At 48.5% G+C, this 906,924-nt stretch overlaps 361 non-coding genes across 361 annotated transcripts; all 361 read right to left on the bottom strand.

Moving 5' to 3' along the window:
* Positions 1-14,220: 14,220 nt before the first annotated feature.
* Positions 14,221-14,292, bottom strand: TRNAP-CGG (transfer RNA proline (anticodon CGG)). The gene has a single exon. It is a non-coding gene; the product is annotated as a tRNA-Pro (tRNA).
* Positions 14,293-24,897: 10,605 nt separating this feature from the next.
* Positions 24,898-24,969, bottom strand: TRNAP-CGG (transfer RNA proline (anticodon CGG)). Its single transcript has one exon. It is a non-coding gene; the product is annotated as a tRNA-Pro (tRNA).
* Positions 24,970-28,416: 3,447 nt separating this feature from the next.
* Positions 28,417-28,488, bottom strand: TRNAR-CCG (transfer RNA arginine (anticodon CCG)). Its single transcript has one exon. It is a non-coding gene; the product is annotated as a tRNA-Arg (tRNA).
* A 3,513-nt stretch (positions 28,489-32,001) lies between these two features.
* TRNAP-CGG (transfer RNA proline (anticodon CGG)) lies at positions 32,002-32,073 on the bottom strand. Its single transcript has one exon. It is a non-coding gene; the product is annotated as a tRNA-Pro (tRNA).
* A 3,502-nt stretch (positions 32,074-35,575) lies between these two features.
* Positions 35,576-35,647, bottom strand: TRNAP-CGG (transfer RNA proline (anticodon CGG)). Its single transcript has one exon. It is a non-coding gene; the product is annotated as a tRNA-Pro (tRNA).
* A 3,503-nt stretch (positions 35,648-39,150) lies between these two features.
* Positions 39,151-39,222, bottom strand: TRNAP-CGG (transfer RNA proline (anticodon CGG)). Its single transcript has one exon. It is a non-coding gene; the product is annotated as a tRNA-Pro (tRNA).
* A 3,510-nt stretch (positions 39,223-42,732) lies between these two features.
* Positions 42,733-42,804, bottom strand: TRNAP-CGG (transfer RNA proline (anticodon CGG)). The gene has a single exon. It is a non-coding gene; the product is annotated as a tRNA-Pro (tRNA).
* Positions 42,805-46,303: 3,499 nt separating this feature from the next.
* On the bottom strand, positions 46,304-46,375 carry TRNAP-CGG (transfer RNA proline (anticodon CGG)). The gene has a single exon. It is a non-coding gene; the product is annotated as a tRNA-Pro (tRNA).
* A 3,501-nt stretch (positions 46,376-49,876) lies between these two features.
* Positions 49,877-49,948, bottom strand: TRNAP-UGG (transfer RNA proline (anticodon UGG)). Its single transcript has one exon. It is a non-coding gene; the product is annotated as a tRNA-Pro (tRNA).
* Positions 49,949-53,449: 3,501 nt separating this feature from the next.
* Positions 53,450-53,521, bottom strand: TRNAT-CGU (transfer RNA threonine (anticodon CGU)). The gene has a single exon. It is a non-coding gene; the product is annotated as a tRNA-Thr (tRNA).
* Positions 53,522-57,022: 3,501 nt separating this feature from the next.
* On the bottom strand, positions 57,023-57,094 carry TRNAS-CGA (transfer RNA serine (anticodon CGA)). The gene has a single exon. It is a non-coding gene; the product is annotated as a tRNA-Ser (tRNA).
* Positions 57,095-70,227: 13,133 nt separating this feature from the next.
* Positions 70,228-70,299, bottom strand: TRNAP-CGG (transfer RNA proline (anticodon CGG)). The gene has a single exon. It is a non-coding gene; the product is annotated as a tRNA-Pro (tRNA).
* Positions 70,300-80,960: 10,661 nt separating this feature from the next.
* On the bottom strand, positions 80,961-81,032 carry TRNAS-CGA (transfer RNA serine (anticodon CGA)). Its single transcript has one exon. It is a non-coding gene; the product is annotated as a tRNA-Ser (tRNA).
* Positions 81,033-94,165: 13,133 nt separating this feature from the next.
* Positions 94,166-94,237, bottom strand: TRNAP-CGG (transfer RNA proline (anticodon CGG)). Its single transcript has one exon. It is a non-coding gene; the product is annotated as a tRNA-Pro (tRNA).
* A 15,157-nt stretch (positions 94,238-109,394) lies between these two features.
* TRNAP-UGG (transfer RNA proline (anticodon UGG)) lies at positions 109,395-109,466 on the bottom strand. Its single transcript has one exon. It is a non-coding gene; the product is annotated as a tRNA-Pro (tRNA).
* A 4,429-nt stretch (positions 109,467-113,895) lies between these two features.
* TRNAP-CGG (transfer RNA proline (anticodon CGG)) lies at positions 113,896-113,967 on the bottom strand. The gene has a single exon. It is a non-coding gene; the product is annotated as a tRNA-Pro (tRNA).
* A 6,288-nt stretch (positions 113,968-120,255) lies between these two features.
* On the bottom strand, positions 120,256-120,327 carry TRNAP-UGG (transfer RNA proline (anticodon UGG)). Its single transcript has one exon. It is a non-coding gene; the product is annotated as a tRNA-Pro (tRNA).
* Positions 120,328-123,828: 3,501 nt separating this feature from the next.
* TRNAP-UGG (transfer RNA proline (anticodon UGG)) lies at positions 123,829-123,900 on the bottom strand. Its single transcript has one exon. It is a non-coding gene; the product is annotated as a tRNA-Pro (tRNA).
* Positions 123,901-127,401: 3,501 nt separating this feature from the next.
* TRNAP-UGG (transfer RNA proline (anticodon UGG)) lies at positions 127,402-127,473 on the bottom strand. The gene has a single exon. It is a non-coding gene; the product is annotated as a tRNA-Pro (tRNA).
* A 3,499-nt stretch (positions 127,474-130,972) lies between these two features.
* TRNAP-UGG (transfer RNA proline (anticodon UGG)) lies at positions 130,973-131,044 on the bottom strand. The gene has a single exon. It is a non-coding gene; the product is annotated as a tRNA-Pro (tRNA).
* A 3,501-nt stretch (positions 131,045-134,545) lies between these two features.
* Positions 134,546-134,617, bottom strand: TRNAP-UGG (transfer RNA proline (anticodon UGG)). Its single transcript has one exon. It is a non-coding gene; the product is annotated as a tRNA-Pro (tRNA).
* Positions 134,618-138,108: 3,491 nt separating this feature from the next.
* Positions 138,109-138,180, bottom strand: TRNAP-UGG (transfer RNA proline (anticodon UGG)). The gene has a single exon. It is a non-coding gene; the product is annotated as a tRNA-Pro (tRNA).
* Positions 138,181-143,507: 5,327 nt separating this feature from the next.
* On the bottom strand, positions 143,508-143,619 carry TRNAL-CAA (transfer RNA leucine (anticodon CAA)). The gene is made up of 2 exons: positions 143,582-143,619; positions 143,508-143,553 (listed from the first exon to the last, which is right to left on the bottom strand). It is a non-coding gene; the product is annotated as a tRNA-Leu (tRNA).
* Positions 143,620-143,926: 307 nt separating this feature from the next.
* On the bottom strand, positions 143,927-143,999 carry TRNAV-CAC (transfer RNA valine (anticodon CAC)). The gene has a single exon. It is a non-coding gene; the product is annotated as a tRNA-Val (tRNA).
* A 385-nt stretch (positions 144,000-144,384) lies between these two features.
* On the bottom strand, positions 144,385-144,456 carry TRNAP-UGG (transfer RNA proline (anticodon UGG)). Its single transcript has one exon. It is a non-coding gene; the product is annotated as a tRNA-Pro (tRNA).
* Positions 144,457-150,192: 5,736 nt separating this feature from the next.
* On the bottom strand, positions 150,193-150,265 carry TRNAV-CAC (transfer RNA valine (anticodon CAC)). The gene has a single exon. It is a non-coding gene; the product is annotated as a tRNA-Val (tRNA).
* Positions 150,266-153,346: 3,081 nt separating this feature from the next.
* Positions 153,347-153,458, bottom strand: TRNAL-CAA (transfer RNA leucine (anticodon CAA)). Its single transcript has 2 exons — positions 153,421-153,458; positions 153,347-153,392 (listed from the first exon to the last, which is right to left on the bottom strand). It is a non-coding gene; the product is annotated as a tRNA-Leu (tRNA).
* Positions 153,459-153,765: 307 nt separating this feature from the next.
* Positions 153,766-153,838, bottom strand: TRNAV-CAC (transfer RNA valine (anticodon CAC)). Its single transcript has one exon. It is a non-coding gene; the product is annotated as a tRNA-Val (tRNA).
* A 388-nt stretch (positions 153,839-154,226) lies between these two features.
* Positions 154,227-154,298, bottom strand: TRNAL-AAG (transfer RNA leucine (anticodon AAG)). Its single transcript has one exon. It is a non-coding gene; the product is annotated as a tRNA-Leu (tRNA).
* Positions 154,299-157,339: 3,041 nt separating this feature from the next.
* On the bottom strand, positions 157,340-157,412 carry TRNAV-CAC (transfer RNA valine (anticodon CAC)). Its single transcript has one exon. It is a non-coding gene; the product is annotated as a tRNA-Val (tRNA).
* Positions 157,413-161,373: 3,961 nt separating this feature from the next.
* TRNAP-AGG (transfer RNA proline (anticodon AGG)) lies at positions 161,374-161,445 on the bottom strand. The gene has a single exon. It is a non-coding gene; the product is annotated as a tRNA-Pro (tRNA).
* Positions 161,446-169,504: 8,059 nt separating this feature from the next.
* Positions 169,505-169,577, bottom strand: TRNAV-CAC (transfer RNA valine (anticodon CAC)). Its single transcript has one exon. It is a non-coding gene; the product is annotated as a tRNA-Val (tRNA).
* Positions 169,578-169,965: 388 nt separating this feature from the next.
* TRNAP-AGG (transfer RNA proline (anticodon AGG)) lies at positions 169,966-170,037 on the bottom strand. Its single transcript has one exon. It is a non-coding gene; the product is annotated as a tRNA-Pro (tRNA).
* A 2,621-nt stretch (positions 170,038-172,658) lies between these two features.
* On the bottom strand, positions 172,659-172,770 carry TRNAL-CAA (transfer RNA leucine (anticodon CAA)). The gene is made up of 2 exons: positions 172,733-172,770; positions 172,659-172,704 (listed from the first exon to the last, which is right to left on the bottom strand). It is a non-coding gene; the product is annotated as a tRNA-Leu (tRNA).
* Positions 172,771-173,077: 307 nt separating this feature from the next.
* Positions 173,078-173,150, bottom strand: TRNAV-CAC (transfer RNA valine (anticodon CAC)). Its single transcript has one exon. It is a non-coding gene; the product is annotated as a tRNA-Val (tRNA).
* Positions 173,151-176,231: 3,081 nt separating this feature from the next.
* On the bottom strand, positions 176,232-176,343 carry TRNAL-CAA (transfer RNA leucine (anticodon CAA)). The gene is made up of 2 exons: positions 176,306-176,343; positions 176,232-176,277 (listed from the first exon to the last, which is right to left on the bottom strand). It is a non-coding gene; the product is annotated as a tRNA-Leu (tRNA).
* A 307-nt stretch (positions 176,344-176,650) lies between these two features.
* TRNAV-CAC (transfer RNA valine (anticodon CAC)) lies at positions 176,651-176,723 on the bottom strand. The gene has a single exon. It is a non-coding gene; the product is annotated as a tRNA-Val (tRNA).
* A 3,500-nt stretch (positions 176,724-180,223) lies between these two features.
* Positions 180,224-180,296, bottom strand: TRNAV-CAC (transfer RNA valine (anticodon CAC)). Its single transcript has one exon. It is a non-coding gene; the product is annotated as a tRNA-Val (tRNA).
* A 388-nt stretch (positions 180,297-180,684) lies between these two features.
* TRNAP-AGG (transfer RNA proline (anticodon AGG)) lies at positions 180,685-180,756 on the bottom strand. Its single transcript has one exon. It is a non-coding gene; the product is annotated as a tRNA-Pro (tRNA).
* A 3,040-nt stretch (positions 180,757-183,796) lies between these two features.
* Positions 183,797-183,869, bottom strand: TRNAV-CAC (transfer RNA valine (anticodon CAC)). Its single transcript has one exon. It is a non-coding gene; the product is annotated as a tRNA-Val (tRNA).
* A 388-nt stretch (positions 183,870-184,257) lies between these two features.
* TRNAP-AGG (transfer RNA proline (anticodon AGG)) lies at positions 184,258-184,329 on the bottom strand. The gene has a single exon. It is a non-coding gene; the product is annotated as a tRNA-Pro (tRNA).
* A 3,036-nt stretch (positions 184,330-187,365) lies between these two features.
* On the bottom strand, positions 187,366-187,438 carry TRNAV-CAC (transfer RNA valine (anticodon CAC)). The gene has a single exon. It is a non-coding gene; the product is annotated as a tRNA-Val (tRNA).
* Positions 187,439-187,826: 388 nt separating this feature from the next.
* On the bottom strand, positions 187,827-187,898 carry TRNAP-AGG (transfer RNA proline (anticodon AGG)). The gene has a single exon. It is a non-coding gene; the product is annotated as a tRNA-Pro (tRNA).
* Positions 187,899-190,518: 2,620 nt separating this feature from the next.
* Positions 190,519-190,630, bottom strand: TRNAL-CAA (transfer RNA leucine (anticodon CAA)). The gene is made up of 2 exons: positions 190,593-190,630; positions 190,519-190,564 (listed from the first exon to the last, which is right to left on the bottom strand). It is a non-coding gene; the product is annotated as a tRNA-Leu (tRNA).
* Positions 190,631-190,937: 307 nt separating this feature from the next.
* TRNAV-CAC (transfer RNA valine (anticodon CAC)) lies at positions 190,938-191,010 on the bottom strand. Its single transcript has one exon. It is a non-coding gene; the product is annotated as a tRNA-Val (tRNA).
* A 388-nt stretch (positions 191,011-191,398) lies between these two features.
* Positions 191,399-191,470, bottom strand: TRNAP-AGG (transfer RNA proline (anticodon AGG)). The gene has a single exon. It is a non-coding gene; the product is annotated as a tRNA-Pro (tRNA).
* Positions 191,471-194,509: 3,039 nt separating this feature from the next.
* On the bottom strand, positions 194,510-194,582 carry TRNAV-CAC (transfer RNA valine (anticodon CAC)). The gene has a single exon. It is a non-coding gene; the product is annotated as a tRNA-Val (tRNA).
* Positions 194,583-197,663: 3,081 nt separating this feature from the next.
* On the bottom strand, positions 197,664-197,775 carry TRNAL-CAA (transfer RNA leucine (anticodon CAA)). The gene is made up of 2 exons: positions 197,738-197,775; positions 197,664-197,709 (listed from the first exon to the last, which is right to left on the bottom strand). It is a non-coding gene; the product is annotated as a tRNA-Leu (tRNA).
* A 307-nt stretch (positions 197,776-198,082) lies between these two features.
* TRNAV-CAC (transfer RNA valine (anticodon CAC)) lies at positions 198,083-198,155 on the bottom strand. The gene has a single exon. It is a non-coding gene; the product is annotated as a tRNA-Val (tRNA).
* Positions 198,156-201,653: 3,498 nt separating this feature from the next.
* On the bottom strand, positions 201,654-201,726 carry TRNAV-CAC (transfer RNA valine (anticodon CAC)). Its single transcript has one exon. It is a non-coding gene; the product is annotated as a tRNA-Val (tRNA).
* A 387-nt stretch (positions 201,727-202,113) lies between these two features.
* TRNAP-AGG (transfer RNA proline (anticodon AGG)) lies at positions 202,114-202,186 on the bottom strand. The gene has a single exon. It is a non-coding gene; the product is annotated as a tRNA-Pro (tRNA).
* Positions 202,187-205,226: 3,040 nt separating this feature from the next.
* Positions 205,227-205,299, bottom strand: TRNAV-CAC (transfer RNA valine (anticodon CAC)). The gene has a single exon. It is a non-coding gene; the product is annotated as a tRNA-Val (tRNA).
* A 3,081-nt stretch (positions 205,300-208,380) lies between these two features.
* Positions 208,381-208,492, bottom strand: TRNAL-CAA (transfer RNA leucine (anticodon CAA)). Its single transcript has 2 exons — positions 208,455-208,492; positions 208,381-208,426 (listed from the first exon to the last, which is right to left on the bottom strand). It is a non-coding gene; the product is annotated as a tRNA-Leu (tRNA).
* A 307-nt stretch (positions 208,493-208,799) lies between these two features.
* TRNAV-CAC (transfer RNA valine (anticodon CAC)) lies at positions 208,800-208,872 on the bottom strand. The gene has a single exon. It is a non-coding gene; the product is annotated as a tRNA-Val (tRNA).
* A 6,654-nt stretch (positions 208,873-215,526) lies between these two features.
* TRNAL-CAA (transfer RNA leucine (anticodon CAA)) lies at positions 215,527-215,638 on the bottom strand. Its single transcript has 2 exons — positions 215,601-215,638; positions 215,527-215,572 (listed from the first exon to the last, which is right to left on the bottom strand). It is a non-coding gene; the product is annotated as a tRNA-Leu (tRNA).
* Positions 215,639-215,945: 307 nt separating this feature from the next.
* Positions 215,946-216,018, bottom strand: TRNAV-CAC (transfer RNA valine (anticodon CAC)). The gene has a single exon. It is a non-coding gene; the product is annotated as a tRNA-Val (tRNA).
* Positions 216,019-219,099: 3,081 nt separating this feature from the next.
* Positions 219,100-219,211, bottom strand: TRNAL-CAA (transfer RNA leucine (anticodon CAA)). The gene is made up of 2 exons: positions 219,174-219,211; positions 219,100-219,145 (listed from the first exon to the last, which is right to left on the bottom strand). It is a non-coding gene; the product is annotated as a tRNA-Leu (tRNA).
* A 3,462-nt stretch (positions 219,212-222,673) lies between these two features.
* TRNAL-CAA (transfer RNA leucine (anticodon CAA)) lies at positions 222,674-222,785 on the bottom strand. Its single transcript has 2 exons — positions 222,748-222,785; positions 222,674-222,719 (listed from the first exon to the last, which is right to left on the bottom strand). It is a non-coding gene; the product is annotated as a tRNA-Leu (tRNA).
* Positions 222,786-223,091: 306 nt separating this feature from the next.
* TRNAV-CAC (transfer RNA valine (anticodon CAC)) lies at positions 223,092-223,164 on the bottom strand. Its single transcript has one exon. It is a non-coding gene; the product is annotated as a tRNA-Val (tRNA).
* A 388-nt stretch (positions 223,165-223,552) lies between these two features.
* TRNAP-AGG (transfer RNA proline (anticodon AGG)) lies at positions 223,553-223,624 on the bottom strand. Its single transcript has one exon. It is a non-coding gene; the product is annotated as a tRNA-Pro (tRNA).
* A 2,621-nt stretch (positions 223,625-226,245) lies between these two features.
* Positions 226,246-226,357, bottom strand: TRNAL-CAA (transfer RNA leucine (anticodon CAA)). Its single transcript has 2 exons — positions 226,320-226,357; positions 226,246-226,291 (listed from the first exon to the last, which is right to left on the bottom strand). It is a non-coding gene; the product is annotated as a tRNA-Leu (tRNA).
* A 307-nt stretch (positions 226,358-226,664) lies between these two features.
* On the bottom strand, positions 226,665-226,737 carry TRNAV-CAC (transfer RNA valine (anticodon CAC)). The gene has a single exon. It is a non-coding gene; the product is annotated as a tRNA-Val (tRNA).
* A 6,675-nt stretch (positions 226,738-233,412) lies between these two features.
* Positions 233,413-233,524, bottom strand: TRNAL-CAA (transfer RNA leucine (anticodon CAA)). Its single transcript has 2 exons — positions 233,487-233,524; positions 233,413-233,458 (listed from the first exon to the last, which is right to left on the bottom strand). It is a non-coding gene; the product is annotated as a tRNA-Leu (tRNA).
* A 307-nt stretch (positions 233,525-233,831) lies between these two features.
* On the bottom strand, positions 233,832-233,904 carry TRNAV-CAC (transfer RNA valine (anticodon CAC)). The gene has a single exon. It is a non-coding gene; the product is annotated as a tRNA-Val (tRNA).
* A 3,141-nt stretch (positions 233,905-237,045) lies between these two features.
* On the bottom strand, positions 237,046-237,157 carry TRNAL-CAA (transfer RNA leucine (anticodon CAA)). The gene is made up of 2 exons: positions 237,120-237,157; positions 237,046-237,091 (listed from the first exon to the last, which is right to left on the bottom strand). It is a non-coding gene; the product is annotated as a tRNA-Leu (tRNA).
* Positions 237,158-237,464: 307 nt separating this feature from the next.
* Positions 237,465-237,537, bottom strand: TRNAV-CAC (transfer RNA valine (anticodon CAC)). The gene has a single exon. It is a non-coding gene; the product is annotated as a tRNA-Val (tRNA).
* A 3,091-nt stretch (positions 237,538-240,628) lies between these two features.
* Positions 240,629-240,740, bottom strand: TRNAL-CAA (transfer RNA leucine (anticodon CAA)). The gene is made up of 2 exons: positions 240,703-240,740; positions 240,629-240,674 (listed from the first exon to the last, which is right to left on the bottom strand). It is a non-coding gene; the product is annotated as a tRNA-Leu (tRNA).
* A 768-nt stretch (positions 240,741-241,508) lies between these two features.
* Positions 241,509-241,580, bottom strand: TRNAP-AGG (transfer RNA proline (anticodon AGG)). Its single transcript has one exon. It is a non-coding gene; the product is annotated as a tRNA-Pro (tRNA).
* A 3,501-nt stretch (positions 241,581-245,081) lies between these two features.
* On the bottom strand, positions 245,082-245,153 carry TRNAP-AGG (transfer RNA proline (anticodon AGG)). The gene has a single exon. It is a non-coding gene; the product is annotated as a tRNA-Pro (tRNA).
* Positions 245,154-247,784: 2,631 nt separating this feature from the next.
* TRNAL-CAA (transfer RNA leucine (anticodon CAA)) lies at positions 247,785-247,896 on the bottom strand. The gene is made up of 2 exons: positions 247,859-247,896; positions 247,785-247,830 (listed from the first exon to the last, which is right to left on the bottom strand). It is a non-coding gene; the product is annotated as a tRNA-Leu (tRNA).
* Positions 247,897-248,203: 307 nt separating this feature from the next.
* On the bottom strand, positions 248,204-248,276 carry TRNAV-CAC (transfer RNA valine (anticodon CAC)). The gene has a single exon. It is a non-coding gene; the product is annotated as a tRNA-Val (tRNA).
* A 388-nt stretch (positions 248,277-248,664) lies between these two features.
* Positions 248,665-248,736, bottom strand: TRNAP-AGG (transfer RNA proline (anticodon AGG)). The gene has a single exon. It is a non-coding gene; the product is annotated as a tRNA-Pro (tRNA).
* A 2,621-nt stretch (positions 248,737-251,357) lies between these two features.
* Positions 251,358-251,469, bottom strand: TRNAL-CAA (transfer RNA leucine (anticodon CAA)). The gene is made up of 2 exons: positions 251,432-251,469; positions 251,358-251,403 (listed from the first exon to the last, which is right to left on the bottom strand). It is a non-coding gene; the product is annotated as a tRNA-Leu (tRNA).
* A 307-nt stretch (positions 251,470-251,776) lies between these two features.
* On the bottom strand, positions 251,777-251,849 carry TRNAV-CAC (transfer RNA valine (anticodon CAC)). Its single transcript has one exon. It is a non-coding gene; the product is annotated as a tRNA-Val (tRNA).
* A 3,081-nt stretch (positions 251,850-254,930) lies between these two features.
* Positions 254,931-255,042, bottom strand: TRNAL-CAA (transfer RNA leucine (anticodon CAA)). Its single transcript has 2 exons — positions 255,005-255,042; positions 254,931-254,976 (listed from the first exon to the last, which is right to left on the bottom strand). It is a non-coding gene; the product is annotated as a tRNA-Leu (tRNA).
* Positions 255,043-255,349: 307 nt separating this feature from the next.
* Positions 255,350-255,422, bottom strand: TRNAV-CAC (transfer RNA valine (anticodon CAC)). The gene has a single exon. It is a non-coding gene; the product is annotated as a tRNA-Val (tRNA).
* Positions 255,423-258,514: 3,092 nt separating this feature from the next.
* On the bottom strand, positions 258,515-258,626 carry TRNAL-CAA (transfer RNA leucine (anticodon CAA)). The gene is made up of 2 exons: positions 258,589-258,626; positions 258,515-258,560 (listed from the first exon to the last, which is right to left on the bottom strand). It is a non-coding gene; the product is annotated as a tRNA-Leu (tRNA).
* A 307-nt stretch (positions 258,627-258,933) lies between these two features.
* TRNAV-CAC (transfer RNA valine (anticodon CAC)) lies at positions 258,934-259,006 on the bottom strand. The gene has a single exon. It is a non-coding gene; the product is annotated as a tRNA-Val (tRNA).
* A 3,081-nt stretch (positions 259,007-262,087) lies between these two features.
* On the bottom strand, positions 262,088-262,199 carry TRNAL-CAA (transfer RNA leucine (anticodon CAA)). Its single transcript has 2 exons — positions 262,162-262,199; positions 262,088-262,133 (listed from the first exon to the last, which is right to left on the bottom strand). It is a non-coding gene; the product is annotated as a tRNA-Leu (tRNA).
* Positions 262,200-262,967: 768 nt separating this feature from the next.
* Positions 262,968-263,039, bottom strand: TRNAP-AGG (transfer RNA proline (anticodon AGG)). Its single transcript has one exon. It is a non-coding gene; the product is annotated as a tRNA-Pro (tRNA).
* Positions 263,040-273,234: 10,195 nt separating this feature from the next.
* On the bottom strand, positions 273,235-273,307 carry TRNAV-CAC (transfer RNA valine (anticodon CAC)). The gene has a single exon. It is a non-coding gene; the product is annotated as a tRNA-Val (tRNA).
* A 3,081-nt stretch (positions 273,308-276,388) lies between these two features.
* TRNAL-CAA (transfer RNA leucine (anticodon CAA)) lies at positions 276,389-276,500 on the bottom strand. The gene is made up of 2 exons: positions 276,463-276,500; positions 276,389-276,434 (listed from the first exon to the last, which is right to left on the bottom strand). It is a non-coding gene; the product is annotated as a tRNA-Leu (tRNA).
* A 768-nt stretch (positions 276,501-277,268) lies between these two features.
* Positions 277,269-277,340, bottom strand: TRNAP-AGG (transfer RNA proline (anticodon AGG)). Its single transcript has one exon. It is a non-coding gene; the product is annotated as a tRNA-Pro (tRNA).
* Positions 277,341-283,555: 6,215 nt separating this feature from the next.
* TRNAL-CAA (transfer RNA leucine (anticodon CAA)) lies at positions 283,556-283,667 on the bottom strand. Its single transcript has 2 exons — positions 283,630-283,667; positions 283,556-283,601 (listed from the first exon to the last, which is right to left on the bottom strand). It is a non-coding gene; the product is annotated as a tRNA-Leu (tRNA).
* A 3,471-nt stretch (positions 283,668-287,138) lies between these two features.
* Positions 287,139-287,250, bottom strand: TRNAL-CAA (transfer RNA leucine (anticodon CAA)). The gene is made up of 2 exons: positions 287,213-287,250; positions 287,139-287,184 (listed from the first exon to the last, which is right to left on the bottom strand). It is a non-coding gene; the product is annotated as a tRNA-Leu (tRNA).
* Positions 287,251-287,557: 307 nt separating this feature from the next.
* Positions 287,558-287,630, bottom strand: TRNAV-CAC (transfer RNA valine (anticodon CAC)). The gene has a single exon. It is a non-coding gene; the product is annotated as a tRNA-Val (tRNA).
* A 3,500-nt stretch (positions 287,631-291,130) lies between these two features.
* TRNAV-CAC (transfer RNA valine (anticodon CAC)) lies at positions 291,131-291,203 on the bottom strand. The gene has a single exon. It is a non-coding gene; the product is annotated as a tRNA-Val (tRNA).
* A 388-nt stretch (positions 291,204-291,591) lies between these two features.
* On the bottom strand, positions 291,592-291,663 carry TRNAR-ACG (transfer RNA arginine (anticodon ACG)). Its single transcript has one exon. It is a non-coding gene; the product is annotated as a tRNA-Arg (tRNA).
* Positions 291,664-294,703: 3,040 nt separating this feature from the next.
* TRNAV-CAC (transfer RNA valine (anticodon CAC)) lies at positions 294,704-294,776 on the bottom strand. Its single transcript has one exon. It is a non-coding gene; the product is annotated as a tRNA-Val (tRNA).
* A 388-nt stretch (positions 294,777-295,164) lies between these two features.
* Positions 295,165-295,236, bottom strand: TRNAP-AGG (transfer RNA proline (anticodon AGG)). Its single transcript has one exon. It is a non-coding gene; the product is annotated as a tRNA-Pro (tRNA).
* A 3,514-nt stretch (positions 295,237-298,750) lies between these two features.
* Positions 298,751-298,822, bottom strand: TRNAP-AGG (transfer RNA proline (anticodon AGG)). Its single transcript has one exon. It is a non-coding gene; the product is annotated as a tRNA-Pro (tRNA).
* A 2,621-nt stretch (positions 298,823-301,443) lies between these two features.
* Positions 301,444-301,555, bottom strand: TRNAL-CAA (transfer RNA leucine (anticodon CAA)). Its single transcript has 2 exons — positions 301,518-301,555; positions 301,444-301,489 (listed from the first exon to the last, which is right to left on the bottom strand). It is a non-coding gene; the product is annotated as a tRNA-Leu (tRNA).
* A 307-nt stretch (positions 301,556-301,862) lies between these two features.
* On the bottom strand, positions 301,863-301,935 carry TRNAV-CAC (transfer RNA valine (anticodon CAC)). The gene has a single exon. It is a non-coding gene; the product is annotated as a tRNA-Val (tRNA).
* Positions 301,936-302,323: 388 nt separating this feature from the next.
* Positions 302,324-302,395, bottom strand: TRNAP-AGG (transfer RNA proline (anticodon AGG)). Its single transcript has one exon. It is a non-coding gene; the product is annotated as a tRNA-Pro (tRNA).
* Positions 302,396-305,026: 2,631 nt separating this feature from the next.
* TRNAL-CAA (transfer RNA leucine (anticodon CAA)) lies at positions 305,027-305,138 on the bottom strand. The gene is made up of 2 exons: positions 305,101-305,138; positions 305,027-305,072 (listed from the first exon to the last, which is right to left on the bottom strand). It is a non-coding gene; the product is annotated as a tRNA-Leu (tRNA).
* A 767-nt stretch (positions 305,139-305,905) lies between these two features.
* Positions 305,906-305,977, bottom strand: TRNAP-AGG (transfer RNA proline (anticodon AGG)). The gene has a single exon. It is a non-coding gene; the product is annotated as a tRNA-Pro (tRNA).
* Positions 305,978-309,479: 3,502 nt separating this feature from the next.
* TRNAP-AGG (transfer RNA proline (anticodon AGG)) lies at positions 309,480-309,551 on the bottom strand. The gene has a single exon. It is a non-coding gene; the product is annotated as a tRNA-Pro (tRNA).
* A 2,623-nt stretch (positions 309,552-312,174) lies between these two features.
* On the bottom strand, positions 312,175-312,286 carry TRNAL-CAA (transfer RNA leucine (anticodon CAA)). Its single transcript has 2 exons — positions 312,249-312,286; positions 312,175-312,220 (listed from the first exon to the last, which is right to left on the bottom strand). It is a non-coding gene; the product is annotated as a tRNA-Leu (tRNA).
* A 2,702-nt stretch (positions 312,287-314,988) lies between these two features.
* TRNAV-CAC (transfer RNA valine (anticodon CAC)) lies at positions 314,989-315,061 on the bottom strand. Its single transcript has one exon. It is a non-coding gene; the product is annotated as a tRNA-Val (tRNA).
* A 388-nt stretch (positions 315,062-315,449) lies between these two features.
* On the bottom strand, positions 315,450-315,521 carry TRNAP-AGG (transfer RNA proline (anticodon AGG)). The gene has a single exon. It is a non-coding gene; the product is annotated as a tRNA-Pro (tRNA).
* A 3,501-nt stretch (positions 315,522-319,022) lies between these two features.
* TRNAP-AGG (transfer RNA proline (anticodon AGG)) lies at positions 319,023-319,094 on the bottom strand. Its single transcript has one exon. It is a non-coding gene; the product is annotated as a tRNA-Pro (tRNA).
* A 3,501-nt stretch (positions 319,095-322,595) lies between these two features.
* TRNAP-AGG (transfer RNA proline (anticodon AGG)) lies at positions 322,596-322,667 on the bottom strand. Its single transcript has one exon. It is a non-coding gene; the product is annotated as a tRNA-Pro (tRNA).
* A 2,631-nt stretch (positions 322,668-325,298) lies between these two features.
* Positions 325,299-325,410, bottom strand: TRNAL-CAA (transfer RNA leucine (anticodon CAA)). The gene is made up of 2 exons: positions 325,373-325,410; positions 325,299-325,344 (listed from the first exon to the last, which is right to left on the bottom strand). It is a non-coding gene; the product is annotated as a tRNA-Leu (tRNA).
* A 3,471-nt stretch (positions 325,411-328,881) lies between these two features.
* On the bottom strand, positions 328,882-328,993 carry TRNAL-CAA (transfer RNA leucine (anticodon CAA)). Its single transcript has 2 exons — positions 328,956-328,993; positions 328,882-328,927 (listed from the first exon to the last, which is right to left on the bottom strand). It is a non-coding gene; the product is annotated as a tRNA-Leu (tRNA).
* Positions 328,994-339,633: 10,640 nt separating this feature from the next.
* Positions 339,634-339,745, bottom strand: TRNAL-CAA (transfer RNA leucine (anticodon CAA)). Its single transcript has 2 exons — positions 339,708-339,745; positions 339,634-339,679 (listed from the first exon to the last, which is right to left on the bottom strand). It is a non-coding gene; the product is annotated as a tRNA-Leu (tRNA).
* A 3,473-nt stretch (positions 339,746-343,218) lies between these two features.
* On the bottom strand, positions 343,219-343,330 carry TRNAL-CAA (transfer RNA leucine (anticodon CAA)). The gene is made up of 2 exons: positions 343,293-343,330; positions 343,219-343,264 (listed from the first exon to the last, which is right to left on the bottom strand). It is a non-coding gene; the product is annotated as a tRNA-Leu (tRNA).
* Positions 343,331-344,098: 768 nt separating this feature from the next.
* On the bottom strand, positions 344,099-344,170 carry TRNAP-AGG (transfer RNA proline (anticodon AGG)). The gene has a single exon. It is a non-coding gene; the product is annotated as a tRNA-Pro (tRNA).
* Positions 344,171-346,803: 2,633 nt separating this feature from the next.
* Positions 346,804-346,915, bottom strand: TRNAL-CAA (transfer RNA leucine (anticodon CAA)). The gene is made up of 2 exons: positions 346,878-346,915; positions 346,804-346,849 (listed from the first exon to the last, which is right to left on the bottom strand). It is a non-coding gene; the product is annotated as a tRNA-Leu (tRNA).
* A 307-nt stretch (positions 346,916-347,222) lies between these two features.
* TRNAV-CAC (transfer RNA valine (anticodon CAC)) lies at positions 347,223-347,295 on the bottom strand. Its single transcript has one exon. It is a non-coding gene; the product is annotated as a tRNA-Val (tRNA).
* Positions 347,296-347,683: 388 nt separating this feature from the next.
* On the bottom strand, positions 347,684-347,755 carry TRNAP-AGG (transfer RNA proline (anticodon AGG)). The gene has a single exon. It is a non-coding gene; the product is annotated as a tRNA-Pro (tRNA).
* A 2,633-nt stretch (positions 347,756-350,388) lies between these two features.
* TRNAL-CAA (transfer RNA leucine (anticodon CAA)) lies at positions 350,389-350,500 on the bottom strand. Its single transcript has 2 exons — positions 350,463-350,500; positions 350,389-350,434 (listed from the first exon to the last, which is right to left on the bottom strand). It is a non-coding gene; the product is annotated as a tRNA-Leu (tRNA).
* A 768-nt stretch (positions 350,501-351,268) lies between these two features.
* TRNAP-AGG (transfer RNA proline (anticodon AGG)) lies at positions 351,269-351,340 on the bottom strand. Its single transcript has one exon. It is a non-coding gene; the product is annotated as a tRNA-Pro (tRNA).
* Positions 351,341-354,853: 3,513 nt separating this feature from the next.
* TRNAP-AGG (transfer RNA proline (anticodon AGG)) lies at positions 354,854-354,925 on the bottom strand. The gene has a single exon. It is a non-coding gene; the product is annotated as a tRNA-Pro (tRNA).
* A 2,633-nt stretch (positions 354,926-357,558) lies between these two features.
* On the bottom strand, positions 357,559-357,670 carry TRNAL-CAA (transfer RNA leucine (anticodon CAA)). Its single transcript has 2 exons — positions 357,633-357,670; positions 357,559-357,604 (listed from the first exon to the last, which is right to left on the bottom strand). It is a non-coding gene; the product is annotated as a tRNA-Leu (tRNA).
* A 768-nt stretch (positions 357,671-358,438) lies between these two features.
* On the bottom strand, positions 358,439-358,510 carry TRNAP-AGG (transfer RNA proline (anticodon AGG)). Its single transcript has one exon. It is a non-coding gene; the product is annotated as a tRNA-Pro (tRNA).
* Positions 358,511-361,143: 2,633 nt separating this feature from the next.
* TRNAL-CAA (transfer RNA leucine (anticodon CAA)) lies at positions 361,144-361,255 on the bottom strand. The gene is made up of 2 exons: positions 361,218-361,255; positions 361,144-361,189 (listed from the first exon to the last, which is right to left on the bottom strand). It is a non-coding gene; the product is annotated as a tRNA-Leu (tRNA).
* A 307-nt stretch (positions 361,256-361,562) lies between these two features.
* Positions 361,563-361,635, bottom strand: TRNAV-CAC (transfer RNA valine (anticodon CAC)). Its single transcript has one exon. It is a non-coding gene; the product is annotated as a tRNA-Val (tRNA).
* Positions 361,636-362,023: 388 nt separating this feature from the next.
* TRNAP-AGG (transfer RNA proline (anticodon AGG)) lies at positions 362,024-362,095 on the bottom strand. The gene has a single exon. It is a non-coding gene; the product is annotated as a tRNA-Pro (tRNA).
* A 2,633-nt stretch (positions 362,096-364,728) lies between these two features.
* TRNAL-CAA (transfer RNA leucine (anticodon CAA)) lies at positions 364,729-364,840 on the bottom strand. The gene is made up of 2 exons: positions 364,803-364,840; positions 364,729-364,774 (listed from the first exon to the last, which is right to left on the bottom strand). It is a non-coding gene; the product is annotated as a tRNA-Leu (tRNA).
* Positions 364,841-365,608: 768 nt separating this feature from the next.
* Positions 365,609-365,680, bottom strand: TRNAP-AGG (transfer RNA proline (anticodon AGG)). Its single transcript has one exon. It is a non-coding gene; the product is annotated as a tRNA-Pro (tRNA).
* A 3,513-nt stretch (positions 365,681-369,193) lies between these two features.
* Positions 369,194-369,265, bottom strand: TRNAP-AGG (transfer RNA proline (anticodon AGG)). Its single transcript has one exon. It is a non-coding gene; the product is annotated as a tRNA-Pro (tRNA).
* Positions 369,266-371,898: 2,633 nt separating this feature from the next.
* TRNAL-CAA (transfer RNA leucine (anticodon CAA)) lies at positions 371,899-372,010 on the bottom strand. Its single transcript has 2 exons — positions 371,973-372,010; positions 371,899-371,944 (listed from the first exon to the last, which is right to left on the bottom strand). It is a non-coding gene; the product is annotated as a tRNA-Leu (tRNA).
* A 768-nt stretch (positions 372,011-372,778) lies between these two features.
* Positions 372,779-372,850, bottom strand: TRNAP-AGG (transfer RNA proline (anticodon AGG)). The gene has a single exon. It is a non-coding gene; the product is annotated as a tRNA-Pro (tRNA).
* A 3,513-nt stretch (positions 372,851-376,363) lies between these two features.
* On the bottom strand, positions 376,364-376,435 carry TRNAP-AGG (transfer RNA proline (anticodon AGG)). Its single transcript has one exon. It is a non-coding gene; the product is annotated as a tRNA-Pro (tRNA).
* Positions 376,436-379,068: 2,633 nt separating this feature from the next.
* Positions 379,069-379,180, bottom strand: TRNAL-CAA (transfer RNA leucine (anticodon CAA)). The gene is made up of 2 exons: positions 379,143-379,180; positions 379,069-379,114 (listed from the first exon to the last, which is right to left on the bottom strand). It is a non-coding gene; the product is annotated as a tRNA-Leu (tRNA).
* A 768-nt stretch (positions 379,181-379,948) lies between these two features.
* Positions 379,949-380,020, bottom strand: TRNAP-AGG (transfer RNA proline (anticodon AGG)). Its single transcript has one exon. It is a non-coding gene; the product is annotated as a tRNA-Pro (tRNA).
* Positions 380,021-382,653: 2,633 nt separating this feature from the next.
* TRNAL-CAA (transfer RNA leucine (anticodon CAA)) lies at positions 382,654-382,765 on the bottom strand. The gene is made up of 2 exons: positions 382,728-382,765; positions 382,654-382,699 (listed from the first exon to the last, which is right to left on the bottom strand). It is a non-coding gene; the product is annotated as a tRNA-Leu (tRNA).
* Positions 382,766-383,533: 768 nt separating this feature from the next.
* Positions 383,534-383,605, bottom strand: TRNAP-AGG (transfer RNA proline (anticodon AGG)). The gene has a single exon. It is a non-coding gene; the product is annotated as a tRNA-Pro (tRNA).
* Positions 383,606-386,238: 2,633 nt separating this feature from the next.
* TRNAL-CAA (transfer RNA leucine (anticodon CAA)) lies at positions 386,239-386,350 on the bottom strand. Its single transcript has 2 exons — positions 386,313-386,350; positions 386,239-386,284 (listed from the first exon to the last, which is right to left on the bottom strand). It is a non-coding gene; the product is annotated as a tRNA-Leu (tRNA).
* A 768-nt stretch (positions 386,351-387,118) lies between these two features.
* On the bottom strand, positions 387,119-387,190 carry TRNAP-AGG (transfer RNA proline (anticodon AGG)). The gene has a single exon. It is a non-coding gene; the product is annotated as a tRNA-Pro (tRNA).
* Positions 387,191-389,823: 2,633 nt separating this feature from the next.
* On the bottom strand, positions 389,824-389,935 carry TRNAL-CAA (transfer RNA leucine (anticodon CAA)). The gene is made up of 2 exons: positions 389,898-389,935; positions 389,824-389,869 (listed from the first exon to the last, which is right to left on the bottom strand). It is a non-coding gene; the product is annotated as a tRNA-Leu (tRNA).
* A 768-nt stretch (positions 389,936-390,703) lies between these two features.
* TRNAP-AGG (transfer RNA proline (anticodon AGG)) lies at positions 390,704-390,775 on the bottom strand. The gene has a single exon. It is a non-coding gene; the product is annotated as a tRNA-Pro (tRNA).
* A 2,633-nt stretch (positions 390,776-393,408) lies between these two features.
* TRNAL-CAA (transfer RNA leucine (anticodon CAA)) lies at positions 393,409-393,520 on the bottom strand. The gene is made up of 2 exons: positions 393,483-393,520; positions 393,409-393,454 (listed from the first exon to the last, which is right to left on the bottom strand). It is a non-coding gene; the product is annotated as a tRNA-Leu (tRNA).
* A 768-nt stretch (positions 393,521-394,288) lies between these two features.
* Positions 394,289-394,360, bottom strand: TRNAP-AGG (transfer RNA proline (anticodon AGG)). Its single transcript has one exon. It is a non-coding gene; the product is annotated as a tRNA-Pro (tRNA).
* A 2,633-nt stretch (positions 394,361-396,993) lies between these two features.
* Positions 396,994-397,105, bottom strand: TRNAL-CAA (transfer RNA leucine (anticodon CAA)). Its single transcript has 2 exons — positions 397,068-397,105; positions 396,994-397,039 (listed from the first exon to the last, which is right to left on the bottom strand). It is a non-coding gene; the product is annotated as a tRNA-Leu (tRNA).
* Positions 397,106-400,578: 3,473 nt separating this feature from the next.
* On the bottom strand, positions 400,579-400,690 carry TRNAL-CAA (transfer RNA leucine (anticodon CAA)). The gene is made up of 2 exons: positions 400,653-400,690; positions 400,579-400,624 (listed from the first exon to the last, which is right to left on the bottom strand). It is a non-coding gene; the product is annotated as a tRNA-Leu (tRNA).
* A 3,473-nt stretch (positions 400,691-404,163) lies between these two features.
* Positions 404,164-404,275, bottom strand: TRNAL-CAA (transfer RNA leucine (anticodon CAA)). Its single transcript has 2 exons — positions 404,238-404,275; positions 404,164-404,209 (listed from the first exon to the last, which is right to left on the bottom strand). It is a non-coding gene; the product is annotated as a tRNA-Leu (tRNA).
* Positions 404,276-407,745: 3,470 nt separating this feature from the next.
* On the bottom strand, positions 407,746-407,857 carry TRNAL-CAA (transfer RNA leucine (anticodon CAA)). Its single transcript has 2 exons — positions 407,820-407,857; positions 407,746-407,791 (listed from the first exon to the last, which is right to left on the bottom strand). It is a non-coding gene; the product is annotated as a tRNA-Leu (tRNA).
* A 3,470-nt stretch (positions 407,858-411,327) lies between these two features.
* Positions 411,328-411,439, bottom strand: TRNAL-CAA (transfer RNA leucine (anticodon CAA)). The gene is made up of 2 exons: positions 411,402-411,439; positions 411,328-411,373 (listed from the first exon to the last, which is right to left on the bottom strand). It is a non-coding gene; the product is annotated as a tRNA-Leu (tRNA).
* A 768-nt stretch (positions 411,440-412,207) lies between these two features.
* TRNAP-AGG (transfer RNA proline (anticodon AGG)) lies at positions 412,208-412,279 on the bottom strand. The gene has a single exon. It is a non-coding gene; the product is annotated as a tRNA-Pro (tRNA).
* Positions 412,280-414,912: 2,633 nt separating this feature from the next.
* Positions 414,913-415,024, bottom strand: TRNAL-CAG (transfer RNA leucine (anticodon CAG)). The gene is made up of 2 exons: positions 414,987-415,024; positions 414,913-414,958 (listed from the first exon to the last, which is right to left on the bottom strand). It is a non-coding gene; the product is annotated as a tRNA-Leu (tRNA).
* Positions 415,025-415,792: 768 nt separating this feature from the next.
* On the bottom strand, positions 415,793-415,864 carry TRNAP-AGG (transfer RNA proline (anticodon AGG)). The gene has a single exon. It is a non-coding gene; the product is annotated as a tRNA-Pro (tRNA).
* A 2,633-nt stretch (positions 415,865-418,497) lies between these two features.
* On the bottom strand, positions 418,498-418,609 carry TRNAL-CAG (transfer RNA leucine (anticodon CAG)). Its single transcript has 2 exons — positions 418,572-418,609; positions 418,498-418,543 (listed from the first exon to the last, which is right to left on the bottom strand). It is a non-coding gene; the product is annotated as a tRNA-Leu (tRNA).
* A 768-nt stretch (positions 418,610-419,377) lies between these two features.
* Positions 419,378-419,449, bottom strand: TRNAP-AGG (transfer RNA proline (anticodon AGG)). Its single transcript has one exon. It is a non-coding gene; the product is annotated as a tRNA-Pro (tRNA).
* A 2,633-nt stretch (positions 419,450-422,082) lies between these two features.
* On the bottom strand, positions 422,083-422,194 carry TRNAL-CAA (transfer RNA leucine (anticodon CAA)). The gene is made up of 2 exons: positions 422,157-422,194; positions 422,083-422,128 (listed from the first exon to the last, which is right to left on the bottom strand). It is a non-coding gene; the product is annotated as a tRNA-Leu (tRNA).
* Positions 422,195-422,962: 768 nt separating this feature from the next.
* Positions 422,963-423,034, bottom strand: TRNAP-AGG (transfer RNA proline (anticodon AGG)). The gene has a single exon. It is a non-coding gene; the product is annotated as a tRNA-Pro (tRNA).
* Positions 423,035-425,667: 2,633 nt separating this feature from the next.
* On the bottom strand, positions 425,668-425,779 carry TRNAL-CAA (transfer RNA leucine (anticodon CAA)). The gene is made up of 2 exons: positions 425,742-425,779; positions 425,668-425,713 (listed from the first exon to the last, which is right to left on the bottom strand). It is a non-coding gene; the product is annotated as a tRNA-Leu (tRNA).
* Positions 425,780-426,547: 768 nt separating this feature from the next.
* On the bottom strand, positions 426,548-426,619 carry TRNAP-AGG (transfer RNA proline (anticodon AGG)). Its single transcript has one exon. It is a non-coding gene; the product is annotated as a tRNA-Pro (tRNA).
* A 2,631-nt stretch (positions 426,620-429,250) lies between these two features.
* TRNAL-CAA (transfer RNA leucine (anticodon CAA)) lies at positions 429,251-429,362 on the bottom strand. Its single transcript has 2 exons — positions 429,325-429,362; positions 429,251-429,296 (listed from the first exon to the last, which is right to left on the bottom strand). It is a non-coding gene; the product is annotated as a tRNA-Leu (tRNA).
* A 768-nt stretch (positions 429,363-430,130) lies between these two features.
* TRNAP-AGG (transfer RNA proline (anticodon AGG)) lies at positions 430,131-430,202 on the bottom strand. The gene has a single exon. It is a non-coding gene; the product is annotated as a tRNA-Pro (tRNA).
* A 2,631-nt stretch (positions 430,203-432,833) lies between these two features.
* Positions 432,834-432,945, bottom strand: TRNAL-CAA (transfer RNA leucine (anticodon CAA)). The gene is made up of 2 exons: positions 432,908-432,945; positions 432,834-432,879 (listed from the first exon to the last, which is right to left on the bottom strand). It is a non-coding gene; the product is annotated as a tRNA-Leu (tRNA).
* A 768-nt stretch (positions 432,946-433,713) lies between these two features.
* Positions 433,714-433,785, bottom strand: TRNAP-AGG (transfer RNA proline (anticodon AGG)). Its single transcript has one exon. It is a non-coding gene; the product is annotated as a tRNA-Pro (tRNA).
* A 2,631-nt stretch (positions 433,786-436,416) lies between these two features.
* TRNAL-CAA (transfer RNA leucine (anticodon CAA)) lies at positions 436,417-436,528 on the bottom strand. The gene is made up of 2 exons: positions 436,491-436,528; positions 436,417-436,462 (listed from the first exon to the last, which is right to left on the bottom strand). It is a non-coding gene; the product is annotated as a tRNA-Leu (tRNA).
* Positions 436,529-437,296: 768 nt separating this feature from the next.
* On the bottom strand, positions 437,297-437,368 carry TRNAP-AGG (transfer RNA proline (anticodon AGG)). Its single transcript has one exon. It is a non-coding gene; the product is annotated as a tRNA-Pro (tRNA).
* A 2,631-nt stretch (positions 437,369-439,999) lies between these two features.
* TRNAL-CAA (transfer RNA leucine (anticodon CAA)) lies at positions 440,000-440,111 on the bottom strand. The gene is made up of 2 exons: positions 440,074-440,111; positions 440,000-440,045 (listed from the first exon to the last, which is right to left on the bottom strand). It is a non-coding gene; the product is annotated as a tRNA-Leu (tRNA).
* Positions 440,112-440,879: 768 nt separating this feature from the next.
* Positions 440,880-440,951, bottom strand: TRNAP-AGG (transfer RNA proline (anticodon AGG)). Its single transcript has one exon. It is a non-coding gene; the product is annotated as a tRNA-Pro (tRNA).
* A 3,511-nt stretch (positions 440,952-444,462) lies between these two features.
* TRNAP-AGG (transfer RNA proline (anticodon AGG)) lies at positions 444,463-444,534 on the bottom strand. The gene has a single exon. It is a non-coding gene; the product is annotated as a tRNA-Pro (tRNA).
* Positions 444,535-447,167: 2,633 nt separating this feature from the next.
* TRNAL-CAA (transfer RNA leucine (anticodon CAA)) lies at positions 447,168-447,279 on the bottom strand. Its single transcript has 2 exons — positions 447,242-447,279; positions 447,168-447,213 (listed from the first exon to the last, which is right to left on the bottom strand). It is a non-coding gene; the product is annotated as a tRNA-Leu (tRNA).
* A 768-nt stretch (positions 447,280-448,047) lies between these two features.
* On the bottom strand, positions 448,048-448,119 carry TRNAP-AGG (transfer RNA proline (anticodon AGG)). Its single transcript has one exon. It is a non-coding gene; the product is annotated as a tRNA-Pro (tRNA).
* Positions 448,120-450,752: 2,633 nt separating this feature from the next.
* TRNAL-CAA (transfer RNA leucine (anticodon CAA)) lies at positions 450,753-450,864 on the bottom strand. Its single transcript has 2 exons — positions 450,827-450,864; positions 450,753-450,798 (listed from the first exon to the last, which is right to left on the bottom strand). It is a non-coding gene; the product is annotated as a tRNA-Leu (tRNA).
* A 768-nt stretch (positions 450,865-451,632) lies between these two features.
* Positions 451,633-451,704, bottom strand: TRNAP-AGG (transfer RNA proline (anticodon AGG)). The gene has a single exon. It is a non-coding gene; the product is annotated as a tRNA-Pro (tRNA).
* A 2,633-nt stretch (positions 451,705-454,337) lies between these two features.
* On the bottom strand, positions 454,338-454,449 carry TRNAL-CAA (transfer RNA leucine (anticodon CAA)). Its single transcript has 2 exons — positions 454,412-454,449; positions 454,338-454,383 (listed from the first exon to the last, which is right to left on the bottom strand). It is a non-coding gene; the product is annotated as a tRNA-Leu (tRNA).
* Positions 454,450-455,216: 767 nt separating this feature from the next.
* On the bottom strand, positions 455,217-455,288 carry TRNAP-AGG (transfer RNA proline (anticodon AGG)). Its single transcript has one exon. It is a non-coding gene; the product is annotated as a tRNA-Pro (tRNA).
* Positions 455,289-457,921: 2,633 nt separating this feature from the next.
* On the bottom strand, positions 457,922-458,033 carry TRNAL-CAA (transfer RNA leucine (anticodon CAA)). Its single transcript has 2 exons — positions 457,996-458,033; positions 457,922-457,967 (listed from the first exon to the last, which is right to left on the bottom strand). It is a non-coding gene; the product is annotated as a tRNA-Leu (tRNA).
* Positions 458,034-458,801: 768 nt separating this feature from the next.
* On the bottom strand, positions 458,802-458,873 carry TRNAP-AGG (transfer RNA proline (anticodon AGG)). The gene has a single exon. It is a non-coding gene; the product is annotated as a tRNA-Pro (tRNA).
* A 2,633-nt stretch (positions 458,874-461,506) lies between these two features.
* TRNAL-CAA (transfer RNA leucine (anticodon CAA)) lies at positions 461,507-461,618 on the bottom strand. Its single transcript has 2 exons — positions 461,581-461,618; positions 461,507-461,552 (listed from the first exon to the last, which is right to left on the bottom strand). It is a non-coding gene; the product is annotated as a tRNA-Leu (tRNA).
* A 767-nt stretch (positions 461,619-462,385) lies between these two features.
* TRNAP-AGG (transfer RNA proline (anticodon AGG)) lies at positions 462,386-462,457 on the bottom strand. The gene has a single exon. It is a non-coding gene; the product is annotated as a tRNA-Pro (tRNA).
* Positions 462,458-465,090: 2,633 nt separating this feature from the next.
* TRNAL-CAA (transfer RNA leucine (anticodon CAA)) lies at positions 465,091-465,202 on the bottom strand. The gene is made up of 2 exons: positions 465,165-465,202; positions 465,091-465,136 (listed from the first exon to the last, which is right to left on the bottom strand). It is a non-coding gene; the product is annotated as a tRNA-Leu (tRNA).
* A 768-nt stretch (positions 465,203-465,970) lies between these two features.
* On the bottom strand, positions 465,971-466,042 carry TRNAP-AGG (transfer RNA proline (anticodon AGG)). Its single transcript has one exon. It is a non-coding gene; the product is annotated as a tRNA-Pro (tRNA).
* Positions 466,043-469,555: 3,513 nt separating this feature from the next.
* TRNAP-AGG (transfer RNA proline (anticodon AGG)) lies at positions 469,556-469,627 on the bottom strand. The gene has a single exon. It is a non-coding gene; the product is annotated as a tRNA-Pro (tRNA).
* Positions 469,628-472,260: 2,633 nt separating this feature from the next.
* On the bottom strand, positions 472,261-472,372 carry TRNAL-CAA (transfer RNA leucine (anticodon CAA)). The gene is made up of 2 exons: positions 472,335-472,372; positions 472,261-472,306 (listed from the first exon to the last, which is right to left on the bottom strand). It is a non-coding gene; the product is annotated as a tRNA-Leu (tRNA).
* Positions 472,373-479,430: 7,058 nt separating this feature from the next.
* Positions 479,431-479,542, bottom strand: TRNAL-CAA (transfer RNA leucine (anticodon CAA)). The gene is made up of 2 exons: positions 479,505-479,542; positions 479,431-479,476 (listed from the first exon to the last, which is right to left on the bottom strand). It is a non-coding gene; the product is annotated as a tRNA-Leu (tRNA).
* Positions 479,543-480,310: 768 nt separating this feature from the next.
* TRNAP-AGG (transfer RNA proline (anticodon AGG)) lies at positions 480,311-480,382 on the bottom strand. Its single transcript has one exon. It is a non-coding gene; the product is annotated as a tRNA-Pro (tRNA).
* A 2,633-nt stretch (positions 480,383-483,015) lies between these two features.
* Positions 483,016-483,127, bottom strand: TRNAL-CAA (transfer RNA leucine (anticodon CAA)). The gene is made up of 2 exons: positions 483,090-483,127; positions 483,016-483,061 (listed from the first exon to the last, which is right to left on the bottom strand). It is a non-coding gene; the product is annotated as a tRNA-Leu (tRNA).
* Positions 483,128-483,895: 768 nt separating this feature from the next.
* On the bottom strand, positions 483,896-483,967 carry TRNAP-AGG (transfer RNA proline (anticodon AGG)). Its single transcript has one exon. It is a non-coding gene; the product is annotated as a tRNA-Pro (tRNA).
* A 2,633-nt stretch (positions 483,968-486,600) lies between these two features.
* On the bottom strand, positions 486,601-486,712 carry TRNAL-CAA (transfer RNA leucine (anticodon CAA)). Its single transcript has 2 exons — positions 486,675-486,712; positions 486,601-486,646 (listed from the first exon to the last, which is right to left on the bottom strand). It is a non-coding gene; the product is annotated as a tRNA-Leu (tRNA).
* Positions 486,713-487,480: 768 nt separating this feature from the next.
* On the bottom strand, positions 487,481-487,552 carry TRNAP-AGG (transfer RNA proline (anticodon AGG)). The gene has a single exon. It is a non-coding gene; the product is annotated as a tRNA-Pro (tRNA).
* A 3,502-nt stretch (positions 487,553-491,054) lies between these two features.
* On the bottom strand, positions 491,055-491,126 carry TRNAP-AGG (transfer RNA proline (anticodon AGG)). The gene has a single exon. It is a non-coding gene; the product is annotated as a tRNA-Pro (tRNA).
* A 3,513-nt stretch (positions 491,127-494,639) lies between these two features.
* TRNAP-AGG (transfer RNA proline (anticodon AGG)) lies at positions 494,640-494,711 on the bottom strand. Its single transcript has one exon. It is a non-coding gene; the product is annotated as a tRNA-Pro (tRNA).
* Positions 494,712-497,344: 2,633 nt separating this feature from the next.
* Positions 497,345-497,456, bottom strand: TRNAL-CAA (transfer RNA leucine (anticodon CAA)). The gene is made up of 2 exons: positions 497,419-497,456; positions 497,345-497,390 (listed from the first exon to the last, which is right to left on the bottom strand). It is a non-coding gene; the product is annotated as a tRNA-Leu (tRNA).
* A 768-nt stretch (positions 497,457-498,224) lies between these two features.
* On the bottom strand, positions 498,225-498,296 carry TRNAP-AGG (transfer RNA proline (anticodon AGG)). Its single transcript has one exon. It is a non-coding gene; the product is annotated as a tRNA-Pro (tRNA).
* A 2,663-nt stretch (positions 498,297-500,959) lies between these two features.
* TRNAL-CAA (transfer RNA leucine (anticodon CAA)) lies at positions 500,960-501,071 on the bottom strand. The gene is made up of 2 exons: positions 501,034-501,071; positions 500,960-501,005 (listed from the first exon to the last, which is right to left on the bottom strand). It is a non-coding gene; the product is annotated as a tRNA-Leu (tRNA).
* A 768-nt stretch (positions 501,072-501,839) lies between these two features.
* TRNAP-AGG (transfer RNA proline (anticodon AGG)) lies at positions 501,840-501,911 on the bottom strand. Its single transcript has one exon. It is a non-coding gene; the product is annotated as a tRNA-Pro (tRNA).
* A 2,631-nt stretch (positions 501,912-504,542) lies between these two features.
* TRNAL-CAA (transfer RNA leucine (anticodon CAA)) lies at positions 504,543-504,654 on the bottom strand. The gene is made up of 2 exons: positions 504,617-504,654; positions 504,543-504,588 (listed from the first exon to the last, which is right to left on the bottom strand). It is a non-coding gene; the product is annotated as a tRNA-Leu (tRNA).
* Positions 504,655-505,422: 768 nt separating this feature from the next.
* On the bottom strand, positions 505,423-505,494 carry TRNAP-AGG (transfer RNA proline (anticodon AGG)). Its single transcript has one exon. It is a non-coding gene; the product is annotated as a tRNA-Pro (tRNA).
* Positions 505,495-508,125: 2,631 nt separating this feature from the next.
* TRNAL-CAA (transfer RNA leucine (anticodon CAA)) lies at positions 508,126-508,237 on the bottom strand. The gene is made up of 2 exons: positions 508,200-508,237; positions 508,126-508,171 (listed from the first exon to the last, which is right to left on the bottom strand). It is a non-coding gene; the product is annotated as a tRNA-Leu (tRNA).
* Positions 508,238-509,004: 767 nt separating this feature from the next.
* TRNAP-AGG (transfer RNA proline (anticodon AGG)) lies at positions 509,005-509,076 on the bottom strand. The gene has a single exon. It is a non-coding gene; the product is annotated as a tRNA-Pro (tRNA).
* Positions 509,077-511,707: 2,631 nt separating this feature from the next.
* On the bottom strand, positions 511,708-511,819 carry TRNAL-CAA (transfer RNA leucine (anticodon CAA)). Its single transcript has 2 exons — positions 511,782-511,819; positions 511,708-511,753 (listed from the first exon to the last, which is right to left on the bottom strand). It is a non-coding gene; the product is annotated as a tRNA-Leu (tRNA).
* Positions 511,820-512,587: 768 nt separating this feature from the next.
* Positions 512,588-512,659, bottom strand: TRNAP-AGG (transfer RNA proline (anticodon AGG)). The gene has a single exon. It is a non-coding gene; the product is annotated as a tRNA-Pro (tRNA).
* Positions 512,660-515,290: 2,631 nt separating this feature from the next.
* On the bottom strand, positions 515,291-515,402 carry TRNAL-CAA (transfer RNA leucine (anticodon CAA)). The gene is made up of 2 exons: positions 515,365-515,402; positions 515,291-515,336 (listed from the first exon to the last, which is right to left on the bottom strand). It is a non-coding gene; the product is annotated as a tRNA-Leu (tRNA).
* A 768-nt stretch (positions 515,403-516,170) lies between these two features.
* Positions 516,171-516,242, bottom strand: TRNAP-AGG (transfer RNA proline (anticodon AGG)). The gene has a single exon. It is a non-coding gene; the product is annotated as a tRNA-Pro (tRNA).
* A 3,502-nt stretch (positions 516,243-519,744) lies between these two features.
* TRNAP-AGG (transfer RNA proline (anticodon AGG)) lies at positions 519,745-519,816 on the bottom strand. The gene has a single exon. It is a non-coding gene; the product is annotated as a tRNA-Pro (tRNA).
* A 3,531-nt stretch (positions 519,817-523,347) lies between these two features.
* On the bottom strand, positions 523,348-523,419 carry TRNAP-AGG (transfer RNA proline (anticodon AGG)). The gene has a single exon. It is a non-coding gene; the product is annotated as a tRNA-Pro (tRNA).
* Positions 523,420-529,623: 6,204 nt separating this feature from the next.
* TRNAL-CAA (transfer RNA leucine (anticodon CAA)) lies at positions 529,624-529,735 on the bottom strand. Its single transcript has 2 exons — positions 529,698-529,735; positions 529,624-529,669 (listed from the first exon to the last, which is right to left on the bottom strand). It is a non-coding gene; the product is annotated as a tRNA-Leu (tRNA).
* Positions 529,736-530,503: 768 nt separating this feature from the next.
* Positions 530,504-530,575, bottom strand: TRNAP-AGG (transfer RNA proline (anticodon AGG)). The gene has a single exon. It is a non-coding gene; the product is annotated as a tRNA-Pro (tRNA).
* Positions 530,576-533,197: 2,622 nt separating this feature from the next.
* On the bottom strand, positions 533,198-533,309 carry TRNAL-CAA (transfer RNA leucine (anticodon CAA)). Its single transcript has 2 exons — positions 533,272-533,309; positions 533,198-533,243 (listed from the first exon to the last, which is right to left on the bottom strand). It is a non-coding gene; the product is annotated as a tRNA-Leu (tRNA).
* Positions 533,310-534,077: 768 nt separating this feature from the next.
* Positions 534,078-534,149, bottom strand: TRNAP-AGG (transfer RNA proline (anticodon AGG)). The gene has a single exon. It is a non-coding gene; the product is annotated as a tRNA-Pro (tRNA).
* A 2,644-nt stretch (positions 534,150-536,793) lies between these two features.
* TRNAL-CAA (transfer RNA leucine (anticodon CAA)) lies at positions 536,794-536,905 on the bottom strand. Its single transcript has 2 exons — positions 536,868-536,905; positions 536,794-536,839 (listed from the first exon to the last, which is right to left on the bottom strand). It is a non-coding gene; the product is annotated as a tRNA-Leu (tRNA).
* A 768-nt stretch (positions 536,906-537,673) lies between these two features.
* On the bottom strand, positions 537,674-537,745 carry TRNAP-AGG (transfer RNA proline (anticodon AGG)). The gene has a single exon. It is a non-coding gene; the product is annotated as a tRNA-Pro (tRNA).
* Positions 537,746-540,366: 2,621 nt separating this feature from the next.
* TRNAL-CAA (transfer RNA leucine (anticodon CAA)) lies at positions 540,367-540,478 on the bottom strand. Its single transcript has 2 exons — positions 540,441-540,478; positions 540,367-540,412 (listed from the first exon to the last, which is right to left on the bottom strand). It is a non-coding gene; the product is annotated as a tRNA-Leu (tRNA).
* A 768-nt stretch (positions 540,479-541,246) lies between these two features.
* On the bottom strand, positions 541,247-541,318 carry TRNAP-AGG (transfer RNA proline (anticodon AGG)). The gene has a single exon. It is a non-coding gene; the product is annotated as a tRNA-Pro (tRNA).
* Positions 541,319-543,939: 2,621 nt separating this feature from the next.
* TRNAL-CAA (transfer RNA leucine (anticodon CAA)) lies at positions 543,940-544,051 on the bottom strand. The gene is made up of 2 exons: positions 544,014-544,051; positions 543,940-543,985 (listed from the first exon to the last, which is right to left on the bottom strand). It is a non-coding gene; the product is annotated as a tRNA-Leu (tRNA).
* Positions 544,052-544,818: 767 nt separating this feature from the next.
* Positions 544,819-544,890, bottom strand: TRNAP-AGG (transfer RNA proline (anticodon AGG)). The gene has a single exon. It is a non-coding gene; the product is annotated as a tRNA-Pro (tRNA).
* A 2,633-nt stretch (positions 544,891-547,523) lies between these two features.
* On the bottom strand, positions 547,524-547,635 carry TRNAL-CAA (transfer RNA leucine (anticodon CAA)). The gene is made up of 2 exons: positions 547,598-547,635; positions 547,524-547,569 (listed from the first exon to the last, which is right to left on the bottom strand). It is a non-coding gene; the product is annotated as a tRNA-Leu (tRNA).
* Positions 547,636-548,403: 768 nt separating this feature from the next.
* Positions 548,404-548,475, bottom strand: TRNAP-AGG (transfer RNA proline (anticodon AGG)). The gene has a single exon. It is a non-coding gene; the product is annotated as a tRNA-Pro (tRNA).
* Positions 548,476-551,096: 2,621 nt separating this feature from the next.
* TRNAM-CAU (transfer RNA methionine (anticodon CAU)) lies at positions 551,097-551,208 on the bottom strand. Its single transcript has 2 exons — positions 551,171-551,208; positions 551,097-551,142 (listed from the first exon to the last, which is right to left on the bottom strand). It is a non-coding gene; the product is annotated as a tRNA-Met (tRNA).
* A 768-nt stretch (positions 551,209-551,976) lies between these two features.
* Positions 551,977-552,048, bottom strand: TRNAP-AGG (transfer RNA proline (anticodon AGG)). The gene has a single exon. It is a non-coding gene; the product is annotated as a tRNA-Pro (tRNA).
* Positions 552,049-554,691: 2,643 nt separating this feature from the next.
* TRNAL-CAA (transfer RNA leucine (anticodon CAA)) lies at positions 554,692-554,803 on the bottom strand. The gene is made up of 2 exons: positions 554,766-554,803; positions 554,692-554,737 (listed from the first exon to the last, which is right to left on the bottom strand). It is a non-coding gene; the product is annotated as a tRNA-Leu (tRNA).
* A 768-nt stretch (positions 554,804-555,571) lies between these two features.
* Positions 555,572-555,643, bottom strand: TRNAP-AGG (transfer RNA proline (anticodon AGG)). The gene has a single exon. It is a non-coding gene; the product is annotated as a tRNA-Pro (tRNA).
* Positions 555,644-558,274: 2,631 nt separating this feature from the next.
* On the bottom strand, positions 558,275-558,386 carry TRNAL-CAA (transfer RNA leucine (anticodon CAA)). Its single transcript has 2 exons — positions 558,349-558,386; positions 558,275-558,320 (listed from the first exon to the last, which is right to left on the bottom strand). It is a non-coding gene; the product is annotated as a tRNA-Leu (tRNA).
* Positions 558,387-561,848: 3,462 nt separating this feature from the next.
* On the bottom strand, positions 561,849-561,960 carry TRNAL-CAA (transfer RNA leucine (anticodon CAA)). Its single transcript has 2 exons — positions 561,923-561,960; positions 561,849-561,894 (listed from the first exon to the last, which is right to left on the bottom strand). It is a non-coding gene; the product is annotated as a tRNA-Leu (tRNA).
* A 768-nt stretch (positions 561,961-562,728) lies between these two features.
* TRNAP-AGG (transfer RNA proline (anticodon AGG)) lies at positions 562,729-562,800 on the bottom strand. Its single transcript has one exon. It is a non-coding gene; the product is annotated as a tRNA-Pro (tRNA).
* Positions 562,801-565,432: 2,632 nt separating this feature from the next.
* TRNAL-CAA (transfer RNA leucine (anticodon CAA)) lies at positions 565,433-565,544 on the bottom strand. Its single transcript has 2 exons — positions 565,507-565,544; positions 565,433-565,478 (listed from the first exon to the last, which is right to left on the bottom strand). It is a non-coding gene; the product is annotated as a tRNA-Leu (tRNA).
* Positions 565,545-566,312: 768 nt separating this feature from the next.
* TRNAP-AGG (transfer RNA proline (anticodon AGG)) lies at positions 566,313-566,384 on the bottom strand. The gene has a single exon. It is a non-coding gene; the product is annotated as a tRNA-Pro (tRNA).
* Positions 566,385-568,995: 2,611 nt separating this feature from the next.
* On the bottom strand, positions 568,996-569,107 carry TRNAL-CAA (transfer RNA leucine (anticodon CAA)). Its single transcript has 2 exons — positions 569,070-569,107; positions 568,996-569,041 (listed from the first exon to the last, which is right to left on the bottom strand). It is a non-coding gene; the product is annotated as a tRNA-Leu (tRNA).
* Positions 569,108-569,875: 768 nt separating this feature from the next.
* On the bottom strand, positions 569,876-569,947 carry TRNAP-AGG (transfer RNA proline (anticodon AGG)). Its single transcript has one exon. It is a non-coding gene; the product is annotated as a tRNA-Pro (tRNA).
* Positions 569,948-572,579: 2,632 nt separating this feature from the next.
* On the bottom strand, positions 572,580-572,691 carry TRNAL-CAA (transfer RNA leucine (anticodon CAA)). Its single transcript has 2 exons — positions 572,654-572,691; positions 572,580-572,625 (listed from the first exon to the last, which is right to left on the bottom strand). It is a non-coding gene; the product is annotated as a tRNA-Leu (tRNA).
* A 768-nt stretch (positions 572,692-573,459) lies between these two features.
* On the bottom strand, positions 573,460-573,531 carry TRNAP-AGG (transfer RNA proline (anticodon AGG)). The gene has a single exon. It is a non-coding gene; the product is annotated as a tRNA-Pro (tRNA).
* Positions 573,532-576,151: 2,620 nt separating this feature from the next.
* Positions 576,152-576,263, bottom strand: TRNAL-CAA (transfer RNA leucine (anticodon CAA)). Its single transcript has 2 exons — positions 576,226-576,263; positions 576,152-576,197 (listed from the first exon to the last, which is right to left on the bottom strand). It is a non-coding gene; the product is annotated as a tRNA-Leu (tRNA).
* Positions 576,264-579,735: 3,472 nt separating this feature from the next.
* TRNAL-CAA (transfer RNA leucine (anticodon CAA)) lies at positions 579,736-579,847 on the bottom strand. Its single transcript has 2 exons — positions 579,810-579,847; positions 579,736-579,781 (listed from the first exon to the last, which is right to left on the bottom strand). It is a non-coding gene; the product is annotated as a tRNA-Leu (tRNA).
* Positions 579,848-586,902: 7,055 nt separating this feature from the next.
* Positions 586,903-587,014, bottom strand: TRNAL-CAA (transfer RNA leucine (anticodon CAA)). Its single transcript has 2 exons — positions 586,977-587,014; positions 586,903-586,948 (listed from the first exon to the last, which is right to left on the bottom strand). It is a non-coding gene; the product is annotated as a tRNA-Leu (tRNA).
* Positions 587,015-590,475: 3,461 nt separating this feature from the next.
* On the bottom strand, positions 590,476-590,587 carry TRNAL-CAA (transfer RNA leucine (anticodon CAA)). The gene is made up of 2 exons: positions 590,550-590,587; positions 590,476-590,521 (listed from the first exon to the last, which is right to left on the bottom strand). It is a non-coding gene; the product is annotated as a tRNA-Leu (tRNA).
* Positions 590,588-594,048: 3,461 nt separating this feature from the next.
* TRNAL-CAA (transfer RNA leucine (anticodon CAA)) lies at positions 594,049-594,160 on the bottom strand. Its single transcript has 2 exons — positions 594,123-594,160; positions 594,049-594,094 (listed from the first exon to the last, which is right to left on the bottom strand). It is a non-coding gene; the product is annotated as a tRNA-Leu (tRNA).
* Positions 594,161-597,631: 3,471 nt separating this feature from the next.
* On the bottom strand, positions 597,632-597,743 carry TRNAL-CAA (transfer RNA leucine (anticodon CAA)). The gene is made up of 2 exons: positions 597,706-597,743; positions 597,632-597,677 (listed from the first exon to the last, which is right to left on the bottom strand). It is a non-coding gene; the product is annotated as a tRNA-Leu (tRNA).
* A 3,461-nt stretch (positions 597,744-601,204) lies between these two features.
* Positions 601,205-601,316, bottom strand: TRNAL-CAA (transfer RNA leucine (anticodon CAA)). Its single transcript has 2 exons — positions 601,279-601,316; positions 601,205-601,250 (listed from the first exon to the last, which is right to left on the bottom strand). It is a non-coding gene; the product is annotated as a tRNA-Leu (tRNA).
* A 3,461-nt stretch (positions 601,317-604,777) lies between these two features.
* TRNAL-CAA (transfer RNA leucine (anticodon CAA)) lies at positions 604,778-604,889 on the bottom strand. The gene is made up of 2 exons: positions 604,852-604,889; positions 604,778-604,823 (listed from the first exon to the last, which is right to left on the bottom strand). It is a non-coding gene; the product is annotated as a tRNA-Leu (tRNA).
* Positions 604,890-608,350: 3,461 nt separating this feature from the next.
* TRNAL-CAA (transfer RNA leucine (anticodon CAA)) lies at positions 608,351-608,462 on the bottom strand. Its single transcript has 2 exons — positions 608,425-608,462; positions 608,351-608,396 (listed from the first exon to the last, which is right to left on the bottom strand). It is a non-coding gene; the product is annotated as a tRNA-Leu (tRNA).
* Positions 608,463-611,933: 3,471 nt separating this feature from the next.
* TRNAL-CAA (transfer RNA leucine (anticodon CAA)) lies at positions 611,934-612,045 on the bottom strand. The gene is made up of 2 exons: positions 612,008-612,045; positions 611,934-611,979 (listed from the first exon to the last, which is right to left on the bottom strand). It is a non-coding gene; the product is annotated as a tRNA-Leu (tRNA).
* A 3,471-nt stretch (positions 612,046-615,516) lies between these two features.
* TRNAL-CAA (transfer RNA leucine (anticodon CAA)) lies at positions 615,517-615,628 on the bottom strand. Its single transcript has 2 exons — positions 615,591-615,628; positions 615,517-615,562 (listed from the first exon to the last, which is right to left on the bottom strand). It is a non-coding gene; the product is annotated as a tRNA-Leu (tRNA).
* Positions 615,629-622,683: 7,055 nt separating this feature from the next.
* On the bottom strand, positions 622,684-622,795 carry TRNAL-CAA (transfer RNA leucine (anticodon CAA)). The gene is made up of 2 exons: positions 622,758-622,795; positions 622,684-622,729 (listed from the first exon to the last, which is right to left on the bottom strand). It is a non-coding gene; the product is annotated as a tRNA-Leu (tRNA).
* A 7,055-nt stretch (positions 622,796-629,850) lies between these two features.
* On the bottom strand, positions 629,851-629,962 carry TRNAL-CAA (transfer RNA leucine (anticodon CAA)). The gene is made up of 2 exons: positions 629,925-629,962; positions 629,851-629,896 (listed from the first exon to the last, which is right to left on the bottom strand). It is a non-coding gene; the product is annotated as a tRNA-Leu (tRNA).
* A 3,471-nt stretch (positions 629,963-633,433) lies between these two features.
* On the bottom strand, positions 633,434-633,545 carry TRNAL-CAA (transfer RNA leucine (anticodon CAA)). The gene is made up of 2 exons: positions 633,508-633,545; positions 633,434-633,479 (listed from the first exon to the last, which is right to left on the bottom strand). It is a non-coding gene; the product is annotated as a tRNA-Leu (tRNA).
* Positions 633,546-637,896: 4,351 nt separating this feature from the next.
* TRNAP-AGG (transfer RNA proline (anticodon AGG)) lies at positions 637,897-637,968 on the bottom strand. The gene has a single exon. It is a non-coding gene; the product is annotated as a tRNA-Pro (tRNA).
* A 2,631-nt stretch (positions 637,969-640,599) lies between these two features.
* TRNAL-CAA (transfer RNA leucine (anticodon CAA)) lies at positions 640,600-640,711 on the bottom strand. Its single transcript has 2 exons — positions 640,674-640,711; positions 640,600-640,645 (listed from the first exon to the last, which is right to left on the bottom strand). It is a non-coding gene; the product is annotated as a tRNA-Leu (tRNA).
* A 768-nt stretch (positions 640,712-641,479) lies between these two features.
* Positions 641,480-641,551, bottom strand: TRNAP-AGG (transfer RNA proline (anticodon AGG)). Its single transcript has one exon. It is a non-coding gene; the product is annotated as a tRNA-Pro (tRNA).
* Positions 641,552-644,182: 2,631 nt separating this feature from the next.
* Positions 644,183-644,294, bottom strand: TRNAL-CAA (transfer RNA leucine (anticodon CAA)). The gene is made up of 2 exons: positions 644,257-644,294; positions 644,183-644,228 (listed from the first exon to the last, which is right to left on the bottom strand). It is a non-coding gene; the product is annotated as a tRNA-Leu (tRNA).
* Positions 644,295-648,645: 4,351 nt separating this feature from the next.
* On the bottom strand, positions 648,646-648,717 carry TRNAP-AGG (transfer RNA proline (anticodon AGG)). Its single transcript has one exon. It is a non-coding gene; the product is annotated as a tRNA-Pro (tRNA).
* A 2,621-nt stretch (positions 648,718-651,338) lies between these two features.
* TRNAL-CAA (transfer RNA leucine (anticodon CAA)) lies at positions 651,339-651,450 on the bottom strand. The gene is made up of 2 exons: positions 651,413-651,450; positions 651,339-651,384 (listed from the first exon to the last, which is right to left on the bottom strand). It is a non-coding gene; the product is annotated as a tRNA-Leu (tRNA).
* A 768-nt stretch (positions 651,451-652,218) lies between these two features.
* TRNAP-AGG (transfer RNA proline (anticodon AGG)) lies at positions 652,219-652,290 on the bottom strand. Its single transcript has one exon. It is a non-coding gene; the product is annotated as a tRNA-Pro (tRNA).
* Positions 652,291-654,923: 2,633 nt separating this feature from the next.
* Positions 654,924-655,035, bottom strand: TRNAL-CAA (transfer RNA leucine (anticodon CAA)). Its single transcript has 2 exons — positions 654,998-655,035; positions 654,924-654,969 (listed from the first exon to the last, which is right to left on the bottom strand). It is a non-coding gene; the product is annotated as a tRNA-Leu (tRNA).
* Positions 655,036-655,803: 768 nt separating this feature from the next.
* TRNAP-AGG (transfer RNA proline (anticodon AGG)) lies at positions 655,804-655,875 on the bottom strand. Its single transcript has one exon. It is a non-coding gene; the product is annotated as a tRNA-Pro (tRNA).
* A 2,633-nt stretch (positions 655,876-658,508) lies between these two features.
* On the bottom strand, positions 658,509-658,620 carry TRNAL-CAA (transfer RNA leucine (anticodon CAA)). Its single transcript has 2 exons — positions 658,583-658,620; positions 658,509-658,554 (listed from the first exon to the last, which is right to left on the bottom strand). It is a non-coding gene; the product is annotated as a tRNA-Leu (tRNA).
* Positions 658,621-659,388: 768 nt separating this feature from the next.
* On the bottom strand, positions 659,389-659,460 carry TRNAP-AGG (transfer RNA proline (anticodon AGG)). The gene has a single exon. It is a non-coding gene; the product is annotated as a tRNA-Pro (tRNA).
* A 2,631-nt stretch (positions 659,461-662,091) lies between these two features.
* TRNAL-CAA (transfer RNA leucine (anticodon CAA)) lies at positions 662,092-662,203 on the bottom strand. The gene is made up of 2 exons: positions 662,166-662,203; positions 662,092-662,137 (listed from the first exon to the last, which is right to left on the bottom strand). It is a non-coding gene; the product is annotated as a tRNA-Leu (tRNA).
* A 768-nt stretch (positions 662,204-662,971) lies between these two features.
* TRNAP-AGG (transfer RNA proline (anticodon AGG)) lies at positions 662,972-663,043 on the bottom strand. The gene has a single exon. It is a non-coding gene; the product is annotated as a tRNA-Pro (tRNA).
* A 2,631-nt stretch (positions 663,044-665,674) lies between these two features.
* Positions 665,675-665,786, bottom strand: TRNAL-CAA (transfer RNA leucine (anticodon CAA)). Its single transcript has 2 exons — positions 665,749-665,786; positions 665,675-665,720 (listed from the first exon to the last, which is right to left on the bottom strand). It is a non-coding gene; the product is annotated as a tRNA-Leu (tRNA).
* A 768-nt stretch (positions 665,787-666,554) lies between these two features.
* TRNAP-AGG (transfer RNA proline (anticodon AGG)) lies at positions 666,555-666,626 on the bottom strand. The gene has a single exon. It is a non-coding gene; the product is annotated as a tRNA-Pro (tRNA).
* Positions 666,627-669,259: 2,633 nt separating this feature from the next.
* Positions 669,260-669,371, bottom strand: TRNAL-CAA (transfer RNA leucine (anticodon CAA)). Its single transcript has 2 exons — positions 669,334-669,371; positions 669,260-669,305 (listed from the first exon to the last, which is right to left on the bottom strand). It is a non-coding gene; the product is annotated as a tRNA-Leu (tRNA).
* Positions 669,372-670,139: 768 nt separating this feature from the next.
* On the bottom strand, positions 670,140-670,211 carry TRNAP-AGG (transfer RNA proline (anticodon AGG)). Its single transcript has one exon. It is a non-coding gene; the product is annotated as a tRNA-Pro (tRNA).
* Positions 670,212-672,842: 2,631 nt separating this feature from the next.
* On the bottom strand, positions 672,843-672,954 carry TRNAL-CAA (transfer RNA leucine (anticodon CAA)). Its single transcript has 2 exons — positions 672,917-672,954; positions 672,843-672,888 (listed from the first exon to the last, which is right to left on the bottom strand). It is a non-coding gene; the product is annotated as a tRNA-Leu (tRNA).
* A 768-nt stretch (positions 672,955-673,722) lies between these two features.
* On the bottom strand, positions 673,723-673,794 carry TRNAP-AGG (transfer RNA proline (anticodon AGG)). Its single transcript has one exon. It is a non-coding gene; the product is annotated as a tRNA-Pro (tRNA).
* Positions 673,795-676,425: 2,631 nt separating this feature from the next.
* On the bottom strand, positions 676,426-676,537 carry TRNAL-CAA (transfer RNA leucine (anticodon CAA)). Its single transcript has 2 exons — positions 676,500-676,537; positions 676,426-676,471 (listed from the first exon to the last, which is right to left on the bottom strand). It is a non-coding gene; the product is annotated as a tRNA-Leu (tRNA).
* A 768-nt stretch (positions 676,538-677,305) lies between these two features.
* TRNAP-AGG (transfer RNA proline (anticodon AGG)) lies at positions 677,306-677,377 on the bottom strand. The gene has a single exon. It is a non-coding gene; the product is annotated as a tRNA-Pro (tRNA).
* A 2,631-nt stretch (positions 677,378-680,008) lies between these two features.
* On the bottom strand, positions 680,009-680,120 carry TRNAL-CAA (transfer RNA leucine (anticodon CAA)). Its single transcript has 2 exons — positions 680,083-680,120; positions 680,009-680,054 (listed from the first exon to the last, which is right to left on the bottom strand). It is a non-coding gene; the product is annotated as a tRNA-Leu (tRNA).
* Positions 680,121-680,888: 768 nt separating this feature from the next.
* TRNAP-AGG (transfer RNA proline (anticodon AGG)) lies at positions 680,889-680,960 on the bottom strand. Its single transcript has one exon. It is a non-coding gene; the product is annotated as a tRNA-Pro (tRNA).
* A 2,633-nt stretch (positions 680,961-683,593) lies between these two features.
* On the bottom strand, positions 683,594-683,705 carry TRNAL-CAA (transfer RNA leucine (anticodon CAA)). The gene is made up of 2 exons: positions 683,668-683,705; positions 683,594-683,639 (listed from the first exon to the last, which is right to left on the bottom strand). It is a non-coding gene; the product is annotated as a tRNA-Leu (tRNA).
* Positions 683,706-684,473: 768 nt separating this feature from the next.
* TRNAP-AGG (transfer RNA proline (anticodon AGG)) lies at positions 684,474-684,545 on the bottom strand. Its single transcript has one exon. It is a non-coding gene; the product is annotated as a tRNA-Pro (tRNA).
* Positions 684,546-687,178: 2,633 nt separating this feature from the next.
* TRNAL-CAA (transfer RNA leucine (anticodon CAA)) lies at positions 687,179-687,290 on the bottom strand. The gene is made up of 2 exons: positions 687,253-687,290; positions 687,179-687,224 (listed from the first exon to the last, which is right to left on the bottom strand). It is a non-coding gene; the product is annotated as a tRNA-Leu (tRNA).
* A 768-nt stretch (positions 687,291-688,058) lies between these two features.
* Positions 688,059-688,130, bottom strand: TRNAP-AGG (transfer RNA proline (anticodon AGG)). Its single transcript has one exon. It is a non-coding gene; the product is annotated as a tRNA-Pro (tRNA).
* A 2,632-nt stretch (positions 688,131-690,762) lies between these two features.
* TRNAL-CAA (transfer RNA leucine (anticodon CAA)) lies at positions 690,763-690,874 on the bottom strand. Its single transcript has 2 exons — positions 690,837-690,874; positions 690,763-690,808 (listed from the first exon to the last, which is right to left on the bottom strand). It is a non-coding gene; the product is annotated as a tRNA-Leu (tRNA).
* Positions 690,875-691,642: 768 nt separating this feature from the next.
* TRNAP-AGG (transfer RNA proline (anticodon AGG)) lies at positions 691,643-691,714 on the bottom strand. The gene has a single exon. It is a non-coding gene; the product is annotated as a tRNA-Pro (tRNA).
* Positions 691,715-694,347: 2,633 nt separating this feature from the next.
* Positions 694,348-694,459, bottom strand: TRNAL-CAA (transfer RNA leucine (anticodon CAA)). Its single transcript has 2 exons — positions 694,422-694,459; positions 694,348-694,393 (listed from the first exon to the last, which is right to left on the bottom strand). It is a non-coding gene; the product is annotated as a tRNA-Leu (tRNA).
* A 3,472-nt stretch (positions 694,460-697,931) lies between these two features.
* On the bottom strand, positions 697,932-698,043 carry TRNAL-CAA (transfer RNA leucine (anticodon CAA)). The gene is made up of 2 exons: positions 698,006-698,043; positions 697,932-697,977 (listed from the first exon to the last, which is right to left on the bottom strand). It is a non-coding gene; the product is annotated as a tRNA-Leu (tRNA).
* Positions 698,044-698,811: 768 nt separating this feature from the next.
* On the bottom strand, positions 698,812-698,883 carry TRNAP-AGG (transfer RNA proline (anticodon AGG)). Its single transcript has one exon. It is a non-coding gene; the product is annotated as a tRNA-Pro (tRNA).
* A 2,631-nt stretch (positions 698,884-701,514) lies between these two features.
* Positions 701,515-701,626, bottom strand: TRNAL-CAA (transfer RNA leucine (anticodon CAA)). The gene is made up of 2 exons: positions 701,589-701,626; positions 701,515-701,560 (listed from the first exon to the last, which is right to left on the bottom strand). It is a non-coding gene; the product is annotated as a tRNA-Leu (tRNA).
* A 768-nt stretch (positions 701,627-702,394) lies between these two features.
* TRNAP-AGG (transfer RNA proline (anticodon AGG)) lies at positions 702,395-702,466 on the bottom strand. The gene has a single exon. It is a non-coding gene; the product is annotated as a tRNA-Pro (tRNA).
* Positions 702,467-705,120: 2,654 nt separating this feature from the next.
* Positions 705,121-705,232, bottom strand: TRNAL-CAA (transfer RNA leucine (anticodon CAA)). Its single transcript has 2 exons — positions 705,195-705,232; positions 705,121-705,166 (listed from the first exon to the last, which is right to left on the bottom strand). It is a non-coding gene; the product is annotated as a tRNA-Leu (tRNA).
* Positions 705,233-706,000: 768 nt separating this feature from the next.
* TRNAP-AGG (transfer RNA proline (anticodon AGG)) lies at positions 706,001-706,072 on the bottom strand. Its single transcript has one exon. It is a non-coding gene; the product is annotated as a tRNA-Pro (tRNA).
* Positions 706,073-709,585: 3,513 nt separating this feature from the next.
* Positions 709,586-709,657, bottom strand: TRNAP-AGG (transfer RNA proline (anticodon AGG)). Its single transcript has one exon. It is a non-coding gene; the product is annotated as a tRNA-Pro (tRNA).
* A 2,633-nt stretch (positions 709,658-712,290) lies between these two features.
* On the bottom strand, positions 712,291-712,402 carry TRNAL-CAA (transfer RNA leucine (anticodon CAA)). Its single transcript has 2 exons — positions 712,365-712,402; positions 712,291-712,336 (listed from the first exon to the last, which is right to left on the bottom strand). It is a non-coding gene; the product is annotated as a tRNA-Leu (tRNA).
* Positions 712,403-713,170: 768 nt separating this feature from the next.
* TRNAP-AGG (transfer RNA proline (anticodon AGG)) lies at positions 713,171-713,242 on the bottom strand. The gene has a single exon. It is a non-coding gene; the product is annotated as a tRNA-Pro (tRNA).
* A 2,633-nt stretch (positions 713,243-715,875) lies between these two features.
* TRNAL-CAA (transfer RNA leucine (anticodon CAA)) lies at positions 715,876-715,987 on the bottom strand. The gene is made up of 2 exons: positions 715,950-715,987; positions 715,876-715,921 (listed from the first exon to the last, which is right to left on the bottom strand). It is a non-coding gene; the product is annotated as a tRNA-Leu (tRNA).
* Positions 715,988-716,755: 768 nt separating this feature from the next.
* On the bottom strand, positions 716,756-716,827 carry TRNAP-AGG (transfer RNA proline (anticodon AGG)). Its single transcript has one exon. It is a non-coding gene; the product is annotated as a tRNA-Pro (tRNA).
* Positions 716,828-719,471: 2,644 nt separating this feature from the next.
* TRNAL-CAA (transfer RNA leucine (anticodon CAA)) lies at positions 719,472-719,583 on the bottom strand. Its single transcript has 2 exons — positions 719,546-719,583; positions 719,472-719,517 (listed from the first exon to the last, which is right to left on the bottom strand). It is a non-coding gene; the product is annotated as a tRNA-Leu (tRNA).
* A 768-nt stretch (positions 719,584-720,351) lies between these two features.
* TRNAP-AGG (transfer RNA proline (anticodon AGG)) lies at positions 720,352-720,423 on the bottom strand. The gene has a single exon. It is a non-coding gene; the product is annotated as a tRNA-Pro (tRNA).
* A 2,640-nt stretch (positions 720,424-723,063) lies between these two features.
* Positions 723,064-723,175, bottom strand: TRNAL-CAA (transfer RNA leucine (anticodon CAA)). Its single transcript has 2 exons — positions 723,138-723,175; positions 723,064-723,109 (listed from the first exon to the last, which is right to left on the bottom strand). It is a non-coding gene; the product is annotated as a tRNA-Leu (tRNA).
* Positions 723,176-723,943: 768 nt separating this feature from the next.
* On the bottom strand, positions 723,944-724,015 carry TRNAP-AGG (transfer RNA proline (anticodon AGG)). Its single transcript has one exon. It is a non-coding gene; the product is annotated as a tRNA-Pro (tRNA).
* Positions 724,016-726,648: 2,633 nt separating this feature from the next.
* TRNAL-CAA (transfer RNA leucine (anticodon CAA)) lies at positions 726,649-726,760 on the bottom strand. Its single transcript has 2 exons — positions 726,723-726,760; positions 726,649-726,694 (listed from the first exon to the last, which is right to left on the bottom strand). It is a non-coding gene; the product is annotated as a tRNA-Leu (tRNA).
* Positions 726,761-727,528: 768 nt separating this feature from the next.
* TRNAP-AGG (transfer RNA proline (anticodon AGG)) lies at positions 727,529-727,600 on the bottom strand. The gene has a single exon. It is a non-coding gene; the product is annotated as a tRNA-Pro (tRNA).
* Positions 727,601-730,233: 2,633 nt separating this feature from the next.
* Positions 730,234-730,345, bottom strand: TRNAL-CAA (transfer RNA leucine (anticodon CAA)). Its single transcript has 2 exons — positions 730,308-730,345; positions 730,234-730,279 (listed from the first exon to the last, which is right to left on the bottom strand). It is a non-coding gene; the product is annotated as a tRNA-Leu (tRNA).
* A 768-nt stretch (positions 730,346-731,113) lies between these two features.
* TRNAP-AGG (transfer RNA proline (anticodon AGG)) lies at positions 731,114-731,185 on the bottom strand. Its single transcript has one exon. It is a non-coding gene; the product is annotated as a tRNA-Pro (tRNA).
* A 2,644-nt stretch (positions 731,186-733,829) lies between these two features.
* On the bottom strand, positions 733,830-733,941 carry TRNAL-CAA (transfer RNA leucine (anticodon CAA)). The gene is made up of 2 exons: positions 733,904-733,941; positions 733,830-733,875 (listed from the first exon to the last, which is right to left on the bottom strand). It is a non-coding gene; the product is annotated as a tRNA-Leu (tRNA).
* A 768-nt stretch (positions 733,942-734,709) lies between these two features.
* Positions 734,710-734,781, bottom strand: TRNAP-AGG (transfer RNA proline (anticodon AGG)). Its single transcript has one exon. It is a non-coding gene; the product is annotated as a tRNA-Pro (tRNA).
* Positions 734,782-737,414: 2,633 nt separating this feature from the next.
* On the bottom strand, positions 737,415-737,526 carry TRNAL-CAA (transfer RNA leucine (anticodon CAA)). Its single transcript has 2 exons — positions 737,489-737,526; positions 737,415-737,460 (listed from the first exon to the last, which is right to left on the bottom strand). It is a non-coding gene; the product is annotated as a tRNA-Leu (tRNA).
* Positions 737,527-738,294: 768 nt separating this feature from the next.
* Positions 738,295-738,366, bottom strand: TRNAP-AGG (transfer RNA proline (anticodon AGG)). The gene has a single exon. It is a non-coding gene; the product is annotated as a tRNA-Pro (tRNA).
* A 2,654-nt stretch (positions 738,367-741,020) lies between these two features.
* On the bottom strand, positions 741,021-741,132 carry TRNAL-CAA (transfer RNA leucine (anticodon CAA)). Its single transcript has 2 exons — positions 741,095-741,132; positions 741,021-741,066 (listed from the first exon to the last, which is right to left on the bottom strand). It is a non-coding gene; the product is annotated as a tRNA-Leu (tRNA).
* A 768-nt stretch (positions 741,133-741,900) lies between these two features.
* Positions 741,901-741,972, bottom strand: TRNAP-AGG (transfer RNA proline (anticodon AGG)). Its single transcript has one exon. It is a non-coding gene; the product is annotated as a tRNA-Pro (tRNA).
* Positions 741,973-744,605: 2,633 nt separating this feature from the next.
* TRNAL-CAA (transfer RNA leucine (anticodon CAA)) lies at positions 744,606-744,717 on the bottom strand. The gene is made up of 2 exons: positions 744,680-744,717; positions 744,606-744,651 (listed from the first exon to the last, which is right to left on the bottom strand). It is a non-coding gene; the product is annotated as a tRNA-Leu (tRNA).
* Positions 744,718-745,485: 768 nt separating this feature from the next.
* Positions 745,486-745,557, bottom strand: TRNAP-AGG (transfer RNA proline (anticodon AGG)). The gene has a single exon. It is a non-coding gene; the product is annotated as a tRNA-Pro (tRNA).
* A 7,087-nt stretch (positions 745,558-752,644) lies between these two features.
* On the bottom strand, positions 752,645-752,716 carry TRNAP-AGG (transfer RNA proline (anticodon AGG)). Its single transcript has one exon. It is a non-coding gene; the product is annotated as a tRNA-Pro (tRNA).
* Positions 752,717-755,339: 2,623 nt separating this feature from the next.
* On the bottom strand, positions 755,340-755,451 carry TRNAL-CAA (transfer RNA leucine (anticodon CAA)). The gene is made up of 2 exons: positions 755,414-755,451; positions 755,340-755,385 (listed from the first exon to the last, which is right to left on the bottom strand). It is a non-coding gene; the product is annotated as a tRNA-Leu (tRNA).
* A 768-nt stretch (positions 755,452-756,219) lies between these two features.
* TRNAP-AGG (transfer RNA proline (anticodon AGG)) lies at positions 756,220-756,291 on the bottom strand. Its single transcript has one exon. It is a non-coding gene; the product is annotated as a tRNA-Pro (tRNA).
* Positions 756,292-763,389: 7,098 nt separating this feature from the next.
* On the bottom strand, positions 763,390-763,461 carry TRNAP-AGG (transfer RNA proline (anticodon AGG)). Its single transcript has one exon. It is a non-coding gene; the product is annotated as a tRNA-Pro (tRNA).
* Positions 763,462-766,094: 2,633 nt separating this feature from the next.
* TRNAL-CAA (transfer RNA leucine (anticodon CAA)) lies at positions 766,095-766,206 on the bottom strand. Its single transcript has 2 exons — positions 766,169-766,206; positions 766,095-766,140 (listed from the first exon to the last, which is right to left on the bottom strand). It is a non-coding gene; the product is annotated as a tRNA-Leu (tRNA).
* A 767-nt stretch (positions 766,207-766,973) lies between these two features.
* TRNAP-AGG (transfer RNA proline (anticodon AGG)) lies at positions 766,974-767,045 on the bottom strand. Its single transcript has one exon. It is a non-coding gene; the product is annotated as a tRNA-Pro (tRNA).
* A 2,631-nt stretch (positions 767,046-769,676) lies between these two features.
* On the bottom strand, positions 769,677-769,788 carry TRNAL-CAA (transfer RNA leucine (anticodon CAA)). The gene is made up of 2 exons: positions 769,751-769,788; positions 769,677-769,722 (listed from the first exon to the last, which is right to left on the bottom strand). It is a non-coding gene; the product is annotated as a tRNA-Leu (tRNA).
* A 768-nt stretch (positions 769,789-770,556) lies between these two features.
* Positions 770,557-770,628, bottom strand: TRNAP-AGG (transfer RNA proline (anticodon AGG)). Its single transcript has one exon. It is a non-coding gene; the product is annotated as a tRNA-Pro (tRNA).
* A 3,511-nt stretch (positions 770,629-774,139) lies between these two features.
* Positions 774,140-774,211, bottom strand: TRNAP-AGG (transfer RNA proline (anticodon AGG)). Its single transcript has one exon. It is a non-coding gene; the product is annotated as a tRNA-Pro (tRNA).
* Positions 774,212-777,722: 3,511 nt separating this feature from the next.
* On the bottom strand, positions 777,723-777,794 carry TRNAP-AGG (transfer RNA proline (anticodon AGG)). The gene has a single exon. It is a non-coding gene; the product is annotated as a tRNA-Pro (tRNA).
* Positions 777,795-780,425: 2,631 nt separating this feature from the next.
* Positions 780,426-780,537, bottom strand: TRNAL-CAA (transfer RNA leucine (anticodon CAA)). The gene is made up of 2 exons: positions 780,500-780,537; positions 780,426-780,471 (listed from the first exon to the last, which is right to left on the bottom strand). It is a non-coding gene; the product is annotated as a tRNA-Leu (tRNA).
* A 768-nt stretch (positions 780,538-781,305) lies between these two features.
* TRNAP-AGG (transfer RNA proline (anticodon AGG)) lies at positions 781,306-781,377 on the bottom strand. Its single transcript has one exon. It is a non-coding gene; the product is annotated as a tRNA-Pro (tRNA).
* Positions 781,378-787,604: 6,227 nt separating this feature from the next.
* On the bottom strand, positions 787,605-787,716 carry TRNAL-CAA (transfer RNA leucine (anticodon CAA)). The gene is made up of 2 exons: positions 787,679-787,716; positions 787,605-787,650 (listed from the first exon to the last, which is right to left on the bottom strand). It is a non-coding gene; the product is annotated as a tRNA-Leu (tRNA).
* Positions 787,717-788,484: 768 nt separating this feature from the next.
* On the bottom strand, positions 788,485-788,556 carry TRNAP-AGG (transfer RNA proline (anticodon AGG)). The gene has a single exon. It is a non-coding gene; the product is annotated as a tRNA-Pro (tRNA).
* Positions 788,557-791,199: 2,643 nt separating this feature from the next.
* On the bottom strand, positions 791,200-791,311 carry TRNAL-CAA (transfer RNA leucine (anticodon CAA)). The gene is made up of 2 exons: positions 791,274-791,311; positions 791,200-791,245 (listed from the first exon to the last, which is right to left on the bottom strand). It is a non-coding gene; the product is annotated as a tRNA-Leu (tRNA).
* Positions 791,312-792,079: 768 nt separating this feature from the next.
* TRNAP-AGG (transfer RNA proline (anticodon AGG)) lies at positions 792,080-792,151 on the bottom strand. The gene has a single exon. It is a non-coding gene; the product is annotated as a tRNA-Pro (tRNA).
* Positions 792,152-794,784: 2,633 nt separating this feature from the next.
* TRNAL-CAA (transfer RNA leucine (anticodon CAA)) lies at positions 794,785-794,896 on the bottom strand. Its single transcript has 2 exons — positions 794,859-794,896; positions 794,785-794,830 (listed from the first exon to the last, which is right to left on the bottom strand). It is a non-coding gene; the product is annotated as a tRNA-Leu (tRNA).
* Positions 794,897-795,664: 768 nt separating this feature from the next.
* On the bottom strand, positions 795,665-795,736 carry TRNAP-AGG (transfer RNA proline (anticodon AGG)). Its single transcript has one exon. It is a non-coding gene; the product is annotated as a tRNA-Pro (tRNA).
* Positions 795,737-798,380: 2,644 nt separating this feature from the next.
* TRNAL-CAA (transfer RNA leucine (anticodon CAA)) lies at positions 798,381-798,492 on the bottom strand. The gene is made up of 2 exons: positions 798,455-798,492; positions 798,381-798,426 (listed from the first exon to the last, which is right to left on the bottom strand). It is a non-coding gene; the product is annotated as a tRNA-Leu (tRNA).
* A 768-nt stretch (positions 798,493-799,260) lies between these two features.
* TRNAP-AGG (transfer RNA proline (anticodon AGG)) lies at positions 799,261-799,332 on the bottom strand. The gene has a single exon. It is a non-coding gene; the product is annotated as a tRNA-Pro (tRNA).
* A 2,623-nt stretch (positions 799,333-801,955) lies between these two features.
* On the bottom strand, positions 801,956-802,067 carry TRNAL-CAA (transfer RNA leucine (anticodon CAA)). The gene is made up of 2 exons: positions 802,030-802,067; positions 801,956-802,001 (listed from the first exon to the last, which is right to left on the bottom strand). It is a non-coding gene; the product is annotated as a tRNA-Leu (tRNA).
* Positions 802,068-805,540: 3,473 nt separating this feature from the next.
* TRNAL-CAA (transfer RNA leucine (anticodon CAA)) lies at positions 805,541-805,652 on the bottom strand. The gene is made up of 2 exons: positions 805,615-805,652; positions 805,541-805,586 (listed from the first exon to the last, which is right to left on the bottom strand). It is a non-coding gene; the product is annotated as a tRNA-Leu (tRNA).
* Positions 805,653-806,420: 768 nt separating this feature from the next.
* TRNAP-AGG (transfer RNA proline (anticodon AGG)) lies at positions 806,421-806,492 on the bottom strand. The gene has a single exon. It is a non-coding gene; the product is annotated as a tRNA-Pro (tRNA).
* A 2,633-nt stretch (positions 806,493-809,125) lies between these two features.
* TRNAL-CAA (transfer RNA leucine (anticodon CAA)) lies at positions 809,126-809,237 on the bottom strand. Its single transcript has 2 exons — positions 809,200-809,237; positions 809,126-809,171 (listed from the first exon to the last, which is right to left on the bottom strand). It is a non-coding gene; the product is annotated as a tRNA-Leu (tRNA).
* A 768-nt stretch (positions 809,238-810,005) lies between these two features.
* Positions 810,006-810,077, bottom strand: TRNAP-AGG (transfer RNA proline (anticodon AGG)). The gene has a single exon. It is a non-coding gene; the product is annotated as a tRNA-Pro (tRNA).
* A 2,633-nt stretch (positions 810,078-812,710) lies between these two features.
* TRNAL-CAA (transfer RNA leucine (anticodon CAA)) lies at positions 812,711-812,822 on the bottom strand. Its single transcript has 2 exons — positions 812,785-812,822; positions 812,711-812,756 (listed from the first exon to the last, which is right to left on the bottom strand). It is a non-coding gene; the product is annotated as a tRNA-Leu (tRNA).
* Positions 812,823-813,590: 768 nt separating this feature from the next.
* TRNAP-AGG (transfer RNA proline (anticodon AGG)) lies at positions 813,591-813,662 on the bottom strand. Its single transcript has one exon. It is a non-coding gene; the product is annotated as a tRNA-Pro (tRNA).
* Positions 813,663-816,295: 2,633 nt separating this feature from the next.
* On the bottom strand, positions 816,296-816,407 carry TRNAL-CAA (transfer RNA leucine (anticodon CAA)). The gene is made up of 2 exons: positions 816,370-816,407; positions 816,296-816,341 (listed from the first exon to the last, which is right to left on the bottom strand). It is a non-coding gene; the product is annotated as a tRNA-Leu (tRNA).
* Positions 816,408-817,175: 768 nt separating this feature from the next.
* TRNAP-AGG (transfer RNA proline (anticodon AGG)) lies at positions 817,176-817,247 on the bottom strand. Its single transcript has one exon. It is a non-coding gene; the product is annotated as a tRNA-Pro (tRNA).
* A 2,633-nt stretch (positions 817,248-819,880) lies between these two features.
* TRNAL-CAA (transfer RNA leucine (anticodon CAA)) lies at positions 819,881-819,992 on the bottom strand. Its single transcript has 2 exons — positions 819,955-819,992; positions 819,881-819,926 (listed from the first exon to the last, which is right to left on the bottom strand). It is a non-coding gene; the product is annotated as a tRNA-Leu (tRNA).
* Positions 819,993-820,760: 768 nt separating this feature from the next.
* TRNAP-AGG (transfer RNA proline (anticodon AGG)) lies at positions 820,761-820,832 on the bottom strand. Its single transcript has one exon. It is a non-coding gene; the product is annotated as a tRNA-Pro (tRNA).
* A 2,633-nt stretch (positions 820,833-823,465) lies between these two features.
* TRNAL-CAA (transfer RNA leucine (anticodon CAA)) lies at positions 823,466-823,577 on the bottom strand. Its single transcript has 2 exons — positions 823,540-823,577; positions 823,466-823,511 (listed from the first exon to the last, which is right to left on the bottom strand). It is a non-coding gene; the product is annotated as a tRNA-Leu (tRNA).
* A 768-nt stretch (positions 823,578-824,345) lies between these two features.
* On the bottom strand, positions 824,346-824,417 carry TRNAP-AGG (transfer RNA proline (anticodon AGG)). The gene has a single exon. It is a non-coding gene; the product is annotated as a tRNA-Pro (tRNA).
* A 2,633-nt stretch (positions 824,418-827,050) lies between these two features.
* TRNAL-CAA (transfer RNA leucine (anticodon CAA)) lies at positions 827,051-827,162 on the bottom strand. The gene is made up of 2 exons: positions 827,125-827,162; positions 827,051-827,096 (listed from the first exon to the last, which is right to left on the bottom strand). It is a non-coding gene; the product is annotated as a tRNA-Leu (tRNA).
* Positions 827,163-827,930: 768 nt separating this feature from the next.
* On the bottom strand, positions 827,931-828,002 carry TRNAP-AGG (transfer RNA proline (anticodon AGG)). Its single transcript has one exon. It is a non-coding gene; the product is annotated as a tRNA-Pro (tRNA).
* Positions 828,003-830,635: 2,633 nt separating this feature from the next.
* TRNAL-CAA (transfer RNA leucine (anticodon CAA)) lies at positions 830,636-830,747 on the bottom strand. The gene is made up of 2 exons: positions 830,710-830,747; positions 830,636-830,681 (listed from the first exon to the last, which is right to left on the bottom strand). It is a non-coding gene; the product is annotated as a tRNA-Leu (tRNA).
* A 768-nt stretch (positions 830,748-831,515) lies between these two features.
* TRNAP-AGG (transfer RNA proline (anticodon AGG)) lies at positions 831,516-831,587 on the bottom strand. Its single transcript has one exon. It is a non-coding gene; the product is annotated as a tRNA-Pro (tRNA).
* A 2,643-nt stretch (positions 831,588-834,230) lies between these two features.
* On the bottom strand, positions 834,231-834,342 carry TRNAL-CAA (transfer RNA leucine (anticodon CAA)). Its single transcript has 2 exons — positions 834,305-834,342; positions 834,231-834,276 (listed from the first exon to the last, which is right to left on the bottom strand). It is a non-coding gene; the product is annotated as a tRNA-Leu (tRNA).
* A 768-nt stretch (positions 834,343-835,110) lies between these two features.
* On the bottom strand, positions 835,111-835,182 carry TRNAP-AGG (transfer RNA proline (anticodon AGG)). Its single transcript has one exon. It is a non-coding gene; the product is annotated as a tRNA-Pro (tRNA).
* A 3,503-nt stretch (positions 835,183-838,685) lies between these two features.
* Positions 838,686-838,757, bottom strand: TRNAP-AGG (transfer RNA proline (anticodon AGG)). The gene has a single exon. It is a non-coding gene; the product is annotated as a tRNA-Pro (tRNA).
* A 2,646-nt stretch (positions 838,758-841,403) lies between these two features.
* TRNAL-CAA (transfer RNA leucine (anticodon CAA)) lies at positions 841,404-841,515 on the bottom strand. Its single transcript has 2 exons — positions 841,478-841,515; positions 841,404-841,449 (listed from the first exon to the last, which is right to left on the bottom strand). It is a non-coding gene; the product is annotated as a tRNA-Leu (tRNA).
* Positions 841,516-842,283: 768 nt separating this feature from the next.
* Positions 842,284-842,355, bottom strand: TRNAP-AGG (transfer RNA proline (anticodon AGG)). The gene has a single exon. It is a non-coding gene; the product is annotated as a tRNA-Pro (tRNA).
* A 2,624-nt stretch (positions 842,356-844,979) lies between these two features.
* TRNAL-CAA (transfer RNA leucine (anticodon CAA)) lies at positions 844,980-845,091 on the bottom strand. Its single transcript has 2 exons — positions 845,054-845,091; positions 844,980-845,025 (listed from the first exon to the last, which is right to left on the bottom strand). It is a non-coding gene; the product is annotated as a tRNA-Leu (tRNA).
* Positions 845,092-845,859: 768 nt separating this feature from the next.
* TRNAP-AGG (transfer RNA proline (anticodon AGG)) lies at positions 845,860-845,931 on the bottom strand. Its single transcript has one exon. It is a non-coding gene; the product is annotated as a tRNA-Pro (tRNA).
* A 2,621-nt stretch (positions 845,932-848,552) lies between these two features.
* On the bottom strand, positions 848,553-848,664 carry TRNAL-CAA (transfer RNA leucine (anticodon CAA)). Its single transcript has 2 exons — positions 848,627-848,664; positions 848,553-848,598 (listed from the first exon to the last, which is right to left on the bottom strand). It is a non-coding gene; the product is annotated as a tRNA-Leu (tRNA).
* Positions 848,665-852,126: 3,462 nt separating this feature from the next.
* Positions 852,127-852,238, bottom strand: TRNAL-CAA (transfer RNA leucine (anticodon CAA)). Its single transcript has 2 exons — positions 852,201-852,238; positions 852,127-852,172 (listed from the first exon to the last, which is right to left on the bottom strand). It is a non-coding gene; the product is annotated as a tRNA-Leu (tRNA).
* Positions 852,239-853,006: 768 nt separating this feature from the next.
* TRNAP-AGG (transfer RNA proline (anticodon AGG)) lies at positions 853,007-853,078 on the bottom strand. The gene has a single exon. It is a non-coding gene; the product is annotated as a tRNA-Pro (tRNA).
* Positions 853,079-855,701: 2,623 nt separating this feature from the next.
* Positions 855,702-855,813, bottom strand: TRNAL-CAA (transfer RNA leucine (anticodon CAA)). The gene is made up of 2 exons: positions 855,776-855,813; positions 855,702-855,747 (listed from the first exon to the last, which is right to left on the bottom strand). It is a non-coding gene; the product is annotated as a tRNA-Leu (tRNA).
* A 768-nt stretch (positions 855,814-856,581) lies between these two features.
* TRNAP-AGG (transfer RNA proline (anticodon AGG)) lies at positions 856,582-856,653 on the bottom strand. The gene has a single exon. It is a non-coding gene; the product is annotated as a tRNA-Pro (tRNA).
* A 2,643-nt stretch (positions 856,654-859,296) lies between these two features.
* On the bottom strand, positions 859,297-859,408 carry TRNAL-CAA (transfer RNA leucine (anticodon CAA)). The gene is made up of 2 exons: positions 859,371-859,408; positions 859,297-859,342 (listed from the first exon to the last, which is right to left on the bottom strand). It is a non-coding gene; the product is annotated as a tRNA-Leu (tRNA).
* A 3,461-nt stretch (positions 859,409-862,869) lies between these two features.
* Positions 862,870-862,981, bottom strand: TRNAL-CAA (transfer RNA leucine (anticodon CAA)). The gene is made up of 2 exons: positions 862,944-862,981; positions 862,870-862,915 (listed from the first exon to the last, which is right to left on the bottom strand). It is a non-coding gene; the product is annotated as a tRNA-Leu (tRNA).
* A 768-nt stretch (positions 862,982-863,749) lies between these two features.
* TRNAP-AGG (transfer RNA proline (anticodon AGG)) lies at positions 863,750-863,821 on the bottom strand. Its single transcript has one exon. It is a non-coding gene; the product is annotated as a tRNA-Pro (tRNA).
* A 2,633-nt stretch (positions 863,822-866,454) lies between these two features.
* Positions 866,455-866,566, bottom strand: TRNAL-CAA (transfer RNA leucine (anticodon CAA)). The gene is made up of 2 exons: positions 866,529-866,566; positions 866,455-866,500 (listed from the first exon to the last, which is right to left on the bottom strand). It is a non-coding gene; the product is annotated as a tRNA-Leu (tRNA).
* Positions 866,567-867,334: 768 nt separating this feature from the next.
* On the bottom strand, positions 867,335-867,406 carry TRNAP-AGG (transfer RNA proline (anticodon AGG)). The gene has a single exon. It is a non-coding gene; the product is annotated as a tRNA-Pro (tRNA).
* A 2,633-nt stretch (positions 867,407-870,039) lies between these two features.
* Positions 870,040-870,151, bottom strand: TRNAL-CAA (transfer RNA leucine (anticodon CAA)). The gene is made up of 2 exons: positions 870,114-870,151; positions 870,040-870,085 (listed from the first exon to the last, which is right to left on the bottom strand). It is a non-coding gene; the product is annotated as a tRNA-Leu (tRNA).
* Positions 870,152-870,919: 768 nt separating this feature from the next.
* On the bottom strand, positions 870,920-870,991 carry TRNAP-AGG (transfer RNA proline (anticodon AGG)). Its single transcript has one exon. It is a non-coding gene; the product is annotated as a tRNA-Pro (tRNA).
* A 2,622-nt stretch (positions 870,992-873,613) lies between these two features.
* Positions 873,614-873,725, bottom strand: TRNAL-CAA (transfer RNA leucine (anticodon CAA)). Its single transcript has 2 exons — positions 873,688-873,725; positions 873,614-873,659 (listed from the first exon to the last, which is right to left on the bottom strand). It is a non-coding gene; the product is annotated as a tRNA-Leu (tRNA).
* Positions 873,726-874,493: 768 nt separating this feature from the next.
* Positions 874,494-874,565, bottom strand: TRNAP-AGG (transfer RNA proline (anticodon AGG)). Its single transcript has one exon. It is a non-coding gene; the product is annotated as a tRNA-Pro (tRNA).
* Positions 874,566-877,187: 2,622 nt separating this feature from the next.
* Positions 877,188-877,299, bottom strand: TRNAL-CAA (transfer RNA leucine (anticodon CAA)). The gene is made up of 2 exons: positions 877,262-877,299; positions 877,188-877,233 (listed from the first exon to the last, which is right to left on the bottom strand). It is a non-coding gene; the product is annotated as a tRNA-Leu (tRNA).
* Positions 877,300-878,067: 768 nt separating this feature from the next.
* TRNAP-AGG (transfer RNA proline (anticodon AGG)) lies at positions 878,068-878,139 on the bottom strand. The gene has a single exon. It is a non-coding gene; the product is annotated as a tRNA-Pro (tRNA).
* A 2,631-nt stretch (positions 878,140-880,770) lies between these two features.
* Positions 880,771-880,882, bottom strand: TRNAL-CAA (transfer RNA leucine (anticodon CAA)). Its single transcript has 2 exons — positions 880,845-880,882; positions 880,771-880,816 (listed from the first exon to the last, which is right to left on the bottom strand). It is a non-coding gene; the product is annotated as a tRNA-Leu (tRNA).
* A 767-nt stretch (positions 880,883-881,649) lies between these two features.
* On the bottom strand, positions 881,650-881,721 carry TRNAP-AGG (transfer RNA proline (anticodon AGG)). Its single transcript has one exon. It is a non-coding gene; the product is annotated as a tRNA-Pro (tRNA).
* Positions 881,722-884,342: 2,621 nt separating this feature from the next.
* Positions 884,343-884,454, bottom strand: TRNAL-CAA (transfer RNA leucine (anticodon CAA)). Its single transcript has 2 exons — positions 884,417-884,454; positions 884,343-884,388 (listed from the first exon to the last, which is right to left on the bottom strand). It is a non-coding gene; the product is annotated as a tRNA-Leu (tRNA).
* Positions 884,455-885,222: 768 nt separating this feature from the next.
* On the bottom strand, positions 885,223-885,294 carry TRNAP-AGG (transfer RNA proline (anticodon AGG)). The gene has a single exon. It is a non-coding gene; the product is annotated as a tRNA-Pro (tRNA).
* A 2,631-nt stretch (positions 885,295-887,925) lies between these two features.
* TRNAL-CAA (transfer RNA leucine (anticodon CAA)) lies at positions 887,926-888,037 on the bottom strand. The gene is made up of 2 exons: positions 888,000-888,037; positions 887,926-887,971 (listed from the first exon to the last, which is right to left on the bottom strand). It is a non-coding gene; the product is annotated as a tRNA-Leu (tRNA).
* A 767-nt stretch (positions 888,038-888,804) lies between these two features.
* TRNAP-AGG (transfer RNA proline (anticodon AGG)) lies at positions 888,805-888,876 on the bottom strand. The gene has a single exon. It is a non-coding gene; the product is annotated as a tRNA-Pro (tRNA).
* A 2,631-nt stretch (positions 888,877-891,507) lies between these two features.
* On the bottom strand, positions 891,508-891,619 carry TRNAL-CAA (transfer RNA leucine (anticodon CAA)). Its single transcript has 2 exons — positions 891,582-891,619; positions 891,508-891,553 (listed from the first exon to the last, which is right to left on the bottom strand). It is a non-coding gene; the product is annotated as a tRNA-Leu (tRNA).
* Positions 891,620-895,090: 3,471 nt separating this feature from the next.
* TRNAL-CAA (transfer RNA leucine (anticodon CAA)) lies at positions 895,091-895,202 on the bottom strand. Its single transcript has 2 exons — positions 895,165-895,202; positions 895,091-895,136 (listed from the first exon to the last, which is right to left on the bottom strand). It is a non-coding gene; the product is annotated as a tRNA-Leu (tRNA).
* A 3,461-nt stretch (positions 895,203-898,663) lies between these two features.
* Positions 898,664-898,775, bottom strand: TRNAL-CAA (transfer RNA leucine (anticodon CAA)). The gene is made up of 2 exons: positions 898,738-898,775; positions 898,664-898,709 (listed from the first exon to the last, which is right to left on the bottom strand). It is a non-coding gene; the product is annotated as a tRNA-Leu (tRNA).
* Positions 898,776-899,542: 767 nt separating this feature from the next.
* Positions 899,543-899,614, bottom strand: TRNAP-AGG (transfer RNA proline (anticodon AGG)). The gene has a single exon. It is a non-coding gene; the product is annotated as a tRNA-Pro (tRNA).
* A 2,631-nt stretch (positions 899,615-902,245) lies between these two features.
* On the bottom strand, positions 902,246-902,357 carry TRNAL-CAA (transfer RNA leucine (anticodon CAA)). Its single transcript has 2 exons — positions 902,320-902,357; positions 902,246-902,291 (listed from the first exon to the last, which is right to left on the bottom strand). It is a non-coding gene; the product is annotated as a tRNA-Leu (tRNA).
* A 3,471-nt stretch (positions 902,358-905,828) lies between these two features.
* TRNAL-CAA (transfer RNA leucine (anticodon CAA)) lies at positions 905,829-905,940 on the bottom strand. The gene is made up of 2 exons: positions 905,903-905,940; positions 905,829-905,874 (listed from the first exon to the last, which is right to left on the bottom strand). It is a non-coding gene; the product is annotated as a tRNA-Leu (tRNA).
* Between the last annotated feature and the right edge of the window lie 984 nt (positions 905,941-906,924).

The raw sequence follows: 906,924 nt of genomic DNA on the forward strand, positions 1-906,924 counted from the left end.
GAATAAACAATGTATGGGAGAGTGAAAGTTCAGATGAGGAGGGAAATTGTGTGCTTGCAGCATCCTTGGAAGTTGATCAAAAGGGTCCATATGTGGAGGGAAGAGTTATGGGTCATCGTGTTTCATTCTTGGTTGACACAGGAGCCACACGTTCAACTGTTAGGAGCATTGAAGTACCAAATTTGCCACTCTCAGGGAGAACAGTTCAAGTAGTGGGAGTAGCAAACAGGCACCTGACGAACCCAATCACAGATCCAGTACAAGTCAGAATTGGTAACTATCAAGGGTTACATAAATTTGTGGTATGTGACTCAAGCCCGATAGCACTGTTAGGGAGAGACCTATTGTGCAAATTGGGATGTTCGATTATGTGTTCGAACGATGGAATTAGAATTCAGACGAGCAGTGATGGGGAAGAAGAGGACAGTGTAGAAGGGGATGAGATGGAAACTGTCGATGAAGAATATCCTCTGATTAACCTTTTTCCGATGATAACTGAAGAAGATATTCCAGCTGAATTACGGGAAACAGTCGGAAAGGAAGTGTGGGATGTGACAGGAAAAGAGGTGGGATTGGTGAAAGGAGTGGAACCAGTGAAAGTGACCGTAAAACCCAATGTAACCTTTCCCCAGACCCCACAATACCACATGGCACAAGACACCCTCATGAAAGTCGCCCAACTCATTGACGAGTTTGTAAAACAGGGAGTACTGAAAGAAGTGTTAAGCAGTCCATGTAATTCACCAATCATGGGACTAATAAAGCCGAGTGGAAAGGTCCGAATCGTGCAGGACTTGAGGAAAATAAATGACATCATAATTAAATGCTGCCCTGTAGTACCGAATCCAGCTGTGATAATGTTTCAAGTCCCTTGCGATGCCGAGTGGTTCTCAGTCATTGACTTGTCACAAGCATTCTTTTCGGTGCCTCTTCATGAGGACAGCCAATTTCTCTTTTGTTTCAAATTCTTAGACAGAGTTTACAGTTGGTGTCGAATTCCTCAAGGGTTTTCGGAGTCACCGTCAATTTTCAATCAGATTCTAAAGAAAGACTTGGAAGCGTTAGAATTGCCATTCGAGTCAACCCTAGTACAGTACATCGATGACTTACTGATTGCATCTAAGACAGAAAGTGGCTGCACAGCCGACACCATTGCTCTACTGAACCATTTGGGAAGGAATGGACACAAGGTGTCTCCTTCAAAGTTGCAGTTCTGTCAGAAGAAAGTAAAATACTTGGGTCATCAAATAGAGAAAGGGTCACGGAGAATAATGAAGGAAAGAATAACAAGAGTACTTCAAATGAGTCCACCAAAGACGAGGAGGGAGGTGAGGAAGTTTTTGGGGATGGTGAGCTACTGTCGCCAGTGGATTCCCAACTTTTCAACTCTAGCAAAGCCTTTACTGAAACTGACCCAGAAGGATGCCTTGGATGAAATTGAGCTGAAAGGAGATGAGATGGATGCTTTTATTGAATTGAAAGAATGCATGTGCAGGGCTCCAGCTTTAGGTATGCCTGATTACACAAAGCCTTTCACATTGTTTTGTCATGAACGTGATGCATGTTCTTTGTCTGTCTTGACCCAAGCCCATGGTGGCATAAACAGACCAGTAGCGTATTTTTCAGCTACTTTGGATCCGGTCGCAGCAGCACTGCCAGGGTGTTTGCGCGCCGTAGCAGCAGTTGGTATCAGCCTCACTCAGAGTGAAGGAATAGTGATGGGACACCCATTAACAGTCATGGTCCCTCACTCAGTTGAGATACTTTTGACCCGCTCCCGAAAGGAACACATGACTGGAGCAAGACTCACAAGGTATGAAACAATAATTCTGGGCTCACCGAATGTGCAGCTGAAAAGGTGCACTACGTTGAATCCAGCAACCTTGCTTCCCGGTGAAAATGCTGAAATTGAGAACGCTGAAGACGTCGAGCACGACTGCCTTCAGGTGACTGAATTTTGCACAAAACCCCGACCTGATATTAGGGATACTAAGCTTGATGAAAATGACCATATTATTTTTGTTGATGGTTCATGTCTAAGAGATGGGTTGGGAATTTTGAAAGCAGGATATGCTGTATGTACTGTAACAGGTGTCTTGGAAGCATCCTGGCTTCAAGGAGTCTATTCCGCACAAGTAGCAGAGCTTGTAGCCCTTACAAGAGCATGCCAACTGTCTACATTGATGAAGGTTACCATTTACACTGACAGTCAGTACGGGTTTGGAATTGTGCACGACTTTGGGCAACTATGGTCACAGAGAGGTTTCCTGACCTCTTCAGGGTCCCCAGTGAAAAACGGGGAGAGAATAAGGGAATTGTTACACGCCATTCAGATGCCAGCCGAAATTGCAGTGGTAAAGTGTAGTGCTCATACAAAAGGACAGGACTATGTTTCTCTGGGAAATACATATGCGGATCAAGTCGCAAGATTTTGTGCCTTGAACTGTATATTGCTCAGGGATGAATGGAATTTGATAAGTGAACCAGAACTCGAACCAGCTGAAGCATTTGCCTTGAAGGTCGTGGATACAATGGATGAACTAAAAGCATTACAGAATAGCGTCAGGGAGGATGAAAGAGCTTCCTGGATTAAGTCACAATGTACAAGGAGACCAGATGAGTTATGGGTTTCAAATGAGGGAAAATTTGTTTTACCAAATAGTCTCTTATCGCAGCTAGCGCGGTTCTATCATGGGCAGGCCCACCTAGGGAGAGATGCCATGATAAGATTGTTCAAAACTGATTGGTTTAACCCCAGATTCCGTCAAGTTGCAGAAGCAGTTTGCCATCGTTGTGTCATTTGTCAGCAGATGAACCCAGGCAAGGGAACGGTTGTGAACGTGAGCCACATTGGCAGGGCGGGTGGCCCGTTCAGCAGAATGCAGATGGACTTTATTGAGATGCCTGTGCATGGGGGTCTGAAGTATGTGTTGGTGATTGTGTGCATTTTTAGTCACTGGATTGAAGCATACCCCACACGTAGAAATGACAGCCTTACAGTTGCAAAACTATTGTTGAGGGAGTTGATACCACGTTTCGGATTCCCGATCTCTTTAGAATCAGATAGAGGAAGTCACTTCAATAACGAGGTGATAAAGTTACTTTGCGCAGCGCTGAACATTGAGCAAAAACTGCATTGTAGCTATCGCCCTGAAGCCTCAGGACTGGTGGAACAGATGAATGGTACACTGAAATCAAGAATGGCGAAAATATGTGCATCGACAAATTTGAAATGGCCTGACGCATTGCCTTTGGTGTTAATGTCAATGAGAAACACCCCTGACAGAAAGACTGGATTGTCCCCGCACGAAATTCTCATGGGCAGGGCCATGAGACTTCCTGCAGTTCCCGCAAACGCGCTTTTGAATATTACAGATGATATGGTGTTAGACTACTGCAAAGGTCTGGCTGACGTGGTTCGCTCTTTCTCTAACCAGGTGGAAGCAACCACCTTGTCACCGATCCAAGGTCCAGGACACACACTGAAAGCAGGTGACTGGGTCGTGATAAAGAAGCACGTGAGGAAGTCGTGTCTGGAACCCCGTTGGAAAGGCCCTTTCCAAGTGATCCTGACGAACACTACCGCTGTGAAGTGTGCGGGAGTTCCCAACTGGATTCACGCCAGTCATACAAAGAAGGTGTTGTGTCCCACAGATGAGGAAGTTGAAGCACTGAAACTGCCAGTACCTGATAACAAAGTGCCGAGCGCTGAGACAGAGCAAAACAGAACTAGAAGCGAACAGGCAGAAATAGAAGAGAGAGAAATATTCTCTGAGGACGAAACAACCGATTCACTTGGGGAAGACCAAGGAGAAACCTCAGACAGCGACGAAGCAGCTGAAGGTAGCAAAGAGCCTGAAGCAGCTGAAGGTAACAAAGAGCCTGAAGCAGCTGAAGGTAACAAAGAGCCTGAAGAAAGTAACGGTGACAAAGGGCTCGAAAGAGGTGAAGAAGCAGGAGAGCCTGATCAGAGGAGGGCTTTCCCAGAAGCAGACGGTACAGAAAAAGAAAAGAAAAACCTGATTGACTCCCCAGAAGGAGGGGACAAGGCAGAACAGAACAAAACTGTTCAAACTTCCTTAGAAGAGATCGCAGGTCCATCAAGTGGACACAGTGCAAAGAGAAGACCAAATATATCACCAGTAAAACTAAGAACTAGAGAAACGTTGAACGACAGTGAAGGGCCAAGAGTGAAAGAGAAAAGAAAGGAAGTGTCTGTCGTGGTACCAACATCAAGTGAAGAAAAAGACTTGGCCAAAGAGGAAAGTACCAGTGAGGCAGAATCGAAGAGAGATGCAAAATTGAAAAGGAAAAGGATACCAAACAGGAGATATTCCGGTCCAGAATGGGCATATGTAGTCAATGACGATTGGACCGACGAATTTGTATCTCTTAGCCTCGAGAACGAAGAAGAAGAGATACCAATAGAAAAGAAAAGTTTTATGGACACTATTGATTGAAAGGGTGATAAATGACATTGCTTGCTATAATCTAACGTGATACAACCAGCTGAGACATTGCTAAACCGGATGAGACATTTGCTAACTTGATAAGACTTTGATAACCTGATTGACTCTTAAACCCGATTTGAGACAACGTTGCTAACTGATAAAAGACTGAGTTATTGCCGAATTGAGACAAATGCTGCTAACCGATAAGTGACTGGGCTCCTGAAGAAAACTGTGTGAACATTGCGCTCGTTCAGCTTTGTAACTAATTGCTAAATCGTTTCTTTATAAGTGCTTCTAGCTCTCTGATTCTATACAGATCATGACTAAGTACGCTACACAAAACAGTAGAGTGAAATATTGTAAATATGCGTGTATAGGCTTGATAACTGCATGTGTACTAATAATAATGGCAATAGTGCTTGCAACGCGTGGTAAGGGTGAGAATGAGAAAATTGATGCTTCTACTTCTGCTCCTGTTATTGTCACTGAACTAACCGCATTGAAAAGACTAGAATTAGATGAGATACACTTGCATGATAAGAAGGAACTTTCGTATAATGTTTTCTATCGCCTACTAACAGAATATGTTGAGACTATGGATGCGAAAGATTGTTATGTGTGTACACAGATACCGACATCGGTAACGGAAGGGGTGACTTATCACCACATGCCTCTTACATATGGGATTACATGTAGTTTAGTAACTTCTAGATTTTATGGTCAAACTAACATACAGTATTTTTATTCAAATTATGATGTTACCTTTGCATATGTTCCTATAATAACGCAACTAAGCCAGATTGCTAAAGATTGGGATGCTAAAATAATGAGGGAATTTTTCGAGCCAATGCAACCTTTTGAAACAGCTCACGCTCATAGGGAAAACCTTACCTGCTCGCTCTCTGCAGTAGAAATAAGCTTTTTAGATCGCACAGATGATAGAAGGGCACAAATGAATGCGAAATTAGAAAAAGAGCTAAGTAAGAGGACTTCAGTAGATAATTATGCTTTTGCCGCAATAAAAACACAAGGAAAAATAGCTTTAGACGCTTGGCATGTAGGGAAATTTTGTATATATCGTGGTGAATCTTATTATGATAACATTTTCGTGGGAGCGAGTGAATGTAAACATACGTTTATCTTTAAGGCCAAATGGACATTCATGCTGAACGGACTTGACCCTGTCATACCTGGTGTATATTACATTTGTGGGCATAATGCCTATTATCGTCTTCCAAAGGGATGGTGGGGGAGATGTTATTTGGGTACAGTGTTCCCAAAGGTTTATCAACTGGATGACCTATCGGTGATTCCAAAGACGACTGGATCTCATCGTATCCAGAAAAGAGAGACCGCAGCTGCTGTGGTAGGAGATATATTTGGAGCCATGATTCCTTCATTGGGAGTTGTGTTGAATTCCATCAAAATAAGAAAGTTGTCTACTATAGTGGATAACATGTTGACAAAGTTTTCAGGTGCTATAATCCTGATGGATGCTGAACTTGCAGCAGAAAGAGCTATGACTCTTCAAAACAGGCTTGCCCTAGACATTCTTTTTGCAAAGGATGGCGGCGTTTGCAAAATGCTTGGTGCGCGTCACTGTTGCACGTATATACCAGACAACAGTGTGAAGATTAAAACAATGCTTGCAAATCTAACAAAAGAGAGTGCAGACTTGAAGGAATTGAAAGAACCAGGAGTTTGGGAGAAGGTTGGAAAGGGAGTTGCTTCAGTGGGAAATTGGCTTGGTGGCATTTGGAATGGAATATTACTAAAAATAATACAGGGAATACTAATAGTACTAATTTGCATCTTTGGGATTTGGGGAATAAAGAAGGGAATACTAATGATCATGGCAAGAATTAAGAGAAGGAAGGAAGAGAAAATGATGAAAAGAATGGCAGAAGAATACAAGGCAAGAACAAGGGGAACTAAAAGGCAAAGAGAACTGACAGAATTTTAATGGAATAAAATTTGTGGGAATAGTTTTGTGTGATGACAAATAGTCATCAGAGGAGGGATTGATGACGCAGAAATGAAGGTTTTACATTTATTAGCGCATAAACGTAGTGCCGCAATAATCAAGTGTGAGTTTAACCGAACTAATAATGATTGTACGGGGACAAATGTGCCCTCAGAGTAGTTCGCCAACATTTATAAGCGTGCTTTATATAACGTGATGTATTAGAATTGTACTAATCTGGCATAACCGTAAACGTGTGCCATGATTTGCTTGTTTGAAATGTTTTAACTTAGCATAACTTTAGTGGAGGCTTCGGCCTAGTTGCCTTGTCTCACGGTTTAGATGCTCGTGTTTTTCTAATGTGCTAATAAAACGTGTATTCCTGCTTGAAGCTGTACTTTTCCAGTGAGATCGGTTCACATGCTTATCTTTAAGGTTTCGTGCCAGCCTGGCATCTTCTTCTTTGCTCCAAGGTCAATCTGCAGGTGCAGACAATGGAAGCTCTGAAAGTGAGTTAATTGGTAAAATATGTTGCAACTTACGTTCCCGACTCCAAGGATAATGTATGCCTAGGTAGAAGCTTGTGAATTGTTGTTTTTGATTGGACAATTTGAAGCCAACCTATGAACCCTCCAATGGAAGACCCTACTGGACTTGAACTGTTGTTTATTTAAACCCGGTGCACAAGAAGAAAGCAGCCATTAGCCATTAGCCATCGGACATTAGCCATTCCATTGCAGCCATTATGGCCCATCTTGCCGACCTCGTCATTTTGCCATCTTCTACGATGCCAATTGATGTTCGACGCCATTTTGAATGAGACTTTGATGCTTTCTCTAATCGAGAGAAAGAGACTTTAAGTAATTCTCGCCCTAGAGACTTTAACTTTGATCTGCCCCTTTGCATAAAGTAGTAGTTTTGTCCTTTTATCTTGCCGCTGTGAGGCAATTGCCCCGTCCACCCTGCCCCCTTTGCCCCGTCCCATGCAGATCGAAACCGGTACCTGTGAGACGAAGACTTCCTTGAATGCTGATTGAATTTGGTAAATATGAAAGGAAAATGTACAATTGCATTGTGTTTCTTTTTAGGTAACCAACTGCTGATTTTTGATAAGAGCCCTAGTTAGGAGTTTTCCAAATCAATGTTGCTAAATTGTTTTTGCATGAAGTCCCACATGCAGATGCTAATTTGAGGTTAGATGAGGATTCATTTGTTGCACGATGCAATTTGAGACCTTGTTATGCTGACTAATGTATGCAATTAGCTCATTACAGATTATAGTTTTAGTGGTTTGCGTTGCTATTATCGAATGCATTGTTATTCAAATGCTGCATAGATTGCATCTTTTCCGCCGTTATGGACAGCTATTAATGTTCATTTACATATATCATTTGGTGTTGAGACACATTTATATTGTGCTAGCTTTGTTAATATAGGGAAATAAATTCATTAACTTTGAATGAACTGGTGTGGTTATTCATGGCCGAAAGGTCATGGTTCGCCGAAATGTTTTCTGGATTAATTGTGAAGTGTTATGTTGATCAGGGCATTGCTTATGTTCGTTATTGATTATTGATTAGATTAAATTGACTAATCTCGGGTGAAGAGAGCCCCACTTGGTCAAAAGATTCATCGACCCAAGAGCGTCCAAATACAGGTAATTTATTAGTACGGAACGCTCTATCACAACTGACTGACGTAAGCTGGCGCAACTCCTCTTGGTGAGCTGTGACAGATGCCCCAGGAGCGTAGTACCTCACGATGGTGAGGGATAGACACAGTCTCTTTTATCTCAGCTTGCCTGTCAGCTGAGTCAGGAACTGCAAATACTGGGAAAAAGCCCAGCGACTTGCTGTTTTTGCTTGGCTTCGAACCAGGGACCTTTTGCATGTGAGGTGCGCATGATAACCACTACACTACACAAACAGACACACTTGCCGGTTTGCTTCATGTGGCTATGCATTGTACTGGAACCACCACTCTATGGAAACAGACACACCTGCTTGTTTTATGTGGCTCTGCATTGGACTGGGATGCAAGGACTGAGGGCCAATGTTCATGACGCTCAAAGCTGAGCCTTCCGGAACACGATCTCTTGCCTTGGAAGAAAGGAACTGGTATCACTTTCATTCCAAGAGGTGATTTCAGAACTGGACCCGAAATTACCATGGAGAAGCACTGTGCATTTAATGTTCCTATGAGCACTGCTGCTCCAGCACAGAAAAGCAGTTGCAAAGAAATCTCGCATACCTTCATGATGCTGAACCGTCTCAACGCAGGTATAAAGCATGTATTGCATTGCAACATGACATCTTACAAGAGTGAAAGGCAGAAATACTCATGTTTAAAACACAGACTGAAACTATAAAGGTAAGGGTTTGTCTGGGATTTGAACCAAGGTCCTCTCACACCCGAAGCGAGAATCATACCCCTACACCAACTAGACTGCTGCTGTAGAGGCATTTGAAACATCTTCTGAAGCGTCTTTCAGGAAAGCAGGGCCATTTGGAGGCTCTCTTTCTAAGCGTGCCATAGCAATTGATGTTTTCTGTCAAGGATTTTTTGTTAGTCTCTAGCAAGGAAAGAGGTAGTCAAGATGCCCTGTGCCAGTGAGCTGAACTAGGGCACTGATGTGAAAAGCAGACCCTTTCTGGTAGTTGTAACCCTCTGCAAGTCCTGGACCCTTGCACCTTAGACTTCCAGACCAGAAGCACTGAAGGGCCTGCTAGCTCTTGAGCCAGAGAAGCATGCCTCTTGGATTCAAGCACACTTGCTTGCTCAGCGCTCAATCAGGCGAGATTTATAGTAGTGGCTCATAGGCCTGAAACACTCACCTGGGAGACGCGGGTGGCTGATTTCCCAGAATGGCCCTTGATGGGGAAATCACCTCCTTTCCCCCGCCTCATTTCAGAATTGTGTGCAAGTCGCAAGACAGTGTTCAGGGGTTCATGGGTACTGCCTACTCCCAGCTGCCTCTCTGTCTTCTTCATGTAAATTGCAAGTCACGAGGAGGCACCATTGCAATATATGCTCCGCCCACCTAACCAAGAAACCCAGTTTGAGCTTGTCTGCCTGTGTTGTTGCAGGGGCAGTGTCTTCTTTGCCCAAAAGGTGGCAGGAGAGACTCACTTCAAACGATAGAATCAACTGCTTAAGTAGAAACCAGCATGGTAGTTACTGTCATAAAGTGCAGCTCTAACAGAAGGTGTGCCTGAGATGCCCCTTCCAGTAATACACAGAATTTTGATTGAGGGGCCAGCCGATGGGTTGGTGGATTTCTCCTCACATGCCACAGCAGCTTCGAAAGATAGTGGTGTGAGGAGCTGGCTGTGCAAGCAGAGCAAGATTTAAGGGAAGAAAACACACCTCTTAGGAGTGGGATTTGAACCCACGCCTCCATGAAGAGGCCAGAAGGCTCAGCTTCACTGAAGATCAAGCTCTCTTGAGTCTGGCACCTTAGACCACTCGGCCATCCTGACAGCCAAAACATTGTGCAGGTCTGACTCTTCAGTCTGCACTTGTTGATGCTGCCGCTTGCAATGTTCCTATCAAAGTCACAGCTTTAAAGGCCCCACAATATAACATGGCCAAGAAAAAAAAAAAAAACAGAACAAGAAACAAGGCACATGCACGACCACCGAGGGATGCAGATAACTTTTTATCGTCCTGCAATAGTAAAGCACATTTTATACAGGTAACAAGTTTTTAAAGGTAATTTCTGTCTAAGTGTGCGTTGAGAGAGACTGAGGTTTTAGTGAGCAAACACAAAAGCTACTGCTGCCCAGTGTCGAACCGGGGACCTTTTGCGTGTGAGGCAAATGTGATAACCACTAGACTAGAGAAACAAGCTTGCTGGCTTGACTGAAGGAGCACAGTTCCCCTCATATGTTTGCCCGATTTCCTCTATACTTGATCAGCAGTTGCTCAGAATGCGAGGGGTAAGTGTGAAAATTGCAGCGGTGTCAGCCAGCATGCATACACTCAGACGTCCTGAAAAGTCACAGCTGCGGGCAGAGACAGACAAATATCTGATGCCTAAATGCCAGGAACGCAAGCCTGTGAAATCATCACACAGGGCGCACTGAGAGCAAGCAGGAAGGAAGCCAAGGCATTGTAATCCATTTTTCGCCTGAGGCAAAAAATATGTTTTGCGCAACAATGCTTCGAGTGGAATGAGAAATGTTGAGGGGTTGTGTATTTTGAGCAGGATTTGATTGTTTTCCGCTAAAATGGGCTCGTTGGGGATTTGAACCAGGGACCTCTCGCACCCAAAGCGAGAATCATACCCCTAGACCAACGAGCCTGGGCACAGAAGCACTACGGCTCAAACCCTGCTCCGAGGGTTGGTGGCAGAGAGTGGGAGACTACATCCCAAAGCAAGAAACTCCACATGGTGCTCTCTTCTGCAGTATGACTAGAGTCATTTGCATGGTCGTCATCGAACATGACATAAAAAGCCTCTATCCTTTAGACATTTTGTCCCAGATTTACAAGAAAATGACTGAGCGCGACGCTGTGCCAAATTTGCAAGCCCTACGCTCCGTCATTTTCAAAATGCAGGGAAGTGTCGTATTTAGTAGAATACAGCGCACCCCTGTGCTTCCCCCTGCGCCAGCTCTAAATTAGATGCTGAGCGCCAACGCAGCCGTTCTTGCACCATGGTACAAGGATGACTGCGTTGAGGGGGAAATTGTTTTTGTGCAGGACGGGACACCTTCCTGGCCAAAAGAAAAATCTTCAATGGTGATTTGCTCTTACTTCTATGTGTGCTGCAGAATGCAGCACACATAGAAAGAGAAAAAACGAGGAGAAATGAAAACATTTCTCCTCAGTGCGCCACTCTAACGATACCCCTGGGATGGCGTTGGATTTTGGCGCTGACGCAGATTTACGACAACTCCTAAATCTGGAGCAGCATCAAAATGCTATGGTGTTGCTGTGGCACACTAACAGCAACACCCATTGCACGCCCCTTCCAGGGAAAGCGCTGAATGCTAAGGTGCCGTATTTACAAGGTGGTGTTAAGCCACAAAAGGTGGCTGAACGCCATCTTGTAAATACCGCGCAGTGCATAGTGCCACCGGGGCGTCACTAAAAGTGATGCTCCGTTGGCGATTGGGCCTTGTAAGTCTGGCACCTTATTTGCTCAAGGTGTGTGTTCTTGGTGAGGGCAGGAAAGCTATTTTCGCTCTCATACCTTCCTTCCTTGGCTGGCTTGAATGCGGTAGGCTCAGGCTTCAATGCAAAGGTCAAACAGTGAGCAACTGACTGACGTAAGCTGGCGCAACTCCTCTTGGTGAGCTGTGACAGATGCCCCAGGAGCGTAGTACCTCACGATGGTGAGGGATAGACACAGTCTCTTTTATCTCAGCTTGCCTGTCAGCTGAGTCAGGAAATGCAAATACTGGGAAAAAGACCAGCGACTTGCTGTTTTTGCTTGGCTTTGAACCAGGGACCTTTTGCATGTGAGGTGCGCATGATAACCACTACACTACACAAACAGACACACTTGCCGGTTTGCTTCATGTGGCTATGCATTGTACTGGAACCACCACACTATGGAAACAGACACACCTGCTTGCTTTATGTGGCTCTGCATTGGACTGGGATGCAAGGACTGAGGGCCAATGTTCATGACGCTCAAAGCTGAGCCTTCCGGAACACGATCTCTTGCCTTGGAAGAAAGGAACTGGCATCACTTTCATTCCAAGAGGTGATTTCAGAACTGGACCCGAAATTACCATGGAGAAGCACTGTGCATTTAATGTTCCTATGAGCACTGCTGCTCCAGCACAGAAAAGCAGTTGCAAAGAAATCTCGCATACCTTCATGATGCTGAACCGTCTCAACGCAGGTATAAAGCATGTATTGCATTGCAACATGACATCTTACAAGAGTGAAAAGCAGAAATACTCCTGTTTAAAACACAGACTGAACCTATAAAGGTAAGGGTTTGTCAGGGATTTGAACCAATGTCCTCTCACACCCGAAGCGAGAATCATACCCCTACACCAACTAGACTGCTGCTGCAGAGGCATTTGAAACATCTTCTGAAGCATCTTTCAGGAAAGCAGGGCCATTTGGAGGCTCTCTCTCTAAGCGTGCCATAGCAATTGATGTTTTCTGTCAAGGATTTTTTGTTTGTCTCTAGCAAGGAAAGAGGTAGTCAAGATGCCCTGTGCCAGTGAGCTGAACTAGGGCACTGATGTGAAAAGCAGACCCTTTCTGGTAGTTGTAACCCTCTGCAAGTCCTGGACCCTTGCACCTTAGACTTCCAGACCAGAAGCACTGAAGGGCCTGCTAGCTCTTGAGCAAGAGAAGCATGCCTCTTGGATTCAAGCACACTTGCTCGCTCAGCGCTCGATCAGGCGAGATTTATAGTAGTGGCTCATAGGCCTGAAACACTCACCTGGGAGACGCGGGGTGTCTGATTTCCCGGAATGGCCCTTGATGGGGAAATCACCTCCTTTCCCCCGCCTCATTTCAGAATTGTGTGCAAGTCGCAAGACAGTGTTCAGGGGTTCATGGGTACTGCCTACTCCCAGCTGCCTCTCTGTCTTCTTCATGTAAATTGCAAGTCACGAGGAGGCACCATTGCCAATATGCTCCGCAAGCCTAACCAAGAAACCCAGTTTGAGCTTGTCTGCCTGTGTTGTTGCAGGGGCAGTGTCTTCTTTGCCCAAAAGGTGGCAGGAGAGACTCACTTCAAACGATAGAATCAACTGCTTAAGTAGAAACCAGCATGGTAGTTACTGTCATAAAGTGCAGCTCTAACAGAAGGTGTGCCTGAGATGCCCCTTCCAGTAATACACAGAATTTTGATTGAGGGCCCAGCCGATGGGTTGGTGGATTTCTCCTCACATGCCACAGCAGCTTCCAAAGATAGTGGTGTGAGGAGCTGGCTCTGCAAGCAGAGCAAGATTTAAGGGAAGAAAATACACCTGTCAGAAGTGGGATTTGAACCCACGCCTCCATGAAGAGACCAGAAGGCTCAGCTTCACTGAAGATCAAGCTCTCTTGAGTCTGGCACCTTAGACCACTCGGCCATCCTGACAGCTAATACATTGTGCAGGTCTGACTCTTCAGTCTGCACTTGTTGATGCTGCCGCTTGCAATGTTCCTATCTAAGTCACAGCTTTAAAGGCCCCACAATATAACATGGCCAAGAAAAAAAAAAAAAACAGAACAAGAAACAAGGCTCATGCACGACCACCGAGGGATGCAGATAACTTTTTATCGTCCTGCAATAGTAAAGCACATTTTACACAGGTCACAAGTTTTTAAAGGTCATTTCTGTCTAAGTGTGCATTGAGAGAGACTGAGGTTTTAGTGAGCAAACACGAAAGCTACTGCTGCCCAGTGTCGAACCGGGGACCTTTTGCGTGTGAGGCAAATGTGATAACCACTACACTACAGAAACAAGCTTGCTGGCTTGACTGAAGGAGCACAGTTCCCCTCATATGTTTGCCCGATTTCCTCTATACTTGATCAGCAGTTGCTCAGAATGCGAGGGGTAAGTGTGAAAATTGCAGCGGTGTCAGCCAGCATGCATACACTCAGACGTCCTGAAAAGTCACAGCTGCGGGCAGAGACAGACAAATATCTGATGCCTAAATGCCAGGAACGCAAGCCTGTGAAATCATCACACAGGGCGCACTGAGAGCAAGCAGGAAGGAAGCCAAGGCATTGTAATCCATTTTTCGCCTGAGGCAAAAAATATGTTTTGCGCAACAATGCTTCGAGTGGAATGAGAAATGTTGAGGGGTTGTGTATTTTGAGCAGGATTTGATTGTTTTCCGCTAAAATGGGCTCGTCCGGGATCTGAACCCGGGACCTCTCGCACCCGAAGCGAGAATCATACCCCTAGACCAACGAGCCGGGGCACAGAAGCGCTACGGATCCCACCCTGCTCCGAGGGTTGGTGGCAGAGAGTGGGAGACTACATCCCAAAGCAAGAAACACCACATGGTGCTCTCTTCTGCAGTATGACTAGAGTCATTTGCATGGTCGTCATCGAACATGACATAAAAAGCCTCTATCCTTTAGACATTTTGTCCCAGATTTACAAGAAAATGACTGAGCGCTACGCTGTGCCAAATTTGCAAGCCCCACGCTCCGTCATTTTCAAAATGCAGGGAAGCATCGTATTTAGTAGAATGCAGCGCACCCCTGTGCTTCCCCCTGCGCCAGCTCTAAATTAGCTGCTGAGCGCCAACGCAGCCGTTCTTGCACCATGGTACAAGGATGACTGCGTTGAGGGGGAAATTGTTTTTGTGCAGGAAGGGACACCTTCCTGGCCAAAAGAAAAATCTTCAATGGTGATTTGCTCTTACTTCTATGTTTGCTGCAGAAATGAAAACATTTCTCCTCAGTGCGCCACTCTAACGATACCCCTGGGATGGCGTTGGATTTTGGCACTGACGCAGATTTAAGACAACTCCTAAATCTCGAGCAGCATCAAAATGCTATGGTGTTGCTGTGGCACCCTCACAGCAACACCCATTGCACGCCCCTTCCAGGGAAAGCGCTGAATGCTAAGGTGCCGTATTTACAAGGTGGTGTTAAGCCACAAAAAGTGGCTGAACGCCATCTTGTAAATACCGCGCAGTGCATAGTGCCACCGGGGCGTCACTAAAAGTGATGCTCCGTTGGCGATTGGGCCTTGTAAGTCTGGCACCTTATTTGCTCAAGGTGTGTATTCTTGGTGAGGGCAGGAAAGCTATTTTTGCTCTCATACCTTCCTTCCTTGGCTGGCTTGAATGCGGTAGGCTCAGGCTTCAATGCAAAGGTCAAACAGTGAGCAACTGACTGACGTAAGCTGGCGCAACTCCTCTTGGTGAGCTGTGACAGATACCCCAGGAGCGTAGTACCTCACGATGGTGAGGGATAGACACAGTCTCTTTTATCTCAGCTTGCCTGTCAGCTGAGTCAGGAAATGCAAATACTGGGAAAAAGCACAGCGACTTGCTGTTTTTGCTTGGCTTCGAACCAGGGACCTTTTGCATGTGAGGTGCGCATGATAACTACTACACTACACAAACAGACACACTTGCTGGCTTGCTTCATGTGGCTATGCATTGTACTGGAACCACCACACTATGGAAACAGACACACCTGCTTGCTTTATGTGGCTCTGCATTGGACTGGGATGCAAGGACTGAGGGCCAATGTTCATGACGCCCAAAGCTGAGCCTTCCGGAACACGATCTCTTGCCTTGGAAGAAAGGAACTGGCATCACTTTCATTCCAAGAGGTGATTTCAGAACTGGACCCGAAATTACCATGGAGAAGCACTGTGCATTTAATGTTCCTATGAGCACTGCTGCTCCAGCACAGAAAAGCAGTTGCAAAGAAATCTCGCATACCTTCATGATGCTGAACCGTCTCAACGCAGGTATAAAGCATGTATTGCATTGCAACATGACATCTTACAAGAGTGAAAAGCAGAAATACTCCTGTTTAAAACACAGACTGAACCTATAAAGGTAAGGGTTTGTCTGGGATTTGAACCAAGGTCCTCTCACACCCGAAGCGAGAATCATACCCCTATACCAACTAGACTGCTGCTGCAGAGGCATTTGAAACATCTTCTGAAGCGTCTTTCAGAAAAGCAGGGCCATTCGGAGGCTCTCTCTCTAAGCGTGCCATAGCAATTGATGTTTTCTGTCAAGGATTTTTTGTTTGTCTCTAGCAAGGAAAGAGGTAGTCAAGATGCCCTGTGCCAGTGAGCTGAACTGGGGCACTGATGTGAAAAGCAGACCCTTTCTGGTAGTTGTAACCCTCTGCAAGTCCTGGACCCTTGCACCTTAGACTTCCAGACCAGAAGCACTGAAGGGCCTGCTAGCTCTTGAGCCAGAGAAGCATGCCTCTTGGATTCAAGCACACTTGCTCGCTCAGCGCTCGATCAGGCGAGATTTATAGGAGTGGCTCATAGGCCTGAAACACTCACCTGGGAGACGCGGGGTGGATGATTTCCCGGAATGGCCCTTGATGGGGAAATCACCTCCTTTCCCCCGCCTCATTTCAGAATTGTGTGCAAGTCGCAAGACAGTGTTCAGGGGTTCATGGGTACTGCCTACTCCCAGCTGCCTCTCTGTCTTCTTCATGTAAATTGCAAGTCACGAGGAGGCACCATTGCCAATATGCTCCGCCCACCTAACCAAGAAACCCAGTTTGAGCTTGTCTGCCTGTGTTGTTGCAGGGGCAGTGTCTTCTTTGCCCAAAAGGTGGCAGGAGAGACTCACTTCAAACGATAGAATCAACTGCTTAAGTAGAAACCAGCATGGTAGTTACTGTCATAAAGTGAAGCTCTAACAGAAGGTGTGCCTGAGATGCCCCTTCCAGTAATACACAGAATTTTGATTGAGGGCCCAGCCGATGGGTTGGTGGATTTCTCCTCACATGCCACAGCAGCTTCCAAAGATAGTGGTGTGAGGAGCTGGCTGTTCAAGCAGAGCAAGATTTAAGGTAAGAAAACACACCTGTTAGGAGTGGGATTTGAACCCACGCCTCCATGAAGAGACCAGAAGGCTCAGCTTCACTGAAGATCAAGCTCTCTTGAGTCTGGCACCTTAGACCACTCGGCCATCCTGACAGCCAAAACATTGTGCAGGTCTGACTCTTCAGTCTGCACTTGTTGATGCTGCCGCTTGCAATGTTCCTATCAAAGTCACAGCTTTAAAGGCCCCACAATATAACATGGCCAAGAAAAAAAAAAAAACAGAACAAGAAACAAGGCACATGCACGACCACCGAGGGATGCAGATAACTTTTTATCGTTCTGCAATAGTAAAGCACATTTTACACAGGTCACAAGTTTTTAAAGGTCATTTCTGTCTCAGTGTGCATTGAGAGAAACTGAGGTTTTAGTGAGCAAACACAAAAGCTACTGCTGCCCAGTGTCGAACCGGGGACCTTTTGCGTGTGAGGCAAATGTGATAACCACTACACTACAGAAACAAGCTTGCTGGCTTGACTGAAGGAGCACAGTTCCCCTCATATGTTTGCCCGATTTCCTCTATACTTGATCAGCAGTTGCTCAGAATGCGAGGGGTAAGCGTGAAAATTGCAGCGGTGTCAGCCAGCATGCATACACTCAGACGTCCTGAAAAGTCACAGCTGCGGGCAGAGACAGACAAATATCTGATGCCTAAATGCCAGGAACGCAAGCCTGTGAAATCATCACACAGGGCGCACTGAGAGCAAGCAGGAAGGAAGCCAAGGCATTGTAATCCATTTTTCGCCTGAGGCAAAAAATATGTTTTGCGCAACAATGCTTCGAGTGGAATGAGAAATGTTGAGGGGTTGTGTATTTTGAGCAGGATTTGATTGTTTCCCGCTAAAATGGGCTTGTCCGCGATTTGAACCCGGGACCTCTCGCACCTGAAGCGAGAATCATACCCCTAGACCAACGAGCCTGGGCACAGAAGCGCTATGGCTCCCACCCTGCTCCGAGGGTTGGTGGCAGAGAGTGGGAGACTACATCCCAAAGCAAGAAACGCCACATGGTGCTCTCTTCTGCAGTATGACTAGAGTCATTTGCATGGTCGTCATCGAACATGACATAAAAAGCCTCTATCCTTTAGACATTTTGTCCCAGATTTACAAGAAAATGACTGAGCGCGGCGCTGTGCCAAATTTGCAAGCCCCACGCTCCGTCATTTTCAAAATGCAGGGAAGCGCCGTATTTAGTAGAATACAGCGCACCCCTGTGCTTCCCCCTCCGCCAGCTCTAAATTAGCTGCTGAGCGCCAACGCAGCCGTTCTTGCACCATAGTACAAGGATGACTGCGTTGAGGGGGAAATTGTTTTTGTGCAGGAAGGGACACCTTCCTGGCCAAAAGAAAAATCTTCAATGGTGATTTGCTCTTACTTCTATGTGTGCTGCAGAATTCAGCACACATTGAAAGAGAAAAAACGAGGAGAAATGAAAACATTTCTCCTCAGTGCGCCACTCTAACGATACCCCTGGGATGGCGTTGGATTTTGGCGCTGACGCAGATTTACGACAACTCCTAAATCTGGAGCAGCATTAAAATGCTATGGTGTTGCTGTGGCACACTCACAGCAACACCCATTGCACGCCCCTTCCAGGGAAAGCGCTGAATGCTAAGGTGCCGTATTTACAAGGTGGTGTTAAGCCACAAAAAGTGGCTGAACGCCATCTTGTAAATACCGCGCAGTGCATAGTGCCACCGGGGCGTCACTAAAAGTGATGCTCCGTTGGCGATTGGGCCTTGTAAGTCTGGCACCTTATTTGCTCAAGGTGTGTGTTCTTGGTGAGGGCAGGAAAGCTATTTTCGCTCTCATACCTTCCTTCCTTGGCTGGCTTGAATGCGGTAGGCTCAGGCTTCAATGCAAAGGTCAAACAGTGAGCAACTGACTGACGTAAGCTGGCGCAACTCCTCTTGGTGAGCTGTGACAGATGCCCCAGGAGCGTAGTACCTCACAATGGTGAGTGATAGACACAGTCTCTTTTATCTCAGCTTGCCTGTCAGCTGAGTCAGGAAATGCAAATACTGGGAAAAAGCCCAGCGACTTGCTGTATTTGCTTGGCTTTGAACCAGGGACCTTTTGCATGTGAGGTGCGCATGATAACCACTACACTACACAAACAGACACACTTGCCGGCTTGCTTCATGTGGCTATGCATTGTACTGGAACCACCACACTATGGAAACAGACACACCTACTTGCTTTATGTGGCTCTGCATTGGACTGGGATGCAAGGACTGAGGGCTAATGTTCATGACGCTCAAAGCTGAGCCTTCCGGAACACGATCTCTTGCCTTGGAAGAAAGGAACTGGCATCACTTTCATTCCAAGAGGTGATTTCAGAACTGGACCCGAAATTACCATGGAGAAGCACTGTGCATTTAATGTTCCTATGAGCACTGCTACTCCAGCACAGAAAAGCAGTTGCAAAGAAATCTCGCATACCTTCATGATGCTGAACCGTCTCAACGCAGGTATAAAGCATGTATTGCATTGCAACATGACATCTTACAAGAGTGAAAAGCAGAAATACTCCTGTTTAAAACACAGACTGAACCTATAAAGGTAAGGGTTTGTCTGGGATTTGAACCAAGGTCCTCTCACACCCGAAGCGAGAATCATACCCCTATACCAACTAGACAGCTGCTGCAGAGGCATTTGAAACATCTTCTGAAGCGTCTTTCAGAAAAGCAGGGCCATTCGGAGGCTCTCTCTCTAAGCGTGCCAAAGCAATTGATGTTTTCTGTCAAGGATTTTTTGTTTGTCTCTAGCAAGGAAAGAGGTAGTCAAGATGCCCTGTGCCAGTGAGCTGAACTAGGGTACTGATGTGAAAAGCAGACCCTTTCTGGTAGTTGTAACCCTCTGCAAGTCCTGGACGCTTGCAACTTAGACTTTCAGACCAGAAGCACTGAAGGGCCTGCTAGCTCTTGAGCCAGAGAAGCATGCCTCTTGGATTCAAGCACACTTGCTCGATCAGGCGAGATTTATAGTAGTGGCTCATAGGCCTGAATCACTCACCTGGGAGACGCGGGGTGGCTGATTTCCCGGAATGGCCCTTGATGGGGAAATCACCTCCTTTCCCCCGCCTCATTTCAGAATTGTGTGCAAGTCGCAAGACAGTGTTCAGGGGTTCATGGGTACTGCCTACTCCCAGCTGCCTCTCTGTCTTCTTCATGTAAATTGCAAGTCACGAGGAGGCACCATTGCCAATATGCTCCGCCCACCTAACCAAGAAACCCAGTTTGAGCTTGTCTGCCTGTGTTGTTGCAGGGGCAGTGTCTTCTTTGCCCAAAAGGTGGCAGGAGAGACTCACTTCAAACGATAGAATCAACTGCTTAAGTAGAAACCAGCATGGTAGTTACTGTCATAAAGTGCAGCTCTAACAGAAGGTGTGCCTGAGATGCCCCTTCCAGTAATACACAGAATTTTGATTGAGGGCCCAGCCGATGGGTTGGTGGATTTCTCCTCACATGCCACAGCAGCTTCCAAAGATAGTGGTGTGAGGAGCTGGCTGTGCAAGCAGAGCAAGATTTAAGGGAAGAAAACACACCTGTTAGGAGTGGGATTTGAAACCACGCCTCCATGAAGAGACCAGAAGGCTCAGCTTCACTGAAGATCAAGCTCTCTTGAGTCTGGCACCTTAGACCACTCGGCCATCCTGACAGCCAAAACATTGTGCAGGTCTGACTCTTCAGTCTGCACTTGTTGATGCTGCCGCTTGCAATGTTCCTATCAAAGTCACAGCTTTAAAGGCCCCACAATATAACATGGCCAAGAAAAAAAAAAAAAACAGAACAAGAAACAAGGCACATGCACGACCACCGAGGGATGCAGATAACTTTTTATCGTCCTGCAATAGTAAAGCACATTTTACACAGGTCACAAGTTTTTAAAGGTCATTTCTGTCTAAGTGTGCATTGAGAGAGACTGAGGTTTTAGTGAGCAAACACAAAAGCTACTGCTGCCCAGTGTCGAACCGGGGACCTTTTGCGTGTGAGGCAAATGTGATAACCACTACACTACAGAAACAAGCTTGTTGGCTTGACTGAAGGAGCACAGTTCCCCTCATATGTTTGCCCGATTTCCTCTATACTTGATCAGCAGTTACTCAGAATGCGAGGGGTAAGGGTGAAAATTGCAGCGGTGTCAGCCAGCATGCATACACTCAGACGTCCTGAAAAGTCACAGCTGCGGGCAGAGACAGACAAATATCTGATGCCTAAATGCCAGGAACGCAAGCCTGTGAAATCATCACACAGGGCGCACTGAGAGCAAGCAGGAAGGAAGCCAAAGCATTGTAATCCATTTTTCGCCTGAGGCAAAAAATATGTTTTGCGCAACAATGCTTCGAGTGGAATGAGAAATGTTGAGGGGTTGTGTATTTTGAGCAGGATTTGATTGTTTTCCGCTAAAATGGGCTCTTCTGGGATTTGAACCCGGGACCTCTCGCACCTGAAGCGAGAATCATACCCCTAGACCAACGAGCCTGGGGACAGAAGCGCTACGGCTCCCACCCTGCTCCGAGGGTTGGTGGCAGAGAGTGGGAGACTACATCCCAAAGCAAGAAACGCCACATGGTGCTCTCTTCTGCAGTATGACTAGAGTCATTTGCATGGTCGTCATCGAACATGACATAAAAAGCCTCTATCCTTTAGACATTTTGTCCCAGATTTACAAGAAAATGACTGAGCGCGACGCTGTGCCAAATTTGCAAGCCCCACGCTCCGTCATTTTCAAAATGCAGGGAAGCGCCGTATTTAGTAGAATACAGCGCACCCTTGTGCTTCCACCTGCGCCAGCTCTAAATTAGCTTCTGAGCGCCAACGCAGCCGTTCTTGCACCATGGTACAAGGATGACTGCGTTGAGGGGGAAATTGTTTTTGTGCAGGAAGGGACACCTTCCTGGCCAAAAGAAAAATCTTCAATGGTGATTTGCTCTTACTTCTATGTGTGCTGCAGAATGCAGCACACATAGAAAGAGAAAAAACGAGGAGAAATGAAAACATTTCTCCTCAGTGCGCCACTCTAACGATACCCCTGGGATGGCGTTGGATTTTGGCGCTGACGCAGATTTACGACAACTCCTAAATTTGGAGCAGTATTAAAATGCTATGGTGTTGCTGTGGCACACTCACAGCAACACCCATTGCATGCCCCTTCCAGGGAAAGCGCTGAATGCTAAGGTGCCGTATTTACAAGGTGGTGTTAAGCTACAAAAAGTGGCTGAACGCCATCTTGTAAATACCGCGCAGTGCATAGTGCCACCGGGGCGTCACTAAAAGTGATGCTCCGTTGGCGATTGGGCCTTGTAAGTCTGGCACCTTATTTGCTCAAGGTGTGTGTTCTTGGTGAGGGCAGGAAAGCTATTTTCCCTCTCATACCTTCCTTCCTTGGCTGGTTTGAATGCGGTAGGCTCAGGTTTCAATGCAAAGGTCAAACAGTGAGCAACTGACTGACGTAAGCTGGCGCAACTCCTCTTGGTGAGCTGTGACAGATGCCCCAGGAGCGTAGTACCTCACGATGGTGAGGGATAGACACAGTCTCTTTTATCTCAGCTTGCCTGTCAGCTGAGTCAGGAAATGCAAATACTGGGAAAAAGCCCAGTGACTTGCTGTATTTGCTTGGCTTCGAACCAGGGACCTTTCGCATGTGAGGTGCGCATGATAACCACTACACTACACAAACAGACACACTTGCCAGCTTGCTTCATGTGGCTATGCATTGTACTGGAACCACCACACTATGGAAACAGACACACCTGCTTGCTTTATGTGGCTCTGCATTGGACTGGGATGCAAGGACTGAGGGCCAATGTTCATGACGCTCAAAGCTGAGCCTTCCGGAACACGATCTCTTGCCTTGGAAGAAAGGAACTGGCATCACTTTCATTCCAAGAGGTGATTTCAGAACTGGACCCGAAATTACCATGGAGAAGCACTGTGCATTTAATGTTCCTATGAGCACTGCTGCTCCAGCACAGAAAAGCAGTTGCAAAGAAATCTCGCATACCTTCATGATGCTGAACCGTCTCAACGCAGGTATAAAGCATGTATTGCATTGCAACATGACAACTTACAAGAGTGAAAAGCAGAAATACTCCTGTTTAAAACACAGACTGAACATATAAAGGTAAGGGTTTGTCTGGGATTTGAACCAAGGTCCTCTCACACCCGAAGCAAGAATCATACCCCTATACCAACTAGACTGCTGCTGCAGAGGCATTTGAAACATCTTCTGAAGCGTCTTTCAGAAAAGCAGGTTCATTCAGAGGCTCTCTCTCTAAGCGTGCCATAGCAATTGATGTTTTCTGTCAAGGATTTTTTGTTTGTCTCTAGCAAGGAAAGAGGTAGTCAAGATGCCCTGTGCCAGTGAGATGAACTAGGGCACTGATGTGAAAAGCAGACCCTTTCTGGTAGTTGTAACCCTCTGCAAGTCCTGGACCCTTGCACCTTAGACTTCCAGACCAGAAGCACTGAAGGGCCTGCTAGCTCTTGAGCCAGAGAAGCATGCCTCTTGGATTCAAGCACACTTGCTCGCTCAGCGCTCGATCAGGCGAGATTTATAGTAGTGGCTCATAGGCCTGAAACACTCACCTGGGAGACGTGGGTGGCTGATTTCCCGGAATGGCCCTTGATGGGGAAATCACCTCCTTTCCCCCGCCTCATTTCAGAATTGTGTGCAAGTCGCAAGACAGTGTTCAGGGGTTCATGGGTACTGCCTTCTCCCAGCTGCCTCTCTGTCTTCTTCATGTAAATTGCAAGTTACGAGGAGGCACCATTGCGAATATAATCCGCCCACCTAACCAAGAAACCCAGTTTGAGCTTGTCTGCCTGTGTTGTTGCAGGGGCAGTGTCTTCTTTGCCCAAAAGGTGGCAGGAGAGACTCACTTCAAACGATAGAATCAACTGCTTAAGTAGAAACCAGCATGGTAGTTACTGTCATAAAGTGCAGCTCTAACAGAAGGTGTGCCTGAGATGCCCCTTCCAGTAATACTCAGAATTTTGATTGAGGGCCCAGCCGATGGGTTGGTGGATTTCTCCTCACATGCCACAGCACCTTCCAAAGATAGTGGTGTGAGGAGCTGGCTGTGCAAGCAGAGCAAGATTTAAGGTAAGAAAACACACCTGTTAGGAGTGGGATTTGAACCCACGCCTCCATGAAGAGACCAGAAGGCTCAGCTTCACTGAAGATCAAGCTCTCTTGAGTCTGGCACCTTAGACCACTCGGCCATCCTGACAGCTAAAACATTGTGCAGGTCTGACTCTTCAGTCTGCACTTGTTGATGCTGCCGCTTGCAATGTTCCTATCAAAGTCACAGCTTTAAAGGCCCCACAATATAACATGGCCAAGAAAAAAAAAAAAAAAAGAACAAGAAACAAGGCACATGCACGACCACCGAGGGATGCAGATAACTTTTTATCGTCCTGCAATAGTAAAGCACATTTTACACAGGTCACAAGTTTTTAAAGGTCATTTCTGTCTAAGTGTGCATTGAGAGAGACTGAAGTATTAGTGAGCAAACACAAAAGGTACTGCTGCCCAGTGTCATACCGGGGACCTTTTGTGTGTGAGGCAAATGTGATAACCACTACACTACAGAAACAAGCTTGCTGGCTTGACTGAAGGAGCACAGTTCCCCTCATATGTTTGCCCGATTTCCTCTATACTTGATCAGCAGTTGCTCAGAATGCGAGGGGTAAGTGTGAAAATTGCAGCGGTGTCAGCCAGCATGCATACACTCAGACGTCCTGAAAAGTCACAGCTGCGGGCAGAGACAGACAAATATCTGATGCCTAAATGCCAGGAACGTAAGCCTGTGAAATCATCACACAGGGCGCACTGAGAGAAAGCAGGAAGGAAGCCAAGGCATTGTAATCCATTTTTCGCCTGAGGCAAAAAATATGTTTTGCGCAACAATGCTTCGAGTGGAATGAGAAATGTTGAGGGGTTGTGTATTTTGAGCAGGATTTGATTGTTTTCCGCTAAAATGGGCTCATCCGGGATTAGAACCCGGGACCTCTCGCACCCGAAGCGAGAATCATACCCCTAGACCAACGAGCCTGGGCACAGAAGCGCTACGGCTCCCACCCTGCTCCGAGGGTTGGTGGCAGAGAGTGGGAGACTACATCCCAAAGCAAGAAACGCCACATGGTGCTCTCTTAGACATTTTGTCCCAGATTTACAAGAAAATGAATGAGCGCGACGCTGTGCCAAATTTGCAAGCCCCACGCTCCGTCATTTTCAAAATGCAGGGAAGCGCCGTATTTAGTAGAATACAGCGCACCCCAGTGCTTCCCCCTGCGCCAGCTCTAAATTAGCTGCTGAGCGCCAACGCAGCCGTTCTTGCACCATGGTACAAGGATGACTGCGTTGAGGGGGAAATTGTTTTTGTGCAGGAAGGGACACCTTCCTGGCCAAAAGAAAAATCTTCAATGGTGATTTGCTCTTACTTCTATGTGTGCTGCAGAATGCAGCACACATAGAAAGAGAAAAAACGAGGAGAAATGAAAACATTTCTCCTCAGTGCGCCACTCTAACGATACCCCTGGGATGGCGTTGGATTTTGGCGCTGACGCAGATTTGCGACAACTCCTAAATCTGGAGCAGCATCAAAATGCTATGGTGTTGCTGTGGCACACTCACAGCAACACCCATTGAACGCCCCTTCCAGGGAAAGCGCTGCATGCTAAGGTGCCGTATTTACAAGGTGGTGTTAAGCCACAAAAAGTGGCTGAACGCCATCTTGTAAATACCGCGCAGTGCATAGTGCCACCGGGGCGTCACTAAAAGTGATGCTCCGTTGGCGATTGGGCCTTGTAAGTCTGGCACCTTATTTGCTCAAGGTGTGTGTTCTTGGTGAGGGCAGGAAAGCTTTTTTCGCTCTCATACCTTCCTTCCTTGGCTGGCTTGAATGCGGTAGGCTCAGGCTTCAATGCAAAGGTCAAACAGTGAGCAACTGACTGACATAAACTGGCGCAACTCCTCTTGGTGAGCTGTGACAGATGCCCCAGGAGCGTAGTATCTCATAATGGTGAGGGATAGACACAGTCTCTTTTATCTCAGCTTGCCTGTCAGCTGAGTCAGGAAATGCAAATACTGGGAAAAAGCCCAGCGACTTGCTGTTTTTGCTTGGCTTCGAACCAGGGACCTTTCGCATGTGAGGTGCGCATGATAACCACTACACTACACAAACAGAAACACTTGCCGGCTTGCTTCATGTGGCTATGCATTGTACTGGAACCACCACACTATGGAAACAGACACACCTGCTTGCTTTATGTGGCTCTGCATTGGACTGGGATGCAAGGACTGAGGGCCAATGTTCATGACGCTCAAAGCTGAGCCTTCCGGAACACGATCTCTTGCCTTGGAAGAAAGGAACTGGCATCACTTTCATTCCAAGAGGTGATTTCAGAACTGGACCCGAAATTACCATGGAGAAGCACTGTGCATTTAATGTTCCTATGAGCACTGCTGCTCCAGCACAGAAAAGCAGTTGCAAAGAAATCTCGCATACCTTCATGATGCTGAACCGTCTCAACGCAGGTATAAAGCATGTATTGCATTGCAACATGACAACTTACAAGATTGAAAAGCAGAAATACTCCTGTTTAAAACACAGACTGAACCTATAAAGGTAAGGGTTTGTCTGGGATTTGAACTAAGGTCATCTCACACCCGAAGCGAGAATCATACCCCTATACCAACTAGACTGCTGCTGCAGAGGCATTTGAAACATCTTCTGAAGCGTCTTTCAGAAAAGCAGGGCCATTCGGAGGCTCTCTCTCTAAGCGTGCCATAGCAATTGATGTTTTCTGTCAAGGATTTTTTGTTTGTCTCTAGCAAGGAAAGAGGTAGTCAAGATGCCCTGTGCCAGTGAGCTGAACTAGGGCACTGATGTGAAAAGCAGACCCTTTCTGGTAGTTGTAACCCTCTGCAAGTCCTGGACCCTTGCACCTTAGACTTCCAGACCAGAAGCACTGAAGGGCCTGCTAGCTCTTGAGCCAGAGAAGCATGCCTCTTGGATTCAAGCACACTTGCTCGCTCAGCGCTCGATCAGGCTTGATCAGGCGAGATTTATAGTAGTGGCTCATAGGCCTGAAACACTCACCTGGGAGACGCGGGGTGGCTGATTTCCCGGAATGGCCCTTGATGGGGAAATCACCTCCTTTCCCCCGCCTCATTTCAGAATTGTGTGCAAGTCGCAAGACAGTGTTCAGGGGTTCATGGGTACTGCCTACTCCCAGCTGCCTCTCTGTCTTCTTCATGTAAATTGCAAGTCACGAGGAGGCACCATTGCCAATATGCTCCGCCCACCTAACCAAGAAACCCAGTTTGAGCTTGTCTGCCTGTGTTGTTGCAGGGGCAGTGTCTTCTTTGCCCAAAAGGTGGCAGGAGAGACTCACTTCAAACTATAGAATCAACTGCTTAAGTAGAAACCAGCATGGTAGTTACTGTCATAAAGTGCAGCTCTAACAGAAGGTGTGCCTGAGATGCCCCTTCCAGTAATACACAGAATTTTGATTGAGGGCCCAGCTGATGGGATGGTGGATTTCTCCTCACATGCCACAGCAGCTTCCAAAGATAGTGGTGTGAGGAGCTGGCTGTGCAAGCAGAGCAAGATTTAAGGGAAGAAAACACACCTGTTAGGAGTGGGATTTGAACCCACGCCTCCATGAAGAAACCAGAAGGCTCAGCTTCACTGAAGATCAAGCTCTCTTGAGTCTGGCACCTTAGACCACTCGGCCATCCTGACAGCCGAAACATTATGCAGGTCTGACTCTTCAGTCTGCACTTGTTGATGCTGCCGCTTGCAATGTTCCTATCAAAGTCACAGCTTTAAAGGCCCCACAATATAACATGGGCAAGAAAAAAAAAAAAAACAGAACAAGAAACAAGGCACATGCACGACCACCGAGGGATGCAGATAACTTTTTATCGTCCTGCAATAGTAAAGCACATTTTACACAGGTCACAAGTTTTTAAAGGTCATTTCTGTCTAAGTGTGCATTGAGAGAGACTGAGGTTTTAGTGAGCAAACACAAAAGCTACTGCTGCCCAGTGTCGAACCGGGGACCTTTTGCGTGTGAGGCAAATGTGATAACCACCACACTACAGAAACAAGCTTGCTGGCATGACTGAAGGAGCACAGTTCCCCTCATATGTTTGCCCGATTTCCTCTATACTTGATCAGCAGTTGCTCAGAATGCGAGGGGTAAGTGTGAAAATTGCAGCGGTGTCAGCCAGCATGCATACACTCAGACGTCCTGAAAAGTCACAGCTGCGGGCAGAGACAGACAAATATCTGATGCCTAAATGCCAGGAACGCAAGCCTGTGAAATCATCACACAGGGCGCACTGAGAGCAAGCAGGAAGGAAGCCAAGGCATTGTAATCCATTTTTCGCCTGAGGCAAAAAATATGTTTTGCGCAACAATGCTTCGAGTGGAATGAGAAATGTTGAGGGGTTGTGTATTTTGAGCAGGATTTGATTGTTTTCCGCTAAAATGGGCTCGTCCGGGATTTGAACCCGGGACCTCTCGCACCGGAAGCGAGAATCATACCCCTAGACCAACAAGCCTGTGCACAGAAGGGCTACGGCTCCCACCCTGCTCCGAGGGTTGGTGGCAGAGAGTGGGAGACTACATCCCAAAGCAAGAAACGCCACATGGTGCTCTCTTCTGCAGTATGACTAGAGTCATTTGCATGGTCGTCATCGAACATGACATAAAAAGCCTCTATCCTTTAGACATTTTGTCCCAGATGTACAAGAAAATGACTGAGCGCGACGCTGTGCCAAATTTGCAAGCCCCACGCTCCGTCATTTTCAAAATGCAGGGAAGCGCCGTATTTAGTAGAATACAGCGCACCCCTTTGCTTCCCCCTGCACCAGCTCTAAATTAGCTGCTGAGCGCCAACGCAGCCGTTCTTGCACCAGGGTACAAGGATGACTGCGTTGAGGGGGAAATTGTTTTTGTGCAGGAAGGGACACCTTCCTGGCCAAAAGAAAAATCTTCAATGGTGATTTGCTCTTACTTCTATGTGTGCTGCAGAATGCAGAACACATAGAAAGAGAAAAAACGAGGAGAAATGAAAACCTTTCTCCTCAGTGCGCCACTCTAACGATACCCCTGGGATGGCGTTGGATTTTGGCGCTGACGCAGATTTACGACAACTCCTAAATCTGGAGCAGCATCAAAATGCTATGGTGTTGCTGTGGCACACTCACAGCAACACCCATTGCACGCCCCTTCCAGGGAAAGCGCTGAATGCTAAGGTGCCGTATTTACAAGGTGGTGTTAAGCCACAAAAAGTGGCTGAACGCCATCTTGTAAATACCGCGCAGTGCATAGTGCCACCGGGGCGTCACTAAAAGTGATGCTCCGTTGGCGATTGGGCCTTGTAAGTCTGGCACCTTATTTGCTCAAGGTGTGTGTTCTTGGTGAGGGCAGGAAAGCTATTTTCGCTCTCATACCTTCCTTCCTTGGCTGGCTTGAATGCAGTAGGCTCAGGCTTCAATGCAAAGGTCAAACAGTGAGCAACTGACTGACGTGAGCTGGCGCAACTCCTCTTGGTGAGATGTGACAGATGCCCCAGGAGCGTAGTACCTCACGATGGTGAGGGATAGACACAGTCTCTTTTATCTCAGCTTGCCTGTCAGCTGAGTCAGGAAATGCAAATACTGGGAAAAAGCCCAGCGACTTGCTGTTTTTGCTTGGCTTCGAACCAGGGACCTTTCGCATGTGAGGTGCGCATGATAACCACTACACTACACAAACAGACACACTTGCCGGCTTGCTTCATGTGGCTATGCATTGTACTGGAACCACCACACTATGGAAACAGACACACCTGCTTGCTTTATGTGGCTCTGCATTGGACTGGGATGCAAGGACTGAGGGCCAATGTTCATGACGCTCAAAGTTGAGCCTTCCGGAACACGATCTCTTGCCTTGGAAGAAAGGAACTGGCATCACTTTCATTCCAAGAGGTGATTTCAGAACTGGACCCGAAATTACCATGGAGAAGCACTGTGCATTTAATGTTCCTATGAGCACTGCTGATCCAGCACAGAAAAGCAGTTGCAAAGAAATCTCGCATACCTTCATGATGCTGAACCGTCTCAACGCAGGTATAAAGCATGTATTGCATTGCAACATGACAACTTACAAGAGTGAAAAGCAGAAATACTCCTGTTTAAAACACAGACTGAACCTATAAAGGTAAGGGTTTGTCTGGGATTTGAACCAAGGTCCTCTCACACCCGAAGCGAGAATCATACCCCTATACCAACTAGACTGCTGCTGCAGAGGCATTTGAAACATCTTCTGAAGCGTCTTTCAGAAAAGCAGGGCCATTCGGAGGCTCTCTCTCTAAGCGTGCCATAGCAATTGATGTTTTCTGTCAAGGATTTTTTGTTTGTCTCTAGCAAGGAAAGAGGTAGTCAAGATGCCCTGTGCCAGTGAGCTGAACTAGGGCACTGATGTGAAAAGCAGACCCTTTCTGGTAGTTGTAACCCTCTGCAAGTCCTGGACCCTTGCACCTTAGACTTCCAGACCAGAAGCACTGAAGGGCCTGCTAGCTCTTGAGCCAAAGAAGCATGCCTCTTGGATTCAAGCACACTTGCTCGCTCAGCGCTCGATCAGGCTCGAACAGGCGAGATTTATAGTAGTGGCTCATAGGCCTGAAACACTCACCTGGGAGACGCGGGGTGGCTGATTTCCCGGAATGGCCCTTGATGGGGAAATCACCTCCTTTCCCCCGCCTCATTTCAGAATTGTGTGCAAGTCGCAAGACAGTGTTCAGGGGTTCATGGGTACTACCTACTCCCAGCTGCCTCTCTGTCTTCTTCATGTAAATTGCAAGTCACGAGGAGGCACCATTGCCAATATGCTCCGCCCACCTAACCAAGAAACCCAGTTTGAGCTTGTCTGCCTGTGTTGTTGCAGGGGCAGTGTCTTCTTTGCCCAAAAGGTGGCAGGAGAGACTCACTTCAAACGATAGAATCAACTGCTTAAGTAGAAACCAGCATGGTAGTTACTGTCATAAAGTGCAGCTCTAACAGAAGGTGTGCCTGAGATGCCCCTTCTAGTAATACACAGAATTTTGATTGAGGGCCCAGCCGATGGGTTAGTGGATTTCTCTTCACATGCTACAGCAGCTTCCAAAGATAGTGGTGTGAGGAGCTGGCTGTGCAAGCAGAGCAAGATTAAAGGTAAGAAAACACACCTGTTAGGAGTGGGATTTGAACCCACGCCTCCATGAAGAAACCAGAAGGCTCAGCTTCACTGAAGATCAAGCTCTCTTGAGTCTGGCACCTTAGACCACTCGGCCATCCTGACAGCCAAAACATTATGCAGGTCTGACTCTTCAGTCTGCACTTGTTGATGCTGCCGCTTGCAATGTTCCTATCAAAGTCACAGCTTTAAAGGCCCCACAATATAACATGGCCAAGAAAAAAAAAAAAAACAGAACAAGAAACAAGGCACATGCACGACCACCGAGGGATGCAGATAACTTTTTATCGTCCTGCAATAGTAAAGCACATTTTACACAGGTCACAAGTTTTTAAAGGTCATTTCTGTCTAAGTGTGCATTGAGAGAGACTGAGGTTTTAGTGAGCAAACACAAAAGCTACTGCTGTCCAGTGTCGAACCGGGGACCTTTTGCGTGTGAGGCAAATGCGATAACCACTACACTACAGAAACAAGCTTGCTGGATTGACTGAAGGAGCACAGTTCCCCTCATATGTTTGCCCGATTTCCTCTATACTTGATCAGCAGTTGCTCAGAATGCGAGGGGTAAGTGTGAAAATTGCAGCGGTGTCAGCCAGCATGCATACACTCAGACGTCCTGAAAAGTCACAGCTGCGGGCAGAGACAGACAAATATCTGATGCCTAAATGCCAGGAACGCAAGCCTGTGAAATCATCACACAGGGCGCACTGAGAGCAAGCAGGAAGGAAGCCAAGGCATTGTAATCCATTTTTCGCCTGAGGCAAAAAATATGTTTTGCGCAACAATGCTTCGAGTGGAATGAGAAATGTTGAGGGGTTGTGTATTTTGAGCAGGATTTGATTGTTTTCCGCTAAAATGGGCTCGTCCGGGATTTGAACCCGGGACCTCTCGCACCCGAAGCGAGAATCATACCCCTAGACCAACGAGCCTGGGCACAGCAGCGCTATGGCTCCCACCCTGCTCCGAGGGTTGGTGGCAGAGAGTGGGAGACTACATCCCAAAGCAAGAAACGCCACATGGTGCTCTCTTCTTCAGTATGACTAGAGTCATTTGCATGGTCGTCATCGAACATGACATAAAAAGCCTCTATCCTTTAGACATTTTGTCCCAGATTTACAAGAAAATGACTGAGCGCGACGCTGTGCCAAATTTGCAAGCCCCACGCTCCGTCATTTTCAAAATGCAGGGAAGCGCTGTATTTAGTAGAATACAGCGCACCCCTGTGCTTCCCCCTGCGCCAGCTCTAAATTAGCTGCTGAGCGCCAACGCAGCCGTTCTTGCACCATGGTACAAGGATGACTGCGTTGAGGGGGAAATTGTTTTTGTGCAGGAAGGGACACCTTCCTGGCCAAAAGAAAAATCTTCAATGGTGATTTGCTCTTACTTCTATGTGTGCTGCAGAATGCAGCACACATAGAAAGAGAAAAAACGAGGAGAAATGAAAACATTTCTCCTCAGTGCGCCACTCTAACGATACCCCTGGGATGGCGTTGGATTTTGGCGCTGACGCAGATTTACGACAACTCCTAAATCTGGAGCAGCATCAAAATGCTATGGTGTTGCTGTGGCACACTCACAGCAACACCCATTGCACGCCCCTTCCAGGGAAAGCGCTGAATGCTAAGGTGCCGTATTTACAAGGTGGTGTTAAGCCACAAAAAGTGGCTGAACGCCATCTTGTAAATACCGCGCAGTGCATAGTGCCACCGGGGCGTCACTAAAAGTGATGCTCCGTTGGCGATTGGGCCTTGTAAGTCTGGTACCTTATTTGCTCAAGGTGTGTGTTCTTGGTGAGGGCAGGAAAGCTATTTTCGCTCTCATACCTTCCTTCCTTGGCTGGCTTGAATGCAGTAGGCTCAGGCTTCAATGCAAAGGTCAAACAGTGAGCAACTGACTGACGTAAGCTGGCGCAACTCCTCTTGGTGAGATGTGACAGATGCCCCAGGAGCGTAGTACCTCACGATGGTGAGGGATAGACACAGTCTCTTTTATCTCAGCTTGCCTGTCAGCTGAGTCAGGAAATGCAAATACTGGGAAAAAGCCCAGCGACTTGCTGTTTTTGCTTGGCTTCGAACCAGGGACCTTTCGCATGTGAGGTGCACATGATAACCACTACACTACACAAACAGACACACTTGCCGGCTTGCTTCATGTGGCTATGCATTGTACTGGAACCACCACACTATGGAAACAGACACACCTGCTTGCTTTATGTGGCTCTGCATTGGACTGGGATGCAAGGACTGAGGGCCAATGTTCATGACGCTCAAAGCTGAGCCTTCCAGAACACGATCTCTTGCCTTGGAAGAAAGGAACTGGCATCACTTTCATTCCAAGAGGTGATTTCAGAACTGGACCCGAAATTACCATGGAGAAGCACTGTGCATTTAATGTTCCTATGAGCACTGCTGCTCCAGCACAGAAAAGCAGTTGCAAAGAAATGTCGCATACCTTCATGATGCTGAACCGTCTCAACGCAGGTATAAAGCATGTATTGCATTGCAACATGACAACTTACAAGAGTGAAAAGCAGATATACTCCTGTTTAAAACACAGACTGAACCTATAAAGGTAAGGGTTTGTCTGAGATTTGAACCAAGGTCCTCTCACACCCGAAGCGAGAATCATACCCCTATACCAACTAGACTGCTGCTGCAGAGGCATTTGAAACATCTTCTGAAGCGTCTTTCAGAAAAGCAGGGCCATTCGGAGGCTCTCTCTCTAAGCGTGCCATAGCAATTGATGTTTTCTGTCAAGGATTTTTTGTTTGTCTCTAGCAAGGAAAGAGGTAGTCAAGATGCCCTGTGCCAGTGAGCTGAACTAGGGCACTGATGTGAAAAGCAGACCCTTTCTGGTAGTTGTAACCCTCTGCAAGTCCTGGACCCTTGCACCTTAGACTGCCAGACCAGAAGCACTGAAGGGCCTGCTAGCTCTTGAGCCAGAAAAGCATGCCTCTTGGATTCAAGCACACTTGCTCGCTCAGGCGAGATCAGGCGAGATTTATAGTAGTGGCTCATAGGCCTGAAACACTCACCTGGGAGACGCGGGGTGGCTGATTTCCCGGAATGGCCCTTGATGGGGAAATCACCTCCTTTCCCCCGCCTCATTTCAGAATTGTGTGCAAGTCGCAAGACAGTGTTCAGGGGTTCATGGGTACTGCCTACTCCCAGCTGCCTCTCTGTCTTCTTCATGTAAATTGCAAGTCACGAGGAGGCACCATTGCCAATATGCTCCGCCCACCTAACCAAGAAACCCAGTTTGAGCTTGTCTGCCTGTGTTGTTGCAGGGGCAGTGTCTTCTTTGCCCAAAAGGTGGCAGGAGAGACTCACTTCAAACGATAGAATCAACTGCTTAAGTAGAAACCAGCATGGTAGTTACTGTCATAAAGTGCAGCTCTAACAGAAGGTGTGCCTGAGATGCCCCTTCCAGTAATACACAGAATTTTGATTGAGGGCCCAGCCGATGGGTTGGTGGATTTCTCCTCACATGCCACAGCAGCTTCCAAAGATAGTGGTGTGAGGAGCTGGCTGTGCAAGCAGAGCAAGATTTAAGGGAAGAAAACACACCTGTTAGGAGTGGGATTTGAACCCACACCTCCATGAAGAAACCAGAAGGCTCAGCTTCACTGAAGATCAAGCTCTCTTGAGTCTGGCACCTTAGACCACTCGGCCATCCTGACAGCCAAAACATTATGCAGGTCTGACTCTTCAGTCTGCACTTGTTGATGCTGCCGCTTGCAATGTTCCTATCAAAGTCACAGCTTTAAAGGCCCCACAATATAACATGGCCAAGAAAAAAAAAAAAAACAGAACAAGAAACAAGGCACATGCACGACCACCGAGGGATGCAGATAACTTTTTATCGTCCTGCAATAGTAAAGCACATTTTACACAGGTCACAAGTTTTTAAAGGTCATTTCTGTCTAAGTGTGCATTGAGAGAGACTGAGGTTTTAGTGAGCAAACACAAAAGCTACTGCTGCCCAGTGTCGAACAGGGGACCTTTTGCGTGTGAGGCAAATGTGATAACCACTACACTACAGAAACAAGCTTGCTGGCTTGACTGAAGGAGCACAGTTCCACTCATATGTTTGCCCGATTTCCTCTATACTTGATCAGCAGTTGCTCAGAATGCGAGGGGTAAGTGTGAAAATTGCAGCGGTGTCAGCCAGCATGCATACACTCAGACGTCCTGAAAAGTCACAGCTGCGGGCAGAGACAGACAAATATCTGATGCCTAAATGCCAGGAACGCAAGCCTGTGAAATCATCACACAGGGCGCACTGAGAGCAAGCAGGAAGGAAGCCAAGGCATTGTAATCCATTTTTCGCCTGAGGCAAAAAATATGTTTTGCGCAACAATGCTTCGAGTGGAATGAGAAATGTTGAGGGGTTGTGTATTTTGAGCAGGATTTGATTGTTTTCCGCTAAAATGGGCTCGTCTGGGATTTGAACCCGGGACCTCTCGCACCCGAAGCGAGAATCATACCCCTAGACCAACGAGCCTGGGCACAGCAGCGCTATGGCTCCCACCCTGCTCCGAGGGTTGGTGGCAGAGAGTGGGAGACTACATCCCAAAGCAAGAAACGCCACATGGTGCTCTCTTCTTCAGTATGACTAGAGTCATTTGCATGGTCGTCATCGAACATGACATAAAAAGCCTCTATCCTTTAGACATTTTGTCCCAGATTTACAAGAAAATGACTGAGCGCGAAGCTGTGCCAAATTTGCAAGCCCCACGCTCCGTCATTTTCAAAATGCAGGGAAGCGCCGTATTTAGTAGAATACAGCGCACCCCTGTGCTTCACCCTGCGCCAGCTCTAAATTAGCTGCTGAGCGCCAACACAGCCGTTCTTGCACCATGGTACAAGGATGACTGCGTTGAGGGGGAAATTGTTTTTGTGCAGGAAGGGACACCTTCCTGGCCAAAAGAAAAATCTTCAATGGTGATTTGCTCTTACTTCTATGTGTGCTGCAGAATGCAGCACACATAGAAAGAGAAAAAACTAGGAGAAATGAAAACATTTCTCCTCAGTGCGCCACTCTAACGATACCCCTGGGATGGCGTTGGATTTTGGCGCTGACGCAGATTTACGACAACTCCTAAATCTGGAGCAGCATCAAAATGCTATGGTGTTGCTGTGGCACACTCACAGCAACACCCATTGCACGCCCCTTCCAGGGAAAGCGCTGCGTGCTAAGGTGCCGTATTTACAAGGTGGTGGTAAGCCACAAAAAGTGGCTGAACGCCATCTTGTAAATACCGCGCAGTGCATAGTGCCACCGGGGCGTCACTAAAAGTGATGCTCCGTTGGCGATTGGGCCTTGTAAGTCTGGCACCTTATTTGCTCAAGGTGTGTGTTCTTGGTAAGGGCACGAAAGCTTTTTTCGCTCTCATACCTTCCTTCCTTGGCTGGCTTGAATGCGGTAGGCTCAGGCTTCAATGCAAAGGTCAAACAGTGAGCAACTGACTGACATAAACTGGCGCAACTCCTCTTGGTGACCTGTGACCGATGCCCCAGGAGCGTAGTAGCTCACAATGGTGAGGGATAGACACAGTCTCTTTTATCTCAGCTTGCCTGTCAGCTGAGTCAGGAAATGCAAATACTGGGAAAAAGCCCAGCGACTTGCTGTCTTTGCTTGGCTTTGAACCAGGGACCTTTCGCATGTGAGGTGCGCATGATAACCACTACACTACACAAACAGACACACTTGCCGGCTTGCTTCATGTGGCTATGCATTGTAGTGGAACCACCACACTATGGAAACAGACACACCTGCTTGCTTTATGTGGCTCTGCAATGGACTGGGATGCAAGGACTGAGGGCCAATGTTCATGACGCTCAAAGCTGAGCCTTCCGGAACACGATCTCTTGCCTTGGAAGAAAGGAACTGGCATCACTTTCATTCCAAGAGGTGATTTCAGAACTGGACCCGAAATTACCATGGAGAAGCACTGTGCATTTAATGTTCCTATGAGCACTGCTGCTCCAGCACAGAAAAGCAGTTGCAAAGAAATCTCGCATACCTTCATGATGCTGAACCGTCTCAACGCAGGTATAAAGCATGTATTGCATTGCAACATGACAACTTACAAGAGTGAAAAGCAGAAATACTCCTGTTTAAAACACAGACTGAACCTATAAAGGTAAGGGTTTGTCTGGGATTTGAACCAAGGTCCTCTCACACCCGAAGCGAGAATCATAACCCTATACCAACTAGACTGCTGCTGCAGAGGCATTTGAAACATCTTCTGAAGCGTCTTTCAGAAAAGCAGGGCCATTCGGAGGCTCTCTCTCTAAGCGTGCCATAGCAATTGATGTTTTCTGTCAAGGATTTTTTGTTTGTCTCTAGCAAGGAAAGAGGTAGTCAAGATGCCCTGTGCCAGTGAGCTGAACTAGGGCACTGATGTGAAAAGCAGATCCTTTCTGGTAGTTGTAACCCTCTGCAAGTCCTGGACCCTTGCACCTTAGACTTCCAGACCAGAAGCACTGAAGGGCCTGCTAGCTCTTGAGCCAAAGAAGCATGCCTCTTGGATTCAAGCACACTTGCTCGCTCAGCGCTCGATCAGGCAAGATTTATAGTAGTGGCTCATAGGCCTGAAACACTCACCTGGGAGACGCGGGGTGGCTGATTTCCCGGAATGGCCCTTGATGGGGAAATCACCTCCTTTCCCCCGCCTCATTTCAGAATTGTGTGCAAGTCGCAAGACAGTGTTCAGGGGTTCATGGGTACTGCCTACTCCCAGCTGCCTCTCTGTCTTCTTCATGTAAATTAAAAGTCACGAGGAAGCACCATTGCCAATATGCTCCGCCCACCTAACCAAGAAACCCAGTTTGAGCTTGTCTCCCTGTGTTGTTGCAAGGTCAGTGTCTTCTTTGCCCAAAAGGTGGCAGGAGAGACTCACTTCAAACGATAGAATCAACTGCTTAAGTAGAAACCAGCATGGTAGTTACTGTCATAAAGTGCAGCTCTAACAGAAGGTGTGCCTGAGATGCCCCTTCCCGTAATACACAGAATTTTGATTGAGGGCCCAGCCGATGGGTTGGTGGATTTCTCCTCACATGCCACAGCAGCTTCCAAAGATAGTGGTGTGAGGAGCTGGCTGTGCAAGCAGAGCAAGATTTAAGGGAAGAAAACACACCTGTTAGGAGTGGGATTTGAACCCACGCCTCCATGAAGAGACCAGAAGGCTCAGCTTCACTGAAGATCAAGCTCTCTTGAGTCTGGCACCTTAGACCACTCGGCCATCCTGACAGCCAAAACATTGTGCAGGTCTAACTCTTCAGTCTGCACTTGTTGATGCTGCCGCTTGCAATGTTCCTATCAAAGTCACAGCTTTAAAGGCCCCACAATATAACATGGCCAAGAAAAAAAAAAAAAACAGAACAAGAAACAAGGCACATGCACGACCACCGAGGGATGCAGATAACTTTTTATCGTCCTGCAATAGTAAAGCACATTTTACACAGGTCACACGTTTTTAAAGGTCATTTCGGTCTAAGTGTGCATTGAGAGAGACTGAGGTTTTAGTGAGCAAACACAAAAGCTACTGCTGTCCAGTGTCGAACCGGGGACCTTCTGCGTGTGAGGCAAATGTGATAACCACTACACTACAGAAACAAGCTTGCTGGCTTGACTGAAGGAGCACAGTTCCCCTCATATGTTTGCCCGATTTCCTCTATACTTGATCAGCAGTTGCTCAGAATGCGAGGGGTAAGTGTGAAAATTGCAGCGTTGTCAGCCAGCATGCATACACTCAGATGTCCTGAAAAGTCACAGCTGCGGGCAGAGACAGACAAATATCTGATGCCTAAATGCCAGGAACGCAAGCCTGTGAAATCATCACACAGGGCGCACTGAGAGCAAGCAGGAAGGAAGCCAAGGCATTGTAATCCATTTTTCGCCTGAGGCAAAAAATATGTTTTGCGCAACAATGCTTCGAGTGGAATGAGAAATGTTGAGGGGTTGTGTATTTTGAGCAGGATTTGATTGTTTTCCGCTAAAATGGGCTCGTCCGGGATTTGAACCCGGGACCTCTCACTCCCGAAGCAAGAATCATACCCCTAGACCAACAAACCTGGGCACAGAAACGCTACGGCTCCCACCCTGCTCCGAGGGTTGGTGGCAGAGAGTGGGAGACTACATCCCAAAGCAAGAAACGCCACATTGTGCTCTCTTCTGCAGTATGACTAGAGTCATTTGCATGGTCGTCATCGAACATGACATAAAAAGCCTCTATCCTTTAGACATTTTGTCCCAGATTTACAAGAAAATGACTGAGCGCGACGCTGTGCCAAATTTGCAAGCCCCACGCTCCGTCATTTTCAAAATGCAGGGAAGCGCCGTATTTTGTAGAATACAACGCACCCCTGTGCTTCCCCCTGCGCCAGCTCTAAATTAGCTGCTGAGCGCCAACGCAGCCGTTCTTGCACCATAGTACAAGGATGACTGCGTTGAGGGGGAAATTGTTTTTGTGCAGGAAGGGACACCTTCCTGGCCAAAAGAAAAATCTTCAATGGTGATTTGCTCTTACTTCTATGTGTGCTGCAGAATGCAGCACACATAGAAAGAGAAAAAACGAGGAGAAATGAAAACATTTCTCCTCAGTGCGCCACTCTAACGATACCCCTGGGATGGCGTTGGATTTTGGCGCTGACACAGATTTACGTCAACTCCTAAATATGGAGCAGCATCAAAATGCTATGGTGTTGCTGTGGCACACTCACAGCAACACCCATTGTACGCCCATTCCAGGGAAAGCGCTGAATGCTAAGGTGCCGTATTTACAAGGTGGTGTTAAGCCACAAAAAGTGGCTGAACGCCATCTTGTAAATACCGCGCAGTGCATAGTGCCACCGGGGCGTCACTAAAAGTGATGCTCCATTGGCGATTGGGCCTTGTAAGTCTGGCACCTTATTTGCTCAAGGTGTGTGTTCTTGGTGAGGGCAGGAAAGCTATTTTCGCTCTCATACCTTCCTTCCTTGGCTGGCTTGAATGCGGTAGGCTCAGGCTTCAATACAAAGGTCAACAGTGAGCAACTGACTGACGTAAGCTGGCGCAACTCCTCTTGGTGAGCTGTGACAGATGCCCCAGGAGCGTAGTACCTCACGATGGTGAGGGATAGACACAGTCTCTTTTATCTCAGCTTGCCTGTCAGCTGAGTCAGGAAATGCAAATACTGGGAAAAAGCCCAGCGATTTTCTGTATTTGCTTGGCTTCGAACCAGGGACCTTTTGCATGTGAGGTGCGCATGATAATCACTACACTACACAAACAGACACACTTGCCGGCTTGCTTCATGTGGCTATGCTTTGTACTGGAACCACCACACTATGGAAACAGACACACCTGCTTGCTTTATGTGGCTCTGCATTGGACTGGGATGCAAGGACTGAGGGCCAATGTTCATGACGCTTAAAACTGAGCCTTCCGGAACACGATCTCTTGCCTTGGAAGAAAGGAACTGGCATCACTTTCATTCCAAGAGGTGATTTCAGAACTGGACCCGAAATTACCATGGAGAAGCACTGTGCATTTAATGTTCCTATGAGCACTGCTGCTCCAGCACAGAAAAGCAGTTGCAAAGAAATCTCGCATACCTTCATGACGCTGAACCGTCTCAACGCAGGTATAAAGCATGTATTGCATTGCAACATGACATCTTACAAGAGTGAAAAGCAGAAATACTCCTGTTTAAAACACAGACTGAACCTATAAAGGTAAAGGTTTGTCTGGGATTTGAACCAAGGTCCTCTCACACCCGAAGCGAGAATCATACCCCTATACCAACTAGACTGCTGCTGCAGAGGCATTTGAAACATCTTCTGAAGCGTCTTTCAGAAAAGCAGGGCCATTCGGAGGCTCTCTCTCTAAGCGTGCCATAGCAATTGATGTTTTCTGTCAAGGATTTTTTGTTTGTCTCTAGCAAGGAAAGAGGTAGTCAAGATTCTGTGTGCCAGTGAGCTGAACTAGGGCACTGATGTGAAAAGCAGACCCTTTCTGGTAGTTGTAACCCTCTGCAAGTCCTGGACCCTTGCACCTTAGACTTCCAGACCAGAAGCACTGAAGGGCCTGCTAGCTCTTGAGCCAGAGAAGCATGCCTCTTGGATTCAAGCACACTTGCTCCCTCAGCGCTCGATCAGGCTCAATCAGGCGAGATTTATAGTAGTGGCTCATAGGCCTGAAACACTCACCTGGGAGACGGGGGTGGCTGATTTCCCGGAATGGCCCTTGATGGGGAAATCACCTCCTTTCCCCCGCCTCATTTCAGAATTGTGTGCAAGTCGCAAGACAGTGTTCAGGGGTTCATGGGTACTGCCTAATCCCAGCTGCCTCTCTGTCTTCTTCATGTAAATTGCAAGTCACGAGGAGGCACCATTGCCAATATGCTCCGCCCACCTAACCAAGAAACCCAGTTTGAGCTTGTCTGCCTGTGTTGTTGCAGGGGCAGTGTCTTCTTTGCCCAAAAGGAGGCAGGAGAGACTCACTTCAAATGATAGAATCAACTGCTTAAGTAGAAACCAGCATGGTAGTTACTGTCATAAAGTGCAGCTCTAACAGAAGGTGTGCCTGAGATGCCCCTTGCAGTAATACACAGAATTTTGATTGAGGGCCCAGCCGATGGGTTGGTGGATTTCTGCTCACATGCCACAGCAGCTTCCAAAGATAGTGGTGTGAGGAGCTGGCTCTGCAAGCAGAGCAAGATTTAAGGGAAGAAAACACACCTGTTAGGAGTGGGATTTGAACCCACACCTACATGAAGAGACCAGAAGGCTCAGCTACACTGAAGATCAAGCTCTCTTGAGTCTGGCACCTTAGACCACTCGGCCATCCTGACAGCCAAAACATTATGCAGGTCTGACTCTTCAGTCTGCACTTGTTGATGCTGCCGCTTGCAATGTTCCTATCAAAGTCACAGCTTTAAAGGCCCCACAATATAACATGGCCAAGAAAAAAAAAAAAACAGAACAAGAAACAAGGCACATGCACGACCACCGAGGGATGCAGATAACTTTTTATCGTCCTGCAATAGTAAAGCACATTTTACACAGGTCACAAGTTTTTAAAGGTCATTTCTGTCTAAGTGTGCATTGAGAGAGACTCAGGTTTTAGTGAGCAAAAACAAAAGCTACTGCTGCCCATTGTCGAATCGGGGACCTTTTGCGTGTGAGGCAAACGTGATAACCACGACACTACAGAAACAAGCTTGCTGGCTTGACTGAAGGAGCACAGTTCCCCTCATATGTTTGCCCGATTTCCTCTATACTTGATCAGCAGTTGCTCAGAATGCAAGGGGTAAGTGTGAAAATTGCAGCGGTGTCAGCCAGCATGCATACACTCAGACGTCCTGAAAAGTCACAGCTGCGGGCAGAGACAGACAAATATCTGATGCCTAAATGCCAGGAACGCAAGCCTGTGAAATCATCACACAGGGCGCACTGAGAGCAAGCAGGAAGGAAGCCAAGGCATTGTAATCAATTTTTCGCCTGAGGCAAAAAATATGTTTTGCGCAACAATGCTTTGAGTGGAATGAGAAATGTTGAGGGGTTGTGTATTTTGAGCAGGATTTGATTGTTTTCCGCTAGAATGGGCTCGTCAGGGATTTGAACCCAGGACCTCTCGCTCCCGAAGCGAGAATCATACCCCTAGACCAACGAGCCTGGGCACAGAAGCGCTACGGCTCCCACCCTGCTCCGAGGGTTGGTGGCAGAGAGTGGGAGACTACATCCCAAAGCAAGAAACGCCACATGGTGCTCTCTTCTGCAGTATGACTAGAGTCATTTGCATGGTCGTCATCGAACATGACATAAAAAGCCTCTATCCTTTAGACATTTTGTCCCAGATTTACAAGAAAATGACTGAGCGCGAGGCTGTGACAAATTTGCAAGCCCTACGCTCCGTCATTTTCAAAATGCAGGGAAGCGCCGTATTTAGTAGAATACAGCGCACCCCTGTGCTTCCCCCTGCGCCAGCTCTAAATTAGCTGCTGAGCGCCAACGCAGCCGTTCTTGCACCATGGTACAAGGATGACTGCGTTGAGGGGGAAATTGTTTTTGTGCAGGAAGGGACACCTTCCTGGCCAAAAGAAAAATCTTCAATGGTGATTTGCTCTTACTTCTATGTGTGCTGCAGAATGCAGCACACATAGAAAGAGAAAAAACGAGGGGAAATGAAAACATTTCTCCTCAGTGCGCCACTCTAACTATACCCCTGGGATGGTGTTGGATTTTGGCGCTGACACAGATTTACGACAACTCCTAAATCTGGAGCAGCATCAAAATGCTATGGTGTTGCTGTGGCACACTCACAGCAACACCCATTGCACGCCCCTTCCAGGGAAAGTGCTGAATGCTAAGGTGCCGTATTTACAAGGTGGTGTTAAGCCACAAAAAGTGGCTGAACGCCATCTTGTAAATACCGCGCAGTGCATAGTGCCACCGGGGCGTCACTAAAAGTGATGCTCTGTTGTCGATTGGGCCTTGTAAGTCTGGCACCTTATTTGCTCAAGGTGTGTGTTCTTGGTGAGGGCAGGAAAGCTATTTTCGCTCTCATTCCTTCCTTCCTTGGCTGGCTTGAATGCGGTAGGCTCAGGCTTCAATGCAAAGGTCAAACAGTGAGCAACTGATTGACGTAAGCTGGCGCAACTCCTCTTGGTGAGCTGTGACAGATGCCCCCGGAGCGTAGTACCTCACGATGGTGAGGGATAGACACAGTCTCTTTTATCTCAGCTTGCCTGTCAGCTGAGTCAGGAAATGCAAATACTGGGAAAAAGCCCAGCGACTTGCTGTATTTGCTTGGCTTCGAACCAGGGACCTTTTGCATGTGAGGTGCGCATGATAACTACTACACTACACAAACAGACACACTTGCTGGCTTGCTTCATGTGGCTATGCATTGTACTGGAACCACCACACTATGGAAACAGACACACCTGCTTGCTTTATGTGGCTCTGCATTGGACTGGGATGCAAGGACTGAGGGCCAATGTTCATGACGCCCAAAGCTGAGCCTTCCGGAACACGATCTCTTGCCTTGGAAGAAAGGAACTGGCATCACTTTCATTCCAAGAGGTGATTTCAGAACTGGACCCGAAATTACCATGGAGAAGCACTGTGCATTTAATGTTCCTATGAGCACTGCTGCTCCAGCACAGAAAAGCAGTTGCAAAGAAATCTTGCATACCTTCATGATGCTGAACCGTCTCAACGCAGGTATAAAGCATGTATTGCATTGCAACATGACATCTTACAAGAGTGAAAAGCAGAAATACTCCTGTTTAAAACACAGACTGAACCTATAAAGGTAAGGGCTTGTCTGGGATTTGAACCAAGGTCCTCTCACACCCGAAGCGAGAATCATACCCCTATACCAACTAGACTGCTGCTGCAGAGGCATTTGAAACATCTTCTGAAGCGTCTTTCAGAAAAGCAGGGCCATTTGGAGGCTCTCTCTCTAAGCGTGCCATAGCAATTGATGTTTTCTGTCAAGGATTTTTTGTTTGTCTCTAGCAAGGAAATAGGTAGTCAAGATTCCGTGTGCCAGTGAGCTGAACTAGGGAACTGATGTGAAAAGCAGACCCTTCTGGTAGTTGTAACACTCTGCAAGTCCTGGACCCTTGCACCTTAGACTTCCAGACCAGAAGCACTGAAGGGCCTGCTAGCTCTTGAGCCAGAGAAGCATGCATCTTGGATTCAAGAACACTTGCTCGATCAGGCTCGATCAGGCGAGATTTATAGTAGTGGCTCATAGGCCTGAAACACTCACCTGGGAGACGCGGGTGGCCGATTTCCCGGAATGGCCCTTGATGGGGAAATCACCTCCTTTCCCCCGCCTCATTTCAGAATTGTGTGCAAGTCGCAAGACAGTGTTCAGGGGTTCATGGGTACTGCCTACTCCCAGCTGCCTCTCTGTCTTCTTCATGTAAATTGCAAGTCACGAGGAGGCACCATTGCCAATATGCTCCGCCCACCTAACCAAGAAACCCAGTTTGAGCTTGTCTGCCTGTGTTGTTGCAAGGGCAGTGTCTTCTTTGCCCAAAAGGTGGCAGGAGAGACTCACTTCTAACGATAGAATCAACTGCTTAAGTAGAAACCAGCATGGTAGTTACTGTCATAAAGTGCAGCTCTAACAGAAGGTGTGCCTGAGATGCCCCTTCCAGTAATACACAGAAATTTGATTGAGGGCCCAGCCGATGGGTTGGTGGATTTCTCCTCACATGCCACAGCAGCTTCCAAAGATAGTGGTGTGAGGAGCTGGCTGTGCAAGCAGAGCAAGATTTAAGGAAAGAAAACACACCTGTTAGGAGTGGGATTTGAAACCACGCCTCCATGAAGAGACCAGAAGGCTCAGCTTCACTGAAGATCAAGCTCTCTTGAGTCTGGCACCTTAGACCACTCGGCCACCCTGACAGCCAAAACATTGTGTAGGTCTGACTCTTCATTCTGCACTTGTTGATGCTGCCGCTTGCAATGTTCCTATCAAAGTCACAGCTTTAAAGGCCCCACAATATAACATGGCCAAGAAAAAAAAAAAAACAGAACAAGAAACAAGGCACATGCACGACCACCGAGGGATGCAGATAACTTTTTATCGTCCTGCAATAGTAAAGCACATTTTACACAGGTCACAAGTTTTTAAAAGTCATTTCTGTCTAAGTGTGCATTGAGAGAGACTGAGGTTTTAGTGAGCAAACACAAAAGCTGCTGCTGTCCAGTGTCGAACCAGGGACCTTTTGCGTGTGAGGCAAATGTGATAACCACTACACTACAGAAACAAGCTTGCTGGCTTGACTGAAGGAGCACAGTTCCCCTCATATGTTTGCCCGATTTCCTCTATACTTGATCAGCAGTTGCTCAGAATGCGAGGGGTAAGTGTGAAAATTGCAGCGGTGTCAGCCAGCATGCATACACTCAGACGTCCTGAAAAGTCACAGCTGCGGGCAGAGACAGACAAATATCTGATGCCTAAATGCCAGGAACGCAAGCCTGTGAAATCATCACACAGGGCGCACTGAGAGCAAGCAGGAAGGAAGCCAAGGCATTGTAATCCATTTTTCGCCTGAGGCAAAAAATATGTTTTGCGCAACAATGCTTCGAGTGGAATGAGAAATGTTGAGGGGTTGTGTATTTTGAGCAGGATTTGATTGTTTTCCGCTAAAATGGGCTCGTCCGGGATTTGAACCCGGGACCTCTCGCACCCGAAGCAAGAATCATACCCCTAGACAAACGAGCCTGGGCACAGAAGCGATACGGCTCCCACCCTGCTCCGAGGGTTGGTGGCAGAGAGTGGGAGACTACATCCCAAAGCAAGAAACGCCACATGGTGCTCTCTTCTGCAGTATGACTAGAGTCATTTGCATGGTCGTCATCGAACATGACATAAAAAGCCTCTATCCTTTAGACATTTTGTCCCAGATTTACAAGAAAATGACTGAGCGCGACGCTGTGCCAAATTTGCAAGCCCCACGCTCCGTCATTTTCAAAATGCAGGGAAGCGCCGTATTTAGTAGAATACAGCGCACCCCTGTGCTTCCCCCTGCGCCAGCTCTAAATTAGCTGCTGAGCGCCAACGCAGCCGTTCTTGCACCATGGTACAAGGATGACTGCGTTGAGGGGGAAATTGTTTTTGTGCAGGAAGGGACACCTTCCTGGCCAAAAGAAAAATCTTCAATGGTGATTTGCTCTTACTTCTATGTGTGCTGCAGAATGCAGTACACAATGAAAGAGAAAAAACGAGGAGAAATGAAAACATTTCTCCTCAGTGCGCCACTCTAACGATACCCCTGGGATGGCGTTGGATTTTGGCGCTGACACAGATTTACGACAACTCCTAAATATGGAGCAGCATCGAAATGCTATGGTGTTGCTGTGGCACACTCACAGCAACACCCATTGCACGCCCCTTCCAGGGAAAGCGCTGAATGCTAAGGTGCCGTATTTACAAGGTGGTGTTAAGCCACAAAAAGTGGCTGAACGCCATCTTGTAAATACCGCGCAGTGCATAGTGCCACCGGGGCGTCACTAAAAGTGATGCTCCATTGGCGATTGGGCCTTGTAAGTCTGGCACCTTATTTGCTCAAGGTGTGTGTTCTTGGTGAGGGCAGGCAAGCTATTTTCGCTCTCATACCTTCCTTCCTTGGCTGGCTTGAATGCGGTAGGCTCAGGCTTCAATGCAAAGGTCAACAGTGAGCAACTGACTGACGTAAGCTGGCGCAACTCCTCTTGGTGAGCTGTGACAGATGCCCCAGGAGCGTAGTACCTCACGATGGTGAGGGATAGACACAGTCTCTTTTATCTCAGCTTGCCTGTCAGCTGAGTCAGGAAATGCAAATACTGGGAAAAAGCCCAGCGACTTGCTGTATTTGCTTGGCATCGAACCAGGGACCTTTTGCATGTGAGGTGCGCATGATAATCACTACAGTACACAAACAGACACACTTGCCGGCTTGCTTCATGTGGCTATGCATTGTACTGGAACCACCACACTATGGAAACAGACACACCTGCTTGCTTTATGTGGCTCTGCATTGGACTGGGATGCAAGGACTGAGGGCCAATGTTCATGACGCTCAAAGCTGAGCCTTCCGGAACACGATCTCTTGCCTTGGAAGAAAGGAACTGGCATCACTTTCATTCCAAGAGGTGATTTCAGAACTGGACCCGAAATTACCATGGAGAAGCACTGTGCATTTAATGTTCCTATGAGCACTGATGTTCCAGCACAGAAAAGCAGTTGCAAAGAAATCTCGCATACCTTCATGATGCTGAACCGTCTCAACGCAGGTATAAAGCATGTATTGCATTGCAACATGACATCTTACAAGAGTGAAAAGCAGAAATACTCCTGTTTAAAACACAGACTGAACCTATAAAGGTAAGGGTTTGTCTGGGATTTGAACCAAGGTCCTCTCACACCCGAAGCGAGAATCATACCCCTATACCAACTAGACTGCTGCTGCAGAGGCATTTGAAACATCTTCTGAAGCGTCTTTCAGAAAAGCAGGGCCATTTGGAGGCTCTCTCTCTAAGCGTGCCATAGCAATTGATGTTTTCTGTCAAGGATTTTTTGTTTGTCTCTAGCAAGGAAAGAGGTAGTCAAGATTCCGTGTGCCAGTGAGCTGAACTAGGGCACTGATGTGAAAAGCAGTCCCTTTCTGGTAGTTGTAACCCTCTGCAAGTCCTGGACCCTTGCACCTTAGACTTCCAGACCAGAAGCACTGAAGGGCCTGCTAGCTCTTGAGCCAGAGAAGCATGCCTCTTGGATTCAAGCACACTTGCTCGCTCAGCGCTCGATCAGGCGAGATTTATAGTAGTGGCTCATAGGCCTGAAACACTCACCTGGGAGACGCGGGGTGGCTGATTTCCCGGAATGGCCCTTGATGGGGAAATCACCTCCTTTCCCCCGCCTCATTTCAGAATTGTGTGCAAGTCGCAAGACAGTGTTCAGGGGTTCATGGGTACTGCCTAATCCCAGCTGCCTCTCTGTCTTCTTCATGTAAATTGCAAGTCACGAGGAGGCACCATTGCCAATATGCTCCGCCCACCTAACCAAGAAACCCAGTTTGAGCTTGTCTGCCTGTGTTGCTGCAGGGGCAGTGTCTTCTTTGCCCAAAAGGTGGCAGGAGAGACTCACTTCAAACGATAGAATCAACTGCTTAAGTAGAAACCAGCATGGTAGTTACTGTCATAAAGTGCAGCTCTAACAGAAGGTGTGCCTGAGATGCCCCTTCCAGTAATACACAGAATTTTGATTGAGGGCCCAGCCGATGGGTTGGTGGATTTCTCCTCACATGCCACAGCAGCTTCCAAAGATAGTGGTGTGAGGAGCTGGCTCTGCAAGCAGAGCAAGATTTAAGGGAAGAAAACACACCTGTTAGGAGTGGGATTTGAACCCACGCATCCATGAAGAGACCAGAAGGCTCAGCTTCACTGAAGATCAAGCTCTCTTGAGTCTGGCACCTTCGACCACTCGGCCATCCTGACAGCCAAAACATTATGCAGGTCTGACTCTTCAGTCTGCACTTGTTGATGCTGCCGCTTGCAATGTTCCTATCAAAGTCACAGCTTTAAAGGCCCCACAATATAACATGGCCAAGAAAAAAAAAAAAACAGAACAAGAAACAAGGCACATGCACGACCACCGAGGGATACAGATAACTTTTTATCGTCCTGCAATAGTAAAGCACATTTTACACAGGTCACAAGTTTTTAAAGGTCATTTCTGTCTAAGTGTGCATTGAGAGAGACTGAGGTTTTAGTGAGCAAACACAAAAGCTACTGCTGCCCAGTGTCGAACAAGGGACCTTTTGCTTGTGAGGCAAATGTGATAACAACTACACTACAGAAACAAGCTTGCTGGCTTGACTGAAGGAGCACAGTTCCCCTCATATGTTTGCCTGATTTCCTCTATACTTGATCAGCAGTTTCTCAGAATGCGAGGGGTAAGTGTGAAAATTGCAGCGGTGTCAGCCAGCATGCATACACTCAGACGTCCTGAAAAGTCACAGCTGCGGGCAGAGACAGACAAATATCTGATGCCTAAATGCCAGGAACGCAAGCCTGTGAAATTATTACACAGGGCGCACTGAGAGCAAGCAGGAAGGAAGCCAAGACATTGTAATCCATTTTTCGCCTGAGGCAAAAAATATGTTTTGCGCAACAATGCTTCGAGTGGAATGAGAAATGTTGCGGGGTTGTGTATTTTGAGCAGGATTTGATTGTTTTCCGCTAAAATGGGCTCGTCCGGGATTTGAACCCGGGACCTCTCGCACCCAAAGCGAGAATCATACCCCTAGACCAACGAGCCTGGGCGCAGAAGCGCTACGGCTCCCACCCTGCTACGAGGGTTGGTGGCAGAGAGTGGGAGACTACATCCCAAAGCAAGAAACGCCACATGGTGCTCTCATCTGCAGTATGACTAGAGTCATTTGCATGGTCGTCATCGAACATGACATAAAAAGCCTCTATCCTTTAGACATTTTGTCCCAGATTTACAAGAAAATGACTGAGCGCGACGCTGTGCCAAATTTGCAAGCCCCTCGCTCCGTCATTTTCAAAATGCAGGGAAGCGCCGTATTTAGTAGAATACAGCGCACCCCTGTGCTTCCCCCTGCGCCAGCTCTAAATTAGCTGCTGAGCGCCAACGCAGCCGTTCTTGCACCATGGTACAAGGATGACTGCGTTGAGGGGGAAATTGTTTTTGTGCAGGAAGGGACACCTTCCTGGCCAAAAGAAAAATCTTCAATGGTGATTTGTTCTTACTTCTATGTGTGCTGCAGAATGCAGCACACATAGAAAGAGAAAAAACGAGGAGAAATGAAAACATTTCTCCTCAGTGCGCCACTCTAACGATACCCCTGGGATGGCGTTGGATTTTGGCGCTGACGCAGATTTACGACAACTCCTAAATCTGGAGCAGCATCAAAATGCTATGGTGTTGCTGTGGCACACTCACAGCAACACCCATTGCACGCCCCTTCCAGGGAAAGCGCTGAATGCTAAGGTGCCGTATTTACAGGATGGTGTTAAGCCACAAAAAGTGGCTGAACGCCATCTTGTAAATACCGCGCAGTGCATAGTGCCACCGGGGCGTCACTAAAAGTGAAGCTCCGTTGGCGATTGGGCCTTGTAAGTCTGGCACCTTATTTGCTCAAGATGTGTGTTCTTGGTGAGGGCAGGAAAGCTATTTTCGCTCTCATACCTTCCTTCCTTGGCTGGCTTGAATGCGGTAGGCTCAGGCTTCAATGCAAAGGTCAAACAGTGAGCAACTGACTGACGTAAGCTGGCGCAACTCCTCTTGGTGAGCTGTGACAGATGCCCCAGGAGCGTAGTACCTCACGATGGTGAGGGATAGACACAGTCTCTTTTATCTCAGCCTGCCTGTCAGCTGAGTCAGGAAATGCAAATACTGGGAAAAAGCCCAGCGACTTGCTGTATTTGCTTGGCTTCGAACCAGGGACCTTTTGCATGTGAGGTGCGCATGATAACCACTACACTACACAAACAGACAAACTTGCCAGCTTGCTTCATGTGGCTATGCATTGTACTGGAACCACCACACTATGGAAACAGACACACCTGCTTGCTTTATGTGGCTCTGCATTGGACTGGGATGCAAGGACTGAGGGCCAATGTTCATGACGCTCAAAGCTGAGCCTTCCGGAACACGATCTCTTGCCTTGGAAGAAAGGAACTGGCATCACTTTCATTCCAAGAGGTGATTTCAGAACTGGACCCGAAATTACCATGGAGAAGCACTGTGCATTTAATGTTCCTATGAGCACTGCTGCTCCAGCACAGAAAAGCAGTTGCAAAGAAATCTCGCATACCTTCATGATGCTGAACCGTCTCAACGCAGGTATAAAGCATGTATTGCATTGCAACATGACATCTTACAAGAGTGAAAAGCAGAAATACTCCTGTTTAAAACACAGACTGAACCTATAAAGGTAAGGGTTTGTCTGGGATTTGAACCAAGGTCCTCTCACACCCGAAGCGAGAATCATACCCCTATACCAACTAGACTGCTGCTGCAGAGGCATTTGAAACATCTTCTGAAGCGTCTTTCAGAAAAGCAGGGCCATTTGGAGGCTCTATCTCTAAGCGTGCCATAGCAATTGATGTTTTCTGTCAAGGATTTTTTGTTTGTCTCTAGCAAGGAAAGAGGCAGTCAAGATGCCCTGTGCCAGTGAGCTGAACTAGGGCACTGATGTGAAAAGCAGACCCTTTCTGGTAGTTGTAACCCTCTGCAAGTCCTGGACCCTTGCATCTTAGACTTCCAGACCAGAAGCACTGAAGGGCCTGCTAGCTCTTGAGCCAGAGAAGCATGCCTCTTGGATTCAAGCACACTTGCTTGCTCAGGGCTCGATCAGGCGAGATTTATAGTAGTGGCTCATAGGCCTGAAACACTCACCTGGGAGACGCGGGGTGGCTGATTTCGCGGAATGGCCCTTGATGGGTAAATCACCTCCTTTCCCCGCCTCATTTCAGAAATGTGTGCAAGTCGCAAGACAGTGTTCAGGGGTTCATGGGTACTGCCTAATCCCAGCTGCCTCTCTGTCTTCTTCATGTAAATTGCAAGTCACGAGGAGGCACCATTGCCAATATGCTCCGCCCACCTAACCAAGAAACCCAGTTTGAGCTTGTCTGCCTATGTTGTTGCAAGGGCAGTGTCTTCTTTGCCCAAAAGGTGGCAGGAGAGACTCACTTCAAATGATAGAATCAACTGCTTAAGTAGAAACCAGCATGGTAGTTACTGTCATAAAGTGCAGCTCTAACAGAAGGTGTGCCTGAGATGCCCCTTCCAGTAATACACAGAATTTTGATTGAGGGCCCAGCCGATGGGTTGGTGGATTTCTCCTCACATGCCACAGCAGCTTCCAAAGATAGTGGTGTGAGGAGCTGGCTGTGCAAGCAGAGGAAGATTTAAGGGAAGAAAACACACCTGTTAGGAGTGGGATTTGAACCCACGGCTCCATGAAGAGACCAGAAGGCTCAGCTTCACTGAAGATCAAGCTCCCTTGAGTCTGGCACCTTAGACCACTCGGCCATCCTGACAGCCAAAACATTGTGCAGGTCTGACTCTTCAGTCTGCACTTGTTGATGCTGCCGCTTGCAATGTTCCTATCAAAGTCACAGCTTTAAAGACCCACAATATAACATGGCCAAGAAAAAAAAAAAAAACAGAACAAGAAACAAGGCACATGCACGACCACCGAGGGATGCAGATAACTTTTTATCGTCCTGCAATAGTAAAGCACATTTTACACAGGTCACAAGTTTTTAAAGGTCATTTCTGTCTAAGTGTGCATTGAGAGAGACTGAGGTTTTAGTGAGCAAACACAAAAGCTACTGCTGCCCAGTGTCGAACCGGGGACCTTTTGCGTGTAAGGCAAATGTGATAACCACTACACTACAGAAACAAGCTTGCTGGCTTGACTGAAGGAGCACAGTTCCCCTCATATGTTTGCCCGATTTCCTCTGTACTTGATCAGCAGTTGCTCAGAATGCGAGGGGTAAGTGTGAAAATTGCAGCGGTGTCAGCCAGAATGCATACACTCAGACGTCCTGAAAAGTCACAGCTGCGGGCAGAGACAGACAAATATCTGATGCCTAAATGCCAGGAACGCAAGCCTGTGAAATCATCACACATGGCGCACTGAGAGCAAGCAGGAAGGAAGCCAAGGCATTGTAATCCATTTTTCGCCTGAGGCAAAAAATATGTTTTGCGCAACAATGCTTCGAGTGGAATGAGAAATGTTGAGGGGTTGTGTATTTTGAGCAGGATTTGATTGTTTTCCGCTAAAATGGGCTCGTCCGGGATTTGAACCCGGGACATCTCGCTCACGAAGCGAGAATCATACCCCTAGACCAACGAGCCTGGGCACAGAAGTACTACGGCTCCCACCCTGCTCCGAGCGTTGGTGGCAGAGAGTGGGAGACTACATCCCAAAGCAAGAAACACCACATGGTGCTCTCTTCTGCAGTATGACTAGAGTCATTTGCATGGTCGTCATCGAACATGACATAAAAAGCCTCTATCCTTTAGACATTTTGTCCCAGATTTACAAGAAAATGACTGAGCGCGACGCTGTGCCAAATTTGCAAGCCCCACGCTCCGTCATTTTCAAAATGCAGGGAAGCGCCGTATTTAGTAGAATACAGCGCACCCCTGTGCTTCCCCCTGCGCCAGCTCTAAATTAGCTGCTGAGCGCCAACGCAGCCGTTATTGCACCATGGTACAAGGATGACTGCGTTGAGGGGGAAATTGTTTTTGTGCAGGAAGGGACACCTTCCTGGCCAAAAGAAAAATCTTCAATGGTGATTTGCTCTTACTTCTATGTGTGCTGCAGAATGCAGCACACATAGAAAGAGAAAAAACGAGGAGAAATGAAAACATTTCTCCTCAGTGCGCCACTCTAACGATACCCCTGGGATGGCGTTGGATTTTGCCGCTGACACAGATTTACGACATCTCCTAAATCTGGAGCAGCATCAAAATGCTATGGTGTTGCTGTGGCACACTCACAGCAACACCCATTGCACGCCCCTTCCAGGGAAAGCGCTGAATGCTAAGGTGCCGTATTTACAAGGTGGTGTTAAGCCACAAAAAGTGGCTGAACGCCATCTTGTAAATACCGCGCAGTGCATAGTGCCACCGGGGCGTCACTAAAAGTGATGCTCCGTTGGCGATTGGGCCTTGTAAGTCTGGCACCTTATTTGCTCAAGATGTTTGTTCTTGGTGAGGGCAGGAAAGCTATTTTCGCTCTCATACCTTCCTTCCTTGGCTGGCTTGAATGCGGTTGGCTCAGGCTTCAATGCAAAGGTCAAACAGTGAGCAACTGACTGACGTAAGCTGGCGCAACTCCTCTTGGTGAGCTGTGACAGATGCCCCAGGAGCGTAGTACCTCACGATGGTGAGGGATAGACACAGTCTCTTTTATCTCAGCTTGCCTGTCAGCTGAGTCAGGAAATGCAAATACTGGGAAAAAGCCCAGCGACTTGCTGTATTTGCTTGGCTTCGAACCAGGGACCTTTTGCATGTGAGGTGCGCATGATAACCACTACACTACACAAACAGACACACTTGCTGGCTTGCTTCATGTGGCTATGCATTGTACTGGAACCACCACACTATGGAAACAGACACACCTGCTTGCTTTATGTGGCTCGGCATTGGACTGGGATGCAAGGACTGAGGGCCAATGTTCATGACGCTCAAAGCTGAGCCTTCTGTAACACGATCTCTTGCCTTGGAAGAAAGGAACTGGCATCGCTTTCATTCCAAGAGGTGATTTCAGAACTGGACCCGAAATTACCATGGAGAAGCACTGTGCATTTAATGTTCCTATGAGCACTGCTGCTCCAGCACAGAAAAGCAGTTGCAAAGAAATCTCGCATACCTTCATGATGCTGAACCGTCTCAACGCAGGTATAAAGCATGTATTGCATTGCAACATGACATCTTACAAGAGTGAAAAGCAGAAATACTCCTGTTTAAAACACAGACTGAACCTATAAAGGTAAGGGTTTGTCTGGGATTTGAACCAAGGTCCTCTCACACCCGAAGCGAGAATCATACCCCTATACCAACTAGACTGCTGCTGCAGAGGCATTTGAAACATCTTCTGAAGCGTCTTTCAGAAAAGCAGGGCCATTTGGAGGCTCTCTCTCTAAGCGTGCCATAGCAATTGATGTTTTCTGTCAAGGATTTTTTGTTTGTCTCTAGCAAGGAAAGAGGCAGTCAAGATGCCCTGTGCCAGTGAGCTGAACTAGGGCACTGATGTGAAAAGCAGACCCTTTCTGGTAGTTGTAACCCTCTGCAAGTCCTGGACCCTTGCACCTTAGACTTCCAGACCAGAAGCACTGAAGGGCCTACTAGCTCTTGAGCCAGAGAAGCATGCCTCTTGGATTCAAGCACACTTGCTCGCTCAGGGCTCGATCAGGCGAGATTTATAGTAGTGGCTCATAGGCCTGAAACACTCACCTGGGAGACGCGGGTGGCTGATTTCCCGGAATGGCCCTTGATGGGGAAATCACCTCCTTTCCCCCGCCTCATTTCAGAATTGTGTGCAAGTCGCAAGACAGTGTTCAGGGGTTCATGGGGACTGCCTAATCCCAGCTGCCTCTCTGTCTTCTTCATGTAAATTGCAAGTCACGAGGAGGCACCATTGCCAATATGCTCCGCCCACCTAACCAAGAAACCCAGTTTGAGCTTGTCTGCCTGTGTTGTTGCAGGGGCAGTGTCTTCTTTGCCCAAAAGGTGGCAGGAGAGACTCACTTCAAACGATAGAATCAACTGCTTAAGTAGAAACCAGCATGGTAGTTACTGTCATAAAGTGCAGCTCTAACAGAAGGTGTGCCTGAGATGCCCCTTCCAGTAATACACAGAATTTTGATTGAGGGCCCAGCCGATGGGTTGGTGGATTTCTCCTCACATGCCACAGCAGCTTCCAAAGATAGTGGTGTGAGGAGCTGGCTGTGCAAGCAGAGCAAGATTTAAGGGAAGAAAACACACCTGTTAGGAGTGGGATTTGAACCCACGTCTCCATGAAGAGACCAGAAGGCTCAGCTTCACTGAAGATCAAGCTCTCTTGAGTCTGGCACCTTCGACCACTCGGCCATCCTGACAGCCAAAACATTATGCAGGTCTGACTCTTCAGTCTGCACTTGTTGATGCTGCCGCTTGCAATGTTCCTATCAAAGTCACAGCTTTAAAGGCCCCACAATATAACATGGCCAAGAAAAAAAAAAAAACAGAACAAGAAACAAGGCACATGCACGACCACCGAGGGATGCAGATAACTTTTTATCGTTCTGCAATAGTAAAGCACATTTTACACAGGTCACAAGTTTTTAAAGGTCATTTCTGTCTAAGTGTGCATTGAGAGAGACTGAGGTTTTAGTGAGCAAACACAAAAGCTACTGCTGCCCAGTGTCGAACCAGGGACCTTTTGCGTGTGAGGCAAATGTGATAACCACTACACTACAGAAACAAGCTTGCTGGCTTGACTGAAGGAGCACAGTTCCCCTCATATGTTTGCCTGATTTCCTCTATACTTGATCAGCAGTTGCTCAGAATGCGAGGGGTAAGTGTGAAAATTGCAGCGGTGTCAGCCAGCATGCATACACTCAGACGTCCTGAAAAGTCACAGCTGCGGGCAGAGACAGACAAATATCTGATGCCTAAATGCCAGGAACGCAAGCCTGTGAAATCATCACACAGGGCGCACTGAGAGCAAGCAGGAAGGAAGCCAAGGCATTGTAATCCATTTTTCGCCTGAGGCAAAAAATATGTTTTGCGCAACAATGCTTCGAGTGGAATGAGAAATGTTGAGGGGTTGTGTATTTTGAGCAGGATTTGATTGTTTTCCGCTAAAATGGGCTCGTCCGGGATTTGAACCTGGGACCTCTCGCACTCGAAGTGAGAATCATACCCCTAGACCAACGAGCCTGGGCACAGAAGCGCTACGGCTCCCACCCTGCTCCGAGGGTTGGTGGCAGAGAGTGGGAGACTACATCCCAAAGCAAGAAACGCCACATGGTGCTCTCTTCTGCAGTATGACTAGAGTCATTTGCATGGTCGTCATCGAACATGACATAAAAGACCTCTATCCTTTAGACATTTTGTCCCAGATTTACAAGAAAATGACTGAGCGCGACACTGTGCCAAATTTGCAAGCCCCACGCTCCGTCATTTTCAAAATGCAGGGAAGCGCCGTATTTAGTAGAATACAGCGCACCCCTGTGCTTCCCCCTGCGCCAGCTCTAAATTAGCTGCTGAGCGCCAACGCAGCCGTTCTTGCACCATGGTACAAGGATGACTGCGTTGAGGGGGAAATTGTTTTTGTGCAGGAAGGGACACCTTCCTGGCCAAAAGAAAAATCTTCAATGGTGATTTGCTCTTACTTCTATGTGTGCTGCAGAATGCAGCACACATAGAAAGAGAAAAAACGAGGAGAAATGAAAACATTTCTCCTCAGTGCGCCACTCTAACGATACCCCTGGGATGGCGTTGGATTTTGGCGCTGACGCAGATTTACGACAACTCCTAAATCTGGAGCAGCATCAAAATGCTATGGTGTTGCTGTGGCACACTCACAGCAACACCCATTGCACGCCCCTTCCAGGGAAAGCGCTGAATGCTAAGGTGCTGTATTTACAAGGTGGTGTTAAGCCACAAAAAGTGGCTGAACGCCATCTTGTAAATACCGCGCAGTGCATAGTGCCACCGGGGCGTCACTAAAAGTGATGCTCCATTGGCGATTGGGCCTTGTAAGTCTGGCACCTTATTTGCTCAAGGTGTGTGTTCTTGGTGAGGGCAAGAAAGCTATTTTCGCTCTCATACCTTCCTTCCTTGGCTGGCTTGAATGCAGTAGGCTCAGGCTTCAATGCAAAGGTCAAACAGTGAGCAACTGACTGACGTAAGCTGGCGCAACTCCTCTTGGTGAGATGTGACAGATGCCCCAGGAGCATAGTACCTAACGATGGTGAGGGATAGACACAGTCTCTTTTATCTCAGCTTGCCTGTCAGCTGAGTCAGGAAATGCAAATACTGGGAAAAAGCCCAGCGACTTGCTGTTTTTGCTTGGCTTCGAACCAGGTACCTTTCGCATGTGAGGTGCACATGATAACCACTACACTACACAAACAGACACACTTGCCGGCTTGCTTCATGTGGCTATGCATTGTACTGGAACCACCACACTATGGAAACAGACACACCTGCTTGCTTTATGTGGCTCTGCATTGGACTGGGATGCAAGGACTGAGGGCCAATGTTCATGACGCTCAAAGCTGAGCCTTCCGGAACACGATCACTTGCCTTGGAAGAAAGGAACTGGCATCACTTTCATTCCAAGAGGTGATTTCAGAACTGGACCCGAAATTACCATGGAGAAGCACTGTGCATTTAATGTTCCTATGAGCACTGCTGCTCCAGCACAGAAAAGCAGTTGCAAAGAAATCTTGCATACCTTCATGATGCTGAACCGTCTCAACGCAGGTATAAAGCATGTATTGCATTGCAACATGACATCTTACAAGAGTGAAAAGCAGAAATACTCCTGTTTAAAACACAGACTGAAGCTATAAAGGTAAGGGTTTGTCTGGGATTTGAAACAAGGTCCTCTCACACCCGAAGCGAGAATCATACCCCTATACCAACTAGACTGCTGCTGCAGAGGCATTTGAAACATCTTCTGAAGCGTCTTTCAGAAAAGCAGGGCCATTTGGAGGCTCTCTCTCTAAGCGTGCCATAGCAATTGATGTTTTCTGTCAAGGATTTTTTGTTTGTCTCTAGCAAGGAAAGAGGTAGTCAAGATGCCCTGTGCCAGTGAGCTGAACTAGGGCACTGATGTGAAAAGCAGACCCTTTCTGGTAGCTGTAACCCTCTGCAAGTCCTGGACCCTTGCACCTTAGACTTCCAGACCAGAAGCACTGAAGGGCCTACTAGCTCTTGAGCCAGAGAAGCATGCCTCTTGGATTCAAGCACACTTGCTCGCTCAGCGCTCGATCAGGTTCGATCAGGCGAGATTTATAGTAGTGGCTCATAGGCCTGAAACACTCACCTGGGAGACGCGGGGTGGCTGATTTCCCGGAATGGCCCTTGATGGGGAAATCACCTCCTTTCCCCCGCCTCATTTCAGAATTGTGTGCAAGTCGCAAGACAGTGTTCAGGGGTTCATGGGTACTGCCTACTCCCAGCTGCCTCTCTGTCTTCTTCATGTAAATTGCAAGTCACGAGGAGGCACCATTGCCAATATGCTCCGCCCACCTAACCAAGAAACCCAGTTTGAGCTTGTCTGCCTGTGTTGTTGCAGGGGCAGTGTCTTCTTTGCCCAAAAGGTGGCAGGAGAGCCTCACTTCAAACGATAGAATCAACTGCTTAAGTAGAAACCAGCATGGTAGTTACTGTCATAAAGTGCAGCTCTAACAGAAGGTGTGCCTGAGATGCCCCTTCCAGTAATACACAGAATTTTGATTGAGGGCCCAGCCGATGGGTTGGTGGATTTCTCCTCACATGCCACAGCAGCTTCCAAAGATAGTGGTGTGAGGAGCTGGCTGTGCAAGCAGAGCAAGCTTTAAGGTAAGAAAACACACCTGTTAGGAGTGGGATTTGAACCCACGCCTCCATGAAGAGACCAGAAGGCTCAGCTTCACTGAAGATCAAGCTCTCTTGAGTCTGGCACCTTAGACCACTCGGCCATCCTGACAGCCAAAACATTGTGCAGGTCTGACTCTTCAGTCTGCACTTGTTGATGCTGCCGCTTGCAATGTTCCTATCAAAGTCACAGCTTTAAAGGCCCCACAATATAACATGGCCAAGTAAAAAAAAAAAAACAGAACAAGAAACAAGGCACATGCACGACCACCGAGGGATGCAGATAACTTTTTATCGTCCTGCAATAGTAAAGCACATTTTACACAGGTCACAAGTTTTTAAAGGTAATTTCTGTCTAAGTGTGCATTGAGAGAGACTGAGGTTTTAGTGAGCAAACACAAAAGCTACTGCTGCCCAGTGTCGAACCGGGGACCTTTTGCGTGTGAGGCAAATGTGATAACCACTACTCTACAGAAACAAGCTTGCTGGCTTGACTGAAGGAGCACAGTTACCCTCATATGTTTGCCCGATTTCCTCTATACTTGATCAGCAGTTGCTCAGAATGCGAGGGGTAAGTGTGAAAATTGCAGCGGTGTCAGCCAGCATGCATACACTCAGACGTCCTGAAAAGTCACAGCTGCGGGCAGAGACAGACAAATATCTGATGCCTAAATGCCAGGAACGCAAGCCTGTGAAATCATCACACAGGGCGCACTGAGAGCAAGCAGGAAGGAAGCCAAGGCATTGTAATCCATTTTTCGCCTGAGGCAAAAAATATGTTTTGCGCAACAATGCTTCGAGTGGAATGAGAAATGTTGAGGGGTTGTGTATTTTGAGCAGGATTTGATTGTTTTCCACTAAAATGGGCTCGTCCGGGATTTGAACACCGGGACCTCTCGCACCTGAAGTGAGAATCACACCCCTAGACCAACGAGCCTGGGCACAGAAGCACTACGGCTTCCACCCTGCTCCGAGGGTTGGTGGCAGAGAGTGGGAGACTACATCCCAAAGCAAGAAACGCCACATGGTGCTCTCTTCTGCAGTATGACTAGAGTCATTTGCATGGTCGTCATCGCGCATGACATAAAAAGCCTCTATCCTTTAGACATTTTGTCCCAGATTTACAAGAAAATGACTGAGCGCGACGCTGTGCCAAATTTGCAAGCCCCACGCTCTGTCATTTTCAAAATGCAGGGAAGCGCCGTATTTAGTAGAATACAGCGCACCCCTGTGCTTCCCCCTGCGCCAGCTCTAAATTAGCTGCTGAGCGCCAACGCAGCCGTTCTTGCACCATGGTACAAGGATGACTGCGTTGAGGTGGAAATTGTTTTTGTGCAAGAAGGGACACCTTCCTGGCCAAAAGAAAAATCTTCAATGGTGATTTGCTCTTACTTCTATGTGTGCTGCAGAATGCAGCACACATAGAAAGAGAAAAAACGAAGGGAACTGAAAACATTTCTCCTCAGTGCGCCACTCTAAAGATACCCCTGGGATGGCGTTGGATTTTGGCGCTGACGCAGATTTACGACAACTCCTAAATCTGGAGCAGCATCAAAATGCTATGGTGTTGCTGTGGCACACTCACAGCAACACCCATTGCACGCCCCTTCCAGGGAAAGCGCTGAATGCTACGGTGCCGTATTTACAAGGTGGTGTTAAGCCACAAAAAGTGGCTGAACGCCATCTTGTAAATACCGCGCAGTGCATAGTGCCACCGGGGCGTCACTAAAAGTGATGCTCCGTTGGCGATTGGGCCTTGTAAGTCTGGCACCTTATTTGCTCAAGGTGTGTGTTCTTGGTGAGGGCAGGAAAGCTATTTTCGCTCTCATACCTTCCTTCCTTGGCTGGCTTGAATGCGGTAGGCTCAGGCTTCAATGCAAAGGTCAAACAGTGAGCAACTGACTGACGTAAGCTGGGGCAACTCCTCTTGGTGAGCTGTGACAGATGCCCCACGAGCGTAGTACCTCACGATGGTGAGGGATAGACACAGTCTCTTTTATCTCAGCTTGCCTGTCAGCTGAGTCAGGAAATGCAAATACTGGGAAAAAGCCCAGCGACTTGCTGTTTTTGCTTGGCTTCGAACCAGGGACCTTTTGCATGTGAGGTGCGCATGATAACCACTACACTACACAAACAGACACACTTGCTGGTTTGCTTCATGTGGCTATGCATTGTACTGGAACCACCACACTATGGAAACAGACACACCTGCTTGCTTTATGTGGCTCTGCATTGGACTGGGATGCAAGGACTGAGGGCCAATGTTCATGACGCTCAAAGCTGAGCCTTCCGGAACACGATCTCTTGCCTTGGAAGAAAGGAACTGGCATCACTTTCATTCCAAGAGGTGATTTCAGAACTGGACCCGAAATTACCATGGAGAAGCACTGTGCATTTAATGTTCCTATGAGCACTGCTGCTCCAGCACAGAAAAGCAGTTGCAAAGAAATCTCGCATACCTTCATGATGCTGAACCGTCTCAACGCAGGTATAAAGCATGTATTGCATTACAACATGACATCTTACAAGAGTGAAAAGCAGAAATACTCTGGTTTAAAACACAGACTGAACCTATAAAGGTAAGGGTTTGTCTGGGATTTGAACCAAGGTCCTCTCACACCCGAAGCGAGAATCATACCCCTATACCAACTAGACTGCTGCTGCAGAGGCATTTGAAACATCTTCTGAAGCGTCTTTCAGAAAAGCAGGGCCATTTGTTGGAAAATGGGTTATTGGTAGGGCAGGTAGGTACCTACACCTAGCAACAAGCCACTAACCTCCACAAAGGTACAGTTAGGTCTCAGTAAATTAATCCCAGCTCAACCCTTGGTAGCTTGGCAACGAGCGTCAAGGCTTAATTTAGGAGACAAAGTGTAAAGCATTCAAATATCACAAAACAGTAATTAAATAAAACACAGGAAACAGTTTAAAAATCCAAAACCAATTTATAAAAATAGTTTATATTTTTATCTTTAAAATGATACAAAAACGATTAAAATCGGTTCAGGGGAACCGGAGATATGAATTTTTAAAGAATTATTACTTTTCTAGCGCTTAGAAACAAAAAGCGCCAATCGGGTCATCTGGTTGCACCTCGACCGGGGCAAAGTCAAACTTTCAGGCCGACCGCGATGGAGCCCTGCTCGGCTACAGGTCGCGGGAGGCCTCGGTTAAAAAGTTACCTTCTGACTTAGTCTTTATTTTGAAGTTTTTCTTCACCGGGACGAACCTGCCAGTTGAATCCGACCTCCTGGAGCCCTTGTCCGGATACACGATGTGGGTTTCCTCGGTGGAGACTTTTACCTTCGGACTTAGTCGTTTTTTCGAGATGAAAATCCTTCGACCGGGGTAAACCTGGATCTTGATCCGACGTCCATGGAGCCCTTCTCGGATACGATGGCTGGGAGGTCCCGGTCAACTTTTTACGTTCGGACTTAGTCTCTTTTTTGGATGTTTTTCTTTACCGGGACGAACCACGAAGTCAGGCCGGGTCGCGGTTGAGGCAAGCCGGCTAGAATTTCCGCGGCGGGTCGGTCCCTCTCTGGAGCTTTTTTCCAAAAATTCTCAAATCTTTTCCAAACTTCTGGGGCTTCACCCAGATGTTCTTTTAAGGTTCTTTTGGGGTCCACAGCTCACCCCAAGGGTCCAGAAGTTCTGTGATGGTCCTTGGGGGGTGCGGACTTCAACTCCCAGAATGCACCTGGCGCAAACTCCTTTTTGGCCACTGGACAGTGGTCAGCTGGTCGCTTTCTTCAGGAGTTGGTGCAGGGGACTCTGGTTTAGCAATTTGTCACCTGTAGCAAACAGGGAGTCCCTCCTTGAATCAGTTGAAGCCAGGCAAAGTCCTTCTTGTGGTGAAGCCCAAGTGTGCAGCTGGTGCAGTCCTTCTGAGTGCAGGGTCCAGGTGCAGGCCAGGGGTCCAGCAGGGCAGTCCTTCTTCTTCTTTAGTTCCTTTCTTGTTGAATTCTGGAGGGGATCTGAGGCGTGGGTGCAGGTCTGCCAGTTTTATCCTTGCTCCTGGGTGAAAAGCAGGGGGGCCCTGGTTCTCCAATCAGGGACAGGGTCGTCCCCCTGTGATGACCACTTCCTGGGAAGTGTGGCAAAAATCCATCCCAGAAGGCAACAGTCTCTAAAAATCCAACATGGATGAATCTGATTTTTGGAGGTTACATCTGGCTGAGCCCACCCACTGGTGTGGCTAAAAATCATAACCACACCCCTCTCCTGCCCTCTCCTAATCTAATCAAGGGGGCACCTAGTTGTCTGGGGTTGCAGGATGTGGGGATGTTGCTGGGTGCTGCAAATGTCCTTCTCTGCCTTTGAAGACCAGTTTGGCAGCCCTCCCCCTTCCTGCCTCACCATCTGCTGAGGGGAGATTCTCTCCCCCAAGCACATTCCTTTGTGTGAAGCCTGGCCACTTCACACCTCATCAAGGCAGCCTGGCAGAAGCTGCTGCAGGCTGGCCAATCAGAGCACAGCAGCAAAAACAATGCAGAGCTGAAATTGGCAACTTTTTAGGTAAAGTCTAAACTTTTTACCTGGACAAGTTATATTAAATCCAACAACTGGAAGTTGTGGGATTTATTACAACAATCAATTTGATACCAAATTCTTGGTATGTAACATTTAAGGAGACTTTAAAATTTAAAATAAAGTCTGCCCATTCTAGCCTATGAAGGCCATTTACTTCAATGAGGGAAAAACGAATGTGGCTGTTTTTACCTCACCAGGGCTTATAAATCTATTTTTATAAAGTCCCTGCTTATAGTTACATGGCACCCAGCCCTAGGGGCACATAGGGCACACCTTAGGGGTGACTTATATGTAAAAATAAGGTAGTTTAAGACTTTGGAAGTACCTTTAATTCCAAAGTCGAATTTGCATATAACTTTAATTTAAAAGCAGCCAGCAAGGCAGGCTTGCTTTTAAAATGACACTGGGCACCTCAGCAATGCACCTAGGTGTGCACCACCTATGCTGTGGTCCCTAAACCTACATGCCCTACCATATACTAGGGACTTATAGGTAGGTTAACTTAGCCAATTATAATTAGCCTAATTTGCATATCCATTTTACTCAGAGCACAGGCCCTGGGACTGGTTAGCAGTACCCAGGGCACCATCAAAGTCAGGAAAACACCAGCATAAAGTGGAAAATGGGGGCAAAAAGTTAGGGGGCCTCTGCAATCAGCCCTGTTTTCCCACAGAGGCTCTCTCTCTAAGCGTGCCATAGCAATTGATGTTTTCTGTCAAGGATTTTTTGTTTGTCTCTAGCAAGGAAAGAGGTAGTCAAGATGCCCTGTGCCAGTGAGCTGAACTAGGGCACTGATGTGAAAAGCAGACCCTTTCTGGTAGTTGTAACCCTCTGCAAGTCCTGGACCCTTGCACCTTAGACTTCCAGACCAGAAGCACTGAAGGGCCTGCTAGCTCTTGAGCCAGAGAAGCATGCCTCTTGGATTCAAGCACACTTGCTCACTCAGCGCTCGATCAGGCGAGATTTATAGTAGTGGCTCATAGGCCTGAAACACTCACCTGGGAGACGCGGGTGGCTGATTTCCCGGAATGGCCCTTGATGGGGAAATCACCTCCTTTCCCCCGCCTCATTTCAGAATTGTGTGCAAGTCGCAAGACAGTGTTCAGGGGTTCATGGGTACTGCCTACTCCCAGCTGCCCCTCTGTCTTCTTCATGTAAATTGCAAGTCACGAGGAGGCACCATTGCCAATATGCTCCGCCCACCTAACCAAGAAACCCAGTTTGAGCTTGTCTGCCTGTGTTGTTGCAGGGGCAGTGTCTTCTTTGCCCAAAAGGTGGCAGGAGAGACTCACTTCAAACGATAGAATCAACTGCTTAAGTAGAAACCAGCATGGTAGTTACTGTCATAAAGTGCAGCTCTAACAGAAGGTGTGCCTGAGATGCCCCTTCCAGTAATACACAGAATTTTGATTGAGGGCCCAGCCGATGGGTTGGTGGATTTCTCCTCACATGCCACAGCAGCTTCCAAAGATAGTGGTGTGAGGAGCTGGCTGTGCAAGCAGAGCAAGATTTAAGGTAAGAAAACACACCTGTTAGGAGTGGGATTTGAACCCACGCCTCCATGAAGAGACCAGAAGACTTAGCTTCACTGAAGATCAAGCGCTCTTGAGTCTGGCACCTTAGACCACTCGGCCATCCTGACAGCCAAAACATTGTGCAGGTCTGACTCTTCAGTCTGCACTTGTTGATGCTGCCGCTTGCAATGTTCCTATCAAAGTCGCAGCTTTAAAGGCCCCACAATATAACATGGCCAAGAAAAAGAGAAAAAAAACAGAACAAGAAACAAGGCACATGCACGACCACCGAGGGATGCAGATAACTTTTTATCGTCCTGCAATAGTAAAGCACATTTTACACAGGTCACAAGTTTTTAAAGGTCATTTCTGTCTAAGTGTGCATTGAGAGAGACTGAGGTTTTAGTGAGCAAACACAAAATCTACTGCTGCCCAGTGTCGAACCGGGAACCTTTTGCGTGTGAGGCAAATGTGATAACCACTACACTACAGAAACAAGCTTGCTGGCTTGACTGATGGAGCACAGTTCCCCTCATATGTTTGCCCGATTTCCTCTATACTTGATCAGCAGTTGCTCAGAATGCGAGGGGTAAGTGTGAAAATTGCAGCGGTGTCAGCCAGCATGCATACACTCAGACGTCCTGAAAAGTCACAGCTGCGGGCAGAGACAGACAAATATCTGATGCCTAAATGCCAGGAACGCAAGCCTGTGAAATCATCACACAGGGCGCACTGAGAGCAAGCAGGAAGGAAGCCAAGGCATTGTAATCCATTTTTCGCCTGAGGCAAAAAATATGTTTTGCGCAACAATGCTTCGAGTGGAATGAGAAATGTTGAGGGGTTGTGTATTTTGAGCAGGATTTGATTGTTTTCCGCTAAAATGGGCTTGTCCGGGATTTGAACCCGGGACCTCTCGCACCCAAAGTGAGAATCATACCCCTAGACCAACGAGCCTGGGCACAGAAGTGCTACGGCTCCCACCCTGCTCCGAGGGTTGGTGGCAGAGAGTGGGAGACTACATCCCAAAGCAAGAAACGCCACATGGTGCTCTCTTCTGCAGTATGACTAGAGTCATTTGCATGGTCGTCATCGAACATGACATAAAAAGCCTCTATCCTTTAGACATTTTGTCCCAGATTTACAAGAAAATCACTGAGCGCGACGCTGTGCAAAATTTGCAAGCCCCACGCTCCGTCATTTTCAAAATGCAGGGAAGCGCCGTATTTAGTAGAATACAGCGCACCCCTGTGCTTCCCCCTGCACCAGCTCTAAATTAGCTGCTGAGCGCCAACGCAGCCGTTCTTGCACCATGGTACAAGGATGACTGCGTTGAGGGGGAAATTGTTTTTGTGCAGGAAGGGACACCTTCCTGGCCAAAAGAAAAATCTTCAATGGTGATTTGCTCTTACTTCTATGTGTGCTACATAATGCAGCACACATAGAAAGAGAAAAAACAAGGTGAAATGAAAACATTACCCCTGGGATGGCATTGGATTTTGGCGCTGACGCAGATTTACGACAACTCCTAAATCTGGAGCAGCATCAAAATGCTATGGTGTTGCTGTGGCACACTCACAGCAACACCCATTGCACGCCCCTTCCAGGGAAAGCGCTGAATGCTAAGGTGCCGTATTTACAAGGTGGTGTTAAGCCACAAAAAGTGGCTGAACGCCATCTTGTAAATACCGCGCAGTGCATAGTGCCACTGGGGCGTCACTAAAAGTGATGCTCCGTTGGCGATTGGGCCTTGTAAGTCTGGCACCTTATTTGCTCAAGGTGTGTGTTCTTGGTGAGGGCAGGAAAGCTATTTTCGCTCTCATACCTTCCTTCCTTGGCTGGCTTGAATGCGGTAGGCTCAGGCTTCAATGCAAAGGTCAAACAGTGAGCAACTGACTGACGTAAGCTGGCGCAACTCCTCTTGGTGAGCTGTGACAGATGCCCCAGGAGCGTAGTACCTCACGATGGTGAGGGATAGACACAGTCTCTTTTATCTCAGCTTGCCTGTCAGCTGAGTCAGGAAATGCAAATACTTGGAAAAAGCCCAGCGACTTGCTGTTTTTGCTTGGCTTCAAACCAGGGACCTTTTGCATGTGAGGGGTACATGATAACCACTACACTACACAAACTCACTTGCCGGTTTGCTTCATGTGGCTATGCATTGTACTGGAACCACCACACTATGGAAACAGACACACCTGCTTGCTTTATGTGGCTCTGCATTGGACTGGGATGCAAGGACTGAGGGCCAATATTCATGACGCTCAAAGCTGAGCCTTCCGGAACACGATCTCTTGCCTTGGAAGAAAGGAACTGGCATCACTTTCATTCCAAGAGGTGATTTCAGAACTGGACCCGAAATTACCATGGAGAAGCACTGTGCATTTAATGTTCCTATGAGCACTGCTGCTCCAGCACAGAAAAGCAGTTGCAAAGAAATCTTGCATACCTTCATGATGCTGAACCGTCTCAACGCAGGTATAAAGCATGTATTGCATTGCAACATGACATCTTACAAGAGTGAAAAGCAGAAATACTCCTGTTTAAAACACAGACTGAACCTATAAAGGTAAGGGTTTGTCTGGGATTTGAACCAAGGTCCTCTCACACCCGAAGCGAGAATGATACCCCTACACCAACTAGACTGCTGCTGCAGAGTCATTTGAAACATCTTCTGAAGCGTCTTTCAGGAAAGCAGGGCAATTTGGAGGCTCTCTCTCTAAGCGTGCCATAGCAATTGATGTTTTCTGTCAAGGATTTTTTGTTTGTCTTTAGCAAGGAAAGAGGTAGTCAAGATGCCCTGTGCCAGTGAGCTGAACTAGGGCACTGATGTGAAAAGCAGACCCTTTCTGGTAGTTGTAACCCTCTGCAAGTCCTGGACCCTTGCACCTTAGACTTCCAGACCAGAAGCACTGAAGGGCCTGCTAGCTCTTGAGCCAGAGAAGCATGCCTCTTGGATTCAAGCACACTTGCTCGCTCAGCGCTCAATCAGGCTCGATCAGGCGAGATTTATAGTAGTGGCTCATAGGCCTGAAACACTCACCTGGGAGACGCGGGGTGGCTGATTTCCCGGAATGGCCCTTGATGGGGAAATCACCTCCTTTCCCCCGCCTCATTTCAGAATTGTGTGCAAGTCGCAAGACAGTGTTCAGGGGTTCATGGGTACTGCCTACTCCCAGCTGCCTCTCTGTCTTCTTCATGTAAATTGCAAGTCACGAGGAGGCACCATTGCCAATATGCTCCGCCCACCTAACCAAGAAACCCAGTTTGAGCTTTTCTGCCTGTGTTGTTGCAGGGGCAGTGTCTTCTTTGCCCAAAAGGTGGCAGGAGAGAATCACTTCAAACGATAGAATCAACTGCTTCAGTAGAAACCAGCATGGTAGTTACTGTCATAAAGTGCAGCTCTAACAGAAGGTGTGCCTGAGATGCCCCTTCCAGTAATACACAGAATTTTGATTGAGGGCCCAGCCGATGGGTTGGTGGATTTCTCCTCACATGCCACAGCAGCTTCCAAAGATAGTGGTGTGAGGAGCTGGCTGTGCAAGCAGAGCAAGATTTAAGGTAAGAAAACACACCTGTTAGGAGTGGGATTTGAACCAACTCCCCCATGAAGAGACCAGAAGGCTCAGCTTCACTGAAGATCAAGCTCTCTTGAGTCTGACACCTTAGACCACTCGGCCATCCTGACAGCCGAAACGTTGTGCAGGTCTGACTCTTCAGTCTGCACTTGTTGATGCTGCCGCTTGCAATGTTCCTATCAAAGTCACAGCTTTAAAGGCCCCACAATATAACATGGCCAAGAAAAAAAAAAAAAACAGAACAAGAAACAAGGCACATGCACGACCACCGAGGGATGCAGATAACTTTTTATCGTCCTGCAATAGTAAAGCACATTTTACACAGGTCACAAGTTTTTAAAGGTCATTTCTGTCTAAGTGTGCATTGAGAGAGACTGAGGTTTTAGTGAGCAAACACAAAAGCTACTGCTGCCCAGTGTCGAACCGGGGACCTTTTGCGTGTGAGCCAAATGTGATAACCACTACACTACAGAAACAAGCTTGCTGGCTTGACTGAAGGAGCACAGTTCCCCTCATATGTTTGCCCGATTTCCTCTATACTTGATCACAAGTTGCTCAGAATGCGAGGGGTAAGTGTGAAAATTGCAGCGGTGTCAGCCAGCATGCATACACTCAGACGTCCTGAAAAGTCACAGCTGCGGGCAGAGACAGACAAATATCTGATGCCTAAATGCCAGGAACGCAAGCCTGTGAAATCATCACACAGGGCGCACTGAGAGCAAGCAGGAAGGAAGCCAAGGCATTGTAATCCATTTTTCGCCTGAGGCAAAAAATATGTTTTGCGCAACAATGCTTCGAGTGGAATTAGAAATGTTGAGGGGTTGTGTATTTTGAGCAGGATTTGATTGTTTTCCGCTAAAATGGGCTCGTCCGGGATTTGAACCTGGGACCTCTTGCACCCGAAGCGAGAATCATACCCCTAGACCAACGAGCCTGGGCGCAGAAGCGCTACGGCTCCCACCCTGCTCCGAGGGTTGGTGGCAGAGAGTGGGAGACTACATCCCAAAGCAAGAAACGCCACATGGTGCTCTCTTCTGCAGTATGACTAGAGTCATTTGCATGGTCGTCATCGAACATGACATAAAAAGCCTCTATCCTTTAGACATTTTGTCCCAGATTTACAAGAAAATGACTGAGCGCGACGCTGTGCCAAATTTGCAAGCCCCACGCTCCGTCATTTTCAAAATGCAGGGAAGCGCCGTATTTAGTAGAATACAGCGCACCCCTGTGCTTCCCCCTGCGCCAGCTCTAAATTAGCTGCTGAGCGCCAACGCAGCCGTTCTTGCTCCATGGTACAAGGATGACTGCGTTGAGGGGGAAATTGTTTTTGTGCAGGAAGGGACACCTTCCTGGCCAAAAGAAAAATCTTCAATGGTGATTTGCTCTTACTTCTATGTGTGCTGCAGAATGCAGCACACATAGAAAGAGAAAAAACGAGGAGAAATGAAAACATTTCTCCTCAGTGCGCCACTCTAACGATACCCCTGGGATGGCGTTGGATTTTGGCGCTGACGCAGATTTACGACAACTCCTAAATCTGGAGCAGCATCAAAATGCTATGGTGTTGCTGTGGCACACTCACAGCAACACCCATTGCACGCCCCTTCCAGGGAAAGTGCTGAATGCTAAGGTGCCGTATTTACAAGGTGGTGTTAAGCCACAAAAAGTGGCTGAACGCCATCTTGCAAATACCGCGCAGTGCATAGTGCCACCGGGGCGTCACTAAAAGTGAGGCTCCGTTGGCGATTGGGCCTTGTAAGTCTGGCACCTTATTTGCTCAAGGTGTGTGTTCTTGGTGAGGGCAGGAAAGCTATTTTCGCTCTCATACCTTCCTTCCTTGGCTGGCTTGAATGCGGTAGACTCAGGCTTCAATGCAAAGGTCAAACAGTGAGCAACTGACTGACGTAAGCTGGCGCAACTCCTCTTGGTGAGCTGTGACAGATGCCCCAGGAGCGTAGTACCTCACGATGGTGAGGGGTAGACACAGTCTCTTTTATCTCAGCTTGCCTGTCAGCTGAGTCAGGAAATGCAAATACTGGGAAAAAGCCCAGCGACTTGCTGTTTTTGCTTGGCTTCGAACCAGGGACCTTCTGCATGTGAGGTGCGCATTATAACCACTACACTACACAAACAGAAACACTCGCCGGTTTTCTTCATGTGGCTATGCATTGTACTGGAACCACCACACTATGGAAACAGACACACCTGCTTGCTTTATGTGGCTCTGCATTGGACTGGGATGCAAGGACTGAGGGCCAATGTTCATGACGCTCAAAGCTGAGCCTTCCGGAACACGATCTCTTGCCTTGGAAGAAAGGAACTGGCATCACTTTCATTACAAGAGGTGATTTCAGATCTGGACCCGAAATTACCATGGAGAAGCACTGTGCATTTAATGTTCCTATGAGCACTGCTGCTCCAGCACAGAAAAGCAATTGCAAAGAAATCTCGCATACCTTCATGATGCTGAAACGTATCAATGCAGGTATAAAGCATGTATTGCATTGCAACATGACATCTTACAAGAGTGAAAAGCAGAAATACTCCTGTTTAAAACACAGAATGAACCTATAAAGGTAAGGGTTTGTCTGGGATTTGAACCAAGGTCCTCTCACACCCGAAGCGAGAATCATACCCCTATACCAACTAGACTGCTGCTGGAGAGGCATTTGAAACATCTTCTGAAGCGTCTTTCAGAAAAGCAGGGCCATTCGGAGGCTCTCTCTCTAAGCGTGCCATAGCAATTGATGTTTTCTGTCAAGGATTTTTTGTTTGTCTCTAGCAAGGAAAGAGGTAGTCAAGATGCCCTGTGCCAGTGAGCTGAACTAGGGCACTGATGTGAAAAGCAGACCCTTTCTGGTAGTTGTAACCCTCTGCAAGTCCTGGACCCTTGCACCTTAGACTTCCAGACCAGAAGCACTGAAGGGCCTGCTAGCTCTTGAGCCAGAGAAGCATGCCTCTTGGATTCAAGCACACTTGCTCACTCAGCGCTCGATCAGGCGAGATTTATAGTAGTGGCTCATAGGCTTGAAACACTCACCTGGGAGACGTGGGGTGGCTGATTTCCCGGAATGGCCCTTGATGGGGAAATCACCTCCTCTCCCCCGCCTCGTTTCAGAATTGTGTGCAAGTCGCAAGACAGTGTTCAGGGGTTCATGGGTACTGCCTACTCCCAGCTGCCTCTCTGTCTTCTTCATGTAAATTGCAAGTCACGAGGAGGCACCATTGCCAATATGCTCTGCCCACCTAACCAAGAAACCCAGTTTGAGCTTGTCTGCCTCTGTTGTTGCAGGGGCAGTGTCTTCTTTGCCCAAAAGGTGGCAGGAGAGACTCACTTCAAACGATAGAATCAACTGCTTAAGTAGAAACCAGCATGGTAGTTACTGTCATAAAGTGCAGCTCTAACAGAAGGTGTGCCTGAGATGCCCCTTCCAGTAATACACAGAATTTTGATTGAGGGCCCAGCCGATGGGTTGGTGGATTTCTCCTCACATGCCACAGCAGCTTCCAAAGATAGTGGTGTGAGGAGCTGGCTGTGCAAACAGAGCAAGATTTAAGGGAAGAAAATACACCTGTTAGGAGTGGGATTTGAACCCACGCCTCCATGAAGAGACTAGAAGGCTCAGCTTCACTGAAGATCAAGCTCTCTTGAGTCTGGCACCTTAGACCACTCGGCCATCCTGACAGCCAAAACATTGTGCAGGTCTGACTCTTCAGTCTGCACTTGTTGATGCTGCCTCTTGCAATGTTCCTATCAAAGTCACAGCTTTAAAGGCCCCACAATATAACATGGCCAAGAAAAAAAAAAAAAACAGAACAAGAAACAAGGCACATGCACGACCACCGAGGGATGCAGATAACTTTTTATCGTCCTGCAATAGTAAAGCACATTTTACACAGGTCACAAGTTTTTAAAGGTCATTTCTGTCTAAGTGTGCATTGAGAGAGACTGAGGTTTTAGTGAGCAAACACAAAAGCTACTGCTGCCCAGTGTCGAACCGGGGACTTTTTGCGTGTGAGGCAAATGTGATAACCACTACACTACAGAAACAAGCTTGCTGGCTTGACTGAAGGAGCACAGTTCCCCTCATATGTTTGCCCGATTTCCTCTATACTTGATCAGCAGTTGCTCAGAATGCGAGGGGTAAGTGTGAAAATTGCAGCAGTGTCAGCCAGCATGCATACACTCAGACGTCCTGAAAAGTCACAGCTGCGGGCAGAGACAGACAAATATCTGATGCCTAAATGCCAGGAACGCAAGCCTGTGAAATCATCACACAGGGCGCACTGAGAGCAAGCAGGAAGGAAGCCAAGGCATTGTAATCCATTTTTCGCCTGAGGCAAAAAATATGTTTTGCGCAACAATGCTTCGAGTGGAATGAGAAATGTTGAGGGGTTGTGTATTTTGAGCAGGATTTGATTGTTTTCCGCTAAAATGGGCTTGTCCGGGATTTGAACCCGGGACTTCTCGCACCCGAAGAGAGAATCATACCCCTAGACCAACGAGCCTGGGCACAGAAGCGCTACGGCTCCCACCCTGCTCCGAGGGTTGGTGGCAGAGAGTGGGAGACTACATCCCAAAGCAAGAAACGCCACATGGTGCTCTCTTCTGCAGTATGACTAGAGTCATTTGCATGGCCGTCATCGAACATGACATAAAAAGCCTCTATCCTTTAGACATTTTGTCCCAGATTTACAAGAAAATGACTGAGCGCGACGCTGTGCCAAATTTGCAAGCCCCACGCTCCGTCATTTTCAAAATGCAGGGAAGCGCCGTATTTAGTAGAATACAGCGCACCCCTGTGCTTCCCCCTGCGCCAGCTCTAAATTAGCTGCTGAGCGCCAACGCAGCCGTTCTTGCACCATGGTACAAGGATGACTGCGTTGAGGGGGAAATTGTTTTTGTGCAGGAAGGGACACCTTCCTGGCCAAAAGAAAAATCTTCAATGGTGATTTGCTCTTACTTCTATGTGTGCTGCATAATGCAGCACACATAGAAAGAGAAAAAACGAGGAGAAATGAAAACATTTCTCCTCAGTGCGCTACTCTAACGATACCCCTGGGATGGCATTGGATTTTGGCGCTGACGCAGATTTACGACAACTCCTAAATCTGGAGCAGCATCAAAATGCTATGGTGTTGCTGTGGCACACTCACAGCAACACCCATTGCACGCCCCTTCCAGGGAAAGCGCTGAATGCTAAGGTGCCGTATTTACAAGGTGGTGTTAAGCCACAAAAAGTGGCTGAACGCCATCTTGTAAATACCGCGCAGTGCATAGTGCCACCGGGGCGTCACTAAAAGTGATGCTCCGTTGGCGATTGGGCCTTGTAAGTCTGGCACCTTATTTGCTCAAGGTGTGTGTTCTTGGTGAGGGCAGGAAAGCTATTTTCGCTCTCATACCTTCCTTCCTTGTCTGGCTTGAATGCGGTAGGCTCAGGCTTCAATGCAAAGGTCAAACAGTGAGCAACTGACTGACGTAAGCTGGCGCAACTCCTCTTGGTGAGCTGTGACAGATGCCCCAGGAGCGTAGTACCTCACGATGGTGAGGGATAGACACAGTCTCTTTTATCTCAGCTTGCCTGTCAGCTGAGTCAGGAAATGCAAATACTGGGAAAAAGCCCAGCGACTTGCTGTTTTTGCTTGGCTTCGAACCAGGCACCTTTTGCATGTGAGGTGCGCATGATAACCACTACACTACACAAACAGACACACTTGCCGGTTTGCTTCATGTGGCTATGCATTGTACTGGAACCACCACACTATGGAAACAGACACACCTGCTTGCTTTATGTGGCTCTGCATTGGACTGGGATGCAAGGACTGAGGGCCAATGTTCATGACGCTTTAAGCTGAGCCTTCCGGAACACGATCTCTTGCCTTGGAAGAAAGGAACTGGCATCACTTTCATTCCAAGAGGTGATTTCAGAACTGGACCCGAAATTACCATGGAGAAGCACTGTGCATTTAATGTTCCTATGAGCACTGCTGCTCCAGCACAGAAAAGCAGTTGCAAAGAAATCTCGCATACCTTCATGATGCTGAACCGTCTCAACGCAGGTATAAAGCATGTATTGCATTGCAACATGACATCTTACAAGAGTGAAAAGCAGAAATACTCCTGTTTAAAACACAGACTGAACCTATAAAGGTAAGGGTTTGTCTAGGATTTGAACCAAGGTCCTCTCACACCCGAAGCGAGAATCATACCCCTACACCAACTAGACTGCTGCTGCAGAGGCATTTGAAACATCTTCGGAAGCGTCTTTCAGGAAAGCAGGGCCATTTGGAGTCTCTCTCTCTAAGCGTGCCATAGCAATTGATGTTTTCTGTCAAGGATTTTTTGTTTGTCTCTAGCAAGGAAAGAGGTAGTCAAGATGCCCTGTGCCAGTGAGCTGAACTAGGGCACTGATGTGAAAAGCAGACCCTTTCTGGTAGTTGTAACCCTCTGCAAGTCCTGGATCCTTGCACCTTAGACTTCCAGACCAGAAGCACTGAAGGGCCTGCTAGCTCTTGAGCCAGAGAAGCATGCCTCTTGGATTCAAGCACACTTGCTCGCTCAGCACTCAATCAGGCTCGATCAGGCGAGATTTATAGTAGTGGCTCATAGGCCTGAAACACTCACCTGGGAGACGCGGGGTGGCTGATTTCCCGGAATGGCCCTTGATGGGGAAATAACCTCCTTTCCCCTGCCTCATTTCAGAATTGTGTGCAAGTCGCAAGACAGTGTTCAGGGGTTCATGGGTACTGCCTACTCCCAGCTGCCTCTCTGTCTTCTTCATGTAAATTGCAAGTCACGAGGAGGCACCATTGCCAATATGCTCTGCCCACCTAACCAAGAAACCCAGTTTGAGCTTGTCTGCCTGTGTTGTTGCCGGGGCAGTGTCTTCTTTGCCCAAAAGTTGGCAGGAGAGACTCACTTCAAACGATAGAATCAACTGCTTAAGTAGAAACCAGCATGGTAGTTACTGTCATAAAGTGCAGCTCTAACAGAAGGTGTGACTGAGATGCCCCTTCCAGTAATACACAGAATTTTGATTGAGGGCCCAGCCGATGGGTTGGTGGATTTCTCCTCACATGCCACAGCAGCTTCCAAAGATAGTGGTGTGAGGAGCTGGCTGTGCAAACAGAGCAAGATTTAAGGTAAGAAAACACACCTGTTAGGAGTGGGATTTGAACCCACGCCTCCATGAAGAGACCAGAAGGCTCAGCTTCACTGAAGATCAAGCTCTCTTGAGTCTGGCACCTTAGACCACTCGGCCATCCTGACAGCCAAAACATTGTGCAGGTCTGACTCGTCAGTCTGCACTTGTTGATGCTGCCGCTTGCAATGTTCCTATCAAAGTCACAGCTTTAAAGGCCCCACAATATAACATGGCCAAGAAAAAAAAAAAAAACAGAACAAGAAACAAGGCACAAGCACGACCACCGAGAGATGCATATAACTTTTTATCGTCCTGCAATAGTAAAGCACATTTTACACACGTCACAAGTTTTTAAAGGTCATTTCTGTCTAAGTGTGCATTGAGAGAGACTGAGGTTTTAGTGAGCAAACACAAAAGCTACTGCTGCCCAGTGTCGAACCGGGGACCTTTTGCATGTGAGGCAAATGTGATAACCACTACACTACAGAAACAAGCTTGCTGGCTTGACTGAAGGAGCACAGTTCCCCTCATATGTTTGCCCGATTTCCTCTATACTTGATCAGCAGTTGCTCAGAATGCGAGGGGTAAGTGTGAAAATTGCAGCGGTGTCAGCCAGCATGCATACACTCAGACGTCCTGAAAAGTCACAGCTGCGGGCAGAGACAGACAAATATCTGATGCCTAAATGGCAGGAACGCAAGCCTGTGAAATCATCACACAGGGCGCACTAAGAGCAAGCAGGAAGGAAGCCAAGGCATTGTAATCCATTTTTCGCCTGAGGCAAAAAATATGTTTTGCGCAACAATGCTTCGAGTGGAATGAGAAATGTTGAGGGGTTGTGTATTTTGAGCAGGATTTGATTGTTTTCCGCTAAAATGGGCTCGGCTGGGATTTGAACCCGGGACCTCTCGCACCCAAAACGAGAATCATACCCCTAGACCAACCAGCCTGGGGACAGAAACGCTACGGCTCCCACCCTGCTCCGAGGGTTGGTGGCAGAGAGTGGGAGACTACATCCCAAAGCAAGAAACGCCACATGGTGCTCTCTTCTGCAGTATGACTAGAGTCATTCGCATGGTCGTCATCGAACATGACATAAAAAGCCTCTATCCTTTAGACATTTTGTCCCAGATTTACAAGAAAATGACTGAGCGCGACGCTGTGCCAAATTTGCAAGCCCCACGCTCCGTCATTTTCAAAATGCAGGGAAGCGCCGTATTTAGTAGAATACAGCGCACCCCTGTGCTTCCCCCTGCGCCAGCTCTAAATTAGCTGCTGAGCGCCAACGCAGCCGTTCTTGCACCATGGTACAAGGATGACTGCGTTGAGGGGGAAATTGTTTTTGTGCAGGAAGGGACACCTTCCTGGCCAAAAGAAAAATCTTCAATGGTGATTTGCTCTTACTTCTATGTGTGCTTCATAATGCAGCACACATAGAAAGAGAAAAAACGAGGAGAAATGAAAACATTTCTCCTCAGTGCGCCACTCTAACGATACCCCTGGGATGGCGTTGGATTTTGGCGCTGACGCAGATTTACGACAACTCCTAAATCTGGAGCAGCATTAAAATGCTATGGTGTTGCTGTGGCACACTCACAGCAACACCCATTGCACGCCCCTTCCAGGGAAAGCGCTGAATGCTAAGGTGCCGTATTTACAAGATGGTGTTAAGCCACAAAAAGTGGCTGAACGCCATCTTGTAAATACCGCGCAGTGCATAGTGCCACCGGGGCGTCACTAAAAGTGATGCTCCGTTGGCGATTGGGCCTCGTAAGTCTGGCACCTTATTTGCTCAAGGTGTGTGTTCTTGGTGAGGGCAGGAAAGCTATTTTCGCTCTCATACCTTCCTTCCTTGGCTGGCTTGAATGCGGTAGGCTCAGGCTTCAATGCAAAGGTCAAACAGTGAGCAACTGACTGACGTAAGCTGGCGCAACTCCTCTTGATGAGCTGTGACAGATGCCCCAGGAGCGTAGTACCTCACGATGGTGAGGGATAGACACAGTCTCTTTTATCTCAGCTTGCCTGTCAGCTGAGTCAGGAAATGCAAATACTGGGAAAAAGCCCAGCGACTTGCTGTATTTGCTTGGCTTCGAACCAGGGACCTTTTGCATGTGAGGTGCGCATGATAACCACTACACTACACAAACAGACACACTTGCCGGCTTGCTTCATGTGGCTATGCATTGTACTGGAACCACCACACTATGGAAACAGACACACCTGCTTGCTTTATGTGGCTCTGCATTGGACTGGGATGCAAGGACTGAGGGCTAATGTTCATGACGCTCAAAGCTGAGCCTTCCGGAACACGATCTCTTGCCTAGGAAGAAAGGAACTGGCATCACTTTCATTCCAAGAGGTGATTTCAGAACTGGACCCGAAATTACCATGGAGAAGCACTGTGCATTTAATGTTCCTATGAGCACTGCTGCTCCAGCACAGAAAAGCAGTTGCAAAGAAATCTCGCATACCTTCATGATGCTGAACCGTCTCAACGCAGGTATAAAGCATGTATTGCATTGCAACATGACATCTTACAAGAGTGAAAAGCAGAAATACTCCTGTTTAAAACACAGACTGAACCTATAAAGGTAAGGGTTTGTCTGGGATTTGAACCAAGGTCCTCTCACACCCGAAGCGAGAATCATACCCCTATACCAACTAGACTGCTGCTGCAGAGGCATTTGAAACATCTTCTGAAGCGTCTTTCAGAAAAGCAGGGCCATTTGGAGGCTCTCTCTCTAAGCGTGCCATAGCAATTGATGTTTTCTGTCAAGGATTTTTTGTTTGTCTCTAGCAAGGAAAGAGGCAGTCAAGATGCCCTGTGCCAGTGAGCTGAACTAGGGCACTGATGTGAAAAGCAGACCCTTTCTGGTAGTTGTAACCCTCTGCAAGTCCTGGACCCTTGCACCTTAGACTTCCAGACCAGAAGCACTGAAGGGCCTACTAGCTCTTGAGCCAGAGAAGCATGCCTCTTGGATTCAAGCACACTTGCTCGCTCAGGGCTCGATCAGGCGAGATTTATAGTAGTGGCTCATAGGCCTGAAACACTCACCTGGGAGACGCGGGTGGCTGATTTCCCGGAATGGCCCTTGATGGGGAAATCACCTCCTTTCCCCCGCCTCATTTCAGAATTGTGTGCAAGTCGCAAGACAGTGTTCAGGGGTTCATGGGGACTGCCTAATCCCAGCTGCCTCTCTGTCTTCTTCATGTAAATTGCAAGTCACGAGGAGGCACCATTGCCAATATGCTCCGCCCACCTAACCAAGAAACCCAGTTTGAGCTTGTCTGCCTGTGTTGTTGCAGGGGCAGTGTCTTCTTTGCCCAAAAGGTGGCAGGAGAGACTCACTTCAAACGATAGAATCAACTGCTTAAGTAGAAACCAGCATGGTAGTTACTGTCATAAAGTGCAGCTCTAACAGAAGGTGTGCCTGAGATGCCCCTTCCAGTAATACACAGAATTTTGATTGAGGGCCCAGCCGATGGGTTGGTGGATTTCTCCTCACATGCCACAGCAGCTTCCAAAGATAGTGGTGTGAGGAGCTGGCTGTGCAAGCAGAGCAAGATTTAAGGGAAGAAAACACACCTGTTAGGAGTGGGATTTGAACCCACGTCTCCATGAAGAGACCAGAAGGCTCAGCTTCACTGAAGATCAAGCTCTCTTGAGTCTGGCACCTTCGACCACTCGGCCATCCTGACAGCCAAAACATTATGCAGGTCTGACTCTTCAGTCTGCACTTGTTGATGCTGCCGCTTGCAATGTTCCTATCAAAGTCACAGCTTTAAAGGCCCCACAATATAACATGGCCAAGAAAAAAAAAAAAACAGAACAAGAAACAAGGCACATGCACGACCACCGAGGGATGCAGATAACTTTTTATCGTTCTGCAATAGTAAAGCACATTTTACACAGGTCACAAGTTTTTAAAGGTCATTTCTGTCTAAGTGTGCATTGAGAGAGACTGAGGTTTTAGTGAGCAAACACAAAAGCTACTGCTGCCCAGTGTCGAACCAGGGACCTTTTGCGTGTGAGGCAAATGTGATAACCACTACACTACAGAAACAAGCTTGCTGGCTTGACTGAAGGAGCACAGTTCCCCTCATATGTTTGCCTGATTTCCTCTATACTTGATCAGCAGTTGCTCAGAATGCGAGGGGTAAGTGTGAAAATTGCAGCGGTGTCAGCCAGCATGCATACACTCAGACGTCCTGAAAAGTCACAGCTGCGGGCAGAGACAGACAAATATCTGATGCCTAAATGCCAGGAACGCAAGCCTGTGAAATCATCACACAGGGCGCACTGAGAGCAAGCAGGAAGGAAGCCAAGGCATTGTAATCCATTTTTCGCCTGAGGCAAAAAATATGTTTTGCGCAACAATGCTTCGAGTGGAATGAGAAATGTTGAGGGGTTGTGTATTTTGAGCAGGATTTGATTGTTTTCCGCTAAAATGGGCTCGTCCGGGATTTGAACCTGGGACCTCTCGCACTCGAAGTGAGAATCATACCCCTAGACCAACGAGCCTGGGCACAGAAGCGCTACGGCTCCCACCCTGCTCCGAGGGTTGGTGGCAGAGAGTGGGAGACTACATCCCAAAGCAAGAAACGCCACATGGTGCTCTCTTCTGCAGTATGACTAGAGTCATTTGCATGGTCGTCATCGAACATGACATAAAAGACCTCTATCCTTTAGACATTTTGTCCCAGATTTACAAGAAAATGACTGAGCGCGACACTGTGCCAAATTTGCAAGCCCCACGCTCCGTCATTTTCAAAATGCAGGGAAGCGCCGTATTTAGTAGAATACAGCGCACCCCTGTGCTTCCCCCTGCGCCAGCTCTAAATTAGCTGCTGAGCGCCAACGCAGCCGTTCTTGCACCATGGTACAAGGATGACTGCGTTGAGGGGGAAATTGTTTTTGTGCAGGAAGGGACACCTTCCTGGCCAAAAGAAAAATCTTCAATGGTGATTTGCTCTTACTTCTATGTGTGCTGCAGAATGCAGCACACATAGAAAGAGAAAAAACGAGGAGAAATGAAAACATTTCTCCTCAGTGCGCCACTCTAACGATACCCCTGGGATGGCGTTGGATTTTGGCGCTGACGCAGATTTACGACAACTCCTAAATCTGGAGCAGCATCAAAATGCTATGGTGTTGCTGTGGCACACTCACAGCAACACCCATTGCACGCCCCTTCCAGGGAAAGCGCTGAATGCTAAGGTGCTGTATTTACAAGGTGGTGTTAAGCCACAAAAAGTGGCTGAACGCCATCTTGTAAATACCGCGCAGTGCATAGTGCCACCGGGGCGTCACTAAAAGTGATGCTCCATTGGCGATTGGGCCTTGTAAGTCTGGCACCTTATTTGCTCAAGGTGTGTGTTCTTGGTGAGGGCAGGAAAGCTATTTTCGCTCTCATACCTTCCTTCCTTGGCTGGCTTGAATGCAGTAGGCTCAGGCTTCAATGCAAAGGTCAAACAGTGAGCAACTGACTGACGTAAGCTGGCGCAACTCCTCTTGGTGAGATGTGACAGATGCCCCAGGAGCATAGTACCTAACGATGGTGAGGGATAGACACAGTCTCTTTTATCTCAGCTTGCCTGTCAGCTGAGTCAGGAAATGCAAATACTGGGAAAAAGCCCAGCGACTTGCTGTTTTTGCTTGGCTTCGAACCAGGTACCTTTCGCATGTGAGGTGCACATGATAACCACTACACTACACAAACAGACACACTTGCCGGCTTGCTTCATGTGGCTATGCATTGTACTGGAACCACCACACTATGGAAACAGACACACCTGCTTGCTTTATGTGGCTCTGCATTGGACTGGGATGCAAGGACTGAGGGCCAATGTTCATGACGCTCAAAGCTGAGCCTTCCGGAACACGATCACTTGCCTTGGAAGAAAGGAACTGGCATCACTTTCATTCCAAGAGGTGATTTCAGAACTGGACCCGAAATTACCATGGAGAAGCACTGTGCATTTAATGTTCCTATGAGCACTGCTGCTCCAGCACAGAAAAGCAGTTGCAAAGAAATCTTGCATACCTTCATGATGCTGAACCGTCTCAACGCAGGTATAAAGCATGTATTGCATTGCAACATGACATCTTACAAGAGTGAAAAGCAGAAATACTCCTGTTTAAAACACAGACTGAAGCTATAAAGGTAAGGGTTTGTCTGGGATTTGAAACAAGGTCCTCTCACACCCGAAGCGAGAATCATACCCCTATACCAACTAGACTGCTGCTGCAGAGGCATTTGAAACATCTTCTGAAGCGTCTTTCAGAAAAGCAGGGCCATTTGGAGGCTCTCTCTCTAAGCGTGCCATAGCAATTGATGTTTTCTGTCAAGGATTTTTTGTTTGTCTCTAGCAAGGAAAGAGGTAGTCAAGATGCCCTGTGCCAGTGAGCTGAACTAGGGCACTGATGTGAAAAGCAGACCCTTTCTGGTAGCTGTAACCCTCTGCAAGTCCTGGACCCTTGCACCTTAGACTTCCAGACCAGAAGCACTGAAGGGCCTACTAGCTCTTGAGCCAGAGAAGCATGCCTCTTGGATTCAAGCACACTTGCTCGCTCAGCGCTCGATCAGGTTCGATCAGGCGAGATTTATAGTAGTGGCTCATAGGCCTGAAACACTCACCTGGGAGACGCGGGGTGGCTGATTTCCCGGAATGGCCCTTGATGGGGAAATCACCTCCTTTCCCCCGCCTCATTTCAGAATTGTGTGCAAGTCGCAAGACAGTGTTCAGGGGTTCATGGGTACTGCCTACTCCCAGCTGCCTCTCTGTCTTCTTCATGTAAATTGCAAGTCACGAGGAGGCACCATTGCCAATATGCTCCGCCCACCTAACCAAGAAACCCAGTTTGAGCTTGTCTGCCTGTGTTGTTGCAGGGGCAGTGTCTTCTTTGCCCAAAAGGTGGCAGGAGAGCCTCACTTCAAACGATAGAATCAACTGCTTAAGTAGAAACCAGCATGGTAGTTACTGTCATAAAGTGCAGCTCTAACAGAAGGTGTGCCTGAGATGCCCCTTCCAGTAATACACAGAATTTTGATTGAGGGCCCAGCCGATGGGTTGGTGGATTTCTCCTCACATGCCACAGCAGCTTCCAAAGATAGTGGTGTGAGGAGCTGGCTGTGCAAGCAGAGCAAGCTTTAAGGTAAGAAAACACACCTGTTAGGAGTGGGATTTGAACCCACGCCTCCATGAAGAGACCAGAAGGCTCAGCTTCACTGAAGATCAAGCTCTCTTGAGTCTGGCACCTTAGACCACTCGGCCATCCTGACAGCCAAAACATTGTGCAGGTCTGACTCTTCAGTCTGCACTTGTTGATGCTGCCGCTTGCAATGTTCCTATCAAAGTCACAGCTTTAAAGGCCCCACAATATAACATGGCCAAGTAAAAAAAAAAAAACAGAACAAGAAACAAGGCACATGCACGACCACCGAGGGATGCAGATAACTTTTTATCGTCCTGCAATAGTAAAGCACATTTTACACAGGTCACAAGTTTTTAAAGGTAATTTCTGTCTAAGTGTGCATTGAGAGAGACTGAGGTTTTAGTGAGCAAACACAAAAGCTACTGCTGCCCAGTGTCGAACCGGGGACCTTTTGCGTGTGAGGCAAATGTGATAACCACTACTCTACAGAAACAAGCTTGCTGGCTTGACTGAAGGAGCACAGTTACCCTCATATGTTTGCCCGATTTCCTCTATACTTGATCAGCAGTTGCTCAGAATGCGAGGGGTAAGTGTGAAAATTGCAGCGGTGTCAGCCAGCATGCATACACTCAGACGTCCTGAAAAGTCACAGCTGCGGGCAGAGACAGACAAATATCTGATGCCTAAATGCCAGGAACGCAAGCCTGTGAAATCATCACACAGGGCGCACTGAGAGCAAGCAGGAAGGAAGCCAAGGCATTGTAATCCATTTTTCGCCTGAGGCAAAAAATATGTTTTGCGCAACAATGCTTCGAGTGGAATGAGAAATGTTGAGGGGTTGTGTATTTTGAGCAGGATTTGATTGTTTTCCACTAAAATGGGCTCGTCCGGGATTTGAACACCGGGACCTCTCGCACCTGAAGTGAGAATCACACCCCTAGACCAACGAGCCTGGGCACAGAAGCACTACGGCTTCCACCCTGCTCCGAGGGTTGGTGGCAGAGAGTGGGAGACTACATCCCAAAGCAAGAAACGCCACATGGTGCTCTCTTCTGCAGTATGACTAGAGTCATTTGCATGGTCGTCATCGCGCATGACATAAAAAGCCTCTATCCTTTAGACATTTTGTCCCAGATTTACAAGAAAATGACTGAGCGCGACGCTGTGCCAAATTTGCAAGCCCCACGCTCTGTCATTTTCAAAATGCAGGGAAGCGCCGTATTTAGTAGAATACAGCGCACCCCTGTGCTTCCCCCTGCGCCAGCTCTAAATTAGCTGCTGAGCGCCAACGCAGCCGTTCTTGCACCATGGTACAAGGATGACTGCGTTGAGGTGGAAATTGTTTTTGTGCAAGAAGGGACACCTTCCTGGCCAAAAGAAAAATCTTCAATGGTGATTTGCTCTTACTTCTATGTGTGCTGCAGAATGCAGCACACATAGAAAGAGAAAAAACGAAGGGAACTGAAAACATTTCTCCTCAGTGCGCCACTCTAAAGATACCCCTGGGATGGCGTTGGATTTTGGCGCTGACGCAGATTTACGACAACTCCTAAATCTGGAGCAGCATCAAAATGCTATGGTGTTGCTGTGGCACACTCACAGCAACACCCATTGCACGCCCCTTCCAGGGAAAGCGCTGAATGCTACGGTGCCGTATTTACAAGGTGGTGTTAAGCCACAAAAAGTGGCTGAACGCCATCTTGTAAATACCGCGCAGTGCATAGTGCCACCGGGGCGTCACTAAAAGTGATGCTCCGTTGGCGATTGGGCCTTGTAAGTCTGGCACCTTATTTGCTCAAGGTGTGTGTTCTTGGTGAGGGCAGGAAAGCTATTTTCGCTCTCATACCTTCCTTCCTTGGCTGGCTTGAATGCGGTAGGCTCAGGCTTCAATGCAAAGGTCAAACAGTGAGCAACTGACTGACGTAAGCTGGGGCAACTCCTCTTGGTGAGCTGTGACAGATGCCCCACGAGCGTAGTACCTCACGATGGTGAGGGATAGACACAGTCTCTTTTATCTCAGCTTGCCTGTCAGCTGAGTCAGGAAATGCAAATACTGGGAAAAAGCCCAGCGACTTGCTGTTTTTGCTTGGCTTCGAACCAGGGACCTTTTGCATGTGAGGTGCGCATGATAACCACTACACTACACAAACAGACACACTTGCTGGTTTGCTTCATGTGGCTATGCATTGTACTGGAACCACCACACTATGGAAACAGACACACCTGCTTGCTTTATGTGGCTCTGCATTGGACTGGGATGCAAGGACTGAGGGCCAATGTTCATGACGCTCAAAGCTGAGCCTTCCGGAACACGATCTCTTGCCTTGGAAGAAAGGAACTGGCATCACTTTCATTCCAAGAGGTGATTTCAGAACTGGACCCGAAATTACCATGGAGAAGCACTGTGCATTTAATGTTCCTATGAGCACTGCTGCTCCAGCACAGAAAAGCAGTTGCAAAGAAATCTCGCATACCTTCATGATGCTGAACCGTCTCAACGCAGGTATAAAGCATGTATTGCATTACAACATGACATCTTACAAGAGTGAAAAGCAGAAATACTCTGGTTTAAAACACAGACTGAACCTATAAAGGTAAGGGTTTGTCTGGGATTTGAACCAAGGTCCTCTCACACCCGAAGCGAGAATCATACCCCTATACCAACTAGACTGCTGCTGCAGAGGCATTTGAAACATCTTCTGAAGCGTCTTTCAGAAAAGCAGGGCCATTTGTTGGAAAATGGGTTATTGGTAGGGCAGGTAGGTACCTACACCTAGCAACAAGCCACTAACCTCCACAAAGGTACAGTTAGGTCTCAGTAAATTAATCCCAGCTCAACCCTTGGTAGCTTGGCAACGAGCGTCAAGGCTTAATTTAGGAGACAAAGTGTAAAGCATTCAAATATCACAAAACAGTAATTAAATAAAACACAGGAAACAGTTTAAAAATCCAAAACCAATTTATAAAAATAGTTTATATTTTTATCTTTAAAATGATACAAAAACGATTAAAATCGGTTCAGGGGAACCGGAGATATGAATTTTTAAAGAATTATTACTTTTCTAGCGCTTAGAAACAAAAAGCGCCAATCGGGTCATCTGGTTGCACCTCGACCGGGGCAAAGTCAAACTTTCAGGCCGACCGCGATGGAGCCCTGCTCGGCTACAGGTCGCGGGAGGCCTCGGTTAAAAAGTTACCTTCTGACTTAGTCTTTATTTTGAAGTTTTTCTTCACCGGGACGAACCTGCCAGTTGAATCCGACCTCCTGGAGCCCTTGTCCGGATACACGATGTGGGTTTCCTCGGTGGAGACTTTTACCTTCGGACTTAGTCGTTTTTTCGAGATGAAAATCCTTCGACCGGGGTAAACCTGGATCTTGATCCGACGTCCATGGAGCCCTTCTCGGATACGATGGCTGGGAGGTCCCGGTCAACTTTTTACGTTCGGACTTAGTCTCTTTTTTGGATGTTTTTCTTTACCGGGACGAACCACGAAGTCAGGCCGGGTCGCGGTTGAGGCAAGCCGGCTAGAATTTCCGCGGCGGGTCGGTCCCTCTCTGGAGCTTTTTTCCAAAAATTCTCAAATCTTTTCCAAACTTCTGGGGCTTCACCCAGATGTTCTTTTAAGGTTCTTTTGGGGTCCACAGCTCACCCCAAGGGTCCAGAAGTTCTGTGATGGTCCTTGGGGGGTGCGGACTTCAACTCCCAGAATGCACCTGGCGCAAACTCCTTTTTGGCCACTGGACAGTGGTCAGCTGGTCGCTTTCTTCAGGAGTTGGTGCAGGGGACTCTGGTTTAGCAATTTGTCACCTGTAGCAAACAGGGAGTCCCTCCTTGAATCAGTTGAAGCCAGGCAAAGTCCTTCTTGTGGTGAAGCCCAAGTGTGCAGCTGGTGCAGTCCTTCTGAGTGCAGGGTCCAGGTGCAGGCCAGGGGTCCAGCAGGGCAGTCCTTCTTCTTCTTTAGTTCCTTTCTTGTTGAATTCTGGAGGGGATCTGAGGCGTGGGTGCAGGTCTGCCAGTTTTATCCTTGCTCCTGGGTGAAAAGCAGGGGGGCCCTGGTTCTCCAATCAGGGACAGGGTCGTCCCCCTGTGATGACCACTTCCTGGGAAGTGTGGCAAAAATCCATCCCAGAAGGCAACAGTCTCTAAAAATCCAACATGGATGAATCTGATTTTTGGAGGTTACATCTGGCTGAGCCCACCCACTGGTGTGGCTAAAAATCATAACCACACCCCTCTCCTGCCCTCTCCTAATCTAATCAAGGGGGCACCTAGTTGTCTGGGGTTGCAGGATGTGGGGATGTTGCTGGGTGCTGCAAATGTCCTTCTCTGCCTTTGAAGACCAGTTTGGCAGCCCTCCCCCTTCCTGCCTCACCATCTGCTGAGGGGAGATTCTCTCCCCCAAGCACATTCCTTTGTGTGAAGCCTGGCCACTTCACACCTCATCAAGGCAGCCTGGCAGAAGCTGCTGCAGGCTGGCCAATCAGAGCACAGCAGCAAAAACAATGCAGAGCTGAAATTGGCAACTTTTTAGGTAAAGTCTAAACTTTTTACCTGGACAAGTTATATTAAATCCAACAACTGGAAGTTGTGGGATTTATTACAACAATCAATTTGATACCAAATTCTTGGTATGTAACATTTAAGGAGACTTTAAAATTTAAAATAAAGTCTGCCCATTCTAGCCTATGAAGGCCATTTACTTCAATGAGGGAAAAACGAATGTGGCTGTTTTTACCTCACCAGGGCTTATAAATCTATTTTTATAAAGTCCCTGCTTATAGTTACATGGCACCCAGCCCTAGGGGCACATAGGGCACACCTTAGGGGTGACTTATATGTAAAAATAAGGTAGTTTAAGACTTTGGAAGTACCTTTAATTCCAAAGTCGAATTTGCATATAACTTTAATTTAAAAGCAGCCAGCAAGGCAGGCTTGCTTTTAAAATGACACTGGGCACCTCAGCAATGCACCTAGGTGTGCACCACCTATGCTGTGGTCCCTAAACCTACATGCCCTACCATATACTAGGGACTTATAGGTAGGTTAACTTAGCCAATTATAATTAGCCTAATTTGCATATCCATTTTACTCAGAGCACAGGCCCTGGGACTGGTTAGCAGTACCCAGGGCACCATCAAAGTCAGGAAAACACCAGCATAAAGTGGAAAATGGGGGCAAAAAGTTAGGGGGCCTCTGCAATCAGCCCTGTTTTCCCACAGAGGCTCTCTCTCTAAGCGTGCCATAGCAATTGATGTTTTCTGTCAAGGATTTTTTGTTTGTCTCTAGCAAGGAAAGAGGTAGTCAAGATGCCCTGTGCCAGTGAGCTGAACTAGGGCACTGATGTGAAAAGCAGACCCTTTCTGGTAGTTGTAACCCTCTGCAAGTCCTGGACCCTTGCACCTTAGACTTCCAGACCAGAAGCACTGAAGGGCCTGCTAGCTCTTGAGCCAGAGAAGCATGCCTCTTGGATTCAAGCACACTTGCTCACTCAGCGCTCGATCAGGCGAGATTTATAGTAGTGGCTCATAGGCCTGAAACACTCACCTGGGAGACGCGGGTGGCTGATTTCCCGGAATGGCCCTTGATGGGGAAATCACCTCCTTTCCCCCGCCTCATTTCAGAATTGTGTGCAAGTCGCAAGACAGTGTTCAGGGGTTCATGGGTACTGCCTACTCCCAGCTGCCCCTCTGTCTTCTTCATGTAAATTGCAAGTCACGAGGAGGCACCATTGCCAATATGCTCCGCCCACCTAACCAAGAAACCCAGTTTGAGCTTGTCTGCCTGTGTTGTTGCAGGGGCAGTGTCTTCTTTGCCCAAAAGGTGGCAGGAGAGACTCACTTCAAACGATAGAATCAACTGCTTAAGTAGAAACCAGCATGGTAGTTACTGTCATAAAGTGCAGCTCTAACAGAAGGTGTGCCTGAGATGCCCCTTCCAGTAATACACAGAATTTTGATTGAGGGCCCAGCCGATGGGTTGGTGGATTTCTCCTCACATGCCACAGCAGCTTCCAAAGATAGTGGTGTGAGGAGCTGGCTGTGCAAGCAGAGCAAGATTTAAGGTAAGAAAACACACCTGTTAGGAGTGGGATTTGAACCCACGCCTCCATGAAGAGACCAGAAGACTTAGCTTCACTGAAGATCAAGCGCTCTTGAGTCTGGCACCTTAGACCACTCGGCCATCCTGACAGCCAAAACATTGTGCAGGTCTGACTCTTCAGTCTGCACTTGTTGATGCTGCCGCTTGCAATGTTCCTATCAAAGTCGCAGCTTTAAAGGCCCCACAATATAACATGGCCAAGAAAAAGAGAAAAAAAACAGAACAAGAAACAAGGCACATGCACGACCACCGAGGGATGCAGATAACTTTTTATCGTCCTGCAATAGTAAAGCACATTTTACACAGGTCACAAGTTTTTAAAGGTCATTTCTGTCTAAGTGTGCATTGAGAGAGACTGAGGTTTTAGTGAGCAAACACAAAATCTACTGCTGCCCAGTGTCGAACCGGGAACCTTTTGCGTGTGAGGCAAATGTGATAACCACTACACTACAGAAACAAGCTTGCTGGCTTGACTGATGGAGCACAGTTCCCCTCATATGTTTGCCCGATTTCCTCTATACTTGATCAGCAGTTGCTCAGAATGCGAGGGGTAAGTGTGAAAATTGCAGCGGTGTCAGCCAGCATGCATACACTCAGACGTCCTGAAAAGTCACAGCTGCGGGCAGAGACAGACAAATATCTGATGCCTAAATGCCAGGAACGCAAGCCTGTGAAATCATCACACAGGGCGCACTGAGAGCAAGCAGGAAGGAAGCCAAGGCATTGTAATCCATTTTTCGCCTGAGGCAAAAAATATGTTTTGCGCAACAATGCTTCGAGTGGAATGAGAAATGTTGAGGGGTTGTGTATTTTGAGCAGGATTTGATTGTTTTCCGCTAAAATGGGCTTGTCCGGGATTTGAACCCGGGACCTCTCGCACCCAAAGTGAGAATCATACCCCTAGACCAACGAGCCTGGGCACAGAAGTGCTACGGCTCCCACCCTGCTCCGAGGGTTGGTGGCAGAGAGTGGGAGACTACATCCCAAAGCAAGAAACGCCACATGGTGCTCTCTTCTGCAGTATGACTAGAGTCATTTGCATGGTCGTCATCGAACATGACATAAAAAGCCTCTATCCTTTAGACATTTTGTCCCAGATTTACAAGAAAATCACTGAGCGCGACGCTGTGCAAAATTTGCAAGCCCCACGCTCCGTCATTTTCAAAATGCAGGGAAGCGCCGTATTTAGTAGAATACAGCGCACCCCTGTGCTTCCCCCTGCACCAGCTCTAAATTAGCTGCTGAGCGCCAACGCAGCCGTTCTTGCACCATGGTACAAGGATGACTGCGTTGAGGGGGAAATTGTTTTTGTGCAGGAAGGGACACCTTCCTGGCCAAAAGAAAAATCTTCAATGGTGATTTGCTCTTACTTCTATGTGTGCTACATAATGCAGCACACATAGAAAGAGAAAAAACAAGGTGAAATGAAAACATTACCCCTGGGATGGCATTGGATTTTGGCGCTGACGCAGATTTACGACAACTCCTAAATCTGGAGCAGCATCAAAATGCTATGGTGTTGCTGTGGCACACTCACAGCAACACCCATTGCACGCCCCTTCCAGGGAAAGCGCTGAATGCTAAGGTGCCGTATTTACAAGGTGGTGTTAAGCCACAAAAAGTGGCTGAACGCCATCTTGTAAATACCGCGCAGTGCATAGTGCCACTGGGGCGTCACTAAAAGTGATGCTCCGTTGGCGATTGGGCCTTGTAAGTCTGGCACCTTATTTGCTCAAGGTGTGTGTTCTTGGTGAGGGCAGGAAAGCTATTTTCGCTCTCATACCTTCCTTCCTTGGCTGGCTTGAATGCGGTAGGCTCAGGCTTCAATGCAAAGGTCAAACAGTGAGCAACTGACTGACGTAAGCTGGCGCAACTCCTCTTGGTGAGCTGTGACAGATGCCCCAGGAGCGTAGTACCTCACGATGGTGAGGGATAGACACAGTCTCTTTTATCTCAGCTTGCCTGTCAGCTGAGTCAGGAAATGCAAATACTTGGAAAAAGCCCAGCGACTTGCTGTTTTTGCTTGGCTTCAAACCAGGGACCTTTTGCATGTGAGGGGTACATGATAACCACTACACTACACAAACTCACTTGCCGGTTTGCTTCATGTGGCTATGCATTGTACTGGAACCACCACACTATGGAAACAGACACACCTGCTTGCTTTATGTGGCTCTGCATTGGACTGGGATGCAAGGACTGAGGGCCAATATTCATGACGCTCAAAGCTGAGCCTTCCGGAACACGATCTCTTGCCTTGGAAGAAAGGAACTGGCATCACTTTCATTCCAAGAGGTGATTTCAGAACTGGACCCGAAATTACCATGGAGAAGCACTGTGCATTTAATGTTCCTATGAGCACTGCTGCTCCAGCACAGAAAAGCAGTTGCAAAGAAATCTTGCATACCTTCATGATGCTGAACCGTCTCAACGCAGGTATAAAGCATGTATTGCATTGCAACATGACATCTTACAAGAGTGAAAAGCAGAAATACTCCTGTTTAAAACACAGACTGAACCTATAAAGGTAAGGGTTTGTCTGGGATTTGAACCAAGGTCCTCTCACACCCGAAGCGAGAATGATACCCCTACACCAACTAGACTGCTGCTGCAGAGTCATTTGAAACATCTTCTGAAGCGTCTTTCAGGAAAGCAGGGCAATTTGGAGGCTCTCTCTCTAAGCGTGCCATAGCAATTGATGTTTTCTGTCAAGGATTTTTTGTTTGTCTTTAGCAAGGAAAGAGGTAGTCAAGATGCCCTGTGCCAGTGAGCTGAACTAGGGCACTGATGTGAAAAGCAGACCCTTTCTGGTAGTTGTAACCCTCTGCAAGTCCTGGACCCTTGCACCTTAGACTTCCAGACCAGAAGCACTGAAGGGCCTGCTAGCTCTTGAGCCAGAGAAGCATGCCTCTTGGATTCAAGCACACTTGCTCGCTCAGCGCTCAATCAGGCTCGATCAGGCGAGATTTATAGTAGTGGCTCATAGGCCTGAAACACTCACCTGGGAGACGCGGGGTGGCTGATTTCCCGGAATGGCCCTTGATGGGGAAATCACCTCCTTTCCCCCGCCTCATTTCAGAATTGTGTGCAAGTCGCAAGACAGTGTTCAGGGGTTCATGGGTACTGCCTACTCCCAGCTGCCTCTCTGTCTTCTTCATGTAAATTGCAAGTCACGAGGAGGCACCATTGCCAATATGCTCCGCCCACCTAACCAAGAAACCCAGTTTGAGCTTTTCTGCCTGTGTTGTTGCAGGGGCAGTGTCTTCTTTGCCCAAAAGGTGGCAGGAGAGAATCACTTCAAACGATAGAATCAACTGCTTCAGTAGAAACCAGCATGGTAGTTACTGTCATAAAGTGCAGCTCTAACAGAAGGTGTGCCTGAGATGCCCCTTCCAGTAATACACAGAATTTTGATTGAGGGCCCAGCCGATGGGTTGGTGGATTTCTCCTCACATGCCACAGCAGCTTCCAAAGATAGTGGTGTGAGGAGCTGGCTGTGCAAGCAGAGCAAGATTTAAGGTAAGAAAACACACCTGTTAGGAGTGGGATTTGAACCAACTCCCCCATGAAGAGACCAGAAGGCTCAGCTTCACTGAAGATCAAGCTCTCTTGAGTCTGACACCTTAGACCACTCGGCCATCCTGACAGCCGAAACGTTGTGCAGGTCTGACTCTTCAGTCTGCACTTGTTGATGCTGCCGCTTGCAATGTTCCTATCAAAGTCACAGCTTTAAAGGCCCCACAATATAACATGGCCAAGAAAAAAAAAAAAAACAGAACAAGAAACAAGGCACATGCACGACCACCGAGGGATGCAGATAACTTTTTATCGTCCTGCAATAGTAAAGCACATTTTACACAGGTCACAAGTTTTTAAAGGTCATTTCTGTCTAAGTGTGCATTGAGAGAGACTGAGGTTTTAGTGAGCAAACACAAAAGCTACTGCTGCCCAGTGTCGAACCGGGGACCTTTTGCGTGTGAGCCAAATGTGATAACCACTACACTACAGAAACAAGCTTGCTGGCTTGACTGAAGGAGCACAGTTCCCCTCATATGTTTGCCCGATTTCCTCTATACTTGATCACAAGTTGCTCAGAATGCGAGGGGTAAGTGTGAAAATTGCAGCGGTGTCAGCCAGCATGCATACACTCAGACGTCCTGAAAAGTCACAGCTGCGGGCAGAGACAGACAAATATCTGATGCCTAAATGCCAGGAACGCAAGCCTGTGAAATCATCACACAGGGCGCACTGAGAGCAAGCAGGAAGGAAGCCAAGGCATTGTAATCCATTTTTCGCCTGAGGCAAAAAATATGTTTTGCGCAACAATGCTTCGAGTGGAATTAGAAATGTTGAGGGGTTGTGTATTTTGAGCAGGATTTGATTGTTTTCCGCTAAAATGGGCTCGTCCGGGATTTGAACCTGGGACCTCTTGCACCCGAAGCGAGAATCATACCCCTAGACCAACGAGCCTGGGCGCAGAAGCGCTACGGCTCCCACCCTGCTCCGAGGGTTGGTGGCAGAGAGTGGGAGACTACATCCCAAAGCAAGAAACGCCACATGGTGCTCTCTTCTGCAGTATGACTAGAGTCATTTGCATGGTCGTCATCGAACATGACATAAAAAGCCTCTATCCTTTAGACATTTTGTCCCAGATTTACAAGAAAATGACTGAGCGCGACGCTGTGCCAAATTTGCAAGCCCCACGCTCCGTCATTTTCAAAATGCAGGGAAGCGCCGTATTTAGTAGAATACAGCGCACCCCTGTGCTTCCCCCTGCGCCAGCTCTAAATTAGCTGCTGAGCGCCAACGCAGCCGTTCTTGCTCCATGGTACAAGGATGACTGCGTTGAGGGGGAAATTGTTTTTGTGCAGGAAGGGACACCTTCCTGGCCAAAAGAAAAATCTTCAATGGTGATTTGCTCTTACTTCTATGTGTGCTGCAGAATGCAGCACACATAGAAAGAGAAAAAACGAGGAGAAATGAAAACATTTCTCCTCAGTGCGCCACTCTAACGATACCCCTGGGATGGCGTTGGATTTTGGCGCTGACGCAGATTTACGACAACTCCTAAATCTGGAGCAGCATCAAAATGCTATGGTGTTGCTGTGGCACACTCACAGCAACACCCATTGCACGCCCCTTCCAGGGAAAGTGCTGAATGCTAAGGTGCCGTATTTACAAGGTGGTGTTAAGCCACAAAAAGTGGCTGAACGCCATCTTGCAAATACCGCGCAGTGCATAGTGCCACCGGGGCGTCACTAAAAGTGAGGCTCCGTTGGCGATTGGGCCTTGTAAGTCTGGCACCTTATTTGCTCAAGGTGTGTGTTCTTGGTGAGGGCAGGAAAGCTATTTTCGCTCTCATACCTTCCTTCCTTGGCTGGCTTGAATGCGGTAGACTCAGGCTTCAATGCAAAGGTCAAACAGTGAGCAACTGACTGACGTAAGCTGGCGCAACTCCTCTTGGTGAGCTGTGACAGATGCCCCAGGAGCGTAGTACCTCACGATGGTGAGGGGTAGACACAGTCTCTTTTATCTCAGCTTGCCTGTCAGCTGAGTCAGGAAATGCAAATACTGGGAAAAAGCCCAGCGACTTGCTGTTTTTGCTTGGCTTCGAACCAGGGACCTTCTGCATGTGAGGTGCGCATTATAACCACTACACTACACAAACAGAAACACTCGCCGGTTTTCTTCATGTGGCTATGCATTGTACTGGAACCACCACACTATGGAAACAGACACACCTGCTTGCTTTATGTGGCTCTGCATTGGACTGGGATGCAAGGACTGAGGGCCAATGTTCATGACGCTCAAAGCTGAGCCTTCCGGAACACGATCTCTTGCCTTGGAAGAAAGGAACTGGCATCACTTTCATTACAAGAGGTGATTTCAGATCTGGACCCGAAATTACCATGGAGAAGCACTGTGCATTTAATGTTCCTATGAGCACTGCTGCTCCAGCACAGAAAAGCAATTGCAAAGAAATCTCGCATACCTTCATGATGCTGAAACGTATCAATGCAGGTATAAAGCATGTATTGCATTGCAACATGACATCTTACAAGAGTGAAAAGCAGAAATACTCCTGTTTAAAACACAGAATGAACCTATAAAGGTAAGGGTTTGTCTGGGATTTGAACCAAGGTCCTCTCACACCCGAAGCGAGAATCATACCCCTATACCAACTAGACTGCTGCTGGAGAGGCATTTGAAACATCTTCTGAAGCGTCTTTCAGAAAAGCAGGGCCATTCGGAGGCTCTCTCTCTAAGCGTGCCATAGCAATTGATGTTTTCTGTCAAGGATTTTTTGTTTGTCTCTAGCAAGGAAAGAGGTAGTCAAGATGCCCTGTGCCAGTGAGCTGAACTAGGGCACTGATGTGAAAAGCAGACCCTTTCTGGTAGTTGTAACCCTCTGCAAGTCCTGGACCCTTGCACCTTAGACTTCCAGACCAGAAGCACTGAAGGGCCTGCTAGCTCTTGAGCCAGAGAAGCATGCCTCTTGGATTCAAGCACACTTGCTCACTCAGCGCTCGATCAGGCGAGATTTATAGTAGTGGCTCATAGGCTTGAAACACTCACCTGGGAGACGTGGGGTGGCTGATTTCCCGGAATGGCCCTTGATGGGGAAATCACCTCCTCTCCCCCGCCTCGTTTCAGAATTGTGTGCAAGTCGCAAGACAGTGTTCAGGGGTTCATGGGTACTGCCTACTCCCAGCTGCCTCTCTGTCTTCTTCATGTAAATTGCAAGTCACGAGGAGGCACCATTGCCAATATGCTCTGCCCACCTAACCAAGAAACCCAGTTTGAGCTTGTCTGCCTCTGTTGTTGCAGGGGCAGTGTCTTCTTTGCCCAAAAGGTGGCAGGAGAGACTCACTTCAAACGATAGAATCAACTGCTTAAGTAGAAACCAGCATGGTAGTTACTGTCATAAAGTGCAGCTCTAACAGAAGGTGTGCCTGAGATGCCCCTTCCAGTAATACACAGAATTTTGATTGAGGGCCCAGCCGATGGGTTGGTGGATTTCTCCTCACATGCCACAGCAGCTTCCAAAGATAGTGGTGTGAGGAGCTGGCTGTGCAAACAGAGCAAGATTTAAGGGAAGAAAATACACCTGTTAGGAGTGGGATTTGAACCCACGCCTCCATGAAGAGACTAGAAGGCTCAGCTTCACTGAAGATCAAGCTCTCTTGAGTCTGGCACCTTAGACCACTCGGCCATCCTGACAGCCAAAACATTGTGCAGGTCTGACTCTTCAGTCTGCACTTGTTGATGCTGCCTCTTGCAATGTTCCTATCAAAGTCACAGCTTTAAAGGCCCCACAATATAACATGGCCAAGAAAAAAAAAAAAAACAGAACAAGAAACAAGGCACATGCACGACCACCGAGGGATGCAGATAACTTTTTATCGTCCTGCAATAGTAAAGCACATTTTACACAGGTCACAAGTTTTTAAAGGTCATTTCTGTCTAAGTGTGCATTGAGAGAGACTGAGGTTTTAGTGAGCAAACACAAAAGCTACTGCTGCCCAGTGTCGAACCGGGGACTTTTTGCGTGTGAGGCAAATGTGATAACCACTACACTACAGAAACAAGCTTGCTGGCTTGACTGAAGGAGCACAGTTCCCCTCATATGTTTGCCCGATTTCCTCTATACTTGATCAGCAGTTGCTCAGAATGCGAGGGGTAAGTGTGAAAATTGCAGCAGTGTCAGCCAGCATGCATACACTCAGACGTCCTGAAAAGTCACAGCTGCGGGCAGAGACAGACAAATATCTGATGCCTAAATGCCAGGAACGCAAGCCTGTGAAATCATCACACAGGGCGCACTGAGAGCAAGCAGGAAGGAAGCCAAGGCATTGTAATCCATTTTTCGCCTGAGGCAAAAAATATGTTTTGCGCAACAATGCTTCGAGTGGAATGAGAAATGTTGAGGGGTTGTGTATTTTGAGCAGGATTTGATTGTTTTCCGCTAAAATGGGCTTGTCCGGGATTTGAACCCGGGACTTCTCGCACCCGAAGAGAGAATCATACCCCTAGACCAACGAGCCTGGGCACAGAAGCGCTACGGCTCCCACCCTGCTCCGAGGGTTGGTGGCAGAGAGTGGGAGACTACATCCCAAAGCAAGAAACGCCACATGGTGCTCTCTTCTGCAGTATGACTAGAGTCATTTGCATGGCCGTCATCGAACATGACATAAAAAGCCTCTATCCTTTAGACATTTTGTCCCAGATTTACAAGAAAATGACTGAGCGCGACGCTGTGCCAAATTTGCAAGCCCCACGCTCCGTCATTTTCAAAATGCAGGGAAGCGCCGTATTTAGTAGAATACAGCGCACCCCTGTGCTTCCCCCTGCGCCAGCTCTAAATTAGCTGCTGAGCGCCAACGCAGCCGTTCTTGCACCATGGTACAAGGATGACTGCGTTGAGGGGGAAATTGTTTTTGTGCAGGAAGGGACACCTTCCTGGCCAAAAGAAAAATCTTCAATGGTGATTTGCTCTTACTTCTATGTGTGCTGCATAATGCAGCACACATAGAAAGAGAAAAAACGAGGAGAAATGAAAACATTTCTCCTCAGTGCGCTACTCTAACGATACCCCTGGGATGGCATTGGATTTTGGCGCTGACGCAGATTTACGACAACTCCTAAATCTGGAGCAGCATCAAAATGCTATGGTGTTGCTGTGGCACACTCACAGCAACACCCATTGCACGCCCCTTCCAGGGAAAGCGCTGAATGCTAAGGTGCCGTATTTACAAGGTGGTGTTAAGCCACAAAAAGTGGCTGAACGCCATCTTGTAAATACCGCGCAGTGCATAGTGCCACCGGGGCGTCACTAAAAGTGATGCTCCGTTGGCGATTGGGCCTTGTAAGTCTGGCACCTTATTTGCTCAAGGTGTGTGTTCTTGGTGAGGGCAGGAAAGCTATTTTCGCTCTCATACCTTCCTTCCTTGTCTGGCTTGAATGCGGTAGGCTCAGGCTTCAATGCAAAGGTCAAACAGTGAGCAACTGACTGACGTAAGCTGGCGCAACTCCTCTTGGTGAGCTGTGACAGATGCCCCAGGAGCGTAGTACCTCACGATGGTGAGGGATAGACACAGTCTCTTTTATCTCAGCTTGCCTGTCAGCTGAGTCAGGAAATGCAAATACTGGGAAAAAGCCCAGCGACTTGCTGTTTTTGCTTGGCTTCGAACCAGGCACCTTTTGCATGTGAGGTGCGCATGATAACCACTACACTACACAAACAGACACACTTGCCGGTTTGCTTCATGTGGCTATGCATTGTACTGGAACCACCACACTATGGAAACAGACACACCTGCTTGCTTTATGTGGCTCTGCATTGGACTGGGATGCAAGGACTGAGGGCCAATGTTCATGACGCTTTAAGCTGAGCCTTCCGGAACACGATCTCTTGCCTTGGAAGAAAGGAACTGGCATCACTTTCATTCCAAGAGGTGATTTCAGAACTGGACCCGAAATTACCATGGAGAAGCACTGTGCATTTAATGTTCCTATGAGCACTGCTGCTCCAGCACAGAAAAGCAGTTGCAAAGAAATCTCGCATACCTTCATGATGCTGAACCGTCTCAACGCAGGTATAAAGCATGTATTGCATTGCAACATGACATCTTACAAGAGTGAAAAGCAGAAATACTCCTGTTTAAAACACAGACTGAACCTATAAAGGTAAGGGTTTGTCTAGGATTTGAACCAAGGTCCTCTCACACCCGAAGCGAGAATCATACCCCTACACCAACTAGACTGCTGCTGCAGAGGCATTTGAAACATCTTCGGAAGCGTCTTTCAGGAAAGCAGGGCCATTTGGAGTCTCTCTCTCTAAGCGTGCCATAGCAATTGATGTTTTCTGTCAAGGATTTTTTGTTTGTCTCTAGCAAGGAAAGAGGTAGTCAAGATGCCCTGTGCCAGTGAGCTGAACTAGGGCACTGATGTGAAAAGCAGACCCTTTCTGGTAGTTGTAACCCTCTGCAAGTCCTGGATCCTTGCACCTTAGACTTCCAGACCAGAAGCACTGAAGGGCCTGCTAGCTCTTGAGCCAGAGAAGCATGCCTCTTGGATTCAAGCACACTTGCTCGCTCAGCACTCAATCAGGCTCGATCAGGCGAGATTTATAGTAGTGGCTCATAGGCCTGAAACACTCACCTGGGAGACGCGGGGTGGCTGATTTCCCGGAATGGCCCTTGATGGGGAAATAACCTCCTTTCCCCTGCCTCATTTCAGAATTGTGTGCAAGTCGCAAGACAGTGTTCAGGGGTTCATGGGTACTGCCTACTCCCAGCTGCCTCTCTGTCTTCTTCATGTAAATTGCAAGTCACGAGGAGGCACCATTGCCAATATGCTCTGCCCACCTAACCAAGAAACCCAGTTTGAGCTTGTCTGCCTGTGTTGTTGCCGGGGCAGTGTCTTCTTTGCCCAAAAGTTGGCAGGAGAGACTCACTTCAAACGATAGAATCAACTGCTTAAGTAGAAACCAGCATGGTAGTTACTGTCATAAAGTGCAGCTCTAACAGAAGGTGTGACTGAGATGCCCCTTCCAGTAATACACAGAATTTTGATTGAGGGCCCAGCCGATGGGTTGGTGGATTTCTCCTCACATGCCACAGCAGCTTCCAAAGATAGTGGTGTGAGGAGCTGGCTGTGCAAACAGAGCAAGATTTAAGGTAAGAAAACACACCTGTTAGGAGTGGGATTTGAACCCACGCCTCCATGAAGAGACCAGAAGGCTCAGCTTCACTGAAGATCAAGCTCTCTTGAGTCTGGCACCTTAGACCACTCGGCCATCCTGACAGCCAAAACATTGTGCAGGTCTGACTCGTCAGTCTGCACTTGTTGATGCTGCCGCTTGCAATGTTCCTATCAAAGTCACAGCTTTAAAGGCCCCACAATATAACATGGCCAAGAAAAAAAAAAAAAACAGAACAAGAAACAAGGCACAAGCACGACCACCGAGAGATGCATATAACTTTTTATCGTCCTGCAATAGTAAAGCACATTTTACACACGTCACAAGTTTTTAAAGGTCATTTCTGTCTAAGTGTGCATTGAGAGAGACTGAGGTTTTAGTGAGCAAACACAAAAGCTACTGCTGCCCAGTGTCGAACCGGGGACCTTTTGCATGTGAGGCAAATGTGATAACCACTACACTACAGAAACAAGCTTGCTGGCTTGACTGAAGGAGCACAGTTCCCCTCATATGTTTGCCCGATTTCCTCTATACTTGATCAGCAGTTGCTCAGAATGCGAGGGGTAAGTGTGAAAATTGCAGCGGTGTCAGCCAGCATGCATACACTCAGACGTCCTGAAAAGTCACAGCTGCGGGCAGAGACAGACAAATATCTGATGCCTAAATGGCAGGAACGCAAGCCTGTGAAATCATCACACAGGGCGCACTAAGAGCAAGCAGGAAGGAAGCCAAGGCATTGTAATCCATTTTTCGCCTGAGGCAAAAAATATGTTTTGCGCAACAATGCTTCGAGTGGAATGAGAAATGTTGAGGGGTTGTGTATTTTGAGCAGGATTTGATTGTTTTCCGCTAAAATGGGCTCGGCTGGGATTTGAACCCGGGACCTCTCGCACCCAAAACGAGAATCATACCCCTAGACCAACCAGCCTGGGGACAGAAACGCTACGGCTCCCACCCTGCTCCGAGGGTTGGTGGCAGAGAGTGGGAGACTACATCCCAAAGCAAGAAACGCCACATGGTGCTCTCTTCTGCAGTATGACTAGAGTCATTCGCATGGTCGTCATCGAACATGACATAAAAAGCCTCTATCCTTTAGACATTTTGTCCCAGATTTACAAGAAAATGACTGAGCGCGACGCTGTGCCAAATTTGCAAGCCCCACGCTCCGTCATTTTCAAAATGCAGGGAAGCGCCGTATTTAGTAGAATACAGCGCACCCCTGTGCTTCCCCCTGCGCCAGCTCTAAATTAGCTGCTGAGCGCCAACGCAGCCGTTCTTGCACCATGGTACAAGGATGACTGCGTTGAGGGGGAAATTGTTTTTGTGCAGGAAGGGACACCTTCCTGGCCAAAAGAAAAATCTTCAATGGTGATTTGCTCTTACTTCTATGTGTGCTTCATAATGCAGCACACATAGAAAGAGAAAAAACGAGGAGAAATGAAAACATTTCTCCTCAGTGCGCCACTCTAACGATACCCCTGGGATGGCGTTGGATTTTGGCGCTGACGCAGATTTACGACAACTCCTAAATCTGGAGCAGCATTAAAATGCTATGGTGTTGCTGTGGCACACTCACAGCAACACCCATTGCACGCCCCTTCCAGGGAAAGCGCTGAATGCTAAGGTGCCGTATTTACAAGATGGTGTTAAGCCACAAAAAGTGGCTGAACGCCATCTTGTAAATACCGCGCAGTGCATAGTGCCACCGGGGCGTCACTAAAAGTGATGCTCCGTTGGCGATTGGGCCTCGTAAGTCTGGCACCTTATTTGCTCAAGGTGTGTGTTCTTGGTGAGGGCAGGAAAGCTATTTTCGCTCTCATACCTTCCTTCCTTGGCTGGCTTGAATGCGGTAGGCTCAGGCTTCAATGCAAAGGTCAAACAGTGAGCAACTGACTGACGTAAGCTGGCGCAACTCCTCTTGATGAGCTGTGACAGATGCCCCAGGAGCGTAGTACCTCACGATGGTGAGGGATAGACACAGTCTCTTTTATCTCAGCTTGCCTGTCAGCTGAGTCAGGAAATGCAAATACTGGGAAAAAGCCCAGCGACTTGCTGTATTTGCTTGGCTTCGAACCAGGGACCTTTTGCATGTGAGGTGCGCATGATAACCACTACACTACACAAACAGACACACTTGCCGGCTTGCTTCATGTGGCTATGCATTGTACTGGAACCACCACACTATGGAAACAGACACACCTGCTTGCTTTATGTGGCTCTGCATTGGACTGGGATGCAAGGACTGAGGGCTAATGTTCATGACGCTCAAAGCTGAGCCTTCCGGAACACGATCTCTTGCCTAGGAAGAAAGGAACTGGCATCACTTTCATTCCAAGAGGTGATTTCAGAACTGGACCCGAAATTACCATGGAGAAGCACTGTGCATTTAATGTTCCTATGAGCACTGCTGCTCCAGCACAGAAAAGCAGTTGCAAAGAAATCTCGCATACCTTCATGATGCTGAACCGTCTCAACGCAGGTATAAAGCATGTATTGCATTGCAACATGACATCTTACAAGAGTGAAAAGCAGAAATACTCCTGTTTAAAACACAGACTGAACCTATAAAGGTAAGGGTTTGTCTGGGATTTGAACCAAGGTCCTCTCACACCCGAAGCGAGAATCATACCCCTATACCAACTAGACAGCTGCTGCAGAGGCATTTGAAACATCTTCTGAAGCGTCTTTCAGAAAAGCAGGGCCATTCGGAGGCTCTCTCTCTAAGCGTGCCATAGCAATTGATGTTTTCTGTCATGGATTTTTTGTTTGTCTCTAGCAAGGAAAGAGGTAGTCAAGATGCCCTGTGCCAGTGAGCTGAACTAGGGCACTGATGTGAAAAACAGACCCTTTCTGGTAGTTGTAACCCTCTGCAAGTCCTGGACCCTTGCACCTTAGACTTCCAGACCAGAAGCACTGAAGGGCCTGCTAGCTCTTGAGCCAGAGAAACATGCCTCTTGGATTCAAGCACACTTGCTGGATCAGGCTCGATCAGGCGAGATTTATAGTAGTGGCTCATAGGCCTGAAACACTCACATGGGAGACGCGGGTGGCTGATTTCCCGGAATGGCCCTTGATGGGGAAATCACCTCCTTTCCCCCGCCTCATTTCAGAATTGTGTGCAAGTCGCAAGACAGTGTTCAGGGGTTCATGGGTACTGCCTACTCCCAGCTGCCTCTCTGTCTTCTTCATGTAAATTGCAAGTCACGAGGAGGCACCATTGCCAATATGCTCCGCCCACCTAACCAAGAAACCCAGTTTGAGCTTGTCTGCCTGTGTTGTTCCAGGGGCAGTGTCTTCTTTGCCCAAAAGGTGGCAGGAGAGACTCACTTCAAACGATAGAATCAACTGCTTAAGTAGAAACCAGCATGGTAGTTACTGTCATAAAGTGCAGCTCTAACAGAAGGTGTGCCTGAGATGCCCCTTCCAGTAATACACAGAATTTTGATTGAGGGCCCAGCCGATGGGTTGGTGGATTTCTCCTCACATGCCACAGCAGCTTCCAAAGATAGTGGTGTGAGGAGCTGGCTGTGCAAGCAGAGCAAGATTTAAGGGAAGAAAACACACCTGTTAGGAGTGGGATTTGAACCCACGCCTCCATGAAGAGACCAGAAGTCTCAGCTTCACTGAAGATCAAGCTCTCTTGAGTCTGGCACCTTAGACCACTCGGCCATCCTGACAGCCAAAACATTGTGCAGGTCTGACTCTTCAGTCTGCACTTGTTGATGCTGCCGCTTGCAATGTTCCTATCAAAGTCACAGCTTTAAAGGCCCCACAATATAACATGGCCAAGAAAAAAAAAAAAACAGAACAAGAAACAAGGCACATGCACGACCACCGAGGGATGTAGATAACTTTTTATCGTCCTGCAATAGTAAAGCACATTTTACACAGGTCACAAGTTTTTAAAGGTCATTTCTGTCTAAGTGTGCATTGAGAGAGACTGAGGTTTTAGTGAGCAAACACAAAAGCTACTGCTGCCCAGTGTCGAACCGGGGACCTTTTGCGTGTGAGGCAAATGTGATAACCACTACACTACAGAAACAAGCTTGCTGGCTTGACTGAAGGAGCACAGTTCCTCTCATATGTTTGCCCGATTTCCTCTATACTTGATCAGCAGTTGCTCAGAATGCGAGCGGTAAGTGTGAAAATTGCAGCGGTGTCAGCCAGCATGCATACACTCAGACGTCCTGAAAAGTCACAGCTGCGGGCAGAGACAGACAAATATCTAATGCCTAAATGCCAGGAACGCAAGCCTGTGAAATCATCACACAGGGCGCACTGAGAGCAAGCAGGAAGGAAGCCAAGGCATTGTAATCCATTTTTCGCCTGAGGCAAAAAATATGTTTTGCGCAACAATGCTTCGAGTGGAATGAGAAATGTTGAGGGGTTGTGTATTTTGAGCAGGATTTGATTGTTTTCCGCTAAAATGGGCTCGTCTGGGACTTGAACCCGGGACCTCTCTCACCCAAAGCGAGAATCATACCCCTAGACCAACCAGCCTGGGGACAGAAGCGCTACGGCTCCCACCCTGCTCCGAGGGTTGGTGGCAGAGAGTGGGAGACTACATCCCAAAGCAAGAAACGCCACATGGTGCTCTCTTCTGCAGTATGACTAGAGTCATTTGCATGGTCGTCATCGAACATGACATAAAAAGCCTCTATCCTTTAGACATTTTGTCCCAGATTTACAAGAAAATGACTGAGCGCGACGCTCTGCCAAATTTGCAAGCCCCACGCTCCGTCATTTTCAAAATGCAGGGAAGCGCCGTATTTAGTAGAATACAGCGCACCCCTGTGCTTCCCCCTGCGCCAGCTCTAAATTAGCTGCTGAGCGCCAACGCAGCCGTTCTTGCACCATGGTACAAGGATGACTGCGTTGAGGGGGAAATTGTTTTTGTGCAGGAAGGGACACCTTCCAGGCCAAAAGAAAAATCTTCAATGGTGATTTGCTCTTACTTCTATGTGTGCTGCAGAATGCAGCACACATAGAAAGAGAAAAAACGAGGAGAAATGAAAACATTTCTCCTCAGTGCGCCACTCTAACGATACCCCTGGGATGGCGTTGGATTTTGGCGCTGACGCAGATTTACGACAACTCCTAAATCTGGAGCAGCATTAAAATGCTATGGTGTTGCTGTGGCACACTCACAGCAACACCCATTGCACGCCCCTTCCAGGGAAAGCGCTGAATGCTAAGGTGCCGTATTTACAAGATGGTGTTAAGCCACAAAAAGAGGCTGAACGCCATCTTGTAAATACTGCGCAGTGCATAGTGCCACCGGGGCGTCACTAAAAGTGATGCTCCGTTGGCGATTGGGCCTTGTAAGTCTGGCACCTTATTTGCTCAAGGTGTGTGTTCTTGGTGAGGGCAGGAAAGCTATTTTCGCTCTCATACCTTCCTTCCTTGGCTGGCTTGAATGCGGTAGGCTCAGGCTTCAATGCAAATGTCAAACAGTGAGCAACTGACTGACGTAAGCTGGCGCAATTCCTCTTGGTGAGCTGTGACAGATGCCCCAGGAGCGTAGTACCTCACGATGGTGAGGGATAGACACAGTCTCTTTTATCTCAGCTTGCCTGTCAGCTGAGTCAGGAAATGCAAATACTGGGAAAAAGCCCAGCGACTTGCTGTATTTGCTTGGCTTCGAACCAGCGACCTTTTGCATGTGAGGTGCGCATGTTAACCACTACACTACACAAACAGACACATTTGCCGGCTTGCTTCATGTGGCTATGCATTGTACTGGAACCACCACACTATGGAAACAGACACACCTGCTTGCTTTATGTGGCTCTGCATTGGACTGGGATGCAAGGACTGAGGGCCAATGTTCATGACGCTCAAAGCTGAGCCTTCCGGAACACGATCTCTTGCCTTGGAAGAAAGGAACTGGCATCACTTTCATTCCAAGAGGTGATTTCAGAACTGGACCCGAAATTACCATGGAGAAGCACTGTGCATTTAATGTTCCTATGAGCACTGCTGCTCCAGCACAGAAAAGCAGTTGCAAAGAAATCTCGCATACCTTCATGATGCTGAACCGTCTCAACGCAGGTATAAAGCATGTATTGCATTGCAACATGACATCTTACAAGAGTGAAAAGCAGAAATACTCCTGTTTAAAACACAGACTGAACCTATAAAGGTAAGGGTTTGTCTGGGATTTGAACCAAGGTCCTCTCACACCCGAAGCGAGAATCATACCCCTATACCAACTAGACTGCTGCTGCAGAGGCATTTGAAACATCTTCTGAAGCGTCTTTCAGAAAAGCAGGGCCATTCGGAGGCTCTCTCTCTAAGCGTGCCATAGCAATTGATGTTTTCTGTCAAGGATTTTTTGTTTGTCTCTAGCAAGGAAAGAGGTAGTCAAGATGCCCTGTGCCAGTGAGCTGAACTAGGGCACTGATGTGAAAAGCAGACCCTTTCTGGTAGTTGTAACCCTCTGCAAGTCCTGGACCCTTGCAACTTAGAATTTCAGACCAGAAGCACTGAAGGGCCTGCTAGCTCTTGAGCCAGAGAAGCATGCCTCTTGGATTCAAGCACACTTGCTCGCACAGCGCTCAATCAGGCTCGATCAGGCGAGATTTATAGTAGTGGCTCATAGGCCTGAAACACTCACCTGGGAGACGCGGGGTGGCTGATTTCCCGGAATGGCCCTTGATGGGGAAATCACCTCCTTTCCCCCGCCTCATTTCAGAATTGTGTGCAAGTCGCAAGACAGTGTTCAGGGGTTCATGGGTACTGCCTACTCCAAGCTGCCTCTCTGTCTTCTTCATGTAAATTGCAAGTCACGAGGAGGCACCATTGCCAATATGCTCCGCCCACCTAACCAAGAAACCCAGGCCCGTATTTATACTTTTTGACGCTAAACTGCGCTAACGCAGTTTAGCGTCAAAAAATTTTGCGCCGGCTAACGTCATTCTGAAGCGCCATGCGGGCGCCGTATTTATTGAATGGCGTTAGCCGGCGCAAGCAGACCGGCGCTGCCTGGTGTGCGTGGAAAAAAACCACGTACACCAGGCAGCGCCGGCGTTGGGAAAAATGGCGCTAGGGCGTCTTAAAAATGGTGCAAGTCAGGTTGACGCAAAAAATCGCCTCCACTCGATTTGCGCCATTTTTAACGACGCCCAGACGCCATTGAAATGACTCCTGTCTTAGTAAAGACAGGAGTCTTGCCCCCTTGCCCCCTGACTTATGTCCCCTGGGCATGGTCATTGGGCATTGTGGCATGTAGGGGGGCACAAATCAGGCCCCCCTATGCCAAAAAAAAAATATAATTTTTTTTTTTTTTATACTTACCTGAACTTACCTGAATGTCCCTTGGGTGGGTCCCTCCATCCTTGGGTGTCCTCCTGGGGTGGGCAAGGGTGGCAGGGGGGGTCCCTGGGGGCATGGGAGGGCAGCTGTGGGCTCATTTTGAGCCCACAGGTCCCTTAACGCCTGCCCTGACCCAGGCGTTAAAAAGAGGCGCAAATGCGGGGTTTTTTGACCCGACCACTCCCGGGCGTGATTTTTGCCCGGGAGTATAAATACGACGCATTTGCGTCGCAGACATTTTTTTGGACGGGAACGCCTACCTTGCATCTCATTAACGCAAGGAAGGCGTTCACGCAAAAAAATGACGCTCTTTACTCCTACTTTGGCGCTAGACGCGTCTAACGCCAAAGTATAAATATGGCGTTAGTTTTGCGCCGAATTTGCGTCGAAAAAAACGACGCTTATTCGGCGCAAACGGAGTATAAATATGCCCCCCAGTTTGAGCTTGTCTGCCTGTGTTGTTGCAGGGGCAGTGTCTTCTTTGCCCAAAAGGTGGCAGGAGAGACTCACTTCAAACGATACAATCAACTGCTTAAGTAGAAACCAGCATGGTAGTTACTGTCATAAAGTGAAGCTCTAACAGAAGGTGTGCCTGAGATGCCCCTTCCAGTAATACACAGAATTTTGATTGAGGGCCCAGCCGATGGGTTGGTGGATTTCTCCTCACATGCCACAGCAGCTTCCAAAGATAGTGGTGTGAGGAGCTGGATGTGCAAGCAGAGCAAGATTTAAGGGAAGAAAACACACCTGTTAAGAGTGGGATTTGAACCCACGCCTCCATGAAGAGACCAGAAGGCTCAGCTTCACTGAAGATCAAGCTCTCTTGAGTCTGGCACCTTAGACCACTCGGCCATCCTGACAGCCAAAACATTGTGCAGGTCTGACTCTTCAGTCTGCACTTGTTGATGCTGCCACTTGCAATGTTCCTATCAAAGTCACAGCTTTAAAGGCCCCACAATATAACATGGCCAAGAAAAAAAAAAAAACAGAACAAGAAACAAGGCACATGCACGACCACCGAGGGATGCAGATAACTTTTTATCGTCCTGCAATAGTAAAGCACATTTTACACAGGTCACAAGTTTTTAAAGGTCATTTCTGTCTAGGTGTGCATTGAGAGAGACTGAGGTTTTAGTGAGCAAACACAAAAGCTACTGCTGCCCAGTGTCGAACCGGGGACCTTTTGCGTGTGAGGCAAATGTGATAACCACTACACTACAGAAACAAGCTTGCTGGCTTGACTGAAGGAGCACAGTTCCTCTCATATGTTTGCCCGATTTCCTCTATACTTGATCAGCAGTTGCTCAGAATGCGAGGGGTAAGTGTGAAAATGGCAGTGGTGTCAGCCAGCATGCATACACTCAGACGTCCTGAAAAGTCACAGCTGCGGGCAGAGACAGACAAATATCTGATGCCTAAATGCCAGGAACGCAAGCCTGTGAAATCATCACACAGGGCGCACTGAGAGCAAGCAGGAAGGAAGCCAAGGCATTGTAATCCATTTTTCGCCTGAGGCAAAAAATATGTTTTGCGCAACAATGCTTCGAGTGGAATGAGAAATGTTGAGGGGTTGTGTATTTTGAGCAGGATTTGATTGTTTTCCGCTAAAATGGGCTCGTCCGGGATTTGAACCCGGGACCTCTCGCACCCAAAGCGAGAATCATACCCCTAGACCAACCAGCCTGGGGACAGAAACGCTACGGCTCCCACACTGCTCCGAGGGTTGGTGGCAGAGAGTGGGCGACTACATCCCAAAGCAAGAAACGCCACATGGTGCTCTCTTCTGCAGTATGACTAGAGTCATTTGCATGGTCGTCATCGAACATGACATAAAAAGCCTCTATCCTTTAGACATTTTGTCCCAGATTTACAAGAAAATGACTGAGCGAGACGCTGTGCCAAATTTGCAAGCCCCACGCTCCGTCATTTTCAAAATGCAGGGAAGCGCCGTATTTAGTAGAATACAGCGCATCCCTGTGCTTCCCCCTGCGCCAGCTCTAAATTAGCTGCTGAGCGCCAACGCAGCCGTTCTTGCACCATGGTACAAGGATGACTGCGTTGAGGGGGAAATTGTTTTTGTGCAGGAAGGGACACCTTCCTGGCCAAAAGAAAAATCTTCAATGGTGATTTGCTCTTACTTCTATGTGTGCTGCAGAATGCAGCACACATCGAAAGAGAAAAAACGAGGAGAAATGAAAACATTTCTCCTCAGTGCGCCACTCTAACGATACCCCTGGGATGGCGTTGGATTTTGGCGCTGACGCAGATTTACGACAACTCCTAAATCTGGAGCAGCATTAAAATGCTATGGTGTTGCTGTGGCACAATCACAGCAACACCCATTGCACGCCCCTTCCAGGGAAAGCGCTGAATGCTAAGGTGCCGTATTTACAAGATGGTGTTAAGCCACAAAAAGTGGCTGAACGCCATCTTGTAAATATCGTGCAGTGCATAGTGCCACCGGGGCGTCACTAAAAGTGATGCTCCGTTGGCGATTGGGCCTTGTAAGTCTGGCACCTTATTTGCTCAAGGTGTGTGTTCTTGGTGAGGGCAGGAAAGCTATTTTCGCTCTCATACCTTCCTTCCTTGGCTGGCTTGAATGCGGTAGGCTCAGGCTTCAATGCAAAGGTCAAACAATGAGCAACTGACTGACGTAAGCTGGCGCAACTCCTCTTGGTGAGCTGTGACAGATGCCCCAGGAGCGTAGTACCTCACGATGGTGAGGGATAGACACAGTCTCTTTTATCTCAGCTTGCCTGTCAGCTGAGTCAGGAAATGCAAATACTGGGAAAAAGCCCAGCGACTTGCTGTATTTGCTTGGCTTCGAACCAAGGACCTTTTGCATGTTAGGTGCGCATGATAACCACTACACTACACAAACAGACACACTTGCCGGCTTGCTTCATGTGGCTATGCATTGTACTGGAACCACCACACTATGGAAACAGACACACCTGCTTGCTTTATGTGGCTCTGCATTGGACTGGGATGCAAGGACTGAGGGCCAATGTTCATGACGCTCAAAGCTGAGCCTTCCGGAACACGATCTCTTGCCTTGGAAGAAAGGAACTGGCATCACTTTCATTCCAAGAGGTGATTTCAGAACTGGACCCGAAATTACCATGGAGAAGCACTGTGTATTTAATGTTCCTATGAGCACTGCTGCTCCAGCACAGAAAAGCAGTTGCAAAGAAATCTCGCATACCTTCATGATGCTGAACCGTCTCAACGCAGGTTTAAAGCATGTATTGCATTGCAACATGACATCTTACAAGAGTGAAAAGCAGAAATACTCCTGTTTAAAACACAGACTGAACCTATAAAGGTAAGGGTTTGTCTGGGATTTGAACCAAGGTCCTCTCACACCCGAAGCGAGAATCATACCCCTATACCAACTAGACTGCTGCTGCAGAGGCATTTGAAACATCTTCTGAAGCGTCTTTCAGAAAAGCAGGGCCATTCGGAGGCTCTCTCTCTAAGCGTGCCATAGCAATTGATGTTTTCTGTCAAGGATTTTTTGTTTGTCTCTAGCAAGGAAAGAGGTAGTCAAGATGCCCTGTGCCAGTGAGCTGAACTAGGGCACTGATGTGAAAAGCAGACCCTTTCTGGTAGTTGTAACCCTCTGCAAGTCCTGGACCCTTGCAACTTAGAATTTCAGACCAGAAGCACTGAAGGGCCTGCAAGCTCTTGAGCCAGAGAAGAATGCCTCTTGGATTCAAGCACACTTGCTCGCTCAGCGCTCGATCAGGCTCGATTTATAGTAGTGGCTCATAGCCCTGAAACACTCACCTGTTAGACGCGGGGTGGCTGATTTCCCGGAATGGACCTTGATGGGGAAATCACCTCCTTTCCCCCGCCTCATTTCCAAATTGTGTGCAAGTCACAAGACAGTGTTCAGGGGTTCATGGGTACTGCCTACTCCCAGCTGCCTCTCTGTCTTCTTCATGTAAATTGCAAGTCACGAGGAGGCACCATTGCCAATATGCTCCGCCCACCTAACCAAGAAACCCAGGCCCGTATTTATACTTTTTGACGCTAAACTGCGCTAACGCAGTTTAGCGTCAAAAAATTTTGCGCCGGCTAACGTCATTCTGAAGCGCCATGCGGGCGCCGTATTTATTGAATGGCGTTAGCCGGCGCAAGCAGACCGGCGCTGCCTGGTGTGCGTGGAAAAAAACCACGTACACCAGGCAGCGCCGGCGTTGGGAAAAATGGCGCTAGGGCGTCTTAAAAATGGTGCAAGTCAGGTTGACGCAAAAAATCGCCTCCACTCGATTTGCGCCATTTTTAACGACGCCCAGACGCCATTGAAATGACTCCTGTCTTAGTAAAGACAGGAGTCATGCCCCCTTGCCCAATGGCCATGCCCAGGGGACTTATGTCCCCTGGGAATGGTCATTGGGCATTGTGGAATGTAGGGGGGCACAAATCAGGCCCCCCTATGCCAAAAAAAAAATATTTTAAAAAAAATGTTATACTTACCTGAACTTACCTGAATGTCCCTGGGGTGGGTCCCTCCATCCTTGGGTGTCCTCCTGGGGTGGGCAAGGGTGGCCGGGGGGGTCCCTGGGGGCATGGGAGGGCAGCTGTGGGCTCATTTTGAGCCCACAGGTCCCTTAACGCCTGCCCTGACCCTGGCGTTAAAAAGAGGCGCAAATGCGAGGTTTTTTGACCCGACCACTCCCGGGCGTGATTTTTGCCCGGGAGTATAAATACGACGCATTTGCGTCGCAGACATTTTTTTGGACGGGAACGCCTACCTTGCATCTCATTAACGCAAGGAAGGCGTTCACGCAAAAAAATGACGCTCTTTACTCCTACTTTGGCGCTAGACGCGTCTAACGCCAAAGTATAAATATGGCGTTAGTTTTGCGCCGAATTTGCGTCGAAAAAAACAACGCTTATTCGGCGCAAACGGAGTATAAATATGCCCCCCAGTTTGAGCTTGTCTGCCTGTGTTGTTGCAGGGGCAGTGTCTTCTTTGCCCAAAAGGTGGCAGGAGAGACTCACTTCAAACGATAGAATCAACTGCTTAAGTAGAAACCAGCATGGTAGTTACTGTCATAAAGTGCAGCTCTAACAGAAGGTGTGCCTGAGATGCCCCTTCCAGTAATACACAGAATTTTGATTGAGGGCCCAGCCGATGGGTTGGTGGATTTCTCCTCACATGCCACAGCAGCTTCCAAAGATAGTGGTGTGAGGAGCTGGCTGTGCAAGCAGAGCAAGCTTTAAGGGATGAAAACACACCTGTTAGGAGTGGGATTTGAAACCACGCCTCCATGAAGAGACCAGAAGGCTCAGCTTCACTGAAGATCAAGCTCTCTTGAGTCTGGCACCTTAGACCACTCGGCCATCCTGACAGCCAAAACATTGTGCAGGTCTGACTCTTCAGTCTGCACTTGTTGATGCTGCCGTTTGCAATGTTCCTATCAAAGTCACAGCTTTAAAGGCCCCACAATATAACATGGCCAAGAAAAAAAAAAAAAAAAGAACAAGAAACAAGGCACATGCACGACCACCGAGGGATGCAGATAACTTTTTATCGTCCTGCAATAGTAAAGCACATTTTACACAGGTCACAAGTTTTTAAAGGTCACTTCTGTCTAAGTGTGCATTGAGAGAGACTGAGGTTTTAGTGAGCAAACACAAAAGCTACTGCTGCCCAGTGTCGAACCGGGGACCTTTTGCGTGTGAGGAAAATGTGATAACCACTACACTACAGAAACAAGCTTGTTGGCTTGACTGAAGGAGCACAGTTCCCCTCATATGTTTGCCCGATTTCCACTATACTTGATCAGCAGTTGCTCAGAATGCGAGGGGTAAGTGTGAAAATTGCAGTGGTGTCAGCCAGCATGCATACACTCAGACGTCCTGAAAAGTCACAGCTGCGGGCAGAGACAGACAAATATCTGATGCCTAAATGCCAGGAACGCAAGCCTGTGAAATCATCACACAGGGCGCACTGAGAGCAAGCAGGAAGGAAGCCAAAGCATTGTAATCCATTTTTCGCCTGAGGCAAAAAATATGTTTTGCGCAACAATGCTTCGAGTGGAATGAGAAATGTTGAGGGGTTGTGTATTTTGAGCAGGATTTGATTGTTTTCCGCTAAAATGGGCTCGTCCGGGATTTGAACCCGGGACCTCTCGCACCCGAAGCGAGAATCATACCCCTAGTCCAACGAGCCTGGGCACAGAAGTGCTACGGCTCCCACCCTGCTCCGAGGGTTGGTGGCAGAGAGTGGGAGACTACATCCCAAACCAAGAAACGCCACCTGGTGCTCTCTTCTGCAGTATGACCAGAGTCATTTGCATGGTCGTCATCGAACATGACGTAAAAAGCCTCTATCCTTTAGACATTTTGTCCCAGATTTACAAGAAAATGACTGAGCGCGGCGCTGTGCCAAATTTGCAAGCCCCACGCTCCGTCATTTTCAAAATGCAGGGAAGCGCCGTATTTAGTAGAATACAGCGCACCCCTGTGCTTCCCCCTGCGCCACCTCTAAATTAGCTGCTGAGCGCCAATGCAGCCGTTCTTGCACCATGGTACAAGGATGACTGCGTTGAGGGGGAAATTGTTTTTGTGCAGGAAGGGACACCTTCCTGGCCAAAAGAAAAATCTTCAATGGTGATTTGCTCTTACTTCTATGTGTGCTGCAGAATGCAGCACACATTGAAAGAGAAAAAACGAGGAGAAATGAAAAAATTTCTCCTCAGTGCGCCACTCTAACGATACCCCTGGGATGACGTTGGATTTTGGCGCTGACGCAGATTTACGACAACTCCTAAATCTGGAGCAGCATTAAAATGCTATGGTGTTGCTGTGGCACACTCACAGCAACACCCATTGCACGCCCCTTCCAGGGAAAGCGCTGAATGCTAAGGTGCCGTATTTACAAGGTGGTGTTAAGCCACAAAAAGTGGCTGAACGCCATCTTGTAAATACCGCGCAGTGCATAGTGCCACCGGGGCGTCACTAAACGTGATGCTCCATTGGCGATTGGGCCTTGTAAGTCTGGCACCTTATTTGCTCAAGGTGTGTGTTCTTGGTGAGGGCAGGAAAGCTATTTTCGCTCTCATACCTTCCTTCCTTGGCTGGCTTGAATGCTGTAGGCTCAGGCTTCAATGCAAAGGTCAAACAGTGAGCAACTGACTGACGTAAGCTGGCGCAACTCCTCTTGGTGAGCTGTGACAGATGCCCCAGGAGCCTAGTACCTCACGATGGTGAGGGATAGACACAGTCTCTTTTATCTTAGCTTGCCTGTCAGCTGAGTCAGGAAATGCAAATACTGGGAAAAAGCCCAGCGACTTGCTGTATTTGCTTGGCTTCGAACCAGGGACCTTTTGCATGTGAGGTGCGCATGATAACCTCTACACTACACAAACAGACACACTTGCCGGCTTGCTTCATGTGGCTATGCATTGTACTGGAACCACCACACTATGGAAACAGACACACCTGCTTGCTTTATGTGGCTCTGCATTGGACTGGGATGCAAGGACTGAGGGCTAATGTTCATGACGCTCAAAGCTGAGCCTTCCGGAACACGATCTCTTGCCTTGGAAGAAAGGAACTGGCATCACTTTCATTCCAAGAGGTGATTTCAGAACTGGACCCGAAATTACCATGTAGAAGCACTGTGCATTTAGGCCCATATTTATACTTTTTGACGCTAAACTGCGCTAACGCAGTTTAGCGTCAAAAAATTTAGCGCCGTCTAACGCCATTCTGAAGCGCCATGCGGGCGCCGTATTTATGGAATGGCGTTAGCCGGCGCAAGCAGACCGGCGCTGCCTGGTGTGCGTGGAAAAAAACCACGTAGACCAGGCAGCGCCGGCGTAGGGGGAAAATGGCGTTAGGGCGTCTTAAAATGGGGCAAGTAAGGTTGAGGCAAAAAAATCGCCTCAACCCGATTTGCGCCATTATTTTCGACGCCCAGACGCCATTTAAATGACTCCTGTCTTAGTAAAGACAGGAGTCATGCCCCCTTGCCCAATGGCCATGCCCAGGGGACTTATGTCCCCTGGGCATGGTCATTGGGCATAGTGGCATGTAGGGGGGCACAAATAAGGCCCCCCTATGCCACACAAAAAAAATTAAAAAATATAAAAAATTATACTTACCTGAACTTACCTGAATGTCCCTGGGGTGGGTCCCTCCATCCTTGGGTGTCCTCCTGGGGTGGGCAGGGGGGGTCCCTGGGGGCAGGGGAGGGCACCTGTGGGCTCATTTTGAGCCCACAGGCCCCTTAACGCCTACCCTGACCCAGGCGTTAAATAGTGGCGCAAATGCAGGGTTTTTTGACCCGCCACCTCCCGGGCGTGATTTTTGCCCGGGAGTATAAATACGACGCATTTGCGTTGCCGTCATTTTTTTAGACGGGAACGCCTTCCTTGCATCTCATTAACGCAAGGAAGGCGTTCACGCAAAAAAATGACGCTCTTTACTCATACTTTGGCGCTAGACGCGTCTAACGCCAAAGTATAAATATGGCGTTAGTTTTGCGCCGAATTTGCGTCGAAAAAAACTACGCTAATTCGGCTCAAACGGAGTATAAATATGCCCCTTAGGCCCATATTTATACTTTTTGACGCTAAACTGCGCTAACGCAGTTTAGCGTCAAAAAATTTAGCGCCGTCTAACGCCATTCTGAAGCGCCATGCGGGCGCCGTATTTATGGAATGGCGTTAGCCGGCGCTAGCAGACCGGCGCTGCCTGGTGTGCGTGGAAAAAAACCACGTACACCAGGCAGCGCCGGCGTAGGGGGAAAATGGCGTTAGGGCGTCTTAAAATGGGGCAAGTCAGGTTGAGGCAAAAAAATCGCCTCAACCCGATTTGCGCCATTTTTTCGACGCCCAGACGCCATTTAAATGACTCCTGTCTTAGTAAAGACAGGAGTCATGCCCCCTTGCCCAATGGCCATGCCCAGGGGACTTATGTCCCCTGGGCATGGTCATTGGGCATAGTGGCATGTAGGGGGGCACAAATAAGGCCCCCCTATGCCACCAAAAGAAATAAAAAAAAATAAAAAATTATACTTACCTGAACTTACCTGAATGTCCCTCGGATGGGTCCCTCCATCCTTGGGTGTCCTCCTGGGGTGGGCAAGGGTGGCAGGGGGGTCCCTGGGGGCATGGGAGGGCACCTGTGGGCTCATTTTGAGCCCACAGCCCCCTTAACGCCTACCCTGACCCAGGCGTTAAAAAGTGTCGCAAATGCGGGGTTTTTTGCCCCGCCCACTCCCGGGCGTGATTTTTGCCCGGGAGTATAAATACGACGCATTTGCGTCGCCGTCATTTTTTTAGACGGGAACGCCTTCCTTGCATCTCATTAACGCAAGGAAGGCGTTCACGCAAAAAAATGACGCTCTTTACTCATACTTTGGCGCTAGACGCGTCTAACGCCAAAGTATAAATATGGCGTTAGTTTTGCGCCGAATTTGTGTCGAAAAAAACTACGCTAATTCGGCGCAAACGGAGTATAAATATGCCCCTTAGGCCCATATTTATACTTTTTGACGCTAAACTGCGCTAACGCAGTTTAGCGTCAAAAAATTTAGCGCCGTCTAACGCCATTCTGAAGCGCCATGCGGGCGCCGTATTTATGGAATGGCGTTAGCCGGCGCTAGCAGACCGGCGCTGCCTGGTGTGCGTGGAAAAAAACCACGTACACCAGGCAGCGCCGGCGTAGGGGGAAAATGGCGTTAGGGCGTCTTAAAATGGGGCAAGTCAGGTTGAGGCAAAAAAATCGCCTCAACCCGATTTGCGCCATTTTTTCGACGCCCAGACGCCATTTAAATGACTCCTGTCTTAGTAAAGACAGGAGTCATGCCCCCTTGCCCAATGGCCATGCCCAGGGGACTTATGTCCCCTGGGCATGGTCATTGGGCATAGTGGCATGTAGGGGGGCACAAATAAGGCCCCCCTATGCCACCAAAAGAAATAAAAAAAAAAAAAAAATTATACTTACCTGAACTTACCTGAATGTCCCTCGGATGGGTCCCTCCATCCTTGGGTGTCCTCCTGGGGTGGGCAAGGGTGGCAGGGGGGGTCCCTGGGGGCATGGGAGGGCACCTGTGGGCTCATTTTGAGCCCACAGCCCCCTTAACGCCTACCCTGACCCAGGCGTTAAAAAGTGTCGCAAATGCGGGGTTTTTTGCCCCGCCCACTCCCGGGCGTGATTTTTGCCCGGGAGTATAAATACGACGCATTTGCGTCGCCGTCATTTTTTTAGACGGGAACGCCTTCCTTGCATCTCATTAGCGCAAGGAAGGCGTTCACGTAAAAAAATGACGCTATTTGCCCATACTTTGGCGCTAAACGCGTCTAACGCCAAAGTATAAATATGGCGTTAGTTTTGCGCCGAATTTGCGTCGAAAAAAACGACGCTAATTCGGCGCAAACGGAGTATAAATACGGGCCTTAATGTTCCTATGAGCACTGCTGCTCCAGCACAAAAAAGCAGTTGCAAAGAAATCTCGCATACCTTCATGATGCTGAACCGTCTCAACGCAGGTATAAAGCATGTATTGCATTGCAACATGACATCTTACAAGAGTGAAAAGCAGAAATACTCCTGTTTACAACACAGACTGAACCTATAAAGGTAAGGGTTTGTCTGGGATTTGAACCAAGGTCCTCTCACACCCGAAGCGAGAATCATACCCCTATACCAACTAGACTGCTGCTGCAGAGGCATTTGAAACATCTTCTGAAGCGTCTTTCAGAAAAGCAGGGCCATTCGGAGGCTCTCTCTCTAAGTGTGCCATAGCAATTGATGTTTTCTGTCAAGGATTTCTTGTTTGTCTCTAGCAAGGAAAGAGGTAGTCAAGATGCCCTGTGCCAGTGAGCTGAACTAGAGCACTGATGTGAAAAGCAGACCCTTTCTGGTAGTTGTAACCCTCTGCAAGTCCTGGACCCTTGCAACTTAGACTTTCAGACCAGAAGCACTGAAGGGCCTGCTAGCTCTTGAGCCAGAGAAGCATGCCTCTTGGATTCAAGCACACTTGCTCGCTCAGGGCTCGATCAGGCGAGATCAGGCAAGATTTATAGTAGTGGCTCATAGGCCTGAAACACTCACCTGGGAGACGCGGGGTGGCTGATTTCCCGGAATGGCCCTTGATGGGGAAATCACCTCCTTTCCCACGCCTCATTTCAGAATTGTATGCAAGTCGCAAGACAGTGTTCAGGGGTTCATGGGTACTGCCTACTCCCAGCTGCCTCTCTGTCTTCTTCATGTAAATTGCAAGTCACGAGGAGGCACCATTGCCAATATGCTCCGCCCACCTAACCAAGAAACCCAGTTTGAGCTTGTCTGCCTGTGTTGTTGCAGGGGCAGTGTCTTCTTTGCCCAAAAGGTGGCAGGAGAGACTCACTTCAAACGATAGTATCAACTGCTTAAGTAGAAACCAGCATGGTAGTTACTGTCATAAAGTGCAGCTCTAACAGAAGGTGTGCCTGAGATGCCCCTTCCAGTAATACACAGAATTTTGATTGAGGGCCCAGCCGATGGGTTGGTGAATTTCTCCTCACATGCCACAGCAGCTTCCAAAGATAGTGGTGTGAGGAGCTGGCTGTGCAAGCAGAGCAAGATTTAAGGGAAGAAAACACACGTGTTAGGAGTGGGATTTGAACCCACGCCTCCATGAAGAGACCAGAAGGCTCAGCTTCACTGAAGATCAAGCTCTCTTGAGTCTGGCACCTTAGACCACTCAGCCATCCTGACAGCCAAAACATTGTGCAGGTCTGACTCTTCAGTCTGCACTTGTTGATGCTGCCGCTTGCAAAGTTCCTATCAAAGTCACAGCTTTAAAGGCCCCACAATATAACATGGCCAAGAAAAAAAAAAAAAAAAGAACAAGAAACAAGGCACATTCACGACCACCGAGGGATGCAGATAACTTTTTATCGTCCTGCAATAGTAAAGCACAATTTACACAGGTCACAAGTTTTTAAAGGTCATTTCTGTCTAAGTGTGCATTGAGAGAGACTGAGGTTTTAGTGAGCAAACACAAAAGCTACTGCTGCCCAGTGTCGAACGGGGACCTTTTGCGTGTGAGGCAAATGTGATAACCACTACACTACAGAAACAAGCTTGCTGGCTTGACTGAAGGAGCACATTTCCTCTCATATGTTTGCCCGATTTCCTCTATACTTGATCAGCAGTTGCTCAGAATGCGAGGGGTAAGTGTGAAAATTGCAGCGGTGTCAGCCAGCATGCATACACTCAGACGTCCTGAAAAGTCACAGCTGCGGGCAGAGACAGACAAATATCTGATGCCTAAATGCCAGGAACGCAAGCCTGTGAAATCATCACACAGGGCGCACTGAGAGCAAGCAGGAAGGAAGCCAAGGCATTGTAATCCATTTTTCGCCTGAGGCAAAAAATATGTTTTGCGCAACAATGCTTCGAGTGGAATGAGAAATGTTGAGGGGTTGTGTATTTTGAGCAGGATTTGATTGTTTTCCGCTAAAATGGGCTCGTCCGGGATTTGAACCCGGGACCTCTCGCACCCAAAGCGAGAATCATACCCCTAGACCAACGAGCCTGGGGACAGAGGCGCTACGGCTCCCACCCTGCTCCGAGGGTTGGTGGCAGAGAGTGGGAGACTACATCCCAAAGCAAGAAACGCCACATGGTGCTCTCTTCTGCAGTATGACTAGAGTCATTTGCATGGTCGTCATCGAACATGACATAAAAAGCCTCTATCCTTTAGACATTTTGTCCCAGATTTACAAGAAAATGACTGAGCGCGACACTGTGCCAAATTTGCAAGCCCCACGCTCCGTCATTTTCAAAATGCAGGGAAGCGCCGTATTTAGTAGAATACAGCGCACCCCTGTGCTTCCCCCTGCGCCAGCTCTAAATTAGCTGATGAGCGCCAACGCAGCCGTTCTTGCACCATGGTACAAGGATGACTGCGTTGAGGTGGAAATTGTTTTTGTGCAAGAAGGGACACCTTCCTGGCCAAAAGAAAAATCTTCAATGGTGATTTGCTCTTACTTCTATGTGTGCTGCAGAATGCAGCACACATAGAAAGAGAAAAAACGAGGACAAATGAAAACATTTCTCCTCAGTGCGCCACTCTAACGATACCCCTGGGATGGCGTTGGATTTTGGCGCTGACGCAGATTTACGACAACTCCTAAATCTGGAGCAGCATTAAAATGCTATGGTGTTGCTGTGGCACACTCACAGCAACACCCATTGCACGCCCCTTCCAGGGAAAGCGCTGAATGCTAAGGTGCCGTATTTACAAGGTGGTGTTAAGCCACAAAAAGTGGCTGAACGCCATCTTGTAAATACCACGCAGTGCATAGTGCCACCGGGGCGTCACTAAAAGTGATGCTCCGTTGGCGATTGGGCCTTGTAAGTCTGGCACCTTATTTGCTCAAGGTGTGTGTTCTTGGTGAGGGCAGGAAAGCTATTTTCGCTCTCATACCTTCCTTCCTTGGCTGGCTTGAATGCGGTAGGCTCAGGCTTCAATGCAAAGGTCAAACAGTGAGCAACTGACTGACGTAAGCTGGCGCAACTCCTCTTGGTGAGCTGGGACAGATGCCCCAGGAGCGTAGTACCTCACGATGGTGAGGGATAGACACAGTCTCTTTTATCTCAGCTTGCCTGTCAGCTGAGTCAGGAAATGCAAATACTGGGAAAAAGCCCAGCGACTTGCTGTATTTGCTTGGTTTCGAACCAGGGACCTTTTGCATGTGAGGTGCGCATGATAACCACTACACTACACAAACAGACACACTTGCCGGCTTGCTTCATGTGGCTATGCATTGTACTGGAACCACCACACTATGGAAACAGACACACCTGCTTGCTTTATGTGGCTCTGCATTGGACTGGGATGCAAGGACTGAGGGCTAATGTTCATGACGCTCAAAGCTGAGCCTTCCGGAACACGATCTCTTGCCTTGGAAGAAAGGAACTGGCATCACTTTCATTCCAAGAGGTGATTTCAGAACTGGACCCGAAATTACCATGGAGAAGCACTGTGCATTTAATGTTCCTATGAGCACTGCTGCTCCAGCACAGAAAAGCAGTTGCAAAGAAATCTTGCATACCTTCATGATGCTGAACCGTCTCAACGCAGGTATAAAGCATGTATTGCATTGCAACATGACATCTTACAAGAGTGAAAAGCAGAAATACTCCTGTTTAAAACACAGACTGAACCTTTAAAGGTAAGGGTTTGTCTGGGATTTGAACCAAGGTCCTCTCACACCGAAGCGAGAATCATACCCCTATACCAACTAGACAGCTGCTGCAGAGGCATTTGAAACATCTTCTGAAGCGTCTTTCAGAAAAGCAGGGCCATTCGGAGGCTCTCTCTCTAAGCGTGCCATAGCAATTGATGTTTTCTGTCAAGGATTTTTTGTTTGTCTCTAGCAAGGAAAGAGGTAGTCAAGATGCCCTGTGCCAGTGAGCTGAACTAGGGCACTGATGTGAAAAGCAGACCCTTTCTGGTAGTTGTAACCCTCTGCAAGTCCTGGACCGTTGCAACTTAGACTTTCAGACCAGAAGCACTGAAGGGCCTGCTAGCTCTTGAGCCAGAGAAGCATGCCTCTTGGATTCAAGCACACTTGCTCGCTCAGCGCTCGATCAGGCGAGATTTATAGTAGTGGCTCATAGGCCTGAAACACTCACCTGGGAGACGCGGGGTGGCTGATTTCCCGGAATGGCCCTTGATGGGGAAATCACCTCCTTTCCCCCGCCTCATTTCAGAATTGTGTGCAAGTCGCAAGACAGTGTTCAGGGGTTCATGGGTACTGCCTACTCCCAGCTGCCTCTCTGTCTTCTTCATGTAAATTGCAAGTCACGAGGAGGCACCATTGCCAATATGCTCCGCCCACCTAACCAAGAAACCCAGTTTGAGCTTGTCTGCCTGTGTTGTTGCAGGGGCAGTGTCTTCTTTGCCCAAAAGGTGGCAGGAGAGACTCACTTCAAACGATAGTATCAACTGCTTAAGTAGAAACCAGCATGGTAGTTACTGTCATAAAGTGCAGCTCTAACAGAAGGTGTGCCTGAGATGCCCCTTCCAGTAATACACAGAATTTTGATTGAGGGCCCAGCCGATGGGTTGGTGAATTTCTCCTCACATGCCACAGCAGCTTCCAAAGATAGTGGTGTGAGGAGCTGGCTGTGCAAGCAGAGCAAGATTTAAGGGAAGAAAACACACGTGTTAGGAGTGGGATTTGAACCCACGCCTCCATGAAGAGACCAGAAGGCTCAGCTTCACTGAAGATCAAGCTCTCTTGAGTCTGGCACCTTAGACCACTCAGCCATCCTGACAGCCAAAACATTGTGCAGGTCTGACTCTTCAGTCTGCACTTGTTGATGCTGCCGCTTGCAAAGTTCCTATCAAAGTCACAGCTTTAAAGGCCCCACAATATAACATGGCCAAGAAAAAAAAAAAAAAAAGAACAAGAAACAAGGCACATGCACGACCACCGAGGGATGCAGATAACTTTTTATCGTCCTGCAATAGTAAAGCACAATTTACACAGGTCACAAGTTTTTAAAGGTCATTTCTGTCTAAGTGTGCATTGAGAGAGACTGAGGTTTTAGTGAGCAAACACAAAAGCTACTGCTGCCCTGTGTCGAACGGGGACCTTTTGCGTGTGAGGCAAATGTGATAACCACTACACTACAGAAACAAGCTTGCTGGCTTGACTGAAGGAGCACAGTTCCTCTCATATGTTTGCCCGATTTCCTCTATACTTGATCAGCAGTTGCTCAGAATGCGAGGGGTAAGTGTGAAAATTGCAGCGGTGTCAGCCAGCATGCATACACTCAGACGTCCTGAAAAGTCACAGCTGCGGGCAGAGACAGACAAATATCTGATGCCTAAATGCCAGGAACGCAAGCCTGTGAAATCATCACACAGGGCGCACTGAGAGCAAGCAGGAAGGAAGCCAAGGCATTGTAATCCATTTTTCGCCTGAGGCAAAAAATATGTTTTGCGCAACAATGCTTCGAGTGGAATGAGAAATGTTGAGGGGTTGTGTATTTTGAGCAGGATTTGATTGTTTTCCGCTAAAATGGGCTCGTCCGGGATTTGAACCCGGGACCTCTCGCACCCAAAGCGAGAATCATACCCCTAGACCAACGAGCCTGGGGACAGAAGCGCTACGGCTCCCACCCTGCTCCGAGGGTTGGTGGCAGAGAGTGGGAGACTACATCCCAAAGCAAGAAACGCCACATGGTGCTCTCTTCTGCAGTATGACTAGAGTCATTTGCATGGTCGTCATCGAACATGACATAAAAAGCCTCTATCCTTTAGACATTTTGTCCCAGATTTACAAGAAAATGACTGAGCGCGACACTGTGCCAAATTTGCAAGCCCCACGCTCCGTCATTTTCAAAATGCAGGGAAGCGCCGTATTTAGTAGAATACAGCGCACCCCTGTGCTTCCCCCTGCGCCAGCTCTAAATTAGCTGATGAGCGCCAACGCAGCCGTTCTTGCACCATGGTACAAGGATGACTGCGTTGAGGTGGAAATTGTTTTTGTGCAAGAAGGGACACCTTCCTGGCCAAAAGAAAAATCTTCAATGGTGATTTGCTCTTACTTCTATGTGTGCTGCAGAATGCAGCACACATAGAAAGAGAAAAAACGAGGACAAATGAAAACATTTCTCCTCAGTGCGCCACTCTAACGATACCCCTGGGATGGCGTTGGATTTTGGCGCTGACGCAGATTTACGACAACTCCTAAATCTGGAGCAGCATTAAAATGCTATGGTGTTGCTGTGGCACACTCACAGCAACACCCATTGCACGCCCCTTCCAGGGAAAGCGCTGAATGCTAAGGTGCCGTATTTACAAGGTGGTGTTAAGCCACAAAAAGTGGCTGAACGCCATCTTGTAAATACCACGCAGTGCATAGTGCCACCGGGGCGTCACTAAAAGTGATGCTCCGTTGGCGATTGGGCCTTGTAAGTCTGGCACCTTATTTGCTCAAGGTGTGTGTTCTTGGTGAGGGCAGGAAAGCTATTTTCGCTCTCATACCTTCCTTCCTTGGCTGGCTTGAATGCGGTAGGCTCAGGCTTCAATGCAAAGGTCAAACAGTGAGCAACTGACTGACGTAAGCTGGCGCAACTCCTCTTGGTGAGCTGGGACAGATGCCCCAGGAGCGTAGTACCTCACGATGGTGAGGGATAGACACAGTCTCTTTTATCTCAGCTTGCCTGTCAGCTGAGTCAGGAAATGCAAATACTGGGAAAAAGCCCAGCGACTTGCTGTATTTGCTTGGTTTCGAACCAGGGACCTTTTGCATGTGAGGTGCGCATGATAACCACTACACTACACAAACAGACACACTTGCCGGCTTGCTTCATGTGGCTATGCATTGTACTGGAACCACCACACTATGGAAACAGACACACCTGCTTGCTTTATGTGGCTCTGCATTGGACTGGGATGCAAGGACTGAGGGCTAATGTTCATGACGCTCAAAGCTGAGCCTTCCGGAACACGATCTCTTGCCTTGGAAGAAAGGAACTGGCATCACTTTCATTCCAAGAGGTGATTTCAGAACTGGACCCGAAATTACCATGGAGAAGCACTGTGCATTTAATGTTCCTATGAGCACTGCTGCTCCAGCACAGAAAAGCAGTTGCAAAGAAATCTTGCATACCTTCATGATGCTGAACCGTCTCAACGCAGGTATAAAGCATGTATTGCATTGCAACATGACATCTTACAAGAGTGAAAAGCAGAAATACTCCTGTTTAAAACACAGACTGAACCTTTAAAGGTAAGGGTTTGTCTGGGATTTGAACCAAGGTCCTCTCACACCGAAGCGAGAATCATACCCCTATACCAACTAGACAGCTGCTGCAGAGGCATTTGAAACATCTTCTGAAGCGTCTTTCAGAAAAGCAGGGCCATTCGGAGGCTCTCTCTCTAAGCGTGCCATAGCAATTGATGTTTTCTGTCAAGGATTTTTTGTTTGTCTCTAGCAAGGAAAGAGGTAGTCAAGATGCCCTGTGCCAGTGAGCTGAACTAGGGCACTGATGTGAAAAGCAGACCCTTTCTGGTAGTTGTAACCCTCTGCAAGTCCTGGACCGTTGCAACTTAGACTTTCAGACCAGAAGCACTGAAGGGCCTGCTAGCTCTTGAGCCAGAGAAGCATGCCTCTTGGATTCAAGCACACTTGCTCGCTCAGCGCTCGATCAGGCGAGATTTATAGTAGTGGCTCATAGGCCTGAAACACTCACCTGGGAGACGCGGGGTGGCTGATTTCCCGGAATGGCCCTTGATGGGGAAATCACCTCCTTTCCCCCGCCTCATTTCAGAATTGTGTGCAAGTCGCAAGACAGTGTTCAGGGGTTCATGGGTACTGCCTACTCCCAGCTGCCTCTCTGTCTTCTTCATGTAAATTGCAAGTCACGAGGAGGCACCATTGCCAATATGCTCCGCCCACCTAACCAAGAAACCCAGTTTGAGCTTGTCTGCCTGTGTTGTTGCAGGGGCAGTGTCTTCTTTGCCCAAAAGGTGGCAGGAGAGACTCACTTCAAACGATAGTATCAACTGCTTAAGTAGAAACCAGCATGGTAGTTACTGTCATAAAGTGCAGCTCTAACAGAAGGTGTGCCTGAGATGCCCCTTCCAGTAATACACAGAATTTTGATTGAGGGCCCAGCCGATGGGTTGGTGAATTTCTCCTCACATGCCACAGCAGCTTCCAAAGATAGTGGTGTGAGGAGCTGGCTGTGCAAGCAGAGCAAGATTTAAGGGAAGAAAACACACGTGTTAGGAGTGGGATTTGAACCCACGCCTCCATGAAGAGACCAGAAGGCTCAGCTTCACTGAAGATCAAGCTCTCTTGAGTCTGGCACCTTAGACCACTCAGCCATCCTGACAGCCAAAACATTGTGCAGGTCTGACTCTTCAGTCTGCACTTGTTGATGCTGCCGCTTGCAAAGTTCCTATCAAAGTCACAGCTTTAAAGGCCCCACAATATAACATGGCCAAGAAAAAAAAAAAAAAAAGAACAAGAAACAAGGCACATGCACGACCACCGAGGGATGCAGATAACTTTTTATCGTCCTGCAATAGTAAAGCACAATTTACACAGGTCACAAGTTTTTAAAGGTCATTTCTGTCTAAGTGTGCATTGAGAGAGACTGAGGTTTTAGTGAGCAAACACAAAAGCTACTGCTGCCCTGTGTCGAACGGGGACCTTTTGCGTGTGAGGCAAATGTGATAACCACTACACTACAGAAACAAGCTTGCTGGCTTGACTGAAGGAGCACAGTTCCTCTCATATGTTTGCCCGATTTCCTCTATACTTGATCAGCAGTTGCTCAGAATGCGAGGGGTAAGTGTGAAAATTGCAGCGGTGTCAGCCAGCATGCATACACTCAGACGTCCTGAAAAGTCACAGCTGCGGGCAGAGACAGACAAATATCTGATGCCTAAATGCCAGGAACGCAAGCCTGTGAAATCATCACACAGGGCGCACTGAGAGCAAGCAGGAAGGAAGCCAAGGCATTGTAATCCATTTTTCGCCTGAGGCAAAAAATATGTTTTGCGCAACAATGCTTCGAGTGGAATGAGAAATGTTGAGGGGTTGTGTATTTTGAGCAGGATTTGATTGTTTTCCGCTAAAATGGGCTCGTCCGGGATTTGAACCCGGGACCTCTCGCACCCAAAGCGAGAATCATACCCCTAGACCAACGAGCCTGGGGACAGAAGCGCTACGGCTCCCACCCTGCTCCGAGGGTTGGTGGCAGAGAGTGGGAGACTACATCCCAAAGCAAGAAACGCCACATGGTGCTCTCTTCTGCAGTATGACTAGAGTCATTTGCATGGTCGTCATCGAACATGACATAAAAAGCCTCTATCCTTTAGACATTTTGTCCCAGATTTACAAGAAAATGACTGAGCGCGACACTGTGCCAAATTTGCAAGCCCCACGCTCCGTCATTTTCAAAATGCAGGGAAGCGCCGTATTTAGTAGAATACAGCGCACCCCTGTGCTTCCCCCTGCGCCAGCTCTAAATTAGCTGATGAGCGCCAACGCAGCCGTTCTTGCACCATGGTACAAGGATGACTGCGTTGAGGTGGAAATTGTTTTTGTGCAAGAAGGGACACCTTCCTGGCCAAAAGAAAAATCTTCAATGGTGATTTGCTCTTACTTCTATGTGTGCTGCAGAATGCAGCACACATAGAAAGAGAAAAAACGAGGAGAAATGAAAACATTTCTCCTCAGTGCGCCACTCTAACGATACCCCTGGGATGGCGTTGGATTTTGGCGCTGACGCAGATTTACGACAACTCCTAAATCTGGAGCAGCATTAAAATGCTATGGTGTTGCTGTGGCACACTCACAGCAACACCCATTGCACGCCCCTTCCAGGGAAAGCGCTGAATGCTAAGGTGCTGTATTTACAAGGTGGTGTTAAGCCACAAAAAGTGGCTGAACGCCATCTTGTAAATACCACGCAGTGCATAGTGCCACCGGGGCGTCACTAAAAGTGATGCTCCGTTGGCGATTGGGCCTTGTAAGTCTGGCACCTTATTTGCTCAAGGTGTGTGTTCTTGGTGAGGGCAGGAAAGCTATTTTCGCTCTCATACCTTCCTTCCTTGGCTGGCTTGAATGCGGTAGGCTCAGGCTTCAATGCAAAGGTCAAACAGTGAGCAACTGACTGACGTAAGCTGGCGCAACTCCTCTTGGTGAGCTGGGACAGATGCCCCAGGAGCGTAGTACCTCACGATGGTGAGGGATAGACACAGTCTCTTTTATCTCAGCTTGCCTGTCAGCTGAGTCAGGAAATGCAAATACTGGGAAAAAGCCCAGCGACTTGCTGTATTTGCTTGGTTTCGAACCAGGGACCTTTTGCATGTGAGGTGCGCATGATAACCACTACACTACACAAACAGACACACTTGCCGGCTTGCTTCATGTGGCTATGCATTGTACTGGAACCACCACACTATGGAAACAGACACACCTGCTTGCTTTATGTGGCTCTGCATTGGACTGGGATGCAAGGACTGAGGGCTAATGTTCATGACGCTCAAAGCTGAGCCTTCCGGAACACGATCTCTTGCCTTGGAAGAAAGGAACTGGCATCACTTTCATTCCAAGAGGTGATTTCAGAACTGGACCCGAAATTACCATGGAGAAGCACTGTGCATTTAATGTTCCTATGAGCACTGCTGCTCCAGCACAGAAAAGCAGTTGCAAAGAAATCTTGCATACCTTCATGATGCTGAACCGTCTCAACGCAGGTATAAAGCATGTATTGCATTGCAACATGACATCTTACAAGAGTGAAAAGCAGAAATACTCCTGTTTAAAACACAGACTGAACCTTTAAAGGTAAGGGTTTGTCTGGGATTTGAACCAAGGTCCTCTCACACCGAAGCGAGAATCATACCCCTATACCAACTAGACAGCTGCTGCAGAGGCATTTGAAACATCTTCTGAAGCGTCTTTCAGAAAAGCAGGGCCATTCGGAGGCTCTCTCTCTAAGCGTGCCATAGCAATTGATGTTTTCTGTCAAGGATTTTTTGTTTGTCTCTAGCAAGGAAAGAGGTAGTCAAGATGCCCTGTGCCAGTGAGCTGAACTAGGGCACTGATGTGAAAAGCAGACCCTTTCTGGTAGTTGTAACCCTCTGCAAGTCCTGGACCGTTGCAACTTAGACTTTCAGACCAGAAGCACTGAAGGGCCTACTAGCTCTTGAGCCAGAGAAGCATGCCTCTTGGATTCAAGCACACTTGCTCGCTCAGCGCTCGATCAGGCGAGATTTATAGTAGTGGCTCATACGCCTGAAACACTCACCTGGGAGACGCGGGTGGCTGATTTCCCGGAATGGCCCTTGATGGGGAAATCACCTCCTTTCCCCCGCCTCATTTCAGAATTGTGTGCAAGTCGCAAGACAGTGTTCAGGGGTTCATGGGTACTGCCTACTCCCAGCTGCCTCTCTGTCTTCTTCATGTAAATTGCAAGTCACGAGGAGGCACCATTGCCAATATGCTCCGCCCACCTAACCAAGAAACCCAGTTTGAGCTTGTCTGCCTGTGTTGTTGCAGGGGCAGTGTCTTCTTTGCCCAAAAGGTGGCAGGAGAGACTCACTTCAAACGATAGAATCAGCTGCTTAAGTAGAAACCAGCATGGTAGTTACTGTCATAAAGTGCAGCTCTAACAGAAGGTGTGCCTGAGATGCCCCTTCCAGTAATACACAGAATTTTGATTGAGGGCCCAGCCGATGGGTTGGTGGATTTCTCCTCACATGCCACAGCAGCTTCCAAAGATAGTGGTGTGAGGAGCTGGCTGTGCAAGCAGAGCAAGATTTAAGGGAAGAAAACACACCTGTTAGGAGTGGGATTTGAACCCACGCCTCCATGAAGAGACCCGAAGGCTCAGCTTCACTGAAGATCAAGCTCTCTTGAGTCTGGCACCTTAGACCACTCAGCCATCCTGACAGCCAAAACATTGTGCAGGTCTGACTCTTCAGTCTGCACTTGTTGATGCTGCCGCTTGCAAAGTTCCTATCAAAGTCACAGCTTTAAAGGCCCCACAATATAACATGGCCAAGAAAAAAAAAAAAAAAGAACAAGAAACAAGGCACATGCACGACCACCGAGGGATGCAGATAACTTTTTATCGTCCTGCAATAGTAAAGCACATTTTACACAGGTCACAAGTTTTTAAAGGTCATTTCTGTCTAAGTGTGCATTGAGAGAGACTGAGGTTTTAGTGAGCAAACACAAAAGCTACTGCTGCCCTGTGTCGAACGGGGACCTTTTGCGTGTGAGGCAAATGTGATAACCACTACACTACAGAAACAAGCTTGCTGGCTTGACTGAAGGAGCACAGTTCCTCTCATATGTTGGCCCGATTTCCTCTATACTTGATCAGCAGTTGCTCAGAATGCGAGGGGTAAGTGTGAAAATTGCAGCGGTGTCAGCCAGCATGCATACACTCAGACGTCCTGAAAAGTCACAGCTGAGGGCAGAGACAGACAAATATCTGATGCCTAAATGCCAGGAACGCAAGCCTGTGAAATCATCACACAGGGCGCACTGAGAGCAAGCAGGAAGGAAGCCAAGGCATTGTAATCCATTTTTCGCCTGAGGCAAAAAATATGTTTTGCGCAACAATGCTTCGAGTGGAATGAGAAATGTTGAGGGGTTGTGTATTTTGAGCAGGATTTGATTGTTTTCCGCTAAAACGGGCTCGTCCGGGATTTGAACCCGGGACCTCTCGCACCCAAAGCGAGAATCATACCCCTAGACCAACGAGCCTGGGGACAGAAGCGCTACGGCTCCCACCCTGCTCCGAGGGTTGGTGGCAGAGAGTGGGAGACTACATCCCAAAGCAAGAAACGCCACATGGTGCTCTCTTCTGCAGTATGACTAGAGTCATTTGCATGGTCGTCATCGAACATGACATAAAAAGCCTCTATCCTTTAGACATTTTGTCCCAGATTTACAAGAAAATGACTGAGCGCGACGCTGTGCCAAATTTGCAAGCCCCACGCTCCGTCATTTTCAAAATGCAGGGAAGCGCCGTATTTAGTAGAATACAGCGCACCCCTGTGCTTCCCCCTGCGCCAGCTCTAAATTAGCTGATGAGCGCCAACGCAGCCGTTCTTGCACCATGGTACAAGGATGACTGCGTTGAGGTGGAAATTGTTTTTGTGCAAGAAGGGACACCTTCCTGGCCAAAAGAAAAATCTTCAATGGTGATTTGCTCTTACTTCTATGTGTGCTGCAGAATGCAGCACACATAGAAAGAGAAAAAACGAGGAGAAATGAAAACATTTCTCCTCAGTGCGCCACTCTAACGATACCCCTGGGATGGCGTTGGATTTTGGCGCTGACGCAGATTTACGACAACTCCTAAATCTGGAGCAGCATTAAAATGCTATGGTGTTGCTGTGGCACACTCACAGCAACACCCATTGCACGCCCCTTCCAGGGAAAGCGCTGAATGCTAAGGTGCCGTATTTACAAGGTGGTGTTAAGCCACAAAAAGTGGCTGAACGCCATCTTGTAAATACCACGCAGTGCATAGTGCCACCGGGGCGTCACTAAAAGTGATGCTCCATTGGCGATTGGGCCTTGTAAGTCTGGCACCTTATTTGCTCAAGGTGTGTGTTCTTGGTGAGGGCAGGAAAGCTATTTTCGCTCTCATACCTTCCTTCCTTGGCTGGCTTGAATGCGGTAGGCTCAGGCTTCAATGCAAAGGTCAAACAGTGAGCAACTGACTGACGTAAGCTGGCGCAACTCCTCTTGGTGAGCTGGGACAGATGCCCCAGGAGCGTAGTACCTCACGATGGTGAGGGATAGACACAGTCTCTTTTATCTCAGCTTGCCTGTCAGCTGAGTCAGGAAATGCAAATACTGGGAAAAAGCCCAGCGACTTGCTGTATTTGCTTGGTTTCGAACCAGGGACCTTTTGCATGTGAGGTGCGCATGATAACCACTACACTACACAAACAGACACACTTGCCGGCTTGCTTCATGTGGCTATGCATTGTACTGGAACCACCACACTATGGAAACAGACACACCTGCTTGCTTTATGTGGCTCTGCATTGGACTGGGATGCAAGGACTGAGGGCTAATGTTCATGACGCTCAAAGCTGAGCCTTCCGGAACACGATCTCTTGCCTTGGAAGAAAGGAACTGGCATCACTTTCATTCCAAGAGGTGATTTCAGAACTGGACCCGAAATTACCATGGAGAAGCACTGTGCATTTAATGTTCCTATGAGGACTGCTGCTCCAGCACAGAAAAGCAGTTGCAAAGAAATCTTGCATACCTTCATGATACTGAACCGTCTCAACGCAGGTATAAAGCATGTATTGCATTGCAACATGACATCTTACAAGAGTGAAAAGCAGAAATACTCCTGTTTAAAACACAGACTGAACCTATAAAGGTAAGGGTTTGTCTGGGATTTGAACCAAGGTCCTCTCACACCCGAAGCGAGAATCATACCCCTATACCAACTAGACTGCTGCTGCAGAGGCATTTGAAACATCTTCTGAAGCGTCTTTCAGAAAAGCAGGGCCATTCGGAGGCTCTCTCTCTAAGCGTGCCATAGCAATTGATGTTTTCTGTCAAGGATTTTTTGTTTGTCTCTAGCAAGGAAAGAGGTAGTCAAGATGCCCTGTGCCAGTGAGCTGAACTAGGGCACTGATGTGAAAAACAGACCCTTTCTGGTAGTTGTAACCCTCTGCAAGTCCTGGACCCTTGCACCTTAGACTTCCAGACCAGAAGCACTGCAGGGCCTGCTAGCTCTTGAGCCAGAAAAACATGCCTCTTGGTTTCAAGCACACTTGCTCAATCAGGCTCGATCAGGCGAGATTTATAGTAGTGGCTCATAGGCCTGAAACACTCACCTGGGAGACGCGGGGTGGCTGATTTCCCGGAATGGCCCTTGATGGGGAAATCACCTCCTTTCCCCCGCCTCATTTCAGAATTGTGTGCAAGTCGCAAGACAGTGTTCAGGGGTTCATGGGTACTGCCTACTCCCAGCTGCCTCTCTGTCTTCTTCATGTAAATTGCAAGTCACGAGGAGGCACCATTGCCAATATGCTCCGCCCACCTAACCAAGAAACCCAGTTTGAGCTTGTCTGCCTGTGTTGTTGCAGGGGCAGTGTCTTCTTTGCCCAAAAGGTGGCAGGAGAGACTCACTTCAAACGATAGAATCAACTGCTTAAGTAGAAACCAGCATGGTAGTTACTGTCATAAAGTGCAGCTCTAACAGAAGGTGTGCCTGAGATGCCCCTTCCAGTAATACACAGAATTTTGATTGAGGGCCCAGCCGATGGGTTGGTGGAATTCTCCTCACATGCCACAGCAGCTTCCAAAGATAGTGGTGTGAGGAGCTGGCTGTGCAAGCAGAGCAAGATTTAAGGGAAGAAAACACACCTGTTAGGAGTGGGATTTGAACCCACGCCTCCATGAAGAGACCAGAAGGCTCAGCTTCACTGAAGATCAAGCTCTCTTGAGTCTGGCACCTTAGACCACTCGGCCATCCTGACAGCCAAAACATTGTGCAGGTCTGACTCTTCAGTCTGCACTTGTTGATGCTGCCGCTTGCAAAGTTCCTATCAAAGTCACAGCTTTAAAGGCCCCACAATATAACATGGCCAAGAAAAAAAAAAAAAAAAGAACAAGAAACAAGGCACATGCACGACCACCGAGGGATGCAGATAACTTTTTATCGTCCTGCAATAGTAAAGCACATTTTACACAGGTCACAAGTTTTTAAAGGTCATTTCTGTCTAAGTGTGCATTGAGAGAGACTGAGGTTTTAGTGAGCAAACACAAAAGCTACTGCTGCCCTGTGTCGAACGGGGACCTTTTGCGTGTGAGGCAAATGTGATAACCACTACACTACAGAAACAAGCTTGCTGGCTTGACTGAAGGAGCACAGTTCCTCTCATATGTTTGCCCGATTTCCTCTATACTTGATCAGCAGTTGCTCAGAATGCGAGGGGTAAGTGTGAAAATTGCAGCGGTGTCAGACAGCATGCATACACTCAGACGTCCTGAAAAGTCACAGCTGCGGGAAGAGACAGACAAATATCTGATGCCTAAATGCCAGGAACGCAAGCCTGTGAAATCATCACACAGGGCGCACTGAGAGCAAGCAGGAAGGAAGCCAAGGCATTGTAATCCATTTTTCGCCTGAGGCAAAAAATATGTTTTGCGCAACAATGCTTCGAGTGGAATGAGAAATGTTGAGGGGTTGTGTATTTTGAGCAGGATTTGATTGTTTTCCGCTAAAATGGGCTTGTCCGGGATTTGAACCCGGGACCTCTCACACCCAAAGCGAGAATCATACCCCTAGACCAACGAGCCTGGGGACAGAAGCGCTACTGCTCCCACCCTGCTCCGAGGGTTGGTGGCAGAGAGTGGGAGACTACATCCCAAAGCAAGAAACGCCACATGGTGCTCTCTTCTGCAGTATGACTAGAGTCATTTGCATGGTCGTCATCGAACATGACATAAAAAGCCTCTATCCTTTAGACATTTTGTCCCAGATTTACAAGAAAATGACTGAGCGCGACGCTGTGCCAAATTTGCAAGCCCCACGCTCCGTCATTTTCAAAATGCAGGGAAGCGCCGTATTTAGTAGAATACAGCGCACCCCTGTGCTTCCCCCTGCGCCAGCTCTAAATTAGCTGCTGAGCGCCAACGCAGCCGTTCTTGCACCATGGTACAAGGATGACTGCGTTGAGGTGGAAATTGTTTTTGTGCAAGAAGGGACACCTTCCTGGCCAAAAGAAAAATCTTCAATGGTGATTTGCTCTTACTTCTATGTGTGCTGCAGAATGCAGCACACATAGAAAGAGAAAAAACGAGGAGAAATGAAAACATTTCTCCTCAGTGCGCCACTCTAACGATACCCCTGGGATGGCGTTGGATTTTGGCGCTGACGCAGATTTACGACAACTCCTAAATCTGGAGCAGCATTAAAATGCTATGGTGTTGCTGTGGCACACTCACAGCAACACCCATTGCACGCCCCTTCCAGGGAAAGCGCTGAATGCTAAGGTGCCGTATTTACAAGGTGGTGTTAGGCCACAAAAAGTGGCTGAACGCCATCTTGTAAATACCACGCAGTGCATAGTGCCACCGGGGCGTCACTAAAAGTGATGCTCCGTTGGCAATTGGGCCTTGTAAGTCTGGCACCTTATTTGCTCAAGGTGTGTGTTCTTGGTGAGGGCAGGAAAGCTATTTTCGCTCTCATACCTTCCTTCCTTGGCTGGCTTGAATACGGTAGGCTCAGGCTTCAATGCAAAGGTCAAACAGTGAGCAACTGACTGACGTAAGCTGGCGCAACTCCTCTTGGTGAGCTGGGACAGATGCCCCAGGAGCGTAGTACCTCACGATGGTGAGGGATAGACACAGTCTCTTTTATCTCAGCTTGCCTGTCAGCTGAGTCAGGAAATGCAAATACTGGGAAAAAGCCCAGCGACTTGCTGTATTTGCTTGGCTTCGAACCAGGGACCTTTTGCATGTGAGGTGCGCATGATAACCACTACACTACACAAACAGACACACTTGCCGGCTTGCTTCATGTGGCTATGCATTGTACTGGAACCACCACACTATGGAAACAGACACACCTGCTTGCTTTATGTGGCTCTGCATTGGACTGGGATGCAAGGACTGAGGGCTAATGTTCATGACGCTCAAAGCTGAGCCTTCCGGAACACGATCTCTTGCCTTGGAAGAAAGGAACTGGCATCACTTTCATTCCAAGAGGTGATTTCAGAACTGGACCCGAAATTACCATGGAGAAGCACTGTGCATTTAATGTTCCTATGAGCACTGCTGCTCCAGCACAGAAAAGCAGTTGCAAAGAAATCTCGCATACCTTCATGATGCTGAACCGTCTCAACGCAGGTATAAAGCATGTATTGCATTGCAACATGACATCTTACAAGAGTGAAAAGCAGAAATACTCCTGTTTAAAACACAGACTGAACCTATAAAGGTAAGGGTTTGTCTGGGATTTGAACCAAGGTCCTCTCACACCCGAAGCGAGAATCATACCCCTATACCAACTAGACTGCTGCTACAGAGGCATTTGATACATCTTCTGAAGCGTCTTTCAGAAAAGCAGGGCCATTCGGAGGCTCTCTCTCTAAGCGTGCCATAGCAATTGATGTTTTCTGTCAAGGATTTTTTGTTTGTCTCTAGCAAGGAAAGAGGTAGTCAAGATGCCCTGTGCCAGTGAGGTGAACTAGGGCACTGATGTGAAAAACAGACCCTTTCTGGTAGTTGTAACCCTCTGCAAGTCCTGGACCCTTGCACCTTTGACTTCCAGACCAGAAGCACTGAAGGGCCTGCTAGCTCTTGAGCCAGAGAAACATGCCTCTTGGTTTCAAGCACACTTGCTCGATCAGGCGAGATTTATAGTAGTGGCTCATAGGCCTGAAACACTCACATGGGAGACGCGGGGTGGCTGATTTCCCGGAATGGCCCTTGATGGGGAAATCACCTCCTTTCCCCCGCCTCATTTCAGAATTGTGTGCAAGTCGCAAGACAGTGTTCAGGGGTTCATGGGTACTGCCTACTCCCAGCTGCCTCTCTGTCTTCTTCATGTAAATTGCAAGTCACGAGGAGGCACCATTGCCAATATGCTCCGCCCACCTAACCAAGAAACCCAGTTTGAGCTTGTCTGCCTGTGTTGTTGCAGGGGCAGTGTCTTCTTTGCCCAAAAGGTGGCAGGAGAGACTCACTTCAAACGATAGAATCAACTGCTTAAGTAGAAACCAGCATGGTAGTTACTGTCATAAAGTGCAGCTCTAACAGAAGGTGTGCCTGAGATGCCCCTTCCAGTAATACACAGAATTTTGATTGAGGGCCCAGCCGATGGGTTGGTGGATTTCTCCTCACATGCCACAGCAGCTTCCAAAGATAGTGGTGTGAGGAGCTGGCTGTGCAAGCAGAGCAAGATTTAAGGGAAGAAAACACACCTGTTAGGAGTGGGATTTGAACCCACGCCTCCATGAAGAAACCAGAAGGCTCAGCTTCACTGAAGATCAAGCTCTCTTGAGTCTGGCACCTTAGACCACTCGGCCATCCTGACAGCCAAAACATTGTGCAGGTCTGACTCTTCAGTCTGCACTTGTTGATGCTGCTGCTTGCAATGTTCCTATCAAAGTCACAGCTTTAAAGGCCCCACAATATAACATGGCCAAGAAAAAAAACAAAAACAGAACAAGAAACAAGGCACATGCACGACCACCGAGGGATGCAGATAACTTTTTATCGTCCTGCAATAGTAAAGCACATTTTACACAGGTCACAAGTTTTTAAAGGTCATTTCTGTCTAAGTGTGCATTGAGAGAGACTGAGGTTTTAGTGAGCAAACACAAAAGCTACTGCTGCCCTGTGTCGAACGGGGACCTTTTGCGTGTGAGGCAAATGTGATAACCACTACACTACAGAAACAAGCTTGCTGGCTTGACTGAAGGAGCACAGTTCCTCTCATATGTTTGCCCGATTTCCTCTATACTTGATCAGCAGTTGCTCAGAATGCGAGGGGTAAGTGTGAAAATTGCAGCGGTGTCAGCCAGCATGCATACACTCAGACGTCCTGAAAAGTCACAGCTGCGGGCAGAGACAGACAAATATCTGATGCCTAAATGCCAGGAACGCAAGCCTGTGAAATCATCACACAGGGCGCACTGAGAGCAAGCAGGAAGGAAGCCAAGGCATTGTAATCCATTTTTCGCCTGAGGCAAAAAATATGTTTTGCGCAACAATGCTTCAAGTGGAATGAGAAATGTTGAGGGGTTGTGTATTTTGAGCAGGATTTGATTGTTTTCCGCTAAAATGGGCTCGTCCGGGATTTGAACCCGGGACCTCTCGCACCCAAAGCGAGAATCATACCCCTAGACCAACGAGCCTGGGGACAGATGCGCTACGGCTCCCACCCTGCTCCGAGGGTTGGTGGCAGAGAGTGGGAGACTACATCCCAAAGCAAGAAACGCCACATGGTGCTCTCTTCTGCAGTATGACTAGAGTCATTTGCATGGTCGTCATCGAACATGACATAAAAAGCCTCTATCCTTTAGACATTTTGTCCCAGATTTACAAGAAAATGACTGAGCGCGACGCTCTGCCAAATTTGCAAGCCCCACGCTCCGTCATTTTCAAAATGCAGGGAAGCGCCGTATTTAGTAGAATACAGCGCACCCCTGTGCTTCCCCCTGCGCCAGCTCTAAATTAGCTGCTGAGCGCCAACGCAGCCGTTCTTGCACCATGGTACAAGGATGACTGCGTTGAGGTGGAAATTGTTTTTGTGCAAGAAGGGACACCTTCCTGGCCAAAAGAAAAATCTTCAATGGTGATTTGCTCTTACTTCTATGTGTGCTGCAGAATGCAGCACACATAGAAAGAGAAAAAACGAGGAGAAATGAAAACATTTCTCCTCAGTGCGCCACTCTAACGATACCCCTGGGATGGCGTTGGATTTTGGCGCTGACGCAGATTTACGACAACTCCTAAATCTGGAGCAGCATTAAAATGCTATGGTGTTGCTGTGGCACACTCACAGCAACACCCATTGCACGCCCCTTCCAGGGAAAGCGCTGAATGCTAAGGTGCCGTATTTACAAGGTGGTGTTAAGCCACAAAAAGTGGCTGAACGCCATCTTGTAAATACCACGCAGTGCATAGTGCCACCGGGGCGTCACTAAAAGTGATGCTCCGTTGGCGATTGGGCCTTGTAAGTCTGGCACCTTATTTGCTCAAGGTGTGTGTTCTTGGTGAGGGCAGGAAAGCTATTTTCGCTCTCATACCTTCCTTCCTTGGCTGGCTTGAATGCGGTAGGCTCAAATCAAATCAAATCAAATCATTAACATTTATAAAGCGCGCTACTCACCCGTGCGGGTCTCAAGGCGCTAGGGGGGAAAGGGGGGTTATCGCTGCTCGAACAGCCAAGTCTTTAGGAGTCTCCGGAAAGCGGAGTGGTCCTGGGTGGTCCTGAGGCTGGTGGGGAGGGAGTTCCAGGTCTTGGCTGCCAGGAAGGAGAAAGATCTCCCACCCGCCGTGGAGCGGCGGGTGCGAGGGACGGCAGCAAGTGCGAGGCCAGCGGAGCGGAGGGGGCGGGTGGGGACGTAGAAGCTGAGGCGTCTGTTGAGGTATTCCGGTCCCTTGTTGTGGAGGGCTTTGTGTGCGTGGGTGAGAAGACCGAAGGTGATCCTTTTGCTGACTGGGAGCCAATGCAGGTGTCTCAGGTGTGCGGAGATGTGGCTGTTGCGGGGTACGTCGAGGATGAGGCGGGCCGAGGCGTTTTGGATGCGTTGCAGGTGGTTTTGGAGTTTGGCGGTGGTCCCGGCGTAGAGGGTGTTGCCGTAGTCCAGGCGACTCGTGACAAGGGCGTGGGTCACGGTTTTTCTGGTGTCGGCGGGGATCCAGCGGAAGATCTTGCGGAGCATGCGGAGAGTGAGGAAGCAGGCGGAGGACACGGCGTTGACTTGCTTGGTCATGGTGAGAAGAGGGTCCAAGATGAAGCCGAGGTTGCGGGCGTGGTCTGCGGGGGTCGGTGCGGAGCCGAGGGCCATGGGCCACCAGGAGTCGTCCCAGGCGGACGGGGTGTTGCCGAGGATGAGGACTTCCGTTTTTTCAGAGTTCAGCTTTAGGCGGCTGAGCCTCATCCAATCTGCGACGTCCTTCATACCCTCTTGTAGGTTGGTCTTGGCGCTGGCGGGGTCCTTGGTGAGGGAGAGTACAAGTTGGGTGTCGTCGGCGTAGGAGGTGATGATGATGTCGTGCTTGCGTACGATGTCGGCGAGGGGGCTCATGTAGACATTGAAGAGTGTCGGGCTGAGCGATGAGCCTTGAGGTACGCCGCAGATGATCTTGGTGGGTTCTGAGCGAAACGGAGGGAGGTAAACTCTTTGGGAGCGGTTAGCGAGGAAGGAGGCGATCCAGTCCAGGGCCTGGCCTTGGATCCCGGTGGAGCGTAGGCGGGTGATTAGGGTGTGGTGACAGACGGTGTCAAAGGCAGCCGAGAGGTCGAGGAGAATGAGGGCGACTGTTTCACCGTTGTCCATCAGGGTTCTGATGTCGTCTGTGACTGAGATGAGGGTGGTTTCCGTGCTGTGGTTGGTTCGGAATCCGGTTTGTGAAGGGTCAAGCAGGTTGTTGTCTTCCAGGAAGGTGGTCAGCTGTTTGTTGACGGTCTTTTCTATTACCTTGGCTGGGAAAGGTAGAAGAGAGATGGGGCGGAAGTTTTTCAGGTCGCTTGGGTCAGCCGTAGGTTTCTTTAGTAGGGCGTTGACTTCAGCGTGCTTCCAGCATTCGGGGAAGGTAGCAGAAGAAAAAAAAGAGTTGATGACGGTCTGGAGGTGCGGGGCGATGATGTCGTCGGCTTTGTTAAAGATGAAGTGCGGGCAGGGGTCCGAAGGGGCGCCGGAGTGGATAGAGTTCATGATGGATTTGGTTTCTTCCGTGTTGATGTGGGTCCAGTTGTTGAGGGTGATGTCCGGGGAAGCGGGTTCAGTGGTGTATGGTTGGGTCTGGTGTCCGAAGCTGTCGTGGAGGTCGCTGATCTTGCGATGGAAGAAAGTGGCGAGGGATTCGCACAAATCCTGTGAGGGCGTGACGGCGTTGGCGCTGGCGCTGGGGTTGGAGAACTCTTTGACGATGCTGAAGAGTTCTCTGCTGTTGTGGCTGTTTTTGTCTAGTCTGTCGGTGAAAAAGTTCCTTTTGGCAGTGCGGATCAGGTGGTGGTGTTCGCGTGTAGCGTTCTTGAGGGCGGTCATGTTGTCCGCGGTGTGGTCCTTGCGCCAGGCCTTCTCAAGGGCACGACAAGTTTTCTTTGATTCTTTGAGGGTGTCAGAGAACCAGAGAGGTTTTTTGGTGTTGGTCTGTCGATGCGTGCGTTTGAGGGGAGCAAGGTTGTCAGCGCAGTTGGAGATCCAGTTTGTGAGGTTGAGAGCTGCGTCGTTGGGGTCGGTGGTGAGGGTGGGTTGGTTGGCGGCGAGAGCGGAGAAGAGTTGCTCTTCAGGGATCTTGTTCCACTGTCTACGAGGGGTGGGTTGAGTGCGGAGGTGGGAGGTCTCGCGTCGGAATGTGAAGTGGACGCAGCTGTGGTCGGTCCAGTGTAGGGCAGAGGTGTGGCTGAAGAAGACGTGTTTGCTGGCGGAGAAGATAGGGTCGAGCGTGTGTCCGGCGATGTGGGTGCCGGTGTTCACCAGTTGTTTGAGGCCGAGGTTGGCGAGGTTGTCGAGCAGGGTGGTGGTGTTGGGGTCGTTGTTTTGTTCCTGATGGAAGTTGAGGTCGCCTAGGAGGATGTAGTCCGGTGAGGCGAGGGCGTGCGGGGAGATGAAGTCGGCGATGGCGTCGCTGAAAGAGGCGCGAGGTCCGGGAGGACGGTAGACGAGGGATCCTCTGAGGGTGGTCCTTGGGTCGGTGCGAATCTGAAAATGCAGGTGTTCAGCGGCGAGGGGGGGGTCTTCGGTGGAGGTGGTGACGCTGATGGAGTCTTTGAAGATGATGGCGACATCAGGCTTCAATGCAAAGGTCAAACAGTGAGCAACTGACTGACGTAAGCTGGCGCAACTCCTCTTGGTGAGCTGTGACAGATGCCCCAGGAGCGTAGTACCTCACGATGGTGAGGGATAGACACAGTCTCTTTTATCTCAGCTTGCCTGTCAGCTGAGTCAGGAAATGCAAATACTGGGAAAAAGCCCAGCGACTTGCTGTATTTGCTTGGCTTCGAACCAGGGACCTTTTGCATGTGAGGTGCGCATGATAACCACTACACTACACAAACAGACACACTTGCCGGCTTGCTTCATGTGGCTATGCATTGTACTGGAACCACCACACTATGGAAACAGACACACCTGCTTGCTTTATGTGGCTATGCATTGGACTGGGATGCAAGGATGAGGGCCAATGTTCATGACGCTCAAAGCTGAGCCTTCCGGAACACGATCTCTTCCCTTGGAAGAAAGGAACTGGGATCACTTTCATTCCAAGAGGAGATTTCAGAACTGGACCCGAAATTACCATGGAGAAGCACTGTGCATTTAATGTTCCTACGAGCACTGCTGCTCCAGCACAGAAAAGCAGTTGCAAAGAAATCTCGCATACCTTCATGATGCTGAACCGTCTCGACGCCAGTATAAAGCATGTATTGCATTGCAACATGACATCTTACAAGAGTGAAAAGCAGAAATACTCCTGTTTAAAACACAGACTGAACCTATAAAGGTAGGGGTTTGTCTGGGATTTGAACCGAGGTCCTCTCACACCCGAAGCGAGAATCATACCCCTATACCAACTAGACTGCCGCTGCATAGTCATTTGAAACATCTTCTGAAGCGTCTTTCCGAAAAGCAGGGCCATTTGGAGGGTCTCTCTCTCTAAGCGTGCCATAGCAATTGATGTTTTCTGTCAAGGATTTTTTGTTTGTCTCTAGCAAGGCAAGAGGTAGTCAAAATGCCCTGTGCCAGTGAGCGGAACTAGGGCACTGATGTGAAAAGCAGACCCTTTCTGGTAGTTGTAACCCGCTGCAAGTCATGAACCCTTGCACCTTAGACTTCCCAACCAGAAGCACTGAAGGGCCTGCTAGCTCTTTAGCCAGAGGAGCATGCCTCTTGGATTCAAGCACACTTGCTCGATCAGCGCTCGATCAGGCTTGATCAGGCGAGATTTATATTAGTGGCTCATAGGCCTGAAACACTCACCTGGGAGACGCAGGGTGGCTGATTTCCCGGAATGGCCCTTGATGGGGAAATCACCTCCTTTCCCCCGCCTCATTTCAGAATTGTGTGCTAGTCGCAAGACAGTGTTCAGGGGTTCATGGGTACTGCCTACTCCCAGCTGCCTCTCTGTCTTCTTCATGTAAATTGCAAGTCACAAGGAGGCACCATTGCCAATATGCTCCGCCCACTTAACCAAGAAACCTAGTTTGAGCTTGTCTGCCTGTGTTGTTGCAGGGGCAGTGTCTTCTTTGCCCAAAAGGTGGCAGGAGAGCCTCACTTCAAACAATAGAATCAACTGCTTAAGTAGAAACCAGCATGGTAGTTACTGTCATAAAGTGCAGCTCTAACAGAAGGTGTGCCTGAGACGCCCCTTCCAGTAATACACAGAATTTTGATTGAGGGCCCAGCCGATGGGTTGGTGGATTTCTCCTCACATGCCACAGCAGCTTCCAAAGATAGTGGTGTGAGGAGCTGGCTCTGCAAGCAGAGCAAGATTTAAGGGAAGAAAATACACCTGTCAGAAGTGGGATTTGAACCCACGCCTCCATGAAGAGACCAGAAGGCTCAGCTTCACTGAAGATCAAGCTCTCTTGAGTCTGGCGCCTTAGACCACTCGGCCATCCTGACAGCCAAAACAGTGTGCAGGTCGGACTCTTCAGTCTGCACTTGTTGATTTTGCCGCATGCAATGTTCCTATCAAAGTCACAGCTTTAAAGGCCCCACAATATAACATGGCCAAGAAAAAAAAAAAAAAACAGAACAAGAAACAATGCACATGCACGACCACCGAGGGATGCAGATAACTTTTTAGCGTCCTGCAATAGTAAAGCACGTTTTACACAGGTCACAAGTTTTTAAAGGTCATTTCTGTCTAAGTGTGCATTGAGAGAGACTGAGGTTTTAGGGAGCAAACACAAAAGCTGCTGCTGCCAAGTGTTTCTGCCCGGTCTCGAACCGGGGACCTTTCGCGTGTGAGACGAACGTGATAACCACTACACTACAGAAACAAGCTTGCTGGTTTGACTGAAGGAGCACAGTCCCCTCATATGTTTGCACGATTTCCTCTATACTTTATCAGCAGTTGCTCGGAATGCGAGGGGTAAGTGTGAAAATTGCAGCGGTGTCAGCCAGCATGCATACACTCAGACGTCCTGAAAAGTCACAGCTGCGGGCAGAGACAGACAAATATCTGATGCCTAAATGCCAGGAACGCAAGCCTGTGAAATCATCACACAGGGCGCACTGAGAGCAAGCAGGAAGGAAGCCAAGGCATTGTAATCCATTTTTCGCCTGAGGCAAAAAATATGTTTTGCGCAACAATGCTTCAAGTGGAATGAGAAATGTTGAGGGGTTGTGTATTTTGAGCAGGATTTGATTGTTTTCCGCTAAAATGGGCTCGTCCGGGATTTGAACCCGGGACCTCTCGCACCCAAAGCGAGAATCATACCCCTAGACCAACGAGCCTGGGGACAGATGCGCTACGGCTCCCACCCTGCTCCGAGGGTTGGTGGCAGAGAGTGGGAGACTACATCCCAAAGCAAGAAACGCCACATGGTGCTCTCTTCTGCAGTATGACTAGAGTCATTTGCATGGTCGTCATCGAACATGACATAAAAAGCCTCTATCCTTTAGACATTTTGTCCCAGATTTACAAGAAAATGACTGAGCGCGACGCTCTGCCAAATTTGCAAGCCCCACGCTCCGTCATTTTCAAAATGCAGGGAAGCGCCGTATTTAGTAGAATACAGCGCACCCCTGTGCTTCCCCCTGCGCCAGCTCTAAATTAGCTGCTGAGCGCCAACGCAGCCGTTCTTGCACCATGGTACAAGGATGACTGCGTTGAGGTGGAAATTGTTTTTGTGCAAGAAGGGACACCTTCCTGGCCAAAAGAAAAATCTTCAATGGTGATTTGCTCTTACTTCTATGTGTGCTGCAGAATGCAGCACACATAGAAAGAGAAAAAACGAGGAGAAATGAAAACATTTCTCCTCAGTGCGCCACTCTAACGATACCCCTGGGATGGCGTTGGATTTTGGCGCTGACGCAGATTTACGACAACTCCTAAATCTGGAGCAGCATTAAAATGCTATGGTGTTGCTGTGGCACACTCACAGCAACACCCATTGCACGCCCCTTCCAGGGAAAGCGCTGAATGCTAAGGTGCCGTATTTACAAGGTGGTGTTAAGCCACAAAAAGTGGCTGAACGCCATCTTGTAAATACCACGCAGTGCATAGTGCCACCGGGGCGTCACTAAAAGTGATGCTCCGTTGGCGATTGGGCCTTGTAAGTCTGGCACCTTATTTGCTCAAGGTGTGTGTTCTTGGTGAGGGCAGGAAAGCTATTTTCGCTCTCATACCTTCCTTCCTTGGCTGGCTTGAATGCGGTAGGCTCAAATCAAATCAAATCAAATCATTAACATTTATAAAGCGCGCTACTCACCCGTGCGGGTCTCAAGGCGCTAGGGGGGAAAGGGGGGTTATCGCTGCTCGAACAGCCAAGTCTTTAGGAGTCTCCGGAAAGCGGAGTGGTCCTGGGTGGTCCTGAGGCTGGTGGGGAGGGAGTTCCAGGTCTTGGCTGCCAGGAAGGAGAAAGATCTCCCACCCGCCGTGGAGCGGCGGGTGCGAGGGACGGCAGCAAGTGCGAGGCCAGCGGAGCGGAGGGGGCGGGTGGGGACGTAGAAGCTGAGGCGTCTGTTGAGGTATTCCGGTCCCTTGTTGTGGAGGGCTTTGTGTGCGTGGGTGAGAAGACCGAAGGTGATCCTTTTGCTGACTGGGAGCCAATGCAGGTGTCTCAGGTGTGCGGAGATGTGGCTGTTGCGGGGTACGTCGAGGATGAGGCGGGCCGAGGCGTTTTGGATGCGTTGCAGGTGGTTTTGGAGTTTGGCGGTGGTCCCGGCGTAGAGGGTGTTGCCGTAGTCCAGGCGACTCGTGACAAGGGCGTGGGTCACGGTTTTTCTGGTGTCGGCGGGGATCCAGCGGAAGATCTTGCGGAGCATGCGGAGAGTGAGGAAGCAGGCGGAGGACACGGCGTTGACTTGCTTGGTCATGGTGAGAAGAGGGTCCAAGATGAAGCCGAGGTTGCGGGCGTGGTCTGCGGGGGTCGGTGCGGAGCCGAGGGCCATGGGCCACCAGGAGTCGTCCCAGGCGGACGGGGTGTTGCCGAGGATGAGGACTTCCGTTTTTTCAGAGTTCAGCTTTAGGCGGCTGAGCCTCATCCAATCTGCGACGTCCTTCATACCCTCTTGTAGGTTGGTCTTGGCGCTGGCGGGGTCCTTGGTGAGGGAGAGTACAAGTTGGGTGTCGTCGGCGTAGGAGGTGATGATGATGTCGTGCTTGCGTACGATGTCGGCGAGGGGGCTCATGTAGACATTGAAGAGTGTCGGGCTGAGCGATGAGCCTTGAGGTACGCCGCAGATGATCTTGGTGGGTTCTGAGCGAAACGGAGGGAGGTAAACTCTTTGGGAGCGGTTAGCGAGGAAGGAGGCGATCCAGTCCAGGGCCTGGCCTTGGATCCCGGTGGAGCGTAGGCGGGTGATTAGGGTGTGGTGACAGACGGTGTCAAAGGCAGCCGAGAGGTCGAGGAGAATGAGGGCGACTGTTTCACCGTTGTCCATCAGGGTTCTGATGTCGTCTGTGACTGAGATGAGGGTGGTTTCCGTGCTGTGGTTGGTTCGGAATCCGGTTTGTGAAGGGTCAAGCAGGTTGTTGTCTTCCAGGAAGGTGGTCAGCTGTTTGTTGACGGTCTTTTCTATTACCTTGGCTGGGAAAGGTAGAAGAGAGATGGGGCGGAAGTTTTTCAGGTCGCTTGGGTCAGCCGTAGGTTTCTTTAGTAGGGCGTTGACTTCAGCGTGCTTCCAGCATTCGGGGAAGGTAGCAGAAGAAAAAAAAGAGTTGATGACGGTCTGGAGGTGCGGGGCGATGATGTCGTCGGCTTTGTTAAAGATGAAGTGCGGGCAGGGGTCCGAAGGGGCGCCGGAGTGGATAGAGTTCATGATGGATTTGGTTTCTTCCGTGTTGATGTGGGTCCAGTTGTTGAGGGTGATGTCCGGGGAAGCGGGTTCAGTGGTGTATGGTTGGGTCTGGTGTCCGAAGCTGTCGTGGAGGTCGCTGATCTTGCGATGGAAGAAAGTGGCGAGGGATTCGCACAAATCCTGTGAGGGCGTGACGGCGTTGGCGCTGGCGCTGGGGTTGGAGAACTCTTTGACGATGCTGAAGAGTTCTCTGCTGTTGTGGCTGTTTTTGTCTAGTCTGTCGGTGAAAAAGTTCCTTTTGGCAGTGCGGATCAGGTGGTGGTGTTCGCGTGTAGCGTTCTTGAGGGCGGTCATGTTGTCCGCGGTGTGGTCCTTGCGCCAGGCCTTCTCAAGGGCACGACAAGTTTTCTTTGATTCTTTGAGGGTGTCAGAGAACCAGAGAGGTTTTTTGGTGTTGGTCTGTCGATGCGTGCGTTTGAGGGGAGCAAGGTTGTCAGCGCAGTTGGAGATCCAGTTTGTGAGGTTGAGAGCTGCGTCGTTGGGGTCGGTGGTGAGGGTGGGTTGGTTGGCGGCGAGAGCGGAGAAGAGTTGCTCTTCAGGGATCTTGTTCCACTGTCTACGAGGGGTGGGTTGAGTGCGGAGGTGGGAGGTCTCGCGTCGGAATGTGAAGTGGACGCAGCTGTGGTCGGTCCAGTGTAGGGCAGAGGTGTGGCTGAAGAAGACGTGTTTGCTGGCGGAGAAGATAGGGTCGAGCGTGTGTCCGGCGATGTGGGTGCCGGTGTTCACCAGTTGTTTGAGGCCGAGGTTGGCGAGGTTGTCGAGCAGGGTGGTGGTGTTGGGGTCGTTGTTTTGTTCCTGATGGAAGTTGAGGTCGCCTAGGAGGATGTAGTCCGGTGAGGCGAGGGCGTGCGGGGAGATGAAGTCGGCGATGGCGTCGCTGAAAGAGGCGCGAGGTCCGGGAGGACGGTAGACGAGGGATCCTCTGAGGGTGGTCCTTGGGTCGGTGCGAATCTGAAAATGCAGGTGTTCAGCGGCGAGGGGGGGGTCTTCGGTGGAGGTGGTGACGCTGATGGAGTCTTTGAAGATGATGGCGACATCAGGCTTCAATGCAAAGGTCAAACAGTGAGCAACTGACTGACGTAAGCTGGCGCAACTCCTCTTGGTGAGCTGTGACAGATGCCCCAGGAGCGTAGTACCTCACGATGGTGAGGGATAGACACAGTCTCTTTTATCTCAGCTTGCCTGTCAGCTGAGTCAGGAAATGCAAATACTGGGAAAAAGCCCAGCGACTTGCTGTATTTGCTTGGCTTCGAACCAGGGACCTTTTGCATGTGAGGTGCGCATGATAACCACTACACTACACAAACAGACACACTTGCCGGCTTGCTTCATGTGGCTATGCATTGTACTGGAACCACCACACTATGGAAACAGACACACCTGCTTGCTTTATGTGGCTATGCATTGGACTGGGATGCAAGGATGAGGGCCAATGTTCATGACGCTCAAAGCTGAGCCTTCCGGAACACGATCTCTTCCCTTGGAAGAAAGGAACTGGGATCACTTTCATTCCAAGAGGTGATTTCAGAACTGGACCCAAAATTACCATGGAGAAGCACTGTGCATTTAATGTTCCTACGAGCACTGCTGCTCCAGCACAGAAAAGCAGTTGCAAAGAAATCTCGCATACCTTCATGATGCTGAACCGTCTCGACGCCAGTATAAAGCATGTATTGCATTGCAACATGACATCTTACAAGAGTGAAAAGCATAAATACTCCTGTTTAAAACACAGACTGAACCTATAAAGGTAGGGGCTTGTCTGGGATTTGAACCGAGGTCCTCTCACACCCGAAGCGAGAATCATACCCCTATACCAACTAGACTGCCGCTGCATAGTCATTTGAAACATCTTCTGAAGCGTCTTTCCGAAAAGCAGGGCCATTTGGAGGCTCTCTCTCTCTAAGCGTGCCATAGCAATTGATGTTTTCTGTCAAGGATTTTTTGTTTGTCTCTAGCAAGGCAAGAGGTAGTCAAAATGCCCTGTGCCAGTGAGCTGAACTAGGGCACTGATGTGAAAAGCAGACCCTTTCTGGTAGTTGTAACCCGCTGCAAGTCATGGACCCTTGCACCTTAGACTTCCCAACCAGAAGCACTGAAGGGCCTGCTAGCTCTTGAGCCAGAGGAGCATGCCTCTTGGATTCAAGCACACTTGCTCGATCAGCGCTCGATCAGGCGAGATTTATATTAGTGGCTCATAGGCCTGAAACACTCACCTGGGAGACGCAGGGTGGCTGATTTCCCGGAATGGCCCTTGATGGGGAAATCACCTCCTTTCCCCCGCCTCATTTCAGAATTGTGTGCTAGTCGCAAGACAGTGTTCAGGGGTTCATGGGTACTGCCTACTCCCAGCTGCCTCTCTGTCTTCTTCATGTAAATTGCAAGTCACGAGGAGGCACCATTGCCAATATGCTCCGCCCACCTAACCAAGAAACCTAGTTTGAGCTTGTCTGCCTGTGTTGTTGCAGGGGCAGTGTCTTCTTTGCCCAAAAGGTGGCAGGAGAGCCTCACTTCAAACGATAGAATCAACTGCTTAAGTAGAAACCAGCATGGTAGTTACTGTCATAAAGTGCAGCTCTAACAGAAGGTGTGCCTGAGACGCCCCTTCCAGTAATACACAGAATTTTGATTGAGGGCCCAGCCGATGGGTTGGTGGATTTCTCCTCACATGCCACAGCAGCTTCCAAAGATAGTGGTGTGAGGAGCTGGCTCTGCAAGCAGAGCAAGATTTAAGGGAAGAAAACACACCTGTCAGAAGTGGGATTTGAACCCACGCCTCCATGAAGAGACCAGAAAGCTCAGCTTCACTGAAGATAAAGCTCTCTTGAGTCTGGCGCCTTAGACCACACGGCCATCCTGACAGCCAAAACAGTGTGCAGGTCGGACTCTTCAGTCTGCACTTGTTGATTTTGCCGCTTGCAATGTTCCTATCAAAGTCACAGCTTTAAAGGCCCCACAATATAACATGGCCAAGAAAAAAAAAAAAAAACAGAACAAGAAACAATGCACATGCACGACCACCGAGGGATGCAGATAACTTTTTAGCGTCCTGCAATAGTAAAGCAAGTTTTACACAGGTCACAAGTTTTTAAAGGTCATTTCTGTCTAAGTGTGCATTGAGAGAGACTGAGGTTTTAGGGAGCAAACACAAAAGCTGCTGCTGCAAAGTGTTTCTGCCCCGTCTCGAACCGGGGACCTTTCGCGTGTGAGGCGAACGTGATAACCACTACACTACAGAAACAAGCTTGCTGGTTTGACTGAAGGAGCACAGTTCCCCTCATATGTTTGCACGATTTCCTCTATACTTTATCAGCAGTTGCTCGGAATGCGAGGGGTAAGTGTGAAAATTGCAGCGGTGTCAGCCAGCATGCATACACTCAGACGTCCTGAAAAATCCCACAGCTGCGGGCAGAGACAGACAAATATCTGATGCCTAAATGCCAGGAAGGAGAGCCTGTGAAATCATCACACAGGGCGCACTGAGAGCAAGCAGGAAGGAAGCCAAGGCATTGTAATCCATTTTTCGCCTGAGGCAAAAAATATGTTTTGCGCAACAATGCTTCGAGTGGAATGAGAAATGTTGAGGGGTTGTGTATTTTGAGCAGGATTTGATTGTTTTCCGCTAAAATGGGCTCGTCCGGGATTTGAACCCGGTACGTCTCGCACCCTAAGCGAGAATCATACCCCTAGACCAACGAGCCTGGGCACAGAAATGCAACGGCTCCAACCCTGCTCGGAGGGTTGGTGACAGAGAGTGGGAGACTACATCCCAAAGCAAGAAACTGCACATGGTGCTCTCTTCTGCAGTACGACTAGAGTCATTTGCATGGTCTTCATTGAACATGACATAAAAAGCCTCTATCCTTTAGACATTTTGGCCCAGATTTACAAGAAAATGACTAAGCGCGACGCTGTGCCAAATTTGCAAGCCCCACGCGCCGTCATTTTCAAAATGCAGGGAAGCGCCGTATTTAGTAGAATACAGCGCACCCCTGTGCTTCCCCCTGCGGCAGCTCTAAATTAGCTGCTGAGCGCCAACGCAGCCGTTCTTGCACCATGGTACAAGGATGACTGCGTTGAGGGGGAAATTGTTTTTGTGCAGGAAGGGACACCTTCCTGCCCAAAAAAAAAATCTTCAATGGTGATTTGCTCTTACTTCTATGTGTGCTGCAGAATGCATCACATATAGAAAGAGAAAAAACAAGGAGAAATGAAAACATTTCTCCTCAGTGCGCCACTCTAACGACACCCCTGGGATGGCGTTGGATTTTGGTGCTGACGCAGATTTACGCCAACTCCTAAATCTGGAGCAGCATCAAAATGCTATGGTGTTGCTGTGGCACACTCCCAACAACACCCATTGCACGCCCCTTCCAGGGAACGCGCTGCGTGCTAAGGGGCCGTATTTACAAGGTGGTGTTAAGCCACAAAAAGTGGCTGAACGCCATCTTGTAAATACCGCGCAGTGCATAGTGCCACCGGGGCGTCACTAAAAGTGATGCTCCGGTGGCGATAGGGCCTTGTAAGTCTGGCACTTTATTTGCTCAAGGTGTGTGTTCTTGGTGAGGGCAGGAAAGCTATTTTCGCTCTCGTACCTTCCTTCCTTGGCTGGCTTGAATGCTGTAGGCTCAGGCTTCATTGCAAAGGTCAAACAGTGAGCAACTGACTGCCGTAAGCTGGCGCAACTCCTCTTGGTGAGCTGTGACAGATTCACCAGGAGCGTAGTACCTCACGATGGTGAGGGATAGACACAGTCTCTTTTATCTCAGCTTGCCTGTCAGGTGAGGCAGGAAATGCAAATACTGTGAAAAAGCCCAGCGACTCGAACCAGGGACCTTTCGCATGTGAGGTGCGCATGATAACCACTACACTACACAAACAGACACACTTGCCGGCTTGCTTCATGTGGCTATGCATTGTACTGGAACCACCACACTATGGAAACAGACACACCTGCTTGCTTTATGTGGCTATGCATTGGACTGGGATGCAAGGATGAGGGCCAATGTTCATGACGCTCAAAGCTGAGCCTTCCGGAACACGATCTCTTCCCTTGGAAGAAAGGAACTGGGATCACTTTCATTCCAAGAGGTGATTTCAGAACTGGACCCGAAATTACCATGGAGAAGCACTGTGCATTTAATGTTCCTACGAGCACTGCTGCTCCAGCACAGAAAAGCAGTTGCAAAGAAATCTCGCATACCTTCATGATGCTGAACCGTCTCGACGCCAGTATAAAGCATGTATTGCATTGGAACATGACATCTTACAAGAGTGAAAAGCAGAAATACTCCTGTTTAAAACACAGACTGAACCTATAAAGGTAGGGGTTTGTCTGGGATTTGAACCGAGGTCCTCTCACACCCGAAGCGAGAATCATACCCCTATACCAACTAGATTGCCGCTGCATAGTCATTTGAAACATCTTCTGAAGCGTCTTTCCGAAAAGCAGGGCCATTTGGAGGCTCTCTCTCTCTATGCGTGCCATAGCAATTGATGTTTTCTGTCAAGGATTTTTTGTTTGTCTCTAGCAAGGCAAGAGGTAGTCAAAATGCCCTGTGCCAGTGAGCTGAACTAGGGCACTGATGTGAAAAGCAGACCCTTTCTGGTAGTTGTAACCTGCTTCAAGTCATGGACCCTTGCACCTTAGACTTCCCAACCAGAAGCACTGAAGGGCCTACTAGCTCTTGAGCCAGAGGAGCATGCCTCTTGGATTCAAGCACACTTGCTCGATCAGCGCTCGATCAGGCGAGATTTATATTAGTGGCTCATAGGCCTGAAACACTCACCTGGGAGACGCAGGGTGGCTGATTTCCCGGAATGGCCCTTGACGGGGAAATCACCTCCTTTCCCCCGCCTCATTTCAGAATTGTGTGCTAGTCGCAAGACAGTGTTCAGGGGTTCATGGGTACTGCCTACTCCCAGCTGCCTCTCTGTCTTCTTCATGTAAATTGCAAGTCACGAGGAGGCACCATTGCCAATATGCTCCGCCCACCTAACCAAGAAACCCAGTTTGAGCTTGTCTGCCTGTGTTGTTGCAGGGGCAGTGTCTTCTTTGCCCAAAAGGTGGCAGGAGAGCCTCACTTCAAACGATAGAATCAACTGCTTAAGTAGAAACCAGCATGGTAGTTACTGTCATAAAGTGCAGCTCTAACAGAAGGTGTGCCTGAGACGCCCCTTCCAGTAATACACAGAATTTTGATTGAGGGCCCAGCCGATGGGTTGGTGGATTTCTCCTCACATGCCACAGCAGCTTCCAAAGATAGTGGTGTGAGGAGCTGGCTCTGCAAGCAGAGCAAGATTTAAGGGAAGAAAATACACCTGTCAGAAGTGGGATTTGAACCCACGCCTCCATGAAGAGACCAGAAGGCTCAGCTTTACTGAAGATCAAGCTCTCTTGAGTCTGGCGCCTTAGACCACTCGGCCATCCTGACAGCCAAAACAGTGTGCAGGTCGGACTCTTCAGTCTGCATTTGTTGATTTTGCCGCTTGCAATGTTCCTATCAAAGTCACAGCTTTAAAGGCCCCACAATATAACATGGCCAAGAAAAAAAAAAAAATACAGAACAAGAAACAATGAACATGCACGACCACCGAGGGATGCAGATAACTTTTTAGCATCCTGCAATAGTAAAGCACGTTTTACACAGGTCACACGTTTTTAAAGGTCATTTCTGTCTAAGTGTGCATTGAGAGAGACTGAGGTTTTAGGGAGCAAACACAAAAGCTGCTGCTGGCAAGTGTTTCTGCCCGGTCTCGAACCGGGGACCTTTCGCGTGTGAGGCAAACGTGATAACCACTACACTACAGAAACAAGCTTGCTGGTTTGACTGAAGGAGCACAGTTCCCCTCATATGTTTGCACGATTTCCTCTATACTTTATCAGCAGTTGCTCGGAATGCGAGGGGTAAGTGTGAAAATTGCAGCGGTGTCAGCCAGCATGCATACACTCAGACGTCCTGAAAAATCCCACAGCTGCGGGCAGAGACAGACAAATATCTGATGCCTAATTGCCAGGAAGGAGAGCCTGTGAAATCATCACACAGGGCGCACTGAGAGCAAGCAGGAAGGAAGCCAAGGCATTGTAATCCATTTTTCGCCTGAGGCAAAAAATATGTTTTGCGCAACAATGCTTCGAGTGGAATGAGAAATGTTGAGGGGTTTTGTATTTTGAGCAGGATTTGATTGTTTTCCACTAAAATGGGCTCGTCCGGGATTTGAACCCGGGACCTCTCGCACCTTAAGCGAGAATCATACCCCTAGACCAACGAGCCTGGGCACAGAAATGCAACGGCTCCGACCCTGCTCGGAGGGTTGGTGACAGAGAGTGGGAGACTACATCCCAAAGCAAGAAACTGCACATGGTGCTCTCTTCTGCAGTACGACTAGAGTCATTTGCATGGTCTTCATCGAACATGACATAAAAAGCCTCTATCCTTTAGACATTTTGGCCCAGATTTACAAGAAAATGACTAAGCGCGACGCTGTGCCAAATTTGCAAGCCCCACGCGCCGTCATTTTCAAAATGCAGGGAAGCGCCGTATTTAGTAGAATACAGCGCACCCCTGTGCTTCCCCCTGCGCCAGCTCTAAATTAGCTGCTGAGCGCCAACGCAGCCGTTCTTGCACCATGGTACAAGGATGACTGCGTTGAGGGGGAAATTGTTTTTGTGCAGGAAGGGACACCTTCCTGCCCAAAAAAAAAATCTTCAATGGTGATTTGCTCTTACTTCTATGTGTGCTGCAGAATGCATCACACATAGAAAGAGCAAAAACAAGGAGAAATGAAAACATTTCTCCTCAGTGCACCACTCTAACGACATCCCTGGGATGGCGTTGGATTTTGGTGCTGACGCAGATTTACGCCAACTCCTAAATCTGGAGCAGCATCAAAATGCTATGGTGTTGCTGTGGCACACTCCCAACAACACCCATTGCACTCCCCTTCCAGGGAACGCGCTGCGTGCTAAGGGGCCGTATTTACAAGGTGGTGTTAAGCCACAAAAAGTGGCTGAACGCCATCTTGTAAATACCGCGCAGTGCATAGTGCCACCGGGGCGTCACTAAAAGTGATGCTCCGGTGGCGATAGGGCCTTGTAAGTCTGGCACTTTATTTGCTCAAGGTGTGTGTTCTTGGTGAGGGCAGGAAAGCTATTTTCGCTCTCGTACCTTCCTTCCTTGGCTGGCTTGAATGCTGTAGGCTCAGGCTTCATTGCAAAGGTCAAACAGTGAGCAACTGACTGCCGTAAGCTGGCGCAACTCCTCTTGGTGAGCTGTGACAGATGCCCCAGGAGCGTAGTACCTCACGATGGTGAGGGATAGACACAGTCTCTTTTATCTCAGCTTGCCTGTCAGGTGAGGCAGGAAATGCAAATACTGTGAAAAAGCCCAGCGACTCGAACCAGGGACCTTTCGCATGTGAGGTGCGCATGATAACCACTACACTACACAAACAGACACACTTGCCGGCTTGCTTCATGTGGCTATGCATTGTACTGGAACCACCACACTATGGAAACAGACACACCTGCTTGCTTTATGTGGCTATGCATTGGACTGGGATGCAAGGATGAGGGCCAATGTTCATGACGCTCAAAGCTGAGCCTTCCGGAACACGATCTCTTCCCTTGGAAGAAAGGAACTGGGATCACTTTCATTCCAAGAGGTGATTTCAGAACTGGACCCGAAATTACCATGGAGAAGCACTGTGCATTTAATGTTCCTACGAGCACTGCTGCTCCAGCACAGAAAAGCAGTTGCAAAGAAATCTCGCATACCTTCATGATGCTGAACCGTCTCGACGCCAGTATAAAGCATGTATTGCATTGCAACATGACATCTTACAAGAGTGAAAAGCAGAAATACTCCTGTTTAAAACACAGACTGAACCTATAAAGGTAGGGGTTTGTCTGGGATTTGAACCGAGGTCCTCTCACACCCGAAACGAGAATCATACCCCTATACCAACTAGACTGCCGCTGCATAGTCATTTGAAACATCTTCTGAAGCGTCTTTCCGAAAAGCAGGGCCATTTGGAGGCTCTCTCTCTCTAAGCGTGACATAGCAATTGATGTTTTCTGTCAAGGAGTTTTTGTTTGTCTCTAGCAAGGCAAGAGGTAGTCAAAATGCCCTGTGCCAGTGAGCTGAACTAGGGCACTGATGTGAAAAGCAGACCCTTTCTGGTAGTTGTAACCCGCTGCAAGTCATGGACCCTTGCACCTTAGACTTCCCAACCAGAAGCACTGAAGGGCCTTCTAGCTCTTGAACCAGAGGAGCATGCCTCTTGGATTCAAGCACACTTGCTCGATCAGCGCTCGATCAGGCGAGATTTATATTAGTGGCTCTTAGGCCTGAAACACTCACCTGGGAGACGCAGGGTGGCTGATTTCCCGGAATGGCCCTTGATGGTGAAATCACCTCCTTTCCCCCGCCTCATTTCAGAATTGTGTGCTAGTCGCAAGACAGTGTTCAGGGGTTCATGGGTACTGCCACTCCCAGCTGCCTCTCTGTCTTCTTCATGTAAATTGCAAGTCACGAGGAGGCACCATTGCCAATATGCTCCGCCCACCTAACCAAGAAACCCAGTTTGAGCTTGTCTGCCTGTGTTGTTGCAGGGGCAGTGTCTTCTTTGCCCAAAAGGTGGCAGGAGAGCCTCACTTCAAACGATAGAATCAACTGCTTAAGTAGAAACCAGCATGGTAGTTACTGTCATAAAGTGCAGCTCTAACAGAAGGTGTGCCTGAGACGCCTCTTCCAGTAATATACAGAATTTTTATTGAGGGCCCAGCCGATGGGTTGGTGAATTTCTCCTCACATGCCACAGCAGCTTCCAAAGATAGTGGTGTGAGGAGCTGGCTCTGCAAGCAGAGCAACATTTAAGGGAAGAAAATACACCTGTCAGAAGTGGGATTTGAACCCACGCCTCCATGAAGAGACCAGAAGGCTCAGCTTCATTGAAGATCAAGCTCTCTTGAGTCTGGCGCCTTAGACCACACAGCCATCCTGACAGCCAAAACAGTGTGTTTTGTCGGACTCTTCAGTCTGCACTTGTTGATTTTGCCGCTTGCAATGTTCCTATCAAAGTCACAGCTTTAAAGGCCCCACAATATAACATGGCCAAGAAAAAGAAAAAAAAAACAGAACAAGAAACAATGCACATGCACCACCACCGAGGGATGCAGATAACTTTTTAGCGTCCTGCAATAGTAAAGCACGTTTTACACAGGTCACAAGTTTTTAAAGGTCATTTCTGTCTAAGTGTGCATTGAGAGAGACTGAGGTATTAGGGAGCAAACACAAAAGCTGCTGCTGCCAAGTGTTTCTGCCCGGTCTCGAACCGTGGACCTTTCGCGTGTGAGGCGAACGTGATAACCACTACACTACAGAAACAAGCTTGCTGGTTTGACTGAAGGAGCACAGTTCCCCTCATATGTTTGCACGATTTCCTCTATACTTTATCAGCAGTTGCTCGGAATGCGAGGGGTAAGTGTGAAAATTGCAGCGGTGTCAGCCAGCATGCATACACTCAGACGTCCTGAAAAATCCCACAGCTGCGGGCAGAGACAGACAAATATCTGATGCCTAATTGCCAGGAAGGAGAGCCTGTGAAATCATCACACAGGGCGCACTGAGAGCAAGCAGGAAGGAAGCCAAGGCATTGTAATCCATTTTTCGCCTGAGACAAAAAATATGTTTTGCGCAACAATGCTTCGAGTGGAATGAGAAATGTTGAGGGGTTGTGTATTTTGAGCAGGATTTGATTGTTTTCCGCTAAAATGGGCTCGTCCGGGATTTGAATCCGGGACCTCTCGCACCCTAAGCGAGAATCATACCCCTAGACTAACGAGCCTCTGCACAGAAATGCAACGGCTCCGACCCTGCTCGGAGGGTTGGTGACAGAGAGTGGGAGACTACATCCCAAAGCAAGAAACTGCACATGGTGCTCTCTTCTGCAGTACGACTAGAGTCATTTGCATGGTCTTCATCGAACATGACATAAAAAGCCTCTATCCTTTAGACATTTTGGCCCAGATTTACAAGAAAATGACTAAGCGCGACGCTGTGCCAAATTTGCAAGCCCCACGCGCCGTCATTTCCAAAATGCAGGGATGCGCCGTATTTAGTAGAATACAGCGCACCCCTGTGCTTCCCCCTGCGCCAGCTCTAAATTAGCTGCTGAGCGCCAACGCAGCCGTTCTTGCACCATGGTACAAGGATGACTGCGTTGAGGGGGAAATTGTTTTTGTGCAGGAAGGGACACCTTCCTGCCCAAAAAAAAAATCTTCAATGGTGATTTGCTCTTACTTCTATGTGTGCTGCAGAATGCATCACACATAGAAAGAGCAAAAACAAGGAGAAATGAAAACATTTCTCCTTAATGCGCCACTCTAACGACACCCCTGGGATGGCGTTGGATTTTGGCGCTGACGCAGATTTACGCCAACTCCTAAATCTGGAGCAGCATCAAAATGCTATGGTGTTGCTGTGGCACACTCCCAACAACACCCATTGCACGCCCCTTCCAGGGAACGCGCTGCGTGCTAAGGGGCCGTATTTACAAGGTGGTGTTAAGCCACAAAAAGTGGCTGGACGCCATCTTGTAAATACCGCGCAGTGCATAGTGCCACCGGGGCGTCACTAAAAGTGATGCTCCGGTGGCGATAGGGCCTTGTAAGTCTGGCACTTTATTTGCTCAAGGTGTGTGTTCTTGGTGAGGGCTGGAAAGCTATTTTCGCTCTCGTACCTTCCTTCCTTGGCTGGCTTGAATGCTGTAGGCTCAGGCTTCATTGCAAAGGTCAAACAGTGAGCAACTGACTGCCGTAAGCTGGCGCAACTCCTCTTGGTGAGCTGTGACAGATGCCCCAGGAGCGTAGTACCTCACGATGGTGAGGGATAGACACAGTCTCTTTTATCTCAGCTTGCCTGTCAGGTGAGGCAGGAAATGCAAATACTGTGAAAAAGCCCAGCGACTCGAACCAGGGACCTTTCGCATGTGAGGTGCGCATGATAACCACTACACTACACAAACAGACACACTTGCTGGCTTGCTTCATGTGGCTATGCATTGTACTGGAACCACCACACTATGGAAACAGACACACCTGCTTGCTTTATGTGGCTATGCATTGGACTGGGATGCAAGGATGAGGGCCAATGTTCATGACGCTCAAAGCTGAGCCTTCTGGGACACGATCTCTTCCCTTGGAAGAAAGGAACTGGGATCACTTTCATTCCAAGAGGTGATTTCAGAACTGGACCCGAAATTACCATGGAGAAGCACTGTGCATTTAATGTTCCTACGAGCACTGCTGATCCAGCACAGAAAAGCAGTTGCAAAGAAATCTCGCATACCTTCATGATGCTGAACCGTCTCGACGCCAGTATAAAGCATGTATTGCATTGCAACATGACATCTTACAAGAGTGAAAAGCAGAAATACTCCTGTTTAAAACACAGACTGAACCTATAAAGGTAGGGGTTTGTCTGGGATTTGAACCGAGGTCCTCTCACACCCGAAGCGAGAATCATACCCCTATACCAACTAGACTGCCGCTGCATATTCATTTGAAACATCTTCTGAAGCGTCTTTCCGAAAAGCAGGGCCATTTGGAGGCTCTCTCTCTCTAAGCGTGCCATAGCAATTGATGTTTTCTGTCAAGGATTTTTTGTTTGTCTCTAGCAAGGCAAGAGGTAGTCAAAATGCCCTGTGCCAGTGAGCTGAACTAGGGCACTGATGTGAAAAGCAGACCCTTTCTGGTAGTTGTAACCCGCTTCAAGTCATGGACCCTTGCACCTTAGACTTCCCAACCAGAAGCACTGAGGGGCCTGCTAGCTCTTGAGCCAGAGGAGCATGCCTCTTGGATTCAAGCACACTTGCTCGATCAGCGCTCGATCAGGCGAGATTTATATTAGTGGCTCATAGGCCTGAAACACTCACCTGGGAGACGCAGGGTGGCTGATTTCCCGGAATGGCCCTTGATGGGGAAATCACCTCCTTTCCCCCGCCTCATTTCAGAATTGTGTGCTAGTCGCAAGACAGTGTTCAGGGGTTCATGGGTACTGCCTACTCCCAGCTGCCTCTCTGTCTTCTTCATGTAAATTGCAAGTCACGAGGAGGCACCATTGCCAATATGCTCCGCCCACCTAACCAAGAAACCTAGTTTGAGCTTGTCTGCCTGTGTTGTTGCAGGGGCAGTGTCTTCTTTGCCCAAAAGGTGGCAGGAGAGCCTCACTTCAAACGATAGAATCAACTGCTTAAGTAGAAACCAGCATGGTAGTTACTGTTATAAAGTGCAGCTCTAACAGAAGGTGTGCCTGAGACGCCCCTTCCAGTAATACACAGAATTTTGATTGAGGGCCCAGCCGATGGGTTGGTGGATTTCTCCTCACATGCCACAGCAGCTTCCAAAGATAGTGGTGTGAGGAGCTGGCTCTGCAAGCAGAGCAAGATTTAAGGGAAGAAAATACACCTGTCAGAAGTGGGATTTGAACCCACGCCTCCATGAAGAGACCAGAAGGCTCAGCTTCACTGAAGATCAAGCTCTCTTGAGTCAGGCACCTTAGAGAACTTGGCCATCCTGACAGCCAAAACAGTGTGCAGGTCGGACTCTTCAGTCTGCACTTGTTGATTTTGCCGCTTGCAATGTTCCTATCAAAGTCACAGCTTTAAAGGCCCCACAATATAACATGGCCAAGAAAAAAAAAAAAAAACAGAACAAGAAACAATGCACATGCACGACCACCGAGGGATGCAGATATCTTTTTAGCGTCCTGCAATAGTAAAGCACGTTTTACACAGGTCACAAGTTTTTAAAGGTCATTTTTGTCTAAGTGTGCATTGAGAGAGACTGAGGTTTTAGGGAGCAAACACAAAAGCTGCTGCTGCCAAGTGTTTCTGCCCGGTCTCGAAACGGGGACCTTTCGCGTGTGAGGCAAACGTGGTAACCACTACACTACAGAAACAAGCTTGCTGGTTTGACTGAAGGAGCACAGTTCCCCTCATATGTTTGCACGATTTCCTCTATACTTTATCAGCAGTTGCTCGGAATGCGAGGGGTAAGTGTGAAAATTGCAGCGGTGTCAGCCAGCATGCATACACTCAGACGTCCTGAAAAATCCCACAGCTGCGGGCAGAGACAGACAAATATCTGATGCCTAAATGCCAGGAAGGAGAGCCTGTGAAATCATCACACAGGGCGCACTGAGAGCAAGCAGGAAGGAAGCCAAGGCATTGTAATCCATTTTTCGCCTGAGGCAAAAAATATTTTTTGCGCAACAATGCTTCGAGTGGAATGAGAAATGTTGAGGGGTTGTGTATTTTGAGCAGGATTTGATTGTTTTCCGCTAAAATGGGCTCGTCCGGGATTTGAACCCAGGACCTCTCGCACCCTAAGCGAGAATCATACCCCTAGACCAACGAGCCTGCGCACAGAAAAGCAACGGCTCCGACCCTGCTCGGAGGGTTGGTGACAGAGAGTGGGAGACTACATCCCAAAGCAAGAAACTGCACATGGTGCTCTCTTCTGCAGTACGACTAGAGTCATTTGCATGGTCTTCATCGAACATGACATAAAAAGCCTCTATCCTTTAGGCATTTTGGCCCAGATTTACAAGAAAATGACTAAGCGCGACGCTGTGCCAAATTTGCAAGCCCCACACGCCGTCATTTTCAAAATGCAGGGAAGCGCCGTATTTAGTAGAATACAGCGCACCCCTGTGCTTCCCCCTGCGTCAGCTCTAAATTAGCTGCTGAGCGCCAACGCAGCCGTTCTTGCACCATGGTACAAGGATGACTGCGTTGAGGGGGAAATTGTTTTTGTGCAGGAAGGGACACCTTCCTGCCCAAAAAAAAAATCTTCAATGGTGATTTGCTCTTACTTCTATGTGTGCTGCAGAATGCATCACACATAGAAAGAGCAAAAACAAGGAGAAATGAAAACATTTCTCCTCAGTGCGCCACTCTAACGACACCCCTGGGATGGCGTTGGATTTTGGTGCTGACGCAGATTTACGCCAACTCCTAAATCTGGAGCAGCATCAAAATGCTATGGTGTTGCTGTGGCACACTCCCAACAACACCCATTGCACGCCCCTTCCAGGGAACGCGCTGCGTGCTAAGGGGCCGTATTTACAAGGTGGTGTTAAGCCACAAAAAGTGGCTGAACGCCATCTTGTAAATACCGCGCAGTGCATAGTGCCACCGGGGCGTCACTAAAAGTGATGCTCCGGTGGCGATAGGGCCTTGTAAGTCTGGCACTTTATTTGCTCAAGGTGTGTGTTCTTGGTGAGGGCAGGAAAGCTATTTTCGCTCTCGTACCTTCCTTCCTTGGCTGGCTTGAATGCTGTAGGCTCAGGCTTCATTGCAAAGGTCAAACAGTGAGCAACTGACTGCCGTAAGCTGGCGCAACTCCTCTTGGTGAGCTGTGACAGATGCCCCAGGAGCGTAGTACCTCACGATGGTGAGGGATAGACACAGTCTCTTTTATCTCAGCTTGCCTGTCAGGTGAGGCAGGAAATGCAAATACTGTGAAAAAGCCCAGCGACTCGAACCAGGGACCTTTCGCATGTGAGGTGTGATAGAGCGGAACGTGGTAACAATTTACCTGCGTTCGGATGCTCTTTTAGGTCGATGAATCTTTTGACTAAGTGGGAACTCTCTGTACTCTTAATCGATCAATCACCTTATATCGATAATCAATAACGAACATAAGCAACACCTTGAACAACATAACACTTAACAATTAATCCAGAATACATTTCGGCGAACCCTGACCTTTCAGCCAGGAATAACCGCACCAGTTTATTGCAAAGTTAGTGAATTTATTTCCCTATATCAACAAAGCTAGCACGATATAGATGTGTCTCAACACCAAATGATAAACATAAATGAACATTAATAGCTGTCCATATCGTCGGAACAAGTGTAATCTATGTAGCATTTGAATCACAAGGCATTCGATAGTGGCAATACAAAGCACTAATACGATAATCTGCAATGGGCTAATTGCGTACATTTAGTCAGCATAACAAGATCTCAAATTGCATCGTGCGACATATGGAATCCTCGTCTAACCTCAAATTAGCATCAGCATGTGGGACTTCATGCAAAAACAATTTAGCAACATTAATTTAGAAAACTCCTAGCTAGGGTCCTTATCAAAATCAGCAGTTGGTTACCTAAAAGGAACACAATGCAATTTTACAATTTCCTTTCATAATTACCAATTCCGATCAGCAATCAATGAAGTCTTCGTCTCACAGGTACCGTTTCTCGATCAGCATGGGCCAGGACAAAGGGGCAGGGGTGAACAGGGCAATTGCCTCACGGCGGCAAGATAAGATTACTACTTCATGCAAAGGGGCAAATCAAAGTTAAAGTCTCTAGGGCAAGAATCATTAAAGTCTCTTTCTCTCGACTAGAGAAAGCATCAAAGTCTCTCAAAATGGCGTCGCAGCAAAATGGGTCATAATAGCTATGAAGTCAAAATGGCGGGATGTCCGAAGAGAGAGAGAGAGCTCCCCTCTCGTGCACCTGGGTTTTATAGACAACAGTTCAAGTCCTGTAGGGTCTCCATTGGTGGGTTCATAGGTTAGCTTCAAATTGACCAATCAAAAACGACAGTTCTCAAGCTTTTACTTAAGCATACATTATCCTTGGAGATGGGTACGTAATTTGCAACATTGTCTCTCGATTAGCTTACTCTCAGAGCCTCCATTGTCCGCACCTGCAAGCCGCCCTTGAATTTAAGAGAAAATATGCCATGCTGGCACCAACTTTAAGATAAGCATGTGAGCAGTTTCTGTGGAAAAATACAGCTTCAAGCAGAAATACACGTTTAATAGCACAGTGAAAAAATACGAATATTTAAACCGTGAGACCAGGCAACTAGGCCAAAGCCTCCGCTAAAGTAATGCTAAGCTAAGGCATTTCAAATAAGCAAAATCGTAGCACATGTTTATGATTATGTCGGATTAGTGCAATTCTAATACACCACGTTATATAAAGCACGCGTATAAATGTCGGCAAACTACTCTGAGGGCACATTTTGTCCCCGTACAATCTTTATTAGTTCGGTTAATGTCACACATGATTATTTCAGCACTACGTTTATGCGTTAATAAATCAAAACCTTCATTTTCTGCTTCATCAATCCCTCCTCTGATGACTACTTGTCATCACACAAATTTAGCCCACAAATTTTATCCCATTAAAATTCTGTCAGCTCCCTTTTCCTTTTAGTTCCCCTAGTTTGCGCTTTGTATTCTTCTGCCATTCTTTTCATAATTTTCTCCTCCTTTCTTCTTTTAATTCTCTCCATAATCATTATTATTCCCCTTTTTATTCCCCAAATTCCAAATACACAAATTATCACTATTAATATTCCCTCTATTATTTTCAATAATATTCCATTCCAAATTCCCCCAATCCAATGTCCCACTGAAGCAAGTCCCTTTCCAACCTTCTCCCACACTCCGGGTTCTTTCAGTTCTTTCAAATCTGCACTTTCTTTTGTTAGATTAGCAAGCATAGTTTTTATTTTCACACTATTATCAGGTATATAGGTGCAGCAGTGACGTGCACCAATCATTTTGCAAACGCCTCCATCCTTTGCTAAAAGAATGTCTAAAGCAAGCCTATTTTGAAGAGTCATAGCTCTTTCCGCTGCAAGTTCAGCATCCATCAGGATTATAGCACCTGAAAATTTTGTCAACATGTTATCCACTATAGTAGACAACTTTCTTATTTTGATGGAATTCAGCACAACTCCCAATGAAGGAATCATGGCTCCAAATATATCACCTACCACAGCAGCTGCGGTCTCTCTTTTCTGGATACGATGGGATCCAGGTGTCTTTTCAATCATCGATATGTCATCCCGTTGATAAACCTTTGGAAACACTATACCCAAATAACATCTTCCCCACCATCCCTTTGGAAGACGATAATAGGCATTATGCCCACAAATGTAATACACCCCTGGAATGACAGGGTCAAGTCCGTCCATCATGAATGTCCATTTGGCCTTAAAGATAAACGTATGTTTGCATTCACTCGCTCCTACAAAAATATTGTCATAGTAAGATTCACCTCGATATATACAAAATTTCCCTACATGCCAAGCATCTAAAGCAATTTTCCCTTGTGTCTTTATAGCAGCAAAGTCATAGTTATCTACTGAAGTCCTCTTATGTAACTCCTTTTCTAATTTCGCATTCATTTGTGCCCTTCTATCATCTGTGCGATCTAAAAAGCGTATTTCTACAGCAGAGACGGAGCAAGTAAGGTTCTCCCTATGAGCATGAGCCGTTTCAAAGGGTTGCATTGGCTCGAAAAAATCCCTCATAATTTTGTAATCCCAATATTTTGCAGTCTCGCTTAGCTGCGCTATTATAGGAACATAAGCAAAGGTAACATCATAATTTGAGAAAAAATACTGTATATTAGATTGACCATAAAACCTAGACATTACTATACTACATGTAATCCCATATGTAAGAGGCATGTGGTGATAAGTCACCCCTTCCTTTACCGATGTCGGTATCTGTGTACACACATAACAATCCTTCGCATCCATAGTCTCAACATACTCTGTTAGTAAGCGATAGAAAACGTTATACGAAAGCTCTTTCTTATCATGCAAGAGCCTCTCATCCATTGCTAGTCTTTTCAATGGTGTTAGTTCAGTGACAGTAACAGGAGCAATAGTGGAGCAGCAATAGTTTCCTTCTCACCTTTCCCATGTATTCCAAACACAATTGCCATTATTATTAGTACACATGTTAGTACCAAGCCTATACACACGTATTTACAATATTTCTTTCTATTATTCTGCATAGCGTACCCAGGCATGATCTGTATAGAATCAGAAAGCTAGAAGCACTTATAAATGAAACCACTTAGCAATTCAGTTACAAAGCTTGAACAAGCACAATGTTCACACCGTCTTCTTCAAAAGGCCAGTCACTTATCGGTTAGCAGCATTTGTCTCAATTCGGATTAGCAATGTCTCAGCTGGTTGTTTATCTCACGTTAGATTGCAGCAAGCAATACCATTTACTACCTTTTCAATCAACACAGTCTATGAAACTTTTCTTTTCTATTGGTATCTCTTCTTCTTCTTCGTTCTCGATGCTTAGAGATACAAACTCATCAGTCCAATCATCATTGACTGCATATGCCCATTCAGGACCGGAATACCTCTTGTTTGGTATCCTTTTCCTTTTCAATTTTGCTTCTCTCTTTGATTCTGCTTCGCTGGCACTCTCCTCCTTCGCCAAGTCCTTTTCCTCACTTGACGATTGTTCCACGACAATCACTTCCTTTCTTTACTCTTTCACTTTCGGCCTTCCTCCTTCGTTCAAACCTTCTTTACCCTTTTCTTTTATGGGTGAGATACTTAGTCTTCTTTTTGCACCGTGTCCGTTTGATGGACCTGCGATCCTTTCTGTAGAGGTTTGAGCTCTTTCGTTCTGCTCTTCTTTGTCCCCACCTTCAGGGGAATCAGTCACGTTTTCCTTTTCTTTTTCTGTATCGTCTGTTTCTGGGAAAGCCCCTTCTGCTCAGGCTCTCCTGCCTTCTCACTCTCTTCGAGCCCTTCGTCACCGTTACTTTCTTCAGGCTCTGTATCACTTTCAGCTGCTTCAGGTTCCTTGTCACCTTCGGCTGCTTCAGGCTTTTTGCTACCCTCAGCTGCCTCAAGTTCTTTGTCACCTGCAGCTTCGTCGTCGCTGTCTGAACTTTCTCCTTGGTCTTCCCCAAGTGAGTCGGACTCTTCGTTCTCCAATAATATCTCCTTTTCTTCTGCTGTTGCTTGTTCGCTTTCAGTTCGCTTTTGTTCTGTCTCAGCACTCGGCACCGTTTTATCAGGCACTGGTAATTTCAGTGCTTCAACTTCCTCATCTGTGGGACACAGCACCTTCTTTGTATGACTGGCGTGAATCCAGTTGGGAACCCCCGCACACTTCACAGCGGTAGTTGTCGTCAGGATCACTTGGAAAGGGCCTTTCCAACGGGGTTCCAGACACGACTTCCTCACGTGCTTCTTTATCACGACCCAGTCACCTGCTTTCAGTGCGTGTCCTGGACCTTGGATCGGTGGCAAGGTGGTCGCTTCCACCTGGTGAGAGAAAGAGCGAACCACGTCAGCCAGACCTTTGCAGTAGTCTAACACCATATCATCTGTAATATTCAAAAGCATGTTTGCGGGGACTGCAGGAAGTCTCATAGCCCTGCCCATGAGAATTTCGTGCGGAGACAGTCCAGTTTTTCTATCAGGAGTGTTTCTCATTGACATTAGCACTAAGGGCAATGCGTCAGGCCATTTCAAATTTGTTGATGCACATATTTTCGCCATTCTTGATTTCAGCGTACCATTCATCTGCTCCACCAGTCCTGATGCCTCAGGGCGATAGCTACAGTGCAGCTTTTGCTCAATGTTCAGTGCTTCGCAAAGTAACTTCATCACCTCGTTATTGAAGTGACTTCCCCTATCTGATTCTAAAGAGATCGGGAATCCGAAACGTGGTATTAACTCCCTCAATAATAGCTTGGCAACTGTAAGACTGTCATTTCTACGTGTGGGGTATGCCTCAATCCAATGACTAAAAATGCACACAATCACCAACACATATCTTAAACCTCCATGCACAGGCATCTCAATGAAGTCCATCTGCATACGACTAAAAGGACACACCTGCTTGCTTTATGTGGCTATGCATTGGACTGGGATGCAAGGATGAGGGCCAATGTTCATGACGCTCAAAGCTGAGCCTTCTGGAACACGATCTCTTCCCTTGGAAGAAAGGAACTGGGATCACTTTCATTCCAAGAGGTGATTTCAGAACTGGACCCGAAATTACCATGGAGAAGCACTGTGCATTTAATGTTCCTACGAGCACTGCTGCTCCAGCACAGAAAAGCAGTTGCAAAGAAATCTCGCATACCTTCATGATGCTGAACCGTCTCGACGCCAGTATAAAGCATGTATTGCATTGCAACATGACATCTTACAAGAGTGAAAAGCAGAAATACTCCTGTTTAAAACACAGACTGAACCTATAAAGGCAGGGGTTTGTCTGGGATTTGAACCGAGGTCCTCTCACACCCGAAGCGAGAATCATACCCCTATACCAACTAGACTGCCGCTGCATATTCATTTGAAACATCTTCTGAAGCGTCTTTCCGAAAAGCAGGGCCATTTGGAGGCTCTCTCTCTCTAAGCGTGCCATAGCAATTGATGTTTTCTGTCAAGGATTTTTTGTTTGTCTCTAGCAAGGCAAGAGGTAGTCAAAATGCCCTGTGCCAGTGAGCTGAACTAGGGCACTGATGTGAAAAGCAGACCCTTTCTGGTAGTTGTAACCCGCTTCAAGTCATGGACCCTTGCACCTTAGACTTCCCAACCAGAAGCACTGAGGGGCCTGCTAGCTCTTGAGCCAGAGGAGCATGCCTCTTGGATTCAAGCACACTTGCTCGATCAGCGCTCGATCAGGCGAGATTTATATTAGTGGCTCATAGGCCTGAAACACTCACCTGGGAGACGCAGGGTGGCTGATTTCCCGGAATGGCCCTTGATGGGGAAATCACCTCCTTTCCCCCGCCTCATTTCAGAATTGTGTGCTAGTCGTAAGACAGTGTTCAGGGGTTCATGGGTACTGCCTACTCCCAGCTGCCTCTCTGTCTTCTTCATGTAAATTGCAAGTCACGAGGAGGCACCATTGCCAATATGCTCCGCCCACCTAACCAAGAAACCTAGTTTGAGCTTGTCTGCCTGTGTTGTTGCAGGGGCAGTGTCTTCTTTGCCCAAAAGGTGGCAGGAGAGCCTCACTTCAAACGATAGAATCAACTGCTTAAGTAGAAACCAGCATGGTAGTTACTGTCATAAAGTGCAGCTCTAACAGAAGGTGTGCCTGAGACGCCCCTTCCAGTAATACACAGAATTTTGATTGAGGGCCCAGCCGATGGGTTGGTGGATTTCTCCTCACATGCCACAGCAGCTTCCAAAGATAGTGGTGTGAGGAGCTGGCTCTGCAAGCAGAGCAAGATTTAAGGGAAGAAAATACACCTGTCAGAAGTGGGATTTGAACCCACGCCTCCATGAAGAGACCAGAAGGCTCAGCTTCACTGAAAATCAAGCTCTCTTGAGTCTGGCACCTTAGACCACTCGGCCATCCTGACAGCCAAAACAGTGTGCAGGTCGGACTCTTCAGTCTGCACTTGTTGATTTTGCCGCTTGCAATGTTCCTATCAAAGTCACAGCTTTAAAGGCCCCACAATATAACATGGCCAAGAAAAAAAAAAAAAAACAGAACAAGAAACAATGCACATGCACGACCACCGAGGGATGCAGATAACTTTTTAGCGTCCTGCAATAGTAAAGCACGTTTTACACAGGTCACAAGTTTTTAAAGGTCATTTCTGTCTAAGTGTGCATTGAGAGAGACTGAGGTTTTAGGGAGCAAACACAAAAGCTGCTGCTGCCAAGTGTTTCTGCCCGGTCTCGAACCGGGGACCTTTCGCGTGTGAGGCGAACGTGATAACCACTACACTACAGAAACAAGCTTGCTGGTTTGACTGAAGGAGCACAGTTCCCCTCATATGTTTGCACGATTTCCTCTATACTTTATCAGCAGTTGCTCGGAATGCGAGGGGTAAGTGTGAAAATTGCAGCGGTGTCAGCCAGCATGCATACACTCAGACGTCCTGAAAAATCCCACAGCTGCGGGCAGAGAAAGACAAATATCTGATGCCTAATTGCCAGGAAGGAGAGCCTGTGAAATCATCACACAGGGCGCACTGAGAGCAAGCAGGAAGGAAGCCAAGGCATTGTAATCCATTTTTCGCCTGAGGCAAAAAATATGTTTTGCGCAACAATGCTTCGAGTGGAATGAGAAATGTTGAGGGGTTTTGTATTTTGAGCAGGATTTGATTGTTTTCCGCTAAAATGGGCTCGTCCGGGATTTGAACCCGGGACCTCTCGCACCCTAAGCGAGAATCATACCCCTAGACCAACGAGCCTGGGCACAGAAATGCAACGGCTCCGACCCTGCTCGGAGGGTTGGTGACAGAGAGTGGGAGACTACATCCCAAAGCAAGAAACTGCACATGGTGCTCTCTTCTGCAGTACGACTAGAGTCATTTGCATGGTCTTCATCGAACATGACATAAAAAGCCTCTATCCTTTAGACATTTTGGCCCAGATTTACAAGAAAATGACTAAGCGCGACGCTGTGCCAAATTTGCAAGCCCCACGCGCCGTCATTTTCAAAATGCAGGGAAGCGCCGTATTTAGTAGAATACAGCGCACCCCTGTGCTTCCCCCTGCGCCAGCTCTAAATTAGCTGCTGAGCGCCAACGCAGCCGTTCTTGCACCATGGTACAAGGATGACTGCGTTGAGGGGGAAATTGTTTTTGTGCAGGAAGGGACACCTTCCTGCCCAAAAAAAAAATCTTCAATGGTGATTTGCTCTTACTTCTATGTGTGCTGCAGAATGCATCACACATAGAAAGAGCAAAAACAAGGAGAAATGAAAACATTTCTCCTCAGTGCGCCACTCTAACGACACCCCTGGGATGGCGTTGGATTTTGGTGCTGACGCAGATTTACGCCAACTCCTAAATCTGGAGCAGCATCAAAATGCTATGGTGTTGCTGTGGCACACTCCCAACAACACCCATTGCACGCCCCTTCCAGGGAACGCGCTGCGTGCTAAGGGGCCGTATTTACAAGGTGGTGTTAAGCCACAAAAAGTGGCTGAACGCCATCTTGTAAATACCGCGCAGTGCATAGTGCCACCGGGGCGTCACTAAAAGTGATGCTCCGGTGGCGATAGGGCCTTGTAAGTCTGGCACTTTATTTGCTCAAGGTGTGTGTTCTTGGTGAGGGCAGGAAAGCTATTTTCGCTCTCGTACCTTCCTTCCTTGGCTGGCTTGAATGCTGTAGGCTCAGGCTTCATTGCAAAGGTCAAACAGTGAGCAACTGACTGCCGTAAGCTGGCGCAACTCCTCTTGGTGAGCTGTGACAGATGCCCCAGGAGCGTAGTACCTCACGATGGTGAGGGATAGACACAGTCTCTTTTATCTCAGCTTGTCTGTCAGGTGAGGCAGGAAATGCAAATACTGTGAAAAAGCCCAGCGACTCGAACCAGGGACCTTTCGCATGTGAGGTGCGCATGATAACCACTACACTACACAAACAGACACACTTGCCGGCTTGCTTCATGTGGCTATGCATTGTACTGGAACCACCACACTATGGAAACAGACACACCTGCTTGCTTTATGTGGCTATGCATTGGACTGGGATGCAAGGATGAGGGCCAATGTTCATGACGCTCAAAGCTGAGCCTTCCGGAACACGATCTCTTCCCTTGGAAGAAAGGAACTGGGATCACTTTCATTCCAAGAGGTGATTTCAGAACTGGACCCGAAATTACCATGGAGAAGCACTGTGCATTTAATGTTCCTACGAGCACTGCTGCTCCAGCACAGAAAAGCAGTTGCAAAGAAATCTCGCATACCTTCATGATGCTGAACCGTCTCGACGCCAGTATAAAGCATGTATTGCATTGCAACATGACATCTTACAAGAGTGAAAAGCATAAATACTCCTGTTTAAAACACAGACTGAAGCTATAAAGGTAGGGGTTTGTCTGGGATTTGAACCGAGGTCCTCTCACACCCGAAGCTAGAATCATACCCCTATACCAACTAGACTGCCGCTGCATAGTCATTTGAAACATCTTCTGAAGCGTCTTTCCGAAAAGCAGGGCCATTTGGAGGCTCTCTCTCTCTAAGCATGCCATAGCAATTGATGTTTTCTGTCAAGGATTTTTTGTTTGTCTCTAGCAAGGCAAGAGGTAGTCAAAATGCCCTGTGCCAGTGAGCTGAACTAGGGCACTGATGTGAAAAGTAGACCCTTTCTGGTAGTTGTAACCCGCTGCAAGTCATGGACCCTTGCACCTTAGACTTCCCAACCAGAAGAACTGAAGGGCCTGCTAGCTCTTGAGCCAGAGGAGCATGCCTCTTGGATTCAAGCACACTTGCTCGATCAGCGCTTGATCAGGCGAGATTTATATTAGTGGCTCATAGGCCTGAAACACTCACCTGGGAGACGCAGGGTGGCTGATTTCCCGGAATGGCCCTTGATGGGGAAATCACCTCCTTTCCCCCGCCTCATTTCAGAATTGTGTGCTAGTCGCAAGACAGTGTTCAGGGGTTCAGGGGTACTGCCTACTCCCAGCTGCCTCTCTGTCTTCTTCATGTAAATTGCAAGTCACGAGGAGGCACCATTGCCAATATGCTCCGCCCACCTAACCAAGAAACCTAGTTTGAGCTTGTCTGCCTGTGTTGTTGCAGGGGCAGTGTCTTCTTTGCCCAAAAGGTGGCAGGAGAGCCTCACTTCAAACGATAGAATCAACTGCTTAAGTAGAAACCAGCATGGTAGTTACTGTCATAAAGTGCAGCTCTAACAGAAGGTGTGCCTGAGACGCCCCTTCCAGTAATACACAGAATTTTGATTGAGGGCCCAGCCGATGGGTTGGTGGATTTCTCCTCACATGCCACAGCAGCTTCCAAAGATAGTGGTGTGAGGAGCTGGCTCTGCAAGCAGAGCAAGATTTAAGGGAAGAAAATACACCTGTCAGAAGTGGGATTTGAACCCACGCCTCCATGAAGAGACCAGAAGGCTCAGCTTCACTGAAGATCAAGCTCTCTTGAGTCTGGCGCCTTAGACCACTCGGCCATCCTGACAGCCAAAACAGTGTGCAGGTCGGACTCTTCAGTCTGCACTTGTTGATTTTGCCGCTTGCAATGTTCCTATCAAAGTCACAGCTTTAAAGGCCCCACAATATAACATGGCCAAGAAAAAAAAAAAAAAACAGAACAAGAAACAATGCACATGCACGACCACCGAGGGATGCAGATAACTTTTTAGCGTCCTGCAATAGTAAAGCACGTTTTACACAGGTCACAAGTTTTTAAAGGTCATTTCTGTCTAAGTGTGCATTGAGAGAGACTGAGGTTTTAGGGAGCAAACACAAAAGCTGCTGCTGCCAAGTGTTTCTGCCCGGTCTCGAACCGGGGACCTTTCGCTTGTGAGGCGAACGTGATAACCACTACACTACAGAAACAAGCTTGCTGGTTTGACTGAAGGAGCACAGTTCCCCTCATATGTTTGCACGATTTCCTCTATACTTTATCAGCAGTTGCTCGGAATGCGAGGGGTAAGTGTGAAAATTGCAGCGGTGTCAGCCAGCATGCATACACTCAGACGTCCTGAAAAATCCCACAGCTGCGGGCAGAGACAGACAAATATCTGATGCCTAATTGCCAGGAAGGAGAGCCTGTGAAATGATCACACAGGGCGCACTGAGAGCAAGCAGGAAGGAAGCCAAGGCATTGTAATCCATTTTTCGCCTGAGGCAAAAAATATGTTTTGCGCAACAATGCTTCGAGTGGAATGAGAAATGTTGAGGGGTTTTGTATTTTGAGCAGGATTTGATTGTTTTCCGCTAAAATGGGCTCGTCCGGAATTTGAACCCGGGACCTCTCGCACCCTAAGCAAGAATCATACCCCTAGACCAACGAGCCTGGGCACAGAAATGCAACGGCTCCGACCCTGCTCGGAGGGTTGGTGACAGAGAGTGGGAGACTACATCCCAAAGCAAGAAACTGCACATGGTGCTCTCTTCTGCAGTACGACTAGAGTCATTTGCATGGTCTTCATCGAACATGACATAAAAAGCCTCTATCCTTTAGACATTTTGGCCCAGATTTACAAGAAAATGACTAAGCGCGACGCTGTGCCAAATTTGCAAGCCCCACGCGCCGTCATTTTCAAAATGCAGGGAAGCGCCGTATTTAGTAGAATACAGCGCACCCCTGTGCTTCCCCCTGCGCCAGCTCTAAATTAGCTGCTGAGCGCCAACGCAGCCATTCTTGCACCATGGTACAAGGATGACTGCGTTGAGGGGGAAATTGTTTTTGTGCAGGAAGGGACACCTTCCTGCCCAAAAAAAAAATCTTCAATGGTGATTTGCTCTTACTTCTATGTGTGCTGCAGAATGCATCACACATAGAAAGAGCAAAAACAAGGAGAAATGAAAACATTTCTCCTCAGTGCGCCACTCTAACGACACCCCTGGGATGGCGTTGGATTTTGGTGCTGACGCAGATTTACGCCAACTCCTAAATCTGGAGCAGTATCAAAATGCTATGGTGTTGCTGTGGCACACTCCCAACAACACCCATTGCACGCCCCTTCCAGGGAACGCGCTGCGTGCTAAGAGGCCGTATTTACAAGGTGGTGTTAAGCCACAAAAAGTGGCTGAACGCCATCTTGTAAATACCGCGCAGTGCATAGTGCCACCAGGGCGTCACTAAAAGTGATGCTCCGGTGGCGATAGTGCCTTGTAAGTCTGGCACTTTATTTGCTCAAGGTGTGTGTTCTTGGTGAGGGCAGGAAAGCTATTTTCGCTCTCGTACCTTCCTTCCTTGGCTGGCTTGAATGCTGTAGGCTCAGGCTTCATTGCAAAGGTCAAACAGTGAGCAACTGACTGCCGTAAGCTGGCGCAACTCCTCTTGGTGAGCTGTGACAGATGCCCCAGGAGCGTAGTACCTCACGATGGTGAGGGATAGACACAGTCTCTTTTATCTCAGCTTGCCTGTCAGGTGAGGCAGGAAATGCAAATACTGTGAAAAAGCCCAGCGACTCGAACCAGGGACTTTTCGCATGTGAGATGCGCATGATAACCACTACACTACACAAACAGACACACTTGCCGGCTTGCTTCATGTGGCTATGCATTGTACTGGAACCACCACACTATGGAAACAGACACACCTGCTTGCTTTATGTGGCTATGCATTGGACTGGGATGCAAGGATGAGGGCCAATGTTCATGACGCTCAAAGCTGAGCCTTCCGGAACACGATCTCTTCCCTTGGAAGAAAGGAACTGGGATCACTTTCATTCCAAGAGGTGATTTCAGAACTGGACCCGAAATTACCATGGAGAAGCACTGTGCATTTAATGTTCCTACGAGCACTGCTGCTCCAGCACAGAAAAGCAGTTGCAAAGAAATCTCGCATACCTTCATGATGCTGAACCGTCTCGACGCCAGTATAAAGCATGTATTGCATTGCAACATGACATCTTACAAGAGTGAAAAGCATAAATACTCCTGTTTAAAACACAGACTGAAGCTATAAAGGTAGGGGTTTGTCTGGGATTTGAACCGAGGTCCTCTCACACCCGAAGCTAGAATCATACCCCTATACCAACTAGACTGCCGCTGCATAGTCATTTGAAACATCTTCTGAAGCGTCTTTCCGAAAAGCAGGGCCATTTGGAGGCTCTCTCTCTCTAAGCATGCCATAGCAATTGATGTTTTCTGTCAAGGATTTTTTGTTTGTCTCTAGCAAGGCAAGAGGTAGTCAAAATGCCCTGTGCCAGTGAGCTGAACTAGGGCACTGATGTGAAAAGTAGACCCTTTCTGGTAGTTGTAACCCGCTGCAAGTCATGGACCCTTGCACCTTAGACTTCCCAACCAGAAGAACTGAAGGGCCTGCTAGCTCTTGAGCCAGAGGAGCATGCCTCTTGGATTCAAGCACACTTGCTCGATCAGCGCTTGATCAGGCGAGATTTATATTAGTGGCTCATAGGCCTGAAACACTCACCTGGGAGACGCAGGGTGGCTGATTTCCCGGAATGGCCCTTGATGGGGAAATCACCTCCTTTCCCCCGCCTCATTTCAGAATTGTGTGCTAGTCGCAAGACAGTGTTCAGGGGTTCAGGGGTACTGCCTACTCCCAGCTGCCTCTCTGTCTTCTTCATGTAAATTGCAAGTCACGAGGAGGCACCATTGCCAATATGCTCCGCCCACCTAACCAAGAAACCTAGTTTGAGCTTGTCTGCCTGTGTTGTTGCAGGGGCAGTGTCTTCTTTGCCCAAAAGGTGGCAGGAGAGCCTCACTTCAAACGATAGAATCAACTGCTTAAGTAGAAACCAGCATGGTAGTTACTGTCATAAAGTGCAGCTCTAACAGAAGGTGTGCCTGAGACGCCCCTTCCAGTAATACACAGAATTTTGATTGAGGGCCCAGCCGATGGGTTGGTGGATTTCTCCTCACATGCCACAGCAGCTTCCAAAGATAGTGGTGTGAGGAGCTGGCTCTGCAAGCAGAGCAAGATTTAAGGGAAGAAAACACACCTGTCAGAAGTGGGATTTGAACCCACGCCTCCATGAAGAGACCAGAAGGCTCAGCTTCACTGAAGATCAAGCTCTCTTGAGTCTGGCGCCTTAGACCACTCGGCCATCCTGACAGCCAAAACAGTGTGCAGGTCGGACTCTTCAGTCTGCACTTGTTGATTTTGCCGCTTGCAATGTTCCTATCAAAGTCACAGCTTTAAAGGCCCCACAATATAACATGGCCAAGAAAAAAAAAAAAAAACAGAACAAGAAACAATGCACATGCACGACCACCGAGGGATGCAGATAACTTTTTAGCGTCCTGCAATAGTAAAGCACGTTTTACACAGGTCACAAGTTTTTAAAGGTCATTTCTGTCTAAGTGTGCATTGAGAGAGACTGAGGTTTTAGGGAGCAAACACAAAAGCTGCTGCTGCCAAGTGTTTCTGCCCGGTCTCGAACCGGGGACCTTTCGCTTGTGAGGCGAACGTGATAACCACTACACTACAGAAACAAGCTTGCTGGTTTGACTGAAGGAGCACAGTTCCCCTCATATGTTTGCACGATTTCCTCTATACTTTATCAGCAGTTGCTCGGAATGCGAGGGGTAAGTGTGAAAATTGCAGCGGTGTCAGCCAGCATGCATACACTCAGACGTCCTGAAAAATCCCACAGCTGCGGGCAGAGACAGACAAATATCTGATGCCTAATTGCCAGGAAGGAGAGCCTGTGAAATGATCACACAGGGCGCACTGAGAGCAAGCAGGAAGGAAGCCAAGGCATTGTAATCCATTTTTCGCCTGAGGCAAAAAATATGTTTTGCGCAACAATGCTTCGAGTGGAATGAGAAATGTTGAGGGGTTTTGTATTTTGAGCAGGATTTGATTGTTTTCCGCTAAAATGGGCTCGTCCGGAATTTGAACCCGGGACCTCTCGCACCCTAAGCAAGAATCATACCCCTAGACCAACGAGCCTGGGCACAGAAATGCAACGGCTCCGACCCTGCTCGGAGGGTTGGTGACAGAGAGTGGGAGACTACATCCCAAAGCAAGAAACTGCACATGGTGCTCTCTTCTGCAGTACGACTAGAGTCATTTGCATGGTCTTCATCGAACATGACATAAAAAGCCTCTATCCTTTAGACATTTTGGCCCAGATTTACAAGAAAATGACTAAGCGCGACGCTGTGCCAAATTTGCAAGCCCCACGCGCCGTCATTTTCAAAATGCAGGGAAGCGCCGTATTTAGTAGAATACAGCGCACCCCTGTGCTTCCCCCTGCGCCAGCTCTAAATTAGCTGCTGAGCGCCAACGCAGCCATTCTTGCACCATGGTACAAGGATGACTGCGTTGAGGGGGAAATTGTTTTTGTGCAGGAAGGGACACCTTCCTGCCCAAAAAAAAAATCTTCAATGGTGATTTGCTCTTACTTCTATGTGTGCTGCAGAATGCATCACACATAGAAAGAGCAAAAACAAGGAGAAATGAAAACATTTCTCCTCAGTGCGCCACTCTAACGACACCCCTGGGATGGCGTTGGATTTTGGTGCTGACGCAGATTTACGCCAACTCCTAAATCTGGAGCAGTATCAAAATGCTATGGTGTTGCTGTGGCACACTCCCAACAACACCCATTGCACGCCCCTTCCAGGGAACGCGCTGCGTGCTAAGAGGCCGTATTTACAAGGTGGTGTTAAGCCACAAAAAGTGGCTGAACGCCATCTTGTAAATACCGCGCAGTGCATAGTGCCACCAGGGCGTCACTAAAAGTGATGCTCCGGTGGCGATAGTGCCTTGTAAGTCTGGCACTTTATTTGCTCAAGGTGTGTGTTCTTGGTGAGGGCAGGAAAGCTATTTTCGCTCTCGTACCTTCCTTCCTTGGCTGGCTTGAATGCTGTAGGCTCAGGCTTCATTGCAAAGGTCAAACAGTGAGCAACTGACTGCCGTAAGCTGGCGCAACTCCTCTTGGTGAGCTGTGACAGATGCCCCAGGAGCGTAGTACCTCACGATGGTGAGGGATAGACACAGTCTCTTTTATCTCAGCTTGCCTGTCAGGTGAGGCAGGAAATGCAAATACTGTGAAAAAGCCCAGCGACTCGAACCAGGGACTTTTCGCATGTGAGATGCGCATGATAACCACTACACTACACAAACAGACACACTTGCCGGCTTGCTTCATGTGGCTATGCATTGTACTGGAACCACCACACTATGGAAACAGACACACCTGCTTGCTTTATGTGGCTATGCATTGGACTGGGATGCAAGGATGAGGGCCAATGTTCATGACGCTCAAAGCTGAGCCTTCCGGAACACGATCTCTTCCCTTGGAAGAAAGGAACTGGGATCACTTTCATTCCAAGAGGTGATTTCAGAACTGGACCCGAAATTACCATGGAGAAGCACTGTGCATTTAATGTTCCTACGAGCACTGCTGCTCCAGCACAGAAAAGCAGTTGCAAAGAAATCTCGCATACCTTCATGATGCTGAACCGTCTCGACGCCAGTATAAAGCATGTATTGCATTGCAACATGACATCTTACAAGAGTGAAAAGCAGAAATACTCCTGTTTAAAACACAGACTGAACCTTTAAAGGTAGGGGTTTGTCTGGGATTTGAACCGAGGTCCTCTCACACCCGAAGCGAGAATCATACCCCTATACCAACTAGACTGCCGCTGCAGAGTCATTTGAAACATCTTCTGAAGCGTCTTTCCGAAAAGCAGGGCCATTTGGAGGCTCTCTCTCTCTAAGCGTGCCATAGCAATTGATGTTTTCTGTCAAGGATTTTTTGTTTGTCTCTAGCAAGGCAAGAGGTAGTCAAACTGCCCTGTGCCAGTGAGCTGAACTAGGGCACTGATGTGAAAAGCAGACCCTTTCTGGTAGTTGTAACCCGCTGCAAGTCATGGACCCTTGCACCTTAGACTTCCCAACCAGAAGCACTGAAGGGCCTGCTAGCTCTTGAGCCAGAGGAGCATGCCTCTTGGATTCAAGCACACTTGCTCGATCAGCGCTCGATCAGGCGAGATTTATATTAGTGGCTCATAGGCCTGAAACACTCACCTGGGAGACGCAGGGTGGCTGATTTCCCGGAATGACCCTTGATGGGGAAATCACCTCCTTTCCCCCGCCTCATTTCAGAATTGTGTGCTAGTCGCAAGACAGTGTTCAGGGGTTCATGGGTACTGCCTACTCCCAGCTGCCTCTCTGTCTTCTTCATGTAAATTGCAAGTCACGAGGAGGCACCATTGCCAATATGCTCCGCCCACCTAACCAAGAAACTTAGTTTGAGCTTGTCTGCCTGTGTTGTTGCAGGGGCAGTGTCTTCTTTGCCCAAAAGGTGGCAGGAGAGCCTCACTTCAAACGATAGAATCAACTGCTTAAGTAGAAACCAGCATGGTAGTTACTGTCATAAAGTGCAGCTCTAACAGAAGGTGTGCCTGAGACGCCCCTTCCAGTAATACACAGAATTTTGATTGAGGGCCCAGCCGATGGGTTGGTGGATTTCTCCTCACATGCCACAGCAGCTTCCAAAGATAGTGGTGTGAGGAGCTGGCTCTGCAAGCAGAGCAAGATTTAAGGGAAGAAAATACACCTGTCAGAAGTGGGATTTGAACCCACGCCTCCGTGAAGAGACCAGAAGGCTCAGCTTCACTGAAGATCAAGCTCTCTTGAGTCAGGCGCCTTAGACCACTCGGCCATCCTGACAGCCAAAACAGTGTGCAGGTCGGACTCTTCAGTCTGCACTTGTTGATTTTGCCGCTTGCAATGTTCCTATCAAAGTCACAGCTTTAAAGGCCCCACAATATAACATGGCCAAGAAAAAAAAAAAAAAACAGAACAAGAAACAATGCACATGCACGACCACCGAGGGATGCAGATAACTTTTTAGCGTCCTGCAATAGTAAAGCACGTTTTACACAGGTCACAAGTTTTTAAAGGTCATTTCTGTCTAAGTGTGCATTGAGAGAGACTGAGGTTTTAGGGAGCAAACACAAAAGCTGCTGCTGCCAAGTGTTTCTGCCCGGTCTCGAACCAGGGACCTTTCGCGTGTGAGGCGAACGTGATAACCACTACACTACAGAAACAAGCTTGCTGGTTTGACTGAAGGAGCACAGTTCCCCTCATATGTTTGCACGATTTCCTCTATACTTTATCAGCAGTTGCTCGGAATGCGAGGGGTAAGTGTGAAAATTGCAGCGGTGTCAGCCAGCATGCATACACTCAGACGTCCTGAAAAATCCCACAGCTGCGGGCAGAGACAGACAAATATCTGATGCCTAATTGCCAGGAAGGAAAGCCTGTGAAATCATCACACAGGGCGCACTGAGAGCAAGCAGGAAGGAAGCCAAGGCATTGTAATCCATTTTTCGCCTGAGGCAAAAAATATGTTTTGCGCAACAATGCTTCGAGTAGAATGAGAAATGTTGAGGGGTTTTGTATTTTGAGCAGGATTTGATTGTTTTCCGCTAAAATGGGCTCGTCCGGGATTTGAACCCGGGACCTCTCACACCCTAAGCGAGAATCATACCCCTAGACCAACGAGCCTGGGCACAGAAATGCAACGGCTCCGACCCTGCTCGGAGGGCTGGTGACAGAGAGTGGGAGACTACATCCCAAAGCAAGAAACTGCACATGGTGCTCTCTTCTGCAGTACGACTAGAGTCATTTGCATGGTCTTCATCGAACATGACATAAAAAGCCTCTATCCTTTAGACATTTTGGCCCAGATTTACAAGAAAATGACTAAGCGCGACGCTGTGCCAAATTTGCAAGCCCCACGCGCCGTCATTTTCAAAATGCAGGGAAGCGCCGTATTTAGTAGAATACAGCGCACCCCTGTGCTTCCCCCTGCGCCAGCTCTAAATTAGCTGCTGAGCGCCAACGCAGCCGTTCTTGCACCATGGTACAAGGATGACTGCGTTGAGGGGGAAATTGATTTTGTGGAGGAAGGGACACCTTCCTGCCCAAAAAAAAAATCTTCAATGGTGATTTGCTCTTACTTCTATGTGTGCTGCAGAATGCATCACACATAGAAAGAGCAAAAACAAGGAGAAATGAAAACATTTCTCCTCAGTGCGCCACTCTAACGACACCCCTGGGATGGCGTTGGATTTTGGTGCTGACGCAGATTTACGCCAACTCCTAAATCTGGAGCAGCATCAAAATGCTATGGTGTTGCTGTGGCACACTCCCAACAACACCCATTGCACGCCCCTTCCAGGGAACGCGCTGCGTGCTAAGGGGCCGTATTTACAAGGTGGTGTTAAGCCACAAAAAGTGGCTGAACGCCATCTTGTAAATACCGCGCAGTGCATAGTGCCTCCGGGGCGTCACTAAAAGTGATGCTCCGGTGGCGATAGGGCCTTGTAAGTCTGGCACTTTATTTGCTCAAGGTGTGTGTTCTTGGTGAGGGCAGGAAAGCTATTTTCGCTCTCGTACCTTCCTTCCTTGGCTGGCTTGAATGCTGTAGGCTCAGGCTTCATTGCAAAGGTCAAACAGTGAGCAACTGACTGCCGTAAGCTGGCGCAACTCCTCTTGGTGAGCTGTGACAGATGCCCCAGGAGCGTAGTACCTCACGATGGTGAGGGATAGACACAGTCTCTTTTATCTCAGCTTGCCTGTCAGGTGAGGCAGGAAATGCAAATACTGTGAAAAAGCCCAGCGACTCGAACCAGGGACCTTTCGCATGTGAGGTGCGCATGATAACCACTACACTACACAAACAGACACACTTGCCGGCTTGCTTCATGTGGCTATGCATTGTACTGGAACCACCACACTATGGAAACAGACACACCTGCTTGCTTTATGTGGCTATGCATTGGACTGGGATGCAAGGATGAGGGCCAATGTTCATGACGCTCAAAGCTGAGCCTTCCGGAACACGATCTCTTCCCTTGGAAGAAATGAACTGGGATCACTTTCATTCCAAGAGGTGATTTCAGAACTGGACCCGAAATTACCATGGAGAAGCACTGTGCATTTAATGTTCCTACGAGCACTGCTGCTCCAGCACAGAAAAGCAGTTGCAAAGAAATCTCGCATACCTTCATGATGCTGAACCGTCTCAACGCCAGTATAAAGCATGTATTGCATTGCAACATGACATCTTACAAGAGTGAAAAGCAGAAATACTCCTGTTTAAAACACAGACTGAACCTATAAAGGTAGGGGTTTGTCTGGGATTTGAACCGAGGTCCTCTCACTCCCGAAGCGAGAATCATACCCCTATACCAACTAGACTGCCGCTGCATAGTCATTTGAAACATCTTCTGAAGCGTCTTTCCGAAAAGCAGGGCCATTTGGAGGCTCTCTCTCTCTAAGCGTGCCATAGCAATTGATGTTTTCTGTCAAGGATTTTTTGTTTGTCTCTAGCAAGGCAAGATGTAGTCAAAATGCCCTGTGCCAGTGAGCTGAACTAGGGCACTGATGTGAAAAGCAGACCCTTTCTGGCAGTTGTAACCCGCTGCAAGTCATGGACCCTTGCACCTTAGACTTCCCAACCAGAAGCACTGAAGGGCCTGCTAGCTCTTGAGCCAGAGGAGCATGCCTCTTGGATTCAAGCACACTTGCTCGATCAGCGCTCGATCAGGCAAGATTTATATTAGTGGCTCATAGGCCTGAAACACTCACCTGGGAGACGCAGGGTGGCTGATTTCCCGGAATGGCCCTTGATGGGGAAATCACCTCCTTTCCCCCGCCTCATTTCAGAATTGTGTGCTAGTCGCAAGACAGTGTTCAGGGGTTCATGGGTACTGCCTACTCCCAGCTGCCTCTCTGTCTTCTTCATGTAAATTGCAAGTCACAAGGAGGCACCATTGCCAATATGCTCCGCCCACCTAACCAAGAAACCTAGTTTGAGCTTGTCTGCCTGTGTTGTTGCAGGGGCAGTGTCTTCTTTGCCCAAAAGGTGGCAGGAGAGCCTCACTTCAAACGATAGAATCAACTGCTTAAGTAGAAACCAGCATGGTAGTTACTGTCATAAAGTGCAGCTCTAACAGAAGGTGTGCCTGAGACGCCCCTTCCAGTAATACACAGAATTTTGATTGAGGGCCCAGCCGATGGGTTGGTGGATTTCTCCTCACATGCCACAGCAGCTTCCAAAGATAGTGGTGTGAGGAGCTGGCTCTGCAAGCAGAGCAAGATTTAAGGGAAGAAAATACACCTGTCAGAAGTGGGACTTGAACCCACGCCTCCATGAAGAGACCAGAAGGCTCAGCTTCACTGAAGATCAAGCTCTCTTGAGTCTGGCGCCTTAGACCACTCGGCCATCCTGACAGCCAAAACAGTGTGCAGGTCGGACTCTTCAGTCTGCACTTGTTGATTTTGCCGCTTGCAATGTTCCTATCAAAGTCACAGCTTTAAAGGCCCCACAATATAACATGGCCAAGAAAAAAAAAAAAAAACAGAACAAGAAACAATGCACATGCACGACCACCGAGGGATGCAGATAACTTTTTAGCGTCCTGCAATAGTAAAGCACGTTTTACACAGGTCACAAGTTTTTAAAGGTCATTTCTGTCTAAGTGTGCATTGAGAGAGACTGAGGTTTTAGGGAGCAAACACAAAAGCTGCTGCTGCCAAGTGTTTCTGCCCGGTCTCGAACCAGGGACCTTTCGCGTGTGAGGCGAACGTGAAAACCACTACACTACAGAAACAAGCTTGCTGGTTTGACTGAAGGAGCACAGTTCCCCTCATATGTTTGCACGATTTCCTCTATACTTTATCAGCAGTTGCTCGGAATGCGAGGGGTAAGTGTGAAAATTGCAGCGGTGTTAGCCAGCATGCATACACTCAGACGTCCTGAAAAATCCCACAGCTGCGGGCAGAGACAGACAAATATCTGATGCCTAAATGCCAGGAAGGAGAGCCTGTGAAATCATCACACAGGGCGCACTGAGAGCAAGCAGGAAGGAAGCCAAGGCATTGTAATCCATTTTTCGCCTGAGGCAAAAAATATGTTTTGCGCAACAATGCTTCGAGTGGAATGAGAAATCTTGAGGGGTTGTGTATTTTGAGCAGGATTTGATTTTTTTCAGCTAAAATGGGCTCGTCCGGGATTTGAACCCGGGACCTCTCGCACCCTAAGCGAGAATCATACCCCCAGACCAACGAGCCTGGGCACAGAAATGCAACGGCTCCGACCCTGCTCGGAGGGTTGGTGACAGAGAGTGGGAGACTACATCCCAAAGCAAGAAACTGCACATGGTGCTCTCTTCTGCAGTACGACTAGAGTCATTTGCATGGTCTTCATCGAACATGACATAAAAAGCCTCTATCCTTTAGACATTTTGGCCCAGATTTACAAGAAAATGACTAAGCGCGACGCTGTGCCAAATTTGCAAGCCCCACGCGCCGTCATTTTCAAAATGCAGGGAAGCGCCGTATTTAGTAGAATACAGCGCACCCCTGTGCTTCCCCCTGCGCCAGCTCTAAATTAGCTGCTGAGCGCCAACGCAGCCGTTCTTGCACCATGGTACAAGGATGACTGCGTTGAGGGGGAAATTGTTTTTGTGCAGGAAGGGACACCTTCCTGCCCAAAAAAAAAATCTTCAATGGTGATTTGCTCTTACTTCTATGTGTACTGCAGAATGCATCACACATAGAAAGAGCAAAAACAAGGAGAAATGAAAACATTTCTCCTCAGTGCGCCACTCTAACGACACCCCTGGGATGGCGTTGGATTTTGGTGCTGACGCAGATTTACGCCAACTCCTAAATCTGGAGCAGCATCAAAATGCTATGGTGTTGCTGTGGCACACTCCCAACAACACCCATTGCACGCCCCTTCCAGGGAACGCGCTGCGTGCTAAGAGGCCGTATTTACAAGGTGGTGTTAAGCCACAAAAAGTGGCTGAACGCCATCTTGTAAATACCGCGCAGTGCATAGTGCCACCGGGGCGTCACTAAAAGTGATGCTCCGGTGGCGATAGGGCCTTGTAAGTCTGGCACTTTATTTGCTCAAGGTGTGTGTTCTTGGTGAGGGCAGGAAAGCTATTTTCGCTCTCGTACCTTCCTTCCTTGGCTGGCTTGAATGCTGTAGGCTCAGGCTTCATTGCAAAGGTCAAACAGTGAGCAACTGACTGCCGTAAGCTGGCGCAACTCCTCTTGGTGAGCTGTGACAGATGCCCCAGGAGCGTAGTACCTCACGATGGTGAGGGATAGACACAGTCTCTTTTATCTCAGCTTGCCTGTCAGGTGAGGCAGGAAATGCAAATACTGTGAAAAAGCCCAGCAACTCGAACCAGGGACTTTTCGCATGTGAGGTGCGCATGATAACCACTACACTACACAAACAGACACAATTGCCGGCTTGCTTCATGTGGCTATGCATTGTACTGGAACCACCACACTATGGAAACAGACACACCTGCTTGCTTTATGTGGCTATGCATTGGACTGGGATGCAAGGATGAGGGCCAATGTTCATGACGCTCAAAGCTGAGCCTTCCGGAACACGATCTCTTCCCTTGGAAGAAAGGAACTGGGATCACTTTCATTCCAAGAGGTGATTTCAGAACTGGACCCGAAATTACCATGGAGAAGCACTGTGCATTTAATGTTCCTACGAGCACTGCTGCTCCAGCACAGAAAAGCAGTTGCAAAGAAATCTCGCATACCTTCATGATGCTGAACCGTCTCGACGCCAGTATAAAGCATGTATTGCATTGCAACATGACATCTTACAAGAGTGAAAAGCAGAAATACTCCTGTTTAAAACACAGACTGAACCTATAAAGGTAGGGGTTTGTCTGGGATTTGAACCGAGGTCCTCTCACACCCGAAGCGAGAATCATACCCCTATACCAACTAGACTGCCGCTGCAGAGTCATTTGAAACATCTTCTGAAGCGTCTTTCCGAAAAGCAGGGCCATTTGGAGGCTCTCTCTCTCTAAGCGTGCCATAGCAATTGATGTTTTCTGTCAAGGATTTTTTGTTTGTCTCTAGCAAGGCAAGAGGTAGTCAAAATGCCCTGTGCCAGTGAGCTGAACTAGGGCACTGATGTGAAAAGCAGACCCTTTCTGGTAGTTGTAACCCGCTGCAAGTCATGGACCCTTGCACCTTAGACTTCCCAACCAGAAGCACTGAAGGGCCTGCTAGCTCTTGAGCCAGAGGAGCATGCCTCTTGGATTCAAGCACACTTGCTCGATCAGCGCTCGATCAGGCGAGATTTATATTAGTGGCTCATAGGCCTGAAACACTCACCTGGGAGACGCAGGGTGGCTGATTTCCCGGAATGACCCTTGATGGGGAAATCACCTCCTTTCCCCCGCCTCATTTCAGAATTGTGTGCTAGTCGCAAGACAGTGTTCAGGGGTTCATGGGTACTGCCTACTGCTGCCTCTCTGTCTTCTTCATGTAAATTGCAAGTCACGAGGAGGCACCATTGCCAATATGCTCCGCCCACCTAACCAAGAAACCTAGTTTGAGCTTGTCTGCCTGTGTTGTTGCAGGGGCAGTGTCTTCTTTGCCCAAAAGGTGGCAGGAGAGCCTCACTTCAAACGATAGAATCAACTGCTTAAGTAGAAACCAGCATGGTAGTTACTGTCATAAAGTGCAGCTCTAACAGAAGGTGTGCCTGAGACGCCCCTTCCAGTAATACACAGAATTTTGATTGAGGGCCCAGCCGATGGGTTGGTGGATTTCTCCTCACATGCCACAGCAGCTTCCAAAGATAGTGGTGTGAGGAGCTGGCTCTGCAAGCAGAGCAAGATTTAAGGGAAGAAAATACACCTGTCAGAAGTGGGATTTGAACCCACGCCTCCATGAAGAGACCAGAAGGCTCAGCTTCACTGAAGATCAAGCTCTGTTGAGTCAGGCGCCTTAGACCACTCGGCCATCCTGACAGCCAAAACAGTGTGCAGGTCGGACTCTTCAGTCTGTACTTGTTGATTTTGCCGCTTGCAATGTTCCTATCAAAGTCACAGCTTTAAAGGCCCCACAATATAACATGGCCAAGAAAAAAAAAAAAAAACAGAACAAGAAACAATGCACATGCACGACCACCGAGGGATGCAGATAACTTTTTAGCGTCCTGCAATAGTAAAGCACGTTTTACACAGGTCACAAGTTTTTAAAGGTCATTTCTGTCTAAGTGTGCATTGAGAGAGACTGAGGTTTTAGGGAGCAAACACAAAAGCTGCTGCTGCCAAGTGTTTCTGCCCGGTCTCGAACCGGGGACCTTTCGCGTGTGAGGCGAACGTGATAACCACTACACTACAGAAACAAGCTTGCTGGTTTGACTGAAGGAGCACAGTTCCCCTCATATGTTTGCACGATTTCCTCTATACTTTATCAGCAGTTGCTCGGAATGCGAGGGGTAAGTGTGAAAATTGCAGCGGTGTCAGCCAGCATGCATACACTCAGACGTCCTGAAAAATCCCACAGCTGCGGGCAGAGACAGACAAATATCTGATGCCTAATTGCCAGGAAGGAAAGCCTGTGAAATCATCACACAGGGCGCACTGAGAGCAAGCAGGAAGGAAGCCAAGGCATTGTAATCCATTTTTCGCCTGAGGCAAAAAATATGTTTTGCGCAACAATGCTTCGAGTGGAATGAGAAATGTTGAGGGGTTTTGTATTTTGAGCAGGATTTGATTGTTTTCCGCTAAAATGGGCTCGTCCGGGATTTGAACCCGGGACCTCTCGCACCCTAAGCGAGAATCATACCCCTAGACCAACGAGCCTGGGCACAGAAATGCAACGGCTCCAACCCTGCTCGGAGGGTTGGTGACAGAGAGTGGGAGACTACATCCCAAAGCAAGAAACTGCACATGGTGCTCTCTTCTGCAGTACGACTAGAGTCATTTGCATGGTCTTCATCGAACATGACATAAAAAGCCTCTATCCTTTAGACATTTTGGCCCAGATTTACAAGAAAATGACTAAGCGCGACGCTGTGCCAAATTTGCAAGCCCCACGCGCCGTCATTTTCAAAATGCAGGGAAGCGCCGTATTTAGTAGAATACAGCGCACCCCTGTGCTTCCCCCTGCGCCAGCTCTAAATTAGCTGCTGAGCGCCAACGCAGCCGTTCTTGCACCATGGTACAAGGATGACTGCGTTGAGGGGGAAATTGTTTTTGTGCAGGAAGGGACACCTTCCTGCCCAAAAAAAAAATCTTCAATGGTGATTTGCTCTTACTTCTATGTGTGCTGCAGAATGCATCACACATAGAAAGAGCAAAAACAAGGAGAAATGAAAACATTTCTCCTCAGTGCGCCACTCTAACGACACCCCTGGGATGGCGTTGGATTTTGGCGCTGACGCAGATTTACGCCAACTCCTAAATCTGGAGCAGCATCAAAATGCTATGGTGTTGCTGTGGCACACTCCCAACAACAACCATTGCACGCCCCTTCCAGGGAACGCGCTGCGTGCTAAGGGGCCGTATTTACAAGGTGGTGTTAAGCCACAAAAAGTGGCTGAACGCCATCTTGTAAATACCGCGCAGTGCATAGTGCCTCCGGGGCGTCACTAAAAGTGATGCTCCGGTGGCGATAGGGCCTTGTAAGTCTGGCACTTTATTTGCTCAAGGTGTGTGTTCTTGGTGAGGGCAGGAAAGCTATTTTCGCTCTCGTACCTTCCTTCCTTGGCTGGCTTGAATGCTGTAGGCTCAGGCTTCATTGCAAAGGTCAAACAGTGAGCAACTGACTGCCGTAAGCTGGCGCAACTCCTCTTGGTGAGCTGTGACAGATGCCCCAGGAGCGTAGTACCTCACGATGGTGAGGGATAGACACAGTCTCTTTTATCTCAGCTTGCCTGTCAGGTGAGGCAGGAAATGCAAATACTGTGAAAAAGCCCAGCGACTCGAACCAGGGACCTTTCGCATGTGAGGTGCGCATGATAACCACTACACTACACAAACAGACACACTTGCGGCTTGCTTCATGTGGCTATGCATTGTACTGGAACCACCACACTATGGAAACAGACACACCTGCTTGCTTTATGTGGCTATGCGTTGGACTGGGATGCAAGGATGAGGGCCAATGTTCATGACGCTCAAAGCTGAGCCTTCCGGAACACGATCTCTTCCCTTGGAAGAAAGGAACTGGGATCACTTTCATTCCAAGAGGTGATTTCAGAACTGGACCCGAAATTACCATGGAGAAGCACTGTGCATTTAATGTTCCTACGAGCACTGCTGCTCCAGCACAGAAAAGCAGTTGCAAAGAAATCTCGCATACCTTCATGATGCTGAACCGTCTCAACGCCAGTATAAAGCATGTATTGCATTGCAACATGACATCTTACAAGAGTGAAAAGCAGAAATACTCCTGTTTAAAACACAGACTGAACCTTTAAAGGTAGGGGTTTGTCTGGGATTTGAACCGAGGTCCTCTCACACCCGAAGCGAGAATCATACCCCTATACCAACTAGACTGCCGCTGCAGAGTCATTTGAAACATCTTCTGAAGCGTCTTTCCGAAAAGCAGGGCCATTTGGAGGCTCTCTCTCTCTAAGCGTGCCATAGCAATTGATGTTTTCTGTCAAGGATTTTTTGTTTGTCTCTAGCAAGGCAAGATGTAGTCAAAATGCCCTGTGCCAGTGAGCTGAACTAGGGCACTGATGTGAAAAGCAGACCCTTTCTGGCAGTTGTAACCCGCTGCAAGTCATGGACCCTTGCACCTTAGACTTCCCAACCAGAAGCACTGAAGGGCCTGCTAGCTCTTGAGCCAGAGGAGCATGCCTCTTGGATTCAAGCACACTTGCTCGATCAGCGCTCGATAAGGCGAGATTTATATTAGTGGCTCATAGGCCTGAAACACTCACCTGGGAGACGCAGGGTGGCTGATTTCCCGGAATGGCCCTTGATGGGGAAATCACCTCCTTTCCCCCGCCTCATTTCAGAATTGTGTGCTAGTCGCAAGACAGTGTTCAGGGGTTCATGGGTACTGCCTACTCCCAGCTGCCTCTCTGTCTTCTTCATGTAAATTGCAAGTCACGAGGAGGCACCATTGCCAATATGCTCCGCCCACCTAACCAAGAAACCTAGTTTGAGCTTGTCTGCCTGTGTTGTTGCAGGGGCAGTGTCTTCTTTGCCCAAAAGGTGGCAGGAGAGCCTCACTTCAAACAGTAGAATCAACTGCTTAAGTAGAAACCAGCATGGTAGTTACTGTCTAAAAGTGCAGCTCTAACAGAAGGTGTCCCTGAGACGCCCCTTCCAGTAATACACAGAATTTTGATTGAGGGCCCAGCCGATGGGTTGGTGGATTTCTCCTCACATGCCACAGCAGCTTCCAAAGATAGTGGTGTGAGGAGCTGGCTCTGCAAGCAGAGCAAGATTTAAGGGAAGAAAATACACCTGTCAGAAGTGGGATTTGAACCCACGCCTCCATGAAGAGACCAGAAGGCTCAGCTTCACTGATAATCAAGCTCTCTTGAGTCTGGCGCCTTAGACCACTCGGCCATCCTGACAGCCAAAACAGTGTGCAGGTCGGACTCTTCAGTCTGCACTTGTTGATTTTGCCGCTTGCAATGTTCCTATCAAAGTCACAGCTTTAAAGGCCCCACAATATAACATGGCCAAGAAAAAAAAAAAAAAACAGAACAAGAAACAATGCACATGCACGACCACCGAGGGATGCAGATAACTTTTTAGCGTCCTGCAATAGTAAAGCACGTTTTACACAGGTCACAAGTTTTTAAAGGTCATTTCTGTCTAAGTGTGCATTGAGAGAGACTGAGGTTTTAGGGAGCAAACACTAAAGCTGCTGCTGCCAAGTGTTTCTGCCCTGTCTCGAACCAGGGACCTTTCGCGTGTGAGGCGAACGTGATAACCACTACACTACAGAAACAAGCTTGCTGGTTTGACTGAAGGAGCACAGTTCCCCTCATATGTTTGCACGATTTCCTCTATACTTTATCAGCAGTTGCTCGGAATGCGAGGGGTAAGTGTGAAAATTGCAGCGGTGTCAGCCAGCATGCATACACTCAGACGTCCTGAAAAATCCCACAGCTGCGGGCAGAGACAGACAAATATCTGATGCCTAATTGCCAGGAAGGAAAGCCTGTGAAATCATCACACAGGGCGCACTGAGAGCAAGCAGGAAGGAAGCCAAGGCATTGTAATCCATTTTTCGCCTGAGGCAAAAAATATGTTTTGCGCAACAATGCTTCGAGTGGAATGAGAAATGTTGAGGCGTTGTGTATTTTGAGCAGGATTTGATTGGTTTCCGCTAAAATGGGCTCGTCCGGGATTTGAACCCGGGACCTCTCGCACCCTAAGCGAGAATCATACCCCTAGACCAACGAGCCTGGGCACAGAAACGCAACGGCTCCGACCCTGCTCGGAGGGTTGGTGACAGAGAGTGGGAGACTACATCCCAAAGCAAGAAACTGCACATGGTGCTCTCTTCTGCAGTACGACTAGAGTCATTTGCATGGTCTTCATCGAACATGACATAAAAAGCCTCTATCCTTTAGACATTTTGGCCCAGATTTACAAGAAAATGACTAAGCGCGACGCTGTGCCAAATTTGCAAGCCCCACGCGCCGTCATTTTCAAAATGCAGGGAAGCGCCGTATTTAGTAGAATACAGCGCACCCCTGTGCTTCCCCCTGCGCCAGCTCTAAATTAGCTGCTGAGCGCCAACGCAGCCGTTCTTGCACCATGGTACAAGGATGACTGCGTTGAGGGGGAAATTGTTTTTGTGCAGGAAGGGACACCTTCCTGCCCAAAAAAAAAATCTTCAATGGGGATTTGCTCTTACTTCTATGTGTGCTGCAGAATGCATCACACATAGAAAGAGCAAAAACAAGGAGAAATGAAAACATTTCTCCTCAGTGTGCCACTCTAACGACACCCCTGGGATGGCCTTGGATTTTGGCGCTGACGCAGATTTACGCCAACTCCTAAATCTGGAGCAGCATCTAAAAGCTATGGTGTTGCTGTGGCACACTCCCAACAACACCCATTGCACGCCCCTTCCAGGGAACGCGCTGCGTGCTAAGGGGCCGTATTTACAAGGTGGTGTTAAGCCACAAAAAGTGGCTGAACGCCATCTTGTAAATACCGCGCAGTGCATAGTGCCACTGGGGCGTCACTAAAAGTGATGCTCCGGTGGCGATAGGGCCTTGTAAGTCTGGCACTTTATTTGCTCAAGGTGTGTGTTCTTGGTGAGGGCAGGAAAGCTATTTTCGCTCTCGTACCTTCCTTCCTTGGCTGGTTTGAATGCTGTAGGCTCAGGCTTCATTGCAAAGGTCAAACAGTGAGCAACTGACTGCCGTAAGCTGGCGCAACTCCTCTTGGTGAGCTGTGACAGATGCCCCAGGAGCGTAGTACCTCACGATGGTGAGGGATAGACACAGTCTCTTTTATCTCAGCTTGCCTGTCAGGTGAGGCAGGAAATGCAAATACTGTGAAAAAGCCCAGCGACTCGAACCAGGGACCTTTCGCATGTGAGGTGCGCATGATAACCACTACACTAGACAAACAGACACACTTGCCGGCTTGCTTCATGTGGCTATGCATTGTACTGGAACCACCACACTATGGAAACAGACACACCTGCTTGCTTTATGTGGCTATGCATTGGACTGGGATGCAAGGATGGGTGCCAATGTTCATGACGCTCAAAGCTGAGCCTTCCGGAACACGATCTCTTCCCTTGGAAGAAAGGAACTGGGATCACTTTCATTCCAAGAGGTGATTTCAGAACTGGACCCGAAATTACCATGGAGAAGCACTGTGCATTTAATGTTCCTACGAGCACTGCTGCTCCAGCACAGAAAAGCAGTTGCAAAGAAATCTCGCATACCTTCATGATGCTGAACCGTCTCGACGCCAGTATAAAGCATGTATTGCATTGCAACATGACATCTTACAAGAGTGAAAAGCATAAATACTCCTGTTTAAAACACAGACTGAACCTATAAAGGTAGGGGTTTGTCTGGGATTTGAACCGAGGTCCTCTCACACCCGAAGCGAGAATCATACCCCTATACCAACTAGACTGCCGCTGCACAGTCATTTGAAACATCTTCTGAAGCGTCTTTCCGAAAAGCAGGACCATTTGGAGGCTCTCTCTCTCTAAGCGTGCCATAGCAATTGATGTTTTCTGTCAAGGATTTTTTGTTTGTCTCTAGCAAGGCAAGAGGTAGTCAAAATGCCCTGTGCCAGTGAGCTGAACTAGGGTACTGATGTGAAAAGCAGACCCTTTCTGGTAGTTGTAACCCGCTGCAAGTCATGGACCCTTGCACCTTAGACTTCCCAACCAGAAGCACTGAAGGGCCTGCTAGCTCTTGAGCCAGAGGAGCATGCCTCTTGGATTCAAGCACACTTGCTCGATCAGCGCTCGATCAGGCGAAATTTATATTAGTGGCTCATAGGCCTGAAACACTCACCTGGGAGACGCAGGGTGGCTGATTTCCCGGAATGGCCCTTGATGGGGAAATCACCTCCTTTCCCCCGCCTCATTTCAGAATTGTGTGCTAGTCGCAAGAGAGTGTTCAGGGGTTCATGGGTACTGCCTACTCCCAGCTGCCTCTCTGTCTTCTTCATGTAAATTGCAAGTCACGAGGAGGCACCATTGCCAATATGCTCCGCCCACCTAACCAAGAAACCTAGTTTGAGCTTGTCTGCCTGTGTTGTTGCAGGGGCAGTGTCTTCTTTGCCCAAAAGGTGGCAGGAGAGCCTCACTTCAAACGATAGAATCAACTGCTTAAGTAGAAACCAGCATGGTAGTTACTGTCATAAAGTGCAGCTCTAACAGAAGGTGTGTCTGAGACGCCCCTTCCAGTAATACACAGAATTTTGATTGAGGGCCCAGCCGATGGGTTGGTGGATTTCTCCTCACATGCCACAGCAGCTTCCAAAGATAGTGGTGTGAGGAGCTGGCTCTGCAAGCAGAGCAAGATTTAAGGGAAGAAAATACACCTGTCAGAAGTGGGATTTGAACCCACGCCTCCATGAAGAGACCAGAAGGCTCAGCTTCACTGAAGATCAAGCTCTCTTGAGTCTGGCACCTTAGACCACTCGGTCATCCTGACAGCCAAAACAGTGTGCAGGTCGGACTCTTCAGTCTGCACTTGTTGATTTTGCCGCTTGCAATGTTCCTATCAAAGTCACAGCTTTAAAGGCCCCACAATATAACATGGCCAAGAAAAAAAAAAAAAACAGAACAAGAAACAATGCACATGCACGACCACCGAGGGATGCAGATAACTTTTTAGCGTCCTGCAATAGTAAAGCACGTTTTACACAGGTCACAAGTTTTTAAAGGTCATTTCTGTCTAAGTGTGCATTGAGAGAGACTGAGGTTTTAGGGAGCAAACACAAAAGCTGCTGCTGCCAAGTGTTTCTGCCCGGTATCGAACCGGGGACCTTTCGCGTGTGAGGCGAACGTGAAAACCACTACACTACAGAAACAAGCTTGCTGGTTTGACTGAAGGAGCACAGTTCCCCTCATATGTATGCACAATTTCCTCTATACTTTATCAGCAGTTGCTCGGAATGCGAGGAGTAAGTGTGAAAATTGCAGCGGTGTCAGCCAGCATGCATACACTCAGACGTCCTGAAAAATCCCACAGCTGCGGGCAGAGACAGACAAATATCTGATGCCTAAATGCCAGGAAGGAGAGCCTGTGAAATCATCACACAGGGCGCACTGAGAGCAAGCAGGAAGGAAGCCAAGGCATTGTAATCCATTTTTCGCCTGAGGCAAAAAATATGTTTTGCGCAACAATGCTTCGAGTGGAATGAGAAATGTTGAGGGGTTTTGTATTTTGAGCAGGATTTGATTGTTTTCCGCTAAAATGGGCTCGTCCGGGATTTGAACCCGGGACCTCTCGCACCCTAAGCGACAATCATACCCCTAGACCAACGAGTCTGGGCACAGAAATGCAACGGCTCCGACCCTGCTCGGAGGGTTGGTGACAGAGAGTGGGAGACTACATCCCAAAGCAAGAAACTGCACATGGTGCTCTCTTCTGCAGTACGACTAGAGTCATTTGCATGGTCTTCATCGAACATGACATAAAAAGCCTCTATCCTTTAGACATTTTGGCCCAGATTTACAAGAAAATGACTAAGCGCGACGCTGTGCCAAATTTGCAAGCCCCACGCGCCGTCATTTTCAAAATGCAGGGAAGCGCCGCATTTAGTAGAATACAGCGCACCCCTGTGCTTCCCCCTGCGCCAGCTCTAAATTAGCTGCTGAGCGCCAACGCAGCCGTTCTTGCACCATGGTACAAGGATGACTGCGTTGAGGGGGAAATTGTTTTTGTGCAGGAAGGGACACCTTCCTGCCCAAAAAAAAAATCTTCAATGGTGATTTGCTCTTACTTCTATGTGTGCTGCAGAATGCATCACACATAGAAAGAGCAAAAACAAGGAGAAATGAAAACATTTCTCCTCAGTGTGCCACTCTAACAACACCCCTGGGATGGCGTTGGATTTTGGCGCTGACGCAGATTTACGCCAACTCCTAAATCTGGAGCAGCATCAAAATGCTATGGTGTTGCTGTGGCACACTCCCAACAACACCCATTGCACGCCCCTTCCAGGGAACGCGCTGCGTGCTAAGGGGCCGTATTTACAAGGTGGTGTTAAGCCACAAAAAGTGGCTGAACGCCATCTTGTAAATACCGCGCAGTGCATAGTGCCACCGGGGCGTCACTAAAAGTGATGCTCCGGTGGCGATAGGGCCTTGTAAGTCTGGCACTTTATTTGCTCAAGGTGTGTGTTCTTGGTGAGGGCAGGAAAGCTATTTTCGCTCTCGTACCTTCCTTCCTTGGCTGGTTTGAATGCTGTAGGCTCAGGCTTCATTGCAAAGGTCAAACAGTGAGCAACTGACTGCCGTAAGCTGGCGCAACTCCTCTTGGTGAGCTGTGACAGATGCCCCAGGAGCGTAGTACCTCACGATGGTGAGGGATAGACACAGTCTCTTTTATCTCAGCTTGCCTGTCAGGTGAGGCAGGAAATGCAAATACTGTGAAAAAGCCCAGCGACTCGAACCAGGGACCTTTCGCATGTGAGGTGCGCATGATAACCACTACACTACACAAACAGACACACTTGCCGGCTTGCTTCATGTGGCTATGCATTGTACTGGAACCACCACACTATGGAAACAGACACACCTGCTTGCTTTATGTGGCTATGCATTGGACTGGGATGCAAGGATGAGGGCCAATGTTCATGACGCTCAAAGCTGAGCCTTCCGGAACACGATCTCTTCCCTTGGAAGAAAGGAACTGGGATCACTTTCATTCCAAGAGGTGATTTCAGAACTGGACCCGAAATTACCATGGAGAAGCACTGTGCATTTAATGTTCCTACGAGCACTGCTGCTCCAGCACAGAAAAGCAGTTGCAAAGAAATCTCGCATACCTTCATGATGCTGAACCGTCTCGACGGCAGTATAAAGCATGTATTGCATTGCAACATGACATCTTACAAGAGTGAAAAGCATAAATACTCCTGTTTAAAACACAGACTGAACCTATAAAGGTAGGGGCTTGTCTGGGATTTGAACCGAGGTCCTCTCACACCCGAAGCGAGAATCATACCCCTATACCAACTAGACTGCCGCTGCATAGTCATTTGAAACATCTTCTGAAGCGTCTTTCCGAAAAGCAGGGCCATTTGGAGGCTCTCTCTCTCTAAGCGTGCCATAGCAATTGATGTTTTCTGTCAAGGATTTTTTGTTTGTCTCTAGCAAGGCAAGAGGTAGTCAAAATGCCCTGTGCCAGTGAGCTGAACTAGGGCACTGATGTGAAAAGCAGACCCTTTCTGGTAGTTGTAACCCGCTGCAAGTCATGGACCCTTGCACCTTAGACTTCCCAACCAGAAGCACTGAAGGGCCTGCTAGCTCTTGAGCCAGAGGAGCATGCCTCTTGGATTCAAGCACACTTGCTCGATCAGCGCTCGATCAGGCGAGATTTATATTAGTGGCTCATAGGCCTGAAACACTCACCTGGGAGACGCAGGGTGGCTGATTTCCCGGAATGGCCCTTGATGGGGAAATCACCTCCTTTCCCCCGCCTCATTTCAGAATTGTGTGCTAGTCGCAAGACAGTGTTCAGGGGTTCATGGGTACTGCCTACTCCCAGCTGCCTCTCTGTCTTCTTCATGTAAATTGCAAGTCACGAGGAGGCACCATTGCCAATATGCTCCGCCCACCTAACCAAGAAACCTAGTTTGAGCTTGTCTGCCTGTGTTGTTGCAGGGGCAGTGTCTTCTTTGCCCAAAAGGTGGCAGGAGAGCCTCACTTCAAACGATAGAATCAACTGCTTAAGTAGAAACCAGCATGGTAGTTACTGTCATAAAGTGCAGCTCTAACAGAAGGTGTGCCTGAGACGCCCCTTCCAGTAATACACAGAATTTTGATTGAGGGCCCAGCCGATGGGTTGGTGGATTTCTCCTCACATGCCACAGCAGCTTCCAAAGATAGTGGTGTGAGGAGCTGGCTCTGCAAGCAGAGCAAGATTTAAGGGAAGAAAATACACCTGTCAGAAGTGGGATTTGAACCCACGCCTCCATGAAGAGACCAGAAGGCTCAGCTTCACTGAAGATGAAGCTCTCTTGAGTCTGGCGCCTTAGACCACTCGGCCATCCTGACAGCCAAAACAGTGTGCAGGTCGGACTCTTCAGTCTGCACTTGTTGATTTTGCCGCTTGCAATGTTCCTATCAAAGTCACAGCTTTAAAGGCCCCACAATATAACATGGCCAAGAAAAAAAAAAAAAAACAGAACAAGAAACAATGCACATGCACGACCACCGAGGGATGCAGATAACTTTTTAGCGTCCTGCAATAGTAAAGCACGTTTTACACAGGTCACAAGTTTTTAAAGGTCATTTCTGTCTAAGTGTGCATTGAGAGAGACTGAGGTTTTAGGGAGCAAACACAAAAGCTGCTCCTGCCAAGTGTTTCTGCCCGGTCTCGAACCGGGGACCTTTTGCGTGTGAGGCGAACGTGATAACCACTACACTACAGAAACAAGCTTGCTGGTTTGACTGAAGGAGCACAGTTCCCCTCATATGTTTGCACGATTTCCTCTATACTTTATCAGCAGTTGCTCGGAATGCGAGGGGTAAGTGTGAAAATTGCAGCGGTGTCAGCCAGCATGCATACACTCAGACGTCCTGAAAAATCCCACAGCTGCGGGCAGAGACAGACAAATATCTGATGCCTAAATGCCAGGAAGGAGAGCCTGTGAAATCATCACACAGGGCGCACTGAGAGCAAGCAGGAAGGAAGCCAAGGCATTGTAATCCATTTTTCGCCTGAGGCAAAAAATATGTTTTGCGCAACAATGCTTCGAGTGGAATGAGAAATGTTGAGGGGTTGTGTATTTTGAGCAGGATTTGATTGTTTTCCGCTAAAATGGGCTCGTCTGGGATTTGAACCTGGGACCTCTCGCACCCTAAGCGAGAATCATACCCCTAGACCAACAAGCCTGGGCACAGAAATGCAACGGCTCCAACCCTGCTCGGAGGGTTGGTGACAGAGAGTGGGAGACTACATCCCAAAGCAAGAAACTGCACATGGTGCTCTCTTCTGCAGTACGACTAGAGTCATTTGCATGGTCTTCATCGAACATGACATAAAAAGCCTCTATCCTTTAGACATTTTGGCCCAGATTTACAAGAAAATGAGTAAGCGCGACGCTGTGCCAAATTTGCAAGCCCCACGCGCCGTCATTTTCAAAATGCAGGGAAGCGCCGTATTTAGTAGAATACAGCGCACCCCTGTGCTTCCCCCTGCGCCAGCTCTAAATTAGCTGCTGAGCGCCAACGCAGCCGTTCTTGCACCATGGTACAAGGATGACTGCGTTGAGGGGGAAATTGTTTTTGTGCAGGAAGGGACACCTTCCTGCCCAAAAAAAAAATCTTCAATGGTGATTTGCTCTTACTTCTATGTGTGCTGCAGAATGCATCACACATAGAAAGAGCAAAAACAAGGAGAAATGAAAACATTTCTCCTCAGTGTGCCACTCTAACGACACCCCTGGGATGGCGTTGGATTTTGGCGCTGACGCAGATTTACGCCAACTCCTAAATCTGGAGCAGCATCAAAATGCTATGGTGTTGCTGTGGCACACTCCCAACAACACCCATTGCACGCCCCTTCCAGGGAACGCGCTGCGTGCTAAGGGGCCGTATTTACAAGGTGGTGTTAAGCCACAAAAAGTGGCTGAACGCCATCTTGTAAATACCGCGCAGTGCATAGTGCCACCGGGGCGTCACTAAAAGTGATGCTCCGGTGGCGATAGGGCCTTGTAAGTCTGGCACTTTATTTGCTCAAGGTGTGTGTTCTTGGTGAGGGCAGGAAAGCTATTTTCGCTCTCGTACCTTCCTTCCTTGGCTGGTTTGAATGCTGTAGGCTCAGGCTTCATTGCAAAGGTCAAACAGTGAGCAACTGACTGCCGTAAGCTGGCGCAACTCCTCTTGGTGAGCTGTGACAGATGCCCCAGGAGCGTAGTACCTCACGATGGTGAGGGATAGACACAGTCTTTTTTATCTCAGCTTGCCTGTCAGGTGAGGCAGGAAATGCAAATACTGTGAAAAAGCCCAGCGACTCGAACCAGTGACCTTTCGCATGTGAGGTGCGCATGATAACCACTACACTACACAAACAGACACACTTGCCGGCTTGCTTCATGTGGCTATGCATTGTACTGGAACCACCACACTATGGAAACAGACACACCTGCTTGCTTTATGTGGCTATGCATTGGACTGGGATGCAAGGATGAGGGCCAATGTTCATGACGCTCAAAGCTGAGCCTTCCGGAACACGATCTCTTCCCTTGGAAGAAAGGAACTGGGATCACTTTCATTCCAAGAGGTGATTTCAGAACTGGACCCGAAATTACCATGGAGAAGCACTGTGCATTTAATGTTCCTACGAGCACTGCTGCTCCAGCACAGAAAAGCAGTTGCAAAGAAATCTCGCATACCTTCATGATGCTGAACCGTCTCGACGCCAGTATAAAGCATGTATTGCATTGCAACATGACATCTTACAAGAGTGAAAAGCATAAATACTCCTGTTTAAAACACAGACTGAACCTATAAAGGTAGGGGTTTGTCTGGGATTTAAACCGAGGTCCTCTCACACCCGAAGCGAGAATCATACCCCTATACCAACTAGACTGCCGCTGCATAGTCATTTGAAACATCTTCTGAAGCGTCTTTCCGAAAAGCAGGGCCATTTGGAGGCTCTCTCTCTCTAAGCGTGCCATAGCAATTGATGTTTTCTGTCAAGGATTTTTTGTTTGTCTCTAGCAAGGCAAGAGGTAGTCAAAATGCCCTGTGCCAGTGAGCTGAACTAGGGCACTGATGTGAAAAGCAGACCCTTTCTGGTAGTTGTAACCCGCTGCAAGTCATGGACCCTTGCACCTTAGACTTCCCAACCAGAAGCACTGAAGGGCCTGCTAGCTCTTGAGCCAGAGGAGCATGCCTCTTGGATTCAAGCACACTTGCTCGATCAGCGCTCGATCAGGCGAGATTTATATTAGTGGCTCTTGGCCTGAAACACTCACCTGGGAGACGCAGGGTGGCTGATTTCCCGGAATGGCCCTTGATGGGGAAATCACCTCCTTTCCCCCGCCTCATTTCAGAATTGTGTGCTAGTCGCAAGACAGTGTTCAGGGGTTCATGGGTACTGCCTACTCCCAGCTGCCTCTCTGTCTTCTTCATGTAAATTGCAAGTCACGAGGAGGCACCATTGCCAATATGCTCCGCCCACCTAACCAAGAAACCTAGTTTGAGCTTGTCTGCCTGTGTTGTTGCAGGGGCAGTGTCTTCTTTGCCCAAAAGGTGGCAGGAGAGCCTCACTTCAAACGATAGAATCAACTGCTTAAGTAGAAACCAGCATGGTAGTTACTGTCATAAAGTGCAGCTCTAACAGAAGGTGTGTCTGAGACGCCCCTTCCAGTAATACACAGAATTTTGATTGAGGGCCCAGCCGATGGGTTGGTGGATTTCTCCTCACAAGCCACAGCAGCTTCCAAAGATAGTGGTGTGAGGAGCTGGCTCTGCAAGCAGAGCAAGATTTAAGGGAAGAAAATACACCTGTCAGAAGTGGGATTTGAACCCACGCCTCCATGAAGAGACCAGAAGGCTCAGCTTCACTGAAGATCAAGCTCTCTTGAGTGTGGCACCTTAGACCACTCGGCCATCCTGACAGCCAAAACAGTGTGCAGGTCGGACTCTTCAGTCTGCACTTGTTGATTTTGCCGCTTGCAATGTTCCTATCAAAGTCACAGCTTTAAAGGCCCCACAATATAACATGGCCAAGAAAAAAAAAAAAAACAGAACAAGAAACAATGCACATGCACGACCACCGAGGGATGCAGATAACTTTTTAGCGTCCTGCAATAGTAAAGCACGTTTTACACAGGTCACAAGTTTTTAAAGGTCATTTCTGTCTAAGTGTGCATTGAGAGAGACTGAGGTTTTAGGGAGCAAACACAAAAGCTGCTGCTGCCAAGTGTTTCTGCCCGGTATCGAACCGGGGACCTTTCGCGTGTGAGGCGAACGTGAAAACCACTACACTACAGAAACAAGCTTGCTGGTTTGACTGAAGGAGCACAGTTCCCCTCATATGTTTGCACGATTTCCTCTATACTTTATCAGCAGTTGCTCGGAATGCGAGGGGTAAGTGTGAAAATTGCAGCGGTGTCAGCCAGCATGCATACACTCAGACGTCCTGAAAAATCCCACAGCTGCGGGCAGAGACAGACAAATATCTGATGCCTAAATGCCAGGAAGGAGAGCCTGTGAAATCATCACACAGGGCGCACTGAGAGCAAGCAGGAAGGAAGCCAAGGCATTGTAATCCATTTTTCGCCTGAGGCAAAAAATATGTTTTGCGCAACAATGCTTCGAGTGGAATGAGAAATGTTGAGGGGTTTTGTATTTTGAGCAGGATTTGATTGTTTTCCGCTAAAATGGGCTCGTCCGGGATTTGAACCCGGGACCTCTCGCACCCTAAGCGAGAATCATACCCCTAGACCAACGAGTCTGGGCACAGAAATGCAACGGCTCCGACCCTGCTCGGAGGGTTGGTGACAGAGAGTGGGAGACTACATCCCAAAGCAAGAAACTGCACATGGTGCTCTCTTCTGCAGTACGACTAGAGTCATTTGCATGGTCTTCATCGAACATGACATAAAAAGCCTCTATCCTTTAGACATTTAGGCCCAGATTTACAAGAAAATGACTAAGCGCGACGCTGTGCCAAATTTGCAAGCCCCACGCGCCGTCATTTTCAAAATTCAGGGAAGCGCCGTATTTAGTAGAATACAGCGCACCCCTGTGCTTCCCCCTGCGCCAGCTCTAAATTAGCTGCTGAGCGCCAACGCAGCCGTTCTTGCACCATGGTACAAGGATGACTGCGTTGAGGGGGAAATTGTTTTTGTGCAGGAAGGGACACCTTCCTGCCCAAAAAAAAAATCTTCAATGGTGATTTGCTCTTACTTCTATGTGTGCTGCAGAATGCATCACACATAGAAAGAGCAAAAACAAGGAGAAATGAAAACATTTCTCCTCAGTGTGCCACTCTAACAACACCCCTGGGATGGCGTTGGATTTTGGCGCTGACGCAGATTTACGCCAACTCCTAAATCTGGAGCAGCATCAAAATGCTATGGTGTTGCTGTGGCACACTCCCAACAACACCCATTGCACGCCCCTTCCAGGGAACGCGCTGCGTGCTAAGGGGCCGTATTTACAAGGTGGTGTTAAGCCACAAAAAGTGGCTGAACGCCATCTTGTAAATACCGCGCAGTGCATAGTGCCACCGGGGCGTCACTAAAAGTGATGCTCCGGTGGCGATAGGGCCTTGTAAGTCTGGCACTTTATTTGCTCAAGGTGTGTGTTCTTGGTGAGGGCAGGAAAGCTATTTTCGCTCTCGTACCTTCCTTCCTTGGCTGGTTTGAATGCTGTAGGCTCAGGCTTCATTGCAAAGGTCAAACAGTGAGCAACTGACTGCCGTAAGCTGGCGCAACTCCTCTTGGTGAGCTGTGACAGATGCCCCAGGAGCGTAGTACCTCACGATGGTGAGGGATAGACACAGTCTCTTTTATCTCAGCTTGCCTGTCAGGTGAGGCAGGAAATGCAAATACTGTGAAAAAGCCCAGCGACTCGAACCAGGGACCTTTCGCATGTGAGGTGCGCATGATAACCACTACACTACACAAACAGACACACTTTCCGGCTTGCTTCATGTGGCTATGCATTGTACTGGAACCACCACACTATGGAAACAGACACACCTGCTTGCTTTATGTGGCAATGCATTGGACTGGGATGCAAGGATGAGGGCCAATGTTCATGACGCTCAAAGCTGAGCCTTCCGGAACACGATCTCTTCCCTTGGAAGAAAGGAACTGGGATCACTTTCATTCCAAGAGGTGATTTCAGAACTGGACCCGAAATTACCATGGAGAAGCACTGTGCATTTAATGTTCCTACGAGCACTGCTGCTCCAGCACAGAAAAGCAGTTGCAAAGAAATCTCGCATACCTTCATGATGCTGAACCGTCTCGACGGCAGTATAAAGCATGTATTGCATTGCAACATGACATCTTACAAGAGTGAAAAGCATAAATACTCCTGTTTAAAACACAGACTGAACCTATAAAGGTAGGGGCTTGTCTGGGATTTGAACCGAGGTCCTCTCACACCCGAAGCGAGAATCATACCCCTATACCAACTAGACTGCCGCTGCATAGTCATTTGAAACATCTTCTGAAGCGTCTTTCCGAAAAGCAGGGCCATTTGGAGGCTCTCTCTCTCTAAGCGTGCCATAGCAATTGATGTTTTCTGTCAAGGATTTTTTGTTTGTCTCTAGCAAGGCAAGAGGTAGTCAAAATGCCCTGTGCCAGTGAGCTGAACTAGGGCACTGATGTGAAAAGCAGACCCTTTCTGGTAGTTGTAACCCGCTGCAAGTCAAGGACCCTTGCACCTTAGACTTCCCAACCAGAAGCACTGAAGGGCCTGCTAGCTCTTGAGCCAGAGGAGCATGCCTCTTGGATTCAAGCACACTTGCTCGATCAGCGCTCGATCAGGCGAGATTTATATTAGTGGCTCATAGGCCTGAAACACTCACCTGGGAGACGCAGGGTGGCTGATTTCCCGGAATGGCCCTTGATGGGGAAATCACCTCCTTTCCCCCGCCTCATTTCAGAATTGTGTGCTAGTCGCAAGACAGTGTTCAGGGGTTCATGGGTACTGCCTACTCCCAGCTGCCTCTCTGTCTTCTTCATGTAAATTGCAAGTCACGAGGAGGCACCATTGCCAATATGCTCCGCCCACCTAACCAAGAAACCTAGTTTGAGCTTGTCTGCCTGTGTTGTTGCAGGGGCAGTGTCTTCTTTGCCCAAAAGGTGGCAGGAGAGCCTCACTTCAAACGATAGAATCAACTGCTTAAGTAGAAACCAGCATGGTAGTTACTGTCATAAAGTGCAGCTCTAACAGAAGGTGTGCCTGAGACGCCCCTTCCAGTAATACACAGAATTTTGATTGAGGGCCCAGCCGATGGGTTGGTGGATTTCTCCTCACATGCCACAGCAGCTTCCAAAGATAGTGGTGTGAGGAGCTGGCTCTGCAAGCAGAGCAAGATTTAAGGGAAGAAAATACACCTGTCAGAAGTGGGATTTGAACCCACGCCTCCATGAAGAGACCAGAAGGATCAGCTTCACTGAAGATCAAGCTCTCTTGAGTCTGGCCCCTTAGACCACTCGGCCATCCTGACAGCCAAAACAGTGTGCAGGTCGGACTCTTCAGTCTGCACTTGTTGATTTTGCCGCTTGCAATGTTCCTATCAAAGTCACAGCTTTAAAGGCCCCACAATATAACATGGCCAAGAAAAAAAAAAAAAAACAGAACAAGAAACAATGCACATGCACGACCACCGAGGGATGCAGATAACTTTTTAGCGTCCTGCAATAGTAAAGCACGTTTTACACAGGTCACAAGTTTTTAAAGGTCATTTCTGTCTAAGTGTGCATTGAGAGAGACTGAGGTTTTAGGGAGCAAACACAAAAGCTGCTCCTGCCAAGTGTTTCTGCCCGGTCTCGAACCGGGGACCTTTCGCGTGTGAGGCGAACGTGATAACCACTACACTACAGAAACAAGCTTGCTGGTTTGACTGAAGGAGCACAGTTCCCCTCATATGTTTGCACGATTTCCTCTATACTTTATCAGCAGTTGCTCGGAATGCGAGGGGTAAGTGTGAAAATTGCAGCGGTGTCAGCCAGCATGCATACACTCAGACGTCCTGAAAAATCCCACAGCTGCGGGCAGAGACAGACAAATATCTGATGCCTAAATGCCAGGAAGGAGAGCCTGTGAAATCATCACACAGGGCGCACTGAGAGCAAGCAGGAAGGAAGCCAAGGCATTGTAATCCATTTTTCGCCTGAGGCAAAAAATATGTTTTGCGCAACAATGCTTCGAGTGGAATGAGAAATGTTGAGGGGTTGTGTATTTTGAGCAGGATTTGATTGTTTTCCGCTAAAATGGGCTCGTCCGGGATTTGAACCTGGGACCTCTCGCACCCTAAGCGAGAATCATACCCCTAGACCAACGAGCCTGGGCATAGAAATGCAACGGCTCCAACCCTGCTCGGAGGGTTGGTGACAGAGAGTGGGAGACTACATCCCAAAGCAAGAAACTGCACATGGTGCTCTCTTCTGCAGTACGACTAGAGTCATTTGCATGGTCTTCATCGAACATGACATAAAAAGCCTCTATCCTTTAGACATTTTGGCCCAGATTTACAAGAAAATGAGTAAGCGCGACGCTGTGCCAAATTTGCAAGCCCCACGCGCCGTCATTTTCAAAATGCAGGGAAGCGCCGTATTTAGTAGAATACAGCGCACCCCTGTGCTTCCCCCTGCGCCAGCTCTAAATTAGCTGCTGAGCGCCAACGCAGCCGTTCTTGCACCATGGTACAAGGATGACTGCGTTGAGGGGGAAATTGTTTTTGTGCAGGAAGGGACACCTTCCTGCCCAAAAAAAAAATCTTCAATGGTGATTTGCTCTTACTTCTATGTGTGCTGCAGAATGCATCACACATAGAAAGAGCAAAAACAAGGAGAAATGAAAACATTTCTCCTCAGTGTGCCACTCTAACGACACCCCTGGGATGGCGTTGGATTTTGGCGCTGACGCAGATTTACGCCAACTCCTAAATCTGGAGCAGCATCAAAATGCTATGGTGTTGCTGTGGCACACTCCCAACAACACCCATTGCACGCCCCTTCCAGGGAACGCGCTGCGTGCTAAGGGGCCGTATTTACAAGGTGGTGTTAAGCCACAAAAAGTGGCTGAACGCCATCTTGTAAATACCGCGCAGTGCATAGTGCCACCGGGGCGTCACTAAAAGTGATGCTCCGGTGGCGATAGGGCCTTGTAAGTCTGGCACTTTATTTGCTCAAGGTGTGTGTTCTTGGTGAGGGCAGGAAAGCTATTTTCGCTCTCGTACCTTCCTTCCTTGGCTGGTTTGAATGCTGTAGGCTCAGGCTTCATTGCAAAGGTCAAACAGTGAGCAACTGACTGCCGTAAGCTGGCGCAACTCCTCTTGGTGAGCTGTGACAGATGCCCCAGGAGCATAGTACCTCACGATGGTGAGGGATAGACACAGTCTCTTTTATCTCAGCTTGCCTGTCAGGTGAGGCAGGAAATGCAAATACTGTGAAAAAGCCCAGCGACTCGAACCAGGGACCTTTCGCATGTGAGGTGCGCATGATAACCACTACACTACACAAACAGACACACTTGCCGGCTTGCTTCTTGTGGCTATGCATTGTACTGGAACCACCACACTATGGAAACAGACACACCTGCTTGCTTTATGTGGCTATGCATTGGACTGGGATGCAAGGCTGAGGGCCAATGTTCATGACGCTCAAAGCTGAGCCTTCCGGAACACGATCTCTTCCCTTGGAAGAAAGGAACTGGGATCACTTTCATTCCAAGAGGTGATTTCAGAACTGGACCCGAAATTACCATGGAGAAGCACTGTGCATTTAATTTTCCTACGAGAACTGCTGCTCCAGCACAGAAAAGCAGTTGCAAAGAAATCTCGCATACCTTCATGATGCTGAACCGTCTCGACGCCAGTATAAAGCATGTATTGCATTGCAACATGACATCTTACAAGAGTGAAAAGCATAAATACTCCTGTTTAAAACACAGACTGAACCTATAAAGGTAGGGGTTTGTCTGGGATTTGAACCGAGGTCCTCTCACACCCGAAGCGAGAATCATACCCCTATACCAACTAGACTGCCGCTGCATAGTCATTTGAAACATCTTCTGAAGCGTCTTTCCGAAAAGCAGGGCCATTTGGAGGCTCTCTCTCTCTAAGCGTGCCATAGCAATTGATGTTTTCTGTCAAGGATTTTTTGTTTGTCTCTAGCAAGGCAAGAGGTAGTCAAAATGCCCTGTGCCAGTGAGCTGAACTAGGGCACTGATGTGAAAAGCAGACCCTTTCTGGTAGTTGTAACCCGCTGCAAGTCATGGACCCTTGCACCTTAGACTTCCCAACCAGAAGCACTGAAGGGCCTGCTAGCTCTTGAGCCAGAGGAGCATGCCTCTTGGATTCAAGCACACTTGCTCGATCAGCGCTCGATCAGGCGAGATTTATATTAGTGGCTCATAGGCCTGAAACACTCACCTGGGAGACGCAGGGTGGCTGATTTCCCGGAATGGCCCTTGATGGGGAAATCACCTCCTTTCCCCCGCCTCATTTCAGAATTGTGTGCTAGTCGCAAGACAGTGTTCAGGGGTTCATGGGTACTGCCTACTCCCAGCTGCCTCTCTGTCTTCTTCATGTAAATTGCAAGTCACGAGGAGGCACCATTGCCAATATGCTCCGCCCACCTAACCAAGAAACCTAGTTTGAGCTTGTCTGCCTGTGTTGTTGCAGGGGCAGTGTCTTCTTTGCCCAAAAGGTGGCAGGAGAGCCTCACTTCAAACGATAGAATCAACTGCTTAAGTAGAAACCAGCATGGTAGTTACTGTCATAAAGTGCAGCTCTAACAGAAGGTGTGCCTGAGACGCCCCTTCCAGTAATACATAGAATTTTGATTGAGGGCCCAGCCGATGGGTTGGTGGATTTCTCCTCACATGCCACAGCAGCTTCCAAAGATAGTGGTGTGAGGAGCTGGCTCTGCAAGCAGAGCAAGATTTAAGGGAAGAAAATACACCTGTCAGAAGTGGGATTTGAACCCACGCCTCCATGAAGAGACCAGAAGGCTCAGCTTCACTGAAGATCAAGCTCTCTTGAGTCTGGCGCCTTAGACCACTCGGCCATCCTGACAGGCAAAACAGTGTGCAGGTCGGACTCTTCAGTCTGCACTTGTTGATTTTGCCGCTTGCAATGTTCCTATCAAAGTCACAGCTTTAAAGGCCCCACAATATAACATGGCCAAGAAAAAAAAAAAAAAACAGAACAAGAAACAATGCACATGCACGACCACCGAGGGATGCAGATAACTTTTTAGCGTCCTGCAATAGTAAAGCACGTTTTACACAGGTCACAAGTTTTTAAAGGTCATTTCTGTCTAAGTGTGCATTGAGAGAGACTGAGGTTTTAGGGAGCAAACACAAAAGCTGCTCCTGCCAAGTGTTTCTGCCCGGTCTCGAACCGGGGATCTTTCGCGTGTGAGGCAAACGTGATAACCACTACACTACAGAAACAAGCTTGCTGGTTTGACTGAAGGAGCACAGTTCCCCTCATATGTTTGCACGATTTCCTCTATACTTTATCAGCAGTTGCTCGGAATGCGAGGGGTAAGTGTGAAAATTGCAGCGGTGTCAGCCAGCATGCATACACTCAGACGTCCTGAAAAATCCCACAGCTGCGGGCAGAGACAGACAAATATCTGATGCCTAAATGCCAGGAAGGAGAGCCTGTGAAATCATCACACAGGGCGCACTGAGAGCAAGCAGGAAGGAAGCCAAGGCATTGTAATCCATTTTTCGCCTGAGGCAAAAAATATGTTTTGCGCAACAATGCTTCGAGTGGAATGAGAAATGTTGAGGGGTTGTGTATTTTGAGCAGGATTTGATTGTTTTCCGCTAAAATGGGCTCGTCCGGGATTTGAACCTGGGACCTCTCCCACCCTAAGCGAGAATCATACCCCTAGACCAACGAGCCTGGGCACAGAAATGCAACGGCTCCAACCCTGCTCGGAGGGTTGGTGACAGAGAGTGGGAGACTACATCCCAAAGCAAGAAACTGCACATGGTGCTCTCTTCTGCAGTACGACTAGAGTCATTTGCATGGTCTTCATCGAACATGACATAAAAAGCCTCTATCCTTTAGACATTTTGGCCCAGATTTACAAGAAAATGAGTAAGCGCGACGCTGTGCCAAATTTGCAAGCCCCACGCGCCGTCATTTTCAAAATGCAGGGAAGCGCCGTATTTAGTAGAATACAGCGCACCCCTGTGCTTCCCCCTGCGCCAGCTCTAAATTAGCTGCTGAGCGCCAACGCAGCCGTTCTTGCACCATGGTACAAGGATGACTGCGTTGAGGGGGAAATTGTTTTTGTGCAGGAAGGGACACCTTCCTGCCCAAAAAAAAAATCTTCAATGGTGATTTGCTCTTACTTCTATGTGTGCTGCAGAATGCATCACACATAGAAAGAGCAAAAACAAGGAGAAATGAAAACATTTCTCCTCAGTGTGCCACTCTAACGACACCCCTGGGATGGCGTTGGATTTTGGCGCTGACGCAGATTTACGCCAACTCCTAAATCTGGAGCAGCATCAAAATGCTATGGTGTTGCTGTGGCACACTCCCAACAACACCCATTGCACGCCCCTTCCAGGGAACGCGCTGCGTGCTAAGGGGCCGTATTTACAAGGTGGTGTTAAGCCACAAAAAGTGGCTGAACGCCATCTTGTAAATACCACGCAGTGCATAGTGCCACCGGGGCGTCACTAAAAGTGATGCTCCGGTGGCGATAGGGCCTTGTAAGTCTGGCACTTTATTTGCTCAAGGTGTGTGTTCTTGGTGAGGGCAGGAAAGCTATTTTCGCTCTCGTAGCTTCCTTCCTTGGCTGGTTTGAATGCTGTAGGCTCAGGCTTCATTGCAAAGGTCAAACAGTGAGCAACTGACTGCCGTAAGCTGGCGCAACTCCTCTTGGTGAGCTGTGACAGATGCCCCAGGAGCGTAGTACCTCACGATGGTGAGGGATAGACACAGTCTCTTTTATCTCAGCTTGCCTGTCAGGTGAGGCAGGAAACGCAAATACTGTGAAAAAGCCCAGCGACTCGAACCAGGGACCTTTCGCATGTGAGGTGCGCATGATAACCACTACACTAGACAAACAGACACACTTGCCGGCTTGCCTCATGTGGCTATGCATTGTACTGGAACCACCACACTATGGAAACAGACACACCTGCTTGCTTTATGTGGCTATGCATTGGACTGGGATGCAAGGATGAGGGCCAATGTTCATGACGCTCAAAGCTGAGCCTTCCGGAACACGATCTCTTCCCTTGGAAGAAAGGAACTGGGATCACTTTCATTCCAAGAGGTGATTTCAGAACTGGACCCGAAATTACCATGGAGAAGCACTGTGCATTTAATGTTCCTACGAGCACTGCTGCTCCAGCACAGAAAAGCAGTTGCAAAGAAATCTCGCATACCTTCATGATGCTGAACCGTCTCGACGCCAGTATAAAGCATGTATTGCATTGCAACATGACATCTTACAAGAGTGAAAAGCATAAATACTCCTGTTTAAAAGACAGACTGAACCTATAAAGGTAGGGGTTTGTCTGGGATTTGAACCGAGGTCCTCTCACACCCGAAGCGAGAATCATACCCCTATACCAACTAGGCTGCCGCTGCATAGTCATTTGAAACATCTTCTGAAGCGTCTTTCCGAAAAGCAGGGCCATTTGGAGGCTCTCTCTCTCTAAGCGTGCCATAGCAATTGATGTTTTCTGTCAAGGATTTTTTGTTTGTCTCTAGCAAGGCAAGAGGTAGTCAAAATGCCCTGTGCCAGTGAGCTGAACTAGGGCACTGATGTGAAAAGCAGACCCTTTCTGGTAGTTGTAACCCGCTGCAAGTCATGGACCCTTGCACCTTAGACTTCCCAACCAGAAGCACTGAAGGGCCTGCTAGCTCTTGAGCCAGAGGAGCATGCCTCTTGGATTCAAGCACACTTGCTCGATCAGCGCTCGATCAGGCGAGATTTATGTTAGTGGCTCATAGGCCTGAAACACTCACCTGGAAGACGCAGGGTGGCTGATTTCCCGGAATGGCCCTTGATGGGGAAATCACCTCCTTTCCCCCGCCTCATTTCAGAATTGTGTGCTAGTCGCAAGACAGTGTTCAGGGGTTCATGGGTACTGCCTACTCCCAGCTGCCTCTCTGTCTTCTTCATGTAAATTGCAAGTCACGAGGAGGCACCATTGCCAATATGCTCCGCCCACCTAACCAAGAAACCTAGTTTGAGCTTGTCTGCCTGTATTGTTGCAGGGGCAGTGTCTTCTTTGCCCAAAAGGTGGCAGGAGAGCCTCACTTCAAACGATAGAATCAACTGCTTAAGTAGAAACCAGCATGGTAGTTACTGTCATAAAGTGCAGCTCTAACAGAAGGTGTGCCTGAGACGCCCCTTCCAGTAATACACAGAATTTTGATTGAGGGCCCAGCCGATGGGTTGGTGGATTTCTCCTCACATGCCACAGCAGCTTCCAAAGATAGTGGTGTGAGGAGCTGGCTCTGCAAGCAGAGCAAGATTTAAGGGAAGAAAATACACCTGTTAGAAGTGGGATTTGAACCCACGCCTCCATGAGGAGACCAGAAGGCTCAGCTTCACTGAAGATCAAGCTCTCTTGAGTCTGGTGCCTTAGACCACTCGGCCATCCTGACAGCCAAAACAGTGTGCAGGTCGGACTCTTCAGTCTGCACTTGTTGATTTTGCCGCTTGCAATGTTCCTATCAAAGTCACAGCTTTAAAGGCCCCACAATATAACATGGCCAAGAAAAAAAAAAAAAAACAGAACAAGAAACAATGCACATGCACGACCACCGAGGGATGCAGATAACTTTTTAGCGTCCTGCAATAGTAAAGCACGTTTTACACAGGTCACAAGTTTTTAAAGGTCATTTCTGTCTAAGTGTGCATTGAGAGAGACTGAGGTTTTAGGGAGCAAACACAAAAGCTGCTGCTGCCAAGTGTTTCTGCCCGGTCTCGAACCGGGGACCTTTAGCGTGTGAGGCAAACGTGACAACCACTACACTACAGAAACAAGCTTGCTGGTTTGACTGAAGGAGCACAGTTCCCCTCATATGTTTGCACGATTTCCTCTATACTTTATCAGCAGTTGCTCGGAATGCGAGGGGTAAGTGTGAAAATTGCAGCGGTGTCAGCCAGCATGCATACACTCAGACGTCCTGAAAAATCCCACAGCTGCGGGCAGAGACAGACAAATATCTGATGCCTAAATGCCAGGAAGGAGAGCCTGTGAAATCATCACACAGGGCGCACTGAGAGCAAGCAGGAAGGAAGCCAAGGCATTGTAATCCATTTTTCGCCTGAGGCAAAAAATATGTTTTGCGCAACAATGCTTCGAGTGGAATGAGAAATGTTGAGGGGTTGTGTATTTTGAGCAGGATTTGATTGTTTTCCGCTAAAATGGGCTTGTCCGGGATTTGAACCTGGGACCTCTCGCACCCTAAGCGAGAATCATACCCCTAGACCAACGAGCCTGGGCACAGAAATGCAACGGCTCCAACCCTGCTCGGAGGGTTGGTGACAGAGAGTGGGAGACTACATCCCAAAGCAAGAAACTGCACATGGTGCTCTCTTCTGCAGTACGACTAGAGTCATTTGCATGGTCTCATCGAACATGACATAAAAAGCCTCTATCCTTTAGACATTTTGGCCCAGATTTACAAGAAAATGACTAAGCGCGACGCTGTGCCAAATTTGCAAGCCCCACGCGCCGTCATTTTCAAAATGCAGGGAAGCGCCGTATTTAGTAGAATACAGCGCACCCCTGTGCTTCCCCCTGCGCCAGCTCTAAATTAGCTGCTGAGCGCCAACGCAGCCGTTCTTGCACCATGGTACAAGGATGACTGCATTGAGGGGGAAATTGTTTTTGTGCAGGAAGGGACACCTTCCTGCCCAAAAAAAAAAATCTTCAATAGTGATTTGCTCTTACTTCTATGTGTGCTGCAGAATGCATCACACATAGAAAGAGCAAAAACAAGGAGAAATGAAAACATTTCTCCTCAGTGCGCCACTCTAACGACACTCCTGGGATGGCGTTGGATTTTGGTGCTGACGCAGATTTACGCCAACTCCTAAATCTGGAGCAGCATCAAAATGCTATGGTGTTGCTGTGGCACACTCCCAACAACACCCATTGCACGCCCCTTCCAGGGAACGCGCTGCGTGCTAAGGGGCCGTATTTACAAGGTGGTGTTAAGCCACAAAAAGTGGCTGAACGCCATCTTGTAAATACCGCGCAGTGCATAGTGCCACCGGGGCGTCACTAAAAGTGATGCTCCGGTGGCGATAGGGCCTTGTAAGTCTGGCACTTTATTTGCTCAAGGTGTGTGTTCTTGGTGAGGGCAGGAAAGCTATTTTCGCTCTCGTACCTTCCTTCCTTGGCTGGCTTGAATGCTGTAGGCTCAGGCTTCATTGCAAAGGTCAAACAGTGAGCAACTGACTGCCGTAAGCTGGCGCAACTCCTCTTGGTGAGCTGTGACAGATGCCCCAGGAGCGTAGTACCTCACGATGGTGAGGGATAGACACAGTCTCTTTTATCTCAGCTTGCCTGTCAGGTGAGGCAGGAAATGCAAATACTGTGAAAAAGCCCAGCGACTCGAACCAGGGACCTTTCGCATGTGAGGTGCGCATGATAACCACTACACTACACAAACAGACACACTTGCCGGCTTGCTTCATGTGGCTATGCATTGTACTGGAACCACCACACTATGGAAACAGACACACCTGCTTGCTTTATGTGGCTATGCATTGGACTGGGATGCAAGGATGAGGGCCAATGTTCATCACGCTCAAAGCTGAGCCTTCCGGAACACGATCTCTTCCCTTGGAAGAAAGGAACTGGGATCACTTTCATTCCAAGAGGTGATTTCAGAACTGGACCCGAAATTACCATGGAGAAGCACTGTGCATTTAATGTTCCTACGAGCACTGCTGCTCCAGCACAGTAAAGCAGTTGCAAAGAAATCTCGCATACCTTCATGATGCTGAACCGTCTCGACGCCAGTATAAAGCATGTATTGCATTGCAACATGACATCTTACAAGAGTGAAAAGCAGAAATACTCCTGTTTAAAACACAGACTGAACCTATAAAGGTAGGGGTTTGTCTGGGATTTGAACCGAGGTCCTCTCACACCCGAAGCGAGAATCATACCCCTATACCAACTAGACTGCCGCTGCATAGTCATTTGAAACATCTTCTGAAGCGTCTTTCCGAAAAGCAGGGCCATTTGGAGGCTCTCTCTCTCTAAGCGTGCCATAGCAATTGATGTTTTCTGTCAAGGACTTTTTGTTTGTCTCTAGCAAGGCAAGAGGTAGTCAAAATGCCCTGTGCCAGTGAGCTGAACTAGGGCACTGATGTGAAAAGCAGACCCTTTCTGGTAGTTGTAACCCGCTGCAAGTCATGGACCCTTGCACCTTAGACTTCCCAACCAGAAGCACTGAAGGGCCTGCTAGCTTTTGAGCCAGAGGAGCATGCCTCTTGGATTCAAGCACACTTGCTCGATCAGCGCTCGATCAGGTGAGATTTATATTAGTGGCTCATAGGCCTGAAACACTCACCTGGGAGACGCAGGGTGGCTTATTTCCCGGAATGGCCCTTGATGGGGAAATCACCTCCTTTCCCCCGCCTCATTTCAGAATTGTGTGCTAGTCGCAAGACAGTGTTCAGGGGTTCATGGGTACTGCCTACTCCCAGCTGCCTCTCTGTCTTCTTCATGTAAATTGCAAGTCACGAGGAGGCACCATTGCCAATATGCTCCGCCCACCTAACCAAGAAACCTAGTTTGAGCTTGTCTGCCTGTGTTGTTGCAGGGGCAGTGTCTTCTTTGCCCAAAAGGTGGCAGGAGAGCCTCACTTCAAACGATAGAATCAACTGCTTAAGTAAAAACCAGCATGGTAGTTACTGTCTAAAAGTGCAGCTCTAACAGAAGGTGTGCCTGAGACGCCCCTTCCAGTAATACACAGAATTTTGATTGAGGGCCCAGCCGATGGGTTGGTGGATTTCTCCTCACATGCCACAGCAGCTTCCAAAGATAGTGGTGTGAGGAGCTGGCTCTGCAAGCAGAGCAAGATTTAAGGGAAGAAAATACACCTGTCAGAAGTGGGATTTGAACCCACGCCTCCATGAAGAGACCAGAAGGCTCAGCTTCACTGAAGATCAAGCTCTCTTGAGTCTGGCGCCTTAGACCACTCGGCCATCCTGACAGCCAAAACAGTGTGCAGGTCAGACTCTTCAGTCTGCACTTGTTGATTTTGCCGCTTGCAATGTTCCTATCAAAGTCACAGCTTTAAAGGCCCCACAATATAACATGGCCAAGAAAAAAAAAAAAAAACAGAACAAGAAACAATGCACATGCACGACCACCGAGGGATGCAGATAACTTTTTAGCGTCCTGCAATAGTAAAGCACGTTTTACACAGGTCACAAGTTTTTAAAGGTCATTTCTGTCTAAGTGTGCATTGAGAGAGACTGAGGTTTTAGGGAGCAAACACAAAAGCTGCTGCTGCCAAGTGTTTCTGCCCGGTCTCGAACCGGGGACCTTTCGCGTGTGAGGCGAACGTGATAACCACTACACTACAGAAACAAGCTTGCTGGTTTGACTGAAGGAGCACAGTTCCCCTCATATGTTTGCAGGATTTCCTCTATACTTTATCAGCAGTTGCTCGGAATGCGAGGGGTAAGTGTGAAAATTGCAGCGGTGTCAGCCAGCATGCATACACTCAGACGTCCTGAAAAATCCCACAGCTGCGGGCAGAGACAGACAAATATCTGATGCCTAAATGCCAGGAAGGAGAGCCTGTGAAATCATCACACAGGGCGCACTGAGAGCAAGCAGGAAGGAAGCCAAGGCATTGTAATCCATTTTTCGCCTGAGGCAAAAAATATGTTTTGCGCAACAATGCTTCGAGTGGAATGAGAAATGTTGAGGGGTTGTGTATTTTGAGCAGGATTTGATTGTTTTCCGCTAAAATGGGCTTGTCTGGGATTTGAACCCGGGACCTCTCGCACCCTAAGCGAGAATCATACCACTAGACCAACGAGCCTGGACACAGAAACGCAACAGCTCCGACCCTGCTCGGAGGGTTGGTGACAGAGAGTGGGAGACTACATCCCAAAGCAAGAAACTGCACATGGTGCTCTCTTCTGCAGTACGACTAGAGTCATTTGCATGGTCTTCATCGAACATGACATAAAAAGCCTCTATCCTTTAGACATTTTGGCCCAGATTTACAAGAAAATGACTAAGCGCGACGCTGTGCCAAATTTGCAAGCCCCACGCGCCGTCATTTTCAAAATGCAGGGAAGCGCCGTATTTAGTAGAATACAGCGCACCCCTGTGCTTCCCCCTGCGCCAGCTCTAAATTAGCTGCTGAGCGCCAACGCAGCCGTTCTTGCACCATGGTACAAGGATGACTGCGTTGAGGGGGAAATTGTTTTTGTGCAGGAAGGGACACCTTCCTGCCCAAAAAAAAAATCTTCAATGGTGATTTGCTCTTACTTCTATGTGTGCTGCAGAATGCATCACACATAGAAAGAGCAAAAACAAGGAGAAATGAAAACATTTCTCCTCAGTGTGCCACTCTAACGACACCCCTGGGATGGCGTTGGATTTTGGCGCTGACGCAGATTTACGCCAACTCCTAAATCTGGAGCAGCATCAAAATGCTATGGTGTTGCTGTGGCACACTCCCAACAACACCCATTGCATGCCCCTTCCAGGGAACGCGCTGCGTGCTAAGGGGCCGTATTTACAAGGTGGTGTTAAGCCACAAAAAGTGGCTGAACGCCATCTTGTAAATACCGCGCAGTGCATAGTGCCACCGGGGCGTCACTAAAAGTGATGCTCCGGTGGCGATAGGGCCTTGTAAGTCTGGCACTTTATTTGCTCAAGGTGTGTGTTCTTGGTGAGGGCAGGAAAGCTATTTTCGCTCTCGCACCTTCCTTCCTTGGCTGGTTTGAATGCTGTAGGCTCAGGCTTCATTGCAAAGGTCAAACAGTGAGCAACTGACTGCCGTAAGCTGGCGCAACTCCTCTTGGTGAGCTGTGACAGATGCCCCAGGAGCGTAGTACCTCACGATGGTGAGGGATAGACACAGTCTCTTTTATCTCAGCTTGCCTGTCAGGTGAGGCAGGAAATGCAAATACTGTGAAAAAGCCCAGCGACTCGAACCAGGGACCTTTCGCATGTGAGGTGCGCATGATAACCACTACACTAGACAAACAGACACACTTGCCGGCTTGCTTCATGTGGCTATGCATTGTACTGGAACCACCACACTATGGAAACAGACACACCTGCTTGCTTTATGTGGCTATGCATTGGACTGGGATGCAAGGATGAGGGCCAATGTTCATGACGCTCAAAGCTGAGCCTTCCGGAACACGATCTCTTCCCTTGGAAGAAAGGAACTGGGATCACTTTCATTCCAAGAGGTGATTTCAGAACTGGACCCGAAATTACCATGGAGAAGCACTGTGCATTTAATGTTCCTACGAGCACTGCTGCTCCAGCACAGAAAAGCAGTTGCAAAGAAATCTCGCATACCTTCATGATGCTGAACCGTCTCGACGCCAGTATAAAGCATGTATTGCATTGCAACATGACATCTTACAAGAGTGAAAAGCAGAAATACTCCTGTTTAAAACACAGACTGAACCTATAAAGGTAGGGGTTTGTCTGGGATTTGAACCGAGGTCCTCTCACACCCGAAGCGAGAATCATACCCCTATACCAACTAGACTGCCGCTGCATAGTCATTTGAAACATCTTCTGAAGCGTCTTTCCGAAAAGCAGGGCCATTTGGAGGCTCTCTCTCTCTAAGCGTGCCATAGCAATTGATGTTTTCTGTCAAGGATTTTTTGTTTGTCTCTAGCAAGGCAAGAGGTAGTCAAAATGCCCTGTGCCAGTGAGCTGAACTAGGGCACTGATGTGAAAAGCAGACCCTTTCTGGTAGTTGTAACCCGCTGCAAGTCATGGACCCTTGCACCTTAGACTTCCCAACCAGAAGCACTGAAGGGCCTGCTAGCTCTTGAGCCAGAGGAGCATGCCTCTTGGATTCAAGCACACTTGCTCGATCAGCGCTCGATCAGGCGAGATTTATGTTAGTGGCTCATAGGCCTGAAACACTCACCTGGAAGACGCAGGGTGGCTGATTTCCCGGAATGGCCCTTGATGGGGAAATCACCTCCTTTCCCCCGCCTCATTTCAGAATTGTGTGCTAGTCGCAAGACAGTGTTCAGGGGTTCATGGGTACTGCCTACTCCCAGCTGCCTCTCTGTCTTCTTCATTTAAATTGCAAGTCACGAGGAGGCACCATTGCCAATATGCTCCGCCCACCTAACCAAGAAACCTAGTTTGAGCTTGTCTGCCTGTATTGTTGCAGGGGCAGTGTCTTCTTTGCCCAAAAGGTGGCAGGAGAGCCTCACTTCAAACGATAGAATCAACTGCTTAAGTAGAAACCAGCATGGTAGTTACTGTCATAAAGTGCAGCTCTAACAGAAGGTGTGCCTGAGACGCCCCTTCCAGTAATACACAGAATTTTGATTGAGGGCCCAGCCGATGGGTTGGTGGATTTCTCCTCACATGCCACAGCAGCTTCCAAAGATAGTGGTGTGAGGAGCTGGCTCTGCAAGCAGAGCAAGATTTAAGGGAAGAAAAAACACCTGTCAGAAGTGGGATTTGAACCCACGCCTCCATGAGGAGACCAGAAGGCTCAGCTTCACTGAAGATCAAGCTCTCTTGAGTCTGGTGCCTTAGACCACTCGGCCATCCTGACAGCCAAAACAGTGTGCAGGTCGGACTCTTCAGTCTGCACTTGTTGATTTTGCCGCTTGCAATGTTCCTATCAAAGTCACAGCTTTAAAGGCCCCACAATATAACATGGCCAAGAAAAAAAAAAAAAAACAGAACAAGAAACAATGCACATGCACGACCACCGAGGGATGCAGATAACTTTTTAGCGTCCTGCAATAGTAAAGCACGTTTTACACAGGTCACAAGTTTTTAAAGGTCATTTCTGTCTAAGTGTGCATTGAGAGAGACTGAGGTTTTAGGGAGCAAACACAAAAGCTGCTGCTGCCAAGTGTATCTGCCCGGTCTCGAACCGGGGACCTTTAGCGTGTGAGGCGAACGTGACAACCACTACACTACAGAAACAAGCTTGCTGGTTTGACTGAAGGAGCACAGTTCCCCTCATATGTTTGCACGATTTCCTCTATACTTTATCAGCAGTTGCTCGGAATGCGAGGGGTAAGTGTGAAAATTGCAGCGGTGTCAGCCAGCATGCATACACTCAGACGTCCTGAAAAATCCCACAGCTGCGGGCAGAGACAGACAAATATCTGATGCCTAAATGCCAGGAAGGAGAGCCTGTGAAATCATCACACAGGGCGCACTGAGAGCAAGCAGGAAGGAAGCCAAGGCATTGTAATCCATTTTTCGCCTGAGGCAAAAAATATGTTTTGCGCAACAATGCTTCGAGTGGAATGAGAAATGTTGAGGGGTTGTGTATTTTGAGCAGGATTTGATTGTTTTCCGCTAAAATGGGCTCATCCGGGATTTGAACCTGGGACCTCTCGCACCCTAAGCGAGAATCATACCCCTAGACCAACGAGCCTGGGCACAGAAATGCAACGGCTCCAACCCTGCTCGGAGGGTTGGTGACAGAGAGTGGGAGACTACATCCCAAAGCAAGAAACTGCACATGGTGCTCTCTTCTGCAGTACGACTAGAGTCATTTGCATGGTCTTCATCGAACATGACATAAAAAGCCTCTATCCTTTAGACATTTTGGCCCAGATTTACAAGAAAATGACTAAGCGCGACGCTGTGCCAAATTTGCAAGCCCCACGCGCCGTCATTTTCAAAATGCAGGGAAGCGCCGTATTTAGTAGAATACAGCGCACCCCTGTGCTTCCCCCTGCGCCAGCTCTAAATTAGCTGCTGAGCGCCAACGCAGCCGTTCTTGCACCATGGTACAAGGATGACTGCGTTGAGGGGGAAATTGTTTTTGTGCAGGAAGGGACACCTTCCTGCCCAAAAAAAAAAATCTTCAATAGTGATTTGCTCTTACTTCTATGTGTGCTGCAGAATGCATCACACATAGAAAGAGCAAAAACAAGGAGAAATGAAAACATTTCTCCTCAGTGCGCCACTCTAACGACACCCCTGGGATGGCGTTGGATTTTGGTGCTGACGCAGATTTACGCCAACTCCTAAATCTGGAGCAGCATCAAAATGCTATGGTGTTGCTGTGGCACACTCCCAACAACACCCATTGCACGCCCCTTCCAGGGAACGCGCTGCGTGCTAAGGGGCCGTATTTACAAGGTGGTGTTAAGCCACAAAAAGTGGCTGAACGCCATCTTGTAAATACCGCGCAGTGCATAGTGCCACCGGGGCGTCACTAAAAGTGATGCTCCGGTGGCGATAGGGCCTTGTAAGTCTGGCACTTTATTTGCTCAAGGTGTGTGTTCTTGGTGAGGGCAGGAAAGCTATTTTCGCTCTCGTACCTTCCTTCCTTGGCTGGCTTGAATGCTGTAGGCTCAGGCTTCATTGCAAAGGTCAAAAAGTGAGCAACTGACTGCCGTAAGCTGGCGCAACTCCTCTTGGTGAGCTGTGACAGATGCCCCAGGAGCGTAGTATCTCACGATGGTGAGGGATAGACACAGTCTCTTTTATCTCAGCTTGCCTGTCAGGTGAGGCAGGAAATGCAAATACTGTGAAAAAGCCCAGCGACTCGAACCAGGGACCTTTCGCATGTGAGGTGCGCATGATAACCACTACACTACACAAACAGACACACTTGCCGGCTTGCTTCATGTGGCTATGCATTGTACTGGAACCACCACACTATGGAAACAGACACACCTGCTTGCTTTATGTGGCTATGCATTGGACTGGGATGCAAGGATGAGGGCCAATGTTCATGACGCTCAAAGCTGAGCCTTCCGGAACACGATCTCTTCCCTTGGAAGAAAGGAACTGGGATCACTTTCATTCCAAGAGGTGATTTCAGAACTGGACCCGAAATTACCATGGAGAAGCACTGTGCATTTAATGTTCCTACGAGCACTGCCGCTCCAGCACAGAAAAGCAGTTGCAAAGAAATCTCGCATACCTTCATGATGCTGAACCGTCTCGACGCCAGTATAAAGCATGTATTGCATTGCAACATGACATCTTACAAGAGTGAAAAGCAGAAATACTCCTGTTTAAAACACAGACTGAACCTATAAAGGTAGGGGTTTGTCTGGGATTTGAACCGAGGTCCTCTCACACCCGAAGCGAGAATCATACCCCTATACCAACTAGACTGCCGCTGCATAGTCATTTGAAACATCTTCTGAAGCGTCTTTCCGAAAAGCAGGGCCATTTGGAGGCTCTCTCTCTCTAAGCGTGCCATAGCAATTGATGTTTTCTGTCAAGGATTTTTTGTTTGTCTCTAGCAAGGCAAGAGGTAGTCAAAATGCCCTGTGCCAGTGAGCTGAACTAGGGCACTGATGTGAAAAGCAGACCCTTTTTGGTAGTTGTAACCCGCTGCAAGTCATGGACCCTTGCACCTTAGACTTCCCAACCAGAAGCACTGAAGGGCCTGCTAGCTCTTGAGCCAGAGGAGCATGCCTCTTGGATTCAAGCACACTTGCTCGATCAGCGCTCGATCAGGCGAGATTTATATTAGTGGCTCATAGGCCAGAAACACTCACCTGGGAGACGCAGGGTGGCTGATTTCCCGGAATGGCCCTTGATGGGGAAATCACCTCCTTTCCCCCGCCTCATTTCAGAATTGTGTGGTAGTCGCAAGACAGTGTTCAGGGGTTCATGGGTACTGCCTACTCCCAGCTGCCTCTCTGTCTTCTTCATGTAAATTGCAAGTCACGAGGAGGCACCATTGCCAATATGCTCCGCCCACCTAACCAAGAAACCTAGTTTGAGCTTGTCTGCCTGTGTTGTTGCAGGGGCAGTGTCTTCTTTGCCCAAAAGGTGGCAGAAGAGCCTCACTTCAAACGATAGAATCAACTGCTTAAGTAGAAACCAGCATGGTAGTTACTGTCATAAAGTGCAGCTCTAACAGAAGGTGTGCCTGAGACGCCCCTTCCAGTAATACACAGAATTTTGATTGAGGGCCCAGCCGATGGGTTGGTGGATTTCTCCTCACATGCCACAGCAGCTTCCAAAGATAGTGGTGTGAGGAGCTGGCTCTGCAAGCAGAGCAAGATTTAAGGGAAGAAAATACACCTGTCAGAAGTGGGATTTGAACCCACGCCTCCATGAAGAGACCAGAAGGCTCAGCTTCACTGAAGATCAAGCTCTCTTGAGTCTGGCGCCTTAGACCACTCGGCCATCCTGACAGCCAAAACAATGTGCAGGTCGGACTCTTCAGTCTGCACTTGTTGATTTTGCCGCTTGCAATGTTCCTATCAAAGTCACAGCTTTAAAGGCCCCACAATATAACATGGGCAAGAAAATAAAAAAAAACAGAACAAGAAACAATGCACATGCACGACCACCGAGGGATGCAGATAACTTTTTAGCGTCCTGCAATAGTAAAGCACGTTTTACACAGGTCACAAGTTTTTAAAGGTCATTTCTGTCTAAGTGTGCATTGAGAGAGACTGAGGTTTTAGGGAGCAAACACAAAAGCTGCTGCTGCCAAGTGTTTCTGCCCAGTCTCGAACCGGGGACCTTTCGCGTGTGAGGCGAACGTGATAACCACTACACTACAGAAACAAGCTTGCTGGTTTGACTGAAGGAGCACAGTTCTCCTCATATGTTTGCTCGATTTCCTCTATACTTTATCAGCAGTTGCTCGGAATGCGAGGGGTAAGTGTGAAAATTGCAGCGGTGTCGGCCAGCATGCATACACTCAGACGTCCTGAAAAATCCCACAGCTGCGGGCAGAGACAGACAAATATCTGATGCCTAAATGCCAGGAAGGAGAGCCTGTGAAATCATCACACAGGGCGCACTGAGAGCAAGGAGGAAGGAAGCCAAGGCATTGTAATCCATTTTTCGCCTGAGGCAAAAAATATGTTTTGCGCAACAATGCTTCGAGTGGAATGAGAAATGTTGAGGGGTTGTGTATTTTGAGCAGGATTTGATTGTTTTCCGCTAAAATGGGCTCGTCCGGGAATTGAACCCGGGACCTCTCGCACCCTAAGCGAGAATCATACCCCTAGACCAACGAGCCTGGGCACAGAAATGCAACGGCTCCGACCCTGCTCGGAGGGTTGGTGACAGAGAGTGGGAGACTACATCCCAAAGCAAGAAACTGCACATGGTGCTCTCTTCTGCAGTACGACTAGAGTCATTTGCATGGTCTTCATCGAACATGACATAAAAAGCCTCTATCCTTTAGACATTTTGGCCCAGATTTACAAGAAAATGACTAAGCGCGACGCTGTGCCAAATTTGCAAGCCCCACGCGCCGTCATTTTCAAAATGCAGGAAAGCGCCGTATTTAGTAGAATACAGCGCACCCCTGTGCTTCCCCCTGCGCCAGCTCTAAATTAGCTGCTGAGCGCCAACGCAGCCGTTCTTGCACCATGGTACAAGGATGACTGCGTTGAGGGGGAAATTGTTTTTGTGCAGGAAGGGACACCTTCCTGCCCAAAAAAAAAATCTTCAATGGTGATTTGCTCTTACTTCTATGTGTGCTGCAGAATGCATCACACATAGAAAGAGCAAAAACAAGGAGAAATGAAAACATTTCTCCTCAGTGTGCCACTCTAACGACACCCCTGGGATGGCGTTGGATTTTGGCGCTGACGCAGATTTACGCCAACTCCTAAATCTGGAGCAGCATCAAAATGCTATGGTGTTGCTGTGGCACACTCCCAACAACACCCATTGCACGCCCCTTCCAGGGAACGCGCTGCGTGCTAAGGGGCCGTATTTACAAGGTGGTGTTAAGCCACAAAAAGTGGCTGAACGCCATCTTGTAAATACCGCGCAGTGCATAGTGCCACCGGGGCGTCACTAAAAGTGATGCTCCGGTGGCGATAGGGCCTTGTAAGTCTGGCACTTTATTTGCTCAAGGTGTGTGTTCTTGGTGAGGGCAGGAAAGCTATTTTCGCTCTCGTACCTTCCTTCCTTGGCTGGCTTGAATGCTGTAGGCTCAGGCTTCATTGCAAAGGTCAAACAGTGAGCAACTGACTGCCGTAAGCTGGCGCGACTCCTCTTGGTGAGCTGTGACAGATGCCCCAGGAGCGTAGTACCTCACGATGGTGAGGGATAGACACAGTCTCTTTTATCTCAGCTTGCCTGTCAGGTGAGGCAGGAAATGCAAATACTGTGAAAAAGCCCAGCGACTCGAACCAGGGACCTTTCGCATGTGAGGTGCGCATGATAACCACTACACTACACAAACAGACACACTTGCCGGCTTGCTTCATGTGGCTATGCATTGTACTGGAACCACCACACTATGGAAACAGACACACCTGCTTGCTTTATGTGGCTATGCATTGGACTGGGATGCAAGGATGAGGGCCAATGTTCATGACGCTCAAAGCTGAGCCTTCCGGAACACGATCTCTTCCCTTGGAAGAAAGGAACTGGGATCACTTTCATTCCAAGAGGTGATTTCAGACCTGGACCCGAAATTACCATGGAGAAGCACTGTGCATTTAATGTTCCTACGAGCACTGCTGCTCCAGCACAGAAAAGCAGTTGCAAAGAAATCTCGCATACCTTCATGATGCTGAACCGTCTCGACGCCAGTATAAAGCATGTATTGCATTGCAACATGACATCTTACAAGAGTGAAAAGCATAAATACTCCTGTTTAAAACACAGACTGAACCTATAAAGGTAGGGGTTTGTCTGGCATTTGAACCGAGGTCCTCTCACACCTGAAGCAAGAATCATACCCCTATACCAACTAGACTGCCGCTGCATAGTCATTTGAAACATCTTCTGAAGCGTCTTTCCGAAAAGCAGGGCCATTTGGAGGCTCTCTCTCTCTAAGCGTGCCATAGCAATTGATGTTTTCTGTCAAGGATTTTTTGTTTGTCTCTAGCAATGCAAGAGGTAGTCAAAATGCCCTGTGCCAGTGAGCTGAACTAGAGCACTGATGTGAAAAGCAGACCCTTTCTGGTAGTTGTAACCCGCTGCAAGTCATGGACCCTTGCACCTTAGACTTCCCAACCAGAAGCACTGAAGGGCCTGCTAGCTCTTGAGCCAGAGGAGCATGCCTCTTGGATTCAAGCACACTTGCTGGATCAGTGCTCGATCAGGCAAGATTTATATTAGTGGCTCATAGGCCTGAAACACTCACCTGGGAGACGCAGGGTGGCTGATTTCCCGGAATGGCCCTTGATGGGGAAATCACCTCCTTTCCCCCGCCTCATTTCAGAATTGTGTGCTAGTCGCAAGACAGTGTTCAGGGATTCATGGGTACTGCCTACTCCCAGCTGCCTCTCTGTCTTCTTCATGTAAATTGCAAGTCACGAGGAGGCACCATTGCCAAGATGCTCCGCCCACCTAACCAAGAAACCTAGTTTGAGCTTGTCTGCCTGTGTTGTTGCAGGGGCAGTGTCTTCTTTGCCCAAAAGGTGGCAGGAGAGCCCCACTTCAAACGATAGAATAAACTGCTTAAGTAGAAACCAGCATGGTAGTTACTGTCATAAAGTGCAGCTCTAACAGAAGGTGTGCCTGAGACGCCCCTTCCAGTAATACACAGAATTTTGATTGAGGGCCCAGCCGATGGGTTGGTGGATTTTTCCTCACATGCCACAGCAGCTTCCAAAGATAGTGGTGTGAGGAGCTGGCTCTGCAAGCAGAGCAAGATTTAAGGGAAGAAAATACACCTGTCAGAAGTGGGATTTGAACCCACGCCTCCATGAAGAGACCAGAAGGCTCAGCTTCACTGAAGATCAAGCTCTCTTGAGTCTGGCGCCTTAGACCACTCGGCCATCCTGACAGCCAAAACAGTGTGCAGGTCGGACTCTTCAGTCTGCACTTGTTGATTTTGCCGCTTGCAATGTTCCTATCAAAGTCACAGCTTTAAAGGCCCCACAATATAACATGGCCAAGAAAAAAAAAAAAAAACAGAACAAGAAACAATGCACATGCACGACCACCGAGGGATGCAGATAACTTTTTAGCGTCCTGCAATAGTAAAGCACGTTTTACACAGGTCACAAGTTTTTAAAGGTCATTTCTGTCTAAGTGTGTATTGAGAGAGACTGAGGTTTTAGGGAGCAAACACAAAAGCTGCTGCTGCCAAGTGTTTCTGCCCGGTCTCGAACCGGGGACCTTTCGCGTGTGAGGCGAACGTGATAACCACTACACTACAGAAACAAGCTTGCTGGTTTGACTGAAGGAGCACAGTTCCCCTCATATGTTTGCACGATTTCCTCTATACTTTATCAGCAGTTGCTCGGAATGCGAGGGGTAAGTGTGAAAATTGCAGCGGTGTCAGCCAGCATGCATACACTCAGACGTCCTGAAAAATCCCACAGCTGCGGGCAGAGACAGACAAATATCTGATGCCTAAATGCCAGGAAGGAGAGCCTGTGAAATCATCACACAGGGCGCACTGAGAGCAAGCAGGAAGGAAGCCAAGGCATTGTAATCCATTTTTCGCCTGAGGCAAAAAATATGTTTTGCGCAACAATGCTTCGAGTGGAATGAGAAATGTTGAGGGGTTGTGTATTTTGAGCAGGATTTGATTGTTTTCCGCTAAAATGGGCTCGTCCGGGATTTGAACCTGGGACCTCTCGCACCCTAAGCGAGAATCATACCCCTAGACCAACGAGCCTGGGCACAGAAATGCAAAGGCTCCAACCCTGCTCGGAGGGTTGGTGACAGAGAGTGGGAGACTACATCCCAAAGCAAGAAACTGCACATGGTGCTCTCTTCTGCAGTACGACTAGAGTCATTTGCATGGTCTTCATCGAACATGACATAAAAAGCCTCTATCCTTTAGACATTTTGGCCCAGATTTACAAGAAAATGACTAAGCGCGACGCTGTGCCAAATTTGCAAGCCCCACGCGCCGTCATTTTCAAAATGCAGGGAAGCACCGTATTTAGTAGAATACAGCGCACCCCTGTGCTTCCCCCTGCGCCAGCTCTAAATTAGCTGCTGAGCGCCAACGCAGCCGTTCTTGCACCATGGTACAAGGATGACTGCGTTGAGGGGGAAATTGTTTTTGTGCAGGAAGGGACACCTTCCTGCCCAAAAAAAAAATCTTCAATGGTGATTTGCTCTTACTTCTATGTGTGCTGCAGAATGCATCACACATAGAAAGAGCAAAAACAAGGAGAAATGAAAACATTTCTCCTCAGTGCGCCACTCTAACGACACCCCTGGGATGGCGTTGGATTTTGGTGCTGACGCAGATTTACGCCAACTCCTAAATCTGGAGCAGCATCAAAATGCTATGGTGTTGCTGTGGCACACTCCCAACAACACCCATTGCACGCCCCTTCCAGGGAACGCGCTGCGTGCTAAGGGGCCGTATTTACAAGGTGGTGTTAAGCCACAAAAAGTGGCTGAACGCCATCTTGTAAATACCGCGCAGTGCATAGTGCCACCGGGGCGTCACTAAAAGTGATGCTCCGGTGGCGATAGGGCCTTGTAAGTCTGGCACTTTATTTGCTCAAGGTGTGTGTTCTTGGTGAGGGCAGGAAAGCTATTTTCGCTCTCGTACCTTCCTTCCTTGGCTGGCTTGAATGCTGTAGGCTCAGGCTTCATTGCAAAGGTCAAACAGTGAGCAACTGACTGCCGTAAGCTGGCGCAACTCCTCTTGGTGAGCTGTGACAGATGCCCCAGGAGCGTAGTACCTCACGATGGTGAGGGATAGACACAGTCTCTTTTATCTCAGCTTGCCTGTCAGGTGAGGCAGGAAATGCAAATACTGTGAAAAAGCCCAGCGACTCGAACCAGGGACCTTTCGCATGTGAGGTGCGCATGATAACCACTACACTACACAAACAGACACACTTGCCGGCTTGCTTCATGTGGCTATGCATTGTACTGGAACCACCACACTATGGAAACAGACACACCTGCTTGCTTTATGTGGCTATGCATTGGACTGGGATGCAAGGATGAGGGCCAATGTTCATGATGCTCAAAGCTGAGCCTTCCGGAACACGATCTCTTCCCTTGGAAGAAAGGAACTGGGATCACTTTCATTCCAAGAGGTGATTTCAGAACTGGACCCGAAATTACCATGGAGAAGCACTGTGCATTTAATGTTCCTACGAGCACTGCTGCTCCAGCACAGAAAAGCAGTTGCAAAGAAATCTCGCATACCTTCATGATGCTGAACCGTCTCGACGCCAGTATAAAGCATGTATTGCATTGCAACATGACATCTTACAAGAGTGAAAAGCAGAAATACTCCTGTTTAAAACACAGACTGAACCTATAAAGGTAGGGGTTTGTCTGGGATTTGAACCGAGGTCCTCTCACACCCGAAGCGAGAATCATACCCCTATACCAACTAGACTGCCGCTGCATAGTCATTTGAAACATCTTCTGAAGCATCTTTCCGAAAAGCAGGGCCATTTGGAGGCTCTCTCTCTCTAAGCGTGCCATAGCAATTGATGTTTTCTGTCAAGGATTTTTTGTTTGTCTCTAGCAAGGCAAGAGGTAGTCAAAATGCCATGTGCCAGTGAGCTGAACTAGAGCACTGATGTGAAAAGCAGACCCTTTCTGGTAGTTGTAACCCGCTGCAAGTCATGGACCCTTGCACCTTAGACTTCCCAACCAGAAGCACTGAAGGGCCTGCTAGCTCTTGAGCCAGAGGAGCATGCCTCTTGGATTCAAGCACACTTGCTCGATCAGCGCTCGATCAGGCGAGATTTATATTAGTGGCTCATAGGCCTGAAACACTCACCTGGGAGACGCAGGGTGGCTGATTTCCCGGAATGGCCCTTGATGGGGAAATCACCTCCTTTCCCCCGCCTCATTTCAGAATTGTGTGCTAGTCGCAAGACAGTGTTCAGGGATTCATGGGTACTGCCTACTCCCAGCTGCCTCTCTGTCTTCTTCATGTAAATTGCAAGTCACAAGGAGGCACCATTGCCAATATGCTCCGCCCACCTAACCAAGAAACCTAGTTTGAGCTTGTCTGCCTGTGTTGTTGCAGGGGCAGTGTCTTCTTTGCCCAAAAGGTGGCAGGAGAGCCTCACTTCAAACGATAGAATAAACTGCTTAAGTAGAAACCAGCATGGTAGTTACTGTCATAAAGTGCAGCTCTAACAGAAGGTGTGCCTGAGACGCCACTTCCAGTAATACACAGAATTTTGATTGAGGGCCCAGCCGATGGGTTGGTGGATTTTTCCTCACATGCCACAGCAGCTTCCAAAGATAGTGGTGTGAGGAGCTGGCTCTGCAAGCAGAGCAAGATTTAAGGGAAGAAAATACACCTGTCAGAAGTGGGATTTGAACCCACACCTCCATGAAGAGACCAGAAGGCTCAGCTTCACTGAAGATGAAGCTCTCTTGAGTCTGGCGCCTTAGACCACTCGGCCATCCTGACAGCCAAAACAGTGTGCAGGTCGGACTCTTCAGTCTGCACTTGTTGATTTTGCCGCTTGCAATGTTCCTATCAAAGTCACAGCTTTAAAGGCCCCATAATATAACATGGCCAAGAAAAAAAAAAAAAAACAGAACAAGAAACAATGCACATGCACGACCACCGAGGGATGCAGATAACTTTTTAGCGTCCTGCAATAGTAAAGCACGTTTTACACAGGTCACAAGTTTTTAAAGGTCATTTCTGTCTAAGTGTGCATTGAGAGAGACTGAGGTTTTAGGGAGCAAACACAAAAGCTGCTGCTGCCAAGTGTTTCTGCCCAGTCTCGAACCGGGGACCTTTTGCGTGTGAGGCGAACGTGATATCCACTACACTACAGAAACAAGCTTGCTAGTTTGACTGAAGGAGCACAGTTCCCCTCATATGTTTGCACGATTTCCTCTATACTTTATCAGCAGTTGCTCGGAATGCGAGGGGTAAGTGTGAAAATTGCAGCGGTGTCAGCCAGCATGCATACACTCAGACGTCCTGAAAAATCCCACAGCTGCGGGCAGAGATAGACAAATATCTGATGCCTAAATGCCAGGAAGGAGAGCCTGTGAAATCATCACACAGGGCGCACTGAGAGCAAGCAGGAAGGAAGCCAAGGCATTGTAATCCATTTTTCGCCTGAGGCAAAAAATATGTTTTGCGCAACAATGCTTCGAGTGGAATGAGAAATGTTGAGGGGTTGTGTATTTTAAGGAGGATTTGATTGTTTTCCGCTAAAATGGGCTCGTCCGGGATTTGAACCTGGGACCTCTCGCACCCTAAGCGAGAATCATACCCATAGACCAACGAGCCTGGGCACAGAAATGCAACGGCTCCGACCCTGCTCGGAGGGTTGGTGACAGAGAGTGGGAGACTACATCCCAAAGCAAGAAACTGCACATGGTGCTCTCTTCTGCAGTACGACTAGAGTCATTTGCATGGTCTTCATCGAACATGACATAAAAAGCCTCTATCCTTTAGACATTTTGGCCCAGATTTACAAGAAAATGACTAAGCGCGACGCTGTGCCAAATTTGCAAGCCCCACGCGCCGTCATTTTCAAAATGCAGGAAAGCGCCGTATTTAGTAGAATACAGCGCACCCCTGTGCTTCCCCCTGCGCCAGCTCTAAATTAGCTGCTGAGCGCCAACGCAGCCGTTCTTGCACCATGGTACAAGGATGACTGCGTTGAGGGGGAAATTGTTTTTGTGCAGGAAGGGACACCTTCCTGCCCAAAAAAAAAATCTTCAATGGTGATTTGCTCTTACTTCTATGTGTGCTGCAGAATGCATCACACATAGAAAGAGCAAAAACAAGGAGAAATGAAAACATTTCTCCTCAGTGCGCCACTCTAACGACACCCCTGGGATGGCGTTGGATTTTGGCGCTGACGCAGATTTACGCCAACTCCTAAATCTGGAGCAGCATCAAAATGCTATGGTGTTGCTGTGGCACACTCCCAACAACACCCATTCACGCCCCTTCCAGGGAACGCGCTGCGTGCTAAGTGGCCGTATTTACAAGGTGGTGTTAAGCCACAAAAAGTGGCTGAACGCCATCTTGTAAATACCGCGCAGTGCATAGTGCCACCGGGGCGTCACTAAAAGTGATGCTCCGGTGGCGATAGGGCCTTGTAAGTCTGGCACTTTATTTGCTCAAGGTGTGTGTTCTTGGTGAGGGCAGGAAAGCTATTTTCGCTCTCGTACCTTCCTTCCTTGGCTGGCTTGAATGCTGTAGGCTCAGGCTTCATTGCAAAGGTCAAACAGTGAGCAACTGACTGCCGTAAGCTGGCGCAACTCCTCTTGGTGAGCTGTGACAGATGCCCCAGGAGAGTAGTACCTCACGATGGTGAGGGATAGACACAGTCTCTTTTATCTCAGCTTGCCTGTCAGGTGAGGCAGGAAATGCAAATACTGTGAAAAAGCCCAGCGACTCGAACCAGGGACCTTTCGCATGTGAGGTGCGCATGATAACCACTACACTACACAAACAGACACACTTGCCGGCTTGCTTCATGTGGCTATGCATTGTACTGGAACCACCACACTATGGAAACAGACACACCTGCTTGCTTTATGTGGCTATGCATTGGACTGGGATGCAAGGATGAGGGCCAATGTTCATGACGCTCAAAGCTGAGCCTTCCGGAACACGATCTCTTCCCTTGGAAGAAAGGAACTGGGATCACTTTCATTCCAAGAGGTGATTTCAGAACTGGACCCGAAATTACCATGGAGAAGCACTGTGCATTTAATGTTCCTACGAGCACTGCTGCTCCAGCACAGAAAAGCAGTTGCAAAGAAATCTTGCATACCTTCATGATGCTGAATCGTCTCGACGCCAGTATAAAGCATGTATTGCATTGCAACATGACATCTTACAAGAGTGAAAAGCAGAAATACTCCTGTTTAAAACACAGACTGAACCTATAAAGGTAGGGGTTTGTCTGGGATTTGAACCGAGGTCCTCTCACACCCGAAGCGAGAATCATACCCCTATACCAACTAGACTGCCGCTGCATAGTCATTTGAAACATCTTCTGAAGCGTCTTTCCTGAAAAGCAGGGCCATTTGGAGGCTCTCTCTCTCTAAGCGTGCCATAGCAATTGATGTTTTCTGTCAAGGATTTTTTGTTTGTCTCTAGCAAGGCAAGAGGTAGTCAAAATGCCCTGTGCCAGTGAGCTGAACTAGGGCACTGATGTGAAAAGCAGACCCTTTCTGGTAGTTGTAACCCGCTGCAAGTCATGGACCCTTGCACCTTAGACTTCCCAACCAAAAGCACTGAAGGACCTGCTAGCTCTTGAGCCAGAGGAGCATGCCTCTTGGATTCAAGCACACTTGCTCGATACTTGCTCGATCAGTGCTCGATCAGGCTTGATCAGGCGAGATTTATATTAGTGGCTCATAGGCCTGAAACACTCACCTGGGAGACGCAGGGTGGCTGATTTCCCAGAATGGCCCTTGATGGGGAAATCACGTCCTTTCCCCCGCCTCATTTCAGAATTGTGTGCTAGTCGCAAGACAGTGTTCAGGGGTTCATGGGTACTGCCTACTCCCAGCTGCCTCTCTGTCTTCTTCATGTAAATTGCAAGTCACAAGGAGGCACCATTGCCAATATGCTCCGCCCACCTAACCAAGAAACCTATTTTGAGCTTGTCTGCCTGTGTTGTTGCAGGGGCAGTGTCTTCTTTGCCCAAAAGGTGGCAGGAGAGCCTCACTTCAAACGATAGAATCAACTGCTTAAGTAGAAACCAGCATGGTAGTTACTGTCATAAAGTGCAGCTCTAACAGAAGGTGTGCCTGAGACGCCCCTTCCAGTAATACACAGAATTTTGATTGAGGGCCCAGCCGATGGGTTGGTGGATTTCTCCTCACATGCCACAGCAGCTTCCAAAGATAGTGGTCTGAGGAGCTGGCTCTGCAAGCAGAGCAAGATTTAAGGGAAGAAAATACACCTGTCAGAAGTGGGATTTGAACCCACGCCTCCATGAAGAGACCAGAAGGCTCAGCTTCACTGAAGATCAAGCTCTCTTGAGTCTGGCGCCTTAGACCACTCGGCCATCCTGACAGCCAAAACAGTGTGCAGGTCGGACTCTTCAGTCTGCACTTGTTGATTTTGCCGCTTGCAATGTTCCTATCAAAGTCACAGCTTTAAAGGCCCCACAATATAACATGGCCAAGAAAAAAAAAAAAAAACAGAACAAGAAACAATGCACATGCACGACCACCGAGGGATGCAGATAACTTTTTAGCGTCCTGCAATAGTAAAGCACGTTTTACACAGGTCACAAGTTTTTAAAGGTAATTTCTGTCTAAGTGTGCATTGAGAGAGACTGAGGTTTTAGGGAGCAAACACAAAAGCTGCTGCTGCCAAGTGTTTCTGCCCGGTCTCAAACCGGGGACCTTTCGCGTGTGAGGCAAACGTGATAACCACTACACTACAGAAACAAGCTTGCTGGTTTGACTGAAGGAGCACAGTTCCCCTCATATGTTTGCACGATTTCCTCTATACTTTATCAGCAGTTGCTCGGAATGCGAGGGGTAAGTGTGAAAATTGCAGCGGTGTCAGCCAGCATGCATACACTCAGACGTCCTGAAAAATCCCACAGCTGCGGGCAGAGACAGACAAATATCTGATGCCTAAATGCCAGGAAGGAGAGCCTGTGAAATCATCACACAGGGCGCACTGAGAGCAAGCAGGAAGGAAGCCAAGGCATTGTAATCCATTTTTCGCCTGAGGCAAAAAATATGTTTTGCGCAACAATGCTTCGAGTGGAATGAGAAATGTTGAGGGGTTGTGTATTTTGAGCAGGATTTTATTGTTTTCCGCTAAAATGGGCTCGTCTGGGATTGGAACCCGGGACCTCTCGCACCCTAAGCGAGAATCATACCCCTAGACCAACGAGCCTGGGCACAGAAATGCAACGGCTCCGACCCTGCTCGGAGGGTTGGTGACAGAGAGTGGGAGACTACATCCCAAAGCAAGAAACTGCACATGGTGCTCTCTTCTGCAGTACGACTAGAGTCATTTGCATGGTCTTCATCGAACATGACATAAAAAGCCTCTATCCTTTAGACATTTTGGCCCGGATTTACAAGAAAATGACTAAGCGCGACGCTGTGCCAAATTTGCAAGCCCCACGCGCCAACATTTTCAAAATGCAGGGAAGAGCCGTATTTAGTAGAATACAGCGCACCCCTGTGCTTCCCCCTGCGCCAGCTCTAAATTAGCTGCTGAGCGCCAACGCAGCCGTTCTTGCACCATGGTACAAGGATGACTGCGTTGAGGGGGAAATTGTTTTTGTGCAGGAAGGGACAACTTCCTGCCCCCAAAAAAAATCTTCAATGGTGATTTGCTCTTACTTCTATGTGTGCTGCAGAATGCATCACACATAGAAAGAGCAAAAACAAGGAGAAATGAAAACATTTCTCCTCAGTGCGCCACTCTAACGACACCCCTGGGATGGCGTTGGATTTTGGCGCTGACGCAGATTTACGCCAACTCCTAAATCTGGAGCAGCATCAAAATGCTATGGTGTTGCTGTGGCACACTCCCAACAACACCCATTGCACGCCCCTTCCAGGGAACGCGCTGCGTGCTAAGGGGCCGTATTTACAAGGTGGTGTTAAGCCACAAAAAGTGGCAGAACGCCATCTTGTAAATACCGCGCAGTGCATAGTGCCACCGGGGCGTCACTAAAAGTGATGCTTCGGTGGCGATAGGGCCTTGTAAGTCTGGCACTTTATTTGCTCAAGGTGTGTGTTCTTGGTGAGGGCAGGAAAGCTATTTTCGCTCTCGTACCTTCCTTCCTTGGCTGACTTGAATGCTGTAGGCTCAGGCTTCATTGCAAAGGTCAAACAGTGAGCAACTGACTGCCGTAAGCTGGCACAACTCCTCTTGGTGAGCTGTGACAGATGCCCCAGGAGCGTAGTACCTCACGATGGTGAGGGATAGACACAGTCTCTTTCATCTCAGCTGCCTGTCAGGTGAGGCAGGAAATGCAAATACTGTGAAAAAGCCCAGCGACTCGAACCAGGGACCTTTCGCATGTGAGGTGCGCATGATAACCACTACACTACACAAACAGACACACTTGCCGGCTTGCTTCATGTGGCTATGCATTGTACTGGAACCACCACACTATGGAAACAGACACACCTGCTTGCTTTATGTGGCTATGCATTGTACTGGAACCACCACACTATGGAAACAGACACACCTGCTTGCTTTATGTGGCTATGCATTGGACTGGGATGCAAGGATGAGGGCCAATGTTCATGACGCTCAAAGCTGAGCCTTCCGGAACACGATCTCTTCCCTTGGAAGAAAGGAACTGGGATCACTTTCATTCCAAGAGGTGATTTCAGAACTGGACCCGAAATTACCATGGAGAAGCACTGTGCATTTAATGTTCCTACGAGCACTGCTGCTCCAGCACAGAAAAGCAGTTGCAAAGAAATCTCGCATACCTTCATGATGCTGAACCGTCTCGACGCCAGTATAAAGCATGTATTGCATTGCAACATGACATCTTACAAGAGTGAAAAGCATAAATACTCCTGTTTAAAACACAGACTGAACCTATAAAGGTAGGGGTTTGTCTGGGATTTGAACCGAGGTCCTCTCACACCCGAAGCGAGAATCATACCCCTATACCAACTAGACTGCCGCTGCATAGTCATTTGAAACATCTTCTGAAGCATCTTTCCGAAAAGCAGGGCCATTTGGAGGCTCTCTCTCTCTAAGCGTGCCATAGCAATTGATGTTTTCTGTCAAGGATTTTTTCTTTGTCTCTAGCAAGGCAAGAGGTAGTCAAAATGCCCTGTGCCAGTGAGCTGAACTAGGGCACTGATGTGAAAAGCAGACCCTTTCTGGTAGTTGTAACCCGCTGCAAGTCATGGACCCTTGCACCTTAGACTTCCCAACCAGAAGCACTGAAGGGCCTGCTAGCTCTTGAGCCAGAGGAGCATGCCTCTTGGATTCAAGCACACTTGCTCGATCAGCGCTCAATCAGGCGAGATTTATATTAGTGGCTCATAGGCCTGAAACACTCACCTGGGAGACGCAGGGTGGCTGATTTCCCGGAATGGCCCTTGATGGGGAAATCACCTCCTTTCCCCCGCCTCATTTCAGAATTGTGTGCTAGTCGCAAGACAGTGTTCAGGGGTTCATGGGTACTGCCTACTCCCAGCTGCCTCTCTGTCTTCTTCATGTAAATTGCAAGTCACAAGGAGGCACCATTGCCAATATGCTCCGCCCACCTAACCAAGAAACCTAGTTTGAGCTTGTCTGCCTGTGTTGTTGCAGGTGCAGTGTCTTCTTTGCCCAAAAGGTGGCAGGAGAGCCTCACTTCAAACGATAGAATCAACTGCTTAAGTAGAAACCAGCATGGTAGTTACTGTCATAAAGTGCAGCTCTAACAGAAGGTGTGCCTGAGACGCCCCTTCCAGTAATACACAGAATTGTGATTGAGGGCCCAGCCGATGGGTTGGTGGATTTCTCCTCACATGCCACAGCAGCTTCCAAAGATAGTGGTGTGAGGAGCTGGCTCTGCAAGCAGAGCAAGATTTAAGGGAAGAAAATACACCTGTCAGAAGTGGGATTTGAACCCACGCCTCCATGAAGAGACCAGAAGGCTCAGCTTCACTGAAGATGAAGCTCTCTTGAGTCTGGCGCCTTAGACCACTCGGCCATCCTGACAGCCAAAACAGTGTGCAGGTCGGACTCTTCAGTCTGCACTTGTTGATTTTGCCGCTTGCAATGTTCCTATCAAAGTCACAGCTTTAAAGGCCCCACAATATAACATGGCCAAGAAAAAAAAAAAAAAACAGAACAAGAAACAATGCACATGCACGACCACCGAGGGATGCAGATAACTTTTTAGCGTCCTGCAATAGTAAAGCATGTTTTACACAGGTCACAAGTTTTTAAAGGTCATTTCTGTCTAAGTGTGCATTGAGAGAGACTGAGGTTTTAGGGAGCAAACACAAAAGCTGCTGCTGCCAAGTGTTTCTGCCCGGTCTCAAACCGGGGACTTTTCGCGTGTGAGGCGAACGTGATAACCACTACACTACAGAAACAAGCTTGCTGATTTGACTGAAGGAGCACAGTTCCCCTCATATGTTTGCACGATTTCCTCTATACTTTATCAGCAGTTGCTCGGAATGCGAGGGGTAAGTGTGAAAATTGCAGCGGTGTCGGCCAGCATGCATACACTCAGACGTCCTGAAAAATCCCACAGCTGCAGGCAGAGACAGACAAATATCTGATGCCTAAATGCCAGGAAGGAGAGCCTGTGAAATCATCACACAGGGCGCACTGAGAGCAAGCAGGAAGGAAGCCAAGGCATTGTAATCCATTTTTCGCCTGAGGCAAAAAATATGTTTTGCGCAACAATGCTTCGAGTGGAATGAGAAATGTTGAGGGGTTGTGTATTTTGAGCAGGATTTGATTGTTTTCCGCTAAAATGGGCTCGTACGGGATTTGAACCCGGGACCTCTTGCACCCTAAGCGAGAATCATACCCTTAGACCAACAAGCCTGGGCACAGAATTGCAACGGCTCCGACCCTGCTCGGAGGGTTGGTGACAGAGAGTGGGAGACTACATCCCAAAGCAAGAAACTGCACATGGTGCTCTCTTCTGCAGTACGACTAGAGTCATTTGCATGGTCTTCATCGAACATGACATAAAAAGCCTCTATCCTTTAGACATTTTGGCCCAGATTTACAAGAAAATGACTAAGCGCGACGCTGTGCCAAATTTGCAAGCCCCACGCGCCGTCATTTTCAAAATGCAGGAAAGCGCCGTATTTAGTAGAATACAGCGCACCCCTGTGCTTCCCCCTGCGCCAGCTCTAAATTAGCTGCTGAGCGCCAACGCAGCCGTTCTTGCACCATGGTACAAGGATGACTGCGTTGAGGGGGAAATTGTTTTTGTGCAGGAAGGGACACCTTCCTGCCCAAAAAAAAAATCTTCAATGGTGATTTGCTCTTACTTCTATGTGTGCTGCAGAATGCATCACACATAGAAAGAGCAAAAACAAGGAGAAATGAAAACATTTCTCCTCAGTGCGCCACTCTAACGACACCCCTGGGATGGCGTTGGATTTTGGCGCTGACGCAGATTTACGCCAACTCCTAAATCTGGAGCAGCATCAAAATGCTATGGTGTTGCTGTGGCACACTCCCAACAACACCCATTGCACGCCCCTTCCAGGGAACGCGGTGCGTGCTAAGGGGCCGTATTTACAAGGTGGTGTTAAGCCACAAAAAGTGGCTGAACGCCATCTTGTAAATACCGCGCAGTGCATAGTGCCACCGGGGCGTCAATAAAAGTGATGCTCCGGTGGCGATAGGGCCTTGTAAGTCTGGCACTTTATTTGCTCAAGGTGTGTGTTCTTGGTGAGGGCAGGAAAGCTATTTTCGCTCTCGTACCTTCCTTCCTTGGCTGGCTTGAATGCTGTAGGCTCAGGCTTCATTGCAAAGGTCAAACAGTGAGCAACTGACTGCCGTAAGCTGGCGCAACTCCTCTTGGTGAGCTGTGACAGATGCCCCAGGAGCGTAGTACCTCACGATGGTGAGGGATAGACACAGTCTCTTTTATCTCAGCTTGCCTGTCAGGTGAGGCAGGAAATGCAAATACTGTGAAAAAGCCCAGCGACTCGAATCAGGGACCTTTCGCATGTGAGGTGCGCATGATAACCACTACACTACACAAGCAGACACACTTGCCGGCTTGCTTCATGTGGCTATGCATTGTACTGGAACCACCACACTATGGAAACAGACACACCTGCTTGCTTTATGTGGCTATGCATTGGACTGGGATGCAAGGATGAGGGCCAATGTTCATGACGCTCAAAGCTGAGCCTTCCGGAACACGATCTCTTCCCTTGGAAGAAAGGAACTGGGATCACTTTCATTCCAAGAGGTGATTTCAGAACTGGACCCGAAATTACCATGGAGAAGCACTGTGCATTTAATGTTCCTCCGAGCACTGCTGCTCCAGCACAGAAAAGCAGTTGCAAAGAAATCTCGCATACCTTGATGATGCTGAACCGTCTCGATGCCAGTATAAAGCACGTATTGCATTGCAACATGACATCTTACAAGAGTGAAAAGCAGAAATATTCCTGTTTAAAACACAGACTGAACCTATGAAGGTAGGGGTTTGTCTGGGATTTGAACCGAGGTCCTCTCACACCCGAAGCGAGAATCATACCCCTATACCAACTAGAATGCCGCTGCATAGTCATTTGAAACATCTTCTGAAGCGTCTTTCAGAAAAGCAGGGCCATTTGGAGGCTCTCTCTCTCTAAGCGTGCCATAGCAATTGATGTTTTCTGTCAAGGATTTTTTGTTTGTCTCTAGCAAGGCAAGAGGTAGTCAAAATGCCCTGTGCCAGTGAGCTGAACTAGGGGACTGATGTGAAAAGCAGACCCTTTCTGGTAGTTGTAACCCGCTGCAAGTCATGGACCCTTGCACCTTAGACTTCCCAACCAGAAGCACTGAAGGGCCTGCTAGCTCTTGAGCCAGAGGAGCATGCCTCTTGGATTCAAGCACACTTGCTCGATCAGCGCTCGATCAGGCTTGATCAGGCGAGATTTATATTAATGGCTCATAGGCCTGAAACACTCACCTGGGAGACGCAGGGTGGCTGATTTCCCGGAATGGCCCTTGATGGGGAAATCACCTCCTTTCCCCCGCCTCATTTCAGAATTGTGTGCTAGTCGCAAGACAGTGTTCAGGGGTTCATGGGTACTGCCTACTCCCAGCTGCCTCTCTGTCTTCTTCATGTAAATTGCAAGTCACGAGGAGGCACCATTGCCAATATGCTCCGCCCACTTAACCAAGAAATCTAGTTTGAGCTTGTCTGCCTGTGTTTTTGCAGGGGCAGTGTCTTCTTTGCCCAAAAGGTGGCAGGAGAGCCTCACTTCAAACGATAGAATCAACTGCTTAAGTAGAAACCAGCATGGTAGTTACTGTCATAAAGTGCAGCTCTAACAGAAGGTGTGCCTGAGACGCCCCTTCCAGTAATACACAGAATTTTGATTGAGGGCCCAGCCGATGGGTTGGTGGATTTCTCCTCACATGCCACAGCAGCTTCCAAAGATAGTGGTGTGAGGAGCTGGCTCTGCAAGCAGAGCAAGATTTAAGGGAAGAAAATACACCTGTCAGAAGTGGGATTTGAACCCACGCCTCCATGAAGAGACCAGAAGGCTCAGCTTCACTGAAGATCAAGCTCTCTTGAGTCTGGCGCCTTAGACCACTCGGCCATCCTGACAGCCAAAACAGTGTGCAGGTCGGACTCTTCAGTCTGCACTTGTTGATTTTGCCGCTTGCAATGTTCCTATCAAAGTCACAGCTTTAAAGGCCCCACAATATAACATGGCCAAGAAAAAAAAAAAAAAACAGAACAAGAAACAATGCACATGCACGACCACCGAGGGATGCAGATAACTTTTTAGCGTCCTGCAATAGTAAAGCACGTTTTACACAGGTCACAAGTTTTTAAAGGTCATTTCTGTCTAAGTGTGCATTGAGAGAGACTGAGGTTTTAGGGAGCAAACACAAAAGCTGCTGCTGCCAAGTGTTTCTGCCCGGTCTCAAACAGGGGACTTTTCGCATGTGAGGCGAACGTGATAACCACTACACTACAGATACAAGCTTGCTGATTTGACTGAAGGAGCACAGTTCCCCTCATATGTTTGCACGATTTCCTCTATACTTTATCAGCAGTTGCTCGGAATGCGAGGGGTAAGTGTGAAAATTGCAGCGGTGTCGGCCAGCATGCATACACTCAGACGTCCTGAAAAATCCCACAGCTGCGGGCAGAGACAGACAAATATCTGATGCCTAAATGCCAGGAAGGAGAGCCTGTGAAATCATCACACAGGGCGCACTGAGAGCAAGCAGGAAGGAAGCCAAGGCATTGTAATCCATTTTTCGCCTGAGGCAAAAAATATGTTTTGCGCAACAATGCTTCGAGTGGAATGAGAAATGTTGAGGGGTTGTGTATTTTGAGCAGGATTTGATTGTTTTCCGCTAAAATGGGCTCGTCCGGGATTTGAACCCGGGACTTCTCGCACCCTAAGCGAGAATCATACCCCTAGACCAACGAGCCTGGGGACAGGAATGCAACGGCTCCGACCCTGCTCGGAGGATTGGTGACAGAGAGTGGGAGACTACATCCCAAAGCAAGAAACTGCACATGGTGCTCTCTTCTGCAGTACGACTAGAGTCATTTGCATGGTCTTCATCGAACATGACATAAAAAGCCTCTATCCTTTAGACATTTTGGCCCAGATTTACAAGAAAATGACTAAGCGCGACGCTGTGCCAAATTTGCAAGCCCCACGTGCCGTCATTTTCAAAATGCAGGAAAGCGCCGTATTTAGTAGAATACAGCGCACCCCTGTGCTTCCCCCTGCGCCAGCTCTAAATTAGCTGCTGAGCGCCAACGCAGCCGTTCTTGCACCATGGTACAAGGATGACTGCGTTGAGGGGGAAATTGTTTTTGTGCAGGAAGGGACACCTTCCTGCCCCCAAAAAAAATCTTCAATGGTGATTTGCTCTTACTTCTATGTGTGCTGCAGAATGCATCACACATAGAAAGAGCAAAAACAAGGAGAAATGAAAACATTTCTCCTCAGTGCGCCACTCTAACGACACCCCTGGGATGGCGTTGGATTTTGGCGCTGACGCAGATTTACGCCAACTCCTAAATCTGGAGCAGCATAAAAATGCTATGGTGTTGCTGTGGCCCACTCCCAACAACACCCATTGCACGCCCCTTCCAGGGAACGCGCTGCGTGCTAAGGGGCCGTATTTACAAGGTGGTGTTAAGCCACAAAAAGTGGCTGAACGCCATCTTGTAAATACCGCGCAGTGCATACTGCCACCGGGGCGTCACTAAAAGTGATGCTCCGGTGGCGATAGGGCCTTGTAAGTCTGGCACTTTATTTGCTCAAGGTGTGTGTTCTTGGTGAGGGCAGGAAAGCTATTTTCGCTCTCGTACCTTCCTTTCTTGGCTGGCTTGAATGCTGTAGGCTCAGGCTTCATTGCAAAGGTCAAATAGTGAGCAACTGACTGCCGTAAGCTGGCGCAACTCCTCTTGGTGAGCTGTGACAGATGCCCCAGGAGCGTAGTACCTCACGATGGTGAGGGATAGACACAGTCTCTTTTATCTCAGCTTGCCTGTCAGGTGAGGCAGGAAATGCAAATACTGTGAAAAAGCCCAGCGACTCGAACCAGGGACCTTTCGTATGTGAGGTGCGCATGATAACCACTACACTACACAAACAGACACACTTGCCGGCTTGCTTCATGTGGCTATGCATTGTACTGGAACCACCACACTATGGAAACAGACACACCAGCTTGCTTTATGTGGCTATGCATTGGACTGGGATCCAAGGATGAGGGCCAATGTTCATGACGCTCAAAGCTGAGCCTTCCGGAACACGATCTCTTCCCTTGGAAGAAAGGAACTGGGATCTCTTTCATTCCAAGAGGTGATTTCAGAACTGGACCCGAAATTACCATGGAGAAGCACTGTGCATTTAATGTTCCTACGAGCACTGCTGCTCCAGCACAGAAAAGCAGTTGCAAAGAAATCTCGCATACCTTCATGATGCTGAACCGTCTCGACGCCAGTATAAAGCATGTATTGCATTGCAACATGACATCTTACAAGAGTGAAAAGCAGAAATACTCCTGTTTAAAACACAGACTGAACCTATAAAGGTAGGGGTTTGTCTGGGATTTGAACCGAGGTTCTCTCACACCCGAAGCGAGAATCATACCCCTATACCAACTAGACTGCCGCTGCATAGTCATTTGAAACATCTTCTGAAGCGTCTTTCAGAAAAGCAGGGCCATTTGGAGGCTCTCTCTCTCTAAGCGTGCCATAGCAATTGATGTTTTCTGTCAAGGATTTTTTGTTTGTCTCTAGCAAGGCAAGAGGTAGTCAAAATGCCCTGTGCCAGTGAGCTGAACTAGGGCACTGATGTGAAAAGCAGACCCTTTCTGGTAGTTGTAACCCGCTGCAAGTCATGGACCCTTGCACCTTAGACTTCCCAACCAGAAGCACTGAAGGGCCTGCTAGCTCTTGAGCCAGAGGAGCATGCCTCTTGGATTCAAGCACACTTGCTCGATCAGCTCTCGATCAGGCGAGATTTATATTAGTGGCTCATAGGCCTGAAACACTCACCTGGGAGACGCAGGGTGGCTGATTTCCCGGAATGGCCCTTGATGGGGAAATCACCTCCTTTCCCCCGCCTCATTTCAGAATTGTGTGCTAGTCGCAAGACAGTGTTCAGGGGTTCATGGGTACTGCCTACTCCCAGCTGCCTCTCTGTCTTCTTCATGTAAATTGCAAGTCACGAGGAGGCACCATTGCCAATATGCTCCGCCCACCTAACCAAGAAACCTAGTTTGAGCTTGTCTGCCTGTGTTGTTGCAGGGGCAGAGTCTTCTTTGCCCAAAAGGTGGCAGGAGAGCCTCACTTCAAACGATAGAATCAACTGCTTAAGTAGAAACCAGCATGGTAGTTACTGTCATAAAGTGCAGCTCTAACAGAAGGTGTGCCTGAGACGCCCCTTCCAGTAATACACAGAATTTTGATTGAGGGCCCAGCCGATGGGTTGGTGGATTTCTCCTCACATGCCACAGCAGCTTCCAAAGATAGTGGTGTGAGGAGCTGGCTCTGCAAGCAGAGCAAGATTTAAGGGAAGAAAATACACCTGTCAGAAGTGGGATTTGAACCCACGCCTCCATGAAGAGACCAGAAGGCTCAGCTTCACTGAAGATCAAGCTCTCTTGAGTCTGGCACCTTAGACCACTCGGCCATCCTGACAGCCAAAACAGTGTGCAGGTCGGACTCTTCAGTCTGCACTTGTTGATTTTGCCGCTTGCAATGTTCCTATCAAAGTCACAGCTTTAAAGGCCCCATAATATAACATGGCCAAGAAAAAAAAAAAAAAACAGAACAAGAAACAATGCACATGCACGACCACCGAGGGATGCAGATAACTTTTTAGCGTCCTGCAATAGTAAAGCACGTTTTACACAGGTCACAAGTTTTTAAAGGTCATTTCTGTCTAAGTGTGCATTGAGAGAGACTGAGGTTTTAGGGAGCAAACACAAAAGCTGCTGCTGCCAAGTGTTTCTGCCCGGTCTCAAACCGGGGACTTTTAGCGTGTGAGGCGAACGTGATAACCACTACACTACAGAAACAAGCTTGCTGATTTGACTGAAGGAGCACAGTTCTCCTCATATGTTTGCACAATTTCCTCTATACTTTATCAGCAGTTGCTCGGAATGCGAGGGGTAAGTGTGAAAATTGCAGCGGTGTCGGCCAGCATGCATACACTCAGACGTCCTGAAAAATCCCACAGCTGCGGGCAGAGACAGACAAATATCTGATGCCTAAATGCCAGGAAGGAGAGCCTGAGAAATCATCACACAGGGCGCACTGAGAGCAAGCAGGAAGGAAGCCAAGGCATTGTAATCCATTTTTCGCCTGAGGCAAAAAATATGTTTTGCACAACAATGCTTCGAGTGGAATGAGAAATGTTGAGGGGTTGTGTATTTTGAGCAGGATTTGATTGTTTTCCGCTAAAATGGGCTCGTACGGGATTTGAACCCGGGACCTCTCGCACCCTAAGCGAGAATCATACCCCTAGACCAACGAGCCTGGGCACAGAAATGCAACGGCTCCGACCCTGCTCGGAGGGTTGGTGACAGAGAGTGGGAGACTACATCCCAAAGCAAGAAACTGCACATGGTGCTCTCTTCTGCAGTACGACTAGAGTCATTTGCATGGTCTTCATCGAACATGACATAAAAAGCCTCTATCCTTTAGACATTTTGGCCCAGATTTACAAGAAAATGACTAAGCGCGACGCTGTGCCAAATTTGCAAGCCCCACGCGCCGTCATTTTCAAAATGCAGGAAAGCGCCGTATTTAGTAGAATACAGCGCACCCCTGTGCTTCCCCCTGCGCCAGCTCTAAATTAGCTGCTGAGCGCCAACGCAGCCGTTCTTGCACCATGGTACAAGGATGACTGCGTTGAGGGGGAAATTGTTTTTGTGCAGGAAGGGACACCTTCCTGCCCAAAAAAAAAATCTTCAATGGTGATTTGCTCTTACTTCTATGTGTGCTGCAGAATGCATCACACATAGAAAGAGCAAAAACAAGGAGAAATTAAAACATTTCTCCTCAGTGCGCCACTCTAACGACACCCCTGGGATGGCGTTGGATTTTGGCGCTGACGCAGATTTACGCCAACTCCTAAATCTGGAGCAGCATCAAAATGCTATGGTGTTGCTGTGGCACACTCCCAACAACACCCATTGCACGCCCCTTCCAGGGAACGCGCTGCGTGCTAAGGGGCCGTATTTACAAGGTGGTGTTAAGCCACAAAAAGTGGCTGAACGCCATCTTGTAAATACCGCGCAGTGCATAGTGCCACCGGGGCGTCAATAAAAGTGATGCTCCGGTGGCGATAGGGCCTTGTAAGTCTGGCACTTTATTTGCTCAAGGTGTGTGTTCTTGGTGAGGGCAGGAAAGCTATTTTCGCTCTCGTACCTTCCTTCCTTGGCTGGCTTGAATGCTGTAGGCTCAGGCTTCATTGCAAAGGTCAAACAGTGAGCAACTGACTGCCGTAAGCTGGCGCAACTCCTCTTGGTGAGCTGTGACAGATGCCCCAGGAGCGTAGTACCTCACGATGGTGAGGGATAGACACAGTCTCTTTTATCTCAGCTTGCCTGTCAGGTGAGGCAGGAAATGCAAATACTGTGAAAAAGCCCAGCGACTCGAATCAGGGACCTTTCGCATGTGAGGTGTGCATGATAACCACTACACTACACAAGCAGACACACTTGCCGGCTTGCTTCATGTGGCTATGCATTGTACTGGAACCACCACACTATGGAAACAGACACACCTGCTTGCTTTATGTGGCTATGCATTGGACTGGGATGCAAGGATGAGGGCCAATGTTCATGACGCTCAAAGCTGAGCCTTCCGGAACACGATCTCTTCCCTTGGAAGAAAGGAACTGGGATCACTTTCATTTCAAGAGGTGATTTCAGAACTGGACCCGAAATTACCATGGAGAAGCACTGTGCATTTAATGTTCCTACGAGCACTGCTGCTCCAGCACAGAAAAGCAGTTGCAAAGAAATCTCGCATACCTTGATGATGCTGAACCGTCTTGACGCCAGTATAAAGCATGTATTGCATTGCAACATGACATCTTACAAGAGTGAAAAGCAGAAATACTCCTGTTTAAAACACAGACTGAACCTATAAAGGTAGGGGTTTGTCTGGGATTTGAACCAAGGTCCTCTCACACCCGAAGCGAGAATCATACCCCTATACCAACTAGACTGCCGCTGCATAGTCATTTGAAACATCTTCTGAAGCGTCTTTCAGAAAAGCAGGGCCATTTGGAGGCTCTCTCTCTCTAAGCGTGCCATAGCAATTGATGTTTTCTGTCAAGGATTTTTTGTTTGTCTCTAGCAAGGCAAGAGGTAGTCAAAATGCCCTGTGCCAGTGAGCTGAACTAGGGGACTGATGTGAAAAGCAGACCCTTTCTTGTAGTTGTAACCCGCTGCTAGTCATGGACCCTTGCACCTTAGACTTCCCAACCAGAAGCACTGAAGGGCCTGCTAGCTCTTGAGCCAGAGGAGCATGCCTCTTGGATTCAAGCACACTTGCTCGATCAGCGCTCGATTAGGCTCGATCAGGCGAGATTCATATTAGTGGCTCATAGGCCTGAAACACTCACCTGGGAGACGCAGGGTGGCTGATTTCCCGGAATGGCCCTTGATGGGGAAATCACCTCCTTTCCCCCGCCTCATTTCAGAATTGTGTGCTAGTCGCAAGACAGTGTTCAGGGGTTCATGGGTACTGCCTACTCCCAGCTGCCTCTCTGTCTTCTTCATGTAAATTGCAAGTCACGAGGAGGCACCATTGCCAATATGCTCCGCCCACTTAAACAAGAAACCTAGTTTGAGCTTGTCTGCCTGTGTTGTTGCAGGGGCAGTGTCTTCTTTGCCCAAAAGGTGGCAGGAGAGCCTCACTTCAAACGATAGAATCAACTGCTTAAGTAGAAACCAGCATGGTAGTTACTGTCATAAAGTGCAGCTCTAACAGAAGGTGTGCCTGAGACGCCCCTTCCAGTAATACACAGAATTTTGATTGAGGGCCCAGCCGATGGGTTGGTGGATTTCTCCTCACATGCCACAGCAGCTTCCAAAGATAGTGGTGTGAGGAGCTGGCTCTGCAAGCAGAGCAAGATTTAAGGGAAGAAAATACACCTGTCAGAAGTGGGATTTGAACCCACGCCTCCATGAAGAGACCAGAAGGCTCAGCTTCACTGAAGATCAAGCTCTCTTGAGTCTGGCGCCTTAGACCACTCGGCCATCCTGACAGCCAAAACAGTGTGCAGGTCGGACTCTTCAGTCTGCACTTGTTGATTTTGCCGCTTGCAATGTTCCTATCAAAGTCACAGCTTTAAAGGCCCCACAATATAACATGGCCAAGAAAAAAAAAAAAAAACAGAACAAGAAACAATGCACATGCACGACCACCGAGGGATGCAGATAACTTTTTAGCGTCCTGCAATAGTAAAGCACGTTTTACACAGGTCACAAGTTTTTAAAGGTAATTTCTGTCTAAGTGTGCATTGAGAGAGACTGAGGTTTTAGGGAGCAAACACAAAAGCTGCTGCTGCCAAGTGTTTCTGCCCGGTCTCAAACCGGGGACTTTTCGCGTGTGAGGCGAACGTGATAACCACTACACTACAGAAACAAGCTTGCTGATTTGACTGAAGGAGCACAGTTCCCCTCATATGTTTGCACGATTTCCTCTATACTTTATCAGCAGTTGCTCGGAATGCGAGGGGTAAGTGTGAAAATTGCAGCGGTGTCGGCCAGCATGCATACACTCAGACGTCCTGAAAAATCCCACAGCTGCGGGCAGAGACAGACAAATATCTGATGCCTAAATGCCAGGAAGGAGAGCCTGTAAAATCATAACACAGGGCGCACTGAGAGCAAGCAGGAAGGAAGCCAAGGCATTGTAATCCATTTTTCGCCTGAGGCAAAAAATATGTTTTGCGCAACAATGCTTCGAGTGGAATGAGAAATGTTGAGGGGTTGTGTATTTTGAGCAGGATTTGATTGTTTTCCGCTAAAATGGGCTCGTCCGGGATTTGAACCCGGGACCTCTCGCACCCTAAGCAAGAATCATACCCCTAGACCAACGAGCCTGGGCACAGGAATGCAACGGCTCCGACCCTGCTCGGAGGATTGGTGACAGAGAGTGGGAGACTACATCCCAAAGCAAGAAACTGCACATGGTGCTCTCTTCTGCAGTACGACTAGAGTCATTTGCATGGTCTTCATCGAACATGACATAAAAAGCCTCTATCCTTTAGACATTTTGGCCCAGATTTACAAGAAAATGACTAAGCGCGACGCTGTGCCAAATTTGCAAGCCCCACGTGCCGTCATTTTCAAAATGCAGGAAAGCGCCGTATTTAGTAGAATACAGCGCACCCCTGTGCTTCCCCCTGCGCCAGCTCTAAATTAGCTGCTGAGCGCCAACGCAGCCGTTCTTGCACCATGGTACAAGGATGACTGCGTTGAGGGGGAAATTGTTTTTGTGCAGGAAGGGACACCTTCCTGTCCAAAAAAAAAATCTTCAATGGTGATTTGCTCTTACTTCTATGTGTGCTGCAGAATGCATCACACATAGAAAGAGCAAAAACAAGGAGAAATGAAAACATTTCTCCTCAGTGCGCCACTCTAACGACACCCCTGGGATGGCGTTGGATTTTGGCGCTGACGCAGATTTACGCCAACTCCTAAATCTGGAGCAGCATGAAAATGCTATGGTGTTGCTGTGGCACACTCCCAACAACACCCATTGCACGCCCCTTCCAGGGAACGCGCTACGTGCTAAGGGGTCGTATTTACAAGGTGGTGTTAAGCCACAAAAAGTGGCTGAACGCCATCTTGTAAATACCGCGCAGTGCATAGTGCCACCGGGGCGTCACTAAAAGTGATGCTCCGGTGGCGATAGGGCCTTGTAAGTCTGGCACTTTATTTGCTCAAGGTGTGTGTTCTTGGTGAGGGCAGGAAAGCTATTTTCGCTCTCGTACCTTCCTTCCTTGGCTGGCTTGAATGCTGTAGGCTCAGGCTTCATTGCAAAGGTCAAACAGTGAGCAACTGACTGCCGTAAGCTGGCGCAACTCCTCTTGGTGAGCTGTGACAGATGCCCCAGGAGCGTAGTACCTCACGATGGTGAGGGATAGACACAGTCTCTTTTATCTCAGCTTGCCTGTCAGGTGAGGCAGGAAATGCAAATACTGTGAAAAAGCCCAGCGACTCGAACCAGGAACCTTTCGCATGTGAGGTGCGCATGATAACCACTACACTACACAAGCAGACACACTTGCCGGCTTGCTTCATGTGGCTATGCATTGTACTGGAACCACCACACTATGGAAACAGACACACCTGCTTGCTTTATGTGGCTATGCATTGGACTGGGATGCAAGGATGAGGGCCAATGTTCATGACGCTCAAAGCTGAGCCTTCCGGAACACGATCTCTTCCCTTGGAAGAAAGGAACTGGGATCACTTTCATTCCAAGAGGTGATTTCAGTACTGGACCCGAAATTACCATGGAGAAGCACTGTGCATTTAATGTTCCTACGAGCACTGCTGCTCCAGCACAGAAAAGCAGTTGCAAAGAAATCTTGCATACCTTCATGATGCTGAACCGTCTCGACGCCAGTATAAAGCATGTATTGCATTGCAACATGACATCTTACAAGAGTGAAAAGCAGAAATACTCCTGTTTAAAACACAGACTGAACCTATAAAGGTAGGGGTTTGTCTGGGATTTGAACCGAGGTCCTCTCACACCCGAAGCGAGAATCATACCCCTATACCAACTAGACTGCCGCTGCATAGTCATTTGAAACATCTTCTGAAGCGTCTTTCAGAAAAGCAGGGCCATTTGGAGGCTCTCTCTCTCTAAGCGTGCCATAGCAATTGATGTTTTCTGTCAAGGATTTTTTGTTTGTCTCTAGCAAGGCAAGAGGTAGTCAAAATGCCCTGTGCCAGTGAGCTGAACTAGGGCACTGATGTGAAAAGCAGACCCTTTCTGGTAGTTGTAACCCGCTGCAAGTCATGGACCCTTGCACCTTAGACTTCCCAACCAGAAGCACTGAAGGGCCTGCTAGCTCTTGAGCCAGAGGAGCATGCCTCTTGGATTCAAGCACACTTGCTCGATCAGCGCTCGATCAGGCGAGATTTATATTAGTGGCTCATAGGCCTGAAACACTCACCTGGGAGACGCAGGGTGGCTTATTTCCCGGAATGGCCCTTGATGGGGAAATCACCTCCTTTCCCCCGCCTCATTTCAGAATTGTGTGCTAGTCGCAAGACAGTGTTCAGGGGTTCATGGGTACTGCCTACTCCCAGCTGCCTCTCTGTCTTCTTCATGTAAATTGCAAGTCACGAGGAGGCACCATTGCCAATATGCTCCGCCCACCTAACCAAGAAACCTAGTTTGAGCTTGTCTGCCTGTGTTGTTGCAGGGGCAGAGTCTTCTTTGCCCAAAAGGTGGCAGGAGATCCTCACTTCAAACGATAGAATCAACTGCTTAAGTAGAAACCAGCATGGTAGTTACTGTCATAAAGTGCAGCTCTAACAGAAGGTGTGCCTGAGACGCCCCTTCCAGTAATACACAGAATTTTGATTGAGGGCCCAGCCGATGGGTTGGTGGATTTCTCCTCACATGCCACAGCAGCTTCCAAAGATAGTGGTGTGAGGAGCTGGCTCTGCAAGCAGAGCAAGATTTAAGGGAAGAAAATACACATGTCAGAAGTGGGATTTGAACCCACGCCTCCATGAAGAGACCAGAAGGCTCAGCTTCACTGAAGATCAAGCTCTCTTGAGTCTGGCGCCTTAGACCACTCGGCCATCCTGACAGCCAAAACAGTGTGCAGGTCGGACTCTTCAGTCTGCACTTGTTGATTTTGCCGCTTGCAATGTTCCTATCAAAGTCACAGCTTTAAAGGCCCCACAATATAACATGGCCAAGAAAAAAAAAAAAAAACAGAACAAGAAACAATGCACATGCACGACCACCGAGGGATGCAGATAACTTTTTAGCGTCCTGCAATAGTAAAGCACGTTTAACACAGGTCACAAGTTTTTAAAGGTAATTTCTGTCTAAGTGTGCATTGAGAGAGACTGAGGTTTTAGGGAGCAAACACAAAAGCTGCTGCTGCCAAGTGTTTCTGCCCGGTCTCAAACCGGGGGCTTTTCGCGTGTGAGGCGAACGTGATAACCACTACACTACAGAAACAAGCTTGCTGATTTGACTGAAGGAGCACAGTTCCCCTCATATGTTTGCACGATTTCCTCTATACTTTATCAGCAGTTGCTCGGAATGCGAGGGGTAAGTGTGAAAATTGCAGCGGTGTCGGCCAGCATGCATACACTCAGACGTCCTGAAAAATCCCACAGCTGCGGGCAGAGACAGACAAATATCTGATGCCTAAATGCCAGGAAGGAGAGCCTGTGAAATCATCACACAGGGCGCACTGAGAGCAAGCAGGAAGGAAGCCAAGGCATTGTAATCCATTTTTCGCCTGAGGCAAAAAATATGTTTTGCGCAACAATGCTTCGAGTGGAATGAGAAATGTTGAGGGGTTGTGTATTTTGAGCAGGATTTGATTGTTTTCCGCTAAAATGGGCTCGTCCATGATTTGAACCCAGGACCTCTCGCACCCTAAGCAAGAATCATACCCCTAGACCAACGAGCCTGGGCACAAAAATGCAACGGCTCCGACCCTGCTCGGAGGGTTGGTGACAGAGAGTGGGAGACTACATCCCAAAGCAAGAAACTGCACATGGTGCTCTCTTCTGCAGTACGACTAGAGTCATTTGCATGGTCTTCATCGAACATGACATAAAAAGCCTCTATCCTTTAGACATTTTGGCCCAGATTTACAAGAAAATGACTAAGCGCGACGCTGTGCCAAATTTGCAAGCCCCACGCGCCGTCATTTTCAAAATGCAGGAAAGCGCCGTATTTAGTAGAATACAGCGCACCCCTGTGCTTCCCCCTGCGCCAGCTCTAAATTAGCTGCTGAGCGCCAACGCAGCCGTTCTTGCACCATGGTACAAGGATGATTGCGTTGAGGGGGAAATTGTTTTTGTGCAGGAAGGGACACCTTCCTGCCCAAAAAAAAAATCTTCAATGGTGATTTGCTCTTACTTCTATGTGTGCTGCAGAATGCATCACACATAGAAAGAGCAAAAACAAGGAGAAATGAAAACATTTCTCCTCAGTGCGCCACTCTAACGACACCCCTGGGATGGCGTTGGATTTTGGCGCTGACGCAGTTTTACGCCAACTCCTAAATCTGGAGCAGCATCAAAATGCTATGGTGTTGCTGTGGCACACTCCCAACAACACCCATTGCACGCCCCTTCCAGGGAACGCGCTGCGTGCTAAGGGGCCGTATTTACAAGGTGGTGTTAAGCCACAAAAAGTGGCTGAACGCCATCTTGTAAATACCGCGCAGTGCATAGTGCCACCGGGGCGTCACTAAAAGTGATGCTCCGGTGGCGATAGGGCCTTGTAAGTCTGGCACTTTATTTGCTCAAGGTGTGTGTTCTTGGTGAGGGCAGGAAAGCTATTTTCGCTCTCGTACCTTCCTTCCTTGGCTGGCTTGAATGCTGTAGGCTCAGGCTTCATTGCAAAGGTCAAACAGTGAGCAACTGACTGCCGTAAGCTGGCGCAACTCCTCTTGGTGAGCTGTGACAGATGCCCCAGGAGCGTAGTACCTCACGATGGTGAGGGATAGACACAGTCTCTTTTATCTCAGCTTGCCTGTCAGGTGAGGCAGGAAATGCAAATACTGTGAAAAAGCCCAGCGACTCGAACCAGGGACCTTTCGCATGTGAGGTGCGCATGATAACCACTACACTACACAAGCAGACACACTTGCCGGCTTGCTTCATGTGGCTAAGCATTGTACTGGAACCACCACACTATGGAAACAGACACACCTGCTTGCTTTATGTGGCTATGCATTGGACTGGGATGCAAGGATGAGGGCCAATGTTCATGACGCTCAAAGCTGAGCCTTCCGGAACACGATCTCTTCCCTTGGAAGAAAGGAACTGGGATCACTTTCATTCCAAGAGGTGATTTCAGAACTGGACCCGAAATGACCATGGAGAAGCACTGTGCATTTAATGTTCCTACGAGCACTGCTGCTCCAGCACAGAAAAGCAGTTGCAAAGAAATCTCGCATACCTTCATGATGCTGAACCGTCTTGACGCCAGTATAAAGCATGTATTGCATTGCAACATGACATCTTACAAGAGTGAAAAGCAGAAATACTCCTGTTTAAAACACAGACTGAAGCTATAAAGGTAGGGGTTTGTCTGGGATTTGAACCGAGGTCCTCTCACACCCGAAGCGAGAATCATACCCCTATACCAACTAGACTGCCGCTGCATAGTCATTTGAAACATCTTCTGAAGCGTCTTTCAGAAAAGCAGGGCCATTTGGAGGCTCTCTCTCTCTAAGCGTGCCATAGCAATTGATGTTTTCTGTCAAGGATTTTTTGTTTGTCTCTAGCAAGGCAAGAGGTAGTCAAAATGCCCTGTGCCAGTGAGCTGAACTAGGGGACTGATGTGAAAAGCAGACCCTTTCTGGTAGTTGTAACCCGCTGCTAGTCATGGACCCTTGCACCTTAGACTTCCCAACCAGAAGCACTGAAGGGCCTGCTAGCTCTTGAGCCAGAGGAGCATGCCTCTTGGATTCAAGCACACTTGCTCAATCAGCGCTCGATCAGGCGAGATTTATATTAGCGGCTCATAGGCCTGAAACACTCACCTGGGAGACGCAGGGTGGCTGATTTCCCGGAATGGCCCTTGATGGGGAAATCACTTCCTTTCCCCCGCCTCATTTCAGAATTGTGTGCTAGTCGCAAGACAGTGTTCAGGGGTTCATGGGTACTGCCTACTCCCAGCTGCCTCTCTGTCTTCTTCATGTAAATTGCAAGTCACGAGGAGGCACCATTGCCAATATGCTCCGCCCACCTAACCAAGAAATCTAGTTTGAGCTTGTCTGCCTGTGTTGTTGCAGGGGCAGAGTCTTCTTTGCCCAAAAGGTGGCAGGAGAGCCTCACTTCAAACGATAGAATCAACTGCTTAAGTAGAAACCAGCATGGTAGTTACTGTCATAAAGTGCAGCTCTAACAGAAGGTGTGCCTGAGACGCCCCTTCCAGTAATACACAGAATTTTGATTGAGGGCCCAGCCGATGGGTTGGTGGATTTCTCCTCACATGCCACAGCAGCTTCCAAAGATAGTGGTGTGAGGAGCTGGCTCTGCAAGCAGAGCAAGATTTAAGGGAAGAAAATACACCTGTCAGAAGTGGGATTTGAACCCACGCCTCCATGAAGAGACCAGAAGGCTCAGCTTCACTGAAGATCAAGCTCTCTTGAGTCTGGCGCCTTAGACCACTCGGCCATCCTGACAGCCAAAACAGTGTGCAGGTCGGACTCTTCAGTCTGCACTTGTTGATTTTGCCGCTTGCAATGTTCCTATCAAAGTCACAGCTTTAAAGGCCCCACAATATAACATGGCCAAGAAAAAAAAAAAAAAACAGAACAAGAAACAATGCACATGCACGACCACCGAGGGATGCAGATAACTTTTTAGCGTCCTGCAATAGTAAAGCACGTTTTACACAGGTCACAAGTTTTTAAAGGTCATTTCTGTCTAAGTGTGCATTGAGAGAGACTGAGGTTTTAGGGAGCAAACACAAAAGCTGCTGCTGCCAAGTGTTTCTGCCCGGTCTCAAACCGGGGGCTTTTCGCGTGTGAGGCGAACGTGATAACCACTACACTACAGAAACAAGCTTGCTGATTTGACTGAAGGAGCACAGTTCCCCTCATATGTTTGCACGATTTCCTCTATACTTTATCAGCAGTTGCTCGGAATGCGAGGGGTAAGTGTGAAAATTGCAGCGGTGTCGGCCAGCATGCATACACTCAGACGTCCTGAAAAATCCCACAGCTGCGGGCAGAGACAGACAAATATCTGATGCCTAAATGCCAGGAAGGAGAGCCTGTGAAATCATCACACAGGGCGCACTGAGAGCAAGCAGGAAGGAAGCCAAGGCATTGTAATCCATTTTTCGCCTGAGGCAAAAAATATGTTTTGCGCAACAATGCTTCGAGTGGAATGAGAAATGTTGAGGGGTTGTGTATTTTGAGCAGGATTTGATTGTTTTCCGCTAAAATGGGCTCGTCCGTGATTTGAACCCGGGACCTCTCGCACCCTAAGCAAGAATCATACCCCTAGACCAACGAGCCTGGGCACAAAAATGCAACGGCTCCGACCCTGCTCGGAGGGTTGGTGACAGAGAGTGGGAGACTACATCCCAAAGCAAGAAACTGCACATGGTGCTCTCTTCTGCAGTACGACTAGAGTCATTTGCATGGTCTTCATCGAACATGACATAAAAAGCCTCTATCCTTTAGACATTTTGGCCCAGATTTACAAGAAAATGACTAAGCGCGACGCTGTGCCAAATTTGCAAGCCCCACGCGCCGTCATTTTCAAAATGCAGGAAAGCGCCGTATTTAGTAGAATACAGCGCACCCCTGTGCTTCCCCCTGCGCCAGCTCTAAATTAGCTGCTGAGCGCCAACGCAGCCGTTCTTGCACCATGGTACAAGGATGATTGCGTTGAGGGGGAAATTGTTTTTGTGCAGGAAGGGACACCTTCCTGCCCCAAAAAAAAATCTTCAATGGTGATTTGCTCTTACTTCTATGTGTGCTGCAGAATGCATCACACATAGAAAGAGCAAAAACAAGGAGAAATGAAAACATTTCTCCTCAGTGCGCCACTCTAACGACACCCCTGGGATGGCGTTGGATTTTGGCGCTGACGCAGATTTACGCCAACTCCTAAATCTGGAGCAGCATCAAAATGCTATGGTGTTGCTGTGGCACACTCCCAACAACACCCATTGCATGCCCCTTCCAGGGAACGCGCTGCGTGCTAAGGGGCCGTATTTACAAGGTGGTGTTAAGCCACAAAAAGTGGCTGAACGCCATCTTGTAAATACCGCGCAGTGCATAGTGCCACCGGGGCGTCACTAAAAGTGATGCTCCGGTGGCGATAGGGCCTTGTAAGTCTGGCACTTTATTTGCTCAAGGTGTGTGTTCTTGGTGAGGGCAGGAAAGCTATTTTCGCTCTCGTACCTTCCTTCCTTGGCTGGCTTGAATGCTGTAGGCTCAGGCTTCATTGCAAAGGTCAAACAGTGAGCAACTGACTGCCGTAAGCTGGCGCAACTCCTCTTGGTGAGCTGTGACAGATGCCCCAGGAGCGTAGTACCTCACGATGGTGAGGGATAGACACAGTCTCTTTTATCTCAGCTTGCCTCTCAGGTGAGGCAGGAAATGCAAATACTGTGAAAAAGCCCAGCGACTCGAACCAGGGACCTTTCGCATGTGAGGTGCGCATGATAACCACTACACTACACAAGCAGACACACTTGCCGGCTTGCTTCATGTGGCTAAGCATTGTACTGGAACCACCACACTATGGAAACAGACACACCTGCTTGCTTTATGTGGCTATGCATTGGACTGGGATGCAAGGATGAGGGCCAATGTTCATGACGCTCAAAGCTGAGCCTTCCGGAACACGATCTCTTCCCTTGGAAGAAAGGAACTGGGATCACTTTCATTCCAAGAGGTGATTTCAGAACTGGACCCGAAATGACCATGGAGAAGCACTGTGCATTTAATGTTCCTACGAGCACTGCTGCTCCAGCACAGAAAAGCAGTTGCAAAGAAATCTCGCATACCTTCATGATGCTGAACCGTCTTGACGCCAGTATAAAGCATGTATTGCATTGCAACATGACATCTTACAAGAGTGAAAAGCAGAAATACTCCTGTTTAAAACACAGACTGAACCTATAAAGGTAGGGGTTTGTCTGGGATTTGAACCGAGGTCCTCTCACACCCGAAGCGAGAATCATACCCCTATACCAACTAGACTGCCGCTGGATAGTCATTTGAAACATCTTCTGAAGCGTCTTCCCAGAAAAGCAGGGCCATTTGGAGGCTCTCTCTCTCTAAGCGTGCCATAGCAATTGATGTTTTCTGTCAAGGATTTTTTGTTTGTCTCTAGCAAGGCAAGAGGTAGTCAAAATGCCCTGTGCCAGTGAGCTGAACTAGGGGACTGATGTGAAAAGCAGACCCTTTCTGGTAGTTGTAACCCGCTGCTAGTCATGGACCCTTGCACCTTAGACTTCCCAACCAGAAGCACTGAAGGGCCTGCTAGCTCTTGAGCCAGAGGAGCATGCCTCTTGGATTCAAGCACACTTGCTCGATCAGCGCTCGATCAGGCTTGATCAGGCGAGATTTATATTAGTGGCTCATAGGCCTGAAACACTCACCTGGGAGACGCAGGGTGGCTGATTTCCCGGAATGGCCCTTGATGGGGAAATCACCTCCTTTCCCCCGCCTCATTTCAGAATTGTGTGCTAGTCGCAAGACAGTGTTCAGGGGTTCATGGGTACTGCCTACTCCCAGCTGCCTCTCTGTCTTCTTCATGTAAATTGCAAGTCACGAGGAGGCACCATTGCCAATATGCTCCGCCCACCTAACCAAGAAACCTAGTTTGAGCTTGTCTGCCTGTGTTGTTGCAGGGGCAGTGTCTTCTTTGCCCAAAAGGTGGCAGGAGAGCCTCACTTCAAACGATAGAATCAACTGCTTAAGTAGAAACCAGCATGGTAGTTACTGTCATAAAGTGCAGCTCTAACAGAAGGTGTGCCTGAGACGCCCCTTCCAGTAATACACAGAATTGTGATTGAGGGCCCAGCCGATGGGTTGGTGGATTTCTCCTCACATGCCACAGCAGCTTCCAAAGATAGTGGTGTGAGGAGCTGGCTCTGCAAGCAGAGCAAGATTTAAGGGAAGAAAATACACCTGTCAGAAGTGGGATTTGAACCCACGCCTCCATGAAGAGACCAGAAGGCTCAGCTTCACTGAAGATCAAGCTCTCTTGAGTCTGGCGCCTTAGACCACTCGGCCATCCTGACAGCCAAAACAGTGTGCAGGTCGGACTCTTCAGTCTGCACTTGTTGATTTTGCCGCTTGCAATGTTCCTATCAAAGTCACAGCTTTAAAGGCCCCACAATATAACATGGCCAAGAAAAAAAAAAAAAAACAGAACAAGAAACAATGCACATGCACGACCACCGAGGGATGCAGATAACTTTTTAGCGTCCTGCAATAGTAAAGCACGTTTTACACAGGTCACAAGTTTTTAAAGGTCATTTCTGTCTAAGTGTGCATTGAGAGAGACTGAGGTTTTAGGGAGCAAACACAAAAGCTGCTGCTGCCAAGTGTTTCTGCCCGGTCTCAAACCGGGGGCTTTTCGCGTGTGAGGCGAACGTGATAACCACTACACTACAGAAACAAGCTTGCTGATTTGACTGAAGGAGCACAGTTCCCCTCATATGTTTGCACGATTTCCTCTATACTTTATCAGCAGTTGCTCGGAATGCGAGGGGTAAGTGTGAAAATTGCAGCGGTGTCGGCCAGCATGCATACACTCAGACGTCCTGAAAAATCCCACAGCTGCGGGCAGAGACAGACAAATATCTGATGCCTAAATGCCAGGAAGGAGAGCCTGTGAAATCATCACACAGGGCGCACTGAGAGCAAGCAGGAAGGAAGCCAAGGCATTGTAATCCATTTTTCGCCTGAGGCAAAAAATATGTTTTGCGCAACAATGCTTCGAGTGGAATGAGAAATGTTGAGGGGTTGTGTATTTTGAGCAGGATTTGATTGTTTTCCGCTAAAATGGGCTCGTCCGTGATTTGAACCCGGGACCTCTCGCACCCTAAGCAAGAATCATACCCCTAGACCAACGAGCCTGGGCACAAAAATGCAACGGCTCCGACCCTGCTCGGAGGGTTGGTGACAGAGAGTGGGAGACTACATCCCAAAGCAAGAAACTGCACATGGTGCTCTCTTCTGCAGTACGACTAGAGTCATTTGCATGGTCTTCATCGAACATGACATAAAAAGCCTCTATCCTTTAGACATTTTGGCCCAGATTTACAAGAAAATGACTAAGCGCGACGCTGTGCCAAATTTGCAAGCCCCACGCGCCGTCATTTTCAAAATGCAGGAAAGCGCCGTATTTAGTAGAATACAGCGCACCCCTGTGCTTCCCCCTGCGCCAGCTCTAAATTAGCTGCTGAGCGCCAACGCAGCCGTTCTTGCACCATGGTACAAGGATGATTGCGTTGAGGGGGAAATTGTTTTTGTGCAGGAAGGGACACCTTCCTGCCCAAAAAAAAAATCTTCAATGGTGATTTGCTCTTACTTCTATGTGTGCTGCAGAATGCATCACACATAGAAAGAGCAAAAACAAGGAGAAATGAAAACATTTCTCCTCAGTGCGCCACTCTAACGACACCCCTGGGATGGCGTTGGATTTTGGCGCTGACGCAGTTTTACGCCAACTCCTAAATCTGGAGCAGCATCAAAATGCTATGGTGTTGCTGTGGCACACTCCCAACAACACCCATTGCACGCCCCTTCCAGGGAACGCGCTGCGTGCTAAGGGGCCGTATTTACAAGGTGGTGTTAAGCCACAAAAAGTGGCTGAACGCCATCTTGTAAATACCGCGCAGTGCATAGTGCCACCGGGGCGTCACTAAAAGTGATGCTCCGGTGGCGATAGGGCCTTGTAAGTCTGGCACTTTATTTGCTCAAGGTGTGTGTTCTTGGTGAGGGCAGGAAAGCTATTTTCGCTCTCGTACCTTCCTTCCTTGGCTGGCTTGAATGCTGTAGGCTCAGGCTTCATTGCAAAGGTCAAACAGTGAGCAACTGACTGCCGTAAGCTGGCGCAACTCCTCTTGGTGAGCTGTGACAGATGCCCCAGGAGCGTAGTACCTCACGATGGTGAGGGATAGACACAGTCTCTTTTATCTCAGCTTGCCTGTCAGGTGAGGCAGGAAATGCAAATACTGTGAAAAAGCCCAGCGACTCGAACCAGGGACCTTTCGCATGTGAGGTGCGCATGATAACCACTACACTACACAAGCAGACACACTTGCCGGCTTGCTTCATGTGGCTAAGCATTGTACTGGAACCACCACACTATGGAAACAGACACACCTGCTTGCTTTATGTGGCTATGCATTGGACTGGGATGCAAGGATGAGGGCCAATGTTCATGACGCTCAAAGCTGAGCCTTCCGGAACACGATCTCTTCCCTTGGAAGAAAGGAACTGGGATCACTTTCATTCCAAGAGGTGATTTCAGAACTGGACCCGAAATGACCATGGAGAAGCACTGTGCATTTAATGTTCCTACGAGCACTGCTGCTCCAGCACAGAAAAGCAGTTGCAAAGAAATCTCGCATACCTTCATGATGCTGAACCGTCTTGACGCCAGTATAAAGCATGTATTGCATTGCAACATGACATCTTACAAGAGTGAAAAGCAGAAATACTCCTGTTTAAAACACAGACTGAAGCTATAAAGGTAGGGGTTTGTCTGGGATTTGAACCGAGGTCCTCTCACACCCGAAGCGAGAATCATACCCCTATACCAACTAGACTGCCGCTGCATAGTCATTTGAAACATCTTCTGAAGCGTCTTTCAGAAAAGCAGGGCCATTTGGAGGCTCTCTCTCTCTAAGCGTGCCATAGCAATTGATGTTTTCTGTCAAGGATTTTTTGTTTGTCTCTAGCAAGGCAAGAGGTAGTCAAAATGCCCTGTGCCAGTGAGCTGAACTAGGGGACTGATGTGAAAAGCAGACCCTTTCTGGTAGTTGTAACCCGCTGCTAGTCATGGACCCTTGCACCTTAGACTTCCCAACCAGAAGCACTGAAGGGCCTGCTAGCTCTTGAGCCAGAGGAGCATGCCTCTTGGATTCAAGCACACTTGCTCAATCAGCGCTCGATCAGGCGAGATTTATATTAGCGGCTCATAGGCCTGAAACACTCACCTGGGAGACGCAGGGTGGCTGATTTCCCGGAATGGCCCTTGATGGGGAAATCACCTCCTTTTCCCCGCCTCATTTCAGAATTGTGTGCTAGTCGCAAGACAGTGTTCAGGGGTTCATGGGTACTGCCTACTCCCAGCTGCCTCTCTGTCTTCTTCATGTAAATTGCAAGTCACGAGGAGGCACCATTGCCAATATGCTCCGCCCACCTAACCAAGAAACCTAGTTTGAGCTTGTCTGCCTGTGTTGTTGCAGGGGCAGAGTCTTCTTTGCCCAAAAGGTGGCAGGAGAGCCTCACTTCAAACGATAGAATCAACTGCTTAAGTAGAAACCAGCATGGTAGTTACTGTCATAAAGTGCAGCTCTAACAGAAGGTGTGCCTGAGACGCCCCTTCCAGTAATACACAGAATTTTGATTGAGGGCCCAGCCGATGGGTTGGTGGATTTCTCCTCACATGCCACAGCAGCTTCCAAAGATAGTGGTGTGAGGAGCTGGCTCTGCAAGCAGAGCAAGATTTAAGGGAAGAAAATACACCTGTCAGAAGTGGGATTTGAACCCACGCCTCCATGAAGAGACCAGAAGGCTCAGCTTCACTGAAGATCAAGCTCTCTTGAGTCTGGCGCCTTAGACCACTCGGCCATCCTGACAGCCAAAACAGTGTGCAGGTCGGACTCTTCAGTCTGCACTTGTTGATTTTGCCGCTTGCAATGTTCCTATCAAAGTCACAGCTTTAAAGGCCCCACAATATAACATGGCCAAGAAAAAAAAAAAAAAACAGAACAAGAAACAATGCACATGCACGACCACCGAGGGATGCAGATAACTTTTTAGCGTCCTGCAATAGTAAAGCACGTTTTACACAGGTCACAAGTTTTTAAAGGTCATTTCTGTCTAAGTGTGCATTGAGAGAGACTGAGGTTTTAGGGAGCAAACACAAAAGCTGCTGCTGCCAAGTGTTTCTGCCCGGTCTCAAACCGGGGACTTTTCGCGTGTGAGGCAAACGTGATAACCACTACACTACAGAAACAAGCTTGCTGATTTGACTGAAGGAGCACAGTTCCCCTCATATGTTTGCACGATTTCCTCTATACTTTATCAGCAGTTGCTCGGAATGCGAGGGGTAAGTGTGAAAATTGCAGCGGTGTCGGCCAGCATGCATACACTCAGACGTCCTGAAAAATCCCACAGCTGCGGGCAGAGACAGACAAATATCTGATGCCTAAATGCCAGGAAGGAGAGCCTGTGAAATCATCACACAGGGCGCACTGAGAGCAAGCAGGAAGGAAGCCAAGGCATTGTAATCCATTTTTCGCCTGAGGCAAAAAATATGTTTTGCGCAACAATGCTTCGAGTGGAATGAGAAATGTTGAGGGATAGTGTATTTTGAGCAGGATTTGATTGTTTTCTGCTAAAATGGGCTCGTCCGGGATTTGAACCCGGAACCTCTCGCACCCTAAGCGAGAATCATACCCCTAGACCAACGAGCCTGGGCACAGAAATGCAACGGCTCCGACCCTGCTCGGAGGATTGGTGACACAGAGTGGGAGACTACATCCCAAAGCAAGAAACTGCACATGGTGCTCTCTTCTGCAGTACGACTATAGTCATTTACATGGTCTTCATCGAACATGACATAAAAAGCCTCTATCCTTTAGACATTTTGGCCCAGATTTACAAGAAAATGACTAAGCGCGACGCTGTGCCAAATTTGCAAGCCCCACGTGCCGTCATTTTCAAAATGCAGGAAAGCGCCGTATTTAGTAGAATACAGCGCACCCCTGTGCTTCCCCCTGCGCCAGCTCTAAATTAGCTGCTGAGCGCCAACTCAGCCGTTCTTGCACCATGGTACAAGGATGACTGCGTTGAGGGGGAAATTGTTTTTGTGCAGGAAGGGACACCTTCCTGCCCAAAAAAAAAATCTTCAATGGTGATTTGCTCTTACTTCTATGTGTGCTGCAGAATGCATCACACATAGAAAGAGCAAAAACAAGGAGAAATGAAAACATTTCTCCTCAGTGCGCCACTCTAACGACACCCCTGGGATGGCGTTGGATTTTGGCGCTGACGCAGATTTACGCCAACTCCTAAATCTGGAGCAGCATCAAAATGCTATGGTGTTGCTGTGGCACACTCCCAACAACACCCATTGCACGCCCCTTCCAGGGAACGCGCTGCGTGCTAAGGGGCCGTATTTACAAGGTGGTGTTAAGCCACAAAAAGTGGCTGAACGCCATCTTGTAAATACCGCGCAGTGCATAGTGCCACCGGGGCGTCACTAAAAGTGATGCTCCGGTGGCGATAGGGCCTTGTAAGTCTGGCACTTTATTTGCTCAAGGTGTGTGTTCTTGGTGAGGGCAGGAAAGCTATTTTCGCTCTCGTACCTTCCTTCCTTGGCAGGCTTGAATGCTGTAGGCTCAGGCTTCATTGCAAAGGTCAAACAGTGAGCAACTGACTGCCGTAAGCTGGCGCAACTCCTCTTGGTGAGCTGTGACAGATGCACCAGGAGCGTAGTACCTCACGATGGTGAGGGATAGACACAGTCTCTTTTATCTCAGCTTGCCTGTCAGGTGAGGCAGGAAATGCAAATACTGTGAAAAAGCCCAGCGACTCGAACCAGGGACCTTTCGCATGTGAGGTGCGCATGATAACCACTACACTACACAAGCAGACACACTTGCCGGCTTGCTTCATGTGGCTATGCATTGTACTGGAACCACCACACTATGGAAACAGACACACCTGCTTGCTTTATGTGGCTATGCATTGGACTGGGATGCAAGGATGAGGGCCAATGTTCATGACGCTCAAAGCTGAGCCTTCCGGAACACGATCTCTTCCCTTGGAAGAAAGGAACTGGGATCACTTTCATTCCAAGAGGTGATTTCAGAACTGGACCCGAAATTACCATGGAGAAGCACTGTGCATTTAATGTTCCTACGAGCACTGCTGCTCCAGCACAGAAAAGCAGTTGCAAAGAAATCTCGCATACCTTCATGATGCTGAACCGTCTTGACGCCAGTATAAAGCATGTATTGCATTGCAACATGACATCTTACAAGAGTGAAAAGCAGAAATACTCCTGTTTAAAACACAGACTGAACCTATAAAGGTAGGGGTTTGTCTGGGATTTGAACCGAGGTCCTCTCACACCCGAAGCGAGAATCATACCCCTATACCAACTAGACTGCCGCTGGATAGTCATTTGAAACATCTTCTGAAGCGTCTTCCCAGAAAAGCAGGGCCATTTGGAGGCTCTCTCTCTCTAAGCGTGCCATAGCAATTGATGTTTTCTGTCAAGGATTTTTTGTTTGTCTCTAGCAAGGCAAGAGGTAGTCAAAATGCCCTGTGCCAGTGAGCTGAACTAGGGGACTGATGTGAAAAGCAGACCCTTTCTGGTAGTTGTAACCCACTGCTAGTCATGGACCCTTGCACCTTAGACTTCCCAACCAGAAGCACTGAAGGGCCTGCTAGCTCTTGAGCCAGAGGAGCATGCCTCTTGGATTCAAGCACACTTGCTCGATCAGCGCTCGATCAGGCTTGATCAGGCGAGATTTATATTAGTGGCTCATAGGCCTGAAACACTCACCTGGGAGACGCAGGGTGGCTGATTTCCCGGAATGGCCCTTGATGGGGAAATCACCTCCTTTCCCCCGCCTCATTTCAGAATTGTGTGCTAGTCGCAAGACAGTGTTCAGGGGTTCATGGGTACTGCCTACTCCCAGCTGCCTCTCTGTCTTCTTCATGTAAATTGCAAGTCACGAGGAGGCACCATTGCCAATATGCTCCGCCCACCTAACCAAGAAACCTAGTTTGAGCTTGTCTGCCTGTGTTGTTGCAGGGGCAGAGTCTTCTTTGCCCAAAAGGTGGCAGGAGAGCCTCACTTCAAACGATAGAATCAACTGCTTAAGTAGAAACCAGCATGGTAGTTACTGTCATAAAGTGCAGCTCTAACAGAAGGTGTGCCTGAGACGCCCCTTCCAGTAATACACAGAATTTTGATTGAGGGCCCAGCCGGTGGGTTGGTGGATTTCTCCTCACATGCCACAGCAGCTTCCAAAGATAGTGGTGTGAGGAGCTGGCTCTGCAAGCAGAGAAAGATTTAAGGGAAGAAAATACACCTGTCAGAAGTGGGATTTGAACCCACGCCTCCATGAAGAGACCAGAAGGCTCAGCTTCACTGAAGATCAAGCTCTCTTGAGTCTGGCACCTTAGACCACTCGGCCATCCTGACAGCCAAAACAGTGAGCAGGTCGGACTCTTCAGTCTGCACTTGTTGATTTTGCCGCTTGCAATGTTCCTATCAAAGTCACAGCTTTAAAGGCCCCACAATATAACATAGCCAAGAAAAAAAAAAAAAAACAGAACAAGAAACAATGCACATGCACGACCACCGAGGGATGCAGATAACTTTTTAGCGTCCTGCAATAGTAAAGCACGTTTTACACAGGTCACAAGTTTTTAAAGGTCATTTCTGTCTAAGTGTGCATTGAGAGAGACTGAGGTTTTAGGGAGCAAACACAAAAGCTGCTGCTGCCAAGTGTTTCTGCCCGGTCTCAAACCGGGGACTTTTCGCGTGTGAGGCAAACGTGATAACCACTATTGTACAGAAACAAGCTTGCTGATTTGACTGAAGGAGCACAGTTCCCCTCATATGTTTGCACGATCTCCTCTATACTTTATCAGCAGTTGCTCGGAATGCGAGGGGTAAGTGTGAAAATTGCAGCGGTGTCGGCCAGCATGCATACACTCAGACGTCCTGAAAAATCCCACAGCTGCGGGCAGAGACAGACAAATATCTGATGCCTAAATGACAGGAAGGAGAGCCTGTGAAATCATCACACAGGGCGCACTGAGAGCAGGCAGGAAGGAAGCCAAGGCATTGTAATCCATTTTTCGCCTGAGGCAAAAAATATGTTTTGCGCAACAATGCTTCGAGTGGAATGAGAAATGTTGAGGGGTTGTGTATTTTGAGCAGGATTTGATTGTTTTCCGCTAAAATGGGCTCGTCGGGATTTGAACCCGGGACCTCTCGCACCCTAAGCGAGAATCATACCCCTAGAACAACAAGCCTGGGCACAGAAATGCAACTGCTCCGACCCTGCTCGGAGGATTGGTGACACAGAGTGGGAGACTACATCCCAAAGCAAGAAACTGCACATGGTGCTCTCTTCTGCAGTACGACTAGAGTCATTTGCATGGTCTTCATCGAACATGACATAAAAAGCCTCTATCCTTTAGACATTTTGGCCCAGATTTACAAGAAAATGACTAAGCGCGACGCTGTGCCAAATTTGCAAGCCCCACGTGCCGTCATTTTCAAAATGCAGGAAAGCGCCGTATTTAGTAGAATACAGCGCACCCCTGTGCTTCCCCCTGCGCCAGCTCTAAATTAGCTGCTGAGCGCCAACGCAGCCGTTCTTGCACCATGGTACAAGGATGACTGCGTTGAGGGGGAAATTGTTTTTGTGCAGGAAGGGACACCTTCCTGCCCAAAAAAAAAATCTTCAATGGTGATTTGCTCTTACTTCTATGTGTGCTGCAGAATGCATCACACATAGAAAGAGCAAAAACAAGGAGAAATGAAAACATTTCTCCTCAGTGCGCCACTCTAACGACACCCCTGGGATGGCGTTGGATTTTGGCGCTGACGCAGATTTACGCCAACTCCTAAATCTGGAGCAGCATCAAAATGCTATGGTGTTGCTGTGGCACACTCCCAACAACACCCATTGCACGCCCCTTCCAGGGAACACGCTGCGTGCTAAGGGGCCGTATTTACAAGGTGGTGTTAAGCCACAAAAAGTGGCTGAACGCCATCTTGTAAATACCGCGCAGTGCATAGTGCCACCGGGGCGTCACTAAAAGTGATGCTCCGGTGGCGATAGGGCCTTGTAAGTCTGGCACTTTATTTGCTCAAGGTGTGTGTTCTTGGTGAGGGCAGGAAAGCTATTTTCGCTCTCGTACCTTCCTTCCTTGGCTGGCTTGAATGCTGTAGGCTCAGGCTTCATTGCAAAGGTCAAACAGTGAGCAACTGACTGCCGTAAGCTGGCGCAACTCCTCTTGGTGAGCTGTGACAGATGCCCCAGGAGCGTAGTACCTCACGATGGTGAGGGATAGACACAGTCTCTTTTATCTCAGTTTGCCTGTCAGGTGAGGCAGGAAATGCAAATACTGTGAAAAAGCCCAGCAACTCGAACCAGGGACCTTTCGCATGTGAGGTGCGCATGATAACCACTACACTACACAAACAGACACACTTGCCGGCTTGCTTCATGTGGCTATGCATTGTACTGGAACCACCACACTATGGAAACAGACACACCTGCTTGCTTTATGTGGCTATGCATTGGACTGGGATGCAAGGATGAGGGCCAATGTTCATGACGCTCAAAGCTGAGCCTTCCGGAACACGATCTCTTCCCTTGGAAGAAAGGAACTGGGATCACTTTCATTCCAAGAGGTGATTTCAGAACTGGACCCGAAATTACCATGGAGAAGCACTGTGCATTTAATGTTCCTACGAGCACTGCTGCTCCAGCACAGAAAAGCAGTTGCAAAGAAATCTCGCATACCTTCATGATGCTGAACCGTCTCGACGCCAGTATAAAGCATGTATTGCATTGCAACATGACATCTTACAAGAGTGAAAAGCAGAAACACTCCTGTTTAAAACACAGACTGAACCTATAAAGGTAGGGGTTTGTCTGGGATTTGAACCGAGGCCCTCTCACACCCGAAGCGAGAATCATACCCCTATTCCAACTAGACTGCTGCTGCATAGTCATTTGAAACATCTTCTGAAGCGTCTTTCAGAAAAGCAGGGCCATTTGGAGGCTCTCTCTCTCTAAGCGTGCCATAGCAATTGATGTTTTCTGTCAAGGATTTTTTGTTTGTCTCTAGCAAGGCAAGAGGTAGTCAAAATGCCCTGTGCCAGTGAGCTGAACTAGGGGACTGATGTGAAAAGCAGACCCTTTCTGGTAGTTGTAACGCGCTGCTAGTCATGGACCCTTGCACCTTAGACTTCCCAACAAGAAGCACTGAAGGGCCTGCTAGCTCTTGAGCCAGAGGAGCATGCCTCTTGGATTCAAGCACACTTGCTCGATCAGCGCCCGATCAGGCGAGATTTATATTAGTGGCTCATAGGCCTGAAACACTCACCTGGGAGACGCAGGGTGGCTGATTTCCCGGAATGGCCCTTGATGGGGAAATCACCTCCTTTCCCCCGCCTCATTTCAGAATTGTGTGCTAGTCGCAAGACAGTGTTGAGGCGTTCATGGGTACTGCCTACTCCCAGCTGCCTCTCTGTCTACTTCATGTAAATTGCAAGTCACGAGGAGGCACCATTGCCAATATGCTCCGCCCACCTAACCAAGAAACCTAGTTTGAGCTTGTCTGCCTGTGTTGTTGCAGGGGCAGAGTCTTCTTTGCCCAAAAGGTGGCAGGAGAGCCTCACTTCAAACGATAGAATCAACTGCTTAAGTAGAAACCAGCATGGTAGTTACTGTCATAAAGTGCAGCTCTAACAGAAGGTGTGCCTGAGACGCCCCTTCCAGTAATACACAGAATTTTGATTGAGGGCCCAGCCGATGGGTTGGTGGATTTCTCCTCACATGCCACAGCAGCTTCCAAAGATAGTGGTGTGAGGAGCTGGCTCTGCAAGCAGAGCAAGATTTAAGGGAAGAAAATACACCTGTCAGAAGTGGGATTTGAACCCACGCCTCCATGAAGAGACCGGAAGGCTCAGCTTCACTGAAGATCAAGCTCTTTTGAGTCTGGCGCCTTAGACCACTCGGCCATCCTGACAGCCAAAACAGTGTGCAGGTCGGACTCTTCAGTCTGCACTTGTTGATTTTGCCGCTTGCAATGTTCCTATCAAAGTCACAGCTTTAAAGGCCCCACAATATAACATGGCCAAGAAAAAAAAAAAAAAACAGAACAAGAAACAATGCACATGCACGACCACCGAGGGATGCAGATAACTTTTTAGCGTCCTGCAATAGTAAAGCACGTTTTACACAGGTCACAAGTTTTTAAAGGTAATTTCTGTCTAAGTGTGCATTGAGAGAGACTGAGGTTTTAGGGAGCAAACACAAAAGCTGCTGCTGCCAAGTGTTTCTGCCCAGTCTCAAACCGGGGGCTTTTCGCGTGTGAGGCGAATGTGATAACCACTACACTACAGAAACAAGCTTGCTGATTTGACTGAAGGAGCACAGTTCCCCTCATATGTTTGCACGATTTCCTCTATACTTTATCAGCAGTTGCTCGGAATGCGAGGGGTAAGTGTGAAAATTGCAGCGGTGTCGGCCAGCATGCATACACTCAGACGTCCTGAAAAATCCCACAGCTGCGGGCAGAGACAGACAAATATCTGATGCCTAAATGCCAGGAAGGAGAGCCTGTGAAATCATCACACAGGGCGCACTGAGAGCAAGCAGGAAGGAAGCCAAGGCATTGTAATCCATTTTTCGCCTGAGGCAAAAAATATGTTTTGCGCAACAATGCTTCGAGTGGAATGAGAAATGTTGAGGGGTTGTGTATTTTGAGCAGGATTTGATTGTTTTCCGCTAAAATGGGCTCGTCCGTGATTTGAACCCGGGACCTCTCGCACCCTAAGCAAGAATCATACCCCTAGACCAACGAGCCTGGGCACAAAAATGCAACGGCTCCGACCCTGCTCGGAGGGTTGGTGACAGAGAGTGGGAGACTACATCCCAAAGCAAGAAACTGCACATGGTGCTCTCTTCTGCAGTACGACTAGAGTCATTTGCATGGTCTTCATCGAACATGACATAAAAAGCCTCTATCCTTTAGACATTTTGGCCCAGATTTACAAGAAAATGACTAAGCGCGACGCTGTGCCAAATTTGCAAGCCCCACGCGCCGTCATTTTCAAAATGCAGGAAAGCGCCGTATTTAGTAGAATACAGCGCACCCCTGTGCTTCCCCCTGCGCCAGCTCTAAATTAGCTGCTGAGCGCCAACGCAGCCGTTCTTGCACCATGGTACAAGGATGATTGCGTTGAGGGGGAAATTGTTTTTGTGCAGGAAGGGACACCTTCCTGCCCAAAAAAAAAATCTTCAATGGTGATTTGCTCTTACTTCTATGTGTGCTGCAGAATGCATCACACATAGAAAGAGCAAAAACAAGGAGAAATGAAAACATTTCTCCTCAGTGCGCCACTCTAACGACACCCCTGGGATGGCGTTGGATTTTGGCGCTGACGCAGATTTACGCCAACTCCTAAATCTGGAGCAGCATCAAAATGCTATGATGTTGCTGTGGCACACTCCCAACAACACCCATTGCACGCCCCTTCCAGGGAACGCGCTGCGTGCTAAGGGGCCGTATTTACAAGGTGGTGTTAAGCCACAAAAAGTGGCTGAACGCCATCTTGTAAATACCGCGCAGTGCATAGTGCCACCGGGGCGTCACTAAAAGTGATGCTCCGGTGGCGATAGGGCCTTGTAAGTCTGGCACTTTATTTGCTCAAGGTGTGTGTTCTTGGTGAGGGCAGGAAAGCTATTTTCGCTCTCGTACCTTCCTTCCTTGGCTGGCTTGAATGCTGTAGGCTCAGGCTTCATTGCAAAGGTCAAACAGTGAGCAACTGACTGCCGTAAGCTGGCGCAACTCCTCTTGGTGAGCTGTGACAGATGCCCCAGGAGCGTAGTACCTCACGATGGTGAGGGATAGACACAGTCTCTTTTATCTCAGCTTGCCTGTCAGGTGAGGCAGGAAATGGAAATACTGTGAAAAAGCCCAGCGACTCGAACCAGGGACCTTTCGCATGTGAGGTGCGCATGATAACCACTACACTACACAAGCAGACACACTTGCTGGCTTGCTTCATGTGGCTAAGCATTGTACTGGAACCACCACACTATGGAAACAGACACACCTGCTTGCTTTATGTGGCTATGCATTGGACTGGGATGCAAGGATGAGGGCCAATGTTCATGACGCTCAAAGCTGAGCCTTCCGGAACACGATCTCTTCCCTTGGAAGAAAGGAACTGGGATCACTTTCATTCCAAGAGGTGATTTCAGAACTGGACCCGAAATGACCATGGAGAAGCACTGTGCATTTAATGTTCCTACGAGCACTGCTGCTCCAGCACAGAAAAGCAGTTGCAAAGAAATCTCGCATACCTTCATGATGCTGAACCGTCTTGACGCCAGTATAAAGCATGTATTGCATTGCAACATGACATCTTACAAGAGTGAAAAGCAGAAATACTCCTGTTTAAAACACAGACTGAAGCTATAAAGGTAGGGGTTTGTCTGGGATTTGAACCGAGGTCCTCTCACACGCGAAGCGAGAATCATACCCCTATACCAACTAGACTGCCGCTGCATAGTCATTTGAAACATCTTCTGAAGCGTCTTTCAGAAAAGCAGGGCCATTTGGAGGCTCTCTCTCTCTAAGCGTGCCATAGCAATTGATGTTTTCTGTCAAGGATTTTTTGTTTGTCTCTAGCAAGGCAAGAGGTAGTCAAAATGCCCTGTGCCAGTGAGCTGAACTAGGGGACTGATGTGAAAAGCAGACCCTTTCTGGTAGTTGTAACCCGCTGCTAGTCATGGACCCTTGCACCTTAGACTTCCCAACCAGAAGCACTGAAGGGCCTGCTAGCTCTTGAGCCAGAGGAGCATGCCTCTTGGATTCAAGCACACTTGCTCAATCAGCGCTCGATCAGGCGAGATTTATATTAGCGGCTCATAGGCCTGAAACACTCACCTGGGAGACGCAGGGTGGCTGATTTCCCGGAATGGCCCTTGATGGGGAAATCACCTCCTTTCCCCCGCCTCATTTCAGAATTGTGTGCTAGTCGCAAGACAGTGTTCAGGGGTTCATGGGTACTGCCTACTCCCAGCTGCCTCTCTGTCTTCTTCATGTAAATTGCAAGTCACGAGGAGGCACCATTGCCAATATGCTCCGCCCACCTAACCAAGAAACCTAGTTTGAGCTTGTCTGCCTGTGTTGTTGCAGGGGCAGAGTCTTCTTTGCCCAAAAGGTGGCAGGAGAGCCTCACTTCAAACGATAGAAAAAACTGCTTAAGTAGAAACCAGCATGGTAGTTACTGTCATAAAGTGCAGCTCTAACAGAAGGTGTGCCTGAGACGCCCCTTCCAGTAATACACAGAATTTTGATTGAGGGCCCAGCCGATGGGTTGGTGGATTTCTCCTCACATGCCACAGCAGCTTCCAAAGATAGTGGTGTGAGGAGCTGGCTCTGCAAGCAGAGCAAGATTTAAGGGAAGAAAATACACCTGTCAGAAGTGGGATTTGAACCCACGCCTCCATGAAGAGACCAGAAGGCTCAGCTTCACTGAAGATCAAGCTCTCTTGAGTCTGGCACCTTAGACCACTCGGCCATCCTGACAGCCAAAACAGTGTGCAGGTCGGACTCTTCAGTCTGCACTTGTTGATTTTGCCGCTTGCAATGTTCCTATCAAAGTCACAGCTTTAAAGGCCCCACAATATAACATGGCCAAGAAAAAAAAAAAAAACAGAACAAGAAACAATGCACATGCACGACCACCGAGGGATGCAGATAACTTTTTAGCGTCCTGCAATAGTAAAGCACGTTTTACACAGGTCACAAGTTTTTAAAGGTCATTTCTGTCTAAGTGTGCATTGAGAGAGACTGAGGTTTTAGGGAGCAAACACAAAAGCTGCTGCTGCCAAGTGTTTCTGCCCGGTCTCAAACCGGGGTCTTTTCGCGTGTGAGGCGAACGTGATAACCACTACACTACAGAAACAAGCTTGCTGATTTGACTGAAGGAGCACAGTTCCCCTCATATGTTTGCACGATTTCCTCTATACTTTATCAGCAGTTGCTCGGAATGCGAGGGGTAAGTGTGAAAATTGCAGCGGTGTCGGCCAGCATGCATACACTCAGACGTCCTGAAAAATCCCACAGCTGCGGGCAGAGACAGACAAATATCTGATGCCTAAATGCCAGGAAGGAGAGCCTGTGAAATCATCACACAGGGCGCACTGAGAGCAAGCAGGAAGGAAGCCAAGGCATTGTAATCCATTTTTCGCCTGAGGCAAAAAATATGTTTTGCGCAACAATGCTTCGAGTGGAATGAGAAATGTTGAGGGGTTGTGTATTTTGAGCAGGATTTGATTGTTTTCCGCTAAAATGGGCTCGTCCGTGATTTGAACCCGGGACCTCTCGCACCCTAAGCAAGAATCATACCCCTAGACCAACGAGCCTGGGCACAAAAATGCAACGGCTCCGACCCTGCTCGGAGGGTTGGTGACAGAGAGTGGGAGACTACATCCCAAAGCAAGAAACTGCACATGGTGCTCTCTTCTGCAGTACGACTAGAGTCATTTGCATGGTCTTCATCGAACATGACATAAAAAGCCTCTATCCTTTAGACATTTTGGCCCAGATTTACAAGAAAATGACTAAGCGCGACGCTGTGCCAAATTTGCAAGCCCCACGCGCCGTCATTTTCAAAATGCAGGAAAGCGCCGTATTTAGTAGAATACAGCGCACCCCTGTGCTTCCCCCTGCGCCAGCTCTAAATTAGCTGCTGAGCGCCAACGCAGCCGTTCTTGCACCATGGTACAAGGATGATTGCGTTGAGGGGGAAATTGTTTTTGTGCAGGAAGGGACACCTTCCTGCCCAAAAAAAAAATCTTCAATGGGGATTTGCTCTTACTTCTATGTGTGCTGCAGAATGCATCACACATAGAAAGAGCAAAAACAAGGAGAAATGAAAACATTTCTCCTCAGTGCGCCACTCTAACGACACCCCTGGGATGGCGTTGGATTTTGGCGCTGACGCAGATTTACGCCAACTCCTAAATCTGGAGCAGCATCAAAATGCTATGGTGTTGCTGTGGCACACTCCCAACAACACCCATTGCACGCCCCTTCCAGGGAACGCGCTGCGTGCTAAGGGGCCGTATTTACAAGGTGGTGTTAAGCCACAAAAAGTGGCTGAACGCCATCTTGTAAATACCGCGCAGTGCATAGTGCCACCGGGGCGTCACTAAAAGTGATGCTCCGGTGGCGATAGGGCCTTGTAAGTCTGGCACTTTATTTGCTCAAGGTGTGTGTTCTTGGTGAGGGCAGGAAAGCTATTTTCGCTCTCGTACCTTCCTTCCTTGGCTGGCTTGAATGCTGTAGGCTCAGGCTTCATTGCAAAGGTCAAACAGTGAGCAACTGACTGCCGTAAGCTGGCGCAACTCCTCTTGGTGAGCTGTGACAGATGCCCCAGGAGCGTAGTACCTCACGATGGTGAGGGATAGACACAGTCTCTTTTATCTCAGCTTGCCTGTCAGGTGAGGCAGGAAATGGAAATACTGTGAAAAAGCCCAGCGACTCGAACCAGGGACCTTTCGCATGTGAGGTGCGCATGATAACCACTACACTACACAAGCAGACACACTTGCCGGCTTGCTTCATGTGGCTAAGCATTGTACTGGAACCACCACACTATGGAAACAGACACACCTGCTTGCTTTATGTGGCTATGCATTGGACTGGGATGCAAGGATGAGGGCCAATGTTCATGACGCTCAAAGCTGAGCCTTCCGGAACACGATCTCTTCCCTTGGAAGAAAGGAACTGGGATCACTTTCATTCCAAGAGGTGATTTCAGAACTGGACCCGAAATGACCATGGAGAAGCACTGTGCATTTAATGTTCCTACGAGCACTGCTGCTCCAGCACAGAAAAGCAGTTGCAAAGAAATCTCGCATACCTTCATGATGCTGAACCGTCTTGACGCCAGTATAAAGCATGTATTGCATTGCAACATGACATCTTACAAGAGTGAAAAGCAGAAATACTCCTGTTTAAAACACAGACTGAAGCTATAAAGGTAGGGGTTTGTCTGGGATTTGAACCGAGGTCCTCTCACACCCGAAGCGAGAATCATACCCCTATACCAACTAGACTGCCGCTGCATAGTCATTTGAAACATCTTCTGAAGCGTCTTTCAGAAAAGCAGGGCCATTTGGAGGCTCTCTCTCTCTAAGCGTGCCATAGCAATTGATGTTTTCTGTCAAGGATTTTTTGTTTGTCTCTAGCAAGGCAAGAGGTAGTCAAAATGCCCTGTGCCAGTGAGCTGAACTAGGGGACTGATGTGAAAAGCAGACCCTTTCTGGTAGTTGTAACCCGCTGCTAGTCATGGACCCTTGCACCTTAGACTTCCCAACCAGAAGCACTGAAGGGCCTGCTAGCTCTTGAGCCAGAGGAGCATGCCTCTTGGATTCAAGCACACTTGCTCAATCAGCGCTCGATCAGGCGAGATTTATATTAGCGGCTCATAGGCCTGAAACACTCACCTGGGAGACGCAGGGTGGCTGATTTCCCGGAATGGCCCTTGATGGGGAAATCACCTCCTTTCCCCCGCCTCATTTCAGAATTGTGTGCTAGTCGCAAGACAGTGTTCAGGGGTTCATGGGTACTGCCTACTCCCAGCTGCCTCTCTGTCTTCTTCATGTAAATTGCAAGTCACGAGGAGGCACCATTGCCAATATGCTCCGCCCACCTAACCAAGAAACCTAGTTTGAGCTTGTCTGCCTGTGTTGTTGCAGGGGCAGAGTCTTCTTTGCCCAAAAGGTGGCAGGAGAGCCTCACTTCAAACGATAGAATCAACTGCTTAAGTAGAAACCAGCATGGTAGTTACTGTCATAAAGTGCAGCTCTAACAGAAGGTGTGCCTGAGACGCCCCTTCCAGTAATACACAGAATTTTGATTGAGGGCCCAGCCGATGGGTTGGTGGATTTCTCCTCACATGCCACAGCAGCTTCCAAAGATAGTGGTGTGAGGAGCTGGCTCTGCAAGCAGAGCAAGATTTAAGGGAAGAAAATACACCTGTCAGAAGTGGGATTTGAACCCACGCCTCCATGAAGAGACCAGAAGGCTCAGCTTCACTGAAGATCAAGCTCTCTTGAGTCTGGCGCCTTAGACCACTCGGCCATCCTGACAGCCAAAACAGTGTGCAGGTCGGACTCTTCAGTCTGCACTTGTTGATTTTGCCGCTTGCAATGTTCTTATCAAAGTCACAGCTTTAAAGGCCCCACAATATAACATGGCCAAGAAAAAAAAAAAAAAACAGAACAAGAAACAATGCACATGCACGACCACCGAGGGATGCAGATAACTTTTTAGCGTCCTGCAATAGTAAAGCACGTTTTACACAGGTCACAAGTTTTTAAAGGTCATTTCTGTCTAAGTGTGCATTGAGAGAGACTGAGGTTTTAGGGAGCAAACACAAAAGCTGCTGCTGCCAAGTGTTTCTGCCCGGTCTCAAACCGGGGACTTTTCGCGTGTGAGGCAAACGTGATAACCACTACACTACAGAAACAAGCTTGCTGATTTGACTGAAGGAGCACAGTTCCCCTCATATGTTTGCACGATTTCCTCTATACTTTATCAGCAGTTGCTCGGAATGCGAGGGGTAAGTGTGAAAATTGCAGCGGTGTCGGCCAGCATGCATACACTCAGACGTCCTGAAAAATCCCACAGCTGCGGGCAGAGACAGACAAATATCTGATGCCTAAATGCCAGGAAGGAGAGCCTGTGAAATCATCACACAGGGCGCACTGAGAGCAAGCAGGAAGGAAGCCAAGGCATTGTAATCTATTTTTCGCCTGAGGCAAAAAATATGTTTTGCGCAACAATGCTTCGAGTGGAATGAGAAATGTTGAGGGATAGTGTATTTTGAGCAGGATTTGATTGTTTTCTGCTAAAATGGGCTCGTCCGGGATTTGAACCCGGGACCTCTCGCACCCTAAGCGAGAATCATACCCCTAGACCAACGAGCCTGGGCACAGAAATGCAACGGCTCCGACCCTGCTCGGAGGATTGGTGACACAGAGTGGGAGACTACATCCCAAAGCAAGAAACTGCACATGGTGCTCTCTTCTGCAGTACGACTAGAGTCATTTACATGGTCTTCATCGAACATGACATAAAAAGCCTCTATCCTTTAGACATTTTGGCCCAGATTTACAAGAAAATGACTAAGCGCGACGCTGTGCCAAATTTGCAAGCCCCACGTGCCGTCATTTTCAAAATGCAGGAAAGCGCCGTATTTAGTAGAATACAGCGCACCCCTGTGCTTCCCCCTGCGCCAGCTCTAAATTAGCTGCTGAGCGCCATCTCAGCCGTTCTTGCACCATGGTACAAGGATGACTGCGTTGAGGGGGAAATTGTTTTTGTGCAGGAAGGGACACCTTCCTGCCCAAAAAAAAAATCTTCAATGGTGATTTGCTCTTACTTCTATGTGTGCTGCAGAATGCATCACACATAGAAAGAGCAAAAACAAGGAGAAATGAAAACATTTCTCCTCAGTGCGCCACTCTAACGACACCCCTGGGATGGCGTTGGATTTTGGCGCTGACGCAGATTTACGCCAACTCCTAAATCTGGAGCAGCATCAAAATGCTATGGTGTTGCTGTGGCACACTCCCAACAACACCCATTGCACGCCCCTTCCAGGGAACGCGCTGCGTGCTAAGGGGCCGTATTTACAAGGTGGTGTTAAGCCACAAAAAGTGGCTGAACGCCATCTTGTAAATACCGCGCAGTGCATAGTGCCACCGGGGCGTCACTAAAAGTGATGCTCCGGTGGCGATAGGGCCTTGTAAGTCTGGCACTTTATTTGCTCAAGGTGTGTGTTCTTGGTGAGGGCAGGAAAGCTATTTTCGCTCTCGCACCTTCCTTCCTTGGCTGGCTTGAATGCTGTAGGCTCAGGCTTCATTGCAAAGGTCAAACAGTGAGCAACTGACTGCCGTAAGCTGGCGCAACTCCTCTTGGTGAGCTGTGACAGATGCCCCAGGAGCGTAGTACCTCACGATGGTGAGGGATAGACACAGTCTCTTTTATCTCAGCTTGCCTGTCAGGTGAGGCAGGAAATGCAAATACTGTGAAAAAGCCCAGCGACTCGAACCAGGGACCTTTCGCATGTGAGGTGCGTATGATAACCACTACACTACACAAGCAGACACACTTGCCGGCTTGCTTCATGTGGCTATGCATTGTACTGGAACCACCACACTATGGAAACAGACACACCTGCTTGCTTTATGTGGCTATGCATTGGACTGGGATGCAAGGATGAGGGCCAATGTTCATGACGCTCAAAGCTGAGCCTTCCGGAACACGATCTCTTCCCTTGGAAGAAAGGAACTGGGATCACTTTCATTCCAAGAGGTGATTTCAGAACTGGACCCGAAATTACCATGGAGAAGCACTGTGCATTTAATGTTCCTACGAGCACTGCTGCTCCAGCACAGAAAAGCAGTTGCAAAGAAATCTCGCATACCTTCATGATGCTGAACCGTCTTGACGCCAGTATAAAGCATGTATTGCATTGCAACATGACATCTTACAAGAGTGAAAAGCAGAAATACTCCTGTTTAAAACACAGACTGAACCTATAAAGGTAGGGGCTTGTCTGGGATTTGAACCGAGGTCCTCTCACACCCGAAGCGAGAATCATACCCCTATACCAACTAGACTGCCGCTGGATAGTCATTTGAAACATCTTCTGAAGCGTCTTCCCAGAAAAGCAGGGCCATTTGGAGGCTCTCTCTCTCTAAGCGTGCCATAGCAATTGATGTTTTCTGTCAAGGATTTTTTGTTTGTCTCTAGCAAGGCAAGAGGTAGTCAAAATGCCCTGTGCCAGTGAGCTGAACTAGGGGACTGATGTGAAAAGCAGACCCTTTCTGGTAGTTGTAACCCGCTGCTAGTCATGGACCCTTGCACCTTAGACTTCCCAACCAGAAGCACTGAAGGGCCTGCTAGCTCTTGAGCCAGAGGAGCATGCCTCTTGGATTCAAGCACACTTGCTCGATCAGCGCTCGATCAGGCTTGATCAGGCGAGATTTATATTAGTGGCTCATAGGCCTGAAACACTCACCTGGGAGACGCAGGGTGGCTGATTTCCCGGAATGGCCCTTGATGGGGAAATCACCTCCTTTCCCCCGCCTCATTTCAGAATTGTGTGCTAATCGCAAGACAGTGTTCAGGGGTTCATGGGTACTGCCTACTCCCAGCTGCCTCTCTGTCTTCTTCATGTAAATTGCAAGTCACGAGGAGGCACCATTGCCAATATGCTCCGCCCACCTAACCAAGAAACCTAGTTTGAGCTTGTCTGCCTGTGTTGTTGCAGGGGCAGAGTCTTCTTTGCCCAAAAGGTGGCAGGAGAGCCTCACTTCAAACGATAGAATCAACTGCTTAAGTAGAAACCAGCATGGTAGTTACTGTCATAAAGTGCAGCTCTAACAGAAGGTGTGCCTGAGACGCCCCTTCCAGTAATACACAGAATTTTGATTGAGGGCCCAGCCGGTGGGTTGGTGGATTTCTCCTCACATGCCACAGCAGCTTCCAAAGATAGTGGTGTGAGGAGCTGGCTCTGCAAGCAGAGAAAGATTTAAGGGAAGAAAATACACCTGTCAGAAGTGGGATTTGAACCCACGCCTCCATGAAGAGACCAGAAGGCTCAGCTTCACTGAAGATCAAGCTCTCTTGAGTCTGGCACCTTAGACCACTCGGCCATCCTGACAGCCAAAACAGTGTGCAGGTCGGACTCTTCAGTCTGCACTTGTTGATTTTGCCGCTTGCAATGTTCCTATCAAAGTCACAGCTTTAAAGGCCCCACAATATAACATAGCCAAGAAAAAAAAAAAAAAACAGAACAAGAAACAATGCACATGCACGACCACCGAGGGATGCAGATAACTTTTTAGCGTCCTGCAATAGTAAAGCACGTTTTACACAGGTCACAAGTTTTTAAAGGTCATTTCTGTCTAAGTGTGCATTGAGAGAGACTGAGGTTTTAGGGAGCAAACACAAAAGCTGCTGCTGCCAAGTGTTTCTGCCCGGTCTCAAACCGGGGACTTTTCGCGTGTGAGGCAAACGTGATAACCACTATTGTACAGAAACAAGCTTGCTGATTTGACTGAAGGAGCACAGTTCCCCTCATATGTTTGCACGATCTCCTCTATACTTTATCAGCAGTTGCTCGGAATGCGAGGGGTAAGTGTGAAAATTGCAGCGGTGTCGGCCAGCATGCATACACTCAGACGTCCTGAAAAATCCCACAGCTGCGGGCAGAGACAGACAAATATCTGATGCCTAAATGACAGGAAGGAGAGCCTGTGAAATCATCACACAGGGCGCACTGAGAGCAAGCAGGAAGGAAGCCAAGGCATTGTAATCCATTTTTCGCCTGAGGCAAAAAATATGTTTTGCGCAACAATGCTTCGAGTGGAATGAGAAATGTTGAGGGGTTGTGTATTTTGAGCAGGATTTGATTGTTTTCCGCTAAAATGGGCTCGTCGGGATTTGAACCCGGGACCTCTCGCACCCTAAGCGAGAATCATACCCCTAGAACAACGAGCCTGGGCACAGAAATGCAACTGCTCCGACCCTGCTCGGAGGATTGGTGACACAGAGTGGGAGACTACATCCCAAAGCAAGAAACTGCACATGGTGCTCTCTTCTGCAGTACGACTAGAGTCATTTGCATGGTCTTCATCGAACATGACATAAAAAGCCTCTATCCTTTAGACATTTTGGCCCAGATTTACAAGAAAATGACTAAGCGCGACGCTGTGCCAAATTTGCAAGCCCCACGTGCCGTCATTTTCAAAATGCAGGAAAGCGCCGTATTTAGTAGAATACAGCGCACCCCTGTGCTTCCCCCTGCGCCAGCTCTAAATTAGCTGCTGAGCGCCAACGCAGCCGTTCTTGCACCATGGTACAAGGATGACTGCGTTGAGGGGGAAATTGTTTTTGTGCAGGAAGGGACACCTTCCTGCCCAAAAAAAAAATCTTCAATGGTGATTTGCTCTTACTTCTATGTGTGCTGCAGAATGCATCACACATAGAAAGAGCAAAAACAAGGAGAAATGAAAACATTTCTCCTCAGTGCGCCACTCTAACGACACCCCTGGGATGGCGTTGGATTTTGGCGCTGACGCAGATTTACGCCAACTCCTAAATCTGGAGCAGCATCAAAATGCTATGGTGTTGCTGTGCCACACTCCCAACAACACCCATTGCACGCCCCTTCCAGGGAACGCGCTGCGTGCTAAGGGGCCGTATTTACAAGGTGGTGTTAAGCCACAAAAAGTGGCTGAACGCCATCTTGTAAATACCGCGCAGTGCATAGTGCCACCGGGGCGTCACTAAAAGTGATGCTCCGGTGGCGATAGGGCCTTGTAAGTCTGGCACTTTATTTGCTCAAGGTGTGTGTTCTTGGTGAGGGCAGGAAAGCTATTTTCGCTCTCGTACCTTCCTTCCTTGGCTGGCTTGAATGCTGTAGGCTCAGGCTTCATTGCAAAGGTCAAACAGTGAGCAACTGACTGCCGTAAGCTGGCGCAACTCCTCTTGGTGAGCTGTGACAGATGCCCCAGGAGCGTAGTACCTCACGATGGTGAGGGATAGACACAGTCTCTTTTATCTCAGCTTGCCTGTCAGGTGAGGCAGGAAATGCAAATACTGTGAAAAAGCCCAGCAACTCGAACCAGGGACCTTTCGCATGTGAGGTGCGCATGATAACCACTACACTACACAAACAGACACACTTGCCGGCTTGCTTCATGTGGCTATGCATTGTACTGGAACCACCACACTATGGAAACAGACACACCTGCTTGCTTTATGTGGCTATGCATTGGACTGGGATGCAAGGATGAGGGCCAATGTTCATGACGCTCAAAGCTGAGCCTTCCGGAACACGATCTCTTCCCTTGGAAGAAAGGAACTGGGATCACTTTCATTCCAAGAGGTGATTTCAGAACTGGACCCGAAATTACCATGGAGAAGCACTGTGCATTTAATGTTCCTACGAGCACTGCTGCTCCAGCACAGAAAAGCAGTTGCAAAGAAATCTCGCATACCTTCATGATGCTGAACCGTCTCGACGCCAGTATAAAGCATGTATTGCATTGCAACATGACATCTTACAAGAGTGAAAAGCAGAAACACTCCTGTTTAAAACACAGACTGAACCTATAAAGGTAGGGGTTTGTCTGGGATTTGAACCGAGGCCCTCTCACACCCGAAGCGAGAATCATACCCCTATTCCAACTAGACTGCTGCTGCATAGTCATTTGAAACATCTTCTGAAGCGTCTTTCAGAAAAGCAGGGCCATTTGGAGGCTCTCTCTCTCTAAGCGTGCCATAGCAATTGATGTTTTCTGTCAAGGATTTTTTGTTTGTCTCTAGCAAGGCAAGAGGTAGTCAAAATGCCCTGTGCCAGTGAGCTGAACTAGGGGACTGATGTGAAAAGCAGACCCTTTCTGGTAGTTGTAACCCGCTGCTAGTCATGGACCCTTGCACCTTAGACTTCCCAACAAGAAGCACTGAAGGGCCTGCTAGCTCTTGAGCCAGAGGAGCATGCCTCTTGGATTCAAGCACACTTGCTCGATCAGCGCTCGATCAGGCTTGATCAGGCGAGATTTATATTAGTGGCTCATAGGCCTGAAACACTCACCTGGGAGACGCAAGGTGGCTGATTTCCCGGAATGGTCCCTTGATGGGGAAATCACCTCCTTTCCCCCGCCTCATTTCAGAATTGTGTGCTAGTCGCAAGACAGTGTTCAGGGGTTCATGGGTACTGCCTACTCCCAGCTGCCTCTCTGTCTTCTTCATGTAAATTGCAAGTCACGAGGAGGCACCATTGCCAATATGCTCCGCCCACCTAACCAAGAAACCTAGTTTGAGCTTGTCTGCCTGTGTTGTTGCAGGGGCAGAGTCTTCTTTGCCCAAAAGGTGGCAGGAGAGCCTCACTTCAAACGATAGAATCAACTGCTTAAGTAGAAACCAGCATGGTAGTTACTGTCATAAAGTGCAGCTCTAACAGAAGGTGTGCCTGAGACTCCCCTTCCAGTAATACACAGAATTTTGATTGAGGGCCCAGCCGGTGGGTTGGTGGATTTCTCCTCACATGCCACAGCAGCTTCCAAAGATAGTGGTGTGAGGAGCTGGCTCTGCAAGCAGAGCAAGATTTAAGGGAAGAAAATACACCTGTCAGAAGTGGGATTTGAACCCACGCCTCCATGAAGAGACCAGAAGGCTCAGCTTCACTGAAGATCAAGCTCTCTTGAGTCTGGCGCCTTAGACCACTCGGCCATCCTGACAGGCAAAACAGTGTGCAGGTCGGACTCTTCAGTCTGCACTTGTTGATTTTGCCGCTTGCAATGTTCCTATCAAAGTCACAGCTTTAAAGGCCCCACAATATAACATAGCCAAGAAAAAAAAAAAAAAACAGAACAAGAAACAATGCACATGCACGACCACCGAGGGATGCAGATAACTTTTTAGCGTCCTGCAATAGTAAAGCACGTTTTACACAGGTCACAAGTTTTTAAAGGTCATTTCTGTCTAAGTGTGCATTGAGAGAGACTGAGGTTTTAGGGAGCAAACACAAAAGCTGCTGCTGCCAAGTGTTTCTGCCCGGTCTCAAACCGGGGACTTTTCGCGTGTGAGTCGAACGTGATAACCACTACACTACAGAAACAAGCTTGCTGATTTGACTGAAGGAGCACAGTTCCCCTCATATGTTTGCACGATTTCCTCTATACTTTATCAGCAGTTGCTCGGAATGCGAGGGGTAAGTGTGAAAATTGCAGCGGTGTCGGCCAGCATGCATACACTCAGACGTCCTGAAAAATCCCACAGCTGCGGGCAGAGACAGACAAATATCTGATGCCTAAATGCCAGGAAGGAGAGCCTGTGAAATCATCACACAGGGCGCACTGAGAGCAAGCAGGAAGGAAGCCAAGGCATTGTAATCCATTTTTCGCCTGAGGCAAAAAATATCTTTTGCGCAACAATGCTTCGAGTGGAATGAGAAATGTTGAGGGGTTGTGTATTTTGAGCAGGATTTGATTGTTTTCCGCTAAAATGGGCTCGTCCGGGATTTGAACCCGGGACCTCTCGCACCCTAAGCGAGAATCATACCCCTAGAACAACGAGCCTGGGCACAGAAATGCAACGGCTCCGACCCTGCTCGGAGGATTGGTGACACAGAGTGGGAGACTACATCCCAAAGCAAGAAACTGCACATGGTGCTCTCTTCTGCAGTACGACTAGAGTCATTTGCATGGTCTTCATCGAACATGACATAAAAAGCCTCTATCCTTTAGACATTTTGGCCCAGATTTACAAGAAAATGACTAAGCGCGACGCTGTGCCAAATTTGCAAGCCCCACGTGCCGTCATTTTCAAAATGCAGGAAAGCGCCGTATTTAGTAGAATACAGCGCACCCCTGTGCTTCCCCCTGCGCCAGCTCTAAATTAGCTGCTGAGCGCCAACGCAGCCGTTCTTGCACCATGGTACAAGGATGACTGCGTTGAGGGGGAAATTGTTTTTGTGCAGGAAGGGACACCTTCCTGCCCAAAAAAAAAATCTTCAATGGTGATTTGCTCTTACTTCTATGTGTGCTGCAGAATGCATCACACATAGAAAGAGCAAAAACAAGGAGAAATGAAAACATTTCTCCTCAGTGCGCCACTCTAACGACACCCCTGGGATGGCGTTGGATTTTGGCGCTGACGCAGATTTACGCCAACTCCTAAATCTGGAGCAGCATCAAAATGCTATGGTGTTGCTGTGCCACACTCCCAACAACACCCATTGCACGCCCCTTCCAGGGAACGCGCTGCGTGCTAAGGGGCCGTATTTACAAGGTGGTGTTAAGCCACAAAAAGTGGCTGAACGCCATCTTGTAAATACCGCGCAGTGCATAGTGCCACCGGGGCGTCACTAAAAGTGATGCTCCGGTGGCGATAGGGCCTTGTAAGTCTGGCACTTTATTTGCTCAAGGTGTGTGTTCTTGGTGAGGGCAGGAAAGCTATTTTCGCTCTCGTACCTTCCTTCCTTGGCTGGCTTGAATGCTGTAAGCTCAGGCTTCATTGCAAAGGTCAAACAGTGAGCAACTGACTGCCGTAAGCTGGCGCAACTCCTCTTGGTGAGCTGTGACAGATGCCCCAGGAGCGTAGTACCTCACGATGGTGAGGGATAGACACAGTCTCTTTTATCTCAGCTTGCCTGTCAGGTGAGGCAGGAAATGCAAATACTGTGAAAAAGCCCAGCAACTCGAACCAGGGACCTTTCGCATGTGAGGTGCGCATGATAACCACTACACTACACAAACAGACACACTTGCCGGCTTGCTTCATGTGGCTATGCATTGTACTGGAACCACCACACTATGGAAACAGACACACCTGCTTGCTTTATGTGGCTATGCATTGGACTGGGATGCAAGGATGAGGGCCAATGTTCATGACGCTCAAAGCTGAGCCTTCCGGAACACGATCTCTTCCCTTGGAAGAAAGGAACTGGGATCACTTTCATTCCAAGAGGTGATTTCAGAACTGGACCCGAAATTACCATGGAGAAGCACTGTGCATTTAATGTTCCTACGAGCACTGCTGCTCCAGCACAGAAAAGCAGTTGCAAAGAAATCTCGCATACCTTCATGATGCTGAACCGTCTCGACGCCAGTATAAAGCATGTATTGCATTGCAACATGACATCTTACAAGAGTGAAAAGCAGAAACACTCCTGTTTAAAACACAGACTGAACCTATAAAGGTAGGGGTTTGTCTGGGATTTGAACCGAGGTCCTCTCACACCCGAAGCGAGAATCATACCCCTATACCAACTAGACTGCCGCTGCATAGTCATTTGAAACATCTTCTGAAGCGTCTTTCAGAAAAGCAGGGCCATTTGGAGGCTCTCTCTCTCTAAGCGTGCCATAGCAATTGATGTTTTCTGTTAAGGATTTTTTGTTTGTCTCTAGCAAGGCAAGAGGTAGTCAAAATGCCCTGTGCCAGTGAGCTGAACTAGGGGACTGATGTGAAAAGCAGACCCTTTCTGGTAGTTGTAACCCGCTGCTAGTCATGGACCCTTGCACCTTAGACTTCCCAACCAGAAGCACTGAAGGGCCTGCTAGCTCTTGAGCCAGAGGAGCATGCCTCTTGGATTCAAGCACACTTGCTCGATCAGCGCCCGATGAGGCTCGATCAGGCGAGATTTATATTAGTGGCTCATAGGCCTGAAACACTCACCTGGGAGACGCAGGGTGGCTGATTTCCCGGAATGGCCCTTGATGGGGAAATCACCTCCTTTCCCCCGCCTCATTTCAGAATTGTGTGCTAGTCGCAAGACAGTGTTCAGGCGTTCATGGGTACTGCCAACTCCCAGCTGCCTCTCTGTCTTCTTCATGTAAATTGCAAGTCACGAGGAGGCACCATTGCCAATATGCTCCGCCCACCTAACCAAGAAACCTAGTTTGAGCTTGTCTGCCTGTGTTGTTGCAGGGGCAGAGTCTTCTTTGCCCAAAAGGTGGCAGGAGAGCCTCACTTCAAACAATAGAATCAACTGCTTAAGTAGAAACCAGCATGGTAGTTACTGTCATAAAGTGCAGCTCTAACAGAAGGTGTGCCTGAGACGCCCCTTCCAGTAATACACAGAATTTTGATTGAGGGCCCAGCCGATGGGTTGGTGGATTTCTCCTCACATGCCACAGCAGCTTCCAAAGATAGTGGTGTGAGGAGCTGGCTCTGCAAGCAGAGCAAGATTTAAGGGAAGAAAATACACCTGTCAGAAGTGGGATTTGAACCCACGCCTCCATGAAGAGACCAGAAGGCTCAGCTTCACTGAAGATCAAGCTCTCTTGAGTCTGGCGCCTTAGACCACTCGGCCATCCTGACAGCCAAAACAGTGTGCAGGTCGGACTCTTCAGTCTGCACTTGTTGATTTTGCCGCTTGCAATGTTCCTATCAAAGTCACAGCTTTAAAGGCTCCACAATATAACATGGCCAAGAAAAAAAAAAAAAAACAGAACAAGAAACAATGCACATGCACGACCACCGAGGGATGCAGATAACTTTTTAGCGTCCTGCAATAGTAAAGCACGTTTTACACAGGTCACAAGTTTTTAAAGGTCATTTCTGTCTAAGTGTGCATTGAGAGAGACTGAGGTTTTAGGGAGCAAACACAAAAGCTGCTGCTGCCAAGTGTTTCTGCCCGGTCTCAAACCGGGGACTTTTCGCGTGTGAGGCGAACGTGATAACCACTACACTACAGAAACAAGCTTGCTGATTTGACTGAAGGAGCACAGTTCCCCTCATATGTTTGCACGATTTCCTCTATACTTTATCAGCAGTTGCTCGGAATGCGAGGGGTAAGTGTGAAAATTGCAGCGGTGTCGGCCAGCATGCATACACTCAGACGTCCTGAAAAATCCCACAGCTGCGGGCAGAGACAGACAAATATCTGATGCCTAAATGCCAGGAAGGAGAGCCTGTGAAATCATCACACAGGGCGCACTGAGAGCAAGCAGGAAGGAAGCCAAGGCATTGTAATCCATTTTTCGCCTGAGGCAAAAAATATGTTTTGCGCAACAATGCTTCGAGTAAAATGAGAAATGTTGAGGGTTTGTGTCTTTTGAGCAGGATTTGATTGTTTTCCGCTAAAATGGGCTCGTCCGGGATTTGAACCCGGGACCTCTCGCACCCTAAGCGAGAATCATACCCCTAGACCAACGAGAGTGGGCACAGAAATGCAACGGCTCCGACCCTGCTCGGAGGATTGGTGACAGAGAGTGGGAGACTACATCCCAAAGCAAGAAACTGCACATGGTGCTCTCTTTTGCAGTACGACTAGAATCATTTGCATGGTCTTCATCGAACATGACATAAAAAGCCTCTATCCTTTAGACATTTTGGCCCAGATTTACAAGAAAATGACTAAGCGCGACGCTGTGCCACATTTGCAAGCCCCACGTGCCGTCATTTTCAAAATGCAGGAAAGCGCCGTATTTAGTAGAATACAGCGCACCCCTGTGCTTCCCCCTGCGCCAGCTCTAAATTAGCTGCTGAGCGCCAACGCAGCCGTTCTTGCACCATGGTACAAGGATGACTGCGTTGAGGGGGAAATTGTTTTTGTGCAGGAAGGGACACCTTCCTGCCCAAAAAAAAAATCTTCAATGGTGATTTGCTCTTACTTCTATGTGTGCTGCAGAATGCATCACACATAGAAAGAGCAAAAACAAGGAGAAATGAAAACATTTCTCCTCAGTGCGCCACTCTAACGACACCCCTGGGATGGCGTTGGATTTTGGCGCTGACGCAGATTTACGCCAACTCCTAAATCTGGAGCAGCATCAAAATGCTATGGTGTTGCTGTGGCACACTCCCAACAACACCCATTGCACGCCCCTTCCAGGGAACGCGCTGCGTGCTAAGGGGCCGTATTTACAAGGTGGTGTTAAGCCACAAAAAGTGGCTGAACGCCATCTTGTAAATACCGCGCAGTGCATAGTGCCACCGGGGCGTCACTAAAAGTGATGCTCCGGTGGCGATAGGGCCTTGTAAGTCTGGCACTTTATTTGCTCAAGGTGTGTGTTCTTGGTGAGGGCAGGAAAGCTATTTTCGCTCTCGTACCTTCCTTCCTTGGCTGGCTTGAATGCTGTAGGCTCAGGCTTCATTGCAAAGGTCAAACAGTGAGCAACTGACTGCCGTAAGCTGGCGCAACTCCTCTTGGTGAGCTGTGACAGATGCCCCAGGAGCGTAGTACCTCACGATGGTGAGGGATAGACACAGTCTCTTTTATCTCAGCTTGCCTGTCAGGTGAGGCAGGAAATGCAAATACTGTGAAAAAACCCAGCAACTCGAACCAGGGACCTTTCGCATGTGAGGTGCGCATGATAACCACTACACTACACAAACAGACACACTTGCCGGCTTGCTTCATGTGGCTATGCATTGTACTGGAACCACCACACTATGGAAACAGACAAACCTGCTTGCTTTATGTGGCTATGCATTGGACTGGGATGCAAGGATGAGGGCCAATGTTCATGACGCTCAAAGCTGAGCCTTCCGGAACACGATCTCTTCCCTTGGAAGAAAGGAACTGGGATCACTTTCATTCCAAGAGGTGATTTCAGAACTGGACCCGAAATTACCATGGAGAAGCACTGTGCATTTAATGTTCCTACGAGCACTGCTGCTACAGCACAGAAAAGCAGTTGCAAAGAAATCTCGCATACCTTCATGATGCTGAACCGTCTCGACGCCAGTATAAAGCATGTATTGCATTGCAACATGACATCTTACAAGAGTGAAAAGCAGAAACACTCCTGTTTAAAACACAGACTGAACCTATAAAGGTAGGGGTTTGTCTGGGATTTGAACCGAGGTCCTCTCACACCCGAAGCGAGAATCATACCCCTATACCAACTAGACTGCCGCTGCATAGTCATTTGAAACATCTTCTGAAGCGTCTTTCAGAAAAGCAGGGGCATTTGGAGGCTCTCTCTCTCTAAGCGTGCCATAGCAATTGATGTTTTCTGTCAAGGATTTTTTGTTTGTCTCTAGCAAGGCAAGAGGTAGTCAAAATGCCCTGTGCCAGTGAGCTGAACTAGGGGACTGATGTGAAAAGCAGACCCTTTCTGGTAGTTGTAACCCGCTGCTAGTCATGGACCCTTGCACCTTAGACTTCCCAACCAGAAGCACTGAAGGGCCTGCTAGCTCTTGAGCCAGAGGAGCATGCCTCTTGGATTCAAGCACACTTGCTCGATCAGCGCTCGATCAGGCAAGATTTATATTAGTGGCTCATAGGCCTGAAACACTCACCTGGGAGACGCAGGGTGGCTGATTTCCCGGAATGGCCCTTGATGGGGAAATCACCTCCTTTCCCCCGCCTCATTTCAGAATTGTGTGCTAGTCGCAAGACAGTGTTCAGGCGTTCATGGGTACTGCCAACTCCCAGCTGCCTCTCTGTCTTCTTCATGTAAATTGCAAGTCACGAGGAGGCACCATTGCCAATATGCTCCGCCCACCTAACCAAGAAACCTAGTTTGAGCTTGTCTGCCTGTGTTGTTGCAGGGGCAGAGTCTTCTTTGCCCAAAAGGTGGCAGGAGAGCCTCACTTCAAACAATAGAATCAACTGCTTAAGTAGAAACCAGCATGGTAGTTACTGTCATAAAGTGCAGCTCTAACAGAAGGTGTGCCTGAGACGCCCCTTCCAGTAATACACAGAATTTTGATTGAGGGCCCAGCCGATGGGTTGGTGGATTTCTCCTCACATGCCACAGCAGCTTCCAAAGATAGTGGTGTGAGGAGCTGGCTCTGCAAGCAGAGCAAGATTTAAGGGAAGAAAATACACCTGTCCGAACTGGGATTTGAACCCACGCCTCCATGAAGAGACCAGAAGGCTCAGCTTCACTGAAGATCAAGCTCTCTTGAGTCTGGCGCCTTAGACCACTCAGCCATCCTGACAGCCAAAACAGTGTGCAGGTCGGACTCTTCAGTCTGCACTTGTTGATTTTGCCGCTTGCAATGTTCCTATCAAAGTCACAGCTTTAAAGGCTCCACAATATAACATGGCCAAGAAAAAAAAAAAAAAACAGAACAAGAAACAATGCACATGCACGACCACCGAGGGATGCAGATAACTTTTTAGCGTCCTGCAATAGTAAAGCACGTTTTACACAGGTCACAAGTTTTTAAAGGTCATTTCTGTCTAAGTGTGCATTGAGAGAGACTGAGGTTTTAGGGAGCAAACACAAAAGCTGCTGCTGCCAAGTGTTTCTGCCCGGTCTCAAACCGGGGACTTTTCGCGTGTGAGGCGAACGTGATAACCACTACACTACAGAAACAAGCTTGCTGATTTGACTGAAGGAGCACAGTTCCCCTCATATGTTTGCACGATTTCCTCTATACTTTATCAGCAGTTGCTCGGAATGCGAGGGGTAAGTGTGAAAATTGCAGCGGTGTCGGCCAGCATGCATACACTCAGACGTCCTGAAAAATCCCACAGCTGCGGGCAGAGACAGACAAATATCTGATGCCTAAATGCCAGGAAGGAGAGCCTGTGAAATCATCACACAGGGCGCACTGAGAGCAAGCAGGAAGGAAGCCAAGGCATTGTAATCCATTTTTCGCCTGAGGCAAAAAATATGTTTTGCGCAACAATGCTTCGAGTAAAATGAGAAATGTTGAGGGGTTGTGTATTTTGAGCAGGATTTGATTGTTTTCCGCTAAAATGGGCTCGTCCGGGATTTGAACCCGGGACCTCTCGCACCGTAAGCGAGAATCATACCCCTAGACCAACGAGCCTGGGCACAGAAATGCAACGGCTCCGACCCTGCTCGGAGGATTGGTGACAGAGAGTGGGAGACTACATCCCAAAGCAAGAAACTGCACATGGTGCTCTCTTTTGCAGTACTACTAGAGTCATTTGCATGGTCTTCATCGAACATGACATAAAAAGCCTCTATCCTTTAGACATTTTGGCCCAGATTTACAAGAAAATGACTAAGCGCGACGCTGTGCCAAATTTGCAAGCCCCACGTGCCGTCATTTTCAAAATGCAGGAAAGCGCCGTATTTAGTAGAATACAGCGCACCCCTGTGCTTCCCCCTGCGCCAGCTCTAAATTAGCTGCTGAGCGCCAACGCAGCCGTTCTTGCACCATGGTACAAGGATGACTGCGTTGAGGGGGAAATTGTTTTTGTGCAGGAAGGGACACCTTCCTGCCCAAAAAAAAAATCTTCAATGGTGATTTGCTCTTACTTCTATGTGTGCTGCAGAATGCATCACACATAGAAAGAGCAAAAACAAGGAGAAATGAAAACATTTCTCCTCAGTGCGCCACTCTAACGACACCCCTGGGATGGCGTTGGATTTTGGCGCTGACGCAGATTTACGCCAACTCCTAAATCTGGAGCAGCATCAAAATGCTATGGTGTTGCTGTGGCACACTCCCAACAACACCCATTGCACGCCCCTTCCAGGGAACGCGCTGCGTGCTAAGGGGCCGTATTTACAAGGTGGTGTTAAGCCACAAAAAGTGGCTGAACGACATCTTGTAAATACCGCGCAGTGCATAGTGCCACCGGGGCGTCACTAAAAGTGATGCTCCGGTGGCGATAGGGCCTTGTAAGTCTGGCACTTTATTTGCTCAAGGTGTGTGTTCTTGGTGAGGGCAGGAAAGCTATTTTCGCTCTCGTACCTTCCTTCCTTGGCTGGTTTGAATGCTGTAGGCTCAGGCTTCACTGCAAAGGTCAAACAGTGAGCAAATGACTGCCGTAAGCTGGCGCAACTCCTCTTGGTGAGCTGTGACAGATGCCCCAGGAGTGTAGTACCTCACGATGGTGAGGGATAGACACAGTCTCTTTTATCTCAGCTTGCCTGTCAGGTGAGGCAGGAAATGCAAATACTGTGAAAAAGCCCAGCAACTCGAACCAGGGACCTTTCGCATGTGAGGTGCGCATGATAACCACTACACTACACAAGCAGACACACTTGGCGGCTTGCTTCATGTGGCTATGCATTGTACTGGAACCACCACACTATGGAAACAGACACACCTGCTTGCTTTATGTGGCTATGCATTGGACTGGGATGCAAGGATGAGGGCCAATGTTCATGACGCTCAAAGCTGAGCCTTCCGGAACACAATCTCTTCCCTTGGAAGAAAGGAACTGGGATCACTTTCATTCCAAGAGGTGATTTCAGAACTGGACCCGAAATTACCATGGAGAAGCACTGTGCATTTAATGTTCCTACGAGCACTGCTGCTCCAGCACAGAAAAGCAGTTGCAAAGAAATCTCGCATACCTTCATGATGCTGAACCGTCTCGACGCCAGTATAAAGCATGTATTGCATTGCAACATGACATCTTACAAGAGTGAAAAGCAGAAATACTCCTGTTTAAAACACAGACTGAACCTATAAAGGTAGGGGTTTGTCTGGGATTTGAACCGAGGTCCTCTCACACCCGAAGCGAGAATCATACCCCTATACCAACTAGACTGCCGCTGCATAGTCATTTGAAACATCTTCTGAAGCGTCTTTCAGAAAAGCAGGGCCATTTGGAGGCTCTCTCTCTCTAAGCGTGCCATAGCAATTGATGTTTTCTGTCAAGGATTTTTTGTTTGTCTCTAGCAAGGCAAGAGGTAGTCAAAATGCCCTGTGCCAGTGAGCTGAACTAGGGGACTGATGTGAAAAGCAGACCCTTTCTGGTAGTTGTAACCCGCTGCAAGTCATGGACCCTTGCACCTTAGACTTCCCAACCAGAAGCACTGAAGGGCCTGCTAGCTCTTGAGCCAGAGGAGCATGCCTCTTGGATTCAAGCACACTTGCTCGATCAGCGCTCGATCAGGCGAGATTTATATTAGTGGCTCATAGGCCTGAAACACTCACCTGGGAGACGCAGGGTGGCTTATTTCCCGGAATGGCCCTTGATGGGGAAATCACCTCCTTTCCCCCGCCTCATTTCAGAATTGTGTGCTAGTCGCAAGACAGTGTTCAGGGGTTCATGGGTACTGCCTACTCCCAGCTGCCTCTCTGTCTTCTTCATGTAAATTGCAAGTCACGAGGAGGCACCATTGCCAATATGCTCCGCCCACCTAACCAAGAAACCTAGTTTGAGCTTGTCTGCCTGTGTTGTTGCAGGGGCAGAGTCTTCTTTGCCCAAAAGGTGGCAGGAGAGCCTCACTTCAAACGATAGAATCAACTGCTTAAGTAGAAACCAGCATGGTAGTTACTGTCATAAAGTGCAGCTCTAACAGAAGGTGTGCCTGAGACTCCCCTTCCAGTAATACACAGAATTTTGATTGAGGGCCCAGCCGATGGGTTGGTGGATTTCTCCTCACATGCCACAGCAGCTTCCAAAGATAGTGGTGTGAGGAGCTGGCTCTGCAAGCAGAGCAAGATTTAAGGGAAGAAAATACACCTGTCAGAAGTGGGATTTGAACCCACGCCTCCATGAAGAGACCAGAAGGCTCAGCTTCACTGAAGATCCAGCTCTCTTGAGTCTGGCACCTTAGACCACTCGGCCATCCTGACAGCCAAAACAGTGCGCAGGTCGGACTCTTCAGTCTGCACTTGTTGATTTTGCCACTTGCAATGTTCCTATCAAAGTCACAGCTTTAAAGGCCCCACAATATAACATGGCCAAGAAAAAAAAAAAAAAACAGAACAAGTAACAATGCACATGCACGACCACCGAGGGATGCAGATAACTTTTTAGCGTCCTGCAATAGTAAAGCACGTTTTACACAGGTCACAAGTTTTTAAAGGTCATTTCTGTCTAAGTGTGCATTGAGAGAGACTGAGGTTTTAGGGAGCAAACACAAAAGCTGCTGCTGCCAAGTGTTTCTGCCCGGTCTCAAACCGGGGACTTTTCGCGTGTGAGGCGAACGTGATAACCACTACACTACAGAAACAAGCTTGCTGATTTGACTGAAGGAGCACAGTTCCCCTCATATGTTTGCACGATTTCCTCTATACTTTATCAGCAGTTGCTCGGAATGCGAGGGGTAAGTGTGAAAATTGCAGCGGTGTCGGCCAGCATGCATACACTCAGACGTCCTGAAAAATCCCACAGCTGCGGGCAGAGACAGACAAATATCTGATGCCTAAATGCCAGGAAGGAGAGCCTGTGAAATCATCACACAGGGCGCACTGAGAGCAAGCAGGAAGGAAGCCAAGGCATTGTAATCCATTTTTCGTCTGAGGCAAAAAATATGTTTTGCGCAACAATGCTTCGAGTGGAATGAGAAATGTTGAGGGGTTGTGTATTTTGAGCAGGATTTGATTGTTTTCCGCTAAAATGGGCTCGTCCGGGATTTGAACCCGGGACCTCTCGCACCCTAAGCGAGAATCATACCCCTAGACCAACGAGCCTGGGCACAGAAATGCAACGGCTCCGACCCTGCTCGGAGGATTGGTGACACAGAGTGGGAGACTACATCCCAAAGCAAGAAACTGCACATGGTGCTCTCTTCTGCAGTACGACTAGAGTCATTTGCATGGTTTCATCGAACATGACATAAAAAGCCTCTATCCTTTAGACATTTTGGCCCAGATTTACAAGAAAATGACTAAGCGCGACGCTGTGCCAAATTTGCAAGCCCCACGTGCCGTCATTTTCAAAATGCAGGAAAGCGCCGTATTTAGTAGAATACAGCGCACCCCTGTGCTTCCCCCTGCGCCAGCTCTAAATTAGCTGCTGAGCGCCAACGCAGCCGTTCTTGCACCATGGTACAAGGATGACTGCGTTGAGGGGAAATTGTTTTTGTGCAGGAAGGGACACCTTCCTGCCCCAAAAAAAAATCTTCAATGGTGATTTGCTCTTACTTCTATGTGTGCTGCAGAATGCATCACACATAGAAAGAGCAAAAACAAGGAGAAATGAAAACATTTCTCCTCAGTGCGCCACTCTAACGACACCCCTGGGATGGCGTTGGATTTTGGCGCTGACGCAGATTTACGCCAACTCCTAAATCTGGAGCAGCATCAAAATGCTATGGTGTTGCTGTGGCACACTCCCAACAACACCCATTGCACGCCCCTTCCAGGGAACGCGCTGCGTGCTAAGGGGCCGTATTTACAAGGTGGTGTTAAGCCACAAAAAGTGGCTGAACGCCATCTTGTAAATACCGCGCAGTGCATAGTGCCACCGGGGCGTCACTAAAAGTGATGCTCCGGTGGCGATAGGGCCTTGTAAGTCTGGCACTTTATTTGCTCAAGGTGTGTATTCTTGGTGAGGGCAGGAAAGCTATTTTCGCTCTCCTACCTTCTTTCCTTGGCTGGCTTGAATGCTGTAGGCTCAGGCTTCATTGCAAAGGTCAAACAGTGAGCAACTGACTGCCGTAAGCTGGCGCAACTCCTCTTGGTGAGCTGTGACAGATGCCCCAGGAGCGTAGTACCTCACGATGGTGAGGGATAGACACAGTCTCTTTTATCTCAGCTTGCCTGTCAGGTGAGGCAGGAAATGCAAATACTGTGAAAAAGCCCAGCAACTCGAACCAGGGACCTTTCGCATGTGAGGTGCGCATGATAACCACTACACTACACAAACAGACACACTTGCCGGCTTGCTTCATGTGGCTATGCATTGTACTGGAACCACCACACTATGGAAACAGACACACCTGCTTGCTTTATGTGGCTATGCATTGGACTGGGATGCAAGGATGAGGGCCAATGTTCATGACGCTCAAAGCTGAGCCTTCCGGAACACGATCTCTTCCCTTGGAAGAAAGGAACTGGGATCACTTTCATTCCAAGAGGTGATTTCAGAACTGGACCCGAAATTACCATGGAGAAGCACTGTGCATTTACTGTAATGTTCCTACGAGCACTGCTGCTCCAGCACAGAAAAGCAGTTGCAAAGAAATCTCGCATACCTTCATGATGCTGAACCGTCTCGACGCCAGTATAAAGCATGTATTGCATTGCAACATGACATCTTACAAGAGTGAAAAGCAGAAATACTCCTGTTTAAAACACAGACTGAACCTATAAAGGTAGGGGTTTGCCCGGGATTTGAACCGAGGTCCTCTCACACCCGAAGCGAGAATCATACCCCTATACCAACTAGACTGCCGCTGCATAGTCATTTGAAACATCTTCTGAAGCATCTTTCCGAAAAGCAGGGCCATTTGGAGGCTCTCTCTCTCTAAGCGTGCCATAGCAATTGATGTTTTCTGTCAAGGATTATTTGTTTGTCTCTAGCAAGGCAAGAGGTAGTCAAAATGCCCTGTGCCAGTGAGCTGAACTAGGGCACTGATGTGAAAAGCAGACCCTTTCTGGTAGTTGTAACCCGCTGCAAGTCATGGACCCTTGCACCTTAGACTTCCCAACCAGAAGCACTGAAGGGCCTGCTAGCTCTTGAGCCAGAGGAGCATGCCTCTTGGATTCAAGCACACTTGCTCAATCAGCGCTCGATCACGCTCGATCAGGCGAGATTTATATTAGTGGCTCATAGGCCTGAAACACTCACCTGGGAGACGCAGGGTGGCTGATTTCCCGGAATGGCCCTTGATGGGGAAATCACCTCCTTTCCCCCGCCTCATTTCAGAATTGTGTGCTAGTCGCAAGACAGTGTTCAGGGGTTCATGGGTACTGCCTACTCCCAGCTGCCTCTCTGTCTTCTTCATGTAAATTGCAAGTCACGAGGAGGCACCATTGCCAATATGCTCCGCCCACCTAACCAAGAAACCTAGTTTGAGCTTGTCTGCCTGTGTTGTTGCAGGGGCAGAGTCTTCTTTGCCCAAAAGGTGGCAGGAGAGCCTCACTTCAAACGATAGAATCAACTGCTTAAGTAGAAACCAGCATGGTAGTTACTGTCATAAAGTGCAGCTCTAACAGAAGGTGTGCCTGAGACGCCCCTTCCAGTAATACACAGAATTTTGATTGAGGGCCCAGCCGATGGGTTGGTGGATTTCTCCTCACATGCCACAGCAGCTTCCAAAGATAGTGGTGTGAGGAGCTGGCTCTGCAAGCAGAGCAAGATTTAAGGGAAGAAAATACACCTGTCAGAAGTGGGATTTGAACCCACGCCTCCATGAAGAGACCAGAAGGCTCAGCTTCACTGAAGATCAAGCTCTCTTGAGTCTGGCACCTTAGACCACTCGGCCATCCTGACAGCCAAAATAGTGCGCAGGTCGGACTCTTCAGTCTGCACTTGTTGATTTTGCCACTTGCAATGTTCCTATCAAAGTCACAGCTTTAAAGGCCCCACAATATAACATGGCCAAGAAAAAAAAAAAAAAACAGAACAAGTATTAATGCACATGCACGACCACCGAGGGATGCAGATAACTTTTTAGCGTCCTGCAATAGTAAAGCACGTTTTACACAGGTCACAAGTTTTTAAAGGTCATTTCTGTCTAAGTGTGCATTGAGAGAGACTGAGGTTTTAGGGAGCAAACACAAAAGCTGCTGCTGCCAAGTGTTTCTGCCCTGTCTCAAACCGGGGACTTTTCGCGTGTGAGGCGAACGTGATAACCACTACACTACAGAAACAAGCTTGCTGATGTGACTGAAGGAGCACAGTTCCCCTCATATGTTTGCACGATTTCCTCTATACTTTATCAGCAGTTGCTCGGAATGCGAGGGGTAAGTGTGAAAATTGCAGCGGTGTCGGCCAGCATGCATACACTCAGACGTCCTGAAAAATCCCACAGCTGCGGGCAGAGACAGACAAATATCTGATGCCTAAATGCCAGGAAGGAGAGCCTGTGAAATCATCACACAGGGCGCACTGAGAGCAAGCAGGAAGGAAGCCAAGGCATTGTAATCCATTTTTCGCCTGAGGCAAAAAATATGTTTTGCGCAACAATGCTTCGAGTGGAATGAGAAATGTTGAGGGGTTGTGTATTTTGAGCAGGATTTGATTGTTTTCCGCTAAAATGGGCTCGTCCGGGATTTGAACCCGGGACCTCTCGCACCCTAAGCGAGAATCATACCCCTAGACCAACGAGCCTGGGCACAGAAATGCAACGGCTCCGACCCTGCTCGGAGGATTGGTGACACAGAGTGGGAGACTACATCCCAAAGGAAGAAACTGCACATGGTGCTCTCTTCTGCAGTACGACTAGAGTCATTTGCATGGTCTTCATCGAACATGACATAAAAAGCCTCTATCCTTTAGACATTTTGGCCCAGATTTACAAGAAAATGACTAAGCGCGACGCTGTGCCAAATTTGCAAGCCCCACGTGCCGTCATTTTCAAAATGCAGGAAAGCGCCGTATTTAGTAGAATACAGCGCACCCCTGTGCTTCCCCCTGCGCCAGCTCTAAATTAGCTGCTGAGCGCCAACGCAGCCGTTCTTGCACCATGGTACAAGGATGACTGCGTTGAGGGGGAAATTGTTTTTGTGCAGGAAGGGACACCTTCCTGCCCCCAAAAAAAATCTTCAATGGTGATTTGCTCTTACTTCTATGTGTGCTGCAGAATGCATCACACATAGAAAGAGCAAAAACAAGGAGAAATGAAAACATTTCTCCTCAGTGCGCCACTCTAACGACACCCCTGGGATGGCGTTGGATTTTGGCGCTGACGCAGATTTACGCCAACTCCTAAATCTGGAGCAGCATCAAAATGCTATGGTGTTGCTGTGGCACACTCCCAACAACACCCATTGCACGCCCCTTCCAGGGAACGCGCTGCGTGCTAAGGGGCCGTATTTACAAGGTGGTGTTAAGCCACAAAAAGTGGCTGAACGCCATCTTGTAAATACCGCGCAGTGCATAGTGCCACCGGGGCGTCACTAAAAGTGATGCTCCGGTGGCGATAGGGCCTTGTAAGTCTGGCACTTTATTTGCTCAAGGTGTGTGTTCTTGGTGAGGGCAGGAAAGCTATTTTCGCTCTCGTACCTTCTTTCCTTGGCTGGCTTGAATGCTGTAGGCACAGGCTTCATTGCAAAGGTCAAACAGTGAGCAACTGACTGCCGTAAGCTGGCGCAACTCCTCTTGGTGAGCTGTGACAGATGCCCCAGGAGCGTAGTACCTCACGATGGTGAGGGATAGACACAGTCTCTTTTATCTCAGCTTGCCTGTCAGGTGAGGCAGGAAATGCAAATACTGTGAAAAAGCCCAGCGACTCGAACCAGGGACCTTTCGCATGTGAGGTGCGCATGATAACCACTACACTACACAAACAGACACACTTGCCGGCTTGCTTCATGTGGCTATGCATTGTACTGGAACCACCACACTATGGAAACAGACACACCTGCTTGCTTTATGTGGCTATGCATTGGACTGGGATGCAAGGATGAGGGCCAATGTTCATGACGCTCAAAGCTGAGCCTTCCGGAACACGATCTCTTCCCTTGGAAGAAAGGAACTGGGATCACTTTCATTCCAAGAGGTGATTTCAGAACTGGACCCGAAATTACCATGGAGAAGCACTGTGCATTTAATGTTCCTACGAGCACTGCTGCTCCAGCACAGAAAAGCAGTTGCAAAGAAATCTCGCATACCTTCATGATGCTGAACCGTCTCGACGCCAGTATAAAGCATGTATTTCATTGCAACATGACATCTTACAAGAGTGAAAAGCAGAAACACTCCTGTTTAAAACACAGACTGAACCTATAAAGGTAGGGGTTTGTCTGGGATTTGAACCGAGGTCCTCTCACACCCGAAGCGAGAATCATACCCCTATACCAACTAGACTGCCGCTGCATAGTCATTTGAAACATCTTCTGAAGCGTCTTTCAGAAAAGCAGGGCCATTTGGAGGCTCTCTCTCTCTAAGCGTGCCATAGCAATTGATGTTTTCTGTCAAGGATTTTTTGTTTGTCTCTAGCAAGGCAAGAGGTAGTCAAAATGCCCTGTGCCAGTGAGCTGAACTAGGGGACTGATGTTAAAAGCAGACCCTTTCTGGTAGTTGTAACCCGCTGCTAGTCATGGACCCTTGCACCTTAGACTTCCCAACCAGAAGCACTGAAGGGCCTGCTAGCTCTTGAGCCAGAGGAGCATGCCTCTTGGATTCAAGCACACTTGCTCGATCAGCGCTCGATCAGGCGAGATTTATATTAGTGGCTCATAGGCCTGAAACACTCACCTGGGAGACGCAGGGTGGCTGATTTCCCGGAATGGCCCTTGATGGGGAAATCACCTCCTTTCCCCCGCCTCATTTCAGAATTGTGTGCTAGTCGCAAGACAGTGTTCAGGGGTTCATGGGTACTGCCTACTCCCAGCTGCCTCTCTGTCTTCTTCATGTAAATTGCAAGTCACGAGGAGGCACCATTGCCAATATGCTCCGCCCACCTAACCAAGAAACCTAGTTTGAGCTTGTCTGCCTGTGTTGTTGCAGGGGCAGAGTCTTCTTTGCCCAAAAGGTGGCAGGAGAGCCTCACTTCAAACGATAGAATCAACTGCTTAAGTAGAAACCAGCATGGTAGTTACTGTCATAAAGTGCAGCTCTAACAGAAGGTGTGCCTGAGACGCCCCTTCCAGTAATACACAGAATTTTGATTGAGGGCCCAGCCGATGGGTTGGTGGATTTCTCTTCACATGCCACAGCAGCTTCCAAAGATAGTGGTGTGAGGAGCTGGCTCTGCAAGCAGAGCAAGATTTAAGGGAAGAAAATACACCTGTCAGAAGTGGGATTTGAACCCACGCCTCCATGAAGAGACCAGAAGGCTCAGCTTCACTGAAGATCAAGCTCTCTTGAGTCTGGCGCCTTAGACCACTCGGCCATCCTGACAGCCAAAACTGTGTGCAGGTCGGACTCTTCAGTCTGCACTTGTTGATTTTGCCGCTTGCAATGTTCCTATCAAAGTCACAGCTTTAAAGGCCCCACAATATAACATGGTCAAGAAAAAAAAAAAAAAACAGAACAAGAAACAATGCACATGCACGACCACCGAGGGATGCAGATAACTTTTTAGCGTCCTGCAATAGTAAAGCACGTTTTACACAGGTCACAAGTTTTTAAAGGTCATTTCTGTCTAAGTGTGCATTGAGAGAGACTGAGGTTTTAGGGAGCAAACACAAAAGCTGCTGCTGCCAAGTGTTTCTGCCCGGTCTCAAACCGGGGACTTTTCGCGTGTGAGGCGAACGTGATAACCACTACACTACAGAAACAAGCTTGCTGATTTGACTGAAGGAGCACAGTTCCCCTCATATGTTTGCACGATTTCCTCTATACTTTATCAGCAGTTGCTCGGAATGCGAGGGGTAAGTGTGAAAATTGCAGCGGTGTCGGCCAGCATGCATACACTCAGACGTCCTGAAAAATCCCACAGCTGCGGGCAGAGACAGACAAATATCTGATGACTAAATGCCAGGAAGGAGAGCCTGTGAAATCATCACACAGGGCGCACTGAGAGCAAGCAGGAAGGAAGCCAAGGCATTGTAATCCATTTTTCGCCTGAGGCATAAAATATGTTTTGCGCAACAATGCTTCAAGTGGAATGAGAAATGTTGAGGGGTTGTGTATTTTGAGCAGGATTTGATTGTTTTCCGCTAAAATGGGCTCGTCCGGGATTTGAACCCGGGACCTCTCGCACCCTAAGCGAGAATCATACCCCTAGACCAACGAGCCTGGGCACAGAAATGCAACGGCTCCGACCCTGCTCGGAGGATTGGTGACAGAGAGTGGGAGACTACATCCCAAAGCAAGAAACTGCACATGGTGCTCTCTTCTGCAGTACGACTAGAGTCATTTGCATGGTCTTCATCGAACATGACATAAAAAGCCTCTATCCTTTAGACATTTTGGCCCAGATTTACAAGAAAATGACTAAGCGCGACGCTGTGCCAAATTTGCAAGCCCCGCGCGCCGTCATTTTCAAAATGCAGGAAAGCGCCGTATTTAGTAGAATACAGCGCACCCCTGTGCTTCCCCCTGCGCCAGCTCTAAATTAGCTGCTGAGCGCCAACGCAGCCGTTCTTGCACCATGGTACAAGGATGACTGCGTTGAGGGGGAAATTGTTTTTGTGCAGGAAGGGACACCTTCCTGCCCAAAAAAAAAATCTTCAATGGTGATTTGCTCTTACTTCTATGTGTGCTGCAGAATGCATCACACATAGAAAGAGCAAAAACAAGGAGAAATGAAAACATTTCTCCTCAGTGCGCCACTCAAACGACACCCCTGGGATGGCGTTGGATTTTGGCGCTGACGCAGATTTACGCCAACTCCTAAATCTGGAGCAGCATCAAAATGCTATGGTGTTGCTGTGGCACACTCCCAACAACACCCATTGCACGCCCCTTCCAGGGAACGCGCTGTGTGCTAAGGGGCCGTATTTACAAGGTGGTGTTAAGCCACAAAAAGTGGCTGAACGCCATCTTGTAAATACCGCGCAGTGCATAGTGCCACCGGGGCGTCACTAAAAGTGATGCTCCGGTGGCGATAGGGCCTTGTAAGTCTGGCACTTTATTTGCTCAAGGTGTGTGTTCTTGGTGAGGGCAGGAAAGCTATTTTCGCTCTCGTACCTTCCTTCCTTGGCTGGCTTGAATGCTGTAGGCTCAGGCTTCATTGCAAAGGTCAAACAGTGAGCAACTGACTGCCGTAAGCTGGCGCAACTCCTCTTGGTGAGCTGTGACAGATGCCCCAGGAGCGTAGTACCTCACGATAGTGAGGGATAGACACAGTCTCTTTTATCTCAGCTTGCCTGTCGGGTGAGGCAGGAAATGCAAATACTGTGAAAAAGCCCAGCGACTCGAACCAGGGACCTTTCGCATGTGAGGTGCGCATGATAACCACTACACTACACAAGCAGACACACTTGGCGGCTTGCTTCATGTGGCTATGCATTGTACTGGAACCACCACACTATGGAAACAGACACACCTGCTTGCTTTATGTGGCTATGCATTGGACTGGGATGCAAGGATGAGGGCCAATGTTCATGACGCTCAAAGCTGAGCCTTCCGGAACACGATCTCTTCCCTTGGAAGAAAGGAACTGGGATCACTTTCATTCCAAGAGGTGATTTCAGAACTGGACCCGAAATTACCATGGAGAAGCACTGTGCATTTAATGTTCCTACGAGCACTGCTGCTCCAGCACAGAAAAGCAGTTGCAAAGAAATCTCGCATACCTTGATGATGCTGAACCGTCTCGACGCCAGTATAAAGCATGTATTGCATTGCAACATGACATCTTACAAGAGTGAAAAGCAGAAACACTCCTGTTTAAAACACAGACTGAACCTATAAAGGTAGGGGTTTGTCTGGGATTTGAACCGAGGTCCTCTCACACCCGAAGCGAGAATCATACCCCTATACCAACTAGACTGCCGCTGCATAGTCATTTGAAACATCTTCTGAAGCGTCTTTCAGAAAAGCAGGGGCATTTGGAGGCTCTCTCTCTCTAAGCGTGCCATAGCAATTGATGTTTTCTGTCAAGGATTTTTTGTTTGTCTCTAGCAAGGCAAGAGGTAGTCAAAATGCCCTGTGCCAGTGAGCTGAACTAGGGGACTGATGTGAAAAGCAGACCCTTTCTGGTAGTTGTAACCCGCTGCTAGTCATGGACCCTTGCACCTTAGACTTCCCAACCAGAAGCACTGAAGGGCCTGCTAGCTCTTGAGCCAGAGGAGCATGCCTCTTGGATTCAAGCACACTTGCTCGATCAGCGCTCGATCAGGCTCGATCAGGCAAGATTTATATTAGTGGCTCATAGGCCTGAAACACTCACCTGGGAGACGCAGGGTGGCTGATTTCCCGGAATGGCCCTTGATGGGGAAATCACCTCCTTTCCCCCGCCTCATTTCAGAATTGTGTGCTAGTCGCAAGATAGTGTTCAGGCGTTCATGGGTACTGCCAACTCCCAGCTGCCTCTCTGTCTTCTTCATGTAAATTGCAAGTCACGAGGAGGCACCATTGCCAGTATGCTCCGCCCACCTAACCAAGAAACCTAGTTTGAGCTTGTCTGCCTGTGTTGTTGCAGGGGCAGAGTCTTCTTTGCCCAAAAGGTGGCAGGAGAGCCTCACTTCAAACGATAGAATCAACTGCTTAAGTAGAAACCAGCATGGTAGTTACTGTCATAAAGTGCAGCTCTAACAGAAGGTGTGCCTGAGACGCCCCTTCCAGTAATACACAGAATTTTGATTGAGGGCCCAGCCGATGGGTTGGTGGATTTCTCCTCACATGCCACAGCAGCTTCCAAAGATAGTGGTGTGAGGAGCTGGCTCTGCAAGCAGAGCAAGATTTAAGGGAAGAAAATACACCTGTCAGAAGTGGGATTTGAACCCACGCCTCCATGAAGAGACCAGAAGGCTCAGCTTCACTGACAATCAAGCTCTCTTGAGTCTGGCGCCTTAGACCACTCGGCCATCCTGACAGCCAAAACAGTGTGCAGGTCGGACTCTTCAGTCTGCACTTGTTGATTTTGCCGCTTGCAATGTTCCTATCAAAGTCACAGCTTTAAAGGCTCCACAATATAACATGGCCAAGAAAAAAAAAAAAAACAGAACAAGAAACAATGCACATGCACGACCACCGAGGGATGCAGATAACTTTTTAGCGTCCTGCAATAGTAAAGCACGTTTTACACAGGTCACAAGTTTTTAAAGGTCATTTCTGTCTAAGTGTGCATTGAGAGAGACTGAGGTTTTAGGGAGCAAACACAAAAGCTGCTGCTGCCAAGTGTTTCTGCCCAGTCTCAAACCGGGGACTTTTCGCGTGTGAGGCGAACGTGATAACCACTACACTACAGAAACAAGCTTGCTGATTTGACTGAAGGAGCACAGTTCCCCTCATATGTTTGCACGATTTCCTCTATACTTTATCAGCAGTTGCTCGGAATGCGAGGGGTAAGTGTGAAAATTGCAGCGGTGTCGGCCAGCATGCATACACTCAGACGTCCTGAAAAATCCCACAGCTGCGGGCAGAGACAGACAAATATCTGATGCCTAAATGCCAGGAAGGAGAGCCTGTGAAATCATCACACAGGGCGCACTGAGAGCAAGCAGGAAGGAAGCCAAGACATTCTAATCCATTTTTCGCCTGAAGCAAAAAATATGTTTTGCGCAACAATGCTTCGAGTAAAATGAGAAATGTTGAGGGGTTGTGTATTTTGAGCAGGATTTGATTGTTTTCCGCTAAAATGGGCTCGTCCGGGATTTGAACCCGGGACCTCTCGCACCCTAAGCGAGAATCATACCCCTAGACCAACGAGCCTGGGCACAGAAATGCAACGGCTCCGACCCTGCTCGGAGGATTGGTGACAGAGAGTGGGAGACTACATCCCAAAGCAAGAAACTGCACATGGTGCTCTCTTTTGCAGTACGACTAGAGTCATTTGCATGGTCTTCATCGAACATGACATAAAAAGCCTCTATCCTTTAGACATTTTGGCCCAGATTTACAAGAAAATGACTAAGCGCGACGCTGTGCCAAATTTGCAAGCCCCACGTGCCGTCATTTTCAAAATGCAGGAAAGCGCCGTATTTAGTAGAATACAGCGCACCCCTGTGCTTCCCCCTGCGCCAGCTCTAAATTAGCTGCTGAGCGCCAACGCAGCCGTTCTTGCACCATGGTACAAGGATGACTGCGTTGAGGGGGAAATTGTTTTTGTGCAGGAAGGGACACCTTCCTGCCCAAAAAAAAAATCTTCAATGGTGATTTGCTCTTACTTCTATGTGTGCTGCAGAATGCATCACACATAGAAAGAGCAAAAACAAGGAGAAATGAAAACATTTCTCCTCAGTGCGCCACTCTAACGACACCCCTGGGATGGCGTTGGATTTTGGCGCTGACGCAGATTTACGCCAACTCCTAAATCTGGAGCAGCATCAAAATGCTATGGTGTTGCTGTTGCACACTCCCAACAACACCCATTGCACGCCCCTTCCAGGGAACGCGCTGCGTGCTAAGGGGCCGTATTTACAAGGTGGTGTTAAGCCACAAAAAGTGGCTGAACGCCATCTTGTAAATACCGCGCAGTGCATAGTGCCACCGGGGCGTCACTAAAAGTGATGCTCCGGTGGCGATAGGGCCTTGTAAGTCTGGCACTTTATTTGCTCAAGGTGTGTGTTCTTGGTGAGGGCAGGAAAGCTATTTTCGCTCTCGTACCTTCCTTCCTTGGCTGGCTTGAATGCTGTAGGCTCAGGCTTCATTGCAAAGGTCAAACAGTGAGCAACTGACTGCCGTATGCTGGCGCAACTCCTCTTGGTGAGCTGTGACAGATGCCCCAGGAGCGTAGTACCTCACGATGGTGAGGGATAGACACAGTCTCTTTTATCTCAGCTTGCCTGTCAGGTGAGGCAGGAAATGCAAATACTGTGAAAAAGCCCAGCAACTCGAACCAGGGACCTTTCGCATGTGAGGTGCGCATGATAACCACTACACTACACAAGCAGACACACTTGCCGGCTTGCTTCATGTGGCTATGCATTGTACTGGAACCACCACACTATGGAAACAGACACACCTGCTTGCTTTATGTGGCTATGCATTGGACTGGGATGCAAGGATGAGGGCCAATGTTCATGACGCTCAAAGCTGAGCCTTCCGGAACACAATCTCTTCCCTTGGAAGAAAGGAACTGGGATCACTTTCATTCCAAGAGGTGATTTCAGAACTGGACCCGAAATTACCATGGAGAAGCACTGTGCATTTAATGTTCCTACGAGCACTGCTGCTCCAGCACAGAAAAGCAGTTGCAAAGAAATCTCGCATACCTTCATGATGCTGAACCGTCTCGACGCCAGTATAAAGCATGTATTGCATTGCAACATGACATCTTACAAGAGTGAAAAGCAGAAATACTCCTGTTTAAAACACAGACTGAACCTATAAAGGTAGGGGTTTGTCTGGGATTTGAACCGAGGTCCTCTCACACCCGAAGCGAGAATCATACCCCTATACCAACTAGACTGCCGCTGCATAGTCATTTGAAACATCTTCTGAAGCGTCTTTCAGAAAAGCAGGGCCATTTGGAGGCTCTCTCTCTCTAAGCGTGCCATAGCAATTGATGTTTTCTGTCAAGGATTTTTTGTTTGTCTCTAGCAAGGCAAGAGGTAGTCAAAATGCCCTGTGCCAGTGAGCTGAACTAGGGGACTGATGTGAAAAGCAGACCCTTTCTGGTAGTTGTAACCCGCTGCTAGTCATGGACCCTTGCACCTTAGATTTCCCACCCAGAAGCACTGAAGGGCCTGCTAGCTCTTGAGCCAGAGGAGCATGCCTCTTGGATTCAAGCACACTTGCTCGGTCAGCGCTCGATCAGGCGAGATTTATATTAGTGGCTCATAGGCCTGAAACACTCACCTGGGAGACGCAGGGTGGCTGATTTCCCGGAATGGCCCTTGATGGGGAAATCACCTCCTTTCCCCCGCCTCATTTCAGAATTGTGTGCTAGTCGCAAGACAGTGTTCAGGGGTTCATGGGTACTGCCTACTCCCAGCTGCCTCTCTGTCTTCTTCATGTAAATTGCAAGTCACGAGGAGGCACCATTGCCAATATGCTCCGCCCACCTAACCAAGAAACCTAGTTTGAGCTTGTCTGCCTGTGTTGTTGCAGGGGCAGAGTCTTCTTTGCCCAAAAGGTGGCAGGAGAGCCTCACTTCAAACGATAGAATCAACTGCTTAAGTAGAAACCAGCATGGTAGTTACTGTCATAAAGTGCAGCTCTAACAGAAGGTGTGCCTGAGACGCCCCTTCCAGTAATACACAGAATTTTGATTGAGGGCCCAGCCGATGGGTTGGTGGATTTCTCCTCACATGCCACAGCAGCTTCCAAAGATAGTGGTGTGAGGAGCTGGCTCTGCAAGCAGAGCAAGATTTAAGGGAAGAAAATATTCCTGTCAGAAGTGGGATTTGAACCCACGCCTCCATGAAAAGACCAGAAGGCTCAGCTTCACTGAAGATCAAGCTCTCTTGAGTCTGGCGCCTTAGACCACTCTGCCATCCTGACAGCCAAAACAGTGTGCAGGTCGGACTCTTCAGTCTGCACTTGTTGATTTTGCCGCTTGCAATGTTCCTATCAAAGTCACAGCTTTAAAGGCCCCACAATATAACATGGGCAAGAAAAAAAAATAAAAAACAGAACAAGAAACAATGCACATGCACGACCACCGAGGGATGCAGATAACTTTTTAGCGTCCTGCAATAGTAAAGCACGTTTTACACAGGTCACAAGTTTTTAAAGGTCATTTCTGTCTAAGTGTGCATTGAGAGAGACTGAGGTTTTAGGGAGCAAACACAAAAGCTGCTGCTGCCAAGTGTTGCTGCCCGGTCTCAAACCGGGGACTTTTCGCGTGTGAGGCGAACGTGATAACCACTACACTACAGAAACAAGCTTGCTGATTTGACTGAAGGAGCACAGTTCCCCTCATATGTTTGCACGATTTCCTCTATACTTTATCAGCAGTTGCTCGGAATGCGAGGGGTAAGTGTGAAAATTGCAGCGGTGTCGGCCAGCATGCATACACTCAGACGTCCTGAAAAATCCCACAGCTGCGGGCAGAGACAGACAAATATCTGATGCCTAAATGCCAGGAAGGAGAGCCTGTGAAATCATCACACAGGGCGCACTGAGAGCAAGCAGGAAGGAAGCCAAGGCATTGTAATCCATTTTTCGCCTGAGGCAAAAAATATGTTTTGCGCAACAATGCTTCGAGTAAAATGAGAAATGTTGAGGGGTTGTGTATTTTGAGCAGGATTTGATTGTTTTCCGCTAAAATGGGCTCGTCCGGGATTTGAACCCGGGACCTCTCGCACCCTAAGCGAGAATCATACCCCTAGACCAACGAGCCTGGGCACAGAAATGCAACGGCTCCGACCCTGCTCGGAGGATTGGTGACAGAGAGTGGGAGACTACATCCCAAAGCAAGAAACTGCACATGGTGCTCTCTTTTGCAGTACGACTAGAGTCATTTGCATGGTCTTCATCGAACATGACATAAAAAGCCTCTATCCTTTAGACATTTTGGCCCAGATTTACAAGAAAATGACTAAGCGCGACGCTGTGCCAAATTTGCAAGCCCCACGTGCCGTCATTTTCAAAATGCAGGAAAGCGCCGTATTTAGTAGAATACAGCGCACCCCTGTGCTTCCCCCTGCGCCAGCTCTAAATTAGCTGCTGAGCGCCAACGCAGCCGTTCTTGCACCATGGTACAAGGATGACTGCGTTGAGGGGGAAATTGTTTTTGTGCAGGAAGGGACACCTTCCTGCCCAAAAAAAAAATCTTCAATGGTGATTTGCTCTTACTTCTATGTGTGCTGCAGAATGCATCACACATAGAAAGAGCAAAAACAAGGAGAAATGAAAACATTTCTCCTCAGTGCGCCACTCTAACGACACCCCTGGGATGGCGTTGGATTTTGGCGCTGACGCAGATTTACGCCAACTCCTAAATCTGGAGCAGCATCAAAATGCTATGGTGTTGCTGTGGCACACTCCCAACAACACCCATTGCACGCCCCTTCCAGGGAACGCGCTGCGTGCTAAGGGGCCGTATTTACAAGGTGGTGTTAAGCCACAAAAAGTGGCTGAACGCCATCTTCTAAATACCGCGCAGTGCATAGTGCCACCGGGGCGTCACTAAAAGTGATGCTCCGGTGGCGATAGGGCCTTGTAAGTCTGGCACTTTATTTGCTCAAGGTGTGTGTTCTTGGTGAGGGCAGGAAAGCTATTTTCGCTCTCGTACCTTCTTTCCTTGGCTGGCTTGAATGCTGTAGGCTCAGGCTTCATTGCAAAGGTCAAACAGTGAGCAACTGACTGCCGTAAGCTGGCGCAACTCCTCTTGGGGAGCTGTGACAGATGCCCCAGGAGCGTAGTACCTCACGATGGTGAGGGATAGACACAGTCTCTTTTATCTCAGCTTGCCTGTCAGGTGAGGCAGGAAATGCAAATACTGTGAAAAAGCCCAGCAACTCGAACCAGGGACCTTTCGCATGTGAGGTGCGCATGATAACCACTACACTACACAAACAGACACACTTGCCGGCTTGCTTCATGTGGCTATGCATTGTACTGGAACCACCACACTATGGAAACAGACACACCTGCTTGCTTTATGTGGCTATGCATTGGACTGGGATGCAAGGATGAGGGCCAATGTTTATGACGCTCAAAGCTGAGCCTTCCGGAACACGATCTCTTCCCTTGGAAGAAAGGAACTGGGATCACTTTCATTCCAAGAGGTGATTTCAGAACTGGACCCGAAATTACCATGGAGAAGCACTGTGCATTTAATGTTCCTACGAGCACTGCTGCTACAGCACAGAAAAGCAGTTGCAAAGAAATCTCACATGATGCTGAACCGTCTCGACGCCAGTATAAAGCATGTATTGCATTGCAACATGACATCTTACAAGAGTGAAAAGCAGAAACACTCCTGTTTAAAACACAGACTGAACCTATAAAGGTAGGGGTTTGTCTGGGATTTGAACCGAGGTCCTCTCACACCCGAAGCGAGAATCATACCCCTATACCAACTAGACTGCCGCTGCATAGTCATTTGAAACATCTTCTGAAGCGTCTTTCAGAAAAGCAGGGCCATTTGGAGGCTCTCTCTCTCTAAGCGTGCCATAGCAATTGATGTTTTCTGTCAAGGATTTTTTGTTTGTCTCTAGCAAGGCAAGAGGTAGTCAAAATGCCCTGTGCCAGTGAGCTGAACTAGGGGACTGATGTGAAAAGCAGACCCTTTCTGGTAGTTGTAACCGGCTGCTAGTCATGGACCCTTGCACCTTAGACTTCCCAACCAGAAGCACTGAAGGGCCTGCTAGCTCTTGAGCCAGAGGAGCATGCCTCTTGGATTCAAGCACACTTGCTCGATCAGCGCTCGATCAGGCTCGATCAGGCAAGATTTATATTAGTGGCTCATAGGCCTGAAACACTCACCTGGGAGACGCAGGGTGGCTGATTTCCCGGAATGGCCCTTGATGGGGAAATCACCTCCTTTCCCCCGCCTCATTTCAGAATTGTGTGCTAGTCGCAAGACAGTGTTCAGGCGTTCATGGGTACTGCCAACTCCCAGCTGCCTCTCTGTCTTCTTCATGTAAATTGCAAGTCACGAGGAGGCACCATTGCCAATATGCTCCGCCCACCTAACCAAGAAACCTAGTTTGAGCTTGTCTGCCTGTGTTGTTGCAGGGGCAGAGTCTTCTTTGCCCAAAAGGTGGCAGGAGAGCCTCACTTCAAACGATAGAATCAACTGCTTAAGTAGAAACCAGCATGGTAGTTACTGTCATAAAGTGCAGCTCTAACAGAAGGTGTGCCTGAGACGCCCCTTCCAGTAATACACAGAATTTTGATTGAGGGCCCAGCCGATGGGTTGGTGGATTTCTCCTCACATGCCACAGCAGCTTCCAAAGATAGTGGTGTGAGGAGCTGGCTCTGCAAGCAGAGCTAGATTTAAGGGAAGAAAATACACCTGTCAGAAGTGGGATTTGAACCCACGCCTCCATGAAGAGACCAGAAGGCTCAGCTTCACTGACGATCAAGCTCTCTTGAGTCTGGCGCCTTAGACCACTCGGCCATCCTGACAGCCAAAACAGTGTGCAGGTCGGACTCTTCAGTCTGCACTTGTTGATTTTGCCGCTTGCAATGTTCCTATCAAAGTCACAGCTTTAAAGGCCCCACAATATAACATGGCCAAGAAAAAAAAAAAAAAACAGAACAAGAAACAATGCACATGCACGACCACCGAGGGATGCAGATAACTTTTTAGCGTCCTGCAATAGTAAAGCACGTTTTACACAGGTCACAAGTTTTTAAAGGTCATTTCTGTCTAAGTGTGCATTGAGAGAGACTGAGGTTTTAGGGAGCAAACACAAAAGCTGCTGCTGCCAAGTGTTGCTGCCCGGTCTCAAACCGGGGACTTTTCGCGTGTGAGGCGAACGTGATAACCACTACACTACAGAAACAAGCTTGCTGATTTGACTGAAGGAGCACAGTTCCCCTCATATGTTTGCACGATTTCCTCTATACTTTATCAGCAGTTGCTCGGAATGCGAGGGGTAAGTGTGAAAATTGCAGCGGTGTCGGCCAGCATGCATACACTCAGACGTCCTGAAAAATCCCACAGCTGCGGGCAGAGACAGACAAATATCTGATGCCTAAATGCCAGGAAGGAGAGCCTGTGAAATCATCACACAGGGCGCACTGAGAGCAAGCAGGAAGGAAGCCAAGGCATTGTAATCCATTTTTCGCCTGAGGCAAAAAATATGTTTTGCGCAACAATGCTTCGAGTAAAATGAGAAATGTTGAGGGGTTGTGTATTTTGAGCAGGATTTGATTGTTTTCCGCTAAAATGGGCTCGTCCGGGATTTGAAACCTGGACCTCTCGCATGTGAGGTGCGCATGATAACCACTACACTACACAAACAGACACACTTGCTGGCTTGCTTCATGTGGCTATGCATTGTACTGGAACCACCACACTATGGAAACAGACACACCTGCTTGCTTTATGTGGCTATGCATTGGACTGGGATGCAAGGATGAGGGCCAATGTTCATGACGCTCAAAGCTGAGCCTTCCGGAACACGATCTCTTCCCTTGGAAGAAAGGAACTGGGATCACTTTCATTCCAAGAGGTGATTTCAGAACTGGACCCGAAATTACCATGGAGAAGCACTGTGCATTTAATGTTCCTACGAGCACTGCTGCTCCAGCACAGAAAAGCAGTTGCAAAGAAATCTCGCATACCTTGATGATGCTGAACCGTCTCGACGCCAGTATAAAGCATGTATTGCATTGCAACATGACATCTTACAAGAGTGAAAAGCAGAAATACTCCTGTTTAAAACACAGACTGAACCTATAAAGGTAGGGGTTTGTCTGGGATTTGAACCGAGGTCCTCTCACACCCGAAGCGAGAATCATACCCCTATACCAACTAGACTGCCGCTGCATAGTCATTTGAAACATCTTCTGAAGCGTCTTTCAGAAAAGCAGGGCCATTTGGAGGCTCTCTCTCTCTAAGCGTGCCATAGCAATTGATGTTTTCTGTCAAGGATTTTTTGTTTGTCTCTAGCAAGGCAAGAGGTAGTCAAAATGCCCTGTGCCAGTGAGCTGAACTAGGGGACTGATGTGAAAAGCAGACCCTTTCTGGTAGTTGTAACCCGCTGCTAGTCATGGACCCTTCCTCCTTAGATTTCCCAACCAGAAGCACTGAAGGGCCTGCTAGCTCTTGAGCCAGAGGAGCATGCCTCTTGGATTCAAGCACACTTGCTCGGTCAGCGCTCGATCAGGCGAGATTTATATTAGTGGCTCATAGGCCTGAAACACTCACCTGGGAGACGCAGGGTGGCTGATTTCCCGGAATGGCCCTTGATGGGGAAATCACCTCCTTTCCCCCGCCTCATTTTAGAATTGTGTGCTAGTCGCATGACAGTGTTCAGGGGTTCATGGGTACTGCCTACTCCCAGCTGCCTCTCTGTCTTCTTCATGTAAATTGCAAGTCACGAGGAGGCACCATTGCCAATATGCTCCGCCCACCTAACCAAGAAACCTAGTTTGAGCTTGTCTGCCTGTGTTGTTGCAGGGGCAGAGTCTTCTTTGCCCAAAAGGTGGCAGGAGAGCCTCACTTCAAACGATAGAATCAACTGCTTAAGTAGAAACCAGCATGGTAGTTACTGTCATAAAGTGCAGCTCTAACAGAAGGTGTGCCTGAGACGCCCCTTCCAGTAATACACAGAATTTTGATTGAGGGCCCAGCCGATGGGTTGGTGGATTTCTCCTCACATGCCACAGCAGCTTCCAAAGATAGTGGTGTGAGGAGCAGGCTCTGCAAGCAGAGCAAGATTTAAGGGAAGAAAATACACCTGTCTGAAGTGGGATTTGAACCCACGCCTCCATGAAGAGACCAGAAGGCTCAGCTTCACTGAAGATCAAGCTCTCTTGAGTCTGGCGCCTTAGACCACTCGGCCATCCTGACAGCCAAAACAGTGTGCAGGTCGGACTCTTCAGTCTGCACTTGTTGATTTTGCCGCTTGCAATGTTCCTATCAAAGTCACAGCTTTAAAGGCCCCACAATATAACATGGTCAAGAAAAAAAAAAAAAAACAGAACAAGAAACAATGCACATGCACGACCACCGAGGGATGCAGATAACTTTTTAGCGTCCTGCAATAGTAAAGCACGTTTTACATAGGTCACAAGTTTTTAAAGGTCATTTCTGTCTAAGTGTGCATTGAGAGAGACTGAGGTTTTAGGGAGCAAACACAAAAGCTGCTGCTGCCAAGTGTTTCTGCCCGGTCTCAAACCGGGGACTTTTCGCGTGTGAGGCGAACGTGATAACCACTACACTACAGAAACAAGCTTGCTGATTTGACTGAAGGAGCACAGTTCCCCTCATATGTTTGCACGATTTCCTCTATACTTTATCAGCAGTTGCTCGGAATGCGAGGGGTAAGTGTGAAAATTGCAGCGGTGTCGGCCAGCATGCATACACTCAGACGTCCTGAAAAATCCCACAGCTGCGGGCAGAGACAGACAAATATCTGATGCCTAAATGCCAGGAAGGAGAGCCTGTGAAATCATCACACAGGGCGCACTGAGAGCAAGCAGGAAGGAAGCCAAGGCATTGTAATCCATTTTTCGCCTGAGGCAAAAAATATGTTTTGCGCAACAATGCTTCAAGTGGAATGAGAAATGTTGAGGGGTTGTGTATTTTGAGCAGGATTTGATTGTTTTCCGCTAAAATGGGCTCGTCTGGGATTTGAACCCGGGACCTCTCGCACCCTAAGCGAGAATCATACCCCTAGACCAACGAGCCTGGGCACAGAAATGCAACGGCTCCGACCCTGCTCGGAGGATTGGTGACAGAGAGTGGGAGACTACATCCCAAAGCAAGAAACTGCACATGGTGCTCTCTTCTGCAGTACGACTAGAGTCATTTGCATGGTCTTCATCGAACATGACATAAAAAGCCTCTATCCTTTAGACATTTTGGCCCAGATTTACAAGAAAATGACTAAGCGCGACGCTGTGCCAAATTTGCAAGCCCCACGCGCCGTCATTTTCAAAATGCAGGAAAGCGCCGTATTTAGTAGAATACAGCGCACCCCTGTGCTTCCCCCTGCGCCAGCTCTAAATTAGCTGCTGAGCGCCAACGCAGCCGTTCTTGCACCATGGTACAAGGATGACTGCGTTGAGGGGGAAATTGTTTTTGTGCAGGAAGGGACACCTTCCTGCCCAAAAAAAAAATCTTCAATGGTGATTTGCTCTTACTTCTATGTGTGCTGCAGAATGCATCACACATAAAAAGAGCAAAAACAAGGAGAAATGAAAACATTTCTCCTCAGTGCGCCACTCTAACGACACCCCTGGGATGGCGTTGGATTTTGGCGCTGACGCAGATTTACGCCAACTCCTAAATCTGGAGCAGCATCAAAATGCTATGGTGTTGCTGTGGCACACTCCCAACAACACCCATTGCACGCCCCTTCCAGGGAACGCGCTGCGTGCTAAGGGGCCGTATTTACAAGGTGGTGTTAAGCCACAAAAAGTGGCTGAACGCCATCTTGTAAATACCGCGCAGTGCATAGTGTCACCGGGGCGTCACTAAAAGTGATGCTCCGGTGGCGATAGGGCCTTGTAAGTCTGGCACTTTATTTGCTCAAGGTGTGTGTTCTTGGTGAGGGCAGGAAAGCTATTTTCGCTCTCGTACCTTCCTTCCTTGGCTGGCTTGAATGCTGTAGGCTCAGGCTTCATTGCAAAGGTCAAACAGTGAGCAACTGACTGCCGTAAGCTGGCGCAACTCCTCTTGGTGAGCTGTGACAGATGCCCCAGGAGCGTAGTACCTCACGATGGTGAGGGATAGACACAGTCTCTTTTATCTCAGCTTGCCTGTCAGGTGAGGCAGGAAATGCAAATACTGTCAATAAGCCCAGCGACTCGAACCAGGGACCTTTCGCATGTGAGGTGCGCATGATAACCACTACACTACACAAGCAGACACACTTGGCGGCTTGCTTCATGTGGCTATGCATTGTACTGGAACCACCACACTATGGAAACAGACACACCTGCTTGCTTTATGTGGCTATGCATTGGACTGGGATGCAAGGATGAGGGCCAATGTTCATGACGCTCAAAGCTGAGCCTTCCGGAACACGATCTCTTCCCTTGGAAGAAAGGAACTGGGATCACTTTCATTCCAAGAGGTGATTTCAGAACTGGACCCGAAATTACCATGGAGAAGCACTGTGCATTTAATGTTCCTACGAGCACTGCTGCTCCAGCACAGAAAAGCAGTTGCAAAGAAATCTCGCATACCTTGATGATGCTGAACCGTCTCGACGCCAGTATAAAGCATGTATTGCATTGCAACATGACATCTTACAAGAGTGAAAAGCAGAAATACTCCTGTTTAAAACACAGACTGAACCTATAAAGGTAGGGGTTTGTCTGGGATTTGAACCGAGGTCCTCTCACACCCGAAGCGAGAATCATACCCCTATACCAACTAGACTGCCGCTGCTTAGTCATTTGAAACATCTTCTGAAGCGTCTTTCAGAAAAGCAGGGCCATTTGGAGGCTCTCTCTCTCTAAGCGTGCCATAGCAATTGATGTTTTCTGTCAAGGATTTTTTGTTTGTCTCTAGCAAGGCAAGAGGTAGTCCAAATGCCCTGTGCCAGTGAGCTGAACTAGGGGACTGATGTGAAAAGCAGACCCTTTCTGGTAGTTGTAACCCGCTGCTAGTCATGGACCCTTCCTCCTTAGATTTCCCAACCAGAAGCACTGAAGGGCCTGCTAGCTCTTGAGCCAGAGGAGCATGCCTCTTGGATTCAAGCACACTTGCTCGGTCAGCGCTCGATCAGGCGAGATTTATATTAGTGGCTCATAGGCCTGAAACACTCACCTGGGAGACGCAGGGTGGCTGATTTCCCGGAATGGCCCTTGATGAGGAAATCACCTCCTTTCCCCCGCCTCATTTCAGAATTGTGTGCTAGTCGCAAGACAGTGTTCATGGGTTCATGGGTACTGCCTACTCCCAGCTGCCTCTCTGTCTTCTTCATGTAAATTGCAAGTCACGAGGAGGCACCATTGCCAATATGCTCCGCCCACCTAACCAAGAAACCTAGTTTGAGCTTGTCTGCCTGTGTTGTTGCAGGGGCAGAGTCTTCTTTGCCCAAAAGGTGGCAGGAGAGCCTCACTTCAAACGATAGAATCAACTGCTTAAGTAGAAACCAGCATGGTAGTTACTGTCATAAAGTGCAGCTCTAACAGAAGGTGTGCCTGAGACGCCCCTTCCAGTAATACACAGAATTTTGATTGAGGGCCCAGCCGATGGGTTGGTGGATTTCTCCTCACATGCCACAGCAGCTTCCAAAGATAGTGGTGTGAGGAGCTGGCTCTGCAAGCAGAGCAAGATTTAAGGGAAGAAAATACACCTGTCTGAAGTGGGATTTGAACCCACGCCTCCATGAAGAGACCAGAAGGCTCAGCTTCACTGAAGATCAAGCTCTCTTGAGTCTGGCGCCTTAGACCACTCGGCCATCCTGACAGCCAAAACAGTGTACAGGTCGGACTCTTCAGTCTGCACTTGTTGATTTTGCCGCTTGCAATGTTCCTATCAAAGTCACAGCTTTAAAGGCCCCACAATATAACATGGTCAAGAAAAAAAAAAAAAAACAGAACAAGAAACAATGCACATGCACGACCACCGAGGGATGCAGATAACTTTTTAGCGTCCTGCAATAGTAAAGCACGTTTTACATAGGTCACAAGTTTTTAAAGGTCATTTCTGTCTAAGTGTGCATTGAGAGAGACTGAGGTTTTAGGGAGCAAACACAAAAGCTGCTGCTGCCAAGTGTTTCTGCCCGGTCTCAAACCGGGCACTTTTCGCGTGTGAGGCGAACGTGATAACCACTACACTACAGAAACAAGCTTGCTGATTTGACTGAAGGAGCACAGTTCCCCTCATATGTTTGCACGATTTCCTCTATACTTTATCAGCAGTTGCTCGGAATGCGAGGGGTAAGTGTGAAAATTGCAGCGGTGTCGGCCAGCATGCATACACTCAGACGTCCTGAAAAATCCCACAGCTGCGGGCAGAGACAGACAAATATCTGATGCCTAAATGCCAGGAAGGAGAGCCTGTGAAATCATCACACAGGGCGCACTGAGAGCAAGCAGGAAGGAAGCCAAGGCATTGTAATCCATTTTTCGCCTGAGGCAAAAAATATGTTTTGCGCAACAATGCTTCAAGTGGAATGAGAAATGTTGAGGGGTTGTGTATTTTGAGCAGGATTTGATTGTTTTCCGCTAAAATGGGCTCGTCCGGGATTTGAACCCGGGACCTCTCGCACCCTAAGCGAGAATCATACCCCTAGACCAACGAGCCTGGGCACAGAAATGCAACGGCTCCGACCCTGCTCGGAGGATTGGTGACAGAGAGTGGGAGACTACATCCCAAAGCAAGAAACTGCACATGGTGCTCTCTTCTGCAGTACGACTAGAGTCATTTGCATGGTCTTCATCGAACATGACATAAAAAGCCTCTATCCTTTAGACATTTTGGCCCAGATTTACAAGAAAATGACTAAGCGCGACGCTGTGCCAAATTTGCAAGCCCCACGCGCCGTCATTTTCAAAATGCAGGAAAGCGCCGTATTTAGTAGAATACAGCGCACCCCTGTGCTTCCCCCTGCGCCAGTTCTAAATTAGCTGCTGAGCGCCAACGCAGCCGTTCTTGCACCATGGTACAAGGATGACTGCGTTGAGGGGGAAATTGTTTTTGTGCAGGAAGGGACACCTTCCTGCCCAAAAAAAAAATCTTCAATGGTGATTTGCTCTTACTTCTATGTGTGCTGCAGAATGCATCACACATAGAAAGAGCAAAAACAAGGAGAAATGAAAACATTTCTCCTCAGTGCGCCACTCTAACGACACCCCTGGGATGGCGTTGGATTTTGGCGCTGACGCAGATTTACGCCAACTCCTAAATCTGGAGCAGCATCAAAATGCTATGGTGTTGCTGTGGCACACTCCCAACAACACCCATTGCACGTCCCTTCCAGGGAACGCGCTGCGTGCTAAGGGGCCGTATTTACAAGGTGGTGTTAAGCCACAAAAAGTGGCTGAACGCCATCTTGTAAATACCGCGCAGTGCATAGTGTCACCGGGGCGTCACTAAAAGTGATGCTCCGGTGGCGATAGGGCCTTGTAAGTCTGGCACTTTATTTGCTCAAGGTGTGTGTTCTTGGTGAGGGCAGGAAAGCTATTTTCGCTCTCGTACCTTCCTTCCTTGGCTGGCTTGAATGCTGTAGGCTCAGGCTTCATTGCAAAGGTCAAACAGTGAGCAACTGACTGCCGTAAGCTGGCGCAACTCCTCTTGGTGAGCTGTGACAGATGCCCCAGGAGCGTAGTACCTCACGATGGTGAGGGATAGACACAGTCTCTTTTATCTCAGCTTGCCTGTCAGGTGAGGCAGGAAATGCAAATACTGTGAATAAGCCCAGCGACTCGAACCAGGGACCTTTCGCATGTGAGGTGCGCATGATAACCACTACACTACACAAGCAGACACACTTGGCGGCTTGCTTCATGTGGCTATGCATTGTACTGGAACCACCACACTATGGAAACAGACACACCTGCTTGCTTTATGTGGCTATGCATTGGACTGGGATGCAAGGATGAGGGCCAATGTTCATGACGCTCAAAGCTGAGCCTTCCGGAACACGATCTCTTCCCTTGGAAGAAAGGAACTGGGATCACTTTCATTCCAAGAGGTGATTTCAGAACTGGACCCGAAATTACCATGGAGAAGCACTGTGCATTTAATGTTCCTACGAGCACTGCTGCTCCAGCACAGAAAAGCAGTTGCAAAGAAATCTCGCATACCTTGATGATGCTGAACCGTCTCGACGCCAGTATAAAGCATGTATTGCATTGCAACATGACATCTTACAAGAGTGAAAAGCAGAAATACTCCTGTTTAAAACACAGACTGAACCTATAAAGGTAGGGGTTTGTCTGGGATTTGAACCGAGGTCCTCTCACACCCGAAGCGAGAATCATACCCCTATACCAACTAGACTGCCGCTGCATAGTCATTTGAAACATCTTCTGAAGCGTCTTTCAGAAAAGCAGGGCCATTTGGAGGCTCTCTCTCTCTAAGCGTGCCATAGCAATTGATGTTTTCTGTCAAAGATTTTTTGTTTGTCTCTAGCAAGGCAAGAGGTAGTCAAAATGCCCTGTGCCAGTGAGCTGAACTAGGGGACTGATGTGAAAAGCAGACCCTTTCTGGTAGTTGTAACCCGCTGCTAGTCATGGACCCTTCCTCCTTAGATTTCCCAACCAGAAGCACTGAAGGGCCTGCTAGCTCTTGAGCCAGAGGAGCATGCCTCTTGGATTCAAGCACACTTGCTCGGTCAGCGCTCGATCAGGCGAGATTTATATTAGTGGCTCATAGGCCTGAAACACTCACCTGGGAGACGCAGGGTGGCTGATTTCCCGGAATGGCCCTTGATGGGGAAATCACCTCCTTTCCCCCGCCTCATTTCAGAATTGTGTGCTAGTCGCAAGACAGTGTTCAGGGGTTCATGGGTACTGCCTACTCCCAGCTGCCTCTCTGTCTTCTTCATGTAAATTGCAAGTCACGAGGAGGCACCATTGCCAATATGCTCCGCCCACCTAACCAAGAAACCTAGTTTGAGCTTGTCTGCCTGTGTTGTTGCAGGGGCAGAGTCTTCTTTGCCCAAAAGGTGGCAGGAGAGCCTCACTTCAAACGATAGAATCAACTGCTTAAGTAGAAACCAGCATGGTAGTTACTGTCATAAAGTGCAGCTCTAGCAGAAGGTGTGCCTGAGACGCCCCTTCCAGTAATACACAGAATTTTGATTGAGGGCCCAGCCGATGGGTTGGTGGATTTCTCCTCACATGCCACAGCAGCTTCCAAAGATAGTGGTGTGAGAAGCTGGCTCTGCAAGCAGAGCAAGATTTAAGGGAAGAAAATACACCTGTCTGAAGTGGGATTTGAACCCACGCCTCCATGAAGAGACCAGAAGGCTCAGCTTCACTGAAGATCAAGCTCTCTTGAGTCTGGCGCCTTAGACCACTCGGCCATCCTGACAGCCAAAACAGTGTACAGGTCGTACTCTTCAGTCTGCACTTGTTGATTTTGCCGCTTGCAATGTTCCTATCAAAGTCACAGCTTTAAAGGCCCCACAATATAACATGGTCAAGAAAAAAAAAAAAAAACAGAACAAGAAACAATGCACATGCACGACCACCGAGGGATGCAGATAACTTTTTAGCGTCCTGCAATAGTAAAGCACGTTTTACATAGGTCACAAGTTTTTAAAGGTCATTTCTGTCTAAGTGTGCATTGAGAGAGACTGAGGTTTTAGGGAGCAAACACAAAAGCTGCTGCTGCCAAGTGTTTCTGCCCGGTCTCAAACCGGGCACTTTTCGCGTGTGAGGCGAACGTGATAACCACTACACTACAGAAACAAGCTTGCTGATTTGACTGAAGGAGCACAGTTCCCCTCATATGTTTGCACGATTTCCTCTATACTTTATCAGCAGTTGCTCGGAATGCGAGGGGTAAGTGTGAAAATTGCAGCGGTGTCGGCCAGCATGCATACACTCAGACGTCCTGAAAAATCCCACAGCTGCGGGCAGAGACAGACAAATATCTGATGCCTAAATGCCAGGAAGGAGAGCCTGTGAAATCATCACACAGGGCGCACTGAGAGCAAGCAGGAAGGAAGCCAAGGCATTGTAATCCATTTTTCGCCTGAGGCAAAAAATATGTTTTGCGCAACAATGCTTCAAGTGGAATGAGAAATGTTGAGGGGTTGTGTATTTTGAGCAGGATTTGATTGTTTTCCGCTAAAATGGGCTCGTCCGGGATTTGAACCCGGGACCTCTCGCACCCTAAGCGAGAATCATACCCCTAGACCAACGAGCCTGGGCACAGAAATGCAACGGCTCCGACCCTGCTCGGAGGATTGGTGACAGAGAGTGGGAGACTACATCCCAAAGCAAGAAACTGCACATGGTGCTCTCTTTTGCAGTACGACTAGAGTCATTTGCATGGTCTTCATCGAACATGACATAAAAAGCCTCTATCCTTTAGACATTTTGGCCCAGATTTACAAGAAAATGACTAAGCGCGACGCTGTGCCAAATTTGCAAGCCCCACGTGCCGTCATTTTCAAAATGCAGGAAAGCGCCGTATTTAGTAGAATACAGCGCACCCCTGTGCTTCCCCCTGCGCCAGCTCTAAATTAGCTGCTGAGCGCCAACGCAGCCGTTCTTGCACCATGGTACAAGGATGACTGCGTTGAGGGGGAAATAGTTTTTGTGCAGGAAGGGACACCTTCCTGCCCAAAAAAAAAATCTTCAATGGTGATTTGCTCTTACTTCTATGTGTGCTGCAGAATGCATCACACATAGAAAGAGCAAAAACAAGGAGAAATGAAAACATTTCTCCTCAGTGCGCCACTCTAACGACACCCCTGGGATGGCGTTGGATTTTGGCGCTGACGCAGATTTACGCCAACTCCTAAATCTGGAGCAGCATCAAAATGCTATGGTGTTGCTGTGGCACACTCCCAACAACACCCATTGCACGCCCCTTCCAGGGAACGCGCTGCGTGCTAAGGGGCCGTATTTACAAGGTGGTGTTAAGCCACAAAAAGTGGCTGAACGCCATCTTGTAAATACCGCGCAGTGCATAGTGCCACCGGGGCGTCACTAAAAGTGATGCTCCGGTGGCGATAGGGCCTTGTAAGTCTGGCACTTTATTTGCTCAAGGTGTGTGTTCTTGGTGAGGGCAGGAAAGCTATTTTCGCTCTCGTACCTTCCTTCCTTGGCTGGCTTGAATGCTGTAGGCTCAGGCTTCATTGCAAAGGTCAAACAGTGAGCAACTGACTGCCGTAAGCTGGCGCAACTCCTCTTGGTGAGCTGTGACAGATGCCCCAGGAGCGTAGTACCTCACGATGGTGAGGGATAGACACAGTCTCTTTTATCTCAGCTTGCCTGTCAGGTGAGGCAGGAAATGCAAATACTGTGAAAAAGCCCAGCAACTCGAACCAGGGACCTTTCGCATGTGAGGTGCGCATGATAACCACTACACTACACAAACAGACACACTTGCCGGCTTGCTTCATGTGGCTATGCATTGTACTGGAACCACCACACTATGGAAACAGACAAACCTGCTTGCTTTATGTGGCTATGCATTGGACTGGGATGCAAGGATGAGGGCCAATGTTCATGACGCTCAAAGCTGAGCCTTCCGGAACACGATCTCTTTCCTTGGAAGAAAGGAACTGGGATCACTTTCATTCCAAGAGGTGATTTCAGAACTGGACCCGAAATTACCATGGAGAAGCACTGTGCATTTAATGTTCCTACGAGCACTGCTGCTACAGCACAGAAAAGCAGTTGCAAAGAAATCTCGCATACCTTCATGATGCTGAACCGTCTCGACGCCAGTATAAAGCATGTATTGCATTGCAACATGACATCTTACAAGAGTGAAAAGCAGAAACACTCCTGTTTAAAACACAGACTGAACCTATAAAGGTAGGGGTTTGTCTGGGATTTGAACCGAGGTCCTCTCACACCCGAAGCGAGAATCATACACCAATACCAACTAGACTGCCGCTGCATAGTCATTTGAAACATCTTCTGAAGCGTCTTTCAGAAAAGCAGGGCCATTTGGAGGCTCTCTCTCTCTAAGCGTGCCATAGCAATTGATGTTTTCTGTCAAGGATTTTTTGTTTGTCTCTAGCAAGGCAAGAGGTAGTCAAAATGCCCTGTGCCAGTGAGCTGAACTAGGGGACTGATGTGAAAAGCAGACCCTTTCTGGTAGTTGTAACCCGCTGCTAGTCATGGACGCTTGCACCTTAGACTTCCCAACCAGAAGCACTGAAGGGCCTGCTAGCTCTTGAGCCAGAGGAGCATGCCTCTTGGATTCAAGCACACTTGCTCAATCAGCGCTCGATCAGGCTCGATCAGGCAAGATTTATATTAGTGGCTCATAGGCCTGAAACACTCACCTGGGAGACGCAGGGTGGCTGATTTCCAGGAATGGCCCTTGATGGGGAATTCACCGCCTTTCCCCCGCCTCATTTCAGAATTGTGTGCTAGTCGCAAGACAGTGTTCAGGCGTTCATGGGTACTGCCAACTCCCAGCTGCCTCTCTGTCTTCTTCATGTAAATTGCAAGTCACGAGGAGGCACCATTGCCAATATGCTCCGCCCACCTAACCAAGAAACCTAGTTTGAGCTTGTCTGCCTGTGTTGTTGCAGGGGCAGAGTCTTCTTTGCCCAAAAGGTGGCAGGAGAGCCTCACTTCAAACGATAGAATCAACTGCTTAAGTAGAAACCAGCATGGTAGTTACTGTCATAAAGTGCAGCTCTAACAGAAGGTGTGCCTGAGACGCCCCTTCCAGTAATACACAGAATTTTGATTGAGGGCCCAGCCGATGGGTTGGTGGATTTCTCCTCACATGCCACAGCAGCTTCCAAAGATAGTGGTCTGAGGAGCTGGCTCTGCAAGCAGAGCAAGATTTAAGGGAAGAAAATACACCTGTCAGAAGTGGGATTTGAACCCACGCCTCCATGAAGAGACCAGAAGGCTCAGCTTCACTGAAGATCAAGCTCTCTTGAGTCTGGCGCCTTAGACCACTCGGCCATCCTGACAGCCAAAACAGTGTGCAGGTCGGACTCTTCAGTCTGCACTTGTTGATTTTGCCGCTTGCAATGTTCCTATCAAAGTCACAGCTTTAAAGGCCCCACAATATAACATGGCCAAGAAAAAAAAAAAAAAACAGAACAAGAAACAATGCACATGCACGACCACCGAGGGATGCAGATAACTTTTTAGCGTCCTGCAATAGTAAAGCACGTTTTACACAGGTCACAAGTTTTTAAAGGTCATTTCTGTCTAAGTGTGCATTGAGAGAGACTGAGGTTTTAGGGAGCAAACACAAAAGCTGCTGCTGCCAAGTGTTTCTGCCCGGTCTCAAACCGGGGACTTTTCGCGTGTGAGGCGAACGTGATAACCACTACACTACAGAAACAAGCTTGCTGATTTGACTGAAGGAGCACAGTTCCCCTCATATGTTTGCACGATTTCCTCTATACTTTATCAGCAGTTGCTCGGAATGCGAGGGGTAAGTGTGAAAATTGCAGCGGTGTCGGCCAGCATGCATACACTCAGACGTCCTGAAAAATCCCATAGCTACGGGCAGAGACAGACAAATATCTGATGCCTAAATGCCAGGAAGGAGAGCCTGTGAAATCATCACACAGGGCGCACTGAGAGCAAGCAGGAAGGAAGCCAAGGCATTGTAATCCATTTTTCGCCTTAGGCAAAAAATATGTTTTGCGCAACAATGCTTCGAGTAAAATGAGAAATGTTGAGGGGTTGTGTATTTTGAGCAGGATTTGATTGTTTTCCGCTAAAATGGGCTCGTCCGGGATTTGAAACCGGGACCTCTCGCTCCCTAAGTGAGAATCATACCCCTAGACCAACGAGCCTGGGCACAGAAATGCAACGGCTCCGACCCTGCTCGGAGGATTGGTGACAGAGAGTGGGAGACTACATCCCAAAGCAAGAAACTGCACATGGTGCTCTCTTTTGCAGTACGACTAGAGTCATTTGCATGGTCTTCATCGAACATGACATAAAAAGCCTCTATCCTTTAGGCATTTTGGCCCAGATTTACAAGAAAATGACTAAGCGCGACGCTGTGCCAAATTTGCAAGCCCCATGTGCCGTCATTTTCAAAATGCAGGAAAGCGCTGTATTTAGTAGAATACAGCGCACCCCTGTGCTTCCCCCTGCGCCAGCTCTAAATTAGCTGCTGAGCGCCAACGCAGCCATTCTTGCACCATGGTACAAGGATGACTGCGTTGAGGGGGAAATTGTTTTTGTGCAGGAAGGGACACCTTCCTGCCCAAAAAAAAAATCTTCAATGGTGATTTGCTCTTACTTCTATGTGTGCTGCAGAATGCATCACACATAGCAAGAGCAAAAACAAGGAGAAATGAAAACATTTCTCCTCAGTGCGCCACTCTAACGACACCCCTGGGATGGCGTTGGATTTTGGCGCTGACGCAGATTTACGCCAACTCCTAAATCTGGAGCAGCATCAAAATGCTATGGTGTTGCTGTGGCACACTCCCAACAACACCCATTGCACGCCCCTTCCAGGGAATGCGCTGCGTGCTAAGGGGCCGTATTTACAAGGTGGTGTTAAGCCACAAAAAGTGGCTGAACGCCATCTTGTAAATACCGCGCAGTGCATAGTGCCACCGGGGCGTCACTAAAAGTGATGCTCCGGTGGCGTTAGGGCCTTGTAAGTCTGGCACTTTATTTGCTCAAGGTGTGTGTTCTTGGTGAGGGCAGGAAAGCTATTTTCGCTCTCGTACCTTCCTTCCTTGGCTGGCTTGAATGCTGTAGGCTCAGGCTTCATTGCAAAGGTCAAACAGTGAGCAACTGACTGCCGTAAGCTGGCGCAACTCCTCTTGGTGAGCTGTGACAGATGCCCCAGGAGCGTAGTACCTCACGATGGTGAGGGATAGACACAGTCTCCTTTATCTCAGCTTGCCTGTCAGGTGAGGCAGGAAATGCAAATACTGTGAAAAAGCCCAGCGACTCGAACCAGGGACCTTTCGCATGTGAGGTGCGCATGATAACCACTACACTACACAAGCAGACACACTTGCCGGCTTGCTTCATGTGGCTATGCATTGTACTGGAACCACCACACTATGGAAACAGACACACCTGCTTGCTTTATGTGGCTATGCATTGGACTGGGATGCAAGGATGAGGGCCAATGTTCATGACGCTCAAAGCTGAGCCTTCCGGAACACAATCTCTTCCCTTGGAAGAAAGGAACTGGGATCACTTTCATTCCAAGAGGTGATTTCAGAACTGGACCCGAAATTACCATGGAGAAGCACTGTGCATTTAATGTTCCTACGAGCACTGCTGCTCCAGCACAGAAAAGCAGTTGCAAAGAAATCTCGCATACCTTCATGATGCTGAACCGTCTCGACGCCAGTATAAAGCATGTATTGCATTGCAACATGACATCTTACAAGAGTGAAAAGCAGAAACACTCCTGTTTAAAACACAGACTGAACCTATAAAGGTAGGGGTTTGTCTGGGATTTGAACCGAGGTCCTCTCACACCCGAAGCGAGAATCATACACCAATACCAACTAGACTGCCGCTGCATAGTCATTTGAAACATCTTCTGAAGCGTCTTTCAGAAAAGCAGGGCCATTTGGAGGCTCTCTCTCTCTAAGCGTGCCATAGCAATTGATGTTTTCTGTCAAGGATTTTTTGTTTGTCTCTAGCAAGGCAAGAGGTAGTCAAAATGCCCTGTGCCAGTGAGCTGAACTAGGGGACTGATGTGAAAAGCAGACCCTTTCTGGTAGTTGTAACCCGCTGCTAGTCATGGACGCTTGCACCTTAGACTTCCCAACCAGAAGCACTGAAGGGCCTGCTAGCTCTTGAGCCAGAGGAGCATGCCTCTTGGATTCAAGCACACTTGCTCAATCAGCGCTCGATCAGGCTCGATCAGGCAAGATTTATATTAGTGGCTCATAGGCCTGAAACACTCACCTGGGAGACGCAGGGTGGCTGATTTCCAGGAATGGCCCTTGATGGGGAATTCACCGCCTTTCCCCCGCCTCATTTCAGAATTGTGTGCTAGTCGCAAGACAGTGTTCAGGCGTTCATGGGTACTGCCAACTCCCAGCTGCCTCTCTGTCTTCTTCATGTAAATTGCAAGTCACGAGGAGGCACCATTGCCAATATGCTCCGCCCACCTAACCAAGAAACCTAGTTTGAGCTTGTCTGCCTGTGTTGTTGCAGGGGCAGAGTCTTCTTTGCCCAAAAGGTGGCAGGAGAGCCTCACTTCAAACGATAGAATCAACTGCTTAAGTAGAAACCAGCATGGTAGTTACTGTCATAAAGTGCAGCTCTAACAGAAGGTGTGCCTGAGACGCCCCTTCCAGTAATACACAGAATTTTGATTGAGGGCCCAGCCGATGGGTTGGTGGATTTCTCCTCACATGCCACAGCAGCTTCCAAAGATAGTGGTCTGAGGAGCTGGCTCTGCAAGCAGAGCAAGATTTAAGGGAAGAAAATACACCTGTCAGAAGTGGGATTTGAACCCACGCCTCCATGAAGAGACCAGAAGGCTCAGCTTCACTGAAGATCAAGCTCTCTTGAGTCTGGCGCCTTAGACCACTCGGCCATCCTGACAGCCAAAACAGTGTGCAGGTCGGACTCTTCAGTCTGCACTTGTTGATTTTGCCGCTTGCAATGTTCCTATCAAAGTCACAGCTTTAAAGGCCCCACAATATAACATGGCCAAGAAAAAAAAAAAAAAACAGAACAAGAAACAATGCACATGCACGACCACCGAGGGATGCAGATAACTTTTTAGCGTCCTGCAATAGTAAAGCACGTTTTACACAGGTCACAAGTTTTTAAAGGTCATTTCTGTCTAAGTGTGCATTGAGAGAGACTGAGGTTTTAGGGAGCAAACACAAAAGCTGCTGCTGCCAAGTGTTTCTGCCCGGTCTCAAACCGGGGGCTTTTCGCGTGTGAGGCGAACGTGATAACCACTACACTACAGAAACAAGCTTGCTGATTTGACTGAAGGAGCACAGTTCCCCTCATATGTTTGCACGATTTCCTCTATACTTTATCAGCAGTTGCTCGGAATGCGAGGGGTAAGTGTGAAAATTGCAGCGGTGTCGGCCAGCATGCATACACTCAGACGTCCTGAAAAATCCCATAGCTACGGGCAGAGACAGACAAATATCTGATGCCTAAATGCCAGGAAGGAGAGCCTGTGAAATCATCACACAGGGCGCACTGAGAGCAAGCAGGAAGGAAGCCAAGGCATTGTAATCCATTTTTCGCCTTAGGCAAAAAATATGTTTTGCGCAACAATGCTTCGAGTAAAATGAGAAATGTTGAGGGGTTGTGTATTTTGAGCAGGATTTGATTGTTTTCCGCTAAAATGGGCTCGTCCGGGATTTGAAACCGGGACCTCTCGCACCCTAAGCGAGAATCATACCCCTAGACCAACGAACCTGGGCACAGAAATGCAACGGCTCCGACCCTGCTCGGAGGATTGGTGACAGAGAGTGGGAGACTACATCCCAAAGCAAGAAACTGCACATGGTGCTCTCTTTTGCAGTACGACTAGAGTCATTTGCATGGTCTTCATCGAACATGACATAAAAAGCCTCTATCCTTTAGGCATTTTGGCCCAGATTTACAAGAAAATGACTAAGCGCGACGCTGTGCCAAATTTGCAAGCCCCATGTGCCGTCATTTTCAAAATGCAGGAAAGCGCCGTATTTAGTAGAATACAGCGCACCCCTGTGCTTCCCCCTGCGCCAGCTCTAAATTAGCTGCTGAGCGCCAACGCAGCCATTCTTGCACCATGGTACAAGGATGACTGCGTTGAGGGGGAAATTGTTTTTGTGCAGGAAGGGACACCTTCCTGCCCAAAAAAAAAATCTTCAATGGTGATTTGCTCTTACTTCTATGTGTGCTGCAGAATGCATCACACATAGCAAGAGCAAAAACAAGGAGAAATGAAAACATTTCTCCTCAGTGCGCCACTCTAACGACACCCCTGGGATGGCGTTGGATTTTGGCGCTGACGCAGATTTACGCCAACTCCTAAATCTGGAGCAGCATCAAAATGCTATGGTGTTGCTGTGGCACACTCCCAACAACACCCATTGCACGCCCCTTCCAGGGAATGCGCTGCGTGCTAAGGGGCCGTATTTACAAGGTGGTGTTAAGCCACAAAAAGTGGCTGAACGCCATCTTGTAAATACCGCGCAGTGCATAGTGCCACCGGGGCGTCACTAAAAGTGATGCTCCGGTGGCGTTAGGGCCTTGTAAGTCTGGCACTTTATTTGCTCAAGGTGTGTGTTCTTGGTGAGGGCAGGAAAGCTATTTTCGCTCTCGTACCTTCCTTCCTTGGCTGGCTTGAATGCTGTAGGCTCAGGCTTCATTGCAAAGGTCAAACAGTGAGCAACTGACTGCCGTAAGCTGGCACAACTCCTCTTGGTGAGCTGTGACAGATGCCCCAGGAGCGTAGTACCTCACGATGGTGAGGGATAGACACAGTCTCCTTTATCTCAGCTTGCCTGTCAGGTGAGGCAGGAAATGCAAATACTGTGAAAAAGCCCAGCGACTCGAACCAGGGACCTTTCGCATGTGAGGTGCGCATGATAACCACTACACTACACAAGCAGACACACTTGCCGGCTTGCTTCATGTGGCTATGCATTGTACTGGAACCACCACACTATGGAAACAGACACACCTGCTTGCTTTATGTGGCTATGCATTGGACTGGGATGCAAGGATGAGGGCCAATGTTCATGACGCTCAAAGCTGAGCCTTCCGGAACACAATCTCTTCCCTTGGAAGAAAGGAACTGGGATCACTTTCATTCCAAGAGGTGATTTCAGAACTGGACCCGAAATTACCATGGAGAAGCACTGTGCATTTAATGTTCCTACGAGCACTGCTGCTCCAGCACAGAAAAGCAGTTGCAAAGAAATCTCGCATACCTTCATGATGCTGAACCGTCTCGACGCCAGTATAAAGCATGTATTGCATTGCAACATGACATCTTACAAGAGTGAAAAGCAGAAACACTCCTGTTTAAAACACAGACTGAACCTATAAAGGTAGGGGTTTGTCTGGGATTTGAACCGAGGTCCTCTCACACCCGAAGCGAGAATCATACACCAATACCAACTAGACTGCCGCTGCATAGTCATTTGAAACATCTTCTGAAGCGTCTTTCAGAAAAGCAGGGCCATTTGGAGGCTCTCTCTCTCTAAGCGTGCCATAGCAATTGATGTTTTCTGTCAAGGATTTTTTGTTTGTCTCTAGCAAGGCAAGAGGTAGTCAAAATGCCCTGTGCCAGTGAGCTGAACTAGGGGACTGATGTGAAAAGCAGACCCTTTCTGGTAGTTGTAACCCGCTGCTAGTCATGGACGCTTGCACCTTAGATTTCCCAACCAGAAGCACTGAAGGGCCTGCTAGCTCTTGAGCCAGAGGAGCATGCCTCTTGGATTCAAGCACACTTGCTCGGTCAGCGCTTGATCAGGCTCGATCAGGCGAGATTTATATTAGTGGCTCATAGGCCTGAAACACTCACCTGGGAGACGCAGGGTGGCTGATTTCCCGGAATGGCCCTTGATGGGGAAATCACCTCCTTTCCCCCGCCTCATTTCAGAATTGTGTGCTAGTCGCAAGACAGTGTTCAGGGGTTCATGGGTACTGCCTACTCCCAGCTGCCTCTCTGTCTTCTTCATGTAAATTGCAAGTCACGAGGAGGCACCATTGCCAATATGCTCCGCCCACCTAACCAAGAAACCTAGTTTGAGCTTGTCTGCCTGTGTTGTTGCAGGGGCAGAGTCTTCTTTGCCCAAAAGGTGGCAGGAGAGCCTCACTTCAAACGATAGAATCAACTGCTTAAGTAGAAACCAGCATGGTAGTTACTGTCATAAAGTGCAGCTCTAACAGAAGGTGTGCCTGAGACGCCCCTTCCAGTAATACACAGAATTTTGATTGAGGGCCCAGCCGATGGGTTGGTGGATTTCTCCTCACATGCCACAGCAGCTTCCAAAGATAGTGGTCTGAGGAGCTGGCTCTGCAAGCAGAGCAAGATTTAAGGGAAGAAAATACACCTGTCAGAAGTGGGATTTGAACCCACGCCTCCATGAAGAGACCAGAAGGCTCAGCTTCACTGAAGATCAAGCTCTCTTGAGTCTGGCGCCTTAGACCACTCGGCCATCCTGATAGCCAAAACAGTGTGCAGGTCGGACTCTTCAGTCTGCACTTGTTGATTTTGCCGCTTGCAATGTTCCTATCAAAGTCACAGCTTTAAAGGCCCCACAATATAACATGGCCAAGAAAAAAAAAAAAAAACAGAACAAGAAACAATGCACATGCACGACCACCGAGGGATGCAGATAACTTTTTAGCGTCCTGCAATAGTAAAGCACGTTTTACACAGGTCACAAGTTTTTAAAGGTCATTTCTGTCTAAGTGTGCATTGAGAGAGACTGAGGTTTTAGGGAGCAAACACAAAAGCTGCTGCTGCCAAGTGTTTCTGCCCGGTCTCAAACCGTGGACTTTTCGCGTGTGAGGCGAATGTGATAACCACTACACTACAGAAACAAGCTTGCTGATTTGACTGAAGGAGCATAGTTCCCCTCATATGTTTGCACGATTTCCTCTATACTTTATCAGCAGTTGCTCGGAATGCGAGGGGTAAGTGTGAAAATTGCAGCGGTGTCGGCCAGCATGCATACACTCAGACGTCCTGAAAAATCCCATAGCTGCGGGCAGAGACAGACAAATATCTGATGCCTAAATGCCAGGAAGGAGAGCCTGTGAAATCATCACACAGGGCGCACTGAGAGCAAGCAGGAAGGAAGCCAAGGCATTGTAATCCATTTTTCGCCTGAGGCAAAAAATATGTTTTGCGCAACAATGCTTCGAGTAAAATGAGAAATGTTGAGGGGTTGTGTATTTTGAGCAGGATTTGATTGTTTTCCGCTAAAATGGGCTCGTCCGCGATTTGAACCCGGGACCTCTCGCACCCTAAGCGAGAATCATACCCCTAGACCAACGAGCCTGGGCACAGAAATGCAACGGCTCCGACCCTGCTCGGAGGATTGGTGACAGAGAGTGGGAGACTACATCCCAAAGCAAGAAACTGCACATGGTGCTCTCTTTTGCAGTACGACTAGAGTCATTTGCATGGTCTTCATCGAACATGACATAAAAAGCCTCTATCCTTTAGACATTTTGGCCCAGATTTACAAGAAAATGACTAAGCGCGACGCTGTGCCAAATTTGCAAGCCCCACGTGCCGTCATTTTCAAAATGCAGGAAAGCGCCGTATTTAGTAGAATACAGCGCACCCCTGTGCTTCCCCCTGCGCCAGCTCTAATTTAGCTGCTGAGCGCCAACGCAGCCGTTCTTGCACCATGGTACAAGGATGACTGCGTTGAGGGGGAAATTGTTTTTGTGCAGGAAGGGAAACCTTCCTGCCCCAAAAAAAAATCTTCAATGGTGATTTGCTCTTACTTCTATGTGTGCTGCAGAATGCATCACACATAGAAAGAGCAAAAACAAGGAGAAATGAAAACATTTCTCCTCAGTGCGCCACTCTAACGACACCCCTGGGATGGCGTTGGATTTTGGCGCTGACGCAGATTTACGCCAACTCCTAAATCTGGAGCAGCATCAAAATGCTATGGTGTTGCTGTGGCACACTCCCAACAACACCCATTGCACGCCCCTTCCAGGGAACGCGCTGTGTGCTAAGGGGCTGTATTTACAAGGTGGTGTTAAGCCACAAAAAGTGGCTGAACGCCATCTTGTAAATACCGCGCAGTGCATAGTGCCACCGGAGGCGTCACTAAAAGTGATGCTCCGGTGGCGATAGGGCCTTGTAAGTCTGGCACTTTATTTGCTCAAGGTGTGTGTTCTTGGTGAGGGCAGGAAAGCTATTTTCGCTCTCGTACCTTCCTTCCTTGGCTGGCTTGAATGCTGTAGGCTCAGGCTTCATTGCAAAGGTCAAACAGTGAGCAACTGACTGCCGTAAGCTGGCGCAACTCCTCTTGGTGAGCTGTGACAGATGCCCCAGGAGCGTAGTACCTCACGATGGTGAGGGATAGACACAGTCTCTTTTATCTCAGCTTGCCTGTCAGGTGAGGCAGGAAATGCAAATACTGTGAAAAAGCCCAGCGACTCGAACCAGGGACCTTTCGCATGTGAGGTGCGCATGATAACCACTACACTACACAAGCAGACACACTTGCCGGCTTGCTTCATGTGGCTATGCATTGTACTGGAACCACCACACTATGGAAACAGACACACCTGCTTGCTTTATGTGGCTATGCATTGGACTGGGATGCAAGGATGAGGGCCAATGTTCATGACGCTCAAAGCTGAGCCTTCCGGAACACAATCTCTTCCCTTGGAAGAAAGGAACTGGGATCACTTTCATTCCAAGAGGTGATTTCAGAACTGGACCCGAAATTACCATGGAGAAGCACTGTGCATTTAATGTTCCTACGAGCACTGCTGCTCCAGCACAGAAAAGCAGTTGCAAAGAAATCTCGCATACCTTCATGATGCTGAACCGTCTCGACGCCAGTATAAAGCATGTATTGCATTGCAACATGACATCTTACAAGAGTGAAAAGCAGAAATACTCCTGTTTAAAACACAGACTGAACCTATAAAGGTAGGGGTTTGTCTGGGATTTGAACCGAGGTCCTCTCACACCCGAAGCGAGAATCATACCCCTATACCAACTAGACTGCCGCTGCATAGTCATTTGAAACATCTTCTGAAGCGTCTTTCAGAAAAGCAGGGCCATTTGGAGGCTCTCTCTCTCTAAGCGTGCCATAGCAATTGATGTTTTCTGTCAAGGATTTTTTGTTTGTCTCTAGCAAGGCAAGAGGTAGTCAAAATGCCCTGTGCCAGTGAGCTGAACTAGGGGACTGATGTGAAAAGCAGACCCTTTCTGGTAGTTGTAACCCGCTGCTAGTCATGGACCCTTGCACCTTAGATTTCCCAACCAGAAGCACTGAAGGGCCTGCTAGCTCTTGAGCCAGAGGAGCATGCCTCTTGGATTCAAGCACACTTGCTCGGTCAGCGCTTGATCAGGCTCGATCAGGCGAGATTTATATTAGTGGCTCATAGGCCTGAAACACTCACCTGGGAGACGCAGGGTGGCTGATTTCCCGGAATGGCCCTTGATGGGGAAATCACCTCCTTTCCCCCGCCTCATTTCAGAATTGTGTGCTAGTCGCAAGACAGTGTTCAGGGGTTCATGGGTACTGCCTACTCCCAGCTGCCTCTCTGTCTTCTTCATGTAAATTGCAAGTCACGAGGAGGCACCATTGCCAATATGCTCCGCCCACCTAACCAAGAAACCTAGTTTGAGCTTGTCTGCCTGTGTTGTTGCAGGGGCAGAGTCTTCTTTGCCCAAAAGGTGGCAGGAGAGCCTCACTTCAAACGATAGAATCAACTGCTTAAGTAGAAACCAGCATGGTAGTTACTGTCATAAAGTGCAGCTCTAACAGAAGGTGTGCCTGAGACGCCCCTTCCAGTAATACACAGAATTTTGATTGAGGGCCCAGCCGATGGGTTGGTGGATTTCTCCTCACATGCCACAGCAGCTTCCAAAGATAGTGGTCTGAGGAGCTGGCTCTGCAAGCAGAGCAAGATTTAAGGGAAGAAAATACACCTGTCAGAAGTGGGATTTGAACCCACGCCTCCATGAAGAGACCAGAAGGCTCAGCTTCACTGAAGATCAAGCTCTCTTGAGTCTGGCGCCTTAGACCACTCGGCCATCCTGATAGCCAAAACAGTGTGCAGGTCGGACTCTTCAGTCTGCACTTGTTGATTTTGCCGCTTGCAATGTTCCTATCAAAGTCACAGCTTTAAAGGCCCCACAATATAACATGGCCAAGAAAAAAAAAAAAAAACAGAACAAGAAACAATGCACATGCACGACCACCGAGGGATGCAGATAACTTTTTAGCGTCCTGCAATAGTAAAGCACGTTTTACACAGGTCACAAGTTTTTAAAGGTCATTTCTGTCTAAGTGTGCATTGAGAGAGACTGAGGTTTTAGGGAGCAAACACAAAAGCTGCTGCTGCCAAGTGTTTCTGCCCGGTCTCAAACCGTGGACTTTTCGCGTGTGAGGCGAATGTGATAACCACTACACTACAGAAACAAGCTTGCTGATTTGACTGAAGGAGCACAGTTCCCCTCATATGTTTGCACGATTTCCTCTATACTTTATCAGCAGTTGCTCGGAATGCGAGGGGTAAGTGTGAAAATTGCAGCGGTGTCGGCCAGCATGCATACACTCAGACGTCCTGAAAAATCCCATAGCTGCGGGCAGAGACAGACAAATATCTGATGCCTAAATGCCAGGAAGGAGAGCCTGTGAAATCATCACACAGGGCGCACTGAGAGCAAGCAGGAAGGAAGCCAAGGCATTGTAATCCATTTTTCGCCTGAGGCAAAAAATATGTTTTGCGCAACAATGCTTCGAGTAAAATGAGAAATGTTGAGGGGTTGTGTATTTTGAGCAGGATTTGATTGTTTTCCGCTAAAATGGGCTCGTCCGCGATTTGAACCCGGGACCTCTCGCACCCTAAGCGAGAATCATACCCCTAGACCAACGAGCCTGGGGACAGAAATGCAACGGCTCCGACCCTGCTCGGAGGATTGGTGACAGAGAGTGGGAGACTACATCCCAAAGCAAGAAACTGCACATGGTGCTCTCTTTTGCAGTACGACTAGAGTCATTTGCATGGTCTTCATCGAACATGACATAAAAAGCCTCTATCCTTTAGACATTTTGGCCCAGATTTACAAGAAAATGACTAAGCGCGACGCTGTGCCAAATTTGCAAGCCCCACGTGCCGTCATTTTCAAAATGCAGGAAAGCGCCGTATTTAGTAGAATACAGCGCACCCCTGTGCTTCCCCCTGCGCCAGCTCTAAATTAGCTGCTGAGCGCCAACGCAGCCGTTCTTGCACCATGGTACAAGGATGACTGCGTTGAGGGGGAAATTGTTTTTGTGCAGGAAGGGAAACCTTCCTGCCCCAAAAAAAAATCTTCAATGGTGATTTGCTCTTACTTCTATGTGTGCTGCAGAATGCATCACACATAGAAAGAGCAAAAACAAGGAGAAATGAAAACATTTCTCCTCAGTGTGCCACTCTAACGACACCCCTGGGATGGCGTTGGATTTTGGCGCTGACGCAGATTTACGCCAACTCCTAAATCTGGAGCAGCATCAAAATGCTATGGTGTTGCTGTGGCACACTCCCAACAACACCCATTGCACGCCCCTTCCAGGGAACGCGCTGTGTGCTAAGGGGCCGTATTTACAAGGTGGTGTTAAGCCACAAAAAGTGGCTGAACGCCATCTTGTAAATACCGCGCAGTGCATAGTGCCACCGGAGGCGTCACTAAAAGTGATGCTCCGGTGGCGATAGGGCCTTGTAAGTCTGGCACTTTATTTGCTCAAGGTGTGTGTTCTTGGTGAGGGCAGGAAAGCTATTTTCGCTCTCGTACCTTCCTTCCTTGGCTGGCTTGAATGCTGTAGGCTCAGGCTTCATTGCAAAGGTCAAACAGTGAGCAACTGACTGCCGTAAGCTGGCGCAACTCCTCTTGGTGAGCTGTGACAGATGCCCCAGGAGCGTAGTACCTCACGATGGTGAGGGATAGACACAGTCTCTTTTATCTCAGCTTGCCTGTCAGGTGAGGCAGGAAATGCAAATACTGTGAAAAAGCCCAGCGACTCGAACCAGGGACCTTTCGCATGTGAGGTGCGCATGATAACCACTACACTACACAAGCAGACACACTTGCCGGCTTGCTTCATGTGGCTATGCATTGTACTGGAACCACCACACTATGGAAACAGACACACCTGCTTGCTTTATGTGGCTATGCATTGGACTGGGATGCAAGGATGAGGGCCAATGTTCATGACGCTCAAAGCTGAGCCTTCCGGAACACAATCTCTTCCCTTGGAAGAAAGGAACTGGGATCACTTTCATTCCAAGAGGTGATTTCAGAACTGGACCCGAAATTACCATGGAGAAGCACTGTGCATTTAATGTTCCTACGAGCACTGCTGCTCCAGCACAGAAAAGCAGTTGCAAAGAAATCTTGCATACCTTCATGATGCTGAACCGTCTCGACGCCAGTATAAAGCATGTATTGCATTGCAACATGACATCTTACAAGAGTGAAAAGCAGAAATACTCCTGTTTAAAACACAGACTGAACCTATAAAGGTAGGGGTTTGTCTGGGATTTGAACCGAGGTCCTCTCATACCCGAAGCGAGAATCATACCCCTATACCAACTAGACTGCCGCTGCATAGTCATTTGAAACATCTTCTGAAGCGTCTTTCAGAAAAGCAGGGCCATTTGGAGGCTCTCTCTCTCTCTAAGCGTGCCATAGCAATTAATGTTTTCTGTCAAGGATTTTTTGTTTGTCTCTAGCAAGGCAAGAGGTAGTCAAAATGCCCTGTGCCAGTGAGCTGAACTAGGGGACTGATGTGAAAAGCAGACCCTTTCTGGTAGTTGTAACCCGCTGCTAGTCATGGACCCTTGCACCTTAGATTTCCCAACCAGAAGCACTGAAGGGCCTGCTAGCTCTTGAGCCAGAGGAGCATGCCTCTTGGATTCAAGCACACTTGCTCGGTCAGCGCTCGATCAGGCTCGATCAGGCGAGATTTATATTAGTGGCTCATAGGCCTGAAACACTCACCTGGGAGACGCAGGGTGGCTGATTTCCCGGAATGGCCCTTGATGGGGAAATCACCTCCTTTCCCCCGCCTCATTTCAGAATTGTGTGCTAGTCGCAAGACAGTGTTCAGGGGTTCATGGGTACTGCCTACTCCCAGCTGCCTCTCTGTCTTCTTCATGTAAATTGCAAGTCACGAGGAGGCACCATTGCCAATATGCTCCGCCCACCTAACCAAGAAACCTAGTTTGAGCTTGTCTGCCTGTGTTGTTGCAGGGGCAGAGTCTTCTTTGCCCAAAAGGTGCAGGAGAGCCTCACTTCAAACGATAGAATCAACTGCTTAAGTAGAAACCAGCATGGTAGTTACTGTCATAAAGTGCAGCTCTAACAGAAGGTGTGCCTGAGACGCCCCTTCCAGTAATACACAGAATTTTGATTGAGGGCCCAGCCGATGGGTTGGTGGATTTCTCCTCACATGCCACAGCAGCTTCCAAAGATAGTGGTCTGAGGAGCTGGCTCTGCAAGCAGAGCAAGATTTAAGGGAAGAAAATACACCTGTCAGAAGTGGGATTTGAACCCACGCCTCCATGAAGAGACCAGAAGGCTCAGCTTCACTGAAGATCAAGCTCTCTTGAGTCTGGCGCCTTAGACCACTCGGCCATCCTGACAGCCAAAACAGTGTGCAGGTCGGACTCTTCAGTCTGCACTTGTTGATTTTGCCGCTTGCAATGTTCCTATCAAAGTCACAGCTTTAAAGGCCCCACAATATAACATGGCCAAGAAAAAAAAAAAAAAACAGAACAAGAAACAATGCACATGCACGACCACCGAGGGATGCAGATAACTTTTTAGCGTCCTGCAATAGTAAAGCACGTTTTACACAGGTCACAAGTTTTTAAAGGTCATTTCTGTCTAAGTGTGCATTGAGAGAGACTGAGGTTTTAGGGAGCAAACACAAAAGCTGCTGCTGCCAAGTGTTTCTGCCCGGTCTCAAACAGGGGACTTTTCGCGTGTGAGGCGAACGTGATAACCACTACACTACAGAAACAAGCTTGCTGATTTGACTGAAGGAGCACAGTTCCCCTCATATGTTTGCACGATTTCCTCTATACTTTATCAGCAGTTGCTCGGAATGCGAGGGGTAAGTGTGAAAATTGCAGCGGTGTCGGCCAGCATGCATACACTCAGACGTCCTGAAAAATCCCATAGCTACGGGCAGAGACAGACAAATATCTGATGCCTAAATGCCAGGAAGGAGAGCCTGTGAAATCATCACACAGGGCGCACTGAGAGCAAGCAGGAAGGAAGCCAAGGCATTGTAATCCATTTTTCGCCTTAGGCAAAAAATATGTTTTGCGCAACAATGCTTCGAGTAAAATGAGAAATGTTGAGGGGTTGTGTATTTTGAGCAGGATTTGATTGTTTTCCGCTAAAATGGGCTCGTCCTTGATTTGAACCCGGGACCTCTCGCACCCTAAGCGAGAATCATACCCCTAGACCAACGAGCCTGGGCACAGAAATGCAACGGCTCCGACCCTGCTCGGAGGATTGGTGACAGAGAGTGGGAGACTACATCCCAAAGCAAGAAACTGCACATGGTGCTCTCTTTTGCAGTACGACTAGAGTCATTTGCATGGTCTTCATCGAACATGACATAAAAAGCCTCTATCCTTTAGACATTTTGGCCCAGATTTACAAGAAAATGACTAAGCGCGACGCTGTGCCAAATTTGCAAGCCCCACGTGCCGTCATTTTCAAAATGCAGGAAAGCGCCGTATTTAGTAGAATACAGCGCACCCCTGTGCTTCCCCCTGCGCCAGCTCTAAATTAGCTGCTGAGCGCCAACGCAGCCGTTCTTGCACCATGGTACAAGGATGACTGCGTTGAGGGGGAAATTGTTTTTGTGCAGGAAGGGACACCTTCCTGCCCAAAAAAAAAATCTTCAATGGTGATTTGCTCTTACTTCTATGTGTGCTGCAGAATGCATCACACATAGCAAGAGCAAAAACAAGGAGAAATGAAAACATTTCTCCTCAGTGCGCCACTCTAACGACACCCCTGGGATGGCGTTGGATTTTGGCGCTGACGCAGATTTACGCCAACTCCTAAATCTGGAGCAGCATCAAAATGCTATGGTGTTGCTGTGGCACACTCCCAACAACACCCATTGCACGCCCCTTCCAGGGAACGCGCTGCGTGCTAAGGGGCCGTATTTACAAGGTGGTGTTAAGCCACAAAATGTGGCTGAACGCCATCTTGTAAATACCGCGCAGTGCATAGTGCCACCGGGGCGTCACTAAAAGTGATGCTCCGGTGGCGATAGGGCCTTGTAAGTCTGGCACTTTATTTGCTCAAGGTGTGTGTTCTTGGTGAGGGCAGGAAAGCTATTTTCGCTCTCGTACCTTCCTTCCTTGGCTGGCTTGAATGCTGTAGGCTCAGGCTTCATTGCAAAGGTCAAACAGTGAGCAACTGACTGCCGTAAGCTGGCGCAACTCCTCTTGGTGAGCTGTGACAGATGCCCCAGGAGCGTAGTACCTCACGATGGTGAGGGATAGACACAGTCTCTTTTATCTCAGCTTGCCTGTCAGGTGAGGCAGGAAATGCAAATACTGTGAAAAAGCCCAGCGACTCGAACCAGGGACCTTTCGCATGTGAGGTGCGCATGATAACCACTACACTACACAAGCAGACACACTTGCCGGCATGCTTCATGTGGCTATGCATTGTACTGGAACCACCACACTATGGAAACAGACACACCTGCTTGCTTTATGTGGCTATGCATTGGACTGGGATGCAAGGATGAGGGCCAATGTTCATGACGCTCAAAGCTGAGCCTTCCGGAACACAATCTCTTCCCTTGGAAGAAAGGAACTGGGATCACTTTCATTCCAAGAGGTGATTTCAGAACTGGACCCGAAATTACCATGGAGAAGCACTGTGCATTTAATGTTCCTACGAGCACTGCTGCTCCAGCACAGAAAAGCAGTTGCAAAGAAATCTCGCATACCTTCATGATGCTGGACCGTCTCGACGCCAGTATAAAGCATGTATTGCATTGCAACATGACATCTTACAAGAGTGAAAAGCAGAAATACTCCTGTTTAAAACACAGACTGAACCTATAAAGGTAGGGGTTTGTCTGGGATTTGAACCGAGGTCCTCTCACACCCGAAGCGAGAATCATACCCCTATACCAACTAGACTGCCGCTGCATAGTCATTTGAAACATCTTCTGAAGCGTCTTTCAGAAAAGCAGGGCCATTTGGAGGCTCTCTCTCTCTCTAAGCGTGCCATAGCAATTAATGTTTTCTGTCAAGGATTTTTTGTTTGTCTCTAGCAAGGCAAGAGGTAGCCAAAATGCCCTGTGCCAGTGAGCTGAACTAGGGGACTGATGTGAAAAGCAGACCCTTTCTGGTAGTTGTAACCCGCTGCTAGTCATGGACCCTTGCACCTTAGATTTCCCAACCAGAAGCACTGAAGGGCCTGCTAGCTCTTGAGCCAGAGGAGCATGCCTCTTGGATTCAAGCACACTTGCTCGGTCAGCGCTCGATCAGGCTCGATCAGGCGAGATTCATATTAGTGGCTCATAGGCCTGAAACACTCACCTGGGAGACGCAGGGTGGCTGATTTCCCGGAATGGCCCTTGATGGGGAAATCACCTCCTTTCCCCCGCCTCATTTCAGAATTGTGTGCTAGTCGCAAGACAGTGTTCAGGGGTTCATGGGTACTGCCTACTCCCAGCTGCCTCTCTGTCTTCTTCATGTAAATTGCAAGTCACGAGGAGGCACCATTGCCAATATGCTCCGCCCACCTAACCAAGAAACCTAGTTTGAGCTTGTCTGCCTGTGTTGTTGCAGGGGCAGAGTCTTCTTTGCCCAAAAGGTGGCAGGAGAGCCTCACTTCAAACGATAGAATCAACTGCTTAAGTAGAAACCAGCATGGTAGTTACTGTCATAAAGTGCAGCTCTAACAGAAGGTGTGCCTGAGACGCCCCTTCCAGTAATACACAGAATTTTGATTGAGGGCCCAGCCGATGGGTTGGTGGATTTCTCCTCACATGCCACAGCAGCTTCCAAAGATAGTGGTCTGAGGAGCTGGCTCTGCAAGCAGAGCAAGATTTAAGGGAAGAAAATACACCTGTCAGAAGTGGGATTTGAACCCACGCCTCCATGAAGAGACCAGAAGGCTCAGCTTCACTGAAGATCAAGCTCTCTTGAGTCTGGCGCCTTAGACCACTCGGCCATCCTGACAGCCAAAACAGTGTGCAGGTCGGACTCTTCAGTCTGCACTTGTTGATTTTGCCGCTTGCAATGTTCCTATCAAAGTCACAGCTTTAAAGGCCCCACAATATAACATGGCCAAGAAAAAAAAAAAAAAACAGAACAAGAAACAATGCACATGCACGACCACCGAGGGATGCAGATAACTTTTTAGCGTCCTGCAATAGTAAAGCACGTTTTACACAGGTCACAAGTTTTTAAAGGTCATTTCTGTCTAAGTGTGCATTGAGAGAGACTGAGGTTTTAGGGAGCAAACACAAAAGCTGCTGCTGCCAAGTGTTTCTGCCCGGTCTCAAACTGGGGACTTTTCGCGTGTGAGGCGAACGTGATAACCACTACACTACAGAAACAAGCTTGCTGATTTGACTGAAGGAGCACAGTTCCCCTCATATGTTTGCACGATTTCCTCTATACTTTATCAGCAGTTGCTCGGAATGCGAGGGGTAAGTGTGAAAATTGCAGCGGTGTCGGCCAGCATGCATACACTCAGACGTCCTGAAAAATCCCATAGCTACGGGCAGAGACAGACAAATATCTGATGCCTAAATGCCAGGAAGGAGAGCCTGTGAAATCATCACACAGGGCGCACTGAGAGCAAGCAGGAAGGAAGCCAAGGCATTGTAATCCATTTTTCGCCTTAGGCAAAAAATATGTTTTGCGCAACAATGCTTCGAGTAAAATGAGAAATGTTGAGGGGTTGTGTATTTTGAGCAGGATTTGATTGTTTTCCGCTAAAATGGGCTCGTCCGGGATTTGAACCCGGGACCTCTCGCACCCTAAGCGAGAATCATACCCCTAGACCAACGAGCCTGGGCACAGAAATGCAACGGCTCCGACCCTGCTCGGAGGATTGGTGACAGAGAGTGGGAGACTACATCCCAAAGCAAGAAACTGCACATGGTGCTCTCTTTTGCAGTACGACTAGAGTCATTTGCATGGTCTTCATCGAACATGACATAAAAAGCCTCTATCCTTTAGACATTTTGGCCCAGATTTACAAGAAAATGACTAAGCGCGACGCTGTGCCAAATTTGCAAGCCCCACGTGCCGTCATTTTCAAAATGCAGGAAAGCGCCGTATTTAGTAGAATACAGCGCACCCCTGTGCTTCCCCCTGCGCCAGCTCTAAATTAGCTGCTGAGCGCCAACGCAGCCGTTCTTGCACCATGGTACAAGGATGACTGCGTTGAGGGGGAAATTGTTTTTGTGCAGGAAGGGACACCTTCCTGCCCAAAAAAAAAATCTTCAATGGTGATTTGCTCTTACTTCTATGTGTGCTGCAGAATGCATCACACATAGCAAGAGCAAAAACAAGGAGAAATGAAAACATTTCTCCTCAGTGCGCCACTCTAACGACACCCCTGGGATGGCGTTGGATTTTGGCGCTGACGCAGATTTACGCCAACTCCTAAATCTGGAGCAGCATCAAAATGCTATGGTGTTGCTGTGGCACACTCCCAACAACACCCATTGCACGCCCCTTCCAGGGAACGCGCTGCGTGCTAAGGGGCCGTATTTACAAGGTGGTGTTAAGCCACAAAATGTGGCTGAACGCCATCTTGTAAATACCGCGCAGTGCATAGTGCCACCGGGGCGTCACTAAAAGTGATGCTCCGGTGGCGATAGGGCCTTGTAAGTCTGGCACTTTATTTGCTCAAGGTGTGTGTTCTTGGTGAGGGCAGGAAAGCTATTTTCGCTCTCGTACCTTCCTTCCTTGGCTGGCTTGAATGCTGTAGGCTCAGGCTTCATTGCAAAGGTCAAACAGTGAGCAACTGACTGCCGTAAGCTGGCGCAACTCCTCTTGGTGAGCTGTGACAGATGCCCCAGGAGCGTAGTACCTCACGATGGTGAGGGATAGACACAGTCTCTTTTATCTCAGCTTGCCTGTCAGGTGAGGCAGGAAATGCAAATACTGTGAAAAAGCCCAGCGACTCGAACCAGGGACCTTTCGCATGTGAGGTGCGCATGATAACCACTACACTACACAAGCAGACACACTTGCCGGCATGCTTCATGTGGCTATGCATTGTACTGGAACCACCACACTATGGAAACAGACACACCTGCTTGCTTTATGTGGCTATGCATTGGACTGGGATGCAAGGATGAGGGCCAATGTTCATGACGCTCAAAGCTGAGCCTTCCGGAACACAATCTCTTCCCTTGGAAGAAAGGAACTGGGATCACTTTCATTCCAAGAGGTGATTTCAGAACTGGACCCGAAATTACCATGGAGAAGCACTGTGCATTTAATGTTCCTACGAGCACTGCTGCTCCAGCACAGAAAAGCAGTTGCAAAGAAATCTCGCATACCTTCATGATGCTGGACCGTCTCGACGCCAGTATAAAGCATGTATTGCATTGCAACATGACATCTTACAAGAGTGAAAAGCAGAAATACTCCTGTTTAAAACACAGACTGAACCTATAAAGGTAGGGGTTTGTCTGGGATTTGAACCGAGGTCCTCTCACACCCGAAGCGAGAATCATACCCCTATACCAACTAGACTGCCGCTGCATAGTCATTTGAAACATCTTCTGAAGCGTCTTTCAGAAAAGCAGGGCCATTTGGAGGCTCTCTCTCTCTCTAAGCGTGCCATAGCAATTAATGTTTTCTGTCAAGGATTTTTTGTTTGTCTCTAGCAAGGCAAGAGGTAGTCAAAATGCCCTGTGCCAGTGAGCTGAACTAGGGGACTGATGTGAAAAGCAGACCCTTTCTGGTAGTTGTAACCCGCTGCTAGTCATGGACCCTTGCACCTTAGATTTCCCAACCAGAAGCACTGAAGGGCCTGCTAGCTCTTGAGCCAGAGGAGCATGCCTCTTGGATTCAAGCACACTTGCTCGGTCAGCGCTCGATCAGGCTCGATCAGGCGAGATTTATATTAGTGGCTCATAGGCCTGAAACACTCACCTGGGAGACGCAGGGTGGCTGATTTCCCGGAATGGCCCTTGATGGGGAAATCACCTCCTTTCCCCTGCCTCATTTCAGAATTGTGTGCTAGTCGCAAGACAGTGTTCAGGGGTTCATGGGTACTGCCTACTCCCAGCTGCCTCTCTGTCTTCTTCATGTAAATTGCAAGTCACGAGGAGGCACCATTGCCAATATGCTCCGCCCACCTAACCAAGAAACCTAGTTTGAGCTTGTCTGCCTGTGTTGTTGCAGGGGCAGAGTCTTCTTTGCCCAAAAGGTGGCAGGAGAGCCTCACTTCAAACGATAGAATCAACTGCTTAAGTAGAAACCAGCATGGTAGTTACTGTCATAAAGTGCAGCTCTAACAGAAGGTGTGCCTGAGACGCCCCTTCCAGTAATACACAGAATTTTGATTGAGGGCCCAGCCGATGGGTTGGTGGATTTCTCCTCACATGCCACAGCAGCTTCCAAAGATAGTGGTCTGAGGAGCTGGCTCTGCAAGCAGAGCAAGATTTAAGGGAAGAAAATACACCTGTCAGAAGTGGGATTTGAACCCACGCCTCCATGAAGAGACCAGAAGGCTCAGCTTCACTGAAGATCAAGCTCTCTTGAGTCTGGCGCCTTAGACCACTCGGCCATCCTGACAGCCAAAACAGTGTGCAGGTCGGACTCTTCAGTCTGCACTTGTTGATTTTGCCGCTTGCAATGTTCCTATCAAAGTCACAGCTTTAAAGGCCCCACAATATAACATGGCCAAGAAAAAAAAAAAAAAACAGAACAAGAAACAATGCACATGCACGACCACCGAGGGATGCAGATAACTTTTTAGCGTCCTGCAATAGTAAAGCACGTTTTACACAGGTCACAAGTTTTTAAAGGTCATTTCTGTCTAAGTGTGCATTGAGAGAGACTGAGGTTTTAGGGAGCAAACACAAAAGCTGCTGCTGCCAAGTGTTTCTGCCCGGTCTCAAACCGGGGACTTTTCGCGTGTGAGGCGAACGTGATAACCACTACACCACAGAAACAAGCTTGCTGATTTGACTGAAGGAGCACAGTTCCCCTCATATGTTTGCACGATTTCCTCTATACTTTATCAGCAGTTGCTCGGAATGCGAGGGGTAAGTGTGAAAATTGCAGCGGTGTCGGCCAGCATGCATACACTCAGACGTCCTGAAAAATCCCATAGCTACGGGCAGAGACAGACAAATATCTGATGCCTAAATGCCAGGAAGGAGAGCCTGTGAAATCATCACACAGGGCGCACTGAGAGCAAGCAGGAAGGAAGCCAAGGCATTGTAATCCATTTTTCGCCTTAGGCAAAAAATATGTTTTGCGCAACAATGCTTCGAGTAAAATGAGAAATGTTGAGGGGTTGTGTATTTTGAGCAGGATTTGATTGTTTTCCGCTAAAATGGGCTCGTCCGGGATTTGAACCCGGGACCTCTCGCACCCTAAGCGAGAATCATACCCCTAGACCAACGAGCCTGGGCACAGAAATGCAACGGCTCCGACCCTGCTCGGAGGATTGGTGACAGAGAGTGGGAGACTACATCCCAAAGCAAGAAACTGCACATGGTGCTCTCTTTTGCAGTACGACTAGAGTCATTTGCATGGTCTTCATCGAACATGACATAAAAAGCCTCTATCCTTTAGACATTTTGGCCCAGATTTACAAGAAAATGACTAAGCGCGACGCTGTGCCAAATTTGCAAGCCCCACGTGCCGTCATTTTCAAAATGCAGGAAAGCGCCGTATTTAGTAGAATACAGCGCACCCCTGTGCTTCCCCCTGCGCCAGCTCTAAATTAGCTGCTGAGCGCCAACGCAGCCGTTCTTGCACCATGGTACAAGGATGACTGCGTTGAGGGGGAAATTGTTTTTGTGCAGGAAGGGACACCTTCCTGCCCAAAAAAAAAATCTTCAATGGTGATTTGCTCTTACTTCTATGTGTGCTGCAGAATGCATCACACATAGCAAGAGCAAAAACAAGGAGAAATGAAAACATTTCTCCTCAGTGCGCCACTCTAACGACACCCCTGGGATGGCGTTGGATTTTGGCGCTGACGCAGATTTACGCCAACTCCTAAATCTGGAGCAGCATCAAAATGCTATGGTGTTGCTGTGGCACACTCCCAACAACACCCATTGCACGCCCCTTCCAGGGAACGCGCTGCGTGCTAAGGGGCCGTATTTACAAGGTGGTGTTAAGCCACAAAATGTGGCTGAACGCCATCTTGTAAATACCGCGCAGTGCATAGTGCCACCGGGGCGTCACTAAAAGTGATGCTCCGGTGGCGATAGGGCCTTGTAAGTCTGGCACTTTATTTGCTCAAGGTGTGTGTTCTTGGTGAGGGCAGGAAAGCTATTTTCGCTCTCGTACCTTCCTTCCTTGGCTGGCTTGAATGCTGTAGGCTCAGGCTTCATTGCAAAGGTCAAACAGTGAGCAACTGACTGCCGTAAGCTGGCGCAACTCCTCTTGGTGAGCTGTGACAGATGCCCCAGGAGCGTAGTACCTCACGATGGTGAGGGATAGACACAGTCTCTTTTATCTCAGCTTGCCTGTCAGGTGAGGCAGGAAATGCAAATACTGTGAAAAAGCCCAGCGACTCGAACCAGGGACCTTTCGCATGTGAGGTGCGCATGATAACCACTACACTACACAAGCAGACACACTTGCCGGCATGCTTCATGTGGCTATGCATTGTACTGGAACCACCACACTATGGAAACAGACACACCTGCTTGCTTTATGTGGCTATGCATTGGACTGGGATGCAAGGATGAGGGCCAATGTTCATGACGCTCAAAGCTGAGCCTTCCGGAACACAATCTCTTCCCTTGGAAGAAAGGAACTGGGATCACTTTCATTCCAAGAGGTGATTTCAGAACTGGACCCGAAATTACCATGGAGAAGCACTGTGCATTTAATGTTCCTACGAGCACTGCTGCTCCAGCACAGAAAAGCAGTTGCAAAGAAATCTCGCATACCTTCATGATGCTGGACCGTCTCGACGCCAGTATAAAGCATGTATTGCATTGCAACATGACATCTTACAAGAGTGAAAAGCAGAAATACTCCTGTTTAAAACACAGACTGAACCTATAAAGGTAGGGGTTTGTCTGGGATTTGAACCGAGGTCCTCTCACACCCGAAGCGAGAATCATACCCCTATACCAACTAGACTGCCGCTGCATAGTCATTTGAAACATCTTCTGAAGCGTCTTTCAGAAAAGCAGGGCCATTTGGAGGCTCTCTCTCTCTCTAAGCGTGCCATAGCAATTAATGTTTTCTGTCAAGGATTTTTTGTTTGTCTCTAGCAAGGCAAGAGGTAGTCAAAATGCCCTGTGCCAGTGAGCTGAACTAGGGGACTGATGTGAAAAGCAGACCCTTTCTGGTAGTTGTAACCCGCTGCTAGTCATGGACCCTTGCACCTTAGATTTCCCAACCAGAAGCACTGAAGGGCCTGCTAGCTCTTGAGCCAGAGGAGCATGCCTCTTGGATTCAAGCACACTTGCTCGGTCAGCGCTCGATCAGGCTCGATCAGGCGAGATTCATATTAGTGGCTCATAGGCCTGAAACACTCACCTGGGAGACGCAGGGTGGCTGATTTCCCGGAATGGCCCTTGATGGGGAAATCACCTCCTTTCCCCCGCCTCATTTCAGAATTGTGTGCTAGTCGCAAGACAGTGTTCAGGGGTTCATGGGTACTGCCCACTCCCAGCTGCCTCTCTGTCTTCTTCATGTAAATTGCAAGTCACGAGGAGGCACCATTGCCAATATGCTCCGCCCACCTAACCAAGAAACCTAGTTTGAGCTTGTCTGCCTGTGTTGTTGCAGGGGCAGAGTCTTCTTTGCCCAAAAGGTGGCAGGAGAGCCTCACTTCAAACGATAGAATCAACTGCTTAAGTAGAAACCAGCATGGTAGTTACTGTCATAAAGTGCAGCTCTAACAGAAGGTGTGCCTGAGACGCCCCTTCCAGTAATACACAGAATTTTGATTGAGGGCCCAGCCGATGGGTTGGTGGATTTCTCCTCACATGCCACAGCAGCTTCCAAAGATAGTGGTCTGAGGAGCTGGCTCTGCAAGCAGAGCAAGATTTAAGGGAAGAAAATACACCTGTCAGAAGTGGGATTTGAACCCACGCCTCCATGAAGAGACCAGAAGGCTCAGCTTCACTGAAGATCAAGCTCTCTTGAGTCTGGCGCCTTAGACCACTCGGCCATCCTGACAGCCAAAACAGTGTGCAGGTCGGACTCTTCAGTCTGCACTTGTTGATTTTGCCGCTTGCAATGTTCCTATCAAAGTCACAGCTTTAAAGGCCCCACAATATAACATGGCCAAGAAAAAAAAAAAAAAACAGAACAAGAAACAATGCACATGCACGACCACCGAGGGATGCAGATAACTTTTTAGCGTCCTGCAATAGTAAAGCACGTTTTACACAGGTCACAAGTTTTTAAAGGTCATTTCTGTCTAAGTGTGCATTGAGAGAGACTGAGGTTTTAGGGAGCAAACACAAAAGCTGCTGCTGCCAAGTGTTTCTGCCCGGTCTCAAACCGGGGACTTTTCGCGTGTGAGGCGAACGTGATAACCACTACACTACAGAAACAAGCTTGCTGATTTGACTGAAGGAGCACAGTTCCCCTCATATGTTTGCACGATTTCCTCTATACTTTATCAGCAGTTGCTCGGAATGCGAGGGGTAAGTGTGAAAATTGCAGCGGTGTCGGCCAGCATGCATACACTCAGACGTCCTGAAAAATCCCATAGCTACGGGCAGAGACAGACAAATATCTGATGCCTAAATGCCAGGAAGGAGAGCCTGTGAAATCATCACACAGGGCGCACTGAGAGCAAGCAGGAAGGAAGCCAAGGCATTGTAATCCATTTTTCGCCTTAGGCAAAAAATATGTTTTGCGCAACAATGCTTCGAGTAAAATGAGAAATGTTGAGGGGTTGTGTATTTTGAGCAGGATTTGATTGTTTTCCGCTAAAATGGGCTCGTCCGGGATTTGAACCCGGGACCTCTCGTACCCTAAGCGAGAATCATACCCCTAGACCAACGAGCCTGGGCACAGAAATGCAACGGCTCCGACCCTGCTCGGAGGATTGGTGACAGAGAGTGGGAGACTACATCCCAAAGCAAGAAACTGCACATGGTGCTCTCTTTTGCAGTACGACTAGAGTCATTTGCATGGTCTTCATCGAACATGACATAAAAAGCCTCTATCCTTTAGACATTTTGGCCCAGATTTACAAGAAAATGACTAAGCGCGACGCTGTGCCAAATTTGCAAGCCCCACGTGCCGTCATTTTCAAAATGCAGGAAAGCGCCGTATTTAGTAGAATACAGCGCACCCCTGTGCTTCCCCCTGCGCCAGCTCTAAATTAGCTGCTGAGCGCCAACGCAGCCGTTCTTGCACCATGGTACAAGGATGACTGCGTTGAGGGGGAAATTGTTTTTGTGCAGGAAGGGACACCTTCCTGCCCAAAAAAAAAATCTTCAATGGTGATTTGCTCTTACTTCTATGTGTGCTGCAGAATGCATCACACATAGCAAGAGCAAAAACAAGGAGAAATGAAAACATTTCTCCTCAGTGCGCCACTCTAACGACACCCCTGGGATGGCGTTGGATTTTGGCGCTGACGCAGATTTACGCCAACTCCTAAATCTGGAGCAGCATCAAAATGCTATGGTGTTGCTGTGGCACACTCCCAACAACACCCATTGCACGCCCCTTCCAGGGAACGCGCTGCGTGCTAAGGGGCCGTATTTACAAGGTGGTGTTAAGCCACAAAATGTGGCTGAACGCCATCTTGTAAATACCGCGCAGTGCATAGTGCCACCGGGGCGTCACTAAAAGTGATGCTCCGGTGGCGATAGGGCCTTGTAAGTCTGGCACTTTATTTGCTCAAGGTGTGTGTTCTTGGTGAGGGCAGGAAAGCTATTTTCGCTCTCGTACCTTCCTTCCTTGGCTGGCTTGAATGCTGTAGGCTCAGGCTTCATTGCAAAGGTCAAACAGTGAGCAACTGACTGCCGTAAGCTGGCGCAACTCCTCTTGGTGAGCTGTGACAGATGCCCCAGGAGCGTAGTACCTCACGATGGTGAGGGATAGACACAGTCTCTTTTATCTCAGCTTGCCTGTCAGGTGAGGCAGGAAATGCAAATACTGTGAAAAAGCCCAGCGACTCGAACCAGGGACCTTTCGCATGTGAGGTGCGCATGATAACCACTACACTACACAAGCAGACACACTTGCCGGCTTGCTTCATGTGGCTATGCATTGTACTGGAACCACCACACTATGGAAACAGACACACCTGCTTGCTTTATGTGGCTATGCATTGGACTGGGATGCAAGGATGAGGGCCAATGTTCATGACGCTCAAAGCTGAGCCTTCCGGAACACAATCTCTTCCCTTGGAAGAAAGGAACTGGGATCACTTTCATTCCAAGAGGTGATTTCAGAACTGGACCCGAAATTACCATGGAGAAGCACTGTGCATTTAATGTTCCTACGAGCACTGCTGCTCCAGCACAGAAAAGCAGTTGCAAAGAAATCTCGCATACCTTCATGATGCTGGACCGTCTCGACGCCAGTATAAAGCATGTATTGCATTGCAACATGACATCTTACAAGAGTGAAAAGCAGAAATACTCCTGTTTAAAACACAGACTGAACCTATAAAGGTAGGGGTTTGTCTGGGATTTGAACCGAGGTCCTCTCACACTCGAAGCGAGAATCATACCCCTATACCAACTAGACTGCCGCTGCATAGTCATTTGAAACATCTTCTGAAGCGTCTTTCAGAAAAGCAGGGCCATTTGGAGGCTCTCTCTCTCTCTAAGCGTGCCATAGCAATTAATGTTTTCTGTCAAGGATTTTTTGTTTGTCTCTAGCAAGGCAAGAGGTAGTCAAAATGCCCTGTGCCAGTGAGCTGAACTAGGGGACTGATGTGAAAAGCAGACCCTTTCTGGTAGTTGTAACCCGCTGCTAGTCATGGACCCTTGCACCTTAGATTTCCCAACCAGAAGCACTGAAGGGCCTGCTATCTCTTGAGCCAGAGGAGCATGCCTCTTGGATTCAAGCACACTTGCTCGGTCAGCGCTCGATCAGGCTCGATCAGGCGAGATTTATATTAGTGGCTCATAGGCCTGAAACACTCACCTGGGAGACGCAGGGTGGCTGATTTCCCGGAATGGCCCTTGATGGGGAAATCACCTCCTTTCCCCCGCCTCATTTCAGAATTGTGTGCTAGTCGCAAGACAGTGTTCAGGGGTTCATGGGTACTGCCTACTCCCAGCTGCCTCTCTGTCTTCTTCATGTAAATTGCAAGTCACGAGGAGGCACCATTGCCAATATGCTCCGCCCACCTAACCAAGAAACCTAGTTTGAGCTTGTCTGCCTGTGTTGTTGCAGGGGCAGAGTCTTCTTTGCCCAAAAGGTGGCAGGAGAGCCTCACTTCAAACGATAGAATCAACTGCTTAAGTAGAAACCAGCATGGTAGTTACTGTCATAAAGTGCAGCTCTAACAGAAGGTGTGCCTGAGACGCCCCTTCCAGTAATACACAGAATTTTGATTGAGGGCCCAGCCGATGGGTTGGTGGATTTCTCCTCACATGCCACAGCAGCTTCCAAAGATAGTGGTCTGAGGAGCTGGCTCTGCAAGCAGAGCAAGATTTAAGGGAAGAAAATACACCTGTCAGAAGTAGGATTTGAACCCACGCCTCCATGAAGAGACCAGAAGGCTCAGCTTCACTGAAGATCAAGCTCTCTTGAGTCTGGCGCCTTAGACCACTCGGCCATCCTGACAGCCAAAACAGTGTGCAGGTCGGACTCTTCAGTCTGCACTTGTTGATTTTGCCGCTTGCAATGTTCCTATCAAAGTCACAGCTTTAAAGGCCCCACAATATAACATGGCCAAGAAAAAAAAAAAAAAACAGAACAAGAAACAATGCACATGCACGACCACCGAGGGATGCAGATAACTTTTTAGCGTCCTGCAATAGTAAAGCACGTTTTACACAGGTCACAAGTTTTTAAAGGTCATTTCTGTCTAAGTGTGCATTGAGAGTGACTGAGGTTTTAGGGAGCAAACACAAAAGCTGCTGCTGCCAAGTGTTTCTGCCCGGTCTCAAATCGGGGACTTTTCGCGTGTGAGGCGAACATGATAACCACTACACTACAGAAACAAGCTTGCTGATTTGACTGAAGGAGCACAGTTCCCCTCATATGTTTGCACGATTTCCTCTATACTTTATCAGCAGTTGCTCGGAATGCGAGGGGTAAGTGTGAAAATTGCAGCGGTGTCGGCCAGCATGCATACACTCAGACGTCCTGAAAAATCCCATAGCTACGGGCAGAGACAGACAAATATCTGATGCCTAAATGCCAGGAAGGAGAGCCTGTGAAATCATCACACAGGGCGCACTGAGAGCAAGCAGGAAGGAAGCCAAGGCATTGTAATCCATTTTTCGCCTTAGGCAAAAAATATGTTTTGCGCAACAGTGCTTCGAGTAAAATGAGAAATGTTGAGGGGTTGTGTATTTTGAGCAGGATTTGATTGTTTTCCGCTAAAATGGGCTCGTCCGGGATTTGAACCCGGGACCTCTCGCACCCTAAGCGAGAATCATACCCCTAGACCAACGAGCCTGGGCACAGAAATGCAACGGCTCCGACCCTGCTCGGAGGATTGGTGACAGAGAGTGGGAGACTACATCCCAAAGCAAGAAACTGCACATGGTGCTCTCTTTTGCAGTACGACTAGAGTCATTTGCATGGTCTTCATCGAACATGACATAAAAAGCCTCTATCCTTTAGACATTTTGGCCCAGATTTACAAGAAAATGACTAAGCGCGACGCTGTGCCAAATTTGCAAGCCCCACGTGCCGTCATTTTCAAAATGCAGGAAAGCGCCGTATTTAGTAGAATACAGCGCACCCCTGTGCTTCCCCCTGCGCCAGCTCTAAATTAGCTGCTGAGCGCCAACGCAGCCGTTCTTGCACCATGGTACAAGGATGACTGCGTTGAGGGGGAAATTGTTTTTGTGCAGGAAGGGACACCTTCCTGCCCAAAAAAAAAATCTTCAATGGTGATTTGCTCTTACTTCTATGTGTGCTGCAGAATGCATCACACATAGCAAGAGCAAAAACAAGGAGAAATGAAAACATTTCTCCTCAGTGCGCCACTCTAACGACACCCCTGGGATGGCGTTGGATTTTGGCGCTGACGCAGATTTACGCCAACTCCTAAATCTGGAGCAGCATCAAAATGCTATGGTGTTGCTGTGGCACACTCCCAACAACACCCATTGCACGCCCCTTCCAGGGAACGCGCTGCGTGCTAAGGGGCCGTATTTACAAGGTGGTGTTAAGCCACAAAATGTGGCTGAACGCCATCTTGTAAATACCGCGCAGTGCATAGTGCCACCGGGGCGTCACTAAAAGTGATGCTCCGGTGGCGATAGGGCCTTGTAAGTCTGGCACTTTATTTGCTCAAGGTGTGTGTTCTTGGTGAGGGCAGGAAAGCTATTTTCTCTCTCGTACCGTCCTTCCTTGGCTGGCTTGAATGCTGTAGGCTCAGGCTTCATTGCAAAGGTCAAACAGTGAGCAACTGACTGCCGTAAGCTGGCGCAACTCCTCTTGGTGAGCTGTGACAGATGCCCCAGGAGCGTAGTACCTCACGATGGTGAGGGATAGACACAGTCTCTTTTATCTCAGCTTGCCTGTCAGGTGAGGCAGGAAATGCAAATACTGTGAAAAAGCCCAGCGACTCGAACCAGGGACCTTTCGCATGTGAGGTGCGCATGATAACCACTACACTACACAAGCAGACACACTTGCCGGCATGCTTCATGTGGCTATGCATTGTACTGGAACCACCACACTATGGAAACAGACACACCTGCTTGCTTTATGTGGCTATGCATTGGACTGGGATGCAAGGATGAGGGCCAATGTTCATGACGCTCAAAGCTGAGCCTTCCGGAACACAATCTCTTCCCTTGGAAGAAAGGAACTGGGATCACTTTCATTCCAAGAGGTGATTTCAGAACTGGACCCGAAATTACCATGGAGAAGCACTGTGCATTTAATGTTCCTACGAGCACTGCTGCTCCAGCACAGAAAAGCAGTTGCAAAGAAATCTCGCATACCTTCATGATGCTGGACCGTCTCGACGCCAGTATAAAGCATGTATTGCATTGCAACATGACATCTTACAAGAGTGAAAAGCAGAAATACTCCTGTTTAAAACACAGACTGAACCTATAAAGGTAGGGGTTTGTCTGGGATTTGAACCGAGGTCCTCTCACACCCGAAGCGAGAATCATACCCCTATACCAACTAGACTGCCGCTGCATAGTCATTTGAAACATCTTCTGAAGCGTCTTTCAGAAAAGCAGGGCCATTTGGAGGCTCTCTCTCTCTCTAAGCGTGCCATAGCAATTAATGTTTTCTGTCAAGGATTTTTTGTTTGTCTCTAGCAAGGCAAGAGGTAGCCAAAATGCCCTGTGCCAGTGAGCTGAACTAGGGGACTGATGTGAAAAGCAGACCCTTTCTGGTAGTTGTAACCCGCTGCTAGTCATGGACCCTTGCACCTTAGATTTCCCAACCAGAAGCACTGAAGGGCCTGCTAGCTCTTGAGCCAGAGGAGCATGCCTCTTGGATTCAAGCACACTTGCTCGGTCAGCGCTCGATCAGGCTCGATCAGGCGAGATTCATATTAGTGGCTCATAGGCCTGAAACACTCACCTGGGAGACGCAGGGTGGCTGATTTCCCGGAATGGCCCTTGATGGGGAAATCACCTCCTTTCCCCCGCCTCATTTCAGAATTGTGTGCTAGTCGCAAGACAGTGTTCAGGGGTTCATGGGTACTGCCTACTCCCAGCTGCCTCTCTGTCTTCTTCATGTAAATTGCAAGTCACGAGGAGGCACCATTGCCAATATGCTCCGCCCACCTAACCAAGAAACCTAGTTTGAGCTTGTCTGCCTGTGTTGTTGCAGGGGCAGAGTCTTCTTTGCCCAAAAGGTGGCAGGAGAGCCTCACTTCAAACGATAGAATCAACTGCTTAAGTAGAAACCAGCATGGTAGTTACTGTCATAAAGTGCAGCTCTAACAGAAGGTGTGCCTGAGACGCCCCTTCCAGTAATACACAGAATTTTGATTGAGGGCCCAGCCGATGGGTTGGTGGATTTCTCCTCACATGCCACAGCAGCTTCCAAAGATAGTGGTCTGAGGAGCTGGCTCTGCAAGCAGAGCAAGATTTAAGGGAAGAAAATACACCTGTCAGAAGTGGGATTTGAACCCACGCCTCCATGAAGAGACCAGAAGGCTCAGCTTCACTGAAGATCAAGCTCTCTTGAGTCTGGCGCCTTAGACCACTCGGCCATCCTGACAGCCAAAACAGTGTGCAGGTCGGACTCTTCAGTCTGCACTTGTTGATTTTGCCGCTTGCAATGTTCCTATCAAAGTCACAGCTTTAAAGGCCCCACAATATAACATGGCCAAGAAAAAAAAAAAAAAACAGAACAAGAAACAATGCACATGCACGACCACCGAGGGATGCAGATAACTTTTTAGCGTCCTGCAATAGTAAAGCACGTTTTACACAGGTCACAAGTTTTTAAAGGTCATTTCTGTCTAAGTGTGCATTGAGAGAGACTGAGGTTTTAGGGAGCAAACACAAAAGCTGCTGCTGCCAAGTGTTTCTGCCCGGTCTCAAACTGGGGACTTTTCGCGTGTGAGGCGAACGTGATAACCACTACACTACAGAAACAAGCTTGCTGATTTGACTGAAGGAGCACAGTTCCCCTCATATGTTTGCACGATTTCCTCTATACTTTATCAGCAGTTGCTCGGAATGCGAGGGGTAAGTGTGAAAATTGCAGCGGTGTCGGCCAGCATGCATACACTCAGACGTCCTGAAAAATCCCATAGCTACGGGCAGAGACAGACAAATATCTGATGCCTAAATGCCAGGAAGGAGAGCCTGTGAAATCATCACACAGGGCGCACTGAGAGCAAGCAGGAAGGAAGCCAAGGCATTGTAATCCATTTTTCGCCTTAGGCAAAAAATATGTTTTGCGCAACAATGCTTCGAGTAAAATGAGAAATGTTGAGGGGTTGTGTATTTTGAGCAGGATTTGATTGTTTTCCGCTAAAATGGGCTCGTCCGGGATTTGAACCCGGGACCTCTCGCACCCTAAGCGAGAATCATACCCCTAGACCAACGAGCCTGGGCACAGAAATGCAACGGCTCCGACCCTGCTCGGAGGATTGGTGACAGAGAGTGGGAGACTACATCCCAAAGCAAGAAACTGCACATGGTGCTCTCTTTTGCAGTACGACTAGAGTCATTTGCATGGTCTTCATCGAACATGACATAAAAAGCCTCTATCCTTTAGACATTTTGGCCCAGATTTACAAGAAAATGACTAAGCGCGACGCTGTGCCAAATTTGCAAGCCCCACGTGCCGTCATTTTCAAAATGCAGGAAAGCGCCGTATTTAGTAGAATACAGCGCACCCCTGTGCTTCCCCCTGCGCCAGCTCTAAATTAGCTGCTGAGCGCCAACGCAGCCGTTCTTGCACCATGGTACAAGGATGACTGCGTTGAGGGGGAAATTGTTTTTGTGCAGGAAGGGACACCTTCCTGCCCAAAAAAAAAATCTTCAATGGTGATTTGCTCTTACTTCTATGTGTGCTGCAGAATGCATCACACATAGCAAGAGCAAAAACAAGGAGAAATGAAAACATTTCTCCTCAGTGCGCCACTCTAACGACACCCCTGGGATGGCGTTGGATTTTGGCGCTGACGCAGATTTACGCCAACTCCTAAATCTGGAGCAGCATCAAAATGCTATGGTGTTGCTGTGGCACACTCCCAACAACACCCATTGCACGCCCCTTCCAGGGAACGCGCTGCGTGCTAAGGGGCCGTATTTACAAGGTGGTGTTAAGCCACAAAATGTGGCTGAACGCCATCTTGTAAATACCGCGCAGTGCATAGTGCCACCGGGGCGTCACTAAAAGTGATGCTCCGGTGGCGATAGGGCCTTGTAAGTCTGGCACTTTATTTGCTCAAGGTGTGTGTTCTTGGTGAGGGCAGGAAAGCTATTTTCGCTCTCGTACCTTCCTTCCTTGGCTGGCTTGAATGCTGTAGGCTCAGGCTTCATTGCAAAGGTCAAACAGTGAGCAACTGACTGCCGTAAGCTGGCGCAACTCCTCTTGGTGAGCTGTGACAGATGCCCCAGGAGCGTAGTACCTCACGATGGTGAGGGATAGACACAGTCTCTTTTATCTCAGCTTGCCTGTCAGGTGAGGCAGGAAATGCAAATACTGTGAAAAAGCCCAGCGACTCGAACCAGGGACCTTTCGCATGTGAGGTGCGCATGATAACCACTACACTACACAAGCAGACACACTTGCCGGCATGCTTCATGTGGCTATGCATTGTACTGGAACCACCACACTATGGAAACAGACACACCTGCTTGCTTTATGTGGCTATGCATTGGACTGGGATGCAAGGATGAGGGCCAATGTTCATGACGCTCAAAGCTGAGCCTTCCGGAACACAATCTCTTCCCTTGGAAGAAAGGAACTGGGATCACTTTCATTCCAAGAGGTGATTTCAGAACTGGACCCGAAATTACCATGGAGAAGCACTGTGCATTTAATGTTCCTACGAGCACTGCTGCTCCAGCACAGAAAAGCAGTTGCAAAGAAATCTCGCATACCTTCATGATGCTGGACCGTCTCGACGCCAGTATAAAGCATGTATTGCATTGCAACATGACATCTTACAAGAGTGAAAAGCAGAAATACTCCTGTTTAAAACACAGACTGAACCTATAAAGGTAGGGGTTTGTCTGGGATTTGAACCGAGGTCCTCTCACACCCGAAGCGAGAATCATACCCCTATACCAACTAGACTGCCGCTGCATAGTCATTTGAAACATCTTCTGAAGCGTCTTTCAGAAAAGCAGGGCCATTTGGAGGCTCTCTCTCTCTCTAAGCGTGCCATAGCAATTAATGTTTTCTGTCAAGGATTTTTTGTTTGTCTCTAGCAAGGCAAGAGGTAGTCAAAATGCCCTGTGCCAGTGAGCTGAACTAGGGGACTGATGTGAAAAGCAGACCCTTTCTGGTAGTTGTAACCCGCTGCTAGTCATGGACCCTTGCACCTTAGATTTCCCAACCAGAAGCACTGAAGGGCCTGCTAGCTCTTGAGCCAGAGGAGCATGCCTCTTGGATTCAAGCACACTTGCTCGGTCAGCGCTCGATCAGGCTCGATCAGGCGAGATTTATATTAGTGGCTCATAGGCCTGAAACACTCACCTGGGAGACGCAGGGTGGCTGATTTCCCGGAATGGCCCTTGATGGGGAAATCACCTCCTTTCCCCTGCCTCATTTCAGAATTGTGTGCTAGTCGCAAGACAGTGTTCAGGGGTTCATGGGTACTGCCTACTCCCAGCTGCCTCTCTGTCTTCTTCATGTAAATTGCAAGTCACGAGGAGGCACCATTGCCAATATGCTCCGCCCACCTAACCAAGAAACCTAGTTTGAGCTTGTCTGCCTGTGTTGTTGCAGGGGCAGAGTCTTCTTTGCCCAAAAGGTGGCAGGAGAGCCTCACTTCAAACGATAGAATCAACTGCTTAAGTAGAAACCAGCATGGTAGTTACTGTCATAAAGTGCAGCTCTAACAGAAGGTGTGCCTGAGACGCCCCTTCCAGTAATACACAGAATTTTGATTGAGGGCCCAGCCGATGGGTTGGTGGATTTCTCCTCACATGCCACAGCAGCTTCCAAAGATAGTGGTCTGAGGAGCTGGCTCTGCAAGCAGAGCAAGATTTAAGGGAAGAAAATACACCTGTCAGAAGTGGGATTTGAACCCACGCCTCCATGAAGAGACCAGAAGGCTCAGCTTCACTGAAGATCAAGCTCTCTTGAGTCTGGCGCCTTAGACCACTCGGCCATCCTGACAGCCAAAACAGTGTGCAGGTCGGACTCTTCAGTCTGCACTTGTTGATTTTGCCGCTTGCAATGTTCCTATCAAAGTCACAGCTTTAAAGGCCCCACAATATAACATGGCCAAGAAAAAAAAAAAAAAACAGAACAAGAAACAATGCACATGCACGACCACCGAGGGATGCAGATAACTTTTTAGCGTCCTGCAATAGTAAAGCACGTTTTACACAGGTCACAAGTTTTTAAAGGTCATTTCTGTCTAAGTGTGCATTGAGAGAGACTGAGGTTTTAGGGAGCAAACACAAAAGCTGCTGCTGCCAAGTGTTTCTGCCCGGTCTCAAACCGGGGACTTTTCGCGTGTGAGGCGAACGTGATAACCACTACACCACAGAAACAAGCTTGCTGATTTGACTGAAGGAGCACAGTTCCCCTCATATGTTTGCACGATTTCCTCTATACTTTATCAGCAGTTGCTCGGAATGCGAGGGGTAAGTGTGAAAATTGCAGCGGTGTCGGCCAGCATGCATACACTCAGACGTCCTGAAAAATCCCATAGCTACGGGCAGAGACAGACAAATATCTGATGCCTAAATGCCAGGAAGGAGAGCCTGTGAAATCATCACACAGGGCGCACTGAGAGCAAGCAGGAAGGAAGCCAAGGCATTGTAATCCATTTTTCGCCTTAGGCAAAAAATATGTTTTGCGCAACAATGCTTCGAGTAAAATGAGAAATGTTGAGGGGTTGTGTATTTTGAGCAGGATTTGATTGTTTTCCGCTAAAATGGGCTCGTCCGGGATTTGAACCCGGGACCTCTCGCACCCTAAGCGAGAATCATACCCCTAGACCAACGAGCCTGGGCACAGAAATGCAACGGCTCCGACCCTGCTCGGAGGATTGGTGACAGAGAGTGGGAGACTACATCCCAAAGCAAGAAACTGCACATGGTGCTCTCTTTTGCAGTACGACTAGAGTCATTTGCATGGTCTTCATCGAACATGACATAAAAAGCCTCTATCCTTTAGACATTTTGGCCCAGATTTACAAGAAAATGACTAAGCGCGACGCTGTGCCAAATTTGCAAGCCCCACGTGCCGTCATTTTCAAAATGCAGGAAAGCGCCGTATTTAGTAGAATACAGCGCACCCCTGTGCTTCCCCCTGCGCCAGCTCTAAATTAGCTGCTGAGCGCCAACGCAGCCGTTCTTGCACCATGGTACAAGGATGACTGCGTTGAGGGGGAAATTGTTTTTGTGCAGGAAGGGACACCTTCCTGCCCAAAAAAAAAATCTTCAATGGTGATTTGCTCTTACTTCTATGTGTGCTGCAGAATGCATCACACATAGCAAGAGCAAAAACAAGGAGAAATGAAAACATTTCTCCTCAGTGCGCCACTCTAACGACACCCCTGGGATGGCGTTGGATTTTGGCGCTGACGCAGATTTACGCCAACTCCTAAATCTGGAGCAGCATCAAAATGCTATGGTGTTGCTGTGGCACACTCCCAACAACACCCATTGCACGCCCCTTCCAGGGAACGCGCTGCGTGCTAAGGGGCCGTATTTACAAGGTGGTGTTAAGCCACAAAATGTGGCTGAACGCCATCTTGTAAATACCGCGCAGTGCATAGTGCCACCGGGGCGTCACTAAAAGTGATGCTCCGGTGGCGATAGGGCCTTGTAAGTCTGGCACTTTATTTGCTCAAGGTGTGTGTTCTTGGTGAGGGCAGGAAAGCTATTTTCGCTCTCGTACCTTCCTTCCTTGGCTGGCTTGAATGCTGTAGGCTCAGGCTTCATTGCAAAGGTCAAACAGTGAGCAACTGACTGCCGTAAGCTGGCGCAACTCCTCTTGGTGAGCTGTGACAGATGCCCCAGGAGCGTAGTACCTCACGATGGTGAGGGATAGACACAGTCTCTTTTATCTCAGCTTGCCTGTCAGGTGAGGCAGGAAATGCAAATACTGTGAAAAAGCCCAGCGACTCGAACCAGGGACCTTTCGCATGTGAGGTGCGCATGATAACCACTACACTACACAAGCAGACACACTTGCCGGCATGCTTCATGTGGCTATGCATTGTACTGGAACCACCACACTATGGAAACAGACACACCTGCTTGCTTTATGTGGCTATGCATTGGACTGGGATGCAAGGATGAGGGCCAATGTTCATGACGCTCAAAGCTGAGCCTTCCGGAACACAATCTCTTCCCTTGGAAGAAAGGAACTGGGATCACTTTCATTCCAAGAGGTGATTTCAGAACTGGACCCGAAATTACCATGGAGAAGCACTGTGCATTTAATGTTCCTACGAGCACTGCTGCTCCAGCACAGAAAAGCAGTTGCAAAGAAATCTCGCATACCTTCATGATGCTGGACCGTCTCGACGCCAGTATAAAGCATGTATTGCATTGCAACATGACATCTTACAAGAGTGAAAAGCAGAAATACTCCTGTTTAAAACACAGACTGAACCTATAAAGGTAGGGGTTTGTCTGGGATTTGAACCGAGGTCCTCTCACACCCGAAGCGAGAATCATACCCCTATACCAACTAGACTGCCGCTGCATAGTCATTTGAAACATCTTCTGAAGCGTCTTTCAGAAAAGCAGGGCCATTTGGAGGCTCTCTCTCTCTCTAAGCGTGCCATAGCAATTAATGTTTTCTGTCAAGGATTTTTTGTTTGTCTCTAGCAAGGCAAGAGGTAGTCAAAATGCCCTGTGCCAGTGAGCTGAACTAGGGGACTGATGTGAAAAGCAGACCCTTTCTGGTAGTTGTAACCCGCTGCTAGTCATGGACCCTTGCACCTTAGATTTCCCAACCAGAAGCACTGAAGGGCCTGCTAGCTCTTGAGCCAGAGGAGCATGCCTCTTGGATTCAAGCACACTTGCTCGGTCAGCGCTCGATCAGGCTCGATCAGGCGAGATTCATATTAGTGGCTCATAGGCCTGAAACACTCACCTGGGAGACGCAGGGTGGCTGATTTCCCGGAATGGCCCTTGATGGGGAAATCACCTCCTTTCCCCCGCCTCATTTCAGAATTGTGTGCTAGTCGCAAGACAGTGTTCAGGGGTTCATGGGTACTGCCCACTCCCAGCTGCCTCTCTGTCTTCTTCATGTAAATTGCAAGTCACGAGGAGGCACCATTGCCAATATGCTCCGCCCACCTAACCAAGAAACCTAGTTTGAGCTTGTCTGCCTGTGTTGTTGCAGGGGCAGAGTCTTCTTTGCCCAAAAGGTGGCAGGAGAGCCTCACTTCAAACGATAGAATCAACTGCTTAAGTAGAAACCAGCATGGTAGTTACTGTCATAAAGTGCAGCTCTAACAGAAGGTGTGCCTGAGACGCCCCTTCCAGTAATACACAGAATTTTGATTGAGGGCCCAGCCGATGGGTTGGTGGATTTCTCCTCACATGCCACAGCAGCTTCCAAAGATAGTGGTCTGAGGAGCTGGCTCTGCAAGCAGAGCAAGATTTAAGGGAAGAAAATACACCTGTCAGAAGTGGGATTTGAACCCACGCCTCCATGAAGAGACCAGAAGGCTCAGCTTCACTGAAGATCAAGCTCTCTTGAGTCTGGCGCCTTAGACCACTCGGCCATCCTGACAGCCAAAACAGTGTGCAGGTCGGACTCTTCAGTCTGCACTTGTTGATTTTGCCGCTTGCAATGTTCCTATCAAAGTCACAGCTTTAAAGGCCCCACAATATAACATGGCCAAGAAAAAAAAAAAAAAACAGAACAAGAAACAATGCACATGCACGACCACCGAGGGATGCAGATAACTTTTTAGCGTCCTGCAATAGTAAAGCACGTTTTACACAGGTCACAAGTTTTTAAAGGTCATTTCTGTCTAAGTGTGCATTGAGAGAGACTGAGGTTTTAGGGAGCAAACACAAAAGCTGCTGCTGCCAAGTGTTTCTGCCCGGTCTCAAACCGGGGACTTTTCGCGTGTGAGGCGAACGTGATAACCACTACACTACAGAAACAAGCTTGCTGATTTGACTGAAGGAGCACAGTTCCCCTCATATGTTTGCACGATTTCCTCTATACTTTATCAGCAGTTGCTCGGAATGCGAGGGGTAAGTGTGAAAATTGCAGCGGTGTCGGCCAGCATGCATACACTCAGACGTCCTGAAAAATCCCATAGCTACGGGCAGAGACAGACAAATATCTGATGCCTAAATGCCAGGAAGGAGAGCCTGTGAAATCATCACACAGGGCGCACTGAGAGCAAGCAGGAAGGAAGCCAAGGCATTGTAATCCATTTTTCGCCTTAGGCAAAAAATATGTTTTGCGCAACAATGCTTCGAGTAAAATGAGAAATGTTGAGGGGTTGTGTATTTTGAGCAGGATTTGATTGTTTTCCGCTAAAATGGGCTCGTCCGGGATTTGAACCCGGGACCTCTCGTACCCTAAGCGAGAATCATACCCCTAGACCAACGAGCCTGGGCACAGAAATGCAACGGCTCCGACCCTGCTCGGAGGATTGGTGACAGAGAGTGGGAGACTACATCCCAAAGCAAGAAACTGCACATGGTGCTCTCTTTTGCAGTACGACTAGAGTCATTTGCATGGTCTTCATCGAACATGACATAAAAAGCCTCTATCCTTTAGACATTTTGGCCCAGATTTACAAGAAAATGACTAAGCGCGACGCTGTGCCAAATTTGCAAGCCCCACGTGCCGTCATTTTCAAAATGCAGGAAAGCGCCGTATTTAGTAGAATACAGCGCACCCCTGTGCTTCCCCCTGCGCCAGCTCTAAATTAGCTGCTGAGCGCCAACGCAGCCGTTCTTGCACCATGGTACAAGGATGACTGCGTTGAGGGGGAAATTGTTTTTGTGCAGGAAGGGACACCTTCCTGCCCAAAAAAAAAATCTTCAATGGTGATTTGCTCTTACTTCTATGTGTGCTGCAGAATGCATCACACATAGCAAGAGCAAAAACAAGGAGAAATGAAAACATTTCTCCTCAGTGCGCCACTCTAACGACACCCCTGGGATGGCGTTGGATTTTGGCGCTGACGCAGATTTACGCCAACTCCTAAATCTGGAGCAGCATCAAAATGCTATGGTGTTGCTGTGGCACACTCCCAACAACACCCATTGCACGCCCCTTCCAGGGAACGCGCTGCGTGCTAAGGGGCCGTATTTACAAGGTGGTGTTAAGCCACAAAATGTGGCTGAACGCCATCTTGTAAATACCGCGCAGTGCATAGTGCCACCGGGGCGTCACTAAAAGTGATGCTCCGGTGGCGATAGGGCCTTGTAAGTCTGGCACTTTATTTGCTCAAGGTGTGTGTTCTTGGTGAGGGCAGGAAAGCTATTTTCGCTCTCGTACCTTCCTTCCTTGGCTGGCTTGAATGCTGTAGGCTCAGGCTTCATTGCAAAGGTCAAACAGTGAGCAACTGACTGCCGTAAGCTGGCGCAACTCCTCTTGGTGAGCTGTGACAGATGCCCCAGGAGCGTAGTACCTCACGATGGTGAGGGATAGACACAGTCTCTTTTATCTCAGCTTGCCTGTCAGGTGAGGCAGGAAATGCAAATACTGTGAAAAAGCCCAGCGACTCGAACCAGGGACCTTTCGCATGTGAGGTGCGCATGATAACCACTACACTACACAAGCAGACACACTTGCCGGCTTGCTTCATGTGGCTATGCATTGTACTGGAACCACCACACTATGGAAACAGACACACCTGCTTGCTTTATGTGGCTATGCATTGGACTGGGATGCAAGGATGAGGGCCAATGTTCATGACGCTCAAAGCTGAGCCTTCCGGAACACAATCTCTTCCCTTGGAAGAAAGGAACTGGGATCACTTTCATTCCAAGAGGTGATTTCAGAACTGGACCCGAAATTACCATGGAGAAGCACTGTGCATTTAATGTTCCTACGAGCACTGCTGCTCCAGCACAGAAAAGCAGTTGCAAAGAAATCTCGCATACCTTCATGATGCTGGACCGTCTCGACGCCAGTATAAAGCATGTATTGCATTGCAACATGACATCTTACAAGAGTGAAAAGCAGAAATACTCCTGTTTAAAACACAGACTGAACCTATAAAGGTAGGGGTTTGTCTGGGATTTGAACCGAGGTCCTCTCACACTCGAAGCGAGAATCATACCCCTATACCAACTAGACTGCCGCTGCATAGTCATTTGAAACATCTTCTGAAGCGTCTTTCAGAAAAGCAGGGCCATTTGGAGGCTCTCTCTCTCTCTAAGCGTGCCATAGCAATTAATGTTTTCTGTCAAGGATTTTTTGTTTGTCTCTAGCAAGGCAAGAGGTAGTCAAAATGCCCTGTGCCAGTGAGCTGAACTAGGGGACTGATGTGAAAAGCAGACCCTTTCTGGTAGTTGTAACCCGCTGCTAGTCATGGACCCTTGCACCTTAGATTTCCCAACCAGAAGCACTGAAGGGCCTGCTATCTCTTGAGCCAGAGGAGCATGCCTCTTGGATTCAAGCACACTTGCTCGGTCAGCGCTCGATCAGGCTCGATCAGGCGAGATTTATATTAGTGGCTCATAGGCCTGAAACACTCACCTGGGAGACGCAGGGTGGCTGATTTCCCGGAATGGCCCTTGATGGGGAAATCACCTCCTTTCCCCCGCCTCATTTCAGAATTGTGTGCTAGTCGCAAGACAGTGTTCAGGGGTTCATGGGTACTGCCTACTCCCAGCTGCCTCTCTGTCTTCTTCATGTAAATTGCAAGTCACGAGGAGGCACCATTGCCAATATGCTCCGCCCACCTAACCAAGAAACCTAGTTTGAGCTTGTCTGCCTGTGTTGTTGCAGGGGCAGAGTCTTCTTTGCCCAAAAGGTGGCAGGAGAGCCTCACTTCAAACGATAGAATCAACTGCTTAAGTAGAAACCAGCATGGTAGTTACTGTCATAAAGTGCAGCTCTAACAGAAGGTGTGCCTGAGACGCCCCTTCCAGTAATACACAGAATTTTGATTGAGGGCCCAGCCGATGGGTTGGTGGATTTCTCCTCACATGCCACAGCAGCTTCCAAAGATAGTGGTCTGAGGAGCTGGCTCTGCAAGCAGAGCAAGATTTAAGGGAAGAAAATACACCTGTCAGAAGTAGGATTTGAACCCACGCCTCCATGAAGAGACCAGAAGGCTCAGCTTCACTGAAGATCAAGCTCTCTTGAGTCTGGCGCCTTAGACCACTCGGCCATCCTGACAGCCAAAACAGTGTGCAGGTCGGACTCTTCAGTCTGCACTTGTTGATTTTGCCGCTTGCAATGTTCCTATCAAAGTCACAGCTTTAAAGGCCCCACAATATAACATGGCCAAGAAAAAAAAAAAAAAACAGAACAAGAAACAATGCACATGCACGACCACCGAGGGATGCAGATAACTTTTTAGCGTCCTGCAATAGTAAAGCACGTTTTACACAGGTCACAAGTTTTTAAAGGTCATTTCTGTCTAAGTGTGCATTGAGAGTGACTGAGGTTTTAGGGAGCAAACACAAAAGCTGCTGCTGCCAAGTGTTTCTGCCCGGTCTCAAATCGGGGACTTTTCGCGTGTGAGGCGAACATGATAACCACTACACTACAGAAACAAGCTTGCTGATTTGACTGAAGGAGCACAGTTCCCCTCATATGTTTGCACGATTTCCTCTATACTTTATCAGCAGTTGCTCGGAATGCGAGGGGTAAGTGTGAAAATTGCAGCGGTGTCGGCCAGCATGCATACACTCAGACGTCCTGAAAAATCCCATAGCTACGGGCAGAGACAGACAAATATCTGATGCCTAAATGCCAGGAAGGAGAGCCTGTGAAATCATCACACAGGGCGCACTGAGAGCAAGCAGGAAGGAAGCCAAGGCATTGTAATCCATTTTTCGCCTTAGGCAAAAAATATGTTTTGCGCAACAGTGCTTCGAGTAAAATGAGAAATGTTGAGGGGTTGTGTATTTTGAGCAGGATTTGATTGTTTTCCGCTAAAATGGGCTCGTCCGGGATTTGAACCCGGGACCTCTCGCACCCTAAGCGAGAATCATACCCCTAGACCAACGAGCCTGGGCACAGAAATGCAACGGCTCCGACCCTGCTCGGAGGATTGGTGACAGAGAGTGGGAGACTACATCCCAAAGCAAGAAACTGCACATGGTGCTCTCTTTTGCAGTACGACTAGAGTCATTTGCATGGTCTTCATCGAACATGACATAAAAAGCCTCTATCCTTTAGACATTTTGGCCCAGATTTACAAGAAAATGACTAAGCGCGACGCTGTGCCAAATTTGCAAGCCCCACGTGCCGTCATTTTCAAAATGCAGGAAAGCGCCGTATTTAGTAGAATACAGCGCACCCCTGTGCTTCCCCCTGCGCCAGCTCTAAATTAGCTGCTGAGCGCCAACGCAGCCGTTCTTGCACCATGGTACAAGGATGACTGCGTTGAGGGGGAAATTGTTTTTGTGCAGGAAGGGACACCTTCCTGCCCAAAAAAAAAATCTTCAATGGTGATTTGCTCTTACTTCTATGTGTGCTGCAGAATGCATCACACATAGCAAGAGCAAAAACAAGGAGAAATGAAAACATTTCTCCTCAGTGCGCCACTCTAACGACACCCCTGGGATGGCGTTGGATTTTGGCGCTGACGCAGATTTACGCCAACTCCTAAATCTGGAGCAGCATCAAAATGCTATGGTGTTGCTGTGGCACACTCCCAACAACACCCATTGCACGCCCCTTCCAGGGAACGCGCTGCGTGCTAAGGGGCCGTATTTACAAGGTGGTGTTAAGCCACAAAATGTGGCTGAACGCCATCTTGTAAATACCGCGCAGTGCATAGTGCCACCGGGGCGTCACTAAAAGTGATGCTCCGGTGGCGATAGGGCCTTGTAAGTCTGGCACTTTATTTGCTCAAGGTGTGTGTTCTTGGTGAGGGCAGGAAAGCTATTTTCTCTCTCGTACCGTCCTTCCTTGGCTGGCTTGAATGCTGTAGGCTCAGGCTTCATTGCAAAGGTCAAACAGTGAGCAACTGACTGCCGTAAGCTGGCGCAACTCCTCTTGGTGAGCTGTGACAGATGCCCCAGGAGCGTAGTACCTCACGATGGTGAGGGATAGACACAGTCTCTTTTATCTCAGCTTGCCTGTCAGGTGAGGCAGGAAATGCAAATACTGTGAAAAAGCCCAGCGACTCGAACCAGGGACCTTTCGCATGTGAGGTGCGCATGATAACCACTACACTACACAAGCAGACACACTTGCCGGCTTGCTTCATGTGGCTATGCATTGTACTGGAACCACCACACTATGGAAACAGACACACCTGCTTGCTTTATGTGGCTATGCATTGGACTGGGATGCAAGGATGAGGGCCAATGTTCATGACGCTCAAAGCTGAGCCTTCCGGAACACAATCTCTTCCCTTGGAAGAAAGGAACTGGGATCACTTTCATTCCAAGAGGTGATTTCAGAACTGGACCCGAAATTACCATGGAGAAGCACTGTGCATTTAATGTTCCTACGAGCACTGCTGCTCCAGCACAGAAAAGCAGTTGCAAAGAAATCTCGCATACCTTCATGATGCTGGACCGTCTCGACGCCAGTATAAAGCATGTATTGCATTGCAACATGACATCTTACAAGAGTGAAAAGCAGAAATACTCCTGTTTAAAACACAGACTGAACCTATAAAGGTAGGGGTTTGTCTGGGATTTGAACCGAGGTCCTCTCACACCCGAAGCGAGAATCATACCCCTATACCAACTAGACTGCCGCTGCATAGTCATTTGAAACATCTTCTGAAGCGTCTTTCAGAAAAGCAGGGCCATTTGGAGGCTCTCTCTCTCTCTAAGCGTGCCATAGCAATTAATGTTTTCTGTCAAGGATTTTTTGTTTGTCTCTAGCAAGGCAAGAGGTAGTCAAAATGCCCTGTGCCAGTGAGCTGAACTAGGGGACTGATGTGAAAAGCAGACCCTTTCTGGTAGTTGTAACCCGCTGCTAGTCATGGACCCTTGCACCTTAGATTTCCCAACCAGAAGCACTGAAGGGCCTGCTAGCTCTTGAGCCAGAGGAGCATGCCTCTTGGATTCAAGCACACTTGCTCGGTCAGCGCTCGATCAGGCTCGATCAGGCGAGATTTATATTAGTGGCTCATAGGCCTGAAACACTCACCTGGGAGACGCAGGGTGGCTGATTTCCCGGAATGGCCCTTGATGGGGAAATCACCTCCTTTCCCCCGCCTCATTTCAGAATTGTGTGCTAGTCGCAAGACAGTGTTCAGGGGTTCATGGGTACTGCCTACTCCCAGCTGCCTCTCTGTCTTCTTCATGTAAATTGCAAGTCACGAGGAGGCACCATTGCCAATATGCTCCGCCCACCTAACCAAGAAACCTAGTTTGAGCTTGTCTGCCTGTGTTGTTGCAGGGGCAGAGTCTTCTTTGCCCAAAAGGTGGCAGGAGAGCCTCACTTCAAACGATAGAATCAACTGCTTAAGTAGAAACCAGCATGGTAGTTACTGTCATAAAGTGCAGCTCTAACAGAAGGTGTGCCTGAGACGCCCCTTCCAGTAATACACAGAATTTTGATTGAGGGCCCAGCCGATGGGTTGGTGGATTTCTCCTCACATGCCACAGCAGCTTCCAAAGATAGTGGTCTGAGGAGCTGGCTCTGCAAGCAGAGCAAGATTTAAGGGAAGAAAATACACCTGTCAGAAGTGGGATTTGAACCCACGCCTCCATGAAGAGACCAGAAGGCTCAGCTTCACTGAAGATCAAGCTCTCTTGAGTCTGGCGCCTTAGACCACTCGGCCATCCTGACAGCCAAAACAGTGTGCAGGTCGGACTCTTCAGTCTGCACTTGTTGATTTTGCCGCTTGCAATGTTCCTATCAAAGTCACAGCTTTAAAGGCCCCACAATATAACATGGCCAAGAAAAAAAAAAAAAAACAGAACAAGAAACAATGCACATGCACGACCACCGAGGGATGCAGATAACTTTTTAGCGTCCTGCAATAGTAAAGCACGCTTTACACAGGTCACAAGTTTTTAAAGGTCATTTCTGTCTAAGTGTGCATTGAGAGAGACTGAGGTTTTAGGGAGCAAACACAAAAGCTGCTGCTGCCAAGTGTTTCTGCCCGGTCTCAAACCGGGGACTTTTCGCGTGTGAGGCGAACGTGATAACCACTACACTACAGAAACAAGCTTGCTGATTTGACTGAAGGAGCACAGTTCCCCTCATATGTTTGCACGATTTCCTCTATACTTTATCAGCAGTTGCTCGGAATGCGAGGGGTAAGTGTGAAAATTGCAGCGGTGTCGGCCAGCATGCATACACTCAGACGTCCTGAAAAATCCCATAGCTACGGGCAGAGACAGACAAATATCTGATGCCTAAATGCCAGGAAGGAGAGCCTGTGAAATCATCACACAGGGCGCACTGAGAGCAAGCAGGAAGGAAGCCAAGGCATTGTAATCCATTTTTCGCCTTAGGCAAAAAATATGTTTTGCGCAACAATGCTTCGAGTAAAATGAGAAATGTTGAGGGGTTGTGTATTTTGAGCAGGATTTGATTGTTTTCCGCTAAAATGGGCTCGTGCGGGATTTGAACCCGGGACCTCTCGCACCCTAAGCGAGAATCATACCCCTAGACCAACGAGCCTGGGCACAGAAATGCAACGGCTCCGACCCTGCTCGGAGGATTGGTGACAGAGAGTGGGAGACTACATCCCAAAGCAAGAAACTGCACATGGTGCTCTCTTTTGCAGTACGACTAGAGTCATTTGCATGGTCTTCATCGAACATGACATAAAAAGCCTCTATCCTTTAGACATTTTGGCCCAGATTTACAAGAAAATGACTAAGCGCGACGCTGTGCCAAATTTGCAAGCCCCACGTGCCGTCATTTTCAAAATGCAGGAAAGCGCCGTATTTAGTAGAATACAGCGCACCCCTGTGCTTCCCCCTGCGCCAGCTCTAAATTAGCTGCTGAGCGCCAACGCAGCCGTTCTTGCACCATGGTACAAGGATGACTGCGTTGAGGGGGAAATTGTTTTTGTGCAGGAAGGGACACCTTCCTGCCCAAAAAAAAAATCTTCAATGGTGATTTGCTCTTACTTCTATGTGTGCTGCAGAATGCATCACACATAGCAAGAGCAAAAACAAGGAGAAATGAAAACATTTCTCCTCAGTGCGCCACTCTAACGACACCCCTGGGATGGCGTTGGATTTTGGCGCTGACGCAGATTTACGCCAACTCCTAAATCTGGAGCAGCATCAAAATGCTATGGTGTTGCTGTGGCACACTCCCAACAACACCCATTGCACGCCCCTTCCAGGGAACGCGCTGCGTGCTAAGGGGCCGTATTTACAAGGTGGTGTTAAGCCACAAAATGTGGCTGAACGCCATCTTGTAAATACCGCGCAGTGCATAGTGCCACCGGGGCGTCACTAAAAGTGATGCTCCGGTGGCGATAGGGCCTTGTAAGTCTGGCACTTTATTTGCTCAAGGTGTGTGTTCTTGGTGAGGGCAGGAAAGCTATTTTCGCTCTCGTACCTTCCTTCCTTGGCTGGCTTGAATGCTGTAGGCTCAGGCTTCATTGCAAAGGTCAAACAGTGAGCAACTGACTGCCGTAAGCTGGCGCAACTCCTCTTGGTGAGCTGTGACAGATGCCCCAGGAGCGTAGTACCTCACGATGGTGAGGGATAGACACAGTCTCTTTTATCTCAGCTTGCCTGTCAGGTGAGGCAGGAAATGCAAATACTGTGAAAAAGCCCAGCGACTCGAACCAGGGACCTTTCGCATGTGAGGTGCGCATGATAACCACTACACTACACAAGCAGACACACTTGCCGGCTTGCTTCATGTGGCTATGCATTGTACTGGAACCACCACACTATGGAAACAGACACACCTGCTTGCTTTATGTGGCTATGCATTGGACTGGGATGCAAGGATGAGGGCCAATGTTCATGACGCTCAAAGCTGAGCCTTCCGGAACACAATCTCTTCCCTTGGAAGAAAGGAACTGGGATCACTTTCATTCCAAGAGGTGATTTCAGAACTGGACCCGAAATTACCATGGAGAAGCACTGTGCATTTAATGTTCCTACGAGCACTGCTGCTCCAGCACAGAAAAGCAGTTGCAAAGAAATCTCGCATACCTTCATGATGCTGGACCGTCTCGACGCCAGTATAAAGCATGTATTGCATTGCAACATGACATCTTACAAGAGTGAAAAGCAGAAATACTCCTGTTTAAAACACAGACTGAACCTATAAAGGTAGGGGTTTGTCTGGGATTTGAACCGAGGTCCTCTCACACCCGAAGCGAGAATCATACCCCTATACCAACTAGACTGCCGCTGCATAGTCATTTGAAACATCTTCTGAAGCGTCTTTCAGAAAAGCAGGGCCATTTGGAGGCTCTCTCTCTCTCTAAGCGTGCCATAGCAATTAATGTTTTCTGTCAAGGATTTTTTGTTTGTCTCTAGCAAGGCAAGAGGTAGTCAAAATGCCCTGTGCCAGTGAGCTGAACTAGGGGACTGATGTGAAAAGCAGACCCTTTCTGGTAGTTGTAACCCGCTGCTAGTCATGGACCCTTGCACCTTAGATTTCCCAACCAGAAGCACTGAAGGGCCTGCTATCTCTTGAGCCAGAGGAGCATGCCTCTTGGATTCAAGCACACTTGCTCGGTCAGCGCTCGATCAGGCTCGATCAGGCGAGATTTATATTAGTGGCTCATAGGCCTGAAACACTCACCTGGGAGACGCAGGGTGGCTGATTTCCCGGAATGGCCCTTGATGGGGAAATCACCTCCTTTCCCCCGCCTCATTTCAGAATTGTGTGCTAGTCGCAAGACAGTGTTCAGGGGTTCATGGGTACTGCCTACTCCCAGCTGCCTCTCTGTCTTCTTCATGTAAATTGCAAGTCACGAGGAGGCACCATTGCCAATATGCTCCGCCCACCTAACCAAGAAACCTAGTTTGAGCTTGTCTGCCTGTGTTGTTGCAGGGGCAGAGTCTTCTTTGCCCAAAAGGTGGCAGGAGAGCCTCACTTCAAACGATAGAATCAACTGCTTAAGTAGAAACCAGCATGGTAGTTACTGTCATAAAGTGCAGCTCTAACAGAAGGTGTGCCTGAGACGCCCCTTCCAGTAATACACAGAATTTTGATTGAGGGCCCAGCCGATGGGTTGGTGGATTTCTCCTCACATGCCACAGCAGCTTCCAAAGATAGTGGTCTGAGGAGCTGGCTCTGCAAGCAGAGCAAGATTTAAGGGAAGAAAATACACCTGTCAGAAGTAGGATTTGAACCCACGCCTCCATGAAGAGACCAGAAGGCTCAGCTTCACTGAAGATCAAGCTCTCTTGAGTCTGGCGCCTTAGACCACTCGGCCATCCTGACAGCCAAAACAGTGTGCAGGTCGGACTCTTCAGTCTGCACTTGTTGATTTTGCCGCTTGCAATGTTCCTATCAAAGTCACAGCTTTAAAGGCCCCACAATATAACATGGCCAAGAAAAAAAAAAAAAAACAGAACAAGAAACAATGCACATGCACGACCACCGAGGGATGCAGATAACTTTTTAGCGTCCTGCAATAGTAAAGCACGTTTTACACAGGTCACAAGTTTTTAAAGGTCATTTCTGTCTAAGTGTGCATTGAGAGTGACTGAGGTTTTAGGGAGCAAACACAAAAGCTGCTGCTGCCAAGTGTTTCTGCCCGGTCTCAAATCGGGGACTTTTCGCGTGTGAGGCGAACATGATAACCACTACACTACAGAAACAAGCTTGCTGATTTGACTGAAGGAGCACAGTTCCCCTCATATGTTTGCACGATTTCCTCTATACTTTATCAGCAGTTGCTCGGAATGCGAGGGGTAAGTGTGAAAATTGCAGCGGTGTCGGCCAGCATGCATACACTCAGACGTCCTGAAAAATCCCATAGCTACGGGCAGAGACAGACAAATATCTGATGCCTAAATGCCAGGAAGGAGAGCCTGTGAAATCATCACACAGGGCGCACTGAGAGCAAGCAGGAAGGAAGCCAAGGCATTGTAATCCATTTTTCGCCTTAGGCAAAAAATATGTTTTGCGCAACAGTGCTTCGAGTAAAATGAGAAATGTTGAGGGGTTGTGTATTTTGAGCAGGATTTGATTGTTTTCCGCTAAAATGGGCTCGTCCGGGATTTGAACCCGGGACCTCTCGCACCCTAAGCGAGAATCATACCCCTAGACCAACGAGCCTGGGCACAGAAATGCAACGGCTCCGACCCTGCTCGGAGGATTGGTGACAGAGAGTGGGAGACTACATCCCAAAGCAAGAAACTGCACATGGTGCTCTCTTTTGCAGTACGACTAGAGTCATTTGCATGGTCTTCATCGAACATGACATAAAAAGCCTCTATCCTTTAGACATTTTGGCCCAGATTTACAAGAAAATGACTAAGCGCGACGCTGTGCCAAATTTGCAAGCCCCACGTGCCGTCATTTTCAAAATGCAGGAAAGCGCCGTATTTAGTAGAATACAGCGCACCCCTGTGCTTCCCCCTGCGCCAGCTCTAAATTAGCTGCTGAGCGCCAACGCAGCCGTTCTTGCACCATGGTACAAGGATGACTGCGTTGAGGGGGAAATTGTTTTTGTGCAGGAAGGGACACCTTCCTGCCCAAAAAAAAAATCTTCAATGGTGATTTGCTCTTACTTCTATGTGTGCTGCAGAATGCATCACACATAGCAAGAGCAAAAACAAGGAGAAATGAAAACATTTCTCCTCAGTGCGCCACTCTAACGACACCCCTGGGATGGCGTTGGATTTTGGCGCTGACGCAGATTTACGCCAACTCCTAAATCTGGAGCAGCATCAAAATGCTATGGTGTTGCTGTGGCACACTCCCAACAACACCCATTGCACGCCCCTTCCAGGGAACGCGCTGCGTGCTAAGGGGCCGTATTTACAAGGTGGTGTTAAGCCACAAAATGTGGCTGAACGCCATCTTGTAAATACCGCGCAGTGCATAGTGCCACCGGGGCGTCACTAAAAGTGATGCTCCGGTGGCGATAGGGCCTTGTAAGTCTGGCACTTTATTTGCTCAAGGTGTGTGTTCTTGGTGAGGGCAGGAAAGCTATTTTCTCTCTCGTACCGTCCTTCCTTGGCTGGCTTGAATGCTGTAGGCTCAGGCTTCATTGCAAAGGTCAAACAGTGAGCAACTGACTGCCGTAAGCTGGCGCAACTCCTCTTGGTGAGCTGTGACAGATGCCCCAGGAGCGTAGTACCTCACGATGGTGAGGGATAGACACAGTCTCTTTTATCTCAGCTTGCCTGTCAGGTGAGGCAGGAAATGCAAATACTGTGAAAAAGCCCAGCGACTCGAACCAGGGACCTTTCGCATGTGAGGTGCGCATGATAACCACTACACTACACAAGCAGACACACTTGCCGGCTTGCTTCATGTGGCTATGCATTGTACTGGAACCACCACACTATGGAAACAGACACACCTGCTTGCTTTATGTGGCTATGCATTGGACTGGGATGCAAGGATGAGGGCCAATGTTCATGACGCTCAAAGCTGAGCCTTCCGGAACACAATCTCTTCCCTTGGAAGAAAGGAACTGGGATCACTTTCATTCCAAGAGGTGATTTCAGAACTGGACCCGAAATTACCATGGAGAAGCACTGTGCATTTAATGTTCCTACGAGCACTGCTGCTCCAGCACAGAAAAGCAGTTGCAAAGAAATCTCGCATACCTTCATGATGCTGGACCGTCTCGACGCCAGTATAAAGCATGTATTGCATTGCAACATGACATCTTACAAGAGTGAAAAGCAGAAATACTCCTGTTTAAAACACAGACTGAACCTATAAAGGTAGGGGTTTGTCTGGGATTTGAACCGAGGTCCTCTCACACCCGAAGCGAGAATCATACCCCTATACCAACTAGACTGCCGCTGCATAGTCATTTGAAACATCTTCTGAAGCGTCTTTCAGAAAAGCAGGGCCATTTGGAGGCTCTCTCTCTCTCTAAGCGTGCCATAGCAATTAATGTTTTCTGTCAAGGATTTTTTGTTTGTCTCTAGCAAGGCAAGAGGTAGTCAAAATGCCCTGTGCCAGTGAGCTGAACTAGGGGACTGATGTGAAAAGCAGACCCTTTCTGGTAGTTGTAACCCGCTGCTAGTCATGGACCCTTGCACCTTAGATTTCCCAACCAGAAGCACTGAAGGGCCTGCTAGCTCTTGAGCCAGAGGAGCATGCCTCTTGGATTCAAGCACACTTGCTCGGTCAGCGCTCGATCAGGCTCGATCAGGCGAGATTTATATTAGTGGCTCATAGGCCTGAAACACTCACCTGGGAGACGCAGGGTGGCTGATTTCCCGGAATGGCCCTTGATGGGGAAATCACCTCCTTTCCCCCGCCTCATTTCAGAATTGTGTGCTAGTCGCAAGACAGTGTTCAGGGGTTCATGGGTACTGCCTACTCCCAGCTGCCTCTCTGTCTTCTTCATGTAAATTGCAAGTCACGAGGAGGCACCATTGCCAATATGCTCCGCCCACCTAACCAAGAAACCTAGTTTGAGCTTGTCTGCCTGTGTTGTTGCAGGGGCAGAGTCTTCTTTGCCCAAAAGGTGGCAGGAGAGCCTCACTTCAAACGATAGAATCAACTGCTTAAGTAGAAACCAGCATGGTAGTTACTGTCATAAAGTGCAGCTCTAACAGAAGGTGTGCCTGAGACGCCCCTTCCAGTAATACACAGAATTTTGATTGAGGGCCCAGCCGATGGGTTGGTGGATTTCTCCTCACATGCCACAGCAGCTTCCAAAGATAGTGGTCTGAGGAGCTGGCTCTGCAAGCAGAGCAAGATTTAAGGGAAGAAAATACACCTGTCAGAAGTGGGATTTGAACCCACGCCTCCATGAAGAGACCAGAAGGCTCAGCTTCACTGAAGATCAAGCTCTCTTGAGTCTGGCGCCTTAGACCACTCGGCCATCCTGACAGCCAAAACAGTGTGCAGGTCGGACTCTTCAGTCTGCACTTGTTGATTTTGCCGCTTGCAATGTTCCTATCAAAGTCACAGCTTTAAAGGCCCCACAATATAACATGGCCAAGAAAAAAAAAAAAAAACAGAACAAGAAACAATGCACATGCACGACCACCGAGGGATGCAGATAACTTTTTAGCGTCCTGCAATAGTAAAGCACGCTTTACACAGGTCACAAGTTTTTAAAGGTCATTTCTGTCTAAGTGTGCATTGAGAGAGACTGAGGTTTTAGGGAGCAAACACAAAAGCTGCTGCTGCCAAGTGTTTCTGCCCGGTCTCAAACCGGGGACTTTTCGCGTGTGAGGCGAACGTGATAACCACTACACTACAGAAACAAGCTTGCTGATTTGACTGAAGGAGCACAGTTCCCCTCATATGTTTGCACGATTTCCTCTATACTTTATCAGCAGTTGCTCGGAATGCGAGGGGTAAGTGTGAAAATTGCAGCGGTGTCGGCCAGCATGCATACACTCAGACGTCCTGAAAAATCCCATAGCTACGGGCAGAGACAGACAAATATCTGATGCCTAAATGCCAGGAAGGAGAGCCTGTGAAATCATCACACAGGGCGCACTGAGAGCAAGCAGGAAGGAAGCCAAGGCATTGTAATCCATTTTTCGCCTTAGGCAAAAAATATGTTTTGCGCAACAATGCTTCGAGTAAAATGAGAAATGTTGAGGGGTTGTGTATTTTGAGCAGGATTTGATTGTTTTCCGCTAAAATGGGCTCGTGCGGGATTTGAACCCGGGACCTCTCGCACCCTAAGCGAGAATCATACCCCTAGACCAACGAGCCTGGGCACAGAAATGCAACGGCTCCGACCCTGCTCGGAGGATTGGTGACAGAGAGTGGGAGACTACATCCCAAAGCAAGAAACTGCACATGGTGCTCTCTTTTGCAGTACGACTAGAGTCATTTGCATGGTCTTCATCGAACATGACATAAAAAGCCTCTATCCTTTAGACATTTTGGCCCAGATTTACAAGAAAATGACTAAGCGCGACGCTGTGCCAAATTTGCAAGCCCCACGTGCCGTCATTTTCAAAATGCAGGAAAGCGCCGTATTTAGTAGAATACAGCGCACCCCTGTGCTTCCCCCTGCGCCAGCTCTAAATTAGCTGCTGAGCGCCAACGCAGCCGTTCTTGCACCATGGTACAAGGATGACTGCGTTGAGGGGGAAATTGTTTTTGTGCAGGAAGGGACACCTTCCTGCCCAAAAAAAAAATCTTCAATGGTGATTTGCTCTTACTTCTATGTGTGCTGCAGAATGCATCACACATAGCAAGAGCAAAAACAAGGAGAAATGAAAACATTTCTCCTCAGTGCGCCACTCTAACGACACCCCTGGGATGGCGTTGGATTTTGGCGCTGACGCAGATTTACGCCAACTCCTAAATCTGGAGCAGCATCAAAATGCTATGGTGTTGCTGTGGCACACTCCCAACAACACCCATTGCACGCCCCTTCCAGGGAACGCGCTGCGTGCTAAGGGGCCGTATTTACAAGGTGGTGTTAAGCCACAAAATGTGGCTGAACGCCATCTTGTAAATACCGCGCAGTGCATAGTGCCACCGGGGCGTCACTAAAAGTGATGCTCCGGTGGCGATAGGGCCTTGTAAGTCTGGCACTTTATTTGCTCAAGGTGTGTGTTCTTGGTGAGGGCAGGAAAGCTATTTTCGCTCTCGTACCTTCCTTCCTTGGCTGGCTTGAATGCTGTAGGCTCAGGCTTCATTGCAAAGGTCAAACAGTGAGCAACTGACTGCCGTAAGCTGGCGCAACTCCTCTTGGTGAGCTGTGACAGATGCCCCAGGAGCGTAGTACCTCACGATGGTGAGGGATAGACACAGTCTCTTTTATCTCAGCTTGCCTGTCAGGTGAGGCAGGAAATGCAAATACTGTGAAAAAGCCCAGCGACTCGAACCAGGGACCTTTCGCATGTGAGGTGCGCATGATAACCACTACACTACACAAGCAGACACACTTGCCGGCTTGCTTCATGTGGCTATGCATTGTACTGGAACCACCACACTATGGAAACAGACACACCTGCTTGCTTTATGTGGCTATGCATTGGACTGGGATGCAAGGATGAGGGCCAATGTTCATGACGCTCAAAGCTGAGCCTTCCGGAACACAATCTCTTCCCTTGGAAGAAAGGAACTGGGATCACTTTCATTCCAAGAGGTGATTTCAGAACTGGACCCGAAATTACCATGGAGAAGCACTGTGCATTTAATGTTCCTACGAGCACTGCTGCTCCAGCACAGAAAAGCAGTTGCAAAGAAATCTCGCATACCTTCATGATGCTGGACCGTCTCGACGCCAGTATAAAGCATGTATTGCATTGCAACATGACATCTTACAAGAGTGAAAAGCAGAAATACTCCTGTTTAAAACACAGACTGAACCTATAAAGGTAGGGGTTTGTCTGGGATTTGAACCGAGGTCCTCTCACACCCGAAGCGAGAATCATACCCCTATACCAACTAGACTGCCGCTGCATAGTCATTTGAAACATCTTCTGAAGCGTCTTTCAGAAAAGCAGGGCCATTTGGAGGCTCTCTCTCTCTCTAAGCGTGCCATAGCAATTAATGTTTTCTGTCAAGGATTTTTTGTTTGTCTCTAGCAAGGCAAGAGGTAGTCAAAATGCCCTGTGCCAGTGAGCTGAACTAGGGGACTGATGTGAAAAGCAGACCCTTTCTGGTAGTTGTAACCCGCTGCTAGTCATGGACCCTTGCACCTTAGATTTCCCAACCAGAAGCACTGAAGGGCCTGCTAGCTCTTGAGCCAGAGGAGCATGCCTCTTGGATTCAAGCACACTTGCTCGGTCAGCGCTCGATCAGGCTCGATCAGGCGAGATTTATATTAGTGGCTCATAGGCCTGAAACACTCACCTGGGAGACGCAGGGTGGCTGATTTCCCGGAATGGCCCTTGATGGGGAAATCACCTCCTTTCCCCCGCCTCATTTCAGAATTGTGTGCTAGTCGCAAGACAGTGTTCAGGGGTTCATGGGTACTGCCTACTCCCAGCTGCCTCTCTGTCTTCTTCATGTAAATTGCAAGTCACGAGGAGGCACCATTGCCAATATGCTCCGCCCACCTAACCAAGAAACCTAGTTTGAGCTTGTCTGCCTGTGTTGTTGCAGGGGCAGAGTCTTCTTTGCCCAAAAGGTGGCAGGAGAGCCTCACTTCAAACGATAGAATCAACTGCTTAAGTAGAAACCAGCATGGTAGTTACTGTCATAAAGTGCAGCTCTAACAGAAGGTGTGCCTGAGACGCCCCTTCCAGTAATACACAGAATTTTGATTGAGGGCCCAGCCGATGGGTTGGTGGATTTCTCCTCACATGCCACAGCAGCTTCCAAAGATAGTGGTCTGAGGAGCTGGCTCTGCAAGCAGAGCAAGATTTAAGGGAAGAAAATACACCTGTCAGAAGTGGGATTTGAACCCACGCCTCCATGAAGAGACCAGAAGGCTCAGCTTCACTGAAGATCAAGCTCTCTTGAGTCTGGCGCCTTAGACCACTCGGCCATCCTGACAGCCAAAACAGTGTGCAGGTCGGACTCTTCAGTCTGCACTTGTTGATTTTGCCGCTTGCAATGTTCCTATCAAAGTCACAGCTTTAAAGGCCCCACAATATAACATGGCCAAGAAAAAAAAAAAAAAACAGAACAAGAAACAATGCACATGCACGACCACCGAGGGATGCAGATAACTTTTTAGCGTCCTGCAATAGTAAAGCACGTTTTACACAGGTCACAAGTTTTTAAAGGTAATTTCTGTCTAAGTGTGCATTGAGAGAGACTGAGGTTTTAGGGAGCAAACACAAAAGCTGCTGCTGCCAAGTGTTTCTGCCCGGTCTCAAACCGGGGACTTTTCGCGTGTGAGGCGAACGTGATAACCACTACACTACAGAAACAAGCTTGCTGATTTGACTGAAGGAGCACAGTTCCCCTCATATGTTTGCACGATTTCCTCTATACTTTATCAGCAGTTGCTCGGAATGCGAGGGGTAAGTGTGAAAATTGCAGCGGTGTCGGCCAGCATGCATACACTCAGACGTCCTGAAAAATCCCATAGCTGCGGGCAGAGACAGACAAATATCTGATGCCTAAATGCCAGGAAGGAGAGCCTGTGAAATCATCACACAGGGCGCACTGAGAGCAAGCAGGAAGGAAGCCAAGGCATTGTAATCCATTTTTCGCCTGAGGCAAAAAATATGTTTTGCGCAACAATGCTTCGAGTAAAATGAGAAATGTTGAGGGGTTGTGTATTTTGAGCAGGATTTGATTGTTTTCCGCTAAAATGGGCTCGTCCGGGATTTGAACCCGGGACCTCTCGCACCCTAAGCGAGAATCATACCCCTAGACCAACGAGCCTGGGCACAGAAATGCAACGGCTCCGACCCTGCTCGGAGGATTGGTGACAGAGAGTGGGAGACTACATCCCAAAGCAAGAAACTGCACATGGTGCTCTCTTTTGCAGTACGACTAGAGTCATTTGCATGGTCTTCATCGAACATGACATAAAAAGCCTCTATCCTTTAGACATTTTGGCCCAGATTTACAAGAAAATGACTAAGCGCGACGCTGTGCCAAATTTGCAAGCCCCACGTGCCGTCATTTTCAAAATGCAGGAAAGCGCCGTATTTAGTAGAATACAGCGCACCCCTGTGCTTCCCCCTGCGCCAGCTCTAAATTAGCTGCTGAGCGCCAACGCAGCCGTTCTTGCACCATGGTACAAGGATGACTGCGTTGAGGGGGAAATTGTTTTTGTGCAGGAAGGGACACCTTCCTGCCCAAAAAAAAAATCTTCAATGGTGATTTGCTCTTACTTCTATGTGTGCTGCAGAATGCATCACACATAGCAAGAGCAAAAACAAGGAGAAATGAAAACATTTCTCCTCAGTGCGCCACTCTAACGACACCCCTGGGATGGCGTTGGATTTTGGCGCTGACGCAGATTTACGCCAACTCCTAAATCTGGAGCAGCATCAAAATGCTATGGTGTTGCTGTGGCACACTCCCAACAACACCCATTGCACGCCCCTTCCAGGGAACGCGCTGCGTGCTAAGGGGCCGTATTTACAAGGTGGTGTTAAGCCACAAAATGTGGCTGAACGCCATCTTGTAAATACCGCGCAGTGCATAGTGCCACCGGGGCGTCACTAAAAGTGATGCTCCGGTGGCGATAGGGCCTTGTAAGTCTGGCACTTTATTTGCTCAAGGTGTGTGTTCTTGGTGAGGGCAGGAAAGCTATTTTCGCTCTCGTACCTTCCTTCCTTGGCTGGCTTGAATGCTGTAGACTCAGGCTTCATTGCAAAGGTCAAACAGTGAGCAACTGACTGCCGTAAGCTGGCGCAACTCCTCTTGGTGAGCTGTGACAGATGCCCCAGGAGCGTAGTACCTCACGATGGTGAGGGATAGACACAGTCTCTTTTATCTCAGCTTGCCTGTCAGGTGAGGCAGGAAATGCAAATACTGTGAAAAAGCCCAGCGACTCGAACCAGGGACCTTTCGCATGTGAGGTGCGCATGATAACCACTACACTACACAAGCAGACACACTTGCCGGCTTGCTTCATGTGGCTATGCATTGTACTGGAACCACCACACTATGGAAACAGACACACCTGCTTGCTTTATGTGGCTATGCATTGGACTGGGATGCAAGGATGAGGGCCAATGTTCATGACGCTCAAAGCTGAGCCTTCCGGAACACAATCTCTTCCCTTGGAAGAAAGGAACTGGGATCACTTTCATTCCAAGAGGTGATTTCAGAACTGGACCCGAAATTACCATGGAGAAGCACTGTGCATTTAATGTTCCTACGAGCACTGCTGCTCCAGCACAGAAAAGCAGTTGCAAAGAAATCTCGCATACCTTCATGATGCTGGACCGTCTCGACGCCAGTATAAAGCATGTATTGCATTGCAACATGACATCTTACAAGAGTGAAAAGCAGAAATACTCCTGTTTAAAACACAGACTGAACCTATAAAGGTAGGGGTTTGTCTGGGATTTGAACCGAGGTCCTCTCACACCCGAAGCGAGAATCATACCCCTATACCAACTAGACTGCCGCTGCATAGTCATTTGAAACATCTTCTGAAGCGTCTTTCAGAAAAGCAGGGCCATTTGGAGGCTCTCTCTCTCTCTAAGCGTGCCATAGCAATTAATGTTTTCTGTCAAGGATTTTTTGTTTGTCTCTAGCAAGGCAAGAGGTAGTCAAAATGCCCTGTGCCAGTGAGCTGAACTAGGGGACTGATGTGAAAAGCAGACCCTTTCTGGTAGTTGTAACCCGCTGCTAGTCATGGACCCTTGCACCTTAGATTTCCCAACCAGAAGCACTGAAGGGCCTGCTAGCTCTTGAGCCAGAGGAGCATGCCTCTTGGATTCAAGCACACTTGCTCGGTCAGCGCTCGATTAGGCTCGATCAGGCGAGATTCATATTAGTGGCTCATAGGCCTGAAACACTCACCTGGGAGACGCAGGGTGGCTGATTTCCCGGAATGGCCCTTGATGGGGAAATCACCTCCTTTCCCCCGCCTCATTTCAGAATTGTGTGCTAGTCGCAAGACAGTGTTCAGGGGTTCATGGGTACTGCCTACTCCCAGCTGCCTCTCTGTCTTCTTCATGTAAATTGCAAGTCACGAGGAGGCACCATTGCCAATATGCTCCGCCCACCTAACCAAGAAACCTAGTTTGAGCTTGTCTGCCTGTGTTGTTGCAGGGGCAGAGTCTTCTTTGCCCAAAAGGTGGCAGGAGAGCCTCACTTCAAACGATAGAATCAACTGCTTAAGTAGAAACCAGCATGGTAGTTACTGTCATAAAGTGCAGCTCTAACAGAAGGTGTGCCTGAGACGCCCCTTCCAGTAATACACAGAATTTTGATTGAGGGCCCAGCCGATGGGTTGGTGGATTTCTCCTCACATGCCACAGCAGCTTCCAAAGATAGTGGTCTGAGGAGCTGGCTCTGCAAGCAGAGCAAGATTTAAGGGAAGAAAATACACCTGTCAGAAGTGGGATTTGAACCCACGCCTCCATGAAGAGACCAGAAGGCTCAGCTTCACTGAAGATCAAGCTCTCTTGAGTCTGGCGCCTTAGACCACTCGGCCATCCTGACAGCCAAAACAGTGTGCAGGTCGGACTCTTCAGTCTGCACTTGTTGATTTTGCCGCTTGCAATGTTCCTATCAAAGTCACAGCTTTAAAGGCCCCACAATATAACATGGCCAAGAAAAAAAAAAAAAAACAGAACAAGAAACAATGCACATGCACGACCACCGAGGGATGCAGATAACTTTTTAGCGTCCTGCAATAGTAAAGCACGTTTTACACAGGTCACAAGTTTTTAAAGGTCATTTCTGTCTAAGTGTGCATTGAGAGAGACTGAGGTTTTAGGGAGCAAACACAAAAGCTGCTGCTGCCAAGTGTTTCTGCCCGGTCTCAAACCGGGGACTTTTCGCGTGTGAGGCGAACGTGATAACCACTACACTACAGAAACAAGCTTGCTGATTTGACTGAAGGAGCACAGTTCCCCTCATATGTTTGCACGATTTCCTCTATACTTTATCAGCAGTTGCTCGGAATGCGAGGGGTAAGTGTGAAAATTGCAGCGGTGTCGGCCAGCATGCATACACTCAGACGTCCTGAAAAATCCCATAGCTGCGGGCAGAGACAGACAAATATCTGATGCCTAAATGCCAGGAAGGAGAGCCTGTGAAATCATCACACAGGGCGCACTGAGAGCAAGCAGGAAGGAAGCCAAGGCATTGTAATCCATTTTTCGCCTGAGGCAAAAAATATGTTTTGCGCAACAATGCTTCGAGTAAAATGAGAAATGTTGAGGGGTTGTGTATTTTGAGCAGGATTTGATTGTTTTCCGCTAAAATGGGCTCGTCCGGGATTTGAACCCGGGACCTCTCGCACCCTAAGCGAGAATCATACCCCTAGACCAACGAGCCTGGGCACAGAAATGCAACGGCTCCGACCCTGCTCGGAGGATTGGTGACAGAGAGTGGGAGACTACATCCCAAAGCAAGAAACGGCACATGGTGCTCTCTTTTGCAGTACGACTAGAGTCATTTGCATGGTCTTCATCGAACATGACATAAAAAGCCTCTATCCTTTAGACATTTTGGCCCAGATTTACAAGAAAATGACTAAGCGCGACGCTGTGCCAAATTTGCAAGCCCCACGTGCCGTCATTTTCAAAATGCAGGAAAGCGCCGTATTTAGTAGAATACAGCGCACCCCTGTGCTTCCCCCTGCGCCAGCTCTAAATTAGCTGCTGAGCGCCAACGCAGCCGTTCTTGCACCATGGTACAAGGATGACTGCGTTGAGGGGGAAATTGTTTTTGTGCAGGAAGGGACACCTTCCTGCCCAAAAAAAAAATCTTCAATGGTGATTTGCTCTTACTTCTATGTGTGCTGCAGAATGCATCACACATAGCAAGAGCAAAAACAAGGAGAAATGAAAACATTTCTCCTCAGTGCGCCACTCTAACGACACCCCTGGGATGGCGTTGGATTTTGGCGCTGACGCAGATTTACGCCAACTCCTAAATCTGGAGCAGCATCAAAATGCTATGGTGTTGCTGTGGCACACTCCCAACAACACCCATTGCACGCCCCTTCCAGGGAACGCGCTGCGTGCTAAGGGGCCGTATTTACAAGGTGGTGTTAAGCCACAAAAAGTGGCTGAACGCCATCTTGTAAATACCGCGCAGTGCATAGTGCCACCGGGGCGTCACTAAAAGTGATGCTCCGGTGGCGATAGGGCCTTGTAAGTCTGGCACTTTATTTGCTCAAGGTGTGTGTTCTTGGTGAGGGCAGGAAAGCTATTTTCGCTCTCGTACCTTCCTTCCTTGGCTGGCTTGAATGCTGTAGGCTCAGGCTTCATTGCAAAGGTCAAACAGTGAGCAACTGACTGCCGTAAGCTGGCGCAACTCCTCTTGGTGAGCTGTGACAGATGCCCCAGGAGCGTAGTACCTCACGATGGTGAGGGATAGACACAGTCTCTTTTATCTCAGCTTGCCTGTCAGGTGAGGCAGGAAATGCAAATACTGTGAAAAAGCCCAGCGACTCGAACCAGGGACCTTTCGCATGTGAGGTGCGCATGATAACCACTACACTACACAAGCAGACACACTTGCCGGCTTGCTTCATGTGGCTATGCATTGTACTGGAACCACCACACTATGGAAACAGACACACCTGCTTGCTTTATGTGGCTATGCATTGGACTGGGATGCAAGGATGAGGGCCAATGTTCATGACGCTCAAAGCTGAGCCTTCCGGAACACAATCTCTTCCCTTGGAAGAAAGGAACTGGGATCACTTTCATTCCAAGAGGTGATTTCAGAACTGGACCCGAAATTACCATGGAGAAGCACTGTGCATTTAATGTTCCTACGAGCACTGCTGCTCCAGCACAGAAAAGCAGTTGCAAAGAAATCTCGCATACCTTCATGATGCTGGACCGTCTCGACGCCAGTATAAAGCATGTATTGCATTGCAACATGACATCTTACAAGAGTGAAAAGCAGAAATACTCCTGTTTAAAACACAGACTGAACCTATAAAGGTAGGGGTTTGTCTGGGATTTGAACCGAGGTCCTCTCACACCCGAAGCGAGAATCATACCCCTATACCAACTAGACTGCCGCTGCATAGTCATTTGAAACATCTTCTGAAGCGTCTTTCAGAAAAGCAGGGCCATTTGGAGGCTCTCTCTCTCTCTAAGCGTGCCATAGCAATTAATGTTTTCTGTCAAGGATTTTTTGTTTGTCTCTAGCAAGGCAAGAGGTAGTCAAAATGCCCTGTGCCAGTGAGCTGAACTAGGGGACTGATGTGAAAAGCAGACCCTTTCTGGTAGTTGTAACCCGCTGCTAGTCATGGACCCTTGCACCTTAGATTTCCCAACCAGAAGCACGGAAGGGCCTGCTAGCTCTTGAGCCAGAGGAGCATGCCTCTTGGATTCAAGCACACTTGCTCGGTCAGCGCTCGATCAGGCTCGATCAGGCTCGATTCATATTAGTGGCTCATAGGCCTGAAACACTCACCTGGGAGACGCAGGGTGGCTGATTTCCCGGAATGGCCCTTGATGGGGAAATCACCTCCTTTCCCCCGCCTCATTTCAGAATTGTGTGCTAGTCGCAAGACAGTGTTCAGGGGTTCATGGGTACTGCCTACTCCCAGCTGCCTCTCTGTCTTCTTCATGTAAATTGCAAGTCACGAGGAGGCACCATTGCCAATATGCTCCGCCCACCTAACCAAGAAACCTAGTTTGAGCTTGTCTGCCTGTGTTGTTGCAGGGGCAGAGTCTTCTTTGCCCAAAAGGTGGCAGGAGAGCCTCACTTCAAACGATAGAATCAACTGCTTAAGTAGAAACCAGCATGGTAGTTACTGTCATAAAGTGCAGCTCTAACAGAAGGTGTGCCTGAGACGCCCCTTCCAGTAATACACAGAATTTTGATTGAGGGCCCAGCCGATGGGTTGGTGGATTTCTCCTCACATGCCACAGCAGCTTCCAAAGATAGTGGTCTGAGGAGCTGGCTCTGCAAGCAGAGCAAGATTTAAGGGAAGAAAATACACCTGTCAGAAGTGGGATTTGAACCCACGCCTCCATGAAGAGACCAGAAAGCTCAGCTTCACTGAAGATCAAGCTCTCTTGAGTCTGGCGCCTTAGACCACTCGGCCATCCTGACAGCCAAAACAGTGTGCAGGTCGGACTCTTCAGTCTGCACTTGTTGATTTTGCCGCTTGCAATGTTCCTATCAAAGTCACAGCTTTAAAGGCCCCACAATATAACATGGCCAAGAAAAAAAAAAAAAAACAGAACAAGAAACAATGCACATGCACGACCACCGAGGGATGCAGATAACTTTTTAGCGTCCTGCAATAGTAAAGCACGTTTTACACAGGTCACAAGTTTTTAAAGGTCATTTCTGTCTAAGTGTGCATTGAGAGAGACTGAGGTTTTAGGGAGCAAACACAAAAGCTGCTGCTGCCAAGTGTTTCTGCCCGGTCTCAAACCGGGGACTTTTCGCGTGTGAGGCGAACGTGATAACCACTACACTACAGAAACAAGCTTGCTGATTTGACTGAAGGAGCACAGTTCCCCTCATATGTTTGCACGATTTCCTCTATACTTTATCAGCAGTTGCTCGGAATGCGAGGGGTAAGTGTGAAAATTGCAGCGGTGTCGGCCAGCATGCATACACTCAGACGTCCTGAAAAATCCCATAGCTGCGGGCAGAGACAGACAAATATCTGATGCCTAAATGCCAGGAAGGAGAGCCTGTGAAATCATCACACAGGGCGCACTGAGAGCAAGCAGGAAGGAAGCCAAGGCATTGTAATCCATTTTTCGCCTGAGGCAAAAAATATGTTTTGCGCAACAATGCTTCGAGTAAAATGAGAAATGTTGAGGGGTTGTGTATTTTGAGCAGGATTTGATTGTTTTCCGCTAAAATGGGCTCGTCCGGGATTTGAACCCGGGACCTCTCGCACCCTAAGCGAGAATCATACCCCTAGACCAACGAGCCTGGGCACAGAAATGCAACGGCTCCGACCCTGCTCGGAGGATTGGTGACAGAGAGTGGGAGACTACATCCCAAAGCAAGAAACTGCACATGGTGCTCTCTTTTGCAGTACGACTAGAGTCATTTGCATGGTCTTCATCGAACATGACATAAAAAGCCTCTATCCTTTAGACATTTTGGCCCAGATTTACAAGAAAATGACTAAGCGCGACGCTGTGCCAAATTTGCAAGCCCCACGTGCCGTCATTTTCAAAATGCAGGAAAGCGCCGTATTTAGTAGAATACAGCGCACCCCTGTGCTTCCCCCTGCGCCAGCTCTAAATTAGCTGCTGAGCGCCAACGCAGCCGTTCTTGCACCATGGTACAAGGATGACTGCGTTGAGGGGGAAATTGTTTTTGTGCAGGAAGGGACACCTTCCTGCCCAAAAAAAAAATCTTCAATGGTGATTTGCTCTTACTTCTATGTGTGCTGCAGAATGCATCACACATAGCAAGAGCAAAAACAAGGAGAAATGAAAATATTTCTCCTCAGTGCGCCACTCTAACGACACCCCTGGGATGGCGTTGGATTTTGGCGCTGACGCAGATTTACGCCAACTCCTAAATCTGGAGCAGCATCAAAATGCTATGGTGTTGATGTGGCACACTCCCAACAACACCCATTGCACGCCCCTTCCAGGGAACGCGCTGCGTGCTAAGGGGCCGTATTTACAAGGTGGTGTTAAGCCACAAAAAGTGGCTGAACGCCATCTTGTAAATACCGCGCAGTGCATAGTGCCACCGGGGCGTCACTAAAAGTGATGCTCCGGTGGCGATAGGGCCTTGTAAGTCTGGCACTTTATTTGCTCAAGGTGTGTGTTCTTGGTGAGGGCAGGAAAGCTATTTTCGCTCTCGTACCTTCCTTCCTTGGCTGGCTTGAATGCTGTAGGCTCAGGCTTCATTGCAAAGGTCAAACAGTGAGCAACTGACTGCCGTAAGCTGGCGCAACTCCTCTTGGTGAGCTGTGACAGATGCCCCAGGAGCGTAGTACCTCACGATGGTGAGGGATATACACAGTCTCTTTTATCTCAGCTTGCCTGTCAGGTGAGGCAGGAAATGCAAATACTGTGAAAAAGCCCAGCGACTCGAACCAGGGACCTTTCGCATGTGAGGTGCGCATGATAACCACTACACTACACAAGCAGACACACTTGCCGGCTTGCTTCATGTGGCTATGCATTGTACTGGAACCACCACACTATGGAAACAGACACACCTGCTTGCTTTATGTGGCTATGCATTGGACTGGGATGCAAGGATGAGGGCCAATGTTCATGACGCTCAAAGCTGAGCCTTCCGGAACACAATCTCTTCCCTTGGAAGAAAGGAACTGGGATCACTTTCATTCCAAGAGGTGATTTCAGAACTGGACCCGAAATTACCATGGAGAAGCACTGTGCATTTAATGTTCCTACGAGCACTGCTGCTCCAGCACAGAAAAGCAGTTGCAAAGAAATCTCGCATACCTTCATGATGCTGGACCGTCTCGACGCCAGTATAAAGCATGTATTGCATTGCAACATGACATCTTACAAGAGTGAAAAGCAGAAATACTCCTGTTTAAAACACAGACTGAACCTATAAAGGTAGGGGTTTGTCTGGGATTTGAACCGAGGTCCTCTCACACCCGAAGCGAGAATCATACCCCTATACCAACTAGACTGCCGCTGCATAGTCATTTGAAACATCTTCTGAAGCGTCTTTCAGAAAAGCAGGGCCATTTGGAGGCTCTCTCTCTCTCTAAGCGTGCCATAGCAATTAATGTTTTCTGTCAAGGATTTTTTGTTTGTCTCTAGCAAGGCAAGAGGTAGTCAAAATGCCCTGTGCCAGTGAGCTGAACTAGGGGACTGATGTGAAAAGCAGACCCTTTCTGGTAGTTGTAACCCGCTGCTAGTCATGGACCCTTGCACCTTAGATTTCCCAACCAGAAGCACTGAAGGGTCTGCTAGCTCTTGAGCCAGAGGAGCATGCCTCTTGGATTCAAGCACACTTGCTCGGTCAGCGCTCGATTAGGCTCGATCAGGCGAGATTCGTATTAGTGGCTCATAGGCCTGAAACACTCACCTGGGAGACGCAGGGTGGCTGATTTCCCGGAATGGCCCTTGATGGGGAAATCACCTCCTTTCCCCCGCCTCATTTCAGAATTGTGTGCTAGTCGCAAGACAGTGTTCAGGGGTTCATGGGTACTGCCTACTCCCAGCTGCCTCTCTGTCTTCTTCATGTAAATTGCAAGTCACGAGGAGGCACCATTGCCAATATGCTCCGCCCACCTAACCAAGAAACCTAGTTTGAGCTTGTCTGCCTGTGTTGTTGCAGGGGCAGAGTCTTCTTTGCCCAAAAGGTGGCAGGAGAGCCTCACTTCAAACGATAGAATCAACTGCTTAAGTAGAAACCAGCATGGTAGTTACTGTCATAAAGTGCAGCTCTAACAGAAGGTGTGCCTGAGACGCCCCTTCCAGTAATACACAGAATTTTGATTGAGGGCCCAGCCGATGGGTTGGTGGATTTCTCCTCACATGCCACAGCAGCTTCCAAAGATAGTGGTCTGAGGAGCTGGCTCTGCAAGCAGAGCAAGATTTAAGGGAAGAAAATACACCTGTCAGAAGTGGGATTTGAACCCACGCCTCCATGAAGAGACCAGAAGGCTCAGCTTCACTGAAGATCAAGCTCTCTTGAGTCTGGCGCCTTAGACCACTCGGCCATCCTGACAGCCAAAACAGTGTGCAGGTCGGACTCTTCAGTCTGCACTTGTTGATTTTGCCGCTTGCAATGTTCCTATCAAAGTCACAGCTTTAAAGGCCCCACAATATAACATGGCCAAGAAAAAAAAAAAAAAACAGAACAAGAAACAATGCACATGCACGACCACCGAGGGATGCAGATAACTTTTTAGCGTCCTGCAATAGTAAAGCACGTTTTACACAGGTCACAAGTTTTTAAAGGTCATTTCTGTCTAAGTGTGCATTGAGAGAGACTGAGGTTTTAGGGAGCAAACACAAAAGCTGCTGCTGCCAAGTGTTTCTGCCCGGTCTCAAACCGGGGACTTTTCGCGTGTGAGGCGAACGTGATAACCACTACACTACAGAAACAAGCTTGCTGATTTGACTGAAGGAGCACAGTTCCCCTCATATGTTTGCACGATTTCCTCTATACTTTATCAGCAGTTGCTCGGAATGCGAGGGGTAAGTGTGAAAATTGCAGCGGTGTCGGCCAGCATGCATACACTCAGACGTCCTGAAAAATCCCATAGCTGCGGGCAGAGACAGACAAATATCTGATGCCTAAATGCCAGGAAGGAGAGCCTGTGAAATCATCACACAGGGCGCACTGAGAGCAAGCAGGAAGGAAGCCAAGGCATTGTAATCCATTTTTCGCCTGAGGCAAAAAATATGTTTTGCGCAACAATGCTTCGAGTAAAATGAGAAATGTTGAGGGGTTGTGTATTTTGAGCAGGATTTGATTGTTTTCCGCTAAAATGGGCTCGTCCAGGATTTGAACCCGGGACCTCTCGCACCCTAAGCGAGAATCATACCCCTAGACCAACGAGCCTGGGCACAGAAATGCAACGGCTCCGACCCTGCTCGGAGGATTGGTGACAGAGAGTGGGAGACTACATCCCAAAGCAAGAAACGGCACATGGTGCTCTCTTTTGCAGTACGACTAGAGTCATTTGCATGGTCTTCATCGAACATGACATAAAAAGCCTCTATCCTTTAGACATTTTGGCCCAGATTTACAAGAAAATGACTAAGCGCGACGCTGTGCCAAATTTGCAAGCCCCACGTGCCGTCATTTTCAAAATGCAGGAAAGCGCCGTATTTAGTAGAATACAGCGCACCCCTGTGCTTCCCCCTGCGCCAGCTCTAAATTAGCTGCTGAGCGCCAACGCAGCCGTTCTTGCACCATGGTACAAGGATGACTGCGTTGAGGGGGAAATTGTTTTTGTGCAGGAAGGGACACCTTCCTGCCCAAAAAAAAAATCTTCAATGGTGATTTGCTCTTACTTCTATGTGTGCTGCAGAATGCATCACACATAGCAAGAGCAAAAACAAGGAGAAATGAAAATATTTCTCCTCAGTGCGCCACTCTAACGACACCCCTGGGATGGCGTTGGATTTTGGCGCTGACGCAGATTTACGCCAACTCCTAAATCTGGAGCAGCATCAAAATGCTATGGTGTTGCTGTGGCACACTCCCAACAACACCCATTGCACGCCCCTTCCAGGGAACGCGCTGCGTGCTAAGGGGCCGTATTTACAAGGTGGTGTTAAGCCACAAAAAGTGGCTGAACGCCATCTTGTAAATACCGCGCAGTGCATAGTGCCACCGGGGCGTCACTAAAAGTGATGCTCCGGTGGCGATAGGGCCTTGTAAGTCTGGCACTTTATTTGCTCAAGGTGTGTGTTCTTGGTGAGGGCAGGAAAGCTATTTTCGCTCTCGTACCTTCCTTCCTTGGCTGGCTTGAATGCTGTAGGCTCAGGCTTCATTGCAAAGGTCAAACAGTGAGCAACTGACTGCCGTAAGCTGGCGCAACTCCTCTTGGTGAGCTGTGACAGATGCCCCAGGAGCGTAGTACCTCACGATGGTGAGGGATAGACACAGTCTCTTTTATCTCAGCTTGCCTGTCAGGTGAGGCAGGAAATGCAAATACTGTGAAAAAGCCCAGCGACTCGAACCAGGGACCTTTCGCATGTGAGGTGCGCATGATAACCACTACACTACACAAGCAGACACACTTGCCGGCTTGCTTCATGTGGCTATGCATTGTACTGGAACCACCACACTATGGAAACAGACACACCTGCTTGCTTTATGTGGCTATGCATTGGACTGGGATGCAAGGATGAGGGCCAATGTTCATGACGCTCAAAGCTGAGCCTTCCGGAACACAATCTCTTCCCTTGGAAGAAAGGAACTGGGATCACTTTCATTCCAAGAGGTGATTTCAGAACTGGACCCGAAATTACCATGGAGAAGCACTGTGCATTTAATGTTCCTACGAGCACTGCTGCTCCAGCACAGAAAAGCAGTTGCAAAGAAATCTCGCATACCTTCATGATGCTGGACCGTCTCGACGCCAGTATAAAGCATGTATTGCATTGCAACATGACATCTTACAAGAGTGAAAAGCAGAAATACTCCTGTTTAAAACACAGACTGAACCTATAAAGGTAGGGGTTTGTCTGGGATTTGAACCGAGGTCCTCTCACACCCGAAGCGAGAATCATACCCCTATACCAACTAGACTGCCGCTGCATAGTCATTTGAAACATCTTCTGAAGCGTCTTTCAGAAAAGCAGGGCCATTTGGAGGCTCTCTCTCTCTCTAAGCGTGCCATAGCAATTAATGTTTTCTGTCAAGGATTTTTTGTTTGTCTCTAGCAAGGCAAGAGGTAGTCAAAATGCCCTGTGCCAGTGAGCTGAACTAGGGGACTGATGTGAAAAGCAGACCCTTTCTGGTAGTTGTAACCCGCTGCTAGTCATGGACCCTTGCACCTTAGATTTCCCAACCAGAAGCACTGAAGGGCCTGCTAGCTCTTGAGCCAGAGGAGCATGCCTCTTGGATTCAAGCACACTTGCTCGGTCAGCGCTCGATCAGGCTCGATCAGGCTCGATTTATATTAGTGGCTCATAGGCCTGAAACACTCACCTGGGAGACGCAGGGTGGCTGATTTCCCGGAATGGCCCTTGATGGGGAAATCACCTCCTTTCCCCCGCCTCATTTCAGAATTGTGTGCTAGTCGCAAGACAGTGTTCAGGGGTTCATGGGTACTGCCTACTCCCAGCTGCCTCTCTGTCTTCTTCATGTAAATTGCAAGTCACGAGGAGGCACCATTGCCAATATGCTCCGCCCACCTAACCAAGAAACCTAGTTTGAGCTTGTCTGCCTGTGTTGTTGCAGGGGCAGAGTCTTCTTTGCCCAAAAGGTGGCAGGAGAGCCTCACTTCAAACGATAGAATCAACTGCTTAAGTAGAAACCAGCATGGTAGTTACTGTCATAAAGTGCAGCTCTAACAGAAGGTGTGCCTGAGACGCCCCTTCCAGTAATACACAGAATTTTGATTGAGGGCCCAGCCGATGGGTTGGTGGATTTCTCCTCACATGCCACAGCAGCTTCCAAAGATAGTGGTCTGAGGAGCTGGCTCTGCAAGCAGAGCAAGATTTAAGGGAAGAAAATACACCTGTCAGAAGTGGGATTTGAACCCACGCCTCCATGAAGAGACCAGAAGGCTCAGCTTCACTGAAGATCAAGCTCTCTTGAGTCTGGCGCCTTAGACCACTCGGCCATCCTGACAGCCAAAACAGTGTGCAGGTCGGACTCTTCAGTCTGCACTTGTTGATTTTGCCGCTTGCAATGTTCCTATCAAAGTCACAGCTTTAAAGGCCCCACAATATAACATGGGCAAGAAAAAAAAAAAAAAACAGAACAAGAAACAATGCACATGCACGACCACCGAGGGATGCAGATAACTTTTTAGCGTCCTGCAATAGTAAAGCACGTTTTACACAGGTCACAAGTTTTTAAAGGTCATTTCTGTCTAAGTGTGCATTGAGAGAGACTGAGGTTTTAGGGAGCAAACACAAAAGCTGCTGCTGCCAAGTGTTTCTGCCCGGTCTCAAACCGGGGACTTTTCGCGTGTGAGGCGAACGTGATAACCACTACACTACAGAAACAAGCTTGCTGATTTGACTGAAGGAGCACAGTTCCCCTCATATGTTTGCACGATTTCCTCTATACTTTATCAGCAGTTGCTCGGAATGCGAGGGGTAAGTGTGAAAATTGCAGCGGTGTCGGCCAGCATGCATACACTCAGACGTCCTGAAAAATCCCATAGCTGCGGGCAGAGACAGACAAATATCTGATGCCTAAATGCCAGGAAGGAGAGCCTGTGAAATCATCACACAGGGCGCACTGAGAGCAAGCAGGAAGGAAGCCAAGGCATTGTAATCCATTTTTCGCCTGAGGCAAAAAATATGTTTTGCGCAACAATGCTTCGAGTAAAATGAGAAATGTTGAGGGGTTGTGTATTTTGAGCAGGATTTGATTGTTTTCCGCTAAAATGGGCTCGTCGGGGATTTGAACCCGGGACCTCTCGCACCCTAAGCGAGAATCATACCCCTAGACCAACGAGCCTGGGCACAGAAATGCAACGGCTCCGACCCTGCTCGGAGGATTGGTGACAGAGAGTGGGAGACTACATCCCAAAGCAAGAAACTGCACATGGTGCTCTCTTTTGCAGTACGACTAGAGTCATTTGCATGGTCTTCATCGAACATGACATAAAAAGCCTCTATCCTTTAGACATTTTGGCCCAGATTTACAAGAAAATGACTAAGCGCGACGCTGTGCCAAATTTGCAAGCCCCACGTGCCGTCATTTTCAAAATGCAGGAAAGCGCCGTATTTAGTAGAATACAGCGCACCCCTGTGCTTCCCCCTGCGCCAGCTCTAAATTAGCTGCTGAGCGCCAACGCAGCCGTTCTTGCACCATGGTACAAGGATGACTGCGTTGAGGGGGAAATTGTTTTTGTGCAGGAAGGGACACCTTCCTGCCCAAAAAAAAAATCTTCAATGGTAATTTGCTCTTACTTCTATGTGTGCTCCAGAATGCATCACACATAGCAAGAGCAAAAACAAGGAGAAATGAAAACATTTCTCCTCAGTGCGCCACTCTAACGACACCCCTGGGATGGCGTTTGATTTTGGCGCTGACGCAGATTTACGCCAACTCCTAAATCTGGAGCAGCATCAAAATGCTATGGTGTTGCTGTGGCACACTCCCAACAACACCCATTGCACGCCCCTTCCAGGGAACGCGCTGCGTGCTAAGGGGCCGTATTTACAAGGTGGTGTTAAGCCACAAAATGTGGCTGAACGCCATCTTGTAAATACCGCGCAGTGCATAGTGCCACCGGGGCGTCACTAAAAGTGATGCTCCGGTGGCGATAGGGCCTTGTAAGTCTGGCACTTTATTTGCTCAAGGTGTGTGTTCTTGGTGAGGGCAGGAAAGCTATTTTCGCTCTCGTACCTTCCTTCCTTGGCTGGCTTGAATGCTGTAGGCTCAGGCTTCATTGCAAAGGTCAAACAGTGAGCAACTGACTGCCGTAAGCTGGCGCAACTCCTCTTGGTGAGCTGTGACAGATGCCCCAGGAGCGTAGTACCTCACGATGGTGAGGGATAGACACAGTCTCTTTTATCTCAGCTTGCCTGTCAGGTGAGGCAGGAAATGCAAATACTGTGAAAAAGCCCAGCGACTCGAACCAGGGACCTTTCGCATGTGAGGTGCGCATGATAACCACTACACTACACAAGCAGACACACTTGCCGGCTTGCTTCATGTGGCTATGCATTGTACTGGAACCACCACACTATGGAAACAGACACACCTGCTTGCTTTATGTGGCTATGCATTGGACTGGGATGCAAGGATGAGGGCCAATGTTCATGACGCTCAAAGCTGAGCCTTCCGGAACACAATCTCTTCCCTTGGAAGAAAGGAACTGGGATCACTTTCATTCCAAGAGGTGATTTCAGAACTGGACCCGAAATTACCATGGAGAAGCACTGTGCATTTAATGTTCCTACGAGCACTGCTGCTCCAGCACAGAAAAGCAGTTGCAAAGAAATCTCGCATACCTTCATGATGCTGGACCGTCTCGACGCCAGTATAAAGCATGTATTGCATTGCAACATGACATCTTACAAGAGTGAAAAGCAGAAATACTCCTGTTTAAAACACAGACTGAACCTATAAAGGTAGGGGTTTGTCTGGGATTTGAACCGAGGTCCTCTCACACCCGAAGCGAGAATCATACCCCTATACCAACTAGACTGCCGCTGCATAGTCATTTGAAACATCTTCTGAAGCGTCTTTCAGAAAAGCAGGGCCATTTGGAGGCTCTCTCTCTCTCTAAGCGTGCCATAGCAATTAATGTTTTCTGTCAAGGATTTTTTGTTTGTCTCTAGCAAGGCAAGAGGTAGTCAAAATGCCCTGTGCCAGTGAGCTGAACTAGGGGACTGATGTGAAAAGCAGACCCTTTCTGGTAGTTGTAACCCGCTGCTAGTCATGGACCCTTGCACCTTAGATTTCCCAACCAGAAGCACTGAAGGGCCTGCTAGCTCTTGAGCCAGAGGAGCATGCCTCTTGGATTCAAGCACACTTGCTCGGTCAGCGCTCGATCAGGCTCGATCAGGCGAGATTTATATTAGTGGCTCATAGGCCTGAAACACTCACCTGGGAGACGCAGGGTGGCTGATTTCCCGGAATGGCCCTTGATGGGGAAATCACCTCCTTTCCCCCGCCTCATTTCAGAATTGTGTGCTAGTCGCAAGACAGTGTTCAGGGGTTCATGGGTACTGCCTACTCCCAGCTGCCTCTCTGTCTTCTTCATGTAAATTGCAAGTCACGAGGAGGCACCATTGCCAATATGCTCCGCCCACCTAACCAAGAAACCTAGTTTGAGCTTGTCTGCCTGTGTTGTTGCAGGGGCAGAGTCTTCTTTGCCCAAAAGGTGGCAGGAGAGCCTCACTTCAAACGATAGAATCAACTGCTTAAGTAGAAACCAGCATGGTAGTTACTGTCATAAAGTGCAGCTCTAACAGAAGGTGTGCCTGAGACGCCCCTTCCAGTAATACACAGAATTTTGATTGAGGGCCCAGCCGATGGGTTGGTGGATTTCTCCTCACATGCCACAGCAGCTTCCAAAGATAGTGGTCTGAGGAGCTGGCTCTGCAAGCAGAGCAAGATTTAAGGGAAGAAAATACACCTGTCAGAAGTGGGATTTGAACCCACGCCTCCATGAAGAGACCAGAAGGCTCAGCTTCACTGAAGATCAAGCTCTCTTGAGTCTGGCGCCTTAGACCACTCGGCCATCCTGACAGCCAAAACAGTGTGCAGGTCGGACTCTTCAGTCTGCACTTGTTGATTTTGCCGCTTGCAATGTTCCTATCAAAGTCACAGCTTTAAAGGCCCCACAATATAACATGGGCAAGAAAAAAAAAAAAAAACAGAACAAGAAACAATGCACATGCACGACCACCGAGGGATGCAGATAACTTTTTAGCGTCCTGCAATAGTAAAGCACGTTTTACACAGGTCACAAGTTTTTAAAGGTCATTTCTGTCTAAGTGTGCATTGAGAGAGACTGAGGTTTTAGGGAGCAAACACAAAAGCTGCTGCTGCCAAGTGTTTCTGCCCGGTCTCAAACCGGGGACTTTTCGCGTGTGAGGCGAACGTGATAACCACTACACTACAGAAACAAGCTTGCTGATTTGACTGAAGGAGCACAGTTCCCCTCATATGTTTGCACGATTTCCTCTATACTTTATCAGCAGTTGCTCGGAATGCGAGGGGTAAGTGTGAAAATTGCAGCGGTGTCGGCCAGCATGCATACACTCAGACGTCCTGAAAAATCCCATAGCTGCGGGCAGAGACAGACAAATATCTGATGCCTAAATGCCAGGAAGGAGAGCCTGTGAAATCATCACACAGGGCGCACTGAGAGCAAGCAGGAAGGAAGCCAAGGCATTGTAATCCATTTTTCGCCTGAGGCAAAAAATATGTTTTGCGCAACAATGCTTCGAGTAAAATGAGAAATGTTGAGGGGTTGTGTATTTTGAGCAGGATTTGATTGTTTTCCGCTAAAATGGGCTCGTCGGGGATTTGAACCCGGGACCTCTCGCACCCTAAGCGAGAATCATACCCCTAGACCAACGAGCCTGGGCACAGAAATGCAACGGCTCCGACCCTGCTCGGAGGATTGGTGACAGAGAGTGGGAGACTACATCCCAAAGCAAGAAACTGCACATGGTGCTCTCTTTTGCAGTACGACTAGAGTCATTTGCATGGTCTTCATCGAACATGACATAAAAAGCCTCTATCCTTTAGACATTTTGGCCCAGATTTACAAGAAAATGACTAAGCGCGACGCTGTGCCAAATTTGCAAGCCCCACGTGCCGTCATTTTCAAAATGCAGGAAAGCGCCGTATTTAGTAGAATACAGCGCACCCCTGTGCTTCCCCCTGCGCCAGCTCTAAATTAGCTGCTGAGCGCCAACGCAGCCGTTCTTGCACCATGGTACAAGGATGACTGCGTTGAGGGGGAAATTGTTTTTGTGCAGGAAGGGACACCTTCCTGCCCAAAAAAAAAATCTTCAATGGTAATTTGCTCTTACTTCTATGTGTGCTCCAGAATGCATCACACATAGCAAGAGCAAAAACAAGGAGAAATGAAAACATTTCTCCTCAGTGCGCCACTCTAACGACACCCCTGGGATGGCGTTTGATTTTGGCGCTGACGCAGATTTACGCCAACTCCTAAATCTGGAGCAGCATCAAAATGCTATGGTGTTGCTGTGGCACACTCCCAACAACACCCATTGCACGCCCCTTCCAGGGAACGCGCTGCGTGCTAAGGGGCCGTATTTACAAGGTGGTGTTAAGCCACAAAATGTGGCTGAACGCCATCTTGTAAATACCGCGCAGTGCATAGTGCCACCGGGGCGTCACTAAAAGTGATGCTCCGGTGGCGATAGGGCCTTGTAAGTCTGGCACTTTATTTGCTCAAGGTGTGTGTTCTTGGTGAGGGCAGGAAAGCTATTTTCGCTCTCGTACCTTCCTTCCTTGGCTGGCTTGAATGCTGTAGGCTCAGGCTTCATTGCAAAGGTCAAACAGTGAGCAACTGACTGCCGTAAGCTGGCGCAACTCCTCTTGGTGAGCTGTGACAGATGCCCCAGGAGCGTAGTACCTCACGATGGTGAGGGATAGACACAGTCTCTTTTATCTCAGCTTGCCTGTCAGGTGAGGCAGGAAATGCAAATACTGTGAAAAAGCCCAGCGACTCGAACCAGGGACCTTTCGCATGTGAGGTGCGCATGATAACCACTACACTACACAAGCAGACACACTTGCCGGCTTGCTTCATGTGGCTATGCATTGTACTGGAACCACCACACTATGGAAACAGACACACCTGCTTGCTTTATGTGGCTATGCATTGGACTGGGATGCAAGGATGAGGGCCAATGTTCATGACGCTCAAAGCTGAGCCTTCCGGAACACAATCTCTTCCCTTGGAAGAAAGGAACTGGGATCACTTTCATTCCAAGAGGTGATTTCAGAACTGGACCCGAAATTACCATGGAGAAGCACTGTGCATTTAATGTTCCTACGAGCACTGCTGCTCCAGCACAGAAAAGCAGTTGCAAAGAAATCTCGCATACCTTCATGATGCTGGACCGTCTCGACGCCAGTATAAAGCATGTATTGCATTGCAACATGACATCTTACAAGAGTGAAAAGCAGAAATACTCCTGTTTAAAACACAGACTGAACCTATAAAGGTAGGGGTTTGTCTGGGATTTGAACCGAGGTCCTCTCACACCCGAAGCGAGAATCATACCCCTATACCAACTAGACTGCCGCTGCATAGTCATTTGAAACATCTTCTGAAGCGTCTTTCAGAAAAGCAGGGCCATTTGGAGGCTCTCTCTCTCTCTAAGCGTGCCATAGCAATTAATGTTTTCTGTCAAGGATTTTTTGTTTGTCTCTAGCAAGGCAAGAGGTAGTCAAAATGCCCTGTGCCAGTGAGCTGAACTAGGGGACTGATGTGAAAAGCAGACCCTTTCTGGTAGTTGTAACCCGCTGCTAGTCATGGACCCTTGCACCTTAGATTTCCCAACCAGAAGCACTGAAGGGCCTGCTAGCTCTTGAGCCAGAGGAGCATGCCTCTTGGATTCAAGCACACTTGCTCGGTCAGCGCTCGATCAGGCTCGATCAGGCGAGATTTATATTAGTGGCTCATAGGCCTGAAACACTCACCTGGGAGACGCAGGGTGGCTGATTTCCCGGAATGGCCCTTGATGGGGAAATCACCTCCTTTCCCCCGCCTCATTTCAGAATTGTGTGCTAGTCGCAAGACAGTGTTCAGGGGTTCATGGGTACTGCCTACTCCCAGCTGCCTCTCTGTCTTCTTCATGTAAATTGCAAGTCACGAGGAGGCACCATTGCCAATATGCTCCGCCCACCTAACCAAGAAACCTAGTTTGAGCTTGTCTGCCTGTGTTGTTGCAGGGGCAGAGTCTTCTTTGCCCAAAAGGTGGCAGGAGAGCCTCACTTCAAACGATAGAATCAACTGCTTAAGTAGAAACCAGCATGGTAGTTACTGTCATAAAGTGCAGCTCTAACAGAAGGTGTGCCTGAGACGCCCCTTCCAGTAATACACAGAATTTTGATTGAGGGCCCAGCCGATGGGTTGGTGGATTTCTCCTCACATGCCACAGCAGCTTCCAAAGATAGTGGTCTGAGGAGCTGGCTCTGCAAGCAGAGCAAGATTTAAGGGAAGAAAATACACCTGTCAGAAGTGGGATTTGAACCCACGCCTCCATGAAGAGACCAGAAGGCTCAGCTTCACTGAAGATCAAGCTCTCTTGAGTCTGGCGCCTTAGACCACTCGGCCATCCTGACAGCCAAAACAGTGTGCAGGTCGGACTCTTCAGTCTGCACTTGTTGATTTTGCCGCTTGCAATGTTCCTATCAAAGTCACAGCTTTAAAGGCCCCACAATATAACATGGCCAAGAAAAAAAAAAAAAACAGAACAAGAAACAATGCACATGCACGACCACCGAGGGATGCAGATAACTTTTTAGCGTCCTGCAATAGTAAAGCACGTTTTACACAGGTCACAAGTTTTTAAAGGTCATTTCTGTCTAAGTGTGCATTGAGAGAGACTGAGGTTTTAGGGAGCAAACACAAAAGCTGCTGCTGCCAAGTGTTTCTGCCCGGTCTCAAACCGGGGACTTTTCGCGTGTGAGGCGAACGTGATAACCACTACACTACAGAAACAAGCTTGCTGATTTGACTGAAGGAGCACAGTTCCCCTCATATGTTTGCACGATTTCCTCTATACTTTATCAGCAGTTGCTCGGAATGCGAGGGGTAAGTGTGAAAATTGCAGCGGTGTCGGCCAGCATGCATACACTCAGACGTCCTGAAAAATCCCATAGCTGCGGGCAGAGACAGACAAATATCTGATGCCTAAATGCCAGGAAGGAGAGCCTGTGAAATCATCACACAGGGCGCACTGAGAGCAAGCAGGAAGGAAGCCAAGGCATTGTAATCCATTTTTCGCCTGAGGCAAAAAATATGTTTTGCGCAACAATGCTTCGAGTAAAATGAGAAATGTTGAGGGGTTGTGTATTTTGAGCAGGATTTGATTGTTTTCCGCTAAAATGGGCTCGTCGGGGATTTGAACCCGGGACCTCTCGCACCCTAAGCGAGAATCATACCCCTAGACCAACGAGCCTGGGCACAGAAATGCAACGGCTCCGACCCTGCTCGGAGGATTGGTGACAGAGAGTGGGAGACTACATCCCAAAGCAAGAAACTGCACATGGTGCTCTCTTTTGCAGTACGACTAGAGTCATTTGCATGGTCTTCATCGAACATGACATAAAAAGCCTCTATCCTTTAGACATTTTGGCCCAGATTTACAAGAAAATGACTAAGCGCGACGCTGTGCCAAATTTGCAAGCCCCACGTGCCGTCATTTTCAAAATGCAGGAAAGCGCCGTATTTAGTAGAATACAGCGCACCCCTGTGCTTCCCCCTGCGCCAGCTCTAAATTAGCTGCTGAGCGCCAACGCAGCCGTTCTTGCACCATGGTACAAGGATGACTGCGTTGAGGGGGAAATTGTTTTTGTGCAGGAAGGGACACCTTCCTGCCCAAAAAAAAAATCTTCAATGGTGATTTGCTCTTACTTCTATGTGTGCTCCAGAATGCATCACACATAGCAAGAGCAAAAACAAGGAGAAATGAAAACATTTCTCCTCAGTGCGCCACTCTAATGACACCCCTGGGATGGCGTTTGATTTTGGCGCTGACGCAGATTTACGCCAACTCCTAAATCTGGAGCAGCATCAAAATGCTATGGTGTTGCTGTGGCACACTCCCAACAACACCCATTGCACGCCCCTTCCAGGGAACGCGCTGCGTGCTAAGGGGCCGTATTTACAAGGTGGTGTTAAGCCACAAAAAGTGGCTGAACGCCATCTTGTAAATACCGCGCAGTGCATAGTGCCACCGGGGCGTCACTAAAAGTGATGCTCCGGTGGCGATAGGGCCTTGTAAGTCTGGCACTTTATTTGCTCAAGGTGTGTGTTCTTGGTGAGGGCAGGAAAGCTATTTTCGCTCTCGTACCTTCCTTCCTTGGCTGGCTTGAATGCTGTAGGCTCAGGCTTCATTGCAAAGGTCAAACAGTGAGCAACTGACTGCCGTAAGCTGGCGCAACTCCTCTTGGTGAGCTGTGACAGATGCCCCAGGAGCGTAGTACCTCACGATGGTGAGGGATAGACACAGTCTCTTTTATCTCAGCTTGCCTGTCAGGTGAGGCAGGAAATGCAAATACTGTGAAAAAGCCCAGCGACTCGAACCAGGGACCTTTCGCATGTGAGGTGCGCATGATAACCACTACACTACACAAGCAGACACACTTGCCGGCTTGCTTCATGTGGCTATGCATTGTACTGGAACCACCACACTATGGAAACAGACACACCTGCTTGCTTTATGTGGCTATGCATTGGACTGGGATGCAAGGATGAGGGCCAATGTTCATGACGCTCAAAGCTGAGCCTTCCGGAACACAATCTCTTCCCTTGGAAGAAAGGAACTGGGATCACTTTCATTCCAAGAGGTGATTTCAGAACTGGACCCGAAATTACCATGGAGAAGCACTGTGCATTTAATGTTCCTACGAGCACTGCTGCTCCAGCACAGAAAAGCAGTTGCAAAGAAATCTCGCATACCTTCATGATGCTGAACCGTCTCGACGCCAGTATAAAGCATGTATTGCATTGCAACATGACATCTTACAAGAGTGAAAAGCAGAAATACTCCTGTTTAAAACACAGACTGAACCTATAAAGGTAGGGGTTTGTCTGGGATTTGAACCGAGGTCCTCTCACACCCGAAGCGAGAATCATACCCCTATACCAACTAGACTGCCGCTGCATAGTCATTTGAAACATCTTCTGAAGCGTCTTTCAGAAAAGCAGGGCCATTTGGAGGCTCTCTCTCTCTAAGCGTGCCATAGCAATTGATGTTTTCTGTCAAGGATTTTTTGTTTGTCTCTAGCAAGGAAAGAGGTAGTCAAAATGCCCTGTGCCAGTGAGCTGAACTAGGGGACTTATGTGAAAAGCAGACCCTTTCTGGTAGTTGTAACCCGCTGCTAGTCATGGACCCTTGCACCTTAGATTTCCCAACCAGAAGCACTGAAGGGCCTGCTAGCTCTTGAGCCAGAGGAGCATGCCTCTTGGATTCAAGCACACTTGCTCGGTCAGCGCTCGATCAGGCTCGATCAGGCTCGATTCATATTAGTGGCTCATAGGCCTGAAACACTCACCTGGGAGACGCAGGGTGGCTGATTTCCCGGAATGGCCCTTGATGGGGAAATCACCTCCTTTCCCCCGCCTCATTTCAGAATTGTGTGCTAGTCGCAAGACAGTGTTCAGGGGTTCATGGGTACTGCCTACTCCCAGCTGCCTCTCTGTCTTCTTCATGTAAATTGCAAGTCACGAGGAGGCACCATTGCCAATATGCTCCGCCCACCTAACCAAGAAACCTAGTTTGAGCTTGTCTGCCTGTGTTGTTGCAGGGGCAGAGTCTTCTTTGCCCAAAAGGTGGCAGGAGAGCCTCACTTCAAACGATAGAATCAACTGCTTAAGTAGAAACCAGCATGGTAGTTACTGTCATAAAGTGCAGCTCTAACAGAAGGTGTGCCTGAGACGCCCCTTCCAGTAATACACAGAATTTTGATTGAGGGCCCAGCCGATGGGTTGGTGGATTTCTCCTCACATGCCACAGCAGCTTCCAAAGATAGTGGTCTGAGGAGCTGGCTCTGCAAGCAGAGCAAGATTTAAGGGAAGAAAATACACCTGTCAGAAGTGGGATTTGAACCCACGCCTCCATGAAGAGACCAGAAGGCTCAGCTTCACTGAAGATCAAGCTCTCTTGAGTCTGGCGCCTTAGACCACTCGGCCATCCTGACAGCCAAAACAGTGTGCAGGTCGGACTCTTCAGTCTGCACTTGTTGATTTTGCCGCTTGCAATGTTCCTATCAAAGTCACAGCTTTAAAGGCCCCACAATATAACATGGCCAAGAAAAAAAAAAAAAACAGAACAAGAAACAATGCACATGCACGACCACCGAGGGATGCAGATAACTTTTTAGCGTCCTGCAATAGTAAAGCACGTTTTACACAGGTCACAAGTTTTTAAAGGTCATTTCTGTCTAAGTGTGCATTGAGAGAGACTGAGGTTTTAGGGAGCAAACACAAAAGCTGCTGCTGCCAAGTGTTTCTGCCCGGTCTCAAACCGGGGACTTTTCGCGTGTGAGGCGAACGTGATAACCACTACACTACAGAAACAAGCTTGCTGATTTGACTGAAGGAGCACAGTTCCCCTCATATGTTTGCACGATTTCCTCTATACTTTATCAGCAGTTGCTCGGAATGCGAGGGGTAAGTGTGAAAATTGCAGCGGTGTCGGCCAGCATGCATACACTCAGACGTCCTGAAAAATCCCATAGCTGCGGGCAGAGACAGACAAATATCTGATGCCTAAATGCCAGGAAGGAGAGCCTGTGAAATCATCACACAGGGCGCACTGAGAGCAAGCAGGAAGGAAGCCAAGGCATTGTAATCCATTTTTCGCCTGAGGCAAAAAATATGTTTTGCGCAACAATGCTTCGAGTAAAATGAGAAATGTTGAGGGGTTGTGTATTTTGAGCAGGATTTGATTGTTTTCCGCTAAAATGGGCTCGTCGGGGATTTGAACCCGGGACCTCTCGCACCCTAAGCGAGAATCATACCCCTAGACCAACGAGCCTGGGCACAGAAATGCAACGGCTCCGACCCTGCTCGGAGGATTGGTGACAGAGAGTGGGAGACTACATCCCAAAGCAAGAAACTGCACATGGTGCTCTCTTTTGCAGTACGACTAGAGTCATTTGCATGGTCTTCATCGAACATGACATAAAAAGCCTCTATCCTTTAGACATTTTGGCCCAGATTTACAAGAAAATGACTAAGCGCGACGCTGTGCCAAATTTGCAAGCCCCACGTGCCGTCATTTTCAAAATGCAGGAAAGCGCCGTATTTAGTAGAATACAGCGCACCCCTGTGCTTCCCCCTGCGCCAGCTCTAAATTAGCTGCTGAGCGCCAACGCAGCCGTTCTTGCACCATGGTACAAGGATGACTGCGTTGAGGGGGAAATTGTTTTTGTGCAGGAAGGGACACCTTCCTGCCCAAAAAAAAAATCTTCAATGGTGATTTGCTCTTACTTCTATGTGTGCTCCAGAATGCATCACACATAGCAAGAGCAAAAACAAGGAGAAATGAAAACATTTCTCCTCAGTGCGCCACTCTAATGACACCCCTGGGATGGCGTTTGATTTTGGCGCTGACGCAGATTTACGCCAACTCCTAAATCTGGAGCAGCATCAAAATGCTATGGTGTTGCTGTGGCACACTCCCAACAACACCCATTGCACGCCCCTTCCAGGGAACGCGCTGCGTGCTAAGGGGCCGTATTTACAAGGTGGTGTTAAGCCACAAAAAGTGGCTGAACGCCATCTTGTAAATACCGCGCAGTGCATAGTGCCACCGGGGCGTCACTAAAAGTGATGCTCCGGTGGCGATAGGGCCTTGTAAGTCTGGCACTTTATTTGCTCAAGGTGTGTGTTCTTGGTGAGGGCAGGAAAGCTATTTTCGCTCTCGTACCTTCCTTCCTTGGCTGGCTTGAATGCTGTAGGCTCAGGCTTCATTGCAAAGGTCAAACAGTGAGCAACTGACTGCCGTAAGCTGGCGCAACTCCTCTTGGTGAGCTGTGACAGATGCCCCAGGAGCGTAGTACCTCACGATGGTGAGGGATAGACACAGTCTCTTTTATCTCAGCTTGCCTGTCAGGTGAGGCAGGAAATGCAAATACTGTGAAAAAGCCCAGCGACTCGAACCAGGGACCTTTCGCATGTGAGGTGCGCATGATAACCACTACACTACACAAGCAGACACACTTGCCGGCTTGCTTCATGTGGCTATGCATTGTACTGGAACCACCACACTATGGAAACAGACACACCTGCTTGCTTTATGTGGCTATGCATTGGACTGGGATGCAAGGATGAGGGCCAATGTTCATGACGCTCAAAGCTGAGCCTTCCGGAACACAATCTCTTCCCTTGGAAGAAAGGAACTGGGATCACTTTCATTCCAAGAGGTGATTTCAGAACTGGACCCGAAATTACCATGGAGAAGCACTGTGCATTTAATGTTCCTACGAGCACTGCTGCTCCAGCACAGAAAAGCAGTTGCAAAGAAATCTCGCATACCTTCATGATGCTGAACCGTCTCGACGCCAGTATAAAGCATGTATTGCATTGCAACATGACATCTTACAAGAGTGAAAAGCAGAAATACTCCTGTTTAAAACACAGACTGAACCTATAAAGGTAGGGGTTTGTCTGGGATTTGAACCGAGGTCCTCTCACACCCGAAGCGAGAATCATACCCCTATACCAACTAGACTGCCGCTGCATAGTCATTTGAAACATCTTCTGAAGCGTCTTTCAGAAAAGCAGGGCCATTTGGAGGCTCTCTCTCTCTAAGCGTGCCATAGCAATTGATGTTTTCTGTCAAGGATTTTTTGTTTGTCTCTAGCAAGGAAAGAGGTAGTCAAAATGCCCTGTGCCAGTGAGCTGAACTAGGGGACTTATGTGAAAAGCAGACCCTTTCTGGTAGTTGTAACCCGCTGCTAGTCATGGACCCTTGCACCTTAGATTTCCCAACCAGAAGCACTGAAGGGCCTGCTAGCTCTTGAGCCAGAGGAGCATGCCTCTTGGATTCAAGCACACTTGCTCGGTCAGCGCTCGATCAGGCTCGATCAGGCTCGATTCATATTAGTGGCTCATAGGCCTGAAACACTCACCTGGGAGACGCAGGGTGGCTGATTTCCCGGAATGGCCCTTGATGGGGAAATCACCTCCTTTCCCCCGCCTCATTTCAGAATTGTGTGCTAGTCGCAAGACAGTGTTCAGGGGTTCATGGGTACTGCCTACTCCCAGCTGCCTCTCTGTCTTCTTCATGTAAATTGCAAGTCACGAGGAGGCACCATTGCCAATATGCTCCGCCCACCTAACCAAGAAACCTAGTTTGAGCTTGTCTGCCTGTGTTGTTGCAGGGGCAGAGTCTTCTTTGCCCAAAAGGTGGCAGGAGAGCCTCACTTCAAACGATAGAATCAACTGCTTAAGTAGAAACCAGCATGGTAGTTACTGTCATAAAGTGCAGCTCTAACAGAAGGTGTGCCTGAGACGCCCCTTCCAGTAATACACAGAATTTTGATTGAGGGCCCAGCCGATGGGTTGGTGGATTTCTCCTCACATGCCACAGCAGCTTCCAAAGATAGTGGTCTGAGGAGCTGGCTCTGCAAGCAGAGCAAGATTTAAGGGAAGAAAATACACCTGTCAGAAGTGGGATTTGAACCCACGCCTCCATGAAGAGACCAGAAGGCTCAGCTTCACTGAAGATCAAGCTCTCTTGAGTCTGGCGCCTTAGACCACTCGGCCATCCTGACAGCCAAAACAGTGTGCAGGTCGGACTCTTCAGTCTGCACTTGTTGATTTTGCCGCTTGCAATGTTCCTATCAAAGTCACAGCTTTAAAGGCCCCACAATATAACATGGCCAAGAAAAAAAAAAAAAAACAGAACAAGAAACAATGCACATGCACGACCACCGAGGGATGCAGATAACTTTTTAGCGTCCTGCAATAGTAAAGCACGTTTTACACAGGTCACAAGTTTTTAAAGGTCATTTCTGTCTAAGTGTGCATTGAGAGAGACTGAGATTTTAGGGAGCAAACACAAAAGCTGCTGCTGCCAAGTGTTTCTGCCCGGTCTCAAACCGGGGACTTTTCGCGTGTGAGGCGAACGTGATAACCACTACACTACAGAAACAAGCTTGCTGATTTGACTGAAGGAGCACAGTTCCCCTCATATGTTTGCACGATTTCCTCTATACTTTATCAGCAGTTGCTCGGAATGCGAGGGGTAAGTGTGAAAATTGCAGCGGTGTCGGCCAGCATGCATACACTCAGACGTCCTGAAAAATCCCATAGCTGCGGGCAGAGACAGACAAATATCTGATGCCTAAATGCCAGGAAGGAGAGCCTGTGAAATCATCACACAGGGCGCACTGAGAGCAAGCAGGAAGGAAGCCAAGGCATTGTAATCCATTTTTCGCCTGAGGCAAAAAATATGTTTTGCGCAACAATGCTTCGAGTAAAATGAGAAATGTTGAGGGGTTGTGTATTTTGAGCAGGATTTGATTGTTTTCCGCTAAAATGGGCTCGTCCGGGATTTGAACCCGGGACCTCTCGCACCCTAAGCGAGAATCATACCCCTAGACCAACGAGCCTGGGCACCGAAATGCAACGGCTCCGACCCTGCTCGGAGGATTGGTGTCAGAGAGTGGGAGACTACATCCCAAAGCAAGAAACTGCACATGGTGCTCTCTTTTGCAGTACGACTAGAGTCATTTGCATGGTCTTCATCGAACATGACATAAAAAGCCTCTATCCTTTAGACATTTTGGCCCAGATTTACAAGAAAATGACTAAGCGCGACGCTGTGCCAAATTTGCAAGCCCCACGTGCCGTCATTTTCAAAATGCAGGAAAGCGCCGTATTGAGTAGAATACAGCGCACCCCTGTGCTTCCCCCTGCGCCAGCTCTAAATTAGCTGCTGAGCGCCAACGCAGCCGTTCTTGCACCATGGTACAAGGATGACTGCGTTGAGGGGGAAATTGTTTTTGTGCAGGAAGGGAAACCTTCCTGCCCCAAAAAAAAATCTTCAATGGTGATTTGCTCTTACTTCTATGTGTGCTGCAGAATGCATCACACATAGAAAGAGCAAAAACAAGGAGAAATGAAAACATTTCTCCTCAGTGCGCCACTCTAACGACACCCCTGGGATGGCGTTGGATTTTGGCGCTGACGCAGATTTACGCCAACTCCTAAATCTGGAGCAGCATCAAAATGCTATGGTGTTGCTGTGGCACACTCCCAACAACACCCATTGCACGCCCCTTCCAGGGAACGCGCTGCGTGCTAAGGGGCCGTATTTACAAGGTGGTGTTAAGCCACAAAATGTGGCTGAACGCCATCTTGTAAATACCGCGCAGTGCATAGTGCCACCGGGGCGTCACTAAAAGTGATGCTCCGGTGGCGATAGGGCCTTGTAAGTCTGGCACTTTATTTGCTCAAGGTGTGTGTTCTTGGTGAGGGCAGGAAAGCTATTTTCGCTCTCGTACCTTCCTTCCTTGGCTGGCTTGAATGCTGTAGGCTCAGGCTTCATTGCAAAGGTCAAACAGTGAGCAACTGACTGCCGTAAGCTGGCGCAACTCCTCTTGGTGAGCTGTGACAGATGCCCCAGGAGCGTAGTACCTCACGATGGTGAGGGATAGACACAGTCTCTTTTATCTCAGCTTGCCTGTCAGGTGAGGCAGGAAATGCAAATACTGTGAAAAAGCCCAGCGACTCGAACCAGGGACCTTTCGCATGTGAGGTGCGCATGATAACCACTACACTACACAAGCAGACACACTTGCCGGCTTGCTTCATGTGGCTATGCATTGTACTGGAACCACCACACTATGGAAACAGACACACCTGCTTGCTTTATGTGGCTATGCATTGGACTGGGATGCAAGGATGAGGGCCAATGTTCATGACGCTCAAAGCTGAGCCTTCCGGAACACAATCTCTTCCCTTGGAAGAAAGGAACTGGGATCACTTTCATTCCAAGAGGTGATTTCAGAACTGGACCCGAAATTACCATGGAGAAGCACTGTGCATTTAATGTTCCTACGAGCACTGCTGCTCCAGCACAGAAAAGCAGTTGCAAAGAAATCTCGCATACCTTCATGATGCTGGACCGTCTCGACGCCAGTATAAAGCATGTATTGCATTGCAACATGACATCTTACAAGAGTGAAAAGCAGAAATACTCCTGTTTAAAACACAGACTGAACCTATAAAGGTAGGGGTTTGTCTGGGATTTGAACCGAGGTCCTCTCACACCCGAAGCGAGAATCATACCCCTATACCAACTAGACTGCCGCTGCATAGTCATTTGAAACATCTTCTGAAGCGTCTTTCAGAAAAGCAGGGCCATTTGGAGGCTCTCTCTCTCTCTAAGCGTGCCATAGCAATTAATGTTTTCTGTCAAGGATTTTTTGTTTGTCTCTAGCAAGGCAAGAGGTAGTCAAAATGCCCTGTGCCAGTGAGCTGAACTAGGGGACTGATGTGAAAAGCAGACCCTTTCTGGTAGTTGTAACCCGCTGCTAGTCATGGACCCTTGCACCTTAGATTTCCCAACCAGAAGCACTGAAGGGCCTGCTAGCTCTTGAGCCAGAGGAGCATGCCTCTTGGATTCAAGCACACTTGCTCGGTCAGCGCTCGATCAGGCTCGATCAGGCGAGATTTATATTAGTGGCTCATAGGCCTGAAACACTCACCTGGGAGACGCAGGGTGGCTGATTTCCCGGAATGGCCCTTGATGGGGAAATCACCTCCTTTCCCCCGCCTCATTTCAGAATTGTGTGCTAGTCGCAAGACAGTGTTCAGGGGTTCATGGGTACTGCCTACTCCCAGCTGCCTCTCTGTCTTCTTCATGTAAATTGCAAGTCACGAGGAGGCACCATTGCCAATATGCTCCGCCCACCTAACCAAGAAACCTAGTTTGAGCTTGTCTGCCTGTGTTGTTGCAGGGGCAGAGTCTTCTTTGCCCAAAAGGTGGCAGGAGAGCCTCACTTCAAACGATAGAATCAACTGCTTAAGTAGAAACCAGCATGGTAGTTACTGTCATAAAGTGCAGCTCTAACAGAAGGTGTGCCTGAGACGCCCCTTCCAGTAATACACAGAATTTTGATTGAGGGCCCAGCCGATGGGTTGGTGGATTTCTCCTCACATGCCACAGCAGCTATCAAAGATAGTGGTCTGAGGAGCTGGCTCTGCAAGCAGAGCAAGATTTAAGGGAAGAAAATACACCTGTCAGAAGTGGGATTTGAACCCACGCCTCCATGAAGAGACCAGAAGGCTCAGCTTCACTGAAGATCAAGCTCTCCTGAGTCTGGCGCCTTAGACCACTCGGCCATCCTGACAGCCAAAACAGTGTGCAGGTCGGACTCTTCAGTCTGCACTTGTTGATTTTGCCGCTTGCAATGTTCCTATCAAAGTCACAGCTTTAAAGGCCCCACAATATAACATGGCCAAGAATAAAAAAAAAAAACAGAACAAGAAACAATGCACATGCACGACCACCGAGGGATGCAGATAACTTTTTAGCATCCTGCAATAGTAAAGCACGTTTTACACAGGTCACAAGTTTTTAAAGGTCATTTCTGTCTAAGTGTGCATTGAGAGAGACTGAGGTTTTAGGGAGCAAACACAAAAGCTGCTGCTGCCAAGTGTTTCTGCCCGGTCTCAAACCGGGGACTTTTCGCGTGTGAGGCGAACGTGATAACCACTACACTACAGAAACAAGCTTGCTGATTTGACTGAAGGAGCACAGTTCCCCTCATATGTTTGCACGATTTCCTCTATACTTTATCAGCAGTTGCTCGGAATGCGAGGGGTAAGTGTGAAAATGGCAGCGGTGTCGGCCAGCATGCATACACTCAGACGTCCTGAAAAATCCCATAGCTGCGGGCAGAGACAGACAAATATCTGATGCCTAAATGCCAGGAAGGAGAGCCTGTGAAATCATCACACAGGGCGCACTGAGAGCAAGCAGGAAGGAAGCCAAGGCATTGAAATCCATTTTTCGCCTGAGGCAAAAAATATGTTTTGCGCAACAATGCTTCGAGTAAAATGAGAAATGTTGAGGGGTTGTGTATTTTGAGCAGGATTTGATTGTTTTCCGCTAAAATGGGCTCGTCCGGGATTTGAACCCGGGACCTCTCGCACCCTAAGCGAGAATCATACCCCTAGACCAACGAGCCTGGGCACAGAAATGCAACGGCTCCGACCCTGCTCGGAGGATTGGTGACAGAGAGTGGGAGACTACATCCCAAAGCAAGAAACTGCACATGGTGCTCTCTTTTGCAGTACGACTAGAGTCATTTGCATGGTCTTCATCGAACATGACATAAAAAGCCTCTATCCTTTAGACATTTTGGCCCAGATTTACAAGAAAATGACTAAGCGCGACGCTGTGCCAAATTTGCAAGCCCCACGTGCCGTCATTTTCAAAATGCAGGAAAGCGCCGTATTTAGTAGAATACAGCGCACCCCTGTGCTTCCCCCTGCGTCAGCTCTAAATTAGCTGCTGAGCGCCAACGCAGCCGTTCTTGCACCATGGTACAAGGATGACTGCGTTGAGGGGGAAATTGTTTTTGTGCAGGAAGGGACACCTTCCTGCCCAAAAAAAAAATCTTCAATGGTGATTTGCTCTTACTTCTATGTGTGCTCCAGAATGCATCACACATAGCAAGAGCAAAAACAAGGAGAAATGAAAACATTTCTCCTCAGTGCGCCACTCTAACGACACCCCTGGGATGGCGTTTGATTTTGGCGCTGACGCAGATTTACGCCAACTCCTAAATCTGGAGCAGCATCAAAATGCTATGGTGTTGCTGTGGCACACTCCCAACAACACCCATTGCACGCCCCTTCCAGGGAACGCGCTGCGTGCTAAGGGGCCATATTTACAAGGTGGTGTTAAGCCACAAAAAGTGGCTGAACGCCATCTTGTAAATACCGCGCAGTGCATAGTGCCACCGGGGCGTCACTAAAAGTGATGCTCCGGTGGCGATAGGGCCTTGTAAGTCTGGCACTTTATTTGCTCAAGGTGTGTGTTCTTGGTGAGGGCAGGAAAGGTATTTTCGCTCTCGTACCTTCCTTCCTTGGCTGGCTTGAATGCTGTAGGCTCAGGCTTCATTGCAAAGGTCAAACAGTGAGCAACTGACTGCCGTAAGCTGGCGCAACTCCTCTTGGTGAGCTGTGACAGATGCCACAGGAGCGTAGTACCTCACGATGGTGAGGGATAGACACAGTCTCTTTTATCTCAGCTTGCCTGTCAGGTGAGGCAGGAAATGCAAATACTGTGAAAAAGCCCAGTGACTCGAACCAGGGACCTTTCGCATGTGAGGTGCGCATGATAACCACTACACTACACAAGCAGACACACTTGCCGGCTTGCTTCATGTGGCTATGCATTGTACTGGAACCACCACACTATGGAAACAGACACACCTGCTTGCTTTATGTGGCTATGCATTGGACTGGGATGCAAGGATGAGGGCCAATGTTCATGACGCTCAAAGCTGAGCCTTCCGGAACACAATCTCTTCCCTTGGAAGAAAGGAACTGGGATCACTTTCATTCCAAGAGGTGATTTCAGAACTGGACCCGAAATTACCATGGAGAAGCACTGTGCATTTAATGTTCCTACGAGCACTGCTGCTCCAGCACTGAAAAGCAGTTGCAAAGAAATCTCGCATACCTTCATGATGCTGGACCGTCTCGACGCCAGTATAAAGCATGTATTGCATTGCAACATGACATCTTACAAGAGTGAAAAGCAGAAATACTCCTGTTTAAAACACAGACTGAACCTATAAAGGTAGGGGTTTGTCTGGGATTTGAACCGAGGTCCTCTCACACCCGAAGCGAGAATCATACCCCTATACCAACTAGACTGCCGCTGCATAGTCATTTGAAACATCTTCTGAAGCGTCTTTCAGAAAAGCAGGGCCATTTGGAGGCTCTCTCTCTCTCTAAGCGTGCCATAGCAATTAATGTTTTCTGTCAAGGATTTTTTGTTTGTCTCTAGCAAGGCAAGAGGTAGTCAAAATGCCCTGTGCCAGTGAGCTGAACTAGGGGACTGATGTGAAAAGCAGTCCCTTTCTGGTAGTTGTAACCCGCTGCTAGTCATGGACCCTTGCACCTTAGATTTCCCAACCAGAAGCACTGAAGGGCCTGCTAGCTCTTGAGCCAGAGGAGCATGCCTCTTGGATTCAAGCACACTTGCTCGGTCAGCGCTTGATCAGGCTCGATCAGGCGAGATTCATATTAGTGGCTCATAGGCCTGAAACACTCACCTGGGAGACGCAGGGTGGCTGATTTCCCGGAATGGCCCTTGATGGGGAAATCACCTCCTTTCCCCCGCCTCATTTCAGAATTGTGTGCTAGTCGCAAGACAGTGTTCAGGGGTTCATGGGTACTGCCTACTCCCAGCTGCCTCTCTGTCTTCTTCATGTAAATTGCAAGTCACGAGGAGGCACCATTGCCAATATGCTCCGTCCACCTAACCAAGAAACCTAGTTTGAGCTTGTCTGCCTGTGTTGTTGCAGGGGCAGAGTCTTCTTTGCCCAAAAGGTGGCAGGAGAGCCTCACTTCAAACGATAGAATCAACTGCTTAAGTAGAAACCAGCATGGTAGTTACTGTCATAAAGTGCAGCTCTAACAGAAGGTGTGCCTGAGACGCCCCTTCCAGTAATACACAGAATTTTGATTGAGGGCCCAGCCGATGGGTTGGTGGATTTCTCCTCACATGCCACAGCAGCTATCAAAGATAGTGGTCTGAGGAGCTGGCTCTGCAAGCAGAGCAAGATTTAAGGGAAGAAAATACACCTGTCAGAAGTGGGATTTGAACCCACGCCTCCATGAAGAGACCAGAAGGCTCAGCTTCACTGAAGATCAAGCTCTCCTGAGTCTGGCGCCTTAGACCACTCGGCCATCCTGACAGCCAAAACAGTGTGCAGGTCGGACTCTTCAGTCTGCACTTGTTGATTTTGCCGCTTGCAATGTTCCTATCAAAGTCACAGCTTTAAAGGCCCCACAATATAACATGGCCAAGAATAAAAAAAAAAAACAGAACAAGAAACAATGCACATGCACGACCACCGAGGGATGCAGATAACTTTTTAGCATCCTGCAATAGTAAAGCACGTTTTACACAGGTCACAAGTTTTTAAAGGTCATTTCTGTCTAAGTGTGCATTGAGAGAGACTGAGGTTTTAGGGAGCAAACACAAAAGCTGCTGCTGCCAAGTGTTTCTGCCCGGTCTCAAACCGGGGACTTTTCGCGTGTGAGGCGAACGTGATAACCACTACACTACAGAAACAAGCTTGCTGATTTGACTGAAGGAGCACAGTTCCCCTCATATGTTTGCACGATTTCCTCTATACTTTATCAGCAGTTGCTCGGAATGCGAGGGGTAAGTGTGAAAATGGCAGCGGTGTCGGCCAGCATGCATACACTCAGACGTCCTGAAAAATCCCATAGCTGCGGGCAGAGACAGACAAATATCTGATGCCTAAATGCCAGGAAGGAGAGCCTGTGAAATCATCACACAGGGCGCACTGAGAGCAAGCAGGAAGGAAGCCAAGGCATTGAAATCCATTTTTCGCCTGAGGCAAAAAATATGTTTTGCGCAACAATGCTTCGAGTAAAATGAGAAATGTTGAGGGGTTGTGTATTTTGAGCAGGATTTGATTGTTTTCCGCTAAAATGGGCTCGTCCGGGATTTGAACCCGGGACCTCTCGCACCCTAAGCGAGAATCATACCCCTAGACCAACGAGCCTGGGCACAGAAATGCAACGGCTCCGACCCTGCTCGGAGGATTGGTGACAGAGAGTGGGAGACTACATCCCAAAGCAAGAAACTGCACATGGTGCTCTCTTTTGCAGTACGACTAGAGTCATTTGCATGGTCTTCATCGAACATGACATAAAAAGCCTCTATCCTTTAGACATTTTGGCCCAGATTTACAAGAAAATGACTAAGCGCGACGCTGTGCCAAATTTGCAAGCCCCACGTGCCGTCATTTTCAAAATGCAGGAAAGCGCCGTATTTAGTAGAATACAGCGCACCCCTGTGCTTCCCCCTGCGTCAGCTCTAAATTAGCTGCTGAGCGCCAACGCAGCCGTTCTTGCACCATGGTACAAGGATGACTGCGTTGAGGGGGAAATTGTTTTTGTGCAGGAAGGGACACCTTCCTGCCCAAAAAAAAAATCTTCAATGGTGATTTGCTCTTACTTCTATGTGTGCTCCAGAATGCATCACACATAGCAAGAGCAAAAACAAGGAGAAATGAAAACATTTCTCCTCAGTGCGCCACTCTAACGACACCCCTGGGATGGCGTTTGATTTTGGCGCTGACGCAGATTTACGCCAACTCCTAAATCTGGAGCAGCATCAAAATGCTATGGTGTTGCTGTGGCACACTCCCAACAACACCCATTGCACGCCCCTTCCAGGGAACGCGCTGCGTGCTAAGGGGCCATATTTACAAGGTGGTGTTAAGCCACAAAAAGTGGCTGAACGCCATCTTGTAAATACCGCGCAGTGCATAGTGCCACCGGGGCGTCACTAAAAGTGATGCTCCGGTGGCGATAGGGCCTTGTAAGTCTGGCACTTTATTTGCTCAAGGTGTGTGTTCTTGGTGAGGGCAGGAAAGGTATTTTCGCTCTCGTACCTTCCTTCCTTGGCTGGCTTGAATGCTGTAGGCTCAGGCTTCATTGCAAAGGTCAAACAGTGAGCAACTGACTGCCGTAAGCTGGCGCAACTCCTCTTGGTGAGCTGTGACAGATGCCACAGGAGCGTAGTACCTCACGATGGTGAGGGATAGACACAGTCTCTTTTATCTCAGCTTGCCTGTCAGGTGAGGCAGGAAATGCAAATACTGTGAAAAAGCCCAGTGACTCGAACCAGGGACCTTTCGCATGTGAGGTGCGCATGATAACCACTACACTACACAAGCAGACACACTTGCCGGCTTGCTTCATGTGGCTATGCATTGTACTGGAACCACCACACTATGGAAACAGACACACCTGCTTGCTTTATGTGGCTATGCATTGGACTGGGATGCAAGGATGAGGGCCAATGTTCATGACGCTCAAAGCTGAGCCTTCCGGAACACAATCTCTTCCCTTGGAAGAAAGGAACTGGGATCACTTTCATTCCAAGAGGTGATTTCAGAACTGGACCCGAAATTACCATGGAGAAGCACTGTGCATTTAATGTTCCTACGAGCACTGCTGCTCCAGCACTGAAAAGCAGTTGCAAAGAAATCTCGCATACCTTCATGATGCTGGACCGTCTCGACGCCAGTATAAAGCATGTATTGCATTGCAACATGACATCTTACAAGAGTGAAAAGCAGAAATACTCCTGTTTAAAACACAGACTGAACCTATAAAGGTAGGGGTTTGTCTGGGATTTGAACCGAGGTCCTCTCACACCCGAAGCGAGAATCATACCCCTATACCAACTAGACTGCCGCTGCATAGTCATTTGAAACATCTTCTGAAGCGTCTTTCAGAAAAGCAGGGCCATTTGGAGGCTCTCTCTCTCTCTAAGCGTGCCATAGCAATTAATGTTTTCTGTCAAGGATTTTTTGTTTGTCTCTAGCAAGGCAAGAGGTAGTCAAAATGCCCTGTGCCAGTGAGCTGAACTAGGGGACTGATGTGAAAAGCAGTCCCTTTCTGGTAGTTGTAACCCGCTGCTAGTCATGGACCCTTGCACCTTAGATTTCCCAACCAGAAGCACTGAAGGGCCTGCTAGCTCTTGAGCCAGAGGAGCATGCCTCTTGGATTCAAGCACACTTGCTCGGTCAGCGCTTGATCAGGCTCGATCAGGCGAGATTCATATTAGTGGCTCATAGGCCTGAAACACTCACCTGGGAGACGCAGGGTGGCTGATTTCCCGGAATGGCCCTTGATGGGGAAATCACCTCCTTTCCCCCGCCTCATTTCAGAATTGTGTGCTAGTCGCAAGACAGTGTTCAGGGGTTCATGGGTACTGCCTACTCCCAGCTGCCTCTCTGTCTTCTTCATGTAAATTGCAAGTCACGAGGAGGCACCATTGCCAATATGCTCCGTCCACCTAACCAAGAAACCTAGTTTGAGCTTGTCTGCCTGTGTTGTTGCAGGGGCAGAGTCTTCTTTGCCCAAAAGGTGGCAGGAGAGCCTCACTTCAAACGATAGAATCAACTGCTTAAGTAGAAACCAGCATGGTAGTTACTGTCATAAAGTGCAGCTCTAACAGAAGGTGTGCCTGAGACGCCCCTTCCAGTAATACACAGAATTTTGATTGAGGGCCCAGCCGATGGGTTGGTGGATTTCTCCTCACATGCCACAGCAGCTTCCAAAGATAGTGGTCTGAGGAGCTGGCTCTGCAAGCAGAGCAAGATTTAAGGGAAGAAAATACACCTGTCAGAAGTGGGATTTGAACCCACGCCTCCATGAAGAGACCAGAAGGCTCAGCTTCACTGAAGATCAAGCTCTCTTGAGTCTGGCGCCTTAGACCACTCGGCCATCCTGACAGCCAAAACAGTGTGCAGGTCGGACTCTTCAGTCTGCACTTGTTGATTTTGCCGCTTGCAATGTTCCTATCAAAGTCACAGCTTTAAAGGCCCCACAATATAACATGGGCAAGAAAAAAAAAAAAAAACAGAACAAGAAACAATGCACATGCACGACCACCGAGGGATGCAGATAACTTTTTAGCGTCCTGCAATAGTAAAGCACGTTTTACACAGGTCACAAGTTTTTAAAGGTCATTTCTGTCTAAGTGTGCATTGAGAGAGACTGAGGTTTTAGGGAGCAAACACAAAAGCTGCTGCTGCCAAGTGTTTCTGCCCGGTCTCAAACCGGGGACTTTTCGCGTGTGAGGCGAACGTGATAACCACTACACTACAGAAACAAGCTTGCTGATTTGACTGAAGGAGCACAGTTCCCCTCATATGTTTGCACGATTTCCTCTATACTTTATCAGCAGTTGCTCGGAATGCGAGGGGTAAGTGTGAAAATTGCAGCGGTGTCGGCCAGCATGCATACACTCAGACGTCCTGAAAAATCCCATAGCTGCGGGCAGAGACAGACAAATATCTGATGCCTAAATGCCAGGAAGGAGAGCCTGTGAAATCATCACACAGGGCGCACTGAGAGCAAGCAGGAAGGAAGCCAAGGCATTGTAATCCATTTTTCGCCTGAGGCAAAAAATATGTTTTGCGCAACAATGCTTCGAGTAAAATGAGAAATGTTGAGGGGTTGTGTATTTTGAGCAGGATTTGATTGTTTTCCGCTAAAATGGGCTCATCCGGGATTTGAACCCGGGACCTCTCGCACCCTAAGCGAGAATCATACCCCTAGACCAACGAGCCTGGGCACAGAAATGCAACGGCTCCGACCCTGCTCGGAGGATTGGTGACAGAGAGTGGGAGACTACATCCCAAAGCAAGAAACTGCACATGGTGCTCTCTTTTGCAGTACGACTAGAGTCATTTGCATGGTCTTCATCGAACATGACATAAAAAGCCTCTATCCTTTAGACATTTTGGCCCAGATTTACAAGAAAATGACTAAGCGCGACGCTGTGCCAAATTTGCAAGCCCCACGTGCCGTCATTTTCAAAATGCAGGAAAGCGCCGTATTTAGTAGAATACAGCGCACCCCTGTGCTTCCCCCTGCGCCAGCTCTAAATTAGCTGCTGAGCGCCAACGCAGCCGTTCTTGCACCATGGTACAAGGATGACTGCGTTGAGGGGGAAATTGTTTTTGTGCAGGAAGGGACACCTTCCTGCCCAAAAAAAAAATCTTCAATGGTGATTTGCTCTTACTTCTATGTGTGCTCCAGAATGCATCACACATAGCAAGAGCAAAAACAAGGAGAAATGAAAACATTTCTCCTCAGTGCGCCACTCTAACGACACCCCTGGGATGGCGTTTGATTTTGGCGCTGACGCAGATTTACGCCAACTCCTAAATCTGGAGCAGCATCAAAATGCTATGGTGTTGCTGTGGCACACTCCCAACAACACCCATTGCACGCCCCTTCCAGGGAACGCGCTGCGTGCTAAGGGGCCGTATTTACAAGGTGGTGTTAAGACACAAAAAGTGGCTGAACGCCATCTTGTAAATACCGCGCAGTGCATAGTGCCACCGGGGCGTCACTAAAAGTGATGCTCCGGTGGCGATAGGGCCTTGTAAGTCTGGCACTTTATTTGCTCAAGGTGTGTGTTCTTGGTGAGGGCAGGAAAGCTATTTTCGCTCTCGTACCTTCCTTCCTTGGCTGGCTTGAATGCTGTAGGCTCAGGCTTCATTGCAAAGGTCAAACAGTGAGCAACTGACTGCCGTAAGCTGGCGCAACTCCTCTTGGTGAGCTGTGACAGATGCCCCAGGAGCGTAGTACCTCACGATGGTGAGGGATAGACACAGTCTCTTTTATCTCAGCTTGCCTGTCAGGTGAGGCAGGAAATGCAAATACTGTGAAAAAGCCCAGCGACTCGAACCAGGGACCTTTCGCATGTGAGGTGCGCATGATAACCACTACACTACACAAGCAGACACACTTGCCGGCTTGCTTCATGTGGCTATGCATTGTACTGGAACCACCACACTATGGAAACAGACACACCTGCTTGGTTTATGTGGCTATGCATTGGACTGGGATGCAAGGATGAGGGCCAATGTTCATGACGCTCAAAGCTGAGCCTTCCGGAACACAATCTCTTCCCTTGGAAGAAAGGAACTGGGATCACTTTCATTCCAAGAGGTGATTTCAGAACTGGACCCGAAATTACCATGGAGAAGCACTGTGCATTTAATGTTCCTACGAGCACTGCTGCTCCAGCACAGAAAAGCAGTTGCAAAGAAATCTCGCATACCTTCATGATGCTGGACCGTCTCGACGCCAGTATAAAGCATGTATTGCATTGCAACATGACATCTTACAAGAGTGAAAAGCAGAAATACTCCTGTTTAAAACACAGACTGAACCTATAAAGGTAGGGGTTTGTCTGGGATTTGAACCGAGGTCCTCTCACACCCGAAGCGAGAATCATACCCCTATACCAACTAGACTGCCGCTGCATAGTCATTTGAAACATCTTCTGAAGCGTCTTTCAGAAAAGCAGGGCCATTTGGAGGCTCTCTCTCTCTCTAAGCGTGCCATAGCAATTAATGTTTTCTGTCAAGGATTTTTTGTTTGTCTCTAGCAAGGCAAGAGGTAGTCAAAATGCCCTGTGCCAGTGAGCTGAACTAGGGGACTGATGTGAAAAGCAGACCCTTTCTGGTAGTTGTAACCCGCTGCTAGTCATGGACCCTTGCACCTTAGATTTCCCAACCAGAAGCACTGAAGGGCCTGCTAGCTCTTGAGCCAGAGGAGCATGCCTCTTGGATTCAAGCACACTTGCTCGGTCAGCGCTTGATCAGGCTCGATCAGGCGAGATTCATATTAGTGGCTCATAGGCCTGAAACACTCACCTGGGAGACGCAGGGTGGCTGATTTCCCGGAATGGCCCTTGATGGGGAAATCACCTCCTTTCCCCCGCCTCATTTCAGAATTGTGTGCTAGTCGCAAGACAGTGTTCAGGGGTTCATGGGTACTGCCTACTCCCAGCTGCCTCTCTGTCTTCTTCATGTAAATTGCAAGTCACGAGGAGGCACCATTGCCAATATGCTCCGCCCACCTAACCAAGAAACCTAGTTTGAGCTTGTCTGCCTGTGTTGTTGCAGGGGCAGAGTCTTCTTTGCCCAAAAGGTGGCAGGAGAGCCTCACTTCAAACGATAGAATCAACTGCTTAAGTAGAAACCAGCATGGTAGTTACTGTCATAAAGTGCAGCTCTAACAGAAGGTGTGCCTGAGACGCCCCTTCCAGTAATACACAGAATTTTGATTGAGGGCCCAGCCGATGGGTTGGTGGATTTCTCCTCACATGCCACAGCAGCTTCCAAAGATAGTGGTCTGAGGAGCTGGCTCTGCAAGCAGAGCAAGATTTAAGGGAAGAAAATACACCTGTCAGAAGTGGGATTTGAACCCACGCCTCCATGAAGAGACCAGAAGGCTCAGCTTCACTGAAGATCAAGCTCTCTTGAGTCTGGCGCCTTAGACCACTCGGCCATCCTGACAGCCAAAACAGTGTGCAGGTCGGACTCTTCAGTCTGCACTTGTTGATTTTGCCGCTTGCAATGTTCCTATCAAAGTCACAGCTTTAAAGGCCCCACAATATAACATGGCCAAGAAAAAAAAAAAAAAACAGAACAAGAAACAATGCACATGCACGACCACCGAGGGATGCAGATAACTTTTTAGCGTCCTGCAATAGTAAAGCACGTTTTACACAGGTCACAAGTTTTTAAAGGTCATTTCTGTCTAAGTGTGCATTGAGAGAGACTGAGGTTTTAGGGAGCAAACACAAAAGCTGCTGCTGCCAAGTGTTTCTGCCCGGTCTCAAACCGGGGACTTTTCGCGTGTGAGGCGAACGTGATAACCACTACACTACAGAAACAAGCTTGCTGATTTGACTGAAGGAGCACAGTTCCCCTCATATGTTTGCACGATTTCCTCTATACTTTATCAGCAGTTGCTCGGAATGCGAGGGGTAAGTGTGAAAATTGCAGCGGTGTCGGCCAGCATGCATACACTCAGACGTCCTGAAAAATCCCATAGCTGCGGGCAGAGACAGACAAATATCTGATGCCTAAATGCCAGGAAGGAGAGCCTGTGAAATCATCACACAGGGCGCACTGAGAGCAAGCAGGAAGGAAGCCAAGGCATTGTAATCCATTTTTCGCCTTAGGCAAAAAATATGTTTTGCGCAACAATGCTTCGAGTAAAATGAGAAATGTTGAGGGGTTGTGTATTTTGAGCAGGATTTGATTGTTTTCCGCTAAAATGGGCTCGTCCGGGATTTGAACCCGGGACCTCTCGCACCCTAAGCGAGAATCATACCCCTAGACCAACGAGCCTGGGCACAGAAATGCAACGGCTCCGACCCTGCTCGGAGGATTGGTGACAGAGAGTGGGAGACTACATCCCAAAGCAAGAAACTGCACATGGTGCTCTCTTTTGCAGTACGACTAGAGTCATTTGCATGGTCTTCATCGAACATGACATAAAAAGCCTCTATCCTTTAGACATTTTGGCCCAGATTTACAAGAAAATGACTAAGCGCGACGCTGTGCCAAATTTGCAAGCCCCACGTGCCGTCATTTTCAAAATGCAGGAAAGCGCCGTATTTAGTAGAATACAGCGCACCCCTGTGCTTCCCCCTGCGCCAGCTCTAAATTAGCTGCTGAGCGCCAACGCAGCCGTTCTTGCACCATGGTACAAGGATGACTGCGTTGAGGGGGAAATTGTTTTTGTGCAGGAAGGGAAACCTTCCTGCCCCAAAAAAAAATCTTCAATGGTGATTTGCTCTTACTTCTATGTGTGCTGCAGAATGCATCACACATAGAAAGAGCAAAAACAAGGAGAAATGAAAACATTTCTCCTCAGTGCGCCACTCTAACGACACCCCTGGGATGGCGTTGGATTTTGGCGCTGACGCAGATTTACGCCAACTCCTAAATCTGGAGCAGCATCAAAATGCTATGGTGTTGCTGTGGCACACTCCCAACAACACCCATTGCACGCCCCTTCCAGGGAACGCGCTGCGTGCTAAGGGGCCGTATTTACAAGGTGGTGTTAAGCCACAAAATGTGGCTGAACGCCATCTTGTAAATACCGCGCAGTGCATAGTGCCACCGGGGCGTCACTAAAAGTGATGCTCCGGTGGCGATAGGGCCTTGTAAGTCTGGCACTTTATTTGCTCAAGGTGTGTGTTCTTGGTGAGGGCAGGAAAGCTATTTTCGCTCTCGTACCTTCCTTCCTTGGCTGGCTTGAATTCTGTAGGCTCAGGCTTCATTGCAAAGGTCAAACAGTGAGCAACTGACTGCCGTAAGCTGGCGCAACTCCTCTTGGTGAGCTGTGACAGATGCCCCAGGAGCGTAGTACCTCACGATGGTGAGGGATAGACACAGTCTCTTTTATTTCAGCTTGCCTGTCAGGTGAGGCAGGAAATGCAAATACTGTGAAAAAGCCCAGCGAATCGAACCAGGGACCTTTCGCATGTGAGGTGCGCATGATAACCACTACACTACACAAGCAGACACACTTGCCGGCTTGCTTCATGTGGCTATGCATTGTACTGGAACCACCACACTATGGAAACAGACACACCTGCTTGCTTTATGTGGCTATGCATTGGACTGGGATGCAAGGATGAGGGCCAATGTTCATGACGCTCAAAGCTGAGCCTTCCGGAACACAATCTCTTCCCTTGGAAGAAAGGAACTGGGATCACTTTCATTCCAAGAGGTGATTTCAGAACTGGACCCGAAATTACCATGGAGAAGCACTGTGCATTTAATGTTCCTACGAGCACTGCTGCTCCAGCACAGAAAAGCAGTTGCAAAGAAATCTCGCATACCTTCATGATGCTGGACCGTCTCGACGCCAGTATAAAGCATGTATTGCATTGCAACATGACATCTTACAAGAGTGAAAAGCAGAAATACTCCTGTTTAAAACACAGACTGAACCTATAAAGGTAGGTGTTTGTCTGGGATTTGAACCGAGGTCCTCTCACACCCGAAGCGAGAATCATACCCCTATACCAACTAGACTGCCGCTGCATAGTCATTTGAAACATCTTCTGAAGCGTCTTTCAGAAAAGCAGGGCCATTTGGAGGCTCTCTCTCTCTAAGCGTGCCATAGCAATTGATGTTTTCTGTCAAGGATTTTTTGTTTGTCTCTAGCAAGGCAAGAGGTAGTCAAAATGCCCTGTGCCAGTGAGCTGAACTAGGGGACTGATGTGAAAAGCAGACCCTTTCTGGTAGTTGTAACCCGCTGCTAGTCATGGACCCTTGCACCTTAGATTTCCCAACCAGAAGCACTGAAGGGCCTGCTAGCTCTTGAGCCAGAGGAGCATGCCTCTTGGATTCAAGCACACTTGCTCGGTCAGCGCTCGATCAGGCTCGATCAGGCTCGATTCATATTAGTGGCTCATAGGCCTGAAACACTCACCTGGGAGACGCAGGGTGGCTGATTTCCCGGAATGGCCCTTGATGGGGAAATCACCTCCTTTCCCCCGCCTCATTTCAGAATTGTGTGCTAGTCGCAAGACAGTGTTCAGGGGTTCATGGGTACTGCCTACTCCCAGCTGCCTCTCTGTCTTCTTCATGTAAATTGCAAGTCACGAGGAGGCACCATTGCCAATATGCTCCGCCCACCTAACCAAGAAACCTAGTTTGAGCTTGTCTGCCTGTGTTGTTGCAGGGGCAGAGTCTTCTTTGCCCAAAAGGTGGCAGGAGAGCCTCACTTCAAACGATAGAATCAACTGCTTAAGTAGAAACCAGCATGGTAGTTACTTTCATAAAGTGCAGCTCTAACAGAAGGTGTGCCTGAGACGCCCCTTCCAGTAATACACAGAATTTTGATTGAGGGCCCAGCCGATGGGTTGGTGGATTTCTCCTCACATGCCACAGCAGCTTCCAAAGATAGTGGTCTGAGGAGCTGGCTCTGCAAGCAGAGCAAGATTTAAGGGAAGAAAATACACCTGTCAGAAGTGGGATTTGAACCCACGCCTCCATGAAGAGACCAGAAGGCTCAGCTTCACTGAAGATCAAGCTCTCTTGAGTCTGGCGCCTTAGACCACTCGGCCATCCTGACAGCCAAAACAGTGTGCAGGTCGGACTCTTCAGTCTGCACTTGTTGATTTTGCCGCTTGCAATGTTCCTATCAAAGTCACAGCTTTAAAGGCCCCACAATATAACATGGCCAAGAAAAAAAAAAAAAAACGGAACAAGAAACAATGCACATGCACGACCACCGAGGGATGCAGATAACTTTTTAGCGTCCTGCAATAGTAAAGCACGTTTTACACAGGTCACAAGTTTTTAAAGGTCATTTCTGTCTAAGTGTGCATTGAGAGAGACTGAGGTTTTAGGGAGCAAACACAAAAGCTGCTGCTGCCAAGTGTTTCTGCCCGGTCTCAAACCGGGGACTTTTCGCGTGTGAGGCGAACGTGATAACCACTACACTACAGAAACAAGCTTGCTGATTTGACTGAAGGAGCACAGTTCCCCTCATATGTTTGCACGATTTCCTCTATACTTTATCAGCAGTTGCTCGGAATGCGAGGGGTAAGTGTGAAAATTGCAGCGGTGTCGGCCAGCATGCATACACTCAGACGTCCTGAAAAATCCCATAGCTGCGGGCAGAGACAGACAAATATCTGATGCCTAAATGCCAGGAAGGAGAGCCTGTGAAATCATCACACAGGGCGCACTGAGAGCAAGCAGGAAGGAAGCCAAGGCATTGTAATCCATTTTTCGCCTGAGGCAAAAAATATGTTTTGCGCAACAATGCTTCGAGTAAAATGAGAAATGTTGAGGGGTTGTGTATTTTGAGCAGGATTTGATTGTTTTCCACTAAAATGGGCTCGTCCGGGATTTGAACCCGGGACCTCTCGCACCCTAAGCGAGAATCATACCCCTAGACCAACGAGCCTGGGCACAGAAATGCAACGGCTCCGACCCTGCTCGGAGGATTGGTGACAGAGAGTGGGAGACTACATCCCAAAGCAAGAAACTGCACATGGTGCTCTCTTTTGCAGTACGACTAGAGTCATTTGCATGGTCTTCATCGAACATGACATAAAAAGCCTCTATCCTTTAGACATTTTGGCCCAGATTTACAAGAAAATGACTAAGCGCGACGCTGTGCCAAATTTGCAAGCCCCACGTGCCGTCATTTTCAAAATGCAGGAAAGCGCCGTATTTAGTAGAATACAGCGCACCCCTGTGCTTCCCCCTGCGCCAGCTCTAAATTAGCTGCTGAGCGCCAACGCAGCCGTTCTTGCACCATGGTACAAGGATGACTGCGTTGAGGGGGAAATTGTTTTTGTGCAGGAAGGGACACCTTCCTGCCCAAAAAAAAAATCTTCAATGGTGATTTGCTCTTACTTCTATGTGTGCTCCAGAATGCATCACACATAGCAAGAGCAAAAACAAGGAGAAATGAAAACATTTCTCCTCAGTGCGCCACTCTAACGACACCCCTGGGATGGCGTTTGATTTTGGCGCTGACGCAGATTTACGCCAACTCCTAAATCTGGAGCAGCATCAAAATGCTATGGTGTTGCTGTGGCACACTCCCAACAACACCCATTGCACGCCCCTTCCAGGGAACGCGCTGCGTGCTAAGGGGCCGTATTTACAAGGTGGTGTTAAGCCACAAAAAGTGGCTGAACGCCATCTTGTAAATACCGCGCAGTGCATAGTGCCACCGGGGCGTCACTAAAAGTGATGCTCCGGTGGCGATAGGGCCTTGTAAGTCTGGCACTTTATTTGCTCAAGGTGTGTGTTCTTGGTGAGGGCAGGAAAGATATTTTCGCTCTCGTACCTTCCTTCCTTGGCTGGCTTGAATGCTGTAGGCTCAGGCTTCATTGCAAAGGTCAAACAGTGAGCAACTGACTGCCGTAAGCTGGCGCAACTCCTCTTGGTGAGCTGTGACAGATGCCCCAGGAGCGTAGTACCTCACGATGGTGAGGGATAGACACAGTCTCTTTTATCTCAGCTTGCCTGTCAGGTGAGGCAGGAAATGCAAATACTGTGAAAAAGCCCAGCGACTCGAACCAGGGACCTTTCGCATGTGAGGTGCGCATGATAACCACTACACTACACAAGCAGACAGACTTGCCGGCTTGCTTCATGTGGCTATGCATTGTACTGGAACCACCACACTATGGAAACAGACACACCTGCTTGCTTTATGTGGCTATGCATTGGACTGGGATGCAAGGATGAGGGCCAATGTTCATGACGCTCAAAGCTGAGCCTTCCGGAACACAATCTCTTCCCTTGGAAGAAAGGAACTGGGATCACTTTCATTCCAAGAGGTGATTTCAGAACTGGACCCGAAATTACCATGGAGAAGCACTGTGCATTTAATGTTCCTACGAGCACTGCTGCTCCAGCACAGAAAAGCAGTTGCAAAGAAATCTCGCATACCTTCATGATGCTGGACCGTCTCGACGCCAGTATAAAGCATGTATTGCATTGCAACATGACATCTTACAAGAGTGAAAAGCAGAAATACTCCTGTTTAAAACACAGACTGAACCTATAAAGGTAGGGGTTTGTCTGGGATTTGAACCGAGGTCCTCTCACACCCGAAGCGAGAATCATACCCCTATACCAACTAGACTGCCGCTGCATAGTCATTTGAAACATCTTCTGAAGCGTCTTTCAGAAAAGCAGGGCCATTTGGAGGCTCTCTCTCTCTAAGCGTGCCATAGCAATTGATGTTTTCTGTCAAGGATTTTTTGTTTGTCTCTAGCAAGGCAAGAGGTAGTCAAAATGCCCTGTGCCAGTGAGCTGAACTAGGGGACTGATGTGAAAAGCAGACCCTTTCTGGTAGTTGTAACCCGCTGCTAGTCATGGACCCTTGCACCTTAGATTTCCCAACCAGAAGCACTGAAGGGCCTGCTAGCTCTTGAGCCAGAGGAGCATGCCTCTTGGATTCAAGCACACTTGCTCGGTCAGCGCTTGATCAGGCTCGATCAGGCGAGATTCATATTAGTGGCTCATAGGCCTGAAACACTCACCTGGGAGACGCAGGGTGGCTGATTTCCCGGAATGGCCCTTGATGGGGAAATCACCTCCTTTCCCCCGCCTCATTTCAGAATTGTGTGCTAGTCGCAAGACAGTGTTCAGGGGTTCATGGGTACTGCCTACTCCCAGCTGCCTCTCTGTCTTCTTCATGTAAATTGCAAGTCACGAGGAGGCACCATTGCCAATATGCTCCGCCCACCTAACCAAGAAACCTAGTTTGAGCTTGTCTGCCTGTGTTGTTGCAGGGGCAGAGTCTTCTTTGCCCAAAAGGTGGCAGGAGAGCCTCACTTCAAACGATAGAATCAACTGCTTAAGTAGAAACCAGCATGGTAGTTACTGTCATAAAGTGCAGCTCTAACAGAAGGTGTGCCTGAGACGCCCCTTCCAGTAATACACAGAATTTTGATTGAGGGCCCAGCCGATGGGTTGGTGGATTTCTCCTCACATGCCACAGCAGCTTCCAAAGATAGTGGTCTGAGGAGCTGGCTCTGCAAGCAGAGCAAGATTTAAGGGAAGAAAATACACCTGTCAGAAGTGGGATTTGAACCCACGCCTCCATGAAGAGACCAGAAGGCTCAGCTTCACTGAAGATCAAGCTCTCTTGAGTCTGGCGCCTTAGACCACTCGGCCATCCTGACAGCCAAAACAGTGTGCAGGTCGGACTCTTCAGTCTGCACTTGTTGATTTTGCCGCTTGCAATGTTCCTATCAAAGTCACAGCTTTAAAGGCCCCACAATATAACATGGCCAAGAAAAAAAAAAAAAAACAGAACAAGAAACAATGCACATGCACGACCACCGAGGGATGCAGATAACTTTTTAGCGTCCTGCAATAGTAAAGCACGTTTTACACAGGTCACAAGTTTTTAAAGGTCATTTCTGTCTAAGTGTGCATTGAGAGAGACTGAGGTTTTAGGGAGCAAACACAAAAGCTGCTGCTGCCAAGTGTTTCTGCCCGGTCTCAAACCGGGGACTTTTCGCGTGTGAGGCGAACGTGATAACCACTACACTACAGAAACAAGCTTGCTGATTTGACTGAAGGAGCACAGTTCCCCTCATATGTTTGCACGATTTCCTCTATACTTTATCAGCAGTTGCTCGGAATGCGAGGGGTAAGTGTGAAAATTGCAGCGGTGTCGGCCAGCATGCATACACTCAGACGTCCTGAAAAATCCCATAGCTGCGGGCAGAGACAGACAAATATCTGATGCCTAAATGCCAGGAAGGAGAGCCTGTGAAATCATCACACAGGGCGCACTGAGAGCAAGCAGGAAGGAAGCCAAGGCATTGTAATCCATTTTTCGCCTGAGGCAAAAAATATGTTTTGCGCAACAATGCTTCGAGTAAAATGAGAAATGTTGAGGGGTTGTGTATTTTGAGCAGGATTTGATTGTTTTCCGCTAAAATGGGCTCGTCCGGGATTTGAACCCGGGACCTCTCGCACCCTAAGCGAGAATCATACCCCTAGACCAACGAGCCTGGGCACAGAAATGCAACGGCTCCGACCCTGCTCGGAGGATTGGTGTCAGAGAGTGGGAGACTACATCCCAAAGCAAGAAACTGCACATGGTGCTCTCTTTTGCAGTACGACTAGAGTCATTTGCATGGTCTTCATCGAACATGACATAAAAAGCCTCTATCCTTTAGACATTTTGGCCCAGATTTACAAGAAAATGACTAAGCGCGACGCTGTGCCAAATTTGCAAGCCCCACGTGCCGTCATTTTCAAAATGCAGGAAAGCGCCGTATTTAGTAGAATACAGCGCACCCCTGTGCTTCCCCCTGCGCCAGCTCTAAATTAGCTGCTGAGCGCCAACGCAGCCGTTCTTGCACCATGGTACAAGGATGACTGCGTTGAGGGGGAAATTGTTTTTGTGCAGGAAGGGAAACCTTCCTGCCCCAAAAAAAAATCTTCAATGGTGATTTGCTCTTACTTCTATGTGTGCTGCAGAATGCATCACACATAGAAAGAGCAAAAACAAGGAGAAATGAAAACATTTCTCCTCAGTGCGCCACTCTAACGACACCCCTGGGATGGCGTTGGATTTTGGCGCTGACGCAGATTTACGCCAACTCCTAAATCTGGAGCAGCATCAAAATGCTATGGTGTTGCTGTGGCACACTCCCAACAACACCCATTGCACGCCCCTTCCAGGGAACGCGCTGCGTGCTAAGGGGCCGTATTTACAAGGTGGTGTTAAGCCACAAAATGTGGCTGAACGCCATCTTGTAAATACCGCGCAGTGCATAGTGCCACCGGGGCGTCACTAAAAGTGATGCTCCGGTGGCGATAGGGCCTTGTAAGTCTGGCACTTTATTTGCTCAAGGTGTGTGTTCTTGGTGAGGGCAGGAAAGCTATTTTCGCTCTCGTACCTTCCTTCCTTGGCTGGCTTGAATGCTGTAGGCTCAGGCTTCATTGCAAAGGTCAAACAGTGAGCAACTGACTGCCGTAAGCTGGCGCAACTCCTCTTGGTGAGCTGTGACAGATGCCCCAGGAGCGTAGTACCTCACGATGGTGAGGGATAGACACAGTCTCTTTTATCTCAGCTTGCCTGTCAGGTGAGGCAGGAAATGCAAATACTGTGAAAAAGCCCAGCGACTCGAACCAGGGACCTTTCGCATGTGAGGTGCGCATGATAACCACTACACTACACAAGCAGACACACTTGCCGGCTTGCTTCATGTGGCTATGCATTGTACTGGAACCACCACACTATGGAAACAGACACACCTGCTTGCTTTATGTGGCTATGCATTGGACTGGGATGCAAGGATGAGGGCCAATGTTCATGACGCTCAAAGCTGAGCCTTCCGGAACACAATCTCTTCCCTTGGAAGAAAGGAACTGGGATCACTTTCATTCCAAGAGGTGATTTCAGAACTGGACCCGAAATTACCATGGAGAAGCACTGTGCATTTAATGTTCCTACGAGCACTGCTGCTCCAGCACAGAAAAGCAGTTGCAAAGAAATCTCGCATACCTTCATGATGCTGGACCGTCTCGACGCCAGTATAAAGCATGTATTGCATTGCAACATGACATCTTACAAGAGTGAAAAGCAGAAATACTCCTGTTTAAAACACAGACTGAACCTATAAAGGTAGGGGTTTGTCTGGGATTTGAACCGAGGTCCTCTCACACCCGAAGCGAGAATCATACCCCTATACCAACTAGACTGCCGCTGCATAGTCATTTGAAACATCTTCTGAAGCGTCTTTCAGAAAAGCAGGGCCATTTGGAGGCTCTCTCTCTCTAAGCGTGCCATAGCAATTGATGTTTTCTGTCAAGGATTTTTTGTTTGTCTCTAGCAAGGCAAGAGGTAGTCAAAATGCCCTGTGCCAGTGAGCTGAACTAGGGGACTGATGTGAAAAGCAGACCCTTTCTGGTAGTTGTAACCCGCTGCTAGTCATGGACCCTTGCACCTTAGATTTCCCAACCAGAAGCACTGAAGGGCCTGCTAGCTCTTGAGCCAGAGGAGCATGCCTCTTGGATTCAAGCACACTTGCTCGGTCAGCGCTCGATCAGGCTCGATCAGGCTCGATTCATATTAGTGGCTCATAGGCCTGAAACACTCACCTGGGAGACGCAGGGTGGCTGATTTCCCGGAATGGCCCTTGATGGGGAAATCACCTCCTTTCCCCCGCCTCATTTCAGAATTGTGTGCTAGTCGCAAGACAGTGTTCAGGGGTTCATGGGTACTGCCTACTCCCAGCTGCCTCTCTGTCTTCTTCATGTAAATTGCAAGTCACGAGGAGGCACCATTGCCAATATGCTCCGCCCACCTAACCAAGAAACCTAGTTTGAGCTTGTCTGCCTGTGTTGTTGCAGGGGCAGAGTCTTCTTTGCCCAAAAGGTGGCAGGAGAGCCTCACTTCAAACGATAGAATCAACTGCTTAAGTAGAAACCAGCATGGTAGTTACTTTCATAAAGTGCAGCTCTAACAGAAGGTGTGCCTGAGACGCCCCTTCCAGTAATACACAGAATTTTGATTGAGGGCCCAGCCGATGGGTTGGTGGATTTCTCCTCACATGCCACAGCAGCTTCCAAAGATAGTGGTCTGAGGAGCTGGCTCTGCAAGCAGAGCAAGATTTAAGGGAAGAAAATACACCTGTCAGAAGTGGGATTTGAACCCACGCCTCCATGAAGAGACCAGAAGGCTCAGCTTCACTGAAGATCAAGCTCTCTTGAGTCTGGCGCCTTAGACCACTCGGCCATCCTGACAGCCAAAACAGTGTGCAGGTCGGACTCTTCAGTCTGCACTTGTTGATTTTGCCGCTTGCAATGTTCCTATCAAAGTCACAGCTTTAAAGGCCCCACAATATAACATGGCCAAGAAAAAAAAAAAAAAACGGAACAAGAAACAATGCACATGCACGACCACCGAGGGATGCAGATAACTTTTTAGCGTCCTGCAATAGTAAAGCACGTTTTACACAGGTCACAAGTTTTTAAAGGTCATTTCTGTCTAAGTGTGCATTGAGAGAGACTGAGGTTTTAGGGAGCAAACACAAAAGCTGCTGCTGCCAAGTGTTTCTGCCCGGTCTCAAACCGGGGACTTTTCGCGTGTGAGGCGAACGTGATAACCACTACACTACAGAAACAAGCTTGCTGATTTGACTGAAGGAGCACAGTTCCCCTCATATGTTTGCACGATTTCCTCTATACTTTATCAGCAGTTGCTCGGAATGCGAGGGGTAAGTGTGAAAATTGCAGCGGTGTCGGCCAGCATGCATACACTCAGACGTCCTGAAAAATCCCATAGCTGCGGGCAGAGACAGACAAATATCTGATGCCTAAATGCCAGGAAGGAGAGCCTGTGAAATCATCACACAGGGCGCACTGAGAGCAAGCAGGAAGGAAGCCAAGGCATTGTAATCCATTTTTCGCCTGAGGCAAAAAATATGTTTTGCGCAACAATGCTTCGAGTAAAATGAGAAATGTTGAGGGGTTGTGTATTTTGAGCAGGATTTGATTGTTTTCCACTAAAATGGGCTCGTCCGGGATTTGAACCCGGGACCTCTCGCACCCTAAGCGAGAATCATACCCCTAGACCAACGAGCCTGGGCACAGAAATGCAACGGCTCCGACCCTGCTCGGAGGATTGGTGACAGAGAGTGGGAGACTACATCCCAAAGCAAGAAACTGCACATGGTGCTCTCTTTTGCAGTACGACTAGAGTCATTTGCATGGTCTTCATCGAACATGACATAAAAAGCCTCTATCCTTTAGACATTTTGGCCCAGATTTACAAGAAAATGACTAAGCGCGACGCTGTGCCAAATTTGCAAGCCCCACGTGCCGTCATTTTCAAAATGCAGGAAAGCGCCGTATTTAGTAGAATACAGCGCACCCCTGTGCTTCCCCCTGCGCCAGCTCTAAATTAGCTGCTGAGCGCCAACGCAGCCGTTCTTGCACCATGGTACAAGGATGACTGCGTTGAGGGGGAAATTGTTTTTGTGCAGGAAGGGACACCTTCCTGCCCAAAAAAAAAATCTTCAATGGTGATTTGCTCTTACTTCTATGTGTGCTCCAGAATGCATCACACATAGCAAGAGCAAAAACAAGGAGAAATGAAAACATTTCTCCTCAGTGCGCCACTCTAACGACACCCCTGGGATGGCGTTTGATTTTGGCGCTGACGCAGATTTACGCCAACTCCTAAATCTGGAGCAGCATCAAAATGCTATGGTGTTGCTGTGGCACACTCCCAACAACACCCATTGCACGCCCCTTCCAGGGAACGCGCTGCGTGCTAAGGGGCCGTATTTACAAGGTGGTGTTAAGCCACAAAAAGTGGCTGAACGCCATCTTGTAAATACCGCGCAGTGCATAGTGCCACCGGGGCGTCACTAAAAGTGATGCTCCGGTGGCGATAGGGCCTTGTAAGTCTGGCACTTTATTTGCTCAAGGTGTGTGTTCTTGGTGAGGGCAGGAAAGATATTTTCGCTCTCGTACCTTCCTTCCTTGGCTGGCTTGAATGCTGTAGGCTCAGGCTTCATTGCAAAGGTCAAACAGTGAGCAACTGACTGCCGTAAGCTGGCGCAACTCCTCTTGGTGAGCTGTGACAGATGCCCCAGGAGCGTAGTACCTCACGATGGTGAGGGATAGACACAGTCTCTTTTATCTCAGCTTGCCTGTCAGGTGAGGCAGGAAATGCAAATACTGTGAAAAAGCCCAGCGACTCGAACCAGGGACCTTTCGCATGTGAGGTGCGCATGATAACCACTACACTACACAAGCAGACAGACTTGCCGGCTTGCTTCATGTGGCTATGCATTGTACTGGAACCACCACACTATGGAAACAGACACACCTGCTTGCTTTATGTGGCTATGCATTGGACTGGGATGCAAGGATGAGGGCCAATGTTCATGACGCTCAAAGCTGAGCCTTCCGGAACACAATCTCTTCCCTTGGAAGAAAGGAACTGGGATCACTTTCATTCCAAGAGGTGATTTCAGAACTGGACCCGAAATTACCATGGAGAAGCACTGTGCATTTAATGTTCCTACGAGCACTGCTGCTCCAGCACAGAAAAGCAGTTGCAAAGAAATCTCGCATACCTTCATGATGCTGGACCGTCTCGACGCCAGTATAAAGCATGTATTGCATTGCAACATGACATCTTACAAGAGTGAAAAGCAGAAATACTCCTGTTTAAAACACAGACTGAACCTATAAAGGTAGGGGTTTGTCTGGGATTTGAACCGAGGTCCTCTCACACCCGAAGCGAGAATCATACCCCTATACCAACTAGACTGCCGCTGCATAGTCATTTGAAACATCTTCTGAAGCGTCTTTCAGAAAAGCAGGGCCATTTGGAGGCTCTCTCTCTCTAAGCGTGCCATAGCAATTGATGTTTTCTGTCAAGGATTTTTTGTTTGTCTCTAGCAAGGCAAGAGGTAGTCAAAATGCCCTGTGCCAGTGAGCTGAACTAGGGGACTGATGTGAAAAGCAGACCCTTTCTGGTAGTTGTAACCCGCTGCTAGTCATGGACCCTTGCACCTTAGATTTCCCAACCAGAAGCACTGAAGGGCCTGCTAGCTCTTGAGCCAGAGGAGCATGCCTCTTGGATTCAAGCACACTTGCTCGGTCAGCGCTTGATCAGGCTCGATCAGGCGAGATTCATATTAGTGGCTCATAGGCCTGAAACACTCACCTGGGAGACGCAGGGTGGCTGATTTCCCGGAATGGCCCTTGATGGGGAAATCACCTCCTTTCCCCCGCCTCATTTCAGAATTGTGTGCTAGTCGCAAGACAGTGTTCAGGGGTTCATGGGTACTGCCTACTCCCAGCTGCCTCTCTGTCTTCTTCATGTAAATTGCAAGTCACGAGGAGGCACCATTGCCAATATGCTCCGCCCACCTAACCAAGAAACCTAGTTTGAGCTTGTCTGCCTGTGTTGTTGCAGGGGCAGAGTCTTCTTTGCCCAAAAGGTGGCAGGAGAGCCTCACTTCAAACGATAGAATCAACTGCTTAAGTAGAAACCAGCATGGTAGTTACTGTCATAAAGTGCAGCTCTAACAGAAGGTGTGCCTGAGACGCCCCTTCCAGTAATACACAGAATTTTGATTGAGGGCCCAGCCGATGGGTTGGTGGATTTCTCCTCACATGCCACAGCAGCTTCCAAAGATAGTGGTCTGAGGAGCTGGCTCTGCAAGCAGAGCAAGATTTAAGGGAAGAAAATACACCTGTCAGAAGTGGGATTTGAACCCACGCCTCCATGAAGAGACCAGAAGGCTCAGCTTCACTGAAGATCAAGCTCTCTTGAGTCTGGCGCCTTAGACCACTCGGCCATCCTGACAGCCAAAACAGTGTGCAGGTCGGACTCTTCAGTCTGCACTTGTTGATTTTGCCGCTTGCAATGTTCCTATCAAAGTCACAGCTTTAAAGGCCCCACAATATAACATGGCCAAGAAAAAAAAAAAAAAACAGAACAAGAAACAATGCACATGCACGACCACCGAGGGATGCAGATAACTTTTTAGCGTCCTGCAATAGTAAAGCACGTTTTACACAGGTCACAAGTTTTTAAAGGTCATTTCTGTCTAAGTGTGCATTGAGAGAGACTGAGGTTTTAGGGAGCAAACACAAAAGCTGCTGCTGCCAAGTGTTTCTGCCCGGTCTCAAACCGGGGACTTTTCGCGTGTGAGGCGAACGTGATAACCACTACACTACAGAAACAAGCTTGCTGATTTGACTGAAGGAGCACAGTTCCCCTCATATGTTTGCACGATTTCCTCTATACTTTATCAGCAGTTGCTCGGAATGCGAGGGGTAAGTGTGAAAATTGCAGCGGTGTCGGCCAGCATGCATACACTCAGACGTCCTGAAAAATCCCATAGCTGCGGGCAGAGACAGACAAATATCTGATGCCTAAATGCCAGGAAGGAGAGCCTGTGAAATCATCACACAGGGCGCACTGAGAGCAAGCAGGAAGGAAGCCAAGGCATTGTAATCCATTTTTCGCCTGAGGCAAAAAATATGTTTTGCGCAACAATGCTTCGAGTAAAATGAGAAATGTTGAGGGGTTGTGTATTTTGAGCAGGATTTGATTGTTTTCCGCTAAAATGGGCTCGTCCGGGATTTGAACCCGGGACCTCTCGCACCCTAAGCGAGAATCATACCCCTAGACCAACGAGCCTGGGCACAGAAATGCAACGGCTCCGACCCTGCTCGGAGGATTGGTGTCAGAGAGTGGGAGACTACATCCCAAAGCAAGAAACTGCACATGGTGCTCTCTTTTGCAGTACGACTAGAGTCATTTGCATGGTCTTCATCGAACATGACATAAAAAGCCTCTATCCTTTAGACATTTTGGCCCAGATTTACAAGAAAATGACTAAGCGCGACGCTGTGCCAAATTTGCAAGCCCCACGTGCCGTCATTTTCAAAATGCAGGAAAGCGCCGTATTTAGTAGAATACAGCGCACCCCTGTGCTTCCCCCTGCGCCAGCTCTAAATTAGCTGCTGAGCGCCAACGCAGCCGTTCTTGCACCATGGTACAAGGATGACTGCGTTGAGGGGGAAATTGTTTTTGTGCAGGAAGGGAAACCTTCCTGCCCCAAAAAAAAATCTTCAATGGTGATTTGCTCTTACTTCTATGTGTGCTGCAGAATGCATCACACATAGAAAGAGCAAAAACAAGGAGAAATGAAAACATTTCTCCTCAGTGCGCCACTCTAACGACACCCCTGGGATGGCGTTGGATTTTGGCGCTGACGCAGATTTACGCCAACTCCTAAATCTGGAGCAGCATCAAAATGCTATGGTGTTGCTGTGGCACACTCCCAACAACACCCATTGCACGCCCCTTCCAGGGAACGCGCTGCGTGCTAAGGGGCCGTATTTACAAGGTGGTGTTAAGCCACAAAATGTGGCTGAACGCCATCTTGTAAATACCGCGCAGTGCATAGTGCCACCGGGGCGTCACTAAAAGTGATGCTCCGGTGGCGATAGGGCCTTGTAAGTCTGGCACTTTATTTGCTCAAGGTGTGTGTTCTTGGTGAGGGCAGGAAAGCTATTTTCGCTCTCGTACCTTCCTTCCTTGGCTGGCTTGAATGCTGTAGGCTCAGGCTTCATTGCAAAGGTCAAACAGTGAGCAACTGACTGCCGTAAGCTGGCGCAACTCCTCTTGGTGAGCTGTGACAGATGCCCCAGGAGCGTAGTACCTCACGATGGTGAGGGATAGACACAGTCTCTTTTATCTCAGCTTGCCTGTCAGGTGAGGCAGGAAATGCAAATACTGTGAAAAAGCCCAGCGACTCGAACCAGGGACCTTTCGCATGTGAGGTGCGCATGATAACCACTACACTACACAAGCAGACACACTTGCCGGCTTGCTTCATGTGGCTATGCATTGTACTGGAACCACCACACTATGGAAACAGACACACCTGCTTGCTTTATGTGGCTATGCATTGGACTGGGATGCAAGGATGAGGGCCAATGTTCATGACGCTCAAAGCTGAGCCTTCCGGAACACAATCTCTTCCCTTGGAAGAAAGGAACTGGGATCACTTTCATTCCAAGAGGTGATTTCAGAACTGGACCCGAAATTACCATGGAGAAGCACTGTGCATTTAATGTTCCTACGAGCACTGCTGCTCCAGCACAGAAAAGCAGTTGCAAAGAAATCTCGCATACCTTCATGATGCTGGACCGTCTCGACGCCAGTATAAAGCATGTATTGCATTGCAACATGACATCTTACAAGAGTGAAAAGCAGAAATACTCCTGTTTAAAACACAGACTGAACCTATAAAGGTAGGGGTTTGTCTGGGATTTGAACCGAGGTCCTCTCACACCCGAAGCGAGAATCATACCCCTATACCAACTAGACTGCCGCTGCATAGTCATTTGAAACATCTTCTGAAGCGTCTTTCAGAAAAGCAGGGCCATTTGGAGGCTCTCTCTCTCTAAGCGTGCCATAGCAATTGATGTTTTCTGTCAAGGATTTTTTGTTTGTCTCTAGCAAGGCAAGAGGTAGTCAAAATGCCCTGTGCCAGTGAGCTGAACTAGGGGACTGATGTGAAAAGCAGACCCTTTCTGGTAGTTGTAACCCGCTGCTAGTCATGGACCCTTGCACCTTAGATTTCCCAACCAGAAGCACTGAAGGGCCTGCTAGCTCTTGAGCCAGAGGAGCATGCCTCTTGGATTCAAGCACACTTGCTCGGTCAGCGCTCGATCAGGCTCGATCAGGCGAGATTTATATTAGTGGCTCATAGGCCTGAAACACTCACCTGGGAGACGCAGGGTGGCTGATTTCCCGGAATGGCCCTTGATGGGGAAATCACCTCCTTTCCCCCGCCTCATTTCAGAATTGTGTGCTAGTCGCAAGACAGTGTTCAGGGGTTCATGGGTACTGCCTACTCCCAGCTGCCTCTCTGTCTTCTTCATGTAAATTGCAAGTCACGAGGAGGCACCATTGCCAATATGCTCCGCCCACCTAACCAAGAAACCTAGTTTGAGCTTGTCTGCCTGTGTTGTTGCAGGGGCAGAGTCTTCTTTGCCCAAAAGGTGGCAGGAGAGCCTCACTTCAAACGATAGAATCAACTGCTTAAGTAGAAACCAGCATGGTAGTTACTGTCATAAAGTGCAGCTCTAACAGAAGGTGTGCCTGAGACGCCCCTTCCAGTAATACACAGAATTTTGATTGAGGGCCCAGCCGATGGGTTGGTGGATTTCTCCTCACATGCCACAGCAGCTTCCAAAGATAGTGGTCTGAGGAGCTGGCTCTGCAAGCAGAGCAAGATTTAAGGGAAGAAAATACACCTGTCAGAAGTGGGATTTGAACCCATGCCTCCTTGAAGAGACCAGAAGGCTCAGCTTCACTGAAGATCAAGCTCTCTTGAGTCTGGCGCCTTAGACCACTCGGCCATCCTGACAGCCAAAACAGTGTGCAGGTCGGACTCTTCAGTCTGCACTTGTTGATTTTGCCGCTTGCAATGTTCCTATCAAAGTCACAGCTTTAAAGGCCCCACAATATAACATGGCCAAGAAAAAAAAAAAAAAACAGAACAAGAAACAATGCACATGCACGACCACCGAGGGATGCAGATAACTTTTTAGCGTCCTGCAATAGTAAAGCACGTTTTACACAGGTCACAAGTTTTTAAAGGTCATTTCTGTCTAAGTGTGCATTGAGAGAGACTGAGGTTTTAGGGAGCAAACACAAAAGCTGCTGCTGCCAAGTGTTTCTGCCCGGTCTCAAACCGGGGACTTTTCGCGTGTGAGGCGAACGTGATAACCACTACACTACAGAAACAAGCTTGCTGATTTGACTGAAGGAGCACAGTTCCCCTCATATGTTTGCACGATTTCCTCTATACTTTATCAGCAGTTGCTCGGAATGCGAGGGGTAAGTGTGAAAATTGCAGCGGTGTCGGCCAGCATGCATACACTCAGACGTCCTGAAAAATCCCATAGCTACGGGCAGAGACAGACAAATATCTGATGCCTAAATGCCAGGAAGGAGAGCCTGTGAAATCATCACACAGGGCGCACTGAGAGCAAGCAGGAAGGAAGCCAAGGCATTGTAATCCATTTTTCGCCTTAGGCAAAAAATATGTTTTGCGCAACAATGCTTCGAGTAAAATGAGAAATGTTGAGGGGTTGTGTATTTTGAGCAGGATTTGATTGTTTTCTGCTAAAATGGGCTCGTCCGGGATTTGAACCCGGGACCTCTCGCACCCTAAGCGAGAATCATACCCCTAGACCAACGAGCCTGGGCACAGAAATGCAACGGCTCCGACCCTGCTCGGAGGATTGGTGACAGAGAGTGGGAGACTACATCCCAAAGCAAGAAACTGCACATGGTGCTCTCTTTTGCAGTACGACTAGAGTCATTTGCATGGTCTTCATCGAACATGACATAAAAAGCCTCTATCCTTTAGACATTTTGGCCCAGATTTACAAGAAAATGACTAAGCGCGACGCTGTGCCAAATTTGCAAGCCCCACGTGCCGTCATTTTCAAAATGCAGGAAAGCGCCGTATTTAGTAGAATACAGCGCACCCCTGTGCTTCCCCCTGCGCCAGCTCTAAATTAGCTGCTGAGCGCCAACGCAGCCGTTCTTGCACCATGGTACAAGGATGACTGCGTTGAGGGGGAAATTGTTTTTGTGCAGGAAGGGACACCTTCCTGCCCAAAAAAAAAATCTTCAATGGTGATTTGCTCTTACTTCTATGTGTGCTGCAGAATGCATCACACATAGCAAGAGCAAAAACAAGGAGAAATGAAAACATTTCTCCTCAGTGCGCCACTCTAACGACACCCCTGGGATGGCGTTGGATTTTGGCGCTGACGCAGATTTACGCCAACTCCTAAATCTGGAGCAGCATCAAAATGCTATGGTGTTGCTGTGGCACACTCCCAACAACACCCATTGCACGCCCCTTCCAGGGAACGCGCTGCGTGCTAAGGGGCCGTATTTACAAGGTGGTGTTAAGCCACAAAATGTGGCTGAACGCCATCTTGTAAATACCGCGCAGTGCATAGTGCCACCGGGGCGTCACTAAAAGTGATGCTCCGGTGGCGATAGGGCCTTGTAAGTCTGGCACTTTATTTGCTCAAGGTGTGTGTTCTTGGTGAGGGCAGGAAAGCTATTTTCGCTCTCGTACCTTCCTTCCTTGGCTGGCTTGAATGCTGTAGGCTCAGGCTTCATTGCAAAGGTCAAACAGTGAGCAACTGACTGCCGTAAGCTGGCGCAACTCCTCTTGGTGAGCTGTGACAGATGCCCCAGGAGCGTAGTACCTCACGATGGTGAGGGATAGACACAGTCTCTTTTATCTCAGCTTGCCTGTCAGGTGAGGCAGGAAATGCAAATACTGTGAAAAAGCCCAGCGACTCGAACCAGGGACCTTTCGCATGTGAGGTGCGCATGATAACCACTACACTACACAAGCAGACAGACTTGCCGGCTTGCTTCATGTGGCTATGCATTGTACTGGAACCACCACACTATGGAAACAGACACACCTGCTTGCTTTATGTGGCTATGCATTGGACTGGGATGCAAGGATGAGGGCCAATGTTCATGACGCTCAAAGCTGAGCCTTCCGGAACACAATCTCTTCCCTTGGAAGAAAGGAACTGGGATCACTTTCATTCCAAGAGGTGATTTCAGAACTGGACCCGAAATTACCATGGAGAAGCACTGTGCATTTAATGTTCCTACGAGCACTGCTGCTCCAGCACAGAAAAGCAGTTGCAAAGAAATCTCGCATACCTTCATGATGCTGGACCGTCTCGACGCCAGTATAAAGCATGTATTGCATTGCAACATGACATCTTACAAGAGTGAAAAGCAGAAATACTCCTGTTTAAAACACAGACTGAACCTATAAAGGTAGGGGTTTGTCTGGGATTTGAACCGAGGTCCTCTCACACCCGAAGCGAGAATCATACCCCTATACCAACTAGACTGCCGCTGCATAGTCATTTGAAACATCTTCTGAAGCGTCTTTCAGAAAAGCAGGGCCATTTGGAGGCTCTCTCTCTCTCTAAGCGTGCCATAGCAATTAATGTTTTCTGTCAAGGATTTTTTGTTTGTCTCTAGCAAGGCAAGAGGTAGTCAAAATGCCCTGTGCCAGTGAGCTGAACTAGGGGACTGATGTGAAAAGCAGACCCTTTCTGGTAGTTGTAACCCGCTGCTAGTCATGGACCCTTGCACCTTAGATTTCCCAACCAGAAGCACTGAAGGGCCTGCTAGCTCTTGAGCCAGAGGAGCATGCCTCTTGGATTCAAGCACACTTGCTCGGTCAGCGCTCAATCAGGCTCGATCAGGCGAGATTTATATTAGTGGCTCATAGGCCTGAAACACTCACCTGGGAGACGCAGGGTGGCTGATTTCCCGGAATGGCCCTTGATGGGGAAATCACCTCCTTTCCCCCGCCTCATTTCAGAATTGTGTGCTAGTCGCAAGACAGTGTTCAGGGGTTCATGGGTACTGCCTACTCCCAGCTGCCTCTCTGTCTTCTTCATGTAAATTGCAAGTCACGAGGAGGCACCATTGCCAATATGCTCCGCCCACCTAACCAAGAAACCTAGTTTGAGCTTGTCTGCCTGTGTTGTTGCAGGGGCAGAGTCTTCTTTGCCCAAAAGGTGGCAGGAGAGCCTCACTTCAAACGATAGAATCAACTGCTTAAGTAGAAACCAGCATGGTAGTTACTGTCATAAAGTGCAGCTCTAACAGAAGGTGTGCCTGAGATGCCCCTTCCAGTAATACACAGAATTTTGATTGAGGGCCCAGCCGATGGGTTGGTGGATTTCTCCTCACATGCCACAGCAGCTTCCAAAGATAGTGGTCTGAGGAGCTGGCTCTGCAAGCAGAGCAAGATTTAAGGGAAGAAAATACACCTGTCAGAAGTGGGATTTGAACCCACGCCTCCATGAAGAGACCAGAAGGCTCAGCTTCACTGAAGATCAAGCTCTCTTGAGTCTGGCGCCTTAGACCACTCGGCCATCCTGACAGCCAAAACAGTGTGCAGGTCGGACTCTTCAGTCTGCACTTGTTGATTTTGCCGCTTGCAATGTTCCTATCAAAGTCACAGCTTTAAAGGCCCCACAATATAACATGGCCAAGAAAAAAAAAAAAAAACAGAACAAGAAACAATGCACATGCACGACCACCGAGGGATGCAGATAACTTTTTAGCGTCCTGCAATAGTAAAGCACGTTTTACACAGGTCACAAGTTTTTAAAGGTCATTTCTGACTAAGTGTGCATTGAGAGAGACTGAGGTTTTAGGGAGCAAACACAAAAGCTGCTGCTGCCAAGTGTTTCTGCCCGGTCTCAAACCGGGGACTTTTCGCGTGTGAGGCGAACGTGATAACCACTACACTACAGAAACAAGCTTGCTGATTTGACTGAAGGAGCACAGTTCCCCTCATATGTTTGCACGATTTCCTCTATACTTTATCAGCAGTTGCTCGGAATGCGAGGGGTAAGTGTGAAAATTGCAGCGGTGTCGGCCAGCATGCATACACTCAGACGTCCTGAAAAATCCCATAGCTACGGGCAGAGACAGACAAATATCTGATGCCTAAATGCCAGGAAGGAGAGCCTGTGAAATCATCACACAGGGCGCACTGAGAGCAAGCAGGAAGGAAGCCAAGGCATTGTAATCCATTTTTCGCCTTAGGCAAAAAATATGTTTTGCGCAACAATGCTTCGAGTAAAATGAGAAATGTTGAGGGGTTGTGTATTTTGAGCAGGATTTGATTGTTTTCTGCTAAAATGGGCTCGTCCGGGATTTGAACCCGGGACCTCTCGCACCCTAAGCGAGAATCATACCCCTAGACCAACGAGCCTGGGCACAGAAATGCAACGGCTCCGACCCTGCTCGGAGGATTGGTGACAGAGAGTGGGAGACTACATCCCAAAGCAAGAAACTGCACATGGTGCTCTCTTTTGCAGTACGACTAGAGTCATTTGCATGGTCTTCATCGAACATGACATAAAAAGCCTCTATCCTTTAGACATTTTGGCCCAGATTTACAAGAAAATGACTAAGCGCGACGCTGTGCCAAATTTGCAAGCCCCACGTGCCGTCATTTTCAAAATGCAGGAAAGCGCCGTATTTAGTAGAATACAGCGCACCCCTGTGCTTCCCCCTGCGCCAGCTCTAAATTAGCTGCTGAGCGCCAACGCAGCCGTTCTTGCACCATGGTACAAGGATGACTGCGTTGAGGGGGAAATTGTTTTTGTGCAGGAAGGGACACCTTCCTGCCCAAAAAAAAAATCTTCAATGGTGATTTGCTCTTACTTCTATGTGTGCTGCAGAATGCATCACACATAGCAAGAGCAAAAACAAGGAGAAATGAAAACATTTCTCCTCAGTGCGCCACTCTAACGACACCCCTGGGATGGCGTTGGATTTTGGCGCTGACGCAGATTTACGCCAACTCCTAAATCTGGAGCAGCATCAAAATGCTATGGTGTTGCTGTGGCACACTCCCAACAACACCCATTGCACGCCCCTTCCAGGGAACGCGCTGCGTGCTAAGGGGCCGTATTTACAAGGTGGTGTTAAGCCACAAAATGTGGCTGAACGCCATCTTGTAAATACCGCGCAGTGCATAGTGCCACCGGGGCGTCACTAAAAGTGATGCTCCGGTGGCGATAGGGCCTTGTAAGTCTGGCACTTTATTTGCTCAAGGTGTGTGTTCTTGGTGAGGGCAGGAAAGCTATTTTCGCTCTCGTACCTTCCTTCCTTGGCTGGCTTGAATGCTGTAGGCTCAGGCTTCATTGCAAAGGTCAAACAGTGAGCAACTGACTGCCGTAAGCTGGCGCAACTCCTCTTGGTGAGCTGTGACAGATGCCCCAGGAGCGTAGTACCTCACGATGGTGAGGGATAGACACAGTCTCTTTTATCTCAGCTTGCCTGTCAGGTGAGGCAGGAAATGCAAATACTGTGAAAAAGCCCAGCGACTCGAACCAGGGACCTTTCGCATGTGAGGTGCGCATGATAACCACTACACTACACAAGCAGACACACTTGCCGGCTTGCTTCATGTGGCTATGCATTGTACTGGAACCACCACACTATGGAAACAGACACACCTGCTTGCTTTATGTGGCTATGCATTGGACTGGGATGCAAGGATGAGGGCCAATGTTCATGACGCTCAAAGCTGAGTCTTCCGGAACACAATCTCTTCCCTTGGAAGAAAGGAACTGGGATCACTTTCATTCCAAGAGGTGATTTCAGAACTGGACCCGAAATTACCATGGAGAAGCACTGTGCATTTAATGTTCCTACGAGCACTGCTGCTCCAGCACAGAAAAGCAGTTGCAAAGAAATCTCGCATACCTTCATGATGCTGGACCGTCTCGACGCCAGTATAAAGCATGTATTGCATTGCAACATGACATCTTACAAGAGTGAAAAGCAGAAATACTCCTGTTTAAAACACAGACTGAACCTATAAAGGTAGGGGTTTGTCTGGGATTTGAACCGAGGTCCTCTCACACCCGAAGCGAGAATCATACCCCTATACCAACTAGACTGCCGCTGCATAGTCATTTGAAACATCTTCTGAAGCGTCTTTCAGAAAAGCAGGGCCATTTGGAGGCTCTCTCTCTCTCTAAGCGTGCCATAGCAATTAATGTTTTCTGTCAAGGATTTTTTGTTTGTCTCTAGCAAGGCAAGAGGTAGTCAAAATGCCCTGTGCCAGTGAGCTGAACTAGGGGACTGATGTGAAAAGCAGACCCTTTCTGGTAGTTGTAACCCGCTGCTAGTCATGGACCCTTGCACCTTAGATTTCCCAACCAGAAGCACTGAAGGGCCTGCTAGCTCTTGAGCCAGAGGAGCATGCCTCTTGGATTCAAGCACACTTGCTCGGTCAGCGCTCAATCAGGCTCGATCAGGCGAGATTTATATTAGTGGCTCATAGGCCTGAAACACTCACCTGGGAGACGCAGGGTGGCTGATTTCCCGGAATGGCCCTTGATGGGGAAATCACCTCCTTTCCCCCGCCTCATTTCAGAATTGTGTGCTAGTCGCAAGACAGTGTTCAGGGGTTCATGGGTACTGCCTACTCCCAGCTGCCTCTCTGTCTTCTTCATGTAAATTGCAAGTCACGAGGAGGCACCATTGCCAATATGCTCCGCCCACCTAACCAAGAAACCTAGTTTGAGCTTGTCTGCCTGTGTTGTTGCAGGGGCAGAGTCTTCTTTGCCCAAAAGGTGGCAGGAGAGCCTCACTTCAAACGATAGAATCAACTGCTTAAGTAGAAACCAGCATTGTAGTTACTGTCATAAAGTGCAGCTCTAACAGAAGGTGTGCCTGAGACGCCCCTTCCAGTAATACACAGAATTTTGATTGAGGGCCCAGCCGATGGGTTGGTGGATTTCTCCTCACATGCCACAGCAGCTTCCAAAGATAGTGGTCTGAGGAGCTGGCTCTGCAAGCAGAGCAAGATTTAAGGGAAGAAAATACACCTGTCAGAAGTGGGATTTGAACCCACGCCTCCATGAAGAGACCAGAAGGCTCAGCTTCACTGAAGATCAAGCTCTCTTGAGTCTGGCGCCTTAGACCACTCGGCCATCCTGACAGCCAAAACAGTGTGCAGGTCGGACTCTTCAGTCTGCACTTGTTGATTTTGCCGCTTGCAATGTTCCTATCAAAGTCACAGCTTTAAAGGCCCCACAATATAACATGGCCAAGAAAAAAAAAAAAAAACAGAACAAGAAACAATGCACATGCACGACCACCGAGGGATGCAGATAACTTTTTAGCGTCCTGCAATAGTAAAGCACGTTTTACACAGGTCACAAGTTTTTAAAGGTCATTTCTGTCTAAGTGTGCATTGAGAGAGACTGAGGTTTTAGGCAGCAAACACAAAAGCTGCTGCTGCCAAGTGTTTCTGCCCGGTCTCAAACCGGGGACTTTTCGCGTGTGAGGCGAACGTGATAACCACTACACTACAGAAACAAGCTTGCTGATTTGACTGAAGGAGCACAGTTCCCCTCATATGTTTGCACGATTTCCTCTATACTTTATCAGCAGTTGCTCGGAATGCGAGGGGTAAGTGTGAAAATTGCAGCGGTGTCGGCCAGCATGCATACACTCAGACGTCCTGAAAAATCCCATAGCTACGGGCAGAGACAGACAAATATCTGATGCCTAAATGCCAGGAAGGAGAGCCTGTGAAATCATCACACAGGGCGCACTGAGAGCAAGCAGGAAGGAAGCCAAGGCATTGTAATCCATTTTTCGCCTTAGGCAAAAAATATGTTTTGCGCAACAATGCTTCGAGTAAAATGAGAAATGTTGAGGGGTTGTGTATTTTGAGCAGGATTTGATTGTTTTCCGCTAAAATGGGCTCGTCCGGGATTTGAACCCGGGACCTCTCGCACCCTAAGCGAGAATCATACCCCTAGACCAACGAGCCTGGGCACAGAAATGCAACGGCTCCGACCCTGCTCGGAGGATTGGTGACAGAGAGTGGGAGACTACATCCCAAAGCAAGAAACTGCACATGGTGCTCTCTTTTGCAGTACGACTAGAGTCATTTGCATGGTCTTCATCGAACATGACATAAAAAGCCTCTATCCTTTAGACATTTTGGCCCAGATTTACAAGAAAATGACTAAGCGCGACGCTGTGCCAAATTTGCAAGCCCCACGTGCCGTCATTTTCAAAATGCAGGAAAGCGCCGTATTTAGTAGAATACAGCGCACCCCTGTGCTTCCCCCTGCGCCAGCTCTAAATTAGCTGCTGAGCGCCAACGCAGCCGTTCTTGCACCATGGTACAAGGATGACTGCGTTGAGGGGGAAATTGTTTTTGTGCAGGAAGGGACACCTTCCTGCCCAAAAAAAAAATCTTCAATGGTGATTTGCTCTTACTTCTATGTGTGCTGCAGAATGCATCACACATAGCAAGAGCAAAAACAAGGAGAAATGAAAACATTTCTCCTCAGTGCGCCACTCTAACGACACCCCTGGGATGGCGTTGGATTTTGGCGCTGACGCAGATTTACGCCAACTCCTAAATCTGGAGCAGCATCAAAATGCTATGGTGTTGCTGTGGCACACTCCCAACAACACCCATTGCACGCCCCTTCCAGGGAACGCGCTGCGTGCTAAGGGGCCGTATTTACAAGGTGGTGTTAAGCCACAAAATGTGGCTGAACGCCATCTTGTAAATACCGCGCAGTGCATAGTGCCACCGGGGCGTCACTAAAAGTGATGCTCCGGTGGCGATAGGGCCTTGTAAGTCTGGCACTTTATTTGCTCAAGGTGTGTGTTCTTGGTGAGGGCAGGAAAGCTATTTTCGCTCTCGTACCTTCCTTCCTTGGCTGGCTTGAATGCTGTAGGCTCAGGCTTCATTGCAAAGGTCAAACAGTGAGCAACTGACTGCCGTAAGCTGGCGCAACTCCTCTTGGTGAGCTGTGACAGATGCCCCAGGAGCGTAGTACCTCACGATGGTGAGGGATAGACACAGTCTCTTTTATCTCAGCTTGCCTGTCAGGTGAGGCAGGAAATGCAAATACTGTGAAAAAGCCCAGCGACTCGAACCAGGGACCTTTCGCATGTGAGGTGCGCATGATAACCACTACACTACACAAGCAGACACACTTGCCGGCTTGCTTCATGTGGCTATGCATTGTACTGGAACCACCACACTATGGAAACAGACACACCTGCTTGCTTTATGTGGCTATGCATTGGACTGGGATGCAAGGATGAGGGCCAATGTTCATGACGCTCAAAGCTGAGCCTTCCGGAACACAATCTCTTCCCTTGGAAGAAAGGAACTGGGATCACTTTCATTCCAAGAGGTGATTTCAGAACTGGACCCGAAATTACCATGGAGAAGCACTGTGCATTTAATGTTCCTACGAGCACTGCTGCTCCAGCACAGAAAAGCAGTTGCAAAGAAATCTCGCATACCTTCATGATGCTGGACCGTCTCGACGCCAGTATAAAGCATGTATTGCATTGCAACATGACATCTTACAAGAGTGAAAAGCAGAAATACTCCTGTTTAAAACACAGACTGAACCTATAAAGGTAGGGGTTTGTCTGGGATTTGAACCGAGGTCCTCTCACACCCGAAGCGAGAATCATACCCCTATACCAACTAGACTGCCGCTGCATAGTCATTTGAAACATCTTCTGAAGCGTCTTTCAGAAAAGCAGGGCCATTTGGAGGCTCTCTCTCTCTCTAAGCGTGCCATAGCAATTAATGTTTTCTGTCAAGGATTTTTTGTTTGTCTCTAGCAAGGCAAGAGGTAGTCAAAATGCCCTGTGCCAGTGAGCTGAACTAGGGGACTGATGTGAAAAGCAGACCCTTTCTGGTAGTTGTAACCCGCTGCTAGTCATGGACCCTTGCACCTTAGATTTCCCAACCAGAAGCACTGAAGGGCCTGCTAGCTCTTGAGCCAGAGGAGCATGCCTCTTGGATTCAAGCACACTTGCTCGGTCAGCGCTCAATCAGGCTCGATCAGGCAAGATTTATATTAGTGGCTCATAGGCCTGAAACACTCACCTGGGAGACGCAGGGTGGCTGATTTCCCGGAATGGCCCTTGATGGGGAAATCACCTCCTTTCCCCCGCCTCATTTCAGAATTGTGTGCTAGTCGCAAGACAGTGTTCAGGGGTTCATGGGTACTGCCTACTCCCAGCTGCCTCTCTGTCTTCTTCATGTAAATTGCAAGTCACGAGGAGGCACCATTGCCAATATGCTCCGCCCACCTAACCAAGAAACCTAGTTTGAGCTTGTCTGCCTGTGTTGTTGCAGGGGCAGAGTCTTCTTTGCCCAAAAGGTGGCAGGAGAGCCTCACTTCAAACGATAGAATCAACTGCTTAAGTAGAAACCAGCATGGTAGTTACTGTCATAAAGTGCAGCTCTAACAGAAGGTGTGCCTGAGACGCCCCTTCCAGTAATACACAGAATTTTGATTGAGGGCCCAGCCGATGGGTTGGTGGATTTCTCCTCACATGCCACAGCAGCTTCCAAAGATAGTGGTCTGAGGAGCTGGCTCTGCAAGCAGAGCAAGATTTAAGGGAAGAAAATACACCTGTCAGAAGTGGGATTTGAACCCACGCCTCCATGAAGAGACCAGAAGGCTCAGCTTCACTGAAGATCAAGCTCTCTTGAGTCTGGCGCCTTAGACCACTCGGCCATCCTGACAGCCAAAACAGTGTGCAGGTCGGACTCTTCAGTCTGCACTTGTTGATTTTGCCGCTTGCAATGTTCCTATCAAAGTCACAGCTTTAAAGGCCCCACAATATAACATGGCCAAGAAAAAAAAAAAAAACAGAACAAGAAACAATGCACATGCACGACCACCGAGGGATGCAGATAACTTTTTAGTGTCCTGCAATAGTAAAGCACGTTTTACACAGGTCACAAGTTTTTAAAGGTCATTTCTGTCTAAGTGTGCATTGAGAGAGACTGAGGTTTTAGGGAGCAAACACAAAAGCTGCTGCTGCCATGTGTTTCTGCCCGGTCTCAAACCGGGGACTTTTCGCGTGTGAGGCGAACGTGATAACCACTACACTACAGAAACAAGCTTGCTGATTTGACTGAAGGAGCACAGTTCCCCTCATATGTTTGCACGATTTCCTCTATACTTTATCAGCAGTTGCTCGGAATGCGAGGGGTAAGTGTGAAAATTGCAGCGGTGTCGGCCAGCATGCATACACTCAGACGTCCTGAAAAATCCCATAGCTACGGGCAGAGACAGACAAATATCTGATGCCTAAATGCCAGGAAGGAGAGCCTGTGAAATCATCACACAGGGCGCACTGAGAGCAAGCAGGAAGGAAGCCAAGGCATTGTAATCCATTTTTCGCCTTAGGCAAAAAATATGTTTTGCGCAACAATGCTTCGAGTAAAATGAGAAATGTTGAGGGGTTGTGTATTTTGAGCAGGATTTGATTGTTTTCCGCTAAAATGGGCTCGTCCGGGATTTGAACCCGGGACCTCTCGCACCCTAAGCGAGAATCATACCCCTAGACCAACGAGCCTGGGCACAGAAATGCAATGGCTCCGACCCTGCTCGGAGGATTGGTGACAGAGAGTGGGAGACTACATCCCAAAGCAAGAAACTGCACATGGTGCTCTCTTTTGCAGTACGACTAGAGTCATTTGCATGGTCTTCATCGAACATGACATAAAAAGCCTCTATCCTTTAGACATTTTGGCCCAGATTTACAAGAAAATGACTAAGCGCGACGCTGTGCCAAATTTGCAAGCCCCACGTGCCGTCATTTTCAAAATGCAGGAAAGCGCCGTATTTAGTAGAATACAGCGCACCCCTGTGCTTCCCCCTGCGCCAGCTCTAAATTAGCTGCTGAGCGCCAACGCAGCCGTTCTTGCACCATGGTACAAGGATGACTGCGTTGAGGGGGAAATTGTTTTTGTGCAGGAAGGGACACCTTCCTGCCCAAAAAAAAAATCTTCAATGGTGATTTGCTCTTACTTCTATGTGTGCTGCAGAATGCATCACACATAGCAAGAGCAAAAACAAGGAGAAATGAAAACATTTCTCCTCAGTGCGCCACTCTAACGACACCCCTGGGATGGCGTTGGATTTTGGCGCTGACGCAGATTTACGCCAACTCCTAAATCTGGAGCAGCATCAAAATGCTATGGTGTTGCTGTGGCACACTCCCAACAACACCCATTGCACGCCCCTTCCAGGGAACGCGCTGCGTGCTAAGGGGCCGTATTTACAAGGTGGTGTTAAGCCACAAAATGTGGCTGAACGCCATCTTGTAAATACCGCGCAGTGCATAGTGCCACCGGGGCGTCACTAAAAGTGATGCTCCGGTGGCGATAGGGCCTTGTAAGTCTGGCACTTTATTTGCTCAAGGTGTGTGTTCTTGGTGAGGGCAGGAAAGCTATTTTCGCTCTCGTACCTTCCTTCCTTGGCTGGCTTGAATGCTGTAGGCTCAGGCTTCATTGCAAAGGTCAAACAGTGAGCAACTGACTGCCGTAAGCTGGCGCAACTCCTCTTGGTGAGCTGTGACAGATGCCCCAGGAGCGTAGTACCTCACGATGGTGAGGGATAGACACAGTCTCTTTTATCTCAGCTTGCCTGTCAGGTGAGGCAGGAAATGCAAATACTGTGAAAAAGCCCAGCGACTCGAACCAGGGACCTTTCGCATGTGAGGTGCGCATGATAACCACTACACTACACAAGCAGACACACTTGCCGGCTTGCTTCATGTGGCTATGCATTGTACTGGAACCACCACACTATGGAAACAGACACACCTGCTTGCTTTATGTGGCTATGCATTGGACTGGGATGCAAGGATGAGGGCCAATGTTCATGACGCTCAAAGCTGAGCCTTCCGGAACACAATCTCTTCCCTTGGAAGAAAGGAACTGGGATCACTTTCATTCCAAGAGGTGATTTCAGAACTGGACCCGAAATTACCATGGAGAAGCACTGTGCATTTAATGTTCCTACGAGCACTGCTGCTCCAGCACAGAAAAGCAGTTGCAAAGAAATCTCGCATACCTTCATGATGCTGAACCGTCTCGACGCCAGTATAAAGCATGTATTGCATTGCAACATGACATCTTACAAGAGTGAAAAGCAGAAATACTCCTGTTTAAAACACAGACTGAACCTATAAAGGTAGGGGTTTGTCTGGGATTTGAACCGAGGTCCTCTCACACCCGAAGCGAGAATCATACCCCTATACCAACTAGACTGCCGCTGCATAGTCATTTGAAACATCTTCTGAAGTGTCTTTCAGAAAAGCAGGGCCATTTGGAGGCTCTCTCTCTCTCTAAGCGTGCCATAGCAATTAATGTTTTCTGTCAAGGATTTTTTGTTTGTCTCTAGCAAGGCAAGAGGTAGTCAAAATGCCCTGTGCCAGTGAGCTGAACTAGGGGACTGATGTGAAAAGCAGACCCTTTCTGGTAGTTGTAACCCGCTGCTAGTCATGGACCCTTGCACCTTAGATTTCCCAACCAGAAGCACTGAAGGGCCTGCTAGCTCTTGAGCCAGAGGAGCATGCCTCTTGGATTCAAGCACACTTGCTCGGTCAGCGCTCAATCAGGCTCGATCAGGCGAGATTTATATTAGTGGCTCATAGGCCTGAAACACTCACCTGGGAGACGCAGGGTGGCTGATTTCCCGGAATGGCCCTTGATGGGGAAATCACCTCCTTTCCCCCGCCTCATTTCAGAATTGTGTGCTAGTCGCAAGACAGTGTTCAGGGGTTCATGGGTACTGCCTACTCCCAGCTGCCTCTCTGTCTTCTTCATGTAAATTGCAAGTCACGAGGAGGCACCATTGCCAATATGCTCCGCCCACCTAACCAAGAAACCTAGTTTGAGCTTGTCTGCCTGTGTTGTTGCAGGGGCAGAGTCTTCTTTGCCCAAAAGGTGGCAGGAGAGCCTCACTTCAAACGATAGAATCAACTGCTTAAGTAGAAACCAGCATTGTAGTTACTGTCATAAAGTGCAGCTCTAACAGAAGGTGTGCCTGAGACGCCCCTTCCAGTAATACACAGAATTTTGATTGAGGGCCCAGCCGATGGGTTGGTGGATTTCTCCTCACATGCCACAGCAGCTTCCAAAGATAGTGGTCTGAGGAGCTGGCTCTGCAAGCAGAGCAAGATTTAAGGGAAGAAAATACACCTGTCAGAAGTGGGATTTGAACCCACGCCTCCATGAAGAGACCAGAAGGCTCAGCTTCACTGAAGATCAAGCTCTCTTGAGTCTGGCGCCTTAGACCACTCGGCCATCCTGACAGCCAAAACAGTGTGCAGGTCGGACTCTTCAGTCTGCACTTGTTGATTTTGCCGCTTGCAATGTTCCTATCAAAGTCACAGCTTTAAAGGCCCCACAATATAACATGGCCAAGAAAAAAAAAAAAAAACAGAACAAGAAACAATGCACATGCACGACCACCGAGGGATGCAGATAACTTTTTAGCGTCCTGCAATAGTAAAGCACGTTTTACAAAGGTCACAAGTTTTTAAAGGTCATTTCTGTCTAAGTGTGCATTGAGAGAGACTGAGGTTTTAGGCAGCAAACACAAAAGCTGCTGCTGCCAAGTGTTTCTGCCCGGTCTCAAACCGGGGACTTTTCGCGTGTGAGGCGAACGTGATAACCACTACACTACAGAAACAAGCTTGCTGATTTGACTGAAGGAGCACAGTTCCCCTCATATGTTTGCACGATTTCCTCTATACTTTATCAGCAGTTGCTCGGAATGCGAGGGGTAAGTGTGAAAATTGCAGCGGTGTCGGCCAGCATGCATACACTCAGACGTCCTGAAAAATCCCATAGCTACGGGCAGAGACAGACAAATATCTGATGCCTAAATGCCAGGAAGGAGAGCCTGTGAAATCATCACACAGGGCGCACTGAGAGCAAGCAGGAAGGAAGCCAAGGCATTGTAATCCATTTTTCGCCTTAGGCAAAAAATATGTTTTGCGCAACAATGCTTCGAGTAAAATGAGAAATGTTGAGGGGTTGTGTATTTTGAGCAGGATTTGATTGTTTTCCGCTAAAATGGGCTCGTCCGGGATTTGAACCCGGGACCTCTCGCACCCTAAGCGAGAATCATACCCCTAGACCAACGAGCCTGGGCACAGAAATGCAACGGCTCCGACCCTGCTCGGAGGATTGGTGACAGAGAGTGGGAGACTACATCCCAAAGCAAGAAACTGCACATGGTGCTCTCTTTTGCAGTACGACTAGAGTCATTTGCATGGTCTTCATCGAACATGACATAAAAAGCCTCTATCCTTTAGACATTTTGGCCCAGATTTACAAGAAAATGACTAAGCGCGACGCTGTGCCAAATTTGCAAGCCCCACGTGCCGTCATTTTCAAAATGCAGGAAAGCGCCGTATTTAGTAGAATACAGCGCACCCCTGTGCTTCCCCCTGCGCCAGCTCTAAATTAGCTGCTGAGCGCCAACGCAGCCGTTCTTGCACCATGGTACAAGGATGACTGCGTTGAGGGGGAAATTGTTTTTGTGCAGGAAGGGACACCTTCCTGCCCAAAAAAAAAATCTTCAATGGTGATTTGCTCTTACTTCTATGTGTGCTGCAGAATGCATCACACATAGCAAGAGCAAAAACAAGGAGAAATGAAAACATTTCTCCTCAGTGCGCCACTCTAACGACACCCCTGGGATGGCGTTGGATTTTGGCGCTGACGCAGATTTACGCCAACTCCTAAATCTGGAGCAGCATCAAAATGCTATGGTGTTGCTGTGGCACACTCCCAACAACACCCATTGCACGCCCCTTCCAGGGAACGCGCTGCGTGCTAAGGGGCCGTATTTACAAGGTGGTGTTAAGCCACAAAATGTGGCTGAACGCCATCTTGTAAATACCGCGCAGTGCATAGTGCCACCGGGGCGTCACTAAAAGTGATGCTCCGGTGGCGATAGGGCCTTGTAAGTCTGGCACTTTATTTGCTCAAGGTGTGTGTTCTTGGTGAGGGCAGGAAAGCTATTTTCGCTCTCGTACCTTCCTTCCTTGGCTGGCTTGAATGCTGTAGGCTCAGGCTTCATTGCAAAGGTCAAACAGTGAGCAACTGACTGCCGTAAGCTGGCGCAACTCCTCTTGGTGAGCTGTGACAGATGCCCCAGGAGCGTAGTACCTCACGATGGTGAGGGATAGACACAGTCTCTTTTATCTCAGCTTGCCTGTCAGGTGAGGCAGGAAATGCAAATACTGTGAAAAAGCCCAGCGACTCGAACCAGGGACCTTTCGCATGTGAGGTGCGCATGATAACCACTACACTACACAAGCAGACACACTTGCCGGCTTGCTTCATGTGGCTATGCATTGTACTGGAACCACCACACTATGGAAACAGACACACCTGCTTGCTTTATGTGGCTATGCATTGGACTGGGATGCAAGGATGAGGGCCAATGTTCATGACGCTCAAAGCTGAGCCTTCCGGAACACAATCTCTTCCCTTGGAAGAAAGGAACTGGGATCACTTTCATTCCAAGAGGTGATTTCAGAACTGGACCCGAAATTACCATGGAGAAGCACTGTGCATTTAATGTTCCTACGAGCACTGCTGCTCCAGCACAGAAAAGCAGTTGCAAAGAAATCTCGCATACCTTCATGATGCTGGACCGTCTCGACGCCAGTATAAAGCATGTATTGCATTGCAACATGACATCTTACAAGAGTGAAAAGCAGAAATACTCCTGTTTAAAACACAGACTGAACCTATAAAGGTAGGGGTTTGTCTGGGATTTGAACCGAGGTCCTCTCACACCCGAAGCGAGAATCATACCCCTATACCAACTAGACTGCCGCTGCATAGTCATTTGAAACATCTTCTGAAGCGTCTTTCAGAAAAGCAGGGCCATTTGGAGGCTCTCTCTCTCTCTAAGCGTGCCATAGCAATTAATGTTTTCTGTCAAGGATTTTTTGTTTGTCTCTAGCAAGGCAAGAGGTAGTCAAAATGCCCTGTGCCAGTGAGCTGAACTAGGGGACTGATGTGAAAAGCAGACCCTTTCTGGTAGTTGTAACCCGCTGCTAGTCATGGACCCTTGCACCTTAGATTTCCCAACCAGAAGCACTGAAGGGCCTGCTAGCTCTTGAGCCAGAGGAGCATGCCTCTTGGATTCAAGCACACTTGCTCGGTCAGCGCTCAATCAGGCTCGATCAGGCAAGATTTATATTAGTGGCTCATAGGCCTGAAACACTCACCTGGGAGACGCAGGGTGGCTGATTTCCCGGAATGGCCCTTGATGGGGAAATCACCTCCTTTCCCCCGCCTCATTTCAGAATTGTGTGCTAGTCGCAAGACAGTGTTCAGGGGTTCATGGGTACTGCCTACTCCCAGCTGCCTCTCTGTCTTCTTCATGTAAATTGCAAGTCACGAGGAGGCACCATTGCCAATATGCTCCGCCCACCTAACCAAGAAACCTAGTTTGAGCTTGTCTGCCTGTGTTGTTGCAGGGGCAGAGTCTTCTTTGCCCAAAAGGTGGCAGGAGAGCCTCACTTCAAACGATAGAATCAACTGCTTAAGTAGAAACCAGCATGGTAGTTACTGTCATAAAGTGCAGCTCTAACAGAAGGTGTGCCTGAGACGCCCCTTCCAGTAATACACAGAATTTTGATTGAGGGCCCAGCCGATGGGTTGGTGGATTTCTCCTCACATGCCACAGCAGCTTCCAAAGATAGTGGTCTGAGGAGCTGGCTCTGCAAGCAGAGCAAGATTTAAGGGAAGAAAATACACCTGTCAGAAGTGGGATTTGAACCCACGCCTCCATGAAGAGACCAGAAGGCTCAGCTTCACTGAAGATCAAGCTCTCTTGAGTCTGGCGCCTTAGACCACTCGGCCATCCTGACAGCCAAAACAGTGTGCAGGTCGGACTCTTCAGTCTGCACTTGTTGATTTTGCCGCTTGCAATGTTCCTATCAAAGTCACAGCTTTAAAGGCCCCACAATATAACATGGCCAAGAAAAAAAAAAAAAACAGAACAAGAAACAATGCACATGCACGACCACCGAGGGATGCAGATAACTTTTTAGTGTCCTGCAATAGTAAAGCACGTTTTACACAGGTCACAAGTTTTTAAAGGTCATTTCTGTCTAAGTGTGCATTGAGAGAGACTGAGGTTTTAGGGAGCAAACACAAAAGCTGCTGCTGCCATGTGTTTCTGCCCGGTCTCAAACCGGGGACTTTTCGCGTGTGAGGCGAACGTGATAACCACTACACTACAGAAACAAGCTTGCTGATTTGACTGAAGGAGCACAGTTCCCCTCATATGTTTGCACGATTTCCTCTATACTTTATCAGCAGTTGCTCGGAATGCGAGGGGTAAGTGTGAAAATTGCAGCGGTGTCGGCCAGCATGCATACACTCAGACGTCCTGAAAAATCCCATAGCTACGGGCAGAGACAGACAAATATCTGATGCCTAAATGCCAGGAAGGAGAGCCTGTGAAATCATCACACAGGGCGCACTGAGAGCAAGCAGGAAGGAAGCCAAGGCATTGTAATCCATTTTTCGCCTTAGGCAAAAAATATGTTTTGCGCAACAATGCTTCGAGTAAAATGAGAAATGTTGAGGGGTTGTGTATTTTGAGCAGGATTTGATTGTTTTCCGCTAAAATGGGCTCGTCCGGGATTTGAACCCGGGACCTCTCGCACCCTAAGCGAGAATCATACCCCTAGACCAACGAGCCTGGGCACAGAAATGCAATGGCTCCGACCCTGCTCGGAGGATTGGTGACAGAGAGTGGGAGACTACATCCCAAAGCAAGAAACTGCACATGGTGCTCTCTTTTGCAGTACGACTAGAGTCATTTGCATGGTCTTCATCGAACATGACATAAAAAGCCTCTATCCTTTAGACATTTTGGCCCAGATTTACAAGAAAATGACTAAGCGCGACGCTGTGCCAAATTTGCAAGCCCCACGTGCCGTCATTTTCAAAATGCAGGAAAGCGCCGTATTTAGTAGAATACAGCGCACCCCTGTGCTTCCCCCTGCGCCAGCTCTAAATTAGCTGCTGAGCGCCAACGCAGCCGTTCTTGCACCATGGTACAAGGATGACTGCGTTGAGGGGGAAATTGTTTTTGTGCAGGAAGGGACACCTTCCTGCCCAAAAAAAAAATCTTCAATGGTGATTTGCTCTTACTTCTATGTGTGCTGCAGAATGCATCACACATAGCAAGAGCAAAAACAAGGAGAAATGAAAACATTTCTCCTCAGTGCGCCACTCTAACGACACCCCTGGGATGGCGTTGGATTTTGGCGCTGACGCAGATTTACGCCAACTCCTAAATCTGGAGCAGCATCAAAATGCTATGGTGTTGCTGTGGCACACTCCCAACAACACCCATTGCACGCCCCTTCCAGGGAACGCGCTGCGTGCTAAGGGGCCGTATTTACAAGGTGGTGTTAAGCCACAAAATGTGGCTGAACGCCATCTTGTAAATACCGCGCAGTGCATAGTGCCACCGGGGCGTCACTAAAAGTGATGCTCCGGTGGCGATAGGGCCTTGTAAGTCTGGCACTTTATTTGCTCAAGGTGTGTGTTCTTGGTGAGGGCAGGAAAGCTATTTTCGCTCTCGTACCTTCCTTCCTTGGCTGGCTTGAATGCTGTAGGCTCAGGCTTCATTGCAAAGGTCAAACAGTGAGCAACTGACTGCCGTAAGCTGGCGCAACTCCTCTTGGTGAGCTGTGACAGATGCCCCAGGAGCGTAGTACCTCACGATGGTGAGGGATAGACACAGTCTCTTTTATCTCAGCTTGCCTGTCAGGTGAGGCAGGAAATGCAAATACTGTGAAAAAGCCCAGCGACTCGAACCAGGGACCTTTCGCATGTGAGGTGCGCATGATAACCACTACACTACACAAGCAGACACACTTGCCGGCTTGCTTCATGTGGCTATGCATTGTACTGGAACCACCACACTATGGAAACAGACACACCTGCTTGCTTTATGTGGCTATGCATTGGACTGGGATGCAAGGATGAGGGCCAATGTTCATGACGCTCAAAGCTGAGCCTTCCGGAACACAATCTCTTCCCTTGGAAGAAAGGAACTGGGATCACTTTCATTCCAAGAGGTGATTTCAGAACTGGACCCGAAATTACCATGGAGAAGCACTGTGCATTTAATGTTCCTACGAGCACTGCTGCTCCAGCACAGAAAAGCAGTTGCAAAGAAATCTCGCATACCTTCATGATGCTGAACCGTCTCGACGCCAGTATAAAGCATGTATTGCATTGCAACATGACATCTTACAAGAGTGAAAAGCAGAAATACTCCTGTTTAAAACACAGACTGAACCTATAAAGGTAGGGGTTTGTCTGGGATTTGAACCGAGGTCCTCTCACACCCGAAGCGAGAATCATACCCCTATACCAACTAGACTGCCGCTGCATAGTCATTTGAAACATCTTCTGAAGTGTCTTTCAGAAAAGCAGGGCCATTTGGAGGCTCTCTCTCTCTCTAAGCGTGCCATAGCAATTAATGTTTTCTGTCAAGGATTTTTTGTTTGTCTCTAGCAAGGCAAGAGGTAGTCAAAATGCCCTGTGCCAGTGAGCTGAACTAGGGGACTGATGTGAAAAGCAGACCCTTTCTGGTAGTTGTAACCCGCTGCTAGTCATGGACCCTTGCACCTTAGATTTCCCAACCAGAAGCACTGAAGGGCCTGCTAGCTCTTGAGCCAGAGGAGCATGCCTCTTGGATTCAAGCACACTTGCTCGGTCAGCGCTCGATCAGGCTCGATCAGGCGAGATTTATATTAGTGGCTCATAGGCCTGAAACACTCACCTGGGAGACGCAGGGTGGCTGATTTCCCGGAATGGCCCTTGATGGGGAAATCACCTCCTTTCCCCCGCCTCATTTCAGAATTGTGTGCTAGTCGCAAGACAGTGTTCAGGGGTTCATGGGTACTGCCTACTCCCAGCTGCCTCTCTGTCTTCTTCATGTAAATTGCAAGTCACGAGGAGGCACCATTGCCAATATGCTCCGCCCACCTAACCAAGAAACCTAGTTTGAGCTTGTCTGCCTGTGTTGTTGCAGGGGCAGAGTCTTCTTTGCCCAAAAGGTGGCAGGAGAGCCTCACTTCAAACGATAGAATCAACTGCTTAAGTAGAAACCAGCATGGTAGTTACTGTCATAAAGTGCAGCTCTAACAGAAGGTGTGCCTGAGACGCCCCTTCCAGTAATACACAGAATTTTGATTGAGGGCCCAGCCGATGGGTTGGTGGATTTCTCCTCACATGCCACAGCAGCTTCCAAAGATAGTGGTCTGAGGAGCTGGCTCTGCAAGCAGAGCAAGATTTAAGGGAAGAAAATACACCTGTCAGAAGTGGGATTTGAACCCACGCCTCCATGAAGAGACCAGAAGGCTCAGCTTCACTGAAGATCAAGCTCTCTTGAGTCTGGCGCCTTAGACCACTCGGCCATCCTGACAGCCAAAACAGTGTGCAGGTCGGACTCTTCAGTCTGCACTTGTTGATTTTGCCGCTTGCAATGTTCCTATCAAAGTCACAGCTTTAAAGGCCCCACAATATAACATGGCCAAGAAAAAAAAAAAAAAACAGAACAAGAAACAATGCACATGCACGACCACCGAGGGATGCAGATAACTTTTTAGCGTCCTGCAATAGTAAAGCACGTTTTACACAGGTCACAAGTTTTTAAAGGTCATTTCTGTCTAAGTGTGCATTGAGAGAGACTGAGGTTTTAGGGAGCAAACACAAAAGCTGCTGCTGCCAAGTGTTTCTGCCTGGTCTCAAACCGGGGACTTTTCGCGTGTGAGGCGAACGTGATAACCACTACACTACAGAAACAAGCTTGCTGATTTGACTGAAGGAGCACAGTTCCCCTCATATGTTTGCACGATTTCCTCTATACTTTATCAGCAGTTGCTCGGAATGCGAGGGGTAAGTGTGAAAATTGCAGCGGTGTCGGCCAGCATGCATACACTCAGACGTCCTGAAAAATCCCATAGCTACGGGCAGAGACAGACAAATATCTGATGCCTAAATGCCAGGAAGGAGAGCCTGTGAAATCATCACACAGGGCGCACTGAGAGCAAGCAGGAAGGAAGCCAAGGCATTGTAATCCATTTTTCGCCTTAGGCAAAAAATATGTTTTGCGCAACAATGCTTCGAGTAAAATGAGAAATGTTGAGGGGTTGTGTATTTTGAGCAGGATTTGATTGTTTTCCGCTAAAATGGGCTCGTCCGGGATTTGAACCCGGGACCTCTCGCACCCTAAGCGAGAATCATACCCCTAGACCAACGAGCCTGGGCACAGAAATGCAACGGCTCCGACCCTGCTCGGAGGATTGGTGACAGAGAGTGGGAGACTACATCCCAAAGCAAGAAACTGCACATGGTGCTCTCTTTTGCAGTACGACTAGAGTCATTTGCATGGTCTTCATCGAACATGACATAAAAAGCCTCTATCCTTTAGACATTTTGGCCCAGATTTACAAGAAAATGACTAAGCGCGACGCTGTGCCAAATTTGCAAGCCCCACGTGCCGTCATTTTCAAAATGCAGGAAAGCGCCGTATTTAGTAGAATACAGCGCACCCCTGTGCTTCCCCCTGCGCCAGCTCTAAATTAGCTGCTGAGCGCCAACGCAGCCGTTCTTGCACCATGGTACAAGGATGACTGCGTTGAGGGGGAAATTGTTTTTGTGCAGGAAGGGACACCTTCCTGCCCAAAAAAAAAATCTTCAATGGTGATTTGCTCTTACTTCTATGTGTGCTGCAGAATGCATCACACATAGCAAGAGCAAAAACAAGGAGAAATGAAAACATTTCTCCTCAGTGCGCCACTCTAACGACACCCCTGGGATGGCGTTGGATTTTGGCGCTGACGCAGATTTACGCCAACTCCTAAATCTGGAGCAGCATCAAAATGCTATGGTGTTGCTGTGGCACACTCCCAACAACACCCATTGCACGCCCCTTCCAGGGAACGCGCTGCGTGCTAAGGGGCCGTATTTACAAGGTGGTGTTAAGCCACAAAATGTGGCTGAACGCCATCTTGTAAATACCGCGCAGTGCATAGTGCCACCGGGGCGTCACTAAAAGTGATGCTCCGGTGGCGATAGGGCCTTGTAAGTCTGGCACTTTATTTGCTCAAGGTGTGTGTTCTTGGTGAGGGCAGGAAAGCTATTTTCGCTCTCGTACCTTCCTTCCTTGGCTGGCTTGAATGCTGTAGGCTCAGGCTTCATTGCAAAGGTCAAACAGTGAGCAACTGACTGCCGTAAGCTGGCGCAACTCCTCTTGGTGAGCTGTGACAGATGCCCCAGGAGCGTAGTACCTCACGATGGTGAGGGATAGACACAGTCTCTTTTATCTCAGCTTGCCTGTCAGGTGAGGCAGGAAATGCAAATACTGTGAAAAAGCCCAGCGACTCGAACCAGGGACCTTTCGCATGTGAGGTGCGCATGATAACCACTACACTACACAAGCAGACACACTTGCCGGCTTGCTTCATGTGGCTATGCATTGTACTGGAACCACCACACTATGGAAACAGACACACCTGCTTGCTTTATGTGGCTATGCATTGGACTGGGATGCAAGGATGAGGGCCAATGTTCATGACGCTCAAAGCTGAGCCTTCCGGAACACAATCTCTTCCCTTGGAAGAAAGGAACTGGGATCACTTTCATTCCAAGAGGTGATTTCAGAACTGGACCCGAAATTACCATGGAGAAGCACTGTGCATTTAATGTTCCTACGAGCACTGCTGCTCCAGCACAGAAAAGCAGTTGCAAAGAAATCTCGCATACCTTCATGATGCTGGACCGTCTCGACGCCAGTATAAAGCATGTATTGCATTGCAACATGACATCTTACAAGAGTGAAAAGCAGAAATACTCCTGTTTAAAACACAGACTGAACCTATAAAGGTAGGGGTTTGTCTGGGATTTGAACCGAGGTCCTCTCACACCCGAAGCGAGAATCATACCCCTATACCAACTAGACTGCCGCTGCATAGTCATTTGAAACATCTTCTGAAGCGTCTTTCAGAAAAGCAGGGCCATTTGGAGGCTCTCTCTCTCTCTAAGCGTGCCATAGCAATTAATGTTTTCTGTCAAGGATTTTTTGTTTGTCTCTAGCAAGGCAAGAGGTAGTCAAAATGCCCTGTGCCAGTGAGCTGAACTAGGGGACTGATGTGAAAAGCAGACCCTTTCTGGTAGTTGTAACCCGCTGCTAGTCATGGACCCTTGCACCTTAGATTTCCCAACCAGAAGCACTGAAGGGCCTGCTAGCTCTTGAGCCAGAGGAGCATGCCTCTTGGATTCAAGCACACTTGCTCGGTCAGCGCTCAATCAGGCTCGATCAGGCGAGATTTATATTAGTGGCTCATAGGCCTGAAACACTCACCTGGGAGACGCAGGGTGGCTGATTTCCCGGAATGGCCCTTGATGGGGAAATCACCTCCTTTCCCCCGCCTCATTTCAGAATTGTGTGCTAGTCGCAAGACAGTGTTCAGGGGTTCATGGGTACTGCCTACTCCCAGCTGCCTCTCTGTCTTCTTCATGTAAATTGCAAGTCACGAGGAGGCACCATTGCCAATATGCTCCGCCCACCTAACCAAGAAACCTAGTTTGAGCTTGTCTGCCTGTGTTGTTGCAGGGGCAGAGTCTTCTTTGCCCAAAAGGTGGCAGGAGAGCCTCACTTCAAACGATAGAATCAACTGCTTAAGTAGAAACCAGCATGGTAGTTACTGTCATAAAGTGCAGCTCTAACAGAAGGTGTGCCTGAGACGCCCCTTCCAGTAATACACAGAATTTTGATTGAGGGCCCAGCCGATGGGTTGGTGGATTTCTCCTCACATGCCACAGCAGCTTCCAAAGATAGTGGTCTGAGGAGCTGGCTCTGCAAGCAGAGCAAGATTTAAGGGAAGAAAATACACCTGTCAGAAGTGGGATTTGAACCCACGCCTCCATGAAGAGACCAGAAGGCTCAGCTTCACTGAAGATCAAGCTCTCTTGAGTCTGGCACCTTAGACCACTCGGCCATCCTGACAGCCAAAACAGTGTGCAGGTCGGACTCTTCAGTCTGCACTTGTTGATTTTGCCGCTTGCAATGTTCCTATCAAAGTCACAGCTTTAAAGGCCCCACAATATAACATGGCCAAGAAAAAAAAAAAAAAACAGAACAAGAAACAATGCACATGCACGACCACCGAGGGATGCAGATAACTTTTTAGCGTCCTGCAATAGTAAAGCACGTTTTACACAGGTCACAAGTTTTTAAAGGTCATTTCTGTCTAAGTGTGCATTGAGAGAGACTGAGGTTTTAGAGAGCAAACACAAAAGCTGCTGCTGCCAAGTGTTTCTGCCCGGTCTCAAACCGGTGACTTTTCGCGTGTGAGGCGAACGTGATAACCACTACACTACAGAAACAAGCTTGCTGATTTGACTGAAGGAGCACAGTTCCCCTCATATGTTTGCACGATTTCCTCTATACTTTATCAGCAGTTGCTCGGAATGCGAGGGGTAAGTGTGAAAATTGCAGCGGTGTCGGCCAGCATGCATACACTCAGACGTCCTGAAAAATCCCATAGCTACGGGCAGAGACAGACAAATATCTGATGCCTAAATGCCAGGAAGGAGAGCCTGTGAAATCATCACACAGGGCGCACTGAGAGCAAGCAGGAAGGAAGCCAAGGCATTGTAATCAATTTTTCGCCTTAGGCAAAAAATATGTTTTGCGCAACAATGCTTCGAGTAAAATGAGAAATGTTGAGGGGTTGTGTATTTTGAGCAGGATTTGATTGTTTTCCGCTAAAATGGGCTCGTCCGGGATTTGAACCCGGGACCTCTCGCACCCTAAGCAAGAATCATACCCCTAGACCAACGAGCCTGGGCACAGAAATGCAACGGCTCCGACCCTGCTCGGAGGATTGGTGACAGAGAGTGGGAGACTACATCCCAAAGCAAGAAACTGCACATGGTGCTCTCTTTTGCAGTACGACTAGAGTCATTTGCATGGTCTTCATCGAACATGACATAAAAAGCCTCTATCCTTTAGACATTTTGGCCCAGATTTACAAGAAAATGACTAAGCGCGACGCTGTGCCAAATTTGCAAGCCCCACGTGCCGTCATTTTCAAAATGCAGGAAAGCGCCGTATTTAGTAGAATACAGCGCACCCCTGTGCTTCCCCCTGCGCCAGCTCTAAATTAGCTGCTGAGCGCCAACGCAGCCGTTCTTGCACCATGGTACAAGGATGACTGCGTTGAGGGGGAAATTGTTTTTGTGCAGGAAGGGACACCTTCCTGCCCAAAAAAAAAATCTTCAATGGTGATTTGCTCTTACTTCTATGTGTGCTGCAGAATGCATCACACATAGCAAGAGCAAAAACAAGGAGAAATGAAAACATTTCTCCTCAGTGCGCCACTCTAACGACACCCCTGGGATGGCGTTGGATTTTGGCGCTGACGCAGATTTACGCCAACTCCTAAATCTGGAGCAGCATCAAAATGCTATGGTGTTGCTGTGGCACACTCCCAACAACACCCATTGCACGCCCCTTCCAGGGAACGCGCTGCGTGCTAAGGGGCCGTATTTACAAGGTGGTGTTAAGCCACAAAATGTGGCTGAACGCCATCTTGTAAATACCGCGCAGTGCATAGTGCCACCGGGGCGTCACTAAAAGTGATGCTCCGGTGGCGATAGGGCCTTGTAAGTCTGGCACTTTATTTGCTCAAGGTGTGTGTTCTTGGTGAGGGCAGGAAAGCTATTTTCGCTCTCGTACCTTCCTTCCTTGGCTGGCTTGAATGCTGTAGGCTCAGGCTTCATTGCAAAGGTCAAACAGTGAGCAACTGACTGCCGTAAGCTGGCGCAACTCCTCTTGGTGAGCTGTGACAGATGCCCCAGGAGCGTAGTACCTCACGATGGTGAGGGATAGACACAGTCTCTTTTATCTCAGCTTGCCTGTCAGGTGAGGCAGGAAATGCAAATACTGTGAAAAAGCCCAGCGACTCGAACCAGGGACCTTTCGCATGTGAGGTGCGCATGATAACCACTACACTACACAAGCAGACACACTTGCCGGCTTGCTTCATGTGGCTATGCATTGTACTGGAACCACCACACTATGGAAACAGACACACCTGCTTGCTTTATGTGGCTATGCATTGGACTGGGATGCAAGGATGAGGGCCAATGTTCATGACGCTCAAAGCTGAGCCTTCCGGAACACAATCTCTTCCCTTGGAAGAAAGGAACTGGGATCACTTTCATTCCAAGAGGTGATTTCAGAACTGGACCCGAAATTACCATGGAGAAGCACTGTGCATTTAATGTTCCTACGAGCACTGCTGCTCCAGCACAGAAAAGCAGTTGCAAAGAAATCTCGCATACCTTCATGATGCTGGACCGTCTCGACGCCAGTATAAAGCATGTATTGCATTGCAACATGACATCTTACAAGAGTGAAAAGCAGAAATACTCCTGTTTAAAACACAGACTGAACCTATAAAGGTAGGGGTTTGTCTGGGATTTGAACCGAGGTCCTCTCACACCCGAAGCGAGAATCATACCCCTATACCAACTAGACTGCCGCTGCATAGTCATTTGAAACATCTTCTGAAGCGTCTTTCAGAAAAGCAGGGCCATTTGGAGGCTCTCTCTCTCTCTAAGCGTGCCATAGCAATTAATGTTTTCTGTCAAGGATTTTTTGTTTGTCTCTAGCAAGGCAAGAGGTAGTCAAAATGCCCTGTGCCAGTGAGCTGAACTAGGGGACTGATGTGAAAAGCAGACCCTTTCAGGTAGTTGTAACCCGCTGCTAGTCATGGACCCTTGCACCTTAGATTTCCCAACCAGAAGCACTGAAGGGCCTGCTAGCTCTTGAGCCAGAGGAGCATGCCTCTTGGATTCAAGCACACTTGCTCGGTCAGCGCTCGATCAGGCTCGATCAGGTGAGATTCATATTAGTGGCTCATAGGCCTGAAACACTCACCTGGGAGACGCAGGGTGGCTGATTTCCCGGAATGGCCCTTGATGGGGAAATCACCTCCTTTCCCCCGCCTCATTTCAGAATTGTGTGCTAGTCGCAAGACAGTGTTCAGGGGTTCATGGGTACTGCCTACTCCCAGCTGCCTCTCTGTCTTCTTCATGTAAATTGCAAGTCACGAGGAGGCACCATTGCCAATATGCTCCGCCCACCTAACCAAGAAACCTAGTTTGAGCTTGTCTGCCTGTGTTGTTGCAGGGGCAGAGTCTTCTTTGCCCAAAAGGTGGCAGGAGAGCCTCACTTCAAACGATAGAATCAACTGCTTAAGTAGAAACCAGCATGGTAGTTACTGTCATAAAGTGCAGCTCTAACAGAAGGTGTGCCTGAGACGCCCCTTCCAGTAATACACAGAATTTTGATTGAGGGCCCAGCCGATGGGTTGGTGGATTTCTCCTCACATGCCACAGCAGCTTCCAAAGATAGTGGTGTGAGGAGCTGGCTCTGCAAGCAGAGCAAGATTTAAGGGAAGAAAATACACCTGTCAGAAGTGGGATTTGAACCCACGCCTCCATGAAGAGACCAGAAGGCTCAGCTTCACTGAAGATCAAGCTCTCTTGAGTCTGGCGCCTTAGACCACTCGGCCATCCTGACAGCCAAAACAGTGTGCAGGTCGGACTCTTCAGTCTGCACTTGTTGATTTTGCCGCTTGCAATGTTCCTATCAAAGTCACAGCTTTAAAGGCCCCACAATATAACATGGCCAAGAAAAAAAAAAAAAAACAGAACAAGAAACAATGCACATGCACGACCACCGAGGGATGCAGATAACTTTTTAGCGTCCTGCAATAGTAAAGCACGTTTTACACAGGTCACAAGTTTTTAAAGGTCATTTCTGTCTAAGTGTGCATTGAGAGAGACTGAGGTTTTAGGGAGCAAACACAAAAGCTGCTGCTGCCAAGTGTTTCTGCCCGGTCTCAAACCGGGGACTTTTCGCGTGTGAGGCGAACGTGATAACCACTACACTACAGAAACAAGCTTGCTGATTTGACTGAAGGAGCACAGTTCCCCTCATATGTTTGCACGGTTTCCTCTATACTTTATCAGCAGTTGCTCGGAATGCGAGGGGTAAGTGTGAAAATTGCAGCGGTGTCGGCCAGCATGCATACACTCAGACGTCCTGAAAAATCCCATAGCTGCGGGCAGAGACAGACAAATATCTGATGCCTAAATGCCAGGAAGGAGAGCCTGTGAAATCATCACACAGGGCGCACTGAGAGCAAGCAGGAAGGAAGCCAAGGCATTGTAATCCATTTTTCGCCTGAGGCAAAAAATATGTTTTGCGCAACAATGCTTCGAGTAAAATGAGAAATGTTGAGGGGTTGTGTATTTTGAGCAGGATTTGATTGTTTTCCGCTAAAATGGGCTCGTCCGGGATTTGAACGCGGGACCTCTCGCACCCTAAGCGAGAATCATACCCCTAGACCAACAAGCCTGGGCACAGAAATGCAACGGCTCCGACCCTGCTCGGAGGATTGGTGACAGAGAGTGGGAGACTACATCCCAAAGCAAGAAACTGCACATGGTGCTCTCTTTTGCAGTACGACTAGAGTCATTTGCATGGTCTTCATCGAACATGACATAAGAAGCCTCTATCCTTTAGACATTTTGGCCCAGATTTACAAGAAAATGACTAAGCGCGACGCTGTGCCAAATTTGCAAGCCCCACGTGCCGTCATTTTCAAAATGCAGGAAAGCGCCGTATTTAGTAGAATACAGCGCACCCCTGTGCTTCCCCCTGCGCCAGCTCTAAATTAGCTGCTGAGCGCCAACGCAGCCGTTCTTGCACCATGGTACAAGGATGACTGCGTTGAGGGGGAAATTGTTTTTGTGCAGGAAGGGACACCTTCCTGCCCAAAAAAAAAATCTTCAATGGTGATTTGCTCTTACTTCTATGTGTGCTGCAGAATGCATCACACATAGCAAGAGCAAAAACAAGGAGAAATGAAAACATTTCTCCTCAGTGCGCCACTCTAACGACACCCCTGGGATGGCGTTGGATTTTGGCGCTGACGCAGATTTACGCCAACTCCTAAATCTGGAGCAGCATCAAAATGCTATGGTGTTGCTGTGGCACACTCCCAACAACACCCATTGCACGCCCCTTCCAGGGAACGCGCTGCGTGCTAAGGGGCCGTATTTACAAGGTGGTGTTAAGCCACAAAATGTGGCTGAACGCCATCTTGTAAATACCGCGCAGTGCATAGTGCCACCGGGGCGTCACTAAAAGTGATGCTCCGGTGGCGATAGGGCCTTGTAAGTCTGGCACTTTATTTGCTCAAGGTGTGTGTTCTTGGTGAGGGCAGGAAAGCTATTTTCGCTCTCGTACCTTCCTTCCTTGGCTGGCTTGAATGCTGTAGGCTCAGGCTTCATTGCAAAGGTCAAACAGTGAGCAACTGACTGCCGTAAGCTGGCGCAACTCCTCTTGGTGAGCTGTGACAGATGCCCCAGGAGCGTAGTACCTCACGATGGTGAGGGATAGACACAGTCTCTTTTATCTCAGCTTGCCTGTCAGGTGAGGCAGGAAATGCAAATACTGTGAAAAAGCCCAGCGACTCGAACCAGGGACCTTTCGCATGTGAGGTGCGCATGATAACCACTACACTACACAAGCAGACACACTTGCCGGCTTGCTTCATGTGGCTATGCATTGTACTGGAACCACCACACTATGGAAACAGACACACCTGCTTGCTTTATGTGGCTATGCATTGGACTGGGATGCAAGGATGAGGGCCAATGTTCATGACGCTCAAAGCTGAGCCTTCCGGAACACAATCTCTTCCCTTGGAAGAAAGGAACTGGGATCACTTTCATTCCAAGAGGTGATTTCAGAACTGGACCCGAAATTACCATGGAGAAGCACTGTGCATTTAATGTTCCTACGAGCACTGCTGCTCCAGCACAGAAAAGCAGTTGCAAAGAAATCTCGCATACCTTCATGATGCTGGACCGTCTCGACGCCAGTATAAAGCATGTATTGCATTGCAACATGACATCTTACAAGAGTGAAAAGCAGAAATACTCCTGTTTAAAACACAGACTGAACCTATAAAGGTAGGGGTTTGTCTGGGATTTGAACCGAGGTCCTCTCACACCCGAAGCGAGAATCATACCCCTATACCAACTAGACTGCCGCTGCATAGTCATTTGAAACATCTTCTGAAGCGTCTTTCAGAAAAGCAGGGCCATTTGGAGGCTCTCTCTCTCTCTAAGCGTGCCATAGCAATTAATGTTTTCTGTCAAGGATTTTTTGTTTGTCTCTAGCAAGGCAAGAGGTAGTCAAAATGCCCTGTGCCAGTGAGCTGAACTAGGGGACTGATGTGAAAAGCAGACCCTTTCTGGTAGTTGTAACCCGCTGCTAGTCATGGACCCTTGCACCTTAGATTTCCCAACCAGAAGCACTGAAGGGCCTGCTAGCTCTTGAGCCAGAGGAGCATGCCTCTTGGATTCAAGCACACTTGCTCGGTCAGCGCTCGATCAGGCTCGATCAGGCGAGATTTATATTAGTGGCTCATAGGCCTGAAACACTCACCTGGGAGACGCAGGGTGGCTGATTTCCCGGAATGGCCCTTGATGGGGAAATCACCTCCTTTCCCCCGCCTCATTTCAGAATTGTGTGCTAGTCGCAAGACAGTGTTCAGGGGTTCATGGGTACTGCCTACTCCCAGCTGCCTCTCTGTCTTCTTCATGTAAATTGCAAGTCACGAGGAGGCACCATTGCCAATATGCTCCGCCCACCTAACCAAGAAACCTAGTTTGAGCTTGTCTGCCTGTGTTGTTGCAGGGGCAGAGTCTTCTTTGCCCAAAAGGTGGCAGGAGAGCCTCACTTCAAACGATAGAATCAACTGCTTAAGTAGAAACCAGCATGGTAGTTACTGTCATAAAGTGCAGCTCTAACAGAAGGTGTGCCTGAGACGCCCCTTCCAGTAATACACAGAATTTTGATTGAGGGCCCAGCCGATGGGTTGGTGGATTTCTCCTCACATGCCACAGCAGCTTCCAAAGATAGTGGTCTGAGGAGCTGGCTCTGCAAGCAGAGCAAGATTTAAGGGAAGAAAATACACCTGTCAGAAGTGGGATTTGAACCCACGCCTCCATGAAGAGACCAGAAGGCTCAGCTTCACTGAAGATCAAGCTCTCTTGAGTCTGGCTTCTTAGACCACTCGGCCATCCTGACAGCCAAAACAGTGTGCAGGTCGGACTCTTCAGTCTGCACTTGTTGATTTTGCCGCTTGCAATGTTCCTATCAAAGTCACAGCTTTAAAGGCCCCACAATATAACATGGCCAAGAAAAAAAAAAAAAAACAGAACAAGAAACAATGCACATGCACGACCACCGAGGGATGCAGATAACTTTTTAGCGTCCTGCAATAGTAAAGCACGTTTTACACAGGTCACAAGTTTTTAAAGGTCATTTCTGTCTAAGTGTGCATTGAGAGAGACTGAGGTTTTAGGGAGCAAACACAAAAGCTGCTGCTGCCAAGTGTTTCTGCCCGGTCTCAAACCGGGGACTTTTCGCGTGTGAGGCGAACGTGATAACCACTACACTACAGAAACAAGCTTGCTGATTTGACTGAAGGAGCACAGTTCCCCTCATATGTTTGCACGATTTCCTCTATACTTTATCAGCAGTTGCTCGGAATGCGAGGGGTAAGTGTGAAAATTGCAGCGGTGTCGGCCAGCATGCATACACTCAGACGTCCTGAAAAATCCCATAGCTACGGGCAGAGACAGACAAATATCTGATGCCTAAATGCCAGGAAGGAGAGCCTGTGAAATCATCACACAGGGCGCACTGAGAGCAAGCAGGAAGGAAGCCAAGGCATTGTAATCCATTTTTCGCCTTAGGCAAAAAATATGTTTTGCGCAACAATGCTTCGAGTAAAATGAGAAATGTTGAGGGGTTGTGTATTTTGAGCAGGATTTGATTGTTTTCCGCTAAAATGGGCTCGTCAGGGATTTGAACCCGGGACCTCTCGCACCCTAAGCGAGAATCATACCCCTAGACCAACGAGCCTGGGCACAGAAATGCAACAGCTCCGACCCTGCTCGGAGGATTAGTGACAGAGAGTGGGAGACTACATCCCAAAGCAAGAAACTGCACATGGTGCTCTCTTTTGCAGTACGACTAGAGTCATTTGCATGGTCTTCATCGAACATGACATAAAAAGCCTCTATCCTTTAGACATTTTGGCCCAGATTTACAAGAAAATGACTAAGCGCGACGCTGTGCCAAATTTGCAAGCCCCACGTGCCGTCATTTTCAAAATGCAGGAAAGCGCCGTATTTAGTAGAATACAGCGCACCCCTGTGCTTCCCCCTGCGCCAGCTCTAAATTAGCTGCTGAGCGCCAACGCAGCCGTTCTTGCACCATGGTACAAGGATGACTGCGTTGAGGGGGAAATTGTTTTTGTGCAGGAAGGGACACCTTCCTGCCCAAAAAAAAAATCTTCAATGGTGATTTGCTCTTACTTCTATGTGTGCTGCAGAATGCATCACACATAGCAAGAGCAAAAACAAGGAGAAATGAAAACATTTCTCCTCAGTGCGCCACTCTAACGACACCCCTGGGATGGCGTTGGATTTTGGCGCTGACGCAGATTTACGCCAACTCCTAAATCTGGAGCAGCATCAAAATGCTATGGTGTTGCTGTGGCACACTCCCAACAACACCCATTGCACGCCCCTTCCAGGGAACGCGCTGCGTGCTAAGGGGCCGTATTTACAAGGTGGTGTTAAGCCACAAAATGTGGCTGAACGCCATCTTGTAAATACCGCGCAGTGCATAGTGCCACCGGGGCGTCACTAAAAGTGATGCTCCGGTGGCGATAGGGCCTTGTAAGTCTGGCACTTTATTTGCTCAAGGTGTGTGTTCTTGGTGAGGGCAGGAAAGCTATTTTCGCTCTCGTACCTTCCTTCCTTGGCTGGCTTGAATGCTGTAGGCTCAGGCTTCATTGCAAAGGTCAAACAGTGAGCAACTGACTGCCGTAAGCTGGCGCAACTCCTCTTGGTGAGCTGTGACAGATGCCCCAGGAGCGTAGTACCTCACGATGGTGAGGGATAGACACAGTCTCTTTTATCTCAGCTTGCCTGTCAGGTGAGGCAGGAAATGCAAATACTGTGAAAAAGCCCAGCGACTCGAACCAGGGACCTTTCGCATGTGAGGTGCGCATGATAACCACTACACTACACAAGCAGACACACTTGCCGGCTTGCTTCATGTGGCTATGCATTGTACTGGAACCACCACACTATGGAAACAGACACACCTGCTTGCTTTATGTGGCTATGCATTGGACTGGGATGCAAGGATGAGGGCCAATGTTCATGACGCTCAAAGCTGAGCCTTCCGGAACACAATCTCTTCCCTTGGAAGAAAGGAACTGGGATCACTTTCATTCCAAGAGGTGATTTCAGAACTGGACCCGAAATTACCATGGAGAAGCACTGTGCATTTAATGTTCCTACGAGCACTGCTGCTCCAGCACAGAAAAGCAGTTGCAAAGAAATCTCGCATACCTTCATGATGCTGGACCGTCTCGACGCCAGTATAAAGCATGTATTGCATTGCAACATGACATCTTACAAGAGTGAAAAGCAGAAATACTCCTGTTTAAAACACAGACTGAACCTATAAAGGTAGGGGTTTGTCTGGGATTTGAACCGAGGTCCTCTCACACCCGAAGCGAGAATCATACCCCTATACCAACTAGACTGCCGCTGCATAGTCATTTGAAACATCTTCTGAAGCGTCTTTCAGAAAAGCAGGGCCATTTGGAGGCTCTCTCTCTCTCTAAGCGTGCCATAGCAATTAATGTTTTCTGTCAAGGATTTTTTGTTTGTCTCTAGCAAGGCAAGAGGTAGTCAAAATGCCCTGTGCCAGTGAGCTGAACTAGGGGACTGATGTGAAAAGCAGACCCTTTCTGGTAGTTGTAACCCGCTGCTAGTCATGGACCCTTGCACCTTAGATTTCCCAACCAGAAGCACTGAAGGGCCTGCTAGCTCTTGAGCCAGAGGAGCATGCCTCTTGGATTCAAGCACACTTGCTCGGTCAGCGCTCAATCAGGCTCGATCAGGCGAGATTTATATTAGTGGCTCATAGGCCTGAAACACTCACCTGGGAAACGCAGGGTGGCTGATTTCCCGGAATGGCCCTTGATGGGGAAATCACCTCCTTTCCCCCGCCTCATTTCAGAATTGTGTGCTAGTCGCAAGACAGTGTTCAGGGGTTCATGGGTACTGCCTACTCCCAGCTGCCTCTCTGTCTTCTTCATGTAAATTGCAAGTCACGAGGAGGCACCATTGCCAATATGCTCCGCCCACCTAACCAAGAAACCTAGTTTGAGCTTGTCTGCCTGTGTTGTTGCAGGGGCAGAGTCTTCTTTGCCCAAAAGGTGGCAGGAGAGCCTCACTTCAAACGATAGAATCAACTGCTTAAGTAGAAACCAGCATGGTAGTTACTGTCATAATGTGCAGCTCTAACAGAAGGTGTGCCTGAGACGCCCCTTCCAGTAATACACAGAATTTTGATTGAGGGCCCAGCCGATGGGTTGGTGGATTTCTCCTCACATGCCACAGCAGCTTCCAAAGATAGTGGTCTGAGGAGCTGGCTCTGCAAGCAGAGCAAGATTTAAGGGAAGAAAATACACCTGTCAGAAGTGGGATTTGAACCCACGCCTCCATGAAGAGACCAGAAGGCTCAGCTTCACTGAAGATCAAGCTCTCTTGAGTCTGGCGCCTTAGACCACTCGGCCATCCTGACAGCCAAAACAGTGTGCAGGTCGGACTCTTCAGTCTGCACTTGTTGATTTTGCCGCTTGCAATGTTCCTATCAAAGTCACAGCTTTAAAGGCCCCACAATATAACATGGCCAAGAAAAAAAAAAAAAAACAGAACAAGAAACAATGCACATGCACGACCACCGAGGGATGCAGATAACTTTTTAGCGTCCTGCAATAGTAAAGCACGTTTTACACAGGTCACAAGTTTTTAAAGGTCATTTCTGTCTAAGTGTGCATTGAGAGAGACTGAGGTTTTAGGGAGCAAACACAAAAGCTGCTGCTGCCAAGTGTTTCTGCCCGGTCTCAAACCAGGGACTTTTCGCGTGTGAGGCGAACGTGATAACCACTACACTACAGAAACAAGCTTGCTGATTTGACTGAAGGAGCACAGTTCCCCTCATATGTTTGCACGATTTCCTCTATACTTTATCAGCAGTTGCTCGGAATGCGAGGGGTAAGTGTGAAAATTGCAGCGGTGTCGGCCAGCATGCATACACTCAGACGTCCTGAAAAATCCCATAGCTACGGGCAGAGACAGACAAATATCTGATGCCTAAATGCCAGGAAGGAGAGCCTGTGAAATCATCACACAGGGCGCACTGAGAGCAAGCAGGAAGGAAGCCAAGGCATTGTAATCCATTTTTCGCCTTAGGCAAAAAATATGTTTTGCGCAACAATGCTTCGAGTAAAATGAGAAATGTTGAGGGGTTGTGTATTTTGAGCAGGATTTGATTGTTTTCCGCTAAAATGGGCTCGTCCGGGATTTGAACCCGGGACCTCTCGCACCCTAAGCGAGAATCATACCCCTAGACCAACGAGCCTGGGCACAGAAATGCAACGGCTCCGACCCTGCTCGGAGGATTAGTGACAGAGAGTGGGAGACTACATCCCAAAGCAAGAAACTGCACATGGTGCTCTCTTTTGCAGTACGACTAGAGTCATTTGCATGGTCTTCATCGAACATGACATAAAAAGCCTCTATCCTTTAGACATTTTGGCCCAGATTTACAAGAAAATGACTAAGCGCGACGCTGTGCCAAATTTGCAAGCCCCACGTGCCGTCATTTTCAAAATGCAGGAAAGCGCCGTATTTAGTAGAATACAGCGCACCCCTGTGCTTCCCCCTGCGCCAGCTCTAAATTAGCTGCTGAGCGCCAACGCAGCCGTTCTTGCACCATGGTACAAGGATGACTGCGTTGAGGGGGAAATTGTTTTTGTGCAGGAAGGGACACCTTCCTGCCCAAAAAAAAAATCTTCAATGGTGATTTGCTCTTACTTCTATGTGTGCTGCAGAATGCATCACACATAGCAAGAGCAAAAACAAGGAGAAATGAAAACATTTCTCCTCAGTGCGCCACTCTAACGACACCCCTGGGATGGCGTTGGATTTTGGCGCTGACGCAGATTTACGCCAACTCCTAAATCTGGAGCAGCATCAAAATGCTATGGTGTTGCTGTGGCACACTCCCAACAACACCCATTGCACGCCCCTTCCAGGGAACGCGCTGCGTGCTAAGGGGCCGTATTTACAAGGTGGTGTTAAGCCACAAAATGTGGCTGAACGCCATCTTGTAAATACCGCGCAGTGCATAGTGCCACCGGGGCGTCACTAAAAGTGATGCTCCGGTGGCGATAGGGCCTTGTAAGTCTGGCACTTTATTTGCTCAAGGTGTGTGTTCTTGGTGAGGGCAGGAAAGCTATTTTCGCTCTCGTACCTTCCTTCCTTGGCTGGCTTGAATGCTGTAGGCTCAGGCTTCATTGCAAAGGTCAAACAGTGAGCAACTGACTGCCGTAAGCTGGCGCAACTCCTCTTGGTGAGCTGTGACAGATGCCCCAGGAGCGTAGTACCTCACGATGGTGAGGGATAGACACAGTCTCTTTTATCTCAGCTTGCCTGTCAGGTGAGGCAGGAAATGCAAATACTGTGAAAAAGCCCAGCGACTCGAACCAGGGACCTTTCGCATGTGAGGTGCGCATGATAACCACTACACTACACAAGCAGACACACTTGCCGGCTTGCTTCATGTGGCTATGCATTGTACTGGAACCACCACACTATGGAAACAGACACACCTGCTTGCTTTATGTGGCTATGCATTGGACTGGGATGCAAGGATGAGGGCCAATGTTCATGACGCTCAAAGCTGAGCCTTCCGGAACACAATCTCTTCCCTTGGAAGAAAGGAACTGGGATCACTTTCATTCCAAGAGGTGATTTCAGAACTGGACCCGAAATTACCATGGAGAAGCACTGTGCATTTAATGTTCCTACGAGCACTGCTGCTCCAGCACAGAAAAGCAGTTGCAAAGAAATCTCGCATACCTTCATGATGCTGGACCGTCTCGACGCCAGTATAAAGCATGTATTGCATTGCAACATGACATCTTACAAGAGTGAAAAGCAGAAATACTCCTGTTTAAAACACAGACTGAACCTATAAAGGTAGGGGTTTGTCTGGGATTTGAACCGAGGTCCTCTCACACCCGAAGCGAGAATCATACCCCTATACCAACTAGACTGCCGCTGCATAGTCATTTGAAACATCTTCTGAAGCGTCTTTCAGAAAAGCAGGGCCATTTGGAGGCTCTCTCTCTCTCTAAGCGTGCCATAGCAATTAATGTTTTCTGTCAAGGATTTTTTGTTTGTCTCTAGCAAGGCAAGAGGTAGTCAAAATGCCCTGTGCCAGTGAGCTGAACTAGGGGACTGATGTGAAAAGCAGACCCTTTCTGGTAGTTGTAACCCGCTGCTAGTCATGGACCCTTGCACCTTAGATTTCCCAACCAGAAGCACTGAAGGGCCTGCTAGCTCTTGAGCCAGAGGAGCATGCCTCTTGGATTCAAGCACACTTGCTCGGTCAGCGCTCAATCAGGCTCGATCAGGCGAGATTTATATTAGTGGCTCATAGGCCTGAAACACTCACCTGGGAGACGCAGGGTGGCTGATTTCCCGGAATGGCCCTTGATGGGGAAATCACCTCCTTTCCCCCGCCTCATTTCAGAATTGTGTGCTAGTCGCAAGACAGTGTTCAGGGGTTCATGGGTACTGCCTACTCCCAGCTGCCTCTCTGTCTTCTTCATGTAAATTGCAAGTCACGAGGAGGCACCATTGCCAATATGCTCCGCCCACCTAACCAAGAAACCTAGTTTGAGCTTGTCTGCCTGTGTTGTTGCAGGGGCAGAGTCTTCTTTGCCCAAAAGGTGGCAGGAGAGCCTCACTTCAAACGATAGAATCAACTGCTTAAGTAGAAACCAGCATGGTAGTTACTGTCATAAAGTGCAGCTCTAACAGAAGGTGTGCCTGAGACGCCCCTTCCAGTAATACACAGAATTTTGATTGAGGGCCCAGCCGATGGGTTGGTGGATTTCTCCTCACATGCCACAGCAGCTTCCAAAGATAGTGGTCTGAGGAGCTGGCTCTGCAAGCAGAGCAAGATTTAAGGGAAGAAAATACACCTGTCAGAAGTGGGATTTGAACCCACGCCTCCATGAAGAGACCAGAAGGCTCAGCTTCACTGAAGATCAAGCTCTCTTGAGTCTGGCGCCTTAGACCACTCGGCCATCCTGACAGCCAAAACAGTGTGCAGGTCGGACTCTTCAGTCTGCACTTGTTGATTTTGCCGCTTGCAATGTTCCTATCAAAGTCACAGCTTTAAAGGCCCCACAATATAACATGGCCAAGAAAAAAAAAAAAAAACAGAACAAGAAACAATGCACATGCACGACCACCGAGGGATGCAGATAACTTTTTAGCGTCCTGCAATAGTAAAGCACGTTTTACACAGGTCACAAGTTTTTAAAGGTCATTTCTGTCTAAGTGTGCATTGAGAGAGACTGAGGTTTTAGGGAGCAAACACAAAAGCTGCTGCTGCCAAGTGTTTCTGCCCGGTCTCAAACCGGGGACTTTTCGCGTGTGAGGCGAACGTGATAACCACTACACTACAGAAAGAAGCTTGCTGATTTGACTGAAGGAGCACAGTTCCCCTCATATGTTTGCACGATTTCCTCTATACTTTATCAGCAGTTGCTCGGAATGCGAGGGGTAAGTGTGAAAATTGCAGCGGTGTCGGCCAGCATGCATACACTCAGACGTCCTGAAAAATCCCATAGCTACGGGCAGAGACAGACAAATATCTGATGCCTAAATGCCAGGAAGGAGAGCCTGTGAAATCATCACACAGGGCGCACTGAGAGCAAGCAGGAAGGAAGCCAAGGCATTGTAATCCATTTTTCGCCTTAGGCAAAAAATATGTTTTGCGCAACAATGCTTCGAGTAAAATGAGAAATGTTGAGGGGTTGTGTATTTTGAGCAGGATTTGATTGTTTTCCGCTAAAATGGGCTCGTCCGGGATTTGAACCCGGGACCTCTCGCACCCTAAGCGAGAATCATACCCCTAGACCAACGAGCCTGGGCACAGAAATGCAACGGCTCCGACCCTGCTCGGAGGATTGGTGACAGAGAGTGGGAGACTACATCCCAAAGCAAGAAACTGCACATGGTGCTCTCTTTTGCAGTACGACTAGAGTCATTTGCATGGTCTTCATCGAACATGACATAAAAAGCCTCTATCCTTTAGACATTTTGGCCCAGATTTACAAGAAAATGACTAAGCGCGACGCTGTGCCAAATTTGCAAGCCCCACGTGCCGTCATTTTCAAAATGCAGGAAAGCGCTGTATTTAGTAGAATACAGCGCACCCCTGTGCTTCCCCCTGCGCCAGCTCTAAATTAGCTGCTGAGCGCCAACGCAGCCGTTCTTGCACCATGGTACAAGGATGACTGCGTTGAGGGGGAAATTGTTTTTGTGCAGGAAGGGACACCTTCCTGCCCAAAAAAAAAATCTTCAATGGTGATTTGCTCTTACTTCTATGTGTGCTGCAGAATGCATCACACATAGCAAGAGCAAAAACAAGGAGAAATGAAAACATTTCTCCTCAGTGCGCCACTCTAACGACACCCCTGGGATGGCGTTGGATTTTGGCGCTGACGCAGATTTACGCCAACTCCTAAATCTGGAGCAGCATCAAAATGCTATGGTGTTGCTGTGGCACACTCCCAACAACACCCATTGCACGCCCCTTCCAGGGAACGCGCTGCGTGCTAAGGGGCCGTATTTACAAGGTGGTGTTAAGCCACAAAATGTGGCTGAACGCCATCTTGTAAATACCGCGCAGTGCATAGTGCCACCGGGGCGTCACTAAAAGTGATGCTCCGGTGGCGATAGGGCCTTGTAAGTCTGGCACTTTATTTGCTCAAGGTGTGTGTTCTTGGTGAGGGCAGGAAAGCTATTTTCACTCTCGTACCTTCCTTCCTTGGCTGGCTTGAATGCTGTAGGCTCAGGCTTCATTGCAAAGGTCAAACAGTGAGCAACTGACTGCCGTAAGCTGGCGCAACTCCTCTTGGTGAGCTGTGACAGATGCCCCAGGAGCGTAGTACCTCACGATGGTGAGGGATAGACACAGTCTCTTTTATCTCAGCTTGCCTGTCAGGTGAGGCAGGAAATGCAAATACTGTGAAAAAGCCCAGCGACTCGAACCAGGGACCTTTCGCATGTGAGGTGCGCATGATAACCACTACACTACACAAGCAGACACACTTGCCGGCTTGCTTCATGTGGCTATGCATTGTACTGGAACCACCACACTATGGAAACAGACACACCTGCTTGCTTTATGTGGCTATGCATTGGACTGGGATGCAAGGATGAGGGCCAATGTTCATGACGCTCAAAGCTGAGCCTTCCGGAACACAATCTCTTCCCTTGGAAGAAAGGAACTGGGATCACTTTCATTCCAAGAGGTGATTTCAGAACTGGACCCGAAATTACCATGGAGAAGCACTGTGCATTTAATGTTCCTACGAGCACTGCTGCTCCAGCACAGAAAAGCAGTTGCAAAGAAATCTCGCATACCTTCATGATGCTGGACCGTCTCGACGCCAGTATAAAGCATGTATTGCATTGCAACATGACATCTTACAAGAGTGAAAAGCAGAAATACTCCTGTTTAAAACACAGACTGAACCTATAAAGGTAGGGGTTTGTCTGGGATTTGAACCGAGGTCCTCTCACACCCGAAGCGAGAATCATACCCCTATACCAACTAGACTGCCGCTGCATAGTCATTTGAAACATCTTCTGAAGCGTCTTTCAGAAAAGCAGGGCCATTTGGAGGCTCTCTCTCTCTCTAAGCGTGCCATAGCAATTAATGTTTTCTGTCAAGGATTTTTTGTTTGTCTCTAGCAAGGCAATAGGTAGTCAAAATGCCCTGTGCCAGTGAGCTGAACTAGGGGACTGATGTGAAAAGCAGACCCTTTCTGGTAGTTGTAACCCGCTGCTAGTCATGGACCCTTGCACCTTAGATTTCCCAACCAGAAGCACTGAAGGGCCTGCTAGCTCTTGAGCCAGAGGAGCATGCCTCTTGGATTCAAGCACACTTGCTCGGTCAGCGCTCGATCAGGCTCGATCAGGCGAGATTCATATTAGTGGCTCATAGGCCTGAAACACTCACCTGGGAGACGCAGGGTGGCTGATTTCCCGGAATGGCCCTTGATGGGGAAATCACCTCCTTTCCCCCGCCTCATTTCAGAATTGTGTGCTAGTCGCAAGACAGTGTTCAGGGGTTCATGGGTACTGCCTACTCCCAGCTGCCTCTCTGTCTTCTTCATGTAAATTGCAAGTCACGAGGAGGCACCATTGCCAATATGCTCCGCCCACCTAACCAAGAAACCTAGTTTGAGCTTGTCTGCCTGTGTTGTTGCAGGGGCAGAGTCTTCTTTGCCCAAAAGGTGGCAGGAGAGCCTCACTTCAAACGATAGAATCAACTGCTTAAGTAGAAACCAGCATGGTAGTTACTGTCATAAAGTGCAGCTCTAACAGAAGGTGTGCCTGAGACGCCCCTTCCAGTAATACACAGAATTTTGATTGAGGGCCCAGCCGATGGGTTGGTGGATTTCTCCTCACATGCCACAGCAGCTTCCAAAGATAGTGGTCTGAGGAGCTGGCTCTGCAAGCAGAGCAAGATTTAAGGGAAGAAAATACACCTGTCAGAAGTGGGATTTGAACCCACGCCTCCATGAAGAGACCAGAAGGCTCAGCTTCACTGAAGATCAAGCTCTCTTGAGTCTGGCGCCTTAGACCACTCGGCCATCCTGACAGCCAAAACAGTGTGCAGGTCGGACTCTTCAGTCTGCACTTGTTGATTTTGCCGCTTGCAATGTTCCTATCAAAGTCACAGCTTTAAAGGCCCCACAATATAACATGGCCAAGAAAAAAAAAAAAAAACAGAACAAGAAACAATGCACATGCACGACCACCGAGGGATGCAGATAACTTTTTAGCGTCCTGCAATAGTAAAGCACGTTTTACACAGGTCACAAGTTTTTAAAGGTCATTTCTGTCTAAGTGTGCATTGAGAGAGACTGAGGTTTTAGGGAGCAAACACAAAAGCTGCTGCTGCCAAGTGTTTCTGCCCGGTCTCAAACCGGGGACTTTTCGCGTGTGAGGCGAACGTGATAACCACTACACTACAGAAACAAGCTTGCTGATTTGACTGAAGGAGCACAGTTCCCCTCATATGTTTGCACGATTTCCTCTATACTTTATCAGCAGTTGCTCGGAATGCGAGGGGTAAGTGTGAAAATTGCAGCGGTGTCGGCCAGCATGCATACACTCAGACGTCCTGAAAAATCCCATAGCTGCGGGCAGAGACAGACAAATATCTGATGCCTAAATGCCAGGAAGGAGAGCCTGTGAAATCATCACACAGGGCGCACTGAGAGCAAGCAGGAAGGAAGCCAAGGCATTGTAATCCATTTTTCGCCTGAGGCAAAAAATATGTTTTGCGCAACAATGCTTCGAGTAAAATGAGAAATGTTGAGGGGTTGTGTATTTTGAGCAGGATTTGATTGTTTTCCGCTAAAATGGGCTCGTCCGGGATTTGAACCCGGGACCTCTCGCACCCTAAGCGAGAATCATACCCCTAGACCAACGAGCCTGGGCACAGAAATGCAACGGCTCCGACCCTGCTCGGAGGATTGGTGACAGAGAGTGGGAGACTACATCCCAAAGCAAGAAACTGCACATGGTGCTCTCTTTTGCAGTACGACTAGAGTCATTTGCATGGTCTTCATCGAACATGACATAAAAAGCCTCTATCCTTTAGACATTTTGGCCCAGATTTACAAGAAAATGACTAAGCGCGACGCTGTGCCAAATTTGCAAGCCCCACGTGCCGTCATTTTCAAAATGCAGGAAAGCGCCGTATTTAGTAGAATACAGCGCACCCCTGTGCTTCCCCCTGCGCCAGCTCTAAATTAGCTGCTGAGCGCCAACGCAGCCGTTCTTGCACCATGGTACAAGGATGACTGCGTTGAGGGGGAAATTGTTTTTGTGCAGGAAGGGACACCTTCCTGCCCAAAAAAAAAATCTTCAATGGTGATTTGCTCTTACTTCTATGTGTGCTGCAGAATGCATCACACATAGCAAGAGCAAAAACAAGGAGAAATGAAAACATTTCTCCTCAGTGCGCCACTCTAACGACACCCCTGGGATGGCGTTGGATTTTGGCGCTGACGCAGATTTACGCCAACTCCTAAATCTGGAGCAGCATCAAAATGCTATGGTGTTGCTGTGGCACACTCCCAACAACACCCATTGCACGCCCCTTCCAGGGAACGTGCTGCGTGCTAAGGGGCCGTATTTACAAGGTGGTGTTAAGCCACAAAAAGTGGCTGAACGCCATCTTGTAAATACCGCGCAGTGCATAGTGCCACCGGGGCGTCACTAAAAGTGATGCTCCGGTGGCGATAGGGCCTTGTAAGTCTGGCATTTTATTTGCTCAAGGTGTGTGTTCTTGGTGAGGGCAGGAAAGCTATTTTCGCTCTCGTACCTTCCTTCCTTGGCTGGCTTGAATGCTGTAGGCTCAGGCTTCATTGCAAAGGTCAAACAGTGAGCAACTGACTGCCGTAACTCCTCTTGGTGAGCTGTGACAGATGCCCCAGGAGCGTAGTACCTCACGATGGTGAGGGATAGACACAGTCTCTTTAATCTCAGCTTGCCTGTCAGGTGAGGCAGGAAATGCAAATACTGTGAAAAAGCCCAGCGACTCGAACCAGGGACCTTTCGCATGTGAGGTGCGCATGATAACCACTACACTACACAAGCAGACACACTTGCCGGCTTGCTTCATGTGGCTATGCATTGTACTGGAACCACCACACTATGGAAACAGACACACCTGCTTGCTTTATGTGGCTATGCATTGGACTGGGATGCAAGGATGAGGGCCAATGTTCATGACGCTCAAAGCTGAGCCTTCCGGAACACAATCTCTTCCCTTGGAAGAAAGGAACTGGGATCACTTTCATTCCAAGAGGTGATTTCAGAACTGGACCCGAAATTACCATGGAGAAGCACTGTGCATTTAATGTTCCTACGAGCACTGCTGCTCCAGCACAGAAAAGCAGTTGCAAAGAAATCTCGCATACCTTCATGATGCTGAACCGTCTCGACGCCAGTATAAAGCATGTATTGCATTGCAACATGACATCTTACAAGAGTGAAAAGCAGAAATACTCCTGTTTAAAACACAGACTGAACCTATAAAGGTAGGGGTTTGTCTGGGATTTGAACCGAGGTCCTCTCACACCCGAAGCGAGAATCATACCCCTATACCAACTAGACTGCCGCTGCATAGTCATTTGAAACATCTTCTGAAGCGTCTTTCAGAAAAGCAGGGCCATTTGGAGGCTCTCTCTCTCTCTAAGCGTGCCATAGCAATTAATGTTTTCTGTCAAGGATTTTTTGTTTGTCTCTAGCAAGGCAAGAGGTAGTCAAAATGCCCTGTGCCAGTGAGCTGAACTAGGGGACTGATGTGAAAAGCAGACCCTTTCTGGTAGTTGTAACCCGCTGCTAGTCATGGACCCTTGCACCTTAGATTTCCCAACCAGAAGCACTGAAGGGCCTGCTAGCTCTTGAGCCAGAGGAGCATGCCTCTTGGATTCAAGCACACTTGCTCGGTCAGCGCTCAATCAGGCTCGATCAGGCGAGATTTATATTAGTGGCTCATAGGCCTGAAACACTCACCTGGGAGACGCAGGGTGGCTGATTTCCCGGAATGGCCCTTGATGGGGAAATCACCTCCTTTCCCCCGCCTCATTTCAGAATTGTGTGCTAGTCGCAAGACAGTGTTCAGGGGTTCATGGGTACTGCCTACTCCCAGCTGCCTCTCTGTCTTCTTCATGTAAATTGCAAGTCACGAGGAGGCACCATTGCCAATATGCTCCGCCCACCTAACCAAGAAACCTAGTTTGAGCTTGTCTGCCTGTGTTGTTGCAGGGGCAGAGTCTTCTTTGCCCAAAAGGTGGCAGGAGAGCCTCACTTCAAACGATAGAATCAACTGCTTAAGTAGAAACCAGCATGGTAGTTACTGTCATAAAGTGCAGCTCTAACAGAAGGTGTGCCTGAGACGCCCCTTCCAGTAATACACAGAATTTTGATTGAGGGCCCAGCCGATGGGTTGGTGGATTTCTCCTCACATGCCACAGCAGCTTCCAACGATAGTGGTCTGAGGAGCTGGCTCTGCAAGCAGAGCAAGATTTAAGGGAAGAAAATACACCTGTCAGAAGTGGGATTTGAACCCACGCCTCCATGAAGAGACCAGAAGGCTCAGCTTCACTGAAGATCAAGCTCTCTTGAGTCTGGCGCCTTAGACCACTCGGCCATCCTAACAGCCAAAACAGTGTGCAGGTCGGACTCTTCAGTCTGCACTTGTTGATTTTGCCGCTTGCAATGTTCCTATCAAAGTCACAGCTTTAAAGGCCCCACAATATAACATGGCCAAGAAAAAAAAAAAAAAACAGAACAAGAAACAATGCACATGCACGACCACCGAGGGATGCAGATAACTTTTTAGCGTCCTGCAATAGTAAAGCACGTTTTACACAGGTCACAAGTTTTTAAAGGTCATTTCTGTCTAAGTGTGCATTGAGAGAGACTGAGGTTTTAGGGAGCAAACACAAAAGCTGCTGCTGCCAAGTGTTTCTGCCCGGTCTCAAACCGGGGACTTTTCGCGTGTGAGGCGAACGTGATAACCACTACACTACAGAAACAAGCTTGCTGATTTGACTGAAGGAGCACAGTTCCCCTCATATGTTTGCACGATTTCCTCTATACTTTATCAGCAGTTGCTCGGAATGCGAGGGGTAAGTGTGAAAATTGCAGCGGTGTCGGCCAGCATGCATACACTCAGACGTCCTGAAAAATCCCATAGCTACGGGCAGAGACAGACAAATATCTGATGCCTAAATGCCAGGAAGGAGAGCCTGTGAAATCATCACACAGGGCGCACTGAGAGCAAGCAGGAAGGAAGCCAAGGCATTGTAATCCATTTTTCGCCTTAGGCAAAAAATATGTTTTGCGCAACAATGCTTCGAGTAAAATGAAAATGTTGAGGGGTTGTGTATTTTGAGCAGGATTTGATTGTTTTCCGCTAAAATGGGCTCGTCCGGGATTTGAACCCGGGACCTCTCGCACCCTAAGCGAGAATCATACCCCTAGACCAACGAGCCTGGGCACAGAAATGCAACGGCTCCGACCCTGCTCGGAGGATTGGTGACAGAGAGTGGGAGACTACATCCCAAAGCAAGAAACTGCACATGGTGCTCTCTTTTGCAGTACGACTAGAGTCATTTGCATGGTCTTCATCGAACATGACATAAAAAGCCTCTATCCTTTAGACATTTTGGCCCAGATTTACAAGAAAATGACTAAGCGCGACGCTGTGCCAAATTTGCAAGCCCCACGTGCCGTCATTTTCAAAATGCAGGAAAGCGCCGTATTTAGTAGAATACAGCGCACCCCTGTGCTTCCCCCTGCGCCAGCTCTAAATTAGCTGCTGAGCGCCAACGCAGCCGTTCTTGCACCATGGTACAAGGATGACTGCGTTGAGGGGGAAATTGTTTTTGTGCAGGAAGGGACACCTTCCTGCCCAAAAAAAAAATCTTCAATGGTGATTTGCTCTTACTTCTATGTGTGCTGCAGAATGCATCACACATAGCAAGAGCAAAAACAAGGAGAAATGAAAACATTTCTCCTCAGTGCGCCACTCTAACGACACCCCTGGGATGGCGTTGGATTTTGGCGCTGACGCAGATTTACGCCAACTCCTAAATCTGGAGCAGCATCAAAATGCTATGGTGTTGCTGTGGCACACTCCCAACAACACCCATTGCACGCCCCTTCCAGGGAACGCGCTGCGTGCTAAGGGGCCGTATTTACAAGGTGGTGTTAAGCCACAAAATGTGGCTGAACGCCATCTTGTAAATACCGCGCAGTGCATAGTGCCACCGGGGCGTCACTAAAAGTGATGCTCCGGTGGCGATAGGGCCTTGTAAGTCTGGCACTTTATTTGCTCAAGGTGTGTGTTCTTGGTGAGGGCAGGAAAGCTATTTTCGCTCTCGTACCTTCCTTCCTTGGCTGGCTTGAATGCTGTAGGCTCAGGCTTCATTGCAAAGGTCAAACAGTGAGCAACTGACTGCCGTAAGCTGGCGCAACTCCTCTTGGTGAGCTGTGACAGATGCCCCAGGAGCGTAGTACCTCACGATGGTGAGGGATAGACACAGTCTCTTTTATCTCAGCTTGCCTGTCAGGTGAGGCAGGAAATGCAAATACTGTGAAAAAGCCCAGCGACTCGAACCAGGGACCTTTCGCATGTGAGGTGCGCATGATAACCACTACACTACACAAGCAGACACACTTGCCGGCTTGCTTCATGTGGCTATGCATTGTACTGGAACCACCACACTATGGAAACAGACACACCTGCTTGCTTTATGTGGCTATGCATTGGACTGGGATGCAAGGATGAGGGCCAATGTTCATGACGCTCAAAGCTGAGCCTTCCGGAACACAATCTCTTCCCTTGGAAGAAAGGAACTGGGATCACTTTCATTCCAAGAGGTGATTTCAGAACTGGACCCGAAATTACCATGGAGAAGCACTGTGCATTTAATGTTCCTACGAGCACTGCTGCTCCAGCACAGAAAAGCAGTTGCAAAGAAATCTCGCATACCTTCATGATGCTGGACCGTCTCGACGCCAGTATAAAGCATGTATTGCATTGCAACATGACATCTTACAAGAGTGAAAAGCAGAAATACTCCTGTTTAAAACACAGACTGAACCTATAAAGGTAGGGGTTTGTCTGGGATTTGAACCGAGGTCCTCTCACACCCGAAGCGAGAATCATACCCCTATACCAACTAGACTGCCGCTGCATAGTCATTTGAAACATCTTCTGAAGCGTCTTTCAGAAAAGCAGGGCCATTTGGAGGCTCTCTCTCTCTCTAAGCGTGCCATAGCAATTAATGTTTTCTGTCAAGGATTTTTTGTTTGTCTCTAGCAAGGCAAGAGGTAGTCAAAATGCCCTGTGCCAGTGAGCTGAACTAGGGGACTGATGTGAAAAGCAGACCCTTTCTGGTAGTTGTAACCCGCTGCTAGTCATGGACCCTTGCACCTTAGATTTCCCAACCAGAAGCACTGAAGGGCCTGCTAGCTCTTGAGCCAGAGGAGCATGCCTCTTGGATTCAAGCACACTTGCTCGGTCAGCGCTCAATCAGGCTCGATCAGGTGAGATTTATATTAGTGGCTCATAGGCCTGAAACACTCACCTGGGAGACGCAGGGTGGCTGATTTCCCGGAATGGCCCTTGATGGGGAAATCACCTCCTTTCCCCCGCCTCATTTCAGAATTGTGTGCTAGTCGCAAGACAGTGTTCAGGGGTTCATGGGTACTGCCTACTCCCAGCTGCCTCTCTGTCTTCTTCATGTAAATTGCAAGTCACGAGGAGGCACCATTGCCAATATGCTCCGCCCACCTAACCAAGAAACCTAGTTTGAGCTTGTCTGCCTGTGTTGTTGCAGGGGCAGAGTCTTCTTTGCCCAAAAGGTGGCAGGAGAGCCTCACTTCAAACGATAGAATCAACTGCTTAAGTAGAAACCAGCATGGTAGTTACTGTCATAAAGTGCAGCTCTAACAGAAGGTGTGCCTGAGACGCCCCTTCCAGTAATACACAGAATTTTGATTGAGGGCCCAGCCGATGGGTTGGTGGATTTCTCCTCACATGCCACAGCAGCTTCCAAAGATAGTGGTCTGAGGAGCTGGCTCTGCAAGCAGAGCAAGATTTAAGGGAAGAAAATACACCTGTCAGAAGTGGGATTTGAACCCACGCCTCCATGAAGAGACCAGAAGGCTCAGCTTCACTGAAGATCAAGCTCTCTTGAGTCTGGCTTCTTAGACCACTCGGCCATCCTGACAGCCAAAACAGTGTGCAGGTCGGACTCTTCAGTCTGCACTTGTTGATTTTGCCGCTTGCAATGTTCCTATCAAAGTCACAGCTTTAAAGGCCCCACAATATAACATGGCCAAGAAAAAAAAAAAAAAACAGAACAAGAAACAATGCACATGCACGACCACCGAGGGATGCAGATAACTTTTTAGCGTCCTGCAATAGTAAAGCACGTTTTACACAGGTCACAAGTTTTTAAAGGTCATTTCTGTCTAAGTGTGCATTGAGAGAGACTGAGGTTTTAGGGAGCAAACACAAAAGCTGCTGCTGCCAAGTGTTTCTGCCCGGTCTCAAACCGGGGACTTTTCGCGTGTGAGGCGAACGTGATAACCACTACACTACAGAAACAAGCTTGCTGATTTGACTGAAGGAGCACAGTTCCCCTCATATGTTTGCACGATTTCCTCTATACTTTATCAGCAGTTGCTCGGAATGCGAGGGGTAAGTGTGAAAATTGCAGCGGTGTCGGCCAGCATGCATACACTCAGACGTCCTGAAAAATCCCATAGCTACGGGCAGAGACAGACAAATATCTGATGCCTAAATGCCAGGAAGGAGAGCCTGTGAAATCATCACACAGGGCGCACTGAGAGCAAGCAGGAAGGAAGCCAAGGCATTGTAATCCATTTTTCGCCTTAGGCAAAAAATATGTTTTGCGCAACAATGCTTCGAGTAAAATGAGAAATGTTGAGGGGTTGTGTATTTTGAGCAGGATTTGATTGTTTTCCGCTAAAATGGGCTCGTCCGGGATTTGAACCCGGGACCTCTCGCACCCTAAGCGAGAATCATACCCCTAGACCAACGAGCCTGGGCACAGAAATGCAACGGCTCCGACCCTGCTCGGAGGATTGGTGACAGAGAGTGGGAGACTACATCCCAAAGCAAGAAACTGCACATGGTGCTCTCTTTTGCAGTACGACTAGAGTCATTTGCATGGTCTTCATCGAACATGACATAAAAAGCCTCTATCCTTTAGACATTTTGGCCCAGATTTACAAGAAAATGACTAAGCGCGACGCTGTGCCAAATTTGCAAGCCCCACGTGCCGTCATTTTCAAAATGCAGGAAAGCGCCGTATTTAGTAGAATACAGCGCACCCCTGTGCTTCCCCCTGCGCCAGCTCTAAATTAGCTGCTGAGCGCCAACGCAGCCGTTCTTGCACCATGGTACAAGGATGACTGCGTTGAGGGGGAAATTGTTTTTGTGCAGGAAGGGACACCTTCCTGCCCAAAAAAAAAATCTTCAATGGTGATTTGCTCTTACTTCTATGTGTGCTGCAGAATGCATCACACATAGCAAGAGCAAAAACAAGGAGAAATGAAAACATTTCTCCTCAGTGCGCCACTCTAACGACACCCCTGGGATGGCGTTGGATTTTGGCGCTGACGCAGATTTACGCCAACTCCTAAATCTGGAGCAGCATCAAAATGCTATGGTGTTGCTGTGGCACACTCCCAACAACACCCATTGCACGCCCCTTCCAGGGAACGCGCTGCGTGCTAAGGGGCCGTATTTACAAGGTGGTGTTAAGCCACAAAATGTGGCTGAACGCCATCTTGTAAATACCGCGCAGTGCATAGTGCCACCGGGGCGTCACTAAAAGTGATGCTCCGGTGGCGATAGGGCCTTGTAAGTCTGGCACTTTATTTGCTCAAGGTGTGTGTTCTTGGTGAGGGCAGGAAAGCTATTTTCGCTCTCGTACCTTCCTTCCTTGGCTGGCTTGAATGCTGTAGGCTCAGGCTTCATTGCAAAGGTCAAACAGTGAGCAACTGACTGCCGTAAGCTGGCGCAACTCCTCTTGGTGAGCTGTGACAGATGCCCCAGGAGCGTAGTACCTCACGATGGTGAGGGATAGACACAGTCTCTTTTATCTCAGCTTGCCTGTCAGGTGAGGCAGGAAATGCAAATACTGTGAAAAAGCCCAGTGACTCGAACCAGGGACCTTTCGCATGTGAGGTGCGCATGATAACCACTACACTACACAAGCAGACACACTTGCCGGCTTGCTTCATGTGGCTATGCATTGTACTGGAACCACCACACTATGGAAACAGACACACCTGCTTGCTTTATGTGGCTATGCATTGGACTGGGATGCAAGGATGAGGGCCAATGTTCATGACGCTCAAAGCTGAGCCTTCCGGAACACAATCTCTTCCCTTGGAAGAAAGGAACTGGGATCACTTTCATTCCAAGAGGTGATTTCAGAACTGGACCCGAAATTACCATGGAGAAGCACTGTGCATTTAATGTTCCTACGAGCACTGCTGCTCCAGCACAGAAAAGCAGTTGCAAAGAAATCTCGCATACCTTCATGATGCTGGACCGTCTCGACGCCAGTATAAAGCATGTATTGCATTGCAACATGACATCTTACAAGAGTGAAAAGCAGAAATACTCCTGTTTAAAACACAGACTGAACCTATAAAGGTAGGGGTTTGTCTGGGATTTGAACCGAGGTCCTCTCACACCCGAAGCGAGAATCATACCCCTATACCAACTAGACTGCCGCTGCATAGTCATTTGAAACATCTTCTGAAGCGTCTTTCAGAAAAGCAGGGCCATTTGGAGGCTCTCTCTCTCTCTAAGCGTGCCATAGCAATTAATGTTTTCTGTCAAGGATTTTTTGTTTGTCTCTAGCAAGGCAAGAGGTAGTCAAAATGCCCTGTGCCAGTGAGCTGAACTAGGGGACTGATGTGAAAAGCAGACCCTTTCTGGTAGTTGTAACCCGCTGCTAGTCATGGACCCTTGCACCATAGATTTCCCAACCAGAAGCACTGAAGGGCCTGCTAGCTCTTGAGCCAGAGGAGCATGCCTCTTGGATTCAAGCACACTTGCTCGGTCAGCGCTCAATCAGGCTCGATCAGGCGAGATTTATATTAGTGGCTCATAGGCCTGAAACACTCACCTGGGAGACGCAGGGTGGCTGATTTCCCGGAATGGCCCTTGATGGGGAAATCACCTCCTTTCCCCCGCCTCATTTCAGAATTGTGTGCTAGTCGCAAGACAGTGTTCAGGGGTTCATGGGTACTGCCTACTCCCAGCTGCCTCTCTGTCTTCTTCATGTAAATTGCAAGTCACGAGGAGGCACCATTGCCAATATGCTCCGCCCACCTAACCAAGAAACCTAGTTTGAGCTTGTCTGCCTGTGTTGTTGCAGGGGCAGAGTCTTCTTTGCCCAAAAGGTGGCAGGAGAGCCTCACTTCAAACGATAGAATCAACTGCTTAAGTAGAAACCAGCATGGTAGTTACTGTCATAAAGTGCAGCTCTAACAGAAGGTGTGCCTGAGACGCCCCTTCCAGTAATACACAGAATTTTGATTGAGGGCCCAGCCGATGGGTTGGTGGATTTCTCCTCACATGCCACAGCAGCTTCCAAAGATAGTGGTCTGAGGAGCTGGCTCTGCAAGCAGAGCAAGATTTAAGGGAAGAAAATACACCTGTCAGAAGTGGGATTTGAACCCACGCCTCCATGAAGAGACCAGAAGGCTCAGCTTCACTGAAGATCAAGCTCTCTTGAGTCTGGCGCCTTAGACCACTCGGCCATCCTGACAGCCAAAACAGTGTGCAGGTCGGACTCTTCAGTCTGCACTTGTTGATTTTGCCGCTTGCAATGTTCCTATCAAAGTCACAGCTTTAAAGGCCCCACAATATAACATGGCCAAGAAAAAAAAAAAAAAACAGAACAAGAAACAATGCACATGCACGACCACCGAGGGATGCAGATAACTTTTTAGCGTCCTGCAATAGTAAAGCACGTTTTACACAGGTCACAAGTTTTTAAAGGTCATTTCTGTCTAAGTGTGCATTGAGAGAGACTGAGGTTTTAGGGAGCAAACACAAAAGCTGCTGCTGCCAAGTGTTTCTGCCCGGTCTCAAACCGGGGACTTTTCGCGTGTGAGGCGAACGTGATAACCACTACACTACAGAAACAAGCTTGCTGATTTGACTGAAGGAGCACAGTTCCCCTCATATGTTTGCACGATTTCCTCTATACTTTATCAGCAGTTGCTCGGAATGCGAGGGGTAAGTGTGAAAATTGCAGCGGTGTCGGCCAGCATGCATACACTCAGACGTCCTGAAAAATCCCATAGCTACGGGCAGAGACAGACAAATATCTGATGCCTAAATGCCAGGAAGGAGAGCCTGTGAAATCATCACACAGGGCGCACTGAGAGCAAGCAGGAAGGAAGCCAAGGCATTATAATCCATTTTTCGCCTTAGGCAAAAAATATGTTTTGCGCAACAATGCTTTGAGTAAAATGAGAAATGTTGAGGGGTTGTGTATTTTGAGCAGGATTTGATTGTTTTCCGCTAAAATGGGCTCGTCCGGGATTTGAACCCGGGACCTCTCGCACCCTAAGCGAGAATCATACCCCTAGACCAACGAGCCTGGGCACAGAAATGCAACGGCTCCGACCCTGCTCGGAGGATTGGTGACAGAGAGTGGGAGACTACATCCCAAAGCAAGAAACTGCACATGGTGCTCTCTTTTGCAGTACGACTAGAGTCATTTGCATGGTCTTCATCGAACATGACATAAAAAGCCTCTATCCTTTAGACATTTTGGCCCAGATTTACAAGAAAATGACTAAGCGCGACGCTGTGCCAAATTTGCAAGCCCCACGTGCCGTCATTTTCAAAATGCAGGAAAGCGCCGTATTTAGTAGAATACAGCGCACCCCTGTGCTTCCCCCTGCGCCAGCTCTAAATTAGCTGCTGAGCGCCAACGCAGCCGTTCTTGCACCATGGTACAAGGATGACTGCGTTGAGGGGGAAATTGTTTTTGTGCAGGAAGGGACACCTTCCTGCCCCAAAAAAAAATCTTCAATGGTGATTTGCTCTTACTTCTATGTGTGCTGCAGAATGCATCACACATAGCAAGAGCAAAAACAAGGAGAAATGAAAACATTTCTCCTCAGTGCGCCACTCTAACGACACCCCTGGGATGGCGTTGGATTTTGGCGCTGACGCAGATTTACGCCAACTCCTAAATCTGGAGCAGCATCAAAATGCTATGGTGTTGCTGTGGCACACTCCCAACAACACCCATTGCACGCCCCTTCCAGGGAACGCGCTGCGTGCTAAGGGGCCGTATTTACAAGGTGGTGTTAAGCCACAAAATGTGGCTGAACGCCATCTTGTAAATACCGCGCAGTGCATAGTGCCACCGGGGCGTCACTAAAAGTGATGCTCCGGTGGCGATAGGGCCTTGTAAGTCTGGCACTTTATTTGCTCAAGGTGTGTGTTCTTGGTGAGGGCAGGAAAGCTATTTTCGCTCTCGTACCTTCCTTCCTTGGCTGGCTTGAATGCTGTAGGCTCAGGCTTCATTGCAAAGGTCAAACAGTGAGCAACTGACTGCCGTAAGCTGGCGCAACTCCTCTTGGTGAGCTGTGACAGATGCCCCAGGAGCGTAGTACCTCACGATGGTGAGGGATAGACACAGTCTCTTTTATCTCAGCTTGCCTGTCAGGTGAGGCAGGAAATGCAAATACTGTGAAAAAGCCCAGCGACTCGAACCAGGGACCTTTCGCATGTGAGGTGCGCATGATAACCACTACACTACACAAGCAGACACACTTGCCGGCTTGCTTCATGTGGCTATGCATTGTACTGGAACCACCACACTATGGAAACAGACACACCTGCTTGCTTTATGTGGCTATGCATTGGACTGGGATGCAAGGATGAGGGCCAATGTTCATGACGCTCAAAGCTGAGCCTTCCGGAACACAATCTCTTCCCTTGGAAGAAAGGAACTGGGATCACTTTCATTCCAAGAGGTGATTTCAGAACTGGACCCGAAATTACCATGGAGAAGCACTGTGCATTTAATGTTCCTACGAGCACTGCTGCTCCAGCACAGAAAAGCAGTTGCAAAGAAATCTCGCATACCTTCATGATGCTGGACCGTCTCGACGCCAGTATAAAGCATGTATTGCATTGCAACATGACATCTTACAAGAGTGAAAAGCAGAAATACTCCTGTTTAAAACACAGACTGAACCTATAAAGGTAGGGGTTTGTCTGGGATTTGAACCGAGGTCCTCTCACACCCGAAGCGAGAATCATACCCTTATACCAACTAGACTGCCGCTGCATAGTCATTTGAAACATCTTCTGAAGCGTCTTTCAGAAAAGCAGGGCCATTTGGAGGCTCTCTCTCTCTCTAAGCGTGCCATAGCAATTAATGTTTTCTGTCAAGGATTTTTTGTTTGTCTCTAGCAAGGCAAGAGGTAGTCAAAATGCCCTGTGCCAGTGAGCTGAACTAGGGGACTGATGTGAAAAGCAGACCCTTTCTGGTAGTTGTAACCCGCTGCTAGTCATGGACCCTTGCACCTTAGATTTCCCAACCAGAAGCACTGAAGGGCCTGCTAGCTCTTGAGCCAGAGGAGCATGCCTCTTGGATTCAAGCACACTTGCTCGGTCAGCGCTCGATCAGGCTCGATCAGGCTCGATCAGGCTCGATCAGGCTTGATCAGGCGAGATTCATATTAGTGGCTCATAGGCCTGAAACACTCACCTGGGAGACGCAGGGTGGCTGATTTCCCGGAATGGCCCTTGATGGGGAAATCACCTCCTTTCCCCCGCCTCATTTCAGAATTGTGTGCTAGTCGCAAGACAGTGTTCAGGGGTTCATGGGTACTGCCTACTCCCAGCTGCCTCTCTGTCTTCTTCATGTAAATTGCAAGTCACGAGGAGGCACCATTGCCAATATGCTCCGCCCACCTAACCAAGAAACCTAGTTTGAGCTTGTCTGCCTGTGTTGTTGCAGGGGCAGAGTCTTCTTTGCCCAAAAGGTGGCAGGAGAGCCTCACTTCAAACGATAGAATCAACTGCTTAAGTAGAAACCAGCATGGTAGTTACTGTCATAAAGTGCAGCTCTAACAGAAGGTGTGCCTGAGACGCCCCTTCCAGTAATACACAGAATTTTGATTGAGGGCCCAGCCGATGGGTTGGTGGATTTCTCCTCACATGCCACAGCAGCTTCCAAAGATAGTGGTCTGAGGAGCTGGCTCTGCAAGCAGAGCAAGATTTAAGGGAAGAAAATACACCTGTCAGAAGTGGGATTTGAACCCACGCCTCCATGAAGAGACCAGAAGGCTCAGCTTCACTGAAGATCAAGCTCTCTTGAGTCTGGCGCCTTAGACCACTCGGCCATCCTGACAGCCAAAACAGTGTGCAGGTCGGACTCTTCAGTCTGCACTTGTTGATTTTGCCGCTTGCAATGTTCCTATCAAAGTCACAGCTTTAAAGGCCCCACAATATAACATGGCCAAGAAAAAAAAAAAAAAACAGAACAAGAAACAATGCACATGCACTACCACCGAGGGATGCAGATAACTTTTTAGCGTCCTGCAATAGTAAAGCACGTTTTACACAGGTCACAAGTTTTTAAAGGTCATTTCTGTCTAAGTGTGCATTGAGAGAGACTGAGGTTTTAGGGAGCAAACACAAAAGCTGCTGCTGCCAAGTGTTTCTGCCCGGTCTCAAACCGGGGACTTTTCGCGTGTGAGGCGAACGTGATAACCACTACACTACAGAAACAAGCTTGCTGATTTGACTGAAGGAGCACAGTTCCCCTCATATGTTTGCACGATTTCCTCTATACTTTATCAGCAGTTGCTCGGAATGCGAGGGGTAAGTGTGAAAATTGCAGCGGTGTCGGCCAGCATGCATACACTCAGACGTCCTGAAAAATCCCATAGCTGCGGGCAGAGACAGACAAATATCTGATGCCTAAATGCCAGGAAGGAGAGCCTGTGAAATCATCACACAGGGCGCACTGAGAGCAAGCAGGAAGGAAGCCAAGGCATTGTAATCCATTTTTCGCCTGAGGCAAAAAATATGTTTTGCGCAACAATGCTTCGAGTAAAATGAGAAATGTTGAGGGGTTGTGTATTTTGAGCAGGATTTGATTGTTTTCCGCTAAAATGGGCTCGTCCGGGATTTGAACCCGGGACCTCTCGCACCCTAAGCGAGAATCATACCCCTAGACCAACGAGCCTGGGCACAGAAATGCAACGGCTCCGACCCTGCTCGGAGGATTGGTGACAGAGAGTGGGAGACTACATCCCAAAGCAAGAAACTGCACATGGTGCTCTCTTTTGCAGTACGACTAGAGTCATTTGCATGGTCTTCATCGAACATGACATAAAAAGCCTCTATCCTTTAGACATTTTGGCCCAGATTTACAAGAAAATGACTAAGCGCGACGCTGTGCCAAATTTGCAAGCCCCACGTGCCGTCATTTTCAAAATGCAGGAAAGCGCCGTATTTAGTAGAATACAGCGCACCCCTGTGCTTCCCCCTGCGCCAGCTCTAAATTAGCTGCTGAGCGCCAACGCAGCCGTTCTTGCACCATGGTACAAGGATGACTGCGTTGAGGGGGAAATTGTTTTTGTGCAGGAAGGGACACCTTCCTGCCCAAAAAAAAAATCTTCAATGGTGATTTGCTCTTACTTCTATGTGTGCTGCAGAATGCATCACACATAGCAAGAGCAAAAACAAGGAGAAATGAAAACATTTCTCCTCAGTGCGCCACTCTAACGACACCCCTGGGATGGCGTTGGATTTTGGCGCTGACGCAGATTTACGCCAACTCCTAAATCTGGAGCAGCATCAAAATGCTATGGTGTTGCTGTGGCACACTCCCAACAACACCCATTGCACGCCCCTTCCAGGGAACGTGCTGCGTGCTAAGGGGCCGTATTTACAAGGTGGTGTTAAGCCACAAAAAGTGGCTGAACGCCATCTTGTAAATACCGCGCAGTGCATAGTGCCACCGGGGCGTCACTAAAAGTGATGCTCCGGTGGCGATAGGGCCTTGTAAGTCTGGCATTTTATTTGCTCAAGGTGTGTGTTCTTGGTGAGGGCAGGAAAGCTATTTTCGCTCTCGTACCTTCCTTCCTTGGCTGGCTTGAATGCTGTAGGCTCAGGCTTCATTGCAAAGGTCAAACAGTGAGCAACTGACTGCCGTAAGCTGGCGCAACTCCTCTTGGTGAGCTGTGACAGATGCCCCAGGAGCGTAGTACCTCACGATGGTGAGGGATAGACACAGTCTCTTTTATCTCAGCTTGCCTGTCAGGTGAGGCAGGAAATGCAAATACTGTGAAAAAGCCCAGCGACTCGAACCAGGGACCTTTCGCATGTGAGGTGCGCATGATAACCACTACACTACACAAGCAGACACACTTGCCGGCTTGCTTCATGTGGCTATGCATTGTACTGGAACCACCACACTATGGAAACAGACACACCTGCTTGCTTTATGTGGCTATGCATTGGACTGGGATGCAAGGATGAGGGCCAATGTTCATGACGCTCAAAGCTGAGCCTTCCGGAACACAATCTCTTCCCTTGGAAGAAAGGAACTGGGATCACTTTCATTCCAAGAGGTGATTTCAGAACTGGACCCGAAATTACCATGGAGAAGCACTGTGCATTTAATGTTCCTACGAGCACTGCTGCTCCAGCACAGAAAAGCAGTTGCAAAGAAATCTCGCATACCTTCATGATGCTGAACCGTCTCGACGCCAGTATAAAGCATGTATTGCATTGCAACATGACATCTTACAAGAGTGAAAAGCAGAAATACTCCTGTTTAAAACACAGACTGAACCTATAAAGGTAGGGGTTTGTCTGGGATTTGAACCGAGGTCCTCTCACACCCGAAGCGAGAATCATACCCCTATACCAACTAGACTGCCGCTGCATAGTCATTTGAAACATCTTCTGAAGCGTCTTTCAGAAAAGCAGGGCCATTTGGAGGCTCTCTCTCTCTAAGCGTGCCATAGCAATTGATGTTTTCTGTCAAGGATTTTTTGTTTGTCTCTAGCAAGGCAAGAGGTAGTCAAAATGCCCTGTGCCAGTGAGCTGAACTAGGGGACTGATGTGAAAAGCAGACCCTTTCTGGTAGTTGTAACCCGCTGCTAGTCATGGACCCTTGCACCTTAGATTTCCCAACCAGAAGCACTGAAGGGCCTGCTAGCTCTTGAGCCAGAGGAGCATGCCTCTTGGATTCAAGCACACTTGCTCGGTCAGCGCTCGATCAGGCTCGATCAGGAGAGATTTATATTAGTGGCTCATAGGCCTGAAACACTCACCTGGGAGACGCAGGGTGGCTGATTTCCCGGAATGGCCCTTGATGGGGAAATCACCTCCTTTCCCCCGCCTCATTTCAGAATTGTGTGCTAGTCGCAAGACAGTGTTCAGGGGTTCATGGGTACTGCCTACTCCCAGCTGCCTCTCTGTCTTCTTCATGTAAATTGCAAGTCACGAGGAGGCACCATTGCCAATATGCTCCGCCCACCTAACCAAGAAACCTAGTTTGAGCTTGTCTGCCTGTGTTGTTGCAGGGGCAGAGTCTTCTTTGCCCAAAAGGTGGCAGGAGAGCCTCACTTCAAACGATAGAATCAACTGCTTAAGTAGAAACCAGCATGGTAGTTACTGTCATAAAGTGCAGCTCTAACAGAAGGTGTGCCTGAGACGCCCCTTCCAGTAATACACAGAATTTTGATTGAGGGCCCAGCCGATGGGTTGGTGGATTTCTCCTCACATGCCACAGCAGCTTCCTAAGATAGTGGTCTGAGGAGCTGGCTCTGCAAGCAGAGCAAGATTTAAGGGAAGAAAATACACCTGTCAGAAGTGGGATTTGAACCCACGCCTCCATGAAGAGACCAGAAGGCTCAGCTTCACTGAAGATCAAGCTCTCTTGAGTCTGGCGCCTTAGACCACTCGGCCATCCTGACAGCCAAAACAGTGTGCAGGTCGGACTCTTCAGTCTGCACTTGTTGATTTTGCCGCTTGCAATGTTCCTATCAAAGTCACAGCTTTAAAGGCCCCACAATATAACATGGCCAAGAAAAAAAAAAAAAAACAGAACAAGAAACAATGCACATGCACGACCACCGAGGGATGCAGATAACTTTTTAGCGTCCTGCAATAGTAAAGCACGTTTTACACAGGTCACAAGTTTTTAAAGGTCATTTCTGTCTAAGTGTGCATTGAGAGAGACTGAGGTTTTAGGGAGCAAACACAAAAGCTGCTGCTGCCAAGTGTTTCAGCCCGGTCTCAAACCAGGGACTTTTCGCGTGTGAGGCGAACGTGATAACCACTACACTACAGAAACAAGCTTGCTGATTTGACTGAAGGAGCACAGTTCCCCTCATATGTTTGCACGATTTCCTCTATACTTTATCAGCAGTTGCTCGGAATGCGAGGGGTAAGTGTGAAAATTGCAGCGGTGTAGGCCAGCATGCATACACTCAGACGTCCTGAAAAATCCCATAGCTACGGGCAGAGACAGACAAATATCTGATGCCTAAATGCCAGGAAGGAGAGCCTGTGAAATCATCACACAGGGCGCACTGAGAGCAAGCAGGAAGGAAGCCAAGGCATTGTAATCCATTTTTCGCCTTAGGCAAAAAATATGTTTTGCGCAACAATGCTTCGAGTAAAATGAGAAATGTTGAGGGGTTGTGTATTTTGAGCAGGATTTGATTGTTTTCCGCTAAAATGGGCTCGTCCGGGATTTGAACCCGGGACCTCTCGCACCCTAAGCGAGAATCATACCCCTAGACCAACGAGCCTGGGCACAGAAATGCAACGGCTCCGACCCTGCTCGGAGGATTGGTGACAGAGAGTGGGAGACTACATCCCAAAGCAAGAAACTGCACATGGTGCTCTCTTTTGCAGTACGACTAGAGTCATTTGCATAGTCTTCATCGAACATGACATAAAAAGCCTCTATCCTTTAGACATTTTGGCCCAGATTTACAAGAAAATGACTAAGCGCGACGCTGTGCCAAATTTGCAACCCCCATGTGCCGTCATTTTCAAAATGCAGGAAAGCGCCGTATTTAGTAGAATACAGCGCACCCCTGTGCTTCCCCCTGCGCCAGCTCTAAATTAGCTGCTGAGCGCCAACGCAGCCGTTCTTGCACCATGGTACAAGGATGACTGCGTTGAGGGGGAAATTGTTTTTGTGCAGGAAGGGACACCTTCCTGCCCAAAAAAAAAATCTTCAATGGTGATTTGCTCTTACTTCTATGTGTGCTGCAGAATGCATCACACATAGCAAGAGCAAAAACAAGGAGAAATGAAAACATTTCTCCTCAGTGCGCCACTCTAACGACACCCCTGGGATGGCGTTGGATTTTTTCGCTGACGCAGATTTACGCCAACTCCTAAATCTGGAGCAGCATCAAAATGCTATGGTGTTGCTGTGGCACACTCCCAACAACACCCATTGCACGCCCCTTCCAGGGAACGCGCTGCGTGCTAAGGGGCCGTATTTACAAGGTGGTGTTAAGCCACAAAATGTGGCTGAACGCCATCTTGTAAATACCGCGCAGTGCATAGTGCCACCGGGGCGTCACTAAAAGTGATGCTCCGGTGGCGATAGGGCCTTGTAAGTCTGGCACTTTATTTGCTCAAGGTGTGTGTTCTTGGTGAGGGCAGGAAAGCTATTTTCGCTCTCGTACCTTCCTTCCTTGGCTGGCTTGAATGCTGTAGGCTCAGGCTTCATTGCAAAGGTCAAACAGTGAGCAACTGACTGCCGTAAGCTGGCGCAACTCCTCTTGGTGAGCTGTGACAGATGCCCCAGGAGCGTAGTACCTCACGATGGTGAGGGATAGACACAGTCTCTTTTATCTCAGCTTGCCTGTCAGGTGAGGCAGGAAATGCAAATACTGTGAAAAAGCCCAGCGACTCGAACCAGGGACCTTTCGCATGTGAGGTGCGCATGATAACCACTACACTACACAAGCAGACACACTTGCCGGCTTGCTTCATGTGGCTATGCATTGTACTGGAACCACCACACTATGGAAACAGACACACCTGCTTGCTTTATGTGGCTATGCATTGGACTGGGATGCAAGGATGAGGGCCAATGTTCATGACGCTCAAAGCTGAGCCTTCCGGAACACAATCTCTTCCCTTGGAAGAAAGGAACTGGGATCACTTTCATTCCAAGAGGTGATTTCAGAACTGGACCCGAAATTACCATGGAGAAGCAATGTGCATTTAATGTTCCTACGAGCACTGCTGCTCCAGCACAGAAAAGCAGTTGCAAAGAAATCTCGCATACCTTCATGATGCTGAACCGTCTCGACGCCAGTATAAAGCATGTATTGCATTGCAACATGACATCTTACAAGAGTGAAAAGCAGAAATACTCCTGTTTAAAACACAGACTGAACCTATAAAGGTAGGGGTTTGTCTGGGATTTGAACCGAGGTCCTCTCACACCCGAAGCGAGAATCATACCCCTATACCAACTAGACTGCCGCTGCATAGTCATTTGAAACATCTTCTGAAGCGTCTTTCAGAAAAGCAGGGCCATTTGGAGGCTCTCTCTCTCTAAGCGTGCCATAGCAATTGATGTTTTCTGTCAAGGATTTTTTGTTTGTCTCTAGCAAGGCAAGAGGTAGTCAAAATGCCCTGTGCCAGTGAGCTGAACTAGGGGACTGATGTGAAAAGCAGACCCTTTCTGGTAGTTGTAACCCGCTGCTAGTCATGGACCCTTGCACCTTAGATTTCCCAACCAGAAGCACTGAAGGGCCTGCTAGCTCTTGAGCCAGAGGAGCATGCCTCTTGGATTCAAGCACACTTGCTCGGTCAGCGCTCGATCAGGCTCGATCATGCGAGATTTATATTAGTGGCTCATAGGCCTGAAACACTCACCTGGGAGACGCAGGGTGGCTGATTTCCCGGAATGGCCCTTGATGGGGAAATCACCTCCTTTCCCCCGCCTCATTTCAGAATTGTGTGCTAGTCGCAAGACAGTGTTCAGGGGTTCATGGGTACTGCCTACTCCCAGCTGCCTCTCTGTCTTCTTCATGTAAATTGCAAGTCACGAGGAGGCACCATTGCCAATATGCTCCGCCCACCTAACCAAGAAACCTAGTTTGAGCTTGTCTGCCTGTGTTGTTGCAGGGGCAGAGTCTTCTTTGCCCAAAAGGTGGCAGGAGAGCCTCACTTCAAACGATAGAATCAACTGCTTAAGTAGAAACCAGCATGGTAGTTACTGTCATAAAGTGCAGCTCTAACAGAAGGTGTGCCTGAGACGCCCCTTCCAGTAATACACAGAATTTTGATTGAGGGCCCAGCCGATGGGTTGGTGGATTTCTCCTCACATGCCACAGCAGCTTCCAAAGATAGTGGTCTGAGGAGCTGGCTCTGCAAGCAGAGCAAGATTTAAGGGAAGAAAATACACCTGTCAGAAGTGGGATTTGAACCCACGCCTCCATGAAGAGACCAGAAGGCTCAGCTTCACTGAAGATCAAGCTCTCTTGAGTCTGGCGCCTTAGACCACTCGGCCATCCTGACAGCCAAAACAGTGTGCAGGTCGGACTCTTCAGTCTGCACTTGTTGATTTTGCCGCTTGCAATGTTCCTATCAAAGTCACAGCTTTAAAGGCCCCACAATATAACATGGCCAAGAAAAAAAAAAAAAACAGAACAAGAAACAATGCACATGCACGACCACCGAGGGATGCAGATAACTTTTTAGCGTCCTGCAATAGTAAAGCACGTTTTACACAGGTCACAAGTTTTTAAAGGTCATTTCTGTCTAAGTGTGCATTGAGAGAGACTGAGGTTTTAGGGAGCAAACACAAAAGCTGCTGCTGCCAAGTGTTTCTGCCCGGTCTCAAACCGGGGACTTTTCGCGTGTGAGGCGAACGTGATAACCACTACACTACAGAAACAAGCTTGCTGATTTGACTGAAGGAGCACAGTTCCCCTCATATGTTTGCACGATTTCCTCTATACTTTATCAGCAGTTGCTCGGAATGCGAGGGGTAAGTGTGAAAATTGCAGCGGTGTCGGCCAGCATGCATACACTCAGACGTCCTGAAAAATCCCATAGCTACGGGCAGAGACAGACAAATATCTGATGCCTAAATGCCAGGAAGGAGAGCCTGTGAAATCATCACACAGGGCGCACTGAGAGCAAGCAGGAAGGAAGCCAAGGCATTGTAATCCATTTTTCGCCTTAGGCAAAAAATATGTTTTGCGCAACAATGCTTCGAGTAAAATGAGAAATGTTGAGGGGTTGTGTATTTTGAGCAGGATTTGATTGTTTTCCGCTAAAATGGGCTCGTCCGGGATTTGAACCCGGGACCTCTCGCACCCTAAGCGAGAATCATACCCCTAGACCAACGAGCCTGGGCACAGAAATGCAACGGCTCCGACCCTGCTCGGAGGATTGGTGACAGAGAGTGGGAGACTACATCCCAAAGCAAGAAACTGCACATGGTGCTCTCTTTTGCAGTACGACTAGAGTCATTTGCATGGTCTTCATCGAACATGACATAAAAAGCCTCTATCCTTTAGACATTTTGGCCCAGATTTACAAGAAAATGACTAAGCGCGACGCTGTGCCAAATTTGCAAGCCCCACGTGCCGTCATTTTCAAAATGCAGGAAAGCGCCGTATTTAGTAGAATACAGCGCACCCCTGTGCTTCCCCCTGCGCCAGCTCTAAATTAGCTGCTGAGCGCCAACGCAGCCGTTCTTGCACCATGGTACAAGGATGACTGCGTTGAGGGGGAAATTGTTTTTGTGCAGGAAGGGACACCTTCCTGCCCAAAAAAAAAATCTTCAATGGTGATTTGCTCTTACTTCTATGTGTGCTGCAGAATGCATCACACATAGCAAGAGCAAAAACAAAGAGAAATGAAAACATTTCTCCTCAGTGCGCCACTCTAACGACACCCCTGGGATGGCGTTGGATTTTGGCGCTGACGCAGATTTACGCCAACTCCTAAATCTGGAGCAGCATCAAAATGCTATGGTGTTGCTGTGGCACACTCCCAACAACACCCATTGCACGCCCCTTCCAGGGAACGCGCTGCGTGCTAAGGGGCCGTATTTACAAGGTGGTGTTAAGCCACAAAATGTGGCTGAACGCCATCTTGTAAATACCGCGCAGTGCATAGTGCCACCGGGGCGTCACTAAAAGTGATGCTCCGGTGGCGATAGGGCCTTGTAAGTCTGGCACTTTATTTGCTCAAGGTGTGTGTTCTTGGTGAGGGCAGGAAAGCTATTTTCGCTCTCGTACCTTCCTTCCTTGGCTGGCTTGAATGCTGTAGGCTCAGGCTTCATTGCAAAGGTCAAACAGTGAGCAACTGACTGCCGTAAGCTGGCGCAACTCCTCTTGGTGAGCTGTGACAGATGCCCCAGGAGCGTAGTACCTCACGATGGTGAGGGATAGACACAGTCTCTTTTATCTCAGCTTGCCTGTCAGGTGAGGCAGGAAATGCAAATACTGTGAAAAAGCCCAGCGACTCGAACCAGGGACCTTTCGCATGTGAGGTGCGCATGATAACCACTACACTACACAAGCAGACACACTTGCCGGCTTGCTTCATGTGGCTATGCATTGTACTGGAACCACCACACTATGGAAACAGACACACCTGCTTGCTTTATGTGGCTATGCATTGGACTGGGATGCAAGGATGAGGGCCAATGTTCATGACGCTCAAAGCTGAGCCTTCCGGAACACAATCTCTTCCCTTGGAAGAAAGGAACTGGGATCACTTTCATTCCAAGAGGTGATTTCAGAACTGGACCCGAAATTACCATGGAGAAGCACTGTGCATTTAATGTTCCTACGAGCACTGCTGCTCCAGCACAGAAAAGCAGTTGCAAAGAAATCTCGCATACCTTCATGATGCTGAACCGTCTCGACGCCAGTATAAAGCATGTATTGCATTGCAACATGACATCTTACAAGAGTGAAAAGCAGAAATACTCCTGTTTAAAACACAGACTGAACCTATAAAGGTAGGGGTTTGTCTGGGATTTGAACCGAGGTCCTCTCACACCCGAAGCGAGAATCATACCCCTATACCAACTAGACTGCCGCTGCATAGTCATTTGAAACATCTTCTGAAGCGTCTTTCAGAAAAGCAGGGCCATTTGGAGGCTCTCTCTCTCTAAGCGTGCCATAGCAATTGATGTTTTCTGTCAAGGATTTTTTGTTTGTCTCTAGCAAGGCAAGAGGTAGTCAAAATGCCCTGTGCCAGTGAGCTGAACTAGGGGACTGATGTGAAAAGCAGACCCTTTCTGGTAGTTGTAACCCGCTGCTAGTCATGGACCCTTGCACCTTAGATTTCCCAACCAGAAGCACTGAAGGGCCTGCTAGCTCTTGAGCCAGAGGAGCATGCCTCTTGGATTCAAGCACACTTGCTCGGTCAGCGCTCGATCAGGCTCGATCATGCGAGATTTATATTAGTGGCTCATAGGCCTGAAACACTCACCTGGGAGACGCAGGGTGGCTGATTTCCCGGAATGGCCCTTGATGGGGAAATCACCTCCTTTCCCCCGCCTCATTTCAGAATTGTGTGCTAGTCGCAAGACAGTGTTCAGGGGTTCATGGGTACTGCCTACTCCCAGCTGCCTCTCTGTCTTCTTCATGTAAATTGCAAGTCACGAGGAGGCACCATTGCCAATATGCTCCGCCCACCTAACCAAGAAACCTAGTTTGAGCTTGTCTGCCTGTGTTGTTGCAGGGGCAGAGTCTTCTTTGCCCAAAAGGTGGCAGGAGAGCCTCACTTCAAACGATAGAATCAACTGCTTAAGTAGAAACCAGCATGGTAGTTACTGTCATAAAGTGCAGCTCTAACAGAAGGTGTGCCTGAGACGCCCCTTCCAGTAATACACAGAATTTTGATTGAGGGCCCAGCCGATGGGTTGGTGGATTTCTCCTCACATGCCACAGCAGCTTCCAAAGATAGTGGTCTGAGGAGCTGGCTCTGCAAGCAGAGCAAGATTTAAGGGAAGAAAATACACCTGTCAGAAGTGGGATTTGAACCCACGCCTCCATGAAGAGACCAGAAGGCTCAGCTTCACTGAAGATCAAGCTCTCTTGAGTCTGGCGCCTTAGACCACTCGGCCATCCTGACAGCCAAAACAGTGTGCAGGTCGGACTCTTCAGTCTGCACTTGTTGATTTTGCCGCTTGCAATGTTCCTATCAAAGTCACAGCTTTAAAGGCCCCACAATATAACATGGCCAAGAAAAAAAAAAAAAAACAGAACAAGAAACAATGCACATGCACGACCACCGAGGGATGCAGATAACTTTTTAGCGTCCTGCAATAGTAAAGCACGTTTTACACAGGTCACAAGTTTTTAAAGGTCATTTCTATCTAAGTGTGCATTGAGAGAGACTGAGGTTTTAGGGAGCAAACACAAAAGCTGCTGCTGCCAAGTGTTTCTGCCCGGTCTCAAACCGGGGACTTTTCGCGTGTGAGGCGAACGTGATAACCACTACACTACAGAAACAAGCTTGCTGATTTGACTGAAGGAGCACAGTTCCCCTCATATGTTTGCACGATTTCCTCTATACTTTATCAGCAGTTGCTCGGAATGCGAGGGGTAAGTGTGAAAATTGCAGCGGTGTCGGCCAGCATGCATACACTCAGACGTCCTGAAAAATCCCATAGCTGCGGGCAGAGACAGACAAATATCTGATGCCTAAATGCCAGGAAGGAGAGCCTGTGAAATCATCACACAGGGCGCACTGAGAGCAAGCAGGAAGGAAGCCAAGGCATTGTAATCCATTTTTCGCCTGAGGCAAAAAATATGTTTTGCGCAACAATGCTTCGAGTAAAATGAGAAATGTTGAGGGGTTGTGTATTTTGAGCAGGATTTGATTGTTTTCCGCTAAAATGGGCTCGTCCGGGATTTGAACCCGGGACCTCTCGCACCCTAAGCGAGAATCATACCCCTAGACCAACGAGCCTGGGCACAGAAATGCAACGGCTCCGACCCTGCTCGGAGGATTGGTGACAGAGAGTGGGAGACTACATCCCAAAGCAAGAAACTGCACATGGTGCTCTCTTTTGCAGTACGACTAGAGTCATTTGCATGGTCTTCATCGAACATGACATAAAAAGCCTCTATCCTTTAGACATTTTGGCCCAGATTTACAAGAAAATGACTAAGCGCGACGCTGTGCCAAATTTGCAAGCCCCACGTGCCGTCATTTTCAAAATGCAGGAAAGCGCCGTATTTAGTAGAATACAGCGCACCCCTGTGCTTCCCCCTGCGCCAGCTCTAAATTAGCTGCTGAGCGCCAACGCAGCCGTTCTTGCACCATGGTACAAGGATGACTGCGTTGAGGGGGAAATTGTTTTTGTGCAGGAAGGGACACCTTCCTGCCCAAAAAAAAAATCTTCAATGGTGATTTGCTCTTACTTCTATGTGTGCTGCAGAATGCATCACACATAGCAAGAGCAAAAACAAGGAGAAATGAAAACATTTCTCCTCAGTGCGCCACTCTAACGACACCCCTGGGATGGCGTTGGATTTTGGCGCTGACGCAGATTTACGCCAACTCCTAAATCTGGAGCAGCATCAAAATGCTATGGTGTTGCTGTGGCACACTCCCAACAACACCCATTGCACGCCCCTTCCAGGGAACGTGCTGCGTGCTAAGGGGCCGTATTTACAAGGTGGTGTTAAGCCACAAAAAGTGGCTGAACGCCATCTTGTAAATACCGCGCAGTGCATAGTGCCACCGGGGCGTCACTAAAAGTGATGCTCCGGTGGCGATAGGGCCTTGTAAGTCTGGCATTTTATTTGCTCAAGGTGTGTGTTCTTGGTGAGGGCAGGAAAGCTATTTTCGCTCTCGTACCTTCCTTCCTTGGCTGGCTTGAATGCTGTAGGCTCAGGCTTCATTGCAAAGGTCAAACAGTGAGCAACTGACTGCGGTAAGCTGGCGCAACTCCTCTTGGTGAGCTGTGACAGATGCCCCAGGAGCGTAGTACCTCACGATGGTGAGGGATAGACACAGTCTCTTTTATCTCAGCTTGCCTGTCAGGTGAGGCAGGAAATGCAAATACTGTGAAAAAGCCCAGCGACTCGAACCAGGGACCTTTCGCATGTGAGGTGCGCATGATAACCACTACACTACACAAGCAGACACACTTGCCGGCTTGCTTCATGTGGCTATGCATTGTACTGGAACCACCACACTATGGAAACAGACACACCTGCTTGCTTTATGTGGCTATGCATTGGACTGGGATGCAAGGATGAGGGCCAATGTTCATGACGCTCAAAGCTGAGCCTTCCGGAACACAATCTCTTCCCTTGGAAGAAAGGAACTGGGATCACTTTCATTCCAAGAGGTGATTTCAGAACTGGACCCGAAATTACCATGGAGAAGCACTGTGCATTTAATGTTCCTACGAGCACTGCTGCTCCAGCACAGAAAAGCAGTTGCAAAGAAATCTCGCATACCTTCATGATGCTGAACCGTCTCGACGCCAGTATAAAGCATGTATTGCATTGCAACATGACATCTTACAAGAGTGAAAAGCAGAAATACTCCTGTTTAAAACACAGACTGAACCTATAAAGGTAGGGGTTTGTCTGGGATTTGAACCGAGGTCCTCTCACACCCGAAGCGAGAATCATACCCCTATACCAACTAGACTGCCGCTGCATAGTCATTTGAAACATCTTCTGAAGCGTCTTTCAGAAAAGCAGGGCCATTTGGAGGCTCTCTCTCTCTAAGCGTGCCATAGCAATTGATGTTTTCTGTCAAGGATTTTTTGTTTGTCTCTAGCAAGGCAAGAGGTAGTCAAAATGCCCTGTGCCAGTGAGCTGAACTAGGGGACTGATGTGAAAAGCAGACCCTTTCTGGTAGTTGTAACCCGCTGCTAGTCATGGACCCTTGCACCTTAGATTTCCCAACCAGAAGCACTGAAGGGCCTGCTAGCTCTTGAGCCAGAGGAGCATGCCTCTTGGATTCAAGCACACTTGCTCGGTCAGCGCTCGATCAGGCTCGATCATGCGAGATTTATATTAGTGGCTCATAGGCCTGAAACACTCACCTGGGAGACGCAGGGTGGCTGATTTCCCGGAATGGCCCTTGATGGGGAAATCACCTCCTTTCCCCCGCCTCATTTCAGAATTGTGTGCTAGTCGCAAGACAGTGTTCAGGGGTTCATGGGTACTGCCTACTCCCAGCTGCCTCTCTGTCTTCTTCATGTAAATTGCAAGTCACGAGGAGGCACCATTGCCAATATGCTCCGCCCACCTAACCAAGAAACCTAGTTTGAGCTTGTCTGCCTGTGTTGTTGCAGGGGCAGAGTCTTCTTTGCCCAAAAGGTGGCAGGAGAGCCTCACTTCAAACGATAGAATCAACTGCTTAAGTAGAAACCAGCATGGTAGTTACTGTCATAAAGTGCAGCTCTAACAGAAGGTGTGCCTGAGACGCCCCTTCCAGTAATACACAGAATTTTGATTGAGGGCCCAGCCGATAGGTTGGTGGATTTCTCCTCACATGCCACAGCAGCTTCCAAAGATAGTGGTCTGAGGAGCTGGCTCTGCAAGCAGAGCAAGATTGAAGGGAAGAAAATACACCTGTCAGAAGTGGGATTTGAACCCACGCCTCCATGAAGAGACCAGAAGGCTCAGCTTCACTGAAGATCAAGCTCTCTTGAGTCTGGCGCCTTAGACCACTCGGCCATCCTGACAGCCAAAACAGTGTGCAGGTCGGACTCTTCAGTCTGCACTTGTTGATTTTGCCGCTTGCAATGTTCCTATCAAAGTCACAGCTTTAAAGGCCCCACAATATAACATGGCCAAGAAAAAAAAAAAAAAACAGAACAAGAAACAATGCACATGCACGACCACCGAGGGATGCAGATAACTTTTTAGCGTCCTGCAATAGTAAAGCACGTTTTACACAGGTCACAAGTTTTTAAAGGTCATTTCTGTCTAAGTGTGCATTGAGAGAGACTGAGGTTTTAGGGAGCAAACACAAAAGCTGCTGCTGCCAAGTGTTTCTGCCCGGTCTCAAACCGGGGACTTTTCGCGTGTGAGGCGAACGTGATAACCACTACACTACAGAAACAAGCTTGCTGATTTGACTGAAGGAGCACAGTTCCCCTCATATGTTTGCACGATTTCCTCTATACTTTATCAGCAGTTGCTCGGAATGCGAGGGGTAAGTGTGAAAATTGCAGCGGTGTCGGCCAGCATGCATACACTCAGACGTCCTGAAAAATCCCATAGCTACGGGCAGAGACAGACAAATATCTGATGCCTAAATGCCAGGAAGGAGAGCCTGTGAAATCATCACACAGGGCGCACTGAGAGCAAGCAGGAAGGAAGCCAAGGCATTGTAATCCATTTTTCGCCTTAGGCAAAAAATATGTTTTGCGCAACAATGCTTCGAGTAAAATGAGAAATGTTGAGGGGTTGTGTATTTTGAGCAGGATTTGATTGTTTTCCGCTAAAATGGGCTCGTCCGGGATTTGAACCCGGGACCTCTCGCACCCTAAGCGAGAATCATACCCCTAGACCAACGAGCCTGGGCACAGAAATGCAACGGCTCCGACCCTGCTCGGAGGATTGGTGACAGAGAGTGGGAGACTACATCCCAAAGCAAGAAACTGCACATGGTGCTCTCTTTTGCAGTACGACTAGAGTCATTTGCATGGTCTTCATCGAACATGACATAAAAAGCCTCTATCCTTTAGACATTTTGGCCCAGATTTACAAGAAAATGACTAAGCGCGACGCTGTGCCAAATTTGCAAGCCCCACGTGCCGTCATTTTCAAAATGCAGGAAAGCGCCGTATTTAGTAGAATACAGCGCACCCCTGTGCTTCCCCCTGCGCCAGCTCTAAATTAGCTGCTGAGCGCCAACGCAGCCGTTCTTGCACCATGGTACAATGATGACTGCGTTGAGGGGGAAATTGTTTTTGTGCAGGAAGGGACACCTTCCTGCCCAAAAAAAAAATCTTCAATGGTGATTTGCTCTTACTTCTATGTGTGCTGCAGAATGCATCACACATAGCAAGAGCAAAAACAAGGAGAAATGAAAACATTTCTCCTCAGTGCGCCACTCTAACGACACCCCTGGGATGGCGTTGGATTTTGGCGCTGACGCAGATTTACGCCAACTCCTAAATCTGGAGCAGCATCAAAATGCTATGGTGTTGCTGTGGCACACTCCCAACAACACCCATTGCACGCCCCTTCCAGGGAACGCGCTGCGTGCTAAGGGGCCGTATTTACAAGGTGGTGTTAAGCCACAAAATGTGGCTGAACGCCATCTTGTAAATACCGCGCAGTGCATAGTGCCACCGGGGCGTCACTAAAAGTGATGCTCCGGTGGCGATAGGGCCTTGTAAGTCTGGCACTTTATTTGCTCAAAGTGTGTGTTCTTGGTGAGGGCAGGAAAGCTATTTTCGCTCTCGTACCTTCCTTCCTTGGCTGGCTTGAATGCTGTAGGCTCAGGCTTCATTGCAAAGGTCAAACAGTGAGCAACTGACTGCCGTAAGCTGGCGCAACTCCTCTTGGTGAGCTGTGACAGATGCCCCAGGAGCGTAGTACCTCACGATGGTGAGGGATAGACACAGTCTCTTTTATCTCAGCTTGCCTGTCAGGTGAGGCAGGAAATGCAAATACTGTGAAAAAGCCCAGCGACTCGAACCAGGGACCTTTCGCATGTGAGGTGCGCATGATAACCACTACACTACACAAGCAGACACACTTGCCGGCTTGCTTCATGTGGCTATGCATTGTACTGGAACCACCACACTATGGAAACAGACACACCTGCTTGCTTTATGTGGCTATGCATTGGACTGGGATGCAAGGATGAGGGCCAATGTTCATGACGCTCAAAGCTGAGCCTTCCGGAACACAATCTCTTCCCTTGGAAGAAAGGAACTGGGATCACTTTCATTCCAAGAGGTGATTTCAGAACTGGACCCGAAATTACCATGGAGAAGCACTGTGCATTTAATGTTCCTACGAGCACTGCTGCTCCAGCACAGAAAAGCAGTTGCAAAGAAATCTCGCATACCTTCATGATGCTGGACCGTCTCGACGCCAGTATAAAGCATGTATTGCATTGCAACATGACATCTTACAAGAGTGAAAAGCAGAAATACTCCTGTTTAAAACACAGACTGAACCTATAAAGGTAGGGGTTTGTCTGGGATTTGAACCGAGGTCCTCTCACACCCGAAGCGAGAATCATACCCCTATACCAACTAGACTGCCGCTGCATAGTCATTTGAAACATCTTCTGAAGCGTCTTTCAGAAAAGCAGGGCCATTTGGAGGCTCTCTCTCTCTCTAAGCGTGCCATAGCAATTAATGTTTTCTGTCAAGGATTTTTTGTTTGTCTCTAGCAAGGCAAGAGGTAGTCAAAATGCCCTGTGCCAGTGAGCTGAACTAGGGGACTGATGTGAAAAGCAGACCCTTTCTGGTAGTTGTAACCCGCTGCTAGTCATGGACCCTTGCACCTTAGATTTCCCAACCAGAAGCACTGAAGGGCCTGCTAGCTCTTGAGCCAGAGGAGCATGCCTCTTGGATTCAAGCACACTTGCTCGATCAGGCTCGATCAGGCGAGATTTATATTAGTGGCTCATAGGCCTGAAACACTCACCTGGGAGACGCAGGGTGGCTGATTTCCCGGAATGGCCCTTGATGGGGAAATCACCTCCTTTCCCCCGCCTCATTTCAGAATTGTGTGCTAGTCGCAAGACAGTGTTCAGGGGTTCATGGGTACTGCCTACTCCCAGCTGCCTCTCTGTCTTCTTCATGTAAATTGCAAGTCACGAGGAGGCACCATTGCCAATATGCTCCGCCCACCTAACCAAGAAACCTAGTTTGAGCTTGTCTGCCTGTGTTGTTGCAGGGGCAGAGTCTTCTTTGCCCAAAAGGTGGCAGGAGAGCCTCACTTCAAACGATAGAATCAACTGCTTAAGTAGAAACCAGCATGGTAGTTACTGTCATAAAGTGCAGCTCTAACAGAAGGTGTGCCTGAGACGCCCCTTCCAGTAATACACAGAATTTTGATTGAGGGCCCAGCCGATGGGTTGGTGGATTTCTCCTCACATGCCACAGCAGCTTCCAAAGATAGTGGTCTGAGGAGCTGGCTCTGCAAGCAGAGCAAGATTTAAGGGAAGAAAATACACCTGTCAGAAGTGGGATTTGAACCCATGCCTCCATGAAGAGACCAGAAGGCTCAGCTTCACTGAAGATCAAGCTCTCTTGAGTCTGGCGCCTTAGACCACTCGGCCATCCTGACAGCCAAAACAGTGTGCAGGTCGGACTCTTCAGTCTGCACTTGTTGATTTTGCCGCTTGCAATGTTCCTATCAAAGTCACAGCTTTAAAGGCCCCACAATATAACATGGCCATGAAAAAAAAAAAAAAACAGAACAAGAAACAATGCACATGCACGACCACCGAGGGATGCAGATAACTTTTTAGCGTCCTGCAATAGTAAAGCACGTTTTACACAGGTCACAAGTTTTTAAAGGTCATTTCTGTCTAAGTGTGCATTGAGAGAGACTGAGGTTTTAGGGAGCAAACACAAAAGCTGCTGCTGCCAAGTGTTTCTGCCCGGTCTCAAACCGGGGACTTTTCGCGTGTGAGGCGAACGTGATAACCACTACACTACAGAAACAAGCTTGCTGATTTGACTGAAGGAGCACAGTTCCCCTCATATGTTTGCACGATTTCCTCTATACTTTATCAGCAGTTGCTCGGAATGCGAGGGGTAAGTGTGAAAATTGCAGCGGTGTCGGCCAGCATGCATACACTCAGACGTCCTGAAAAATCCCATAGCTACGGGCAGAGACAGACAAATATCTGATGCCTAAATGCCAGGAAGGAGAGCCTGTGAAATCATCACACAGGGCGCACTGAGAGCAAGCAGGAAGGAAGCCAAGGCATTGTAATCCATTTTTCGCCTTAGGCAAAAAATATGTTTTGCGCAACAATGCTTCGAGTAAAAGGAGAAATGTTGAGGGGTTGTGTATTTTGAGCAGGATTTGATTGTTTTCCGCTAAAATGGGCTCGTCCGGGATTTGAACCCGGGACCTCTCGCACCCTAAGCGAGAATCATACCCCTAGACCAACGAGCCTGGGCACAGAAATACAACGGCTCCGACCCTGCTCGGAGGATTGGTGACAGAGAGTGGGAGACTACATCCCAAAGCAAGAAACTGCACATGGTGCTCTCTTTTGCAGTACGACTAGAGTCATTTGCATGGTCTTCATCGAACATGACATAAAAAGCCTCTATCCTTTAGACATTTTGGCCCAGATTTACAAGAAAATGACTAAGCGCGACGCTGTGCCAAATTTGCAAGCCCCACGTGCCGTCATTTTCAAAATGCAGGAAAGCGCCGTATTTAGTAGAATACAGCGCACCCCTGTGCTTCCCCCTGCGCCAGCTCTAAATTAGCTGCTGAGCGCCAACGCAGCCGTTCTTGCACCATGGTACAAGGATGACTGCGTTGAGGGGGAAATTGTTTTTGTGCAGGAAGGGACACCTTCCTGCCCAAAAAAAAAATCTTCAATGGTGATTTGCTCTTACTTCTATGTGTGCTGCAGAATGCATCACACATAGCAAGAGCAAAAACAAGGAGAAATGAAAACATTTCTCCTCAGTGCGCCACTCTAACGACACCCCTGGGATGGCGTTGGATTTTGGCGCTGACGCAGATTTACGCCAACTCCTAAATCTGGAGCAGCATCAAAATGCTATGGTGTTGCTGTGGCACACTCCCAACAACACCCATTGCACGCCCCTTCCAGGGAACGCGCTGCGTGCTAAGGGGCCGTATTTACAAGGTGGTGTTAAGCCACAAAATGTGGCTGAACGCCATCTTGTAAATACCGCGCAGTGCATAGTGCCACCGGGGCGTCACTAAAAGTGATGCTCCGGTGGCGATAGGGCCTTGTAAGTCTGGCACTTTATTTGCTCAAGGTGTGTGTTCTTGGTGAGGGCAGGAAAGCTATTTTCGCTCTCGTACCTTCCTTCCTTGGCTGGCTTGAATGCTGTAGGCTCAGGCTTCATTGCAAAGGTCAAACAGTGAGCAACTGACTGCCGTAAGCTGGCGCAACTCCTCTTGGTGAGCTGTGACAGATGCCCCAGGAGCGTAGTACCTCACGATGGTGAGGGATAGACACAGTCTCTTTTATCTCAGCTTGCCTGTCAGGTGAGGCAGGAAATGCAAATACTGTGAAAAAGCCCAGCGACTCGAACCAGGGACCTTTCGCATGTGAGGTGCGCATGATAACCACTACACTACACAAGCAGACACACTTGCCGGCTTGCTTCATGTGGCTATGCATTGTACTGGAACCACCACACTATGGAAACAGACACACCTGCTTGCTTTATGTGGCTATGCATTGGACTGGGATGCAAGGATGAGGGCCAATGTTCATGACGCTCAAAGCTGAGCCTTCCGGAACACAATCTCTTCCCTTGGAAGAAAGGAACTGGGATCACTTTCATTCCAAGAGGTGATTTCAGAACTGGACCCGAAATTACCATGGAGAAGCACTGTGCATTTAATGTTCCTACGAGCACTGCTGCTCCAGCACAGAAAAGCAGTTGCAAAGAAATCTCGCATACCTTCATGATGCTGGACCGTCTCGACGCCAGTATAAAGCATGTATTGCATTGCAACATGACATCTTACAAGAGTGAAAAGCAGAAATACTCCTGTTTAAAACACAGACTGAACCTATAAAGGTAGGGGTTTGTCTGGGATTTGAACCGAGGTCCTCTCACACCCGAAGCGAGAATCATACCCCTATACCAACTAGACTGCCGCTGCATAGTCATTTGAAACATCTTCTGAAGCGTCTTTCAGAAAAGCAGGGCCATTTGGAGGCTCTCTCTCTCTCTAAGCGTGCCATAGCAATTAATGTTTTCTGTCAAGGATTTTTTGTTTGTCTCTAGCAAGGCAAGAGGTAGTCAAAATGCCCTGTGCCAGTGAGCTGAACTAGGGGACTGATGTGAAAAGCAGACCCTTTCTGGTAGTTGTAACCCGCTGCTAGTCATGGACCCTTGCACCTTAGATTTCCCAACCAGAAGCACTGAAGGGCCTGCTAGCTCTTGAGCCAGAGGAGCATGCCTCTTGGATTCAAGCACACTTGCTCGGTCAGCGCTCGGTCAGCGCTCGGTCAGCGCTCGATCAGGCTCGATCAGGCTCGATTCATATTAGTGGCTCATAGGCCTGAAACACTCACCTGGGAGACGCAGGGTGGCTGATTTCCCGGAATGGCCCTTGATGGGGAAATCACCTCCTTTCCCCCGCCTCATTTCAGAATTGTGTGCTAGTCGCAAGACAGTGTTCAGGGGTTCATGGGTACTGCCTACTCCCAGCTGCCTCTCTGTCTTCTTCATGTAAATTGCAAGTCACGAGGAGGCACCATTGCCAATATGCTCCGCCCACCTAACCAAGAAACCTAGTTTGAGCTTGTCTGCCTGTGTTGTTGCAGGGGCAGAGTCTTCTTTGCCCAAAAGGTGGCAGGAGAGCCTCACTTCAAACGATAGAATCAACTGCTTAAGTAGAAACCAGCATGGTAGTTACTGTCATAAAGTGCAGCTCTAACAGAAGGTGTGCCTGAGACGCCCCTTCCAGTAATACACAGAATTTTGATTGAGGGCCCAGCCGATGGGTTGGTGGATTTCTCCTCACATGCCACAGCAGCTTCCAAAGATAGTGGTCTGAGGAGCTGGCTCTGCAAGCAGAGCAAGATTTAAGGGAAGAAAATACACCTGTCAGAAGTGGGATTTGAACCCACACCTCCATGAAGAGACCAGAAGGCTCAGCTTCACTGAAGATCAAGCTCTCTTGAGTCTGGCGCCTTAGACCACTCGGCCATCCTGACAGCCAAAACAGTGTGCAGGTCGGACTCTTCAGTCTGCACTTGTTGATTTTGCCGCTTGCAATGTTCCTATCAAAGTCACAGCTTTAAAGGCCCCACAATATAACATGGCCAAGAAAAAAAAAAAAAACAGAACAAGAAACAATGCACATGCACGACCACCGAGGGATGCAGATAACTTTTTAGCGTCCTGCAATAGTAAAGCACGTTTTACACAGGTCACAAGTTTTTAAAGGTCATTTCTGTCTAAGTGTGCATTGAGAGAGACTGAGGTTTTAGGGAGCAAACACAAAAGCTGCTGCCAAGTGTTTCTGCCCGGTCTCAAACCGGGGACTTTTCGCGTGTGAGGCGAACGTGATAACCACTACACTACAGAAACAAGCTTGCTGATTTGACTGAAGGAGCACAGTTCCCCTCATATGTTTGCACGATTTCCTCTATACTTTATCAGCAGTTGCTCGGAATGCGAGGGGTAAGTGTGAAAATTGCAGCGGTGTCGGCCAGCATGCATACACTCAGACGTCCTGAAAAATCCCATAGCTGCGGGCAGAGACAGACAAATATCTGATGCCTAAATGCCAGGAAGGAGAGCCTGTGAAATCATCACACAGGGCGCACTGAGAGCAAGCAGGAAGGAAGCCAAGGCATTGTAATCCATTTTTCGCCTGAGGCAAAAAATATGTTTTGCGCAACAATGCTTCGAGTAAAATGAGAAATGTTGAGGGGTTGTGTATTTTGAGCAGGATTTGATTGTTTTCCGCTAAAATGGGCTCGTCCGGGATTTGAACCCGGGACCTCTCGCACCCTAAGCGAGAATCATACCCCTAGACCAACGAGCCTGGGCACAGAAATGCAACGGCTCCGACCCTGCTCGGAGGATTGGTGACAGAGAGTGGGAGACTACATCCCAAAGCAAGAAACTGCACATGGTGCTCTCTTTTGCAGTACGACTAGAGTCATTTGCATGGTCTTCATCGAACATGACATAAAAAGCCTCTATCCTTTAGACATTTTGGCCCAGATTTACAAGAAAATGACTAAGCGCGACGCTGTGCCAAATTTGCAAGCCCCACGTGCCGTCATTTTCAAAATGCAGGAAAGCGCCGTATTTAGTAGAATACAGCGCACCCCTGTGCTTCCCCCTGCGCCAGCTCTAAATTAGCTGCTGAGCGCCAACGCAGCCGTTCTTGCACCATGGTACAAGGATGACTGCGTTGAGGGGGAAATTGTTTTTGTGCAGGAAGGGACACCTTCCTGCCCAAAAAAAAAATCTTCAATGGTGATTTGCTCTTACTTCTATGTGTGCTGCAGAATGCATCACACATAGCAAGAGCAAAAACAAGGAGAAATGAAAACATTTCTCCTCAGTGCGCCACTCTAACGACACCCCTGGGATGGCATTGGATTTTGGCGCTGACGCAGATTTACGCCAACTCCTAAATCTGGAGCAGCATCAAAATGCTATGGTGTTGCTGTGGCACACTCCCAACAACACCCATTGCACGCCCCTTCCAGGGAACGTGCTGCGTGCTAAGGGGCCGTATTTACAAGGTGGTGTTAAGCCACAAAAAGTGGCTGAACGCCATCTTGTAAATACCGCGCAGTGCATAGTGCCACCGGGGCGTCACTAAAAGTGATGCTCCGGTGGCGATAGGGCCTTGTAAGTCTGGCATTTTATTTGCTCAAGGTGTGTGTTCTTGGTGAGGGCAGGAAAGCTATTTTCGCTCTCGTACCTTCCTTCCTTGGCTGGCTTGAATGCTGTAGGCTCAGGCTTCATTGCAAAGGTCAAACAGTGAGCAACTGACTGCCGTAAGCTGGCGCAACTCCTCTTGGTGAGCTGTGACAGATGCCCCAGGAGCGTAGTACCTCACGATGGTGAGGGATAGACACAGTCTCTTTTATCTCAGCTTGCCTGTCAGGTGAGGCAGGAAATGCAAATACTGTGAAAAAGCCCAGCGACTCGAACCAGGGACCTTTCGCATGTGAGGTGCGCATGATAACCACTACACTACACAAGCAGACACACTTGCCGGCTTGCTTCATGTGGCTATGCATTGTACTGGAACCACCACACTATGGAAACAGACACACCTGCTTGCTTTATGTGGCTATGCATTGGACTGGGATGCAAGGATGAGGGCCAATGTTCATGACGCTCAAAGCTGAGCCTTCCGGAACACAATCTCTTCCCTTGGAAGAAAGGAACTGGGATCACTTTCATTCCAAGAGGTGATTTCAGAACTGGACCCGAAATTACCATGGAGAAGCACTGTGCATTTAATGTTCCTACGAGCACTGCTGCTCCAGCACAGAAAAGCAGTTGCAAAGAAATCTCGCATACCTTCATGATGCTGAACCGTCTCGACGCCAGTATAAAGCATGTATTGCATTGCAACATGACATCTTACAAGAGTGAAAAGCAGAAATACTCCTGTTTAAAACACAGACTGAACCTATAAAGGTAGGGGTTTGTCTGGGATTTGAACCGAGGTCCTCTCACACCCGAAGCGAGAATCATACCCCTATACCAACTAGACTGCCGCTGCATAGTCATTTGAAACATCTTCTGAAGCGTCTTTCAGAAAAGCAGGGCCATTTGGAGGCTCTCTCTCTCTAAGCGTGCCATAGCAATTGATGTTTTCTGTCAAGGATTTTTTGTTTGTCTCTAGCAAGGCAAGAGGTAGTCAAAATGCCCTGTGCCAGTGAGCTGAACTAGGGGACTGATGTGAAAAGCAGACCCTTTCTGGTAGTTGTAACCCGCTGCTAGTCATGGACCCTTGCACCTTAGATTTCCCAACCAGAAGCACTGAAGGGCCTGCTAGCTCTTGAGCCAGAGGAGCATGCCTCTTGGATTCAAGCACACTTGCTCGGTCAGCGCTCGATCAGGCTCGATCAGGCGAGATTTATATTAGTGGCTCATAGGCCTGAAACACTCACCTGGGAGACGCAGGGTGGCTGATTTCCCGGAATGGCCCTTGATGGGGAAATCACCTCCTTTCCCCCGCCTCATTTCAGAATTGTGTGCTAGTCGCAAGACAGTGTTCAGGGGTTCGGGGTACTGCCTACTCCCAGCTGCCTCTCTGTCTTCTTCATGTAAATTGCAAGTCACGAGGAGGCACCATTGCCAATATGCTCCGCCCACCTAACCAAGAAACCTAGTTTGAGCTTGTCTGCCTGTGTTGTTGCAGGGGCAGAGTCTTCTTTGCCCAAAAGGTGGCAGGAGAGCCTCACTTCAAACGATAGAATCAACTGCTTAAGTAGAAACCAGCATGGTAGTTACTGTCATAAAGTGCAGCTCTAACAGAAGGTGTGCCTGAGACGCCCCTTCCAGTAATACACAGAATTTTGATTGAGGGCCCAGCCGATGGGTTGGTGGATTTCTCCTCACATGCCACAGCAGCTTCCAAAGATAGTGGTCTGAGGAGCTGGCTCTGCAAGCAGAGCAAGATTTAAGGGAAGAAAATACACCTGTCAAAAGTGGGATTTGAACCCACGCCTCCATGAAGAGACCAGAAGGCTCAGCTTCACTGAAGATCAAGCTCTCTTGAGTCTGGCGCCTTAGACCACTCGGCCATCCTGACAGCCAAAACAGTGTGCAGGTCGGACTCTTCAGTCTGCACTTGTTGATTTTGCCGCTTGCAATGTTCCTATCAAAGTCACAGCTTTAAAGGCCCCACAATATAACATGGCCAAGAAAAAAAAAAAAAAACAGAACAAGAAACAATGCACATGCACGACCACCGAGGGATGCAGATAACTTTTTAGCGTCCTGCAATAGTAAAGCACGTTTTACACATGTCACAAGTTTTTAAAGGTCATTTCTGTCTAAGTGTGCATTGAGAGAGACTGAGGTTTTAGGGAGCAAACACAAAAGCTGCTGCTGCCAAGTGTTTCTGCCCGGTCTCAAACCGGGGACTTTTCGCGTGTGAGGCGAACGTGATAACCACTACACTACAGAAACAAGCTTGCTGATTTGACTGAAGGAGCACAGTTCCCCTCATATGTTTGCACGATTTCCTCTATACTTTATCAGCAGTTGCTCGGAATGCGAGGGGTAAGTGTGAAAATTGCAGCGGTGTCGGCCAGCATGCATACACTCAGACGTCCTGAAAAATCCCATAGCTGCGGGCAGAGACAGACAAATATCTGATGCCTAAATGCCAGGAAGGAGAGCCTGTGAAATCATCACACAGGGCGCACTGAGAGCAAGCAGGAAGGAAGCCAAGGCATTGTAATCCATTTTTCGCCTGAGGCAAAAAATATGTTTTGCGCAACAATGCTTCGAGTAAAATGAGAAATGTTGAGGGGTTGTGTATTTTGAGCAGGATTTGATTGTTTTCCGCTAAAATGGGCTCGTCCGCGATTTGAACCCGGGACCTCTCGCACCCTAAGCGAGAATCATACCCCTAGACCAACGAGCCTGGGCACAGAAATGCAACGGCTCCGACCATGCTCGGAGGATTGGTGACAGAGAGTGGGAGACTACATCCCAAAGCAAGAAACTGCACATGGTGCTCTCTTTTGCAGTACGACTAGAGTCATTTGCATGGTCTTCATCGAACATGACATAAAAAGCCTCTATCCTTTAGACATTTTGGCCCAGATTTACAAGAAAATGACTAAGCGCGACGCTGTGCCAAATTTGCAAGCCCCACGTGCCGTCATTTTCAAAATGCAGGAAAGCGCCGTATTTAGTAGAATACAGCGCACCCCTGTGCTTCCCCCTGCGCCAGCTCTAAATTAGCTGCTGAGCGCCAACGCAGCCGTTCTTGCACCATGGTACAAGGATGACTGCGTTGAGGGGGAAATTGTTTTTGTGCAGGAAGGGAAACCTTCCTGCCCCAAAAAAAAATCTTCAATGGTGATTTGCTCTTACTTCTATGTGTGCTGCAGAATGCATCACACATAGAAAGAGCAAAAACAAGGAGAAATGAAAACATTTCTCCTCAGTGCGCCACTCTAACGACACCCCTGGGATGGCGTTGGATTTTGGCGCTGACGCAGATTTACGCCAACTCCTAAATCTGGAGCAGCATCAAAATGCTATGGTGTTGCTGTGGCACACTCCCAACAACACCCATTGCACGCCCCTTCCAGGGAACGCGCTGTGTGCTAAGGGGCCGTATTTACAAGGTGGTGTTAAGCCACAAAAAGTGGCTGAACGCCATCTTGTAAATACCGCGCAGTGCATAGTGCCACCGGAGGCGTCACTAAAAGTGATGCTCCGGTGGCGATAGGGCCTTGTAAGTCTGGCACTTTATTTGCTCAAGGTGTGTGTTCTTGGTGAGGGCAGGAAAGCTATTTTCGCTCTCGTACCTTCCTTCCTTGGCTGGCTTGAATGCTGTAGGCTCAGGCTTCATTGCAAAGGTCAAACAGTGAGCAACTGACTGCCGTAAACTGGCGCAACTCCTCTTGGTGAGCTGTGACAGATGCCCCAGGAGCGTAGTACCTCACGATGGTGAGGGATAGACACAGTCTCTTTTATCTCAGCTTGCCTGTCAGGTGAGGCAGGAAATGCAAATACTGTGAAAAAGCCCAGCGACTCGAACCAGGGACCTTTCGCATGTGAGGTGCGCATGATAACCACTACACTACACAAGCAGACACACTTGCCGGCTTGCTTCATGTGGCTATGCATTGTACTGGAACCACCACACTATGGAAACAGACACACCTGCTTGCTTTATGTGACTATGCATTGGACTGGGATGCAAGGATGAGGGCCAATGTTCATGACGCTCAAAGCTGAGCCTTCCGGAACACAATCTCTTCCCTTGGAAGAAAGGAACTGGGATCACTTTCATTCCAAGAGGTGATTTCAGAACTGGACCCGAAATTACCATGGAGAAGCACTGTGCATTTAATGTTCCTACGAGCACTGCTGCTCCAGCACAGAAAAGCAGTTGCAAAGAAATCTCGCATACCTTCATGATGCTGAACCGTCTCGACGCCAGTATAAAGCATGTATTGCATTGCAACATGACATCTTACAAGAGTGAAAAGCAGAAATACTCCTGTTTAAAACACAGACTGAACCTCTAAAGGTAGGGGTTTGTCTGGGATTTGAACCGAGGTCCTCTCACACCCGAAGCGAGAATCATACCCCTATACCAACTAGACTGCCGCTGCATAGTCATTTGAAACATCTTCTGAAGCGTCTTTCAGAAAAGCAGGGCCATTTGGAGGCTCTCTCTCTCTAAGCGTGCCATAGCAATTGATGTTTTCTGTCAAGGATTTTTTGTTTGTCTCTAGCAAGGCAAGAGGTAGTCAAAATGCCCTGTGCCAGTGAGCTGACCTAGGGGACTGATGTGAAAAGCAGACCCTTTCTGGTAGTTGTAACCCGCTGCTAGTCATGGACCCTTGCACCTTAGATTTCCCAACCAGAAGCACTGAAGGGCCTGCTAGCTCTTGAGCCAGAGGAGCATGCCTCTTGGATTCAAGCACACTTGCTCGGTCAGCGCTCGATCAGGCGAGATTTATATTAGTGGCTCATAGGCCTGAAACACTCACCTGGGAGACGCAGGGTGGCTGATTTCCCGGAATGGCCCTTGATGGGGAAATCACCTCCTTTCCCCCGCCTCATTTCAGAATTGTGTGCTAGTCGCAAGACAGTGTTCAGGGGTTCATGGGTACTGCCTACTCCCAGCTGCCTCTCTGTCTTCTTCATGTAAATTGCAAGTCACGAGGAGGCACCATTGCCAATATGCTCCGCCCACCTAACCAAGAAACCTAGTTTGAGCTTGTCTGCCTGTGTTGTTGCAGGGGCAGAGTCTTCTTTGCCCAAAAGGTGGCAGGAGAGCCTCACTTCAAACGATAGAATCAACTGCTTAAGTAGAAACCAGCATGGTAGTTACTGTCATAAAGTGCAGCTCTAACAGAAGGTGTGCCTGAGACGCCCCTTCCAGTAATACACAGAATTTTGATTGAGGGCCCAGCCGATGGGTTGGTGGATTTCTCCTCACATGCCACAGCAGCTTCCAAAGATAGTGGTCTGAGGAGCTGGCTCTGCAAGCAGAGCAAGATTTAAGGGAAGAAAATACACCTGTCAGAAGTGGGATTTGAACCCACGCCTCCATGAAGAGACCAGAAGGCTCAGCTTCACTGAAGATCAAGCTCTCTTGAGTCTGGCGCCTTAGACCACTCGGCCATCCTGACAGCCAAAACAGTGTGCAGGTCGGACTCTTCAGTCTGCACTTGTTGATTTTGCCGCTTGCAATGTTCCTATCAAAGTCACAGCTTTAAAGGCCCCACAATATAACATGGCCAAGAAAAAAAAAAAAAAACAGAACAAGAAACAATGCACATGCACGACCACCGAGGGATGCAGATAACTTTTTAGCGTCCTGCAATAGTAAAGCACGTTTTACACAGGTCACAAGTTTTTAAAGGTCATTTCTGTCTAAGTGTGCATTGAGAGAGACTGAGGTTTTAGGGAGCAAACACAAAAGCTGCTGCTGCCAAGTGTTTCTGCCCGGTCTCAAACCGGGGACTTTTCGCGTGTGAGGCGAACGTGATAACCACTACACTACAGAAACAAGCTTGCTGATTTGACTGAAGGAGCACAGTTCCCCTCATATGTTTGCACGATTTCCTCTATACTTTATCAGCAGTTGCTCGGAATGCGAGGGGTAAGTGTGAAAATTGCAGCGGTGTCGGCCAGCATGCATACACTCAGACGTCCTGAAAAATCCCATAGCTGCGGGCAGAGACAGACAAATATCTGATGCCTAAATGCCAGGAAGGAGAGCCTGTGAAATCATCACACAGGGCGCACTGAGAGCAAGCAGGAAGGAAGCCAAGGCATTGTAATCCATTTTTCGCCTTAGGCAAAAAATATGTTTTGCGCAACAATGCTTCGAGTAAAATGAGAAATGTTGAGGGGTTGTGTATTTTGAGCAGGATTTGATTGTTTTCCGCTAAAATGGGCTCGTCCGGGATTTGAACCCGGGACCTCTCGCACCCTAAGCGAGAATCATACCCCTAGACCAACGAGCCTGGGCACAGAAATGCAACGGCTCCGACCCTGCTCGGAGGATTGGTGACAGAGAGTGGGAGACTACATCCCAAAGCAAGAAACTGCACATGGTGCTCTCTTTTGCAGTACGACTAGAGTCATTTGCATGGTCTTCATCGAACATGACATAAAAAGCCTCTATCCTTTAGACATTTTGGCCCAGATTTACAAGAAAATGACTAAGCGCGACGCTGTGCCAAATTTGCAAGCCCCACGTGCCGTCATTTTCAAAATGCAGGAAAGCGCCGTATTTAGTAGAATACAGCGCACCCCTGTGCTTCCCCCTGCGCCAGCTCTAAATTAGCTGCTGAGCGCCAACGCAGCCGTTCTTGCACCATGGTACAAGGATGACTGCGTTGAGGGGGAAATTGTTTTTGTGCAGGAAGGGACACCTTCCTGCCCAAAAAAAAAATCTTCAATGGTGATTTGCTCTTACTTCTATGTGTGCTGCAGAATGCATCACACATAGCAAGAGCAAAAACAAGGAGAAATGAAAACATTTCTCCTCAGTGCGCCACTCTAACGACACCCCTGGGATGGCGTTGGATTTTGGCGCTGACGCAGATTTACGCCAACTCCTAAATCTGGAGCAGCATCAAAATGCTATGGTGTTGCTGTGGCACACTCCCAACAACACCCATTGCACGCCCCTTCCAGGGAACGCGCTGCGTGCTAAGGGGCCGTATTTACAAGGTGGTGTTAAGCCACAAAATGTGGCTGAACGCCATCTTGTAAATACCGCGCAGTGCATAGTGCCACCGGAGGCGTCACTAAAAGTGATGCTCCGGTGGCGATAGGGCCTTGTAAGTCTGGCACTTTATTTGCTCAAGGTGTGTGTTCTTGGTGAGGGCAGGAAAGCTATTTTCGCTCTCGTACCTTCCTTCCTTGGCTGGCTTGAATGCTGTAGGCTCAGGCTTCATTGCAAAGGTCAAACAGTGAGCAACTGACTGCCGTAAACTGGCGCAACTCCTCTTGGTGAGCTGTGACAGATGCCCCAGGAGCGTAGTACCTCACGATGGTGAGGGATAGACACAGTCTCTTTTATCTCAGCTTGCCTGTCAGGTGAGGCAGGAAATGCAAATACTGTGAAAAAGCCCAGCGACTCGAACCAGGGACCTTTCGCATGTGAGGTGCGCATGATAACCACTACACTACACAAGCAGACACACTTGCCGGCTTGCTTCATGTGGCTATGCATTGTACTGGAACCACCACACTATGGAAACAGACACACCTGCTTGCTTTATGTGACTATGCATTGGACTGGGATGCAAGGATGAGGGCCAATGTTCATGACGCTCAAAGCTGAGCCTTCCGGAACACAATCTCTTCCCTTGGAAGAAAGGAACTGGGATCACTTTCATTCCAAGAGGTGATTTCAGAACTGGACCCGAAATTACCATGGAGAAGCACTGTGCATTTAATGTTCCTACGAGCACTGCTGCTCCAGCACAGAAAAGCAGTTGCAAAGAAATCTCGCATACCTTCATGATGCTGAACCGTCTCGACGCCAGTATAAAGCATGTATTGCATTGCAACATGACATCTTACAAGAGTGAAAAGCAGAAATACTCCTGTTTAAAACACAGACTGAACCTCTAAAGGTAGGGGTTTGTCTGGGATTTGAACCGAGGTCCTCTCACACCCGAAGCGAGAATCATACCCCTATACCAACTAGACTGCCGCTGCATAGTCATTTGAAACATCTTCTGAAGCGTCTTTCAGAAAAGCAGGGCCATTTGGAGGCTCTCTCTCTCTAAGCGTGCCATAGCAATTGATGTTTTCTGTCAAGGATTTTTTGTTTGTCTCTAGCAAGGCAAGAGGTAGTCAAAATGCCCTGTGCCAGTGAGCTGACCTAGGGGACTGATGTGAAAAGCAGACCCTTTCTGGTAGTTGTAACCCGCTGCTAGTCATGGACCCTTGCACCTTAGATTTCCCAACCAGAAGCACTGAAGGGCCTGCTAGCTCTTGAGCCAGAGGAGCATGCCTCTTGGATTCAAGCACACTTGCTCGGTCAGCGCTCGATCAGGCGAGATTTATATTAGTGGCTCATAGGCCTGAAACACTCACCTGGGAGACGCAGGGTGGCTGATTTCCCGGAATGGCCCTTGATGGGGAAATCACCTCCTTTCCCCCGCCTCATTTCAGAATTGTGTGCTAGTCGCAAGACAGTGTTCAGGGGTTCATGGGTACTGCCTACTCCCAGCTGCCTCTCTGTCTTCTTCATGTAAATTGCAAGTCACGAGGAGGCACCATTGCCAATATGCTCCGCCCACCTAACCAAGAAACCTAGTTTGAGCTTGTCTGCCTGTGTTGTTGCAGGGGCAGAGTCTTCTTTGCCCAAAAGGTGGCAGGAGAGCCTCACTTCAAACGATAGAATCAACTGCTTAAGTAGAAACCAGCATGGTAGTTACTGTCATAAAGTGCAGCTCTAACAGAAGGTGTGCCTGAGACGCCCCTTCCAGTAATACACAGAATTTTGATTGAGGGCCCAGCCGATGGGTTGGTGGATTTCTCCTCACATGCCACAGCAGCTTCCAAAGATAGTGGTCTGAGGAGCTGGCTCTGCAAGCAGAGCAAGATTTAAGGGAAGAAAATACACCTGTCAGAAGTGGGATTTGAACCCACGCCTCCATGAAGAGACCAGAAGGCTCAGCTTCACTGAAGATCAAGCTCTCTTGAGTCTGGCGCCTTAGACCACTCGGCCATCCTGACAGCCAAAACAGTGTGCAGGTCGGACTCTTCAGTCTGCACTTGTTGATTTTGCCGCTTGCAATGTTCCTATCAAAGTCACAGCTTTAAAGGCCCCACAATATAACATGGCCAAGAAAAAAAAAAAAAAACAGAACAAGAAACAATGCACATGCACGACCACCGAGGGATGCAGATAACTTTTTAGCGTCCTGCAATAGTAAAGCACGTTTTACACAGGTCACAAGTTTTTAAAGGTCATTTCTGTCTAAGTGTGCATTGAGAGAGACTGAGGTTTTAGGGAGCAAACACAAAAGCTGCTGCTGCCAAGTGTTTCTGCCCGGTCTCAAACCGGGGACTTTTCGCGTGTGAGGCGAACGTGATAACCACTACACTACAGAAACAAGCTTGCTGATTTGACTGAAGGAGCACAGTTCCCCTCATATGTTTGCACGATTTCCTCTATACTTTATCAGCAGTTGCTCGGAATGCGAGGGGTAAGTGTGAAAATTGCAGCGGTGTCGGCCAGCATGCATACACTCAGACGTCCTGAAAAATCCCATAGCTGCGGGCAGAGACAGACAAATATCTGATGCCTAAATGCCAGGAAGGAGAGCCTGTGAAATCATCACACAGGGCGCACTGAGAGCAAGCAGGAAGGAAGCCAAGGCATAGTAATCCATTTTTCGCCTTAGGCAAAAAATATGTTTTGCGCAACAATGCTTCGAGTAAAATGAGAAATGTTGAGGGGTTGTGTATTTTGAGCAGGATTTGATTGTTTTCCGCTAAAATGGGCTCGTCCGGGATTTGAACCCGGGACCTCTCGCACCCTAAGCGAGAATCATACCCCTAGACCAACGAGCCTGGGCACAGAAATGCAACGGCTCCGACCCTGCTCGGAGGATTGGTGACAGAGAGTGGGAGACTACATCCCAAAGCAAGAAACTGCACATGGTGCTCTCTTTTGCAGTACGACTAGAGTCATTTGCATGGTCTTCATCGAACATGACATAAAAAGCCTCTATCCTTTAGACATTTTGGCCCAGATTTACAAGAAAATGACTAAGCGCGACGCTGTGCCAAATTTGCAAGCCCCACGTGCCGTCATTTTCAAAATGCAGGAAAGCGCCGTATTTAGTAGAATACAGCGCACCCCTGTGCTTCCCCCTGCGCCAGCTCTAAATTAGCTGCTGAGCGCCAACGCAGCCGTTCTTGCACCATGGTACAAGGATGACTGCGTTGAGGGGGAAATTGTTTTTGTGCAGGAAGGGACACCTTCCTGCCCAAAAAAAAAATCTTCAATGGTGATTTGCTCTTACTTCTATGTGTGCTGCAGAATGCATCACACATAGCAAGAGCAAAAACAAGGAGAAATGAAAACATTTCTCCTCAGTGCGCCACTCTAACGACACCCCTGGGATGGCGTTGGATTTTGGCGCTGACGCAGATTTACGCCAACTCCTAAATCTGGAGCAGCATCAAAATGCTATGGTGTTGCTGTGGCACACTCCCAACAACACCCATTGCACGCCCCTTCCAGGGAACGCGCTGCGTGCTAAGGGGCCGTATTTACAAGGTGGTGTTAAGCCACAAAATGTGGCTGAACGCCATCTTGTAAATACCGCGCAGTGCATAGTGCCACCGGGGCGTCACTAAAAGTGATGCTCCGGTGGCGATAGGGCCTTGTAAGTCTGGCACTTTATTTGCTCAAGGTGTGTGTTCTTGGTGAGGGCAGGAAAGCTATTTTCGCTCTCGTACCTTCCTTCCTTGGCTGGCTTGAATGCTGTAGGCTCAGGCTTCATTGCAAAGGTCAAACAGTGAGCAACTGACTGCCGTAAGCTGGCGCAACTCCTCTTGGTGAGCTGTGACAGATGCCCCAGGAGCGTAGTACCTCACGATGGTGAGGGATAGACACAGTCTCTTTTATCTCAGCTTGCCTGTCAGGTGAGGCAGGAAATGCAAATACTGTGAAAAAGCCCAGCGACTCGAACCAGGGACCTTTCGCATGTGAGGTGCGCATGATAACCACTACACTACACAAGCAGACACACTTGCCGGCTTGCTTCATGTGGCTATGCATTGTACTGGAACCACCACACTATGGAAACAGACACACCTGCTTGCTTTATGTGGCTATGCATTGGACTGGGATGCAAGGATGAGGGCCAATGTTCATGACGCTCAAAGCTGAGCCTTCCGGAACACAATCTCTTCCCTTGGAAGAAAGGAACTGGGATCACTTTCATTCCAAGAGGTGATTTCAGAACTGGACCCGAAATTACCATGGAGAAGCACTGTGCATTTAATGTTCCTACGAGCACTGCTGCTCCAGCACAGAAAAGCAGTTGCAAAGAAATCTCGCATACCTTCATGATGCTGGACCGTCTCGACGCCAGTATAAAGCATGTATTGCATTGCAACATGACATCTTACAAGAGTGAAAAGCAGAAATACTCCTGTTTAAAACACAGACTGAACCTATAAAGGTAGGGGTTTGTCTGGGATTTGAACCGAGGTCCTCTCACACCCGAAGCGAGAATCATACCCCTATACCAACTAGACTGCCGCTGCATAGTCATTTGAAACATCTTCTGAAGCGTCTTTCAGAAAAGCAGGGCCATTTGGAGGCTCTCTCTCTCTCTAAGCGTGCCATAGCAATTAATGTTTTCTGTCAAAGATTTTTTGTTTGTCTCTAGCAAGGCAAGAGGTAGTCAAAATGCCCTGTGCCAGTGAGCTGAACTAGGGGACTGATGTGAAAAGCAGACCCTTTCTGGTAGTTGTAACCCGCTGCTAGTCATGGACCCTTGCACCTTAGATTTCCCAACCAGAAGCACTGAAGGGCCTGCTAGCTCTTGAGCCAGAGGAGCATGCCTCTTGGATTCAAGCACACTTGCTCGGTCAGCGCTCGGTCAGGGCTCGATCAGGCTCGATCAGGCTCGATTCATATTAGTGGCTCATAGGCCTGAAACACTCACCTGGGAGACGCAGGGTGGCTGATTTCCCGGAATGGCCCTTGATGGGGAAATCACCTCCTTTCCCCCGCCTCATTTCAGAATTGTGTGCTAGTCGCAAGACAGTGTTCAGGGGTTCATGGGTACTGCCTACTCCCAGCTGCCTCTCTGTCTTCTTCATGTAAATTGCAAGTCACGAGGAGGCACCATTGCCAATATGCTCCGCCCACCTAACCAAGAAACCTAGTTTGAGCTTGTCTGCCTGTGTTGTTGCAGGGGCAGAGTCTTCTTTGCCCAAAAGGTGGCAGGAGAGCCTCACTTCAAACGATAGAATCAACTGCTTAAGTAGAAACCAGCATGGTAGTTACTGTCATAAAGTGCAGCTCTAACAGAAGGTGTGCCTGAGACGCCCCTTCCAGTAATACACAGAATTTTGATTGAGGGCCCAGCCGATGGGTTGGTGGATTTCTCCTCACATGCCACAGCAGCTTCCAAAGATAGTGGTCTGAGGAGCTGGCTCTGCAAGCAGAGCAAGATTTAAGGGAAGAAAATACACCTGTCAGAAGTGGGATTTGAACCCACGCCTCCATGAAGAGACCAGAAGGCTCAGCTTCACTGAAGATCAAGCTCTCTTGAGTCTGGCGCCTTAGACCACTCGGCCATCCTGACAGCCAAAACAGTGTGCAGGTCGGACTCTTCAGTCTGCACTTGTTGATTTTGCCGCTTGCAATGTTCCTATCAAAGTCACAGCTTTAAAGGCCCCACAATATAACATGGCCAAGAAAAAAAAAAAAAAACAGAACAAGAAACAATGCACATGCACGACCACCGAGGGATGCAGATAACTTTTTAGCGTCCTGCAATAGTAAAGCACGTTTTACACAGGTCACAAGTTTTTAAAGGTCATTTCTGTCTAAGTGTGCATTGAGAGAGACTGAGGTTTTAGGGAGCAAACACAAAAGCTGCTGCTGCCAAGTGTTTCTGCCCGGTCTCAAACCGGGGACTTTTCGCGTGTGAGGCGAACGTGATAACCACTACACTACAGAAACAAGCTTGCTGATTTGACTGAAGGAGCACAGTTCCCCTCATATGTTTGCACGATTTCCTCTATACTTTATCAGCAGTTGCTCGGAATGCGAGGGGTAAGTGTGAAAATTGCAGCGGTGTCGGCCAGCATGCATACACTCAGACGTCCTGAAAAATCCCATAGCTGCGGGTAGAGACAGACAAATATCTGATGCCTAAATGCCAGGAAGGAGAGCCTGTGAAATCATCACACAGGGCGCACTGAGAGCAAGCAGGAAGGAAGCCAAGGCATTGTAATCCATTTTTCGCCTGAGGCAAAAAATATGTTTTGCGCAACAATGCTTCGAGTAAAATGAGAAATGTTGAGGGGTTGTGTATTTTGAGCAGGATTTGATTGTTTTCCGCTAAAATGGGCTCGTCCGGGATTTGAACCCGGGACCTCTCGCACCCTAAGCGAGAATCATACCCCTAGACCAACGAGCCTGGGCACAGAAATGCAATGGCTCCGACCCTGCTCGGAGGATTGGTGACAGAGAGTGGGAGACTACATCCCAAAGCAAGAAACTGCACATGGTGCTCTCTTTTGCAGTACGACTAGAGTCATTTGCATGGTCTTCATCGAACATGACATAAAAAGCCTCTATCCTTTAGACATTTTGGCCCAGATTTACAAGAAAATGACTAAGCGCGACGCTGTGCCAAATTTGCAAGCCCCACGTGCCGTCATTTTCAAAATGCAGGAAAGCGCCGTATTTAGTAGAATACAGCGCACCCCTGTGCTTCCCCCTGCGCCAGCTCTAAATTAGCTGCTGAGCGCCAACGCAGCCGTTCTTGCACCATGGTACAAGGATGACTGCGTTGAGGGGGAAATTGTTTTTGTGCAGGAAGGGACACCTTCCTGCCCCAAAAAAAAATCTTCAATGGTGATTTGCTCTTACTTCTATGTGTGCTGCAGAATGCACCACACATAGCAAGAGCAAAAACAAGGAGAAATGAAAACATTTCTCCTCAGTGCGCCACTCTAACGACACCCCTGGGATGGCGTTGGATTTTGGCGCTGACGCAGATATACGCCAACTCCTAAATCTGGAGCAGCATCAAAATGCTATGGTGTTGCTGTGGCACACTCCCAACAACACCCATTGCACGCCCCTTCCAGGGAACGCGCTGCGTGCTAAGGGGCCGTATTTACAAGGTGGTGTTAAGCCACAAAAAGTGGCTGAACGCCATCTTGTAAATACCGCGCAGTGCATAGTGCCACCGGGGCGTCACTAAAAGTGATGCTCCGGTGGCGATAGGGCCTTGTAAGTCTGGCACTTTATTTGCTCAAGGTGTGTGTTCTTGGTGAGGGCAGGAAAGCTATTTTCGCTCTCGTACCTTCCTTCCTTGGCTGGCTTGAATGCTGTAGGCTCAGGCTTCATTGCAAAGGTCAAACAGTGAGCAACTGACTGCCGTAAGCTGGCGCAACTCCTCTTGGTGAGCTGTGACAGATGCCCCAGGAGCGTAGTACCTCACGATGGTGAGGGATAGACACAGTCTCTTTTATCTCAGCTTGCCTGTCAGGTGAGGCAGGAAATGCAAATACTGTGAAAAAGCCCAGCGACTCGAACCAGGGACCTTTCGCATGTGAGGTGCGCATGATAACCACTACACTACACAAGCAGACATACTTGCCGGCTTGCTTCATGTGGCTATGCATTGTACTGGAACCACCACACTATGGAAACAGACACACCTGCTTGCTTTATGTGGCTATGCATTGGACTGGGATGCAAGGATGAGGGCCAATGTTCATGACGCTCAAAGCTGAGCCTTCCGGAACACAATCTCTTCCCTTGGAAGAAAGGAACTGGGATCACTTTCATTCCAAGAGGTGATTTCAGAACTGGACCCGAAATTACCATGGAGAAGCACTGTGCATTTAATGTTCCTACGAGCACTGCTGCTCCAGCACAGAAAAGCAGTTGCAAAGAAATCTCGCATACCTTCATGATGCTGAACCATCTCGACGCCAGTATAAAGCATGTATTGCATTGCAACATGACATCTTACAAGAGTGAAAAGCAGAAATACTCCTGTTTAAAACACAGACTGAACCTCTAAAGGTAGGGGTTTGTCTGGGATTTGAACCGAGGTCCTCTCACACCCGAAGCGAGAATCATACCCCTATACCAACTAGACTGCCGCTGCATAGTCATTTGAAACATCTTCTGAAGCGTCTTTCAGAAAAGCAGGGCCATTTGGAGGCTCTCTCTCTCTAAGCGTGCCATAGCAATTGATGTTTTCTGTCAAGGATTTTTTGTTTGTCTCTAGCAAGGCAAGAGGTAGTCAAAATGCCCTGTGCCAGTGAGCTGAACTAGGGGACTGATGTGAAAAGCAGACCCTTTCTGGTAGTTGTAACCCGCTGCTAGTCATGGACCCTTGCACCTTAGATTTCCCAACCAGAAGCACTGAAGGGCCTGCTAGCTCTTGAGCCAGAGGAGCATGCCTCTTGGATTCAAGCACACTTGCTCGGTCAGCGTTCGATCAGGCGAGATTTATATTAGTGGCTCATAGGCCTGAAACACTCACCTGGGAGACGCAGGGTGGCTGATTTCCCGGAATGGCCCTTGATGGGGAAATCACCTCCTTTCCCCCGCCTCATTTCAGAATTGTGTGCTAGTCGCAAGACAGTGTTCAGGGGTTCATGGGTACTGCCTACTCCCAGCTGCCTCTCTGTCTTCTTCATGTAAATTGCAAGTCACGAGGAGGCACCATTGCCAATATGCTCCGCCCACCTAACCAAGAAACCTAGTTTGAGCTTGTCTGCCTGTGTTGTTGCAGGGGCAGAGTCTTCTTTGCCCAAAAGGTGGCAGGAGAGCCTCACTTCAAACGATAGAATCAACTGCTTAAGTAGAAACCAGCATGGTAGTTACTGTCATAAAGTGCAGCTCTAACAGAAGGTGTGCCTGAGACGCCCCTTCCAGTAATACACAGAATTTTGATTGAGGGCCCAGCCGATGGGTTGGTGGATTTCTCCTCACATGCCACAGCAGCTTCCAAAGATAGTGGTCTGAGGAGCTGGCTCTGCAAGCAGAGCAAGATTTAAGGGAAGAAAATACACCTGTCAGAAGTGGGATTTGAACCCACGCCTCCATGAAGAGACCAGAAGGCTCAGCTTCACTGAAGATCAAGCTCTCTTGAGTCTGGCGCCTTAGACCACTCGGCCATCCTGACAGCCAAAACAGTGTGCAGGTCGGACTCTTCAGTCTGCACTTGTTGATTTTGCCGCTTGCAATGTTCCTATCAAAGTCACAGCTTTAAAGGCCCCACAATATAACATGGCCAAGAAAAAAAAAAAAAAACAGAACAAGAAACAATGCACATGCACGACCACCGAGGGATGCAGATAACTTTTTAGCGTCCTGCAATAGTAAAGCACGTTTTACACAGGTCACAAGTTTTTAAAGGTCATTTCTGTCTAAGTGTGCATTGAGAGAGACTGAGGTTTTAGGGAGCAAACACAAAAGCTGCTGCTGCCAAGTGTTTCTGCCCGGTCTCAAACCGGGGACTTTTCGCGTGTGAGGCGAACTTGATAACCACTACACTACAGAAACAAGCTTGCTGATTTGACTGAAGGAGCACAGTTCCCCTCATATGTTTGCACGATTTCCTCTATACTTTATCAGCAGTTGCTCGGAATGCGAGGGGTAAGTGTGAAAATTGCAGCGGTGTCGGCCAGCATGCATACACTCAGACGTCCTGAAAAATCCCATAGCTGCGGGCAGAGACAGACAAATATCTGATGCCTAAATGCCAGGAAGGAGAGCCTGTGAAATCATCACACAGGGCGCACTGAGAGCAAGCAGGAAGGAAGCCAAGGCATTGTAATCAATTTTTCGCCTGAGGCAAAAAATATGTTTTGCGCAACAATGCTTAGAGTAAAATGAGAAATGTTGAGGGGTTGTGTATTTTGAGCAGGATTTTATTGTTTTCCGCTAAAATGGGCTCGTCCGGGATTTGAACCCGGGACCTCTCGCACCCTAAGCGAGAATCATACCCCTAGACCAACGAGCCTGGGCACAGAAATGCAACGGCTCCGACCCTGCTCGGAGGATTGGTGACAGAGAGTGGGAGACTACATCCCAAAGCAAGAAACTGCACATGGTGCTCTCTTTTGCAGTACGACTAGAGTCATTTGCATGGTCTTCATCGAACATGACATAAAAAGCCTCTATCCTTTAGACATTTTGGCCCAGATTTACAAGAAAATGACTAAGCGCGACGCTGTGCCAAATTTGCAAGCCCCACGTGCCGTCATTTTCAAAATGCAGGAAAGCGCCGTATTTAGTAGAATACAGCGCACCCCTGTGCTTCCCCCTGCGCCAGCTCTAAATTAGCTGCTGAGCGCCAACGCAGCCGTTCTTGCACCATGGTACAAGGATGACTGCGTTGAGGGGGAAATTGTTTTTGTGCAGGAAGGGACACCTTCCTGCCCAAAAAAAAAATCTTCAATGGTGATTTGCTCTTACTTCTATGTGTGCTGCAGAATGCATCACACATAGCAAGAGCAAAAACAAGGAGAAATGAAAACATTTCTCCTCAGTGCGCCACTCTAACGACACCCCTGGGATGGCGTTGGATTTTGGCGCTGACGCAGATTTACGCCAACTCCTAAATCTGGAGCAGCATCAAAATGCTATGGTGTTGCTGTGGCACACTCCCAACAACACCCATTGCACGCCCCTTCCAGGGAATGCGCTGCGTGCTAAGGGGCCGTATTTACAAGGTGGTGTTAAGCCACAAAAAGTGGCTGAACGCCATCTTGTAAATACCGCGCAGTGCATAGTGCCACCGGGGCGTCACTAAAAGTGATGCTCCGGTGGCGATAGGGCCTTGTAAGTCTGGCACTTTATTTGCTCAAGGTGTGTGTTCTTGGTGAGGGCAGGAAAGCTATTTTCGCTCTCGTACCTTCCTTCCTTGGCTGGCTTGAATGCTGTAGGCTCAGGCTTCATTGCAAAGGTCAAACAGTGAGCAACTGACTGCCGTAAGCTGGCGCAACTCCTCTTGGTGAGCTGTGACAGATGCCCCAGGAGCGTAGTACCTCACGATGGTGAGGGATAGACACAGTCTCTTTTATCTCAGCTTGCCTGTCAGGTGAGGCAGGAAATGCAAATACTGTGAAAAAGCCCAGCGACTCGAACCAGGGACCTTTCGCATGTGAGGTGCGCATGATAACCACTACACTACACAAGCAGACACACTTGCCGGCTTGCTTCATGTGGCTATGCATTGTACTGGAACCACCACACTATGGAAACAGACACACCTGCTTGCTTTATGTGGCTATGCATTGGACTGGGATGCAAGGATGAGGGCCAATGTTCATGACGCTCAAAGCTGAGCCTTCCGGAACACAATCTCTTCCCTTGGAAGAAAGGAACTGGGATCACTTTCATTCCAAGAGGTGATTTCAGAACTGGACCCGAAATTACCATGGAGAAGCACTGTGCATTTAATGTTCCTACGAGCACTGCTGCTCCAGCACAGAAAAGCAGTTGCAAAGAAATCTCGCATACCTTCATGATGCTGAACCGTCTCGACGCCAGTATAAAGCATGTATTGCATTGCAACATGACATCTTACAAGAGTGAAAAGCAGAAATACTCCTGTTTAAAACACAGACTGAACCTATAAAGGTAGGGGTTTGTCTGGGATTTGAACCGAGGTCCTCTCACACCCGAAGCGAGAATCATACCCCTATACCAACTAGACTGCCGCTGCATAGTCATTTGAAACATCTTCTGAAGCGTCTTTCAGAAAAGCAGGGCCATTTGGAGGCTCTCTCTCTCTAAGCGTGCCATAGCAATTGATGTTTTCTGTCAAGGATTTTTTGTTTGTCATTAGCAAGGCAAGAGGTAGTCAAAATGCCCTGTGCCAGTGAGCTGAACTAGGGGACTGATGTGAAAAGCAGACCCTTTCGGGTAGTTGTAACCCGCTGCTAGTCATGGACCCTTGCACCTTAGATTTCCCAACCAGAAGCACTGAAGGGCCTGCTAGCTCTTGAGCCAGAGGAGCATGCCTCTTGGATTCAAGCACACTTGCTCGGTCAGCGCTCGATCAGGCGAGATTTATATTAGTGGCTCATAGGCCTGAAACACTCACCTGGGAGACGCAGGGTGGCTGATTTCCCGGAATGGCCCTTGATGGGGAAATCACCTCCTTTCCCCCGCCTCATTTCAGAATTGTGTGCTAGTCGCAAGACAGTGTTCAGGGGTTCATGGGTACTGCCTACTCCCAGCTGCCTCTCTGTCTTCTTCATGTAAATTGCAAGTCACGAGGAGGCACCATTGCCAATATGCTCCGCCCACCTAACCAAGAAACCTAGTTTGAGCTTGTCTGCCTGTGTTGTTGCAGGGGCAGAGTCTTCTTTGCCCAAAAGGTGGCAGGAGAGCCTCACTTCAAACGATAGAATCAACTGCTTAAGTAGAAACCAGCATGGTAGTTACTGTCATAAAGTGCAGCTCTAACAGAAGGTGTGCCTGAGACGCCCCTTCCAGTAATACACAGAATTTTGATTGAGGGCCCAGCCGATGGGTTGGTGGATTTCTCCTCACATGCCACAGCAGCTTCCAAAGATAGTGGTCTGAGGAGCTGGCTCTGCAAGCAGAGCAAGATTTAAGGGAAGAAAATACACCTGTCAGAAGTGGGATTTGAACCCACGCCTCCATGAAGAGACCAGAAGGCTCAGCTTCACTGAAGATCAAGCTCTCTTGAGTCTGGCGCCTTAGACCACTCGGCCATCCTGACAGCCAAAACTGGGTGCAGGTCGGACTCTTCAGTCTGCACTTGTTGATTTTGCCGCTTGCAATGTTCCTATCAAAGTCACAGCTTTAAAGGCCCCACAATATAACATGGCCAAGAAAAAAAAAAAAAACAGAACAAGAAACAATGCACATGCACGACCACCGAGGGATGCAGATAACTTTTTAGCGTCCTGCAATAGTAAAGCACGTTTTACACAGGTCACAAGTTTTTAAAGGTCATTTCTGTCTAAGTGTGCATTGAGAGAGACTGAGGTTTTAGGGAGCAAACACAAAAGCTGCTGCTGCCAAGTGTTTCTGCCCGGTCTCAAACCGGGGACTTTTCGCGTGTGAGGCGAACGTGATAACCACTACACTACAGAAACAAGCTTGCTGATTTGACTGAAGGAGCACAGTTCCCCTCATATGTTTGCACGATTTCCTCTATACTTTATCAGCAGTTGCTCGGAATGCGAGGGGTAAGTGTGAAAATTGCAGCGGTGTCGGCCAGCATGCATACACTCAGACGTCCTGAAAAATCCCATAGCTACGGGCAGAGACAGACAAATATCTGATGCCTAAATGCCAGGAAGGAGAGCCTGTGAAATCATCACACAGGGCGCACTGAGAGCAAGCAGGAAGGAAGCCAAGGCATTGTAATCCATTTTTCGCCTTAGGCAAAAAATATGTTTTGCGCAACAATGCTTCGAGTAAAATGAGAAATGTTGAGGGGTTGTGTATTTTGAGCAGGATTTGATTGTTTTCCGCTAAAATGGGCTCGTCCGGGATTTGAACCCGGGACCTCTCGCACCCTAAGCGAGAATCATACCCCTAGACCAACGAGCCTGGGCACAGAAATGCAACGGCTCCGACCCTGCTCGGAGGATTGGTGACAGAGAGTGGGAGACTACATCCCAAAGCAAGAAACTGCACATGGTGCTCTCTTTTGCAGTACGACTAGAGTCATTTGCATGGTCTTCATCGAACATGACATAAAAAGCCTCTATCCTTTAGACATTTTGGCCCAGATTTACAAGAAAATGACTAAGCGCGACGCTGTGCCAAATTTGCAAGCCCCACGTGCCGTCATTTTCAAAATGCAGGAAAGCGCCGTATTTAGTAGAATACAGCGCACCCCTGTGCTTCCCCCTGCGCCAGCTCTAAATTAGCTGCTGAGCGCCAACGCAGCCGTTCTTGCACCATGGTACAAGGATGACTGCGTTGAGGGGGAAATTGTTTTTGTGCAGGAAGGGACACCTTCCTGCCCAAAAAAAAAATCTTCAATGGTGATTTGCTCTTACTTCTATGTGTGCTGCAGAATGCATCACACATAGCAAGAGCAAAAACAAGGAGAAATGAAAACATTTCTCCTCAGTGCGCCACTCTAACGACACCCCTGGGATGGCGTTGGATTTTGGCGCTGACGCAGATTTACGCCAACTCCTAAATCTGGAGCAGCATCAAAATGCTATGGTGTTGCTGTGGCACACTCCCAACAACACCCATTGCACGCCCCTTCCAGGGAACGCGCTGCGTGCTAAGGGGCCGTATTTACAAGGTGGTGTTAAGCCACAAAATGTGGCTGAACGCCATCTTGTAAATACCGCGCAGTGCATAGTGCCACCGGGGCGTCACTAAAAGTGATGCTCCGGTGGCGATAGGGCCTTGTAAGTCTGGCACTTTATTTGCTCAAGGTGTGTGTTCTTGGTGAGGGCAGGAAAGCTATTTTCGCTCTCGTACCTTCCTTCCTTGGCTGGCTTGAATGCTGTAGGCTCAGGCTTCATTGCAAAGGTCAAACAGTGAGCAACTGACTGCCGTAAGCTGGCGCAACTCCTCTTGGTGAGCTGTGACAGATGCCCCAGGAGCGTAGTACCTCACGATGGTGAGGGATAGACACAGTCTCTTTTATCTCAGCTTGCCTGTCAGGTGAGGCAGGAAATGCAAATACTGTGAAAAAGCCCAGCGACTCGAACCAGGAACCTTTCGCATGTGAGGTGCGCATGATAACCACTACACTACACAAGCAGACACACTTGCCGGCTTGCTTCATGTGGCTATGCATTGTACTGGAACCACCACACTATGGAAACAGACACACCTGCTTGCTTTATGTGGCTATGCATTGGACTGGGATGCAAGGATGAGGGCCAATGTTCATGACGCTCAAAGCTGAGCCTTCCGGAACACAATCTCTTCCCTTGGAAGAAAGGAACTGGGATCACTTTCATTCCAAGAGGTGATTTCAGAACTGGACCCGAAATTACCATGGAGAAGCACTGTGCATTTAATGTTCCTACGAGCACTGCTGCTCCAGCACAGAAAAGCAGTTGCAAAGAAATCTCGCATACCTTCATGATGCTGGACCGTCTCGACGCCAGTATAAAGCATGTATTGCATTGCAACATGACATCTTACAAGAGTGAAAAGCAGAAATACTCCTGTTTAAAACACAGACTGAACCTATAAAGGTAGGGGTTTGTCTGGGATTTGAACCGAGGTCCTCTCACACCCGAAGCGAGAATCATACCCCTATACCAACTAGACTGCCGCTGCATAGTCATTTGAAACATCTTCTGAAGCGTCTTTCAGAAAAGCAGGGCCATTTGGAGGCTCTCTCTCTCTCTAAGCGTGCCATAGCAATTAATGTTTTCTGTCAAGGATTTTTTGTTTGTCTCTAGCAAGGCAAGAGGTAGTCAAAATGCCCTGTGCCAGTGAGCTGAACTAGGGGACTGATGTGAAAAGCAGACCCTTTCTGGTAGTTGTAACCCGCTGCTAGTCATGGACCCTTGCACCTTAGATTTCCCAACCAGAAGCACTGAAGGGCCTGCTAGCTCTTGAGCCAGAGGAGCATGCCTCTTGGATTCAAGCACACTTGCTCGGTCAGCGCTTGATCAGGCGAGATCAGGCGAGATTCATATTAGTGGCTCATAGGCCTGAAACACTCACCTGGGAGACGCAGGGTGGCTGATTTCCCGGAATGGCCCTTGATGGGGAAATCACCTCCTTTCCCCCGCCTCATTTCAGAATTGTGTGCTAGTCGCAAGACAGTGTTCAGGGGTTCATGGGTACTGCCTACTCCCAGCTGCCTCTCTGTCTTCTTCATGTAAATTGCAAGTCACGAGGAGGCACCATTGCCAATATGCTCCGCCCACCTAACCAAGAAACCTAGTTTGAGCTTGTCTGCCTGTGTTGTTGCAGGGGCAGAGTCTTCTTTGCCCAAAAGGTGGCAGGAGAGCCTCACTTCAAACGATAGAATCAACTGCTTAAGTAGAAACCAGCATGGTAGTTACTGTCATAAAGTGCAGCTCTAACAGAAGGTGTGCCTGAGACGCCACTTCCAGTAATACACAGAATTTTGATTGAGGGCCCAGCCGATGGGTTGGTGGATTTCTCCTCACATGCCACAGCAGCTTCCAAAGATAGTGGTGTGAGGAGCTGGCTCTGCAAGCAGAGCAAGATTTAAGGGAAGAAAATACACCTGTCAGAAGTGGGATTTGAACCCACGCCTCCATGAAGAGACCAGAAGGCTCAGCTTCACTGAAGATCAAGCTCTCTTGAGTCTGGCGCCTTAGACCACTCGGCCATCCTGACAGCCAAAACAGTGTGCAGGTCGGACTCTTCAGTCTGCACTTGTTGATTTTGCCGCTTGCAATGTTCCTATCAAAGTCACAGCTTTAAAGGCCCCACAATATAACATGGCCAAGAAAAAAAAAAAAAAACAGAACAAGAAACAATGCACATGCACGACCACCGAGGGATGCAGATAACTTTTTAGCGTCCTGCAATAGTAAAGCACGTTTTACACAGGTCACAAGTTTTTAAAGGTCATTTCTGTCTAAGTGTGCATTGAGAGAGACTGAGGTTTTAGGGAGCAAACACAAAAGCTGCTGCTGCCAAGTGTTTCTGCCCGGTCTCAAACCGGGGACTTTTCGCGTGTGAGGCGAACGTGATAACCACTACACTACAGAAACAAGCTTGCTGATTTGACTGAAGGAGCACAGTTCCCCTCATATGTTTGCACGATTTCCTCTATACTTTATCAGCAGTTGCTCGGAATGCGAGGGGTAAGTGTGAAAATTGCAGCGGTGTCGGCCAGCATGCATACACTCAGACGTCCTGAAAAATCCCATAGCTGCGGGCAGAGACAGACAAATATCTGATGCCTAAATGCCAGGAAGGAGAGCCTGTGAAATCATCACACAGGGCGCACTGAGAGCAAGCAGGAAGGAAGCCAAGGCATTGTAATCCATTTTTCGCCTGAGGCAAAAAATATGTTTTGCGCAACAATGCTTCGAGTAAAATGAGAAATGTTGAGGGGTTGTGTATTTTGAGCAGGATTTGATTGTTTTCCGCTAAAATGGGCTCGTCCGGGATTTGAACCCGGGACCTCTCGCACCCTAAGCGAGAATCATACCCCTAGACCAACGAGCCTGGGCACAGAAATGCAACGGCTCCGACCCTGCTCGGAGGATTGGTGACAGAGAGTGGGAGACTACATCCCAAAGCAAGAAACTGCACATGGTGCTCTCTTTTGCAGTACGACTAGAGTCATTTGCATGGTCTTCATCGAACATGACATAAAAAGCCTCTATCCTTTAGACATTTTGGCCCAGATTTACAAGAAAATGACTAAGCGCGACGCTGTGCCAAATTTGCAAGCCCCACGTGCCGTCATTTTCAAAATGCAGGAAAGCGCCGTATTTAGTAGAATACAGCGCACCCCTGTGCTTCCCCCTGCGCCAGCTCTAAATTAGCTGCTGAGCGCCAACGCAGCCGTTCTTGCACCATGGTACAAGGATGACTGCGTTGAGGGGGAAATTGTTTTTGTGCAGGAAGGGACACCTTCCTGCCCAAAAAAAAAATCTTCAATGGTGATTTGCTCTTACTTCTATGTGTGCTGCAGAATGCATCACACATAGCAAGAGCAAAAACAAGGAGAAATGAAAACATTTCTCCTCAGTGCGCCACTCTAACGACACCCCTGGGATGGCGTTGGATTTTGGCGCTGACGCAGATTTACGCCAACTCCTAAATCTGGAGCAGCATCAAAATGCTATGGTGTTGCTGTGGCACACTCCCAACAACACCCATTGCACGCCCCTTCCAGGGAACGCGCTGCGTGCTAAGGGGCCGTATTTACAAGGTGGTGTTAAGCCACAAAAAGTGGCTGAACGCCATCTTGTAAATACCGCGCAGTGCATAGTGCCACCGGGGCGTCACTAAAAGTGATGCTCCGGTGGCGATAGGGCCTTGTAAGTCTGGCACTTTATTTGCTCAAGGTGTGTGTTCTTGGTGAGGGCAGGAAAGCTATTTTCGCTCTCGTACCTTCCTTCCTTGGCTGGCTTGAATGCTGTAGGCTCAGGCTTCATTGCAAAGGTCAAACAGTGAGCAACTGACTGCCGTAAGCTGGCGCAACTCCTCTTGGTGAGCTGTGACAGATGCCCCAGGAGCGTAGTACCTCACGATGGTGAGGGATAGACACAGTCTCTTTTATCTCAGCTTGCCTGTCTGGTGAGGCAGGAAATGCAAATACTGTGAAAAAGCCCAGCGACTCGAACCAGGGACCTTTCGCATGTGAGGTGCGCATGATAACCACTACACTACACAAGCAGACACACTTGCCGGCTTGCTTCATGTGGCTATGCATTGTACTGGAACCACCACACTATGGAAACAGACACACCTGCTTGCTTTATGTGGCTATGCATTGGACTGGGATGCAAGGATGAGGGCCAATGTTCATGACGCTCAAAGCTGAGCCTTCCGGAACACAATCTCTTCCCTTGGAAGAAAGGAACTGGGATCACTTTCATTCCAAGAGGTGATTTCAGAACTGGACCCGAAATTACCATGGAGAAGCACTGTGCATTTAATGTTCCTACGAGCACTGCTGCTCCAGCACAGAAAAGCAGTTGCAAAGAATTCTCGCATACCTTCATGATGCTGAACCGTCTCGACGCCAGTATAAAGCATGTATTGCATTGCAACATGACATCTTACAAGAGTGAAAAGCAGAAATACTCCTGTTTAAAACACAGACTGAACCTATAAAGGTAGGGGTTTGTCTGGGATTTGAACCGAGGTCCTCTCACACCCGAAGCGAGAATCATACCCCTATACCAACTAGACTGCCGCTGCATAGTCATTTGAAACATCTTCTGAAGCGTCTTTCAGAAAAGCAGGGCCATTTGGAGGCTCTCTCTCTCTAAGCGTGCCATAGCAATTGATGTTTTCTGTCAAGGATTTTTTGTTTGTCTCTAGCAAGGCAAGAGGTAGTCAAAATGCCCTGTGCCAGTGAGCTGAACTAGGGGACTGATGTGAAAAGCAGACCCTTTCTGGTAGTTGTAACCCGCTGCTAGTCATGGACCCTTGCACCTTAGATTTCCCAACCAGAAGCACTGAAGGGCCTGCTAGCTCTTGAGCCAGAGGAGCATGCCTCTTGGATTCAAGCACACTTGCTCGGTCAGCGCTCGATCAGGCGAGATTTATATTAGTGGCTCATAGGCCTGAAACACTCACCTGGGAGACGCAGGGTGGCTGATTTCCCGGAATGGCCCTTGATGGGGAAATCACCTCCTTTCCCCCGCCTCATTTCAGAATTGTGTGCTAGTCGCAAGACAGTGTTCAGGGGTTCATGGGTACTGCCTACTCCCAGCTGCCTCTCTGTCTTCTTCATGTAAATTGCAAGTCACGAGGAGGCACCATTGCCAATATGCTCCGCCCACCTAACCAAGAAACCTAGTTTGAGCTTGTCTGCCTGTGTTGTTGCAGGGGCAGAGTCTTCTTTGCCCAAAAGGTGGCAGGAGAGCCTCACTTCAAACGATAGAATCAACTGCTTAAGTAGAAACCAGCATGGTAGTTACTGTCATAAAGTGCAGCTCTAACAGAAGGTGTGCCTGAGACGCCCCTTCCAGTAATACACAGAATTTTGATTGAGGGCCCAGCCGATGGGTTGGTGGATTTCTCCTCACATGCCACAGCAGCTTCCAAAGATAGTGGTCTGAGGAGCTGGCTCTGCAAGCAGAGCAAGATTTAAGGGAAGAAAATACACCTGTCAGAAGTGGGATTTGAACCCACGCCTCCATGAAGAGACCAGAAGGCTCAGCTTCACTGAAGATCAAGCTCTCATGAGTCTGGCGCCTTAGACCACTCGGCCATCCTGACAGCCAAAACAGTGTGCAGGTCGGACTCTTCAGTCTGCACTTGTTGATTTTGCCGCTTGCAATGTTCCTATCAAAGTCACAGCTTTAAAGGCCCCACAATATAACATGGCCAAGAAAAAAAAAAAAAAACAGAACAAGAAACAATGCACATGCACGACCACCGAGGGATGCAGATAACTTTTTAGCGTCCTGCAATAGTAAAGCACGTTTTACACAGGTCACAAGTTTTTAAAGGTCATTTCTGTCTAAGTGTGCATTGAGAGAGACTGAGGTTTTAGGGAGCAAACACAAAAGCTGCTGCTGCCAAGTGTTTCTGCCCGGTCTCAAACCGGGGACTTTTCGCGTGTGAGGCGAACGTGATAACCACTACACTACAGAAACAAGCTTGCTGATTTGACTGAAGGAGCACAGTTCCCCTCATATGTTTGCACGATTTCCTCTATACTTTATCAGCAGTTGCTCGGAATGCGAGGGGTAAGTGTGAAAATTGCAGCGGTGTCGGCCAGCATGCATACACTCAGACGTCCTGAAAAATCCCATAGCTACGGGCAGAGACAGACAAATATCTGATGCCTAAATGCCAGGAAGGAGAGCCTGTGAAATCATCACACAGGGCGCACTGAGAGCAAGCAGGAAGGAAGCCAAGGCATTGTAATCCATTTTTCGCCTTAGGCAAAAAATATGTTTTGCGCAACAATGCTTCGTGTAAAATGAGAAATGTTGAGGGGTTGTGTATTTTGAGCAGGATTTGATTGTTTTCCGCTAAAATGGGCTCGTCCGGGATTTGAACCCGGGACCTCTCGCACCCTATGCGAGAATCATACCCCTAGACCAACGAGCCTGGGCACAGAAATGCAACGGCTCCGACCCTGCTCGGAGGATTGGTGACAGAGAGTGGGAGACTACATCCCAAAGCAAGAAACTGCACATGGTGCTCTCTTTTGCAGTACGACTAGAGTCATTTGCATGGTCTTCATCGAACATGACATAAAAAGCCTCTATCCTTTAGACATTTTGGCCCAGATTTACAAGAAAATGACTAAGCGCGACGCTGTGCCAAATTTGCAAGCCCCACGTGCCGTCATTTTCAAAATGCAGGAAAGCGCCGTATTTAGTAGAATACAGCGCACCCCTGTGCTTCCCCCTGCGCCAGCTCTAAATTAGCTGCTGAGCGCCAACGCAGCCGTTCTTGCACCATGGTACAAGGATGACTGCGTTGAGGGGGAAATTGTTTTTGTGCAGGAAGGGACACCTTCCTGCCCAAAAAAAAAATCTTCAATGGTGATTTGCTCTTACTTCTATGTGTGCTGCAGAATGCATCACACATAGCAAGAGCAAAAACAAGGAGAAATGAAAACATTTCTCCTCAGTGCGCCACTCTAACGACACCCCTGGGATGGCGTTGGATTTTGGCGCTGACGCAGATTTACGCCAACTCCTAAATCTGGAGCAGCATCAAAATGCTATGGTGTTGCTGTGGCACACTCCCAACAACACCCATTGCACGCCCCTTCCAGGGAACGCGCTGCGTGCTAAGGGGCCGTATTTACAAGGTGGTGTTAAGCCACAAAATGTGGCTGAACGCCATCTTGTAAATACCGCGCAGTGCATAGTGCCACCGGGGCGTCACTAAAAGTGATGCTCCGGTGGCGATAGGGCCTTGTAAGTCTGGCACTTTATTTGCTCAAGGTGTGTGTTCTTGGTGAGGGCAGGAAAGCTATTTTCGCTCTCGTACCTTCCTTCCTTGGCTGGCTTGAATGCTGTAGGCTCAGGCTTCATTGCAAAGGTCAAACAGTGAGCAACTGACTGCCGTAAGCTGGCGCAACTCCTCTTGGTGAGCTGTGACAGATGCCCCAGGAGCGTAGTACCTCACGATGGTGAGGGATAGACACAGTCTCTTTTATCTCAGCTTGCCTGTCAGGTGAGGCAGGAAATGCAAATACTGTGAAAAAGCCCAGCGACTCGAACCAGGGACCTTTCGCATGTGAGGTGCGCATGATAACCACTACACTACACAAGCAGACACACTTGCCGGCTTGCTTCATGTGGCTATGCATTGTACTGGAACCACCACACTATGGAAACAGACACACCTGCTTGCTTTATGTGGTTATGCATTGGACTGGGATGCAAGGATGAGGGCCAATGTTCATGACGCTCAAAGCTGAGCCTTCCGGAACACAATCTCTTCCCTTGGAAGAAAGGAACTGGGATCACTTTCATTCCAAGAGGTGATTTCAGAACTGGACCCGAAATTACCATGGAGAAGCACTGTGCATTTAATGTTCCTACGAGCACTGCTGCTCCAGCACAGAAAAGCAGTTGCAAAGAAATCTCGCATACCTTCATGATGCTGGACCGTCTCGACGCCAGTATAAAGCATGTATTGCATTGCAACATGACATCTTACAAGAGTGAAAAGCAGAAATACTCCTGTTTAAAACACAGACTGAACCTATAAAGGTAGGGGTTTGTCTGGGATTTGAACCGAGGTCCTCTCACACCCGAAGCGAGAATCATACCCCTATACCAACTAGACTGCCGCTGCATAGTCATTTGAAACATCTTCTGAAGCGTCTTTCAGAAAAGCAGGGCCATTTGGAGGCTCTCTCTCTCTCTAAGCGTGCCATAGCAATTAATGTTTTCTGTCAAGGATTTTTTGTTTGTCTCTAGCAAGGCAAGAGGTAGTCAAAATGCCCTGTGCCAGTGAGCTGAACTAGGGGACTGATGTGAAAAGCAGACCCTTTCTGGTAGTTGTAACCCGCTGCTAGTCATGGACCCTTGCACCTTAGATTTCCCAACCAGAAGCACTGAAGGGCCTGCTAGCTCTTGAGCCAGAGGAGCATGCCTCTTGGATTCAAGCACACTTGCTCGGTCAGCGCTTGATCAGGCTCGATCAGGCTCGATCAGGCGAGATTCATATTAGTGGCTCATAGGCCTGAAACACTCACCTGGGAGACGCAGGGTGGCTGATTTCCCGGAATGGCCCTTGATGGGGAAATCACCTCCTTTCCCCCACCTCATTTCAGAATTGTGTGCTAGTCGCAAGACAGTGTTCAGGGGTTCATGGGTACTGCCTACTCCCAGCTGCCTCTCTGTCTTCTTCATGTAAATTGCAAGTCACGAGGAGGCACCATTGCCAATATGCTCCGCCCACCTAACCAAGAAACCTAGTTTGAGCTTGTCTGCCTGTGTTGTTGCAGGGGCAGAGTCTTCTTTGCCCAAAAGGTGGCAGGAGAGCCTCACTTCAAACGATAGAATCAACTGCTTAAGTAGAAACCAGCATGGTAGTTACTGTCATAAAGTGCAGCTCTAACAGAAGGTGTGCCTGAGACGCCCCTTCCAGTAATACACAGAATTTTGATTGAGGGCCCAGCCGATGGGTTGGTGGATTTCTCCTCACATGCCACAGCAGCTTCCAAAGATAGTGGTCTGAGGAGCTGGCTCTGCAAGCAGAGCAAGATTTAAGGGAAGAAAATACACCTGTCAGAAGTGGGATTTGAACCCACGCCTCCATGAAGAGACCAGAAGGCTCAGCTTCACTGAAGATCAAGCTCTCTTGAGTCTGGCGCCTTAGACCACTCGGCCATCCTGACAGCCAAAACAGTGTGCAGGTCGGACTCTTCAGTCTGCACTTGTTGATTTTGCCGCTTGCAATGTTCCTATCAAAGTCACAGCTTTAAAGGCCCCACAATATAACATGGCCAAGAAAAAAAAAAAAAAACAGAACAAGAAACAATGCACATGCACGACCACCGAGGGATGCAGATAACTTTTTAGCGTCCTGCAATAGTAAAGCACGTTTTACACAGGTCACAAGTTTTTAAAGGTCATTTCTGTCTAAGTGTGCATTGAGAGAGACTGAGGTTTTAGGGAGCAAACACAAAAGCTGCTGCTGCCAAGTGTTTCTGCCCGGTCTCAAACCGGGGACTTTTCGCGTGTGAGGCGAACGTGATAACCACTACACTACAGAAACAAGCTTGCTGATTTGACTGAAGGAGCACAGTTCCCCTCATATGTTTGCACGATTTCCTCTATACTTTATCAGCAGTTGCTCGGAATGCGAGGGGTAAGTGTGAAAATTGCAGCGGTGTCGGCCAGCATGCATACACTCAGACGTCCTGAAAAATCCCATAGCTGCGGGCAGAGACAGACAAATATCTGATGCCTAAATGCCAGGAAGGAGAGCCTGTGAAATCATCACACAGGGCGCACTGAGAGCAAGCAGGAAGGAAGCCAAGGCATTGTAATCCATTTTTCGCCTGAGGCAAAAAATATGTTTTGCGCAACAATGCTTCGAGTAAAATGAGAAATGTTGAGGGGTTGTGTATTTTGAGCAGGATTTGATTGTTTTCCGCTAAAATGGGCTCGTCCGGGATTTGAACCCGGGACCTCTCGCACCCTAAGCGAGAATCATACCCCTAGACCAACGAGCCTGGGCACAGAAATGCAACGGCTCCGACCCTGCTCGGAGGATTGGTGACAGAGAGTGGGAGACTACATCCCAAAGCAAGAAACTGCACATGGTGCTCTCTTTTGCAGTACGACTAGAGTCATTTGCATGGTCTTCATCGAACATGACATAAAAAGCCTCTATCCTTTAGACATTTTGGCCCAGATTTACAAGAAAATGACTAAGCGCGACGCTGTGCCAAATTTGCAAGCCCCACGTGCCGTCATTTTCAAAATGCAGGAAAGCGCCGTATTTAGTAGAATACAGCGCACCCCTGTGCTTCCCCCTGCGCCAGCTCTAAATTAGCTGCTGAGCGCCAACGCAGCCGTTCTTGCACCATGGTACAAGGATGACTGCGTTGAGGGGGAAATTGTTTTTGTGCAGGAAGGGACACCTTCCTGCCCAAAAAAAAAATCTTCAATGGTGATTTGCTCTTACTTCTATGTGTGCTGCAGAATGCATCACACATAGCAAGAGCAAAAACAAGGAGAAATGAAAACATTTCTCCTCAGTGCGCCACTCTAACGACACCCCTGGGATGGCGTTGGATTTTGGCGCTGACGCAGATTTACGCCAACTCCTAAATCTGGAGCAGCATCAAAATGCTATGGTGTTGCTGTGGCACACTCCCAACAACACCCATTGCACGCCCCTTCCAGGGAACGCGCTGCGTGCTAAGGGGCCGTATTTACAAGGTGGTGTTAAGCCACAAAAAGTGGCTGAACGCCATCTTGTAAATACCGCGCAGTGCATAGTGCCACCGGGGCGTCACTAAAAGTGATGCTCCGGTGGCGATAGGGCCTTGTAAGTCTGGCACTTTATTTGCTCAAGGTGTGTGTTCTTGGTGAGGGCAGGAAAGCTATTTTCGCTCTCGTACCTTCCTTCCTTGGCTGGCTTGAATGCTGTAGGCTCAGGCTTCATTGCAAAGGTCAAACAGTGAGCAACTGACTGCCGTAAGCTGGCGCAACTCCTCTTGGTGAGCTGTGACAGATGCCCCAGGAGCGTAGTACCTCACGATGGTGAGGGATAGACACAGTCTCTTTTATCTCAGCTTGCCTGTCAGGTGAGGCAGGAAATGCAAATACTGTGAAAAAGCCCAGCGACTCGAACCAGGGACCTTTCGCATGTGAGGTGCGCATGATAACCACTACACTACACAAGCAGACACACTTGCCGGCTTGCTTCATGTGGCTATGCATTGTACTGGAACCACCACACTATGGAAACAGACACACCTGCTTGCTTTATGTGGCTATGCATTGGACTGGGATGCAAGGATGAGGGCCAATGTTCATGACGCTCAAAGCTGAGCCTTCCGGAACACAATCTCTTCCCTTGGAAGAAAGGAACTGGGATCACTTTCATTCCAAGAGGTGATTTCAGAACTGGACCCGAAATTACCATGGAGAAGCACTGTGCATTTAATGTTCCTACGAGCACTGCTGCTCCAGCACAGAAAAGCAGTTGCAAAGAAATCTCGCATACCTTCATGATGCTGAACCGTCTCGACGCCAGTATAAAGCATGTATTGCATTGCAACATGACATCTTACAAGAGTGAAAAGCAGAAATACTCCTGTTTAAAACACAGACTGAACCTATAAAGGTAGGGGTTTGTCTGGGATTTGAACCGAGGTCCTCTCACACCCGAAGCGAGAATCATACCCCTATACCAACTAGACTGCTGCTGCATAGTCATTTGAAACATCTTCTGAAGCGTCTTTCAGAAAAGCAGGGCCATTTGGAGGCTCTCTCTCTCTAAGCGTGCCATAGCAATTGATGTTTTCTGTCAAGGATTTTTTGTTTGTCTCTAGCAAGGCAAGAGGTAGTCAAAATGCCCTGTGCCAGTGAGCTGAACTAGGGGACTGATGTGAAAAGCAGACCCTTTCTGGTAGTTGTAACCCGCTGCTAGTCATGGACCCTTGCACCTTAGATTTCCCAACCAGAAGCACTGAAGGGCCTGCTAGCTCTTGAGCCAGAGGAGCATGCCTCTTGGATTCAAGCACACTTGCTCGGTCAGCGCTCAATCAGGCTCGATCAGGCGAGATTTATATTAGTGGCTCATAGGCCTGAAACACTCACCTTGGAGACGCAGGGTGGCTGATTTCCCGGAATGGCCCTTGATGGGGAAATCACCTCCTTTCCCCCGCCTCATTTCAGAATTGTGTGCTAGTCGCAAGACAGTGTTCAGGGGTTCATGGGTACTGCCTACTCCCAGCTGCCTCTCTGTCTTCTTCATGTAAATTGCAAGTCACGAGGAGGCACCATTGCCAATATGCTCCGCCCACCTAACCAAGAAACCTAGTTTGAGCTTGTCTGCCTGTGTTGTTGCAGGGGCAGAGTCTTCTTTGCCCAAAAGGTGGCAGGAGAGCCTCACTTCAAACGATAGAATCAACTGCTTAAGTAGAAACCAGCATGGTAGTTACTGTCATAAAGTGCAGCTCTAACAGAAGGTGTGCCTGAGACGCCCCTTCCAGTAATACACAGAATTTTGATTGAGGGCCCAGCCGATGGGTTGGTGGATTTCTCCTCACATGCCACAGCAGCTTCCAAAGATAGTGGTGTGAGGAGCTGGCTCTGCAAGCAGAGCAAGATTTAAGGGAAGAAAATACACCTGTCAGAAGTGGGATTTGAACCCACGCCTCCATGAAGAGACCAGAAGGCTCAGCTTCACTGAAGATCAAGCTCTCTTGAGTCTGGCGCCTTAGACCACTCGGCCATCCTGACAGCCAAAACAGTGTGCAGGTCGGACTCTTCAGTCTGCACTTGTTGATTTTGCCGCTTGCAATGTTCCTATCAAAGTCACAGCTTTAAAGGCCCCACAATATAACATGGCCAAGAAAAAAAAAAAAAAACAGAACAAGAAACAATGCACATGCACGACCACCGAGGGATGCACATAACTTTTTAGCGTCCTGCAATAGTAAAGCACGTTTTACACAGGTCACAAGTTTTTAAAGGTCATTTCTGTCTAAGTGTGCATTGAGAGAGACTGAGGTTTTAGGGAGCAAACACAAAAGCTGCTGCTGCCAAGTGTTTCTGCCCGGTCTCAAACCGGGGACTTTTCGCGTGTGAGGCGAACGTGATAACCACTACACTACAGAAACAAGCTTGCTGATTTGACTGAAGGAGCACAGTTCCCCTCATATGTTTGCACGATTTCCTCTATACTTTATCAGCAGTTGCTTGGAATGCGAGGGGTAAGTGTGAAAATTGCAGCGGTGTCGGCCAGCATGCATACACTCAGACGTCCTGAAAAATCCCATAGCTGCGGGCAGAGACAGACAAATATCTGATGCCTAAATGCCAGGAAGGAGAGCCTGTGAAATCATCACACAGGGCGCACTGAGAGCAAGCAGGAAGGAAGCCAAGGCATTGTAATCCATTTTTCGCCTGAGGCAAAAAATATGTTTTGCGCAACAATGCTTCGAGTAAAATGAGAAATGTTGAGGGGTTGTGTATTTTGAGCAGGATTTGATTGTTTTCCGCTAAAATGGGCTCGTCCGCGATTTGAACCCGGGACCTCTCGCACCCTAAGCGAGAATCATACCCCTAGACCAACGAGCCTGGGCACAGAAATGCAACGGCTCCGACCCTGCTCGGAGGATTGGTGACAGAGAGTGGGAGACTACATCCCAAAGCAAGAAACTGCACATGGTGCTCTCTTTTGCAGTACGACTAGAGTCATTTGCATGGTCTTCATCGAACATGACATAAAAAGCCTCTATCCTTTAGACATTTTGGCCCAGATTTACAAGAAAATGACTAAGCGCGACGCTGTGCCAAATTTGCAAGCCCCACGTGCCGTCATTTTCAAAATGCAGGAAAGCGCCGTATTTAGTAGAATACAGCGCACCCCTGTGCTTCCCCCTGCGCCAGCTCTAAATTAGCTGCTGAGCGCCAACGCAGCCGTTCTTGCACCATGGTACAAGGATGACTGCGTTGAGGGGGAAATTGTTTTTGTGCAGGAAGGGAAACCTTCCTGCCCCAAAAAAAAATCTTCAATGGTGATTTGCTCTTACTTCTATGTGTGCTGCAGAATGCATCACACATAGAAAGAGCAAAAACAAGGAGAAATGAAAACATTTCTCCTCAGTGCGCCACTCTAACGACACCCCTGGGATGGCGTTGGATTTTGGCGCTGACGCAGATTTACGCCAACTCCTAAATCTGGAGCAGCATCAAAATGCTATGGTGTTGCTGTGGCACACTCCCAACAACACCCATTGCACGCCCCTTCCAGGGAACGCGCTGTGTGCTAAGGGGCCGTATTTACAAGGTGGTGTTAAGCCACAAAAAGTGGCTGAACGCCATCTTGTAAATACCGCGCAGTGCATAGTGCCACCGGAGGCGTCACTAAAAGTGATGCTCCGGTGGCGATAGGGCCTTGTAAGTCTGGCACTTTATTTGCTCAAGGTGTGTGTTCTTGGTGAGGGCAGGAAAGCTATTTTCGCTCTCGTATCTTCCTTCCTTGGCTGGCTTGAATGCTGTAGGCTCAGGCTTCATTGCAAAGGTCAAACAGTGAGCAACTGACTGCCGTAAACTGGCGCAACTCCTCTTGGTGAGCTGTGACAGATGCCCCAGGAGCGTAGTACCTCACGATGGTGAGGGATAGACACAGTCTCTTTTATCTCAGCTTGCCTGTCAGGTGAGGCAGGAAATGCAAATACTGTGAAAAAGCCCAGCGACTCGAACCAGGGACCTTTCGCATGTGAGGTGCGCATGATAACCACTACACTACACAAGCAGACACACTTGCCGGCTTGCTTCATGTGGCTATGCATTGTACTGGAACCACCACACTATGGAAACAGACACACCTGCTTGCTTTATGTGGCTATGCATTGGACTGGGATGCAAGGATGAGGGCCAATGTTCATGACGCTCAAAGCTGAGCCTTCCGGAACACAATCTCTTCCCTTGGAAGAAAGGAACTGGGATCACTTTCATTCCAAGAGGTGATTTCAGAACTGGACCCGAAATTACCATGGAGAAGCACTGTGCATTTAATGTTCCTACGAGCACTGCTGCTCCAGCACAGAAAAGCAGTTGCAAAGAAATCTCGCATACCTTCATGATGCTGAACCGTCTCGACGCCAGTATAAAGCATGTATTGCATTGCAACATGACATCTTACAAGAGTGAAAAGCAGAAATACTCCTGTTTAAAACACAGACTGAACCTCTAAAGGTAGGGGTTTGTCTGGGATTTGAACCGAGGTCCTCTCACACCCGAAGCGAGAATCATACCCCTATGCCAACTAGACTGCCGCTGCATAGTCATTTGAAACATCTTCTGAAGCGTCTTTCAGAAAAGCAGGGCCATTTGGAGGCTCTCTCTCTCTAAGCGTGCCATAGCAATTGATGTTTTCTGTCAAGGATTTTTTGTTTGTCTATAGCAAGGCAAGAGGTAGTCAAAATGCCCTGTGCCAGTGAGCTGAACTAGGGGACTGATGTGAAAAGCAGACCCTTTCTGGTAGTTGTAACCCGCTGCTAGTCATGGACCCTTGCACCTTAGATTTCCCAACCAGAAGCACTGAAGGGCCTGCTAGCTCTTAAGCCAGAGGAGCATGCCTCTTGGATTCAAGCACACTTGCTCGGTCAGCGCTCGATCAGGCGAGATTTATATTAGTGGCTCATAGGCCTGAAACACTCACCTGGGAGACGCAGGGTGGCTGATTTCCCGGAATGGCCCTTGATGGGGAAATCACCTCCTTTCCCCCGCCTCATTTCAGAATTGTGTGCTAGTCGCAAGACAGTGTTCAGGGGTTCATGGGTACTGCCTACTCCCAGCTGCCTCTCTGTCTTCTTCATGTAAATTGCAAGTCACGAGGAGGCACCATTGCCAATATGCTCCGCCCACCTAACCAAGAAACCTAGTTTGAGCTTGTCTGCCTGTGTTGTTGCAGGGGCAGAGTCTTCTTTGCCCAAAAGGTGGCAGGAGAGCCTCACTTCAAACGATAGAATCAACTGCTTAAGTAGAAACCAGCATGGTAGTTACTGTCATAAAGTGCAGCTCTAACAGAAGGTGTGCCTGAGACGCCCCTTCCAGTAATACACAGAATTTTGATTGAGGGCCCAGCCGATGGGTTGGTGGATTTCTCCTCACATGCCACAGCAGCTTCCAAAGATAGTGGTCTGAGGAGCTGGCTCTGCAAGCAGAGCAAGATTTAAGGGAAGAAAATACACCTGTCAGAAGTGGGATTTGAACCCACGCCTCCATGAAGAGACCAGAAGGCTCAGCTTCACTGAAGATCAAGCTCTCTTGAGTCTGGCGCCTTAGACCACTCGGCCATCCTGACAGCCAAAACAGTGTGCAGGTCGGACTCTTCAGTCTGCACTTGTTGATTTTGCCGCTTGCAATGTTCCTATCAAAGTCACAGCTTTAAAGGCCCCACAATATAACATGGCCAAGAAAAAGAAAAAAAAACAGAACAAGAAACAATGCACATGCACGACCACCGAGGGATGCAGATAACTTTTTAGCGTCCTGCAATAGTAAAGCACGTTTTACACAGGTCACAAGTTTTTAAAGGTCATTTCTGTCTAAGTGTGCATTGAGAGAGACTGAGGTTTTAGGGAGCAAACACAAAAGCTGCTGCTGCCAAGTGTTTCTGCCCGGTCTCAAACCGGGGACTTTTCGCGTGTGAGGCGAACGTGATAACCACTACACTACAGAAACAAGCTTGCTGATTTGACTGAAGGAGCACAGTTCCCCTCATATGTTTGCACGATTTCCTCTACACTTTATCAGCAGTTGCTCGGAATGCGAGGGGTAAGTGTGAAAATTGCAGCGGTGTCGGCCAGCATGCATACACTCAGACGTCCTGAAAAATCCCATAGCTGCGGGCAGAGACAGACAAATATCTGATGCCTAAATGCCAGGAAGGAGAGCCTGTGAAATCATCACACAGGGCGCACTGAGAGCAAGCAGGAAGGAAGCCAAGGCATTGTAATCCATTTTTCGCCTGAGGCAAAAAATATGTTTTGCGCAACAATGCTTCGAGTAAAATGAGAAATGTTGAGGGGTTGTGTATTTTGAGCAGGATTTGATTGTTTTCCGCTAAAATGGGCTCGTCCGGGATTTGAACCCGGGACCTCTCGCACCCTAAGCGAGAATCATACCCCTAGACCAACGAGCCTGGGCACAGAAATGCAACGGCTCCGACCCTGCTCGGAGGATTGGTGACAGAGAGTGGGAGACTACATCCCAAAGCAAGAAACTGCACATGGTGCTCTCTTTTGCAGTACGACTAGAGTCATTTGCATGGTCTTCATCGAACATGACATAAAAAGCCTCTATCCTTTAGACATTTTGGCCCAGATTTACAAGAAAATGACTAAGCGCGACGCTGTGCCAAATTTGCAAGCCCCACGTGCCGTCATTTTCAAAATGCAGGAAAGCGCCGTATTTAGTAGAATACAGCGCACCCCTGTGCTTCCCCCTGCGCCAGCTCTAAATTAGCTGCTGAGCGCCAACGCAGCCGTTCTTGCACCATGGTACAAGGATGACTGCGTTGAGGGGGAAATTGTTTTTGTGCAGGAAGGGAAACCTTCCTGCCCCAAAAAAAAATCTTCAATGGTGATTTGCTCTTACTTCTATGTGTGTTGCAGAATGCATCACACATAGAAAGAGCAAAAACAAGGAGAAATGAAAACATTTCTCCTCAGTGCGCCACTCTAACGACACCCCTGGGATGGCGTTGGATTTTGGCGCTGACGCAGATTTACGCCAACTCCTAAATCTGGAGCAGCATCAAAATGCTATGGTGTTGCTGTGGCACACTCCCAACAACACCCATTGCACGCCCCTTCCAGGGAACGCGCTGTGTGCTAAGGGGCCGTATTTACAAGGTGGTGTTAAGCCACAAAAAGTGGCTGAACGCCATCTTGTAAATACCGCGCAGTGCATAGTGCCACCGGAGGCGTCACTAAAAGTGATGCTCCGGTGGCGATAGGGCCTTGTAAGTCTGGCACTTTATTTGCTCAAGGTGTGTGTTCTTGGTGAGGGCAGGAAAGCTATTTTCGCTCTCGTACCTTCCTTCCTTGGCTGGCTTGAATGCTGTAGGCTCAGGCTTCATTGCAAAGGTCAAACAGTGAGCAACTGACTGCCGTAAACTGGCGCAACTCCTCTTGGTGAGCTGTGACAGATGCCCCAGGAGCGTAGTACCTCACGATGGTGAGGGATAGACACAGTCTCTTTTATCTCAGCTTGCCTGTCAGGTGAGGCAGGAAATGCAAATACTGTGAAAAAGCCCAGCGACTCGAACCAGGGACCTTTCGCATGTGAGGTGTGCATGATAACCACTACACTACTCAAGCAGACACACTTGCCGGCTGGCTTCATGTGGCTATGCATTGTACTGGAACCACCACACTATGGAAACAGACACACCTGCTTGCTTTATGTGGCTATGCATTGGACTGGGATGCAAGGATGAGGGCCAATGTTCATGACGCTCAAAGCTGAGCCTTCCGGAACACAATCTCTTCCCTTGGAAGAAAGGAACTGGGATCACTTTCATTCCAAGAGGTGATTTCAGAACTGGACCCGAAATTACCATGGAGAAGCACTGTGCATTTAATGTTCCTACGAGCACTGCTGCTCCAGCACAGAAAAGCAGTTGCAAAGAAATCTCGCATACCTTCATGATGCTGAACCGTCTCGACGCCAGTATAAAGCATGTATTGCATTGCAACATGACATCTTACAAGAGTGAAAAGCAGAAATACTCCTGTTTAAAACACAGACTGAACCTCTAAAGGTAGGGGTTTGTCTGGGATTTGAACCGAGGTCCTCTCACACCCGAAGCGAGAATCATACCCCTATACCAACTAGACTGCCGCTGCATAGTCATTTGAAACATCTTCTGAAGCGTCTTTCAGAAAAGCAGGGCCATTTGGAGGCTCTCTCTCTCTAAGCGTGCCATAGCAATTGATGTTTTCTGTCAAGGATTTTTTGTTTGTCTCTAGCAAGGCAAGAGGTAGTCAAAATGCCCTGTGCCAGTGAGCTGAACTAGGGGACTGATGTGAAAAGCAGACCCTTTCTGGTAGTTGTAACCCGCTGCTAGTCATGGACCCTTGCACCTTAGATTTCCCAACCAGAAGCACTGAAGGGCCTGCTAGCTCTTGAGCCAGAGGAGCATGCCTCTTGGATTCAAGCACACTTGCTCGGTCAGCGCTCGATGAGGCTCGATCAGGCGAGATTTATATTAGTGGCTCATAGGCCTGAAACACTCACCTGGGAGACGCAGGGTGGCTGATTTCCCGGAATGGCCCTTGATGGGGAAATCACCTCCTTTCCCCCGCCTCATTTCAGAATTGTGTGCTAGTCGCAAGACAGTGTTCAGGGGTTCATGGGTACTGCCTACTCCCAGCTGCCTCTCTGTCTTCTTCATGTAAATTGCAAGTCACGAGGAGGCACCATTGCCAATATGCTCCGCCCACCTAACCAAGAAACCTAGTTTGAGCTTGTCTGCCTGTGTTGTTGCAGGGGCAGAGTCTTCTTTGCCCAAAAGGTGGCAGGAGAGCCTCACTTCAAACGATAGAATCAACTGCTTAAGTAGAAACCAGCATGGTAGTTACTGTCATAAAGTGCAGCTCTAACAGAAGGTGTGCCTGAGACGCCCCTTCCAGTAAAACACAGAATTTTGATTGAGGGCCCAGCCGATGGGTTGGTGGATTTCTCCTCACATGCCACAGCAGCTTCCAAAGATAGTGGTGTGAGGAGCTGGCTCTGCAAGCAGAGCAAGATTTAAGGGAAGAAAATACACCTGTCAGAAGTGGGATTTGAACCCACGCCTCCATGAAGAGACCAGAAGGCTCAGCTTCACTGAAGATCAAGCTCTCTTGAGTCTGGCGCCTTAGACCACTCGGCCATCCTGACAGCCAAAACAGTGTGCAGGTCGGACTCTTCAGTCTGCACTTGTTGATTTTGCCGCTTGCAATGTTCCTATCAAAGTCACAGCTTTAAAGGCCCCACAATATAACATGGCCAAGAAAAAAAAAAAAAAACAGAACAAGAAACAATGCACATGCACGACCACCGAGGGATGCAGATAACTTTTTAGCGTCCTGCAATAGTAAAGCACGTTTTACACAGGTCACAAGTTTTTAAAGGTCATTTCTGTCTAAGTGTGCATTGAGAGAGACTGAGGTTTTAGGGAGCAAACACAAAAGCTGCTGCTGCCAAGTGTTTCTGCCCGGTCTCAAACCGGGGACTTTTCGCGTGTGAGGCGAACGTGATAACCACTACACTACAGAAACAAGCTTGCAGATTTGACATAAGGAGCACAGTTCCCCTCATATGTTTGCACGATTTCCTCTATACTTTATCAGCAGTTGCTCGGAATGCGAGGGGTAAGTGTGAAAATTGCAGCGGTGTCGGCCAGCATGCATACACTCAGACGTCCTGAAAAATCCCATAGCTGCGGGCAGAGACAGACAAATATCTGATGCCTAAATGCCAGGAAGGAGAGCCTGTGAAATCATCACACAGGGCGCACTGAGAGCAAGCAGGAAGGAAGCCAAGGCATTGTAATCCATTTTTCGCCTGAGGCAAAAAATATGTTTTGCGCAACAATGCTTCGAGTAAAATGAGAAATGTTGAGGGGTTGTGTATTTTGAGCAGGATTTGATTGTTTTCCGCTAAAATGGGCTCGTCCGGGATTTGAACCCGGGACCTCTCGCACCCTAAGCGAGAATCATACCCCTAGACCAACGAGCCTGGGCACAGAAATGCAACGGCTCCGACCCTGCTCGGAGGATTGGTGACAGAGAGTGGGAGACTACATCCCAAAGCAAGAAACTGCACATGGTGCTCTCTTTTGCAGTACGACTAGAGTCATTTACATGGTCTTCATCGAACATGACATAAAAAGCCTCTATCCTTTAGACATTTTGGTCCAGATTTACAAGAAAATGACTAAGCGCGACGCTGTGCCAAATTTGCAAGCCCCACGTGCCGTCATTTTCAAAATGCAGGAAAGCGCCGTATTTAGTAGAATACAGCGCACCCCTGTGCTTCCCCCTGCGCCAGCTCTAAATTAGCTGCTGAGCGCCAACGCAGCCGTTCTTGCACCATGGTACAAGGATGACTGCGTTGAGGGGGAAATTGTTTTTGTGCAGGAAGGGACACCTTCCTGCCCAAAAAAAAAATCTTCAATGGTGATTTGCTCTTACTTCTATGTGTGCTGCAGAATGCATCACACATAGCAAGAGCAAAAACAAGGAGAAATGAAAACATTTCTCCTCAGTGCGCCACTCTAACGACACCCCTGGGATGGCGTTGGATTTTGGCGCTGACGCAGATTTACGCCAACTCCTAAATCTGGAGCAGCATCAAAATGCTATGGTGTTGCTGTGGCACACTCCCAACAACACCCATTGCGCTGCGTGCTAAGGGGCCGTATTTACAAGGTGGTGTTAAGCCACAAAAAGTGGCTGAACGCCATCTTGTAAATACCGCGCAGTGCATAGTGCCAACGGGGCGTCACTAAAAGTGATGCTCCGGTGGCGATAGGGCCTTGTAAGTCTGGCACTTTATTTGCTCAAGGTGTGTGTTCTTGGTGAGGGCAGGAAAGCTATTTTCGCTCTCGTACCTTCCTTCCTTGGCTGGCTTGAATGCTGTAGGCTCAGGCTTCATTGCAAAGGTCAAACAGTGAGCAACTGACTGCCGTAAGCTGGCGCAACTCCTCTTGGTGAGCTGTGACAGATGCCCCAGGAGCGTAGTACCTCACGATGGTGAGGGATAGACACAGTCTCTTTTATCTCAGCTTGCCTGTCAGGTGAGGCAGGAAATGCAAATACTGTGAAAAAGCCCAGCGACTCGAACCAGGGACCTTTCGCATGTGAGGTGCGCATGATAACCACTACACTACACAAGCAGACACACTTGCCGGCTTGCTTCATGTGGCTATGCATTGTACTGGAACCACCACACTATGGAAACAGACACACCTGCTTGCTTTATGTGGCTATGCATTGGACTGGGATGCAAGGATGAGGGCCAATGTTCATGACGCTCAAAGCTGAGCCTTCCGGAACACAATCTCTTCCCTTGGAAGAAAGGAACTGGGATCACTTTCATTCCAAGAGGTGATTTCAGAACTGGACCCGAAATTACCATGGAGAAGCACTGTGCATTTAATGTTCCTACGAGCACTGCTGCTCCAGCACAGAAAAGCAGTTGCAAAGAAATCTCGCATACCTTCATGATGCTGAACCGTCTCGACGCCAGTATAAAGCATGTATTGCATTGCAACATGACATCTTACAAGAGTGAAAAGCAGAAATACTCCTGTTTAAAACACAGACTGAACCTCTAAAGGTAGGGGTTTGTCTGGGATTTGAACCGAGGTCCTCTCACACCCGAAGCGAGAATCATACCCCTATACCAACTAGACTGCCGCTGCATAGTCATTTGAAACATCTTCTGAAGCGTCTTTCAGAAAAGCAGGGCCATTTGGAGGCTCTCTCTCTCTAAGCGTGCCATAGCAATTGATGTTTTCTGTCAAGGATTTTTTGTTTGTCTCTAGCAAGGCAAGAGGTAGTCAAAATGCCCTGTGCCAGTGAGCTGAACTAGGGGACTGATGTGAAAAGCAGACCCTTTCTGGTAGTTGTAACCCGCTGCTAGTCATGGACCCTTGCACCTTAGATTTCCCAACCAGAAGCACTGAAGGGCCTGCTAGCTCTTGAGCCAGAGGAGCATGCCTCTTGGATTCAAGCACACTTGCTCGGTCAGCGCTCGATCAGGCTCGATCAGGCGAGATTTATATTAGTGGCTCATAGGCCTGAAACACTCACCTGGGAGACGCAGGGTGGCTGATTTCCCGGAATGGCCCTTGATGGGGAAATCACCTCCTTTCCCCCGCCTCATTTCAGAATTGTGTGCTAGTCGCAAGACAGTGTTCAGGGGTTCATGGGTACTGCCTACTCCCAGCTGCCTCTCTGTCTTCTTCATGTAAATTGCAAGTCACGAGGAGGCACCATTGCCAATATGCTCCGCCCACCTAACCAAGAAACCTAGTTTGAGCTTGTCTGCCTGTGTTGTTGCAGGGGCAGAGTCTTCTTTGCCCAAAAGGTGGCAGGAGAGCCTCACTTCAAACGATAGAATCAACTGCTTAAGTAGAAACCAGCATGGTAGTTACTGTCATAAAGTGCAGCTCTAACAGAAGGTGTGCCTGAGACGCCCCTTCCAGTAATACACAGAATTTTGATTGAGGGCCCAGCCGATGGGTTGGTGGATTTCTCCTCACATGCCACAGCAGCTTCCAAAGATAGTGGTCTGAGGAGCTGGCTCTGCAAGCAGAGCAAGATTTAAGGGAAGAAAATACACCTGTCAGAAGTGGGATTTGAACCCACGCCTCCATGAAGAGACCAGAAGGCTCAGCTTCACTGAAGATCAAGCTCTCTTGAGTCTGGCGCCTTAGACCACTCGGCCATCCTGACAGCCAAAACAGTGTGCAGGTCGGACTCTTCAGTCTGCACTTGTTGATTTTGCCGCTTGCAATGTTCCTATCAAAGTCACAGCTTTAAAGGCCCCACAATATAACATGGCCAAGAAAAAAAAAAAAAAACAGAACAAGAAACAATGCACATGCACGACCACCGAGGGATGCAGATAACTTTTTAGCGTCCTGCAATAGTAAAGCACGTTTTACACAGGTCACAAGTTTTTAAAGGTCATTTCAGTCTAAGTGTGCATTGAGAGAGACTGAGGTTTTAGGGAGCAAACACAAAAGCTGCTGCTGCCAAGTGTTTCTGCCCGGTCTCAAACCGGGGACTTTTCGCGTGTGAGGCGAACGTGATAACCACTACACTACAGAAACAAGCTTGCTGATTTGACTGAAGGAGCACAGTTCCCCTCATATGTTTGCACGATTTCCTCTACACTTTATCAGCAGTTGCTCGGAATGCGAGGGGTAAGTGTGAAAATTGCAGCGGTGTCGGCCAGCATGCATACACTCAGACGTCCTGAAAAATCCCATAGCTGCGGGCAGAGACAGACAAATATCTGATGCCTAAATGCCAGGAAGGAGAGCCTGTGAAATCATCACACAGGGCGCACTGAGAGCAAGCAGGAAGGAAGCCAAGGCATTGTAATCCATTTTTCGCCTGAGGCAAAAAATATGTTTTGCGCAACAATGCTTCGAGTAAAATGAGAAATGTTGAGGGGTTGTGTATTTTGAGCAGGATTTGATTGTTTTCCGCTAAAATGGGCTCGTCCGGGATTTGAACCCGGGACCTCTCGCACCCTAAGCGAGAATCATACCCCTAGACCAACGAGCCTGGGCACAGAAATGCAACGGCTCCGACCCTGCTCGGAGGATTGGTGACAGAGAGTGGGAGACTACATCCCAAAGCAAGAAACTGCACATGGTGCTCTCTTTTGCAGTACGACTAGAGTCATTTGCATGGTCTTCATCGAACGTGACATAAAAAGCCTCTATCCTTTAGACATTTTGGCCCAGATTTACAAGAAAATGACTAAGCGCGACGCTGTGCCAAATTTGCAAGCCCCACGTGCCGTCATTTTCAAAATGCAGGAAAGCGCCGTATTTAGTAGAATACAGCGCACCCCTGTGCTTCCCCCTGCGCCAGCTCTAAATTAGCTGCTGAGCGCCAACGCAGCCGTTCTTGCACCATGGTACAAGGATGACTGCGTTGAGGGGGAAATTGTTTTTGTGCAGGAAGGGAAACCTTCCTGCCCCAAAAAAAAATCTTCAATGGTGATTTGCTCTTACTTCTATGTGTGCTGCAGAATGCATCACACATAGCAAGAGCAAAAACAAGGAGAAATGAAAACATTTCTCCTCAGTGCGCCACTCTAACGACACCCCTGGGATGGCGTTGGATTTTGGCGCTGACGCAGATTTACGCCAACTCCTAAATCTGGAGCAGCATCAAAATGCTATGGTGTTGCTGTGGCACACTCCCAACAACACCCATTGCACGCCCCTTCCAGGGAACGCGCTGTGTGCTAAGGGGCCGTATTTACAAGGTGGTGTTAAGCCACAAAAAGTGGCTGAACGCCATCTTGTAAATACCGCGCAGTGCATAGTGCCACCGGAGGCGTCACTAAAAGTGATGCTCCGGTGGCGATAGGGCCTTGTAAGTCTGGCACTTTATTTGCTCAAGGTGTGTGTTCTTGGTGAGGGCAGGAAAGCTATTTTCGCTCTCGTACCTTCCTTCCTTGGCTGGCTTGAATGCTGTAGGCTCAGGCTTCATTGCAAAGGTCAAACAGTGAGCAACTGACTGCCGTAAACTGGCGCAACTCCTCTTGGTGAGCTGTGACAGATGCCCCAGGAGCGTAGTACCTCACGATGGTGAGGGATAGACACAGTCTCTTTTATCTCAGCTTGCCTGTCAGGTGAGGCAGGAAATGCAAATACTGTGAAAAAGCCCAGCGACTCGAACCAGGGACCTTTCGCATGTGAGGTGCGCATGATAACCACTACACTACACAAGCAGACACACTTGCCGGCTTGCTTCATGTGGCTATGCATTGTACTGGAACCACCACACTATGGAAACAGACACACCTGCTTGCTTTATGTGGCTATGCATTGGACTGGGATGCAAGGATGAGGGCCAATGTTCATGACGCTCAAAGCTGAGCCTTCCGGAACACAATCTCTTCCCTTGGAAGAAAGGAACTGGGATCACTTTCATTCCAAGAGGTGATTTCAGAACTGGACCCGAAATTACCATGGAGAAGCACTGTGCATTTAATGTTCCTACGAGCACTGCTGCTCCAGCACAGAAAAGCAGTTGCAAAGAAATCTCGCATACCTTCATGATGCTGAACCGTCTCGACGCCAGTATAAAGCATGTATTGCATTGCAACATGACATCTTACAAGAGTGAAAAGCAGAAATACTCCTGTTTAAAACACAGACTGAACCTCTAAAGGTAGGGGTTTGTCTGGGATTTGAACCGAGGTCCTCTCACACCCGAAGCGAGAATCATACCCCTATACCAACTAGACTGCCGCTGCATAGTCATTTGAAACATCTTCTGAAGCGTCTTTCAGAAAAGCAGGGCCATTTGGAGGCTCTCTCTCTCTAAGCGTGCCATAGCAATTGATGTTTTCTGTCAAGGATTTTTTGTTTGTCTCTAGCAAGGCAAGAGGTAGTCAAAATGCCCTGTGCCAGTGAGCTGAACTAGGGGACTGATGTGAAAAGCAGACCCTTTCTGGTAGTTGTAACCCGCTGCTAGTCATGGACCCTTGCACCTTAGATTTCCCAACCAGAAGCACTGAAGGGCCTGCTAGCTCTTGAGCCAGAGGAGCATGCCTCTTGGATTCAAGCACACTTGCTCGGTCAGCGCTCGATCAGGCTCGATCAGGCGAGATTTATATTAGTGGCTCATAGGCCTGAAACACTCACCTGGGAGACGCAGGGTGGCTGATTTCCCGGAATGGCCCTTGATGGGGAAATCACCTCCTTTCCCCCGCCTCATTTCAGAATTGTGTGCTAGTCGCAAGACAGTGTTCAGGGGTTCATGGGTACTGCCTACTCCCAGCTGCCTCTCTGTCTTCTTCATGTAAATTGCAAGTCACGAGGAGGCACCATTGCCAATATGCTCCGCCCACCTAACCAAGAAACCTAGTTTGAGCTTGTCTGCCTGTGTTGTTGCAGGGGCAGAGTCTTCTTTGCCCAAAAGGTGGCAGGAGAGCCTCACTTCAAACGATAGAATCAACTGCTTAAGTAGAAACCAGCATGGTAGTTACTGTCATAAAGTGCAGCTCTAACAGAAGGTGTGCCTGAGACGCCCCTTCCAGTAATACACAGAATTTTGATTGAGGGCCCAGCCGATGGGTTGGTGGATTTCTCCTCACATGCCACAGCAGCTTCCAAAGATAGTGGTGTGAGGAGCTGGCTCTGCAAGCAGAGCAAGATTTAAGGGAAGAAAATACACCTGTCAGAAGTGGGATTTGAACCCACGCCTCCATGAAGAGACCAGAAGGCTCAGCTTCACTGAAGATCAAGCTCTCTTGAGTCTGGCGCCTTAGACCACTCGGCCATCCTGACAGCCAAAACAGTGTGCAGGTCGGACTCTTCAGTCTGCACTTGTTGATTTTGCCGCTTGCAATGTTCCTATCAAAGTCACAGCTTTAAAGGCCCCACAATATAACATGGCCAAGAAAAAAAAAAAAAAACAGAACAAGAAACAATGCACATGCACGACCACCGAGGGATGCAGATAACTTTTTAGCGTCCTGCAATAGTAAAGCACGTTTTACACAGGTCACAAGTTTTTAAAGGTCATTTCTGTCTAAGTGTGCATTGAGAGAGACTGAGGTTTTAGGGAGCAAACACAAAAGCTGCTGCTGCCAAGTGTTTCTGCCCGGTCTCAAACCGGGGACTTTTCGCGTGTGAGGCGAACGTGATAACCACTACACTACAGAAACAAGCTTGCTGATTTGACTGAAGGAGCACAGTTCCCCTCATATGTTTGCACGATTTCCTCTATACTTTATCAGCAGTTGCTCGGAATGCGAGGGGTAAGTGTGAAAATTGCAGCGGTGTCGGCCAGCATGCATACACTCAGACGTCCTGAAAAATCCCATAGCTGCGGGCAGAGACAGACAAATATCTGATGCCTAAATGCCAGGAAGGAGAGCCTGTGAAATCATCACACAGGGCGCACTGAGAGCAAGCAGGAAGGAAGCCAAGGCATTGTAATCCATTTTTCGCCTGAGGCAAAAAATATGTTTTGCGCAACAATGCTTCGAGTAAAATGAGAAATGTTGAGGGGTTGTGTATTTTGAGCAGGATTTGATTGTTTTCCGCTAAAATGGGCTCGTCCGGGATTTGAACCCGGGACCTCTCGCACCCTAAGCGAGAATCATACCCCTAGACCAACGAGCCTGTGCACAGAAATGCAACGGCTCCGACCCTGCTCGGAGGATTGGTGACAGAGAGTGGGAGACTACATCCCAAAGCAAGAAACTGCACATGGTGCTCCCTTTTGCAGTACGACTAGAGTCATTTGCATGGTCTTCATCGAACATGACATAAAAAGCCTCTATCCTTTAGACATTTTGGCCCAGATTTACAAGAAAATGACTAAGCGCGACGCTGTGCCAAATTTGCAAGCCCCACGTGCCGTCATTTTCAAAATGCAGGAAAGCGCCGTATTTAGTAGAATACAGCGCACCCCTGTGCTTCCCCCTGCGCCAGCTCTAAATTAGCTGCTGAGCGCCAACGCAGCCGTTCTTGCACCATGGTACAAGGATGACTGCGTTGAGGGGGAAATTGTTTTTGTGCAGGAAGGGACACCTTCCTGCCCAAAAAAAAAATCTTCAATGGTGATTTGCTCTTACTTCTATGTGTGCTGCAGAATGCATCACACATAGCAAGAGCAAAAACAAGGAGAAATGAAAACATTTCTCCTCAGTGCGCCACTCTAACGACACCCCTGGGATGGCGTTGGATTTTGGCGCTGACGCAGATTTACGCCAACTCCTAAATCTGGAGCAGCATCAAAATGCTATGGTGTTGCTGTGGCACACACCCAACAACACCCATTGCACGCCCCTTCCAGGGAACGCGCTGCGTGCTAAGGGGCCGTATTTACAAGGTGGTGTTAAGCCACAAAAAGTGGCTGAACGCCATCTTGTAAATACCGCGCAGTGCATAGTGCCAACGGGGCGTCACTAAAAGAGATGCTCCGGTGGCGATAGGGCCTTGTAAGTCTGGCACTTTATTTGCTCAAGGTGTGTGTTCTTGGTGAGGGCAGGAAAGCTATTTTCGCTCTCGTACCTTCCTTCCTTGGCTGGCTTGAATGCTGTAGGCTCAGGCTTCATTGCAAAGGTCAAACAGTGAGCAACTGACTGCCGTAAGCTGGCGCAACTCCTCTTGGTGAGCTGTGACAGATGCCCCAGGAGCGTAGTACCTCACGATGGTGAGGGATAGACACAGTCTCTTTTATCTCAGCTTGCCTGTCAGGTGAGGCAGGAAATGCAAATACTGTGAAAAAGCCCAGCGACTCGAACCAGGGACCTTTCGCATGTGAGGTGCGCATGATAACCACTACACTACACAAGCAGACACACTTGCTGGCTTGCTTCATGTGGCTATGCATTGTACTGGAACCACCACACTATGGAAACAGACACACCTGCTTGCTTTATGTGGCTATGCATTGGACTGGGATGCAAGGATGAGGGCCAATGTTCATGACGCTCAAAGCTGAGCCTTCCGGAACACAATCTCTTCCCTTGGAAGAAAGGAACTGGGATCACTTTCATTCCAAGAGGTGATTTCAGTACTGGACCCGAAATTACCATGGAGAAGCACTGTGCATTTAATGTTCCTACGAGCACTGCTGCTCCAGCACAGAAAAGCAGTTGCAAAGAAATCTCGCATACCTTCATGATGCTGAACCGTCTCGACGCCAGTATAAAGCATGTATTGCATTGCAACATGACATCTTACAAGAGTGAAAAGCAGAAATACTCCTGTTTAAAACACAGACTGAACCTATAAAGGTAGGGGTTTGTCTGGGATTTGAACCGAGGTCCTCTCACACCCGAAGCGAGAATCATACCCCTATACCAACTAGACTGCCGCTGCATAGTCATTTGAAACATCTTCTGAAGCGTCTTTCAGAAAAGCAGGGCCATTTGGAGGCTCTCTCTCTCTAAGCGTGCCATAGCAATTGATGTTTTCTGTCAAGGATTTTTTGTTTGTCTCTAGCAAGGCAAGAGGTAGTCAAAATGCCCTGTGCCAGTGAGCTGAACTAGGGGACTGATGTGAAAAGAGACCCTTTCTGGTAGTTGTAACCCGCTGCTAGTCATGGACCCTTGCACCTTAGATTTCCCAACCAGAAGCACCGAAGGGCCTGCTAGCTCTTGAGCCAGAGGAGCATGCCTCTTGGATTCAAGCACACTTGCTCGGTCAGTGCTCGATCAGGCGAGATTTATATTAGTGGCTCATAGGCCTGAAACACTCACCTGGGAGACGCAGGGTGGCTGATTTCCCGGAATGGCCCTTGATGGGGAAATCACCTCCTTTCCCCCGCCTCATTTCAGAATTGTGTGCTAGTCGCAAGACAGTGTTCAGGGGTTCATGGGTACTGCCTACTCCCAGCTGCCTCTCTGTCTTCTTCATGTAAATTGCAAGTCACGAGGAGGCACCATTGCCAATATGCTCCGCCCACCTAACCAAGAAACCTAGTTTGAGCTTGTCTGCCTGTGTTGTTGCAGGGGCAGAGTCTTCTTTGCCCAAAAGGTGGCAGGAGAGCCTCACTTCAAACGATAGAATCAACTGCTTAAGTAGAAACCAGCATGGTAGTTACTGTCATAAAGTGCAGCTCTAACAGAAGGTGTGCCTGAGACGCCCCTTCCAGTAATACACAGAATTTTGATTGAGGGCCCAGCCGATGGGTTGGTGGATTTCTCCTCACATGCCACAGCAGCTTCCAAAGATAGTGGTCTGAGGAGCTGGCTCTGCAAGCAGAGCAAGATTTAAGGGAAGAAAATACACCTGTCAGAAGTGGGATTTGAACCCACGCCTCCATGAAGAGACCAGAAGGCTCAGCTTCACTGAAGATCAAGCTCTCTTGAGTCTGGCGCCTTAGACCACTCGGCCATCCTGACAGCCAAAACAGTGTGCAGGTCGGACTCTTCAGTCTGCACTTGTTGATTTTGCCGCTTGCAATGTTCCTATCAAAGTCACAGCTTTAAAGGCCCCACAATATAACATGGCCAAGAAAAAAAAAAAAAAACAGAACAAGAAACAATGCACATGCACGACCACCGAGGGATGCAGATAACTTTTTAGCGTCCTGCAATAGTAAAGCACGTTTTACACAGGTCACAAGTTTTTAAAGGTCATTTCTGTCTAAGTGTGCATTGAGAGAGACTGAGGTTTTAGGGAGCAAACACAAAAGCTGCTGCTGCCAAGTGTTTCTGCCCGGTCTCAAACCGGGGACTTTTCGCGTGTGAGGCGAACGTGATAACCACTACACTACAGAAACAAGCTTGCTGATTTGACTGAAGGAGCACAGTTCCCCTCATATGTTTGCACGATTTCCTCTATACTTTATCAGCAGTTGCTCGGAATGCGAGGGGTAAGTGTGAAAATTGCAGCGGTGTCGGCCAGCATGCATACACTCAGACGTCCTGAAAAATCCCATAGCTGCGGGCAGAGACAGACAAATATCTGATGCCTAAATGCCAGGAAGGAGAGCCTGTGAAATCATCACACAGGGCGCACTGAGAGCAAGCAGGAAGGAAGCCAAGGCATTGTAATCCATTTTTCGCCTGAGGCAAAAAATATGTTTTGCGCAACAATGCTTCGAGTAAAATGAGAAATGTTGAGGGGTTGTGTATTTTGAGCAGGATTTGATTGTTTTCCGCTAAAATGGGCTCGTCCGCGATTTGAACCCGGGACCTCTCGCACCCTAAGCGAGAATCATACCCCTAGACCAACGAGCCTGGGCACAGAAATGCAACGGCTCCGACCCTGCTCGGAGGATTGGTGACAGAGAGTGGGAGACTACATCCCAAAGCAAGAAACTGCACATGGTGCTCTCTTTTGCAGTACGACTAGAGTCATTTGCATGGTCTTCATCGAACATGACATAAAAAGCCTCTATCCTTTAGACATTTTGGCCCAGATTTACAAGAAAATGACTAAGCGCGACGCTGTGCCAAATTTGCAAGCCCCACGTGCCGTCATTTTCAAAATGCAGGAAAGCGCCGTATTTAGTAGAATACAGCGCACCCCTGTGCTTCCCCCTGCGCCAGCTCTAAATTAGCTGCTGAGCGCCAACGCAGCCGTTCTTGCACCATGGTACAAGGATGACTGCGTTGAGGGGGAAATTGTTTTTGTGCAGGAAGGGAAACCTTCCTGCCCCAAAAAAAAATCTTCAATGGTGATTTGCTCTTACTTCTATGTGTGCTGCAGAATGCATCACACATAGAAAGAGCAAAAACAAGGAGAAATGAAAACATTTCTCCTCAGTGCGCCACTCTAACGACACCCCTGGGATGGCGTTGGATTTTGGAGCTGACGCAGATTTACGCCAACTCCTAAATCTGGAGCAGCATCAAAATGCTATGGTGTTGCTGTGGCACACTCCCAACAACACCCATTGCACGCCCCTTCCAGGGAACGCGCTGTGTGCTAAGGGGCCGTATTTACAAGGTGGTGTTAAGCCACAAAAAGTGGCTGAACGCCATCTTGTAAATACCGCGCAGTGCATAGTGCCACCGGAGGCGTCACTAAAAGTGATGCTCCGGTGGCGATAGGGCCTTGTAAGTCTGGCACTTTATTTGCTCAAGGTGTGTGTTCTTGGTGAGGGCAGGAAAGCTATTTTCGCTCTCGTACCTTCCTTCCTTGGCTGGCTTGAATGCTGTAGGCTCAGGCTTCATTGCAAAGGTCAAACAGTGAGCAACTGACTGCCGTAAACTGGCGCAACTCCTCTTGGTGAGCTGTGACAGATGCCCCAGGAGCGTAGTACCTCACGATGGTGAGGGATAGACACAGTCTCTTTTATCTCAGCTTGCCTGTCATGTGAGGCAGGAAATGCAAATACTGTGAAAAAGCCCAGCAACTCGAACCAGGGACCTTTCGCATGTGAGGTGCGCATGATAACCACTACACTACACAAGCAGACACACTTGCCGGCTTGCTTCATGTGGCTATGCATTGTACTGGAACCACCACACTATGGAAACAGACACACCTGCTTGCTTTATGTGGCTATGCATTGGACTGGGATGCAAGGATGAGGGCCAATGTTCATGACGCTCAAAGCTGAGCCTTCCGGAACACAATCTCTTCCCTTGGAAGAAAGGAACTGGGATCACTTTCATTCCAAGAGGTGATTTCAGAACTGGACCCGAAATTACCATGGAGAAGCACTGTGCATTTAATGTTCCTACGAGCACTGCTGCTCCAGCACAGAAAAGCAGTTGCAAAGAAATCTCGCATACCTTCATGATGCTGAACCGTCTCGACGCCAGTATAAAGCATGTATTGCATTGCAACATGACATCTTACAAGAGTGAAAAGCAGAAATACTCCTGTTTAAAACACAGACTGAACCTCTAAAGGTAGGGGTTTGTCTGGGATTTGAACCGAGGTCCTCTCACACCCGAAGCGAGAATCATACCCCTATACCAACTAGACTGCCGCTGCATAGTCATTTGAAACATCTTCTGAAGCGTCTTTCAGAAAAGCAGGGCCATTTGGAGGCTCTCTCTCTCTAAGCGTGCCATAGCAATTGATGTTTTCTGTCAAGGATTTTTTGTTTGTCTCTAGCAAGGCAAGAGGTAGTCAAAATGCCCTGTGCCAGTGAGCTGAACTAGGGGACTGATGTGAAAAGCAGACCCTTTCTGGTAGTTGTAACCCGCTGCTAGTCATGGACCCTTGCACCTTAGATTTCCCAACCAGAAGCACTGAAGGGCCTGCTAGCTCTTGAGCCAGAGGAGCATGCCTCTTGGATTCAAGCACACTTGCTCGGTCAGCGCTCGATGAGGCTCGATCAGGCGAGATTTATATTAGTGGCTCATAGGCCTGAAACACTCACCTGGGAGACGCAGGGTGGCTGATTTCCCGGAATGGCCCTTGATGGGGAAATCACCTCCTTTCCCCCGCCTCATTTCAGAATTGTGTGCTAGTCGCAAGACAGTGTTCAGGGGTTCATGGGTACTGCCTACTCCCAGCTGCCTCTCTGTCTTCTTCATGTAAATTGCAAGTCACGAGGAGGCACCATTGCCAATATGCTCCGCCCACCTAACCAAGAAACCTAGTTTGAGCTTGTCTGCCTGTGTTGTTGCAGGGGCAGAGTCTTCTTTGCCCAAAAGGTGGCAGGAGAGCCTCACTTCAAACGATAGAATCAACTGCTTAAGTAGAAACCAGCATGGTAGTTACTGTCATAAAGTGCAGCTCTAACAGAAGGTGTGCCTGAGACGCCCCTTCCAGTAATACACAGAATTTTGATTGAGGGCCCAGCCAATGGGTTGGTGGATTTCTCCTCACATGCCACAGCAGCTTCCAAAGATAGTGGTGTGAGGAGCTGGCTCTGCAAGCAGAGCAAGATTTAAGGGAAGAAAATACACCTGTCAGAAGTGGGATTTGAACCCACGCCTCCATGAAGAGACCAGAAGGCTCAGCTTCACTGAAGATCAAGCTCTCTTGAGTCTGGCGCCTTAGACCACTCGGCCATCCTGACAGCCAAAACAGTGTGCAGGTCGGACTCTTCAGTCTGCACTTGTTGATTTTGCCGCTTGCAATGTTCCTATCAAAGTCACAGCTTTAAAGGCCCCACAATATAACATGGCCAAGAAAAAAAAAAAAAAACAGAACAAGAAACAATGCACATGCACGACCACCGAGGGATGCAGATAACTTTTTAGCGTCCTGCAATAGTAAAGCACGTTTTACACAGGTCACAAGTTTTTAAAGGTCATTTCTGTCTAAGTGTGCATTGAGAGAGACTGAGGTTTTAGGGAGCAAACACAAAAGCTGCTGCTGCCAAGTGTTTCTGCCCGGTCTCAAACCGGGGACTTTTCGCGTGTGAGGCGAACGTGATAACCACTACACTACAGAAACAAGCTTGCTGGTTTGACTGAAGGAGCACAGTTCCCCTCATATGTTTGCACGATTTCCTCTATACTTTATCAGCAGTTGCTCGGAATGCGAGGGGTAAGTGTGAAAATTGCAGCGGTGTCGGCCAGCATGCATACACTCAGACGTCCTGAAAAATCCCATAGCTGCGGGCAGAGACAGACAAATATCTGATGCCTAAATGCCAGGAAGGAGAGCCTGTGAAATCATCACACAGGGCGCACTGAGAGCAAGCAGGAAGGAAGCCAAGGCATTGTAATCCATTTTTCGCCTGAGGCAAAAAATATGTTTTGCGCAACAATGCTTCGAGTAAAATGAGAAATGTTGAGGGGTTGTGTATTTTGAGCAGGATTTGATTGTTTTCCGCTAAAATGGGCTCGTCCGCGATTTGAACCCGGGACCTCTCGCACCCTAAGCGAGAATCATACCCCTAGACCAACGAGCCTGGGCACAGAAATGCAACGGCTCCGACCCTGCTCGGAGGATTGGTGACAGAGAGTGGGAGACTACATCCCAAAGCAAGAAACTGCACATGGTGCTCTCTTTTGCAGTACGACTAGAGTCATTTGCATGGTCTTCATCGAACATGACATAAAAAGCCTCTATCCTTTAGACATTTTGGCCCAGATTTACAAGAAAATGACTAAGCGCGACGCTGTGCCAAATTTGCAAGCCCCACGTGCCGTCATTTTCAAAATGCAGGAAAGCGCCGTATTTAGTAGAATACAGCGCACCCCTGTGCTTCCCCCTGCGCCAGCTCTAAATTAGCTGCTGAGCGCCAACGCAGCCGTTCTTGCACCATGGTACAAGGATGACTGCGTTGAGGGGGAAATTGTTTTTGTGCAGGAAGGGACACCTTCCTGCCCAAAAAAAAAATCTTCAATGGTGATTTGCTCTTACTTCTATGTGTGCTGCAGAATGCATCACACATAGCAAGAGCAAAAACAAGGAGAAATGAAAACATTTCTCCTCAGTGCGCCACTCTAACGACACCCCTGGGATGGCGTTGGATTTTGGCGCTGACGCAGATTTACGCCAACTCCTAAATCTGGAGCAGCATCAAAATGCTATGGTGTTGCTGTGGCACACTCCCAACAACACCCATTGCACGCCCCTTCCAGGGAACGCGCTGCGTGCTAAGGGGCCGTATTTACAAGGTGGTGTTAAGCCACAAAAAGTGGCTGAACGCCATCTTGTAAATACCGCGCAGTGCATAGTGCCACCGGGGCGTCACTAAAAGTGATGCTCCGGTGGCGATAGGGCCTTGTAAGTCTGGCACTTTATTTGCTCAAGGTGTGTGTTCTTGGTGAGGGCAGGAAAGCTATTTTCGCTCTCGTACCTTCCTTCCTTGGCTGGCTTGAATGCTGTAGGCTCAGGCTTCATTGCAAAGGTCAAACAGTGAGCAACTGACTGCCGTAAGCTGGCGCAACTCCTCTTGGTGAGCTGTGACAGATGCCCCAGGAGCGTAGTACCTCACGATGGTGAGGGATAGACACAGTCTCTTTTATCTCAGCTTGCCTGTCAGGTGAGGCAGGAAATGCAAATACTGTGAAAAAGCCCAGCGACTCGAACCAGGGCCTTTCGCATGTGAGGTGCGCATGATAACCACTACACTACACAAGCAGACACACTTGCCGGCTTGCTTCATGTGGCTATGCATTGTACTGGAACCACCACACTATGGAAACAGACACACCTGCTTGCTTTATGTGGCTATGCATTGGACTGGGATGCAAGGATGAGGGCCAATGTTCATGACGCTCAAAGCTGAGCCTTCCGGAACACAATCTCTTCCCTTGGAAGAAAGGAACTGGGATCACTTTCATTCCAAGAGGTGATTTCAGAACTGGACCCGAAATTACCATGGAGAAGCACTGTGCATTTAATGTTCCTACGAGCACTGCTGCTCCAGCACAGAAAAGCAGTTGCAAAGAAATCTCGCATACCTTCATGATGCTGAACCGTCTCGACGCCAGTATAAAGCATGTATTGCATTGCAACATGACATCTTACAAGAGTGAAAAGCAGAAATACTCCTGTTTAAAACACAGACTGAACCTATAAAGGTAGGGGTTTGTCTGGGATTTGAACCGAGGTCCTCTCACACCCGAAGCGAGAATCATACCCCTATACCAACTAGACTGCCGCTGCATAGTCATTTGAAACATCTTCTGAAGCGTCTTTCAGAAAAGCAGGGCCATTTGGAGGCTCTCTCTCTCTAAGCGTGCCATAGCAATTGATGTTTTCTGTCAAGGATTTTTTGTTTGTCTCTAGCAAGGCAAGAGGTAGTCAAAATGCCCTGTGCCAGTGAGCTGAACTAGGGGACTGATGTGAAAAGCAGACCCTTTCTGGTAGTTGTAACCCGCTGCTAGTCATGGACCCTTGCACCTTAGATTTCCCAACCAGAAGCACTGAAGGGCCTGCTAGCTCTTGAGCCAGAGGAGCATGCCTCTTGGATTCAAGCACACTTGCTCGGTCAGCGCTCGATCAAGCTCGATCAGGCGAGATTTATATTAGTGGCTCATAGGCCTGAAACACTCACCTGGGAGACGCAGGGTGGCTGATTTCCCGGAATGGCCCTTGATGGGGAAATCACCTCCTTTCCCCCGCCTCATTTCAGAATTGTGTGCTAGTCGCAAGACAGTGTTCAGGGGTTCATGGGTACTGCCTACTCCCAGCTGCCTCTCTGTCTTCTTCATGTAAATTGCAAGTCACGAGGAGGCACCATTGCCAATATGCTCCGCCCACCTAACCAAGAAACCTAGTTTGAGCTTGTCTGCCTGTGTTGTTGCAGGGGCAGAGTCTTCTTTGCCCAAAAGGTGGCAGGAGAGCCTCACTTCAAACGATAGAATCAACTGCTTAAGTAGAAACCAGCATGGTAGTTACTGTCATAAAGTGCAGCTCTAACAGAAGGTGTGCCTGAGACGCCCCTTCCAGTAATACACAGAATTTTGATTGAGGGCCCAGCCGATGGGTTGGTGGATTTCTCCTCACATGCCACAGCAGCTTCCAAAGATAGTGGTCTGAGGAGCTGGCTCTGCAAGCAGAGCAAGATTTAAGGGAAGAAAATACACCTGTCAGAAGTGGGATTTGAACCCACGCCTCCATGAAGAGACCAGAAGGCTCAGCTTCACTGAAGATCAAGCTCTCTTGCGTCTGGCGCCTTAGACCACTCGGCCATCCTGACAGCCAAAACAGTGTGCAGGTCGGACTCTTCAGTCTGCACTTGTTGATTTTGCCGCTTGCAATGTTCCTATCAAAGTCACAGCTTTAAAGGCCCCACAATATAACATGGCCAAGAAAAAAAAAAAAAAACAGAACAAGAAACAATGCACATGCACGACCACCGAGGGATGCAGATAACTTTTTAGCGTCCTGCAATAGTAAAGCACGTTTTACACAGGTCACAAGTTTTTAAAGGTCATTTCTGTCTAAGTGTGCATTGAGAGAGACTGAGGTTTTAGGGAGCAAACACAAAAGCTGCTGCTGCCAAGTGTTTCTGCCCGGTCTCAAACCGGGGACTTTTCGCGTGTGAGGCAAACTTGATAACCACTACACTACAGAAACAAGCTTGCTGATTTGACTGAAGGAGCACAGTTCCCCTCATATGTTTGCACGATTTCCTCTATACTTTATCAGCAGTTGCTCGGAATGCGAGGGGTAAGTGTGAAAATTGCAGCGGTGTCGGCCAGCATGCATACACTCAGACGTCCTGAAAAATCCCATAGCTGCGGGCAGAGACAGACAAATATCTGATGCCTAAATGCCAGGAAGGAGAGCCTGTGAAATCATCACACAGGGCGCACTGAGAGCAAGCAGGAAGGAAGCCAAGGCATTGTAATCCATTTTTCGCCTAAAGCAAAAAATATGTTTTGCGCAACAATGCTTCGAGTAAAATGAGAAATGTTGAGGGGTTGTGTATTTTGAGCAGGATTTGATTGTTTTCCGCTAAAAAAGGGCTCGTCCGCGATTTGAACCCGGGACCTCTCGCACCCTAAGCGAGAATCATACCCCTAGACCAACGAGCCTGGGCACAGAAATGCAACGGCTCCGACCCTGCTCGGAGGATTGGTGACAGAGAGTGGGAGACTACATCCCAAAGCAAGAAACTGCACATGGTGCTCTCTTTTGCAGTACGACTAGAGTCATTTGCATGGTCTTCATCGAACATGACATAAAAAGCCTCTATCCTTTAGACATTTTGGCCCAGATTTACAAGAAAATGACTAAGCGCGACGCTGTGCCAAATTTGCAAGCCCCACGTGCCGTCATTTTCAAAATGCAGGAAAGCGCCGTATTTAGTAGAATACAGCGCACCCCTGTGCTTCCCCCTGCGCCAGCTCTAAATTAGCTGCTGAGCGCCAACGCAGCCGTTCTTGCACCATGGTACAAGGATGACTGCGTTGAGGGGGAAATTGTTTTTGTGCAGGAAGGGAAACCTTCCTGCCCCAAAAAAAAATCTTCAATGGTGATTTGCTCTTACTTCTATGTGTGCTGCAGAATGCATCACACATAGAAAGAGCAAAAACAAGGAGAAATGAAAACATTTCTCCTCAGTGCGCCACTCTAACGACACCCCTGGGATGGCGTTGGATTTTGGCGCTGACGCAGATTTACGCCAACTCCTAAATCTGGAGCAGCATCAAAATGCTATGGTGTTGCTGTGGCACACTCCCAACAACACCCATTGCACGCCCCTTCCAGGGAACGCGCTGTGTGCTAAGGGGCCGTATTTACAAGGTGGTGTTAAGCCACAAAAAGTGGCTGAACGCCATCTTGTAAATACCGCGCAGTGCATAGTGCCACCGGAGGCGTCACTAAAAGTGATGCTCCGGTGGCGATAGGGCCTTGTAAGTCTGGCACTTTATTTGCTCAAGGTGTGTGTTCTTGGTGAGGGCAGGAAAGCTATTTTCGCTCTCGTACCTTCCTTCCTTGGCTGGCTTGAATGCTGTAGGCTCAGGCTTCATTGCAAAGGTCAAACAGTGAGCAACTGACTGCCGTAAACTGGCGCAACTCCTCTTGGTGAGCTGTGACAGATGCCCCAGGAGCGTAGTACCTCACGATGGTGAGGGATAGACACAGTCTCTTTTATCTCAGCTTGCCTGTCAGGTGAGGCAGGAAATGCAAATACTGTGAAAAAGCCCAGCGACTCGAACCAGGGACCTTTCGCATGTGAGGTGCGCATGATAACCACTACACTACACAAGCAGACACACTTGCCGGCTTGCTTCATGTGGCTATGCATTGTACTGGAACCACCACACTATGGAAACAGACACACCTGCTTGCTTTATGTGGCTATGCATTGGACTGGGATGCAAGGATGAGGGCCAATGTTCATGACGCTCAAAGCTGAGCCTTCCGGAACACAATCTCTTCCCTTGGAAGAAAGGAACTGGGATCACTTTCATTCCAAGAGGTGATTTCAGAACTGGACCCGAAATTACCATGGAGAAGCACTGTGCATTTAATGTTCCTACGAGCACTGCTGCTCCAGCACAGAAAAGCAGTTGCAAAGAAATCTCGCATACCTTCATGATGCTGAACCGTCTCGACGCCAGTATAAAGCATGTATTGCATTGCAACATGACATCTTACAAGAGTGAAAAGCAGAAATACTCCTGTTTAAAACACAGACTGAACCTCTAAAGGTAGGGGTTTGTCTGGGATTTGAACCGAGGTCCTCTCACACCCGAAGCGAGAATCATACCCCTATACCAACTAGACTGCCGCTGCATAGTCATTTGAAACATCTTCTGAAGCGTCTTTCAGAAAAGCAGGGCCATTTGGAGGCTCTCTCTCTCTAAGCGTGCCATAGCAATTGATGTTTTCTGTCAAGGATTTTTTGTTTGTCTCTAGCAAGGCAAGAGGTAGTCAAAATGCCCTGTGCCAGTGAGCTGAACTAGGGGACTGATGTGAAAAGCAGACCCTTTCTGGCAGTTGTAACCCGCTGCTAGTCATGGACCCTTGCACCTTAGATTTCCCAACCAGAAGCACTGAAGGGCCTGCTAGCTCTTGAGCCAGAGGAGCATGCCTCTTGGATTCAAGCACACTTGCTCGGTCAGCGCTCGATCAGGCTCGATCAGGCGAGATTTATATTAGTGGCTCATAGGCCTGAAACACTCACCTGGGAGACGCAGGGTGGCTGATTTCCCGGAATGGCCCTTGATGGGGAAATCACCTCCTTTCCCCCGCCTCATTTCAGAATTGTGTGCTAGTCGCAAGACAGTGTTCAGGGGTTCATGGGTACTGCCTACTCCCAGCTGCCTCTCTGTCTTCTTCATGTAAATTGCAAGTCACGAGGAGGCACCATTGCCAATATGCTCCGCCCACCTAACCAAGAAACCTAGTTTGAGCTTGTCTGCCTGTGTTGTTGCAGGGGCAGAGTCTTCTTTGCCCAAAAGGTGGCAGGAGAGCCTCACTTCAAACGATAGAATCAACTGCTTAAGTAGAAACCAGCATGGTAGTTACTGTCATAAAGTGCAGCTCTAACAGAAGGTGTGCCTGAGACGCCCCTTCCAGTAATACACAGAATTTTGATTGAGGGCCCAGCCGATGGGTTGGTGGATTTCTCCTCACATGCCACAGCAGCTTCCAAAGATAGTGGTCTGAGGAGCTGGCTCTGCAAGCAGAGCAAGATTTAAGGGAAGAAAATACACCTGTCAGAAGTGGGATTTGAACCCACGCCTCCATGAAGAGACCAGAAGGCTCAGCTTCACTGAAGATCAAGCTCTCTTGAGTCTGGCGCCTTAGACCACTCGGCCATCCTGACAGCCAAAACAGTGTGCAGGTCGGACTCTTCAGTCTGCACTTGTTGATTTTGCAGCTTGCAATGTTCCTATCAAAGTCACAGCTTTAAAGGCCCCACAATATAACATGGCCAAGAAAAAAAAAAAAAAACAGAACAAGAAACAATGCACATGCACGACCACCGAGGGATGCAGATAACTTTTTAGCGTCCTGCAATAGTAAAGCACGTTTTACACAGGTCACAAGTTTTTAAAGGTCATTTCTGTCTAAGTGTGCATTGAGAGAGACTGAGGTTTTAGGGAGCAAACACAAAAGCTGCTGCTGCCAAGTGTTTCTGCCCGGTCTCAAACCGGGGACTTTTCGCGTGTGAGGCGAACGTGATAACCACTACACTACAGAAACAAGCTTGCTGATTTGACTGAAGGAGCACAGTTCCCCTCATATGTTTGCACGATTTCCTCTATACTTTATCAGCAGTTGCTCGGAATGCGAGGGGTAAGTGTGAAAATTGCAGCGGTGTCGGCCAGCATGCATACACTCAGACGTCCTGAAAAATCCCATAGCTGCGGGCAGAGACAGACAAATATCTGATGCCTAAATGCCAGGAAGGAGAGCCTGTGAAATCATCACACAGGGCGCACTGAGAGCAAGCAGGAAGGAAGCCAAGGCATTGTAATCCATTTTTCGCCTGAGGCAAAAAATATGTTTTGCGCAACAATGCTTCGAGTAAAATGAGAAATGTTGAGGGGTTGTGTATTTTGAGCAGGATTTGATTGTTTTCCGCTAAAATGGGCTCGTCCGCGATTTGAACCCGGGACCTCTCGCACCCTAAGCGAGAATCATACCCCTAGACCAACGAGCCTGGGCACAGAAATGCAACGGCTCCGACCCTGCTCGGAGGATTGGTGACAGAGAGTGGGAGACTACATCCCAAAGCAAGAAACTGCACATGGTGCTCTCTTTTGCAGTACGACTAGAGTCATTTGCATGGTCTTCATCGAACATGACATAAAAAGCCTCTATCCTTTAGACATTTTGGCCCAGATTTACAAGAAAATGACTAAGCGCGACGCTGTGCCAAATTTGCAAGCCCCACGTGCCGTCATTTTCAAAATGCAGGAAAGCGCCGTATTTAGTAGAATACAGCGCACCCCTGTGCTTCCCCCTGCGCCAGCTCTAAATTAGCTGCTGAGCGCCAACGCAGCCGTTCTTGCACCATGGTACAAGGATGACTGCGTTGAGGGGGAAATTGTTTTTGTGCAGGAAGGGACACCTTCCTGCCCAAAAAAAAAATCTTCAATGGTGATTTGCTCTTACTTCTATGTGTGCTGCAGAATGCATCACACATAGCAAGAGCAAAAACAAGGAGAAATGAAAACATTTCTCCTCAGTGCGCCACTCTAACGACACCCCTGGGATGGCGTTGGATTTTGGCGCTGACGCAGATTTACGCCAACTCCTAAATCTGGAGCAGCATCAAAATGCTATGGTGTTGCTGTGGCACACTCCCAACAACACCCATTGCACGCCCCTTCCAGGGAACGCGCTGCGTGCTAAGGGGCCGTATTTACAAGGTGGTGTTAAGCCACAAAAAGTGGCTGAACGCCATCTTGTAAATACCGCGCAGTGCATAGTGCCACCGGGGCGTCACTAAAAGTGATGCTCCGGTGGCGATAGGGCCTTGTAAGTCTGGCACTTTATTTGCTCAAGGTGTGTGTTCTTGGTGAGGGCAGGAAAGCTATTTTCGCTCTCGTACCTTCCTTCCTTGGCTGGCTTGAATGCTGTAGGCTCAGGCTTCATTGCAAAGGTCAAACAGTGAGCAACTGACTGCCGTAAGCTGGCGCAACTCCTCTTGGTGAGCTGTGACAGATGCCCCAGGAGCGTAGTACCTCACGATGGTGAGGGATAGACACAGTCTCTTTTATCTCAGCTTGCCTGTCAGGTGAGGCAGGAAATGCAAATACTGTGAAAAAGCCCAGCGACTCGAACCAGGGACCTTTCGCATGTGAGGTGCGCATGATAACCACTACACTACACAAGCAGACACACTTGCCGGCTTGCTTCATGTGGCTATGCATTGTACTGGAACCACCACACTATGGAAACAGACACACCTGCTTGCTTTATGTGGCTATGCATTGGACTGGGATGCAAGGATGAGGGCCAATGTTCATGACGCTCAAAGCTGAGCCTTCCGGAACACAATCTCTTCCCTTGGAAGAAAGGAACTGGGATCACTTTCATTCCAAGAGGTGATTTCAGAACTGGACCCGAAATTACCATGGAGAAGCACTGTGCATTTAATGTTCCTACGAGCACTGCTGCTCCAGCACAGAAAAGCAGTTGCAAAGAAATCTCGCATACCTTCATGATGCTGAACCGTCTCGACGCCAGTATAAAGCATGTATTGCATTGCAACATGACATCTTACAAGAGTGAAAAGCAGAAATACTCCTGTTTAAAACACAGACTGAACCTATAAAGGTAGGGGTTTGTCTGGGATTTGAACCGAGGTCCTCTCACACCCGAAGCGAGAATCATACCCCTATACCAACTAGACTGCCGCTGCATAGTCATTTGAAACATCTTCTGAAGCGTCTTTCAGAAAAGCAGGGCCATTTGGAGGCTCTCTCTCTCTAAGCGTGCCATAGCAATTGATGTTTTCTGTCAAGGATTTTTTGTTTGTCTCTAGCAAGGCAAGAGGTAGTCAAAATGCCCTGTGCCAGTGAGCTGAACTAGGGGACTGATGTGAAAAGCAGACCCTTTCTGGTAGTTGTAACCCGCTGCTAGTCATGGACCCTTGCACCTTAGATTTCCCAACCAGAAGCACTGAAGGGCCTGCTAGCTCTTGAGCCAGAGGAGCATGCCTCTTGGATTCAAGCACACTTGCTCGGTCAGCGCTCGATCAGGCGAGATTTATATTAGTGGCTCATAGGCCTGAAACACTCACCTGGGAGACGCAGGGTGGCTGATTTCCCGGAATGGCCCTTGATGGGGAAATCACCTCCTTTCCCCCGCCTCATTTCAGAATTGTGTGCTAGTCGCAAGACAGTGTTCAGGGGTTCATGGGTACTGCCTACTCCCAGCTGCCTCTCTGTCTTCTTCATGTAAATTGCAAGTCACGAGGAGGCACCATTGCCAATATGCTCCGCCCACCTAACCAAGAAACCTAGTTTGAGCTTGTCTGCCTGTGTTGTTGCAGGGGCAGAGTCTTCTTTGCCCAAAAGGTGGCAGGAGAGCCTCACTTCAAACGATAGAATCAACTGCTTAAGTAGAAACCAGCATGGTAGTTACTGTCATAAAGTGCAGCTCTAACAGAAGGTGTGCCTGAGACGCCCCTTCCAGTAATACACAGAATTTTGATTGAGGGCCCAGCCGATGGGTTGGTGGATTTCTCCTCACATGCCACAGCAGCTTCCAAAGATAGTGGTCTGAGGAGCTGGCTCTGCAAGCAGAGCAAGATTTAAGGGAAGAAAATACACCTGTCAGAAGTGGGATTTGAACCCACGCCTCCATGAAGAGACCAGAAGGCTCAGCTTCACTGAAGATCAAGCTCTCTTGAGTCTGGCGCCTTAGACCACTCGGCCATCCTGACAGCCAAAACAGTGTGCAGGTCGGACTCTTCAGTCTGCACTTGTTGATTTTGCCGCTTGCAATGTTCCTATCAAAGTCACAGCTTTAAAGGCCCCACAATATAACATGGCCAAGAAAAAAAAAAAAAAACAGAACAAGAAACAATGCACATGCACGACCACCGAGGGATGCAGATAACTTTTTAGCGTCCTGCAATAGTAAAGCACGTTTTACACAGGTCAAAAGTTTTTAAAGGTCATTTCTGTCTAAGTGTGCATTGAGAGAGACTGAGGTTTTAGGGAGCAAACACAAAAGCTGCTGCTGCCAAGTGTTTCTGCCCGGTCTCAAACCGGGGACTTTTCGCGTGTGAGGCGAACGTGATAACCACTACACTACAGAAACAAGCTTGCTGGTTTGACTGAAGGAGCACAGTTCCCCTCATATGTTTGCACGATTTCCTCTATACTTTATCAGCAGTTGCTCGGAATGCGAGGGGTAAGTGTGAAAATTGCAGCGGTGTCGGCCAGCATGCATACACTCAGACGTCCTGAAAAATCCCATAGCTGCGGGCAGAGACAGACAAATATCTGATGCCTAAATGCCAGGAAGGAGAGCCTGTGAAATCATCACACAGGGCGCACTGAGAGCAAGCAGGAAGGAAGCCAAGGCATTGTAATCCATTTTTCGCCTGAGGCAAAAAATATGTTTTGCGCAACAATGCTTCGAGTAAAATGAGAAATGTTGAGGGGTTGTGTATTTTGAGCAGGATTTGATTGTTTTCCGCTAAAATGGGCTCGTCCGCGATTTGAACCCGGGACCTCTCGCACCCTAAGCGAGAATCATACCCCTAGACCAACGAGCCTGGGCACAGAAATGCAACGGCTCCGACCCTGCTCGGAGGATTGGTGACAGAGAGTGGGAGACTACATCCCAAAGCAAGAAACTGCACATGGTGCTCTCTTTTGCAGTACGACTAGAGTCATTTGCATGGTCTTCATCGAACATGACATAAAAAGCCTCTATCCTTTAGACATTTTGGCCCAGATTTACAAGAAAATGACTAAGCGCGACGCTGTGCCAAATTTGCAAGCCCCACGTGCCGTCATTTTCAAAATGCAGGAAAGCGCCGTATTTAGTAGAATACAGCGCACCCCTGTGCTTCCCCCTGCGCCAGCTCTAAATTAGCTGCTGAGCGCCAACGCAGCCGTTCTTGCACCATGGTACAAGGATGACTGCGTTGAGGGGGAAATTGTTTTTGTGCAGGAAGGGACACCTTCCTGCCCAAAAAAAAAATCTTCAATGGTGATTTGCTCTTACTTCTATGTGTGCTGCAGAATGCATCACACATAGCAAGAGCAAAAACAAGGAGAAATGAAAACATTTCTCCTCAGTGCGCCACTCTAACGACACCCCTGGGATGGCGTTGGATTTTGGCGCTGACGCAGATTTACGCCAACTCCTAAATCTGGAGCAGCATCAAAATGCTATGGTGTTGCTGTGGCACACTCCCAACAACACCCATTGCACGCCCCTTCCAGGGAACGCGCTGCGTGCTAAGGGGCCGTATTTACAAGGTGGTGTTAAGCCACAAAAAGTGGCTGAACGCCATCTTGTAAATACCGCGCAGTGCATAGTGCCACCGGGGCGTCACTAAAAGTGATGCTCCGGTGGCGATAGGGCCTTGTAAGTCTGGCACTTTATTTGCTCAAGGTGTGTGTTCTTGGTGAGGGCAGGAAAGCTATTTTCGCTCTCGTACCTTCCTTCCTTGGCTGGCTTGAATGCTGTAGGCTCAGGCTTCATTGCAAAGGTCAAACAGTGAGCAACTGACTGCCGTAAGCTGGCGCAACTCCTCTTGGTGAGCTGTGACAGATGCCCCAGGAGCGTAGTACCTCACGATGGTGAGGGATAGACACAGTCTCTTTTATCTCAGCTTGCCTGTCAGGTGAGGCAGGAAATGCAAATACTGTGAAAAAGCCCAGCGACTCGAACCAGGGACCTTTCGCATGTGAGGTGCGCATGATAACCACTACACTACACAAGCAGACACACTTGCCGGCTTGCTTCATGTGGCTATGCATTGTACTGGAACCACCACACTATGGAAACAGACACACCTGCTTGCTTTATGTGGCTATGCATTGGACTGGGATGCAAGGATGAGGGCCAATGTTCATGACGCTCAAAGCTGAGCCTTCCGGAACACAATCTCTTCCCTTGGAAGAAAGGAACTGGGATCACTTTCATTCCAAGAGGTGATTTCAGAACTGGACCCGAAATTACCATGGAGAAGCACTGTGCATTTAATGTTCCTACGAGCACTGCAGCTCCAGCACAGAAAAGCAGTTGCAAAGAAATCTCGCATACCTTCATGATGCTGAACCGTCTCGACGCCAGTATAAAGCATGTATTGCATTGCAACATGACATCTTACAAGAGTGAAAAGCAGAAATACTCCTGTTTAAAACACAGACTGAACCTATAAAGGTAGGGGTTTGTCTGGGATTTGAACCGAGGTCCTCTCACACCCGAAGCGAGAATCATACCCCTATACCAACTAGACTGCCGCTGCATAGTCATTTGAAACATCTTCTGAAGCGTCTTTCAGAAAAGCAGGGCCATTTGGAGGCTCTCTCTCTCTAAGCGTGCCATAGCAATTGATGTTTTCTGTCAAGGATTTTTTGTTTGTCTCTAGCAAGGCAAGAGGTAGTCAAAATGCCCTGTGCCAGTGAGCTGAACTAGGGGACTGATGTGAAAAGCAGACCCTTTGTGGTAGTTGTAACCCGCTGCTAGTCATGGACCCTTGCACCTTAGATTTCCCAACCAGAAGCACTGAAGGGCCTGCTAGCTCTTGAGCCAGAGGAGCATGCCTCTTGGATTCAAGCACACTTGCTCGGTCAGCGCTCGATCAGGCGAGATTTATATTAGTGGCTCATAGGCCTGAAACACTCACCTGGGAGACGCAGGGTGGCTGATTTCCCGGAATGGCCCTTGATGGGGAAATCACCTCCTTTCCCCCGCCTCATTTCAGAATTGTGTGCTAGTCGCAAGACAGTGTTCAGGGGTTCATGGGTACTGCCTACTCCCAGCTGCCTCTCTGTCTTCTTCATGTAAATTGCAAGTCACGAGGAGGCACCATTGCCAATATGCTCCGCCCACCTAACCAAGAAACCTAGTTTGAGCTTGTCTGCCTGTGTTGTTGCAGGGGCAGAGTCTTCTTTGCCCAAAAGGTGGCAGGAGAGCCTCACTTCAAACGATAGAATCAACTGCTTAAGTAGAAACCAGCATGGTAGTTACTGTCATAAAGTGCAGCTCTAACAGAAGGTGTGCCTGAGACGCCCCTTCCAGTAATACACAGAATTTTGATTGAGGGCCCAGCCGATGGGTTGGTGGATTTCTCCTCACATGCCACAGCAGCTTCCAAAGATAGTGGTCTGAGGAGCTGGCTCTGCAAGCAGAGCAAGATTTAAGGGAAGAAAATACACCTGTCAGAAGTGGGATTTGAACCCACGCCTCCATGAAGAGACCAGAAGGCTCAGCTTCACTGAAGATCAAGCTCTCTTGAGTCTGGCGCCTTAGACCACTCGGCCATCCTGACAGCCAAAACAGTGTGCAGGTCGGACTCTTCAGTCTGCACTTGTTGATTTTGCCGCTTGCAATGTTCCTATCAAAGTCACAGCTTTAAAGGCCCCACAATATAACATGGCCAAGAAAAAAAAAAAAAAACAGAACAAGAAACAATGCACATGCACGACCACCGAGGGATGCAGATAACTTTTTAGCGTCCTGCAATAGTAAAGCACGTTTTACACAGGTCACAAGTTTTTAAAGGTCATTTCTGTCTAAGTGTGCATTGAGAGAGACTGAGGTTTTAGGGAGCAAACACAAAAGCTGCTGCTGCCAAGTGTTTCTGCCCGGTCTCAAACCGGGGACTTTTCGCGTGTGAGGCGAACGTGATAACCACTACACTACAGAAACAAGCTTGCTGGTTTGACTGAAGGAGCACAGTTCCCCTCATATGTTTGCACGATTTCCTCTATACTTTATCAGCAGTTGCTCGGAATGCGAGGGGTAAGTGTGAAAATTGCAGCGGTGTCGGCCAGCATGCATACACTCAGACGTCCTGAAAAATCCCATAGCTGCGGGCAGAGACAGACAAATATCTGATGCCTAAATGCCAGGAAGGAGAGCCTGTGAAATCATCACACAGGGCGCACTGAGAGCAAGCAGGAAGGAAGCCAAGGCATTGTAATCCATTTTTCGCCTGAGGCAAAAAATATGTTTTGCGCAACAATGCTTCGAGTAAAATGAGAAATGTTGAGGGGTTGTGTATTTTGAGCAGGATTTGATTGTTTTCCGCTAAAATGGGCTCGTCCGCGATTTGAACCCGGGACCTCTCGCACCCTAAGCGAGAATCATACCCCTAGACCAACGAGCCTGGGCACAGAAATGCAACGGCTCCGACCCTGCTCGGAGGATTGGTGACAGAGAGTGGGAGACTACATCCCAAAGCAAGAAACTGCACATGGTGCTCTCTTTTGCAGTACGACTAGAGTCATTTGCATGGTCTTCATCGAACATGACATAAAAAGCCTCTATCCTTTAGACATTTTGGCCCAGATTTACAAGAAAATGACTAAGCGCGACGCTGTGCCAAATTTGCAAGCCCCACGTGCCGTCATTTTCAAAATGCAGGAAAGCGCCGTATTTAGTAGAATACAGCGCACCCCTGTGCTTCCCCCTGCGCCAGCTCTAAATTAGCTGCTGAGCGCCAACGCAGCCGTTCTTGCACCATGGTACAAGGATGACTGCGTTGAGGGGGAAATTGTTTTTGTGCAGGAAGGGACACCTTCCTGCCCAAAAAAAAAATCTTCAATGGTGATTTGCTCTTACTTCTATGTGTGCTGCAGAATGCATCACACATAGCAAGAGCAAAAACAAGGAGAAATGAAAACATTTCTCCTCAGTGCGCCACTCTAACGACACCCCTGGGATGGCGTTGGATTTTGGCGCTGACGCAGATTTACGCCAACTCCTAAATCTGGAGCAGCATCAAAATGCTATGGTGTTGCTGTGGCACACTCCCAACAACACCCATTGCACGCCCCTTCCAGGGAACGCGCTGCGTGCTAAGGGGCCGTATTTACAAGGTGGTGTTAAGCCACAAAAAGTGGCTGAACGCCATCTTGTAAATACCGCGCAGTGCATAGTGCCACCGGGGCGTCACTAAAAGTGATGCTCCGGTGGCGATAGGGCCTTGTAAGTCTGGCACTTTATTTGCTCAAGGTGTGTGTTCTTGGTGAGGGCAGGAAAGCTATTTTCGCTCTCGTACCTTCCTTCCTTGGCTGGCTTGAATGCTGTAGGCTCAGGCTTCATTGCAAAGGTCAAACAGTGAGCAACTGACTGCCGTAAGCTGGCGCAACTCCTCTTGGTGAGCTGTGACAGATGCCCCAGGAGCGTAGTACCTCACGATGGTGAGGGATAGACACAGTCTCTTTTATCTCAGCTTGCCTGTCAGGTGAGGCAGGAAATGCAAATACTGTGAAAAAGCCCAGCGACTCGAACCAGGGACCTTTCGCATGTGAGGTGCGCATGATAACCACTACACTACACAAGCAGACACACTTGCTGGCTTGCTTCATGTGGTTATGCATTGTACTGGAACCACCACACTATGGAAACAGACACACCTGCTTGCTTTATGTGGCTATGCATTGGACTGGGATGCAAGGATGAGGGCCAATGTTCATGACGCTCAAAGCTGAGCCTTCCGGAACACAATCTCTTCCCTTGGAAGAAAGGAACTGGGATCACTTTCATTCCAAGAGGTGATTTCAGAACTGGACCCGAAATTACCATGGAGAAGCACTGTGCATTTAATGTTCCTACGAGCACTGCTGCTCCAGCACAGAAAAGCAGTTGCAAAGAAATCTCGCATACCTTCATGATGCTGAACCGTCTCGACGCCAGTATAAAGCATGTATTGCATTGCAACATGACATCTTACAAGAGTGAAAAGCAGAAATACTCCTGTTTAAAACACAGACTGAACCTATAAAGGTAGGGGTTTGTCTGGGATTTGAACCGAGGTCCTCTCACACCCGAAGCGAGAATCATACCCCTATACCAACTAGACTGCCGCTGCATAGTCATTTGAAACATCTTCTGAAGCGTCTTTCAGAAAAGCAGGGCCATTTGGAGGCTCTCTCTCTCTAAGCGTGCCATAGCAATTGATGTTTTCTGTCAAGGATTTTTTGTTTGTCTCTAGCAAGGCAAGAGGTAGTCAAAATGCCCTGTGCCAGTGAGCTGAACTAGGGGACTGATGTGAAAAGCAGACCCTTTCTGGTAGTTGTAACCCGCTGCTAGTCATGGACCCTTGCACCTTAGATTTCCCAACCAGAAGCACTGAAGGGCCTGCTAGCTCTTGAGCCAGAGGAGCATGCCTCTTGGATTCAAGCACACTTGCTCGGTCAGCGCTCGATCAAGCTCGATCAGGCGAGATTTATATTAGTGGCTCATAGGCCTGAAACACTCACCTGGGAGACGCAGGGTGGCTGATTTCCCGGAATGGCCCTTGATGGGGAAATCACCTCCTTTCCCCCGCCTCATTTCAGAATTGTGTGCTAGTCGCAAGACAGTGTTCAGGGGTTCATGGGTACTGCCTACTCCCAGCTGCCTCTCTGTCTTCTTCATGTAAATTGCAAGTCACGAGGAGGCACCATTGCCAATATGCTCCGCCCACCTAACCAAGAAACCTAGTTTGAGCTTGTCTGCCTGTGTTGTTGCAGGGGCAGAGTCTTCTTTGCCCAAAAGGTGGCAGGAGAGCCTCACTTCAAACGATAGAATCAACTGCTTAAGTAGAAACCAGCATGGTAGTTACTGTCATAAAGTGCAGCTCTAACAGAAGGTGTGCCTGAGACGCCCCTTCCAGTAATACACAGAATTTTGATTGAGGGCCCAGCCGATGGGTTGGTGGATTTCTCCTCACATGCCACAGCAGCTTCCAAAGATAGTGGTCTGAGGAGCTGGCTCTGCAAGCAGAGCAAGATTTAAGGGAAGAAAATACACCTGTCAGAAGTGGGATTTGAACCCACGCCTCCATGAAGAGACCAGAAGGCTCAGCTTCACTGAAGATCAAGCTCTCTTGAGTCTGGCGCCTTAGACCACTCGGCCATCCTGACAGCCAAAACAGTGTGCAGGTCGGACTCTTCAGTCTGCACTTGTTGATTTTGCCGCTTGCAATGTTCCTATCAAAGTCACAGCTTTAAAGGCCCCACAATATAACATGGCCAAGAAAAAAAAAAAAAAACAGAACAAGAAACAATGCACATGCACGACCACCGAGGGATGCAGATAACTTTTTAGCGTCCTGCAATAGTAAAGCACGTTTTACACAGGTCACAAGTTTTTAAAGGTCATTTCTGTCTAAGTGTGCATTGAGAGAGACTGAGGTTTTAGGGAGCAAACACAAAAGCTGCTGCTGCCAAGTGTTTCTGCCCGGTCTCAAACCGGGGACTTTTCGCGTGTGAGGCGAACGTGATAACCACTACACTACAGAAACAAGCTTGCCGATTTGACTGAAGGAGCACAGTTCCCCTCATATGTTTGCACGATTTCCTCTATACTTTATCAGCAGTTGCTCGGAATGCGAGGGGTAAGTGTGAAAATTGCAGCGGTGTCGGCCAGCATGCATACACTCAGACGTCCTGAAAAATCCCATAGCTGCGGGCAGAGACAGACAAATATCTGATGCCTAAATGCCAGGAAGGAGAGCCTGTGAAATCATCACACAGGGCGCACTGAGAGCAAGCAGGAAGGAAGCCAAGGCATTGTAATCCATTTTTCGCCTGAGGCAAAAAATATGTTTTGCGCAACAATGCTTCGAGTAAAATGAGAAATGTTGAGGGGTTGTGTATTTTGAGCAGGATTTGATTGTTTTCCGCTAAAATGGGCTCGTCCGCGATTTGAACCCGGGACCTCTCGCACCCTAAGCGAGAATCATACCCCTAGACCAACGAGCCTGGGCACAGAAATGCAACGGCTCCGACCCTGCTCGGAGGATTGGTGACAGAGAGTGGGAGACTACATCCCAAAGCAAGAAACTGCACATGGTGCTCTCTTTTGCAGTACGACTAGAGTCATTTGCATGGTCTTCATCGAACATGACATAAAAAGCCTCTATCCTTTAGACATTTTGGCCCAGATTTACAAGAAAATGACTAAGCGCGACGCTGTGCCAAATTTGCAAGCCCCACGTGCCGTCATTTTCAAAATGCAGGAAAGCGCCGTATTTAGTAGAATACAGCGCACCCCTGTGCTTCCCCCTGCGCCAGCTCTAAATTAGCTGCTGAGCGCCAACGCAGCCGTTCTTGCACCATGGTACAAGGATGACTGCGTTGAGGGGGAAATTGTTTTTGTGCAGGAAGGGACACCTTCCTGCCCAAAAAAAAAATCTTCAATGGTGATTTGCTCTTACTTCTATGTGTGCTGCAGAATGCATCACACATAGCAAGAGCAAAAACAAGGAGAAATGAAAACATTTCTCCTCAGTGCGCCACTCTAACGACACCCCTGGGATGGCGTTGGATTTTGGCGCTGACGCAGATTTACGCCAACTCCTAAATCTGGAGCAGCATCAAAATGCTATGGTGTTGCTGTGGCACACTCCCAACAACACCCATTGCACGCCCCTTCCAGGGAACGCGCTGCGTGCTAAGGGGCCGTATTTACAAGGTGGTGTTAAGCCACAAAAAGTGGCTGAACGCCATCTTGTAAATACCGCGCAGTGCATAGTGCCACCGGGGCGTCACTAAAAGTGATGCTCCGGTGGCGATAGGGCCTTGTAAGTCTGGCACTTTATTTGCTCAAGGTGTGTGTTCTTGGTGAGGGCAGGAAAGCTATTTTCGCTCTCGTACCTTCCTTCCTTGGCTGGCTTGAATGCTGTAGGCTCAGGCTTCATTGCAAAGGTCAAACAGTGAGCAACTGACTGCCGTAAGCTGGCGCAACTCCTCTTGGTGAGCTGTGACAGATGCCCCAGGAGCGTAGTACCTCACGATGGTGAGGGATAGACACAGTCTCTTTTATCTCAGCTTGCCTGTCAGGTGAGGCAGGAAATGCAAATACTGTGAAAAAGCCCAGCAACTCGAACCAGGGACCTTTCGCATGTGAGGTGCGCATGATAACCACTACACTACACAAGCAGACACACTTGCCGGCTTGCTTCATGTGGCTATGCATTGTACTGGAACCACCACACTATGGAAACAGACACACCTGCTTGCTTTATGTGGCTATGCATTGGACTGGGATGCAAGGATGAGGGCCAATGTTCATGACGCTCAAAGCTGAGCCTTCCGGAACACAATCTCTTCCCTTGGAAGAAAGGAACTGGGATCACTTTCGTTCCAAGAGGTGATTTCAGAACTGGACCCGAAATTACCATGGAGAAGCACTGTGCATTTAATGTTCCTACGAGCACTGCTGCTCCAGCACAGAAAAGCAGTTGCAAAGAAATCTCGCATACCTTCATGATGCTGAACCGTCTCGACGCCAGTATAAAGCATGTATTGCATTGCAACATGACATCTTACAAGAGTGAAAAGCAGAAATACTCCTGTTTAAAACACAGACTGAACCTATAAAGGTAGGGGTTTGTCTGGGATTTGAACCGAGGTCCTCTCACACCCGAAGCGAGAATCATACCCCTATACCAACTAGACTGCCGCTGCATAGTCATTTGAAACATCTTCTGAAGCGTCTTTCAGAAAAGCAGGGCCATTTGGAGGCTCTCTCTCTCTAAGCGTGCCATAGCAATTGATGTTTTCTGTCAAGGATTTTTTGTTTGTCTCTAGCAAGGCAAGAGGTAGTCAAAATGCCCTGTGCCAGTGAGCTGAACTAGGGGACTGATGTGAAAAGCAGACCCTTTCTGGTAGTTGTAACCCGCTGCTAGTCATGGACCCTTGCACCTTAGATTTCCCAACCAGAAGCACTGAAGGGCCTGCTAGCTCTTGAGCCAGAGGAGCATGCCTCTTGGATTCAAGCACACTTGCTCGGTCAGCGCTCGATCAGGCGAGATTTATATTAGTGGCTCATAGGCCTGAAACACTCACCTGGGAGACGCAGGGTGGCTGATTTCCCGGAATGGCCCTTGATGGGGAAATCACCTCCTTTCCCCCGCCTCATTTCAGAATTGTGTGCTAGTCGCAAGACAGTGTTCAGGGGTTCATGGGTACTGCCTACTCCCAGCTGCCTCTCTGTCTTCTTCATGTAAATTGCAAGTCACGAGGAGGCACCATTGCCAATATGCTCCGCCCACCTAACCAAGAAACCTAGTTTGAGCTTGTCTGCCTGTGTTGTTGCAGGGGCAGAGTCTTCTTTGCCCAAAAGGTGGCAGGAGAGCCTCACTTCAAACGATAGAATCAACTGCTTAAGTAGAAACCAGCATGGTAGTTACTGTCATAAAGTGCAGCTCTAACAGAAGGTGTGCCTGAGACGCCCCTTCCAGTAATACACAGAATTTTGATTGAGGGCCCAGCCGATGGGTTGGTGGATTTCTCCTCACATGCCACAGCAGCTTCCAAAGATAGTGGTCTGAGGAGCTGGCTCTGCAAGCAGAGCAAGATTTAAGGGAAGAAAATACACCTGTCAGAAGTGGGATTTGAACCCACGCCTCCATGAAGAGACCAGAAGGCTCAGCTTCACTGAAGATCAAGCTCTCTTGAGTCTGGCGCCTTAGACCACTCGGCCATCCTGACAGCCAAAACAGTGTGCAGGTCGGACTCTTCAGTCTGCACTTGTTGATTTTGCCGCTTGCAATGTTCCTATCAAAGTCACAGCTTTAAAGGCCCCACAATATAACATGGCCAAGAAAAAAAAAAAAAAACAGAACAAGAAACAATGCACATGCACGACCACCGAGGGATGCAGATAACTTTTTAGCGTCCTGCAATAGTAAAGCACGTTTTACACAGGTCACAAGTTTTTAAAGGTCATTTCTGTCTAAGTGTGCATTGAGAGAGACTGAGGTTTTAGGGAGCAAACACAAAAGCTGCTGCTGCCAAGTGTTTCTGCCCGGTCTCAAACCGGGGACTTTTCGCGTGTGAAGCGAACGTGATAACCACTACACTACAGAAACAAGCTTGCCGGTTTGACTGAAGGAGCACAGTTCCCCTCATATGTTTGCACGATTTCCTCTATACTTTATCAGCAGTTGCTCGGAATGCGAGGGGTAAGTGTGAAAATTGCAGCGGTGTCGGCCAGCATGCATACACTCAGACGTCCTGAAAAATCCCATAGCTGCGGGCAGAGACAGACAAATATCTGATGCCTAAATGCCAGGAAGGAGAGCCTGTGAAATCATCACACAGGGCGCACTGAGAGCAAGCAGGAAGGAAGCCAAGGCATTGTAATCCATTTTTCGCCTGAGGCAAAAAATATGTTTTGCGCAACAATGCTTCGAGTAAAATGAGAAATGTTGAGGGGTTGTGTATTTTGAGCAGGATTTGATTGTTTTCCGCTAAAATGGGCTCGTCCGCGATTTGAACCCGGGACCTCTCGCACCCTAAGCGAGAATCATACCCCTAGACCAACGAGCCTGGGCACAGAAATGCAACGGCTCCGACCCTGCTCGGAGGATTGGTGACAGAGAGTGGGAGACTACATCCCAAAGCAAGAAACTGCACATGGTGCTCTCTTTTGCAGTACGACTAGAGTCATTTGCATGGTCTTCATCGAACATGACATAAAAAGCCTCTATCCTTTAGACATTTTGGCCCAGATTTACAAGAAAATGACTAAGCGCGACGCTGTGCCAAATTTGCAAGCCCCACGTGCCGTCATTTTCAAAATGCAGGAAAGCGCCGTATTTAGTAGAATACAGCGCACCCCTGTGCTTCCCCCTGCGCCAGCTCTAAATTAGCTGCTGAGCGCCAACGCAGCCGTTCTTGCACCATGGTACAAGGATGACTGCGTTGAGGGGGAAATTGTTTTTGTGCAGGAAGGGACACCTTCCTGCCCAAAAAAAAAATCTTCAATGGTGATTTGCTCTTACTTCTATGTGTGCTGCAGAATGCATCACACATAGCAAGAGCAAAAACAAGGAGAAATGAAAACATTTCTCCTCAGTGCGCCACTCTAACGACACCCCTGGGATGGCGTTGGATTTTGGCGCTGACGCAGATTTACGCCAACTCCTAAATCTGGAGCAGCATCAAAATGCTATGGTGTTGCTGTGGCACACTCCCAACAACACCCATTGCACGCCCCTTCCAGGGAACGCGCTGCGTGCTAAGGGGCCGTATTTACAAGGTGGTGTTAAGCCACAAAAAGTGGCTGAACGCCATCTTGTAAATACCGCGCAGTGCATAGTGCCACCGGGGCGTCACTAAAAGTGATGCTCCGGTGGCGATAGGGCCTTGTAAGTCTGGCACTTTATTTGCTCAAGGTGTGTGTTCTTGGTGAGGGCAGGAAAGCTATTTTCGCTCTCGTACCTTCCTTCCTTGGCTGGCTTGAATGCTGTAGGCTCAGGCTTCATTGCAAAGGTCAAACAGTGAGCAACTGACTGCCGTAAGCTGGCGCAACTCCTCTTGGTGAGCTGTGACAGATGCCCCAGGAGCGTAGTACCTCACGATGGTGAGGGATAGACACAGTCTCTTTTATCTCAGCTTGCCTGTCAGGTGAGGCAGGAAATGCAAATACTGTGAAAAAGCCCAGCGACTCGAACCAGGGACCTTTCGCATGTGAGGTGCGCATGATAACCACTACACTACACAAGCAGACACACTTGCCGGCTTGCTTCATGTGGCTATGCATTGTACTGGAACCACCACACTATGGAAACAGACACACCTGCTTGCTTTATGTGGCTATGCATTGGACTGGGATGCAAGGATGAGGGCCAATGTTCATGACGCTCAAAGCTGAGCCTTCCGGAACACAATCTCTTCCCTTGGAAGAAAGGAACTGGGATCACTTTCGTTCCAAGAGGTGATTTCAGAACTGGACCCGAAATTACCATGGAGAAGCACTGTGCATTTAATGTTCCTACGAGCACTGCTGCTCCAGCACAGAAAAGCAGTTGCAAAGAAATCTCGCATACCTTCATGATGCTGAACTGTCTCGACGCCAGTATAAAGCATGTATTGCATTGCAACATGACATCTTACAAGAGTGAAAAGCAGAAATACTCCTGTTTAAAACACAGACTGAACCTCTAAAGGTAGGGGTTTGTCTGGGATTTGAACCGAGGTCCTCTCACACCCGAAGCGAGAATCATACCCCTATACCAACTAGACTGCCGCTGCATAGTCATTTGAAACATCTTCTGAAGCGTCTTTCAGAAAAGCAGGGCCATTTGGAGGCTCTCTCTCTCTAAGCGTGCCATAGCAATTGATGTTTTCTGTCAAGGATTTTTTGTTTGTCTCTAGCAAGGCAAGAGGTAGTCAAAATGCCCTGTGCCAGTGAGCTGAACTAGGGGACTGATGTGAAAAGCAGACCCTTTCTGGTAGTTGTAACCCGCTGCTAGTCATGGACCCTTGCACCTTAGATTTCCCAACCAGAAGCACTGAAGGGCCTGCTAGCTCTTGAGCCAGAGGAGCATGCCTCTTGGATTCAAGCACACTTGCTCGGTCAGCGCTCGATCAGGCGAGATTTATATTAGTGGCTCATAGGCCTGAAACACTCACCTGGGAGACGCAGGGTGGCTGATTTCCCGGAATGGCCCTTGATGGGGAAATCACCTCCTTTCCCCCGCCTCATTTCAGAATTGTGTGCTAGTCGCAAGACAGTGTTCAGGGGTTCATGGGTACTGCCTACTCCCAGCTGCCTCTCTGTCTTCTTCATGTAAATTGCAAGTCACGAGGAGGCACCATTGCCAATATGCTCCGCCCACCTAACCAAGAAACCTAGTTTGAGCTTGTCTGCCTGTGTTGTTGCAGGGGCAGAGTCTTCTTTGCCCAAAAGGTGGCAGGAGAGCCTCACTTCAAACGATAGAATCAACTGCTTAAGTAGAAACCAGCATGGTAGTTACTGTCATAAAGTGCAGCTCTAACAGAAGGTGTGCCTGAGACGCCCCTTCCAGTAATACACAGAATTTTGATTGAGGGCCCAGCCGATGGGTTGGTGGATTTCTCCTCACATGCCACAGCAGCTTCCAAAGATAGTGGTCTGAGGAGCTGGCTCTGCAAGCAGAGCAAGATTTAAGGGAAGAAAATACACCTGTCAGAAGTGGGATTTGAACCCACGCCTCCATGAAGAGACCAGAAGGCTCAGCTTCACTGAAGATCAAGCTCTCTTGAGTCTGGCGCCTTAGACCACTCGGCCATCCTGACAGCCAAAACAGTGTGCAGGTCGGACTCTTCAGTCTGCACTTGTTGATTTTGCCGCTTGCAATGTTCCTATCAAAGTCACAGCTTTAAAGGCCCCACAATATAACATGGCCAAGAAAAAAAAAAAAAAACAGAACAAGAAACAATGCACATGCACGACCACCGAGGGATGCAGATAACTTTTTAGCGTCCTGCAATAGTAAAGCACGTTTTACACAGGTCACAAGTTTTTAAAGGTCATTTCTGTCTAAGTGTGCATTGAGAGAGACTGAGGTTTTAGGGAGCAAACACAAAAGCTGCTGCTGCCAAGTGTTTCTGCCCGGTCTCAAACCGGGGACTTTTCGCGTGTGAAGCGAACGTGATAACCACTACACTACAGAAACAAGCTTGCTGGTTTGACTGAAGGAGCACAGTTCCCCTCATATGTTTGCACGATTTCCTCTATACTTTATCAGCAGTTGCTCGGAATGCGAGGGGTAAGTGTGAAAATTGCAGCGGTGTCGGCCAGCATGCATACACTCAGACGTCCTGAAAAATCCCATAGCTGCGGGCAGAGACAGACAAATATCTGATGCCTAAATGCCAGGAAGGAGAGCCTGTGAAATCATCACACAGGGCGCACTGAGAGCAAGCAGGAAGGAAGCCAAGGCATTGTAATCCATTTTTCGCCTGAGGCAAAAAATATGTTTTGCGCAACAATGCTTCGAGTAAAATGAGAAATGTTGAGGGGTTGTGTATTTTGAGCAGGATTTGATTGTTTTCCGCTAAAATGGGCTCGTCCGCGATTTGAACCCGGGACCTCTCGCACCCTAAGCGAGAATCATACCCCTAGACCAACGAGCCTGGGCACAGAAATGCAACGGCTCCGACCCTGCTCGGAGGATTGGTGACAGAGAGTGGGAGACTACATCCCAAAGCAAGAAACTGCACATGGTGCTCTCTTTTGCAGTACGACTAGAGTCATTTGCATGGTCTTCATCGAACATGACATAAAAAGCCTCTATCCTTTAGACATTTTGGCCCAGATTTACAAGAAAATGACTAAGCGCGACGCTGTGCCAAATTTGCAAGCCCCACGTGCCGTCATTTTCAAAATGCAGGAAAGCGCCGTATTTAGTAGAATACAGCGCACCCCTGTGCTTCCCCCTGCGCCAGCTCTAAATTAGCTGCTGAGCGCCAACGCAGCCGTTCTTGCACCATGGTACAAGGATGACTGCGTTGAGGGGGAAATTGTTTTTGTGCAGGAAGGGACACCTTCCTGCCCAAAAAAAAAATCTTCAATGGTGATTTGCTCTTACTTCTATGTGTGCTGCAGAATGCATCACACATAGCAAGAGCAAAAACAAGGAGAAATGAAAACATTTCTCCTCAGTGCGCCACTCTAACGACACCCCTGGGATGGCGTTGGATTTTGGCGCTGACGCAGATTTACGCCAACTCCTAAATCTGGAGCAGCATCAAAATGCTATGGTGTTGCTGTGGCACACTCCCAACAACACCCATTGCACGCCCCTTCCAGGGAACGCGCTGCGTGCTAAGGGGCCGTATTTACAAGGTGGTGTTAAGCCACAAAAAGTGGCTGAACGCCATCTTGTAAATACCGCGCAGTGCATAGTGCCACCGGGGCGTCACTAAAAGTGATGCTCCGGTGGCGATAGGGCCTTGTAAGTCTGGCACTTTATTTGCTCAAGGTGTGTGTTCTTGGTGAGGGCAGGAAAGCTATTTTCGCTCTCGTACCTTCCTTCCTTGGCTGGCTTGAATGCTGTAGGCTCAGGCTTCATTGCAAAGGTCAAACAGTGAGCAACTGACTGCCGTAAGCTGGCGCAACTCCTCTTGGTGAGCTGTGACAGATGCCCCAGGAGCGTAGTACCTCACGATGGTGAGGGATAGACACAGTCTCTTTTATCTCAGCTTGCCTGTCAGGTGAGGCAGGAAATGCAAATACTGTGAAAAAGCCCAGCGACTCGAACCAGGGACCTTTCGCATGTGAGGTGCGCATGATAACCACTACACTACACAAGCAGACACACTTGCCGGCTTGCTTCATGTGGCTATGCATTGTACTGGAACCACCACACTATGGAAACAGACACACCTGCTTGCTTTATGTGGCTATGCATTGGACTGGGATGCAAGGATGAGGGCCAATGTTCATGACGCTCAAAGCTGAGCCTTCCGGAACACAATCTCTTCCCTTGGAAGAAAGGAACTGGGATCACTTTCATTCCAAGAGGTGATTTCAGAACTGGACCCGAAATTACCATGGAGAAGCACTGTGCATTTAATGTTCCTACGAGCACTGCTGCTCCAGCACAGAAAAGCAGTTGCAAAGAAATCTCGCATACCTTCATGATGCTGAACCGTCTCGACGCCAGTATAAAGCATGTATTGCATTGCAACATGACATCTTACAAGAGTGAAAAGCAGAAATACTCCTGTTTAAAACACAGACTGAACCTCTAAAGGTAGGGGTTTGTCTGGGATTTGAACCGAGGTCCTCTCACACCCGAAGCGAGAATCATACCCCTATACCAACTAGACTGCCGCTGCATAGTCATTTGAAACATCTTCTGAAGCGTCTTTCAGAAAAGCAGGGCCATTTGGAGGCTCTCTCTCTCTAAGCGTGCCATAGCAATTGATGTTTTCTGTCAAGGATTTTTTGTTTGTCTCTAGCAAGGCAAGAGGTAGTCAAAATGCCCTGTGCCAGTGAGCTGAACTAGGGGACTGATGTGAAAAGCAGACCCTTTCTGGTAGTTGTAACCCGCTGCTAGTCATGGACCCTTGCACCTTAGATTTCCCAACCAGAAGCACTGAAGGGCCTGCTAGCTCTTGAGCCAGAGGAGCATGCCTCTTGGATTCAAGCACACTTGCTCGGTCAGCGCTCGATCAGGCGAGATTTATATTAGTGGCTCATAGGCCTGAAACACTCACCTGGGAGACGCAGGGTGGCTGATTTCCCGGAATGGCCCTTGATGGGGAAATCACCTCCTTTCCCCCGCCTCATTTCAGAATTGTGTGCTAGTCGCAAGACAGTGTTCAGGGGTTCATGGGTACTGCCTACTCCCAGCTGCCTCTCTGTCTTCTTCATGTAAATTGCAAGTCACGAGGAGGCACCATTGCCAATATGCTCCGCCCACCTAACCAAGAAACCTAGTTTGAGCTTGTCTGCCTGTGTTGTTGCAGGGGCAGAGTCTTCTTTGCCCAAAAGGTGGCAGGAGAGCCTCACTTCAAACGATAGAATCAACTGCTTAAGTAGAAACCAGCATGGTAGTTACTGTCATAAAGTGCAGCTCTAACAGAAGGTGTGCCTGAGACGCCCCTTCCAGTAATACACAGAATTTTGATTGAGGGCCCAGCCGATGGGTTGGTGGATTTCTCCTCACATGCCACAGCAGCTTCCAAAGATAGTGGTCTGAGGAGCTGGCTCTGCAAGCAGAGCAAGATTTAAGGGAAGAAAATACACCTGTCAGAAGTGGGATTTGAACCCACGCCTCCATGAAGAGACCAGAAGGCTCAGCTTCACTGAAGATCAAGCTCTCTTGAGTCTGGCGCCTTAGACCACTCGGCCATCCTGACAGCCAAAACAGTGTGCAGGTCGGACTCTTCAGTCTGCACTTGTTGATTTTGCCGCTTGCAATGTTCCTATCAAAGTCACAGCTTTAAAGGCCCCACAATATAACATGGCCAAGAAAAAAAAAAAAAAACAGAACAAGAAACAATGCACATGCACGACCACCGAGGGATGCAGATAACTTTTTAGCGTCCTGCAATAGTAAAGCACGTTTTACACAGGTCACAAGTTTTTAAAGGTCATTTCTGTCTAAGTGTGCATTGAGAGAGACTGAGGTTTTAGGGAGCAAACACAAAAGCTGCTGCTGCCAAGTGTTTCTGCCCGGTCTCAAACCGGGGACTTTTCGCGTGTGAAGCGAACGTGATAACCACTACACTACAGAAACAAGCTTGCTGGTTTGACTGAAGGAGCACAGTTCCCCTCATATGTTTGCACGATTTCCTCTATACTTTATCAGCAGTTGCTCGGAATGCGAGGGGTAAGTGTGAAAATTGCAGCGGTGTCGGCCAGCATGCATACACTCAGACGTCCTGAAAAATCCCATAGCTGCGGGCAGAGACAGACAAATATCTGATGCCTAAATGCCAGGAAGGAGAGCCTGTGAAATCATCACACAGGGCGCACTGAGAGCAAGCAGGAAGGAAGCCAAGGCATTGTAATCCATTTTTCGCCTGAGGCAAAAAATATGTTTTGCGCAACAATGCTTCGAGTAAAATGAGAAATGTTGAGGGGTTGTGTATTTTGAGCAGGATTTGATTGTTTTCCGCTAAAATGGGCTCGTCCGCGATTTGAACCCGGGACCTCTCGCACCCTAAGCGAGAATCATACCCCTAGACCAACGAGCCTGGGCACAGAAATGCAACGGCTCCGACCCTGCTCGGAGGATTGGTGACAGAGAGTGGGAGACTACATCCCAAAGCAAGAAACTGCACATGGTGCTCTCTTTTGCAGTACGACTAGAGTCATTTGCATGGTCTTCATCGAACATGACATAAAAAGCCTCTATCCTTTAGACATTTTGGCCCAGATTTACAAGAAAATGACTAAGCGCGACGCTGTGCCAAATTTGCAAGCCCCACGTGCCGTCATTTTCAAAATGCAGGAAAGCGCCGTATTTAGTAGAATACAGCGCACCCCTGTGCTTCCCCCTGCGCCAGCTCTAAATTAGCTGCTGAGCGCCAACGCAGCCGTTCTTGCACCATGGTACAAGGATGACTGCGTTGAGGGGGAAATTGTTTTTGTGCAGGAAGGGACACCTTCCTGCCCAAAAAAAAAATCTTCAATGGTGATTTGCTCTTACTTCTATGTGTGCTGCAGAATGCATCACACATAGCAAGAGCAAAAACAAGGAGAAATGAAAACATTTCTCCTCAGTGCGCCACTCTAACGACACCCCTGGGATGGCGTTGGATTTTGGCGCTGACGCAGATTTACGCCAACTCCTAAATCTGGAGCAGCATCAAAATGCTATGGTGTTGCTGTGGCACACTCCCAACAACACCCATTGCACGCCCCTTCCAGGGAACGCGCTGCGTGCTAAGGGGCCGTATTTACAAGGTGGTGTTAAGCCACAAAAAGTGGCTGAACGCCATCTTGTAAATACCGCGCAGTGCATAGTGCCACCGGGGCGTCACTAAAAGTGATGCTCCGGTGGCGATAGGGCCTTGTAAGTCTGGCACTTTATTTGCTCAAGGTGTGTGTTCTTGGTGAGGGCAGGAAAGCTATTTTCGCTCTCGTACCTTCCTTCCTTGGCTGGCTTGAATGCTGTAGGCTCAGGCTTCATTGCAAAGGTCAAACAGTGAGCAACTGACTGCCGTAAGCTGGCGCAACTCCTCTTGGTGAGCTGTGACAGATGCCCCAGGAGCGTAGTACCTCACGATGGTGAGGGATAGACACAGTCTCTTTTATCTCAGCTTGCCTGTCAGGTGAGGCAGGAAATGCAAATACTGTGAAAAAGCCCAGCGACTCGAACCAGGGACCTTTCGCATGTGAGGTGCGCATGATAACCACTACACTACACAAGCAGACACACTTGCCGGCTTGCTTCATGTGGCTATGCATTGTACTGGAACCACCACACTATGGAAACAGACACACCTGCTTGCTTTATGTGGCTATGCATTGGACTGGGATGCAAGGATGAGGGCCAATGTTCATGACGCTCAAAGCTGAGCCTTCCGGAACACAATCTCTTCCCTTGGAAGAAAGGAACTGGGATCACTTTCATTCCAAGAGGTGATTTCAGAACTGGACCCGAAATTACCATGGAGAAGCACTGTGCATTTAATGTTCCTACGAGCACTGCTGCTCCAGCACAGAAAAGCAGTTGCAAAGAAATCTCGCATACCTTCATGATGCTGAACCGTCTCGACGCCAGTATAAAGCATGTATTGCATTGCAACATGACATCTTACAAGAGTGAAAAGCAGAAATACTCCTGTTTAAAACACAGACTGAACCTCTAAAGGTAGGGGTTTGTCTGGGATTTGAACCGAGGTCCTCTCACACCCGAAGCGAGAATCATACCCCTATACCAACTAGACTGCCGCTGCATAGTCATTTGAAACATCTTCTGAAGCGTCTTTCAGAAAAGCAGGGCCATTTGGAGGCTCTCTCTCTCTAAGCGTGCCATAGCAATTGATGTTTTCTGTCAAGGATTTTTTGTTTGACTCTAGCAAGGCAAGAGGTAGTCAAAATGCCCTGTGCCAGTGAGCTGAACTAGGGGACTGATGTGAAAAGCAGACCCTTTCTGGTAGTTGTAACCCGCTGCTAGTCATGGACCCTTGCACCTTAGATTTCCCAACCAGAAGCACTGAAGGGCCTGCTAGCTCTTGAGCCAGAGGAGCATGCCTCTTGGATTCAAGCACACTTGCTCGGTCAGCGCTCGATCAAGCTCGATCAGGCGAGATTTATATTAGTGGCTCATAGGCCTGAAACACTCACCTGGGAGACGCAGGGTGGCTGATTTCCCGGAATGGCCCTTGATGGGGAAATCACCTCCTTTCCCCCGCCTCATTTCAGAATTGTGTGCTAGTCGCAAGACAGTGTTCAGGGGTTCATGGGTACTGCCTACTCCCAGCTGCCTCTCTGTCTTCTTCATGTAAATTGCAAGTCACGAGGAGGCACCATTGCCAATATGCTCCGCCCACCTAACCAAGAAACCTAGTTTGAGCTTGTCTGCCTGTGTTGTTGCAGGGGCAGAGTCTTCTTTGCCCAAAAGGTGGCAGGAGAGCCTCACTTCAAACGATAGAATCAACTGCTTAAGTAGAAACCAGCATGGTAGTTACTGTCATAAAGTGCAGCTCTAACAGAAGGTGTGCCTGAGACGCCCCTTCCAGTAATACACAGAATTTTGATTGAGGGCCCAGCCGATGGGTTGGTGGATTTCTCCTCACATGCCACAGCAGCTTCCAAAGATAGTGGTCTGAGGAGCTGGCTCTGCAAGCAGAGCAAGATTTAAGGGAAGAAAATACACCTGTCAGAAGTGGGATTTGAACCCACGCCTCCATGAAGAGACCAGAAGGCTCAGCTTCACTGAAGATCAAGCTCTCTTGAGTCTGGCGCCTTAGACCACTCGGCCATCCTGACAGCCAAAACAGTGTGCAGGTCGGACTCTTCAGTCTGCACTTGTTGATTTTGCCGCTTGCAATGTTCCTATCAAAGTCACAGCTTTAAAGGCCCCACAATATAACATGGCCAAGAAAAAAAAAAAAAAACAGAACAAGAAACAATGCACATGCACGACCACCGAGGGATGCAGATAACTTTTTAGCGTCCTGCAATAGTAAAGCACGTTTTACACAGGTCACAAGTTTTTAAAGGTCATTTCTGTCTAAGTGTGCATTGAGAGAGACTGAGGTTTTAGGGAGCAAACACAAAAGCTGCTGCTGCCAAGTGTTTCTGCCCGGTCTCAAACCGGGGACTTTTCGCGTGTGAGGCGAACGTGATAACCACTACACTACAGAAACAAGCTTGCTGGTTTGACTGAAGGAGCACAGTTCCCCTCATATGTTTGCACGATTTCCTCTATACTTTATCAGCAGTTGCTCGGAATGCGAGGGGTAAGTGTGAAAATTGCAGCGGTGTCGGCCAGCATGCATACACTCAGACGTCCTGAAAAATCCCATAGCTGCGGGCAGAGACAGACAAATATCTGATGCCTAAATGCCAGGAAGGAGAGCCTGTGAAATCATCACACAGGGCGCACTGAGAGCAAGCAGGAAGGAAGCCAAGGCATTGTAATCCATTTTTCGCCTGAGGCAAAAAATATGTTTTGCGCAACAATGCTTCGAGTAAAATGAGAAATGTTGAGGGGTTGTGTATTTTGAGCAGGATTTGATTGTTTTCCGCTAAAATGGGCTCGTCCGCGATTTGAACCCGGGACCTCTCGCACCCTAAGCGAGAATCATACCCCTAGACCAACGAGCCTGGGCACAGAAATGCAACGGCTCCGACCCTGCTCGGAGGATTGGTGACAGAGAGTGGGAGACTACATCCCAAAGCAAGAAACTGCACATGGTGCTCTCTTTTGCAGTACGACTAGAGTCATTTGCATGGTCTTCATCGAACATGACATAAAAAGCCTCTATCCTTTAGACATTTTGGCCCAGATTTACAAGAAAATGACTAAGCGCGACGCTGTGCCAAATTTGCAAGCCCCACGTGCCGTCATTTTCAAAATGCAGGAAAGCGCCGTATTTAGTAGAATACAGCGCACCCCTGTGCTTCCCCCTGCGCCAGCTCTAAATTAGCTGCTGAGCGCCAACGCAGCCGTTCTTGCACCATGGTACAAGGATGACTGCGTTGAGGGGGAAATTGTTTTTGTGCAGGAAGGGACACCTTCCTGCCCAAAAAAAAAATCTTCAATGGTGATTTGCTCTTACTTCTATGTGTGCTGCAGAATGCATCACACATAGCAAGAGCAAAAACAAGGAGAAATGAAAACATTTCTCCTCAGTGCGCCACTCTAACGACACCCCTGGGATGGCGTTGGATTTTGGCGCTGACGCAGATTTACGCCAACTCCTAAATCTGGAGCAGCATCAAAATGCTATGGTGTTGCTGTGGCACACTCCCAACAACACCCATTGCACGCCCCTTCCAGGGAACGCGCTGCGTGCTAAGGGGCCGTATTTACAAGGTGGTGTTAAGCCACAAAAAGTGGCTGAACGCCATCTTGTAAATACCGCGCAGTGCATAGTGCCACCGGGGCGTCACTAAAAGTGATGCTCCGGTGGCGATAGGGCCTTGTAAGTCTGGCACTTTATTTGCTCAAGGTGTGTGTTCTTGGTGAGGGCAGGAAAGCTATTTTCGCTCTCGTACCTTCCTTCCTTGGCTGGCTTGAATGCTGTAGGCTCAGGCTTCATTGCAAAGGTCAAACAGTGAGCAACTGACTGCCGTAAGCTGGCGCAACTCCTCTTGGTGAGCTGTGACAGATGCCCCAGGAGCGTAGTACCTCACGATGGTGAGGGATAGACACAGTCTCTTTTATCTCAGCTTGCCTGTCAGGTGAGGCAGGAAATGCAAATACTGTGAAAAAGCCCAGCGACTCGAACCAGGGACCTTTCGCATGTGAGGTGCGCATGATAACCACTACACTACACAAGCAGACACACTTGCCGGCTTGCTTCATGTGGCTATGCATTGTACTGGAACCACCACACTATGGAAACAGACACACCTGCTTGCTTTATGTGGCTATGCATTGGACTGGGATGCAAGGATGAGGGCCAATGTTCATGACGCTCAAAGCTGAGCCTTCCGGAACACAATCTCTTCCCTTGGAAGAAAGGAACTGGGATCACTTTCATTCCAAGAGGTGATTTCAGAACTGGACCCGAAATTACCATGGAGAAGCACTGTGCATTTAATGTTCCTACGAGCACTGCTGCTCCAGCACAGAAAAGCAGTTGCAAAGAAATCTCGCATACCTTCATGATGCTGAACCGTCTCGACGCCAGTATAAAGCATGTATTGCATTGCAACATGACATCTTACAAGAGTGAAAAGCAGAAATACTCCTGTTTAAAACACAGACTGAACCTCTAAAGGTAGGGGTTTGTCTGGGATTTGAACCGAGGTCCTCTCACACCCGAAGCGAGAATCATACCCCTATACCAACTAGACTGCCGCTGCATAGTCATTTGAAACATCTTCTGAAGCGTCTTTCAGAAAAGCAGGGCCATTTGGAGGCTCTCTCTCTCTAAGCGTGCCATAGCAATTGATGTTTTCTGTCAAGGATTTTTTGTTTGTCTCTAGCAAGGCAAGAGGTAGTCAAAATGCCCTGTGCCAGTGAGCTGAACTAGGGGACTGATGTGAAAAGCAGACCCTTTCTGGTAGTTGTAACCCGCTGCTAGTCATGGACCCTTGCACCTTAGATTTCCCAACCAGAAGCACTGAAGGGCCTGCTAGCTCTTGAGCCAGAGGAGCATGCCTCTTGGATTCAAGCACACTTGCTCGGTCAGCGCTCGATCAAGCTCGATCAGGCGAGATTTATATTAGTGGCTCATAGGCCTGAAACACTCACCTGGGAGACGCAGGGTGGCTGATTTCCCGGAATGGCCCTTGATGGGGAAATCACCTCCTTTCCCCCGCCTCATTTCAGAATTGTGTGCTAGTCGCAAGACAGTGTTCAGGGGTTCATGGGTACTGCCTACTCCCAGCTGCCTCTCTGTCTTCTTCATGTAAATTGCAAGTCACGAGGAGGCACCATTGCCAATATGCTCCGCCCACCTAACCAAGAAACCTAGTTTGAGCTTGTCTGCCTGTGTTGTTGCAGGGGCAGAGTCTTCTTTGCCCAAAAGGTGGCAGGAGAGCCTCACTTCAAACGATAGAATCAACTGCTTAAGTAGAAACCAGCATGGTAGTTACTGTCATAAAGTGCAGCTCTAACAGAAGGTGTGCCTGAGACGCCCCTTCCAGTAATACACAGAATTTTGATTGAGGGCCCAGCCGATGGGTTGGTGGATTTCTCCTCACATGCCACAGCAGCTTCCAAAGATAGTGGTCTGAGGAGCTGGCTCTGCAAGCAGAGCAAGATTTAAGGGAAGAAAATACACCTGTCAGAAGTGGGATTTGAACCCACGCCTCCATGAAGAGACCAGAAGGCTCAGCTTCACTGAAGATCAAGCTCTCTTGAGTCTGGCGCCTTAGACCACTCGGCCATCCTGACAGCCAAAACAGTGTGCAGGTCGGACTCTTCAGTCTGCACTTGTTGATTTTGCCGCTTGCAATGTTCCTATCAAAGTCACAGCTTTAAAGGCCCCACAATATAACATGGCCAAGAAAAAAAAAAAAAAACAGAACAAGAAACAATGCACATGCACGACCACCGAGGGATGCAGATAACTTTTTAGCGTCCTGCAATAGTAAAGCACGTTTTACACAGATCACAAGTTTTTAAAGGTCATTTCTGTCTAAGTGTGCATTGAGAGAGACTGAGGTTTTAGGGAGCAAACACAAAAGCTGCTGCTGCCAAGTGTTTCTGCCCGGTCTCAAACCGGGGACTTTTCGCGTGTGAGGCGAACGTGATAACCACTACACTACAGAAACAAGCTTGCTGGTTTGACTGAAGGAGCACAGTTCCCCTCATATGTTTGCACGATTTCCTCTATACTTTATCAGCAGTTGCTCGGAATGCGAGGGGTAAGTGTGAAAATTGCAGCGGTGTCGGCCAGCATGCATACACTCAGACGTCCTGAAAAATCCCATAGCTGCGGGCAGAGACAGACAAATATCTGATGCCTAAATGCCAGGAAGGAGAGCCTGTGAAATCATCACACAGGGCGCACTGAGAGCAAGCAGGAAGGAAGCCAAGGCATTGTAATCCATTTTTCGCCTGAGGCAAAAAATATGTTTTGCGCAACAATGCTTCGAGTAAAATGAGAAATGTTGAGGGGTTGTGTATTTTGAGCAGGATTTGATTGTTTTCCGCTAAAATGGGCTCGTCCGCGATTTGAACCCGGGACCTCTCGCACCCTAAGCGAGAATCATACCCCTAGACCAACGAGCCTGGGCACAGAAATGCAACGGCTCCGACCCTGCTCGGAGGATTGGTGACAGAGAGTGGGAGACTACATCCCAAAGCAAGAAACTGCACATGGTGCTCTCTTTTGCAGTACGACTAGAGTCATTTGCATGGTCTTCATCGAACATGACATAAAAAGCCTCTATCCTTTAGACATTTTGGCCCAGATTTACAAGAAAATGACTAAGCGCGACGCTGTGCCAAATTTGCAAGCCCCACGTGCCGTCATTTTCAAAATGCAGGAAAGCGCCGTATTTAGTAGAATACAGCGCACCCCTGTGCTTCCCCCTGCGCCAGCTCTAAATTAGCTGCTGAGCGCCAACGCAGCCGTTCTTGCACCATGGTACAAGGATGACTGCGTTGAGGGGGAAATTGTTTTTGTGCAGGAAGGGACACCTTCCTGCCCAAAAAAAAAATCTTCAATGGTGATTTGCTCTTACTTCTATGTGTGCTGCAGAATGCATCACACATAGCAAGAGCAAAAACAAGGAGAAATGAAAACATTTCTCCTCAGTGCGCCACTCTAACGACACCCCTGGGATGGCGTTGGATTTTGGCGCTGACGCAGATTTACGCCAACTCCTAAATCTGGAGCAGCATCAAAATGCTATGGTGTTGCTGTGGCACACTCCCAACAACACCCATTGCACGCCCCTTCCAGGGAACGCGCTGCGTGCTAAGGGGCCGTATTTACAAGGTGGTGTTAAGCCACAAAAAGTGGCTGAACGCCATCTTGTAAATACCGCGCAGTGCATAGTGCCACCGGGGCGTCACTAAAAGTGATGCTCCGGTGGCGATAGGGCCTTGTAAGTCTGGCACTTTATTTGCTCAAGGTGTGTGTTCTTGGTGAGGGCAGGAAAGCTATTTTCGCTCTCGTACCTTCCTTCCTTGGCTGGCTTGAATGCTGTAGGCTCAGGCTTCATTGCAAAGGTCAAACAGTGAGCAACTGACTGCCGTAAGCTGGCGCAACTCCTCTTGGTGAGCTGTGACAGATGCCCCAGGAGCGTAGTACCTCACGATGGTGAGGGATAGACACAGTCTCTTTTATCTCAGCTTGCCTGTCAGGTGAGGCAGGAAATGCAAATACTGTGAAAAAGCCCAGCGACTCGAACCAGGGACCTTTCGCATGTGAGGTGCGCATGATAACCACTACACTACACAAGCAGACACACTTGCCGGCTTGCTTCATGTGGCTATGCATTGTACTGGAACCACCACACTATGGAAACAGACACACCTGCTTGCTTTATGTGGCTATGCATTGGACTGGGATGCAAGGATGAGGGCCAATGTTCATGACGCTCAAAGCTGAGCCTTCCGGAACACAATCTCTTCCCTTGGAAGAAAGGAACTGGGATCACTTTCATTCCAAGAGGTGATTTCAGAACTGGACCCGAAATTACCATGGAGAAGCACTGTGCATTTAATGTTCCTACGAGCACTGCTGCTCCAGCACAGAAAAGCAGTTGCAAAGAAATCTCGCATACCTTCATGATGCTGAACCGTCTCGACGCCAGTATAAAGCATGTATTGCATTGCAACATGACATCTTACAAGAGTGAAAAGCAGAAATACTCCTGTTTAAAACACAGACTGAACCTCTAAAGGTAGGGGTTTGTCTGGGATTTGAACCGAGGTCCTCTCACACCCGAAGCGAGAATCATACCCCTATACCAACTAGACTGCCGCTGCATAGTCATTTGAAACATCTTCTGAAGCGTCTTTCAGAAAAGCAGGGCCATTTGGAGGCTCTCTCTCTCTAAGCGTGCCATAGCAATTGATGTTTTCTGTCAAGGATTTTTTGTTTGTCTCTAGCAAGGCAAGAGGTAGTCAAAATGCCCTGTGCCAGTGAGCTGAACTAGGGGACTGATGTGAAAAGCAGACCCTTTCTGGTAGTTGTAACCCGCTGCTAGTCATGGACCCTTGCACCTTAGATTTCCCAACCAGAAGCACTGAAGGGCCTGCTAGCTCTTGAGCCAGAGGAGCATGCCTCTTGGATTCAAGCACACTTGCTCGGTCAGCGCTCGATCAAGCTCGATCAGGCGAGATTTATATTAGTGGCTCATAGGCCTGAAACACTCACCTGGGAGACGCAGGGTGGCTGATTTCCCGGAATGGCCCTTGATGGGGAAATCACCTCCTTTCCCCCGCCTCATTTCAGAATTGTGTGCTAGTCGCAAGACAGTGTTCAGGGGTTCATGGGTACTGCCTACTCCCAGCTGCCTCTCTGTCTTCTTCATGTAAATTGCAAGTCACGAGGAGGCACCATTGCCAATATGCTCCGCCCACCTAACCAAGAAACCTAGTTTGAGCTTGTCTGCCTGTGTTGTTGCAGGGGCAGAGTCTTCTTTGCCCAAAAGGTGGCAGGAGAGCCTCACTTCAAACGATAGAATCAACTGCTTAAGTAGAAACCAGCATGGTAGTTACTGTCATAAAGTGCAGCTCTAACAGAAGGTGTGCCTGAGACGCCCCTTCCAGTAATACACAGAATTTTGATTGAGGGCCCAGCCGATGGGTTGGTGGATTTCTCCTCACATGCCACAGCAGCTTCCAAAGATAGTGGTCTGAGGAGCTGGCTCTGCAAGCAGAGCAAGATTTAAGGGAAGAAAATACACCTGTCAGAAGTGGGATTTGAACCCACGCCTCCATGAAGAGACCAGAAGGCTCAGCTTCACTGAAGATAAAGCTCTCTTGAGTCTGGCGCTTTAGACCACTCGGCCATCCTGACAGCCAAAACAGTGTGCAGGTCGGACTCTTCAGTCTGCACTTGTTGATTTTGCCGCTTGCAATGTTCCTATCAAAGTCACAGCTTTAAAGGCCCCACAATATAACATGGCCAAGAAAAAAAAAAAAAAACAGAACAAGAAACAATGCACATGCACGACCACCGAGGGATGCAGATAACTTTTTAGCGTCCTGCAATAGTAAAGCACGTTTTACACAGGTCACAAGTTTTTAAAGGTCATTTCTGTCTAAGTGTGCATTGAGAGAGACTGAGGTTTTAGGGAGCAAACACAAAAGCTGCTGCTGCCAAGTGTTTCTGCCCGGTCTCAAACCGGGGACTTTTCGCGTGTGAGGCGAACGTGATAACCACTACACTACAGAAACAAGCTTGCTGATTTGACTGAAGGAGCACAGTTCCCCTCATATGTTTGCACGATTTCCTCTATACTTTATCAGCAGTTGCTCGGAATGCGAGGGGTAAGTGTGAAAATTGCAGCGGTGTCGGCCAGCATGCATACACTCAGACGTCCTGAAAAATCCCATAGCTGCGGGCAGAGACAGACAAATATCTGATGCCTAAATGCCAGGAAGGAGAGCCTGTGAAATCATCACACAGGGCGCACTGAGAGCAAGCAGGAAGGAAGCCAAGGCATTGTAATCCATTTTTCGCCTGAGGCAAAAAATATGTTTTGCGCAACAATGCTTCGAGTAAAATGAGAAATGTTGAGGGGTTGTGTATTTTGAGCAGGATTTGATTGTTTTCCGCTAAAATGGGCTCGTCCGCGATTTGAACCCGGGACCTCTCGCACCCTAAGCGAGAATCATACCCCTAGACCAACGAGCCTGGGCACAGAAATGCAACGGCTCCGACCCTGCTCGGAGGATTGGTGACAGAGAGTGGGAGACTACATCCCAAAGCAAGAAACTGCACATGGTGCTCTCTTTTGCAGTACGACTAGAGTCATTTGCATGGTCTTCATCGAACATGACATAAAAAGCCTCTATCCTTTAGACATTTTGGCCCAGATTTACAAGAAAATGACTAAGCGCGACGCTGTGCCAAATTTGCAAGCCCCACGTGCCGTCATTTTCAAAATGCAGGAAAGCGCCGTATTTAGTAGAATACAGCGCACCCCTGTGCTTCCCCCTGCGCCAGCTCTAAATTAGCTGCTGAGCGCCAACGCAGCCGTTCTTGCACCATGGTACAAGGATGACTGCGTTGAGGGGGAAATTGTTTTTGTGCAGGAAGGGAAACCTTCCTGCCCCAAAAAAAAATCTTCAATGGTGATTTGCTCTTACTTCTATGTGTGCTGCAGAATGCATCACACATAGAAAGAGCAAAAACAAGGAGAAATGAAAACATTTCTCCTCAGTGCGCCACTCTAACGACACCCCTGGGATGGCGTTGGATTTTGGCGCTGACGCAGATTTACGCCAACTCCTAAATCTGGAGCAGCATCAAAATGCTATGGTGTTGCTGTGGCACACTCCCAACAACACCCATTGCACGCCCCTTCCAGGGAACGCGCTGTGTGCTAAGGGGCCGTATTTACAAGGTGGTGTTAAGCCACAAAAAGTGGCTGAACGCCATCTTGTAAATACCGCGCAGTGCATAGTGCCACCGGAGGCGTCACTAAAAGTGATGCTCCGGTGGCGATAGGGCCTTGTAAGTCTGGCACTTTATTTGCTCAAGGTGTGTGTTCTTGGTGAGGGCAGGAAAGCTATTTTCGCTCTCGTACCTTCCTTCCTTGGCTGGCTTGAATGCTGTAGGCTCAGGCTTCATTGCAAAGGTCAAACAGTGAGCAACTGACTGCCGTAAACTGGCGCAACTCCTCTTGGTGAGCTGTGACAGATGCCCCAGGAGCGTAGTACCTCACGATGGTGAGGGATAGACACAGTCTCTTTTATCTCAGCTTGCCTGTCAGGTGAGGCAGGAAATGCAAATACTGTGAAAAAGCCCAGCGACTCGAACCAGGGACCTTTCGCATGTGAGGTGCGCATGATAACCACTACACTACACAAGCAGACACACTTGCCGGCTTGCTTCATGTGGCTATGCATTGTACTGGAACCACCACACTATGGAAACAGACACACCTGCTTGCTTTATGTGGCTATGCATTGGACTGGGATGCAAGGATGAGGGCCAATGTTCATGACGCTCAAAGCTGAGCCTTCCGGAACACAATCTCTTCCCTTGGAAGAAAGGAACTGGGATCACTTTCATTCCAAGAGGTGATTTCAGAACTGGACCCGAAATTACCATGGAGAAGCACTGTGCATTTAATGTTCCTACGAGCACTGCTGCTCCAGCACAGAAAAGCAGTTGCAAAGAAATCTCGCATACCTTCATGATGCTGAACCGTCTCGACGCCAGTATAAAGCATGTATTGCATTGCAACATGACATCTTACAAGAGTGAAAAGCAGAAATACTCCTGTTTAAAACACAGACTGAACCTCTAAAGGTAGGGGTTTGTCTGGGATTTGAACCGAGGTCCTCTCACACCCGAAGCGAGAATCATACCCCTATACCAACTAGACTGCCGCTGCATAGTCATTTGAAACATCTTCTGAAGCGTCTTTCAGAAAAGCAGGGCCATTTGGAGGCTCTCTCTCTCTAAGCGTGCCATAGCAATTGATGTTTTCTGTCAAGGATTTTTTGTTTGTCTCTAGCAAGGCAAGAGGTAGTCAAAATGCCCTGTGCCAGTGAGCTGAACTAGGGGACTGATGTGAAAAGCAGACCCTTTCTGGTAGTTGTAACCCGCTGCTAGTCATGGACCCTTGCACCTTAGATTTCCCAACCAGAAGCACTGAAGGGCCTGCTAGCTCTTGAGCCAGAGGAGCATGCCTCTTGGATTCAAGCACACTTGCTCGGTCAGCGCTCGATCAGGCTCGATCAGGCGAGATTTATATTAGTGGCTCATAGGCCTGAAACACTCACCTGGGAGACGCAGGGTGGCTGATTTCCCGGAATGGCCCTTGATGGGGAAATCACCTCCTTTCCCCCGCCTCATTTCAGAATTGTGTGCTAGTCGCAAGACAGTGTTCAGGGGTTCATGGGTACTGCCTACTCCCAGCTGCCTCTCTGTCTTCTTCATGTAAATTGCAAGTCACGAGGAGGCACCATTGCCAATATGCTCCGCCCACCTAACCAAGAAACCTAGTTTGAGCTTGTCTGCCTGTGTTGTTGCAGGGGCAGAGTCTTCTTTGCCCAAAAGGTGGCAGGAGAGCCTCACTTCAAACGATAGAATCAACTGCTTAAGTAGAAACCAGCATGGTAGTTACTGTCATAAAGTGCAGCTCTAACAGAAGGTGTGCCTGAGACGCCCCTTCCAGTAATACACAGAATTTTGATTGAGGGCCCAGCCGATGGGTTGGTGGATTTCTCCTCACATGCCACAGCAGCTTCCAAAGATAGTGGTGTGAGGAGCTGGCTCTGCAAGCAGAGCAAGATTTAAGGGAAGAAAATACACCTGTCAGAAGTGGGATTTGAACCCACGCCTCCATGAAGAGACCAGAAGGCTCAGCTTCACTGAAGATCAAGCTCTCTTGAGTCTGGCGCCTTAGACCACTCGGCCATCCTGACAGCCAAAACAGTGTGCAGGTCGGACTCTTCAGTCTGCACTTGTTGATTTTGCCGCTTGCAATGTTCCTATCAAAGTCACAGCTTTAAAGGCCCCACAATATAACATGGCCAAGAAAAAAAAAAAAAAACAGAACAAGAAACAATGCACATGCACGACCACCGAGGGATGCAGATAACTTTTTAGCGTCCTGCAATAGTAAAGCACGTTTTACACAGGTCACAAGTTTTTAAAGGTCATTTCTGTCTAAGTGTGCATTGAGAGAGACTGAGGTTTTAGGGAGCAAACACAAAAGCTGCTGCTGCCAAGTGTTTCTGCCCGGTCTCAAACCGGGGACTTTTCGCGTGTGAGGCGAACGTGATAACCACTACACTACAGAAACAAGCTTGCTGATTTGACTGAAGGAGCACAGTTCCCCTCATATGTTTGCACGATTTCCTCTATACTTTATCAGCAGTTGCTCGGAATGCGAGGGGTAAGTGTGAAAATTGCAGCGGTGTCGGCCAGCATGCATACACTCAGACGTCCTGAAAAATCCCATAGCTGCGGGCAGAGACAGACAAATATCTGATGCCTAAATGCCAGGAAGGAGAGCCTGTGAAATCATCACACAGGGCGCACTGAGAGCAAGCAGGAAGGAAGCCAAGGCATTGTAATCCATTTTTCGCCTGAGGCAAAAAATATGTTTTGCGCAACAATGCTTCGAGTAAAATGAGAAATGTTGAGGGGTTGTGTATTTTGAGCAGGATTTGATTGTTTTCCGCTAAAATGGGCTCGTCCGCGATTTGAACCCGGGACCTCTCGCACCCTAAGCGAGAATCATACCCCTAGACCAACGAGCCTGGGCACAGAAATGCAACGGCTCCGACCCTGCTCGGAGGATTGGTGACAGAGAGTGGGAGACTACATCCCAAAGCAAGAAACTGCACATGGTGCTCTCTTTTGCAGTACGACTAGAGTCATTTGCATGGTCTTCATCGAACATGACATAAAAAGCCTCTATCCTTTAGACATTTTGGCCCAGATTTACAAGAAAATGACTAAGCGCGACGCTGTGCCAAATTTGCAAGCCCCACGTGCCGTCATTTTCAAAATGCAGGAAAGCGCCGTATTTAGTAGAATACAGCGCACCCCTGTGCTTCCCCCTGCGCCAGCTCTAAATTAGCTGCTGAGCGCCAACGCAGCCGTTCTTGCACCATGGTACAAGGATGACTGCGTTGAGGGGGAAATTGTTTTTGTGCAGGAAGGGACACCTTCCTGCCCAAAAAAAAAATCTTCAATGGTGATTTGCTCTTACTTCTATGTGTGCTGCAGAATGCATCACACATAGCAAGAGCAAAAACAAGGAGAAATGAAAACATTTCTCCTCAGTGCGCCACTCTAACGACACCCCTGGGATGGCGTTGGATTTTGGCGCTGACGCAGATTTACGCCAACTCCTAAATCTGGAGCAGCATCAAAATGCTATGGTGTTGCTGTGGCACACTCCCAACAACACCCATTGCACGCCCCTTCCAGGGAACGCGCTGCGTGCTAAGGGGCCGTATTTACAAGGTGGTGTTAAGCCACAAAAAGTGGCTGAACGCCATCTTGTAAATACCGCGCAGTGCATAGTGCCACCGGGGCGTCACTAAAAGTGATGCTCCGGTGGCGATAGGGCCTTGTAAGTCTGGCACTTTATTTGCTCAAGGTGTGTGTTCTTGGTGAGGGCAGGAAAGCTATTTTCGCTCTCGTACCTTCCTTCCTTGGCTGGCTTGAATGCTGTAGGCTCAGGCTTCATTGCAAAGGTCAAACAGTGAGCAACTGACTGCCGTAAGCTGGCGCAACTCCTCTTGGTGAGCTGTGACAGATGCCCCAGGAGCGTAGTACCTCACGATGGTGAGGGATAGACACAGTCTCTTTTATCTCAGCTTGCCTGTCAGGTGAGGCAGGAAATGCAAATACTGTGAAAAAGCCCAGCGACTCGAACCAGGGACCTTTCGCATGTGAGGTGCGCATGATAACCACTACACTACACAAGCAGACACACTTGCCGGCTTGCTTCATGTGGCTATGCATTGTACTGGAACCACCACACTATGGAAACAGACACACCTGCTTGCTTTATGTGGCTATGCATTGGACTGGGATGCAAGGATGAGGGCCAATGTTCATGACGCTCAAAGCTGAGCCTTCCGGAACACAATCTCTTCCCTTGGAAGAAAGGAACTGGGATCACTTTCATTCCAAGAGGTGATTTCAGAACTGGACCCGAAATTACCATGGAGAAGCACTGTGCATTTAATGTTCCTACGAGCACTGCTGCTCCAGCACAGAAAAGCAGTTGCAAAGAAATCTCGCATACCTTCATGATGCTGAACCGTCTCGACGCCAGTATAAAGCATGTATTGCATTGCAACATGACATCTTACAAGAGTGAAAAGCAGAAATACTCCTGTTTAAAACACAGACTGAACCTCTAAAGGTAGGGGTTTGTCTGGGATTTGAACCGAGGTCCTCTCACACCCGAAGCGAGAATCATACCCCTATACCAACTAGACTGCCGCTGCATAGTCATTTGAAACATCTTCTGAAGCGTCTTTCAGAAAAGCAGGGCCATTTGGAGGCTCTCTCTCTCTAAGCGTGCCATAGCAATTGATGTTTTCTGTCAAGGATTTTTTGTTTGTCTCTAGCAAGGCAAGAGGTAGTCAAAATGCCCTGTGCCAGTGAGCTGAACTAGGGGACTGATGTGAAAAGCAGACCCTTTCTGGTAGTTGTAACCCGCTGCTAGTCATGGACCCTTGCACCTTAGATTTCCCAACCAGAAGCACTGAAGGGCCTGCTAGCTCTTGAGCCAGAGGAGCATGCCTCTTGGATTCAAGCACACTTGCTCGGTCAGCGCTCGATCAAGCTCGATCAGGCGAGATTTATATTAGTGGCTCATAGGCCTGAAACACTCACCTGGGAGACGCAGGGTGGCTGATTTCCCGGAATGGCCCTTGATGGGGAAATCACCTCCTTTCCCCCGCCTCATTTCAGAATTGTGTGCTAGTCGCAAGACAGTGTTCAGGGGTTCATGGGTACTGCCTACTCCCAGCTGCCTCTCTGTCTTCTTCATGTAAATTGCAAGTCACGAGGAGGCACCATTGCCAATATGCTCCGCCCACCTAACCAAGAAACCTAGTTTGAGCTTGTCTGCCTGTGTTGTTGCAGGGGCAGAGTCTTCTTTGCCCAAAAGGTGGCAGGAGAGCCTCACTTCAAACGATAGAATCAACTGCTTAAGTAGAAACCAGCATGGTAGTTACTGTCATAAAGTGCAGCTCTAACAGAAGGTGTGCCTGAGACGCCCCTTCCAGTAATACACAGAATTTTGATTGAGGGCCCAGCCGATGGGTTGGTGGATTTCTCCTCACATGCCACAGCAGCTTCCAAAGATAGTGGTCTGAGGAGCTGGCTCTGCAAGCAGAGCAAGATTTAAGGGAAGAAAATACACCTGTCAGAAGTGGGATTTGAACCCACGCCTCCATGAAGAGACCAGAAGGCTCAGCTTCACTGAAGATAAAGCTCTCTTGAGTCTGGCGCTTTAGACCACTCGGCCATCCTGACAGCCAAAACAGTGTGCAGGTCGGACTCTTCAGTCTGCACTTGTTGATTTTGCCGCTTGCAATGTTCCTATCAAAGTCACAGCTTTAAAGGCCCCACAATATAACATGGCCAAGAAAAAAAAAAAAAAACAGAACAAGAAACAATGCACATGCACGACCACCGAGGGATGCAGATAACTTTTTAGCGTCCTGCAATAGTAAAGCACGTTTTACACAGGTCACAAGTTTTTAAAGGTCATTTCTGTCTAAGTGTGCATTGAGAGAGACTGAGGTTTTAGGGAGCAAACACAAAAGCTGCTGCTGCCAAGTGTTTCTGCCCGGTCTCAAACCGGGGACTTTTCGCGTGTGAGGCGAACGTGATAACCACTACACTACAGAAACAAGCTTGCTGATTTGACTGAAGGAGCACAGTTCCCCTCATATGTTTGCACGATTTCCTCTATACTTTATCAGCAGTTGCTCGGAATGCGAGGGGTAAGTGTGAAAATTGCAGCGGTGTCGGCCAGCATGCATACACTCAGACGTCCTGAAAAATCCCATAGCTGCGGGCAGAGACAGACAAATATCTGATGCCTAAATGCCAGGAAGGAGAGCCTGTGAAATCATCACACAGGGCGCACTGAGAGCAAGCAGGAAGGAAGCCAAGGCATTGTAATCCATTTTTCGCCTGAGGCAAAAAATATGTTTTGCGCAACAATGCTTCGAGTAAAATGAGAAATGTTGAGGGGTTGTGTATTTTGAGCAGGATTTGATTGTTTTCCGCTAAAATGGGCTCGTCCGCGATTTGAACCCGGGACCTCTCGCACCCTAAGCGAGAATCATACCCCTAGACCAACGAGCCTGGGCACAGAAATGCAACGGCTCCGACCCTGCTCGGAGGATTGGTGACAGAGAGTGGGAGACTACATCCCAAAGCAAGAAACTGCACATGGTGCTCTCTTTTGCAGTACGACTAGAGTCATTTGCATGGTCTTCATCGAACATGACATAAAAAGCCTCTATCCTTTAGACATTTTGGCCCAGATTTACAAGAAAATGACTAAGCGCGACGCTGTGCCAAATTTGCAAGCCCCACGTGCCGTCATTTTCAAAATGCAGGAAAGCGCCGTATTTAGTAGAATACAGCGCACCCCTGTGCTTCCCCCTGCGCCAGCTCTAAATTAGCTGCTGAGCGCCAACGCAGCCGTTCTTGCACCATGGTACAAGGATGACTGCGTTGAGGGGGAAATTGTTTTTGTGCAGGAAGGGAAACCTTCCTGCCCCAAAAAAAAATCTTCAATGGTGATTTGCTCTTACTTCTATGTGTGCTGCAGAATGCATCACACATAGAAAGAGCAAAAACAAGGAGAAATGAAAACATTTCTCCTCAGTGCGCCACTCTAACGACACCCCTGGGATGGCGTTGGATTTTGGCGCTGACGCAGATTTACGCCAACTCCTAAATCTGGAGCAGCATCAAAATGCTATGGTGTTGCTGTGGCACACTCCCAACAACACCCATTGCACGCCCCTTCCAGGGAACGCGCTGTGTGCTAAGGGGCCGTATTTACAAGGTGGTGTTAAGCCACAAAAAGTGGCTGAACGCCATCTTGTAAATACCGCGCAGTGCATAGTGCCACCGGAGGCGTCACTAAAAGTGATGCTCCGGTGGCGATAGGGCCTTGTAAGTCTGGCACTTTATTTGCTCAAGGTGTGTGTTCTTGGTGAGGGCAGGAAAGCTATTTTCGCTCTCGTACCTTCCTTCCTTGGCTGGCTTGAATGCTGTAGGCTCAGGCTTCATTGCAAAGGTCAAACAGTGAGCAACTGACTGCCGTAAACTGGCGCAACTCCTCTTGGTGAGCTGTGACAGATGCCCCAGGAGCGTAGTACCTCACGATGGTGAGGGATAGACACAGTCTCTTTTATCTCAGCTTGCCTGTCAGGTGAGGCAGGAAATGCAAATACTGTGAAAAAGCCCAGCGACTCGAACCAGGGACCTTTCGCATGTGAGGTGCGCATGATAACCACTACACTACACAAGCAGACACACTTGCCGGCTTGCTTCATGTGGCTATGCATTGTACTGGAACCACCACACTATGGAAACAGACACACCTGCTTGCTTTATGTGGCTATGCATTGGACTGGGATGCAAGGATGAGGGCCAATGTTCATGACGCTCAAAGCTGAGCCTTCCGGAACACAATCTCTTCCCTTGGAAGAAAGGAACTGGGATCACTTTCATTCCAAGAGGTGATTTCAGAACTGGACCCGAAATTACCATGGAGAAGCACTGTGCATTTAATGTTCCTACGAGCACTGCTGCTCCAGCACAGAAAAGCAGTTGCAAAGAAATCTCGCATACCTTCATGATGCTGAACCGTCTCGACGCCAGTATAAAGCATGTATTGCATTGCAACATGACATCTTACAAGAGTGAAAAGCAGAAATACTCCTGTTTAAAACACAGACTGAACCTCTAAAGGTAGGGGTTTGTCTGGGATTTGAACCGAGGTCCTCTCACACCCGAAGCGAGAATCATACCCCTATACCAACTAGACTCCCGCTGCATAGTCATTTGAAACATCTTCTGAAGCGTCTTTCAGAAAAGCAGGGCCATTTGGAGGCTCTCTCTCTCTAAGCGTGCCATAGCAATTGATGTTTTCTGTCAAGGATTTTTTGTTTGTCTCTAGCAAGGCAAGAGGTAGTCAAAATGCCCTGTGCCAGTGAGCTGAACTAGGGGACTGATGTGAAAAGCAGACCCTTTCTGGTAGTTGTAACCCGCTGCTAGTCATGGACCCTTGCACCTTAGATTTCCCAACCAGAAGCACTGAAGGGCCTGCTAGCTCTTGAGCCAGAGGAGCATGCCTCTTGGATTCAAGCACACTTGCTCGGTCAGCGCTCGATCAGGCTCGATCAGGCGAGATTTATATTAGTGGCTCATAGGCCTGAAACACTCACCTGGGAGACGCAGGGTGGCTGATTTCCCGGAATGGCCCTTGATGGGGAAATCACCTCCTTTCCCCCGCCTCATTTCAGAATTGTGTGCTAGTCGCAAGACAGTGTTCAGGGGTTCATGGGTACTGCCTACTCCCAGCTGCCTCTCTGTCTTCTTCATGTAAATTGCAAGTCACGAGGAGGCACCATTGCCAATATGCTCCGCCCACCTAACCAAGAAACCTAGTTTGAGCTTGTCTGCCTGTGTTGTTGCAGGGGCAGAGTCTTCTTTGCCCAAAAGGTGGCAGGAGAGCCTCACTTCAAACGATAGAATCAACTGCTTAAGTAGAAACCAGCATGGTAGTTACTGTCATAAAGTGCAGCTCTAACAGAAGGTGTGCCTGAGACACCCCTTCCAGTAATACACAGAATTTTGATTGAGGGCCCAGCCGATGGGTTGGTGGATTTCTCCTCACATGCCACAGCAGCTTCCAAAGATAGTGGTCTGAGGAGCTGGCTCTGCAAGCAGAGCAAGATTTAAGGGAAGAAAATACACCTGTCAGAAGTGGGATTTGAACCCACGCCTCCATGAAGAGACCAGAAGGCTCAGCTTCACTGAAGATCAAGCTCTCTTGAGTCTGGCGCCTTAGACCACTCGGCCATCCTGACAGCCAAAACAGTGTGCAGGTCGGACTCTTCAGTCTGCACTTGTTGATTTTGCCGCTTGCAATGTTCCTATCAAAGTCACAGCTTTAAAGGCCCCACAATATAACATGGCCAAGAAAAAAAAAAAAAAACAGAACAAGAAACAATGCACATGCACGACCACCGAGGGATGCAGATAACTTTTTAGCGTCCTGCAATAGTAAAGCACGTTTTACACAGGTCACAAGTTTTTAAAGGTCATTTCTGTCTAAGTGTGCATTGAGAGAGACTGAGGTTTTAGGGAGCAAACACAAAAGCTGCTGCTGCCAAGTGTTTCTGCCCGGTCTCAAACCAGGGACTTTTCGCGTGTGAGGCGAACGTGATAACCACTACACTACAGAAACAAGCTTGCTGGTTTGACTGAAGGAGCACAGTTCCCCTCATATGTTTGCACGATTTCCTCTATACTTTATCAGCAGTTGCTCGGAATGCGAGGGGTAAGTGTGAAAATTGCAGCGGTGTCGGCCAGCATGCATACACTCAGACGTCCTGAAAAATCCCATAGCTGCGGGCAGAGACAGACAAATATCTGATGCCTAAATGCCAGGAAGGAGAGCCTGTGAAATCATCACACAGGGCGCACTGAGAGCAAGCAGGAAGGAAGCCAAGGCATTGTAATCCATTTTTCGCCTGAGGCAAAAAATATGTTTTGCGCAACAATGCTTCGAGTAAAATGAGAAATGTTGAGGGGTTGTGTATTTTGAGCAGGATTTGATTGTTTTCCGCTAAAATGGGCTCGTCCGCGATTTGAACCCGGGACCTCTCGCACCCTAAGCGAGAATCATACCCCTAGACCAACGAGCCTGGGGACAGAAATGCAACGGCTCCGACCCTGCTCGGAGGATTGGTGACAGAGAGTGGGAGACTACATCCCAAAGCAAGAAACTGCACATGGTGCTCTCTTTTGCAGTACGACTAGAGTCATTTGCATGGTCTTCATCGAACATGACATAAAAAGCCTCTATCCTTTAGACATTTTGGCCCAGATTTACAAGAAAATGACTAAGCGCGACGCTGTGCCAAATTTGCAAGCCCCACGTGCCGTCATTTTCAAAATGCAGGAAAGCGCCGTATTTAGTAGAATACAGCGCACCCCTGTGCTTCCCCCTGCGCCAGCTCTAAATTAGCTGCTGAGCGCCAACGCAGCCGTTCTTGCACCATGGTACAAGGATGACTGCGTTAAGGGGGAAATTGTTTTTGTGCAGGAAGGGACACCTTCCTGCCCAAAAAAAAAATCTTCAATGGTGATTTGCTCTTACTTCTATGTGTGCTGCAGAATGCATCACACATAGCAAGAGCAAAAACAAGGAGAAATGAAAACATTTCTCCTCAGTGCGCCACTCTAACGACACCCCTGGGATGGCGTTGGATTTTGGCGCTGACGCAGATTTACGCCAACTCCTACATCTGGAGCAGCATCAAAATGCTATGGTGTTGCTGTGGCACACTCCCAACAACACCCATTGCACGCCCCTTCCAGGGAACGCGCTGCGTGCTAAGGGGCCGTATTTACAAGGTGGTGTTAAGCCACAAAAAGTGGCTGAACGCCATCTTGTAAATACCGCGCAGTGCATAGTGCCACCGGGGCGTCACTAAAAGTGATGCTCCGGTGGCGATAGGGCCTTGTAAGTCTGGCACTTTATTTGCTCAAGGTGTGTGTTCTTGGTGAGGGCAGGAAAGCTATTTTCGCTCTCGTACCTTCCTTCCTTGGCTGGCTTGAATGCTGTAGGCTCAGGCTTCATTGCAAAGGTCAAACAGTGAGCAACTGACTGCCGTAAGCTGGCGCAACTCCTCTTGGTGAGCTGTGACAGATGCCCCAGGAGCGTAGTACCTCACGATGGTGAGGGATAGACACAGTCTCTTTTATCTCAGCTTGCCTGTCAGGTGAGGCAGGAAATGCAAATACTGTGAAAAAGCCCAGCGACTCGAACCAGGGACCTTTCGCATGTGAGGTGCGCATGATAACCACTACACTACACAAGCAGACACACTTGCCGGCTTGCTTCATGTGGCTATGCATTGTACTGGAACCACCACACTATGGAAACAGACACACCTGCTTGCTTTATGTGGCTATGCATTGGACTGGGATGCAAGGATGAGGGCCAATGTTCATGACGCTCAAAGCTGAGCCTTCCGGAACACAATCTCTTCCCTTGGAAGAAAGGAACTGGGATCACTTTCATTCCAAGAGGTGATTTCAGAACTGGACCCGAAATTACCATGGAGAAGCACTGTGCATTTAATGTTCCTACGAGCACTGCTGCTCCAGCACAGAAAAGCAGTTGCAAAGAAATCTTGCATACCTTCATGATGCTGAACCGTCTCGACGCCAGTATAAAGCATGTATTGCATTGCAACATGACATCTTACAAGAGTGAAAAGCAGAAATACTCCTGTTTAAAACACAGACTGAACCTCTAAAGGTAGGGGTTTGTCTGGGATTTGAACCGAGGTCCTCTCACACCCGAAGCGAGAATCATACCCCTATACCAACTAGACTGCCGCTGCATAGTCATTTGAAACATCTTCTGAAGCGTCTTTCAGAAAAGCAGGGCCATTTGGAGGCTCTCTCTCTCTAAGCGTGCCATAGCAATTGATGTTTTCTGTCAAGGATTTTTTGTTTGTCTCTAGCAAGGCAAGAGGTAGTCAAAATGCCCTGTGCCAGTGAGCTGAACTAGGGGACTGATGTGAAAAGCAGACCCTTTCTGGTAGTTGTAACCCGCTGCTAGTCATGGACCCTTGCACCTTAGATTTCCCAACCAGAAGCACTGAAGGGCCTGCTAGCTCTTGAGCCAGAGGAGCATGCCTCTTGGATTCAAGCACACTTGCTCGGTCAGCGCTCGATCAAGCTCGATCAGGCGAGATTTATATTAGTGGCTCATAGGCCTGAAACACTCACCTGGGAGACGCAGGGTGGCTGATTTCCCGGAATGGCCCTTGATGGGGAAATCACCTCCTTTCCCCCGCCTCATTTCAGAATTGTGTGCTAGTCGCAAGACAGTGTTCAGGGGTTCATGGGTACTGCCTACTCCCAGCTGCCTCTCTGTCTTCTTCATGTAAATTGCAAGTCACGAGGAGGCACCATTGCCAATATGCTCCGCCCACCTAACCAAGAAACCTAGTTTGAGCTTGTCTGCCTGTGTTGTTGCAGGGGCAGAGTCTTCTTTGCCCAAAAGGTGGCAGGAGAGCCTCACTTCAAACGATAGAATCAACTGCTTAAGTAGAAACCAGCATGGTAGTTACTGTCATAAAGTGCAGCTCTAACAGAAGGTGTGCCTGAGACGCCCCTTCCAGTAATACACAGAATTTTGATTGAGGGCCCAGGCGATGGGTTGGTGGATTTCTCCTCACATGCCACAGCAGCTTCCAAAGATAGTGGTCTGAGGAGCTGGCTCTGCAAGCAGAGCAAGATTTAAGGGAAGAAAATACACCTGTCAGAAGTGGGATTTGAACCCACGCCTCCATGAAGAGACCAGAAGGCTCAGCTTCACTGAAGATCAAGCTCTCTTGAGTCTGGCGCCTTAGACCACTCGGCCATCCTGACAGCCAAAACAGTGTGCAGGTCGGACTCTTCAGTCTGCACTTGTTGATTTTGCCGCTTGCAATGTTCCTATCAAAGTCACAGCTTTAAAGGCCCCACAATATAACATGGCCAAGAAAAAAAAAAAAAAACAGAACAAGAAACAATGCACATGCACGACCACCGAGGGATGCAGATAACTTTTTAGCGTCCTGCAATAGTAAAGCACGTTTTACACAGGTCACAAGTTTTTAAAGGTCATTTCTGTCTAAGTGTGCATTGAGAGAGACTGAGGTTTTAGGGAGCAAACACAAAAGCTGCTGCTGCCAAGTGTTTCTGCCCGGTCTCAAACCGGGGACTTTTCGCGTGTGAGGCGAACGTGATAACCACTACACTACAGAAACAAGCTTGCTGATTTGACTGAAGGAGCACAGTTCCCCTCATATGTTTGCACGATTTCCTCTATACTTTATCAGCAGTTGCTCGGAATGCGAGGGGTAAGTGTGAAAATTGCAGCGGTGTCGGCCAGCATGCATACACTCAGACGTCCTGAAAAATCCCATAGCTGCGGGCAGAGACAGACAAATATCTGATGCCTAAATGCCAGGAAGGAGAGCCTGTGAAATCATCACACAGGGCGCACTGAGAGCAAGCAGGAAGGAAGCCAAGGCATTGTAATCCATTTTTCGCCTGAGGCAAAAAATATGTTTTGCGCAACAATGCTTCGAGTAAAATGAGAAATGTTGAGGGGTTGTGTATTTTGAGCAGGATTTGATTGTTTTCCGCTAAAATGGGCTCGTCCGCGATTTGAACCCGGGACCTCTCGCACCCTAAGCGAGAATCATACCCCTAGACCAACGAGCCTGGGCACAGAAATGCAACGGCTCCGACCCTGCTCGGAGGATTGGCGACAGAGAGTGGGAGACTACATCCCAAAGCAAGAAACTGCACATGGTGCTCTCTTTTGCAGTACGACTAGAGTCATTTGCATGGTCTTCATCGAACATGACATAAAAAGCCTCTATCCTTTAGACATTTTGGCCCAGATTTACAAGAAAATGACTAAGCGCGACGCTGTGCCAAATTTGCAAGCCCCACGTGCCGTCATTTTCAAAATGCAGGAAAGCGCCGTATTTAGTAGAATACAGCGCACCCCTGTGCTTCCCCCTGCGCCAGCTCTAAATTAGCTGCTGAGCGCCAACGCAGCCGTTCTTGCACCATGGTACAAGGATGACTGCGTTGAGGGGGAAATTGTTTTTGTGCAGGAAGGGACACCTTCCTGCCCAAAAAAAAAATCTTCAATGGTGATTTGCTCTTACTTCTATGTGTGCTCCAGAATGCATCACACATAGCAAGAGCAAAAACAAGGAGAAATGAAAACATTTCTCCTCAGTGCGCCACTCTAACGACACCCCTGGGATGGCGTTTGATTTTGGCGCTGACGCAGATTTACGCCAACTCCTAAATCTGGAGCAGCATCAAAATGCTATGGTGTTGCTGTGGCACACTCCCAACAACACCCATTGCACGCCCCTTCCAGGGAACGCGCTGCGTGCTAAGGGGCCGTATTTACAAGGTGGTGTTAAGCCACAAAAAGTGGCTGAACGCCATCTTGTAAATACCGCGCAGTGCATAGTGCCACCGGGGCGTCACTAAAAGTGATGCTCCGGTGGCGATAGGGCCTTGTAAGTCTGGCACTTTATTTGCTCAAGGTGTGTGTTCTTGGTGAGGGCAGGAAAGCTATTTTCGCTCTCGTACCTTCCTTCCTTGGCTGGCTTGAATGCTGTAGGCTCAGGCTTCATTGCAAAGGTCAAACAGTGAGCAACTGACTGCCATAAGCTGGCGCAACTCCTCTTGGTGAGCTGTGACAGATGCCCCAGGAGCGTAGTACCTCACGATGGTGAGGGATAGACACAGTCTCTTTTATCTCAGCTTGCCTGTCATGTGAGGCAGGAAATGCAAATACTGTGAAAAAGCCCAGCGACTCGAACCAGGGACCTTTCGCATGTGAGGTGCGCATGATAACCACTACACTACACAAGCAGACACACTTGCCGGCTTGCTTCATGTGGCTATGCATTGTACTGGAACCACCACACTATGGAAACAGACACACCTGCTTGCTTTATGTGGCTATGCATTGGACTGGGATGCAAGGATGAGGGCCAATGTTCATGACGCTCAAAGCTGAGCCTTCCGGAACACAATCTCTTCCCTTGGAAGAAAGGAACTGGGATCACTTTCATTCCAAGAGGTGATTTCAGAACTGGACCCGAAATTACCATGGAGAAGCACTGTGCATTTAATGTTCCTACGAGCACTGCTGCTCCAGCACAGAAAAGCAGTTGCAAAGAAATCTCGCATACCTTCATGATGCTGAACCGTCTCGACGCCAGTATAAAGCATGTATTGCATTGCAACATGACATCTTACAAGAGTGAAAAGCAGAAATACTCCTGTTTAAAACACAGACTGAACCTATAAAGGTAGGGGTTTGTCTGGGATTTGAACCGAGGTCCTCTCACACCCGAAGCGAGAATCATACCCCTATACCAACTAGACTGCCGCTGCATAGTCATTTGAAACATCTTCTGAAGCGTCTTTCAGAAAAGCAGGGCCATTTGGAGGCTCTCTCTCTCTAAGCGTGCCATAGCAATTGATGTTTTCTGTCAAGGATTTTTTGTTTGTCTCTAGCAAGGCAAGAGGTAGTCAAAATGCCCTGTGCCAGTGAGCTGTACTAGGGGACTGATGTGAAAAGCAGACCCTTTCTGGTAGTTGTAACCCGCTGCTAGTCATGGACCCTTGCACCTTAGATTTCCCAACCAGAAGCACTGAAGGGCCTGCTAGCTCTTGAGCCAGAGGAGCATGCCTCTTGGATTCAAGCACATTTGCTCGGTCAGCGCTTGATCAGGCTCGATCAGGCGAGATTTATATTAGTGGCTCATAGGCCTGAAACACTCACCTGGGAGACGCAGGGTGGCTGATTTCCCGGAATGGCCCTTGATGGGGAAATCACCTCCTTTCCCCCGCCTCATTTCAGAATTGTGTGCTAGTCGCAAGACAGTGTTCAGGGGTTCATGGGTACTGCCTACTCCCAGCTGCCTCTCTGTCTTCTTCATGTAAATTGCAAGTCACGAGGAGGCACCATTGCCAATATGCTCCGCCCACCTAACCAAGAAACCTAGTTTGAGCTTGTCTGCCTGTGTTGTTGCAGGGGCAGAGTCTTCTTTGCCCAAAAGGTGGCAGGAGAGCCTCACTTCAAACGATAGAATCAACTGCTTAAGTAGAAACCAGCATGGTAGTTACTGTCATAAAGTGCAGCTCTAACAGAAGGTGTGCCTGAGACGCCCCTTCCAGTAATACACAGAATTTTGATTGAGGGCCCAGCCGATGGGTTGGTGGATTTCTCCTCACATGCCACAGCAGCTTCCAAAGATAGTGGTGTGAGGAGCTGGCTCTGCAAGCAGAGCAAGATTTAAGGGAAGAAAATACACCTGTCAGAAGTGGGATTTGAACCCACGCCTCCATGAAGAGACCAGAAGGCTCAGCTTCACTGAAGATCAAGCTCTCTTGAGTCTGGCGCCTTAGACCACTCGGCCATCATGACAGCCAAAACAGTGTGCAGGTCGGACTCTTCAGTCTGCACTTGTTGATTTTGCCGCTTGCAATGTTCCTATCAAAGTCACAGCTTTAAAGGCCCCACAATATAACATGGCCAAGAAAAAAAAAAAAAAACAGAACAAGAAACAATGCACATGCACGACCACCGAGGGATGCAGATAACTTTTTAGCGTCCTGCAATAGTAAAGCACGTTTTACACAGGTCACAAGTTTTTAAAGGTCATTTCTGTCTAAGTGTGCATTGAGAGAGACTGAGGTTTTAGGGAGCAAACACAAAAGCTGCTGCTGCCAAGTGTTTCTGCCCGGTCTCAAACCGGGGACTTTTCGCGTGTGAGGCGAACGTGATAACCACTACACTACAGAAACAAGCTTGCTGATTTGACTGAAGGAGCACAGTTCCCCTCATATGTTTGCACGATTTCCTCTATACTTTATCAGCAGTTGCTCGGAATGCGAGGGGTAAGTGTGAAAATTGCAGCGGTGTCGGCCAGCATGCATACACTCAGACGTCCTGAAAAATCCCACAGCTGCGGGCAGAGACAGACAAATATCTGATGCCTAAATGCCAGGAAGGAGAGCCTGTGAAATCATCACACAGGGCGCACTGAGAGCAAGCAGGAAGGAAGCCAAGGCATTGTAATCCATTTTTCGCCTGAGACAAAAAATATGTTTTGCGCAACAATGCTTCGAGTAAAATGAGAAATGTTGAGGGGTTGTGTATTTTGAGCAGGATTTGATTGTTTTCCGCTAAAATGGGCTCGTCCGGGATTTGAACCCGGGACCTCTCGCACCCTAAGCGAGAATCATACCCCTAGACCAACGAGCCTGGGCACAGAAATGCAACGGCTCCGACCCTGCTCGGAGGATTGGTGACAGAGAGTGGGAGACTACATCCCAAAGCAAGAAACTGCACATGGTGCTCTCTTTTGCAGTACGACTAGAGTCATTTGCATGGTCTTCATCGAACATGACATAAAAAGCCTCTATCCTTTAGACATTTTGGCCCAGATTTACAAGAAAATGACTAAGCGCGACGCTGTGCCAAATTTGCAAGCCCCACGTGCCGTCATTTTCAAAATGCAGGAAAGCGCCGTATTTAGTAGAATACAGCGCACCCCTGTGCTTCCCCCTGCGCCAGCTCTAAATTAGCTGCTGAGCGCCAACGCAGCCGTTCTTGCACCATGGTACAAGGATGACTGCGTTGAGGGGGAAATTGTTTTTGTGCAGGAAGGGACACCTTCCTGCCCAAAAAAAAAATCTTCAATGGTGATTTGCTCTTACTTCTATGTGTGCTCCAGAATGCATCACACATAGCAAGAGCAAAAACAAGGAGAAATGAAAACATTTCTCCTCAGTGCGCCACTCTAACGACACCCCTGGGATGGCGTTTGATTTTGGCGCTGACGCAGATTTACGCCAACTCCTAAATCTGGAGCAGCATCAAAATGCTATGGTGTTGCTGTGGCACACTCCCAACAACACCCATTGCACGCCCCTTCCAGGGAACGCGCTGCGTGCTAAGGGGCCGTATTTACAAGGTGGTGTTAAGCCACAAAAAGTGGCTGAACGCCATCTTGTAAATACCGCGCAGTGCATAGTGCCACCGGGGCGTCACTAAAAGTGATGCTCCGGTGGCGATAGGGCCTTGTAAGTCTGGCACTTTATTTGCTCAAGGTGTGTGTTCTTGGTGAGGGCAGGAAAGCTATTTTCGCTCTCGTACCTTCCTTCCTTGGCTGGCTTGAATGCTGTAGGCTCAGGCTTCATTGCAAAGGTCAAACAGTGAGCAACTGACTGCCGTAAGCTGGCGCAACTCCTCTTGGTGAGCTGTGACAGATGCCCCAGGAGCGTAGTACCTCACGATGGTGAGGGATAGACACAGTCTCTTTTATCTCAGCTTGCCTGTCAGGTGAGGCAGGAAATGCAAATACTGTGAAAAAGCCCAGCGACTCGAACCAGGGACCTTTCGCATGTGAGGTGCGCATGATAACCACTACACTACACAAGCAGACACACTTGCCGGCTTGCTTCATGTGGCTATGCATTGTACTGGAACCACCACACTATGGAAACAGACACACCTGCTTGCTTTATGTGGCTATGCATTGGACTGGGATGCAAGGATGAGGGCCAATGTTCATGACGCTCAAAGCTGAGCCTTCCGGAACACAATCTCTTCCCTTGGAAGAAAGGAACTGGGATCACTTTCATTCCAAGAGGTGATTTCAGAACTGGACCCGAAATTACCATGGAGAAGCACTGTGCATTTAATGTTCCTACGAGCACTGCTGCTCCAGCACAGAAAAGCAGTTGCAAAGAAATCTCGCATACCTTCATGATGCTGAACCGTCTCGACGCCAGTATAAAGCATGTATTGCATTGCAACATGACATCTTACAAGAGTGAAAAGCAGAAATACTCCTGTTTAAAACACAGACTGAACCTATAAAGGTAGGGGTTTGTCTGGGATTTGAACCGAGGTCCTCTCACACCCGAAGCGAGAATCATACCCCTATACCAACTAGACTGCCGCTGCATAGTCATTTGAAACATCTTCTGAAGCGTCTTTCAGAAAAGCAGGGCCATTTGGAGGCTCTCTCTCTCTAAGCGTGCCATAGCAATTGATGTTTTCTGTCAAGGATTTTTTGTTTGTCTCTAGCAAGGCAAGAGGTAGTCAAAATGCCCTGTGCCAGTGAGCTGAACTAGGGGACTGATGTGAAAAGCAGACCCTTTCTGGTAGTTGTAACCCGCTGCTAGTCATGGACCCTTGCACCTTAGATTTCCCAACCAGAAGCACTGAAGGGCCTGCTAGCTCTTGAGCCAGAGGAGCATGCCTCTTGGATTCAAGCACACTTGCTCGGTCAGCGCTCGATCAGGCTCGATCAGGCGAGATTTATATTAGTGGCTCATAGGCCTGAAACACTCACCTGGGAGACGCAGGGTGGCTGATTTCCCGGAATGGCCCTTGATGGGGAAATCACCTCCTTTCCCCCGCCTCATTTCAGAATTGTGTGCTAGTCGCAAGACAGTGTTCAGGGGTTCATGGGTACTGCCTACTCCCAGCTGCCTCTCTGTCTTCTTCATGTAAATTGCAAGTCACGAGGAGGCACCATTGCCAATATGCTCCGCCCACCTAACCAAGAAACCTAGTTTGAGCTTGTCTGCCTGTGTTGTTGCAGGGGCAGAGTCTTCTTTGCCCAAAAGGTGGCAGGAGAGCCTCACTTCAAACGATAGAATCAACTGCTTAAGTAGAAACCAGCATGGTAGTTACTGTCATAAAGTGCAGCTCTAACAGAAGGTGTGCCTGAGACGCCCCTTCCAGTAATACACAGAATTTTGATTGAGGGCCCAGCCGATGGGTTGGTGGATTTCTCCTCACATGCCACAGCAGCTTCCAAAGATAGTGGTCTGAGGAGCTGGCTCTGCAAGCAGAGCAAGATTTAAGGGAAGAAAATACACCTGTCAGAAGTGGGATTTGAACCCACGCCTCCATGAAGAGACCAGAAGGCTCAGCTTCACTGAAGATCAAGCTCTCTTGAGTCTGGCGCCTTAGACCACTCGGCCATCCTGACAGCCAAAACAGTGTGCAGGTCGGACTCTTCAGTCTGCACTTGTTGATTTTGCCGCTTGCAATGTTCCTATCAAAGTCACAGCTTTAAAGGCCCCACAATATAACATGGCCAAGAAAAAAAAAAAAAAACAGAACAAGAAACAATGCACATGCACGACCACCGAGGGATGCAGATAACTTTTTAGCGTCCTGCAATAGTAAAGCACGTTTTACACAGGTCACAAGTTTTTAAAGGTCATTTCTGTCTAAGTGTGCATTGAGAGAGACTGAGGTTTTAGGGAGCAAACACAAAAGCTGCTGCTGCCAAGTGTTTCTGCCCAGTCTCAAACCGGGGACTTTTCGCGTGTGAGGCGAACGTGATAACCACTACACTACAGAAACAAGCTTGCTGATTTGACTGAAGGAGCACAGTTCCCCTCATATGTTTGCACGATTTCCTCTATACTTTATCAGCAGTTGCTCGGAATGCGAGGGGTAAGTGTGAAAATTGCAGCGGTGTCGGCCAGCATGCATACACTCAGACGTCCTGAAAAATCCCATAGCTACGGGCAGAGACAGACAAATATCTGATGCCTAAATGCCAGGAAGGAGAGCCTGTGAAATCATCACACAGGGCGCACTGAGAGCAAGCAGGAAGGAAGCCAAGGCATTGTAATCCATTTTTCGCCTTAGGCAAAAAATATGTTTTGCGCAACAATGCTTCGAGTAAAATGAGAAATGTTGAGGGGTTGTGTATTTTGAGCAGGATTTGATTGTTTTCCGCTAAAATGGGCTCGTCCGGGATTTGAACCCGGGACCTCTCGCACCCTAAGCGAGAATCATACCCCTAGACCAACGAGCCTGGGCACAGAAATGCAACGGCTCCGACCCTGCTCGGAGGATTGGTGACAGAGAGTGGGAGACTACATCCCAAAGCAAGAAACTGCACATGGTGCTCTCTTTTGCAGTACGACTAGAGTCATTTGCATGGTCTTCATCGAACATGACATAAAAAGCCTCTATCCTTTAGACATTTTGGCCCAGATTTACAAGAAAATGACTAAGCGCGACGCTGTGCCAAATTTGCAAGCCCCACGTGCCGTCATTTTCAAAATGCAGGAAAGCGCCGTATTTAGTAGAATACAGCGCACCCCTGTGCTTCCCCCTGCGCCAGCTCTAAATTAGCTGCTGAGCGCCAACGCAGCCGTTCTTGCACCATGGTACAAGGATGACTGCGTTGAGGGGGAAATTGTTTTTGTGCAGGAAGGGACACCTTCCTGCCCAAAAAAAAAATCTTCAATGGTGATTTGCTCTTACTTCTATGTGTGCTGCAGAATGCATCACACATAGCAAGAGCAAAAACAAGGAGAAATGAAAACATTTCTCCTCAGTGCGCCACTCTAACGACACCCCTGGGATGGCGTTGGATTTTGGCGCTGACGCAGATTTACGCCAACTCCTAAATCTGGAGCAGCATCAAAATGCTATGGTGTTGCTGTGGCACACTCCCAACAACACCCATTGCACGCCCCTTCCAGGGAACGCGCTGCGTGCTAAGGGGCCGTATTTACAAGGTGGTGTTAAGCCACAAAATGTGGCTGAACGCCATCTTGTAAATACCGCGCAGTGCATAGTGCCACCGGGGCGTCACTAAAAGTGATGCTCCGGTGGCGATAGGGCCTTGTAAGTCTGGCACTTTATTTGCTCAAGGTGTGTGTTCTTGGTGAGGGCAGGAAAGCTATTTTCGCTCTCGTACCTTCCTTCCTTGGCTGGCTTGAATGCTGTAGGCTCAGGCTTCATTGCAAAGGTCAAACAGTGAGCAACTGACTGCCGTAAGCTGGCGCAACTCCTCTTGGTGAGCTGTGACAGATGCCCCAGGAGCGTAGTACCTCACGATGGTGAGGGATAGACACAGTCTCTTTTATCTCAGCTTGCCTGTCAGGTGAGGCAGGAAATGCAAATACTGTGAAAAAGCCCAGCGACTCGAACCAGGGACCTTTCGCATGTGAGGTGCGCATGATAACCACTACACTACACAAGCAGACACACTTGCCGGCTTGCTTCATGTGGCTATGCATTGTACTGGAACCACCACACTATGGAAACAGACACACCTGCTTGCTTTATGTGGCTATGCATTGGACTGGGATGCAAGGATGAGGGCCAATGTTCATGACGCTCAAAGCTGAGCCTTCCGGAACACAATCTCTTCCCTTGGAAGAAAGGAACTGGGATCACTTTCATTCCAAGAGGTGATTTCAGAACTGGACCCGAAATTACCATGGAGAAGCACTGTGCATTTAATGTTCCTACGAGCACTGCTGCTCCAGCACAGAAAAGCAGTTGCAAAGAAATCTTGCATACCTTCATGATGCTGAACCGTCTCGACGCCAGTATAAAGCATGTATTGCATTGCAACATGACATCTTACAAGAGTGAAAAGCAGAAATACTCCTGTTTAAAACACAGACTGAACCTCTAAAGGTAGGGGTTTGTCTGGGATTTGAACCGAGGTCCTCTCACACCCGAAGCGAGAATCATACCCCTATACCAACTAGACTGCCGCTGCATAGTCATTTGAAACATCTTCTGAAGCGTCTTTCAGAAAAGCAGGGCCATTTGGAGGCTCTCTCTCTCTAAGCGTGCCATAGCAATTGATGTTTTCTGTCAAGGATTTTTTGTTTGTCTCTAGCAAGGCAAGAGGTAGTCAAAATGCCCTGTGCCAGTGAGCTGAACTAGGGGACTGATGTGAAAAGCAGACCCTTTCTGGTAGTTGTAACCCGCTGCTAGTCATGGACCCTTGCACCTTAGATTTCCCAACCAGAAGCACTGAAGGGCCTGCTAGCTCTTGAGCCAGAGGAGCATGCCTCTTGGATTCAAGCACACTTGCTCGGTCAGCGCTCGATCAAGCTCGATCAGGCGAGATTTATATTAGTGGCTCATAGGCCTGAAACACTCACCTGGGAGACGCAGGGTGGCTGATTTCCCGGAATGGCCCTTGATGGGGAAATCACCTCCTTTCCCCCGCCTCATTTCAGAATTGTGTGCTAGTCGCAAGACAGTGTTCAGGGGTTCATGGGTACTGCCTACTCCCAGCTGCCTCTCTGTCTTCTTCATGTAAATTGCAAGTCACGAGGAGGCACCATTGCCAATATGCTCCGCCCACCTAACCAAGAAACCTAGTTTGAGCTTGTCTGCCTGTGTTGTTGCAGGGGCAGAGTCTTCTTTGCCCAAAAGGTGGCAGGAGAGCCTCACTTCAAACGATAGAATCAACTGCTTAAGTAGAAACCAGCATGGTAGTTACTGTCATAAAGTGCAGCTCTAACAGAAGGTGTGCCTGAGACGCCCCTTCCAGTAATACACAGAATTTTGATTGAGGGCCCAGGCGATGGGTTGGTGGATTTCTCCTCACATGCCACAGCAGCTTCCAAAGATAGTGGTCTGAGGAGCTGGCTCTGCAAGCAGAGCAAGATTTAAGGGAAGAAAATACACCTGTCAGAAGTGGGATTTGAACCCACGCCTCCATGAAGAGACCAGAAGGCTCAGCTTCACTGAAGATCAAGCTCTCTTGAGTCTGGCGCCTTAGACCACTCGGCCATCCTGACAGCCAAAACAGTGTGCAGGTCGGACTCTTCAGTCTGCACTTGTTGATTTTGCCGCTTGCAATGTTCCTATCAAAGTCACAGCTTTAAAGGCCCCACAATATAACATGGCCAAGAAAAAAAAAAAAAAACAGAACAAGAAACAATGCACATGCACGACCACCGAGGGATGCAGATAACTTTTTAGCGTCCTGCAATAGTAAAGCACGTTTTACACAGGTCACAAGTTTTTAAAGGTCATTTCTGTCTAAGTGTGCATTGAGAGAGACTGAGGTTTTAGGGAGCAAACACAAAAGCTGCTGCTGCCAAGTGTTTCTGCCCGGTCTCAAACCGGGGACTTTTCGCGTGTGAGGCGAACGTGATAACCACTACACTACAGAAACAAGCTTGCTGATTTGACTGAAGGAGCACAGTTCCCCTCATATGTTTGCACGATTTCCTCTATACTTTATCAGCAGTTGCTCGGAATGCGAGGGGTAAGTGTGAAAATTGCAGCGGTGTCGGCCAGCATGCATACACTCAGACGTCCTGAAAAATCCCATAGCTGCGGGCAGAGACAGACAAATATCTGATGCCTAAATGCCAGGAAGGAGAGCCTGTGAAATCATCACACAGGGCGCACTGAGAGCAAGCAGGAAGGAAGCCAAGGCATTGTAATCCATTTTTCGCCTGAGGCAAAAAATATGTTTTGCGCAACAATGCTTCGAGTAAAATGAGAAATGTTGAGGGGTTGTGTATTTTGAGCAGGATTTGATTGTTTTCCGCTAAAATGGGCTCGTCCGCGATTTGAACCCGGGACCTCTCGCACCCTAAGCGAGAATCATACCCCTAGACCAACGAGCCTGGGCACAGAAATGCAACGGCTCCGACCCTGCTCGGAGGATTGGCGACAGAGAGTGGGAGACTACATCCCAAAGCAAGAAACTGCACATGGTGCTCTCTTTTGCAGTACGACTAGAGTCATTTGCATGGTCTTCATCGAACATGACATAAAAAGCCTCTATCCTTTAGACATTTTGGCCCAGATTTACAAGAAAATGACTAAGCGCGACGCTGTGCCAAATTTGCAAGCCCCACGTGCCGTCATTTTCAAAATGCAGGAAAGCGCCGTATTTAGTAGAATACAGCGCACCCCTGTGCTTCCCCCTGCGCCAGCTCTAAATTAGCTGCTGAGCGCCAACGCAGCCGTTCTTGCACCATGGTACAAGGATGACTGCGTTGAGGGGGAAATTGTTTTTGTGCAGGAAGGGACACCTTCCTGCCCAAAAAAAAAATCTTCAATGGTGATTTGCTCTTACTTCTATGTGTGCTCCAGAATGCATCACACATAGCAAGAGCAAAAACAAGGAGAAATGAAAACATTTCTCCTCAGTGCGCCACTCTAACGACACCCCTGGGATGGCGTTTGATTTTGGCGCTGACGCAGATTTACGCCAACTCCTAAATCTGGAGCAGCATCAAAATGCTATGGTGTTGCTGTGGCACACTCCCAACAACACCCATTGCACGCCCCTTCCAGGGAACGCGCTGCGTGCTAAGGGGCCGTATTTACAAGGTGGTGTTAAGCCACAAAAAGTGGCTGAACGCCATCTTGTAAATACCGCGCAGTGCATAGTGCCACCGGGGCGTCACTAAAAGTGATGCTCCGGTGGCGATAGGGCCTTGTAAGTCTGGCACTTTATTTGCTCAAGGTGTGTGTTCTTGGTGAGGGCAGGAAAGCTATTTTCGCTCTCGTACCTTCCTTCCTTGGCTGGCTTGAATGCTGTAGGCTCAGGCTTCATTGCAAAGGTCAAACAGTGAGCAACTGACTGCCATAAGCTGGCGCAACTCCTCTTGGTGAGCTGTGACAGATGCCCCAGGAGCGTAGTACCTCACGATGGTGAGGGATAGACACAGTCTCTTTTATCTCAGCTTGCCTGTCATGTGAGGCAGGAAATGCAAATACTGTGAAAAAGCCCAGCGACTCGAACCAGGGACCTTTCGCATGTGAGGTGCGCATGATAACCACTACACTACACAAGCAGACACACTTGCCGGCTTGCTTCATGTGGCTATGCATTGTACTGGAACCACCACACTATGGAAACAGACACACCTGCTTGCTTTATGTGGCTATGCATTGGACTGGGATGCAAGGATGAGGGCCAATGTTCATGACGCTCAAAGCTGAGCCTTCCGGAACACAATCTCTTCCCTTGGAAGAAAGGAACTGGGATCACTTTCATTCCAAGAGGTGATTTCAGAACTGGACCCGAAATTACCATGGAGAAGCACTGTGCATTTAATGTTCCTACGAGCACTGCTGCTCCAGCACAGAAAAGCAGTTGCAAAGAAATCTCGCATACCTTCATGATGCTGAACCGTCTCGACGCCAGTATAAAGCATGTATTGCATTGCAACATGACATCTTACAAGAGTGAAAAGCAGAAATACTCCTGTTTAAAACACAGACTGAACCTATAAAGGTAGGGGTTTGTCTGGGATTTGAACCGAGGTCCTCTCACACCCGAAGCGAGAATCATACCCCTATACCAACTAGACTGCCGCTGCATAGTCATTTGAAACATCTTCTGAAGCGTCTTTCAGAAAAGCAGGGCCATTTGGAGGCTCTCTCTCTCTAAGCGTGCCATAGCAATTGATGTTTTCTGTCAAGGATTTTTTGTTTGTCTCTAGCAAGGCAAGAGGTAGTCAAAATGCCCTGTGCCAGTGAGCTGTACTAGGGGACTGATGTGAAAAGCAGACCCTTTCTGGTAGTTGTAACCCGCTGCTAGTCATGGACCCTTGCACCTTAGATTTCCCAACCAGAAGCACTGAAGGGCCTGCTAGCTCTTGAGCCAGAGGAGCATGCCTCTTGGATTCAAGCACATTTGCTCGGTCAGCGCTTGATCAGGCTCGATCAGGCGAGATTTATATTAGTGGCTCATAGGCCTGAAACACTCACCTGGGAGACGCAGGGTGGCTGATTTCCCGGAATGGCCCTTGATGGGGAAATCACCTCCTTTCCCCCGCCTCATTTCAGAATTGTGTGCTAGTCGCAAGACAGTGTTCAGGGGTTCATGGGTACTGCCTACTCCCAGCTGCCTCTCTGTCTTCTTCATGTAAATTGCAAGTCACGAGGAGGCACCATTGCCAATATGCTCCGCCCACCTAACCAAGAAACCTAGTTTGAGCTTGTCTGCCTGTGTTGTTGCAGGGGCAGAGTCTTCTTTGCCCAAAAGGTGGCAGGAGAGCCTCACTTCAAACGATAGAATCAACTGCTTAAGTAGAAACCAGCATGGTAGTTACTGTCATAAAGTGCAGCTCTAACAGAAGGTGTGCCTGAGACGCCCCTTCCAGTAATACACAGAATTTTGATTGAGGGCCCAGCCGATGGGTTGGTGGATTTCTCCTCACATGCCACAGCAGCTTCCAAAGATAGTGGTGTGAGGAGCTGGCTCTGCAAGCAGAGCAAGATTTAAGGGAAGAAAATACACCTGTCAGAAGTGGGATTTGAACCCACGCCTCCATGAAGAGACCAGAAGGCTCAGCTTCACTGAAGATCAAGCTCTCTTGAGTCTGGCGCCTTAGACCACTCGGCCATCATGACAGCCAAAACAGTGTGCAGGTCGGACTCTTCAGTCTGCACTTGTTGATTTTGCCGCTTGCAATGTTCCTATCAAAGTCACAGCTTTAAAGGCCCCACAATATAACATGGCCAAGAAAAAAAAAAAAAAACAGAACAAGAAACAATGCACATGCACGACCACCGAGGGATGCAGATAACTTTTTAGCGTCCTGCAATAGTAAAGCACGTTTTACACAGGTCACAAGTTTTTAAAGGTCATTTCTGTCTAAGTGTGCATTGAGAGAGACTGAGGTTTTAGGGAGCAAACACAAAAGCTGCTGCTGCCAAGTGTTTCTGCCCGGTCTCAAACCGGGGACTTTTCGCGTGTGAGGCGAACGTGATAACCACTACACTACAGAAACAAGCTTGCTGATTTGACTGAAGGAGCACAGTTCCCCTCATATGTTTGCACGATTTCCTCTATACTTTATCAGCAGTTGCTCGGAATGCGAGGGGTAAGTGTGAAAATTGCAGCGGTGTCGGCCAGCATGCATACACTCAGACGTCCTGAAAAATCCCACAGCTGCGGGCAGAGACAGACAAATATCTGATGCCTAAATGCCAGGAAGGAGAGCCTGTGAAATCATCACACAGGGCGCACTGAGAGCAAGCAGGAAGGAAGCCAAGGCATTGTAATCCATTTTTCGCCTGAGACAAAAAATATGTTTTGCGCAACAATGCTTCGAGTAAAATGAGAAATGTTGAGGGGTTGTGTATTTTGAGCAGGATTTGATTGTTTTCCGCTAAAATGGGCTCGTCCGGGATTTGAACCCGGGACCTCTCGCACCCTAAGCGAGAATCATACCCCTAGACCAACGAGCCTGGGCACAGAAATGCAACGGCTCCGACCCTGCTCGGAGGATTGGTGACAGAGAGTGGGAGACTACATCCCAAAGCAAGAAACTGCACATGGTGCTCTCTTTTGCAGTACGACTAGAGTCATTTGCATGGTCTTCATCGAACATGACATAAAAAGCCTCTATCCTTTAGACATTTTGGCCCAGATTTACAAGAAAATGACTAAGCGCGACGCTGTGCCAAATTTGCAAGCCCCACGTGCCGTCATTTTCAAAATGCAGGAAAGCGCCGTATTTAGTAGAATACAGCGCACCCCTGTGCTTCCCCCTGCGCCAGCTCTAAATTAGCTGCTGAGCGCCAACGCAGCCGTTCTTGCACCATGGTACAAGGATGACTGCGTTGAGGGGGAAATTGTTTTTGTGCAGGAAGGGACACCTTCCTGCCCAAAAAAAAAATCTTCAATGGTGATTTGCTCTTACTTCTATGTGTGCTCCAGAATGCATCACACATAGCAAGAGCAAAAACAAGGAGAAATGAAAACATTTCTCCTCAGTGCGCCACTCTAACGACACCCCTGGGATGGCGTTTGATTTTGGCGCTGACGCAGATTTACGCCAACTCCTAAATCTGGAGCAGCATCAAAATGCTATGGTGTTGCTGTGGCACACTCCCAACAACACCCATTGCACGCCCCTTCCAGGGAACGCGCTGCGTGCTAAGGGGCCGTATTTACAAGGTGGTGTTAAGCCACAAAAAGTGGCTGAACGCCATCTTGTAAATACCGCGCAGTGCATAGTGCCACCGGGGCGTCACTAAAAGTGATGCTCCGGTGGCGATAGGGCCTTGTAAGTCTGGCACTTTATTTGCTCAAGGTGTGTGTTCTTGGTGAGGGCAGGAAAGCTATTTTCGCTCTCGTACCTTCCTTCCTTGGCTGGCTTGAATGCTGTAGGCTCAGGCTTCATTGCAAAGGTCAAACAGTGAGCAACTGACTGCCGTAAGCTGGCGCAACTCCTCTTGGTGAGCTGTGACAGATGCCCCAGGAGCGTAGTACCTCACGATGGTGAGGGATAGACACAGTCTCTTTTATCTCAGCTTGCCTGTCAGGTGAGGCAGGAAATGCAAATACTGTGAAAAAGCCCAGCGACTCGAACCAGGGACCTTTCGCATGTGAGGTGCGCATGATAACCACTACACTACACAAGCAGACACACTTGCCGGCTTGCTTCATGTGGCTATGCATTGTACTGGAACCACCACACTATGGAAACAGACACACCTGCTTGCTTTATGTGGCTATGCATTGGACTGGGATGCAAGGATGAGGGCCAATGTTCATGACGCTCAAAGCTGAGCCTTCCGGAACACAATCTCTTCCCTTGGAAGAAAGGAACTGGGATCACTTTCATTCCAAGAGGTGATTTCAGAACTGGACCCGAAATTACCATGGAGAAGCACTGTGCATTTAATGTTCCTACGAGCACTGCTGCTCCAGCACAGAAAAGCAGTTGCAAAGAAATCTCGCATACCTTCATGATGCTGAACCGTCTCGACGCCAGTATAAAGCATGTATTGCATTGCAACATGACATCTTACAAGAGTGAAAAGCAGAAATACTCCTGTTTAAAACACAGACTGAACCTATAAAGGTAGGGGTTTGTCTGGGATTTGAACCGAGGTCCTCTCACACCCGAAGCGAGAATCATACCCCTATACCAACTAGACTGCCGCTGCATAGTCATTTGAAACATCTTCTGAAGCGTCTTTCAGAAAAGCAGGGCCATTTGGAGGCTCTCTCTCTCTAAGCGTGCCATAGCAATTGATGTTTTCTGTCAAGGATTTTTTGTTTGTCATTAGCAAGGCAAGAGGTAGTCAAAATGCCCTGTGCCAGTGAGCTGAACTAGGGGACTGATGTGAAAAGCAGACCCTTTCGGGTAGTTGTAACCCGCTGCTAGTCATGGACCCTTGCACCTTAGATTTCCCAACCAGAAGCACTGAAGGGCCTGCTAGCTCTTGAGCCAGAGGAGCATGCCTCTTGGATTCAAGCACACTTGCTCGGTCAGCGCTCGATCAGGCGAGATTTATATTAGTGGCTCATAGGCCTGAAACACTCACCTGGGAGGCGCAGGGTGGCTGATTTCCCGGAATGGCCCTTGATGGGGAAATCACCTCCTTTCCCCCGCCTCATTTCAGAATTGTGTGCTAGTCGCAAGACAGTGTTCAGGGGTTCATGGGTACTGCCTACTCCCAGCTGCCTCTCTGTCTTCTTCATGTAAATTGCAAGTCACGAGGAGGCACCATTGCCAATATGCTCCGCCCACCTAACCAAGAAACCTAGTTTGAGCTTGTCTGCCTGTGTTGTTGCAGGGGCAGAGTCTTCTTTGCCCAAAAGGTGGCAGGAGAGCCTCACTTCAAACGATAGAATCAACTGCTTAAGTAGAAACCAGCATGGTAGTTACTGTCATAAAGTGCAGCTCTAACAGAAGGTGTGCCTGAGACGCCCCTTCCAGTAATACACAGAATTTTGATTGAGGGCCCAGCCGATGGGTTGGTGGATTTCTCCTCACATGCCACAGCAGCTTCCAAAGATAGTGGTCTGAGGAGCTGGCTCTGCAAGCAGAGCAAGATTTAAGGGAAGAAAATACACCTGTCAGAAGTGGGATTTGAACCCACGCCTCCATGAAGAGACCAGAAGGCTCAGCTTCACTGAAGATCAAGCTCTCTTGAGTCTGGCGCCTTAGACCACTCGGCCATCCTGACAGCCAAAACAGTGTGCAGGTCGGACTCTTCAGTCTGCACTTGTTGATTTTGCCGCTTGCAATGTTCCTATCAAAGTCACAGCTTTAAAGGCCCCACAATATAACATGGCCAAGAAAAAAAAAAAAAAACAGAACAAGAAACAATGCACATGCACGACCACCGAGGGATGCAGATAACTTTTTAGCGTCCTGCAATAGTAAAGCACGTTTTACACAGGTCACAAGTTTTTAAAGGTCATTTCTGTCTAAGTGTGCATTGAGAGAGACTGAGGTTTTAGGGAGCAAACACAAAAGCTGCTGCTGCCAAGTGTTTCTGCCCAGTCTCAAACCGGGGACTTTTCGCGTGTGAGGCGAACGTGATAACCACTACACTACAGAAACAAGCTTGCTGATTTGACTGAAGGAGCACAGTTCCCCTCATATGTTTGCACGATTTCCTCTATACTTTATCAGCAGTTGCTCGGAATGCGAGGGGTAAGTGTGAAAATTGCAGCGGTGTCGGCCAGCATGCATACACTCAGACGTCCTGAAAAATCCCATAGCTACGGGCAGAGACAGACAAATATCTGATGCCTAAATGCCAGGAAGGAGAGCCTGTGAAATCATCACACAGGGCGCACTGAGAGCAAGCAGGAAGGAAGCCAAGGCATTGTAATCCATTTTTCGCCTTAGGCAAAAAATATGTTTTGCGCAACAATGCTTCGAGTAAAATGAGAAATGTTGAGGGGTTGTGTATTTTGAGCAGGATTTGATTGTTTTCCGCTAAAATGGGCTCGTCCGGGATTTGAACCCGGGACCTCTCGCACCCTAAGCGAGAATCATACCCCTAGACCAACGAGCCTGGGCACAGAAATGCAACGGCTCCGACCCTGCTCGGAGGATTGGTGACAGAGAGTGGGAGACTACATCCCAAAGCAAGAAACTGCACATGGTGCTCTCTTTTGCAGTACGACTAGAGTCATTTGCATGGTCTTCATCGAACATGACATAAAAAGCCTCTATCCTTTAGACATTTTGGCCCAGATTTACAAGAAAATGACTAAGCGCGACGCTGTGCCAAATTTGCAAGCCCCACGTGCCGTCATTTTCAAAATGCAGGAAAGCGCCGTATTTAGTAGAATACAGCGCACCCCTGTGCTTCCCCCTGCGCCAGCTCTAAATTAGCTGCTGAGCGCCAACGCAGCCGTTCTTGCACCATGGTACAAGGATGACTGCGTTGAGGGGGAAATTGTTTTTGTGCAGGAAGGGACACCTTCCTGCCCAAAAAAAAAATCTTCAATGGTGATTTGCTCTTACTTCTATGTGTGCTGCAGAATGCATCACACATAGCAAGAGCAAAAACAAGGAGAAATGAAAACATTTCTCCTCAGTGCGCCACTCTAACGACACCCCTGGGATGGCGTTGGATTTTGGCGCTGACGCAGATTTACGCCAACTCCTAAATCTGGAGCAGCATCAAAATGCTATGGTGTTGCTGTGGCACACTCCCAACAACACCCATTGCACGCCCCTTCCAGGGAACGCGCTGCGTGCTAAGGGGCCGTATTTACAAGGTGGTGTTAAGCCACAAAATGTGGCTGAACGCCATCTTGTAAATACCGCGCAGTGCATAGTGCCACCGGGGCGTCACTAAAAGTGATGCTCCGGTGGCGATAGGGCCTTGTAAGTCTGGCACTTTATTTGCTCAAGGTGTGTGTTCTTGGTGAGGGCAGGAAAGCTATTTTCGCTCTCGTACCTTCCTTCCTTGGCTGGCTTGAATGCTGTAGGCTCAGGCTTCATTGCAAAGGTCAAACAGTGAGCAACTGACTGCCGTAAGCTGGCGCAACTCCTCTTGGTGAGCTGTGACAGATGCCCCAGGAGCGTAGTACCTCACGATGGTGAGGGATAGACACAGTCTCTTTTATCTCAGCTTGCCTGTCAGGTGAGGCAGGAAATGCAAATACTGTGAAAAAGCCCAGCGACTCGAACCAGGGACCTTTCGCATGTGAGGTGCGCATGATAACCACTACACTACACAAGCAGACACACTTGCCGGCTTGCTTCATGTGGCTATGCATTGTACTGGAACCACCACACTATGGAAACAGACACACCTGCTTGCTTTATGTGGCTATGCATTGGACTGGGATGCAAGGATGAGGGCCAATGTTCATGACGCTCAAAGCTGAGCCTTCCGGAACACAATCTCTTCCCTTGGAAGAAAGGAACTGGGATCACTTTCATTCCAAGAGGTGATTTCAGAACTGGACCCGAAATTACCATGGAGAAGCACTGTGCATTTAATGTTCCTACGAGCACTGCTGCTCCAGCACAGAAAAGCAGTTGCAAAGAAATCTCGCATACCTTCATGATGCTGGACCGTCTCGACGCCAGTATAAAGCATGTATTGCATTGCAACATGACATCTTACAAGAGTGAAAAGCAGAAATACTCCTGTTTAAAACACAGACTGAACCTATAAAGGTAGGGGTTTGTCTGGGATTTGAACCGAGGTCCTCTCACACCCGAAGCGAGAATCATACCCCTATACCAACTAGACTGCCGCTGCATAGTCATTTGAAACATCTTCTGAAGCGTCTTTCAGAAAAGCAGGGCCATTTGGAGGCTCTCTCTCTCTCTAAGCGTGCCATAGCAATTAATGTTTTCTGTCAAGGATTTTTTGTTTGTCTCTAGCAAGGCAAGAGGTAGTCAAAATGCCCTGTGCCAGTGAGCTGAACTAGGGGACTGATGTGAAAAGCAGACCCTTTCTGGTAGTTGTAACCCGCTGCTAGTCATGGACCCTTGCACCTTAGATTTCCCAACCAGAAGCACTGAAGGGCCTGCTAGCTCTTGAGCCAGAGGAGCATGCCTCTTGGATTCAAGCACACTTGCTCGGTCAGCGCTCGATCAGGCTCGATCAGGCGAGATTTATATTAGTGGCTCATAGGCCTGAAACACTCACCTGGGAGACGCAGGGTGGCTGATTTCCCGGAATGGCCCTTGATGGGGAAATCACCTCCTTTCCCCCGCCTCATTTCAGAATTGTGTGCTAGTCGCAAGACAGTGTTCAGGGGTTCATGGGTACTGCCTACTCCCAGCTGCCTCTCTGTCTTCTTCATGTAAATTGCAAGTCACGAGGAGGCACCATTGCCAATATGCTCCGCCCACCTAACCAAGAAACCTAGTTTGAGCTTGTCTGCCTGTGTTGTTGCAGGGGCAGAGTCTTCTTTGCCCAAAAGGTGGCAGGAGAGCCTCACTTCAAACGATAGAATCAACTGCTTAAGTAGAAACCAGCATGGTAGTTACTGTCATAAAGTGCAGCTCTAACAGAAGGTGTGCCTGAGACGCCCCTTCCAGTAATACACAGAATTTTGATTGAGGGCCCAGCCGATGGGTTGGTGGATTTCTCCTCACATGCCACAGCAGCTTCCAAAGATAGTGGTGTGAGGAGCTGGCTCTGCAAGCAGAGCAAGATTTAAGGGAAGAAAATACACCTGTCAGAAGTGGGATTTGAACCCACGCCTCCATGAAGAGACCAGAAGGCTCAGCTTCACTGAAGATCAAGCTCTCTTGAGTCTGGCGCCTTAGACCACTCGGCCATCCTGACAGCCAAAACAGTGTGCAGGTCGGACTCTTCAGTCTGCACTTGTTGATTTTGCCGCTTGCAATGTTCCTATCAAAGTCACAGCTTTAAAGGCCCCACAATATAACATGGCCAAGAAAAAAAAAAAAAAACAGAACAAGAAACAATGCACATGCACGACCACCGAGGGATGCAGATAACTTTTTAGCGTCCTGCAATAGTAAAGCACGTTTTACACAGGTCACAAGTTTTTAAAGGTCATTTCTGTCTAAGTGTGCATTGAGAGAGACTGAGGTTTTAGGGAGCAAACACAAAAGCTGCTGCTGCCAAGTGTTTCTGCCCAGTCTCAAACCGGGGACTTTTCGCGTGTGAGGCGAACGTGATAACCACTACACTACAGAAACAAGCTTGCTGATTTGACTGAAGGAGCACAGTTCCCCTCATATGTTTGCACGATTTCCTCTATACTTTATCAGCAGTTGCTCGGAATGCGAGGGGTAAGTGTGAAAATTGCAGCGGTGTCGGCCAGCATGCATACACTCAGACGTCCTGAAAAATCCCATAGCTACGGGCAGAGACAGACAAATATCTGATGCCTAAATGCCAGGAAGGAGAGCCTGTGAAATCATCACACAGGGCGCACTGAGAGCAAGCAGGAAGGAAGCCAAGGCATTGTAATCCATTTTTCGCCTTAGGCAAAAAATATGTTTTGCGCAACAATGCTTCGAGTAAAATGAGAAATGTTGAGGGGTTGTGTATTTTGAGCAGGATTTGATTGTTTTCCGCTAAAATGGGCTCGTCCGGGATTTGAACCCGGGACCTCTCGCACCCTAAGCGAGAATCATACCCCTAGACCAACGAGCCTGGGCACAGAAATGCAACGGCTCCGACCCTGCTCGGAGGATTGGTGACAGAGAGTGGGAGACTACATCCCAAAGCAAGAAACTGCACATGGTGCTCTCTTTTGCAGTACGACTAGAGTCATTTGCATGGTCTTCATCGAACATGACATAAAAAGCCTCTATCCTTTAGACATTTTGGCCCAGATTTACAAGAAAATGACTAAGCGCGACGCTGTGCCAAATTTGCAAGCCCCACGTGCCGTCATTTTCAAAATGCAGGAAAGCGCCGTATTTAGTAGAATACAGCGCACCCCTGTGCTTCCCCCTGCGCCAGCTCTAAATTAGCTGCTGAGCGCCAACGCAGCCGTTCTTGCACCATGGTACAAGGATGACTGCGTTGAGGGGGAAATTGTTTTTGTGCAGGAAGGGACACCTTCCTGCCCAAAAAAAAAATCTTCAATGGTGATTTGCTCTTACTTCTATGTGTGCTGCAGAATGCATCACACATAGCAAGAGCAAAAACAAGGAGAAATGAAAACATTTCTCCTCAGTGCGCCACTCTAACGACACCCCTGGGATGGCGTTGGATTTTGGCGCTGACGCAGATTTACGCCAACTCCTAAATCTGGAGCAGCATCAAAATGCTATGGTGTTGCTGTGGCACACTCCCAACAACACCCATTGCACGCCCCTTCCAGGGAACGCGCTGCGTGCTAAGGGGCCGTATTTACAAGGTGGTGTTAAGCCACAAAATGTGGCTGAACGCCATCTTGTAAATACCGCGCAGTGCATAGTGCCACCGGGGCGTCACTAAAAGTGATGCTCCGGTGGCGATAGGGCCTTGTAAGTCTGGCACTTTATTTGCTCAAGGTGTGTGTTCTTGGTGAGGGCAGGAAAGCTATTTTCGCTCTCGTACCTTCCTTCCTTGGCTGGCTTGAATGCTGTAGGCTCAGGCTTCATTGCAAAGGTCAAACAGTGAGCAACTGACTGCCGTAAGCTGGCGCAACTCCTCTTGGTGAGCTGTGACAGATGCCCCAGGAGCGTAGTACCTCACGATGGTGAGGGATAGACACAGTCTCTTTTATCTCAGCTTGCCTGTCAGGTGAGGCAGGAAATGCAAATACTGTGAAAAAGCCCAGCGACTCGAACCAGGGACCTTTCGCATGTGAGGTGCGCATGATAACCACTACACTACACAAGCAGACACACTTGCCGGCTTGCTTCATGTGGCTATGCATTGTACTGGAACCACCACACTATGGAAACAGACACACCTGCTTGCTTTATGTGGCTATGCATTGGACTGGGATGCAAGGATGAGGGCCAATGTTCATGACGCTCAAAGCTGAGCCTTCCGGAACACAATCTCTTCCCTTGGAAGAAAGGAACTGGGATCACTTTCATTCCAAGAGGTGATTTCAGAACTGGACCCGAAATTACCATGGAGAAGCACTGTGCATTTAATGTTCCTACGAGCACTGCTGCTCCAGCACAGAAAAGCAGTTGCAAAGAAATCTCGCATACCTTCATGATGCTGGACCGTCTCGACGCCAGTATAAAGCATGTATTGCATTGCAACATGACATCTTACAAGAGTGAAAAGCAGAAATACTCCTGTTTAAAACACAGACTGAACCTATAAAGGTAGGGGTTTGTCTGGGATTTGAACCGAGGTCCTCTCACACCCGAAGCGAGAATCATACCCCTATACCAACTAGACTGCCGCTGCATAGTCATTTGAAACATCTTCTGAAGCGTCTTTCAGAAAAGCAGGGCCATTTGGAGGCTCTCTCTCTCTCTAAGCGTGCCATAGCAATTAATGTTTTCTGTCAAGGATTTTTTGTTTGTCTCTAGCAAGGCAAGAGGTAGTCAAAATGCCCTGTGCCAGTGAGCTGAACTAGGGGACTGATGTGAAAAGCAGACCCTTTCTGGTAGTTGTAACCCGCTGCTAGTCATGGACCCTTGCACCTTAGATTTCCCAACCAGAAGCACTGAAGGGCCTGCTAGCTCTTGAGCCAGAGGAGCATGCCTCTTGGATTCAAGCACACTTGCTCGGTCAGCGCTCGATCAGGCTCGATCAGGCGAGATTTATATTAGTGGCTCATAGGCCTGAAACACTCACCTGGGAGACGCAGGGTGGCTGATTTCCCGGAATGGCCCTTGATGGGGAAATCACCTCCTTTCCCCCGCCTCATTTCAGAATTGTGTGCTAGTCGCAAGACAGTGTTCAGGGGTTCATGGGTACTGCCTACTCCCAGCTGCCTCTCTGTCTTCTTCATGTAAATTGCAAGTCACGAGGAGGCACCATTGCCAATATGCTCCGCCCACCTAACCAAGAAACCTAGTTTGAGCTTGTCTGCCTGTGTTGTTGCAGGGGCAGAGTCTTCTTTGCCCAAAAGGTGGCAGGAGAGCCTCACTTCAAACGATAGAATCAACTGCTTAAGTAGAAACCAGCATGGTAGTTACTGTCATAAAGTGCAGCTCTAACAGAAGGTGTGCCTGAGACGCCCCTTCCAGTAATACACAGAATTTTGATTGAGGGCCCAGCCGATGGGTTGGTGGATTTCTCCTCACATGCCACAGCAGCTTCCAAAGATAGTGGTGTGAGGAGCTGGCTCTGCAAGCAGAGCAAGATTTAAGGGAAGAAAATACACCTGTCAGAAGTGGGATTTGAACCCACGCCTCCATGAAGAGACCAGAAGGCTCAGCTTCACTGAAGATCAAGCTCTCTTGAGTCTGGCGCCTTAGACCACTCGGCCATCCTGACAGCCAAAACAGTGTGCAGGTCGGACTCTTCAGTCTGCACTTGTTGATTTTGCCGCTTGCAATGTTCCTATCAAAGTCACAGCTTTAAAGGCCCCACAATATAACATGGCCAAGAAAAAAAAAAAAAAACAGAACAAGAAACAATGCACATGCACGACCACCGAGGGATGCAGATAACTTTTTAGCGTCCTGCAATAGTAAAGCACGTTTTACACAGGTCACAAGTTTTTAAAGGTCATTTCTGTCTAAGTGTGCATTGAGAGAGACTGAGGTTTTAGGGAGCAAACACAAAAGCTGCTGCTGCCAAGTGTTTCTGCCCGGTCTCAAACCGGGGACTTTTCGCGTGTGAGGCGAACGTGATAACCACTACACTACAGAAACAAGCTTGCTGATTTGACTGAAGGAGCACAGTTCCCCTCATATGTTTGCACGATTTCCTCTATACTTTATCAGCAGTTGCTCGGAATGCGAGGGGTAAGTGTGAAAATTGCAGCGGTGTCGGCCAGCATGCATACACTCAGACGTCCTGAAAAATCCCATAGCTACGGGCAGAGACAGACAAATATCTGATGCCTAAATGCCAGGAAGGAGAGCCTGTGAAATCATCACACAGGGCGCACTGAGAGCAAGCAGGAAGGAAGCCAAGGCATTGTAATCCATTTTTCGCCTTAGGCAAAAAATATGTTTTGCGCAACAATGCTTCGAGTAAAATGAGAAATGTTGAGGGGTTGTGTATTTTGAGCAGGATTTGATTGTTTTCCGCTAAAATGGGCTCGTCCGGGATTTGAACCCGGGACCTCTCGCACCCTAAGCGAGAATCATACCCCTAGACCAACGAGCCTGGGCACAGAAATGCAACGGCTCCGACCCTGCTCGGAGGATTGGTGACAGAGAGTGGGAGACTACATCCCAAAGCAAGAAACTGCACATGGTGCTCTCTTTTGCAGTACGACTAGAGTCATTTGCATGGTCTTCATCGAACATGACATAAAAAGCCTCTATCCTTTAGACATTTTGGCCCAGATTTACAAGAAAATGACTAAGCGCGACGCTGTGCCAAATTTGCAAGCCCCACGTGCCGTCATTTTCAAAATGCAGGAAAGCGCCGTATTTAGTAGAATACAGCGCACCCCTGTGCTTCCCCCTGCGCCAGCTCTAAATTAGCTGCTGAGCGCCAACGCAGCCGTTCTTGCACCATGGTACAAGGATGACTGCGTTGAGGGGGAAATTGTTTTTGTGCAGGAAGGGACACCTTCCTGCCCAAAAAAAAAATCTTCAATGGTGATTTGCTCTTACTTCTATGTGTGCTGCAGAATGCATCACACATAGCAAGAGCAAAAACAAGGAGAAATAAAAACATTTCTCCTCAGTGCGCCACTCTAACGACACCCCTGGGATGGCGTTGGATTTTGGCGCTGACGCAGATTTACGCCAACTCCTAAATCTGGAGCAGCATCAAAATGCTATGGTGTTGCTGTGGCACACTCCCAACAACACCCATTGCACGCCCCTTCCAGGGAACGCGCTGCGTGCTAAGGGGCCGTATTTACAAGGTGGTGTTAAGCCACAAAATGTGGCTGAACGCCATCTTGTAAATACCGCGCAGTGCATAGTGCCACTGGGGCGTCACTAAAAGTGATGCTCCGGTGGCGATAGGGCCTTGTAAGTCTGGCACTTTATTTGCTCAAGGTGTGTGTTCTTGGTGAGGGCAGGAAAGCTATTTTCGCTCTCGTACCTTCCTTCCTTGGCTGGCTTGAATGCTGTAGGCTCAGGCTTCATTGCAAAGGTCAAACAGTGAGCAACTGACTGCCGTAAGCTGGCGCAACTCCTCTTGGTGAGCTGTGACAGATGCCCCAGGAGCGTAGTACCTCATGATGGTGAGGGATAGACACAGTCTCTTTTATCTCAGCTTGCCTGTCAGGTGAGGCAGGAAATGCAAATACTGTGAAAAAGCCCAGCGACTCGAACCAGGGACCTTTCGCATGTGAGGTGCGCATGATAACCACTACACTACACAAGCAGACACACTTGCCGGCTTGCTTCATGTGGCTATGCATTGTACTGGAACCACCACACTATGGAAACAGACACACCTGCTTGCTTTATGTGGCTATGCATTGGACTGGGATGCAAGGATGAGGGCCAATGTTCATGACGCTCAAAGCTGAGCCTTCCGGAACACAATCTCTTCCCTTGGAAGAAAGGAACTGGGATCACTTTCATTCCAAGAGGTGATTTCAGAACTGGACCCGAAATTACCATGGAGAAGCACTGTGCATTTAATGTTCCTACGAGCACTGCTGCTCCAGCACAGAAAAGCAGTTGCAAAGAAATCTCGCATACCTTCATGATGCTGGACCGTCTCGACGCCAGTATAAAGCATGTATTGCATTGCAACATGACATCTTACAAGAGTGAAAAGCAGAAATACTCCTGTTTAAAACACAGACTGAACCTATAAAGGTAGGGGTTTGTCTGGGATTTGAACCGAGGTCCTCTCACACCCGAAGCGAGAATCATACCCCTATACCAACTAGACTGCCGCTGCATAGTCATTTGAAACATCTTCTGAAGCGTCTTTCAGAAAAGCAGGGCCATTTGGAGGCTCTCTCTCTCTAAGCGTGCCATAGCAATTGATGTTTTCTGTCAAGGATTTTTTGTTTGTCTCTAGCAAGGCAAGAGGTAGTCAAAATGCCCTGTGCCAGTGAGCTGAACTAGGGGACTGATGTGAAAAGCAGACCCTTTCTGGTAGTTGTAACCCGCTGCTAGTCATGGACCCTTGCACCTTAGATTTCCCAACCAGAAGCACTGAAGGGCCTGCTAGCTCTTGAGCCAGAGGAGCATGCCTCTTGGATTCAAGCACATTTGCTCGGTCAGCGCTTGATCAGGCTCGATCAGGCGAGATTTATATTAGTGGCTCATAGGCCTGAAACACTCACCTGGGAGACGCAGGGTGGCTGATTTCCCGGAATGGCCCTTGATGGGGAAATCACCTCCTTTCCCCCGCCTCATTTCAGAATTGTGTGCTAGTCGCAAGACAGTGTTCAGGGGTTCATGGGTACTGCCTACTCCCAGCTGCCTCTCTGTCTTCTTCATGTAAATTGCAAGTCACGAGGAGGCACCATTGCCAATATGCTCCGCCCACCTAACCAAGAAACCTAGTTTGAGCTTGTCTGCCTGTGTTGTTGCAGGGGCAGAGTCTTCTTTGCCCAAAAGGTGGCAGGAGAGCCTCACTTCAAACGATAGAATCAACTGCTTAAGTAGAAACCAGCATGGTAGTTACTGTCATAAAGTGCAGCTCTAACAGAAGGTGTGCCTGAGACGCCCCTTCCAGTAATACACAGAATTTTGATTGAGGGCCCAGCCGATGGGTTGGTGGATTTCTCCTCACATGCCACAGCAGCTTCCAAAGATAGTGGTGTGAGGAGCTGGCTCTGCAAGCAGAGCAAGATTTAAGGGAAGAAAATACACCTGTCAGAAGTGGGATTTGAACCCACGCCTCCATGAAGAGACCAGAAGGCTCAGCTTCACTGAAGATCAAGCTCTCTTGAGTCTGGCGCCTTAGACCACTCGGCCATCCTGACAGCCAAAACAGTGTGCAGGTCGGACTCTTCAGTCTGCACTTGTTGATTTTGCCGCTTGCAATGTTCCTATCAAAGTCACAGCTTTAAAGGCCCCACAATATAACATGGCCAAGAAAAAAAAAAAAAAACAGAACAAGAAACAATGCACATGCACGACCACCGAGGGATGCAGATAACTTTTTAGCGTCCTGCAATAGTAAAGCACGTTTTACACAGGTCACAAGTTTTTAAAGGTCATTTCTGTCTAAGTGTGCATTGAGAGAGACTGAGGTTTTAGGGAGCAAACACAAAAGCTGCTGCTGCCAAGTGTTTCTGCCCAGTCTCAAACCGGGGACTTTTCGCGTGTGAGGCGAACGTGATAACCACTACACTACAGAAACAAGCTTGCTGATTTGACTGAAGGAGCACAGTTCCCCTCATATGTTTGCACGATTTCCTCTATACTTTATCAGCAGTTGCTCGGAATGCGAGGGGTAAGTGTGAAAATTGCAGCGGTGTCGGCCAGCATGCATACACTCAGACGTCCTGAAAAATCCCACAGCTGCGGGCAGAGACAGACAAATATCTGATGCCTAAATGCCAGGAAGGAGAGCCTGTGAAATCATCACACAGGGCGCACTGAGAGCAAGCAGGAAGGAAGCCAAGGCATTGTAATCCATTTTTCGCCTGAGACAAAAAATATGTTTTGCGCAACAATGCTTCGAGTAAAATGAGAAATGTTGAGGGGTTGTGTATTTTGAGCAGGATTTGATTGTTTTCCGCTAAAATGGGCTCGTCCGGGATTTGAACCCGGGACCTCTCGCACCCTAAGCGAGAATCATACCCCTAGACCAACGAGCCTGGGCACAGAAATGCAACGGCTCCGACCCTGCTCGGAGGATTGGTGACAGAGAGTGGGAGACTACATCCCAAAGCAAGAAACTGCACATGGTGCTCTCTTTTGCAGTACGACTAGAGTCATTTGCATGGTCTTCATCGAACATGACATAAAAAGCCTCTATCCTTTAGACATTTTGGCCCAGATTTACAAGAAAATGACTAAGCGCGACGCTGTGCCAAATTTGCAAGCCCCACGTGCCGTCATTTTCAAAATGCAGGAAAGCGCCGTATTTAGTAGAATACAGCGCACCCCTGTGCTTCCCCCTGCGCCAGCTCTAAATTAGCTGCTGAGCGCCAACGCAGCCGTTCTTGCACCATGGTACAAGGATGACTGCGTTGAGGGGGAAATTGTTTTTGTGCAGGAAGGGACACCTTCCTGCCCAAAAAAAAAATCTTCAATGGTGATTTGCTCTTACTTCTATGTGTGCTCCAGAATGCATCACACATAGCAAGAGCAAAAACAAGGAGAAATGAAAACATTTCTCCTCAGTGCGCCACTCTAACGACACCCCTGGGATGGCGTTTGATTTTGGCGCTGACGCAGATTTACGCCAACTCCTAAATCTGGAGCAGCATCAAAATGCTATGGTGTTGCTGTGGCACACTCCCAACAACACCCATTGCACGCCCCTTCCAGGGAACGCGCTGCGTGCTAAGGGGCCGTATTTACAAGGTGGTGTTAAGCCACAAAAAGTGGCTGAACGCCATCTTGTAAATACCGCGCAGTGCATAGTGCCACCGGGGCGTCACTAAAAGTGATGCTCCGGTGGCGATAGGGCCTTGTAAGTCTGGCACTTTATTTGCTCAAGGTGTGTGTTCTTGGTGAGGGCAGGAAAGCTATTTTCGCTCTCGTACCTTCCTTCCTTGGCTGGCTTGAATGCTGTAGGCTCAGGCTTCATTGCAAAGGTCAAACAGTGAGCAACTGACTGCCGTAAGCTGGCGCAACTCCTCTTGGTGAGCTGTGACAGATGCCCCAGGAGCGTAGTACCTCACGATGGTGAGGGATAGACACAGTCTCTTTTATCTCAGCTTGCCTGTCAGGTGAGGCAGGAAATGCAAATACTGTGAAAAAGCCCAGCGACTCGAACCAGGGACCTTTCGCATGTGAGGTGCGCATGATAACCACTACACTACACAAGCAGACACACTTGCCGGCTTGCTTCATGTGGCTATGCATTGTACTGGAACCACCACACTATGGAAACAGACACACCTGCTTGCTTTATGTGGCTATGCATTGGACTGGGATGCAAGGATGAGGGCCAATGTTCATGACGCTCAAAGCTGAGCCTTCCGGAACACAATCTCTTCCCTTGGAAGAAAGGAACTGGGATCACTTTCATTCCAAGAGGTGATTTCAGAACTGGACCCGAAATTACCATGGAGAAGCACTGTGCATTTAATGTTCCTACGAGCACTGCTGCTCCAGCACAGAAAAGCAGTTGCAAAGAAATCTCGCATACCTTCATGATGCTGGACCGTCTCGACGCCAGTATAAAGCATGTATTGCATTGCAACATGACATCTTACAAGAGTGAAAAGCAGAAATACTCCTGTTTAAAACACAGACTGAACCTATAAAGGTAGGGGTTTGTCTGGGATTTGAACCGAGGTCCTCTCACACCCGAAGCGAGAATCATACCCCTATACCAACTAGACTGCCGCTGCATAGTCATTTGAAACATCTTCTGAAGCGTCTTTCAGAAAAGCAGGGCCATTTGGAGGCTCTCTCTCTCTAAGCGTGCCATAGCAATTGATGTTTTCTGTCAAGGATTTTTTGTTTGTCTCTAGCAAGGCAAGAGGTAGTCAAAATGCCCTGTGCCAGTGAGCTGAACTAGGGGACTGATGTGAAAAGCAGACCCTTTCTGGTAGTTGTAACCCGCTGCTAGTCATGGACCCTTGCACCTTAGATTTCCCAACCAGAAGCACTGAAGGGCCTGCTAGCTCTTGAGCCAGAGGAGCATGCCTCTTGGATTCAAGCACACTTGCTCGGTCAGCGCTCGATCAGGCTCGATCAGGCGAGATTTATATTAGTGGCTCATAGGCCTGAAACACTCACCTGGGAGACGCAGGGTGGCTGATTTCCCGGAATGGCCCTTGATGGGGAAATCACCTCCTTTCCCCCGCCTCATTTCAGAATTGTGTGCTAGTCGCAAGACAGTGTTCAGGGGTTCATGGGTACTGCCTACTCCCAGCTGCCTCTCTGTCTTCTTCATGTAAATTGCAAGTCACGAGGAGGCACCATTGCCAATATGCTCCGCCCACCTAACCAAGAAACCTAGTTTGAGCTTGTCTGCCTGTGTTGTTGCAGGGGCAGAGTCTTCTTTGCCCAAAAGGTGGCAGGAGAGCCTCACTTCAAACGATAGAATCAACTGCTTAAGTAGAAACCAGCATGGTAGTTACTGTCATAAAGTGCAGCTCTAACAGAAGGTGTGCCTGAGACGCCCCTTCCAGTAATACACAGAATTTTGATTGAGGGCCCAGCCGATGGGTTGGTGGATTTCTCCTCACATGCCACAGCAGCTTCCAAAGATAGTGGTCTGAGGAGCTGGCTCTGCAAGCAGAGCAAGATTTAAGGGAAGAAAATACACCTGTCAGAAGTGGGATTTGAACCCACGCCTCCATGAAGAGACCAGAAGGCTCAGCTTCACTGAAGATCAAGCTCTCTTGAGTCTGGCGCCTTAGACCACTCGGCCATCCTGACAGCCAAAACAGTGTGCAGGTCGGACTCTTCAGTCTGCACTTGTTGATTTTGCCGCTTGCAATGTTCCTATCAAAGTCACAGCTTTAAAGGCCCCACAATATAACATGGCCAAGAAAAAAAAAAAAAAACAGAACAAGAAACAATGCACATGCACGACCACCGAGGGATGCAGATAACTTTTTAGCGTCCTGCAATAGTAAAGCACGTTTTACACAGGTCACAAGTTTTTAAAGGTCATTTCTGTCTAAGTGTGCATTGAGAGAGACTGAGGTTTTAGGGAGCAAACACAAAAGCTGCTGCTGCCAAGTGTTTCTGCCCAGTCTCAAACCGGGGACTTTTCGCGTGTGAGGCGAACGTGATAACCACTACACTACAGAAACAAGCTTGCTGATTTGACTGAAGGAGCACAGTTCCCCTCATATGTTTGCACGATTTCCTCTATACTTTATCAGCAGTTGCTCGGAATGCGAGGGGTAAGTGTGAAAATTGCAGCGGTGTCGGCCAGCATGCATACACTCAGACGTCCTGAAAAATCCCATAGCTACGGGCAGAGACAGACAAATATCTGATGCCTAAATGCCAGGAAGGAGAGCCTGTGAAATCATCACACAGGGCGCACTGAGAGCAAGCAGGAAGGAAGCCAAGGCATTGTAATCCATTTTTCGCCTTAGGCAAAAAATATGTTTTGCGCAACAATGCTTCGAGTAAAATGAGAAATGTTGAGGGGTTGTGTATTTTGAGCAGGATTTGATTGTTTTCCGCTAAAATGGGCTCGTCCGGGATTTGAACCCGGGACCTCTCGCACCCTAAGCGAGAATCATACCCCTAGACCAACGAGCCTGGGCACAGAAATGCAACGGCTCCGACCCTGCTCGGAGGATTGGTGACAGAGAGTGGGAGACTACATCCCAAAGCAAGAAACTGCACATGGTGCTCTCTTTTGCAGTACGACTAGAGTCATTTGCATGGTCTTCATCGAACATGACATAAAAAGCCTCTATCCTTTAGACATTTTGGCCCAGATTTACAAGAAAATTACTAAGCGCGACGCTGTGCCAAATTTGCAAGCCCCACGTGCCGTCATTTTCAAAATGCAGGAAAGCGCCGTATTTAGTAGAATACAGCGCACCCCTGTGCTTCCCCCTGCGCCAGCTCTAAATTAGCTGCTGAGCGCCAACGCAGCCGTTCTTGCACCATGGTACAAGGATGACTGCGTTGAGGGGGAAATTGTTTTTGTGCAGGAAGGGACACCTTCCTGCCCAAAAAAAAAATCTTCAATGGTGATTTGCTCTTACTTCTATGTGTGCTGCAGAATGCATCACACATAGCAAGAGCAAAAACAAGGAGAAATGAAAACATTTCTCCTCAGTGCGCCACTCTAACGACACCCCTGGGATGGCGTTGGATTTTGGCGCTGACGCAGATTTACGCCAACTCCTAAATCTGGAGCAGCATCAAAATGCTATGGTGTTGCTGTGGCACACTCCCAACAACACCCATTGCACGCCCCTTCCAGGGAACGCGCTGCGTGCTAAGGGGCCGTATTTACAAGGTGGTGTTAAGCCACAAAATGTGGCTGAACGCCATCTTGTAAATACCGCGCAGTGCATAGTGCCACCGGGGCGTCACTAAAAGTGATGCTCCGGTGGCGATAGGGCCTTGTAAGTCTGGCACTTTATTTGCTCAAGGTGTGTGTTCTTGGTGAGGGCAGGAAAGCTATTTTCGCTCTCGTACCTTCCTTCCTTGGCTGGCTTGAATGCTGTAGGCTCAGGCTTCATTGCAAAGGTCAAACAGTGAGCAACTGACTGCCGTAAGCTGGCGCAACTCCTCTTGGTGAGCTGTGACAGATGCCCCAGGAGCGTAGTACCTCACGATGGTGAGGGATAGACACAGTCTCTTTTATCTCAGCTTGCCTGTCAGGTGAGGCAGGAAATGCAAATACTGTGAAAAAGCCCAGCGACTCGAACCAGGGACCTTTCGCATGTGAGGTGCGCATGATAACCACTACACTACACAAGCAGACACACTTGCCGGCTTGCTTCATGTGGCTATGCATTGTACTGGAACCACCACACTATGGAAACAGACACACCTGCTTGCTTTATGTGGCTATGCATTGGACTGGGATGCAAGGATGAGGGCCAATGTTCATGACGCTCAAAGCTGAGCCTTCCGGAACACAATCTCTTCCCTTGGAAGAAAGGAACTGGGATCACTTTCATTCCAAGAGGTGATTTCAGAACTGGACCCGAAATTACCATGGAGAAGCACTGTGCATTTAATGTTCCTACGAGCACTGCTGCTCCAGCACAGAAAAGCAGTTGCAAAGAAATCTCGCATACCTTCATGATGCTGGACCGTCTCGACGCCAGTATAAAGCATGTATTGCATTGCAACATGACATCTTACAAGAGTGAAAAGCAGAAATACTCCTGTTTAAAACACAGACTGAACCTATAAAGGTAGGGGTTTGTCTGGGATTTGAACCGAGGTCCTCTCACACCCGAAGCGAGAATCATACCCCTATACCAACTAGACTGCCGCTGCATAGTCATTTGAAACATCTTCTGAAGCGTCTTTCAGAAAAGCAGGGCCATTTGGAGGCTCTCTCTCTCTCTAAGCGTGCCATAGCAATTAATGTTTTCTGTCAAGGATTTTTTGTTTGTCTCTAGCAAGGCAAGAGGTAGTCAAAATGCCCTGTGCCAGTGAGCTGAACTAGGGGACTGATGTGAAAAGCAGACCCTTTCTGGTAGTTGTAACCCGCTGCTAGTCATGGACCCTTGCACCTTAGATTTCCCAACCAGAAGCACTGAAGGGCCTGCTAGCTCTTGAGCCAGAGGAGCATGCCTCTTGGATTCAAGCACACTTGCTCGGTCAGCGCTCGATCAGGCTCGATCAGGCGAGATTTATATTAGTGGCTCATAGGCCTGAAACACTCACCTGGGAGACGCAGGGTGGCTGATTTCCCGGAATGGCCCTTGATGGGGAAATCACCTCCTTTCCCCCGCCTCATTTCAGAATTGTGTGCTAGTCGCAAGACAGTGTTCAGGGGTTCATGGGTACTGCCTACTCCCAGCTGCCTCTCTGTCTTCTTCATGTAAATTGCAAGTCACGAGGAGGCACCATTGCCAATATGCTCCGCCCACCTAACCAAGAAACCTAGTTTGAGCTTGTCTGCCTGTGTTGTTGCAGGGGCAGAGTCTTCTTTGCCCAAAAGGTGGCAGGAGAGCCTCACTTCAAACGATAGAATCAACTGCTTAAGTAGAAACCAGCATGGTAGTTACTGTCATAAAGTGCAGCTCTAACAGAAGGTGTGCCTGAGACGCCCCTTCCAGTAATACACAGAATTTTGATTGAGGGCCCAGCCGATGGGTTGGTGGATTTCTCCTCACATGCCACAGCAGCTTCCAAAGATAGTGGTCTGAGGAGCTGGCTCTGCAAGCAGAGCAAGATTTAAGGGAAGAAAATACACCTGTCAGAAGTGGGATTTGAACCCACGCCTCCATGAAGAGACCAGAAGGCTCAGCTTCACTGAAGATCAAGCTCTCTTGAGTCTGGCGCCTTAGACCACTCGGCCATCCTGACAGCCAAAACAGTGTGCAGGTCGGACTCTTCAGTCTGCACTTGTTGATTTTGCCGCTTGCAATGTTCCTATCAAAGTCACAGCTTTAAAGGCCCCACAATATAACATGGCCAAGAAAAAAAAAAAAAAACAGAACAAGAAACAATGCACATGCACGACCACCGAGGGATGCAGATAACTTTTTAGCGTCCTGCAATAGTAAAGCACGTTTTACACAGGTCACAAGTTTTTAAAGGTCATTTCTGTCTAAGTGTGCATTGAGAGAGACTGAGGTTTTAGGGAGCAAACACAAAAGCTGCTGCTGCCAAGTGTTTCTGCCCGGTCTCAAACCGGGGACTTTTCGCGTGTGAGGCGAACGTGATAACCACTACACTACAGAAACAAGCTTGCTGATTTGACTGAAGGAGCACAGTTCCCCTCATATGTTTGCACGATTTCCTCTATACTTTATAAGCAGTTGCTCGGAATGCGAGGGGTAAGTGTGAAAATTGCAGCGGTGTCGGCCAGCATGCATACACTCAGACGTCCTGAAAAATCCCATAGCTACGGGCAGAGACAGACAAATATCTGATGCCTAAATGCCAGGAAGGAGAGCCTGTGAAATCATCACACAGGGCGCACTGAGAGCAAGCAGGAAGGAAGCCAAGGCATTGTAATCCATTTTTCGCCTTAGGCAAAAAATATGTTTTGCGCAACAATGCTTCGAGTAAAATGAGAAATGTTGAGGGGTTGTGTATTTTGAGCAGGATTTGATTGTTTTCCGCTAAAATGGGCTCGTCCGGGATTTGAACCCGGGACCTCTCGCACCCTAAGCGAGAATCATACCCCTAGACCAACGAGCCTGGGCACAGAAATGCAACGGCTCCGACCCTGCTCGGAGGATTGGTGACAGAGAGTGGGAGACTACATCCCAAAGCAAGAAACTGCACATGGTGCTCTCTTTTGCAGTACGACTAGAGTCATTTGCATGGTCTTCATCGAACATGACATAAAAAGCCTCTATCCTTTAGACATTTTGGCCCAGATTTACAAGAAAATGACTAAGCGCGACGCTGTGCCAAATTTGCAAGCCCCACGTGCCGTCATTTTCAAAATGCAGGAAAGCGCCGTATTTAGTAGAATACAGCGCACCCCTGTGCTTCCCCCTGCGCCAGCTCTAAATTAGCTGCTGAGCGCCAACGCAGCCGTTCTTGCACCATGGTACAAGGATGACTGCGTTGAGGGGGAAATTGTTTTTGTGCAGGAAGGGACACCTTCCTGCCCAAAAAAAAAATCTTCAATGGTGATTTGCTCTTACTTCTATGTGTGCTGCAGAATGCATCACACATAGCAAGAGCAAAAACAAGGAGAAATGAAAACATTTCTCCTCAGTGCGCCACTCTAACGACACCCCTGGGATGGCGTTGGATTTTGGCGCTGACGCAGATTTACGCCAACTCCTAAATCTGGAGCAGCATCAAAATGCTATGGTGTTGCTGTGGCACACTCCCAACAACACCCATTGCACGCCCCTTCCAGGGAACGCGCTGCGTGCTAAGGGGCCGTATTTACAAGGTGGTGTTAAGCCACAAAATGTGGCTGAACGCCATCTTGTAAATACCGCGCAGTGCATAGTGCCACCGGGGCGTCACTAAAAGTGATGCTCCGGTGGCGATAGGGCCTTGTAAGTCTCGCACTTTATTTGCTCAAGGTGTGTGTTCTTGGTGAGGGCAGGAAAGCTATTTTCGCTCTCGTACCTTCCTTCCTTGGCTGGCTTGAATGCTGTAGGCTCAGGCTTCATTGCAAAGGTCAAACAGTGAGCAACTGACTGCCGTAAGCTGGCGCAACTCCTCTTGGTGAGCTGTGACAGATGCCCCAGGAGCGTAGTACCTCATGATGGTGAGGGATAGACACAGTCTCTTTTATCTCAGCTTGCCTGTCAGGTGAGGCAGGAAATGCAAATACTGTGAAAAAGCCCAGCGACTCGAACCAGGGACCTTTCGCATGTGAGGTGCGCATGATAACCACTACACTACACAAGCAGACACACTTGCCGGCTTGCTTCATGTGGCTATGCATTGTACTGGAACCACCACACTATGGAAACAGACACACCTGCTTGCTTTATGTGGCTATGCATTGGACTGGGATGCAAGGATGAGGGCCAATGTTCATGACGCTCAAAGCTGAGCCTTCCGGAACACAATCTCTTCCCTTGGAAGAAAGGAACTGGGATCACTTTCATTCCAAGAGGTGATTTCAGAACTGGACCCGAAATTACCATGGAGAAGCACTGTGCATTTAATGTTCCTACGAGCACTGCTGCTCCAGCACAGAAAAGCAGTTGCAAAGAAATCTCGCATACCTTCATGATGCTGGACCGTCTCGACGCCAGTATAAAGCATGTATTGCATTGCAACATGACATCTTACAAGAGTGAAAAGCAGAAATACTCCTGTTTAAAACACAGACTGAACCTATAAAGGTAGGGGTTTGTCTGGGATTTGAACCGAGGTCCTCTCACACCCGAAGCGAGAATCATACCCCTATACCAACTAGACTGCCGCTGCATAGTCATTTGAAACATCTTCTGAAGCGTCTTTCAGAAAAGCAGGGCCATTTGGAGGCTCTCTCTCTCTAAGCGTGCCATAGCAATTGATGTTTTCTGTCAAGGATTTTTTGTTTGTCTCTAGCAAGGCAAGAGGTAGTCAAAATGCCCTGTGCCAGTGAGCTGAACTAGGGGACTGATGTGAAAAGCAGACCCTTTCTGGTAGTTGTAACCCGCTGCTAGTCATGGACCCTTGCACCTTAGATTTCCCAACCAGAAGCACTGAAGGGCCTGCTAGCTCTTGAGCCAGAGGAGCATGCCTCTTGGATTCAAGCACATTTGCTCGGTCAGCGCTTGATCAGGCTCGATCAGGCGAGATTTATATTAGTGGCTCATAGGCCTGAAACACTCACCTGGGAGACGCAGGGTGGCTGATTTCCCGGAATGGCCCTTGATGGGGAAATCACCTCCTTTCCCCCGCCTCATTTCAGAATTGTGTGCTAGTCGCAAGACAGTGTTCAGGGGTTCATGGGTACTGCCTACTCCCAGCTGCCTCTCTGTCTTCTTCATGTAAATTGCAAGTCACGAGGAGGCACCATTGCCAATATGCTCCGCCCACCTAACCAAGAAACCTAGTTTGAGCTTGTCTGCCTGTGTTGTTGCAGGGGCAGAGTCTTCTTTGCCCAAAAGGTGGCAGGAGAGCCTCACTTCAAACGATAGAATCAACTGCTTAAGTAGAAACCAGCATGGTAGTTACTGTCATAAAGTGCAGCTCTAACAGAAGGTGTGCCTGAGACGCCCCTTCCAGTAATACACAGAATTTTGATTGAGGGCCCAGCCGATGGGTTGGTGGATTTCTCCTCACATGCCACAGCAGCTTCCAAAGATAGTGGTGTGAGGAGCTGGCTCTGCAAGCAGAGCAAGATTTAAGGGAAGAAAATACACCTGTCAGAAGTGGGATTTGAACCCACGCCTCCATGAAGAGACCAGAAGGCTCAGCTTCACTGAAGATCAAGCTCTCTTGAGTCTGGCGCCTTAGACCACTCGGCCATCCTGACAGCCAAAACAGTGTGCAGGTCGGACTCTTCAGTCTGCACTTGTTGATTTTGCCGCTTGCAATGTTCCTATCAAAGTCACAGCTTTAAAGGCCCCACAATATAACATGGCCAAGAAAAAAAAAAAAAAACAGAACAAGAAACAATGCACATGCACGACCACCGAGGGATGCAGATAACTTTTTAGCGTCCTGCAATAGTAAAGCACGTTTTACACAGGTCACAAGTTTTTAAAGGTCATTTCTGTCTAAGTGTGCATTGAGAGAGACTGAGGTTTTAGGGAGCAAACACAAAAGCTGCTGCTGCCAAGTGTTTCTGCCCGGTCTCAAACCGGGGACTTTTCGCGTGTGAGGCGAACGTGATAACCACTACACTACAGAAACAAGCTTGCTGATTTGACTGAAGGAGCACAGTTCCCCTCATATGTTTGCACGATTTCCTCTATACTTTATCAGCAGTTGCTCGGAATGCGAGGGGTAAGTGTGAAAATTGCAGCGGTGTCGGCCAGCATGCATACACTCAGACGTCCTGAAAAATCCCACAGCTGCGGGCAGAGACAGACAAATATCTGATGCCTAAATGCCAGGAAGGAGAGCCTGTGAAATCATCACACAGGGCGCACTGAGAGCAAGCAGGAAGGAAGCCAAGGCATTGTAATCCATTTTTCGCCTGAGACAAAAAATATGTTTTGCGCAACAATGCTTCGAGTAAAATGAGAAATGTTGAGGGGTTGTGTATTTTGAGCAGGATTTGATTGTTTTCCGCTAAAATGGGCTCGTCCGGGATTTGAACCCGGGACCTCTCGCACCCTAAGCGAGAATCATACCCCTAGACCAACGAGCCTGGGCACAGAAATGCAACGGCTCCGACCCTGCTCGGAGGATTGGTGACAGAGAGTGGGAGACTACATCCCAAAGCAAGAAACTGCACATGGTGCTCTCTTTTGCAGTACGACTAGAGTCATTTGCATGGTCTTCATCGAACATGACATAAAAAGCCTCTATCCTTTAGACATTTTGGCCCAGATTTACAAGAAAATGACTAAGCGCGACGCTGTGCCAAATTTGCAAGCCCCACGTGCCGTCATTTTCAAAATGCAGGAAAGCGCCGTATTTAGTAGAATACAGCGCACCCCTGTGCTTCCCCCTGCGCCAGCTCTAAATTAGCTGCTGAGCGCCAACGCAGCCGTTCTTGCACCATGGTACAAGGATGACTGCGTTGAGGGGGAAATTGTTTTTGTGCAGGAAGGGACACCTTCCTGCCCAAAAAAAAAATCTTCAATGGTGATTTGCTCTTACTTCTATGTGTGCTCCAGAATGCATCACACATAGCAAGAGCAAAAACAAGGAGAAATGAAAACATTTCTCCTCAGTGCGCCACTCTAACGACACCCCTGGGATGGCGTTTGATTTTGGCGCTGACGCAGATTTACGCCAACTCCTAAATCTGGAGCAGCATCAAAATGCTATGGTGTTGCTGTGGCACACTCCCAACAACACCCATTGCACGCCCCTTCCAGGGAACGCGCTGCGTGCTAAGGGGCCGTATTTACAAGGTGGTGTTAAGCCACAAAAAGTGGCTGAACGCCATCTTGTAAATACCGCGCAGTGCATAGTGCCACCGGGGCGTCACTAAAAGTGATGCTCCGGTGGCGATAGGGCCTTGTAAGTCTGGCACTTTATTTGCTCAAGGTGTGTGTTCTTGGTGAGGGCAGGAAAGCTATTTTCGCTCTCGTACCTTCCTTCCTTGGCTGGCTTGAATGCTGTAGGCTCAGGCTTCATTGCAAAGGTCAAACAGTGAGCAACTGACTGCCGTAAGCTGGCGCAACTCCTCTTGGTGAGCTGTGACAGATGCCCCAGGAGCGTAGTACCTCACGATGGTGAGGGATAGACACAGTCTCTTTTATCTCAGCTTGCCTGTCAGGTGAGGCAGGAAATGCAAATACTGTGAAAAAGCCCAGCGACTCGAACCAGGGACCTTTCGCATGTGAGGTGCGCATGATAACCACTACACTACACAAGCAGACACACTTGCCGGCTTGCTTCATGTGGCTATGCATTGTACTGGAACCACCACACTATGGAAACAGACACACCTGCTTGCTTTATGTGGCTATGCATTGGACTGGGATGCAAGGATGAGGGCCAATGTTCATGACGCTCAAAGCTGAGCCTTCCGGAACACAATCTCTTCCCTTGGAAGAAAGGAACTGGGATCACTTTCATTCCAAGAGGTGATTTCAGAACTGGACCCGAAATTACCATGGAGAAGCACTGTGCATTTAATGTTCCTACGAGCACTGCTGCTCCAGCACAGAAAAGCAGTTGCAAAGAAATCTCGCATACCTTCATGATGCTGGACCGTCTCGACGCCAGTATAAAGCATGTATTGCATTGCAACATGACATCTTACAAGAGTGAAAAGCAGAAATACTCCTGTTTAAAACACAGACTGAACCTATAAAGGTAGGGGTTTGTCTGGGATTTGAACCGAGGTCCTCTCACACCCGAAGCGAGAATCATACCCCTATACCAACTAGACTGCCGCTGCATAGTCATTTGAAACATCTTCTGAAGCGTCTTTCAGAAAAGCAGGGCCATTTGGAGGCTCTCTCTCTCTAAGCGTGCCATAGCAATTGATGTTTTCTGTCAAGGATTTTTTGTTTGTCTCTAGCAAGGCAAGAGGTAGTCAAAATGCCCTGTGCCAGTGAGCTGAACTAGGGGACTGATGTGAAAAGCAGACCCTTTCTGGTAGTTGTAACCCGCTGCTAGTCATGGACCCTTGCACCTTAGATTTCCCAACCAGAAGCACTGAAGGGCCTGCTAGCTCTTGAGCCAGAGGAGCATGCCTCTTGGATTCAAGCACATTTGCTCGGTCAGCGCTTGATCAGGCTCGATCAGGCGAGATTTATATTAGTGGCTCATAGGCCTGAAACACTCACCTGGGAGACGCAGGGTGGCTGATTTCCCGGAATGGCCCTTGATGGGGAAATCACCTCCTTTCCCCCGCCTCATTTCAGAATTGTGTGCTAGTCGCAAGACAGTGTTCAGGGGTTCATGGGTACTGCCTACTCCCAGCTGCCTCTCTGTCTTCTTCATGTAAATTGCAAGTCACGAGGAGGCACCATTGCCAATATGCTCCGCCCACCTAACCAAGAAACCTAGTTTGAGCTTGTCTGCCTGTGTTGTTGCAGGGGCAGAGTCTTCTTTGCCCAAAAGGTGGCAGGAGAGCCTCACTTCAAACGATAGAATCAACTGCTTAAGTAGAAACCAGCATGGTAGTTACTGTCATAAAGTGCAGCTCTAACAGAAGGTGTGCCTGAGACGCCCCTTCCAGTAATACACAGAATTTTGATTGAGGGCCCAGCCGATGGGTTGGTGGATTTCTCCTCACATGCCACAGCAGCTTCCAAAGATAGTGGTCTGAGGAGCTGGCTCTGCAAGCAGAGCAAGATTTAAGGGAAGAAAATACACCTGTCAGAAGTGGGATTTGAACCCACGCCTCCATGAAGAGACCAGAAGGCTCAGCTTCACTGAAGATCAAGCTCTCTTGAGTCTGGCGCCTTAGACCACTCGGCCATCCTGACAGCCAAAACAGTGTGCAGGTCGGACTCTTCAGTCTGCACTTGTTGATTTTGCCGCTTGCAATGTTCCTATCAAAGTCACAGCTTTAAAGGCCCCACAATATAACATGGCCAAGAAAAAAAAAAAAAAACAGAACAAGAAACAATGCACATGCACGACCACCGAGGGATGCAGATAACTTTTTAGCGTCCTGCAATAGTAAAGCACGTTTTACACAGGTCACAAGTTTTTAAAGGTCATTTCTGTCTAAGTGTGCATTGAGAGAGACTGAGGTTTTAGGGAGCAAACACAAAAGCTGCTGCTGCCAAGTGTTTCTGCCCGGTCTCAAACCGGGGACTTTTCGCGTGTGAGGCGAACGTGATAACCACTACACTACAGAAACAAGCTTGCTGATTTGACTGAAGGAGCACAGTTCCCCTCATATGTTTGCACGATTTCCTCTATACTTTATCAGCAGTTGCTCGGAATGCGAGGGGTAAGTGTGAAAATTGCAGCGGTGTCGGCCAGCATGCATACACTCAGACGTCCTGAAAAATCCCACAGCTGCGGGCAGAGACAGACAAATATCTGATGCCTAAATGCCAGGAAGGAGAGCCTGTGAAATCATCACACAGGGCGCACTGAGAGCAAGCAGGAAGGAAGCCAAGGCATTGTAATCCATTTTTCGCCTGAGACAAAAAATATGTTTTGCGCAACAATGCTTCGAGTAAAATGAGAAATGTTGAGGGGTTGTGTATTTTGAGCAGGATTTGATTGTTTTCCGCTAAAATGGGCTCGTCCGGGATTTGAACCCGGGACCTCTCGCACCCTAAGCGAGAATCATACCCCTAGACCAACGAGCCTGGGCACAGAAATGCAACGGCTCCGACCCTGCTCGGAGGATTGGTGACAGAGAGTGGGAGACTACATCCCAAAGCAAGAAACTGCACATGGTGCTCTCTTTTGCAGTACGACTAGAGTCATTTGCATGGTCTTCATCGAACATGACATAAAAAGCCTCTATCCTTTAGACATTTTGGCCCAGATTTACAAGAAAATGACTAAGCGCGACGCTGTGCCAAATTTGCAAGCCCCACGTGCCGTCATTTTCAAAATGCAGGAAAGCGCCGTATTTAGTAGAATACAGCGCACCCCTGTGCTTCCCCCTGCGCCAGCTCTAAATTAGCTGCTGAGCGCCAACGCAGCCGTTCTTGCACCATGGTACAAGGATGACTGCGTTGAGGGGGAAATTGTTTTTGTGCAGGAAGGGACACCTTCCTGCCCAAAAAAAAAATCTTCAATGGTGATTTGCTCTTACTTCTATGTGTGCTCCAGAATGCATCACACATAGCAAGAGCAAAAACAAGGAGAAATGAAAACATTTCTCCTCAGTGCGCCACTCTAACGACACCCCTGGGATGGCGTTTGATTTTGGCGCTGACGCAGATTTACGCCAACTCCTAAATCTGGAGCAGCATCAAAATGCTATGGTGTTGCTGTGGCACACTCCCAACAACACCCATTGCACGCCCCTTCCAGGGAACGCGCTGCGTGCTAAGGGGCCGTATTTACAAGGTGGTGTTAAGCCACAAAAAGTGGCTGAACGCCATCTTGTAAATACCGCGCAGTGCATAGTGCCACCGGGGCGTCACTAAAAGTGATGCTCCGGTGGCGATAGGGCCTTGTAAGTCTGGCACTTTATTTGCTCAAGGTGTGTGTTCTTGGTGAGGGCAGGAAAGCTATTTTCGCTCTCGTACCTTCCTTCCTTGGCTGGCTTGAATGCTGTAGGCTCAGGCTTCATTGCAAAGGTCAAACAGTGAGCAACTGACTGCCGTAAGCTGGCGCAACTCCTCTTGGTGAGCTGTGACAGATGCCCCAGGAGCGTAGTACCTCACGATGGTGAGGGATAGACACAGTCTCTTTTATCTCAGCTTGCCTGTCAGGTGAGGCAGGAAATGCAAATACTGTGAAAAAGCCCAGCGACTCGAACCAGGGACCTTTCGCATGTGAGGTGCGCATGATAACCACTACACTACACAAGCAGACACACTTGCCGGCTTGCTTCATGTGGCTATGCATTGTACTGGAACCACCACACTATGGAAACAGACACACCTGCTTGCTTTATGTGGCTATGCATTGGACTGGGATGCAAGGATGAGGGCCAATGTTCATGACGCTCAAAGCTGAGCCTTCCGGAACACAATCTCTTCCCTTGGAAGAAAGGAACTGGGATCACTTTCATTCCAAGAGGTGATTTCAGAACTGGACCCGAAATTACCATGGAGAAGCACTGTGCATTTAATGTTCCTACGAGCACTGCTGCTCCAGCACAGAAAAGCAGTTGCAAAGAAATCTCGCATACCTTCATGATGCTGGACCGTCTCGACGCCAGTATAAAGCATGTATTGCATTGCAACATGACATCTTACAAGAGTGAAAAGCAGAAATACTCCTGTTTAAAACACAGACTGAACCTATAAAGGTAGGGGTTTGTCTGGGATTTGAACCGAGGTCCTCTCACACCCGAAGCGAGAATCATACCCCTATACCAACTAGACTGCCGCTGCATAGTCATTTGAAACATCTTCTGAAGCGTCTTTCAGAAAAGCAGGGCCATTTGGAGGCTCTCTCTCTCTAAGCGTGCCATAGCAATTGATGTTTTCTGTCAAGGATTTTTTGTTTGTCTCTAGCAAGGCAAGAGGTAGTCAAAATGCCCTGTGCCAGTGAGCTGAACTAGGGGACTGATGTGAAAAGCAGACCCTTTCTGGTAGTTGTAACCCGCTGCTAGTCATGGACCCTTGCACCTTAGATTTCCCAACCAGAAGCACTGAAGGGCCTGCTAGCTCTTGAGCCAGAGGAGCATGCCTCTTGGATTCAAGCACACTTGCTCGGTCAGCGCTCGATCAGGCTCGATCAGGCGAGATTTATATTAGTGGCTCATAGGCCTGAAACACTCACCTGGGAGACGCAGGGTGGCTGATTTCCCGGAATGGCCCTTGATGGGGAAATCACCTCCTTTCCCCCGCCTCATTTCAGAATTGTGTGCTAGTCGCAAGACAGTGTTCAGGGGTTCATGGGTACTGCCTACTCCCAGCTGCCTCTCTGTCTTCTTCATGTAAATTGCAAGTCACGAGGAGGCACCATTGCCAATATGCTCCGCCCACCTAACCAAGAAACCTAGTTTGAGCTTGTCTGCCTGTGTTGTTGCAGGGGCAGAGTCTTCTTTGCCCAAAAGGTGGCAGGAGAGCCTCACTTCAAACGATAGAATCAACTGCTTAAGTAGAAACCAGCATGGTAGTTACTGTCATAAAGTGCAGCTCTAACAGAAGGTGTGCCTGAGACGCCCCTTCCAGTAATACACAGAATTTTGATTGAGGGCCCAGCCGATGGGTTGGTGGATTTCTCCTCACATGCCACAGCAGCTTCCAAAGATAGTGGTCTGAGGAGCTGGCTCTGCAAGCAGAGCAAGATTTAAGGGAAGAAAATACACCTGTCAGAAGTGGGATTTGAACCCACGCCTCCATGAAGAGACCAGAAGGCTCAGCTTCACTGAAGATCAAGCTCTCTTGAGTCTGGCGCCTTAGACCACTCGGCCATCCTGACAGCCAAAACAGTGTGCAGGTCGGACTCTTCAGTCTGCACTTGTTGATTTTGCCGCTTGCAATGTTCCTATCAAAGTCACAGCTTTAAAGGCCCCACAATATAACATGGCCAAGAAAAAAAAAAAAAAACAGAACAAGAAACAATGCACATGCACGACCACCGAGGGATGCAGATAACTTTTTAGCGTCCTGCAATAGTAAAGCACGTTTTACACAGGTCACAAGTTTTTAAAGGTCATTTCTGTCTAAGTGTGCATTGAGAGAGACTGAGGTTTTAGGGAGCAAACACAAAAGCTGCTGCTGCCAAGTGTTTCTGCCCAGTCTCAAACCGGGGACTTTTCGCGTGTGAGGCGAACGTGATAACCACTACACTACAGAAACAAGCTTGCTGATTTGACTGAAGGAGCACAGTTCCCCTCATATGTTTGCACGATTTCCTCTATACTTTATCAGCAGTTGCTCGGAATGCGAGGGGTAAGTGTGAAAATTGCAGCGGTGTCGGCCAGCATGCATACACTCAGACGTCCTGAAAAATCCCATAGCTACGGGCAGAGACAGACAAATATCTGATGCCTAAATGCCAGGAAGGAGAGCCTGTGAAATCATCACACAGGGCGCACTGAGAGCAAGCAGGAAGGAAGCCAAGGCATTGTAATCCATTTTTCGCCTTAGGCAAAAAATATGTTTTGCGCAACAATGCTTCGAGTAAAATGAGAAATGTTGAGGGGTTGTGTATTTTGAGCAGGATTTGATTGTTTTCCGCTAAAATGGGCTCGTCCGGGATTTGAACCCGGGACCTCTCGCACCCTAAGCGAGAATCATACCCCTAGACCAACGAGCCTGGGCACAGAAATGCAACGGCTCCGACCCTGCTCGGAGGATTGGTGACAGAGAGTGGGAGACTACATCCCAAAGCAAGAAACTGCACATGGTGCTCTCTTTTGCAGTACGACTAGAGTCATTTGCATGGTCTTCATCGAACATGACATAAAAAGCCTCTATCCTTTAGACATTTTGGCCCAGATTTACAAGAAAATGACTAAGCGCGACGCTGTGCCAAATTTGCAAGCCCCACGTGCCGTCATTTTCAAAATGCAGGAAAGCGCCGTATTTAGTAGAATACAGCGCACCCCTGTGCTTCCCCCTGCGCCAGCTCTAAATTAGCTGCTGAGCGCCAACGCAGCCGTTCTTGCACCATGGTACAAGGATGACTGCGTTGAGGGGGAAATTGTTTTTGTGCAGGAAGGGACACCTTCCTGCCCAAAAAAAAAATCTTCAATGGTGATTTGCTCTTACTTCTATGTGTGCTGCAGAATGCATCACACATAGCAAGAGCAAAAACAAGGAGAAATGAAAACATTTCTCCTCAGTGCGCCACTCTAACGACACCCCTGGGATGGCGTTGGATTTTGGCGCTGACGCAGATTTACGCCAACTCCTAAATCTGGAGCAGCATCAAAATGCTATGGTGTTGCTGTGGCACACTCCCAACAACACCCATTGCACGCCCCTTCCAGGGAACGCGCTGCGTGCTAAGGGGCCGTATTTACAAGGTGGTGTTAAGCCACAAAATGTGGCTGAACGCCATCTTGTAAATACCGCGCAGTGCATAGTGCCACCGGGGCGTCACTAAAAGTGATGCTCCGGTGGCGATAGGGCCTTGTAAGTCTGGCACTTTATTTGCTCAAGGTGTGTGTTCTTGGTGAGGGCAGGAAAGCTATTTTCGCTCTCGTACCTTCCTTCCTTGGCTGGCTTGAATGCTGTAGGCTCAGGCTTCATTGCAAAGGTCAAACAGTGAGCAACTGACTGCCGTAAGCTGGCGCAACTCCTCTTGGTGAGCTGTGACAGATGCCCCAGGAGCGTAGTACCTCACGATGGTGAGGGATAGACACAGTCTCTTTTATCTCAGCTTGCCTGTCAGGTGAGGCAGGAAATGCAAATACTGTGAAAAAGCCCAGCGACTCGAACCAGGGACCTTTCGCATGTGAGGTGCGCATGATAACCACTACACTACACAAGCAGACACACTTGCCGGCTTGCTTCATGTGGCTATGCATTGTACTGGAACCACCACACTATGGAAACAGACACACCTGCTTGCTTTATGTGGCTATGCATTGGACTGGGATGCAAGGATGAGGGCCAATGTTCATGACGCTCAAAGCTGAGCCTTCCGGAACACAATCTCTTCCCTTGGAAGAAAGGAACTGGGATCACTTTCATTCCAAGAGGTGATTTCAGAACTGGACCCGAAATTACCATGGAGAAGCACTGTGCATTTAATGTTCCTACGAGCACTGCTGCTCCAGCACAGAAAAGCAGTTGCAAAGAAATCTCGCATACCTTCATGATGCTGGACCGTCTCGACGCCAGTATAAAGCATGTATTGCATTGCAACATGACATCTTACAAGAGTGAAAAGCAGAAATACTCCTGTTTAAAACACAGACTGAACCTATAAAGGTAGGGGTTTGTCTGGGATTTGAACCGAGGTCCTCTCACACCCGAAGCGAGAATCATACCCCTATACCAACTAGACTGCCGCTGCATAGTCATTTGAAACATCTTCTGAAGCGTCTTTCAGAAAAGCAGGGCCATTTGGAGGCTCTCTCTCTCTCTAAGCGTGCCATAGCAATTAATGTTTTCTGTCAAGGATTTTTTGTTTGTCTCTAGCAAGGCAAGAGGTAGTCAAAATGCCCTGTGCCAGTGAGCTGAACTAGGGGACTGATGTGAAAAGCAGACCCTTTCTGGTAGTTGTAACCCGCTGCTAGTCATGGACCCTTGCACCTTAGATTTCCCAACCAGAAGCACTGAAGGGCCTGCTAGCTCTTGAGCCAGAGGAGCATGCCTCTTGGATTCAAGCACACTTGCTCGGTCAGCGCTCGATCAGGCTCGATCAGGCGAGATTTATATTAGTGGCTCATAGGCCTGAAACACTCACCTGGGAGACGCAGGGTGGCTGATTTCCCGGAATGGCCCTTGATGGGGAAATCACCTCCTTTCCCCCGCCTCATTTCAGAATTGTGTGCTAGTCGCAAGACAGTGTTCAGGGGTTCATGGGTACTGCCTACTCCCAGCTGCCTCTCTGTCTTCTTCATGTAAATTGCAAGTCACGAGGAGGCACCATTGCCAATATGCTCCGCCCACCTAACCAAGAAACCTAGTTTGAGCTTGTCTGCCTGTGTTGTTGCAGGGGCAGAGTCTTCTTTGCCCAAAAGGTGGCAGGAGAGCCTCACTTCAAACGATAGAATCAACTGCTTAAGTAGAAACCAGCATGGTAGTTACTGTCATAAAGTGCAGCTCTAACAGAAGGTGTGCCTGAGACGCCCCTTCCAGTAATACACAGAATTTTGATTGAGGGCCCAGCCGATGGGTTGGTGGATTTCTCCTCACATGCCACAGCAGCTTCCAAAGATAGTGGTGTGAGGAGCTGGCTCTGCAAGCAGAGCAAGATTTAAGGGAAGAAAATACACCTGTCAGAAGTGGGATTTGAACCCACGCCTCCATGAAGAGACCAGAAGGCTCAGCTTCACTGAAGATCAAGCTCTCTTGAGTCTGGCGCCTTAGACCACTCGGCCATCCTGACAGCCAAAACAGTGTGCAGGTCGGACTCTTCAGTCTGCACTTGTTGATTTTGCCGCTTGCAATGTTCCTATCAAAGTCACAGCTTTAAAGGCCCCACAATATAACATGGCCAAGAAAAAAAAAAAAAAACAGAACAAGAAACAATGCACATGCACGACCACCGAGGGATGCAGATAACTTTTTAGCGTCCTGCAATAGTAAAGCACGTTTTACACAGGTCACAAGTTTTTAAAGGTCATTTCTGTCTAAGTGTGCATTGAGAGAGACTGAGGTTTTAGGGAGCAAACACAAAAGCTGCTGCTGCCAAGTGTTTCTGCCCGGTCTCAAACCGGGGACTTTTCGCGTGTGAGGCGAACGTGATAACCACTACACTACAGAAACAAGCTTGCTGATTTGACTGAAGGAGCACAGTTCCCCTCATATGTTTGCACGATTTCCTCTATACTTTATCAGCAGTTGCTCGGAATGCGAGGGGTAAGTGTGAAAATTGCAGCGGTGTCGGCCAGCATGCATACACTCAGACGTCCTGAAAAATCCCATAGCTACGGGCAGAGACAGACAAATATCTGATGCCTAAATGCCAGGAAGGAGAGCCTGTGAAATCATCACACAGGGCGCACTGAGAGCAAGCAGGAAGGAAGCCAAGGCATTGTAATCCATTTTTCGCCTTAGGCAAAAAATATGTTTTGCGCAACAATGCTTCGAGTAAAATGAGAAATGTTGAGGGGTTGTGTATTTTGAGCAGGATTTGATTGTTTTCCGCTAAAATGGGCTCGTCCGGGATTTGAACCCGGGACCTCTCGCACCCTAAGCGAGAATCATACCCCTAGACCAACGAGCCTGGGCACAGAAATGCAACGGCTCCGACCCTGCTCGGAGGATTGGTGACAGAGAGTGGGAGACTACATCCCAAAGCAAGAAACTGCACATGGTGCTCTCTTTTGCAGTACGACTAGAGTCATTTGCATGGTCTTCATCGAACATGACATAAAAAGCCTCTATCCTTTAGACATTTTGGCCCAGATTTACAAGAAAATGACTAAGCGCGACGCTGTGCCAAATTTGCAAGCCCCACGTGCCGTCATTTTCAAAATGCAGGAAAGCGCCGTATTTAGTAGAATACAGCGCACCCCTGTGCTTCCCCCTGCGCCAGCTCTAAATTAGCTGCTGAGCGCCAACGCAGCCGTTCTTGCACCATGGTACAAGGATGACTGCGTTGAGGGGGAAATTGTTTTTGTGCAGGAAGGGACACCTTCCTGCCCAAAAAAAAAATCTTCAATGGTGATTTGCTCTTACTTCTATGTGTGCTGCAGAATGCATCACACATAGCAAGAGCAAAAACAAGGAGAAATGAAAACATTTCTCCTCAGTGCGCCACTCTAACGACACCCCTGGGATGGCGTTGGATTTTGGCGCTGACGCAGATTTACGCCAACTCCTAAATCTGGAGCAGCATCAAAATGCTATGGTGTTGCTGTGGCACACTCCCAACAACACCCATTGCACGCCCCTTCCAGGGAACGCGCTGCGTGCTAAGGGGCCGTATTTACAAGGTGGTGTTAAGCCACAAAATGTGGCTGAACGCCATCTTGTAAATACCGCGCAGTGCATAGTGCCACCGGGGCGTCACTAAAAGTGATGCTCCGGTGGCGATAGGGCCTTGTAAGTCTGGCACTTTATTTGCTCAAGGTGTGTGTTCTTGGTGAGGGCAGGAAAGCTATTTTCGCTCTCGTACCTTCCTTCCTTGGCTGGCTTGAATGCTGTAGGCTCAGGCTTCATTGCAAAGGTCAAACAGTGAGCAACTGACTGCCGTAAGCTGGCGCAACTCCTCTTGGTGAGCTGTGACAGATGCCCCAGGAGCGTAGTACCTCACGATGGTGAGGGATAGACACAGTCTCTTTTATCTCAGCTTGCCTGTCAGGTGAGGCAGGAAATGCAAATACTGTGAAAAAGCCCAGCGACTCGAACCAGGGACCTTTCGCATGTGAGGTGCGCATGATAACCACTACACTACACAAGCAGACACACTTGCCGGCTTGCTTCATGTGGCTATGCATTGTACTGGAACCACCACACTATGGAAACAGACACACCTGCTTGCTTTATGTGGCTATGCATTGGACTGGGATGCAAGGATGAGGGCCAATGTTCATGACGCTCAAAGCTGAGCCTTCCGGAACACAATCTCTTCCCTTGGAAGAAAGGAACTGGGATAACTTTCATTCCAAGAGGTGATTTCAGAACTGGACCCGAAATTACCATGGAGAAGCACTGTGCATTTAATGTTCCTACGAGCACTGCTGCTCCAGCACAGAAAAGCAGTTGCAAAGAAATCTCGCATACCTTCATGATGCTGGACCGTCTCGACGCCAGTATAAAGCATGTATTGCATTGCAACATGACATCTTACAAGAGTGAAAAGCAGAAATACTCCTGTTTAAAACACAGACTGAACCTATAAAGGTAGGGGTTTGTCTGGGATTTGAACCGAGGTCCTCTCACACCCGAAGCGAGAATCATACCCCTATACCAACTAGACTGCCGCTGCATAGTCATTTGAAACATCTTCTGAAGCGTCTTTCAGAAAAGCAGGGCCATTTGGAGGCTCTCTCTCTCTCTAAGCGTGCCATAGCAATTAATGTTTTCTGTCAAGGATTTTTTGTTTGTCTCTAGCAAGGCAAGAGGTAGTCAAAATGCCCTGTGCCAGTGAGCTGAACTAGGGGACTGATGTGAAAAGCAGACCCTTTCTGGTAGTTGTAACCCGCTGCTAGTCATGGACCCTTGCACCTTAGATTTCCCAACCAGAAGCACTGAAGGGCCTGCTAGCTCTTGAGCCAGAGGAGCATGCCTCTTGGATTCAAGCACACTTGCTCGGTCAGCGCTCGATCAGGCTCGATCAGGCTCGATTCATATTAGTGGCTCATAGGCCTGAAACACTCACCTGGGAGACGCAGGGTGGCTGATTTCCCGGAATGGCCCTTGATGGGGAAATCACCTCCTTTCCCCCGCCTCATTTCAGAATTGTGTGCTAGTCGCAAGACAGTGTTCAGGGGTTCATGGGTACTGCCTACTCCCAGCTGCCTCTCTGTCTTCTTCATGTAAATTGCAAGTCACGAGGAGGCACCATTGCCAATATGCTCCGCCCACCTAACCAAGAAACCTAGTTTGAGCTTGTCTGCCTGTGTTGTTGCAGGGGCAGAGTCTTCTTTGCCCAAAAGGTGGCAGGAGAGCCTCACTTCAAACGATAGAATCAACTGCTTAAGTAGAAACCAGCATGGTAGTTACTGTCATAAAGTGCAGCTCTAACAGAAGGTGTGCCTGAGACGCCCCTTCCAGTAATACACAGAATTTTGATTGAGGGCCCAGCCGATGGGTTGGTGGATTTCTCCTCACATGCCACAGCAGCTTCCAAAGATAGTGGTCTGAGGAGCTGGCTCTGCAAGCAGAGCAAGATTTAAGGGAAGAAAATACACCTGTCAGAAGTGGGATTTGAACCCACGCCTCCATGAAGAGACCAGAAGGCTCAGCTTCACTGAAGATCAAGCTCTCTTGAGTCTGGCGCCTTAGACCACTCGGCCATCCTGACAGCCAAAACAGTGTGCAGGTCGGACTCTTCAGTCTGCACTTGTTGATTTTGCCGCTTGCAATGTTCCTATCAAAGTCACAGCTTTAAAGGCCCCACAATATAACATGGCCAAGAAAAAAAAAAAAAAACAGAACAAGAAACAATGCACATGCACGACCACCGAGGGATGCAGATAACTTTTTAGCGTCCTGCAATAGTAAAGCACGTTTTACACAGGTCACAAGTTTTTAAAGGTCATTTCTGTCTAAGTGTGCATTGAGAGAGACTGAGGTTTTAGGGAGCAAACACAAAAGCTGCTGCTGCCAAGTGTTTCTGCCCGGTCTCAAACCGGGGACTTTTCGCGTGTGAGGCGAACGTGATAACCACTACACTACAGAAACAAGCTTGCTGATTTGACTGAAGGAGCACAGTTCCCCTCATATGTTTGCACGATTTCCTCTATACTTTATCAGCAGTTGCTCGGAATGCGAGGGGTAAGTGTGAAAATTGCAGCGGTGTCGGCCAGCATGCATACACTCAGACGTCCTGAAAAATCCCATAGCTACGGGCAGAGACAGACAAATATCTGATGCCTAAATGCCAGGAAGGAGAGCCTGTGAAATCATCACACAGGGCGCACTGAGAGCAAGCAGGAAGGAAGCCAAGGCATTGTAATCCATTTTTCGCCTTAGGCAAAAAATATGTTTTGCGCAACAATGCTTCGAGTAAAATGAGAAATGTTGAGGGGTTGTGTATTTTGAGCAGGATTTGATTGTTTTCCGCTAAAATGGGCTCGTCCGGGATTTGAACCCGGGACCTCTCGCACCCTAAGCGAGAATCATACCCCTAGACCAACGAGCCTGGGCACAGAAATGCAACGGCTCCGACCCTGCTCGGAGGATTGGTGACAGAGAGTGGGAGACTACATCCCAAAGCAAGAAACTGCACATGGTGCTCTCTTTTGCAGTACGACTAGAGTCATTTGCATGGTCTTCATCGAACATGACATAAAAAGCCTCTATCCTTTAGACATTTTGGCCCAGATTTACAAGAAAATGACTAAGCGCGACGCTGTGCCAAATTTGCAAGCCCCACGTGCCGTCATTTTCAAAATGCAGGAAAGCGCCGTATTTAGTAGAATACAGCGCACCCCTGTGCTTCCCCCTGCGCCAGCTCTAAATTAGCTGCTGAGCGCCAACGCAGCCGTTCTTGCACCATGGTACAAGGATGACTGCGTTGAGGGGGAAATTGTTTTTGTGCAGGAAGGGACACCTTCCTGCCCAAAAAAAAAATCTTCAATGGTGATTTGCTCTTACTTCTATGTGTGCTGCAGAATGCATCACACATAGCAAGAGCAAAAACAAGGAGAAATGAAAACATTTCTCCTCAGTGCGCCACTCTAACGACACCCCTGGGATGGCGTTGGATTTTGGCGCTGACGCAGATTTACGCCAACTCCTAAATCTGGAGCAGCATCAAAATGCTATGGTGTTGCTGTGGCACACTCCCAACAACACCCATTGCACGCCCCTTCCAGGGAACGCGCTGCGTGCTAAGGGGCCGTATTTACAAGGTGGTGTTAAGCCACAAAATGTGGCTGAACGCCATCTTGTAAATACTGCGCAGTGCATAGTGCCACCGGGGCGTCACTAAAAGTGATGCTCCGGTGGCGATAGGGCCTTGTAAGTCTGGCACTTTATTTGCTCAAGGTGTGTGTTCTTGGTGAGGGCAGGAAAGCTATTTTCGCTCTCGTACCTTCCTTCCTTGGCTGGCTTGAATGCTGTAGGCTCAGGCTTCATTGCAAAGGTCAAACAGTGAGCAACTGACTGCCGTAAGCTGGCGCAACTCCTCTTGGTGAGCTGTGACAGATGCCCCAGGAGCGTAGTACCTCACGATGGTGAGGGATAGACACAGTCTCTTTTATCTCAGCTTGCCTCTCAGGTGAGGCAGGAAATGCAAATACTGTGAAAAAGCCCAGCGACTCGAACCAGGGACCTTTCGCATGTGAGGTGCGCATGATAACCACTACACTACACAAGCAGACACACTTGCCGGCTTGCTTCATGTGGCTATGCATTGTACTGGAACCACCACACTATGGAAACAGACACACCTGCTTGCTTTATGTGGCTATGCATTGGACTGGGATGCAAGGATGAGGGCCAATGTTCATGACGCTCAAAGCTGAGCCTTCCGGAACACAATCTCTTCCCTTGGAAGAAAGGAACTGGGATCACTTTCATTCCAAGAGGTGATTTCAGAACTGGACCCGAAATTACCATGGAGAAGCACTGTGCATTTAATGTTCCTACGAGCACTGCTGCTCCAGCACAGAAAAGCAGTTGCAAAGAAATCTCGCATACCTTCATGATGCTGGACCGTCTCGACGCCAGTATAAAGCATGTATTGCATTGCAACATGACATCTTACAAGAGTGAAAAGCAGAAATACTCCTGTTTAAAACACAGACTGAACCTATAAAGGTAGGGGTTTGTCTGGGATTTGAACCGAGGTCCTCTCACACCCGAAGCGAGAATCATACCCCTATACCAACTAGACTGCCGCTGCATAGTCATTTGAAACATCTTCTGAAGCGTCTTTCAGAAAAGCAGGGCCATTTGGAGGCTCTCTCTCTCTCTAAGCGTGCCATAGCAATTAATGTTTTCTGTCAAGGATTTTTTGTTTGTCTCTAGCAAGGCAAGAGGTAGTCAAAATGCCCTGTGCCAGTGAGCTGAACTAGGGGACTGATGTGAAAAGCAGACCCTTTCTGGTAGTTGTAACCCGCTGCTAGTCATGGACCCTTGCACCTTAGATTTCCCAACCAGAAGCACTGAAGGGCCTGCTAGCTCTTGAGCCAGAGGAGCATGCCTCTTGGAATCAAGCACACTTGCTCGGTCAGGCTCGATCAGGCTCGATCAGGCGAGATTCATATTAGTGGCTCATAGGCCTGAAACACTCACCTGGGAGACGCAGGGTGGCTGATTTCCCGGAATGGCCCTTGATGGGGAAATCACCTCCTTTCCCCCGCCTCATTTCAGAATTGTGTGCTAGTCGCAAGACAGTGTTCAGGGGTTCATGGGTACTGCCTACTCCCAGCTGCCTCTCTGTCTTCTTCATGTAAATTGCAAGTCACGAGGAGGCACCATTGCCAATATGCTCCACCCACCTAACCAAGAAACCTAGTTTGAGCTTGTCTGCCTGTGTTGTTGCAGGGGCAGAGTCTTCTTTGCCCAAAAGGTGGCAGGAGAGCCTCACTTCAAACGATAGAATCAACTGCTTAAGTAGAAACCAGCATGGTAGTTACTGTCATAAAGTGCAGCTCTAACAGAAGGTGTGCCTGAGACGCCCCTTCCAGTAATACACAGAATTTTGATTGAGGGCCCAGCCGATGGGTTGGTGGATTTCTCCTCACATGCCACAGCAGCTTCCAAAGATAGTGGTCTGAGGAGCTGGCTCTGCAAGCAGAGCAAGATTTAAGGGAAGAAAATACACCTGTCAGAAGTGGGATTTGAACCCACGCCTCCATGAAGAGACCAGAAGGCTCAGCTTCACTGAAGATCAAGCTCTCTTGAGTCTGGCGCCTTAGACCACTCGGCCATCCTGACAGCCAAAACAGTGTGCAGGTCGGACTCTTCAGTCTGCACTTGTTGATTTTGCCGCTTGCAATGTTCCTATCAAAGTCACAGCTTTAAAGGCCCCACAATATAACATGGCCAAGAAAAAAAAAAAAAAACAGAACAAGAAACAATGCACATGCACGACCACCGAGGGATGCAGATAACTTTTTAGCGTCCTGCAATAGTAAAGCACGTTTTACACAGGTCACAAGTTTTTAAAGGTCATTTCTGTCTAAGTGTGCATTGAGAGAGACTGAGGTTTTAGGGAGCAAACACAAAAGCTGCTGCTGCCAAGTGTTTCTGCCCGGTCTCAAACCGGGGACTTTTCGCGTGTGAGGCGAACGTGATAACCACTACACTACAGAAACAAGCTTGCTGATTTGACTGAAGGAGCACAGTTCCCCTCATATGTTTGCACGATTTCCTCTATACTTTATCAGCAGTTGCTCGGAATGCGAGGGGTAAGTGTGAAAATTGCAGCGGTGTCGGCCAGCATGCATACACTCAGACGTCCTGAAAAATCCCATAGCTACGGGCAGAGACAGACAAATATCTGATGCCTAAATGCCAGGAAGGAGAGCCTGTGAAATCATCACACAGGGCGCACTGAGAGCAAGCAGGAAGGAAGCCAAGGCATTGTAATCCATTTTTCGCCTTAGGCAAAAAATATGTTTTGCGCAACAATGCTTCGAGTAAAATGAGAAATGTTGAGGGGTTGTGTATTTTGAGCAGGATTTGATTGTTTTCCGCTAAAATGGGCTCGTCCGGGATTTGAACCCGGGACCTCTCGCACCCTAAGCGAGAATCATACCCCTAGACCAACGAGCCTGGGCACAGAAATGCAACGGCTCCGACCCTGCTCGGAGGATTGGTGACAGAGAGTGGGAGACTACATCCCAAAGCAAGAAACTGCACATGGTGCTCTCTTTTGCAGTACGACTAGAGTCATTTGCATGGTCTTCATCGAACATGACATAAAAAGCCTCTATCCTTTAGACATTTTGGCCCAGATTTACAAGAAAATGAGTAAGCGCGACGCTGTGCCAAATTTGCAAGCCCCACGTGCCGTCATTTTCAAAATGCAGGAAAGCGCCGTATTTAGTAGAATACAGCGCACCCCTGTGCTTCCCCCTGCGCCAGCTCTAAATTAGCTGCTGAGCGCCAACGCAGCCGTTCTTGCACCATGGTACAAGGATGACTGCGTTGAGGGGGAAATTGTTTTTGTGCAGGAAGGGACACCTTCCTGCCCAAAAAAAAAATCTTCAATGGTGATTTGCTCTTACTTCTATGTGTGCTGCAGAATGCATCACACATAGCAAGAGCAAAAACAAGGAGAAATGAAAACATTTCTCCTCAGTGCGCCACTCTAACGACACCCCTGGGATGGCGTTGGATTTTGGCGCTGACGCAGATTTACGCCAACTCCTAAATCTGGAGCAGCATCAAAATGCTATGGTGTTGCTGTGGCACACTCCCAACAACACCCATTGCACGCCCCTTCCAGGGAACGCGCTGCGTGCTAAGGGGCCGTATTTACAAGGTGGTGTTAAGCCACAAAATGTGGCTGAACGCCATCTTGTAAATACCGCGCAGTGCATAGTGCCACCGGGGCGTCACTAAAAGTGATGCTCCGGTGGCGATAGGGCCTTGTAAGTCTGGCACTTTATTTGCTCAAGGTGTGTGTTCTTGGTGAGGGCAGGAAAGCTATTTTCGCTCTCGTACCTTCCTTCCTTGGCTGGCTTGAATGCTGTAGGCTCAGGCTTCATTGCAAAGGTCAAACAGTGAGCAACTGACTGCCGTAAGCTGGCGCAACTCCTCTTGGTGAGCTGTGACAGATGCCCCAGGAGCGTAGTACCTCACGATGGTGAGGGATAGACACAGTCTCTTTTATCTCAGCTTGCCTGTCAGGTGAGGCAGGAAATGCAAATACTGTGAAAAAGCCCAGCGACTCGAACCAGGGACCTTTCGCATGTGAGGTGCGCATGATAACCACTACACTACACAAGCAGACACACTTGCCGGCTTGCTTCATGTGGCTATGCATTGTACTGGAACCACCACACTATGGAAACAGACACACCTGCTTGCTTTATGTGGCTATGCATTGGACTGGGATGCAAGGATGAGGGCCAATGTTCATGACGCTCAAAGCTGAGCCTTCCGGAACACAATCTCTTCCCTTGGAAGAAAGGAACTGGGATCACTTTCATTCCAAGAGGTGATTTCAGAACTGGACCCGAAATTACCATGGAGAAGCACTGTGCATTTAATGTTCCTACGAGCACTGCTGCTCCAGCACAGAAAAGCAGTTGCAAAGAAATCTCGCATACCTTCATGATGCTGGACCGTCTCGACGCCAGTATAAAGCATGTATTGCATTGCAACATGACATCTTACAAGAGTGAAAAGCAGAAATACTCCTGTTTAAAACACAGACTGAACCTATAAAGGTAGGGGTTTGTCTGGGATTTGAACCGAGGTCCTCTCACACCCGAAGCGAGAATCATACCCCTATACCAACTAGACTGCTGCTGCATAGTCATTTGAAACATCTTCTGAAGCGTCTTTCAGAAAAGCAGGGCCATTTGGAGGCTCTCTCTCTCTCTAAGCGTCCCATAGCAATTAATGTTTTCTGTCAAGGATTTTTTGTTTGTCTCTAGCAAGGCAAGAGGTAGTCAAAATGCCCTGTGCCAGTGAGCTGAACTAGGGGACTGATGTGAAAAGCAGACCCTTTCTGGTAGTTGTAACCCGCTGCTAGTCATGGACCCTTGCACCTTAGATTTCCCAACCAGAAGCACTGAAGGGCCTGCTAGCTCTTGAGCCAGAGGAGCATGCCTCTTGGATTCAAGCACACTTGCTCGGTCAGCGCTCGATCAGGCTCGATCAGGCTCGATTCATATTAGTGGCTCATAGGCCTGAAACACTCACCTGGGAGACGCAGGGTGGCTGATTTCCCGGAATGGCCCTTGATGGGGAAATCACCTCCTTTCCCCCGCCTCATTTCAGAATTGTGTGCTAGTCGCAAGACAGTGTTCAGGGGTTCATGGGTACTGCCTACTCCCAGCTGCCTCTCTGTCTTCTTCATGTAAATTGCAAGTCACGAGGAGGCACCATTGCCAATATGCTCCGCCCACCTAACCAAGAAACCTAGTTTGAGCTTGTCTGCCTGTGTTGTTGCAGGGGCAGAGTCTTCTTTGCCCAAAAGGTGGCAGGAGAGCCTCACTTCAAACGATAGAATCAACTGCTTAAGTAGAAACCAGCATGGTAGTTACTGTCATAAAGTGCAGCTCTAACAGAAGGTGTGCCTGAGACGCCCCTTCCAGTAATACACAGAATTTTGATTGAGGGCCCAGCCGATGGGTTGGTGGATTTCTCCTCACATGCCACAGCAGCTTCCAAAGATAGTGGTCTGAGGAGCTGGCTCTGCAAGCAGAGCAAGATTTAAGGGAAGAAAATACACCTGTCAGAAGTGGGATTTGAACCCACGCCTCCATGAAGAGACCAGAAGGCTCAGCTTCACTGAAGATCAAGCTCTCTTGAGTCTGGCGCCTTAGACCACTCGGCCATCCTGACAGCCAAAACAGTGTGCAGGTCGGACTCTTCAGTCTGCACTTGTTGATTTTGCCGCTTGCAATGTTCCTATCAAAGTCACAGCTTTAAAGGCCCCACAATATAACATGGCCAAGAAAAAAAAAAAAAAACAGAACAAGAAACAATGCACATGCACGACCACCGAGGGATGCAGATAACTTTTTAGCGTCCTGCAATAGTAAAGCACGTTTTACACAGGTCACAAGTTTTTAAAGGTCATTTCTGTCTAAGTGTGCATTGAGAGAGACTGAGGTTTTAGGGAGCAAACACAAAAGCTGCTGCTGCCAAGTGTTTCTGCCCGGTCTCAAACCGGGGACTTTTCGCGTGTGAGGCGAACGTGATAACCACTACACTACAGAAACAAGCTTGCTGATTTGACTGAAGGAGCACAGTTCCCCTCATATGTTTGCACGATTTCCTCTATACTTTATCAGCAGTTGCTCGGAATGCGAGGGGTAAGTGTGAAAATTGCAGCGGTGTCGGCCAGCATGCATACACTCAGACGTCCTGAAAAATCCCATAGCTACGGGCAGAGACAGACAAATATCTGATGCCTAAATGCCAGGAAGGAGAGCCTGTGAAATCATCACACAGGGCGCACTGAGAGCAAGCAGGAAGGAAGCCAAGGCATTGTAATCCATTTTTCGCCTTAGGCAAAAAATATGTTTTGCGCAACAATGCTTCGAGTAAAATGAGAAATGTTGAGGGGTTGTGTATTTTGAGCAGGATTTGATTGTTTTCCGCTAAAATGGGCTCGTCGGGATTTGAACCCGGGACCTCTCGCACCCTAAGCGAGAATCATACCCCTAGACCAACGAGCCTGGGCACAGAAATGCAACGGCTCCGACCCTGCTCGGAGGATTGGTGACAGAGAGTGGGAGACTACATCCCAAAGCAAGAAACTGCACATGGTGCTCTCTTTTGCAGTACGACTAGAGTCATTTGCATGGTCTTCATCGAACATGACATAAAAAGCCTCTATCCTTTAGACATTTTGGCCCAGATTTACAAGAAAATGACTAAGCGCGACGCTGTGCCAAATTTGCAAGCCCCACGTGCCGTCATTTTCAAAATGCAGGAAAGCGCCGTATTTAGTAGAATACAGCGCACCCCTGTGCTTCCCCCTGCGCCAGCTCTAAATTAGCTGCTGAGCGCCAACGCAGCCGTTCTTGCACCATGGTACAAGGATGACTGCGTTGAGGGGGAAATTGTTTTTGTGCAGGAAGGGACACCTTCCTGCCCAAAAAAAAAATCTTCAATGGTGATTTGCTCTTACTTCTATGTGTGCTGCAGAATGCATCACACATAGCAAGAGCAAAAACAAGGAGAAATGAAAACATTTCTCCTCAGTGCGCCACTCTAACGACACCCCTGGGATGGCGTTGGATTTTGGCGCTGACGCAGATTTACGCCAACTCCTAAATCTGGAGCAGCATCAAAATGCTATGGTGTTGCTGTGGCACACTCCCAACAACACCCATTGCACGCCCCTTCCAGGGAACGCGCTGCGTGCTAAGGGGCCGTATTTACAAGGTGGTGTTAAGCCACAAAATGTGGCTGAACGCCATCTTGTAAATACCGCGCAGTGCATAGTGCCACCGGGGCGTCACTAAAAGTGATGCTCCGGTGGCGATAGGGCCTTGTAAGTCTGGCACTTTATTTGCTCAAGGTGTGTGTTCTTGGTGAGGGCAGGAAAGCTATTTTCGCTCTCGTACCTTCCTTCCTTGGCTGGCTTGAATGCTGTAGGCTCAGGCTTCATTGCAAAGGTCAAACAGTGAGCAACTGACTGCCGTAAGCTGGCGCAACTCCTCTTGGTGAGCTGTGACAGATGCCCCAGGAGCGTAGTACCTCACGATGGTGAGGGATAGACACAGTCTCTTTTATCTCAGCTTGCCTGTCAGGTGAGGCAGGAAATGCAAATACTGTGAAAAAGCCCAGCGACTCGAACCAGGGACCTTTCGCATGTGAGGTGCGCATGATAACCACTACACTACACAAGCAGACACACTTGCCGGCTTGCTTCATGTGGCTATGCATTGTACTGGAACCACCACACTATGGAAACAGACACACCTGCTTGCTTTATGTGGCTATGCATTGGACTGGGATGCAAGGATGAGGGCCAATGTTCATGACGCTCAAAGCTGAGCCTTCCGGAACACAATCTCTTCCCTTGGAAGAAAGGAACTGGGATCACTTTCATTCCAAGAGGTGATTTCAGAACTGGACCCGAAATTACCATGGAGAAGCACTGTGCATTTAATGTTCCTACGAGCACTGCTGCTCCAGCACAGAAAAGCAGTTGCAAAGAAATCTCGCATACCTTCATGATGCTGGACCGTCTCGACGCCAGTATAAAGCATGTATTGCATTGCAACATGACATCTTACAAGAGTGAAAAGCAGAAATACTCCTGTTTAAAACACAGACTGAACCTATAAAGGTAGGGGTTTGTCTGGGATTTGAACCGAGGTCCTCTCACACCCGAAGCGAGAATCATACCCCTATACCAACTAGACTGCCGCTGCATAGTCATTTGAAACATCTTCTGAAGCGTCTTTCAGAAAAGCAGGGCCATTTGGAGGCTCTCTCTCTCTCTAAGCGTGCCATAGCAATTAATGTTTTCTGTCAAGGATTTTTTGTTTGTCTCTAGCAAGGCAAGAGGTAGTCAAAATGCCCTGTGCCAGTGAGCTGAACTAGGGGACTGATGTGAAAAGCAGACCCTTTCTGGTAGTTGTAACCCGCTGCTAGTCATGGACCCTTGCACCTTAGATTTCCCAACCAGAAGCACTGAAGGGCCTGCTAGCTCTTGAGCCAGAGGAGCATGCCTCTTGGATTCAAGCACACTTGCTCGGTCAGCGCTTGATCAGGCTCGATCAGGCGAGATTCATATTAGTGGCTCATAGGCCTGAAACACTCACCTGGGAGACGCAGGGTGGCTGATTTCCCGGAATGGCCCTTGATGGGGAAATCACCTCCTTTCCCCCGCCTCATTTCAGAATTGTGTGCTAGTCGCAAGACAGTGTTCAGGGGTTCATGGGTACTGCCTACTCCCAGCTGCCTCTCTGTCTTCTTCATGTAAATTGCAAGTCACGAGGAGGCACCATTGCCAATATGCTCCGCCCACCTAACCAAGAAACCTAGTTTGAGCTTGTCTGCCTGTGTTGTTGCAGGGGCAGAGTCTTCTTTGCCCAAAAGGTGGCAGGAGAGCCTCACTTCAAACGATAGAATCAACTGCTTAAGTAGAAACCAGCATGGTAGTTACTGTCATAAAGTGCAGCTCTAACAGAAGGTGTGCCTGAGACGCCCCTTCCAGTAATACACAGAATTTTGATTGAGGGCCCAGCCGATGGGTTGGTGGATTTCTCCTCACATGCCACAGCAGCTTCCAAAGATAGTGGTCTGAGGAGCTGGCTCTGCAAGCAGAGCAAGATTTAAGGGAAGAAAATACACCTGTCAGAAGTGGGATTTGAACCCACGCCTCCATGAAGAGACCAGAAGGCTCAGCTTCACTGAAGATCAAGCTCTCTTGAGTCTGGCGCCTTAGACCACTCGGCCATCCTGACAGCCAAAACAGTGTGCAGGTCGGACTCTTCAGTCTGCACTTGTTGATTTTGCCGCTTGCAATGTTCCTATCAAAGTCACAGCTTTAAAGGCCCCACAATATAACATGGCCAAGAAAAAAAAAAAAAAACAGAACAAGAAACAATGCACATGCACGACCACCGAGGGATGCAGATAACTTTTTAGCGTCCTGCAATAGTAAAGCACGTTTTACACAGGTCACAAGTTTTTAAAGGTCATTTCTGTCTAAGTGTGCATTGAGAGAGACTGAGGTTTTAGGGAGCAAACACAAAAGCTGCTGCTGCCAAGTGTTTCTGCCCGGTCTCAAACCGGGGACTTTTCGCGTGTGAGGCGAACGTGATAACCACTACACTACAGAAACAAGCTTGCTGATTTGACTGAAGGAGCACAGTTCCCCTCATATGTTTGCACGATTTCCTCTATACTTTATCAGCAGTTGCTCGGAATGCGAGGGGTAAGTGTGAAAATTGCAGCGGTGTCGGCCAGCATGCATACACTCAGACGTCCTGAAAAATCCCACAGCTGCGGGCAGAGACAGACAAATATCTGATGCCTAAATGCCAGGAAGGAGAGCCTGTGAAATCATCACACAGGGCGCACTGAGAGCAAGCAGGAAGGAAGCCAAGGCATTGTAATCCATTTTTCGCCTGAGACAAAAAATATGTTTTGCGCAACAATGCTTCGAGTAAAATGAGAAATGTTGAGGGGTTGTGTATTTTGAGCAGGATTTGATTGTTTTCCGCTAAAATGGGCTCGTCCGGGATTTGAACCCGGGACCTCTCGCACCCTAAGCGAGAATCATACCCCTAGACCAACGAGCCTGGGCACAGAAATGCAACGGCTCCGACCCTGCTCGGAGGATTGGTGACAGAGAGTGGGAGACTACATCCCAAAGCAAGAAACTGCACATGGTGCTCTCTTTTGCAGTACGACTAGAGTCATTTGCATGGTCTTCATCGAACATGACATAAAAAGCCTCTATCCTTTAGACATTTTGGCCCAGATTTACAAGAAAATGACTAAGCGCGACGCTGTGCCAAATTTGCAAGCCCCACGTGCCGTCATTTTCAAAATGCAGGAAAGCGCTGTATTTAGTAGAATACAGCGCACCCCTGTGCTTCCCCCTGCGCCAGCTCTAAATTAGCTGCTGAGCGCCAACGCAGCCGTTCTTGCACCATGGTACAAGGATGACTGCGTTGAGGGGGAAATTGTTTTTGTGCAGGAAGGGACACCTTCCTGCCCAAAAAAAAAATCTTCAATGGTGATTTGCTCTTACTTCTATGTGTGCTCCAGAATGCATCACACATAGCAAGAGCAAAAACAAGGAGAAATGAAAACATTTCTCCTCAGTGCGCCACTCTAACGACACCCCTGGGATGGCGTTTGATTTTGGCGCTGACGCAGATTTACGCCAACTCCTAAATCTGGAGCAGCATCAAAATGCTATGGTGTTGCTGTGGCACACTCCCAACAACACCCATTGCACGCCCCTTCCAGGGAACGCGCTGCGTGCTAAGGGGCCGTATTTACAAGGTGGTGTTAAGCCACAAAAAGTGGCTGAACGCCATCTTGTAAATACCGCGCAGTGCATAGTGCCACCGGGGCGTCACTAAAAGTGATGCTCCTGTGGCGATAGGGCCTTGTAAGTCTGGCACTTTATTTGCTCAAGGTGTGTGTTCTTGGTGAGGGCAGGAAAGCTATTTTCGCTCTCGTACCTTCCTTCCTTGGCTGGCTTGAATGCTGTAGGCTCAGGCTTCATTGCAAAGGTCAAACAGTGAGCAATTGACTGCCGTAAGCTGGGGCAACTCCTCTTGGTGAGCTGTGACAGATGCCCCAGGAGCGTAGTACCTCACGATGGTGAGGGATAGACACAGTCTCTTTTATCTCAGCTTGCCTGTCAGGTGAGGCAGGAAATGCAAATACTGTGAAAAAGCCCAGCGACTCGAACCAGGGACCTTTCGCATGTGAGGTGCGCATGATAACCACTACACTACACAAGCAGACACACTTGCCGGCTTGCTTCATGTGGCTATGCATTGTACTGGAACCACCACACTATGGAAACAGACACACCTGCTTGCTTTATGTGGCTATGCATTGGACTGGGATGCAAGGATGAGGGCCAATGTTCATGACGCTCAAAGCTGAGCCTTCCGGAACACAATCTCTTCCCTTGGAAGAAAGGAACTGGGATCACTTTCATTCCAAGAGGTGATTTCAGAACTGGACCCGAAATTACCATGGAGAAGCACTGTGCATTTAATGTTCCTACGAGCACTGCTGCTCCAGCACAGAAAAGCAGTTGCAAAGAAATCTCGCATACCTTCATGATGCTGAACCGTCTCGACGCCAGTATAAAGCATGTATTGCATTGCAACATGACATCTTACAAGAGTGAAAAGCAGAAATACTCCTGTTTAAAACACAGACTGAACCTATAAAGGTAGGGGTTTGTCTGGGATTTGAACCGAGGTCCTCTCACACCCGAAGCGAGAATCATACCCCTATACCAACTAGACTGCCGCTGCATAGTCATTTGAAACATCTTCTGAAGCGTCTTTCAGAAAAGCAGGGCCATTTGGAGGCTCTCTCTCTCTAAGCGTGCCATAGCAATTGATGTTTTCTGTCAAGGATTTTTTGTTTGTCTCTAGCAAGGCAAGAGGTAGTCAAAATGCTCTGTGCCAGTGAGCTGAACTAGGGGACTGATGTGAAAAGCAGACCCTTTCTGGTAGTTGTAACCCGCTGCTAGTCATGGACCCTTGCACCTTAGATTTCCCAACCAGAAGCACTGAAGGGCCTGCTAGCTCTTGAGCCAGAGGAGCATGCCTCTTGGATTCAAGCACACTTGCTCGGTCAGCGCTCGATCAGGCTCGATCAGGCGAGATTTATATTAGTGGCTCATAGGCCTGAAACACTCACCTGGGAGACGCAGGGTGGCTGATTTCCCGGAATGGCCCTTGATGGGGAAATCACCTCCTTTCCCCCGCCTCATTTCAGAATTGTGTGCTAGTCGCAAGACAGTGTTCAGGGGTTCATGGGTACTGCCTACTCCCAGCTGCCTCTCTGTCTTCTTCATGTAAATTGCAAGTCACGAGGAGGCACCATTGCCAATATGCTCCGCCCACCTAACCAAGAAACCTAGTTTGAGCTTGTCTGCCTGTGTTGTTGCAGGGGCAGAGTCTTCTTTGCCCAAAAGGTGGCAGGAGAGCCTCACTTCAAACGATAGAATCAACTGCTTAAGTAGAAACCAGCATGGTAGTTACTGTCATAAAGTGCAGCTCTAACAGAAGGTGTGCCTGAGACGCCCCTTCCAGTAATACACAGAATTTTGATTGAGGGCCCAGCCGATGGGTTGGTGGATTTCTCCTCACATGCCACAGCAGCTTCCAAAGATAGTGGTCTGAGGAGCTGGCTCTGCAAGCAGAGCAAGATTTAAGGGAAGAAAATACACCTGTCAGAAGTGGGATTTGAACCCACGCCTCCATGAAGAGACCAGAAGGCTCAGCTTCACTGAAGATCAAGCTCTCTTGAGTCTGGCGCCTTAGACCACTCGGCCATCCTGACAGCCAAAACAGTGTGCAGGTCGGACTCTTCAGTCTGCACTTGTTGATTTTGCCGCTTGCAATGTTCCTATCAAAGTCACAGCTTTAAAGGCCCCACAATATAACATGGCCAAGAAAAAAAAAAAAAAACAGAACAAGAAACAATGCACATGCACGACCACCGAGGGATGCAGATAACTTTTTAGCGTCCTGCAATAGTAAAGCACGTTTTACACAGGTCACAAGTTTTTAAAGGTCATTTCTGTCTAAGTGTGCATTGAGAGAGACTGAGGTTTTAGGGAGCAAACACAAAAGCTGCTGCTGCCAAGTGTTTCTGCCCGGTCTCAAACCGGGGACTTTTCGCGTGTGAGGCGAACGTGATAACCACTACACTACAGAAACAAGCTTGCTGATTTGACTGAAGGAGCACAGTTCCCCTCATATGTTTGCACGATTTCCTCTATACTTTATCAGCAGTTGCTCGGAATGCGAGGGGTAAGTGTGAAAATTGCAGCGGTGTCGGCCAGCATGCATACACTCAGACGTCCTGAAAAATCCCATAGCTACGGGCAGAGACAGACAAATATCTGATGCCTAAATGCCAGGAAGGAGAGCCTGTGAAATCATCACACAGGGCGCACTGAGAGCAAGCAGGAAGGAAGCCAAGGCATTGTAATCCATTTTTCGCCTTAGGCAAAAAATATGTTTTGCGCAACAATGCTTCGAGTAAAATGAGAAATGTTGAGGGGTTGTGTATTTTGAGCAGGATTTGATTGTTTTCCGCTAAAATGGGCTCGTCCGGGATTTGAACCCGGGACCTCTCGCACCCTAAGCGAGAATCATACCCCTAGACCAACGAGCCTGGGCACAGAAATGCAACGGCTCCGACCCTGCTCGGAGGATTGGTGACAGAGAGTGGGAGACTACATCCCAAAGCAAGAAACTGCACATGGTGCTCTCTTTTGCAGTACGACTAGAGTCATTTGCATGGTCTTCATCGAACATGACATAAAAAGCCTCTATCCTTTAGACATTTTGGCCCAGATTTACAAGAAAATGACTAAGCGCGACGCTGTGCCAAATTTGCAAGCCCCACGTGCCGTCATTTTCAAAATGCAGGAAAGCGCCGTATTTAGTAGAATACAGCGCACCCCTGTGCTTCCCCCTGCGCCAGCTCTAAATTAGCTGCTGAGCGCCAACGCAGCCGTTCTTGCACCATGGTACAAGGATGACTGCGTTGAGGGGGAAATTGTTTTTGTGCAGGAAGGGACACCTTCCTGCCCAAAAAAAAAATCTTCAATGGTGATTTGCTCTTACTTCTATGTGTGCTGCAGAATGCATCACACATAGCAAGAGCAAAAACAAGGAGAAATGAAAACATTTCTCCTCAGTGCGCCACTCTAACGACACCCCTGGGATGGCGTTGGATTTTGGCGCTGACGCAGATTTACGCCAACTCCTAAATCTGGAGCAGCATCAAAATGCTATAGTGTTGCTGTGGCACACTCCCAACAACACCCATTGCACGCCCCTTCCAGGGAACGCGCTGCGTGCTAAGGGGCCGTATTTACAAGGTGGTGTTAAGCCACAAAATGTGGCTGAACGCCATCTTGTAAATACCGCGCAGTGCATAGTGCCACCGGGGCGTCACTAAAAGTGATGCTCCGGTGGCGATAGGGCCTTGTAAGTCTGGCACTTTATTTGCTCAAGGTGTGTGTTCTTGGTGAGGGCAGGAAAGCTGTTTTCGCTCTCGTACCTTCCTTCCTTGGCTGGCTTGAATGCTGTAGGCTCAGGCTTCATTGCAAAGGTCAAACAGTGAGCAACTGACTGCCGTAAGCTGGCGCAACTCCTCTTGGTGAGCTGTGACAGATGCCCCAGGAGCGTAGTACCTCACGATGGTGAGGGATAGACACAGTCTCTTTTATCTCAGCTTGCCTGTCAGGTGAGGCAGGAAATGCAAATACTGTGAAAAAGCCCAGCGACTCGAACCAGGGACCTTTCGCATGTGAGGTGCGCATGATAACCACTACACTACACAAGCAGACACACTTGCCGGCTTGCTTCATGTGGCTATGCATTGTACTGGAACCACCACACTATGGAAACAGACACACCTGCTTGCTTTATGTGGCTATGCATTGGACTGGGATGCAAGGATGAGGGCCAATGTTCATGACGCTCAAAGCTGAGCCTTCCGGAACACAATCTCTTCCCTTGGAAGAAAGGAACTGGGATCACTTTCATTCCAAGAGGTGATTTCAGAACTGGACCCGAAATTACCATGGAGAAGCACTGTGCATTTAATGTTCCTACGAGCACTGCTGCTCCAGCACAGAAAAGCAGTTGCAAAGAAATCTCGCATACCTTCATGATGCTGGACCGTCTCGACGCCAGTATAAAGCATGTATTGCATTGCAACATGACATCTTACAAGAGTGAAAAGCAGAAATACTCCTGTTTAAAACACAGACTGAACCTATAAAGGTAGGGGTTTGTCTGGGATTTGAACCGAGGTCCTCTCACACCCGAAGCGAGAATCATACCCCTATACCAACTAGACTGCCGCTGCATAGTCATTTCAAACATCTTCTGAAGCGTCTTTCAGAAAAGCAGGGCCATTTGGAGGCTCTCTCTCTCTCTAAGCGTGCCATAGCAATTAATGTTTTCTGTCAAGGATTTTTTGTTTGTCTCTAGCAAGGCAAGAGGTAGTCAAAATGCCCTGTGCCAGTGAGCTGAACTAGGGGACTGATGTGAAAAGCAGACCCTTTCTGGTAGTTGTAACCCGCTGCTAGTCATGGACCCTTGCACCTTAGATTTCCCAACCAGAAGCACTGAAGGGCCTGCTAGCTCTTGAGCCAGAGGAGCATGCCTCTTGGATTCAAGCACACTTGCTCGGTCAGCGCTCGGTCAGCTCTCGATCAGGCGAGACAAGGCTCGATCAGGCGAGATTCATATTAGTGGCTCATAGGCCTGAAACACTCACCTGGGAGACGCAGGGTGGCTGATTTCCCGGAATGGCCCTTGATGGGGAAATCACCTCCTTTCCCCCGCCTCATTTCAGAATTGTGTGCTAGTCGCAAGACAGTGTTCAGGGGTTCATGGGTACTGCCTACTCCCAGCTGCCTCTCTGTCTTCTTCATGTAAATTGCAAGTCACGAGGAGGCACCATTGCCAATATGCTCCGCCCACCTAACCAAGAAACCTAGTTTGAGCTTGTCTGCCTGTGTTGTTGCAGGGGCAGAGTCTTCTTTGCCCAAAAGGTGGCAGGAGAGCCTCACTTCAAACGATAGAATCAACTGCTTAAGTAGAAACCAGCATGGTAGTTACTGTCATAAAGTGCAGCTCTAACAGAAGGTGTGCCTGAGACGCCCCTTCCAGTAATACACAGAATTTTGATTGAGGGCCCAGCCGATGGGTTGGTGGATTTCTCCTCACATGCCACAGCAGCTTCCAAAGATAGTGGTCTGAGGAGCTGGCTCTGCAAGCAGAGCAAGATTTAAGGGAAGAAAATACACCTGTCAGAAGTGGGATTTGAACCCACGCCTCCATGAAGAGACCAGAAGGCTCAGCTTCACTGAAGATCAAGCTCTCTTGAGTCTGGCGCCTTAGACCACTCGGCCATCCTGACAGCCAAAACAGTGTGCAGGTCGGACTCTTCAGTCTGCACTTGTTGATTTTGCCGCTTGCAATGTTCCTATCAAAGTCACAGCTTTAAAGGCCCCACAATATAACATGGCCAAGAAAAAAAAAAAAAAACAGAACAAGAAACAATGCACATGCACGACCACCGAGGGATGCAGATAACTTTTTAGCGTCCTGCAATAGTAAAGCACGTTTTACACAGGTCACAAGTTTTTAAAGGTCATTTCTGTCTAAGTGTGCATTGAGAGAGACTGAGGTTTTAGGGAGCAAACACAAAAGCTGCTGCTGCCAAGTGTTTCTGCCCGGTCTCAAACCGGGGACTTTTCGCGTGTGAGGCGAACGTGATAACCACTACACTACAGAAACAAGCTTGCTGATTTGACTGAAGGAGCACAGTTCCCCTCATATGTTTGCACGATTTCCTCTATACTTTATCAGCAGTTGCTCGGAATGCGAGGGGTAAGTGTGAAAATTGCAGCGGTGTCGGCCAGCATGCATACACTCAGACGTCCTGAAAAATCCCATAGCTACGGGCAGAGACAGACAAATATCTGATGCCTAAATGCCAGGAAGGAGAGCCTGTGAAATCATCACACAGGGCGCACTGAGAGCAAGCAGGAAGGAAGCCAAGGCATTGTAATCCATTTTTCGCCTTAGGCAAAAAATATGTTTTGCGCAACAATGCTTCGAGTAAAATGAGAAATGTTGAGGGGTTGTGTATTTTGAGCAGGATTTGATTGTTTTCCGCTAAAATGGGCTCGTCCGGGATTTGAACCCGGGACCTCTCGCACCCTAAGCGAGAATCATACCCCTAGACCAACGAGCCTGGGCACAGAAATGCAACGTCTCCGACCCTGCTCGGAGGATTGGTGACAGAGAGTGGGAGACTACATCCCAAAGCAAGAAACTGCACATGGTGCTCTCTTTTGCAGTACGACTAGAGTCATTTGCATGGTCTTCATCGAACATGACATAAAAAGCCTCTATCCTTTAGACATTTTGGCCCAGATTTACAAGAAAATGACTAAGCGCGACGCTGTGCCAAATTTGCAAGCCCCACGTGCCGTCATTTTCAAAATGCAGGAAAGCGCCGTATTTAGTAGAATACAGCGCACCCCTGTGCTTCCCCCTGCGCCAGCTCTAAATTAGCTGCTGAGCGCCAACGCAGCCGTTCTTGCACCATGGTACAAGGATGACTGCGTTGAGGGGGAAATTGTTTTTGTGCAGGAAGGGACACCTTCCTGCCCAAAAAAAAAATCTTCAATGGTGATTTGCTCTTACTTCTATGTGTGCTGCAGAATGCATCACACATAGCAAGAGCAAAAACAAGGAGAAATGAAAACATTTCTCCTCAGTGCGCCACTCTAACGACACCCCTGGGATGGCGTTGGATTTTGGCGCTGACGCAGATTTACGCCAACTCCTAAATCTGGAGCAGCATCAAAATGCTATGGTGTTGCTGTGGCACACTCCCAACAACACCCATTGCACGCCCCTTCCAGGGAACGCGCTGCGTGCTAAGGGGCCGTATTTACAAGGTGGTGTTAAGCCACAAAATGTGGCTGAACGCCATCTTGTAAATACCGCGCAGTGCATAGTGCCACCGGGGCGTCACTAAAAGTGATGCTCCGGTGGCGATAGGGCCTTGTAAGTCTGGCACTTTATTTGCTCAAGGTGTGTGTTCTTGGTGAGGGCAGGAAAGCTATTTTCGCTCTCGTACCTTCCTTCCTTGGCTGGCTTGAATGCTGTAGGCTCAGGCTTCATTGCAAAGGTCAAACAGTGAGCAACTGACTGCCGTAAGCTGGCGCAACTCCTCTTGGTGAGCTGTGACAGATGCCCCAGGAGCGTAGTACCTCACGATGGTGAGGGATAGACACAGTCTCTTTTATCTCAGCTTGCCTGTCAGGTGAGGCAGGAAATGCAAATACTGTGAAAAAGCCCAGCGACTCGAACCAGGGACCTTTCGCATGTGAGGTGCGCATGATAACCACTACACTACACAAGCAGACACACTTGCCGGCTTGCTTCATGTGGCTATGCATTGTACTGGAACCACCACACTATGGAAACAGACACACCTGCTTGCTTTATGTGGCTATGCATTGGACTGGGATGCAAGGATGAGGGCCAATGTTCATGACGCTCAAAGCTGAGCCTTCCGGAACACAATCTCTTCCCTTGGAAGAAAGGAACTGGGATCACTTTCATTCCAAGAGGTGATTTCAGAACTGGACCCGAAATTACCATGGAGAAGCACTGTGCATTTAATGTTCCTACGAGCACTGCTGCTCCAGCACAGAAAAGCAGTTGCAAAGAAATCTCGCATACCTTCATGATGCTGGACCGTCTCGACGCCAGTATAAAGCATGTATTGCATTGCAACATGACATCTTACAAGAGTGAAAAGCAGAAATACTCCTGTTTAAAACACAGACTGAACCTATAAAGGTAGGGGTTTGTCTGGGATTTGAACCGAGGTCCTCTCACACCCGAAGCGAGAATCATACCCCTATACCAACTAGACTGCCGCTGCATAGTCATTTGAAACATCTTCTGAAGCGTCTTTCAGAAAAGCAGGGCCATTTGGAGGCTCTCTCTCTCTCTAAGCGTGCCATAGCAATTAATGTTTTCTGTCAAGGATTTTTTGTTTGTCTCTAGCAAGGCAAGAGGTAGTCAAAATGCCCTGTGCCAGTGAGCTGAACTAGGGGACTGATGTGAAAAGCAGACCCTTTCTGGTAGTTGTAACCCGCTGCTAGTCATGGACCCTTGCACCTTAGATTTCCCAACCAGAAGCACTGAAGGGCCTGCTAGCTCTTGAGCCAGAGGAGCATGCCTCTTGGATTCAAGCACACTTGCTCGGTCAGCGCTCGATCAGGCTCGATCAGGCTCGATTCATATTAGTGGCTCATAGGCCTGAAACACTCACCTGGGAGACGCAGGGTGGCTGATTTCCCGGAATGGCCCTTGATGGGGAAATCACCTCCTTTCCCCCGCCTCATTTCAGAATTGTGTGCTAGTCGCAAGACAGTGTTCAGGGGTTCATGGGTACTGCCTACTCCCAGCTGCCTCTCTGTCTTCTTCATGTAAATTGCAAGTCACGAGGAGGCACCATTGCCAATATGCTCCGCCCACCTAACCAAGAAACCTAGTTTGAGCTTGTCTGCCTGTGTTGTTGCAGGGGCAGAGTCTTCTTTGCCCAAAAGGTGGCAGGAGAGCCTCACTTCAAACGATAGAATCAACTGCTTAAGTAGAAACCAGCATGGTAGTTACTGTCATAAAGTGCAGCTCTAACAGAAGGTGTGCCTGAGACGCCCCTTCCAGTAATACACAGAATTTTGATTGAGGGCCCAGCCGATGGGTTGGTGGATTTCTCCTCACATGCCACAGCAGCTTCCAAAGATAGTGGTCTGAGGAGCTGGCTCTGCAAGCAGAGCAAGATTTAAGGGAAGAAAATACACCTGTCAGAAGTGGGATTTGAACCCACTCCTCCATGAAGAGACCAGAAGGCTCAGCTTCACTGAAGATCAAGCTCTCTTGAGTCTGGCGCCTTAGACCACTCGGCCATCCTGACAGCCAAAACAGTGTGCAGGTCGGACTCTTCAGTCTGCACTTGTTGATTTTGCCGCTTGCAATGTTCCTATCAAAGTCACAGCTTTAAAGGCCCCACAATATAACATGGCCAAGAAAAAAAAAAAAAAACAGAACAAGAAACAATGCACATGCACGACCACCGAGGGATGCAGATAACTTTTTAGCGTCCTGCAATAGTAAAGCACGTTTTACACAGGTCACAAGTTTTTAAAGGTAATTTCTGTCTAAGTGTGCATTGAGAGAGACTGAGGTTTTAGGGAGCAAACACAAAAGCTGCTGCTGCCAAGTGTTTCTGCCCGGTCTCAAACCGGGGACTTTTCGCGTGTGAGGCGAACGTGATAACCACTACACTACAGAAACAAGCTTGCTGATTTGACTGAAGGAGCACAGTTCCCCTCATATGTTTGCACGATTTCCTCTATACTTTATCAGCAGTTGCTCGGAATGCGAGGGGTAAGTGTGAAAATTGCAGCGGTGTCGGCCAGCATGCATACACTCAGACGTCCTGAAAAATCCCATAGCTACGGGCAGAGACAGACAAATATCTGATGCCTAAATGCCAGGAAGGAGAGCCTGTGAAATCATCACACAGGGCGCACTGAGAGCAAGCAGGAAGGAAGCCAAGGCATTGTAATCCATTTTTCGCCTTAGGCAAAAAATATGTTTTGCGCAACAATGCTTCGAGTAAAATGAGAAATGTTGAGGGGTTGTGTATTTTGAGCAGGATTTGATTGTTTTCCGCTAAAATGGGCTCGTCCGGGATTTGAACCCGGGACCTCTCGCACCCTAAGCGAGAATCATACCCCTAGACCAACGAGCCTGGGCACAGAAATGCAACGGCTCCGACCCTGCTCGGAGGATTGGTGACAGAGAGTGGGAGACTACATCCCAAAGCAAGAAACTGCACATGGTGCTCTCTTTTGCAGTACGACTAGAGTCATTTGCATGGTCTTCATCGAACATGACATAAAAAGCCTCTATCCTTTAGACATTTTGGCCCAGATTTACAAGAAAATGACTAAGCGCGACGCTGTGCCAAATTTGCAAGCCCCACGTGCCGTCATTTTCAAAATGCAGGAAAGCGCCGTATTTAGTAGAATACAGCGCACCCCTGTGCTTCCCCCTGCGCCAGCTCTAAATTAGCTGCTGAGCGCCAACGCAGCCGTTCTTGCACCATGGTACAAGGATGACTGCGTTGAGGGGGAAATTGTTTTTGTGCAGGAAGGGACACCTTCCTGCCCAAAAAAAAAATCTTCAATGGTGATTTGCTCTTACTTCTATGTGTGCTGCAGAATGCATCACACATAGCAAGAGCAAAAACAAGGAGAAATGAAAACATTTCTCCTCAGTGCGCCACTCTAACGACACCCCTGGGATGGCGTTGGATTTTGGCGCTGACGCAGATTTACGCCAACTCCTAAATCTGGAGCAGCATCAAAATGCTATGGTGTTGCTGTGGCACACTCCCAACAACACCCATTGCACGCCCCTTCCAGGGAACGCGCTGCGTGCTAAGGGGCCGTATTTACAAGGTGGTGTTAAGCCACAAAATGTGGCTGAACGCCATCTTGTAAATACCGCGCAGTGCATAGTGCCACCGGGGCGTCACTAAAAGTGATGCTCCGGTGGCGATAGGGCCTTGTAAGTCTGGCACTTTATTTGCTCAAGGTGTGTGTTCTTGGTGAGGGCAGGAAAGCTATTTTCGCTCTCGTACCTTCCTTCCTTGGCTGGCTTGAATGCTGTAGGCTCAGGCTTCATTGCAAAGGTCAAACAGTGAGCAACTGACTGCCGTAAGCTGGCGCAACTCCTCTTGGTGAGCTGTGACAGATGCCCCAGGAGCGTAGTACCTCACGATGGTGAGGGATAGACACAGTCTCTTTTATCTCAGCTTGCCTGTCAGGTGAGGCAGGAAATGCAAATACTGTGAAAAAGCCCAGCGACTCGAACCAGGGACCTTTCGCATGTGAGGTGCGCATGATAACCACTACACTACACAAGCAGACACACTTGCCGGCTTGCTTCATGTGGCTATGCATTGTACTGGAACCACCACACTATGGAAACAGACACACCTGCTTGCTTTATGTGGCTATGCATTGGACTGGGATGCAAGGATGAGGGCCAATGTTCATGACGCTCAAAGCTGAGCCTTCCGGAACACAATCTCTTCCCTTGGAAGAAAGGAACTGGGATCACTTTCATTCCAAGAGGTGATTTCAGAACTGGACCCGAAATTACCATGGAGAAGCACTGTGCATTTAATGTTCCTACGAGCACTGCTGCTCCAGCACAGAAAAGCAGTTGCAAAGAAATCTCGCATACCTTCATGATGCTGGACCGTCTCGACGCCAGTATAAAGCATGTATTGCATTGCAACATGACATCTTACAAGAGTGAAAAGCAGAAATACTCCTGTTTAAAACACAGACTGAACCTATAAAGGTAGGGGTTTGTCTGGGATTTGAACCGAGGTCCTCTCACACCCGAAGCGAGAATCATACCCCTATACCAACTAGACTGCCGCTGCATAGTCATTTGAAACATCTTCTGAAGCGTCTTTCAGAAAAGCAGGGCCATTTGGAGGCTCTCTCTCTCTCTAAGCGTGCCATAGCAATTAATGTTTTCTGTCAAGGATTTTTTGTTTGTCTCTAGCAAGGCAAGAGGTAGTCAAAATGCCCTGTGCCAGTGAGCTGAACTAGGGGACTGATGTGAAAAGCAGACCCTTTCTGGTAGTTGTAACCCGCTGCTAGTCATGGACCCTTGCACCTTAGATTTCCCAACCAGAAGCACTGAAGGGCCTGCTAGCTCTTGAGCCATAGGAGCATGCCTCTTGGATTCAAGCACACTTGCTCGGTCAGCGCTCGGTCAGGCTCGATCAGGCGAGATTCATATTAGTGGCTCATAGGCCTGAAACACTCACCTGGGAGACGCAGGGTGGCTGATTTCCCGGAATGGCCCTTGATGGGGAAATCACCTCCTTTCCCCCGCCTCATTTCAGAATTGTGTGCTAGTCGCAAGACAGTGTTCAGGGGTTCATGGGTACTGCCTACTCCCAGCTGCCTCTCTGTCTTCTTCATGTAAATTGCAATTCACGAGGAGGCACCATTGCCAATATGCTCCGCCCACCTAACCAAGAAACCTAGTTTGAGCTTGTCTGCCTGTGTTGTTGCAGGGGCAGAGTCTTCTTTGCCCAAAAGGTGGCAGGAGAGCCTCACTTCAAACGATAGAATCAACTGCTTAAGTAGAAACCAGCATGGTAGTTACTGTCATAAAGTGCAGCTCTAACAGAAGGTGTGCCTGAGACGCCCCTTCCAGTAATACACAGAATTTTGATTGAGGGCCCAGCCGATGGGTTGGTGGATTTCTCCTCACATGCCACAGCAGCTTCCAAAGATAGTGGTCTGAGGAGCTGGCTCTGCAAGCAGAGCAAGATTTAAGGGAAGAAAATACACCTGTCAGAAGTGGGATTTGAACCCACGCCTCCATGAAGAGACCAGAAGGCTCAGCTTCACTGAAGATCAAGCTCTCTTGAGTCTGGCGCCTTAGACCACTCGGCCATCCTGACAGCCAAAACAGTGTGCAGGTCGGACTCTTCAGTCTGCACTTGTTGATTTTGCCGCTTGCAATGTTCCTATCAAAGTCACAGCTTTAAAGGCCCCACAATATAACATGGCCAAGAAAAAAAAAAAAAAACAGAACAAGAAACAATGCACATACACGACCACCGAGGGATGCAGATAACTTTTTAGCGTCCTGCAATAGTAAAGCACGTTTTACACAGGTCACAAGTTTTTAAAGGTCATTTCTGTCTAAGTGTGCATTGAGAGAGACTGAGGTTTTAGGGAGCAAACACAAAAGCTGCTGCTGCCAAGTGTTTCTGCCCGGTCTCAAACCGGGGACTTTTCGCGTGTGAGGCGAACGTGATAACCACTACACTACAGAAACAAGCTTGCTGATTTGACTGAAGGAGCACAGTTCCCCTCATATGTTTGCACGATTTCCTCTATACTTTATCAGCAGTTGCTCGGAATGCGAGGGGTAAGTGTGAAAATTGCAGCGGTGTCGGCCAGCATGCATACACTCAGACGTCCTGAAAAATCCCATAGCTACGGGCAGAGACAGACAAATATCTGATGCCTAAATGCCAGGAAGGAGAGCCTGTGAAATCATCACACAGGGCGCACTGAGAGCAAGCAGGAAGGAAGCCAAGGCATTGTAATCCATTTTTCGCCTTAGGCAAAAAATATGTTTTGCGCAACAATGCTTCGAGTAAAATGAGAAATGTTGAGGGGTTGTGTATTTTGAGCAGGATTTGATTGTTTTCCGCTAAAATGGGCTCGTCCGGGATTTGAACCCGGGACCTCTCGCACCCTAAGTGAGAATCATACCCCTAGACCAACGAGCCTGGGCACAGAAATGCAACGGCTCCGACCCTGCTCGGAGGATTGGTGACAGAGAGTGGGAGACTACATCCCAAAGCAAGAAACTGCACATGGTGCTCTCTTTTGCAGTACGACTAGAGTCATTTGCATGGTCTTCATCGAACATGACATAAAAAGCCTCTATCCTTTAGACATTTTGGCCCAGATTTACAAGAAAATGACTAAGCGCGACGCTGTGCCAAATTTGCAAGCCCCACGTGCCGTCATTTTCAAAATGCAGGAAAGCGCCGTATTTAGTAGAATACAGCGCACCCCTGTGCTTCCCCCTGCGCCAGCTCTAAATTAGCTGCTGAGCGCCAACGCAGCCGTTCTTGCACCATGGTACAAGGATGACTGCGTTGAGGGGGAAATTGTTTTTGTGCAGGAAGGGACACCTTCCTGCCCAAAAAAAAAATCTTCAATGGTGATTTGCTCTTACTTCTATGTGTGCTGCAGAATGCATCACACATAGCAAGAGCAAAAACAAGGAGAAATGAAAACATTTCTCCTCAGTGCGCCACTCTAACGACACCCCTGGGATGGCGTTGGATTTTGGCGCTGACGCAGATTTACGCCAACTCCTAAATCTGGAGCAGCATCAAAATGCTATGGTGTTGCTGTGGCACACTCCCAACAACACCCATTGCACGCCCCTTCCAGGGAACGCGCTGCGTGCTAAGGGGCCGTATTTACAAGGTGGTGTTAAGCCACAAAATGTGGCTGAACGCCATCTTGTAAATACCGCGCAGTGCATAGTGCCACCGGGGCGTCACTAAAAGTGATGCTCCGGTGGCGATAGGGCCTTGTAAGTCTGGCACTTTATTTGCTCAAGGTGTGTGTTCTTGGTGAGGGCAGGAAAGCTATTTTCGCTCTCGTACCTTCCTTCCTTGGCTGGCTTGAATGCTGTAGGCTCAGGCTTCATTGCAAAGGTCAAACAGTGAGCAACTGACTGCCGTAAGCTGGCGCAACTCCTCTTGGTGAGCTGTGACAGATGCCCCAGGAGCGTAGTACCTCACGATGGTGAGGGATAGACACAGTCTCTTTTATCTCAGCTTGCCTGTCAGGTGAGGCAGGAAATGCAAATACTGTGAAAAAGCCCAGCGACTCGAACCAGGGACCTTTCGCATGTGAGGTGCGCATGATAACCACTACACTACACAAGCAGACACACTTGCCGGCTTGCTTCATGTGGCTATGCATTGTACTGGAACCACCACACTATGGAAACAGACACACCTGCTTGCTTTATGTGGCTATGCATTGGACTGGGATGCAAGGATGAGGGCCAATGTTCATGACGCTCAAAGCTGAGCCTTCCGGAACACAATCTCTTCCCTTGGAAGAAAGGAACTGGGATCACTTTCATTCCAAGAGGTGATTTCAGAACTGGACCCGAAATTACCATGGAGAAGCACTGTGCATTTAATGTTCCTACGAGCACTGCTGCTCCAGCACAGAAAAGCAGTTGCAAAGAAATCTCGCATACCTTCATGATGCTGGACCGTCTCGACGCCAGTATAAAGCATGTATTGCATTGCAACATGACATCTTACAAGAGTGAAAAGCAGAAATACTCCTGTTTAAAACACAGACTGAACCTATAAAGGTAGGGGTTTGTCTGGGATTTGAACCGAGGTCCTCTCACACCCGAAGCGAGAATCATACCCCTATACCAACTAGACTGCCGCTGCATAGTCATTTGAAACATCTTCTGAAGCGTCTTTCAGAAAAGCAGGGCCATTTGGAGGCTCTCTCTCTCTCTAAGCGTGCCATAGCAATTAATGTTTTCTGTCAAGGATTTTTTGTTTGTCTCTAGCAAGGCAAGAGGTAGTCAAAATGCCCTGTGCCAGTGAGCTGAACTAGGGGACTGATGTGAAAAGCAGACCCTTTCTGGTAGTTGTAACCCGCTGCTAGTCATGGACCCTTGCACCTTAGATTTCCCAACCAGAAGCACTGAAGGGCCTGCTAGCTCTTGAGCCAGAGGAGCATGCCTCTTGGATTCAAGCACACTTGCTCGGTCAGCGCTCGATCAGGCTCGATCAGGCTCGATTCATATTAGTGGCTCATAGGCCTGAAACACTCACCTGGGAGACGCAGGGTGGCTGATTTCCCGGAATGGCCCTTGATGGGGAAATCACCTCCTTTCCCCCGCCTCATTTCAGAATTGTGTGCTAGTCGCAAGACAGTGTTCAGGGGTTCATGGGTACTGCCTACTCCCAGCTGCCTCTCTGTCTTCTTCATGTAAATTGCAAGTCACGAGGAGGCACCATTGCCAATATGCTCCGCCCACCTAACCAAGAAACCTAGTTTGAGCTTGTCTGCCTGTGTTGTTGCAGGGGCAGAGTCTTCTTTGCCCAAAAGGTGGCAGGAGAGCCTCACTTCAAACGATAGAATCAACTGCTTAAGTAGAAACCAGCATGGTAGTTACTGTCATAAAGTGCAGCTCTAACAGAAGGTGTGCCTGAGACGCCCCTTCCAGTAATACACAGAATTTTGATTGAGGGCCCAGCCGATGGGTTGGTGGATTTCTCCTCACATGCCACAGCAGCTTCCAAAGATAGTGGTCTGAGGAGCTGGCTCTGCAAGCAGAGCAAGATTTAAGGGAAGAAAATACACCTGTCAGAAGTGGGATTTGAACCCACGCCTCCATGAAGAGACCAGAAGGCTCAGCTTCACTGAAGATCAAGCTCTCTTGAGTCTGGCGCCTTAGACCACTCGGCCATCCTGACAGCCAAAACAGTGTGCAGGTCGGACTCTTCAGTCTGCACTTGTTGATTTTGCCGCTTGCAATGTTCCTATCAAAGTCACAGCTTTAAAGGCCCCACAATATAACATGGCCAAGAAAAAAAAAAAAAAACAGAACAAGAAACAATGCACATGCACGACCACCGAGGGATGCAGATAACTTTTTAGCGTCCTGCAATAGTAAAGCACGTTTTACACAGGTCACAAGTTTTTAAAGGTCATTTCTGTCTAAGTGTGCATTGAGAGAGACTGAGGTTTTAGGGAGCAAACACAAAAGCTGCTGCTGCCAAGTGTTTCTGCCCGGTCTCAAACCGGGGACTTTTCGCGTGTGAGGCAAACGTGATAACCACTACACTACAGAAACAAGCTTGCTGATTTGACTGAAGGAGCACAGTTCCCCTCATATGTTTGCACGATTTCCTCTATACTTTATCAGCAGTTGCTCGGAATGCGAGGGGTAAGTGTGAAAATTGCAGCGGTGTCGGCCAGCATGCATACACTCAGACGTCCTGAAAAATCCCATAGCTACGGGCAGAGACAGACAAATATCTGATGCCTAAATGCCAGGAAGGAGAGCCTGTGAAATCATCACACAGGGCGCACTGAGAGCAAGCAGGAAGGAAGCCAAGGCATTGTAATCCATTTTTCGCCTTAGGCAAAAAATATGTTTTGCGCAACAATGCTTCGAGTAAAATGAGAAATGTTGAGGGGTTGTGTATTTTGAGCAGGATTTGATTGTTTTCCGCTAAAATGGGCTCGTCCGGGATTTGAACCCAGGACCTCTCGCACCCTAAGCGAGAATCATACCCCTAGACCAACGAGCCTGGGCACAGAAATGCAACGGCTCCGACCCTGCTCGGAGGATTGGTGACAGAGAGTGGGAGACTACATCCCAAAGCAAGAAACTGCACATGGTGCTCTCTTTTGCAGTACGACTAGAGTCATTTGCATGGTCTTCATCGAACATGACATAAAAAGCCTCTATCCTTTAGACATTTTGGCCCAGATTTACAAGAAAATGACTAAGCGCGACGCTGTGCCAAATTTGCAAGCCCCACGTGCCGTCATTTTCAAAATGCAGGAAAGCGCCGTATTTAGTAGAATACAGCGCACCCCTGTGCTTCCCCCTGCGCCAGCTCTAAATTAGCTGCTGAGCGCCAACGCAGCCGTTCTTGCACCATGGTACAAGGATGACTGCGTTGAGGGGGAAATTGTTTTTGTGCAGGAAGGGACACCTTCCTGCCCAAAAAAAAAATCTTCAATGGTGATTTGCTCTTACTTCTATGTGTGCTGCAGAATGCATCACACATAGCAAGAGCAAAAACAAGGAGAAATGAAAACATTTCTCCTCAGTGCGCCACTCTAACGACACCCCTGGGATGGCGTCGGATTTTGGCGCTGACGCAGATTTACGCCAACTCCTAAATCTGGAGCAGCATCAAAATGCTATGGTGTTGCTGTGGCACACTCCCAACAACACCCATTGCACGCCCCTTCCAGGGAACGCGCTGCGTGCTAAGGGGCCGTATTTACAAGGTGGTGTTAAGCCACAAAATGTGGCTGAACGCCATCTTGTAAATACCGCGCAGTGCATAGTGCCACCGGGGCGTCACTAAAAGTGATGCTCCGGTGGCGATAGGGCCTTGTAAGTCTGGCACTTTATTTGCTCAAGGTGTGTGTTCTTGGTGAGGGCAGGAAAGCTATTTTCGCTCTCGTACCTTCCTTCCTTGGCTGGCTTGAATGCTGTAGGCTCAGGCTTCATTGCAAAGGTCAAACAGTGAGCAACTGACTGCCGTAAGCTGACGCAACTCCTCTTGGTGAGCTGTGACAGATGCCCCAGGAGCGTAGTACCTCACGATGGTGAGGGATAGACACAGTCTCTTTTATCTCAGCTTGCCTGTCAGGTGAGGCAGGAAATGCAAATACTGTGAAAAAGCCCAGCGACTCGAACCAGGGACCTTTCGCATGTGAGGTGCGCATGATAACCACTACACTACACAAGCAGACACACTTGCCAGCTTGCTTCATGTGGCTATGCATTGTACTGGAACCACCACACTATGGAAACAGACACACCTGCTTGCTTTATGTGGCTATGCATTGGACTGGGATGCAAGGATGAGGGCCAATGTTCATGACGCTCAAAGCTGAGCCTTCCGGAACACAATCTCTTCCCTTGGAAGAAAGGAACTGGGATCACTTTCATTCCAAGAGGTGATTTCAGAACTGGACCCGAAATTACCATGGAGAAGCACTGTGCATTTAATGTTCCTACGAGCACTGCTGCTCCAGCACAGAAAAGCAGTTGCAAAGAAATCTCGCATACCTTCATGATGCTGGACCGTCTCGACGCCAGTATAAAGCATGTATTGCATTGCAACATGACATCTTACAAGAGTGAAAAGCAGAAATACTCCTGTTTAAAACACAGACTGAACCTATAAAGGTAGGGGTTTGTCTGGGATTTGAACCGAGGTCCTCTCACACCCGAAGCGAGAATCATACCCCTATACCAACTAGACTTCCGCTGCATAGTCATTTGAAACATCTTCTGAAGCGTCTTTCAGAAAAGCAGGGCCATTTGGAGGCTCTCTCTCTCTCTAAGCGTGCCATAGCAATTAATGTTTTCTGTCAAGGATTTTTTGTTTGTCTCTAGCAAGGCAAGAGGTAGTCAAAATGCCCTGTGCCAGTGAGCTGAACTAGGGGACTGATGTGAAAAGCAGACCCTTTCTGGTAGTTGTAACCCGCTGCTAGTCATGGACCCTTGCACCTTAGATTTCCCAACCAGAAGCACTGAAGGGCCTGCTAGCTCTTGAGCCAGAGGAGCATGCCTCTTGGATTCAAGCACACTTGCTCGGTCAGCGCTCGGTCAGCGCTCGATCAGGCTCGATCAGGCTCGATTCATATTAGTGGCTCATAGGCCTGAAACACTCACCTGGGAGACGCAGGGTGGCTGATTTCCCGGAATGGCCCTTGATGGGGAAATCACCTCCTTTCCCCCGCCTCATTTCAGAATTGTGTGCTAGTCGCAAGACAGTGTTCAGGGGTTCATGGGTACTGCCTACTCCCAGCTGCCTCTCTGTCTTCTTCATGTAAATTGCAAGTCACGAGGAGGCACCATTGCCAATATGCTCCGCCCACCTAACCAAGAAACCTAGTTTGAGCTTGTCTGCCTGTGTTGTTGCAGGGGCAGAGTCTTCTTTGCCCAAAAGGTGGCAGGAGAGCCTCACTTCAAACGATAGAATCAACTGCTTAAGTAGAAACCAGCATGGTAGTTACTGTCATAAAGTGCAGCTCTAACAGAAGGTGTGCCTGAGACGCCCCTTCCAGTAATACACCGAATTTTGATTGAGGGCCCAGCCGATGGGTTGGTGGATTTCTCCTCACATGCCACAGCAGCTTCCAAAGATAGTGGTCTGAGGAGCTGGCTCTGCAAGCAGAGCAAGATTTAAGGGAAGAAAATACACCTGTCAGAAGTGGGATTTGAACCCACGCCTCCATGAAGAGACCAGAAGGCTCAGCTTCACTGAAGATCAAGCTCTCTTGAGTCTGGCGCCTTAGACCACTCGGCCATCCTGACAGCCAAAACAGTGTGCAGGTCGGACTCTTCAGTCTGCACTTGTTGATTTTGCCGCTTGCAATGTTCCTATCAAAGTCACAGCTTTAAAGGCCCCACAATATAACATGGCCAAGAAAAAAAAAAAAAAACAGAACAAGAAACAATGCACATGCACGACCACCGAGGGATGCAGATAACTTTTTAGCGTCCTGCAATAGTAAAGCACGTTTTACACAGGTCACAAGTTTTTAAAGGTCATTTCTGTCTAAGTGTGCATTGAGAGAGACTGAGGTTTTAGGGAGCAAACACAAAAGCTGCTGCTGCCAAGTGTTTCTGCCCGGTCTCAAACCGGGGACTTTTCGCGTGTGAGGCGAACGTGATAACCACTACACTACAGAAACAAGCTTGCTGATTTGACTGAAGGAGCACAGTTCCCCTCATATGTTTGCACGATTTCCTCTATACTTTATCAGCAGTTGCTCGGAATGCGAGGGGTAAGTGTGAAAATTGCAGCGGTGTCGGCCAGCATGCATACACTCAGACGTCCTGAAAAATCCCATAGCTACGGGCAGAGACAGACAAATATCTGATGCCTAAATGCCAGGAAGGAGAGCCTGTGAAATCATCACACAGGGCGCACTGAGAGCAAGCAGGAAGGAAGCCAAGGCATTGTAATCCATTTTTCGCCTTAGGCAAAAAATATGTTTTGCGCAACAATGCTTCGAGTAAAATGAGAAATGTTGAGGGGTTGTGTATTTTGAGCAGGATTTGATTGTTTTCCGCTAAAATGGGCTCGTCCGGGATTTGAACCCGGGACCTCTCGCACCCTAAGCGAGAATCATACCCCTAGACCAACGAGCCTGGGCACAGAAATGCAACGGCTCCGACCCTGCTCGGAGGATTGGTGACAGAGAGTGGGAGACTACATCCCAAAGCAAGAAACTGCACATGGTGCTCTCTTTTGCAGTACGACTAGAGTCATTTGCATGGTCTTCATCGAACATGACATAAAAAGCCTCTATCCTTTAGACATTTTGGCCCAGATTTACAAGAAAATGACTAAGCGCGACGCTGTGCCAAATTTGCAAGCCCCACGTGCCGTCATTTTCAAAATGCAGGAAAGCGCCGTATTTAGTAGAATACAGCGCACCCCTGTGCTTCCCCCTGCGCCAGCTCTAAATTAGCTGCTGAGCGCCAACGCAGCCGTTCTTGCACCATGGTACAAGGATGACTGCGTTGAGGGGGAAATTGTTTTTGTGCAGGAAGGGACACCTTCCTGCCCAAAAAAAAAATCTTCAATGGTGATTTGCTCTTACTTCTATGTGTGCTGCAGAATGCATCACACATAGCAAGAGCAAAAACAAGGAGAAATGAAAACATTTCTCCTCAGTGCGCCACTCTAACGACACCCCTGGGATGGCGTTGGATTTTGGCGCTGACGCAGATTTACGCCAACTCCTAAATCTGGAGCAGCAAAATGCTATGGTGTTGCTGTGGCACACTCCCAACAACACCCATTGCACGCCCCTTCCAGGGAACGCGCTGCGTGCTAAGGGGCCGTATTTACAAGGTGGTGTTAAGCCACAAAATGTGGCTGAACGCCATCTTGTAAATACCGCGCAGTGCATAGTGCCACCGGGGCGTCACTAAAAGTGATGCTCCGGTGGCGATAGGGCCTTGTAAGTCTGGCACTTTATTTGCTCAAGGTGTGTGTTCTTGGTGAGGGCAGGAAAGCTATTTTCGCTCTCGTACCTTCCTTCCTTGGCTGGCTTGAATGCTGTAGGCTCAGGCTTCATTGCAAAGGTCAAACAGTGAGCAACTGACTGCCGTAAGCTGGCGCAACTCCTCTTGGTGAGCTGTTTCAGATGCCCCAGGAGCGTAGTACCTCACGATGGTGAGGGATAGACACAGTCTCTTTTATCTCAGCTTGCCTGTCAGGTGAGGCAGGAAATGCAAATACTGTGAAAAAGCCCAGCGACTCGAACCAGGGACCTTTCGCATGTGAGGTGCGCATGATAACCACTACACTACACAAGCAGACACACTTGCCGGCTTGCTTCATGTGGCTATGCATTGTACTGGAACCACCACACTATGGAAACAGACACACCTGCTTGCTTTATGTGGCTATGCATTGGACTGGGATGCAAGGATGAGGGCCAATGTTCATGACGCTCAAAGCTGAGCCTTCCGGAACACAATCTCTTCCCTTGGAAGAAAGGAACTGGGATCACTTTCATTCCAAGAGGTGATTTCAGAACTGGACCCGAAATTACCATGGAGAAGCACTGTGCATTTAATGTTCCTACGAGCACTGCTGCTCCAGCACAGAAAAGCAGTTGCAAAGAAATCTCGCATACCTTCATGATGCTGGACCGTCTCGACGCCAGTATAAAGCATGTATTGCATTGCAACATGACATCTTACAAGAGTGAAAAGCAGAAATACTCCTGTTTAAAACACAGACTGAACCTATAAAGGTAGGGGTTTGTCTGGGATTTGAACCGAGGTCCTCTCACACCCGAAGCGAGAATCATACCCCTATACCAACTAGACTGCCGCTGCATAGTCATTTGAAACATCTTCTGAAGCGTCTTTCAGAAAAGCAGGGCCATTTGGAGGCTCTCTCTCTCTCTAAGCGTGCCATAGCAATTAATGTTTTCTGTCAAGGATTTTTTGTTTGTCTCTAGCAAGGCAAGAGGTAGTCAAAATGCCCTGTGCCAGTGAGCTGAACTAGGGGACTGATGTGAAAAGCAGACCCTTTCTGGTAGTTGTAACCCGCTGCTAGTCATGGACCCTTGCACCTTAGATTTCCCAACCAGAAGCACTGAAGGGCCTGCTAGCTCTTGAGCCAGAGGAGCATGCCTCTTGGATTCAAGCACACTTGCTCGGTCAGCGCTTGATCAGGCTCGATCAGGCTCGATCAGGCGAGATTCATATTAGTGGCTCATAGGCCTGAAACACTCACCTGGGAGACGCAGGGTGGCTGATTTCCCGGAATGGCCCTTGATGGGGAAATCACCTCCTTTCCCCCGCCTCATTTCAGAATTGTGTGCTAGTCGCAAGACAGTGTTCAGGGGTTCATGGGTACTGCCTACTCCCAGCTGCCTCTCTGTCTTCTTCATGTAAATTGCAAGTCACGAGGAGGCACCATTGCCAATATGCTCCGCCCACCTAACCAAGAAACCTAGTTTGAGCTTGTCTGCCTGTGTTGTTGCAGGGGCAGAGTCTTCTTTGCCCAAAAGGTGGCAGGAGAGCCTCACTTCAAACGATAGAATCAACTGCTTAAGTAGAAACCAGCATGGTAGTTACTGTCATAAAGTGCAGCTCTAACAGAAGGTGTGCCTGAGACGCCCCTTCCAGTAATACACAGAATTTTGATTGAGGGCCCAGCCGATGGGTTGGTGGATTTCTCCTCACATGCCACAGCAGCTTCCAAAGATAGTGGTCTGAGGAGCTGGCTCTGCAAGCAGAGCAAGATTTAAGGGAAGAAAATACACCTGTCAGAAGTGGGATTTGAACCCACGCCTCCATGAAGAGACCAGAAGGCTCAGCTTCACTGAAGATCAAGCTCTCTTGAGTCTGGCGCCTTAGACCACTCGGCCATCCTGACAGCCAAAACAGTGTGCAGGTCGGACTCTTCAGTCTGCACTTGTTGATTTTGCCGCTTGCAATGTTCCTATCAAAGTCACAGCTTTAAAGGCCCCACAATATAACATGGCCAAGAAAAAAAAAAAAAAACAGAACAAGAAACAATGCACATGCACGACCACCGAGGGATGCAGATAACTTTTTAGCGTCCTGCAATAGTAAAGCACGTTTTACACAGGTCACAAGTTTTTAAAGGTCATTTCTGTCTAAGTGTGCATTGAGAGAGACTGAGGTTTTAGGGAGCAAACACAAAAGCTGCTGCTGCCAAGTGTTTCTGCCCGGTCTCAAACCAGGGACTTTTCGCGTGTGAGGCGAACGTGATAACCACTACACTACAGAAACAAGCTTGCTGATTTGACTGAAGGAGCACAGTTCCCCTCATATGTTTGCACGATTTCCTCTATACTTTATCAGCAGTTGCTCGGAATGCGAGGGGTAAGTGTGAAAATTGCAGCGGTGTCGGCCAGCATGCATACACTCAGACGTCCTGAAAAATCCCATAGCTGCGGGCAGAGACAGACAAATATCTGATGCCTAAATGCCAGGAAGGAGAGCCTGTGAAATCATCACACAGGGCGCACTGAGAGCAAGCAGGAAGGAAGCCAAGGCATTGTAATCCATTTTTCGCCTGAGGCAAAAAATATGTTTTGCGCAACAATGCTTCGAGTAAAATGAGAAATGTTGAGGGGTTGTGTATTTTGAGCAGGATTTGATTGTTTTCCGCTAAAATGGGCTCGTCCGGGATTTGAACCCGGGACCTCTCGCACCCTAAGCGAGAATCATACCCCTAGACCAACGAGCCTGGGCACAGAAATGCAACGGCTCCGACCCTGCTCGGAGGATTGGTGACAGAGAGTGGGAGACTACATCCCAAAGCAAGAAACTGCACATGGTGCTCTCTTTTGCAGTACGACTAGAGTCATTTGCATGGTCTTCATCGAACATGACATAAAAAGCCTCTATCCTTTAGACATTTTGGCCCAGATTTACAAGAAAATGACTAAGCGCGACGCTGTGCCAAATTTGCAAGCCCCACGTGCCGTCATTTTCAAAATGAAGGAAAGCGCCGTATTTAGTAGAATACAGCGCACCCCTGTGCTTCCCCCTGCGCCAGCTCTAAATTAGCTGCTGAGCGCCAACGCAGCCGTTCTTGCACCATGGTACAAGGATGACTGCGTTGAGGGGGAAATTGTTTTTGTGCAGGAAGGGACACCTTCCTGCCCAAAAAAAAAATCTTCAATGGTGATTTGCTCTTACTTCTATGTGTGCTGCAGAATGCATCACACATAGCAAGAGCAAAAACAAGGAGAAATGAAAATATTTCTCCTCAGTGCGCCACTCTAACGACACCCTTGGGATGGCGTTGGATTTTGGCGCTGACGCAGATTTACGCCAACTCCTAAATCTGGAGCAGCATCAAAATGCTATGGTGTTGCTGTGGCACACTCCCAACAACACCCATTGCACGCCCCTTCCAGGGAACGCGCTGCGTGCTAAGGGGCCGTATTTACAAGGTGGTGTTAAGCCACAAAAAGTGGCTGAACGCCATCTTGTAAATACCGCGCAGTGCATAGTGCCACCGGGGCGTCACTAAAAGTGATGCTCCGGTGGCGATAGGGCCTTGTAAGTCTGGCACTTTATTTGCTCAAGGTGTGTGTTCTTGGTGAGGGCAGGAAAGCTATTTTCGCTCTCGTACCTTCCTTCCTTGGCTGGCTTGAATGCTGTAGGCTCAGGCTTCATTGCAAAGGTCAAACAGTGAGCAACTGACTGCCGTAAGCTGGCGCAACTCCTCTTGGTGAGCTGTGACAGATGCCCCAGGAGCGTAGTACCTCACGATGGTGAGGGATAGACACAGTCTCTTTTATCTCAGCTTGCCTGTCAGGTGAGGCAGGAAATGCAAATACTGTGAAAAAGCCCAGCGACTCGAACCAGGGACCTTTCGCATGTGAGGTGCGCATGATAACCACTACACTACACAAGCAGACACACTTGCCGGCTTGCTTCATGTGGCTATGCATTGTACTGGAACCACCACACTATGGAAACAGACACACCTGCTTGCTTTATGTGGCTATGCATTGGACTGGGATGCAAGGATGAGGGCCAATGTTCATGACGCTCAAAGCTGAGCCTTCCGGAACACAATCTCTTCCCTTGGAAGAAAGGAACTGGGATCACTTTCATTCCAAGAGGTGATTTGAGAACTGGACCCGAAATTACCATGGAGAAGCACTGTGCATTTAATGTTCCTACGAGCACTGCTGCTCCAGCACAGAAAAGCAGTTGCAAAGAAATCTCGCATACCTTCATGATGCTGGACCGTCTCGACGCCAGTATAAAGCATGTATTGCATTGCAACATGACATCTTACAAGAGTGAAAAGCAGAAATACTCCTGTTTAAAACACAGACTGAACCTATAAAGGTAGGGGTTTGTCTCGGATTTGAACCGAGGTCCTCTCACACCCGAAGCGAGAATCATACCCCTATACCAACTAGACTGCCGCTGCATAGTCATTTGAAACATCTTCTGAAGCGTCTTTCAGAAAAGCAGGGCCATTTGGAGGCTCTCTCTCTCTCTAAGCGTGCCATAGCAATTAATGTTTTCTGTCAAGGATTTTTTGTTTGTCTCTAGCAAGGCAAGAGGTAGTCAAAATGCCCTGTGCCAGTGAGCTGAACTAGGGGACTGATGTGAAAAGCAGACCCTTTCTGGTAGTTGTAACCCGCTGCTAGTCATGGACCCTTGCACCTTAGATTTCCCAACCAGAAGCACTGAAGGGCCTGCTAGCTCTTGAGCCAGAGGAGCATGCCTCTTGGATTCAAGCACACTTGCTCGGTCAGCGCTCGATCAGGCTCGATCAGGTGAGATTTATATTAGTGGCTCATAGGCCTGAAACACTCACCTGGGAGACGCAGGGTGGCTGATTTCCCGGAATGGCCCTTGATGGGGAAATCACCTCCTTTCCCCCGCCTCATTTCAGAATTGTGTGCTAGTCGCAAGACAGTGTTCAGGGGTTCATGGGTACTGCCTACTCCCAGCTGCCTCTCTGTCTTCTTCATGTAAATTGCAAGTCACGAGGAGGCACCATTGCCAATATGCTCCGCCCACCTAACCAAGAAACCTAGTTTGAGCTTGTCTGCCTGTGTTGTTGCAGGGGCAGAGTCTTCTTTGCCCAAAAGGTGGCAGGAGAGCCTCACTTCAAACGATAGAATCAACTGCTTAAGTAGAAACCAGCATGGTAGTTACTGTCATAAAGTGCAGCTCTAACAGAAGGTGTGCCTGAGACGCCCCTTCCAGTAATACACAGAATTTTGATTGAGGGCCCAGCCGATGGGTTGGTGGATTTCTCCTCACATGCCACAGCAGCTTCCAAAGATAGTGGTCTGAGGAGCTGGCTCTGCAAGCAGAGCAAGATTTAAGGGAAGAAAATACACCTGTCAGAAGTGGGATTTGAACCCACGCCTCCATGAAGAGACCAGAAGGCTCAGCTTCACTGAAGATCAAGCTCTCTTGAGTCTGGCGCCTTAGACCACTCGGCCATCCTGACAGCCAAAACAGTGTGCAGGTCGGACTCTTCAGTCTGCACTTGTTGATTTTGCCGCTTGCAATGTTCCTATCAAAGTCACAGCTTTAAAGGCCCCACAATATAACATGGCCAAGAAAAAAAAAAAAAAACAGAACAAGAAACAATGCACATGCACGACCACCGAGGGATGCAGATAACTTTTTAGCGTCCTGCAATAGTAAAGCACGTTTTACACAGGTCACAAGTTTTTAAAGGTCATTTCTGTCTAAGTGTGCATTGAGAGAGACTGAGGTTTTAGGGAGCAAACACAAAAGCTGCTGCTGCCAAGTGTTTCTGCCCGGTCTCAAACCGGGGACTTTTCGCGTGTGAGGCGAACGTGATAACCACTACACTACAGAAACAAGCTTGCTGATTTGACTGAAGGAGCACAGTTCCCCTCATATGTTTGCACGATTTCCTCTATACTTTATCAGCAGTTGCTCGGAATGCGAGGGGTAAGTGTGAAAATTGCAGCGGTGTCGGCCAGCATGCATACACTCAGACGTCCTGAAAAATCCCATAGCTACGGGCAGAGACAGACAAATATCTGATGCCTAAATGCCAGGAAGGAGAGCCTGTGAAATCATCACACAGGGCGCACTGAGAGCAAGCAGGAAGGAAGCCAAGGCATTGTAATCCATTTTTCGCCTTAGGCAAAAAATATGTTTTGCGCAACAATGCTTCGAGTAAAATGAGAAATGTTGAGGGGTTGTGTATTTTGAGCAGGATTTGATTGTTTTCCGCTAAAATGGGCTCGTCCGGGATTTGAACCCGGGACCTCTCGCACCCTAAGCGAGAATCATACCCCTAGACCAACGAGCCTGGGCACAGAAATGCAACGGCTCCGACCCTGCTCGGAGGATTGGTGACAGAGAGTGGGAGACTACATCCCAAAGCAAGAAACTGCACATGGTGCTCTCTTTTGCAGTACGACTAGAGTCATTTGCATGGTCTTCATCGAACATGACATAAAAAGCCTCTATCCTTTAGACATTTTGGCCCAGATTTACAAGAAAATGACTAAGCGCGACGCTGTGCCAAATTTGCAAGCCCCACGTGCCGTCATTTTCAAAATGCAGGAAAGCGCCGTATTTAGTAGAATACAGCGCACCCCTGTGCTTCCCCCTGCGCCAGCTCTAAATTAGCTGCTGAGCGCCAACGCAGCCGTTCTTGCACCATGGTACAAGGATGACTGCGTTGAGGGGGAAATTGTTTTTGTGCAGGAAGGGACACCTTCCTGCCCAAAAAAAAAATCTTCAATGGTGATTTGCTCTTACTTCTATGTGTGCTGCAGAATGCATCACACATAGCAAGAGCAAAAACAAGGAGAAATGAAAACATTTCTCCTCAGTGCGCCACTCTAACGACACCCCTGGGATGGCGTTGGATTTTGGCGCTGACGCAGATTTACGCCAACTCCTAAATCTGGAGCAGCATCAAAATGCTATGGTGTTGCTGTGGCACACTCCAAACAACACCCATTGCACGCCCCTTCCAGGGAACGCGCTGCGTGCTAAGGGGCCGTATTTACAAGGTGGTGTTAAGCCACAAAATGTGGCTGAACGCCATCTTGTAAATACCACGCAGTGCATAGTGCCACCGGGGCGTCACTAAAAGTGATGCTCCGGTGGCGATAGGGCCTTGTAAGTCTGGCACTTTATTTGCTCAAGGTGTGTGTTCTTGGTGAGGGCAGGAAAGCTGTTTTCGCTCTCGTACCTTCCTTCCTTGGCTGGCTTGAATGCTGTAGGCTCAGGCTTCATTGCAAAGGTCAAACAGTGAGCAACTGACTGCCGTAAGCTGGCGCAACTCCTCTTGGTGAGCTGTGACAGATGCCCCAGGAGCGTAGTACCTCACGATGGTGAGGGATAGACACAGTCTCTTTTATCTCAGCTTGCCTGTCAGGTGAGGCAGGAAATGCAAATACTGTGAAAAAGCCCAGCGACTCGAACCAGGGACCTTTCGCATGTGAGGTGCGCATGATAACCACTACACTACACAAGCAGACACACTTGCCGGCTTGCTTCATGTGGCTATGCATTGTACTGGAACCACCACACTATGGAAACAGACACACCTGCTTGCTTTATATGGCTATGCATTGGACTGGGATGCAAGGATGAGGGCCAATGTTCATGACGCTCAAAGCTGAGCCTTCCGGAACACAATCTCTTCCCTTGGAAGAAAGGAACTGGGATCACTTTCATTCCAAGAGGTGATTTCAGAACTGGACCCGAAATTACCATGGAGAAGCACTGTGCATTTAATGTTCCTACGAGCACTGCTGCTCCAGCACAGAAAAGCAGTTGCAAAGAAATCTCGCATACCTTCATGATGCTGGACCGTCTCGACGCCAGTATAAAGCATGTATTGCATTGCAACATGACATCTTACAAGAGTGAAAAGCAGAAATACTCCTGTTTAAAACACAGACTGAACCTATAAAGGTAGGGGTTTGTCTGGGATTTGAACCGAGGTCCTCTCACACCCGAAGCGAGAATCATACCCCTATACCAACTAGACTGCCGCTGCATAGTCATTTGAAACATCTTCTGAAGCGTCTTTCAGAAAAGCAGGGCCATTTGGAGGCTCTCTCTCTCTCTAAGCGTGCCATAGCAATTAATGTTTTCTGTCAAGGATTTTTTGTTTGTCTCTAGCAAGGCAAGAGGTAGTCAAAATGCCCTGTGCCAGTGAGCTGAACTAGGGGACTGATGTGAAAAGCAGACCCTTTCTGGTAGTTGTAACCCGCTGCTAGTCATGGACCCTTGCACCTTAGATTTCCCAACCAGAAGCACTGAAGGGCCTGCTAGCTCTTGAGCCAGAGGAGCATGCCTCTTGGATTCAAGCACACTTGCTCGGTCAGCGCTCGATCAGGCTCGATCAGGCTCGATTCATATTAGTGGCTCATAGGCCTGAAACACTCACCTGGGAGACGCAGGGTGGCTGATTTCCCGGAATGGCCCTTGATGGGGAAATCACCTCCTTTCCCCCGCCTCATTTCAGAATTGTGTGCTAGTCGCAAGACAGTGTTCAGGGGTTCATGGGTACTGCCTACTCCCAGCTGCCTCTCTGTCTTCTTCATGTAAATTGCAAGTCACGAGGAGGCACCATTGCCAATATGCTCCGCCCACCTAACCAAGAAACCTAGTTTGAGCTTGTCTGCCTGTGTTGTTGCAGGGGCAGAGTCTTCTTTGCCCAAAAGGTGGCAGGAGAGCCTCACTTCAAACGATAGAATCAACTGCTTAAGTAGAAACCAGCATGGTAGTTACTGTCATAAAGTGCAGCTCTAACAGAAGGTGTGCCTGAGACGCCCCTTCCAGTAATACACAGAATTTTGATTGAGGGCCCAGCCGATGGGTTGGTGGATTTCTCCTCACATGCCACAGCAGCTTCCAAAGATAGTGGTCTGAGGAGCTGGCTCTGCAAGCAGAGCAAGATTTAAGGGAAGAAAATACACCTGTCAGAAGTGGGATTTGAACCCACGCCTCCATGAAGAGACCAGAAGGCTCAGCTTCACTGAAGATCAAGCTCTCTTGAGTCTGGCGCCTTAGACCACTCGGCCATCCTGACAGCCAAAACAGTGTGCAGGTCGGACTCTTCAGTCTGCACTTGTTGATTTTGCCGCTTGCAATGTTCCTATCAAAGTCACAGCTTTAAAGGCCCCACAATATAACATGGCCAAGAAAAAAAAAAAAAAACAGAACAAGAAACAATGCACATGCACGACCACCGAGGGATGCAGATAACTTTTTAGCGTCCTGCAATAGTAAAGCACGTTTTACACAGGTCACAAGTTTTTAAAGGTCATTTCTGTCTAAGTGTGCATTGAGAGAGACTGAGGTTTTAGGGAGCAAACACAAAAGCTGCTGCTGCCAAGTGTTTCTGCCCGGTCTCAAACCGGGGACTTTTCGCGTGTGAGGCGAACGTGATAACCACTACACTACAGAAACAAGCTTGCTGATTTGACTGAAGGAGCACAGTTCCCCTCATATGTTTGCACGATTTCCTCTATACTTTATCAGCAGTTGCTCGGAATGCGAGGGGTAAGTGTGAAAATTGCAGCGGTGTCGGCCAGCATGCATACACTCAGACGTCCTGAAAAATCCCATAGCTACGGGCAGAGACAGACAAATATCTGATGCCTAAATGCCAGGAAGGAGAGCCTGTGAAATCATCACACAGGGCGCACTGAGAGCAAGCAGGAAGGAAGCCAAGGCATTGTAATCCATTTTTCGCCTTAGGCAAAAAATATGTTTTGCGCAACAATGCTTCGAGTAAAATGAGAAATGTTGAGGGGTTGTGTATTTTGAGCAGGATTTGATTGTTTTCCGCTAAAATGGGCTCGTCCGGGATTTGAACCCGGGACCTCTCGCACCCTAAACGAGAATCATACCCCTAGACCAACGAGCCTGGGCACAGAAATGCAACGGCTCCGACCCTGCTCGGAGGATTGGTGACAGAGAGTGGGAGACTACATCCCAAAGCAAGAAACTGCACATGGTGCTCTCTTTTGCAGTACGACTAGAGTCATTTGCATGGTCTTCATCGAACATGACATAAAAAGCCTCTATCCTTTAGACATTTTGGCCCAGATTTACAAGAAAATGACTAAGCGCGACGCTGTGCCAAATTTGCAAGCCCCACGTGCCGTCATTTTCAAAATGCAGGAAAGCGCCGTATTTAGTAGAATACAGCGCACCCCTGTGCTTCCCCCTGCGCCAGCTCTAAATTAGCTGCTGAGCGCCAACGCAGCCGTTCTTGCACCATGGTACAAGGATGACTGCGTTGAGGGGGAAATTGTTTTTGTGCAGGAAGGGACACCTTCCTGCCCAAAAAAAAAATCTTCAATGGTGATTTGCTCTTACTTCTATGTGTGCTGCAGAATGCATCACACATAGCAAGAGCAAAAACAAGGAGAAATTAAAACATTTCTCCTCAGTGCGCCACTCTAACGACACCCCTGGGATGGCGTTGGATTTTGGCGCTGACGCAGATTTACGCCAACTCCTAAATCTGGAGCAGCATCAAAATGCTATGGTGTTGCTGTGGCACACTCCCAACAACACCCATTGCACGCCCCTTCCAGGGAACGCGCTGCGTGCTAAGGGGCCGTATTTACAAGGTGGTGTTAAGCCACAAAATGTGGCTGAACGCCATCTTGTAAATACCGCGCAGTGCATAGTGCCACCGGGGCGTCACTAAAAGTGATGCTCCGGTGGCGATAGGGCCTTGTAAGTCTGGCACTTTATTTGCTCAAGGTGTGTGTTCTTGGTGAGGGCAGGAAAGCTATTTTCGCTCTCGTACCTTCCTTCCTTGGCTGGCTTGAATGCTGTAGGCTCAGGCTTCATTGCAAAGGTCAAACAGTGAGCAACTGACTGCCGTAAGCTGGCGCAACTCCTCTTGGTGAGCTGTGACAGATGCCCCAGGAGCGTAGTACCTCACGATGGTGAGGGATAGACACAGTCTCTTTTATCTCAGCTTGCCTGTCAGGTGAGGCAGGAAATGCAAATACTGTGAAAAAGCCCAGCAACTCGAACCAGGGACCTTTCGCATGTGAGGTGCGCATGATAACCACTACACTACACAAGCAGACACACTTGCCGGCTTGCTTCATGTGGCTATGCATTGTACTGGAACCACCACACTATGGAAACAGACACACCTGCTTGCTTTATGTGGCTATGCATTGGACTGGGATGCAAGGATGAGGGCCAATGTTCATGACGCTCAAAGCTGAGCCTTCCGGAACACAATCTCTTCCCTTGGAAGAAAGGAACTGGGATCACTTTCATTCCAAGAGGTGATTTCAGAACTGGACCCGAAATTACCATGGAGAAGCACTGTGCATTTAATGTTCCTACGAGCACTGCTGCTCCAGCACAGAAAAGCAGTTGCAAAGAAATCTCGCATACCTTCATGATGCTGGACCGTCTCGACGCCAGTATAAAGCATGTATTGCATTGCAACATGACATCTTACAAGAGTGAAAAGCAGAAATACTCCTGTTTAAAACACAGACTGAACCTATAAAGGTAGGGGTTTGTCTGGGATTTGAACCGAGGTCCTCTCACACCCGAAGCGAGAATCATACCCCTATACCAACTAGACTGCCGCTGCATAGTCATTTGAAACATCTTCTGAAGCGTCTTTCAGAAAAGCAGGGCCATTTGGAGGCTCTCTCTCTCTCTAAGCGTGCCATAGCAATTAATGTTTTCTGTCAAGGATTTTTTGTTTGTCTCTAGCAAGGCAAGAGGTAGTCAAAATGCCCTGTGCCAGTGAGCTGAACTAGGGGACTGATGTGAAAAGCAGACCCTTTCTGGTAGTTGTAACCCGCTGCTAGTCATGGACCCTTGCACCTTAGATTTCCCAACCAGAAGCACTGAAGGGCCTGCTAGCTCTTGAGCCAGAGGAGCATGCCTCTTGGATTCAAGCACACGCGCTCGGTCAGCGCTCGGTCAGCGCTCGGTCAGGCTCGATCAGGCTCGATTCATATTAGTGGCTCATAGGCCTGAAACACTCACCTGGGAGACGCAGGGTGGCTGATTTCCCGGAATGGCCCTTGATGGGGAAATCACCTCCTTTCCCCCGCCTCATTTCAGAATTGTGTGCTAGTCGCAAGACAGTGTTCAGGGGTTCATGGGTACTGCCTACTCCCAGCTGCCTCTCTGTCTTCTTCATGTAAATTGCAAGTCACGAGGAGGCACCATTGCCAATATGCTCCGCCCACCTAACCAAGAAACCTAGTTTGAGCTTGTCTGCCTGTGTTGTTGCAGGGGCAGAGTCTTCTTTGCCCAAAAGGTGGCAGGAGAGCCTCACTTCAAACGATAGAATCAACTGCTTAAGTAGAAACCAGCATGGTAGTTACTGTCATAAAGTGCAGCTCTAACAGAAGGTGTGCCTGAGACGCCCCTTCCAGTAATACACAGAATTTTGATTGAGGGCCCAGCCGATGGGTTGGTGGATTTCTCCTCACATGCCACAGCAGCTTCCAAAGATAGTGGTCTGAGGAGCTGGCTCTGCAAGCAGAGCAAGATTTAAGGGAAGAAAATACACCTGTCAGAAGTGGGATTTGAACCCACGCCTCCATGAAGAGACCAGAAGGCTCAGCTTCACTGAAGATCAAGCTCTCTTGAGTCTGGCGCCTTAGACCACTCGGCCATCCTGACAGCCAAAACAGTGTGCAGGTCGGACTCTTCAGTCTGCACTTGTTGATTTTGCCGCTTGCAATGTTCCTATCAAAGTCACAGCTTTAAAGGCCCCACAATATAACATGGCCAAGAAAAAAAAAAAAAAACAGAACAAGAAACAATGCACATGCACGACCACCGAGGGATGCAGATAACTTTTTAGCGTCCTGCAATAGTAAAGCACGTTTTACACAGGTCACAAGTTTTTAAAGGTCATTTCTGTCTAAGTGTGCATTGAGAGAGACTGAGGTTTTAGGGAGCAAACACAAAAGCTGCTGCTGCCAAGTGTTTCTGCCCGGTCTCAAACCGGGGACTTTTCGCGTGTGAGGCGAACGTGATAACCACTACACTACAGAAACAAGCTTGCTGATTTGACTGAAGGAGCACAGTTCCCCTCATATGTTTGCACGATTTCCTCTATACTTTATCAGCAGTTGCTCGGAATGCGAGGGGTAAGTGTGAAAATTGCAGCGGTGTCGGCCAGCATGCATACACTCAGACGTCCTGAAAAATCCCATAGCTACGGGCAGAGACAGACAAATATCTGATGCCTAAATGCCAGGAAGGAGAGCCTGTGAAATCATCACACAGGGCGCACTGAGAGCAAGCAGGAAGGAAGCCAAGGCATTGTAATCCATTTTTCGCCTTAGGCAAAAAATATGTTTTGCGCAACAATGCTTCGAGTAAAATGAGAAATGTTGAGGGGTTGTGTATTTTGAGCAGGATTTGATTGTTTTCCGCTAAAATGGGCTCGTCCGGGATTTGAACCCGGGACCGCTCGCACCCTAAGCGAGAATCATACCCCTAGACCAACGAGCCTGGGCACAGAAATGCAACGGCTCCGACCCTGCTCGGAGGATTGGTGACAGAGAGTGGGAGACTACATCCCAAAGCAAGAAACTGCACATGGTGCTCTCTTTTGCAGTACGACTAGAGTCATTTGCATGGTCTTCATCGAACATGACATAAAAAGCCTCTATCCTTTAGACATTTTGGCCCAGATTTACAAGAAAATGACTAAGCGCGACGCTGTGCCAAATTTGCAAGCCCCACGTGCCGTCATTTTCAAAATGCAGGAAAGCGCCGTATTTAGTAGAATACAGCGCACCCCTGTGCTTCCCCCTGCGCCAGCTCTAAATTAGCTGCTGAGCGCCAACGCAGCCGTTCTTGCACCATGGTACAAGGATGACTGCGTTGAGGGGGAAATTGTTTTTGTGCAGGAAGGGACACCTTCCTGCCCAAAAAAAAAATCTTCAATGGTGATTTGCTCTTACTTCTATGTGTGCTGCAGAATGCATCACACATAGCAAGAGCAAAAACAAGGAGAAATGAAAACATTTCTCCTCAGTGCGCCACTCTAACGACACCCCTGGGATGGCGTTGGATTTTGGCGCTGACGCAGATTTACGCCAACTCCTAAATCTGGAGCAGCATCAAAATGCTATGGTGTTGCTGTGGCACACTCCCAACAACACCCATTGCACGCCCCTTCCAGGGAACGCGCTGCGTGCTAAGGGGCCGTATTTACAAGGTGGTGTTAAGCCACAAAATGTGGCTGAACGCCATCTTGTAAATACCACGCAGTGCATAGTGCCACCGGGGCGTCACTAAAAGTGATGCTCCGGTGGCGATAGGGCCTTGTAAGTCTGGCACTTTATTTGCTCAAGGTGTGTGTTCTTGGTGAGGGCAGGAAAGCTATTTTCGCTCTCGTACCTTCCTTCCTTGGCTGGCTTGAATGCTGTAGGCTCAGGCTTCATTGCAAAGGTCAAACAGTGAGCAACTGACTGCCGTAAGCTGGCGCAACTCCTCTTGGTGAGCTGTGACAGATGCCCCAGGAGCGTAGTACCTCACGATGGTGAGGGATAGACACAGTCTCTTTTATCTCAGCTTGCCTGTCAGGTGAGGCAGGAAATGCAAATACTGTGAAAAAGCCCAGCGACTCGAACCAGGGACCTTTCGCATGTGAGGTGCGCATGATAACCACTACACTACACAAGCAGACACACTTGCCGGCTTGCTTCATGTGGCTATGCATTGTACTGGAACCACCACACTATGGAAACAGACACACCTGCTTGCTTTATGTGGCTATGCATTGGACTGGGATGCAAGGATGAGGGCCAATGTTCATGACGCTCAAAGCTGAGCCTTCCGGAACACAATCTCTTCCCTTGGAAGAAAGGAACTGGGATCACTTTCATTCCAAGAGGTGATTTCAGAACTGGACCCGAAATTACCATGGAGAAGCACTGTGCATTTAATGTTCCTACGAGCACTGCTGCTCCAGCACAGAAAAGCAGTTGCAAAGAAATCTCGCATACCTTCATGATGCTGGACCGTCTCGACGCCAGTATAAAGCATGTATTGCATTGCAACATGACATCTTACAAGAGTGAAAAGCAGAAATACTCCTGTTTAAAACACAGACTGAACCTATAAAGGTAGGGGTTTGTCTGGGATTTGAACCGAGGTCCTCTCACACCCGAAGCGAGAATCATACCCCTATACCAACTAGACTGCCGCTGCATAGTCATTTGAAACATCTTCTGAAGCGTCTTTCAGAAAAGCAGGGCCATTTGGAGGCTCTCTCTCTCTCTAAGCGTGCCATAGCAATTAATGTTTTCTGTCAAGGATTTTTTGTTTGTCTCTAGCAAGGCAAGAGGTAGTCAAAATGCCCTGTGCCAGTGAGCTGAACTAGGGGACTGATGTGAAAAGCAGACCCTTTCTGGTAGTTGTAACCCGCTGCTAGTCATGGACCCTTGCACCTTAGATTTCCCAACCAGAAGCACTGAAGGGCCTGCTAGCTCTTGAGCAAGAGGAGCATGCCTCTTGGATTCAAGCACACTTGCTCGGTCAGCGCTCGATCAAGCTCGATCAGGCGAGATTTATATTAGTGGCTCATAGGCCTGAAACACTCACCTGGGAGACGCAGGGTGGCTGATTTCCCGGAATGGCCCTTGATGGGGAAATCACCTCCTTTCCCCCGCCTCATTTCAGAATTGTGTGCTAGTCGCAAGACAGTGTTCAGGGGTTCATGGGTACTGCCTACTCCCAGCTGCCTCTCTGTCTTCTTCATGTAAATTGCAAGTCACGAGGAGGCACCATTGCCAATATGCTCCGCCCACCTAACCAAGAAACCTAGTTTGAGCTTGTCTGCCTGTGTTGTTGCAGGGGCAGAGTCTTCTTTGCCCAAAAGGTGGCAGGAGAGCCTCACTTCAAACGATAGAATCAACTGCTTAAGTAGAAACCAGCATGGTAGTTACTGTCATAAAGTGCAGCTCTAACAGAAGGTGTGCCTGAGACGCCCCTTCCAGTAATACACAGAATTTTGATTGAGGGCCCAGCCGATGGGTTGGTGGATTTCTCCTCACATGCCACAGCAGCTTCCAAAGATAGTGGTCTGAGGAGCTGGCTCTGCAAGCAGAGCAAGATTTAAGGGAAGAAAATACACCTGTCAGAAGTGGGATTTGAACCCACGCCTCCATGAAGAGACCAGAAGGCTCAGCTTCACTGAAGATCAAGCTCTCTTGAGTCTGGCGCCTTAGACCACTCGGCCATCCTGACAGCCAAAACAGTGTGCAGGTCGGACTCTTCAGTCTGCACTTGTTGATTTTGCCGCTTGCAATGTTCCTATCAAAGTCACAGCTTTAAAGGCCCCACAATATAACATGGCCAAGAAAAAAAAAAAAAAACAGAACAAGAAACAATGCACATGCACGACCACCGAGGGATGCAGATAACTTTTTAGCGTCCTGCAATAGTAAAGCACGTTTTACACAGGTCACAAGTTTTTAAAGGTAATTTCTGTCTAAGTGTGCATTGAGAGAGACTGAGGTTTTAGGGAGCAAACACAAAAGCTGCTGCTGCCAAGTGTTTCTGCCCGGTCTCAAACCGGGGACTTTTCGCGTGTGAGGCGAACGTGATAACCACTACACTACAGAAACAAGCTTGCTGATTTGACTGAAGGAGCACAGTTCCCCTCATATGTTTGCACGATTTCCTCTATACTTTATCAGCAGTTGCTCGGAATGCGAGGGGTAAGTGTGAAAATTGCAGCGGTGTCGGCCAGCATGCATACACTCAGACGTCCTGAAAAATCCCATAGCTACGGGCAGAGACAGACAAATATCTGATGCCTAAATGCCAGGAAGGAGAGCCTGTGAAATCATCACACAGGGCGCACTGAGAGCAAGCAGGAAGGAAGCCAAGGCATTGTAATCCATTTTTCGCCTTAGGCAAAAAATATGTTTTGCGCAACAATGCTTCGAGTAAAATGAGAAATGTTGAGGGGTTGTGTATTTTGAGCAGGATTTGATTGTTTTCTGCTAAAATGGGCTCGTCCGGGATTTGAACCCGGGACCGCTCGCACCCTAAGCGAGAATCATACCCCTAGACCAACGAGCCTGGGCACAGAAATGCAACGGCTCCGACCCTGCTCGGAGGATTGGTGACAGAGAGTGGGAGACTACATCCCAAAGCAAGAAACTGCACATGGTGCTCTCTTTTGCAGTACGACTAGAGTCATTTGCATGGTCTTCATCGAACATGACATAAAAAGCCTCTATCCTTTAGACATTTTGGCCCAGATTTACAAGAAAATGACTAAGCGCGACGCTGTGCCAAATTTGCAAGCCCCACGTGCCGTCATTTTCAAAATGCAGGAAAGCGCCGTATTTAGTAGAATACAGCGCACCCCTGTGCTTCCCCCTGCGCCAGCTCTAAATTAGCTGCTGAGCGCCAACGCAGCCGTTCTTGCACCATGGTACAAGGATGACTGCGTTGAGGGGGAAATTGTTTTTGTGCAGGAAGGGACACCTTCCTGCCCAAAAAAAAAATCTTCAATGGTGATTTGCTCTTACTTCTATGTGTGCTGCAGAATGCATCACACATAGCAAGAGCAAAAACAAGGAGAAATGAAAACATTTCTCCTCAGTGCGCCACTCTAACGACACCCCTGGGATGGCGTTGGATTTTGGCGCTGACGCAGATTTACGCCAACTCCTAAATCTGGAGCAGCATCAAAATGCTATGGTGTTGCTGTGGCACACTCCCAACAACACCCATTGCACGCCCCTTCCAGGGAACGCGCTGCGTGCTAAGGGGCCGTATTTACAAGGTGGTGTTAAGCCACAAAATGTGGCTGAACGCCATCTTGTAAATACCGCGCAGTGCATAGTGCCACCGGGGCGTCACTAAAAGTGATGCTCCGGTGGCGATAGGGCCTTGTAAGTCTGGCACTTTATTTGCTCAAGGTGTGTGTTCTTGGTGAGGGCAGGAAAGCTATTTTCGCTCTCGTACCTTCCTTCCTTGGCTGGCTTGAATGCTGTAGCCTCAGGCTTCATTGCAAAGGTCAAACAGTGAGCAACTGACTGCCGTAAGCTGGCGCAACTCCTCTTGGTGAGCTGTGACAGATGCCCCAGGAGCGTAGTACCTCACGATGGTGAGGGATAGACACAGTCTCTTTTATCTCAGCTTGCCTGTCAGGTGAGGCAGGAAATGCAAATACTGTGAAAAAGCCCAGCAACTCGAACCAGGGACCTTTCGCATGTGAGGTGCGCATGATAACCACTACACTACACAAGCAGACACACTTGCCGGCTTGCTTCATGTGGCTATGCATTGTACTGGAACCACCACACTATGGAAACAGACACACCTGCTTGCTTTATGTGGCTATGCATTGGACTGGGATGCAAGGATGAGGGCCAATGTTCATGACGCTCAAAGCTGAGCCTTCCGGAACACAATCTCTTCCCTTGGAAGAAAGGAACTGGGATCACTTTCATTCCAAGAGGTGATTTCAGAACTGGACCCGAAATTACCATGGAGAAGCACTGTGCATTTAATGTTCCTACGAGCACTGCTGCTCCAGCACAGAAAAGCAGTTGCAAAGAAATCTCGCATACCTTCATGATGCTGGACCGTCTCGACGCCAGTATAAAGCATGTATTGCATTGCAACATGACATCTTACAAGAGTGAAAAGCAGAAATACTCCTGTTTAAAACACAGACTGAACCTATAAAGGTAGGGGTTTGTCTGGGATTTGAACCGAGGTCCTCTCACACCCGAAGCGAGAATCATACCCCTATACCAACTAGACTGCCGCTGCATAGTCATTTGAAACATCTTCTGAAGCGTCTTTCAGAAAAGCAGGGCCATTTGGAGGCTCTCTCTCTCTCTAAGCGTGCCATAGCAATTAATGTTTTCTGTCAAGGATTTTTTGTTTGTCTCTAGCAAGGCAAGAGGTAGTCAAAATGCCCTGTGCCAGTGAGCTGAACTAGGGGACTGATGTGAAAAGCAGACCCTTTCTGGTAGTTGTAACCCGCTGCTAGTCATGGACCCTTGCACCTTAGATTTCCCAACCAGAAGCACTGAAGGGCCTGCTAGCTCTTGAGCCAGAGGAGCATGCCTCTTGGATTCAAGCACACGCGCTCGGTCAGCGCTCGGTCAGCGCTCGGTCAGCGCTCGGTCAGGCTCGATCAGGCTCGATTCATATTAGTGGCTCATAGGCCTGAAACACTCACCTGGGAGACGCAGGGTGGCTGATTTCCCGGAATGGCCCTTGATGGGGAAATCACCTCCTTTCCCCCGCCTCATTTCAGAATTGTGTGCTAGTCGCAAGACAGTGTTCAGGGGTTCATGGGTACTGCCTACTCCCAGCTGCCTCTCTGTCTTCTTCATGTAAATTGCAAGTCACGAGGAGGCACCATTGCCAATATGCTCCGCCCACCTAACCAAGAAACCTAGTTTGAGCTTGTCTGCCTGTGTTGTTGCAGGGGCAGAGTCTTCTTTGCCCAAAAGGTGGCAGGAGAGCCTCACTTCAAACGATAGAATCAACTGCTTAAGTAGAAACCAGCATGGTAGTTACTGTCATAAAGTGCAGCTCTAACAGAAGGTGTGCCTGAGACGCCCCTTCCAGTAATACACAGAATTTTGATTGAGGGCCCAGCCGATGGGTTGGTGGATTTCTCCTCACATGCCACAGCAGCTTCCAAAGATAGTGGTCTGAGGAGCTGGCTCTGCAAGCAGAGCAAGATTATGGGAAGAAAATACACCTGTCAGAAGTGGGATTTGAACCCACGCCTCCATGAAGAGACCAGAAGGCTCAGCTTCACTGAAGATCAAGCTCTCTTGAGTCTGGCGCCTTAGACCACTCGGCCATCCTGACAGCCAAAACAGTGTGCAGGTCGGACTCTTCAGTCTGCACTTGTTGATTTTGCCGCTTGCAATGTTCCTATCAAAGTCACAGCTTTAAAGGCCCCACAATATAACATGGCCAAGAAAAAAAAAAAAAAACAGAACAAGAAACAATGCACATGCACGACCACCGAGGGATGCAGATAACTTTTTAGCGTCCTGCAATAGTAAAGCACGTTTTACACAGGTCACAAGTTTTTAAAGGTCATTTCTGTCTAAGTGTGCATTGAGAGAGACTGAGGTTTTAGGGAGCAAACACAAAAGCTGCTGCTGCCAAGTGTTTCTGCCCGGTCTCAAACCGGGGACTTTTCGCGTGTGAGGCGAACGTGATAACCACTACACTACAGAAACAAGCTTGCTGATTTGACTGAAGGAGCACAGTTCCCCTCATATGTTTGCACGATTTCCTCTATACTTTATCAGCAGTTGCTCGGAATGCGAGGGGTAAGTGTGAAAATTGCAGCGGTGTCGGCCAGCATGCATACACTCAGACGTCCTGAAAAATCCCATAGCTGCGGGCAGAGACAGACAAATATCTGATGCCTAAATGCCAGGAAGGAGAGCCTGTGAAATCATCACACAGGGCGCACTGAGAGCAAGCAGGAAGGAAGCCAAGGCATTGTAATCCATTTTTCGCCTGAGGCAAAAAATATGTTTTGCGCAACAATGCTTCGAGTAAAATGAGAAATGTTGAGGGGTTGTGTATTTTGAGCAGGATTTGATTGTTTTCCGCTAAAATGGGCTCGTCCGGGATTTGAACCCGGGACCTCTCGCACCCTAAGCGAGAATCATACCCCTAGACCAACGAGCCTGGGCACAGAAATGCAACGGCTCCGACCCTGCTCGGAGGATTGGTGACAGAGAGTGGGAGACTACATCCCAAAGCAAGAAACTGCACATGGTGCTCTCTTTTGCAGTACGACTAGAGTCATTTGCATGGTCTTCATCGAACATGACATAAAAAGCCTCTATCCTTTAGACATTTTGGCCCAGATTTACAAGAAAATGACTAAGCGCGACGCTGTGCCAAATTTGCAAGCCCCACGTGCCGTCATTTTCAAAATGCAGGAAAGCGCCGTATTTAGTAGAATACAGCGCACCCCTGTGCTTCCCCCTGCGCCAGCTCTAAATTAGCTGCTGAGCGCCAACGCAGCCGTTCTTGCACCATGGTACAAGGATGACTGCGTTGAGGGGGAAATTGTTTTTGTGCAGGAAGGGACACCTTCCTGCCCAAAAAAAAAATCTTCAATGGTGATTTGCTCTTACTTCTATGTGTGCTGCAGAATGCATCACACATAGCAAGAGCAAAAACAAGGAGAAATGAAAATATTTCTCCTCAGTGCGCCACTCTAACGACACCCCTGGGATGGCGTTGGATTTTGGCGCTGACGCAGATTTACGCCAACTCCTAAATCTGGAGCAGCATCAAAATGCTATGGTGTTGCTGTGGCACACTCCCAACAACACCCATTGCACGCCCCTTCCAGGGAACGCGCTGCGTGCTAAGGGGCCGTATTTACAAGGTGGTGTTAAGCCACAAAAAGTGGCTGAACGCCATCTTGTAAATACCGCGCAGTGCATAGTGCCACCGGGGCGTCACTAAAAGTGATGCTCCGGTGGCGATAGGGCCTTGTAAGTCTGGCACTTTATTTGCTCAAGGTGTGTGTTCTTGGTGAGGGCAGGAAAGCTATTTTCGCTCTCGTACCTTCCTTCCTTGGCTGGCTTGAATGCTGTAGGCTCAGGCTTCATTGCAAAGGTCAAACAGTGAGCAACTGACTGCCGTAAGCTGGCGCAACTCCTCTTGGTGAGCTGTGACAGATGCCCCAGGAGCGTAGTACCTCACGATGGTGAGGGATAGACACAGTCTCTTTTATCTCAGCTTGCCTGTCAGGTGAGGCAGGAAATGCAAATACTGTGAAAAAGCCCAGCGACTCGAACCAGGGACCTTTCGCATGTGAGGTGCGCATGATAACCACTACACTACACAAGCAGACACACTTGCCGGCTTGCTTCATGTGGCTATGCATTGTACTGGAACCACCACACTATGGAAACAGACACACCTGCTTGCTTTATGTGGCTATGCATTGGACTGGGATGCAAGGATGAGGGCCAATGTTCATGACGCTCAAAGCTGAGCCTTCCGGAACACAATCTCTTCCCTTGGAAGAAAGGAACTGGGATCACTTTCATTCCAAGAGGTGATTTCAGAACTGGACCCGAAATTACCATGGAGAAGCACTGTGCATTTAATGTTCCTACGAGCACTGCTGCTCCAGCACAGAAAAGCAGTTGCAAAGAAATCTCGCATACCTTCATGATGCTGGACCGTCTCGACGCCAGTATAAAGCATGTATTGCATTGCAACATGACATCTTACAAGAGTGAAAAGCAGAAATACTCCTGTTTAAAACACAGACTGAACCTATAAAGGTAGGGGTTTGTCTGGGATTTGAACCGAGGTCCTCTCACACCCGAAGCGAGAATCATACCCCTATACCAACTAGACTGCCGCTGCATAGTCATTTGAAACATCTTCTGAAGCGTCTTTCAGAAAAGCAGGGCCATTTGGAGGCTCTCTCTCTCTCTAAGCGTGCCATAGCAATTAATGTTTTCTGTCAAGGATTTTTTGTTTGTCTCTAGCAAGGCAAGAGGTAGTCAAAATGCCCTGTGCCAGTGAGCTGAACTAGGGGACTGATGTGAAAAGCAGACCCTTTCTGGTAGTTGTAACCCGCTGCTAGTCATGGACCCTTGCACCTTAGATTTCCCAACCAGAAGCACTGAAGGGCCTGCTAGCTCTTGAGCCAGAGGAGCATGCCTCTTGGATTCAAGCACACTTGCTCGGTCAGCGCTCGATCAGGCTCGATCAGGCGAGATTTATATTAGTGGCTCATAGGCCTGAAACACTCACCTGGGAGACGCAGGGTGGCTGATTTCCCGGAATGGCCCTTGATGGGGAAATCACCTCCTTTCCCCCGCCTCATTTCAGAATTGTGTGCTAGTCGCAAGACAGTGTTCAGGGGTTCATGGGTACTGCCTACTCCCAGCTGCCTCTCTGTCTTCTTCATGTAAATTGCAAGTCACGAGGAGGCACCATTGCCAATATGCTCCGCCCACCTAACCAAGAAACCTAGTTTGAGCTTGTCTGCCTGTGTTGTTGCAGGGGCAGAGTCTTCTTTGCCCAAAAGGTGGCAGGAGAGCCTCACTTCAAACGATAGAATCAACTGCTTAAGTAGAAACCAGCATGGTAGTTACTGTCATAAAGTGCAGCTCTAACAGAAGGTGTGCCTGAGACGCCCCTTCCAGTAATACACAGAATTTTGATTGAGGGCCCAGCCGATGGGTTGGTGGATTTCTCCTCACATGCCACAGCAGCTTCCAAAGATAGTGGTCTGAGGAGCTGGCTCTGCAAGCAGAGCAAGATTTAAGGGAAGAAAATACACCTGTCAGAAGTGGGATTTGAACCCACGCCTCCATGAAGAGACCAGAAGGCTCAGCTTCACTGAAGATCAAGCTCTCTTGAGTCTGGCGCCTTAGACCACTCGGCCATCCTGACAGCCAAAACAGTGTGCAGGTCGGACTCTTCAGTCTGCACTTGTTGATTTTGCCGCTTGCAATGTTCCTATCAAAGTCACAGCTTTAAAGGCCCCACAATATAACATGGCCAAGAAAAAAAAAAAAAAACAGAACAAGAAACAATGCACATGCACGACCACCGAGGGATGCAGATAACTTTTTAGCGTCCTGCAATAGTAAAGCACGTTTTACACAGGTCACAAGTTTTTAAAGGTCATTTCTGTCTAAGTGTGCATTGAGAGAGACTGAGGTTTTAGGGAGCAAACACAAAAGCTGCTGCTGCCAAGTGTTTCTGCCCGGTCTCAAACCGGGGACTTTTCGCGTGTGAGGCGAACGTGATAACCACTACACTACAGAAACAAGCTTGCTGATTTGACTGAAGGAGCACAGTTCCCCTCATATGTTTGCACGATTTCCTCTATACTTTATCAGCAGTTGCTCGGAATGCGAGGGGTAAGTGTGAAAATTGCAGCGGTGTCGGCCAGCATGCATACACTCAGACGTCCTGAAAAATCCCATAGCTGCGGGCAGAGACAGACAAATATCTGATGCCTAAATGCCAGGAAGGAGAGCCTGTGAAATCATCACACAGGGCGCACTGAGAGCAAGCAGGAAGGAAGCCAAGGCATTGTAATCCATTTTTCGCCTGAGGCAAAAAATATGTTTTGCGCAACAATGCTTCGAGTAAAATGAGAAATGTTGAGGGGTTGTGTATTTTGAGCAGGATTTGATTGTTTTCCGCTAAAATGGGCTCGTCCGGGATTTGAACCCGGGACCTCTCGCACCCTAAGCGAGAATCATACCCCTAGACCAACGAGCCTGGGCACAGAAATGCAACGGCTCCGACCCTGCTCGGAGGATTGGTGACAGAGAGTGGGAGACTACATCCCAAAGCAAGAAACTGCACATGGTGCTCTCTTTTGCAGTACGACTAGAGTCATTTGCATGGTCTTCATCGAACATGACATAAAAAGCCTCTATCCTTTAGACATTTTGGCCCAGATTTACAAGAAAATGACTAAGCGCGACGCTGTGCCAAATTTGCAAGCCCCACGTGCCGTCATTTTCAAAATGCAGGAAAGCGCCGTATTTAGTAGAATACAGCGCACCCCTGTGCTTCCCCCTGCGCCAGCTCTAAATTAGCTGCTGAGCGCCAACGCAGCCGTTCTTGCACCATGGTACAAGGATGACTGCGTTGAGGGGGAAATTGTTTTTGTGCAGGAAGGGACACCTTCCTGCCCAAAAAAAAAATCTTCAATGGTGATTTGCTCTTACTTCTATGTGTGCTCCAGAATGCATCACACATAGCAAGAGCAAAAACAAGGAGAAATGAAAACATTTCTCCTCAGTGCGCCACTCTAACGACACCCCTGGGATGGCGTTTGATTTTGGCGCTGACGCAGATTTACGCCAACTCCTAAATCTGGAGCAGCATCAAAATGCTATGGTGTTGCTGTGGCACACTCCCAACAACACCCATTGCACGCCCCTTCCAGGGAACGCGCTGCGTGCTAAGGGGCCGTATTTACAAGGTGGTGTTAAGCCACAAAAAGTGGCTGAACGCCATCTTGTAAATACCGCGCAGTGCATAGTGCCACCGGGGCGTCACTAAAAGTGATGCTCCGGTGGCGATAGGGCCTTGTAAGTCTGGCACTTTATTTGCTCAAGGTGTGTGTTCTTGGTGAGGGCAGGAAAGCTATTTTCGCTCTCGTACCTTCCTTCCTTGGCTGGCTTGAATGCTGTAGGCTCAGGCTTCATTGCAAAGGTCAAACAGTGAGCAACTGACTGCCGTAAGCTGGCGCAACTCCTCTTGGTGAGCTGTGACAGATGCCCCAGGAGCGTAGTACCTCACGATGGTGAGGGATAGACACAGTCTCTTTTATCTCAGCTTGCCTGTCAGGTGAGGCAGGAAATGCAAATACTGTGAAAAAGCCCAGCGACTCGAACCAGGGACCTTTCGCATGTGAGGTGCGCATGATAACCACTACACTACACAAGCAGACACACTTGCCGGCTTGCTTCATGTGGCTATGCATTGTACTGGAACCACCACACTATGGAAACAGACACACCTGCTTGCTTTATGTGGCTATGCATTGGACTGGGATGCAAGGATGAGGGCCAATGTTCATGACGCTCAAAGCTGAGCCTTCCGGAACACAATCTCTTCCCTTGGAAGAAAGGAACTGGGATCACTTTCATTCCAAGAGGTGATTTCAGAACTGGACCCGAAATTACCATGGAGAAGCACTGTGCATTTAATGTTCCTACGAGCACTGCTGCTCCAGCACAGAAAAGCAGTTGCAAAGAAATCTCGCATACCTTCATGATGCTGGACCGTCTCGACGCCAGTATAAAGCATGTATTGCATTGCAACATGACATCTTACAAGAGTGAAAAGCAGAAATACTCCTGTTTAAAACACAGACTGAACCTATAAAGGTAGGGGTTTGTCTGGGATTTGAACCGAGGTCCTCTCACACCCGAAGCGAGAATCATACCCCTATACCAACTAGACTGCCGCTGCATAGTCATTTGAAACATCTTCTGAAGCGTCTTTCAGAAAAGCAGGGCCATTTGGAGGCTCTCTCTCTCTAAGCGTGCCATAGCAATTGATGTTTTCTGTCAAGGATTTTTTGTTTGTCTCTAGCAAGGCAAGAGGTAGTCAAAATGCCCTGTGCCAGTGAGCTGAACTAGGGGACTGATGTGAAAAGCAGACCCTTTCTGGTAGTTGTAACCCGCTGCTAGTCATGGACCCTTGCACCTTAGATTTCCCAACCAGAAGCACTGAAGGGCCTGCTAGCTCTTGAGCCAGAGGAGCATGCCTCTTGGATTCAAGCACACTTGCTCGGTCAGCGCTTGATCAGGCTCGATCAGGCGAGATTCATATTAGTGGCTCATAGGCCTGAAACACTCACCTGGGAGACGCAGGGTGGCTGATTTCCCGGAATGGCCCTTGATGGGGAAATCACCTCCTTTCCCCCGCCTCATTTCAGAATTGTGTGCTAGTCGCAAGACAGTGTTCAGGGGTTCATGGGTACTGCCTACTCCCAGCTGCCTCTCTGTCTTCTTCATGTAAATTGCAAGTCACGAGGAGGCACCATTGCCAATATGCTCCGCCCACCTAACCAAGAAACCTAGTTTGAGCTTGTCTGCCTGTGTTGTTGCAGGGGCAGAGTCTTCTTTGCCCAAAAGGTGGCAGGAGAGCCTCACTTCAAACGATAGAATCAACTGCTTAAGTAGAAACCAGCATGGTAGTTACTGTCATAAAGTGCAGCTCTAACAGAAGGTGTGCCTGAGACGCCCCTTCCAGTAATACACAGAATTTTGATTGAGGGCCCAGCCGATGGGTTGGTGGATTTCTCCTCACATGCCACAGCAGCTTCCAAAGATAGTGGTCTGAGGAGCTGGCTCTGCAAGCAGAGCAAGATTTAAGGGAAGAAAATACACCTGTCAGAAGTTGGATTTGAACCCACGCCTCCATGAAGAGACCAGAAGGCTCAGCTTCACTGAAGATCAAGCTCTCTTGAGTCTGGCGCCTTAGACCACTCGGCCATCCTGACAGCCAAAACAGTGTGCAGGTCGGACTCTTCAGTCTGCACTTGTTGATTTTGCCGCTTGCAATGTTCCTATCAAAGTCACAGCTTTAAAGGCCCCACAATATAACATGGCCAAGAAAAAAAAAAAAAAACAGAACAAGAAACAATGCACATGCACGACCACCGAGGGATGCAGATAACTTTTTAGCGTCCTGCAATAGTAAAGCACGTTTTACACAGGTCACAAGTTTTTAAAGGTCATTTCTGTCTAAGTGTGCATTGAGAGAGACTGAGGTTTTAGGGAGCAAACACAAAAGCTGCTGCTGCCAAGTGTTTCTGCCCGGTCTCAAACCGGGGACTTTTCGCGTGTGAGGCGAACGTGATAACCACTACACTACAGAAACAAGCTTGCTGATTTGACTGAAGAAGCACAGTTCCCCTCATATGTTTGCACGATTTCCTCTATACTTTATCAGCAGTTGCTCGGAATGCGAGGGGTAAGTGTGAAAATTGCAGCGGTGTCGGCCAGCATGCATACACTCAGACGTCCTGAAAAATCCCATAGCTGCGGGCAGAGACAGACAAATATCTGATGCCTAAATGCCAGGAAGGAGAGCCTGTGAAATCATCACACAGGGCGCACTGAGAGCAAGCAGGAAGGAAGCCAAGGCATTGTAATCCATTTTTCGCCTGAGGCAAAAAATATGTTTTGCGCAACAATGCTTCGAGTAAAATGAGAAATGTTGAGGGGTTGTGTATTTTGAGCAGGATTTGATTGTTTTCCGCTAAAATGGGCTCATCCGCGATTTGAACCCGGGACCTCTCGCACCCTAAGCGAGAATCATACCCCTAGACCAACGAGCCTGGGCACAGAAATGCAACGGCTCCGACCCTGCTCGGAGGATTGGTGACAGAGAGTGGGAGACTACATCCCAAAGCAAGAAACTGCACATGGTGCTCTCTTTTGCAGTACGACTAGAGTCATTTGCATGGTCTTCATCGAACATGACATAAAAAGCCTCTATCCTTTAGACATTTTGGCCCAGATTTACAAGAAAATGACTAAGCGCGACGCTGTGCCAAATTTGCAAGCCCCACGTGCCGTCATTTTCAAAATGCAGGAAAGCGCCGTATTTAGTAGAATACAGCGCACCCCTGTGCTTCCCCCTGCGCCAGCTCTAAATTAGCTGCTGAGCGCCAACGCAGCCGTTCTTGCACCATGGAACAAGGATGACTGCGTTGAGGGGGAAATTGTTTTTGTGCAGGAAGGGACACCTTCCTGCCCAAAAAAAAAATCTTCAATGGTGATTTGCTCTTACTTCTATGTGTGCTGCAGAATGCATCACACATAGCAAGAGCAAAAACAAGGAGAAATGAAAACATTTCTCCTCAGTGCGCCACTCTAACGACACCCCTGGGATGGCGTTGGATTTTGGCGCTGACGCAGATTTACGCCAACTCCTAAATCTGGAGCAGCATCAAAATGCTATGGTGTTGCTGTGGCACACTCCCAACAACACCCATTGCACGCCCCTTCCAGGGAACGCGCTGCGTGCTAAGGGGCCGTATTTACAAGGTGGTGTTAAGCCACAAAAAGTGGCTGAACGCCATCTTGTAAATACCGCGCAGTGCATAGTGCCACCGGGGCGTCACTAAAAGTGATGCTCCGGTGGCGATAGAGCCTTGTAAGTCTGGCACTTTATTTGCTCAAGGTGTGTGTTCTTGGTGAGGGCAGGAAAGCTATTTTCGCTCTCGTACCTTCCTTCCTTGGCTGGCTTGAATGCTGTAGGCTCAGGCTTCCTTGCAAAGGTCAAACAGTGAGCAACTGACTGCCGTAAGCTGGCGCAACTCCTCTTGGTGAGCTGTGACAGATGCCCCAGGAGCGTAGTACCTCACGATGGTGAGGGATAGACACAGTCTCTTTTATCTCAGCTTGCCTGTCAGGTGAGGCAGGAAATGCAAATACTGTGAAAAAGCCCAGCGACTCGAACCAGGGACCTTTCGCATGTGAGGTGCGCATGATAACCACTACACTACACAAGCAGACACACTTGCCGGCTTGCTTCATGTGGCTATGCATTGTACTGGAACCACCACACTATGGAAACAGACACACCTGCTTGCTTTATGTGGCTATGCATTGGACTGGGATGCAAGGATGAGGGCCAATGTTCATGACGCTCAAAGCTGAGCCTTCCGGAACACAATCTCTTCCCTTGGAAGAAAGGAACTGGGATCACTTTCATTCCAAGAGGTGATTTCAGAACTGGACCCGAAATTACCATGGAGAAGCACTGTGCATTTAATGTTCCTACGAGCACTGCTGCTCCAGCACAGAAAAGCAGTTGCAAAGAAATCTCGCATACCTTCATGATGCTGGACCGTCTCGACGCCAGTATAAAGCATGTATTGCATTGCAACATGACATCTTACAAGAGTGAAAAGCAGAAATACTCCTGTTTAAAACACAGACTGAACCTATAAAGGTAGGGGTTTGTCTGGGATTTGAACCGAGGTCCTCTCACACCCGAAGCGAGAATCATACCCCTATACCAACTAGACTGCCGCTGCATAGTCATTTGAAACATCTTCTGAAGCGTCTTTCAGAAAAGCAGGGCCATTTGGAGGCTCTCTCTCTCTCTAAGCGTGCCATAGCAATTAATGTTTTCTGTCAAGGATTTTTTGTTTGTCTCTAGCAAGGCAAGAGGTAGTCAAAATGCCCTGTGCCAGTGAGCTGAACTAGGGGACTGATGTGAAAAGCAGACCCTTTCTGGTAGTTGTAACCCGCTGCTAGTCATGGACCCTTGCACCTTAGATTTCCCAACCAGAAGCACTGAAGGGCCTGCTAGCTCTTGAGCCAGAGGAGCATGCCTCTTGGATTCAAGCACACTCGCTCGGTCAGCGCTCGGTCAGCGCTCGGTCAGCGCTCGATTCATATTAGTGGCTCATAGGCCTGAAACACTCACCTGGGAGACGCAGGGTGGCTGATTTCCCGGAATGGCCCTTGATGGGGAAATCACCTCCTTTCCCCCGCCTCATTTCAGAATTGTGTGCTAGTCGCAAGACAGTGTTCAGGGGTTCATGGGTACTGCCTACTCCCAGCTGCCTCTCTGTCTTCTTCATGTAAATTGCAAGTCACGAGGAGGCACCATTGCCAATATGCTCCGCCCACCTAACCAAGAAACCTAGTTTGAGCTTGTCTGCCTGTGTTGTTGCAGGGGCAGAGTCTTCTTTGCCCAAAAGGTGGCAGGAGAGCCTCACTTCAAACGATAGAATCAACTGCTTAAGTAGAAACCAGCATGGTAGTTACTGTCATAAAGTGCAGCTCTAACAGAAGGTGTGCCTGAGACGCCCCTTCCAGTAATACACAGAATTTTGATTGAGGGCCCAGCCGATGGGTTGGTGGATTTCTCCTCACATGCCACAGCAGCTTCCAAAGATAGTGGTGTGAGGAGCTGGCTCTGCAAGCAGAGCAAGATTTAAGGGAAGAAAATACACCTGTCAGAAGTGGGATTTGAACCCACGCCTCCATGAAGAGACCAGAAGGCTCAGCTTCACTGAAGATCAAGCTCTCTTGAGTCTGGCTCCTTAGACCACTCGGCCATCCTGACAGCCAAAACAGTGTGCAGGTCGGACTCTTCAGTCTGCACTTGTTGATTTTGCCGCTTGCAATGTTCCTATCAAAGTCACAGCTTTAAAGGCCCCACAATATAACATGGCCAAGAAAAAAAAAAAAAAACAGAACAAGAAACAATGCACATGCACGACCACCGAGGGATGCAGATAACTTTTTAGCGTCCTGCAATAGTAAAGCACGTTTTACACAGGTCACAAGTTTTTAAAGGTCATTTCTGTCTAAGTGTGCATTGAGAGAGACTGAGGTTTTAGGGAGCAAACACAAAAGCTGCTGCTGCCAAGTGTTTCTGCCCGGTCTCAAACCGGGGACTTTTCGCGTGTGAGACGAACATGATAACCACTACACTACAGAAACAAGCTTGCTGATTTGACTGAAGGAGCACAGTTCCCCTCATATGTTTGCACGATTTCCTCTATACTTTATCAGCAGTTGCTCGGAATGCGAGGGGTAAGTGTGAAAATTGCAGCGGTGTCGGCCAGCATGCATACACTCAGACGTCCTGAAAAATCCCATAGCTGCGGGCAGAGACAGACAAATATCTGATGCCTAAATGCCAGGAAGGAGAGCCTGTGAAATCATCACACAGGGCGCACTGAGAGCAAGCAGGAAGGAAGCCAAGGCATTGTAATCCATTTTTCGCCTGAGGCAAAAAATATGTTTTGCGCAAGTAAAATGAGAAATGTTGAGGGGTTGTGTATTTTGAGCAGGATTTGATTGTTTTCCGCTAAAATGGGCTCGTCCGGGATTTGAACCCGGGACCTCTCGCACCCTAAGCGAGAATCATACCCCTAGACCAACGAGCCTGGGCACAGAAATGCAACGGCTCCGACCCTGCTCGGAGGATTGGTGACAGAGAGTGGGAGACTACATCCCAAAGCAAGAAACTGCACATGGTGCTCTCTTTTGCAGTACGACTAGAGTCATTTGCATGGTCTTCATCGAACATGACATAAAAAGCCTCTATCCTTTAGACATTTTGGCCCAGATTTACAAGAAAAGGACTAAGCGCGACGCTGTGCCAAATTTGCAAGCCCCACGTGCCGTCATTTTCAAAATGCAGGAAAGCGCCGTATTTAGTAGAATACAGCGCACCCCTGTGCTTCCCCCTGCGCCAGCTCTAAATTAGCTGCTGAGCGCCAACGCAGCCGTTCTTGCACCATGGTACAAGGATGACTGCGTTGAGGGGGAAATTGTTTTTGTGCAGGAAGGGACACCTTCCTGCCCAAAAAAAAAATCTTCAATGGTGATTTGCTCTTACTTCTATGTGTGCTGCAGAATGCATCACACATAGCAAGAGCAAAAACAAGGAGAAATGAAAATATTTCTCCTCAGTGCGCCACTCTAACGACACCCCTGGGATGGCGTTGGATTTTGGCGCTGACGCAGATTTACGCCAACTCCTAAATCTGGAGCAGCATCAAAATGCTATGGTGTTGCTGTGGCACACTCCCAACAACACCCATTGCACGCCCCTTCCAGGGAACGCGCTGCGTGCTAAGGGGCCGTATTTACAAGGTGGTGTTAAGCCACAAAAAGTGGCTGAACGCCATCTTGTAAATACCGCGCAGTGCATAGTGCCACCGGGGCGTCACTAAAAGTGATGCTCCGGTGGCGATAGGGCCTTGTAAGTCTGGCACTTTATTTGCTCAAGGTGTGTGTTCTTGGTGAGGGCAGGAAAGCTATTTTCGCTCTCGTACCTTCCTTCCTTGGCTGGCTTGAATGCTGTAGGCTCAGGCTTCATTGCAAAGGTCAAACAGTGAGCAACTGACTGCCGTAAGCTGGCGCAACTCCTCTTGGTGAGCTGTGACAGATGCCCCAGGAGCGTAGTACCTCACGATGGTGAGGGATAGACACAGTCTCTTTTATCTCAGCTTGCCTGTCAGGTGAGGCAGGAAATGCAAATACTGTGAAAAAGCCCAGCGACTCGAACCAGGGACCTTTCGCATGTGAGGTGCGCATGATAACCACTACACTACACAAGCAGACACACTTGCCGGCTTGCTTCATGTGGCTATGCATTGTACTGGAACCACCACACTATGGAAACAGACACACCTGCTTGCTTTATGTGGCTATGCATTGGACTGGGATGCAAGGATGAGGGCCAATGTTCATGACGCTCAAAGCTGAGCCTTCCGGAACACAATCTCTTCCCTTGGAAGAAAGGAACTGGGATCACTTTCATTCCAAGAGGTGATTTCAGAACTGGACCCGAAATTACCATGGAGAAGCACTGTGCATTTAATGTTCCTACGAGCACTGCTGCTCCAGCACAGAAAAGCAGTTGCAAAGAAATCTCGCATACCTTCATGATGCTGGACCGTCTCGACGCCAGTATAAAGCATGTATTGCATTGCAACATGACATCTTACAAGAGTGAAAAGCAGAAATACTCCTGTTTAAAACACAGACTGAACCTATAAAGGTAGGGGTTTGTCTGGGATTTGAACCGAGGTCCTCTCACACCCGAAGCGAGAATCATACCCCTATACCAACTAGACTGCCGCTGCATAGTCATTTGAAACATCTTCTGAAGCGTCTTTCAGAAAAGCAGGGCCATTTGGAGGCTCTCTCTCTCTCTAAGCGTGCCATAGCAATTAATGTTTTCTGTCAAGGATTTTTTGTTTGTCTCTAGCAAGGCAAGAGGTAGTCAAAATGCCCTGTGCCAGTGAGCTGAACTAGGGGACTGATGTGAAAAGCAGACCCTTTCTGGTAGTTGTAACCCGCTGCTAGTCATGGACCCTTGCAACTTAGATTTCCCAACCAGAAGCACTGAAGGGCCTGCTAGCTCTTGAGCCAGAGGAGCATGCCTCTTGGATTCAAGCACACTTGCTCGGTCAGCGCTCGATCAGGCGAGATTTATATTAGTGGCTCATAGGCCTGAAACACTCACCTGGGAGACGCAGGGTGGCTGATTTCCCGGAATGGCCCTTGATGGGGAAATCACCTCCTTTCCCCCGCCTCATTTCAGAATTGTGTGCTAGTCGCAAGACAGTGTTCAGGGGTTCATGGGTACTGCCTACTCCCAGCTGCCTCTCTGTCTTCTTCATGTAAATTGCAAGTCACGAGGAGGCACCATTGCCAATATGCTCCGCCCACCTAACCAAGAAACCTAGTTTGAGCTTGTCTGCCTGTGTTGTTGCAGGGGCAGAGTCTTCTTTGCCCAAAAGGTGGCAGGAGAGCCTCACTTCAAACGATAGAATCAACTGCTTAAGTAGAAACCAGCATGGTAGTTACTGTCATAAAGTGCAGCTCTAACAGAAGGTGTGCCTGAGACGCCCCTTCCAGTAATACACAGAATTTTGATTGAGGGCCCAGCCGATGGGTTGGTGGATTTCTCCTCACATGCCACAGCAGCTTCCAAAGATAGTGGTCTGAGGAGCTGGCTCTGCAAGCAGAGCAAGATTTAAGGGAAGAAAATACACCTGTCAGAAGTGGGATTTGAACCCACGCCTCCATGAAGAGACCAGAAGGCTCAGCTTCACTGAAGATCAAGCTCTCTTGAGTCTGGCGCCTTAGACCACTCGGCCATCCTGACAGCCAAAACAGTGTGCAGGTCGGACTCTTCAGTCTGCACTTGTTGATTTTGCCGCTTGCAATGTTCCTATCAAAGTCACAGCTTTAAAGGCCCCACAATATAACATGGCCAAGAAAAAAAAAAAAAAACAGAACAAGAAACAATGCACATGCACGACCACCGAGGGATGCAGATAACTTTTTAGCGTCCTGCAATAGTAAAGCACGTTTTACACAGGTCACAAGTTTTTAAAGGTCATTTCTGTCTAAGTGTGCATTGAGAGAGACTGAGGTTTTAGGGAGCAAACACAAAAGCTGCTGCTGCCAAGTGTTTCTGCCCGGTCTCAAACCGGGGACTTTTCGCGTGTGAGGCGAACGTGATAACCACTACACTACAGAAACAAGCTTGCTGATTTGACTGAAGGAGCACAGTTCCCCTCATATGTTTGCACGATTTCCTCTATACTTTATCAGCAGTTGCTCGGAATGCGAGGGGTAAGTGTGAAAATTGCAGCGGTGTCGGCCAGCATGCATACACTCAGACGTCCTGAAAAATCCCATAGCTGCGGGCAGAGACAGACAAATATCTGATGCCTAAATGCCAGGAAGGAGAGCCTGTGAAATCATCACACAGGGCGCACTGAGAGCAAGCAGGAAGGAAGCCAAGGCATTGTAATCCATTTTTCGCCTGAGGCAAAAAATATGTTTTGCGCAACAATGCTTCGAGTAAAATGAGAAATGTTGAGGGGTTGTGTATTTTGAGCAGGATTTGATTGTTTTCCGCTAAAATGGGCTCGTCCGGGATTTGAACCCGGGACCTCTCGCACCCTAAGCGAGAATCATACCCCTAGACCAACGAGCCTGGGCACAGAAATGCAACGGCTCCGACCCTGCTCGGAGGATTGGTGACAGAGAGTGGGAGACTACATCCCAAAGCAAGAAACTGCACATGGTGCTCTCTTTTGCAGTACGACTAGAGTCATTTGCATGGTCTTCATCGAACATGACATAAAAAGCCTCTATCCTTTAGACATTTTGGCCCAGATTTACAAGAAAATGACTAAGCGCGACGCTGTGCCAAATTTGCAAGCCCCACGTGCCGTCATTTTCAAAATGCAGGAAAGCGCCGTATTTAGTAGAATACAGCGCACCCCTGTGCTTCCCCCTGCGCCAGCTCTAAATTAGCTGCTGAGCGCCAACGCAGCCGTTCTTGCACCATGGTACAAGGATGACTGCGTTGAGGGGGAAATTGTTTTTGTGCAGGAAGGGACACCTTCCTGCCCAAAAAAAAAATCTTCAATGGTGATTTGCTCTTACTTCTATGTGTGCTCCAGAATGCATCACACATAGCAAGAGCAAAAACAAGGAGAAATGAAAACATTTCTCCTCAGTGCGCCACTCTAACGACACCCCTGGGATGGCGTTTGATTTTGGCGCTGACGCAGATTTACGCCAACTCCTAAATCTGGAGCAGCATCAAAATGCTATGGTGTTGCTGTGGCACACTCCCAACAACACCCATTGCACGCCCCTTCCAGGGAACGCGCTGCGTGCTAAGGGGCCGTATTTACAAGGTGGTGTTAAGCCACAAAAAGTGGCTGAACGCCATCTTGTAAATACCGCGCAGTGCATAGTGCCACCGGGGCGTCACTAAAAGTGATGCTCCGGTGGCGATAGGGCCTTGTAAGTCTGGCACTTTATTTGCTCAAGGTGTGTGTTCTTGGTGAGGGCAGGAAAGCTATTTTCGCTCTCGTACCTTCCTTCCTTGGCTGGCTTGAATGCTGTAGGCTCAGGCTTCATTGCAAAGGTCAAACAGTGAGCAACTGACTGCCGTAAGCTGGCGCAACTCCTCTTGGTGAGCTGTGACAGATGCCCCAGGAGCGTAGTACCTCACGATGGTGAGGGATAGACACAGTCTCTTTTATCTCAGCTTGCCTGTCAGGTGAGGCAGGAAATGCAAATACTGTGAAAAAGCCCAGCGACTCGAACCAGGGACCTTTCGCATGTGAGGTGCGCATGATAACCACTACACTACACAAGCAGACACACTTGCCGGCTTGCTTCATGTGGCTATGCATTGTACTGGAACCACCACACTATGGAAACAGACACACCTGCTTGCTTTATGTGGCTATGCATTGGACTGGGATGCAAGGATGAGGGCCAATGTTCATGACGCTCAAAGCTGAGCCTTCCGGAACACAATCTCTTCCCTTGGAAGAAAGGAACTGGGATCACTTTCATTCCAAGAGGTGATTTCAGAACTGGACCCGAAATTACCATGGAGAAGCACTGTGCATTTAATGTTCCTACGAGCACTGCTGCTCCAGCACAGAAAAGCAGTTGCAAAGAAATCTCGCATACCTTCATGATGCTGGACCGTCTCGACGCCAGTATAAAGCATGTATTGCATTGCAACATGACATCTTACAAGAGTGAAAAGCAGAAATACTCCTGTTTAAAACACAGACTGAACCTATAAAGGTAGGGGTTTGTCTGGGATTTGAACCGAGGTCCTCTCACACCCGAAGCGAGAATCATACCCCTATACCAACTAGACTGCCGCTGCATAGTCATTTGAAACATCTTCTGAAGCGTCTTTCAGAAAAGCAGGGCCATTTGGAGGCTCTCTCTCTCTAAGCGTGCCATAGCAATTGATGTTTTCTGTCAAGGATTTTTTGTTTGTCTCTAGCAAGGCAAGAGGTAGTCAAAATGCCCTGTGCCAGTGAGCTGAACTAGGGGACTGATGTGAAAAGCAGACCCTTTCTGGTAGTTGTAACCCGCTGCTAGTCATGGACCCTTGCACCTTAGATTTCCCAACCAGAAGCACTGAAGGGCCTGCTAGCTCTTGAGCCAGAGGAGCATGCCTCTTGGATTCAAGCACACTTGCTCGGTCAGCGCTTGATCAGGCTCGATCAGGCGAGATTCATATTAGTGGCTCATAGGCCTGAAACACTCACCTGGGAGACGCAGGGTGGCTGATTTCCCGGAATGGCCCTTGATGGGGAAATCACCTCCTTTCCCCCGCCTCATTTCAGAATTGTGTGCTAGTCGCAAGACAGTGTTCAGGGGTTCATGGGTACTGCCTACTCCCAGCTGCCTCTCTGTCTTCTTCATGTAAATTGCAAGTCACGAGGAGGCACCATTGCCAATATGCTCCGCCCACCTAACCAAGAAACCTAGTTTGAGCTTGTCTGCCTGTGTTGTTGCAGGGGCAGAGTCTTCTTTGCCCAAAAGGTGGCAGGAGAGCCTCACTTCAAACGATAGAATCAACTGCTTAAGTAGAAACCAGCATGGTAGTTACTGTCATAAAGTGCAGCTCTAACAGAAGGTGTGCCTGAGACGCCCCTTCCAGTAATACACAGAATTTTGATTGAGGGCCCAGCCGATGGGTTGGTGGATTTCTCCTCACATGCCACAGCAGCTTCCAAAGATAGTGGTCTGAGGAGCTGGCTCTGCAAGCAGAGCAAGATTTAAGGGAAGAAAATACACCTGTCAGAAGTTGGATTTGAACCCACGCCTCCATGAAGAGACCAGAAGGCTCAGCTTCACTGAAGATCAAGCTCTCTTGAGTCTGGCGCCTTAGACCACTCGGCCATCCTGACAGCCAAAACAGTGTGCAGGTCGGACTCTTCAGTCTGCACTTGTTGATTTTGCCGCTTGCAATGTTCCTATCAAAGTCACAGCTTTAAAGGCCCCACAATATAACATGGCCAAGAAAAAAAAAAAAAAACAGAACAAGAAACAATGCACATGCACGACCACCGAGGGATGCAGATAACTTTTTAGCGTCCTGCAATAGTAAAGCACGTTTTACACAGGTCACAAGTTTTTAAAGGTCATTTCTGTCTAAGTGTGCATTGAGAGAGACTGAGGTTTTAGGGAGCAAACACAAAAGCTGCTGCTGCCAAGTGTTTCTGCCCGGTCTCAAACCGGGGACTTTTCGCGTGTGAGGCGAACGTGATAACCACTACACTACAGAAACAAGCTTGCTGATTTGACTGAAGAAGCACAGTTCCCCTCATATGTTTGCACGATTTCCTCTATACTTTATCAGCAGTTGCTCGGAATGCGAGGGGTAAGTGTGAAAATTGCAGCGGTGTCGGCCAGCATGCATACACTCAGACGTCCTGAAAAATCCCATAGCTGCGGGCAGAGACAGACAAATATCTGATGCCTAAATGCCAGGAAGGAGAGCCTGTGAAATCATCACACAGGGCGCACTGAGAGCAAGCAGGAAGGAAGCCAAGGCATTGTAATCCATTTTTCGCCTGAGGCAAAAAATATGTTTTGCGCAACAATGCTTCGAGTAAAATGAGAAATGTTGAGGGGTTGTGTATTTTGAGCAGGATTTGATTGTTTTCCGCTAAAATGGGCTCATCCGCGATTTGAACCCGGGACCTCTCGCACCCTAAGCGAGAATCATACCCCTAGACCAACGAGCCTGGGCACAGAAATGCAACGGCTCCGACCCTGCTCGGAGGATTGGTGACAGAGAGTGGGAGACTACATCCCAAAGCAAGAAACTGCACATGGTGCTCTCTTTTGCAGTACGACTAGAGTCATTTGCATGGTCTTCATCGAACATGACATAAAAAGCCTCTATCCTTTAGACATTTTGGCCCAGATTTACAAGAAAATGACTAAGCGCGACGCTGTGCCAAATTTGCAAGCCCCACGTGCCGTCATTTTCAAAATGCAGGAAAGCGCCGTATTTAGTAGAATACAGCGCACCCCTGTGCTTCCCCCTGCGCCAGCTCTAAATTAGCTGCTGAGCGCCAACGCAGCCGTTCTTGCACCATGGAACAAGGATGACTGCGTTGAGGGGGAAATTGTTTTTGTGCAGGAAGGGACACCTTCCTGCCCAAAAAAAAAATCTTCAATGGTGATTTGCTCTTACTTCTATGTGTGCTGCAGAATGCATCACACATAGCAAGAGCAAAAACAAGGAGAAATGAAAACATTTCTCCTCAGTGCGCCACTCTAACGACACCCCTGGGATGGCGTTGGATTTTGGCGCTGACGCAGATTTACGCCAACTCCTAAATCTGGAGCAGCATCAAAATGCTATGGTGTTGCTGTGGCACACTCCCAACAACACCCATTGCACGCCCCTTCCAGGGAACGCGCTGCGTGCTAAGGGGCCGTATTTACAAGGTGGTGTTAAGCCACAAAAAGTGGCTGAACGCCATCTTGTAAATACCGCGCAGTGCATAGTGCCACCGGGGCGTCACTAAAAGTGATGCTCCGGTGGCGATAGAGCCTTGTAAGTCTGGCACTTTATTTGCTCAAGGTGTGTGTTCTTGGTGAGGGCAGGAAAGCTATTTTCGCTCTCGTACCTTCCTTCCTTGGCTGGCTTGAATGCTGTAGGCTCAGGCTTCCTTGCAAAGGTCAAACAGTGAGCAACTGACTGCCGTAAGCTGGCGCAACTCCTCTTGGTGAGCTGTGACAGATGCCCCAGGAGCGTAGTACCTCACGATGGTGAGGGATAGACACAGTCTCTTTTATCTCAGCTTGCCTGTCAGGTGAGGCAGGAAATGCAAATACTGTGAAAAAGCCCAGCGACTCGAACCAGGGACCTTTCGCATGTGAGGTGCGCATGATAACCACTACACTACACAAGCAGACACACTTGCCGGCTTGCTTCATGTGGCTATGCATTGTACTGGAACCACCACACTATGGAAACAGACACACCTGCTTGCTTTATGTGGCTATGCATTGGACTGGGATGCAAGGATGAGGGCCAATGTTCATGACGCTCAAAGCTGAGCCTTCCGGAACACAATCTCTTCCCTTGGAAGAAAGGAACTGGGATCACTTTCATTCCAAGAGGTGATTTCAGAACTGGACCCGAAATTACCATGGAGAAGCACTGTGCATTTAATGTTCCTACGAGCACTGCTGCTCCAGCACAGAAAAGCAGTTGCAAAGAAATCTCGCATACCTTCATGATGCTGGACCGTCTCGACGCCAGTATAAAGCATGTATTGCATTGCAACATGACATCTTACAAGAGTGAAAAGCAGAAATACTCCTGTTTAAAACACAGACTGAACCTATAAAGGTAGGGGTTTGTCTGGGATTTGAACCGAGGTCCTCTCACACCCGAAGCGAGAATCATACCCCTATACCAACTAGACTGCCGCTGCATAGTCATTTGAAACATCTTCTGAAGCGTCTTTCAGAAAAGCAGGGCCATTTGGAGGCTCTCTCTCTCTCTAAGCGTGCCATAGCAATTAATGTTTTCTGTCAAGGATTTTTTGTTTGTCTCTAGCAAGGCAAGAGGTAGTCAAAATGCCCTGTGCCAGTGAGCTGAACTAGGGGACTGATGTGAAAAGCAGACCCTTTCTGGTAGTTGTAACCCGCTGCTAGTCATGGACCCTTGCACCTTAGATTTCCCAACCAGAAGCACTGAAGGGCCTGCTAGCTCTTGAGCCAGAGGAGCATGCCTCTTGGATTCAAGCACACTCGCTCGGTCAGCGCTCGGTCAGCGCTCGGTCAGCGCTCGATTCATATTAGTGGCTCATAGGCCTGAAACACTCACCTGGGAGACGCAGGGTGGCTGATTTCCCGGAATGGCCCTTGATGGGGAAATCACCTCCTTTCCCCCGCCTCATTTCAGAATTGTGTGCTAGTCGCAAGACAGTGTTCAGGGGTTCATGGGTACTGCCTACTCCCAGCTGCCTCTCTGTCTTCTTCATGTAAATTGCAAGTCACGAGGAGGCACCATTGCCAATATGCTCCGCCCACCTAACCAAGAAACCTAGTTTGAGCTTGTCTGCCTGTGTTGTTGCAGGGGCAGAGTCTTCTTTGCCCAAAAGGTGGCAGGAGAGCCTCACTTCAAACGATAGAATCAACTGCTTAAGTAGAAACCAGCATGGTAGTTACTGTCATAAAGTGCAGCTCTAACAGAAGGTGTGCCTGAGACGCCCCTTCCAGTAATACACAGAATTTTGATTGAGGGCCCAGCCGATGGGTTGGTGGATTTCTCCTCACATGCCACAGCAGCTTCCAAAGATAGTGGTGTGAGGAGCTGGCTCTGCAAGCAGAGCAAGATTTAAGGGAAGAAAATACACCTGTCAGAAGTGGGATTTGAACCCACGCCTCCATGAAGAGACCAGAAGGCTCAGCTTCACTGAAGATCAAGCTCTCTTGAGTCTGGCTCCTTAGACCACTCGGCCATCCTGACAGCCAAAACAGTGTGCAGGTCGGACTCTTCAGTCTGCACTTGTTGATTTTGCCGCTTGCAATGTTCCTATCAAAGTCACAGCTTTAAAGGCCCCACAATATAACATGGCCAAGAAAAAAAAAAAAAAACAGAACAAGAAACAATGCACATGCACGACCACCGAGGGATGCAGATAACTTTTTAGCGTCCTGCAATAGTAAAGCACGTTTTACACAGGTCACAAGTTTTTAAAGGTCATTTCTGTCTAAGTGTGCATTGAGAGAGACTGAGGTTTTAGGGAGCAAACACAAAAGCTGCTGCTGCCAAGTGTTTCTGCCCGGTCTCAAACCGGGGACTTTTCGCGTGTGAGACGAACATGATAACCACTACACTACAGAAACAAGCTTGCTGATTTGACTGAAGGAGCACAGTTCCCCTCATATGTTTGCACGATTTCCTCTATACTTTATCAGCAGTTGCTCGGAATGCGAGGGGTAAGTGTGAAAATTGCAGCGGTGTCGGCCAGCATGCATACACTCAGACGTCCTGAAAAATCCCATAGCTGCGGGCAGAGACAGACAAATATCTGATGCCTAAATGCCAGGAAGGAGAGCCTGTGAAATCATCACACAGGGCGCACTGAGAGCAAGCAGGAAGGAAGCCAAGGCATTGTAATCCATTTTTCGCCTGAGGCAAAAAATATGTTTTGCGCAACAATGCTTCGAGTAAAATGAGAAATGTTGAGGGGTTGTGTATTTTGAGCAGGATTTGATTGTTTTCCGCTAAAATGGGCTCGTCCGGGATTTGAACCCGGGACCTCTCGCACCCTAAGCGAGAATCATACCCCTAGACCAACGAGCCTGGGCACAGAAATGCAACGGCTCCGACCCTGCTCGGAGGATTGGTGACAGAGAGTGGGAGACTACATCCCAAAGCAAGAAACTGCACATGGTGCTCTCTTTTGCAGTACGACTAGAGTCATTTGCATGGTCTTCATCGAACATGACATAAAAAGCCTCTATCCTTTAGACATTTTGGCCCAGATTTACAAGAAAAGGACTAAGCGCGACGCTGTGCCAAATTTGCAAGCCCCACGTGCCGTCATTTTCAAAATGCAGGAAAGCGCCGTATTTAGTAGAATACAGCGCACCCCTGTGCTTCCCCCTGCGCCAGCTCTAAATTAGCTGCTGAGCGCCAACGCAGCCGTTCTTGCACCATGGTACAAGGATGACTGCGTTGAGGGGGAAATTGTTTTTGTGCAGGAAGGGACACCTTCCTGCCCAAAAAAAAAATCTTCAATGGTGATTTGCTCTTACTTCTATGTGTGCTGCAGAATGCATCACACATAGCAAGAGCAAAAACAAGGAGAAATGAAAATATTTCTCCTCAGTGCGCCACTCTAACGACACCCCTGGGATGGCGTTGGATTTTGGCGCTGACGCAGATTTACGCCAACTCCTAAATCTGGAGCAGCATCAAAATGCTATGGTGTTGCTGTGGCACACTCCCAACAACACCCATTGCACGCCCCTTCCAGGGAACGCGCTGCGTGCTAAGGGGCCGTATTTACAAGGTGGTGTTAAGCCACAAAAAGTGGCTGAACGCCATCTTGTAAATACCGCGCAGTGCATAGTGCCACCGGGGCGTCACTAAAAGTGATGCTCCGGTGGCGATAGGGCCTTGTAAGTCTGGCACTTTATTTGCTCAAGGTGTGTGTTCTTGGTGAGGGCAGGAAAGCTATTTTCGCTCTCGTACCTTCCTTCCTTGGCTGGCTTGAATGCTGTAGGCTCAGGCTTCATTGCAAAGGTCAAACAGTGAGCAACTGACTGCCGTAAGCTGGCGCAACTCCTCTTGGTGAGCTGTGACAGATGCCCCAGGAGCGTAGTACCTCACGATGGTGAGGGATAGACACAGTCTCTTTTATCTCAGCTTGCCTGTCAGGTGAGGCAGGAAATGCAAATACTGTGAAAAAGCCCAGCGACTCGAACCAGGGACCTTTCGCATGTGAGGTGCGCATGATAACCACTACACTACACAAGCAGACACACTTGCCGGCTTGCTTCATGTGGCTATGCATTGTACTGGAACCACCACACTATGGAAACAGACACACCTGCTTGCTTTATGTGGCTATGCATTGGACTGGGATGCAAGGATGAGGGCCAATGTTCATGACGCTCAAAGCTGAGCCTTCCGGAACACAATCTCTTCCCTTGGAAGAAAGGAACTGGGATCACTTTCATTCCAAGAGGTGATTTCAGAACTGGACCCGAAATTACCATGGAGAAGCACTGTGCATTTAATGTTCCTACGAGCACTGCTGCTCCAGCACAGAAAAGCAGTTGCAAAGAAATCTCGCATACCTTCATGATGCTGGACCGTCTCGACGCCAGTATAAAGCATGTATTGCATTGCAACATGACATCTTACAAGAGTGAAAAGCAGAAATACTCCTGTTTAAAACACAGACTGAACCTATAAAGGTAGGGGTTTGTCTGGGATTTGAACCGAGGTCCTCTCACACCCGAAGCGAGAATCATACCCCTATACCAACTAGACTGCCGCTGCATAGTCATTTGAAACATCTTCTGAAGCGTCTTTCAGAAAAGCAGGGCCATTTGGAGGCTCTCTCTCTCTCTAAGCGTGCCATAGCAATTAATGTTTTCTGTCAAGGATTTTTTGTTTGTCTCTAGCAAGGCAAGAGGTAGTCAAAATGCCCTGTGCCAGTGAGCTGAACTAGGGGACTGATGTGAAAAGCAGACCCTTTCTGGTAGTTGTAACCCGCTGCTAGTCATGGACCCTTGCACCTTAGATTTCCCAACCAGAAGCACTGAAGGGCCTGCTAGCTCTTGAGCCAGAGGAGCATGCCTCTTGGATTCAAGCACACTTGCTCGGTCAGCGCTCGATCAGGCTCGATCAGGCGAGATTTATATTAGTGGCTCATAGGCCTGAAACACTCACCTGGGAGACGCAGGGTGGCTGATTTCCCGGAATGGCCCTTGATGGGGAAATCACCTCCTTTCCCCCGCCTCATTTCAGAATTGTGTGCTAGTCGCAAGACAGTGTTCAGGGGTTCATGGGTACTGCCTACTCCCAGCTGCCTCTCTGTCTTCTTCATGTAAATTGCAAGTCACGAGGAGGCACCATTGCCAATATGCTCCGCCCACCTAACCAAGAAACCTAGTTTGAGCTTGTCTGCCTGTGTTGTTGCAGGGGCAGAGTCTTCTTTGCCCAAAAGGTGGCAGGAGAGCCTCACTTCAAACGATAGAATCAACTGCTTAAGTAGAAACCAGCATGGTAGTTACTGTCATAAAGTGCAGCTCTAACAGAAGGTGTGCCTGAGACGCCCCTTCCAGTAATACACAGAATTTTGATTGAGGGCCCAGCCGATGGGTTGGTGGATTTCTCCTCACATGCCACAGCAGCTTCCAAAGATAGTGGTCTGAGGAGCTGGCTCTGCAAGCAGAGCAAGATTTAAGGGAAGAAAATACACCTGTCAGAAGTGGGATTTGAACCCACGCCTCCATGAAGAGACCAGAAGGCTCAGCTTCACTGAAGATCAAGCTCTCTTGAGTCTGGCGCCTTAGACCACTCGGCCATCCTGACAGCCAAAACAGTGTGCAGGTCGGACTCTTCAGTCTGCACTTGTTGATTTTGCCGCTTGCAATGTTCCTATCAAAGTCACAGCTTTAAAGGCCCCACAATATAACATGGCCAAGAAAAAAAAAATAAACAGAACAAGAAACAATGCACATGCACGACCACCGAGGGATGCAGATAACTTTTTAGCGTCCTGCAATAGTAAAGCACGTTTTACACAGGTCACAAGTTTTTAAAGGTCATTTCTGTCTAAGTGTGCATTGAGAGAGACTGAGGTTTTAGGGAGCAAACACAAAAGCTGCTGCTGCCAAGTGTTTCTGCCCGGTCTCAAACCGGGGACTTTTCGCGTGTGAGGCGAACGTGATAACCACTACACTACAGAAACAAGCTTGCTGATTTGACTGAAGTAGCACAGTTCCCCTCATATGTTTGCACGATTTCCTCTATACTTTATCAGCAGTTGCTCGGAATGCGAGGGGTAAGTGTGAAAATTGCAGCGGTGTCGGCCAGCATGCATACACTCAGACGTCCTGAAAAATCCCATAGCTGCGGGCAGAGACAGACAAATATCTGATGCCTAAATGCCAGGAAGGAGAGCCTGTGAAATCATCACACAGGGTGCACTGAGAGCAAGCAGGAAGGAAGCCAAGGCATTGTAATCCATTTTTCGCCTGAGGCAAAAAATATGTTTTGCGCAACAATGCTTCGAGTAAAATGAGAAATGTTGAGGGGTTGTGTATTTTGAGCAGGATTTGATTGTTTTCCGCTAAAATGGGCTCGTCCGGGATTTGAACCCGGGACCTCTCGCACCCTAAGCGAGAATCATACCCCTAGACCAACGAGCCTGGGCACAGAAATGCAACGGCTCCGACCCTGCTCGGAGGATTGGTGACAGAGAGTGGGAGACTACATCCCAAAGCAAGAAACTGCACATGGTGCTCTCTTTTGCAGTACGACTAGAGTCATTTGCATGGTCTTCATCGAACATGACATAAAAAGCCTCTATCCTTTAGACATTTTGGCCCAGATTTACAAGAAAATGACTAAGCGCGACGCTGTGCCAAATTTGCAAGCCCCACGTGCCGTCATTTTCAAAATGCAGGAAAGCGCCGTATTTAGTAGAATACAGCGCACCCCTGTGCTTCCCCCTGCGCCAGCTCTAAATTAGCTGCTGAGCGCCAACGCAGCCGTTCTTGCACCATGGTACAAGGATGACTGCGTTGAGGGGGAAATTGTTTTTGTGCAGGAAGGGACACCTTCCTGCCCAAAAAAAAAATCTTCAATGGTGATTTGCTCTTACTTCTATGTGTGCTCCAGAATGCATCACACATAGCAAGAGCAAAAACAAGGAGAAATGAAAACATTTCTCCTCAGTGCGCCACTCTAACGACACCCCTGGGATGGCGTTTGATTTTGGCGCTGACGCAGATTTACGCCAACTCCTAAATCTGGAGCAGCATCAAAATGCTATGGTGTTGCTGTGGCACACTCCCAACAACACCCATTGCACGCCCCTTCCAGGGAACGCGCTGCGTGCTAAGGGGCCGTATTTACAAGGTGGTGTTAAGCCACAAAAAGTGGCTGAACGCCATCTTGTAAATACCGCGCAGTGCATAGTGCCACCGGGGCGTCACTAAAAGTGATGCTCCGGTGGCGATAGGGCCTTGTAAGTCTGGCACTTTATTTGCTCAAGGTGTGTGTTCTTGGTGAGGGCAGGAAAGCTATTTTCGCTCTCGTACCTTCCTTCCTTGGCTGGCTTGAATGCTGTAGGCTCAGGCTTCATTGCAAAGGTCAAACAGTGAGCAACTGACTGCCGTAAGCTGGCGCAACTCCTCTTGGTGAGCTGTGACAGATGCCCCAGGAGCGTAGTACCTCACGATGGTGAGGGATAGACACAGTCTCTTTTATCTCAGCTTGCCTGTCAGGTGAGGCAGGAAATGCAAATACTGTGAAAAAGCCCAGCGACTCGAACCAGGGACCTTTCGCATGTGAGGTGCGCATGATAACCACTACACTACACAAGCAGACACACTTGCCGGCTTGCTTCATGTGGCTATGCATTGTACTGGAACCACCACACTATGGAAACAGACACACCTGCTTGCTTTATGTGGCTATGCATTGGACTGGGATGCAAGGATGAGGGCCAATGTTCATGACGCTCAAAGCTGAGCCTTCCGGAACACAATCTCTTCCCTTGGAAGAAAGGAACTGGGATCACTTTCATTCCAAGAGGTGATTTCAGAACTGGACCCGAAATTACCATGGAGAAGCACTGTGCATTTAATGTTCCTACGAGCACTGCTGCTCCAGCACAGAAAAGCAGTTGCAAAGAAATCTCGCATACCTTCATGATGCTGGACCGTCTCGACGCCAGTATAAAGCATGTATTGCATTGCAACATGACATCTTACAAGAGTGAAAAGCAGAAATACTCCTGTTTAAAACACAGACTGAACCTATAAAGGTAGGGGTTTGTCTGGGATTTGAACCGAGGTCCTCTCACACCCGAAGCGAGAATCATACCCCTATACCAACTAGACTGCCGCTGCATAGTCATTTGAAACATCTTCTGAAGCGTCTTTCAGAAAAGCAGGGCCATTTGGAGGCTCTCTCTCTCTAAGCGTGCCATAGCAATTGATGTTTTCTGTCAAGGATTTTTTGTTTGTCTCTAGCAAGGCAAGAGGTAGTCAAAATGCCCTGTGCCAGTGAGCTGAACTAGGGGACTGATGTGAAAAGCAGACCCTTTCTGGTAGTTGTAACCCGCTGCTAGTCATATACCCTTGCACCTTAGATTTCCCAACCAGAAGCACTGAAGGGCCTGCTAGCTCTTGAGCCAGAGGAGCATGCCTCTTGGATTCAAGCACACTTGCTCGGTCAGCGCTTGATCAGGCTCGATCAGGCGAGATTCATATTAGTGGCTCATAGGCCTGAAACACTCACCTGGGAGACGCAGGGTGGCTGATTTCCCGGAATGGCCCTTGATGGGGAAATCACCTCCTTTCCCCCGCCTCATTTCAGAATTGTGTGCTAGTCGCAAGACAGTGTTCAGGGGTTCATGGGTACTGCCTACTCCCAGCTGCCTCTCTGTCTTCTTCATGTAAATTGCAAGTCACGAGGAGGCACCATTGCCAATATGCTCCGCCCACCTAACCAAGAAACCTAGTTTGAGCTTGTCTGCCTGTGTTGTTGCAGGGGCAGAGTCTTCTTTGCCCAAAAGGTGGCAGGAGAGCCTCACTTCAAACGATAGAATCAACTGCTTAAGTAGAAACCAGCATGGTAGTTACTGTCATAAAGTGCAGCTCTAACAGAAGGTGTGCCTGAGACGCCCCTTCCAGTAATACACAGAATTTTGATTGAGGGCCCAGCCGATGGGTTGGTGGATTTCTCCTCACATGCCACAGCAGCTTCCAAAGATAGTGGTCTGAGGAGCTGGCTCTGCAAGCAGAGCAAGATTTAAGGGAAGAAAATACACCTGTCAGAAGTGGGATTTGAACCCACGCCTCCATGAAGAGACCAGAAGGCTCAGCTTCACTGAAGATCAAGCTCTCTTGAGTCTGGCGCCTTAGACCACTCGGCCATCCTGACAGCCAAAACAGTGTGCAGGTCGGACTCTTCAGTCTGCACTTGTTGATTTTGCCGCTTGCAATGTTCCTATCAAAGTCACAGCTTTAAAGGCCCCACAATATAACATGGCCAAGAAAAAAAAAAAAAAACAGAACAAGAAACAATGCACATGCACGACCACCGAGGGATGCAGATAACTTTTTAGCGTCCTGCAATAGTAAAGCACGTTTTACACAGGTCACAAGTTTTTAAAGGTCATTTCTGTCTAAGTGTGCATTGAGAGAGACTGAGGTTTTAGGGAGCAAACACAAAAGCTGCTGCTGCCAAGTGTTTCTGCCCGGTCTCAAACCGGGGACTTTTCGCGTGTGAGGCGAACGTGATAACCACTACACTACAGAAACAAGCTTGCTGATTTGACTGAAGGAGCACAGTTCCCCTCATATGTTTGCACGATTTCCTCTATACTTTATCAGCAGTTGCTCGGAATGCGAGGGGTAAGTGTGAAAATTGCAGCGGTGTCGGCCAGCATGCATACACTCAGACGTCCTGAAAAATCCCATAGCTGCGGGCAGAGACAGACAAATATCTGATGCCTAAATGCCAGGAAGGAGAGCCTGTGAAATCATCACACAGGGCGCACTGAGAGCAAGCAGGAAGGAAGCCAAGGCATTGTAATCCATTTTTCGCCTGAGGCAAAAAATATGTTTTGCGCAACAATGCTTCGAGTAAAATGAGAAATGTTGAGGGGTTGTGTATTTTGAGCAGGATTTGATTGTTTTCCGCTAAAATGGGCTCGTCCGGGATTTGAACCCGGGACCTCTCGCACCCTAAGCAAGAATCATACCCCTAGACCAACGAGCCTGGGAACAGAAATGCAACGGCTCCGACCCTGCTCGGAGGATTGGTGACAGAGAGTGGGAGACTACATCCCAAAGCAAGAAACTGCACATGGTGCTCTCTTTTGCAGTACGACTAGAGTCATTTGCATGGTCTTCATCGAACATGACATAAAAAGCCTCTATCCTTTAGACATTTTGGCCCAGATTTACAAGAAAATGACTAAGCGCGACGCTGTGCCAAATTTGCAAGCCCCACGTGCCGTCATTTTCAAAATGCAGGAAAGCGCCGTATTTAGTAGAATACAGCGCACCCCTGTGCTTCCCCCTGCGCCAGCTCTAAATTAGCTGCTGAGCGCCAACGCAGCCGTTCTTGCACCATGGTACAAGGATGACTGCGTTGAGGGGGAAATTGTTTTTGTGCAGGAAGGGACACCTTCCTGCCCAAAAAAAAAATCTTCAATGGTGATTTGCTCTTACTTCTATGTGTGCTCCAGAATGCATCACACATAGCAAGAGCAAAAACAAGGAGAAATGAAAACATGTCTCCTCAGTGCGCCACTCTAACGACACCCCTGGGATGGCGTTGGATTTTGGCGCTGACGCAGATTTACGCCAACTCCTAAATCTGGAGCAGCATCAAAATGCTATGGTGTTGCTGTGGCACACTCCCAACAACACCCATTGCACGCCCCTTCCAGGGAACGCGCTGCGTGCTAAGGGGCCGTATTTACAAGGTGGTGTTAAGCCACAAAAAGTGGCTGAACGCCATCTTGTAAATACCGCGCAGTGCATAGTGCCACCGGGGCGTCACTAAAAGTGATGCTCCGGTGGCGATAGGGCCTTGTAAGTCTGGCACTTTATTTGCTCAAGGTGTGTGTTCTTGGTGAGGGCAGGAAAGCTATTTTCGCTCTCGTACCTTCCTTCCTTGGCTGGCTTGAATGCTGTAGGCTCAGGCTTCATTGCAAAGGTCAAACAGTGAGCAACTGACTGCCGTAAGCTGGCGCAACTCCTCTTGGTGAGCTGTGACAGATGCCCCAGGAGCGTAGTACCTCACGATGGTGAGGGATAGACACAGTCTCTTTTATCTCAGCTTGCCTGTCAGGTGAGGCAGGAAATGCAAATACTGTGAAAAAGCCCAGCGACTCGAACCAGGGACCTTTCGCATGTGAGGTGCGCATGATAACCACTACACTACACAAGCAGACACACTTGCCGGCTTGCTTCATGTGGCTATGCATTGTACTGGAACCACCACACTATGGAAACAGACACACCTGCTTGCTTTATGTGGCTATGCATTGGACTGGGATGCAAGGATGAGGGCCAATGTTCATGACGCTCAAAGCTGAGCCTTCCGGAACACAATCTCTTCCCTTGGAAGAAAGGAACTGGGATCACTTTCATTCCAAGAGGTGATTTCAGAACTGGACCCGAAATTACCATGGAGAAGCACTGTGCATTTAATGTTCCTACGAGCACTGCTGCTCCAGCACAGAAAAGCAGTTGCAAAGAAATCTCGCATACCTTCATGATGCTGAACCGTCTCGACGCCAGTATAAAGCATGTATTGCATTGCAACATGACATCTTACAAGAGTGAAAAGCAGAAATACTCCTGTTTAAAACACAGACTGAACCTATAAAGGTAGGGGTTTGTCTGGGATTTGAACCGAGGTCCTCTCACACCCGAAGCGAGAATCATACCCCTATACCAACTAGACTGCCGCTGCATAGTCATTTGAAACATCTTCTGAAGCGTCTTTCAGAAAAGCAGGGCCATTTGGAGGCTCTCTCTCTCTAAGCGTGCCATAGCAATTGATGTTTTCTGTCAAGGATTTTTTGTTTGTCTCTAGCAAGGCAAGAGGTAGTCAAAATGCCCTGTGCCAGTGAGCTGAACTAGTGGACTGATGTGAAAAGCAGACCCTTTCTGGTAGTTGTAACCCGCTGCTAGTCATGGACCCTTGCACCTTAGATTTCCCAACCAGAAGCACTGAAGGGCCTGCTAGCTCTTGAGCCAGAGGAGCATGCCTCTTGGATTCAAGCACACTTGCTCGGTCAGCGCTCGATCAGGCTCGATCAGGCGAGATTCATATTAGTGGCTCATAGGCCTGAAACACTCACCTGGGAGACGCAGGGTGGCTGATTTCCCGGAATGGCCCTTGATGGGGAAATCACCTCCTTTCCCCCGCCTCATTTCAGAATTGTGTGCTAGTCGCAAGACAGTGTTCAGGGGTTCATGGGTACTGCCTACTCCCAGCTGCCTCTCTGTCTTCATCATGTAAATTGCAAGTCACGAGGAGGCACCATTGCCAATATGCTCCGCCCACCTAACCAAGAAACCTAGTTTGAGCTTGTCTGCCTGTGTTGTTGCAGGGGCAGAGTCTTCTTTGCCCAAAAGGTGGCAGGAGAGCCTCACTTCAAACGATAGAATCAACTGCTTAAGTAGAAACCAGCATGGTAGTTACTGTCATAAAGTGCAGCTCTAACAGAAGGTGTGCCTGAGACGCCCCTTCCAGTAATACACAGAATTTTGATTGAGGGCCCAGCCGATGGGTTGGTGGATTTCTCCTCACATGCCACAGCAGCTTCCAAAGATAGTGGTCTGAGGAGCTGGCTCTGCAAGCAGAGCAAGATTTAAGGGAAGAAAATACACCTGTCAGAAGTGGGATTTGAACCCACACCTCCATGAAGAGACCAGAAGGCTCAGCTTCACTGAAGATCAAGCTCTCTTGAGTCTGGCGCCTTAGACCACTCGGCCATCCTGACAGCCAAAACAGTGTGCAGGTCGGACTCTTCAGTCTGCACTTGTTGATTTTGCCGCTTGCAATGTTCCTATCAAAGTCACAGCTTTAAAGGCCCCACAATATAACATGGCCAAGAAAAAAAAAAAAAAACAGAACAAGAAACAATGCACATGCACGACCACCGAGGGATGCAGATAACTTTTTAGCGTCCTGCAATAGTAAAGCACGTTTTACACAGGTCACAAGTTTTTAAAGGTCATTTCTGTCTAAGTGTGCATTGAGAGAGACTGAGGTTTTAGGGAGCAAACACAAAAGCTGCTGCTGCCAAGTGTTTCTGCCCGGTCTCAAACCGGGGACTTTTCGCGTGTGAGGCGAACGTGATAACCACTACACTACAGAAACAAGCTTGCTGATTTGACTGAAGGAGCACAGTTCCCCTCATATGTTTGCACGATTTCCTCTATACTTTATCAGCAGTTGCTCGGAATGCGAGGGGTAAGTGTGAAAATTGCAGCGGTGTCGGCCAGCATGCATACACTCAGACGTCCTGAAAAATCCCATAGCTGCGGGCAGAGACAGACAAATATCTGATGCCTAAATGCCAGGAAGGAGAGCCTGTGAAATCATCACACAGGGCGCACTGAGAGCAAGCAGGAAGGAAGCCAAGGCATTGTAATCCATTTTTCGCCTGAGGCAAAAAATATGTTTTGCGCAACAATGCTTCGAGTAAAATGAGAAATGTTGAGGGGTTGTGTATTTTGAGCAGGATTTGATTGTTTTCCGCTAAAATGGGCTCGTCCGGGATTTGAACCCGGGACCTCTCGCACCCTAAGCGAGAATCATACCCCTAGACCAACGAGCCTGGGCACAGAAATGCAACGGCTCCGACCCTGCTCGGAGGATTGGTGACAGAGAGTGGGAGACTACATCCCAAAGCAAGAAACTGCACATGGTGCTCTCTTTTGCAGTACGACTAGAGTCATTTGCATGGTCTTCATCGAACATGACATAAAAAGCCTCTATCCTTTAGACATTTTGGCCCAGATTTACAAGAAAATGACTAAGCGCGACGCTGTGCCAAATTTGCAAGCCCCACGTGCCGTCATTTTCAAAATGCAGGAAAGCGCCGTATTTAGTAGAATACAGCGCACCCCTGTGCTTCCCCCTGCGCCAGCTCTAAATTAGCTGCTGAGCGCCAACGCAGCCGTTCTTGCACCATGGTACAAGGATGACTGCGTTGAGGGGGAAATTGTTTTTGTGCAGGAAGGGACACCTTCCTGCCCAAAAAAAAAATCTTCAATGGTGATTTGCTCTTACTTCTATGTGTGCTCCAGAATGCATCACACATAGCAAGAGCAAAAACAAGGAGAAATGAAAACATTTCTCCTCAGTGCGCCACTCTAACGACACCCCTGGGATGGCGTTGGATTTTGGCGCTGACGCAGATTTACGCCAACTCCTAAATCTGGAGCAGCATCAAAATGCTATGGTGTTGCTGTGGCACACTCCCAACAACACCCATTGCACGCCCCTTCCAGGGAACGCGCTGCGTGCTAAGGGGCCGTATTTACAAGGTGGTGTTAAGCCACAAAAAGTGGCTGAACGCCATCTTGTAAATACCGCGCAGTGCATAGTGCCACCGGGGCGTCACTAAAAGTGATGCTCCGGTGGCGATAGGGCCTTGTAAGTCTGGCACTTTATTTGCTCAAGGTGTGTGTTCTTGGTGAGGGCAGGAAAGCTATTTTCGCTCTCGTACCTTCCTTCCTTGGCTGGCTTGAATGCTGTAGGCTCAGGCTTCATTGCAAAGGTCAAACAGTGAGCAACTGACTGCCGTAAGCTGGCGCAACTCCTCTTGGTGAGCTGTGACAGATGCCCCAGGAGCGTAGTACCTCACGATGGTGAGGGATAGACACAGTCTCTTTTATCTCAGCTTGCCTGTCAGGTGAGGCAGGAAATGCAAATACTGTGAAAAAGCCCAGCAACTCGAACCAGGGACCTTTCGCATGTGAGGTGCGCATGATAACCACTACACTACACAAGCAGACACACTTGCCGGCTTGCTTCATGTGGCTATGCATTGTACTGGAACCACCACACTATGGAAACAGACACACCTGCTTGCTTTATGTGGCTATGCATTGGACTGGGATGCAAGGATGAGGGCCAATGTTCATGACGCTCAAAGCTGAGCCTTCCGGAACACAATCTCTTCCCTTGGAAGAAAGGAACTGGGATCACTTTCATTCCAAGAGGTGATTTCAGAACTGGACCCGAAATTACCATGGAGAAGCACTGTGCATTTAATGTTCCTACGAGCACTGCTGCTCCAGCACAGAAAAGCAGTTGCAAAGAAATCTCGCATACCTTCATGATGCTGAACCGTCTCGACGCCAGTATAAAGCATGTATTGCATTGCAACATGACATCTTACAAGAGTGAAAAGCAGAAATACTCCTGTTTAAAACACAGACTGAACCTATAAAGGTAGGGGTTTGTCTGGGATTTGAACCGAGGTCCTCTCACACCCGAAGCGAGAATCATACCCCTATACCAACTAGACTGCCGCTGCATAGTCATTTGAAACATCTTCTGAAGCGTCTTTCAGAAAAGCAGGGCCATTTGGAGGATCTCTCTCTCTAAGCGTGCCATAGCAATTGATGTTTTCTGTCAAGGATTTTTTGTTTGTCTCTAGCAAGGCAAGAGGTAGTCAAAATGCCCTGTGCCAGTGAGCTGAACTAGGGGACTGATGTGAAAAGCAGACCCTTTCTGGTAGTTGTAACCCGCTGCTAGTCATGGACCCTTGCACCTTAGATTTCCCAACCAGAAGCACTGAAGGGCCTGCTAGCTCTTGAGCCAGAGGAGCATGCCTCTTGGATTCAAGCACACTTGCTCGGTCAGCGCTCGATCAGGCTCGATCAGGCGAGATTCATATTAGTGGCTCATAGGCCTGAAACACTCACCTGGGAGACGCAGGGTGGCTGATTTCCCGGAATGGCCCTTGATGGGGAAATCACCTCCTTTCCCCCGCCTCATTTCAGAATTGTGTGCTAGTCGCAAGACAGTGTTCAGGGGTTCATGGGTACTGCCTACTCCCAGCTGCCTCTCTGTCTTCATCATGTAAATTGCAAGTCACGAGGAGGCACCATTGCCAATATGCTCCGCCCACCTAACCAAGAAACCTAGTTTGAGCTTGTCTGCCTGTGTTGTTGCAGGGGCAGAGTCTTCTTTGCCCAAAAGGTGGCAGGAGAGCCTCACTTCAAACGATAGAATCAACTGCTTAAGTAGAAACCAGCATGGTAGTTACTGTCATAAAGTGCAGCTCTAACAGAAGGTGTGCCTGAGACGCCCCTTCCAGTAATACACAGAATTTTGATTGAGGGCCCAGCCGATGGGTTGGTGGATTTCTCCTCACATGCCACAGCAGCTTCCAAAGATAGTGGTCTGAGGAGCTGGCTCTGCAAGCAGAGCAAGATTTAAGGGAAGAAAATACACCTGTCAGAAGTGGGATTTGAACCCACACCTCCATGAAGAGACCAGAAGGCTCAGCTTCACTGAAGATCAAGCTCTCTTGAGTCTGGCGCCTTAGACCACTCGGCCATCCTGACAGCCAAAACAGTGTGCAGGTCGGACTCTTCAGTCTGCACTTGTTGATTTTGCCGCTTGCAATGTTCCTATCAAAGTCACAGCTTTAAAGGCCCCACAATATAACATGGCCAAGAAAAAAAAAAAAAAACAGAACAAGAAACAATGCACATGCACGACCACCGAGGGATGCAGATAACTTTTTAGCGTCCTGCAATAGTAAAGCACGTTTTACACAGGTCACAAGTTTTTAAAGGTCATTTCTGTCTAAGTGTGCATTGAGAGAGACTGAGGTTTTAGGGAGCAAACACAAAAGCTGCTGCTGCCAAGTGTTTCTGCCCGGTCTCAAACCGGGGACTTTTCGCGTGTGAGGCGAACGTGATAACCACTACACTACAGAAACAAGCTTGCTGATTTGACTGAAGGAGCACAGTTCCCCTCATATGTTTGCACGATTTCCTCTATACTTTATCAGCAGTTGCTCGGAATGCGAGGGGTAAGTGTGAAAATTGCAGCGGTGTCGGCCAGCATGCATACACTCAGACGTCCTGAAAAATCCCATAGCTGCGGGCAGAGACAGACAAATATCTGATGCCTAAATGCCAGGAAGGAGAGCCTGTGAAATCATCACACAGGGCGCACTGAGAGCAAGCAGGAAGGAAGCCAAGGCATTGTAATCCATTTTTCGCCTGAGGCAAAAAATATGTTTTGCGCAACAATGCTTCGAGTAAAATGAGAAATGTTGAGGGGTTGTGTATTTTGAGCAGGATTTGATTGTTTTCCGCTAAAATGGGCTCGTCCGGGATTTGAACCCGGGACCTCTTGCACCCTAAGCGAGAATCATACCCCTAGACCAACGAGCCTGGGCACAGAAATGCAACGGCTCCGACCCTGCTCGGAGGATTGGTGACAGAGAGTGGGAGACTACATCCCAAAGCAAGAAACTGCACATGGTGCTCTCTTTTGCAGTACGACTAGAGTCATTTGCATGGTCTTCATCGAACATGACATAAAAAGCCTCTATCCTTTAGACATTTTGGCCCAGATTTACAAGAAAATGACTAAGCGCGACGCTGTGCCAAATTTGCAAGCCCCACGTGCCGTCATTTTCAAAATGCAGGAAAGCGCCGTATTTAGTAGAATACAGCGCACCCCTGTGCTTCCCCCTGCGCCAGCTCTAAATTAGCTGCTGAGCGCCAACGCAGCCGTTCTTGCACCATGGTACAAGGATGACTGCGTTGAGGGGGAAATTGTTTTTGTGCAGGAAGGGACACCTTCCTGCCCAAAAAAAAAATCTTCAATGGTGATTTGCTCTTACTTCTATGTGTGCTCCAGAATGCATCACACATAGCAAGAGCAAAAACAAGGAGAAATGAAAACATTTCTCCTCAGTGCGCCACTCTAACGACACCCCTGGGATGGCGTTGGATTTTGGCGCTGACGCAGATTTACGCCAACTCCTAAATCTGGAGCAGCATCAAAATGCTATGGTGTTGCTGTGGCACACTCCCAACAACACCCATTGCACGCCCCTTCCAGGGAACGCGCTGCGTGCTAAGGGGCCGTATTTACAAGGTGGTGTTAAGCCACAAAAAGTGGCTGAACGCCATCTTGTAAATACCGCGCAGTGCATAGTGCCACCGGGGCGTCACTAAAAGTGATGCTCCGGTGGCGATAGGGCCTTGTAAGTCTGGCACTTTATTTGCTCAAGGTGTGTGTTCTTGGTGAGGGCAGGAAAGCTATTTTCGCTCTCGTACCTTCCTTCCTTGGCTGGCTTGAATGCTGTAGGCTCAGGCTTCATTGCAAAGGTCAAACAGTGAGCAACTGACTGCCGTAAGCTGGCGCAACTCCTCTTGGTGAGCTGTGACAGATGCCCCAGGAGCGTAGTACCTCACGATGGTGAGGGATAGACACAGTCTCTTTTATCTCAGCTTGCCTGTCAGGTGAGGCAGGAAATGCAAATACTGTGAAAAAGCCCAGCAACTCGAACCAGGGACCTTTCGCATGTGAGGTGCGCATGATAACCACTACACTACACAAGCAGACACACTTGCCGGCTTGCTTCATGTGGCTATGCATTGTACTGGAACCACCACACTATGGAAACAGACACACCTGCTTGCTTTATGTGGCTATGCATTGGACTGGGATGCAAGGATGAGGGCCAATGTTCATGACGCTCAAAGCTGAGCCTTCCGGAACACAATCTCTTCCCTTGGAAGAAAGGAACTGGGATCACTTTCATTCCAAGAGGTGATTTCAGAACTGGACCCGAAATTACCATGGAGAAGCACTGTGCATTTAATGTTCCTACGAGCACTGCTGCTCCAGCACAGAAAAGCAGTTGCAAAGAAATCTCGCATACCTTCATGATGCTGAACCGTCTCGACGCCAGTATAAAGCATGTATTGCATTGCAACATGACATCTTACAAGAGTGAAAAGCAGAAATACTCCTGTTTAAAACACAGACTGAACCTATAAAGGTAGGGGTTTGTCTGGGATTTGAACCGAGGTCCTCTCACACCCGAAGCGAGAATCATACCCCTATACCAACTAGACTGCCGCTGCATAGTCATTTGAAACATCTTCTGAAGCGTCTTTCAGAAAAGCAGGGCCATTTGGAGGATCTCTCTCTCTAAGCGTGCCATAGCAATTGATGTTTTCTGTCAAGGATTTTTTGTTTGTCTCTAGCAAGGCAAGAGGTAGTCAAAATGCCCTGTGCCAGTGAGCTGAACTAGGGGACTGATGTGAAAAGCAGACCCTTTCTGGTAGTTGTAACCCGCTGCTAGTCATGGACCCTTGCACCTTAGATTTCCCAACCAGAAGCACTGAAGGGCCTGCTAGCTCTTGAGCCAGAGGAGCATGCCTCTTGGATTCAAGCACACTTGCTCGGTCAGCGCTCGATCAGGCTCGATCAGGCGAGATTCATATTAGTGGCTCATAGGCCTGAAACACTCACCTGGGAGACGCAGGGTGGCTGATTTCCCGGAATGGCCCTTGATGGGGAAATCACCTCCTTTCCCCCGCCTCATTTCAGAATTGTGTGCTAGTCGCAAGACAGTGTTCAGGGGTTCATGGGTACTGCCTACTCCCAGCTGCCTCTCTGTCTTCTTCATGTAAATTGCAAGTCACGAGGAGGCACCATTGCCAATATGCTCCGCCCACCTAACCAAGAAACCTAGTTTGAGCTTGTCTGCCTGTGTTGTTGCAGGGGCAGAGTCTTCTTTGCCCAAAAGGTGGCAGGAGAGCCTCACTTCAAACGATAGAATCAACTGCTTAAGTAGAAACCAGCATGGTAGTTACTGTCATAAAGTGCAGCTCTAACAGAAGGTGTGCCTGAGACGCCCCTTCCAGTAATACACAGAATTTTGATTGAGGGCCCAGCCGATGGGTTGGTGGATTTCTCCTCACATGCCACAGCAGCTTCCAAAGATAGTGGTCTGAGGAGCTGGCTCTGCAAGCAGAGCAAGATTTAAGGGAAGAAAACACACCTGTCAGAAGTGGGATTTGAACCCACGCCTCCATGAAGAGACCAGAAGGCTCAGCTTCACTGAAGATCAAGCTCTCTTGAGTCTGGCGCCTTAGACCACTCGGCCATCCTGACAGCCAAAACAGTGTGCAGGTCGGACTCTTCAGTCTGCACTTGTTGATTTTGCCGCTTGCAATGTTCCTATCAAAGTCACAGCTTTAAAGGCCCCACAATATAACATGGCCAAGAAAAAAAAAAAAAAACAGAACAAGAAACAATGCACATGCACGACCACCGAGGGATGCAGATAACTTTTTAGCGTCCTGCAATAGTAAAGCACGTTTTACACAGGTCACAAGTTTTTAAAGGTCATTTCTGTCTAAGTGTGCATTGAGAGAGACTGAGGTTTTAGGGAGCAAACACAAAAGCTGCTGCTGCCAAGTGTTTCTGCCCGGTCTCAAACCGGGGACTTTTCGCGTGTGAGGCGAACGTGATAACCACTACACTACAGAAACAAGCTTGCTGATTTGACTGAAGGAGCACAGTTCCCCTCATATGTTTGCACGATTTCCTCTATACTTTATCAGCAGTTGCTCGGAATGCGAGGGGTAAGTGTGAAAATTGCAGCGGTGTCGGCCAGCATGCATACACTCAGACGTCCTGAAAAATCCCATAGCTGCGGGCAGAGACAGACAAATATCTGATGCCTAAATGCCAGGAAGGAGAGCCTGTGAAATCATCACACAGGGCGCACTGAGAGCAAGCAGGAAGGAAGCCAAGGCATTGTAATCCATTTTTCGCCTGAGGCAAAAAATATGTTTTGCGCAACAATGCTTCGAGTAAAATGAGAAATGTTGAGGGGTTGTGTATTTTGAGCAGGATTTGATTGTTTTCCGCTAAAATGGGCTCGTCCGGGATTTGAACCCGGGACCTCTCGCACCCTAAGCGAGAATCATACCCCTAGACCAACGAGCCTGGGCACAGAAATGCAACGGCTCCGACCCTGCTCGGAGGATTGGTGACAGAGAGTGGGAGACTACATCCCAAAGCAAGAAACTGCACATGGTGCTCTCTTTTGCAGTACGACTAGAGTCATTTGCATGGTCTTCATCGAACATGACATAAAAAGCCTCTATCCTTTAGACATTTTGGCCCAGATTTACAAGAAAATGACTAAGCGCGACGCTGTGCCAAATTTGCAAGCCCCACGTGCCGTCATTTTCAAAATGCAGGAAAGCGCCGTATTTAGTAGAATACAGCGCACCCCTGTGCTTCCCCCTGCGCCAGCTCTAAATTAGCTGCTCAGCGCCAACGCAGCCGTTCTTGCACCATGGTACAAGGATGACTGCGTTGAGGGGGAAATTGTTTTTGTGCAGGAAGGGACACCTTCCTGCCCAAAAAAAAAATCTTCAATGGTGATTTGCTCTTACTTCTATGTGTGCTCCAGAATGCATCACACATAGCAAGAGCAAAAACAAGGAGAAATGAAAACATTTCTCCTCAGTGCGCCACTCTAACGACACCCCTGGGATGGCGTTTGATTTTGGCGCTGACGCAGATTTACGCCAACTCCTAAATCTGGAGCAGCATCAAAATGCTATGGTGTTGCTGTGGCACACTCCCAACAACACCCATTGCACGCCCCTTCCAGGGAACGCGCTGCGTGCTAAGGGGCCGTATTTACAAGGTGGTGTTAAGCCACAAAAAGTGGCTGAACGCCATCTTGTAAATACCGCGCAGTGCATAGTGCCACCGGGGCGTCACTAAAAGTGATGCTCCGGTGGCGATAGGGCCTTGTAAGTCTGGCACTTTATTTGCTCAAGGTGTGTGTTCTTGGTGAGGGCAGGAAAGCTATTTTCGCTCTCGTACCTTCCTTCCTTGGCTGGCTTGAATGCTGTAGGCTCAGGCTTCATTGCAAAGGTCAAACAGTGAGCAACTGACTGCCGTAAGCTGGCGCAACTCCTCTTGGTGAGCTGTGACAGATGCCCCAGGAGCGTAGTACCTCACGATGGTGAGGGATAGACACAGTCTCTTTTATCTCAGCTTGCCTGTCAGGTGAGGCAGGAAATGCAAATACTGTGAAAAAGCCCAGCGACTCGAACCAGGGACCTTTCGCATGTGAGGTGCGCATGATAACCACTACACTACACAAGCAGACACACTTGCCGGCTTGCTTCATGTGGCTATGCATTGTACTGGAACCACCACACTATGGAAACAGACACACCTGCTTGCTTTATGTGGCTATGCATTGGACTGGGATGCAAGGATGAGGGCCAATGTTCATGACGCTCAAAGCTGAGCCTTCCGGAACACAATCTCTTCCCTTGGAAGAAAGGAACTGGGATCACTTTCATTCCAAGAGGTGATTTCAGAACTGGACCCGAAATTACCATGGAGAAGCACTGTGCATTTAATGTTCCTACGAGCACTGCTGCTCCAGCACAGAAAAGCAGTTGCAAAGAAATCTCGCATACCTTCATGATGCTGGACCGTCTCGACGCCAGTATAAAGCATGTATTGCATTGCAACATGACATCTTACAAGAGTGAAAAGCAGAAATACTCCTGTTTAAAACACAGACTGAACCTATAAAGGTAGGGGTTTGTCTGGGATTTGAACCGAGGTCCTCTCACACCCGAAGCGAGAATCATACCCCTATACCAACTAGACTGCCGCTGCATAGTCATTTGAAACATCTTCTGAAGCGTCTTTCAGAAAAGCAGGGCCATTTGGAGGCTCTCTCTCTCTAAGCGTGCCATAGCAATTGATGTTTTCTGTCAAGGATTTTTTGTTTGTCTCTAGCAAGGCAAGAGGTAGTCAAAATGCCCTGTGCCAGTGAGCTGAACTAGGGGACTGATGTGAAAAGCAGACCCTTTCTGGTAGTTGTAATCCGCTGCTAGTCATGGACCCTTGCACCTTAGATTTCCCAACCAGAAGCACTGAAGGGCCTGCTAGCTCTTGAGCCACAGGAGCATGCCTCTTGGATTCAAGCACACTTGCTCGGTCAGCGCTTGATCAGGCTCGATCAGGCGAGATTCATATTAGTGGCTCATAGGCCTGAAACACTCACCTGGGAGACGCAGGGTGGCTGATTTCCCGAATGGCCCTTGATGGGGAAATCACCTCCTTTCCCCCGCCTCATTTCAGAATTGTGTGCTAGTCGCAAGACAGTGTTCAGGGGTTCATGGGTACTGCCTACTCCCAGCTGCCTCTCTGTCTTCTTCATTTAAATTGCAAGTCACGAGGAGGCACCATTGCCAATATGCTCCGCCCACCTAACCAAGAAACCTAGTTTGAGCTTGTCTGCCTGTGTTGTTGCAGGGGCAGAGTCTTCTTTGCCCAAAAGGTGGCAGGAGAGCCTCACTTCAAACGATAGAATCAACTGCTTAAGTAGAAACCAGCATGGTAGTTACTGTCATAAAGTGCAGCTCTAACAGAAGGTGTGCCTGAGACGCCCCTTCCAGTAATACACAGAATTTTGATTGAGGGCCCAGCCGATGGGTTGGTGGATTTCTCCTCACATGCCACAGCAGCTTCCAAAGATAGTGGTCTGAGGAGCTGGCTCTGCAAGCAGAGCAAGATTTAAGGGAAGAAAATACACCTGTCAGAAGTGGGGTTTGAACCCACGCCTCCATGAAGAGACCAGAAGGCTCAGCTTCACTGAAGATCAAGCTCTCTTGAATCTGGCGCCTTAGACCACTCGGCCATCCTGACAGCCAAAACAGTGTGCAGGTCGGACTCTTCAGTCTGCACTTGTTGATTTTGCCGCTTGCAATGTTCCTATCAAAGTCACAGCTTTAAAGGCCCCACAATATAACATGGCCAAGAAAAAAAAAAAAAAACAGAACAAGAAACAATGCACATGCACGACCACCGAGGGATGCAGATAACTTTTTAGCGTCCTGCAATAGTAAAGCACGTTTTACACAGGTCACAAGTTTTTAAAGGTCATTTCTGTCTAAGTGTGCATTGAGAGAGACTGAGGTTTTAGGGAGCAAACACAAAAGCTGCTGCTGCCAAGTGTTTCTGCCCGGTCTCAAACCGGGGACTTTTCGCGTGTGAGGCGAACGTGATAACCACTACACTACAGAAACAAGCTTGCTGATTTGACTGAAGGAGCACAGTTCCCCTCATATGTTTGCACGATTTCCTCTATACTTTATCAGCAGTTGCTCGGAATGCGAGGGGTAAGTGTGAAAATTGCAGCGGTGTCGGCCAGCATGCATACACTCAGACGTCCTGAAAAATCCCATAGCTGCGGGCAGAGACAGACAAATATCTGATGCCTAAATGCCAGGAAGGAGAGCCTGTGAAATCATCACACAGGGCGCACTGAGAGCAAGCAGGAAGGAAGCCAAGGCATTGTAATCCATTTTTCGCCTGAGGCAAAAAATATGTTTTGCGCTACAATGCTTCGAGTAAAATGAGAAATGTTGAGGGGTTGTGTATTTTGAGCAGGATTTGATTGTTTTCCGCTAAAATGGGCTCGTCCTGGATTTGAACCCGGGACCTCTCGCACCCTAAGCGAGAATCATACCCCTAGACCAACGAGCCTGGGCACAGAAATGCAACGGCTCCGACCCTGCTCGGAGGATTGGTGTCAGAGAGTGGGAGACTACATCCCAAAGCAAGAAACTGCACATGGTGCTCTCTTTTGCAGTACGACTAGAGTCATTTGCATGGTCTTCATCGAACATGACATAAAAAGCCTCTATCCTTTAGACATTTTGGCCCAGATTTACAAGAAAATGACTAAGCGCGACGCTGTGCCAAATTTGCAAGCCCCACGTGCCGTCATTTTCAAAATGCAGGAAAGCGCCGTATTTAGTAGAATACAGCGCACCCCTGTGCTTCCCCCTGCGCCAGCTCTAAATTAGCTGCTGAGCGCCAACGCAGCCGTTCTTGCACCATGGTACAAGGATGACTGCGTTGAGGGGGAAATTGTTTTTGTGCAGGAAGGGAAACCTTCCTGCCCCAAAAAAAAATCTTCAATGGTGATTTGCTCTTACTTCTATGTGTGCTGCAGAATGCATCACACATAGAAAGAGCAAAAACAAGGAGAAATGAAAACATTTCTCCTCAGTGCGCCACTCTAACGACACCCCTGGGATGGCGTTGGATTTTGGCGCTGACGCAGATTTACGCCAACTCCTAAATCTGGAGCAGCATCAAAATGCTATGGTGTTGCTGTGGCACACTCCCAACAACACCCATTGCACGCCCCTTCCAGGGAACGCGCTGCGTGCTAAGGGGCCGTATTTACAAGGTGGTGTTAAGCCACAAAATGTGGCTGAACGCCATCTTGTAAATACCGCGCAGTGCATAGTGCCACCGGGGCGTCACTAAAAGTGATGCTCCGGTGGCGATAGGGCCTTGTAAGTCTGGCACTTTATTTGCTCAAGGTGTGTGTTCTTGGTGAGGGCAGGAAAGCTATTTTCGCTCTCGTACCTTCCTTCCTTGGCTGGCTTGAATTCTGTAGGCTCAGGCTTCATTGCAAAGGTCAAACAGTGAGCAACTGACTGCCGTAAGCTGGCGCAACTCCTCTTGGTGAGCTGTGACAGATGCCCCAGGAGCGTAGTACCTCACGATGGTGAGGGATAGACACAGTCTCTTTTATTTCAGCTTGCCTGTCAGGTGAGGCAGGAAATGCAAATACTGTGAAAAAGCCCAGCGAATCGAACCAGGGACCTTTCGCATGTGAGGTGCGCATGATAACCACTACACTACACAAGCAGACACACTTGCCGGCTTGCTTCATGTGGCTATGCATTGTACTGGAACCACCACACTATGGAAACAGACACACCTGCTTGCTTTATGTGGCTATGCATTGGACTGGGATGCAAGGATGAGGGCCAATGTTCATGACGCTCAAAGCTGAGCCTTCCGGAACACAATCTCTTCCCTTGGAAGAAAGGAACTGGGATCACTTTCATTCCAAGAGGTGATTTCAGAACTGGACCCGAAATTACCATGGAGAAGCACTGTGCATTTAATGTTCCTACGAGCACTGCTGCTCCAGCACAGAAAAGCAGTTGCAAAGAAATCTCGCATACCTTCATGATGCTGGACCGTCTCGACGCCAGTATAAAGCATGTATTGCATTGCAACATGACATCTTACAAGAGTGAAAAGCAGAAATACTCCTGTTTAAAACACAGACTGAACCTATAAAGGTAGGGGTTTGAACCGAGGTCCTCTCACACCCGAAGCGAGAATCATACCCCTATACCAACTAGACTGCCGCTGCATAGTCATTTGAAACATCTTCTGAAGCGTCTTTCAGAAAAGCAGGGCCATTTGGAGGCTCTCTCTCTCTCTAAGCGTGCCATAGCAATTAATGTTTTCTGTCAAGGATTTTTTGTTTGTCTCTAGCAAGGCAAGAGGTAGTCAAAATGCCCTGTGCCAGTGAGCTGAACTAGGGGACTGATGTGAAAAGCAGTCCCTTTCTGGTAGTTGTAACCCGCTGCTAGTCATGGACCCTTGCACCTTAGATTTCCCAACCAGAAGCACTGAAGGGCCTGCTAGCTCTTGAGCCAGAGGAGCATGCCTCTTGGATTCAAGCAGGATTCAAGCACACTTGCTCGGTCAGCGCTCGGTCAGCGCTCGGTCAGCGCTCGATCAGGCGAGATTCATATTAGTGGCTCATAGGCCTGAAACACTCACCTGGGAGACGCAGGGTGGCTGATTTCCCGGAATGGCCCTTGATGGGGAAATCACCTCCTTTCCCCCGCCTCATTTCAGAATTGTGTGCTAGTCGCAAGACAGTGTTCAGGGGTTCATGGGTACTGCCTACTCCCAGCTGCCTCTCTGTCTTCTTCATGTAAATTGCAAGTCACGAGGAGGCACCATTGCCAATATGCTCCGCCCACCTAACCAAGAAACCTAGTTTGAGCTTGTCTGCCTGTGTTGTTGCAGGGGCAGAGTCTTCTTTGCCCAAAAGGTGGCAGGAGAGCCTCACTTCAAACGATAGAATCAACTGCTTAAGTAGAAACCAGCATGGTAGTTACTGTCATAAAGTGCAGCTCTAACAGAAGGTGTGCCTGAGACGCCCCTTCCAGTAATACACAGAATTTTGATTGAGGGCCCAGCCGATGGGTTGGTGGATTTCTCCTCACATGCCACAGCAGCTTCCAAAGATAGTGGTCTGAGGAGCTGGCTCTGCAAGCAGAGCAAGATTTAAGGGAAGAAAATACACCTGTCAGAAGTGGGATTTGAACCCACGCCTCCATGAAGAGACCAGAAGGCTCAGCTTCACTGAAGATCAAGCTCTCTTGAGTCTGGCGCCTTAGACCACTCGGCCATCCTGACAGCCAAAACAGTGTGCAGGTCGGACTCTTCAGTCTGCACTTGTTGATTTTGCCGCTTGCAATGTTCCTATCAAAGTCACAGCTTTAAAGGCCCCACAATATAACATGGCCAAGAAAAAAAAAAAAAAACAGAACAAGAAACAATGCACATGCACGACCACCGAGGGATGCAGATAACTTTTTAGCGTCCTGCAATAGTAAAGCACGTTTTACACAGGTCACAAGTTTTTAAAGGTCATTTCTGTCTAAGTGTGCATTGAGAGGGACTGAGGTTTTAGGGAGCAAACACAAAAGCTGCTGCTGCCAAGTGTTTCTGCCCGGTCTCAAACCGGGGACTTTTCGCGTGTGAGGCGAACGTGATAACCACTACACTACAGAAACAAGCTTGCTGATTTGACTGAAGGAGCACAGTTCCCCTCATATGTTTGCACGATTTCCTCTATACTTTATCAGCAGTTGCTCGGAATGCGAGGGGTAAGTGTGAAAATTGCAGCGGTGTCGGCCAGCATGCATACACTCAGACGTCCTGAAAAATCCCATAGCTGCGGGCAGAGACAGACAAATATCTGATGCCTAAATGCCAGGAAGGAGAGCCTGTGAAATCATCACACAGGGCGCACTGAGAGCAAGCAGGAAGGAAGCCAAGGCATTGTAATCCATTTTTCGCCTGAGGCAAAAAATATGTTTTGCGCAACAATGCTTCGAGTAAAATGAGAAATGTTGAGGGGTTGTGTATTTTGAGCAGGATTTGATTGTTTTCCGCTAAAATGGGCTCGTCCGGGATTTGAACCCGGGACCTCTCGCACCCTAAGCGAGAATCATACCCCTAGACCAACGAGCCTGGGCACAGAAATGCAACGGCTCCGACCCTGCTCGGAGGATTGGTGTCAGAGAGTGGGAGACTACATCCCAAAGCAAGAAACTGCACATGGTGCTCTCTTTTGCAGTACGACTAGAGTCATTTGCATGGTCTTCATCGAACATGACATAAAAAGCCTCTATCCTTTAGACATTTTGGCCCAGATTTACAAGAAAATGACTAAGCGCGACGCTGTGCCAAATTTGCAAGCCCCACGTGCCGTCATTTTCAAAATGCAGGAAAGCGCCGTATTTAGTAGAATACAGCGCACCCCTGTGCTTCCCCCTGCGCCAGCTCTAAATTAGCTGCTGAGCGCCAACGCAGCCGTTCTTGCACCATGGTACAAGGATGACTGCGTTGAGGGGGAAATTGTTTTTGTGCAGGAAGGGAAACCTTCCTGCCCCAAAAAAAAATCTTCAATGGTGATTTGCTCTTACTTCTATGTGTGCTGCAGAATGCATCACACATAGAAAGAGCAAAAACAAGGAGAAATGAAAACATTTCTCCTCAGTGCGCCACTCTAACGACACCCCTGGGATGGCGTTGGATTTTGGCGCTGACGCAGATTTACGCCAACTCCTAAATCTGGAGCAGCATCAAAATGCTATGGTGTTGCTGTGGCACACTCCCAACAACACCCATTGCACGCCCCTTCCAGGGAACGCGCTGCGTGCTAAGGGGCCGTATTTACAAGGTGGTGTTAAGCCACAAAATGTGGCTGAACGCCATCTTGTAAATACCGCGCAGTGCATAGTGCCACCGGGGCGTCTCTAAAAGTGATGCTCCGGTGGCGATAGGGCCTTGTAAGTCTGGCACTTTATTTGCTCAAGGTGTGTGTTCTTGGTGAGGGCAGGAAAGCTATTTTCGCTCTCGTACCTTCCTTCCTTGGCTGGCTTGAATGCTGTAGGCTCAGGCTTCATTGCAAAGGTCAAACAGTGAGCAACTGACTGCCGTAAGCTGGCGCAACTCCTCTTGGTGAGCTGTGACAGATGCCCCAGGAGCGTAGTACCTCACGATGGTGAGGGATAGACACAGTCTCTTTTATCTCAGCTTGCCTGTCAGGTGAGGCAGGAAATGCAAATACTGTGAAAAAGCCCAGCGACTCGAACCAGGGACCTTTCGCATGTGAGGTGCGCATGATAACCACTACACTACACAAGCAGACACACTTGCCGGCTTGCTTCATGTGGCTATGCATTGTACTGGAACCACCACACTATGGAAACAGACACACCTGCTTGCTTTATGTGGCTATGCATTGGACTGGGATGCAAGGATGAGGGCCAATGTTCATGACGCTCAAAGCTGAGCCTTCCGGAACACAATCTCTTCCCTTGGAAGAAAGGAACTGGGATCACTTTCATTCCAAGAGGTGATTTCAGAACTGGACCCGAAATTACCATGGAGAAGCACTGTGCATTTAATGTTCCTACGAGCACTGCTGCTCCAGCACAGAAAAGCAGTTGCAAAGAAATCTCGCATACCTTCATGATGCTGGACCGTCTCGACGCCAGTATAAAGCATGTATTGCATTGCAACATGACATCTTACAAGAGTGAAAAGCAGAAATACTCCTGTTTAAAACACAGACTGAACCTATAAAGGTAGGGGTTTGTCTGGGATTTGAACCGAGGTCCTCTCACACCCGAAGCGAGAATCATACCCCTATACCAACTAGACTGCCGCTGCATAGTCATTTGAAACATCTTCTGAAGCGTCTTTCAGAAAAGCAGGGCCATTTGGAGGCTCTCTCTCTCTCTAAGCGTGCCATAGCAATTAATGTTTTCTGTCAAGGATTTTTTGTTTGTCTCTAGCAAGGCAAGAGGTAGTCAAAATGCCCTGTGCCAGTGAGCTGAACTAGGGGACTGATGTGAAAAGCAGACCCTTTCTGGTAGTTGTAACCCGCTGCTAGTCATGGACCCTTGCACCTTAGATTTCCCAACCAGAAGCACTGAAGGGCCTGCTAGCTCTTGAGCCAGAGGAGCATGCCTCTTGGATTCAAGCACACTTGCTCGGTCAGCACTTGATCAGGCTCGATCAGGCTCGATCAGGCGAGATTCATATTAGTGGCTCATAGGCCTGAAACACTCACCTGGGAGACGCAGGGTGGCTGATTTCCCGGAATGGCCCTTGATGGGGAAATCACCTCCTTTCCCCCGCCTCATTTCAGAATTGTGTGCTAGTCGCAAGACAGTGTTCAGGGGTTCATGGGTACTGCCTACTCCCAGCTGCCTCTCTGTCTTCTTCATGTAAATTGCAAGTCACGAGGAGGCACCATTGCCAATATGCTCCGCCCACCTAACCAAGAAACCTAGTTTGAGCTTGTCTGCCTGTGTTGTTGCAGGGGCAGAGTCTTCTTTGCCCAAAAGGTGGCAGGAGAGCCTCACTTCAAACGATAGAATCAACTGCTTAAGTAGAAACCAGCATGGTAGTTACTGTCATAAAGTGCAGCTCTAACAGAAGGTGTGCCTGAGACGCCCCTTCCAGTAATACACAGAATTTTGATTGAGGGCCCAGCCGATGGGTTGGTGGATTTCTCCTCACATGCCACAGCAGCTTCCAAAGATAGTGGTCTGAGGAGCTGGCTCTGCAAGCAGAGCAAGATTTAAGGGAAGAAAATACACCTGTCAGAAGTGGGATTTGAACCCACGCCTCCATGAAGAGACCAGAAGGCTCAGCTTCACTGAAGATCAAGCTCTCTTGAGTCTGGCGCCTTAGACCACTCGGCCATCCTGACAGCCAAAACAGTGTGCAGGTCGGACTCTTCAGTCTGCACTTGTTGATTTTGCCGCTTGCAATGTTCCTATCAAAGTCACAGCTTTAAAGGCCCCACAATATAACATGGGCAAGAAAAAAAAAAAAAAACAGAACAAGAAACAATGCACATGCACGACCACCGAGGGATGCAGATAACTTTTTAGCGTCCTGCAATAGTAAAGCACGTTTTACACAGGTCACAAGTTTTTAAAGGTCATTTCTGTCTAAGTGTGCATTGAGAGAGACTGAGGTTTTAGGGAGCAAACACAAAAGCTGCTGCTGCCAAGTGTTTCTGCCCGGTCTCAAACCGGGGACTTTTCGCGTGTGAGGCGAACGTGATAACCACTACACTACAGAAACAAGCTTGCTGATTTGACTGAAGGAGCACAGTTCCCCTCATATGTTTGCACGATTTCCTCTATACTTTATCAGCAGTTGCTCGGAATGCGAGGGGTAAGTGTGAAAATTGCAGCGGTGTCGGCCAGCATGCATACACTCAGACGTCCTGAAAAATCCCATAGCTACGGGCAGAGACAGACAAATATCTGATGCCTAAATGCCAGGAAGGAGAGCCTGTGAAATCATCACACAGGGCGCACTGAGAGCAAGCAGGAAGGAAGCCAAGGCATTGTAATCCATTTTTCACCTTAGGCAAAAAATATGTTTTGCGCAACAATGCTTCGAGTAAAATGAGAAATGTTGAGGGGTTGTGTATTTTGAGCAGGATTTGATTGTTTTCCGCTAAAATGGGCTCGTCCGGGATTTGAACCCGGGACCTCTCGCACCCTAAGCGAGAATCATACCCCTAGACCAACGAGCCTGGGCACAGAAATGCAACGGCTCCGACCCTGCTCGGAGGATTGGTGTCAGAGAGTGGGAGACTACATCCCAAAGCAAGAAACTGCACATGGTGCTCTCTTTTGCAGTACGACTAGAGTCATTTGCATGGTCTTCATCGAACATGACATAAAAAGCCTCTATCCTTTAGACATTTTGGCCCAGATTTACAAGAAAATGACTAAGCGCGACGCTGTGCCAAATTTGCAAGCCCCACGTGCCGTCATTTTCAAAATGCAGGAAAGCGCCGTATTTAGTAGAATACAGCGCACCCCTGTGCTTCCCCCTGCGCCAGCTCTAAATTAGCTGCTGAGCGCCAACGCAGCCGTTCTTGCACCATGGTACAAGGATGACTGCGTTGAGGGGGAAATTGTTTTTGTGCAGGAAGGGAAACCTTCCTGCCCCAAAAAAAAATCTTCAATGGTGATTTGCTCTTACTTCTATGTGTGCTGCAGAATGCATCACACATAGAAAGAGCAAAAACAAGGAGAAATGAAAACATTTCTCCTCAGTGCGCCACTCTAACGACACCCCTGGGATGGCGTTGGATTTTGGCGCTGACGCAGATTTACGCCAACTCCTAAATCTGGAGCAGCATCAAAATGCTATGGTGTTGCTGTGGCACACTCCCAACAACACCCATTGCACGCCCCTTCCAGGGAACGCGCTGCGTGCTAAGGGGCCGTATTTACAAGGTGGTGTTAAGCCACAAAATGTGGCTGAACGCCATCTTGTAAATACCGCGCAGTGCATAGTGCCACCGGGGCGTCTCTAAAAGTGATGCTCCGGTGGCGATAGGGCCTTGTAAGTCTGGCACTTTATTTGCTCAAGGTGTGTGTTCTTGGTGAGGGCAGGAAAGCTATTTTCGCTCTCGTACCTTCCTTCCTTGGCTGGCTTGAATGCTGTAGGCTCAGGCTTCATTGCAAAGGTCAAACAGTGAGCAACTGACTGCCGTAAGCTGGCGCAACTCCTCTTGGTGAGCTGTGACAGATGCCCCAGGAGCGTAGTACCTCACGATGGTGAGGGATAGACACAGTCTCTTTTATCTCAGCTTGCCTGTCAGGTGAGGCAGGAAATGCAAATACTGTGAAAAAGCCCAGCGACTCGAACCAGGGACCTTTCGCATGTGAGGTGCGCATGATAACCACTACACTACACAAGCAGACACACTTGCCGGCTTGCTTCATGTGGCTATGCATTGTACTGGAACCACCACACTATGGAAACAGACACACCTGCTTGCTTTATGTGGCTATGCATTGGACTGGGATGCAAGGATGAGGGCCAATGTTCATGACGCTCAAAGCTGAGCCTTCCGGAACACAATCTCTTCCCTTGGAAGAAAGGAACTGGGATCACTTTCATTCCAAGAGGTGATTTCAGAACTGGACCCGAAATTACCATGGAGAAGCACTGTGCATTTAATGTTCCTACGAGCACTGCTGCTCCAGCACAGAAAAGCAGTTGCAAAGAAATCTCGCATACCTTCATGATGCTGGACCGTCTCGACGCCAGTATAAAGCATGTATTGCATTGCAACATGACATCTTACAAGAGTGAAAAGCAGAAATACTCCTGTTTAAAACACAGACTGAACCTATAAAGGTAGGGGTTTGTCTGGGATTTGAACCGAGGTCCTCTCACACCCGAAGCGAGAATCATACCCCTATACCAACTAGACTGCCGCTGCATAGTCATTTGAAACATCTTCTGAAGCGTCTTTCAGAAAAGCAGGGCCATTTGGAGGCTCTCTCTCTCTCTAAGCGTGCCATAGCAATTAATGTTTTCTGTCAAGGATTTTTTGTTTGTCTCTAGCAAGGCAAGAGGTAGTCAAAATGCCCTGTGCCAGTGAGCTGAACTAGGGGACTGATGTGAAAAGCAGACCCTTTCTGGTAGTTGTAACCCGCTGCTAGTCATGGACCCTTGCACCTTAGATTTCCCAACCAGAAGCACTGAAGGGCCTGCTAGCTCTTGAGCCAGAGGAGCATGCCTCTTGGATTCAAGCACACTTGCTCGGTCAGCACTTGATCAGGCTCGATCAGGCGAGATTCATATTAGTGGCTCATAGGCCTGAAACACTCACCTGGGAGACGCAGGGTGGCTGATTTCCCGGAATGGCCCTTGATGGGGAAATCACCTCCTTTCCCCCGCCTCATTTCAGAATTGTGTGCTAGTCGCAAGACAGTGTTCAGGGGTTCATGGGTACTGCCTACTCCCAGCTGCCTCTCTGTCTTCTTCATGTAAATTGCAAGTCACGAGGAGGCACCATTGCCAATATGCTCCGCCCACCTAACCAAGAAACCTAGTTTGAGCTTGTCTGCCTGTGTTGTTGCAGGGGCAGAGTCTTCTTTGCCCAAAAGGTGGCAGGAGAGCCTCACTTCAAACGATAGAATCAACTGCTTAAGTAGAAACCAGCATGGTAGTTACTGTCATAAAGTGCAGCTCTAACAGAAGGTGTGCCTGAGACGCCCCTTCCAGTAATACACAGAATTTTGATTGAGGGCCCAGCCGATGGGTTGGTGGATTTCTCCTCACATGCCACAGCAGCTTCCAAAGATAGTGGTCTGAGGAGCTGGCTCTGCAAGCAGAGCAAGATTTAAGTGAAGAAAATACACCTGTCAGAAGTGGGATTTGAACCCACGCCTCCATGAAGAGACCAGAAGGCTCAGCTTCACTGAAGATCAAGCTCTCTTGAGTCTGGCGCCTTAGACCACTCGGCCATCCTGACAGCCAAAACAGTGTGCAGGTCGGACTCTTCAGTCTGCACTTGTTGATTTTGCCGCTTGCAATGTTCCTATCAAAGTCACAGCTTTAAAGGCCCCACAATATAACATGGGCAAGAAAAAAAAAAAAAAACAGAACAAGAAACAATGCACATGCACGACCACCGAGGGATGCAGATAACTTTTTAGCGTCCTGCAATAGTAAAGCACGTTTTACACAGGTCACAAGTTTTTAAAGGTCATTTCTGTCTAAGTGTGCATTGAGAGAGACTGAGGTTTTAGGGAGCAAACACAAAAGCTGCTGCTGCCAAGTGTTTCTGCCCGGTCTCAAACCGGGGACTTTTCGCGTGTGAGGCGAACGTGATAACCACTACACTACAGAAACAAGCTTGCTGATTTGACTGAAGGAGCACAGTTCCCCTCATATGTTTGCACGATTTCCTCTATACTTTATCAGCAGTTGCTCGGAATGCGAGGGGTAAGTGTGAAAATTGCAGCGGTGTCGGCCAGCATGCATACACTCAGACGTCCTGAAAAATCCCATAGCTACGGGCAGAGACAGACAAATATCTGATGCCTAAATGCCAGGAAGGAGAGCCTGTGAAATCATCACACAGGGCGCACTGAGAGCAAGCAGGAAGGAAGCCAAGGCATTGTAATCCATTTTTCACCTTAGGCAAAAAATATGTTTTGCGCAACAATGCTTCGAGTAAAATGAGAAATGTTGAGGGGTTGTGTATTTTGAGCAGGATTTGATTGTTTTCCGCTAAAATGGGCTCGTCCGGGATTTGAACCCGGGACCTCTCGCACCCTAAGCGAGAATCATACCCCTAGACCAACGAGCCTGGGCACAGAAATGCAACGGCTCCGACCCTGCTCGGAGGATTGGTGACAGAGAGTGGGAGACTACATCCCAAAGCAAGAAACTGCACATGGTGCTCTCTTTTGCAGTACGACTAGAGTCATTTGCATGGTCTTCATCGAACATGACATAAAAAGCCTCTATCCTTTAGGCATTTTGGCCCAGATTTACAAGAAAATGACTAAGCGCGACGCTGTGCCAAATTTGCAAGCCCCACGTGCCGTCATTTTCAAAATGCAGGAAAGCGCCGTATTTAGTAGAATACAGCGCACCCCTGTGCTTCCCCCTGCGCCAGCTCTAAATTAGCTGCTGAGCGCCAACGCAGCCGTTCTTGCACCATGGTACAAGGATGACTGCGTTGAGGGGGAAATTGTTTTTGTGCAGGAAGGGACACCTTCCTGCCCAAAAAAAAAATCTTCAATGGTGATTTGCTCTTACTTCTATGTGTGCTGCAGAATGCATCACACATAGCAAGAGCAAAAACAAGGAGAAATGAAAACATTTCTCCTCAGTGCGCCACTCTAACGACACCCCTGGGATGGCGTTGGATTTTGGCGCTGACGCAGATTTACGCCAACTCCTAAATCTGGAGCAGCATCAAAATGCTATGGTGTTGCTGTGGCACACTCCCAACAACACCCATTGCACGCCCCTTCCAGGGAACGCGCTGCGTGCTAAGGGGCCGTATTTACAAGGTGGTGTTAAGCCACAAAATGTGGCTGAACGCCATCTTGTAAATACCGCGCAGTGCATAGTGCCACCGGGGCGTCACTAAAAGTGATGCTCCGGTGGCGATAGGGCCTTGTAAGTCTGGCACTTTATTTGCTCAAGGTGTGTGTTCTTGGTGAGGGCAGGAAAGCTATTTTCGCTCTCGTACCTTCCTTCCTTGGCTGGCTTGAATGCTGTAGGCTCAGGCTTCATTGCAAAGGTCAAACAGTGAGCAACTGACTGCCGTAAGCTGGCGCAACTCCTCTTGGTGAGCTGTGACAGATGCCCCAGGAGCGTAGTACCTCACGATGGTGAGGGATAGACACAGTCTCTTTTATCTCAGCTTGCCTGTCAGGTGAGGCAGGAAAGGCAAATACTGTGAAAAAGCCCAGCGACTCGAACCAGGGACCTTTCGCATGTGAGGTGCGCATGATAACCACTACACTACACAAGCAGACACACTTGCCGGCTTGCTTCATGTGGCTATGCATTGTACTGGAACCACCACACTATGGAAACAGACACACCTGCTTGCTTTATGTGGCTATGCATTGGACTGGGATGCAAGGATGAGGGCCAATGTTCATGACGCTCAAAGCTGAGCCTTCCGGAACACAATCTCTTCCCTTGGAAGAAAGGAACTGGGATCACTTTCATTCCAAGAGGTGATTTCAGAACTGGACCCGAAATTACCATGGAGAAGCACTGTGCATTTAATGTTCCTACGAGCACTGCTGCTCCAGCACAGAAAAGCAGTTGCAAAGAAATCTCGCATACCTTCATGATGCTGGACCGTCTCGACGCCAGTATAAAGCATGTATTGCATTGCAACATGACATCTTACAAGAGTGAAAAGCAGAAATACTCCTGTTTAAAACACAGACTGAACCTATAAAGGTAGGGGTTTGTCTGGGATTTGAACCGAGGTCCTCTCACACCCGAAGCGAGAATCATACCCCTATACCAACTAGACTGCCGCTGCATAGTCATTTGAAACATCTTCTGAAGCGTCTTTCAGAAAAGCAGGGCCATTTGGAGGCTCTCTCTCTCTCTAAGCGTGCCATAGCAATTAATGTTTTCTGTCAAGGATTTTTTGTTTGTCTCTAGCAAGGCAAGAGGTAGTCAAAATGCCCTGTGCCAGTGAGCTGAACTAGGGGACTGATGTGAAAAGCAGACCCTTTCTGGTAGTTGTAACCCGCTGCTAGTCATGGACCCTTGCACCTTAGATTTCCCAACCAGAAGCACTGAAGGGCCTGCTAGCTCTTGAGCCAGAGGAGCATGCCTCTTGGATTCCACCAGGATTCAAGCACACTTGCTCGGTCAGCGCTCGATTAGGCTCGATCAGGCGAGATTCATATTAGTGGCTCATAGGCCTGAAACACTCACCTGGGAGACGCAGGGTGGCTGATTTCCCGGAATGGCCCTTGATGGGGAAATCACCTCCTTTCCCCCGCCTCATTTCAGAATTGTGTGCTAGTCGCAAGACAGTGTTCAGGGGTTCATGGGTACTGCCTACTCCCAGCTGCCTCTCTGTCTTCTTCATGTAAATTGCAAGTCACGAGGAGGCACCATTGCCAATATGCTCCGCCCACCTAACCAAGAAACCTAGTTTGAGCTTGTCTGCCTGTGTTGTTGCAGGGGCAGAGTCTTCTTTGCCCAAAAGGTGGCAGGAGAGCCTCACTTCAAACGATAGAATCAACTGCTTAAGTAGAAACCAGCATGGTAGTTACTGTCATAAAGTGCAGCTCTAACAGAAGGTGTGCCTGAGACGCCCCTTCCAGTAATACACAGAATTTTGATTGAGGGCCCAGCCGATGGGTTGGTGGATTTCTCCTCACATGCCACAGCAGCTTCCAAAGATAGTGGTCTGAGGAGCTGGCTCTGCAAGCAGAGCAAGATTTAAGGGAAGAAAATACACCTGTCAGAAGTGGGATTTGAACCCACGCCTCCATGAAGAGACCAGAAGGCTCAGCTTCACTGAAGATCAAGCTCTCTTGAGTCTGGCGCCTTAGACCACTCGGCCATCCTGACAGCCAAAACAGTGTGCAGGTCGGACTCTTCAGTCTGCACTTGTTGATTTTGCCGCTTGCAATGTTCCTATCAAAGTCACAGCTTTAAAGGCCCCACAATATAACATGGCCAAGAAAAAAAAAAAAAAACAGAACAAGAAACAATGCACATGCACGACCACCGAGGGATGCAGATAACTTTTTAGCGTCCTGCAATAGTAAAGCACGTTTTACACAGGTCACAAGTTTTTAAAGGTCATTTCTGTCTAAGTGTGCATTGAGAGGGACTGAGGTTTTAGGGAGCAAACACAAAAGCTGCTGCTGCCAAGTGTTTCTGCCCGGTCTCAAACCGGGGACTTTTCGCGTGTGAGGCGAACGTGATAACCACTACACTACAGAAACAAGCTTGCTGATTTGACTGAAGGAGCACAGTTCCCCTCATATGTTTGCACGATTTCCTCTATACTTTATCAGCAGTTGCTCAGAATGCGAGGGGTAAGTGTGAAAATTGCAGCGGTGTCGGCCAGCATGCATACACTCAGACGTCCTGAAAAATCCCATAGCTGCGGGCAGAGACAGACAAATATCTGATGCCTAAATGCCAGGAAGGAGAGCCTGTGAAATCATCACACAGGGCGCACTGAGAGCAAGCAGGAAGGAAGCCAAGGCATTGTAATCCATTTTTCGCCTGAGGCAAAAAATTGGTTTTGCGCAACAATGCTTCGAGTAAAATGAGAAATGTTGAGGGGTTGTGTATTTTGAGCAGGATTTGATTGTTTTCCGCTAAAATGGGCTCGTCCGGGATTTGAACCCGGGACCTCTCGCACCCTAAGCGAGAATCATACCCCTAGACCAACGAGCCTGGGCACAGAAATGCAACGGCTCCGACCCTGCTCGGAGGATTGGTGACAGAGAGTGGGAGACTACATCCCAAAGCAAGAAACTGCACATGGTGCTCTCTTTTGCAGTACGACTAGAGTCATTTGCATGGTCTTCATCGAACATGACATAAAAAGCCTCTATCCTTTAGACATTTTGGCCCAGATTTACAAGAAAATGACTAAGCGCGACGCTGTGCCAAATTTGCAAGCCCCACGTGCCGTCATTTTCAAAATGCAGGAAAGCGCCGTATTTAGTAGAATACAGCGCACCCCTGTGCTTCCCCCTGCGCCAGCTCTAAATTAGCTGCTGAGCGCCAACGCAGCCGTTCTTGCACCATGGTACAAGGATGACTGCGTTGAGGGGGAAATTGTTTTTGTGCAGGAAGGGAAACCTTCCTGCCCCAAAAAAAAATCTTCAATGGTGATTTGCTCTTACTTCTATGTGTGCTGCAGAATGCATCACACATAGAAAGAGCAAAAACAAGGAGAAATGAAAACATTTCTCCTCAGTGCGCCACTCTAACGACACCCCTGGGATGGCGTTGGATTTTGGCGCTGACGCAGATTTACGCCAACTCCTAAATCTGGAGCAGCATCAAAATGCTATGGTGTTGCTGTGGCACACTCCCAACAACACCCATTGCACGCCCCTTCCAGGGAACGCGCTGCGTGCTAAGGGGCCGTATTTACAAGGTGGTGTTAAGCCACAAAATGTGGCTGAACGCCATCTTGTAAATACCGCGCAGTGCATAGTGCCACCGGGGCGTCACTAAAAGTGATGCTCCGGTGGCGATAGGGCCTTGTAAGTCTGGCACTTTATTTGCTCAAGGTGTGTGTTCTTGGTGAGGGCAGGAAAGCTATTTTCGCTGTCGTACCTTCCTTCCTTGGCTGGCTTGAATTCTGTAGGCTCAGGCTTCATTGCAAAGGTCAAACAGTGAGCAACTGACTGCCGTAAGCTGGCGCAACTCCTCTTGGTGAGCTGTGACAGATGCCCCAGGAGCGTAGTACCTCACGATGGTGAGGGATAGACACAGTCTCTTTTATTTCAGCTTGCCTGTCAGGTGAGGCAGGAAATGCAAATACTGTGAAAAAGCCCAGCGAATCGAACCAGGGACCTTTCGCATGTGAGGTGCGCATGATAACCACTACACTACACAAGCAGACACACTTGCCGGCTTGCTTCATGTGGCTATGCATTGTACTGGAACCACCACACTATGGAAACAGACACACCTGCTTGCTTTATGTGGCTATGCATTGGACTGGGATGCAAGGATGAGGGCCAATGTTCATGACGCTCAAAGCTGAGCCTTCCGGAACACAATCTCTTCCCTTGGAAGAAAGGAACTGGGATCACTTTCATTCCAAGAGGTGATTTCAGAACTGGACCCGAAATTACCATGGAGAAGCACTGTGCATTTAATGTTCCTACGAGCACTGCTGCTCCAGCACAGAAAAGCAGTTGCAAAGAAATCTCGCATACCTTCATGATGCTGGACCGTCTCGACGCCAGTATAAAGCATGTATTGCATTGCAACATGACATCTTACAAGAGTGAAAAGCAGAAATACTCCTGTTTAAAACACAGACTGAACCTATAAAGGTAGGGGTTTGTCTGGGATTTGAACCGAGGTCCTCTCACACCCGAAGCGAGAATCATACCCCTATACCAACTAGACTGCCGCTGCATAGTCATTTGAAACATCTTCTGAAGCGTCTTTCAGAAAAGCAGGGCCATTTGGAGGCTCTCTCTCTCTCTAAGCGTGCCATAGCAATTAATGTTTTCTGTCAAGGATTTTTTGTTTGTCTCTAGCAAGGCAAGAGGTAGTCAAAATGCCCTGTGCCAGTGAGCTGAACTAGGGGACTGATGTGAAAAGCAGACCCTTTCTGGTAGTTGTAACCCGCTGCTAGTCATGGACCCTTGCACCTTAGATTTCCCAACCAGAAGCACTGAAGGGCCTGCTAGCTCTTGAGCCAGAGGAGCATGCCTCTTGGATTCAAGCACACTTGCTCGGTCAGCGCTCGATCAGGCGAGATTTATATTAGTGGCTCATAGGCCTGAAACACTCACCTGGGAGACGCAGGGTGGCTGATTTCCCGGAATGGCCCTTGATGGGGAAATCACCTCCTTTCCCCCGCCTCATTTCAGAATTGTGTGCTAGTCGCAAGACAGTGTTCAGGGGTTCATGGGTACTGCCTACTCCCAGCTGCCTCTCTGTCTTCTTCATGTAAATTGCAAGTCACGAGGAGGCACCATTGCCAATATGCTCCGCCCACCTAACCAAGAAACCTAGTTTGAGCTTGTCTGCCTGTGTTGTTGCAGGGGCAGAGTCTTCTTTGCCCAAAAGGTGGCAGGAGAGCCTCACTTCAAACGATAGAATCAACTGCTTAAGTAGAAACCAGCATGGTAGTTACTGTCATAAAGTGCAGCTCTAACAGAAGGTGTGCCTGAGACGCCCCTTCCAGTAATACACAGAATTTTGATTGAGGGCCCAGCCGATGGGTTGGTGGATTTCTCCTCACATGCCACAGCAGCTTCCAAAGATAGTGGTGTGAGGAGCTGGCTCTGCAAGCAGAGCAAGATTTAAGGGAAGAAAATACACCTGTCAGAAGTGGGATTTGAACCCACGCCTCCATGAAGAGACCAGAAGGCTCAGCTTCACTGAAGATCAAGCTCTCTTGAGTCTGGCGCCTTAGACCACTCGGCCATCCTGACAGCCAAAACAGTGTGCAGGTCGGACTCTTCAGTCTGCACTTGTTGATTTTGCCGCTTGCAATGTTCCTATCAAAGTCACAGCTTTAAAGGCCCCACAATATAACATGGCCAAGAAAAAAAAAAAAAAACAGAACAAGAAACAATGCACATGCACGACCACCGAGGGATGCAGATAACTTTTTAGCGTCCTGCAATAGTAAAGCACGTTTTACACAGGTCACAAGTTTTTAAAGGTCATTTCTGTCTAAGTGTGCATTGAGAGAGACTGAGGTTTTAGGGAGCAAACACAAAAGCTGCTGCTGCCAAGTGTTTCTGCCCGGTCTCAAACCGGGGACTTTTCGCGTGTGAGGCGAACGTGATAACCACTACACTACAGAAACAAGCTTGCTGATTTGACTGAAGGAGCACAGTTCCCCTCATATGTTTGCACGATTTCCTCTATACTTTATCAGCAGTTGCTCGGAATGCGAGGGGTAAGTGTGAAAATTGCAGCGGTGTCGGCCAGCATGCATACACTCAGACGTCCTGAAAAATCCCATAGCTGCGGGCAGAGACAGACAAATATCTGATGCCTAAATGCCAGGAAGGAGAGCCTGTGAAATCATCACACAGGGCGCACTGAGAGCAAGCAGGAAGGAAGCCAAGGCATTGTAATCCATTTTTCGCCTTAGGCAAAAAATATGTTTTGCGCAACAATGCTTCGAGTAAAATGAGAAATGTTGAGGGGTTGTGTATTTTGAGCAGGATTTGATTGTTTTCCGCTAAAATGGGCTCGTCCGGGATTTGAACCCAGGACCTCTCGCACCCTAAGCTAGAATCATACCCCTAGACCAACGAGCCTGGGCACAGAAATGCAACGGCTCCGACCCTGCTCGGAGGATTGGTGACAGAGAGTGGGAGACTACATCCCAAAGCAAGAAACTGCACATGGTGCTCTCTTTTGCAGTACGACTAGAGTCATTTGCATGGTCTTCATCGAACATGACATAAAAAGCCTCTATCCTTTAGACATTTTGGCCCAGATTTACAAGAAAATGACTAAGCGCGACGCTGTGCCAAATTTGCAAGCCCCACGTGCCGTCATTTTCAAAATGCAGGAAAGCGCCGTATTTAGTAGAATACAGCGCACCCCTGTGCTTCCCCCTGCGCCAGCTCTAAATTAGCTGCTGAGCGCCAACGCAGCCGTTCTTGCACCATGGTACAAGGATGACTGCGTTGAGGGGGAAATTGTTTTTGTGCAGGAAGGGACACCTTCCTGCCCAAAAAAAAAATCTTCAATGGTGATTTGCTCTTACTTCTATGTGTGCTGCAGAATGCATCACACATAGCAAGAGCAAAAACAAGGAGAAATGAAAACATTTCTCCTCAGTGCGCCACTCTAACGACACCCCTGGGATGGCGTTGGATTTTGGCGCTGACGCAGATTTACGCCAACTCCTAAATCTGGAGCAGCATCAAAATGCTATGGTGTTGCTGTGGCACACTCCCAACAACACCCATTGCACGCCCCTTCCAGGGAACGCGCTGCGTGCTAAGGGGCCGTATTTACAAGGTGGTGTTAAGCCACAAAATGTGGCTGAACGCCATCTTGTAAATACCGCGCAGTGCATAGTGCCACCGGGGCGTCACTAAAAGTGATGCTCCGGTGGCGATAGGGCCTTGTAAGTCTGGCACTTTATTTGCTCAAGGTGTGTGTTCTTGGTGAGGGCAGGAAAGCTATTTTCGCTCTCGTACCTTCCTTCCTTGGCTGGCTTGAATGCTGTAGGCTCAGGCTTCATTGCAAAGGTCAAACAGTGAGCAACTGACTGCCGTAAGCTGGCGCAACTCCTCTTGGTGAGCTGTGACAGATGCCCCAGGAGCGTAGTACCTCACGATGGTGAGGGATAGACACAGTCTCTTTTATCTCAGCTTGCCTGTCAGGTGAGGCAGGAAATGCAAATACTGTGAAAAAGCCCAGCGACTCGAACCAGGGACCTTTCGCATGTGAGGTGCGCATGATAACCACTACACTACACAAGCAGACACACTTGCCGGCTTGCTTCATGTGGCTATGCATTGTACTGGAACCACCACACTATGGAAACAGACACACCTGCTTGCTTTATGTGGCTATGCATTGGACTGGGATGCAAGGATGAGGGCCAATGTTCATGACGCTCAAAGCTGAGCCTTCCGGAACACAATCTCTTCCCTTGGAAGAAAGGAACTGGGATCACTTTCATTCCAAGAGGTGATTTCAGAACTGGACCCGAAATTACCATGGAGAAGCACTGTGCATTTAATGTTCCTACGAGCACTGCTGCTCCAGCACAGAAAAGCAGTTGCAAAGAAATCTCGCATACCTTCATGATGCTGGACCGTCTCGACGCCAGTATAAAGCATGTATTGCATTGCAACATGACATCTTACAAGAGTGAAAAGCAGAAATACTCCTGTTTAAAACACAGACTGAACCTATAAAGGTAGGGGTTTGTCTGGGATTTGAACCGAGGTCCTCTCACACCCGAAGCGAGAATCATACCCCTATACCAACTAGACTGCCGCTGCATAGTCATTTGAAACATCTTCTGAAGCGTCTTTCAGAAAAGCAGGGCCATTTGGAGGCTCTCTCTCTCTCTAAGCGTGCCATAGCAATTAATGTTTTCTGTCAAGGATTTTTTGTTTGTCTCTAGCAAGGCAAGAGGTAGTCAAAATGCCCTGTGCCAGTGAGCTGAACTAGGGGACTGATGTGAAAAGCAGACCCTTTCTGGTAGTTGTAACCCGCTGCTAGTCATGGACCCTTGCACCTTAGATTTCCCAACCAGAAGCACTGAAGGGCCTGCTAGCTCTTGAGCCAGAGGAGCATGCCTCTTGGATTCAAGCACACTTGCTCGGTCAGCGCTCAATCAGGCTCGATCAGGCGAGATTTATATTAGTGGCTCATAGGCCTGAAACACTCACCTGGGAGACGCAGGGTGGCTGATTTCCCGGAATGGCCCTTGATGGGGAAATCACCTCCTTTCCCCCGCCTCATTTCAGAATTGTGTGCTAGTCGCAAGACAGTGTTCAGGGGTTCATGGGTACTGCCTACTCCCAGCTGCCTCTCTGTCTTCTTCATGTAAATTGCAAGTCACGAGGAGGCACCATTGCCAATATGCTCCGCCCACCTAACCAAGAAACCTAGTTTGAGCTTGTCTGCCTGTGTTGTTGCAGGGGCAGAGTCTTCTTTGCCCAAAAGGTGGCAGGAGAGCCTCACTTCAAACGATAGAATCAACTGCTTAAGTAGAAACCAGCATGGTAGTTACTGTCATAAAGTGCAGCTCTAACAGAAGGTGTGCCTGAGACGCCCCTTCCAGTAATACACAGAATTTTGATTGAGGGCCCAGCCGATGGGTTGGTGGATTTCTCCTCACATGCCACAGCAGCTTCCAAAGATAGTGGTGTGAGGAGCTGGCTCTGCAAGCAGAGCAAGATTTAAGGGAAGAAAATACACCTGTCAGAAGTGGGATTTGAACCCACGCCTCCATGAAGAGACCAGAAGGCTCAGCTTCACTGAAGATCAAGCTCTCTTGAGTCTGGCGCCTTAGACCACTCGGCCATCCTGACAGCCAAAACAGTGTGCAGGTCGGACTCTTCAGTCTGCACTTGTTGATTTTGCCGCTTGCAATGTTCCTATCAAAGTCACAGCTTTAAAGGCCCCACAATATAACATGGCCAAGAAAAAAAAAAAAAAACAGAACAAGAAACAATGCACATGCACGACCACCGAGGGATGCAGATAACTTTTTAGCGTCCTGCAATAGTAAAGCACGTTTTACACAGGTCACAAGTTTTTAAAGGTCATTTCTGTCTAAGTGTGCATTGAGAGAGACTGAGGTTTTAGGGAGCAAACACAAAAGCTGCTGCTGCCAAGTGTTTCTGCCCGGTCTCAAACCGGGGACTTTTCGCGTGTGAGGCGAACGTGATAACCACTACACTACAGAAACAAGCTTGCTGATTTGACTGAAGGAGCACAGTTCCCCTCATATGTTTGCACGATTTCCTCTATACTTTATCAGCAGTTGCTCGGAATGCGAGGGGTAAGTGTGAAAATTGCAGCGGTGTCGGCCAGCATGCATACACTCAGACGTCCTGAAAAATCCCATAGCTACGGGCAGAGACAGACAAATATCTGATGCCTAAATGCCAGGAAGGAGAGCCTGTGAAATCATCACACAGGGCGCACTGAGAGCAAGCAGGAAGGAAGCCAAGGCATTGTAATCCATTTTTCGCCTTAGGCAAAAAATATGTTTTGCGCAACAATGCTTCGAGTAAAATGAGAAATGTTGAGGGGTTGTGTATTTTGAGCAGGATTTGATTGTTTTCCGCTAAAATGGGCTCGTCCGGGATTTGAACCCGGGACCTCTCGCACCCTAAGCGAGAATCATACCCCTAGACCAACGAGCCTGGGCACAGAAATGCAACGGCTCCGACCCTGCTCGGAGGATTGGTGACAGAGAGTGGGAGACTACATCCCAAAGCAAGAAACTGCACATGGTGCTCTCTTTTGCAGTACGACTAGAGTCATTTGCATGGTCTTCATCGAACATGACATAAAAAGCCTCTATCCTTTAGACATTTTGGCCCAGATTTACAAGAAAATGACTAAGCGCGACGCTGTGCCAAATTTGCAAGCCCCACGTGCCGTCATTTTCAAAATGCAGGAAAGCGCCGTATTTAGTAGAATACAGCGCACCCCTGTGCTTCCCCCTGCGCCAGCTCTAAATTATCTGCTGAGCGCCAACGCAGCCGTTCTTGCACCATGGTACAAGGATGACTGCGTTGAGGGGGAAATTGTTTTTGTGCAGGAAGGGACACCTTCCTGCCCAAAAAAAAAATCTTCAATGGTGATTTGCTCTTACTTCTATGTGTGCTGCAGAATGCATCACACATAGCAAGAGCAAAAACAAGGAGAAATGAAAACATTTCTCCTCAGTGCGCCACTCTAACGACACCCCTGGGATGGCGTTGGATTTTGGCGCTGACGCAGATTTACGCCAACTCCTAAATCTGGAGCAGCATCAAAATGCTATGGTGTTGCTGTGGCACACTCCCAACAACACCCATTGCACGCCCCTTCCAGGGAACGCGCTGCGTGCTAAGGGGCCGTATTTACAAGGTGGTGTTAAGCCACAAAATGTGGCTGAACGCCATCTTGTAAATACCGCGCAGTGCATAGTGCCACCGGGGCGTCACTAAAAGTGATGCTCCGGTGGCGATAGGGCCTTGTAAGTCTGGCACTTTATTTGCTCAAGGTGTGTGTTCTTGGTGAGGGCAGGAAAGCTATTTTCGCTCTCGTACCTTCCTTCCTTGGCTGGCTTGAATGCTGTAGGCTCAGGCTTCATTGCAAAGGTCAAACAGTGAGCAACTGACTGCCGTAAGCTGGCGCAACTCCTCTTGGTGAGCTGTGACAGATGCCCCAGGAGCGTAGTACCTCACGATGGTGAGGGATAGACACAGTCTCTTTTATCTCAGCTTGCCTGTCAGGTGAGGCAGGAAATGCAAATACTGTGAAAAAGCCCAGCGACTCGAACCAGGGACCTTTCGCATGTGAGGTGCGCATGATAACCACTACACTACACAAGCAGACACACTTGCCGGCTTGCTTCATGTGGCTATGCATTGTACTGGAACCACCACACTATGGAAACAGACACACCTGCTTGCTTTATGTGGCTATGCATTGGACTGGGATGCAAGGATGAGGGCCAATGTTCATGACGCTCAAAGCTGAGCCTTCCGGAACACAATCTCTTCCCTTGGAAGAAAGGAACTGGGATCACTTTCATTCCAAGAGGTGATTTCAGAACTGGACCCGAAATTACCATGGAGAAGCACTGTGCATTTAATGTTCCTACGAGCACTGCTGCTCCAGCACAGAAAAGCAGTTGCAAAGAAATCTCGCATACCTTCATGATGCTGGACCGTCTCGACGCCAGTATAAAGCATGTATTGCATTGCAACATGACATCTTACAAGAGTGAAAAGCAGAAATACTCCTGTTTAAAACACAGACTGAACCTATAAAGGTAGGGGTTTGTCTGGGATTTGAACCGAGGTCCTCTCACACCCAAAGCGAGAATCATACCCCTATACCAACTAGACTGCCGCTGCATAGTCATTTGAAACATCTTCTGAAGCGTCTTTCAGAAAAGCAGGGCCATTTGGAGGCTCTCTCTCTCTCTAAGCGTGCCATAGCAATTAATGTTTTCTGTCAAGGATTTTTTGTTTGTCTCTAGCAAGGCAAGAGGTAGTCAAAATGCCCTGTGCCAGTGAGCTGAACTAGGGGACTGATGTGAAAAGCAGACCCTTTCTGGTAGTTGTAACCCGCTGCTAGTCATGGACCCTTGCACCTTAGATTTCCCAACCAGAAGCACTGAAGGGCCTGCTAGCTCTTGAGCCAGAGGAGCATGCCTCTTGGATTCAAGCACACTTGCTCGGTCAGCGCTCAATCAGGCTCGATCAGGCGAGATTTATATTAGTGGCTCATAGGCCTGAAACACTCACCTGGGAGACGCAGGGTGGCTGATTTCCCGGAATGGCCCTTGATGGGGAAATCACCTCCTTTCCCCCGCCTCATTTCAGAATTGTGTGCTAGTCGCAAGACAGTGTTCAGGGGTTCATGGGTACTGCCTACTCCCAGCTGCCTCTCTGTCTTCTTCATGTAAATTGCAAGTCACGAGGAGGCACCATTGCCAATATGCTCCGCCCACCTAACCAAGAAACCTAGTTTGAGCTTGTCTGCCTGTGTTGTTGCAGGGGCAGAGTCTTCTTTGCCCAAAAGGTGGCAGGAGAGCCTCACTTCAAACGATAGAATCAACTGCTTAAGTAGAAACCAGCATGGTAGTTACTGTCATAAAGTGCAGCTCTAACAGAAGGTGTGCCTGAGACGCCCCTTCCAGTAATACACAGAATTTTGATTGAGGGCCCAGCCGATGGGTTGGTGGATTTCTCCTCACATGCCACAGCAGCTTCCAAAGATAGTGGTCTGAGGAGCTGGCTCTGCAAGCAGAGCAAGATTTAAGGGAAGAAAATACACCTGTCAGAAGTGGGATTTGAACCCACGCCTCCATGAAGAGACCAGAAGGCTCAGCTTCACTGAAGATCAAGCTCTCTTGAGTCTGGCGCCTTAGACCACTCGGCCATCCTGACAGCCAAAACAGTGTGCAGGTCGGACTCTTCAGTCTGCACTTGTTGATTTTGCCGCTTGCAATGTTCCTATCAAAGTCACAGCTTTAAAGGCCCCACAATATAACATGGCCAAGAAAAAAAAAAAAAAACAGAACAAGAAACAATGCACATGCACGACCACCGAGGGATGCAGATAACTTTTTAGCGTCCTGCAATAGTAAAGCACGTTTTACACAGGTCACAAGTTTTTAAAGGTCATTTCTGTCTAAGTGTGCATTGAGAGAGACTGAGGTTTTAGGGAGCAAACACAAAAGCTGCTGCTGCCAAGTGTTTCTGCCCGGTCTCAAACCGGGGACTTTTCGCGTGTGAGGCGAACGTGATAACCACTACACTACAGAAACAAGCTTGCTGATTTGACTGAAGGAGCACAGTTCCCCTCATATGTTTGCACGATTTCCTCTATACTTTATCAGCAGTTGCTCGGAATGCGAGGGGTAAGTGTGAAAATTGCAGCGGTGTCGGCCAGCATGCATACACTCAGACGTCCTGAAAAATCCCATAGCTACGGGCAGAGACAGACAAATATCTGATGCCTAAATGCCAGGAAGGAGAGCCTGTGAAATCATCACACAGGGCGCACTGAGAGCAAGCAGGAAGGAAGCCAAGGCATTGTAATCCATTTTTCGCCTTAGGCAAAAAATATGTTTTGCGCAACAATGCTTCGAGTAAAATGAGAAATGTTGAGGGGTTGTGTATTTTGAGCAGGATTTGATTGTTTTCCGCTAAAATGGGCTCGTCCGGGATTTGAACCCGGGACCTCTCGCACCCTAAGCGAGAATCATACCCCTAGACCAACGAGCCTGGGCACAGAAATGCAACGGCTCCGACCCTGCTCGGAGGATTGGTGACAGAGAGTGGGAGACTACATCCCAAAGCAAGAAACTGCACATGGTGCTCTCTTTTGCAGTACGACTAGAGTCATTTGCATGGTCTTCATCGAACATGACATAAAAAGCCTCTATCCTTTAGACATTTTGGCCCAGATTTACAAGAAAATGACTAAGCGCGACGCTGTGCCAAATTTGCAAGCCCCACGTGCCGTCATTTTCAAAATGCAGGAAAGCGCCGTATTTAGTAGAATACAGCGCACCCCTGTGCTTCCCCCTGCGCCAGCTCTAAATTATCTGCTGAGCGCCAACGCAGCCGTTCTTGCACCATGGTACAAGGATGACTGCGTTGAGGGGGAAATTGTTTTTGTGCAGGAAGGGACACCTTCCTGCCCAAAAAAAAAATCTTCAATGGTGATTTGCTCTTACTTCTATGTGTGCTGCAGAATGCATCACACATAGCAAGAGCAAAAACAAGGAGAAATGAAAACATTTCTCCTCAGTGCGCCACTCTAACGACACCCCTGGGATGGCGTTGGATTTTGGCGCTGACGCAGATTTACGCCAACTCCTAAATCTGGAGCAGCATCAAAATGCTATGGTGTTGCTGTGGCACACTCCCAACAACACCCATTGCACGCCCCTTCCAGGGAACGCGCTGCGTGCTAAGGGGCCGTATTTACAAGGTGGTGTTAAGCCTCAAAATGTGGCTGAACGCCATCTTGTAAATACCGCGCAGTGCATAGTGCCACCGGGGCGTCACTAAAAGTGATGCTCCGGTGGCGATAGGGCCTTGTAAGTCTGGCACTTTATTTGCTCAAGGTGTGTGTTCTTGGTGAGGGCAGGAAAGCTATTTTCGCTCTCGTACCTTCCTTCCTTGGCTGGCTTGAATGCTGTAGGCTCAGGCTTCATTGCAAAGGTCAAACAGTGAGCAACTGACTGCCGTAAGCTGGCGCAACTCCTCTTGGTGAGCTGTGACAGATGCCCCAGGAGCGTAGTACCTCACGATGGTGAGGGATAGACACAGTCTCTTTTATCTCAGCTTGCCTGTCAGGTGAGGCAGGAAATGCAAATACTGTGAAAAAGCCCAGCGACTCGAACCAGGGACCTTTCGCATGTGAGGTGCGCATGATAACCACTACACTACACAAGCAGACACACTCGCCGGCTTGCTTCATGTGGCTATGCATTGTACTGGAACCACCACACTATGGAAACAGACACACCTGCTTGCTTTATGTGGCTATGCATTGGACTGGGATGCAAGGATGAGGGCCAATGTTCATGACGCTCAAAGCTGAGCCTTCCGGAACACAATCTCTTCCCTTGGAAGAAAGGAACTGGGATCACTTTCATTCCAAGAGGTGATTTCAGAACTGGACCCGAAATTACCATGGAGAAGCACTGTGCATTTAATGTTCCTACGAGCACTGCTGCTCCAGCACAGAAAAGCAGTTGCAAAGAAATCTCGCATACCTTCATGATGCTGGACCGTCTCGACGCCAGTATAAAGCATGTATTGCATTGCAACATGACATCTTACAAGAGTGAAAAGCAGAAATACTCCTGTTTAAAACACAGACTGAACCTATAAAGGTAGGGGTTTGTCTGGGATTTGAACCGAGGTCCTCTCACACCCGAAGCGAGAATCATACCCCTATACCAACTAGACTGCCGCTGCATAGTCATTTGAAACATCTTCTGAAGCGTCTTTCAGAAAAGCAGGGCCATTTGGAGGCTCTCTCTCTCTCTAAGCGTGCCATAGCAATTAATGTTTTCTGTCAAGGATTTTTTGTTTGTCTCTAGCAAGGCAAGAGGTAGTCAAAATGCCCTGTGCCAGTGAGCTGAACTAGGGGACTGATGTGAAAAGCAGACCCTTTCTGGTAGTTGTAACCCGCTGCTAGTCATGGACCCTTGCACCTTAGATTTCCCAACCAGAAGCACTGAAGGGCCTGCTAGCTCTTGAGCCAGAGGAGCATGCCTCTTGGATTCAAGCACACTTGCTCGGTCAGCGCTCAATCAGGCTCGATCAGGCGAGATTTATATTAGTGGCTCATAGGCCTGAAACACTCACCTGGGAGACGCAGGGTGGCTGATTTCCCGGAATGGCCCTTGATGGGGAAATCACCTCCTTTCCCCCGCCTCATTTCAGAATTGTGTGCTAGTCGCAAGACAGTGTTCAGGGGTTCATGGGTACTGCCTACTCCCAGCTGCCTCTCTGTCTTCTTCATGTAAATTGCAAGTCACGAGGAGGCACCATTGCCAATATGCTCCGCCCACCTAACCAAGAAACCTAGTTTGAGCTTGTCTGCCTGTGTTGTTGCAGGGGCAGAGTCTTCTTTGCCCAAAAGGTGGCAGGAGAGCCTCACTTCAAACGATAGAATCAACTGCTTAAGTAGAAACCAGCATGGTAGTTACTGTCATAAAGTGCAGCTCTAACAGAAGGTGTGCCTGAGACGCCCCTTCCAGTAATACACAGAATTTTGATTGAGGGCCCAGCCGATGGGTTGGTGGATTTCTCCTCACATGCCACAGCAGCTTCCAAAGATAGTGGTCTGAGGAGCTGGCTCTGCAAGCAGAGCAAGATTTAAGGGAAGAAAATACACCTGTCAGAAGTGGGATTTGAACCCACGCCTCCATGAAGAGACCAGAAGGCTCAGCTTCACTGAAGATCAAGCTCTCTTGAGTCTGGCGCCTTAGACCACTCGGCCATCCTGACAGCCAAAACAGTGTGCAGGTCGGACTCTTCAGTCTGCACTTGTTGATTTTGCCGCTTGCAATGTTCCTATCAAAGTCACAGCTTTAAAGGCCCCACAATATAACATGGCCAAGAAAAAAAAAAAAAAACAGAACAAGAAACAATGCACATGCACGACCACCGAGGGATGCAGATAACTTTTTAGCGTCCTGCAATAGTAAAGCACGTTTTACACAGGTCACAAGTTTTTAAAGGTCATTTCTGTCTAAGTGTGCATTGAGAGAGACTGAGGTTTTAGGGAGCAAACACAAAAGCTGCTGCTGCCAAGTGTTTCTGCCCGGTCTCAAACCGGGGACTTTTCGCGTGTGAGGCGAACGTGATAACCACTACACTACAGAAACAAGCTTGCTGATTTGACTGAAGGAGCACAGTTCCCCTCATATGTTTGCACGATTTCCTCTATACTTTATCAGCAGTTGCTCGGAATGCGAGGGGTAAGTGTGAAAATTGCAGCGGTGTCGGCCAGCATGCATACACTCAGACGTCCTGAAAAATCCCATAGCTACGGGCAGAGACAGACAAATATCTGATGCCTAAATGCCAGGAAGGAGAGCCTGTGAAATCATCACACAGGGCGCACTGAGAGCAAGCAGGAAGGAAGCCAAGGCATTGTAATCCATTTTTCGCCTTAGGCAAAAAATATGTTTTGCGCAACAATGCTTCGAGTAAAATGAGAAATGTTGAGGGGTTGTGTATTTTGAGCAGGATTTGATTGTTTTCCGCTAAAATGGGCTCGTCCGGGATTTGAACCCGGGACCTCTCGCACCCTAAGCGAGAATCATACCCCTAGACCAACGAGCCTGGGCACAGAAATGCAACGGCTCCGACCCTGCTTGGAGGATTGGTGACAGAGAGTGGGAGACTACATCCCAAAGCAAGAAACTGCACATGGTGCTCTCTTTTGCAGTACGACTAGAGTCATTTGCATGGTCTTCATCGAACATGACATAAAAAGCCTCTATCCTTTAGACATTTTGGCCCAGATTTACAAGAAAATGACTAAGCGCGACGCTGTGCCAAATTTGCAAGCCCCACGTGCCGTCATTTTCAAAATGCAGGAAAGCGCCGTATTTAGTAGAATACAGCGCACCCCTGTGCTTCCCCCTGCGCCAGCTCTAAATTAGCTGCTGAGCGCCAACGCAGCCGTTCTTGCACCATGGTACAAGGATGACTGCGTTGAGGGGGAAATTGTTTTTGTGCAGGAAGGGACACCTTCCTGCCCAAAAAAAAAATCTTCAATGGTGATTTGCTCTTACTTCTATGTGTGCTGCAGAATGCATCACACATAGCAAGAGCAAAAACAAGGAGAAATGAAAACATTTCTCCTCAGTGCGCCACTCTAACGACACCCCTGGGATGGCGTTGGATTTTGGCGCTGACGCAGATTTACGCCAACTCCTAAATCTGGAGCAGCATCAAAATGCTATGGTGTTGCTGTGGCACACTCCCAACAACACCCATTGCACGCCCCTTCCAGGGAACGCGCTGCGTGCTAAGGGGCCGTATTTACAAGGTGGTGTTAAGCCACAAAATGTGGCTGAACGCCATCTTGTAAATACCGCGCAGTGCATAGTGCCACCGGGGCGTCACTAAAAGTGATGCTCCGGTGGCGATAGGGCCTTGTAAGTCTGGCACTTTATTTGCTCAAGGTGTGTGTTCTTGGTGAGGGCAGGAAAGCTATTTTCGCTCTCGTACCTTCCTTCCTTGGCTGGCTTGAATGCTGTAGGCTCAGGCTTCATTGCAAAGGTCAAACAGTGAGCAACTGACTGCCGTAAGCTGGCGCAACTCCTCTTGGTGAGCTGTGACAGATGCCCCAGGAGCGTAGTACCTCACGATGGTGAGGGATAGACACAGTCTCTTTTATCTCAGCTTGCCTGTCAGGTGAGGCAGGAAATGCAAATACTGTGAAAAAGCCCAGCGACTCGAACCAGGGACCTTTCGCATGTGAGGTGCGCATGATAACCACTACACTACACAAGCAGACACACTTGCCGGCTTGCTTCATGTGGCTATGCATTGTACTGGAACCACCACACTATGGAAACAGACACACCTGCTTGCTTTATGTGGCTATGCATTGGACTGGGATGCAAGGATGAGGGCCAATGTTCATGACGCTCAAAGCTGAGCCTTCCGGAACACAATCTCTTCCCTTGGAAGAAAGGAACTGGGATCACTTTCATTCCAAGAGGTGATTTCAGAACTGGACCCGAAATTACCATGGAGAAGCACTGTGCATTTAATGTTCCTACGAGCACTGCTGCTCCAGCACAGAAAAGCAGTTGCAAAGAAATCTCGCATACCTTCATGATGCTGGACCGTCTCGACGCCAGTATAAAGCATGTATTGCATTGCAACATGACATCTTACAAGAGTGAAAAGCAGAAATACTCCTGTTTAAAACACAGACTGAACCTATAAAGGTAGGGGTTTGTCTGGGATTTGAACCGAGGTCCTCTCACACCCGAAGCGAGAATCATACCCCTATACCAACTAGACTGCCGCTGCATAGTCATTTGAAACATCTTCTGAAGCGTCTTTCAGAAAAGCAGGGCCATTTGGAGGCTCTCTCTCTCTCTAAGCGTGCCATAGCAATTAATGTTTTCTGTCAAGGATTTTTTGTTTGTCTCTAGCAAGGCAAGAGGTAGTCAAAATGCCCTGTGCCAGTGAGCTGAACTAGGGGACTGATGTGAAAAGCAGACCCTTTCTGGTAGTTGTAACCCGCTGCTAGTCATGGACCCTTGCACCTTAGATTTCCCAACCAGAAGCACTGAAGGGCCTGCTAGCTCTTGAGCCAGAGGAGCATGCCTCTTGGATTCAAGCACACTTGCTCGGTCAGCGCTCAATCAGGCTCGATCAGGCGAGATTTATATTAGTGGCTCATAGGCCTGAAACACTCACCTGGGAGACGCAGGGTGGCTGATTTCCCGGAATGGCCCTTGATGGGGAAATCACCTCCTTTCCCCCGCCTCATTTCAGAATTGTGTGCTAGTCGCAAGACAGTGTTCAGGGGTTCATGGGTACTGCCTACTCCCAGCTGCCTCTCTGTCTTCTTCATGTAAATTGCAAGTCACGAGGAGGCACCATTGCCAATATGCTCCGCCCACCTAACCAAGAAACCTAGTTTGAGCTTGTCTGCCTGTGTTGTTGCAGGGGCAGAGTCTTCTTTGCCCAAAAGGTGGCAGGAGAGCCTCACTTCAAACGATAGAATCAACTGTTTAAGTAGAAACCAGCATGGTAGTTACTGTCATAAAGTGCAGCTCTAACAGAAGGTGTGCCTGAGACGCCCCTTCCAGTAATACACAGAATTTTGATTGAGGGCCCAGCCGATGGGTTGGTGGATTTCTCCTCACATGCCACAGCAGCTTCCAAAGATAGTGGTCTGAGGAGCTGGCTCTGCAAGCAGAGCAAGATTTAAGGGAAGAAAATACACCTGTCAGAAGTGGGATTTGAACCCACGCCTCCATGAAGAGACCAGAAGGCTCAGCTTCACTGAAGATCAAGCTCTCTTGAGTCTGGCGCCTTAGACCACTCGGCCATCCTGACAGCCAAAACAGTGTGCAGGTCGGACTCTTCAGTCTGCACTTGTTGATTTTGCCGCTTGCAATGTTCCTATCAAAGTCACAGCTTTAAAGGCCCCACAATATAACATGGCCAAGAAAAAAAAAAAAAAACAGAACAAGAAACAATGCACATGCACGACCACCGAGGGATGCAGATAACTTTTTAGCGTCCTGCAATAGTAAAGCACGTTTTACACAGGTCACAAGTTTTTAAAGGTCATTTCTGTCTAAGTGTGCATTGAGAGAGACTGAGGTTTTAGGGAGCAAACACAAAAGCTGCTGCTGCCAAGTGTTTCTGCCCGGTCTCAAACCGGGGACTTTTCGCGTGTGAGGCGAACGTGATAACCACTACACTACAGAAACAAGCTTGCTGATTTGACTGAAGGAGCACAGTTCCCCTCATATGTTTGCACGATTTCCTCTATACTTTATCAGCAGTTGCTCGGAATGCGAGGGGTAAGTGTGAAAATTGCAGCGGTGTCGGCCAGCATGCATACACTCAGACGTCCTGAAAAATCCCATAGCTACGGGCAGAGACAGACAAATATCTGATGCCTAAATGCCAGGAAGGAGAGCCTGTGAAATCATCACACAGGGCGCACTGAGAGCAAGCAGGAAGGAAGCCAAGGCATTGTAATCCATTTTTCGCCTTAGGCAAAAAATATGTTTTGCGCAACAATGCTTCGAGTAAAATGAGAAATGTTGAGGGGTTGTGTATTTTGAGCAGGATTTGATTGTTTTCCGCTAAAATGGGCTCGTCCGGGATTTGAACCCGGGACCTCTCGCACCCTAAGCGAGAATCATACCCCTAGACCAACGAGCCTGGGCACAGAAATGCAACGGCTCCGACCCTGCTCGGAGGATTGGTGACAGAGAGTGGGAGACTACATCCCAAAGCAAGAAACTGCACATGGTGCTCTCTTTTGCAGTACGACTAGAGTCATTTGCATGGTCTTCATCGAACATGACATAAAAAGCCTCTATCCTTTAGACATTTTGGCCCAGATTTACAAGAAAATGACTAAGCGCGACGCTGTGCCAAATTTGCAAGCCCCACGTGCCGTCATTTTCAAAATGCAGGAAAGCGCCGTATTTAGTAGAATACAGCGCACCCCTGTGCTTCCCCCTGCGCCAGCTCTAAATTAGCTGCTGAGCGCCAACGCAGCCGTTCTTGCACCATGGTACAAGGATGACTGCGTTGAGGGGGAAATTGTTTTTGTGCAGGAAGGGACACCTTCCTGCCCAAAAAAAAAATCTTCAATGGTGATTTGCTCTTACTTCTATGTGTGCTGCAGAATGCATCACACATAGCAAGAGCAAAAACAAGGAGAAATGAAAACATTTCTCCTCAGTGCGCCACTCTAACGACACCCCTGGGATGGCGTTGGATTTTGGCGCTGACGCAGATTTACGCCAACTCCTAAATCTGGAGCAGCATCAAAATGCTATGGTGTTGCTGTGGCACACTCCCAACAACACCCATTGCACGCCCCTTCCAGGGAACGCGCTGCGTGCTAAGGGGCCGTATTTACAAGGTGGTGTTAAGCCACAAAATGTGGCTGAACGCCATCTTGTAAATACCGCGCAGTGCATAGTGCCACCGGGGCGTCACTAAAAGTGATGCTCCGGTGGCGATAGGGCCTTGTAAGTCTGGCACTTTATTTGCTCAAGGTGTGTGTTCTTGGTGAGGGCAGGAAAGCTATTTTCGCTCTCGTACCTTCCTTCCTTGGCTGGCTTGAATGCTGTAGGCTCAGGCTTCATTGCAAAGGTCAAACAGTGAGCAACTGACTGCCGTAAGCTGGCGCAACTCCTCTTGGTGAGCTGTGACAGATGCCCCAGGAGCGTAGTACCTCACGATGGTGAGGGATAGACACAGTCTCTTTTATCTCAGCTTGCCTGTCAGGTGAGGCAGGAAATGCAAATACTGTGAAAAAGCCCAGCGACTCGAACCAGGGACCTTTCGCATGTGAGGTGCGCATGATAACCACTACACTACACAAGCAGACACACTTGCCGGCTTGCTTCATGTGGCTATGCATTGTACTGGAACCACCACACTATGGAAACAGACACACCTGCTTGCTTTATGTGGCTATGCATTGGACTGGGATGCAAGGATGAGGGCCAATGTTCATGACGCTCAAAGCTGAGCCTTCCGGAACACAATCTCTTCCCTTGGAAGAAAGGAACTGGGATCACTTTCATTCCAAGAGGTGATTTCAGAACTGGACCCGAAATTACCATGGAGAAGCACTGTGCATTTAATGTTCCTACGAGCACTGCTGCTCCAGCACAGAAAAGCAGTTGCAAAGAAATCTCGCATACCTTCATGATGCTGGACCGTCTCGACGCCAGTATAAAGCATGTATTGCATTGCAACATGACATCTTACAAGAGTGAAAAGCAGAAATACTCCTGTTTAAAACACAGACTGAACCTATAAAGGTAGGGGTTTGTCTGGGATTTGAACCGAGGTCCTCTCACACCCGAAGCGAGAATCATACCCCTATACCAACTAGACTGCCGCTGCATAGTCATTTGAAACATCTTCTGAAGCGTCTTTCAGAAAAGCAGGGCCATTTGGAGGCTCTCTCTCTCTCTAAGCGTGCCATAGCAATTAATGTTTTCTGTCAAGGATTTTTTGTTTGTCTCTAGCAAGGCAAGAGGTAGTCAAAATGCCCTGTGCCAGTGAGCTGAACTAGGGGACTGATGTGAAAAGCAGACCCTTTCTGGTAGTTGTAACCCGCTGCTAGTCATGGACCCTTGCACCTTAGATTTCCCAACCAGAAGCACTGAAGGGCCTGCTAGCTCTTGAGCCAGAGGAGCATGCCTCTTGGATTCAAGCACACTTGCTCGGTCAGCGCTCAATCAGGCTCGATCAGGCGAGATTTATATTAGTGGCTCATAGGCCTGAAACACTCACCTGGGAGACGCAGGGTGGCTGATTTCCCGGAATGGCCCTTGATGGGGAAATCACCTCCTTTCCCCCGCCTCATTTCAGAATTGTGTGCTAGTCGCAAGACAGTGTTCAGGGGTTCATGGGTACTGCCTACTCCCAGCTGCCTCTCTGTCTTCTTCATGTAAATTGCAAGTCACGAGGAGGCACCATTGCCAATATGCTCCGCCCACCTAACCAAGAAACCTAGTTTGAGCTTGTCTGCCTGTGTTGTTGCAGGGGCAGAGTCTTCTTTGCCCAAAAGGTGGCAGGAGAGCCTCACTTCAAACGATAGAATCAACTGCTTAAGTAGAAACCAGCATGGTAGTTACTGTCATAAAGTGCAGCTCTAACAGAAGGTGTGCCTGAGACGCCCCTTCCAGTAATACACAGAATTTTGATTGAGGGCCCAGCCGATGGGTTGGTGGATTTCTCCTCACATGCCACAGCAGCTTCCAAAGATAGTGGTCTGAGGAGCTGGCTCTGCAAGCAGAGCAAGATTTAAGGGAAGAAAATACACCTGTCAGAAGTGGGATTTGAACCCACGCCTCCATGAAGAGACCAGAAGGCTCAGCTTCACTGAAGATCAAGCTCTCTTGAGTCTGGCGCCTTAGACCACTCGGCCATCCTGACAGCCAAAACAGTGTGCAGGTCGGACTCTTCAGTCTGCACTTGTTGATTTTGCCGCTTGCAATGTTCCTATCAAAGTCACAGCTTTAAAGGCCCCACAATATAACATGGCCAAGAAAAAAAAAAAAAAACAGAACAAGAAACAATGCACATGCACGACCACCGAGGGATGCAGATAACTTTTTAGCGTCCTGCAATAGTAAAGCACGTTTTACACAGGTCACAAGTTTTTAAAGGTCATTTCTGTCTAAGTGTGCATTGAGAGAGACTGAGGTTTTAGGGAGCAAACACAAAAGCTGCTGCTGCCAAGTGTTTCTGCCCGGTCTCAAACCGGGGACTTTTCGCGTGTGAGGCGAACGTGATAACCACTACACTACAGAAACAAGCTTGCTGATTTGACTGAAGGAGCACAGTTCCCCTCATATGTTTGCACGATTTCCTCTATACTTTATCAGCAGTTGCTCGGAATGCGAGGGGTAAGTGTGAAAATTGCAGCGGTGTCGGCCAGCATGCATACACTCAGACGTCCTGAAAAATCCCATAGCTACGGGCAGAGACAGACAAATATCTGATGCCTAAATGCCAGGAAGGAGAGCCTGTGAAATCATCACACAGGGCGCACTGAGAGCAAGCAGGAAGGAAGCCAAGGCATTGTAATCCATTTTTCGCCTTAGGCAAAAAATATGTTTTGCGCAACAATGCTTCGAGTAAAATGAGAAATGTTGAGGGGTTGTGTATTTTGAGCAGGATTTGATTGTTTTCCGCTAAAATGGGCTCGTCCGGGATTTGAACCCGGGACCTCTCGCACCCTAAGCGAGAATCATACCCCTAGACCAACGAGCCTGGGCACAGAAATGCAACGGCTCCGACCCTGCTCGGAGGATTGGTGACAGAGAGTGGGAGACTACATCCCAAAGCAAGAAACTGCACATGGTGCTCTCTTTTGCAGTACGACTAGAGTCATTTGCATGGTCTTCATCGAACATGACATAAAAAGCCTCTATCCTTTAGACATTTTGGCCCAGATTTACAAGAAAATGACTAAGCGCGACGCTGTGCCAAATTTGCAAGCCCCACGTGCCGTCATTTTCAAAATGCAGGAAAGCGCCGTATTTAGTAGAATACAGCGCACCCCTGTGCTTCCCCCTGCGCCAGCTCTAAATTAGCTGCTGAGCGCCAACGCAGCCGTTCTTGCACCATGGTACAAGGATGACTGCGTTGAGGGGGAAATTGTTTTTGTGCAGGAAGGGACACCTTCCTGCCCCAAAAAAAAATCTTCAATGGTGATTTGCTCTTACTTCTATGTGTGCTGCAGAATGCATCACACATAGCAAGAGCAAAAACAAGGAGAAATGAAAACATTTCTCCTCAGTGCGCCACTCTAACGACACCCCTGGGATGGCGTTGGATTTTGGCGCTGACGCAGATTTACGCCAACTCCTAAATCTGGAGCAGCATCAAAATGCTATGGTGTTGCTGTGGCACACTCCCAACAACACCCATTGCACGCCCCTTCCAGGGAACGCGCTGCGTGCTAAGGGGCCGTATTTACAAGGTGGTGTTAAGCCACAAAATGTGGCTGAACGCCATCTTGTAAATACCGCGCAGTGCATAGTGCCACCGGGGCGTCACTAAAAGTGATGCTCCGGTGGCGATAGGGCCTTGTAAGTCTGGCACTTTATTTGCTCAAGGTGTGTGTTCTTGGTGAGGGCAGGAAAGCTATTTTCGCTCTCGTACCTTCCTTCCTTGGCTGGCTTGAATGCTGTAGGCTCAGGCTTCATTGCAAAGGTCAAACAGTGAGCAACTGACTGCCGTAAGCTGGCGCAACTCCTCTTGGTGAGCTGTGACAGATGCCCCAGGAGCGTAGTACCTCACGATGGTGAGGGATAGACACAGTCTCTTTTATCTCAGCTTGCCTGTCAGGTGAGGCAGGAAATGCAAATACTGTGAAAAAGCCCAGCGACTCGAACCAGGGACCTTTCGCATGTGAGGTGCGCATGATAACCACTACACTACACAAGCAGACACACTTGCCGGCTTGCTTCATGTGGCTATGCATTGTACTGGAACCACCACACTATGGAAACAGACACACCTGCTTGCTTTATGTGGCTATGCATTGGACTGGGATGCAAGGATGAGGGCCAATGTTCATGACGCTCAAAGCTGAGCCTTCCGGAACACAATCTCTTCCCTTGGAAGAAAGGAACTGGGATCACTTTCATTCCAAGAGGTGATTTCAGAACTGGACCCGAAATTACCATGGAGAAGCACTGTGCATTTAATGTTCCTACGAGCACTGCTGCTCCAGCACAGAAAAGCAGTTGCAAAGAAATCTCGCATACCTTCATGATGCTGGACCGTCTCGACGCCAGTATAAAGCATGTATTGCATTGCAACATGACATCTTACAAGAGTGAAAAGCAGAAATACTCCTGTTTAAAACACAGACTGAACCTATAAAGGTAGGGGTTTGTCTGGGATTTGAACCGAGGTCCTCTCACACCCGAAGCGAGAATCATACCCCTATACCAACTAGACTGCCGCTGCATAGTAATTTGAAACATCTTCTGAAGCGTCTTTCAGAAAAGCAGGGCCATTTGGAGGCTCTCTCTCTCTCTAAGCGTGCCATAGCAATTAATGTTTTCTGTCAAGGATTTTTTGTTTGTCTCTAGCAAGGCAAGAGGTAGTCAAAATGCCCTGTGCCAGTGAGCTGAACTAGGGGACTGATGTGAAAAGCAGACCCTTTCTGGTAGTTGTAACCCGCTGCTAGTCATGGACCCTTGCACCTTAGATTTCCCAACCAGAAGCACTGAAGGGCCTGCTAGCTCTTGAGCCAGAGGAGCATGCCTCTTGGATTCAAGCACACTTGCTCGGTCAGCGCTCAATCAGGCTCGATCAGGCGAGATTTATATTAGTGGCTCATAGGCCTGAAACACTCACCTGGGAGACGCAGGGTGGCTGATTTCCCGGAATGGCCCTTGATGGGGAAATCACCTCCTTTCCCCCGCCTCATTTCAGAATTGTGTGCTAGTCGCAAGACAGTGTTCAGGGGTTCATGGGTACTGCCTACTCCCAGCTGCCTCTCTGTCTTCTTCATGTAAATTGCAAGTCACGAGGAGGCACCATTGCCAATATGCTCCGCCCACCTAACCAAGAAACCTAGTTTGAGCTTGTCTGCCTGTGTTGTTGCAGGGGCAGAGTCTTCTTTGCCCAAAAGGTGGCAGGAGAGCCTCACTTCAAACGATAGAATCAACTGTTTAAGTAGAAACCAGCATGGTAGTTACTGTCATAAAGTGCAGCTCTAACAGAAGGTGTGCCTGAGACGCCCCTTCCAGTAATACACAGAATTTTGATTGAGGGCCCAGCCGATGGGTTGGTGGATTTCTCCTCACATGCCACAGCAGCTTCCAAAGATAGTGGTCTGAGGAGCTGGCTCTGCAAGCAGAGCAAGATTTAAGGGAAGAAAATACACCTGTCAGAAGTGGGATTTGAACCCACGCCTCCATGAAGAGACCAGAAGGCTCAGCTTCACTGAAGATCAAGCTCTCTTGAGTCTGGCGCCTTAGACCACTCGGCCATCCTGACAGCCAAAACAGTGTGCAGGTCGGACTCTTCAGTCTGCACTTGTTGATTTTGCCGCTTGCAATGTTCCTATCAAAGTCACAGCTTTAAAGGCCCCACAATATAACATGGCCAAGAAAAAAAAAAAAAAACAGAACAAGAAACAATGCACATGCACGACCACCGAGGGATGCAGATAACTTTTTAGCGTCCTGCAATAGTAAAGCACGTTTTACACAGGTCACAAGTTTTTAAAGGTCATTTCTGTCTAAGTGTGCATTGAGAGAGACTGAGGTTTTAGGGAGCAAACACAAAAGCTGCTGCTGCCAAGTGTTTCTGCCCGGTCTCAAACCGGGGACTTTTCGCGTGTGAGGCGAACGTGATAACCACTACACTACAGAAACAAGCTTGCTGATTTGACTGAAGGAGCACAGTTCCCCTCATATGTTTGCACGATTTCCTCTATACTTTATCAGCAGTTGCTCGGAATGCGAGGGGTAAGTGTGAAAATTGCAGCGGTGTCGGCCAGCATGCATACACTCAGACGTCCTGAAAAATCCCATAGCTACGGGCAGAGACAGACAAATATCTGATGCCTAAATGCCAGGAAGGAGAGCCTGTGAAATCATCACACAGGGCGCACTGAGAGCAAGCAGGAAGGAAGCCAAGGCATTGTAATCCATTTTTCGCCTTAGGCAAAAAATATGTTTTGCGCAACAATGCTTCGAGTAAAATGAGAAATGTTGAGGGGTTGTGTATTTTGAGCAGGATTTGATTGTTTTCCGCTAAAATGGGCTCGTCCGGGATTTGAACCCGGGACCTCTCGCACCCTAAGCGAGAATCATACCCCTAGACCAACGAGCCTGGGCACAGAAATGCAACGGCTCCGACCCTGCTCGGAGGATTGGTGACAGAGAGTGGGAGACTACATCCCAAAGCAAGAAACTGCACATGGTGCTCTCTTTTGCAGTACGACTAGAGTCATTTGCATGGTCTTCATCGAACATGACATAAAAAGCCTCTATCCTTTAGACATTTTGGCCCAGATTTACAAGAAAATGACTAAGCGCGACGCTGTGCCAAATTTGCAAGCCCCACGTGCCGTCATTTTCAAAATGCAGGAAAGCGCCGTATTTAGTAGAATACAGCGCACCCCTGTGCTTCCCCCTGCGCCAGCTCTAAATTAGCTGCTGAGCGCCAACGCAGCCGTTCTTGCACCATGGTACAAGGATGACTGCGTTGAGGGGGAAATTGTTTTTGTGCAGGAAGGGACACCTTCCTGCCCAAAAAAAAAATCTTCAATGGTGATTTGCTCTTACTTCTATGTGTGCTGCAGAATGCATCACACATAGCAAGAGCAAAAACAAGGAGAAATGAAAACATTTCTCCTCAGTGCGCCACTCTAACGACACCCCTGGGATGGCGTTGGATTTTGGCGCTGACGCAGATTTACGCCAACTCCTAAATCTGGAGCAGCATCAAAATGCTATGGTGTTGCTGTGGCACACTCCCAACAACACCCATTGCACGCCCCTTCCAGGGAACGCGCTGCGTGCTAAGGGGCCGTATTTACAAGGTGGTGTTAAGCCACAAAATGTGGCTGAACGCCATCTTGTAAATACCGCGCAGTGCATAGTGCCACCGGGGCGTCACTAAAAGTGATGCTCCGGTGGCGATAGGGCCTTGTAAGTCTGGCACTTTATTTGCTCAAGGTGTGTGTTCTTGGTGAGGGCAGGAAAGCTATTTTCGCTCTCGTACCTTCCTTCCTTGGCTGGCTTGAATGCTGTAGGCTCAGGCTTCATTGCAAAGGTCAAACAGTGAGCAACTGACTGCCGTAAGCTGGCGCAACTCCTCTTGGTGAGCTGTGACAGATGCCCCAGGAGCGTAGTACCTCACGATGGTGAGGGATAGACACAGTCTCTTTTATCTCAGCTTGCCTGTCAGGTGAGGCAGGAAATGCAAATACTGTGAAAAAGCCCAGCGACTCGAACCAGGGACCTTTCGCATGTGAGGTGCGCATGATAACCACTACACTACACAAGCAGACACACTTGCCGTCTTGCTTCATGTGGCTATGCATTGTACTGGAACCACCACACTATGGAAACAGACACACCTGCTTGCTTTATGTGGCTATGCATTGGACTGGGATGCAAGGATGAGGGCCAATGTTCATGACGCTCAAAGCTGAGCCTTCCGGAACACAATCTCTTCCCTTGGAAGAAAGGAACTGGGATCACTTTCATTCCAAGAGGTGATTTCAGAACTGGACCCGAAATTACCATGGAGAAGCACTGTGCATTTAATGTTCCTACGAGCACTGCTGCTCCAGCACAGAAAAGCAGTTGCAAAGAAATCTCGCATACCTTCATGATGCTGGACCGTCTCGACGCCAGTATAAAGCATGTATTGCATTGCAACATGACATCTTACAAGAGTGAAAAGCAGAAATACTCCTGTTTAAAACACAGACTGAACCTATAAAGGTAGGGGTTTGTCTGGGATTTGAACCGAGGTCCTCTCACACCCGAAGCGAGAATCATACCCCTATACCAACTAGACTGCCGCTGCATAGTCATTTGAAACATCTTCTGAAGCGTCTTTCAGAAAAGCAGGGCCATTTGGAGGCTCTCTCTCTCTCTAAGCGTGCCATAGCAATTAATGTTTTCTGTCAAGGATTTTTTGTTTGTCTCTAGCAAGGCAAGAGGTAGTCAAAATGCCCTGTGCCAGTGAGCTGAACTAGGGGACTGATGTGAAAAGCAGACCCTTTCTGGTAGTTGTAACCCGCTGCTAGTCATGGACCCTTGCACCTTAGATTTCCCAACCAGAAGCACTGAAGGGCCTGCTAGCTCTTGAGCCAGAGGAGCATGCCTCTTGGATTCAAGCACACTTGCTCGGTCAGCGCTCAATCAGGCTCGATCAGGCGAGATTTATATTAGTGGCTCATAGGCCTGAAACACTCACCTGGGAGACGCAGGGTGGCTGATTTCCCGGAATGGCCCTTGATGGGGAAATCACCTCCTTTCCCCCGCCTCATTTCAGAATTGTGTGCTAGTCGCAAGACAGTGTTCAGGGGTTCATGGGTACTGCCTACTCCCAGCTGCCTCTCTGTCTTCTTCATGTAAATTGCAAGTCACGAGGAGGCACCATTGCCAATATGCTCCGCCCACCTAACCAAGAAACCTAGTTTGAGCTTGTCTGCCTGTGTTGTTGCAGGGGCAGAGTCTTCTTTGCCCAAAAGGTGGCAGGAGAGCCTCACTTCAAACGATAGAATCAACTGCTTAAGTAGAAACCAGCATGGTAGTTACTGTCATAAAGTGCAGCTCTAACAGAAGGTGTGCCTGAGACGCCCCTTCCAGTAATACACAGAATTTTGATTGAGGGCCCAGCCGATGGGTTGGTGGATTTCTCCTCACATGCCACAGCAGCTTCCAAAGATAGTGGTCTGAGGAGCTGGCTCTGCAAGCAGAGCAAGATTTAAGGGAAGAAAATACACCTGTCAGAAGTGGGATTTGAACCCACGCCTCCATGAAGAGACCAGAAGGCTCAGCTTCACTGAAGATCAAGCTCTCTTGAGTCTGGCGCCTTAGACCACTCGGCCATCCTGACAGCCAAAACAGTGTGCAGGTCGGACTCTTCAGTCTGCACTTGTTGATTTTGCCGCTTGCAATGTTCCTATCAAAGTCACAGCTTTAAAGGCCCCACAATATAACATGGCCAAGAAAAAAAAAAAAAAACAGAACAAGAAACAATGCACATGCACGACCACCGAGGGATGCAGATAACTTTTTAGCGTCCTGCAATAGTAAAGCACGTTTTACACAGGTCACAAGTTTTTAAAGGTCATTTCTGTCTAAGTGTGCATTGAGAGAGACTGAGGTTTTAGGGAGCAAACACAAAAGCTGCTGCTGCCAAGTGTTTCTGCCCGGTCTCAAACCGGGGACTTTTCGCGTGTGAGGCGAACGTGATAACCACTACACTACAGAAACAAGCTTGCTGATTTGACTGAAGGAGCACAGTTCCCCTCATATGTTTGCACGATTTCCTCTATACTTTATCAGCAGTTGCTCGGAATGCGAGGGGTAAGTGTGAAAATTGCAGCGGTGTCGGCCAGCATGCATACACTCAGACGTCCTGAAAAATCCCATAGCTACGGGCAGAGACAGACAAATATCTGATGCCTAAATGCCAGGAAGGAGAGCCTGTGAAATCATCACACAGGGCGCACTGAGAGCAAGCAGGAAGGAAGCCAAGGCATTGTAATCCATTTTTCGCCTTAGGCAAAAAATATGTTTTGCGCAACAATGCTTCGAGTAAAATGAGAAATGTTGAGGGGTTGTGTATTTTGAGCAGGATTTGATTGTTTTCCGCTAAAATGGGCTCGTCCGGGATTTGAACCCGGGACCTCTCGCACCCTAAGCGAGAATCATACCCCTAGACCAACGAGCCTGGGCACAGAAATGCAACGGCTCCGACCCTGCTCGGAGGATTGGTGACAGAGAGTGGGAGACTACATCCCAAAGCAAGAAACTGCACATGGTGCTCTCTTTTGCAGTACGACTAGAGTCATTTGCATGGTCTTCATCGAACATGACATAAAAAGCCTCTATCCTTTAGACATTTTGGCCCAGATTTACAAGAAAATGACTAAGCGCGACGCTGTGCCAAATTTGCAAGCCCCACGTGCCGTCATTTTCAAAATGCAGGAAAGCGCCGTATTTAGTAGAATACAGCGCACCCCTGTGCTTCCCCCTGCGCCAGCTCTAAATTAGCTGCTGAGCGCCAACGCAGCCGTTCTTGCACCATGGTACAAGGATGACTGCGTTGAGGGGGAAATTGTTTTTGTGCAGGAAGGGACACCTTCCTGCCCCAAAAAAAAATCTTCAATGGTGATTTGCTCTTACTTCTATGTGTGCTGCAGAATGCATCACACATAGCAAGAGCAAAAACAAGGAGAAATGAAAACATTTCTCCTCAGTGCGCCACTCTAACGACACCCCTGGGATGGCGTTGGATTTTGGCGCTGACGCAGATTTACGCCAACTCCTAAATCTGGAGCAGCATCAAAATGCTATGGTGTTGCTGTGGCACACTCCCAACAACACCCATTGCACGCCCCTTCCAGGGAACGCGCTGCGTGCTAAGGGGCCGTATTTACAAGGTGGTGTTAAGCCACAAAATGTGGCTGAACGCCATCTTGTAAATACCGCGCAGTGCATAGTGCCACCGGGGCGTCACTAAAAGTGATGCTCCGGTGGCGATAGGGCCTTGTAAGTCTGGCACTTTATTTGCTCAAGGTGTATGTTCTTGGTGAGGGCAGGAAAGCTATTTTCGCTCTCGTACCTTCCTTCCTTGGCTGGCTTGAATGCTGTAGGCTCAGGCTTCATTGCAAAGGTCAAACAGTGAGCAACTGACTGCCGTAAGCTGGCGCAACTCCTCTTGGTGAGCTGTGACAGATGCCCCAGGAGCGTAGTACCTCACGATGGTGAGGGATAGACACAGTCTCTTTTATCTCAGCTTGCCTGTCAGGTGAGGCAGGAAATGCAAATACTGTGAAAAAGCCCAGCGACTCGAACCAGGGACCTTTCGCATGTGAGGTGCGCATGATAACCACTACACTACACAAGCAGACACACTTGCCGGCTTGCTTCATGTGGCTATGCATTGTACTGGAACCACCACACTATGGAAACAGACACACCTGCTTGCTTTATGTGGCTATGCATTGGACTGGGATGCAAGGATGAGGGCCAATGTTCATGACGCTCAAAGCTGAGCCTTCCGGAACACAATCTCTTCCCTTGGAAGAAAGGAACTGGGATCACTTTCATTCCAAGAGGTGATTTCAGAACTGGACCCGAAATTACCATGGAGAAGCACTGTGCATTTAATGTTCCTACGAGCACTGCTGCTCCAGCACAGAAAAGCAGTTGCAAAGAAATCTCGCATACCTTCATGATGCTGGACCGTCTCGACGCCAGTATAAAGCATGTATTGCATTGCAACATGACATCTTACAAGAGTGAAAAGCAGAAATACTCCTGTTTAAAACACAGACTGAACCTATAAAGGTAGGGGTTTGTCTGGGATTTGAACCGAGGTCCTCTCACACCCGAAGCGAGAATCATACCCCTATACCAACTAGACTGCCGCTGCATAGTCATTTGAAACATCTTCTGAAGCGTCTTTCAGAAAAGCAGGGCCATTTGGAGGCTCTCTCTCTCTCTAAGCGTGCCATAGCAATTAATGTTTTCTGTCAAGGATTTTTTGTTTGTCTCTAGCAAGGCAAGAGGTAGTCAAAATGCCCTGTGCCAGTGAGCTGAACTAGGGGACTGATGTGAAAAGCAGACCCTTTCTGGTAGTTGTAACCCGCTGCTAGTCATGGACCCTTGCACCTTAGATTTCCCAACCAGAAGCACTGAAGGGCCTGCTAGCTCTTGAGCCAGAGGAGCATGCCTCTTGGATTCAAGCACACTTGCTCGGTCAGCGCTCAATCAGGCTCGATCAGGCGAGATTTATATTAGTGGCTCATAGGCCTGAAACACTCACCTGGGAGACGCAGGGTGGCTGATTTCCCGGAATGGCCCTTGATGGGGAAATCACCTCCTTTCCCCCGCCTCATTTCAGAATTGTGTGCTAGTCGCAAGACAGTGTTCAGGGGTTCATGGGTACTGCCTACTCCCAGCTGCCTCTCTGTCTTCTTCATGTAAATTGCAAGTCACGAGGAGGCACCATTGCCAATATGCTCCGCCCACCTAACCAAGAAACCTAGTTTGAGCTTGTCTGCCTGTGTTGTTGCAGGGGCAGAGTCTTCTTTGCCCAAAAGGTGGCAGGAGAGCCTCACTTCAAACGATAGAATCAACTGCTTAAGTAGAAACCAGCATGGTAGTTACTGTCATAAAGTGCAGCTCTAACAGAAGGTGTGCCTGAGACGCCCCTTCCAGTAATACACAGAATTTTGATTGAGGGCCCAGCCGATGGGTTGGTGGATTTCTCCTCACATGCCACAGCAGCTTCCAAAGATAGTGGTCTGAGGAGCTGGCTCTGCAAGCAGAGCAAGATTTAAGGGAAGAAAATACACCTGTCAGAAGTGGGATTTGAACCCACGCCTCCATGAAGAGACCAGAAGGCTCAGCTTCACTGAAGATCAAGCTCTCTTGAGTCTGGCGCCTTAGACCACTCGGCCATCCTGACAGCCAAAACAGTGTGCAGGTCGGACTCTTCAGTCTGCACTTGTTGATTTTGCCGCTTGCAATGTTCCTATCAAAGTCACAGCTTTAAAGGCCCCACAATATAACATGGCCAAGAAAAAAAAAAAAAAACAGAACAAGAAACAATGCACATGCACGACCACCGAGGGATGCAGATAACTTTTTAGCGTCCTGCAATAGTAAAGCACGTTTTACACAGGTCACAAGTTTTTAAAGGTCATTTCTGTCTAAGTGTGCATTGAGAGAGACTGAGGTTTTAGGGAGCAAACACAAAAGCTGCTGCTGCCAAGTGTTTCTGCCCGGTCTCAAACCGGGGACTTTTCGCGTGTGAGGCGAACGTGATAACCACTACACTACAGAAACAAGCTTGCTGATTTGACTGAAGGAGCACAGTTCCCCTCATATGTTTGCACGATTTCCTCTATACTTTATCAGCAGTTGCTCGGAATGCGAGGGGTAAGTGTGAAAATTGCAGCCGTGTCGGCCAGCATGCATACACTCAGACGTCCTGAAAAATCCCATAGCTACGGGCAGAGACAGACAAATATCTGATGCCTAAATGCCAGGAAGGAGAGCCTGTGAAATCATCACACAGGGCGCACTGAGAGCAAGCAGGAAGGAAGCCAAGGCATTGTAATCCATTTTTCGCCTTAGGCAAAAAATATGTTTTGCGCAACAATGCTTCGAGTAAAATGAGAAATGTTGAGGGGTTGTGTATTTTGAGCAGGATTTGATTGTTTTCCGCTAAAATGGGCTCGTCCGGGATTTGAACCCGGGACCTCTCGCACCCTAAGCGAGAATCATACCCCTAGACCAACGAGCCTGGGCACAGAAATGCAACGGCTCCGACCCTGCTCGGAGGATTGGTGACAGAGAGTGGGAGACTACATCCCAAAGCAAGAAACTGCACATGGTGCTCTCTTTTGCAGTACGACTAGAGTCATTTGCATGGTCTTCATCGAACATGACATAAAAAGCCTCTATCCTTTAGACATTTTGGCCCAGATTTACAAGAAAATGACTAAGCGCGACGCTGTGCCAAATTTGCAAGCCCCACGTGCCGTCATTTTCAAAATGCAGGAAAGCGCCGTATTTAGTAGAATACAGCGCACCCCTGTGCTTCCCCCTGCGCCAGCTCTAAATTAGCTGCTGAGCGCCAACGCAGCCGTTCTTGCACCATGGTACAAGGATGACTGCGTTGAGGGGGAAATTGTTTTTGTGCAGGAAGGGACACCTTCCTGCCCAAAAAAAAAATCTTCAATGGTGATTTGCTCTTACTTCTATGTGTGCTGCAGAATGCATCACACATAGCAAGAGCAAAAACAAGGAGAAATGAAAACATTTCTCCTCAGTGCGCCACTCTAACGACCCCCTGGGATGGCGTTGTATTTTGGCGCTGACGCAGATTTACGCCAACTCCTAAATCTGGAGCAGCATCAAAATGCTATGGTGTTGCTGTGGCACACTCCCAACAACACCCATTGCACGCCCCTTCCAGGGAACGCGCTGCGTGCTAAGGGGCCGTATTTACAAGGTGGTGTTAAGCCACAAAATGTGGCTGAACGCCATCTTGTAAATACCGCGCAGTGCATAGTGCCACCGGGGCGTCACTAAAAGTGATGCTCCGGTGGCGATAGGGCCTTGTAAGTCTGGCACTTTATTTGCTCAAGGTGTGTGTTCTTGGTGAGGGCAGGAAAGCTATTTTCGCTCTCGTACCTTCCTTCCTTGGCTGGCTTGAATGCTGTAGGCTCAGGCTTCATTGCAAAGGTCAAACAGTGAGCAACTGACTGCCGTAAGCTGGCGCAACTCCTCTTGGTGAGCTGTGACAGATGCCCCAGGAGCGTAGTACCTCACGATGGTGAGGGATAGACACAGTCTCTTTTATCTCAGCTTGCCTGTCAGGTGAGGCAGGAAATGCAAATACTGTGAAAAAGCCCAGCGACTCGAACCAGGGACCTTTCGCATGTGAGGTGCGCATGATAACCACTACACTACACAAGCAGACACACTTGCCGGCTTGCTTCATGTGGCTATGCATTGTACTGGAACCACCACACTATGGAAACAGACACACCTGCTTGCTTTATGTGGCTATGCATTGGACTGGGATGCAAGGATGAGGGCCAATGTTCATGACGCTCAAAGCTGAGCCTTCCGGAACACAATCTCTTCCCTTGGAAGAAAGGAACTGGGATCACTTTCATTCCAAGAGGTGATTTCAGAACTGGACCCGAAATTACCATGGAGAAGCACTGTGCATTTAATGTTCCTACGAGCACTGCTGCTCCAGCACAGAAAAGCAGTTGCAAAGAAATCTCGCATACCTTCATGATGCTGGACCGTCTCGACGCCAGTATAAAGCATGTATTGCATTGCAACATGACATCTTACAAGAGTGAAAAGCAGAAATACTCCTGTTTAAAACACAGACTGAACCTATAAAGGTAGGGGTTTGTCTGGGATTTGAACCGAGGTCCTCTCACACCCGAAGCGAGAATCATACCCCTATACCAACTAGACTGCCGCTGCATAGTCATTTGAAACATCTTCTGAAGCGTCTTTCAGAAAAGCAGGGCCATTTGGAGGCTCTCTCTCTCTCTAAGCGTGCCATAGCAATTAATGTTTTCTGTCAAGGATTTTTTGTTTGTCTCTAGCAAGGCAAGAGGTAGTCAAAATACCCTGTGCCAGTGAGCTGAACTAGGGGACTGATGTGAAAAGCAGACCCTTTCTGGTAGTTGTAACCCGCTGCTAGTCATGGACCCTTGCACCTTAGATTTCCCAACCAGAAGCACTGAAGGGCCTGCTAGCTCTTGAGCCAGAGGAGCATGCCTCTTGGATTCAAGCAGGATTCAAGCACACTTGCTCGGTCAGCGCTCGATCAGGCTCGATCAGGCTCGATTCATATTAGTGGATCATAGGCCTGAAACACTCACCTGGGAGACGCAGGGTGGCTGATTTCCCGGAATGGCCCTTGATGGGGAAATCACCTCCTTTCCCCCGCCTCATTTCAGAATTGTGTGCTAGTCGCAAGACAGTGTTCAGGGGTTCATGGGTACTGCCTACTCCCAGCTGCCTCTCTGTCTTCTTCATGTAAATTGCAAGTCACGAGGAGGCACCATTGCCAATATGCTCCGCCCACCTAACCAAGAAACCTAGTTTGAGCTTGTCTGCCTGTGTTGTTGCAGGGGCAGAGTCTTCTTTGCCCAAAAGGTGGCAGGAGAGCCTCACTTCAAACGATAGAATCAACTGCTTAAGTAGAAACCAGCATGGTAGTTACTGTCATAAAGTGCAGCTCTAACAGAAGGTGTGCCTGAGACGCCCCTTCCAGTAATACACATAATTTTGATTGAGGGCCCAGCCGATGGGTTGGTGGATTTCTCCTCACATGCCACAGCAGCTTCCAAAGATAGTGGTCTGAGGAGCTGGCTCTGCAAGCAGAGCAAGATTTAAGGGAAGAAAATACACCTGTCAGAAGTGGGATTTGAACCCACGCCTCCATGAAGAGACCAGAAGGCTCAGCTTCACTGAAGATCAAGCTCTCTTGAGTCTGGCGCCTTAGACCACTCGGCCATCCTGACAGCCAAAACAGTGTGCAGGTCGGACTCTTCAGTCTGCACTTGTTGATTTTGCCGCTTGCAATGTTCCTATCAAAGTCACAGCTTTAAAGGCCCCACAATATAACATGGCCAAGAAAAAAAAAAAAAAACAGAACAAGAAACAATGCACATGCACGACCACCGAGGGATGCAGATAACTTTTTAGCGTCCTGCAATAGTAAAGCACGTTTTACACAGGTCACAAGTTTTTAAAGGTCATTTCTGTCTAAGTGTGCATTGAGAGAGACTGAGGTTTTAGGGAGCAAACACAAAAGCTGCTGCTGCCAAGTGTTTCTGCCCGGTCTCAAACCGGGGACTTTTCGCGTGTGAGGCGAACGTGATAACCACTACACTACAGAAACAAGCTTGCTGATTTGACTGAAGGAGCACAGTTCCCCTCATATGTTTGCACGATTTCCTCTATACTTTATCAGCAGTTGCTCGGAATGCGAGGGGTAAGTGTGAAAATTGCAGCGGTGTCGGCCAGCATGCATACACTCAGACGTCCTGAAAAATCCCATAGCTGCGGGCAGAGACAGACAAATATCTGATGCCTAAATGCCAGGAAGGAGAGCCTGTGAAATCATCACACAGGGCGCACTGAGAGCAAGCAGGAAGGAAGCCAAGGCATTGTAATCCATTTTTCGCCTGAGGCAAAAAATATGTTTTGCGCAACAATGCTTCGAGTAAAATGAGAAATGTTGAGGGGTTGTGTATTTTGAGCAGGATTTGATTGTTTTCCGCTAAAATGGGCTCGTCCGGGATTTGAACCCGGGACCTCTCGCACCCTAAGCGAGAATCATACCCCTAGACCAACGAGCCTGGGCACAGAAATGCAACGGCTCCGACCCTGCTCGGAGGATTGGTGACAGAGAGTGGGAGACTACATCCCAAAGCAAGAAACTGCACATGGTGCTCTCTTTTGCAGTACGACTAGAGTAATTTGCATGGTCTTCATCGAACATGACATAAAAAGCCTCTATCCTTTAGACATTTTGGCCCAGATTTACAAGAAAATGACTAAGCGCGACGCTGTGCCAAATTTGCAAGCCCCACGTGCCGTCATTTTCAAAATGCAGGAAAGCGCCGTATTTAGTAGAATACAGCGCACCCCTGTGCTTCCCCCTGCGCCAGCTCTAAATTAGCTGCTGAGCGCCAACGCAGCCGTTCTTGCACCATGGTACAAGGATGACTGCGTTGAGGGGGAAATTGTTTTTGTGCAGGAAGGGAAACCTTCCTGCCCCAAAAAAAAATCTTCAATGGTGATTTGCTCTTACTTCTATGTGTGCTGCAGAATGCATCACACATAGAAAGAGCAAAAACAAGGAGAAATGAAAACATTTCTCCTCAGTGCGCCACTCTAACGACACCCCTGGGATGGCGTTGGATTTTGGCGCTGACGCAGATTTACGCCAACTCCTAAATCTGGAGCAGCATCAAAATGCTATGGTGTTGCTGTGGCACACTCCCAACAACACCCATTGCACGCCCCTTCCAGGGAACGCGCTGCGTGCTAAGGGGCCGTATTTACAAGGTGGTGTTAAGCCACAAAATGTGGCTGAACGCCATCTTGTAAATACCGCACAGTGCATAGTGCCACCGGGGCGTCACTAAAAGTGATGCTCCGGTGGCGATAGGGCCTTGTAAGTCTGGCACTTTATTTGCTCAAGGTGTGTGTTCTTGGTGAGGGCAGGAAAGCTATTTTCGCTCTCGTACCTTCCTTCCTTGGCTGGCTTGAATGCTGTAGGCTCAGGCTTCATTGCAAAGGTCAAACAGTGAGCAACTGACTGCCGTAAGCTGGCGCAACTCCTCTTGGTGAGCTGTGACAGATGCCCCAGGAGCGTAGTACCTCACGATGGTGAGGGATAGACACAGTCTCTTTTATCTCAGCTTGCCTGTCAGGTGAGGCAGGAAATGCAAATACTGTGAAAAAACCCAGCGACTCGAACCAGGGACCTTTCGCATGTGAGGTGCGCATGATAACCACTACACTACACAAGCAGACACACTTGCCGGCTTGCTTCATGTGGCTATGCATTGTACTGGAACCACCACACTATGGAAACAGACACACCTGCTTGCTTTATGTGGCTATGCATTGGACTGGGATGCAAGGATGAGGGCCAATGTTCATGACGCTCAAAGCTGAGCCTTCCGGAACACAATCTCTTCCCTTGGAAGAAAGGAACTGGGATCACTTTCATTCCAAGAGGTGATTTCAGAACTGGACCCGAAATTACCATGGAGAAGCACTGTGCATTTAATGTTCCTACGAGCACTGCTGCTCCAGCACAGAAAAGCAGTTGCAAAGAAATCTCGCATACCTTCATGATGCTGGACCGTCTCGACGCCAGTATAAAGCATGTATTGCATTGCAACATGACATCTTACAAGAGTGAAAAGCAGAAATACTCCTGTTTAAAACACAGACTGAACCTATAAAGGTAGGGGTTTGTCTGGGATTTGAACCGAGGTCCTCTCACACCCGAAGCGAGAATCATACCCCTATACCAACTAGACTGCCGCTGCATAGTCATTTGAAACATCTTCTGAAGCGTCTTTCAGAAAAGCAGGGCCATTTGGAGGCTCTCTCTCTCTCTAAGCGTGCCATAGCAATTAATGTTTTCTGTCAAGGATTTTTTGTTTGTCTCTAGCAAGGCAAGAGGTAGTCAAAATGCCCTGTGCCAGTGAGCTGAACTAGGGGACTGATGTGAAAAGCAGACCCTTTCTGGTAGTTGTAACCCGCTGCTAGTCATGGACCCTTGCACCTTAGATTTCCCAACCAGAAGCACTGAAGGGCCTGCTAGCTCTTGAGCCAGAGGAGCATGCCTCTTGGATTCAAGCACACTTGCTCGGTCAGCGCTCGATCAGGCGAGATTCATATTAGTGGCTCATAGGCCTGAAACACTCACCTGGGAGACGCAGGGTGGCTGATTTCCCGGAATGGCCCTTGATGGGGAAATCACCTCCTTTCCCCCGCCTCATTTCAGAATTGTGTGCTAGTCGCAAGACAGTGTTCAGGGGTTCATGGGTACTGCCTACTCCCAGCTGCCTCTCTGTCTTCTTCATGTAAATTGCAAGTCACGAGGAGGCACCATTGCCAATATGCTCCGCCCACCTAACCAAGAAACCTAGTTTGAGCTTGTCTGCCTGTGTTGTTGCAGGGGCAGAGTCTTCTTTGCCCAAAAGGTGGCAGGAGAGCCTCACTTCAAACGATAGAATCAACTGCTTAAGTAGAAACCAGCATGGTAGTTACTGTCATAAAGTGCAGCTCTAACAGAAGGTGTGCCTGAGACGCCCCTTCCAGTAATACACATAATTTTGATTGAGGGCCCAGCCGATGGGTTGGTGGATTTCTCCTCACATGCCACAGCAGCTTCCAAAGATAGTGGTCTGAGGAGCTGGCTCTGCAAGCAGAGCAAGATTTAAGGGAAGAAAATACACCTGTCAGAAGTGGGATTTGAACCCATGCCTCCATGAAGAGACCAGAAGGCTCAGCTTCACTGAAGATCAAGCTCTCTTGAGTCTGGCGCCTTAGACCACTCGGCCATCCTGACAGCCAAAACAGTGTGCAGGTCGGACTCTTCAGTCTGCACTTGTTGATTTTGCCGCTTGCAATGTTCCTATCAAAGTCACAGCTTTAAAGGCCCCACAATATAACATGGCCAAGAAAAAAAAAAAAAAACAGAACAAGAAACAATGCACATGCACGACCACCGAGGGATGCAGATAACTTTTTAGCGTCCTGCAATAGTAAAGCACGTTTTACACAGGTCACAAGTTTTTAAAGGTCATTTCTGTCTAAGTGTGCATTGAGAGAGACTGAGGTTTTAGGGAGCAAACACAAAAGCTGCTGCTGCCAAGTGTTTCTGCCCGGTCTCAAACCGGGGACTTTTCGCGTGTGAGGCGAACGTGATAACCACTACACTACAGAAACAAGCTTGCTGATTTGACTGAAGGAGCACAGTTCCCCTCATATGTTTGCACGATTTCCTCTATACTTTATCAGCAGTTGCTCGGAATGCGAGGGGTAAGTGTGAAAATTGCAGCGGTGTCGGCCAGCATGCATACACTCAGACGTCCTGAAAAATCCCATAGCTGCGGGCAGAGACAGACAAATATCTGATGCCTAAATGCCAGGAAGGAGAGCCTGTGAAATCATCACACAGGGCGCACTGAGAGCAAGCAGGAAGGAAGCCAAGGCATTGTAATCCATTTTTCGCCTGAGGCAAAAAATATGTTTTGCGCAACAATGCTTCGAGTAAAATGAGAAATGTTGAGGGGTTGTGTATTTTGAGCAGGATTTGATTGTTTTCCGCTAAAATGGGCTCCTCCGGGATTTGAACCCGGGACCTCTCGCACCCTAAGCGAGAATCATACCCCTAGACCAACGAGCCTGGGCACAGAAATGCAACGGCTCCGACCCTGCTCGGAGGATTGGTGACAGAGAGTGGGAGACTACATCCCAAAGCAAGAAACTGCACATGGTGCTCTCTTTTGCAGTACGACTAGAGTCATTTGCATGGTCTTCATCGAACATGACATAAAAAGCCTCTATCCTTTAGACATTTTGGCCCAGATTTACAAGAAAATGACTAAGCGCGACGCTGTGCCAAATTTGCAAGCCCCACGTGCCGTCATTTTCAAAATGCAGGAAAGCGCCGTATTTAGTAGAATACAGCGCACCCCTGTGCTTCCCCCTGCGCCAGCTCTAAATTAGCTGCTGAGCGCCAACGCAGCCGTTCTTGCACCATGGTACAAGGATGACTGCGTTGAGGGGGAAATTGTTTTTGTGCAGGAAGGGAAACCTTCCTGCCCCAAAAAAAAATCTTCAATGGTGATTTGCTCTTACTTCTATGTGTGCTGCAGAATGCATCACACATAGAAAGAGCAAAAACAAGGAGAAATGAAAACATTTCTCCTCAGTGCGCCACTCTAACGACACCCCTGGGATGGCGTTGGATTTTGGCGCTGACGCAGATTTACGCCAACTCCTAAATCTGGAGCAGCATCAAAATGCTATGGTGTTGCTGTGGCACACTCCCAACAACACCCATTGCACGCCCCTTCCAGGGAACGCGCTGCGTGCTAAGGGGCCGTATTTACAAGGTGGTGTTAAGCCACAAAATGTGGCTGAACGCCATCTTGTAAATACCGCGCAGTGCATAGTGCCACCGGGGCGTCACTAAAAGTGATGCTCCGGTGGCGATAGGGCCTTGTAAGTCTGGCACTTTATTTGCTCAAGGTGTGTGTTCTTGGTGAGGGCAGGAAAGCTATTTTCGCTCTCGTACCTTCCTTCCTTGGCTGGCTTGAATGCTGTAGGCTCAGGCTTCATTGCAAAGGTCAAACAGTGAGCAACTGACTGCCGTAAGCTGGCGCAACTCCTCTTGGTGAGCTGTGACAGATGCCCCAGGAGCGTAGTACCTCACGATGGTGAGGGATAGACACAGTCTCTTTTATCTCAGCTTGCCTGTCAGGTGAGGCAGGAAATGCAAATACTGTGAAAAAGCCCAGCGACTCGAACCAGGGACCTTTCGCATGTGAGGTGCGCATGATAACCACTACACTACACAAGCAGACACACTTGCCTGCTTGCTTCATGTGGCTATGCATTGTACTGGAACCACCACACTATGGAAACAGACACACCTGCTTGCTTTATGTGGCTATGCATTGGACTGGGATGCAAGGATGAGGGCCAATGTTCATGACGCTCAAAGCTGAGCCTTCCGGAACACAATCTCTTCCCTTGGAAGAAAGGAACTGGGATCACTTTCATTCCAAGAGGTGATTTCAGAACTGGACCCGAAATTACCATGGAGAAGCACTGTGCATTTAATGTTCCTACGAGCACTGCTGCTCCAGCACAGAAAAGCAGTTGCAAAGAAATCTCGCATACCTTCATGATGCTGGACCGTCTCGACGCCAGTATAAAGCATGTATTGCATTGCAACATGACATCTTACAAGAGTGAAAAGCAGAAATACTCCTGTTTAAAACACAGACTGAACCTATAAAGGTAGGGGTTTGTCTGGGATTTGAACCGAGGTCCTCTCACACCCGAAGCGAGAATCATACCCCTATACCAACTAGACTGCCGCTGCATAGTCATTTGAAACATCTTCTGAAGCGTCTTTCAGAAAAGCAGGGCCATTTGGAGGCTCTCTCTCTCTCTAAGCGTGCCATAGCAATTAATGTTTTCTGTCAAGGATTTTTTGTTTGTCTCTAGCAAGGCAAGAGGTAGTCAAAATGCCCTGTGCCAGTGAGCTGAACTAGGGGGACTGATGTGGAAAAGCAGACCCTTTCTGGTAGTTGTAACCCGCTGCTAGTCATGGACCCTTGCACCTTAGATTTCCCAACCAGAAGCACTGAAGGGCCTGCTAGCTCTTGAGCCAGAGGAGCATGCCTCTTGGATTCAAGCACACTTGCTCGGTCAGCGCTTGATCAGGCTCGATCAGGCTCGATCAGGCGAGATTCATATTAGTGGCTCATAGGCCTGAAACACTCACCTGGGAGACGCAGGGTGGCTGATTTCCCGGAATGGGCCTTGATGGGGAAATCACCTCCTTTCCCCCGCCTCATTTCAGAATTGTGTGCTAGTCGCAAGACAGTGTTCAGGGGTTCATGGGTACTGCCTACTCCCAGGCTGCCTCTCTGTCTACTTCATGTAAATTGCAAGTCACGAGGAGGCACCATTGCCAATATGCTCCGCCCACCTAACCAAGAAACCTAGTTTGAGCTTGTCTGCCTGTGTTGTTGCAGGGGCAGAGTCTTCTTTGCCCAAAAGGTGGCAGGAGAGCCTCACTTCAAACGATAGAATCAACTGCTTAAGTAGAAACCAGCATGGTAGTTACTGTCATAAAGTGCAGCTCTAACAGAAGGTGTGCCTGAGACGCCCCTTCCAGTAATACACAGAATTTTGATTGAGGGCCCAGCCGATGGGTTGGTGGATTTCTCCTCACATGCCACAGCAGCTTCCAAAGATAGTGGTCTGAGGAGCTGGCTCTGCAAGCAGAGCAAGATTTAAGGGAAGAAAATACACCTGTCAGAAGTGGGATTTGAACCCACGCCTCCATGAAGAGACCAGAAGGCTCAGCTTCACTGAAGATCAAGCTCTCTTGAGTCTGGCGCCTTAGACCACTCGGCCATCCTGACAGCCAAAACAGTATGCAGGTCGGACTCTTCAGTCTGCACTTGTTGATTTTGCCGCTTGCAATGTTCCTATCAAAGTCACAGCTTTAAAGGCCCCACAATATAACATGGCCAAGAAAAAAAAAAAAAAACAGAACAAGAAACAATGCACATGCACGACCACCGAGGGATGCAGATAACTTTTTAGCGTCCTGCAATAGTAAAGCACGTTTTACACAGGTCACAAGTTTTTAAAGGTCATTTCTGTCTAAGTGTGCATTGAGAGAGACTGAGGTTTTAGGGAGCAAACACAAAAGCTGCTGCTGCCAAGTGTTTCTGCCCGGTCTCAAACCGGGGACTTTTCGCGTGTGAGGCGAACGTGATAACCACTACACTACAGAAACAAGCTTGCTGATTTGACTGAAGGAGCACAGTTCCCCTCATATGTTTGCACGATTTCCTCTATACTTTATCAGCAGTTGCTCGGAATGCGAGGGGTAAGTGTGAAAATTGCAGCGGTGTCGGCCAGCATGCATACACTCAGACGTCCTGAAAAATCCCATAGCTACGGGCAGAGACAGACAAATATCTGATGCCTAAATGCCAGGAAGGAGAGCCTGTGAAATCATCACACAGGGCGCACTGAGAGCAAGCAGGAAGGAAGCCAAGGCATTGTAATCCATTTTTCGCCTTAGGCAAAAAATATGTTTAGCGCAACAATGCTTCGAGTAAAATGAGAAATGTTGAGGGGTTGTGTATTTTGAGCAGGATTTGATTGTTTTCCGCTAAAATGGGCTCGTCCGGGATTTGAACCCGGGACCTCTCACACCCTAAGCGAGAATCATACCCCTAGACCAACGAGCCTGGGCACAGAAATGCAACGGCTCCGACCCTGCTTGGAGGATTGGTGACAGAGAGTGGGAGACTACATCCCAAAGCAAGAAACTGCACATGGTGCTCTCTTTTGCAGTACGACTAGAGTCATTTGCATGGTCTTCATCGAACATGACATAAAAAGCCTCTATCCTTTAGACATTTTGGCCCAGATTTACAAGAAAATGACTAAGCGCGACGCTGTGCCAAATTTGCAAGCCCCACGTGCCGTCATTTTCAAAATGCAGGAAAGCGCCGTATTTAGTAGAATACAGCGCACCCCTGTGCTTCCCCCTGCGCCAGCTCTAAATTAGCTGCTGAGCGCCAACGCAGCCGTTCTTGCACCATGGTACAAGGATGACTGCGTTGAGGGGGAAATTGTTTTTGTGCAGGAAGGGACACCTTCCTGCCCAAAAAAAAAATCTTCAATGGTGATTTGCTCTTACTTCTATGTGTGCTGCAGAATGCATCACACATAGCAAGAGCAAAAACAAGGAGAAATGAAAACATTTCTCCTCAGTGCGCCACTCTAACGACACCCCTGGGATGGCGTTGGATTTTGGCGCTGACGCAGATTTACGGCAACTCCTAAATCTGGAGCAGCATCAAAATGCTATGGTGTTGCTGTGGCACACTCCCAACAACACCCATTGCACGCCCCTTCCAGGGAACGCGCTGCGTGCTAAGGGGCCGTATTTACAAGGTGGTGTTAAGCCACAAAATGTGGCTGAACGCCATCTTGTAAATACCGCGCAGTGCATAGTGCCACCGGGGCGTCACTAAAAGTGATGCTCCGGTGGCGATAGGGCCTTGTAAGTCTGGCACTTTATTTGCTCAAGGTGTGTGTTCTTGGTGAGGGCAGGAAAGCTATTTTCGCTCTCGTACCTTCCTTCCTTGGCTGGCTTGAATGCTGTAGGCTCAGGCTTCATTGCAAAGGTCAAACAGTGAGCAACTGACTGCCGTAAGCTGGCGCAACTCCTCTTGGTGAGCTGTGACAGATGCCCCAGGAGCGTAGTACCTCACGATGGTGAGGGATAGACACAGTCTCTTTTATCTCAGCTTGCCTGTCAGGTGAGGCAGGAAATGCAAATACTGTGAAAAAGCCCAGCGACTCGAACCAGGGACCTTTCGCATGTGAGGTGCGCATGATAACCACTACACTACACAAGCAGACACACTTGCCGGCTTGCTTCATGTGGCTATGCATTGTACTGGAACCACCACACTATGGAAACAGACACACCTGCTTGCTTTATGTGGCTATGCATTGGACTGGGATGCAAGGATGAGGGCCAATGTTCATGACGCTCAAAGCTGAGCCTTCCGGAACACAATCTCTTCGCTTGGAAGAAAGGAACTGGGATCACTTTCATTCCAAGAGGTGATTTCAGAACTGGACCCGAAATTACCATGGAGAAGCACTGTGCATTTAATGTTCCTACGAGCACTGCTGCTCCAGCACAGAAAAGCAGTTGCAAAGAAATCTCGCATACCTTCATGATGCTGGACCGTCTCGACGCCAGTATAAAGCATGTATTGCATTGCAACATGACATCTTACAAGAGTGAAAAGCAGAAATACTCCTGTTTAAAACACAGACTGAACCTATAAAGGTAGGGGTTTGTCTGGGATTTGAACCGAGGTCCTCTCACACCCGAAGCGAGAATCATACCCCTATACCAACTAGACTGCCGCTGCATAGTCATTTGAAACATCTTCTGAAGCGTCTTTCAGAAAAGCAGGGCCATTTGGAGGCTCTCTCTCTCTCTAAGCGTGCCATAGCAATTAATGTTTTCTGTCAAGGATTTTTTGTTTGTCTCTAGCAAGGCAAGAGGTAGTCAAAATGCCCTGTGCCAGTGAGCTGAACTAGGGGACTGATGTGAAAAGCAGACCCTTTCTGGTAGTTGTAACCCGCTGCTAGTCATGGACCCTTGCACCTTAGATTTCCCAACCAGAAGCACTGAAGGGCCTGCTAGCTCTTGAGCCAGAGGAGCATGCCTCTTGGATTCAAGCACACTTGCTCGGTCAGCGCTCGATCAGGCGAGATTCATATTAGTGGCTCATAGGCCTGAAACACTCACCTGGGAGACGCAGGGTGGCTGATTTCCCGGAATGGCCCTTGATGGGGAAATCACCTCCTTTCCCCCGCCTCATTTCAGAATTGTGTGCTAGTCGCAAGACAGTGTTCAGGGGTTCATGGGTACTGCCTACTCCCAGCTGCCTCTCTGTCTTCTTCATGTAAATTGCAAGTCACGAGGAGGCACCATTGCCAATATGCTCCGCCCACCTAACCAAGAAACCTAGTTTGAGCTTGTCTGCCTGTGTTGTTGCAGGGGCAGAGTCTTCTTTGCCCAAAAGGTGGCAGGAGAGCCTCACTTCAAACGATAGAATCAACTGCTTAAGTAGAAACCAGCATGGTAGTTACTGTCATAAAGTGCAGCTCTAACAGAAGGTGTGCCTGAGACGCCCCTTCCAGTAATACACAGAATTTTGATTGAGGGCCCAGCCGATGGGTTGGTGGATTTCTCCTCACATGCCACAGCAGCTTCCAAGGATAGTGGTCTGAGGAGCTGGCTCTGCAAGCAGAGCAAGATTTTAGGGGAAGAAAATACACCTGTCAGAAGTGGGATTTGAACCCACGCCTCCATGAAGAGACCAGAAGGCTCAGCTTCACTGAAGATCAAGCTCTCTTGAGTCTGGCGCCTTAGACCACTCGGCCATCCTGACAGCCAAAACAGTGTGCAGGTCGGACTCTTCAGTCTGCACTTGTTGATTTTGCCGCTTGCAATGTTCCTATCAAAGTCACAGCTTTAAAGGCCCCACAATATAACATGGCCAAGAAAAAAAAAAAAAAACAGAACAAGAAACAATGCACATGCACGACCACCGAGGGATGCAGATAACTTTTTAGCGTCCTGCAATAGTAAAGCACGTTTTACACAGGTCACAAGTTTTTAAAGGTCATTTCTGTCTAAGTGTGCATTGAGAGAGACTGAGGTTTTAGGGAGCAAACACAAAAGCTGCTGCTGCCAAGTGTTTCTGCCCGGTCTCAAACCGGGGACTTTTCGCGTGTGAGGCGAACGTGATAACCACTACACTACAGAAACAAGCTTGCTGATTTGACTGAAGGAGCACAGTTCCCCTCATATGTTTGCACGATTTCCTCTATACTTTATCAGCAGTTGCTCGGAATGCGAGGGGTAAGTGTGAAAATTGCAGCGGTGTCGGCCAGCATGCATACACTCAGACGTCCTGAAAAATCCCATAGCTACGGGCAGAGACAGACAAATATCTGATGCCTAAATGCCAGGAAGGAGAGCCTGTGAAATCATCACACAGGGCGCACTGAGAGCAAGCAGGAAGGAAGCCAAGGCATTGTAATCCATTTTTCGCCTTAGGCAAAAAATATGTTTTGCGCAACAATGCTTCGAGTAAAATGAGAAATGTTGAGGGGTTGTGTATTTTGAGCAGGATTTGATTGTTTTCCGCTAAAATGGGCTCGTCCGGGATTTGAACCCGGGACCTCTCGCACCCTAAGCGAGAATCATACCCCTAGACCAACGAGCCTGGGCACAGAAATGCAACGGCTCCGACCCTGCTCGGAGGATTGGTGACAGAGAGTGGGAGACTACATCCCAAAGCAAGAAACTGCACATGGTGCTCTCTTTTGCAGTACGACTAGAGTCATTTGCATGGTCTTCATCGAACATGACATAAAAAGCCTCTATCCTTTAGACATTTTGGCCCAGATTTACAAGAAAATGACTAAGCGCGACGCTGTGCCAAATTTGCAAACCCCACGTGCCGTCATTTTCAAAATGCAGGAAAGCGCCGTATTTAGTAGAATACAGCGCACCCCTGTGCTTCCCCCTGCGCCAGCTCTAAATTAGCTGCTGAGCGCCAACGCAGCCGTTCTTGCACCATGGTACAAGGATGACTGCGTTGAGGGGGAAATTGTTTTTGTGCAGGAAGGGACACCTTCCTGCCCAAAAAAAAAATCTTCAATGGTGATTTGCTCTTACTTCTATGTGTGCTGCAGAATGCATCACACATAGCAAGAGCAAAAACAAGGAGAAATGAAAACATTTCTCCTCAGTGCGCCACTCTAACGACACCCCTGGGATGGCGTTGGATTTTGGCGCTGACGCAGATTTACGCCAACTCCTAAATCTGGAGCAGCATCAAAATGCTATGGTGTTGCTGTGGCACACTCCCAACAACACCCATTGCACGCCCCTTCCAGGGAACGCGCTGCGTGCTAAGGGGCCGTATTTACAAGGTGGTGTTAAGCCACAAAATGTGGCTGAACGCCATCTTGTAAATACCGCGCAGTGCATAGTGCCACCGGGGCGTCACTAAAAGTGATGCTCCGGTGGCGATAGGGCCTTGTAAGTCTGGCACTTTATTTGCTCAAGGTGTGTGTTCTTGGTGAGGGCAGGAAAGCTATTTTCGCTCTCGTACCTTCCTTCCTTGGCTGGCTTGAATGCTGTAGGCTCAGGCTTCATTGCAAAGGTCAAACAGTGAGCAACTGACTGCCGTAAGCTGGCGCAACTCCTCTTGGTGAGCTGTGACAGATGCCCCAGGAGCGTAGTACCTCACGATGGTGAGGGATAGACACAGTCTCTTTTATCTCAGCTTGCCTGTCAGGTGAGGCAGGAAATGCAAATACTGTGAAAAAGCCCAGCGACTCGAACCAGGGACCTTTCGCATGTGAGGTGCGCATGATAACCACTACACTACACAAGCAGACACACTTGCCGGCTTGCTTCATGTGGCTATGCATTGTACTGGAACCACCACACTATGGAAACAGACACACCTGCTTGCTTTATGTGGCTATGCATTGGACTGGGATGCAAGGATGAGGGCCAATGTTCATGACGCTCAAAGCTGAGCCTTCCGGAACACAATCTCTTCCCTTGGAAGAAAGGAACTGGGATCACTTTCATTCCAAGAGGTGATTTCAGAACTGGACCCGAAATTACCATGGAGAAGCACTGTGCATTTAATGTTCCTACGAGCACTGCTGCTCCAGCACAGAAAAGCAGTTGCAAAGAAATCTCGCATACCTTCATGATGCTGAACCGTCTCGACGCCAGAATAAAGCATGTATTGCATTGCAACATGACATCTTACAAGAGTGAAAAGCAGAAATACTCCTGTTTAAAACACAGACTGAACCTATAAAGGTAGGGGTTTGTCTGGGATTTGAACCGAGGTCCTCTCACACCCGAAGCGAGAATCATACCCCTATACCAACTAGACTGCCGCTGCATAGTCATTTGAAACATCTTCTGAAGCGTCTTTCAGAAAAGCAGGGCCATTTGGAGGCTCTCTCTCTCTAAGCGTGCCATAGCAATTGATGTTTTCTGTCAAGGATTTTTTGTTTGTCTCTAGCAAGGCAAGAGGTAGTCAAAATGCCCTGTGCCAGTGAGCTGACCTAGGGGACTGATGTGAAAAGCAGACCCTTTCTGGTAGTTGTAACCCGCTGCTAGTCATGGACCCTTGCACCTTAGATTTCCCAACCAGAAGCACTGAAGGGCCTGCTAGCTCTTGAGCCAGAGGAGCATGCCTCTTGGATTCAAGCACACTTGCTCGGTCAGCGCTCGATCAGGCGAGATTTATATTAGTGGCTCATAGGCCTGAAACACTCACCTGGGAGACGCAGGGTGGCTGATTTCCCGGAATGGCCCTTGATGGGGAAATCACCTCCTTTCCCCCGCCTCATTTCAGAATTGTGTGCTAGTCGCAAGACAGTGTTCAGGGGTTCATGGGTACTGCCTACTCCCAGCTGCCTCTCTGTCTTCTTCATGTAAATTGCAAGTCACGAGGAGGCACCATTGCCAATATGCTCCGCCCACCTAACCAAGAAACCTAGTTTGAGCTTGTCTGCCTGTGTTGTTGCAGGGGCAGAGTCTTCTTTGCCCAAAAGGTGGCAGGAGAGCCTCACTTCAAACGATAGAATCAACTGCTTAAGTAGAAACCAGCATGGTAGTTACTGTCATAAAGTGCAGCTCTAACAGAAGGTGTGCCTGAGACGCCCCTTCCAGTAATACACAGAATTTTGATTGAGGGCCCAGCCGATGGGTTGGTGGATTTCTCCTCACATGCCACAGCAGCTTCCAAAGATAGTGGTCTGAGGAGCTGGCTCTGCAAGCAGAGCAAGATTTAAGGGAAGAAAATACACCTGTCAGAAGTGGGATTTGAACCCACGCCTCCATGAAGAGACCAGAAGGCTCAGCTTCACTGAAGATCAAGCTCCCTTGAGTCTGGCGCCTTAGACCACTCGGCCATCCTGACAGCCAAAACAGTGTGCAGGTCGGACTCTTCAGTCTGCACTTGTTGATTTTGCCGCTTGCAATGTTCCTATCAAAGTCACAGCTTTAAAGGCCCCACAATATAACATGGCCAAGAAAAAAAAAAAAAACAGAACAAGAAACAATGCACATGCACGACCACCGAGGGATGCAGATAACTTTTTAGCGTCCTGCAATAGTAAAGCACGTTTTACACAGGTCACAAGTTTTTAAAGGTCATTTCTGTCTAAGTGTGCATTGAGAGAGACTGAGGTTTTAGGGAGCAAACACAAAAGCTGCTGCTGCCAAGTGTTTCTGCCCGGTCTCAAACCAGGGACTTTTCGCGTGTGAGGCGAACGTGATAACCACTACACTACAGAAACAAGCTTGCTGATTTGACTGAAGGAGCACAGTTCCCCTCATATGTTTGCACGATTTCCTCTATACTTTATCAGCAGTTGCTCGGAATGCGAGGGGTAAGTGTGAAAATTGCAGCGGTGTCGGCCAGCATGCATACACTCAGACGTCCTGAAAAATCCCATAGCTACGGGCAGAGACAGACAAATATCTGATGCCTAAATGCCAGGAAGGAGAGCCTGTGAAATCATCACACAGGGCGCACTGAGAGCAAGCAGGAAGGAAGCCAAGGCATTGTAATCCATTTTTCGCCTTAGGCAAAAAATATGTTTTGCGCAACAATGCTTCGAGTAAAATGAGAAATGTTGAGGGGTTGTGTATTTTGAGCAGGATTTGATTGTTTTCCGCTAAAATGGGCTCGTCCGGGATTTGAACCTGGGACCTCTCGCACCCTAAGCGAGAATCATACCCCTAGACCAACGAGCCTGGGCACAGAAATGCAACGGCTCCGACCCTGCTCGGAGGATTGGTGACAGAGAGTGGGAGACTACATCCCAAAGCAAGAAACTGCACATGGTGCTCTCTTTTGCAGTACGACTAGAGTCATTTGCATGGTCTTCATCGAACATGACATAAAAAGCCTCTATCCTTTAGACATTTTGGCCCAGATTTACAAGAAAATGACTAAGCGCGACGCTGTGCCAAATTTGCAAGCCCCACGTGCCGTCATTTTCAAAATGCAGGAAAGCGCCGTATTTAGTAGAATACAGCGCACCCCTGTGCTTCCCCCTGCGCCAGCTCTAAATTAGCTGCTGAGCGCCAACGCAGCCGTTCTTGCACCATGGTACAAGGATGACTGCGTTGAGGGGGAAATTGTTTTTGTGCAGGAAGGGACACCTTCCTGCCCAAAAAAAAAATCTTCAATGGTGATTTGCTCTTACTTCTATGTGTGCTGCAGAATGCATCACACATAGCAAGAGCAAAAACAAGGAGAAATGAAAACATTTCTCCTCAGTGCGCCACTCTAACGACACCCCTGGGATGGCGTTGGATTTTGGCGCTGACGCAGATTTACGCCAACTCCTAAATCTGGAGCAGCATCAAAATGCTATGGTGTTGCTGTGGCACACTCCCAACAACACCCATTGCACGCCCCTTCCAGGGAACGCGCTGCGTGCTAAGGGGCCGTATTTACAAGGTGGTGTTAAGCCACAAAATGTGGCTGAACGCCATCTTGTAAATACCGCGCAGTGCATAGTGCCACCGGGGCGTCACTAAAAGTGATGCTCCGGTGGCGATAGGGCCTTGTAAGTCTGGCACTTTATTTGCTCAAGGTGTGTGTTCTTGGTGAGGGCAGGAAAGCTATTTTCGCTCTCGTACCTTCCTTCCTTGGCTGGCTTGAATGCTGTAGGCTCAGGCTTCATTGCAAAGGTCAAACAGTGAGCAACTGACTGCCGTAAGCTGGCGCAACTCCTCTTGGTGAGCTGTGACAGATGCCCCAGGAGCGTAGTACCTCACGATGGTGAGGGATAGACACAGTCTCTTTTATCTCAGCTTGCCTGTCAGGTGAGGCAGGAAATGCAAATACTGTGAAAAAGCCCAGCGACTCGAACCAGGGACCTTTCGCATGTGAGGTGCGCATGATAACCACTACACTACACAAGCAGACACACTTGCCGGCTTGCTTCATGTGGCTATGCATTGTACTGGAACCACCACACTATGGAAACAGACACACCTGCTTGCTTTATGTGGCTATGCATTGGACTGGGATGCAAGGATGAGGGCCAATGTTCATGACGCTCAAAGCTGAGCCTTCCGGAACACAATCTCTTCCCTTGGAAGAAAGGAACTGGGATCACTTTCATTCCAAGAGGTGATTTCAGAACTGGACCCGAAATTACCATGGAGAAGCACTGTGCATTTAATGTTCCTACGAGCACTGCTGCTCCAGCACAGAAAAGCAGTTGCAAAGAAATCTCGCATACCTTCATGATGCTGGACCGTCTCGACGCCAGTATAAAGCATGTATTGCATTGCAACATGACATCTTACAAGAGTGAAAAGCAGAAATACTCCTGTTTAAAACACAGACTGAACCTATAAAGGTAGGGGTTTGTCTGGGATTTGAACCGAGGTCCTCTCACACCCGAAGCGAGAATCATACCCCTATACCAACTAGACTGCCGCTGCATAGTCATTTGAAACATCTTCTGAAGCGTCTTTCAGAAAAGCAGGGCCATTTGGAGGCTCTCTCTCTCTCTAAGCGTGCCATAGCAATTAATGTTTTCTGTCAAGGATTTTTTGTTTGTCTCTAGCAAGGCAAGAGGTAGTCAAAATGCCCTGTGCCAGTGAGCTGAACTAGGGGACTGATGTGAAAAGCAGACCCTTTCTGGTAGTTGTAACCCGCTGCTAGTCATGGACCCTTGCACCTTAGATTTCCCAACCAGAAGCACTGAAGGGCCTGCTAGCTCTTGAGCCAGAGGAGCATGCCTCTTGGATTCAAGCACACTTGCTCGGTCAGCGCTCGATCAGGCGAGATTTATATTAGTGGCTCATAGGCCTGAAACACTCACCTGGGAGACGCAGGGTGGCTGATTTTCCGGAATGGCCCTTGATGGGGAAATCACCTCCTTTCCCCCGCCTCATTTCAGAATTGTGTGCTAGTCGCAAGACAGTGTTCAGGGGTTCATGGGTACTGCCTACTCCCAGCTGCCTCTCTGTCTTCTTCATGTAAATTGCAAGTCACGAGGAGGCACCATTGCCAATATGCTCCGCCCACCTAACCAAGAAACCTAGTTTGAGCTTGTCTGCCTGTGTTGTTGCAGGGGCAGAGTCTTCTTTGCCCAAAAGGTGGCAGGAGAGCCTCACTTCAAACGATAGAATCAACTGCTTAAGTAGAAACCAGCATGGTAGTTACTGTCATAAAGTGCAGCTCTAACAGAAGGTGTGCCTGAGACGCCCCTTCCAGTAATACACAGAATTTTGATTGAGGGCCCAGCCGATGGGTTGGTGGATTTCTCCTCACATGCCACAGCAGCTTCCAAAGATAGTGGTCTGAGGAGCTGGCTCTGCAAGCAGAGCAAGATTTAAGGGAAGAAAATACACCTGTCAGAAGTGGGATTTGAACCCACGCCTCCATGAAGAGACCAGAAGGCTCAGCTTCACTGAAGATCAAGCTCTCTTGAGTCTGGCGCCTTAGACCACTCGGCCATCCTGACAGCCAAAACAGTGTGCAGGTCGGACTCTTCAGTCTGCACTTGTTGATTTTGCCGCTTGCAATGTTCCTATCAAAGTCACAGCTTTAAAGGCCCCACAATATAACATGGCCAAGAAAAAAAAAAAAAAACAGAACAAGAAACAATGCACATGCACGACCACCGAGGGATGCAGATAACTTTTTAGCGTCCTGCAATAGTAAAGCACGTTTTACACAGGTCACAAGTTTTTAAAGGTCATTTCTGTCTAAGTGTGCATTGAGAGAGACTGAGGTTTTAGGGAGCAAACACAAAAGCTGCTGCTGCCAAGTGTTTCTGCCCGGTCTCAAACCGGGGACTTTTCGCGTGTGAGGCGAACGTGATAACCACTACACTACAGAAACAAGCTTGCTGATTTGACTGAAGGAGCACAGTTCCCCTCATATGTTTGCACGATTTCCTCTATACTTTATCAGCAGTTGCTCGGAATGCGAGGGGTAAGTGTGAAAATTGCAGCGGTGTCGGCCAGCATGCATACACTCAGACGTCCTGAAAAATCCCATAGCTACGGGCAGAGACAGACAAATATCTGATGCCTAAATGCCAGGAAGGAGAGCCTGTGAAATCATCACACAGGGCGCACTGAGAGCAAGCAGGAAGGAAGCCAAGGCATTGTAATCCATTTTTCGCCTGAGGCAAAAAATATGTTTTGCGCAACAATGCTTCGAGTAAAATGAGAAATGTTGAGGGGTTGTGTATTTTGAGCAGGATTTGATTGTTTTCCGCTAAAATGGGCTCGTCCGGGATTTGAACCCGGGACCTCTCGCACCCTAAGCGAGAATCATACCCCTAGACCAACGAGCCTGGGCACAGAAATGCAACGGCTCCGACCCTGCTCGGAGGATTGGTGACAGAGAGTGGGAGACTACATCCCAAAGCAAGAAACTGCACATGGTGCTCTCTTTTGCAGTACGACTAGAGTCATTTGCATGGTCTTCATCGAACATGACATAAAAAGCCTCTATCCTTTAGACATTTTGGCCCAGATTTACAAGAAAATGACTAAGCGCGACGCTGTGCCAAATTTGCAAGCCCCACGTGCCGTCATTTTCAAAATGCAGGAAAGCGCCGTATTTAGTAGAATACAGCGCACCCCTGTGCTTCCCCCTGCGCCAGCTCTAAATTAGCTGCTGAGCGCCAACGCAGCCGTTCTTGCACCATGGTACAAGGATGACTGCGTTGAGGGGGAAATTGTTTTTGTGCAGGAAGGGACACCTTCCTGCCCCAAAAAAAAATCTTCAATGGTGATTTGCTCTTACTTCTATGTGTGCTGCAGAATGCATCACACATAGCAAGAGCAAAAACAAGGAGAAATGAAAACATTTCTCCTCAGTGCGCCACTCTAACGACACCCCTGGGATGGCGTTGGATTTTGGCGCTGACGCAGATTTACGCCAACTCCTAAATCTGGAGCAGCATCAAAATGCTATGGTGTTGCTGTGGCACACTCCCAACAACACCCATTGCACGCCCCTTCCAGGGAACGCGCTGCGTGCTAAGGGGCCGTATTTACAAGGTGGTGTTAAGCCACAAAAAGTGGCTGAACGCCATCTTGTAAATACCGCGCAGTGCATAGTGCCACCGGGGCGTCACTAAAAGTGATGCTCCGGTGGCGATAGGGCCTTGTAAGTCTGGCACTTTATTTGCTCAAGGTGTGTGTTCTTGGTGAGGGCAGGAAAGCTATTTTCGCTCTCGTACCTTCCTTCCTTGGCTGGCTTGAATGCTGTAGGCTCAGGCTTCATTGCAAAGGTCAAACAGTGAGCAACTGACTGCCGTAAGCTGGCGCAACTCCTCTTGGTGAGCTGTGACAGATGCCCCAGGAGCGTAGTACCTCACGATGGTGAGGGATAGACACAGTCTCTTTTATCTCAGCTTGCCTGTCAGGTGAGGCAGGAAATGCAAAAACTGTGAAAAAGCCCAGCGACTCGAACCAGGGACCTTTCGCATGTGAGGTGCGCATGATAACCACTACACTACACAAGCAGACACACTTGCCGGCTTGCTTCATGTGGCTATGCATTGTACTGGAACCACCACACTATGGAAACAGACACACCTGCTTGCTTTATGTGGCTATGCATTGGACTGGGATGCAAGGATGAGGGCCAATGTTCATGACGCTCAAAGCTGAGCCTTCCGGAACACAATCTCTTCCCTTGGAAGAAAGGAACTGGGATCACTTTCATTCCAAGAGGTGATTTCAGAACTGGACCCGAAATTACCATGGAGAAGCACTGTGCATTTAATGTTCCTACGAGCACTGCTGCTCCAGCACAGAAAAGCAGTTGCAAAGAAATCTCGCATACCTTCATGATGCTGGACCGTCTCGACGCCAGTATAAAGCATGTATTGCATTGCAACATGACATCTTACAAGAGTGAAAAGCAGAAATACTCCTGTTTAAAACACAGACTGAACCTCTAAAGGTAGGGGTTTGTCTGGGATTTGAACCGAGGTCCTCTCACACCCGAAGCGAGAATCATACCCCTATACCAACTAGACTGCCGCTGCATAGTCATTTGAAACATCTTCTGAAGCGTCTTTCAGAAAAGCAGGGCCATTTGGAGGCTCTCTCTCTCTCTAAGCGTGCCATAGCAATTGATGTTTTCTGTCAAGGATTTTTTGTTTGTCTCTAGCAAGGCAAGAGGTAGTCAAAATGCCCTGTGCCAGTGAGCTGAACTAGGGGACTGATGTGAAAAGCAGACCCTTTCTGGTAGTTGTAACCCGCTGCTAGTCATGGACCCTTGCACCTTAGATTTCCCAACCAGAAGCACTGAAGGGCCTGCTAGCTCTTGAGCCAGAGGAGCATGCCTCTTGGATTCAAGCACACTTGCTCGGTCAGCGCTCGATCAGGCGAGATTTATATTAGTGGCTCATAGGCCTGAAACACTCACCTGGGAGACGCAGGGTGGCTGATTTCCCGGAATGGCCCTTGATGGGGAAATCACCTCCTTTCCCCCGCCTCATTTCAGAATTGTGTGCTAGTCGCAAGACAGTGTTCAGGGGTTCATGGGTACTGCCTACTCCCAGCTGCCTCTCTGTCTTCTTCATGTAAATTGCAAGTCACGAGGAGGCACCATTGCCAATATGCTCCGCCCACCTAACCAAGAAACCTAGTTTGAGCTTGTCTGCCTGTGTTGTTGCAGGGGCAGAGTCTTCTTTGCCCAAAAGGTGGCAGGAGAGCCTCACTTCAAACGATAGAATCAACTGCTTAAGTAGAAACCAGCATGGTAGTTACTGTCATAAAGTGCAGCTCTAACAGAAGGTGTGCCTGAGACGCCCCTTCCAGTAATACACAGAATTTTGATTGAGGGCCCAGCCGATGGGTTGGTGGATTTCTCCTCACATGCCACAGCAGCTTCCAAAGATAGTGGTCTGAGGAGCTGGCTCTGCAAGCAGAGCAAGATTTAAGGGAAGAAAATACACCTGTCAGAAGTGGGATTTGAACCCACGCCTCCATGAAGAGACCAGAAGGCTCAGCTTCACTGAAGATCAAGCTCTCTTGAGTCTGGCGCCTTAGACCACTCGGCCATCCTGACAGCCAAAACAGTGTGCAGGTCGGACTCTTCAGTCTGCACTTGTTGATTTTGCCGCTTGCAATGTTCCTATCAAAGTCACAGCTTTAAAGGCCCCACAATATAACATGGCCAAGAAAAAAAAAAAAAAACAGAACAAGAAACAATGCACATGCACGACCACCGAGGGATGCAGATAACTTTTTAGCGTCCTGCAATAGTAAAGCACGTTTTACACAGGTCACAAGTTTTTAAAGGTCATTTCTGTCTAAGTGTGCATTGAGAGAGACTGAGGTTTTAGGGAGCAAACACAAAAGCTGCTGCTGCCAAGTGTTTCTGCCCGGTCTCAAACCGGGGACTTTTCGCGTGTGAGGCGAACGTGATAACCACTACACTACAGAAACAAGCTTGCTGATTTGACTGAAGGAGCACAGTTCCCCTCATATGTTTGCACGATTTCCTCTATACTTTATCAGCAGTTGCTCGGAATGCGAGGGGTAAGTGTGAAAATTGCAGCGGTGTCGGCCAGCATGCATACACTCAGACGTCCTGAAAAATCCCATAGCTACGGGCAGAGACAGACAAATATCTGATGCCTAAATGCCAGGAAGGAGAGCCTGTGAAATCATCACACAGGGCGCACTGAGAGCAAGCAGGAAGGAAGCCAAGGCATTGTAATCCATTTTTCGCCTTAGGCAAAAAATATGTTTTGCGCAACAATGCTTCGAGTAAAATGAGAAATGTTGAGGGGTTGTGTATTTTGAGCAGGATTTGATTGTTTTCCGCTAAAATGGGCTCGTCCGGGATTTGAACCCGGGACCTCTCGCACCCTAAGCGAGAATCATACCCCTAGACCAACGAGCCTGGGCACAGAAATGCAACGGCTCCGACCCTGCTCGGAGGATTGGTGACAGAGAGTGGGAGACTACATCCCAAAGCAAGAAACTGCACATGGTGCTCTCTTTTGCAGTACGACTAGAGTCATTTGCATGGTCTTCATCGAACATGACATAAAAAGCCTCTATCCTTTAGACATTTTGGCCCAGATTTACAAGAAAATGACTAAGCGCGACGCTGTGCCAAATTTGCAAGCCCCACGTGCCGTCATTTTCAAAATGCAGGAAAGCGCCGTATTTAGTAGAATACAGCGCACCCCTGTGCTTCCCCCTACGCCAGCTCTAAATTAGCTGCTGAGCGCCAACGCAGCCGTTCTTGCACCATGGTACAAGGATGACTGCGTTGAGGGGGAAATTGTTTTTGTGCAGGAAGGGACACCTTCCTGCCCAAAAAAAAAATCTTCAATGGTGATTTGCTCTTACTTCTATGTGTGCTGCAGAATGCATCACACATAGCAAGAGCAAAAACAAGGAGAAATGAAAACATTTCTCCTCAGTGCGCCACTCTAACGACACCCCTGGGATGGCGTTGGATTTTGGCGCTGACGCAGATTTACGCCAACTCCTAAATCTGGAGCAGCATCAAAATGCTATGGTGTTGCTGTGGCACACTCCCAACAACACCCATTGCACGCCCCTTCCAGGGAACGCGCTGCGTGCTAAGGGGCCGTATTTACAAGGTGGTGTTAAGCCACAAAATGTGGCTGAACGCCATCTTGTAAATACCGCGCAGTGCATAGTGCCACCGGGGCGTCACTAAAAGTGATGCTCCGGTGGCGATAGGGCCTTGTAAGTCTGGCACTTTATTTGCTCAAGGTGTGTGTTCTTGGTGAGGGCAGGAAAGCTATTTTCGCTCTCGTACCTTCCTTCCTTGGCTGGCTTGAATGCTGTAGGCTCAGGCTTCATTGCAAAGGTCAAACAGTGAGCAACTGACTGCCGTAAGCTGGCGCAACTCCTCTTGGTGAGCTGTGACAGATGCCCCAGGAGCGTAGTACCTCACGATGGTGAGGGATAGACACAGTCTCTTTTATCTCAGCTTGCCTGTCAGGTGAGGCAGGAAATGCAAATACTGTGAAAAAGCCCAGCGACTCGAACCAGGGACCTTTCGCATGTGAGGTGCGCATGATAACCACTACACTACACAAGCAGACACACTTGCCGGCTTGCTTCATGTGGCTATGCATTGTACTGGAACCACCACACTATGGAAACAGACACACCTGCTTGCTTTATGTGGCTATGCATTGGACTGGGATGCAAGGATGAGGGCCAATGTTCATGACGCTCAAAGCTGAGCCTTCCGGAACACAATCTCTTCCCTTGGAAGAAAGGAACTGGGATCACTTTCATTCCAAGAGGTGATTTCAGAACTGGACCCGAAATTACCATGGAGAAGCACTGTGCATTTAATGTTCCTACGAGCACTGCTGCTCCAGCACAGAAAAGCAGTTGCAAAGAAATCTCGCATACCTTCATGATGCTGGACCGTCTCGACGCCAGTATAAAGCATGTATTGCATTGCAACATGACATCTTACAAGAGTGAAAAGCAGAAATACTCCTGTTTAAAACACAGACTGAACCTATAAAGGTAGGGGTTTGTCTGGGATTTGAACCGAGGTCCTCTCACACCCGAAGCGAGAATCATACCCCTATACCAACTAGACTGCCGCTGCATAGTCATTTGAAACATCTTCTGAAGCGTCTTTCAGAAAAGCAGGGCCATTTGGAGGCTCTCTCTCTCTCTAAGCGTGCCATAGCAATTAATGTTTTCTGTCAAGGATTTTTTGTTTGTCTCTAGCAAGGCAAGAGGTAGTCAAAATGCCCTGTGCCAGTGAGCTGAACTAGGGGACTGATGTGAAAAGCAGACCCTTTCTGGTAGTTGTAACCCGCTGCTAGTCATGGACCCTTGCACCTTAGATTTCCCAACCAGAAGCACTGAAGGGCCTGCTAGCTCTTGAGCCAGAGGAGCATGCCTCTTGGATTCAAGCACACTTGCTCGGTCAGCGCTTGATCAGGCTCGATCAGGCTCGATCAGGCGAGATTCATATTAGTGGCTCATAGGCCTGAAACACTCACCTGGGAGACGCAGGGTGGCTGATTTCCCGGAATGGCCCTTGATGGGGAAATCACCTCCTTTCCCCCGCCTCATTTCAGAATTGTGTGCTAGTCGCAAGACAGTGTTCAGGGGTTCATGGGTACTGCCTACTCCCAGCTGCCTCTCTGTCTTCTTCATGTAAATTGCAAGTCACGAGGAGGCACCATTGCCAATATGCTCCGCCCACCTAACCAAGAAACCTAGTTTGAGCTTGTCTGCCTGTGTTGTTGCAGGGGCAGAGTCTTCTTTGCCCAAAAGGTGGCAGGAGAGCCTCACTTCAAACGATAGAATCAACTGCTTAAGTAGAAACCAGCATGGTAGTTACTGTCATAAAGTGCAGCTCTAACAGAAGGTGTGCCTGAGACGCCCCTTCCAGTAATACACAGAATTTTGATTGAGGGCCCAGCCGATGGGTTGGTGGATTTCTCCTCACATGCCACAGCAGCTTCCAAAGATAGTGGTCTGAGGAGCTGGCTCTGCAAGCAGAGCAAGATTTAAGGGAAGAAAATACACCTGTCAGAAGTGGGATTTGAACCCACGCCTCCATGAAGAGACCAGAAGGCTCAGCTTCACTGAAGATCAAGCTCTCTTGAGTCTGGCGCCTTAGACCACTCGGCCATCCTGACAGCCAAAACAGTGTGCAGGTCGGACTCTTCAGTCTGCACTTGTTGATTTTGCCGCTTGCAATGTTCCTATCAAAGTCACAGCTTTAAAGGCCCCACAATATAACATGGCCAAGAAAAAAAAAAAAAAACAGAACAAGAAACAATGCACATGCACGACCACCGAGGGATGCAGATAACTTTTTAGCGTCCTGCAATAGTAAAGCACGTTTTACACAGGTCACAAGTTTTTAAAGGTCATTTCTGTCTAAGTGTGCATTGAGAGAGACTGAGGTTTTAGGGAGCAAACACAAAAGCTGCTGCTGCCAAGTGTTTCTGCCCGGTCTCAAACCGGGGACTTTTCGCGTGTGAGGCGAACGTGATAACCACTACACTACAGAAACAAGCTTGCTGATTTGACTGAAGGAGCACAGTTCCCCTCATATGTTTGCACGATTTCCTCTATACTTTATCAGCAGTTGCTCGGAATGCGAGGGGTAAGTGTGAAAATTGCAGCGGTGTCGGCCAGCATGCATACACTCAGACGTCCTGAAAAATCCCATAGCTGCGGGCAGAGACAGACAAATATCTGATGCCTAAATGCCAGGAAGGAGAGCCTGTGAAATCATCACACAGGGCGCACTGAGAGCAAGCAGGAAGGAAGCCAAGGCATTGTAATCCATTTTTCGCCTGAGGCAAAAAATATGTTTTGCGCAACAATGCTTCGAGTAAAATGAGAAATGTTGAGGGGTTGTGTATTTTGAGCAGGATTTGATTGTTTTCCGCTAAAATGGGCTCGTCCGGGATTTGAACCCGGGACCTCTCGCACCCTAAGCGAGAATCATACCCCTAGACCAACGAGCATGGGCACAGAAATACAACGGCTCCGACCCTGCTCGGAGGATTGGTGACAGAGAGTGGGAGACTACATCCCAAAGCAAGAAACTGCACATGGTGCTCTCTTTTGCAGTACGACTAGAGTCATTTGCATGGTCTTCATCGAACATGACATAAAAAGCCTCTATCCTTTAGACATTTTGGCCCAGATTTACAAGAAAATGACTAAGCGCGACGCTGTGCCAAATTTGCAAGCCCCACGTGCCGTCATTTTCAAAATGCAGGAAAGCGCCGTATTTAGTAGAATACAGCGCACCCCTGTGCTTCCCCCTGCGCCAGCTCTAAATTAGCTGCTGAGCGCCAACGCAGCCGTTCTTGCACCATGGTACAAGGATGACTGCGTTGAGGGGGAAATTGTTTTTGTGCAGGAAGGGACACCTTCCTGCCCAAAAAAAAAATCTTCAATGGTGATTTGCTCTTACTTCTATGTGTGCTGCAGAATGCATCACACATAGCAAGAGCAAAAACAAGGAGAAATGAAAACATTTCTCCTCAGTGCGCCACTCTAACGACACCCCTGGGATGGCGTTGGATTTTGGCGCTGACGCAGATTTACGCCAACTCCTAAATCTGGAGCAGCATCAAAATGCTATGGTGTTGCTGTGGCACACTCCCAACAACACCCATTGCACGCCCCTTCCAGGGAACGCGCTGCGTGCTAAGGGGCCGTATTTACAAGGTGGTGTTAAGCCACAAAAAGTGGCTGAACGCCATCTTGTAAATACCGCGCAGTGCATAGTGCCACCGGGGCGTCACTAAAAGTGATGCTCCGGTGGCGATAGGGCCTTGTAAGTCTGGCACTTTATTTGCTCAAGGTGTGTGTTCTTGGTGAGGGCAGGAAAGCTATTTTCGCTCTCGTACCTTCCTTCCTTGGCTGGCTTGAATGCTGTAGGCTCAGGCTTCATTGCAAAGGTCAAACAGTGAGCAACTGACTGCCGTAAGCTGGCGCAACTCCTCTTGGTGAGCTGTGACAGATGCCCCAGGAGCGTAGTACCTCACGATGGTGAGGGATAGACACAGTCTCTTTTATCTCAGCTTGCCTGTCAGGTGAGGCAGGAAATGCAAATACTGTGAAAAAGCCCAGCGACTCGAACCAGGGACCTTTCGCATGTGAGGTGCGCATGATAACCACTACACTACACAAGAAGACACACTTGCCGGCTTGCTTCATGTGGCTATGCATTGTACTGGAACCACCACACTATGGAAACAGACACACCTGCTTGCTTTATGTGGCTATGCATTGGACTGGGATGCAAGGATGAGGGCCAATGTTCATGACGCTCAAAGCTGAGCCTTCCGGAACACAATCTCTTCCCTTGGAAGAAAGGAACTGGGATCACTTTCATTCCAAGAGGTGATTTCAGAACTGGACCCGAAATTACCATGGAGAAGCACTGTGCATTTAATGTTCCTACGAGCACTGCTGCTCCAGCACAGAAAAGCAGTTGCAAAGAAATCTCGCATACCTTCATGATGCTGAACCGTCTCGACGCCAGTATAAAGCATGTATTGCATTGCAACATGACATCTTACAAGAGTGAAAAGCAGAAATACTCCTGTTTAAAACACAGACTGAACCTATAAAGGTAGGGGTTTGTCTGGGATTTGAACCGAGGTCCTCTCACACCCGAAGCGAGAATCATACCCCTATACCAACTAGACTGCCGCTGCATAGTCATTTGAAACATCTTCTGAAGCGTCTTTCAGAAAAGCAGGGCCATTTGGAGGCTCTCTCTCTCTAAGCGTGCCATAGCAATTGATGTTTTCTGTCAAGGATTTTTTGTTTGTCTCTAGCAAGGCAAGAGGTAGTCAAAATGCCCTGTGCCAGTGAGCTGAACTAGGGGACTGATGTGAAAAGCAGACCCTTTCTGGTAGTTGTAACCCGCTGCTAGTCATGGACCCTTGCACCTTAGATTTCCCAACCAGAAGCACTGAAGGGCCTGCTAGCTCTTGAGCCAGAGGAGCATGCCTCTTGGATTCAAGCACACTTGCTCGGTCAGCGCTCGATCAGGCGAGATTTATATTAGTGGCTCATAGGCCTGAAACACTCACCTGGGAGACGCAGGGTGGCTGATTTCCCGGAATGGCCCTTGATGGGGAAATCACCTCCTTTCCCCCGCCTCATTTCAGAATTGTGTGCTAGTCGCAAGACAGTGTTCAGGGGTTCATGGGTACTGCCTACTCCCAGCTGCCTCTCTGTCTTCTTCATGTAAATTGCAAGTCACGAGGAGGCACCATTGCCAATATGCTCCGCCCACCTAACCAAGAAACCTAGTTTGAGCTTGTCTGCCTGTGTTGTTGCAGGGGCAGAGTCTTCTTTGCCCAAAAGGTGGCAGGAGAGCCTCACTTCAAACGATAGAATCAACTGCTTAAGTAGAAACCAGCATGGTAGTTACTGTCATAAAGTGCAGCTCTAACAGAAGGTGTGCCTGAGACGCCCCTTCCAGTAATACACAGAATTTTGATTGAGGGCCCAGCCGATGGGTTGGTGGATTTCTCCTCACATGCCACAGCAGCTTCCAAAGATAGTGGTCTGAGGAGCTGGCTCTGCAAGCAGAGCAAGATTTAAGGGAAGAAAATACACCTGTCAGAAGTGGGATTTGAACCCACGCCTCCATGAAGAGACCAGAAGGCTCAGCTTCACTGAAGATCAAGCTCTCTTGAGTCTGGCGCCTTAGACCACTCGGCCATCCTGACAGCCAAAACAGTGTGCAGGTCGGACTCTTCAGTCTGCACTTGTTGATTTTGCCGCTTGCAATGTTCCTATCAAAGTCACAGCTTTAAAGGCCCCACAATATAACATGGCTAAGAAAAAAAAAAAAAAACAGAACAAGAAACAATGCACATGCACGACCACCGAGGGATGCAGATAACTTTTTAGCGTCCTGCAATAGTAAAGCACGTTTTACACAGGTCACAAGTTTTTAAAGGTCATTTCTGTCTAAGTGTGCATTGAGAGAGACTGAGGTTTTAGGGAGCAAACACAAAAGCTGCTGCTGCCAAGTGTTTCTGCCCGGTCTCAAACCGGGGACTTTTCGCGTGTGAGGCGAACGTGATAACCACTACACTACAGAAACAAGCTTGCTGATTTGACTGAAGGAGCACAGTTCCCCTCATATGTTTGCACGATTTCCTCTATACTTTATCAGCAGTTGCTCGGAATGCGAGGGGTAAGTGTGAAAATTGCAGCGGTGTCGGCCAGCATGCATACACTCAGACGTCCTGAAAAATCCCATAGCTACGGGCAGAGACAGACAAATATCTGATGCCTAAATGCCAGGAAGGAGAGCCTGTGAAATCATCACACAGGGCGCACTGAGAGCAAGCAGGAAGGAAGCCAAGGCATTGTAATCCATTTTTCGCCTTAGGCAAAAAATATGTTTTGCGCAACAATGCTTCGAGTAAAATGAGAAATGTTGAGGGGTTGTGTATTTTGAGCAGGATTTGATTGTTTTCCGCTAAAATGGGCTCGTCCGGGATTTGAACCCAGGACCTCTCGCACCCTAAGCGAGAATCATACCCCTAGACCAACGAGCCTGGGCACAGAAATGCAACGGCTCCGACCCTGCTCGGAGGATTGGTGACAGAGAGTGGGAGACTACATCCCAAAGCAAGAAACTGCACATGGTGCTCTCTTTTGCAGTACGACTAGAGTCATTTGCATGGTCTTCATCGAACATGACATAAAAAGCCTCTATCCTTTAGACATTTTGGCCCAGATTTACAAGAAAATGACTAAGCGCGACGCTGTGCCAAATTTGCAAGCCCCACGTGCCGTCATTTTCAAAATGCAGGAAAGCGCCGTATTTAGAAGAATACAGCGCACCCCTGTGCTTCCCCCTGCGCCAGCTCTAAATTAGCTGCTGAGCGCCAACGCAGCCGTTCTTGCACCATGGTACAAGGATGACTGCGTTGAGGGGGAAATTGTTTTTGTGCAGGAAGGGACACCTTCCTGCCCAAAAAAAAAATCTTCAATGGTGATTTGCTCTTACTTCTATGTGTGCTGCAGAATGCATCACACATAGCAAGAGCAAAAACAAGGAGAAATGAAAACATTTCTCCTCAGTGCGCCACTCTAACGACACCCCTGGGATGGCGTTGGATTTTGGCGCTGACGCAGATTTACGCCAACTCCTAAATCTGGAGCAGCATCAAAATGCTATGGTGTTGCTGTGGCACACTCCCAACAACACCCATTGCACGCCCCTTCCAGGGAACGCGCTGCGTGCTAAGGGGCCGTATTTACAAGGTGGTGTTAAGCCACAAAATGTGGCTGAACGCCATCTTGTAAATACCGCACAGTGCATAGTGCCACCGGGGCGTCACTAAAAGTGATGCTCCGGTGGCGATAGGGCCTTGTAAGTCTGGCACTTTATTTGCTCAAGGTGTGTGTTCTTGGTGAGGGCAGGAAAGCTATTTTCGCTCTCGTACCTTCCTTCCTTGGCTGGCTTGAATGCTGTAGGCTCAGGCTTCATTGCAAAGGTCAAACAGTGAGCAACTGACTGCCGTAAGCTGGCGCAACTCCTCTTGGTGAGCTGTGACAGATGCCCCAGGAGCGTAGTACCTCACGATGGTGAGGGATAGACACAGTCTCTTTTATCTCAGCTTGCCTGTCAGGTGAGGCAGGAAATGCAAATACTGTGAAAAAGCCCAGCGACTCGAACCAGGGACCTTTCGCATGTGAGGTGCGCATGATAACCACTACACTACACAAGCAGACACACTTGCCGGCTTGCTTCATGTGGCTATGCATTGTACTGGAACCACCACACTATGGAAACAGACACACCTGCTTGCTTTATGTGGCTATGCATTGGACTGGGATGCAAGGATGAGGGCCAATGTTCATGACGCTCAAAGCTGAGCCTTCCGGAACACAATCTCTTCCCTTGGAAGAAAGGAACTGGGATCACTTTCATTCCAAGAGGTGATTTCAGAACTGGACCCGAAATTACCATGGAGAAGCACTGTGCATTTAATGTTCCTACGAGCACTGCTGCTCCAGCACAGAAAAGCAGTTGCAAAGAAATCTCGCATACCTTCATGATGCTGGACCGTCTCGACGCCAGTATAAAGCATGTATTGCATTGCAACATGACATCTTACAAGAGTGAAAAGCAGAAATACTCCTGTTTAAAACACAGACTGAACCTCTAAAGGTAGGGGTTTGTCTGGGATTTGAACCGAGGTCCTCTCACACCCGAAGCGAGAATCATACCCCTATACCAACTAGACTGCCGCTGCATAGTCATTTGAAACATCTTCTGAAGCGTCTTTCAGAAAAGCAGGGCCATTTGGAGGCTCTCTCTCTCTCTAAGCGTGCCATAGCAATTAATGTTTTCTGTCAAGGATTTTTTGTTTGTCTCTAGCAAGGCAAGAGGTAGTCAAAATGCCCTGTGCCAGTGAGCTGAACTAGGGGACTGATGTGAAAAGCAGACCCTTTCTGGTAGTTGTAACCCGCTGCTAGTCATGGACCCTTGCACCTTAGATTTCCCAACCAGAAGCACTGAAGGGCCTGCTAGCTCTTGAGCCAGAGGAGCATGCCTCTTGGATTCAAGCACACTTGCTCGGTCAGCGCTCGATCAGGCTCGATCAGGCGAGATTTATATTAGTGGCTCATAGGCCTGAAACACTCACCTGGGAGACGCAGGGTGGCTGATTTCCCGGAATGGCCCTTGATGGGGAAATCACCTCCTTTCCCCCGCCTCATTTCAGAATTGTGTGCTAGTCGCAAGACAGTGTTCAGGGGTTCATGGGTACTGCCTACTCCCAGCTGCCTCTCTGTCTTCTTCATGTAAATTGCAAGTCACGAGGAGGCACCATTGCCAATATGCTCCGCCCACCTAACCAAGAAACCTAGTTTGAGCTTGTCTGCCTGTGTTGTTGCAGGGGCAGAGTCTTCTTTGCCCAAAAGGTGGCAGGAGAGCCTCACTTCAAACGATAGAATCAACTGCTTAAGTAGAAACCAGCATGGTAGTTACTGTCATAAAGTGCAGCTCTAACAGAAGGTGTGCCTGAGACGCCCCTTCCAGTAATACACAGAATTTTGATTGAGGGCCCAGCCGATGGGTTGGTGGATTTCTCCTCACATGCCACAGCAGCTTCCAAAGATAGTGGTGTGAGGAGCTGGCTCTGCAAGCAGAGCAAGATTTAAGGGAAGAAAATACACCTGTCAGAAGTGGGATTTGAACCCACGCCTCCATGAAGAGACCAGAAGGCTCAGCTTCACTGAAGATCAAGCTCTCTTGAGTCTGGCGCCTTAGACCACTCGGCCATCCTGACAGCCAAAACAGTGTGCAGGTCGGACTCTTCAGTCTGCACTTGTTGATTTTGCCGCTTGCAATGTTCCTATCAAAGTCACAGCTTTAAAGGCCCCACAATATAACATGGCCAAGAAAAAAAAAAAAAAACAGAACAAGAAACAATGCACATGCACGACCACCGAGGGATGCAGATAACTTTTTAGCGTCCTGCAATAGTAAAGCACGTTTTACACAGGTCACAAGTTTTTAAAGGTCATTTCTGTCTAAGTGTGCATTGAGAGAGACTGAGGTTTTAGGGAGCAAACACAAAAGCTGCTGCTGCCAAGTGTTTCTGCCCGGTCTCAAACCGGGGACTTTTCGCGTGTGAGGCGAACGTGATAACCACTACACTACAGAAACAAGCTTGCTGATTTGACTGAAGGAGCACAGTTCCCCTCATATGTTTGCACGATTTCCTCTATACTTTATCAGCAGTTGCTCGGAATGCGAGGGGTAAGTGTGAAAATTGCAGCGGTGTCGGCCAGCATGCATACACTCAGACGTCCTGAAAAATCCCATAGCTGCGGGCAGAGACAGACAAATATCTGATGCCTAAATGCCAGGAAGGAGAGCCTGTGAAATCATCACACAGGGCGCACTGAGAGCAAGCAGGAAGGAAGCCAAGGCATTGTAATCCATTTTTCGCCTGAGGCAAAAAATATGTTTTGCGCAACAATGCTTCGAGTAAAATGAGAAATGTTGAGGGGTTGTGTATTTTGAGCAGGATTTGATTGTTTTCCGCTAAAATGGGCTCGTCCGGGATTTGAACCCGGGACCTCTCGCACCCTACGCGAGAATCATACCCCTAGACCAACGAGCCTGGGCACAGAAATGCAACGGCTCCGACCCTGCTCGGAGGATTGGTGACAGAGAGTGGGAGACTACATCCCAAAGCAAGAAACTGCACATGGTGCTCTCTTTTGCAGTACGACTAGAGTCATTTGCATGGTCTTCATCGAACATGACATAAAAAGCCTCTATCCTTTAGACATTTTGGCCCAGATTTACAAGAAAATGACTAAGCGCGACGCTGTGCCAAATTTGCAAGCCCCACGTGCCGTCATTTTCAAAATGCAGGAAAGCGCCGTATTTAGTAGAATACAGCGCACCCCTGTGCTTCCCCCTGCGCCAGCTCTAAATTAGCTGCTGAGCGCCAACGCAGCCGTTCTTGCACCATGGTACAAGGATGACTGCGTTGAGGGGGAAATTGTTTTTGTGCAGGAAGGGAAACCTTCCTGCCCCAAAAAAAAATCTTCAATGGTGATTTGCTCTTACTTCTATGTGTGCTGCAGAATGCATCACACATAGAAAGAGCAAAAACAAGGAGAAATGAAAACATTTCTCCTCAGTGCGCCACTCTAACGACACCCCTGGGATGGCGTTGGATTTTGGCGCTGACGCAGATTTACGCCAACTCCTAAATCTGGAGCAGCATCAAAATGCTATGGTGTTGCTGTGGCACACTCCCAACAACACCCATTGCACGCCCCTTCCAGGGAACGCGCTGTGTGCTAAGGGGCCGTATTTACAAGGTGGTGTTAAGCCACAAAAAGTGGCTGAACGCCATCTTGTAAATACCGCGCAGTGCATAGTGCCACCGGAGGCGTCACTAAAAGTGATGCTCCGGTGGCGATAGGGCCTTGTAAGTCTGGCACTTTATTTGCTCAAGGTGTGTGTTCTTGGTGAGGGCAGGAAAGCTATTTTCGCTCTCGTACCTTCCTTCCTTGGCTGGCTTGAATGCTGTAGGCTCAGGCTTCATTGCAAAGGTCAAACAGTGAGCAACTGACTGCCGTAAACTGGCGCAACTCCTCTTGGTGAGCTGTGACAGATGCCCCAGGAGCGTAGTACCTCACGATGGTGAGGGATAGACACAGTCTCTTTTATCTCAGCTTGCCTGTCAGGTGAGGCAGGAAATGCAAATACTGTGAAAAAGCCCAGCGACTCGAACCAGGGACCTTTCGCATGTGAGGTGCGCATGATAACCACTACACTACACAAGCAGACACACTTGCCGGCTTGCTTCATGTGGCTATGCATTGTACTGGAACCACCACACTATGGAAACAGACACACCTGCTTGCTTTATGTGGCTATGCATTGGACTGGGATGCAAGGATGAGGGCCAATGTTCATGACGCTCAAAGCTGAGCCTTCCGGAACACAATCTCTTCCCTTGGAAGAAAGGAACTGGGATCACTTTCATTCCAAGAGGTGATTTCAGAACTGGACCCGAAATTACCATGGAGAAGCACTGTGCATTTAATGTTCCTACGAGCACTGCTGCTCCAGCACAGAAAAGCAGTTGCAAAGAAATCTCGCATACCTTCATGATGCTGAACCGTCTCGACGCCAGTATAAAGCATGTATTGCATTGCAACATGACATCTTACAAGAGTGAAAAGCAGAAATACTCCTGTTTAAAACACAGACTGAACCTCTAAAGGTAGGGGTTTGTCTGGGATTTGAACCGAGGTCCTCTCACACCCGAAGCGAGAATCATACCCCTATACCAACTAGACTGCCGCTGCATAGTCATTTGAAACATCTTCTGAAGCGTCTTTCAGAAAAGCAGGGCCATTTGGAGGCTCTCTCTCTCTAAGCGTGCCATAGCAATTGATGTTTTCTGTCAAGGATTTTTTGTTTGTCTCTAGCAAGGCAAGAGGTAGTCAAAATGCCCTGTGCCAGTGAGCTGAACTAGGGGACTGATGTGAAAAGCAGACCCTTTCTGGTAGTTGTAACCCGCTGCTAGTCATGGACCCTTGCACCTTAGATTTCCCAACCAGAAGCACTGAAGGGCCTGCTAGCTCTTGAGCCAGAGGAGCATGCCTCTTGGATTCAAGCACACTTGCTCGGTCAGCGCTCGATGAGGCTCTATCAGGCGAGATTTATATTAGTGGCTCATAGGCCTGAAACACTCACCTGGGAGACGCAGGGTGGCTGATTTCCCGGAATGGCCCTTGATGGGGAAATCACCTCCTTTCCCCCCGCCTCATTTCAGAATTGTGTGCTAGTCGCAAGACAGTGTTCAGGGGTTCATGGGTACTGCCTACTCCCAGCTGCCTCTCTGTCTTCTTCATGTAAATTGCAAGTCACGAGGAGGCACCATTGCCAATATGCTCAGCCCACCTAACCAAGAAACCTAGTTTGAGCTTGTCTGCCTGTGTTGTTGCAGGGGCAGAGTCTTCTTTGCCCAAAAGGTGGCAGGAGAGCCTCACTTCAAACGATAGAATCAACTGCTTAAGTAGAAACCAGCATGGTAGTTACTGTCATAAAGTGCAGCTCTAACAGAAGGTGTGCCTGAGACGCCCCTTCCAGTAATACACAGAATTTTGATTGAGGGCCCAGCCGATGGGTTGGTGGATTTCTCCTCACATGCCACAGCAGCTTCCAAAGATAGTGGTGTGAGGAGCTGGCTCTGCAAGCAGAGCAAGATTTAAGGGAAGAAAATACACCTGTCAGAAGTGGGATTTGAACCCACGCCTCCATGAAGAGACCAGAAGGCTCAGCTTCACTGAAGATCAAGCTCTCTTGAGTCTGGCGCCTTAGACCACTCGGCCATCCTGACAGCCAAAACAGTGTGCAGGTCGGACTCTTCAGTCTGCACTTGTTGATTTTGCCGCTTGCAATGTTCCTATCAAAGTCACAGCTTTAAAGGCCCCACAATATAACATGGCCAAGAAAAAAAAAAAAAAACAGAACAAGAAACAATGCACATGCACGACCACCGAGGGATGCAGATAACTTTTTAGCGTCCTGCAATAGTAAAGCACGTTTTACACAGGTCACAAGTTTTTAAAGGTCATTTCTGTCTAAGTGTGCATTGAGAGAGACTGAGGTTTTAGGGAGCAAACACAAAAGCTGCTGCTGCCAAGTGTTTCTGCCCGGTCTCAAACCGGGGACTTTTCGCGTGTGAGGCGAACGTGATAACCACTACACTACAGAAACAAGCTTGCTGATTTGACTGAAGGAGCACAGTTCCCCTCATATGTTTGCACGATTTCCTCTATACTTTATCAGCAGTTGCTCGGAATGCGAGGGGTAAGTGTGAAAATTGCAGCGGTGTCGGCCAGCATGCATACACTCAGACGTCCTGAAAAATCCCATAGCTGCGGGCAGAGACAGACAAATATCTGATGCCTAAATGCCAGGAAGGAGAGCCTGTGAAATCATCACACAGGGCGCACTGAGAGCAAGCAGGAAGGAAGCCAAGGCATTGTAATCCATTTTTCGCCTGAGGCAAAAAATATGTTTTGCGCAACAATGCTTCGAGTAAAATGAGAAATGTTGAGGGGTTGTGTATTTTGAGCAGGATTTGATTGTTTTCCGCTAAAATGGGCTCGTCCGGGATTTGAACCCGGGACCTCTCGCACCCTAAGCGAGAATCATACCCCTAGACCAACGAGCCTGGGCACAGAAATGCAACGGCTCCGACCCTGCTCGGAGGATTGGTGACAGAGAGTGGGAGACTACATCCCAAAGCAAGAAACTGCACATGGTGCTCTCTTTTGCAGTACGACTAGAGTCATTTGCATGGTCTTCATCGAACATGACATAAAAAGCCTCTATCCTTTAGACATTTTGGCCCAGATTTACAAGAAAATGACTAAGCGCGACGCTGTGCCAAATTTGCAAGCCCCACGTGCCGTCATTTTCAAAATGCAGGAAAGCGCCGTATTTAGTAGAATACAGCGCACCCCTGTGCTTCCCCCTGCGCCAGCTCTAAATTAGCTGCTGAGCGCCAACGCAGCCGTTCTTGCACCATGGTACAAGGATGACTGCGTTGAGGGGGAAATTGTTTTTGTGCAGGAAGGGACACCTTCCTGCCCAAAAAAAAAATCTTCAATGGTGATTTGCTCTTACTTCTATGTGTGCTGCAGAATGCATCACACATAGCAAGAGCAAAAACAAGGAGAAATGAAAACATTTCTCCTCAGTGCGCCACTCTAACGACACCCCTGGGATGGCGTTGGATTTTGGCGCTGACGCAGATTTACGCCAACTCCTAAATCTGGAGCAGCATCAAAATGCTATGGTGTTGCTGTGGCACACTCCCAACAACACCCATTGCACGCCCCTTCCAGGGAACGCGCTGTGTGCTAAGGGGCCGTATTTACAAGGTGGTGTTAAGCCACAAAAAGTGGCTGAACGCCATCTTGTAAATACCGCGCAGTGCATAGTGCCACCGGAGGCGTCACTAAAAGTGATGCTCCGGTGGCGATAGGGCCTTGTAAGTCTGGCACTTTATTTGCTCAAGGTGTGTGTTCTTGGTGAGGGCAGGAAAGCTATTTTCGCTCTCGTACCTTCCTTCCTTGGCTGGCTTGAATGCTGTAGGCTCAGGCTTCATTGCAAAGGTCAAACAGTGAGCAACTGACTGCCGTAAACTGGCGCAACTCCTCTTGGTGAGCTGTGACAGATGCCCCAGGAGCGTAGTACCTCACGATGGTGAGGGATAGACACAGTCTCTTTTATCTCAGCTTGCCTGTCAGGTGAGGCAGGAAATGCAAATACTGTGAAAAAGCCCAGCGACTCGAACCAGGGACCTTTCGCATGTGAGGTGCGCATGATAACCACTACACTACACAAGCAGACACACTTGCCGGCTTGCTTCATGTGGCTATGCATTGTACTGGAACCACCACACTATGGAAACAGACACACCTGCTTGCTTTATGTGGCTATGCATTGGACTGGGATGCAAGGATGAGGGCCAATGTTCATGACGCTCAAAGCTGAGCCTTCCGGAACACAATCTCTTCCCTTGGAAGAAAGGAACTGGGATCACTTTCATTCCAAGAGGTGATTTCAGAACTGGACCCGAAATTACCATGGAGAAGCACTGTGCATTTAATGTTCCTACGAGCACTGCTGCTCCAGCACAGAAAAGCAGTTGCAAAGAAATCTCGCATACCTTCATGATGCTGAACCGTCTCGACGCCAGTATAAAGCATGTATTGCATTGCAACATGACATCTTACAAGAGTGAAAAGCAGAAATACTCCTGTTTAAAACACAGACTGAACCTATAAAGGTAGGGGTTTGTCTGGGATTTGAACCGAGGTCCTCTCACACCCGAAGCGAGAATCATACCCCTATACCAACTAGACTGCCGCTGCATAGTCATTTGAAACATCTTCTGAAGCGTCTTTCAGAAAAGCAGGGCCATTTGGAGGCTCTCTCTCTCTAAGCGTGCCATAGCAATTGATGTTTTCTGTCAAGGATTTTTTGTTTGTCTCTAGCAAGGCAAGAGGTAGTCAAAATGCCCTGTGCCAGTGAGCTGAACTAGGGGACTGATGTGAAAAGCAGACCCTTTCTGGTAGTTGTAACCCGCTGCTAGTCATGGACCCTTGCACCTTAGATTTCCCAACCAGAAGCACTGAAGGGCCTGCTAGCTCTTGAGCCAGAGGAGCATGCCTCTTGGATTCAAGCACACTTGCTCGGTCAGCGCTCGATCAGGCGAGATTTATATTAGTGGCTCATAGGCCTGAAACACTCACCTGGGAGACGCAGGGTGGCTGATTTCCCGGAATGGCCCTTGATGGGGAAATCACCTCCTTTCCCCCGCCTCATTTCAGAATTGTGTGCTAGTCGCAAGACAGTGTTCAGGGGTTCATGGGTACTGCCTACTCCCAGCTGCCTCTCTGTCTTCTTCATGTAAATTGCAAGTCACGAGGAGGCACCATTGCCAATATGCTCCGCCCACCTAACCAAGAAACCTAGTTTGAGCTTGTCTGCCTGTGTTGTTGCAGGGGCAGAGTCTTCTTTGCCCAAAAGGTGGCAGGAGAGCCTCACTTCAAACGATAGAATCAACTGCTTAAGTAGAAACCAGCATGGTAGTTACTGTCATAAAGTGCAGCTCTAACAGAAGGTGTGCCTGAGACGCCCCTTCCAGTAATACACAGAATTTTGATTGAGGGCCCAGCCGATGGGTTGGTGGATTTCTCCTCACATGCCACAGCAGCTTCCAAAGATAGTGGTGTGAGGAGCTGGCTCTGCAAGCAGAGCAAGATTTAAGGGAAGAAAATACACCTGTCAGAAGTGGGATTTGAACCCACGCCTCCATGAAGAGACCAGAAGGCTCAGCTTCACTGAAGATCAAGCTCTCTTGAGTCTGGCGCCTTAGACCACTCGGCCATCCTGACAGCCAAAACAGTGTGCAGGTCGGACTCTTCAGTCTGCACTTGTTGATTTTGCCGCTTGCAATGTTCCTATCAAAGTCACAGCTTTAAAGGCCCCACAATATAACATGGCCAAGAAAAAAAAAAAAAAACAGAACAAGAAACAATGCACATGCACGACCACCGAGGGATGCAGATAACTTTTTAGCGTCCTGCAATAGTAAAGTACGTTTTACACAGGTCACAAGTTTTTAAAGGTCATTTCTGTCTAAGTGTGCATTGAGAGAGACTGAGGTTTTAGGGAGCAAACACAAAAGCTGCTGCTGCCAAGTGTTTCTGCCCGGTCTCAAACCGGGGACTTTTCGCGTGTGAGGCGAACGTGATAACCACTACACTACAGAAACAAGCTTGCTGATTTGACTGAAGGAGCACAGTTCCCCTCATATGTTTGCACGATTTCCTCTATACTTTATCAGCAGTTGCTCGGAATGCGAGGGGTAAGTGTGAAAATTGCAGCGGTGTCGGCCAGCATGCATACACTCAGACGTCCTGAAAAATCCCATAGCTGCGGGCAGAGACAGACAAATATCTGATGCCTAAATGCCAGGAAGGAGAGCCTGTGAAATCATCACACAGGGCGCACTGAGAGCAAGCAGGAAGGAAGCCAAGGCATTGTAATCCATTTTTCGCCTGAGGCAAAAAATATGTTTTGCGCAACAATGCTTCGAGTAAAATGAGAAATGTTGAGGGGTTGTGTATTTTGAGCAGGATTTGATTGTTTTCCGCTAAAATGGGCTCGTCCGGGATTTGAACCCGGGACCTCTCGCACCCTAAGCGAGAATCATACCCCTAGACCAACGAGCCTGGGCACAGAAATGCAACGGCTCCGACCCTGCTCGGAGGATTGGTGACAGAGAGTGGGAGACTACATCCCAAAGCAAGAAACTGCACATGGTGCTCTCTTTTGCAGTACGACTAGAGTCATTTGCATGGTCTTCATCGAACATGACATAAAAAGCCTCTATCCTTTAGACATTTTGGCCCAGATTTACAAGAAAATGACTAAGCGCGACGCTGTGCCAAATTTGCAAGCCCCACGTGCCGTCATTTTCAAAATGCAGGAAAGCGCCGTATTTAGTAGAATACAGCGCACCCCTGTGCTTCCCCCTGCGCCAGCTCTAAATTAGCTGCTGAGCGCCAACGCAGCCGTTCTTGCACCATGGTACAAGGATGACTGCGTTGAGGGGGAAATTGTTTTTGTGCAGGAAGGGAAACCTTCCTGCCCCAAAAAAAAATCTTCAATGGTGATTTGCTCTTACTTCTATGTGTGCTGCAGAATGCATCACACATAGAAAGAGCAAAAACAAGGAGAAATGAAAACATTTCTCCTCAGTGCGCCACTCTAACGACACCCCTGGGATGGCGTTGGATTTTGGCGCTGACGCAGATTTACGCCAACTCCTAAATCTGGAGCAGCATCAAAATGCTATGGTGTTGCTGTGGCACACTCCCAACAACACCCATTGCACGCCCCTTCCAGGGAACGCGCTGCGTGCTAAGGGGCCGTATTTACAAGGTGGTGTTAAGCCACAAAAAGTGGCTGAACGCCATCTTGTAAATACCGCGCAGTGCATAGTGCCACCGGAGGCGTCACTAAAAGTGATGCTCCGGTGGCGATAGGGCCTTGTAAGTCTGGCACTTTATTTGCTCAAGGTGTGTGTTCTTGGTGAGGGCAGGAAAGCTATTTTCGCTCTCGTACCTTCCTTCCTTGGCTGGCTTGAATGCTGTAGGCTCAGGCTTCATTGCAAAGGTCAAACAGTGAGCAACTGACTGCCGTAAACTGGCGCAACTCCTCTTGGTGAGCTGTGACAGATGCCCCAGGAGCGTAGTACCTCACGATGGTGAGGGATAGACACAGTCTCTTTTATCTCAGCTTGCCTGTCAGGTGAGGCAGGAAATGCAAATACTGTGAAAAAGCCCAGCGACTCGAACCAGGGACCTTTCGCATGTGAGGTGCGCATGATAACCACTACACTACACAAGCAGACACACTTGCCGGCTTGCTTCATGTGGCTATGCATTGTACTGGAACCACCACACTATGGAAACAGACACACCTGCTTGCTTTATGTGGCTATGCATTGGACTGGGATGCAAGGATGAGGGCCAATGTTCATGACGCTCAAAGCTGAGCCTTCCGGAACACAATCTCTTCCCTTGGAAGAAAGGAACTGGGATCACTTTCATTCCAAGAGGTGATTTCAGAACTGGACCCGAAATTACCATGGAGAAGCACTGTGCATTTAATGTTCCTACGAGCACTGCTGCTCCAGCACAGAAAAGCAGTTGCAAAGAAATCTCGCATACCTTCATGATGCTGAACCGTCTCGACGCCAGTATAAAGCATGTATTGCATTGCAACATGACATCTTACAAGAGTGAAAAGCAGAAATACTCCTGTTTAAAACACAGACTGAACCTCTAAAGGTAGGGGTTTGTCTGGGATTTGAACCGAGGTCCTCTCACACCCGAAGCGAGAATCATACCCCTATACCAACTAGACTGCCGCTGCATAGTCATTTGAAACATCTTCTGAAGCGTCTTTCAGAAAAGCAGGGCCATTTGGAGGCTCTCTCTCTCTAAGCGTGCCATAGCAATTGATGTTTTCTGTCAAGGATTTTTTGTTTGTCTCTAGCAAGGCAAGAGGTAGTCAAAATGCCCTGTGCCAGTGAGCTGAACTAGGGGACTGATGTGAAAAGCAGACCCTTTCTGGTAGTTGTAACCCGCTGCTAGTCATGGACCCTTGCACCTTAGATTTCCCAACCAGAAGCACTGAAGGGCCTGCTAGCTCTTGAGCCAGAGGAGCATGCCTCTTGGATTCAAGCACACTTGCTCGGTCAGCGCTCGATCAGGCGAGATTTATATTAGTGGCTCATAGGCCTGAAACACTCACCTGGGAGACGCAGGGTGGCTGATTTCCCGGAATGGCCCTTGATGGGGAAATCACCTCCTTTCCCCCGCCTCATTTCAGAATTGTGTGCTAGTCGCAAGACAGTGTTCAGGGGTTCATGGGTACTGCCTACTCCCAGCTGCCTCTCTGTCTTCTTCATGTAAATTGCAAGTCACGAGGAGGCACCATTGCCAATATGCTCCGCCCACCTAACCAAGAAACCTAGTTTGAGCTTGTCTGCCTGTGTTGTTGCAGGGGCAGAGTCTTCTTTGCCCAAAAGGTGGCAGGAGAGCCTCACTTCAAACGATAGAATCAACTGCTTAAGTAGAAACCAGCATGGTAGTTACTGTCATAAAGTGCAGCTCTAACAGAAGGTGTGCCTGAGACGCCCCTTCCAGTAATACACAGAATTTTGATTGAGGGCCCAGCCGATGGGTTGGTGGATTTCTCCTCACATGCCACAGCAGCTTCCAAAGATAGTGGTCTGAGGAGCTGGCTCTGCAAGCAGAGCAAGATTTAAGGGAAGAAAATACACCTGTCAGAAGTGGGATTTGAACCCACGCCTCCATGAAGAGACCAGAAGGCTCAGCTTCACTGAAGATCAAGCTCTCTTGAGTCTGGCGCCTTAGACCACTCGGCCATCCTGACAGCCAAAACAGTGTGCAGGTCGGACTCTTCAGTCTGCACTTGTTGATTTTGCCGCTTGCAATGTTCCTATCAAAGTCACAGCTTTAAAGGCCCCACAATATAACATGGCCAAGAAAAAAAAAAAAAAACAGAACAAGAAACAATGCACAAGCACGACCACCGAGGGATGCAGATAACTTTTTAGCGTCCTGCAATAGTAAAGCACGTTTTACACAGGTCACAAGTTTTTAAAGGTCATTTCTGTCTAAGTGTGCATTGAGAGAGACTGAGGTTTTAGGGAGCAAACACAAAAGCTGCTGCTGCCAAGTGTTTCTGTCCGGTCTCAAACCGGTGACTTTTCGCGTGTGAGGCGAACGTGATAACCACTACACTACAGAAACAAGCTTGCTGATTTTACTGAAGGAGCACAGTTCCCCTCATATGTTTGCACGATTTCCTCTATACTTTATCAGCAGTTGCTCGGAATGCGAGGGGTAAGTGTGAAAATTGCAGCGGTGTCGGCCAGCATGCATACACTCAGACGTCCTGAAAAATCCCATAGCTGCGGGCAGAGACAGACAAATATCTGATGCCTAAATGCCAGGAAGGAGAGCCTGTGAAATCATCACACAGGGCGCACTGAGAGCAAGCAGGAAGGAAGCAAAGGCATTGTAATCCATTTTTCGCCTGAGGCAAAAAATATGTTTTGCGCAACAATGCTTCGAGTAAAATGAGAAATGTTGAGGGGTTGTGTATTTTGAGCAGGATTTGATTGTTTTCCGCTAAAATGGGCTCGTCCGGGATTTGAACCCGGGACCTCTCGCACCCTAAGCGAGAATCATACCCCTAGACCAACGAGCCTGGGCACAGAAATGCAACGGCTCCGACCCTGCTCGGAGGATTGGTGACAGAGAGTGGGAGACTACATCCCAAAGCAAGAAACTGCACATGGTGCTCTCTTTTGCAGTACGACTAGAGTCATTTGCATGGTCTTCATCGAACATGACATAAAAAGCCTCTATCCTTTAGACATTTTGGCCCAGATTTACAAGAAAATGACTAAGCGCGACGCTGTGCCAAATTTACAAGCCCCACGTGCCGTCATTTTCAAAATGCAGGAAAGCGCCGTATTTAGTAGAATACAGCGCACCCCTGTGCTTCCCCCTGCGCCAGCTCTAAATTAGCTGCTGAGCGCCAACGCAGCCGTTCTTGCACCATGGTACAAGGATGACTGCGTTGAGGGGGAAATTGTTTTTGTGCAGGAAGGGACACCTTCCTGCCCAAAAAAAAAATCTTCAATGGTGATTTGCTCTTACTTCTATGTGTGCTGCAGAATGCATCACACATAGCAAGAGCAAAAACAAGGAGAAATGAAAACATTTCTCCTCAGTGCGCCACTCTAACGACACCCCTGGGATGGCGTTGGATTTTGGCGCTGACGCAGATTTACGCCAACTCCTAAATCTGGAGCAGCATCAAAATGCTATGGTGTTGCTGTGGCACACTCCCAACAACACCCATTGCACGCCCCTTCCAGGGAACGCGCTGCGTGCTAAGGGGCCGTATTTACAAGGTGGTGTTAAGCCACAAAAAGTGGCTGAACGCCATCTTGTAAATACCGCGCAGTGCATAGTGCCACCGGGGCGTCACTAAAAGTGATGCTCCGGTGGCGATAGGGCCTTGTAAGTCTGGCACTTTATTTGCTCAAGGTGTGTGTTCTTGGTGAGGGCAGGAAAGCTATTTTCGCTCTCGTACCTTCCTTCCTTGGCTGGCTTGAATGCTGTAGGCTCAGGCTTCATTGCAAAGGTCAAACAGTGAGCAACTGACTGCCGTAAGCTGGCGCAACTCCTCTTGGTGAGCTGTGACAGATGCCCCAGGAGCGTAGTACCTCACGATGGTGAGGGATAGACACAGTCTCTTTTATCTCAGCTTGCCTGTCAGGTGAGGCAGGAAATGCAAATACTGTGAAAAAGCCCAGCGACTCGAACCAGGGACCTTTCGCATGTGAGGTGCGCATGATAACCACTACACTACACAAGCAGACACACTTGCCGGCTTGCTTCATGTGGCTATGCATTGTACTGGAACCACCACACTATGGAAACAGACACACCTGCTTGCTTTATGTGGCTATGCATTGGACTGGGATGCAAGGATGAGGGCCAATGTTCATGACGCTCAAAGCTGAGCCTTCCGGAACACAATCTCTTCCCTTGGAAGAAAGGAACTGGGATCACTTTCATTCCAAGAGGTGATTTCAGAACTGGACCCGAAATTACCATGGAGAAGCACTGTGCATTTAATGTTCCTACGAGCACTGCTGCTCCAGCACAGAAAAGCAGTTGCAAAGAAATCTCGCATACCTTCATGATGCTGAACCGTCTCGACGCCAGTATAAAGCATGTATTGCATTGCAACATGACATCTTACAAGAGTGAAAAGCAGAAATACTCCTGTTTAAAACACAGACTGAACCTCTAAAGGTAGGGGTTTGTCTGGGATTTGAACCGAGGTCCTCTCACACCCGAAGCGAGAATCATACCCCTATACCAACTAGACTGCCGCTGCATAGTCATTTGAAACATCTTCTGAAGCGTCTTTCAGAAAAGCAGGGCCATTTGGAGGCTCTCTCTCTCTAAGCGTGCCATAGCAATTGATGTTTTCTGTCAAGGATTTTTTGTTTGTCTCTAGCAAGGCAAGAGGTAGTCAAAATGCCCTGTGCCAGTGAGCTGAACTAGGGGACTGATGTGAAAAGCAGACCCTTTCTGGTAGTTGTAACCCGCTGCTAGTCATGGACCCTTGCACCTTAGATTTCCCAACCAGAAGCACTGAAGGGCCTGCTAGCTCTTGAGCCAGAGGAGCATGCCTCTTGGATTCAAGCACACTTGCTCGGTCAGCGCTCGATCAGGCTCGATCAGGCGAGATTTATATTAGTGGCTCATAGGCCTGAAACACTCACCTGGGAGACGCAGGGTGGCTGATTTCCCGGAATGGCCCTTGATGGGGAAATCACCTCCTTTCCCCCGCCTCATTTCAGAATTGTGTGCTAGTCGCAAGACAGTGTTCAGGGGTTCATGGGTACTGCCTACTCCCAGCTGCCTCTCTGTCTTCTTCATGTAAATTGCAAGTCACGAAGAGGCACCATTGCCAATATGCTCCGCCCACCTAACCAAGAAACCTAGTTTGAGCTTGTCTGCCTGTGTTGTTGCAGGGGCAGAGTCTTCTTTGCCCAAAAGGTGGCAGGAGAGCCTCACTTCAAACGATAGAATCAACTGCTTAAGTAGAAACCAGCATGGTAGTTACTGTCATAAAGTGCAGCTCTAACAGAAGGTGTGCCTGAGACGCCCCTTCCAGTAATACACAGAATTTTGATTGAGGGCCCAGCCGATGGGTTGGTGGATTTCTCCTCACATGCCACAGCAGCTTCCAAAGATAGTGGTCTGAGGAGCTGGCTCTGCAAGCAGAGCAAGATTTAAGGGAAGAAAATACACCTGTCAGAAGTGGGATTTGAACCCACGCCTCCATGAAGAGACCAGAAGGCTCAGCTTCACTGAAGATCAAGCTCTCTTGAGTCTGGCGCCTTAGACCACTCGGCCATCCTGACAGCCAAAACAGTGTGCAGGTCGGACTCTTCAGTCTGCACTTGTTGATTTTGCCGCTTGCAATGTTCCTATCAAAGTCACAGCTTTAAAGGCCCCACAATATAACATGGCCAAGAAAAAAAAAAAAAACAGAACAAGAAACAATGCACATGCACGACCACCGAGGGATGCAGATAACTTTTTAGCGTCCTGCAATAGTAAAGCACGTTTTACACAGGTCACAAGTTTTTAAAGGTCATTTCTGTCTAAGTGTGCATTGAGAGAGACTGAGGTTTTAGGGAGCAAACACAAAAGCTGCTGCTGCCAAGTGTTTCTGCCCGGTCTCAAACCAGGGACTTTTCGCGTGTGAGGCGAACGTGATAACCACTACACTACAGAAACAAGCTTGCTGATTTGACTGAAGGAGCACAGTTCCCCTCATATGTTTGCACGATTTCCTCTATACTTTATCAGCAGTTGCTCGGAATGCGAGGGGTAAGTGTGAAAATTGCAGCGGTGTCGGCCAGCATGCATACACTCAGACGTCCTGAAAAATCCCATAGCTGCGGGCAGAGACAGACAAATATCTGATGCCTAAATGCCAGGAAGGAGAGCCTGTGAAATCATCACACAGGGCGCACTGAGAGCAAGCAGGAAGGAAGCAAAGGCATTGTAATCCATTTTTCGCCTGAGGCAAAAAATATGTTTTGCGCAACAATGCTTCGAGTAAAATGAGAAATGTTGAGGGGTTGTGTATTTTGAGCAGGATTTGATTGTTTTCCGCTAAAATGGGCTCGTCCGGGATTTGAACCCGGGACCTCTCGCACCCTAAGCGAGAATCATACCCCTAGACCAACGAGCCTGGGCACAGAAATGCAACGGCTCCGACCCTGCTCGGAGGATTGGTGACAGAGAGTGGGAGACTACATCCCAAAGCAAGAAACTGCACATGGTGCTCTCTTTTGCAGTACGACTAGAGTCATTTGCATGGTCTTCATCGAACATGACATAAAAAGCCTCTATCCTTTAGACATTTTGGCCCAGATTTACAAGAAAATGACTAAGCGCGACGCTGTGCCAAATTTGCAAGCCCCACGTGCCGTCATTTTCAAAATGCAGGAAAGCGCCGTATTTAGTAGAATACAGCGCACCCCTGTGCTTCCCCCTGCGCCAGCTCTAAATTAGCTGCTGAGCGCCAACGCAGCCGTTCTTGCACCATGGTACAAGGATGACTGCGTTGAGGGGGAAATTGTTTTTGTGCAGGAAGGGACACCTTCCTGCCCAAAAAAAAAATCTTCAATGGTGATTTGCTCTTACTTCTATGTGTGCTGCAGAATGCATCACACATAGCAAGAGCAAAAACAAGGACAAATGAAAACATTTCTCCTCAGTGCGCCACTCTAACGACACCCCTGGGATGGCGTTGGATTTTGGCGCTGACGCAGATTTACGCCAACTCCTAAATCTGGAGCAGCATCAAAATGCTATGGTGTTGCTGTGGCACACTCCCAACAACACCCATTGCACGCCCCTTCCAGGGAACGCGCTGCGTGCTAAGGGGCCGTATTTACAAGGTGGTGTTAAGCCACAAAAAGTGGCTGAACGCCATCTTGTAAATACCGCGCAGTGCATAGTGCCACCGGGGCGTCACTAAAAGTGATGCTCCGGTGGCGATAGGGCCTTGTAAGTCTGGCACTTTATTTGCTCAAGGTGTGTGTTCTTGGTGAGGGCAGGAAAGCTATTTTCGCTCTCGTACCTTCCTTCCTTGGCTGGCTTGAATGCTGTAGGCTCAGGCTTCATTGCAAAGGTCAAACAGTGAGCAACTGACTGCCGTAAGCTGGCGCAACTCCTCTTGGTGAGCTGTGACAGATGCCCCAGGAGCGTAGTACCTCACGATGGTGAGGGATAGACACAGTCTCTTTTATCTCAGCTTGCCTGTCAGGTGAGGCAGGAAATGCAAATACTGTGAAAAAGCCCAGCGACTCGAACCAGGGACCTTTCGCATGTGAGGTGCGCATGATAACCACTACACTACACAAGCAGACACACTTGCCGGCTTGCTTCATGTGGCTATGCATTGTACTGGAACCACCACACTATGGAAACAGACACACCTGCTTGCTTTATGTGGCTATGCATTGGACTGGGATGCAAGGATGAGGGCCAATGTTCATGACGCTCAAAGCTGAGCCTTCCGGAACACAATCTCTTCCCTTGGAAGAAAGGAACTGGGATCACTTTCATTCCAAGAGGTGATTTCAGAACTGGACCCGAAATTACCATGGAGAAGCACTGTGCATTTAATGTTCCTACGAGCACTGCTGCTCCAGCACAGAAAAGCAGTTGCAAAGAAATCTCGCATACCTTCATGATGCTGAACCGTCTCGACGCCAGTATAAAGCATGTATTGCATTGCAACATGACATCTTACAAGAGTGAAAAGCAGAAATACTCCTGTTTAAAACACAGACTGAACCTATAAAGGTAGGGGTTTGTCTGGGATTTGAACCGAGGTCCTCTCACACCCGAAGCGAGAATCATACCCCTATACCAACTAGACTGCCGCTGCATAGTCATTTGAAACATCTTCTGAAGCGTCTTTCAGAAAAGCAGGGCCATTTGGAGGCTCTCTCTCTCTAAGCGTGCCATAGCAATTGATGTTTTCTGTCAAGGATTTTTTGTTTGTCTCTAGCAAGGCAAGAGGTAGTCAAAATGCCCTGTGCCAGTGAGCTGAACTAGGGGACTGATGTGAAAAGCAGACCCTTTCTGGTAGTTGTAACCCGCTGCTAGTCATGGACCCTTGCACCTTAGATTTCCCAACCAGAAGCACTGAAGGGCCTGCTAGCTCTTGAGCCAGAGGAGCATGCCTCTTGGATTCAAGCACACTTGCTCGGTCAGCGCTCGATCAGGCGAGATTTATATTAGTGGCTCATAGGCCTGAAACACTCACCTGGGAGACGCAGGGTGGCTGATTTCCCGGAATGGCCCTTGATGGGGAAATCACCTCCTTTCCCCCGCCTCATTTCAGAATTGTGTGCTAGTCGCAAGACAGTGTTCAGGGGTTCATGGGTACTGCCTACTCCCAGCTGCCTCTCTGTCTTCTTCATGTAAATTGCAAGTCACGAGGAGGCACCATTGCCAATATGCTCCGCCCACCTAACCAAGAAACCTAGTTTGAGCTTGTCTGCCTGTGTTGTTGCAGGGGCAGAGTCTTCTTTGCCCAAAAGGTGGCAGGAGAGCCTCACTTCAAACGATAGAATCAACTGCTTAAGTAGAAACCAGCATGGTAGTTACTGTCATAAAGTGCAGCTCTAACAGAAGGTGTGCCTGAGACGCCCCTTCCAGTAATACACAGAATTTTGATTGAGGGCCCAGCCAATGGGTTGGTGGATTTCTCCTCACATGCCACAGCAGCTTCCAAAGATAGTGGTCTGAGGAGCTGGCTCTGCAAGCAGAGCAAGATTTAAGGGAAGAAAATACACCTGTCAGAAGTGGGATTTGAACCCACGCCTCCATGAAGAGACCAGAAGGCTCAGCTTCACTGAAGATCAAGCTCTCTTGAGTCTGGCGCCTTAGACCACTCGGCCATCCTGACAGCCAAAACAGTGTGCAGGTCGGACTCTTCAGTCTGCACTTGTTGATTTTGCCGCTTGCAATGTTCCTATCAAAGTCACAGCTTTAAAGGCCCCACAATATAACATGGCCAAGAAAAAAAAAAAAAAACAGAACAAGAAACAATGCACAAGCACGACCACCGAGGGATGCAGATAACTTTTTAGCGTCCTGCAATAGTAAAGCACGTTTTACACAGGTCACAAGTTTTTAAAGGTCATTTCTGTCTAAGTGTGCATTGAGAGAGACTGAGGTTTTAGGGAGCAAACACAAAAGCTGCTGCTGCCAAGTGTTTCTGTCCGGTCTCAAACCGGTGACTTTTCGCGTGTGAGGCGAACGTGATAACCACTACACTACAGAAACAAGCTTGCTGATTTTACTGAAGGAGCACAGTTCCCCTCATATGTTTGCACGATTTCCTCTATACTTTATCAGCAGTTGCTCGGAATGCGAGGGGTAAGTGTGAAAATTGCAGCGGTGTCGGCCAGCATGCATACACTCAGACGTCCTGAAAAATCCCATAGCTGCGGGCAGAGACAGACAAATATCTGATGCCTAAATGCCAGGAAGGAGAGCCTGTGAAATCATCACACAGGGCGCACTGAGAGCAAGCAGGAAGGAAGCAAAGGCATTGTAATCCATTTTTCGCCTGAGGCAAAAAATATGTTTTGCGCAACAATGCTTCGAGTAAAATGAGAAATGTTGAGGGGTTGTGTATTTTGAGCAGGATTTGATTGTTTTCCGCTAAAATGGGCTCGTCCGGGATTTGAACCCGGGACCTCTCGCACCCTAAGCGAGAATCATACCCCTAGACCAACGAGCCTGGGCACAGAAATGCAACGGCTCCGACCCTGCTCGGAGGATTGGTGACAGAGAGTGGGAGACTACATCCCAAAGCAAGAAACTGCACATGGTGCTCTCTTTTGCAGTACGACTAGAGTCATTTGCATGGTCTTCATCGAACATGACATAAAAAGCCTCTATCCTTTAGACATTTTGGCCCAGATTTACAAGAAAATGACTAAGCGCGACGCTGTGCCAAATTTACAAGCCCCACGTGCCGTCATTTTCAAAATGCAGGAAAGCGCCGTATTTAGTAGAATACAGCGCACCCCTGTGCTTCCCCCTGCGCCAGCTCTAAATTAGCTGCTGAGCGCCAACGCAGCCGTTCTTGCACCATGGTACAAGGATGACTGCGTTGAGGGGGAAATTGTTTTTGTGCAGGAAGGGACACCTTCCTGCCCAAAAAAAAAATCTTCAATGGTGATTTGCTCTTACTTCTATGTGTGCTGCAGAATGCATCACACATAGCAAGAGCAAAAACAAGGAGAAATGAAAACATTTCTCCTCAGTGCGCCACTCTAACGACACCCCTGGGATGGCGTTGGATTTTGGCGCTGACGCAGATTTACGCCAACTCCTAAATCTGGAGCAGCATCAAAATGCTATGGTGTTGCTGTGGCACACTCCCAACAACACCCATTGCACGCCCCTTCCAGGGAACGCGCTGCGTGCTAAGGGGCCGTATTTACAAGGTGGTGTTAAGCCACAAAAAGTGGCTGAACGCCATCTTGTAAATACCGCGCAGTGCATAGTGCCACCGGGGCGTCACTAAAAGTGATGCTCCGGTGGCGATAGGGCCTTGTAAGTCTGGCACTTTATTTGCTCAAGGTGTGTGTTCTTGGTGAGGGCAGGAAAGCTATTTTCGCTCTCGTACCTTCCTTCCTTGGCTGGCTTGAATGCTGTAGGCTCAGGCTTCATTGCAAAGGTCAAACAGTGAGCAACTGACTGCCGTAAGCTGGCGCAACTCCTCTTGGTGAGCTGTGACAGATGCCCCAGGAGCGTAGTACCTCACAATGGTGAGGGATAGACACAGTCTCTTTTATCTCAGCTTGCCTGTCAGGTGAGGCAGGAAATGCAAATACTGTGAAAAAGCCCAGCGACTCGAACCAGGGACCTTTCGCATGTGAGGTGCGCATGATAACCACTACACTACACAAGCAGACACACTTGCCGGCTTGCTTCATGTGGCTATGCATTGTACTGGAACCACCACACTATGGAAACAGACACACCTGCTTGCTTTATGTGGCTATGCATTGGACTGGGATGCAAGGATGAGGGCCAATGTTCATGACGCTCAAAGCTGAGCCTTCCGGAACACAATCTCTTCCCTTGGAAGAAAGGAACTGGGATCACTTTCATTCCAAGAGGTGATTTCAGAACTGGACCCGAAATTACCATGGAGAAGCACTGTGCATTTAATGTTCCTACGAGCACTGCTGCTCCAGCACAGAAAAGCAGTTGCAAAGAAATCTCGCATACCTTCATGATGCTGAACCGTCTCGACGCCAGTATAAAGCATGTATTGCATTGCAACATGACATCTTACAAGAGTGAAAAGCAGAAATACTCCTGTTTAAAACACAGACTGAACCTCTAAAGGTAGGGGTTTGTCTGGGATTTGAACCGAGGTCCTCTCACACCCGAAGCGAGAATCATACCCCTATACCAACTAGACTGCCGCTGCATAGTCATTTGAAACATCTTCTGAAGCGTCTTTCAGAAAAGCAGGGCCATTTGGAGGCTCTCTCTCTCTAAGCGTGCCATAGCAATTGATGTTTTCTGTCAAGGATTTTTTGTTTGTCTCTAGCAAGGCAAGAGGTAGTCAAAATGCCCTGTGCCAGTGAGCTGAACTAGGGGACTGATGTGAAAAGCAGACCCTTTCTGGTAGTTGTAACCCGCTGCTAGTCATGGACCCTTGCACCTTAGATTTCCCAACCAGAAGCACTGAAGGGCCTGCTAGCTCTTGAGCCAGAGGAGCATGCCTCTTGGATTCAAGCACACTTGCTCGGTCAGCGCTCGATCAGGCTCGATCAGGCGAGATTTATATTAGTGGCTCATAGGCCTGAAACACTCACCTGGGAGACGCAGGGTGGCTGATTTCCCGGAATGGCCCTTGATGGGGAAATCACCTCCTTTCCCCCGCCTCATTTCAGAATTGTGTGCTAGTCGCAAGACAGTGTTCAGGGGTTCATGGGTACTGCCTACTCCCAGCTGCCTCTCTGTCTTCTTCATGTAAATTGCAAGTCACGAAGAGGCACCATTGCCAATATGCTCCGCCCACCTAACCAAGAAACCTAGTTTGAGCTTGTCTGCCTGTGTTGTTGCAGGGGCAGAGTCTTCTTTGCCCAAAAGGTGGCAGGAGAGCCTCACTTCAAACGATAGAATCAACTGCTTAAGTAGAAACCAGCATGGTAGTTACTGTCATAAAGTGCAGCTCTAACAGAAGGTGTGCCTGAGACGCCCCTTCCAGTAATACACAGAATTTTGATTGAGGGCCCAGCCGATGGGTTGGTGGATTTCTCCTCACATGCCACAGCAGCTTCCAAAGATAGTGGTCTGAGGAGCTGGCTCTGCAAGCAGAGCAAGATTTAAGGGAAGAAAATACACCTGTCAGAAGTGGGATTTGAACCCACGCCTCCATGAAGAGACCAGAAGGCTCAGCTTCACTGAAGATCAAGCTCTCTTGAGTCTGGCGCCTTAGACCACTCGGCCATCCTGACAGCCAAAACAGTGTGCAGGTCGGACTCTTCAGTCTGCACTTGTTGATTTTGCCGCTTGCAATGTTCCTATCAAAGTCACAGCTTTAAAGGCCCCACAATATAACATGGCCAAGAAAAAAAAAAAAAACAGAACAAGAAACAATGCACATGCACGACCACCGAGGGATGCAGATAACTTTTTAGCGTCCTGCAATAGTAAAGCACGTTTTACACAGGTCACAAGTTTTTAAAGGTCATTTCTGTCTAAGTGTGCATTGAGAGAGACTGAGGTTTTAGGGAGCAAACACAAAAGCTGCTGCTGCCAAGTGTTTCTGCCCGGTCTCAAACCAGGGACTTTTCGCGTGTGAGGCGAACGTGATAACCACTACACTACAGAAACAAGCTTGCTGATTTGACTGAAGGAGCACAGTTCCCCTCATATGTTTGCACGATTTCCTCTATACTTTATCAGCAGTTGCTCGGAATGCAAGGGGTAAGTGTGAAAATTGCAGCGGTGTCGGCCAGCATGCATACACTCAGACGTCCTGAAAAATCCCATAGCTGCGGGCAGAGACAGACAAATATCTGATGCCTAAATGCCAGGAAGGAGAGCCTGTGAAATCATCACACAGGGCGCACTGAGAGCAAGCAGGAAGGAAGCAAAGGCATTGTAATCCATTTTTCGCCTGAGGCAAAAAATATGTTTTGCGCAACAATGCTTCGAGTAAAATGAGAAATGTTGAGGGGTTGTGTATTTTGAGCAGGATTTGATTGTTTTCCGCTAAAATGGGCTCGTCCGGGATTTGAACCCGGGACCTCTCGCACCCTAAGCGAGAATCATACCCCTAGACCAACGAGCCTGGGCACAGAAATGCAACGGCTCCGACCCTGCTCGGAGGATTGGTGACAGAGAGTGGGAGACTACATCCCAAAGCAAGAAACTGCACATGGTGCTCTCTTTTGCAGTACGACTAGAGTCATTTGCATGGTCTTCATCGAACATGACATAAAAAGCCTCTATCCTTTAGACATTTTGGCCCAGATTTACAAGAAAATGACTAAGCGCGACGCTGTGCCAAATTTGCAAGCCCCACGTGCCGTCATTTTCAAAATGCAGGAAAGCGCCGTATTTAGTAGAATACAGCGCACCCCTGTGCTTCCCCCTGCGCCAGCTCTAAATTAGCTGCTGAGCGCCAACGCAGCCGTTCTTGCACCATGGTACAAGGATGACTGCGTTGAGGGGGAAATTGTTTTTGTGCAGGAAGGGACACCTTCCTGCCCAAAAAAAAAATCTTCAATGGTGATTTGCTCTTACTTCTATGTGTGCTGCAGAATGCATCACACATAGCAAGAGCAAAAACAAGGAGAAATGAAAACATTTCTCCTCAGTGCGCCACTCTAACGACACCCCTGGGATGGCGTTGGATTTTGGCGCTGACGCAGATTTACGCCAACTCCTAAATCTGGAGCAGCATCAAAATGCTATGGTGTTGCTGTGGCACACTCCCAACAACACCCATTGCACGCCCCTTCCAGGGAACGCGCTGCGTGCTAAGGGGCCGTATTTACAAGGTGGTGTTAAGCCACAAAAAGTGGCTGAACGCCATCTTGTAAATACCGCGCAGTGCATAGTGCCACCGGGGCGTCACTAAAAGTGATGCTCCGGTGGCGATAGGGCCTTGTAAGTCTGGCACTTTATTTGCTCAAGGTGTGTGTTCTTGGTGAGGGCAGGAAAGCTATTTTCGCTCTCGTACCTTCCTTCCTTGGCTGGCTTGAATGCTGTAGGCTCAGGCTTCATTGCAAAGGTCAAACAGTGAGCAACTGACTGCCGTAAGCTGGCGCAACTCCTCTTGGTGAGCTGTGACAGATGCCCCAGGAGCGTAGTACCTCACGATGGTGAGGGATAGACACAGTCTCTTTTATCTCAGCTTGCCTGTCAGGTGAGGCAGGAAATGCAAATACTGTGAAAAAGCCCAGCGACTCGAACCAGGGACCTTTCGCATGTGAGGTGCGCATGATAACCACTACACTACACAAGCAGACACACTTGCCGGCTTGCTTCATGTGGCTATGCATTGTACTGGAACCACCACACTATGGAAACAGACACACCTGCTTGCTTTATGTGGCTATGCATTGGACTGGGATGCAAGGATGAGGGCCAATGTTCATGACGCTCAAAGCTGAGCCTTCCGGAACACAATCTCTTCCCTTGGAAGAAAGGAACTGGGATCACTTTCATTCCAAGAGGTGATTTCAGAACTGGACCCGAAATTACCATGGAGAAGCACTGTGCATTTAATGTTCCTACGAGCACTGCTGCTCCAGCACAGAAAAGCAGTTGCAAAGAAATCTCGCATACCTTCATGATGCTGAACCGTCTCGACGCCAGTATAAAGCATGTATTGCATTGCAACATGACATCTTACAAGAGTGAAAAGCAGAAATACTCCTGTTTAAAACACAGACTGAACCTATAAAGGTAGGGGTTTGTCTGGGATTTGAACCGAGGTCCTCTCACACCCGAAGCGAGAATCATACCCCTATACCAACTAGACTGCCGCTGCATAGTCATTTGAAACATCTTCTGAAGCGTCTTTCAGAAAAGCAGGGCCATTTGGAGGCTCTCTCTCTCTAAGCGTGCCATAGCAATTGATGTTTTCTGTCAAGGATTTTTTGTTTGTCTCTAGCAAGGCAAGAGGTAGTCAAAATGCCCTGTGCCAGTGAGCTGAACTAGGGGACTGATGTGAAAAGCAGACCCTTTCTGGTAGTTGTAACCCGCTGCTAGTCATGGACCCTTGCACCTTAGATTTCCCAACCAGAAGCACTGAAGGGCCTGCTAACTCTTGAGCCAGAGGAGCATGCCTCTTGGATTCAAGCACACTTGCTCGGTCAGCGCTCGATCAGGCTCGATCAGGCGAGATTTATATTAGTGGCTCATAGGCCTGAAACACTCACCTGGGAGACGCAGGGTGGCTGATTTCCCGGAATGGCCCTTGATGGGGAAATCACCTCCTTTCCCCCGCCTCATTTCAGAATTGTGTGCTAGTCGCAAGACAGTGTTCAGGGGTTCATGGGTACTGCCTACTCCCAGCTGCCTCTCTGTCTTCTTCATGTAAATTGCAAGTCACGAGGAGGCACCATTGCCAATATGCTCCGCCCACCTAACCAAGAAACCTAGTTTGAGCTTGTCTGCCTGTGTTGTTGCAGGGGCAGAGTCTTCTTTGCCCAAAAGGTGGCAGGAGAGCCTCACTTCAAACGATAGAATCAATTGCTTAAGTAGAAACCAGCATGGTAGTTACTGTCATAAAGTGCAGCTCTAACAGAAGGTGTGCCTGAGACGCCCCTTCCAGTAATACACAGAATTTTGATTGAGGGCCCAGCCGATGGGTTGGTGGATTTCTCCTCACATGCCACAGCAGCTTCCAAAGATAGTGGTCTGAGGAGCTGGCTCTGCAAGCAGAGCAAGATTTAAGGGAAGAAAATACACCTGTCAGAAGTGGGATTTGAACCCACGCCTCCATGAAGAGACCAGAAGGCTCAGCTTCACTGAAGATCAAGCTCTCTTGAGTCTGGCGCCTTAGACCACTCGGCCATCCTGACAGCCAAAACAGTGTGCAGGTCGGACTCTTCAGTCTGCACTTGTTGATTTTGCCGCTTGCAATGTTCCTATCAAAGTCACAGCTTTAAAGGCCCCACAATATAACATGGCCAAGAAAAAAAAAAAAAACAGAACAAGAAACAATGCACATGCACGACCACCGAGGGATGCAGATAACTTTTTAGCGTCCTGCAATAGTAAAGCACGTTTTACACAGGTCACAAGTTTTTAAAGGTCATTTCTGTCTAAGTGTGCATTGAGAGAGACTGAGGTTTTAGGGAGCAAACACAAAAGCTGCTGCTGCCAAGTGTTTCTGCCCGGTCTCAAACTGGGGACTTTTCGCGTGTGAGGCGAACGTGATAACCACTACACTACAGAAACAAGCTTGCTGATTTGACTGAAGGAGCACAGTTCCCCTCATATGTTTGCACGATTTCCTCTATACTTTATCAGCAGTTGCTCGGAATGCGAGGGGTAAGTGTGAAAATTGCAGCGGTGTCGGCCAGCATGCATACACTCAGACGTCCTGAAAAATCCCATAGCTGCGGGCAGAGACAGACAAATATCTGATGCCTAAATGCCAGGAAGGAGAGCCTGTGAAATCATCACACAGGGCGCACTGAGAGCAAGCAGGAAGGAAGCCAAGGCATTGTAATCCATTTTTCGCCTGAGGCAAAAAATATGTTTTGCGCAACAATGCTTCGAGTAAAATGAGAAATGTTGAGGGGTTGTGTATTTTGAGCAGGATTTGATTGTTTTCCGCTAAAATGGGCTCGTCCGCGATTTGAACCCGGGACCTCTCGCACCCTAAGCGAGAATCATACCCCTAGACCAACGAGCCTGGGCACAGAAATGCAACGGCTCCGACCCTGCTCGGAGGATTGGTGACAGAGAGTGGGAGACTACATCCCAAAGCAAGAAACTGCACATGGTGCTCTCTTTTGCAGTACGACTAGAGTCATTTGCATGGTCTTCATCGAACATGACATAAAAAGCCTCTATCCTTTAGACATTTTGGCCCAGATTTACAAGAAAATGACTAAGCGCGACGCTGTGCCAAATTTGCAAGCCCCACGTGCCGTCATTTTCAAAATGCAGGAAAGCGCCGTATTTAGTAGAATACAGCGCACCCCTGTGCTTCCCCCTGCGCCAGCTCTAAATTAGCTGCTGAGCGCCAACGCAGCCGTTCTTGCACCATGGTACAAGGATGACTGCGTTGAGGGGGAAATTGTTTTTGTGCAGGAAGGGAAACCTTCCTGCCCCAAAAAAAAATCTTCAATGGTGATTTGCTCTTACTTCTATGTGTGCTGCAGAATGCATCACACATAGAAAGAGCAAAAACAAGGAGAAATGAAAACATTTCTCCTCAGTGCGCCACTCTAACGACACCCCTGGGATGGCGTTGGATTTTGGCGCTGACGCAGATTTACGCCAACTCCTAAATCTGGAGCAGCATCAAAATGCTATGGTGTTGCTGTGGCACACTCCCAACAACACCCATTGCACGCCCCTTCCAGGGAACGCGCTGTGTGCTAAGGGGCCATATTTACAAGGTGGTGTTAAGCCACAAAAAGTGGCTGAACGCCATCTTGTAAATACCGCGCAGTGCATAGTGCCACCGGAGGCGTCACTAAAAGTGATGCTCCGGTGGCGATAGGGCCTTGTAAGTCTGGCACTTTATTTGCTCAAGGTGTGTGTTCTTGGTGAGGGCAGGAAAGCTATTTTCGCTCTCGTACCTTCCTTCCTTGGCTGGCTTGAATGCTGTAGGCTCAGGCTTCATTGCAAAGGTCAAACAGTGAGCAACTGACTGCCGTAAACTGGCGCAACTCCTCTTGGTGAGCTGTGACAGATGCCCCAGGAGCGTAGTACCTCACGATGGTGAGGGATAGACACAGTCTCTTTTATCTCAGCTTGCCTGTCAGGTGAGGCAGGAAATGCAAATACTGTGAAAAAGCCCAGCGACTCGAACCAGGGACCTTTCGCATGTGAGGTGCGCATGATAACCACTACACTACACAAGCAGACACACTTGCCGGCTTGCTTCATCTGGCTATGCATTGTACTGGAACCACCACACTATGGAAACAGACACACCTGCTTGCTTTATGTGGCTATGCATTGGACTGGGATGCAAGGATGAGGGCCAATGTTCATGACGCTCAAAGCTGAGCCTTCCGGAACACAATCTCTTCCCTTGGAAGAAAGGAACTGGGATCACTTTCATTCCAAGAGGTGATTTCAGAACTGGACCCGAAATTACCATGGAGAAGCACTGTGCATTTAATGTTCCTACGAGCACTGCTGCTCCAGCACAGAAAAGCAGTTGCAAAGAAATCTCGCATACCTTCATGATGCTGAACCGTCTCGACGCCAGTATAAAGCATGTATTGCATTGCAACATGACATCTTACAAGAGTGAAAAGCAGAAATACTCCTGTTTAAAACACAGACTGAACCTATAAAGGTAGGGGTTTGTCTGGGATTTGAACCGAGGTCCTCTCACACCCGAAGCGAGAATCATACCCCTATACCAACTAGACTGCCGCTGCATAGTCATTTGAAACATCTTCTGAAGCGTCTTTCAGAAAAGCAGGGCCATTTGGAGGCTCTCTCTCTCTAAGCGTGCCATAGCAATTGATGTTTTCTGTCAAGGATTTTTTGTTTGTCTCTAGCAAGGCAAGAGGTAGTCAAAATGCCCTGTGCCAGTGAGCTGAACTAGGGGACTGATGTGAAAAGCAGACCCTTTCTGGTAGTTGTAACCCGCTGCTAGTCATGGACCCTTGCACCTTAGATTTCCCAACCAGAAGCACTGAAGGGCCTGCTAGCTCTTGAGCCAGAGGAGCATGCCTCTTGGATTCAAGCACACTTGCTCGGTCAGCGCTCGATCAGGCTCGATCAGGCGAGATTTATATTAGTGGCTCATAGGCCTGAAACACTCACCTGGGAGACGCAGGGTGGCTGATTTCCCGGAATGGCCCTTGATGGGGAAATCACCTCCTTTCCCCCGCCTCATTTCAGAATTGTGTGCTAGTCGCAAGACAGTGTTCAGGGGTTCATGGGTACTGCCTACTCCCAGCTGCCTCTCTGTCTTCTTCATGTAAATTGCAAGTCACGAGGAGGCACCATTGCCAATATGCTCCGCCCACCTAACCAAGAAACCTAGTTTGAGCTTGTCTGCCTGTGTTGTTGCAGGGGCAGAGTCTTCTTTGCCCAAAAGGTGGCAGGAGAGCCTCACTTCAAACGATAGAATCAACTGCTTAAGTAGAAACCAGCATGGTAGTTACTGTCATAAAGTGCAGCTCTAACAGAAGGTGTGCCTGAGACGCCCCTTCCAGTAATACACAGAATTTTGATTGAGGGCCCAGCCGATGGGTTGGTGGATTTCTCCTCACAAGCCACAGCAGCTTCCAAAGATAGTGGTGTGAGGAGCTGGCTCTGCAAGCAGAGCAAGATTTAAGGGAAGAAAATACACCTGTCAGAAGTGGGATTTGAACCCACGCCTCCATGAAGAGACCAGAAGGCTCAGCTTCACTGAAGATCAAGCTCTCTTGAGTCTGGCGCCTTAGACCACTCGGCCATCCTGACAGCCAAAACAGTGTGCAGGTCGGACTCTTCAGTCTGCACTTGTTGATTTTGCCGCTTGCAATGTTCCTATCAAAGTCACAGCTTTAAAGGCCCCACAATATAACATGGCCAAGAAAAAAAAAAAAAAACAGAACAAGAAACAATGCACATGCACGACCACCGAGGGATGCAGATAACTTTTTAGCGTCCTGCAATAGTAAAGCACGTTTTACACAGGTCACAAGTTTTTAAAGGTCATTTCTGTCTAAGTGTGCATTGAGAGAGACTGAGGTTTTAGGGAGCAAACACAAAAGCTGCTGCTGCCAAGTGTTTCTGCCCGGTCTCAAACCGGGGACTTTTCGCGTGTGAGGCGAACGTGATAACCACTACACTACAGAAACAAGCTTGCTGATTTGACTGAAGGAGCACAGTTCCCCTCATATGTTTGCACGATTTCCTCTATACTTTATCAGCAGTTGCTCGGAATGCGAGGGGTAAGTGTGAAAATTGCAGCGGTGTCGGCCAGCATGCATACACTCAGACGTCCTGAAAAATCCCATAGCTGCGGGCAGAGACAGACAAATATCTGATGCCTAAATGCCAGGAAGGAGAGCCTGTGAAATCATCACACAGGGCGCACTGAGAGCAAGCAGGAAGGAAGCCAAGGCATTGTAATCCATTTTTCGCCTGAGGCAAAAAATATGTTTTGCGCAACAATGCTTCGAGTAAAATGAGAAATGTTGAGGGGTTGTGTATTTTGAGCAGGATTTGATTGTTTTCCGCTAAAATGGGCTCGTCCGGGATTTGAACCCGCGACCTCTCGCACCCTAAGCGAGAATCATATCCCTAGACCAACGAGCCTGGGCACAGAAATGCAACGGCTCCGACCCTGCTCGGAGGATTGGTGACAGAGAGTGGGAGACTACATCCCAAAGCAAGAAACTGCACATGGTGCTCTCTTTTGCAGTACGACTAGAGTCATTTGCATGGTCTTCATCGAACATGACATAAAAAGCCTCTATCCTTTAGACATTTTGGCCCAGATTTACAAGAAAATGACTAAGCGCGACGCTGTGCCAAATTTGCAAGCCCCACGTGCCGTCATTTTCAAAATGCAGGAAAGCGCCGTATTTAGTAGAATACAGCGCACCCCTGTGCTTCCCCCTGCGCCAGCTCTAAATTAGCTGCTGAGCGCCAACGCAGCCGTTCTTGCACCATGGTACAAGGATGACTGCGTTGAGGGGGAAATTGTTTTTGTGCAGGAAGGGACACCTTCCTGCCCAAAGAAAAAATCTTCAATGGTGATTTGCTCTTACTTCTATGTGTGCTGCAGAATGCATCACACATAGCAAGAGCAAAAACAAGGAGAAATGAAAACATTTCTCCTCAGTGCGCCACTCTAACGACACCCCTGGGATGGCGTTGGATTTTGGCGCTGACGCAGATTTACGCCAACTCCTAAATCTGGAGCAGCATCAAAATGCTATGGTGTTGCTGTGGCACACTCCCAACAACACCCATTGCACGCCCCTTCCAGGGAACGCGCTGCGTGCTAAGGGGCCGTATTTACAAGGTGGTGTTAAGCCACAAAAAGTGGCTGAACGCCATCTTGTAAATACCGCGCAGTGCATAGTGCCACCGGGGCGTCACTAAAAGTGATGCTCCGGTGGCGATAGGGCCTTGTAAGTCTGGCACTTTATTTGCTCAAGGTGTGTGTTCTTGGTGAGGGCAGGAAAGCTATTTTCGCTCTCGTACCTTCCTTCCTTGGCTGGCTTGAATGCTGTAGGCTCAGGCTTCATTGCAAAGGTCAAACAGTGAGCAACTGACTGCCGTAAGCTGGCGCAACTCCTCTTGGTGAGCTGTGACAGATGCCCCAGGAGCGTAGTACCTCACGATGGTGAGGGATAGACACAGTCTCTTTTATCTCAGCTTGCCTGTCAGGTGAGGCAGGAAATGCAAATACTGTGAAAAAGCCCAGCGACTCGAACCAGGGACCTTTCGCATGTGAGGTGCGCATGATAACCACTACACTACACAAGCAGACACACTTGCCGGCTTGCTTCATGTGGCTATGCATTGTACTGGAACCACCACACTATGGAAACAGACACACCTGCTTGCTTTATGTGGCTATGCATTGGACTGGGATGCAAGGATGAGGGCCAATGTTCATGACGCTCAAAGCTGAGCCTTCCGGAACACAATCTCTTCCCTTGGAAGAAAGGAACTGGGATCACTTTCATTCCAAGAGGTGATTTCAGAACTGGACCCGAAATTACCATGGAGAAGCACTGTGCATTTAATGTTCCTACGAGCACTGCTGCTCCAGCACAGAAAAGCAGTTGCAAAGAAATCTCGCATACCTTCATGATGCTGAACCGTCTCGACGCCAGTATAAAGCATGTATTGCATTGCAACATGACATCTTACAAGAGTGAAAAGCAGAAATACTCCTGTTTAAAACACAGACTGAACCTCTAAAGGTAGGGGTTTGTCTGGGATTTGAACCGAGGTCCTCTCACACCCGAAGCGAGAATCATACCCCTATACCAACTAGACTGCCGCTGCATAGTCATTTGAAACATCTTCTGAAGCGTCTTTCAGAAAAGCAGGGCCATTTGGAGGCTCTCTCTCTCTAAGCGTGCCATAGCAATTGATGTTTTCTGTCAAGGATTTTTTGTTTGTCTCTAGCAAGGCAAGAGGTAGTCAAAATGCCCTGTGCCAGTGAGCTGAACTAGGGGACTGATGTGAAAAGCAGACCCTTTCTGGTAGTTGTAACCCGCTGCTAGTCATGGACCCTTGCACCTTAGATTTCCCAACCAGAAGCACTGAAGGGCCTGCTAGCTCTTGAGCCAGAGGAGCATGCCTCTTGGATTCAAGCACACTTGCTCGGTCAGCGCTCGATCAGGCGAGATTCATATTAGTGGCTCATAGGCCTGAAACACTCACCTGGGAGACGCAGGGTGGCTGATTTCCCGGAATGGCCCTTGATGGGGAAATCACCTCCTTTCCCCCGCCTCATTTCAGAATTGTGTGCTAGTCGCAAGACAGTGTTCAGGGGTTCATGGGTACTGCCTACTCCCAGCTGCCTCTCTGTCTTCTTCATGTAAATTGCAAGTCACGAAGAGGCACCATTGCCAATATGCTCCGCCCACCTAACCAAGAAACCTAGTTTGAGCTTGTCTGCCTGTGTTGTTGCAGGGGCAGAGTCTTCTTTGCCCAAAAGGTGGCAGGAGAGCCTCACTTCAAACGATAGAATCAACTGCTTAAGTAGAAACCAGCATGGTAGTTACTGTCATAAAGTGCAGCTCTAACAGAAGGTGTGCCTGAGACGCCCCTTCCAGTAATACACAGAATTTTGATTGAGGGCCCAGCCGATGGGTTGGTGGATTTCTCCTCACATGCCACAGCAGCTTCCAAAGATAGTGGTCTGAGGAGCTGGCTCTGCAAGCAGAGCAAGATTTAAGGGAAGAAAATACACCTGTCAGAAGTGGGATTTGAACCCACGCCTCCATGAAGAGACCAGAAGGCTCAGCTTCACTGAAGATCAAGCTCTCTTGAGTCTGGCGCCTTAGACCACTCGGCCATCCTGACAGCCAAAACAGTGTGCAGGTCGGACTCTTCAGTCTGCACTTGTTGATTTTGCCGCTTGCAATGTTCCTATCAAAGTCACAGCTTTAAAGGCCCCACAATATAACATGGCCAAGAAAAAAAAAAAAAACAGAACAAGAAACAATGCACATGCACGACCACCGAGGGATGCAGATAACTTTTTAGCGTCCTGCAATAGTAAAGCACGTTTTACACAGGTCACAAGTTTTTAAAGGTCATTTCTGTCTAAGTGTGCATTGAGAGAGACTGAGGTTTTAGGGAGCAAACACAAAAGCTGCTGCTGCCAAGTGTTTCTGCCCGGTCTCAAACCAGGGACTTTTCGCGTGTGAGGCGAACGTGATAACCACTACACTACAGAAACAAGCTTGCTGATTTGACTGAAGGAGCACAGTTCCCCTCATATGTTTGCACGATTTCCTCTATACTTTATCAGCAGTTGCTCGGAATGCGAGGGGTAAGTGTGAAAATTGCAGCGGTGTCGGCCAGCATGCATACACTCAGACGTCCTGAAAAATCCCATAGCTGCGGGCAGAGACAGACAAATATCTGATGCCTAAATGCCAGGAAGGAGAGCCTGTGAAATCATCACACAGGGCGCACTGAGAGCAAGCAGGAAGGAAGCAAAGGCATTGTAATCCATTTTTCGCCTGAGGCAAAAAATATGTTTTGCGCAACAATGCTTCGAGTAAAATGAGAAATGTTGAGGGGTTGTGTATTTTGAGCAGGATTTGATTGTTTTCCGCTAAAATGGGCTCGTCCGGGATTTGAACCCGGGACCTCTCGCACCCTAAGCGAGAATCAAACCCCTAGACCAACGAGCCTGGGCACAGAAATGCAACGGCTCCGACCCTGCTCGGAGGATTGGTGACAGAGAGTGGGAGACTACATCCCAAAGCAAGAAACTGCACATGGTGCTCTCTTTTGCAGTACGACTAGAGTCATTTGCATGGTCTTCATCGAACATGACATAAAAAGCCTCTATCCTTTAGACATTTTGGCCCAGATTTACAAGAAAATGACTAAGCGCGACGCTGTGCCAAATTTGCAAGCCCCACGTGCCGTCATTTTCAAAATGCAGGAAAGCGCCGTATTTAGTAGAATACAGCGCACCCCTGTGCTTCCCCCTGCGCCAGCTCTAAATTAGCTGCTGAGCGCCAACGCAGCCGTTCTTGCACCATGGTACAAGGATGACTGCGTTGAGGGGGAAATTGTTTTTGTGCAGGAAGGGACACCTTCCTGCCCAAAAAAAAAATCTTCAATGGTGATTTGCTCTTACTTCTATGTGTGCTGCAGAATGCATCACACATAGCAAGAGCAAAAACAAGGAGAAATGAAAACATTTCTCCTCAGTGCGCCACTCTAACGACACCCCTGGGATGGCGTTGGATTTTGGCGCTGACGCAGATTTACGCCAACTCCTAAATCTGGAGCAGCATCAAAATGCTATGGTGTTGCTGTGGCACACTCCCAACAACACCCATTGCACGCCCCTTCCAGGGAACGCGCTGCGTGCTAAGGGGCCGTATTTACAAGGTGGTGTTAAGCCACAAAAAGTGGCTGAACGCCATCTTGTAAATACCGCGCAGTGCATAGTGCCACCGGGGCGTCACTAAAAGTGATGCTCCGGTGGCGATAGGGCCTTGTAAGTCTGGCACTTTATTTGCTCAAGGTGTGTGTTCTTGGTGAGGGCAGGAAAGCTATTTTCGCTCTCGTACCTTCCTTCCTTGGCTGGCTTGAATGCTGTAGGCTCAGGCTTCATTGCAAAGGTCAAACAGTGAGCAACTGACTGCCGTAAGCTGGCGCAACTCCTCTTGGTGAGCTGTGACAGATGCCCCAGGAGCGTAGTACCTCACGATGGTGAGGGATAGACACAGTCTCTTTTATCTCAGCTTGCCTGTCAGGTGAGGCAGGAAATGCAAATACTGTGAAAAAGCCCAGCGACTCGAACCAGGGACCTTTCGCATGTGAGGTGCGCATGATAACCACTACACTACACAAGCAGACACACTTGCCGGCTTGCTTCATGTGGCTATGCATTGTACTGGAACCACCACACTATGGAAACAGACACACCTGCTTGCTTTATGTGGCTATGCATTGGACTGGGATGCAAGGATGAGGGCCAATGTTCATGACGCTCAAAGCTGAGCCTTCCGGAACACAATCTCTTCCCTTGGAAGAAAGGAACTGGGATCACTTTCATTCCAAGAGGTGATTTCAGAACTGGACCCGAAATTACCATGGAGAAGCACTGTGCATTTAATGTTCCTACGAGCACTGCTGCTCCAGCACAGAAAAGCAGTTGCAAAGAAATCTCGCATACCTTCATGATGCTGAACCGTCTCGACGCCAGTATAAAGCATGTATTGCATTGCAACATGACATCTTACAAGAGTGAAAAGCAGAAATACTCCTGTTTAAAACACAGACTGAACCTATAAAGGTAGGGGTTTGTCTGGGATTTGAACCGAGGTCCTCTCACACCCGAAGCGAGAATCATACCCCTATACCAACTAGACTGCCGCTGCATAGTCATTTGAAACATCTTCTGAAGCGTCTTTCAGAAAAGCAGGGCCATTTGGAGGCTCTCTCTCTCTAAGCGTGCCATAGCAATTGATGTTTTCTGTCAAGGATTTTTTGTTTGTCTCTAGCAAGGCAAGAGGTAGTCAAAATGCCCTGTGCCAGTGAGCTGAACTAGGGGACTGATGTGAAAAGCAGACCCTTTCTGGTAGTTGTAACCCGCTGCTAGTCATGGACCCTTGCACCTTAGATTTCCCAACCAGAAGCACTGAAGGGCCTGCTAACTCTTGAGCCAGAGGAGCATGCCTCTTGGATTCAAGCACACTTGCTCGGTCAGCGCTCGATCAGGCTCGATCAGGCGAGATTTATATTAGTGGCTCATAGGCCTGAAACACTCACCTGGGAGACGCAGGGTGGCTGATTTCCCGGAATGGCCCTTGATGGGGAAATCACCTCCTTTCCCCCGCCTCATTTCAGAATTGTGTGCTAGTCGCAAGACAGTGTTCAGGGGTTCATGGGTACTGCCTACTCCCAGCTGCCTCTCTGTCTTCTTCATGTAAATTGCAAGTCACGAGGAGGCACCATTGCCAATATGCTCCGCCCACCTAACCAAGAAACCTAGTTTGAGCTTGTCTGCCTGTGTTGTTGCAGGGGCAGAGTCTTCTTTGCCCAAAAGGTGGCAGGAGAGCCTCACTTCAAACGATAGAATCAATTGCTTAAGTAGAAACCAGCATGGTAGTTACTGTCATAAAGTGCAGCTCTAACAGAAGGTGTGCCTGAGACGCCCCTTCCAGTAATACACAGAATTTTGATTGAGGGCCCAGCCGATGGGTTGGTGGATTTCTCCTCACATGCCACAGCAGCTTCCAAAGATAGTGGTCTGAGGAGCTGGCTCTGCAAGCAGAGCAAGATTTAAGGGAAGAAAATACACCTGTCAGAAGTGGGATTTGAACCCACGCCTCCATGAAGAGACCAGAAGGCTCAGCTTCACTGAAGATCAAGCTCTCTTGAGTCTGGCGCCTTAGACCACTCGGCCATCCTGACAGCCAAAACAGTGTGCAGGTCGGACTCTTCAGTCTGCACTTGTTGATTTTGCCGCTTGCAATGTTCCTATCAAAGTCACAGCTTTAAAGGCCCCACAATATAACATGGCCAAGAAAAAAAAAAAAAACAGAACAAGAAACAATGCACATGCACGACCACCGAGGGATGCAGATAACTTTTTAGCGTCCTGCAATAGTAAAGCACGTTTTACACAGGTCACAAGTTTTTAAAGGTCATTTCTGTCTAAGTGTGCATTGAGAGAGACTGAGGTTTTAGGGAGCAAACACAAAAGCTGCTGCTGCCAAGTGTTTCTGCCCGGTCTCAAACTGGGGACTTTTCGCGTGTGAGGCGAACGTGATAACCACTACACTACAGAAACAAGCTTGCTGATTTGACTGAAGGAGCACAGTTCCCCTCATATGTTTGCACGATTTCCTCTATACTTTATCAGCAGTTGCTCGGAATGCGAGGGGTAAGTGTGAAAATTGCAGCGGTGTCGGCCAGCATGCATACACTCAGACGTCCTGAAAAATCCCATAGCTGCGGGCAGAGACAGACAAATATCTGATGCCTAAATGCCAGGAAGGAGAGCCTGTGAAATCATCACACAGGGCGCACTGAGAGCAAGCAGGAAGGAAGCCAAGGCATTGTAATCCATTTTTCGCCTGAGGCAAAAAATATGTTTTGCGCAACAATGCTTCGAGTAAAATGAGAAATGTTGAGGGGTTGTGTATTTTGAGCAGGATTTGATTGTTTTCCGCTAAAATGGGCTCGTCCGCGATTTGAACCCGGGACCTCTCGCACCCTAAGCGAGAATCATACCCCTAGACCAACGAGCCTGGGCACAGAAATGCAACGGCTCCGACCCTGCTCGGAGGATTGGTGACAGAGAGTGGGAGACTACATCCCAAAGCAAGAAACTGCACATGGTGCTCTCTTTTGCAGTACGACTAGAGTCATTTGCATGGTCTTCATCGAACATGACATAAAAAGCCTCTATCCTTTAGACATTTTGGCCCAGATTTACAAGAAAATGACTAAGCGCGACGCTGTGCCAAATTTGCAAGCCCCACGTGCCGTCATTTTCAAAATGCAGGAAAGCGCCGTATTTAGTAGAATACAGCGCACCCCTGTGCTTCCCCCTGCGCCAGCTCTAAATTAGCTGCTGAGCGCCAACGCAGCCGTTCTTGCACCATGGTACAAGGATGACTGCGTTGAGGGGGAAATTGTTTTTGTGCAGGAAGGGAAACCTTCCTGCCCCAAAAAAAAATCTTCAATGGTGATTTGCTCTTACTTCTATGTGTGCTGCAGAATGCATCACACATAGAAAGAGCAAAAACAAGGAGAAATGAAAACATTTCTCCTCAGTGCGCCACTCTAACGACACCCCTGGGATGGCGTTGGATTTTGGCGCTGACGCAGATTTACGCCAACTCCTAAATCTGGAGCAGCATCAAAATGCTATGGTGTTGCTGTGGCACACTCCCAACAACACCCATTGCACGCCCCTTCCAGGGAACGCGCTGTGTGCTAAGGGGCCATATTTACAAGGTGGTGTTAAGCCACAAAAAGTGGCTGAACGCCATCTTGTAAATACCGCGCAGTGCATAGTGCCACCGGAGGCGTCACTAAAAGTGATGCTCCGGTGGCGATAGGGCCTTGTAAGTCTGGCACTTTATTTGCTCAAGGTGTGTGTTCTTGGTGAGGGCAGGAAAGCTATTTTCGCTCTCGTACCTTCCTTCCTTGGCTGGCTTGAATGCTGTAGGCTCAGGCTTCATTGCAAAGGTCAAACAGTGAGCAACTGACTGCCGTAAACTGGCGCAACTCCTCTTGGTGAGCTGTGACAGATGCCCCAGGAGCGTAGTACCTCACGATGGTGAGGGATAGACACAGTCTCTTTTATCTCAGCTTGCCTGTCAGGTGAGGCAGGAAATGCAAATACTGTGAAAAAGCCCAGCGACTCGAACCAGGGACCTTTCGCATGTGAGGTGCGCATGATAACCACTACACTACACAAGCAGACACACTTGCCGGCTTGCTTCATCTGGCTATGCATTGTACTGGAACCACCACACTATGGAAACAGACACACCTGCTTGCTTTATGTGGCTATGCATTGGACTGGGATGCAAGGATGAGGGCCAATGTTCATGACGCTCAAAGCTGAGCCTTCCGGAACACAATCTCTTCCCTTGGAAGAAAGGAACTGGGATCACTTTCATTCCAAGAGGTGATTTCAGAACTGGACCCGAAATTACCATGGAGAAGCACTGTGCATTTAATGTTCCTACGAGCACTGCTGCTCCAGCACAGAAAAGCAGTTGCAAAGAAATCTCGCATACCTTCATGATGCTGAACCGTCTCGACGCCAGTATAAAGCATGTATTGCATTGCAACATGACATCTTACAAGAGTGAAAAGCAGAAATACTCCTGTTTAAAACACAGACTGAACCTATAAAGGTAGGGGTTTGTCTGGGATTTGAACCGAGGTCCTCTCACACCCGAAGCGAGAATCATACCCCTATACCAACTAGACTGCCGCTGCATAGTCATTTGAAACATCTTCTGAAGCGTCTTTCAGAAAAGCAGGGCCATTTGGAGGCTCTCTCTCTCTAAGCGTGCCATAGCAATTGATGTTTTCTGTCAAGGATTTTTTGTTTGTCTCTAGCAAGGCAAGAGGTAGTCAAAATGCCCTGTGCCAGTGAGCTGAACTAGGGGACTGATGTGAAAAGCAGACCCTTTCTGGTAGTTGTAACCCGCTGCTAGTCATGGACCCTTGCACCTTAGATTTCCCAACCAGAAGCACTGAAGGGCCTGCTAGCTCTTGAGCCAGAGGAGCATGCCTCTTGGATTCAAGCACACTTGCTCGGTCAGCGCTCGATCAGGCTCGATCAGGCGAGATTTATATTAGTGGCTCATAGGCCTGAAACACTCACCTGGGAGACGCAGGGTGGCTGATTTCCCGGAATGGCCCTTGATGGGGAAATCACCTCCTTTCCCCCGCCTCATTTCAGAATTGTGTGCTAGTCGCAAGACAGTGTTCAGGGGTTCATGGGTACTGCCTACTCCCAGCTGCCTCTCTGTCTTCTTCATGTAAATTGCAAGTCACGAGGAGGCACCATTGCCAATATGCTCCGCCCACCTAACCAAGAAACCTAGTTTGAGCTTGTCTGCCTGTGTTGTTGCAGGGGCAGAGTCTTCTTTGCCCAAAAGGTGGCAGGAGAGCCTCACTTCAAACGATAGAATCAACTGCTTAAGTAGAAACCAGCATGGTAGTTACTGTCATAAAGTGCAGCTCTAACAGAAGGTGTGCCTGAGACGCCCCTTCCAGTAATACACAGAATTTTGATTGAGGGCCCAGCCGATGGGTTGGTGGATTTCTCCTCACAAGCCACAGCAGCTTCCAAAGATAGTGGTGTGAGGAGCTGGCTCTGCAAGCAGAGCAAGATTTAAGGGAAGAAAATACACCTGTCAGAAGTGGGATTTGAACCCACGCCTCCATGAAGAGACCAGAAGGCTCAGCTTCACTGAAGATCAAGCTCTCTTGAGTCTGGCGCCTTAGACCACTCGGCCATCCTGACAGCCAAAACAGTGTGCAGGTCGGACTCTTCAGTCTGCACTTGTTGATTTTGCCGCTTGCAATGTTCCTATCAAAGTCACAGCTTTAAAGGCCCCACAATATAACATGGCCAAGAAAAAAAAAAAAAAACAGAACAAGAAACAATGCACATGCACGACCACCGAGGGATGCAGATAACTTTTTAGCGTCCTGCAATAGTAAAGCACGTTTTACACAGGTCACAAGTTTTTAAAGGTCATTTCTGTCTAAGTGTGCATTGAGAGAGACTGAGGTTTTAGGGAGCAAACACAAAAGCTGCTGCTGCCAAGTGTTTCTGCCCGGTCTCAAACCGGGGACTTTTCGCGTGTGAGGCGAACGTGATAACCACTACACTACAGAAACAAGCTTGCTGATTTGACTGAAGGAGCACAGTTCCCCTCATATGTTTGCACGATTTCCTCTATACTTTATCAGCAGTTGCTCGGAATGCGAGGGGTAAGTGTGAAAATTGCAGCGGTGTCGGCCAGCATGCATACACTCAGACGTCCTGAAAAATCCCATAGCTGCGGGCAGAGACAGACAAATATCTGATGCCTAAATGCCAGGAAGGAGAGCCTGTGAAATCATCACACAGGGCGCACTGAGAGCAAGCAGGAAGGAAGCCAAGGCATTGTAATCCATTTTTCGCCTGAGGCAAAAAATATGTTTTGCGCAACAATGCTTCGAGTAAAATGAGAAATGTTGAGGGGTTGTGTATTTTGAGCAGGATTTGATTGTTTTCCGCTAAAATGGGCTCGTCCGGGATTTGAACCCGCGACCTCTCGCACCCTAAGCGAGAATCATATCCCTAGACCAACGAGCCTGGGCACAGAAATGCAACGGCTCCGACCCTGCTCGGAGGATTGGTGACAGAGAGTGGGAGACTACATCCCAAAGCAAGAAACTGCACATGGTGCTCTCTTTTGCAGTACGACTAGAGTCATTTGCATGGTCTTCATCGAACATG

This window comes from Pleurodeles waltl, unplaced genomic scaffold, assembly GCF_031143425.1.
Source record: "Pleurodeles waltl isolate 20211129_DDA unplaced genomic scaffold, aPleWal1.hap1.20221129 scaffold_72, whole genome shotgun sequence".
NCBI lineage: Eukaryota > Metazoa > Chordata > Amphibia > Caudata > Salamandridae > Pleurodeles > Pleurodeles waltl.